The sequence below is a fragment of the Triturus cristatus genome, chromosome 8 (genome assembly GCF_964204655.1).
Source record: "Triturus cristatus chromosome 8, aTriCri1.1, whole genome shotgun sequence".
Taxonomy (NCBI): Eukaryota; Metazoa; Chordata; class Amphibia; order Caudata; family Salamandridae; genus Triturus; species Triturus cristatus.
Window position 1 is genome coordinate 1,692,646,972 of NC_140591.1, and position 1,153,433 is coordinate 1,693,800,404.

At 50.4% G+C, this 1,153,433-nt stretch overlaps 1 protein-coding gene and 1 long non-coding RNA gene across 2 annotated transcripts; one reads left to right on the plus strand and one right to left on the minus strand.

Moving 5' to 3' along the window:
- Positions 1-176,452: 176,452 nt before the first annotated feature.
- LOC146808624 (NACHT, LRR and PYD domains-containing protein 12-like) lies at positions 176,453-907,402 on the plus strand. The gene is made up of 12 exons (XM_085623648.1): positions 176,453-176,574; positions 248,170-248,483; positions 288,894-288,935; positions 293,568-295,284; positions 360,671-360,844; positions 413,465-413,638; positions 425,356-425,529; positions 430,706-430,876; positions 744,287-744,457; positions 770,555-770,728; positions 772,770-772,909; positions 907,007-907,402. The coding sequence occupies exons 2-11, from the start codon at positions 248,192-248,194 to the stop codon at positions 772,867-772,869; spliced, it is 3,189 nt and encodes a 1,062-aa protein (XP_085479774.1). The 5' UTR covers positions 176,453-176,574; positions 248,170-248,191; the 3' UTR covers positions 772,870-772,909; positions 907,007-907,402.
- Positions 338,024-340,457, minus strand: LOC146808625 (uncharacterized). The gene is made up of 5 exons (XR_014968013.1): positions 340,416-340,457; positions 339,756-339,807; positions 339,534-339,660; positions 339,361-339,441; positions 338,024-338,176 (listed from the first exon to the last, which is right to left on the minus strand). It is a non-coding gene; the product is annotated as an uncharacterized LOC146808625 (long non-coding RNA).
- Positions 907,403-1,153,433: the final 246,031 nt, after the last annotated feature.

The following is a 1,153,433-nucleotide window of genomic DNA, read 5'->3' on the forward strand; positions in this document are numbered from 1 at the left end:
GGTATAGAAGGGTGCTTGGTAAGCCGGAAGCACTTACTACCTAAAAGTGCCATAAGCAAAATGAGACCACAAAATGCCGGAAAGTTATCTAGAAGAATTGGCTTAAACAGCACTCCCATACGTAGAAAGCTGAGCTTGTCGACGTTATCATGCACGGCTTTCTTTCTTGTGGCAGCAGCTTGGAGACTTGACTATGTCATCTTTTGCTGTGCCTGTCCTACGTTACGGGACCTCCCGTTGAGTTCTATTTTTGCTCCAGGGGGTTTTTGAGTAAGCTACGTGTATTTAATCGGATTTGTCTTGTTCCTCAACATTCATAAGTTACGATTTGGTTATACTTCAACCTCAACGGACATATTACTTGCTTGATTTGCTCAGACGGAGGACTCATTTGATACGGTTTCAATGATTTTTACCTCAGCATTTACACAGATTGGATATTATGTTATATACATTCTGTTTCTTCATATTGCCTTGAAAAAGTCATTGTACTCACCTTGTACAGACGAAACACGTGTTGGCCGTTTTCCTTTTTCAACATGCACTGAAGAACATTAAAATCAACAGATCTACTCAGAAGCTTGTTCGATCCTCATTTCATCATTTTGAACCTTTCGGATATCCTGCAAATTGCACAATAACTTTGGAGACAACAGTTATTATACTGCTACGGGTCTGTGACATGGATGTAGTGTGAATGACCTAGCTTTCTACGTATGTGAGTGCTGTTTAAGCCCATTCTCTGGGGCTGCTTGTGAATGCGGTCAAACGATATACTCCTAAGTGCATTAGAACCTCACGATAAATGCTAACTTTGGAATGGGATTCCACCCTTCTAGTGGGATAGACATGTGCCCACTGTGGAAACACGGTAGATTCCTGAAAGAGCCCTGGAACAGCAATACCCGGGTACCATGCACTATTTTCGAGTGCAGTCCCTTCACGACATTCTACGAACTTGTGCATTGGACCACGTGTGGTCCAAGCCTCCAGCAGGTTTTCCACTGAAGATCAGAGGCCTACCTCGTCCCGAGTGACCGTGGGCTCCTGTGAAGTGAATCCTCCCGAGGCGTCTTCGTGATCCCTTGCCAGTTGGCTTGTGGGTCCTCTGAAGACTTTTCTACAGAACCAAAGAGCTCCCCTTATTGCTCCAGGCCTGCCCTGACTTACCCTTGCTGGGTGAGTCCCTCAGACCTTGCTGATCTGCACCGCTGACTTTCTTCACTTTCCACAAGACTTGCTGTTGCCAAGGATTGTTGGCTCCAATCCAGTTGCCGACACCTCAGTAAACTGCAGACTTTGTGGGACACGCCGAGTCCAGCTCCTGGTTGTCAGCGACGCCTCCTGCACCTCGTGGCTGAAGAGTCAAGACACCCGTGATCACCTGAAATCACCCGACAACTGTGGGCATCCATCTTCCTGGGCCCGGGTCACTGGCAAGTGACTTTGAACACTGTCATCTCTGCTTTCAGGTCTTCCTTCTTCTGAATCCATCCTTGGATTCCACCGGACACGTCTTCTGTATTCACAAGCAGCAAGTCTTCTTTGGCTCCCATTGAAAACGACGCCGCGACCCGACACCAAAAGACACCTATGCACCCGGCTTCCCTGGGTGAGGTAACTCATGCACTCCGGTACTCCTGTGTGTGTTGGCTCTAGAACTACTTACCCTGTAAGTGACTTGCTTGTAGACTCTCCCGAAGTATCCTAACACTTTAAAATTCCAATCGTGACTTGCTCCATTGAAGTCTATTGCGGTCCGCGGTTGTGTTCTCACACTGCATGCGTCTCCCGTGGGTCCTTTACTTACCTGCCTTGGGTGGATTAGTGAGGCCCCAGCGCACCTGAAGACCTTAGGCCCTCTCCCTTCTCAAGTCGTTCTTCTTATACCTCTTTTTTTAGTATATGGTCTGGTACGCCCCTAGGGCCCCAGCCATATAAGTACTTAATTTGTTGTGAACTGTTGATTTGTGCAAATGTCCCTGACTTCTAATCTCAATAAGAGATTAGTAGAGTGTGTTAGAAATAAATACATATATATTTTATTTATATACCTGTGTGGGGTCCTTTCATTTAGTGATTCAAGAGATTATAAGGTAAAACAAGCTGCTTTACATTCCTCAGAGACTTAGCCTGAAGGTTGCTCTCCACAGCTACCACTAGGATAGCTTTCTTTAAAAGGTTGTCTTAAACCTATCTACCATAAGAGTTGAATTGGACTGGTGCAAGGTGGCCACTATAACTAGTGACCAGGATATGCCAGGCCAACTTCTCACAATAACCCTATCCTTGAAGATTAGTGGTACCGAGCCTGTAGTTACAAATGAGATATATGCGTTCAGGTTTTAGATCTTAGGTTTGCCCTGGACTTGTTTCCACACCTTATATGCGCTCTCACAATTTAAAATCTGGTCTTCTTGTTGTAGCTAGGTTCGAGAACCGAAACTAGCTTGGTTCCCCAACCCCAGTGTGTATATAGACGGGCTGTTCTGTATTGGTATATTGGTCTTGGCACCTACTAGTAGGATGGCCATATGCTGTAAAATAGCTGCTCAATAATAAAACAAAAAGCTGGGGATAGTCAGCCCCCCACGTTGTCTTGGGAGGATCATCCAGCCAGAAACCGGTCCTAGGATGCTTGATTCCGGTCCAGGGAAGACATGGCTTGGCAGTTCGGGCTGGACTGTTCCCATGAGGCACAGGGTCAAGACTGATTTGCATATGGCCATGTCTAAACTGGGGTGGTGTAGTGGGCAAAAGAACGATGGATTTAACCCAGATCTCTTGACTGAGGGATAATGTCTGCATTGTCAGCATTCCGTCCATCATTTGTTTGTTGTAACGCATACTGCATGGGAGCATTTAAAATGTGCCCAATCCGGTGCCAAGCATTGATCGTACAGGTAACTGTAGTTGGCCCCTTATCCCTAGGCGCCACCGGTTCGAATAGCACTCCATCAATAGGTATCGGGTGCGCAAGCCAATGCTCCGCCGCTACTTGTGGCATATACCTGGGCTGCGCAACCTAGTACCAAGCATAATGGGCCTACACGCTGAGGTAATATAACTCAAAATTAGGAACCCCAAACCCTCCCTGCGAGTATGGCCTAGTGAGTATGTCCCATTGCAACCGCGGCTGCCGGCCCCCCCAGACCAGTCGTGTCAGCTCCGACCTGAGTGTCGCAAAGAAATGCCTCCCCGGATAAAATTGAATGTTTAGAAATAAGTAGAGTAATTGAGAAAGGATCACCATTTTAATCAAGGAGACCCAGCCCGCCATGGACAGGGGCAGAGCGATCCATCGGGTTACACAGTCCGCTATTCGTGTTATTGCAGTACCATAGTTCAGACGCATAATTTCGTTTCTGTCCCTCGTCACCCGTATTCCCAAATAGTGCAGCTCCTCATCACACCACTCTAGGGGGTAATCTAGTGGAAATCTATGTGTTGCCAACGTCAGTGGGAATATACAAGATTTGCCCCAATTAATGTGTATCCCCGACAGTTTCCCAAAAACTATAAACTCTCGCAGTATCGGATTCAAGTTATCTTGCGGATTCCGGATATATAGTGTAATATCATCCGCGTACAGGGATATCAGGATTTGCCGCAGATTGCACCGCAATGCTCTATCTTTATGGTGTTGTCGCAGCTTCGCTGCCAGTGGTTCCACTGCTATGGCAAAGAGCAGAGGGGAAAGTGGGCAACCCTGACGGGTACCTCTCGTAATGGACAGTGGTGGAGACGTATGTCCATTTATGAGTATCTTAGCTACGGGTAAGTTATATAGAAGCCTGATCCATGACAAAAAAAGGGGCGGGAAGCCCATTCGTAGCATTACTCCGAAGATATAATCCCACTCTAACGAGTCAAACGCCTTGTGGCGTCTAAAAAAACTGCTGCTAGAGGTAACTCAGGCGAGACATTGTTAAGAACCGCAAAAAGTGTCCGCAAGTTATGGGATGTGGCCCTTCCAGGCACAAAGCCCAACTGGTCCGGGAGTATCAAATTTTCAAGCAGCAGACTCAGGCGAGTGGAGATCAACTTGGCCAGTATTTTGGCATCACAGTTTAGGAGGGAGAGTGGCCTATAGGAATCACATTGCCGGGATGATTTTCCTGGCTTCAGCAAAGAGATTATAAGAGCTTCCCTCATGGATGCGGGAAGGCAACCGACCTCCAGTGATTCCTCATATACTTCTCGCAGAACGGGGGCGACCCTACCTGTATTTTCCCTCGACTCGTATGACTCAGCCCTCCGCTGCATGTACTTAACTGCCACCTCTGAGCCGAAGTGACGGTGAATTTTTGATTTTATAATGGCAATTTCCTGCTGGCATTACTCTACTCATCAATTCATATTCTGCTAATCTTAATTGTTCTATCCAGTTTTTTTATCTCAGCCTGTATTGATTTTTGCCAGGCTATAGAGAGGCTCATTGTTTCCCCGCGGACGACTGCTTTAAAAGCATCTCATACACTACAGATTGATGCCGTATTCCAATTGATGGAAAATAATTCCTCGATCCACTTGAACATATGAGCGCAATATGCCTCATCGAGCAGGAGTTTCAAAGGTCCAGCGTCTCTGAACCTTTGAGATCCCCCTAAATGGAATCTCTATCGTTAAGGGATTGTGATCTGAGATGATTCTCCGAAATATCTCGACCTTAATCATCTCAGTAATTTGGTTGGATAAAAGAAATAGTCCAGCCGGACTAGTTTATTGTGGGGAGTTGAGTAAAACGTGAACCCAGGGTCAGATGATTTAAATTTATGCCAGCTATTGAACAGCCCGTATTCCTTCACCAATCCTTGAAGAGCTTTGAAGACTCTAGTTTTCCTACCTTGATAAGAGAGAGTATCATATAAATCAAACTTACTGTCTAGGTGAATGTTAAAGTCCCCGCAGAATACTAAAAGGTACAGCCATAAAGCAAATTCAACACTTAAAAAATGTAAAATATCCGGATCGTCCACATTGGATCCGTAGATAGAGCAGAGTGTCATGGGGATGTTATTTACTAGAATTTCAGCAATGTCCCAGTGTCCCAAATTGTCAGCTTTAACTCGCTTGCAGGATGCTACCCCTCACCTGCCGAGAATTGCCACCCGCTAATAGTTGTACCTTGCCGGGTACATGCCAGCACTTCCAGCCCGAGATCCCTCAACCACCACCGCTTGCTTCATGGTATATGGGTCTCCTGAAGACAAAGTATGTCAATCTGCATAAACCGAAGTTGTTTAGCTAGCATGCCCGCTTCCTCCTATTGTTAAGGCCACATATATTAAGTGAACAGATACGTAAGCTACCCATCATCTTTATGATTTATGTACTTAGACTCATATATTGCAAGGTAATACAGAACGTTGAGCACTGTAATGAAGCACCCTTCTTGCTTCTTTTTCCATGTAGCAGCATAATCACAAAACATAGGAGAACAAACTAAAAACCCTACAATACTCCCCCACCCCACCTCACACCCCTGACCCCTGCCTCCCTTGCCCCCCCCGAACCCACCTTTCACCCAACTCATGGAACTTAAGGACCATTGGTCCTCTGTGATGGAGAGCTGACTACAACCCCCCTCTTTCCTAAGCTCCATTCCCACCCCTACCGTGAGAGAAAAGAGGAGAAAAAAAGAAAAGAGCCATTTTATAGGGTCCCCTCCCTTGATTTAGATCCAGAGCAGGTTTAAAAAAAGGAAAAAGAGAGAAACCTTCAGGCATTCGGGGCAGCCAGGAACCACACAGATATCATTATATTCTTGAGACAATCAAATAGATTTCCCTACCTATCCTACATTGTGTGTAAAAATTACTTTGCTGGAACTTCAGAAAGGAAAAATGTTACCTCCCCCTTAAAAATCACTTTCAACTTAGCAGGATTAAGCAGAAACACCTGTGCCCCTTTTTCCTGAAATCGTGGAATTAGTTGGCAGAGCTGCCATCTTTTTTCGACTGTGATCAGGTTGCACAAAAAGCTCACACCCCTTCCCTGTCCTTTTTCTATTTGGTCTGGCTAGATCGTACAGTGCCTCTCGGGCCAAAAAGTTATTAAGACATCAAAATGGCACAGGGTTTTTCAATACTTTTGGCCAGTCTTTTTACGCTGATTGAAAGGAAACCGGTGGGCCCTCTGAAGTTCAGGCTTCCAGTCCCATTCCTTTAGCTCCGGAAATGCTTCAGTAAACAATTCCACCACAAATTGACGAACATCTGTGCCTTCCTTGCCTTCAGGAACGCCCAGTATACGTAGGTTATTTCTCCTTAGTCGGTTCTCCATGTCAGTCAGTTTCCACATTGTGTCCATCTTCTGAGCTTCCAGGGATTGAGTAAGAGCCTTTTGTGCTCCAAGTTCATCTTCCAATGTGGAGATTCTGCTTTCCGCTTTTCCTGTTCTAGCAGCAAAGTCGGAGCAGGTCTTCGTGAGTTCTCCACCCGAGTCTCCTCCCTATGAGCCAAAATGCTTTGATATATGGTTGAAAGAGTTATTTCACTAGGCATGGCTTGATCTAAACTTGAGGCTCCTAAGGTTATCACTGCGTTAGCTGTGTCTCTTCCATCAAGTTTAGATGAAAAAGAATAATCCCAAATCAATGAGCCAGCTTGCCCGGGTATCTTGTGTCTTTTTCGAACGGTTGCCAAGATGTATGGAGAGTTTTCTCCAAACTCTCCCTCACCCATGCGAAGACTTCTTGCTTCGCTCTCTTGCTCTACCCAATCCTTTCTGGGACTTTCGTCCCCTGATGAGTTAGTTGGGTCAGACATGGAGTAGAATTTATCTCCTGAGTCACCATCCTTCCCCTAAACCAGAGTTTCTTCATTTTTGGGGGTCGGAAGGGAGTTTCATTGCCCGTGGATCTGAGCGCAGAGTCTGCTCCTCTCCCTGACCCTCACTTGAGGGAGCTAGGTCTCCCATAGGGCATTGTTCTGGCATTCGGGCCATCTTCCCTCTTTCACTAGTTCCTGGCTCCAGATTTGTAATTAGTTTCTCCTGGCATATTTCAGATCCGGAGAATTCAATTGGTTAACCCATCATAACTTGCATCACGGCCCTCCCAGCTTAATCAGCGCCCAGACCTCTCAAGTTGCTAGAGTCTTTCCCTGCCACACACAAAGTACTTTGAGTTGGAGCTTCCATAGACAGCACTAGATTTTCAAGGTTCTGCCGATAGCGGGGGAGATGTTATCATTCCCGTAGAGGATTCGGTTCCAGAAAGAGCGATCTTTTGGTTATGCGCCTTGAACATTGATGAGACCGTCTGGCGAGTCGGAGCGGATGCGCCTCCTCCATTTGCTTGCTCGCCGACTGGTCTGTAGTTCCTGCCAGTCCATGCCTGTTTGCGTCTACTCCTAACGCCGGCCGCTTTTTTTCAGCATCACCTTCGGCTTTGTCTGGGCTTCCAGACCCCACCAGTGGTCCTCGAGGTTTCGAGCCCTTTCCCGTCGTTTTTAGAGCCATCGGAGTCACCGGACAGGAGCAGGTCGCAAATGCCGCTGCCCAGAGAAGGGGCTCGCAGAAGTTAGTCGTGAGGGCGCCGAGAGCTCCACGCACCACAGCCAAGAATGCCAAATCATGCCAGAGAGCCCGGTCATGTTCCTCCTCCTTACACTCTGTACTCCACGGATATAATGTTATGTGAGTATTGATGAATATTTTAGAATAAACAATTAGCTGAAGTTGCCCTTTTCCTTATTCTCATTCTGTGAAAAGATGCTCTTTGAAACGAGAAATGCAATCATCAGCTTTCAGGAGACTTCGTTCACACTTAACACCAATGTGTGTAAAACAGTGTAACTCGGATGAAAACTGTGAATGTATAACATGATTGTCACGTTGCAAAGAAAAGTGACATCAAACTAACATGCATTCTATATTCGTCATTCAGATATAAATGATGAACAAATGTGGCTCAAAGCAGGAATACCTGGAACAGTAAAACATAATTATAACAGAACACATGACCCCACACATGTCACCCTTTGACTCGCAAATTCGCTAGTCACTTTCCGATGTTGATTTTTCCTATACGCAAAAGGGACGGAGCGCATTCAGAGTGCATGCACGCTAAAGCTATTAAATATGGACTAACAATGATGAATTCAAAGGAAAGTTGTGCTCCAGGCTCACACACATTGCATACCCTCCAATGAGCAGCATTCCTTCATGAAAAAACAATTCATTCTTTACGGCAAGTGCTGTCAACAAATGAAGGGAAGGGTCTTTCCTTTGTGCCAGATGTTGCTAATGTATCCATGATTGATTTAAAGAGAAGTAGATTTCACAAAATGCATACGTAGAGAATGTTTAGAGGTGGCTTCGATATATCTGGGATGTCTGCAAAGATATAATTGCCAAGTTTCATTAATTGCCCAATCAGAGAATGGGTGACATAAAATCCACCAGCAACAACGAGTAGGCCATTGTTTTGTGTATTGATAAAAACAGAGGAAGGTGAATCACACATGAATCTCGGTACTTAAAATAGAGATCCCTCTGATCTCTCCACCAATGTCCTCTGGGGCTTATTTATGAGCCCTCACATCACTTTTGCGCCACCGCTGCGTCACTTTTTGTGACGCATCTGCGGCGTAAAACATGCCTCTTGTTGCATCCTATTTACAAAGTGATGCATCTAAGCAGATGCGTCACTTTGTAAACCCCGGCCCTACATTATACCTGCGTCAGGTATAATATATGCAGGGTGGGCGTTCTGACGGAAGTAAGCCTCGTAGAAGTCACGCAGTGAAATCTACCAGATTTCACTGCACCACTTCTAGGGTGCAAATGCGTCAATATCTTACGCCTGCCTCACAGCAGGCGTAAGACTGACGCAGGCACATTTGAAATGGGGCTTGCCCCATGTGAAAGGACACATTGCTGGAGTTACGTCACTTTTGTGACACTCCAACAATGCGTCACTATTTCGCCTACAGATACGTCAGAAATACTGACGTATCTGTAACTCCTTGCGACATGATGCGCCATAATGTAAATATGACGCATCCAGCATGTCGTAAGGAGGGCGCAATGAAAAGTGACGCATCGCTGTTTTCTCGCGCGATGCATCACTTTTTGTATATGAGGCCCTCTGACCCCTTCCAGGCCTGACGTGCCTGGCGCTGAGCTGCCGCTTCGTCACCGTGGAGTACCCCATATCTGAGCTTCTTTTTGATCAGGAATTTGAAACTACACGCAAACATCAACTCCTTGGCTGAAGGGACACGGGCCAGATGTACAAAGCATCTGAACAGTCGCAAACGCTCCGAATTATCATTTGCAACATTTTAGATGCTTTTTCTTGCGTACAAAACCCTTTTCAGAAGTCAGACGAGTTTTTCGACTCGTAAAATGGGATTCTGAATTAAGACCAATTCATTATCTGAAGTGGCGTGTGCTGGGTGTACCTTTCAAATACCAAATAGGTGTCTAATATATCAATGTATCTGCGACTGAAATCCAGTCGCAAAACAGTGATATTTCAACGACACTTGAAGAGAGTTGGTGACCCAGCCGCAGAGGAGAAGGGGACCTCTTTCCACTTGTGAATGTAATAAACGTGGTTTATGAGGAGGCCGTGGTTCAGGGTCTACTCTCTCCTCTTACGCATCTCCCTTCCTTTCTTTCTCTCCTCGTAAATACGCATTAAACAAAGTTTGTTTTATTTAAAAGCAATCACACACATGGCGCCTGACCGCCCACCGTCCCTGTGACGTCTTCATGCATCATTTTAATATTCATGAGGTAGGTTGGATTGCGCCCCACTACGATTCGGATTTTTAAGAACCCGTCTATCAGTGCATATGTTCTTTGTTTAAAATCTTTAGTGATGACAAAAATACTGGTCGCAATGGACGGTCAGTATTTTGCGACCAGATATTCCTACATCTGCCCCTAGCACCATCTCAAGCTTTTTTGAGAAGTAAAATCTTTACTCCCAGAAAATGGTTTTAACTGAAGGATTGAAGCGTTTGTGGTATTGAGGCTCGACTCTGCACACCTAATAATTAGGGGAATTCCCAAACTGCACCAAGCTGCCATCAAAGCGGCTTTATGTGCAGCGCCCAGGCTGGCCCCTTGCACAAACATCTGATCAGATCCCTCCAGAATCGATCCCCCTGAGCCCATACCCCAGCGACGCCAGACATCTCTGTGGCAGCCAGCTTTACTCATAGGCTACTGTGTTCTGACTCTTGATCCTACTATTAAAGAGTTTTTATTAATTACAAAATAATGTTTATTTATGTGTTTACGTAGCAAACTAGGCTGAAAATGTAATTTACTGGGCCTTGTTCGCATTGACATCCATATTAAAGATAAAGAGGAAAACGTGGATTTTAAAGTTGCACAAACAGGTTTCCTACGTTTATGTTTTTTTCACTTCTGTATTTTTTCTTTTTATAAAATTGTCTAAATGAGGTTGATTTCATGGTGGTGTTTTCCTGTACTGTATCTATTATCTGTGTGCCTTAGAAGGAAGCCATGTCGAGATTTCAAGTATTCTGCAATAGGGACTTCTGGTCAGCATCTCAGAACAACTCCCTGCCCATTATCCTGCATCCCAGTCTTCCTGTGGAGTGTGGGAGGCTCAGCACCCCCCCATGAACCCCCCCCCCCGCCGACACCGACCCTGCACCCTGCAGAGCTGGGGCCGCTGCATGTCCAACAGCGAGGAGCCTGAGGCCTCCCGCCCAGCAGGGGTGGGCTCCGGAACCTGCATCGGTTCAGGGCGAGAGGGGGTTCTGGGAGTTGGGGGGCACCATTACGTAGCCGTAGCAGGGGGTGGGACAGTGGTGACCTGATTCGGTGCCAGTTCATGGCGGCGCCGCTGGGAGCGTAAGGAGCTGAGCCGAGGGGCTGAGACGCTCCCACGCCTCCACTACCCTCACACCCCCCTGAGAGAATGAAATACCAGGCCCAGAGACAATGGGGCATATTCTCAAGGACCTTTCACCATTTTATTTGCACTTTAGCGCCGCAAAAGTGGCGACAGATTTAGCGCCATATTCACAAGCTAGTGCACACTGCCGACATCACCAGTTTTCCAGCGATAGCTGCCGCAAAAAACATTGCCACGGATGAGAGCGACAACTAACGCTAATGATATACAGAGTAGGCGTTCCCGTGCAAAAACACATGAAAACACCACTTCGCGACATTCTCAATGCCCAGCCAGATCCGCGATGCGATCCAAAAACAGGCGATAAGGCGCGTTAGCAGCAGGGACTTACCATCTGGCTTTTGCTGGTGTTAAGCAGGACGACAACCTGCAGTATGAAAGGAAGCCCAGCCCAGAGCCACATCTGAAGACCAACACATGTCATGGAGCTACTGATCATGCAGCTCGGAGACCCAAGAAGGCCACAACACCCACCGCCACCACCCCCAGGCCCCCCCCAGCCCGGACTACCACCGAGGCAGCGCAGAACAAGACAGCTGACCTTCCAAAAACGGTATGTCCCCCAGCCACACGATTGCAGAATGTGGGCAGAGGTGGGAACCAAGTATGTGTGAAGGAGGCAAGTCACCCATGAATAAGAATGTACACAATGCAAAGTGTGGCGGTGATGTGCTGGACAGACTTCAGTATGCAGAGCACAGACATGTCCATGTGGACATATACTGATGTTGTTTGTATTGTTGTAGACAGTGGACTCAACCATGTTACCTCAGGCAGTGGAGAAGACCTCTGTCATGTAGCTTTGTCGTCCCCCCCTGTAAGCGTAAGCGGAGTGGGCTGGTCCGGAGTACGCCAGTCCAGCGTAGGAGTGGGAATAAATAGGCCGAGGCTCTGGGCGTGTGTGAGAAGTTGGCCTGGTATATGCTGTTCACTAGTTCTAGTGACCACCTTGTACCATGCCAAGCAACCCTTATGGTGTGGTTGTAAGTCAACCTTTTCGGACTAGCTGCCCTAGTGGTAGCGTAGGCTAAGCAGTCTTTGAGGCTAAACTCGTGATGCGTGTTAAGCAAGCTGTTTTACCAATAGTAACCCCCTTTTATACCAATGAAAGGACACCACACAGATATATATTCAAAATATATATGTATTTATTTCTCAAAGTAACCCCTAGTCTCTTTATGAGCACAGGAGCACAAATCGTCAAACAAGATTATCACAGAATACACAGAAGTTGCACTTTATATGGATAGGCCCTGGTGGCCACTCGAACCATATACTAAAATAGTGGTATAAGTACCACGAACAGAAAAGGGAAAAGGCCTAGGGCCTCTAGAATCGCTGGGCCTACAAGGAGCTAACTTCAGTTAGTGACCAGGAGGTCCACGGGTTGCGTGTGCAGAGCAAATAGTCACACGCGTGCTCCCATAGGTTTCAATGGGTGCGTAAAAAGTACAAAGTTACTGCAAAGTGGATCTTCCGGATGGGCTAGGAACTCAAGATATGGAACACAGGCACTAGAGATGTAATACTACACTTGGGCACAGGAGTGCCAGCTTTACCTCACCCACAGGAAGCGGGTGCATAGGCCTCGAAGTGCGTCGGGTTTCTTCTATATGTTCAATGGAGCCTGAAGACAAAGATGCTGCAGGCGACCGGCCCGGAGGAGATGCAGTGGATCCAAGAGTGGATCGGAGATGTTGAAGACCTGTAAGCAGAGGGGACAGTGTTCACAGTCACTAGCCAGTGACCAGCGTGGCACCAGGTGGGTACCAGGCGATGTCGGGTGCAAACAGGAAGAAAGGTGTAGCTTGTCTCTGCAGCCACGTGGTCCCTGAAGGTCGACGACGTCCAGGAGTCGAGTCACGAGCTGTCCCACGCAGGCTCTCGCTGTCGGCGGTGTTGGCGACTTGATCGAAGCAAACAAGCCTTGGCAAAAGCAATTGTTGTAGGAAAGGAAATAAGCTGATGGCTTTGACCAGCAAGGTCAGAGGAACTGCTCCTTTGGAGGGGAGCAAGGGCCAGTCTGGAGCAACCAGACCAGCGGTGTTTTTCGTAGATTTCGTCGCCAAGATGGCCACTAGCCAGCGGGCCAGCAACCGGTTAGGCGCATCGAGTGGCAAAATGCAGAAGGGCCCCACGCAGATCGTGGAGATGCTGGAGGGCTCACCTTTGGTGCAGATGCTGCTCGAGGGTTGGGCTTCTCAGATCCCAAAGCACAACTTGGAGGGAGCCTCGGTTGTTGCACTTGTCAGCTTGTCGTAGTCGTTCCAAGATGGCTGGCTCCACGTGTCTCGGTGCCTCCACGGGTCTCCTCTTTTCAGGGACTGTGGATCGGGCGGTGAGAGGTCTGGAGGTCCAGGTCTTGTCAGTCTCTGGGCTCGGGCTCCGGCGGGAGGCGGCGGCAAAGCAGACGTTGATTCGCTGGATGGTGCTTGCGTTAGCAAGGTGGTCACTCCCTGACCACAGGGGAGATTGGCTTCAGTCCTCTGTGCGGCAGAGCGTCGAAGTTCCCGTCTTCTTCTTAGTTTTAAGTTGATTCCAGGATGTCTGAAGTCTTAGGACACAGCTCCTACCTTTAAGCGGATTCTAGGGGCCGGACTACCTGCTAGGTCCCTCCCTAAGGGTGGGACCAGGAAGGGGGGTGGTTACACCCCCAATCCTTTGTCCAGCTCGCCCCAGGCCCGGGGCTGGTGTGCCCCAGGACCGGTTTGAACTGGCATATGCCCCGAGGCTCCTTGTGAGCCACAGGCATGTCTGGTTTCTTTCAAGCCCTACCTGACCAATACACAAAATCCTGTCTGGGGTGGTGCACGCACCTCCCCTGGCAGGAAACCCTTTGTCCACACCTCCCAAGCTGGAAGGACTCCCAGCAGCAGGAGGGCAGACTTGTGTCTGTGGTGGCAGCATCCATTTTGTGGAGCTGAGGCTATGTCTGATTTTACCCGGGTTTCAGGTACTGTACATGTCGTGTCCCTCTAGAAGGGTGGAATGCTAACCCCGTCGCCAGAATTGGCGAGGGGTTAGTATTCCAATTCGTATGACACCTTACTCGACATGTTTTGATAAAGCCAAACCAAAGTTAGCATTTAACCGCGAGGTTCATAATGCACTTAAGAGTATATGGTATGACGATATCTGGAAACAGTAGAAGGAAGTTGTTCCGACCACTGCAGACAGGCTCAGCTCATGCCAGAGCACCATCTCACATGGAACCAAGCACTCTGCCTTCAGGATTGTTAAGGCCTGCCATAGGAGTGACTTATAGGTTACCAGGTGTCCCATTTAAGGTTAGGTATAGGTATACTACACCTAAGTAAGAGGTGGTTACACCAACTTACCCCAGCTGAGTGATCAGCCAGTTGTGTCAGATTTGTTAGGCCAAGCCTGGGGTGGCATAATACATGCTTCAGCCCCGGGCAGGCCTTGGGTACACCAATGCCCTGGGTACCTAGTGTACACTGGTACAGGGGCTGACAGGGTGATCCAACCAATTGGGTATGTACCTAGGGTACATGGAGTCCATTTTAAAGAGAGAGCAGATGGGCTGAGGTCCTGAATGGCAGGATCTCAGGCCAACTAAGTCGAAAAACCAGCTAGACACTAGGCAAAAATTTGGGGGTAACCATAGTCAGATATCCACCTTCCTACACAACCCCCCCCCAAACGAAGGGAGATAAGGCTGACCTTGACCAGGTAAGCCTATATTGCCCAAGTGGCCATATAAGGAGGAACCAGCACTGGCATGGTTACCCCCTGTCTCATGGTCCACTAAGCAATCCCTCACCCTAAGGGTATCAGAGGGTCTCCACCATAGGGAATCTCTACCTTTGGCGTGTCTTGGCAAAGTAAAAGGCTGGTGTTGAGATGGAGTACTGAAGTGGGTGTCCTCAAAGTGAGGCCTCAGCTTCCTCCAATCATCCTTCACCATGGATGCCTTTCTTTCCTTAACTGAGTTGCACTGTGCTCTCAGGGTCAGCCTCTGGCTACCTAAAGCTGGAGGCTGGGTCCCTTTTGTGGGCTTACTGGAGGGACAGGTCAGGTTTGGGGCCCTAAGGTCCCAGGTTTGCCTGTGCCCAACAGAATCCCTCTGGGGGAGGTCCCTAACTACCTGTAAAGGAGATCCCTCAGGAATGTTTTTACCCATCACCTGACTAGGGCTACTAGCCAGGCAATCCTCATTCTTTTGATGGGGGGGTTCTTGTGGACAGGGGCCCGCTGGGGGTCCACTGGCCTCCCTGACCTCTGCAGCCCTGGGCTGACTGAGGCAGGGTAGAGAGAGGCAGGCTACCTGCACCAGACTGGGTCCCACCTTGGAAGGGGCCACTGACATCAGAGGCTCTGCCAGGCCAGGCCTGGCTACCTCTGGGGCAGTTCCTTCACAAGGGGTGAGGTCAGATCCCTGAGGAGGCTGACCTTTTCCTAATGTCTGGGGAGAGGGAGACTTTTCTTCCTCCCCACTACTCTCAGTTTGTGTGGAGTGATCCATTGTTTCAGGCTTCACTACACCTATGTCAGTCTGAGTATAGGCTGAGACCATTACAGCCCTGCCAACCTTTTCAGGGTGGCACTCAGTTTGTGTTTGAGCTGTGACTGTCACAGCTCTGCCAGTCTCTACAGGGAAGTCTGTCTGTGCCTGGGCTGTGGCTACCACTGCCCTTCCAACCTTTTCAGGGAGGAAATCTATTTGGACAGGGGTTGTGAATGGCACAACCCCCCTACCCTTTTGTGACAGGCATACCATTTTAGAATGGGTGTCTTGTTCAACTCCAGCCCAAGCTGAGAGTTCTAAGTCATTCCCCAGTAAGCAGTCTACAGGCAAGGTTGGGGACACTGCTACCCTTTTAGGGCCAGTGACACCTCCCCAGCTGAGACATACCTCTGCCATGGGATGACTGTTCTGTTTGCCATCAATGTTAGTCACCTGGTAGGAGAAACCAGGCAAAAGCTGCTCAGAGGGAACTAGCCAATGGGCCACCATTGTGATGCTAGCTCCAGTGTCTCTGTAGGCCTCAGCTTTGGTACCATTGATGTAGGGCTCCTGTCTGTACCTACCCAAAGTGTTGGGACAGGCAGTGAAGTTGGCAAACCCCATGCCACCATCACAGACAAGAGTAGTTGCTGTAGGGGAATTGGCTAAGCCAGGGCCCCCCTGTGTTCCCCAAGTAAACCCACCCAGATTTCTGGGGGCACTCCCACCACCTGGGGGATTACTGCTGACAGTAATAGGTGGTGTGACAGGAGTAATTGGAGGAACAGTTTTGTTTTTAGCCCTTGGGCAACCGCTGTCAGTTTTCCAATGCCCAGGAGTTTTACACTCATGGCAGTAGGGCTTTTTAGCTGTGGTAGAGGAGGGAGCTTGGGACCCACCACCCTGTGTGGAGTTTTGGGGCCCTGAGGAAGGTTTCTCTTTTTCTTTATCCCCACCCTTCTCTTGAGGCTTGGTGGTATCTTTCTTTTGGTCACCACCCTGGTTTTTAGGCCTGATCCTGGTCCTGACCCATTTATCTTCCCTCTTTCCCAATTCTTGGGGAGAGGTCAAATCTGAGTCTACCAGGTGTTGATGGAGAAGCTGGTTTTGACAATTACTTAAAATCTGCTCTCTCATCATCAAATTGTACAATCCTGTATAATCAGACACCTTACTTCCCAGCAACCAACCCTCCAAAGCCTTAGTGGCACATTCCACATATTCAGACCAGTCCTGGGTCTGTGTCTTCTGGGTGTCTCTGAACATTAACCTGTACTGTTCAGTGGTTAAGCCTAACCCATCAACTAGGACACTCTTCAGGACTCTGTAATTTCTGACATCCTCTTCTCTAACAGTGAGGAGTCTATCTCTGCCTCTCCCCTCAAAGGAGAGCCATAAGATTGCTGCCCACTGGTCTTCAGGAACCTGCTGCACTTTGCAGGCTCTCTCAAGAGCAGTCATCCATTTGTGGATGTCATCCCCACTTTTGTAGGGGGGCACAATCTTGGACAGGTTCCTATTGTCAAAGACCCTATCTTTGTCCCTAGGGACATTGCTGCCACCAGTGGGTATAGACCCACTCTCTCTATGCTGCCTAGCCTTGCTCAGTTTCTCTTCCATCAGGGCTACTTCTAGCTCCTGCTTCCTGATCCTCAGCTGGGCTTCTTGCATCTTGGCCTCATGTTCCCTCCTCTGAGGGGTGGTCATCCTTCTCCTGGAGTGACCTTGAGAGCCTCTAGAGCCATGGGAAGCATTGGATTCACCTGAGTGATTCCTTTGCCTCCCAAGCCCTGGGTTAAGTCCACTGGGGAGATCCAATGGGGTAAACCCACTGTCAGTCCCCAATAGCCTTGGTTTAGCTGGGCCAAGTATAACACTTGGCACTGGGCTAGTTCTCCCTTCATCCCCACTCACATCTGTATCCCCCTCACTTTCCTCCTCTGTAGTATGGTGTTCATCTAAGGGATGGCTATTGGAAAGGGGTACCTCAGTGGCATCTTCAGAAGGGGGGCCTCCTGTTCCTGTCCCTAAGGGGGCTAACTGGGAAGCTTTCTTGAGCTCTCTTTGATTTTCATCATCTTGCAAGAGTTCTCTGAGCACAGCAGAGGTAGGGTTCTTGGGCTGTTTAAGGCCTCTAAGAGTTGCCAAATGCCTGAGCTCATTCTGATTAAGGGTAGCAAAGATGGATGGTGCCCTCGGGGGGTCACTCTCAACAGAGATGGGTACAGTGGACCCCTCTGCCCCAGCCATTGCTCTTAAGTGTGGGTGGATGTGTTGCAATCTACCTACACTTGGGTTTACCTACTAAACCTATCTAGTAGTTGTAGTCAGGGTGTGCTACTCCCTTTGCTCTACAACAACTAAGTTCAGTAGAACTTAAGTATATCTAATCTTGTTTTATATGTACCTACAGGTACCTATGTGATCTTTCAATTGGTAACCAAGAGATTACAATGGTAAAACACAGCAAGCTCAAATCCAACCGCTGCTCACCAATGTGAGAAGTTGGCCTGGTATATGCTGTTCACTAGTTCTAGTGACCACCTTGTACCATGCCAAGCAACCCTTATGGTGTGGTTGTAAGTCAACCTTTTCGGACTAGCTGCCCTAGTGGTAGCGTAGGCTAAGCAGTCTGTGAGGCTAAACTCGTGATGCGTGTTAAGCAAGCTGTTTTACCAATAGTAACCCCCTTTTATACCAATGAAAGGACACCACACAGATATATATTCAAAATATATATGTATTTATTTCTCAAAGTAACCCCTAGTCTCTTTATGAGCACAGGAGCACAAATCGTCAAACAAGATTATCACAGAATACACAGAAGTTGCACTTTATATGGATAGGCCCTGGTGGCCACTCGAACCATATACTAAAATAGTGGTATAAGTACCACGAACAGAAAAGGGAAAAGGCCTAGGGCCTCTAGAATCGCTGGGCCTACAAGGAGCTAACTTCAGTTAGTGACCAGGAGGTCCACGGGTTGCGTGTGCAGAGCAAATAGTCACACGCGTGCTCCCATAGGTTTCAATGGGTGCGTAAAAAGTACAAAGTTACTGCAAAGTGGATCTTCCGGATGGGCTAGGAACTCAAGATATGGAACACAGGCACTAGAGATGTAATACTACACTTGGGCACAGGAGTGCCAGCTTTACCTCACCCACAGGAAGCGGGTGCATAGGCCTCGAAGTGCGTCGGGTTTCTTCTATCTGTTCCGTGGAGCCTGAAGACAAAGATGCTGCAGGCAACCGGCCCGGAGGAGATGCAGTGGATCCAAGAGTGGATCGGAGATGTTGAAGACCTGTAAGCAGAGGGGACAGTGTTCACAGTCACTAGCCAGTGACCAGCGTGGCACCAGGTGGGTACCAGGCGATGTCGGGTGCAAACAGGAAGAAAGGTGTAGCTTGTCTCTGCAGCCACGTGGTCCCTGAAGGTCGACGACGTCCAGGAGTCGAGTCACGAGCTGTCCCACGCAGGCTCTCACTGTCGGCGGTGTCGGCGACTTGATCAAAGCAAACAAGCCTTGGCAAAAGCAATTGTTGTAGGAAAGGAAATAAGCTGATGGCTCTGACCAGCAAGGTCAGAGGAACTGCTCCTTTGGAGGGGAGCAAGGGCCAGTCTGGAGCAACCAGACCAGTGGTGTTTTTCGTAGATTTCGTCGCCAAGATGGCCACTAGCCAGCGGGCCAGCAACCGGTTAGGCGCGTCGAGTGGCAAAATGCAGAAGGGCCCCACGCAGATCGTGGAGATGCTGGAGAGCTCACCTTTGGTGCAGATGCTGCTCGAGGGTTGGGCTTCTCAGATCCCAAAGCACAACTTGGAGGGAGCCTCGGTTGTTGCACTTGTCAGCTTGTCGTAGTCGTTCCAAGATGGCTGGCTCCACGTGTCTCGGTGCCTCCACGGGTCTCCTCTTTTCAGGGACTGTGGATCGGGCGGTGAGAGGTCTGGAGGTCCAGGTCTTGTCAGTCTCTGGGCTCGGGCTCCGGCGGGAGGCGGCGGCAAAGCAGACGTTGATTCGCTGGATGGTGCTTGCGTTAGCAAGGTGGTCACTCCCTGACCACAGGGGAGATTGGCTTCAGTCCTCTGTGCGGCAGAGCGTCGAAGTTCCCGTCTTCTTCTTAGTTTCAAGTTGATTCCAGGATGTCTGAAGTCTTAGGACACAGCTCCTACCTTTAAGCGGATTCTAGGGGCCGGACTACCTGCTAGGTCCCTCCCTAAGGGTGGGACCAGGAAGGGGGGTGGTTACACCCCCAATCCTTTGTCCAGCTCGCCCCAGGCCCGGGGCTGGTGTGCCCCAGGACCGGTTTGAACTGGCATATGCCCCGAGGCTCCTTGTGAGCCACAGGCATGTCTGGTTTCTTTCAAGCCCTACCTGACCAATACACAAAATCCTGTCTGGGGTGGTGCACGCACCTCCCCTGGCAGGAAACCCTTTGTCCACACCTCCCAAGCTGGAAGGACTCCCAGCAGCAGGAGGGCAGACTTGTGTCTGTGGTGGCAGCATCCATTTTGTGGAGCTGAGGCTATGTCTGATTTTACCCGGGTTTCAGGTACTGTACATGTCGTGTCCCTCTAGAAGGGTGGAATGCTAACCCCGTCGCCAGAATTGGCGAGGGGTTAGTATTCCAATTCGTATGACACCTTACTCGACATGTTTTGATAAAGCCAAACCAAAGTTAGCATTTAACCGCGAGGTTCATAATGCACTTAAGAGTATATGGTATGACGATATCTGGAAACAGTAGAAGGAAGTTGTTCCGACGACTGCAGACAGGCTCAGCTCATGCCAGAGCACCATCTCACATGGAACCAAGCACTCTGCCTTCAGGATTGTTAAGGCCTGCCATAGGAGTGACTTATAGGTTACCAGGTGTCCCATTTAAGGTTAGGTATAGGTATACTACACCTAAGTAAGAGGTGGTTACACCAACTTACCCCAGCTGAGTGATCAGCCAGTTGTGTCAGATTTGTTAGGCCAAGCCTGGGGTGGCATAATACATGCTTCAGCCCCGGGCAGGCCTTGGGTACACCAATGCCCTGGATACCTAGTGTACACTGGTACAGGGGCTGACAGGGTGATCCAACCAATTGGGTATGTACCTAGGGTACATGGAGTCCATTTTAAAGAGAGAGCAGATGGGCTGAGGTCCTGAATGGCAGGATCTCAGGCCAACTAAGTCGAAAAACCAGCTAGACACTAGGCAAAAATTTGGGGGTAACCATAGTCAGATATCCACCTTCCTACAGCGTGGTTCACTTCCGGGATGGCCAAAGCGTCTGTCAGTGCGGCACCCCTCACCCTGCCATGAGTCCGCTGCCGGGACCGCCAGTCTCCTTAGCTGATTGCTGGCCTCCGTGACACAGGCCCCCAGCGCACTCAGCGGCACAGCACCTTGGAGTTATGTGTGTGCTGACTACTGCCTTTGGCCTACACTGCGGTCACCAGGTACCCCAATTCAAATCGAGTGTGTGCTGACTACTGCCTTTGGCCTACACTGCGGTCAGCAGGTACCCCAATTCAAATCGAGTCTTGATTTATTGATGGCTAATTCCAGAAGGCAACAGACATTGCTTCCAGTGCGGCCCGTCCGGACGATGCATGACTGCAGGCTAGGCACCCGCTGAGAACTACAGGTGCCACTAACTCTGTGCAGCGCAAGTCAACGCCACGTATCTGTGGGTCCTTGCTGACCACTGCCTCCAGCCTACACTGTGGTCAGCAGGGCTCACCCATATCAAATTCAATCATGACCTGCAAGGACACGCCATCATCGCTGGATGCGCACACGCTGAGCTCATCAGGTGCCACTAACTCTGTGCAGCTCAAGTCAATGCCACGTTGTTGTAAATTGAAACAACGATGTGATTAAGCATTTTACTGAAGACATTAATTCTCTCTCTTAGATCATGTTTTCTTTGTTATGTTGACCGAAGTTCGGACTCCATTTTGTATTGTCATGCTTCCACGTGTTCCCCACGAGAAGAGTCCAACCTCTGTGTTAGTTGCTCTTGTAATCTGCCTAGTAACAGTCTATAAATAGCTCCTTTGTCCCTCTGGCGCATGCCCAGACTGGACCACATCTGTTATCAGTTAGCCTTGCTTGACCATGTTTTCGCGGGCTCAAGGAGTGTGTTAGCTCCGCCCACATATTGATTCAGTATTGAAAATGACCATAAATGGTAATGTTCTTTGGCCTCATGTTGTATCCACCCACTTATGAGCCCCTCTATTGTGTATAAAAGGGGACCACGTACGCAAGTTCTTTGTGCTACTCTATGCAATACTGAAGAGTGTTGTATGGATTGTAGGACCACCCGTAAGGGTTAATAAATGCTGTCTTTGTACTTTGCAGTTTCCGTGCCAACTTCCTTGTAGATTCCATTACAGAAGAGCGAACCCTTGTGTCCTGCGGGCCTAGCTGGGGCCTGTATTCATCAATTGGCGCCCGTCACGTGGGGCTCATCGGCGACTCGGATGCTCGAAGGACTGGTCGCGACGAAGGTGAAGAATTTGGCCGGGGTCGTGATCACTGCCAGCGGCGTCTTAGCCCTGGCATCCCGAGGTTTTTCTTCCTTCCCTTCCGAGCTGACCGTCTGGGTGGCGCCGGTCCTCGACTGAGACCTCTTCTGTCGGTCCTGCCGTGAAAGCCGTTTGGGCGATTTTGGAGCTTGGCAGTTGGAATCTGGACTCTTGATTGGTAAGAACCGGTGTACGGTACTTGCTCCGAGTTTTTGAAGCCTGGTCTGGCTATTTGAGTTTGATTTGTGATGACTAGTCATATTTTGTATTTGTCTTTGTGAAAATATATGCGTTGCAACACATATAGGCAGGTAATGTGGAGAGATTTCTCCGGAGCTGTGTAACTTTGAACGGCGCAACGATTAAGTGCCACTTTCTTTATAATATTGCATATTTTGCATTATTTCTGAGCATGCCTGCTTTTAGCGCACTCCGTAAGTGGTGTTGCTGCTTTGGAAACCGGTTGAACCTCGAGGAATCTGCTCCAGCTCCCCCAGAGGGGACTCCTAATAGGGATATGTATGTGAAGCATGGTCTTTCTTCCATAATGTACAGCACAGTATGGAGGAAATATACAAAAAAAGATCCTGAGTTACGATGGCCTTTGTATGGATCATTTGATATACGTAAGATTGAGTATGTGGAACAGTGTATGTGTAAGCGGCGTGCTCGTCAGGATATGTTTGAGTGTGTGCGGTTGTGGGTGAAGGAGGTGCGTGAGCGAGAGAAGCGTGAGAAAGCACTGTTTGATAAAGAGCAACGGAAGAATGATCATGTGCGAGCACAGGAAGCGAAGCGTCGGGAGGACAGAGAACAGACGGAGAGACAAGAGAAAGAGCGTAGGCTGCAAGTCTCGGGTCAATATGCTGTCCAGCAGCCACTTTATCCTGTCCTTACTAATCTTGATGATGATTTCTATTTACTAGATCGCTCTCCGCCCCCTTATGTTGGCGCATCTGCTCCGAGGCCACAAGATTCTGACCCGGGTCCGGGTAAGGTAGATACGCGGTCCATGCTATCGGCTGAGCAAATGGCTGAGCTTCGGCAAATTTCCTTCCGTGCACTTAAGGGCAAGGTGTCCGTGGATGAATTATTCCATACTTGGGGGCAGTGGCAGGAGAGAGATAAATTGTATTTTCTGAGCCATTTTGCTGAGGAAGTGATTGCTGCTTTCCGGAAATATTCTGGTGTTTTTGAGCCTGACGAAGTGACATCGGATGCTAAAGCATTGCATAATGGTTTTTTCTCTTCCTCTAAGGCTCCTGATACGGCTCGGCGGCTGTTCGCCTTGCGGGACGCGGTGCTGGCCTTTAAAGAAAAAGTGCGCCAACGAGCAGGGGAGGAGAAGCAGTCGGATTCGCGTACAGCAGAGGGCCACTCATCCACCTCCCAGTCAGATAAGGATGGCATAGTGCATGTTAAACCAATGCGAGAGGCGGCGCCCTTGTACGTTCCTCCTAGAGGAGCAGGGACTAGCTCGGATACCTCCTCTGCCGATGCGAAGGGATATTTTGTGTATAATTGGGTTTATACTCCTTGGCATAGAGCTGATGTTATGGCCTTAAAGAATGCGTTGCCTGATCCCCGCAAGAATCCAGCGGCCTTCTACGAAGAAGTCGAGGGGGCCTTGAATTCTTGCGTTATGACTTTAGCGGACATCGACCTGTTCTTTGGCCTTATTCTACCACCAGATATGTGGCGTTCTGTCCGAAAGGTAGATGATACAGTTGCCTTCAAGGCCCGGTGGTCTGAACTTGAGGATGAGGATAGGGAGCGGAAGCCCGCGCAGAAACCGCCCCAGAGTATTTTAGATCTCCCTGCTGCTATTGTGGCTAAGTTGAAGACAATTATCCCCCCTAAAAAGATTGACTGGAATATGTTAGCTGCATGTAAACAGAAAGTTGACGAGTCAGTTGCGGACTTCTTTACACGCTTTGAGGAGACGTTTCATGATTTTAGTGGCCAGTCGCTTACTGACGATACGGGCCGCCACCTTTTTGCGGATAAATATGTGGCTAATCTGCTGCCGGCAGTTGCGGCCCGTTTAAAAGCGAGCGAGAGTTCTTGGTCTTCCGCAACCCCGACGGCCCTCCTGACTATCGCCCAGTATTATGAGCGTCAGGAGCAAGAAGCAAAGGGCCAGGAGGAAAAGAAATCGAAAGATCTAAAAACAAAGGTGATGTTGGCACAAGTATATGGCCCGCCCCGGCGGGGTGTTAATAGAGGTAGGGGAGGATCTTATGGTCCTCCCTCGGGCCGATCTGATTTGAATAGGAACCAGTGTGCGTATTGTAAGCAATCGGGTCATTGGGCTAGGGATTGCCCGGTGTTGCATGCTTCGCGTCAGGGGCATACTCAGGGTGGCCCGCGAGGTAGAGGGGGTTTCTCGAACTTTAGAGGAAATTCTAACGAACGGGCTCGTTTCGACTCTGCTGGGCAGCAACGAGATAGATTAAATGTTTTCGATCGCCAGCATCAGTATCAAGTGGCGGGGATTGACCGATCGGGGTACCATGATTCTCAGCATGCATAGGAATGCGTTGGATGGGGGTTGGAATCAGTTGAGGTGCCAGTCGATCAGAAGGGTCCTTACGTATCGGCTGAGGTTCTGGGCTCTACCGATCAGTTCCTAGTGGATACAGGAGCGACACGTAGTGCGCTGTCTAAGAAATTGGTTCCGGGGGCTCCCCCATCCGGCTTAATGGTTACATCGGTAGGGTTTGACGGTACACTCTCCCGAAGCCCTCTTTCGCAGCCCCTCATGTTTAAGGTTGACTCTTTTTCTGCACCCTGTCCATTCCTGCTTGCCCCGTACACACCGGACAACATTATGGGCCTTGATATGTTAAAGCATTTTAGGGCTACGATCCGCTGCTCCCCTGCTGGTGTGCGGGTAATATTGAATGACAATCACCCCCGGTCTGAACGAATGTGTGCGATGTCAGAGGATGCGCTGTTAGCTACCCTCCCTCGTGCCTTGTGGGCAACTTCGGATACTGATGTGGGACAAATGGTGATTCCACCGGTCCACATTAGTGTCCAGGAGGGGGCGGTGTTACCACGCCTCCCACAGTACCGTATTTCCCAGGAGGGCGAGGAGGCTCTCATGCAGTTAGTGCAGGATTTGATTGTGGTAGGGGTAGTGGAGGAAGTTCCCTACAACATCTGTAACAGTCCGATTCTTCCCATACTGAAAAAGGATACGGATGCCAGAGTTTATCGGTTTATCATTGATTTGAGAGAAGTAAACAGGATCGTGATACCTCAGTACCCAGTGGTTTCCGATATCACGACGTTGCTTACTTTGGTCCCGCCTACGGCGACTATGTTCTCGGTGATCGATCTGAAGAATGCCTTCTTTTCCATTCCCATTCACCCCGATAGCCGATATCTTTTTGGGTTTACATTAAATAATAGATCTTATCGTTTTTGTAGGATCCCCCAGGGCTACACAGAAAGCCCTAGCATTTACAGTCAGGCTTTGAAAAGACAATTGGATTCCTTTGTTCTGCTCGAGGGGGTCGCCCTCATTCAATATGTCGATGACATCTTGCTGGCGGCTGACACCCTGGAGTTGTGTGAAAAAAGTACGTTATCCTTACTTTCCTTTTTAGCATCCCACAATCATAAGGTATCTAGGAAGAAATTGCAATTCTGTAGACCAAAGGTGACTTATTTGGGTCACCTTTTGTCTAAGGAGGGGCGTGCACTCACACCGGATCGTATTCAAGTAATTTTGGACACACCGAGACCGTCCACGCAGAAGGATGTGCGTGCATTTTTGGGTCTTGTTTCTTTTTGTAGACAGTGGATATTGGGGTTTTCACATATAGCTAAGACATTGTTAGCCCTCTTGACAAAGGACACGCCTATCCCAATCCCTTGGTCAGATGAGTGTGATGCTGCTTTTCAGCAACTACGACAGGCCCTTTGTTCAGCACCAGTGTTAGGGACCCCTGATTATGCAAAACCCTTTTCGTTGTATGTGCATGAGAAAGATGGATGTGCATTATCAGTTTTAGTGCAGATGCACGGCGATAAGCAGCGCCCTTGTGCATATTTTTCGGCTGTACTTGATCCTGTCGCCCGAGCATTACCAGGGTGTTTTCGCTCGGTTGCGGCGACAGCTGTGTCAATACGCCAAAGTGAGGGAATTGTGTTATCTCATAAGCTGTTGGTATTAGTCCCCCATGCTGTCGATGCTCTGCTTAATCAAACGAAGACGCAGCATTTGACCAGTGCCCGTTTAACGGGATATGAGTTGACGCTTCTGGCTCCTCATATTACGTTGAAAAGGTGCGTAACGTTAAACCCGGCAACATTGTTGCCATACCCCGAAACTCAGCCTGAGGCGCGGAAAGCGCATGATTGTGTTCTCGTGACTGAGGAACAGACAAAGGGTCGTATTGATCTCCAGGATACGCCCTTTCCAGATGTAGATGGAGAACTGTGGGTGGACGGATCATGCCTGAAGCTACCAGATGGTACGACTTCAGCAGCGTATGCAATTACCACACTACAAACGATAGTGGAGACAGCACGCATACCACAGAAATCAGCTCAAGCAGCGGAACTGATAGCATTAACACGAGCATGTGAGCTCAGTACAGGATTATGTGTGAATGTTTATACAGATAGCCGCTATGCCTTCGGAGTAGCGCATGACTTCGGCCTGCTCTGGAAGGAGAGAGGGTTTTAACGTCACATGGGGTACAGATAATGCATGGAGAGTTAGTTCACAATCTTTTAACCGCATTGACATATCCAAAGAAAATTGCCATCGTTAAGTGTAGTGCCCATAGGAAAGTAGTTGATAAAGTTGGAGAAGGGAATGCGTTAGCAGATCGAGTGGCACGGGAGACTGCGATGCAGCCCGGTGCTACTGCCATGTACGTAGTAAAGTCACAGGTGGAAAGATGGCATGATGCGAAGGAGGAAGTGCGAGAAATGCAAAGGACCGCTTCTGACAAAGAGCGGGAACAATGGGCTAGCGAGGGAGAACTGGATGACGAGGGCTGCTGGAGAAATAAGCAGATGGATAGATGGAAATTACCCACATCCTTTGTACAACCTATGGTTCAGATGGCACATGGGCTAGCACATGTTGGAGCTTCCGCAATTGTAAAATTGCTTACCCAAGTCTGGGAGCATCCAGAGATTGCTAGCACGGCAAAGAGGGTGGTGCAGACCTGTATGATCTGCTTGAGGTATAATCCGGGAAAGGGTACTCGAACCCCAGCAGGAGGATTCGTGACACCCACTGCACCCTTCGAGGTTTTGCAGATGGATTACATCCAGCTTGAGCGCTGTAACAATTTGAAGTATGTTCTAGTAGTGGTTTGCGCCTTCAGTAAATGGGTTGAAGCGTACCCTACGAAAGACAATACTGCAATGACTACTGCGAAGCTGCTGCTGAAAGAGTTCTTCCCTCGATATGGCGTCTGTAGACTTCTATGGAGTGATAATGGGCCTCACTTTGTAGCGGATGTTATAAAGTACGTCTTGAAGGGCCTAGGCATCACTCAGAAGTTCCACGCCGTGTTTCACCCTCAGTCTGCAGGACTAGTCGAGAAGTATAATGGTACACTGAAGCTCAAGATCGCTAAAATTCAAGCTTCGACGTCTCTGACTTGGCCAGACGCTCTACCGCTGGCGTTATTGTCGATTAGATCGGTACCACACTCTCGAACTGGCCTTACACCGTACGAGATTGTCTTTGGACGCCCAATGAATATTTGGGGTCCACCAAGACCTAAAGCTGTGTATGATGTACCTTGTGTAATGATGAACGATTATCTGGCACAGTTAACGGATAACTTGGTTTCTATTCATCAACAGGTCCGAGAGGCGCTCCCTGATCGGTCTACCGGTGAAGGACATGGTCTCCGACCTGGAGACCACGTAATGGTGAAAATCTTCGACAGAGCAAACAGTTTGGAACCGAGATGGGTGGGTCCTGAGCAGGTCCTCCTCGCAATGAGGACGGCTGTGCGAGTCTCCAACAGAAAGAATTGGATCCATTCCCTGCACTGTCGGAAGGTGCCGCCCGGATTGGTGGAACCTGCCGTGCTGACCGATCAACGAGAAATCCTGGCTGCAGAGACAGGCCGCGCTGCGGAGCCGAACGCCAATGAGGAGCTCTTTCCGGACCACGCGACTCTGGGAAAAAGGCGATATCATCTTCGACCAAGGAAGTGAGTTCTCCAGTACCGGGACATACTGTCAGAACGGCCCTTGGGTTAGTGAAACGGAGAGCCGATGAGGCAAGGGGGGGGATCAGCCCTGCATTAGTGTAGCGACACCCGTCTTGGCCCGCTGGTGAAGAAATCGACCGCTGCCCAAGGGGAAGAGTTCTGACAGACTTTAGTTTCAGGAAGATATTGGGTTTTATTTTTGACATGGAGAAAAAGAAAATCCTTTGTGCATCAGGGTTCATGTTGACAGTAGCTATTGTTGGGATAACCACATGGTTTGTGGAGGATGTAACTCCCGCTCGGAAAATACTTGTGTTGACAACTCCGGTGCCTGAAGAGCACTACTTTTATACATTACCGTATCAAGAGTTGAAGCACCGACAGTCTTACTTGAATAACACTTTCATCCAGATGCTACATCATACCCACGTTGCTACGAACGCTACGAACTGTTGGATATGTGGGATGATGCCAGCCCATCAAAAGAAAGGAGGAACGCCATTCATACCACTTCCTTTCTCTCATAATGGCTCTTGTAGAGCATGGTACACTTTGCTTTTTGCCACTCGGAAACCGACAGTGGGACGATTGCTCTTCAGACTCAATAAAGAATGTCACCAGGATAAAAATGGGTATCCGCAAGCAAATGGGACAATTTGGGAATGGGAAGAGTACCGACCAGACAATGAATCTATTCCCTACATCTTCACGAACACTAGAGACACTGTGGGAAAGGACAAATTTGTGATTCAAGTGGCACAAGCTCAAGCGGACCTGTGTGTCCAGAGTGTGGGTTCTATTCCTGTTGGTGTCAGTGATTGCATCACTGTCCTGAACATTGATGGATTGAATAATAGTACCTTTTTAGCGTCCCATAATACAAACTTTGTGTGTGGAAATAAAGGTTATTACCGTTTGCCGGCTGGGTGGTCTGGGGTATGCTATGTATCATTCCTATTACCCCCTGTATTCCTGGCACCCGCATCTTATCATAAAGATCTGAAATTATTGAATAATGTGACTGTAAATAGGTATAAACGTACTTTATCAATTGATGATGTAGATCAGACTGATACTAGTCTGCAACAGTATATTGATTTTAACTTAGGACTGTTTTTCTTTGTTGGAGCTGCCCTGAACAGTAGGAAGATCCAAAGATTATCAAGAGTAGTAGAGGCTGTGACAAACCAGACTGCTGCTGCTCTTGGGAATCTTACGGAGGAATTGCAAATTACTAGAATTGTTGCATTGCAGAATCGTATGGTATTAGACGTTATGCTAGCTGACAGAGGAGGAGCATGTAAAATTATTGGAAGTAGCTGTTGTGTGTTTATCCCTGATCATACGCCATCGGTTTATAATGCCATTAATAAACTACATAAAATTGCAGCTGAAATCCATACAGAAAACGGCACTTGGTCCTTTTCTGGATGGTTTTGGGCATTGATTACTGCCTGGGGATGGAAGGTTCTAACTGGTCTTTGTATTATTGTAGCAGTTCTGTTCTCTTGTTGTATCTGTGTCCAATGTGGTCCCATGCTCTGCTCCTTATGCGTGTCATTCTGTATCTCTGATAAGAAAGCCATTGCTGATGTTGCTCATCAGAAACGTTTAGCTAAAGAAGTCGAAGAAATGATGACAATTGACATATATGATGACTATCCTATCAAACCGGATGTCTTCAGTAAATGCTGAAAGGGTCGTCTGTTGTAAATTGAAACAACGATGTGATTAAGCATTTTACTGAAGACATTAATTCTCTCTCTTAGATCATGTTTTCTTTGTTATGTTGACCGAAGTTCGGACTCCATTTTGTATTGTCATGCTTCCACGTGTTCCCCACGAGAAGAGTCCAACCTCTGTGTTAGTTGCTCTTGTAATCTGCCTAGTAACAGTCTATAAATAGCTCCTTTGTCCCTCTGGCGCATGCCCAGACTGGACCACATCTGTTATCAGTTAGCCTTGCTTGACCATGTTTTCGCGGCCTCAAGGAGTGTGTTAGCTCCGCCCACATATTGATTCAGTATTGAAAATGACCATAAATGGTAATGTTCTTTGGCCTCATGTTGTATCCACCCACTTATGAGCCCCTCTATTGTGTATAAAAGGGGACCACGTACGCAAGTTCTTTGTGCTACTCTATGCAATACTGAAGAGTGTTGTATGGATTGTAGGACAACCCTTAAGGGTTAATAAATGCTGTCTTTGTACTTTGCAGTTTCCGTGCCAACTTCCTTGTAGATTCCATTACAGAAGAGCGAACCCTTGTGTCCTGCGGGCCTAGCTGGGGCCTGTATTCATCAACGTGGCTGTGGGCCCTTGCTGACCGCTGCCACCGGCCTACACTGCTGTCAGCAGGGCTCACACATATCAAATCCAATCATGACCTGCAAGGACACGCCATCATCGCTGGCTGCACACCCGCTGAGCTCATCAGGTGCCACTAACTCTGTGCAGCACAAGTCAACGCCACGTGGCTGTGGGCCCTTGCTGACCACTGCCTCCAGCCTACACTGCGGTCAGCAGGGCTCACACATATCAAATCCAATCATGACCTGCAAGGACACGCCATCATCGCTGACTTGAAGGACTGGGCAATTTCTAAGACCCAGCGGTGCCAGGGGACAACACCTGAGACCTTCGGGTTTCACCTGTTTTGGCGTACTAAACAAACAGAGACACGGGACTCTTCCTCTGGCGTCAAAAGATCGTCTTTAATGACTGCAGTCAGGAACAGAAGTCACAGAAGTATCATACGTGATAGATTCTAAGGAGACTGCTCGATTTGTACAAAGCAGGTCGCTCCTTAAATACTGAATATTATGCTTCGGGCAAACATTCCTGCAAGTTTACAATAATTCCGTTTCTGTATTCCAGACAATAAGATCACACAACATCACATTCCCATCTCCAGGTGTCCGGCCTTCAATCACACAATTCTGACATCCCTCTATTGAAAGACCGGACCGCCCCATAATAAAATTGGTCACCTCCTCATTATAAAAGGCTAAAGGGAAATACAGGAACAGATGCAGAAAATAGAAGAGTCAGATAAGACATATTCGTAAAGAAGCGCGGTCTATTGTATCAGGGTCAGCAATCTTGCTCAAGCAGGACAAGACAGAAAACCAGTGCGGCAGGGTCCGCCTCAGGCGACAGAGTCAGCTTTCGCCAAGTCATGCAGAATGCAGCAGAACGCGCACTAGGGAATACGTGTCCTCGTGAGGTTACCTAACCAGGGTCATCGTTCGGACATCGCCCATTCATTGACTATGTGAGGGCAATGATACAAAATGGACGTCGTGCACAAAATGGAACCCGTAGGTTCGAACACGAAAACCAGCAATACATGACGAATCCTTCAGTGCAGCGTTGCGAAAACACTCGCACATACTAAACTCATCATTTGCGATTCACTAATACCAGAATCGTCACGGTACCATTAGTTCCAAAACATGGGTTCAGTTTTCACGGAACCTCAGACCCTCCTTTTGCCCTTACATAGGCAAGCACTAATCGATATCTGAGTCGATACCTATTTTCATCAAATCGCTGAGGTGTTGCTGAAGCATCATCCTTTCCATCAACGCCTCTCTAGTAACAGGCGGCCTTCTTATACACGTCGCAGCACAAAGGCCACATAAGGCAGGACCACACTGGGCACAGAGACAGCACGAGAACAGGAGAACTAAAGCAACCCCAATGACCATCAGAATCTTCCATCCCCACGCAGATAATAGATTCCAAACCCATCCAGTTAGCGACCACTCTCCTTCATCCACATGTATAGAATCAGAGATCTTATGCAATTTGGAAATGGCCTCATAAACTGTCGGAGCATTATCCGGAATGAAAACACAGCAACTCGATCGGATCACTTTACACACTCCACCTCGATCTGCAAGTACCACATCTAGAACCATACGGTTCTGCAACGTCATAAGGCGATCCGCTTGAAGCTCAGCTGTCAAGTTACCAAGGGCACCAGCCGTTACATTAACAGTGGATTCAACTACACGAGTCAGTTGTCTCAGGTTCCTACTATTGACCATAGGTCCCCAAAACGGCAGGAAACCCATGAAGAAGTCTCCCACTTCCAGACCAGCAGTGTCCTCCTGACTAACAACGCCTCTCACAACTCTGGTCTTGTGATAATCAGAGGCAGCAGTAAATGTCGGCGGTAGTAAGTTAGCAACATAACATGTTCCCGAAAAATCAGGGGGCAACCATGTGTATGCTCGATCAAAGCAGACAAAGTATGTACCCTTGGCAGCCAAAAACGCAGGGGAGGACTGTGATGGAAAAACATACGTTTCAGTACAGTCACTCTTCCCTAGCTGAGCTCTCGGATTCTGACCATTGCCTTGCAAACAAAAACGACCTAAGTGTGGTATGACCCAAATCGGAGACGAGCTCTTGCGCTGTTTCTCACCCAGACTAATGCTATACCCAGTCGCATTCCAACACACATAAGCTCGCAACTCATCCTTGGAATGGATGAATATGCATCGATATCTCTACTCATATCGGCAACTCCTCTTACCAAGGCTTTATTGCTGGAGCTATATCTTGTGGAGCGCGGTGGTCGCGGGGGATAGGTCTCAAGTGCAAAAAGGAACATAGTCTGGAATGCCCACGATGACCCATTATAGCTAAAAGGCAGAACTAGATACGGGATACCCTTATCAACGGTATGCGGCATCAAACCACACACCCAGCAATTAGTCATATTCATCACTAGTTGGTGCTGGTGCAGGAGTTGAATAAATGAATTGTTTACGAACTCAGAACGTCTAGCTTGTTCGTGTTCAGGCAAAGGGTGGAAAGAATGTGAAGAAGCAGTGGTAACAGAAAAAGAAACGTGAGGAGGCACCGTAGACATAGCAGGTACAAAAATTAACTGGATACCAAAAACAATTCCACCCACCAGAGTTATCAAGACAATCAAAAACATTAGGGCACACTGGATCAGTAAACATTTGTTGTGCAATACTTCATACAATTTCACTTTACGCTCAATCATAGTATTAACACCTCGCAGCTCAGGAAGCTCCATCCTCTACTCGAGCCGTCCGTGGCGGTTGGTTTGTACCTGTTCAGAAATGCGTCCGTTAGCCTTGGGAGTTCCCAAAGACCAACCGGGGAAACCGACCTAGTGTCTGGTAACCTGCAAATCAAAACTAGGCACACGTCACGGCCCTACGGCGAACCCGGATGGCCGGTTCAAGAACACACACACAGCAAACTTCCTGGCTGAGGAGAATACAATTGTCCAAAAACGAGTTGTCAGGGCAGAGGAGGCAAAAGAAAACAAAAAAAAGGGGGTATTCACTTTATTAGTCCTTGGAATGGGAGCGTAAAGAGTAACGATGTCTTCCAGGTTGTGTCTGCTCTTCAAACAAAGGACCAGATGGCGAAACAGTGTTCAATTGTTCAGGTGAATGTTTAAATGGAGTAATGTTCGAATCCAGGGGCAAAGGCACAGTTCCAGGTGAAGCAGCAGTGTTCTTCAGTTTAGCTGACTCAAGACTTTTAAATCGTGCATCGCTGAACGGGACAAGCCTAGGAACACACTCTGTCTCAGAATTGCCAATTCCCTGTCTTATCCACTTGTCATACGGTAAAGGAAGCGGTACACGCTTCGTATGGGCAGCGTGCACCCAATGCTTTCTTCCAGCCAATCGAACAGCAGTCCGTGTTGACAACAGGACCTGGAACGGTCCGATTTATCTTGGCTCCAAGTTTCTTGATTTCCCAAAGTTCTTTACGACTACGAAATCGCCAGGCTGTAACTTGTGTCCTGGTCCCTCTGTTGGTTTTGGCAGAGCCTCAAAAACCTGTTGATGAATGGCACTTAGTTTAGCAGTCAAGTCATAAAGGTAATCGATCAACATGGGATATTCGAGCTGGGTAAATTCCTTAGGTCTAGGGACTCCCCAAACGTTCGCAGGACGACCAAACACAATTTCATACGGGCTAAGCCCTACTCGAGAGTGAACAATCGCCCTAGTGGATAGAAGAGCCAAAGGCAATGCATCTGGCCATGACAATCCAGTAGTCGTTTGGATCTTGGCTAACTTCAATTTCAGAGTCCCATTATAACCCTCAACAAGACCAGCGGACTGTGGATGATTTGCACTAAGGAACTTCTGCCTAATCCCCAAACCCATACACACACTCTTCATAACTCACTTCCGTTATCCGACCATACAATCCGTGGCATGCCAAACCTAGAGAAGAACTCTTTGAGAAGGACTTTGGCTGTAGACAGGGCTGTATTATCTTTCAAGGGGTAGGCTTCAATCCATCGTGAAAATGCACAAACTGCAACAAGGACATACTTACGGTTGTTACACCTTTCCATATGAATGAAATCTAATTGGATAATCTCAAAGGGACAAGTCGCGGGAGCAAAATGGCCAGTTGGAGTTGGAGTTCCCTTGCCAGGATTATGCATCAGGCACACCATGCAATTTTTGACCACCCTCTCCGCACACTTAGAAATTCCATCATTCTTCCATACTGGGGCCAACAACTTGCAAATTCCTTTCGCACTAATGTGTGCCATTCCATGTGCCATTGTAACTACTGCAAGCACATACGCATCAGGTAACATCCATCTCTGATGTTCAGACAGATCGATCCAACAACCAGTCGAATCCAATTTACCCATACTTTCTTTCCACACATTTTTCTCACTCTCAGTAGCCTCCTTCTGAATTGACTTCACACTCTCAATCGTATTTTCACACATTCCAGCATCCGTAACCCATCTTGCAGAACTTGCAACGTACATTCGACTCATCATGCTCTTTGCCGTCTCTTTCGCAACCTCATCTGCAAACGCATTACCACGACCAACATCATCCGTAACCTTCCGATGAGCACTACACTTCACAATCGCAACTTGCTTTGGCAAAGTAAGTGATTCCAGAAGCTCATTCACCAATTGTCCATGCTGTATTTTTGTCCCGTGGGACGTCAAAAATCCTCTCTCTCTCCACAATCGTCCAAAACTGTGTGCAACACCAAACGCATACTGACTATCGGTAAACACATTCACTCTCTTTCCCTCAGCCAAAACACACGCTCTCGTCAACGCAATCAACTCTGCAGCTTGTGCAGAATTCTGACTTACTCTCGCAGTCTCAACAATCGTATTCAATGTCATCACAGCATACGCAGCAGTCACATCACCATTCGACAACTTAAAGCACGAACCATCCACATACAAAGTACCATCCGGATCAGACAATGGGTATCTTTCAAATCGATCCGACCCTTCGTTTCTTCTTCAGTTCGCAAACAACAATCATGTGGTTCTGAATCACTCGACTCTACAGTAGTCGGCAACAATGTGGCTGGATTCAACACACTACATCTCTTAATCTGAATATGACTCGCCAAGAGTGTCAGCTCATAGCCTGACAACCTAGCACTCGTAAGATGTTGAGTTTTCGTTCTGTTCAATAGAGTATCTACTGCATGTGGAACCATTACCACTAACATATTATCCATGATCAGACCAGCAGACTGTCGAATAGACACAGCAGCTGCCGCTGTTGCTCTAAGACAACTCGGCAATGCTCTTGCTACTGGATCTAAGGTTGAAGAAAAATACGCACACGGGCGCTGTTTATCACCAAATTGTTGCGTCAACACACTCAACGCACAACCCTCTCTTTCGTGAACGTATAGTGTAAACGGCTTACTGTAGTCGGGAGTACCCAACACAGGAGCTGAACACAACGCATCGCGTAACTCAGAAAAACTCTTCTGACAGTCATCAGACCATGGCAGAGGATTCGAAACATCTTTGCACGTGAGAGCTAACAAAGGCTTTGCTAACAAAGAAAAATTTGGGATCCATTGTCTGCAGTATGATGTGATACCCAAAAAGGCACGTACTTCTCTTTGAGTGTTTGGCACAGTCATTTGAGCAATTGCTCTAATTCGTTCCGGGGTCAACCTTCTTCCCTCCTTTGACAAGAGATGACCTAAGTAGGTTACTTCTTGGCAACAATATTGCAGCTTAGAAGGTGACACCTTATGATGTAAATCAGACAAATGCTGTAGCAAAGAAATCGTAGCCGCTTTGCAAGTTGCCTTGTCATCAGCAGCCACTAAGAGATCATCTACGTACTGGATCAGAGCAGCACCAACAGGTAATACAAAGGTATCAAGCTGACTTTTCAGAGCCTGACTATGTATCGAAGGACTCTCACAATAACCTTGAGGTGCGCGCTTGAATCTAAAGCTACGACCACCCAAGGAGAAACCAAAAATGTCCCTACTCTCTTCTGCTATCGGGATGCTAAAGAAGGCATTCTTCAAGTCAATCACCGAGAACCAGGCAGCTGAAGCAGGAATCAATGTCAATCAAGCTGTAATGTCGGGAACCACAGGAAACTGCAGAACCACAATCTTGTTCACTTCTCTAAGATCAATTACAAAACGATACACAGGAGGTTGGGAAGAATCGGTACGTTTCAAAATCGGAAAAACAGGACTATTACACACGTTACCTCGTGTTTCTTCGATCACACCCTTCTGGATCAAATCATGGATGATCGCTAAGAGTGCTCGTTCACCATCGCTCGAAATTCGATATTGCGGAATTCGCGGTAATCTAACATTCGGTCTAAGCTGAACAACATATGGAGGAATTTCCAAAAGACCCACATCATTAGGACCTGTAGCCCAAAGAGATTCAGGGAGTGAACGCAATTCTGGTGGAAGTCTATCTGTCGACACATACATAGGAGAGATCACTTTCCTACCCAATGTAAGTTGTACTCCCGAAGGGGAACAATGCAATGTCGCATACAATCGTTTCAACAGGTCCAAACCCAACAAGTTTTCACTACAACCAGTAGTCAAAATCAACGGGGCTTCTAACTTACATGGTCCAATTGAAAGGGACAAAGGACTAGAGACTGGATTACGAACAGGGGCGCCAGAAAATCCTACTGAGACATTCGTTAAGCCAGACAAAGGTGCGCCAGGGAGCTTAGAATGTATGATTGAACTTTTTGCCGCACCAGTATCCAACAGAAAAGGCTCAACCACACTTGATAAAGCTACTGAAACGTAAGGCCCACTCTGATCAACTGGAACTGACACTACTCCCTCTCTTTGTCCATGGCTATCCTAGCAATCATTATACGCAGCACTCTCGCCCTCGACATAGTAATCATCTACATGGTACTGTGGAGATCTACCAGATTGCACCTTCGATTGATCAAAACAATTAAGAGAACTCTGTGACGGAAGAGAACGCTCATTCTGAGAAAACGCGACACCACGTCCCCTACCTCTAGAGACTTGTTGAAAACCACCACGACATCTCTGAACTGGCACACCATTCATACGTTGTCGCAAAGCAGGGCACTCGTTCTTATAATGACCCTCTTCCTTGCAGTATGCACATTGATTCAATCCTAACAAGGGCCTAGAAGCGAAATACTCCGGTCTCGGTTGTACTTTCGGAAACTGTGTCTGTTGCTGAAATTGCGAACGTTGCTGCGAATCGTTCTGATTCGTGCAAGGCGGATACGCCTGCTGCAACAACACCTTAATCTTCAAGTCCTTCGTTTTCTTTTCTACTCGTTCCTTTTCTTCCTTATCTCTGTTCTCGTAATATTGGGCTGTGGCTAGAATCTGAGCCGTCGAAGAAACAGCCCAAGCACTTTCTGAGTCTTTCAATTTGTTGCACAAGTCAGGCAACAAGTTAAACACGAACTTATCGACAAATAGTCTCTGGCCTCCCTCTGAACTCATGTCTTGATCACTGTGGTCCACAGAAGTCTCTTGAAATCCCGTGAAAAAGTCGGACACACTTTCATCCTTCTTCTGCTTACAAGCCGACAATTTATCCCAGTTTACTCTCAACGCTGGCATCAACGTCTTCATCAAATTAACTATCCTATTTGGTAACTCCGCTACTAGGGGCTCAGGCTTTGCACCTCCTACTTGGAGAGCATCCGCAGCTAAAATAGCAGTCCAGGTACCACCTAACTCGTTCAGATGATCCTCATGGCGGATCTTTGCCCATATCGGTTGTGGCACTACATTGCCAAACAACATCTCAATATCTGCAATGTTCATAATACAAGCGTCCACTGTCTGGGACAATTCCTTATAGTAACCAGCAGGATTCTTAATTGGGTCTGGCAAAGTCTGTTTTAATGCTAATACTTCAGACCTTTTCCATGGGACATGTATCCAAACTCTCTGAAAATGTGCTGGAGCGGCCTCAATACCTCTCCCTGCATCAGCCTGTACCGCATCACGCCATACTGGCGGAACCTCTCTCATAGGATACTGTCCTAACATCTTCGTTGCCGAAAAATCATTTGCAAACAGAGCTCTAGAGGGTAGTACAGACCTATAGGCAAGAAGCCGTTCTAACGCATGTCTAGCTTCAGAACCCACTATCATACCTTTCGCAAATTGACTCTGGAGTTCGAGCATTTCAGTAGGGGCTGAGTCTAATTCGTCGTTGTCCCATTCATCTCGCAACAACTTACACATCTCCTCAAACACATACCTCTGAGTCGGTTCATTCCATTGAGAAAATGTATCATAAACTATACGAGAACTATACCTATCGGGTTTCAAAATCCACCTATGAGCCATCGAATCTAATAATGCTCGTTCCCCAGACTCAGGGAGCCGGCTACGTCTCTGCATAGAATCAGAAACGACGGGCGCAATTAGCCACCCAAAAAGAGGAGTCAGAAAACTAGGGACGTGTCGGTTACTCGCCGACGAACGGAAGGTGAAGTAGACATAAGAGCAGGAGAGACAGCATTCAATGAAAGCAAAGGAGCAAAAGGGGTAACAGAAACAGGAGTAACAGACGTAGTAAGGTGAGGTGTAGTAGTTAAAGACGAAAGAGGCAACCCAGGAAGAGGGGGTGCCGGAGGAACATAACCCTGCTGAGGAACAGGTGGTGGGGGAGGAACTACCACAGGCTGACCAGCAGCCGGTTGTACAGCAGGGGGAACCAAAAGGGCTGTAGCACTTTGTACATAAGGAGGTGGCGACTTCAATAAATAAGACATCAGAGTATCCTTTTCGGGGTCCTCTATCGGCTTATCGGACATGATGGCAAAACAGGGTAGCACTTATCAATTGCCATGCTATGTTGTCTAGTGAAAATCTCAATCGCTTTCTCTTCTTCATCTTCCTTAAACTGCCTAGCAGCTTGCATAATCGTGACACCTTTTTCTCGTTTATCCTTTTTAGTCTGTTTGATTTCTTTCTGCTTGGCTTCTTTGCGCCATAGACGAAAGGAGTCAAACATCGCCGGCCGGGCTTTCTTCTTAAATAACTTCGCTTCCAAATTATCCAAAATTGCAGTTTCAAAACTACCATGTTGTGGCCATCTGAGAACACCATCTTTCCTCGTATAGCGGACCCATACCTCATTATACGTGATAGGGCCCACACCATGCTTCGAATAGAGCTCATAAGTCGGAGTTCCAACCGGAGGTATCGGACAAGAGTCCTCCAATCGGGAATCCTTGTTGCAACATCCAAGACAAGACAAGAAACCAAGACTACGGTTAGGCATCTTCGCTCACTAACCGAGTTTCAAACTTCAAGGGGCTATCTCTACCGATACACTCGTAAATGTACGAGACCCTCGGTTTTTGGGAACTGCAGCTACCAAATAATCCTAAGGACCAAACTAAACCAAATGCAATGGAACCATTCAAACCAAAACTAAGGACCAAAGAACTCGAGTTACCAAACAAAACTAAGGACTCCAAGAACTAAGAACAAACCTAAGGACTGGGAGCGACCCACTTATACTTAACTGAAAGATCAATGACGTCACCAGGAAGACCCGTCTATCGTCTCGCCGTACTAAGTACTACGCCAGGCTCCAAAACAGGTCGACAGTCAGGGCGCCAGTCCTTTGCAGCCGTCTGGAAGCGGGAACCTTCGTGGGGAAAGACCTTCGGACCACTTATGCGACATACATGGATCGATGAAGTGGGGTGCACCTCCCTCGGAAATTTCACACGAAGCTCCTCACAATCTTCAGGCTAGGACCGGGACTGCTCGATGTCACACCACGCTAGGGCGCCAACTGAAGGACTGGGCAATTTCTAAGACCCAGCGGTGCCAGGGGACAACACCTGAGACCTTCGGGTTTCACCTGTTTTGGCGTACTAAACAAACAGAGACACGGGACTCTTCCTCTGGCGTCAAAAGATCGTCTTTAATGACTGCAGTCAGGAACAGAAGTCACAGAAGTATCATACGAGATAGATTCTAAGGAGACTGCTCGATTTGTACAAAGCAGGTCGCTCCTTAAATACTGAATATTATGCTTCGGGCAAACATTCCTGCAAGTTTACAATAATTCCGTTTCTGTATTCCAGACAATAAGATCACACAACATGATTTTTAGGGACACCCTAGACTTCAGACCATGTCAAATTGATGCAGTTGGGGGGATAGAAATTTTGGGCTTCTCTCTTCAGTCCCCTGGCGCAAGCCTACTTACGGGGATGCTCTGCTATAGGCCACCGGGCGCGATTACCCAATTCCATCTTCTCGCGGAAACCATCACCAATCTAAAACTTGCCCACACCAACATGGTCATTTTAGGTGATTTTAATCTTAACGAGGACGGGGTCCTTAGCAGTCAACTGAGAGACCTTCTATTTACTTGTTCCACCTTGAATCTCCATCAACTGGTGTGTAGCCCTACCCATCAGAAGGGCCGTATTCTGGATTTGGTCTTCTCCAGTCCAGATATAATGAAAGTGATCAATATAACACCTTTGAATTGGACTGATCACTTTCTTATTCACTTGAGTCTGGAGATGCCGCACCAGAAGAACATGCCCAGACAGCAGGGCTTCTGTAGGATGGATAGAGAATGGGCCAAACTGGCTAAGGTTGACTCTCTGACCACCTCTCTCGATGTCAATCTTTTCCATCCCTATAAGTCTGTGGAGGATAACTATAAGTTATTCACAGATCACATAACTAAGGTTTTAGATCATTGTATCCCTATAAAGCCACTAAAGAAGGCAAGGAAGCGATCAGCGCCCTGGTACAATGAGAAGCTGCGCCTTCTCAGACTCTCTCGTAGACAGGCAGAGAGGAAATGGAGGAGAAGCTACTCTGAGGTAGATAAAAAAGATCTAAGACAGGTACAACTACAATATCACACGCTGAGCTCTTGAGGTGCCACTAACTCCACATCTCATGGACCCTTTATGATTGAGTTTCGTGCTGTGGACAGCGGACGCAATAATGTCACCTCAGGCAGTGGCGAAGACCTGGACGATGATGATGAAGATGAGGCAGGTGTACCACGCCCCTCTGCAGCTGCAGCAGGAATATCCCAAAGGGACACAATAATTAACAATTTCTTCACATGAGCACGCTCATCTCTGGTGCCTCTACCTGTGTGTGTGAGTCCAAATCTGGTTCCTCTACCTCAGTGCACTGCAAGTATTTACCCTTTATGATTGAATCTGTGTGTGTGATCTGAAGATCACTGTTCTAGTTGTTGCCAGCACCAACCACACACTGAGGGCTGGCTTACACTCACCCCACACCCATCCAGCACAGGCATCACTGGACATGTGACCCTGGTAATAAAAAGAGGCCGGGCACACGTTCCCGTAGCCAGTTCCACTATCTATCTAAGTGTGTCTGTGTGGTCATTATGTATGCATGATGGGCCCGGCCCTACCACGATACATTGTGCTGTGGACAGCGGACGCAACCATGTCACCTCAGGCAGTGGCTAAGACCTTGGACATGTAGCTTTGTCATCCCCCCGTAAGCGTAAGGGGAGTGGGATGGGCCGGCGTACGCCTGTCCAGCGTAGGTGTGTGAAGAATTTGCCCGGAGTTCTGGGCGTGGTTCAGTTCTGGCCTGGACAAGGACGTAACTAATGTATGTGTCTCTGTTGTAGTGTCGGCGCCACCCGGCCCGTGATCGACAATGATGCAATGTAGCATGCACCCGAAGGGCGGGCTCGCACAAACAGAGTAATGAAGTAGCGCAAGACCGCTCGGGGTCCAGGATCATACATGCCAAGTGTTGTGTGTATCTGTATTGCCGCAGCATGAGCCACATGCCTAGCCACATTAGCAGCGTCAGTTCATCCAGGCATGTACTCTACATCTGTGCCCGCCCTATCCTTACCATACACCTACACTCATGTGGCCCACCATAAGTTGGCAGGGTATGCTCAGACGTGAGTCCCTTGCTCACTTTGCCACTGGATTCAAGCAAGCCTGACTGAAGACGGCTGAAATGCCAGAAACCGGTCCTAGGAAGCTTGTTTCCGGTCCAGGGAAGACATGGCTTGGCAGTTCGGGCTGGACTGTTCCCTTGAGGCACGGGGTCAGACTGATTTGCACATGGCCATGTCTGAACTGGGGTGGCAGAGTGGGCTAAAGAACGGTGGTGGATTAAACCCAGATCAGTTGACTGGGGGTGAGTGCTTGCAATGTTCAACACTCCGTCCATCATTTCCTTTGGTTCCACCACCTTCAACGGCCAACATCACAGAGTTGTTGTCAGGCTTGTGGACATGCTCAGACAGGCATGACAATACTGTGCCATCACAGTGTCGTTCCCAGGCTTGTGGACATGTGCAGACAGGCATGACAATACTGTGCCGTAGGAGTGTAAGTGATGCAATCGCGCAGTGCACATAAGTAAATGGGTTTGAGGGGAGGGAGGAGCAGCTGTGAGGCAACGTAACACACAGTGATGCCGCTCATATGCCACATGCAAGACATGTCAAAAATTAATCCCAAAGTCGCACTCATCCCACCCCACTCCCAACAAGCCACTTCACATTTCATGAAAGCAAGCAGAATCCGAACTTACACTAGGATAAAAGTTCCTTTGTCTGAACTATTAGGCGGAAGCACATCTGCGCCTCCGACCTTGGAATTGCATGTGCCCGGCAATCCCTGACAGATACTATAGCAGCTGATGCCGACTCCCACACTAAGCACAGCCCGACGAGAGACCAACGAATACACACCCCACACACAGGAGTCCTTGCTCAAAGTTATCTTGCTTGGAATGGCTTTCAAACTTACTCCCACAACATCCCAGGCGAACAACCGGTGTTACCTAAAACAACTCATTTATTCGAGATGTGGCATTTCATCCACAGAACTGGCGCAGGTCAGAACAGTGGTGCTTCAACAAGAGCCACTAACGCAATGGCTGAACATCCCGGACACATGCACAATCCCAGTCACGTGGAACTGTATCATGCACAAATGCTGCATTTACTGGGGGCACTGCCATTGGCAGTGCTGCGGATCTGTTACCGGCTTAGCTTCCGCCTTGCCAATGTCACCTGTGTTCAGCCTGTGTTACATTGTCGATCGTGAATATTCAAGTGGTCCATGGAGGTTTGCCTATCCAACAGGACGGTAGCTGAACTGGATTTTGACATGTGTCTACGCCCCCTGTTGTCCCACAACCAGGAGTGTCACCGTGATACCCGTTTATGGGATGCCTTCATACTTGGCATACATGCTGGCAGCTGGACCTGAGAGATTGCACAACTCCTCGTGTGCAGTGACCACATTGAACCGCTCTCCTATTGGGCTGTAGTGCAAATTGGTTTAAGGGGGTGGACGCAGCACATCTGTCCTGTTTGATGAAGTCGACAATGACCTCATGTTGGAAATGTTAGCCTATGAAGCTGCAATCGCTTTCATGGATGAGTAACTACGTACCTGCAGCCACAACAGATTGGAACACATTGCACACACCTTGTTGCATCTTGGAGATCTGGTCACATATCCCATGACAGCAGTGGACATGGCTGCATTCGCCTGGACTCCGAATACATGAGCGGACAACAACGCAGCTTAACACACACCTGTGAAAGGTGAGGCACTCCCCCGGAGTGGACAGCGGTGCTTGGTAACGTTCCTCATTCTGACATACTGCTGCATTAGTCTGCATGTTGTGGCACATATCTTGCCCGTACTGACACGCATATGCTAATAAAGTCTACGCACCTTCACTTGTATTCAACTGTGATGAGTTGATTTGCATGACAATGTGTGTCTCAGTGCCTATCTGGGTCACAGCCATACATGTGCATTGATAGCATTACCCAGGGAGTACCTTTTTGTGGAATCACTGTCCAACTTTATTAGGGCCTCACTTCTGTACTCAGACACCTCACCAGCCTCCTACTTTGCCAAAACACACCACAGGTAGTAATTCCCCATGGTGGAGATCCTCTAATGCCATTAGGGTGAGGAATAGCTCAGTGGACCATAAAACAGGGGGCAACCATGCTAGTGCAGGTGCTTCCTTATATGGCCACATAGTCAATAAAGGCTCAACTGGCCAAGGTTAGCCTTATCTCCTTTCGCTTGGGGGAGCATTATGTAGGAAGGTGGAATCTGACTATATGGTTGCCCCCACTTTTTTCCTGGTGTTTTGCTGGTTTATGACTTAGTTGGACTGGGATCCTGCTATTCAGGGCCCAGTCTATCTGCTTTCTCTGTAAAATTGTTTCCATGTACATTAGGTACATATCTAATTATATGGTATACTATGTACCTAAGGCATAGGTACCTCATAGGCCTACCAGGGGCTGCAGCATGTATTATGCTAACTCTGGGAAGCACTCCAAAATGGCACCACAGGTCTGCTACTGCTGCCTGGGTAAGGGTGTGCTTGCCCCCTTACAGTGGTATAGGCTACCTATATCCACACATATATACAGACACATATAAACCTATAAGTCACTCCTATGGCAGGCCTTGACAATCCTGAAGGCAGAGTGCTTGGTTTTGTGTGAGAGGGTGCCCGAGCATGAGCTGAGCCCCTCTGCAGCTTTCGTAAATACTTCCTTATGGCTGTTCTGTAATACAAGAAACTGAGGAACATATTGCAGCTCCAATACCGGCAGCACAGCCATTTCCATGAGTCCAATCAATTAAATACTAATATTCTTCTTATTCTTAAACTCTTCCATTAATCCTATACTTTTTGCTCCGTTATTTCGAATAATCTTCAATTCATTATACTCATTGCATTTGCATAGAGGATTGCTCATTTAAACACAGGAGGCCAGATGGTATCCAAATGCCACGATTTTTATTGAAAAACCCAATGCATTTCGGGATTAAATCCCTTCTTCAGGGGTGTCTACAATACAAAACATTAATGAAAATTAACATCATTGTAGGACTTCAACTTCCCTTTCAATACAGCCATACCATATATTCTTAAGTGCATTATAACCTCGTGGTAAATGCTAACTTTGGAATGGCTGCATCAAAACATGTCGTGTTTGGTGTCAAATGCTTTGGAATACTACCCCCCCCCGCCAATTCTGGCGGGGGTAGCATTCCACCCTTCTAGAGGGAGAGACATGTTCACACTGGTCAAACCCGGTAAGACTTTCCTCAGCCCTGGCATCACAAAATGGATGCCTCCTGCTGCTGACCGAAACTCCGGCAGGGGAGACCTGGACAGTAGGTTTCCTGTCGAAGGGAGGAGTGACCACCTCCCCCGACAGGCAGATGTGTATTGGGGCTGGGCAAGACCACTTTCTGGTGCTTTGAAGTCCTGCACTGGGAGCACATTTGGTGTCCCTGTGCATAGTCCAGTTCAAACCGGTTGCAGGGGCTACCTGCCCCTGCTCTGGCACGAAACCGGACAAAGGAAATGGGTGTAACCACCTTTCTTTCCAAGCCCACCCATAGGTGGGACATTAGAGTTAGTCCATCCCCTAAACTTAGTATAAGTGTAGGAATCCAGTCCCTAGGATTTTAGATTACTCTGGACGAAACTCTGCAACATATATCCTGGATCTTCGATATTCTATCCTGACTAGAAGACTGAAGAAATCTCCCGTGGGGTCAAGGAGTGACTCTCTTGCTTGGCAGGCACCAAAGAAGCAACTGACCGGTCTGCATCGCTGAAGCTCCCGCCGAACGCCGAAGTCTTTGCATCACCAGAGGTGGATTTCCCTACTTCCCTGAGGCTACCCTGAATCCACAGCAAAGCTGAGGCCCTTGGCTATCGTGGGTGACGTGGAACCGTGACCCCTGGACACCGATCATTCAAGAGATTATAGACTGGTAAAACAAGCTGCTTTACATTCCTTCAAGACTTAGCCTGAAGGCTGCTCTCCATAGCTACCACTAGGATAGCTTTCAATAAAGGTTGTCTTTAACCTATCACCATAAGGGGTTGTTTGGACTGATACAAGGTGCCCACTAGAACTAGTGGACTGCATATATCAGGCCACCTTCTCACAACAGGGAGGTGTCACCACCTCCCAGACAATCTTTAGTGTATTGGGGCAGAGTTGGCGCACTCCAAGAGTGCTTTGACGTCAGCACGGGGGCACATTTGGTGTCCATGTGCATAGCCCAGTTTAAACCGGTTGCAGGGGCTACCAGCCCCTGCTCTGGCGCGAAACTGGACAAAGGAAATGGGTGTAGCCACCCCTCTTTCCAAACCCTCACATAGGTGGGTCCCCAGAGTTTGTCCCACCCCTTCCTTGGGTATAAGATAGGAACCCCTGGCAACATGAGTTTAGATTACACCTGGATGAAACTCTGATACTGAATCCTGGACCTTCGACGATCTGCACGACACTGGATGGCTGAAGAATCTCTCTTGGAGTAAAGGAGTTACTCCCCTGCATGGCAGGCACCAAAGACACATCTGACTGGTTTGCATCTATGAAGCTCTCTCCAGACTCCAAAGTATTGGCAACACATGAGGTGGATTTCCAGACTTCCCCGAGGCCGACCCGAGTCCCCAGCAAAGCTGAGACCCGCTGCCCTCGTGGGTACCGTGGAACCAGAACCCCTGGACACTGTGCACATTTGCAAGTGCATTCACTTCTCGACAATCCTTGAGGCTGTGCATTGGGATGCTTGTAGCCCAGACCCGAGCAGCTTTCCCACTGAAGATTGCTGGCCTACACTCCACGAGTGTTCCGTGAGCCAGCCCTTTGTGTTTTCGGTCGAGGTACCTTCGTGATCCCTGGTCCGTCGACTGGTGAGTCCCAGAGAAGGCAACTTTGACTTTCCTTGGGCTTTGCTGGTTGCTCCAGATGTGCCCTGACTCTCCAACACTTGGGGAGTCCCTTTGACCTTGGTGGTCCACACCGAAGCATCTTTTCTCTTCCTGCCTGGGTTGCTGTTGCCAAGGCTTGTTGTGTCCAATCCGGGCACTGACACTGCAGCCCTCCGACATCCTTTGTAGGACAGCTCTAATCTAGCTCCTGGTCAACGTCAACACCTCCTGGTCCTCGTGGCTGCAGAGTCAAGCTTCACCTCTTCGCACCTGAAGAACCCGACATCGGTGGGCATTCGTCTATTGTGCCCTTGGTCACTGGCAAGTGACCCAGACTCTGTCCCCTCTGCTTTCAGGTTCCTCACATCTTCGATCCAGGCTTGGATCACACCGGACACTTTTCTTCTCCATGGCAGCAGCACTTTGCAGCAGATCGCCATTGAAATCAACGATGATTCCCAATACCACTTGACACCTATGCACCCGGCTTCCCTGGGTGATGTAACTCGAGTACTCTGGTGCTCCCATGGGTGTTGGCCCTAGAACCCCTTAAGTCTAAAGGGGTTTGCTCAAAGTCCTCTCCTAAGTGTCCTTTATCTTTAAATTTCCAACCCTGACTTTCCACATAGAAGCTAACGGCACCTCGCGGCTCTGTTCTCACACTGCACACGTCCCCCGTGTGTCCCCTGTGTCACTACCTTGGGTGGTTCCTTGTGGTCCCAGCGATTCTACAGGCTCTCGGCCTTGTGTCTAGTCAAGTTGTGGTTCTTATACCACTTTCTTAATATATGGTTTGGTCCCCCCGGGGCCCAGTGTATATTGTGCTATTTCCTGAAGTTCTATTTTGCTTAAAGTGTGTACTTTGCTCTGTAATCTCATAAAGAGATTACAAGAGAGTGTTTAGTAATAAATACATATATTTTATATATATATACCTTTGTGGTTCTTTCATTTAGACATTCAAGAAGTTATAATCTGGTAAACCAAGCTGCTTTAAATTCCTTCAAGACTTAGCCTGAAGGCTGCTCTCCATAGCTACCACTAGGATACCTTTCAATAAGGTTGTCTTAAACCTATCATCAATAAGGGTTGTTTTGACTGTTGCAAGGTGCCCATTATAACTAGTGGACAGCATACGCCAGTCTAACTTCTCACAAGCCCCGGCATTAAACGTTGTACAAATTAAGGCTTGGTTGTGAAAGGTGAGGCTCTATGTTGCAATATCTGCATATGTACATTTTGCTTTTAGTTGAATAATTTTTGCAGAGCAGCTAAACAGGGATAGTACGTTGTGAAGTTAAATGCTCACAAATAGGCCGCTTTTCTTTTTTTTTTTGCTCTCGCAGACCTGCACTGCAGCACGCATGCGCTGCTCGCTCTGTGAGACTTCTTGTAATTGGGAAATTTCAGAAGTGGAGTTTAAGTCCCGCCCATATTTTAGGTCTTGCCTATCAATGCAGCGCGCATGAGCTGCTTGCTCTGCGAGGCTTCTTGTAATCTGGATATTTTGGAAGTGGAATTTAAGCTCCGTCATTTTTCTGATTGGCGTGTGTTACCGTTTACGCTAAACACTGGCTTCTGATTGCAAATGAGGCTTTTTTGTTACTGCCCTGTCTCCTTCTTGGACGGCCCATCCGGACTGGATCGTTTACTTGCAGCGTTAGACTGTCTCCTTCAATTAGTGGATGAGCACTTCTTTTTATCATTCACGCAATGACGACAGCTTATTTAACATCGCAGCAGCCTCAGCACTAATAATGGCTGCCATGCGATTCTTTTGTAACTTGCGATCGCCTAACGCAGCTGCATGCCTTTTTTTCTATTTATTTACTTTTCCTGTGAGTGCAAGGCAGGTACTGTGGAGATCGGGTGCTTGGTTAGGGCTCGTCAGATGCGAAAGAACACTTGGCGTCTAAGGAGTTAAACCGCACCCCCCCACTATCCCCTGTGCCCAGAACAGGCTTATGATGAGTGAGCAATCACTTTCTGTCTGCACTCTGCCGGCTCCGCAAGCTCTGTCTAGCATCTGCATGAGAGTTTGGCTCCAGGCGCTAAACAGTGATTAAGGAAATGAATATTTCAGCACGCTGGAATGAAACTACATCTTTCATTAACCTCGTCAGACTCCGTCAGGCAGTCTTCATATCTCAGCTCGACAGGCCCACTTACATTCTAACAATGCCTTTCATGTCCTTTTCTTATGTTGTTCAAGCGATGCACGTATATTGCAGCGTGGAAGGCATTTTATTTTAATTTGTCACAAACTTTTCCTTTAAGCTAGTGAGAGGAAAGCACGGCTTGAAAAGGTGACGCAGTCAGTCATTGTGGCCCATGATTAAAGCAGGACAAGCGGCTGGTCAGAAGCAGTTTGTCCAGTTTCTTTGTGACTCTGTTTTCCTCATTGCCAGGATAGAGCCCTCCCCCCTGGTCTAGCAAATGTGGTGCCCTGGAGGCCATGTCACATTTACGCCCTGCATTATATCAACATGATTCCAGGCTGCCATGATGCCAGCTGTGTTGAGCCAAGCAACTACGAAGAGGGCAGTGGGCTGGGATTACTCTCCCTGGGAGTGAGGGCTTTCAGTGCAGGTATAACACTGTGTACCTCTTTACTGCAGAGCAGTTCAGGGGTGCCTTTTCCTCCGGGCCAGGAGTCGGGATATCGAAAAGGCTCCCCGTTGACTGGGATTTTGAGACCTACTAACCTTGCAGCTGTGAGCTAATCCTGCACTGTGTCAATGGCCCTTAATAAAGCACTCACACACTGCAATGAGGTTTTGTGGCACTACAGATTGAGGGAGCAGTATACACCACACAGGACCCTATTACAGCTGTGAGATAATCGGAGAACTGCCAGATCCTAATAACATTCTCAAAGGAAGGAAGGTTCTGAAATGTTCTGGAGAAGCCGGGTACGATTTACAAGAAATTGACCAATACAGAATATGGAGGCCTCCCCCACCCCGATGTTTGTTCCTGTAGTAAGTAGCAAGGGCTAGTAAGATCTAAAGTGTAACACTCATGCTGGGAATAGTTTTTGATTCGTGCAGCAAAAATTCTGAGCTTAATAATAGTAATAGTGAACTCTGCAGCAGTCTGGGTAGGTTTATTTTGTGTCTTTTTTGATAGAAAACATCTGGCTGGAGTGTTTTAGAGCACTTTACAACAGAAACAGTTTACGTTCCATCTTTTTTGATGGGCACAGGAAGATTAAGTAATTTGCCTAGAATCGTAGAACTTTGAACGGATGCCAACAGTTGAACTTGATTCCCCCCTGCATCGAGATTGGCAGCTCTAGCCATCAGGCGCCTCCTACCCATTAGTAAAGCGCTCTTTTGGGAACCGTGCATTTGGAATGCAATAGCTCTCGCATTTACAAGAGTTTAAGCCTTAGGCATTGTAAATGACAATGCTTTTTAGGTCTCGCCTACGCAGCGCACCTGCGCTACCTAGGAAAAAGACCTGTAGCAATCGCTTCGGTTTTTGTCCCAAAAACGTGCACGCGTTGCATTGCCTTCACTGGCAATGCGTGCAAGTTTTGCGATTCCCTTGCAGGAGCGAGTTTGACACCATATGTTTGAAATCAACTTGCAAACATATGGTGCCCCCGGCTCGCTCCCGCAAGGGAACCGCTTTGTGTGCTCTCGCCGGCCGCACTCCTCTGAACCCTCCCACTTTATAAATCTGCAGCTGTTCTGTTTTTTTTTTACAAGGGTTTATTTCTACCTACTTACTTTGCGATGCTATTCCTGCTCATTCCCACATCATTACATCCGTCATCTCAGTGAAGCCATTTGCGAAAACTTTAATTCACTTACCTGCTTTCACTGCAGCAGCAAGTTTAATTTGGGCCTCAATCACCAAATACACGGCAGATTTCTAGTTTATTCACGGGCTGTGGAAATAGTTCGAGTTCAAATTAACGGTACAGCAGAATTCCAGGGAGACTTTGTGAAAATCCCACATGGGACTGACAATCAATACGATTTGTTGGGCAACCCACAACAGACATAGATAGGTAAGAAGTTTATTTCATGAAGACAATGAAATTCCAATAATTAGCTAGAACATCTCGAGCACACAAGCTGGCTCTGCATAACTGTCCGATTATCCGGAGTATAATTTTCAAATGTTGCTATTGCAGATGGCAATTTTCAACATTAAAAGAATTGGTGCTTTAAAACATATTTAGGGAAACAATAAGCTGTGAACATTATTGGAATGAGAAGACAATCGTCATCTCAGTGAAGCCATTAGCGAAAACTTTAATTCACTTACCTGCTTTCTCTGCAGCAGCAAGTTTAATTTGTCCCTTAATCACCCTCCTCCCACTGAATCGGCTTGTGTGTTTGTAATCGCATGATTTTTCAGGCTTCTATTTTTCTTCGCAATTTTTTTTTATATAGCGCAAATTCGGGCTAAGGGCTTTGAAGCACTTTATTTGAGCAGCAGTTACATTACAAAAGGTCAATTTTTAATTATGCTTGTGTTTGTCCCATGCTTGAGAGGCACTTGGAGTCATCAGCCTCAGCCAGCAGGCTCAATATGGGATTCCCAGGTGAGTGAACCCTGAGGCACGTATAATCTGGATGAGTATGTGCATTACTCACCCCTCACACACACACATTTTGCGACTGCCCTCACTATGGGGCAGATTTATGTGGGACTTGCGCCCCTTTTACGCCGCCGTTGCGTCACTTTTGTGACGCAGCGGTGGCGTAAACCCTGCGCCACTTTGCGCCCTATTTACATCGTGACGCATCTATGGAGATGCGTCACGTTGTAAAGCCCTGCGCTACATTAAACCTGCGTCAGGTTTAATGTATGCAGGGTGGGCGTTCCATCGGAAAAAGCCTCGGAAAAGTGACGCAGTGAAATCTACAAGATTTCACTGAGTCACTTTTCCGACGCTGCTGCGTCAAAACCCTGCGCCTGCTTGAAGCAGGCGTAAGGCATGACGCAGCATGTTAGGTATGGGCAGCCCCTGAGCATTGCTGGAGTTGCATCGTGCTTGCGACACGACTCCAGCAATGCGCCGCCCTTACGCCATCGGATGCGTCACGCATCTGTTTATTCCTGCGCCATGATGCGCCGCATTGTAAATGCGGCGCATCATGGGTAGCGCTAGGGTAAACTTGCGTGACGCATCTTTCCTGGCGCATCCTTGCTGATTTGCAGGGATGCGCCAGGAAACATAAATCTGCCCCTATGTTGGGTGGTATCCCTCAGCTGCGCTGCAGATGTTCCTGCTCTGAATTAGAGGATTTAGGGGCAGTAAGAGGGTGTCCGGCATAGTGTGTGGGTGGGAGCAGGATGAGCATTTCATCTTCCTAGGCAGCATTTGTTAAAAGGAGGCTGGTTCCTGCAGAACAAATACTTAAACGGAAACGAAATAATGTACTTGTTTAAAACGGCAACTTGCTGTTTCTAGGCCACAACTCTTGGTTTTTAAATCGGTTTAGCAGATCTAAAGCACGGTTTAAGACTCCTTAGAGACAGTTACTCTAATAAGCAAAACCTGCATGTTAGTAGTGACAAGATGGAATCTAAAACGTGGGTAACGAACCCGCTCTTCTCTTGACTGCGACACAGGCACCTCATGGTCCACTCAGTATAAAATCTATCACTACTTTCATCAAACGCTCAAGCTGCTCAAAATTAACGTAAAGGATCTTTATTGAATGAACATGGGAAGATCATCCTATAGCAAATACGTCTGTGGAGGAACACAAACTCAGGGTGATGTCGTAATTCTCTTCTAACCAACAATACCGCGCCGCGGACGGTCCCCCAAATACAGAGGAGGTGCAAGGAAAGCCTTGTGTCTGAGCTCCATGTGTTAAGAGCGAGCTTACTCCCCCGTCCGTCTGATGCAAGGCTGTGCATCCCCTGTGGTCACTGGAGGACAGACTATTTTTGGCTCTCCTCAACACTCAATTCACAGGCACACCATGCAATTCTTGACCACCCTCTCCGCACACTTAGAAATTCCATCATTCTTCCATACTGGGGCCAACAACTTGCAAATTCCTTTCGCACTAATGTGTGCCATTCCATGTGCCATTGTAACTACTGCAAGCACATACGCATCAGGTAACATCCATCTCTGATGTTCAGACAGATCGATCCAACAACCAGTCGAATCCAATTTACCCATACTTTCTTTCCACACATTCTTCTCACTCTCAGTAGCCTCCTTCTGAATTGACTTCACACTCTCAATCGTATTTTCACACATTCCAGCATCCGTAACCCATCTTGCAGAACTTGCAACATACATTCGACTCATCATGCTCTTTGCCGTCTCTTTCGCAACCTCATCTGCAAACGCATTACCACGACCAACATCATCCGTAACCTTCCGATGAGCACTACACTTCACAATCGCAACTTGCTTTGGCAAAGTAAGTGATTCCAGAAGCTCATTCACCAATTGTCCATGCTGTATTTTTGTCCCGTGGGACGTCAAAAATCCTCTCTCTCTCCACAATCGTCCAAAACTGTGTGCAACACCAAACGCATACTGACTATCGGTAAACACATTCACTCTCTTTCCCACAGCCAAAACACACGCTCTCGTCAACGCAATCAACTCTGCAGCTTGTGCAGAATTCTGACTTACTCTTGCAGTCTCAACAATCGTATTCAATGTCATCACAGCATACGCAGCAGTCACATCACCATTCGACAACTTAAAGCACGAACCATCCACATACAAAGTACCATCCGGATCAGACAATGGGGTATCTTTCAAATCGATCCGACCCTTCGTTTCTTCTTCAGTTCGCAAACAACAATCATGTGGTTCTGAATCACTCGACTCTACAGTAGTCGGCAACAATGTGGCTGGATTCAACACACTACATCTCTTAATCTGAATATGACTCGCCAAGAGTGTCAACTCATAGCCTGACAACCTAGCACTCGTAAGATGTTGAGTTTTCGTTCTGTTCAATAGAGTATCTACTGCATGTGGAACCATTACCACTAACATATTATCCATGACCAGACCAGCAGACTGTCGAATAGACACAGCAGCTGCCGCTGTTGCTCTAAGACAACTCGGCAATGCTCTTGCTACTGGATCTAAGGTTGAAGAAAAATACGCACACGGGCGCTGTTTATCACCAAATTGTTGCGTCAACACACTCAACGCACAACCCTCTCTTTCGTGAACGTATAGTGTAAACGGCTTACTGTAGTCGGGAGTACCCAACACAGGAGCTGAACACAACGCATCGCGTAACTCAGAAAAACTCTTCTGACAGTCATCAGACCATGGCAGAGGATTCGAAACATCTTTGCACGTGAGAGCTAACAAAGGCTTTGCTAACAAAGAAAAATTTGGGATCCATTGTCTGCAGTATGATGTGATACCCAAAAAGGCACGTACTTCTCTTTGAGTGTTTGGCACAGTCATTTGAGCAATTGCTCTAATTCGTTCCGGGGTCAACCTTCTTCCCTCCTTTGACAAGAGATGACCTAAGTAGGTTACTTCTTGGCAACAATATTGCAGCTTAGAAGGTGACACCTTATGATGTAAATCAGACAAATGCTGTAGCAAAGAAATCGTAGCCGCTTTGCAAGTTGCCTTGTCATCAGCAGCCACTAAGAGATCATCTACGTACTGGATCAGAGCAGCACCAACAGGTAATACAAAGGTATCAAGCTGACTTTTCAGAGCCTGACTATGTATCGAAGGACTCTCACAATAACCTTGAGGTGCGCGCTTGAATCTAAAGCTACGACCACCCAAGGAGAAACCAAAAATGTCCCTACTCTCTTCTGCTATCGGGATGCTAAAGAAGGCATTCTTCAAGTCAATCACCGAGAACCAGGCAGCTGAAGCAGGAATCAATGTCAATAAAGCTGTAATGTCGGGAACCACAGGAAACTGCAGAACCACAATCTTGTTCACTTCTCTAAGATCAATTACAAAACGATACACAGGAGGTTGGGAAGAATCGGTACGTTTCAAAATCGGCAAAACAGGACTATTACACACGTTACCTCGTGTTTCTTCGATCACACCCTTCTGGATCAAATCATGGATGATCGCTAAGAGTGCTCGTTCACCATCGCTCGAAATTCGATATTGCGGAATTCGCGGTAATCTAACATTCGGTCTAAGCTGAACAACATATGGAGGAATTTCCAAAAGACCCACATCATTAGGACCTGTAGCCCAAAGAGATTCAGGGAGTGAACGCAATTCTGGTGGAAGTCTATCTGTCGACACATACATAGGAGAGATCACTTTCCTACCCAATGTAAGTTGTACTCCCGAAGGGGAACAATGCAATGTCGCATACAATCGTTTCAACAGGTCCAAACCCAACAAGTTTTCACCACAACCAGTAGTCAAAATCAACGGGGCTTCTAACTTACATGGTCCAATTGAAAGGGACAAAGGACTAGAGACTGGATTACGAACAGGGGCGCCAGAAAATCCTACTGAGACATTCGTTAAGCCAGACAAAGGTGCGCCAGGGAGCTTAGAATGTATGATTGAACTTTTTGCCGCACCAGTATCCAACAGAAAAGGCTCAACCACACTTGATAAAGCTACTGAAACGTAAGGCCCACTCTGATCAACTGGAACTGACACTACTCCCTCTCTTTGTCCATGGCTATCCTAGCAATCATTATACGCAGCACTCTCGCCCTCGACATAGTAATCATCTACATGGTACTGTGGAGATCTACCAGATTGCACCTTCGATTGATCAAAACAATTAAGAGAACTCTGTGACGGAAGAGAACGCTCATTCTGAGAAAACGCGACACCACGTCCTCTACCTCTAGAGACTTGTTGAAAACCACCACGACATCTCTGAACTGGCACACCATTCATACGTTGTCGCAAAGCAGGGCACTCGTTCTTATAATGACCCTCTTCCTTGCAGTATGCACATTGATTCAATCCTAACAAGGGCCTAGAAGCGAAATACTCCGGTCTCGGTTGTACTTTTGGAAACTGTGTCTGTTGCTGAAATTGCGAACGTTGCTGCGAATCGTTCTGATTCGTGCGAGGCGGATACGCCTGCTGCAACAACACCTTAATCTTCAAGTCCTTCGTTTTCTTTTCTACTCGTTCCTTTTCTTCCTTATCTCTGTTCTCGTAATATTGGGCTGTGGCTAGAATCTGAGCCGTCGAAGAAACAGCCCAAGCACTTTCTGAGTCTTTCAATTTGTTGCACAAGTCAGGCAACAAGTTAAACACGAACTTATCGACAAATAGTCTCTGGCCTCCCTCTGAACTCATGTCTTGACCACTGTGGTCCACAAAAGTCTCTTCAAATCCCGTGAAAAAGTCGGACACACTTTCATCCTTCTTCTGCTTACAAGCCGACAATTTATCCCAGTTTACTCTCAACGCTGGCATCAACGTCTTCATCAAATTAACTATCCTATTTGGTAACTCCGCTACTAGGGGCTCAGGCTTTGCACCTCCTACTTGGAGAGCATCCGCAGCTAAAATAGCTGTCCAGGTACCACCTAACTCGTTCGGATGATCCTCATGGCGGATCTTTGCCCATATCGGTTGTGGCACTACATTGCCAAACAACATCTCAATATCTGCAATGTTCATAATACAAGCGTCCACTGTCTGGGACAATTCCTTATAGTAACCAGCAGGATTCTTAATTGGGTCTGGCAAAGTCTGTTTTAATGCTAATACTTCAGACCTTTTCCATGGGACATGTATCCAAACTCTCTGAAAATGTGCTGGAGCGGCCTCAATACCTCTCCCTGCATCAGCCTGTACCGCATCACGCCATACTGGCGGAACCTCTCTCATAGGATACTGTCCTAACATCTTCGTTGCCGAAAAATCATTCGCAAACAGAGCTCTAGAGGGTAGTACAGACCTATAGGCAAGAAGCCGTTCTAACGCATGTCTAGCTTCAGAACCCACTATCATACCTTTCGCAAATTGACTCTGGAGTTCGAGCATTTCAGTAGGGGCTGAGTCTAATTCGTCGTTGTCCCATTCATCTCGCAACAACTTACACATCTCCTCAAACACATACCTCTGAGTCGGTTCATTCCATTGAGAAAATGTATCGTAAACTATACGAGAACTATACCTATCGGGTTTCAAAATCCACCTATGAGCCATCGAATCTAATAATGCTCGTTCCCCAGACTCAGGGAGCCGGCTACGTCTCTGCATAGAATCAGAAACGACGGGCGCAATTAGCCACCCAAAAAGAGGAGTCAGAAAACTAGGGACGTGTCAGTTACTCGCCGACGAACGGAATGTGAAGTAGACATAAGAGCAGGAGAGACAGCATTCAATGAAAGCAAAGGAGCAAAAGGGGTAACAGAAACAGGAGTAACAGACGTAGTAAGGTGAGGTGTAGTAGTTAAAGACGGAAGAGGCAACCCAGGAAGAGGGGGTGCCGGAGGAACATAACCCTGCTGAGGAACAGGTGGTGGGGGAGGAACTACCACAGGCTGACCAGCAGCCGGTTGTACAGCAGGGGGAACCAAAAGGGCTGTAGCACTTTGTACATAAGGAGGTGGCGACTTCAATAAATAAGACATCAGAGTATCCTTTTCGGGGTCCTCTATCGGCTTATCGGACATGATGGCAAAACAGGGTAGCACTTATCAATTGCCATGCTATGTTGTCTAGTGAAAATCTCAATCGCTTTCTCTTCTTCATCTTCCTTAAACTGCCTAGCAGCTTGCATAATCGTGACACCTTTTTCTCGTTTATCCTTTTTAGTCTGTTTGATTTCTTTCTGCTTGGCTTCTTTGCGCCATAGACGAAAGGAGTCAAACATCGCCGGCCGGGCTTTCTTCTTAAATAACTTCGCTTCCAAATTATCCAAAATTGCAGTTTCAAAACTACCATGTTGTGGCCATCTGAGATCACCATCTTTCCTCGTATAGCGGACCCATACCTCATTATACGTGATAGGGCCCACACCATGCTTCGAATAGAGCTCATAAGTCGGAGTTCCAACCGGAGGTATCGGACAAGAGTCCTCCAATCGGGAATCCTTGTTGCAACATCCAAGACAAGACAAGAAACCAAGACTACGGTTAGGCATCTTCGCTCACTAACCGAGTTTCAAACTTCAAGGGGCTATCTCTACCGATACACTCGTAAATGTACGAGACCCTCGGTTTTTGGGAACTGCAGCTACCAAATAATCCTAAGGACCAAACTAAACCAAATGCAATGGAACCATGCAAACCAAAACTAAGGACCAAAGAACTCGAGTTACCAAACAAAACTAAGGACTCCAAGAATTAAGAACAAACCTAAGGACTGGGAGCGACCCACTTATACTTAACTGAAAGATCAATGACGTCACCAGGAAGACCCGTCTATCGTCTCGCCGTACTAAGGACTACGCCAGGCTCCAAAACAGGTCGACAGTCAGGGCGCCAGTCCTTTGCAGCCGTCTGGAAGCGGGAACCTTCGTGGGGAAAGACCTTCGGACCACTTATGCGACATACATGGATCGATGAAGTGGGGTGCACCTCCCTCGGAAATTTCACACGAAGCTCCTCACAATCTTCAGGCTAGGACCGGGACTGCTCGATGTCGCACCACGCTAGGGCGCCAACTGAAGGACTGGGCAATTTCTAAGACCCAGCGGTGCCAGGGGACAACACCTGAGACCTTCGGGTTTCACCTGTTTTGGCGTACTAAACAAACAGAGACACGGGACTCTTCCTCTGGCGTCAAAAGATCGTCTTTAATGACTGCAGTCAGGAACAGAAGTCACAGAAGTATCATACGAGATAGATTCTAAGGAGACTGCTCGATTTGTACAAAGCAGGTCGCTCCTTAAATACTGAATATTATGCTTCGGGCAAACATTCCTGCAAGTTTACAATAATTCCGTTTCTGTATTCCAGACAATAAGATCACACAACATGATTTTTAGGGACACCCTAGACTTCAGACTATGTCAAATTGATGCAGTTGGGGGGATAGAAATTTTGGGCTTCTCTCTTCAGTCCCCTGGCGCAAGCCTACTTACGGGGATGCTCTGCTATAGGCCACCGGGCGCGATTACCCAATTCCATCTTCTCGCGGAAACCATCACCAATCTAAAACTTGCCCACACCAACATGGTCATTTTAGGTGATTTTAATCTTAGCGAGGACGGGGGCCTTAGCAGTCAACTGAGAGACCTTCTATTTACTTATTCCACCTTGAATCTCCATCAACTGGTGTGTAGCCCTACCCATCAGAAGGGCCGTATTCTGGATTTGGTCTTCTCCAGTCCAGATATAATGAAAGTGATCAATATAACACCTTTGAATTGGACTGATCACTTTCTTATTCGCTTGAGTCTGGAGATGCCGCACCAGAAGAACATGCCCAGACAGCAGGGCTTCTGTAGGATGGATAGAGAATGGGCCAAACTGGCTAAGGTTGACTCTATGATCACCTCTCTCGATGTCAATCTTTTCCATCCCTATAAGTCTGTGGAGGATAACTATAAGTTATTCACAGATCACATAACTAAGGTTTTAGATCATTGTATCCCTATAAAGCCACTAAAGAAGGCAAGGAAGCGATCAGCGCCCTGGTACAATGAGAAGCTGCGCCTTCTCAGACTCTCTCGTAGACAGGCAGAGAGGAAATGGAGGAGAAGCTACTCTGAGGTAGATAAAAAAGATCTAAGACAGGTACAACTACAATATCACACGCTGAGCTCTTGAGGTGCCACTAACTCCACATCTCATGGACCCTTTATGATTGAGTTTCGTGCTGTGGACAGCGGACGCAATAATGTCACCTCAGGCAGTGGCGAAGACCTGGACGATGATGATGAAGATGAGGCAGGTGTACCACGCCCCTCTGCAGCTGCAGCAGGAATATCCCAAAGGGACACAATAATTAACAATTTCTTCACATGAGCACGCTCATCTCTGGTGCCTCTACCTGTGTGTGTGAGTCCAAATCTGGTTCCTCTACCTCAGTGCACTGCAAGTATTTACCCTTTATGATTGAATCTGTGTGTGTGATCTGAAGATCACTGTTCTAGTTGTTGCCAGCACCAACCACACACTGAGGGCTGGCTTACACTCACTCCACACCCATCCAGCACAGGCATCACTGGACATGTGACCCTGGTAATAAAAAGAGGCCGGGCACACGTTCCCGTAGCCAGTTCCACTATCTATCTAAGTGTGTCTGTGTGGTCATTATGTATGCATGATGGGCCCGGCCCTACCACGATACATTGTGCTGTGGACAGCGGACGCAACCATGTCACCTCAGGCAGTGGCTAAGACCTTGGACATGTAGCTTTGTCATCCCCCCGTAAGCGTAAGGGGAGTGGGATGGGCCGGCGTACGCCTGTCCAGCGTAGGTGTGTGAAGAATTTGCCCGGAGTTCTGGGCGTGGTTCAGTTCTGGCCTGGACAAGGACGTAACTAATGTATGTGTCTCTGTTGTAGTGTCGGCGCCACCCGGCCCGTGATCGACAATGATGCAATGTAGCATGCACCCGAAGGGCGGGCTCGCACAAACAGAGTAATGAAGTAGCGCAAGACCGCTCGGGGTCCAGGATCATACATGCCAAGTGTTGTGTGTATCTGTATTGCCGCAGCATGAGCCACATGCCTAGCCACATTAGCAGTGTCAGTTCATCCAGGCATGTACTCTACATCTGTGCCCGCCCTATCCTTACCATACACCTACACTCATGTGGCCCACCATAAGTTGGCAGGGTATGCTCAGACGTGAGTCCCTTGCTCACTTTGCCACTGGATTCAAGCAAGCCTGGCTGAAGACGGCTGAAATGCCAGAAACCGGTCCTAGGAAGCTTGTTTCCCGTCCAGGGAAGACATGGCTTGGCAGTTCGGGCTGGACTGTTCCCATGAGGCACGGGGTCAGACTGATTTGCATATGGCCATGTCTGAACTGGGGTGGCAGAGAGGGCTAAAGAACGGTGGTGGATTAAACCCAGATCAGTTGACTGGGGGTGAGTGCTTGCCATGTTCAACACTCCGTCCATCATTTCCTTTGGATTTGCTTTGTTCGCCATAAGTTGGCAGGGTATGCTCAGACGTGAGTCCCTTGCTCACTTTGCCACTGGATTCAAGCAAGCCTGGCTGAAGACGGCTGAAATGCCAGAAACCGGTCCTAGGAAGCTTGTTTCCGGTCCAGGGAAGACATGGCTTGGCAGTTCGGGCTGGACTGTTCCCATGAGGCACGGGGTCAGACTGATTTGCACATGGCCATGTCTGAACTGGGGTGGCAGAGTGGGCTAAAGAACGGTGGTGGATTAAACCCAGATCAGTTGACTGGGGGTGAGTGCTTGCAATGTTCAACACTCCGTCCATCATTTCCTTTGGTTCCACCACCTTCAACGGCCAACATCACAGAGTTGTTGTCAGGCTTGTGGACATGCTCAGACAGGCATGACAATACTGTGCCATCACAGTGTCGTTCCCAGGCTTGTGGACATGTGCAGACAGGCATGACAATACTGTGCCGTAGGAGTGTAAGTGATGCAATCGCGCAGTGCACATAAGTAAATGGGTTTGAGGGGAGGGAGGAGCAGCTGTGAGGCAACGTAACACACAGTGATGCCGCTCAAATGCCACATGCAAGACATGTCAAAAATTAATCCCAAAGTCGCACTCATCCCACCCCACTCCCAACAAGCCACTTCACATTTCATGAATGCAAGCAGAATCCAAACTTACACTAGGATAAAAGTTCCTTTGTCTGAACTATTAGGCGGAAGCACATCTGCGCCTCCGACCTTGGAATTGCATGTGCCCAGCAATCCCTGACAGATACTATAGCAGCTGATGCCGACTCCCACACTAAGCACAGCCCGACGAGAGACCAACGAATACACACCCCACACACAGGAGTCCTTGCTCAAAGTTATCTTGCTTGGAATGGCTTTCAAACTTACTCCCACAACATCCCAGGCGAACAACCGGTGTTACCTAAAACAACTCATTTATTCGAGATGTGGCATTTCATCCACAGAACTGGCGCAGGTCAGAACAGTGGTGCTTCAACAAGAGCCACTAACGCAATGGCTGAACATCCCGGACACATGCACAATCCCAGTCACGTGGAACTGTACCATGCACAAATGCTGCATTTACTGGGGGCACTGCCATTGGCAGTGCTGCGGATCTGTTACCGGCTTAGCTTCCGCCTTGCCAATGTCACCTGTGTTCAGCCTGTGTTACATTGTCGATCGTGAATATTCAAGTGGTCCATGGAGGTTTGCCTATCCAACAGGACGGTAGCTGAACTGGATTTTGACATGTGTCTACGCCCCCTGTTGTCCCACAACCAGGAGTGTCACCGTGATACCCGTTTATGGGATGCCTTCATACTTGGCATACATGCTGGCAGCTGGACCTGAGAGATTGCACAACTCCTCGTGTGCAGTGACCACATTGAACCGCTCTCCTATTGGGCTGTAGTGCAAATTGGTTTAAGGGGGTGGACGCAGCACATCTGTCCTGTTTGATGAAGTCGACAATGACCTCATGTTGGAAATGTTAGCCTATGAAGCTGCAATCGCTTTCATGGATGAGTAACTACGTACCTGCAGCCACAACAGATTGGAACACATTGCACACACCTTGTTGCATCTTGGAGATCTGGTCACATATCCCATGACAGCAGTGGACATGGCTGCATTCGCCTGGACTCCGAATACATGAGCGGACAACAACGCGGCTTAACACACACCTGTGAAAGGTGAGGCACTCCCCCGGAGTGGACAGCGGCGCTTGGTAACGTTCCTCATTCTGACATACTGCTGCATTAGTCTGCATGTTGTGGCACATATCTTGCCCGTACTGACATACATATGCTAATAAAATCTACACACCTTCACTTGTATTCAACTGTGATGAGTTGATTTGCATGACAATGTGTGTCTCAGTGCCTATCTGGGTCACAGCCATACATGTGCATTGATAGCATTACCCAGGGAGTACCTTTTTGTGGAATCACTGTCCAACTTTATTAGGGCCTCACTTCTCTACTCAGACACCTCACCAGCCTCCTACTTTGCCAAAACACACCACAGGTAGTAATTCCCCATGGTGGAGATCCTCTAATGCCATTAGGGTGAGGAATAGCTCAGTGGACCATAAAACAGGGGGCAACCATGCTAGTGCAGGTGCTTCCTTATATGGCCACTTAGTCAATAAAGGCTCAACTGGCCAAGGTTAGCCTTATCTCCTTTCGCTTGGCATTATGTAGGAAGGTGGAATCTGACTATATGGTTGCCCCCACTTTTTTCCTGGTTTATGACTTAGTTGGACTGGGATCCTGCTATTCAGGGCCCAGTCTATCTGCTTTCTCTGTAAAATTGTTTCCATGTACATTAGGTACATATCTAATTATATGGTATACTATGTACCTAGGGCATAGGTACCTCATAGGCCTACCAGGGGCTGCAGCATGAATGTATGCGTCTTGTATGCGTCTTGTAAAGCGCACTGCTGCCCTGAGGCGTCGTGGCGCTGTAGACCGCTGGGGAACCCGTCCTGGCTATCCCTGTGAGATGGTACCTCCAGGGTATCTCCAAGGTGAAACCAGGCATCCCCGGCGAATGTGGGGGGCCGTTGTGGAGATGAGGCAAGCTAATGCCCAGAGTTGCCGAGTGTGTTCCTGGTTAGAGTAGGTACCGAGGCGAGAATTATCGAGTCCGTTTTGACCCTGGTCCACGACCCTGCCGCGTCGGGAATTGAACCCTGGTCCCTGGCCGATTCTCTGCTTGCGGATCTGCCGCCTCTAACCAGTGAGCCACACCTCTCCACCGTATTATGCTAACTCTGGGAAGCACTCCAAAATGGCACCACAGGTCTGCTACTGCTGCCTGGGTAAGGGTGTGCTTGCCCCCTTACAGTGGTATAGGCTACCTATATCCACACATATATACAGACACATATAAACCTATAAGTCACTCCTATGGCAGGCCTTGACAATCCTGAAGGCAGAGTGCTTGGTTTTGTGTCAGAGGGTGCCCGAGCATGAGCTGAGCCCCTCTGCAGCTTTCGTAAATACTTCCTTATGGCTGTTCTGTAATACAGCCATACCATATATTCTTAAGTGCATTATAACCTCGTGGTAAATGCTAACTTTGGAATGGCTGCATCAAAACATGTCGTGTTTGGTGTCAAATGCTTTGGAATACTACCCCCCCCCGCCAATTCTGGCGGGGGTAGCATTCCACCCTTCTAGAGGGAGAGACATGTTCACACTGGTCAAACCCGGTAAGACTTTCCTCAGCCCTGGCATCACAAAATGGATGCCTCCTGCTGCTGACCGAAAGTCCGGCAGGGGAGACCTGGACAGTAGGTTTCCTGTCGAAGGGAGGAGTGACCACCTCCCCCGACAGGCAGATGTGTATTGGGGCTGGGCAATACCACTTTCTGGTGCTTTGAAGTCCTGCACTGGGAGCACATTTGGTGTCCCTGTGCATAGTCCAGTTCAAACCGGTTGCAGGGGCTACCTGCCCCTGCTCTGGCACGAAACCGGACAAAGGAAATGGGTGTAACCACCTTTCTTTCCAAGCCCACCCATAGGTGGGGCATTAGAGTTAGTCCATCCCCTAAACTTAGTATAAGTGTAGGAATCCAGTCCCTAGGATTTTAGATTACTCTGGACGAAACTCTGCAACATATATCCTGGATCTTCGATATTCTATCCTGACTAGAAGACTGAAGAAATCTCCCGTGGGGTCAAGGAGTGACTCTCTTGCTTGGCAGGCACCAAAGAAGCAACTGACCGGTCTGCATCGCTGAAGCTCCCGCCGAACGCCGAAGTCTTTGCATCACCAGAGGTGGATTTCCCTACTTCCCCGAGGCTACCCTGAATCCACAGCAAAGCTGAGGCCCGTGGCTATCGTGGGTGACGTGGAACCGTGACCCCTGGACACCAATCATTCAAGAGATTATAGACTGGTAAAACAAGCTGCTTTACATTCCTTCAAGACTTAGCCTGAAGGCTGCTCTCCATAGCTACCACTAGGATAGCTTTCAATAAAGGTTGTCTTTAACCTATCACCATAAGGGGTTGTTTGGACTGATACAAGGTGCCCACTAGAACTAGTGGACTGCATATATCAGGCCACCTTCTCACAACAGGGAGGTGTCACCACCTCCCAGACAATCTTTAGTGTATTGGGGCAGAGTTGGCGCACTCCAAGAGTGCTTTGACGTCAGCAAGGGGGCACATTTGGTGTCCATGTGCATAGCCCAGTTTAAACCGGTTGCAGGGGCTACCAGCCCCTGCTCTGGCGCGAAACTGGACAAAGGAAATGGGTGTAGCCACCCCTCTTTCCAAACCCTCACATAGGAGGGTCCCCAGAGTTTGTCCCACCCCTTCCTTGGGTATAAGATAGGAACCCCCGGCAACATGAGTTTAGATTACACCTGGATGAAACTCTGATACTGAATCCTGGACCTTCGACGATCTGCACGACACTGGATGGCTGAAGAATCTCTCTTGGAGTAAAGGAGTTACTCCCCTGCATGGCAGGCACCAAAGACACATCTGACTGGTTTGCATCTATGAAGCTCTCTCCAGACTCCAAAGTATTGGCAACACATGAGGTGGATTTCCAGACTTCCCCGAGGCCGACCCGAGTCCCCAGCAAAGCTGAGACCCGCTGCCCTCGTGGGTACCGTGGAACCAGAACCCCTGGACACTGTGCACATTTGCAAGTGCATTCACTTCTCGACAATCCTTGAGGCTGTGCATTGGGATGCTTGTAGCCCAGACCCGAGCAGCTTTCCCACTGAAGATTGCTGGCCTACACTCCACGAGTGTTCCGTGAGCCAGCCCTTTGTGTTTTCGGTCGGGATATCGAAAAGGCTCCCCGTTGACTGGGATTTTGAGACCTACTAACCTTGCAGCTGTGAGCTAATCCTGCACTGTGTCAATGGCCCTTAATAAAGCACTCACACACTGCAATGAGGTTTTGTGGCACTACGGATTGAGGGAGCAGTATACACCACACAGGACCCTATTACAGCTGTGAGATAATCGGAGAACTGCCAGATCCTAATAACATTCTCAAAGGAAGGAAGGTTCTGAAATGTTCTGGAGAAGCCGGGTACGATTTACAAGAAGTTGACCAATACAGAATATGGAGGCCTCCCCCACCCCGATGTTTGTTCCTGTAGTAAGTAGCAAGGGCTAGTAAGATCTAAAGTGTAACACTCATGCTGGGAATAGTTTTTGATTCGTGCAGCAAAAATTCTGAGCTTAATAATAGTAATAGTGAACTCTGCAGCAGTCTGGGTAGGTTTATTTTGTGTCTTTTTTGATAGAAAACATCTGGCTGGAGTGTTTTAGAGCACTTTACAACAGAAACAGTTTACGTTCCATCTTTTTTGATGGGCACAGGAAGATTAAGTAATTTGCCTAGAATCGTAGAACTTTGAACGGATGCCAACAGTTGAACTTGATTCCCCCCTGCATCGAGATTGGCAGCTCTAGCCATCAGGCGCCTCCTACCCATTAGTAAAGCGCTCTTTTGGGAACCGTGCATTTGGAATGCAATAGCTCTCGCATTTACAAGAGTTTAAGCCTTAGGCATTGTAAATGACAATGCTTTTTAGGTCTCGCCTACGCAGCGCACCTGCGCTACCTAGGAAAAAGACCTGTAGCAATCGCCTCGGTTTTTGTCCCAAAAACGTGCACGCGTTGCATTGCCTTCACTGGCAATGCGTGCAAGTTTTGCGATTCCCTTGCAGGAGCGAGTTTGACACCATATGTTTGAAATCAACTTGCAAACATATGGTGCCCCCGGCTCGCTCCCGCAAGGGAACCGCTTTGTGTGCTCTCGCCGGCCGCACTCCTCTGAACCCTCCCACTTTATAAATCTGCAGCTGTTCTGTTTTTTTTTTACAAGGGTTTATTTCTACCTACTTACTTTGCGATGCTATTCCTGCTCATTCCCACATCATTACATCCGTCATCTCAGTGAAGCCATTTGCGAAAACTTTAATTCACTTACCTGCTTTCACTGCAGCAGCAAGTTTAATTTGGGCCTCAATCACCAAATACACGGCAGATTTCTAGTTTATTCACGGGCTGTGGAAATAGTTCGAGTTCAAATTAACGGTACAGCAGAATTCCAGGGAGACTTTGTGAAAATCCCACATGGGACTGACAATCAATACGATTTGTTGGGCAACCCACAACAGACATAGATAGGTAAGAAGTTTATTTCATGAAGACAATGAAATTCCAATAATTAGCTAGAACATCTCGAGCACACAAGCTGGCTCTGCATAACTGTCCGATTATCCGGAGTATAATTTTCAAATGTTGCTATTGCAGATGGCAATTTTCAACATTAAAAGAATTGGTGCTTTAAAACATATTTAGGGAAACAATAAGCTGTGAACATTATTGGAATGAGAAGACAATCGTCATCTCAGTGAAGCCATTAGCGAAAACTTTAATTCACTTACCTGCTTTCTCTGCAGCAGCAAGTTTAATTTGTCCCTTAATCACCCTCCTCCCACTGAATCGGCTTGTGTGTTTGTAATCGCATGATTTTTCAGGCTTCTATTTTTCTTCGCAATTTTTTTTTATATAGCGCAAATTCGGGCTAAGGGCTTTGAAGCACTTTATTTGAGCAGCAGTTACATTACAAAAGGTCAATTTTTAATTATGCTTGTGTTTGTCCCATGCTTGAGAGGCACTTGGAGTCATCAGCCTCAGCCAGCAGGCTCAATATGGGATTCCCAGGTGAGTGAACCCTGAGGCACGTATAATCTGGATGAGTATGTGCATTACTCACCCCTCACACACACACATTTTGCGACTGCCCTCACTATGGGGCAGATTTATGTGGGACTTGCGCCCCTTTTACGCCGCCGTTGCGTCACTTTTGTGACGCAGCGGTGGCGTAAACCCTGCGCCACTTTGCGCCCTATTTACATCGTGACGCATCTATGGAGATGCGTCACGTTGTAAAGCCCTGCGCTACATTAAACCTGCGTCAGGTTTAATGTATGCAGGGTGGGCGTTCCATCGGAAAAAGCCTCGGAAAAGTGACGCAGTGAAATCTACAAGATTTCACTGAGTCACTTTTCCGACGCTGCTGCGTCAAAACCCTGCGCCTGCTTGAAGCAGGCGTAAGGCATGACGCAGCATGTTAGGTATGGGCAGCCCCTGAGCATTGCTGGAGTTGCATCGTGCTTGCGACACGACTCCAGCAATGCGCCGCCCTTACGCCATCGGATGCGTCACGCATCTGTTTATTCCTGCGCCATGATGCGCCGCATTGTAAATGCGGCGCATCATGGGTAGCGCTAGGGTAAACTTGCGTGACGCATCTTTCCTGGCGCATCCTTGCTGATTTGCAGGGATGCGCCAGGAAACATAAATCTGCCCCTATGTTGGGTGGTATCCCTCAGCTGCGCTGCAGATGTTCCTGCTCTGAATTAGAGGATTTAGGGGCAGTAAGAGGGTGTCCGGCATAGTGTGTGGGTGGGAGCAGGATGAGCATTTCATCTTCCTAGGCAGCATTTGTTAAAAGGAGGCTGGTTCCTGCAGAACAAATACTTAAACGGAAACGAAATAATGTACTTGTTTAAAACGGCAACTTGCTGTTTCTAGGCCACAACTCTTGGTTTTTAAATCGGTTTAGCAGATCTAAAGCACGGTTTAAGACTCCTTAGAGACAGTTACTCTAATAAGCAAAACCTGCATGTTAGTAGTGACAAGATGGAATCTAAAACGTGGGTAACGAACCCGCTCTTCTCTTGACTGCGACACAGGCACCTCATGGTCCACTCAGTATAAAATCTATCACTACTTTCATCAAACGCTCAAGCTGCTCAAAATTAACGTAAAGGATCTTTATTGAATGAACATGGGAAGATCATCCTATAGCAAATACGTCTGTGGAGGAACACAAACTCAGGGTGATGTCGTAATTCTCTTCTAACCAACAATACCGCGCCGCGGACGGTCCCCCAAATACAGAGGAGGTGCAAGGAAAGCCTTGTGTCTGAGCTCCATGTGTTAAGAGCGAGCTTACTCCCCCGTCCGTCTGATGCAAGGCTGTGCATCCCCTGTGGTCACTGGAGGACAGACTATTTTTGGCTCTCCTCAACACTCAATTCACAGGCACACCATGCAATTCTTGACCACCCTCTCCGCACACTTAGAAATTCCATCATTCTTCCATACTGGGGCCAACAACTTGCAAATTCCTTTCGCACTAATGTGTGCCATTCCATGTGCCATTGTAACTACTGCAAGCACATACGCATCAGGTAACATCCATCTCTGATGTTCAGACAGATCGATCCAACAACCAGTCGAATCCAATTTACCCATACTTTCTTTCCACACATTCTTCTCACTCTCAGTAGCCTCCTTCTGAATTGACTTCACACTCTCAATCGTATTTTCACACATTCCAGCATCCGTAACCCATCTTGCAGAACTTGCAACATACATTCGACTCATCATGCTCTTTGCCGTCTCTTTCGCAACCTCATCTGCAAACGCATTACCACGACCAACATCATCCGTAACCTTCCGATGAGCACTACACTTCACAATCGCAACTTGCTTTGGCAAAGTAAGTGATTCCAGAAGCTCATTCACCAATTGTCCATGCTGTATTTTTGTCCCGTGGGACGTCAAAAATCCTCTCTCTCTCCACAATCGTCCAAAACTGTGTGCAACACCAAACGCATACTGACTATCGGTAAACACATTCACTCTCTTTCCCACAGCCAAAACACACGCTCTCGTCAACGCAATCAACTCTGCAGCTTGTGCACAATTCTGACTTACTCTCGCAGTCTCAACAATCGTATTCAATGTCATCACAGCATACGCAGCAGTCACATCACCATTCGACAACTTAAAGCACGAACCATCCACATACAAAGTACCATCCGGATCAGACAATGGGGTATCTTTCAAATCGATCCGACCCTTCGTTTCTTCTTCAGTTCGCAAACAACAATCATGTGGTTCTGAATCACTCGACTCTACAGTAGTCGGCAACAATGTGGCTGGATTCAACACACTACATCTCTTAATCTGAATATGACTCGCCAAGAGTGTCAACTCATAGCCTGACAACCTAGCACTCGTAAGATGTTGAGTTTTCGTTCTGTTCAATAGAGTATCTACTGCATGTGGAACCATTACCACTAACATATTATCCATGACCAGACCAGCAGACTGTCGAATAGACACAGCAGCTGCCGCTGTTGCTCTAAGACAACTCGGCAATGCTCTTGCTACTGGATCTAAGGTTGAAGAAAAATACGCACACGGGCGCTGTTTATCACCAAATTGTTGCGTCAACACACTCAACGCACAACCCTCTCTTTCGTGAACGTATAGTGTAAACGGCTTACTGTAGTCGGGAGTACCCAACACAGGAGCTGAACACAACGCATCGCGTAACTCAGAAAAACTCTTCTGACAGTCATCAGACCATGGCAGAGGATTCGAAACATCTTTGCACGTGAGAGCTAACAAAGGCTTTGCTAACAAAGAAAAATTTGGGATCCATTGTCTGCAGTATGATGTGATACCCAAAAAGGCACGTACTTCTCTTTGAGTGTTTGGCACAGTCATTTGAGCAATTGCTCTAATTCGTTCCGGGGTCAACCTTCTTCCCTCCTTTGACAAGAGATGACCTAAGTAGGTTACTTCTTGGCAACAATATTGCAGCTTAGAAGGTGACACCTTATGATGTAAATCAGACAAATGCTGTAGCAAAGAAATCGTAGCCGCTTTGCAAGTTGCCTTGTCATCAGCAGCCACTAAGAGATCATCTACGTACTGGATCAGAGCAGCACCAACAGGTAATACAAAGGTATCAAGCTGACTTTTCAGAGCCTGACTATGTATCGAAGGACTCTCACAATAACCTTGAGGTGCGCGCTTGAATCTAAAGCTACGACCACCCAAGGAGAAACCAAAAATGTCCCTACTCTCTTCTGCTATCGGGATGCTAAAGAAGGCATTCTTCAAGTCAATCACCGAGAACCAGGCAGCTGAAGCAGGAATCAATGTCAATAAAGCTGTAATGTCGGGAACCACAGGAAACTGCAGAACCACAATCTTGTTCACTTCTCTAAGATCAATTACAAAACGATACACAGGAGGTTGGGAAGAATCGGTACGTTTCAAAATCGGCAAAACAGGACTATTACACACGTTACCTCGTGTTTCTTCGATCACACCCTTCTGGATCAAATCATGGATGATCGCTAAGAGTGCTCGTTCACCATCGCTCGAAATTCGATATTGCGGAATTCGCGGTAATCTAACATTCGGTCTAAGCTGAACAACATATGGAGGAATTTCCAAAAGACCCACATCATTAGGACCTGTAGCCCAAAGAGATTCAGGGAGTGAACGCAATTCTGGTGGAAGTCTATCTGTCGACACATACATAGGAGAGATCACTTTCCTACCCAATGTAAGTTGTACTCCCGAAGGGGAACAATGCAATGTCGCATACAATCGTTTCAACAGGTCCAAACCCAACAAGTTTTCACCACAACCAGTAGTCAAAATCAACGGGGCTTCTAACTTACATGGTCCAATTGAAAGGGACAAAGGACTAGAGACTGGATTACGAACAGGGGCGCCAGAAAATCCTACTGAGACATTCGTTAAGCCAGACAAAGGTGCGCCAGGGAGCTTAGAATGTATGATTGAACTTTTTGCCGCACCAGTATCCAACAGAAAAGGCTCAACCACACTTGATAAAGCTACTGAAACGTAAGGCCCACTCTGATCAACTGGAACTGACACTACTCCCTCTCTTTGTCCATGGCTATCCTAGCAATCATTATACGCAGCACTCTCGCCCTCGACATAGTAATCATCTACATGGTACTGTGGAGATCTACCAGATTGCACCTTCGATTGATCAAAACAATTAAGAGAACTCTGTGACGGAAGAGAACGCTCATTCTGAGAAAACGCGACACCACGTCCTCTACCTCTAGAGACTTGTTGAAAACCACCACGACATCTCTGAACTGGCACACCATTCATACGTTGTCGCAAAGCAGGGCACTCGTTCTTATAATGACCCTCTTCCTTGCAGTATGCACATTGATTCAATCCTAACAAGGGCCTAGAAGCGAAATACTCCGGTCTCGGTTGTACTTTTGGAAACTGTGTCTGTTGCTGAAATTGCGAACGTTGCTGCGAATCGTTCTGATTCGTGCGAGGCGGATACGCCTGCTGCAACAACACCTTAATCTTCAAGTCCTTCGTTTTCTTTTCTACTCGTTCCTTTTCTTCCTTATCTCTGTTCTCGTAATATTGGGCTGTGGCTAGAATCTGAGCCGTCGAAGAAACAGCCCAAGCACTTTCTGAGTCTTTCAATTTGTTGCACAAGTCAGGCAACAAGTTAAACACGAACTTATCGACAAATAGTCTCTGGCCTCCCTCTGAACTCATGTCTTGACCACTGTGGTCCACAAAAGTCTCTTCAAATCCCGTGAAAAAGTCGGACACACTTTCATCCTTCTTCTGCTTACAAGCCGACAATTTATCCCAGTTTACTCTCAACGCTGGCATCAACGTCTTCATCAAATTAACTATCCTATTTGGTAACTCCGCTACTAGGGGCTCAGGCTTTGCACCTCCTACTTGGAGAGCATCCGCAGCTAAAATAGCTGTCCAGGTACCACCTAACTCGTTCGGATGATCCTCATGGCGGATCTTTGCCCATATCGGTTGTGGCACTACATTGCCAAACAACATCTCAATATCTGCAATGTTCATAATACAAGCGTCCACTGTCTGGGACAATTCCTTATAGTAACCAGCAGGATTCTTAATTGGGTCTGGCAAAGTCTGTTTTAATGCTAATACTTCAGACCTTTTCCATGGGACATGTATCCAAACTCTCTGAAAATGTGCTGGAGCGGCCTCAATACCTCTCCCTGCATCAGCCTGTACCGCATCACGCCATACTGGCGGAACCTCTCTCATAGGATACTGTCCTAACATCTTCGTTGCCGAAAAATCATTCGCAAACAGAGCTCTAGAGGGTAGTACAGACCTATAGGCAAGAAGCCGTTCTAACGCATGTCTAGCTTCAGAACCCACTATCATACCTTTCGCAAATTGACTCTGGAGTTCGAGCATTTCAGTAGGGGCTGAGTCTAATTCGTCGTTGTCCCATTCATCTCGCAACAACTTACACATCTCCTCAAACACATACCTCTGAGTCGGTTCATTCCATTGAGAAAATGTATCGTAAACTATACGAGAACTATACCTATCGGGTTTCAAAATCCACCTATGAGCCATCGAATCTAATAATGCTCGTTCCCCAGACTCAGGGAGCCGGCTACGTCTCTGCATAGAATCAGAAACGACGGGCGCAATTAGCCACCCAAAAAGAGGAGTCAGAAAACTAGGGACGTGTCGGTTACTCGCCGACGAACGGAATGTGAAGTAGACATAAGAGCAGGAGAGACAGCATTCAATGAAAGCAAAGGAGCAAAAGGGGTAACAGAAACAGGAGTAACAGACGTAGTAAGGTGAGGTGTAGTAGTTAAAGACGGAAGAGGCAACCCAGGAAGAGGGGGTGCCGGAGGAACATAACCCTGCTGAGGAACAGGTGGTGGGGGAGGAACTACCACAGGCTGACCAGCAGCCGGTTGTACAGCAGGGGGAACCAAAAGGGCTGTAGCACTTTGTACATAAGGAGGTGGCGACTTCAATAAATAAGACATCAGAGTATCCTTTTCGGGGTCCTCTATCGGCTTATCGGACATGATGGCAAAACAGGGTAGCACTTATCAATTGCCATGCTATGTTGTCTAGTGAAAATCTCAATCGCTTTCTCTTCTTCATCTTCCTTAAACTGCCTAGCAGCTTGCATAATCGTGACACCTTTTTCTCGTTTATCCTTTTTAGTCTGTTTGATTTCTTTCTGCTTGGCTTCTTTGCGCCATAGACGAAAGGAGTCAAACATCGCCGGCCGGGCTTTCTTCTTAAATAACTTCGCTTCCAAATTATCCAAAATTGCAGTTTCAAAACTACCATGTTGTGGCCATCTGAGAACACCATCTTTCCTCGTATAGCGGACCCATACCTCATTATACGTGATAGGGCCCACACCATGCTTCGAATAGAGCTCATAAGTCGGAGTTCCAACCGGAGGTATCGGACAAGAGTCCTCCAATCGGGAATCCTTGTTGCAACATCCAAGACAAGACAAGAAACCAAGACTACGGTTAGGCATCTTCGCTCACTAACCGAGTTTCAAACTTCAAGGGGCTATCTCTACCGATACACTCGTAAATGTACGAGACCCTCGGTTTTTGGGAACTGCAGCTACCAAATAATCCTAAGGACCAAACTAAACCAAATGCAATGGAACCATGCAAACCAAAACTAAGGACCAAAGAACTCGAGTTACCAAACAAAACTAAGGACTCCAAGAATTAAGAACAAACCTAAGGACTGGGAGCGACCCACTTATACTTAACTGAAAGATCAATGACGTCACCAGGAAGACCCGTCTATCGTCTCGCCGTACTAAGGACTACGCCAGGCTCCAAAACAGGTCGACAGTCAGGGCGCCAGTCCTTTGCAGCCGTCTGGAAGCGGGAACCTTCGTGGGGAAAGACCTTCGGACCACTTATGCGACATACATGGATCGATGAAGTGGGGTGCACCTCCCTCGGAAATTTCACACGAAGCTCCTCACAATCTTCAGGCTAGGACCGGGACTGCTCGATGTCGCACCACGCTAGGGCGCCAACTGAAGGACTGGGCAATTTCTAAGACCCAGCGGTGCCAGGGGACAACACCTGAGACCTTCGGGTTTCACCTGTTTTGGCGTACTAAACAAACAGAGACACGGGACTCTTCCTCTGGCGTCAAAAGATCGTCTTTAATGACTGCAGTCAGGAACAGAAGTCACAGAAGTATCATACGAGATAGATTCTAAGGAGACTGCTCGATTTGTACAAAGCAGGTCGCTCCTTAAATACTGAATATTATGCTTCGGGCAAACATTCCTGCAAGTTTACAATAATTCCGTTTCTGTATTCCAGACAATAAGATCACACAACATGATTTTTAGGGACACCCTAGACTTCAGACTATGTCAAATTGATGCAGTTGGGGGGATAGAAATTTTGGGCTTCTCTCTTCAGTCCCCTGGCGCAAGCCTACTTACGGGGATGCTCTGCTATAGGCCACCGGGCGCGATTACCCAATTCCATCTTCTCGCGGAAACCATCACCAATCTAAAACTTGCCCACACCAACATGGTCATTTTAGGTGATTTTAATCTTAGCGAGGACGGGGGCCTTAGCAGTCAACTGAGAGACCTTCTATTTACTTGTTCCACCTTGAATCTCCATCAACTGGTGCAGCCCTACCCATCAGAAGGGCCGTATTCTGGATTTGGTCTTCTCCAGTCCAGATATAATGAAAGTGATCAATATAACACCTTTGAATTGGACTGATCACTTTCTTATTCGCTTGAGTCTGGAGATGCCGCACCAGAAGAACATGCCCAGACAGCAGGGCTTCTGTAGGATGGATAGAGAATGGGCCAAACTGGCTAAGGTTGACTCTATGATCACCTCTCTCGATGTCAATCTTTTCCATCCCTATAAGTCTGTGGAGGATAACTATAAGTTATTCACAGATCACATAACTAAGGTTTTAGATCATTGTATCCCTATAAATCCACTAAAGAAGGCAAGGAAGCGATCAGCGCCCTGGTACAATGAGAAGCTGCGCCTTCTCAGACTCTCTCGTAGACAGGCAGAGAGGAAATGGAGGAGAAGCTACTCTGAGGTAGATAAAAAAGATCTAAGACAGGTACAACTACAATATCACACGCTGAGCTCTTGAGGTGCCACTAACTCCACATCTCATGGACCCTTAATGATTGAGTTTCGTGCTGTGGACAGCGGACGCAATAATGTCACCTCAGGCAGTGGCGAAGACCTGGACGATGATGATGAAGATGAGGCAGGTGTACCACGCCCCTCTGCAGCTGCAGCAGGAATATCCCAAAGGGACACAATAATTAACAATTTCTTCACATGAGCACGCTCATCTCTGGTGCCTCTACCTGTGTGTGTGAGTCCAAATCTGGTTCCTCTACCTCAGTGCACTGCAAGTATTTACCCTTTATGATTGAATCTGTGTGTGTGATCTGAAGATCACTGTTCTAGTTGTTGCCAGCACCAACCACACACTGAGGGCTGGCTTACACTCACCCCACACCCATCCAGCACAGGCATCACTGGACATGTGACCCTGGTAATAAAAAGAGGCCGGGCACACGTTCCCGTAGCCAGTTCCACTATCTATCTAAGTGTGTCTGTGTGGTCATTATGTATGCATGATGGGCCCGGCCCTACCACGATACATTGTGCTGTGGACAGCGGACGCAACCATGTCACCTCAGTCAGTGGCTAAGACCTTGGACATGTAGCTTTGTCATCCCCCCGTAAGCGTAAGGGGAGTGGGATGGGCCGGCGTACGCCTGTCCAGCGTAGGTGTGTGAAGAATTTGCCCGGAGTTCTGGGCGTGGTTCAGTTCTGGCCTGGACAAGGACGTAACTAATGTATGTGTCTCTGTTGTAGTGTCGGCGCCACCCGGCCCGTGATCGACAATGATGCAATGTAGCATGCACCCGAAGGGCGGGCTCGCACAAACAGAGTAATGAAGTAGCGCAAGACCGCTCGGGGTCCAGGATCATACATGCCAAGTGTTGTGTGTATCTGTATTGCCGCAGCATGAGCCACATGCCTAGCCACATTAGCAGCGTCAGTTCATCCAGGCATGTACTCTACATCTGTGCCCGCCCTATCCTTACCATACACCTACACTCATGTGGCCCACCATAAGTTGGCAGGGTATGCTCAGACGTGAGTCCCTTGCTCACTTTGCCACTGGATTCAAGCAAGCCTGGCTGAAGACGGCTGAAATGCCAGAAACCGGTCCTAGGAAGCTTGTTTCCGGTCCAGGGAAGACATGGCTTGGCAGTTCGGGCTGGACTGTTCCCATGAGGCACGGGGTCAGACTGATTTGCACATGGCCATGTCTGAACTGGGGTGGCAGAGTGGGCTAAAGAACGGTGGTGGATTAAACCCAGATCAGTTGACTGGGGGTGAGTGCTTGCAATGTTCAACACTCCGTCCATCATTTCCTTTGGTTCCACCACCTTCAACGGCCAACATCACAGAGTTGTTGTCAGGCTTGTGGACATGCTCAGACAGGCATGACAATACTGTGCCATCACAGTGTCGTTCCCAGGCTTGTGGACATGTGCAGACAGGCATGACAATACTGTGCCGTAGGAGTGTAAGTGATGCAATCGCGCAGTGCACATAAGTAAATGGGTTTGAGGGGAGGGAGGAGCAGCTGTGAGGCAACGTAACACACAGTGATGCCGCTCAAATGCCACATGCAAGACATGTCAAAAATTAATCCCAAAGTCGCACTCATCCCAACCCACTCCCAACAAGCCACTTCACATTTCATGAAAGCAAGCAGAATCCGAACTTACACTAGGATAAAAGTTCCTTTGTCTGAACTATTAGGCGGAAGCACATCTGCGCCTCCGACCTTGGAATTGCATGTGCCCGGCAATCCCTGACAGATACTATAGCAGCTGATGCCGACTCCCACACTAAGCACAGCCCGACGAGAGACCAACGAATACACACCCCACACACAGGAGTCCTTGCTCAAAGTTATCTTGCTTGGAATGGCTTTCAAACTTACTCCCACAACATCCCAGGCGAACAACCGGTGTTACCTAAAACAACTCATTTATTCGAGATGTGGCATTTCATCCACAGAACTGGCGCAGGTCAGAACAGTGGTGCTTCAACAAGAGCCACTAACGCAATGGCTGAACATCCCGGACACATGCACAATCCCAGTCACGTGGAACTGTACCATGCACAAATGCTGCATTTACTGGGGGCACTGCCATTGGCAGTGCTGCGGATCTGTTACCGGCTTAGCTTCCGCCTTGCCAATGTCACCTGTGTTCAGCCTGTGTTACATTGTCGATCGTGAATATTCAAGTGGTCCATGGAGGTTTGCCTATCCAACAGGACGGTAGCTGAACTGGATTTTGACATGTGTCTACGCCCCCTGTTGTCCCACAACCAGGAGTGTCACCGTGATACCCGTTTATGGGATGCCTTCATACTTGGCATACATGCTGGCAGCTGGACCTGAGAGATTGCACAACTCCTCGTGTGCAGTGACCACATTGAACCGCTCTCCTATTGGGCTGTAGTGCAAATTGGTTTAAGGGGGTGGACGCAGCACATCTGTCCTGTTTGATGAAGTCGACAATGACCTCATGTTGGAAATGTTAGCCTATGAAGCTGCAATCGCTTTCATGGATGAGTAACTACGTACCTGCAGCCACAACAGATTGGAACACATTGCACACACCTTGTTGCATCTTGGAGATCTGGTCACATATCCCATGACAGCAGTGGACATGGCTGCATTCGCCTGGACTCCGAATACATGAGCGGACAACAACGCAGCTTAACACACACCTGTGAAAGGTGAGGCACTCCCCCGGAGTGGACAGCGGTGCTTGGTAACGTTCCTCATTCTGACATACTGCTGCATTAGTCTGCATGTTGTGGCACATATCTTGCCCGTACTGACACGCATATGCTAATAAAGTCTACGCACCTTCACTTGTATTCAACTGTGATGAGTTGATTTGCATGACAATGTGTGTCTCAGTGCCTATCTGGGTCACAGCCATACATGTGCATTGATAGCATTACCCAGGGAGTACCTTTTTGTGGAATCACTGTCCAACTTTATTAGGGCCTCACTTCTCTACTCAGACACCTCACCAGCCTCCTACTTTGCCAAAACACACCACAGGTAGTAATTCCCCATGGTGGAGATCCTCTAATGCCATTAGGGTGAGGAATAGCTCAGTGGACCATAAAACAGGGGGCAACCATGCTAGTGCAGGTGCTTCCTTATATGGCCACATAGTCAATAAAGGCTCAACTGGCCAAGGTTAGCCTTATCTCCTTTCGCTTGGGGGAGCATTATGTAGGAAGGTGGAATCTGACTATATGGTTGCCCCCACTTTTTTCCTGGTGTTTTGCTGGTTTATGACTTAGTTGGACTGGGATCCTGCTATTCAGGGCCCAGTCTATCTGCTTTCTCTGTAAAATTGTTTCCATGTACATTAGGTACATATCTAATTATATGGTATACTATGTACCTAAGGCATAGGTACCTCATAGGCCTACCAGGGGCTGCAGCATGTATTATGCTAACTCTGGGAAGCACTCCAAAATGGCACCACAGGTCTGCTACTGCTGCCTGGGTAAGGGTGTGCTTGCCCCCTTACAGTGGTATAGGCTACCTATATCCACACATATATACAGACACATATAAACCTATAAGTCACTCCTATGGCAGGCCTTGACAATCCTGAAGGCAGAGTGCTTGGTTTTGTGTCAGACTTCAACTTCCCTTTCAATACAGCCATACCATATATTCTTAAGTGCATTATAACCTCGTGGTAAATGCTAACTTTGGAATGGCTGCATCAAAACATGTCGTGTTTGGTGTCAAATGCTTTGGAATACTACCCCCCCCCCCGCCAATTCTGGCGGGGGTAGCATTCCACCCTTCTAGAGGGAGAGACATGTTCACACTGGTCAAACCCGGTAAGACTTTCCTCAGCCCTGGCATCACAAAATGGATGCCTCCTGCTGCTGACCGAAACTCCGGCAGGGGAGACCTGGACAGTAGGTTTCCTGTCGAAGGGAGGAGTGACCACCTCCCCCGACAGGCAGATGTGTATTGGGGCTGGGCAAGACCACTTTCTGGTGCTTTGAAGTCCTGCACTGGGAGCACATTTGGTGTCCCTGTGCATAGTCCAGTTCAAACCGGTTGCAGGGGCTACCTGCCCCTGCTCTGGCACGAAACCGGACAAAGGAAATGGGTGTAACCACCTTTCTTTCCAAGCCCACCCATAGGTGGGACATTAGAGTTAGTCCATCCCCTAAACTTAGTATAAGTGTAGGAATCCAGTCCCTAGGATTTTAGATTACTCTGGACGAAACTCTGCAACATATATCCTGGATCTTCGATATTCTATCCTGACTAGAAGACTGAAGAAATCTCCCGTGGGGTCAAGGAGTGACTCTCTTGCTTGGCAGGCACCAAAGAAGCAACTGACCGGTCTGCATCGCTGAAGCTCCCGCCGAACGCCGAAGTCTTTGCATCACCAGAGGTGGATTTACCTACTTCCCTGAGGCTACCCTGAATCCACAGCAAAGCTGAGGCCCTTGGCTATCGTGGGTGACGTGGAACCGTGACCCCTGGACACCGATCATTCAAGAGATTATAGACTGGTAAAACAAGCTGCTTTACATTCCTTCAAGACTTAGCCTGAAGGCTGCTCTCCATAGCTACCACTAGGATAGCTTTCAATAAAGGTTGTCTTTAACCTATCACCATAAGGGGTTGTTTGGACTGATACAAGGTGCCCACTAGAACTAGTGGACTGCATATATCAGGCCACCTTCTCACAACAGGGAGGTGTCACCACCTCCCAGACAATCTTTAGTGTATTGGGGCAGAGTTGGCGCACTCCAAGAGTGCTTTGACGTCAGCACGGGGGCACATTTGGTGTCCATGTGCATAGCCCAGTTTAAACCGGTTGCAGGGGCTACCAGCCCCTGCTCTGGCGCGAAACTGGACAAAGGAAATGGGTGTAGCCACCCCTCTTTCCAAACCCTCACATAGGAGGGTCCCCAGAGTTTGTCCCACCCCTTCCTTGGGTATAAGATAGGAACCCCTGGCAACATGAGTTTAGATTACACCTGGATGAAACTCTGATACTGAATCCTGGACCTTCGACGATCTGCACGACACTGGATGACTGAAGAATCTCTCTTGGAGTAAAGGAGTTACTCCCCTGCATGGCAGGCACCAAAGACACATCTGACTGGTTTGCATCTATGAAGCTCTCTCCAGACTCCAAAGTATTGGCAACACATGAGGTGGATTTCCAGATTTCCCCGAGGCCGACCCGAGTCCCCAGCAAAGCTGAGACCCGCTGCCCTCGTGGGTACCATGGAACCAGAACCCCTGGACACTGTGCACATTTGCAAGTGCATTCACTTCTCGACAATCCTTGAGGCTGTGCATTGGGATGCTTGTAGCCCAGACCCGAGCAGCTTTCCCACTGAAGATTGCTGGCCTACACTCCACGAGTGTTCCGTGAGCCAGCCCTTTGTGTTTTCGGTCGAGGTACCTTCGTGATCCCTGGTCCGTCGACTGGTGAGTCCCAGAGAAGGCAACTTTGACTTTCCTTGGGCTTTGCTGGTTGCTCCAGATGTGCCCTGACTCTCCAACACTTGGGGAGTCCCTTTGACCTTGGTGGTCCACACCGAAGCATCTTTTCTCTTCCTGCCTGGGTTGCTGTTGCCAAGGCTTGTTGTGTCCAATCCGGGCACTGACACTGCAGCCCTCCGACATCCTTTGTAGGACAGCTCTAATCTAGCTCCTTGTCAACGTCAACACCTCCTGGTCCTCGTGGCTGCAGAGTCAAGCTTCACCTCTTCGCACCTGAAGAACCCGACATCGGTGGGCATTCGTCTATTGTGCCCTTGGTCACTGGCAAGTGACCCAGACTCTGTCCCCTCTGCTTTCAGGTTCCTCACATCTTCGATCCAGGCTTGGATCACACCGGACACTTTTCTTCTCCATGGCAGCAGCACTTTGCAGCAGATCGCCATTGAAATCCACGATGATTCCCAATACCACTTGACACCTATGCACCCAGCTTCGCTGGGTGAGGTAACTCGAGTACTCTGGTGCTCCCATGGGTGTTGGCCCTAGAACCCCTTAAGTCTAAAGGGGTTTGCTCAAAGTCCTCTCCTAAGTGTCCTTTATCTTTAAATTTCCAACCCTGACTTTCCCCATAGAAGCTAACGGCACCTCGCGGCTCTGTTCTCACACTGCACACGTCCCCCGTGTGTCCCCTGTGTCACTACCTTGGGTGGTTCCTTGTGGTCCCAGCGATTCTACAGGCTCTCGGCCTTGTGTCTAGTCAAGTTGTGGTTCTTATACCACTTTCTTAATATATGGTTTGGTCCCCCCGGGGCCCAGTGTATATTGTGCTATTTACTGAAGTTCTATTTTGCTTAAAGTGTGTACTTTGCTCTGTAATCTCATAAAGAGATTACAAGAGAGTGTTTAGTAATAAATACATATATTTTATATATATATACCTTTGTGGTTCTTTCATTTAGACATTCAAGAGGTTATAATCTGGTAAACCAAGCTGCTTTAAATTCCTTCAAGACTTAGCCTGAAGGCTGCTCTCCATAGCTACCACTAGGATACCTTTCAATAAGGTTGTCTTAAACCTATCATCAATAAGGGTTGTTTTGACTGTTGCAAGGTGCCCATTATAACTAGTGGACAGCATACGCCAGTCTAACTTCTCACAAGCCCCCGCATTAAACGTTGTACAAATTAAGGCTTGGTTGTGAAAGGTGAGGCTCTATGTTGCAATATCTGCATATGTACATTTTGCTTTTAGTTGAATAATTGTTGCAGAGCAGCTAAACAGGGATAGTACGTTGTGAAGTTAAATGCTCACAAATAGGCCGCTTTTCTTTTTTTTTTTGCTCTCGCAGACCTGCACTGCAGCACGCATGCGCTGCTCGCTCTGTGAGACTTCTTGTAATTGGGAAATTTCAGAAGTGGAGTTTAAGCCCCGCCCATATTTTAGGTCTTGCCTATCGTTGCAGCGCGCATGAGCTGCTTGCTCTGCGAGGCTTCTTGTAATCTGGATATTTTGGAAGTGGAATTTAAGCTCCGTCATTTTTCTGATTGGCGTGTGTTACCGTTTACGCTAAACACTGGCTTCTGATTGCAAATGAGGCTTTTTTGTTACTGCCCTGTCTCCTTCTTGGACGGCCCATCCGGACTGGATCGTTTACTTGCAGCGTTAGACTGTCTCCTTCAATTAGTGGATGAGCACTTCTTTTTATCATTCACGCAATGACGACAGCTTATTTAACATCGCAGCTGCCTCAGCACTAATAATGGCTGCCATGCGATTCTTTTGTAACTTGCGATCGCCTAACGCAGCTGCATGCCTTTTTTTCTATTTATTTACTTTTCCTGTGAGTGCAAGGCAGGTACTGTGGAGATCGGGTGCTTGGTTAGGGCTCGTCAGATGCGAAGGAACACTTGGCGTCTAAGGAGTTAAACCGCACCCCCCCCACTATCCCCTGTGCCCAGAACAGGCTTATGATGAGTGAGCAATCACTTTCTGTCTGCACTCTGCCGGCTCCGCAAGCTCTGTCTAGCATCTGCATGAGAGTTTGGCTCCAGGCGCTAAACAGTGATTAAGGAAATGAATATTTCAGCACACTGGAATGAAACTACATCTTTCATTAACCTCGTCAGACTCCGTCAGGCAGTCTTCATATCTCAGCTCGACAGGCCCACTTACATTCTAACAATGCCTTTCATGTCCTTTTCTTATGTTGTTCAAGCGATGCACGTATATTGCAGCGTGGAAGGCATTTTATTTTAATTTGTCACAAACTTTTCCTTTAAGCTAGTGAGAGGAAAGCCCGGCTTGAAAAGGTGACGCAGTCATTGTGGCCCATGATTAAAGCAGGACAAGCGGCTGGTCAGAACCAGTTTGTCCAGTTTCTTTGTGACTCTGTTTTCCTCATTGCTAGGATAGAGCCCTCCCCCCTGGTCTAGCAAATGTGGTGCCCTGGAGGCCATGTCACATTTACGCCCTGCATTATATCAACATGATTCCAGGCTGCCATGATGCCAGTGTTGAGCCAAGCAACTACGAAGAGGGCAGTGGGCTGGGATTACTCTCCCTGGGAGTGAGGGCTTTCAGTGCAGGTATAACACTGTGTACCTCTTTACTGCAGAGCAGTTCAGGGGTGCCCTTTCCTCCGGGCCAGGAGTCGGGATATCGAAAAGGCTCCCCGTTGACTGGGATTTTCAGACCTACTAACCTTGCAGCTGTGAGCTAATCCTGCACTGTGTCAATGGCCCTTAATAAAGCACTCACACACTGCAATGAGGTTTTGTGGCACTACAGATTGAGGGAGCAGTATACACCACACAGGACCCTATTACAGCTGTGAGATAATCGGAGAACTGCCAGATCCTAATAACATTCTCAAAGGAAGGAAGGTTCTGAAATGTTCTGGAGAAGCCGGGTACGATTTACAAGAAGTTGACCAATACAGAATATGGAGGCCTCCCCCACCCCGATGTTTGTTCCTGTAGTAAGTAGCAAGGGCTAGTAAGATCTAAAGTGTAACACTCATGCTGGGAATAGTTTTTGATTCGTGCAGCAAAAATTCTGAGCTTAATAATAGTAATAGTGAACTCTGCAGCAGTCTGGGTAGGTTTATTTTGTGTCTTTTTTGATAGAAAACATCTGGCTGGAGTGTTTTAGAGCACTTTACAACAGAAACAGTTTACGTTCCATCTTTTTTGATGGGCACAGGAAGATTAAGTAATTTGCCTAGAATCGTAGAACTTTGAACGGATGCCAACAGTTGAACTTGATTCCCCCCTGCATCGAGATTGGCAGCTCTAGCCATCAGGCGCCTCCTACCCATTAGTAAAGCGCTCTTTTGGGACCCGTGCATTTGGAATGCAATAGCTCTCGCATTTACAAGAGTTTAAGCCTTAGGCATTGTAAATGACAATGCTTTTTAGGTCTCGCCTACGCAGCGCACCTGCGCTACCTAGGAAAAAGACCTGTAGCAATCGCTTCGGTTTTTGTCCCAAAAACGTGCACGCGTTGCATTGCCTTCACTGGCAATGCGTGAAAGTTTTGCGATTCCCTTGCAGGAGCGAGTTTGACACCATATGTTTGAAATCAACTTGCAAACATATGGTGCCCCCGGCTCGCTCCCGCAAGGGAACCGCTTTGTGTGCTCTCGCCGGCCGCACTCCTCTGAACCCTCCCACTTTATAAATCTGCAGCTGTTCTGTTTTTTTTTTTACAAGGGTTTATTTCTACCTACTTACTTTGCGATGCTATTCCTGCTCATTCCCACATCATTACATCCGTCATCTCAGTGAAGCCATTAGCGAAAACTTTAATTCACTTACCTGCTTTCACTGCAGCAGCAAGTTTAATTTGGGCCTCAATCACCAAATACACGGCAGATTTCTAGTTTATTCACGGGCTGTGGAAATAGTTCGAGTTCAAATTAACGGTACAGCAGAATTCCAGGGAGACTTTGTGAAAATCCCACATGGGACTGACAATCAATACGATTTGTTGGGCAACCCACAACAGACATAGATAGGTAAGAAGTTTATTTCATGAAGACAATGAAATTCCAATAATTAGCTAGAACATCTCGAGCACACAAGCTGGCTCTGCATAACTGTCCAATTATCCGGAGTATAATTTTCAAATGTTGCTATTGCAGATGGCAATTTTCAACATTAAAAGAATTGGTGCTTTAAAACATATTTAGGGAAACAATAAGCTGTGAACATTATGGGAATGAGAAGACAATCGTCATCTCAGTGAAGCCATTAGCGAAAACTTTAATTCACTTACCTGCTTTCTCTGCAGCAGCAAGTTTAATTTGTCCCTTAATCACCCTCCTCCCACTGAATCGGCTTGTGTGTTTGTAATCGCCTGATTTTTCAGGCTTCTATTTTTCTTCGCATTTTTTTTTTATATAGCGCAAATTCGGGCTAAGGGCTTTGAAGCACTTTATTTGAGCAGCAGTTACATTACAAAAGGTCAATTTTTAATTATGCTTGTGTTTGTCCCATGCTTGAGAGGCACTTGGAGTCATCAGCCTCAGCCAGCAGGCTCAATATGGGATTCCCAGGTGAGTGAACCCTGAGGCACGTATAATCTGGATGAGTATGTGCATTACTCACCCCTCCCACACACACATTTTGCGACTGCCCTCACTATGGGGCAGATTTATGTGGGACTTGCGCCCCTTTTACGCCGCCGTTGCGTCACTTTTGTGACGCAGCGGTGGCGTAAACCCTGCGCCACTTTGCGCCCTATTTACATCGTGACGCATCTATGGAGATGCGTCACGTTGTAAAGCCCTGCGCTACATTAAACCTGCGTCAGGTTTAATGTATGCAGGGTGGGCGTTCCGTCGGATAAAGCCTCGGAAAAGTGACGCAGTGAAATCTACAAGATTTCACTGAGTCACTTTTCCGACGCTGCTGCGTCAAAACCCTGCACCTGCTTGAAGCAGGCGTAAGGCATGACGCAGCATGTTAGGTATGGGCAGCCCCTGAGCATTGCTGGAGTTGCATCGTGCTTGCGACACGACTCCAGCAATGCGCCGCCCTTACGCCATCGGATGCGTCACGCATCTGTTTATTCCTGCGCCATGATGCGCCGCATTGTAAATGCGGCGCATCATGGGTAGCGTTAGGGTAAACTTGCGTGACGCATCTTTCCTGGCGCATCCTTGCTGATTTGCAGGGATGCGCCAGGAAACATAAATCTGCCCCTATGTTGGGTGGTATCCCTCAGCTGCGCTGCAGATGTTCCTGCTCTGAATTAGAGGATTTAGGGGCAGTAAGAGGGTGTCCGGCATAGTGTGTGGGTGGGAGCAGGATGAGCATTTCATCTTCCTAGGCAGCATTTGTTAAAAGGAGGCTGGTTCCTGCAGAACAAATACTTAAACGGAAACGAAATAATGTACTTGTTTAAAACGGCAACTTGCTGTTTCTAGGCCACAACTCTTGGTTTTTAAATCGGTTTAGCAGATCTAAAGCACGGTTTAAGACTCCTTAGAGACAGTTACTCTAATAAGCAAAACCTGCATGTTAGTAGTGACAAGATGGAATCTAAAACGTGGGTAACGAACCCGCTCTTCTCTTGACTGCGACACAGGCACCTCATGGTCCACTCAGTATAAAATCTATCACTACTTTCATCAAACGCTCAAGCTGCTCAAAATTAACGTAAAGGATCTTTATTGAATGAACATGGGAAGATCATCCTATAGCAAATACGTCTGTGGAGGAACACAAACTCAGGGTGATGTCGTAATTCTCTTCTAACCAACAATACCGCGCCGCGGACGGTCCCCCAAATACAGAGGAGGTGCAAGGAAAGCCTTGTGTCTGAGCTCCATGTGTTAAGAGCGAGCTTACTCCCCCGTCCGTCTGATGCAAGGCTGTGCATCCCCTGTGGTCACTGGAGGACAGACTATTTTTGGCTCTCCTCAACACTCAATTCACTGACATTGCCTTAAGAGCCCCATAAAGCACGTCTGCTCCAAACACGGGATTTGCAATGTAGATGAGATTTGCGTGATGCTAAAGACCTGTAGCAATCGCTTTGGATTTTGTCCCAAAAACGTGCACGCGCTGCATTGCCTTCAATGGCAACGCGTGCACGTTTGGCGATTCCCTTGCGGGACTGAGCTTGTCACCATGGTGCCGATTCCGATCCTGTAAAACCTGGGTACGAATCGTCGTACGGAGCGTATTCTCCATACGACTCGTACCCGTGAAATCCACCTTACAAAGCCGCAAGTACGATTTGTACAGAAATACCATTTCCGTACAATTCGTACAAAAGTATGTGCGGCGAAAAAATACCCACAATTCAGATCTGGGACATCGCGTACATGACGTCCGGACGGAGTCAGGCAGCGTTCTACGGACCAGAAAGTACGATTCGTGCCTACGTCACTCCGCACGGATCATTTTTTACGGCAGCCAAAAACTCCCGGGAAATTGAGGACGATGCGAAGAAGGAGCAGCGGTACGCAGCGGACAGCCATGGACCCCATCCTACGTGTCATCCCGGCCCTCCTAGCCTACGACCTGGTGCACCGAAACCGCCGTGCACGCCGCAGAAGGTCAGTACAACACCCAGGGGCAAAGGGGGGCGAGGGCCAGGAAACATAACCTCAACCTAAGCCATTAAAATACTATATACTGTCCATATTTTACCTCCAGGGTCTGGTCACTTCGGGGGGCGTGTCCTCCAATACACGCGCATGCGTACCCGTCACCACTACAATGTTGGTACGGCCCGTACCCACGCCCTCAGAGCGTGGGTACGGCCCGTACCACCATTGTAGTGGTGATGTGGGGGTACGCGCCGTACCCACGCCCTCAGAGCGTGGGTACGGTCTGTACCACCATTGTAGTGTTGACGTTTGGGTACGCGTGGTACGGGCCGTACCCACGCACTCAAAGCGTGGGTAGGGTCCGTACCACGCGTACCCCTACGTCACCACTACAATGGTGGTAGGGCCGTACCCACGGTCTGGGGGCGTGGGTACGGACCGTACCACGCGTACCCCAATGTCACCACTACAATGGTGGTACGGGCCGTACCCACGCTCTGAGGGCGTGGGTATGGCGCGTACCCCAACGTCACCACTACAATGGTGGTAGGGCCGTACCCACGGTCTGGGGGCGTGGGTACGGACCGTACCACGCGTACCCCAATGTCACCACTACAATGGTGGTACGGGCCGTACCCACGCTCTGAGGGCGTGGGTATGGCGCGTACCCCAACGTCACCACTACAATGGTGGTACGGGCCGTACCCACGCTCTGAGGGTGTGGGTATGGCACGTACCCCAACGTCACCACTACAATGGTGTTACGGGCCGTACCCACGCCCCCCAGAGCGTGGGTACGGTCCGTCCCACCATTGTAGTGGTGACGTAGGGGTACGCGTGGTACGGGCCGTACCCACGCTCTGAAGGCATGGGTACGGCGCGTACCCCAACGTCACCACTACAATGGTGGTACGGGCCGTACCCACGCTCTGAGGGCGTGGGTACGGCGCGTACCCCAACGTCACCACTACAATGGTGTTACGGGCCGTACCCACACTCCCCAGAGCGTGGGTACGGTCCGTCCCACCATTGTAGTGGTGATGTAGGGGTACGCGTGGTACGGACCGTACCCACGACCCCAGAGCGTGGTTACGGCCCTACCACCATTGTAGTGGTGACGTACCCCTACGTCACCACTACAATGATGGTAGGGCCGTACCCACGCTCTGGGGGCGTGGGTATGGACCGCATCACACGTACCCCTAGGGCACCAGTACATAATGGATACAAGGCATACACACGACACGAATGTTGTCGTAGGGCCTGGTGCAGCATATAAGCAGTATATTGGTGTGTGTGCATGCACAGGACAGCAGTGTACTGCAACAAGGGGGCGGGTGGGTGGGTGCAGAGGACTCCCAGCAGTGGACAGAGACATGGGGGTGGGTGCAGAGGACTCCCAGTAGTGGACAGAGACATGGGGGTGGGTGCAGAGGAATACCAGCAGTGGACAGAGACATGTGAGGGGTGTGTGCCCAGGACTCCCAGCAGTGGACAGAGACATGGGGGGGTGTGACCAGGACTCCCAGCAGTGGACAGAGACATGGGGGTGGGTGCAGAGGACTCCCAGCAGTGGACAGAGACATGTGAGGGGTGCGTGCCCAGGACTCCCAGCAGTGGACAGAGACATGGGGGTGGGTGCAGTGGACTCCCAGCAGTGGACAGAGACATGTGAGGGGTGTGTGCCCAGGACTCCCAGCAGTGGACAGAGACATGTGAGGGGTGTGTGCCCAGGACTCCCAGCAGTAGACAGAGATATGGGGGTGGGTGCAGAGGAATACCAGCAGTGGACAGAGACATGTGAGGGGTGTGTGCCCAGGACTCCCAGCAGTGGACAGAGACATGGGGGTGGGTGCAGAGGAATACCAGCAGTGGACAGAGACATGTGAGGGGTGTGTGCCCAGGACTCCCAGCAGTGGACAGAGACATGGGGGTGGGTGCAGAGGACTCCCAGCAGTGGACAGAGACATGTGAGGGGTGTGTGCCCAGGACTCCCAGCAGTGGTCAGAGACATGTGAGGGGTGTGTGTCCAGGACTCCCAGCAGTGGACAGAGACATTGGGGTGGGTGCAGAGGACTCCCAGCAGTGGACAGAGACATGGGGTGGGTGCAGAGGAATACCAGCAGTGGACAGAGACATGTGAGGGGTGTGTGCCCAGGACTCCCAGCAGTGGACAGAGACATGGGGGTGGGTGCAGAGGACTCCCAGCAGTGGACAGAGACATGGGGGTGGGTGCAGAGGAATATCAGCAGTGGACAGAGATATGTGAGGTGTGTGTGCCCAGGACTCCCAGCAGTGGACACAGACATGGGGGGTGTGCCCAGGACTCACAGCAGTGGACAGAGACATGGGGGTGGGTGCAGAGGACTCCCAGCAGTGGACAGAGACATGTGAGGGGTGTGTGCCCAGGACTCCCAGCAGTGGACAGAGACATGTGAGGGGTGTGTGCCCAGGACTCCCAGCAGTGGACAGAGACATGGGGGTGGGTGCAGAGGACTCCCAGGAGTGGACAGAGACATGGGGGTGTGTGCAGAGAAATACCAGCAGTGGACAGAGACATGTGAGGGGTGTGTGCCCAGGACTCCCAGCAGTGGACAGAGACATGGGGGTGGGTGCCCAGGACTCCCAGCAGTGGACAGAGACATGGGGTGGGTGCAGAGGAATACCAGCAGTGGACAGAGACATGTGAGGGGTGTGTGCCCAGGACTCCCAGCAGTGGACAGAGACATGGGGGTGTGTGCCCAGGACTCACAGCAGTGGACAGAGACATGGGGGTGGGTGCAGAGGACTCCCAGCAGTGGACAGAGACATGTGAGGGGTGTGGCCAAGGACTCGCAGCAGTGGACAGAGACATGGGGATGTGTGCCCAGGACTTCCAGCAGTGGACAGAGACATGGGGGTGGGTGCATCATAATCAGATGGCCACAACTCCATGGGTGTATGTACGCATCCCTCAAAATGGACTATGTTGATAGTGCCATAACAACACATCACAGACAGCAGTGTCCCACTCCCATGAGGATGGATGTATTTCCCCCACTGCATGACACACCACATGTGGGTGTGCAGACAAATGACACATGCATACCCACCCCTGGCTGATGCCGCACAATACACACACAGAGACCATGCCACAAGACTGTATAGTCATGTCTATGCCCAATAAACAAAGAAAGCCTAAGGGAACACACACTGTCACACACATCCCCGGACTGATAGGGATGTACAGGTGCTTTGACAGCCACCAAGATGTTGTCTCTCATGGCCGGAATAGGGTGGAGTTCCCACAGATACAATGGCCACAATTGTGAGTCAGGTGCCCAAATACCCTGCAGAACAAGTACCATATGTGTGCTGGGCTGGGATTACACACATGCAGTGTGTGGAAAAGGGACAATTTCTCCATCAAGGCATGGCAACATACTCAATACACAAGTACAGTGACTAGCAAGGATGGCACAGACGATGCAGCCGGAGACATTGATGAGCAGGCATGGGCATAGTTGAAGCGATCCGTCACCAACAAAGGAAATGTAGACACAGGTCAGCACAACAATTGGGCAACTCCATGCAGGTAAGATGTCAGGTGGCACAGAGGAAGGAACACGCCTTGGGACAATGTCTCCAAACACAAATAGCACACACGACCAAAGATTCTTAGCAGAGAACTTGTGATGGCACGCAGATCCCATGGTCCACCCCATGAGCAGCAGACCACAACATTACCCAGAAACATAACACATTAACACAACCCCAACTCCTGGAGCATCAGCACCCACATCAATACCTGAAATGCTATTGTGTCGAAAGTGAAAATAAAATGCTTTATTCAGCATGAAAAATTTAATCATAAAAGGACACTATTTACAAAGGCACATGGCCAGTCCATATCAGAAGTCCTTGGGGGGGACACTGGGGCACATGTTTCCCCTAGCTTGCCTGCACATCCGAACACTCAGGTTCGTCCACTGGTGGGGGGCATCATGTGGGGTAGGACCAGGCACCGCAGGGACAGGAGGGGTAAGGGTAGGTGTGGTGAGTGCAGGGACGGACGACTCCACCACAGGGGGTGGGGCAGTGCCAAAGGTGGATTCGAGCACGGCGCTGCACACTACTGCCAGGTTGCCCAGTGTCTCCCCTGCACCCGAAGAAACCACAGGCCCCAAGGGGGTGGGGGGTCGGAGGGATGGGGTGCAGCGCTACTGGGGGAGGGGGTGGACAGGGGAGGGGATTCAACTCCCCTACCCGTGGAGTGCCTTGCCCGTTTGCGGGCTGGTGAGCCAGTGGGGCTGAGGCCCAGCACAGCCAAGTAGCTCTCCTTCTCCGATCGTGGGGCAGGGGAGCCGAGGGGAGTGCGATGGGAGGGACTGGGTGGTGAGGCATGCGGACTCGGACTGTGGCTGCGTGTGTGCCCCAGACCCAGTGGGTGTGCCTTTCTCCCCCTGAGTGTGCGTGCGAGGGGGTGTGCGCCTGCCCTTCTGTGTTGGTGTGCTGCCTGCGTCTGGTGGTGTGCTTGCTTTGGAATGTCTGGGTGTGCTTGGGACAGGCATGGGAGTGGGAAGTGTGGATGGTGCAGGAGTAGGGGGGGACGACACGCTGCAGGAGACTCACTGCTGCCGTCAGTGAAGAGTCCATGGACCTCAGCAACATCCGTTGGTCAGACATCGCTGATGACATGCCCTCCTTGTACGACACCATCTGTGTCAGCAGTCTGGTGTGGCCATGGAGGACATTCAGCATCGATGTCTGGCCAACCTGCAACTGGCGCTGAATGTCCACAGACTCTGCAGTGAGGGTAGCAGGGGGGACAGGGGGAGCGGTGCCTGGCACGAAGGAGACACGGTGTCGTCCTGCACGGACAGAAGGGACCGGAGCAACTGGGAGGGCGGTGATGGGAATGGAGGGGGCGGTGACAGATGTAGTGATGCTGCCAGCTGTTGTAGCAGCCTCCGCCCCCTCAGGGAGTTCAGCCTCAGACCCGCCAGCTTCGTAGTCAGTGTTGGTACTAGACAGGTCCTCCGCCTGACTCCCCTCGCCCTCCGTGCCACTTACTTCCTCAGACTCGCCAGCTGTGGTGGCACTGGTGCTGGATCCCTCCTCCGGCTCCGTGCAGGTGTCTCCCTCGTTGTCCTCCAATGATGCTGTGGGCAAGGTGAAGAAACAGAAAATAATCAGTCACCTGCATACATCTGACACATGAGTCCAAACAAAATAGGTCACCGTGCACATCAGGAAATGCATCATGAGTAACATCTACAATACTCCGCACATATGTAAGCCCTGCACTCCCCAGTTGGTTGACCCACCATGCCACTTGGTAACAATTAAAATTAGGACACTACAGCAAATAACTTTATATCGAATTATACTGAGAAGCCAGTGTCTGGGAACTGTTGAGCACAGCAAGACTATGAAGGCATGCCACCTCTTGTTCACTGTGAACGAAACTGTATTGGTGCACCCAAGGCCATAGAACAGACGCCAATGCTGAAGATGTCCCCACCCTCAGACACCTGTGAGTACATTGGAAACCCAAAATAAATACATTGTGATCCATTGGAATCACAACAATTGACACAATCTACATGTTTAAAATGTGTGAATGTGACACTTCGTGAACAGAACACACATGTGCCTGTATAACAGAAGTCACACAAGGAGGTGCACACTAAACTACATTTCCACAGTCGTTGTATGAGCTGCCAGCCTAAATCACAAAAGCCACTGTTAAGAAGAGATGGGGTATCAGTAAGTACATATACATGGCACAACGGTGGTCTGGATGACTTGACACTCGTAAGTTGTAATCAGCAACAACCAAGGAATTACCCAAATGCAACCACACTGTGGGAACATGTCTAGGCTTAATCTCAAAACAAGTGTCATTCGAACTGTGCCTTTCTGTTACATGTGCCAGCGTGTCCCCGGAAAGCGTCGGGTGGTTTCTTGTGCACTTCCTTGGGAGACATCTGTCATGCAGGCGCATTAATGTCCTGCACAACAAAACAGAAAGGTAAAGCCTTGCTACAATTGGGACATGTTGACAGGTGTAGTGAGTGCCAACGTACCACACTTCTTGACTAACAACTTGAATCATGCCACCTGTCACATGGCCATCCGTATCATGATGACACATTTGGAAACACATCTGACCCACTGCCTGTCATGTGGAGTGCCACACATGTCCAAATACAGGACAATGCATGAGATAATGGGCCTGCAATTGTGTCGGAATAAGGAGCACCTGCACTGAGGAGACACCCTCATGTGAACAAAGAATGTCCACACAGATGTCAGCACACACAGACCAAACTACGTAGCATCTCGATCACACACTGGTGCCAAAAATGGATTAGCAGGAACCATGTATTTTAACTCTTGAAACATGCTGCAAGGCACAAACATTGAACCCTGCACAACATGACTGTGTCCCTGCACGTTGAGTGTCTATCCTGTCAATTATCACACACAGGTCTGAGCTTGCAAGGAGACATAATGTTTGGACATGTAGTCCTTGCCCGCACAAACCCCCCATACCTGAGACAATGTGATTGAGACAGATCAAGAAGTGACAACTCTTAATCAGGGTTTACAAAAATGTGCAGCAAGAATTCCCAAATGTACTCCACATCACCTCGTGAGGCTGGCAACACATATTTGTGACAAACAACCATGAACAGATATTTGTGAATAGACACACAGGCACTGGCCAGTGTGAGGATGCACAAGCAAAATGGGCTCAGCCTGTACAGTGGACACATGTAGCACATTTTACATGAATACTAATGAGGCCAGCGACCAATGCCACAGAGGCCAACCTATGCTGAACACACAGAAAATGGGCACAGTGTTGGATGACACCCATGATTATGAGGCAAGGGTGTCTAAGGGGACTGTAGTGGGCACACTGCTCCATGGTCCTGGAAAGATCTGACTGTAACATGAGCAACCGTCCTGGCACTATGCATATCTCCCACTCATGCACATCATGTCTGATGCCACAACATCGTTCATGCATGCTGCAAGTCTGTTCATTTGAAACCTCACACTCCTAGGTTGAGACTCAGCATCAGTGCCAAGATACATGGACCCCCAACTGACTGAACAGGACAGGGCACAGGCAAGGTACCAACACATGTCACAGACCACTCCCACACATGATGCAGAAAGCAGTGTGCACTTGGATTACCTGGCAAACTAGATGACCATGTGCAATAGTGATTGTACACAGACCAGGAAACACATGTCAAGGAGGTGAAGGGAGGAAGAACAGCACCGGTTGACTTTGGGCAACAGGATATGCACTGCACATATGAACCCTGGCAGTGTATCCATGTGACTGAGCACTTCCAAGATCTGGTGACACACAACAAACACACATGTACCTACCCCCTCCTTGCTGCTGTCCCTCTTGTAACCGCCTATCCATTTCAGGGAAGACCACCGCCAGGACACGCTTCATCTGGTGGGTTAGGCGTCGGTGCCCGCCGTGGCGGTGTGGTGGTGAGTGCTCCAGCAGGACCCGGGCGATCCTCCTGGTCCAGCACCGGATATCCTGCCAGCGTTTCCTCACTTGTGCCAGGCACCGACTGCGACCCTACACCGATCTCACGGCCCTGACGGCCCGCTTCCATATCTCCCCCTTCTGGTAGGCAGTTACCTGTGAGGATGACAACGTGAGACAACATAACTACACCTGCTCCATGTCACAGAGACACACATTTGAACATCTTTGATATGTTGAACAGGGCATAGGATTGTGCCAACCAATAGCACCTTTGTAATAGGGACATTTGCCTCTGTGGAAGCCCCAATGCACTACATGGCATTGAAAGTACACAGGTGGCATGAGGGGTGCGACACACTCCCTGATCATGTCACACACTGTGCATCCAAAGCAACACCAGGCTGATGGACAGCACCTCAAAGCAGTCACATGCCCCTGGCCACTGACGCAACCTCAGCAGAGTACACAGACACACACAGGCACAGAACAATCACCTGCCATAGGCAACAGCGACTACACACCTCACTCTGCACATGTGCCACTTGCCTGTGGGGTGTCACAGGTGTGGGGCTAGCTCAGCAAGTCAGACGCACAGCACAGCTTACTTCTCACATCAGATGGGTAGAGCTGTTGCCTCCTCCATGCAGCTGTGGTGCAACACTCCACATAGACCCTCACACACATGACAAGGAACATTCACACACATCAATGTCCAGGGGGCGCACACATCATTTGGACTGTCTCAACACAGCTCCACTCAACTCACACACATCTGTGGGTACAGTCACCTGTCACACCGGGGGGACCACTGAATCAACTCAGGACTAAATAAATAAAATTGCCAAAAGGATTAACCTTGCTGAATGTGCCATGCACTATGCAGTGAATGTCACAATGCAAGTGATGAGTGCACACATGAACTACATCATGCTCTGCATGAGAGACATAAGCCAATCTCACCCCTGGGACCCACTCTAAACAACATTACATGTCTGTCACACCTGGACACAATGCCAGGAGTGACAGTCACAAACAAGGGCCACAGTCAAAGGTAGTGGAGTCAGCACTCACCTGCTCCCCTGGTCTCCCATACAGGCTGGGGTACTGTGGGAGGATGACGTCCAGCAGTGCCTCATTCTCATCATGGGTGAAGGGCTGGGCCCTCTCCACAGACCTTGACATGGTTCCAGAGGAAGCACAGACAGCAGCAGTGTTGTGGAATGAAAGGTTGTGCAGGCAAGTGCCCTCTCATGGGTCCTGCCTGACTTATATCTGCCTTGCTGGGCAGTTTCATTTACAGGAGTACCGAGTGATTGGTCAGGCACATTTGCATCCTACATTTCCTCCAATCCCTTTAAACATACACCAGTGAGGGACTTTGGATGGTTTGAAAATCTGAGCATCATGTCAAGTCAACAACCACTTTGCAACATTGTATTTAATGGCCAACCGACTCTTGCAGCCCACGTGATGGAAAAATTTGAACTGGGAACTCGGTATCCATGACAACCAGCATGCATTTAGGCACGAATACTTGTCCACCATGTGTCCCCTATGTAATTTTCTAATACACACACAGGTACGGTGCGTTTCACACGTACCCCTACGGCACCAGTTGCACAGTGCGTTTGACGCGTACGTGTACACACTGGTCGTACACGTATGTGTACTACCGTAGTACACGTACGTGTACGACCATTGTGTATGTGTGTGTGTACAACCAGTGTGTACGCATGTGTGTACGATCAGTGTGTACGCGTGTGTGTACGGACCGTACACACGTACGTGTACACACTGGTCGTACACGTACGTGTACACACTGATCGCACACACACGCATACACACTGATCGTACACACACGCGTACACACTGGTCGTACACACACGTGTACACACTGATCGTACACACACACGTACACACTGGTCGTACACGTACGTGTACTCACTGGCCGTACATGTACATGTACACACTGGTCGTACGTGTACACACTGATCGTACACACACGCGTACACACTGGTTGTACACCTACATGTACTACCGTAGTACACGTACGTGTATGACCAGTGTGTACACGTACGTGTACGGCCAGTGAGTACACGTACGTGTACGACCAGTGTGTACGCGTGTGTGTATGATCAGTGTGTACGTGTGTGTGTACGATCAGTGTGTACGCGTGTGTGTATGATCAGTGTGTACGCGTGTGTGTACGATCAGTGTGTACGCGTGTGTGTACGATCAGTGTGAACGCATGTGTGTACGGACCGTACACATGTACGTGTACGCACTGGTCGTACATGTACGTGTACTACGGTAGTACACGTACATGTACGACCAATGTGTACACGTACGTGTACGACCAGTGTGTACACGTACGTGTACAACCAGTGTGTAAACGTACGTGTGTATGGTCCGTACACACACACGTATTCCTACGACAACCCCAATATAGTGACACGACCGTACACACGCCCTCAGAGCGTGTGTACGGTGTGTTTCACAGCTTACAATGGGGAGAGGAGGTGCTCACGAAAGCAATGGAGGTCTCAGACTCGCACAAGGCTGTACATCAAGTCATTGTCAGTGCAGTCCTTCATGTGCAGGGCCTATGCATTTCAGGCAGTTAAATGGCACATGTCTCATGATGTGTTATCACAATAGATGTGTGAGGACCTGTGTCCCCATGTCATGTGTGATGGGGCACTATGTGGCACACTTCTCCTTCCCACTTTGTACATGTGTGCATGTAGTACAAACATGTCAATCACTGGTAAGGCACAGACAACAACACCCACAACTGTCCCATGATGCCAGGGACAGTGACACTAACATCTGACATCTAACTACCAGCGTGCCCCGATGTGACTATGTCCTGTGTGTGTCATGTGTTACCATGAGCTTGCTGTTGGTGTTCCATCAACTGCATCTGCTGTTGCTGCATCCAACATGTGTCTGTGTGTATATGGGCATGGCACACATATACGCACCCCATGCCACATGTGGCTTCACACGTTACGTGTGTCTGGATGCTCCGAACATGATAGTTTTTTACATGAGGACATATCTGCGTTGTCTACATGTCTGTGTTTTCATTCCTCACGTGTACCCCTTTATTGCAATGTGTGTGATCTGTAAACTTATGATGAAATGTGACCTGTGCGTCTAGTTGGCCGCCAGCTGTCTGTATGAAATGTCATCCTTGGAATGCAGATATGTGGATTTATGTCACTCCTGTGATGTGTCTGGCTGTTCACTTACACTGGCCCAGAGCTAGTTTCAGGGCATGTAATGTAGAACTTGACAATCAACGGGTGTAGCTGCCTCTTCGTAGGAGTATCACCTGGCTGGCATACGTGTCCTGGATGTATTGCACAGACCATACTCTGAATTTAGCAGATGTGTAGTAGCAGCGGAGCATGTGCTCAGTTCATTGACATAGATGTTGTTATGTACTCACTCTTCGTTATTCCTTCTGAATTTCTGCAGGGCACCGCCTCTACCCAGACCAATGCCAGACTTGGGTGCCATGAGGGAATGTGACTGCATCAGACGCTACCGCTTCTCGCAACAGTTGATTGAGAACTTGACCACGAAGCTGGAACCACACCTCCAACCGCGACACAGGTATCCTACTGCGCTGACCCCCAAGATGAAGGTGATGGCAGCCCTACATTTTTTTGCCACGGGTACGTTTCAATTCACCAGAGCTGATGTTGGTGGCATGTCACAGACCATGTTCAGCCGTGTCCTGCATGATGTTTTAGAAGCCATGTTGGAGCACATGGATGAATTCATCCATTTCGTGACTCGTGAGCAGTTGACAGGTGTCAAGGGAGAGTTCTATGACCTGGGAGGGATGCCCCATGTCATTGAGGCCATTGATGGGACACATGTGGCTTTGGTACCACCACAGGCACAGGAGGTAGCCTTTCGCAACCGTAAACATTATCACTCTATTAATGCCCTTGTGGTGTGTCTTGCTAACATGCTGATTTCCCATGTCTGTGCACGTTTTCCAGGGTCAGCACATGATGCGTACATCATGAGGCATAGCAGGGTGCCAGAAATGATGCTGCGACTGCACAATGAATGAGCATGTCTTGTTGGTGTGTATACTCTGTTTGTCCTGTGTTTAGTGCTATATTTGTATCTTACGTCATCTCCTGACCCACTTCTTCACATGATGTTTCCATGTAGGGGACTCTGGCTATCCCAACATGCCATGGCTGATGACGCCTCTCTGCAACCCCAGAACAGCTGCAGATCACCGGTACAACAATGCACACGGGCAGACCAGGCGAGTAATTGAGAGGACGTTTGAACTCCTGAAGAGCCGATTCCGGTGCCTTCACAAAACAGGCGGGTCCCTCCCATATGCACCAGCGAAGGTCTGCAATATCCTCCTCATGTGCTGCATGCTGCACAACATGGCAGTGGAGAAGGCAGTGCCACTCATCCTGGAGCAGGATGAGCAGGAACATCCACCCGTGGAGGATGAAGGCGAGGCAAGTGAGGAGGAGGAGGATATCCGGAGTCAGCTCATACGCAACTTCTTCTCATAATGGTGAGTCACTGGGTCTGAGTGTGCACGCTTGCAGCCTTGGGTGGCATGTGTTGTGCTGTGTGTGTCCAGCTGACTGTATGCTAAGTGACTTAGATGTGTGTTCTGATGTGTCACTCGAGTGATGATGTCATTCCACACATTTTAGCTGAGACAGTTTCTTTTAAATTAGCATGGGGACAACATTGTTCCTGTTTAGTAAATGATCATGTATGCGGAGAAAAATATTTTAGCTGACTTCTTGTGTGTCTGTCATTCCCAGGTTCTTGCGCATGTTGTCTGCTCGTGTCATCGTTGTCCTCCTGCTATTCCTCGTGAGTATTGCAACGTGTGCTGAATCAGCGTTCCATGCACGGACATGGGGAAATGTCATTTGGGGTAAGGATTGCAGCAAGGCATTTTGGGTGTGGTACGTGTTTGGAATGTGTGGGGACTGCTTCTGTGCATGTTGTGTTACCATGCATACATGTCGACTCACCATGGGGCACATAACATGTAGCATGACTCCCATGAATTGATAGTCACCCTTCGTGACAGTCATCTGTAATGGTGTTTTGATTCTGATGAAGGCATCAATGTGTGCAAAACTTCCCTCTGAAACATACGGGATGCTACAGGTGGACATAGTGTGGGACATCCCCATAACAGGCTCAATGGGGAATTGCAGCCTCTCCGTGTGCAGCAGGCGGTGTTTGGCTCATCCCCTTAACTTGTGTGCCAGTTCATTTGGATTTACAGCATCCGTGTTGTGAAGGGGGTGTCCAGCGTAGGTCCCACATGTTCAGTCAAATGACCTGTGAGTCTGTTCATATTGATGCATTTTCCTTAGTGTGAGCCTGAGTAATAAAGGTGTTCCTCACCCCCCAAAGTACCTCATCTCTGTCAATGCAGGTCTCTTGCCACTTTGCATGCGTCATCTCTGGCATAGTTGTCAAAGATTGTGCATATGAGTCTATGTGTAGTTTGGCAACATGCATGCAGTTCTTCATGGCTTATAATCTCTATTGTGCATGAAGTCCATGGTTGTGTATGTATTTGGGCAGGTTGCTCCCCCCAAAGGGCCGTCAACGCCTGCTGAGGGTGTGTCTCCTGTGCGCAGCTCGGCCTTCTGTTTCCTGATCCTGTGTCAGTCATCTTTGGTGATTGTTCATCCATTTTCTCTGGGTGAGCCATGAGTAACCTGACACTCCTTCCTTTAAATATGCCTGTTACAGTAGTCCTTTCTGACATTCTTGTCTTTGTGTGCTACTTTCGGCCTAGTTTCCAGTACATGCCGCCTGCTGCTGCGGCCCCTGCGGCAAGGGCCCACCAAGTTCCCGGATTCTGCAACCCACACGCCTCCAAGATGCTCCTCCCTTCCTCCCTCCACCCATTCATTAGGCTGTCATCAGCTTGTCTGTGCCACTGTTGCGGCCACGTGGTGCCAAAGGCAGGACCGTCAGCGCATGCAACGTGCACATTGCACGACCCTCATGTTTTTGCATGACCCACATCACACAACAGTCTCATGTTGCAGCCACCCTCCAAGCAATGTCCAACCGAAAATCAACCGCATGCTCTCAGGTATACCCTAAGCGCACACACACGACCTTCGCATGCTGAGTGCGCAACTCCAACTGCCTACACAGCGCTGCCCCGCCTCCCAGGCCCTGTCACACCAACCAGGTCATGTCCCTCCTACTCCACACCGGCTCCATCCACCAGCACGCCATGGGACTCTGTTACCTCCTCAACACAACAGGCCCACACATCACCTTCATGACAGTGACCTTGATGAAAGCATCCTCAGCACACAACTTCTTCATTGCCATCTCAGACGGATACAAGATCACCCGCAGGGACGGCACTAACAATCCCGGAGGATGAATTGATATCTATTCCCAAGTACGCACTCAGGGTCACAAATCCGGTTTAGCACAAGCCCCCTGCAAACCCTCAGAGTAACACTCATATACAGATCTCCAGGCCTACATCCACTATCCCGCAAAGCCATCAACACGTCCATCATCACGCACGCCCTCACATCCACAGGATACATATGGCTGTGGGCCAGGAACTTCTGGCTGGATGAGAACCATACCAGCATCCATCATTGGTCCATCCACATTAGCATCCACGTCTCCGACGAGCAACACACTGCCACACACCCCGCTACCAATCCCCCAAAGATGCTTGATGTAAGTCAACACAGACATGCTGTGTGGGACACTGGAACCAACACCACACCACACCCTGCAACCTCACACACTGGATCAGCAACTGATCCAACAATCTAGCCACGTTGACGGACTTTCCTGTGACGCACATCAACAATTAAGCCACCTGGGACAAGGCAGACCTACTGGACTCATACACGTCTAGCAGGACTCTTGTGCACAGCTTGCAACACAAATAACCATCAGTGGCCTTACAACCCTGGAAAACGGCACACACAGCCATCACCATATCATCAGCAAGGACAATTGGAGATCCTTCAGATGGGGCCGAGGCCAAAAAACCGCACGACATCAAGGGGCTCATCAGCATCGTGAGTGCACTGACATCAGCTCTCCATCAAAAGACACCCCACCCTTTCAAGGCTGAGCCAATCCCTTGCAACTTTCTACGACTGCAAGCTCATGGACATACACGGAAGCCTTGGCACACAGAGGCAGAACGCACTATTATACGCGGGACCAACCACCCTCAGGTTTTGGACTTCCATCATCAGCAGATACAACACCCGGCTCATGTGCAACATCCCCTGGGGATCTCCATCAGGCCCCTTCCCACACAACATCTCAACCACATCATTCCCCATCTTTGTAGCCCACGTCCAGCACGTCATGTATGTATCATTGGGGTTAGCCACATTCCATGGTAGATAGAGGCATGCAGTGACCCAGGCCCTTCTTAGACAAAGGACGGCAGGAACGCTGGCTCTGAAGGAACATCACCGTGCTTCCCTAGCCAGCAAATGTCATCAGGAAGACAGTCAACGAGCAACTGACAAACCTCCTTCATGCAAAGAGCTCCAGGCAACCTGCACAAGACCGTCTTCCACAGTAATCACCCCACTGCAACCATCATCATTGCCACCAACACCGACAACTTTGCCCTGCTCAACAATGGTGAGGCCACCCCCCTTGACCTCTCCACAGCATTATACACGATGTGCTCACACACTGTCAGCTCACACATCTCCAACACTGGTATCCAGGGGATGGACCAGGATGAAATCACCAAGTAGCTCACCAGCAAGGCCATGGGAGTGGGACTCAAGCCTTAAGCATGTAGTACAGTGGCGTCATCTGGCACAGGGCCCAGGGCTCATCTCTCAGCGTGTCAATCTTCAATGTGTCCAGGACCCCCCTCTCCACCATCACATGCGCACACAACCTCATCATCATCTCGTATGCCATTGACAGCCAGCTGCTCCTCACCCTCACCAAAGACACAGCCATTGCCAGTTTCAACCTTCAAGAAGGCATGAGGTCCGTTGATGAATAGCTGAACATCAGCCACCTGAGGCTGGATTAGTACAGGACTGAGGTAATCATCTGAGGATTGTCCCCTTACAGCTGGGTCAACTCCTTGTGTCCCACCACTGCACCAGCACCCAGTGGCCACGCACACAAGATGGTGTGCATCATGGACTCGTCGCTTACAATTGCCATGCAACTCACCAGCATCTGTACCTCATTCTGCAACACCCTCCGCATGATGCACATGATCCACAGATAGATCCACTCCAAGGCAAGACAGACTGTCCCCCAGGTCCACGACACCAGCCATGTCAACTACAGCGCTGCCCTCTACGGAGCAAGTACTGCCAAACTCCCGGAAAACTTGTCCACATCCAGGGTGCATCTGGACACCTCAGCGTCAACATCCCGCGCCCCAGCCACATCACCGTCCAACTGAGATAGCTGCAATGGATCACTGTCTGCTGCAGGATGACCTTCACACTCTTCACCCACACTCAGGAGGCAGTCCACAACCTCAGACCCCAAACCAACCTTGGACGTCTGTCATCCAAGACCCCGTTGGGCCAACTCCGTGCATCCAACCTTGCCCTGGCCAACATTCTTCACATCCACCGAACTCCAGCATGCAGGACATAGTTCTCCCACCTGGCCACACATACCTGGGACTCCCTCCCCGGGAACCTCGACATGAGCCATGACCTCTATGCCTTAATGATACTCTTCTAAATTGGTCTGTCCGCACAGTATTGCAAGCCCCCCCTCAGCAGCTTGAGGCCATCACAGGTGAGTATTACTATTGTGCTCCATGTCTGTATTGGACCCATGTGTGTCCTGTACCCGACTCAGATCCCAGGGTATGGATGGCTGGAGTTAGTTCAACACTCAGGCATAGTTTGACATTTCCCCACACGTATGTTGTGGACTCATGCAAAATGACTGCAACATCTAATTAAAGAAATGTAGTTTTATTCTCGGTGGGGGGCGTGTTTTGTGGGGAAAAATAGATGCTATACAATATGCCTAGAATCCAAAGTTCACAGGCGGAGATGGGATCCTTGGCATTTGAAGTCACCAGAGTCCAGACCGCAGTGTTTGTCATCATTGGTCAGACTGTGACCAGCAAGTCCATGTGGCAGAGAATGTCAGTGAATGAGGTGCTGCTGTTGCGCATGAAGGCCAGGTGCCAGGTCAGGTGACCTGGGAGATGTGGATGGTCCGCTGCCTCTCACGGTCTTTTCCGTGGACGACCCACCTTCCTCGCGGGACCCTCAGATGCAGGCCTTGACGGTGTTTGGGACGCTCCGTCGGACGAATCCTCCTCCTCCTCCCTCCCTGTGGCTGGTGGTGGTCTTCGCCTGGTGGAACAGGGAGGGTTGGCCATGTTGTCGGCGATCCGACGGGGTGAACGGCTTATGTCCGTTTGCACCGCCAGAAGCTCAGCCAGTCTTGCCTCCATCCGTCCTTGGTGTTCTTGTTGACTGGCGTGTTGCTCGGCCTGCTGGTCCTTAATCTCTGTGAGGGTCTCCACTACCTGGCTGATGGCCCTGGTGTCACGCCGGTATGCGTCCATGATGTTACGTATGTGTGACATACCGGTCCCTTCAGCTGGCTGGTCAGGTTCTCGCCTCCGCCTGCCTCCACTCCCACCACCCCTGCCCACACGAGCCTGGCCTGCCGTTGTGGGCACATCGGGTCTATGGGACCCCTGAGGGATGGCAGTAGCGGGGTTGTTTGCCTCCTCCTGGGTGCCCGGCGAACCTTGTTCCTCCAGGTCAGACTGGCTCAGTTGTTCAGTGCGGGCAGGGCTCCTGGGCGTCTCCTGGGATGTGGCAGGAATGGGGGTGGTGGTTGGCACAGATGTACCTGAAGCAGGTGCTGCAGGGGCTTGGACACCAGAGGGTCCAGGTGGGTTGGGGTCATCCGCAGAGTGTTGAGAGGTGTCGTTGCCGGTGGGATCAGGTTCCTCCCAAGCCTGGACTGTGATTCTTCCCCTCCATTGTTGGGGGGGAATCCATGATGTTGCCCTGTGTGTGAGAGAGAGACAATGTTAATGCTGTTTCATGCGACATCCATGTTTCATACATATTCAAGTTGGCACAGTTCCTCCAGGTAGTTGTATGTGCCTAGCATTCCCCTCAATGTTCACTTGTGGATGGGTATGTTGCGGGGGACAGATTGATATGTTTTCCTGAGTGTTTGACATGTAGGTTTTTGGCTTGGATGCTTCTTTGGCTATGGATTGATCTTGTTGTGTCACATGTCCATTGTGAGAGTGGGTAAATACATTGCCTGCCCCGGGGTGTGTGCTTGTGTAAGGGGTGTGTGTGACAGGGCCTGCTGGTGGGTGTAGTGTGATTTGGCATTGGGTCTCCCAGGTGATGTATCTGTCCCCTCATGGAGCATGCTGCCATGACAGTGAGTGTGAGTTCCTGTCCTAGATATCTGAGCTTGTTGTGTTGGTGTTTGAGTTTGCAGTTGTCACAGGAGGGCCTTGTGCTGCCTACAGCAGGGCCAAGTGTCAGCTACCTTGTCAGTACTTTGCCAGTCCCTGTGCATTGAGCATGGTGCATGGGTATGTACCTGGGCCATATGGGCTGAGGGCAATGGTGTCTGATTTCTGAGTTGAACAATGTGTTTTGTGAGCCTTACCCTCCCAGCATCCCGGACATCCAGGCTTGGGTTTGTGGTTCGTGTAGCCTGGGACATGGCATGGCCTTGCTTTGTGAATGGGGCATACACATGTTAGTGGCATGAGCGTTGGTTTTTAATGTTGGTTGTGTCCGGTGAGGGCTTTGGGGTTGTTGCGTGCATTTGGTGTAGTTGGGGTGTGGATGCCATTACCCCCATGTTACGTATGTTGTCTGTGTACTCACCGGCTCTGCAACTCCTTCTACTCTGTGTACTCCCACTGGCGGAAGCAGGGCCATCACCTTCTCCTCCCAGGGATGGTAATGTACCGGTCTGCGGGGCAGCCCACCTCCAGTGATGTTGCTCTGGGCGTAGTCCTCGTTCATTTTGCGCTTGACCGCCCTCCGCAGATCGTACCACCTGGCTTGGCATTCATTCCTGGTCCTTCTGATGGGCGCAACAGCATTCACCCTATCGACGATCCTCTGCCACAGGCGTGATTTTTCGGCTATGCTGGTCTGTCTGACCAATGTTCCAAAGAGCTGTGGCTCGACTCTGATGACTTTGTTGACAAGGATGTCCAGCTCCTCCCTTGTGAACTTTGGATTCTTGTCTGTGGGCATGGTGTGGGGTGAGGGTGTGGATGGTTGTGGGTGTGAATGTGAAGGTGTGTGTGGGAATGTGAAGAGGGGGTATGTGTGAAGGAGAGTGTGTGAAGGTGTATATGTTAAGGTGTATGGGTGCAGTTGTTGGGGTATGCTCTGTAGCTGCAGTGAGTCTGTTGCAAAGGCTCATGGTTTTATTGGTCCATTTGTGGGTGTGCCTGAGTTTGAAATTTTTGTGGGTGTGTTATAAGAGGTGGTTGTGAGTTTGGGCCTCTGTTTGCCTGTTTGGATGTGCCAGGTCAGTCATTTTGATGTATTTTCTACTGTAGACGTGTTTTGTGGTGTTGTGCGAGTCGAATTGACCCTCCTTGGGCTGTTTTACAGTGTCCTGGTTCAGTACGAGTCGTTTTCGCTTATGTAAGGTGTGTACATACGCGATGTTGTTGTGCCGTGCTCGCATATGCAATGTTGTTGTAAGGTCCAGCGATGCTGGGGGACGGTGCTGGGGTACGGTGCGTTCAAGTACGGGGCTGGGGTACGGTGCGTCCAAGTACGGTGCTGGGGTACGGTGCTGGGGTACGGTGTGTCCAAGTACGGGGCTGGGGTACGGTGCGTACAAGTACGGGGCTGGGGTACGGTGCTGGGGCATGCTGCGTACAAGTACGGGGCTGGGGTACGGTGCTGGGGTACGGTGCGTCCAAGTTCGGCGCTGGGTTACGGTGCTGGGGTATGGTGCATCCAAGTACGGGGCTGGGGTATAGTGCGTCTAAGTACGGGGCTGGGGTACGGTGCTGGGGTACGGTGCGTCCAAGTACGGGGCTGGGGTACGGTGCGTCCAAGTACGGGGCTGGGGTACGGTGCTGGGGTACAGTGCGTCCAGGTACGGGGCTGGGGTACGGTGCTCGGGTACGGTGCGTCCAAGTACAGGGCTGGGGTACGGTGCGTACAAGTATGGGGCTTGGGTACGGTGCTGGGGTACGGTGCGTACAAGTATGGGGCTGGTGTACGGTGCGTACAAGTACAGGGCTGGGGTACGGTGCTGAGGTACGGTGCGTACAAGTACGGGGCTGGGGTACGGTGCTGGGGTACGGTGCGTACAAGTACGGGGCTGGGTTACGGTGCTGGGGTATGGTGCGTCCAAGTACGGGGCTTGGGTACGGTGCTGGGGTACGGTGCGGACAAGTACGGGGCTGGGGTACGGTGCGTACAAGTACGGGGCTGGGGTACGGTGCGTACAAGTACGGGACTGGGGTACGGTGCTGGGGTACAGTGTGTACAAGTACGGGGCTGGGGTACGGTGGCGACATGGGGGGGACGGTGCTGACATATGGGGGTACGGTGCTGACATACAGGGGTACGTGCGGACATACGCGGGGGGAGGGGGGGCTGTACGACACGTATCCCGGGCACAAGTTTACCCGGGATACGAGTGGTACAGAGTTTGCTCCGTACGGGACGTTTTACATACGCTTGTGTATTCGGAAGGGCGGTACAGATCGTACTTGTGCGCTCGGACTTCAGTTTTACGATTTGTATGTAAAACTGTCCGTGTACGTCTCGTAGACTTTTCCCGAAGCGATTCGTATGTTTACTTCACGTACGAATCGTACTTCACCGGTTGGACGGGATTTGTACGAATCGTACGTAAAAAAATACGGATACGAGTCGTACGGGAATTTTTTTTACCCGATCGAAATCGGCACCTTAATGTACTATAGTTAAATTACTTCCCACCCTAATCCCCTATAAACCCACAACCTGCTATGGAATTAAATTACACAAAAATTAAAAACCATAAAATTAATTACTTTAAAAATATTCAAATATACATTCCAAAATGAATACATACTTTTAACACATATACTATTACTTAAAACACTATTAAAAAAATCGATATTTTTAACAACTATATTGGTGCCGATTCCGATCCGTTAAAACTAATTTGCGTACGACCCGTACCCGTATTTTTTTACGTACGAGTCGTACAAGTACCGTACAAACTGGTAAGTACGATTTGCATGTGAAAAACTACATATGTAGCATTGGGACAATTCCACGACACATCCTCGGATCGGAAAAAGTCCCCGACACGTCCCCGTACATTTTTACGTACAATTCGTAAAAATGAAGTCCGAGCGCGCAAGTACGATCCGTCCCGTCTGTCCGATTGTACAACTGTATGTAAAAAACACAGTACGGAGCGAACGCCATAGCACTCATGTATACGTCTAAACATGTGCCCGCATAGGTGCCGAACAACCCCCCTGTATGTACGCGCCGTACCCCCAGCCCCAAGTATGTACGCGCCGTACCCCCAGCCCCCTGTATGTACGCGCCGTACCCCCAGCCACCCGTATGTACGTGCCATACCCCCAGCCACCCGTATGTATGCGCCGTACCCCCAGCCCCCCGTTTGTATGCGCCGTACCCCCAGCCACCCGTATGTACGCGCCGTACCCCCAGCCCCCCCTATGTACGCGCCGTACCCCCAGCCCCCGTATGTACGCGCCGTACCCCCAGCCACCCGTATGTACGCACCGTACCCCCAGCCACCCGTATGTACGCGCCGTACCCCCAGCCCCACGTATGTACGCGCCGTACCCCCAGCCACCGGTATGTACACGCCGTACCCCCAGCCACCCGTATGTATGCGCCGTACCCCCAGCCACCCGTATGTACGTGCCGTACCCCCAGCCCCCGTATGTACGCATCTTACCCCCAGCCACCCGTATGTACGCGCCATACCCCCAGCCACCCGTATGTACGCGCCGTACCACCAGCCACCCATATGTACACGCTGTACCCCCAGGACCCCGTATGTACGTGCCGTACCCCCAGCCCCCCGTATGTACGCGCCGTACCCCCAGCCCCCCGTATGTACGTGCCGTACCCCCAGCCCCACGTATGTACACACCGTACCCCCAGCCACCCGTATGTACGCGCCGTACCCCAGGCCCGCACATGTACGCACCGTACTCCCACCGCATGTACGCGCCTTACCGCCCCCACATGTACGCGCCATACCTCCGCATGCACGCGCTGTACCCCAGGGCCGCACGTGTACGCACCGTACCCCCACCGCATGTACGCGCCGCACACCAACACCGTACCCCAGCACCCTCACCCAGCATCACGTATGTACTGATCGTACCTACGCGAAAAAGACTTTTACAGAACCAGGACACTGTAAACCAGCACAAGGAGGGTCAATTCGACTCGCACAACACCACAAAACACGTCTACATGACAAAATACATCTCAATGACTGACCTGGCACATCCAAACAGGCAAACAGAGGCCCAAATCACAACCACCTCTTTTAAGACACCCACCAAAATTCAAACACAGCCACACCCAAAAATGGAGCAATAAAAAGGGCCCACACACACAACCCATGAGCCTATGCAACAGACCCACTGCTGCCAGACCCCACAGAGAAACAACTCTACATTACTCATACCTTCACTGCACCTTCACTCACACACCTTCACACAACCTCCTTCACAAATATCCCCCTCTACACATTCACACACACACCATCACATTCACACCCACACACCCACAACCATCCACACTTACACTCACACCCCACACCATGCCCACAGACAAGAATCCAAAGTTCACAAGGGCGGAGCTGGAGCTCCTTGTCAACGAGGTCATCAGAGTCGAGCCACAGCTGTTTGGAGCATTGGTCAGACAGACCAGCATATCTCAAAACTCTGCTATGTGGCAGAGGATTGTCGATAAGGTGAATGATGATGCACCCATCCGAAGGACCAGGCATAAATGCCAAGCCATGTGGTACGATCTGCGCAGGGTGGTCAAAAGGAAAATGAACGAAGAATATGCCCAGAGTAACATCACTGTGTAGAAAATAGGCCTCAGCTAGGCCTACCAGTGCAAGGGGTTCGCCCTTCTCTGCACAGAGTCCTCAGACTATTGGAAAGAAGTTGGCACAGAAACTGAAATAGAAAATACAGAGTTTAATAAACCTCATGAGGTGGAACTACATTCAAACAGCACCCTTCGGTATTGAATGAAGTAGCACACTGAACAGCAGGGCCATGGTCCTTTTATACCCACACAGGGGCTAAAAGAAGACGGTACAAGTATACTTGAGAAGAGTTAGGCCCATATATGGTCCTACAGAAACTGCACAGTCGACAAGTGGGAGGAGTTAACAGTTTGCTAACACTGGTAAACATATCCTGACAGTTACATGATACTAGCAGCTGCAAACTCAACTGGGCATGTGCGGAAGTAGGAGATACTAAATATAGTTTGTCTCTAGGCAGATTACAAGAGCAGTCAACACTAAGGGAGGACAAAGCACATGGTGAGCACATGGCAAACAAAATGGCTGCCAGAAATACAAGTGGATTCTACAACATGGACAAGATAGCCTCTAAATACCAGATGGATTCAGCTAATGCTAATCCAATCGCTGCCAATTTACGACAGACGACCCTTTTAGCATTAGCTGAAGACATCTGTTCCTCTAGGGTAATCTAAATATACATCTCGTACATCTATTAACATTATTTCGGCCACTTCTTTATTCAACATTTGGTGGGCCTTGGTCTCTACAATATTCCCTTTAACAGGTATACAAGCAGAAATGCAAATAGAGCAAAGCATTGGACCACATTGAACACATACGCAGCATGTAAATAAAACAGTAATAATTATACACAAGATAGCTAGTAGCTTCCAGCCCCAAACAGAAACGAGAGTCCAGAACCATCCAGCTAAAGTCCAGGTGCCAGTCTCTGGATGAATTTCTGCAGCAATCTTATGCAGCTTTGATATTGCGTCATACACTGAAGGTGAGTGATCCGGTATGAATACACAACAACTGCTACCGATGATGCGACATGCACCACCTCGATCAGCCAGAACAACATCTAGAACCATTCGATTCTGGAGGGCTACAATCCTTGCAACTTGCAGCTCCTCTGTAATATTCCCAAGCGCCAGGGCTGTCTGATTGGTAACAGCTTCCACAACTCTAGTCAATCGTCTAATTTTCCTACTGTTTAATGCAGCTCCCACAAAGAAGAACAAACCCAGATTAAAATCAACATACTGTTGTTGAGTGGTATCTGTTTGGTCTACTTCGTCAACACTTATTGTCCTCTTATATCTGTTCTTAGAGATATCGGTAAATAGCTTAAAGTCTCGGTGGTAGGATGCAGGTGCCAGAAATACAGGGGGCAATAGAAAAGATACATAGCATACGCCTGACCATCCAACAGGTAGGTGATAATATCCGTGGCTACCACAGATAAAGTAAGTATTGGGTGAGGCTATGAAAGTGCTATTATTTGTACCCTCAATAGGCAGAATCACAGTACATTCACTTTTTCCCACTGGAATTCTTCCAATACTGCTTACACATAAATCTGCTTTAGCTCTAGTAACAGAAATCACAAATTGTTTATTACTAGGAAAAGTTCTCATATTTGTGAAGATATATGGTGTTGAAATATTGTCCGGTTGATACTCTTCCCATTCCCATTTAGTCCTGTTGGCTTGAGGATAACCATCGTTGTCTTGATAGCATACTTTATTGAGGCGAAAAAGAAGCCCGCCTACTGTACGTTTCCCAGATGCAAACAAAAGCGCATACCAAGCTTGGCAAGAACCATTATGAAAAAAGGGAAGAGGAATAAAAGGTGTTCCTCCTTTCTTCTGATGTGCAGGTATCATCCCACACACCCAACAGTTGGTAGTATTCGTGGCATTGTGAGTGTGATGCAACATCTGAATGAAGGTATTATTCAAGTAGGATTGTCGATGCTTCCGCTCATGATAGGGAAGCGTGAAGTAGTGGTGTTCAACTGGTACCGGAGTAGTGGCAATCAAAAGTTCTCGAGCAGGAGCCACCTTCTCAACGAACCAAGTTATTACTGCTACTGCCACCATAGCAACAACAAACCCTATAGTACAAATGATCTTCCTTTTAGAAACAGTGGATCTCATTGTGGACACGATCAGCTTATTTGTCAAAACAACCGTTGGAGCTCTTATCCCTGGGCAGCCGTTGATTTCTTCACTGAGGGTCAAGACGGGTGTCGCTACACTACACAGAACTGATCCCCCCCCCTTGCCACATCGGCATTCCGTTTCACTAACCCAGGGAGGTTGCTCAACCAGTCTTTTTCGACGATGCAGGCTCTTTCCGTGGTCTTAGTTGGTAACGGGATAGTCCAGGAATCGTGTGGTCCGGGAAGACTTCCTCAGGTTCGTCAGGTGCTATGGCCTGGCCTTTCTCTGTATCCAAGATGTCCCGATGGTCAATCAAAGCAACAGGATCCACCAAGGTAGACAGCACTTTCTTGCAGTGGGTGGAGTGCACCCAATTCCTCCTATTCGTTACTCGAACCGCAGTTCTCGTCGACAAGAGCACCTGCTCTGGGCCGCGCCACCTTGGTTCCAAGCTGTTCGACCTCTGGAACGATCGGATCATCACCTGATCTCCAGGCCGAAGTCCATGACCTTCACCTGCAGACCTGTCCGGAAGAGCTTCTCGAACCTGTTGATGAATAGAGACCAAACTGTCAGTCAATTGTGCTAAATAGTCACTCATCAATACACACGGTACGTCGTGTAGGGGACGTGGCTTAGGAATTCCCCAAATGTTCATAGGCCTGCCGAACACCACCTCATAGGGAGTAAGGCCAGACCGCGAATGTGGCACTGATCTAATGGACAACAGTGCCAAAGGTAACACGTCTGGCCATTTCAGGGATGTGGAGGCTAGTATTTTCGCCAATTTTAATTTAAGTGTGGCGTTATACCTCTCCACTAACCCTGCTGATTGTGGATGAAAGGCGGCGTGGAACTTCTGTTTTATTCCCAACCCCTTCAGGACATATTCAACAACTTGCCCAATGAAATGGGGTCCGTTATCACTCCATAAAAATTTACAAACACCAAATCTAGGAAAAAATTCCTTCAAAAGCACCTTTGCAGTGGTGAGAGCTGTATTGTCCTTCGTAGGGTATGCCTCGATCCACTTACTGAAGGCGCATACCACTACTAGGACATACTTTAAGTTATTACAGCGCTCAAGCTGGATGTAATCCATTTGTAAAACTTCAAAAGGTGCGGTTGGTATAGCAAACCCTCCTGTTGGAGTTTGTGTCCCTTTTCCAGGGTTATGCTGAAGACAAATCAGACAGGACTGTACCATCTTTTTAGCTGTGCCGGCAATTTCTGGATGCTCCCAAACTTGCGTAAGCAATTTCGTTATCGAGGAGGCTCCAACATGTGCCGGCCCATGTGCCATATGAATCATAGGTCGTAAATAAGCTGTCGGCAATCTCCACTTACTCATCTCTTTATTTCTCCAACAGCCTTCATCATCCAATGTTCCTTCCTTGGACCATTGCTCAATTTCTTCTGCAGAAGCAGATCTCTGCATATCTAGCACTTCCTGTCTGGTATCATGCCAGCGTTCAGCCTTTGACTTCACTACATACATGGACGTGGTGCTTCGCTGCATGGCAGTTTCACGGGATGTTTGGTCTGCAAAAGCATTGCCTCGCCCTATCTTATCAACTATTTTCATATGTGCGCTACATTTAACAATCGCTATTCTCTTCGGGTATGTTAAAGCAGTCAAGAGATTATGCACAAATTCTCCATGCATTATCTGCACCCCATGGGATGTAAGAAAACCCCTCTCCTTCCAGAGTAGCCCAAAATCATGAGCCACTCCGAAGGCATAGCGACTGTCTGTATAAATGTTCACAGATGAGTCAGTACTGAGTTCACACGCTCGTGTCAATACTATTAGCTCAGCTGCCTGAGCTGACTTCTGTGGGATACGAGCTGTCTCAACTACCGTCTGAAGTGTTGTAATTGCATATGCAGCTGACGTTGTACCATCTGGTAATTTCAAACAGGACCCATCAACCCATAGCTCCCCATCAACACTTGAAAGGGGCGTGTCTTGCAAATCAACCCGACCCTTTGTCTGTTCCTCAGTAAGGAATATACAATCATGAGATTCCTGTGACTGAAACTGAGTCACCGGGTATGGCAACAAAGTGGCTGGGTTTAATGTCGCACATCTCTTTAATGTAATGTGAGGGGCCAACAATGTCAATTCATATCCTGTCAGACGAGCGCTAGTTAAATGTTGCGTCTTCGTCTGATTTAAAAGGGCATCAACCGCATGGGGTACTAACACCAACAGCTTATGTGACAAAACTATCCCTTCACTCTGACGTATTGACACAGCTGTTGCTGCAACTGAATGGAAGCACCCAGGTAACGCACGGGCAACAGGATCAAGAACTGCTGAAAAATATGCATAGGGACGCTGTTTGTCGCCGTGTGTCTGCACTAGAACTGACAATGCGCATCCGTCTTTCTCGTGTACATATAATGAAAAAGACTTCGTATAATCTGGAGTTCCTAACACTGGTGCTGAACAAAGAGCTTGTTGTAACTGTCGGAAAGCAGTCTCGCACTCATCTGTCCATGGAAGGGGCATTGGGGCGTCTTTGGTTAAAAGTGCCAGCAAGGGTTTAACAATATGTGAAAAACCTAATATCCATTGCCTACAAAAAGAAGTAACGCCAATGAATGCACGGACATCTTTCTGAGTACGGGGCACTGGTGTGTCTAAAATGGCTTGAATGCGATCTGGTGTAAGTGCACGTCCCTCCTTAGACAGAAGGTGACCTAAGTAGGTTACCTTCGGTCTACAATATTGCAATTTCTTTCGTGATACTTTGTGATGATGGGAAGCAAGAAAGGACAGCAAGGACAAAGTACATTCTTCACACTGTTCAGGGGTGTCGGCTGCCAACAAGATGTCATCGAGATATTGTATGAGAGCCACTCCTTCAAGCAAAACGAAAGAATCAAGTTGTCTTTTCAATACTTGACTGTAAATACTAGGACTCTCAGTATAGCCTTGAGGAACTCTACAGAATCTATACGATCGATTATTCAAAGTGAAACCGAACGAATATCGGCTATCAGGATGAATAGGGATCGAAAAGAAAGCATTCTTCAAATCTATCACAGAAAATGTAGTCGCTGTCGGGGGAACCAGAGTAAGAAGTGTGGTTATGTCAGAAACCACGGGGTATTGTGGTACTACAATCTTGTTAACTTCTCGCAAATCAATTATGAATCTGTAGACCTTAGTGTCAGTATCTTTTTTCAGAATTGAAAGAATCGGACCGTTACAAATGTTGTAGGGAACTTCCTCAACAACCCCCACTGCAATGAGATCACGGACAATACATGTGAGTGCTTCTTCACCTTCCTGTGAAATTTTGTATTGAGGCAAACGTGGCAATACAGCGCCCTCCTTGACACTAATATGTACTGGTGGAATAAATATTTGCCCTACATCAGTATCTGAAGTAGCCCACAAAGCACTAGGGAGTGAAGCTAATGCAATATCCTCTTTAACAAGACAAGCTCTCTCCGCCACAGGATGGTTGTCATTCAAAATAACACGGACACCTTCTGGAGAACAGCGTATCGTAGCCCTGAAATACTTAAGCATATTAAGACCCACAATATTGTCTGGTGTATTCGGGAAAGCAAAAATGGACATGGAGCAGTAAATTTATCCACATGGAATGCAAGTGGTTGCGACAATGGGCTAAGGGAAGGGGTTCCATCGAAACCTGTCGATGTAATGATTAAGCCAGACAGGGGAGCCCTTGGGACCAATTGTTTAGACAAGGCACTACGAGTAGCTCCTGTATCAACCAGAAACTGATCAGTGGAGCCCAAAACATTTGCTGTAACATAGGGACCCCTCTGATCTACTGGAACTTCAACTGATTCCTTACCCCATCTTAGGCAATCCTATGCATGAGCAGAATCTTGAAAATCAAATGGCACATAATCAGACATTTGATATTGGTTCCTTCTATCAAAAGTGTTAAACCCATCCTGCCCACGTATATTAGTATCAAACCTAGCACGATCACCTGTGCTTCCTCTAGGCCCTGAATATCCTGATCGAGTTCTCATTTGTCCGAAGCCCAGTGGCCAAATTTCTTACAGTATGCACACTGGTCAGCAGACAAATTCGAACAAGTATAAGAAGTGAAAGATGAACCATAAGACCCACGTCCACCTCTATCACTACCTCTGAAAGACGGACCATAAGCCTGAGCCAACATAATCTTCGTTTTCAATTCTTTAGTCTTTTTGTCCTTATTACCCTTTGCCTCTAATTCCTGGCGCTCATAATACTGGGCCATAGTCAAAAGGGATACCGGGGAAGACGTGGTCCATGAACTCTCACTAGCCTTTAGGCGACTAGCTATTCCTGGCAACAGGTTTGCGACATATTTATCGACAAACAGATGTCTGCCTGTGTCATCTGTCAAAGACTGGCCACTAAAATCGTGGAATGCTTCTTCAAAGCGTGTAAAGAAATCAGAGACCGATTCATCTGCCTTTTGCTTACAAGATGCTAAAACAGTCCAATCTATCTTTTTAGGGGGAATAATCGTTTTTAACTTAACTAATATAGCTGCAGGGAGATCTAAAATTAATTGACATGGCTTTTGTGCGGGTTCCCTTTCGGCATCCATCCGTTCTAAGTCTCTCCATAATGCCCCAAAAGCTGCATGATCGTCAATTTTACGAACAGTTCTCCACATATCAGGTGGTAACATCAATCCGAAAAATAAATCAACATCAGGCAAAGTCATAGTGCAAGAACTAATAGCACCCTCAACTTCCTCATAAAAAGCGGCTGGATTTTTCCGCGGATCAGGCAATGCAGTTTTAAGTGCCATGACATCCGTCCTATTCCAAGGAGTGTAAACCCAATTATGAATAAAATAACCCTTTGCATCAAGAGAGGTCTTATCATCGCTTGTACCCTGTCCTTTAGGAGGAACATACAAGGGGGGCCTCCCGCATAGGTTTCGCGTGGACTATCATAATCTTATCTGTTCCGGAGGTAGAAGCTTGTGCCATGCCGGTCTGAGATGTCTGCGCAGCCACGTCTGCAGTCTTTTTCTCCTCTCGCAAACGGACTGCATCAGCACGCAATTTAACCAAACGCCTGATTGTATCATCCACCTGGGAGAAAACAAAAAGACCATCACGCATTTGCTTATAATCATCTGTTATATCCTTAGGCTCTAACTCCTCAGAATATTTCCTAAACAACTCAAGGACCTCTCCGGCAAACACCTCAGTAAAATACAAATGCTCCCTTTCATACCACCCTCTCATACTATCAAGAATTTCAGAGACGGTGGCAGTTCCATGAGCTGCTTTACGAGCAGCAGATCGGAGCTGAGACGAACGCGCAGCAGTTAACATAGAACGAGTTTCTCGTGTCTTATCTTCCTCCAAACTAGAGTCCTCATCTAACTCATGAGGGGCAGAAGGAACAGTATACGGAGGTGGAGGACGATCTAATAATAAGGAATCATCTTGTGGTTTATTAAGTATAGGATAAAGGGGCCTCCGAACAGGGTATTGGCCAGTTACCTGTAAAGCGCGCTCCCTATCTTCTCTCTCCTTCAACTCTTTCATTTCTTTGTTCTTTAACTCTAATGCTTTCACATAAACGTTTTTCCGCTGTTCTTTTTCAATCAAGACTTGCTCACGTTTCATCCGTTTACGCACTTCTTTCTCCCACATTCGCACACAATCAAACATATCAAGCCTAGTCTTTCGTTTAAACATACATTGCTTCACATACTCAATCTTTCGTAAATCAAATGACCCATACATAGGCCAACGCAACTCAGGATCCTTACGCGTGTATTTATTCCATAATGCGCTGTACATTATAGAAGAAAGACCATACTTAATATACATATCCCTATTAGGCGTCCCCTCCGGGGGGGGGCGGTTGTGCTTCATCAAGTCTGAAAGTGGTACCATTACAAAAGCAACACATCCTACGAAGTGTGCTAAAGACAGGCATGCCAAAAATAGTGCAGAATATGCAGTATTATAATCAAAGTAGCACTTAAGGTACCGTTAGTACGATGTGCCGTTCAAATCAAGTCAGTTAGAGAAAATTCTCCTCATTACCTGCCTATGTGAATTGCAAGTCACATATGTCAAAACAAACCAAGTTGGCCAACGCAAATATACAATACTCAAAGCCACAGTAAGCGTTACTAAACTACCTTACCAATCCCAGGCATCAAAACCAACAGCAAGCGCCGCAGAAGGACACTTACCAATCACTTGGTGTCCAGATTCATCCTGCCAAGTTCTAAAATCGACCAAATGGTCACTGCACGGCGAATCAACAGAAGAGATCTCAGTCGAGGACCGGCGCCACCCGGATGGTCAGATCAGAAAGAAAGGAAAAGCCGCCGCGGATGCCAAGACTCGGGTCTTATCGGGCAGTGATCACGTCCAGAGCGAGATTCCAATCCTTCGTCGCGACCAATCCTTCGGGCATCCGAGTTCTCGATGAGCCCCACGAGTTGGGCGCCAATTTGTAGAAAATAGGCCACAGCTAGGCCTACCAGTGCAAGAGGTTCGCCCTTCTCTGCACAGAGTCCTCAGACTATTGGAAAGAAGTTGGCACAGAAACTGAAATAGAAAATACAGAGTTTAATAAACCTCATGAGGTGGAACTACATTCAAACAGCACCCTTCGGTATTGAATGAAGTAGCACACTGAACAGCAGGGCCATGGTCCTTTTATACCCAAACAGGGGCTAAAAGAAGACGGTACAATTATACTTGAGAAGAGTTAGGCACATATATGGTCATACAGAAACTGCACAGTCGACAAGTGGGAGGAGTTAACAGTTTGCTAACACTGGTAAACATATCCTGACAGTTACATGATACTAGCAGCTGCAAACTCAACTGGGCATGTGCGGAAGTAGGAGATACTAAATATAGTTTGTCTCTAGGCAGATTACAAGAGCAGTCAACACTAAGGGAGGACAAAGCACATGGTGAGCACATGGCAAACAAAATGGCTGCCAGAAATACAAATGGATTCTACAACATGGACAATATAGCCTCTAAATACCAGATGGATTCAGCTAATGCTAATCCAATCGCTGCCAATTTACGACAACTGGAGGTGGGCCACCCCGCAGACCCGTACACTACCATCCCTGGGAGGAGAAGGTGATAGCCCTGCTACCGCCGGTGAGAGTACACGGAGTCGAAGGAGTCGCAGCGCCTGGTGAGTACACAAACAACTTACGTAACATGGGGCAATGGGGTCCACACCACATATACACCAAATGCACGCAACTTCCCCCAAGCACTCACCGCACACAACCACACTCAAAAACCAAGCACATTCCACTAACGACACCATGCACCCTTCACAAATCAAGGCAACTCCATGTCAAAGGCTACAACAATCACAAACACCAGACTGGATGTCCAGGAGGCTGGGAGGGTGGGCCCCACACAACACATTGTGAAAATGAGACGCAGACACCAATGCCCTCAGCCCATATGGCATAGGTACATACCCATGCACAATGCACAGGGACTGGCAAAGTACTGACAAGTTAGCTCACACTTGGCCCTGCTGTGTGCAGCACAAGGCCCTCCTGGGACCACTGTACACTCAAACAAAAACTCCACAAGCACAGGTATCTAGCACAGAAACTCACACTCACTGTCATGCCAGCATGCACCATGAGGGGATAGACACATCACCTTGGAGACCCAATGACACCTCACACAACAGCAGGCCCGGTCACAACCCCCCCCCCCCAAACAAGCACACACCCCCAGGGCACACTCCCACAATGGACATGTGACACAACAAGACCAATCCATAGCCAAATAAGCATCATAGCCAACAATCCACAGGTCAAACACTCAGGAGAACATCCCAATCTGTCCCTCGCAACATACCCATCCCCAAGTGGACATTGAGAGGAATGCTAGGCACATCCAACTACCTGGAGGAACTGTGTCAACTTGAACATGTATGAAAACATAGATGTCGCATGAAAAACCATTAACATTGTCTCACTCTCACACACAGGGCAACGTCGTCGATCTCCCCCCAACACTGGGGAGGAAGAATCACAGTCCCCGGCTCCGCGTGAAGATGATCCCACCGGCAGCGACTACTCTCACCACTCCGTGGATGACCCCGACCAACCTGGACCCTCTGGTGCCCAAGCCCCTGCCGCACCTGCGTCAGGTACATCTGTGCCAACCACCACCCCCATTCCTGCCACATCCCAGGACACACCCAGGAGCCCTGCTCGCACTGAACAACACAGCCAGTCTGACCAGGAGGGACCAGGTTCTCTGGGCACCCAGGAGGAGGCAGGCAACCCTGCAAATGCCATCCCTCACCTGACCCGATGTGCCCACAACAGCAGGCCAGGCTCAAGTGGGCTAGGGTGGTGGGAGTGGAGGCAGGCGGAGGGGCGAACCTGATTAGCCAGCTCAGGACACCGGTATGTCACACATACGCAACATCCTGGACTCATACCGGCGTGACACCAGAGGCATCAACCAGGTCGTGTCCAGACTCTCAGAGATGCAGGGGACCCTCAATGAGATAAAGAACCTGCATGTCGAGCATCATGCCAGTCATCAACAACACCAAGGACGGATGGAGGCAAGACTGACTGAGCTCCTGGTGGTGCACAGGGACATGAGCCAATCACTCCGTCAGATCGCCCAAAGCATGGCCAACCCTCCCTGTGCCACCAGGCGTAGACCAGCACCAAACACAGGGAGGGAGGAGGAGGATTCGTCTGACGGAGCGTCCCAAACATCATCAAGGCTTGCATCTGAGGGTCTGGCTGAGCTCCTGGCGGGCAAACGGACATGAGCCGTTCACTCCGTCGGATTGCCGACAACATGGGCAACTCTCCCTGTGCCACCAGGCGAAGACCACCACCAGCCACAGGGAGGGAGGAGGAGGAGGATTTGTCCGACGGAGCATCACAAGCATTGTCAAGGCCTGCATCTGAGGGTCCCGCGAGGAAGGTGGGTCGTCCACGGAAAGGACCGTGAGAGGCAGCGGACCATCCACATCTCCCAGGTCACCTGGCCCTCATGCGCAACAGCAGCACCTCATCCAATGACATTCTCTGCCACATGGACTTGCTGGTCACAGTCTGACCAATGATGACCAACACTGTGGTCTGGACTCTGATGACTTCCAATGCCAAGGATACCATCTCCCCCTGTGAACTTTGGATTCTATTCCCCCGGTAGAGCACCTATTTTCATCTACCAATACACGTACCCCACCGCAAATAAATACATTACTTTGGTTATGAAACGTTCCTGTCATTTTGCATTATTCAACCACATATGTGTGTGGAAATGTCAAACTATGCCTGAGTGTTGAACTAACTCCAGCAATCCATACCCTGGGATCAGAGTCTGGCACAGGACACACATGGGTCACAATGTATCATTCAATGTAGGCATGGAGCACAACACTCACCTGTGATGGCCTCTGGCTGCTGAGGGGGGGCTTGCTAAACTGTGCGGACAGACCTATTTGGTAGAGTATCATCAAGGCGTAGAGGTCATGGCTCATGTGGAGGTTCCCGGGGAGGGAGTCCCAGGTATGTGTGGCCAGGTGGGAGAACAATGTCCTGTATGCTGGAGTACAGTGGATGTGAAGAACGGTGGCCAGGGCATGGTTGGATGCACGAAGATGGCCCAACGGGATCTAGGATGACAGACGTACAAGGTTGGTTTGGGGCCGGGTTTGGGGACTGCCTCCTGAGTGTGGGTGTGGAGTGTGGAGGTCATCCTGCAGCAGACAGTGATCCATTGCAGCTATCTATGTTGGACGGTGAGGTTGCTGGGGCGCAGGGTGTTGAATCTGAAGTGTGCAGATGCACCATGGATAAGGACAACTTTCCTGGGAGTTTGGATGTACTTGCTCCGTAGAGGGCAGGGCAGTATTTGACACGGATGTTGACATGGACCTGGGGGATGGTCTGTCTTTTCTTGGAGTGGATCTATCTGTGGATCATGTGCATAATGCAGAGGGTGTTGCAGCATGAGGTACAGATGCTGTGGACTAGCATGGCAAATGTGAGCGAGCCAAACATGATGCACACCATCTTGTGTGTGTGGCCACTGGGAGCTTGTGCAGGGCTCTTGCGGGTGTGACACAAGCACATGACCCAGCTGGAAGGGGACAATCCTCAGATGATCACCTCAGTCCTGTACAAGTCCTGCCTCAGGTGGCTTGTGTTCAGCCATTCATCAATGGATCTCATTCATACTTGAATGATGGAACTGCCAATGTCTGTTTCTTAGTTGAGGGTGAGGAGCACCTGGCTGTCAATGGCAGACGAGCTGATGATGAGGTGCTGTGCGCATGTGATGGGGTGAGGGGGGTCCTGGACACTATGTAGATTGACATGCTGAGAGATGATACCTGTGCCATGTCCCAGACGATGACACCATACTACATGCTGAAGCCTTGAGTCCCACTCCCATGCTCTTGCTGTGCTACAGAGCCGATGGGGAGTATTAGGGACGTGACCTGGTTGGTGTGACAGAGCCTGGAAGGCAGGGCAGCACAGTGTAGGCAGTTGGAGTTGCACACTCAGCATGCAAAGGTGTTGTGTGTGTGCCTAGGGTATGTCTGACAGCAGGCCTCAGATGTGCGGATGGAGTGTGGCTGCTACATCAGACTGTAGTGTGATGTGGGTTATGCAAGGACAGGATGGTGGTGCAATTTTCACCTTGCATGTGCTGATGGTCCAGCCTTTGGCACCGCGTGGCGGCAACAGTGGCATAGACAAGCTGAGGACAGCCAAATGAATGGGTGGAGGGAGGAAGTGAGGAGCATCTTTGAGACGTGTGTGTTGCCAAATCAGGATACTCTGTGGGCCCTTGCTGCAGGGGCCGCAGCAGCAGGCGGCATCTCCTTGCAAAATTACAGAATTTGCACACAAAGACTAGGATGTCAGAAGGACAACTGCAACAGGCGCATGTGTAAAGTAAGGAGTGTCCAGTGTCACATGGCACACCCAGAGACAATGTATGCACAATCACCAAAGAGGCATGACACCGGATCAGGAAACTGAAGGCCGACCTGCGCACAGGAGACACACCCTCAGCAGCTGTTGATGGCCCATTGTGTGGACCAACATGCAAAAAAACATACACGACCATGTACTTCATGCCCAATAGGGAGCCTAATCCATGAGCAATTGCATGCATGTTGCTAAACTACACATGGACTCCTATGCATAATCTTCCACAACTATGCCAGATATGCCGCATGCAAAGTGGCAAGAGACCTGCATTGACAGAGATGAGGCACCTTGGAGTGTGACGAACACCTTTATTACTCAGCCTCACACTAAGGGAAATGCATCAATTGGAACAGACTCACAGGTCATTTGGCTGACCATGTGTGACCTACACTGGACACCCCTTCAACACACAGATGTGGTAAATCCTACTGAGCCTAACACCCCTTGCTGCACACGGAGAGTCTGCAATTCCCCAATGAGCCTCATATGGGGATGTCCCACACTATGTCCACCATTAGCATCCCGTATGTGCCTGAGGGACGTTTTACACACATTGATGCCTTCGTCAGAATCCACAAACCATTACAGATGACTGTCAGGAAGGGTGACTATCAATTCATGGGAGCCATGCAACACGTCATGTGGCCCATGGTGAGTCGACATGTATGCATGGTAAAACAACATGCACAGGAGCAGTCCCCACATATCACAAACACGTACCACCCACAAAATGCCATGCCGCACTGCTTACCCCAAATGACATTTCACCATGTCTGTTCATGTAACTCTGATCCAGCACACGTAGCAATACTCATGAGGAATAGCAGGAGGGCAATGATGAAATGAGCAGACGACAGCCGCAATAACCTGTGGAAGACAGACACACAACAAGTCAGCGAAGAGCTAGTAATCCGCAGACATGTACATGTACTCTACAGTGATGATGTTGTCACCATGCTCTTAATAAATTAATGTCCCAGCAAAAAGGTGTGGAATGACATCATCACTTTAATGACACATCAGAACACAACTCCAAGTCACTTAGCACACAGCCAGCTGGACACACACATTGCAACACATGCCACACAAGGCTCAAAGCGTGCACACTCAGACACAGGGACTCACCATCATGAGAAGAAGTTGCGGATAAGCTGACTCTGGATGTCCTCATCCTCATCCTCATCCTCACTTGCCCCGTGCCCAAGCCCTTCATCCTCCACGGGTGGATGATCCTGCTCATCGGGATCCAGGATGAGTGGCACGGCCTTCTCCATGTTGTGCAGCATGCAGCACACAATGAAGATTTAGCAGACCTTCACCGGGGCATATGGGAGTGCGCCGCAGGTCTTGTGGAGGCATCGGAATCTGCTCTTCAGGAGTCCAAACGTCCTCTCAATCACGCGCCTCGTCTGCCCATGGGTGTCGTTGTACCGTTGTTCTGCGGCTGTTCTGGAGTTGCAGAGAGGCGTCATCAGCCATGGCATGTTGGGAATGGGATAGCCAGAGTCCCCCTACATGGAAACATCATGTGAAGAAGTGGGTCAGGAGATGCCGTAAGATACAAAGATAGCACTAGACACAGGACTAACAGAGTATACCCACCAATAAGACATGCATGTTCCGCATGCAGCGGCAGCATCATTTCTGGCACCCTTCTACGCCTCATGATGTATGCATCGTGTGCGGACCCTGGAAAACGGGAACAGACATGGGATATCAGCATGTTAGCAAGACACACCACAAGGGCATTAATGGAGTTTTTCTGTTCCTATAGGCTACCTCCTGCACCTGTGGTGGTACCAAAGCCACATGTGTCCCATCAATGGCCCCAATTACATGAGGCATCCCTCCCAGGGCATAGAACTCACCCTTGACACGTGTCAACTGCTCACGAGTGGGGAAATGGATGAAGTCATCCAGGTGCACCAACATGGCTTCTAAAACATCATGCAGGACACGGCTGAACATTGTCTGGGACATACCACCAACATCAGCTATGGTCAATTGAAACGTGCCGGTGGCAAAAAAATGTAGGGCTGCCATCACCTTCATCTTGGGGGTCAGAGTCGTAGGATACCTGTGTTGTGGTTGGAGGTGTGGTGCAAGCCGGCGGGTCAAGTCCTCTATCAACTCTTGCGAGAAGCGGTATCTGCGTATGCAGTCATGTTCACGCATGGCATCCAGGTCTGGCATTCGTCTGGGGAGAGGCGGTGCCCTGCAGAGATTTGGAAGGAATAACGAAGAGTGAGTACATTACCACACCAATGTCACTGAGGTGAGCACATGTTCAACAGCTTATACACATCTGCTTAATACAGAGTCTGGCCTGTGCAATATATCCAGGACACGTAGGCCAGCCAGGTGATACTCCTACGAAGTGCCAGCCACAATAGTTGCATGGCAATGTTGACGTGACATGCCATTAAAATAGCTGTGGGCCAGTGTAAGTGACAAGCCAGACACATTACATGAGTGACAGACATCCACATAGCAGCATTTGAGGGATGTCATCTCATACAGACAGCTGGCGGGAGTCTAGACGCACAGGTCACATGTCATCTGAAAAAGGACAGATAACACACATTTCCATGAAGGGGTACATGTCAAAAACTGATGACACAGACATTGAGAGGACGCAGATATTGCCTCATGTCAGGAAGTCATCTTCGAACCATCATGACACATGTAACGTGTGAGTCCACTATTGGCATGGTGTGCGTATATGGGTGTCATGCACATATGCACACAGACACATGTTGGATGCTGCAACAGCAGATGGAGTTAACGGAACACCAACAGCAAGCTCATGGGAACACATGACACACATATGCTACAGTCACATCGTGGCACACTGGTAGTCACATGTCAGGTGTAATTACCCGTGTACCTGGCATCAGGGGACAGTTGCGGGTGTTGCTGACTGTGCCATACCAGTGATGCAGTGCTTGACACATCTGTGCTACATGCACACATGTGCAAAGTGTGAAGGGGAAGTGTGCCACGTAGTGCCCCATCACAAATGACATGTGTAAACAGCTCATCACACATCTATTGTGCCACAACATGAGGAGACATGTGCCACATCACTGCCTGACACACCTAGGTCCTGCACATGAAGGACTGTACTGACAATGACTTGATGTCCAGCCTTGTGCGAGTCTGACACCTCCATTCCTTACGTGTGTGCCTCCTATCACCAGTGTAAGCTGTGAAACGCAGTACACACGCTCTGAGGGCGTGTGTACGGGCCGTACACGCATGAGTACGTGCCTATCACTAGGGCCTACAGTAACACAGCTATAGTGATAGGCACGTACTCACGCGTGTACGGGCCACACATGCGTGAGTACGTGCCTATCACTAGGGCCTACAGTAACACAACTATAGTGATAGGCACGTACTCACACGTGTACGGCCCATACACGCGTGAGTACGTGCCGTATCACTAGGGCCTACGGTAACACAACTATAGTGATAGGCACGTACTCACGCGTGTACGGCCCATACACACGTGAGTACGTGCCTATCACTAGGGCCTACGGTAACACAACTATAGTGATAGGCACGTACTCACGCGTGTACGGCCCGTACAAGTGTGAGTACGTGCCTATCACTATAGTTGTGTTACCGTTGGCCCTAGTGATACGGCACGTACTCACGCGTGTACGGCCCGTATCACTGTAGTGATGGTGCCCTAGGGGTACGTGTGTAGATGTAAGAATTACAATGGGGACACATGAGGGACAAGTATTAGGGCCTAAATGCATGCTGGTTGTCATGGATACCGAGTTTCAAGTTCAAATTTTTACATCATGTGGTCTGGAAAAATCAGTTGGCCACATTATACATTGTTGCAAAGTGGTTGTCGACTTGACATGATCCTGCAAAATCGAAAGATGCAAAGGCTGTCACTGGTGTATGTTTAAAGGGATTGGAGGAAACGTAGGATGCAAATGAGTCTGACCAATCACTCTGTACTCCTGTAAATGAAATAGGCCAGCAAGGCAGATATAAGGCAGGCAGAACCCATGAGAGGGCACTTGCCTGCACAACATGTCAGTCGATACCACTGCTGCTGTATTGTCTCCCTCTGGCACCATGTCAAGGACTGTGGAGAGGGCCCAGCCTTTCACCCAGGAGGAGAACGAGGCCCTGCTGGATGTGATCCTCCCACTGTACCCCATGCTGTATGGTCGACCAGGGGAGCAGGTGAGTGCTGACTCCACTACCTTTGCCTGTGCACCTTTATTGTGTCTGTCACTTCTGGCTTTGTGTCCAGGTGTGACAGACATGCTATGTTGGTTGGAGTGGGTCCGGGGGGGGGGGGGGTGGATGGCCTATGTCTCTCATGCAGGGCTTGATGTAGTTAATGTGTGCACTCATTACTTGCATTGTGCTTACTCTGACATTCACTGCATAGTGCATGGCACATTCAGCCAGCCTAATCCTCTTGGGCATTCTTGTTCTATTGTCCTGCGGTGATTCAGTGGTCACCCCGGTGTGACAGGTGACTGCACCCACAGATGTGTGTGAGAGTTGAGTGGAGCTGTGGTGAGAGTGGTGAGAGTGTCCAAATGATGTGTACGCCCCCTGAACATTGATGTGTGTGAATGTTTCTTGTCATGTGGGTGAGTGTCTGTGTGGAGTGTTGCACCACAGCTGCATAGCGGATGCAACTGCTAAATCCATCTGAAGTGTGAAGTAAGCCGTGCTATGTGTCTGACTTGCTGAGCTAGCCCCACACCTGTGACCCCCCCTGGCAAGTGGCACATGTGCAGAGTGAGGTTTGCATCCACTGTTGCCAATGGCTGGTGATTGATGTGTGCCTGTGTGTGTCTGTGTACTCTGCTGAGGTTTCTTCAGTGGCCTAGGGCATGTGACTGCTTGGAGGGGCTTCCATCAGCCTTGTGTTGCTTGGGATGCACAGTGTGTGCCATGATCAGGGAGTGTTTGGCACCCCTCATGCCACCTGTGTACTTACTATGCCATGTAGTGCATTGTAGCGTCCCCAGTGGAATGAGTCCCTATGACTTAGGTGCTATTACTTGCCAGCATACTATGCCCTGTTCAACAAATCAAAGATGTTCAAATGTGTGTCTCTGTGACATGGTGCAGGTGTAGTGATGTTGTCCCACTTTGTCATCCACACAGGTAACCGCCTACCAGAAGGGGAAGATCTGGAAGGAAGCCGTCAAGGCCGTGCAATCGGTGGAGGGTCGCAGTCGGCGCCTGCCACAAGTGAGGAAGAGATGGCAGGACATCCGGTGCTGGACCCGGAGGATCGCCCGGGTCATGCTGAAGGATGAGTCTCCTCGCAAGCATGGCGGGCGCCGGCGCCTGACCCACCAGATGAAGCGTGTCCTGGTGGTGGTCTTCCCTGACCTGGATAGGAGGATACAGGAGTTACAGCAGCAGGAAGGGGGTAGATACATGTGTGTTTGTTGTGTGTCACCAGCTTCTGTAGCTGGTCAGTCGACTGGATGCACTGCCAGGCTAAATAGGTGCAGTGCATATCCTGTTCCCCCAAGTCAACCTGTGCTGTTCTTCCTCCCATCCCCTCCTTGACATGTGTTATCTGGTCTGTGTGTTATCACTGTTGCACATGGTCATCTAGGCTGCCAGTTTATCAAGGTGCACACTGCTTTCAGCATCATGTGTGGGGGTGGTCTGCCTGTGCCCTGTCCAGTTCAGTCATTTGGATGTGCATTATTGTTGGCACTGATGCTGAGTCTCAACATAGGAGTGTGAGGGTTCAAATAAACAGACTTGCAGCATGCATTACCAATGTTGTGCATGAGTGGGATTTATGCATAGTGCAGGGACGGTTGCTCCTGTAACAGTCAGCTCATTCCAGGCCCATGGAGCAGTGTGCCCACTACAGTCCCATGACACAGCCTGCCCTCCTACTCATGTGTGTCATCCAACACTGTGCACATTCACTGTGGGTTCAGCATGGCTCTGCCTCTGTGGCCTTGTTCCCTGGCCTAGATAGTATTTTTCACATGTGTGATACATTTGTCCACTGGACAGGGATACACCAGTTTGCTTGTGCATACTCACACTGGCCAGTGCCTGTGTGGCTATTCACAACAATCTGTTGATGTTTGTTTGTGAGCAATATGTTTTGGCAGCCCTACAAGGTGATGTCGTGTTGATGGAGCTAGTTTTCAAACACAGGTATTGTAACCCTGAATAAGAGGTGTCACTTCTTGATCGTTATCAGTCACATTGACTCAGGTATGGGTGGGTGTGTGCGGGAGGGGCGTACATGTTCTACCCTGATGTTTCATAGCCAGTTCTGACTTGTGTGTGATGATTCGCAGTACAGAAAGTCATCGTGCAGTGCCCCCGTGATGTTGGCCAGTGCCTAATGTTCGTGCTTCATAGCCTGTGTCAGTTTTTGACAATCATGTATCCTGCTTGTACATTTTTGGCACCTGTGTGTGGTTCAGATGCTACACAGTTGTGAATTTGTGTGCTGACATCTGTGGATACATTCTGGCTTGCCATGAGGGGGAACCCACAGTACAGCTAGGCTTTTTTGCTAAACTATTGCAGGCCCATTAGCTTATGCATTGTCCTGGGTGTGGACATGTGTGCCACTCCAGATGACAGTCAGTAGGTCATATGTGTAGCCAACTGTGTGATCAGGTGACGGATAGCCATGTGACAAATGACATTATTCAAGTTGTTAGTCAGAGAAAATTGTCCATTGGCACTCACTACACCTGTCAACATGTCTCAATGTTTCATATGCTTGACCTTGTTGTTTTGTTGTGAAGGACAATAATATGCCTGCATGACAGATGTCTCCCAAGTAAGTGCACAAGACACCACCTTTACACTTTCCAGGGACACGCTGGCACATCTTAAAGTACGGCACAGTTTGAACATAACTTGTTTGTAGTTCATACATATACATGTTCCCACAGTGTGGTAGCATTTGGGTTAGTCCTTGGTTGTTGCTGATACCAACTTACGAGTGTCAAGTCGTCCAGACGACCGTGGTGCCATGTACATGTACTTACTGATACGCCATTTCTGCCTACCAGTGGCTGATTTGAATGAGTCTGGCAGCTCCAACAATGACTGTGTACATCTAGTTTGGTGTGCTCCTCCTTGTGTGACTTCTGCTATACAGACACATGTGTGTTGTGTTCACAGAGTGCCACATTCACACATGCTAGACATGTCCATTGTGTAAAGGGTTGTGATTCTCCAGGAGTCACAATGTATTTCTTTGGGGTGTCAAAAGAACTCACAGGTCTCTGAGTTTGGGGACACCTTCTGCATTGGCATGTGGTATTTTGCCTTGGGTGCGACAATACTGTTTGGTTCACAGTGCACAAGAGGTGGCATGCCTTCATAGTCTTGCTGTGCTCAACTGATCCCAGACACTAACTTCTCATGATCTTGGTATTTCTAGTTTTTTGCTGTTGTGTCCTAATTTTCATTGTTTCCAAGTGGCATGGTGGGTCATACAACTGGGGAGTGCAGGGCTTACATATGTGGGGAGTATCCTAGATGTTACTCCTGATGCCTTTCCTGATATGCACTGTTGCCTATTTTGTTTGGACTCATGTGTCAGATGTATACAGGTGACTGATTTCTTCCTGTCTCTTCACCTTGCCCACAGCATCATCGGAGGACACCGAGGGAGACACCGGCATGGACGTGGAGGAGGGAGCGAGCACTGGTGCCACCACTGCTGTGGAGTTGGCGGAATCAAGTGGCACGGAGGGCGAGGGGAGTGAGGCGGAGGACCTGCCCAGTACCAACACTGACTACGAGGCAGACGGGTCCGAGGCTGAGCTCCCAGAGGGGGCGGAGGCTGCTTCCACAGCTGAAAGCAGCAGTACATCTCTCGCTGCCCCCTCCATTCCCATCAGCGCCCTCCCACTTGCTTAGGTCCCTTCTGTCCGTGCTAGGCCACACCGTGTCTCCTTCGTGCCAGGCACAGCACCCCCTGCCCCTGTCCCCCCTGCTGCCCTCACTGTTGAGTCTGTGGACATTCAGCTGCAGTTTCAAGTTGGGCAGACATCGATCATGACTGTCCTCCATGGCCACACCAGACTGCTGACCCAGATGGTGTCATACATGGAGGGCACATCATTAGCGATGTCTGACCAACGGATGTTGCTGAGGTCCCTGGACTCGTCACTGACGGCAGTAGCGAGTCACCTGCAGCGCTGCCTCTCCCCCACCCCTGCCCCATCCACAAGTCCCACACCCATGCCTGTCCCAAGCACACCAATACATCCACACACACGCACCCCACCAGACACAAGCAGCACACCACCACGTAAGGGCAAGCGCACACCTCCTGACACGCACACTCAGGGGGAAGCAGGCACACCCACTGGGTCTGGGGCACACAGGCAGGCACGCAGCCACAGTCCTCGTCCACATGACTCACTCCCCAGTCCCTCCGATGTCACTCCCCTTGGCTCCCCTGCCCCAGATTCGGAGAAGGAGGCCTACTTTGCTGGGCTGGGCCTCAGCCCCCCTAGTTCACCTGGCCAGAAACAGTCAAGGCACTCCACGGGTAGGGGAGTTAAGTCCCCCAGCCTGTCCACCACCTCCCCCAGTAGCGCTGCAACCCATCCCTCCGCCCCACCCCCCTCCTTGGGGCCTGTTGTTTCTCTGGGTGCAGGGGAGACGCTTGAAGAACTGCCAGAAGTGTGCAGCGCCGAGCTCACCTCCACCTTTGGCGCTGCCCCACCCCCCATGGTGGAGTCATCCGTCCCTGCACCCACCACACCTACCCTTCCCCCTCCTGTCCCTGCGGTGCCTGGTCCTTCCCCACATGATGCTCCCCCCAGTCGACGACACAGAGTCTTCTGTTGTGCAGACAAGCTAGGGGAGACGCATGGCCCTGTGTCCTCCCCCAAGGACTGATGATATGGACTGGCCATTGGCCTTTGTGAATAGTCTCGTTTCCACATTATTATTTTCATGCTGAATAAAGCATTTTCTATTTTCGTTCGAAATGTCTTGCAATTCAGGTATTAATGTTGATGCTGATGCTACAGGAGTTGGGGTTGTGGGCTTGTGTTATGTTTCAGGGAAATGTTGTTGTCTGCTGCTCATGGGGTGGAACCTGGTATCTGCGTGCCATCACGCGATCTCTGCAAAGATTCTTTGTCGTGTATGCTCTTTGTGTTTGGAGACATTGCCCGAAGGAGTGTTCCTTCCTCTGTGGCACATGACATCTTCCCTGCAGAGAGTTGCACAATAGTTGTGTCGCCCTGTGTCTACATTTCCTTTGTTGGTGATGGATCCCTTCAACTCTGGCCATGCCTGCTCTGCAATGTCTCCGGCTGCATCGTCTGTGCCATCCTTGGTAATCACTGTACTTGTGTATTGAGTATTTTGCCATGCCTTCATGGTGAATTTGTCCCTTTTCCGCACAATGCATGTGTGTAATCCCAGGCTAGCACACATATGGGACTTGTTCTGCTGGGTATTTGAACACCTGCCTGACAATTGTGGGCATTGTATCTGTAGGAACTCCACCCTATTCCTTCCATGAGAGACAACATCTTGGTGGATGGCCCGGCACCTGAACATTCCTATCAGTCCTGGGATGTGCGTGACAGTGTGTGTTCGCTTTGGCTCTCTTAGTTTAGTGGGCAGTGACATGAGTATACAGTCTTGTGGCATGATCTCAGTGTGTGTATTGTGCTGCATCTGCCAGGGGTGGGTATGCATGTGTTATTTGTCCTCACACCCACATGTGGTGTGTCATGCAGTAGGGGAAAGACATCCATCCTCCTGGGAGTGGGACACTGCTGTCAGTGATGTGTTGTTATGGCACTATCATCATTGTCCACAGTTAGGGATGCGTACATACACCCATGGAGTTGTGGTCATCTGATAATTGTGTACACCCCCCATGTCCCTGTCTACTGCTGGTATTCCTCTGCACCCACCCCCATGTCTCTGTCCACTGCTGGGAGTCTCTGCACCCACCCCCATGTCCCTGTCCACTGCTGGTATTCCTCTGCACCCACCCCCATGTCTCTGTCCACTGCTGGGAGTCCTCTGCACCCACCCCCATGTCTCTGTCCACTGCTGGGAGTCCTCTGCACCCACCCCCATATCCCTGTCCACTGCTGGTATTCCTCTGCACCCACCCCCATGTCCCTGTCCACTGCTGGTATTCCTCTGCACCCACCCCCATGTCTCTGTCCACTGCTGGGAGTCCTCTGCACCCACCCCCATGTCCCTGTCCACTGCTGGTATTCCTCTGCACCCGCCCCCATGTCTCTGTCCACTGCTGGGAGTCCTGTGCACCCACCCCCATGTCCCTGTCCACTGCTGGTATTCCTCTGCACCCACCCCCATGTCTCTGTCCACTGCTGGGAGTCCACTGCACCCACCCCATGTCTCTGTCCACTGCTGGGAGTCCTCTGCACCCACCCCCATGTCCCTGTCCACTGCTGGTATTCCTCTGCACCCACCCCCATGTCCCTGTCCACTGCTGGTATTCCTCTGCACCCACCCCCATGTATCTGTCCACTGCTGGTATTCCTCTGCACCCACCCCCATGTCTCTGTCCACTGCTGGGAGTCCTCTGCACCCACCCCCATGTCCCTGTCCACTGCTGGTATTCCTCTGTACCCACCCCCATGTCTCTGTCCACTGCTGGGAGTCCTCTGCACCCACCCACTTGCACCCTTGCTGTGGTACACTGCTGTCCTGGGCATACTCCACCCCCAATTTATAGCTGGTGTGCTGCACCTAGCCGTACACCTACATCCGTGGCGTGCGTACGCCTTGTATCCATCATGTAATGGGACTGTAGGGGTACGCGTGGTACGGCCCGTACCCACGCTCTGGGGGGCGTGGGTACGGGCCGTACCACCATTGCAGTGGTGATGTAGGGGTACACGTGTACGGACCGTACCCACGCTCTGGGGGCGTGGGTACGGTCCATACACGCGTACACCTACATCACCACTGCAATGGCGGTACGGCCCGTACCCACGCTCTGGGGGGCGTGGGTACGGTCCGTACCAACATTGCAGTGGTTATGTAGGGGTACACGTGTACGGACCGTACCCACGCTCAACAATTTCCAAGATGAGAAATTTCAATCGACAAATGTTATGACCATGGTCTAAGAACTGGCAGGCAATAACAGTTTTCATATTTTCAGTAGGAATGTTACTTTTATGTTCATTGAACCTGGTTTTCATCTATCTTACAGTCTTTCCACCATATACCATCCCACACGGGCATTTCAACAGATATATTATGTTCTTGGTGTCACAGTTAGCGGAAACTCTTAGGTTGATCCTGTACCCTTTCATAGGTGTGTAATCCATGTTCCTTTAATGATAATATTGCAGTTGTTGCAATTGTAACAAGGGGTTGTCCCTTTATATGGGGCGGTTTCTGTGTTGTTGTTAATGTGTGTAAGTATCTCTCTAACGTTCTTTCCTTTCTGCTAAGCAAATAATGGATTTTCAGAAAAAATACCTTTAAAATCAGGTTTGGTTGTGAGCATCGGCCAATGCTGTGGAATAGATTTTTTTAACTGAAAGCTCATCGTGGACAATTTTGAGCTTAAAACCATCCTTTTACTTTGTTTTTTCTCCTGTGTGGCTTTAAACAATTTGTGTCTCATTTTCTTAGCGCAGCGTTCTTTTGCTTGATCCAAAACCTTGTTAGGGTATCCTCTATATCTGAATTTATGTAACATTTTCTCCATTTGGTCTATAGAAGTTTCTGAATTAGATACAATTCTTTTAACTCATAGACGTTGTGAGTATGGTAAATGATTCTTCAAAGATTTTTGATGAAAACTGTTATAATGTACCATGTTATTATGATCTGTTGCTTTTTTGTATATGTTAGTTTCCAGCGTGTTATGCATTCTTGAAACATGAACATCCAAAAATGTGATATTAGTGTCATTAATGTCATAGGTAAACTGTATTCTTTCATTTACTTGGTTCAATTCAACCAATGCAGTGGTTAATTCATCTTTAGACCCTCTCCACAATGTAAAGATGTCGTCAATATATCTCAAAAAAAGGATTGCATTAGCCTTCCAAACATCCTTCCTAAGAATATTATCCTCTTCAAACTTTTTTTATTTTTTATTTTTTTTATTGAAGTACTTTAGTGACAGTAGAGAGTTGCTGATCAAATATACATAGAATCAAATTAGACGAAAACAAGTTCAGCCTGGAAAACGGTCAAATAATAAAGTTTAACATCGTCCATTAAATAACAATCAATCAGAATAAAAAAAAAGTCCCCAAATGTTATCAAATTTTCTTCCTCCTCCACCCGCATGGCATAGATTTGTTCACTTTTCCTTACTCTCCTCATTTTCTGTATCCACTCTAATTTAGATGGGATCTGTTTTGACCGCCAGTTTTGCAGTAGCAAAGATCTTGCAACTGCCATTGCTATATACAGTAATTTAACAAACTGGGCGGGTATTTTAAGATCCGGATCAAAACCAGAGAGTATCAATTCTTCATTAAAAGGGAGCATAATTTTGTAATAAATCTGAAAAAACCCAAAAATATCATCCCAAAATACCCTAATTTTAGTACAATGGGCCATTACATGAGACCAGTTGGCAGAAGTGTATTGTATACATCTAAAACAGTTCGATGGATAATTTGAATACATTTTGGAAATAGCCGCAGGAGTACGATATAATAACCATTTCCCAAAGAATAACATTCTACGCCAATTGGCTCCTCGAAGTATATCCCCTTTTAATGCCCATTAGCGGAAAAATACTGGACAGCAGGGTTGTTGCACTAACTAGTGGGAGTGAATATCTATTAAACATAGCAGTACGTTTTTTGAGAAACCATAAAAGAATCTTATAGCGGAGTAATTTGGGGGATTTAAAAATCTGCGGGGGGTGGGGGGGTGGTAGCTCATTTTCTAAACAAATTAAATCAAAGAAACAATTTATAAATAAGGTTTGACCTTGAATTTGATTCCTAAACCTAGACAAATACTGTATAAAATAAGCATTGTAATCTCTAATAATTGGCAGAGAGTGTCCTCCTTGATCTAAATCCGCATAAAGAGTATTAATTGCTATACGAGGTGGCTTTTTTGCCCATACGAATGCAGAGAACATAGATTCAACCTTGAAAAAATAAGTTCCTGGCAGAAAACAGGGAATGGTAGAAAACAGGAAATTAAATAGCGGAAGAATGGACATTTTTATCAGGGCGACCCGACCCAGAATTGATAATGGCAAAGAGTTCCAGCGTGTAAACATTGAACGGATCTTTAGAAGAAGGGGATCGAAGTTGAGCATATATAGATCCTTGACTGACTGTGAGAAGAAGACCCCAAGATATCTTTTTGGTTTAGTATTAATACAACACCTTAAATCGGGATGTATTTCTGGATCTCTGTTCCCACAGATCAGAATCTCTGTTTTCTTTTTATTGATCCGATAGCCCCCTAATGAACAGGTTTGCATATGCCGGAGCGGCGTAATTGCGCATTGAAGTTCCTGTTAACTGTAGAAAGCATTGGTCATCCCACTTGAAATAACTTTGGTACGGAGTAAAGTGTAGCAATTCCATCAGAAATGTCTGAAAATCATTATCCAGATTGGAGGTAATTAAAAAATGTTCTGTTGCTTCTATGACCAACTCGTGGGGAATCAAAGTATATAACGATTTAACGTCGATGATGCATAACAAAATAGGATCTTCCCTGTCAAAAGTAACTTGATTGATTTTGGATAAAAACTCGGCAGTGTCCCTCACGTAGGTACTCATTTTAAGCACAAATGGTTGGAGATGCTTATCTAAAAACCTTCCGACTGGTTCATGTAAACTACCTCTGGTGCTACCTCTCACTATGGGTCTGAATGGAGTATTTTGTAAACACTTGTGTACTTTTGGTAACATGTACAGCTGAGGACTCTCTGGATTTTTTGAAAAAGAAACCGGTTAACCTCCTCTGTTATGATCCCGTTATTAACGGCTTTGTCCAAGATGGTCTTCAACACATCCCAAAAACTTTCAGTTGGATTGAAATCCAATCTGGCATATGTCTGAGTGTCTGACACATGATCATTAACATTCTTCTTATAGAACAACGTGTCTATAACAACTGGTGCTCCGCCTTTATCTGCTTTCTCCCAAGTAATGTTTGGGTTGTCTGCAATCTTCTTCAGAATGCCATATTCTTTTTTTGTCAGATTATGATGTTTGGACTTCTGTTGATAATTGAAACGTTGAATGTCCTGTTTAACTAATGTTTCAAAATAATCCAATATTTTGTGGCTAACAGGATCCATGTTGGACAGGCCACACGAAGGGCTTGCTCCCTCCCCGCACGACAGGGCCCGAGCGCCGGCCCGCCAGGCATAACCCACGAAAAGCACCTGCACCCCGTCTCCCGACGGATCTTCTGCCCTCGGACCTCTACTCATCACGGGGCCCAGCCCCACCAGCTTCCCCGGCCGGGTCAAGCCGCTATCTTGGGCCCTGCACCACGAGGCCGCGTGGCCTCGCCCCGACCCTAACCCCGGGCCTGGCCGGCCCCGACATCCCGGCACCACCATCCACCCAGGAGGTGAGCGGACCACTTGGCAGGTCAATGGGAGAACGAAGCGTCAAGTGCTCTTCTCCCGCCAGGTGCCGATCGCCTCCAGCTCCCCCAGGCGCTGGCTCCACCCCCTGCTGGGTGTCTGGACACCTTCATCCCGGGCCCTCCGACCTCCAAGTGCGAGGGTCCGGACATCAAAGGGCGCCTGCCCTATAACTGGGGCAACTCCGGAGCAAGAAGGCAGTTGTATCCTGGAGTCGAGAGACACCGAGAGAACTCAGCCTTGAAGGACTACTGGCGCTGCCGTAGCCCTATCCTGTGAACCATCGTCTTGCCTGCTGGCGCTGCCGCGGCCTTCTGCAACACCTATCCTCGTCGGGACCTGCTGGCGCTGCCGCGGCCCGTTGTAACGATCATCTTTCCGGGACCTGCTGGCGCTGCCGCGGACCGTGTACCGACCATCTCGACCGGGACCTGCTGGCGCTGCCGCGGCCCGTACCAGCTAAACCACCAAGCTCGAGGATTGTGAGCTAATCATCATCTCATCCGAACTACCTGACTGGTAAACAGACTGTCCCGCTACCCCCTTCCCTACTTTGAGAGACTTAAATCGAGGGGACCCCTGAGTCCAGACCTCCTTGTACCATTCAACCGTACCTTAAGAAGTGCTTATAAAGAACGCTGAATCTTATCCTTGTGTGGTTTCTGTCTGTGGGGGGGAAGTTACGTGTCTGTACGATCGCTGGAGACGGCTCTCCCCGGAGGCCTCTCCCCCTGACCTCGGCCGACCCTCCCGGTCTGTTTAACCTTTCTAACATTGGTGGCCAGCGGCGCGATCCGAATCAACGCGTAATCGTACAGAGAGTAGCTCACCCCACGACAAAACCACGATGTCAGCCAAAGATAGCGGTTCCGCTGAGAAATTCCAAATGGATAAGTTAGAAGAATACAGCCACCGCGAACTGAAACAATTCTGCATAGAACTTGGCATTGCTACCACCGGCCTGAGTACCAAAGAGGATCTAAAGCACGCCCTTGAGTCGTGGACGGAAACTGGGATCGCCGGACCCTCCGACCAAAACACTGTCGCACCAGAGGGGAACGCCACGGCTCCCGAGGAGCGGGGAACGGGCCTCTCACAGGAGGAGATCCGAGAGAGAGAAAGAACCAGATTGCACGAGTTGGAAATGGCACGACTCAAGATGGATGGGGAACTCAAGTTAGCCGAACAGAAACTCAACCTAGAGCACATGCGGCTCCGAGAGGAGCGAGAAGAAAAGCAGAGACAGAGAGAGCTGGAGGAAAAGAGAATAACACTCGAACACGAGCGCCAACTGGCGGAAATAGAACTTCGGAAACAGAGTAAAGAACTGGGGGTGCCGGAGCGACCGCACACCCCGGGGCCAACCGAGAAAAGAGTCCACATCCCCAAGGATGTTGTCCGCGAGTATGTCCGAGAAGACGACATACAACAGTGGTTTAAAGCCTACGAGATCGCCATGACCTCCCACCGGATCGACCGGAGCGATTGGGGAGCCGGACTATGGGGGAGGTTCATCAACGAAGGTCGCGATGCCCTGCTGCAGCTCCCAGATCACCAAATGTCGTCCTACGACCACATGAAGGCTGCCCTCCTCACCCGCTACGGCCTCACACCCGAGATGTACCGCCAGAGGTTCAGAGATTGCACCCGGATCCCAGGTACAACTTGGGTAGAATACGTGAACTATTTCAGCCGTGCCTTCGAGGGTTGGATCAAGGGGAGCCATGTCACCACCTACGAACAACTCTTTAACCTTATGGTATGGGAGCACCTGTCGAACAACTGTTTCGTCGAGCTCAGGCAGCACCTCCTCGACAGCAAGCTGACTGACCCCCGGCAGCTCGCCGCCGAAGCTGACCGGTGGGAAAGCACCCGAGTGGGCCGGAAAGGGCCACACGAGCAGAACAGAAGCAACCAAGGCCAGCACCGTCCTCGGGGAGGAGGAGGGGGCCAGGGGCGAGGGAGAGACGCCTTGCCAGCAACACCCGTGGCCAGCACCCCGCCTCCGGCCGGCCGGGGCAACCCCCCGTTGCGTCCTGGGTTCCGAGCCAACGTCACGTGCCACCGATGCCAGCGAGTCGGCCACTACGCCAATGACCCGAGCTGCCCGCAGAACCAAACACCCAAGCCCCGCCAGGTAGCTGCCGCCGCCCTGGGGGAAGAGCGATTATCGGAGGAACCAGAAGAGTATGAGCCGGCCCAGCAAGAGTGGGAACCGGCCGCCATGGTCCTGGCGTGCTTAGGGGGAAGAGACATGGTTCCGCGGGCTCCCCTACCCGCTAACACCAGGAAATACGGTCAGTGGGTGACCATTAATGGACAGCGAGCCGAGGCCTTGCGGGACACCGGCGCCAGTGTGACGGCCGTCCGCTGTCACCTGGTGAAGCCCGAGCAGATCCTGCCGAACATTCTCTGCCCCGTCCGCTCGGCAGACAACTCTGAAAGCATGTGTCAAATGGCCTGCGTCCCCTTCGAATGGGGAGGGGTCTCCGGCCTGTTGAAGGTGACGGTCCGGGACGATGCCCCCGTGGACTGCCTCCTGGGGAATGACCTCGAGAGTTCCCCGTGGGCCACCGTTGAGAGAAGAGAGCACCTGGGGATGCTGGGCCTCCCGGACTGGGCCTGCATAACCACCCGGTCCATGGCCGCCCGTGCCGTCCCCCGATCAGAAGAAACGGAATGGCCAGCACCTCCGCCCCCGGTCGCCCCAGTAGAAGACAACGACGAGGCTAGCCTCCCAGACCCCACGACCGAAGGGGACGCGCAACCCCAGGACCTTCCTGACCTGGCTCAGTGGCGTCAAGAAGGTGGGCCCACCCAAGAACAGTTCCGCCAGGAACAAAAGACCTGTCCCTCCCTCGAGGGACTCTGCCAACAAGCCAGCGCCCAGAACGCAGGAGACCCCACCGGAACTCACTGGGTCTACTGGGACAACGACCTGCTATACAGCGAGCAAAGAATCGCCGAGCTGGGGGCCGGTCGAGTACTGGTGGTACCTCTCCGCTTCAGAGACTTTCTGCTCAACCTGGCCCACGATGTCCCCCTGGCTGGACACCTGGGCCAAGACAAAACGTACAGCCGCCTAGTGACCCACTTTTTCTGGCCGAAAATGAGGAACGACGTCCTGAACCACTGCCGATCTTGCCCCACATGCCAAGCCAGCGGGAAGAGTGGTCGGAAGCTGAAAGCCCCTCTGCAACCCTTCCCTGTGGTCACCACCCCGTTCGAGAGGGTGGGGATAGACATTGTGGGACCTCTGGACCCCCGCACGGCGCAAGGACACAGGTTCATCTTAGTACTGGTGGACCATGCCACCCGCTACCCCGAGGCGGTGCCCCTACGGACCGTGACAGCTCCGGTGGTTGGCCGGGCCCTAATGGGGATCTTCTCCCGGGTAGGCTTCCCCCGAGAAGTCGTCAGCGACCGGGGCACGAACTTCATCTCCAAATACATGAAGTCCCTCTGGCAACAATGCGGGGTCACCTACAGATTCACGACCCCTTATCACCCCCAAGGGAACGGACTAGTGGAGCGTTTTAACCGCACCCTCAAGGGGATGATTGGGGGATTGGAAGAGCCCCTCCGTCGCCAGTGGGATGTACTACTCCCGTGCCTCCTCTTTGCCTACCGAGAAGTCCCCCAGAAGTCCCTCGGCTTTAGCCCTTTCGAACTCCTGTACGGGCACCCTGTGCGAGGGCCCCTCAGCCTAGTCAAGGAAGGTTGGGAGATGGCCCCCCTAAAGACCCCTCCAGACGTCTTCAAATACATCCTGGCCCTACGCAACCAGACCCGGCGCTTCCGGGAGATGGCCAAGGCGAACCTCGAGGCCAGCCAGGAGGACATGAAGAGGTGGTATGATCACAATGCCTCCTCCGTTGAGTTCGAGCCTGGACAACAAGTATGGGTGATGTCCCCCACCGAACCATGTGCCTTGCAAGATAAGTGGACGGGGCCCTTCAAAGTGGTCGAGCGCAAAAGCCCCGTCACTTACCTCATCGACATGGGGACCTCCCGGAACCCCCTTCGGGTCCTCCACACCAACCGACTCAAACCACACTTTGTGCGCTCAGAACTCAGCCTCCTGATGGCTACGGACAGTGGGGCAGAGGAGGACTCCGAACCCCTCCCGGATCTTCTGAAGACTCAGGAGAATGACGGTTCCGTGGACGGGGTCCGGCTCTCTGACGCCCTCACTCCGGAGCAACGCCAGGGCTGCCGGAGCCTCCTGCTGCAGTTCGCTACCCTGTTCTCCCTCACCCCCGGGGTCACCCCTTGGTGTTTGCACGACGTGGACACCGGGGACAGTCCCCCTGTCCGACACCGGGCCTACCGCGTACCAGATCGGGTACGGGCCTGCATACAGGAGGAGGTGGCCAAGATGCTCACAATCGGGGTCATCGAGCCCTCGGACAGTCCCTGGGCCAGCCCGGTTGTATTGGTTCCCAAAGCCGCTGCCCCCGGCACCGCACCTGAACTGAGGTTCTGCGTCGACTACCGGGGCTTGAACGCTGTCACCCGGACCGACGCTCATCCGATTCCCCGAGCAGACGAGCTGATCAACCGGCTGGGGGCCGCCCGCTACCTTAGTATCTTCGACCTAACAGCGGGCTACTGGCAGATCGGCCTCACACCCAGGGCTCAGGAACGGTCAGCCTTCTCTACCCCCGATGGCCACTACCAATTCAAGGTCATGCCCTTCGGCATGAAAAATGCCCCCGCCACGTTTCAACGCCTCGTGAACCAGGTCTTGGCGGGGCTCGAAGAGTTCAGCGCTGCCTACCTGGACGATATCGCTGTATACAGCCGCCACTGGTCCGACCACCTCCGTCATCTCCAAGAGGTCCTACAGGCCCTCCAGCGGGCCGGCCTCACAATTAAGGCCGGCAAGTGCCAAATTGGCCAAGGGTCCGTGACCTACCTTGGGCACCAAGTAGGAAGCGGGCTGGTGGCCCCGCTGCAACTTAAGATTGCTGCCATCCAGTCCTGGCAGCCCCCCGTCACCCAGACCGAGGTCCGAGCCTTCTTGGGGCTCACCGGCTACTACCGGCGGTTCGTGAAGGACTACGGCAGCATCGTGGGGCACCTCACGGGTCTCACGTCTAAGAACCAACCGAAGCGGATTAACTGGACCCCCGATTGTCAAGCGGCCTTCGAGAAGCTGAAGGTCGCCCTGTGCACTGCCCCTGTGCTCCAGGCCCCCGATTACAGTCGGGAATTCGTGGTACAGACCGACGCCTCCGACCACGGCATCGGAGCCGTTCTTTCTCAGTTAAACCCCGAAGGTCATGACCAGCCGGTGGCCTTCATCAGTCGACGTCTCCTGGCCCGAGAACAGCGCTGGAGCACCATCGAGAGGGAGGCCTTCGCAGTGGTGTGGGCCCTCAAAAAGCTCCGGCCCTATCTCTTCGGTACCCACTTCCGGGTACAAACCGACCATCGACCCCTGCAGTGGCTGATGCAGATGCGGGGGGAGAACCCAAAACTCTTGCGCTGGTCCATTTCCCTGCAGGGAATGGACTTCACCGTGGAGCACCGACCAGGCCAAGACCACGCCAACGCGGATGGCCTGTCCCGCTTTTTCCGCCTCGACGAAGAGAGTCCCCAAGGAGATGGGTGACTCTCCCCGCCTTCAGCTGGGGGGGACGCATGTTGGACAGGCCACACGAAGGGCTTGCTCCCTCCCCGCACGACAGGGCCCGAGCGCCGGCCCGCCAGGCATAACCCACGAAAAGCACCTGCACCCCGTCTCCCGACGGATCTTCTGCCCTCGGACCTCTACTCATCACGGGGCCCAGCCCCACCAGCTTCCCCGGCCGGGTCAAGCCGCCATCTTGGGCCCTGCACCACGAGGCCGCGTGGCCTCGCCCCGACCCTAACCCCGGGCCTGGCCGGCCCCGACATCCCGGCACCACCATCCACCCAGGAGGTGAGCGGACCACTTGGCAGGTCAATGGGAGAACGAAGCGTCAAGTGCTCTTCTCCCGCCAGGTGCCGATCGCCTCCAGCTCCCCCAGGCGCTGGCTCCACCCCCTGCTGGGTGTCTGGACACCTTCATCCCGGGCCCTCCGACCTCCAAGTGCGAGGGTCCGGACATCAAAGGGCGCCTGCCCTATAACTGGGGCAACTCCGGAGCAAGAAGGCAGTTGTATCCTGGAGTCGAGAGACACCGAGAGAACTCAGCCTTGAAGGACTACTGGCGCTGCCGTAGCCCTATCCTGTGAACCATCGTCTTGCCTGCTGGCGCTGCCGCGGCCTTCTGCAACACCTATCCTCGTCGGGACCTGCTGGCGCTGCCGCGGCCCGTTGTAACGATCATCTTTCCGGGACCTGCTGGCGCTGCCGCGGACCGTGTACCGACCATCTCGACCGGGACCTGCTGGCGCTGCCGCGGCCCGTACCAGCTAAACCACCAAGCTCGAGGATTGTGAGCTAATCATCATCTCATCCGAAATACCTGACTGGTAAACAGACTGTCCCGCTACCCCCTTCCCTACTTTGAGAGACTTAAATCGAGGGGACCCCTGAGTCCAGACCTCCTTGTACCATTCAACCGTACCTTAAGAAGTGCTTATAAAGAACGCTGAATCTTATCCTTGTGTGGTATCTGTCTGTGGGGGGGAAGTTACGTGTCTGTACGATCGCTGGAGACGGCTCTCCCCGGAGGCCTCTCCCCCTGACCTCGGCCGACCCTCCCGGTCCGTTTAACCTTTCTAACAATCCATAAATGTACTTTTAGGTTTGAGACCTTTCAGAAGGTTGTCCTTCTTGGTATCTTGTTCAGCTACGATATTCTCCCAAAAATTCCTCAAACGTAAATTACGCATAAACTTGAACAGGCTGATTTCCAATTCCAAGCTATTGGTTTGACAAGCGGAGACAAACAAAGTTCTTTTCTGTATAGTCTTAAAATCAATAGTACTGAATTTGTGGAGAATATTGATCACAAGGTTTTTATATTCTGGTGCCGATCACGATCCGGCAAAAAATATCCCCGTGCGACTCGTATCAGTTCTTTTTACCGTACGAATCGTACAAGTGCCGTACGAACTGGCAATCACGATTCGCATGGTAAAAAGTCCATACGAACCGCACTGGGAATCATTCCCCACACGTCCTCGGGTCGGAAAATGTGTCCGACACGTCCTCGGACGATTTACCGCACAAACGTGAAAAGCCAAGTCCGACCGGGGAATCACGATCCATCCCGTGCGTCCGAGCGTACAACCGTATGGAAAAAAACACCGTCCGCACCGAACATCCATAGCAACCATGGAGACATGTGCCCGCATACGCGCCCAACACTCCCCCCAGCCCCCGTACGTCCGACACGTACCCCCCGTGTATGTATACCCCCACCCGTCTAGGTACACCCCAGTACGTTCCAGTCGAACCCCCACCCCAGTACGTGTCATACCCCCGTGTACCTACACCACTGTACGTACCAGTCGCACCCCCACCCCAGTACGTGTCGTACCACCGTCAATGTACACCCCCCCACCCCTGTACGTGTCGTACCCCCGTGTACCCCCACCCCAGTACGTTCCAGTCGTACCCCCACCCCAGTACGTGTCATACCCCCGTGTACCAACACCCCTGTACGTACCAGTCGTACCCCCACCCCAGTATGTGTCGTACCCCCCGTGTACCCCCACCCCAGTACGTTCCAGTCGTACCCCCACCCCAGTGCGTGTCATATCCCCCGTCTACCGATACCCCAGTACGTACCAGTCGTACACCCACCCCAGTACGTGTCGTACCCCCCGTGTACCCCCACCCCAGTACGTTCCAGTCGTACCCCCACCCCAGTACGTGTCATATCCCCCGTCTACCGATACCCCAGTACATTCGAGTCGTACCCCCACCCCAGTACGTGTCGTACCCCCCGTGTACCCCCACCCCAGTACGTTCCAGTCGTACCCCCACCCCAGTACGTGTCATATCCCCCGTCTACCGATACCCCAGTACGTTCGAGTCGTACCCCCACCCCAGTACGTGTCATATCCCCCGTCTACCGACACCCCAGTACATTCCAGTCGTACCCCCACCCCAGTACGTGTCGTACCACCGTCAATGTACACCCCCCCACCCCAGTACGTGTCGTACCACCGTCAATGTACCCCCCCCACCCCAGTACGTGTCGTACCACCGTCAATGTACACCCCCCCACCCCAGTACGTGTCATATCCCCCGTCTACCCACACCCCAGTACATTCCAGTCGTACCCCCACCCCAGTACGTGTCGTACCACCGTCAATGTACACCCCCCCACCCCAGTACGTGTCGTACCACCGTCAATGTACACCCCCCCCACCCCTGTACGTGTCGTACCACCGTCAATGGACACCCCCCCACCCCAGTACGTGTCGTACCACCGTCAATGTACACCCCCCCACCCCTGTACGTGTCGTACCACCGTCAATGTACACCCCCCCACCCCAGTACGTGTCGTACCACCGTCAATGTACCCCCCCCCACCCCAGTACGTGTCGTACCACCGTCAATGTACACCCCCCCCACCCCTGTACGTGTCATACCACCGTCAATGTACACCCCCCCACCCCTGTACGTGTCGTACCACCGTCAATGTACACCCCCCCACCCCTGTACATATCGTACCACCGTCAATGTACACCCCCCCACCCCAGTACGTGTCATATCCCCCGTCTACCGACACCCCAGTACATTCCAGTCGTACCCCCACCCCAGTACGTGTCGTACCACCGTCAATGTACACCCCCCCACCCCAGTATGTGTCGTACCACCGTCAATGTACACCCCCCCACCCCTGTACGTGTCGTACCACCGTCAATGTACACCCCCCCACCCCTGTACGTGTCGTACCACCGTCAATGTACACCCCCCCACCCCAGTACGTGTCGTACCACCGTCAATGTACACCCCCCCACCCCAGTACGTGTCATATCCCCCGTCTACCGACACCCCAGTACATTCCAGTCGTACCCCCACCCCAGTACGTGTCGTACCACCGTCAATGTACACCCCCCCACCCCAGTACGTGTCGTACCACCGTCAATGTACACCCCCCCACCCCTGTACGTGTCGTACCACCGTCAATGTACACCCCCCCACCCCTGTACGTGTCGTACCACCGTCAATGTACACCCCCCCACCCCAGTACGTGTCGTACCACCGTCAATGTACACCCCCCCACCCCAGTACGTGTCATATCCCCCGTCTACCGACACCCCAGTACATTCCAGTCGTACCCCCACCCCAGTACGTGTCGTACCACCGTCAATGTACACCCCCCCACCCCAGTACGTGTCGTACCACCGTCAATGTACACCCCCCCACCCCTGTACGTGTCGTACCACCGTCAATGTACACCCCCCCACCCCAGTACGTGTCGTACCACCGTCAATGTACACCCCCCCACCCCAGTACGTGTCGTACCACCGTGTACCTACACCCCAGTACGTTCGAGCACCACCCCCACCCCAGTACGTGTCATATCCCCTGTCTACCCATACCCCAGTACGTTCGAGTCGTACCCCCACCCCAGTACGTGTCATATCCCTCGTCTACCGACACCCCAGTACGTTCCAGTCGTACACCCACCCCAGTACGTGTCGTACCCCCCGTGTACCCCCACCCCAGTACGTTCCAGTCGTACCCCCACCCCAGTACGTGTCGTCCCCCCCGTGTACCTACACCCCAGTAGTTCCTGGCGCACCCCCAACACAACCACCTAAGTACGGAGCGCACCCCATGCCCCAACATCACAACCACATGTACGAGTCGTACAAAGCCACACACAAGGACATCATCGTACAACCAAATGGCCCATGTACACACCGTACACACGCTCAAAACGCACGGACACAACCAGGACAAAACAAAACAACACAAGAATACACCATTCGAAAGGCACAAAGCCACTAAACATGGCCAACAACCACTAAAATAACACAATCACTGACCTGCAACTGCCAAAAACAAACAGAGGCCCAATACACCACCACTCCTTATGACACACCCACCCAAACTTCAAACACTGCCACACCCACCCATGGACCAATAAAAAGGGCCCACACACACAAACCATGAGCCTTTGCAACAGACTCACTGCTGCCAGACACCACAGAACCAGACTACAAGCTACACCACACCTTACACTTGCACACCTTTACACGACCACCCTCACAAACACCCTCTCATCACATTCACACACACACACAACCATCCACACACCCCCCCAACATCCACGCACCACCCGCACCCACACCATCCCCACCCACACCCCTCACCATGCCCACTACCAAGAATCCAAAGTTCAGTCACCGAGAGTTGGAGGTCCTTGTTGATCAAATCCTCAGAGTCGAGCCACAGATCTTTGGAACATTGGTCAGAAACACCAGCCAGGCAGCCAAAACAGCCATGTGGCAGACCATCGTCGATGCTGTGAATGCCGTTGCGGACACCAGGAGGACCAAGCAGGATTGCCAGAACAGGTGGTACGATCTGCGGAGGAGGGTCAGAGCCAAGAGGCAGGAGGAACACGACCAGGCCAACGCCACCGGAGGAGGGCCCTCCCGCAGACCCGTACAGTACCATCCCTGGGAGGAGAGGGTGATGGCCATACTGCCGGTGGAGGCAGTAGAAGGATTAGAAGGACTCCGAGACCCGGGTGAGTACACAAACAACGCACCTCACATGGGGGGAACTGCAACCACAACCAAAACTACTAACAGGCACGCAACTACCACAAGCCATCGCATGACTCAACCACACTCCATGAGCAGGCACATGCCACTGCTGCCACCATGCCCCATGCACCCAGTTGGACAATGTCAAGTCACAGGCCACAGAAGACAACAACACATGACACGGTAACCCGGACGGCGGGAGGCTGGGCACCAAAAATCACATAGTGCGACTCCAAAGCAGACAACAATGCCCTCTGCCCATATGGCCTAGGTCACAGCCAGACAAACAGTGTGTCCCAACACAGGAATGACTTGCCAGCAAATGCCGGACGCCTTGCATCAACACATGGGGGTGAAGGCACTGGTTTGCACATGACGGCAGCTAATGAACAGCCAACATTGTGAAAGAGTGGCAGCACACACCACCACAGCAGCAGCGCACAGACACACATCACACCAAATGGGTGCCTGGAGATCAGAAACAAACTCACATCAACAAGCCAAGGGCCACTCAAAGATCTGCTAACAGTCTGTGCCCAGGAAGCTGGGCCGAGGTGACAGAGGGGGACACACAGAGGGAGGGAAAGGGGGACAGAGAAGGAGGGAGAGGGGGACAGAGAGGGAGGGAGACGGACAGAGGGAGGAGGCTGTCACACAGAGGGAGGGAGAGGGGGACAGAGAGGGAGGGAGAGGGGGACAGAGAGGGAGGGAGACACAGGAAGACGGACAGAGGGAGGAGGCTGACACACAGAGGGAGGGAGAGGGGGACAGAGAGGGAGGGAGACGGACAGAGGGAGGAGGCTGTCACACAGAGGGAGGGAGAGGGGGACAGAGAGGGAGGGAGAGGGGGACAGAGAGGGAGGGAGACACAGGAAGACGGACAGAGGGAGGAGGCTGACACACAGAGGGAGGGAGAGGGGGACAGAGAGGGAGGGAGAGGGGGACAGAGAGGGAGGGAGACGGACAGAGGGAGGAGGCTGTCACACAGAGGGAGGGAGAGGGGGACAGAGAGGGAGGTAGAGGGGGACAGAGAGGGAGGGAGACACAGGAAGACGGACAGAGGGAGGAGGCTGACACACAGAGGGAGGGAGAGGGGGACAGAGAGGGAGGGAGAGGGGGACAGAGAAGGAGGGAGACACAGGGAGAGCAAATTAGTCCTTTGGTGTGTGGGAATGTCTGCTCGTAAGCAGGTGGACCGCGTGCATGTAGACATGGGTGGCCAGTGCAAGAACCCCCCCTCTTCATCAGGGCCAAACGCAGGGCCATGTCACAACCTGTACACGAGCACAAGGATAGCTACCTGCATCGTATAAGTGTGTGGATCCACTCCATGTGCACATGTACAGTGCTACAAGGAAGGCGCAAATGCATGGCTCGCCACACCTGCCCACTCCACTGCTGACTGCAGTCACACTTGACGCAGCAAGTAAGACTGTGCCACACATAGTTAAAGGGGCCAAAGTGGTGCCCAAGGGACACACCCATGCACAAGTGCACTGTGAGTGGAATGCAAGACAGATCCTAATTCCAAGAGGAAAAGTGCCAACTTTGAAACTGATGAAACATGGATGTTTCATGGACCAAAATTAACATTGTCTCTCCCACACACAGGTCAACGTCGTGCTGCACCCCCCAACACTGGGGGGGAAATCTCACAGGACCCGGATCTGCAGGAGACCGATCCCACCGGCAGCGACCACTCTCACCACTCTGCGGACGACCTCGACCGACCTGGCCCCTCTGGTGTCCAACCACCTGCAGCACCTGCGTCAGGTACAACCGTGCCAACCACCACCCCCACTCCTGCCACATCCCAGGAGACACCCAGGATCCCTGCCCCAACACCACAATGCAGCCAGGCTCGCCAGGAGGGACACGGTGTCCCGGGCACCCAGGAGGAGGCAGGCGACAATGCAAATGCCACCCCTCAGGGGTCCCGGAGACCCGATGTGCCCACAAGTGCAGGCCAGGCGCAAGTGGGCAGGGGTGGTGGGAGTGGAGGACGGCGGAGGCGCGAGCCTGACCAGTTGGCTGGGGATCCGGTATTTTCCCATGTCCGTAACATCCTGGACTCATACCGGCAGGACACCACGGGCATGGGCCAGGTAGTGTCCGTCCTCGAGGGGATCAAGACCCAGCAGGCCCAGCAACATGCCGACCTAATAGCCTGTCTACTGGTACACCAACGGAGGATGGAGGACAGACAGGCTGAGCAAGTGACGTCGTTCCAGGGGATTCACGCTACACTCCGTCGGATGGCCGACACCATGGCCGACCCTCCCTGTGCCAGAAGGCGGAGAACATCACCACCCACAGGGAGGGATCAGGAGGAGGAGGAGGAAACATCCGACGGAGCATCCCAGACGTCGTCACGGCCTGCTGGTGATGTTCCCCGCAGGAGGCCGGGTCGTCCACGGAAAGCACCGTGAGGGTGGCTGCTACATCACCATCTCCCAAGACACCTGGCCTGGCACCTGGCCCACTGGAGCAACAGCATCACAGCATCAAGAGACATTCTCTGCCACATGGCCCTGCTGGTCACTGGCTGACCAATGTTGACAAAGACTGTGGCATGGACTCTGAGGATTTCCAATGGCAAGGACACCAACTCCCCTACTGAACTTTGGATTCCCTAATCCCGGAAAGCCCCCCAATAATAAATCACACTACTAAGAGTAGATGCCTGCTGGTAGCATTATTACCTAACATGTGTCTTGTAAAGTCGAAACATGCCTGAGTTATCTGTTCTCTTCAACCATCCACACCCTGGGGCCTGAGTCTGGCACAGGACACATGGGTCCCAGTTTATTAGGCAAGACAGACATGGAGCACCATACACACCCGTGATGGGCACAACCAGCTGAGGGGGTGGCCGAACAACCGTGCTGACAGACACATTCAGTACAGCAACAGTCATGCGCAGAGGTCAGGGATCCTGTCCAGTGTCCTGGGGGGCACCCAGGTATGTGTAGACAGGTGGCAGAACCATGTCCTGCAAGCTTGAGTCCGGTGGATGCAGAGAATGGGGGCCTGTCCAACGTTGGATGCATGGGGATGGCACATGTCACAATACCCATGCAGTCATGGACATCATGCCCAATACACAGTGTCAGCCCACACACACAGCTTGCATCTCGCCACTCGACACATTGACACATAGCCACAATCAGGGAATACCATGCCAGACATGCAGGATGCACCGTGCCAACACACCAGCATTGACTGAGAAGAGGCACCTTGGAGGCATAGGGACACCTTTATTAGTCATGTTTTTGGGATTGCAGAGGCAACTTGAAGTACACATGAACACATCATGTGGAGTAACATGTGGGTCCAACACTGGCACCCCCCTTCTGCAGCACAAATGCGTGATAGCCATGGTACTGGCACACAAGCGTCGGCCAACAGCTAAATACCCACAGCTGCACACGGAGAGCCTAACATACACCATAGATCCGCTGATGTGGAAGTCCCACGCCATGTCAAGCCAATGTTAACCGTATGTGTCCGAGGGCAGTGTCACACACATTGATGCCATCATCACAATCCACTATCCCATCACTGATGACTGACAACCAGGCAGCCCATCTATTCTGGTGTACCCAGCTGCATGTCGTGTCCCATGGGGATGCCACATGTCTGCAGAGGAACCAAACCCCGACCGGGGCAGTGTGCACACATCGTGAACAACTGCCGCACCCAATACACCCCTGATGCATCCCTTACCCCATGGAGACTTCCAAACGTGTCCGTGCCTGTAACGCTGAGTCAGCCCACGATGCCATGTCCATGAGGAATAGCAGTGCCACAACAATGCAACCAGCAGATGGCATGCGCAGGTACCTGGGGAAGAGAGACACACAAGAAGTCAGCCACAAAAAGCACAGCCACTTGCATGTGCATGTACTCGACACATGTTAGGATGACAACATGCTAGGTCACAATTATGAGTGGGGAAATACTGCCATCACTGCCACCATCACTCCAGTGACACACCCACACACACCTCTGACTCACGTGCCATACATGCAGGTGGAGACACACATCACAACACATGCCACACGGGGACAAAGGCGTGCACACTCAAGACACTGGTACTCACCACTAAGCAAAGAAGTCGCGTATGAGCCGAGTCCGGATGTCCTCTTGCGGCTCCACATCCTCCACATCACTAGCCCCATTGCCAAGGCCTTCGTCCTCCACGGGTGGATGGTCCTCGTCATGTTGATTCAGGATGAGTGGCACAGCTCTTTCAACTGCCATGTTGTGCAGCATGCAGCAGACCATGAAGATCTTGCAAACCTTCGCCGGGGCATATGGGAGTGCGCCGCCGGTCTTGTGGAGGCACCGGAATCGGCTCTTCAGCATGCCAAACGTCCTCTCTATCACACGCCTTGTCCGGCCATGGGCGGTGTTGTAGCGGAGCTGGGCCGGCGTGATGGGGTTGCGGAGAGGTGTCAGCAGCCAAGGCATGTTGGGATAGCCAGCGTCCCCTACATGGAAAGCACATGGATATCGTTAGAACTGGCAAAGCGGTCGTGCTGCTCGGCTATACAGAATACAGGACAGACAGACTGTACCCACCAACAACACATGCCCGTTCGTTGCGCAGCTGCATCATCATATCAGGCATCCCGCTACGCCTCATGATGTAGGCATCGTGTGCTGATCCTGGAAAACGAGCACAGACATGTGAAATCACCATGTTGGACAGACACACCACAAGGGCATTGATGGAGTGGTAGTGCTTCCGATTTCGGTACGCCACCTCCCGTGCGTGTGGTGGTACCAAAGCTACATGTGTCCCATCTATGGACCCAATGACATGGGGCATCCCTCCCAGGGCATAGAATCCACGCTTGACCTCCGTCATCTGTTCAGGGGTTGGGAACTTGATGAAGTCATCCAGGTGAATCAACATGGCCTCTAAGAAATCATGCAGAACACCGCTGAACGTGCTCTGGGACATGCCACCAACATGCGCTATGGTATATTGAAAGGTACCCGTGGCAAGGAAATGTAGGGCAGCCATTACCTTCAGCTGGGGTGTCAGTGCCGTAGGATACCTGTGCTGCGGTTGCAGGTGTGGTGTCAGTCTCGCCGTCAACTCCTGAATCAACGGTTGGGTGAAGCGGTAGAGCCGGATGCTGTCATTCTCCTGCATGGCAGCCAAGTCTGGCATTATCCGGGCAAGAGGCGGTGCTCTGCAGTAATGAGGAAGTGACAAGGAAGAGTGAGTGCACTACCACAACAACTCATGTCTACTGAGCACATGTAAATCTGGCAATACACACATGCTACATAGGGAGTGAGGTATGTGCTACATGCCCAGGACACGTATGGATGCATGGTGACACTCCTTCCAAGACCCAGCTACACAAGGTGATTGAGAACCTCCCCATGCCACGCCATGGGAATGGCTGTGTCCCAGTGCAAGTGAACAGCCCGACGCAAGACAGGAGTGACATACACCCACACATCAGCAGAAGTGGGATGCCGATTGCAGAGACTGGTAGCGGAACACTGGAGCCACAGGTCACATGACATTACACTAGTCCAGCCCACACACCTTGCCATGAAGGTGCACATGTCATGACTCACCACACATTCCTTGTGAGGATGCTGACATGGCCTTGTCACGCTACTCCGTGTCCCATGCATACATGTGCACCTCACATCCAATAACACATGTGGCATGGTGTGCGGAACAGTGTGCAATGACAATCTACACACAGGCACATGTTGGTTGCTGCAACTGCTGCAGCTTTTGAGGGTGCTACAACATCAACCTGATGTAAATCCCGGACACATATATGACATAGTCACATTGTGCACTGTGGGTAGTGACAAGTCATGTGTCATGACCCCTGTTCCGGGCATCATGGGACACTTCCGTGTGTTGTTGTCCGTGCCATTCCAGTGACGCTCACCCCAAGTGCGCAGTCCGACATGCACACATGTCAAAGGAGTCAAGGGCATGCCTGGCACACATAGCACCCTCACACAGTACACCTGTACACATCTCATCATACATCTGGTGCCTTCTCCACTCAGGAGGCATGTTCCACATCACAGCCTGTGACACCTGTGCCCCACACATGTAGTAATGCACAGACGATGCCTTGATGTCCATTCCTGGACAAGTATGTCCATCCATGGACAAGTATGTCCTCCCTATTCCTACCTGTGTGTCGCCTATCACCACAGTGATGTGTAAAAACCGCCGTACTGCTGCTAAGAGGGCCTGTGTATGTTCCCAAATCACTGTGGGAGTGCTGCCGTATGTGTACCCATCGTGATGGCGCGCGTACAGGCATTTGTACGGTCCGTACCACTACGAGTACGCATACGCGTGCAGACCCATAGTGATAGTGAGCGTACATGCGTGTGTACGGTCCGTACCACTACGGGTACGCATACGCGTGCAGACCCATAGTGATAGTGAGCGTACATGCGTGTGTACGGTCCGTACCACTATGGGTACGCATACGCGTGCAGACCCATAGTGATAGTGAGCGTACATGCGTGTGTACGGTCCGTACCACTACGAGTACGCATACGCGTGCAGACCCATAGTGATAGTGAGCGTACATGCGTGTGTACGGTCCGTACCACTACGGGTACGCATACGCGTGCAGACCCATAGTGATAGTGAGCGTACATGCGTGTGTACGGTCCGTACCACTACGGGTACGCATACGCGTGCAGACCCATAGTGATAGTGAGCGTACATGCGTGTGTACGGTCCGTACCACTACGAGTACGCATACGCGTGCAGACCCATAGTGATAGTGAGCGTACATGCGTGTGTACGGTCCGTACCACTACGGGTACGCATACGCGTGCAGACCCATAGTGATAGTGAGCGTACATGCGTGTGCACGGTCCGTACCACTACGGGTACGCATACGCGTGCAGACCCATAGTGATAGTGAGCGTACATGCGTGTGTACGGTCCGTACCACTACGGGTACGCATACGCGTGCAGACCCATAGTGATTTTGAACGTAGGCATGCATGTACGGGCCGTTGCCATGCATTTGGGGTGCCCTAGGGCCCGGAAACGCACCGTACCTGTGTGTGATTCTCCTAATTACATAGGGGACAAGTATTAAGGCCTACATGCATGCTGGTTGTCATGGAGACCAGGTTCAAATTTCGAAATTGTTCTGGAAGGTGCACAGCAGAAGTCAGTTGGAATTCTTCTACTTTGTTGCAATGTGTTTGTGGGGCTGACATCATGCAGGAGAATGAAACCGATAGAGAAGCCACAGACTGCTAGGTTTGAAGGGATTGGTGGAAACATAGGATGCAAATGTGAGTGACCAATCACTCTGTACTCCTGTGCATGAGACTGGGCAGAAGGGCACATATAAGGCAGCCAGGTCCCATGAGGGAGTACTTGCCTGCACATCTTTGCATTTGTCGACCAAGCTGCTGCTACTGATTCCCTGGAACCATGTCAAGGGCTGTGGAGAGGACACAGCCATTCACCCTGGAGGAGAACATGGCTCTGCTGGATGTGATCCTCCCACAGTACCACATGCTGTATGGGCGACCAGGGTATCAGGTGAGTGCATAGGCCACTGCCACAGACTGTCCCTATGTTGTGACTGTGACTTCAGGCATTGTGTCCTGGTGTGACACACATGCCATGTACTGTCGGGGGGGTACCAGGGGGGGGGGGTGCCTGATGTCTCCCAGCAGTGCCCTGAGACAGGAGGGGTGGGTGTGGAGTCCTCCCAGCAGTGCCCAGAGACAGGAGGGGTGGGTGTGGAGTCCTCCCAGCAGTGCCCTGAGACAGGAGGGGTGGGTGTGGAGTTCTCCCAGCAGTGCCCTGAGACAGGAGGGGTGGGTGTGGAGTCCTCCCAGCAGTGCCCTGAGACAGGAGGGGTGGGTGTGGAGTCCTCACAGCAGTGCCCTGAGACAGGAGGGGTGGGTGTGGAGTCCTCCCAGCAGTGCCCTGAGACAGGAGGGGTGGGTGTGGAGTCCTCACAGCAGTGCCCTGAGACAGGAGGGGTGGGTGTGGAGTCCTCACAGCAGTGCCCTGAGACAGGAGGGGTGGGTGTGAAGTCCTCACAGCAGTGCCCTGAGACAGGAGGGGTGGGTGTGGAGTCCTCACAGCAGTGCCCTGAGACAGGAGGGGTGGGTGTGGAGTCCTCACAGCAGTGCCCTGAGACAGGAGGGGTGGGTGTGGAGTCCTCCCAGCAGTGCCCTGAGACAGGAGGGGTGGGTGTGGAGTCCTCCCAGCAGTGCCCTGAGACAGGAGGGGTGGGTGTGGAGTCCTCCCAGCAGTGCCCTGAGACAGGAGGGGTGGGTTTGGAGTCCTCACAGCAGTGCCCTGAGACAGGAGGGGTGGGTGTGGAGTCCTCACAGCAGTGCCCTGAGACAGGAGGGGTGGGTGTGGAGTCCTCACAGCAGTGCCCTGAGACAGGAGGGGTGGGTGTGGAGTCCTCACAGCAGTGCCCTGAGACAGGAGGGGTGGGTGTGGAGTCCTCCCAGCAGTGCCCTGAGACAGGAGGGGTGGGTGTGGAGTCCTCCCAGCAGTGCCCTGAGACAGGAGGGGTGGGTGTGGAGTCCTCCCAGCAGTGCCCTGAGACAGGAGGGGTGGGTGTGGAGTCCTCCCAGCAGTGCCCTGAGACAGGAGGGGTAGGTGTGGAGTCCTCCCAGCAGTGCCCTGAGACAGGAGGGGTGGGTGTGGAGTCCTCCCAGCAGTGCCCTGAGACAGGAGGGGTGGGTGTGGAGTCCTCCCAGCAGTGCCCTGAGACAGGAGGGGTGGGTGTGGAGTCCTCCCAGCAGTGCCCTGAGACAGGAGGGGTGGGTGTGGAGTCCTCCCAGCAGTGCCCTGAGACAGGAGGGGTGGGTGTGATGCACAGTGTGAGCCTTGATCATTGATTGTGACATTGCCATCATTCCACCTGTGTACCCACTATGGCATGTACTGGCTTTTCCCTCACCAGAGGATGATGTCCCTATGACAGAGGTGCAATGCGTTGGCTGCATGACATGCCATGTAGTTACCAGCTATTATGTTCTCATATGTCTCTCTGTGACATGTGGCTGGTGTATTGATGTGGTGTCACTTGTTCTTCCTCACAGGTAGGCGCCACTGCCAAGGAGCAGATCTGGCTGACCGCCGTCAGTGCCGTGAGGCGTGTGGATGGGCGGAGGCGGAGCCTGTCCCAGGTGAGGAAACGCTGGCAGGATATCCGGTGCTGGACGCGGAGGATTGCACGGCTCCTGCTGGGGGACTCACCTGAGAGCCACAAGAACCGCGGCCGCCGCCGTCTGACCCACCTCCACAGGCGTGTGCTGCCGGTGGTCTTTCCAGACCTGGAGAGGCGCTTACAGGCGATGCAGCAGCCGGAAGGGGGTAGGTACATGTGCGTTTGTTGTGTGTCGCCGGCATTTGTAAGGGCACAGTGGCATGAATTCACTGGCAGGGTTTAAGGGTGCTGTGCAGATCCAGTTTGCCCCAGTATAGCGCTGCGCCCCTGCAACCCTTCCCCTCCTTGCAATGTGTTCCCTGGTCTGTGTGTAGTCACTCCTTCACAAGGTAATGTAGGCTGGCGCTTTGTCCACGAGAACAATGACAGTAGCATCATGTGTGGGGGTGGTGTGTAACAGGTTGTGGGACCTTGCCTGTGCACTGTCAAGTTCACTGCATGTGGGTTCCATGTCAGTTGGCACTGATGCTGACTCCAGACATGGGAGTTGGTCTCTCATGTGTCATGCCTCACAGCGCGCATGTCCTATGTAGTGGCCTGTGACATGATGTGCATAAGTGTGCGATACGCATAGTGCAGGGATGGTGACGTGTGTAGCAGTCATTACCATTCAGTAGCATGTAGTTGCGTGCCCACTACTGTCCCCTGGGGCACCTTATCATCAGTGTTGTTTGTGTCATCATCAACGTGGACACTCTCACTGTCTACAGCGTAGGTTGTGCTCTGTGCCATTGTCCCCTGTCACCATGTATATAGACGTGCTATTATGTACAGGTGTCCACTGTGCAGCCTGACCTGATTGTCCTTCTTCATACTCACAGTTGCCAGTGCCTGTGTGTCTTGTTATACTCATCTGAGGATGTGCACTGGTACCTCATTATTTGTACAGGCGCACCTTGGCTGTTTGGCGTCCAATCTTGCTTTTTGCCTGCCCCTGTGTTTATCACCCAGACTCTGAGATGTTGGTGCCACCTGTGTCTCAACAATTTGCCTCGTGTGGGTGTTAGTTGGGGCGGGCAATGCCTATGTGTCAAATCCGGATTCCTACTTGCTGTGTCTGGCCAGTGTGTGATGTTACTGGACACACACGCAAGGTGCAGTGACCGAGTCATGTTGGGCATGTTTTCAGCATTACCTATGCAGCATGTGTCTAAAGTTCATGGATATGGTCCCTGGTCATCGGTATTTTCGCCAATGCTGTGTGGTGCAGATGCAGTGCTGGATTGTCCCCAGGGCCTGGGTGCTTTGTCAGACTCCGTTTCCTGTCTTTAGCTATTGTCTCATGCTCTTCATGGTATTTCAGTGGCATGGTGGCTCAACCAACTGTGTGTTTCATGCCCTACATGGGTACCTTGTTTTGCAGATGTTAGGGATCTTCCTTTTCAGGCTATGCAATGTTACCTATGTCGTTTGGACTCATGTGACTGATGTGTACAGCTGTCTGATTAATTTCTGTCTCTCCACCCTGCCCACAGCATCGTCGGGGGACACAGAGGGAGACATGGACACAGGCAAGGCGGAGGGACCGAGCACCAGTGCCAGCCGTGACATCGGGGCTGGTACATCGAGTGGGACAGAGGTGGAGGATAGTGCTGCCGAGGACCTGTCGACTGGCACGTCAGACTACGAAGCTGACAGGTCCGAGGAGGAGTTCTCCGAGTGAGCGGTGGCTGCACCAGCAGATGACAGCAGAACAACACCTTGCACCGCCCCCTCAGATCCCATCAGCCGGCTCCCACTTGCTCGTGTCCCTTCCCAGCGTGCCCGGTCACCGCATGTCTCCTTCCTGCCAGGCACCGCACCCCCTGCCCCTGTCTCCACTGCTGCCGCCAATGCTGAGTCTGTGGACATCCAGCGGCAACTGCAGATTGGTCAGACTGCTATCCTTAATGTCCTCCATGCCCAAGGGAAAACCCTCACCAACATCGAGGCTTTCTTGGAGGGCATTCATTCATCGCAGGCTGACCAACGCAACTTGCTGAGGTCCATAGACTCCACACTGACTGCAGCGGTGGGTCTCCTGCAGCGCGACCTCCCCCCACCTACCCCTGCCCCATCCACACTTCCCACTTCCATGCCTGTCCCACGTACACCCAGACGTCGGCATGCACCCACCACAACAGACACAGGCACCACACCAGCAGGGAAGGTCCACCGCACTCCTTCTGACACGCACACACAGGGTGAGATAGGCACACCCACTGGGTCCCTCTGACCCCCCCCCCTCCTTGGGGCCTGAGGTCACTTCGGGTGCAGGGGAGTCCCTGGAGGACCTTGCTAAGGTGTGTAGTGCCATCCTGGCCTCCGCCTTTGGCCATGAAACACCCCCTGTGGTTGAGTCCTCCATCCCTGCACCCACAACGCCGCCCCTTTGCCCTGATGTCCCTGCGGTGCCTGTTGCTTCCCCCCCCCTGATGCCCTCACCAGTATGGAAGACGATGCCATTTGACTGTGCAGGCAAGGTAGGGGACACACATCCCACTGTGTCCCCCATCCAGCTGGGACTCATTGACTGCCCTATGGCCTCTGTGACAATTGAACTGCCTTTGATCCACGGACATTGTGATCATGCTGAATAAAGCTTAATTTTGTTTTCATTCTCACACTCCTGCTATGGTGGTATTGGTGTTGGTGGGGCTGCTACATGGTTTTGGGTGGTGTTTAAGGGTTTGGGTGTGTGGGATATGTAGTAGTGTGCTGCTCATTGGGGGGACCCTGGGATCTGTGTGCCATCACAAGGTGTTGGCTAACTTTGTTTGTTCATGTCAGCAGTTACTGCATGGTTCAATTGTCCCAGGGTGTATTCCTTCCTCTGTGTACCCAGATTTCTTCCCTGCAGGGTGTTCACAATGTTTAGCGCAGAGCTGTGTGTACATGAGCTGTGTGTGTGACGGAGCCCTTCTACTTTGGCCATGCATGCATGGCCATGTCTCCACCTGCAACAATCGTGGCATCCTTGGTGTTCACTGTACTTGTGTGTGGAGTCTGTTGACATGAGTTCATAGGGACATGTTCCCTTGTAGGCAGTATGGATGTGGGTAATTCCGCCCTCACACACATGTGTTGCACCCCTCCTGTCTCAGGGCACTGCTGGGAGGACTCCACACCCACCCCTCCTGTCTCAGGGCACTGCTGGGAGGACTCCACACCCACCCCTCCTGTCTCAGGGCACTGCTGGGAGGACTCTGCACACACCCCTCCTGTCTCAGGGCACTGCTGGGAGGACTCCACACCTACCCCTCCTGTCTCAGGGCACTGCTGGGAGGACTCCACACCCACCCCTCCTGTCTCAGGGCACTGCTGTGAGGACTCCACACCCACCCCTCCTGTCTCAGGGCACTGCTGTGAGGACTCCAAACCCACCCCTCCTGTCTCAGGGCACTGCTGGGAGGACTCCACACCCACCCCTCCTGTCTCAGGGCACTGCTGGGAGGACTCCACACCCACCCCTCCTGTCTCAGGGCACTGCTGGGAGGACTCTGCACACACCCCTCCTGTCTCAGGGCACTGCTGGGAGGACTCCACACCTACCCCTCCTGTCTCAGGGCACTGCTGGGAGGACTCCACACCCACCCCTCCTGTCTCAGGGCACTGCTGGGAGGACTCTGCACACACCCCTCCTGTCTCAGGGCACTGCTGGGAGGACTCCACACCCACCCCTCCTGTCTCAGGGCACTGCTGGGAGGACTCCACACCCACCCCTCCTGTCTCAGGGCACTGCTGGGAGGACTCTGCACACACCCCTCCTGTCTCAGGGCACTGCTGGTAGGATTCTGCACACACCCCTCCTGTCTCAGGGCACTGCTGGGAGGACTCTGCACCCACCCCTCCTGTCTCAGGGCACTGCTGGGAGGACTCCACACCCACCCCTCCTGTCTCAGGGCACTGCTGGGAGGACTCCACACCCACCCCTCCTGTCTCAGGGCACTGCTGGGAGGACTCCACACCCACCCCTCCTGTCTCAGGGCACTGCTGGGAGGACTCCACACCCACCCCTCCTGTCTCAGGGCACTGCTGTGAGGACTCCACACCCACCCCTCCTGTCTCAGGGCACTGCTGGGAGGACTCTGCACACACCCCTCCTGTCTCTGGGCACAGCTGGGTGGACTCTGCACACACCCCTCCTGTCTCTGGGCACAGCTGGGTGGACTCTGCACACACACCTCCTATTTCTGGATATGTACGCTTGGAACATACACGGTGTGGGTGCGGTCCATGCTTTCGAGGTGAGGGTACGGGTCGTACTTACACTGTTGGGGTGGGTGTACAGTGCGTGAGTCCGGGGTTGGGGGTACGGGTCGTACTTACACTGGTGGGGGTGGGGGTACGGTCCGTACGTCCGCGGGTGAGGGTTCGAGTTGTACTTACACTGTTGGGGTGGGGGGTACGCTCCATGCATACGCGGGTGGGGGTACGGTTCGTACTTACACTGTTGGGGTGGGGGTATGCTCCGTACGTCCGTGGGTGAGGGTTCGAGTCGTACTTACACTGTTGGGGTGGGGGGTACGCTCCATGCATACGCGGTTGGGGGTACGGGTCGTACTTACACTGTTGGGGTGGGGGTACGCTCCATGCATACGCGGTTGGGGGTACGGGTCGTACTTACACTGTTGGGGTGGGGGTATGCTCCATGCATACGCGGTTGGGGGTACGGGTCGTACTTACACTGTTGGGGTGGGGGTATGCTCCGTACGTCCGCGGGTGAGGGTTCGAGTCGTACTTGCACTGTTGGGGTGGGGGTACGCTCCATGCATACGCGGTTGGGGGTACGGGTCGTACTTACACTGTTGGGGTGGGGGTACGCTCCATGCATACGCGGTTGGGGGTACGGGTCGTACTTACACTGTTGGGGTGGGGGTATGCTCCGTACGTCCGCGGGTGAGGGTTCGAGTCGTACTTGCACTGTTGGGGTGGGGGTACGCTCCATGCATACGCGGTTGGGGGTACGGGTCGTACTTACACTGTTGGGGTGGGGGTACGCTCCATGCATACGCGGTTGGGGGTACGGGTCGTACTTACACTGTTGGGGTGGGGGTACGGTCTGTAGGTACGCGGGTGAGGGTTCGAGTCGTACTTGCACTGTTGGGGTGGGGGTACGCTCCATGCATACGCGGTTGGGGGTACGGGTCGTACTTACACTGTTGGGGTGGGGGTACGCTCCGTACGTCCGCGGGTGAGGGTTCGAGTCGTACTTGCACTGTTGGGGTGGGGGTACGCTCCATGCATACGCGGTTGGGGGTACGGGTCGTACTTACACTGTTGGGGTGGGGGTACGCTCCATGCATACGCGGTTGGGGGTACGGGTCGTACTTACACTGTTGGGGTGGGGGTACGGTCCGTAGGTACGCGGGTGAGGGTTCGAGTCGTACTTACACTGTTGGCATGGGGGTACGCTCCATGCGTACGGGGTGGGGGTAGGGTCCGTACATATCCGTCCCCACGCTATGTGATGCTTGTGCGGGCCGTACACAGGCCTTTGCCACGTGGGTACGATCCGTCCCGCCATTGTTGGGGTGACGTGTGTGTGGGCGTGGTACGACTCGTACCCACGCTCTTTAGGCGTGGGTACGGGACGTACCTGTCTGGTTGTGTTGCCGGTTCGCGTGGTGACGGACTTCCGTTATGGCGGTCGCTGGCTTATCAGGACACGCCCCCACCCCCTCGTGGTGACCAGGGCATGGGAGTCAGGTATGTCCAGGCCATGTGTGGTGTGTGACTTATGTGGTTGTTTTGTGGCCTGCCCTGGTCGTGCCACCCCCCCCCCCCACCCCACTTTCCCCCCTCCCTTAGTTATTCTGACCTTCTGCGGCGTCTGCGTCGTAACCTGTAGAGGAAGTGGACTGCTATGAGGGCAGGGATGACTCGTAGGTTCGGGTCCATGTCTGTCCGTCGCGTACTGGTACTCCAATCGCGTCGTCCTGTCGCGTACGGGTCCTCCTTGCTCGCGTCGTCCTGTCGCGTACGGGTCCTCCTTGGTGGCGTCGTCCTGTCGCGTACGGGTCCTCCTTGGTGGCGTCGTCCTGTGTGTCCGTCACGTACTGGTCCTCCTTGTTCGCGTCGTCGTCTGTCCGTCGCGTACTGGTGGTCCTTGTTCGCGTCGTCCTGATTTCCCGGCAGTTTTTGGCTGCCGCAAAATATTCACCGTGCGGGGTGACGTCGGTGCGAATCGTGATTCCTGGTTCGTGAATGGCTGGCTGCGAGCGTCCCGACGTCAGGCCGGCGCTTTCCCGGATCGCATTGGTAGGTGTTTTTTTGTTCGGTCGGGCTTTTTTACGAATCGTACGGTCATGGTGTACCCGTGCGATTCGTAATTCCTTGTTTGTAGAAATTGACGGCCGGGTACGCGTCGGGCGGAGATTGTGCTCCGTCCGACGGTTCGTACCCGGTTTTTGCCGGATCGTGATCGGCACCTCTGTGTTTTCTTTCTCTTGGTTCTCTTGCCCGTCATTGGCACACTTCTCATCTCTGAGTTCTTGTTGGAAATGGCCCTTTTTGCAGGGTCATCCCTGAACTTTTTGCCTTCCTCCTGTATTTTTTCTGACCTGTTTTTGTTGGCTTTATGACTCTGGGCACTTTACTACTGCTGATCAGTGCTAAAGTGCATATGCTCTCCCTTTGTAAATATGACATGTGAATTGGTATATCCATGATTGGCTTATTTGGTTTGCCTCTTAGTCTCTAGTAGCGTGGCCTGTGTGTTCCTAGGGCTGGTAAACCAAATGCTGTTGGTGGGCCTGCAGCGCTGGTTTGCGCCACCCACAGAAGCAGCTTGTAAAGTGTGTCTCAGATCTGCCATTGCAGAGTCTGTGTGCAGTCCAGAACTGCCATCTTGGCTGTGAAGTGCACCCACTTCCCAGCCCCTGAACTTTCCCTTGGCATCATGTGAGTCACCCCTATTGTAGGGTGCATTGTATGTGTAAGGTAGGACATGCCTTGATGTGTGTAACATGTCCTGGCAGTGAATTACACTCAATGTTGTTTTTCACTACGGTAAGGCTACCTGTTCTTCATAGGCTAGAATGGGCAGTTTGACTATTACATTCTATAGTCCTAACTGACCCACAGAACATGGTAGAAAAACAAATTTAGTATGCCTGAGCTCAGAATATTAAAATACATCTTTTAGTAAAGTTTATTTTTATATTCTGTGTTTGAAATTACCACTTTTAGAAAGTAGGTATTTTCTTGCCTAGGCCTTCCAGTGTGCTCTGCTGTTATGTATATTGGCTGTCTGGTTTTGGAGGGACAGGGCAGGCTGAGTCCGACCTGGGTTTAATAGAGAGATCTGCATTTGGAGTATGGGGAGGGGTAGCTCCTTGACCTGAATAGGGCTGTGCCTGGCAAGGTGAATGCTGGCTCCACCTCCCACTGTGCGTCTGATGGCAGACCCCCTCTTTCTGAAAGGAAGGATGCAGCCTGGTAAACAATCTGCGGCTTAGCGTGCAGAAGTTGGTCGCATCGTCTCCACACGCATCAGCAGATCGGCGCATCATCCTCCCTCGTGGCAAGGATTTTAACGCATCGCCGGCCTCGCGTGCAGGAAATCATCCCTACAGCTTCTTTGCAACATTTTGTTGGTTTTGCTACAGAGTCCAGGTACTTTGTAAGTAAAAGGGTCGCAGAGACCACTGCTTTGAACTGAACTCCTCTTTGCACACTTTGAACTATCTTTGCAACGCTTTAAGAATAATCCTATTTTACAGTATTGTTGCTTTTTATCGTTATTGGTCTTGTGTTAAGTCTATATATAAAGATACTTATTTAGCTATAAATACTTGTGTGGTGTCCCTTTGTAGTGTTCTTCACTGTGTTACTGTGTATGGTCATAAATGATTCACACACTGCCTCTGAGATAAGCCTAACTGCTCGTGCTACGTTACCCCAGGGTTGAGCAGGGGTTATCAAAGGGTGTAGCCTGCTTACTCTGATTTAGGAAGAAGGGTCTCTCAAACAAAGGAGCCTAGGGGGTTAAAGGGTAGGAAGCCCCCCACTCAAGACCATGAAACACAGCAAGACCTACCCCGAAAAGAAGTTTACTTAAAATTTGTATAGTAACTAGGTACTCAATATCTGTAGTGCCTGCCTCACTCTCACTCACTGGTGTTTCTGCCACATACAAGTGAAAGAGTTGTTGTTAAACACTGCCTGCGTGTAAAGTCACAAGGCAGTAGCAACAACAACACGACACGGGGAAGTATATTAAAATTAAAATGGTTAATGGTCTTCCAAGTATTCATAGATAATACATGATTTTCCTGTTCCTGCCATTTTTAATTGCTTTTTGACATAGGTCCGTTTCCCTACTATATGCTAAACAGCGTTTCCACTCCCCTGGTCTTCTTACACATTCATTTATAAGGAGGTCTTTAACCAATTGTGTTGGTTGATTCAGCTGTTCGATATCAAGTTGTCCCAAAAATTTGAAGATAATATTGTATGACAAAACCAACAAAAAATTCCTCTGAATAAGACATGCCATCTCTCTTGGGGTTATCCATCCTCCATTTTTTTTTAAATCGATTACTTTACTAAATCCTGCTCTGGCCCAATTGGCTGGGGTGTTCTTTCTAGTAGAGCAGCTCTAGGAGTATTGAGGGCTCCTCAGTATCGCAGGAACTGTTCCTCCACAGAGGAATTCATCACACAAGCTGAAGCCTTATCCAACAAACTGGAGGAAAGATCATATCCCACAAAGATAATTAAACAAGCACGAAAACGAGCCCTCAATACTCTTAGAGCTGCTCTACTAGAAAGAACACCCAAAATCAAGGGCGATTGCATTCCGGTTGTCACCACCTTTGGCCCCCTGTCTACCAAAATCAGACAGGTAATCAGAAAACACTGGCCTCTGCTTAACATTTCGACCATGACGATGCCACATCCGCGATTTGCCTTCAAGCGGTCCACTAATCTGCGCGACCGTTTAGTGCACTCACGACCCCAGCCCAAGTCCACGGACACTGGCATCCCGCCAGGGCATTACCAATGTGGTGGGTGCACAGTGTGTGAGCTTACCACTCCCACTAAAAATGTTACCTTGAGAAATGGGAAGACCTGGTACTTGAACTCATTTAGTAACTGCAACACCCAAAATGTCATCTATAGGCTAACGTGCCCTTGTGGCTTGCACTATATTGGTCTCACCTCACGCAAGGTAAAAATCAGAATACAGGAACACCTTAGTACTATCAGGGTAGGCAAATTAACAACAAAGCTGGTACAGCATTTTTTGACAACTGGACATAACCCTAGAGATGTTAAATGGGTAGTACTAGAACGGGTGGTGGGCGATTCCTACAATATGGAAGCCAGGCTCTCGACTAAAGAGGCCCGTTGGATTTACCAGGAGAAGGCAGACCAACAGGGACTTAATGACTTCATTGAATGGAGTAAGGTGGTACTATAAAATTACTCAATCGCCAGGGTTAGGCATCAATACATGCGGCCACTGACCTCGCATCATCAACCACAGAATCTAGCTGACCGGGGCCAAGTTGTGGTGTAGGATTCCATCACAACCACAACCGCCCCTATAATCAGCACCATGAAGATAAGGAATTCACCAGTTTAAGTACATAAAGACATCCATATGAACATATCGGTTTAAATACACTAATACATCTATTTTCCGTATTTTCATAATGAATTGTGTAAATTACACATTTATGAACTAGGGAGGTTGTTGGCACACCACACTATGCCCCTTTTTGAGATAAAAACATCTACAAACATTTTAAATCAATCATGGAGTCAGTAGTCACTGTGTAATCAACAGCGGCGGTTTACACAAGATGGCCGCCAATCCCCTCAACAAATCAGTGCGCATGCGCGGTTGCCGCGCGAATTACACATTTAAACAGGAAGCAGGCCACCTCCCAGTGATCGAGGATGAGTCAAGTCCCGGCGCACAGGCTAACGAGGTAAGACCCGGTGTAGCGGGCTGAGCAGTGGGATTCTCTCACACAGGCTAACGAAGGCAGGGCGTTTTCCTCACACAGGTTGATGAGGGCAGGTTGTTTGCCAGCGCATGACAAGCGCACGCTGATTAAGCCGCGTAATATCAGGGCAGTCATGGGTCTCCAAACTGTAGGCAGCCGCGGTAACAGCGTTCCGCAGCGCAGTGTGTTAATTATATGTGACCGCTCATGAAAACAAACAACAGCAATAATGCAATCAAGGGTGAATTTTGAACTAAGGCAACACGGCAGGGCTCTGCCAGTACTTGGATGCAGTTATTAGTAAAGGAGTTGAGACACGATACTTGAGTAGAGGTGACTTAACAGTACTTACATCATGCCATCTCAGTAACTGTTACATTTTCTATGTGTGCACTTATAGAAACGCAGTTCCGCAGCCTTGGAAGAAACAGCCAAAGGGTTTGTGCAAAACACTACAGATACTTACACACTGAAGGTGCAGGTATGCTGAAAGACAGCCACTTTGACGGTAAATACACTTGTCAAGCGTGAAGCTGGTAATGTGGATGACGAGCATTTGCTCGGAAGGACTAGATGTGACCGGATGGGTGAGATACTGAGTATGTGTGTTTTTAATTGTGTTTCCCCCAGGTGCTGACTAAAAGTAATCGCTGGTCTACACTAGCGTTGCAGAGAGACCAGTCGACCCAAGCCCTGATGAAGTTGCCGGTAAATTGAACAGGCAACGAAACAGGTCGGTTTTAATGAGCAGCGACACAGCTTAGAATAAAGTACCATATAGCCAGTGTAGTGCTGCTCGGTTTTAATTGGAGTGACTTGAGTCCTGATCAGACTCCATTCACCAATAGTTGGGTCGACACTTCCTCTTTTCTTTAGATTATTAGACACATTTCACTATATAGTTTGCCCCGTAGACACTAGTCATTAGGACTAACACGAGGGTTCCAGTGTTCTCTATTATTATTTTCTTTCCTTCTTTACTGTTTCTGTTTGGGCGGCAGCGACCGATGATGACAACAGGAGGTAGTAGGCGAGTACCTGTCTACATACACCTCGTTGGGGCTGCTTCCGTGAGGCGCTGTCGTCCTATCACACCTTTTTTACCTTCTTTGGTTTTGGCCTGATTATCAGCAGGTTTTTACAGCACCATAGTATAGGGAAACACTTTGACACTGAGGGTCGTGTTGTTGTTGATACTGCCTTGTGACTTTACACGCAGGCAGTGTTTAACAACAACTCTTTCACTTGTATGTGGCAGAAACACCATTGAGTGAGAGTGAGGCAGGCACTACAGATATTGAGTACCTAGTTACTATACAAATTTTAAGTAAACTTCTTTTCGGGGTAGGTCTTGCTGTGTTTCATTAGGAAGAAGGGTCCCTGCTTGGACAGTTGTCAGCCATTGCCAACTAGAGACCCCCATTTCTAACATTGGTGGTCAGCGGTGAGGATCTGGACTTGCATTTATGATCGCATGTGCCTCGAGGCAGCCACTGTGTCCACAGGTGCCGCCTCATCATGCCTCAGGCCTCGCAGCAGCCACTGTGTCCACAGGCGCCGCCTCATCATGCCTCAGGCCTCGCAGCAGCAACTGTGTCCATAGGCGCCGCCTCATCATGCCTCAGGCCTTGCAGCAGCCACTGTGTCCACAGGCGCCGCCTCATCATGCCAGGATTCTTCTTTGTAGAGCGTCGTCCAGGGTAATCTGGATTGCATTGGCAATGCTTGGTATCTTATAGTGAAGATAGGGGAGGGACTAGCTCTATGACCACTCCTCTAGGAGGGTCAGGGTAGTGGGTGGGTACACCCACTTCCCTTTGTCCAGTTTCGCGCCAGAGCAGGGGCAGGTAGCCCCTGAACCGGTTTGAGCTGGCATATGCACAGAGGAGCTTACTGCTCCCCCAGTGCAGGACTTCAAAGCACTCTAAGAGTGCACCGACCCAGTTCCAGGGCCTCTAGTTCTACTACAGAAAAGAGAGTGCTGACATCGTCGCCAACGCACGTTTGCGAGCCGCCACAGCTGAGAGCGCTCGGAAAAGCATTGCGCTGCGGCCGCTGAGTGCTCGCTAAACAAAGATCATCACATCGCACGTCTGCGGGCCGCTGACTGCTCGCTAACCAAAGATCATCGCATCGTACGTTTGCGGGCCTCCCAGTGATCGCTAACCAAAGATCATCGCATCGAGTTCATCGCTTCACGACATCGCAGTGCGGACGCCAGGCGTCCGCCATTTTCAACGCATCGCATTAGGATCGTCATTCCCTCGCAAAGCGCCATTTCTTCACATCGCAACTTGATCGCACACGCAACAGGATCGTCGCATCGTCTCCTCCCTCGCGACAGGGTCCAGATGCCACAGCTTCACTGGGGACTCAAAATGGCCGTCAAGAGCTCAGGAAATCTGCTTTAGGGGACGCAGGGACTTCGGACTCCGGCGGGAGCGGTGAAATTTGCAACCGTCGATGAAGAGTTTTGGTGCCTGCCAAGCAGGGGAGTCATCTATGACTCCAAGGGAGATTCTTCAGTCTTCCAGAGATAGTGGAACGTCGAAGGACCAGGATTCTTCTTTTTAGAGCGTCGTCCAGGGTAATCTGGATTGCATTGGCAATGCTTGGTATCTTATAGTGAAGATAGGGGAGGGACTAGCTCTATGACCACTCCTCTAGGAGGGTCTGGGTAGTGGGTGGGTACACCCACTTCCCTTTGTCCAGTTTCGCGCCAGAGCAGGGGCAGGTAGCCCCTGAACCGGTTTGAGCTGGCATATGCACAGAGGAGCTTACTGCTCCCCCAGTGCAGGACTTCAAAGCACTCTAAGAGTGCACCGACCCAGCTCCAATACACTAAATCCTGTCTGGGAGGTGGTGACACCTCCCTGTGACAGGAAACCTTTTGTTGGGCTTCCTCCACTGCGAGATTCGGTCAGCAGCAGGAGGGCAGCCCAGTGTCTGTGCTGGTGGCATCCATTTTGTGATGCCACGGCTCTAGGAGATTTCTACCATTTAGTACAGTGGATACATGTCATCCCCTCTAGAAGGGTGGTATCATACTCCCACACCAGTTACTGGTGTGGGGGTATGATTCCAAGTTGTTTGACACCAAACACGACATGTTTTGATGCAGTCATTCCAAAGTTAGCATTTACCGCGAGGTTATAATGCACTTAAGAGTATATGGTTTAACCGCATCCACAAACAGCAGCAGAGAATAGGCTCTGCCAGCTGCAGAGGGGTCCTGCTCAGGCAGAAGCACCCCCTCACATAGTAAACCAAGCACCCTGCCCACAGGATTGGTAGGGCCTGTAATAGGGGTGACTGATAGGTTTATATGTGTGTGTATGGTGAGATATAGGAACCTATACCTCAGTGAGGAGTGCTAACACTACCTCACACAGGCTGCAGTAGCAGGCCTGTGGTGTCAGTTTGAGAATGCTTCCCAGGGGTGGCATAATACATGCTGCAGCCCCTGGTAGGCCTGTGAAGTACCAATGCCCTAGGTACCTAAGGTACCATATACTAGGGGCTCATAAGGTACCACAGTATCCAATCACTAGTGCATCTAATATGCACACCAAGTTGTTTAGAGAGATCAGTTAGACTGGAGCCCTGATTAGCAGGGACCCAGCCAGACTATAGCCAGAAACCAGTGTATACATCAGAAAAAAAGTGTCGGCAACATAAGTGCAGATCCTACTCTCCTACAGGCGTGCTTGTACCTGTGCCACTGGAACTGTGTGAATCTGTGGCAGGAGCATTTTCCATCTAATTATGTATTTGCTGCATTTACCACATATTCCAGCATCTCTGTCACATAATCAGCAGATTTGAACAAAATGTTCATAAGTTACACACAAACAGTCGGTGGAAGCTGGGGTTCCTGAGCACTGGAAGGATTTTCACAAAGGTTGGCTGTATTTGGGTGCTAAATTGGCACTAATAAGGTGAACTGTCTTCCTAGATAGCAGGCGTAAAAATGACAAAATAATGAAGTCACGCTATCACAGCAGCCTTCTCTGAGCCGAGAGAACAATGGTGAGGTGAAGTACAAGCAGGCGCCGCCTCATCATGCCTCAGGCCTCTCAGCAGCCACTGTGTCCATAGGCGCCGCCTCATCATGCCTCAGGCCTCACAGCAGCCACTGTGTCCACAGGCGCCGCCTCATCGTGCCTCAAGCCTCGCAGCAGCCACTGTGTCCACAGGCGCCGCCTCATCATGCCTCAGGCCTCGCAGCAGCCACTGTGTCCACAGGTGCCGCCTCATCATGCCTCAGGCCTCGCAGTAGCCACTGTGTCCACAGGCGCCGCCTCATCATGCCTCAGGCCTCGCAGCAGCCACTGTGTCCACAGGCACCGTCTCATCATGCCTCAGGTCTCGCAGCAGCCACTGTGTCCACAGGCACCGTCTCATCATGCCTCAGGCCTCGCAGCCGCCACTGTGTCCACAGGCACCGTCTCATCATGCCTCAGGCCTCGCAGCAGCCACTGTGCCCATAGGCGCCGCCTCATCATGCCTCAGGCCTCGCAGCAGCCACTGTGTCCACAGGCGCCGCCTCATCGTGCCTCAGGCCTCGCAGCAGCCACTGTGTCCACAGGCGCTGCCTCATCATGCCTCAGGCCTCGCAGCAGCCACTGTGTCCATAGGCGCCGCCTCATCATGCCTCAGGCTTCGCAGCAGCCACTGTGTCCACAGGCACCGCCTCATCATGCCTCAGGCCTCGCAGCAGCCACTGTGTCCACAGGTGCCGCCTCATCATGCCTCAGGCCTCGCAGCAGCCACTGAGTCCACAGGCACCGCCTCATCGTGCCTCAGGCCTCGCAGCAGCCACTGTGTCCACAGGCGCCGCCTCATCGTGCCTCAGGCCTCACAGCAGCCACTGTGTCCACAGGCGCCGCCTCATCGTGCCTCAAGCCTCGCAGCAGCCACTGTGTCCACAGGCGCCGCCTCATCATGCCTCAGGCCTCGCAGCAGCCACTGTGCCCATAGGCACCGCCTCATCATGCCTCAGGCCTCGCAGCAGCCACTGTGTCCACAGGCGCCGCCTCATCATGCCTCAGGCCTCGCAGCAGCCACTGTGTCCCTAGGCGTCGCCTCATCATGCCTCAGGCCTCGCAGCAGCCACTGTGCCCATAGGCGCCGCCTCATCATGCCTCAGGCCTCGCAGCAGCCACTGTGCCCATAGGCGCCGCCTCATCATGCCTCAGGCCTCGCAGCAGCCACTGTGTCCACAGGCGCCGCCTCATCGTGCCTCAGGCCTCGAGGCAGCCACTGTGTCCACAGGTGCCGCCTCATCATGCCTCAGGCCTCGCAGCAGCCACTGTGTCCACAGGCGCCGCCTCATCATGCCTCAGGCCTCGCAGCAGCCACTGTGTCCATAGGCGCCGCCTCATCATGCCTCAGGCTTCGCAGCAGCCACTGTGTCCACAGGCACCGCCTCATCGTGCCTCAGGCCTCGCATCAGCCACTGTGTCCATAGGCGCCGCCTCATCATGCCTCAGGCCTCGCAGCAGCCACTTGTCCACAGGCACCGCCTCATCGTGCCTCAGGCCTCGAAGCAGCCACTGTGTCCACAGGCGCCGCCTCATCGTGCCTCAGGCCTCACAGCAGCCACTGTGTCCACAGGCGCCGCCTCATCGTGCCTCAAGCCTCGCAGCAGCCACTGTGTCCACAGGCGCCGCCTCAACGTGCCTCAGGGCACGCAGCAGCCACTGTGTCCACAGGCACCGCCTCATCGTGCCTCAAGCCTCGCAGCAGCCACTGTGTCCACAGGCGCCGCCTCAACGTGCCTCAGGCCACGCAGCAGCCACTGTGTCCACAGGCACCGCCTCATCATGCCTCAGGCCTCGCAGCAGCCACTGTGTCCACAGGCGCCGCCTCATCGTGCCTCAAGCCTCGCAGCAGCCACTGTGTCCACAGGCGCCGCCTCAACGTGCCTCAGGCCACGCAGCAGCCACTGTGTCCACAGGCACCGCCTCATCATGCCTCAGGCCTCGCAGCAGCCACTGTGTCCACAGGCGCCTCCTCATCGTGCCTCAGGCCTCGCAGCAGCCACTGTGTCCACAGGCGCCGCCTCATCGGGCCTCAGGCCTCGCAGCAGCCACTGTGTCCACAGGCGCCGCCTCATCGTGCCTCAGGCCTCGCAGCAGCCACTGTGTCCACAGGCGCCACCTCATCGTGCCTCAGGCCTCGCTGCAGCCACTGTGGCCACAGGCGCCGCCTCATCATGCCTCAGGCCTCGCAGCAGCCACTGTGTCCCTAGGCGCCGCCTCATCATGCCTCAGGCCTCGCAGCAGCCACTGTGCCCATAGGCGCCGCCTCATCATGCCTCAGGCCTTGCAGCAGCCACTGTGCCCATAGGCGCCGCTTCATCATGCCTCAGGCCTCGCAGCAGCCACTGTGCCCATAGGCGCCGCCTCATCATGCCTCAGGCCTTGCAGCAGCCACTGTGCCCATAGGCGCCGCTTCATCATGCCTCAGGCCTCGCAGCAGCCACTGTGTCCCTAGGCGCCGCCTCATCATGCCTCAGGCCTCGCAGCAGCCACTGTGCCCATAGGCGCCGCCTCATCATGCCTCAGGCCTTGCAGCAGCCACTGTGCCCATAGGCGCCGCTTCATCATGCCTCAGGCCTCGCAGCAGCCACTGTGTCCAGAGGCACCGCCTCATCATGCCTCAGGCCTCGCAGCAGCCACTGTGTCCCTAGGCGCTGCCTCATCATGCCTCAGGCCTCACAGCAGCCACTGTGTCCACAGGTGCCGCCTCATCATGCCTCAGGCCTCGCAGCAGCCACTGTGTCCACAGGCGCCGCCTCATCATGCCTCAGGCCTCGCAGCAGCCACTGTGTCCCTAGGCGCCGCCTCATCATGCCTCAGGCCTCGCAGCAGCCACTGTGCCCATAGGCGCCGCCTCATCATGCCTCAGGCCTTGCAGCAGCCACTGTGCCCATAGGCGCCGCCTCATCATGCCTCAGGCCTCGCAGCAGCCACTGTGTCCACAGGCGCCGCCTCATCATGCCTCAGGCCTCGCAGCAGCCACTGTGTCCACAGGCGCCGCCTCATCGTGCCTCAGGCCTCGCAGCAGCCACTGTGTCCACAGGCGCCGCCTCATCATGCCTCAGGCCTCGCGGCAGCCACTGTGTCCCTAGGCGCCGCCTCATCATGCCTCAGGCCTCGCAGCAGCCACTGTGTCCACAGGCGCCGCCTCATCATGCCTTAGGCCTCGCAGCAGCCACTGTGTCCACAGGCGCCGCCTCATCGTGCCTCAGGCCTCGAGGCAGCCACTGTGTCCACAGGCACCGCCTCATCATGCCTCAGGCCTCGCAGCAGCCACTGTGTCCACAGGCACCGCCTCATCGTGCCTCAGGCCTCGCAGCAGCCACTGTGGCCACAGGCGCCGCCTCATCGTGCCTCAGGCCTCGCATCAGCCACTGTGTCCATAGGCGCCGCCTCATCATGCCTCAGGCCTCGCAGCAGCCACTGTGTCCACAGGCCCCGCCTCATCGTGCCTCAGGCCTCGCAGCAGCCACTGTGTCCACAGGCGCCGCCTCATCATGCCTCAAGCCTCGCAGCAGCCACTGTGTCCACAGGCACCGCCTCATCGTGCCTCAGGCCTCGCAGCAGCCACTGTGTCCACAGGCGCCGCCTCATCATGCCTCATGCCTCGCAGCAGCCACTGTATCCACAGGCGCCGCCTCATCATGCCTCAGGCCTCGCAGCAGCCACTGTGTCCACAGGCGCCGCCTCATCATGCCTCAGGCCTCGCAGCAGCCACTGTGTCCACAGGCGCCGCGTCATCATGCCTCTGGCCTCGCAGCAGCCACTGTGTCCACAAGCGCCGCCTCATCATGCCTCAGGCCTCGCAGCAGCCACTGTGTCCACAGGCGCCGCCTCATCATGCCTCAGGCCTCGCAGCAGCCACTGTGTCCACAGGCGCCGCCTCATCATGCCTCAGGCCTCACAGCAGCCACTGTGTCCACAGGCGCCGCCTCATCATGCCTCAAGCCTCGCAGCAGCCACTGTGTCCACAGGCACCGCCTCATCGTGCCTCAGGCCTCGCAGCAGCCACTGTGTCCAGAGGCGCCGTTCCCGACCCCGGCATGAATGAAAACTTGTCCTGTCTGCTTTGCCGCCCATGGGATCTCTAGACGTCCATGAGGAGTTACTTTTCCCGGAAGGGCTGGGCTGCGGCTGAAACAGGTTCAGCAATGAGGTGCTTTTGCAGCTGACACCCATCGACATGTTTCAGCTGGTTCACTCACCCTCCTGCCGATGACATGAGATACCAGCTGCCTGCGACCCTTTGTATGTTTCACAGAGCGGCTCAATGTGCCCTGTGCTGAGTAGAATCTCCAGTGTGGGCGACCTCCGAGGACATTCCCATGTAATATCTCTCTGAGTAAGTGATGAGCTTGCTGCTCACCCTTAGGTGCTTTCCGAGGGGTTGCTAGAAACTTTGAACAGCTTGTGGTGCGCCCTCTCCGCTCTCGTCTTTCCATCGTAGCCGGGTGCGTGTCCTCGCTTTGCAAATCTAATCTACTTTGCATCAGAAGAGTTGTTATCAGAGAAGGGCAGAAAACAAGCACTGCAAATGCAACGTGTTTTTCAACTTTGGCAAGTGCCTTCATTTTGAATTCAAATGTGTGCGTAAAAAATAATTAAATTCTTAATAATTAATAAGGACATATCAGACCGAGTGTGCGGCAGTCAGAGAGGCCACCTGCGCTGCTAGAAGAGGAAATCAGAGAATGCAGCGCCTTCTTACACTCGAAGAACGCAGACTGTTTCTCGGTGGCAGCGTCAGGCTGCGTTAGTGCGCACGCCTCGAAGCACAGACATGACACTATGTGACAACACAAGTTACTTCCATACCTTTTCTATCAGCAGCTCTGAAACCTCGCTTTGGTGTTTAACAGGGTGTGTGGCAAGAGTCACCGAACGAGAGCAGAGGAGCCCCTTGGCTTGTTTGCAGTTTCCCAACATCTGCGAGTTTGGCTCCTTCTGCCTGTCCGACCGAGCCCAGCTCTGTTTTGGGGGTCATAAAAAAGACCTGAACGTTAGTAGCGAGTTAAAGATGTGGAGTCGTGCTGTAGATGCCTTTGTTGTCGTTTCTGCAGGCAGCAGAGCGCTGTGGCAGACCGAGTCTGTTACAAAGGAGGGCATTAAGTGCCCAGAACCACCATTCTGGCAGAAGTCTAGATTCTGACGTGGGCTTGTCTCGGCTGCGGCCATTTGTGCTGTGATCACCACTGCCCAAGAAGTGTCTTGGCCAACACTGAACAATGGAATTGCTTTCTTGTGGCCCTGACCCCCCATGAAAGAAATAATTCACATTCTTAGCTTGGACGTCGATTCACCAAAATGCCAGGGCTAACGGCAATGACACCGTATGCCCCTTCACACCAATTTGTGCCATGGCCCCGGAAGATGGAGGGAATCTGAATGCGTCAAAGATTCTCCCCCAGGCAAGAGACCTGGCTCAGTCCATCGTTCTTTGTCTCACCACGCCCCGCCCCAGTTTGGACCCAGATATGTGCAAATCAGTCTTGACCCTGCTCCTCGTGGGCACAGTCCAGCCCGAACTGCCAAGCCAGGTCCTCCCTCGACTGGAGACAATCATCCTGGGACCGGTTTCAGGGTGACACCCCTCATCTAAACTGGAGTAGCATGGCACGCAAACAACAACGGATTCAACCCAGATCTGTGTATGGGGGTGAATGTTTGATTGGCTCAGCATTCCGTCCATCATCTGTTCTTTTTGCTTTTCGCACCATTGACATCACAGGAAGTGACATCATATTACCCTTGATTTGATGATTTGAAAGAAACTGATGTCACATTACATCTAGGATGTGACATTGTTAATGTTCAGAAATGAGCATTAAGTACAGGTTCAATGAAAGGACAGCAGTTATGGAAGCAGATTCATGTCTATTGTAGTTTCTTCTAGATTTTACCTGAGTGCCACCAAGATACGCCAACGGTCAAGCCACCACCTGCCGAGGTCATACTGTCATATGCAATGATGGTGTAAAGTGCTTGGGCACATTTACTCTGTGCTTGTGCGTTCATCAACGTTGCTTTCCCTCCCAACCCAGCCGTTTCCTCACCTACATGGCATTCATAACAATGGTCTGAAATTTAAACCCTGTTCTATTTTCATGTGAATCTGCTGTATTTTGGATTTGGTAAGGTTACAATTGCTGTATGTGATGTATCATTCAAGAAAGACAATCAATCACTCAAACAGCATTCGTAAACCGCAACACTGTCCCCCGCAAGGGTTCTCTAAGCGCTGTTTCTCCATCGAAGAGCCGGGTCTCGAGTCTCTTTCTGAAGTCTGCCAGTGAGGGGGCTGTACGCAGCTTGGAGGGTCTCGGCAGTGATGTAGGAAAAGAAGCAGCCGCCACTTCAGCTGCGATGGTTGTGCTGGTGTGTGTGCGAGGGCGGATGAAGAGGAGTGCAGGTGTATGAGGGTCGGTGACATTCCAGTTGATGGTTGATGTGAGCAGGTCCTAGGTTGTGGAGGGCTCTGTTGGTGCGTGTGAGGACCTTAAGCTGTCATCTCACCTAGATGGGGAGCCAGTAAAATGCCAGAATCACTTCAGCATTCTCTAGATTCCAGTCCATTGAAACTCTCTTCCACGAGCTCCCATAGACAATATTTTTTTAAAATCTTGTATTTTCAGTGATATGACCACCAAAGGCCCTGATTTATATTAAAAACAGAGCTTTGGACTACACCATTTCCCGCTGAAAGGCAATATTTCTCTCCATGTGTTCCCATACCTGGCGTGTCATGCAGTTTGGTGCTTACTCTCCCTCCATGTTAAAAAACAGTAGATGTATCAGCGCCCAGGCTAATGTGCTGCATAGCTAAATACATATAAGGTCTCAAAGGCGAGACCGATTGCATTGCAAATGCTTGTCCTTATAAGCATCAAATCCTCTTCTGCAGACAGAAGTACTTCAGCGTATGCATGTTATCTGCTTGAGCATGTGCACTGAAACTGGCTCTATTCTACGTGAATATTTAGGTAATATTGTACCCAAAAAGTAAGGATTTGTGACCTGGCCTTTAATGTCACCTGTTACAAGCAAGATGGACTATTTTCACCATTTAAGCGTTTACTCGTCATATAACGATTTTGGGGCATATTAACAAAGGCGGGCGATAAATATCGCAAAGCGTGCTTAGCGCTTGCATATTTATCGCCTGGTTAGCGCGTTATCAACAACGCGCATCGCCGAGGCGATAAAAATTCCAGAGATAGTGTGAACATCGCCGTTTTCCGGCCATATCCTAGAAGATAGGGCCTGTGGTCTTAGCCACAGAATCCACCCCCCGTGTTAAGTTTGCCTTAGTCAGGAATTTAACAGATGTTAAATTCCTGCGTTAAGGCATACTTAATGTGATTTAAATAATCGCTACCCTTCCTTGTTAATATCGCGAAACTGCCTTCGTTATATTTTCCCTGGTTGCTTTCACAGCCACGCCTAATTTGCATCTCATTAGCGATGCAAATTTAGGCGTGCTGGAAACGGGCGCTAAGTCAGCAAAACACGCAATAGTGTGCCTTTGCTGATAAGTCGATAAAATTATCGCTGCTTTTCAGCCGAAAACGGCCGCAAAAGCGGAGATAATTTTATTGCGCCGCATTGTTAATAAGCCCCGTTGTTTAAATGAATTTCATGAGCAAATCATGCATATAACCACTTAAAAGGGATACGTGTTCAGCAAACAAACACAAAGGTGTGTTTTATTGTAAATTGAGCCGATTCTTGCTCATTTGGCGCTTCATAAGCAGTGTTTATTTTCTAGTGAGGGCTAATAGTGCTCTTGCCATTTTTAAACACTAAACAACGTGTTAACAATGCCCGATCTTATTTTATTACCTAACAATGGGAACTGACTAGGCCATGACATACTTGAAATCTTCACCTACGGATGTGAGTGGTTCGCACTTACGTCACTGAGGGGCATATGTATCAAACACATTTTTATTCGCAAACGCTGTGAATCGCAAAAAACAGCGTTTGCGAATAAAAATTTGCAAAATGGTATGTATGAGCCATTTTCACTTCGCAAAATTAAGGAATCGCTAATTTAGCGATTTCTTAATTTTGTGTAAGCATTTAAGAAATCGCAAATTGCGATTTCTTAAATGCTATGTAACACGCACCCAAGTTGTGTGAATTATCCTTAAGAAATCGCAAATTACCACCAACTTATAGTTGGTGGTAATTTGCGATTTCTTTGAAAAATGCACTTTTTGGCATTTGTCTAAGTGCCACGTGGCGCACATACATGCCCTTAGGGCATGTATGTGCACCATATGCGCACACATGCTCATTTCAGGGGTGCATCAGGGTATCATCATGACACCCTTGCACCTCTGAAATTATTCTCAAATTGCGATTAGCAAATTGCGAATCACAATTTGAGAATTACTTCCCATTCATTCCTATGGGTCTCCTGGCCCATAGGAATGAATGGTAAGGTATTCCTTAATTGCGATTTCGCAATTTGCTAATCGCAATTAAGGAATATTAAGAAATCGCAAATTAATTGCGATTTTTAAAATAAATTCCGTTTTGCGATTCTCAAATAGCGATTCTCAAAAAATCGCTATTTGAGAATCGCAAATTCGGTTTTTGATACATATGCCCCTGAGCCATATAACTGGATGTGTTTGCGAGTATATCATCTGACAAGTTCACCAACAAGTATATGTCTCTTCCTTATGATCTAGACTTGTTTCGCATTCGAGGTGATACTAATGGTAATAAAATGCACGACATATACATGTATTATATCAAAATGACTCGAGATACTGAGGCAGCCTTTTATCAGTCCATTTAACTGTAATCATGAATTCCATACCCATCAAAAACAGAGTTTGGTGTAATTATTTCAATTACACTTTCGTCTTCATAGACACGTGTTAAAAACTTATAACAGACTGACTGAGAAGCAAATAAATATAAAAACAGCCCCCCCATTCCTAGGACGTGCATGTACCTGCACTTACTGTGGTAATACGGAACCGCGTTTGAGTATTATGAATTATTCTCGGGTGCCCACTGCCAGCACTGTGCCATGTGTGACCTTCGGACTGGAAGGGCTGCAGCCGTTGAGAAGGTCCTAAGAGCCTGACTCGATGGGGCGGGGGGGGGGAGGGAGGAGTGGGGGTTGGAGGGAGCCAGTTACAGTTAGATGGGGGGGGGGGTAGTTTGATGGGGGAGAGAGTTCCAGCTCGGTGCCAGTGTACAGCAGCGGGACAGTGACTTGCAGCACACCCCCTGACCTCCATTGGCACGTGCGTTGGTACAGTGAGGAGCTCTTGTGCACTGGCATCATGGGTAGGACATTCCAGAGCAGTCCTGGCTAACGAGTGCGGTACTTTCTGGCATGGCACAATGGCGTGCAAGTTCACATGACTAGGGGTGGGCGGAATTTGCGAAATTCACTTTCGCAAATTATCGCGAAAATGTTAAAAATCTCCGCAAACACGCGGAAATATCGTGAAGATGAGGAAGTTTTTTTCCCTCCCGTTCGCGGTATTTTCTGCATGGTCGCGGCTCGCCAACTTACCCATGTGGTTGCTCGCGGGCGCGGCCATCTTGTTTTCAGTTGTCTCGCGGTGCATGATCGCGAGAAGAAAGACGTGATCGCGCGACAAATGACGTCACTGCGGGTGCGAACTGTCGCGAGACAGCGCAAATGGCTACCAACAATCCAACATCTCATGGAGAACGCGACCGGATCGGGAAAACTTGTCGGCGAACGCAGGGATTCAGGAAAGGCTATCGCGCGCACGCGAGAATGTATTATTTTACAGCGCGAGCAAGAAACAAATTATCGCTAAGCTGCGGAATGTAAACATTTTGACATTTTCACGCTTTTCGCGGAACGCGAAAATGTCAAATTATCGCAATTTCCGCGACCGGAACGGAATTTTAGCCCAGGCCTACAGGTTCCTTCTTCCTGGCTTGGCTACTGTTTTCATGTGGATTGACCCGTGTTACAACTTTGAGAAGTGGGAAGCTAGCAGAGGAAACAGTGGGGCAGATTTACAAGAAAGTGACGCATCTGTAGAGATGCGTCACTTTTCCTGCGCCACCATGCAAAACCCTTACGTCACCATGGATGCGCCGTATTTACAATACGACGCACCATGGCGCAAGGATTGACAGATGCACGTCAGAAATTCTGACGCATCTGCTGACGGAAAAGTCACGCATTGCTGGAGTGGTGTCGCAAGCACAACGCAACTCCAGCAATGCATTTTGTGGCCTATTCCTACTACACTGCGTCACTCCTTACGCCTGCTTCAAGCAGGCGTCAGGTTTTGACGCAGTGGCGTCCTAAAAGTGGCGCAGTGAAATCTTGTAGATTTCACTGCGTCACTTTTACGAGGCCTTCCTGCGTAGGGACGCCACCCTGCATACATTATACCTGACGCAGGTATAATGTGACGCAGGGCTTTACAACGTGACGCATCTCCCTAGATGCGTCACGTTGTAAATAGTGCGCATTGTTTGCGCCGCCGTGGAGTAAAAAAAAGTGATGCAATTGCGGCGCAAAGAGGCGCAAGGGGTTTGTAAAACTGCCCCAGTGTTTTTAAAATGAGGACAGCCGATAGGGTTGAGGTTTGATAGAACAAAAATAATTTCAAACTATTCTAAGCAAAAATAAAAGTTTGCTCAGAAGAGCGGGTGATTGGGGGGGGGGGAATAATAGGGATGTTGTACCTTGAAAACTTTCTCTGTGTTTGCACATAGCGGCTGCGAAAATGAAAAATACAGAGGGGCAGATTTACAAGCCCCATGCGTGACTTTTGCGCTGCAGTTGCGTAACTTTTTTGACGCAACAGCAGCGCAAACAATGCGGCCTATTTACAACGTGACGCATCTAGGGAGATGCATCACATTGTAAAGGCCTGCGTCACATTATACCTGCATCAGGTATAATGGGGCATATTTATAATAACTGACGCATCCCTGCATATCAGCAGGGATGCGCCAGTTATTTTGCGCCCCAGCTCCGCCACCATGGATGCGCCGCAATTATAATGCGGCGCACCATGGGGCAAAAACGGCACAGATGCGTCACGCATCTGTGCCGTAAAAGTGACGCATTGCTGGAGTTGCGTCGCAAGCGTGACGCAACTCCAGCAATGCTCTGGGGAGCCCTATATGCACAATGCTGCGTCAATCCTTACGCCTGCTTCAAGCAGGCGCAGGGTTTTGACGCAGCATGGGCTCAAAAGTGACTGAGTGAAATCTTGTAGATTTCACTCAGCCACTTTTAGGAGGCGTTCCTGCGCCGGAACGCCCCCACCTGCCCTGGAACGCCTACATGTGGCGCAGGGCTTTACAACGTGACGCATCTCCCAGATGCGTCACGTTGTAAATACCCCGCACCATGGCGCAGGATTTGCGCCGCTGCTGCATCACAAAATTGACGCAACGGCGGCGTAAATGAGGCGCAAGTCAAACATAAATCTGTCCCAATGTATGCAGGGTGGGCGTTCTCACGCAGGAAAGCCTCGTAGAAGTGATGCAGTGAAATCTACAAGATTTCACTGCGCCACTTTTAGGACGCCACAGCGTCAAAACCTTACGCCTGCTTCAAGCAGGCGTAAGTAGTGATGCAGTGTAGTGGGAATAGGCCTCAACACGCATTGCTGGAGTTGCGTCGTGCTTGCGACACGACTCCAGCAATGCGTGACTTTTCCGCCAACAGATGCGTCTGTTAATCCTTCCGCCATGGTGCGCCGTATTGTAAATACGGCGCATCTATGGTGGCGCAAGGGTTTCTAAGGGTGGCGCAGGGAAAGTGACGCATCTATACAGATGCGTCACTTTCTTGTAAATCTGCCCCAGAATCCGGGTAGAGTCCGCGCACAGCCCCCCTTGCGTTCCTTTGATCGTGTGTTTTCCTCCTCTCGCACAAAGAGCTGCCTTCTCCTACCAGGGGCATTGATTGGCACTTCATTGAGATAAGACCACTTGCAGGCAGGCCTCGGCAGCTCACGAAAGAGAACACAAGATCCCTTTGAAGTCTTCAAAAACAAGGCGATACCATACTGGCGTCCATTGAGGTCTCTCGGGTGGCATTATGGGATATCTTTTTGTTGCACTCACAGTGCCCCTTTGCTGTAACCTAAACACACCCGCCCCTGCACTTTCTCACCTCTAGCTACCTGGTGCCGCTATGCTTGTCTTCCTGCAGCATGCATGCCATACACTTCCGGTTCAACATGCACCTGATAAGGAGGGGCCTGGCTTACGGTGCATTGAATGTAGTTGTCTCTGCTGCTCAATACAAAAAAAGTCAAACGCAACTGTTGGTCGGGCTGCATTGTACGCTGCACATACAAGGATCCGGTGTTAGGGCAGAGATGGCATTTGGGGTTTTGTTTTCAGTATACCTGGAGCTATAAGTGTCTCCATGCCGATTCCGTGAAACAACAACAGGAGAGGGGTGGGAGAGGACAGCAGGGGGAGATAGCCGCTAAAGGCAACACGGACAATAAGGGTAATTAACAACAGGGGAGGGAACGGCGGTATGGGCCTTAATCTAAATCTGCTTCCTGGGATCCTGGCACCCTCCTCGAACATAATGAGGAGATGCGGAGAGCGACCGGGGCTCAGGAGAAAGCTCTTTTTTTCTGGTGTGTTTTTTCAGCCAATGAAGAGACCCATTGCCCCCACCCTTCCCCGTGCTAGTCCATGGTTAGAGCAGGACAGCATCATTTAAAATTAAACGGTGTTTAGGTAAGTTATGTTATCGTTACTTTTTCTGACTCCGTGCTGGATCCTGAATTCAGCACTGGGACATTTCCTGAAAACAGTTGAGAAAATGCGTTTTGGATAATCAGCTGATTTTTTTTTTATTTTAATAAGGTATATACAAAGGCACAAGGCAGTTATATAGGTTATCCCACCGTTGTCATAAACATGCAATAAAAATACAGTACATTTTGTGCGGGTCGCCCTTTGCTGGCTATATTTTGGTAGATAAGTAAGTATAAGGAGGAAAGGTATAGGAAAGTTAGGAATATGCTTTGTAAGGAATATTTACAGTTTTCAAAAGTCGACACTTAGAAACTTTTTGAAAGAAAAAGTGTCAATGTTATCCTATGAGGAAAAATGAGCTATCGGTTTCAAGGTAAGTAATCGGTCTTTTGAGTTAGGGTTTTGGGGTTAGACTTAGGGGTCTCCCCGGGTCAGGGATGCACTGTTGTTGCACCACCAGCAGCACTAGGGCGGCCGGGTGCAGTGTGTTGAGGCCCAATGTCATCCTATGGAGGATAAGGGGGCTCCGGTTGGTGGCTGCTGGCAAGGGGTTGTGGGAGCAAAGCTCCTGGGGTTAAGCTCAGGGCACGCTGTGGACCAAGTTAGCACCAAAGGGGCACCCTCAGGGGTGCTAGGGCAGCCGGGTGCAGGGTGCAGTTTTGAGGTCGGGTGTCCTGTTGACTTCAATGGAGATTCTCCGGGACAAAGAAACACTGCAGGCTCGGGGACGAAGATCTTCCAGGAGTGATCACCACTTCGAGAGGTAAGTTGGGATGTAGAGGGTTGGTTAGGCACCGCTGGGTTGGGCACACAAGGCCGTGGGGCGTCGGATGCAGGGGTACCTTTAGACGTCAGATTTTCTTACCCGCTCTGGTTGCGGTAGGGGGAGTCTCCTGGATTGAGGCTGCAGGCGTCCTCTGGAGGCTTGAGGCAGGTCAGGGGTCGCCGGATCTCGGGTCAGGATCGCCGGGGGGACCTCCTCGTGGTGTGTTTTCACACAAACACAGGCCGGGCTCAGCAGGTGCAGAGTGTGCTGGATTCGCGGTTTCTGGCTGGCACCAGAAGCTGCAGTTCAAACACGTTTGGTGTTCACGGGAGAAACAGCTTGGAGAGTGAAGGCAGGTAGTTCCTCTGGGGTTTTTGAGGTTGCTGGCCACTGGACACGCCGGGGTTTTGCAGGAGCAGGTTCGAGCAGGTTCGAGGGGAGACAGGCCAGTAGGGCTGGGGCTAACTCAGTGGGCATCGTCTTCTTGTTAGCTCTGCACGGCTTCTCATCCGTCTTCTTCTTCTTCTTTTCTTGTGGTTTCTGGATCTGAGGAAGGAAGGTTCAGGGTGCCCCGAAATACTACATTTAGGAATGTTACAGGCAGGTAAAGGGCAGGAACCAATGAGTCCCTTCCCTGGGGTGGGTACACTCCCTATTCTGCCACTCTCCAGTGGGAGGGGGGCAGGAGCCTGTCCCTGGTTGGCTGGGTCCCCCCATACTCAAGATGGTGGGGACTCGAGGTTGTGCTTCACCTCACCTCCCCCACCTTAGGGGTGGAGTTGGCAGAGGTGGCCACACCTCTCTTCCTTACTTTGTTTTTCCTGCCGGGTCTCCTGCCCAAAGTGGGGGGTAGAACCAGTGGGGACCAGTTGCTGAGTACAGCAAGTGGTCTGGAGAAGCTCACAAAGGCGGCATGCCTTTGAAGCTTCTCCTTCGTAAACCCAGCCCATCCTTGGGGAGGAGGCTTGGCACCTCGTCCCAGGATGTGCATTGTTTCAGGCACTCGAGAGCAGCAAGCTCTCGACCCAGGGGTCCAGAAACATGTCTGGTGGTGGCAGCCTGTGCAGCCACTCAGTCAGGTCACTGGAAGTTGGTCGAGTTTCAGGGGGCATCTCCAAGATGCCCTCTGTCGTACATTTTACATTAAATCCCTGGCATCAGTGTGGGTTTAATGTGCTAAGGAGTTTGATACCAAACTTCTCAGTCTTCAGTGGAGCCATCATGCTGCTGAAGAGTTCGTGTTGACGATCTCCCAGCACCATATACTCTTAAATGGCAGCACTGCACTTACAGGGCCCAGGAATGGACCTGGGCACTGGAGGGGTACAGGGCTCATGCACCTGTACCCTCACCACTGGCTTAGGGCACCCAGCTAGAGAGGTGACTGATGTATGCCAGGGCAGAGGTTTGTGGGCATGGCACACAGGGATGTGGGCCATGTCTTTTTTTTGTTCTGCACCCAGACACTCAGCCTGCAAAGGCAGTGTGTGTGTGCCAGGGCACAGGGCCTCTAAGGGTGGCACAATTGGTGCTGCAGCCCTTAGGAGCCTTCTCCGGTCACAGTGCCCTGGGTACATGGGGTACCACAGGGACCTACCTGTGGCAAGAGCTGTCAATTGGGTTTTGTTTTGGGGAAAGAACACAGGCCCTGGGATCCTGATTGGCAGGGCCCCAAAACACATCATGTCAAAGAGCATCAGTAGTCTGGCAACAAAAAAAAAGGGGGGGTTTACTGCAACAGAAACCCACTTTCTCACACCGGATGCTTTAAAAGTGAAAGCGCCCACGGCGCGCTAAATGTAAGCATGACGACTTCGTCGTGCTTGCAGTAGGAGAAATGTAAAGTAAAGAGTGCACGTACCATGCAACAACAAAGTAAAGTGGCCAGTAGAAATGGGAGGTTACAAATGACGACACGGTGGTACTAAGGAGGGACTACCAAGCTAATTACAAAATCAGAAGCAAGCATTTACGAAGGACAAAGACACGAGCCAATCAAACAAATGGACAGGGGAGTGGGCTGGGCTTCTCTCCCGTACTCAACTACCCTAGATCTTTCCTAGAGCAGCGCTTGCGTGCTGACTCTGGGCTCGACCTAAAAATGGTTTGCTGCTTCCAGTAATACGCCAGGAAGCAGTCTCTCAGACACAATCCATAAAACACGGAGGGGCCAATTCACAGAACTAATCTGAGACCAAATCCTCAACCTACTACTTTTGGTATTCACAGAAGGCACTTACAATTTTTGGTATTCACAGAATACACTTACGACTCCTAGCTTTACGTCCGCACTCGGGCTGGAATTTCCGCACTCAGGCTGGAATTTCCGCACCCGGACCGCTCTCTCCTCACCCGGAGCGTACTCTCCACACCCGGACCGTACTTTCCGGCTAGGGCCGTACCCTCCGGCTCGAGCCGTAATCTCCGGCTGGGGCCGGATAAAGTGTAATCAATGGGCCATATTGCAATTTTTACAAAAGGGAACATTAGGAATGTATGATAAATGGTAGAGAAGGTCATGAAAAACAGTTTGGACAGGGAAAAGGGTACGGCCAGACACAATCATAACCCAGAAAAGTTTTCTCTTTTGCATCATGGTACATGCAGTGCACAGTTTGCGCTCCCCTCAGTGTTGACTGTGCAGTCAACACTGTTATGGTATTTATTTCTATTAAAAATAATGTTGATCCTTTACACTATTTAAAAATGTTCATTATGTTGCTGATGTCATCAGCCAGGTAGGGATCCTTTCACACAAATACTATCCACGCTGTCATCTAATCTCTGTAGTACAACTTTGGCACTAATCTTACATTTTTCATTTCACAGAGGCAAAACTCATGCACTCATGCAATCACCGAGACACTACCCCTGCACTTATGCAATAACTCAGGCACTACTGTTGAACTCATTCATTCTAATACTACTTCTGCACTCATTCATTCAGTGATACAGTACCCATGCACTCATCCAATGACCCAGGTATTTCTGTTGCAGTCATCCTTTTACTCAGACACTACCCATGTACTCATCTGAGCAACCAGACATTAGCCATGCACTAATAAAGTCATTCAGGGACTACCTATGCACTCATCCAATCACTCAGGCAGTACCCCTGCCCTTATGCAATCACCCAGGTGCTGCCCATGTACTTATACAATCACTTAGGCATTATTCTTCCAGTCAACTATTCACTGAGGCACTAACCATGCACTCATCCAATGACCCATGCATTAACCTTGCACCCATTCTTCCAGTCAGGCATTACACATACACTAATCCAATCACCGAGGTACTACCCATACACCCATGGAATCAGACACTCACTATTCTTGCACTCTAGCATTCAATTAGGCAGTACCCATGTACTCATCAATTCACTCAAGCACTACCCATGCACTCATCCAATGACCCAGGCATTACTCTTGCACTCATACTTGCACTCATCAAATGACCCAGACATCACCACACCTTCTACTCAGGCACTACTCATGCACTCATCCATTCACTCAGGCAGTAACCATACACTCATGCTGAGCAGTCAACACTGAGTGGAGCACAAATTGTGCACTGCTTGTACTATGATGCAAAGGAGAAAACTTTTCTGGGTTATGATGTAGTGTCTGACCGTACTCTTTTCCCTGCCCAAACAGTTTTTCATAACCTCCTCTACCATTTATCATAAATTCCTTTTTTTGAAAATTGCAATCCGGCCCATTGATTACACTTTATCCGGTCCAAGCCGGAGATTACGGCTCAAGCCGGAGAGTACGGCCATAACCGGAGAGTACAGTCCGGGTGCGGAGAGTACTCTCCGGGTGCGGAGAGTACTCTCTGGGTGTGGAGAGTACTCTCTGGGTGTGGAGAGTACTCTCCCGGTGCCGAGAGTACGGTCCAGGTGTGGAAATTCCGGCCCGAGTGCGGACGTAAAGTTAGGAGTCGTAAATCCACTCTGTGAATACCAAAAATTGTAAGTGCCTTCTGTGAATACCAATAGTAGTAAGTTTAGGATTTTGCCTCAGATTAGTACTGTGAATCGGCCCCTGAGTATCAGTGGTGTAGCAAATGTTGAGGGGGCCCCCCTGCCAGGTACACAGAGGGGCCCCCGCTCTGGATTTAATACGGAGCTTTCATGCCTGAGCTTTGGGATGAGGGGGCTCCCTGCAGCTCGGGGGCCCTCAGCCACCACAGGGGCTGCGAGGGCCTGTGTTACGCCCCTGCAGAGTATGTTCAGGGGTCTAGTTTACAAGAGTGTAAAAGCAGTCAGCTGTGTGACGTGACTTTAAAGTAGCCGTAATGGGGGAAGCACAAGGGTGTCTCACGCCCATCGTGTGTAGCACATAGCTAGGCTTGAGACAGCAGCCAAGGTGACCACTTAACCACAAAATGTTTCAGGAGTAGAGCAGCAAACTGCACATCCCCAAAGCACCTAGGCCAAACTGGCATGAGTGAACACGACATATGTCTTATCTCTGTGAATAAAGGCTGATAGCTGTGGAGACACGTGGTCCAAAGCCTGCGGGGCAGCTCAAATGTATGAGTTCCACATTGTGTTCTCCTGAGAAAATCAGTGTACATCCTGCGGGGGACACAAGTGTGTCTGTTAGGGTGGATTATCAGAATGGCAGGGCCTAGCTAAACACGGAAGCGTTTTGTTAGTATTTAAATTGCCAAACGTGCATGCGCGTATTTCTTCCAGTCATTAAGCTGCATTATATCAATCTACGATTCCAGAACATTTGAAACATTCACAAAAAATGCCAAGTAAAGGCTTTGGTGAGCCTGGCCAAGGGACTGTTAGTGTTTTTGTCATGGATATTGCACTTTTTATGTCGAGCCTAGGCAGCGCATGCGCTGCTCTGCGAGCCATGCTGTATTGGAGTATGTACTTGAAGCCCCACCCACTCTCCGCCCATATTTGTCATTGTCCTTCTTAAATGCTGGCTTCTGATTTGTTATTAGGCTTGTTAGTTCCTCCTCAGTACCACTTGTCTTCATGTGTAACCTCCCACAAGAACTGGCCCTTTTACTTCAGTTGTTAAATGGTACGTCTTCTTTAGTCCGTAAGCACGATTTTCTTTAATGAGTATCTCCTACTGCAGGAGGGTCTCTCGTGCGCAGTTGTGACCACCTGTTTGTTTATTTAACTCGTAGCAAATGGGGAACTCTTCAGGGGCGATGGGAGACAGAAGGGGGCAACTCAGCGATGCCTTCAAGCATTTGGAATGCAATCGGTCGCGCATTTGCGAGAGTTTAAGCTATTGGCATTCTAAATGACAATGCATTTAATTTATGTTTAAAAACCAAAACATAAATAAAAGGCACTGTCATTAACCTATTGCATTGTAGGTGCTTGTTTCAACTGGTCAATCAATGTAAGTGTGCCACAGAGGCACAAGGTCATAATTTATTCAACTGCCTTATAATGGGATGCAAACTACTTTGTTGTAGAGTCTGTGAGAGCTTTACAATTTACATAGGTTCGTATGACCCTAACGGTAAAAATAAAATAAAAGAGGCGCTGTATTTTACCTTTAACGATTTGATTGATGAAATAAAGATACTACTAGTAAAAATAAAGTAAAGAGGGCATCTATTTGTGACTACTGTCATGTTTACATGTTTACCCTCCAAACTGCCAAACCGAAACTATGCTTTATTATATTGATACTAGTTAGGCCAACAAACCAGATAAGCGGCTGCTCGCACTCTATGGTAAAATGTATGAAGTGCTGGTTTCCGCATACGCTGCCTTCACTACCTGCACAGTACTAACTGAGCGCACAGTAAGACTCCTTCCCAACGCCGTCCACGCGTATATCCCCAGCTGGGACATCCTGCCTTTGTCCTCATTCTTCAGGGGCTGGTGACAGACACAGTACACGTTGGCTCGACCCCCACCATGCCTCACACTTCCTGGGACAGACAGCTTGCCATCAGTGCTACATGGGGAAAAAAACTACCACTCTTGCTCAAGACCTGACAACGTGGGAGGGAGAGGGGGGAGCAGACCACAAACCAGATTATTGTGTGTAAAAGGCCACTTTATTGAAACAGGTGCACATAACATAAAACATCCCTGGCAGCCGCCTTAAAAAACGAAAAACCTCACTAATACATCCACATACGTGACCCCTCACCCCACCCCCGCCCTAAGATTCCCATGAACCAGCCCCCATTCCGGCATTACAATTTACACGACAATACAAAGCATTGCATTCAAATACAACCCCTTTAATTCTACACTTCACTTAACCAACCTCCCCTGCCTGCCTCTTTACAAAATTAAATCCGCCAACTTGTCTAACTGAACTTAAAATAACCTGCCTACCCTTTCCCTGTTGATAAACCCAACTTCAACAATGACCAAAAACCTTCTGCCAACCCTGGCAATCTTTCAATAACCCCCGCCACCCAGAAAGTGGGTGGAGAGAATCTACCCAACCTTTCTGCCCCCCAAACTGCCAGCTAGCCTATGCCCTATGAGAAATGCTTCTGTACGTTCAGACACCGAGACCAAAACCTCCCTGATCTCCAAAAAACATAGAGCCTGGACAAATGCACCCCGTCATCCCTAAAAAACTCCACTGAGTCAAAACGAATGTCCTTATGGCTTACCCTCCCAAAACCCAAGCATCTACGAAAACGGGACATTTCCATATTCACCTTCTGCCTTGTTATGTCAATGGTACTAGGGTGCAAAGCGCCCCTCCATACCCTTTGAGGCACAAATTCTGTCCACAGCACATGGCAGCCTGCCCACTGTTCTTTTAATAAGGACGAATCATTCTTCATCGCCCTCATCAAAACAACCCCTTTTTCTCTGCACAAGTCATTTTCACGTAGATGAATCAACAATACACCTGGGCACCAATCACTTACCATCTGTTAGAACTGGGGGTCTCTAGCTGGCAGAGGTAGGTACCTTTGACCAAATAGGGACCTTTGCACCCCAATTGTGCACCAAAATAACTCTGGCGCGCCTGAACTGGCGCCCATTTGACAAAAGAGTGGCCCCAGATGGTCACTTCTTCTGCCTGGGGGCAAGGCACAGAACCTGAAATGAGAAAAAGTAGAATGAGATTCACGAAAAGGAGGGTGACGCCTGCGCCTCCCCCACATCTCCTCTAACATTGCGCCGAAAACAGTCAGAGGACCAGCGCCCCAGCCGCATGATGTTTTCCTGGGTCCAACCCCTGTTGCCTGCTTCCGTTGCCGCCCCAATCTGAAAAGAATGAGTCTCATAAAGTGCCCGTCCAAACCAATGTTTTGTAAAACCTACCTCAACACCATACGTAGCTGATAGTCCATCACCCTGCGCCCATTTTTGCGTTTAAACATCCCCTCCTCCCCGGAGCCTCCCGACAAAGAGCACAAGCGACGAGCCCACCGAAGAGGACACATCGGCTGAGGAACTGCTGCCTTTAACTTGATCCCCCTACCCAGCCCCTTCTGGTCTGTTTTGGATCTAGCCAGCCAAATCTGTACACCCGATTCCAGCGGAGTCACATCTTGCCAACGTACCCCCCCCCCCCCCCCCACCACCATCCTTATTGCCCGGAAGTTCAGACACCCGGAAAGCCCCAAAAAACATCCACACCATAAGTGTCGAAAACAAGCAAGTCTCAAACTCATCTCTGCAGACCGCCGGTAAACCTTCGATGACCCGGGCTAACGTCTGCCAGGAAAGAGGTCTCAGCGAAGGCCACCCCCCAGTTCGCTCCCTGGTCCACCACCCGAGTATCCTTCTTCCCAGTTCACGCACCGACGGTGGGTAACCCCATAGTAATTCACCCACGAAAGCAATGACCGCCAATTTCCCGGCGATTGTTACCCTAGATAAACCTCTCTTAATGAGATCGAGAATAAACTGAATAACATCTTCTGACCGCCGCCAGACCTCAACACGCCGCTGGGCACCTGATTCCAAGAAGTCCCTCCAAGCCAGTCTATATGATGACCATGTGGCTGCTGACAAGAGCCTACCACCAATTGTAGCATCCTAAGTTGCCTACGTACCACAAATGAGTGGGCATTGGCGTCGGCGTCCTGTCTGCCTCCTTGGCCAGCCCCTGGAATCTCCCCCACTGTGAACGAGACAAAGCATCGGCTATGTCATTGTCCACACCAGGTACGTGTAAAGCCCTGAAAGCAATGTCATGTCTCAGGCACCCCAACACGAAAACTCTTAGCAACTTCAAAATTTGCTTGTCCCTCGCTGACTGTCTATTCACAATCTCGACCAGTGCTATGTTGTCAACTCTGTACAAAACTTTCTTGTGGGCCAACTCCTCCCCCCAAAGTGTTATTGTCACCACTAAAGGGAAAAGTTCCAAGAATGCTATGCTTCTTCCTCCATTTCTCCACTGTTGCGGCCACTGTTCTACCCTGCCAAAGCCTTCACTGCCTGCTGCATCAGAAACCTTTTTTACATCCCAATAGCATTCCATTAAAAGACTGCAGAAAAACAGTCCACATCCACAAATCCTCCTTCACACCCGCCGAAAGGCGCACATGGTGGTGAGGTAGGTGATGTCCTGCTAGTGCACACCCCAGTCTCCTACAAAAAGTCCTCCCAGCTTGAACTACCCTGCATCCAAAATTGAGATTCCCTAAGAGTACTTGGATATCCTTAAACATTACTTTCTCTTTTGACAGCATTCTTCTCAATAATTCCAACATTTTCTCCTTTTTCTCGGCTGACAAGCGAGCCCGCATTGCCAACAAGTCGATTTCTATGCCCAAGAAAGACAGAGCCGTACTGGGTCCCATCGTCTTTTCCAGTGCCAAAGGCACCCCAAGTTTCTCCGATAGCTCATGGAAAGTGTAGGAGAGTAGGATCTTCTTCACATGTGTACCCCCACTTTTTGCTGGTGTTTCACTGTTTTTCGACCTTAGTCTGGCTGTGGCCCTGCTAATCAGGACTCTAGCCTAGCTGCTTCCTCTCTAAAAAGGTTTGCATGTACATTAGGTACATTTCTAATTGGATTCTGAAGTGCCTTATAAGCCTCTAGTATATGGTATACTATGTACCTAGGGCATGGGTACCTCAGAGGCCTACCAGGGGCTGAAGCATGTATTATGCCACCCCTGGGAAGCACTCCAAAGGGCACCACAGGTCTGCTACTGCAGCCTGGGTAAGGGTGTGCTTGCACCCCTTACAATAGTATAGGCTACCTGACCTGACCTTCCTACCTGACCTGACCTTCCACAAGCCCACCCGCCAGCTCCGCTCCGCCAGCCTCGCTCTCGCCACCGTCCCCCGCATCCGCAGAGCCACCGCCGGAGGAAGATCCTTCTCCTACCTGGCAGCCAAGACATGGAACTCCCTCCCCATCCACCTCCGGACAACGCAAGACCATCTCGCCTTCAGGAAGCAACTCAAGACCTGGCTATTCGAGCAGTAGCGTTTCCCCCCCCCAGCGCCTTGAGACCCTCCGGGTTAGCAGTGCGCTATACAAATGCCTAAGATTGATTGATATATCACTACCATTGCAAACACATATAAAACCTATAAGTCACTCCTATGGCAGGCATTAACAATTCTGAAGGCAGAGTGCTTGGTTTTTATGTGAGAGGGTGTCCCTGCATGAGCAGAGCCCCTCTGCAGCATTCGGAGTACCTCCTCTGATGCTGTTTGTGGTGCAGCCTGAACATATACTCTTAAGTGCATTATAACCTCGCGATAAATTCTAACTTTGGGATGGCTCCACGGAAACATGTTGTGTTTGGTGTCAAATGCTTTGGAATACTACCCCCCCCCCCGCCAGTTCTGGCGGCGGGGGTTGCATTCCACCCTACGAGAGGGGGAGACATGTTCTCACTGGTCCGGTAGGACTTTCTAGAGCCCTGGCATCACAAAATGGATGCCACTGCCACAGACACGGGTGCTGACCGAAACTCCAGCAGGGGAGGCCTGGACAATAGATTTCCTGTCCCAGGGAGGTGTAACTACCTCCCCAGACAGGCAGATGTGTTTTGGGGCTGGGCCGGAGCACTCTCTGGTGCTTTGAAGTCCTTCACTGGGGGCACACTTGGTGTCCCTGTGCATACTCCAGTTCAAACCGGTTGCAGGTGCTACCTGCCCCTGCTCTGGCGCGAAACTGGACAAAGGAAATGGGTGTAACGACCCCTCTTTCCAATCCCTCCCATAGGTGGGTCCCTAGAGTATTTCCAACCCCCAAACTTAGTATAAGTATGGGAACCCAGTCCTTGCGACTTTAAATTACCCTGGACGAAACTCTACAACATATATCCTGGACCTTCGACGTTCTATCCTGACTAAAAGACTGAAGAAATCTCCCTTGGGGTCAAGGAGTGACTCCCCTGCTTGGCAAGAAGCAACTATCCGGTCTGCAATTCCGAAGCTCCCATTGGACACCAAAGTCTCTGCATCACCAGAGGTAGATTTCCTTACTTCCTCGATGCTACCCTGATTCCACAGCAAAGCTGAGGCCCAAGGCTATCGTGGGTGACGAGGAACCGTGACCCCTGGGCACCGCATACTATTGCTGGTACATCAACTTCCTGTTTATCCCTGAAGTTCTGCTTTGGGCTCCGCGTAGCCCTGGCCTTGAGCACTGACTGCACCGAAGATCTCTGGCCTCCACTTCACGAGTGACCCGTGGGCCGGGTTCCAGTGCGACCGCTTGAGGCTCCTTCGCGATCGCTAACCCGTTGGCTAGTGGGTCCCTACGAAGGCAACTGCTCTTCTGCTTTGGCTTTCCTGTTTGCTCTAGATGTGCCCCGACTTACCTTTGCTGGGTGAGTCCCTCAGACCTTGCTGGTCTGCACCGACGTCCTTCTTCTCTGTCCACAAGACTTGCCGTTGCCAAGGCATGTTGGGTCCATTCTGGTCGCCGACACCGCAGCACTTGACAGACTTTGTGGGACAGCTCGAATCCGGCTCGTGGACTTCGTTGACGCCTCCTGGACCTCGTGGCTGAAGAGTCAAGACACCCGTCAACTCACCTGAAGCACCCGACATCTGTGGGCATTGGTCCATCCTGCCCTTGGTCACTGGCTAGTGACCCCGACTCTGTCCCCTCTGCTTTCAGGTTCCTTCCATCCTAGATCCAGGCTTGGATCTCTTTGGACACTTCTCCTCTTCACGGCAGCAGCACTTCTTCGCCAGCTTCCATTGAAATCCACGACGCGACCTGGCACCAAAAGACACCTATGCATCCGGCTTCCCTGGGTGAGGTAACTCGATTACTCCGGTGCTCTCATGGGTGCTAGCCCTAGAACTTCCTAAGTCCAAAAGGGTTTGGTCCTAACTCGATTCTAAGTGTCCCTAATCTTTAATTTTTCAACCGCGACATTGCCCATAAAAGCTAACGGGAACCCGTGGTTGTGTTTACACACTGCACACGGCCCCCGTGGGTCCCCGGTGTCACTACCTTGGGTGGTTTCTTGGGGTCCCGGCAATTCTACAGGCTCTAGGCCTTGTGTATAGTTCAGTCGTGGTTCTTATACCACTTTATTGGTATATGGTTTGGTACGCCCCTAGGGCCCAAACGTGTATTTGTGCTATTACCTTTGATTGCTAACTTGTAAATTAGGTACTTCGAACTCCAGTCTCATAAAGAGACTAGAGGGGTGTGTGTTAACCTAAATACATATACTTTAAATATATACCTGGTGTGGTTGTCCTTTCATTTGATCATTAAAGAGATTATAGTCTGGTAAAACAAGCTGCTTTACATTCCTTCAAAACTTAGCCTGAAGGCTGCTCTCCATAGCTACCACTAGGATAGCTTTCAATAAAGGTTGTCTTTAACCATTCACCATAAGGGGTTGTTTGGACTGATACAAGGTGCCCACTATAATTAGTGGACAGCATATATCAGGTCAACGTCTCACAGGCAGTAACATGTGAGTTTCAAGGCTTAATTGAATCCTTAATTCGTGACCAAATTGTGAGATGTACCAGAGACAAAAAGGTCAAAGAAATACTTTTGTCCTTAGATCCTACATTAGACGAAGCTCTGCAGATTGCCAGGAGCTTGGAACATACTGCTGTTTGGATGAAGGAGATTGACATGGGAAAATTAGATTTAAAGCCTTCAGAAAAAGAGGTTGTTGGCCTGGATGTGTAAGAGGTTGGACTGAAAAATGTTGCTAAAACACAAGTTCCATGTGCATCCAATTCAAAAAATTTACCTAATGTAATTGTATGTTATAGGTGTGGTTATCCTGGGCACATTGCTTCTAGGTTTGCATGTGGGGCTAGAAACATGACGTGCAGGTCATGCGGAAAGAAGGGACATTTAGCTAAAATGTGCAGATTTAAAGTACAAAGTCCAAGTGCTAAGACTGTAGAAAATTTGGGAGAGGTAAGAGAAAAATTAATGCTATCTGTGGATGAGTGTGGGATGTCTAACCACAAACATGAAATGATTATTAATGAGAACAAGGATATACAAATGGAAAGTATTGAGAAGCTTGAGAAACCCCATTGTGGAATCACCTTTGGTATTAGTGGATTCAGGTAGTTTATTCACATTAATATCTAAAGATGTTTATGAGAAGGAGTTAAAAAAAACATGAAAGACTTGCAACATCCTGATATAAAAGCAGTGGGGTACGGTGGAAAAAGAATTAACATTGTGGGGATGGAATGGATGGATATATTTTTCAAGAATAATAGTGTTCATGGTAGAGTGTATGTAACAGAAGATGGATCCAATCTTTTAGGATGGCGTCATCAAAAAGATCTTAACATCATCCTCGACCCTAATACTAAAGAACCGGTGATGGTTGTAGAGTCTGTGCAAGAATGTAATTTGCCTGCTTTAGAGGAGGATTCTGACTGGGGAAAGAAATTAATGGTGTCATTTCCCCATGTCTTTACTGATGAATTAGGTTTGCCGAAGAAATGTACTCACTGCATTATTCTAAAAAATAAATGCTAGTCCAGTAGTGCACAAGGTTAGACCTATACCTTTGCTAATGAGGGAACCGCTTCAAAAAGAGCTTGACAAATTACTGGAGTGTAAAATTATTGAGCCCATTGAATCTTCAGAATTGCTTGCTCCAATTGTTGTCACCCCCAAGGAAGGAAATAAGATTTGTCTCTGTATAGACTTGAGAGATTTAAACAAAAACATACGGGTGGACCGGCAACCACTCCCTAATATAGCAGAGATGTTGAGTGTGATGGGTGGTGGGAAGATTTTTAGTGGTTTAGACATGTCTGCTGCCTATCACCAAGGAAATCTGCATCCGGAATCACTACCCCTGACTTCTTTTGTCACACCACTGGGAGCTTTCCGCTACCGTCGCATGCTGTATGGGCTAGCTTCAGCCTCTGTGGTGTTCCAAAGGATTATGCAAGACATATTTCACAGAATGCTAGTAGTTTTGTGTATCCAGGATGACATAATGGTGGTTGGTAGATCCTTCAAGGATTATGATGAGTTGCTGTTAAATTATTTGGGTCATGAGGTTTCCGCCAATGGGATTAGACCAAAAAAAAGTATTGTAAGGGCAATTGTTGATGCTTCTCAGCCTACCGATAAGGAATTGTTAAAATCATTTCTTGGTCTCGCCGAGTATTGTACAAAATTTGTATCCAATTTTTCTGACACTGTTGAGCCTATGATAGCGTTGTTAAAAAAAGGTGTATTATTTGAATGAAATTCGGCATGTAAATCAGCATTTAAAAATATCAAGGCGTCATTAGTTAGTGCGCCCACCTTGGCTCCCTTCGATGTCAAAAAGAAAACTATGTTAACGACCGATGCAAGTAATGTTGGGTTGGGCACTGTGTTGACCCAGAGGATGGATGATGGTGAAAGAGTGATTAGATTTGCATTGTGTCGCTTACAGGGTGCGGAGAGATCTTACTCTGCTATTGAAAAAGAAGCCTTGGATTGTTGTTGGGCGATGAATCGTTTTAGATTTTATTTATGGGGATTGCCTTTCATTCTTAGGACGGATCACAAGCCTTTGCTGCACATTTTTAAAGGTGGTAAGGGTCTTGCAGGGAATGTGACTCCCCGAATTTCTTGATGGTTGTTGTCAGTAATGGATTACAAATTTTCAGTTGATTTTGTCAGAGGTGAAAGGAATGTCATAGCCAATTGCTTGTCGCGTATGCCGGTTGAGGAAGAGGAAGAGGATTCTTCTCTTGTTATTGAGATGGACTCGTAGTCTACTGTTTGTGATATAGAAATGGCTTTAAGACAAGAAGAGTGGAGTGAAGCTTTGAATACTGATAGAGAGTACATGGAGCTTAAAGATGCCATACGTGATGGGTGGAAATATGCGATGGCTTTAAATGAGGAATTGAAAAAATATATAAAAGTGAAAGATCAGTTGAGTATTCAATTGAATAAGGTTTTGAGGTGCAACCGTGTTGTTCCGCCTAGAGTGTTGAGAGGAAGGTTGATCAAACTTGTGCATGAAGGATATTTGGGGAGGAGCATGTGGGGAAGAAGACTGAGGCAAAATGTTTGGTGGCCCGAGATGGATAGAGAGGTGGGAGAGATTGTGAAAGATTGTCAGTCATGTAGTAATAGCGACAAATGTAGAGTGATCCATCAACCTCCATTGGGGTGTGTGTGGGTTCCTGATTGACCCTGGGAGAAGATGGCGATGGATTTTTTGGGTCCGGTTGATAGATTAGGTGTAAGGAATAGATTTTTGATGGTTTTAGTGGATTACCACAGTAAATGGTTTGTAGTTAAGTCTGTGGAACATATTACGTCTGAGAATGTGATTGAATGTTTAAGAAATGTGTTCTTGGAAGAAGGGATACCTCAGAATTTGGTCACAGACAATGGGGTACAGCTAGTTTCTACTGCCATGGCAAAGTTTCTTACAGGATTAGATATTAAGCATGATAGAGTGGCGCTATTTAGACCACATGCAAATGGATTAGTTGAGAGGGTTAATCGTATCATTATGGACAACATTCAGTTGCCTTTGGCTAATGGCTTAATGTGGAAGGAAGAATTAGTCAAAATGATGTGGGCTCACAGAGTGACTCCTCACTCTGTTCCGGGTGTGTCACCTTTTGTGGCTTTGAAAGGAAGAGAACCTGCAACCAAAGAGTCTCTTGTGTGGTTGCAAAAGAAAGATCAAGTTTGGGTGGATCGGGAACGAATTGCAGCAAGAGTTAAGGAGTCTCATGAACGCAATAAGGATGATTATGACAGAAGGAAAGGGGTGAAGGATGTTGGAATTGTTTATGGTGATTGGGTGGTCACTAGAAAAATGGGATTTGTCAAAAAGGGAGAAAGCAAATTTTCCTAGCCACAAAGAGTGGTAAAAGAAATGAACTCTGTGGAAAAGAGTGGAGCATGGGTAGTCTGTGCAAGATTAATATTCAAAATTCAACTGAATGATTGTCCTGTTATTATCTATTATAATATGTGGTTTTCTTTTTCTTTTCATTGCTTGATGATATTTTACGTTAGTTTTATGTTAAGTTCACTTTGTTCATTATTGTTAGCATGCTTAGTTTATCAATTTTGTGTTGAAATTCCTTGTAAGGGGAGAGATGTGTGGAGATTTCTTTCTTCTATTGCAGAAATCAGTGATGTAATAGAATGACATCACTGAGTAGTTCTGAGAAAGAAAGTCAGTTGAAGAAGCTGGAGGTCGCTGTACAACTATGAAGATGTACTCATGAATAAATGCTTTTTATCCACAACCACTGCCTGCGTGGTTACTACAGATACTCTCTTGTTGAGGTATTTGGGTCTGATGTTGTGGAGGGATTTGTAGGCGTGGGTGAGGAGTTTGAAAGTGACCCTCTTCTCGACGGGGAGCCAGTGGAGGTCTCGTAGGTGTTGGGTCTTGTGTTTGTGGCGCGGTGTCCTGAGGACGAGTCTGGCTGCGGCATTCTGGATGGTTTGGAGTTTGTGTGGAAGCGTTCTGTTGATTCTGGTGTATAGGGCGTTGCCGTAGTCCAGTCCGCTGGTTATGTGCGCATGGGTGACAGTCCTTCTGCAGTCGGGGGGGATCCATTTGAAGGTCTTACGGAGGATGCGTAGGCAGTTGAAGCTAGTGGAAAAGACAGCGTGGTTCATGGAGAGGGAGGAGTCGAGGATGATGCCAAGGTTTTGCGCGTGATCTGTAGGGGTGGGCGGATTCCCGAGGGTGGGGGGTCACCAGGTGTTGTCCCAGTCGGAAGTGCGGGGTCCGAGGATGAGGACGTTGGTCTTCTCAGAGTTGAGCTTCAAACAGCTGCCCTTCATCCAGACTGCTACGCTCTTCATTCCTTCCTGGAAGTAGAGTCTGGTGTCTTCGGGTATGTTCATGAGTAAGAGGATGAGCTGGGTGTCGTTGGCGTAGGATACAATGCTGAGCCCATGCTGTATGATGATGGCAGCGAGGGGGGCCATGTAGATGTTGAAGAGCGTGGGACTGAGCGAAGATCCTTGGGGTACTCCGCAGTTGATGTCGGTGGGTTCGGAGAGGAAGGGAGGGATTCTGATCCTTTGGGCTCTGCCGGAGAGACAGGATTGGATCCAGTCAAGGGTGGTTCCTTGAATCCCTGCATCGTGAAGCCTGGCTGTGAGCGTGTGATGTGAAACGGTGTCGAAGGCTGCGGAGAGGTCTAGAAGGATGAGGGCCGCAGGGTGTCCCTGGTCGAGTAGTATGCGTATGTCGTCAGTGGCGGCGAGGAGGGGGGTCTTGGTGCTGTGGTTGCTGCGGAATCCAGACTGGGAGGGGTCTAGGATGGAGTTCTCTCTGATGAAGGTGGTCAGCTGGGTGTTTACGAGTCTCTCGTTGACTTTGGCTGCGAAGGGGAGGAGAGAGATGGGCCGGTAGTTTTTCAGGTCCGTAGGGTTGGCCGTTGGTTTCTTGAGGAGGGGTTTAACCTTCACCCGCTTCCAGTCATCTGGGAAGATGCCGGATCTGAAGTAGGCCTGGGCTAAAATTTCGTTCCCTTCGCGGAAATTGCGATAATTTGACATTTTCGCGTTCTGCGGAAAGCGCGAAAATGTCAAAAATTCCGCATTCCGCAGCTTGTTGATAATTTGTTTCTTGCTCGCGCTGTAAAATAATACATTCTCGCGCGCGATCGCCTTACCTGAATCTATGCGTTCGCCGACAAGTTTTCTTGATCCGGTCGCGTTCTCCATGAGATGTTGTATTGTTTTTAGCCATTTGCGCTGTCTCGCGACAGTTCGCGCCCGCAGGGACGTCATGCGTCGCGCGATCACGTCTTTCTTCTCGCGATCATGCACCGCGAGACAACTGAAAACAAGATGGCCGTGCCCGCGAGCAACCACATGGGTAAGTTGGCGAGTCGCAACCATGCAGAAAATCTCGCGAACATGCGTGAAAAAAACTTCCGCATCTTCGCGATATTTCCGTGTGTTTGCGATAATTTTAAACATTTTCGCGATAATTTGCGAAAGTGGATTTCGCAAATTCCGCCTACCCCTAATCTGAAGGAGGTGTTGATGCTCCGTCCTAGTTCGGGTGCGATGGCGGCGGCGGCCCTGTGAAAAATGTGGGGTGGGCAGGGGTCCGTAGGGGCTCCTGAGTGGGTTATCTTCATGGTCGCTGTGGTATGTTCAACGGTGGCGGGATTCCAGGTCATGATGTGTGGCTTATCAGCAGCGGTGGGAAGGGGGGTGGTGGGGTTCGGCATCTTTTTGCTGAAGTTGTCATAGATCTTGATCTTCAGATGGAAGTAGGAGCTGAGCTTGTCGCAGAGTTCCTAGGAAGGTGTGATGTCCGTGGCTTCGCTGGGGGGTTTTGTGAACTGCTGTATGACGTTGAACGGTTCCTTGGCGTTGGTCGCGTTGGTCTAGACTTTGTCTCTTATGAAGGTCCGCTTGGTTTCTCTTATGCACTGGTGGTATTCCTTCAGGGCGCTCCTGTGGTTGTCTCGTGCTTCTGTGGTTTTCTGGTTTTGCCAGGTTTTCTCAAGGCATCTGCAGGAGCGTCTGGTTTCTTGTAGTTCTGTGGTGAACCAGGAGGCCTTCGGGGGGCGTTGTTGGGTGGGGTTACGGAGGGGCGTGAGCTTGTCGGCGCAGCAGGAGATCCAGCAGTGAAATTCTGTGGCTGCGGAGTTGGTGCCGGTTGTGGCGCTTGGGGGGCTTTGGAGGAGGGTGGTGTTGTGGTGTTCCTCTGTGACCTTGCTCCAGTTCCATCGTGGAGGGCGCAGGGCGGGCTTGGGTGCAGCGGTGGTATTGAAGGTGAAATGGATGCAGTGGTGGTCCATCCAGAAGGGGTGGGTGGTGTGGCTGAAATGGATGTTTGAACCTCCCGCGAAGATGGGGTCAATGGTGTGTCCAGCTCTGTGGGTGGGCATGTTGACCAGCTGCTTCAGTCCAAGGTTGGCAAAGTTGTGGAGAAGAGTGGTGGTGGCTTTAAATTAGCTGCTGTCGCCATGTTACCTTTTATCTTCTCAAATGCTCTCTTACATTCCTTACTCCAGAGGAAAGTCCTCTCCTTCTTCATTAGCTCTCTAGGGGGTGCACTGACAGTAAATAATCCTTGATATAACAGGAACAATAGCTAGTCATTCCCAAGAAAGAGCTTAACTCCGTTATATCCTTTGGATAAGACATTGCTATTAGTGATGATACCTTTTTTGGATTTCAATTATTGCATTTCTCTTAGAAGAACAGGAAGGATACAAAAAAAAACAAAGACTGATTGAACAATGTTAATGATTTATTTATCTTTCTTTCTTTTAAAGGTCGTTAACTTTTCCATTCTATTATCAGTTCTTTCATCCTTCTTTTTAACTTTTCCTTCATTTTTGCTATTTTTCTTAGTCATTTGGCGGACTAGTTCTAATATTTTAACTCTACCTTGCTCCATGTTATTTGCATGTCTTTTTGCTTGAGCATCAGTACGTGCGATGCATAGAATCATTTGCAAGTCGTAGGTTTCCTCAGTAGTTTTTTTCTGAACTCTACTGAATTACATCCTTGAATGATCGTTAACCTGACAGCTTCCTCATTGTTGAACTTGTCAAATTCAGAAAACATGACTAATTTTTTTAACTTGGTCACAAGTTCACCAGTGGTCTCATTATCTTGTTGACATGCCATGTTAAAAGTATACCTTTCAAAATCAATGTTTCTTTGCGGGTCAAATCTTTCATTCAAACTTTTCATGATGCCTACATAAGTATTTTTATATGCATCTGGAAACGTGACAATAATGATTTACACTTCGTCACCCACTAAGTTAAGCAGTACATCCTTTGCTTGTTTGTCAGTATATTAAAAATGTTAAAATCTTCTTGTCCACTTTTCCCACCTTTGAGCAATTATTTGCTCCTCTGTATTATCAAATGGTAGGGGTCTTTTATAAATCATGCTGGACATATTTTCCTCTTCTTGAAGATGTTCATCCACGTGTGTGTGCGCTGACACACTTGTTGAACTTTCACCTTCTTCCAGTAACATAGCATGCATTTTGCATTAGTTAGCCTTTTTTTTAATTTTTTAGGCTTTAAATTGAATTTGCCTGACCTAAATATGGAATCCTATGTTATTCAAATGTAATGTCCCAAAAGTTGCCTGATTCGAAGATGGCGTGTGATTTTCTTTGCCTAGTTCCAAGATGGCCGTAGTTTTGAGACAAATCAGGCGAGCTCAAGCAAGGTTTCCAGCGCTTATGCTCTAGTTTTATATGAAATGAGCTGCTCCTCGCGCTGCATAGCAGTAAGCTTTTTTTTATTTTTAGCAAAAACAATTCAATGAGAAGTTGCACAGGAAACAGCGGTTGCACTAATTTGACTCTGCTGGCATTTAATTTGATCACGCCGGTTTTTGGTAGTTTTTTTTAGCAATTTCAGGCACACGCAGCAAGCGCTCTTACTGGGATCAGCAGACCAGCTTAGGCAGTCGTAGGTTTGCAATTTGCAACAGCGCTCGTCACCAATCTGTAACGATGCGGAGCCTCGTTATCATTTGTAGAATATTTATTTAGATGCGCATAGAGCAGTCCGCTTGCTTTCCAGTCTCTAACCTGTGTATAACTGTCAAACTAGAATTTTTACACATTCTATGCGTCAATGGCTACATGGCCACAGTTCTATATGTGACATCACTACACACTGTAAGCTTCCAGACCTGTGAGAACTTTGTTCACCAACCTCTGAAATGTGGCAGGTGCATTCTTCAAACCATAGTGCATCACAGTAAACTGATAATACCCACTATGGGTTGAGAATTCAGTTTTTGGCCTGGCATCCTCAGAGAGCCTGACTTGCCAATAGCCAGTAGTCAGGTCAAATGTGCTCAAGTGACAGGCTGAGCACAGTTCCTCAGGAGCAGTACCCACAAAAGCCCACCTTCCAGCAGCACCAACTCTGTGATTGAACTAGCCAACAGAGTATTGGAGTGGCTACACGAGGGGAGGGAGTTAGGGAGGGTACTGTGGGAAGGGAGACCTGGAAAGACAATGTTTGTAAGTTAGCCAAAATGTTCCAATACCTTCTGTAATACAGTTACTGTTAAGTCTTTTACTTCTCACACCAGTTATGATGACATTTACCTGAAGACTAAACTGTGGGAACAATATCCATAGTTATAGGTGATTAACTGTAAACAAAGGATCTTTTCTCTGCAGTTCGTGCGTTGCGTCTAATTAAAAACGGCTTTGGCACAGTGAGAACAATGTCCTTCAATCTACAAAGGTAGTGTTTTACCTTTAACCAGGAAGGTCTTTATTACTGAGGGCACCAAGTTACTAAACAATAGTATGCAGTTAGATTCACTGTAGTGTTTTATCTTTAACCAGGAAGGTCTTTATTACTGAGAGGAAAAAGTCAACAAACAATAATATGCATTTCGATTCGCTATCTATATCTTTGTTCACAGTTCTTTATATACCGGCGGATAGTCGTTAGAATTTTACTGATGTGCTTTTCTTTCACGTAATACTGTCTATACACTCCGCTGTGAGCACATCCTGATTCAGATGAAGCAAGCGCTATTCAAAATTATGCATGAATCCAATTAGCACCAAGAACAAGAATACACATCATCCCTGGCATTACATAGCGCTGTCAGGAGTGTGGGATGGCCTTTCAAGTACACAGACTATAGTAGTCTAAGTCTAGACTAGAAATGAAGGAACGCATGAAGACACGCCTTACCTGGTCTCTTTGAGTCTCCTCTGTGCCGCCTCACTCTGGAATGCTTCACTGCAAGCTCCCGATCCCGGACGCGGCGGTTCTTTATAGGAGCGGGCGCTGCCTAGCAACCCAGGTGTCAGCTCCTAGCAATGCGTGCGTCCGCAAGACATGGTGCCCTCACGATCCTAAACTGAAAACAGAAAAGGAACGTAAAAGAAACAAAAAGAACCAAAAGCTCACACAATATCTGTGACGTGTGAGAGTACACCATAAGCATGGGCCATTTGTTGTATGTATACCAAGGCAGCAGTAGAAAGATATCCTGCTGTATATTCATGTACGTTGTTTGTATCTCTTCTATGATTTGGATGCATGCAGGTAACATGTATGCAAGTAACAAGACACCTGGTAAGGAGGCATGACATCAAACCCCCCTCAAGACCCTACTCATGCGTTCTTTATGGAGGCATGAAAATGACGAAGTAGTCTTTGCACATGGAAAGCTTCAAGGGGCTGCCAAGAGTCCTCCTCAGGTCCAAGTACCAAAATTTGCCATAACGTTTATGAACGTCTTTAATGGCACTGACTTTATACTTGGGGTGTCCTCATACCATGAGTGGTAAGGGCGTTTAGCGGGAGGCCCTTCCGCAGGTTTCAATAACGAGGTATGAAAAACCAGATGAATCCTTAAAGAGGTTGGTAGCTTGAGTTTATATGTTACGGGAGCGATGTTGGCGATAACTTCAAACAGATCAATGATTTCTGGAGAGAGCACATTTTGATTCTTAAAGCAAATGTTTTTTGTAGACAACTATACGTATTCGCCCATGGCATAGTGCTGTCCTGGTTTACGTTTTTGATAAGCAGATTTTTTGTATTGCGTCTTGGCCTTTACTAGGACATGGAAACATGGTTGTTTGAGTAGCTGTGCCATTTGCATAAAACTGGGCAGAAAATTCCGCCAGGGAAGTGTTCAGCATATATAAGTCCCTATCCACCCCAAAAACCTTTACTTAAGATGAAGACCACTCAGTAGCAGCATGCAATCGCATTGCTAACTACTTCGGAGACAAAGTGTCTAAGATTTATTCTGCTTTTCCCGATATACCACCTGTAGCGGAAGAGCCTGCAGACTCAGCAGGAGATGAAGCCGATCAAAATCTGCTACTCCATTTTACTATCCCCTTACCGGAGGATTTAGTTAAAATTTGCAGATCTGTCAAATCTGGCTCCCCTCGAGATCCCGCATCCCCAAAAAGGTTGAGTGACAGTCTGGAGACACTTGAACCCTACATCAGGCACCTGCTAGATGTCTCCTTCCGATCCAGTTCTATACCTGAGGATTGGAAACAGGCTGTGGTGCTTCCCCTCCGCAAGAAGCCCAACATTAGCTTTGAGAAGCTGGACAATTTACGCCCCATCTCTCTGCTGCCTTATTTCTCTAAGGTAGCGGAGAAGGTGGTAAACAAACAGCTAATGAAATATGTGGAGGAAAGCAACCTTCTTCACCCTACCCAATTTGGGTTTCGGCCCCGTCATTCCACGGAGTCTGCCCTTCTCAGGGCTACCGAAACCCTCAGGCAAGGTGTTGACGAGGGACAAACCATGGCTTTAATCCTCTTAGACCTCAGCGCGGCGTTCAACACTGTAGCACATTCCATTTTGCTACAGTGTCTGAACAAAGGTGGGGTGAGAGGGGCAGCTCTGAAATGGATTTATTCATTTCTTGCAGGCCGAGGCTTCCAAGTGAGGCAAGGTGACCATTACTCTGAGCGAATCGCTTTGGACCAGGGGGTGCCGCAGGGCTCGTCCCTGAGTCCAACACTCTTCAACCTCTATGTTGCCCCGATTGCCACCTTAGTAGAGAGTCACAGCCTCCGAATGGTGTCTTATGCTGACGACACGCAGTTGGTCATCTCCCTGTCGCGCGCACCCGATCTTTCGGCGGACATCTTCAGAGCTTGCATGCAAGATCTAGCTGCCTGGATGTCCGCCAATTGTCTCAAGCTTAACGGAGGCAAGACCGAGGTGCTGGTCGTGGGGGGAGGCCGATCGGCATGGACGTCGGCATGGTGGCCACCATGCCTAGGTCCAACACCCATCCCGTGCCAGAAAGCAAAGAACTTGGGCATCTGGTTCGATACTGACCTGACCTTTGGCCCCCAGATCAATCGGGTGGTCGGATCATGCTTCGGGACCCTCAAAAGTCTCAGGAGGGCATTGAAGTTTTTACCTGTAAGAGCCCGTCAAACCCTGGTGCATGCACTAGTCACATCAAAGATGGACTATGGCAATCTTCTCTATTTAGAGACCTTGGAGAAGAATTTGAGCCGCCTACAGGTCTTACAGAATGCCGCTGCCCGACTAGTGCTTAGACTACCCAGAAGAGCCGCATCTTCAGCGGCCCTCCGGTCTTTGCATTGGCTCCCGATCAGAAGCAGGGTAGAATTCAAAGCACTATGCACGTGCCATCGGATCATCAATGGGAGGTCTCCTCTCCCTTTGAAAGGACTGCTGACGTCTTATGAGCCGCCCCGCTCCCTGAGATCTTCCGGCTCAGGACTCCTGGCTATCCCCAAGGTGTCTAGAGCACGGATGGGCGGAAGATCCTTTAGGTACCTTGCAGCTTCTAGATGGAACACACTACCCATAGCATTGCGACTAGAACCATCAGAACTAATCTTTAGAGCCAAGCTTAAAACTGCACTATTCGAACAGTAAGGTATTCCACTTCTGTAGGTTCCAGTAAGTATCTGCTCCTCAGCGCGGGGACACGCCGCTGGGCGTCACCAAGCGCTTTACAAAACCCCCTAAATAGAAATAGAAATAGAGTTTGAAGATATGGAATTTTGTTTTGTGTTGTTAATGATAAGATGGGTAAGAAATGAGGATGCCAACCATTGTTTGTAAAAAAAGGTGACATTTGTTTAGGAGCATTCCATAAATTGTTTCAAGCGAACTCTGAGGCCCACAGAAGAAACAACCAGGTACATTAGATAAGTAAAATCAGAGGTATTGTTGTAATGACTGGTTTACTCTATCTGTCTGGCCGTCAGATTCAGGGTGGACAGGTGTGCTTTAATTTGTAAGGCATTACACGTAGCTTTACATAAACGTGATGTAAATTGGGTATCACGGTCTGAAACAATAGACTTTGGCAAGCCATGATAGCGTCTAACATTTTGTAACAATAACTGTACTGTGTCAGCGGCGAAAGGCTTATCTGAACATGGTATAAAGTGTGCCATTTTCGATAACTGGTCTACTACCAGGGGTGGACGGTGGACTCCGCTCCGCCGGCAGAATCCACAGAGTTTTGCCCACTCCGCGCTCTTCTTGGATCGCGGACTTCGTCAAAACTTGCCCACAACCGCTTAGTGGAGTCCGTTGCCGGCGCCAATGCTTGGTGTTGGTGACAGAGCTGTTGTGCTTCCTGGGATGAATGGGCAGGCCGCCTCATCAGTCGTCATGCATGACGCATCCTACCACTGAGGACTGAGGAGTGCCAGCGACGTTGTGCGTGACTATGGTATGGACGATTTTAAGAACTTTCACAGTCGCAGTTTATCTGATGGTTGTTGACCAGATGAGGAGGCTGCGCCTGCGGTTCTCCTTGGTCAGGGCTCCACCAGGCTATGCCTTGCAGTGAACACCGCAGTAATGAATTATGTCTTGTCTCCATTTTGGCCACCAAAAGTTCCTATTAACGAGTTCCAGTGCTCGTGTTTGGCCTGGGTGATCCGCCAATGGATTATTATGACCCCATTGTAGAACTTGTTTCTGTAGTGTTGTGGTAGATACATATAATTTGGATCCTTGAAAATTTTAATTGTCCTCAATAAATCGGTTTTGTTTCTTTATCTTCCACACTTGATGGAGGAAAGGCTTGACCAGATTACACCACGCAGATTATTTGGTTTTGGGAGATCCTTGTAAGTGCTTTTGAATGGTGTTTGACAGGTGATATGTCTTGTCAAGATACGGCATCCGCCTTATTGTTTGCACTTCCCTGTCAGAAGGTGATAATGAAATAAAATTCCCCAAAAAACAAGGTCCAACGTAACTGTCTTGTTGTTAAGGCTCTGGCACAATGAAGGAACTGAAGATTTCTGTAATCTGTGTGACCGAAACAGGATGCATGGAGCCCATCAGATAGTGCCGCCATTCCTTAAAATCGGACTGAATGGCCAGTAATTCTTTTTCTGCAATTCTATAATGTAGTTCAGAAGTTAGCACCTTTTTGGAGAGATGAGCTACTGTATGTAACTGGCCAGTGTGCATGTCCCTTTGTGATGAGATGGCCCCAAGCACTGTGTCGGAGGCATCGGCTTCAAGGATGAAAAGTTGGGTAGTATCTGGATGTTTCAGTATAAGGGGTTGAAACAAATGCCTTTTTAAGATTTTGGAAGGCTTGTTGAGTTTCCTCAGTCCAAAGGAATTTTGCTCCCTTTTTTAACAGTTTGGGTGAGGGTGTAGCTTTGGCCAAAAAGTGGTAGATAAAATGCCTATAAAAATTGGGGAAACCCAAGAATCTTTGTATGTCTGTTACCATGTTCGGTGTAGGCCACTTAGCAATCGCTTGGATACTTCTTTCTGCCATAGAGATTCCACTCGGAGTTAAAATGAACCCCAAAAATGTTACCTCTGTGGTGTGAAACTCACATTTCGACAATTTACAATTGAGACCGCGATTCCGTAAACTAGTCAAGATCGTTTACTTTTTACATGGGACTTGTGGTTGTCCAAAGAGTTAGAATAGATCAGAATATCATCAGTTTAAACGATGACAAAATGATCCAGATATTCACACAGAACATCGTTTACAAAAAATGTAAATGCCGCTGGGGCATTGCACAGCCCAAACGGCATCACACAATATTAAAAAAGACCATATCTAGTCTGAAAGGAAGACTTCCACTCATCTCCATCAAGGATGTGCACCCGATGATACGCTCCTCTGAGGTTGAGTTTAGTTTCAATATTTGCATTCCGTACTTGATCTAATAATACGGGGATGAGTGGGAGAGGGTAGCGGTATTTAAGAGTGATATTGCTTAAGGCTATATAATCTATCAGATTCTTAGCTCACCATTTGCTTTTGGTACAAAGAAAAGTGGAGAAGCAGCAGGAGACTTGGATGGTCATATGAATCCGTTCTGTAAATATTTGTCAAGGTAGTCTCTTAGGTGCTGATTCTCTTGTTCGGTCAGTGCATAAATACGACTACAGGGGATTTTTGCCCCAGGGAGGAAGTCAATTTGGCAGTTGTATGTCCTGTGTGGGGGTAGTGTTTCTGCACTAGTCGCACTAAACACCTCCTGAAAGGCTGCATGTTTTTGGGGTAATTCTATGTCTTGTTTGGCTGCCGTGGCAATCAAATGACCTATGCTTTCAGTGTTTATGTTAATAAGATCTTTTGGAGATGCATGGCTAAAACAATGTTCAAGACACCAAGCAGTATTAAAGGTGATATGTTTCTTAGTCCAATCAATTAAGAGATTATGTTCCATCAACCATGGCATACCAACTATGACACCAAACTGTGGGTCTGCGATAACGTCAAAGTGAGTAATTTCTTTGTGAATACCTTCGTCCCTCGTACACCACAACTTTACATAAATCGTTTAATGAGTGATAAGTCTAGAAGTTAACATTTACCCATCCTCTGCTCTTACGGTTTCCAATTTTGTTTTCTTAGCTACTGGTATTTGTAATTGAGCACAATAGGTGGCATCTATAAAATTCCGGATTGCACTAGAATCTATCATGAGAGCTATTTGTCTTGGTTCATTGTTGAAGTGTATTTGAGCATTCAAAGTCAGTCCACCCTGTCACCCACCCTCTGCAATCTCTACTTGGAGCCACTCACTGAAGTTCTTCGCTCCGCTAATATCTCCTACCCTATGTACACTGACGACACCCAAATTTACAACAATATTTCATCACTCGAGGAGATCCTCGCCCTGAACGAGACACTGAAACTAACTGTCCAGTGGCTAGCCACTAACCAACTAAAACTCAACGCAAAGAAAACTGAATTTCTCCTGATCTCCCCCCCTAAAGTCAACCCGGAGATACAGGTGTGGATCAAGGCCATCACAGCCTTAAATTGCCCGCTGACCATTGTGGACTCTGCCAAGTCACTGGGCATATTCCTTGACTGCAACCTGAACATGCGAGACCACATTAACTCAATGGCCAAATGAGCCAGATTCCACCTGAGCTACCTTTGGAAACTAAAACCCTTCATCGATGCGCCTGACTTAAAAATGGCAGTCCAAGCTCTAGTCATCTCCAGACTGGAATTTGGATGCTCCACCCTCTTGGGATTACCCAAGATCTCCCTGGCACCTCTAAAAGCCTGTGTCAACGCGGCAGCCAGACTACTCACCGGCACCAGGAAATTCGACCACATCTCTCCTCACTTGAAAGCTCTAAACTGGCTCCCTCTAGAGGCCAGAATACAGCTGAAATTGGCATGCATTACACACAAGGCCCTATACGCAAACTCCCCTGCATACCTGGCACAGAAACTTGTGTTATCTGGAGGAAACAGGAACTCCCGATCCGCCAGAAATCTCCTGCTCCGACCTTCCCATTTTCGTAAAAATAGAACCTACAATAGGGCATTCTCGGGGGCAGCACCAAGAATTTTGAACTCCTTCCCGCCCTACATCAGAAGAATCCCCTCTCTAGCACGCTTCAAGAAGGAGGCCAAAACCTTCCTCATGGGTAAATTCCTGTTCTAAGGCCTTCTCTCAGCCACCATGATATGCCTGTTGAATCTAAGACTATTGCTTCTTCCACAGTTCACCAACCTCACACCGCCGAGAACACGTGGGTCTACGGTTTTCACCGACTCTAACCATAACTGTAACCTCACATTTGTGTCCCCTTTTGCCCCTATGCTCCCTGCAACCCTTCCCCACCCTATTCCTCTATATATTTCTGCTCTTGAGACTTTTCTGTTTTTCTATTGTTTTCCTCTGTTAACCATGTAAAGCGCTCTGATACCCTCACGGGTCAAGTTCGGGCTCTATAAAACATTAAAATAAATAATAAATAATAAATAATAAATAGATGTGGAGCTGAAATCTGCAGTGTATTTGCTATTGCTTGATCAAGAGATGAAATGGACAAGCTCGACAAACTCTCCTGTAGATTTCCCAAGCTAGTTAGTTTTCCGGTTTCTTCTTACACTTAAGACCCAGGATCTTTGGACACATTGGACATTCTTTAACGAAATGTCCCTTCTTACCACAGTAGAGACATAAGCCCTGACGACGACGTTGTTCTTTATCTTCTGAGGACAGCAGTTTCCAGAGTCCACCTATTTCCATCAGTTTTCCGGTATCTACTGAACTGTGATTGTTTTTTTCTTTGCGTCGTAAAAAGGCTTGGAATTCTAGCTTTTTCTTATCTCCTTTTCTTTCATGTACACGATGATCTAGGCGCAAGGCTAGTGCTATTACATTCTTGCAGCATGTTGGTTGTGGACCTATTTGGCAATCATGTCTTTTAATTTGTCTCTTAACCCTTGATAAAATAGGATTGACCTTTTGTCTTTAGGCCACCTAGTCTCTGGGACAAGACGATTAAATTGTGTTAGATAAGACACCAGATACGTGTTGCCTTGTCGCTATTCCAACAACTCTCTGTCTGCGGACCATGTCATGGTTCTGCAATCAAACACTTTCTCAAATTCAGTTTTAAAATTGTGCCAGTTGTATAGAAGTAGATCATTAGAGTTCATCAAAGGAACAGCCCACATAGCTGCATCTCCGCTCAAATAGGAGATTAAAAAATGCTATCCGAGATTGAGCGTCAGGAAATGCAGAAGGACGCACCATGAAATGTAATCACACTTGCGTCAAAAAGTTTTGCACTTGCATGGGCTCACCTGTGTAACGTTCTGGGGATCCTAATGGCATAGGCGTAAGTACTGTGACAACTACTTATTGCTGACCAGATGGGCCACTGGTGACAGGTACATATTCTCATTGTCTAGGGGCAACCTGGTCTTGTAGTTGGGATAACCTTGTGGCTAATGACGCTGTTTCAGTATGTGTGGTACCACCTTGTTCTGTAAATTCTGCATTAGTTCACACAGTTCCTCAAGAGTGGACATTTTGGGGATACTGCTCAGGAGGAGTTAGGATACCATTGGACTTGCAGTTCTGACAGGCTGCGCACAGTTCCTCAGGAGCAGTACCTTCTAAAGCCCATCTTCCAGCAGCACCGGTTCTGTGGTTGAACTAGTCAACAGAGTATCGGAGTGGCTAGACGAGGGGAGGGAATTAGGGAGGGTGCTGTGGGAAGGGAGACCTGGAAAGACAATGTTTGTAATTTAGCCAACATTTTCCAAAACCTTCTGTAATACTGTTAAGTGTTGTACTTCTCAGACCAGTTATGACAATCTTACTTGAAAAGGAAACTGTGGGAACAATATCCATAGTTATAGGTGATTGACCTTAACCAAGTTTTCTTTTATCAGCAGGTTGTGACTTGCGTATAATCAAAAAGGTCATTGGTACAGTGAGAACAATGTCCTTTAATCCTTTAGTGTTTTACCTTTAACCAGGGAGGTCTTTAATACTGAGAGTAAAAAGTCACCAAACAATAGTATGCAGTTAGATTCACTGTAGTGTTTTATTTTTATGTAGCAAACAAAAATCGAATACTTCGAAGAGAACCTACCCAAGGGATTAGTGATAGGATACAGCGAGAATCCGCTGCAATTGCTTACTAGAAAAAATACTTTTTTTCTAGAGACCCCTCACCCACCAGGGTTACTCCTAGGTGGCATGCTTCATCATTGGCGTTCATCCCGATCCTCTATGGATTGAGGCGTGCTGCGACTTAGCGATAACGCAGGAGCACTTACTGGTGTAGACTAAGTGAAGTAAAGGGGCAAGTCATGGCAACTGATGTCCCTCATCAGTTGCCATGAGCAAACTCATGTCAGTCCTGTCCACAAAAGGTTTCAGGCGGTTCACATGAAGTACCCTGTAGGTACTTCTGGGAATGGCTAAGTCCACCAAGTAGGTGACCTCACGTTTCTCTTCAAGGATGGTGTGGGAGCCACTCCACTTGTTTTGGAGAGCTGCTGGGACCACGGGCTGCAACACCCACACATTCTGCCTTGGCTGGTAAACAGTCAGCACAGCCTTTTGGTCATGCCAGGCCTTTTGGAGCTCCTCACTGGCCTCAAGGTATTTACTTACCTTCTTGATGTACTCAACCATGTGTGAACGCAGACCAAGGACATAGACCACAATATCTTGTTTAGGAGGTTTGAGAGGCTGCTGCCACCCCTCCTTAGCCAGATACAAGAGACCCCTAACTGGATGCCCAAACAAAAGTTCAAATGGACAGTTACCAACCCCCTTCTATGGGACCTCTCTGTAGGCAAAGACAAGGCAGGGTATCAAGACATGCCATTTTTGCCTGAGCTTTTCTGGGAGTCCCATGATCATACCCTTTAGGGTCTTGTTGAACTGTATAAGAACAATATTACATGGGACAATATTAAAAGAATATCTGAGAAACAACATGGCACCCAAAGGCCTCCTTGTTACAAACGCTCCACGTATTTTCCTCGATGATGCAACATTCAGGAAAGACTGGGCCCAAATCGCGTGGCACTGTACACGCGATTGGATTGTACTGATTATTAAGACAGCTCTACGTCTGTCGGATGCAATAATGATTGAGATACAATTAACAGAAGGACAGATTAAGACCACAATATCTGGATATAAGAAACAACTGGATGAACTTAATAAAGAAATCAATGAGTACAGAGATCATCTGACTCAACAAAAAGTACAAAAGTTCCAGAAAGATCTTAAACGTTTCTCCTACATGAAGGTATATCCCTATTCAGACCCAGACTTTATTCCTTCCACGAAAAATGAACAAGATCTAGATACTTCAAGTACCGACTCTACAGGTAGTAGTAACTCAAGCACAGGAAGCGGGAGACAACGGAAAAGGGGAAGAAACAAAACTCAGAACAATTGGCAAGGGTTTAATCCACATACGCCCTTTATCCCATCAGGATTTCAGGGCGCATTTAACCCACATCATCAACCTTATCCCGTCTACGGTTGGCAGCCTCCATTCCCGCAACCACTATTCCCTCCCACTACCTACAGACTGCCTTTTTTAGGCAGAGGCAGGAGGGGAAGAGGAAGGAGAAGAGGCACAAGTCAAGTGCATTGGGAAGAAGACGATCCGGTGGGGAACAACACCAGAAGCAAGACACAAGCACCCCAGCCAGGACCGAGCACCAGCAGAGTCTAGTGACGAATCTGGCAACTAGACCCCTTAGCCCAGTTGAAGAAATGGTTATGAATAAGGGACCCGGCTTTGTCCCAACCACACGATTTGACAAATTTCACCTTCATTGTGAACTAGCCGCTTTCTTTAGGAAGTTAAGATTGAAGGCTTTTTTTAAAAAAAATGACTTGTCAACCAACACAGAGGAGTATAACGAAACAGGACTATGGATAAAGTCCACATTTATTCCACCTCCCCATACCACCCCTGTCGAATTGGCAGCATTCGAACAAGCAGTTTACAAAGACATTGAACAACTCACCGTGAAGAGACCTTTTACTAATTTGAACAAAGAAGAAGATCAAGCGCTGAAAAATTTGAAATCCTGTGACACAATAGTGATCAAGCAGGCAGATAAAGGCGGTGGAGTGGTAGTCCAAGACAAAGAGGCCTACCAAGCTGAGTGCTTAAGATTACTATCTGATAACAGGAATTACCTGCCCATTCGATCAGATCCTACTAATGAGTTGAGACAAGAAATGTCCCTGCTGGTAGAACATGCCGAAAGAATGGGTTTCATCTCAAGACAAGAAACTACTTTTCTGACTAACAGTGAAGGCAAGATCCCATATTTCAATATCCTCCCAAAAATGCACAAAAATAAGATTCCACCACCAAGGAGACCGATCGTGTCAGGAATAGGATCCCTCCTGGAACCCCTTTCAAGATTTTGTGACTACTTCTTAAAAGAACTGGTACAGGAGACTTCAACCTATCTCCAGGATACAAAGAGCCTACTGAGACTGCTCGAAGACTTAACTGTAGATGAAGGCACAATCTTGGTTAGCCTAGACATTGAAAGTCTTTATACGAGTATCCCACAAGATGATACCTTGGAAGTCCTTAGAAAATCTCTTGACATGGCTACATGGACATATAGAACTCCCAAAAGTTTTATATTAGAATGTGCCAAACTAGCTCTGAAGAAGAACTTCTTCGAGTTCTAAGGGAGCTTATACCTACAGACAGGGGGTACTTCAATGGGAAGTACCTTTGCCCCTAGTGTGGCGGGACTTTATGTGTTTGATTTTGAATCCAAGTTCATATTGACCAACAATTACCCTTTCCGATCACATATCATTTTTTAGAAGAGATATATTGACGATGTCCTTGCCATCTGGCAAGGACCAACTGAACTTTTGAATGACTTCCTCCGTTGGATTAACACTTGTGATATCAATCTCAGGTTCACATACAATGTGGACCCTAAGACAATGATCTTCCTAGATGTGGTCATTACGAAAGAGAATGGCCGTCTTGAAACAAGAACTCATCATAAACCAAGTGCAAAGAATAATCTGTTAAGATTTGAGAGTTTTCACCCTAGAGCACTTAGGGAAAATTTGCCTTATGGTCAGTTTTTAGGATTACATAGGAACTGCAGTAAGATCACGGACTATCGTAGTCAAGCCAGGGATCTGACTCAAAAACTCACTGAAAGAGGTTACCCTAAGAGAATCATCTACAATTGCCAAAAACGAGCAAGAAACCAACCGAGAGAAATCCTCCTGGAACCAAAGAATCTCCGTGAAAATGAACTACCCTTGACCTGTGTAACGACTTACAATACAGCATCCAATATGATGACAAAATCCATCAACAAGCACTGGTCAATTATTAACACTGGCAACTTACATTGGGAGAAGCCCCTTTTTTCATTAAAAAAAGCAAGGAGTTTAAAAGATACGTTGGTGAATACTCGTCCAATTACAACTGGAAAGTTGAATCCACCAACTGTATTGAATGCCTGGGGACTACCAGACATCGTAGGCCACTATCCGTGTGGTAACTGCAGTGTTTGCCACCTAACCAGTAATACAAAAACTCTCGATTTGGAACAAGGCAAGACTTGGACTCAAAGGACGCACACGAATTGTAACAGTACCAACGTGGTTTACCTGATTAGGTGCCCGTGCAATCTCAGATATATTGGGATGACAACAAGGAAGGTAAAACAGAGAATCTGTGAACACCGTAGTAACATCAGGTGTAAAAGGGTCACGACCAAGTTAACAGAACACTTCCTTGCGAATAACCATACCACAAACGACATGCGATGGACCATCATCGAACAAATAAAGGCTGGTTGTAATATACAACAGAGGCTTTTTGAAAAGGAACAAAGGTGGGTGTATAGGTTATCAACCCACACGAATGGCCTTAATGAGAATATTCCCTGGAATACTGTACTAACAAGATGAGTATATAGACTGCTATATTGACTTATGTTATTTGCTACTCAACCATTACACGTGTCACTTAACTATTATATGAAGTACACTACTCTAGTATATGTTTCCTAAGTTCATTCTGGTATGAATCTATTTTCACAGGCTAAGATGCGTTAGACTGGACAGTATATATACACCTTAGAAACAACAAGCCATTCCACTTGGTTATTCTATGCATGGTTTAATTGTCCCATATCACCACCAGTTGTGACTGAACGGCGTTGGATCTCCCTCCTCATCTGTACTGTATGGTGTGCTGTAATTTTTATATTACACCCCTGTAGTTGTTGTATTGCCATCCAATTCTGAATATTTTTCCTGTAGTACTGTTGAGTTTAGCCGAGGACTTCGGTAATTTTACATGGATTTACTTCATTCCTTGTTGGATCTCTAAAGACTTTCCCTTTATTTGTGTTGAGTTAAACATACTATTTCTCTCTCCCAGCTTGAGTCTTGTTTCCCAGCATGCAGAATGTGTTATTATCGAGCGTTTCTGTCATGCTTTAGAACAATTGGTTTTTGACATCACATATACGCTTTCAACCTGCCGGGTGTACAAACAAGCAGTATCACTCTTGTTGATTTACCTCCATTGCTGAAGTACATTCCTTGCTGTCAATAGTATATTGTAATTGTAACTTTATTGTTCGGCTTCACGCTACCTAAGACAAGCGGCTGACTTGTGTACCACATGACCTTTACGCAAGCGTCCCCCCACGTGACCCGGAACTATTCCCTCAATAGTGAGACGCTGTCCGGGGATTTTTTCATCGGGGGACTGGACTGATCACCGCTAGGCTAATACGCTTTTCGATTTGTGGGTCTGAGTGAGTACATTGGTGCGGTAGCGACTCCCTAAGCACGCTTAAGCACGCCTGATTCCACTGTATGTACATCTTACAATTTTTCTTCTATCTAGATTTGAAATCACAAATCGAGTGATCCCGTCTCCCTTGAGGTGTGCAATTCCTGCTCTCTAAGTAAGCGCACTCCCCTCCCCCTTCTCACTTTTGATCGTGGGTTTATCACAATTTTTTAACATTTCACCACGCTATACGATCTTGGATTTCACGTCATTTTTAGCGGCACGCCCTCCGCATCAAGCGAGGTTGTGGCTTGTTACCCACCACTATATTTTAGTTTTGCATGGGTTCACTGTAACCATGGCTATCGGGATATTTCCCGTTTTACCCTATGGTTTTACTGGTGCACTAGTACACTCTTACTCTTTTTAGAGTATATAGACACCCACTCCTTTGAGACTCGTATGAGTGGGTTTGAATAGTTGTGTCTGATCCATATCCACTACTGTTCCTGATGTGTGATTACTGATCGCCTGTGCTAAATATGTTTGTGATTGCGTGAAAACACAAACATTTACCATTGATGGAGTTCGTCTAATATTTCACGTATGTGGCATCGAAACAGTTATTATTGGCAACTAACATGAGTACTGATTGTGCGAACAGAATGACGACTGTATGTATTTTTATGTGTTTGTCTTGTGTTCGTCTGTGCTTTCTTTACAGATTTTTCACTTTCAACGACTTGGAGAAAGTTTTCCTAACCGTGAGTAACGGGTTAGGTTTCTACTACTGACCGTGGACAGGGCACACCTTAGCGAGTGTGTACCTCCCGGGTCATGTTTTTTATGGTCCTGACGAAAACCTTAGTAATATCGAATTAATGGTTGAAACATGTAGACCTGCAACACACTTTTTTCACAATTTTTATTAACCCCTTCAGTGCCTGCCCCTTTCCCCGCCCTGTGCCGGCCGTTTCATTAGCGGGCGGGGTTTGTGACGAGCTGGTCTCGTCATGGGCACAGCGCAACCGCAGCCCATGACGAGACCAGCTCGTCACGGGCATTGAAGAGGTTAAGATACCATAGGTCAATCTAACCTTTCGTGGTATCTTCACTAATTTTTAACCATTGTCCAAGTTACCCTAGAATAAATTATTTGTAATTGGGTTAAATCTGGCCAATTTTTATTCTAAAAATTCACTGTTCACCCCAAAAAAAAACAAGCTCCACTGTAGTCAGGTGTCGCAGCACACCCGGATGGCACTCGGCTATCTGGGTGGGACCCCGATGATGAAGCATGTCACCAACCAGGTTGGTGAGTGAGGGGTCTTCTAAAGAAAGATTATTTCTTCACCTACTCCTCATGCCAATATCTTACAGACAGTTCTCTGCCTTCTGGGAAGTACTCCCTTATTTTGTTTGATAGTATATCATTAGGGGACTGGGAGTGATCCCCCTGTTAATGGTGTTCCATTAATAAAATCCCTCTCTCTCTTTTTGTTTTGCAAAAGAACTTGTCAACAAGCCCATTGCACTGTGGATGGCAGGGTGTGGTAAACTTATAGTTTACTCCACACTCTTTCCACATGGCAGTGATGTAACTTGGAATGAAGTTGGAACCTGTGTCAGTTAAGACCTCCTTACGGAAGCCAACCCTGGAAAAGATTCCCAGGAGGGCCCTAGCCACCACAGGAGCTGTAGTGGTCCTAAGAAGAATGGCTTCTGGATACCTAGAGGCCTGGTTCACCTCCACTAGTATATAACTGTGTCCAGATGCTGTTGGAGGGTTTAAGGGACCAACGGTGTCTATCCTGAATGTATGACATTACAACGCAAACATTTACAACACATGCCTTTATAATGCAGTTTTTACATTGCAACATCCATTACAACGCATGATTTTACAACACAAGCCATCACAACGCATTTTAAGGACATGCATTGTAGTGACATGCGCTGTAGTGACATGCATTGTAATGGCTGTGTTGTAATGGCATGCGATGTAAAGGATGTTACTTTGTAATGACTGCATTGTAAAGGTAGTGCGTTGTAATGACTGTGTTGTAAAGGTTGATTCCCGTCTATCCCTACCCTCTCAAAGGGAATTAAGGGGGCCTTTGTAGTGCCACCTGATTTACCACTGGCTTGGCATGTTACACAGGAGCGACAAACATCCCTGGTGTCTTCAGACACATGGGGCCAGTGAAAGTGAGGGACAAGCCTGTCCCAAGTCATCCTTTGCCCAAGGTATCCTGCAAGGGGAATGTTGTGTGTTAGGGACAGAAGGAAGCCTCTGAACTTCTGAGGTATGACCAGACTCCTCAGCAGCAGCTTGCTGTCTGAGCTGTTCAAGAGAGGGGCAGGATTTCTGCTCCAAACTCAAGTCTGCCCTGGAAGGGCCCCCTGCCCCAAGAACCCTGCCTGGTCAGGCCCAAGTTCCTCTGGGACAGTTCATTCACAGGCACTGAGAACCTCAACCTCAAAAGACTGATCTTCACTGGGAGTTTTTAGAGGAGGATAATGCCTTACCTTACCTGCTCCTTCTCTTAGGAGCAACCTGAGCCCTGGTGACAGCGAAAACACTGGCAGAGATGCCCATCATTTCTGCATGCGTCCTAAACTCCTCTTCAGACCAGACTGAAGTTTCTAGATTACTGTCCAACAGACCCCAACTCTTCTATGGCCAGTTCCCCCTCCCCAGCTGAGATTCACAACTGCCAAGTGATGGTCAGTATAGGAGGCTGGCTTGGTGTAAGGTGCACACTTATTCAAGTGTAGCACCCTGCACCAATCCAGACAACCCTTGTGGTGATTCTAGTGGTTTAGACAACCTTAGAAAGCTCTCTAAGTGGTAGCTGTGGAGAGCAGCCTTCAGGCTTAGTCTAGGTGTGTAAAGCAGTTCGTTTAACGAATATACAATCTTATAGTGTAGGCAAATTGAAAAAGAACCACACAGTGTACTTATAAAAATAGATATTTCTTACAGACACTCACTAACAAATTGCAGTATCTCCAACCCGGAGATACAATAACAATACACACAATACTTTAGCAATAAAACAGGTAAGTAGCACAGAAATACAATGGGCTCCATGGGAAGACTAAACCATATACTAAAATAGTGGTATGTGACCCACGACTGAAGTCGAGAATGGACCCAGAAGACGTAGAAAAGCCGGGAACCCAAATAACCACCCAAGGTGTGTATCTAGGAAACCCACAGAGGCCGTGTGCAGAGTGGGAACACAACTGCATGCTCAATGGAAGTCAATGGGTGTTTTGTGGTTGCAATTGTTAATGAAGAAGGATCCTTCCCAGTGGACCCTGAAAGAACCCAGTGGAAGATGGAGGGTTGAAGAGTTACCCCACCCGTGGATACCCCAGGAACCAGGATATCTACACCAGGAAAGCCAGGTGCATAGGTGCGGAGTGGTGTCTGAAACCATTGCGAACCACAATGGAGGACTTCAGGAGGGGTGCCACTGGAGAAGAAAATGAAGGAGTCTGGTGGAACCCAAAGTTGGGTTCAAGATGAGAAGAAAAAATGAAATTCCAGATGCACTCCTGTTTAAATCACATTTTAACTTGTGCTAATTAGCATAAATCAGTTTTTTGTGTGCCTGTGGGTATCACCTCCTGATCCTGAGGTGTATTGGTATAAGTGAACATGAAGCGTTTTCCAAGCAGGAAAATCTACCCCACTTGGCACTCCGACGATTTTGTTTACTTCTATATAGGTAAATTAATCCATCTAAGTGTAGTCAAGTTGCAAATTTCTTTTATTCCTTTTCACGGGAAGCCAACTCGAATCCACACGTGTTTACAGGCAACATGATCTCCATTGCACGCCGATAGTCTGGAATTTTCCCCTGATGAAGGGCCCTGCCCCAAATGCATTGGTTCCTTAAACATGTGAAGAAGTCGCTATAACCCAATAATGTAGTGTGAATTGGAACATTACTGTTCTCGAAATTACGAAAAGGAATAAAAAAAATTTGCAACCTGACCACAATTGGACGAATTAATTTACCTATATAAAACAAAATCGTGGGAGTGCCAAGTGGGGTCTTTTTTTCCTGCTTGGAAAACTCTTCATATTCATTCAAGATGAGAAGAGCCAGGAAGCAGAGGGGACAGAGTCTATGACACTCAGGAGTGACCAGGAGGGACGGGAGACGAATGCCCGCCAATGTCGCTGGATGCAGGAGAGCTGACGGTGCCTTCAAAGTTGCAGTTGTTTGGACCAGGCGATGCTAAGGAAGATCATGAGCCATTCACAAGCTGTGACACATCAGATGTCGAGAACCAGGGGGACAGTGTCCGGCAACAGGCTCAGAAGTGAACAGAAGATGCAAAGTCGGGACCAGCAAGGTCCAAGGGACACACTAAGACTAGGAAGGTAAAAGCAGGCGAGAGCAACAGGGTAAACCACTGGAGTTAGCAGGAGAATCAAAGATCTCTGGAGGAGAGAGTCATCAAGCCTTTACAACGGCCAGCCACCGTAGTGCACAGGGACTCAGTTCCAGTGATGCGGACAAGGGAAACTGGCTTCAGACTCGGTGTGAAGTCAGCGCAGGCCTTGATGCATTACAGAACCGTCACCTGTGTTACTGGAGCCTTTCGAAGTCCTTCGGAGCCCAGGATCAGCAAATCGGTCAGCTACGTTGCGGTGCCTGCGGATGCAGGGGAGTGACTCCTTCACTCCAAGGGATATTCATTTGGATGTCTTTGAGTGACCAGGGGCCCTGGACGGAACCTGTATGGAGCACTGTGAGAAGTTAGCCTGGTATATGCTGTCCACTAGTTATAGTGGGCACCCTGTACCAGTCCAAACAACCCCTTATTGGTTATAGGTTAAAGACAACCTTTATTGAAAGCTATCCTAGTGGTAGCTGTGGAGAGCAGCCTTCAGGCTAAGTCTTGAAGGAATGTAATGCAGCTTGTTTTACCAGTCTATAATCTCTTGAGTGCCTAAATAAAAGACAACCACACCAGGTATATATATAAAATATATGTATTTATTTATAAACACACCCTCCTAGACTCTTTACGAGGCTAGAGGTCAAAATATATAAGTTAAACTTCAAATATGACAGTAATAAGCACAAATACACATAAGGCCCTAGGGGCGAGCCAAACCATGTGCTAAAATAGTGGTATAAGAACCACGACTTAACTAGACACAAGGCCTAGAGCCTGTAGAATCGCTGGGACCCCAAGGAACCACCCAAGGTAGTGACACATGAGACCCACGGGGCCGTGTGCAGTGTGAGAACACAGCAGCGAGCTCCCGTTAGCTTCTATGGGGAAAGTCGCAGTTAGATTTTTAAAGATTAAGGACACTTAGAAACAAACTAGCACTAAACCCTCTGGGACTTAGGAAGCTCTAGGGTCAACACCCACGGGAGTACCGGAGTACTCGTGTTACCTCGCCCAGGGAAGCCGACTGCATAGGTGTCAAATGGTGTCGGGTCGCGTCATCGATTTCAATGGGAGCTGGAAAAGAAGTGCTGCTGCTGGGAAGATGGGAAGTGTCCGAAGAGATCCAAGCCTGGATCGGAGTCAATAAGAACCTGATAGCAGAGGAGACAGAGTCTGGGTCACTAGTCAGTGACCAGGAAGGCGATAGGCAGATGCCCACCGATGTCGGGTGATTTCAGGTGAAGAAGGTGTTGAAGGAGACCTCAGCTAGGCCTACCAGTGCAAGGGGTTCACCCTTCTCTGCACAGAGTCCTCAGACCAATAGGAAGAAGTTGGCACAGAAACTGGAATAGAAAATACAAAGTTTAATAAACCTCATGAGGTGGAACTACATTCACACAGCACCCTTCGGTGTTGAGTGAAGTAGCACACCAAACAGAAGAAGCATGGTCCTTGTATACCCACACAGGGGCTGAAAAAGGCGGTACAAGTACACATGAGAAGAGTTATGCACATAGATGGTCATACATAAACTGCACAGTCAACAAGTAGGAGGAGTAATAAGTTGCTGACATCAGTTAGAACAGCCTGACAGTTCTATACTAGGAACAGGTGCACTCTACTAGCTAGGCACATCTGAGCATGTGCAGGACTCTGGGAGAGGGAAACAGCAAATGTCCAGCACATAGCTAACTAAAATGGCTGCCAAGTACAAAATGGCTTTCAGCTCATGCAAAGAGATTAATGCAATCTTCAACAGACGGTCCTTTTAGCATGAGCTAAAGACATTTCCCATAATCCAGTAGGAAAACAGAAAATATGCACATTATTTTTTTTTCATAAATTTATCAATATCCTAATTCATTGCTAGGTGGGCATTTCTCATTCTAAATATTGTTAAGCGGGTATGTATAAGGTATAACCAGGAGTACAAAGGGAACAGAGCATTGGGTCATACAGATAGCAGGAGAGAGTAATTACTATTATCAGAAACAGAACTATTAGCTTTCTAGTCCTAAGCAAATCCTAGAACCATCCAGTAAAAACATTTTCAAGGCTCCTATGCATTTCAGTGACCATCCATTTGAATATCAAAATAGCCAACAGTACATATCTAATAAAAACATTTTCACTAGACTTTTCCAGTGTTTCCTTTATGAGGGCTAGAGTATCCATCATTATCAAGGAAATGTAACATTTGTCAACTGCTCAGATGAACTTTTCTCTCATAGAATAAACATTATTCCCAATACAAACATTAAAGCAGTCAGACATATTATTACAAAAATGATCCTGGATCCAGAGGACCAGGAGGACTACACAGGACCGTGAGAATTAGGACGACGAGCTGCAAAGGGCTGCTCCTCCTCAAAAATGAGACGACCAATGGGGTACATTTTCAACAAAAAAGAAAAGGAAGTCCTTGGGAAATTAAAGCCGCTGTACAACCAACCAGAGGGGAGTCTTCTCCCTGTGTCTGTTTGAGCCTCACAGGCAGGCTCTTGTTGTTCCCACGGTGGAGCTGCACAACTCGCAACTCAGGAATCATGGCCTAGTTTCAAGGGAAAAGTTTCTTCTTTCAGGATAAGGCAATCACCCACCAGGGCAAATGGCCTCAGCGATGGTGTCCAGTGTCTCAGGCAGTGCACCAGTTTTCTTCACTTTAATCTAACAGGCACCAGAGACACAGCACCTGTAATCTGAACTCAAGTCCTTCCCTAACTCCTGTTTTGCTCTGCTGGCACACTGCTCTTTCGTTGGGGCCACAGATTGCATTCAGTGTGCCCAGGTATCTCTTGACCAACAAAGGTGAAAACTTTACAGCCAGCATTCAGGAGCGTGATGCTGAAGTGCCTGAAGCAACCCTTGTTTCAAAGGGGGTCACCTCAAGCAAAAACTTTCTTGCTGATCTGGTCAGTTTGTGACTCTCAGCTTGGCATCAAAAACTTGATCCACGATTTCTCCTTTCTGATTTGTGACCCCGTTTTCTGCCCAAGACAGTGGCAGGGGTACACACTTCACATCCCAGTGCTTCCGCCTTCACTGAGGTCCTAGTTGCCAGCAACGCCTGTGCTGTTTACATTCACCTTGGCTTCAAGCTGGACTGGTGCTGACTCCTCAAGCTAGATCTGATGTCCGCGCCCCTCTGGCAATGGTTGTAAGGCAGCAAATATCTATTGTTGGACAGAACAAAAGGTCTTTAGACAAAGCACAGAAATTGTCTATCAACAGAGAGGATAGTCTCAGAATACTTCCTAGTCTTGGAACGCCCCATATATTAGCAAGGCACCCAAGAACCACTTTCATCTCTGTGAGAGTAAAAAAAACAACTGCCTGGACCTATTGGCAAGTATAAAAGGAACTCTTTGGTGAACTGACAAGAGTAATACGTCACCCGATCCCCAGCAGCCAAGGAAGTCTGTGTTCATTTACTAAATTCTGAGGAAAAGAGAAAAACAATACAGACATACTCCAAATCCTTACATCTGTATATTCCTATCTTAATCATCTAAAGACCCTCAAGAAAAAAGGAAATGTTCTACACTTTTACTCATAGACTTTGCATTACTTGTACAGGACTGCAGACACTTCTAAAATGATTTCTCTTAATAAAAGCACCTACATTGTATGCTTAGGACCATGCTCTCATGTTATAGGAGCAACAGGAAAATCTAAAACTGCTACTTTAACAGGGATTCCTATTACATAAGGAACTAAAAACTTCAACATAATGGGTACATTTTCTCCAGCAGAACATCTTGTGACAAACAGACTCCTATAAAACAATATTTTCCTCAAAAATGTTTGCTAAGGATCACATAGGCATCTTCCCTGCATTCTACTTTTCACAATCCAAACTATGCAACATCAGCTCTAGTAAGGACCGTCAGTTCATTTACACAGACTAGCTAATAAAAACTAGCAATGCCCTTGCAAAGCTGTATGTAGCATGAGAATAACAAACAATAGTGGTGTTATCACCTAAGAATTTTAGAACAAAAACTACCCACAGCTAGTTCCCCTTAAAGATCAAATAAGGAAACAGCAATCTACACTACTCATCCTTTCATAATTTCATCAGACAGGATGGGCAGTAACATAGCACATTTTTATTCATGTTATTGATACTAACAATGTTTAAAACAGTATTACTAAATAGCCAATTAAATGTCTTATGGCTATTTCACAGACAGTTTAGACAGGCTCAAAAGAAATTGAGAAATAGAGAGAGAAAACATAAATTTGCCTACCCTTAATTTGTAGAGGAGCTAGCCTCCTACCCCCATTTTTGACAGTAGGAAACCTGTCACAGGTTTCATTCTGTCAACACTATCAACCCCTATTTGCAGCAACTGGGCAGAAACAAACTCTGAGGAGGTAAATAGCACATTGAGCTAGCTAAAGAACATATTCCTTTAGCAAATGTACAAGTGTAACACGAGGGCACATGAATTCCAACTAAATCCCATTGCTTCCTTAATTCAGCCCTAAGAGCATTAGTGCTATATATATGGCAGAGCCATTGTCTTAATAACAGCTTATATATACCATTATTATTCAATCTGTTCATATGAGTGAAAAAACTTGCTTTTGCCAAAAAAGTAAGCAAAACCTCTTTCTTTCCCTGGCCTGCCATTTTGTCTTTCAAATGTCGAAATGTCAAAGCAAACGTTGCGCTGAGCCCTGTTAGGTTTCTAAATGTGGGACTTCGACCTTTAACCTATTCGCAGCTGTTCCATCTTGTGTGCAAGGTTTTCATGCAGTTTTACCAATTCAAAGTGACCCTGGAGACTGAGAGCACAACAGCAACCCACTCTATTCCTGTCTACCATCAATACAAAGGTAAGCTTAATAACTTCTGCCAGTTATTTTGTACATATTTATATTTGTAAGCAGTGTGCCGAGTGCTAGTCTAGCAGTATAGATGTCAGCTATTCATTCTATGCTTACATATGTGCATTTACTGGAGCCTAAGGCAGTTTAAAAGCTGCTCTGATTGGAATAACCTCATTTAAATAGTGGATTTTACTCAATTTCGACTTAGATGTTTAGGGCACTTAAAATGAATATCCTACAATGTTTTTGCATAACAGTCATCCCCAGAATGTCCTCTACATATCCCAGAGATGTGGCATCAGAAATGTATAATGTATACCCTTATAAAAATAAGTTTTGTACGCCTGGGTAAAGTGACATTTCACATGTAAGTGACCCCCTATTGCTGTATAGCACGGCTTAAATTCAATTTGGATGCTAGGAGGTCACAGCATCATTATTAGGCATTATGAATATTAAAAAACGAATTTAATGCACCTATTTTAAATAACATTTTTTATATAATCAAAATATATATATATATATATTTTTAATAAATCTAATCATTTTGATGAGTCCACATATGAAAAGCAAGCTGCATCCCTTTGCCCATCATATTTAAACGCATTCATTCACAGCCCTAAGAACAGAAGCTTAACTTGAAACATCTTAAGTCTGCGCCACTTTTAAAGGACAGTCATTATTATTTAACATCAAAAACCACTCTTTTCCTTATTTAAAAAGGCATTAAGAAAAGAAATCCCGACTGTCAATCTGTCCTCTGTTTATCAAAAATAATGAAACTACATTTCTAACTTTTAAAACAGCAGTCTGAAATGCAGGATTTTACTCCGTGTTTGCACTGACTTAAGGGGTAGTGACTTTGCTGTTTTCTGTGGCCGGAGTCAGAAATAGTCTCGTGCTGACACAGCTGCGTGACACGTAAAGGCGTCAAATTCACACGCCTTTCAAGTCAGCCTTTCGAGCCAGCACAAATCTGTCGTTCTGTAATGTGTATTTTAGTTCAGCAACAACCAACTCACTCAGATAATGTGAATGCCTTTTAATACCTAATACAGAAGGATAAATGCTGTGACATGTATCTTAATTTTATCTATTGCAAAACACACAATTTAGTTTTTTGAAGCTTTTTTATTCCTATTCAATGTGGATTCTAATTTTATCTTACATTGTGGCAATTTGCACACATGTATAGTGTCTTACTCTGCCAATTTAATGATAGCGTGCAGCTATTTAGCATATATTATATAATTCATTGCTGGAATCTTTTAAAATATATTTTATTTTAATGATGTTTTGCATAACAGAATGATGACAAAAAAAACCATTGAGCTCATTCCAGACATTTTTAAAACGGTGTCATACACATAATACAGGGCACTTAAGGCTAGCCATTCTTGCACCAAGAGCGCAATCGCTACTTACAAGTACCACTAATGACAAACCACAGACATTTAAACACACATTTAACCCACAGATCAACACTTAACACAGATACAAAAGACAGCCCACAGACTGTACTTAAACCAGACCATTTATAAATACTAGTTGTAAGTCATATTCACTAGATTTGGCTGGCAGAACACCAGGAAAAAAACGCTCTGCATATCACCACTTATGAATGTTACTAAGTGCACAGACCAGGATCCTTTCTATGTACATATTTAGTTCCTCGGGGTACTAGTCACCAAAGAAGAAATACTTTTTTATACCTAAACCTAGTTAAGCATCCCCTCTAGGGGAGCCGGCTAATTATATACAAGTTTAAAAATGGTACATCCAAGAAAGCAACACATTCATAAATTCGCCTGGGGGAAAACAAAAAGACAACTCTTTTATTTCTTTGTTCTTCAGCTCTAATGCTTTCACATAAATGTTCTTTCGCTGTTCTTTTTCAATCAAGGCTTGCTCACGCTTCATTCGTTCACGCACTTCTTTCTCCCACATTCGTACACAATCAAACATATCTTGCCTAGTCTTTCTCTTAAACATACATTGTTCCACATACTCAATCTTTCGTAAATCAAATGACCCATACATAGGCCAACGCAACTCAGGATCCTTACGAGTGTATTTATTCCATAATGCGCTGAACATTATAGAAGAAAGACCATACTTAATATACATATCTCTATTAGGCGTCCCCTCCGGGGGGGCCGGTTATGCTTCATCAAGTCTCAAATTGGTACCACTACAAAAGCAACACATCCTACGAAGTGTGCTAAAAACAGGCATGCCAAAAATAGTGCAGAATATGCAGTATTATAATCAAAGTAGCACTTAAGGTACCTTTAGTACGATGTGCCGTTCAAATCAATTCAGATAGAGAAAATTCTCCTCATTACCTGCCTATATAAATTGCAATCTATATATAAATCTCATAACAATCTAAGTTGGCCAACACCAATTCCAAAATCCAAAAGCCACAGTAAGTGTTACTAAACTACCTTACCAATCCCAGGCATCAAAACCAACAGCAAGCGCCGCAGAAGGACACTTACCAATCACTTGGTGTCCAGGTTCCAACTGCCAAGTTCTAAAATCGACCAAATGGTCACTGCACGGCGAATCAACAGAAGAGATCTCAGTCGAGGACCAGCACCACCTGGATGGTCAGATCATAAAGAAAGGAAAAACGCCGTGGTTGCCAAGACTCGGGTCTCATCGGGCAGCGATCGCGTCCAGAGCGAGATTCCAATCCTTCGTCGCGACCAATCCTTTGGGCATCCGAGTCACCGATGAGCCCCAGTAGTTGGGTGCCAATTTGTTGAAGGAGACCTCAGCTAGGCCTACCAGTGTAAGGGGTTCGCCCTTCTCTGCACAGAGTCCTCAGACCAATAGGAAGAAGTTGGCACAGAAACTGGAATAGAAAATACAAAGTTTAATAAACCTCATGAGGTGGAACTACATTTACACAGCACCCTTCGGTACTGGGTGAAGTAGCACACTGAACAGAAGAAGCATGGTCCTTGTATACCCACACAGGGGCTGAAAAAGGCGGTACAAGTACACATGAGAAGAGTTATGCACATAGATGGTCATACAGAAACTGCACAGTCAACAAGTAGGTGGAGTAATAAGTTGCTGACATCAGTTAGAACAGCCTGACAGTTCTATACTAGGAACAGGTGCACTCTACTAGCTAGGCACATCTGAGCATGTGCAAGACTCTGGGAGAGGGAAACAGCAAATGGCCAGCACATAGCTAACAAAATGGCTTTCAGCTCATGCTAAGAGATTAATGCAATCGTCAACAAAGGTGAAGCTTGAGTCTTCAGCCACGAGGACCAGGAGGCGTCGAGGATGACCGAGAACTGGATTCGAGCTGTCCTACGAAGGATGTCGAGTGCTGCAGCATCGGTGCCCGGATTGGACACAACAAGCCTTGGCAACAGCAACCCACGCAGAAAGAGATGAAATGCTTCGGTGCAGACCAGCAAGGTCTGAGGGACTCACCACTTGGTAGGGAGTCAGGGCACGACTGGAGCACCCAGAGAAGCCGAAGGAAATTCAAAGTTACCCCCTCAGGGACACACCAGTTAACAGACAAGGGATCGCAAAGGGACCTTTGAGGGGAAACAGAAATTGGCGGCCCACGGGTAACTCGAGGTGACTAGGCCGACAGTTTTCGGTGGATCTTCTGCTCGAAGTGGGGGCTACAAGTAACCCAAGCATGACTTCAAGAGACGTTGAGAAGTCAATGCACTTGCAAAAGTGCACGGGGACCAGGAGTTCCAGTTCCACGCTACTCACAAGGGCTGTGGGTCTCAGCTTTGCTGGGAACTCGGGTCGGCCTCTGAGATGTCTGGAAATCCTCTTCCTGGGCTGCAAATACTTTGGAGTCCGGCGGGAGCTTCGGAAATGCAGACCGGCAAATCGCTTTGTGGGTGCCTCCCAAGCAGGAGAGTCACTCCTTGACCCCAAGGGAAATTTCTCCAGTCCTCTAGTCTTGAGTAGAGCATGGAAGTTCCAGGATTCAGCTTCAGAGTTTCATCCAGGGATATCTAAAGTTCTGGTTGCAGAGGTTCCTTACTTATACCTAAGGAAGGGTTTGGACTAGCTCTAGGGACCCACCTATGGGAGGGTTTGGAAAGAGGGGTGGCTACACCCATTTCCTTTGTCCAGATTCGCGCCAGAGCAAGGGCAGGTAGATCCTGCAACCGGTTTGAACTGGACTATGCACATGGACACCAAATGTGCCCCCAGTGCAGGACTTCAAAGCACTCAGAGAGTGCTCCCACCCATCCCCAATACACATCATCCTGTCTGGCAGGTGGTTACACCTCCCTGTGACAGGAAGCCTATTGTCCAGGCCTCCCCTGCTGGAGTTGCGGTCAGCAGCAGGAGGCCAGACCCGTATCTGTGGCTGCAGCATCCATTTTGTGAAGCCAGGTCTCTGTTAAGTTTCTACCGGGTAACCCAGTACTGCCATGTCTCTCCCTCTAGAAGGGAGGAATCATACTCCTATACCAGTTACTGGTGTGGGGGTCTGATTCCAAAGTGTTTGACACCAAACACGACATGTTTCCGTGCAGCCAGTCCAAAGTTAGCATTTACCGTTTGGTTATAATGCACTTAAGAGTATATGGTCAGGCTGCACCACTGACAACCCTGGAGAAGAGATTCCGAAGGCTGCAAAGGGGATCAGCTCATGCCTGGGCACCCTCTCACATATAACCAAGCACTCTGCGTTCAGGATTGTTAAGGCCTGCCATAGAAGTGACTGATAGGTTTGTATGTGTAGTGATAGGTGAGGTATAGTGAACCTATACCTCAGTAAGGGGTGAATGCACCACCTTACCCAGGCTGCAGTAGCAGATCTGTGGTGTCATTTTGGGTGGCTTTCCAGGGGTGGCATAATACTTGCTTCAGCCCCTGGTAGGCCTCTGTGGTACCTATGCCCTGGGTACATAGTATACCATATACTAGGGACTCACAAGGGTACCTCAGAATCCAATCTGGAGTGTACCTAAAGTACATGCAATCAATTTAGAGAGGAAGCAGCTAGGCCGGGGCCCTGAATGACAGGGTCCCAGCCAGACTAAAGTCGAAAAACAGTGAAACACCAGCAAAAAGTGGGGATAACATGTGAAGCAGATCCTACTCTCCTACAAGCACGTACACTGACGGTGCAACAGACTTGCAGGACGACGAGGCCAGGAGCAGACGGAGCCTTCCTGAGCACAGACTTGGTTACCAAAAGCAAAGTTTGTTGCACACAGTCCGACGCGGTCAGTCTGGCAGTCAGAGTGTTCAGACGGTTGAAGTTGAAGTGGAGCTTGATCTGAATCGAATCACGTGACGAATCTAGGGACCCACCCACAGGCAAGCCCTTAAGTACTGTAAGGAAAGGGTTGACTCGATTCAGGGGTCCCTCCTAGAGGAGGGGCTAGATAGTGGGGAGGATACTCCCATGTCCTCTGTCCAGTTTCACGCCAGAAACTCAGACAAAACGGAAGTCCTCATCCTGGGATCATCGCCCTCCGCCTGGGACGACTCCTGGTGGCCCCCTGCCCTGGGCTCCACTACCAAACTTACGGACCACGCACGCAACCTGGGCTTCATCCTGGACTCCTCCCTCTCGGTGACCAGACAAGTCAACGCCGTCTCATCATCATGCTTCAACACCCTGCGCATGCTCCGAAAGATCTTCCGGTGGATCCCCACCGAAACCAGGAGGACGGTCACACAGGCTCTCGTCACCAGCCGTCTGGACTACGGAAACACCCTCTACGCTGGAACCACAGCCAAACTTCAGAAAAGACTCCAACGCATCCAGAACGCCTCCGCACGTCTCATCCTGGACATCCCCCGTCACAGCCACATCTCCAGCCACCTGAGAGACCTGCACTGGCTCCCCGTCAGCAAGAGGATCACGTTCAGACTCCTCACCCACGCACACAAGGCCCTCCACGACCTGGGCCCCAAGTACCTCAACAACTGCCTGAACTTCTACACTCCCACCCGCCAGCTACGATCAACCAGCCTCGCCCTCGCCGACGTCCCACGCATCCGCAGAGCCACCACCGGAGGAAGATCCTTCTCCTACCTGGCAGCCAAGACATGGAACTCCCTCCCCATCCACCTCCGGCTAACCCAGGACCATCTATCCTTCAGGAAGCAACTCAAGACCTGGCTTTTCGAGCAGTAACGTTCCCCTCTCCCCCAGCGCCTTGAGACCCCTCCGGGTGAGTAGCGCGCTATACAAATGTTATGATTGATTGATTGATTGAGAGTGACAGCCAGCGGCTCCCTAAACCGGAACATCCAAGGAGGGCACCAAATGTGAGCCTCCAGTAGTCTCAGTGGTGCTGGCATGCGCCCCACATTGGCCCAATACACTAATTCCTGTCCCTGTGACAGAGAACCCTTTGTCCTTCCTTTCCCATCTCAGACTTGGCCTGGCAGCAGGAGGGCAGAATTTGTCTGTGGTCGGCAGCGGCTCCAGGTTGCAGACAGGCTCTGCAAGTTGGGTCACAGGAGCATGGAGGGCTCCCCGGAGGAGCCCTACCGTGGATAGAATCACACCTCCAACACCGGATATGGTGTTGGGGTATGATTATTATTATTATTATTTCGAATTTATAATGCGCATGGCTGCCACAGCAACGAGGCGTCCCAGCGCAGCACAGGGGACCAGAAACGAGAGCTTAAGAGAGTCGAGGCAGTTAAATGGTAGAAATGGGAAAAAGCCATATCTTCAAGGCCTTGCGGAAAGCCAGGTGATTAGGAATAGTTCTAGTAGAGGTCGGAAGTGAGTTCCACAGTTTTGCCGCCAGGCAACGGAACGAACGTCCCTCTGCCCTAGCCCTCCACACTCGAGGAGCGCAGACCATAGCTTGGTCAGCAGATCGCAATGGGCGCTTGGGTACATAGGCCTCCAACAAATGGAGATGGCCCGGTGGAGCCTGTTTTGTTAGGATCTTGTGTGAGATGCACAATGCTTTAAATTGTATCCGCTTATCCACTGGCAGCCAATGGAGTTTGGGAAGCACCTGGGCAACTGAGCAGTGCTTGGGTAGTGAGACCAGAATCCATGCTGCTGCATTCTGGACCCTTTGGAGGCACTTTACGCTGGCCCTTGTTGCTCCCAAATATAGGCAGTTGGCGTAATCCAGTCTAGATAAAACAGACGCCTGGATGATAGTCTGGCGCACCGAAGGGGGGAAAAACCCGAGCAACGGCTTTAGACCCCGCAGGAGTCCAAAACAGACCCCTGCGACAGCTTTTGTTTGTTTCTCAAAGGTCAATCCTCGGTCAAACCATACCCCAAGATTTTTTACGGTATCCTTAGGGACTGGGGTAGGTTTTAGGCCGTCCGGCCAGTAAAGATCGGTCCACAGCTCTCTGTCCTTCCCAAATAGCAGGATTTCCGATTTACCGGAATTGAGCTGTAGGCAATTAGCTGCCATCCAATCGGAGATAGCCAGCAGATCGTCCTTAAAATTGCCTAGATTGATGGTACATTTCCTAGAGAAGGCTATCACCAATTGGGTATCGTCAGCATACGATACCAACGACAGCCCCCTCCCCTTCGCCAGCTCCGCCAGCAGGCTAACATAAAGATTGAATAATAGTGGGCTCAATATGGAGCCCTGTGGTACCCCCTGGTGCAGAGCAAACTCCTGTGAGGAGAAGGGAGGTGCCAAGACCTGAAAGGATCTTTCCGATAAAAATGATTTAATCCAGGCCAGGGCTGAATCCCTGATCCCAATGTCCTGCAGACGTTTCAGGAGTATTTTATGGGACACCATACCAAAAGCGGCACTTAAGTCCAAGAGGACCAAGGCCGCTGAGTCCCCTACGTCTAGATTACTCCTAATGGCTTCCGACACGGCCAGGAGCGCAGATTCGGTACTGTGCCGGGGCCAGAAGCCATGTTAGGTAGAGTCAAATATGGTGTGTTGCTCAATAAAGTTAGCCAGAATGGAATTCACATGCGCCTCCACCACTTTGGCCAGGAAGGGTAACTGAGAGATAGGTCGATAGTTACCCAGTTCGGCAGTGTCTAGGGAAGGTTTTTTCAGCAAGGGGACAACTATAGCATGATTCCAACATGTTTGACACCAAACATGCCCAGGTTTGTTTTAGCCAGGTTAGAGATGGTCATTGCGTAGTGACGCATGGTCCCTGTATGTATCGTAATAAGGAATTCACTTACAAAGCTGGGATAATGGACTCCAGGGTTTGTAGGGGTGCCCCGCTCATGCAGGGGCACCCGCACACTCATAACCGGGCACCCTGCCTTTGGAACTGAAAGGCCTACTAGAGGGAAGACTTATAGGTTCTAAGTGCAGTGCTACTAGATATAAGAAACGTATATCTTTTGTGAGAGGTGCAAGAACCAACTCACACAGGCTGCAATGGCAGGCCTGTCGTCAGGTTTTGGAGGGTCCCTCATGGGTGGCATAATACATGCTGCAACCCATGATGGACCCCTGGTGCATCTATGCCCTAGATACCTCAGTACCATATACCAGGAGCTTACAAAGGTGTACCAGTAGCCAAATAGGTATGTACCCAAGTGCTCACCAAAGCCAATATAGGGAGGAAGCACAGAGACTTGGGTCCTTGTTAGCTGGATTCCAGTCAGACTAGTCAGAAAAACAGTATACACCAGCAAAAAGTGGGAGTAAGCATGAAAGCAGACCCTACTTTCCTTCACAAGGGCCTCCCCTTCCTGCTCTGTGAAACTACCGAGGTACCGACGGACAGAGCGGGGCCTCATTTCTCTGAGCGGATGCCAGGTGAGGTGAGGAGAGCTCCCGTACACGAACGGGAAATGGATTGACACTTTGAAGAATTAATTTAGAGTGTTCTGGGAAGGGATACGCAACCAGTAGGTTGTATAAACATCTATACTTATTGTGTTTTCACTCTTGGGGATTGCACATAAATAGAGCAGTAGCTAAGTTCAAAGGTCCTGATGAAATCCTGATCACCTTATGATCGATAGGCTGAAACATGTAGACCCACTTTTTTCTAAATGGTCTTGAGCAGTTATTTTTTCAAAACAGCTCTCGCACTGTTATTTTATTTTATTCTCGTCACTAGAACAATAATAATAAAGCACAATATTTGTTCCAGTAGATGATTTTAATGCTTTTCACTTCACATTGCACTGCTTTCCACCATCAGCATTAATTATGCCACATCATTGTCCATTGGTGCTATTGCCCCGATTGCCATGGGGCGTACAGCAGGGGACACCTAATCCCAAATGATGATGGTTACCATCTAGGTAGCTGATGGGATTTATTCATTTTTATGATTACTATATTGAATTTGCCTAGGTATTCATTAGTTTTATCATGAGCTCGTAGTCCTGACCCTAGGTTTCGCTATTTTGTTGTTGCAAATAGGTATGTACCCAAGTGCTCACCAAAGCCAATATAGGGAGGAAGCACAGAGACTTGGGTCCTTGTTAGCTGGATTCCAGTCAGACTAGTCAGCAAAACAGTATACACCAGCAAAAAGTGGGGGTAAGCATGAAAGCAGACCCTACTTTCCTTCACAAGGGTATCTCCTATACCAGTCTTCCTTTTCTATGCAGCCTCTCCTTCATACAAGGGCACCTCCTGCAATGGTTTTCCTTTTCTATGCAACCTCTCGATCGTACCAAGGTACCACCTGCACCAGCCATCTTTTTCTATGCCTCATCTCCTGCATAGAAGGGCACCTCCTGCACTGATCTTCCTTTTCTACATTATCTCCTTCATACAAGGGCACCTCCTGCACGGGTTTTCTTTTTCTAAACTCTCTTCTTTATTCAAGGGCTCCTCCTGCAGCAGTTTTCCTTTTCTATGCAGCCTCACCTTCATACAAGGATTTCTCCTTAACTGGTCTTCTTTTTTTATGCAGCCTCTCTTTCAAGCAAGGGCCCGTCCTACACCGGTCTGTTTAGGTCTCGCCTAGCATTGCAGCGCGAAAGCGCTGCCTTCGCTTTGCGAGGCATGCAGTATACACTATAGTGTGGAAGCTTTGTGGAAGCTCTGCCCACTCTCTGGCCCATCTTCTTCATTGGCCTAGGTTCTAAATGCTGCCTTCCGATTGGTTTTAAGCTTGTTAGTCCCTCCCCCTGACAGCCATGTCAGTCATTTGTATCCTTCCACAGCTATTGGCCCCTTTACTGAGAGTTTTGCATGGTATGTGTGACTGAGCTTGTGAGCACTATTTTTCCTGCACTCCCACTGTCCCTTCTCCCACCCCCTCACTCCCGCTGTCTGTGCTTTTCTAGCACCCCTGCCCAGCACTCCCGCTGACCGCGCTCCTTCATGATCCCCCAGCCCCCCTCTCCCCGCTGCACTTGCGCTTGCAATGCAATGCAATAGACGCTCTGACTCCACACGCATCACGTGCGCTACTTTGCCAACAAGCTGCCGCAACGAGTGTCCAACTTGACCCATAAAAGAGAACAAGAGTGGCAGACCTCTGTGGAGATAGGCGGTGGTTGTGTTATGCGCGTAGCGCGAGTGATTCTTGACACCGTTTGTATAGGTAATACGTTTTATCGTATTATATCTTTTATGGCGGCCATCTTTAAACGGACCATCAACTATCACCCAGTTTGAAAGAGAGGCTTTATATCGGCCTGCTTCTCTTTTGTGCTTGTAATACGTAATATGTTTTATCGTATTATATCATTTACAACGGCCGTTCATGAACGGACCGTCAACTATCACACCCAGACTGAACGAGTGTTTTATATTGGCCCGCTTCCCTACCTACTATGTCCGCCTTGTAAAGCGCGTCCCCTTCCGAGTCCTGCCTCTCTTTCCTTAGTTTCCCTTGATGGCGTCTGGTTGCCATAGTAACCGTCTAAGGCTTCCCCAGGTCTCCGTGGCAGCAGTATTTTCGAGTGCGAGAGAGAGGTGCCTCGACTCCCTGTGAGAGTTGCCAAAATAACACCCCCTGCAGATTCCCTTCTACGGTATGACAACCCGGTGTTGGTGAGCAGAAACACGGAGAGGAAGTCCCCCAAGGTGAGATCGCAGGCCGCTCAAGCCTCGAGAGCTTTGAAAGTTTCCTGCACAGGGACCATATTTTCAAACTATTTCTGGCACCTCAGAGGTGTTTTTTTTGCATTGCATCGTAAATACAAAATTCATGATCCGTATTTTCAGTGACAAAATTAAGTGGCGAGTCATAGCAAAATATCTCATTACCCTCATGCAGATAATTGTAAATTATAAATTCATATTAACATGCACACAACTGGGTCGGTGTTTTTTTCGGTTTAATGCAATGAACTAGGCCAGACAATCTGACACTTTTTAGAAACAAGATTTACATTTTTGCATCGGTTGTCAAGAATCCTCCCAACAACTCTAAGACACTAATTTTGTCTTCCAGGTGTTCTATGTGGCATATAACAGTATAATAAGAGTATAAATAAGAGTATAAAAGTATTCATGTCTTAGTTACCAAAAAGAAAGGCCTGGGGCAAAATGGATAATTTTATACTTGATATATCTCACCACAGACCTTTGATATCTTAAGTCGTTTGAGCACCTCTGGACTCTCAAGAGCCCCCACCCCCTGTTTACAAGCAGCCGGTTCCTTCCCCGGCCTCAGCGTGATCTCAAGGCCCGACAGTTTTCTCTCCACTTTGGGATGTTGAGAACTATGGATTCGGAGGAGTGAGCGAAGGGACAAGGGGCAGGCGCGCAACACCCATTGGACTCAAAGGGCTTCAGCCCCCCCCCCGTCGTGTGTGGCAGCCCGGGATGAGACATCTTCCCGGGTACAACACAGCTGCGCTCGAGCACTTCACAGGTCTTTAAAAAGACCATTTGCATGTTAATGAGGCCTTGCTGTTGCGCCACTGTGCCTACTATTTAAAGATTCAGGGCCTCATTTATGAAAAGTGACGCATCACTGCGTGAAAACAGTGATGCGTCATTTTTCACTGCGCCCTCCCTGCGACTCCAGTGATGCGTCATATTTACAGTATGACGCATCATGTCGCAAGGAATCACAGATACGTCAGCATTTCTGACGTATCTGTAGGCGCAAAAGTGACGCATTGCTGGAGTGTGTCACAAAAGTGACGCAACTCCAGCAATGTGTCCTTTCACATGGGGCAAGCCCCATGTGATAGGGCCTGCGTCAGTCTTACGCCTGCTGTGAGGCAGGTGTAAGATAATGACGCATTTGCACCCTAGAAGTGGCGCAGTGAAATCTCGTAGATTTCACTGCGTCACTTCTTCAATGCTTACTTACGTGGGAACGCCCACCCTGCATACATTATACCTGACGCAGGTATAATGTAGCGCAGGGGTTTACAAAGTGACGCATCTAGGTAGATGCGCCACTTTGTAAATATGGCGCATCATGGCGCATGTTTTACGCCACTGGTGCGTCACAAAAAGTGACGCACCGGTGGCGCAAAAGTGACATATAAGTGCATAAATGAGCCCCTCAACCCCACCCGAAATTTTTGCTTAGCCCCCCCCGAAATTTGGCTCTAGTTGCGCCTCTGACAAGGGGCATGGAGCACATTGTTTAGTACTGAGTCCTTTTATGCCAACTGACGATTGTGATCTTTGTATCTCCTTTTACTCTTAAAATTAGGATTTTCTCAGTTTAGTAGTAGTTTAGACTTAGGACTACTAAATTGAGAAAAATCCTAATTTTAAGACTTTCGGTGTTCACAGAAGGCATTTAGGAGTCCTAAAGTTAGGAGTCCTAACTTCTGTGAATACCGAAATGAGTAAGTGCCTTCTGTGAATACCAAAATGAGTAAGTGCCTTCTGTGAATACCAAAATGGTAGTAAGTTTAGGATTTTGTCTTAAGTTAGTTCTGTGAATCGGGCCCATAGTTTTCATCTTGCATTGTCAGGAGGAAGGTGCGGTGGAGTTGGGAGAACCCTGCCAGAGAGACCCAAAACAGAGGAATAAAATATGGAGAGGCCTCCTCACTCTCACTCTGCTGAAGGTAACACATCCTGGGAACAGGAAAGATTATGGTGGGGAGGTCCCTACACTTCATAGGGGTTCACTCTCTCCTCCCTCCACATCCAGAGTCTGGTGCACTACAAAGGATCCAGGGATGCTGTGAAGAATTCTATATTCCACTCTTGATCAGGAAATGAAATGGCTTTCTGGGTACCCACAGACACAGGCAGCATCCTTGTTCCATGAACTTCCTACCGCTCAAAGCTCCAAACATTACAAGGCTTGATTGCTCTACTCAAGGCTCTGCACGTGGCAGGGCTCTATCGCTCTATGCAAAGCGCTGAACATGGCAGTGCTCTATCACTCTATACAAAGCTCTGAACGTGGCAAGGCTCGATAGCTCTCCTCAAGGCTCTGAGCGTGGCAGGGCTCTATCAATCTACTCAAGGCTCTGAATGTGGCAGGGCTCTATCACTCTACTCAAGGCTCTGAATGTGGTAGGGCTCTATCGCTCTACTCAAAGCTCTGAACATGGCAGGGCTCTATGGTTCTACTCAAGGCTCTGAAATTGGTAGTGCTCTATCGCTCTACTCAAGGGTCTGAACGTGGCAGGGCTCTATCGCTCTACTCAAGGGTCTGAACATGAACATGGCAGGGCTCTATCGCTCTACTCAAAGCTCTGAACAGGGCAGGGCTCTATCGCTCTACTCAAGGGTCTGAACATGGCAGGGCTCTATCGCTCTACTCAAGAGTCTGAACAGGGCAGGGCTCTATCGCTCTACTCAAGGGTCTGAACGTGGCAGGCCTCTATCGCTCTACTCAAAGCTTTGAACTTACCAGGGCTCTTTCGCTCTACTCAAGGCTCTGAATGTGGGTGGGCTCTTTTGCTCAACTCAAGGCTCTGAATATGGGAGGGATCTATTGTTCTACTCAAGGCCCGGAGTATGGGAGGGCTTTATCGCTGTACTCAAAGGTCTGAACATGGCAGGGCTCGATCACTCTACTCAAAGGCCCTGGATATGGTAGGGCTTTATTGCTGTTCTCAAAGCTCTGAACATGGCAGGGCTCGATCACTCTACTCAAAGGGCCTATGCTGTTGTTGGGCGAGGATACTACTATAAAAACTTTTACTTTTTGGAATATGTTCTGCCGGTCATTGGCTAAGCATAAATCGGACATTTATGACTTTCTTATAAATGAGCGCCCGGATACGATTTTTCTTACCGAAACCTGGCTGCATTCTAGCTCAAGCCCTGATGTAGCCGTAGCACTACCAGCGAACTATGCTATAGCTAGAAGAGACAGGGAAAATGGAAGAGGAGGTGGAATCGCAATTATTTATGAGAAATCCTATCAATGTAAATTTGAGGATTTAGCCATTCCTAGCTCGGAAGCAGCAATATTTAAAATTTTACTGTCTCCTAAAATGACATTTTCTGGTATTCTTGTTTATCGTCCACCAGGCTCCCCTAATTCTTGGGCCCAACTTCTCCCTGAATTAATTGCACCTTATCTTCTTAAAGCATCAAATTTTACGATATTAGGTGATTTTAATTTACACCTTGAAAGCTCAAATTGTATGATTAGCGGTACTTTAATTACAGATTTAGCTGCCTTAAATCTTCTACTTAGTAATAGCGGCCCTACGCATGTTGCAGGACACTTACTCGATCCCATTTTCTCCAATTTACTTAATATTCATTGTGATCCTGCTCTTCCCCTGTGCTGGTCGGATCATTTTGCTCAAAAATGTCAGTGTATCTTTTCTAAGTCCCTCCTCACCGCCCCTGTGAGAGAGCCTTATAGAACTCGGAACTGGAGCAAACTGGATCTTGAATTTTTTAATAAGACTCTTAACGAAAAGGCACTTATTATTTCATATGTTTCAACTCAATCTTCAAATTTGATACATGAATGGATTTCAAACTCAGTTGAACATTGTCTTCCGCTAACTACAAAAAAACCTTTTAATCATCGTTCTCCTGCTCCCTGGTTTACAGAGGAACTAAAAATAGAATAAACTAAATGTAAGGCTCTGGAAAGGAATTGGAGGAGAAATTACTCACAGGATTCCAAGCTAAACTACAAATTAGCCTTAAAACACTACCATGCCCATTGTAATTTGGCCAGAAAGTCCTACGTATCGCAGACCATTTCTAATACTGGAAATTGTTCCTGCACATTGTTTAGTACAGTAAAAAAACTTGCGGGCTCAGATACGCAGGCACGTCCACCCACGCTTGACGAACAACAGTGCAATAACCTGGCAAACTTCTTTGTGGACAAAGTCAAATTAATCTATTCTGGTCTACAAAATAATCAGACTGTAGTATCAAATCCTACGTTTTGCCGGCCAGAATCTGCTCATATGAATGGTAGTCCTACGATTCTGGAAGCCTGGTCACTTCTTGATATTACTTCCTTTGGAAAAATTTTAAATGGAATCAAATCAGGATCTCCCCGTGATTTGATGCCAGTTTCTGTGCTGCAGCAGCTGGATTCTTCATCTTTATTTCTTATTATGCAATTGCTGAATGCCTCAATTTTGGAGGCTGTTGTGCCTTCTGATTGGAAGCATGCGATGGTGCTTCCTCTTTTGAAAAAAGCTGGAGCTGACCCATCGCAGCTGTCCAATTTTAGACCTATCTCCCTGCTTCCCATTTATTCCAACATTTTGGAAAGACACATTAATCAACAACTCACACTGTTTGTAGATTCAACTAATCTTCTTCACCCCTCTCAATCGGGTTTCCGAGCTGGCTTCTCTACGGAATCTACTTTGCTCGGAGTTTCAGAGCTGTTGCGGCAGCATTTGGATGTCGGGGACACCGTAGCTCTCATCTTGCTTGATCTGAGCGCTGCATTCGATACGGTGTCCCATACTGTACTCCTAAAAATTCTACAGGATTCTTGTATCATCGGCACTGCTCTTAATTGGCTCGCTTCTTTTCTTACGAAACGGACCTTTCAAGTTTTTTCTTCTAAAGCTATGTCTAAAACCTACCCATCTTCTTATGGTGTGCCCCAGGGCTCTATTTTGAGTCCCATTCTTTTTAATCTTTATGTTAAACCTTTGACTATCATAGCAGAAGAAGCAGGTCTCTGTTTGTTCTCCTATGCAGATGATACTCAGATTGTTTTTTCCCTTTCCTCTGGACAGAGCCATGGTTCATCTAAACTTCAGATGGGTTTAAGGAATATTGCTTTATGGATGCAGAGCAACTTCCTTAAGCTTAATGGCGATAAGACCGAGCTCCTTATTTTAGGGAAGAATAAAGATCTCTGGGGCCCTCTTCATTGGCCGTGTGAAATGGGAGTTCCACCTAAGCCCTCTAAATGTGTTCGCAACCTGGGAGTTTTGATTGATGACGGCCTATCCATGAAACAACAGGTGGTAAAAGTAGCCGCCACCTGTTATACCATTTTCAAATGGTTAAAAAAATCATGTGGATGCTCCCTATGTGTACCCAAAAAAACGTTACGGTACAAAAGGGGGTGGTGATGGACGGAGCATCAGAACCAATCAAACACTCACACCCAGTCAGCAGATCTGGGTTTGATCCATCACCATTCTTTGGCCCACTCTGCCACCCCAGTTCAGACATGGCCATATGCAAATCAGTCTGACCCTGTGCCTCATGGGAACAGTCCAGCCCGAACTGCCAAGCCATGCCTTCCCTGGACCGGAAACAAGCTTCCTAGGACCGGTTTCTGGCATTTCAGCCGTCGTCAGCCAGGCTTGCTTGAATCCAGTGGCAAAGTGAGCAAGGGACTCACGTCTGAGCATACCCTGCCAACTTATGGAGAACAAAGCGGTACAAAAGGGGGTGGTGATGGACGGAGCATCAGAACCAATCAAACACTCACACCCAGTCAGCAGATCTGGGTTTGATCCATCACCGTTCTTTGGCCCACTCTGCCACCCCAGTTCAGACATGGCCAAATGCAAATCAGTCTGACCCTGTGCCTCATGGAAACAGTTCAGCCCGAACTGCCAAGCCATGCCTTCCCTGGACCGAAAAAAGGCTTCCTAGGACCGGTTTCTGGCATTTCAGCCGTCTTCAGCCAGGCTTGCTTGAATCCAGTGGCAAAGTGAGCAAGGGACTCACGTCTGAGCATACCCTGCCAACTAATGGCGAATGGTTATCCAGGCCCTCGTGACTTCGCGACTAGATTACTGTAATGTTTTCTATTTGGGTGTAAATAGGGAGGTCACCCAGAAATTACAAGTGGTGCAAAACTCAGCTGCTAGGTTGCTTTGTTTGCTGTCCAAGCACTCTTCTACTTCAAGCGCTTTGCATAATCTACATTGGCTCAAGATTGGTAGCAGAGTGAAGTTTAAAGCCTTGTGCTATATGCACAAAATTAAATCGGGCTCATCCCCTAAATATCTTCAAAGTTTAGTGCACCCTTATTTGCCCTCTTGTGTGCTTCGTTCTGCTACCCAAGTTAAATACATGGTGCCTTTTATCAAGCTGAAAAGAATGGGCGGCCGCTCTTTTGCCTATCTCGGACCTGTGCTTTGGAACTCTCTTCCAATAGCACTCCGTAATGAGCCGTCGTTTTTGGTTTTCCGCAAGTTCCTTAAGACTTGGCTGTTTGACCAATAATCAGCTTCTTAAATTGCCTTCTTTTGTCTGAGTGCGCCAGTCTTTTTATGTCAGGTTTCAGCGCTGGGAAACCCTTGTTGGGTAGCTGTGCGCTTTATAAAAGTATTATAACATAACATAACATAACAAAGGCCCTGTATATGGGAGGGCTCTATGGCTGTGCTCAAAGCTCTGAACAAGGCAGGGCTCTATCACTCTATTGAAGCCTCTGAATATGGCAGGGCTCGATCACTCTACTCAAAGCTCTGAACATAGCAGGGCTCTATTGCTGTACTCAAAGCTCTGAACATGACAGGGCTCTGTCACTCTAATCAACGCTCGGAACATGGGATGGCTCTATCCCTCTACTCAATGCTCTGTATGTGGCAGGGCTGTATCGCTCTACTCAAGGGTCTGAATATGGCATAGCTCTATTGCTCTACTCAAGGCTCTCAATTTAGGAGGGCTCTATCGCTCTACTCAAGACTCTGAACGTATGAGGGCTCTATCGCTCTACTCAAGGGTCTGAATATGGCATAACTCTATTGCTCTACTCAAGGCTGTCAATGTGGGAGGGTTCTATCGCTCTACTCAAGGGTCTGACCATGGCAGGGCTCTATCGCTCTACTCAAGGCTCTGTATGTGGCAGGGCTCTATTGCTCTACTCAAGGCTGTCAATGTGGGAGGGTTCTATCGCTCTACTCAAAACGCTGATCATGGCAGGGCTCTCTCACTGTACTCAAGGCCCTGAACGTTGGGATGGCTCTGTCACTCTACTCAAGGCTTGGAACATGGGATAGCTCTATCCCTCTACTCAAGGCTTAGTATGTGGCAGTCTCTCTTAGTAAATCAAGAGTCTGAGTGTGTCAGTGCTCCATCGATAAATGTAAGTCTGTGAATATGCCAGGGCTTTGTGGCATCATGTAAAGCTCTGAATATGGTGGTCTCTGTTAGTATCTCAAGTGTAAAAGTAGGTCAGGTCTCCGTTGATAAATGTAAGGCTCTGATTAGGGGGGCTCTGTCACTCTATTTAGGGTTACCAGTATGCCACTGCTCAATCAATAAATGTAAGGCTCTGAATATGGGCGGTCTCTGTATTTATGTGGAAGGATATAAGATTTCCAGGCCTCCGACGCCATACACAGGGGCGCATATTATCATAAATCTAATCAGAACTGCATAACATAGACTGTGTGACAGATCTCAGCTGCATTCACCTGAATGATGCATTTTTCATTGCAGGCACTGATGTTCATGCTGTATAATGGCCCATGGAAGCAGCCCAGAGATAGCCAGGGATGTGATCTATCGTTGTTTAGAAGAACTAACTGGCAAAGAGTTCAAGGAATTCAAAGTTCGCCTCCAAGACTCTGCTGTGGAACTTGGACAGGAAAAGATCCCAAGATCACGCCTTGAAGATGCGGATCACTTGGACACCACGAACACTATGATCGAACATTACTGTGACCGAAGGGCCCTCGAGATCACACAACATGTACTGGAGAAAATTCCCAGAAAGGACCTTGTGGAAGAACTTGAACCTGCAGCACAGAGATGTAAGTACCCGGATGTTGTACTGTGGACCTTGGAGCTCAGCCATGCATTCTTGTTCAACTTTGAATTTAAAAAAGGATGAATTTGATTGGCAGCAAGTATTCTGAAATTCCATATTCAGAGGAAGTCTGGCTCTGTGCACTCACTGCAGTTCTTTGTAGCAGTTCTTTTATTTGTCCTATATGCAAATTAGAGCTGCAGAACCACCACCCCCCCAAAAAAAAGACTGCTCACCTGTTGTGTCATGTTTGTGGTTGTGATATGCACTGTTTTCTTGTTTCATCTATTTGTGTACAATGTGTTTGTAACTCCTCACCTCACGAGAGCACAACATTTCAATGGGAGGAAAAGATACATGGAGAGTGAAGAAGGGGGGCTATTTTGTTAGTCACTAGGGTGACATTTTGCTGTTAATTAGCCATCGGCCAGGTTAATAGCAGAGATTGTGTACCATTTGGCCAATGGCTGGACAGACAGAAAATTCACACAACTGTTTACCTGAAATAGTATTTACACCTAGGCTTGTGTGTCTGGACACATCCCTCTGTGTTGTCCTGGAATGGGACATGCATGTTACGTGTGCCTGGCATTTGTAAGTGTCTGGTCCTTGCGTCCCAGTAGGTTGCTCTGTACACTGGAGTTTTTGATCCCAGGCCCTACCTTTAATATGACTGTATTCGTTCCCTGCTCCTCTATGGGAGCTGCCTGCTTTTAAGCGCCTCCAGGCGCGGCAACCAGGAAGTGGGCGGTGTCCCGAGGCAGGCTGGGAACTGTAGTCCGCCCCACTCCGCGGCCGAGCGATGTCAGCTGCTCGGCGTCGGGGGCGACCACAGCGTCAGGGCTCCTGCAGTACTGTGAGGTCAGTAGTGGCAGCGCGACACCCTCCAAGTTCGCCTCCGGTAAAAATTCGTTCCCCGCTCCTCTATGGGAGCTGCCTGCTTTTAGGCGCCTCCAGGCGCGGCAACCAGGAAGTGGGCGGTGTCCCGAGGCAGGCTGGGAACTGTAGTCCGCCCCACTCCGCGGCCGAGCGATGTCAGCTGCTCGGCGGCGTGGGCGACCACAGCGTCAGGGCTCCTGCAGTACTGTGAGGTCAGTAGTGGCAGCGCGACCCCCTCCAAGTTCGCCTCCGGTAAAAATTCGTTCACCGCTCCTCTATGGGAGCTGCCTGCTTTTAGGCGCCTCCAGGCGCGGCAACCAGGAAGTGGGCGGTGTCCCGAGGCAGGCTGGGAACTGTAGTCCGCCCCACTCCGCGGCCGAGCGATGTCAGCTGCTCGGCGTCGGGGGCGACCACAGCGTCAGGGCTCCTGCAGTACTGTGAGGTCAGTAGTGGCAGCGCGACACCCTCCAAGTTCGCCTCCGGTAAAAATTCGTTCCCCGCTCCTCTATGGGAGCTGCCTGCTTTTAGGCGCCTCCAGGCGCGGCAACCAGGAAGTGGCCGGTGTCCCGAGGCAGGCTGGGAACTGTAGTCCGCCCCACTCCGCGGCCGAGCGATGTCAGCTGCTCGGCGGCGTGGGCGACCACAGCGTCAGGGCTCCTGCAGTACTGTGAGGTCAGTAGTGGCAGCGCGACCCCCTCCAAGTTCGCCTCCGGTAAAAATTTGTTCCCCCGTAAAAATTAGTTCTGACTGTATTGGTAAGCCCTACCCCATGATATAAGTGAATAAATAAAACAAATATGACGTAAAGAAATAAGTGAAATGTTATATATTCAAAAGCATAAATACTGACCACATGTAACAGTAATTGTTATAATATAAAGGCTTTCTTGCTTATCAAGTATGAGGGTGTTGTTAGTTTATCCCTCTTCAGTTGAGGAAAACAGAGAAGGCTTGAGCAGGTCGACGTTTTTATATTATTTCACACACTAATATCCAAACATGTAGGCTCTTGTTGTTGCTGTTAGTGGATGTACCTTCCACATGTTCATCCTGCTGGACTGGGGCCAGAGCACACGGGTTTCGCCCCTGTATGGCTGTACCTCAGGGGCTTCCTCAGGGCTCTCTGAATCATAAAAAGAGGATGAGGTCCAGTCGTTAACGTTAAGTGAACAGGGTATCAGAAATAGAATCCATCTGTCTGGTATGGATATCCAAAAATCAATTTGGAGGGAGAAAGAAGGGCTTAGATCCACTCAGCTTCCTTGTCTCAATATATCAAAAAATCAGTCGTAGAGTGGATCACTGGTCCTGGGAAACCAGGGTATTGCATGGTTAGTACTATGTACTATTTAAGAAACCCTCATTCACGTTTAGTTTGGGATCGAGATTAGCGGTATATCTTGATTCTCCGCTAGATGTGGTATTTAACGTGATCGCATAATCATTGGGTTAATCCAATGCTTCCTCCACCCGGAGGCTTTTACCACTGGTAATCACAGTAGTGATCGTGAATCAAAAAGAGTGAAGTGATTGTGGTGAAGAAAAAAAGTTGTTTAAAAATCTCGTAAAGCCAGTAGATTTCTTTATTGGTACTGGATTCGGGATAAGTTAAAAAGAGTATTCTAGTTGTGCACGTATCTGACTTATTATGGTCAAGTGCACTTTTTAAAAACTGTGTCCAAAAAAGGTCGACATGTTTCAGCCCTCGTCAGCCCCTAGGGGTCAAGCGGGCTTTCTTCAGGACCTGGTGCAAAACAGAGTAGCCCAAACTACGGGCACCCTTGTGGATGTGCGGGAAACTTATTTCCTTTTTGGATGCACATTCAATCTAAAGCCAATGGGATAAAATGTTTGTGGGGGGGGAGGGAAAAGAAGAAAGAAAGAAAAAACACAAAAATCATTGTGAATCCATTCACTATATGCAATCATAAAATGGCAAAACTTTGTTTGTGTGAGACCCCCAGATGGGGAAACTCCTGGTATGGCAAAGTTCGTCCCTCCTTTACTTGTAAGAAACAGACCCTGTTCACAATCCATTTTGTCATATTCCCAAATGAGTGATAGACCGAATCTCCAAGCAACACCTCATTATCAACATACGATGTGTATGCTCTGTACTCCCCTATAAGCAGTTCAGGCTAAGGGGTCGAGAGAATAACACCTCTGGACGTTTACTGAGGGTGACTGGGATCTAGGTCATCACTTGGGACCACATTGTAAATCAAAAATGAGTCTGGGCTCATTCGAAAGTTTTGTCAATAAAGTATTCGGTCAATGAAACTTGTTCAGACAGACTACGCTAAGCGGTACGATAATGTGGGCTCTAAAAGATAATAGCCCTCTAGTATGAATCAGAACTTAGAATATGAACTAATACAATGCATTATTCTGTTCATGTCAATGGCTTCTAGTCGCGAAAGTGAGTAAAACACAAGACAAGGTGAAAAATGTCATGGTTACCTGGTCTCCTTCGTTACAGGCCACAACGGGTACTCTAGGGGGGTCGCTTCACGCTCTAATGATGTTAGAAGGGGGCGTGGCCAAGATGGCGGGGTGAGCGGACGCTTCCTCCCGTAGCTCCTCCGGCCCGGCCAAGCTAAAGCCCTTTTCTTATGCTTCTCTCCCCCCGCTGAGGCTCAGCGCGGGAGAGGAACGTGGCGGAACATCAGGGGCATACACCGGTGCTGTTTTGGTTCGGATCGCCCCGGGGGAACCCCCCCAAAAGTTCGCCCGAGATCACAGGACGACGGCGGCGAGCCCGAGGGGCGGAGCGTATTGGAGAGCTGTCCGGACGCCTCGGTTGGGCCTGGTGCTGAAAGTTGCGGTCTGGAGGGGATCTGCCCGCCGCTCGACGGTGACTGAAGGAGCCTGGCGGGAAGGGGCCCGACGGTGTGGAAGGCTTGGGACGGGTGCCCCGGCACTCGGACTGGTGATGGCGACACCTTGCATTGCGGAAGCCCTGACCCCTAGCCGAGGTACGGCGGACTCTCTGATGGGGTCGGATCATCTGGCCCCCTGCGCGTGACAATCGGGGGCCGGTGGTGGCACTTATTTTACTGCGGGGTGCCTCGGAGGCCCCGGAGGTGTCGCCGGGCCTAGTCGTTTTGGCTTGCTCCGCCCGGCCGCCATTTTGTCCCCGAAGGAGCGGTGGTGGCGGCCTCCGCTGGAGTCCTGGCTGCTGGCTGCGGGCGACCTCCCGTTATTGCTGGATTGACTACCGGAGGGATGAGCTGTTGGGACCCCTCCGCTGCGGCCCCCTTGGTTGTCTCACGCTAGCTCCTGCGGCTGACGGTGACCGGACTAGGCCGCCATTTTGTCACCTGTGACGCAGCGACCTCACTTGTGGGGGATACCCGGGCCGAGTGCTTGCCGGCGGCTGAGCATCCCTGGGGCGCCTGGATCGGTGCCCGACTGCGGCGCTGGCGATGTCTGGAAAAGGAGGCCCGAAGAAAGGGGACCGTACTCTGCCGGACATGCTTGGCAGGGCCCAACACCTGCGGGACAGGACACAGCCCTCACCGGGGCCCTCCCGGGCTCCGGCAGATGTGACTGGAGGGGAGCCACCTGTCACGAGGGCCTTTATGGAGGAACTGTTTAGCTCCCTCAGGGAGGACTTCCAGACACTGAAGCGGGAGGTGGCCAGCGAGGTCCGAGAAGTGCGCAGAGAAGTGGAGGGCCTAGGTGAGCGTGTGGAAGCGGCGGAGACGGAGGGCCACCAGCGAGCGGAGGAGATAGTCCATTTCCAGCAGGACGTTCTTCGCCTCCGGGAACAGTGTGTGGAGCTCCAGGCCCACTCTGAGGACCTTGAGAACAGATCTCGGAGGAACAACATCCGAGTGCGTGGCGTGCCGACTGCGGATGAGGGGTCCGATCTGGGGGACTACTTGCGGGCCCTGTTCCGAGAGATCCTGGGGGAGGCCGCGGACTTTCCCATCAGCATCGACAGGGCGCATAGGGTTGGCCGTCAGCGCCAGCCATCGGCACCCCCACCGGACATTCTGGCCTTCCTGCCCGACTTTCCATTAAAGGAGCGTATCATGGCTGAAGCCCGCAGGAAACAGCCCCTGACCTTTCGGGATCGGCCGGTGGCGCTTTACCAGGACCTCTCCGCCATCACTCTGCAGAAACGCAGGTCCTTTAGGATTGCCACTGACTTTCTGCGCGAGCATGAGACGCCGTACTCTTGGGGTCACCCCTTCCGCCTGATTTTTCGGTGGAACGGAGTATTACACCAGCTACGCTCCTTGCAAGACATTTGTGGTGTCCTGGGGCTCACGGCAGCGGAGGAGGAGGGAGCTACGCCGTCGTGGAGGTCCTCGGAGGGACGGAATCGGCGGAGGTCAACGAGGCGGCGCTCAGCGACCAGCGCAGGGCGCCCGGACTCCCCTACCATTAGGGCGGACAGGGCTGACGCCCTGAGGGCGGCGGCCGTGGACTCGACCGGCTCATCTAGCGTGGCCTTGACGGCCTAACACACACTCCGGGGGGAGATGTCTTTAGCTTCTTAACATGCTTGGCACGGGGCGGGGGGGTTGGGGGGAGCGGGGGGAGGTGAGTGGCTGGACGTCCACTTTGCTCTTTTCTACGGACTTGCCCGTTTTGGGGCTTGACTGAGACTATGGGGTGTTTGAGTTTGGGGATGGCTAGTTGCCGAGGTTGGGTTTTGGGTGGGGGAGGGGGTTGTTTTGGGGTTGGGAAGGTCCCGTCCGATGTTGTCTACGCCCGCTTTGTTTTGGCTTGTCCCGCGCTGCGGCCCCGCGCGCCCCACCCGCTGATTCCCTATCCATTGCATGGCGCTCCCGATCCCTGCGAGGAATGCCGGGCCTAAAGGTAGTGACCCTTAATGTTCAGGGTCTGAATAACCCGGTGAAGCGCAGAGCGATCCTGTCGTTGCTGGAGGGGACGCAGGCGGACATCTGCCTTTTGCAGGAGACACACTTATTGCCCCGAGACTGCCATAGGATGCGCTCTGCTAAGTTCCCCACCCAGTTCTTTTCCTCGGCAGCGAACAAGACGGCGGGGGTGGCCATTCTCCTAGCGAGCTCCTTTCGGGGGGAGGTGTTGCATAAGTGTGCTGAACAGAAGGGGAGGCTCCTTGCGTATCGCATGCGCCTGGGAGGCATAGCATTTACGGTTGGCTCCGTTTATAGCCCAAACGAGCATCAAGAGCGCTTCCTAGATTCCGCGCTGGTGGATGTCACTGCTTCCCCAGACCGACACGTTATCTTGGGCGGAGACCTCAACATTGTCTTTGACTCTGGGATGGACAGATCGGCGCAACGCTTTCCGCAGACGGGGGAACTGTCCCAGGCTGGGAAGGCCCGGATTGCGGAAATGGACTTGCACGATCTCTGGCGCTCCCTGCACCCCACGGATAGGGACTACTCTTTCTTCTCGCACGCACACCGCACCTACTCACGGCTGGACTACCTCCTGGTGAGTGGACCGATGCGTGCCGCTGCCACGGCGGCGGACATCGGGGTCCTGACCCTGTCTGACCACTCTCCAGTCACCGGCGTTTTCCGGTGGCCGGCGGCCTCCCCCTCTCGGGGGGCGTGGCGCCTCCGGGACACACTTCTACACAAAAAATCGGTGGTACAACGCGTCGGGGAGGTCATACAGGACTATCTCACTCACAACAGCAACACTGACACTTCGCAGGCGACACAGTGGGCGGCACTGAAGGCCGTCCTACGGGGGGAATTCATCTCTATCTCTGCAGCCGAGAATAAGGAGCGGCAACTGAAGAGGGATGAGTTGACAGCTCAAGTCCGGGAGCTTGAGCAGGTCCACCGCCGTACGGGAGCGCCGAGAGTATGGAGGCAGTTGAAGGCAGCGAGGAAGCTCCTCTCCGCTCTGGATCTTGATAGGGCGGAGTACGCCGCCTTACGCTTGAAACATGCCTACTACACTGGGGGGGACAGATGTGGCAAGCTCCTAGCACACCGGCTTCGGGTCGCGCAACAGCGCAGCGTGGTGAAAGAACTGGTGGGTGCGGATGGGGGGGTTGTCTCCGGGGACGCGGAGGTAGCGGAGACTTCCCGCGGCTTCTACGAGGCGCTGTATGCTGAGGAGCCCTCCTCGCCACGGGATGCCGATAGCTATTTGGAGTCGGTGACCCTCCCGGTGCTGGACCCGGCTCAGGCTGACCACCTGGAGCGGGACATCCATGTGGAGGAAGTGGTTTCGGCTATCGCGCGGCTGAAACATGGCAAGGCCCCGGGCCCGGACGGGTACACGTCTCTATTCTACAAGACTTTTTGCACGACCGTGGCCCCTGTTCTTACGCGGCTGTTTAACTCTTTCTCCGAACCGGGAGCCATCCCTCCGGATCTCCTGAGGGCGATGGTCGCGGTAATCCCGAAGCCTGGGAAGGACCGGGCCCTCTGCGGCTCGTACCGGCCCATCTCGCTCCTAAATGTCGACCTCAAGTTGTACACGGGGATTCTCGCATCCAGGCTGGGTCCACACCTCCCCGACCTGGTGGAGGCGGACCAGGCTGGTTTTGTGCCCGGTAGACAGACGGTTGACAACACCAAGAGGGTGACGCATGTTCTGGAGAAGGCCTCAAGGATCTCGGGGGAGCGGATGTTGTTGTCCGTTGATGCGGAGAAGGCCTTCGACAGAGTTCACTGGGCGTATCTTGAGCGGGTCCTCAAAAAACTGGGAATCGGCGATAAGTTCCGCACCATGGTATTTAATTGCTATAAGCATCCTTCAGCGTCGGTGCGGGTAAACGGGTGTAGCTCTGGTGGCTTCGCCATCGAGCGCGGCACGCGGCAGGGCTGCCCTCTCTCGCCGCTCCTGTTTGCCCTCTACATGGAGCCGTTTGCTCAGAGGATCCGTAATAATCCGGATGCTGTCGGGGTCCGGATGGGCCAGTACGTCCACACCGTCAGTCTCTACGCGGATGACGTCCTGCTGACTTTGGACGACCCTAGGAGGTCGCTGCCTGCTTGCCTCCGAGAGTTGGACGCCTTTGCGGGGGTGGCCGGCTTCAAAATGAATATGAGCAAGTCGATGGCATTAGACGTATCCCTGGCTGCGGAAACCAGGAGGGATCTTCAACGGCTCTTCCCCATGCAGTGGTCCTCGTCCACGGTGCCGTATCTGGGGATTCTGCTGGCGCCTACATTATCGGAGATGGTTACGGCCAATTATGCCTCCCTCAGCAGGAAGATCAAGGACGAGCTTGGCCGATGGAACAAAGGCTTGCTGTCCTGGCTGGGGCGAATCGCGGCGGTCAAAATGACGGTGCTGCCCCAGATACTATATCTTTTCCGAGCCCTTCCGCTCCAACCCCCGGTGGGCTGGATCCGACAAATGCAGGCTGACATCTCCCGCTTTGTCTGGCAGGGCCGCAGGCCACGCATGAAGAGGGTCCTCTCCACGCTTGCTCCGGAAGCGGGGGGTCTCGGCATTCCGGACCTCCGTAAGTACTTTCAGGCGGCACAGCTTCGCTATCTGGTGGAGTGGAGCAGGTGGGAGTCCGACAAACATTGGCTCTTCCAAGACCAGGCAGTGGCGGGCCGCACCTTACAAGAGGTTCCATTCTTGCGCCGCACGCATCGCCCCCCTAATCTTTACGCTTCCTTTGTTACGCGGGTCCCCCTGCGTGTGTGGGACGCGGTCTGCGAGACCCGGGGCCTCACCACCTTCCCTTCGCCGCTTACGCCCATTACGGGCAACCCGGACTTCTCCCCAGGGATGGAGCCGGGGGTTTTCTCCCACTGGGTACGGGCGGGCTGCAGGGCACTCTTCCAGATCTATGGCCCGGAAGGCGTGGTTCCTTTTCAGCAACTCCGCCAGGAGTTCGGCCTGACGGAGCTGGACAGATTGCGCTACATGCAAGTTCGGCATTGGGCCCTCCAGCCTCAGGTGCGTGCCACCGCTGCCCGTCCAATTACACCGTACGAGCGGTGGTTGGCTACTCGGACCTCCGACGCTAAACTGATCACTGATCTGTACAAACACCTACAACCCCCGCCGTTTCACTACTACAACCCGGGGAGGGAGCGCTGGCACAGGGAATTGGGTAGGACACTCAGCCACAGGGAATGGGACAAAATTGCGTATCGGGCTCGGCACTCTGCATATCACACGGGCCTTACGGAGACATTCACTAAGGTGTCCACATACTGGTACTACACCCCGGAGAGACTGTATGAAATGCATAAACACACTGACAAGGGGTGCTGGCGGAGCTGCGGGCAGGAAGGTACCCTTACACACATTCTATGGGATTGCCCAGTGCTGACCGCCTACTGGAAAGAAGTCTTGGACGAGGTGGATGAGCACTTTGGGATAGAGCTGCCGCGACTCCCGGCGTATGTCCTGCTGGGCCTCCCCAATGACCTAATGTACCCACTGAAGTCCCGCAGGGGTAGGCAGATTGCAATAGCGCTGGGGTCTGCGGTTCAGAACATTCTGATCCACTGGCGCACATCCACCGTCCCCTCCATCACCGGTTGGCTGCATAGGCTCTGGCATGTGCTGGGGATGGAGAAGCTGTCGCTTGCGGTTGCGGGGGAGATAGACCAATTTGAAGAGCTATGGCAACCCTTTCTAGCGCTGCTGTCCACTGAATTCCGGGAGCTCACCTGCCCGAGGTACCTTAGGCTTCTCAGGCTGAGGCCGCCGGTGACCCCGGCGGACTAGCTTACATGTGAGATGGGGACCCCCGGGGAGGGGGGGGGGAGCGGGGCTTCCTGGTTAGGGCTACTTTGATGCGGGACCATAGGACGGGGGGGAGGGGGGAGTGTTGTTGTTTTGTTACTGGGAGGAGGGGGGATGGGAGGGGGGGGATTGTGTTCTGTTAAGGTGTTGATGGGGGGGGATGCTCTTGCTCAGCTTTGGGGTGTCGGATACGCGCGTGGGACTCCACAGCTTGTAATTCTAGCGTTCAGTTACTGTGTTCTTCCCTGAGCCACCGCGCCACCTATTGCCAACCCTCTGGAGATGCATCCCTTCTTCTTTGACTGTATTCCATGTATCCTGCCTCCTATCCCCCTCCCCCATGGTTTGTTTTGTCTCAATAAAAAACGTTTTAAACTTAATGATGTTAGAAGAAAAGGCAGTGCTTCAAAAGAAAGTAATCTTGGCAATACGTTACGTTTTTGTGCTCTCGGTTTGTGCTCTCGGCGCTCTCGATCTCCTGCCATTACCTCTTTGGCGTCGGTCTGTGACCAGTGCTGACTCTGCCTCCTAGGACCCGGTGAAGACATAGGTTCCGGGTCGGCTAGTTCTTATGAAGGCAGAGTGGTCATAGACATGGAGAAGAGACTTGGAAAGGAGATTCGCTCGTTTACCCACTAATATGTAATGCAGAACTCGATTGGAAATCGCCTAATTCTTACGTTCATAATTCGAGGATGGTATTTTCAAATTATTAAAAAAAGGTAGTTTTGCCATGGATAATCAGTGTTATGGTATATACGGTACCTATTAGGCCCTTGGAGCCGTAAAGTATCTAGTCGGTACAGAAGTCATTTGTGATCTCTTGACAGTGGTGAATGGGCGGAGTGGCTGCATTGGTCAGAATTCTCTGAGCTTTAAAGCATCTAGTGGCTAAGTAGGTCATTAGCACAATTATGTACTATTGCCAGTGGACAGATAGGGCCGCATTGGTCAGTGCCCATATTTGCAATGTCAGTCTCATTTCTTCAGGCCCAAGTTTGTGGGTATGACGTCTCTGTGCGGCAAAGCATCTAGTCGGTAGACAAGTCATTTGCGATCTCTTTACTGTGGTAAAGGAACGAAGTGGCTGCATTGGTCAGAGTTCTCTGAGCTGCAAAGCATCTAGTGGGAAAAGAATTCTTATTTGCACAACTCTGTTCTGTGACAAGTGGACGGATCGGGCCGCATTAGTCAGTGCCCATATTGACAATGTTCATCTTGTTTCTTGACCGTAGGAATGTCGGTTTCGAAATGATGCTAGATTTCCCAGAATACTCCGTATTGACGGACGTTAATCTCTCATGTGTTCTTAAGGCTGAGCCATGGGATATTGTCGTTCAGTCCTCGTCTGTGTGTCTGGAGACGATATACCCATCTTTGTTCCTTTTCGAACAGTATCTTTTCGGCATTGGAGTTTTTAAAGGCTAGAGTCTCTAAAATGACCCATTGCAGATCATCCACTGTGTGTCCTTGCTCTATGAAGTGGCAACTCATCTTCGTGGTCATTTTTTTGCATTTCACATTGCTTCTATGTTCACATAGTCTCGTTTTGGCTTTTCGTGTGGTCATGCCAATGTATCTTAAACTGCAAGGACATGTAATCATGTAGATTACATGGGTGGTATTGCAGTTTGTATGTGTTCTGATTGTCCATTTTAAATCAGGTAGTAATTGCAATGTTTTGGTTGCTTTAGTTAGGTGACATACTGAACAGGTGCCACATGGAAAGTGTCCTGTTATGGGTGAGTTGTTCCATGGACCTCGTGGGATTTCATTGATAGTTTTCTCTGGAGGTCTTGTGTGGACGAGTAGATCTTTTAGGTTCCTAGTCCTTCTGTTCGAGAACCTTGGTTTAGGCCATTTCAGAGATCCAGAGGTGAGGATCTTCCAGTTTTTATTTACGATTTTCTTGATGTTATTGGAAACCGTACTGTAGGTACTGACACAGGTGATGAGATCTGGTGTTGGTTCTTTTGTGATGGTTTCGAGTAGTGCTTCTCTCTGTTGATTCTTGGCCCTCTTTTGGCATTTTTCAATGGTCTTGACTGGGTAGTCTCTTGAATGGAGTTTTTCACTGAGGTCCTTGGCTTGACGTTTGTAGTCTCTCATCTCACTACAATTACGTCTTAACCTAAGGAATTGCCCATAAGGAAGATTGTCTCTTAATGGGCGTGGGTGAAAGCTTTTGTAGGACAAGAGACTATTCTTGGCGGTTGACTTAAAGAACGTCTTTGTGTGTATTGTATTGTTCTTGATGAATATAGTGACATCAAGGAAGTCCAGACTGTTTGAACTCGCTGTATATGTGAATTTTAACCACACATCTCTTTCGTTCAGCCAATGGTGAAATTCAGTCAGGGAATCTCTATCCCCTTCCCATATAAGGAGCACATAATCGATGTAGCGTTTCCAAAAAACTATTTTGTTTCGAAAAGTGTTCGAAGTGTCAAAAATATGGTTCGTCTCAAAGTCACTGACATACAGCCCTGCCACACTAGGCGCAAAGGTGCTCCCCATAGATGTTCCGTGGCACTGTTTGTATATAGTTTTATTGTATTGGAAGTGGTTCTCAGTTAATGCTAATCTGCAGCATTCTAGTACAAAGTGTCGCGGTGTTTTGTGCTCCCATTGTTGGTTGAATAGAAGCGTCTCTAGGGTCTCTAGGGTCTTCTGTTGGGGCAAGCTTGTATATAAGCTTTCAACGTCTAGACCAACCAAAAGCATCCTGTCCTCAGAAAATTGTAGGTTCTGGAGAAGGTTCAAAAGATTTTTCGTATCCCTCAGGTAGGTGGCGGTCTGCTGTACTAATGGTTTTAGATAGTAATCAGCAAATTGCGATAATGGTTCAAGGATAGACCCTATTCCCGAAACAATAGGTCGACCTGGTGGTGGTCGTTTTTCCTTATGGATTTTGGGAAGGGAATAGAAGTACGGCATCCGGGGGGATTTGGTCAGTAGGAAGTCTGCTTCTGATTTTGAAATCCAGTTATTGGTCTCTGCTTCATCGACCATTAAAGCAATCGTATTCTGTAGGCGTGGGGTAGGATCAATAGTGATCACTTGGTAGAATTTGGTGTCGCTGAGAAGATCTGTACATTGTTGGTTGTAACCTTCTTTACAAACTGCAATACCACCCATGTAATCTACATGATTACATGTCCTTGCAGTTTAAGATACATTGGCATGACCACACGAAAAGCCAAAACGAGACTATGTGAACATAGAAGCAATGTGAAATGCAAAAAAATGACCACGAAGATGAGTTGCCACTTCATAGAGCAAAGACACACAGTGGATGATCTGCAATGGGTCATTTTAGAGACTTTAGCCTTTAAAAACTCCAATGCCGAAAAGATACTGTTCGAAAAGGAACAAAGATGGGTATATCGTCTCCAGACACACAGACGAGGACTGAACGACAATATCCCATGGCTCAGCCTTAAGAACACATGAGAGATTAACGTCCGTCAATACGGAGTATTCTGGGAAATCTAGCATCATTTCGAAACCGACATTCCTACGGTCAAGAAACAAGATGAACATTGTCAATATGGGCACTGACTAATGCGGCCCGATCCGTCCACTTGTCACAGAACAGAGTTGTGCAAATAAGAATTCTTTTCCCACTAGATGCTTTGCAGCTCAGAGAACTCTGACCAATGCAGCCACTTCGTTCCTTTACCACAGTAAAGAGATCGCAAATGACTTGTCTACCGACAGAGACGTCATACCCACAAACTTGGGCCTGAAGAAATGAGACTGACATTGCAAATATGGGCACTGACCAATGCGGCCCTATCTGTCCACTGGCAATAGTACATAATTGTGCTAATGACCTACTTAGCCACTAGATGCTTTAAAGCTCAGAGAATTCTGACCAATGCAGCCACTCCGCCCATTCACCACTGTCAAGAGATCACAAATTACTTCTGTACCGACTAGATGCTTTACGGCTCCAAGGGCCTAATAGGTACCGTATATACCATAACACTGATTATCCATGGCAAAACTACCTTTTTTTAATAATTTGAAAATACCATCCTCGAACTATGAACGTAAGAATTAGGCAATTTCCAATCGAGTTCTGCATTACATATTAGTGGGTAAACGAGCGAATCTCCTTTCCAAGTCTCTTCTCCATGTCTATGACCACTCTGCCTTCATAAGAACAAGCCGACCCGGAACCTATGTCTTCACCGGGTCCTAGGAGGCAGAGTCAGCACTGGTCACAGACCGACGCCAAAGAGGTAATGGCAGGAGATCGAGAGCGCCGAGAGCACAAACCGAGAGCACAAAAACGTAACGTATTGCCAAGATTACTTTCTTTTGAAGCACTGCCTTTTCTTCTAACATCATTAGAGCGTGAAGCGACCCCCCTAGAGTACCCGTTGTGGCCTGTAACGAAGGAGACCAGGTAACCATGACATTTTTCACCTTGTCTTGTGTTTTACTCACTTTCGCGACTAGAAGCCATTGACATGAACAGAATAATGCATTGTATTAGTTCATATTCTAAGTTCTGATTCATACTAGAGGGCTATTATCTTTTAGAGCCCACATTATCGTACCGCTTAGCGTAGTCTGTCTGAACAAGTTTCATTGACCGAATACTTTATTGACAAAACTTTCGAATGAGCCCAGACTCATTTTTGATTTACAATGTGGTCCCAAGTGATGACCTAGATCCCAGTCACCCTCAGTAAACGTCCAGAGGTGTTATTCTCTCGACCCCTTAGCCTGAACTGCTTATAGGGGAGTACAGAGCATACACATCGTATGTTGATAATGAGGTGTTGCTTGGAGATTCGGTCTATCACTCATTTGGGAATATGACAAAATGGATTGTGAACAGGGTCTGTTTCTTACAAGTAAAGGAGGGACGAACTTTGCCATACCAGGAGTTTCCCCATCTGGGGGTCTCACACAAACAAAGTTTTGCCATTTTATGATTGCATATAGTGAATGGATTCACAATGATTTTTGTGTTTTTTCTTTCTTTCTTCTTTTCCCTCCCCCCCCACAAACATTTTATCCCATTGGCTTTAGATTGAATGTGCATCCAAGAAGGAAATAAGTTTCCCGCACATCCACAAGGGTGCCCGTAGTTTGGGCTACTCTGTTTTGCACCAGGTCCTGAAGAAAGCCCGCTTGACCCCTAGGGGCTGACGAGGGCTGAAACATGTCGACCTTTTTTGGACACAGTTTTTAAAAAGTGCACTTGACCATAATAAGTCAGATACGTGCACAACTAGAATACTCTTTTTTAACTTATCCCGAATCCAGTACCAATAAAGAAATCTACTGGCTTTACGAGATTTTTAAACAACTTTTTTTCTTCACCACAATCACTTCACTCTTTTTGATTCACGATCACTACTGTGATTACCAGTGGTAAAAGCCTCCGGGTGGAGGAAGCATTGGATTAACCCAATGATTATGCGATCACGTTAAATACCACATCTAGCGGAGAATCAAGATATACCGCTAATCTCGATTCCAAACTAAACGTGAATGAGGGTTTCTTAAATAGTACATAGTACTAACCATGCAATACCCTGGTTTCCCAGGACCAGTGATCCACTCTACGACTGATTTTTTGGTATGGATATCTACCAAGGGTCTGATGTAGAGGGACACACCTTTGTTACCCCCAGTTAACCAGGGCATGGGAATCTACGGATGAAGGACTGTCAACTTATGGTGACAAGAATAAGGTGCGCTGGCTGAACTGCAAGGTTGTTACTAATTGGAGAAGGTGTCTGGTGGCCCAATGGACTAATGTGTCCACTGCAGGGGTAGGTGTTCGACCTCATGGTCACAGGTTCAAAATCCCGGCGGGTTCACTCAGCCTTTCATCCATCTGAGGTTGATAAAATGAGTACCATTGGGTAACAATAAACATCTGTTATTCAATAACTACAGGTGAACGTGGGCTTTACAAATTCATGTTATGTTATGTACAGTGCACCAGTGAGTAGGGTAAGAGGAGAGATGAGGGGTTGGAATGAATAGAAGTCTCTTTGTGAAGGTTTAAATGTAGCAGAAGCCATCATGGGGCATGGATCTTGGAACCCCAGCCACGTAGGTTCGAACTGCATCAGGCCCTGTGATGGATCAACCTGGCCATAATCTTCTGTAGTTTCTTCATGGTGTAAAACTCCACTTACACACTCTCCGATGATTTCGTGGAACAGATTGGTACGGCACCCGCCCACACCTTCGAGCAGCAGCCATGAAGTGACTAATCAACAGACCTGGTTAAGGCAGGGGAGGGGCATTAGGATGGGACAGTAGAGAATTGATCCTGTGGCAACAGTAGAAGCCATCACTGTGCGTTCCTCCATCGGTGCATCTTAACTCATAGCTACATCCACCTACAGTTTGTGGTAGGTTGACTCGCGGCTGAGTACTAAGGATTGAATCTGCTTCTGGATTTGGGAGGGGGCTAACTGTTACTGAGAAACAGAGAAAGATGGTTATTAGAGTCCAACTTCCTTATTGATAACTACATTCATTTATTACTGTACAGAGATTTCTACTCAAGTTAACACCATATTAAGTTCCAGTGGGAACATTCGCTTCCAGGCTCTTCTTGTCCACATTGTGGACAATTGATACTACTCTCAACAGAACCTTCAATTAAACTTTTTTCCTTGCACATCTGAATGTTGAATAATTGCTTCCTTTCAGCAACAATATCTCTTCAATCTTTCAGGGCTCTGATAAGGTGCTCCCAAGCGGATTCACTAAAGGTCCTTCCTTACCGTTGCTTATACTAACACCATGGTTTATAGGTCAATGTAAGAGAAATCAACTGGAATGATCGGGCACGAGTGCTCTAAGTGCAAAGATAAGGACAACAAAGTCTTACCCAGGAAGCTTCAGTCCTTCCTGGCGTCAAACAGAGAATATGCAAGGGGGCTTATTTATGAGCCCTTGCGTCACTTTTGCGCCACCGGTTTGCCACTCTTTGTAACGCACCAGTGGCGTAAAAAATGCGTCATGTTGCGTCATATTTACAAAGTGACGCATCTAGGTAGATGCGGCAATTTGTAAACCCCTGCGCCACCCATTATACCTGCACCAGGTATAATGTATGCAGGATGGGCATTTTGAAGCAAGTTAGCCTTGTAGAACTGACCCCGTGAAATCTTGCGGAATTTGGGTAATTTCACGTTCCACGGAGAATGCAAAATTGCCAACAATTCTGCGATCCGCGGCAACCGATTCTCCTCCTGGGGTCAGGAGGGATCCTTCCTGCAGCTCAGGGTTCTCCTCTGGATCCTGTTCATCATCCTCATTCAGACGCAGGTCCCCCTCAGGGTCATCCTCCTCTGTTCCTGCTTGCAGCTTCTTGACTTCCTCATTGGCTTAAAGCATGGGCGTCCACAAAGGGGGGCAAAGGGGTGTGCTTGCCCCCTCCGCCACCCCTGATCACTCAGTCACTCTGGCAGTGGCAGATGGCAGGAGCGGCCTGGTGGATTTACAGACAGTGCAGTGCAGCATAATGCTATGGCTGCCACCCGCCGTAGTGTTACGGTCACTAGCACTATTGTAGTAGCGGGTGCCTTGGCAACATTGCAGCAAAAACTGTCTGCGACAGACCTGGGCATGGCGGGTGGGACCTCCTGGCGGCAAGCAGGTACCAGTAGTAGTAGCCTACTGACTGTCATTGGTAGCTGAGCGCTACGCTACCAATGAGACTCTCACTGGTAGTAGCGTAGCGCCCTACTACCAATGACAGTGCAACCTCAGCCCACCACTGCAGTCCGGCAGCACTGTCATTGGTAGATGAGCGCTACCAATAAGAACCGCCTTACGGTGTCCCAACTCCTGAGTCAAACTAATCATGGTCCCACCTTTCCCGGCCCTAGCCCGCAGCATAGTGGACACTGTGCAGGCTTGCGCATCCGAAAGATGGAGGAGTTCAGAGCAGGAGCCGCAGCATCTGTGTCGTGAGCTGCAGCACACTCTGCACAACAGGCCCCGTTCACTCACTGGCAGTGGCTCTGACTGCCTCTTAGCGCTTTTTGGCCCCCGACCGACCTGCTGCAGCCTGATTCCAAATCCAATCCTGGCTGTATGTCATAGTTTGCTTCTTCAGGCATTCAATGGATAGTTTAGAAATGCTACCCTGCGCACAGAGCTTTTGAGGAAAAAACAAGAAGCAGTGAAAATGAAAATGAGGGAAAGTAGGCAATACGGGGGAAAGGGAAAAAAAGCTGTAAGAAATTAGGCAAAGGTAGGATAAAGCAGTGGGTTTATATCTTGTGCCACCATGGGGCGTGGGGGTTATATGATTATCTGGTGTGGTGGGGTTATACCTGATGATGTGGGATTATATCTGGTGAATGATATTGATACCATTCAGTGCCAGGGCAAGTGCTGTGGGTTTATAGCTAGTGCTGTGGCAAGTGTTTTGGGTGCAATGGAGTGATGTGGTTGCAATCTAGTGCTGTGGCAACTGCTGTGCATGCAGTCTGGTGCTATGGCAAGTGAAATCTGGTATTACAGTATTATATATATATATTCCCTGAAAAAAACATAGATTTTAGGGCTGTTATAGTCAGCTAACTATAACTCGCGCGCCCGCAATCCACTGCTGATGACGTCACATATTACATCTACTAGATGATGTCATCAGTGATGTCATCAGTGATGTCATTTGAGATGTCATCAGTGATGTCACTGACCATGTCATGAATGATGTAATATGTGACATCATCAGCAGTGGATTGTGGGCTCGCGAGTTATAGTTAACTGAACTAACTATAACGGAGGATTTTCAATGGTTTTGTACAAGTGAAATGTGTACGGTTCTTGTTCCAATGACAGAGAGTCCAATATCCACGGGAGCGAAGATAGTGTCTTTCGCTCTCCCAGAGTCCAATCCCTTGTATGTATAGAAACACCCTACAGGAAGATGTAGACTCCCAAAGAGCGAAGAGACCTGAAAGGACCACCAGGTCTTCTACCAGGGAGTCAGGTCAAGGGCAGCAGGGTTCCTACAAGGAGACATAAAACAACACAGAAATCATATCCTATCCCCTTGTCAAATATACCAATGCCTTATTTACATTCTATGCCTTCCCATACTCACAGAACCAAGAACTGTAGAAAGCGGACAGAAGGTCTCTTCACTTGAAAGGAAATGAGGACTTAATCCAAATAAAGGAATCTGCGCCTCACCGTGTATTCCGTGGGAGGAGGGCAGACCAAAATCACGATGAGAGTTTTTATAAATAATATCCTTCCCACCTAATGAAGTAGGAACACAGCGTCTTACAATGCGCTGTTTTAGGGGTTCTCCAGTCAATATTAATCACAGTCTTTTCTTTAGCCGCTATATGCTGCACAGTCTTTGACCCACAAGAAAAGCAAATAGAACGCTGGGCAGAGCGCGGCTCCGGGTCCTCAACTCCGGATATGAATGTTTATATGAAGCGGCGGGATCACAATAATGAGCACAGCAGTATTTAGTTTAGCACGAGTCTCTATCCTCCAGATTAACCACTTTCCAGTTGTGAGGGGTTCGATAGCGCTTACCTGCGCTGGCAACCCGAGACAGATCACTTAGCGCATTTCCGGCGCGTTCGGGAGTTGGCGTGATACAAAGTAGCAGGAGACGTTCATCAGCGCTTCTCCACGCTGTCGGCAAAAGTACCCCGTGTCCGTGAGAGAGACAAAGTACGATTCCCAGGAACTCCGGTCTCACAAACCCATCAACGCAGGTAGAGTCTTCACGTTCCTACGACTTGGTTCCGCTAAATCAATCCAGCCAGAAAAATGACGCGCGGCCATTACGGGAAGGGTCCAGGCACGGAACAGGGGTGGGGGCGTGGTCCTCAAACAGGCAAACAAGGCCAAGCACTCGTGAGTAGGAACAGGCCGCCTATATGCCGATAGCAGTCACCTGACCTGTCGCACTGCAGCATGGGAAGGCATACAACGCACTCTGTCTTACAAGGGATTCTAGTTTCGTCTGCTAAGTGGAGATAGAAAGGGTACAAGAAGCTCGACTTCTGACAGTTCTCCCCCCTAACGGTCTAATCACAGGTCTGGGTTTGGAGGGATTTAATGCGTGGAATCTCCTGACTAAGACTGGGGCATGTACATTCTCTGCTGGTTCCCATGTTCTATCTTCGGGAGAATATCCTACCCAATCTATGAGGTATTGTATCCTTCCTCGATGTCTTCGAGAATCAACGATGCGCCTGACTTCAAACTCTAGTTCCCCATTCACAGGGATGGGAGGGGGTGGAGGTTCCGGACTGGAAGGGGGTATGAAGGGATTGAGAAGGGAAATCTGAAAAACAGGATGTATGTGCATGTCTTTCGGGAGATCGAGTTTCATGGCTACTGGATTAATTACCTGTGTTATGGGAAAAGGACATTTATATCTTGGCCAGAATTTACGTGGTCCTGTTAATCGGAGATTCTTCGTGGATAACCATACTTGATCTCCCTCAGAGTAGACAGGAGCAGGGCGTCTATGTTTATCTGCCTGTGCTTTCATGCGTTGTTTGGTTGCTAGTAATTCTCTTGTGGCTTATTCCCATATGGATTTAAGGGTCTTGTGATGTTCATGTACTGCAGGTATGTTTAGCATTTCAGGAGGGAAATGTAAAGGGAGAAACTTTGGGTGTTGCCCTGTCACAAAAAAGAAAGGGGAAAGTTTTGAAGCGGAATGTGTGGCATTATTGTAGGCGAACTCAGCTAAAGGAAGGGCTTTACTCCATTCACTGGTTACAGTACTCAATAAACATCTTAAAAGCTGTTCGAGAGTCTGGTTTGTCCTTTCTGTTTTTCCATCTGTTTGCGGATGGGAAGCTGATGAGAGCCTGTGATCTATATGAAGTGTTCTTGCCAGAATTTGGAGATAAATTGAGGGTCTCTGTCTGACACGATGACTGAGGGTAACCCATGTAACTTCACCACGTTGTCTATGAAGATGTCAGTTAGGTCAGTGGCTCGGGGAATTCCTTTGAGAGGAATAAAATGGGCCATTTTGGATAGCAAATCAACTACCACCAAGATAGTTGTATACCCTCTACTTGGAGGTAGATCAGTGATAAAATCCATACTGATAGTGGACCAGGGACACTCAGGGACAGGTAAAGGACGTAACAGGTCAGCTGGAGCACAATGCATGGATTTCTGTCGTGCACAGGTGGAACAAGCTTTGCAAAAGTCAGCGATGTCATGGTTCATTTCTTTCCACCAGAACCACCGCTGACATGTTTGGCGAGTCTTGTCACTTCCAGGATGTGCGGCCAAAGGTAATGTATGACACCATTTCAATACTAGGAAACGGGTTTCAGAGGAGGGGATAAACAAACGTCCTTCATGGTAAAACAAGTCGTTTACTATAGTGTTTAGCGGGTCCGCTAACCATTCTTCTTGTCCCATTTTTTGGTACTCCAGTTTCAATTGGGCAAGAAAAGAGCCAGAAGTCACCTCCTCTTGTGTTTCCACGGCAATGATCTTGTTTTCTGGAATAATGGGTACAGGTTTTTCTTCCGTGAAACTTTGCTCCTTTCCTAACCTGGACAAGGCATCTGCTTTTCCATGCCTTGCACCCGGCCGTAAGGTGATGATAAAGTCATATTCACAGAAGAAAGACACCCATCTCATCTGTCTGGGGGTGAGAGCTCTGGCTGATCGAAAGAATTGTGGATTTCTGTGGTCAGAATAGATTGTAATCGTATGAGGTGACCCTAACAGATAATGCCTCCACTCCTGAAAAGCCATCTTGATGGCTAACAATTCTCGTTCTCCTATCATGTAGTTCTGTTCTGCTTGTGAGAGAGTCCTCGAAAAATATGCGACAGGATGGAGAGTACCTGAATTCTTGTCGCGCTGCGACAGTACTCCTCCCACTGCATATTGAGACGCATCTGCTTCCACAAAATATGGTAGGATTTCGTCTGCGTGTCGGATTATGGGAGCAGAGGTGAATCTGTCTTTTAAGGCCATGAAAGCCTCTTCTGCGGTGTTATCCCAAATAAATGGCACTCCTTTCTTTAGCAATCTAGTGATGGGCGATACTAATTCAGAGAAGTGGTGAATGAATCTTCTATAGAAATTAGCAAACCCTAGAAAGGATTGTATTTCTTTCACGGTCTTGGGGCTGCTCCAATTTGTGATAGCTGACACCTTCGCGGGGTCCATATGAGTCCCTTCAGGCGATATAACGAAACCTAAGCAGTCTACCTTATGTGTGTGAAACAAACATTTGTCCAATTTGGCAAACAGATGGTGTTCGTGCAGGCGTTGCAGTATGAGTCTCACATGATTAAAATGATCTTGCTCGTTTTGGGAATAGATTAGGATATCGTCAATATAGACGATAACAAACAGATCTAAGTAGTCTCGCAGTATTTCATTCGCCAAAAATTGGAATGCTGCTGGAGCATTACAGAGGCCAAACGGCATAACGCAATACTCATACAAGCCGAATTTTGTACGAAATGCCGTTTTCCACTCATCTCCTTCTCGTACTCTGATCAAGTGGTATGCTCCTCTGAGATCGAGTTTGGTGAATATTTTTGCCTTCCGAACCTGGTCCAAGAGAGTGGAGATGAGCGGAAGAGGGTATTTGTTCTTTACCGTAGCTTTATTTAAGGCGCGGTAATCTAGGCATGCTCTCAATCCGCCTTCACGCTTGGGTTTAAAAAAAAGAGGCGAGGAGACAGGGGAGGTAGAATGTCAAATAAAACCTTTCTTCAACATTTCCTGTAAGTAGTCAAAAAGGTATTTAGTCTCGGGTTCGGTTAATGCGTACACTCGACTGATGGGTAATTCTGCTCCAGGTATTAAATCAATCCTGCAATCGTAGGATCGATGCGGGGGTAGAGCTGTCGCTTTCGCTTCATCAAACACAGTAGCGAAGTCTTGGTACTCAACCGGCAGACTGGGGGAATTGGAGGTGGAAGTCGCGCAACATAAAGGCGTTTGCCAGAGCGCAGTTTCTTTATAACAATGTAGTATACAAAAGGAGGACCGTAGGGTTACCGTTCTCGCTATCCAATCGATATGGGGGTTATGTTGTTGTAACCACGGCACTCCTAAAATGGCCCCAAACGTGGGAGTATCGATGAGATCGAAAGAGATTACTTCTGAGTGTCCATTGTCACACACCATGAGGATGTCTGGAGTATGATGTTCGATCAACCCTGATGACAATTCTGACCCATCCACCGCTCGAACCTTTTCGGGATGTTGTTTTGTGATAAATTGTAATCCCAGAGCTTTAGCTACCGTGATATCCAAAAAATTCCCCTTAGCCCCAGAATCAATTAATATAGCCATGGTTTTTCGATGTTGGGATGGTAGGATAAATACCACAGATATAATGAAATATTTGGGCACAGGAGACAAATGGTTAGGAGCAGACTGAGAGATCTGAGACACTGAAGGACTTGGGAAATCGATCTCTAAATTTACCAAGTCTCTTAGTTTTCCGAAACCGAAACTGCCCCAGATTTGTTTAAGATACTACTGTCACGGGACATTCTCGAGCGAAATGACCTCATTTACCACAGTAACGGCACAGATTCAAACGTCTTCTCATTTCTCTTTCCTCGACTGTTAACGGGCCTCTGACCCCCCCGATCTGCATCGGCTCACTAGAATCCTTGGGATCTTTTTTGTCAGATCTGGGAAGAAGAAGGCGAGGGTATTCCCCTTTAGTCTTCTCTCCCTTCCTTTCTGTCAGCCTATGATCCAATTTGACTACTAGGTCAATAAAGGACGCACAATCCTCTGGGGGATCTACGATCTGGGACAGTATGTCTTTTAATTCATCTCTTAACCCCCTATAGAATAGGGAAGTTCGTTTTTCTTCAGGCCACTGTGTCTCTGTGACTAACCTGTTGAACGTGGTTATGTATGTAATGAGGTGCTTCGTCCCTTGTTTTAGGTTCAGTAACTCGTTGTCGCTGGCTTGCATATAAGAATGCCTAGCAAATAGACTCCTCATTATTTCCTTGAAATGAGCTAGATTATACAGAACAGGATCATCGTCGTCCACTAACGGCACTGCCCACAGTGCTGCATTCCCACTTAGATATGATATAATGAATGCAACTTTAGCGGCATCATCAAGAAATGCTGCCGCTCGACAAAGGAACTGGAGATGACATTGGTTCATGAAGTCAGCGTATTTAGTGCTTTCCCCAGTAAAACGTTCAGGCATGGCCAAGGGAGTATGGGGGGAGTGACCACTGTTACATTAACCGGGGCAGGCGCAGGATCAGGGGGCACGGAGGTGTCTGAGGGGGTAAGGTGAAAATGTCCAGGTTGAATATAACTACGCTTCTGCTTGGGTTGTGTTCCTGTTCCTATAGCCCCTAACGCTGTGTGTGTTTTTAATATCCCTAATTCTGTTACCAAACGCTGGTTTTCTCCTCGTAAGGCTCTAAGTTCAGACTGTAATGTGAGTACGGTATTGGCTAACTCCGACATGGTAATGTCAGGGTTGTCTAGGCGTACAGGGTCTACTAGAGACGCATCATATGAAGCGCCTTTCTCCATCTTCGCTCAGGGGACTTTAAATACGTGGGCTTGGCCTTTCTGTCCGGTTCTTGTTCCAATGACAGAGAGTCCAATATCCACGGGAGCGAAGATAGTGTCTTTCGCTCTCCCAGAGTCCAATCCCCTGTATGTATAGAAACACCCTACAGGAAGATGTAGACCCCCAAAGAGCGAAGAGACCTGAAAGGACCACCAGGTCTTCTACCAGGGAGTCAGGTCAAGGGCAGCAGGGTTCCTACAACGAGACATAAAACAACACAGAAATCATATCCTATCCCCTTGTCAAATATACCAATGCCTTCTTTACATTCTATGCCTTCCCATACTCACAGAACCAAGAACTGTAGAAAGCGGACAGAAGGTCTCTTCACTTGAAAGGAAATGAGGACGTAATCCAAATAAAGGAATCTGCGCCTCTCCGTGTATTCCTTGACTGACTGACTGAGTTATTTGTTAAGCGCACTTATGCCGAGGCGTCTTGGCGCTATGATAGAAGGGACGAGGTGGAGCTAGATTAAGAATTGGTGAACAACCAGGTCTTCAAGGCCTTTCTGAACGGGATCATATTAGTTCCTAATCGAAGTGCTGTTGGTAAAGTGTTCCAAAGTTTTGCTGCTTGGAACGAAAAGGCCCTGCCTCCCCATCGCGACCTCTTAAATTTTGAAGGGCAAACTAGGCCCATGGTAGAAGATCTGAGTGTGCGAGAGGGGGCATAGGTAGGAAATAGGGATTTCATGTCGTCAGCCCCTCCTCCATGTACAGCCTTATGCACTAGACATAAAGTCTTAAACTGGATCCTGTTACGAACAGGAAGCCAATGGAGTCTCCTCATGTAGGAAGATGTGGGATGATGCTTCGGGAGATCAAGCAGGACTCTGACAGCCGCATTTTGCAGGAATTGAAGCTTAGAAAGCTGACGCTCCCCTATCCCGGCATACAATGCGTTACAGTAGTCTATACGGGAGAGGACTAGGGCCCCCACTACTGTTTTCCGCAAGGTAAACGGGATAAAAGGTAGGACCTTCCGGAGTATTTTAATCATGAGGAAACAGGCCGAGGTCACCTGATTGACTTGAAACGTCAGTGAAAGGTCTTTGTCCATCAGGAAACCTAGGTTCTTTACTTTGGGTGCGGGGACTGGACAGATGCCCGCTTCAGATGGCCACCAAAGATGGTTCCAGATGGACGGCTTGTGGCCAAATTCTATCACCTCCGTCTTCTCAGTGTTAAGTTTTAGGAAGTTCAGGCTCATCCAGCTCATCACTCTGGATAGACAGGTTCTAAATTTCTCCGCTGTAACTTCGACACTTTGTGACAGGGACACTACTAATTGTGTGTCGTCAGCGTAAGATACCAGGTTTAACCCATGATCCTTTATTAATTTAGCTAGTGGGGTAACATAAAGATTAAACAATGTGGGGGATAATGCTGAACCTTGAGGCACACCACAAGGAAGAAGAAGTTCTTCAGACTGGAGACCATCCCAGTGGATCTGCTGATATCTGGACTCGAGAAAAGATTGGAGGAGCGCCAGAGCAGAATCCTTTATGCCTAGCTGGATCAATCTGTCATGTAGAACTGCATGATTAACGGTGTCGAACGCCGCCGTTAGGTCTAGTAAGACAAGAGTGGCCCTGCCCCCACTGTCCATGGCTCTACGAATTTCCTCTGTAGCCATTATTAAGGCAGATTCAGTGGAGTGGCGCGGTCTGAAACCGTGTTGTGTGGTGTCCAAGGCGCTGCTAGCATCGATGAATTGCATTAGCTCCTGATTGATCACTTTTTCTAAAACTTTGGCGGGCAAAGGAAGACAGGATATAGGGCGATAATGTTTGGTGACCTGGGGGTCAAGTGCAGGCTTCTTAAGAATCGGCCTTATACACGCCTTTTTCCAGGTTGAAGGAAAGACACCTGAGCTAATGATCTCGTTTAGCAGGGGAGTCAGAGATGCGTTTATCACCGTAGGGGCCAAGTGATAAATGCGAGGATGGCAGGGATCTAGAGGAGAGCCAGATTTGATTTGGAGCAGTATGTCACTGACCTGTTCCTCACTGAGAGGAGAGAATTGGGACAGGCTGTTGGGCGGTTTAAGAAGCACCAAGGGCTGACCTATGTTATTCCCAGGAGCAGACTGTAGCTCCTGGAGTTCCTTATAGACGTCTTGGATCTTGCGTTGAAAGAAAAAGGCAAGATTATCAATGAATTTTTGGTCAGGACAGAAAGTAGAATCGTTGGGACTCCTAGATAGCAATGTCACTATTTTGAAAAGTTCCTTCGACGAACTATTAGCCTCTTGAATTTTATTAGTGAAGTATGTGATTTTGGCTTGTTTTATTAAGGACTTGTACATATCCAGAGTACGATTATACTCCTTCTTTAATGCAGGACTATAATCTGATCTCCAAAGACGTTCCTGCCGTCTACATTTGATTTTGGCAAGTTTCAGCTCTGGTGTGTACCAGGGTGAAGTCACTAGTCGTTTTTTTGGCTGAGTGAATTTCACAGGAGCTAGTTTGTCAATTGCCTTGCTGATCCAGGAATCAAATTTAGTAGCCCCGCCATTGCTGTCCTTAGGGTGAGGAGTACCCTCTAGCAAGGCTTCAGCTAGTTCGGTGCTTTGGATGTCCTTCCAAGGGCGGGTGTTGACCGGCCGAGGGCGGGATTTCCGTCCCATTATGAGTAGATGGAGGTTCACCTTAAAAAGGATTACTGCGTGGTCCGTCCAAGGGACCCGTTGAATATTTTTTACAACAATCCTATCGTTATTGGTGAAAATTCCGTCTAAAGTATGGCCTGCCAAGTGGGTGGGTTGAGATATGATTTGGCAAAGTCCATATCCTGCCATAATGTCAACAAGGTTGGAGGAGTCTGAATTGTTAAGGTCTTCTAGGTGAAAATTAAAGTCACCTAGGACTGTGAGAGTTGTGGTGTCGTAACACGATTCAAGAAAGGTCTGTAAAGATTTTGTGAAAGGAGCTCTTGCTCCAGGGGGTCGATAAACCAGTAGACCGGATAGAAGTTCCATATTATTAAGTTTTATAATAAACGACATGGCTTCGGCCTCTAGTGAGGATTCTTGTTTAAAAGAAACTTTGAGGTGGGAGCGATAGATAAGCGCAATACCCCCCCCCGACCGATCCTGTCCGGTCTACTTGCGCCAGTGAGTATCCCGGGGGGACCGCATTGTTCCAATCTGGGGCAGAGGTAACCGATGACCAGGTTTCTGTAAGAAAAATCAAGTCAGAACTGGTGGCTGAAATGAGATCCTCCAGTTCATACTTATGTTTTGCCATTGACCTAGTGTTCAGGAGAATACAGTGCAGCTCATTAAACGATTTTGCGGTATTGACAGAGCTAACGTTCCTATCATGGGGAGCTTTTTGTCCAAAACATTGGATTGGAGGACTAAAGCCGGAGTGGTTCAAAGGGGCGGAGATACCATAAGGCGCAAAAAAAGCCGTCTTTAGGCCGCACATTGAGCAGCAGTTAGGGCCTATTGTATCATGGTCGAACAGAGGAGTCGGCCGCTGACACTTACCAGTGTTTAAGGCTAGTAGTTCATCCGGCTGATACCCAAGTCTGATACCGACCGTACGGCACATGGCGCTGGCCGCGATCTTGGCGCGGACGGGCACAGACGGGCTTGCCTTTGACGCGCCTTCGGCATGCGTCCGCTGCGCGGTCGCGTCATAGCGTGTTTTATAGTGTGCGACCCGGGAACTAGAGCGCTGACTCACTTCGGAAGGGCTTACTCCGAAATGGGCTACGCGCTTAACAGTGATGACACACCTCCTTGGGAGGAGGGCAGACCAAAATCACGATGAGAGTTTTTATAAATAATATCCTTCCCACCTAATGAAGTAGGAACACAGCGTCTTACAATGCGCTGTCTTAGGGGTTCTCCAGTCATTATTAATCACAGTCTTTTCTTTAGCCGCTATATGCTGCACAGTCTTTGACCCACAAGAAAAGCAAATAGAACGCTGGGCAGAGCGCTGCTCTGGGTCCTCAACTCCGGATATGAATGTTTATATGAAGAGGCGCGATCACAATAATGAGCACAGCAGTATTTAGTTTAGCACGAGTCTCTATCCTCCAGATTAACCACTTTCCAGTTGTGAGGGGTTCGATAGCGCTTACCTGCGCTGGCAACCCAGACAGATCACTTAGCGCATTTCCGGCGCGTTCAGGAGTTGGCGTGATACAAAGTAGCAGGAGACGTTCATCAGCGCTTCTCCACGCTGTCGGCAAAAGTACCCCGTGTCCGTGAGAGAGACAAAGTACGATTCCCAGGAACTCCGGTCTCACAAACCCATCAACGCAGGTAGAGTCTTCACGTTCCTACGACTTGGTTACGTAAATCAATCCAGCCAGAAAAATGACGCGCGGCCATTACGGGAAGGGTCCAGGCACGGAACAGGGGTGGGGGCGTGGTCCTCAAACAGGGAAACAAGGCCAAGCACTCGTGAGTAGGAACAGGCCGCCTATATGCCGATAGCAGTCACCTGACCTGTCGCACTGCAGTATGGGAAGGCATACAACGCACTCTGTCTTACAAGGGATTCTGGGATCTGTAGTTTCGTCCGCTAAGTGGAGATAGAAAGGGTACAAGAAGCTCGACTTCTGACAAAATGTCCAGCTAACTATAACACCCCTAAAACCTATGGTTTTAAATGCTAATTCCTAACTATAACATGTCTGAAACCTATGGTTTTTTCAGTGAATTTCAAAGGTTTTTTAAATGCTAATTCTTAAGTATAACATGTGTGAAACTTATGGTTTTTTCAGTGAATTTCAAAGGTTTTTTAAATTATATTTTTAAAATGTATTTCTTGTTTTAATTTTTTATATTCTTTAACTACATTTTTTTAATCTACTTAGTATTATATATAATTTTTAAATGACACTACACATATTTAAAAAAAAAAAATATTTACACAAAATTTTTTTTCATTGTTTTATATTCTTTTAAATCTACTTATATTATTTTTTGTTTTTGCTTGGAGTCACGCACCCTACGCGTTAGAATTGTGCATCCGGCGTGTAGAAGTCGTGCACCATACGTGCTGGAGTCACGCACCCTACAGGTTGGTAGTCGTGCATCCAACGCGTGCACACCATCACTAATTTTTATTATTCCCGGGGACCCCATCCCCCGGGGCTTATAAAAAACGTTGGGGACCGTGGGGGGAGCCCCAATGCCCCCACGGGCCCAGCCGGCTCCCCGCGACCTTCGGGAGCCAGCATTGCTTTTCCACACGGGGAGCTGCTGACATGCAGCTCCCCGTGTGGAAAAGCAATATGGTTTGGATTTTGAAAGAGAGAGCAGATTTCCCTGCTCTCTCTTTCAAAAGCCAAACCAAGTTTGCTATGGGAGGGCGGGAGACTCCCACCCTCTCATAGCAAACAGTGTCCTGGGGGTGGGCACCCCAGGACACTGCAGGGGCTGGCCCTGCGGGGTGACGGTCCCCAGGGCCCTCGAGGGCTCCAGGAGGGGGGCCACGCAGCCCCCCTCCCTAAATACATAAAGCCCTTGGGGGTGGTGGTCCCCGGGGCTTGGGGGGGCCATTGAGCCCCCCCACAAATTATACTGGGAGGGGCTTTCGAGCCCCTCACAATTTATTTTGTAGCCCCGGGGTAATTTTGCCCCCGGGATTTGGCCCCCCAGGGGTCAATTATAAAAAAAGCTCCGTTGTATTTATATATTTGTTTTACTGCAGGATCCATGCACCCTGCGCACACTTTGCGGTGTTTTAAAAAAAAAAAATTAAAATCGGGGGGGCCCTGGGAGTCCTTCTAGGACCCCCTAAGCAGGCCTAGAGGGTCAGGGTATTTCTACCCTGTCCCCTTTATACGTTTTGCACACTTATTCCCCAGACTTCTTCAGCCTCGCTTCTACCGAGGCACAAAATGGCTGCCAACAGTTCCTGGTTTCTAATGTTGACAACCACTTGACAGCCAATTAGCTTTCAGCGCGTGATCGGGAGGGTGCGCTCAGGGTGCGCGGATCCACCGTGCCCTTAGATATATATGTACTTTTAACTGTAATTTTCTCAGGAACTACTGAACAGATTGACACCATTTAAGCAAAAGGCACAAGTCTGAACTGAGGACTACCTCTTTGCCAAATTTGGTGTAATTCCGTTTTGGGACCCCCCTTTTTTCTCGGCCCCCGCTACACGAATCATCCCGAGACTTTCAGGATACTAGGGACCTGGGTAATTCCAGGGAGGTATGGCTTGTGTGGACCCTCAACGGTTCCCTACCCAGAATCCCCTGCAGACCTCAAATTTTGCTGAAAAAATCAAATTATTCTCAAATTTGTGAGGAAAAGTCGTAGGATCACCGGACCCACCACCCAGCATTCCTCCAGGTCTCCCGATAAAAATGGTACCTCCCTCGTGTGGGCCGGTCAAGTACCCGCGACAGGCACGGGCCCAAAACTTATTGTGGAGACAACAAAATTACCTATCACAAAATGATCTGGTTTTTCAAGGGAGTCACATGAGTTTTTAGTTCCAGGCTTGGCTGCCTTCTAGGAAAATCTACCAAACCTACACATTTCTGAAAACTAGGGACCTGGGTGAGTCCAGGAAGGTATGGTTTGCTTGGATCCCCTAACATTTCCCTACCCAGAATTCCCTGCAAACCTCATATTTTGCTGCAAAAATCTAATTTTTCTAAAATGTTTGTGTGGAAAAGTTGTAGGATCACTGGGCGGACACAAAATTCATACCACCTAGCGTTCCTCCAGGTCTACCAATAAAAATGATTCCTCACTCGTGTGGGCGGGTCAAGTACCCGCGACAGGCAAGGGCCCTAAATGCATTGTAGAGACTTCAGAATTACCTATTATAAAACAACCTGGTTTTGCAGGGTGGGGGGGGGGGGCACCTGGGTTTTTGGCCCCGGGTTCAGCGGCCATCTAGGGAAACCTACCAAACCCACACATTTCTGCAAACTAGACACCCTGGGAAGTCCAGTGAGATATAGCTTGAAAGGATTTTTGTGTAGGATCACCGTGCCAGAACAAATGTCCTACATCCAGAGTTCCCCTTGATCTCCCAAGTAAAATGATACCTCACTTGTGTAGGTGGGCGAAAGGCCTGTGAGTGGGAAGGGCCAAAAACATAGGTATTAAGGGTATAACACCATGAATTCTAAGCACTGCATTTTTAGAAAAATTACATTTTAGCTGATTCTGCATAGGACAGCCACACAACTGAGGTATAATTTTACTCGGGAGACCAATGGGAACGCCACGTGGTAGGACATTTGTGCCGGCACAGTGATCCCAAACAAAAATGTGTGGAAAAAGTGATTTTTTTCAGCTAAATTTGAGGTTTGCAGGGGATTCTGGGTAGGAAAACGTTGTGGGATCCACGCAAGCCATACCCCACTAGACTTCCCAGGGTGTCTAGTTATCAGAAATGTGTGGGTTTGGTAGGTTTCTCAAGATTTCTCTAGGTAGGACTCCACTACCCACCCAACCAGCACCACCATGCCCCCTCACCACCCCACAGCATTACTTCTGTGAGTCACCACTGCCATTTCCTGTTGAAGCCACTATGCCTACCCACACAAGTGAGGTACCATTTTTATCAGGAGACCTGGGGGAATGCTAGGTGGTAGGAAATTTGTGTCAACCCGGTGATCCCAGAACTTTCAGCTAAATTTGAGGTTTGCAGGGGATTCTGGGTAGGAAAATGTTGTGGGATCCACGCAGGCCATACCCCACTAGACTCCCCAGGGTGTCTAGTTATCAGAAATGTGTGGGTTTGGTAGGTTTCTCTAGATAGCCATGAGCCCGAGGCCTAAAAATCAGACCCCCCCTTCAAAACCAGGTAGTTTTATGATTGGTAATTTTAAAGTCTCCATACTATGATTTGCAACATTTCCCAGTGGCGGCTTACAGAGGTAACACTGTCGGGTGATGAGGCCGGGCGGGGACGGGGCTGGGTGGGGGGAGTAGTGGAGTCCGACATACGACGGCAGATATTTATTTATTTATTTTCGTTCAGCTTTGCCGTCGTATGTCGGACTCCACTACCCACCCAACCAGCCCCACCATGCCCCCTCACCACCCCACAGCGTTACTTCTGTGAGTCACCACTGCCATTTCCTGTTGAAGCCACTATGCCTACCCACACAAGTGAGGTACCATTTTTATCGGGAGACCTGGGGGAATGCTAGGTGGTAGGAAATTTGTGTCAGCCCGGTGATCCCAGAACTTTCAGCTAAATTTGAGGTTTGCAGGGGATTCTGGGTAGGGAAACGTTGGGGGATCCACGCAAGCCATACATCCCTGGACTCCCCAGTGTATTTAGTTTTCAGAAATGTGTGGGTTTGGTAGGTTTCCTTTGATGGCCACGAGCGCGGGGCCAAAAAACAGATCCCCACTGCAAAACCAGGTCGTTTTATGATAGGTAATTTTGAAGTCTCCACAGTATGATTTGGGCCATTTCCTGTTGCAGCCACTCTGCCTACCCGCACAAGTGAGGTACCATTTTTAGCAGTTGACCTGGGGAAATGCTAGGTGGTAGGAAATTTGTGTCAGCCCAGTGAGCCCAGAACTTTCCCACACAGAAACATGAGAAAAATGTGATTTTTACAGCTAAATTTGAGTTTTGCAGGGGATTCTGGGTAGGAAAACATTGAGGGATCCATGCAAGCCATACCTCACTGGACTCCCCAGGGTGTCTAGTTTTCATAAATGTGTGGGTTTGGTAGGTTTCACAAGATGGCTGCTCAGCCCATGGCAAAAAACCCAGGTTCCCCTTCCTTGCAAAACTAGGTCATTTTGTGACAGGTAATTGTGATGTCTCCTCAATACATTTTTGGCCCTTGCCTGTCACAGATACGTGACCCACCCACACAAGTGAGGTACCATTTTTATCTGGAGACTTTGGAGAATGTGGGGTATGTGGAATTGTGTGGATCCATGCAGATTCCAGAACATTCCATCATAAAAATGTGAGGGAGATGTGTTTTTTTGTCAAAGTTTGAGGTTTACAAGGTATTCTGGGTAACAGAACCTGGTAAAAGCCACACAAGTCCCCCCATCATAGATTCCTCTTTGTGTCTAGTTTTCAAAAATGTATAGTTTTTCTTGGTTTCCCTAGGTGCCGGCAGAGCTAGGTTTCAAATCTACAGCTAAGCACTTTGCAAAAAAATGGTCAGTTTTCATTGTAAAAATGTGTTGTGTCCACGTTGCGTTTTGGTCCGCTTCCTGTTGTGGGCATTAGGCCTACCCACACAAGTAATGTACCATTTTTATCAGAAGATTTTGGGAAATGTAAGGTAGGTGGAATTGTGTGGATCCACACAGATTCCAGAACTTTCTATCACAGAAATGTGAACAAAATGTGTTTTTTGGACAAAGTTTGAGGTTTGCAAGAGATTCTGGGTAACAAAACCTGGTGAGAGCCACACAAGTCACCCCATCCTGGAATCCCCTTGGTGTCTAATTTTCAAAAATGTATAGGTTTGCTAGGTTTCCCTAGGTGCCGGAAGAGCTAGGGTTCAAAATCTACAGCTAGGCACTTTGCAGAAAAGGGGTCAGTGTTCACTGTAAAAATGTGGTGTGTCCACGTTGCTTTTTGGGCTGCTTTCTGTCGCAGGCACTAGGCCGACCCGCACAAGTGAGGTCCATTTTTTTCGTAAATTTTATGGCAACATAGAATTGTAGAGCAACTGTTATTACCTATTGATTTTCGATGCATTTCAAATGTTCAAACAATGGCAAAAAAATCATACACCGAACTTTGTGTTGCCAGACAGTGTGGCCGGCAAATATTTAATTCTAATTTTGGTTTCTGTACTGTAGAAGAATACTATCACTGATCTATCTATGTGCCATATATGAACTCTATCATCGAATCCTTAGAAAGCTGGTTTAGCAATGAAAACAAGAACAATTTGAGTCTGCTGTCACTCTACCCAAAACACATGGCAAATATGACACGTGAGCAATCCAAATGCCATATTGCACACATCAGGGAAATTTACAACATTGAAAACCTGGAAACCGAAGAAGTCACATGGTTTGAGATGTGGTCAATGGTGGGTGAGCAGTTTGAGAATAGATTTCTGGATTTGCTAAAGTACACAGATTTATCTCCATCAGACCAGCAAGCACTTCTCATTGCTCTCACATTACCAGTGACCTCTTGCACAGTGAAAGGTCTTTCAACACAATGAGAAGGGTGATAAACCTGGTTGAGGTCTAGGATGGCAGATGATCGCTTATTAGGTTTGTGCACGATGAGCATACATCGACCAAATATTGTTGGAAGCAAACAACAGCTGATTGAATAAGTAATTGATAAATTTGCACAAGACTACAGACGTGTACAGTTCATTTTTCGAGATCACTACTAACCAGTGAACAAATACTGTATAAAACTACTTATTGAAAAATGTAATTTGAGCAAGAGTGTTGATGTTTGCAGTTCCTAACCTGCAACAGTTATCCAGTTTAAGGTTATATGTTTTATTTTCCACTTTGGATGACAACAGTTGTTATTTTATTTGAGTTAATATATTTTCTAAATAAATACATTTGTCATATATTTTAACTGTCATTTGTTTGTGCACGTTTACATCAAATGCAGATTCTACATGTTTTTTTATAATTCAGTTATAGTGCCTTCACTGTCTTGATCATGTGTGGATGAATAATGTGGTGCATTCAATAATGGTGACATCAAAACAGATTAGAAATTGCTAATCAGACAATGGCAGTATGATGCTTCTATTAAGCTTTTGCATCAGGTATCTCAACCCTTTGCATGCCTGCGCTTTCCATCTTTGGCCAGGAGCCGCGCCTGGCAGCAGCTTTTTCGATTTTGATAACTGGTAGCTATCTACCAAAGGCAACAAAAGACAGAGGTGGATGTGGCACAAGAAACCTATGGAGTAAGGGAACAGTGTGACCTGCTTCCTGTGCCCCATGGCTCCTCCTGCACCCCAGTGATTCTTGTGCCCCACCTGGCACACAAAATGTCGGAGGATGGGTAGTGCTAAGCTTTTGCCCCCCTCCCCCCAAAAAATAATACCTGTGGATGCCGATGTCTCAGAGGGTTATTTGAGGATCCACCTTAGAAGCGTTTCTGCCCAGATTCAGCACCCTCTCCTTGCAGAGACTTTGCAGCTCAGACCTAGTGAGGTTGTTAACATCAATCAGCTGCATCTCCGTGGTAGTAGAGGAAGGTAGGGTTACTAGAATGTAGAAAATAAAAACAGCCAATGGAGATCAAGGAGAATTTCAAAATACTTGAATTGGTCTCAGACATGAGATAGTAGTGTACACCAAATCACTGTATGGCATGGAACAAACACAAGTCCTATCCTCACCGCTGATCACCAATGTTAGAATTGGGTTACTGGTTCACTGGGGTGTGAGCCCTGTTCAACCAGCAACCACAATCCTAGTCAGGGCAAGGCACAAGCAAACAACTAATTAACTTGTGCTCAACCCCTTGGTAGCTTGACACACAGCAGCCAGGCTTAACTTTGGGGCAATGTGTAAAATATTTGTACCAGACTTCAAATAATAAACCGAGAAAATACCAAACAAAAAGTATCCCACACCAAAGTAGAGAAATAGATCTTAATGTACTAAATAAAAGATGATCAAAACAACAAAAATCCAATTAGCAGACCCGGAGTTATGAATTTTTAGAGAATAAACTGCAATTTAGTGCCCAAAAGCATAAAGCGCCAACCACAACTATCTGGTTGATCTGGACCAGGTCAAAGTCCTATGGATAGGAGATCAGTGCTAAGAGTGCCATTTACATTGGAGCGGGTAGCGAGGAGCAAGGAGAGAGTTGCAGGCAGTGATCGGCATGGTGCAAGGAGCAAGCCGGGCTTCGCGTATGGGTGGTCGAAGATGCTGTGTTAACAGATGGACTGGCGGCGGCTCTTGCTGATTAATAGGAAAGGTTCCTGTGCGAACAAGCCCAATCACAGTTGCGAAGAGCCCAAAAGCTTGAATTTAAGAGCTCAAGAGCCACACCAATGGTCCAGGACCTGAGAAGAACCTCTTGGGGGTCATGAACTCCCTGAAGACGGTTTCAGGAACTGTTGGGGAGCCTTTCATATCCTTGAGGCTTTGATCAGGAGGCCAGCAGACAAGCCCCTTGATTCACTCTGTGTCCTGGGTTCTAAATGGAGTTTCAGGCCCAGTAATTCTTGCCCAGGTAAAAGAGGGCAGCAGGTCAGCCCTGCAGAGCAGCAGTTCTTCCAGAGCAGCAGTCCAGAAGAGTGACAGTCCTTGTAGCAGCACAGCATTCCTTCTTCTTTGCAGAGTATCCACAGGTCCAGAAATGTACTGTAGAGGTGGGGGTGAAGGCCTTATTTTTATACACTGGTGCCCTTCTCCTGGATGGTGGGAGAAGCTTCTGGCAAGGTTTTTTGAAGTGTATGAAGTGATCTGACTCCCCTGTCTTGGGTCCAAGTAGCTGCAGTGACAATAGAGGGTGCTAAGGCCCTTTGTGTGAAGGCAGAGCATAGGCTATTCATTTGTAAGTGGGGCTGTGCTCATCCCCCCCATCCTGCCAGGTCCCCCCAGGCACACATAATTCCTCTATTGTATCTGTCTGGGAGGAATTCACAAAGCCTGACAGCTACACCAAGTCATGTAACCCAAGACGGACTGCAGGCACAAAGTGCCAAGGGTAAGAAAATGCAAACTTTCTAAAAATAGCATTTTCAAAATTGAAATGAAAAATGCAACTTTATCATAAAGTAGGGTTTATCATTACAATGTTATAGGTATCAAACATGACATATCTACCTCCTCTCAATTATAAATTACAGCGTATTCAATGTAATAAGAAATCCCCAATGTTATCCTATGGGAGGTGTAGGCCTCACAGACGTGAAAAACGAATTTGGGAGTTTTTCACAACCAAGACATGTAAAGCTTGATAGTACATATACAACCTTTAAATTACACAGCACACTGCCCTATGGGCTACGTAGGGCCTACCTTAGGGGTGACCTATATGTAGGCTTTCCTATTTTCAGTTTCTATTTTTGGTAAATTCTGGTGGGGTGTTTTCAGTGTTTTCAAGTGATTTCAATACCTTAAAAAACAGTGGTTATCAGTTGTTACACATTTTCGCACCATTAAAAACTGCAGAAACGGTGTTTTTCTGAAGTTTATGGACTGTGTTACTTTTATTATTGCTTGCTTTCTGCACTGATTGCACATGGTGTATAAACAGTGTAAATATAGTGTATATGAGGTCCAAATAGATTTGTGCAAATTAAACTTATTGTAGTACACCACACAATACTTCTTCAGTGAGTCTTTGGTCATGTGCGCTCGCTCTTTCCTTTCCACGTAAACTTCCGTGAAAAGGCCCTCTCACCATTGGCACTTGAGATGGGCAATGCCAAAACAGCCAGTACACAATTTGTTAACTCTGGCCACTGACATAGCTTTCCATGCCAATACTGGTTCACTTGAAGATTGCGATTCTCAGGGCAGGTTCTGCAACACTTGCGCTGATCTGGGTGCTTATGCCCTCAGAGTTATTGAAGCGGCTAAATATGAAGCAGCACTTTTGAAACTACAGAGGAAATTCCCCTACACGGAAGGGATCTAGAACAGAGTACCACAGTGAGGTTTCATAGACTTCGAATGCCATTGGTTGTGAAGGGACATTTCTATGCATCATTGCAATCTATTTCTCATACATTGTAGAATAAAAGTCCCTGAATTGCTCTTCACCATTGCTTTGCTTACCAAGTGGCAAGCCCTCTACCATGGAACACGTTGTAGTGCCAAAGTCACTAACAGTGTTGTCCAGCCTACTCTCAAGGAGATGTTTCAAATCTATACCAATTATGATAAACGCTTGGCAGACAAGGGTGTTTTCAGATTCTAGTTGTTTTATTATGATCACTACAGCAGTTATGGTTTCCTGTAAAAATCTAAGAACGCAGTATAGTGTACTTTTTTTTCACATAGCTATCAATATGTGACCAAAGATCCTCACATTTCTGGCCTTTGGCATCATCACTTAGCAAACATTCTGTAAACGGTTGCCACATGGATAATATAGCATTCATAGCCCCTTGGACTGAGAACCACCAGCAAAGTGACACAGTTGGGATGACTCCTTCTTTGATGCCACACAAAGCACTAAATAATAAATATTTGTGTTTTAGCTCCTGTGCATAAGAAAACAGTGCACCAGAATGGACTAAAAAGTCAATAGCATTCCCCATTAACTCTGAAGATTGTAAAGATGCTTTCAGCATACCGTCTAACAAGTGGCACGGATTTTTTTACGGGAATCACTTCAGCTCAGGTATCTATTTTGACAGGTCACCACACAACCTTTTAATAAACGTAGCTGAATCACTGTAAATACAAACAATATCACTCCAATCTTTGTTGAACTTGGAAAGAACCTTTTTGCAGCGCATTCTAAGTGACACTGCGTTCCATGTTTTCCAAAAGTCTGGTGTCATGTTTTAACCACTATCCCAGATGCTTGGTGATAACGCTCTTTTCACATATACTTGTCACTATACCTTGCCTTGAATGTTTATAGTCTGAGGTGTTGGCAATTCACCTACTATCAATACTGACTCACAAGACACTGGGGGCTGATGTATTAAGAGTTTTTACCCATTCGCTGTGGGTAAATGTGATGACATATATTAGGAAAGATTCTTATGAAACCAACCATTTTATCTATCAGCGAAAGAATCAAACGCAGCCAAAATTTCAAATATGATTTTGATATTTCCTGATTCTCTACAGTTTATAAAATAACATGCTTCTAAACCCTGCATCTTTAGACCAAAGACCACAAAACAGAAAAAAACAAAAGGAAGAAGAAACAATATTTTAGTGGCATCTCTAAACAACAAAACTCAAGCAGAATAATGTGAGCCCAGACTTTCTTGCTGCTAGCTTGTATAACAAAGTTACATTGTACTGGCCGCTTCAGGAAGAAAAAAATGACACTTTTACTCCCTTTTTCCTTTCTTTGTGGTTGTGCAGGTGTTTTCCAGTGTTTTTTATGTTTTCACTGGCGAGGGCTATTTATCTTTCAGTAGGGTTTTATCAGTTATTATAGGTTTAAACCTAAAACCAGACAGCCTACCTATGTGTAATAAAAGGGGAGTTTAAGGCTTGGCCAAGGGGATTTTAATGCTGAGTTTATATGGCAGCGCAACACTCCATTGAGGCTGCAATGGCATGCCTGTGACATGTTTTAGGGTGCTACTAACTGGGTGGCACAAGTAGTGCAGCAGGGCCACTTGTAGCATTTAGTTCACAGGCCCTGGGTATATGGTGAACCACTCTACAAGTGGCTTATAAGTAAATTAATTCTGCCAGTTATGAATATTCCAATCATGCCATGTTTAGAGGAGTGAGCACAAACATTTTAGTACTTATTAGCAGTGGTAAAAAGTGCATAATCCTAAGACCAAAAGAAGCAAAAATCAAGCAAAAATTGGAGGTAAGTAGGCAAAATGTTTGAGGGAAGACCCCCCTAAGACCAGCAGTTCAAACGCCTGCTGTCAATCCACCATGCCCCCTAAGAGAGTGGGAAATGGAGAGACACTCGGCTCCAGCCATGCTCACCAGGGAGCGTCGTTTAGTCAGATGGGAACCCGTCTGTGGGAATCGAGGAAGCTGGCTAACAAGGGGGTGGCAGGCAAGAATTTTCCTTAAGACCCGGGTAGTGGGATAGACCAATACCCTTCTATTTTATTTTAGTTAGGAGTGAGAGGAACTCCACGATATGTGGGCCCAAAAAAGTGGCTCGTACATTTGTGGTTTACTGAGAAAGTGAGAGACGCTTGGGAAGAGAAGAGTGGGACTTCTCGGATGTTTATGTTTTTTGTTTACATTTCCGGTTTGGGGCGTAGTTCCAACAGGGAAAGGATGACAGGGTCAGAGGATATACCCAGAGACCCCTCATAAGTGAAAGAGAAACAGAAAAGGTCAGGAAGAATAGAAGAAAGGCGAAAGTTACGCATAAGGAATTACATGGAAAAGGCATAGAAAAGAAACGTATCTGATCTTGTTTCTTTTCTGAGGGTCTCCAGTTCCACATAAGAGAGAAACCTAGAAGTAAAAGGAGAAATTGAAGGCTGATCAAGTACCTTACAGGAAAAGAAGATACAACATACGAATATTTAAAGTCTAAATCATTCAGGACAAAGATATTCTGACAAAATACCTATTACAGCTACCAAGACTCACCTCTAAACTATTGGCCTGTTGTATGATATATGTGGTGTACTACCTTGATAAATGTGTACAACGGATTTTCACTTTTCTATTTTTCAGACTACAATAATAAAGGCAAACTGAATGGATCAGATGTGGAAGGTAAGATATATAAATAAATAAATTCCACTTTCTTTGTATTCCTAATGAGCCATTTTTTGTAAATGATTGAGTGTCCTAAACCATCCCGTTAGATGCCGGGCTATTGTAATTTTCTGGTAAAGAAGATTCTGTGCGCCCAACTGCCAGCTCAATGACCCACCCTTCGCACTATTTACCACCATCTGTTTATACAACATGTGACCACCAGGTCATGTGACCGCCTGGGCTCGATTCTTCTCCTCCCAACTCACGATTCAAGAAGTGGCAAGCTCAAGAGAAAGAATGGAGAGATGGGTAGAGTGGGTAGAACTGGCAGAGCAGGGTTGGGTGGGCAGGCTGAAGGGAAAGAGGCCAGAACTGGGCAGGAGTGAAGGGAACACTGGAGGTAAGAGGGCAGCTGTGATTAGAGAAAACGGAAAGAAGATATACTAGAATAAAGCGGTCAGCCTAAGAGAAATAGGGCAGAATCAAAGGAGAAACAGGCGGACTGGTGGAAAGTCAACCAGGGTAAGTGGGCAGAATGGGGCGAAGGCCTGGATTACTTACCAGCAATCTTCATTACTCCGATACCTTATTCCCCGTCCTAATACTTATGTTCCCTCCCTCCTTCCCTCCCTCTTTTTTATTTGGGAGTCTTTATAGAGGCTTGTTAAATCAGGATGAGTGGTAAGTCTGTCCCCCTTTTAAAGTGGGAGGAAGTTATTTAACAAAAAGACAGGACAAGAAAGAGGTGGTGGGTAGGGGTGACCTTGGTGAGTTTCTCTCACCATAATAGCAACTAGTAAGGAATGGGTCGAGGAATGGATGAGTAGTAATGTAAAGACTGCGGAAAGATAACAGAATCATGGTAACGAGGGGCGTATTGTCTCTGTTACTTACCCGTAATCTTCATTACTCCGAGTCATTGTCTTCCTCGCCACAGTCCTTAAGTTGTGTGCACCTCATGACTCTTGCACAGCATTCACCTGTAAAAATATAAAAAACTGTTACTATAATACCCACACTAAAATTGCCCCCACAGGAAGTGCGGTGAATCTGGGGACATATAGGTGCAGCCAAGACAGAACACTTCCTGCATTACACAAACGTAACGAGTACCACCATTTTTACCCCAACCTCAGGGAAGAAGGGGGCTAATGCAGGACTGTGGACAAAGAAGGCTAGACTTGAAGTAATGCAGTTTACCGGTAAGTAACCGAGTCACTACCTACCTCGACCGTCTTCCTCACGTCATGAGCGCACACCCAAGTCAGAATGAAAAAATTGAGAGAGACAGAAAGAATGTTATAGGTGATATGGGGGTATTTCTTGCTTATTGAGAGGACCAGAGTCCTTATAGAGCGAAGTCCTACTTGCCAAGGGTATTTAAGTACAAGCATTAGCAAAGCCAATAGATCTCGTCTTTTGCTCCTACTGGTTTGCCATTGCCTTTTGGTGATGAGGTGCAGCACCGGAATGATCATTTGCAACATTGCTTAAATAAAAAAAAGGTGCAATGATTTTGCTAATTAAAGGCACAAATGGTCCCCATGGGAGAAGTGTAGCCCTTGACCTGCACGGCATTAGATTCTTAAAGGACCTTTCTTACAAGTAGGGATTATTTATAAATGTAATGCATTTTATTTTATTGCAGCAAGATATTATCTCAGAATCAAGTAATATCAATTATTGTATAACGGTGCTCCTTCCTATCTGTTGATGGTACAGTGAAAAGTGATACGGTGACAATGTTTTATTTCGTAGGCACGCACGTGTCATTATGCATGTGCATCTACAAAGTGACGCAGATTCCATATTTTTATTTTGGCAAATTAAAAACAACACATTTAAAAGAATATAAACAAAAAACTTATTTTAAGGCAGCATGCTTTTTTAAGGCATAAACGGGGCTGCAGCAAATTTTTCAAAATTATGGTGGTGGTTGGGAGAAACAAAGGAGTTTGGACAGGAAAAGCAGCACACGAGGGAGAGCAACTGAGTGGATGGGGAGAAGCACACAAAAGTAAAAAAGCATTGGCATAGCCAATAGGTCTCGCCTTTGGTACCTTAAAAGTGTTTAGCCATACAACAGTTGATGTTGTTGCACCAAGGATATTGTGCTGCATAACTAAATACTTATAAGGTCCCAAAAGCGAGACCTATTGGCTATGCCAATGCTTGTTCAGGTCTTTTATCTGGTTTTAAGAGTGCCACTATTAGCGCTTCACGTAGCGATGGGGGGAGGATCTTATTATTATAGGCTTCGTCGTACATCTCAAGCAGATGCGGAGTTAGCAGGTCCGGATATGCCTTATAAAATTCACCAGTGCACCCGTCAGGGACAGGTGATTTACCATTGGGCAGTGACTTTACAGCCAACTGCACCTCTTCCTCCGTTATTGGTTGGGCTAAGTATTCACGGTGCATATTTGATAGCCAAACCAGTGCTATGTCTTCAATATAATTCAGAATTTCAGGTCCTAGCGCTGTATGTTGTGTCCTATAGAAGTCGCCGTATGTTTCCACGAATGCGTTCAGTATGCCCTGAGTGTCGTAATGTAGCTGCCCATTGTCATCCTCTATTTTATAACATTATGCTGTTTATGCTCTGTGTGCACTTTTTGTGCTAGCATTCTACCTGGCCTCCCTCCTTCTCCCATCCTACGCGCTGCATGGCGTCGGGAGGTTTATTTGATTTCATCATCCGCTAGTGTATTATATTGATTTATTTCATCCCGTAGATTGCCAAGGGTGAGTGCACTGTGAGTCTTATCATATTCTGCTTCTAGTATTTTTATACGACCTTCACACTGCTCCAGTTGAGTTCGGATATCCCTCAAAATGCCGACATTCGTGCTTATACAGTTGCCTCTTAAAGTCGCCTTGAAGGCCTCCCATAGTGTACCTGCACTGTCGACTGATTTGGCATTGTCCGCAAAGTAATCTTCTATTGTCGTTTGTATTATGTCTTTGCAGTTGGGATCTAGAAGTGCACTGGCATTAAAATGCCACACAACTGGAGCGATCTCTCAGTGATACAACTACTTAGCACTGTGCTTACGAAAATCTGAGGGACTAGAGCTCCTTCCAGGAAGGTTCTAGAGGGTGGTGCTAGCTGATTGGCTACTGGCCAAACTTTGGTCCTTTTTTCATAAGGACGTGGATAGCTTACTAAGCTAAGGCCCTTTTGGGGCCTGTTACTATATATGTCTACTAAGACATTGCTTTGTTATTTACCGGTGACTCCCACCCCGACGACGGGGAATGATTCAGGCATGTGAATCTATGAAAGATACCAATACTGGATAACCGCAGTTACAGGTAAGTAACGCGTTCCTTTCTGTAATCTGATATATCAGTCGGCATGAGAGTGTGCGAGTAATCCCTCAATGAGGCCTTTATTTATGAGTTTGAGGGTAAAATCCAATCCGAGAGTTTTAAGCATGGAGTGGAATTTCAGTTTTTGTTGGAATACCGCACCCCGCAACTCCCCCTGATGGATTTCACAAGGAAAATCTTGTCAAAATAAATCCGGGAACAATGAGTGGTAAAAATGCCAAACATTGAAAGAGGCGCAGAATTCAGCAATTCTGCATGTAATTCCCCATTTTCACACGGAAACTCAGATTAGATCAGTGTGTACAGTTTCTGATGAATGGCTCAGCCTGGGGTAGCGGTAGTTACTGGATCAGCGCACACCTCTCATTACCAGGGCACTTGTGGTTGGGCATCTACCTTGAAATTGGCAGTGTGTGGAGATCCATTCCTGGACTGTGGCCCCCAGCGGCTCCTCGGTGAGATCTTCACTCGCCATCAGCCATCAGGTTATAGCAGAGAGTACTAGCATGTCTGTCCAAAGATCTAGGTTGGGAGCTCCCTACATCCCCGAAGCTAGCTCTCCTACATTTAGCCAATGTAACTCAGAGTAGCAGGTTTATAGCGGTAGTTACCGGGATCAGCGCACACCTCACTCATTACCAGGGCACTTGTAATTGGGCATTTACCTTGAAATTGGTGGTGTGCAGAGATCCACTCCTGGACTGTGGCAGCCAATGGCTCCTCTGTGCGATCTTCACTCGTCATCAGCGATGTTGACTCTTGATGAATGTAGAGTCTCCCACACGATTGCTTCAGGGGTGTAGATTCCATTACAGACATTGTAGTGAAGGACGCGGCATTTAAAGGGCAGCCTGCACGTGGACTGGTGGGCTGAGGACATCTGTGGAAGGCAGACACTGAGCTGATAACTTTGTGGTTTCTCTTAAGTATTTTGGCTTCTATGTTTGATGAATCAATGATGTTTTTCTTTTGCTGATAGATGTTTTGAGGAAATATATGTAGTTATAACTGAGCCTCCATTTCCTATAATAGTCTTCTTTCCTGGGAATTATGTCCTTGTTGTACCTGCCCTGTCTATTTCAATCCAAAGTCTGACATTTCAGGACAACAAAGAATCCCCGATGTTAAGATCTCACCGTGAAATGTCTTATTCTCTTCGATATCACCAAACAAGAACCAACCATAGCGGCGACTATAAATAAATCTGGTGTTTCATGTTCATTGTGACTGCGCAGTTAAATTAAACTGTATCAATGTTAACTCGCATTATATTCCTAAGTACATGTTTCATATGTTGTCTCTATTTTTAAACAGATCCCAAGAGGAAGTACAAGGAATATATTAAAGATGGATTCAGAGAAATGAAAGATAATGACAGTAGAATCGGTGAAACTGTGACTTTAGAAGGAAGGTATACAAAGCTCCTCATTTTAAAAAACTATTGTAATAAGAAAGATAAAGAACATGAAATAATGTCATGTGGAGAGAGACATCTACGGCTTATGGAAGAAAGAGCTGCAGATTCATACTCTAGCATCCAAGATTTATTTTCCTCTAAAGAGGATGGACTCATCCCCAGGACTGTGGTGCTCCAGGGAGCGGCCGGGATCGGAAAGACAATGACTTCCCGAAAGATCATGTTGGACTGGGCATCGGGCAACCTCTTCCGGGACAGATTTGAGTATGTGTTTTACATCCACTGCAGAGAATATAACCAGGTGAGTGCACAGAGGCCGATCGCTGACCTCATCATTCCCAGCATTGAAGGGGGGCCGCTCCTGTCAATGAGTGAGATCGAAGCCAACCCCGAAAGGACGCTCTTCATCATCGACGGCTTCGATGAACTTAAAATCAATGAAGATTTGCTGTCCGATGATCCTGATAAAAAATCTCAAGAGGGTAAAACAATCTTCAGTTTATTAAGGAAAAGGTATCTTTCAAAGTCATATATAATAATCACCACCAGGCCAACTGCTTTGGACGCCCTTGGAAAGTGCGTGAAGGGCGAACGCCTCGCAGAGATACTTGGGTTTTCTGAAGATGGTAGGAAGGAATATTTTACAAGGTTCTTTGGAGATGCAATAAAAGCTGCAGACGCTATTAGAATTGTAAAAGAAAATGAAACTCTCTACACCATGTGTTTTGTGCCCATCGTGTGCTGGATTGTCTGCACTGTCATCAAGGGGCAGATGGAAGATGAGGAGGATTCTTTCTATGATTTGAGAACAATTACTTCCGTCTACTTGCTTTATCTTTTCAATTTATTGAAGCAGCAGAGTAAAGGCTCTGCGCAGCAAAACATTACCAGTAACTTAAAGAGGCTGTGTGCCTTGGCTGAGGAAGGCGTCTATCAGCAGAAAATCCTATTTGAAGAAAGTGACATAGTTCATCATGGTGTAGACTTCCCGGCCCTACAATCCCTCTTCCTGAACAATATTATTTTTAAAGACTGTACTGAAATGGTCAGTGTCTACAGCTTCATCCACCTGAGCTTCCAGGAGTTTTTTGCTGCGCTCTTTTACATACTAGAAGTTAAGAGTACATTCTCAAAGATTACAAAGTCTCAGCAGCGAGCTGTGACCCGCTTACTGAGGGATTACACAGAGTTAGAAAACAATCACTTAATGCTGACTGTGCGCTTTCTGTTCGGCCTTCTCAACACAGAGAGACTGGATAAGATAAGTAGTCAATTCCAGTGGAAGATTTCACCAGAAATCAAACCTGTGCTACAGAAATGGATAACGGAAAAACTAAAACAAGGAGAGGAACTCAATAGTCACACCATGGACTTATTCCACTGTTTGTACGAGACCCAAGAGGAAGAGTTTGTGAAAAAAGGACGAGAATGTGTGAAAGACATCAGAATAACAAAAAGTACGATCGAGCGTGATATGAGTTCCATGGATTTCAGAGCCCTCGCTTTCTATTTCAAGTTTTCACGAGTCAAGAGCATTGATCTACGGAAGGTTACGGTGAGGCCTGAGGATGTCAGAGCACTGAAGCCACTTTTAATCAAATGTTCCACACTTAGGTAAGTCTCTTAATTGCGTATATTTCAGAACGCCTGTGATTTAGAGTAAAAATAACAAGCATTTACAATACAATGGTCTCGGCATTGTTAAAGTTAGAGCTATTGGCATTGCTCATGACATTATTTTTGTTTTTAAAACATTTAAAGAAACGGCATTGTTATTTACAATGTCAATAGCTTAATCACTCTCAAATGCGAGACATATTGCATTTGCACCCACACACAGAGCCACACACACAAAGCCACCCACACACACAGAGCCACTCACATAGCCACCTACACACACACAGAGTTACCCACACACAGACAAAGCCACCACGCATAGAGCCACCTACAAAAAAAGCCACCCACACAGAGCCACACACACAGAGCCTCCCACACGCACACAGAGCCACCCACACACACACAGAGCCACCCACACACACACACAGCCATCTGCGCTCCATCAGCCGGCTTGTGAGTGTAACGTCCCATGTGCTTGTGCTGGCGTCACTAGGATAAGCTAGTCCCCATTGTTTGGGTTGCTGCGCGCGTTAATGACAGCTTTGCGGTAATTGTTCATTGTATGTAAGACATCAGGCCAATCTGAGCTGTTAGCCGAGACCTAAAAAACAGCTAAACGTAATATATCACGTGTGATTTGTTTACAGCGCGTCTATTGCAGGTAAAGAAATTGGATTTATATGTAATCGGTGCAATCAGGAAACTCTGTGCGCTAATTGCCAACAGATCATCAATTATAGCGTATTTACGCCATGCCATCAAAATATCACGGCACGCTTAAAAATCAAAGCAGAACCCATGTGCAGGCCATTACATTACTCCTGCGCTAGAATGAACAAGTCCTAAACTCCTTTAGCTGCGCAGACATCGTGCCAGCGCTCCAAATGTTTTTTTTTTGTTTAATTGTAGTTTTCAAGTTATGAAATGGTAAGCTCTGGTAACAAATGCCATTTGAGCGGGTTGCCCGGCAAGCATAGCCCCAGGGCCGGTGTCTGTTACTGTGAGCAGAACCACTCACCCTGCAAATATCATTCTCTCACTTTTATAACCCCCCCTGTAACACAGTGCAACCATATATGCACAATAATTTAGCCCCCACCCCATTCCGCTTGACTCTGCACTCTAACTCCTTGGAGTAGAGCCCCCTCTTTTCACTCACCTTAATCCGGTTCCTTTGATAAAGACAGCCAGAGGCCGTTACCTCTGCTGCCCACAACGAGCGTGGTGACACCGTTCCCCAACTTGCCCGCCGGTTACTGGTTAAAATCTTCACTGACAAAGAAACAGGACTAATCGGTCAGTCTCCCATCAACTGCGGCGGCCATCTTGAAGGAAAACTTGAGGAGTACTGCATCTGGTTAGCCGTGGAATGGGCTTTATCATGACACCCAAGCAGGTACCCGTACCGACACGGTTTCTCCGTTGGGAGCAGCTGTTCGATGACTTCCGGGATCAGTGTACCTAAAGGCTGCAGCCTCTTTGCCAGGAGCGGCTTGGGTAGTCTGTTGAGATTTTTATTGAGTGTCGATAAATTCTCCAACGAAAGATGTTCGACCCCGGAGATGCATTTCAGAGATGGCGAGAACATCCCAAAATGGTGTGTTAACGAGAGGGGCACTCATTTCAACCCCATGTGTTATTACAACAAAGACGCCAACATCTGCTGCAGCAGAGTAAAGCGAGAGCACCTGATCAGCAGCCAAAGTGGATGAGAAGAGGCATGAAATAAACGTATTTTTTATGCGCGTCAACATTCTTCCATTGTTTTGAAGGAGAACATGTCTCCACGCGCCTGCTTCGAACGGCGTGCTGCGCACGGCCTCTTCTCCTCAAGTCAGTTTCCCGTTGCTACGCATCACTGCCAGACATCCGGTGATTTGAGGCAGAGGAGGCCCGTCCTGACAGGAAGTATTTGCTTTCTATGTGAAGTACTGAAATTTATTGATTTCATCAAGGTAGTAATTTCCAAGTTTGGAGGATACGGTTCTCGTTTAATAACTAACAAATACGAATGATGTGCCTGACCAGTTATATTTAAATTTTAGGGTGTATGAATGAAAGTCGTAACAGCGAGCGGGGAGCTGTCCAACACCCTACTGACCTTGTTCCCTACCAGCGGTTTCCACATCTCTGAGCCCATTGGAGGTGCTGTAGCTTGTTATTATTGCTCTTCCGGTGAACCCCAAGACTCGGCTGGGGGTGCAGCCACAGTGTAGAGTTGTCTACAGACCACCAATCTCTCCACGCCAGTTAAAATCTATGGACTCCTCATATTGCTATATAACGTTCTCACATGACTAAAAAGAATGCTGTAATGTGGTGTATTCTTCGAAAGTAAAGCACATTTGGCATAAGACGTTCCACACACACCACCGCCTTTCTCCGAGGCGAAGCAGAAATGCCTCGGAGAAAGGCAGCGGCGCTTTCGGATTCGGGGGCGTGTTGTCCTCTTGCCATTGGCTGGAGGAGATAATTAGAAAAGTTGCAAAAAACACGCCCCCAACTCCGAAAAGGACGGGGCCTGTTCGGAGTGACGAACCTCTTCTCCAATGGCTGGCCAGCATTCAAGAGGCCAGCCAATGGAGAAGAGGGGAGAAGAGGGGCGGGTTCAAGCCCCTCTTCTCCAAGTCATTATATCTTGCGAGCGAGACTGCGCAAGCGCAGCCTTCGCTAGCCGAGACCTAAAAAGGGTAGCATGTTACTTCCTGTCAGGGATGCACAGCATAAAACACAGGAAATCACATTGTACCCTTGGTGGAGCATTTAGTTTGTGGGTGTGTTTGGCGTTATCTTGTATTGCGCAGCGCTGCGCCACGCTCGGCACTTTGTTTCATGGCACTTCTGTGGCTGCAGTGACTGTGTCACCCCCTGTGCTGCTGTGAGCGAGTTGCACGGCTCACTTTCTTCAGAGATAATTCATATTTTAGACACTGCCTTGTCGATGCCTCGTTGTCACATTACGAGTCTAGAGGAATTCCATAAAGAAACTTGCAGTGTCCAGATTTATTGCTCGTGTGTGTCACTACCTCATGGAATTCCTGCTATCATGAGTCAATCCCCATGGAATAGAGAATTACAGTGTGGACTGGAATTACACGTGGCATTCCCACTTCTGTCTGACATAATGCGCACATTTACCATTCCCTCTTAGCGTGCGTTAAATGTGGGGTGGAGAGGACCGCAGCAGAGGTAGAGGGGACCGCAGCCAGGGTAGGGGGGACCGCAGCAGGGGTAGGGGGGACCGCAGCAGGGGTAGAGGGGACCGCAGCAGGGGTAGAGGGACCGCAGCAGGGGTAGAGGGACCGCAGCAGGGGTAGAGGGGACCGCAGCCGGGGTAGGGACTGCAGCAGGGGTAGAGGGGACCGCAGCAGTGGTAGAGGGGACTGCCGCAGGGGTAGAGGGGACCGCAGCAGGGGTAGAGGGGACCGCAGCCGGGGTAGGGGGGACCGCAGCAGGGGTAGGGAGGACCGCAGCAGGAGTAGGGGGGACCGCTGCGGGGGTAGGGGGGACCGCTGCGGGGGTAGGGAGGACCGCAGCGGGGGTAGAGGGGACAGCAGCAGGGGTAGGGGGGACAGCAGCAGGGGTAGGATGGACCGCAGCAGGGGTAGGATGGACCGCAGCAGGGGTAGGATGGACCGCAGCAGGGTGAGGAGGGACCGCAGCAGGGGTAGGAGGGATCGCAGCCGTGGTAGAGGGGACCGCAGCTGGGGTAGGGGGGACCGCAGCCGGGGTAGGGGGGAACGCAGCAGGGGTAGAGGAACCGCAGCAGGGGTAGGGGGACCGCAGCAGGGGTAGAGGGAACGCAGCAGGGGTAGAGGGAACGCAGAAGGGGTAGAGGGAACGCAGCAGGGGTAGAGGGAACGCAGCAGGGGTAGAGGGAACGCAGCAGGGGCAGAGGGACCGCAGCAGGGGCAGAGGGACCGCAACAGGGGTAGGGGGACCGCACAGGGGTAGGGGGACCGCAGCAGTGGTAGAGGGGACCGCAGCAGGGGTAGAGGGACCGCAGCAGAGGTGGAGGGACCACGGCAGAGGTGGGGGGACCGCGGCAAAGGTAGGGGGGACCGCGGCAGGGGTAGGAAGGACCGCAGCAGGGGTAGGGGGACCGCAGCAGGGGTAGTGGGGACCGCCGCAGGGGTAGGGGGGACCGCAGCAGGGGTAGGAGGGACCGCATCAGGGGTAGGGGGTCCACAGCAGGGGTAAGGAGGACCGCAGCAGGGGTAGGATGGACAGCAGCAGGGGTAGAGGGACCGCAGCAGTGGTAGGGGGACTGTAACAGGGGTAGGGGGGACTGTAGCAGGGGTAGGGGGACCGCAGCAGGGGTAGGGAGGACTGTAGCAGGGGTAGGGGGGGCCGCAGCAGGGGTAGGGAGGACTGTAGCAGGGATAGGGGGGAACCTCAGCAGGGGTAGGGAGGACTGTAGCAGGGGTAGGGAGGACTGTAGCAGGGGTAGAGGGACTGTAGCAGGGGTAGGGGGGACTTCAGCAGGGGTAGGGGGGACCATAGCAGGGGTAGGGAGGACTGAAGCAGGGGTAGGGGGGACCGCAGCATGGGTAGGGAGGACCGTAGCAGGGGTAGGGGGACCGCAGCAGGGGTAGGTGGGACCGCAGCATGGGTAGGGAGGACCGTAGTAAGGGTAGCGGGGGACCGCAGCAGGGGTAGGGAGGACCGCAGCTGGGGTAGGGGGGACCGCAGCAGGGGTTAGGGGGACCGCGGCAGGGGTAGGGAGGACTGCAGCAGGGGTAGGGAGGACCGCAGCAGGGGTAGGGAGGACCACAACAGGGGTAGAGGGGACCGCAGCAGGGGTAGAGGGGACCGCAGTAGGGGTAGGGTGGACCACAGCGGGGTAGAGGGACCGCAGCAGGCTAGGAGGACCGCAGCAGGGGTAGGGAGGACCGCAGCAGGGGTAGAGGGACTGCAGCAGGGGTAGGAGGACCGCAGCAGCGGTAGGGAGGCCCGCAGCAGGGGTAGGGGGGACCGCAGCAGGGGTAGGAAGGACCGCAGCAGGGGTAGGGAGGACCGCAGCAGGGGTAGGGAGGACCGCATCAGGGTTAGGGAGGACCGCAGCAGGGGTAGGATGGACCGCAGCAGGGGTAGGGGGGACCGCAGCAGCGGTTGGGAGGACTGCAGCAGGGGTAGCGACGACCGCAGCAGGGGTAGAGGGACTGTAGCAGGGGTAGTGGGACCGCAGCAGGGCTAGGGGGACCAGCTGCTGGGGTAGGGGGACCGCAGCAGGTGTAGAGGGACCGCAACAGGGGTAGGCGGACCGCAGCAGGGGTAGGGGAGCCGCAGCAGGGGTAGGGGAGCCGCAGCAGGGGTAGGGGAGCCGCACCAGGGGTAGGGGGGACCGCAGCAGGGGTAGAGAGGACCGCAGCAGGGGTAGCGACGACCGCAGCAGGGGTAGAGGGACTGTAGCAGGGGAAGTGGGACCGCAGCAGGGCTAGGGGGACCAGCTGCTGGGGTAGGGGGACCGCAGCAGGGGTAGAGGGACCACAACAGGGGTAGGCGGACCGCAGCAGGGGTAGCAAGGACTGCAGCAGGGGTAGGGGAGCCACAGCAGGGGTTTGGGAGCCGCAGCAGGGGCAGGGGAGCCACAGCAGGGGTAGGGGGACCGCAGCAGGGGTAGAGAGGACGCAGCAGTGGTAGGGGGACTGCAGCAGGGGTAGGGAGGACTGCAGCAGGAGTAGGGGGGACTGTAGCAGGGGTGGGGGGGACCGCAGCAGGGGTGGGGGGACCGCAGCAGGGTTAGGAAGGACCGCAGCAGGGGTGGGGGGACCACAGCAGGGGTAGGGGGACCGCAGTAGGGGGACTGCAGCAGGGGTAGAGGGGACTGCAGCAGGGTAGGAGGACCGCAGCAGGGGTAGGGGGGACAGCAGCAGGGGTAGGGAGGACTTCAGCAGGGGTAGGGGGGACCGCAGCAGAGGTAGGGGGAACCGCAGCAGGGGTAGGGAGGACCGCAGCAGGGGTAGGGAGGACCACAGAAGGGGTAGGGGGAGCCGCAGCAGGGGTAGGGAGGACCGCAGCAGGGGTAGGGAGGACCGCAGAAGGGGTAGGGGGGACCACAGCAGGGGTAGGGAGGACCGCAGCAGGGGTAGGGAGGACCGCAGCAGGGGTAGGGAGGACCGCAGCAGGGGTGGGGGGACCGCAGCTGGGCTGGGGGGGACCGCAGCAGGGGTGTGGGGACCGCAGCAGGGGTAGGGAGGACCGCAGAAGGGGTAGGGGGGACCGCAGCAGGGGTAGGGGGGACCGCAGCAGGGGTAGGGAGGACCGCAGCAGGGGTAGGGAGGACCGCAGCAAGGGTGGGGGGACCGCAGCAGGGGTAGGGGGAGTGCAGTAGGGAGGACCGCAGAAGGGGTACGAGGACCGCAGCAGGGGTGGGGAGGACCGCAGCAGGGGTAGGGAGGACCGCAGCAGGGGTGGGGGGGACCGCAGCAGGGGTGGGGGGGACCGTTTGCAGGGTTAGGGAGGACCGCAGCAGGGGTGGGGGGACCACAGCAGGGGTAGGGGGACCGCAGTAGGGGTAGGGAGGACCGCAGCAGGGGTGGGGGGGCTGCAGCAGGGGTAGGGAGGACCGCAGCAGGGGTAGGGAGGACCGCAGCAGGGGTGGGGGGGACCGAAGCAGGGGTAGGAAGGACCGCAGCAGGGGTAGGGGGGACCGCAGCAGGGGTAGGGGGAGCGCACCAGGGGTAGGGAGGACAGTTGAAAGATAGTGGAAGGAAGTTAAAGGCAAGTTATGGTAGGATTTTGTGAATAGCCAAAAAGTTGTAATCTCGTAGATTACTCAAAAGTGTGAGTTACCTTTTTGTTTTATAGTTTTATATAGCGTGAACTCGACCCGAAGGTATCAGAGCGCTTTGCACGAGCACCAGTTACATTACAGACGGACACATTAATTTTATTTGTTTGGCAAGGGAAGATTAAGTGATTCGCCAAGAATCACAGGATGTTGAGCGTCCCTGCCGAGTTCCCGAGCTTCAAGGTCGACCGCAGTAGCGGTTAGGTCACATCCTCCCTTTGCAAATCTTGACCTTGCTTTATTATTCCACGGATCAGGAAAGCCATGTTAGGTGGCCGGGCGTTTGGCTACTTCACATCCTCTGTTTGGATGCCTTACCCCGCTGCCACGTGATACTGTCTGTAGGAGGCTGGCTCTCTATATAGTGCACTAAAACGAAGTACATTGTGCAGAGAGTCCAGGCAACCCTTATTGGTTTACATAGGTAAACATGATAACATTAAATGCTCTCTTTTGCGGCAGTGCGGGCGAGCAGTTTAGGCTTATCAGAGGGTTGTGCTGAGCATTTGTGGTACTCACAGAGGCAACAAATGAGACATACACTCAAAGAATAAATCTGAGAACAAATAAAACAAGAAGATGGAACAAAGTTCACAGAATGCCATGCCTGTGCATGGAAGTTTGACTTCGGTGTGTGTATAGCCGAGTGCTGTGTGTGTTTGTGAAGTGCCCACTTGTGCAATCCTCCGAACCTCTAGGGTGCTGGCAGCCAGCGGTGCATAACTGACCCTGGTGTAAGACCGGTTTACAATGAAGGCCTCTGCGCCATTCAATGGCACTGTGGGCAGGAGGGAAGAGGGAGGAGCCCCCATTCCTCCGTCTCCCCATATCCCATCAACATGGCCACTGGCATCAAATAAAATCATTGTACCCTACTGCATAGGATTTCATTGCCAGGTCACACCGTGGAGGCTGCCAGTGTCACGTCACCCTAGAGAAAGCACAGGGGGTGGAGAATTTGCAGCTAGGAAGAGTTGAAAGGGACATGTCCAACATTAACGTTTGTACTGTTGTACTCAAATCCTAATTAGGTGAGAATCTATCTCCAGACGAGCGCACCCGTGACTAGTATTCATGTGATGTGACAAGATGGAGGCGCTTTTGTTCTGAATTGGGAGAAAAAGAAATGTATTAGCAATGCACAAAACACATTTACAACAGGTCGAGGCCACAATTCTTCAATTTGTGTTTTGTACTTTTTCTTGTGAAGAAGAGTGTGGTATTAGGCAAGGATGCCTATTTACCAGGGGCGTAACACAGGCTCCCTCAGCCCCCGCAGTGCAGGGGGGCCCCCTCGGTCTAGGGGCCCCCTCACTCAGCAGAGGAAGACGACTGTGCAAAGTGCAAGCAAGCCTAAATTAAAGAGTGCGCCGCACGCCACAGACGATGGTGACGGCCTCTAAGCATTAAAGGGGCGTATTAACACAGGCCCCCGCAGGGGGCCCCCACGCTCCAGAAAGCATTAATTATGGTGCCGTGTGGCGTGCGCACGCCCTGCCGGCCTGCCTGAGCCTTTTTTAAATAATTAAATAGTTGGTGCGCACTGCGCAGTACGCCCGGGCCGGCTGAATTAAAATGGTGCGTCGTGCGTGGGTGTGGCGGTGCGCAGACTAGTTGTTGTAACTGCGCGCCGCGGTACCGCGGTATTCAGGGTGGGGGCGGGGCTGGTGTCTAATGCGTGCGGCATGCCAATGTTGTCATGCGCATTGAAATTAAATGTGCGCGTGACTTTTGTATTGCCTGAGAACAGAAGAAGGGTGCGGCCGCCGTGGAGACGAAGGGTGCGGCCTCCGTGGTCCTCGAAGAGTACTAGCCCCTACCTGGTGGCTAGCGCTAGCCTGCACTGTGCCAGTGCCTCGCCCAGTCTTGCTGCCGGCCCCGCTCGCCTCCAAAGCTGCAGGCCAGCCGCCAGCCAGGCCGAAGGTGAGTATGTCGTGTCCTGCTCAGGACTCGGAGGATCATCTTAGCCGTCTGTGTATTCTCAGGCTTTGCCTTTGTGGGTATAGAGAGGCGCAGAAGGGAGATGGCGGGAACCGGAAATATCCCTTAGCACTGGCAGGGCTGGATGTCGATGATGAGATTGGGGTGGGGGGGGCATCGATGGAGGAACAAGTACCGGTAGTAGTGTTGCTGAAAGCAGTAGAGTAGGTGGACCTGGGAGCCGGGTCGGGGCAGCAAAGCTTCAATGTTCCCCTTCCCCCTCAAGTGCCAATGAGATGAGAGGCCCCCAGCGTGAGCGTGGGTTATGAAATAGCCTGGTGGGACCCAGATAGCTGAGGGCTGGTGCTCGCCTCCAAAGCTGCAGGCCAGCCAGGCCTAAAGTGAGTGAGTATGTCGTGTCCTGCTCAGGACTCGGACGAGGATCTAATGATTATGAAGCCGCTGTGCAGTCTCAGGCTGTGCCTTTGGTGGGTGTAGAGATAAGCACCGCAATAGGCACACCCGTACACAAACAAATTAAACACAAATTAATGTTTAAGCGATTTCAATAAATAGCGGGATCCGTTGATGTTAACAACCTGCACGTTTTTTGAAAGACCAGTGTCAAAATATTAATTTTTAAATGGAAATAAAGAGGCAGACAGATGGAACGGGGTAACTGGACTGACAAAGAATGCGGCGTTGGAGGGATGAATGCATAGATGGACTGATGGATGGATGAGTATCTGATAGACTGACTTCTGCAATGAAAGGAAAAACAAAAGCGGATGAATGGATGGGCAGACCAAGTAATACACTACAGATCAATGGTTGAGTGAAAGGGCTGACTTGAAGTTACACTAAAGAAAAGTTAGAGAAAGGAATGGCAAACGATGGACATTTATTGATAGATGTTCATAAGGATAAATGGATAGACTAGAGGACAGATGGATAATGAAATACAGAGCAGCAGTTGGGTTAATTAAGTGACGGGCAGAAATATTAGAAAGCTAGGTGGATTCATCAGATTGTGGATGGAAGGATGTACAGCTTGAGTGACTGGACGGAAAAGCAGACAGACTGAAGGAAGGACAGAAAGATAGGCAGATGGTATGGTGTTGACAGACGGATGGATATTTGAATGAATACATTAAAGGGCAGATAGAATTGAGGAGGATTAGATGTTTAGAAGGTTGAGTGGATTATTTGCTTTCATGGAAACAGAAAAACATGATATTTACTGTATTATAAAATGTTATACCCCAGAGGGATATGGCTTGCCACCAAGAAGATAGCTGCTCGCTGAAGGTCCCCTGCCCTGAGGCGCAGAAGGGAGATGGCGGGAAATATCCCTTAGCAGTGGCAGGAGGGCTGGATGTCGATTAGATTGGAGAGGGGGGAGCAGGGATGGAGGAGCGAGTGCCGGCAGTAGTGCTGAAAGCAGTAGAGTAGGTGGACCTGGGAGGGGCAGCAAAGCTTCAATGTTTCCCCTCAAGTGCCAAAGAGATGAGAGGCCCCCAGCGCGAGCGTGGGTAGGAAACAGGGTGGGACCCAGATAGCTGAGGGCTGGTGCTGTCAGCTGCAATGGGTTGTGATGTGGAGACAGCATTAGACCAGCAGGGGGCATCGGGAGACACCCTCGCCATTAGAGAGCAGCCTTATATTACGCTGGGTGCCAGAAGGTAATACTATTGTATGATTAAAATCTTTACAATTGTATAAAAAAAGAACACTAGTGAGCATAAGACCGATAAAAAAACACTATACATAAAACCAATAATAACATAATTCATTCGAGATTTTAAAATACGTTGCAGAAGCTCTTTAGGGGATAACTGAGATGACAAGGCAAGGGAGTAGGGACTGTAGAGATAGCTTTGGATCATGGAACACCACAAAAAAGGGCGGGGTCAAACACATCATTAAAGTGCATTATCCCAGGAGGGTATCATTCTATCACCAGGAGTAGTGGTCCAAAACGGCAGGCGAGCCACTGCCCTGGTGCCGCTCAGCCGAGTTCGACTTCGGACTCTGAGTGGAGAGTCTCAGAGAAGTGGCTGGCGTGAATCTGTGAATGTGGCTGCAACGTTTTTCAACAGTATGATAGCCACAGAACCTTAGACGATCTGTATCTTATAGTGGAGCATATAACGTCATCCTGTTTTGTAGTGATGAGATGCCTTTCCATGTGTTTGGTATGCAAAACCAGACAACTCTCTGAGGACAGGGTTAACTTACACACTTCACACAGAGGATGTTAAATGAGTATTGTTGGTCATATAACACCAAGAGAGGCAGAAATGCAAGACTGTAGAATATAATCAAAGATGCGGTGTGTATGTAGAATTGAAAGCAGCTGCCATGTTCAAATGCTTGGAGTTTAGTATATGCTGATGCTTTGGGCCTGTTTAGCTTTGCAAACGTAGAAACACTCTAGATCCCCTCCTCTGTGACATTTAGGAAGCCTAAGCCACCTTGCCATTAAAGACTTCTTGATGGCAGATAAACTTAGCCTTTTACTTAAAAGCATAATTGTTATTCGTATTTAACAGATCCTGCAAAGTGCATGTCTATCTTATTCAACTGCTTCAAGATAGTCTTGTTTATTGTGAGGGTGTTATGTGAGCTGCTTCTTCTGTGTGTGCCAAGACCGGTATAATCTTCTCAAGATTGTCTCCTCCGAGGCAATAAAATATAAGTTCTATCCCACTTCATAGTCACTAATAATTCTGCTGAAACCACAAGATGGGAAGATGATGAAAAATGATGAATTTGTTCTTAAAGGTGAAGGGGTGTTTTACCTAGCTCAGAGTTTAATTTCTTAGTTATACTTTGGGTTTGAGGTCTTTGGAAACAAGCACAACCATCGACCTATCCTTTAAATCTGAAATGTGGAAGGAAGAGAGTTCTTAGATCTCAATGACCAAAAAACACATAACCCATGAGCAAGAAGCAAAAGGCCAGTGAGCACTAAACAGCATTCATATATCGAAACTGCTTTGTTTACAGTCTTTCATCTTCAATTATCCCTCCTGCTACTTCCTTCTTCCCTTTTATTTCTTTTCCTCCCATATATCCTCTCTTCTCTCTCTGCCCTGGCTTGCTGAAGAAGTGACTGTTTCATCTGTTGTCCTGCCTGGCATTAGATCCTCTTGTTCCAGTCTGAACAGCCGCCTCAGTTCACGTCACTGAGCGCTCAGAAATGGAGGCAGACGTGTGTTTACAGTCACTCGGGCAGCTTGTAAAATTCAGAGCCCAGTTTGCTGCTGCTAGGACGTGCTTGATGGACTCTGGCATTTGTGTCTGTTCCTTTAGGCTCCCGAGATTTCAGCAGGAGTTTGGCTACTTTCGCTTCCTACACACATTCTGCATAAGTCTGACAGGCCAGCCCTTGATGAATTGACGCATTTAATGTGGTGAGAACAGGGGGCCTCTACATGCAGACATTCAGGCCCGCGAGCAATCCAGAGTAAGATGGGGTAACACAGGCAAGGTGATACCATGTTAGGTGGAGCAGAGAGAGAGAAGGGGGTGGCAAGAGAGGGGTGGGAGAGAGGGAGGGGGGAGAGATAGAGAATAGACATTGATTTCTGGGACATATGTAGGGCAATGCCGTGGACAAACATGAAAGTACAGTATCCGTACAACCAGGGTAGCCTCAACGAGTGCAGGTATGTGGGAATAGGAGAGCATAGGCAAGGCATGACTAGAGAATGCAAGTAGCACAAACCATGGGCCTGAGGAAGGATGACACCCGAAAGCCTAGGCATGCTGTGACCAAAAAAAGAGGCCCCCCCATTCTGCCTATTCCTTCCTTTTGAAATTTACATTTACTGCTGTAGAAGTGTGAGAATGCTTTTCACGAAAAGGAATATAAAGTAGGGTTGCCAAAGAGAAATGCCAGCCATGTGTTTAAAGACACTGACAGACCTCGTATTGACACTAAATAGGGTTATAGATAAAAATGTATGTATTCATTTGTAATGTGACTTTTCTGTCTTTGTTCCCTTTAATTAGCAGTCATAGATCATTCAGGCAGCCCTAGAACACAATTAAAGTGTTTTCTATTTATATTTGTTGTTTCAAGTACCCTCAGGTAATTATTTTTGGCCTGTATCGGGCATCAAAATAATGAGCTGGCAACCCTAATCATAAGACTGGAAGTTTGTTGCAGGATCAGCACATTATTTCCTTCACCCTCGATCCCTATTGAAGGACTGGGTTATTCTAAGACCCAGCGGTGCCAGGGGACAACACCTGAAACCTTCGTGGGTTACCTGTTCTGGCGTACAAAACACAGAGACACGGGACACTTCCAGCGACGTCAAAGATCGGCATTTATTTACTGCAGGGATACAGAAATCGCAAGAAGTACACAACATGTAGGTTCTAGGAGACTGCTTCGAATTGCAAAAGTGGATCACTCCTTTTATACATATTTTTGCCATTGCACAACATGGCAAACAAAGGTTACAACTCAGTTCTCACAATAAACTTCAAAAGAGTCGCGTTCATGTTTCAGGAGGCCGGAACATAATTACAGCAGCATTGCCGGTTCCCAACTGTAAAAGCACATTATCCCCGCATTTAAACACATTCCATTCTGACCGTAAACACATTAGGAGAAGGGACAGAAACAGATGCAAAGAAAGAACAAGGATGCACGACAGATTGGAAAAGAGTGTTGGGAGTAATAACGGAAACTTGATTACAGGATCAAAGACCTCGTGCCCAATGCATGCACGACTGAAACAATAGACCAGCACGGTAAGATGAGCCTTGAGCGGGCCATCTGCCTTTGCCGTGTCATTTCCCCTATCATAAAAGTCACCCTCAAAGAAACACGTGTCCTTAGTGTAAGCTTGGGAATCCCAGGGTCACAGAGCGGACAAGGTCCGTTCGCTGGCTACTTGAGGGCAAGAGACAAGATGGATGCCGCATCTAAAATGGAACCCGAGGGTTCGGATGGACAAACCCAAAAATGAGACGAACCATGCGTGGTTGCGTAGCGAAACCGCGTACACCCACTAAACTCGTCATTTGCGGTTCGTCGATACCAAACTCATCCATATTCGACCACACCCAAAAAGTGTCGTTCCGTCTCGCACGGAACCTCAGACGCTCCTTTTGCCCTCATGTAGGCAAGCACTAGTCGAGATCGGAATCAATTTCAATATTCATCAAATCGTTCAGCTGCTGCTGGAACATCATTCTATCCATCAATGTCTCCTTGGTAACAGATGGCCGTCTTATACACGTTGTAGCACAAAGGCCACATAAGGCAGGACCGCACTGCACGCAAAGAGAACACGTGAATAGAAACGTTACAACAACCCCTACGATCATCAGAATCTTCCAACCCCAAGTGGATATCAGGCCCCATAACCATCCTAGAAGTGTCCAATTACCTTCGTCCACGTGTATGGACTCGGAGATCTTGTGCAACTTCGAGATGGCTTGGTAAACAGTTGGAGCATTGTCAGGAATGAAAATGCAACAGCTCGAATGGAGAACTTTACACACACCACCTCTATCTGCAAGAACAAAGTCTAGAACCATACGGTTCTGCAACGTCATGAGTCTATCCGCCTGAAGTTCGGCTGTTAAATTACCAAGAGCACTCGCAGTTATGTTAGCAGTCGACTCGACTACACGGGTCAACTGTCTTAGGTTCCTACTATTAACCATAGGTCCCCAAAACGGCAAGAAACCCTTAAAGAAGTCTCCTGCTTCTTGACCGGCAGTGTCCTCTTTGCTAATAACGCCTCTCACAATTCTAGTCTTGTGATAGTCTGAGGCAACCGAAAAAGTCGGTGGTAAAAGATTCGCAATATAACAGGTACCCGAGAAATCACGGGGTAACCATGTATATGCACATTCATAACATACGAAATAAGTGCCCTTAGCAGTCAGAAAAACAGGGGAAGAGAGCATCGGTAGGACATACGTGTCAGTACAAGCACTGTTCCCAAGTTGTGCTCTCGGATTTTGACCCAAACCTTTCAAGCAGAAATTACCGAGGTGGGGTACGATCCATATTGGGGACGAACTCTTGAGCTGTCTATCACCCACTGACGTACTATACTCAGCCTCACTCAGATCCTTATAGGCTCGCACCTCTTCATCTGGAATAAGCGATGCATCAAAAACATCTCTATCTAAATCAGCAATCGCTATCGCCAAAGGCTTGTGGTACGGACCAGGACCGAAGTTTGCAGAGCGTGGCTCTCGACTGGGGTAGGAATCTAGTGCACTACGGAACATAGTTTGGAATGCTCAAGCTGACCCTTGGGAGCTATAAGGAAGAACCAGATACGGAATACCCCTATCCATGGTATGTGACATTAACCCACACACCCAACAGTTGGTAGTATTCATCACCAACTGATGCTGATGTAGGAGTTGAACGAAGGAGTTATTCATGAATTCCGCACGTCTAACCTGTTCATGTTGAGGCAGGGGATGAAAAGAATGTGGAGAAACAGTGGTAATGGAGCTTAGTTTAGGAGAAAGAGTAGGTGAAACAGAAGGTAATAACGACTGTATTCCAAAATACACTCCGCCCACCAATAGCATAGACACAGTCAGAAACAGTAGGAATACCTGAAACAGAAAACATTTTGTTCGTACAATCTTATGCAATTTTGATCTTTGCGCCGACATCCTTTCTACTTCCAACAGCTTAGAGAATGCCATCCTCTAAAAACCGTCCGTGACGTACTTGACGCACTTCGTTCTGAGTAGCGATTATCAATTCCCAGGAGTTCCCAGGAGTCGACAAAAGTAACCGACCTAGTGTCAGAAACCTGCTAAACAGAAAGGAGTACCCGCACGGCCCTACGGTTAACCCGGATGGTAGGTTTTCTTAAACGCTCAGCTTTAATACAAATCTCTTAGCTGCAAAAAGCACATAAAAAGAAACTCAAAAAGAAAGGATGTAATTGTTCGTAATGTTCGTAGCACCAGTAAAGGAAAATATAAAACAAAATGTTATTAGTCCTTGCTACGTGGACGAAGAAAGTATCGATTTCTTCCAGGTCGAGTCTGCTCTACAAACAATTGTTCAGCTGGTGAAACAGTGTTCGGTGGAGTGGACGACGATTCAGACCTTGAGTTCTCTACGACTGATGACTCCACAGGTGTGTCTAGCAGCAATGAATTGTCTCCTACAGGTTGAGCATCACTAAACGGCACAAAGCATAAAGGGGTCTCAGTTTCCGTTGCCACAATCCCAGTTCTCACCCAACCATCTGTTGGTGAGGGGATTGGTACTTTTTTCGTGTGGCCAGCGTGTACCCAGTTCTTTCTGCCTTCCAACCGAACTGCAGTCCTCGTTGTCAATAACACTTGGAAGGGTCCCACAAATCTCGGCTCCAAGTTACGTTTTCGGCCAAAATTTCGGGTAACGACCCAATCGCCTGGCCGGAGCCGATGTCCAGGACCCTCTGTCTGTGCCGGTAGAGCTTCAAAGACCTGTTGGTGAATTAACCTTAATTTAGTAGTCAGATCATGAAGATAATCAATTAGCATTGGATACTCAAGACTATCAAAGGCCTTAGGTCTCGGGACTCCCCAAATGTTCGCAGGGCGGCCGAACACAATCTCATATGGGCTGAGCCCTACTCGAGAGTGTAGTCGCTCTGGTTGATAGGAGAGCCAGAGGCAAGGCATCAGGCCATGATAGACCAGTCGTAGCTTGTATCTTTGCAAGTTTCAGCTTCAGGGTACCATTGTACCCTTCAACTAAACCCGCTGCCTGAGGATGATTAGCGCTATGGAATTTCTGCCGAATTCCAAGGCCCTTACATACACTCTGCATCACACTTCCCACGAACTCACTTCCATTATCTGACCACACAATCCGTGGCATTCCATACCGAGGAAAGTATTCCTTCAGTAGGACTTTCGCTGTGGACAGGGCAGTGTTATCCTTAAGAGGATAGGCCTCAATCCATCTGGAGAACGCACAAACCACAACTAAAACATACTTCAGATTATTGCATCTCTCCATATGGATGAAATCCAGTTGGATAACCTCAAAGGGACAAACAGGGGGAGCAAAATGACCAGGTGGAGTGGGGGTGCCCTTGCCAGGATTATGCATCAAACACACCATACAATTTTTAACCACTCTCTCAGCACATTTAGCAATACCATCATTCTTCCATACAGGGGACAAGAACTTACATATACCTTTCGCACTAATATGTGACAACCCATGAACCATCGTCACGACAGCTAATACATACGCATCCGGTAACATCCACCTCTGACGTTCCGACAAGTCAACCCAACATCCATGCATATCCAACTTTCCCGTGCTTTCTTTCCACTTGGTCTTTTCAGCTTCAGTGGCCTCGTTCTGAATTGCTTTCACACTCTCAACAGTGTCTTCACACATACCAGTTCCCGTCGACCATCTCGCTGAACTTGTCACATACATTCGGGTTGCAAGATTCTTAGCCGTTTCCTTAGCAATCTCGTCCGCAAATGCATTGCCACGACCAACATCATCCGTCACTTTTCGATGCGCACTACATTTAACGATCGCCACCTGTTTAGGCAATGTAAGTGCATCCAAAAGATCATTCACGAGCTGCCCGTGTTGGATCTTCGTACCATGCGATGTCATAAATCCTCTTTCTCTCCACAATCGACCAAAACTGTGCGCAACACCGAATGCATACTGACTGTCGGTAAACACATTCACTCGCTTTCCCTTAGACAAAACACATGCTCTTGTCAATGCAATCAACTCTGCCGCTTGCGCTGAATTCTGATTCAATCTCGCAGTTTCCACAACCGTGCTCAACGTCACTACAGCATACGCGGTCGTCACATCGCCATTCGGCAATTTAAAACAGGAACCATCAACATACAAAGTACCATCGGGATCTGTCAATGGAGTGTTTTTCAGGTCCACACGACCCTTTGTTTCTTCCTCAGTTCGTAAATAACAATCATGTGGTGGTACATCATCTGATTCCATATTAGTCGGCAACAATGTCGCCGGATTCAGTACATTACAACTCTTGATCTGTATATGACTTGCCAAAAGGGTCAGCTCATACCCAGACAACCTTGCACTCGTCAGATGTTGAGTTTTTGTCCGATTCAGGAGAGTGTCAACTGCATGCGGAACCATCACTATGAGCATATTATCCATGACCAGACCTGCGGATTGTCGAATAGACACCGCAGCTGCCGCTGTCGCCCTCAAGCAACTCGGCAACGCTCTAGCTACCGGGTCTAAGGTCGAGGAAAAATATGCACACGGACGCTGCTTACCACCAAATTGTTGCGTCAAAACACTCAACGCACAACCTTCCCTCTCGTGGACGTATAATGTAAATGGCTTACTGTAATCAGGAGTACCTAACACAGGAGCCGAACACAACGCATCACGTAGTTCAGAAAAACTTTTCTGACACTCTTCCGCCCATGGCAAAGGAGTCGAAACATCCTTGCACGTGAGAGCTATCAATGGCTTCGCTAACAGTGAAAAATTTGGAATCCACTGTCTGCAGTATGACGTGATACCTAGAAAAGCACGCACATCTCTCTGAGTTGTTGGCACAGTCATTCGAGCAATTGCTGCAATTCTTTCAGGGGTCAACCTTCTTCCCGACTTTGACAATAAGTGACCTAGATAGGTTACTTCTTGACAACAATATTGCAGTTTAGAAGGTGACACTTTGTGATGTAAGTCACAAAGATGCTGTAACAGTGATACTGTAGCAGTTTTGCAAATCTGTTCAGTGTCAGCAGCTACCAACAGATCGTCAACGTACTGAATCAAGGCCGCACCAGTTGGCAGCACGAACGCATCAAGTTGACTCTTAAGAGCTGGGCTGTAGATCGATGGACTCTCACAGTAGCCCTGAGGTGCACGTTTGAACCTGAAGCTACGACCACCTAATGAGAAACCGAATAAATCTCTGCTTTCCTCAGCAATCGGAATGCTAAAGAACGCATTCTTCAGATCGATTACCGAGAACCATGATGCAGAGGCTGGAATCAGAGTCAGCAAAGCTGTAATGTCAGGTACCACGGGAAACTGTGGAACAACAATTTTATTTACCTCCCTTAAATCAATAACTAGACGGTACACAGGAGGCTTGGAGGGATCAGTTTGCTTCAAAATAGGCAGCACAGGACTATTACACACGTTACCTCGTGTTTCCTCAATGACATCTTTATCAATCAAATCGTAAATGATCGCTAATAGTGCTCGTTCACCATCAAGGGAGATACGATACTGGGGAATGCGCGGCAGTCGCGCGTTGAATTTCAATTGCACGACATAAGGTGGTATATCCAGCAGGCCCACATCATTGGGACCTGTCGCCCACAAAGAAGCCGGAAGAGAACTCAATTCCGGTGGGAGCTTATCAATCGACAAATACATAGGAGAGATCACTCTCTGACCCAATGTAAGCTCCACTCCCGCAGGAGAGCAATACAAAGTCGCATGTAACCGTTTCAACAAATCCAAGCCCAAAAGATTCTCACCACAACCAGTAGTCAAAATCAACGGAGCTTCTAACTCATGAGACCCAATTGTAAGGGGCAAAGGGCTAGAAACTGGATTGCTAACGGGGGCGCCAGAGAATCCAACGGAAACATTCGTTAAGCCAGACAAAGGCGCGCCAGGGAGTTTCGAATGCATGATGGAACTTTTCGCTGCACCAGTGTCCAACAGAAAAGGCTCGACTACGCCCAATGTGGCAACTGCGACATAAGGCCCTCTCTGATCAACCGGAACTGATACTTCTCCCTTCCTCTGTCTACGGCTGTCCTAGTAGATACCATCCGCATCAACATCATGCTCGACATAATAGTCATCCACATGATACTGTGCAGATCTACCAGACGAGAGATCGCGTCGATCGAAACAATTTTGCGAGTCTGAGGAAGTGGCAAGATGCTCGGTCTGATTCTGAGTAACACCGCGACCTCTACCACGTAAAGCTTGTTGAGGACCACTACGACCTCCTCGAGCCGAAACACCATTGTTCCTGTCACGTAAAACTGGACAATTAAACTTCAAATGGCCCCACCCCGACAATATGCGCATTGATTATACCCCAACACAAAGCGAGGTGCAGAAGAGTCATTACGCAACTGTGATCTAGAAAACTGCGATTGTGATCGATTTGGCTGTTGCGAGTCATTGTAATTCGAGCGCGGAGGATACGCTTGCTGCAATAAGACCTTAGTTTTAAGATCCTTCGTTTTCTTATCTGAGCGTTCGCTTTCTTCCTTCTCTCTGTTTTCGTAGTACTGGGCCGTGGCTAATATCTGAGCAGTGGTAGAAACAGCCCACAAACTTTCAGAATTCTTCAGCTTGTTGCTGAGTTCAGGCAACAAATTCGATACGAATTTATCAACGAACAACCGCTGACCTCCCTCAGCGCTCATGTCCTGACCACTATGATCAATAAATGCCTCCTCAAATCTCGTAAAGAAATTGGAGACACTCTCATCCCTCTTTTGTTTGCACGCAGACAACTTGTCCCAATTAACGCGTATTGCTGGCATAAGTGTCTTCATAAGGGTAATTATCCTCTGGGGCAAATCTGCAATAAGCTGTTCAGGTTTAGCCCCACCAACTTGCTGGGCGTCTGCCGCCGCAAGAGCAGCCCAGTCACCGCCTAACTCAGCCGCGTGATTCTCGTGACGGATTTTCGCCCAAATCGGCTGAGGCACTACATTGCCAAACAACATGTCAATATCGGCAAGGTTCATAACGGTAGCATCCACTAGTTGGGACAACTCCTTATAATAACCTGCAGGATTTTTACGGGGGTCGGGCAAGGTTTGCTTTACCTGCAAAACTTCCGATCGCTTCCAAGGGAGGTGTATCCAAACTCTCTGAAAACGTGCTGGAATAGCAGGATTAGCATTAGGATCACCTGGCATCCATACTGGGGGAACTTCCCGGATAGGATACTGACCAGGTTTTGCCATCCACTCTTCAGTCTCGTCCTTAAACAATGCTCGAGGTTGCACTGTACATCGAAAAGATAACTGACGCTCTAGAGCACATCGAACATTATCACCTACAATCACACCAGTCGAAAATTGATTCTGGAGCTCAGAGACCTCGGGCGGTACATTATCAACCGCATCATTATCCCACTCTTCTCTCAAAGATTCACACATTTCCTCGAACACGAATCGTTGTGTGGGCGCATTAAACTGGGAAAATGTCTCAAACACTATACGCGAAGTGTACTTCACAGGATGGCGAATCCATTTACGCGCCATTTTTACCAACGACTCACGTTCCCTACCATCAGGAATCTGACTGCGCCTCTGAGCAACATCAGAAAGAGTCGATCCGAGTATTGGCCCAAAAAGCGGAGAATAGAGAGTAGCAACAGCATTAAAGATACGGCTACGAACAGAAGGAGAAGAAGAAGGAGGTACAGGAGCAACAACAGTAGGAGTAGAGACAGTAGTAGTGGACGGGGTAACAGGAGTAGTGGTAACAATAGGCTGATGAGGGACTGGCAAAGGAGCAGTAGGAAGAAGAGCTGGTAAAGGAGGATGAACAATCTGCGGCACAAGAGGATTTGGGAGAGCAGGAGGAACGACGGGCTGACCAGCAGCCGCCAGAACAGCAGGTTGAGGAATAGGAAGAATCATAGGACCCACGGTATCTGGAGCATAGGGAGGTGGTGATTTCAATAGATAAGACAATAACGAATCTTCTATCACTTCCTCTCCCGTCTTATCAGAATTAGACGGTAACACCGGATAACACTTATCCACCGCCATGTGATGAAGTCGAGCACTGACTTCCTGCTCCTTCTCATCTTTGTCTCGCTGATACTGTTCTGCATTTCGCATCACCGTAATAACACCTTCTCTCTTATTTTTCTTAATCTGTTTGATTTCTTTCTGCTTGGCCTCTTTGCGCCATAACCGGAAGGAATCAAACATGGCCGGCCTAGCCTTTGCTTTTAAACAGTTTAGCTTCAAGATTATCTAAGACGGCAGTTTCGAAACTACCATGTGATGGCCAACTAAGAACACCATCATTTTTAGTGTAACGAACCCAATATTCATTATATACGATAGGACCTACGCCATGGCGACTATAGAGCTCATAAATTGGAGTTCCAACCGGAGGTATCGGACATGAATCCTCCAGCCGGGAATCCGTGCTGCAACATTTAAGGAAACCAAACAAAGTAGTACGGCCAGGCATCGTGCACACTAACCGAGTTTACAAACTTCGAGGGCTATCGAATTATGATGTCCTCGCACAAAAAATGCAAGACCCTCGGTTTTTGGCAATTGCAATCGTCAAATAAAACCCAACAACTAAGAACCAACAACTAAGAACCACAAATGCAATGGAACCATGCAAACAACAAGGTAACTCTGGGAGCGACCCACAAATACTTAACTGAAAGAGCAATGGCGTCACCAGGAAGGCCCGTCTATCGTCTCGCCGTACAAAGGACTACGCCAGGCGCCAAAACAGGTCGACAGTCAGGGCATCAGTCCGTCGCAGCCGTCTGGAGGCGGGAATCTTTGCGGGAAAAGACTTCGGGCCACTTATTTCGACAACTGGATTGATGAAGCGGGGTGCACCTTCCCTCGGAGATTTCACACGAAGTTCCTCACGATCGTCGGGCTTTGGACCGGTACCGCTGATGTCGCCCCACGTTGGGCGCCAACTGAAGGACTGGGTTATTCTAAGACCCAGCGGTGCCAGGGGACAACACCTGAAACCTTCGTGGGTTACCTGTTCTGGCGTACAAAACACAGAGACACGGGACACTTCCAGCGACGTCAAAGATCGGCATTTATTTACTGCAGGGATACAGAAATCGCAAGAAGTACACAACGTGTAGGTTCTAGGAGACTGCTTCGAATTGCAAAAGTGGATCGCTCCTTTTATACATATTTTTGCCATTGCACAACATGGCAAACAAAGGTTACAACTCAGTTCCCACAATAAACTTCAAAAGAGTCGCGTTCATGTTTCAGGAGGCCGGAACATAATTACAGCAGCATTGCCGGTTCCCAACTGTAAAAGCACATTATCCCCGCATTTAATTACATTCCATTCTGACCGTAAACACATTAGGAGAAGGGACAGAAACAGATGCAAAGAAAGAACAAGGATGCACGACAGATTGGAAAAGAGTGTTGGGAGTAATAACGGAAACTTGATTACAGGATCAAAGACCTCGTGCCCAATGCATGCACGACTGAAACAATAGACTAGCACGGTAAGATGAGCCTTGAGCGGGCCATCTGCCTTTGCCGTGTCATTTCCCCTATCATAAAAGTCACCCTCAAAGAAACACGTGTCCTTAGTGTAAGCTTGGGAATCCCAGGGTCACAGAGCGGACAAGGTCCGTTCGCTGGCTACTTGAGGGCAAGAGACAAGATGGATGCCGCATCTAAAATGGAACCCGAGGGTTCGGATGGACAAACCCAAAAATGAGACGAACCATGCGTGGTTGCGTAGTGAAACCGCGTACACCCACTAAACTCGTCATTTGCGGTTCGTCGATACCAAACTCATCCATATTCGACCACACCCAAAAAGTGTTGTTCCGTCTCGCACGGAACCTCACTATTAGTGCCAAAATAACAATAGTTTAACTTGTACCTGAAATCTTACGCTGCCGTCAATAACATGCTGAGTTACTTCAAGTGTCCGGGAATGCACCCTGCACCCTGCATTCAGACAACTCACTCCTCATTCTTGCCCTTCACTTTTACGCTCACCCTGCACTCACAGCAACCACAATGCACTCACACCGACCACCATGCATTCACACCATTCACCCGCTCACCCTGCACTCGGTCATTACTCTGCACTCGCAATGCACTTGCGCTGTTCACCCTGTACCTCACCCTGCAGTCACACAAGCACACTACTCACCCTGCACTCATGTCACACTTCACTCACCTGTCCCCCTCACTGCTCAATCTGTAATCTCACTCAAATGAGCCCATTACTAACCATGCATTCTTTCATCCAACTCTGCACTTACATATGGTCCCCTCACTCACCCTGCAGTCACTCCTATTACCCTACTCTCACACTGTTGCATCACTCACGTGTACTCTTTAATCTATGCCTACTCAGGACCATTAACTTTAAACACTAGGCATAGTATTTTCAGAATGGACGACTCCGTGCAGGAATCACCAAGGTGGGATTATGAACAAAATATACATCATAAAGGGACCTGCAGAGATGAAAAACAAAATAGTGTGCATATCTCTCACTCCGTAAGCCATTGCTAAGCCCTGCATCCTATTGCACAATAAGCTGCAGGCACACCAGTCAGTGGTCCCCATGCACAACATGGACTGGGAACACTTCTAACATAGCATCAAATTCAAAACAAATACAACGCCCTTCCAACCACACACCCTACTCATATAGTAGCTTGCTACTCATGTAGGCAAGCACTTCAGACCTCCACTTAGGGGTAGTAGGCCCTCTATAAATATAACAATACATTCAAGACCGCTCCGTCCCCTGTCTTCTGGCTCTGTCCTTTAGCTCCTGCCTCCTTGCAGCCGTCCTTTCAGTTCATGCCTTCTTGCATCTGCCTTCAACTCCTGCATTCTTCGCTCTCACCATCCTCATCCAACTGTTGAGTGATGACCTCCTCAATCCCATCCCTTCTTGTTTTTTTTTCTGTTTTTTTACAGAGTTTTATAAAGCAAGAACTTAACCCGAAGGTATCGGGTATCAGAGCGCTTTACATAGCACCAGTTGCGTTACATGAGGACACATTCATTTTTGTTAGGCACTGGGAGATTAAGCGATTTTCACAGGATGTTCAGCATCATTGCCGAGACTCGAACCCGGTTCCCCAGATGCGAGATCGACCACCCTAGCCGTTAGGCCAACTCCTTTCCTCTCTTGTATCTCTCCCCTGAGTACTCACCTTCTTGCATCCATTCCTCCAGTGCCTGCCTTCAAGTATCCCTTACTCCAACTCTCTGCATTAATAGTTGGTATGGTTAAGCTACCGTAGTGTTTAATAACAATGCTTTGTATTTTCCTTCCTTTTAGGCAGTATTGGTGGAACAAAACCCAGAATTCCAATCTTTGTGTTGTACACAAAATATTCTTACTGCTGCCTTCATATTTGTGCTCTCTACTACTACATCCCTAAACTTTTTGCCTTCCTCCTGCATTTTTTCTGACCTGTTGTTGGCTGTTTTATGACTCTGGGCACTTTACCACTGCTGACCAGTGCTAAAGTGCATATGCTCTCTGTAGGACCTGTGGGGCGGTAACGTGACACGAGCGGTCGGGCCACCAAAGGTCTGTGTGTAAAGCAACCATACAACACGCACCTCACATGCGACGAGGAACACACACAATAAGTGACGCCACACTGTAGGAATTATGTAAATCCTCAAGTTTATCCAAGTAGTTCACGTCAAATGCAGTTCATGAGGTAGCAGTACATTTCATATGCGGATAATACAATAGCTAGCGATGTACATATCAGTCAGGAGCTATATAGGCTGTTTCTACCACATATGCAATTCAGGAAATGACAGTACTGCCTGGGGCACAACTACCACTCACGTAGCTGCACACGCGCGTTGGGCGCGCTAACCAGTGACGACCTCAGAACGGGGCACCTAGCAGGGAGAGCTACTCGTGATCTCTGGCACATAGCACTGTAATAGGGAATATAAAAACAGAGCGCTACTCGTAATCAATAGCGTTTAACACATCAATATGGCACAGGAATAACAGCGCGCTACTCGGACTTGATAGCACGTAACACTTCAATATGGCACAGGAATAACAGCGTGCTACTCGGACTTGATAGCACGTAACACTTCAACCTGGCACATGAATAATAGAGCGCTACTCGTACTCAATAGCGTCTAACACTTCAATATGGCATATGAATCACAGAGTGCTACTCGGAAGCAATAGCACGTAACTCTTCAGTATGGCCTATGAATCACAGAGCACTACTCGGGATCACTAGCATCTAACATCTCACTGCGGAGCACAGATATCATAGCGCCACTCCTAAGCAATGACAGTTAGTATTCCAATGCGGAGCAGGGGTAACAGAGCGCTATTCGTGAAGAGGGATATTCAAGCGCTGCTCGTACCCGGGTGCAGTCAGTGTCTCACACGGGGCTGTCCGCAGGGAGCGCTCGGGACTTGCGGAGCGAGTCTCTTGCTCCGGTGCAGTTCATAGGCACCGCGCTTCAGGGCAGACACGGGGGTACCAGGAAGGGATCCCTCGGCGGGGGCTCTCCGTCGCGATGACAGGGGGAACTCCCACGGAGAGGGAACCCGGGCCAAGGGTGCGGTGTGGCTCCCAACCAGCAGGGGGCGCACCGGGGTGATCCCACCCTTCGGGCTTACCTCGATCTCCGCGCTGGAAGGCGTCTGTTTCCGCGATGATGGGGGCACTTGCTCTCGACCTCGTGCACTTCTCCTCACAGCTGTGACGGCAGCGACGGGGCCCTGGGCTTCTCCACGGGCCTCACGACACGGCAGGGTACTTCTTCCGGCCTCAGGGTCGCGGCGGTGAGTGCGCTGGCTTGCGCAACACGGGGGTGCTAAAGTTAAGGATGGGGGTTCTGTGCTCAGCGGAGCCCGCTGCCGGGGGTCCCAGACCAGGGCAGGGAGCGCACGGGTCACAGCGCTAATACCTGGTCGATCCCCGGTGGTTCTCCAATCGGCTTCACATCAGGGTTCGGGGGTCAGTCTGGACACGCAGTCTCAGTGCTTGGCTTGTAAGTTTAAAGTTCAATCTGGACACGCAGTCTCAGTGCTTGGCTTGTAAGTTTAAAGTTCAATCTGGACACGCAGTCTCAGTGCTTGGCTTGTAAGTTTAAAGTTCAATCTGGACACGCAGTCTCAGTGCTTGGCTTGTAAGTTTCTGTTCTTAGCTGTCAGATAAAGTCTTGTTGGCGCAGATGTATCTGGCGCCCTTAAGCAGTTCTGTTACAGGGGGGTAGGGATTGAGTTGGCGACTAGGTCCTTCTTAGTCAGGCTGGGCAGAGAGTCTCTGGGTCCTCCTACTACTGGGCAAGATCAGTGGGTTTCACAGGGTCCCTCACTCACTTAAGAGGCAGCACCTAGATCCTGTCACTCTCAGAGGCATAAGTCCCTGGGTAGGCCCTACCGCCTACACTCCTGGTGGATTCTTTCAGCATTGCTTCACCCCAATGACCAACTCACCACAAAAGTTTCCCTCCCTCTCTTAAGTAGCCCTAGGTCAGGTGACCTCTAGCCAAGGCGGCAAAAGAAAAACCACACCTCCCTTCTAGAAGGTTCCAGCTTCTTCCAGGAGCTTCCCCACTCTAACTATGGGACAAAAAGGCAGGCTGGAGTCGCAACATTGTTGTGGGGTTCCAGCCAGCTCCTGGCAGCTAGGGTGCTACTAGAACAGGCCACTCTGCAGTAGCAGGGGCCTGTGGCAGCCATCTTGGGTGAAGGGAGCACCTGCACCTTAACACTACAAAAACGAAAAAATTCAGGGAAAAAGGGCCAAGTCCAACACTCTCCCTATTGTAAATTGCTATGTTGGTTGGATTCCATGATTGGCTTATTTGGTTTACTGTCAGACCCCAGTAAAGTGCACAAGGAGTGCCAGGGCGTGTAAATACAAATGCTGCTGGTGGGCTTGCAGCACTGGTTGTGCCACCCACAGACGCGGCCTGGTAAAATGTGTCTAAGGTCTGCCATTGCAGAACCTGCGTGCAGTCTGGTACTGATATGCTGACTGACAAGTGCACACACTTGCCAGTCCCTAAACCTTTCCTTAACTTCATATGAGTCACCCCTATGGTAGACCCATGGGCAGGGTGCATTGTAAGCATGAGGTAGGACAAGCCCTGATGTGTGTGGCATGTCCTAATAGTGAATTACAGCCATTATCGTTTTTCACTATTGCAAGGCTAAGAAATTTGTGTTTAGTATGCCTGAACTCAGAATAATAAAATACATATTTTAGTAAAGTTTATTTTAATATTCTGTGTTTGCAAATACCACTTTTGGAAAGCTGGTATTTGCTTGCCTAACCATTTCAGCCCGCCTCTGCTATGATGCGTATCTGCCTGTCTGGTTTCTGTGAGTGACAGGGCTGGGGAAACCCAGAGGGGCAGGGCTAGGTAGCCTCGTGGTGAATTGAGAGATTGACATCCAGATGGGTGGGAGGAGTGCACCTGGACTCTGAATAGGGCTGTGCTCTGCCCCCACAATGCTGGTTCCACCTCCTGTGGACTGTCTGATGTCTCTGCCCTGCACCGTGAATGGAAAGTCAGAGACATGTCAAAAAAGTGCTCAGGAACTGGTTCTGGCTGGGCAAAGGCCCCTCTACCCCAGAGGAACAAAGGAATTAGAGGTATAAATATTGGGACCCTGCTCCCAAGAAATTAGATCCTGCTTGACAAGAAGAACCTCTGCCTGAGGAGAAGGAACTGGGAAAGCTGTAAGTAGGAGTACTGTCCCTGACCTGGGGGATTGGCCTGCAGTGGTTGCCTTGCTGCTGAAGGAGAGGAGAAAGACTACAAAAGACTTTATTTCAACTTGTGCTTAAAAAGATCTCCAAGGGCCTGAGTAGAGCTGGCCTCCTTTGAAGAAGTCCCAGGAACAAAAGGACTTCACCCCTAGTTTCCCCCTGAACCCTGCTGTGTGAGTTCTGCCCCTCCTAGAGTGCTGGAACCAGTTTTGGAGCCTCTGGGAGCTGTGCCTGCTGTTTGGGGAGCTGGCCAGGAAGAAAGAAACCAAAGATCTCCACTTTTTCACGCACAGCCGGCTTAGCGAGAAAATTTCCGTTGCACCGCTCGTTAGCGTGCAGAATTTTATCGCTGAGGACATCGTCGCAGAGCCTGCTGCCGCTGAGCCCGATCAGCGCTGGGAAAATCATCGCCCCGCTCATTAGCGGACTGAATTTGACCGCTACCAGCCCAAGATCCCCGCTCCGCCTGTTAGCGGGCAGAATTCTATCGCTGCGAACTTTGTCGCAGAGCCTGCCGCTGCTGTGTGGAATCGTTGCAGAAAAGCCAAAATCATCGCACCACTCGTTAGCGTGAGGAATTGGATCGCTGCGAATATCGTCGCAGCGCCAACCAAGATAACCGCTGGTGAAATTGTCGCCCTGCTCGTTAGCGGGCTGAATTTTGTTGCATCGTGCCTTAGCGAGGTACCGGATAAGCTACGCCTTGATTTTCAACGTCAGAGCGCCGCTAAGAACTTTTGTCACATGCCCAGGTACTGTGGGTTAAAACTGACGCTAAGGTGAATGATTTTGTCGCTAACCTAAGAACTCTTTCTGAAATCATATTCTTGAACTGTGTATGTCCATTTTGCCGTTATTTGGTCTTGTGCTAAGTCCTTATATAAAAGATGCCTATTTTTGATATAAATCTAGTGTGGTGTCCATTTGTGGTGTTGTCACTGAGTTACTGTATATGGTCACAAATGCTTAACCTATAACGCTCTGAGATAAGCCTTGTCTGCTCGCGCCAAGCTACCTAGAGGGTGAGCAGGGGTTATTTTAGGAGTGTAACCCCTTACCCTGACTGGAGGAGAGGGTCCCTGCCTGTGCCAACCAGAATCGCCCAAATCTAACACATTTTAGTCAAAGAAATGAGCAAACAGCCAAGAAAGTATTTAAGCTGTGCTCAAAAGCATCACATTGAATCAAAACAAGAGCAGTTTAAAAGCAAATTTATGAAAATGGACTCATGGGGCATCATCATCATCTCCTGCATCATTACCAGAAGGCGATGCCGCCGCATCATCAACAGGAGACAAAGCAGCATTGCCACAATCTAAAGTGGTCCCACCACAGGACCAAACATTACAGATGTACATTTTAGCATTGAAGCAGCAGTTGTGGCAGCGCTGCAGGCAACAACAACAACTATAGGAAACATAGAAAGCAAAAGTCAAAAAGCTGTGTCAGCAGAGCCTCCATCTATTACAGAAGGAGTCAGAGAAACTGCAGGTACACCAGCTAGGCCTACACCGCTACCAGTGACTGAAGGAGGCTCAGAAACTGAGGATACACCATCAGCAGATGACACTCTGAGTCTAATACAAACAGGTGAAGGAAGTCTACACCACTACCAGTGACTGAAGGAGGTTCAGAAACTGAGGATACACCATCAGCAGATGACTCTGAGTCTAATATTACAAACAAGTGAAGGAAGTCTACACCGCTACCAGTGACTGAAGGAGATTCAGAAACTGAGGATACACCATCAGCAGATGACTCTCTGAGTCTAATACAAACAAGTGAAGGAAGTCTACACCACTACCAGTGACTGAACGAAGCTCAGAAACTGAGAATAAACCATCAGCAGATGACTCTCTGAGTCTAATATTACAAACAAGTGAAGGAAGTGGAGATAGAAAACTTTCTTCCTATCAGCAAGCATGGGCTAGTGGTATAAAAGATTGGCAAGGCATGTCTCGAAAAATTAAAGAACATGAAATGACGCGCTCACATTTAGCGGCTTGTGCTGTACGTGGAAGATGGAGGCAGGATGAGACGATTGATACACAACTGGAATCAGACTGCAAAGAGCAGGTGAACTATTGGACACAAATTCTGAGCAGGATCATCGATGTTACACTTCTGTTGTCAACTTGCAATTTACCTTTCAGAGGACATAGAAAAAAACTGAAAGAAAAAGATGGTGGGAACTTTTTGGCAGTCACTGAACTTTTGGCCAAATATGATCCTGTTTTAAACCATCTGAATACAACAGAGAGTAGAGTTAAATACTTGAGTCCTGCTTTTCAAAATGAGCTGATTGAAATGCTTTCAAATAAAGTGGAAAATGAGATAGTATTTGAAATAAAAAATGCACCATTTTACTCTGTTATAATGGACACAACGCAGGACATTAAAAAAGAAGACCAATTAAGCCTGGTTTTCCGATATGTAACGCCGTGCCTTAATGCTGATGAAATTCCAACTGAAATCAAAATCAATGAAAGCTTTGTTGGTTTTTATAAAATTACAGACCAAAGTGCTGAGGGGAGAGCAACAGAACGTGTAAACCTTATAGAGGACAAAGGCCTAGTCCTTAATAAATGTAGAGGCCAGGGATAGGATGGTGCCAGCACAATGCGTGGTATATATAGTGGAGAGCAAACCAGAATACGACAGAAAGAACCCAATGCAGTCTATGGACACTGTGCTGCTCATAATCTAAACTTAGTGTTGAATGACGCCTGCATGCACATTCCTGAAATTGCAGAATTCTATGACATTCTGCATAAAGTATATTTATTTTTCAGCCAAAGCATCAAGCGGTGGGAACTGCTTACGATTACAAAAGAGAGCACAACTCATTCAAAGCCAACACTGAAGAGACTCTGTCCAACACGTTGGGCATCCAGACATGATGCTCTCCATGCTGTACGCTATCGGTTTATGGACATCATGAAAGCACTCACTACCATTTTACTGCAGTCTAAAAAGGTTGAGGAGCGCGCAGAAGCTCAGGGTCTTAGGAAGTGCATGGAGACTTTTGAGTTTGTGGTAATGGTTGCAATCCAGTCCAAAGTGCAGGAGACGATATTGTGTCCAAACTGCTTCAGTCTCAAGATCTGGATCTTTCACAAGCATCAAATACGTTAAGTAGCGCAGCGAATACGTTTGCCAGTTTCAGAGAACAGTTTGAAGATGTTAAAAGCTCAGCGTCTTCACTTGCAGCCGCATGGGGAATTCAACTGCATTTTACACAAAAACTACCACGGCGCAAAAAAAGCACTTCGATGAACTCTGTGAAGACCAAAGGCTGTGCAATCCTGAAGACAATTTTAAGGTGTCTGTGTTTTATGCTAACATAGATATTGATGTAAATCAGATAAGAACTCGATTTGCTGGTATGAACACCATAATGCAATGCTTTCTTTTCATGATGCCTTCAGAAATCCTCAGAGCTAGTGAGGGGGAGTTGACCCTGGCAGCTCATTACGGAAAAGACTTGTCCCTAGAGTTTCCACAACAACTCATCGCTTTCAAAGCAGTGTTGAAAGAACAAATACAACTTATCTCAGGTGGCACAATTAAGGATCTGGCTGACCTTTTATTTTTGAGAAACCATGCAATTCTGCCCAGTGTTTTGGATGTTGCAACAGCACTGAAACTTTTTCTAACAATTTCAGTTACTGCAGCCAGTGCAGAAAGGTCCTTTTCAAAGTTAAGCTTAATCAAAAACTATCTCCAAAGCACAATGAAGCATTGCAAGTGATCGAAAAATAAATGTGAAAGCTTTAACAGAAGAGTTTGCACGAAGAAAGGCCAAGAGTCAAACATTCTTTCAGTCAAGTGCATCTCTCCAATTCAGTGAACCAAGCAGTAGTAGCCGTCAGCCACCAGTCTAATTTACCAGTCACTCTTCCTGGTGTAAAGAGCCTTGTGTCCACTCTTGAAGCATTGTTTTCTGCTGTACCAGCCTTCAAACTCTGCAATACATTTCATCAGGCTCCTGCAAGTACTGTTCCTACTTCAAGTCTGATTTTCTAAATATATCTGCTTTGAGTTCCATGAGGAAGCAGTAAGTAATATGGTATTCTGCCAGTATATCATACTTTAAATATTGTTCGCTTATATATAGGCTACCTCAATATTCTGAACATACGTTTATAGAGGCAGGAAGAAATGTATTCAGTTTAACCTGACATATATGCACCCCCTTGACACTTTTCTTTTGCACAGACAAAAGGGGCATCATTTGAGCAAACACCTTTGTTTATTTTGCTGCAGAACTTGTTATTGTTTTGCCGGTCCCTTAAATATTTGCGCCTTTATCCACAAACTAAAGGGGCATACTTTGTCGAAACTGGTTTAATGTTTATGCTCCTAAACTTGTTGTGAGAAGTTGGCCTGGTATATGCTGTTCACTAGTTATAGTGACCACCTTGCACCAGTACAATTCGACTAAAAAAGAGACTTAAGAACAACGACTTGCAAAGGTACAAGGCCTAGATCCTTCAGAAGCGCTGGGGCCTCACTAAACCACCAAGGCAGGTAAGTAAAGGACCCACGGGAGACGCATGCAGTGTGAGAACACAGCCGCGGACCCCAATTGACTTCAATGGAGCAAGTCGCGATTGGAAATTAAGAGTTTTAGGATACTTTGGGAGAGTCTACAAGCAAGTCACTTACAGGGTAAGTAGTTCTAGAGCCAACACCCACAGGAGCACCATAGTGCTGAAGTTACCTCACCCAGGGAAGCCGGGTGCATAGGTGTCTTTTGGCGTTGGGTCTTGGCGTCGTTTTCAATGGGAGCCAAAGAAGACTTACTGCAGGTGAAAACAGGAGAAGTGTCCGGTGGAATCCAAGGCAGGATTCAGAAGAAGGAAGACCTGAAAGCAGAGGGTACAGTGTTCAAAGTCACTTGGCAGTGACCCGGGGCAAGGAAGATGGATGCCCACAGTCGTCGGGTGATTTCAGGTGATCACGGGTGTCTTGACTCTTCAGCCACGAGGTCCAGGAGGCGTCGATGATGACCAGGAGCTGGATTCGGTGTTTCCCACAAAGTCTGCAGCTTACTGCAGTGTCGGTGGCCAGATTGGAGTCAACAAGCCTTGGTAACAGCAAGTCTCGTGGAAAGGATAAAAAGTCAGCGGTGCAGACCAGCAAGGTCTGAGGAACTCACTCAGTGAGGGTAGGTCAGGGCAGCCCTGGAGCAACCAGGGGAGCTCTTTGGAACTGTAATAAAGTCTTCTGGGGACCCACAAGCCAACCACCAAGGGATCGCAAAGACATCTCGGGAGGATTCACTCACCAGGGGCCCACGGTCACTCGGGATGGGGTAGGCCTCTGATCTTCGGAGGGATTCCTGCTGGAGGCTCAGACCACATGTGGTCCCATGCCCAGGTTCGTAGACTGTCGTGAAGGGGTTGCACTCAAAAATAGTGCACGGTACCCAGGGATTGCGGTTCCTCGTCACTCGTGGGGTCCACTTGCCTCAGCGTCGCTGAGGACTCACGATGGCCTTGGAGAAGTCAGGAAATCCTCTTCCTGGGCTGAAGGGACTTCGAACTCTGGCGGGAGCGGGAAAGTTTGCGACCATTGATTGCAAGATTTGGTGCCTGCCAAGCAGGGGAGTCACTCCTTGACTCCAAGGGAGATTCTTCCATCTTCCAGAGGTAGTGGAACGTCGAAGGTCCAGGATTCGTATTCAGAGCGTCGTCCAGGGATATATAGTTTGCAATGGAAAGGGTTCCCTAACTTATACTGAAAGAAAGGAAGGGACTAGCTCTATGACCCCACCTATGGGAGGGTCAGGGTAGTGGATGGCTACACCCACTTCCCTTTGTCCAATTTCGCACCAGAGCAGGGGCAGGTAGCCCCTGAGCCGGTTTGAACTGGTGTATGCACAGAGGAGCCTACTGCTCCCCCAGTGCAGGACTTCAAAGCACTCTAGGAGTGCACCCACCCAGCCCCAATACACTAAATCTTGTCTGGGAGGTGGTCACACCTCCCTGTGACAGTATACCTATTGTTGGGCCTCCTCCACTGCGAGTTTCGGTCATCAGCAGGAGGGCAGCCCAGTGTCTGTGACTGGTGGCATCCATTTTGTGCTGCCAGGGCTCTTCAAGATTCTACTGCGTTTCCCCAGTAGGTACATGTCTATCTCTGTAGAAGGGTGGGATCATACTCCCACACCAGTTACTAGTGTGGGGGTATGATTCCAAAGCATTTGACACCAAACACAACATGTTTTGATGCAGCCATCCCAGAGTTAGCATTTACCGCGAAGTTATAATGCACTTAAGAGTATATGGTTTGACCGCATTCACAAACAGCCCCAGAGGGGCCCTCCCCAGGCAGAGGCACCCCCTCACATGGAAACCAAACACCCTGCCCTCAGGATTGATAGGGCCTGCCTTAGGGGTGACTGATAGGTTCAAATGTGTGTGCAGGGAGAGATATAGTGAACCTATACCTCAATGAGGAGTGCTAGCACCACCTCACCCATTCTGCAGTAGCAGGCCTGTGGTGTCAGAATTAGTCTGCTTCCCAGGGGTGGCATAATACTTGCTTCAGCCTCTGGTAGGCCTGTGAATATCTATGCCCTTGGTACCTAAGGTACCATATACTAGGGGTTCATAAGGTACCACAGTATCCAATCACTAGTGCACCTAATATGCATTCCATGTTGTTTAGAGAGAACAGAGAGGCTGGGGCCCTGATTAGCAGGGTCCCAGCCAGACTATAGCCATAAACCAGTGTTAACATCAGAAAAAAAGTGGGGGCAACATAAGAGGCAGATCCTACTCTCCTACACTTGTTATTGTTTTTATCACTCGCGTTGAAATATTTGCACCTTTATGCACAAATAAATTGACTCGATGGGTTTGATGTTTATGCTGCTAAATTGTTATTACTTTACCAGGCACTTTTAAATATTTATGCCTTCATGCACAAACAAAAGGGGAATTAGCCTGACTAAATATGTTTGTCTGCTGTGCTTGTTACTGTTTTGCTAGTCACTTTGAAATATTTGAGCCTTCAAAAAGGGAAGTTACTTTAAACTGGTTTGATTATTGAATGAGCTGTAGTTGTTATTTATAAGTTGCTTTGAAATAGATGTGCCTTTATGCACACACCAAACGGGGAATTGTTTGACTAACCTGGCTTCATTTTTGCATACTGCTGGACTTGTTTTTATCATGCACTTTGAATGTATTTTCACATTGATGCAAGAAGAAAGTTGGATTGTTTTACAAACATACTTGATTTTTGTAAATTTCTGGACTGGTGATTTCTTTATTTTGCACTTTGAAAGTATTTGCACAGTGTGTACTCTGGTGGCTTGAGTTGCGAGGGCGACACAAATCGCATCGTATTGGGTGGAGGGGGAGCCTGCCCTGCGTGGTTTTGGAGTACTCGGTTGTGGTGGTGTGGTCAGCAGCGAGCTCCCATGCCGGTGTTTCAGGACAGAAACGCGTTCGAGACCCATTGGGGGTCGATTGAAATCTTCAAGCGTGTCCGTGTAAGGGTGGGAGTGCCGGGGTCGGTGCCATACTGATGGCAGAACAGCAACATGTGTGGTATTTTAGGGATGCCGAGGTGCACAACAGGTTTGTGACTGCAGATGGGGGTCGGAACAAAGTATAATAAATACAAAAGCAAATGTGACGGCCTGCCCTCATTGTAATTTTGTAAGGAATGTTTCTACTTCCAGAAAGAAGTTAATCACAGCTCCGAGTGCCCATCTGTAAGAGTGCTCTTCCAAGACTATTTTGATGACTTTATTCAGCTGATATTTATTTGTGACGGGGGACAATAAATATGCAGACAATCGCTTTTCAGAATAATTTCGATATTCCTTTGTGGCTCAATGGCACCGTCTACTGGCAACTGCTAGTATAGATCATCTCTTATTGACGAAAATATTTTAGGAGTAACAACTGCATTCAAATCGAGGTCTGAAATGTAATCTCTGTCAGTTGAAGTTACTCCGTCAGGTTGCGGAACTCCACGGAATCTCACGGAATTCCTCAGATTCAAACTCCGCAAACTCTGCCCAGGGTTACTCAAAAGCTACACTAGCCACCCCTGGATGTGCACCATTGGCTTTGTTTTTAGTACAGCAAGGGTCCATGGCTAGATGCCTTGTCTTATTACAGTTAATGCACCAAGACTTGTTGGGTCCCAGTTCTTACCCTGGTGCCCACTTTTGTTTTGTGAGGTGTCTCCGAGCCCACCCTCCTGTACAGGTGTTTGCGGGCCTACAAGGGACTCCTTATTTTCATCTTTACTCAGAGTGAGCCACTTCTTTTCTGGGTTAAGGGGGGGGGTTTCAGGCCTTTTTCTTTATGTCACCCCCATCATGTTGAGTTTTGGGCACTCTGGTTCTTACCCAAGACCCGCCTTCTTCCCAAACTCATGGGGAGAGACAGACCCCATGTCCACCAGGTATTGATGCAACTTTTCCTGCCTGCCCACAATTACTTAAAAGATGTTCTTTTATAATCAATTTGTAAAGCCCATCACAATCATGCACATTGTTACCTTTTAACAAACCACCTCGTGTTTTCACTGAAAAGTCCACAAAATCCACCCAGGTTTGGTTGGGGTTTGTTTTCAGTCTCGCTGAATCGGATTCCATATCCATGAGGTCCTAAGACTCGGCATTGTCCTCATTCAATGCCGGAGTCTGTCCCTGCATTAACCAGAGAGACGATCCCACAATGTCAGAGTCTGTCCCTGCATTTACCTGACAAACGTTCCCACAAGAGAGCCCCGGTGCACTCTGGGATCCTTCATGAGGTCATCAGACTCGGCATCGTCCTCATTCAATGCCGGAGTCTGTCCCTGTATTTACCAGAGAGACGATCCCACAAGAGAGAGCCCCGGGGCACTTTCGCCACCTTTCTGCTAATGCAGGCTCTCTCAAAAGCAGTAACACATTTGATGATGTCATCACCCTCTGCATACTTAGAGACACTCCTTTGGGGTGTTTGGGGTCCAAAGATCCCCCTCTCTCCCTAGGTACTATTATAGTGCTGGCTCCAGAGACAGGTCCAAGGCCCATCTCTTTTCTCTGTTTCTCTATGTCCAGAAGTTGAGCTTCTAAAATCAGACTCTTGGCCAGTCTTTCGGGAGGCATCCTCCTTCTCTGAGGGAGTGGACCCTGTTCCCTCCCCAGCATCTTCTTCTCCAGGTGTGTGAGCCTCAGCGGACTCATCTTCATCCACTGGATGATCCCTGTAATGTTCTGCCAAAAGCCTTCTAAGCGTATCTTTGGAAGCATGAGAGCCAGTTTTAACACCATAACCTTTAACCCCTACAGAAGGCCCAGAACTGTGAGTGTGATAACTCCATGTAGGTGCCAGGTCGAGCTCCTGAAATTGCCTCTGTTGGTTATGCATTATTTCACTTAAGTTGGGTTCTTTTTGTAACGTAAAAAACTTAACTCTTTTCTTTTGTCCTAACTTAAGTAAGATTTTTAAATTCTAGTAACTGGTTTCAGGGACTTAACCAAGGGCCTAACAAATGCTTTTAAAATTTTGAAAAAATAGACCAATCGAAAAATACAACTGGCTAAAGGACATTTTTGGAATTTATTCATGTGGTCACTTATTGACAGAGTGGTATTAGCAAACGCAAAGACATAGATCCCACCTCTGATCCACCAATGTAGGAAGCGGGCTCTCCAAATAGTGAACTAACACGAAGTACACTGTGCAGAGAGTCCAGTGAGACCCAGATTGGTAAACAGAGGCTAAAGTAGATAAAACTAACGCTCTGTTTGTGGCAGTGCGGGCGAGCAGTGAAGCTCATCAGAGGGTAGTGCTAAACATTGGTTGCACTCACAGAGGCAATAAATGAGACACACACTGAAGAATAAATCCGAGAACAAATTAGAAAAATAACATTGATTTTTATATCATTTTTCAGACCAAGAACTTAGTTCTACAGTGAGTAATTTTTAGGTTATGAAATTTCAAAGTTTGCACATTAAATTACTTTGCTGTGCAATTACACACTACTGAAGTTAATGGGAAGAAATAACAAAATGCATTTGAAATCACTCATTTAGATCTCAAGGTTCATCTTCTGTATTTAGGTCAGTACAAGGCCAAGCCCAATGTTTCATCCCCAGATTATCTTAACTGCCCAGGATTCCGGCGGGAGCAGGGTGCTGAGGTCGTTGGTAGATAGTGTGCTATTAAAAAGGGGGCCACTTGAAAACACACTGCACAAGCAGACTTAAAGGTAAGTCCGAGCTGCCTGTAAACTGTGGCATCACTCGGGCCCCTGGAAGCATTTCAGATGGATGTTCATGTTCTGCCAGGAGAGTCCTAGATGGCTGCAGGGGGGGGGCTGCCTCTAGGGTGTGCCATTACTCAGCACCTGGCAGCACTCCGGATTGGGGGCTGCACTTAGATTGTGTCATAAGGCAGGCCCCCAGCAACACTCCATGCATGTTCATGTTCTGCCAGGATAGTCCTAGGCTGCTGCAGAGGGGGGGCTGCCTCTAGAGGGGCCATCAATCGGGTCCCTGGCAGCACTCCAGATGGATGTTCATGTTCTGCCAGGATAGTCCTAGGCTGCTGCAGAGGGGGGGCTGCCTCTAGAGTGTGCCATTACTCGGGCCCCTGGCAGCGCTCCAGATGGATGTTCATGTTCTGCCAGGAGAGTCCTAGACTGCGGCAGAGCGGCTGCCTCTAGGGTGTGCCATTACTCGGGCCCCTGGCAGCTCTCCAGATGGATGTTCATGTTCTGCCAGGAGAGTCCTAGGCTGCTGCAGATGGGGGGCTGCCTCTACACTGTGCCATCACTCGGGCCCCTGGCAGCACTCCAAATGGATGTTCATGTTATGCCAGGAGAGTCCTAGACTTCTGCAGAGCGGCTTTGTCTAGGGTGTGCCATTACTCGGGCCCCTGGCAGCTCTCCAGATGGATGTTCATGTTCTGCCAGGAGAGTCCCTGACTGCTGCGGAGAGGCTGCCTCTAAAGTTTGCCATCACTCGGGCCCCTGGCAGTGCTCCAGATGGATGTTCATGTTCTACCAGGAGAGTCCCAGACTCCTGCAGATGGGGTCTGAGTGTAGATTGTGCCATCACACGGGACTCTGGCAGCGCTCCAGATAGATGTTCATTTTCTGCCAGGAGAGTCCTAGACGACTGCTGAGGGGGGCTGCCTCTGGACTGTGCCATCACTCGTGCCCCTGGCTGCACTCGAGATGGATGTTTGTTAGACATGAGGGGGCTCTGGTTGGCGCAGGCAAGTGCCAGCGACAAGCAGGGACCCTTCACTTCTTGTCAGGGCGAAGGATAACTCCCCAGAATAACTCCTGCTCACCCTCTAGGTGTGTGGCGCGAGCAGTCCAGGCTAAACCTTAGGCGTACACGGTTAAGCAATTACAAATACTCAGACAGTAAACCTCTTGTCATGCGCCACAAATGGACACCAATCAGATTGTATATAAAAATACGGTTCTGTATGTAGTTTCAGCAGATTCAGTACAAGGCCCAGTAACGGAAAACGGTGGGGCCACAATTTCTATAAATACGGTAAAGTTCTCTTTGTTACAGACAGTTCTTAGGCGGTTACACAGGTGACTGAGGGCCTCAGCGCACTCTGCGCTGAGACGGCAACCAGAAAGCACGCGGCAGACGACAGGGAAATCAGAACGTTGCGGACCCTGGATCCGATGCGAGCTCGCGGTTGAGTTCGTAAGTACAGTACCTTATGTGTTGACGTGAAGGCGGGTGCGGGATTTCAGCGGCTCTTTGTCAGAAGGGCGAGGCGGCGTCCAGGGCTCCTACACTTCACGTTGGGGGTCTGGTCCTTCAGGCTCATGGCAAGAGCAGGGTGTTAGCAGGTGGCAAGTCAGCAAAGCGGGGCAGCAGGGCACGCAGTCCGGGCCGTCCGAGGCTGGAAGATGCTCACAACGCCGATTCCGGCGGGAGAGGTGACCGTGCACAGCGAGCCTCCGGCGAGCCAGGTGACGGGCAGCCCTGCACGGTGTCGGGAGAGCGGCTCAGATCGAGCGAGGCTTTTCCCAAGGCAGGAGCGGCTAAGCGGTCAGGTCACGGCTCAAGGAGGGGCTGGGGGGAGCACAAGAGTCACGACTCCGGCGAGGGAAGGAACACCGCAGTCCAGCGGTGGGCGAGTGAAGGTCAGGTTGACCCCAATGGTCCTCGCGCTCAGTTCAGGGGGCAAGCTTGCTTCCAAGCCCCTGGAGATCGTTTTGAAAAGCACACGTTTCTTGAAAGTAAAATAAGCAAAGTTATCAGCAAAGGTTCCTCTTCTCTCCTTGGGCAGCAAGGTCACCACTGCAGGCCAGTCCCCCAGGATAGGGACAGTCTTCCTCCTACAGCTTTTCCCGTGCCTCCTCCTCAGGCAGAGATTCTTCTTGGTCAAAAGCGGATCTAGTTTCTTAGGAGCAGGGCTCCCTAGTTTCTTAGGAGCAGGGCTCCTACATTTATACCACAAATCTTTTGTTCTCCCAGGCCAGGGGGGCCCTTGCCTAGTTCAGTCCAGTTCTGGAGCACTTTGTTGACATGATGTGGGCTGCTTATTTCAGGGTGCAGGGCAGAGTCATCAGACGCTCCACAGGGGGCAGAGCCGGCATTGTGGTGGCAGAGCACTGTCCTATTCAGAGTCCAGGAGTACTCCTCCCACCCATCTACCTGTCGATCTCTCCATTCACCACCAGGCACCTGGCCCTGCCCATCTGGGTTTCCCCAGCCCTGTCACTCACGCAAGCCAGACAGCAGATACACATCACGCAGAGGCGGGCTGAATTGGTTTAGGCAAGCAAAGGCCAACTTTCTAAAAGTGGCATTTGCAACCGCAGGATATTAAAATAAACCTTACGAAAAGATGTACCTTATTATCCCGAGTTCAGGCATACTAAACTCAAACTTCTACCATGTTCCCTGGGTCGGTTAGGATCATAGGGTGTAACAATCCTAACCGCCCATTCTGGCCTATGAGAACAGGGTAGCCTTGCAATAGTGAAAACGAAAAGGGCGGTAATTCACTATCAGGACATGCTACACACATCAGGGCTTGTCCTCCTTATACTACAATGCACCCTGCCCGTGGGCTTGCCATAGGGGTGGCTAACATGGAGTTAAGGGAAGGTTTTAGGGACTGGCAAGTGTGGGCACTTGCGCAGTCAGCATGACAGTGCCGGACTGCACGCAGGTTCTGCAATGGCAGACCTAGCTATATTTTACCAGGCCGCTTCTGTGGGTGGCACAACCAGTGCTGCGAGCCCACAAGCGGTATTTGTATTTACACGCCCCGGCACTCCTGGTGCGCTTTACTGGGGTCTAACAGTAAACCAAACTAAGCCAATCATGGAATCCAACCAACATATACATTTTACATAGGGAGCACTTGCACTGTGGCACTGGTTGGCAGTGGCACAGCGCTCTGAGCGGCCAACACCATAAAAACACATGAGGCACAGCGACAAAAAGAGGAAGGCAGACTCACGCCAAGGTGCCAGGTCTAACAATGTTCATGTTGTGCCAGGAGAATCCTAGACGACTGCAGGGGGATGCTGCCTCTAGCCTGTGCCATCACTCGGGCCACTGGCAGCACTCTAGCTGGATGTGCATGTTCTGCCAGGAGAGTCCTAGACTTCTGAAGGGGGGGCTGTCTCTAGAGCATGCCATCACTCTGGCCCCTGGTAGCGCTCCATATGGATGTTCATGTTCTGCCAGGAGAATCATAGACTGCGGCAGAGGGGCTGTATCTAGATTGTGCCATCACTCGGGCCCCTGGCAGTTCTCCAGATGGATGTTCATGTTCTGGTATGAGAGTCCAAGACAGCTGCAGAGGGGATGTCTCTGGAGTGTGCCATCACTCGGGCCCCTGGCAGCACTCGATATGGATTTTCATGTCCGGCCAGGAAAGACCTAGACTGCTGCAGAGGAGGGCTGCCTCTAGAGTGTGCCATCACATCTATTGGCTATGAAGGTCCAATTCTCTATACATTTTTGATTTTTAATAAAGACTGCAGGCTCATTGGTCACATGTAACCCTTTAGGAATAATAACCTTTTTGCAGTATTCAATAAGGAAATCAGCATGTAGTTTGGTTCTTATAACCTTCTTTTTCAAGTTCCACAATATTCTCCATTGTTCCTCGTTACTATTATCTAGAGTAACAGTAGATGTATTCTTTGAGGTACCCTTAATGATTTATTTTGAATTGGTCCTCAGAAACACCATATGTTTTCAAACCTTCCATTTACCCTTCGGATTATGGGTGGAAGATTAATTATTGCTCCCCAGGTAACAAGCTGTACGTAAGTAAATAACAAGAGAGGAGGTACCCTAATACAAGATAGGGACAGGGTGAGTACAGTTCAAAAGACAAGTGTGTGTCTACTAAGAAGCACAGCTATTACAAAACTGTGTCAAAAAACCACATTAGGAATCGGCACCAAAGCAGCATAAAAATGATACGGTAACAAAATGTTTTGATACAACAAAAAGTTTTTACACAGTACATCAGTAAAACACAGAAAATAAGTACAAAATAAAACTGAATAATATCATTAAAATGTATTCTATTAATAATGCAGTCAAAGGTTAAATACAATTGTTACATGTTAAAAACATTTCATAAAAACATTTAGAAAACGAAAGTCGACGCAGCGTTTCGGTGAGTAGACAAATGTTCACCTTCTTCAGGACGGTTTTCTAAACAACCAAAACAGTTCATTATTTACAGATTTATGTGTTACTGACGTACAAGTATAACAACTAATCAACATGATTAACATTTTCTTCAACTTATTCACATTAGTTAAAAAAGCTTAAAAACAATGCATTCTAAGTATAGTATATACGTATTGCACATTCTTTCTATTTATGTTTAATATTGCCAAAGCACTGAGAATTGAAAGCATAACAGCAATCTATCATTTCATCTTATTGTGAACTATACATTCTGCATTTTATCAGCAAGTCTACACATAACATATATAGTGCCATACCTATAATGTATGGAAGTCTGTTCTGTTCCTTTTCGACAAAAAATGTATATAAACAAAAGGGGTCTTGATGGTGTCTCTCACTTTAAACCCTCAACAAATACAGACAAAGAAATACAGAATTAAAGAAATACCTTACGATCTCTGGTTGAGAACCTAGGGCCAGATGTAGGTAACTTCCATTTAGCGATTCCTTAATAGCGATTATAACCGAATCGCTATTAAGGACTCGCTAAATGGAATGTAGGTAGGAATCGCTAAAATATTAGCGATTACTTAACATTCCTTAATAACGAATCGGTAATTCCGATTCGTTATTAAGTAATACCTAGCCATTAATTCCTATGGGCTAGGAGGCCAATAGGAATGAATGGGAAGAGACTCATTATTAGCGATTCGGTATTACCGAATCGTTAATAGCGGGAGCTATTTCAAGGGTGCCAGGGTGTCCAAAGGACACCCTGTTGCACCCCTGAAATGTGCATGTGTGCACATGTGGCACACATACATGCCCTAAGGGTATGGATGTGTGCCACATGGCACATTAAAAAAAGTGCTTTTTGTAAGGAAATCGCTACTTACCACCAACTTGAAGTTGGTGGTAAATAGCGATTCCTTAAGGCTGAGGTGCACTGTTTTCAGTGCTACGTACATTGCATTTAAGGAATCGGTATTTCCAATTCCTTAAATGCTAGAGCAAAATAAGGAATCATTATTTAGCGATTCCTTATTTTGCATGTAGGTTTGAAGTCACCTGCATTGCACATGGCTAAATACCGGTCGGTAACGCTGAAATTTAACAAATTTCGGCGTTACCGACCAGTATTTAGCCACCTACATCTGGCCCTGAGTGTATTGTCTATTTCTTAACGCTATATTGTTGTTACATACCATTAGGTAAATACCAAAAGGATGTAGGTTGTATTCGTTGGATCCACCGTCTAGTAGTTGTTACTTTATAGTGAACAACAGCTATATTGGCAGAAAAAGAAAAAAATTACCTCCAAATTCCTAATCTAAGCAACAGACATTTAGATTTATTGAAAATATAAGAAAGTTCTTACTTTTATACTTCAAATGGCTTTTCGCATTAATAATTAAAGGCCTTAAGAAGACCTAAATCACGCCAAGGGATGAGTCGTGACTGGAGACGAATCCGAGTTTAGTGTAGCCAAAATAAGGATTCACGCACTAATCGGGGGGATAAAGTAAAAGACAAAAGGTAACTTCCAAATTGTTTTAGGTTTATTGTCTAGTGTGTTTATAAAGCTGTATTATGATATTACCTGAAAATGTTACCATTTTTCTTTTCGCCAGGAATAAAATCTCATGACAGGCCTATGAAAATAAAATCAATAAAACACAAAAATAATGTCAGCCTTAACCTACAGTATTTGTAGATAATCGTGTTGACTCGATTTGTCACACATTGTATCTAAATCCATGTACTAATTAAACCGGCCGCATATGTTGTGTAGCTCTGCTACACCACTCCATAAATCTCATCAATCCCAGTTATTACGTTAAATGATAAAAGCGTGGGACACTGATAAAGTCCTAACGAGCAGTGCCAAACCCCTTTTTCGTTTTATACCCCACCTTGATAGCTTCTTATTCACTACGGCGGCAGTTAGGTCGCACTTATTTATTACTTATATAGACTCTGACCCTCCGCCACAACAATAAAATATTACAGGACCCTGTTTTTAGCCCCACTGTCTTCATTATTAGCCATATGGCAATAAGAAGAATCGCATTCCTTTCAATATCGGACAGTTATTTCTATCCATTTAGTTTTAATCAGTGGTAAACTAAAGATATTATAACATACAACAAAAATAATATTGTGTATTAAAGAAAATTAATTTTGCTAAAAATATAAAAAGGAGTGAACTCTCTTTTCCTCGAAACAGGGTGATAAGTCGCGGCGTCGGCATACCACTCACCTAATGGATAAAATACGGCCTCCCTGCGTCCAACGATACAGCTTCCGGGTTACGATACAGTTGGTTGCGTAAACCGGGGCTGTTTAAATATGTTGCGCACAAGGGTCAAAGTTCAATAAGTACCCAACATACTCAGTTTAGATTATAGTATGTCCGATATTAAATTATACTGCAGATTTTTCGAGTTATCGGTATCACACAAAAAACCTCTATATTATAAATCACTGTTTCTCAGAATGAAACGCTACGTTTTCTCTGCAGCTACGATATTAAGGGCAAAACCAAAGGAAATGATGGACGGAGTGTTGAGCATTGCAAGCACTCACCCCCAGTCAACTGGTCTGGGTTTAATCCACCACCGTTCTTTAGCCCACTCTGCCACCCCAGTTCAGACATGGCCATATGCAAATCAGTCTTGACCCTGTGCCTCATGGGAACAGTCCAGCCCGAACTGCCAAGCCATGTCTTCCCTGGACCGGAAACAAGCATACTGGGACCGGTTTCTGGCATTTCAGCCGTCTTCAGCCAGGCTTGCTTGAATCCAGTGGCAAAGTGAGCAAGGGACTCATGTCTGAGCATACTCTGCCAACTTATGGCGATCAAAGCAAAACCAAAGGAAATGATGGACGGAGTGTTGAACATTGCAAGCACTCACCCCCAGTCAACTGATCTGGGTTTAATCCAGCACCGTTCTTTAGCCCACTCTGCCACCCCAGTTCAGACATGGCCATATGCAAATCAGTCTGACCCTGTGCCTCATGGGAACAGTCCAGCCCGAACTGCCATTTTAAAACGAACACAGTATCGTTGGTATGGTGGCCATTTTGGAAAAGGATATTGTATGCGTCCTACGAGACTAAATGGGCACTAATCGTTCAAAGGTACCAGGCTTAACCACAAATTCAAAAGAGTTATGCGATTTGTCCAACAATACATTGAAATGTGAGCTTGTAGTGATTTATCAATCTTACGCGGATAGGTAATGATATTAGAAAAAAAAACGCTTCGTTACACAACGGTGCGAGCTCATGATGATTATCGTTATTGGATAGATCCGCAGTGATGTTAAAAACCATCATCTCCTGATAGAACTGCTAAGTTTGCCTACAAGACACATATAATATAATGTGCAGGCTAAGGCCGCTGTGTAAGGGAACAATAGACAGTTCTCATGTAAGCAAAGCAAGCGAGTTCACTTATACTAACAGCTACTGTAGTGTCGTGCGCAAAAGCAGCCAAAAGTCAAAATGAAGTCTAACGTCTAAACCACTTATGCTAACCTATGAATGCGTGGAAGCAAAGCTCCGCCCACATGACATGATAAATACTAGGGCTATGTGGTCCCAAGCATAGTCTGTGCCTATGCAGAATCCCTGCAACAATCCGCCAGCCCAGCCATGGACGGCATTCTTTCAGCTTCATGTCAAAGGACCAGGATTTGCCACCTTTCTCTGTGATCCACCACACCATGAGGGACATTCTTCCTTGTGGGATTTGAGGGTGATTGTTGCCCAGAGGATCCCGAAGGAGATCTGGTGCGTGGGGTAAAAGGATTGGAAAATCCCAGGAAATTTCCAGAAGGACTAAAAACCAAGCTTGAGACTTCCAATATGGCATGAATAGGACTATGGTTGCTTGCTGGCTCGTATCAGTGTTGAGAGACTCATTATTACAAAGGGGTGAAAAACATGTTCCCCTTCTCCTTCGACCAGTCCTGGAGAAAGACATCCGTCGCTGCTGCCAGCGAATCCAGCCTCCAACTAAAAAACCTATCCACCTCGTGGTCAAGGTGAGATGCAAAAGGATCTGTCTTCTTTAGCACCTTGAAGACCTGTGGCTCAATTCGCCAGAGACTCATGTCCGACCACTGCCTGGAGCACTAATCTGCCACCTTGTTGGATGCTCCTGGAAATTACTCTGCCGTGATGGCTACATTGTTGGACAGCCAAAAAGCCAAGAGATCCCTGGCTAGGTCTGCCAGTATCTTCAATCCAGTGCCGCCCTGATGGTTGATGTACTGTAGCACTGAAACGTTGTCCATCTTTAGAACACAACAACTCACCTTTCCCTTGGTCCAGCACTTTACGGCAAAGGAAGCCTCCATTAGCTCCAGGCAGTTTATGGGCAATGATTGCTCCTCAACAGACCATTTTCTGCCGGTGAATGAGTCCCCGCAATTGACGCCCCAACCTACCGTGCTGGCATCGGATTAGATGACTATATCCAGATCCGAACCGAAAATGGTGCACTTGTTCCTTCCATGTGTGCCAACCACCTCTGCATCTCGTTCCTGATTTTCTCCGTCAAAGGATCCCGTTCTGAATACTGAAGGCCCCTGCGGAGCTGGAAGGTTTTGAGGCGTTGTAGGGCCCTGTAATACAAGGCCCAGAAAATGCGGGCCCAGAAGGATTGCTTTGATCAAGGAGGACAGGAGGCCCACTACTCTGGTGATCTGGCAATCTGGCGTAGCGAGGTTGCATGGGTAGGACAGAGCCTTGTGCAGATCCCACTGAATTTTAGCCACCTTCCGAAAAGGGAGACTCAAAGTCTTCCCTGTGGAGTTGACAATGAACCCCAGTATAGCGGTCTGTTTGGACAGGGTCAGAAGCAACTTCTTCTCGTTGATCAGAAACCACAGGCTTTCCAGCAAATGAACTGACTTTTTCAGCTCCCCAACAAAGTAAACAGGTATTGATCCATGAGGAGGAGATCTTAGAGGTAGATAATTAGGCAGTAACCCTGGACCTGAGGGCTTCTATGACCGCTTCAAGACTTTGGTAAAGCACCAGGGGGCTGCGAAGAGTCCGAACGGCAAGGTCTTGAACTCGTAGACCTTGTCCCACCACCAGATCTGAAGGAACCTGCGATGAGGGGGAAAAATGCAGAGCGTCCTTGAGTTCGAGACGAACCATCCAATCGGCCATCCTCAGGAGGTAGCACAAAAGCTGTTTGCCCTCCATTTTGAAATGGCAGTACAACAACTACCCATTGGCTTCTTTGAGGTTGATCACCTGTCTTTGGCCTTCTTCCCACTTCTTTAATAGGAAGAGATTTCTGAAAAGCTGCAAGGATGGAGGTGTGTTGGGGTGATCACCTCCTTGCGGAGCAGATCCTCTACCTCCTGATCTATCAAGGCAGCCTGGTCCCCTGAAAAAACTAGAGGACGGGGACGTGAGCGTTGTATGGGGGAACCGTAAATCTCTATTTGAAAGCCTTGTATGGTTTGCTGAACCCTTGCATCAGAGGGAACAGCCTTCCAAATGTGAAGAAGCAATGCCAGGCGACTTTCCACCTTTAGTTTGTAAGAAAGTAGAACACTTTCCTGATTGGGTAGACTGAAATTGCCCCCTGGAGGCACCCTCGGCATTGCAGCCTCTATGGCCTCTTCTCGTGGTGAAGAACTCCCCAGAACAGGATGGATTCTGGCCTTTGCGGAAGCTCTGACCCCAAGTCGGGCCTTGTGTGTAGAAGCGGCCGGCAGAGCGCCCTCTACCACGGCCGGCCCCAAAACCATTCAGGGGTGAAAGAACTTCTTGATCGAAGCCTGTGCCTTATCCAACAAAGTGAATGTGGCCACAAATTTTCCTAGTTCCTTGGGGAAGGGCTCTCTGAAATTTCCCCCCTTGAGCCGCTCCTCCTGCCTCCATCACCGCCAAGTTCCCCAGCTTGAGGTCCACCTTAATCAGGAGGGACCTTTGTCTCTCTGCCGACAGGATGGAATTGACATTCCCCAGGAAAATTACAGCGCATTGCACCCAGCCGAATAATACGTCGTGGGAATTCACATTACCAAAGCTTTGGCTTCCTTCGCCATCTCCAGGGTTCTTGTGAGTGGCCCTATTGATCCAGCGGCGTACCAACATCAGATACTCCCCTACCATATACTCACCTGGACCCATTAACACACACACAATTGAGTAAACCGCTGTAGTCGAAGTTTATGATTTTCCACAATTTTAGGATTAGTTGTATCTTATTCCTAACTAACGTTTCAATGATCAAAAAGTTCTTTCCTCTGGTCAATGGACCATTAGTTGAACTAGTTGATGGTGAAAATTAACACTAACTCTATCTCGTTCATTTAAAGTAAATAACCACAGACTCTGGAAGTTTTAAAACTTTTATCTAAATTAATTTTATGTGAACCGTCTCAAATACACAGTGCAGTCACCATCATTCTTAGAAGAGAAAATTCAATTAATTAATCATCAAACAAATACTTTGGACTCACGCAATGACCAATGCTCAGAAAGGGAGTGGACAGAGAGAAAAGAACATCAGCAAATAACGCAAAAATATCATTACCAAGAATGGTGTGAAGACCAACCCCCTGGCCAAAGGGCTGGTAAGGGTCCCCGGGACAGATCAGACGACAAAGACTTCAGGACAGGATTCAGGACAGGATAGATGACCTCTCTAATACCGACGGTAGCGTCGCACCCCTCTCTGACACACTCTTCCTCCTCGAGATTCTTCCGAAATCTTCTTATCTAAGCCAATTAAATTATGATAGAAAGTTCTGCATTCGGCTTCTTCATCAGCATCTCACAGCGTCTCTCCCAGCGTCATCATCACCTGCTACACCGACAGCATCCCGAGCTCTGCGGCATTGTTAGACGGACCGGGAGGGTCGGCCGAGGATAAGGGGAGAGGTCTCCGGGGAGAGCCGTCTCCAGCGATCGTACAGACGAGTAACTCCCCCCCCCACAGATGTACACCACACAAGATTAGGCTTTAACGTTCTTTATAAGCAGGTTCTTAAGGTACGATGGAATGGTACAAGGAGGTCTGGACTCAGAGGTCCCCTCGATTCTTAGTCTCTGGGTTTGGGAAAGGGGGTAGCGGGACTGTCTGGTTACCAATCTGGTAGATGCGATGGTGGATAGCTCACAATCCTCGAGCTCGGTGTTCGGCTTGGACGGGCCGCGGTAGCACCAGCAGGTCCCGGTGAAGGTGGTCGTTACACGGTCCGCGGCAGCGCAAGCAGGTCCCGATGAAGGTGGTTGTTACACGGTCCGCGGCAGCGCCAGCAGGTCCTGATGAAGGTGGTCGTTACACGGTCCGCGGCAGCGCCAGCAGGTCCCGATGAAGATGGTGGTTACAATGGACCGCGGCAGCGCCAGCAGGTCCCGACGAGGATGGAGGATGCAGAAGGCCGCGGCAGCGCCAGCAGGCAGGACGATAGTTCACAAGGCAGGGCTACGGCAGCGCCGGTAGTCCGTCAAGGATGAGTTCTTCTCGGTGTCTCTCGACTCCAGGATACAACTGCCTCCCTGCTCTGGAGCTTCCCTAGTTATAGGTCTGGCGCCCTTTGATGTCCGGACCCTCGCACTTGGAGGTCGGGGGGTCCGGGATGAGGGAGTCCAGACACCCAGCAGGAGGTGGAGCCAGCGCCCGGGGGAGCTGGAGGGCGATCGGCACCTGGCGGGGGAGAGCCATTGACACTCCTTTCTCTCACCGACTTGCCAAGTGGTCCGTTCACCTCCGGGGTGGATGGTGGTGCCAGGATGGCGGGGCCTGGCCAGGCCCAGGGTTAGGGTCGAGCTGAGGCCACGCGGCCTCGTGGTGTAGTGTCCAAGATGGCGGCTGGTCCGGACGGGGGAGCCGGTAATGTGTCGGCCCCATGATTCATAGATGTTCGAGGGCAGGAGTTCCGTCTGGGGACGGGTTGCGGGTTGGTCCTGTGGGTCACACCTGGAGGGCCGGGGCTCGGGCCGTGTCATGCGGGGAGGGAGCAAGCCCTTCATGTGGCCTGTCCAACATGCGTCCCCCCCAGCTGAAGGCGGGGAGAGTCACCCATCCTCTTGGGGACTTTCCGCGTCGAGGCGGAAAAAGCGTGACAGGCCATCTGCGTTGGCGTGGTCTTGGCCCGGCCAATGTTCCACAGTGAAGTCCATCCCCTGCAGGGAGATGGACCAGCGCAATAGTTTGGGGTTTTCCCCCCGCATCTGCATTAGCCACTGCAGGGGTCGATGATCTGTCTGCACCCGGAAGTGGGTACCGAAGAGATAGGGCCGGAGCTTTTTGAGGGCCCACACCACTGCGAAGGCCTCCCTCTCGATTGTGCTCCAGCGCTGTTCTCGGGCCAGGAGGCGTCTGCTAATGAAGGCCACCGGTTGGTCCAGTCCCTCGGGGTTCAGCTGGGAGAGGACTGCCCCGATGCCATGGTCGGAGGCATCCGTTTGCACAATAAACTCTCGACGGTAATCGGGGGCCTGGAGCACAGGGGCAGTGCACAGGGTGGCTTTCAGCTTTTCGAAGGCCGCTTGACAGTCGGGGGTCCAGTTAACCTTCTTCGGTTGATTTTTGGAGGTGAGTCCCGTGAGGGGCCCCACAATTCTGCCATAGTCCCTCACGAACCGCCGGTAGTAGCCGGTGAGCCCCAGGAAGGCTCGGACCTCGGTCTGCGTGACTGGGGGCTGCCAGGACTGGATGGCAGCGATTTTGAGTTGCAGAGGGGCCACCAGACCGCTTCCCACCTGGTGCCCGAGGTAGGTCACGGATCCCTGACCAATTTGGCACTTGCCGGCCTTGATTGTGAGGCCGGCCCGCTGGAGGGCCTGCAGGACCTCTCGGAGGTGGTGGAGGTGGTCGGACCAGTGGCGGCTGTACACAGCGATATCGTCCAGGTAGGCGGCGCTGAACTCCTCGAGCCCCGCCAAGACCTGGTTCACTAGCCGCTGAAAAGTAGCTGGGGCGTTCTTCATGCCGAAGGGCATGACCTTGAAGTGGTAGTGGCCATCGGGGGTAGAAAAGGCGGAACGTTCTTGGGCCCGGGGTGTGAGGCCGATCTGCCAGTAGCCCGCTGTCAGGTCGAAGATGCTGAGGTAGCGGGCAGCCCCCAGGCGGTCGATCAATTCATCCGCTCGGGGGATGGGATGGGCGTCGGTCCTGGTGACAGCATTCAAGCCCCGATAGTCGACGCAGCATCGGAGTTCAGGAGTGGTGCCGGGGGCAGCAGCTTTGGGGACTAGCACGACCGGGCTGGCCCAGGGGCTATCCGAGGGCTCGATGACTCCGAGCGCGAGCATCTTGGATACTTCTTCTTGGATGCAGGCCCGTACCCGATCTGGTACGCGGTAGGCCCGGTGCCTGACAGGGGGACTGTCCCCAGTGTCTACGTCGTGCAAGCACCAGGGGGTGACCCCTGGGGTAAGGGAGAACAAGGTAGAAAACTGTAGCAGGAGGTCCCGGCAGCCTTGGCGCTGCTCTGGGGTGAGGGCATCGGAAAGCCGGACCCCGTCCACGGAACCATCTTTCTCCTGAGTCGTCAGGAGATCCGGGAGAGGCTCGGAGTCTTCTTCTGCCCCACTGTCTGTAGCCATCAGGAGGCTGAGCTCTGAGCGCACAAAGTGGGGCTTGAGTCTGTTGGTGTGGAGGACCCGGAGGGGGTTCCGGGGAGATTCCATATCGATGAGATAGGTGACGGGGCTCTTGCGTTCAACCACTTTGAAGGGCCCGTCCACTTGTCCTGCAAGGCACATGGTTCGGTGGGGGACATCACCCACACTTGCTGGCCAGGTTCAAATTCGATGGAGGAGGCATTTCGGTCATACCATTTTTTCATGTCCTCCTGACTGGCCTCAAGGTTTGCCTTGGCCATTTCCCTGAACCTCCGGGTCTGGTTGCGTAGTGTCAGGAGGTACTTGAAGACGTCTGGAGGGGTCTTTAGGGGGGCCATCTCCCAACCTTCTTTGACTAGGCTGAGGGGCCCCCGCACAGGGTGCCCGTACAAGAGTTCGAACGGGCTAAAGCCGAGGGACTTCTGGGGGACTTCCCGATAGGCGAAGAGGAGGCACGGAAGTAGTACATCCCACTGGCGACGGAGGGGCTCTTCCAACCCCCCAATCATTCCCTTGAGCGTGCGGTTGAACCGCTCGACTAGTCCGTTTCCTTGAGGGTGATAGGGGGTCGTGAATCGGTAGGTGACCCCGCACTGTTGCCAGAGGGACTTCATATATTTCGAGATAAAGTTTGTGCCTCTGTCGCTGACGACTTCGCGGGGGAAGCCCACCCGGGAGAAGATCCACATTAAGGCCCGCCTGACCACCGGGGCTGTTACAGTTCGCAGGGGCAAAGCCTCGGGGTAGCGGGTGGCGTGGTCCACCAGTACCAGGATGAACCGATGTCCTTGTGCTGTACGGGGGTCCAGGGGCCCCACAATGTCTATTCCCACCCTCTCGAACGGGGTGGTGACAACTGGGAAGGGCTGCAGAGGTGCTTTGAGTTTTTGGCCGCTCTTCCCGCTGGCCTGGCACGTGGGGCAGGACCGGCAGTGGTTGAGGACGTCGTTTCTCATCTTCGGCCAGAAAAAGTGTGTCACCAGGCGACTGTAGGTTTTGTCCTGGCCCAGGTGTCCAGCCAGAGGGACATCGTGGGCCAAACTTAGCAGGAAGTCTCTAAAACGGAGGGGCACGACCAACACTCGACTGGCCCCTAACTCCGCGATTCTCTGTTCACTGTAGAGTAGGTCGTTGTCCCAATAGATCCAATGGGCTCCGGTGGTGTCCCCTGCGCTCTGGGCGAGGGCTTGCTGGCGGAGTCCCTCGAGGGAGGGACAGGTCTTTTGCTCTTGACGGAACTGTTCCTGGGTGGGCCCCCCTTCTTGACGCCACTGAGCCAGGTCGGGAAGGTCCTGGGGCTGGGCGACCCCTTCGGGGGTTGGCTCTGGGGGGTCGGTTTAGTCGGTGTCTTCTACTGGAGCGATCGGGGGAGGAGGTGCGGCCATTCTGGTTCTTCTGGTCGGGGGATGGTACGGGCGGCCATGGACCGGGTGGTTACGCACGCCCAGTCCGGGAGGCCCAACATCCCCAAATGCTCTCTTCTTTCGACGGCGGCCCACGGGGAACTCTCAAGATCATTCCCCAGGAGACAGTCCACGGGGGCATCATCCCGGACCGTCACCTTCAACATGCCGGAGACTCCTCCCCATTCGAAGGGGACGCAGGCCATCCGACATAGACTTTCGGAATTGTCGGCCGAACGGACGGGGCAGAGAATGTTCGGCAGGATCTGTTCTGGTTTTACCAGGTGACAGCGGACGGCCGTCACACTGGCCCCTGTGTCACGTAGGGCTTCGGCCCGGCGCCCACTAATGTTCACCCACTGGCCATATTTCCTGGTGTTGGCGGGTAGGGGAGCCCGCGGAACCATGTCTCTTCCCCCTAGGCACGCTAGAACCATGGCGGCCGGTTCCCACTCTTGCTGTGCCTGCTCATATTCTTCGTGTTCTTCGGAGATTTGTTCTCCCCCCAGGGCGGCGGCAGCTACCTGGCGGGGTTTTGGCGTTTGGTTCTGCGGGCAGTTCGGGTCATTGGCGTAGTGGCCGACTCGCTGGCATCGGTGACACGTGACGTTGGCTCGGAACCCCGGGCGCATCGGGGGGTTGCCCCGGCCGGCCGGTGGCGGGGTGCTGGCAGCGGGAGTGGCCGGGACGGTATCTCTCCCTCGCCCCTGGCCTCCTCCTCCTCCTCGGGGACGGTGCTGACCTTGGTGGTTCCGGTTCTGCTCGTGGGGCCCTCTCCGGCCCACTCGGGTGCTTTCCCACCGGTCAGCTTCGGCGGCGAGTTGCCGTGGGTCAGTTAATTTACTGTCGAGGAGGTGCTGCCTGAGCTCGACGAAGCAGTTGTTAGAGAGGTGCTCCCACACCATGAGATTGAAAAGTCGCTCGTAAGTCGTTACGTGGCTTCCCTTGATCAAACCCTCGAAGGCTCGGCTGAAATAGTTGACGTATTCCACCCAAGTTGTACCCGGGATCCGGGTGCAGTCTCGAAACCTCTGGCGGTACATTTCGGGCGTGAGCCCATATCGGGTGAGGAGGGCAGCCTTCATGTGGTCATAGGATGACATCTGATGGTCCGGGAGCTGTAGCAGGGCATCACGGCCTTCGTTGACGAACCTCCCCCATAGGCCGGCTCCCCAGTCACTTCGATCGATCCGGTGGGAGGTCATGGCGATCTCGTAGGCCTTGAACCACTGTTGTATGTCGTCCTCTCGGACATACTCTCGAACGACATCCTTGGGGATGTGGACTTTTTTTCTGTCGCTCCCGGAGTGCGTGGTCGCTAGGGCACCTCCGGTTCTTTGTTCTGCTTCCTTAGGTCTATTTCTGCCAGTTTGCGCTCGTACGCTAGTCTTTTTTCTTCGAGCTCTCTCTGCCTCTGTTTTTCTTCCCGTTCTTCTCGGAGCCGCAGATGCTCTAGGTTCAGTTTTTGCTCGGCTAATTTTAATTCACCGTCCATTTTGAGTCGTGCCATTTCTAGCTCATGTAGTCTGTTTTTTTCTCTTTCTTGGATCTCTTCCTGTGAGAGGCCCGTTCCTCGCTCCTCGGAAGCCGTGGCGATCCTCTCTGATGCTGCACTGTTCTGGTCTGGGGATCTGGTGACCCCGGTTTCTGCCCATGACTCAATGGCGTGCTTGAAATCGTCTTTGGTACTCAGGCCGGTGGTAGCAATGCCTAGTTCCATGCAGAATTGTTTTAATTCACGATGGCTGTACTCTTCCAATTTTTCCATCTGGAATTTCCCGGTGGATCCGCTCTCTTCGGTTGGCATTGTGGTTTTGTTGTGGGGTGAGCTACTCTCTGTACGATTACGCGTTGATTCGGATCGCGCCGCTGGCCACCAATGTTAGACGGGCCGGGAGGGTCGGCCGAGGATAAGGGGAGAGGTCTCCGGGGAGAGCCGTCTCCAGCGATCGTACAGACGAGTAACTTTTCCCCCCACAGATGTACACCACACAAGATTAGGCTTTAACGTTCTTTATAAGCAGGTTCTTAAGGTACGATGGAATGGTACAAGGAGGTCTGGACTCAGGGGTCCCCTCGATTCTTAGTCTCTGGGTTTGGGAAAGGGGGTAGCGGGACAGTCTGGTTACCAATCTGGTAGATGCGATGGTGGATAGCTCACAATCCTCGAGCTCGGTGTTCGGCTTGGACGGGCCGCGGCAGCGCCAGCAGGTCCCGGTGAAGGTGGTCATTACACGGTCCGCGGCAGCGCCAGCAGGTCCCGATGAAGGTGGTCGTTACACGGTCCGCGGCAGCGCCAGCAGGTCCCGATGAAGGTGGTCGTTACACGGTCCGCGGCAGCGCCAGCAGGTCCCGATGAAGATGGTGGTTACAATGGACCGCGGCAGCGCCAGCAGGTCCCGACGAGGATGGAGGATGCAGAAGGCCGCGGCAGCGCCAGCAGGCAGGACGATAGTTCACAAGGCAGGGCTACGGCAGCGCCGGTAGTCCGTCAAGGATGAGTTCTTCTCGGTGTCTCTCGACTCCAGGATACAACTGCCTCCCTGCTCTGGAGCTGCCCTAGTTATAGGTCTGGCGTCCTTTGATGTCCGGACCCTCGCACTTGGAGGTCGGGGGGTCCGGGATGAGGGAGTCCAGACACCCAGCAGGAGGTGGAGCCAGCGCCCGGGGGAGCTGGAGGGCGATCGGCACCTGGTGGGGGAGAGCCATTGACACTCCTTTCTCTCACCGACTTGCCAAGTGGTCCGTTCACCTCCGGGGTGGATGGTGGTGCCAGGATGGCGGGGCCTGGCCAGGCCCAGGGTTAGGGTCGAGCTGAGGCCACGCGGCCTCGTGGTGTAGGGTCCAAGATGGCGGCTGGTCCGGACGGGGGAGCCGGTAGTGTGTCGGCCCCATGATTCATAGATGTTCAAGGGCAGGAGTTCCGTCTGGGGACGGGTTGCGGGTTGGTCCTGTGGGTCACACCTGGAGGGCCGGGGCTCGGGCCGTGTCATGCGGGGAGGGAGCAAGCCCTTCATGTGGCCTGTCCAACAGGCATCCATCAAATCTTCGTCTGACTAACTACGGCTATCTCAATTACACCTTTCGTTCTTCATGTTCCACCTACTAAAGTTTCAATATCGTAAAAATACGAGATCCAATTGGTCAGGCAAGGGGGGGAAGATCATCACACCATGCTTACATGTCACTTTATTCAGTTAAACCATTGCTCACAAACACTCCTCTTAATTTTTATTCATATTTTTATTTCCCACCTGCATTCATGTTTCATTTGCAACATTTGTTTAAAATCTAACATGTAGGTCCATTCAGTTGTACTTTCACTGTCCGTTCTCGGGCTGGGACATCTTGTGACCTTGGCTTTGGTTCAAACTCCGTCTCATCATTCCGGGTTCACTTTCAGCGGACATGCGCAGCTGTCATGTGACTCTGCTTACTTCAGTTATACACGAGAGGCCCAAGTGCGCACTATTAATAAAGTCAGAAAGACAAATGTTACTTCCAAAAAAATAAATGGTTTCACAGTATACCACCCATCTGTACTCTATACCCCTTTACTTATTAATACTTTCCCCGCATTAGCATTAGTAAAATAGCTAATTTTTGCTTCAGCTAATCAGGTGCCATGTACGAGAGTCTTCAAGACACCATTTTAGTGCCTTCTGCTCATGCGCAAGAATTTCCCTCCAAGCATTAATTTGTCATATTGCATTGAAGCAGTTGACGCATGCGCAGTAAAGATTTCCCCGTTAAAGCGTTTTTTTTTCTTTCAGTCCTTCGTACATGTTATTAGTGTTAGCAACACATAGGCAAGCTTCACTAACCTGCGTGTTCATGTGTTCATTTAGAGCATGTTCTTATATGTGAAGTCCTTGCTCAATCACTATGACATCCAATAGTTTGTCCTGGCAGGACTTGCAGGACCTGTCGATACCTTTCCTAGGATCCCAGATGTACTTTAAGAGGAATGTAGCAATTCTAGCACCTATTTCCGGCATAAGGGCTACCTTGCTGGTTAGAGGGGGGTGCGGACATTCTGCCCAGAGACGGGCTCATGCCTCCTTCTCCAGAGGTTTGCGCAGTCGGCCTGCTACATATTTGCCCACTTTTGCCAACAGGAATCAGTCTACCGAGCACGGGCGCATCAAGTCGTCGGGTCGAGCATGTCCATGCTTCAGTTTGGCATGCCAGAGGCTCTAAAGGGATCTGAGCCCTGGAGTTGTAATCCCTAATATGCTACAAAGGGAAACACACTGCCGCCTAGGCCCAGTCCCACAAGCGGCACAGAGTGTGACCACTCTAGAACCAGCACATTTTTTGTAATACAGACCCGGTGGAACCGGGCATCAGCTGCTTTAAAGTGCTTGTAGTAATATTACAGAGCCCAGCAAGGCGCCAGGCTTCCAAGCGTCTCGGGAAAAGGTAGTAGGCTCCACGAGTTGCCGGCTCGTCAGTTTTGCTAGTCAGTCTGTGGTAATTGTAGGCGCCATATAGTGGGTAGTACGCGGCCCAACAATTACGCGGCCCAACAATTATTGTGAAAGAAAGATGCGTACTATCATGACAGTTTATATTGAATAAAGAAACAAGGATATCTATGAAAGAGTGGAGCCACTCCCATGGTGTGCTCAAAGAGGAAGAGCATCCCCTGGGGCCCAATCTAATTAATAAGGGAGGGCAGCACGTGGCCCCCCTCCCTGAGCTCTTTTAGGTACCAGGGACACCATCCCCTGTTGCCCAATATCTTGATTAAGGGGAGAGGCAGTCAGCTCCCCTCCCATAGCATGTATTTGGCCTTTGGGACCTGATCTCCCAAGGCCCAATGTATTTATTAAGGAGGGGGGAGCTTGCAACCCCATATTCTAGCCTTACAAATGGCCAGGGGACCCTATTCCTAGGACCGTCACTTAAAGCTAAAGGGAGGGGGGCCTCACACCTGCTCCTTGAGCCTTTAATGTAACCCTGGGTGTAGTAGCGCTACGCGTAGCTATGCGAAGTGCACTTCGCGAGCTACGCGAAATTCGTAGTGCACTGTGCAAAATGCTGTTCACACTGATTGCACAGTGCCGGATGCTTGTCCGCACTGTGCAATCAGTGCAAACCGCATCTTGCACAGTGCAAGAGGTCGTTTTCTGCCGCTCGAGTAGATTTCTACTCGAGCGGCAGCTTTCTCAATGCGGACTGGTAGTTTCTCATCACGAGCGGTTGCGGGCATACGCGACCACTCGCAATGAGAAGCCTGACATCCCTGCGTTGAGAATCTCGCCGGGAGGTTTATTTTCCACACTCGCGATTGGCAACTTGATGTTGCTGATCGCAAACGAGGAAAAAGTCGCGCCGGGATGTCATTTTGTCCGCTCGCGGTTGCCAACTTGATGATGAGGACCGTGAGCAGCAAAAAATGACCGTGTTTGCACTGAGCTACGTGCAATTCGCGTAGTGCGAAGTAGCGCAAACTTCGCAAACTATGCGAGCGTAGCGTAGTACTTCACCCAGGGTTACTTTAATGGGACTGGGAACCATGTCCTGGGGAGCCCAGCCCCGGCACATAGTAGTTTACCTGCCCGCACTACAGTGGCAGGGAAGCATGTCTTTGCTCCTGCCTGGCGGGACCATTTTCAACTCTCTTGTCAAACGGGAGTTTTAGACATTGGTTTTCTGGTTGGCAGAGGTATGCACCCTGTTCATGGAGGACCCACAATCCTAGACAGGGTAAGTCCAAAAGTATCATTTCTAAAATAGTACTGTTAAATCCATCTTTACCAGTAAATAGGATTTATCATTACCATTCCAAAGATATGAAACATGACAAAGCTACTTTTCTAATCCGGCATTACAGTGTAAAGTGTATTAAGGAATTCCCAATGTTAACCTATGAGAGGAGTAGGTCTCACAGTAGTGAAATACATGTCTTGGTAGTGACAAACTCCAAAATATGTCTAATATACAAGTACATGTCCTACCTTTTACTTATAGCACACATAAGGGTACGCCTGGTCATTAAGAGCATGTTCTTATGTGTGAAGAACATGCTATTTTTAAAGGACGAGAACCCCCATCTCCCAAAGGGTGGCTTCATCATTGGGTTCCCTCCTCACACCAGTACCACAAGGTACCTGGTGAGGGCTACAACTCTCCACCTGACAGCAGCTGAGATGCTTTATAGGTCATAAAGAAGAGCTTGATGTGTGGGTGAGAGGCAGAGTGCTAAGTATATGAAGTGGTTCTCCTGGTAGGCTAAAACAAATTTTAATCAAGTGCTTCCAGTGGATAGGATTAAAGGAAACGTAAAAGGTGGTTTGGAAAACATATTCCCCTAAGATGGTCAACATGTTTCTTCCTTTTCCATGACCCAGCTCTTGGTTCTTAGACATTCGTAAGGACCAATTCTAACAGTTACTCTGTGATAGTAACAAAAATCTTAAAACCTGTTGCTGGCCTTTTAAATGTAGGCCAGGAGACACAGTCCCACAATCGGTTTCTCGGCGAGGTGCACAGGCGTACTATATCATAAGGAAACCACAAATTCCAGCATTACCCACACAACACATAGGAGGAACATATAGTGTCATGTTTAAGTGGAAATATCTGAGTGTCAGTGCCCTCCACCAATGGACACACGAGTGCAGTGGAATAAGATACAAGCGTTTTAACCCTCAATGAGTACTGCTCTCTCGCAAGCCTAATCAGGCTGCCTAGATCCCGAAGCCATGTTAATACGGTTCCAATCGAGATCTCAGGTAAATCTACCTAGGCCTGCTTGTTGGCCCCAGAGTTTATAGAGCTAAAGGCAGAGGTCGTTCTCCTATCTCACTCCGAAACTCTGGAACTCATTACCCACCAGCCTAAGACTAGATGACAACTTAATGAGCTTCAGAAAACAATTGAAAAGCTATCGTTATGCCTAAACATTTATCACTCCAGCTAGGACAGGTAGCGCTGGGAAGCCTGCGTTGGGTAGCCATGCGCTTTACAAGACATGAGAATTTAATTGAACTTCCTTAGGTGTAGCAAGCATGTGTTATATGCAGCATTGACCCTGCAACATACACTGCACGGGCACCCTACGTCAGATTAACAACCAACCACATATATATGGGAAATCCTCATCGCACACGCCGTTCAATATGAATACTACTGTTCAGAGAAAGCCAAGTTCTTCAAAATGCTCAACGTCTCTTCCAAAATTAATGCCCTTCTACGGACAGCTTTTATCTGCATCAAACCCCTCACAGTCACCGTTGTATATTAAGAAATGAGGTTGAAATGAGTAGAAAAGTGGGTAGTAACTGGGGAATTTCTTTGTTTTTTTTTAGTACAAAACATTACGCTGTCACTGACATTTTCACCTAACTATAACATCACTTTAACCTTTGTTTTTTTCAGTGAATTACTAAGTTTTTTTATTATTAAAAAAATACTTTTACCATATCTGACTACTTAATTCTGTTTTTTTTCCAGTGAATGTCTAGGTTTAAAAAAAATGTAAAATAACATCTTTTCTACGAAACATATTCTAGTCAAGGAGCCAAGAATAGTTAGAGCTCAGTTAAACAAAATGGAACAGGATATAAGGAATGCGGACGGCTAGATGTGCCGTTCTCTTAATATTCATCAGCTTCGTACCATTACGCTCTCACTTAAAACAGCTATATTGATGCTTTTTAACTTTGAGGGGGTGAAACTTCCAGTTCATGCTCTCGCGAACTCTCCACAGGGGTCTGTGTAGAAGGCTTCAGAGAAACACCAGCCCTTGTGTCATCACATAATAACAGGGCGCAGATTTATATGGCAGAGTTTGATGAAATACCGACTCCATTTCTTACAACTCTATACAGAGTGAACGCTTGTTTTTAATGACAACATGTCCTCTCTGCTGAGACCTCTCTAATGCATAAAGGGTGAGTGTAAAAAGCTTCAGTGAGTAACTCCCCCCTCTGTAAAGACCTTTTCTCTGAGTGAACACAGGGTATGAATGGGTTTACAAACAGCCAGCTCTCTACTGATGTCTCTGAACAGATTAAAGGGTCTGTGTACAAGGTTTTAGAGAAACACTAGGCCTTGTGTTATCACGTTTTAACGGGGTGCAGAGGATGTATGGCAGAGTTTGGTGAAAGACTCACTCTTACTCATACAACTCCACACGGAGTGGATAGTTCGGTTTTATGACAACATGGCCTCTTTGCTGAGATCTTTCTATGTGGAAAAGGCTGATTGTAAAAGTCTTCAGTCAGGAACTCACCCCTCTATAAAGTCTTTTCCTCTGAGTGAAGAGGGTGTAGGATTGGACTTACAGCGAGCAGCCTCTCCTGTAACACCTCTCACTCAATCAATCAATCCATCAGGATTTATAAAGCGCGGCTAATCACCCGATAGAGATTCAGGCTGAGCTGAGAATGAAATGGGATGGAAGCAGGGGGGGGGAGAGCACCAGGGAGGAGGGGGGAGAATAGGAAAACTAAATATTGTTATTGATGAAGGATATGAGAATACATGTTTATCTAACCGAGCACTGAATCTAAATCAGCTGCAATGTTACTTAAACACTTAGGAACTTTATAAAGAAGATCGAAAAGAAATCAGCTTCTAAATGGGCATCTACAAATAACACATTTTAAATCCGGTTTGTCACTCAAGTTGTAGGAGCTATTTTGTGAACAATGTTCACACGGTTTGTGATTTCTCCTGCTGTCTGCTATGGTGGGTGGAGCAAATTTTGAATGACATTTTAACAAACCAATGGTTGAAGACCTCGGACCAAAATCCCTTCTATGTACATATAACAACTGTTAGAATTGGGAACCTCTGGTTGGCACAGGCCTGCGCTTGCGACAAGCAGGGACTCTTACTTCTAAGTCAGGATAAGGGGATCACCCTTTCAAATAACCCCTGCTCACCCTTTAGGTAGTGTGGCGCAAGCAGTCAAGACTATTCTCAGGGCGTCATAGGTTAAGCATTTGTGAACACATACAGTAATAGAATGACACACCACAGATGGACACCAGTCAAGGTTGTATAAAAATAGCTTTCTTTATATAAGGCTTAGCACAAGACCAGAATAACGAATAAAATGTCCACAGTATTATTTTAAAGTTAAATGTTCTTGTAGAAAGGCTTAAATCACAAAAATAGGCTACTTTTACGTAACTACTCTGTTTTCACATAAGTACACGTCTTTCAAGGCTTTGTACGGTTCGTATCTGGATGTGCGGTTCGTTGGTTCGTTAAAACAAAGTACGTGTGTGTCTAGCAATCGTTGCAGACTCCGGGGTCCGTGGCGTACACGCGGTGGTGCGAGCAGAACAAAGTACCTTGGTTTTTGGAGGGTCCGCGACGGACAGTGCGGGACAAGTCGATGGCTCCGGGCGTAGTTCGGCGGCGTATTCGGTCTGGTCGGGTCGCGGCTTTGGGACGCGGCGTTGGTACGGGACCTTCAGGGATACGTCGCGGATGGTCCGGATCGGCTTGCAGAGTCTGTGGCGTTCGGCGTTCGAGCCGTACCTTCGGTGCGGATAGGCGGCGACACTTCTCGGCGCCGTACAGCGTACGGGGAGGATCGGTTTGGTGCGGCTTCTCGGCTCTGAGCACGGCACAGTACAGTACGTTTGCAGCATACGGACCGTACCTGCGGGACAACAAAGCTTGATGCGTACCAGATCAGGCAGCCAGGGTTGTACGACTCGAATCGGCGGGGAAGGTTAGGTGCGATGCGGCCGGGAGGGATACGGTGCGTACTAACGCTTTTAAATCAGCGTAGACACACGGCGCCGGGCGGCAACGACACGGCTTCGCGGCGGATGGGGTACGGGTTGTACTGGGGGCCAAATCCAGCAGGAAACAAGCAAGAATTGTCCAGGCAACTCAATTTTGGAAGGCAAATGAGTCCAATGGTCCTGGGACTCAGTTCAGGGGGCAAGCTCTCTTCCAAGCCCTTGGAGATTGTTGAAACAAAGTTGCAAAGTCTCTTTCAGTCTTTTCCTCTCCTTTCTCAGCAAGGCACCAGCTGCAGGCCAATCCCCCAGGTCAGGGAAAGTTACTCCTCCTTCAGCTTCTTCCAGGTCCTTCTAGTCAGGCAGAGTTTCTTCGTGGTTCAAGCAGGATCTGAGTTCTTAGGAGCAGGGCTCCTACATTTATACCAAGTTTCTTTTGTCTTTACAGGCCAGGGGGGCCTTTGCCTAATCCCAGTCCAGTTCTTTTCAGTGTGGAGCACTTTGTTGTTGGGACTCTGGCTTCTCCTTTCAGCAGGCAGGGCAGAGACATCAGACGCTCCCCAGGGGGTGGAGCCAGCATTGTGGTGGCAGAGCACAGCCCTATTCAGAGTCAAGGTGCACTCCCCCCACCCATCCTGGTGTAATCTCTCTATTCACCACCTGGCAGCCCCAGCCTGTCTCCTGGAACTTCCCAGCCCTGTCACTCCAGCTACACACAAAGAAGATAACCCCTCCCAGCAGAGGCGGACTGAAATGGTTAGGCACGCAAAGGCTATCTTTCTAAAAGTAGCATTTGCAAACACAGGATATTAAAATAAACTTTACTAAAAGATGTATTTTATTATTCTGAGGTCAGGCATACTAAACACGAATTTCTACCATGCTTCCTGAGCCTGCTAGGATTATAGAGTGTTATAATCTAGCAGCCCATTCTGGCCTATGGAGAGCAGGTAGCCTTACGAGAGTGAAAAACGAAAATGGCTGTAATTCACTATTAGGACATGCCACACACTTCAGGGCATGTCCTACCTTATCCTTACAATGCACCCTGCCCTAGGGCCTACCATAGGGGTGACTAACATGAAGGTAAGGGAAGGTTTAGGGAATGGCAAGTGGGGGACACTTGCCCAGTCAGCATGACAGTACCAGACTGCATGCAGGTTCTGCAATGGCAGACCTTAGACACATTTTACCCGGCTGCTTCTGTGGGTGGCACAACCAGTTGCAAGCCCACTAGCAGCATTTGGATATACAAGCCCTTGGCACCCCTGGTGCACTCTACTAGGGACTGATAGTAAACCAAATAAGCCAAACATGGAAGTCAATTCACATAATACATTTTACCATAGGGAGCACTTGCACTGTGGCACTGGATGGCAGTGGCACAGTGCCCTGAGCAGCTAACACCAGCACAAAAATACATTGAGGCACAGACAAAAATGGAAGGGTGACCCACGCCAATGGTGCCAGGTCTAACAACAACCTGAGTATTAATAAACAGGTCGCTGCAACAACTACCAAAGTTGTGAGTTGACCATTCACAGCACAGCAGCTTGTCTCCAGCAAAAAACATGCATTAATATATTTATTTATATGTCTATTTAGCTCCGCCTCTGCTAGTCTGAGATCTCCCCCATGAGGTTCTTATATAAACTGGGCGTTGTCAGATGTGTGAGGCGGGGATGTGTCACTAGAGGGGAGTAAGTCAAGGACGGGAAAGAAATGAAGATAAAACTGAAGTTGTGACGCCCCTGTCTGTGCTCTGCTTTACTCCTCTCCATGTCTCTTCTGTCCTGCAGGTTGAATCGCTGCTCCCTCACCGATTCATGCTGCAAAGACCTTGCCTCTGTCCTGGAAACAAACACATCTCTCAAAGAGCTCGACCAGAGCTGGAATAAAGAGCTGGGAGACTCTGGAGTGAAGAATTTGTGTGAAGGCCTAAAACATCCAAACTGCAAACTACAGACACTGAGGTACAGAGCTGTGCAGGTCTTATCACGTCATTGATTTCTAAATGTACATCGTAGGTGCGGCTCACACATATATTTTTAAAATACCTTGAAATGTTTACATGATTGTCTCTTTTCTGTTAATGTCGTGAGAAAGGCACCCATTAATAACATGTGTGAATTAAGTCAGGTTTGTGAAGTGGGGGTACCCAAGCCCCAATCCATGGTCATGAAAGAAACCCCTGTCATGGTGCAGAGGGGCACTTTTTAAAGCCTGTTTCTCAGGTGTTTGGGCTCAAATGGAATAGGTCTTACCCAGAGGGCAGGTCTGTCCCTTCCAGTGAGGGCGCCTCCCCCACCAGTGTCCGTGCCGTTAACAGACCGGCTGCTGGATACGAGGCCAAGGAATGTCAGTGAGACATGGGGGGCTTTGAGGCCCTCTTCACATTCTGCAGGAGGGAGCTATAAGATGAAAGGCAGAGCAGGCTGCAGAGAGGGGCAGCTGTAAGAGGAAAGGTAGAGCAGGCTGCTGAGAAGGGCAGCTGTAAGATGAAAGGTAGAGCAGGCTGCTGAAAGTTACAAAGGTTTACAATCTGCCGCGCACGCTTTCAGATCACAACCCAATAATGCTAGAAGTCCAAATACCAACTAACATGCACTTCCCATTTACATGGAGATTTAGAGCTGAGGCGCTGCTTGATCCTATATACGAAGACACCATAAGGCAGGCCATTACGCAATATTTAGCGCAAAATGTAGGGTCAGTTGATAGCCCAGCCATATTGTGGGAGGCATTCAAGGTCACAATCCGGGGGATATGCATGAGTACAACTTCAGGGATTTTGAGGGACCTCAGAGGTCAGTTGACAAAGCTTGAGGCGCAATTGAGCGGGCTTGAGGCGCAATACGCTACAGACGCAGCGGCCACCCCTCTCGACAAGCTGCATGCCTTGTTAAGAGTACAATAAACTTGCAGACTCCGAGATACGATACAAATCAAGGCGGCACGTAGCTAGAGCCTATGGTGAGGCTGGACGCCCGGGCAAGCGGCTGGCCGAGACTATCCGATTTAGAACTCACTACCATCCTATTCATAAGATAGTGGATGAAAATGGGGAGGAACATTATCAGCTGCGAGATATAGTGGAACAGTTTAGAACCTTTTATGGGGAACTGTATGCCTCTAGAGGCACTTGTGATGAAGCGGCTCTGACTAAATATCTGGAGGGGATCGCGTGTGTGTGGCTGGCGGATGGACACCGTGAATACTTCGGACGGCCCATAGAGGAGTCGGATATTAAGGAGGCCATCAAATCTCTACCTAATAACAAGGCCCCTGGTCCAGACGGACTCACGTTGGAATTTTACAAACAATACATGGACATCCTAGCCCCGTATCTCCTTGAGATGTATGCGGAGGCTCATGAGTCAGGGATGCTACCGCCCTCACTCCGGCAAGCGCTTATTATCACACTTCTAAAAAAAGATAAGGACCCGGCAATGTGCGAATCATATCGGCCCCTATCGCTGATAAACTTAGACGCCAAAATACTGGCGAAAATATTGGCCACTAGACTGCAACCACTGCTCCCGGTCATGGTACTGCCGGACCAGGCTGGTTTTGTTCCGGGGTGTTCCACGTCCAATAACCTCTGCACGATATTCGCCATGTATCATATTTTAAATCCTGATCTTCAAGCTGCTGCGGTTATGCTTAATGCTGCTAAGGCCTTCGATTCCATTGAATGGGGATATATGTTTTATATACTGCGGAGAATGGGTCTCCTAATGTTTTTTTACGCTGGCTGCAAATACTTTATACAGACACGTCGGCGAGAGTTAGAGTTGGTGGCCTCACTTCGGACCCTCTGCGTATAGACCGGGGTACCAGGCAGGTTGCCCATTATCGCCTCTATTGTTCACTCTTGTGCTCGAGCCGCTTGCTTGTATTCTTCGTCAGCGTCACAGACAGACAGCGCTTAATTTTAATCAGCGACCGGTTGGGATCTCCATGTACGCTGACGACATGGTCCTTTTTATACGGGACCCACAGACCAACCTTTCGCAGGTGCTGCGTGAGTACATTCGGTTTGGACTTTTTCCTGGACTGACGATCAACTGGGACAGATCAGTGATAATCCCATGAACATTATGCACGCCCCCCCCCCTTAGAATATCCTTTGATCTGGACAACTGATCCAGTCAAATACTTAGGGATTGGGGTGCATCGAGACCCTGAGGTAGTTATCAAAGAGAATTACGGTAAAGCGTTGCATCATTTAGAGGAACATGTGGAGAGGTGGGTGCATCTCCCTCTGTCTTTGGCAGATAGGGTCGCGGTGCTTAAAATGGTAGTTCTCCCTTGTTTTTTGTATTTATTCTGTAACATTCCACTTCCTCTGACCAGGCATTTCTTTGATGCGGTCAGGACACAACTTTTAAAATTAGTGTGGGGAGGGAAACAGGTGAGAATTAGCTGGTCTACATTGATGCTTCCATACGCCAAGGGGGGGTTCAGTGCACCCGATCTATATATTGATTACTTATGTGCGCAGGCGCAATACGCTTATTATTGGTTTCGCACACATGACTTTACCCCGCACTTGGCGGTGGAGGATGGGGATGCACAACCCATACCGCTGTCGGGAATACTCACTCATGTCAACAGAGGCACACCTAAGCAAGAGATTAATTCAGTGGATGCGACGGTGGGCGCGTGGCAGGCGATCGGGCGGATGGCGGGAAAGCTCCCTATATATGCGCCTGCATTACCGCTAGCCAGACATGCAGCGTTGTCTGTAATGCAGGAGACCGGTCCCATTAGGGCGTTAAAAGAAGTAGGTATAACGCATATGCGCGACGTATACTCCGAGGGCAAATGCGCGCTACATACTGAACTAGAATTTATCAGTAATCCCACGCCACTATTTCTTTACACTACACATCGCCTAAAGCGCGCCTTAAAAAATCACTACCCAGGGTCCCCGGCCGAACCACCGACTCTCCTCTCTCTGCAGTTGTTGCTGGTAACTCCCACAAAGAAGAAATTGATCACAAAACTGTATAATTCGATACAGGAGGAAGCAATAAGGGGGGTGGATAGGGGTCCGGAGCGTTGGAACTCCGCATTAGAAAAACCTCTAACAGTGAAAGACTGGGTGCAAATCTGCAGTCTGACGGGGACTCTCTCGCCCAACGGCAATTTAAGAATAATACATAATATACACCAGGTCTACCATACTCCTCTTAAATTGTATAAAATGGGACTTCGGGATTCAGCGCAATGTAGTAGGTGTGGGCACGACGACGCAGATTTCTGTCATCTTGCATGGGATTGCATAGCAGTGTACACATACTGGAAAGAGATACTCAGTCATATACATAAGATGACGGGCGTTGAGATTCAGTGCACGCCGACTGCGTGCTTGCTTTGCTACGTCCTACAGCTGAGGGGAGCGTTCGGTAAGTTTGTGCGTGTCGCTCTTTTGCTAGCCAAGAGGCGAGTTGCTATGACATAGGAGGGCCACCTCAGCCCTCGGATAGCAGATTGGATTAAAGATTTAATATATTGTAGGGAAACTCTTGCAACCTACACGGAGGAATTGCCTGCTACATCTAGGCCTAAGGATATCTGGGACCCGCTTAGGCAATACTTACACGCTTATGCCACTGCTGATGTTACCCTGTCTTAAAATAACCATTGTAGGCTGATCTGATGGCGGGGACTGTGAGAATTTGTTTGAAAGACAATGATTTGTATATCGATGGTAGGCTGGATATGTACTATAAAGCAATTGCACTGGACCTGCATCTAACACTCGGGATTGCTTTGTTTTCTCTTGAATTATGCGCCCTGCGAGGCGCAAATGTGTGCTGTGTTCATTGACTTTTGTTGAAATTCAATAAAAATTATTTTTAAAAAAAAGATGAAAGGTAGAGCAGGCTGCAAAGAGTAACAACTGTAAGATGAAAGGTAGACTGAGCTGCAGAGAGCAGCAGCTGTAAAATGGAAGGTAGACCAGGCTACAGAGAAGGCAGCTGTAGATGAAAGGTAGAGCAGACTCAAAAGAGGGGCAGCTGCAAAATGAAAGATAAGGCAGGCTGCAGAGAGGGGCAACTGTAAGATGAAAGGTAGAGCGGCCTGCAAATTGCGGCAGCTGTAAAATGAAAGATAGAGCAGGCTACAGAGAAGGCAGCTGTAGATGAAAGGTAGAGCAGACTCAAGAGAGGGGCAGCTGCAAAATGAAAGATAAGGCAGGCTGCAGAGAGTGGCAACTGTAAGATGAAAGATAGAGCAGACTACAGAGAAGGCAGCTGAAGGATGAAAGGTAGAGCGGCCTGCAAATTGCAGCAGCTGTAAAATGAAAGATAGAGCGGCCTGCAGAGAGCGGCAGCTGTAAGATGAAAGGTAGAGCAGGCTACAGAGAAGGCAGCTGTAAGATGAAAGGTAGAGCAGGCTACAGAGAAGGCAGCTGTAAGATGAAAGGTAGAGCAGGCTACAGAGAAGGCAGCTGTAAGATGAAAGGCAGAGCAGGCTACAGAGAGCGGCAGCTGTAAAATGAAAGGTAGAGCGGGCTGCAGAGAGAGGCAACTGTAAGATGAAAAGTAGAGCGGGCTGCAGAGAAGGGCTGATGTAAGATGAAAGCTAGAGCAGGCTGCGGAGAAGGGCAGCTGTAAAATGAAGGCTAGAGCAGGCTACGAATAGGTTCATCTGTGAGATGAAAGGCAGAGCAGGCTGCAGAAAGGGGCAGCTGTGGTTCACTGTGTGCATGGACAGCAGCGCTGCTGAGATTCACGGTGTTCTTGGACAGCATCGCTGCTGAGATTCAAGGTGTGCTTGGACAGCATCGCTGCTGAGATTCACGGTGTGCTTGGACAGCAGCGCTGCTGAGGTTCTCGGTGTGCTTAGAAAGCAGAGCTGCTGAGGTTCACGGTGTGCTTGGACAGCAGAGCTGCTGAGGTTCACGGTGTGCTTGGACAGCAGAGCTGCTGAGATTTACGGTGTGCTTGGACAGCAGAGCTGCTGAGGTTCATGGTGTGCTTGGACAGCAGAGCTGCTGAGGTTCATGGTGTGCTTGGACAGCAGAGCTGCTGAGGTTCACGGTGTGCTTGGACAGCAGCGCTGCTTAGATTCACGGTGCGCTTAGAAAGTAGCTTCTGAGGTTCACAGTGTGCTTGGACAGCAGAGCTGCAGAGGTTCATGGTGTGCTTGGGCAGCAGAGCTGCTGAGGTTCACTGTGTGCTTGGACAGCAGAGCTGCTGAGGTTCATGGTGTGCTTGGACAGCAGAGCTGCTGAGGTTCACGGTGTGCTTGGACAGCAGCGCTGCTTAGATTCACGGTGCGCTTAGAAAGCAGCTTCTGACGTTCACAGTGTGCTTGGACAGCAGAGCTGCAGAGGTTCATGGTGTGCTTGGGAAGCAGAGCTGCTGAGGTTCACTGTGTGCTTAGACAGCAGAGCTGCTGAGATTCAGACTGTGCTCAGACAGCAGAGCTGCTGAGATTCACGGTGTGCTTGGACAGCAGTGCTGCTGAGGTTCACAGTGTGCTAGACAGCAGAGCTGCTGAGATTCATGGTGTGCTTAGAAAGCAGAGCTGCTTAGATTCACGGTGTGCATAGAAATCAACACTGCTGAGATTCACCATGTGCATAGAAAGTAGAGCTGTTGAGGTTCACGGTGTGCTTGGACATCAGCGCTGCTTAGATTCACGGTGTGCTTAGAAAGCAGCACTGCTGTGGGTCACGGTGTGCTTGAACAGCAGAGCTGGTGAGATTCATGGTGTGCTTGGACAGGAGCGCTGCTGAGGTTCACGGTGTGCTTAGAAAGCAGAGCTGCTGAGGTTCACGGTGTGCTTGGACAGCAGAGCTGCTGAGGTTCAGGGTGTGCTTGGACAGCAGAGCTGCTGAGATTCACGGTGTGCTTGGACAGCAGAGCTGCTGAGGTTCATGGTGTGCTTGGACAGCAGAGCTGCTGAGGTTCATGGTGTGCTTGGACAGAAGAGCTGCTGAGGTTCACGGTGTGCTTGGACAGCAGCACTGCTTAGATTCACGGTGCGCTTAGAAAGCAGCTTCTGAGGTTCACAGTGTGCCTAGACATCAGAGCTGCTGAGGTTCATGGTGTGCTTGGGCAGCAGATCTGCTGAGGTTCACGGTGTGCTTGGACAGCAGAGCTGCTGAGGTTAATGGTGTGCTTAGACAGCAGAGCTCCTGAGATTCAGGCTGTGCTCAGACAGCAGAGCTGCTGAGATTCACGGTGTGCTTGGACAGCAGTGCTGCTGAGGTTCATAGTGTGCTAGACAGCAGAGCTGCTGAGATTCATGGTGTGCTTAGAAAGCAGAGCTGCTTAGATTCACGGTGTGCATAGAAATCAGCGCTGCTGAGATTCACCATGTGCATAGAAAGTAGAGCTGTTGAGGTTCACGGTGTGCTTGGACATCAGCGCTGCTTAGATTCACGGTGTGCTTAGAAAGCAGCGCTGCTGTGGGTCACGGTGTGCTTTGACAGCAGAGCTGGTTAGATTCATGGTGTGCTTGGACAGCAGAGCTGCTTAGATTCATGGTGTACATAGAAAGCAGCGCTGCTGAGATTCACGGTGTGCATAGAACAGTACTGCTGAGATTCACCATGTTCATAGAAAGCAGAGCTGCTGAGGTTCACGGTGTGCTTGGACAGCAGCGCTGCTGAGGTTCATGGTGTACATAGACAGCAGAGCTGCTGAGGTTCATGGTGTACTTAGACAGTAGAGCTGCTGAGGTTCATGGTGTTCTTAACTTCTTAGACAGCAGAGCTGCTGAAGTTCATGGTGTGTTTAGACTGCAGAGCTGCTGAGGTTCATGGTGTGCTTAGACAGCAGAGCTGCTCAGGTTCACGGTGTGCCTAGATAGCAGAGCTGCTGAGGTTCACGGTGTGCTTAGCAGAGCTGCTGAGGTTCACAGTGTGCTTTGACAGCAGAGCTGCTGAGGTTCACAGTGTGCTTAGACTGCAGAGCTGCTGAGGTTCACAATGTGCTTAGACAGCACAGCTGCTGAGGTTCAAGGCATGCTTAGACAGCAGAGCTGCTGAGATTCGTTGTGGTCTTAGACTACAGTGCTGCTGAGGTTCATGGTGTGCTTAGACTGCAGAACAGCAGAGCTGCTGAGGATCACGGTGTGCTTAGACTTCGGAGCTGCTGAGGTATACGGTGTGCTTAGACAGCAGAGCTGCTGAGGTTCACAGTGTGCTTTGATAGCAGCACTGCTAAGGTTCATAGTGTGCTAAGACAGCAGAACTGCTGAGGTTCACAGTGTGCTAAGACAGCAGAGCTGCTTCGGTTCATGGTGTGCTTAGACAGCAGTGCTGCTGAGATTGACGGTGTGCTGAGACTGCAGAGCTGCTGAGGTTCACGGTGTACTTAGACTGCAGAGCTGCTGAGTTTCACAGTGTGCTTTGACAGCACCACTGCTGAGGTTCAGGTGTGCTTGGACAGCAGAGCTGCTGAGGTGCACGGTGTGCTTAGACTGCAGAGTTGCTGAGGTTCACGGTGTACCTAACCAGCAGCGCTGCTGAGGTTCATGGTGTACCTAACCAGGAGAGCTGCTGAGGTTCATGGTGTGCTTAGACTGCAGAGCTGCTGAGGTTCACGGTGTGCTTAGAACATCAGAGCTGCTTAGATTCAGGTTGTGCTTAGATAGTGCTGCTGAGATTCAGGGTCTGCTTAGACAGCACCGCTGCTGAGGCTCACGGTGTGATTAGAGAGCAGTGCTGCTGAGGTTCACAATATGCTTAGACAGCAGAGCTGCTGAGATTCACGGTGTGCTTAGACAGCAGAACTGCTGAGGTTCACAGTGTACTTAGATAGCAGTGTTGCTGAGGTTCACGGTGTGCTTAGACAGTGGCGCTGCTGAAGTTCACAGTATGCTTAGACAGCAGAGCTGCTGAGGTTCACGGTGTGCTTAGACAGAAGAGCTGCTGAGGTTCACAGTGTGCTTAGACAGCGGAGCTGCTGAGGTTCATGGTGTGCTTATACAGCAGAGCTGCTGAGGTTCATGGTGTGCTTAAACTGCAGAGCTGCTTAGATTCAGGGTGTGCTTAGACAGCAGATCTGCTGAGGATCACGGTATGCTTAGACAGCAAAGCTGCTGAAGTTCACGGTGTGCTTAGATAGCAGTGCTGCTGAGGTTCTCGGTGTGCTTAGACAGTAGCGCTGCTGAGGTTCACAGTATGCCTAGACAGTAGAGCTCCTGAGGTTCACGGTGTGCTTAGACAGCAGAGCTGCCGAGGTTCATGGTGTGCTTAGACAGCAGAGCTGCTGAGGTTCACAGTGTGCTTAGACAGCGGAGCTGCTGAGGTTCATGGTGTGCTTAGACAGCAGAGCTGCTGAGGTTCATGGTGTGCTTAAACTGCAGAGCTGCTTAGATTCAGGGTGTGCTTAGACAGCAGATCTGCTGAGGATCACGGTATGCTTAGACAGCAAAGCTGCTGAAGTTCACGGTGTGCTTAGATAGCAGTGCTGCTGAGGTTCTCGGTGTGCTTAGACAGTAGCGCTGCTGAGGTTCACAGTATGCCTAGACAGTAGAGCTCCTGAGGTTCACGGTGTGCTTAGACAGCAGAGCTGCCGAGGTTCATGGTGTGCTTAGACAGCAGAGCTGCTGAGGTTCATGGTGTGCTTAGACAGTAGAGCTGCTGAGGTTCATGGTGTGCTTAGACAGCAGAGCTGCTGAGATTAGCAGATAGGACAGGAGGCATCTTCGTAAATTCTCTCGTTACGTGACCTATGATCACTCTCGGTGATTCCTTCAAAGAGGAAAAAGCGCGACTGCCAATGGTTCCCTTCATCATGAGGCTACAAAGATAAACATAGAAGAAGGAAAACTCAACCAAGTCCTGGTACAGCGTCATATCATGCTTGGAGTTTAATGTATCAGGACTAGACCCGGGCCCTCATCAAAAATAGGAATAATTGGAATTATTTGCCCTCCCATGCAGTGCTTAAAAGAAAAGGAAAAGGCACAGGCAGGGTCAATCGGTCAGTCCTCGGCTGGCATTGCAATGGTAAATTGTTTTTTTTGTTCCATAATTTGGCATTACAATTTTTTTTTTTTGTTTATCATTCAGATATGTAGTTGTTTTACTAATGAATAACAAGCATTTATTTTGGGAAACAGCATTTACACCGCAGCCGTTACAATGCATGCATTTACCCCGCATGCTGTTGCAACGAAAAAAGTGTGAAGCAGTGGGTAGAAGTAGGGGTGGGCGGAATTTGCGAAATGAACTTTCGCAAATTATCGCGAAAATGTTTAAAATTATCGCAAACAAGCGGAAATATCGCGAAGATGCGGAAGTTTTTTTCCGGCATGTTCGCGAGATTTTCTGCATGGTTGCGGGTCGCCAACTTACCCATGTGGTTGCTTGCGGGCGCGGCCATCTTGTTTTGAGTTGTCTCGCGGTGCATGATCGCGAGAAAAAAGACGTGATCGCGCGACGCATGACGTCACTGCGGGCGCGAACTGTCGCGAGACAGCGCAAATGGCTAAAAACAATACAACATCTCATGGAGAACGCGAACGGATCAAGAAAACTTGTCGGCGAACGCAGGGATTCAGGTAAGGCGATCGCGCGCGTGCAAGAATGTATTATTTTACAGCGCGAGCAAGAAACAAATTATCGCCAAGCTGTGGAAACTGGAATTTTTTACATTTTCGCGCTCTCCGCGAAACGCGAAAATGTCAAATTATCGCAATTTCCGCGAACGGAACGAAATTTTCGCCCAGGCCTAGGTAGAAGGTGTTGGATTTAACTCCAACACCTTCCCTACTGTTGCACACACTGGAGTTGGAATAGAAAATTAATCTATTCCAACTTCCGTGCTCCCCCGACAGCAAGTCGGGGTAAAGTTTGACGTTGCAACGGCATGGTGGGTAATGGCATGCGTTGTAATCTCACATAACTGTAGGAGAGTAGGATCTGCCTCTTATGTTGCCCCAACCTTTTTTCTGATGTTAACACTGGTTTCTGGCTATAGTCTGGCTGGGACCCTGCTAATCAGGGCCCCAGCCTCTCTGTTCTATCTAAACAACATGGAGTGCATATTAGGTGCACTAGTGATTGGATACTGTGGTCCCTTGTGAGCCCCTAGTATGTGGTACCATAGGTACCAAGGGCATAGGTACTTCATAGGGCTACCAGGGGCTGAAGCATGTATTATGCCACCCCTGGGAAGCAGACTAAATCTGACACCACAGGCCTGCTACTGCAGCCTGGGTGAGGTAGTGTTAGCACTCCTCACTGAGATATAGTGAACCTATATCTCACCATACACACACATATAAACCTATCAGTCACACCTAAGGCAGGCCCTATCAATCCTGAGGGCAGGGTGCTTTGTTTCCTTGTGAGGGGGTGCCTCTGCCTGAGCAGGGCCCCTCTGCAGCTCTCAGAGTTGTCCATTCTCTGGCGCTGTTTGTGAATGCGGTCAAACCATATACTCTTAAGTGCATTATAACCTCACGGTAAATGCTAAGTCTGGGATGGCTGAACCAAAACATGTCGTGTTTGGTGTCAAACGGTTTGGAATCATACCCCCACACCAGTTACTGGTGTGGGAGTATGATCCCACCCTTCTAGAGGGATAGACATGTACCCACTGTGGAAACACGGTATGTTAGAAATGAGGGGGCTCTGGTTGACGCAGGTGTGAACCCACAACAAGCAGGGACCCTTTACTTCTTGTCAGGGCGAAGGATGACTCCCCAGAATAACCCCTGCTCACCCTCTAGGTGCGTGGCGCGAGCAGTCTAGGCTAAGTCTCAGGCGTACACGGTTAAGCAAATGCAATAACACATACAGTAAACCCCTTGCATGCACCACAAACGGACACCAATCAGGTAGTATATAAAAATAAGCTTTTATGTAGTTTCAGCAGCGTCAAATACAAGGCCCAGTAACGTTGAACTGATGGGGCCACAATTCGTAGGAATACGGTAAAGTTCTCTTTGTTACGGAAAGTTCTTTAGGCGGACACAAGGCAACTGTAGGCCTCAGCGCACTTCGTGCTGAGGCGGCGCCCGGGAAGCACACGGCAGATGACAGGGAAATCAGAACGTTGCGGACCCTGGATCCGATGCGAGCTCGCGGTCGAGTTCGTAAGTACAGTACCTTGTTTCTTGATGCGAAGGCGGGTGCGGGATTTCAGCGGCTCTTCGACAGAAGAGCGAGGCGGCGTCCGGGGCTCCCACACTTCACGATGGGTGTCTGATCTTCAGGCTCACGACAAGAGCGGGGTGTTGCAGGTGGCGGGTGAACAAAGCGGGGCCGCCGGGCATGCAGATACGTCCGGGCCGTCCGAGGCTTGGAGATGCTCACAACGCCGATTCCGGCGGGAGGGTGAAGGTGTGCAGCGAGCCTCCGGCGAGCGAGGTGACAGGGGCAGCCCAGCACAGCGTAGGGGGAGCGGCTCCGATCGAGCGAGGCTCTTCCCAAGGCGGGGGCGGCTAAGCAGTCCTGGTCACGGCTCAGGGAGGGACTGGGGCACGAGGGTCACAGCTCCGGCAAGGGAAAGGACACCACAGTCCAGCGGCAGGCGAGTGAAGATCAGGTAGAGCCCAATGGTCCTGGGGCTCAGTTCAGGGGGCAAGCTCAGTTCCAAGCCCTTGGAGATCGTTTTGGAAAAGCACAAGTCTTGAAAGTAAAAGTAAAGTAAAGTCTTCAGCAACAGGTTCTCTTCTCCCCTTTGGCAGAAAGGTCACCACTGCAGGCCAATCCCCCAGGATAGGGACAGTCTTCTTCCTACAGCTTTCCCGGTGCCTCCTCCTCAGGCAGAGATTCTTCTTGGTCAAAAGCGGATCTAGTTTCTTAGGAGCAGGGCTCCTACATTTATACAGCAAATCTTTTGTTCTCCCAGGCCAGGGGGGCCCTTGCCTAGTCCAGTCCGGTTTCTGAGCACTTTGTTTACGCGATGCAGGCTTCTTCTTTCAGAGTGCAGGGCAGAGTCATCAGACGCTGCACAGGGGGCGAAGCCGGCATTGAGGTAGCAGAGCACTGTCCTATTCAGAGCCTAGGAGCACTCCTCCCACCCATCTACCTGTCGATCGTCCTATTCACCACCAGGCTACCTAGCCCTGCCCATCTGGGTTCCCCCAGCCCTGTCACTCACATCAGCCAGACATCAGATACACATCACGCAGAGGCGGCTGAAATGTTTAGGCAAGCAAAGGCCAACTTTCTAAAAGCGGCATTTGCAAACCCGGAATATTAAAATAAACCTTGCGAAAAGATGTACTTTATTATTCCGAGTTCAGGCATACTGAACTCGATCTCCTACCATGTTCCCTGGGTCGGCTAGGATCATAGGGTGTAACAATCCAGGCCGCCCATACTGGCCTATGAGAACAGGGTAGCCTTGCAGTAGTGAACAACAAGATGGCGGTCATTCACTACTAGGACATGCCACGCATCCAGGCTTGTCCTACCTTAGGCTTACAACGCACCCTGCCTGTGGGCCTACCAGAGGGGTGACTAACATGCAGCTAAGGGAAGGTTTTAGGGACCGGCAAGTGTGGGCACTTGCCAGTCAGCATGTCAGTACCAGACTGCACGCAGGTTCTGCGATGGCAGACCTTAGACATATTTTACCGGCCGCTTCTGTGGGTGGCACAACTAGTGCTGCAAGCCCACCAGCGGTGTTTGCATTTACATGCCATGGCGCTCCTGGCGCACTTTACTGGGGTCTGATAGTAAACCAAACAATCCAATCATGGAATCCAACCAACATATACAATTTACAAGGGAGCACTCGCACCGCGACACTGGTTGGCAGTGGCACAGCGCGCTGAGCGGCCAACACCATAAAATCACATGAGGCACAGCGACAAAAAGAGGAAGGGAGACTCACGCCAAGGTGCCAGGTCTAACACGTGTCCCCTCCAGCTGAAAAGTGGGGAGAACTACCCTACCCCAGGGAGTTCCTCATCACTAAGGCGGAAAAATCTGGACAGACCGTCAGCATTGGCGTGATCTGTACCAGGGCGATGTTCCACCGTGAAATCCATCCCCTGTAGGGAAATGGACCACCTCAACAGCTTTGGATTCTCACCCCTCATATGCATCAACCATCTGAGGGGCCTGTGGTCCATCTGAACCCGGAAGTGACACTCAAACAAGTAGGGTCTTAGCTTCTTCAGCGCCCAGACCACAGCAAATGCCTCACGCTCAATAGCACTCCACCTCTGTTCCCGTGGAAGTAACCTCCTGCTAAGAAAGGCTACGGGTTGATCTAGGCCCTCCTCATTAATCTGTGAAAGAACAGCCCCCACACCATGCTCTGAAGCGTCTGTCTGAACGATAAACTCTTTGGAGAAGTTGGGAGCCAAGAGCACGGGCGCCGTGCACATAGCAGTTTTCAAGGCCTCAAAAGCTTTCTGACAGGTGTCAGTCCAAATCACTTTCCTGGGCTGCTTCTTCGAAGTCAGCGCTGTCAAGGGGGCAACCATGTTGCCATACCCCTTGACAAACCTCCTGTAGTACCCAGTGAGACCTAGGAAGGCTCTCACCTCTGTCTGGGTTTTGGGCGCCTCCCAATTCAGGATGGTTTCTATCTTGGGCTGAAGGGGTGCCACCTGGCCACTCCCAACTTGGTGTCCCAAGTACACCACGGAACCCTGCCCGATCTGGCACTTACTCGCCTTGATCATGAGGCCTGCCTTGCGCAGCGCCATCAACACTTCCCAGAGGTGACGCAAGTGTTCCTCCCAAGTGGAGCTGAACACTGCGATGTCATCCAGGTAGGCTGCACTGAACGAATCCAGCCCAGCCAACACCTGGTTGACCAATCTCTGGAAGGTGGCAGGGGCATTCTTCATCCCAAATGGCATAACCCGGAACTGGTAGTGCCCATCTGGGGTGGAAAATGCTGACCTCTCTTTGGCCCCCTCGGTCAAGGCGATCTGCCAATACCCAGACGTTAAATCAAACGTGCTGAGGTAGTTGGCAGCCCCTAGCCGATCGATGAGCTCATCAGCTCTGGGGATGGGGTGTGCGTCGGTCCTGGTGACCGAATTGAGTCCTCTGTAGTCCACACAGAACCGGAGTTCGGGTGTGGCTCCCGGCGCTGCAGCCTTTGGGACCAAGACCACGGGGCTGGCCCAAGGACTGCTGGAAGACTCAATTACCCCGAGTGCAAACATCTTGGAGACCTCCTCCTTGATGCATGTCCTCACCCTGTCAGTCACCCTGTAGGCCTTGTGCCGCACAGGTGGACTATCCCCAGTGTCCACATCATGGACGCACCAATCAGTGACACCAGGGACCAGGGAAAACAGATCAGAAAATTGTCCCAGCAACTGGCGACAATCATTCTGTTGCTCAGGGGTCAGGGTGGAAGAGAGGATGACACCATCCACTGACCCATCTTGCTCCTTGGCCGACAGGAGTTCAGGAAGAGGTTCTGTCTCCTCTTCCATCCCAGCATCTGTTGCCAAGAGCATGCCCACTTGGGACCTCTCCAAGTGGGGCTTGAGGCGGTTGACATGTAGGACCCGTAAGGGGTTCCTAGGAGACTTCAGGTCCACCACGTAGGTAACCGGACTCTTGCGCTCCACCACCTCAAAGGGACCGGTCCACTTATCCTGGAGTGCACACGGCTCCACGGGGGCCAAGACCCATACTTTCTGCCCAGGCTGAAGCTCTACCAGAGTGGCATTCTGGTCGTACCACCGCTTCATCTCCTCCTGGCTGGCTTCCAGATTTGCCTCAGCAAGTTGCCTGAAACGCCTAGTCTGATTCCTGAAGGCCAGCATGTAGCTATATACATTCTGGGGAGGTTTCCTGGGAGATTGCTCCCAGCCTTCCTTGACCAGACTTAGAGGTCCTCTGATTGGGTGACCATACAGAAGCTCAAAGGGACTGAACCCCAGAGACTTCTGTGGCACCTCACGGTAAGCGAAGAGAAGGCATGGTAAGAGGACGTCCCACTTACGCCTCATGGGTCCTTCTAGGCCCATTATCATGCCTTTGAGGGTTCGGTTGAATCTCTCAACCAACCCGTTTCCTTGGGGGTGGTAAGGTGTGGTGAACTTGTAGGTTACACCACACTCTTGCCAAAGAGATTTCATGTACTTGGACATGAAATTGGTACCTCGGTCAGACACCACCTCTAGAGGGAATCCCACTCGGGAGAAAATTCCCATCAGTGCACGTCCCACCACGGGGGCCGTCACTGTCCTCAGAGGAATGGCTTCCGGGTACCGGGTGGCATGGTCCACCAGGACCAGGATGAACCTATTGCTAGGCCTGGGCGGTAAATTCCGTTCCGTTCGCGGAATTTGCGGAATTTGGGTAATTTCGCGTTCCGCGGAGAACGCGAAATTGCCCAAAAATCTGCGTTCCGCGACTTCGCAACATTTTTTGCTTGCTCGCGTTCTCAATATGCGTGTTCGAGAGATATTTCACCCCGAGCACGCAAACAGCGATCGCGAACAGGAAAAAAGTATCGCGAACAAGCAATTCCGCGTGTTCGTGGAATTTCTGCGTGTTCGCGGAGATTTTTTACCGTTTCGCGGAGATTTGCGTAACGCGATTACGCAAATTCCGCCCACCCCTACCTATTGCCCATCGCTGTCCTGGGGTCCAGTGGCCCTACAATGTCAATCCCCACTCGCTGGAATGGAGTACCGACCACAGGGAATGGCTGGAGTGGAGCCTTCTGCTTCCTTCCACTCTTTCCACTTGCCTGGCAAGTCTGGCATGTCCTGCAGTGAGTATCTGAACTCCTGCGCATTTGAGGCCAATAAAAGTGGGTGACAAGCCTTTCAAAGGTCTTGTCCTGCCCCAAATGCCCTGCCAATGGCACATCGTGAGCCAGCCCCAGTAGGAAGGCTCTGAAGTCCTGGGGTACCACCAGCGCACGGGCTGACCCAGGCTCAGCAACCTTAGGCTCTGTATATAGGAGGTCGTTCTCCCAGTAAACGAAATGTGATCCTGACTGATCACCTGCGGCCTGGTCTGCAGCCTGCTGCCGCATACCTATGAGAGAAGGGCACTCCTTCTGTGCCTTGCAAAAGTCCTCCCTGGTGGGACCCCCTTCCTGCTGCCAATGGGTCAGCTCCGGCAGGTCTCCCAGTTCAGCTATCTGTTCCCCTGTAGGCTCCAGGGCATCCCCCTCGAGGTCTGCTTCCTCCTGGACCGTGGGAACTTCAGGGGCCGGCTTCCCGCGCCCCTTGCTCCTTCTCTCTGAGGCCGGTTCCTGGGCCTCCCTCTCAGGCTCCAGGACCTCTTGAGTACCTCTACTGGCTGCCATGGACCGTGTGGTGATACATGCCCAATCCGGCATACCCAACATCTCCAGGTGAGCACTCCGCTCCACCTTAGCCCAAGGTGAGCTCTCCAAATCGTTCTCCAACAAACAGTCTACAGGCATGGCGGTCCTCACAGCTACCTGAAGAGTACCAGAGACCACCCCCACTCAAAGGGAACCTGAGCCACCTTGCAGTGCCTCTCTGTGTTGTCAGCGGCAACAACAGGATAGAATGCATTGGGGACCACCTGCTCCTGAGACACCAGGTGACACCTGACAGCTGTCACACTGGCTCCTGTATCTCTAAGAGCCTCCACCCTACGGCCATTTATGGTCACCCACTACCTGTACTTCTTAGTGTTCTCAGGCAGCTGGGTTGGAGGGACCACTTCACGGTCTCCTAGCGAGACCAGGGACATCTCTGCGGGACCCCACCCTCCTTGGACATCCCTCTCCTCCCCCAAGGCTACACTAGTCACCTGCCGAGGTGGAGCACCAGTGGGTGCTGGTTTACCAAACAACGGACACTTTACATCAGAGGCAAAATGCCCCAAATTGTTACACCTGTAACATCTTACGGGCCCCTTCTGAACAGGAGGACCTGTCGGGGCCCCGGTCGGTTTCTGGGGTGGGGGAGGCTGAGAACCCTTCCCTTGGTTCCCTTGGGGACTATTTTGGGGCCCTTTCTGGAACTGCTTCTGTTTACCCCTGTCCTCCCCACTGTTCTGCTGGGGACCCTGCCCACCTTTGACGGAATCTCCCACGGTACCCTTGTGGACCCTGGTACTGACCCAGCGGTCCGCCTCCTCAGCAAGCTTCCTCGGGTTAGTCAGCCTACTATCTATCAGGTGCTGGCGTAGCTCAGGAAAACAATTACTGGACAAGTGCTCCCATGCCATTAAATCAAGAAGCCCTTGATAATCATTTACCTTACTACCCTTTACCCAACCATCCAGCGCTCTGCAAAAGAAAGTCACATACTCCACATACGTACTATTGGGAATCTTAGTGCAACCCCTGAACCTCTGTCTATATAATTCAGGGGTCAACCCATACCTAGCCATCAATGCTTCCTTCATATGGGCATAAGAATTATGAACATCCGCAGGTAAATCTAACAGTGTGTCCCGCCCTTCACTCAGGAACCGTCCCCACAACCCCGCTCCCCAATCTTTCTCAGGGACCCGGTGGGAAGACATGGCTACCTCGTAGGCTCTGAACCACTGCCCGATGTCGTCATTCTTGAAGAACTCCTTCACTACATCCTTGGGAATATAAACTCTTGGTTCCTCCGGTACTGGCGGTGTGCTGCCACCAGAGGGATTAAGCTCCAAACTTTTTGCTTTCAGCTCCAGCTCCCTCAGCTTCATGTCATGCTCTAATTGTAGTTTCTTTTCTTCCATGGCTAATCTTTGTTTTTCCATATCCATCTGCCCATGAAGTTTTGCCATCTCCACCTCGTGTGCCCGGGTTGCTGCCCTGTCTGCCAACTCTTCTGGCGACAGGCCTCTGCCAAACTCATGGACACTTTCTGGTGGAACCATTTCCACCTGATTCTCTGGTGCCTTTGACTAATACCAGGCCCTCAGCGCATTCACGAGTTGGGCCTTGTTTTTTAATCCAGTTTGGGCAATCCTGAACTTGGAGCAAAAACCTTTCAATTCTTCATTGGTATGATTCTGAAGTGCGTCTTCTTCCCAATCTACGTCCTCAAATCCAGAGATTATAGAAGCCGCCCTTCCGGCGGACAGTGAACCAGGCATGGCTTTAACAACGGAGATTCTTGGCAAAACAAAAACAAATGCTAGTCTTGTGGCTGTGTTACTGGTCTGCTCTCACTACGTGGTGATCAGTGATTCACTATACGCAAACCACAAATGCAAATCCGTAAATCCTCACCGCTGCCACCAATGTTAGAAATGAGGGGGCTCTGGTTGACGCAGGTGTGAACCCACAACAAGCAGGGACCCTTTACTTCTTGTCAGGGCGAAGGATGACTCCCCAGAATAACCCCTGCTCACCCTCATGGTGCGTGGCGCGAGCAGTCTAGGCTAAGTCTCAGGCGTACACGGTTAAGCAAATGCAATTACACATACAGTAAACCCCTTGTATGCACCACAAACGGACACCAATCAGGTAGTATATAAAAATAAGCTTTTATGTAGTTTCAGCAGCGTCAAATACAAGGCCCAGTAACGTTGAACTGATGGGGCCGCAATTCGTAGGAATACGGTAAAGTTCTCTTTGTTACGGAAAGTTCTTTAGGCGGACACAAGGCAACTGTAGGCCTCAGCGCACTTCGTGCTGAGGCGGCGCCCGGAAGCACACGGCAGATGACAGGGAAATCAGAACGTTGCGGACCCTGGATCCGATGCGAGCTCGCGGTCGAGTTCGTAAGTACAGCACCTTGTTTCTTGATGCAAAGGCGGGTGCGGGATTTCAGCGGCTCTTCGACAGAAGAGCGAGGCGGCATCCGGGGCTCCCACACTTCACGATGGGTGTCTGATCTTCAGGCTCACGACAAGAGCGGGGTGTTGCAGGTGGCGGGTGAACAAAGCGGGGCCGCCGGGCACGCAGATACGTCCGGCCCGTCCGAGGCTTGGAGATGCTCACAACGCCGATTCCGGCGGGAGGGTGAAGGTGCGCAGCGAGCCTCCGGCGAGCGAGGTGACAGGGGCAGCCCAGCACAGCGTAGGGGGAGCGGCTCCGATCGAGCGAGGCTCTTCCCAAGGCGGGGGCGGCTAAGCAGTCCTGGTCACGGCTCAGGGAGGGACTGGGGCACGAGGGTCACAGCTCCGGCAAGGGAAAGGACACCACAGTCCAGCGGCAGGCGAGTGAAGATCAGGTAGAGCCCAATGGTCCTGGGGCTCAGTTCAGGGGGCAAGCTCAGTTCCAAGCCCTTGGAGATCGTTTTGGAAAAGCACAAGTCTTGAAAGTAAAAGTAAAGTAAAGTCTTCAGCAACAGGTTCTCTTCTCCCCTTTGGCAGAAAGGTCACCACTGCAGGCCAATCCCCCAGGATAGGGACAGTCTTCCTCCTACAGCTTTCCCGGTGCCTCCTCCTCAGGCAGAGATTCTTCTTGGTCAAAAGCGGATCTAGTTTCTTAGGAGCAGGGCTCCTACATTTATACAGCAAATCTTTTGTTCTCCCAGGCCAGGGGGGCCCTTGCCTAGTCCAGTCCGGTTTCTGAGCACTTTGTTTACGCGATGCAGGCTTCTTCTTTCAGAGTGCAGGGCAGAGTCATCAGACGCTCCACAGGGGGCGGAGCCGGCATTGAGGTAGCAGAGCACTGTCCTATTCAGAGCCTAGGAGCACTCCTCCCACCCATCTACCTGTCGATGTTCTATTCACCACCAGGCTACCTAGCCCTGCCCATCTGGGTTCCCCCAGCCCTGTCACTCACATCAGCCAGACATCAGATACACATCACGCAGAGGCGGCTGAAATGTTTAGGCAAGCAAAGGCCAACTTTCTAAAAGCGGCATTTGCAAACCCGGAATATTAAAATAAACCTTGCGAAAAGATGTACTTTATTATTCCGAGTTCAGGCATACTAAACTCGATCTCCTACCATGTTCCCTGGGTCGGCTAGGATCATAGGGTGTAACAATCCAGGCCGCCCATACTGGCCTATGAGAACAGGGTAGCCTTGCAGTAGTGAACAACAAGATGGCGGTCATTCACTACTAGGACATGCCACGCATCCAGGCTTGTCCTACCTTAGGCTTACAACGCACCCTGCCCGTGGGCCTACCAGAGGGGTGACTAACATGCAGCTAAGGGAAGGTTTTAGGGACCGGCAAGTGTGGGCACTTGCCAGTCAGCATGTCAGTACCAGACTGCACGCAGGTCCATCACCACCCCCTTTTGTACCGCTTTGTTCGCCATAAGTTGGCAGGGTATGCTCAGACGTGAGTCCCTTGCTCACTTTGCCACTGGATTCAAGCAAGCCTGGCTGAAGACGGCTGAAATGCCAGAAACCGGTCCTAGGAAGCTTGTTTCCGGTCCAGGGAAGGCATGGCTTGGCAGTTCGGGCTGGACTGTTCCCATGAGGCACAGGGTCAGACTGATTTGCACATGGCCATGTCTGAACTGGGGTGGCAGAGTGGGCTAAAGAATGGTGATGGATCAAACCCAGATCTGTTGACTGGGTGTGAGTGTTTGATTGGTTCTGATGCTCCGTCCATCACCACCCCCTTTTGTACCGCTTTGTTCGCCATAAGTTGGCAGGGTATGCTCAGACGTGAGTCCCTTGCTCACTTTGCCACTGGATTCAAGCAAGCCTGGCTGAAGACGACTGAAATGCCAGAAACCGGTCCTAGGAAGCTTGTTTCCGGTCCAGGGAAGGCATGAATTGGCAGTTCGGGCTGGACTGTTCCCATGAGGCACAGGGTCAGACTGATTTGCATATGGCCATGTCTGAACTGGGGTGGCAGAGTGGGCTAAAGAATGGTGATGGATCAAACCCAGATCTGTTGACTGGGTGTGAGTGTTTGATTGGTTCTGATGCTCCGTCCATCACCACCCCCTTTTGTACCGCTTTGTTCGCCATAAGTTGGCAGGGTATGCTCAGACGTGAGTCCCTTGCTCACTTTGCCACTGGATTCAAGCAAGCCTGGCTGAAGACGGCTGAAATGCCAGAAACCGGTCCTAGGAAGCTTGTTTCCGGTCCAGGGAAGGCATGGCTTGGCAGTTCGGGCTGGACTGTTCCCATGAGACACAGGGTCAGACTGATTTGCATATGGCCATGTCTGAACTGGGGTGGCAGAGTGGGCTAAAGAATGGTGATGGATCAAACCCAGATCTGTTGACTGGGTGTGAGTGTTTGATTGGTTCTGATGCTCCGTCCATCACCACCCCCTTTTGTACCGCTTTGTTCGCCATAAATTGGCAGGGTATGCTCAGACGTGAGTCCCTTGCTCACTTTGCCACTGGATTCAAGCAAGCCTGGCTGAAGACGGCTGAAATGCCAGAAACCGGTCCTAGGAAGCTTGTTTCCGGTCCAGGGAAGGCATGGCTTGGCAGTTCGGGCTGGACTGTTCCCATGAGGCACAGGGTCAGACTGATTTGCATATGGCCATGTCTGAACTGGGGTGGCAGAGTGGGCTAAAGAATGGTGATGGATCAAACCCAGATCTGTTGACTGGGTGTGAGTGTTTGATTGGTTCTGATGCTCCGTCCATCACCACCCCCTTTTGTACCGCTTTGTTCGCCATAAGTTGGCAGGGTATGCTCAGACGTGAGTCCCTTGCTCACTTTGCCACTGGATTCAAGCAAGCCTGGCTGAAGACGGCTGAAATGCCAGAAACCGGTCCTAGGAAGCTTGTTTCCGGTCCAGGGAAGGCATGGCTTGGCAGTTCGGGCTGGACTGTTCCCATGAGGCACAGGGTCAGACTGATTTGCATATGGCCATGTCTGAACTGGGGTGGCAGAGTGGGCTAAAGAATGGTGATGGATCAAACCCAGATCTGTTGACTGGGTGTGAGTGTTTGATTGGTTCTGATGCTCCGTCCATCACCACCCCCTTTTGTACCGCTTTGTTCACCATAAGTTGGCAGGGTATGCTCAGACGTGAGTCCCTTGCTCACTTTGCCACTGGATTCAAGCAAGCCTGGCTGAAGACGGCTGAAATGCCAGAAACCGGTCCTAGGAAGCTTGTTTCCGGTCCAGGGAAGGCATGGCTTGGCAGTTCGGGCTGGACTGTTCCCATGAGGCACAGGGTCAGACTGATTTGCATATGGCCATGTCTGAACTGGGGTGGCAGAGTGGGCTAAAGCATGGTGATGGATCAAACCCAGATCTGTTGACTGGGTATGAGTGTTTGATTGGTTCTGATGCTCCGTCCATCACCACCCCCTTTTGTACCGCTTTGTTCGCCATAAGTTGGCAGGGTATGCTCAGACGTGAGTCCCTTGCTCACTTTGCCACTGGATTCAAGCAAGCCTGGCTGAAGACGGCTGAAATGCCAGAAACCGGTCCTAGGAAGCTTGTTTCCGGTCCAGGGAAGGCATGGCTTGGCAGTTCGGGCTGGACTGTTCCCATGAGGCACAGGGTCAGACTGATTTGCATATGGCCATGTCTGAACTGGGGTGGCAGAGTGGGCTAAAGAATGGTGATGGATCAAACCCAGATCTGTTGACTGGGTGTGAGTGTTTGATTGGTTCTGATGCTCCGTCCATCACCACCCCCTTTTGTACCGCAGGTTCTGCGATGACAGACCTTAGACATATTTTACCGGCCGCTTCTGTGGGTGGCACAACCAGTGCTGCAAGCCCACCAGCGGTGTTTGCATTTACATGCCATGGCGCTCCTGGCGCACTTTACTGGGGTCTGATAGTAAACCAAACAATCCAATCATGGAATCCAACCATCATATACAATTTACAAGGGAGCACTCGCACCGCGACACTGGTTGGCAGTGGCACAGCGCGCTGAGCGGCCAACACCATAAAATCACATGAGGCACAGCGACAAAAAGAGGAAGGGAGACTCACGCCAAGGTGCCAGGTCTAACACGGTAGAATCCTGAAGAGCCCTGGCATCACAAAATGGATGCCACTGTCGTACTTTACTCTTTGGGGCCGCGTAGGGGACAGGGCCCTACCCCTGTCTATCCTGGTATTAGCAAACCGCAAATGGTTAATGCGGTATGTACGAGTGCTTTATATAACGTTCTAGCTATGAATGCACTGTGTACACGTTATTTTGCACCACTACGCGGGTTCCATCTTGGACGCGGTGGCCATCTTGTGATTGCCCTCACATAGGCTATAATGAAGCAACTACGGGCCTTGCAATGCATGTGCCTTTCCTTGACTCTTCTGTGACCTGGGCAGCTGGCTCCGCTGCCCCGGGTCAAACTGGTCTCACGAGCTCCCCTTCCTCCGGCCACCTGTGATTAGCATCAGGGCTCAACGCACCATAAAGTCCTTTCATCACACACAAGCCTCCGGCTAATCACTTTCGCACCTGCTTGTTCCTGCTTTATGGCTTGTTTCCCAAAACAGGAGATGCTCATGTTTATTGGGGCCTATCGATATCTAATGTGGGATCTGAACCTTGCTGTGTAAATAGTTGTGGGCTGGCCTAACTGGAATGTGGGATGGTCATCATGACTCTGCTCTTTCGTTTGAACTGTACACTTGTTTATTGCCGTATCGTAAACCTAGGAATGTATGCTTGAGGCAGGAAAAAGTGTATTTCAGAAGAAGTCCGTTTCTATGATTTTCAGCAGTCTCCTGAGAACATATACGCTGTTGTACTTCTAGGATACCTGTAATTGACTGCAGCCAATAAACGAATCTTTGACTTCACCCAGAAGACTCTGTGTTTCTGTAGGTCTGAAACAGGGAGTAACCCAGAAGTCATAGGGTGTGTTCCCCTGCACCGCTGGGCTTAAAATACCCAGGACTTCAGTTTGGCGCCCAACTCGGGACGATTTCAGCGGTACCAGTCCAAGCCAGAGGTTCGTGAGGAGCTTCGTGTGGAAATTCCGGAGGAATGCCGCCACTTCATCGACCCCTGCATGTCGACGTGGTCCGAAAGTCTTTTCTGCGAGGTTCTCCGCGTCCCGACGGCTACGAAGGACTGCTGCCCTGATTAATCGACCTGTTTTGGACCCTTGACGAGTTTGAGAGAGCGAAACAATCGAGAGAGTCTTCTGGTGACGCCATCGATCAGCAATATTCAGTTAAGTATAAGTGGAGCGTCTCCCATTTGTTTTGGTATCCTTCGGGATCGTTTGGATTTGGTAATTTGGAGTTTGCAAACGCCAAAGCCAGAGGACTCGTGTATTCACGAGACTATCGTAATCGATAATCCTTTGAAGTTTAGATCTAGACTAGTGAGTAAAAGATGCCTGGTTCTAGAATATTTGGTAGATTGTTTTGTTTGGGTTGTGGAAGAGATTTCCAGCTGGAGGAATCATGTCCGGTTCCTCCGGTTGGAACTCCAACTTATGAGCTCTATGTCAAGCATGGCGTAGGCCCTATTGCATATAACGAAGTATGGATCCACTACACCAGAAAAGACGGTGTTTTAAAATGGCCCCAAAATGGTAGTTTTGATACCGATATTTTAGACAATTTGGAGATTAAATTGTTTAAAAAGAAAGCCCGGCCGGCGATGTTTGATTCTTTCCGCTTATGGCGAAAGGAAGTCAAACAGAAGGAAATTAAGCTAGCGAAAAAGAATAAAAGAGAGAAAGGTATGACAGTAATGCATGCAGCTGTACAATTCAAAGACAAGAAAAGGAGAAAGATCCCCTGATGTCGCATTTGTTGAGTTCGCCACCCCCGTATGCTCAGAATGCCACGGCACTTCCCCAGCTTGTGAATATGCCACCCCCAGTTAATGTGCCGCAAGCCTTGCCACAGCCGCCAGCTGCTCCGCAGCCGGCTCTTATCCCTATAGCGCAGCCTTCTCAAGGGCCGCCAGTTGTGTTTCCAACTGCCCCCGCGCTTCCTGCGACTTTGCCTAGCATATTGACTGCCTCCCCCGATACTCTTCCTTGCACCACTCCAGTACCTGTTTCTACATCATCTTTTCTCCCCTCTGTTTATCCCCCTGTTTTTGCCTCAGCTTCTCCTTCAGCGCGACAGCGCTTAGCTAATGTGGTTACTACGTTAATGTCTCCTCTCTTTGAGTCATCTAGTGCGACTCCTGGTTTACAGCGTAAGCAATTGCGTAGTCAATTGCCTAATCCCGACGAGAAAAAGGTAATAGATAGCATGGCGCGTAGATGGATTGTTTTCCCTTCATTATATGATGCGGAATCAGTTGTCAACGTTTTTCATCAATGGGATGCCCCAAAACAGAGATATGTGTTTGAGAAAATGTGCGAAATTCTCTGTGAAGAATTGGAGGATAGTGGTAAAGACCCGAGCCCGCAGGAGTTGTGTAGAGTGAGGTTTGATTTTGGAACTGGTACAATTGTGGATCGCGAGGTTGATAAAGCAGTTGCGGTTGTATTGTCCTTCAGGAATGATGATTGTCAACAGTCATTGTTTGAACAAGATGTCCTTGTGGGGAAAAAGGTAAAAGCGCGACAATACCCCATGAGAGAAGTTCCCCCGGTATGGAAGGAAGCAGTTGCAGCTGATGCCGGTGCCGGTATCGCTGCTATGCCAGCGCATTTCCAGCGTGTTTGGGTGCATGTTCCTTGGAAGCGTTCTGAGGTGTTAGCGCTTAAGAAGACATTGCCTGATCCCCGTAAAAACCCTGCAGGATATTATAAAGAGTTGTCACAGACGGCAGGGTCATGCGTTATGAATCTGGCCGACATAGACATGTTGTTTGGTAATGTTGTTCCACAGCCCCTATGGGGATCAATTCGTAATGCAGATCACGATGCAGAACTAGGTGCTACATGGGCTGACATTATTGCTGCTGACGCTAGACAAACTGGTGGCGCGAAACCTGAGCCATTAATAGCAGAACTCCCTGGTAGAATCATCACATATATGAAGACAATAATGCCTGCGATGCGCGTAAATTGGGACAAGCTATCTGCATGCAAGCAGAAGAAAGATGAGACAGTGTCAGACTTCTTTACCAGGTTTGAAGAAACGTTTATTGACCACAGTGGGCAAGATATGAGTACTGAGGGTGGCCAACGGTTATTTGTGGATAAGTTTGTGCAGAATCTACTTCCCGAGTTGTGTAAGAAATTAAAAGATTCAGAAAGTTCTTGGGCTGTTTCCTCTTCAGCGCAAATACTGGCTACTGCACAGTATTATGAAAACAGAGATAAAGACGAAAAAGATAGAACAGAAAAGAAAACGAAAGAACTAAAGACGAAGGTCCTTTTACAGCAGGCTTACCCGCCACGTGGAGGTCAGAATAATTATAGGCAAACACAAGGTATCTATCAGCAGCCCCAACAGTTTCAGAGTAATCAGCAAATGAACGGGTATTATCAACCACGAATCCCTGTAGGTCCCAACCAATGTTCATATTGCAAAGAGGAAGGTCATTTTAAATAAAGTTGCCCTAAATTAATGCAGCGTAACGGTAATGCGTATGGCGCAAGAGGTAGGGGTGGTCAGCAAGCTCCTAGAGGCAGAGGGCGTGGAAATGCTCCCCAGAACACGCGTCCTCTTCCGCCTCAGATTACCATCAATAGTTTTGACCAGCAAGCCAATGCGACTGGTAATACAGCTCAGTACTACAATAATGATTATTATGCAGAAGACGACAATGCAGAAAATAATGATTACTAGGACAGCCGTAGACAGAGAGAGGGAGTTGTTTCAGTGCCAGTGGATCAGAGCGGACCTTATGTTAAAGTAACTACAGCAAATGTAACGGAGCCCTTTCTGCTAGACACTGCTGCTGCAAAGAGTTCAATTATGCATTCAAAACTCCCTGGCGCACCTTTGTCTGGCGACATCAATGTTTCAGTAGGTTTTTCTGGCGCCCCAGTTAGAAACCCGATTTCTAGTCCCATGTCGCTTTCTATTGGACCTTGCGAGCTGAAAGCACCCCTGATCCTAACAACTGGTTGTGGTGAGAATTTGCTAGGATTAGATTTGCTAAAAAGATTACATGCTACACTGTATTGTTCGCCTTCAGGAGTACAACTTACATTAGGTAAGAAAGTGATTTCCCCGATGTACTTGTCTAAAAATGCAATGCCACCTGAATTGTCATCCCTTCCAGATGTCCTTTGGGCTACTGGTCCCAATGATGTGGGCCTCTTGGAAATACCACCATACGTGGTAACCTTAAAGGCTAATGTTAGACTGCCACGTATTCCCCAGTACAAGATCTCTAATGAAGGCCAGAAAGCATTGTTAGAAATCGTCAGCGATTTGATTAATAAGGGTGTAATTGAAGAGACAAGAGGCAATGTTTGCAACAGCCCGATTTTACCTGTCTTAAAACGAACGGACCCTTCACAGCCACCTGTTTACAGATTTGTGATTGACCTTAGAGAGGTTAATAAGATTGTTGTGCCACAGTTTCCAGTTGTCCCTGATATAACTGCCTTGTTAACGATGATTCCAGCCTCTGCTGCATGGTTTTCAGTGATCGATTTAAAGAATGCTTTCTTTAGCATCCCAATTGCAGAAGAGAGCAGAGACATTTTTGGCTTTAGTCTGGGAGGCCGAAGCTTCCGCTTCAAACGCGCTCCCCAGGGCTACTGTGAGTGATGAATACAGGCCCCAGCTAGGCCCGCAAGGCACAAGGGTTCGCTCTCCTGTAACGGAATCTATAAGGAAGTTGGCACAGGAAACTGCAAAGTACAAACACAGCATTTATTAACCCTTAAGGGTGGTCCTACAATCCACACAACACTCTTCAGTATTGCATGGAGTAGCACACAGAACTTGCGTACATAGTCCCCCTTTATACACAACAGAGGGGCTCATAAGTGGGTGGATACAACATGAGGTCGAAGAACATTACCATTTATGGCCATTCTCGATACTGAATCAATACATGGGCGGAGCCAACACACTCCTTGAGCCCGCGAAAACACATGGTCAAGCAAGGCTAATTATAACAGATGTGGTCAAGTCTGGGCATGCGCCAGATGGACAAGAGAGAGCTATTTATAAACTGTTACTAGGCAGATTACAAGAGCAACTAACACAGAGGTCGGACTCTCCTCGTGGCGAACACGTGGCAGCATGATAATACAAAATGGAGTCCGAACTTCGGTCAACATAATGAAGAAAACATGATCTAAAGGTCAAGCACTAATGTCTTTAGTAAATGCTTAATCACATTCTGTTTCAATTTACAACAGATGACCCTTTCAGCATTTACTGAAGATGTCCGGTTTCCAAGAATAATCATCATATATGTCAATTATCATCATTCCTTTAACCTCTTTAGCTAGACCCTTCTGGTGAGCAATATCGGCAATAGTTCTCTTATCTGGAATGCAGAATGAAATGCATACGGAACAGCACAATGGTCCACATACAGGAAAAGAACAAAATTGCTATAATAATACAGAGACCAGTTAAGACCTTCCATCCCCAGGCAGTAACCAACGCCCAAAACCATCCAGAAAAGGACCAAGTGCCGTTTTCTGTGTGGATTTCAGCTGCTATTTTATGCAGCTTGTTAATGGCGTTATAAACGGATGGCGTATGATCAGGGATGAACACACAGCAGCTACTTCCAATAATTTTACAAGCTCCACCTCGATCGGCTAGCATTACATCCAATACCATACGATTCTGCAATGCAACAATCCTAGTGATTTGTAACTCTTCCGTGAGATTCCCAAGAGCAGCAGCAGTCTGATTTGTCACAGCCTCTACCACTCTTGTTAATCTTCGGATCTTCCTACTATTCAAAGCGGCTCCAACAAAGAAAAACAGTCCTAAGTTAAAATCAATATACTGTTGCAAGCTGGTATCAGTTTGATCCACATCATCAATCGATAAAGTACGTTTATATCTATTTACAGTCACATTATTCAACAATTTCAAATCCTTATGATATGACGCGGGTGCTAGAAATACAGGAGGTAATAGGAATGATACATAGCATACCCCAGACCACCCAGCCGGCAAACGGTAATAACCTTTATTTCCACATACAAAGTAGGTATTATGGGACGCTAGGAAGGTACTGTTATTCAATCCATCAATGTTCAGGACAGTTAGGCAATCACTGACACCAACAGGGATAAAACCCACACTCTGGACACACAGGTCCGCTTGAGCTTGTGCCACTTGAATCACGAATTTGTCCTTCCCCACAGTGTCTCTGGTGTTCGTGAAGATATAGGGAATGGATTCATTGTCTGGTCGGTACTCTTCCCATTCCCAAATTGTCCCATTCGCTTGTGGATATCCATTTTTGTCCTGATGACATTCTTTATTAAGTCTGAAAAGCAATCGTCCCACTGTCGGTTTCCGAGTAGCAAACAGCAAAGTGTACCATGCTCTACAAGAGCCATTATGAGAGAAAGGAAGTGGTATGAATGGCGTACCTCCTTTCTTCTGATGGGCCGGCATCATCCCACATATCCAACAGTTCGTAGCGTTCGTAGCAACGTGGGTATGATGCAGCATCTGAATGAAAGTGTTATTCAAATAAGACTGTCGATGCTTCAACTCTTGATACGGCAATGTATAGAAGTAGTGCTCCGCAGGCACCGGAGTCGTCAACACAAGTGTTTTCCGAGCAGGAGTTACCTCCTCCACAAACCATGTGGTTATCCCAACAATAGCTACTGTTAGCATGAACCCCAACGCACAAAGAATTTTCTTCTTCTCCATGACAAAGGAAAACAATACCCTGATATCTTCCTGAAACTAAGAAGGTCTGTCAGAACTCTTCCCCTTGGGCAGCGGTTGATTTCTTCACCAGCGGGCCAAGACGGGTGTCACTACACTAATGCAGGGCTGATCCCCCCCCCTTGCCTCATCGGCTCTCCGTTTCACTAACCCAAGGGCCGTTCTGACAGTATGTCCCGATACTGGAAACCTCACTTCCTTGGTCGAAGATGATATCGCCTTCCTCCAGAAGTCGCGTGGTCCGGAAAGAGCTCCTCAGTGTCATTCGGCTCCGCAGCACGGCCTGTCTCTGCTGCCAGGATTTCTCGTTGATCGGTCAGCACGGCAGACTCCACCAATCCGGGCGGTACCTTTCGACAGTGCAAGGAATGGATCCAATTCTTCCGGTTCGAGACTCGCACAGCCGTCCTCGTTGCAAGGAGGACTTGCTCAGGTCCTACCCATCTCGGCTCCAAACTGTTCGTTCTGTCGAAGACTTTCACCATAACATGATCTCCAGGCCGGAGACCATGTCCTTCGCCGGTAGACTGATCAGGGAGCGCCTCTCGGACCTGTTGATGAATAGAAACCAAGTTATCCGTTAACTGTGCCAGATAATCGCTCATCATTACACAAGGTACATCATACACAGCCTTAGGCCTTGGTGGACCCCAAATATTCATTGGGCGTCCAAATACTATTTCGTGCGGCGTAAGGCCGGTTCGAGAGTGTGGCACTGACCTAATTGACAATAACGCCAGTGGCAGGGCGTCTGGCCAAGTCAGAGACGTTGAAGCTTGGATTTTGGCGATTTTAAGCTTCAGTGTACCATTATACTTCTCGACTAGTCCTGCAGACTGAGGGTGGAACACGTCATGAAACTTCTGAGTGATGCCTAGGCCCTTCAAGACATACTTTATAACATCCGCTACAAAGTGAGGGCCATTATCACTCCACAGAAGTCTACAGACGCCGTATCGAGGGAAAAACTCTTTTAGCAGTAGCTTCGCCGTGGTCATTGCAGTATTGTCTTTCGTAGGGTACGCCTCAACCCATTTACTGAAAGCGCAAACCACTACTAGAACATACTTCAAATTGTTACAGCGCTCAAGCTGGATGTAATCCATCTGCAGAACCTCAAAGGGTGCAGTGGGCGTCGCAAATCCTCCTGCTGGGGTTCGCGTGCCTTTTCCTGGGTTATACTTCAGACAGATCATACAGGTCTGCACCACCCTCTTTGCCGTGCTAGCAATCTCTGGATGCTCCCAGACTTGGGTAAGCAATTTCACAATTGCGGAAGCTCCAACATGTGCTAGCCCATGTGCCATCTGAACCATAGGTTGTACGAAAGCCGTGGGTAACTTCCATCTATCCATCTGTTTATTTCTCCAACAACCCTCATCGTCCAACTCTCCCTCGCTAGCCCATTGCTCCCGCTCTTTATCAGAAGCGGTCCTTTGCATTTCTCGTACTTCCTCCTTCGCATCACGCCATCTTTCCACCTGTGACTTTACTACATACATAACAGTAGCACCGGGCTGCATCGCAGTCTCCCGTGCTACTCGGTCTGCTAACGCATTCCCTTCTCCAACTTTATCAACTACTTTCCTATGGGCGCTACACTTAACAATGGCAATTTTCTTCGGGTATGTCAATGCGGTTAAGAGATTGTGGACTAACTCTCCATGCATTATCTGCACCCCATGTGACGTTAGAAACCCTCTCTCCTTCCAGAGTAGGCCGAAGTCGTGCGCTACTCCGAAGGCATAGCGGCTATCTGTGTAAACATTCACACACAATCCTGTACTGAGCTCACATGCTCGTGTTAATGCTATCAGTTCCGCTGCTTGAGCTGACTTCTGTGGTATGCGTGCTGTCTCCACTATTGTTTGCAATGTGGTAATTGCATACGCTGCTGAAGTCGTACCATCTGGTAGCTTCAGGCATGATCCGTCTACCCACAACTCTCCATCTACATCTGAAAAGGGCGTATCCTGGAGATCAATACGACCCTTTGTTTGTTCCTCAGGCACAAGAATACAATCATGCGCTTTCTGCGCCCAAGGCTGGGTCTCGGGGTATGGCAACAATGTGGCCGGGTTTAATGTCACGCACCTTTTCAACGTAATATGAGGAGCCAAAAGCGTCAGCTCATATCCCGTTAAACGGGCACTGGTCAAATGCTGCGTCTTTGTTTGATTAAGCAGGGCATCAACAGCGTGGGGGACTAATACCAACAACTTATGGGACAACACAATTCCTTCACTCTGCCGTATTGACACAGCTGTCGCCGCAACCGAGCGAAAACACCCTGGCAATGCTCGGGCGACAGGATCAAGCACAGCCGAAAAGTATGCACAAGGGCGTTGCTTATCGCCATGCATCTGCACTAAAACTGATAATGCACATCCATCTTTCTCATGCACATACAACGAAAAGGGTTTTGCATAATCAGGGGTCCCTAACACTGGTGCTGAACAAAGGGCCTGTCGCAATTGCTGAAAAGCAGCATCACACTCATCTGACCAAGGGATTGGGATAGGCGTGTCTTTTGTCAAGAGAGCTAGTAATGGCTTAGCTATGTGTGAAAACCCCAATATCCACTGTCTACAAAAAGAAACAAGGCCCAAAAATGCACGCACGTCCTTCTGCGTGGATGGTCTCGGTGGGTCCAAAATTACTTGGATACGATCTGGTGTGAGTGCACGCCCCTCCTTAGACAAAAGGTGACCTAAATAAGTCACCTTTGGTCTACAGAATTGCAATTTCTTCCTAGATACTTTATGATTGTGGGATGCTAAAAAGGAAAGTAGGGATAACGTGCTCTTCTCACACAACTCCAGGGTGTCAGCCGCCAACAGGATGTCGTCGACATATTGAATGAGGGCGACCCCCTCAAGTAAAACAAAGGAATCCAACTGTCGTTTCAAAGCCTGACTGTAAATACTAGGGCTTTCTGTGTAGCCCTGGGGAATTCTACAAAAACGATAAGATCTATTGTTTAATGTGAACCCAAAAAGAAATCGGCTATCAGGGTGAATGGGAATAGAAAAGAAGGCATTTTTCAAATCAATCACTGAGAACATGGTCGCCGTAGGCGGGACCAGGGTAAGCAACGTTGTGATATCGGAAACCACCGGGTACTGAGGTATCACGATCTTGTTCACCTCCCTCAAATCAATTATGAACCGATAGACCTTTGCATCCGTGTCCTTTTTCAGAATAGGGAGAATCGGACTGTTACAGATATTATAGGGAACTTCTTCCACTACCCCTACCGCGATCAAATCTTGCACAATCTGTATGAGAGCTTCCTCGCCCTCCTGGGAAATACGATACTGCGGGAGGCGTGGCAACACCGCCCCCTCCTGGACACTAATGTGGACCGGAGGAATCACCATTTGTCCCACATCTGTGTCCGAAGTCGCCCATAAAGCTCGGGGGAGGGTAGCCAACAACGCATCCTCTGATATCGTACACATCCGCCCAGACCGGGGGTAGTTGTCATTTAAGATCACCCTCACACCCTCAGGGGAGCAGCGGATTGTAGCCCTAAAGTGCTTTAACATATCAAGGCCCATAATGTTATCCGGTGTATACGGGGCAAGCAGAAACGGACAGGGCGCAGAAAAAGAATCAACCTTAAATGTAAGGGGCTGTGAAAGAGGGCTTCGGGAGAGTGTACCGTCAAACCCTACCGATGTAACCATTGAGCCGGATGGGGGAGCCCCCGGAACCAAGTACCTAGACAATGCACTACGTGTCGCTCCTGTATCCACTAGGAACTGATCAGTAGAACCTAAAACCTCAGCCGGTACATAAGGACCCGTCTGATCGACCGGCACCTCAACTGATTCGGACCCCCATCCAACGCATTCCTATGCATGCTGAGAATCGTGATATCCCGATCGTTCGATGTCCGATACATGATACTGGTGCTGGCGATCGAAAACATTTGAGCTATCTCGGTGCTGCCCGGCAGTATCGAAACGGGCATTATCATTAGAATTCCCTCTAAAGTTCGAGGAACCCCCTCTACCTCTCGGGCCACCCGGAGTATGCCCCTGACGCGAAGCACGCAACACTGGGCAATCCCTGGCCCAATGGCCCAATTGCTTACAATACGCACACTGGTTCCTATTCAAATCAGATCGGCCCGAAGGGGGACCATAAGATCCGCCCCTTCCTCTATTATTACCCCGCCGGGGCGGGCCATATACTTGTGCTAACATTACCTTAGTCTTGAGATCTTTCGATTTCTTCTCCTCCTGGCCCTTCGCCTCATGCTCCTGACGCTCATAATACTGAGCGATGGTCAGAAGGGCCGTCGGTGTCGCGGAGGACCAAGAACTCTCACTCGCTTTTAACCGGGCCGCAACTGCCGGTAGCAGATTAGCCACATATTTGTCCGCGAAAAGGTGGCGGCCAGTTTCGTCAGTAAGCGACTGGCCACTAAAGTCATGAAACGTTACTTCGAAGCGCGTGAAGAAATCTGCAACTGACTCGTCAACTTTCTGCTTACATGCAGCTAACATATTCCAGTCAATCTTTTTAGGGGGGATAATTGTTTTCAATTTAGCCACAATAGCAGCAGGGAGATCTAAAATATTCTGGGGTGGTTTCTGTGCGGGCTTCCGTTCCCTATCCTCATCCTCAAGGTCAGACCACCGGGCCTTGAAGGCAACCGCATCATCTACCTTTCGGACAGACCGCCACGTGTCCGGTGGTAGGATAAGGCCAAAGAACAGGTCTATATCCGCTAAGGTCATAATGCAAGAATTCAAGGCCCCCTCGACTTCTTCATAGAAGGCCGCTGGATTCTTGCGGGGGTCAGGCAATGCATTCTTCAACGCCATAACATCGGCCCTATGCCATGGAGTATAAACCCAATTATACACAAAATATCCCCTAGCATCGGCGGAGTTAATGTCCGAGCTAGTCCCCGCTCCTTTAGGAGGAACATACAAAGGCGCCGCCTCTCGCATTGGTTTAGCATGCACTACGTCATCCTTATCTGACTGGGAGGTGGATGGGTCGCCCCCTGCTGCAAACGAATCCGACTGCTTCTCCTCCTCCGTTTGTTGGCGTGCTTTCTCTCTAAGGGCCAGCACCTCGTCCCGTAAGGCGAACAGCCGTCGAGCCGCCTCAGGAGCCTTAGAGGGAGAAAAAACACCGTTACGTATTGCTCTGGCATCCGAAGACACTTCGTCAGGCTCTAGGACATTAGAATATTTTCGGAAAGCAGTAATCACTTCATCCGCGAAATGACCCAGAAAATACACTTTATCTCTCTCCTGCCACGGCCCCCAAGTTCGAAATAATTCCTCCATGGATACCTTGCCCTTAAGCGCACGGAAGGAAATTTGCCGAAGCTCAGCCATTTGCTCGGCCGACAGCATGGACCGTGTGTCTACCTTACCCGAAGCCGGGTCAGAATCTTGCGGCCGCGGAGCAGATGCGCCAACATAAGGGGGCGGAGAGCGATCTAGCAAATAAAAATCATCATCAGGATTATTAAGGACAGGATAGAGCGGCTGGCGAACAACATATTGACCCGAAACCTGTAGCCTACGCTCTTTCTCTTGTCTGTCCGTTTGCTCTGTGTCCTCCCGACGCTTCGCTTCCTGCGCTCGCACATGATCATTCTTCCGTTGTTCTTTATCAAACAGCGCTTTCTCACGTTTCTCTCGCTCACGCACTTCCTTCACCCATAATCGCACACACTCAAACATATCCTGACGAGCACGTCGCTTACACATACACTGTTCCACATACTCAATCTTACGTATATCAAACGATCCATACAAAGGCCATCGCAACTCAGGATCCTTCTTCGTGTATTTCCTCCATAGTGTGCTGTACATTATGGAAGAAAGACCATGCTTCACATACATATCCCTATTAGGAGTCCCCTCTGGGGGAGCTGGAGCAGATTCCTCGAGGTTCAACCGGTTACCAAAGCAGCAGCACCACTTACGGAGTGCGCTAAAAGCAGGCATGCTAGGAATAATGCAAAATATGCAATATTATAAAGAAAAATGGCACTTAATCGTTGCGCCGTTCAAAGTTTACACAGCTCCGGAGAAATCTCTCCACATTACCTGCCTATATGTGTTGCAACGCATATATTTTCACAAAGACAAATTCAGAATATGACTAGTCATCATCAATCAAACTCAAATAGCCAGGCTTCAAAGACTCGGAGCAAGTACCGTACAACGGTTCTTACCAATCAAGAGTCCAGGTTCCAACTGCCAAGCTCCACAATCGCCCAAACGGCTCTCACGGCAGGACCGACAGAAGAGGTCTCAGTCGAGGACCGGCGCCACCCAGACGGTCAGCTCGGAAGGGAAGGAAGAAAAAACCTCGGGATGCCAGGGCTAAGACGCCGCTGGCAGTGATCACGTCCCCGGCCAAACTCCTCACCTTCGTCGCGACCAGTCCTTCGAGCGTCCGAGTCGCCGATGAGCCCCACGTTGGGCGCCAATTGATGAATACAGGCCCCAGCTAGGCCCGCAAGGCACAAGGGTTCGCTCTCCTGTAACGGAATCTATAAGGAAGTTGGCACGGAAACTGCAAAGTACAAACACAGCATTTATTAACCCTTAAGGGTGGTCCTACAATCCACACAACACTCTTCAGTATTGCATGGAGTAGCACACAGAACTTGCGTACATAGTCCCCCTTTATACACAACAGAGGGGCTCATAAGTGGGTGGATACAACATGAGGTCGAAGAACATTACCATTTATGGCCATTCTCGATACTGAATCAATACATGGGCGGAGCCAACACACTCCTTGAGCCCGCGAAAACACATGGTCAAGCAAGGCTAATTATAACAGATGTGGTCAAGTCTGGGCATGCGCCAGATGGACAAGAGAGAGCTATTTATAAACTGTTACTAGGCAGATTACAAGAGCAACTAACACAGAGGTCGGACTCTCCTCGTGGCGAACACGTGGCAGCATGATAATACAAAATGGAGTCCGAACTTCGGTCAACATAATGAAGAAAACATGATCTAAAGGGAAAGCACTAATGTCTTTAGTAAATGCTTAATCACATTCTGTTTCAATTTACAACATGAGAGTCCATCCATATACAGCCAAGCTTTGAAAGCGCAGCTTGATGCACTGGTTTTACCGAGTGGCGCTATCCTGATTCAGTACGTTGACGATTTACTAATCACCGCGGATACTGAAAAGATCTGCAAAGGAGCCACATTGTCATTGTTGCGCCATTTATCTGCTTTCCATCACAAAGTGTCTCTCTCAAAGCTGCAATATTGTCGACAAGAAGTGACCTACTTAGGTCATCTCTTGTCGAAGGAGGGAAGGAAACTGACCCCAGAAAGAATTCAAGCCATTGCGCAGTTGAGTGTGCCAAGAACACAGAGAGAAGTCCGTGCTTTCTTGGGCATTACCTCATACTGTAGGCACTAGATCCCTAATTTTTCCCTGTTGGCAAAGCCTTTGTTAGCGTTAACATGTAAAGACACACCGAATCCTATCCCATGGTCTGAAGAGTGCCAGAAAAGTTTTGTGGAATTGCGTAATGCATTATGTTCAGCTCCTGTGTTGGGTACCCCTGACTACAGCAAGCCTTTTACATTGTATGTTCACGAGAAAGATGGTTGTGCATTATCAGTGTTAACACAGCCTTTTGGTGACAGACCGCGCCCATGCGCATATTTTTCATCAACCTTGGACCCTGTAGCGAGGGCATTGCCAAGCTGTCTGAGAGCGACAGCCGCTGCAGCTATGTCTATCCGACAATCTGCTGGTCTGGTAATGGACAACACATTGATTGTTATGGTTCCACATGCTGTGGACACATTATTAAACAGAACCAAGACACAACACTTGACTAGTGCGCGATTATCAGGCTATGAGCTCACACTGTTAGCAAACCACATACACATAAAGAGATGCAATTCGCTGAATCCAGCTACGTTATTGCCAATTCCAGCAGACCTAGATGAGATTGAGCAACATGACTGTCTGTTCAGAACAGAGGAAGAGACGAAAGGGAGAGTAGATCTCAAAGACTGAGTGTGATGGTACTTTATGGGTGGATGGTTCGTGTTTCAAGCTCCCAAATGGTGACACGACTGCTGCATATGCTATCACGACGTTACACACGGTTGTGGAAACTGCACGGGTGCCACATAATTCGGCCCAAGCAGCAGAATCAATCGCCCTCACAAGAGCATGCGTGTTGTCTGAAGGAATGAGAGTGAATATCTACACAGATAGCCAGTACACCTTTGGCGTGGCTCACAGTTTTGGACGATTGTGGAAAGAACGTGGGTTCCTGACGTCCCATGGAGCTAAAATTCAGAATGGCAAGTTGGTGAATGATCTCCTTGAGTCACTGACCCTACCGTTGCAAGTTGCGATTATGAAATGCAGTGCGCACAGGAAAGTCACAGATGATGTTGGACGTGGGAATGCGTTTGCTGATGAGACCGCGAAAGAAACAGCACAGAATGTGAAGACTAGAATGTATGTTGCAGGCCCCGCAAGATGGATTGGTGATGTTGGAATGTGTGAAAACACAATAGAGAGTGTGAAGTCGCTTCAAGCTGAAGCCACAGAGAAGGAATTTAGCAAGTGGAAAGAAAGTATCGGTAAGTTGGATGAGAATGGTTGTTGGATTGATCTGACAGAACATAGGCGATGGTTGTTGCCTGATGCATATGTGCTCCCAGTAGTTACAATGGCACACGGAATGGCACATATCAGTACGAAAGGTATTTGCAAGTTGTTGGCTCCAGTATGGCAGAATGCTGGGATTCCCAAGTGCGCTGAGAATGTGGTCAAGAATTGTATGGTATGCTTGAAGTACAACCCTGGTAGGGGAACCCCAACTCCAGCTGGTCATTTTGCACCCCCATCACATCCATTTGAAGTTTTGCAGCTGGACTTTATTCACATGGAAAGGTGCAACAACCTGAAATATGTGTTGGTGGTTGTTTGCGCTTTCTCCAAATGGGTAGAGGCCTATCCTCTAAAGGATAACACTGCCCTATCCACAGCCAAAGCCCTTGTGAAAGAATTCTTCCCTAGGTTTGGAATGCCAAGAATGCTGTGGAGTGATAATGGAAGTGAGTTCGTGGGTAAAGTGATGAAGAATGTGTGTGAAGGGCTAGGTATAAAACAGAAGTTTCACGCTGCAAATCACCCCCAATCAGCTGGATTAGTAGAACGCTACAATGGAACCTTAAAGCTCAAGCTGGCCAAAATCCAGGCGAGCACCGGTCTTAAATGGCCTGACACTCTGCCTTTAGCACTCCTGTCCACCAGAATGACCGTACACTCACGAGTGGGACTTAGTCCCTATGAAGTGGTTTTTGGCCGCCCGGCCAATGTATGGGGTGTGCCAAGGCCTACGAAATTCAGTGAAATCGAGCATCCAGTACTACTCGATTACTTGTATGATTTGACTGTTAAACTACGTGTTTTGCACCAACAGGTACATGATACTCTCCCCCCGGCTTCTGAAGCTCCTGGACACCCTATCGAACCAGGCGCTTGGGTGTTGGTGAAAAATTTTCAGCGGAAAGCCAACGACGAGCCTCGCTGGATTGGCCCCCACCTTGTACTTCTGTCAACGAGATCAGCGGTTCGAGTGAAAGGCAAAAAGAACTGGATCCACGCCACCCACGTGAAAAGGATCCCTTTGCCTCTGCCATATGACCAGTGGGTCCAGGAGGGTATCGCCGACTCTGAGACAGACACTGTACCTTGTTTTGTACCATTCAGTGATGCACGCATAAAAGGCACAGTTTCAGACCAAGAGAGTGACAATATTCTGCAAGAGGCTGTGCCACTGTCAAATCGATTGGACACCACAGAGCCTGAACTCTTGTTCCAAGACCAAACAGCACCTGGCCGTCTCCACTATAATTTGAGACCAAGGCCTATGGACAAATAAAGATTTCCTTACTATTTCCTTTTTGACATTTTAGCTCTCCCATCTGAAGGACTTTCTTGATTTTTGTTTTTCGAACCACCATCCGGGTTCAGCCGCAGGGTCGCGGTGCCAAGACTTTGGGGCACAGGCCGAAGACGTTAGGTCAACGGTTCTGGTTGGTCTAGGGCGTTCCCTGGACTGACAGGCGTACTCCTTAGCAGAAAAAACTCATCCGCCGCGAGCGGCCCGATTAAAGGATGGAGTTTTTTAAGATGGAGAGACCCGTTGAGGAAATGAACTTTAAAGCAAAGATATGTAAAATTATGAGAAGCAAATGTTTTGTATTTTTGTGCCTATTTATACTGTGTAGTATGATAATGTTTACTGTGGGATTTGTGTTTTTCTCCTCCCAAGAGCCCATTGCACCCACTGTACAGCCTATACTTCTTTCTACTGCCTCCTCACACTCTTTTCACCCTTTGCCTGAACACGAACAGACCAGACGATCAGAATTTGTAAATAACTCGTTTATTCAGCTCTTGCACCAGCACCAACTAGTCATGAATACAACCAATTGCTGGGTGTGTGGGTTAATGCCACATACCATTAACAAGGGTATTCCCTATCTGGTGCTGCCATTTAGTTACAATGGATCGTCATGGGCGTTCAAAACCATGTTTCTCTTTGCCCTAGATGTCCACTTCCCGCGACAACCGCGTTCCATCAGACCTGTCACCAATAATAAGGCCTTGATGAAAGGAGTTGCCGATATGAGCAGAGATATCGATGCATACTCATCCATACCCAAGGATGAGTTAAGACCTTATGTAGGGTGGAATGCAACGGGGTATAGTATTAGTCTGGGTGAAAGACAGCGAAAAATCTCATCCCCAATCTGGGTCGTACCCCACATGGGTCGGTTCTGCTTACAAGGTAATGGTCAGAATCCTAGAGCTCAACTGGGGAGAAGTGACTGTACTGAAACGTACACTTTCCCGTCACAGTTTTCTCCTGCGTTTTTGGCTGCCAAGGGTACATATTTCATCTGCAATGACCGAGCATATACATGGTTGCCCCCTGATTTCTCGGGCACATGTTATATTGCGAACTTGCTACCGCCAACATTTACTGCTGCCGCTGACTATCACAAGACCAGAGTTGTGAGAGGCGTGATTAGTAAGGAGGATACTGCCGGTCAGGAAGCGGGAGACTTCTTTTTGGGTTTCCTGCCGTTTTGGGGACCTATGGTAAATAGTAGGAACCTGAGACAACTGACTCGTGTGGTTGAATCCACTGTCAATGTAACGGCTGGTGCCCTTGGTAATCTGACCGCTGAGCTCCAAGCGGATCGCCTTATGACTTTGCAGAACCGCATGGTTCTAGACGTTGTCCTTGCAGACCGCGGTGGGGTATGTAAGGTTATCCAATCTAGTTGTTGCATTTTCATACCAGATAACGCTCCAACAGTCTATCAAGCCATCTCCAAACTCCATAAAATCCACACACGTGGATAAGGGAGACTGGTCACTGGTGGGGTGGTTCTGGGAAATGGTATCTGCCTGGGGTTGGAAAGTTCTAATGGTCATTGGAATGATCTTAGCCATTCTTTTCCTGTTCTGTCTGTGCATACAGTGTGCTCCTGCGATATGTGGCCTCTGTGCTACCTTATGTGTAAGGAAACCTGTATCGAGGGACGAGCTAAGTAATAGGATGATGCTACAGCAACATCTCCATGACTTCGTGAACATTGACCTAGACTCGGATTAAGATGAGTATAGTGATTGCCTATGTAAGGGCAAAAGGAGGGTCTGTCGTACTTTACTCTTTGGGGCCGCGTAGGGGACAGGGCCCTACCCCTGTCTATCCTGGTATTAGCAAACCGCAAATGGTTAATGCGGTATGTACGAGTGCTTTATATAACGTTCTAGCTATGAATGCACTGTGTACACGTTATTTTGCACCACTACGCGGGTTCCATCTTGGACGCGGTGGCCATCTTGTGATTGCCCTCACATAGGCTATAATGAAGCAACTACGGGCCTTGCAATGCATGTGCCTTTCCTTGACTCTTTTGTGACCTGGGCAGCTGGCTCCGCTGCCCCGGGTCAAACTGGTCTCACGAGCTCCCCTTCCTCCGGCCACCTGTGATTAGCATCAGGGCTCAACGCACCATAAAGTCCTTTCATCACACACAAGCCTCCGGCTAATCACTTTCGCACCTGCTTGTTCCTGCTTTATGGCTTGTTTCCCGAAACAGGAGATGCTCATGTTTATTGGGGCCTATCGATATCTAATGTGGGATCTGAACCTTGCTGTGTAAATAGTTGTGGGCTGGCCTAACTGGAATGTGGGATGGTCATCATGACTCTGCTCTTTCGTTTGAACTGTACACTTGTTTATTGCCGTATCGTAAACCTAGGAATGTATGCTTGAGGCAGGAAAAAAGTGTATTTAAGAAGAAGTCCGTTTCTATGATTTTCAGCAGTCTCCTGAGAACATACACGCTGTTGTACTTCTAGGATACCTGTAATTGGTCTGCAGCCAATAAACGAATCTTTGACTTCACCCAGAAGACTCTGTGTTTCTGTAGGTCTGAAACAGGGAGTAACCCAGAAGTCATAGGGTGTGTTCCCCTGCACCGCTGGGCTTAAAATACCCAGTACTTCACCACCAGTCACTGGGCTGCCCTCCTGCTGCTGACTGAAACTCGCAGTGGAGGAGGCCCAACAATAGGTATCCTGTCACAGGGAGTTGTGAACACCTCCCAGACAGGGTTTAGTGTATTGGGGCTGGGTGGGTGCACTCCTAGAGTGCTATATAGTCCTGCACTGGGGGAGCAGTAGGCTCCTCTGTGCGTATGCCAGCTCAAACCGGTTCAGGGGCTACCTGCCCCTGCTCTGGCGCGAAACTGGACAAAGGGAAGTGGGTGTAGCCACCGACTCCCCTGACCCTTCCATAGGTGGGGTCATAGAGCTAGTCCCTCCCTTCCTTCTAGCATAAGTTAGGGAACCCTTGCCATTGCAAACTAGATATCCCTGGACGACGCTCTGAAGAAGAATCTTGGACCTTCGACGTTCCACTACATCTGGAAGACTGAAGAATCTCCCTTGGAGTCAAGAAGTGACTCCCCTGCTTGGCAGGCACCCAATCTTGCAATCAATGGTTCCAAATTTTCCCGCTCCTGCCGGAGTTTGAAGTCCCTGCATCCTAGGAAGAGGATTTCCTGACTTCTCCAAGGCCATCGTGAGTCCCCAGCGACGCTGAGGCAAGTGGACCCCACGAGTGATGAGGAAACGCAATCCCTGGGTACCGTGCACTATTTTCGAGTGCAACCCCTTCACGACATTCTACCATCTTGTACATTGGACCACGTGTGGTCCAAGCCTCCAGCAGGATTTCCTCCGAGGATCAGAGGCCTACCTCATCCCGAGTGACTGTGGGCTCCTGGTGAGTGAATCCTCCCGAGGCGTCTTCGTGATCCCTTGCCGGTTGGCTTGTGGGTCCCCAGAAGACTTTTCTACAAAGCCAAAGGGCTCCCCTGTTTGCTCCAGGCCTTCCCTGACTTACCCTCGCTGGGTGAGTCCCTCAGACCTTGCTGATCTGCAACGCTGACTTTTTACACTTTCCACAAGACTTGCTGTTGCCATGGCTTGTTGGCTCCAATCTGTTCGCCGACACCTCAGTAAGCTGCAGACTTTGTGCAACACGCCGAATCCAGCTCCTGGTTCTCGTCGACGCCACATGGACCTCGTGGCTGAAGAGTCAAGACACCTGTGGATCACCTGAAATCACCCGACGACTGTGGGCATCCATCTTCCTTGCCCCAGGTCACTGCCAAGTGACTTTGAACACTGTCCCTCTGCTTTCAGGTCTTCTTTCTTCTGAATCCAGCCTTGGATTCCACCGGACACTTCTCCTGTCTTCACAAGTAGCAAGTCTTATTTTTCTCTCATTGAAAACGACACCTATGCACCCGGCTTCCTTGGGTGAGGTAACTCCAGCACTACGGTGCTCCTGTGGATGTTGGCTCTAGAACTACTTACCCTGTAAGTGACTTGCTTGTAGACTCTCCCGAAGTATCCTAAATCTCTAAATTTGCAATAGCGACTTGCTCCATTGAAGTCAATTAGGATCCGCGGCTGTGTTCTCACACTGCCTGCGTCTCCCGTGGGTCCTTTACTTACCTGCCTTGGGTGGATTAGTGAGGCCCCAGCGCTTCTGAAGGCGCTAGGCATGTCCCTTCTCAAGTCGTTATTCTTAAGTTTTTTTTAGTATATGGTCTGGTACGCCCCTAGAGCCCCAGCCATATTTTTGCTTAACTTGTTGTGAAATGTTGATTTATGCATATGTTCCTGACTTCTAATCTCATAAAGAGATTAGCAGAGAGTTGTTAGTAATAAATACATATATATTTGATATATATACCTGTGTGGTGTCTTTTCATTTGGTAATTCAAGAGATTATAAGGTATAACAAGCTGCTTTACATTCCTCAGAGACTTAGCCTGAAGGCTGCTCTCCACAGCTACCACTAGGATAGCTTTCTTTAAAGGTTGTCTTAAACCTATCTACCATAAGAGTCGAATTGGACTGGTGCAAGGTGGCCACCATAACTAGTGACCAGCATATGCCAGGCCAACTTTTCACATTGGTGGGCAGCGTGTGAGATTCCAGCTTGCCATTGTTTTATCAGAAAATCTCTATATCAATTACTAACTGAAAACCACTAAAGGTACTCAAGGTACATATAAAATCAAGCTAGTATCAATACGTTCTACTGAACTTAGAGCTGTGTGTCAAGGGATAGCACACCCTTTCTACAGCTCAGGCTAGTATCAGTAGGCCACAAACTAGTGTAGGTAGTACAACACTGCACATCACTAGAATGTCCTAAGGGTTGGAACCAGTGTGTCCACCCAGCCTAAGGATAAGGACATGACTTTCACTGACTTGAAAGCCATGTGTGCTGCAAGGCACCTGAAGCTAGGCCAGAGTCCCTCCACACTACACCTGATAGATCTGCTGACAGCAGATGATCTTAGACTAGCTCTAGGAGCTAATGGGTCTGAATCAGTGAGTGGGTCAATTACAGTGTCTGGGTCAGATGATGAAAATCAAGATGACCTGGACTCTGTGGTTGAAGGGACAGATCCACAAGGATCTGAACAGGACAGAGGAACTCTCACTAAGAGAACTGACAGAGTGGAGGAAAGGCCTAGGTCCCTTTCGAGGGAGTCTGACCACTCATATCACTCTGGCAGAGAATCTGTCCACCAGAGGAGCTCCTACTTTCCTAGAAGGGAGACCTCCTCTGACAGAATGTACAAACTGATGCAGTATGAGGAAGCAAGATTTGCCCTCAAAACCAAGCAGTTGGCATTAGATAGAGAAGCCTTTGAGCTCCAGAGAGCTTCTAGAAGAGAGGGTTTAGAACCCTCTGGTGGCAGCAACAGTGTCCCTAGAGGTGGAGAATATATTCCAGACCATAGGAACCTGAGCAAGGTTGGTCCTCCCTACCAGAGAGGGGATGATATCCATAAATGGATAACTGCTATTGAAAGGGCTTGTAGACTACAACAGGTCCCCCAAAAGCAGTGGGCATCAATCTTGTGGCTCTCCTTTTCAGATAAAGGTAGAGACAAGCTCCTCACTGTTAGAGAAGAGGATGCTGATGACTATGAAGTCCTGAAGAGTGCACTGATAGATGGGTTTGGCTGAACCACTGAGCAGTACAGGTTGAAGTTCAGAGACACCCAAAAGGCACAGACTCAGGACTGGACCGACTTTGTAGATTGTGCAACCAAGGCTCTGGAGGGTTGGCTGGTTGGCAGTAGGGTTACTGATTTCAAAGGATTGTATAATCTAATGATGAGAGAACAGATCCTTAATAGTTGCCAGAACCAGTTGTTGCATCAATACTTGGTGGACTCTGATCTGACCTCTCCCCAAGAATTGGGAAAGAAGGCAGACAAATGGGTCAGAACCAGGGTGAGGCAGAAAACCCAGAACCAAGGGGGGGATGCCAAGAAGCAGGATTCTAAGGGCTCTGAGAAAGGTGGGGATAAGTCAAAAGACCAGAAGTCTTCACAAGGGCCCCAAAAATCTGCATCTGGTAGGGATTCACAATCCAACAAGGGAAAAGGCCAAAAGAAGCCCTGGTGCAAATTCTGTAAACAGAAAGGGCACTGGACTTCTGACTGTAACAAGTCCAAAGACCAAACCACCACCACTCCTGCCCCTACGGCAACTGTTCCCCCTAGTACAGCTACTGGTGGAGGTGGTACTCAGAATAAGGGTGTAGTAGGGTTGACCCTGGGTTCTGAAATGGACTCTGGCCTAGTCAGAGTACCCACTCAGGCATTGCTGATTTGTGATGGAGACATTGATATGTCCTTCCTAGGGAGCCCCAGTAATCTGGGCAAATACAAACAGCAGCCTGTAATAAATGGCAAACAGGCTTTGGTATTTAGGGACACAGGTGGTAGTGTCACCATGGTGGCAGAGGATCTTGTGGACCCTGGACAGATCATCCTGGGCGAAATGTACCAGGTTACCAATGCAAGCAATGTCATGACCAACCATAGCCTGGCAGTTGTGAATTTCTCCTGGGGAGGGGTAACTGGCCTCAAGAAGGTTGTAGTCAGTGCAGACCTCCCTGTAGAATGTCTATTGGGCAATGATCTAGAGACTTAAACCTGGTCTGAATTAGAGTTATGGACTCATGCTGAGATGTTGGGCATCCCTGCAGAGGTATTTGCTGTGACCAGATCACAGGCCAAAATGCACAACACTTAACCAGCTCTGGATCCTGAAACCATGGACCAGGTGCTTCCCAAGAAGAAGAGCAGTAGGGTGAAGGCAGTGCCTTCCCCTCTGGCTCTGATCACAGATTCACCTCTTGATTGAGGAGAAGCAGATCCTGAAGAAGGAACTACCCCAGAGGGACTTGAGCCTGATCAGGTTGAGTTCTTGGGGGCAGGGGGTCCTTCTAGGGAAGATCTGAGTAAGGGATCAACAGTGCTGCCCCTCTCTTGAACCCCTCAGACAGCAGGCTGCTGCTGAGGCTGCTGGGAGTGCTAGTGGGTCCCATAAAGTTTATTGGGATGAGGGACTCCTATATTGTGAGAGATCCAACTCCTGGAGCCACCATGAGTTTGGTAATACCTCAGAAGTTTAGGGTGTTCCTCTTGACCCTAGGACATGATATCCCTTTAGAAGGTCACTTGGGCCAAAACAAGATCCTGGGACAGGCTTGTTCTACATTTTCATTGGCCACATATGTCAGAGGACACCAAGAAGTTCTGTCGTTCCTGTGTCACCTGCCAAGTCAGTGGCAAGTCAGGTGGCACAACAAAGGCCCCCCTAATACCTCTACCTGTGGTGGGGGTACCCTTTGAAAGGGTAGGGATTGACAGTGTTGGTCCCCTTGACCCTCCAACTGCATCTGGGCACAGATATATTCTGGTGGTAGTGGATCATGCCACCAGGTAGCCAGAGGCAATTCCCCTGAGGACCACCACAGACCCTGTGGTGGCAAGAGCCCTCATTGGAGTTTTCTCCAGAGTGGGTTTCCCAAAGGAGGTAATCTCTGACAGAGGTACAAACTTCATGTCAGGATATCTGAAAGCAATGTGGAAGGAGTGTGGTGTAACTTATAAATTCACTACTCCCTATCACCCACAATGCAATGGGTTGGTTGAACGTTTCAACAAAACCCGTAAGGGAATGATTAAAGGACTCCCAGAAAAGCTTAGGCGAAAATGGGACCACTTTCTTCACTGCTTTTTGTTTGCATACAGAGCGGTTCCACAGAAGGGGGTTGGTTACAGCCAATTTGAGCTTCTGTTTGGACACCCTGTAAGAGGTCCATTGTGTTTGGTAAAAGAGGGCTGGGAGTTACCTCTCAAACCCCCCAAACAGGATGTGATGGACTATGTACTTGGTCTCTGCTCCAGGATGGCCGAATACATGAAGAAGGCAACCAAAAACCGGGAGGCCAGCCAAGAATTACAAAAAACTTGGCATGACCAAAAGGCTGTGCTGACTGTGTACCAGCCAGGACAGAAAGTGTTGGTGTTGGAGCCTGTGGCCCCAGCAGCCATCCAGGACAAATGGAGTGGCCCCCATACCATTATTGAGCAAAGGGGAGAAGTCACCTATCTGGTGAATCTTGGAACTCCCAGGAGCCCCCTGAGGATGCTTCATGTCAACAGATTGAAACCATATGTCAACAGGGCTGACATGGGCTTGCTCATGGCAACTGATGAAGAACAGGAGGAGGAGAGTGACCCTCTCCCAGACCTGCTCTCACAGAACCCTGATGATGGGTCAGTAGATGGTGTTGCTTTGGCATGCAGCCTCACTGATCATCAGCAAACTGAATGCAGACAAGTTCTGCAACAGTTTAGACATATGTTTAGCCTGATCCCTAGTCAGACTTCCTGGTGCACCCATGAGGTTGACACTGGAGACAGTCTGCCTGTCAATAGTAAACTCTACAGGCAACCTGACCAGAAAATGTTGGAGCTAGGTGTGATTGAGCCTTCAGATAGCCCTTATGCTAGTCCAGTAGTCCTAGTACCCAAACCTCATACCCTGGGCGGTAAGAAAGAAATGAGGTTTTGTGTAGACTACAGAGGCCTCAATGCAGTCACCAGGACTGATGCCTATCCAATTCCCAGGGCAGATGAACTGATTGATACTTTGGCCTCAGCCAAGTATCTGAGTACATTTGACCTAACAGCTGGCTACTGGCAGATCAGGTTAGCTGAGGATGCCAAGGGCAAAACAGCATTTTCAACCCCTGGTGGGCACTACCACTGTGTGGTGATGCCCTTTGGTTTGAAGAATGCACCTGCCACTTTTCAGAGGTTGGTGAACAAAGTTCTGACAGGTATGGAAACTTATTGCTCAGCTTATCTAGATGATATTGCTGTCTTTAGTTCCTCCTGGCAGGTTCACCTGGTCCACCTCAGGAATGTTTTGGAGGCCCTGCAAAAAGCAGGCCTAACTATCAAGGCCACTAAGTGCCAGATAGGGCAGAGTCAGGTTGTGTACCTGGGCCACCTTGTAGGCGGAGGCCAGGTTCAACCTTTGCAGAACAAAATCCAAACCATCATGGAATGGGTTGCTCCAACCACCGAGACACAGGTGAGAGCCTTTTTGGGCCTGACTGGGTACTATAGGAGGTTTGTAAAGGGATATGGATCTATAGTGACCCCCTTAAATGATCTTACCTCAAAGAAAATGCCAAAAAAGGTTCAGTGGACAGCTAGCTGTCAAAAGGCATTTGAAGACCTAAAGCAGGCCATGTGCACTGCCCCCATCTTACAGAGTCCAGACTACTCCAGAAAGTTAATTGTCCAAACAGATGTTTCAGAGCTGGGCATGGGAGCTATACTGTCGCAACTGAATGATGAAGGTCAAGACCAGCCAGTAGCTTTTATAAGCAGAAGGTTGACCCCTAGCGAGAAACGTTGGTCAGTTATAGAGAGGGAGGCCTTTGCTGTGGTGTGGGCCCTGAAGAAGCTAAGGCCATACTTGTTTGGTACTCACTTTATAGTTCAGACTGACCACAAGCCCCTCCTATGGCTCACACAGATCAAAGGTGAAAACCCCAAACGTTTAAGGTGATCCCTTTACCTACAGGGGATGGACTATACAGTGCAACATAGACCTGGGACCCAAATGCCAATGCAGATGGACTCTCAAGGTATTTCCACTTAGAACACGAAAACCCAACTGGTCAAGGTTAGTTTAGTGTCACTGCGTTTGAGGGGTTTGTGTAGGAGAGTAGGATCTGCCTCTTTTGTTGCTCCCACTTTTTTCTGATGTTTACACTGGTTTCTGGCTATAGTCTGGCTGGGACCCTGCTAATCAGGGCCCCAGTCTCTCTGTTCTCTCTAAACAACATGGAGTGCATATTAGGTGCACTAGTGATTGGATACTGTGGTCCCTTGTGAGCCCCTAGTATATGGTACCTTAGGTACCAAAGGCATAGGTACTTCACAGGCCTACCAGGGGCTGAAGCATGTATTATGCCACCCCTGGGAATCAGACTAAATCTGACACCACAGGCTTGCTACTGCAGCCTGGGTGAGGTAGTGTTAGCACTCCTCACTGAGATATAGGTTCACTATATCTCTCCCTACACACACATATAAACCTATCAGTCACCCCTAAGGCAGGCCCTATCAATCCTGAGGGCAGGGTGCTTGGTTTCCATGTGAGGGGGTGCCTCTGCCTGAGCAGGGCCCCTCTGCAGCTCTGAGTCCATTCTTTGGGGCTGTTTGTGAAGTCGGTCAAACCATATACTCTTAAGTGCATTATGACCTCGCGGTAAATGCTAACTTTGGGATGGCTGAATCAAAACATGTCGTGTTTGGTGTCAAACGCTTTGGAATCATATCCCCACACCAGTAACTGGTGTGGGAGTATGATCCCACCCTTCTAGAGGGATAGACATGTACCTACTGTGGAAACGCGGTAGAATCCTGAAGAGCCCTGGCATCACAAAGTAAATGCTACCAGTCACAGACACTGGGCTGCCCTCCTGCTGATGACCGAAACTCGCAGTGAAGGAGGCACCACAATAGGCATCCTGTCACAGGGAGGTGTGACCACCTCCCAGACAGGGTTTGGTTTATTGGGGCTGGGTGGGTGCACTCCTAGAGTGCTTTGAAGTCCTGCACTGGGGGAGTAGTAGGCTCCTCTGTGCATACACCAGCTCATACCGGCTCAGTGGCTACCTGCCCCTGCTCTGGCGCAAAACTGGACAAAGGGAAGTGGGTGTAGCCACCCACTCCCCTCACCCTCCCATAGGTGGGGTCATAGAGCTAGTCCCTCCCTTCCTTTCAGTATAAGTTAGGGAACCCTTGCCATTGCAAACTAGATATTCCTGGACGACGCTCTGAAGAAGAATCCTTGACCTTTGACGTTCCACTACTTCTGGAAGACGGAAGAATCCCCCTTGGAGTCAAGGAGGGACTCCCCTGCTTGGCAGGCACCAAATCTTGCAAACAACGGTCGCAAACTTTCCCGCTCCCACCGGAGTCCGAAGTCCCTGCAGCCCAGGAAGAGGATTTCCTGACTTCTCCAAGGCCATCGTGAGTCCCCAGCGACGCTGAGGCAAGTGGACCCCACGAGTGACTAGGAACCGCAATACCTGGCTACCATGCACCATTTTCGAGTGCAACCCCTTCACAATGTTCTACAAACTTGTGCATTGGACAACATGTGGTCCAAGCCTCCAGCAGGGTTTTCTCCGAAGATCAGAGGCCTACCTTGTCCCGAGTGATTGTGGGCTCCTGGTGAGTGAATCCTCCTGAGGCATCTTTGCGATCCCTTGCCAGTTGGCTTGTGGGTCCCCTAAAGACTTTTCTACAGTTCCAAAGGGCTCCCCTGGTTGCACCAGGCCTGCCCTGACTTACCCTCGCTGGGTGAGTCCCTCAGACCTTGCTGGTCTGCACCGCCGACTTTTTATCCTTACCACAAGACTTGCTGTTACCAAGGCTTGATGAATCCAATCTGGTCACCGACACCGCAGTAAGCTGCAGACTTTGAAGGACACGCCGAATCCAGCTCCTGGTTGTCATCGACGCCTCCTGGACCTCGTGGCTGAAGAGTCAAGACACCCGTGGATCACCTGAAATCACCCGATGACTGTGGGCATCCATCTTCCTTGCCCCGGGTCACTGCCAAGTGACTTTGAACACTGTCTCCTCTGCTTTCAGGTCTTCTTTCTTCTGAGTCCATCCTTGCATTCCACCGGACACTTCTCCTGTCTTCACAAGGAGCAAGTCTTCTTTGGCTCCCATTGAAAACGACGCCGTGACCCGACACCAAAAGACACCTATGCACCCGGCTTCCCTGGGTGAGGTAACTCCAGCACTACGGTGCTCCTTTGGGTGTTGGCTCTAGAAGTACTTACCCTGTAAGTGACTTGCTTGTAGAGTCTCCCGAAGAATCCTTAAACTCTTAATTTCCAATCGCGACTTGCTCCATTGAAGTCAATAGGGATCTGTGGCTGTGTTCTCACACTGCATGCGTCTCCGGTGGGTCCTTTACTTACCTGCCTTGGTGGTTTAGTGAGGCCCCAGCGCTTCTGAAGGCCCTAGGTCTTGTCCCCTCGCAAGTCGTTATTCCTAAATCTCTTTTTTAGTGTATGGTCTGGTACGCCCCAATGGCCCCAGCCATATTTGTGCTTGTTGTGAAATGTTGATTTGTGCATATGCTCCTGACTTGTAATCTCATAAAGAGATTAGCAGAGAGTTGTTAGTAATAAATACATATTTATTTTATATATATACCTGTGTGGTGTCCTTTCATTTAGTAATTCAAGAGATTATAAGGTAAAACAAGCTGCTTTACATTCCTCAGAGACTTAGCCTGAAGGCTGCTCTCCACAGCTACCACTAGGATAGCTTTCTTTAAAAGGTTGTCTTAAACCTACTACCATAAGAGTCAAATTGGACTGGTGCAAGGTGGCCACTATAACTAGTAACCAGCATATGCCAGGCCAACTTCTCACAATGGGTTTTTTTTTTCATGAATGTTATTATTATTGGTGAATGAGACAAGATTACATCACCATCTAACCAAACACTCCAAGAAAAATCAGCTGCAGTGTCATTTAAACACTTTTTAACTTTAAAATAAATCATCAACCATGGCCCAGGAAAAAAAAGAATAACCAGTCTTTAAAATTAATATAAAAATAAATAACACATTTTAAATCCGGTGTGTCTCTGAAGATCAAGGAACTACTTTTAGGTGGATGTGAACAACGTGCACAGGCCTTTTAGTTTCCCTGCTGAAGTCTGTGGAGGGCGGAAGCAAAGTGTGAACTCCGTTTTAACAGACCAATGGGTGAAGATTTCTTATCAGAAGCCCGTCAGTGCTACAAAACAAGCAGCGTATTAATAGGCAGGTCACCGCAACAAGTGCTAAAGTTGTGACTTTACCATTTACACCACAGCAGAGGGTCTCCAGCATAAACAACATATTAATCTATTTATGTACATTTAGCCCCGCCTCTGCCAGTCTGAGAACTCCCCCCAGGAGACTGCTATATAACCAGGGCGTGGTCAGATGTGTAAGGTCGGATGTGTCACTAGAGGGGAGTAAGTCAAGGACGGGAAGGAAATGAAGATAAAACTGAAGTTGTGACGCCCCTGTCTGTGCTCTGCTTTACTCCTCTCCATATCTCTTCTGTCCTGCAGGTTGCGAGAGTGCTCGCTCACCAATTCATGCTGCGAAGACCTCGCCTCTGTCCTGGAAACAAACACATCTCTCACAGAGCTCGACCTGAACTACAATAATGATCTGAGAGACACTGGAGTGAAGAAGTTGTGTGAAGGCCTAAAACATCCCGGTTGCAAACTACAGACACTGAGGTACAGAGCTGTGCAGGCCTTATCACGTCATTTATTTCTAAATATATCTCATAGGTGGGGTTTACACATATATTTTAAAAATACCTTGAAATGTTTACAATATTGACTCTTTTCTGTTAATGTCGTGAGAAAGGCACACATTAATCACATTTGTGAATTAAGTCAGGTTTGTGAAGTGGGGGTACCCAAGCCCCAATCCATGGTCATGAAAGAAGCCCCTCTCATGGTGCAGAGGGGCACTTTTTAAAGCCTGTTTCTCAGGTATTTGCGCTCAAATGGAATAGGTCTTGACCAGAGGGCAGGTCTGTCCCTTCCAGTGAGGGCGCCTACCCCACCAGTCTCCCTGCTGTTACCAGACCGGCTGCTGGATACGGGGCCAAGGAATGTCAGTGAGACATGGGGGGCTCTGAGGCCCTCTTCACATTCTGCAGGAGGAGGGAGCTGTAAGTTGAAAGGCAGAGCAGGCTGTAGAGAGGGGCAACTGTAAGATGAAAAGTAGAGCAGGCTACAAAGAAGGCAGCTGTAAGATGAAAGGTAGAGCAGGCTGCAGAGAAGGGCAGCTGTAAGATGAAAGGTAGAGCAGGCTGCTGAAAGCGGCAGGTGTAAGATAAAAGGCAGAGCAGGCTGCAGAGAGGGCCAACTGTAAGATGAAAGCTAGATCAGGCTGCAGAGAGGGGCAGCTGTAAAATGAAAGGAGGAGCATACTGTAGAGAGGTGCAGCTGTAAGATGAAAGGTAGAGCAGGCTGCGGAGAGCGGCAGCTGTAAAATGAGAGGTAGAGCGGGCTGTAGTGAGGGGCAAAAGTAAGATGAGAGGTAGAGTGGGCTGTACACTGGGGCAGCTGTAGGATGAAAGGTAGAGTGGGCTGCAGAGAGGGGCAACCGTAAAATGAAAGGTAGAGCAGGCTACAGAGCAGGCAACTGTAAGATGAAAGGTAGAGCAGGCTACAGAGAAATCAGCTGGAAGATAAAAGGCAGAGCAGGCTGCACAGTTGGGCAGCTGTAAGATGAAAGGTAGCGCAGGCTGCAGAGAGGGGCAACTGTAAGATGAAAGGTAGAGCAGGCTGCATAGAGGGGCAACTGTAAGATGAAAGGTAGTGCAAGCTACAAAGAAGGCAGCTGTAAGATGAAAGGTAGAGCAGGCTACAGAGAAGGCAGCTGTAAGATAAAAGGCAGAGCAGGCATCTGTAAGATGAAAGGTAGCGCAGGCTGCAGAGAGGAGCAACTGTAAGATGAAAGTTAGAGCGGGCTGCACAGTGGGGCAGCTGTAAGATGAAAGGAAGAGCAGGATGCAGAGAGGGGCAGCTGTAAAATGAAGGTTGGACCAGGCTGCACAGTGGGGCAACTGTAAGATGAAAGGTAGAGCAGGCTGCAGAAAAGGGCAGCGGTAAGATGAAAGATAGAGCAGGCTACAGAGAAGGCACCTGTAGAAAGCAGAGCTGCTGAGGTTCACAGTGTGTTTGGACAGCAGCGCAGCTTAGATTCACGGTGTGCTTAGAAGGCAGCGCTGCTGTGGGTCACGCTGTGCTTGGACAGCAGAGCTGCTGAGATTCACGGTGTGCATAGAAAGCAGCGCTGCTGAGATTCACGGTGTGCATAGAAAGCAGCGCTGCTGAGATTCAAGGTGTTCATAGAAAGCAGAGCTGCTGAGGTTCACGGTGCACTTAGACAGCAGAGCTGCTGAGGTTCATGGTGTTCTTAGACAGCAGAGCTGCTGAAGTTCACAGTGTGCTTAGACAGCAGAGCTGCTGAGGTTCACGGTGTGCTTAGACAGCAGAACTGCTGAGGTTCACGGTGTGCTTAGACAGCAGAGCTGCTGAGGCTCTCGGTGTGCTTAGACAGCAGAGCTGCTGAGGTTCACAGTGTGCTTAGACAGCAGAGCTGCTGAGGTTCACGGTGTGCTTAGACAGCTGAGCTGCTGAGGTTCACGGTGTGCTTAGACAGCAGAGCTGCTGAGATTCATGGTGTGCTTAGAAAGCAGAGCTGCATAGATTCACGGTGTGCATAGAAAGCAGAGCTGCTTAGATTCACGGTGTGCATAGAAAGCAGCACTGCTGAGGTTCACGGTTTGCTTGGATAGCAGCAATGCTTAGATTCATGGTGTGCTTAGAAAGCAGCGCTGCGGAGGTTCATGGTGTACTTAGCAGAGCTGCTGAGGTTCATTGTGTACTTAGACAGCAGAGCTGCTGAGGTTCACTCTGTGCTTGGACAGCAGAGCTGCTGAGGTTCACTGTGTGCTTGGACAGCAGAGCTGCTGAGGTTCACGGTGTGCTTGGACAGAAGAGCTGCTGAGGTTCACGGTGTGCTTGGACAGCAGAGCTGCTGAGGTTCATGGTGTGCTTGGACAGCAGAGCTGCTGAGATTCACGGTGTGCTGAGACAGCAGATCTGCTGAGGTTCACGGTGTGCTTAGACATCAAAGCTACTGAGGTTCACAGTATGCTTTGACAGCAGAGCTGCTGAGGTTCACGGTGTGCTTAGATAGCAGAGCTGCTGAAGTTCACTGTATGCTTAGACAGCAGAGCTGCTGAAGTTAATGGTGTACTTCGACAGCAGAGCTGCTGAGGTTCAGTCTGTGTTCAGACAGCAGAACTGCTGAGGTTCACGGTGTGCTTGGACAGCAGCGCAGCTTAGATTCACGATGTGCATAGAAAGCAGCGCTGCTGAGATTCACGGTGTGCATAGAAAGCAGCACTGCTCAGATTCACGGTGTTCATAGAAAGCAGAGCTGCTGTGGTTCACGGTGTGCTTGGACAGCAGCCCTGCTTAGATTCATGGTGTGCTTAGAAAGCAGCGCTGCTGAGGTTCATGATGTTCTTAGACAGCAGAGCTGCTGAAGTTCATGGTGTGTTTAGACTGCAGTGCTGCTGAGGTTCACTGTGTGCTTAGCAGAGCTGCTGAGGGTCACAGTGTGCTTAGACAGCAGAGCTGCTGAGGTTCACGGTGTGCTTAGAGCAAAGCTGCTGAGGTTCATAGTGTGCTTTGACAGCAGAGCTGCTGAGGTTCACAATGTGCTTTGACAGCAGAGCTGCTGAGGTTCACAGTGTGCTTAGAGAGCAGAGCTGCTGAGGTTCACGGTGTGCTTAGACTGCAGAACTGCTAAGGTTCACAATGTGCTTAGACAGCGCAGCTGCTGAGGTTCAAAGTGTGCTTAGACAGCAGAGCTGCTGAGGTTCACGGTGTGCTTAGACAGCAGAGCTGCTGAGGTTCACAGTGTGCTTTGACAGCAGCACTGCTAAGGTTCACAGTGTGCTAAGACTGCAGAACTGATGAGGTTCACAGTGTGCTAAGACAGCAGAGCTGCTGAGGTTCATGGTGTGCTTAGACAGCAGTGCTGCTGAGATTCACGGTGTGCTTAGACTGCAGAGCTGCTGAGGTTCACGGTGTGCTTAGACTGCAGAGCTGCTAAGGTTCACGGTGTACTTAGACTGCAGAGCTGCTGAGGTTCATGGTGTGCTTAGATTGCAGAGCCTCTGAGGTTCATGGTGTGCTTAGACTGCATAGCTGCTGAGGTTCAAGGTGTGCTTTTGACAGCAGCGCTGCTGAGGTTCAGGTGTGCTTAGACAGAGCTGCTGAGGTTCACAGTGTGCTTTGACAGCAGTGCTGCTGAGGTTCAGGTGTGCTTAGACTGCAGAGCTGCTGAGGTTCATGGTGTGCTTAGACAGCAGCGCTGCTGAGGTCCATGGTGTGCCTAACCAGCAGAGCTGCTGAGGTTCATGGTGTGCTTAGACTGCAGAGCTGCTGAGGTTCCCGGTGTGTTTAGAACATCAGAGCTGCTGACGTTCATGGTGTGTCTAACCAGCAGAGCTGCTGACGTTCATGGTGTGCCTAACCAGCAGAGCTGCTAAGATTCATGGTGTACCTAACCAGAAGAGCTGCTTAAATTCAGGTTGTGCTTAGATATCAGTGCTGCTGAGATTCAGGGTCTGCTGAGACAGCAGAGCTGCTGAGGTTCATGGTATACTTAGACAGCAGAACTGCTGATTTTCACAGTGTGCTTAGATAGCAGTGTTACTGAGGTTCACGGTGTGCTTAGACAGTAGCGCTGCTGAGGTTCACAGTATGCTTAGACAGCAGGGCTGCTAAGGTTTAGTGTGTGCTCAGACAGCAGAGCTGCTGAGGTTCACGGTGTGCTTAGACAGCAGAGCTACTGAGGTTCACGTGTGCTTAGACGGCAGAGCTGCTTAGATTCACGGTGTGCTTAGACAGCAGAGCTGCTGAGGATCACGGTGTGCTTAGATAGCAAAGCTGCTGAAGTTCACGGTGTGCTTAGATAGTCCTGCTGCTGAGGTTCACGGTGTGCTTAGACAGTAGCGCTGCTGAGGTTCACTGTGTGCTTAGACAGCAGAGCTGCTAAGGTTCACGGTGTGCTTAGACAGCTCACCTGCTGAGGTTCATGGTGTACTTAGACAGCAGAGCTAATGAGGTTCATGGTGTGCTTAGACAGCAGAGCTGCTGAGGTTCATGGTGTGCTTAGACAGCAGAGCTGCTGAGATTAGCATATAGGACAAGAGGCATCTTTGTAAATTCTCTCGTTACATGACCTATGATCACTCTCGGTGATTCCTTCAAAGAGGAAAAAGCACGACTGCCAATGGTTCCCTACATCATGAGGCTACAAAGATAAACATAGAATAAGGACAACTCAATCAAGTCCTGGTACTGCGTCATATCATGCTTGGAGTTTAATGTATCAGGACTAGACCCGGGGCCTCATCAAAAATAGGAATGTTTGGAATTATTTGCCCTCCCATGTAGTGCTTAAAAGAGAATGAAAAGGCACAGGCAGGGTCAATTGGTCAGGCCTCGGCTGGCATTGCAATGGTAAATTGTTTTGTTCGAGGCATATGAGCTGCAGATCACACACTTAGGATAAGATCGCCATCTGGAGTTGGGCTCGGATGATTGCAGGTTGTTGTTGTCTTCGGAAGAAGCCTTTTGGTCACGAGATAGGTGACTCCTCCTCTGGACAACAGTGCGCATGGGCATCCACTTCATCCTCAGATTGTTTTTTTCCGCCATTGGGTTTAGATGAACTTTTCCGCTCCGGCTGAAAACGTTCCAAACCAAGCTTTTCGAAGCGAAATTCGCACCTCACTCGACATCGAACATTCATCGGACCGGTTCCGGATACGGCTCATTGAAAGGACGCCTTTTAAAAAATGCCCCCAATGTGGAGCAAATTTCCCGCACAGTGACCACCACGAGGTTTGCAACCTGTGCCTCTCGCCGGAACACGACGAGTCCAGCTGTCCAGCCTGCGCCGCATTCCGATCCAAGAAGACTATCCGGGATCGAAGAGCTCGACGCCATATCATGGCCAGACCAGCTCCGGAACCAGAGGACATCTTTGGTCAGGGCCCCGATGTCCCGGAAGAAGATTCCGAGGAACTCCAGATTATATCTGAAGCAGACGACTCAGACGACCCCATTACTCCTGGGCAGCGCGTGAGTACCTTGGCCCCTACCCTCACCCCTCCAAAAAAGGCACTGGTCAAGACTTCGTGAGCTGGCTCCAGTCGCGACCGAAAACAATCTTCAGAAGCCCCGCCTTCGAGCCCGGCTCCGAAGAAATACAAGCCTTCAAGTGGTTCGGGCCCAAGTAAACCACATATTACAGTACCCCCAGCACCTTCGGCACCGAAGACGCAAGACCTCTCGGCACCGAAGCAGGCACTGATACCAAAGTCCTCAAGGCCCATCGACAAACCGGCATCGAAAGCTCCCAAGCTTAAAGATCCCATTTCGGCACCGAAAACTCTATTGGCACCGAAAATATCGTCGGCACCGAAAACATCATCGGCACCGAAAATTTTACCGGCACCGAAAACTTCGCCGGTACCGACACAGCCATCTAAGGGCCATTCTGCAAAAGACTCTACCGATTGTCCAAAACATAGATTGGAACCCAAAAAATCGACACCAAAGCCAATTACGGAGGATCATGAACTTTTCCACCCTGATCCAACGCAAAGGAAAATGAATATCAATACCAAAACTGGATATGTCACTGCTGTGCCATACAAAAAAAGGAAGCTGGACTCAACACCTTCTTCAGCTCCTCTAAAGAGAAAGGACTCAGCCACTTCACCCATTTGTCCTTCCTCTCTTGCACCACCTCTTACTCCACCCCCCCTCTCTCCACCTCCTTTACCTCTACCATCCCCTTCACATACACCACCTCCACAGGATGATGATGATCTCTTAGGGGGAGGGGGTAATCCGGATGATCTGTATGATCCTAATGATCCTTTCGCAAATCCGGACACCGTACCCTTAGACGACTGGGCTTACACACTACCTGATGTCCCAGATCCTACTGCATACCCTTCCAAACCCTCACCTCCAGATGACCACCTAGGGTTTGGGCAACTCATCAACAGGGCAGCACTTTATCATGGCGTCACCATGCACTCAGATACGCCTGAAGAAGACTTTTTGCTAGACACATTTGAACAGTCTAAAAAAACAGTTAAAATTTTACCCATGATTAAAGGGGTCATAAAACACGCCCCAGAAGTCTTTAAAGACCCCGTACGGGCCAGGGTACTTAACTCCCGAATCGAAAAAAAGTGTAGACCTGCCCCAGAGGACCCTGCTTACATTAAAGGACAGCTCCCTCTAGTCTCTTTAGTAGTTTCCAACGCCGGAAAGCGGGCTAACTCCCAAACAACTGGAGACACACCGCCACCAGACAAAGAGTCTAAGCTATTAGAGGCCTCAGGTAAAAGGGTTGCAGCACAAGCAGCTAACCATTGGCGCATTGCCAACACACAAGCCCTATTGGTGCGCTATGACAGGGCTCATTATGATCAATTGGAAGACCTTTTACAACACTTACCAGATCAATATAAGACCCAGGCCAATTACCTCATCCAAGAGGGAAAGCTCATATCTAATGCGTCTATTAAATATGCACTAGACGCTGCGGACACTGCCTCTAGGGCAATCAACACTAGCGTACTTCTTCGACGCCATGCAGGGCTACGTATTTCAGGCTTTAAGCCAGAAGTACAAACTACAATATTGAACCAACCATTCAACCAGGAACAGCTGTTTGGACCAGCAGTAGATACTGCATTGGAAAAAAATGAAAAAAGATACAGAGACTGCTAAATCAATGGAAGCATTACAGTCTCCACAACCACGTGGCTCCTTTCGACGCTCCTTCTATAGAGGAGCCTCTAAAAATACTGGAGCAGACACCTCATCCACTTTCAGAACCTCTACGCAAACATCCCCCAATAGAGGATATTCTAGAGGAGGATATAGAGGAAACAACGCCAAGGGACGAGGTCGAGGCAATACCAACACTCGCACCTCCCCACCACTAAACAGTGACTTTCCTCCACTCCCCCCAGACCATTCCACTCCAGTCGGGGTAAGACTCAAACAGTTCCTACCTGTCTGGAACTCCATTACAATAGACAAGTGGGTAAGACAAATTATCCAATTTGGTTACTGCCTAGAACTCACAAATGCCCCCCCAACATACCCCCCAAACATCGTCCAATGTCACAAGAACATCTTACACTCCTCAAGCAAGAAGTTCTTTCCTTACTTCAAAAACAGGCAATAGAACCAGTTCCACTCCAGAATCAGGGCACAGGAGTGTACTCCCTATACTTCTTAATCCCCAAAAAAGGACGAGACGTTAAGACCCATACTCGACCTCCGACTACTCAATCAGTATATACACTCGGATCATTTCCATATGATCACTCTTCAGCAAGTGCTCCCACTACTACAACAAGCCGATTTCCTTGCCACACTAGACCTCAAGGACGCCTATTTTCACATTCCCATGCACCCTGCTCACAGGAAGTACCTGAGATTTGTGGTGGACGGACAGCACTATCAGTTCACTGTCCTCCCATTCGGAGTGACTACTGCGCTAAGGGTCTTTACAAAATGCCTAGCAGTAGTAGCAGCAAATCTCAGGAGACAACAAATTCACGTCTTCCCATATCTCGACGATTGGCTCATAAAAGCCAAATCATTCAGCAAATGCGTTCTGCATACTCACCAAACTATCCTATCCTTACACAACTTGGGATTCACCATCAATTATCCCAAATCTCAATTACATCCCTCCCACATACATCAATATCTGGGAGCTACCATAAATACCTCCAAAGCTATAGCGTACCCCAGCCCAACCAGGATAGCCAACATACAAGCTCTCCTCTTAAAATTCCAACCCCAACACTCTCTTCCAGCAAGAGTGTTCATGCAACTCTTAGGCATGATAGCGTCATGTGTCTTCATTGTGCCTTACGCACGACTTCAAGATGCGTCCCTTACAAGAGTGTCTCGCTCATCAGTGGAATCAGGCTCACGGACAACTTTCCGATCTGGTGTTGGTGGACAGCCGCTCGCATCGCTCACTAAAATGGTGGAACACCATAAACCTGTCCAAAGGGCGACCGTTCCTAGAGCCTCTTCCACAGATAGTGCTGACAACCGACGCATCTCTTACAGGATGGGGAGCCCATCTCCTAGGACACACCACTCAGGGCAAATGGACCACACAACAAAAACTGCTCCATATCAATTACCTAGAACTTCTAGCAGTGTTCCTGGCGTTGAAGTCATTCCAAACACTTCTAAAGAACAAGGCTGTCCTAATCCGGACGGATAACATGACAGCCATGTATTACATACAAAAACAGGGGGGGACACATTCTCTCCAGCTGTCACAGCTAGCACAGAACATTTGGAGATGGGCAATTCCCCAACACATCTACTTGCTAGCGGAACACCTTCCAGGAGTTCACAACCAAATTGCCGATTTGTTGAGTTGACAAACACAACAAATCCACGAATGGGAATTACACCCACAAGTCCTACTCCCATTCTTCCAAAGATGGGGCCAACCAGACATAGACCTGTTCGCCACACAAGAAAACGCAAAATGCCCAACCTTCGCCGCCAGGTATCCCCACCCACAGTCGAAGGGCAATGCGATATGGATGAACTGGTCAGGCAGATTTGCGTACGCTTTCCCGCCTCTCCCACTCATTCCATTCGTGGTACGCAAGCTCAGGCAACAGTCTCTCAAACTGATACTAGTGGCTCCTACTTGGGCACGTCAGCCCTGGTTCACAACACTACTGGAACTCTCTCTAGTTCCACATCAAAAGCTGAACCTCTCCCAGTCCTTACTAACCCAGAACCATGGAGAAATCAGACACCCAGATCCACAGCAACTCAACTTAGCGATCTGGCTCCGGAAATCCTAGAGTTTGGTTACCTCAACCTACCACCAGACTGCATGAATATTATTAAAGAGGCCAGACGGCCTACTACCAGAGCGTGCTATGCGGCAAAATGGAAAAGATTTGCCATTTACTGCACTAACAATGATATACGCCCCCTAGATGCATCTATCCAAAACATCATTTGCTACCTAGTACACTTGCAAAGATGTAATTTAGCGCACTCATCCATACGTCTCCACCTGGCAGCATTAGCAGCCTACTTGCCAAATCGACAACACTTGTCACTATTTAAAGTGCCCGCTATCAAAGCCTTCATGGAAGGCCTTAAGAGGATTATTCCTCCCAGATTACCACCCTCTCCAGTGTGGAATCTAAATATTGTGCTCACAAGGCTCATGGGTCCCCCATTTGAACCTCTACATAAATGCGAACTACAGTTCCTCACAAGAAGGGTAAGTGAAATACAAGCCTTAACCATACAAGAACCATTCCTACAACTACATCGTAACAAAGTGGTTCTTAGAACAAATCCAAAGTTCCTGCCAAAAGTCATTTCTCCATTCCATCTGAACCAATCAGTCGAGCTGCCAGTGTTCTTCCCAAATCCCGACTCTGTAGCCGAAAGAGCTCTTCATACTCTAGACGTTAAAAGAGCCCTGCTTTATTACATCGACAGAACCAAATCTTTCCGCAAAACCAAACAATTGTTTGTTGCTTTCTCCCCACCACATAAATGCAACCCCATTTCCAAATCAGGGATAGCCAGGTGGATAGTTAAATGTATCCAAATCTGTTACCAAAAGGCTAAACGCACACTAACCGTTCCCCCTAGAGCGCATTCCACGCGCACTATAGGGGCTTCCATGGCATTCTTAGGAAACATTCCCTTAGAAGATATTTGTAAGGCAGCCACATGGTCTACAACACACACCTTCAATAAACACTACTGTGTTGACGTGCAAGCGAAACAAGAAGCTTCTTTGGGTCAGGCTGTCCTTAAAACCTTATTCCAAACTGCTGCAACGGATACAGGCGACCACCGCTAGGGGAGATACTGCTGTATAGTCTATCCTAAGTGTGTGATCTGCAGCTCATATGCCTCGAACGGAATGTGCTACTTACCAGTATGCATCTGTTCTTGGCATGTAGAGATGCAGAGCCACACACGCCCACCCACCTCCCCGGGACCTGTATCCGTTCCAGCATACTCTTACTTAGACATTACACATGGACATCCTTTTCTTCATTCTTACACACTCCATCGTTTCCCATCATGGCGAAAAACAATCTGAGGATGGAGTGGATGCCCATGTGCACTGTTGTCCAGAGGAGGAGTCACCTATCTCGTGACCAAAAGGCTTCTTCCGAAGACAACAACAACCTGCAATCATCCGAGCCCAACACCAGATGGCGATCTTATCCTAAGTGTGTGGCTCTGCAGCTCTACATGCCAAGAACAGATGCATACTGGTAAGTAGCATATTCCTTTTGAGGCATAATTTGGCATTACACATTTTTTTTTAAATCATTCAGATATGTAGCTGTTTTACTAATGATGTTTTATAAATAGCAAGCATTTATTTTGGGAAACAGCGTTTTCACCGCAACCGTTACAACGCATGCATTTACCCTGCATGCCGTTGCAACGAAAATGGTGTGCAGCAGTGGTTAGAAGCTGTTGGATTTAACTCCAGCCCCTTCCCTACAGTTGCACACACTGGAGTTGGAATAGAAAATGAATCTATTCCAACTTCCAGCGCACCCCCAACAGCAAGTCAGGGTAAGGTTTGGCGTTGCAACGGCATGGTGGGTAATGGCATGCGTTGTGACGTCACATAACCATTTAATCTATGTCATGAATTTTATTATTGGTGAATGAGACAAGATTACATCACCATCTAACCAAGCACTCCAAGAAAAATCAGCTGCAGTGTCATTTAAACACGTTTTAACTTTAAAATAAATCATCAACCATTGCCCATGAAAAAAAAAATAACCAGTCTTTAAAATTAATATAAAAATAAATAACACATTTTAAATCCGGTGTGTCACTGAAGATCAAGGAACTACTTTTAGGCGGATGTGAACAACGTGCACAGGCCTTTGAGTTTCCCTGCTGAAGTCTGTGGAGGGCGGAAGCAAAGTGTGAACGACGTTTTAACGGACCAATGGGTGAAGTTTTCTTATCAGAAGCCCGTCTATGCTACATAACAAGCAGTGTATTAATAGGCAGGTCACCGCAACAAGTGCTAAAGTTGTGACTTTACCATTTACACCACAGCAGTGGGTCTCCAGCATAAACAACATATTTATATGTTTATGTACATCTGCCAGTCTGAGAACTCCTCTCATGAGGTTCCTATATAAACAGGGCGTGGTCGGATGTGTCACTAGAGGGGAATAAGTCAAGGACGGGAAGGAAATGAAGATAAAACTGAAGCTGTGATGCCCCTGTCTGTGCTCTGCTTTATTCCTCTCCATACCTCTTCTGTCCTGCAGGTTGGATTACTGCTACCTCACCAATTCATGCTGCGAAGACCTCGTCTCTGTCCTGAAAACAAACACATCTCTCACAGAGCTCGAACTGAGCTGGAATAAAGAGCTACGAGACTCTGGAGTGAGGAAGTTGTGTGAAGGCCTAAAACATCCCAGTTGCAAACTACAGACGCTGAGGTACAGAGCTGTGCAGGTCTTATCATGTCATTGATTTCTCAAATATACATCGTAGGTGAGGCTCACACATATATTTTAAAAATGCCTTGAAATGTTTACATGATTGCCTCTTTTCTGTTAATGTCGTGAGAAAGGCACCCATTAATAACATTTGTGAATTAAGTCAGATTTGTGAAGTGGGGGTACCCAAGCCCCAATCCATGGTCATGAAAGAAGCCCCTCTCATGGTGCAGAGGGGCACTTTTTAAAGCCTGTTTCTCAGGTATTTGCGCTCAAATGGAATAGGTCTTAACCAGAGGGCAGGTCTGTCCCTTCCAGTGAGGGCACCTACCGCACCAGTCTCCCTGCCGTTACCAGACCTGCTGCTGGATACGAGGCCAAGGAATGTCAGTGAGATATGGGGGGCTCCGAGGCCCTCTTCACATTCTGCAGGAGGGAGCTGTAAGATGAAAGGCAAAGCAGGCTGCAGAGAGGGGCAACTGTAAGATGAAAGGTAGAGCAGGCTACAAAGAAGGCAGCTGTAAGATGAAAGGTAGAGCAGGCTGCAGAGAAGGGCAGCTGTAAGATGAAAGGTAGAGCAGGCTGCTGAAAGTAGCAGGTGTAAGATAAAAGGCAGAGCAGGCTGCAGAGAGAGCCAGCTGTAAGATGAAAGCTAGAGCAGGCTACAGAGAGGGGCAGCTGTAAAATGAAAGGAGGAGCAGACTGTAGAGAGGGGCAGCTGTAAGATGAAAGGTAGAGCAGGCTGCAGAGAAGGGAAACTGTAAGATGAAAGGTAGAGTGTGCTGTACAGTGGGGCAGCTGTAAGATGAAAGGAAGAGCGGGCTGCAGAGAGGGGCAACTGTAAGATGAAAGGTAGAGCAGGCTGCAGAGAGGGGAAGCTGTAAAATGAAAGATAAGGCAGGCTGCACAGTTGGGCAGCTGTAAGATGAAAGGTAGTGCAGGCTGCAGAGTGAGGCAACTGTAAGATGAAAGGTAGAGCAGGCTACATAGAGGGGCAACTGTAAGATGAAAGGTAGAGCAGGCTACAAAGAAGGCAGCTGTAAGATGAAAGGTAGAGCAAGCAACAGAGAAGGCAGTTGTAAGATGAAAGGCAGAGCAGGCTGCACAGAGGGGCAGCTGTAAGATGAAACGTAGCACAGGCTGCAGAGAGGGGCAACGTTAAGATGAAAGTCAGAGCGGGCTGCACAGTGGGGCAGCTGTAAGATGAAAGGAAGAGCAGGATGCAGAGAGGGGCAGATGTAAAATGAATGTTGGAGCAGGCTGCACAGTGGGGCAACTGTAAGATGAAAGGTAGAGCAAGCTGCAGAAAAGGGCAGCGGTAAGATGAAAGATGGAGCAGGCTACAGAGAAGGCAGCTGTAAGATGAAAGGCAGAGCAGGCTGTAGAGAGCGGCAGATGTAATATGAATGGTAGAGCAGGCTACAGAGAAGGCAGCTGTAAGATGAAAGGTAGAGCAGGCTACAGAGAAGGCAGCTGTAAGATGAAAGGCAGAGCAGGCTGCAGAGAGCAGCAGCTGTAAAATGAAGGGTAGAGCAGGCTGCAGAGAGGGGCAACTGTAAGATGAAAGATAGCACAGGCTGCAGAGAGGGGCAGATGTAGTATGAAAGTCAGAGCAGGCTGCACAGAGAGGCAGCTGTAAGATGAAAGGATGAGCAGGCTGCGGAGAGGGGCAGCTGTAAGATGAATGAAAGGTAAAGCAGGCTGCACAGAGGGGCAGCTGTAAAATGAAAGGTAGAGCAGGCTTCAGAGAGGGGCAACTGTAAGATGAAAGGTAGAGCTGGCTGCAGAGAGGATCATCTGTGAGATGAAAGGTGGAGCAGGCTGCAGAAAGTAGTTCACAGTGTGCTTAGACAGCAGCGCTGCTCAGGTTCATGGTATGCTTAGACAGTAGAGCTGCTGAGGTTCACAGTGTGCTTAGACAGTAGCACTGCTGTGGTCCACGGTGTGCTTTGACAGCATCGCTGATGAGGTTCATAGTGTGCTTAGACAGCAGAGCTGCTGAGGTTCATGGTGTACTTAGACAGCAGAGCTGCTGAGGTTCATGGTGTGCTTAGACAGCAGAGCTGCTGAAGTTCACAGTGTGCTTAGACAGCAGAGCTGCTGAGGTTCACGGTGTGCTTAGACAGCAGAACTGCTGAGGTTCACGGTGTGCTTAGACAGCAGAGCTGCTGAGGCTCTCGGTGTGCTTATACAGCAGAGCTGCTGAGGTTCATGGTGTGCTTAGACAGCAGAGCTGCTGAGGTACATGTTGTACTAAGACAGCAGAGCTGCTGAGGTTCACCGTATGCTTAGATAGGAGAGCAGCTGAGGTTCATGGTGTGCTTAGACAGCAGAGCTGCTGAGGTTCATGGTGTGCTTAGACAGCAGAGTTGCTGAGGTACGTGGTGTGCTTAGACAGCAGAGTTGCTGAGGATCACTCTTTGCTTGGACAGCAGAGTTGCTGAGGTTCATGGTGTGCTTAGACTGCAGAGCTGCTAAGGTTTACGGTGTGCTTAGACTTCATAGCAGCTGAGGTTCACGGTGTGCTTTGAGAGTAGCACTGCTGAGGTTCACGGTGTGCTTAGACAGCAGAACTGCTGTGGTCCACGGCGTGCTTTGACAGCAGAGCTGCTGAAGTTCATGGTGTGCTTAGACAGCAGAGCTGCTGAGGTTCATGGTGTGCTTAGACAGCAGAGCTTCTGAGGTTCACGGTGTGCTTAGACAGAAGAGCTGCTGAGGTTCATGGTGTGCTTAGCAGAGTTGCTGAGGTTCACGGTGTGCTTAGACAGCAGAACTGCTGTGGTCCACGGTGTGCTTTGACAGCAGCGCTGCTGAGGTTCATGGTGTGCTTAGACAGCAGAGCTGCTGAGGTTCCCGGTGTGCTCAGACGGCAGAGCTGCTGAGGTTCCCGGTGTGCTCAGACAGCAGAGCTGCTGAGGTTCACCGTAAGCTTAGATAGGAGAGCAGCTGAGGTTCATGGTGTGCTTAGACTGCTGAGCTGCTGAGGTTCATGGTTTGCTTAGATAGCAGAGCTGCTGAGGTTCACGGTGTGCTTAGACAGAGCTGCTGAGGTACGCGGTGTGTTTAGACAGCAGAGTTGCTGAGGATCACTCTGTGTTTAGACAGCAGATGTGCTGAGATTCATGGTGTGCTTAGACAGCAGTGTTGCTGAGGTTCATGGTGTGCTTAGACTCCAGAGCTGCTGAGGTTCATGGTGTGCTTAGATAGCAGAGCTGCTGAGGTTCACTGTGTGCTTAGAAAGCAGAGCTGCTGAGGTTCATGGAGTGCTTAGACTGCAGAGCTGCTGAGGTTCACGGTGTGCTTAGACAGCAGAGCTGCTGAGGTTCACGGTGGGCTTAGACAGCAGAGTTGCTGAGGTTCATGGTGTGCTTAGACTTCAGAGCTGCTGAGGTTCATGGTGTGCTTAGACAGCAGAGCTGCTGAGGTTCATGGTGTGCTTAGACAGCAGAGCTGCTGAGGTTCATGGTGTGCTTAGACAGCAGAGCTGCTGAGGTTCACGGTGTGCTTAGACAGCAGAGCTGCTGAGGCTCATGGTGTGCTTGGACAGCAGAGTTGCTGAGGTTCATGGTGTGCTTAGACTGCAGAGCTGCTGAGGTTCACGTGTGCTTAGACTTCATAGCAGCTGAGGTTCACGGTGTGCTTTGACAGTAGCACTGCTGAGGTTCACGGTGTGCTTAGACAGCAGAGCTGCTGAGGTTCACGGTGTGCTTAGACAGCAGAGCTGCTGAGGTTCATGGTGTGCTTAGACTGCAGAGCTGCTGAGGTACATGGTATGCTTAGACAGCAGAGCTGCTGAGATTAGCATATAGGAGGCATCTTCGTAAATTCTCTCGTTACGTGACCTATGATCACTCTCGGTGATTCTTTCAAAGAAGAATAAGCACGACTGCCAATGGTTCCCTTCATCATGAGGCTACAAAGATAAACATAGAAGAAGGACAACTCAACCAAGTCCTGGTACAGCGTCATATCATGCTTGGAGTTTAATGTATCAGGACTAGACCCGGGCCCTCATCAAAAATAGGAATAATTGGAATTATTTGCCCTCCCATGCTGTGCTTAAAAGAAAAGGAAAAGGCACAGGCAGGGTCAATAGGCCAGGCCTCGGCTGGCATTGCAATGGTATAATGCTTTTTTTGCCATAATTTGGCATTACACTTTTTTTTTTTTAAATCATTCAGATATGTAGTTGTTTTACTAATTATGTTTTTTAAATAGCAAGCATTTATTTTGGGAAACAGCGTTCACACCGCAACCGTTACAACGCATGCATTTACCCCGCATGCCGTTGCAACGAAAAAGGTGTGCAGCAGTGGGTAGAAGGTGTTGGATTTAACTCTAACACCTTCCCTACTGTTGCACACACTGGAGTTGGAATAGAAAATGTATCTATTCCAACTTCCGTGCTCCCCCGACAGCAAGTCGCGGTAAGGTTTGGTGTTGCAACGGCATGGTGGGTAATGACATGCGTTGTGACGTCACATAACCATTTAATCTATGTCATGAATTTTAATATTATTGGTGAATGAGACAAGATTACATCACCATCTGACCAAGCACGCAAAGAAAAATCAGCTGCAGTGTCATTTAAACACTTTTTAACTTTAAAATAAATCATCAACCATTGCCCATGAAAAAAAAAATAACCAGTATTTAAAATTAATATAAAAATAAATAACACATTTTAAATCCGTTATGTCACTGAAGATCAAGGAACTACTTTTAGGTGGATGTGAACAACGTGCACAGGCCTTTGAGTTTCCCTGCTGAAGTCTGTGGAGGGCGGAAGCAAAGTGTGAACGACGTTTTAACGGACCAATGGGTGAAGTTTTCTTATCAGAAGCCCGTCTATGCTACATAACAAGCAGCGTATTAATAGGCAGGTCACTGCAACAACTGCTAAAGTTGTGACTTTACCATTTACACCACAGCAGAGGGTCTCCAGCATAAACAACATATTAATCTATTTATGTACATTTAGCCCCGCCTCTGCCAGTCTGAGAACTCCCCCAAGGAGACTGCTATATAACCAGGGCGTGGTCAGATGTGTGAGGCGGGGATGTGTCACTAGAGGGGAGTAAGGCAAGGATGGGAAGGAAATGAAGATAAAACTGAAGTTGTGACGCCCCTGTCTGTGCTCTGCTTTACTCCTCTCCATATCTCTTCTGTCCTGCAGGTTGAATAGCTGCTCCCTCACCGATTCACGCTGCGAAGACCTCGTCTCTGTCCTGGAAACAAACTCCTCTCTCACAGAGCTCAGCCTGGGCGACAATAATCTGGGAGACACTGGAGTGAAGAAGTTGTGTGAAGGCCTAAAACATCCAAACCGCAAACTACAGAAGCTGAGGTACAGAGCTGTGCAGTTCTTATCACGTCATTGATTTCTCAAACATACATCGTAGGTGGAGCTCACACATATATTTTTAAAATACCTTGAAATGTTTACATGATTGCCTCTTTTCTGTTTATGTCGTGAGAAAGGCACCCATTAATAACATTTGTGAATTAAGTCAGGTTTGTGAAGTGGGGGTACCCAAGCCCCAATCCATGGTCATGAAAGAAGCCCCTCTCATGGTGCAGAGGGGCACTTTTTAAGCCTGTTTCTCAGGTATTTGCGCTCAAATGGAATAGGTCTTGACCAGAGGGCAGGTCTGTCCCTTCCAGTGAGGGCACCTCCCCCACCAGTGTCCGTGCCGTTAACAGACCGGCTGCTGGATACGAGGCCAAGGAATGTCAGTGAGATATGGGGGGCTCCGAGGCCCTCTTCACATTCTGCAGGAGGGAGCTGTAAGATGAAAGGCAGAGCAGGCTGCAGAGAGGGGCAACTGTAAGATGAAAGGTAGAGCAGGCTACAAAGAAGGCAGCTGTAAGATGAAAGGTAGAGCAGGCTGCTGAGAAGGGCAGCTGTAAGATGAAAGGTAGAGCAGGCTGCTGAGAAGGGCCAAGTCCAACAGCTCCGCACCTCTCTGTTCTACAAACCTGAGAGATAGATCTGCTGTCAGAGCTCTGCACCTTTCTGTTCTACGTAGGCTGAGAGATAGCTCTGCTCTCAGAACTCCACACCTCTCTGTTCTATGGACCTGAGAGATAGCTCTGCTCTCAGAGCTCTGCACCTCTCAGTTCTACGGAGTTGATAGATAGCTATGCTCTCAGAGCTCTGCACCTCTCTGTTCTACGTAGGCCGAGAGATAGCTCCGCTCTCAGAGCTCTGCACCTCTCTGTTCTACGTAGGCTGAGAGATAGCTCTGCTTTCAGAGCTCCGCACCTCTCTATTCTGCATAGGCTGAGAGATAGTTCTGCTTGCAGAGCTCCGCACCACTCTGTTCTACATAAGCCGAGAGATAGCCCTGCTGTCAGAGCTCCACACCTCTCTGTTCTAAGTAGGCCGATAGATAGCTCTACTCTCAGAGCGCTGCACCTCTCCGTTCTACGTAAGCTGAGAGATGGCTCTGCTGTCAGAGCACTGCACCGCTCTCTTCTATGTAGGCTGAGTAATAGCTCTGCTGTCAGAGCTCTGCACCTTTCTCTTCTGCGTAGGCTGAGAGATAGCTCTGCTGTCAGAGCTCTGCACCTCTCTACGTAGGCTGAGAGATAGCTCTGCTCTCAGAGTTCTGCACCTCTCTATTCTACGTAGGCTGGGAGATAGCTCTGCTGTCAGAGCTCTGCACCTCTCTGTCTATGGAGCTCAGAGATAGCTCTTCTGTCAGAGCTCTGCACCTCTCTACTCTACGTAGGCTTTGAGATAGCTCTGCTCTCAGAGCACTGTACCTCTTTGTTCTATGTAGGCCGAGAGATAGCTCTGCTCTCAGAGCTCCGCATCCATCTGTTCTGCGTAGGCTGAGAGATAGCTATGCTCTCAAAGGCTGAGAGATAGCTCTGCTCTCGAAGCTCTGCAACTCTCTGTTCTATGTAGGCCGAGAGATAGCTCTGCTCTCAGAGCTCCGCACCTCTCTGTTCTACGTAGGCCGAGAGAAAGCTCCGCTCTCAGAGCTCTGCACCTCTCTGTTCTACGTAGGCTGAGAGATAGCTCTGCTTTCAGAGCTCCGCACCTCTCTATTCTGCATAGGCTGAGAGATAGTTCTGCTTGCAGAGCTCCGCACCACTCTGTTCTACATAAGCCGAGAGATAGCTCTGCTGTCAGAGCTCCACACCTCTCTGTTCTAAGTAGGCCGATAGATAGCTCTACTCTCAGAGTGCTGCACCTCTCCGTTCTACGTAAGCTGAGAGATGGCTCTGCTGTCAGAGCACTGCACCGCTCTCTTCTATGTAGGCTGAGTAATAGCTCTGCTGTCAGAGCTCTGCACCTTTCTCTTCTGCGTAGGCTGAGAGATAGCTCTGCTGTCAGAGCTCTGCACCTCTCTACGTAGGCTGAGAGATAGCTCTGCTCTCAGAGCTCTGTACATCTCTGTTCTGCGTAGGCTGAGAGATATCTCTGCTGTCAGAGCTCTCCACCTCTCTATTCTACGTAGGCTGAGAGATAGCTCTGCTGTCAGAGCTCTGCACCTCTCTGTCTATGGAGCTGAGAGATAGCTCTTCTGTCAGAGCTCTGCACCTCTCTACTCTACGTAGGCTTTGAGATAGCTCTGCTCTCAGAGCACTGTACCTCTTTGTTCTATGTAGGCCGAGAGATAGCTCTGCTCTCAGAGCTCCGCATCCCTCTGTTCTGCGTAGGCTGAGAGATAGCTATGCCCTCAAAGGCTGAGAGATAGCTCTGCTCTCGAAGCTCTGCAACTCTCTGTTCTACGTAGGCCGAGAGATAGCTCTGCTCTCAGAGCTCCGCACCTCTCTCTTCTATGTAGGCCGAGAGATAGCTCTGCTCTCAGAGCTCTGCAACTCTATATTCTACGTCAGCTGAGAGATAGATCTGCTTTCAGAGCTCAGCACCTCTCAGTCTACGGAGCTGAGAGATAGCTCTGCTGTCAGAGCTCTGCACCTCTCTATTCTATGTAGACTGAGAGATAGCTCTGCTGTCCTAACCCTACACCGCTATTCTATTAGTTACTGAATTGAGTCCTCTGTAGTCCACACAGAACCGGAGTTCAGGTGTGGCTCCCGGCGCAGCAGCTTTGGGGACCAAGACCACGGGGCTGGACCAAGGACTGCTGGAGGACTCAACCACCCCTAGCGCAAGCATCTTGGAGACCTCCTCCTTGATGCAAGCTCTGACCCTGTCAGTTACCCTGTAAGCCTTGTGCTTCACAGGTAAGCTGTCTCCTGTGTCCACATCATGGACGCACCAATCGGTGACACCAGGAACCAGGGAGAACAGGTCAGGGAACTGCCCCAGCAACTGGCGGCAATCTTCCTGTTGTTCGGGCGTCAGGGAGGGTGAGAGGTTAACTCCATCCACTGACCCATCTTTCTCAGAGGCCACTAAGAGGTCAGGAAGAGGCTCGGTCTCCTCTTCCATTCCGTCATCAGTGGCCAGCAACATGCCCACTTCGGTCCTCTCTAAGTGGGGCTTAAGGCGGTTAACATGTAGGACCCTCAAAGGGTTCCTGGGAGACTGCATGTTCACCAGGTAGGTGATTGGACTTTTGCGCTCCACAACCTCAAATGGACCTGTCCACTTATCCTGAAGTGCACACGGTTCCACTGGGGCCAAGACCCACACCTTTTGTCCAGGTTGAAGCTCTACCAGAGTGGCATTCTGGTCGTACCACCGCTTCATCTCTTCCTGGCTGGCTTCCAGATTTGCCTCAGCAAGTTGCCTGAAACGCCTAGTCTGGTTTCGGAAGGCCAGCATGTAACTATATACATTCTGGGGAGGTTTCCTGGGAGATGGCTCCCAGCCTTCCTTTACCAAACTCAGAGGCCCTCTTACCGGGTGACCATACAGAAGCTCAAAGGGGCTGAACCCTAAAGACTTCTGTGGCACCTCTCGGTAAGCGAAGAGGAGGCATGGCAAGAGGAAGTCCCACTTACGCCTCATTGGACCGTCCAGGCCCATGACCATGCCTTTGAGGGTTCGGTTGAATCTCTCAACCAACCCATTTCCTTGGGGGTGGTAAGGAGTGGTGAACTTGTAGGTTACCCCACACTCCTTCCACAGGGATTTCATATATGTGGATATGAAATTGGTCCCCCTGTCGCTCACCACCTCTAGAGGGAACCCCACTCGGGAAAAGATTCCCATCAGTGCCCGTCCCACCACGGGGGCCGTCACTGTCCTCAGAGGGATGGCTTCAGGGTACCGGGTGGCATGGTCCACCAAGACCAGGATGAACCTGTTGCCCAGGGCTGTCTTGGGGTCCAGAGGCCCAACAATATCAATACCCACTCGATGGAATGGCGTACCGACCACAGGGAAAGGTTGCAGAGGAGCCTTGTGCTTCCCTCCGCTCTTACCACTTGCCTGGCAAGTCTGACAGGTTCTGCAGTAGGAATCTGAATTCTTATGTGTGAGACCGGCCTCACGGCGTATGCCCTCCCGATCATCCAGCCAACCTGCAACCACCCCCAAGACACGGCATCTCCGACTCCGGCCGCCCCAGCCACACAGACCCGAGGGCCGGCCAGAGTCCCCGACAGACTCGACACCCTACCACGCATGCCCGACCGAGGGAGCGGGAACCCCCGAGCCAGACCAAGAGGCGCCAGCCCAGTCACACCTCGGATCGCCTTCCCCCGGGAGGACTCGATCGGCCACCAGGCCCCTGGGGAGCAGGCGCCTCGCCTGCCGAGCGTCTGGGGACCCTCCCAGACCCACCTGAAAAGACCAAAGAAACGAGCGGCAGGAAATCCCGCCGAACCCCCTCAGTCACCAAAGGCCCCTCTCTGCGAGGACTCCGGACTTCAAAGGGCAGGGGGAGTATAATAGGGGGTGCCGGAGGAACGAATGGCAGAGAAGACCTGGAACCATCGAAGCCTGCTGACGCTGTCGCGGCTCCTGAATACCGAACCACCTGGGCCTGCTGAGTGACTCGCGGCCCCCAGCCATTGAACCATCTGAGCCCTGCTGACGAGATCGCGGCTCCCGAACTCCGAACCACCTGGGCCTGCTGAGTGACTCGCGGCCCCCAGCCATTGAACCATCTGAGCCCTGCTGACGAGATCGCGGCTCCCGAACTCCGACTACCTGTGCCTGCTGAGTGACTCGCGGCGCTCCCCTCGAGGACGAATTGGCAAGAGATCGCCCAGAGAAACAACACCCTCCAGCTCGAGGATTGTGAGCTATCCGCAGGGTACTTTGCAGAGACACTACCTTCAAAGACTGTCCCGCTACCCCCATTCCCCTACCACCGATTTGTAGTATCTTGTGCCGCTGATGTACTACTTACACCTTGGATCATAAAGATCCCTTGAAACCTTCGATAAAAGAACCTATCGTCCTACAAAGAATACGTGTGGTGTCACTCTGTTTGTAGTGTAAGCTCAGGGTGTGCGCGCCTGGTTCGGCCTACTTGGGAGAGGTGGGTCAAAGGGGTGGGCAAGACGTGTACCGAACCCCCCTCCGGCGAACGCCTTTCCAACATTATGCATTTGGGGCCAGTAAAAGTGGGTGACAAGCCTGTCATAGGTCTTGTCCATCCCCAAATGTCCTGCTAAAGGCACATCGTGAGTCAGTCCCAGTAGGAAGGTTCTGAACTTCTGGGGTACCACCAGCACACGGGCTGACCCAGGTTCAGCAGCCTTAGGCTCTGAATACAGGAGGTCACTCTCCCAGTACACGTAGTGTGTCTTGGCCTGAACACCTTTGACCTGGTCTGCAGCCTGTTGCCGCATACCCATGAGAGAAGGGCATTCCCTCTTCTCCTTGCAGAATTCCTCCCTGGAAGGGCCTCCTTCTTGCTGCCAATGGGTCAGCTCAGGCAGGTCTCCCAGTTCGGCAATCTGTTCCCCGGTAGGCTCAAGAGCATCCCCCTCAGGGTCCGCTTCCTCCTGGGCCGTGGGAACTTTGGGGGACGGTTTCCCGCGCCTCCTGCGCCTTCTCCCTAAGACCGGTTCTTGGACCTCTCCCTCAGGCTCCAGGACCCTTTCGACACCCCTACTGGCTGCCATTGACCGGGTGGTCACGCACGCCCAGTCGGGTAGACCCACCATCCTCAGATGCGTGGTCTTCTCCACCTTTTCCCAAGGGTAGCTCTCCAGGTCGTTCCCTAGCAGACAGTCTACAGGCATGTCAGTTCTCACAGCGACTTGTAGAGTACCAGAGACCCCCCCCCACTCAAAGGGAACTTGAGCCATTGGACAATGACTCTCTATGTTGTCAGCATTGACAACCCTACAGTAGGCATGGGGTACAACCTGCTCTTGAGACACCAGGTGTTGCCTCACCGAGGTCACGCTGGATCCTGTATCTCTAAGAGCCTCAACCTTCTTTCCATTGATGGTCACTACTTGCCCATATTTCTTAGTGTTAGAGGGTAAGTAGGTGTCAGGGACCATCTCACTGTCTCCTAGCGAGACTAGGGTCATATGCGCGGGACCCCCACCCCCTGGACTGCTACCTCCTCCCCAAAATTAACACTAGCTACTTGCCGGGGTGGAGCACCAGTGGGTGCTGTCTTACCAAACAGGCGACATTTAGGATCGGAGGCAATGTGACCCGGTTCACCACATTTATAACAATTGAAGGGCCCCTTTGGAACAGGCCTACCTGTTGGGGCCCCGTTCTGCTGCGGGGGTGGGGGAGGCTGAGAACCCTTCTGCTGGTTCCCTTGGGGATTACTTTGGGGGCCTTTTTGGAACCCCTTTTGTTTACCCTTGTCCCCCCCACTCTTCTGCTGGGGACCCTGCCCACCTTTGGCGGAGTCTCCCACTTGACCCTTGTGGACCCTGGTGCTGAGCCAGCGGTCCGCCTCCTCAGCGAGCTTCCTCGGGTTGGACAGCTTGCTATCAATCAGGTGCTGGCGTAGCTCAGGAAAACATTGACTGGACAAGTGCTCCCATGCAATTAAATCAAGCAGCCCTTGATAATCATTCACCTTGCTACCCTTCACCCAACCATCCAGTGCTCTGCAGAAAAAAGTTACATACTCCACATACGTACTCTCAGGGATCTTCTTAGTCTCCCTGAACCTCTGTCTATATAGCTCAGGAGTTAACCCATACCTGGTCATTAAAGCTTCCTTCATATGGGGGTATGAGGTCTGGATCTCTAGGGGCAAATCTAACAGTGTGTCACGCCCTTCAGCAAGGAACCTTCCCCACAACCCCGCTCCCCAGTCTTTCTCAGGGACCCGGTGTGAAGACATGGCTACCTCGTAGGCCCTAAACCACTGCCCTATGTCGTCCTTCCTAAAATACTCCTTAACTACATCTTTGGGGATGTACAACTTGGACTCTACCTGCACCGGTGGAGTGCTGCCACCAGAAGGAGCGGTTTCCAAACTTTTCGCCTTCAGCTCCAACTCCTTCACTTTCAGATCATGATCCATTTGGCGTTGTTGTGCCTCCAAGGCCAACTTCTGCTTCTCCATTTCCATTTGTCCTGCCAACTTTGCCATCTCCATTGCATGCGCCCTGTCTGCTGCCCTGTCCGTCAGCTCTTCTGGGGACAGGCCTCTGGTGGGCTCCACAAAGTGGTCGGGCGGAACGATGTCCCCCGTATTCTGTGGGTCTCTTGACTCTTTCCAGGCTCTCAACGCCTTGAGGTACTGGTTCTTCCTCTTGAATCCAGTATGGGGAACTCTGAATTTCACACTGTAGCCTTTCAATTGCTCCACGGTACAGTCCTCCAGTTTCTCCCAATCCACCTCATCCATTCCAGAAATCACAGAGAGTGCTCTTCCAGCAGAAAGTGAGCCAGGCATGGCTGCAGTAATGGCAGATGTCTCAACGGTTCACAAATGAAAAAAACCTGTGGCTGCGTTACTTGGTCTGCTCTCACTATCTGGTGATTAATAATTCACTGTATGCAAATTACAAATGCAAATCCGAAATCCCAGCCGCTGCCAACAATGTTAGAGATGGGGATCTCTGATTGGCGCAAGGATGTTCTTGCGTCAAGCAGTGACCCTCTCCTCCACGTCAGGGCAAAGGATAACCCCTTGGTAATGACCCTTGCTCACCCTCTAGGTGCGTGGCGTGAGCAGCCAAGGCGATTCTCCAGGCGTTGTTGGTTAAGCTCTTACAATCACACACACAGTAAATACATCAATCCCCCCAGAAACGGACACCAGGCTTAGATATGTAAAAATACGCTCTCTATGTAAAAATAGGTATATCTCAATATGCAGATTTATCACAAGACTAGTAACGTTGTTTCGATGCCACCAGATTATCAAGCAGGTAAACGGTTCTTTAAGCGGATGCTTCTTTAGTCTCTTTTCAATGTCACTCGGGAGATTCCAGTCTTTGACTTACGTTCCGGCCTACCGCGGCTCACACATGTGGGCGCGCTCGCGCCGTGCACAGCTCCTCCCCGTGGCTCCCGGGCAGCGGCGGTGAGACGGGCGTGCGGTGAGGATTAACGGGGAAGTAAGGCGGTGCGGGCCCCGAGCCCGATACTGGAATTCCTGTAGCACTGTTGCGAGGAGAGAGTTGCCCAGATCGGAGCGACTCTCGGCTTCGGGGTAGTGTCTTTGGATCCTCAATCAGCGGGTGTGTGCAGCAGACAGGCGCGGCCAGCGACCCTTAGCACGGTGGTGCAGGGGGGGGTCTCCACAGCGGGGGCGGCGCGGCCTGAGATGTCCGGGGATAGCGAAGCGGGGTCACAGGGCACGGTCAGTGCAGCTGGGTGACCCGGCGTAGATCACAGTCGTCGGACGGATTCCGGCGGGAGGGGTGACAGCGCGTTCAGCGCACTCCAGTGGCAGGCGATGACAGGGGTGCAGGCAACCTAGCCCGGGGACAGAGAGCGGCTCCGGACGGAGCGGGGCTCTCACGGGGTAGAGGCAGGCAAGCTCCTGAGTGTCACGGCCCTAGGAGGGGGCGATGAGGGGCGCAGTCTCTTTTCAGCGGGATGCACACACGGCTCGAATTGGAGGACGAGCAAAAGCACAGAGAACCCACTAGTCCTGGGGTTCAGTTCAGGGGGCAAGCTCAGATCAAGCCCTTGGAGAATGTTCAAGCCCAAAGTAGCAAAGTCTTTTCAGCAAGTCTTTTTCCTCTCCTTTCTCAGCAAGGCAAGCAGCAGGCCAGTCCTTCCAGCGTCTTCTTCTCCTTCTAGTCGGGCAGAGGTCCTTTGTGGTAAACAGGATTCTGATTTGCAAGGAGCAGGGCTCCTACTTTTATACCACATTTCTTTTGTTCTTTCAGGCCAGGGGGGCCTTCGCATAGTCGTTCTAAGTCCTGAGCACTTTGTTGGGGGTACTCTGACTCCTGCTTTCAGTGTGAGGGGCAGGCACATCAGCCACTCCACAGGAGGTGGAGCCGGCATTCAGGGGACAAGTACTTTCAGGATCACCTTGTGGACAGCGCTTCGCCCGTCCGGGGCCAGGTGCAGGCTGAGTCATCAGTCGCTCCCCAGGGGGCGGAGCCAGCTTTGTGGTGGTGGAGCACTGGCCTATTCAGAGTCCAAGGGGCACCACCACCTCCCACCAAGGTGCTCTCCTGCCATTCGCTACCTGTCATCCCCCCAGCCCTGTCACTCACATAGCCCAGACAGTCAGATACACGCACAGCAGAGGCGGGCTGAGATGGTTAAGCGAGTAAATACGGACTTTCTAAAAGTCGTATTTACAAACCCAGGATAGTAAAATAAACTTGACTACAAGAAGTATTTTATCATTCCGAGTTCAGGCATACTAAACATATCTCTCTACCATGTTCCCTGAGCCTGCTGGGATTATAGGATGTAATAATTCCGGCAGCTCATCTGGCCTAAGGGGAACAGGTAGCCTTGCAATAGTAAACCACGAAGATGGCGGTGATTCACTATTAGGACAGGCCTCACAACCAGGGCCTGTCCTACCTTACACCTACAACGCACCCTGCCCGCGGGCCTACCATAGGGGTGACTAACATGAGGCTAAGGGAAGGTTCTGGGGGCTGGCAAGTGTGTGCACTTGCCCAGCCAGCGTGACAGTACGGGACTGCACGCGGGGTCGGCAGTGGCAGACCCAGGGCACATTTTACATGGCCGCTGGTGTGGGTGGCGCAACCAGCGCTGCAGCCCACTAGCGGCATTGGCATTCACAAGCCCTGGCACTCCGGGTGCACTTTACTGGGGACTGACAGTGAATCCAATAAACCAATCATGTATACCAATGATGAACACTTTATTTTAGGGAGCACTTGCGCTGCGGCACGGATTAGCCGTGGCGCAGCGCCCTGAGCGGACAACACCAGAAAAACAATCGAGGCACACCATCAAAAAGTGGAAGGGAAACTCACGCCAAGGTGCCAGGTCTAACACCGAGAGATAGCTCTGCTCTCTGAGCTCTGCACCTCTCTGTTCTGCGTTGTGAGACCGGCCTCGTGGTGTGGGCCCTCCCGACCAGCAAGCCACCCCGCAAACGTACCCATCCCCGATGTCACAGACTTCCGGCCACCATCTTCCAACATCCCGATGGCCGGCCAGGCCCCAGCAACCCCCCAAGGTCCCAACACGCATGCCCGGCCGAGGGAGAGAGAAACCCCCTCCAAGCCAGACCGGGAGGTGCCGTCCCTGTCACACCTCTGGTCTCCTCCCCAAGGAGGGTTTCGATCGGCCAACAGGCCCCCGGTGAGCGGGCGCCTCGCCTGCTGGGTGTCTGGAGTCCCTCCCAGACCCACCTGAACAGATCAAAGGGCCGAACGACCGGAAGTCTCGACACACCGCCCCCAGGCACCAAGACCCCTCTCGGCGAGGACTCCGGACTTCAAAGAGGAGGGGGAGTATAACAAGGGGTGTTGATGGGACAAACGAGAAGAAGACCTGAACCATCTGAGCCCTGCTGACGCTGTCGCGGCTCCCCGAACTCCGAACCATCTGAGCCCTGCTGACGCTGTTACGGCTCCCCGAACTCTGAACCATCTGAGCCCTGCTGACGCTGTCGCGGCTCCCCGAACTCTGACCCACCTGAGCCCTGCTGACGCTGTCGCGACTCCCCGAACTCCGAACCATCTGAGCCCTGCTGACGCTGTCGCGGCTCCCCGAACTCTGATCCCTCTGAGCCCTGCTGACGCTTTCGCGGCTCCCCGACCTCCGAACCATCTGAGCCCTGCTGACGCTGTCGCAGCTCCCCGAACTCTGAACCAACCGAGCCCTGCTGACGCTGTCGCGGCTCCCCGACTCCCAGACCACCTGTGCCTGCTGAGTGACTCGCGGCACCCTCCTTCAAGAGAATCGGCAGAGATTGCCGAGAGAAGCAACATCCCCCAGCTCGAGGATTGAGAGCTGTGCGCAGGATACTCCGCAGAGACACTGAACTCAAAGACTGTCCCGCTACCCCCATACCCTCATCCCGAGATCACCGCCGCTTGTGGCACTGATTTAATACCTGCATTTCGGATCATAAAGATCCCTTACGTCTACGATAAAGTATACGGTCTTACGAAGAACTACTGTGTGGTGTCCCTCTGTCAGACAGTGCAAGCTCAGTGTGTGCGAACCTAGGTACGAGACCCTTCCAGGAAGGGCCTCCCCGCCCTTGCTCGGCTTAACTCTGGGAGAGGTGGGTCAACGGGTGGTCAGGAGCGTATTCCGAGGCCCCCCGGAGAACGCCTTCCAACATGCGTAGGCCGAGAGATAGCTCTGCTCTCAGAGCTTTGCACCTCTCTCTTCTACGTAGGCTGAGAGATAGCTCTGCTGCTAGAGCTCTGCACCTCTCGCTTCAACGTAGGCCGAGATAGCTCTGCTTTCAGAGCTTCGCACCTCTCTCTCCTACTTACGCCGAGAGATTGCTCTGCTTTCAGAGCTCCGCACCTCTCTCTTCTACATAGGCTGAGAGATAGCTCTACTCTCAGATCTCCGCACCTCTCTGTTCTACATAGGCTGAGAGATAGCTCTGCTCTCAGAGCTCCGTACCTCTCTATTCTAGGTAGATAGCTCTGCTCTCAGAGCTTTGCACCTCTCTCTTCTACGTAGGCTGAGAGATAGCTCCGCTGCTAGAGCTCTGCACCTCTCTCTTCGACGTAGGCTGAGAGATAGCTCCGCTCTCGGAACTCCGCACCTCACTCTTCTGCGTAGGCTGAGAGATAGCTCTGCTCTCCGAGCTCTGCACCTATCTGTTCTGCGTAGGCTAAGAGATAGCTCTGCTCCTGCAGCTCCGCAACTCTCTGTTCTGCGTAGGCCGAGAGATAGCTCTGCTCTCGGAGCTCTGCACCTCCATCTTCTACTTAGGCTGAGAGATAGTGTAGTAAGGAGCAATGCTGGTAATGCAGTTAAACTGTTTTAATAGTCAACTCATAAACAGCACCCTCAGCTTGTCAGTCGTACAGGTATATATCAATAGTGAAGGAAACCACATCAACATTCTGAGGTAGCCTTCATACCAACATTCTAGGACTGTACCATTGCGACATTGGGGGAGGGGTGCATGGAACATACCAAGAGGGAGAGATCACAACACATCTTTCCCCCTTAACAAACGAACAGAGTAGGGACTGCCTTAAACCGTAGAGGGGAAGAAAACAACAGGGTCTCCCAGAGTGTACTTGGCACCAGAGGCCCCAAGGTGGGGAACAAAAGTTCAACCTGCACCCCCCATGCTATAATCCTGGTGCCAGCTTGGAACGTTCTTTTGCCGGCCCCCTCTCCTAAGTTGAGCCTTCTCCAACCTCTCTTCGTTGCCTTGTCCCCTGGTGCCTTCTCTGCTGGGCCTTTCCCCCACATCCAACGCCACCCTGTCCATACTCCATTTTTTCCCATCTTCCAGGATTACCACATTTCTCTTGACCTCCTTAATTCTTCCTTGGGGGTAATACTTTCCCCCTTTTCCCCTCATGATCTCTGGTTTCCTGATGTGCACCATTTGCCCTGGAATAAGGGATTTCTCCTTGACCCCCCACTTCCTGTCATACCACTCCTGGTATTTTCTCTGACGGGCATCCGTTCTTTCCCGGAATTCCTCCTTGTTGACCACTACCGTCTCTTTTGGGCACAACCAATTCGGAGATAACTTTGAACCTGCCCTCCTTCCCCTCAGCAGTTCAAAGGGGGTATGTCAGGTAGAGAGACTGGGTGTGGTGTGGTAGGCCCAAAGCATGTCTCTAATGGCAGGTTCGATGGCCAAACCTGAATTGTTCGCCAGTTGTATGCATTCTTTTAACATCCTATTGGCTCTCTCCACCTTCCCATTGGCTTTAGGACAATAAAGGGGAGTACGCACATGTGATATGGACATGTCTTCGAGAAACTCTCTCATCTCCTCCGACACAAACTGTACCCCATTATCTGTGACTAGAGAAGAGGGAATCCCTTCTTTAGAGAATACTTCACTCATGAACTCTATCAGTGTCTTCGTGTTGATGGTGTTCACAAACTTACAAGATATCCAGTTCGAATAATAATCAATGATCACCAAGAGGTACCAACCCGTGGTCCTTTGGCACGAATAGGTCCCGTAATGTTGAATCCCAGTTTGTCCCATGGTACCATTGGGATTTCTACGGGAATTAGTGGGGCATGTCTTATGCTTCTTGTCTTGTCACTCACACTACAGGTGTAACAGTCTTTCACCTTGTCCTCCATTTGCTGATCCATTCCTGGAAACCAGTAAACCGCTCTCAGGCGTGCCTTGCACATGCTCCTGCCCATATGTCCCTCATGGGTAAGTTCAATCCTTTTTGACCTTAAGCTCTCTGGAGGTACAATTTTTCCTGACTTGAGCAGTAGTCTCCCCTCAATAGACAAATCATTCCTAACATTCCAAAAGGGTTGAATGTCTTCTGACAGGTCCCTGCACTTGTTAGGCCACCCTTTAGTCACTAATCTTTTCACCTCGCCTAGGATCGTGTCCTGGTCCGTTTGCTTGTCCCACACCTCTCTCGCTACCGCTGGAATCTTAACTTCCATCACTATCTCCTTATCATTTACCATTGGCATTTCAAGGGGTGATCTTGAAAGAAAGTCTGCCACCTTATTTTGTTGACCTGGGACAAATCCTACCTTGTAGTTAAAGCCTTGTAAGCCGAGGATCCATTTTGCAATCCTTGGCGTCAAATTCTCCAAGTCTTTTTTCCCAAACAACCCCACTAGCGGTTTGTGGTCCGTGTACACTTCAAATGGCATACCCCACACGTAGAAATTGAAGTGCTTGATCGCCCAATAAACAGCCAATGCTTCCTTCTCAATAGTCGAATAATTTGACTCTGCTGCTGTCAAAGTTCTGGAAGCAAACGCCACCACCTTCACGCCCTCCTCCGTTCTTTGTGATAGCATTGCCCCTATCCCTTTGCTGCTAGCATCAGTGGTAATCAATGTGTCCTTCTTAACATTAAAATTACCAATGTAAGGAGCAGTGGCAGTGGCTTCCTTTATGTTTTTTATTGCCTCATCCTGTTCCTTCCCCCAAGTGAACTCACAATTTTTTTTTAACATTTCTCTCAAAGGTTGGGCCATCATAGCAAAATTCTTGATGAATTTCGCCATATACTCTGCCAGTCCCAGGAATGAAAGCACTTCCTCCTTGCTCGTTGGTGTTGGCGCACTCCTCCCTGCTTCCACTAGACTATACTTGGGTTTGATTCCTTCCTCTGATATTATGTGTCCCAAGTACTCTACTGATGTGACCCCCACCTTGCATTTGCTTTCCTTCGTGGTAAATCCTACCTCCTTCAATCTTTCTAAGACCCTTTCTGCATTCACCTTATGCTCCCCTTCGCTTGTACCATAAATCAGTATATCATCCTGGAAGCACATGGACTTCTGGCAATCCTTTAGCACATGCTGCATGGCTCTTTGGAAAGCTGAAGCTGCCGAGGCCAGTCCAAACGGCATTCTTAGGAACTTGAAATTTCCAAATGGAGTCGTGAATGCCGTTAAAGGCTGTGATTCTGGGTGTAGTCTTATTTGATAGTATGCGGATGATAGATCCAAGACACTAAACACCTTCGCTCCTTGCAATGTGCTTAGCATTTCATGAATTCTCGGCAAGGGGTGTCTGTCCACCACTATGTTACCATTAAGGGCTCTCAAGTCCACACAGAGCCTAATGCTCTTACCACTATCCTTAGTCGTGATGACAATGGGCGCCAACCATGCTGAGCTCTCAATCTCTTGGATAACCCCTTGTCTTACCAATTTCTCCAACTCCAACCTTAATGGTTCTCTCATTAATAAAGGGACCGATCTCGTTCTGTGAACTACTGGCTTAGCCCCTCCTTTCAGTACAATTTTGTGCATGTAGTTCTTGGGCAACCCCAACTCCTCACTGAAGACCTCAGGGTAGTTCTTAATAAGTCCCACACAATCACCAGGGGTTTCCATGAGCAAGACCTGTTCACTGTTGTTGGGATCCAGCTTCATGCCAAGCTCCTTCTGATGCTTCCATCCCAGTAAGCTCGACCCCTCCTTGGTTATGTATACCTTCCCCACCGTGTGCCTATCTTTGAATGAGATCCTCATCCTCACCATGCCCACTAGGGGTATAGGGATCTTGTTGTACCCTGAAGGGGAAATGTCAGCCCTTTCTAGCTTGATGCCATGATCTCCAAATTTCTCGTCAAATACTCTTTTTTGAACTAGTGTAAACGGAGAGCAAGAATCGGCATAGACTTTAACCCCAACGTCATCCAGTCTAATATCACATGTGGGATATACAGTATTGTTTTCCGTGCTCTCCCCCTCAATTTGAAAAATATAATTCTTCTCTGTATCTTCTCCAGCCTCATTGCTATCAACCATATGTACTTTGGGTGTAAACACATTACATACTTTTGAGAAATGACCCTTCTTGTTGCATTTCCTACATACAATATTCCTTGCGGGACACTTCCAGTTGTTCGCTAAATGGTTATGGCTACCACATCTGAAGCATTGTAAGCTATTCATTTTCTTATTTACAACCTCTTTATGTTTTTGATCCACCACGCACACAGCCTCAGTGACCAGCCCCTCCTTATGCTCTGCTCTTTCCTTTCCTGCCTCCCCTATTTTCATCTCTTTCATGCACTGTGCCGTGTGTTCTAGCCCCTTAGCTATACTGATGGCCTCCTCTAGATCTGGGTTTCTTGTGAATAGCTCCTCTTGCACTTTCCCATCATTTGTGCACCTCACCAATTGGTCTCTTATGAGAGAATCAGTGAGCGCACCGAACTCACATGTGGCTGACATGCCTCTCAACACCGCTATATATGAGGAGACTTTTTCATCCTTCTTCTGACTTTGTGTCTCTCCAAGACTACATTCAGTTTCACCTTGAAATGCTCTCCCAATTTCCTTAACGTATACTCATACACATCCACCCCTTCATCCTCCTCCAACGGTTCGTCCTCAACCAATCTCCCTGTGACGTCCTCATACACCTTCCTTCCTTGCACTCCTAGATTGTGTAATAAAATGTGCTGCTTTCTTATATTTGAAAAGTTCCCACCCCCAATGGCGATTAAATAGGACTTGAAAATCCCTACCCATCTCCTCCAGGGTATGTCTGGCTCCCCTAATTTATTCAAAAATGGGGGTGGTTGACTCATCCCTGCACCCGCCATGGTATACTACGTGTGTTTCTACCCTACAATTTCCACGAGGTGCGCGTATCTATGTAAAAATGTAACCCCAATGTTATTTGACAGGTACCACCAAAATTAAAAGGATAATTTAAGCCCCGTGCAAATACCTTGGGTGCGATAGAAATATGCTCCCACCAGACTTATGACATGAAACTTTTACACTTATATCATACTTCCCTAAGCTGGTTGGATTACACCACTATGAAGCTGAATGATGAGCTGTAAATGACACACAATGAAAATCTATTTCCACCTGACTAAGACCTGAAATATGTAAAAATCTGTTAGGTTTCTCACAACTACTTGGGCTATACCCGAAATTGGAGGAGATTGCTCTATTCTCCCCCTAAGAACCTGTCACCCAATAGTGTTAATTTTCTACTTCAAGTCCAGTTTCTATGCCTGTGAATGTCTTTATGACTCCGCCTACACCAGGAACAGTTTTTTCCTTTCTACGAGGGAGGCGTCTCCTGAAGCGCTGACTGGAGTCTCCTCACGTCGCGCGAATCCCTCGCCGATGCCGGAAACCGCCAGCTCCGCTTGTCGAAGGGTGAGTAAGCTTCAAACCAGTAGACATACACCTGCACCCTCCGTTAAATTCTCCGCTCTAAGACCTCTTTTGACCATCCCTCGCCGTTGCTGCTGCCGCGCCTCGTGATCACTTACACTCTCTTCGCGTCCGACCAAGGCACCTCACCATACTTCTGAAGCACCCGCCTGCAGTGACGCCTTATGAACCGCTGCCGCTGCTGAGCCCCGTGAGTACTCTCCTTTTACTCACGTCAGTTCTAGGCACCTTATCTCCTTCAGATGTTCCACCTTTCAATCCGCTGCAGTCGGTGGCGCGGTCTGCCCCCAGTCACGTCACTACCTCCTTCTCCCCTCACTTGTCGTTACACCGTGACTGTCAAGGGTCCACCTCGATTCCGCATTCCTTGAACTCATTGATATATCGTTCTATGCGCAGCACAGCCTCACGTTAACTTAGCGGTCACGTCTTCAATTGAATTACCTCGCTCCCCAATGAGCTGTCCTGCCTCACTTCAATTTGGATCCTCCGGTGGACACTCTTCAGCTGTCAGACCATACAGCTACACATTTTGAACGGTGATCCGGCTACAAGTATATCGCCTCACCGCTGCGCTGGCAATGCAAACTCTGCCCATGCCACTTTGTCCTTCCCGGTCCAAATGATCCACGACACAAGCTTAACTCCTACAGGGGAGGATGCTGCTCCGTCCCTGTCACGGCTTCCCTTGTCACTCGTCGCCAAATATGTAGTAAGGAGCAACGCTGGTAATGCAGTTAAACTGTTTTAATAGTCAACTCATAAACAGCACCCTCAGCTTGTCAGTCGTACAGGTATATATCAATAGTGAAGGCAACCACATCAACATTCTGAGGTAGCCTTCATACCAACATTCTAGGACTGTACCATTGCGACATTGGGGGAGGGGTGCATGGAACATACCAAGAGGGAGAGATCACAACAGATAGCTCTGCTCTCGGAGCTCCGCACCTCTGAAGTACTCAAATAAAAATCCCAAGGGCCACACTTACCAGTGGCCCGCAATATATATTTAATAATAGTCAGTCGGCAATGGAGAAGGTTCAAAAGCTTTATTGGCCAAAACAAAACTCCATACATAGAGGAGCCTCATCGATCCTCACCCATCAGGTGTGCCGAGGAAGACTGCTGGCTCTTAGACAAAACCACACTTATATACATAACAGATTCAGCATACAAAGCCATACAAGTGGAAAAATCCCAGTTAGTCCATGGGCTCCTGGATAAGCTCATACAGTGTTCGGTTTCAACCCTACACAAAGAGTTGCTATCTATACAGAGGAGGTCGGCAGGGTGACTCCCTTTTCGTCCCAGGGCCTGCAGGAATTTGCTGATACTCCCTACAGCAGATGTGACCTTGGGCCTCGGCCGTAAATACCACTAACCTGTCTCTGGACTGGAAAGAACTAAATCATGAAGATGGTAGGCAAAGGAGACCTCGTGATCTGACACGTGGTCTTATCACAAACCAAGATGGCTACAGTATGGTTTTCGGCCCTTTTCGTCGTGCAAAAGAAACGACAGAAAACGCTTCTTCTAGAACATATCAATAGGTGGTTATGTAGAGGAGAATACCGTTTGTAGATACATTGTGCTAACTTTACATGGTGAGGATAAACAGAACAAGTGATTTTATCCTTCAGATCGGCCCTTTTAGCACACTGTAGCTAACATACCAACTCAATCTTCAAAGATGCCTTCATCTATATGCATCATGTCGTATATCTCCTTCTGTACTAACTGAGTGCCGATCTTAACTAGGCGCGGTTTAGATTCGGGAAGGGCAAGAAGGAGTCGATTAGTGCAATAAGAACAGCAGGCTGGTCCACATTGTATGCAGACACAACAGGTGAAAAGGAAGCCTGCTATACCCAAAAGGATCATGAGTAATTTCCATCCCCAAGTAGCAAAAAAGGCCCCAGAACCAGCTAGAGAGAGACCAGGTACCGGTGTCTGTATGAATTTCAGATGCTAAACGGTGTAGTTTCTGGATGGCTAAATGCACAGAGGGGGCGGAGTCAGGTATATACACACAGCAAGAACTGCCGATCACTCTGCATGCTCCTCCACGATCCGCTAAGATAACGTCTAAAACCATACGATTTTGAAGCGTTACAAGCCTGGTCGCCTGAAGCTCAACAGGTATGTTAGTTAGTATTCCGGCAGTGATATTCACTACTCCCTCTACCACTCTAGATAACCTTCGGATTTCTTACTGGTCAAAATGGGTCCCCATATGGGCAAGACTCCTTTCATTATGTCCACAAAGTGTTGTGCAGGAGTATCGGTCTGATCAGTGGCATCCCCTGTGGTATCTCGTTTTCCTAAGCTCCGCCGGTTCAGTGAATGGGTCTTATGATAGTCAGAAGGGGCTATATAAACCGGAGGGTATAGGAAAGACAAATAACATCTACCTGACCATCCTCTGGGGAGCCATGTGTATGCATTTTCCCCACATACAAAATATTCTAAGGAGTAAGCATTGGTGGGCTACTGAATGTTCGTAATCTGTACGTATAATTACATTTACTAGATCCAACTGCTAAGTGACCAGTGCCATGTACACAAAAAGAATATGACGCATTCAATACCGGGACCGGAATAACCTTATCATCTGATACATTTCGTTCTTGAAAATATTTGAAATACTCAGTGAAATTAAAAAACATAAAATCTAATACTTTATCCCTTAGCCAAGTGTCATTGGCATATTCAGTATACTCATTCATGCAAGCAGTTGGGTCTAGTGTTCCATCTGTACCATCTTCATTCGGAGTGAATCCCTGGTGTACTTCTATATATGCTAGAATAATTTCGTAGTCTTTTTCAGAAAATCGGTGTTCATCAACAGTATAGTGCGTGTATATCATTGACAGCAATTTAAACCATGCTTCACAACTGCCTAAATATGACAAGGGCATCGAAATGAAAAGATCATGTTTGCGCATAACCGAGGGGAGGAGGCCACAGACCCAACACTCTGTAGCATTGGTCGAACTATGGGTCTGGTGCAGCATTTCAATAAAAGCATTCTTAACATATGTCTGACGATGTCTTTCCTTATGCGGGGCGAAAGTATGAAAATGATGCTCTTCGGAACAGGAGTAGAAGTTACCAGGGTGTGCACAGGGTGGCGACATTCTAAATAAATGAATACACTTAAACATGTTACTAGTGATACAGTTATTATAGCTACGAATACTATCTTAATACGTAAACTCCAAGTAGAAAACATAGGCATATATGGGTGCAGAGGGCGTGGAGCTATAGGTCGCTCCTCTTCAGGAACAAAACGAGCAAAGGGGTACATTCTTGCTAAAAGTCCAAATATAATCTAAGGGGGACGAGCCTACTTGCAGTCCAACCTGCCAGAGGGTGCTTCTTTCCTGTGTCCGTTCAGAGCCTCACAGGCAGACTCCTATTGTTCATCAAAAAGAGGGAATACCAAAACAAAAATGCAAAAACTTCTCGCGTTGGGGCTGCACTTGACGCAGCTCTTACTGAAAAAAAAACTCCACCTGGGCCCCACAAATCAATCAATGTCTCTATTTTCTTTCTGAACAGAGCTTTACTGAGAGTTCCGAGCTCTCAACTGGTTCAGTCCAGAGTTCCTTTAGATTATACCAGGAATTACTCAAGTCTCTCTTCTCCTTCTCTAGACTGAACCTGGTATCTTTGCTCTTTGTCGGGGCCGCAGGTTATAGCGAACATGACCAGGTGTTCGGGGATCAGGGAAAAGAATAGGCACAGTAAGATCAAATGAAGTTCTGGAAGTGTGATCTTTCGGATCGGATGCAGCATTACCGGGAGCAGAGCTGGTCGTTCGGCCAGCCGCTGTAGGCGTTTTTAAACTCACAGTGCCTCCCTCTTGCCCGTTCACTCTTTCTCGGGCTTCAGAGAGAGATGAATCTTCAATGGGCTGCTCACCGTCATGCACCAACCCTTCACTCTGATCCTGCTGGTCATCCGGCAATGGAAGAGGAACTCTTTTCAAGTGTGACACGTGAATCCAGTGTCGCTTCCCTTCAACCTTAACAGCCGTTCTTGTAGAAAGGAGTATCTGATGGGGCTTGGTCCATCGTGGATCCAAGCTCGATTTGCGCTGGTAGTTCCGGATCAAAACCCACTGTCCAGGTTCAAGGCGATGTCCAGGACCCTCCGGCAGGGGCTGCAATACCGCTGATATCTGTTGGTGAATGGAACGAAGATCTTTAGTTAATGCGTAAAGATAATCTGTCAACATCGGGTACTCAATGTCCCTAAAAGATTTCGGTCTCGGTACACCCCAGATATTAGCGGGCCTACCAAATATCACCTCATACGGCGATATTCCAGAACGAGAGTGAGGAGTGGTTCTTACAGACAATAGTGCTAGGGGTAAGAGGTCAGGCCATCTCAACCCTGTGGTGTCTTGCAATTTAGCCAATTTTAACTTTAAAATCCCATTATACTTTTCTACCAACCCTGCTGATTGGGGGTGGCGGGCAGCATGAAACTTTTGTCTAATGGATAAACCACTACAAATGTGCTCGATAAGGTTGGCATTAAAATGTTTTCCATTGTCACTCCAAATTACGCGCGGCAAACCATAGTGAGAAAAAAATTCCTTTACTAGAGCTTTAGCTGTGGCTAGAGCGGTATTCTCCTTGGTGGGGTATGCCTCCACCCATTTACTGAATGCGCAAACCACTACTAGAACATACTTGAGATTATTTACCCGCTCTAATTGAATAAAGTCCATTTGTAATACCTCAAAGGGTAAGGTAGGGGGCGCAAAATTACCTTTCAGTACGGGGACACTACCTCCTGGATTATGCTGTGAACAGATCATACAGTTCTGGACCAAATGTGTTGCAGTTTTATTAATATTGGTGTTATCCCACACGGAAACTAATACTGCACAAATACCTTTAACACCTATATGTGCAGGGCCGTGCGCCATGAATACTATCACATTCACAAATGCATTCGGCAGTAACCACCTGCACTTGTCTGACAGATCGATCCAACATCCATTTTCGTCTAGTTTCCCTATCTGTTCTTGCCAATGCACTAGTTCTTCAGGGGTCGCTTCTTGCTGTATTTCTCTAACACTATCCATAGTGCTATTGAATATTCCTGTTTCTACCATTCCTCTCGGTGAACTGGCTACAAACATAGAGGTGGCGTTTGACTGGGCAGTTTCTTTAGCGATTCTGTCAGCGAATGAATTTCCTTTGCCGACATCATCGATTACAGCTTTATGGGCGCTACATTTAACAACAGCAATTTCCTTTGGTAAAGTCAGGGCAGTCAACAGTCTTAAGATCAACGAGCCGTTCCTTACCTTTTGGCCATGCGAAGTAAGGAAACCCCTTTCTGCCCATAACCTACCGAAGTTATGCGCTACACCGAAAGCGTATTGGCTATTGGTGTAGACATTCACTCTCAAACCTTCACTTAACTCACAGGCTCGAAGCAAAGCTACTAATTCATCAGCCTGGGCAGATTGATAAGGCACTTTAGCCGTTTCGACTACAGTCTGGAGAGTGGTGATCGCATACGCGGATGTGGTAGTGCCATTTGGTAACTTAAAACATGAGCCATCGACATATAACTCCCCTTGTGGTTCAGATAAGGGAGTGTCTGTCAAGTCTACCCGTCCTCTCGTTTCCTCCTCTGTCCGAAATATACAATCATGAATATCCTGATTTTGCTCTTCCGATGGGAGGGGTAGTAATGTGGCAGGATTCAAAGTGGCACATCTTTTGATAGTGATGTGGGGTGTGAACAGGGTCAATTCATACCCTGTAAGACGCGCACTAGTTAAGTGCTGAGTCTTGGTCCTGTTGATCAATACATCCACAGCGTGAGGCACCATCACCGTGAGGTCAGTGCTCAGGACGAGCCCTTCTGATTGTCAAATCGCCACCGCAACAGCAGCCGTGGCCCTTAGACAACTGGGAAGTGCTCTGGCGACATTATCCAATACCGCTGAAAAATATGCACAAGGTTTTTGCTTACCACCAAAACCCTGTGTTAACACAGAAAGCGAGCAACCGTCCACCTCATGCACGTAGAGTGTAAAAGGCTTCCGGTAGTCAGGAGTGCCAAGCACAGGAGCGGAACAAAGAGCAGACTTCAAAGAGAAAAAGCATCCTGACATTCAACAGTCCAAGGTAAAGGTTCATGCACATCTTTAGTTGTCAAGTATAGTAGGGGTTTAGTCAGAAGGTAAAAGTTAGGAATCCACTGCCGAAAGTTAGAGGTTATGCCAAGGAAAGCGCGGACATCACGTTGCGTGCAAGGAACAGACATGTTAGATATAGTTTGTTAGACTTGGGGGTCTCTGGTTGGCGCAAGGTTGCCCTTGTGTCAAGCAGGAACCCTCTCCTCTACGTCAGGGCGCAGGATAACCCCCTTGTGAATGACCCTTGCTCATCCTCTAGGTGTGTGGCGTGAGCAGCCAAGGCGATTCCTCAGGCGTTGTTGGTTAGGCACTTACAATCACACACACAGTAAATACATCAATCCCCCCAGAAACGGACACCAGCCTTGGATATGTAGAAAAATACGCTTCTTTATGTAAAAATAGGTATATATATCTCAGCAGACTTATCACAAGACCAATAACATTTTCGCTATGCCACCAGGTTGTAAAGCAGGCAAATGTTCTTTGTTCGTAGCTTCAAATGGATACTTTGTAGTCTCTTGCCAATGTTACTTGTGGTTCCAGTACTCACAGAGATCGGCGTTCAGCGCGCTCCAGTGGCAGGCGGTGACAGGGGATCAGGCAACCTAGCCCGGGGACAGAGAGCGGCTCCGGACGGAGCGAGGCTCTCACGGGGTTGAGGCAGGCAAGCTCCTGAGTGTCACGGCCCTAGGAGGGGCGATGAGGGGCGCAGTCTCTTTCCAGCGGGATGCACACACGGCTCGAATCGGAGGACGAGCAAAAGCACAGAGAACCCACTGGTCCTGGGGTTCAGTTCAGGGGGCAAGCTCAGATTAAGCCCTTGGAGAATGTTTAAAGCACAAAGTAGCAAAGTCTTTTCAGTAGTCTCTTCCTCTCCTTTCTCAGCAAGGCAAGCAGCAGGCCAGCTCCTCCAGCGTCTTCTTCTCCTTCTAGTCGGGCAGAGGTTCTTTGTGGTAAAACAGGATTCTAATTTCTTAGGAGCCAGGCTCCTACTTTTATACAGTGATTCTTTTGTTCTTTAGCGCCAGGGGGCCTGGGCCTGGCTCAGTCCAGTTCTGGAGCACTTTGTTATGGTGACTCTGCTCTTTCCTTTCAGCAGCAGGGCAGAGACATCAGCCGCTCCACAGGGGGCGGAGCCGGCTTTGTGGTGGCAGAGCACAGGTCTATTCAAGAGTCAAGGTGTACTCCTCCCACCCATCCTGGTGTAATCTCTCTACCCACCACCTGGCAGCCAACCTGTCTCTGGGGATTCCCCAACCCTTACTGTTGCTAGGCAGAACACACACACACAGCAGAGGCGGACTGAAATGGCCAGGTCAGTAAATACTAACTTTCTAAAAGTAGTATTTACAAACGCAGGATATTAAAATAAACTTTACTAAAAGAAGTATTTTATTATTCTGAGTTCAGGCATACTAAACTTGACATTCTACCATGCTCTATGAGTCCACTGGGGTCACAGCGTGTAGTGACTCCAGCAGCCCAATCTGGCCTATGGAGAGCAGGTAGCCTTCAATAGTGAAAAACGAAAAGGGCTGTAATTCACTATTAGGACATGCCACACACTCAGGGCTTGTCCTACCTTACACCTACAAAGCACCCTGCCCGTGGGCCTACCATAGGGGTGACTAACAGGAGGCAAAGGGAAGGTTTGGAGGCTGGCAAGTGTGTGCACTTGCCCAGCCAGCATGACAGTACCAGACTGCACGCAGGTTCTGCAGTGGCAGACCCTAGACACATTTTACCAGGCCGCTTCTGTGGGTGGCGCAACCAGCGCTGCAGGCCCACTAGCAGCATTGGCATTCACAAGCCCTGGCACTCCTGGTGCACTTTACTGGGGACTGACAGTAAATCCAATAAACCAATCATGAATATCAATCAATGTATACATTTTACCATAGGGAGAGCATATGCACCTTAGCACTGGTCAGCAGTGGTAAGGTGCCCAGAGTCATAAAACAGCCAACACCAGGTCAGAAAAAATACCGGAGGAAGGCAAAAAGTTTAGGGATGACCCTGCAAAAAGGGCCAAGTCCAACATAGTTGTTATACGATCAGGGGTTAGACGCCTACCCTCTTTTGACAGGAGATGAGCTAAATAAGTCACCTTCGGTCGACAATATTGAAATTTAGACAAGGATACCTTATTACCATGGTTGGCCAAATGCTGCAACAATTGAACTGTAGCATCCCGGCAATACTGTTCAGTATCCGAAGCCACCAATAGATCATCCACGTACTGTAACAGCACGTTACCATCAGGCAAAATTAGAGTATCCAATAGGGCTTTGAGTGCTTGACTATAAATACTAGGGCTCTCCGTATAGCCCTGGGGAGCACGACAAAAACAGAAGCTGAGACCAGCTAATGAGAATCCGAAAAGATATCGGCTATCAGGATGAATGGGAATGCTGAAGAAAGCATTTTTCAGATCAATCACAGAGAAATATTGAGCTGTAGGAGGAATCATAGTCCATATGGTGGTTATATCAGGCACCACAGGATACTGGGGTACCACGATCTTGTTTATTTCTCGCAAATCAATCACAAAACGATATGTGTCTACATAATCAGGATTGCAATCTACAGGGGCCCTTTTAAGAATAGGAAGAATGGGACTATTACACATATTGAAAGTTGTCTCTTCCACCAGCCCAGATCGAATCAGATCCTGAATAATGGACAACAAGGCTCGTTCACCTGCAGGGGCAATTTTATATTGCGGTATTTTTGGTAACAGAGCATTTTGCTTCAGGGTAATCGAAATTGGGGGTATCCTTAACAAACCTACATCAGTGTCTCCGGTAGCCCAAAGCGTTTTGGGAATCTCTGCAAATTCAGGGGGCAAGATGTCCGTCTTAGAGAAGTACTGCACCGAAGGGGCTTGGACAGTCAAATAGACACTGTCTGGTGAACAATATATACGAGCATATAACCTTTTCAGTAAGTCTATGCCTAATAAATTCTCCCCACATTGCGATGTTAGAAGGCATGGCGAATCAATAGAAATAGGACCCAGAGCGAAAGAAAGAGGTCGGGAAATAGGGCTTACCACCGGAGTTCCAGAGAAACCTACGGACACATTATCTTGGCCAGACAGAGCAGCCCCAGGGACAAGGGCATGTGAAACAGAACTGTTCATAGCTCCTGTGTCAACTAGAAACTTACCCGATGCGCCCATTAAATGTGCATTAACATAAGGTCTGTTCTGATCTATAGGAATTGACACACGTCCCCCACTCTGCCTTTGGCTGTCCTATGCACGAGGATAGCCTGCCAATGCATCGCTGCCACATTCTTCATTGAAGTACTGCTTTCCCTGACCATGATCAAAATAGTTCTGACTATTCCCACCTTGTCCAGACTCCTCCTGTCGTGTATGCTGTCAATTTATCCCAATCCACTTTCCTAGGCGGGATTAGCGAATGCATGTATGTAATTATTTTGTCAGGCAGCGTTAATATTTCAGCCCTGGGCTTATCCCCGGGTTTTCGATCTTTATCCCACTCTTTCAATTGATCCCATGTCCCCCCAAATTCAGTCACATGGTCTTGGTTATGTACCTGACGCCATATATCCACTGGTACTAATAGAGCAAAGAATAATTCTATATCGGCCAATGTCATTACCGCCGATGAGGCGGCTTCAGTAAGTTCTTTATAATATGCTGTAGGATTTTTCCTAGGGTCGGGCAAATGAGCTTTCAATGACAGCACTTCACTGCGTTTCCACGGGGTGTACACCCACTGCTCCTGAAAAAGAGCATCTGCTTGCGGGCGGGTAACCGCCCCCGTAGCATCTCTAATTTCGGTAATTTCTGGATGATAAATAGGGTGGACCTCACGCATTGGAAAATACGCGGAATCCGCCGGACCAGCAGATTCAAGTCGAGTTCTATAACTAACCAATGTTCCAACATTTTTGAACACCTCCTCTGGGGTCAATTGAAATTTGTTTGGAAGGTCAGGAATGGTATACAATATTACCGGAGCTTTCTTCCCTCTATGAACTTGTTCCCATAATGATATCAGACATGCGGCCATATGGTCTAATGCATGCCGTTGCATCACGGGCTCAAGGTCCCTCATAGTGCTCCATATGTCGGACACAGTGTAAATAGGGTGTCGCATCCATTGTGATGCTTGTAGCGCAACAACCTCCCTTTCCTCCATTTTTAAGGCTGACCGGGTAAACAGTTTCTTAACTGAACGGATGTACCGGAGTAGAAACAGCTCGTAAGGGAGTTTCACTCGCCGAGGAAGAGGTCAACACATGGGGAGAATAGGCTGACCCGGGTGACAGCTGAACATTTTCAGCTGTCGCAGAGGACAGCAAATTGGGCAATAGAGTCATAATCTCTGTAACAGACGAGGACAACCGGGACAAATTGGTTTGAGGCGCGAGAAGGGAAGGGGCTGAAGGTGCCGACGCAGCAGGAGCTACCGTCGTCACAGCTGAAACTTGCGCTGGGGCCGCTGGATCTGCAACGGCGGATACCGGGGCAGCTGGTACCGCCGGGTATAACCGTTGTGGGACATATGGGGGTGGTGGACGCAAGTCCAATAAATCTCCAATTTCATCTTCGGCGTCGGGCCGAGTTACGTAACTTTTATCGGCCTGTAACCTGAACTCACGATTCACACATTCAATCCCTTCTTCTGTTCGGGCTCTGTCGTAGGCAACAGCCTTCTGAGTAACTGTTTGCCCTGCTTTAACTCTAGCTAGTTTCTCTTCTCTCATTCGCCTCCACTTCGATTCCTTCTGCCAGATGTTTAATGCATCAAACATAGACTGCCTACTGCGTCTAGAAAATAACTGATCCTGTAAAAAGGCAATTTTCTTTTCATCGAAAGAACCCGTTTGGGGCCATTGCAATTCTTCATTATCTCTGGTATACTTATGCCACAAAGTATTAAACAATAGAGGAGTTATTCCATGTTTTATGTACATGAAATGGTTGGGACTACCCTCCGGTAGGGCACCAGTCCGACAACAACAACCAAAACTATTCAATTTACTAAAGCACGGCATTGTTAGTTAACAGACAAACATCGATAACGTACAAACAAATTCTTGTATCACATAGAACACATATTGATTTTCTATATGACGTTTTCTGCAGTTCAGCCTCAACCTACTTATTCAAACTTGATGCATCCAAACAAACGAACCGAGCCCGTCGACTCCCGTTCGTGGAGAATTATTCAAAATACCGGACCGACAGAATCACAACGAGCAGTCTTCCAAAAAGACTGGCAAGAGGCAGTCAGACAGGTGCGACCACAGACTGGACTACAGACCATCCTGTGACCTCCTTGGTTCACCACTGAGACCGTTCTGATGTGGTGCAAGCATCCATCACCTCATGTATGTCTCATGGCTACCCAATTACAGTCACAGGCTTTTCGGAATACAATCCGGCCTTGTGTTACACACAGGTAAAAACTAGGCATCTGATCAATGTCTCCAAATCACAAAAGATCCGTGGAGTCTCTACAGTCAGTCCCTACCGGACCACCCTGCAAGACCTCCGTAATTCTCCTAGGGTACTCATGACCCCAAATCAAAACACAGTTAACTGTTCCAAACGCACCGCTCAAAAGCGTGCTCAAACAAACAAATTACTCACCGAGTGCACCCAGGTACGGACGTTCGTTCTCCGCTGCCAACTTCTTGGGACACGGTCAGTTCCTGGGTTAAGCCCGTAGGACCCCGGTGAAGGGCTACTAGCAGCAGAGGACACCCAGATCGGGAGTGCGGAGTGAAAGTGTCAAAGGGAAAAATAAAATCCCTCTTCTCCACCCGCCTGACCAGGACGCCCTCAGTCCTACCACCCGAATACGGGGGAGGAAAAGACCCTATCACGGAGTCCCACCAGAGTCGCCAACTGAAGTACTCAAATAAAAATCCCAAGGGCCACACTTACCAGTGGCCCACAATATATATTTAATAATAGTCAGTCGGCAACGGAGAAGGTTCAAAAGCTTTATTGGCCAAAACAAAACTCCATACATAGAGGAGCCTCATCGATCCTCACCCATCAGGTGCGCCGAGGAAAACTGCTGGCTCTTAGACAAAACCACACTTATATACAAAAACAGATTCAGCATACAAAGCCATACAAGTGGAAAAATACCAGTTAGTCCATGGGCTCCTGGATGAGCTCATACAGTGTTCGGTTTCAACCCTACACAAAGAGTTGCTATCTATACAGAGGAGGTCGGCAGGGTGACTCCCTTTTCGTCCCAGGGCCTGCAGGAATTTGCTTGATACTCCCTACAGCAGATGTGACCTTGGGCCTCGGCCGTAAATACCACTAACCTGTCTCTGGACTGGTAAGAACTAAATCATGAAGATGGTAGGCAAAGGAGACCACGTGATCTGACACGTGGTCTTATCACAAACCAAGATGGCTACAGTATGGTTTTCGGCCCTTTTCGTCGTGCAAGAGAAACGACAGAAAACGCTTCTTCTAGAACATATCAATAGGTGGTTATGTAGAGGAGAATACCATTTGTAGATACATTGTGCTAACTTTACATGGTGAGGATAAACAGAACGAGTGATTTTTATCCTTCACCTCTCTGTTCTTTGTAGGCCGAGAGATAGCTCTGCCCTCAGAGCTCCGCACCTCTCTGTTCTTTGTAGGCCGAGAGATAGCTCTGCTCTCGGAGCTCCGCACCTCTCTGTTCGACGTAGGCCGAGAGATAGCTCTGCTTTCAGAGCTTTGTACCTGTGGGACCGCCTCGTGACGTGGGCCTCCCCGACCATCAGCATCCCAGCCAACCCCTGCACCACCCTTGACCCCTGGATTTCACAGACCTCCGGCCACCATGTCCCCGATGGCCGGCCCGGGGCCCCAGCAAAACCTAGACCCTAAACGCGCATGCCCGGCCGAGGGAGAGAGAACCCCCCAAGCAAGACAGGGAGGAGTAGTCTCTGTCACACCTCTGACCTCCTCTCCGAAGAGGGTTTCGATCGCCCTCCGGGCCCCCCGGGTAGCTGGCTCCTGGCATGCTGGGTGTATGGAGTCCCTCCCCGACCAACTTGAAAAGATCAAAGAGCCGAGCGGCAGGAAATCCCAACACGCCGCCCCCAGCGCCCAGACCCCTCTCTGCAAGGACTCTGGACTTCAAAGAGAAGGAGGCGTATAACAAGGGGTGCTCAGGGGACTGACGGGCAGAGAAGACCTGGACCTAAGAGAGCCCTGCTGACTTGGTCGCGGCTCGATAAAATCTGACCTCAAGGATGCTACCCGAACCCCGGAAACCCGAATGAGCCCTGCTGACTTCGTCGCGGCTCCCGCTTGGCAGAGACCCTCTTCTGCCGGAACCATCTGAGCCCTGCTGACGTCGTCGCGGCTCCCTGGAACTCTGAGAACACCTGAGCCCTGCTGACTTCGTCGCGGCTCCCGCTTGGCAGAGACCCTCTTCTGCCGGAACCACCTGAGCCCTGCTGACCTCGTTGCGGCTCCCGCTTGGCAGAGACCGTCTTCTGCCGGAACTATCTGAGCCCTGCTGACGTCGTTGCGGCTCTCTGGAACTCTGAGAACACCGGAGCCTGCTGAGAGACTCGCGGCTCCCCTACCCCGAAAGACCGGCGGAGCCTGCCGAGTGAATCCCGTATCCCCCAGCTCGAGGATTGAGAGCTGTGCGAAGGATATTCAGCATAGACCCTGAACTTAAAGACTGTCCCGCTACCCCAACCCCCTACCAAGAACTTACCGACGCTTGTTGTATTGACCAAAGGCTGCATCAAGGATCATAAAGATCCACAGAATCTCTAGATAAAGAACTCTGTTCTACTGAAACCTACTGTGTGGTGTCCCTTTGTCGAGTAGTGCAAGCTTAGCGCGTGCGATCCTAGGTACGAGACCCTTCCTGAAAGGGCCTCCCCGCCAGTGCTCGGCCTAGCTCTGGGAGAGCTGGGTCACGGGGTGGTCAGAAACGTGTTCCGTAGCCTCCCTGAGATCGCCCCTTCCAACAGCACCTCTCTCTTCTACTTAGGCCGAGAGAAAGCTCTGCTTTTAGAGCTCCGCACCTCTCTGTTCTACATAGGCTGAGAGATAGCTCCTGTTAGAATGCCCCCCCATGTTACCCTACATCCTGGATCTATGCCTATTTTCCCTTTTTTCTGTTGTAGAAACATTCCCCTGACGAAGGGCGAGTCCCGAAATGCATCGGGGACATCTGAATAAATTGTTCGCCAAACTGTTGAATATGTAACAGCGATGTTCACCATCATTTGAATCCAATTTTATCGTATGAGAATTATCATACGTTATGAAACATGAATTAAAGCAACCATAATTACCACGACAACGTTTGTACCTTTCCTTAAAGCGGAAATCCGCCACTTGAGTGCTACCGTGATGACGTCTTTCCTAAAGGCGCAACTTCAATATTGATTCACTTACACCTCTATGGTTAGGAGGTGGTCTCACCAGCACCAAAGTTCGTTTTACAAGGATTACCTAAAAATACAACCTCCTTACACTCGCGAGTGCAACCGTATTCTGAACTTCATTCAGAACCCCTGGTTGGCACAGGTAGGTACTTGTGACAAGCAGTGGTCCCTTCTTCTATTCAGGGCAAGAGAATTACCCCTTCAGAACAACCCCTGCTCACCCTATAGGTAGTGTGGCGCGAGCAGTCAGGGCTAAACTTCAGGGCGCTAAGTCAGTTAAGCATTTATGAGAACACACAGTAAATCACAACGATCCCCCACAAATGGACACCAGGCGTAAGTTGTCTCAAAAATACGTATACTTTATGTAAAAGTTTCTCTACTATGCAGGCTTAGTACAAGACCATAAATAACGGTTGCGAACTGGGAGCCACAAGATGATAATTAGGCACTTAGTCTTTTCTCTGATCGCTTCATGGTGATCTTTTGAGTTTGTCCGGTCACGGTGATGCGCGGGGCACTCTAGGCACAGTGAGGCAGGGAAATCAGAACGGTGCGGACCCCGAGTCCGAGAGAGGGTTCACTGTACCTGGGAGCTTGTGATGTGTTGGACGAGTCTTCGGTGGTGGGGTGCAGGTTCTGCACCTCGAGGGACTCCGGATCTAGAACCAGCGTGCGGCTTTCGGTGGACAGGCGTGGCCCAGGGCCTCTGACACGGACGGTGCGAGAGGTCACTTCAGGGGGCGGCGCGGTCTGACTCTTCGTGGAGGCGAAGCGGGGCGGCCGGGTACGGGCGATGTACGGGCGGCCGTCTGAGGCTTGATTTCGCGTTCCAAGTAGAAATCCGGCGGGAGGGCGAGGGGGCACCAAACACGCTCCAGCAGCGGGCAGGTGACAGGGAAGCGGGGCGGCCAGACCCGACGGGTCAAGAGCGACTCAGGTAGAGCGGGGCTCTCGGCGAGTGGAGGCGGCCAGGCTTCTGGGTGTCACGGCCCTTGGAGGGGGTGAAAGTGCGCCGAGCACTCCGGCGGGAGAAAGCACACGGCTCGATTCTCAGACGAGCGGAGACACGGTGAACCCACTGGTCCTGGGGTTCAGTTCAGGGGGCAAGCTCGATCAAGCCCTTGGAGATTGCTGTGAACACAAGTCTTTTGAGTCAATAGATAAAGCAAGTCTTTTGCAGGTTTCTTCTCTCCTTTGGCAGCGAGGCAACCACTGCAGGCCAGTCCTCCAGACTTAGGAACAGCGTTCCTCCTTCAGCTTCAGGTTCCTCCTCCTCAGGCAGAGCGTTCTTCTTGGTCACAAGCAGGATCTGATTTCTTAGGAGCAGGGCTCCTTCTTTTAAAGCGCAAATCTTTTGTTCTCTGTCGCCAGGGGGCCTGGGCCTGGCTCAGTCCAGTTTTGGAGCTCTTTGTTGTGGTGACTCTGCTCTTTCCTTTCAGCAGCAGGGCAGAGACATCAGCCGCTCCACAGGTGGCGGAGCCGGCTTTGTGGTGGCAGAGCACAGGTCTATTCAAGAGTCAAGGTGTACTCCTCCCACCCATCCTGGTGTAATCTCTCTACCCACCACCTGGCAGCCAGCCTGTCTCCTGGAATTCCCCAGCCCTGTTGCTAGGCAGAACACACACACAGCGCAGAGGCGGACTGAGATGGTCAGGTCAGTAAATACTAACTTTCTAAAAGTAGTATTTACAAACACAGGATATTAAAATAAACTTTACTAAAAGAAGTATTTTATTATTCTGAGTTCAGGCATACTAAACTTGACTTTCTACCATGCTTCCTGAGTCCGCTAGGATTATAGAGTGTTATAATCTAGCAGCCCATTCTGGCCTATGGAGAGCAGGTAGCCTTACAATAGTGAAAAACGAAAATGGCTGTAATTCACTATTAGGACATGCCACACACTTCAGGGCATGTCCTACCTTATCCTTACAACGCACCCTGCCCTAGGGCCTACCATAGGGGTGACTAACATGAAGGTAAGGGAAGGTTTAGGGACTGGCAAGTGGGGACACTTGCCCAGTCAGCATGACAGTACCAGACTGCATGCAGGTTCTGCAATGGCAGACCTTAGACACATTTTACCCCGCTGCTTCTGTGGGTGGCACAACCAGTGCTGCAAGCCCACTAGCAGCATTTGGATATACAAGCCCTTGGCACCCCTGGTGCACTCTACTAGGGACTGATAGTAAACCAAATAAGCCAAATATGGAAGTCAATTCACATAATACATTTTACCATAGGGAGCACTTGCACTGTGGCACTGGATGGCAGTGGCACAGTGCCCTGAGCAGCTAACACCAGCACAAAAATACATTGAGGCACAGACAAAAATGGAAGGGTGACCCACGCCAATGATGCCAGGTCTAACACGTGTCCCCTCCAGCTGAAATGTGGGGAGAACTACCCTACCCCAGGGAGTTCTCATCACTAAGGCGGAAAAATCTGGAAAGACCATCAGCGTTGGCGTGGTCTGTACCGGGGCGATGTTCCACCGTGAAATCCATCCCCCGTAGGGAAATGGACCACCTCAACAGCTTAGGATTCTCACCCCTCATCTGCATCAACCATCTGAGGGGCCTGTGGTCTGTTTGAACCCGGAAGTGAGACCCAAACAGGTAGGGTCTTAGCTTCTTCAATGCCCAGACCACAGCAAATGCTTCTCGCTCAATCGCACTCCACTTTTGTTCCCGGGGAAGTAACCTTCTACTAATAAAGGCAACGGGTTGGTCAAAGCCCTCATCAGTGATCTGTGAGAGAACAGCCCCTACACCATGCTCTGATGCATCTGTCTGCACCAGGAACTCTTTGGAGAAGTCAGGAGCCAAGAGCACGGGCGCCGTGCACATGGCAGTTTTCAGGGTGTCAAAGGCCTTCTGACAGGTGTCAGTCCATATCACTTTTCTGGGCTGCTTTTTCGAAGTCAGCTCTGTCAAGGGGGCAACGATGCTGCCATACCCCTTGACAAACCTCCTGTAGTACCCTGTGAGTCCTAAAAAGGCCCTCACCTCCGTCTGGGTCTTTGGGGGCTCCCAAGCCAGGATGGTTTCTATCTTGGGTTGTCGGGGCGCCACCTGGCCGCTCCCTACTTGGTGTCCCAAGTACACCACGGAACCCTGCCCGATCTGACACTTGCTTGCCTTGATCGTGAGGCCTGCCTTGCGCAGTGCCATCAACACTTCCCAGAGATGTCGCAGGTGTTCTTCCCATGTGCCGCTGAACACTGCGATGTCATCCAGGTATGCTGCGCTGAACTCGGACAGTCCAGCCAACACCTGGTTGACCAACCTCTGGAAGGTGGCAGGGGCATTGAAGTACTGGGTTTTTCAGAACCCAGCGGTGCCAGGGAACACACCCTAAGACTTCGAGTCCTTCTTGTTTGAGACTACAGAAACACAGAGTCTTCTTGGTGAAGTCAAAGATCGTATTTATTGGCTGCAGCCAGCAACAGGTATCCTAGAAGTACAACACGGTGTATATTCTCAGGAGACTGCTCAACCTTACAAAGCCAGCCTTCTCTTTTTATACAAAATATTATGATTTAGGCACACATTCCTTATTTTACAGTTGACCATTCACGTATTTTCACTACAAAGAAAAAGCAGAGTCATGATGACAAGCCCTTTTTTCAGTTTGTCCAGCCCTCAATCAATTACCTGGCAAGGCTCAGCACTTTCATCAGATATCGACGGACCCCCAATAAAAACGGGCACCTCCTCCTCGTAAAGCAAGTCATAAAGAAAGAAACAGGGACAAGTGTGTGTAAGATTAGGCATGGTTTGTGTGTGATGAAAAGGTTTTATGATATGGTGTGCCTTGATACTAATCTCCTTCGGCCACTGGGAAAGGAACTGGCCGAAAAGGTTTTGGCTTCAGGCAGTGGAGTCAGCTCGCCCAGGTCACAGAGGAGTCAGCGAAGGTGTACGTGTCCTTCAGACTCGTTTTTGGCCTAGTCATTGGCCTATGTGAGGGCAATCACAAAATGGCTGCCGTTCCTATGGAACCCGAGGGTTCAGGACGGAAACTCTGAATTCAGGGTGGTTTCGTCACCTGAATATGACGAAAATGCTTGCGCATAGTATTCTAATCATTCTCGGTCTGCTGATACCAAAATCGTCATGATACGACGATGTTTATAACATGGGTCCAGAATTTTCAGTACCACAGACCCTCCTTTTGCCCTTACATAGGCAATAACCTATACTCACGTTAATCTGAGTCCAGGTCTGAGTCCAGGTCTATATTCATAAAGTCGTTGAGATGTTGCTGTAGCATCATCCTATTACTTAGCTCGTCCCTTGATACAGGTTTCCTTACACACGATGTAGCACAGAGGCCACATATTGCAGGAGCACACTGTACACACAGACAGAACAGGAAAAGAATGGCTAAGATCATCCCAACGACTATCAGAATCTTCCATCCCCAGGCTGATATCAGTTCCCAGAACCACCCCATCAATGACCAATCTCCTTTATTCACGTGAATAGATTCTGAAATTTTATACTGTTTGGAAATGGCCTGGTAAACTGTTGGAGCGTTATCTGGAATGAAAACACAGCAACTTGATTGGATCACTTTACATACCCCACCTCGGTCTGCAGGTATGATATCTAATGCGACCCTGTTCTGAAGAGTCACAAGGCGATCCGACTGGAGCTCAGCAGTCAAATTACTAAGGGCACCGGCGGTTTCAACTACCGTGGATTCAACCACCCTTGTCAATTGCCTTATGTTCCTGCTGTTAACCATAGGCCCCCAAAACGGCAGAAAACCTTTTACGAAATCTCCAAATTCTTGTCCTGTAGTATCTTCTTGACTGATGACACCCCTAACCATCCTTGTCTTATGGTAATCTGCCGCGGCCGTGTAGGTGGGAGGCAACAGGAACAAAACAAAACATGTGCCTGAGAAGTCAGGGGGCAACCATGTATAGGCTCTATTATGGCAGATGAAATAGGTATCCTTAGCTGCTAAGAACGAAGGGGAAGTCTGAGACGCAAAAACATATGTTTCAGTGCAGAAACTTTTCCCTAACTGAGCTCTGGGATTCTTGCCTCTACCTTGCAGACATAGGTGACCCTGATGGGGTACAATCCAAATCGGGGAGGATCTCTTTGCTCGCTGGTTCTCACTCAGAGTAACTCCATATCTTGTTATGTTCCATCCAATATATGCTAGTGTCTCATCTCTCGGGATTGTCTCATAGGAAATATCTTCCCTAATCATATCTACTATACCCTTAACTAGAGCACTATTCTTAGCATTATCTTTCACAGAACGTAGGGGGTTGGCTTCATGAGCGTATATGAACATCGTTCTATATGCCCACACAGAACCATTTTGGCTGAAAGGCAGGACCAGATAAGGGATACCTTTATCTGTAGTATGAGGCATAAGACCACACACCCAATAGTTAGTTGTATTCACTACTAATTGGTGTTGGTGTAGAAGCTGAATGAATGAATTATTGACAAATTCTAATCTTCTAGCGGACTCGTGTTCAGGCAGAGGGTGAAAAGAATGCGAGGAAACAGTAGAAGGAGGTATGGGCTGTGTAGTGGGTGCAAAAGTCACTTGAAAAGAGAATAAAACATATCCTATTAAAAACGTCATCACACTAAGCAACATGAAAATACATAATATCAAAAATCGTTTCTTTGTCATCATTATACACATTCTGGCTTTAAAGTTCATCTGTTTGGCAGGTCTCTCATTCTCGAAAAACTCCATCCTCTCTAATTGCTGCTCGTGGTGGTAGGGTGTTCTATGCTAAGGAATGCTTCTGCCAGTCCAGGGCAACTCCCTTAGACCGACCAGAACTGTCGACCTAACGTCTTCAGCTGCACTCCAAAGACTTGGGCAACCACGACCCTACAGCTGAACCCGGATGGCGGTTCGAAAAATAAAAATAAGAAAGTTTCTCAGATGAGAGAGCTGCACTTTCAAAAATAGCAAAGGAAAATAATTTTTATTTGTCCTTAGTTCTCGGCCTCAAATTATAACGGCTTTTTCCAGGTACTGTCTGGTTTTGGAACAAGAGTTCAGGCTCTGTAGTGTTCAATCGAATTGACGGTGGCACAGCATCTTGCAAAATGTTGTCACTTTCTTGCTCAGAAATTGTTCCTTTTACACGTGCATCGCTAAAAGGCAGAAAACGAGGCACAGTCTCAGTCTCAGAGTCGGCGATCCTCTCCTGGACCCACCGGTCGTACGGTAGAGGCAAAGGGACCCTCTTGCAGTGTACGCCGTGGATCCAGTTCTTTTTCCCTTCCACTTGAACAGCTGATCTTGTTGAGAGAAGGACGAGATGGGGGCCGGTCCAACGGGGCTGGTCATTCTTTGTCCGCTGGAAGTTTTTGACCAGCACCCATGATCCTGGAGCTTCAGAGACCTGAGGTAAAGTATCGTGAACCTGTTGGTGTAAAACACGCAATTTAGCCGTCATTTCATACAAATAATCAAGCAGTACAGGGTGTTCGATCTCACTGAATTTTGTCGGCCTTGGCACTCCCCATATGTTGGCCGGGCGGCCGAACACAATTTCATAGGGACTAAGTCCCACTCGCGAATGCACAGTCATTCTTGTTGATAGGAGTGCCAAAGGCAGAGCGTCAGGCCATTTAAGACCAGAGCTCGCTTGTATCTTTGCCAATTTTAGTTTTATCGTGCCATTATAGCACTCTACTAGTCCAGCTGATTGGGGGTGATTTGCAGCGTGGAATTTCTGCTGAATACCTAGCCCCTCACATACTTTTTTCATCACTCGACCCACAAATTCACTCCCATTATCACTCCAAACCATTCTCGGCATTCCAAACCTAGGGAAGAATTCTTTGGCAAGGGCTTTAGCTGTGGATAAGGCAGTGTTGTCTTTTAAGGGATATGCTTCTAACCATCTTGAAAAGGCACAAACAACAACGAGTACGTATTTCAAATTGTTGCACCTTTCCATGTGGATGAAATCTAGCTGCAAAACCTCGAACGGATACGTTGGAGGCGCAAAATGACCAGCTGGAGTTGGGGTTCCCCTACCAGGATTGTATTTCAGACACACCATGCAATTCTTGACCACATTCTCTGCACATTCTCTGCACATTTAGGAATTCCAGCATTTTGCCATACTGGAGCCAACAGCTTACAAATCTCTTTCACACTGATATGGGCCATTCCATGAGCCATTGTCACCACTGCAAGCACATACGCATCGGGTAACAACCATCGCTGATGTTCTGACAAGTCAACCCAATAACCATTTTCATCCAATTTACCCGTACTTTCTCTCCACACACTCAACTCTTTTTCTGAAGCTTCAGCTTGAAGAGACTTCACACTCTCTATCGTATCTTCACACATTCCAACGTCACCAACCCATCTTGCAGGGCCTGCAACATACATTCGATTCATCACATCTTTTGCTGTTTCTTTTGCGATTTCGTCAGCAAATGCATTGCCATGACCAACATCATCAGTAACCTTCTTGTGTGCACTGCATTTCACAATCGCGACTTGTAACGGCAAGGTCAGTGACTCAAGAAGCTCATTCACCAACTGACCATGCTGAATCTTAGCTCCATGCGAAGTCAGGAACCCATGTTCTTTCCACAATCGTCCAAAACTATGAGCCACACCAAACGCATACTGGCTGTCGGTATATATGGTCACTTTCATTCCTTTCGATAACACACACGCTCTCGTAAGTGCAATTAACTCTGCTGCTTGAGCTGAATTATGTGGTATACGTGCAGCTTCAACAATCGTATGCAAAGTCGTGACAGCATATGCTGCAGTCGTTTCACCATTCGGAAGCTTAAGGCATGAACCATCCACCCATAAGGTACCATCACACTTTACAAGAGGAGTATCTTTAAGATCTACTCTCCCTTTCGTTTCTTCTTCTGTCCTGAGAAAACAATCATGCTGTTCAAGATCATCTTTCTCTACTGAAATCGGCAATAACATGGCTGGATTTAACGTATTGCACCTCTTTATGTGCACATGACTCGCTAACAGTGTCAACTCATAACCTGACAATCGAGCACTAGTTAAGTGCTGTGTCTTGGTCCTGTTTAACAACGTGTCCACTGCATGTGGAACCATCACAATTAACATATTATTCATCACTAACCCAGCAGACTGTCGAATAGAAACAGCTGCTGCCGCTGTGGCTCTCAAGCAACTCAGCAATGCTTTAGCTACCGGATCCAAAGTCGACGAAAAATACGCACATGGACGCTGTTTGTCACCAAAAGACTGTGTCAGCACTGACAGTGCACAACCCTCTTTCTCATGGACATACAGTGTAAAGGGCTTACTGTAGTCGGGGGTACCCAACACAGGAGCCGAACACAATGCATTACGCAATTCGGAAAAACTTTTCTGACAATCTTCAGACCACGGAACGGGATTCGGTGTATCTTTACAGGTCAATGCTACCAAAGGTTTGGCCAGCAAAGAAAAATTCGGTATCCATTGTCTACAGTATGATGTAATGCCCAAGAAAGCACGTACTTCTCTCTGTGTTTTTGGCACACTCAATTTTGCAATTGCCTGAATTCTTTCTGGGGTCAGTTTCCTTCCCTTCTTCGATAAGAGATGACCTAAGTGGGTCACTTCTTGTCGACAATATTGCAGTTTTGAAAGGGACACTTTGTGATGTAAATCAGACAAATGATGCAACAATGACAATTGCATCAAGTTGTGTTTTTAAAGCCTGACTATATATTGATGGACTTTCACAGTAGCCTTGAGGAGCACGTTTGAAGCGGAAGCTTCGGCCTCCTAAACTGAAGCCAAAAATATCCCTGTTCTCCTCGGCAATCGGGATGCTGAAGAAAGCATTCTTCAAGTCAATCACCGAGAACCAGGTGGCGGAAGCTGGAATCATAGTCAATAGGGCAGTGATATCAGGAACAACTGGAAACTGTGGCACAACTATTTTATTGACCTCTCTAAGATCAATCACGAACCTGTAAACAGGTGGCTGAGAAGGGTCAGTACATTTCAAAACAGGCAGAACAGGACTATTACAAACGTTGCCTCTTGTCTCTTCAATTACATCTTTTTTAATCAAATCATAAATGATCGCTAGCAACGCCTTTTCACCTTCACTAGAGATCTTGTATTGGGGAATGCGTGGCAATTTAACATTGGCTTTCAATGTCACAACATATGGCGGTATTTCCAAAAGACCCACATCATTAGGACCAGTAGCCCAAAGAATATCAGGAAGAAACGACAATTCGGTCGGAAGTTCATCCCTCGACAAATACATGGGGGAGATCACTTTCCTACCCCGTGTAAGTTGTACTCCCGAAGGAGAACAATATAATGTCGCATACAATCTTTTCAACAAATCCAATCCTAACAAGTTTTCACCACAACCTGTCGTCAGAATAAGGGGTGCTTCCAATTCACAAGGTCCAACAGAAAGGGACATAGGACTAGAAATCGGGTTCCTAACCGGGGCGCCAGAAAAACCTACTGAAACATTCATCTTGCCAGACAAAGGTGCGCCAGGGAGTTTTGAGTGCATAATAGAACTCTTTGTAGCACCAGTATCCAACAGAAAAGGCTCTGACACACCTGATGTAATCACCTTAACATAAGGTCCACTCTGATCTACTGGAACTGAAACAACTCCCTCTCTTTGTCTATGGCTGTCCTAGCAATCATTACCTTCCGTATTCTCATCTTCCGCATAGTAGTCGTCAGCATAGTACTGAGCCGTCCTACCAGACGCGTTATTTTGCTGGTCAAAACTATTCATTGAATTCTGAGACGGAAGGGAACGTGCGTTCTGGGGGAGACTTCCACGTCCTCTACCTCTAGGAGCTTGTGGAACACCTCGACCTCTTGCGCCAGAAACACCATTCGTACACTGTAACAAAATAGGACAACTATACTTGAAATGACCCTCTTCTTTACAATATGAACACTGATTGGGACCTACAGGAACACGTGGTTGAGAATACTCGAACCTTTGCGAGTTTCTCTGAAACTGTTGAGGTTGCTGATAGTTACTCTGACTAGGCCTGGGCGGCAAATTCCGTTCCGCTCGCGGAATTTGCGGAATTTGCGTAATTTCGCGTTCCGCGGAGAACGCGAAATTGCTCAAAAGTCTGCTTTCCGCGATTTCGCGAAATTTTTGCTTGTTCGCGTTCTCAAAATGCATGTTCGCGAGATATTTCTCCTCGAACACGCAAACAGCAATTGCGAACAGGAAAAAAGCATCGCGAACAAGCAATTCCGCGTGTTCGCGTAATTTCTGCGTGTTCGCGGAGATTTTTTACCGTTTCGCGGAGATTTGCGTAACGCAATTACGCAAATTCCGCCCACCCCTAACTCTGACCACCACGTGGCGGATACGCCTGTTGTAAAAGAACTTTCGTCTTTAATTCTTTAGTTTTTTTGTCTGCTCTATCCTTCTCATCTTTATCCCTATTTTCGTAGTACTGTGCAGTAGCCAATATTTGTGCTGAAGAGGAAACGGCCCAAGAACTCTCTGAATCTTTCAATTTCTTACACAGCTCGGGAAGCAAATTGTGCACAAACTTGTCAACGAACAACCATTGACCACCTTCTGTACTCATATCTTGACCACTGTGGCGATAAACGTTTCCTCAAATCTGGTGAAGAAATCAGACACTGTTTCATCTTTCTTCTGCTTACACGCAGACAATTTATCCCAATTCACACGCATCACATAATTACTACGGGGAAGAGACAACAGCGCTTTTTTACTGCTGTTCTGGATTAATAGACTTAATTCCGTCCATAATAGACTTAATTCCGGACTGAATGAACGTCTTGAATACAATTGTTACCTATAAGGGTCGTATCTTGGTTTCACCTGCTTATGTTCTAATCTCTTCCATATATGTTTTGCTATTTTAACGTACCTGCTTTGTTACATTTGTTTATGTTTTTTACGTTTTGCTTTTTCTCACTTTTTGACTCCCGCATTTTTACAATTTGGTCGAACTTGTTTGCGTTTTTTTCATATTTTGTTCACGTTTTTTTCAGATCTCTTCTTAATACATTCTTCTTTTACTTTTCTCTTTCATTTTTATCCACACAGGCATCATACTCCGAGTTTCCATGACTACTTCGCACAAACCCCAGTCTTTTTTCACTTTCTCTCAGTCACAGGATTCACCTCGCACGTTACGCCAGCATCACTTCCGGGTGACACGGGTTATTTACTCCGCAGTTTACCTGGGTAATTCATCACCCTTTCGATGATACTTCGCACCGGAAGCTTTGGCGTTCTTTCAGGTATTTCACTAGTGACTATCACGCAGTTTTTCTTTCTTACGGTTTTCACCGGGGTTCTGGTATAAGATTACTTTCACTTTATCCTACGTACTCCATTTTTTCACTGCTGTAAGCCGCGCAAACCCTGCTACATTTCATTTTCCTTGTGTAATCACAACGGGTAACTTTTCACCCACGGGTTTCATTCTTTCAGTTGGTCTACGGTCAACGAGCTGCTTCTTTTAACTCTATTACATATCAGCGTTTTAACTAATAGCACGCTTGGACTTAGAACCTTTTCCGTTACTCATTTCACATACTAATTCACACTACATGACATTGTTACCCTACATCCTGGATCTATGCCTATTTTCCCTTTTTTCTCTTGTAGAAACATCCCCCTGACGAAGGGCGAGTCCCGAAATGCATCGGGGACATCTGAATAAATTGTTCGCCAAACTGTTGAATATGTAACAGCGATGTTCACCATCATTTGAATCCAATTTTATCGTATGAGAATTATCATACGTTATGACACATGAATTAAAGCAACCATAATTACCACGACAACGTTTGTACCTTTCCTTAAAGCGGAAATCCGCCACTTGAGTGCTACCGTGATGACGTCTTTCCTAAAGGCGCAACTTCAATATTGATTCACTTACACCTCTATGGTTAGGAGGTGGTCTCACCAGCACCAAAGTTCGTTTTACAAGGATTACCTAAAAATACAACCTCCTTACACTCGCGAGTGCAACCGTATTCTGAACTTCATTCAGAACCCCTGGTTGGCACAGGTAGGTACTTGTGACAAGTAGTGGTCCCTTCTTCTATTCAGGGCAAGAGAATTACCCCTTCAGAACAACCCCTGCTCACCCTATAGGTAGTGTGGCGCGAGCAGTCAGGGCTAAACTTCAGGGCGCTAAGTCAGTTAAGCATTTATGAGAACACACAGTAAATCACAACGATCCCCCACAAATGGACACCAGGCGTAAGTTGTCTCAAAAATACGTATACTTTATGTAAAAGTTTCTCTACTATGCAGGCTTAGTACAAGACCATAAATAACGGTTGCGAACTGGGAGCCACAAGATGATAATTAGGCACTTAGTCTTTTCTCTGATCGCTTCATGGTGATCTTTTGAGTTTGTCCGGTCACGGTGATGCGCGGGGCACTCTAGGCACAGTGAGGCAGGGAAATCAGAACGGTGCGGACCCCGAGTCCGAGAGAGGGTTCACTGTACCTGGGAGCTTGTGATGTGTTGTACGAGTCTTCGGTGGTGGGGTGCAGGTTCTGCACCTCGAGGGACTCCGGATCTAGAACCAGCGGGCGGCTTTCGGTGGACAGGCGTGGCATAGGGGCCTCTGACACGGACGGTGCGAGAGGTCACTACAGGGGGCGGCACGGTCTGACTCTTCGTGGAGGCGAAGCGGGGCGGCCGGGTACGGGTGACGTACAGACGGCCATCTGAGGCTTGATTTCGCGTTCCAAGTAGAAATCCGGCGGAGGGCGAAGGGGAACCAAACACACTCCAGCAGCGGGCAGGTGACAGGGAAGCGGGGCGGCCAGACCCGACGGGTCAAGAGTGACTCAGGTAGAGCGGGGCTCTCGGCGAGAGGAGGCGGCCAGGCTTCTGGGTGTCACGGCCCTTGGAGGGGGTGAAGGTGCGCCGAGCACTCCGGCGGGAGAAAGCACACGGCTCGATTCTCAGACGAGCGGAGACACGGTGAACCCGCTGGTCCTGGGGTTCAGTTCAGGGGGCAAGCTCGATCAAGCCCTTGTAGATTGCTGTGAACACAAGTCTTTTGAGTCAATAGATAAAGCAAGTCTTTTGCAGGTTTCTTCTCTCCTTTGGCAGCGAGGCAACCACTGTGTGAGACCGGCCTCACGGCGTTGCCCTCCCAATCATCCAGCCAGCCTGCAACCACCCTCAAGACACGACATCTCCGACTCCGGCCGAGGGCCAGCCAGAGCCCTGACAGACTCGACACCCTACCACGCATGTCCGACCGAGGGAGCGGGAACCCTCGAGACAGACCCAGAGGCGCCAGCCCAGTCACACCTCAGGTTGCCTTCCCCGGGAAGACCCGATCGGCCACCAGGCCCCTGGGGAGCAGGCGCCTCCCCTGCCGAGCGTCTGGGGTCCCTCCCAGACCCACCTGAAAAGACCAAAGAAGTGAGCGGCAGGAAATCCCGCCGAACCCCCTCCGTCACCCCAGTCCCCCCTCTGCGAGGACTCCGGACTTCAAAGAGCAAGCGGAGTATAACAAGGGGTGCCGGAGGAACGAATGCAGAGAAGACCTGGAACCATCCGAGCCTGCTGACGCTGTCGCGGCTCCTGAACGCTGAAAGCCACCTGGGCCTGCTGAGTGACTCGCGGCCTCTCGCTATTGAACCATCTGAGCCCTGCTGACGAGGTCGCGGCTCCTGAACACTGAACCACCTGGGCCTGCTGAGTGACTCGCGGCCCCCAGCTATTGAACCATCTGAGCCTTGCTGATGGAATCGCGGCACCCGAACCCCGACCACGTGTGCCTGCTGAGAGACTTGCGGCGCTCCCCTTGAGGACGACTCGGTAAGAGATCGCCCAGAGACACGACACCCTCCAGCTCGAGGATTGTGAGCTATCCGCAGGGTATTTCGCAGAGACACTATCTTTAAAGACTGTCCCGCTACCCCCATTCCTCACGACCGATTTGTGGTACCTTATGCCACTGCTGTACTGCTTGCACCTTGGATCATAAAGATCCCTTGAAACCATCGATAAAAGAACCTATCGTCCTACAAAGAACACGTGTGGTGTCACTCTGTTCGTAGTGTTAGCTCAGGGTGCGCGCGCCTGGTTTGGCCTACGTGGGAGAGGTGGGTCAAGGGGGTGGGCAAGACGGGCATCAAACCCCCCTCCGGCGAACGCCTTTCCAACATTTGGTGGCAGACGACGGGATCCGAGCCGACACCGAAAGAGAGCGTGCAGTGAACGACTGACGCACTACCAAACAGAGATGGAAGGAGAAACCTCCCTGGGTGCCGCAGGTACCGAAATAAGCTCACCGTTCCGAGAGGATCAATTGGACTATTACACACATAGAGAATTAAAACAGTTTTGCAAGGACCTTGGCATCGCTACCACCGGATTAAGCACATAGGAAGACTTCCAGAAAGTACTGAAAACCTGGGTCGAGACGGGGGCGCCCCCGACCCAAACGGAAGGAGACTCTGCCCATGAACCACCAAGCATCCCGGTGAGAAACAACGGGCCGGAGGGGAACCTGTCCCCCGAGGAGCTAGCGGACCGAGAGAGAAGCCGCAACCACGAACTTGAACTGGCGAAGCTAAAAATCGAGGGAGAAATAAAACTGGCAGAGAAAAAGTTGGCCGTCGGGCAGTTACGGCTACAAGGAGAACTCGAGGAGAAGAGACGCCAAAGAGAGCACGACGAAAAAAAAACTCCAGCTAGAACATGAACGCAGCCTGAAGGAGATCGAGTGGCGGGCTAAAAACGAAAAGTCACAGCCGCCCGGGAATCCACCGTCCGCTTCCACCGGGGAAACCAAAGTCCACATCCCCAAGGATGTGGTAAAAGAGTATTACAAAAATGACGATATCCAGCAGTGGTTTAAGGCCTACGAAGTCGCCATGACCTCTCACCGAGTCCCGCAGAAGGATTGGGGGGCTGGCCTATGGGGCCGGTTCTTAAGCGAAGGAAGAGACACCCTGCTAGATCTGCCCTCCACGGTCATGAACTCCTACAGCCACATGAAGGAAGCCCTCGTGGGCCGGTATGGACTCACCCCCGAAATGTACCGACAACGGTTCCGAGATTGCAAGAAGATACCGGGCACCACGTGGGTAGAATACGTGAACTTTTACAGCCGAGCCTTGGACAGGTGGATCAAGGGCAGCAAGGTCTCCACCTTCGAAGAACTGTTTGATCTGATTGCCTGGGAACATTTAGCGGCCAATTGCTTTGTAGAACTGCGCCAACATCTCCTGGACAGTAAACTCACCGACCCTCGGAAGCTGGCCGCTGAGGCTGATCGTTGGGTGGCCACCCGGGGCCCCGTGGGGGACTACGGCCGCCACAGTCAAGGCCCCCCCCGCCAGAGGGGCGGAGGAAACCACGGCCGACCAAGAGACTTCCCCGGGGGGTCCTCACACAGCCCCCCAGCAGCCCACCAGCGGCAGGTTCATCCCCGTCCCCAGTCAGCACCGGAGCCCCAGGACGGCTAGGTCCACGGGCTAGGATCACCTGCTTCCGCTGCCAACAGCCCGGACACTACGCCAATGACCCCCAGTGTCCCCAGTATCAGCGAACCGCAACGACCAACCCCCCGGCCCGGCAGATGGCCTCCGTGGCTCTGGGGGAAGAGATGGAGGACTCCGAAGAATGGGAACCAGCGGCCATGGCCCTGGTCTCCCTTGGTGATCGAGAAATGGTCCCTGGGACACCCTTGCCCGCCAACACAAAGAAATACCGACAGCAGGTGACCATCAACGGCCACCGAGTCGAGGGCTTCCGCGACACCGGGGCGAGTGTCACCGCGGTCCACCGCAGCCTAATCTCAGAAGACCAGATCCTAACCGGTGCCCTCTGTCCGGTCGTATCCTCCGACAATTCTGAGAGCCTCTTCCAGATGGCGCTGGTGCCTTTCGAGTGGGGAGGGGTCTCCGGAGAATTGAAGGTAGCGGTCCGAACATCACAGCCCGTAGACTGCCTCCTGGGCAACGACCTGGAGAGTTCCCCGTGGGGGCAAGTAGAACGAAGAGCCCATCTCGAGATGATGGGCCTACCCGAATGGGTCTGCGCCACCACGCGCTCCATGACCGCGCGATTGCCTCTCTCCGAGGGCGGTGAGTCCCTCCCACCGAACACTGTCCCCGAGAACCGGGACACCCTACCAGAAGCGGACAACCCTCCTTCGGAGGGAGAAGAAGACACTAACCCGGGAGAAGGGCCGGAACCTTCCGCCCCTGAGGCACGGACTGAGCTTGGAGAACTGCCAGAGATGGCCCAATGGCGCTGTGAGGGAGGGCCCTCCCGTGAAGAGTTCTGCCAGGAACAGGCCACCTGCCCCTCCCTCGTGGGACTCAGACAACAAGCCGAAGCCCAGGCCGCCGGGGACCGAACCGGAACCCATTGGATCTATTGGGACAATGGCCTCCTATACAGCGAACAAAAGTCAGCCGAGCTAGGCGCAGCCCGAGTACTGGTGGTACCCCTGCGTTTCCGAAGCCTCCCCCTGGGCCTGGCCCACGATGTACCCTTGGCAGGACACTTAGGCCAAGACAAAACATATCAGCGATTGGTTACCCAATTCTATTGGCCCAAGATGCGAGCGAATGTAGAAGTACACGGCAAATCCTGCCTCACGTGCCAGGGCAGTGGGAAGAGTGGCGGAAAACACAAAGCTCCCTTACAACCGTTCCCCGTTGTGAGTACCCCGTTCGAGCGGGTCGGCATCGACATCGTGGGACCCCTGGATCCAAAGACCGCCCAGAGCCACCGCTTCATCCTTGTCCTGGTGGACCATGCCACCCGCTACCCCGAGGCCATTCCCCTCCGCACCGTGACGGCTCCCGTGGTGGGCCGGGCTCTCATGGGGATCTTCTCCCGTGTCGGATTTCCCCACGAGGTTGTGAGTGATCGCGGCACTAACTTCATATCCCGCTACATGAAGTCCCTGTGGCAGCAGTGCGGAGTCACATATAAGTTCACGACCCCCTACCACCCCCAGGGCAACGGCCTAGTGGAACGCTTCAACCGAACCCTGAAGGGAATGATCCTGGGCCTCGAAGAGCCCCTGCGCCGGAGATGGGACGTCCTCCTCCCTTGCCTCCTGTTCGCGTACCGAGAAGCTCCCCAAAAGTCTCTGGGGTTCAGCCTCTTCGAACTGCTATACAGACACCCCGTCCGAGGGCCCCTGAGCCTGGTCAAAGAGGGCTGGGAGACAAGCCCCCGGGGGACACCCCCTGATGTGTTCCGCTACATCCTGGCGCTCCGCAACCAGACGAGGAAGTTCAGAGAACTCGCAGAGGCTAACCTCGAGGCCAGCCAAGAAGAAATGAAGCGCTGGTATGACCAGAACGCAACCCTGGTCGAGTTCCAGCCGGGCCAGCAGGTTTGGGTCATGGCCCCGGTGAAGCCCTGCGCCCTACAAGACAAATGGACTGGTCCCTTCAAGGTGATCGAGCGGAAGAGTCAGGTCACGTACCTGGTGGATGTACAGTCCCCACGGAACCCCCTCCGGGTCCTCCACGTGAACCGTCTCAAGCCCCACTTTGTGAGAACGGAATTAAGTTTGCTACTGGCCACCAATGATGGGGCGGAAGAAGACACCGAATCCCTGCCCGACCCCCTGTGCGCTAAAGACCTGGATGGTTCCGTGGAGGGAGTGAGACTTTCAACCACCCTCACTCCCCAACAGTCCGACGACTGCCGCCAGCTGCTCAGACAATTCGCAGACCTCTTCTCCCTCATTCCAAGGGTCACCGACTGGTGTGTCCACGACGTGGACACCGGCGACAGCCCGCCTGTGAGACACCGAGCCTACCGGGTGCCTGACCGGGTCCGCACCTGCATCAAGACCGAGGTACAGAAGATGCTCACCCTTGGAGTAATCGAACCCTCCGACAGCCCCTGGGCCCGCCCGGTGGTTCTGGTCCCAAAAGCGGCTTCCCCTGGGGTCGCCCCCGAACTAAGATTCTGTGTGGACTACCGGGGGCTCAATGCGGTCACCCGAGCAGACGCTCACCCTATTCCCCGCGCCGACGAGCTCATCGACCGCCTTGGGGCCGCCCGGTTCCTCAGCACTTTCGACCTGACCTGCGGATACTGGCAGATTGCTCTCACGGAGGGACAAAAGAACGCTCCGCCTTCTCCACACCAGATGGACACTACCGCTTCAGGGTCATGCCGTTCGGGATGAAGAACGCCCCCGCCACATTCCAGCGGTTGGTGAACAAGGTCCTGGCTGGACTCGAGGAGTTCAGCGCAGCGTACCTTGACGACATCGCCGTATTCAGCGCTCAATGGCACGAGCATCTCCAGCACCTCCGACAAGTACTAATGGCCCTGCGCCAAGCCGGACTAACCATGAAGGCCAGCAAATGCCAGCTCGGGCAAGGCTTCGTGGTCTACCTGGGGCATCAGGTGGGCAGCGGCCAGGTCGCCCCCCTCCAACCGAAGATCGACCCCATCAAGTCCTGGGAGCCCCCCACCACGCAGACAGAGGTCCGGGCCTTCCTGGGCCTTACAGGGTACTACCGGAGGTTCAATAAAAACTATGGTAGCCTCGCGGGGCCCCTCACGGAGTTGACCTCCAAAAAGCTCCCGAAGAAGGTGCAGTGGACCCCCCAGTGCCAGCAGGCGTTCGACGCCTTGAAAACCGCCATGTGCACCGCCCCCGTACTCAAGGCCCCCGACTACTCCCAAGAGTTTGTGGTCCAGACCGACGCATCCGAACACGGCATCGGGGCCGTCCTCTCGCAGTTCAACGACAAGGGCATCGATCAGCCCATAGCCTTCATCAGCCGAAGGCTGCTGCCGCGAGAGCAGCGTTGGAGTACTATAGAACGAGAGACCTTCGCCGTGGTCTGGGCCCTCAAGAAACTATGGCCCTACTTGTTCGGAACCCATTTCCGAGTACAGACGGACCACCGGCCTTTGCGGTGGCTAATGCAGATGAGGGGGGAGAACCCCAAGCTACTACGATGGTCCATCTCTCTCCAAGGAATGGACTTCACTGTCGAACATCGCCCCGGGACGGATCATGCTAACGCCGACGGCCTGTCCCGGTTCTTCCGCTTCGGCGAGGAGAACCCCCCAGTGGATGGGTAGTTCTCCACGCCTTTCAGCTGGGGGGGACGCGTGTGAGACCGGCCTCACTGTCGAGCCCTGACAGACTCGACACCCTACCACGCATGTCCGACCGAGGGAGCGGGAACCCTCGAGCCAGACCCAGAGGCGCCAGCCCAGTCACACCTCGGGTCGCCTTCGCCGGGAAGACCCGATCGGCCACCAGGCCCCTGGGGAGCAGGCGCCTCCCCTGCCGAGCGTCTGGGGTCCCTCCCAGACCCACCTGAAAAGACCAAAGAAGTGAGCGGCAGGAAATCCCGCCGAACCCCCTCCGTCACCCCAGTCCCCCCTCTGCGAGGACTCCGGACTTCAAAGAGCAAGCGGAGTATAACAAGGGGTGCCGGAGGAACGAATGCAGAGAAGACCTGGAACCATCCGAGCCTGCTGACGCTGTCGCGGCTCCTGAACGCTGAAAGTCACCTGGGCCTGCTGAGTGGCTCGCGGCCCCCAGCTATTGAACCATCTGAGCCTTGCTGACGGAATCGCGGCTCCCGAACCCCGACCACCTGTGCCTGCTGAGAGACTCGCGGCGCTCCCCTTGAGGACGACTCGGTAAGAGATCGCCCAGAGACACGACACCCTCCAGCTCGAGGATTGTGAGCTATCCACAGGGTATTTCACAGAGACACTATCTTTAAAGACTGTCCCGCTACCCCCATTCCTCACGACCGATTTGTGGTACCTTATGCCACTGCTGTACTGCTTGCACCTTGGATCATAAAGATCCCTTGAAACCATCGATAAAAGAACCTATCGTCCTACAAAGAACACGTGTGGTGTCACTCTGTTCGTAGTGTTAGCTCAGGGTGCGCGCGCCTGGTTCGGCCTACGTGGGAGAGGTGGGTCAAGGGGGTGGGCAAGACGGGCATCGAACCCCCCTCCGGCGAACGCCTTTCCAACACACTGCAGGCCAGTCCTCCAGACTTAGGAACAGCGTTCCTCCTTCAGCTTCAGGTTCCTCCTCCTCAGGCAGAGCGTTCTTCTTGGTCACGAGCAGGATCTAATTTCTTAGGAGCAGGGCTCCTTCTTTTAAAGCGCAAATCTTTTGTTCTCTGTCGCCAAGGGGCCTGGGCCTGGCTCAGTCCAGTTTTGGAGCACTTTGTTGTGGTGACTCTGCTCTTTCCTTTCAGCAGCAGGGCAGAGCCATCAGCCGCTCCATAGGGGAGCGGAGCCGGCTTTGTGGTGGCAGAGCACAGGTCTATTCAAGAGTCAAGGTGTACTCCTCCCACCCATCCTGCTGTAATCTCTCTACCCACCACCTGGCAGCCAGCCTGTCTCCTGGAATTCCCCAGCCCTGTTGCTAGGCAGAACACACACACAGCGCAGAGGCGGACTGAGATGCTCAGGTCAGTAAATACTAACTTTCTAAAAGTAGTATTTACAAACACAGGATTTTAAAATAAACTTTACTACAAGAAGTATTTTATTATTCTGAGTTCAGGCATACTAAACTTGACATTCTACCATGCTTCCTGAGTCCGCTAGGATTATAGAGTGTTATAATCTAGCAGCCCATTCTGGCCTATGGAGAGCAGGTAGTCTTACAATAGTGAGAAACGAAAATGGCTGTAATTCACTATTAGGACATGCCACACACTTCAGGGCATGTCCTACCTTATCCTTACAATGCACCCTGCCCTAGGGCCTACCATAGGGGCGACTAATATGAAGGTAAGGGAAGGTTTAGGGACTGGCAAGTGGGGACACTTGCGCAGTCAGCATGACAGTACCAGACTGCATGCAGGTTCTGTAATGGCAGACCTTAGACACATTTTACCAGGCTGCTTCTGTGGGTGGCACAACCAGTGCTGCAAGCCCACTAGCAGCATTTAGATATACAAGCCCTTGGCACCCCTGGTGCACTCTACTAGGGAATGATAGTAAACCAAATAAGCCAAATATGGAAGTCAATTCACATAATACATTTTACCATAGGGAGCACTTGCACTGTGGCACTGGATGGCAGTGGCACAGTGCCCTGAGCAGCTAACACCAGCACAAAAATACATTGAGGCACAGACAAAAATGGCAGGGTGACCCACGCCAATGGTGCCAGGTCTAACAGCTCCGCTCTCGGAACTCCGCACCTCACTCTACTGCGTAGGCTGAGAGATAGCTCTGCTCTCCGAGCTCCGCACCTATCTGTTCTGCGTAGGCTAAGAGATAGCTCTGCACTTGCAGCTCCGCACCTCTCTGTTCTGCGTAGGCCGAGAGATAGCTCTGCACTCGGAGCTCTGCATCTCAATCTTCTACTTAGGCTGAGAGATAGCTCTGCTCCCGGAGCTCCGCACCTCACTCTTCTACTTAGGCCGAGAGATAGCTCTGCTCTCGGAGCTCCGCACCTCTCTGTTCTTTGTAGGCCGAGAGATAGCTCTGCTCTCGGAGCTCCGCACCTCTCTGTTCTTTGTAGGCCGAGAGATAGCTCTGCTCTCGGGGCTCTACACGTCTCTGTTCTACAAAGGCCGAGAGATAGCTCTGCTCTCAGAGCTCCGCACCTCTCTCTTCTACTTAGGCCAAGATATAGCTCTGCTCCCGGAGCTCCGCACCTCTCTCTTCTACGTAGGCCGAAAGATAGCTCTGCTCTCGGAGCTCCGAACCTCTCTGTTCTTTATAGGCCGAGAGGTAGCTCTGCTCTCGGAGCTCTGCACCTCTGTTCTACGTAGGCCGAGAGATAGCTCTGCTCTCGGAGCTCTACACGTCTCTGTTCTGCGTAGGCCGAGAGATAGCTCTGCTCTCGGAGCTCTGCACCTCTCTGTTCTGCGTAGGCCGAGAGATAGCTCTGCTCTCAGAGCTCTGCACCTCTCTGTTCTGCGTAGGCAGAGAGATAGCTCTGCTCTCAGAGCTCTGCACCTCTCTCTTCTACGTAGGCTGAGAGATAGCTCTGCTGCTAGAGCACTGCACCTCTCTGTTCTGCGTAGGCCGAGAGATAGCTCTGCTCTCAGAGCTCTGCACATCTCTATTCTGCGTAGGCCGAGAGACAGCTCTGCTGTCTTCATTGCTCTGCACCTCTCTGTTCTGCGTAGGCCGAGATATAGCTCTGCTCTCAGAGCTCCGCACCTCTCTGTTCTATGTTGGTTGAGAGATAGCTCTGCTGTTCTCAGAGCTCTACACCTCTCTGTTCTGCGTAGGCCAAGAGATAGCTCTGCTCTCAATGCTCTGCACCTCTCTGTGCTACGTAGGCCCAGAGATAGCTCTGCTGTTCTCAGAGCTCTGCACATCTCTGTTCTGAGTAGGCCGAGAGATAGCTGTGCTCTCGGAGCTCTGCACCTCTCTGTTCTACGTAGGCCGAGAGATAGCTCTGCTCCCAGAATTCTACACATCTTTGTTCTACGTGGGCGGAGAGATAGCTCTGCTGTCAGAGCTCTTCCCCTCTCTGTTCTACGTAGGCTGAGGATTAGCTCTGCTGTCAGAGCTCTGCATCTCTCTCTTCTACGGAGGCCGAAAGATAGCTCTGCTGTCAGAGCTGCGCACCTCTCTCTTCTACGGAGGCCGAAAGATAGCTCTGCTCTCAGAGCTTCGCACCTCTCTCTTTTACAGAGGCCGAGAGATAGCTCTGCTGTCAGAGCTCCACACCTCTCTCTTCTACGTAGGCTGAGAGATAGCTCTGCTCTCAGAGCTCCGCACCTCACTGTTTTACATAGGCTGAGAGATATCTCTGCTCTCAGAGCTCCGTACCTCTCTGTTCTACGTAGATAGCTCTGCTCTCAGAGCTCTGGTAGATAGCTTTGCCCTCAGAGCTCTGCACCTCTCTGTTCTACGTAGGCTGAGAGATAACTCTACTGTCAAAGCTCCGCACTTCTCTCTTCTGCTGTTGGAAAGGCGTTCGCCGGAGGGGGGTTTGATACCCGTCTTGCCCACCCCTTTGACCCACCTCTCCCACGTAGGCCGAACCAGGCGCGCACACCCTGAGATACACTACGAACAGAGTGACACCACACGTATTCTTTGTAGGACGATAGGTTCTTTTATCGATGATTTCAAGGGATCTTTATGATCCAAGATGCAAGCAGTACAGCAGTGGCACGTAGTACCACAAATCGGTCGTGGGGAATGGGGGTAGCGGGACAGTCTTTCAAGATAGTGTCTCTGCGAAATACCCTGCGGATAGCTCACAATCCTCGAGCTGGAGGGTGTCGTGTCTCTGGCGATCTCTTACCGAGTCGTCCTCAAGGGGAGCGCCGCGAGTCTCTCAGCAGGCACAGGTGGTCGGAGTTCGGGAGCCGCGATTCCGTCAGCAAGGCTCAGATGGTTCAATAGCTGGGGGCCGCGAGTCACTCAGCAGGCCTAGGTGGTTCAGGGTTCGGGAGCCGCGACCTCGTCAGCAGGGCTCAGATGGTTCAATAGTGAGAGGCCGCGAGTCACTCAGCAGGCCCAGGTGACTTCAGCGTTCAGGAGCCGCGACAGCGTCAGCAGGCTCGGATGGTTCCAGGTCTTCTCTGCATTCGTTTCTCCGGCACCCCTTGTTATACTCCGCTGGCTCTTTGAAGTCCGGAGTCCTCGCAGAGGGGGGACTGGGGTGACGGAGGGGGTTCGGCGGGATTTCCTGCCGCTCACTTCTTTGGTCTTTTCAGGTGGGTCTGGGAGGGACCCCAGACGCTCGGCAGGGGAGGCGCCTGCTCCCCAGGGGCCTGGTGGCCGATCGAGTCCTCCCGGGGAAGGCGACCCGAGGTGTGACTGGGATGGCGCCTCTGGGTCTGGGTCGAGGGTTCCCGCTTCCTCGGTCGGACATGCGTGGTAGGGTGTCGAGTCTGTCCGGGCTCTGGCCGGCCCTCGGATCTGGGTGGCTGGGGCGGCCGGAGTCGGAGATGTCGTGTCTTGAGGGTGGTTGCAGGTTGGCTGGATGATTGGGAGGGCAACGCCGTGAGGCCGGTCTCACACGCGTCCCCCCCAGCTGAAAGGCGTGGAGAACTACCCATCCACTGGGGGGTTCTCCTCGCCGAAGCGGAAGAACCGGGACAGGCCGTCGGCGTTGGCATGATCCGTCCCGGGGCGATGTTCGACAGTGAAATCCATCCCTTGGAGAGAGATTGACCATCGTAGTAGCTTGGGGTTCTCCCCCCTCATCTGCATTAGCCACCGCAAGGGCCGGTGGTCCGTCTGTACTCGGAAATGGGTTCCGAACAAGTAGGGCCGTAGTTTCTTGAGGGCCCAGACTACGGCAAAGGTCTCTCGTTCTATAGTACTCCAACGCTGCTCCCGCGGCAGCAGCCTTCGGCTGATGAAGGCTATGGGCCGATCAATGCCCTTGTCGTCGAACTGCGAGAGGACGGCCCCGATGCCGTGTTCGGATGCGTCGGTCTGGACCACAAACTCTTGGGAGTAGTCGGGAGCCTTGAGTACGGGGGCGGTGCACATGGCGGTTTTCAAGGCGTCGAACGCCTGCTGGCACGGGGTGGTCCACTGCACCTTCTTCGGGAGCTTTTGGAGGTCAACTCCGTGAGGGGCCCCGCGATACTACCATAGTTTTTAATGAACCTCCGGTAGTACCCTGTAAGGCCCAGGAAGGCCCGGACCTCCGTCTGCGTGGTGGGGGGCTCCCAGGACTTGATGGCGTCGATCTTCGGTTGGAGGGGGGCGACCTGGCCGCTGCCCACCTGATGCCCCAGGTAGACCACGGAGCTTTGCCCGAGCTGGCATTTGCTGGCTTTCACTGTTAGGCCGGCTTGGCGCAGGGCCATTAGTACTTGTCGGAGGTGCTGGAGATGCTCGTGCCATTGAGAGCTGAATACGGCGATGTCGTCAAGGTACGCTGCGCTGAACTCCTCGAGTCCGGCCAGGACCTTGTTCACGAACCGCTGGAACGTGGCTGGGGCGTTCTTCATCCCGAACGGCATGACCCTGAAGCGGTAGTGGCCATCTGGCGTGGAGAAGGCAGAGCGTTCTTTCGCTCCCTCCGTGAGAGCAATCTGCCAGTATCCGCAGGTCAGGTCGAAAGTGCTGAGGAACCGGGCGGCCCCTAGGCGGTCGATGAGTTCGTCGGCGCGGGGAATAGGGTGAGCGTCTGCTCGGGTGACCGCATTGAGCCCCCGGTAGTCCACACAGAATCTTAGTTCGGGGGCGACCCCTGGGGACGCCGCCTTCGGGACCAGGACGACCGGGCTGGCCCAGGGGCTGTCGGAGGGTTCGATTACTCCCAGGGTGAGCATCTTCTGTACCTCGGTCTTGATGCAGGTGCGGACCCGGTCAGGCACCCGGTAGGCTCGGTGTCTCACAGGCGGGCTGTCGCCGGTGTCCACGTCGTGGACACACCAGTCGGTGACCCTTGGAGTGAGGGAGAAGAGGTCTGCGAATTGTCTGAGCAGCTGGCGGCAGTCGTCGGCCTGTCGGGGAGTGAGAGTGGTTGAAAGTCTCACTCCCTCCACGGAACCATCCAGGTCTTTAGCGCACAGGGGGTCGGGCAGGGGCTCGGTGTCTTCTTCCGCCCCATCATCGGTGGCCAGTAGCAAACTTAATTCTTTTCTCACAAAGTGGGGCTTGAGACGGTTCACGTGGAGGACCCGGAGGGGGTTCCGTGGGGACTGTACATCGACCAGGTACGTGACCTGGCTCTTCCGCTCGATCACCTTGAAGGGACCAGTCCATTTGTCTTGTAGGGCGCAGGGCCTCACCGGGGCCATGACCCAAACCTGCTGGCCCGGCTGGAACTCAACCAGGGTTGCGTTCTGGTCATACCAGCGCTTCATTTCTTCTTGGCTGGCCTCGAGGTTAGCCTCCGCGAGTTCTCTGAACTTCCTCGTCTGGTTGCGGAGACCAGGATGTAGCGGAACACATCAGGGGGTGTCCCCCGGGGGCTTGTCTCCCAGCCCTCTTTGACCAGGCTCAGGGGTCCTCGGACGGGATGTCCGTATAGCAGTTCGAAGGGGCTGAACCCCAGAGACTTTTGGGGAACTTCTCGGTATGCGAACAGGAGGCAAGGGAGGAGGACGTCCCATTTCCGGCGCAGGGGCTCTTCGAGGCCCAGGATCATTCCCTTCAGGGTTCGTTTGAAGCGTTCCACTAGGCCGTTGCCCTGGGGGTGGTAGGGGGTCGTGAACTTATACGTGACTCCGCACTGCTGCCACAGGGACTTCATGTAGCGGGATATAAAGTTAGTGCCGCGATCACTCACAACCTCGCGGGGAAATCCGACACGGGAGAAGATCCCCATGAGAGCCCGGCCCACCACGGGAGCCGTCATGGTGCGGAGGGGGATGGCCTCGGGGTAGCGGGTGGCATGGTCCACCAGGACAAGGATGAATCTGTGGCCCTGGGCGGTCTTCGGATCCAGGGGTCCCACGATGTCGATGCCGACCCGCTCGAACGGGGTACTCACAACGGGGAACGGTTGTAAGGGAGCTTTGCGTTTTCCGCCACTCTTCCCACTGCCCTGGCACGTGAGGCAGGATTTGCAGTGTACTTCTACATTCGCTCGCATCTTGGGCCAATAGAAGTGGGTAACCAATCGCTGATATGTCTTGTCTTGGCCTAAGTGTCCTGCCAAGGGTACATCGTGGGCCAGGCCCAGGAGGAGGCTCCGGAAACGCAGGGGTACCACCAGTACCCGGGCTGCGCCTAGCTCGGCGGACTTTTGCTCGCTGTATAGGAGGCCATTGTCCCAATAGATCCAATGTGTTCCGGTTCGGTCACCGGCGGCCTGGGCTTCGGCTTGTTGTCTGAGTCCCACGAGGGAGGGGCAGGTGGCCTGTTCCTGGCAGAACTCTTCACGGGAGGGCCCCCCCTCACAGCGCCACTGGGCCATCTCGGGCAGTTCTCCGAGCTCAGTCAGGCCCTCCGGGGCGGAAGGTTCCGGCCCTTCTCCCGGGTTAGTGTCTTCTTCTCCCTCTGAAGGAGGGTTGTCAGCTTCTGGTAGGGTGTCCCGGCTCTCGGGGATAGTGTTCGGTAGGAGGGCTTCACCGCCCTCGGAGAGAGGCAATCGCGCGGTCATGGAGCGCGTGGTGGCGCAGACCCATTCTGGTAGGCCCATCATATCCAGATGGGCTCTTCGTTCTACTTGCCCCCACGGGGAACTCTCCAGGTCGTTGCCCAGGAGGCAGTCTACGGGCTGTGATGTCCGGACCGCTACCTTCAGTTCTCCGGAGACCCCTCCCCACTCGAAGGGCACCAGCGCCATCTGGCAGAGGCTCTCAGAATTGTCGGAGGATACGACCGGACAGAGGGCACCGGTTAGGATCTGGTCTTCTGAAATTAGGCTGCGGTGGACCGCGGTGACACTCGCCCCGGTGTCGCGGAGGCCCACGACTCGGTGGCCGTTGATGGTCACCTGCTGACGGTATTTCTTTGTGTTGGCGGGCAAGGGTGTCCCGGGGACCATTTCTCGATCACCAAGGGAGACCAGGGCCATGGCCGCCGGTTCCGATTCTTCGGAGTCCTCCATCTCTTCCGCCAGAGCCACGGAGGCCATCTGCCGGGCCGTGGGGTTGGTCGTTGTGGTTCGCTGATACTGGGGACACTGGGGGTCATTGGCGTAGTGTCCGGGCTGTTGGCAGCGGAAGCAGGTGATCCTAGCTCGTGGACCTAGCCGTCCTGGGGCTCCGGTGCTTGCTGGGGACGGGGCTGAACCCGCCGCTGGTGGGCTGCTGGGGGGGCTGGTTGAGGACCCCCCGGGGAAGTCTCTTGGTCGGCCATGGTTCCCTCCGCCCCTCTGGCGGGGGGGGCCTTGACTGTGGCGGCCGTAGTCCCCCACGGGGCCCCGGGTGGCTCGGGTATTCACCCAACGATCAGCCTCAGCGGCCAGCTTCCGAGGGTCGGTGAGTTTACTGTCCAGGAGATGCTGGCGCAGTTCTACAAAGCAATTGGCCGCTAAATGTTCCCAGGCAATCAGATCAAACAGTTCTTCGAAGGTGGAGACCTTGCTGCCCTTGATCCACCCGTCCAAGGCTCGGCTGTAAAAGTTCACGTATTCTACCCACGTGGTGCCCGGTATCTTCTTGCAATCTCGGAACCGTTGTCGGTACATTTCGGGGGTGAGTCCATACCGGCCCACGAGGGCTTCCTTCATGTGGCTGTAGGAGTTCATGACCGTGGAGGGCAGATCTAGCAGGGTGTCTCTTCCTTCGCTTAAGAACCGGCCCCATAGGCCAGCCCCCCAATCCTTCTGCGGGACTCGGTGAGAGGTCATGGTGACTTCGTAGGCCTTAAACCACTGCTGGATATCGTCGTTCTTGTAATACTCCTTTACCACATCCTTGGGGATGTGGACTTTGGTTTCCCCGGTGGGAGCGGACGGTGGATTCCCGGGTGGCTGTGACTTTTCGTTTTTAGCCCGCCACTCGATCTCCTTCAGGCTGCGTTCGTGTTCTAGCTGGAGTTTCTTTTCGTCCTGCTCTCTTTGGCGTCTCTTCTCTTCGAGTTCCCCTTGTAGCCGTAACTGCTCGACGGCCAACTTTTTCTCTGCCAGTTTTATTTCTCCCTCGATTTTTAGTTTTGCCAGTTCAAGTTCGTGGTTGCGGCTTCTCTCTCGGTCCGCTAACTCCTCGGGGGACAGGTTCCCCTCTGGCCCGTTGTTTCTCGCCGGGATGCTTGGTGGTTCATGGGCAGAGTCTCCTTCCGTTTGGGTCGGGGGCGCCCCCGTCTCGACCCAGGTTTTCAGTACTTTCTGGAAGTCTTCCTTTGTGCTTAATCTGGTGGTAGCGATGCCAAGGTCTTTGCAAAACTGTTTTAATTCTCTATGTGTGTAATAGTCCAATTGATCCTCTCGGAACGGTGAGCTTATTTTGGTACCTGCGGCACCCAGGGAGGTTTCTCCTTCCATCTCTGTTTGGTAGTGCATCAGTCGTTCACTGCACGCTCTCTTTCGGTGTCGGCTCGCATCCCGTCGTCTGCCACCAAATGTTGGAAAGGCGTTCGCCGGAGGGGGGTTCGATACCCGTCTTGCCCACCCCTTTGACCCACCTCTCCCACGTAGGCCGAACCAGGCGCGCACACCCTGAGATACACTACGAACAGAGTGACACCACACGTATTCTTTGTATGACGAAAGGTTCTTTTATCGATGATTTCAAGGGATCTTTATGATCCAATATGCAAGCAGTACAGCAGTGGCACGTAGTACCACAAATCGGTCGTGGGGAATGGGGGTAGCGGGACAGTCTTTCAAGATAGTGTCTCTGCGAAATACCCTGCGGATAGCTCACAATCCTCGAGCTGGAGGGTGTCGTGTCTCTGGCGATCTCTTACCGAGTCGTCCTCAAGGGGAGCGCCGCGAGTCTCTCAGCAGGAACAGGTGGTCGGAGTTCGGGAGCCGCGATTCCGTCAGCAAGGCTCAGATGGTTCAATAGCTGGGGGCCGCGAGTCACTCAGCAGGCCTAGGTGGTTCAGGGTTCGGGAGCCGCGACCTCGTCAGCAGGGCTCAGATGGTTCAATAGCGAGAGGCCGCGAGTCACTCAGCAGGCCCAGGTGACTTCAGCGTTCAGGAGCCGCGACAGCGTCAGCAGGCTCGGATGGTTCCAGGTCTTCTCTGCATTCGTTTCTCCGGCACCCCTTGTTATACTCGGCTGGCTCTTTGAAGTCCGGAGTCCTCGCAGAGGGGGGACTGGGGTGACGGAGGGGGTTCGGCGGGATTTCCTGCCGCTCACTTCTTTGGTCTTTTCAGGTGGGTCTGGGAGGGACCCCAGACGCTCGGCAGGGGAGGCGCCTGCTCCCCAGGGGCCTGGTGGCCGATCGAGTCCTCCCGGGGAAGGCGACCCGAGGTGTGACTGGGCTGGCGCCTCTGGGTCTGGCTCGAGGGTTCCCGCTCCCTCGGTCAGACATGCGTGGTAGGGTGTCGAGTCTGGCCGGGCTCTGGCCGGCCCTCGGATCTGGGTGGCTGGGGCGGCCGGAGTCGGAGATGTCGTGTCTTGAGGGTGGTTGCAGGTTGGCTGGATGATTGGGAGGGCAACGCCGTGAGGCCGGTCTCACATCTGCGTAGGCTGAGAGATAACTTCGCTCTCGGAACTCCGCACCTCACTCTTCTGCGTAGGCTGAGAGATAGCTCTGCTCTCGGAGCTCCGCACCTATCTGCTCTGCGTAGGCTGAGAGATAGCTCTGCTCCCGGAGCTCCGCACCTCTCTCTTCTACTTAGGCCAAGAGATAGCTCTGCTCTCAGAGCTCTGGTAGATAGCTCTGCTCTCAGAGCTCTGCACCTCTCTGTTCTACGTAGGCTGAGAGATAACTCTACTGTCTAAGCTCCGCACTTCTCTCTTCTGCGTAGGTTGAGAGATAGCTCTGCTCTCGGAACTCCGCACCTCACTCTTCTGCGTAGGCCGAGAGATAGCTCCGCTCTCAGAGCTCTGCACCTCTCTGTTCTGCGTAGGCTGAGAGATAGCTCTGCTCTCAGAGCTTTGCACCTCTCTTCTACGTAGGCTGAGAGATAGCTCTGCTGCTAGAGCTCTGCACCTCTCTCTTCGATGTAGGCCGAGAGATAGCACTGCTTTTAGAGCTCCGCACCTCTCTCTTCTACATAGGCTGAGAGAGAGCTCTGCTCTCAGATCTCCGCACCTCTCTGTTCTACATAGGCTGAGAGATAGCTCTGCTCTCAGAGATCCGTACCTCTCTATTCTACGTAGATAGCTCTGCTCTCAGAGCTTTGCACCTCTCTCTTCTACGTAGGCTGAGAGATAGCTCCGCTGCTAGAGCTCGGCACCTCTCTCTTCGAGGTAGGCCGAGAGATAGCTCTGCTTTCAGAGCTTCGCACCTCTCTCTTCTACTTAGGCCGAGAGATTGCTCTGCTCTCAGAGCTCTGCACCTCTCTGTTCTATGTAGGCTGAGGGATAGCTTTGCTTTCGGAACTCCGCACCTCACTCTTCTGCATAGGCTGAGAGATAGCTCTGCTCTCCAAGCTCCGTACCTATCTGTTCTCCGTAGGCTAAGAGATAGCTCTGCTCTCAGAGCTCTGCACCTCTCTGTTCTACTTAGGCCGAGAGATAGCTCCGCTCTCGGAGCTCCGCACCTCTCTGTTCTTTGTAGGCCGAGAGATAGCTTTGCTTTCGGAGTTCCGCACCTGTGGGACCAGCCTCGTGGCGTGGGCCTCCCCGACCATCAGCATTCCCGCCAACCCCTGCACCACCCTTGACCCCTGGATGTCACAGACTTCCGGCCACCATGTGCCCGATGGCCAGCCCGGGGCCCCAGCAAAACCTAGACCCTAAACGCGCATGCCCGGCCGAGGAGTAGTCTCTGTCACACCTCTGACCTCCTCTACGAAGAGGGTTTCGATCGCCCTCCGGGCCCCCCGGAAAGCTGGCTCCTTGCATGCTGGGTGTCTGCAGTCCCTCCCAGTCCAACTTGAAAAGATCAAAGAGCCGAGCGGCAGGAAATCCCAACACGCCGCCCCCCCAGCGCCCAGATCCCTCTCTGCGAGGATTCCGGACTTCAAAGAGAAGGAGGCGTATAACAAGAGGTGCTCAGGGGACTGACGGGCAGAGAAGACCTGGACCTAAGAGAGCCCTGCTCGATAAAATCTGACCTCAAGGACGCTACCCGAAGCCCGGAAACCCGAATGAACCCTGCTGACTTCGTCGCGGCTCCCGCTTGGCAGAGACCCTCTTCTGCCTTAACCCTCTGAGCCCTGCTGACGTCGTCGCTGCTCCCTGGAACTCTGAGAACACCTGAGCCCTGCTGAATTTGTCGCAGCTCCCGCTTGGCAGAGACCCTCTTCTGTCGGAACCATCTGAGCCCTGCTGACATCGTCGCGGCTCCCTGGAACTCTGAGAACACCTGAGCCTGCTGAGAGGCTCGCGGCTCCCCTAACCCGAAAGACTGGCGGAGCCTGCCGAGTGAATCCCGTATCCCCCAGCTCGAGGATAGAGAGCTGTGCGAAGGATATTCGGCATAGACCCTGAATTTAAAGACTGTCCCGCTACCCCAACCCCCCATCAAGAAATTACCGACGCTGGTTGTATTGACCAAAAGCTGCATCACGGATCATAAAGATCCACCGAATCTCTAGATAAAGAACTCTGTTCTACTGAAACCTACTGTGTGGTGTCCCTTTGTCGAGTAGTGCAAGCTCAGCGCGTGCGATCCTAGGTACGAGACCCTTCCTGAAAGGGCCTCCCCGCCAGTGCTCGGCCTAGCTCTGGGAGAGGTGGGTCACAGGGTGGTCAGGAACGTTTTCCGTAGCCTCCCTGGGATCGCCCCTTCCAACAGCACCTCTCTGTTCTACGTAGGCCGAGAGAAAGCTCTGGTCTGGGAGCTCTGCACGTCTCTGTTCTGCGTAGGCCGAGAGATAGCTCTGCTCTCTGAGCTCTGCACCTCTCTGTTCTGCGTAGGCCGAGAGATAGCTTCGTTCTCAGAGCTCTGCACCTCTCTGTTCTGCGTAGGCCGAGAGATAGCTCTGCTCTCAGAGCTTTGCACCTCTCTCTTCTACGTAGGCTGAGAGATAGCTCTGCGGCTAGAGCTCTGCACCTCTCTCTTCGACGTAGGCCGAGAGATAGCTCTGCTTTCAGAGCTTCGCACCTCTCTCTTCTACTTAGGCCGAGAGATTGCTCTATCAGAGCTCCGCACCTCTCTCTTCTACTTAGACCGAGAGATTGCTCTGCTCTCAGAGCTCTGTTCTACGTAGGCTGAGAGATAGCTCTGCTTTTGGAACGCCGCACCTCACTTTTCTGCGTAGGCTGAGAGATAGCTCTGCTCTCGGAGCTCCGCACCTCTCTGTTCTACTTAGGCCGAGAGATAGTTCTGCTCTCGGAGCTCCGCACCTCTCTGTTCTTTGTAGGCCGAGAGATAGCTCTGCTCTCGGAGCTCTACACGTCTCTGTTCTACAAAGGCTGAGAGATAGCTCTGCTCTCAGAGCTCCGCACCTCTCTCTTCTACTTAGGCCAAGAGATAGCTCTGCTCCCGGAGCTCCGCACCTCTCTCTTCTACTTAGGCCGAGAGATAGCTCTGCTCTCGGAGCTCCGCACCTCTCTGTTCTACGTAGGCCGAGAGATAGCTCTACTCTCAGAGCTTTGCACCTCTCTCTTCTACGTAGGCTGAGAGATAGCTCTGCTCTTGCAGCTCCGCACCTCTCTGTTCTGCGTAGGCCGAGAGATAGCTCTGCTCTCGGAGCTCTACACGTCTCTGTTGTACGTAGGCCGAGAGATAGCTCTGCTCTCGGAGCTCTGCTCCTCTCTGTTCTTTGTAGGCCGAGAGATAGCTCTGCTCTCGGAGCTCTACACGTCTCTGTTCTACAAAGGCCGAGAGATAGCTCTGCTCTCAGAGCTCCGCACCTCTCTCTTCTACTTATGCCAAGAGATAGCTCTGCTCCCGGAGCTCCGCACCTCTCTCTTCTACTTAGGCCGAAAGATAGCTCTGCTCTCGGAGCTCCGCACCTCTCTGTTCTTTGTAGGCCGAGAGATAGCTCTGGTCTCGGAGCTCCGCACCTCTCTGTTCTACGTAGGCCGAGACATAGCTCTGCTCTCGGAGCTCTGCACCTCCATCTTCTACTTAGGCTGAGAGATAGCTCTGCTCTCGGAGCTCCGCACCTCTCTCTTCTACTTAGGCTGAGAGATAGCTCTGCTCTCGGAGCTCCGCACCTCTCTGTTCTTTGTAGGCCGAGAGATAGCTCTGGTCTCCGAGCTCCGCACCTCTCTCTTCTACTTAGGCCGAGAGATAGCTCTGCTCTCGGAGCTCCGCAATTCTCTGTTCTTTGTAGGCCGAGAGACAGCTCTGCTCTCTGGGCTCTACACGTCTCTGTTCTACAAAGGCCGAGAGATAGCTCTGCTCTCAGAGCTCCGCACCACTCTCTTCTACTTAGGCCAATATATAGCTCTGCTCCAGGAGCTCCGCACCTCTCTCTGTTCTTTGTAGGCCGAGAGATAGCTCTGCTCTCGGAGCTCCACACCTCTGTTCTACGTAGGCCGAGAGATAGCTCTGCTCTCGGAGCTCTACACGTGTCTGTTCTGCGTAGGGCGAGAAATAGCTCTGCTCTCGGAGCTCTGCACCTCTCTGTTCTGCGTAGGCCGAGAGATAGCTCTGCTCTCAGAGCTTTGCACATTTCTGATCTGAGTAGGCCGAGAGATAGCTCTGCTCTCAGAGCTCTGCACCTCTCTCTTCAACGTAGGCTGAGAGATAGCTCTGCTGCTAGAGCACTGCACCACTCTCATCTGAGTAGGCCGAGAGATAGCTCTGCTGTCAGAGCTCTGCACCTCTCTGTTCTGCGTAGGCCGAGAGATAGCTCTGCTCTCAGAGCTCTGCACCTCTCTGTTCTGCGTAGGCCGAGAGACAGCTCTGCTGTCTTCATTGCTCTGCACCTCTCTGTTCTGCGTAGGCCGAGATATAGCTCTGCTCTCAGAGCTCCGCACCTCTCTGTTCTACGTTGGTTGAGAGATAGCTCTACTGTTCTCAGAGCTTTACACCTCTCTGTTCTGCGTAGGCCAAGAGATAGCTCTGCTCTCAATGCTCTGCACCTCTCTGTGCTACGTAGGCCCAGAGATAGCTCTGCTGTTCTCAGAGCTCTGCACATCTCTATTCTGAGTAGGCCGAGAGATAGCTGTGCTCTCAGAGCTCTGCACCTCTCTGTTCTACGTAGGCCGAGAGATAGCTCTGCTCCCAGAGCTCTGCACATCTCTGTTCTACGTGGGCCGAGAGATAGCTCTTCTGTCAGAGCTCTGCACCTCTCTGTTCTACGTAGGCCGAGGATTAGCTCTGCTGTCAGAGCTCTGCATCTCTCTCTTCTACGGAGGCCGAAAGATAGCTCTGCTGTCAGAGCTCCGCACCTCTCTCTTCTACGGAGGCCGAGAGATAGCTCTGCTCTCAGAGCTCCGTACCTCTCTGTTCTACGCAGATAGCTCTGCTCTCAGAGCTCTGGTAGATAGCTTTGCTCTCAGAGCTCTGCACCTCTCTGTTCTACGTAGGCTGAGAGATAACTCTACTGTCAAAGCTCCGCACTTCTCTCTTCTGCGTAGGCTGAGAGATAGCTCCACTCTCGGAACTCCGCACCTCACTCTTCTGTGTAGGCCGAGAGATAGCTCCGCTCTCAGAGCTCTGCACCTCTCTGTTCTGCGTAGGCCGAGAGATAGCTCTGCTCTCAGAGCTTTGCACCTCTCTTCTGCGTAGGCCGAGAGATAGCTCTGCTCCCAGAGCTCTGCACATCTCTGTTCTACGTGGGCCGAGAGATAGCTCTGCTGTTAGAGCTCTGCATCTCTCTCATCGACGTAGGCCGAGAGATAGCTCTGCTTTCAGAGCTTCGCACCTCTCTCTTCTACTTAGGCCGAGAGATTGCTCTGCTTTCAGAGCTCCGCACCTCTCTGTTCTACATAGGCTGAGAGATAGCTCTGCTCTCAGAGATCCGTACCTCTCTATTCTACGTAGATAGCTCTGCTCTCAGAGCTCTGCATCTCTCTCATCGATGTTGGCCGAGAGATAGCTCTGCTTTCAGAGCTTCGCACCTCTCTCTTCTACTTAGGCCGAGAGATTGCTCTGCTCTCTGAGCTCTGCACCTCTCTGTTTTACGTAGGCTGAGAGATAGCTCTGCTTTCGGAACTCCGCACCTCACTTTTCTGCGTAGGCTGAGAGATAGCTCTGCTCTCCGAGCTCTGCACCTATCTGTTCTGCGTAGGCCGACAGATAGCTCCGCTCTCAGAGCTCTGCACCTCTCTGTTCTGCGTAGGCCAAGAGTTATCTCTGCTCTCAGAGCTTTGCACCTCTCTCTTCTACGTAGGCCGAGAGATAGCTCTGCTTTCAGAGCTTCGCACCTCTCTCTTCTACTTAGGCCGAGAGATTGCTCTGCTTTCAGAGCTCCGCACCTCTCTCTTCTACATAGGCTGAGAGATAGCTCTGCTCTCAGATCTCCGCACCTCTCTGTTCTACATAGGCTGAGAGATAGCTCTGCTCTCAGAGCTCCGTACCTCTCTATTCTACGTAGATAGCTCTGCTCTCAGAGCTTTGCACCTCTCTCTTCTACGTAGTCTGAGAGAAAGCTCCGCTCTCGGAACGCCGCACCTCACTATTCTGCGTAGGCCGAGAGATAGCTCTGCTCTCAGAGATCTGCACCTCTCTGTTCTACTTAGGCCGAGAGATGGCTCCGCTCTCGGAGCTCCGCACCTCTCTGTTCTTTGTAGGCCGAGAGATAGCTCTGCTCTCCGAGCTCCGCACCTATCTGTTCTGCGTAGGCTAAGAGATAGCTCTGCTCTCCGAGCTCCGCACCTCTCTCTTCTACGTAGGCTGAGAGATAGCTCTGCTCTTGCAGCTCCGCACTGTAGGAAGGTGGATATCTGACTATGGTTACCCCCAACTTTTTGCCTAGCGTCTAGCTGGTTTTTCGACTTAGTTGGCCTGAGATCCTGCCATTCAGGGTCTCAGGCTCTCTGCTCTCTCCTTAAAATGGACTCCATGTACCCTAGGTACATAACCAATTGGTAAGGATCACCTTATTGGACCCTGTACAGTGTACCCTAGGTACCCAGGGCATAGGTGTACCCTAGGCCTCCCAGGGGCTGCAGCATGTATTATGCCACCCCTGGTCTGGCCTTCCAATCAGACACAACTGGCTGATCACTCAGCTGGGGCAAGGTCGTGTAATCACCCCTTGCTTAGATATAGTATGCCTATATCTACCCTTATATATAGACACATATGTACCTATCAGTCACTCCTATGGCAGGCCTTAACAATCCTGGAGGCAGAGTGCTTGGTAACATGTGAGATGGGGCTCTAGCATGAGCTGAGCCTGTCTGCAGCTTTCGGAACCATGTCCTTATAGCTGTTCTATGATATAGCCTACCATATACTCTTAAAGTGCCTAATAATCTTAGACGGTTATGGTAACTATGGTTTGGCTTTATCGAAACATGTCGTGTAAGGTGTCTAACACTGTGGAATAATACCCCCATGCCATTTCTGGGCATGAGAATATTATTCCCCCCTTCTAGAGGGAAAGACATGTTAAAATCATACTTCACTGTTAGCCTCTGACCAAAGCCTCAGCATCACAAAATGGATGCTGCTGCCACGACACAAGTCTGACCTCCTGCAGCTGGGAGTGATCCCAGCCAGGGAGGCCTGGACAATAGGTTTCCTGCTTGGGGAGGTGCTAGCACCTCCCCAGACAGCCTTTAGTGTATTGGGGCAGGGTGGGCTGAAAGGAATGAGACATGCCTGGGGCACACAAGGTGTTCCTTGCATAGTCCAGTTCAAACCGGTGCTGGGGCACTCCAGCCCCAGCTCTGGCGCGAAACTGGACAAAGGGAAGTGGGTGTAACCACCCCCTCCCAGGTCCCACCCATAAGGCGTGACCTAGCAGGTATCCCAGCCCCCCAGATTAGTATAAGAGTGGGAGTTGGGCCTCAAGACTTTAGATTATCCTGAACCTGCAATCTTGAACAGAAACTCTGGACCTTCGACATTCGACGAAAGAAGAAGACTGAAGAATCTCCCTTGTGGCCAAGGAGTGGCTACCCTGTGCAAACAGGCACCATCAAGAGACTACTCTTTGCTTTGTGAACGTTCTACGAAGACCCGACTACAGAGCCCGACCAGAGCCTTGACTCTCAGACTTCTCCGACCCTCATCCACATCTGCAGCAGAGCTGAGATCCGTGGAGGCGACGAGCGACGTGGGACCGGCTACCTGGAAAAAGTGGCTAGTAACTTAAAGCGCAGCTTCTGAGGTACCCTCGAAGTTGTGCACCGGGGATTGAGAAGCCCCACCCCCAAGCACCATCTGCACCGAAGACCAGCCCCCCACACTCAACGAGTCCTGCGTGGGGCTCTTCAGCATTTTCCTGCTTGCCGCGTCTGTCCGGTTGCTTGCCCGCTGGCTAGTGGCCTTTGTGACGACGCATCCCGAAACCTTCTGCGCTGGTTTGGCTCCTCCAGACTGGCTCCCGCTTCCCTGCAAAGAAGAAGCACCCCAGACCTTCCTGGTCTGATCCTGAAGCAAGTCCTCCGTTCTTCGTGGGTTCCGCTTGCCAAGGCCTGGTGAGTCCTAGCCCAGCTTCGACGCCGCCGACAGCAAGAGCCTTCGTGGGACAGCTCGCCTCCTGGTCCTGGTCGCCCTCGACGCTTCCTGGTCCTCCTGGCTGCAGCGACAAGCTTCACCTTCACCTGCAACTCTTCACGACATCGTCTGGTTCCTTCCTGGTTCCACGTGGTCACTGGCTAGTGACCTTGACTCTGTCCCTTCTGCTTGCAGGTCTCCTCTCTTCTTGATCCCAGCCCTGGGATCCACCGGACACTCTTCACTGACTGCCTGTCAGCATCTTTCTTCAGGCATCCATAGGAGTCGACGACGAAACCCGACGCAACTTCAACCCTATGCACCCGCAGCCTGTGGGCTAGGTAACTTGGGTACTCCGGTGCTCATCAGGATAGTGACTATCCTAGTGTCTAAGTTTCAAGTCTCAACTTCCTAGCTACTCCGGAAGTGTCCTAAATCTATCTATTTCTAAACTGTACTATTGCTAGTGACTTTTACGCATTACGCGTGAGTGTTTCCACTCTGCATACGAATCCCGTGGGCCTCCCACTTCCTAACTGTTGCTAGTGCAGTGTAGCCCCAGCGATTCCCTAGGCCTAGGCCTATTCTATTTCTGTGACAGTGGTCCTTATACCACTTACTTAGTATATGGTTTGCGTGGCCCCTAGGGCCTAACTGTATTACTTACCTGTGTGACTTACTGTATGCATTAATAAGACTGTGTTGTACTTACCTCTAATCTCATAAAGAGTGCTGAGGGTTTGCTTAGAATAAATACACTTTATTTTATATATATATCTGTTGTGGTGTCCTTTCATTTGGTATTCAAGGGATTATATATGGTATCACAGCTGGCTTCACATGCCATTCAGAGTTTAGCCTAAGACTGCTCTTGTCCATGCTACCACTAGGATAGCTGGTCTATAAGGTTGACTTTACAACCAATCACCATAAGGGTATTTGGACTGATATAAGGTGTACACTATAACTAGTGACATCATACATCAGGCCAACTTCTCACATTGGTGAGCAGCGGTGGGATCTGAGCTTGCTGTTGTAATACCATTGTAATCTTGAGATACTAAATTGAAAGATCACACAGATATTGTCTAGGTACATATAACATAGTTTATAATACTTAAGTCCTACTGGACTTAGTGGTTGTAGGTTGAAGGGAGTAACACACCCTGACTACAACTACTAGAGAGGTTTAGTAGAAACAACTAGTGTAGGTAGGTGCACACACCACACCCTCACTAGATCATGCCTCTGGGAGGAGATCAAGTAGATGCTCTCTCAGGAGGGGCAGGTCTGCAGAAGACCCCCTCTAGGTATGATACCTTCACATTCCAGGAGATGAGACATTTGTGTACCTCCAGAGGAATAAAACAGGGTTCCAACCCTACCCTTAGACAGCTAGTGGAGCTTCTGGAGGCCTATGATGCTAAAAGAGCTGCCAGGGATGGTGCCATAGCTGTAGATAAGGGTCTACCCACCACAGATGAGTCAGATGGGACTTCAGAGGAAGAGGTAGACAGCCAGGGCCAAGTAGGAAGACTTAGCCAGGCTAACCTAAGCTTACATGGGAGTTTGCATGGGGTCGCCCCATACAGACCCCCAAGTAGGCTTTCACAGAGAAGCAGGAGGGACAGATCCCCTTCAAGGGAATCCATCCACTCCCATGTCTCTAGCATCTCTAATGCTTCCTCTCACAGGGGAATGACTTCACCTGAGATAAAAAGGAGCATGAAGCCAGAATGAGGGAAGCTAATCTGAGGATTCAGAGGGAAGAACTTGCCCTTGCCAAGGAGAAGCTTGCTCTGGCTAGAGAGCAAAAATTGTGTGGGTCAGAACCCACTGGTGGCAGCAACATTCCTAGAGATAGGGATAGGTCTTATGACCATAGAAACCTAAGCAAGATAGTCCCCCCATATCAGAATGGGGATGACATCCACAAGTGGATGACTGCTTTGGAGAGGGCCTGCAAAGTACAGCAGGTACCCCAAAGTCAGTGGGCAGCTATCTTGTGGCTCTCCTTTTCTGACAAAGGTAGAGACAAGCTCCTCACAGTCAGTGATGAGGATGCAAACAATTACAAAGTCCTGAAGAGTGCTCTGATAGATGGGTTTGGCTTAACCACTGAGCAATATAGGTTGTTGTTCAGAGACACCCAGAAGACACAGACACAGGACTGGTCTGATTTTGTGGATTGTGCCACTAAGGCTTTGGAAGGTTGGTTAACTGGCAGCAAGGTGCAGGACTATACAGGATTGTACAACTTGATTATGAGGGAGCAGATCCTTAGTAATTGTCAGAACCAGCTTCTCCATCAACACCTGGTAGACTCAGATTTGACCTCTCCCCAAGAATTGGGAAAGAGGGCAGATAAATGGGTCAGGACCAGGATTAGGCCTAAAAATCAGGGTGGTGACCAAAAGAAAGATACCACAAAGCCTCAAGAGAAGGGTGGGGATAAAACAAAAGAGAAATCTTCCTCAGGGCCCCAAAACTCCACACAGGGTGGTGGGTCCCAAGCTCCCTCCTCTACCACAGTTAAAAAGCCTTACTGCCATGTGTGTAAAACTCCTGGGCATTGGAAACCTGACAGCAGTTGTCCACAGGCTAAAAACAAAACTGTTCCTCCAACTACTCCTGTCAAATCACCTATTACTGTCAGCAGTAATCCCCCAGGTGGTTTGAGTGCCCCCAAAAATTTGGTTGGGTTTTCTTGGGGAACACAGGGGGATCCTGGCTTAGCCAATTCCCCTACAGCAGCTACTCTTGTCTGTGATGGTGGCATGGGGTTTGCCAACTTCACTGCCTGTCCCAACACTTTGGGTAGGTACAGACAGGAACCCTACATCAATGGTAGAAAAGCTGAGGCCTACAGAGACACTGGAGCTAGCATCACTATGGTGGCCCATAGGCTAGTTCCCTCTGAGCAGCTTTTGCCTGGTTTCTCATACCAGGTGACTAACATTGATGGCAAACAGAACAGTCATCCCATGGCAGAGGTATGTCTCAGCTGGGGAGGTGTCACTGGCCCTAAAAGGGTGGCAGTGTCTCCAACCTTGCCTGTGGACTGCTTACTGGGGAATGACTTAGAACTCTCAGCTTGGGCTGGAGTTGAACAAGACACCCATTCCAAAATGGTAGGCCTTTCAAAAAAGGGTAGTGGGGTTGTGCCAGCCACAACCCCTGTCCAAGTAGATTTCCTCCCTGAAAAGGTTGGAAGGGCAGTGGTAGCCACAGCCCAGGCACAGACAGACTTCCCTGTAGAAATTGGCAGAGCTGTGACAGTCACAGCTCAAACACAAACTGAGTGCCTTCCTGAAAAGGTTGGCAGGGCTGTAATGGTCTCAGTCCATACTCAGACTGACCTAGGTGTAGTGAAGCCTGAAACTATGGATCACTCCACACAAACAGAGAGTAGTGGGGAGGAAGAAAAGTCTCCCTCTCCCCAGACATTAGGAAAAGGTCAGCCTCCTCAGGGATCTGACCTCACCCCTTGTGAAGGAACTGCCCCAGAGGTAGCCAGGCCTGGCCTGGCAGAGCCTCTGATGTCAGTGGCCCCTTCCAAGGTGGGACCCAGTCTGGTGCAGGTAGCCTGCCTCTCTCTACCCTGCCTCAGTCAGCCCAGGGCTGCAGAGGTCAGGGAGGCCAGTGGACCCCAAGGGGGCCCCTGTCCACAAGATCCCCCCCATCAAAAGAATGAGGATTGCCTGGCTAGTAGCCCTAGCCAGGTGATGGGTAAAAACATTCCTGAGGGATCCCCTTTACAGGTAGTTAGGGACCTCCCCCAGAGGGATTCTGTTGGGCACAGGCAAACCTGGGACCTTAGGGCCCCAAACCTGACCTGTCCCTCCAGTAAGCCCACAAAAGGGACCCAGCCTCCAGCTTTAGGTAGCCAGAGGCTGACCCTGAGAGCACAGTGCAACTCAGTTAAGGAAAGAAAGGCATCCAGGGTGGAGGATGATTGGAGGAAGATGAGGCCTCACTTTGAGGACACTCACTTCAGTACTCCATCTCAACACCAGCCTTTTACTTTGCCAAGACACACCCAAGGTAGAGATTCCCTATGGTGGAGACCCTATGATACCTTTAGGATGAGGGATTGCTTAGTGGACCATGAGACAGGGGGTAACCATGCCAGTGCTGGTTCTTCCGTATATGGCCACTCAGGCAATAGAGGCTTACCTTGTCAAGGCCAGCCTTATCTCCTTTCGTTTGGGGGGGGGTTGTGTAGGAAGGTGGATATCTGACTATGGTTACCCCCAACTTTTTGCCTAGTGTCTAGCTGGTTTTTCGACTTAGTTGGCCTGAGATCCTGCCATTCAGGGTCTCAGGCTGTCTGCTCTCTCCTTAAAATGGACTCCATGTACCCTAGGTACATAACCAATTGGTAAGGATCACCTTATTGGACCCTGTACAGTGTACCCTAGGTACCCAGGGCATAGGTGTACCCTAGGCCTCCCAGGGGCTGCAGCATGTATTATGCCACCCCTGGTCTGGCCTTCCAATCAGACACAACTGGCTGATCACTCAGCTGGGGCAAGAACGTGTAATCACCCCTTGCTTAGATATAGTATGCCTATATCTACCCTTATATATAGACACATGTGTACCTATCAGTCACTCCTATGGCAGGCCTTAACAATCCTGGAGGCAGAGTGCTTGGTAACATGTGAGATGGGGCTCTAGCATGAGCTGAGCCTGTCTGCAGCTTTCGGAACCATGTCCTTATAGCTGTTCTATGATATAGCCTACCATATACTCTTAAAGTGCCTTATAATCTTAGACGGTTATGGTAACTATGGTTTGGCTTTATCGAAACATGTCGTGTAAGGTGTCTAACACTGTGGAATAATACCCCCATGCCATTTCTGGGCATGAGAATATTATTCCCCCCTTCTAGAGGGAAAGACATGTTAAAATCATACTTCACTGTTAGCCTCTGACCAAAGCCTCAGCATCACAAAATGGATGCTGCTGCCACGACACAAGTCTGACCTCCTGCAGCTGGGAGTGATCCCAGCCAGGGAGGCCTGGACAATAGGTTTCCTGCTTGGGGAGGTGCTAGCACCTCCCCAGACAGACTTTAGTGTATTGGGGCAGGGTGGGCTGAAAGGAATGAGACATGCCTGGGGCACACAAGGTGTTCCTTGCATAGTCCAGTTCAAACCGGTGCTGGGGCACTCCAGCCCCAGCTCTGGCGCGAAACTGGACAAAGGGAAGTGGGTGTAACCACCCCCTCCCAGGTCCCACCCATAAGGCGTGACCTAGCAGGTTTCCCAGCCCCCCAGATTAGTATAAGAGTGGGAGTTGGGCCTCAAGACTTTAGATTATCCTGAACCTGCAATCTTGAACAGAAACTCTGGACCTTCAACATTCGACGAAAGAAGAAGACTGAAGAATCTCCCTTGTGGCCAAGGAGTGGCTACCCTGTGCAAACAGGCACCATCAAGAGACTACCCTTTGCTTTGTGATCGTTCTACGAGGAACCGACTACAGAGCCCGACCAGAGCCTTGACTCTCAGACTTCTCCGACCCTCATCCACATCTGCAGCAGAGCTGAGATCCGTGGAGGCGACGAGCGATGTGGGACCGGCTACCTGGAAAAAGTGGCTAGTAACTTAAAGCGCAGCTTCTGAGGTACCCTCGAAGTTGTGCACCGGGGATTGAGAAGCCCCACCCCCAAGCACCATATGCACCGAAGACCAGCCCCCCACACTCAACGAGTCCTGCGTGGGGCCCTTCAGCATTTTCCTGCTTGCCGCGTCTGTCCGGTTGCTTGCCCGCTGGCTAGTGGCCTTTGTGACGACGCATCCCGAAACCTTCTGCGCTGGTTTGGCTCCTCCAGACTGGCTCCTGCTTCCCTACAAAGAAGAAGCACCCCAGACCTTCCTGGTCTGATCCTGAAGCAAGTCCTCCGTTGTGAGACCGGCCTCACGGCGTTGCCCTCTCCATCATCCCGCCAACCTGCAACCACCCTCAAGACACGACATCCCCGGCTCCGGACGCCCCAGCCACCCCCGCTCCGCGGGCCGGCCAGAGGCCTGACAGACTCAAACACCCTACCACGCATGTCCACCCGAGGGAGCGGGAACCCTCGAAGCCAGACCCAGAGGCGCCAGCCCAGTCACACCTCGGGTCGCCTTCCCCGGGAGGACTCGATCGGCCACCAGGCCCCTGGGGAGCAGGCGCCTCCCCTGCCGAGCGTCTGGGGTCCCTCCCAGACCCACCTGAAAAGACTAAAGGACTGAGCGGCAGGAAATCCCGCCGAACCCCCTCCGTCACCCCAGTCCCCCCTCTGCGAGGACTCCGGACTTCAAAGAGCCAGCGGAGTATAACAAGGGGTGCCGGAGGAACGAAAGTAGAGAAGACCTGGAACCATCTGAGCCTGCTGACGCTGTCGCGGCTCCTGAACGCTGAAATCATCTGGGCCTGCTGAGTGACTCGCGGCCTCTTGCTATTGAACCATCTGAGCCCTGCGGACGAGGTCGCGGCTCCCGAGCACTGAACCACCTAGGCCTGCTGAGTGACTCGCGGCCCCCAGCTACTGAACCATCTGAGCCCTGCTGACGGAATCGCGGCTCCTGAACTCCGACCACCTGTGCCTGCTGAGAGACTCGCGGCGCTCCCCTTGAGGACGACTCGGGAAGAGATCGCCCAGAGACACGACACCCTCCAGCTCGAGGATTGTGAGCTTCCGCAGGGTATTTCGCAGAGACACTATCTTGAAAGACTGTCCCACTACCCCCATTCCCCACGACTAACTTGTGGTACGTTGTGCCACTGCTGTATCATTTGCCTTTTGGGTCATAAAGATCCCTTGAAATCATCGATAAAGAACCTATCGTCCTACAAAGCATACGTGTGGTGTCCCTCTGTTCGCAGTGCCGTTCAGGGTGTGCGCGCCTGGTTCGGCTTACTTGGGAGAGGTGGGTCAAAGGGGTGGGCAAGACGTGTATCGAATCCCCCTCCGGCGAACGCCTTTCCAACATTTGGTGGCAGACGACGGGATCCGAGCCGACACCGAAAGAGAGCGTGCAGTGAACGACTGACGCACTACCAAACAGAGATGGAAGGAGAAACCTCCCTGGGTGCCGCAGGTACCGAAATAAGCTCACCGTTCCGAGAGGAACAATTGGACTATTATACGCATAGGGAACTAAAACAGTTTTGCAAAGACCTTGGCATCGCTACCACCGGACTAAGCACAAAGGAAGACTTCCAGAAAGTACTGAAAGCCTGGGTTGAGACGGGGGCGCCCCCGACCCAAACGGAAAGAGACTCTACCCATGAACCACCAAGCACCTCGGCGAGAAACAACGGGCCAGACGGGAACCTGTCCCCCGAGGAACTAGCGGACCGGGAGAGAAGCCGCAACCACGAACTGGAACTGGCAAAACTAAAAATCGAGGGAGAGATAAAACTGGCAGAGAAGAAGTTAGCCGTCGAGCAGTTACGGCTACAAGGGGAACTCGAAGAGAAGAGACTCCAAAGGGAGCACGACGAAAAGAAACTCCAGCTAGAACATGAGCGCGGCCTGAAGGAGATTGAGTGGCGGGCTAGACACGAAAAGTCACAGCCACCCGGGAATCCAACGCCCGCTCCCACCGGGGAAACCAAAGTTCACATCCCCAAGGATGTGGTAAAGGAGTATTATAAGAACGATGATATCCAGCAGTGGTTTAAGGCCTATGAAGTCGCCATGACCTCTCATCGAATCCCGCAAAAGGATTGGGGGGCTGGCCTATGGGGCCGGTTCTTAAGCGAAGGAAGGGACACTCTGCTCGATCTGCCCTCCGCGGTCATGAACTCCTACAGCCACATGAAGGAAGCCCTCGTGGGCCGGTATGGACTCACCCCCGAAATGTACTGTTGGACTTGGCCCTTCTGGCAGGTTCACCCCCGAGACTTTTTGCTTTTTATTGGTGACTTGGTGTAATGGATTTTGATTTCTGCGCACTTTACCGCTGTGTCTCAGGGTAAAGTGCGTGCGTGTGTTGAGGTTGGCCTGCCCTCCCATAGGAATGCATGGGGGAATGTATGTGTCCCGGTAGTTCCTGATGCGTGGGGTGTGCAGGCCCGTGTTTGGTATGTGCGGACTCGTGGGAGTGAATGCTGCGCGTTGATGTGTGCAGCGTGCATGTACCTGGTGTGGAAGTGCCACTTCTAGAAGTGGGCACTTCAGTGTGCAGTCTGAAATGTGTGGCTTGTCTGGCGATTGGCTGGTGAGGTCAGGTGACGGACTAGGGAATTCCCCAGAGTCAGGAGGAGTTACCCAGTGGTGAATGGGGAGTTGGCATGTTGATGGCTGGGGAGGAGTGTACCTGGGTCCTGAATAGGACAGGGCTTCCCCCACACAATGCTGGCGCCGGCCCCTGTGGTGCGTCTAATGACCCTAGCCCTGCCAGTGAATAGAGTGAGGGGCTGAGCACATCAAGGGTGCTCCCCAACCAGCTGCGACTGGTTTTCCCCCTCACCCTGAACCCAGAACAAAGGATTTGACTGTATAAAAATGGGGCTGTGTCCCCACAGAAACTGTTCTCTTGCAGGATCCACTTGAGGGGGGGCCTGCTGCTGCTGGGCGCCAGGAGAGACCGCCACTGGGGACTGCCTCCCTGCTGGAGGGCCCTGTGAGCTGGCTCTGGGCCCAGCCTTTGCCCCCTGCTCTCTGGAGGACCTTTTTGTTGCTGAACACTGCTTGTAGCGCCTGGGAGCGCTTTCTGGACTTCCTAGCGCTGGGCGCGCTGTTTTCCTGGACTAGCTGTCTCTCAGAGCCTGGGAGCGCTTTGAGGATCCTTTGTAGCGCTGCGAGCGCTGGCTCACCTTGTAGCGCTGTGAAGCGCTTTGATTCGGCTTGCGGGTGCCCACCCCGCTTATTTGCTTATCGTTGCGGCGGGTGCCTACCCCGCCGAGGATTGCATTTACGGAGGGAGCCCACCCCTCTAATCACCGAGATCACCGCTGCAGCCTGGTTCGTGACCGGAAGTCAGGCAAGCCTGGGGGCGGGCCTCCGGGACAACCGGAACTGAGGAGAGGAGGGCGGGAGCCTACCCCGCCTCCTACTGAGCGTCGCGGCTACTCGGAGCCCCGGAGCAGGCAGGAGCCTACCCTGCGCCCCGGGGCGCTTGGCCCCAGAGAAGAGTGCGGCCAGAGCTTGTGCGGAGGGGGCGCGAGGCACGTTGTCGGTGCCTGCCCCTCCGCGGTGCGAACGAAGTCTCGGAGTCCTCCCGTCCGCCGGAGCAGAGAAGGACGCGAGACAAGTGCTGCCGGTGAGTGGGGGCTCCTCCCGAGAGGGCGACGGAGCAGCCGGGTTGGTGGCTGAGCGCTCGGGCGCTCCAGCGGGGCGCGTGTTATTTCCTGGAGCGTTGGTGCGCTCCCAAGTATTGGTCGAGGAGCGCACTGCCAAAAGGGGGCCTGTTATCTTGCTGAGTCCCCCAAGTAGGACTCCAACGTGCGGGGGCAGTGTGTCGAGCCCCGTGAGGCTCCAAAGGGGGCATTGTTCTTTGTTTCTGAGCGTGAGACGCTCCAACGTGCTGACGGTGGTTCCGAGCCCACGAGGCTCCAACGAGGCCAGCAGTGGTTGCGCAGAGCGCTCAGAGTGCTCCAACGTGTGGGGCATTGTGGTTTCTCGAGCCCAGTGAGGCTCCAACGTTGTGCAGAGCCACGAAGGCTCTAGGGGGCATATTTTAAATGATCAGAGCCCAGAGAGGGCTCCAGAGGCACGCAGAGTGCCTGAAGTTCGTTTTCCAGCTGCCCAGCACTTAGTGGGCAGCTGTCACGTTTAGGTGGGGGACCATTCTTGTTCTAGTCTGCGCAGCTGGCGCAGCCTGACTTTGTTGAACGCAGGGCGTCCTAGCCCCTTCCAGGCCAGTTGGCCCAGGGACTGCCACAGGTGGTGGCATAGGAGTTTTGCGCAATTGTGTTCCTACTTGCACCTCTGAATGTGTGTTGATGCATCATGTGCCATTGCTTTTACACCTCTGAATGTTTTTAGGCATCATGTGTTTTCCTTCCATACACCTCTGAATGTGATGCATCATGTGTAACGTTCTATTACCCCTACAGGTATTGTGATACGTAGGTGGTTGTTGCTTTCTCCTAGTGCAGGTGGTGCTAGTGAGGTTCTAGTTCCCTGCGTAACAGTCTCCTAAAGTAGTTAGGGTTACGTAGGTGGTACTTCCCCGATACCAGTAAGTACTGGTTGTGTGCTATACTTATTATTTTTTTGTACTACAGAGATTTTATATATTTTATGTGCTAAATATCTGAAAGTGCTATTTCCTGACAGTGGTCCAGGTGGCCCTGTCTTGTACATAATCCCTTGTAAATTCTGCCCGTGCCTGTTGGCACATTGTAAAGTGTGTGTTTTTATCTAGTGTGTTGTGTATAATACAAAGGCTATTTTTATAGAATACCTTGTGTGGAGTTTCCTTTGTGGTGGGCCTTGGGTGTTGTTGCTGGGTGCGCGCGCAAACGCTTTACACATCGCCTCAGGGATAAGCCTGTCTGCTCGTGCCAAGCTACCAAGGGGGTGAGCAGGGGTTATCTTTGGCGTGTAACTTCCTTGCCCTGACTAGAGTGGTGGTTTCTGCCTGACTTTGGCGCAAGCCTTAGCCAACCAGAAATCCCCATTTCTAACATGTACCGACAACGGTTCCGAGATTGCAAAAAGATACCGGGCACCACGTGGGTCGAATACGTGAACTTTTACAGCCGCGCCTTGGACGGGTGGATCAAGGGCAGTAAGGTCTCCACCTTCGAAGAACTGTTCGATCTGATCGCCTGGGAGCATTTAGCGGCCAATTGCTTTATAGAACTGCGCCAGCATCTCCTAGACAGTAAACTTACCGACCCTCGGAAGCTGGCCGCTGAGGCTGATCGTTGGGTGAACACCCGGGCCACCCGGGGCCCCGTGGGGGACTACGGCCGCAACAGTCAGGGTCCCCCCCGCCAGAGGGGCGGAGGGAACCACGGCCGACCAAGAGACTTTGCCGGGGGGTCCTCCACCAGCCCCCCCAGCAGCCCACCAGCGGCGGGTTTGGCCCAGTCTCCCGCCAGCACCGGAGCCCCAGGACGACCAGGTCCACGAGCTAGGATCACCTGCTTCCGCTGCCAGCAGCCCGGGCACTACGCCAATGACCCCCAGTGTCCCCAGTATCAGCGAACCACGACGACCAACCCCACGGCCCGGCAGATGGCCTCCGTGGCTCTGGGGGAAGAAATGGAAGACTCCGAGGAATGGGAACCAGCGGCCATGGCCCTGGTCTCCCTTGGTGATCGTGAAATGGTCCCCGGGACACCCTTGCCCGCCAACACAGAAAAGTACCGACAGCAGGTGACCATCAACGGCCACCGAGTCGAGGGCCTCCGCGACACCGGGGCGAGTGTCACCGCGGTCCACCGCAGCCTAATTTCAGAAGACCAGATCCTGGCCGGGGCCCTCTGTCCGGTCATATCCTCCGACAATTCTGAGAGCCTCTGCCAGATGGCCCTGGTGCCCTTCGAGTGGGGAGGGGTCTCCGGAGAACTGAAGGTAGCGGTCCGGACCTCGCAGCCCGTAGACTGCCTCCTGGGCAACGACCTGGAGAGTTCCCCGTGGGGACAGGTAGAACGAAGAGCCCACCTGGAGATGATGGGCCTACCAGAATGGGTCTGCGCCACCACGCGCTCCATGACCGCCCGATTGCCTCTCGCCAAGGGCGGTGAAGCCCTCTTACCGAACACTGTCCCCGAGAACAGGGACCCCCTACCAGAAGCAGACCACCCTCCTTCCGAGGGGGAAGGAGACACTAACCCAGGGGAAGGACCGGAACCTTCCGCCCCAGAGACCCCGATGGAACTCGAAGAACTGCCCGAGTTGGCCCAGTGGCGCTGCGAAGGAGGGCCCTCCCGCGAAGAGTTCTGCCAAGAACAGACCACTTGCCCCTCCCTCGAGGGACTCAGACAACAAGCCGAAGCCCAGGTCGCCGGTGACCAAACCGGAACCCATTGGGTCTATTGGGACAATGGCCTCCTCTACAGCGAGCAGAAGTCCGCAGAGCTAGGCGCAGCACGAGTACTGGTGGTACCCCTGCGGTTCCGGAGCCTCCTCCTGGGCCTGGCCCACGATGTACCCTTGGCAGGACACTTAGGCCAAGACAAGACATACCAGCGATTGGTGACCCACTTCTATTGGCCCAAGATGCGGGCGAATGTAGAAACACACTGCAAGTCCTGCCCCACGTGCCAGGGCAGTGGGAAGAGTGGCGGAAAGCGCAAAGCCTCCTTACAACCATTCCCCGTTGTGAGTACCCCGTTCGAGCGGGTCGGCATCGACATCGTGGGACCCCTGGACCCAAAGACCGCCCAGGGCCACAGATTCATCCTTGTCCTGGTGGACCATGCCACCCGCTACCCCGAAGCCATCCCCCTCCGCACCGTGACAGCCCCCGTGGTGAGCCGGGCTCTCATGGGGATCTTCTCCCGTGTCGGATTTCCCCGCGAGGTTGTGAGTGATCGCGGCACGAACTTTATATCCCGCTACATGAAGTCCCTGTGGCAGCAGTGCGGAGTCACGTATAAGTTCACGACCCCCTACCACCCCCAGGGCAACGGCCTGGTGGAACGCTTCAACAGAACTCTGAAGGGAATGATCCTGGGCCTCGAAGAGCCCCTGCGCCGGAAGTGGGACATCCTCCTCCCTTGCCTCCTGTTCGCGTACCGGGAGGTTCTCCAAAAGTCTCTGGGGTTCAGCCCCTTCGAACTGCTGTACGGACATCCCGTCCGAGGGCCCCTGAGCCTGGTCAAAGAGGGCTGGGAGACAAGCCCCCGGGGGACACCCCCTGATGTGTTCCGCTACATCCTGGCACTCCGCAACCAGACGAGGAAGTTTAGAGAACTTGCAGAGGCTAACCTCGAGGCCAGCCAAGAAGAAATGAAGCGCTGGTATGACCAAAACGCAACCCTGGTCGAGTTCCAGCCGGGCCAGCAGGTTTGGGTCATGGCTCCGGTGAAACCCTGCGCCCTACAAGACAAATGGACTGGTCCCTTCAAGGTGGTCGAACGGAAGAGCCAGGTCACGTATCTGGTCGACGTACAGTCCCCACGGAACCCCCTCCGGGTCCTCCACGTAAACCGTCTCAAGCCCCACTTTGTACGGACAGAATTGAGTTTGCTACTGGCCACCGATGAGGGGGCAGAAGAAGACACCGAACCCCTGCCCGACCTCCTGTGCACGAAAGAACTGGACGGGTCCGTGGAGGGAGTGAAACTGTCGGCCACCCTCACTCCCCGACAGGCCGACGACTGCCGCCAGCTGCTCGGACAATTCGCAGACCTCTTCTCCCTCATTCCAAGGGTAACCGACTGGTGTGTCCACGACGTGGACACTGGCGACTGCCCGCCTGTGAGACACCGAGCCTACCGGGTGCCTGACCGAGTCCGCACCTGCATCAAGACCGAAGTACAGAAAATGCTCACCCTAGGAGTCATCGAGCCCTCCGACAGCCCCTGGGCCAGCCCGGTGGTTCTGGTCCCGAAGGCGGCCTCCCCAGGGGCCGCCCCCGAACTAAGATTCTGTGTAGACTATCGGGGGCTCAACGCGGTCACCCGCGCAGACGCTCACCCTATTCCCCGAGCCGACGAGCTCATCGACCGCCTGGGGGCCGCCCAGTTCCTCAGCACTTTCGACCTGACCTGCGGATACTGGCAGATCGCTCTCACGGAAGGAGCGAAAGAGCGCTCTGCCTTCTCCACGCCAGATGGCCACTACCGCTTCAGGGTCATGCCGTTCGGAATGAAAAACGCCCCCGCCACGTTCCAGCGGTTGGTGAACAAGGTCCTGGCCGGACTCGAGGAGTTCAGCGCAGCGTACCTTGACGACATCGCCGTATTCAGCTCTCAATGGCACGAGCATCTCCAGCACCTCCGACAAGTACTAATGGCCCTGCGCCAAGCAGGCCTAACAGTGAAAGCCAGCAAATGCCAGCTCGGGCAAGGCTCCGTGGTCTACCTGGGTCATCAGGTGGGCAGCGGCCAGGTCGCTCCTCTCCAGCCGAAGATCGATGCCATCAAGTTCTGGGAGCCCCCCACCATGCAGACAGAGGTTCGAGCCTTCCTGGGCCTTACGGGATACTACCGGAGGTTCATTAAAAACTATGGTAGTATCGCAGAGCCCCTCACAGAGTTGACCTCCAAAAAGCTTCCGCAGAAGGTGCAGTGGACCACCCAGTGCCAGCAGGCGTTCGACGCCTTGAAAACCGCCATGTGCACCGCTCCCGTACTCAAGGCCCCCGACTACTCCCAAGAGTTCGTGGTCCAGACCGACGCATCCGAACACGGCATCGGGGCCGTACTCTCACAGTTCGACGACAAGGGCATTGATCAGCCCATAGCCTTCATCAGCCGAAGGCTGCTGCCGAGGGAGCAGCGTTGGAGTACTATAGAGCGAGAGGCCTTTGCCGTAGTCTGGGCCCTCAAGAAACTGCGGCCCTACTTGTTCGGAACCCATTTTCGAGTACAGACGGACCACCGGCCCTTGCAATGGTTAATGCGGATGAGGGGGGAGAACCCCAAACTACTACGATGGTCCATCTCCCTCCATTGAATGGATTTCACGGTCGAACATCGCCCCGGGGCGGATCATGCCAACGCCGACGGCCTGTCCAGATTCTTCCGCTTCGGCGAGGAGAACCCCCCAGTGGATGGGTAGTTCTCCACGCCTTTCAGCTGGGGGGGACGCGTGTGAGACCGGCCTCACGGCGTTGCCCTCTCCATCATCCCGCCAACCTGCAACCACCCTCAAGACACGACATCCCCGGCTCCGGACGCCCCAGCCACCCCCGCTCCGCGGGCCGGCCAGAGGCCTGACAGACTCAAACACCCTACCACGCATGTCCACCCGAGGGAGCGGGAACCCTCGAAGCCAGACCCAGAGGCGCCAGCCCAGTCACACCTCGGGTCGCCTTCCCCGGGAGGACTCGATCGGCCACCAGGCCCCTGGGGAGGAGGCGCCTCCCCTGCCGAGCGTCTGGGGTCCCTCCCAGACCCACCTGAAAAGACTAAAGGACTGAGCGGCAGGAAATCCCGCCGAACCCCCTCCGTCACCCCAGTCCCCCCTCTGCGAGGACTCCGGACTTCAAAGAGCCAGCGGAGTATAACAAGGGGTGCCGGAGGAACGAAAGTAGAGAAGACCGGTAACCATCTGAGCCTGCTGACGCTGTCGCGGCTCCTGAACGCTGAAATCATCTGGGCCTGCTGAGTGACTCGCGGCCTCTTGCTATTGAACCATCTGAGCCCTGCGGACGAGGTCGCGGCTCCCGAGCACTGAACCACCTAGGCCTGCTGAGTGACTCGCGGCCCCCAGCTACTGAACCATCTGAGCCCTGCTGACGGAATCGCGGCTCCTGAACTCCGACCACCTGTGCCTGCTGAGAGACTCGCGGCGCTCCCCTTGAGGACGACTCGGGAAGAGATCGCCCAGAGACACGACACCCTCCAGCTCGAGGATTGTGAGCTTCCGCAGGGTATTTCGCAGAGACACTATCTTGAAAGACTGTCCCGCTACCCCCATTCCCCACGACTAACTTGTGGTACGTTGTGCCACTGCTGTATCATTTGCCTTTTGGGTCATAAAGATCCCTTGAAATCATCGATAAAGAACCTATCGTCCTACAAAGCATACGTGTGGTGTCCCTCTGTTCGCAGTGCCGTTCAGGGTGTGCGCGCCTGGTTCGGCTTACTTGGGAGAGGTGGGTCAAAGGGGTGGGCAAGACGTGTATCGAACCCCCCTCCGGCGAACGCCTTTCCAACATCCGTTCTTCGTGGGTTCCGCTTGCCAAGGCCTGGTGAGTCCTAGCCCAGCTTCGACGCCGCCGACAGCAAGAGCCTTCGTGGGACAGCTCGCCTCCTGGTCCTGGTCGCCCTCGACGCTTCCTGGTCCTCCTGGCTGCAGCGACAAGCTTCACCTTCACCTGCAACTCTTCACGACATCGTCTGGTTCCTTCCTGGTTCCACGTGGTCACTGGCTAGTGACCTTGACTCTGTCCCCTCTGCTTGCAGGTCTCTTCTCTTCTTGATCCCAGCCTTGGACACTCTTCACTGACTGCCTGTCAGCATCTTTCTTCAGGCATCCATAGGAGTCGACGACGAAACCCGACGCAACTTCAACCCTATGCACCCCCAGCCTGTGTGCTAGGTAACTTGGGTACTCCGGTGCTCATCAGGATAGTGACTATCCTAGTGTCTAAGTTTCAAGTCTCAACTTCCTAGCTACTCCGGAAGTGTCCTAAATCTATCTATTTCTAAACTGTACTATTGCTAGTGACTTTTACGCATTACGCGTGAGTGTTTCCACTCTGCATACGAATCCCGTGGGCCTCCCACTTCCTAACTGTTGCTAGTGCAGTGTAGCCCCAGCGATTCCCTTGGCCTAGGCCTATTCTATTTCCGTGACACTGGTCCTTATACCACTTACTTAGTATATGGTTTGCGTGGCCCCTAGGGCCTAACTGTATTACTTACCTGTGTGACTTACTGTATGCATTAATAAGACTGTGTTGTACTTACCTCTAATCTCATAAAGAGTGCTGAGGGTTTGCTTAGAATAAATACACTTTATTTTATATATATATCTGTTGTGGTGTCCTTTCATTTGGTATTCAATGGATTATATATGGTATCACAGCTGGCTTCACATGCCATTCAGAGATTAGCCTAAGACTGCTCTTGTCCATGCTACCACTAGGATAGCTGGTCTATAAGGTTGACTTTACAACCAATCACCATAAGGGTATTTGGACTGATATAAGGTGTACACTATAACTAGTGACATCATACATCAGGCCAACTTCTCACACGCACCTCTCTGTTCTGCGTAGGCTGAGAGATAGCTCTGCTCCCGGAGCTCCGCACCTCTCTGTTTTACGTAGGCCGAGAGATAGCTCAGGTCTCGGAGCTCCGCACCTCTCTCTTCTACTTAGGCCGAGAGATAGCTCTGATCACGGAGCGCCGCACCTCTCTCTTCTACTTAGGCCAAGAGATAGGTCTGCTCCCGGAGCTCCACACCTCTCTCTTCTACTTAGGCCAAAAGATAGCTCTGCTGTTAGAGTCGGGGATCTCTGGTTGGCGCAAGGTTGCCCTTGTGTCAAGCAGGAACCCTCTCCTCCACGTCAGGGCACAGGATAACCCCTTGCGAATGACCCTTGCTCACCCTCTAGGTGCGTGGCGTGAGCAGCCAAGGCGATTCTTCAGGCGTTGTTGGTTAAGCACTTACAATCACACACACAGTAAATACATCAATCCCCCCAGAAACGGACACCAGACTTGGATATATATAAAAATACGCTTCTTTATGTAAAAATAGGTATATATATCTCAGCAGACTTATCACAAGACCAATAACGTTTTCGCTAGGCCACCAGGTTATAAAGCAGGCAAATGTTCTTTGTTCGTAGTTTCAAATGGATACTTTGTAGTCTCTTGCAAATGTTACTTGTAGTTCCAGTACTCACAGAGATCGGGGAAATAAGGCGTTGCGGGCCCCGAGCCCGATACTGGAACTTCTTTCGTGAGGTGGAGAGTCGGCACAGGTCGGTGCGACTCTCAGCTTGAGAAGTGGTCTTGGGTCCTCGATCAGCGGGTGTGGGCAGGTAGGCAGGCGCGGCCAGCGACCCTCAGCACGGCGGTGCAGGGTGGTCTCCACAGCGGGGGCAGCGCGGCCTGAGATGTCCGGGGATAGCGAAGCGGGGTCACAGGGCACAGTCAGTGCAGCTGGATGACCCGGCGTAGATCACAGTCGTCGGACGGCTTCCGGCGGGAGGGGTGATAGCGCGTTCAGCGCGCTCCAGTGGCAGGCGGTGACAGGGGTGCAGGCGGCCTAGCCCGGGGACAGAGAGCGGCTCCGGACGGAGCGGGGCTCTCACGGGGTTGCGGCAGGCGAGCTCCTGAGTGTCACGACCCTAGGAGGGGCGTTGAGGGGCGCAGTCTCTTTTCCAGCGGGATGCACACACGGCTCGAATCGGAGGACGAGCAAAAGCACAGAGAACCCACTGGTCCTGGGGTTCAGTTCAGGGGGCAAGCTCAGATCAAGCCCTTGGAGAATGTTTCAAGCACAAAGCAGCAAAGTCTTTTCAGTAGTCTCTTCCTCTCCTTTCTCAGCAAGGCAAGCAGCAGGCCAGCTCTTCCAGCGTCTCCTTCTCCTTCTAGTCGGGCAGAGGTTCTTTGTGGTAAAACAGCATTCTGATTTCTTAGGAGCCAGGCTCCTACTTTTATACCATGATTCTTTTGTTCTTTAGCGCCAGGGGGCCTAGGCCTGGCTCAGTCCAGTTCTGGATCACTTTGTTATGGTGACTTCTGCTCTTTCCTTTCAGCAGCAGGGCAGAGACATCAGCCGCCCCACAGGGGGCGGCGCCGGCTTGGTGGTGGTAGAGCACAGGTCTATTCAAGAGTCAAGGTGTACTCCTCCCACCCATCCTGGTGTCATCTCCCGGCCCACCACCTGGCAGCCAACCTGTCTCTGGGGATCCCCCCACCCTGCTCCTTACTGTTGCTAGGCAGAACACACACACACAGCAGAGGCGGACTGGGATGGTCAGGTCAGTAAATACTAACTTTCTAAAAGTAGTATTTACAAACCCAGGATATTAAAATAAACTTGACTACAAGAAGTATTTTATTATTCTGAGTTCAGGCACACTAAACTTGACATTCTACCATGCTCTCTGTGTCCACTGGGGTCACAGCGTTGGCGTGATCCCAGCAGCCCATTCTGGCCTATGGAGAGCAGGTAGCCTTCAATAGTGAAAAACGGAAAGGGCGGTAATTCACTACTAAGACATGCCACACACATCAGGGCATGTCCTACCTTATGCCTACAATGCACCCTGCCCTTGGGCCTACCAGAGGGGTGGCTAATATGTAGGTAAGGGAAGGTTTAGGGACTGGCAAGTGGGGGCACTTGCGCAGTCAGCGCGACGGTCCCGGACCGCGCACAGGGTCTGCGGTGGCAGACCCTAGACACATTTTACAAGGCCGCTTTCCGTGGGTGGCGCAACCAGCGCTGCAAGCCCACCAGCGGCATTGGCATTCACAAGCCCTGGCACCCCTGGTGCACTCTACTGGGGACTGACAGTGAATCCAATAAACCAATCATGAACATCAATTACAGGTACACTTTACCTAGGGAGCACTTGCACTGCGGCACGGATTAGCCGTGGCGCAGTGCCCTGAGCGGACAACACCAGCAAAACAATCGAGGCACACCATCAAAAAGTGGAAGGGAAACTCACGCCAAGGTGCCAGGTCTAACACGTGTCCCCTCCAGCTGAAATGTGGGGAGAACTACCCTTGCCCAGGGGGTTCCTCGTCACTGAGGCGGAAAAACCTGGACAGACCGTCAGCGTTGGCGTGATCTGTACCAGGACGGTGTTCCACCGTAAAGTCCATACCCTGTAGGGAGATGGACCACCTCAACAGCTTCGGGTTCTCACCCCTCATTTGCATCAACCATCTGAGGGGCCTGTGGTCCGTCTGAACCCGAAAGTGAGACCCAAACAAGTAGGGTCTTAGCTTCTTCAGCGCCCAGACCACAGCAAATGCTTCTCGCTCAATTGCACTCCACCTACTTTCCCGTGGAAGTAACATCCTACTAATGAAGGCTACGGGTTGGTCCCAGCCCTCCTCAGTCATCTGGGAGAGAACAGCCCCTACACCATGCTCTGAAGCGTCTGTCTGCACTAGGAATTCCTTGGAGAAGTCAGGGGCCAAGAGCACGGGCGCCGTGCACATGGCAGTCTTCAGGGTGTCGAAAGCTTTCTGACAGGTGTCAGTCCAAATCACGTTCCCGGGGCTGCTTCTTGGAAGTCAGCTCTGTCAAGGGGGCAACAATCGTTCCATAGCCCTTGACAAACCTCCTGTAGTACCCAGTGAGCCCCAGGAAGGCCCTCACTGCGGTCTGCGTCTTGGGGGGTTCCCAAGCCAGGATGGTCTCAATTTTGGGTTGCAAGGGTGCCACCTTGCCACTCCCCACTTGGTGTCCCAAGTACACCACGGAACCCTGCCTGATCTGGCACTTGCTTGCTTTGATCGTGAGGCCTGCTCGGCGCAGAGCCATCAACACTTCCCAGAGGTGGCGCAGGTGTTCGGGCCAGGTGGCACTGAACACCGCGATGTCATCCAGGTAGACGGCACTGAACGCATCCAGCCCAACCAGTACCTGGTTGACCAACCTCTGAAAGGTGGCAGGGGCATTCTTCATCCCAAATGGCATGACTCGGAACTGGAAGTGCCCATCTGGTGTAGAGAATGCTGACCTCTCTTTGGCCCCATCGGTCAAGGCGATCTGCCAGTACCCAGACGTTAAATCAAACGTGCTGAGGAACCGGGCAGCCCCCAGCCGATCAATGAGCTCATCAGCTCTGGGGATGGGGTGCGCGTCAGTCTTTGTCACTGAATTGAGTCCTCTGTAGTCCACACAGAACCGGAGTTCAGGTGTGGCTCCCGGCGCAGCAGCTTTGGGGACCAAGACCACGGGGCTGGACCAAGGACTGCTGGAGGACTCAACCACCCCTAGCGCAAGCATTTTGGAGACCTCCTCCTTGATGCAAGCTCTGACCCTGTCAGTTACCCTGTAAGCCTTGTGCTTCACAGGTAAGCTGTCTCCTGTGTCCACATCATGGACGCACCAATCTGTGACACCAGGAACCAGGGAGAATCTATCGGAAAACTGCCCCAGCAAGTGGCGGCAATCTTCCTGTTGTTCAGGCGTCAGGGTGGGTGAGAGGTTAACTCCATCCACTGACCCATCTTTCTCAGAGGCCACTAAGAGGTCAGGAAGAGGCTCGGTCTCCTCTTCCATTCCATCATCAGTGGCCAGCAGCATGCCCACTTCGGTCCTCTCTAAGTGGGGCTTAAGGCGGTTAACATGTAGGACCCTCAAAGGGTTCCTGGGAGACTGCATGTCCACCAAGTAGGTGATAGGACTTTTGCGCTCCACAACCTCAAATGGACCTGTCCACTTATCCTGAAGTGCACAAGGCTCCACTGGGGCCAAGACCCACACCTTTTGTCCAGGTTGAAGCTCTACCAGAGTGGCATTCCGGTCGTACCACCGCTTCATCTCCTCCTGGCTGGCTTCCAGATTTGCCTCAGCAAGTTGCCTGAAACGCCGAGTCTGGTTTCGGAAGGCCAGCATGTAACTGTATACATTCTGGGGGGGTTTCCTGGGAGATTGCTCCCAGCCTTCCTTTACCAAACTCAGAGGTCCTCTTACCGGGTGACCATACAGAAGCTCAAAGGGGCTGAATCCTAGAGACTTCTGTGGCACCTCTCGGTAAGCGAAGAGCAGGCATGGCAAGAGGACGTCCCACTTACGCCTCATTGGACCGTCCAGGCCCATGATCATGCCTTTGAGGGTTCGGTTGAATCTCTCAACCAACCCATTTCCTTGGGGGTGGTAAGGAGTGGTGAACTTGTAAGTTACCCCACACTCCTTCCACAGGGATTTCATATACGTGGATATGAAATTGGTCCCCCTGTCGCTCACCACCTCTAGAGGGAATCCCACTCGGGAGAAAATTCCCATCAGTGCCCGTCCCACCACGGGGGCCGTCACTGTCCTCAGAGGGATGGCTTCAGGGTACCGGGTGGCATGGTCCACCAAGACCAGGATGAACCTGTTGCCCAGGGCTGTCTTGGGGTCCAGAGGCCCCACAATATCAATACCCACTCGTTGGAATGGCGTACCGACCACAGGGAAAGGTTGCAGAGGAGCCTTGTGCTTCCCTCCGCTCTTACCACTTGCCTGGCAAGTCTGACAGGTTCTGCAGTAGGAATCTGAATTCTTGTGCATTTGGGGCCAGTAAAAGTGGGTGACAAGCCTGTCATAGGTCTTGTCCATCCCCAAATGTCCTGCTAATGGCACATCATGAGCCAGCCCCAGTAGGAAGGTCCTGAACTTCTGGGGTACCACCAGCACACGGGCAATACAGGAGGTCACTCTCCCAGTACACGTAGTGTGTTTTGGCCTGAACACCATTGGCCTGGTCTGCAGCCTGCTGCCGCATACCCACGAGAGAAGGGCATTCTTTCTGCTCCCTGCAGAATTCCTCCCTGGAGGGACCTCCTTCTTGCTGCCAATGGGTCAGCTCAGGCAAGTCTCCCAGTTCGGCAATCTGTTCCCCGGTAGGCTCCAGAGCATCCCCCTCAGGGTCTACTTCCTCCTGGGCCGTGGGAACTTCGGGGGCCGGTTTCCCGCGCCTCCTGCGCCTTCTCCCTAAGGCCGGTTCCTGGACCTCTCCCTCAGGCTCCAGGACCCTCTCAACACCCCTACTGGCTGCCATGGACCGGGTGGTCACGCACGCCCAGTCGGGTAGACCCACCATCCTCAGATGCGTGGTCTTCTCCACCTTTTCCCAAGGGGAGCTCTCCAGGTCGTTCCCTAGCAGACAGTCTACAGGCATGTCAGTTCTCACAGCGACTTGTAGAGTACCAGAGACCTCCCCCCACTCAAAGGGAACTTGAGCCATTGGACAACGACTCTCTATGTTGTCAGCATTGACAACCCTACAGTAGGCATTGGGTACAATCTGCTCTTGAGACACCAGGTGTTGCCTCACCGAGGTCACGCTGGCTCCTGTATCTCTAAGAGCCTCAACCTTCTTTCCATTGATGGTCACTACTTGCCCATATTTCTTAGTGTTAGAGGGTAAGTAAGTTTCAGGGACCATCTCACTATCTCCTAGCGAGACTAGGGTCATCTGCCCGGGACCCCCACCCTCCTGGACTGCTACCTCCTCCCCAAAGTTAACACTAGCTACTTGCCGGGGTGGAGCACCAGTGGGTGCGGTCTTACCAAACAGGCGACACTTAGGATCAGAGGCAATGTGACCCGGGTCACCACACCGATAACAATTGAAGGGCCCCTTTGGAACAGGTCTACCTGTCGGGGCCCCGTTCTGCTGCGGGGGTGGGGGAGGCTGAGAACACTTCTGCTGGTTCCCTTGGGAATTACTTTGGGGGCCTTTTTGGAACCCCTTCTGTTTAACCCTGTCCCCCCCACTCTTCTGCTGGGGACCCTGCCCACCTTTGGCGGAGTCTCCCACTTGACCCTTGTGGACCCTGGTGCTGAGCCAGCGGTCCGCCTCCTCAGCAAGCTTCCTCGGGTTGGACAGCTTGCTATCAATCAGGTGCTGGCGTAGCTCAGGAAAACATTGACTGGACAAGTGCTCCCATGCAATTAAATCAAGCAGCCCTTGATAATCATTCACTTTGCTACCCTTCACCCAACCATCCAGCGCTCTGCAGAAAAAGGTTACATACTCCACATACGTACTCTCAGGGATCTTCTTCGTCTCCCTGAACCGCTGTCTATATAGCTCCGGAGTTAACCCATACCTGTTCATTAAAGCTTCCTTCATATGGGGGTATGAGGCTTGGAGATCTAAGGGTAAATCTAACAGTGTGTCACGCCCTTCAGCAAGGAACCTTCCCCACAACCCCGCTCCCCAGTCTTTCTCAGGGACCCGGTGTGAAGACATGGCCACCTCGTAGGCTCTAAACCACTGCCCTATGTCATCCTTTCTAAAATACTCCTTTACTACATCTTTGGGGATGTACACCTTGAACTCTACCTGCACTGGTGGAGTGCTGCCACCAGAAGGAGCGGTGTCCAAACTTTTCGCCTTCAGCTCCAACTCCTTCAATCTTATATAATGATCCATTTGGTGTTGTTGTGCCTCCAGGGCCAACTTCTGCTTTTCCATTTCCATTTGTCCTGCTAACTTTGCCATCTCCATTGCATGCGCCCTGTCTGCTGCCCTGTCTGCCAGCTCCTCTGGCGACCGGACTCTGCTGGGCTCCTCAAGGTTGTCGGGTGGAACGATGTCCCCCGCATTCCGTGGGTCTCTTGACTCCTTCCAGGCTCTCAACGCCTTGGTGTACTGGTTCTTCCTCTTGAATCCAGCATGGGGGACTCTGAATTTTACACTGTAGCCTTTCAATTGCTCCATCGTGTAGCCTTCCAGTCTCTCCCAATCCACCTCATCTATTCCAGAAATCACAGAGAGTGCTCTTCCAGCAGAGAGTGAGCTAGGCATGGTTGCAGTAATGGCAGATGTCTCAACAAAGTTCCAAAAATGAAAACCTGTGGCTGCGTTACTTGGTCTGCTCTCACTATCTGGTGATTAATAATTCACTGTATGTCAATTACAATTGCAAATCCGAAATCCCAGCCGCTGCCAACAATGTTAGAGTCGGGGATCTCTGGTTGGCGCAAGGTTGCCCTTGTGTCAAGCAGGAACCCTCTCCTCCACGTCAGGGCGCAGGATAACCCCTTGCGAATGACCCTTGCTCACCCTCTAGGTGCGTGGCGTGAGCAGCCAAGGCGATTCTTCAGGCGTTGTTGGTTAAGCACTTACAATCACACACACAGTAAATACATCAATCCCCCCAGAAACGGACACCAGACTTGGATATATATAAAAATACGCTTCTTTATGTAAAAATAGGTATATATATCTCAGCAGACTTATCACAAGACCAATAACGTTTTCGCTAGGCCACCAGGTTATAAAGCAGGCAAATGTTCTTTGTTCGTAGTTTCAAATGGATACTTTGTAGTCTCTTGCAAATGTTACTTGTAGTTCCAGTACTCACAGAGATCGGGGAAATAAGGCATTGCGGGCCCCGAGCCCGATACTGGAACTTCTTTTGTGAGGTGGAGAGTCGGCACAGGTCGGTGCGACTCTCAGCTTGAGAAGTGGTCTTGGGTCCTCGATCAGCGGGTGTGGGCAGGTAGGCAGGCGCGGCCACCGACCCTCAGCACGGCGGTGCAGGGGGGTCTCCACAGCGGGGGCGGCGCGGCCTGAGATGTCCGGGGATAGCGAAGCGGGGTCACAGGGCACAGTCAGTGCAGCTGGATGACCCGGCGTAGATCACAGTCGTCGGACGGCTTCCGGCGGGAGGGGTGATAGCGCGTTCAGCGCGCTCCAGTGGCAGGCGGTGACAGGGGTGCAGGCGGCCTAGCCCGGGGACAGAGAGCGGCTCCGGACGGAGCGGGGCTCTCACGGGGTTGCGGCAGGCGAGCTCCTGAGTGTCACGACCCTAGGAGGGGCGTTGAGGGGCGCAGTCTCTTTTCCAGCAGGATGCACACACGGCTCGAATCGGAGGACGAGCAAAAGCACAGAGAACCCACTGGTCCTGGGGTTCAGTTCAGGGGGCAAGCTCAGATCAAGCCCTTGGAGAATGTTTCAAGCACAAAGCAGCAAAGTCTTTTCAGTAGTCTCTTCCTCTCCTTTCTCAGCAAGGCAAGCAGCAGGCCAGCTCTTCCAGCGTCTCCTTCTCTTTCTAGTCGGGCAGAGGTTCTTTGTGGTAAAACAGGATTCTGATTTCTTAGGAGCCAGGCTCCTACTTTTATACCATGATTCTTTTGTTCTTTAGCGCCAGGGGGCCTGGGCCTGGCTCAGTCCAGTTCTGGAGCACTTTGTTATGGTGACTTCTGCTCTTTCCTTTCAGCAGCAGGGCAGAGACATCAGCCGCCCCACAGGGGGCGGCGCCGGCTTGGTGGTGGCAGAGCACAGGTCTATTCAAGAGTCAAGGTGTACTCCTCCCACCCATCCTGGTGTCATCTCCCGGCCCACCACCTGGCAGCCAACCTGTCTCTGGGGATCCCCCCACCCTGCTCCTTACTGTTGCTAGGCAGAACACACACACACAGCAGAGGCGGACTGGGATGGTCAGGTCAGTAAATACTAACTTTCTAAAAGTAGTATTTACAAACCCAGGATATTAAAATAAACTTGACTACAAGAAGTATTTTATTATTCTGAGTTCAGGCACACTAAACTTGACATTCTACCATGCTCTCTGAGTCCACTGGGGTCACAGCGTTGGCGTGATCCCAGCAGCCCATTCTGGCCTATGGAGAGCAGGTAGCCTTCAATAGTGAAAAACGGAAAGGGCGGTAATTCACTAATAAGACATGCCACACACATCAGGGCATGTCCTACCTTATGCCTACAATGCACCCTGCCCTTGGGCCTACCAGAGGGGTGGCTAATATGTAGGTAAGGGAAGGTTTAGGGACTGGCAAGTGGGGGCACTTGCGCGGTCAGCGCGACGGTCCCGGACCGCGCACAGGGTCTGCGGTGGCAGACCCTAGACACATTTTACAAGGCCGCTTTCCGTGGGTGGCGCAACCAGCGCTGCAAGCCCACCAGCAGCATTGGCATTCACAAGCCCTGGCACCCCTGGTGAACTCTACTGGGGACTGACAGTGAATCCAATAAACCAATCATGAACATCAATTACAGGTACACTTTACCTAGGGAGCACTTGCACTGCGGCACGGATTAGCCGTGGCGCAGTGCCCTGAGCAGACAACACCAGCAAAACAATCGAGGCACACCATCAAAAAGTGGAAGGGAAACTCACGCCAAGGTGCCAGGTCTAACATCTGCTCTCGGAGCTCCGCACCTCTCTGTTCTTTGTAGGCCGAGAGAAAGCTCTGCTCTCGGACCTCCGCACCTCTCTGTTCTACGTAGGCCGAGAGATAGCTCTGCTCTCGGAGCTTTGCACCTCTCTGTTCTGCGTTGGCCGAGAGATAGCTCTGCTCTCAATGCTCTGCACCTCTCTGTGCTACGTAGGCCCAGAGATAGCTCTGCTGTTCTCTGAGCTCTGCACATCTCTGTTCTGAGTAGGCCGAGAGATAGCTCTGCTCTCAGAGCTCTGCAACTCTCTGTTCTGCTTAGGCCGAGAGATAGCTCCGCTCTCAGAGCTCTGCACCTCTCTCTTCTACGTAGGTTGAGAGATAGCTCTGCTGCTAGAGCACTGCACCTCTCTCATCTGCGTAGGCCGAGAGATAGCTCTGCTGTCAGAGCTCTGCACCTCTCTTTTCTGCATAGGCCGAGAGATAGCTCTGCTCTCAGAGCTCTGCACCTCTCTGTTCTGCGTAGGCCGAAAGATAGCTCTGCTGTCTTCATTGCTCTGCACCTTTCTGTTCTGGGTAGGCCGAGATATATCTATGCTCTCAGAGCTCCGCACCTCTCTGTTCTACGTTGGTTGAGAGATAGCTCTGCTGTTCTCAGAGCTCTACACCTCTCTGTTCTGCGTAGGCCAAGAGATAGCGCTTCTCTCAATGCTCTGCACCTCTCTGTGCTACGTAGGCCCAGAGATAGCTTTGCTGTTCTCAGAGCTCTGCACATCTCTGTTCTGAGTAGGCCGAGAGATAGCTCTGCTCTCAGAGCTCTGCACCTCTCTGTTCTACTTAGGCAGAGAGATAGCTCTGCTCCCAGAGCTCTGCACATCTCTGTTCTACGTGGGCAGAGAGATAGCTCTGCTGTCAGAGCTCCACACCTCTCTCTTCTAATGAGGCCGAGAGATAGCTCTGCTGTCAGAGCTCCGCACCTCTCTCTTCTACGGAGGCCGAGAGATAGCTCTGATCTCAGAGCTCCGTACCTCTCTGTTCTACGCAGATAGCTCTGCTCTCAGAGCTCTGGTAGATAGCTTTGCTCTCAGAGCTCTGCACCTCTCTGTTCTACGTAGGCTGAGAGATAACTCTACTGTCAAAGCTCCGCACTTCTCTCTTCTGCGTAGGCTGAGAGATAGCTCCGCTCTCGGAACTCCGCACCTCACTCTTCTGTGTAGGCCGAGAGATAGCTCCGCTCTCAGAGCTCTGCACCTCTCTGTTCTGCGTAGGCCGAGAGATAGCTCTGCTCTCAGAGCTTTGCACCTCTCTTCTATGTAGGCTGAGATAGCTCTGCTGCTAGAGCTCTGCACCTCTCTCATCGACGTAGGCCGAGAGATAGCTCTGCTTTCAGAGCTTCGCACCTCTCTCTTCTACTTAGGCCGAGAGATTGCTCTGCTTTCAGAGCTCCGCACCTCTCTGTTCTACATAGGCTGAGAGATAGCTCTGCTCTCAGAGATCCGTACCTCTCTATTCTACGTAGATAGCTCTGCTCTCAGAGCTTTGCACCTCTCTCTTCTACGTAGGCTGAGAGATAGCTCGGCCCCTCTCTCTTCGATGTAGGCCGAGAGATAGCTCTGCTTTCAGAGCTTCGCACCTCTCTCTTCTACTTAGGCCGAGAGATTGCTCTGCTCTCTGAGCTCTGCACCTCTCTGTTTTACGTAGGCTGAGAGATAGCTCTGCTTTCGGAACTCTGCACCTCACTCTTCTGCGTAGGCTGAGAGATAGCTCAGCTCTCCGAGCTCCGCACCTATCTGTTCTGCGTAGGCCGAGAGATAGCTCCGCTCTCAGAGCTCTGCACCTCTCTGTTCTGCGTAGGCCAAGAGTTAGCTCTGCTCTCAGAGCTTTGCACCTCTCTCTTCTACGTAGGCCGAGAGATAGCTCTGCTTTCAGAGCTTAGCACCTCTCTCTTCTACTTAGGCCGAGAGATTGCTCTGCTTTCAGAGCTCCGCACCTCTCTCTTCTACATAGGCTGAGAGATAGCTCTGCTCTCAGATCTCCGCACCTCTCTTGTTCTACATAGGCTGAGAGATAGCTCTGCTCTCAGAGCTCCGTACCTCTCTATTCTACGTAGATAGCTCTTCTCTCAGAGCTTTGCACCTCTCTCTTCTACGTAGTCTGAGATATAGCTCCGCTCTCGGAACGCCGCACCTCACTATTCTGCGTAGGCCGAGAGATAGCTCTGCTCTCAGAGATCTGCACCTCTCTGTTCTACTTAATCCGAGAGATGGCTCCGCTCTCGGAGCTCCGCACCTCTCTGTTCTTTGTAGGCCGAGAGATAGCTCTGCTCTCCGAGCTCCGCACCTATCTGTTCTGCGTAGGCTAAGAGATAGCTCTGCTCTCCGAGCTCCGCACCTCTCTGTTCTGCGTAGGCCGAGAGATAGCTCTGCTCTCAGAGCTCTGCACCTCTCTCTTCTACGTAGGCTGAGAGATAGCTCTGCTCTTGCAGCTACGCACCTCTCTGTTCTGCGTAGGCTGAGAGATAGCTCTGCTCCCGGAGCTCCGCACCTCTCTGTTCTACGTAGGCCGAGAGATAGCTCAGGTCTCGGAGCTCCGCACCTCTCTCTTCTACTTAGGCCGAGAGATAGCTCTGATCTCGGAGCTCCGCACCTCTCTGTTCTTTGTAGGCCGAGAGATAGCTCTGCTCACGGAGCTCTACACGTCTCTGTTCTACAAAGGCCGAGAGATAGCTCTTCTCTCAGAGCTCCGCACCTCTCTCTTCTACTTAGGCCAAGAGATAGGTCTGCTCCCGGAGCTCCACACCTCTCTCTTCTACTTAGGCCCAAATATAGCTCTGCTCTCGGAGCTCCGCACCCCTCTGTTCTTTGTAGGCCGAGAGAAAGCTCTGCTCTCGGAGCTCCGCACCTCTCTGTTCTACGTAGGCCGAGAGATAGCTCTGCTCTCGGAGCTTTGCACCTCTCTGTTCTGCGTAGGCCGAGAGATAGCTCTGCTCTCAATGCTCTGCACCTCTCTGTGCTACGTAGGCCCAGAGATATCTCTGCTGTTCTCTGAGCTCTGCACATCTCTGTTCTGAGTAGGCCGAGAGATAGCTCTGCTCTCAGAGCTCTGCACCTCTCTCTTCTACGTAGGTTGAGAGATAGCTCTGCTGCTAGAGCACTGCACCTCTCTCATCTGCGTAGGCCGAGAGATAGCTCTGCTGTCAGAGCTCTGCACCTCTCTTTTCTGCGTAGGCCGAGAGATAGCTCTGCTCTCAGAGCTCTGCACCTCTCTGTTCTGTGTAGGCCGAAAGATAGCTCTGCTGTCTTCATTGCTCTGCACCTTTCTGTTCTGGGTAGGCCGAGATATAGCTGTGCTCTCAGAGCTCCGCACCTCTCTGTTCTACGTTGGTTGAGAGATAGCTCTGCTGCTCTCAATGCTCTGCACCTCTCTGTGCTACGTAGGCCCAGAGATAGCTTTGCTGTTCTCAGAGCTCTGCACATCTCTGTTCTGAGGAGGCCGAGAGATAGCTCTGCTCTCACAGCTCTGCACCTCTCTGTTCTACGTAGGCAGAGAGATAGCTCTGCTCCCAGAGCTCTGCACATCTCTGTTCTACGTGGGCAGAGAGATAGCTCTGCTGTCAGAGCTCCACACCTCTCTTTTCTAATGAGGCCGAGAGATAGCTCTGCTGTCAGAGCTCCGCATCTCTCTCTTCTACGTAAGCCGAGAGATTGCTCTGCTTTCAGAGCTCCGCACCTCTCTCTTCTACATAGGCTAAGAAATAGCTCTGCTCTCAGAGCTCCGCACCTCTCTGTTCTACATAGGCTGAGAGATAGCTCTGCTCTCAGAGCTCCGTACCGCTCTGTTCTACGTAGATAGCTCTGCTCTTAGAGCTCTGGTAGATAGCTCTGCTCTCAGAGCTCTGCACCTCTCTGTTCTACGTAGGCTAAGAGATAACTCTACTGTCAAAGCTCCGCACTTCTCTCTTCTGCGTAGGCTGAGAGATAGCTCCCTCTCAGAGCTCCGCACCTCACTCTTCTGCGTAGGCTGAGAGATAGCTCTGCTCTCAGAGCTCCGCACCTATCTGCTCTGCGTAGGCTGAGAGATAGCTCTGCTCCCGGAGCTCCGCACCTCTCTCTTCTACTTAGGCCGAGAGATAGCTCTGCTCTCAGAGCTCTGGTAGATAGCTCTGCTCTCAGAGCTCTACACCTCTCTGTTCTACGTAGGCTGAGAGATAACTCTACTGTCAAAGCTCTGCACTGCTCTATTCTGCGTAGGCTGAGAGATAGCTCCGCTCTCGGAACTCCGCACCTCACTCTTCTGCGTAAGCCGAGAGATAGCTCGGCTCTCAGAGCTCTGCACCTCTCTCTTCTACGTAGATAGCTCTGCTCTCAGAGCTCTGCACCTCTCTGTTCTACGTAGGCTGAGAGACAGCTCCGCTCTCGGAACTCCGCAACTCAATCTTCTGCGTAGGCTGAGAGATAGCTCTGCTCTCCGAGCTCCGCACCTATCTGTTCTGCGTAGGCTAAGAGATAGCTCTCCTTTCAGAGCTCCGCAACCCTCTCTTCTACGTAAGCCGAGAGATTACTCTGCTTTCAGAGCTCCGCACCTCTCTCTTCTACATAGGCTGAGAGATAGCTCTGCTCTCAGAGCTCCGTACCTCTCTGTTCTACGTAGATAGCTCTGCTCTCAGAGCTCTGGTAGATAGCTCTGCTCTCAAAGCTCCGCACTTCTCTCTTCTGCGTAGGCGGAGAGATAGCTCCGCTCTCGGAACTCCGCACCTCACTCTTCTGCGTAGGCTGAGAGATAGCTCTGCTCTCAGAGCTCCGCACCTATCTGCTCTGCGCAGGCTGAGAGATAGCTCTGCTCCCGGAGCTCCGCACCTCTCTCTTCTACTTAGGCCGAGAGATAGCTCTGCTCTCGGAGCTTCGCACCTCTCTGTTCTTTGTAGCCTGAGAGATAGCTTTGCTTTCGGATTTCCGCATCTCTCTTCTACGTAGGCCGAGAGATAGCTCTGGTCTTGGAGCTCTGCACGTCTCTGTTCTGCGTAGGCCGAGAGAAAGCTCCGCTCTCAGAGCTCTGCACCTCTCTGTTCTGCGTAGGCCGAGAGATAGCTCTGCTCTCAGAGCTTTGCACCTCTCTCTTCTACGTAGGCTGAGAGATAGCTCTGCTGCTAGAGCTCTGCACCTCTCTCTTCGAAGTAGGCCGAGAGATAGCTCTGCTTTCAGAGCTCCGCACCTCTCTCTTCTACTTAGGCCGAGAGATTGCTCTGCTTTCAGAGCTCTGCACCTCTCTCTTTTACATAGGCTGAGAGATAGCTCTGCTCTCAGATCTCCGCACCTCTCTATTCTACGTAGATAGCTCTGCTCTCAGAGCTCCGCACCTCTCTGTTCTACGTAGATAGCTCTGCTCTCAGAGCTCCGCACCTCTCTGTTCTACGTAGGCTGAGAGATAGCTCCGCGGTGCCAGGGAACACACCCTAAGACTTCGAGTCCTTCCTGTTTCAGACTACAGAAACACAGTCTTCTTGGTGAAGTCAAAGATCGTATTTATTGGCTGCAGCCAGTAACAGGTATCCTAGAAGTACAACACGGTGTATATTCTCAGGAGACTGCTCACTTTACAAAGCCAGCCTTCTCTTTTTATACAAAATATTATGCTTTAGGCAAACATCCCTTATTTTACAGTTGACCATTCACATATTTTCACTACAAAGAAAAAGCAGAGTCACGATGACAAGCCCATATTTCAGTTTGTCCAGCCCTCAATCAATTACCCGGCAAGGCTCAGTACTTTCATCGGATATCGACGGACCCCCAATAAAAACGGGCACCTCCTCCTCGTAAAGCAAGTCATAAAGAAAGAAACAGGGACAGGTGTGTAGAAGATTAGGCATGGTTTGTGTGTGATGAAAAGGTTTCACGATATGTTGGGCCTTGATACTAATCTCATTCGGCCACTGGGAAAGGAACTGGCCGAACAGGTTCGGCCTCAGGCAGTGGAGTCAGCTTGCCCAGGTCACAGAGGAGTCAGCAAAGGTGTACGTGTCCTTCAGACTCGTTTTTGGCCTTAGTCATTGGCCTATGTGAGGGCAATCATAAAATGGCTGCCGTTCAAATGGAACCCGAGGGTTCAGGATGGAAACTCTGATTTCAAGGTGATTTCGTCACCTGAATATGACGAAAATGCTTGTGCATAGTATTCTAATCATTCTCGGTCTGCTGATACCAAAATCGTCATGATACGACGATGTTTATAATACGGGTCCAGAATTTTCAGCACCACAGACCCTCCTTTTGCCCTTACATAGGCAATAACCTATACTCACGCTAATCTGAGTCCAGGTCTATATTCATAAAGTCGTTGAGATGTTGCTGTAGCATCATCCTATTACTTAGCTCGTCTTTTGATACAGGTTTCCTTACACACGATGTAGCACAGAGGCAACATATTGCAGGAGCACACTGTACACACAAACAGGACAGGAAAAGAATAGCTAAGATCATCCCAATGACTATCAGAATCTTCCATCCCCAGGCGGATATCAGTTCCCAGAACCACCCCATCAATGACCAATCTCCTTTATCCACGTGAATAGATTCGGAAATCTTATGCAGTTTGGAAATGGCCTGGTAAACTGTCGGAGCGTTATCTGGAATGAAAACACAGCAACTTGATTGGATCACTTTACATACCCCACCTCGGTCTGCAAGTATGACGTCTAATGCGACCCTGTTCTGAAGAGTCATAAGGCGATCCGACTGGAGCTCAGCAGTCAAATTACTAAGGGCACCGGCAGTTTCAACTACCGTGGATTCAACCACCCTTGTCAATTGCCTTATGTTCCTGCTGTTAACCATAGGCCCCCAAAACGGCAGAAAACCCTTTACGAAATCTCCAAATTCTTGTCCTGTAGTGTCTTCTTTACTGATGACACCTCTAACTATCCTTGTCTTATGGTAATCTGCTGTGGCCGTGTAGGTGGGAGGCAACAGGAACGAAACAAAACATGTGCCCGAGAAGTCAGGGGGCAACCATGTATAGGCTCTATTATGGCAGATGAAATAGGTACCCTTAGCTGCTAAGAACGAAGGGGAAGTCTGAGATGCAAAAACATATGTTTCAGTGCAGATACTTTTCCCCAACTGAGCTCTGGGATTCTTGCCATTACCTTGCAGACATAGGTGACCCTGATGGGGTACAATCCAAATCGGGGAGGATCTCTTTGCTCGCTGGTTCTCACTCAGAGTAACTCCATATCCTGTTATGTTCTATCCAATATATGCTAGTGTCTCATCTCTCGGGATAGTCTCATAGGAAATATCTTCCCTAATCATATCTACTATACCCTTAACTAGAGCACTATTCTTAGGATGATCTTTCACAGAACGTAGGGGGTTGGCTTCATGAGCGTATATGAACATCGTTCTATATGCCCACACAGAACCATTATGGCTGAAAGGCAGGACCAGATAAGGGAAACCTTTATCAGTAGTATGAGGCATAAGACCACACACCCAACAGTTAGTTGTGTTCACTACTAATTGGTGTTGGTGTAGAAGCTGAACGAATGAATTTTTGACAAATTCTAATCTTCTAGCGGACTCGTGTTCAGGCAGAGGGTGAAAAGAATGCGAGGAAACAGTAGAAGGAAGTATGGGCTGTGTAGTGGGTGCAAATGTCACTTGAAAAGAGAATAAAACATATCCTATTAAAAACGTCATTACACTAAGCAACATGAAAATACATAATATCAAAAATCTTTTCTTTGATATCATTATACACATTCTGGCTTTAAAGTCCATCTGTTTGGCAGGTCTCTCATTCTTGAAAAACTCCATCCTCTCTAATTGCTGCTCGCAGTGGTAGGGTGTTCTATGCTAAGGAATGCTTCTGTCAGTCCAGGGCAACTCCCTTAGACCGACCAGAACTGTCGACCTAACGTCTTCAGCTGCACTCCAAAGACTTGGGCAACCACGACCCTACAGCTGAACCCGGATGGCGGTTTGAAAAACAAAAATAAGAAAGTTTCTCAGATGAGAGAGCTGCACTTTCAAAAATAGCAAAGAAAAATATTTTTTTATTTGTCCTTAGTTCTCGGCCTCAAATTATAACGGCTTCTTCCAGGTACTGTCTGGTTCTGGAACAAGAGTTCAGGCTCTGTAGTGTTCAATCGAGTTGACGGCGGCACAGCATCTTGCAAAATATTGTCACTTTCTCGTTCAGAAATTTTTCCTTTTACACGAGCATCGCTAAAAGGCAGAAAACGAGGCACAGTCTCAGTCTCAGAGTCGGCGATCCCCTCCTGGACCCACCGGTCGTACGGTAGAGGCAAAGGGACCCTCTTGCAGTGTACGCCGTGGATCCAGTTCTTTTTCCCTTCCACTCGAACAGCTGATCTTGTTGAGAGAAGGACGAGGTGGGGGCCGGTCCAACGGGGCTTGTCATTCTTTGTCCGCTGGAAGTTCTTGACCAGCACCCATGATCCAGGATCGATAAGATGTCCTGGAGCTTCAGAGACCTGAGGCAGAGTATCGTGAACCTGTTGGTGTAAAACACGCAATTTAGCCGTCAATTCATACAAATAATCAAGCAGTACAGGGTGTTCGATCTCACTGAATTTTGTCGGCCTTGGCACTCCCCATATGTTGGCCGGGCGGCCGAACACAATTTCATAGGGACTAAGTCCCACTCGCGAATGCACAGTCATTCTTGTTGATAGGAGTGCTAAAGGCAGAGCGTCAGGCCATTTAAGACCAGAGCTCGCTTATAACTTTGCCAATTTCAGATTTATCGTGCCATTATAGCACTCTACTAGTCCATCTGATTGGGGGTGATTTGCAGCGTGGAATTTCTGCTGAATACCTAGCCCCTCACATACTTTTTTCATCACTCGACCCACAAATTCACTCCCATTATCACTCCAGACCATTCTCGGCATTCCAAACCTAGGGAAGAATTCTTTGGCAAGGGCTTTAGCTGTGGATAAGGCAGTGTTGTCTTTTAAGGGATATGCTTCTACCCATCTTGAAAAGGCACAAACAACAACGAGTACGTATTTCAAATTGTTGCACCTTTCCATGTGGATGAAATCTAGCTGCAAAACCTCGAACGGATACGTTGGAGGCGCAAAATGACCAGCTGGAGTTGGGGTTCCTCTACCAGGATTGTATTTCAGACACACCATGCAATTCTTGACCACATTCTCTGCACATTTAGGAATTCCAGCATTTTGCCATACTGGATCCAACAACTTACAAATCCCTTTCACACTGATATGGGCCATTCCATGAGCCATTGTCATCACTGCAAGCACATACGCATCGGGTAACAACCATCGCTGATGTTCTGACAAGTCAACCCAACAACCATTTTCATCCAATTTACCCGTACTTTCTCTCCACACACTCAACTCTTTCTCTGAAGCTTCAGCTTGAAGAGACTTCACACTCTCTATCGTATCTTCACACATTCCAACGTCACCAACCCATCTTGCAGGGCCTGCAACATACATTCGATTCATCACATCTTTTGCTGTTTCTTTTGCGATTTCGTCAGCAAATGCATTGCCACGACCAACATCATCAGTAACCTTCTTATGTGCACTGCATTTCACAATCGCGACTTGTAACGGCAAGGTCAGTGACTCAAGAAGCTCATTCACCAACTGACCATGCTGAATCTTAGCTCCATGGGAAGTCAGGAACCCATGTTCTTTCCACAATCGCCCAAAACTATGGGCCACACCAAACGCATACTGGCTGTTGGTATATATGGTCACTTTCATTCCTTTCGATAACACACACGCTCTCGTAAGTGCAATTAACTCTGCTGCTTGAGCTGAATTATGTGGTATATGTGCAGCTTCAACAATCGTCTGCAAAGTCGTGACAGCATATGCTGCAGTCGTATCACCATTCAGAAGCTTGAAGCATGAACCATCCACCCATAAGGTACCATCACACTTTACAAGAGGAGTATCTTTAAGATCTACTCTCCCTTTCGTTTCTTTTTCTGTCCTGAGAAAACAATCATGCTGTTCAACATCATCTGTCTCTACTGAAATCGGCAATAACGTGGCTGGATTCAACGTATTGCACCTCTTTATGTGCACATGACTTGCTAACAGTGTCAACTCGTAACCTGACAATCGAGCACTAGTTAAGTGCTGTGTCTTGGTTCTGTTTAACAACGTGTCCACTGCATGTGGAACCATCACAATCAACATATTATTCATCACTAACCCAGCAGACTGTCGAATAGAAACAGCTGCTGCCGCTGTGGCTCTCAAGCAACTCGGCAATGCTTTAGCTACCGGATCCAAAGTCGACGAAAAATACGCGCATGGACGCTGCTTGTCTCCAAATGACTGTGTCAGCACTGACAATGCACAACCCTCTTTCTCATGGACATACAGTGTAAAGGGCTTACTGTAGTCGGGGGTACCCAACACAGGAGCCGAACACAATGCATTACGCAATTTGGGAAAACTTTTCTGACAATCTTCAGACCACGGAACGGGATTCGGTGTATCTTTACAGGTTAATGCTACCAAAGGTTTGGCCAGCAAAGAAAAACTCGGTATCCATTGTATGCAGTATGATGTAATACCCAAGAAAGCACGTACTTCTCTCTGTGTCCTTGGCACACTCAATCTTGCAATTGCCTGAATTCTTTCTGGGGTCAGTTTCCTTCCCTCCTTCGATAAGAGATGATCTAAGTAGGTCACTTCTTGTCGACAATATTGCAGTTTTGAAAAAGACACTTTGTGATGTAAATCAGACAAATGACGCAACAACGACAAGGTGGCTTCTTTACAAATTTCCTCAGAATCTGCAGCGATTAGCAAATCATTGACGTACTGAATAAGGGTAGCGCCATCAGGTAAAACAATTGCATCAAGCTGTGTTTTTAAAGCCTGACTATATATTGATGGACTTTCACAGTAGCCTTGAGGAGCGCGTTTGAAACTAAAGCTTTGGCCTCCTAAACTGAAGCCAAAAATATCCCTGCTCTCCTCGGCAATCGGGATGCTGAAGAAAGCATTCTTCAAGTCAATCACCGAGAACCAGGTGGCGGAAGCTGGAATCATAGTCAATAGGGCAGTGATATCAGGAACAACTGGAAACTGTGGCACAACTATTTTATTGACCTCTCTAAGATCAATCACGAACCTGTAAACAGGTGGCTGAGAAGGGTCAGTACGTTTCAAAACAGGCAGAACAGGACTATTACAAACGTTGCCTCTTGTCTCTTCAATTACATCTTTTTCAATCAAATCATAAATGATCGCTAGCAACGCCTTTTCACCTTCACTAGAGATCTTGTATTGGGGAATGCGTGGCAATTTAACATTGGCTTTCAATGTCACAACATATGGCGGTATTTCCAAAAGACCCACATCATTAGGACCAGTAGCCCAAAGAATATCAGGAAGAAATGACAATTCGGTCGGAAATTTATCCTTCGACAAATACATTGGGGAGATCACTTTCCTACCCAGTGTAAGTTGTACTCCAGAAGGAGAACAATATAATGTTGCATACAATCTTTTCAACAAATCCAATCATAACAAGTTTTCACCACAACCTGTTTTCAGAATAAGAGGTGCTTCCAATTCACAACAGAGAGGGACATAGGACTAGAAATCGGGTTCCTAACCGGGGCGCCAGAAAAACCTACTGAAACATTCATCTTGCCAGACAAAGGTGCGCCAGGGAGTTTTGAGTGCATAATAGAACTCTTTGTAGCACCAGTATCCAACAGAAAAGGCTCTGACACACCTGATGTAATCACCTCAACATAAGGTCCACTCTGATCTACTGGAACTGAAACAACTCCCTCTCTTTGTCTATGGCTGTCCTAGCAATCATTACCTTCCGTATTCTCATCTTCCGCATAGTAGTCGTCAGCATAGTACTGAGCCGTCCTACCAGACTCATTATTTTGCTGGTCAAAACTATTCATTGAATTCTGAGATGGAAAGGAACGCGCGTTCTGGGGGAAACTTCCACGTCCTCTACCTCTAGGAGCTTGTTGAACACCTCGACCTCTTGTGCCAGAAGCACCATTCGTACGCTGTAACAAAATAGGACAACTATACTTGAAATGACCCTCTTCTTTACAATATGAACACTGATTGGGACCTACAGGAACACGTGGTTGAGAAAACTCGAACCTTTGCGAGTTTCTCTGAAACTGTTGAGGTTGCTGATAGTTAGTCTGACCACCACGTGGCGGATACGCCTGTTGTAAAAGAACCTTCGTCTTTAATTCTTTAGTTTTCTTGTCTGCTCTATCCTTCTCATCTTTATCCCTATTTTCGTAGTACTGTGCAGTAGCCAATATTTGTGCTGAAGAGGAAACGGCCCAAGAACTCTCTGAATCTTTCAATTTCTTACACAGCTCGGGAAGCCAATTGTGCACAAACTTGTCAACGAACAACCGTTGACCACCTTCCGTACTCATATCTTGACCACTGTAGTCGATAAACGTTTCCTCAAACCTGGTGAAGAAATCAGACACTGTTTCATCTTTCTTCTGCTTACACGCAGACAATTTATCCCAATTCACATCGCAGGCATCAAAGTCTTCATGTAAGTGATGATCCTAGCAGGAAGTTCTGCTACCAAAGGCTCAGGCGAATCAATCCCCAGAAAGACTCTGGAACAACATTCCCAAATAACATGTCTATGTCGGCTAAATTCATAATGCATGAGTCTGCAGTCTGTGATAATTCCTTATAATTCCTTATAATACCCTGCAGGGTTTTTACGGGGGTCAGGCAAAGTCTGCTTAAGGGCTAAAACTTCAGCTCGCTTCCAAGGAACATGTACCCAAACACGCTGAAAATGAGCTGGAACAGCATCAATTTGATTATTTGATTGATTTGATTAGCGACATCAGCCGCAACGGCGTCCTTCCATACCAGAGGGACTTCTCTCATTGGGTACTGTCGCACTTTTTTCCTAACAGAGGAGTCATGTTCAAACAGTGACTGAGAAGGATCCTTATTCCTCAAGGACAACAACGTCGCAACTGCTTTCTCAACATCGGAACCCACAATCGTGCCCTTTGCAAATTCAAACCGTACACGGCACAAATCCTGCAGATTTGTTTCCAAATCATTATCCTCCAATTCCTCATAAAGGAAAACACACATTTTTTCAAAAACGTATCTTTGTTTCGGTGCTTCCCATGGACGAAAGACATCCATAACAGACTCCACATCATATCTTAAAGGGTAAGTAACCCATTTACGCGCCATACGGTCAAACATTTATCTCTCTCGAGAATCAGGCAGTTGACTACGCGACTGCTTACGCTCCGAATCAGGGGTCACACCAGATGACCCGAAGAGAGGAAATATAAGGCTAGCAACGGTATCAGTCATTCTCTGTCGGACAGAAGGAGAAGTTGACGAAAGAACAGGAGGAAAAACAGAGGGAGGCAAGGCAGCCGCAGATGCAGACGCAGGGGCAGTATCAGGAAGAACACCAGAAGAGGCAGTCGATGTAGTAGACAAAGTCGTAGGAAGTACAGATGGGGCAGGTAGCAAAGTCGGCGGCCCTTGAGGGGGCTGCGTCATAGGAGTAGGAGCCAACTGAAGAGGAGCTGGCGGCTGTGGAAGAACCTGAGGCACAATAACCGGAGGTTGCACAACTAAACGTTGCGGAGGTGCTGTAGCACTCTGCGCATAAGGGGGTGGCGAACTCAACAAGTGTGACATTAAAGGATCTTTCTCAAGTTCTTTTGCTGCATCTTGCTGAAGAAGCGGCAAAACTGGATAACATTTATCGATCTCCATTTTACGTTGCCTGTGCAACTGCTCACTCATCTGTTCTTCTTCATTATCTGCATTATCGAGATACCCTTTTCTCTCTTATTTCTCTTTGCTAATTTAATTTCCTTCTGTTTGGCTTCCTTACGCCATAGGCGGAAAGAGTCAAACATCGCCGGCCGGGCTTTCTTCTTAAAAAGTTTAACCATTAGATTATATCCAGAATCTCTGTGTCAAAACTACCATATTGGGGCCATTTTAAAACACCATCTTTCCTGGTGTATCGGATCCATACTTCATTATATGTGAGGGGGCCTATGCCATGTTTCACATATAGTTCATAGGTTGGCCTTCCAATTGGAGGAACCGGACACGAGTCCTCCAATCGGGAATCCCTATTACAACCAAGACAAAACAAATTTCCAAGTCTGCTAAGACCAGGCATCTTCGCTCTCTAGTCTAGCTTCAAACTTCAAAGGATTATTGAATACGATAGTCTCGTGAATACACGAGTCCCTTGGCTTTGGTACATGCAAGTTCCAAATCAAAGATCCCAAGGGGATACCAAACTAAGAACCAAACTAAGGACTGGGAGACGCTCCACTTATACTTAACTGAGGTATCGATGACGTCACCAGAAGACTCGTCTTTCGTTTCGCTCTACCAATCATCAAGGGTCCAAAACAGGGCGATAGTCAGGGCAGCAGTCCTTTGTAGCCTTCGGGAAGCGGGGAACCTCGCAGCAAAGACTTTCGGACCACGTCGACATACAGGGGTCGATGAAGTGGCGGCCTTCCTCCAGAATTTTCACACAAAGCTCCTCACGAACCTCTGGCTTGGACCGGTACCGCTGAAATCGCGCCACCTTGGGCGCCAACTGAAGTACTGGGTTATCAGAACCCAGCGGTGCCAGGGAACACACCCTAAGACTTCGAGTCCTTCCTGTTTCAGACTACAGAAACACAGAGTCTTCTTGGTGAAGTCAAAGATCGTATTAATTGGCTGCAGCCAGTAACAGGTATCCTAGAAGTACAACACGGTGTATATTCTCAGGAGACTGCTCACTTTACAAAGCCAGCCTTCTCTTTTTATACAAAAAATATTATGCTTTAGGCAAACATTCCTTATTTTACAGTTGACCATTCACATATTTTCACTACAAAGAAAAAGCAGAGTCACGATGACAAGCCCATATTTCAGTTTGTCCAGCCCTCAATCAATTACCCGGCAAGGCTCAGTACTTTCATCGGATATCGACGGACCCCCAATAAAAACGGGCACCTCCTCCTCGTAAAGCAAGTCATAAATAAAGAAACAGGGACAGGTGTGTAGAAGATTAGGCATGGTTTGTGTGTGATGAAAAGGTTTCATGATATGTTGGGCCTTGATACTAATCTCATTCGGCCACTGGGAAAGGAACTGGCCGAACAGGTTTGGGAGGGTACAGAGCCCCAAGGAGGAGGACCGGGTGTGGGAGAGGCCACCCCAGTCTTGGGTCCAGCCGCCGTGTACAGTCCTGAGGCTGGTGGGTCAGTGCCAGGATGTCATACCTAAGCTGGACGGTGGTGATTGGTCTACCCTGCGTTTTGGCTGGAAGGGGGTTGTGTTGGACTTGGCCCTTTTTGCAGGGTCATCCCTAAACTTTTTGCCTTCCTCCTGTATTTTTTCTGACCTGTTGTTGGCTGTTTTATGACTCTGGGCACCTTACCACTGCTGACCAGTGCTAAGGTGCATATGCTCTCCCTATGGTAAAATGTATACATTGATTGGTGTCCATGTTTGGCTTATTCGGTTTACTATCAGCCCCTAGTAAAGTGCACCAGGAGTGCCAGGGCTTGTAAATGCGAATGCTGCTGGTGGGCCTGCAGCACTGGTTGTGCCACCCACAGAAGTGGCCTAGTAAAATATGTCTAAGGTCTGCCACTGCAGAACCTGCGTGCAGTCTGGTACTGTCATGCTGGCTGGGCAAGTGCACACACTTGCCAGCCTCCAAACCTTCCCTTTGCCTCATGTTAGTCACCCCTATGGTAGGCCGACGGGCAGGGTGCATTGTAGGTGTAAGGTAGGACAAGCCCTGAGTGTGTGGCATGTCCTAATAGTGAATTACAGCCATTTTCGTTTTTCACTATTGAAGGATACCTGCTCTCCATAGGCCAGAATGGGCTGCTGGAGTCACTACACGCTGTGACCCCAGTGGACTCATAGAGCATGGTAGAATGTCAAGTTTAGTATGCCTGAACTCAGAATAATAAAATACTTCTTTTAGTAAAGTTTATTTTAATATCCTGCGTTTGTAAATACTACTTTTAGAAAGTTAGTATTTACTGACCTGGCCATTTCAGTCCGCCTCTGCTATGTGTGTGTTCTGCCTAGCAACAGTAAGGAGCAGGGTTGGGGAATCCCCAGAGACAGGTTGGCTGCCAGGTGGTGGGTAGAGAGATTACACCAGGATGGGTGGGAGGAGTACACCTTGACTCTTGAATAGACCTGTGCTCTGCCACCACAAAGCCGGCTCCGCCCCCTGTGGAGCGGCTGATGTCTCTGCCCTGCTGCTGAAAGGAAAGAGCAGAGTCACCATAACAAAGTGCTCCAGAACTGGACTGAGCCAGGCCCAGGCCCCCTAGCGCTAAAGAACAAAAGAATCACTGTATAAAAGTAGGAGCCTGGCTCCTAAGAAATCAGAATCCTGTTTACCACGAAGGACCTCTGCCTGACTAGGAGGAGAAGAAGACGCTGGAAGGACTGGCCTGCTGCTTGCCTTGCTGAGAAAGGAGAGGAAAAGACTTGCTGAATAGACTTTGCTGCTTTGTGCTTGAACATTCTCCAAGGGCTTGATCTGAGCTTGCCCCCTGAACTGAACCCCAGGACCAGTGGGTTCTCTTTGCCTTTGCCCGTCCTGAAACTCGAGCTGTGTTTGCATCCCGCTGGAGAACGACTGCGCCCCTCATCGCCCCTCCTAGGGCCGTGACACTCGGGAGCTCGCCTGCCTTTGACCCCGTGAGAGCCTCGCTCCGACCGGAGTCGCTCTCTGCCCCCGGGCTAGGCTACCTGCTCCTCTGCCACCGTCTGCAACTGGAGCGCGCTGATGCGCTGTCACCCCTCCCGCCGAAATCCTTCCAACGATCGTGATCCTCGCCGGGTCATCAGCTGCACGGACTGTGCCCTGTGACCCCGCTTCGCTATCCCCGGAATACCCCAGGCCGCGCCGCCCCTGCTGTGGAGACCCCCCCGCACCGCCGTGCTGAGGGTCGTTGGCCGCGCCTGCCTGCCTGCATACACCCGCTGACTAAGGACCCAAAAGTACTCCCCGAAACACCGAGTCGCACTGACCCATGCAGACTCCTAAAGCAACCGCAACGTTCTTCAAAGAGTTCCAGTATCGGGCTTGGGGCCCGCAACGCCTTATTTCCCCGTCAACCGGAGCCGATCGTGCCAGAGGACTGGGCTTCCTTCAACGATCTCCTAGGTGAGTGAGAGCGAGCGCTTTTCCCCGTCCTCACCCCTGGGATCTTGAGCCCTCTGACAGTTACCGGGTTCCCGGTAGCCCCCACCGCACCGCACGCTCGTCTCGCCTCCCGCTGCACCAGAGCCGCCGGGAAGAGCCGTGCACGGCGCAGGCACGCCCACGCCCGATGCGTGAGCCGCGGTAGGGTCCGGACCAAGTCGTGTTTGGAACCCCGAAGGAACATTGCTAAAAGACTAAAAAGTAACCATTTGACACTGCAACGAAGAAACCATTTGCCTATTTTAACCCTCAGGTGGCATTACGACAACGTTATTGGTCTTGTGTTAAGTCTGCATATCGATATATTTATTTTTCTATAAAGGAGCATATTTTCACATAACCAAGCCTGGTGTCCGTTTCTGGGGGGATTAATGTGTTTACTGTGTGCGGTTACAATTGCTTAACTAACAACGCCTGAAGAATCGCCTTGGCTGCTCACGCCACGCACCTAGAGGATGAGCAAGGGTCATTCCCAAAGGGGTTATCCTGTGCCCTGACGTAGAGGAGAGGGTTCCTGCTTGACACAAGGGCAACCTTGCACCAACCAGAGACCCCCAAGTCTAACACTCTGCTGCTAGAGCTCTGCACCTCTTTTTTCTACGTAGACCGAGAGATAGCTCTGCTCTCAGAGCTCCGCACCTCTCTGTTCTGCATAAGCCGAGAGATAGTTCTGCTGTCTTCATTGCTCTTCACCTCTCTGTTCTGCGTAGGTCGAGATATAGCTCTGCTCTCGGAGCTCCGCAGCTCTCTGTTCTACGTTGGTTGAGAGATAGCTCTGCTGTTCTCAGACATCTGCACATCTCTGTTCTGAGTAGGCCGAGAGATGGCTCTGCTCTCAGAGCTCTTCACCTCTCTGTTCTACGTAGGTGGAGAGATAGCTCTGCTGTCAGAGCTCTGCACCTCTCCGTTCTACGTAGGCCGAGAATTAGCTCTGCTGTCAGAGCTCTGCACCTCTCTCTTCTACGGAGGCCGAAAGATAGCTCTGTTGTCAGAGCTCTGCACCTCTCTGTTATAAGTAGACCGAGAGATAGCTCTGCTCTCAGAGCTCCGCATATCTCTGTTCTACTTAGGCCGAGAGATAGCTCTGCTCTGAGAGCTCCGCACCTCTCTGTTCTATGTAGGCTGAGAGATAGCTCTGCTCTCAGAGCTCTGAGCTCCACACCCCTCTGTTCTACATAGGCTGAGAGATAGCTCTGCTCTCAGAGATCCGCACCTCCCTGTTCTGCGTAGGCCGAGATATTGCTCTGCTGTCAGAGCTCTGCACCGCTCTCTTCGACGTAGGCCGAGAGATAGCTCTGCTTTCAGAGCTTCGCACCTCTCTTAGGCCGAAAGATAGCTCTGCTCTCGGAGCTCCGCACCTCTCTGTTCTTTGTAGGCTGAGAGATAGCTCTGCTCTCGGAGCTCCGCACCTCTCAGTTCTACGTAGGCCGAGAGATAGCTCTGCTCTCAGAGCTCTCCACATCTCTGTTCTGCGTAGGCCGAGAGATTGCTCTGCTCTCGGAGCTCTGCACCACTGTGTTCTGCGTAGGCCGAGGGATAGCTCTGCTCTCAATGCTCTGTACCTCTCTGTGCTACGTAGGCCCAGAGATAGCTCAGCTTTTCTCAGAGCTCTGCACATCTCTGTTCTGAGTAGGCTGAGAGATAGCTCTGCTCCCAGAGCTTTGCACATCTCTGTTCTACGTGGGCCGAGAGATAGCTCTGCTGTCAGAGCTCTTCACCTCTCTGTTCTACGTCGGCCGAGGATTAGCTCTACTGTCAGAGCTCTGCATCTCTCTCTTCTACGGAGGCCAAAAGATAGCTCTGCTGTCAGAGCTCGCACCTCTCTCTTCTACGGAGGCCGAAAGATAGCTCTGCTCTCAGAGCTTCGCACCTCTCTCTTTTACAGAGTGTTGGAAAGGCGTTCGCCGGAGGGGGGTTCGATGCCCGTCTCGCCCACCCCTTTGACCCACCTCTCCCACGTAGGCCGAACCAGGCGCGCACACCCTGAGCTAACACTACGAACAGAGTGACACCACACGTATTCTTTGTAGGACGATAGGTTCTTTTATCGATGGTTTCAAGGGATCTTTATGATCCAAGGTGCAAGCAGTACAGCAGTGGCACAAGGTACCACAAATCGGTCGTGGGGAATGGGGGTAGCGGGACAGTCTTTAGAGATAGTGTCTCTGCGAAGTACCCTGCGGATAGCTCACAATCCTCGAGCTGGAGGGTGTCGTGTCTCTGGGCGATCTCTTACCGAGTCGTCCTCAAGGAGAGCGCCACGAGTCTCTCAGCAGGCACAGGTGGTCGGAGTTCGGGAGCCGCGATTCCGTCCGCAAGGCTCAAATGGTTCAATAGCTGGGGGCCGCGAGTCACTCAGCAGGCCCAGATGGTTCAGTGTTCGGGAGCCGCGACTTCGTCAGCAGGGCTCAGATGGTTCAATAGCGAGAGGCCGCGAGTCACTCAGCAGGCCCAGGTGACTTCAGCGTTCAGGAGCCGCGACAGCGTCAGCAGGCTCGGATGGTTCCAGGTCTTCTCTGCATTCGTCCCTCCGGCACCCCTTGTTATACTCCGCTTGCTCTTTGAAGTCCGGAGTCCTCGCAGAGGGGGGACTGGGGTGACGGAGGGGGTTCGGCGGGATTTCCTGCCGCTCACTTCTTTGGTCTTTTCAGGTGGGTCTGGGAGGGACCCCAGACGCTCGGCAGGGGAGGCGCCTGCTCCCCAGGGGCCTGGTGGCCGATCGAGTCTTCCCGGGGAAGGCGACCCGAGGTGTGACTGGGCTGGCGCCTCTGGGTCTGGCTCGAGGGTTCCCGCTTCCTTGGTCGGACATGCGTGGTAGGGTGTCGAGTCTGTCAGGGCTCTGGCCGGCCCTCGGATCTGGGTGGCTGGGGCGGCCGGAGTCGGAGATGTCGTGTCTTGAGGGTGGTTGCAGGTTGGCTGGATGATTGGGAGGGCAACGCCGTGAGGCCGGTCTCACACGCGTCCCCCCCAGCTGAAAGGCGTGGAGAACTACCCATCCACTGGGGGGTTCTCCTCGCCGAAGCGGAAGAACCGGGACAGGCCGTCGGCGTTAGCATGATCCGTCCCGGGGCGATGTTCGACAGTGAAGTCCATCCCTTGGAGAGAGATGGACCATCGTAGTAGCTTGGGGTTCTCCCCCCTCATCTGCATTAGCCACCGCAAGGGCCGGTGGTCCGTCTGTACTCGGAAATGGGTTCCGAACAAGTAGGGCCGTAGTTTCTTGAGGGCCCAGACCACGGCGAAGGTCTCTCGTTCTATAGTACTCCAACGCTGCTCTCGCGGCAGCAGCCTTCGGCTGATGAAGGCTATGGGCTGATCGATGCCCTTGTCGTTGAACTGCGAGAGGACGGCCCCGATGCCGTGTTCGGATGCGTCGGTCTGGACCACAAACTCTTGGGAGTAGTCGGGGGCCTTGAGTATGGGGGCGGTGCACATGGCGGTTTTCAAGGCGTCGAACGCCTGCTGGCACCGGGGGGTCCACTGCACCTTCTTCGGGAGCTTTTTGGAGGTCAACTCCGTGAGGGGCCCCGCGAGGCTACCATAGTTTTTAATGAACCTCCGGTAGTACCCTGTAAGGCCCAGGAAGGCCCGGACCTCCGTCTGCGTGGTGGGGGGCTCACAGGACTTGATGGCGTCGATCTTCGGTTGGAGGGGGGCGACCTGGCCGCTGCCCACCTGATGCCCCAGGTAGACCACGGAGCCTTGCCCGAGCTGGCATTTGCTGGCCTTCACGGTTAGTCCGGCTTGGCGCAGGGCCATTAGTACTTGCCGGAGGTGCTGGAGATGCTCGTGCCATTGAGAGCTGAATACGGCGATGTCGTCAAGGTACGCTGCGCTGAACTCCTCGAGTCCGGCCAGGACCTTGTTCACCAACCGCTGGAACGTGGCTGGGGCGTTCTTCATCCCGAACGGCATGACCCTGAAGCGGTAGTGTCCATCTGGTGTAGAGAAGGCGGAGCGTTCTTTCGCTCCCTCCGTGAGAGCAATCTGCCAGTATCCGCAGGTCAGGTCGAAAGTGCTGAGGAACCGGGCGGCCCCAAGGCGGTCGATGAGCTCGTCGGCGCGGGGAATAGGGTGAGCGTCTGCTCGGGTGACCGCATTGAGCCCCCGGTAGTCCACACAGAATCTTAGTTCGGGGGCGACCCCAGGGGAAGCCGCTTTCGGGACCAGAACCACCGGGCTGGCCCAGGGGCTGTCGGAGGGTGTTAGACGGACCGGGAGGGTCGGCCGAGGACAAGTGGAGAGGTCTCCGGGGAGAGCCGTCTCCAGCGATCGTACAGACGAGTAACTTCCCCCCCACAGATGTACACCACACAAGGATAAGGTTTAACGTTCTTTATAAGCGATCTCTTAGGTACGATAGAATGGTACAAGGAGGTCTGGACTCAGGGGTCCCCTCGATTCTAGTCTCTTGGTTGGGAAAGGGGGTAGCGGGACAGTCTTGTTACCAATCTGGTAGAGGCGATGATATGATGAATAGCTCACAATCCTCGAGCTCGGTGTTCTAGATGGACGGGCCGCGACAGCGCCAGCAGGTCCCGGTGAAGGTGGTCGTTACAACGGTCCGCGGCAGCGCCAGCAGGACCCGGTGAAGGTGGTCGTTACAACGGTCCGCGGCAGCGCCAGCAGGTCCCGACGAAGGTGGTAGTCACAACGGTCCGCGGCAGCGCCAGCAGGTCCCGACGAGGATGGAGGATGCAGAAGGCCGCGGCAGCGCCAGCAGGCAGGACGATAGTTCACAAGGCAGGGCTACGGCAGCGCCGGTAGTCCGTCAAGGATGAGTTCTTCATGGTGTCTCTCGACTCCAGGATACAACTGCCTTCCTGCTCTGGAGCTGCCCCAGTTATAGGTCTGGCGCCCTTTGATGTCCGGACCCTCGCACTTGGAGGTCGGGAGGTCCGGGATGAGGGAGTCCAGACACCCAGCGGGGGGGTGGAGCCAGCACCCGGGGGAGCTGGGGGGCGATCGGCACCTGGCGGGGGAGAGCCATCGACACTTCTTTCTCCCATCGACCTGCCAAGTGGTCCGTTCACCTCCTGGGTGGATGGTGGTGCCGGGATGTCGGGGCCTGGCCAGGCCCAGGGTTAGGGTCGAGCTGAGGCCACGCGGCCTCGTGGTGCAGTGTCCAAGATGGCGGCCGTGCCGGGCGAGGGAGCCGGTAGTGGTTCCGCCCCACGATACAGAGATGTCCGGGGGCAGGAGTCCCGTCTGGAGACGGGGTGCGGGTTGTTTCTGTGGGTAACACCTGGAGGGCCGGGGTTCGGGCCCTGTCATGCGGGGGGGGGAGCAAGCCCTTCATGTGGCCTGTCCAACATGCGTCCCCCCCAGCTGAAGGCGGGGAGAGTCACCCATCCTCTTGGGGACTTTCCTCGCCGAGGCGGAAAAAGCGTGACAGGCCATCTGCGTTGGCGTGGTCTTGGCCCGGTCGATGTTCCACAGTGAAGTCCATCCCCTGCAGGGAGATGGACCAACGCAATAGTTTGGGGTTTTCCCCCCGCATCAGCATTAGCCACTGCAGGGGTCGATGATCTGTTTGCACCCGGAAGTGGGTACCGAAGAGATAGGGCCGGAGCTTTTTGAGGGCCCACACCACTGCGAAGGCCTCCCTCTCGATGGTGCTCCAGCGCTGTTCTCGGGCCAGGAGGCGTCTGCTGATGAAGGCCACCGGTTGGTCAAGTCCCTCGGAGTTCAGCTGGGAGAGGACCGCCCCGATGCCATGGTCGGAGGCATCTGTTTGCACGATGAATTCCCGACTGTAGTCGGGGGCCTGGAGCACAGGGGCAGTGCACATGGCGGCTTTCAGCTTCTCGAAGGCCGCTTGACAGTCTGGGGTCCAGTTGATCTTCTTCGGGTGGTTTTTGGATGTGAGTCCCGTGAGGGGCCCCACAATGCTGCCATAGTCCCTCACGAACCGCCGGTAGTAGCCGGTGAGCCCCAAGAAGGCTCGGACCTTGGTCTGCGTGACTGGGGGCTGCCAGGACTGGATGGCAGCGATTTTGAGTTGCAGAGGGGCCACCAGACCGCTTCCCACCTGGTGTCCGAGGTAGGTCACGGACCCCTGACCAATTTGGCACTTGCTGGCCTTGATTGTGAGGCCGGCCCGTTGGAGGGCCTGCAGGACCTCTCGGAGGTGGTGGAGGTGGTCGGACCAGTGGCGGCTGTACACAGCGATATCGTCCAGGTAGGCGGCGCTAAACTCCTCGAGCCCCGCCAAGACCTGGTTCACCAGTCGCTGAAAAGTAGCTGGGGCATTCTTCATGCCGAAGGGCATGACTTTGAAGTGGTAGTGGCCATCGGGGGTAGAAAAGGCGGATCGTTCTTGGGCCTGGGGTGTGAGACCGATCTGCCAGTAGCCCGCTGTCAGGTCGAAGATGCTGAGGTAGCGGGCAGCCCCTGTTAGACGGACCGGGTGGGTCGGCCGAGGACAAGGGGAGAGGTCTCCGGGGAGAGCCGTCTCCAGCGATCGTACAGACAAGTAACTTCCCCCCCACAGATGTACACCACACAAGGACAGGTTTCAACGCTCTTTATAAGCAGTTTCTTAAGGTACGATGAAATGGTACAAGGAGGTATGGACTCCGGGGTCCCCTCGATTTTAGTCTCTGGGTTTGGGAAAGGGGGTAGCGGGACAGTCTGGTTACCAATCTGGTAGATGCAATGATGGATAGCTCACAATCCTCGAGCTTGGTGTTCTAGCTTGGACGGTCCGCGGCAGCGCCAGCAGGTCCCGGTGAAGATGGTCGTTACACGGTCCGCGGCAGCGCCAGCAGGTCCCGATGAAGATGGTCGTTACACGGTCCGCGGCAGCGCCAGCAGGTCCCGATGAAGATGGTCGTTACACGGTCCGCGGCAGCGCCAGCAGGTCCCGATGAAGATGGTCGTTACACGGTCCGCGGCAGCGCCAGCAGGTCCCGATGAAGATGGTCGTTACACGGTCCGCGGCAGCGCCAGCATGACACGACGAGGATGGAGGATGAAGAAGGCCGCGGCAGCGCCAGCAGGCAGGACGGTAGTTCACAAGGCAGGGCTACGGCAGCGCCGGTAGTCCGTCAAGGATGAGTTCTTCGCGGTGTCTCTCGACTCCAGGATACAACTACCTCCCTGCTCTGGAGCTGCCCTAGTTATAGGTCTGGCGCCCTTTGATGTCCGGACCCTCGCACTTGGAGGTCGGGAGGTCCGGGATGAGGGAGTCCAGACACCCAGCAGGGGGTGGAGCCAGCGCCCGGGGGAGCTGGAGGGCGATCGGCACCTGGCGGGGGAGAGCCATCGACACTCCTTTCTCCCATCGACCTGCCAAGTGGTCCGTTCACCTCCTGGGTGGATGGTGGTGCCGGGATGGCGGGGCCTGGCCAGGCCCAGGGTTAGGGTCGAGCTGAGGCCACGCGGCCTCGTGGTGCAGTGTCCAAGATGGCGGCTGGTCCGGACGGGGGAGCCGGGAGTGGGTCGGCCCCATGATACACAGATGTCCGGGGGCAGGAGTTCCGTCTGGAGACGGGTTGCGGGCTGGTCCTGTGGGTCACACCTGGAGGGCCGGGGCTTGGGCCGTGTCATGCGGGGAGGGAGCAAGCCCTTCATGTGGCCTGTCCAACATGCGTCCCCCCCAGCTGAAGGCGGGGAGGGTCACCCATCCTCCTGGGGACTTTCCTCGTCGAGGCGGAAAAAGCGTGACAGGCCATCTGCGTTGGCGAGGTCTTAGCCCGGCCGATGTTCCACAGTGAAGTCCATCCCCTGCAGGGAGAAGGACCAGCGCAATAGTTTGGGGTTCTCCCCCCGCATCTGCATTAGCCACTGCAGGGGTCGATGATCTGTCAGCACCCGGAAGTGGGTGCCGAAGAGATAGGGCCGGAGCTTTTTGAGGGCCCACACCACTGCGAAGGCCTCCCTCTCGATTGTGCTCCAGCGCTGTTCTCGGGCCAGGAGGCGTCTGCTAATGAAGGCCACCGGGTGGTCCAGCCCCTCGGCGTTCAGCTGGGAGAGGACCGCCCCGATGCCATGGTCGGAGGCATCCGTTTGCACAATGAATTCCCGACTGTAATCGGGGGCCAGGAGCACAGGGGCAGTGCACATGGCGGCTTTCAGCTTCTCGAAGGCCGCTTGACAGTCGGGGGTCCAGTTAACCTTCTTCGGTTGGTTTTTGGAGGTGAGTCCCGTGAGGGGCCCCACAATGCTGCCATAGTCCTTCACGAACCGCCGGTAGTAGCCGGTGAGCCCCAAGAAGGCTTTGACCTCGGTCTGCGTGACTGGGGGCTGCCAGGACTGAATGGCAGCGATTTTGAGTTGCAGAGGGGCCACCAGACCGCTCCCCACCTGGTGTCCGAGGTAGGTCACGGATCCCTGACCAATTTGGCACTTGCCGGCCTTGATTGTGAGGCCGGCCCGCTGGAGGGCCTGCAGGACCTCTCGGAGGTGGTGGAGGTGGTCGGACCAGTGGCGGCTGTACACAGCGATATCGTCCAGGTAGGCGGCGCTGAACTCTTCGAGCCCCGCCAATACCTGGTTCACTAGTCGCTGAAAAGTAGCTGGGGCATTCTTCATGCCGAAGGGCATGACCTTGAAGTGGTAGTCGCCATCGGGGGTAGAGAAGGCGGAACGTTCTTGTGCCCGGGGTGTGAGGCCGATCTGCCAGTAGCCCGCTGTCAGGTCGAAGATGCTGAGGTAGCGGGCAGCCCCCATGCGGTCGATCAATTCATCCGCTCGGGGGATGGGATGGGCGTCGGTCCTGGTGACAGCATTCAGGCCCCGATAGTCAACGCAGAATCGGAGTTCAGGAGTGGTGCCGGGGGCAGCAGCCTTGGGGACCAGCACGACCGGGCTGGCCCAGGGGCTATCCGAGGGCTCGATGACCCCGAGCGTGAGCATCTTGGATACCTCTTCCTGGACGCAGGCCCGCACCCGATCTGGTACGCGGTAGGCCCGGTGTCTGACAGGGTGACTGTCCCCAGTGTCCACGTCGTGCAAGCACCAGGGGGTGACCCCTGGGGTAAGGGAAAACAAGGTAGAAAACTGCAGCAGGAGGTCCCGGCAGCCTTGGCGCTGTTCTGGGGTGAGGGCGTCGGAGAGCCGAACCCCGTCCACGGAACCATCCTTCTCCTGAGTCGTCAGGAGATCCGGGAGAGGCTCGGAGTCTTCTTATGCTCCACTGTCTGTAGCCATCAGGAGGCTGAGCTCTGAGCGCACAAAGTGGGGCTTGAGTCTGTTGGCGTGGAGGACCCGGAGGGGGTTCCGGGGAGACTCCATATCAATGAGATAGGTGACGGGACTTTTGCGTTCGACCACTTTGAAGGGCCCTGTCCACTTGTCCTGCAAGGCACATGGTTCGGTGGGGGACATCACCCACACTTGCTGGCCTGGTTCAAATTCGATGGAGGAGGCATTGCGGTCGTACCATTTTTTCATGTCCTCCTGACTGGCCTCAAGGTTTGCTTTGGCCATCTCCCTGAACCGCCGAGTCTGGTTGCGTAGTGTCAGGAGGTACTTGAAGACGTCTGGAGGGGTCTTTAGGGGGCCATCTCCCAACCTTCTTTGACTAGGCTGAGGGGCCCTCGCACAGGGTGCCCGTACAAGAGTTCGAACGGGCTAAAGCCGAGGGACTTCTGGGGAACCACCCGATAGGCGAAGAGGAGGCACGGAAGTAGTACACCCCACTGGCGACGGAGGGGCTCTTCCAATCCCCCGATCATTCCCTTGAGCGTGCGGTTGAATCGTTCAACTAGTCCGTTTCCTTGAGGGTGATAGGGGGTCGTGAATCGGTAGGTGACCCCGCACTGTTGCCAGAGGGACTTCATATATTTCGAGATAAAGTTCGTGCCTCTGTCGCTGACGACTTCGCGGGGGAAGCCCACCCGGGAGAAGATCCCCATTAAGGCCCGGCCGACCACCGGGGCTGTTACCGTTCGCAGGGGCACAGCCTCGGGGTAGCGGGTGGCGTGGTCCACCAGTACCAGGATGAACCGATGTCCTTGTGTGGTACGGGGGTCCACGGGCCCCACAATGTCTATTCCCACCCTCTCGAACGGGGTGGTGACAACTGGGAAGGGTTGCAGAGGTGCTTTGAGTTTGCGGCCGCTCTTCCCGCTGGCCTGGCACGTGGGGCAGGACCGGCAGTGGTTGAGGACGTCGTTTCTCATCTTCGGCCAAAAAAAGTGTGTCACCAGACGACTGTAGGTTTTGTCCTGGCCCAGGTGTCCCGCCAGAGGGACATCGTGGGCCAAATTTAGCAGGAAGTCTCTGAAACGAAGGGGCACGACCAACACTCGGCTGGCCCCTCACTCCGCGATTCTCTGTTCACTGTATAGTAGGTCGTTGTCCCAATAGATCCAATGGGCTCCGGTGGTGTCCCCTGCGCTTTGGGCGAGGGCTTGCTGGCGTAGTCCCTCGAGGGAGGGACAGGTCTTTTGCTCTTGACGGAACTGTTCTTGGGTGGGCCCCCCTTCTTGACGCCACTGAGCTAGGTGGGGAAGGTCCTGGGGCTGGGCGACCCCTTCGGGGGTTTGCTCTGGGGGGTCGGTATAGTCGGTGTCCTCTACTGGAGCGATCGGGGGAGGAGGTGCTGGCCACTCTGGTTCTTCTGGTCGGGGGATGGTACGGGCGGCCATGAAACGGGTGGTTACGCACGCCCAGTCCGGGAGGCCCAACATCCCCAAGTGCTCTCTCCTTTCGACGGCGGCCCACGGGGAACTCTCAAGATCATTCCCCAGGAGACAGTCCACGGGGGCATCATCTCGGACCGTCACCTTCAACATGCCGGACACTCCTCCCCATTCGAAGGGGACGCAGGCCATCCGACATAGACTTTCGGAATTGTCGGCCGAACGGACGGGGCAGAGAATGTTCGGCAGGATCTGCTCTGGTTTTACCAGGTGACAGCGGACGACCGTCACACTGGCCCCTGTGTCACGTAGTGCTTCGGCCCGGCGCCCATTAATGTTCACCCATTGGCTATATTTTCTGGTGTTGGCGGGTAGGGGAGCCCGCGGGACCATGTCTCTTCCCCCTAGGCACGCTAGGACCATGGCGGCCGGTTCCCACTCTTGTTGTGCCTGCTCATATTCTTCTTGTTCCTCGGAGATTTGTTCTCCCCCCAGGGCGGCGGCAGCTACCTGGCGGGGTTTTGGCGTTTGGTTCTGCGGGCAGTTCGGGTCATTGGCGTAGTGGCCGACTCGCTGGCATCGGTGACACGTGACGTTAGCTCGGAACCCCGGGCGCATCGGGGGGTTGCCCCGGCCGGCCGGGGCGGGGTGCTGGCAGCGGGAGTGGCCGGGACGGTGTCGCTCCCTCGCCCCTGGCCTCCTCCTCCTCCTCGGGGACGGTGCTGACCTTGGTGGTTCCGGTTCTGCTCGTGTGGCCCTCTCCGGCCCACTCGGGTGCTTTCCCACCGGTCAACTTCGGCAGCGAGTTGCCGGGGGTCAGTCAATTTACTGTCGAGGAGGTGCTGCCTGAGCTCGACGAAGCAGTTGTTAGAGAGGTGTTCCCATACCATAAGATTAAAAAGTTGCTCGTAGGTCGTTACGTGGCTTCCCTTGATCCAACCCTCGAAGGCTCGGCTGAAATAGTTGACATATTCCACCCAAGTTGTACCCGGGATCCGGGTGCAGTCTCGAAACCTCTGGCGGTACATTTCGGGTGTGAGCCCATATCGGGTGAGGAGGGCAGCCTTCATGTGGTCATAGGATGACATCTGATGGTCTGGGAGCTGTAGCAGGGCATCGCGGCCTTCGTTGACGAACCTCCCCCATAGGCCGGCTCCCCAGTCACTTCGATCGATCCGGTGTGAGGTCATGGCGATCTCGTAGGCCTTGAACCACTGCTGTATGTCGTCCTCCCGGACATACTCTCGAACGACATCCTTGGGGATGTGGACTTTCTTTTCTATTGCTCCCGGGGTGCGCGGTCGCTCGGGCACCTCCGGTTCTTTGTTCTGCTTCCGTAGGTCTATTTCTGCCAGTTTGCGCTCGTGTTCGTACGCTAGTCTTTTTTCTTCGAGCTCTCTCTGCCTCTGTTTTTCTTCCCGTTCTTCTCGGAGCCGCAGATGTTCCAGGTTCAGTTTTTGCTCGGCTAATTTTAGTTCCCCGTCCATTTTGAGCCGTGCCATTTCTAACTCATGTAGCCTGTTTTTCTCTCTTTCTTGGATCTCTTCCTGCGAGAGGCTCGTTCCTCGCTCCTCGGGAGCCGTGGCGTTCCTCTCTGATGTGGCCATGTTTCGGTCTGGGGATCTGGTGACCCCGGTTTCTGCCCACGACTCAATGGCGTGCTTGAAATCGTCTTTGGTACTTAGGCCGGTGGTAGCAATGCCTAGTTCCATGCAGAATTGTTTTAATTCACGATGGCTGTACTCTTCCAATTTATCCATCTGGAATTTCTCGGTAGATCCGCTCTCTTTGGTTGTCATTGTGGTTTTGTCGTGGGGTGAGCTACTCTCTGTACGATTACGCGTTGATTCGGATCGCGCCGCTGGCCACCAATGTTAGACGGACCGGGAGGGTCGGCCGAGGACAAGGGGAGAGGTCTCCGGGGAGAGCCGTCTCCAGCGATCGTACAGACAAGTAACTTTCCCCCCACAGATGTACACCACACAAGGACAGGTTTCAACGCTCTTTATAAGCAGTTTCTTAAGGTACGATGAAATGGTACAAGGAGGTCTGGACTCCGGGGTCCCCTCGATTTTAGTCTCTGGGTTTGGGAAAGGGGGTAGCGGGACAGTCTGGTTACCAATCTGGTAGATGCAATGATGGATAGCTCACAATCCTCGAGCTTGGTGTTCTAGCTTGGACGGTCCGCGGCAGGGCCAGCAGGTCCCGGTGAAGATGGTCGTTACACGGTCCGCGGCAGCGCCAGCAGGTCCCGATGAAGATGGTCGTTACACGGTCCGCGGCAGCGCCAGCAGGTCCCGATGAAGATGGTCGTTACAGGGTCCGCGGCAGCGCCAGCAGGTCCCGATGAAGATGGTCGTTACACGGTCCGCGGCAGCGCCAGCAGGTCCCGATGAAGATGGTCGTTACACGGTCCGTGGCAGCGCCAGCAGGACACGACGAGGATGGAGGATGAAGAAGGCCGCGGCAGCGCCAGCAGGCAGGACGGTAGTTCACAAGGCAGGGCTACGGCAGCGCCGGTAGTCCGTCAAGGATGAGTTCTTCGCGGTGTCTCTCGACTCCAGGATACAACTACCTCCCTGCTCTGGAGCTGCCCTAGTTATAGGTCTTACAACAAACAATTGATGGACGGAATGCTGACAATGCAGACATTCTCCCCCAGTCAAGAGATCTGGGTTAAATCCATCGTTCTTTTGCCCACTACACCACCCCAGTTTAGACATGGCCATATGCAAATCAGTCTTGACCCTGTGCCTCATGGGAACAGTCCAGCCCGAACTGCCAAGCCATGTCTTCACTGGACCGGAATCAAGCATCCTAGGACCGGTTTCTGGCTATCAGCCGTCATCAGCCAGGATAGCTTGACTCCAGTGGCGTAGTGAGCACGGGTCCCACGTCTGGGAATACCCATCCCACTTAGGGCGAAAAGCGTTACAACAAACAATTGATGGACGGAATGCTGACAATGCAGACATTCTCCCCCAGTCAAGAGATCTGGGTTAAATCCATCGTTCTTTTGCCCACTACACCACCCCAGTTTAGACATGGCCATATGCAAATCAGTCTTGACCCTGTGCCTCATGGGAACAGTCCAGCCCGAACTGCCAAGCCATGTCTTCACTGGACCGGAATCAAGCATCCTAGGACCGGTTTCTGGCTATCAGCCGTCATCAGCCAGGATAGCTTGACTCCAGTGGCGTAGTGAGCACGGGTCCCACGTCTGGGAATACCCATCCCACTTAGGGCGAAAAGCGTTACAACAAACAATTGATGGACGGAATGCTGACAATGCAGACATTCTCCCCCAGTCAAGAGATCTGGGTTAAATCCATCGTTCTTTTGCCCACTACACCACCCCAGTTTAGACATGGCCATATGCAAATCAGTCTTGACCCTGTGCCTCATGGGAACAGTCCAGCCCGAACTGCCAAGCCATGTCTTCACTGGACCGGAATCAAGCATCCTAGGACCGGTTTCTGGCTATCAGCCGTCATCAGCCAGGATAGCTTGACTCCAGTGGCGTAGTGAGCACGGGTCCCACGTCTGGGAAAACCCATCCCACTTAGGGCGAAAAGCGTTACAACAAACAATTGATGGACGGAATGCTGACAATGCAGACATTCTCCCCCAGTCAAGAGATCTGGGTTAAATCCATCGTTCTTTTGCCCACTACACCACCCCAGTTTAGACATGGCCATATGCAAATCAGTCTTGACCCTGTGCCTCATGGGAACAGTCCAGCCCGAACTGCCAAGCCATGTCTTCACTGGACCGGAATCAAGCATCCTAGGACCGGTTTCTGGCTATCAGCCGTCATCAGCCAGGATAGCTTGACTCCAGTGGCGTAGTGAGCACGGGTCCCACGTCTGGGAATACCCATCCCACTTAGGGCGAAAAGCGTTACAACAAACAATTGATGGACGGAATGCTGACAATGCAGACATTCTCCCCCAGTCAAGAGATCTGGGTTAAATCCATCGTTCTTTTGCCCACTACACCACCCCAGTTTAGACATGGCCATATGCAAATCAGTCTTGACCCTGTGCCTCATGGGAACAGTCCAGCCCGAACTGCCAAGCCATGTCTTCACTGGACCGGAATCAAGCATCCTAGGACCGGTTTCTGGCTATCAGCCGTCATCAGCCAGGATAGCTTGACTCCAGTGGCGTAGTGAGCACGGGTCCCACGTCTGGGAATACCCATCCCACTTAGGGCGAAAAGCGTTACAACAAACAATTGATGGACGGAATGCTGACAATGCAGACATTCTCCCCCAGTCAAGAGATCTGGGTTAAATCCATCGTTCTTTTGCCCACTACACCACCCCAGTTTAGACATGGCCATATGCAAATCAGTCTTGACCCTGTGCCTCATGGGAACAGTCCAGCCCGAACTGCCAAGCCATGTCTTCACTGGACCGGAATCAAGCATCCTAGGACCGGTTTCTGGCTATCAGCCGTCATCAGCCAGGATAGCTTGACTCCAGTGGCGTAGTGAGCACGGGTCCCACGTCTTTGTTGTAACGCTTTTCGCCCTAAGTGGGATGGGTATTCCCAGACGTGGGACCCGTGCTCACTACGCCACTGGAGTCAAGCTATCCTGGCTGATGACGGCTGATAGCCAGAAACCGGTCCTAGGATGCTTGATTCCGGTCCAGGGAAGACATGGCTTGGCAGTTCGGGCTGGACTGTTCCCATGAGGCACAGGGTCAAGACTGATTTGCATATGGCCATGTCTAAACTGGGGTGGTGTAGTGGGCAAAAGAACGATGGATTTAACCCAGATCTCTTGACTGGGGGAGAATGTCTGCATTGTCAGCATTCCGTCCATCATTTGTTTGTTGTAACGCTTTTCGCCCTAAGTGGGATGGGTATTCCCAGACGTGGGACCCGTGCTCACTACGCCACTGGAGTCAAGCTATCCTGGCTGATGACGGCTGATAGCCAGAAACCGGTCCTAGGATGCTTGATTCCGGTCCAGGGAAGACATGGCTTGGCAGTTTGGGCTGGACTGTTCCCATGAGGCACAGGGTCAAGACTGATTTGCATATGGCCATGTCTAAACTGGGGTGGTGTAGTGGGCAAAAGAACGATGGATTTAACCCAGATCTCTTGACTGGGGGAGAATGTCTGCATTGTCAGCATTCCGTCCATCATTTGTTTGTTGTAACGCTTTTCGCCCTAAGTGGGATGGGTATTCCCAGACGTGGGACCCGTGCTCACTACGCCACTGGAGTCAAGCTATCCTGGCTGATGACGGCTGATAGCCAGAATCCGGTCCTAGGATGCTTGATTCCGGTCCAGGGAAGACATGGCTTGGCAGTTCGGGCTGGACTGTTCCCATGAGGCACAGGGTCAAGACTGATTTGCATATGGCCATGTCTAAACTGGGGTGGTGTAGTGGGCAAAAGAACGATGGATTTAACCCAGATCTCTTGACTGGGGGAGAATGTCTGCATTGTCAGCATTCCGTCCATCATTTGTTTGTTGTAACGCTAGTTATAGGTCTGGCGCCCTTTGATGTCCGGACCCTCGCACTTGGAGGTCGGGAGGTCCGGGATGAGGGAGTCCAGGCACCCAGCAGGGGGTGGAGCCAGCGCCCGGGGGAGCTGGAGGGCGATCGGCACCTGGAGGGGGAGAGCCATCGACACTCCTTTCTCCCATCGACCTGCCAAGTGGTCCGTTCACCTCCTGGGTGGATGGTGGTGCCGGGATGGCGGGGCCTGGCCAGGCCCAGGGTTAGGGTCGAGCTGAGGCCACGCGGCCTCGTGGTGCAGTGTCCAAGATGGCGGCTGGTCCGGACGGGGGAGCCGGGAGTGGGTCGGCCCCATGATACACAGATGTCCGGGGGCAGGAGTTCCGTCTGGAGACGGGTTGTGGGCTGGTCCTGTGGGTCACACCTGGAGGGCCGGGGCTTGGGCCGTGTCATGCGGGGAGGGAGCAAGCCCTTCATGTGGCCTGTCCAACAGCCCCCATGCGGTCGATCAATTCATCCGCTCGGGGATTGGGATGAGCGTCGGTTCTGGTGACAGCATTCAAGCCCCGATAGTCGACGCAGAATCGGAGCTCAGGAGTGGTGCCGGGGCAGCAGCTTTGGGGACCAGCACGACCGGGCTGGCCCAGGGGCTGTCCGAGGGCTTGATGACCCCGAGCGTGAGCATCTTTGATACCTCCTCTTGGATGCAGGCCCGTACCCGATCTGGTACGCGGTACGCCCGGTGTCTGATAGGGGGACTGTCCCCAGTGTCCACGTCGTGCAAGCACCAGGGAGTGACCCCTGGAGTGAGGGAAAACAAGGTAGCAAACTGCAGCAGGAGGTCCCGGCAGCCTTGGCGCTGTTCCGGGGTGAGGGCATCGGATAGCCGGACCCCGTCCACGGAACCATCTTTCTCCCGAGTCTTCAGGAGATCAGGGAGAGGCTCGGAGTCTTCTTCCGCTCCATTGTCTGTAGCCATCAGGAGGCTGAGCTCCGAGCGCACAAAGTGGGGCTTGAGTCTGTTGGTGTGGAGGACCTGGAGGGGGTTCCGTGGAGATTCCATATCGATGAGATAGGTGACGGGGCTCTTGCGTTCGACCACTTTGAAGGGCCCCGTCCACTTGTCCTGCAAGGCACATGGTTCGGTGGGGGACATCACCCACACTTGTTGGCCAGGTTCGAATTCGATGGAGGAGGCATTTTGATCGTACCATTTTTTCATGTCCTCCTGACTGGCCTCAAGGTTTGCTTTTGCCATTTCTCTGAATCGCCTGGTCTGATTGCGTAGGGTCAGGAGGTACTTGAAGACGTCTGGAGGGGTCTTTAGGGGGGCCATCTCCCAACCTTCTTTGACTAGGCTGAGGGGCCCTCGCACAGGGTGCCCGTACAAGAGTTCGAAAGGGCTAAAGCCGATGGACTTCTGGGGAACTTCTCGATAGGCGAAGAGGAGGCACGGAAGTAGTACATCCCACTGGCGACGGAGGGGCTCTTCCAACCCCCCAATCATTCCCTTGAGCGTGCGGTTGAACCGCTCAACTAGTCCGTTTCCTTGAGGGTGATAGGGGGTCGTGAATCGGTAGGTGACCCCGCACTGTTGCCAGAGGGACTTCATATACTTCGAAATAAAGTTTGTGCCTCTGTCGCTGACGACTTCTCGGGGGAAGCCCACCCGGGAGAAGATCCCCATTAAGGCCCGGCCGACCACCGGGGCTGTTACCGTTCGCAGGGGCACAGCCTCGGGGTAGCGGGTGGCGTGGTCCACCAGTACCAGGATGAACCGATGTCCTTGTGCTGTACGGGGGTCCAGGGGCCCCACAATGTCTATTCCCACCCTCTCGAACGGGGTGGTGACAACTGGGAAGGGTTGCAGAGGTGCTTTGAGTTTGCGGCCGCTCTTCCCGCTGGCCTGGCACGTGGGGCAGGACCGGCAGTGGTTGAGGACGTCGTTTCTCATCTTTGGCCAGAAAAAGTGGGTCACCAGGCGACTGTAGGTTTTGTCCTGGCCCAGGTGTCCAGCCAGAGGGACATCGTGGGCCAAATTTAACAGGAAGTCTCTAAAACGGAGGGGCACCACCAGCACTCGACTGGCCCCTAACTCCGCGATTCTCTGTTCACTGTACAATAGGTCGTTGTCCCAATAGATCCAATGGGCTCCGGTGGTGTCTCCTGCGCTCTGGGCGAGGGCTTGCTGGCGGAGTCCCTCGAGGGAGGGACAGGTCTTCTGTTCTTGACGGAACTGTTCCTGGGTGGGCCCCCCTTCTTGACGCCACTGAGCCAGGTTGGGAAGGTCCTGGGGCTAAGCGAGCCCTTCGGGGGTTTGCTCTGGGGGGTCGGTATGGTCGGTGTCCTCTACTGGAGCGATCGGGGGAGGAGGTGCTGGCCATTCTGGTTCTTCTGGTCGGGGGGTGGCACGGGCGGCCATGGACCGGGTGGTTACGCACGCCCAGTCCGGGAGGCCCAACATCCCCAGGTGCTCTCTTCTTTCTACGGCGGCCCACGGGGAACTCTCAAGATCATTCCCCAGGAGACAGTCCACGGGGGCATCATCTCGGACCGTTACCTTCAACATGCCGGAGACTCCTCCCCATTCGAAGGGGACGCAGGCCATCCGACATAGACTCTCCGAATTGTCGGCTGAACGGACGGGGCAGAGAATGTTCGGCAGGATCTGCTCTGGTTTTACCAGGTGACAGCGGACGGCCGTCACACTGGCCCCCGTGTCACGTAATGCTTCGGCCCGGCGTCCATTAATGTTCACCCACTGACTATATTTTCTGGTGTTGGCGGGTAGGGGAGCCTGCGGGACCATGTCTCTTCCCCCTAGGCACGCTAGAACCATGGCGGCCAGTTCCCACTCTTGTTGTTCCTGCTCGTATTCTTCCTGTTCTTCTGAGATTTGTTCTCCCCCCAGGGCGGCGGCAGCTACCTGGCGGGGTCTCGGAGTTTGGTTCTGTGGACAGTTCGGGTCATTGGCGTAGTGGCCGACTCGCTGGCATCGGTGACACGTGACATTGGCTCGGAACCCCGGGCGCATCGGGGGGTGGCCCCGGCTGGCCGGGGGCGGGGTGCTGGCAGCGGGAGCGGCTGGGACGGTGTCTCTTCCTCGTCCCTGGCCTCCTCCCCCTCCTCGGGGATGGTGCTGACCTTGGTTGTTCCGGTTCTGTTCGTGCGGCCCTCTCCGGCCCACTCGGGTGCTTTCCCACCGGTCAGCTTCGGCGGCGAGTTGCCGTGGGTCAGTCAATTTACTGTCGAGGAGGTGCTGCCTGAGCTCGACGAAGCAGTTGTTAGAGAGGTGTTCCCATACCATAAGATTAAAAAGTTGCTCGTAGGTCGTTACGTGGCTTCCCTTGATCCAACCCTCGAAGGCTCGGCTGAAATAGTTGACATATTCCACCCAAGTTGTACCCGGGATCCGGGTGCAGTCTCGGAACCTCTGGCGGTACATTTCGGGTGTGAGCCCATATCGGGTGAGGAGGGCAGCCTTCATGTGGTCATAGGATGACATCTGATGGTCTGGGAGCTGTAACAGGGCATCGCGGCCTTCATTGACGAACCTCCCCCATAGACCGGCTCCCCAGTCACTTCGATCGATCCGGTGAGAGGTCATGGCGATCTCGTAGGCCTTGAACCACTGTTGTATGTCGTCCTCTCGGACATACTCTCGAACGACATCCTTGGGGATGTGGACTTTCTTTTCTGTCGCTCCCGGGGTGCGCGGTCGCTCGGGCACCTCCAGTTCTTTGTTCTGCTTCCGTAGGTCTATTTCTGCCAGTTTGCGCTCGTGTTCGTATGCTAATCTCTTTTCTTCGAGCTCTCTCTGCCTCTGTTTTTCTTCCCGTTCTTCTCGGAGCCGCAGATGCTCTAGGTTCAGTTTTTGTTCGGCTAATTTTAGTTCACCGTCCATTTTGAGCCGTGCCATTTCTAACTCATGTATTCTGTTTTTTTCTCTCTCTTGGATATCTTCCTGCGAGAGGCCCGTTCTTCGCTCTTCGGGAGCCGTGGTGTTCCTCTCTGATGCTGCAATGTTTTGGTCCGGGGATCTGGCGGCCCCGGTTTCTGCCCACGACTCAATGGCGTGCTTGAAATCGTCTTTGGTACTCAGGCCAGTGGTAGCAATGCCTAGTTCAATGCAGAATTGTTTCAATTCACGATGGCTGTACTCTTCCAATTTCTCCATCTGGAATTTCTCGGTGGATCCGCTCTCTTTGGTTGACATTGTGGTTTCGTCGTGGGGTGAGCTACTCTCTGTACGATTACGCGTTGATTCGGATCGCGCCGCTGGCCACCAATGTTAGACGGACCGGGAGGGTCGGCCGAGGACAAGGGGAGAGGTCTCCGGGGAGAGCCGTCTCCAGCAATCGTACAGACGAGTAACTTCCCCCCCACAGATGTACACCACACAAGGATAAGGTTTAACGTTCTTTATAAGCGATCTCTTAGGTACGATAGAATGGTACAAGGAGGTCTGGACTCAGGGGTCCCCTCGATTCTAGTCTCTTGGTTGGGAAAGGGGGTAGCGGGACAGTCTTGTTACCAATCTGGTAGAGGCGATGATATGATGAATAGCTCACAATCCTCGAGCTCGGTGTTCTAGATGGACGGGCCGCGGCAGCGCCAGCAGGTCCCGGTGAAGGTGGTCGTTACAACGGTCCGCGGCAGCGCCAGCAGGACCCGGTGAAGGTGGTCGTTACAACGGTCCGCGGCAGCGCCAGCAGGTCCCGACGAAGGTGGTAGTCACAACGGTCCGCGGCAGCGCCAGCAGGTCCCGACGAGGATGGAGGATGCAGAAGGCCGCGGCAGCGCCAGCAGGCAGGACGATAGTTCACAAGGCAGGGCTACGGCAGCGCCGGTAGTCCGTCAAGGATGAGTTCTTCACGGTGTCTCTCGACTCCAGGATACAACTGCCTTCCTGCACTGGAGCTGCCCCAGTTATAGGTCTGGCGCCCTTTGATGTCCGGACCCTCGCACTTGGAGGTCGGGAGGTCCGGGATGAGGGAGTCCAGACACCCAGCAGGGGGTGGAGCCAGCGCCCGGGGGAGCTGGGGGGCGATCGGCACCTGGCGGAGGAGAGCCATCGACACTTCTTTCTCCCATCGACCTGCCAAGTGGTCCGTTCACCTCCTGGGTGGATGGTGGTGCCGGGATGTCGGGGCCTGGCCAGGCCCAGGGTTAGGGTCGAGCTGAGGCCACGCGGCCTCGTGGTGCAGTGTCCAAGATGGCGGCCGGGCCGGGCGAGGGAGCCGGTAGTGGTTCGGCCCCATGATACAGAGATGTCCGGGGGCAGGAGTCCCGTATGGAGACGGGGTGCGGGTTGTTTCTGTGGGTAACACCTGGAGGGCCGGGGTTCGGGCCCTGTCATGCGGGGGGGGAGCAAGCCCTTCATCTGGCCTGTCCAACAGAGGGTTCGATTACTCCAAGGGTGAGCATCTTCTGTACCTCGGTCTTGATGCAGGTGCGGACCCGGTCAGGCACCCGGTAGGCTCGGTGTCTCACAGGCGGGCTGTCGCCGGTGTCCACGTCGTGGACACACCAGTCGGTGACCCTTGGAATGAGGGAGAAGAGGTCTGCGAATTGTCTGAGCAGCTGGCGGCAGTCGTTGGACTGTTGGGGAGTGAGGGTGGTTGAAAGTCTCACTCCCTCCACGGAACCATCCAGGTCTTTAGCGCACAGGGGGTCGGGCAGGGGTTCGGTGTCTTCTTCCGCCCCATCATCGGTGGCCAGTAGCAAACTTAATTCCGTTCTCACAAAGTGGGGCTTGAGACGGTTCACGTGGAGGACCCGGAGGGGGTTCCGTGGGGACTGTACATCGATCAGGTACGTGACCTGACTCTTCCGCTCGATCACCTTGAAGGGACCAGTCCATTTGTCTTGTAGGGCGCAGGGCTTCACCGGGGCCATGACCCAAACCTGCTGGCCCGGCTGGAACTCGACCAGGGTTGCGTTCTGGTCATACCAGCGCTTCATTTCTTCTTGGCTGGCCTCGAGGTTAGCCTCTGCGAGTTCTCTGAACTTCCTCGTCTGGTTGCGGAGCGCCAGGATGTAGCGGAACACATCAGGGGGTGTCCCCCGGGGGCTTGTCTCCCAGCCCTCTTTGACCAGGCTCAGGGGCCCTCGGACGGGGTGTCCGTATAGCAGTTCGAAGGGGCTGAACCCCAGAGACTTTTGGGGAACTTCTCGGTACGCGAACAGGAGGCAAGGGAGGAGGACGTCCCACCTCCGGCGCAGGGGCTCTTTGAGGCCCAGGATCATTCCCTTCAGGGTTCGGTTGAAGCGTTCCACTAGGCCGTTGCCCTGGGGGTGGTAGGGGGTCGTGAACTTATATGTGACTCCGCACTGCTGCCACAGGGACTTCATGTAGCGGGATATGAAGTTAGTGCCGCGATCACTCACAACCTCGCGGGGAAATCCGACACGGGAGAAGATCCCCATGAGAGCCCGGCCCACCACGGGAGCCGTCACGGTGCGGAGGGGAATGGCCTCGGGGTAGCGGGTGGCATGGTCCACCAGGACAAGGATGAAGCGGTGGCCCTGGGCGGTCTTTGGATCCAGGGGTCTCACGATGTCGATGCCGACCCGCTCGAACGGGGTACTCACAACGGGGAACGGTTGTAAGGGAGCTTTGCGTTTTCTGCCACTCTTCCCACTGCCCTGGCACGTGAGGCAGGATTTGCAGTGTACTTCTACATTCGCTCGCATCTTGGGCCAATAGAAGTGGGTAACCAATCGCTGATATGTTTTGTCTTGGCCTAAGTGTCCTGCCAAGGGTACATCGTGGGCCAGGCCCAGGCCCAGGAGGAGGCTTCGGAAACGCAGGGGTACCACCAGTACTCGGGCTGCGCCTAGCTCGGCTGACTTTTGTTCGCTGTATAGGAGGCCATTGTCCCAATAGATCCAATGGGTTCCGGTTCGGTCACCGGCGGCCTGGGCTTCGGCTTGTTGTCTGAGTCCCACGAGGGAGGGGCAGGTGGCCTGTTCCTGGCAGAACTCTTCACGGGAGGGCCCTCCCTCACAGCGCCATTGGGCCATCTCGGGCAGTTCTCCGAGCTCAGTCAGTGCCTCAGGGGCGGACAGTTCCGGCCCCTCTCCCGGGTCCGTGGCTTCTCCTCCGTCCAAAGGAGGGTTGTCCGGCTCTGATAGGGCGTCCCGGTCCTCAGGGACAGTGTTCGGGGCACGGCCCTCACTACCCGCGGCGAGAGGCAATCGCGCGGTCATGGAGCGCGTGGTGGCGCAGACCCATTCTGGTAGGCCCATCATCTCGAGATGGGCTCTTCGTTCCACTTGCCCCCACGGGGAACTCTCCAGGTCGTTGCCCAGGAGGCAGTCTACGGGCTGTGATGTTCGGACCGCTACCTTCAATTCTCCGGAGACCCCTCCCCACTCGAAAGGCACCAGCGCCATCTGGCAGAGGCTCTCAGAATTGTCGGAGGATATGACCGGACAGAGGGCACCGGTTAGGATCTGGTCTTCTGAGATTAGGCTGCGTTGGACCGCGGTGACACTCGCCCCGGTGTCGCGGAGGTCTTCGACTCGGTGTCCGTTGATGGTCACCTGCTGTCGGTATTTCTTTGTGTTGGCGGGCAAGGGTGTCCCGGGGACCATCTCTCGATCACCAAGGGAGACCAGGGCCATGGCCGCTGGTTCCCATTCTTCGGAGTCCTCCATCTCTTCCCCCAGAGCCACGGAGGCCATCTGCCGGGCCGGGGGGTTGGTCGTTGCGGTTCGCTGATACTGGGGACACTGGGGGTCATTTGCGTAGTGTCCGGGCTGTTGGCAGCGGAAGCAGGTGATCCTAGCTCGTGGACCTAGCCGTCCTGGGGCTCCGGTGCTGGCTGGGAACGGGGCTGAACCTGCCGCTGGTGGGCTGCTGGGGGGGGTGTGTGAGGACCCCCCGGTGAAGTCTCTTGGTCGGCCGTGGTTTCCTCCGCCCCTCTGGCGGGGGGGGCCTTGACTGTGGCGGCCGTAGTCCCCCACGGGGCCCCGGGTGGCCCGGGTGTTCACCCAACGATCAGCCTCAGCGGCCAGCTTCCGAGGGTCGGTGAGTTTACTGTCCAGGAGATGTTGGCGCAGTTCTACAAAGCAATTGGCCGCTAAATGTTCCCAGGCAATCAGATCAAACAGTTCTTCGAAGGTGGAGACCTTGCTGCCCTTGATCCACCCGTCCAAGGCTCGGCTGTAAAAGTTCACGTATTCTACCCACGTGGTGCCCGGTATCTTCTTTCAATCTCGGAAACGTTGTCGGTACATTTCGGGGGTGAGTCCATACCGGCCCACGAGGGCTTCCTTCATGTGGCTGTAGGAGTTCATGACCGTGGAGGGCAGATCTAGCAGGGTGTCTCTTCCTTCGCTTAAGAACCGGCCCCATAGGCCAGCCCCCCAATCCTTCTGCGGGACTCGGTGAGAGGTCATGGCGACTTCGTAGGCCTTAAACCACTGCTGCATATAGTCATTTTTGTAATACTCTTTTACCACATCCTTGGGGATGTGGACTTTGGTTTCCCCGGTGGGAGCGGACGGTGGATTCCCGGGCGGCTGTGACTTTTCGTTTTTAGCCCGCCACTCGATCTCATTCAGGCTGCGTTCATGTTCTAGCTGGAGTTTTTTTTCGTCGTGCTCTCTTTGGCGTCTCTTCTCCTCGAGTTCCCCTTGTAGCCGTAACTGCTCGATGGCCAACTTTTTCTCTGCCAGTTTTATTTCTCCCTCGATTTTTAGCTTTGCCAGTTCAAGTTCGTGGTTGCGGCTTCTCTCTCGGTCCGCTAGCTCCTCGGGGGACAGGTTCCCCTCTGGCCCGTTGTTTCTCACCGGGATGCTTGGTGGGTTATGGGCAGAGTCTCCTTCCGTTTGGGTCGGGGGCGCCCCCGTCTCGACCCAGGTTTTCAGTACTTTCTGGAAGTCTTCCTTCGTGCTTAATCCGGTGGTAGCGATGCCAAGGTCCTTGCAAAACTGTTTTAATTCTCTATGCGTGTAATAGTCCAATTGATCCTCTCGGAACGGTGAGCTTATTTCAGTACCTGCGGCACCCAGGGAGGTTTCTCCTTCCATCTCTGTTTGGTAGTGCGTCAGTCGTTCACTGCACGCTCTCTTTCGGTATCGGCTCGGATCCCGTCGTCTGCCACCAAATGTTGGAAAGGCGTTCGCCGGAGGGGGGTTCAATGCCCGTCTCGCCCACCCCTTTGACCCACCTCTCCCACGTAGGCCGAACCAGGCGCGCACACCCTGAGCTAACACTACGAACAGAGTGACACCACACGTATTCTTTGTAGGACGATAGGTTCTTTTATCGATGGTTTCAAGGGATCTTTATGATCCAAGGTGCAAGCAGTACAGCAGTGGCACAAGGTACCACAAATCGGTCGTGGGGAATGGGGGTAGCGGGGCAGTCTTTAGAGATAGTGTCTCTGCGAAGTACCCTGCGGATAGCTCACAATCCTCGAGCTGGAGGGTGTCGTGTCTCTGGGCGATCTCTTACCGAGTCGTCCTCAAGGAGAGCGCCGCGAGTCTCTCAGCAGGCACAGGTGGTCGGAGTTCGGGAGCCGCGATTCCGTCCGCAAAGCTCAGATGGTTCAATAGCTGGGGGCCGCGAGTCACTCAGCAGGCCCAGGTGGTTCAGTGTTCGGGAGCCGCGACCTCGTCAGCAGGGCTCAGATGGTTCAATAGCGAGAGGCCGCGAGTCACTCAGCAGGCCCAGGTGACTTCAGCGTTCAGGAGCCGCGACAGCGTCAGCAGGCTCGGATGGTTCCAGGTCTTCTCTGCATTCGTCCCTCCGGCACCCCTTGTTATACTCCGCTTGCTCTTTGAAGTCCGGAGTCCTCGCAGAGGGGGGACTGGGGTGACGGAGGGGGTTCGGCGGGATTTCCTGCCGCTCACTTCTTTGGTCTTTTCAGGTGGGTCTGGGAGGGACCCCAGACGCTCGGCAGGGGAGGCGCCTGCTCCCCAGGGGCCTGGTGGCTGATTGAGTCTTCCCGGGGAAGGCGACCCGAGGTGTGACTGGGCTGGCGCCTCTGGGTCTGGCTCGAGGGTTCCCGCTCCCTTGGTCGGACATGCGTGGTAGGGTGTCGAGTCTGTCAGGGCTCTGGCCGGCCCTCGGATCTGGGTGGCTGGGGCGGCCGGAGTCGGAGATGTCGTGTCTTGAGGGTGGTTGCAGGTTGGCTGGATGATTGGGAGGGCAACGCCGTGAGGCCGGTCTCACACAGAGGCCGAGAGATAGCTCTGCTGTCAGAGCTCCCCACCTCTCTGTTCTACGTAGTCCGAGAGATAGCTCTGCTCTCAGAGCTCCGCACCTCTCTGTTCTACGTAGGCCGAGAGGTAGCTCTGCTCTCAGAGCGCCTCACCTCTCTGTTCTGCATAGGCCAAGAGATAGCTCTGCTCTCAGATCTCTGCACCTCTATGTTCTACATGGGCTGAGATAGCTCTGCACCTCTCTGTTTTACGTAGGCCGAGTGTTAGACGGACCGGGAGGGTCGGCCGAGGACAAGGGGAGAGGTCTCCGGGGAGAGCCGTCTCCAGCGATCGTACAGACAAGTAACTTCCCCCCACAGATGTACACCACACAAGGATAGGTTTCAACGCTCTTTATAAGCAGTTTCTTAAGGTACGATGAAATGGTACAAGGAGGTCTGGACTCCGGGGTCCCCTCGATTTTAGTCTCTGGGTTTGGGAAAGGGGGTAGCGGGACAGTCTGGTTACCAATCTGGTAGATGCAATGATGGATAGCTCACAATCCTCGAGCTTGGTGTTCTAGCTTGGACGGTCCGCGGCAGCGCCAGCAGGTCCCGGTGAAGATGGTCGTTACACGGTCCGCGGCAGCGCCAGCAGGTCCCAGTGAAGATGGTCATTACACGGTCCGCGGCAGCGCCAGCAGGTCCCGATGAAGATGGTCGTTACACGGTCCGCGGCAGCGCCAGCAGGTCCCGATGAAGATGGTCGTTACACGGTCCGCGGCAGCGCCAGCAGGTCCCGATGAAGATGGTCGTTACACGGTCCGCGGCAGCGCCAGCAGGTCCCGATGAAGATGGTCGTTACACGGTCCGCGGCAGCGCCAGCAGGTCCCGACGAGGATGGAGGGTGAAGAAGGCCGCGGCAGCGCCAGCAGGCAGGACGGTAGTTCACAAGGCAGGGCTACGGCAGCGCCGGTAGTCCGTCAAGGATGAGTTCTTCGCGGTGTCTCTCGACTCCAGGATACAACTACCTCCCTGCTCTGGAGCTGCCCTAGTTATAGGTCTGGCGCCCTTTGATGTCCGGACCCTCGCACTTGGAGGTCGGGAGGTCCGGGATGAGGGAGTCCAGACACCCAGCAGGGGGTGGAGCCAGCGCCCGGGGGAGCTGGAGGGCGATCGGCACCAGGCGGGGGAGAGCCATCGACACTCCTTTCTCCCATTGACCTGCCAAGTGGTCCGTTCACCTCCTGGGTGGATGGTGGTGCCGGGATGGCGGGGCCTGGCCAGGCCCAGGGTTAGGGTCGAGCTGAGGCCACGCGGCCTCGTGGTACAGTGTCCAAGATGGCGGCTGGTCCGGACGGGGGAGCCGGGAGTGGGTCGGCCCCATGGTACACAGATGTCCGGGGGCAGGAGTTCCGTCTGGAGACGGGTTGCGGGCTGGTCCTGTGGGTCACACCTGGAGGGCCGGGGCTTGGGCCGTGTCATGCGGGGAGGGAGCAAGCCCTTCATGTGGCCTGTCCAACATGCGTCCCCCCCAGCTGAAGGCGGGGAGAGTCACCCATCCTCTTGGGGACTTTCCTCGTCGAGGCGGAAAAAGCGTGACAGGCCATCTGCGTTGGCGTGGTCTTGGCCCGGCCGATGTTCCACAGTGAAGTCCATCCCCTGCAGGGAGATGGACCAGCGCAATAGTTTGGGGTTCTCCCCCCGCATCTGCATTAGCCACTGCAGGGGTCGATGATCTGTCTGCACCCGGAAGTGGGTGCCGAAGAGATAGGGCCGGAGCTTTTTGAGGGCCCACACCACTGCGAAGGCCTCCCTCTCGATTGTGCTCCAGCGCTGTTCTCGGGCCAGGAGGCGTCTGCTAATGAAGGCCACCGGGTAGTCCAGCCCCTCGGGTTCAGCTGGGAGAGGACCGCCCCGATGCCATGGTCGGAGGCATCCGTTTGCACAATGAATTCCCGACTTTAATCGGGGGCCAGGAGCACAGGGGCAGTGCACATGGCGGCTTTCAGCTTCTCGAAGGCCGCTTGACAGTCGGGGGTCCAGTTAACCTTCTCCGGTTGGTTTTTGGAGGTGAGTCCCGTGAGGGGCCCCACAATGCTGCCATAGTCCTTCACGAACCGCCGGTAGTAGCCGGTGAGCCCCAAGAAGGCTCGGACCTCGGTTTGCGTGACGGGGGGCTGCCAGGACTGAATGGCAGCGATTTTGAGTTGCAGAGGGGCCACCAGACCGCTCCCCACCTGGTGTCCGAGGTAGGTCACGGATCCCTGACCAATTTGGCACTTGCCGGCCTTGATTGTGAGGCCGGCCCGCTGGAGGGCCTGCAGGACCTCCCGGAGGTGGTGGAGGTGGTCGGACCAGTGGCGGCTGTACACAGCGATATCGTCCAGGTAGGCGGCGCTGAACTCTTCGAGCCCCGCCAATACCTGGTTCACTAGTCGCTGAAAAGTAGCTGGGGCATTCTTCATGCCGAAGGGCATGACCTTGAAGTGGTAGTGGCCATCGGGGGTGGAGAAGGCGGAACGTTCTTGGGCCCGGGGTGTGAGGCCGATCTGCCAGTAGCCCGCTGTCAGGTCGAAGATGCTGAGGTAGCGGGCAGCCCCCAGGCGGTCGATCAATTCATCCGCTCGGGGGATGGGATGGGCGTCGGTCCTGGTGACAGCATTCAAGCCCCGATAGTCAACGCAGAATCGGAGTTCAGGAGTGGTGCCGGGGGCAGCAGCCTTGGGGACCAGCACGACCGGGCTGGCCCAGGGGCTAGCCGAGGGCTCGATGACCCCGAGCGTGAGCATCTTGGATACCTCTTCCTGGATGCAGGCCCGCACCCGATCTGGTACGCGGTAGGCCCGGTGTCTGACAGGGGGACTGTCCCCAGTGTCCACGTCGTGCAAGCACCAGGGGGTGACCCCTGGGGTAAGGGAAAACAAGGTAGAAAACTGCAGCAGGAGGTTCCGGCAGCCTTGGCGCTGTTCTGGGGTGAGGGCGTCGGAGAGCCGAACCCCGTCCACGGAACCATCCTTCTCCTGAGTCGTCAGGAGATCCGGGAGAGGCTCGGAGTCTTCTTCTGCTCCACTGTCTGTAGCCATCAGGAGGCTGAGCTCTGAGCGCACAAAGTGGGGCTTGAGTCTGTTGGGGTGGAGGACCCGGAGGGGGTTCCGGGGAGACTCCATATAGATGAGATAGGTGACGGGACTTTTGCGTTCGACCACTTTGAAGGGCCCTGTCCACTTGTCCTGCAAGGCACATGGTTCGGTGGGGGACATCACCCACACTTGCTGGCCTGGTTCAAATTTGATGGAGGAGGCATTGCGGTCGTACCATTTTTTCATGTCCTCCTGACTGGCCTCAAGGTTTGCTTTGGCCATCTCCCTGAACCGCCGAGTCTGGTTGCGTAGTGTCAGGAGGTACTTGAAGACGTCTGGAGGGGTCTTTAGGGGGGCCATCTCCCAACCTTCTTTGACTAGGCTGAGGGGCCCTCGCACAGGGTGCCCGTACAAGAGTTCGAACGGGCTAAAGCCGAGGGACTTCTGGGGAACTTCCCGATAGGCGAAGAGGAGGCACGGAAGTAGTACATCCCACTGGCGACGGAGGGGCTCTTCCAATCCCCCAATCATTCCCTTGAGCGTGCGGTTGAATCGTTCAACTAGTCCGTTTCCTTGAGGGTGATAGGGGGTCGTGAATCGGTAGGTGACCCCGCACTGTTGCCAGAGGGACTTCATATATTTCGAGATAAAGTTCGTGCCTCTGTCGCTGACGACTTTGCGGGGGAAGCCCACCCGGGAGAAGATCCCCATTAAGGCCCGGCCGACCACCGGGGCTGTTACTGTTCGCAGGGGCACAGCCTCGGGGTAGCGGGTGGCGTGGTCCACCAGTACCAGGATGAACCGATGTCCTTGTGCTGTACGGGGGTCCACGGGCCCCACAATGTCTATTCCCACCCTCTCGAATGGGGTGGTGACAACTGGGAAGGGTTGCAGAGGTGCTTTGAGTTTGCGGCCACTCTTCCCGCTGGCCTGGCACGTGGGGCAGGACCGGCAGTGGTTGAGGACGTCGTTTCTCATCCTCGGCCAAAAAAAGTGTGTCACCAGGCGACTGTAGGTTTTGTCCTGGCCCAGGTGTCCCGCCAGAGGGACATCGTGGGCCAAATTTAGCAGGAAGTCTCTGAAACGGAGGGGCACGACCAACACTCGGCTGGCCCCTAACTCCGCGATTCTCTGTTCACTGTATAGGAGGTCGTTGTCCCAATAGATCCAATGGGCTCCGGTGGTGTCCCCTGCGCTTTGGGCGAGGGCTTGCTGGCGTAGTCCCTCGAGGGAGGGACAGGTCTTTTGCTCTTGACGGAACTGTTCTTGGGTGGGCCCCCCCTCTTGACGCCACTGAGCTAGGTCGGGAAGGTCCTGGGGCTGGGCGACCCCTTCGGGGGTTTGCTCTGGGGGGTCGGTATAGTCAGTGTCCTCTACCGGAGCGATCGGGGGAGGAGGTGCTGGCCACTCTGGTTCTTCTGGTTGGGGGATGGTACGGGCGGCCATGGAACGGGTGGTTACGCACGCCCAGTCCGGGAGGCCCAACATCCCCAAGTGCTCTCTCCTTTCGACGGCGGCCCACGGGGAACTCTCAAGATCATTCCCCAGGAGACAGTCCACGGGGTCATCATCTCGGACCGTCACCTTCAACATGCCGGAGACTCCTCCCCATTCGAAGGGGACGCAGGCCATCCGACATAGACTTTCGGAATTGTCGGCCGAACGGACGGGGCAGAGAATGTTCGGTAGGATCTGCTCTGGTTTTACCAGGTGACAGCGGACGGCCGTCACACTGGCCCCTGTGTCACGTAGTGCTTCGGCCCGGCGCCCATTAATGTTCACCCATTGGCTATATTTTCTGGTGTTGGCGGGTAGGGGAGCCCGCGGGACCATGTCTCTTCCCCCTAGGCACGCTAGAACCATGGCGGCCGGTTCCCACTCTTGTTGTGCCTGCTCATATTCTTCTTGTTCCTCTGAGATTTTTTCTCCCCCCAGGGCGGCGGCAGCTACCTGGCGGGGTTTTGGCGTTTGGTTCTGCGGGCAGTTCGGGTCATTGGCGTAGTGGCCGACTCGCTGGCATCGGTGACACGTGACGTTGGCTCGGAACCCCGGGCGCATCGGGGGGTTGCCCCGGCCGGCCGGGGGCGGGGTGCTGGCAGCGGGAGTGGCTGGGACGGTGTCTCTCCCTCGCCCCTGGCCTCCTCCTCCTCCTCGGGGACGGTGCTGACCTTGGTGGTTCCGGTTCTGCTCGTGTGGCCCTCTCCGGCCCACTCGGGTGCTTTCCCACCGGTCAGCTTCGGCAGCGAGTTGCCGGGGGTCAGTCAATTTACTGTCGAGGAGGTGCTGCCTGAGCTCGACGAAGCAGTTGTTAGAGAGGTGTTCCCATACCATAAGATTAAAAAGTTGCTCGTAGGTCGTTACGTGGCTTCCTTTGATCCAACCCTCGAAGGCTCGGCTGAAATAGTTGACATATTCCACCCAAGTTGTACCCGGGATCCGGGTGCAGTCTCGAAACCTCTGGCGGTACATTTCGGGCGTGAGCCCATATCGGGTGAGGAGGGCAGCCTTCATGTGGTCATAGGATGACATCTGATGGTCTGGGAGCTGTAGCAGGGCATCGCGGCCTTCGCTGACGAACCTCCCCCATAGGCCGGCTCCCCAGTCACTTCGATCGATCCGGTGGGAGGTCATGGCGATCTCGTAGGCCTTGAACCACTGCTGTATGTCGTCCTCCCGGACATACTCTCGAACGACATCCTTGGGGATGTGGTCTTTCTTTTCTGTTGCTCCCGGGGTGCGCGGTCGCTCGGGCACCTCCGGTTCTTTGTTCTGCTTCCGTAGGTCTATTTCTGCCAGTTTGCGCTCGTGTTCGTACCCTAGTCTTTTTTCTTTGAGCTCTCTCTGCCTCTGTTTTTCTTCCCGTTCTTCTCGGAGCCGCAGATGTTCCAGGTTCAGTTTTTGCTCGGCTAATTTTATTTCACCGTCCATTTTGAGCCGTGCCATTTCTAACTCATGTAGCCTGTTTTTCTCTCTTTCTTGGATCTCTTCCTGCGAGAGGTTCGTTCCTCGCTCCTCGGGAGCCGTGGTGTTCCTCTCTGATGCGGCCATGTTTCGGTCTGGGGATCTGGTGACCCCGGTTTCTGCCCACGACTCAATGGCGTGCTTGAAATCGTCCTTGGTACTTAGGCCGGTGGTAGCAATGCCTAGTTCCATGCAGAATTGTTTTAATTTACGATGGCTGTACTCTTCCAATTTATCCATCTGGAATTTCTCGGTAGATCCGCTCTCTTTGGTTGACATTGTGGTTTTGTCGTGGGGTGAGCTACTCTCTGTACGATTACGCGTTGATTCAGATCGCGCCGCTGGCCACCAATGTTAGACGGACCGGGAGGGTCGGCCGAGGACAAGGGGAGAGGTCTCCGGGGAGAGCCGTCTCCAGCGATCGTACAGACAAGTAACTTCCCCCCCACAGATGTACACCACACAAGGATAGGTTTCAACGCTCTTTATAAGCAGTTTCTTAAGGTACGATGAAATGGTACAAGGAGGTCTGGACTCCGGGGTCCCCTCGATTTTAGTCTCTGGGTTTGGGAAAGGGGGTAGCGGGACAGTCTGGTTACCAATCTGGTAGATGCAATGATGGATAGCTCACAATCCTCGAGCTTGGTGTTCTAGCTTGGACGGTCCGCGGCAGCGCCAGCAGGTCCCGGTGAAGATGGTCGTTACACGGTCCGCGGCAGCGCCAGCAGGTCCCAGTGAAGATGGTCATTACACGGTCCGTGGCAGCGCCAGCAGGTCCCGATGAAGATGGTCGTTACACGGTCCGCGGCAGCGCCAGCAGGTCCCGATGAAGATGGTCGTTACACGGTCCGCGGCAGCGCCAGCAGGTCCCGATGAAGATGGTCGTTACACGGTCCGCGGCAGCGCCAGCAGGTCCCGATGAAGATGGTCGTTACACGGTCCGCGGCAGCGCCAGCAGGTCCCGGCGAGGATGGAGGGTGAAGAAGGCCGCGGCAGCGCCAGCAGGCAGGACGGTAGTTCACAAGGCAGGGCTACGGCAGCGCCGGTTGTCCGTCAAGGATGAGTTCTTCGCGGTGTCTCTCGAGTCCAGGATACAACTACCTCCCTGCTCTGGAGCTGCCCTAGTTATAGGTCTGGCGCCCTTTGATGTCCGGACCCTCGCACTTGGAGGTCGGGAGGTCCGGGATGAGGGAGTCCAGACACCCAGCAGGGGGTGGAGCCAGCGCCCGGGGGAGCTGGAGGGCGATCGGCACCTGGCGGGGGAGAGCCATCGACACTCCTTTCTCCCATTGACCTGCCAAGTGGTCCGTTCACCTCCTGGGTGGATGGTGGTGCCGGGATGGCGGGGCCTGGCCAGGCCCAGGGTTAGGGTCGAGCTGAGGCCACGCGGCCTCGTGGTGCAGTGTCCAAGATGGCGGCTGGTCCGGACGGGGGAGCCGGGAGTGGGTCGGCCCCATGGTACACAGATGTCCGGGGGCAGGAGTTCCGTCTGGAGACGGGTTGCGGGCTGGTCCTGTGGGTCACACCTGGAGGGCCGGGGCTTGGGCCGTGTCATGCGGGGAGGGAGCAAGCCCTTCATGTGGCCTGTCCAACACCGAGAGATAGCTCTGCTCTCAGAGGTCCACAGCCCTCTGTTCTACGTAGGCCGAGAGATAGGTCTGCTCTCAGAGGTCCACACCACTCTGTTCTACGTAGGCCGAGAGATAGCTCTGTTCTCAGAGCTCCGCACCTCTCTGTTCTACGTAGACCGAGAGATAGCTCTGCTCTCAGAGCTCCGCACATCTCTGTTCTACTTACGCCGAGAGATAGCTCTGATCTCAGAGCTCCGCACCTCTCCGTTCTACGTAGGCCGAGAGATAGCTCCGCTCTCAGAGCTCCGCACATCTCTGTTCTACATACGCCGAGAGATAGCTCTGCTCTCAGAGCTCCGCACCTCTCCCTTCTACGTAGGCCGAGAGATAGCTCTGCTCTCAGAGCGCCGCACCTCTCTGTTCTACGTAGACCGAGATATAGCTCTGCTCTCAGAGCTCCGCACCGCTCTGTTCTACGTAGGCCGAGAGATAGCTCTGCTCTCAGAGCTCCGCACCTCTCTGTTCTACGTAGGCCGAGACATAGCTCTCCTCTCAGAGCTCCGCACCTCTTTGTTCTACGTAGGCCGAGAGATAATTCTGCTGACAGAGTTACGCACCACTCTGTTCTACGTAGGCTGAGAGATAACTCTGCTATCAGAGCTCCGCACATCTCTCTTCTACGTAGGCTGAGAGATAGCTCTGCTGTCAGGGCTCCGCACCTCTCTGTTCTACATAGGCTGAGAGATAGCTCTGCTGTCAGAGCTCCCCACCTCTGTGTTCTACGTAGGTCGAGAGATAGCTCTGCTCTCAGAGCGCTGCACTTGTCTGTTCTACGTAAGCTGAGAGATAGCTCTTCTGTCAGAGCTCTGTACTTCTCTCTTCTACGTAGTCTGAGAGATAGCTCTGCTGTCAGAGCTCCTCACCTCTCTGTTCTGCGTAGGTCGAGATATAGCTCTGCTTTTAGAGCTCCGCACCTCTCTGTTCTACGTTGGTTTAGAGATAGCTCTGCTGTTCTCAGAGCTCTGCACATCTCTGTTCTGAGTAGGCCGAGAGATGGCTCTGCTCTCAGAGCTCTTTACCTCTCTGTTCTACGTAGGTGGAGAGATAGCTCTGCTGTCAGAGCTCTGCACCTCTCTGTTCTACGTAGGCGGAGAAGTCAGAGCTCTGCACCTATCTCTTCTACGGAGGCTGAAAGATAGCTCTGCTGTCAGAGCTCCGCACCTCTCTGTTCTACGTAGACCGAGAGATAGCTCTGCTCTCAGAGCTCCGCATATCTCTGTTCTACATAGGCTGAGAGATAGCTCTGCTCTCAGAGCTCCGCACCTCTCTGTTCTGCGTAGGCCGAGATATCGCTCTCCTGTCAAAGCTTCGCACCGCTCTCTTCGACGTAGGCCGAGAGATAGCTCTGCTTTCAGAGCTTTGCACCTCTCTTAGGCCGAAAGATAGCTCTGCTCTCGGAGCTCCGCACCTCTCTGTTCTACGTAGGCCAAGAGATAGCTCTGCTCTCGGAGCTCTACACGTCTCTGTTCTGCGTAGGCCGAGAGATAGCTCTGCACTCGGAGCTCTGCACCTCTCTGTTCTGCGTAGGCCGAGAGATAGCTCTGCTCTCAATGCTCTGCACCTCTCTGTACTACGTAGGCCCAGAGATAGCTCTGCTGTTCTCAGAGCTCTGCACATCTCTGTTCTGAGTAGGCCGAGAGATAGCTCTGCTCCCAGAGCTCTGAACTTCTCTGTTCTACGTGGGCCGAGAGATAGCTCTTGTTAGACCTGGCACCTTGGCGTGAGTCTCCCTTCCACTTTTTGTCGCTGTGCCTCATGTGTTTTTATGGTGTTGGCCGCTCAGAGCACTGTGCCACTGCCAACCAGTGCCACAGTGCAAGTGCTCCCTATGTAAAATGTATATGTTGGTTGGATTCCATGATTGGCTTATTTGGTTTACTATCAGACCCCAGTAAAATGCACCAGGAGTACCAGGGCGTGTAAATACAAATACCGCTGGTGGGCTCGCAGCACTGGTTGTGCCACCCACAGAAGCGGCCTGGTAAAATGTGTCTAGGTCTGCCATTGCAGAACCTGCGTGCAGTCTAGTACTGTCATGCTGACTGGGCAAGTGCACCCACTTGTCAGTCCCTAAACCTTCCCTTAACTTCATATTAGTCACCCCTATGGTAGGCCCAAGGGCCAGGGTGCATTGTAAGCATAAGGTAGGACAAGCCCTGATGTGTGTGGCATGTCCTAATAGTGAATTACAGCCATTTTCGTTTTTCACTATTGTAAGGCTACCCTGTTATCATAGGCCAGAATGGGCTGTTAAGATTGTTACATCCTATGATCCTAACAGGCCCAGGGACCATGGTAGAAGATCGAGTTTAGTATGCCTGAACTCAGAATAATAATGTACACCTTCTCGTGAGGTTTATTTTAATATTCCGCGTTTGCAAATGCCGCTTTTAGAAAGCTGGCCTTTGCTTGCCTAACCATTTTAGCCCGCCTCTGCGTGATGTGTATCTGCTGTCTGGCTTGCGTGAGTGAGAGGGCTGGGGAAACCCAGATGGGCAGGGCTAGGTAGCCTGGTGGTGAATAGGACGATTGACAGGTAGATGGGTGGGAGGAGTGCACCTGGACTCTGAATAGGACTGTGCTCTGCCACCACAATGCCGGCTCCGCCCCCTGTGGAGCGTCTGATGACTCTGCCCTGCACCTTGAATGAAGAAGCCTGCATCGCGTAAAGAAAGTGCTCCAGAACTGGACTGAACTAGGCAAGGGCCCCCCTGGCCTGGGAGAACAAAAGAAATGTAGTATAAATGTAGGAGCCCTGCTCCTAAGAAATTAGATCCTGCTACAAGACGAACCTCTGCCTGAGGAGAAGGAACCGGGAAAGCTGTGGGAAGAATACTGTCCCTGACCTGGGGGATTGGCTTGCAGTGGTTGCCCTGCTGCTGAAGGAGAGGAGAAAGATTGCTGATAAACTTTGCTTCAACTTGTGCTGTTTAAGGTCTCCAAGGGCTTGTGCTGAGCTTGCCCCCTGAACGAAGTCCCAGGTCCAGTGGACTTCACCGCCGTGTGAGAGCGCAGGAAAACGGACCGTTTTCCCTGTAATCTGGAAGAGAACTGCTGCGTGCACTTCCCGAATGAAGCGTACTTTCCCTGAAGCTTGCACCCGCTGTCCGGCCCAAACAACGTGATTGTGGCCCCTCTACGAGCCGTAGCTCGTACCGCAAGCGAGGGTCTCACCCAGCCTGAGCAACGTGACTATTGGCCCCTACGAGTCGCAACTCGTACCGTAACGGTAGGACTGTGACCGTACTTGCTTTACCCCCCTACGAACCACATTGCCTGCGTACGCGCCTTCCCTCTGCTTTGGGGACAAGCCGCGGCACGTGTGGTGATCCCGTGCGTCTCCCCTGTGAGGAGCGTACGAGTGTTTGTGCCCCGCAGCGTGATCTTCAGTTTACCCATCACCGGCACGGCGCGAATGCCGCAACCCGCTGGAAAGTGCCCCCGGATGCCCGTCCCTGAGCCTGCGCGCCCAAGGTCGCCGAGTACCGTAGTACGCATCGCCAGGACGACCCCGCATCCGAGATCGCACTGAATGCTGCGCAGCCTTCGCGCCAACTTCCCCAACATAAAGGTACTGTGCCCGATCGCACCTCGAGGTGCACGCTCCCCCTTGGAGCGGCCGCCAAGCGAGTGAGACCCGTTCCCACACCAGAAACGGGAACAAAGTGCACGGACCTTGTAACAATACGCTGAGCTAAGAACTCTTTTTGCCAAGTACCATTGTGGGCCCGTTTTACACGTTATCGGGTCTTGTGATAATTCTGAATTCTATAAACAATGTATATTTTTTGATACACCCAGTGTGGAGTCCATTTGTGGGGGTAACATTGGATTGTTGTATGTGATCACAAATGCTTAACCATTACGCCTAAGATAACGCCTTGTCTGCTCGCGCCAAGCTACCTAGAGGGTGAGCAGGGGTTATTATTAGAGTGTAACCCCTTACCCTGACTGGAAGAAGGACCCCCTGCTTGTGCCAGGTACTCACCTGTGCCACCCAGGGAATCCGGATTCTAACAGCTCTGCTGTCAGAGCTCTGCACCTCTGTTCTACGTAGGCCTAGGATTAGCTCTGCTGTCAGAGCTCTGCATCTCTCTCTTCTACGGAGGCCGAAAGATAGCTCTGCTCTCAGAGCTTCGCACCTCTCTCTTTTACAGAAGCCGAGAGATAGCTCTGCTGTCAGAGCTCCACACCTCTCTCTTCTAATGAGGCCGAGAGATAGATCTCCTGTCAGAGCTCCGCAACCCTCTCTTCTACGTAAGCCGAGAGATTGCTCTGCTTTCAGAGCTCTGCACCTCTCTCTTCTACATAGGCTGAGAGGTAGCTCTGCTCTCAGAGCTCCGTACCTCTCTGTTCTACATAGGCTGAGAGATAGCTCTGCTCTCAGAGCTCTGCACCTCTCTGTTCTACATAGGCTGAGAGATTGCTCTGCTCTCGGAGCTCCGCACCTATCTGCTCTGCGTAGGCTGAGAGATAGCTCTGCTCCCGGAGCTCCGCACCTCTCTTCTATTCAGGCCGAGAGATAGCTCTGCTCTCGGAGCTCCGCACCTCTCTCTTCTACTTAGGCTGAGAGATCGCTCTGCTCTGAGAGATCTGCACCTCTCTGTTCTACTCAGGCTGAGAGATAGCTCTGCTCCCGGAGCTCCGCACCTCTCTCTTCTACTTAGGCCGAGAGATAGCTCTGCTCTCGCAGCTCCGCACCTCTCTGTTCTACGTAGGCCAAGAGATAGCTCTGGTCTCGGAGCTCTGCACCTCTCTCTTCTACTTAGGCCGAGAGATAGCTCTCGGAGCTCCGCACCTCTCTGTTCTTTGTAGGCCAAGAGATAGCTCTGCTCTCGGAGCTCTACACGTCTCTGTTCTACAAAGGCCGAGAGATAGCTCTGCTCTCTGAGCTCCGCACCTCTCTCTTCTACTTAGGCCAAGAGATAGCTCTGCTCCCGGAGCTCCGCACCTCTCTCTTCAGCTTTGGCCGAAAGATAGCTCTGCTCTCGGAGCTCTGCACTTCTCTGTTCTTTGTAGGCCGAGAGATAGCTGTGCTCTCGGAGCTCCGCACCTCTCTGTTCTACGTAGGCCAAGAGATAGCTCTGCTCTCGGAGCTCTACACGTCTCTGTTCTGCGTAGGCCGAGAGATAGCTCTGCTCTCAGAGCTCTTTACCTCTCTGTTCTACGTAGGTGGAGAGATAGCTCTGCTGTCAGAGCTCTGCACCTCTCTGTTCTACGTAGGCGGAGAAGTCAGAGCTCTGCACCTATCTCTTCTACGGAGGCTGAAAGATAGCTCTGCTGTCAGAGCTCCGCACCTCTCTGTTCTACGTAGACCGAGAGATAGCTCTGCTCTCAGAGCTCCGCATATCTCTGTTCTACATAGACTGAGAGATAGCTCTGCTCTCAGAGCTCCGCACCTCTCTGTCCTGCGTAGGCCGAGATATCGCTCTCCTGTCAAAGCTCCGCACCGCTCTCTTCGACGTAGGCCGAGAGATAGCTCTGCTTTCAGAGCTTTGCACCTCTCTTAGGCCGAAAGATAGCTCTGCTCTCGGAGCTCCGCACCTCTCTGTTCTACGTAGGCCAAGAGATAGCTCTGCTCTCGGAGCTCTACACGTCTCTGTTCTGCGTAGGCCGAGAGATAGCTCTGCTCTCGGAGCTCTGCACCTCTCTGTTCTGCGTAGGCCGAGAGATAGCTCTGCTCTGTTAGACCTGGCGATTTCCGGTTGGCTGAGGCTTGTGCCAAAGCCAGGCAGAAACCACCAGTCTAGTCAGGGCAAGGAAGTTACACGCCAAAGATAACCCCTGCTCACCCCCTTGGTAGCTTGGCACGAGCAGTCAGGCTTATCTCTGAGGCGATGTGTAAAGCGTTTGCGCGCGCACCCAGCAACAACACCCAAGGCCCACCACAAAGGAAACTCCACACAAGGTATTCTATAAAAATAACCTTTGTATTATACACAACACATTAGATAAAAACACACACTTTACAATGTGCCAACAGGCACGGGCAGAATTTACAAGGGATTATGTACAAGACAGGGCCACCTGGACCACTGTCAGGAGTTGGCACTTTTAGATATTTCGCACACAAAATATATAAAATCACTGTAGCACAAAAATAATATGTATAGCACACAACCAGTACTTACTGGTATCGGGGAAGTACCACCTACGTAACCCTAACTACTTTAGGAGACTGTCACGCAGGGAACTAGAACCTCACTAGCACCACCGGTACTAGGAGAAAGCAACAACCACCTACGTATCACAATACCTGTAGGGGTAATAGAACGTTACACATGATGCATCACATTCAGAGGTGTATGGAAGGAAAACACATGATGCCTAAAAACATTCAGAGGTGTAAAAGCAATGGCACATGATGCATCCAAAAATACATTCAGCGGTGCAAGTAGGAACCTTAGCGTGAAAACTCACATGAGCCACCACCTGTGGCAGTCCCTAGGCCAACTGGCCTTGTCCAAGCTAGGACACTCTGTCTTCAGAAAGTCAGGCTGCGCCAGCTGCGCAGACCAAAACAAGAAAGGTCCCCCCCACCTAAACGTGGCAGCTGCCCACTAAGTGCTGGGCAGCTGGAGACCTGAGCGTGGGCACCACTGTGCCCTTGGAACACCAATCTGTCGCTCTTGGAGCCTCTCTGGGCTCTATCACAATAACAATGCCCCCCTAGAGCCTCACGGGGCTCGAGACATGCTGGTGGTAACCTTTGGAGCCTCACGGGGCTCGATCACTGCCCCCGCACCCCCAGCACATGCGCGGAGTCCCCAGCCCTCTTAAACACTCACCGGGCTGCTCGGGGACTCCCGCGTCGTCCTCTCTCTCTCTGGTGCCGGCGGACTGGAGGGCTCTTCTCCACGCGGAGGGGCAGGCACCGACAATGTGCCTCGCGCCCCCTCCGCACCAACTCCGACCGCCGCGCTCCTCTCCTCAGTCCAGCGCGGGGTGGGCTCCCGCCTGGATCTTAACTTCTTCGACCGGGCTGCGACCGCGGTGCTTGGCAGGAGGCGGGGTAGGCTCCCGCCCTCCTTCTCTAAGTTCCGGTTGTCCCGGAGGCCCGCCCTCAACCCGCCTGACTTCCGGTTTCGAACCGGGCCGCAGCGGTGATTCTCCTTCACAGCGGCAATGAGGGGTAGGCTCCCTCGCCAACGAGTATAACGGCGGGGTGGGCACCCGCCGAACTGGGCAAAATAACGGCAAAATCGCGGGGTGGGCACCCGCCAGCGAGATCAAAGCGCACACAGCGCTACAAGGTCACGCACAGCGCTCCCAGCGCTGGAAAGCCCCACAAGCGCTCCCAGGCGCTACAAAGAGAGCAAGTCCAGGAAAACAGCGCGCACAGCGCTACAAAGTCTAGGAAGCGCTCCCAGGCGCTATGGATCACCAAACAGGTCCAGCAAAGAGTCCTCAAAGAACAGGGGGCACAGGCTGGGCCCAGAGCCAGCACACAGGGCCCTCCAGCAGGGAGGCAGTCCCCAGTGGCGGTCTCTCCTGGCGCCCAGCAGCAGCAGGCCCCCCCTCAGATGATCCTGCAAGAGAACAACTTCTGTGGGGACGCAGCCCCATTTTTATACAGTGAAATCCTTTGTTCTGGGTTCAGGGTGAGGGGGAAAACCAGTCGCAGCTGGTTGGGGAGCACCCTTGATGTGCTCAGCCCCTCACTCTATTCACTGGCAGGGCTAGGGTCATTAGACGCACCACAGGGGCCGGCGCCAGCATTGTGTGGGGGAGCCCTGTCCTATTCAGCACCCAGGTACACTCCTCCCCAGCCATCTACATGCTAATTCCCCATTCACCACTGGGTGACTCCTCCTGACTCTGGGGAATTCCCTAGTCCGTCACCTGACCTCACCAGCCAATCGCCAGACAAGCCACACATTTCAGACTGCACACTGAAGTGCCCACTTCTAGAAGTGGCACTTCCACACCAGGTACATGCACGCTGCACACATCAACGCGCAGCATTCACTCCCACGAGTCCGCACATACCAAACACGGGCCTGCACACCCCACGCATCAGGAACTACCGGGACACATACATTCCCCCATGCATTCCTATGGGAGGGCAGGCCAACCTCACAACACGCACGCACTTTACCCTGGGACACAGCGGTAAAGTGCGCAGAAGTCACTAAAATCACTAAACCAAGTCACCATATTACGCAAAAAGTTTCGGGGTGAACCGGCCAGAAGGGCCAAGTCCAACACAACCCCCTTCCAGCCAAAACGCAGGGTAGACCAATCACCACCGTGATGGACTTCCCTGCTTGGGGCGATAGAACACGGACGCGGGCCCGCCACTGCCGGGACACCCTCCTGTTCTACGCCACGGTGAACCCATGGAGTTTCTTCTCAAACCACTCTCCGGACCAACTGGGCTACCCCACTGGTACTCCCAAGCTGTCCGCGGCCAAGACCAGGCCCTAGGCCACCCAGGTGCCACTGGTCCTTGCCTAACCACAGAGTGGGGGGTAGTAACCCCTGGCACATAGCAGCCATTCTCCACTCTACCCCTCATCAGGGCAGTTCTAAACTGCCACTGATCTTCCAGCCTAGGGTCTGTACCCTCAGGCTGACCAAAAGTCACGGGTGAGGCTCTCCTCCCCCTACCTCTTCTCCTAGGGCTCCGCCCTCTCCTCCTTTGAGAGGCACCCTCGTAACATACCTCACCAACCAGCTCAGGACCCCTCCCTGAGAACTGGTCTACCAACCTAGGGTTTAACCCCTCAGGTTGCACCGGGGTCAGAGGTGGGCTCTCCCACCCTCTGCACCCCCTTCCAGAGTCCTGCTCCCTCCCAACTGGGGCGGTCCCTCTGGAAGAAGAACCGGTCAGGACACTGGTTACAGTAGTCAGACCCTTCAGGTCAGGCTGCTCCTGAACCTGGCCTTCCAACCTCCGGTCTAAAACCTTCGGTGGAATAATTGCCTGGCACTCCAGGACTTCTGGGGATTTGCACACCATCCCCCCGAGAGTAACATATGCCTCATATGTTGCATGACCGTCTGCCTGGCGCAGATCTCCCGTCCCCTGTCCACCTGACAGTGCGCGAAGATCCCCCAGGCCAGACGTGTAGTCGCCATGGTCACTTCTAGGAGACTCAGCCCTCCCGGCTGGTCTCTGACCCACTGGCTCCTCCACCGGGGAACACAGCCCCATGCCACTCCTCTCGCTGGACTTCTGTACCCTCCCTACTGGAGCGGTACTGCCAGACACTAGAACCACAGGAGCCCTGTTTACAGGCGCTCCCGGTCCTCTACTCACTAGGTGATCCTCCTCAAAGGGGCTAACAGGACAGCCTAGGCCCCCAACTTGGTGTTCCCTCATGAAACCACCCAAGTCCTGAGGCAGGGTTTCGTACGTCTGGGGACCCTCGGTCACCCACTTACTCCCGCTCCACTGAGCCAGGCCGTAAGGTCCTACACCCTCCTCGCTATCCTGGGACCTAGCTGGGCTACACGGAGCCTCTTCCACCACGCTGGGCTGGAAGATACCTGACCCACTACTCTTGGAGTTTCTCCCTAATGACTCTAGAGACCTTTTAACGCTTTCCCAGCGCTCTGCTTCCTCTGCAAGCTTAAGTGGCTCAGACCATCCACGCCCCAACAGGTGTTGGCGCAACCCTGGTGAACAACTACGGAGCATCTGCTCTTTGACAACCAGATTATACATGTCGCAATAACTGCGTTCCGGGCAAAATCCTGCCCAATCGTCTAGCGCCTCTTCACATTCACCCAAAAACTCGTCCCAAGCCTGGTGAGACAGCTTCCTACGGCTCCTGAATCTCAACCTTGACTCCTCCTCCTGGGGAACAGGTACCAGACTGGGGGAACTGGGACTTCCTATACTGAAATCTATCTCGCTGCCACCACTGGACTCAACCCTCCCTGGGGAGCCCAGAAAACTACGACTGCGCGCAGGCGATAATCTACTCTCCAGCACTGATTTCTCCCTGGCGAAGGCCCTCTCAGCCTCCGCCATCCTCTCCTGCGCTAAGACCCTCTCGGTCTCCAGCTTTTTCTCTGCCATAGTCAGCTGCGCCATCCCCCAGGCATGCTCTAACCTGAGCTTCTCCATGGCCAGCTGATGCTCCCTCTCTTCCCTCCTATCTACCCACTCCTCTGGGGACAGGGAAAGGGATGGGGTGCTGCTCCTGACACTGGACCCAGCAAGGAACTCCCTATCTATGGGGTCTCCACTCTCTACTGACGTCCCTGTCAGGTAACCTTCCTCCTCCTCAGATTCCTCAGGGCTCCCCTCAGACCCACCACCCTCTCGGCGTGCGGCCCGGGCCCTATTTTCCTCGCTGCGCTCTCGCTCCCACTCAACCTTTTGCCAAGTGATCAGGTTGTCCCTCAGTTTGGACTGGGTATCTAACTCACCCACCTCTATGTCCCTCTCCTCACAGAACCTTACCAGCTCCAACCTACTGTACCTAAACAGACCACAGAAGTTAAAAGCAGGCTCCATTTTGGCGGACGTTCCTGAGAAGAGTTCAACACAAGGAACCTGGGGGTCGGAGCTACAGGAGTACACAATTCACAAAAGGTTTCAGTGAGCTCTCTACCCTGGAGAATTCACACTCACTGTCTAGTGCCCCACACACCATCCACACACAACCCTCCCCTCGGACTGGTAAGGCAGTTTCTACCACCCCTGATCCCTCAACCTGACCACCACGTGACACAGGTACCAAACTCTGGGCGCAGGGCGGGGGACAAATGTACTGGACACAATTACACAATGATACCTTCAGGAGAAGAAATAAAGGAACTTCAAAACAATAATCCCTAAAATGTGGTTATCTAATGCAGAGTTTTGTGGTGTAGCCAGTCGCTGCTGCGGTACAGCGCAAACGCAAGTTCAAATCCCACCGCTGAACACCAATGTTAGACCTGGCGATTTCCGGTTGGCTGAGGCTTGCGCCAAAGCCAGGCAGAAACCACCAGTCTAGTCAGGGCAAGGAAGTTACACGCCAAAGATAACCCCTGCTCACCCCCTTGGTAGCTTGGCACGAGCAGTCAGGCTTATCTCTGAGGCGATGTGTAAAGCGTTTGCGCGCGCACCCAGCAACAACACCCAAGGCCCACCACAAAGGAAACTCCACACAAGGTATTCTATAAAAATAACCTTTGTATTATACACAACACATTAGATAAAAACACACACTTTACAATGTGCCAACAGGCACGGGCAGAATATACAAGGGATTATGTACAAGACAGGGCCACCTGGACCACTGTCAGGAGTTGGCACTTTTAGATATTTCGCACACAAAATATATAAAATCACTGTAGCACAAAAATAATATGTATAGCACACAACCAGTACTTACTGGTATCGGGGAAGTACCACCTACGTAACCCTAACTACTTTAGGAGACTGTCACGCAGGGAACTAGAACCTCACTAGCACCACCGATACTAGGAGAAAGCAACAACCACCTACGTATCACAATACCTGTAGGGGTAATAGAACGTTACACATGATGCATCACATTCAGAGGTGTATGGAAGGAAAACACATGATGCCTAAAAACATTCAGAGGTGTAAAAGCAATGGCACATGATGCATCCAAAAATACATTCAGCGGTGCAAGTAGGAACCTTAGCGTGAAAACTCACATGAGCCACCACCTGTGGAAGTCCCTAGGCCAACTGGCCTTGTCCAAGCTAGGACACTCTGTCTTCAGAAAGTCAGGCTGCGCCAGCTGCGCAGACCAAAACAAGAAAGGTCCCCCCCACCTAAACGTGGCAGCTGCCCACTAAGTGCTGGGCAGCTGGAGACCTGAGCGTGGGCACCACTGTGCCCTTGGAACACCAATCTGTCGCTCTTGGAGCCTCTCTGGGCTCTATCACAATAACAATGCCCCCCTAGAGCCTCACGGGGCTCGAGACATGCTGGTGGTAACCTTTGGAGCCTCACGGGGCTCGATCACTGCCCCCGCACCCCCAGCACATGCGCGGAGTCCCCAGCCCTCTTAAACACTCACCGGGCTGCTCGGGGACTCCCGCGTCGTCCTCTCTCTCTCTGGTGCCGGTGGACTGGAGGGCTCTTCTCCACGCGGAGGGGCAGGCACCGACAATGTGCCTCGCGCCCCCTCCGCACCAACTCCGACCGCCGCGCTCCTCTCCTCAGTCCAGCGCGGGGTGGGCTCCCGCCTGGATCTTAACTTCTTCGACCGGGCTGCGACCGCGGTGCTTGGCAGGAGGCGGGGTAGGCTCCCGCCCTCCTTCTCTAAGTTCCGGTTGTCCCGGAGGCCCGCCCTCAACCCGCCTGACTTCCGGTTTCGAACCGGGCCGCAGCGGTGATTCTCCTTCACAGCGGCAATGAGGGGTAGGCTCCCTCGCCAACGAGTATAACGGCGGGGTGGGCACCCGCCGAACTGGGCAAAATAACGGCAAAATCGCGGGGTGGGCACCCGCCAGCGAGATCAAAGCGCACACAGCGCTACAAGGTCACGCACAGCGCTCCCAGCGCTGGAAAGCCCCACAAGCGCTCCCAGGCGCTACAAAGAGAGCAAGTCCAGGAAAACAGCGCGCACAGCGCTACAAAGTCTAGGAAGCGCTCCCAGGCGCTATGGATCACCAAACAGGTCCAGCAAAGAGTCCTCAAAGAACAGGGGGCACAGGCTGGGCCCAGAGCCAGCACACAGGGCCCTCCAGCAGGGAGGCAGTCCCCAGTGGCGGTCTCTCCTGGCGCCCAGCAGCAGCAGGCCCCCCCTCAGATGATCCTGCAAGAGAACAACTTCTGTGGGGACGCAGCCCCATTTTTATACAGTGAAATCCTTTGTTCTGGGTTCAGGGTGAGGGGGAAAACCAGTCGCAGCTGGTTGGGGAGCACCCTTGATGTGCTCAGCCCCTCACTCTATTCACTGGCAGGGCTAGGGTCATTAGACGCACCACAGGGGCCGGCGCCAGCATTGTGTGGGGGAGCCCTGTCCTATTCAGGACCCAGGTACACTCCTCCCCAGCCATCTACATGCTAATTCCCCATTCACCACTGGGTGACTCCTCCTGACTCTGGGGAATTCCCTAGTCCGTCACCTGACCTCACCAGCCAATCGCCAGACAAGCCACACATTTCAGACTGCACACTGAAGTGCCCACTTCTAGAAGTGGCACTTCCACACCAGGTACATGCACGCTGCACACATCAACGCGCAGCATTCACTCCCACGAGTCCGCACATACCAAACACGGGCCTGCACACCCCACGCATCAGGAACTACCGGGACACATACATTCCCCATGCATTCCTATGGGAGGGCAGGCCAACCTCACAACACGCACGCACTTTACCCTGGGACACAGCGGTAAAGTGCGCAGAAGTCACTAAAATCACTAAACCAAGTCACCATATTACGCAAAAAGTTTCGGGGTGAACCGGCCAGAAGGGCCAAGTCCAACATGCTCTCAATGCTCTGCACCTCTCTGTGCTACGTAGGCCCAGAGATAGCTCTGCTGTTCTCAGAGCTCTGCACATCTCTGTTCTGAGTAGGCCGAGAGATAGCTCTGCTCCCAGAGCTCTGAACTTCTCTGTTCTACGTGGGCCGAGAGATAGCTCTTGTTAGACCTGGCACCTTGGCGTGAGTCTCCCTTCCACTTTTTGTCGCTGTGCCTCATGTGTTTTTATGGTGTTGGCCGCTCGGAGCACTGTGCCACTGCCAACCAGTGCCACAGTGCAAGTGCTCCCTATGTAAAATGTATATGTGCGTTGGATTCCATGATTGGCTTATTTGGTTTACTATCAGACCCCAGTAAAGTGCACCAGGAGTACCAGGGCGTGTAAATACAAATACCGCTGGTGGGCTCGCAGCACTGGTTGTGCCACCCACAGAAGCGGCCTGGTAAAATGTGTCTAGGTCTGCCATTGCAGAACCTGCGTGCAGTCTAGTACTGTCATGCTGACTGGGCAAGTACACCCACTTGCCAGTCCCTAAACCTTCCCTTAACTTCATATTAGTCACCCCTATGGTAGGCCCAAGGGGCAGGGTGCATTGTAAGCATAAGGTAGGACAAGCCCTGATGTGTGTGGCATGTCCTAATAGTGAATTACAGCCATTTTCGTTTTTCACTATTGTAAGGCTACCCTGTTCTCATAGGCCAGAATGGGCGGTTAAGATTGTTACATCCTATGATCCTAACAGGCCCAGGGAACATGGTAGAACATCGAGTTTAGTATGCCTGAACTCAGAATAATAATGTACACCTTCTCGTGAGGTTTATTTTAATATTCCGCGTTTGCAAATGCCGCTTTTAGAAAGCTGGCCTTTGCTTGCCTAACCATTTCAGCCCGCCTCTGCGTGATGTGTATCTGCTGTCTGGCTTGCGTGAGTGAGAGGGCTGGGGAAACCCAGATGGGCAGGGCTAGGTAGCCTGGTGGTGAATAGGACGATTGACAGGTAGATGGGTGGGAGGAGTGCACCTGGACTCTGAATAGGACTGTGCTCTGCCACCACAATTGCGGCTCCGCCCCCTGTGGAGCGTCGGATGACTCTGCCCTGCACCTTGAATGAAGAAGCCTGCATCGCGTAAAGAAAGTGCTCCAGAACTGGACTGAACTAGGCTCCGCACCTCTCTGAGCCTGCGCGCCCAAGGTCGCCGAGTACCGTAGTACGCATCGCCAGGACGACTCCGCATCCGAGATCGCACTGAATGCTGCGCAGCCTTCGCGCCAACTTCCCCAACATAAAGGTACTGTGCCCGATCGCACCTCGAGGTGCACGCTCCCCCTTGGAGCGGCCGCCGAGCGAGTGAGACCCGTTCCCACACCAGAAACGGGAACAAAGTGCACGGACCTTGTAACAATACGCTGAGCTAAGAACTCTTTTTGCCAAGTACCATTGTGGGCCCGTTTTACACGTTATTGGGTCTTGTGATAATTCTGAATTCTATAAACAAAGTATATTTTTTGATACACCCAGTGTGGAGTCCATTTGTGGGGGTAACATTGGATTGTTGTATGTGATCACAAATGCTTAACCATTACGCCTAAGATAACGCCTTGTCTGCTCGCGCCAAGCTACCTAGAGGGTGAGCAGGGGTTATTAGGCCTAGGATTAGCTCTGCTGTCAGAGCTCTGCATCTGTCTCTTCTACGGAGGCCGAAAGATAGCTCTGCTCTCAGAGCTTCGCACCTCTCTCTTTTACAGAAGCCGAGAGATAGCTCTGCTGTCAGAGCTCCACACCTCGCTCTTCTAATGAGGCCGAGAGATAGATCTCCTGTGAGAGCTCCGCAACCCTCTCTTCTACGTAAGCCGAGAGATTGCTCTGCTTTCAGAGCTCTGCACCTCTCTCTTCTACATAGGCTGAGAGATAGCTCTGCTCTCAGAGCTCCGTACCTCTCTGTTCTACATAGGCTGAGAGATAGCTCTGCTCTCAGAGCTCTGCACCTCTCTGTTCTACATAGGCTGAGAGATTGCTCTGCTCTCGGAGCTCCGCACCTATCTGCTCTGCGTAGGCTGAGAGATAGCTCTGCTCCCGGAGCTCCGCACCTCTCTTCTATTCAGGCCGAGAGATAGCTCTGCTCTCGGAGCTCCGCACCTCTCTCTTCTACTTAGGCTGAGAGATCGCTCTGCTCTGAGAGATCTGCACCTCTCTGTTCTACTTAGGCCGAGAGATAGCTCTGCTCTCGGAGCTCCGCACCTCTCTGTTCTACTTAGGATGAGAGATAGCTCCGCTGCTAGAGCTCTGCACCTCTCTCTTCGACGTAGGCCGAGAGATAGCTCTGCTTTCAGAGCTGCGCACCTCTCTCTTCCACTTAGGCCGAGAGATTGCTCTGCTCTCAGAGCTCTGCACCTCTCTGTTCTACGTAGGCTGAGAGATAGCTCCGCTCTCGGAACTCCGCACCTCACTCTTCTGCGTAGGCTGAGAGATTGCTCTGCTCTCCGAGCTCCGCACCTCTCTGTTCTGCGTAGGCCGAGAGATAGCTCTGCTCTCGGAGCTCTGCACCTCCATCTTCTACTCAGGCTGAGAGATAGCTCTGCTCCCGTAGCTCCGCACCTCTCTCTTCTACTTAGGCCGAGAGATAGCTCTGCTCTCGCAGATCCGCACCTCTCTGTTCTACGTAGGCCAAGAGATAGCTCTGGTCTCGGAGCTCCGCACCTCTCTCTTCTACTTAGGCCGAGAGATAGCTCTGCTCTCGGAGCTCCGCACCTCTCTGTTCTTTGTAGGCCGAGAGATAGCTCTGCTCTCGGAGCTCTACACGTCTCTGTTCTACAAAGGCCGAGAGATAGCTCTGCTCTCTGAGCTCCGCACCTCTCTCTTCTACTTAGGCCAAGAGATAGCTCTGCTCCCGGAGCTCCACACCTCTCTCTTCTACTTAGGCCAAAAGATAGCTCTGCTCTCGGAGCTCTGCACCTCTCTGTTCTTTGTAGGCCGAGAGATAGCTGTGCTCTCGGAGCTCCGCACCTCTCTGTTCTACGTAGGCCAAGAGATAGCTCTGCTCTCGGAGCTCTACACGTCTCTGTTCTGCGTAGGCCGAGAGATAGCTCTGCTCTCGGAGCTCCGCACCTCTCTCTTTTACAGAAGCCGAGAGATAGCTCTGCTGTCAGAGCTCCACACCTCTCTCTTCTAATGAGGCCGAGAGATAGATCTCCTGTCAGAGCTCCGCAACCCTCTCTTCTACGTAAGCCGAGAGATTGCTCTGCTTTCAGAGCTCTGCACCTCTCTCTTCTACATAGGCTGAGAGATAGCTCTGCTCTCAGAGCTCCGTACCTCTCTGTTCTACATAGGCTGAGAGATAGCTCTGCTCTCAGAGCTCTGCACCTCTCTGTTCTACATAGGCTGAGAGATTGCTCTGCTCTCAGAGCTCCGCACCTATCTGCTCTGCGTAGGCTGAGAGATAGCTCTGCTCCCAGAGCTCCGCACCTCTCTTCTATTCAGGCCGAGAGATAGCTCTGCTCTCAGAGCTCCGCACCTGTTAGAAAAGGTAGACGGACCGGGAGGGTCGGCCGGGGTCAGGAGGAGAGGTCTCCGGGGAGAGCCGTCTCCAGCGATCGTACAGACAAGTAACTTCCCCCCCACAGACAGATATCACACACGGATAAGGTTCAGTGTTCTTTATAAGCACTTATTTAAGGTACGGTTGAATGGTACAAGGAGGTCTGGACTCAGGGGTCCCCTCGATTAGAGTCTCGCAAGGTAGGGAAGGGGGTAGCGGGACAGTCTATTTACCAATCAGGTAGTTCGGATGAGATGATGATGAGCTCACAATCCTCGAGCTTGGGTGGTTAGGTGGTACGGTCCGCGGCAGCGCCAGCAGGTCCCGGTGAGGATGGTCGATACAACGGGCCGCGGCAGCGCCAGCAGGTCCCCGGAAGATGTACGGTCCGCGGCAGTGCCAGCAGGTCCCGGTGAGGATGGTCGTTACAACGGGCCGCGGCAGCGCCAGCAGGTCCCAGGAAGATGTACGGTCCGCGGCAGCGCCAGCAGGTCCCGGTGGGGATGGTCGTTACAACGGGCCGTGGCAGCGCCAGCAGGTCCCAGGAAGATGGTCGATGTTCGGTCCGCGGCAGCGCCAGCAGGTCCCGGTGAGGATGGTCGTAACAACGGGCCGCGGCAGCGCCAGCAGGTCCCAGGTGAGGATGAAGTTTGCAGAGGGCCGCGGCAGCGCCAGCAGGCAGGACGATGGATCACAAGAGCGGCTACGGCAGCACCAGTAGACCGTCAAGGTTGAGTTCACTCGGTGTCTCTCGACTCCAGGATACAACTGCCTTCCTGCTCTGGAGCTGCCTCAGTTATAGGGCTGGTGCCCTTTGATGTCCGGACCCTCGCACTGGGAGGTCGGAGGGTCCGGGATGAAGGTGTCCAGACACCCAGCAGGGGGTGGAGCCAGTGCTTGGGGGAGCTGGGGCGATCGGCACCTGGCGGGGGAGAGCCCTTGACACTTCGTTCTCCCATTGACCTGCCAAGTGGTCCGCTCACCTCCTGGGTGGATGGTGGTGCCGGGATGTCGGGGCCGGCCAGGCCCGGGGTTAGGGTCGAGGTGAGGCCACGCGGCCGCGTGGTGCAGGGCCCAAGATGGCGGCTTGACCCGGCCGGGGAAGCCGGTGGGGCTGGACCCCGTGATGAGGAGGGGTCCGAGGGCAGAAGATCCGTCGGGAGACGGGGTACAGGTGCTTTTCGCGGGGATATGCCAGGTGGGCCGGAGCTCGGGCCCTGTCGTGCGGGGAGGGAGCAAACCGTCTGTGAGGCCTGTCCAACATGCGTCCCCCCCAGCTGAAGGCGGGGAGAGTCACCCATCTCCTTGGGGACTCTCTTCGTCGAGGCGGAAAAAGCGGGACAGGCCATCCACGTTGGCGTGGTCTTGGCCTGGTCGGTGCTCCACGGTGAAGTCCATTCCCTGCAGGGAAATGGACCAGCGCAAGAGTTTCGGGTTCTCCCCCCGCATCTGCATCAGCCATTGCAGGGGTCGGTGGTCGGTTTGTACCCGGAAGTGGGTACCGAAGAGATAGGGTCGGAGCTTTTTGAGGGCCTGTTAGAAAAGGTAGACGGACCGGGAGGGTCGGCCGGGGTCAGGAGGAGAGGTCTCAGGGGAGAGCCGTCTCCAGCGATCGTACAGACAAGTAACTTCCCCCCCACAGACAGATATCACACACGGATAAGGTTCAGTGTTCTTTATAAGCACTTATTTAAGGTACGGTTGAATGGTACAAGGAGGTCTGGACTCAGGGGTCCCCTCGATTAGAGTCTCGCAAGGTAGGGAAGGGGGTAGCGGGACAGTCTATTTACCAATCAGGTAGTTCGGATGAGATGATGATGAGCTCACAATCCTCGAGCTGGGTGGTTAGGTGGTACGGTCCGCGGCAGCGCCAGCAGGTCCCGGTGAGGATGGTAGATACAACGGGCCGCGGCAGCGCCAGCAGGTCCCCGGAAGATGTACGGTCCGCGGCAGCGCCAGCAGGTCCCGGTGAGGATGGTCGTTACAACGGGCCGCGGCAGCGCCAGCAGGTCCCCGGAAGATGTACGGTCCGCGGCAGCGCCAGCAGGTCCCGGTGAGGATGGTCGTTACAACGGGCCGCGGCAGCGCCAGCAGGTCCCCGGAAGATGTACGGTCCGCGGCAGCGCCAGCAGGTCCCGGTGAGGATGGTCGTACAACGGGCCGCGGCAGCGCCAGCAGGTCCCAGGAAGATGGTCGATGTTCGGTCCGCGGCAGCGCCAGCAGGTCCCGGTGAGGATGGTCGTTACAACGGGCCGCGGCAGCGCCAGCAGGTCCCAGGAAGATGAAGGTTGCAGAAGGCCGCGGCAGCGCCAGCAGGCAGGACGATGGTTCACAAGAGCGGGCTACGGCAGCGCCAGTAGACCGTCAAGGTTGAGTTCACTCGGTGTCTCTCGACTCCAGGATACAACTGCCTTCCTGCTCCGGAGCTGCCTCAGTTATAGGGCTGGTGCCCTTTGATGTCCGGACCCTCGCACTTGGAGGTCGGAGGGTCCGGGATGAAGGTGTCCAGACACCCAGCAGGGGGTGGAGCCAGTGCCTGGGGGAGCTGGGGGCGATCGGCACCTGGCGGGGGAGAGCCCTTGACACTTCGTTCTCTCATTGACCTGCCAAGTGGTCCGCTCACCTCCTGGGTGGATGGTGGTGCCGGGATGTCGGGGCCGGCCAGGCCCGGGGTTAGGGTCGAGGTGAGGCCACGCGGCCGCGTGGTGCAGGGCCCAAGATGGCGGCTTGACCCGGCCGGGGAAGCCGGTGGGGCTGGACCCCGTGATGAGGAGGGGTCCGAGGGCAGAAGATCCGTCGGGAGACGGGGTACAGGTGCTTTTCGCGGGAATATGCCAGGTGGGCCGGAGCTCGGACCCTGTCGTGCGGGGAGGGAGCAAGCCGTCTGTGAGGCCTGTCCAACATGCGTCCCCCCCAGCTGAAGGCGGGGAGAGTCACCCATCTCCTTGGGGACTCTCTTCGTCGAGGCGGAAAAAGCGGGACAGGCCATCCGCGTTGGCGTGGTCTTGGCCTGGTCGGTGCTCCACGGTGAAGTCCATTCCCTGCAGGGAAATGGACCAGCGCAAGAGTTTTGGGTTCTCCCCCCGCATCTGCATCAGCCATTGCAGGGGTCGATGGTCGGTTTGTACCCGGAAGTGGGTACCGAAGAGATAGGGTCGGAGCTTTTTGAGGGCCCACACTACTGCAAATGCCTCCCTCTCGATGGTGCTCCAACGCTGTTCTCGGGCCAGGAGACGTCGACTGATGAAGGCCACTGGCTGGTCATGACCTTCGGGGTTCAACTGAGAGAGGACGGCTCCGATGCCGTGGTCGGAGGCGTCGGTCTGCACCACAAATTCCCGACTGTAATCGGGGGCCTGGAGCACAGGGGCGGTGCACAGGGCGGCCTTCAGCTTCTCGAAGGCCGCTTGACAATCAGGAGTCCAGTTGACCCGCTTCGGTTGGTTCTTGGATGTGAGACCCGTGAGGGGCCCCACGATGCTGCCGTAGTCCTTCACGAACCGCCGGTAGTAGCCGGTGAGCCCCAAGAAGGCTCGGACCTCGGTCTGGGTGACGGGGGGCTGCCAGGACTGGATGGCAGCAATCTTAAGTTGTAGTGGGGCCACCAGCCCGCTTCCCACTTGGTGTCCAAGGTAGGTCACAGACCCTTGGCCAATTTGGCACTTGCCGGCCTTAATGGTGAGGCCGGCCCGCTGGAGGGCTTGTAGGACCTCTTGGAGGTGACGGAGGTGGTCGGACCAGTGGCGGCTGTATACAGCGATATCGTCCAGGTAGGCAGCGCTGAACTCTTCGAGCCCCGCCAAGACCTGGTTCACAAGGCGTTGGAACGTGGCGGGGGCATTCTTCATGCCAAAGGGCATGACCTTGAATTGATAGTGGCCATCGGGGGTAGAGAAAGCTGACCGCTCCTGAGCCCTGGGTGTGAGGCCGATCTGCCAGTAGCCCGCCGTTAGGTCGAAGATACTAAGGTAGCGGGCGGCCCCCAGCCGGTCGATCAGTTCGTCTGCTCGGGGGATGGGATGAGCGTCGGTCCGGGTGACAGCGTTCAAGCCCCGGTAGTCGACGCAGAATCTCAGTTCAGGTGCGGTGCCGGGGGCAGCGGCCTTGGGAACTAATACAACCGGACTGGCCCAGGGACTGTCCGAGGGCTCGATGACCCCGATCGTGAGCATCTTGGCCACTTCCTCCTGTATGCAGGCCCGTACCCGATCTGGTACGCGGTAGGCCCGGTGCCGGACAGGGGGACTGTCCCCGGTGTCTACGTCGTGCAAACACCAAGGGGTGACCCCGGGGGTGAGGGAGAACAGGGCAGCGAACTGCAGCAGGAGGTCCCGGCAGTCCTGGCGTTGCTCCGAAGTGAGGGCGTCAGAGAGCCGGACCCCGTCCACGGAGCCGTCCTTCTCCTGAGTCTTCAGGAGATCCGGGAGGGGCTCGGAGTCTTCTTCTGCACCACTGTCTGTAGCCATCAAGAGGCTTAGTTCTGAGCGCACAAAGTGTGGTTTGAGCCGGTTGGTGTGGAGGACCCGAAGGGGATTCCGGGAGGACCCCATGTCGATGAGGTAAGTGACGGGGCTTTTGCGCTCGACCACCTTGAAGGGCCCCGTCCACTTATCTTGCAGGGCACATGGTTCGGTGGGGGACATCACCCATACTTGCTGCCCAGGCTCGAATTCAACGGAGGAGGCATTGTGATCATACCACCTCTTCATGTCCTCCTGGCTGGCCTCGAGGTTCGCCTTGGCCATCTCCCTGAAGCGCCGGGTCTGGTTCCGTAAGGCCAGGATGTATTTGAAGACGTCTGGAGGGGCCGTTAGGGGGGCCATCTCCCAACCTTCCTTGACTAGGCTGAGGGGCCCTCGCACAGGGTGCCCGTACAGGAGTTCGAAGGGGCTAAAACCGAGGGACTTTTGGGGAACTTCCCGGTAGGCGAAGAGGAGGCACGGGAGCAGTACATCCCACTGGCGACGGAGGGGCTCTTCCAATCCCCCAATCATCCCCTTGAGAGTGCGGTTAAACCGCTCCACTAGTCCGTTCCCTTGGGGGTGATAGGGGGTCGTGAATCTGTAGGTGACCCCGCATTGTTGCCAGAGGGACTTCATGTATTTGGATATGAAATTCGTACCTCGGTCGCTGACGACTTCTCGGGGGAAGCCTACCCGGGAGAAGATCCCCATCAGGGCCCGGCCAACCACCGGAGCTGTCACTGTCCGTAGGGGTACCGCCTCGGGGTAGCGGGTGGCATGGTCCACTAGTACCAAGATGAACCTGTGTCCTTGTGCCGTGCGGGGGTCCAGAGGCCCCACAATGTATATCCCCACCCTCTCGAACGGGGTGGTGACCACAGGGAAGGGTTGCAGAGGGGCCTTCAGCTTCCGATCACTCTTCCCGCTGGCTTGGCATGTGGGGCAAGATCGGCAGTGGTTCAGGACGTCATTCCTCATTTTCGGCCAGAAAAAGTGGGTTACCAGGCGACTGTACGTTTTGTCCTGGCCCAGGTGTCCAGCCAGGGGGACGTCGTGGGCCAGGTTGAGCAGAAAGTCTCGGAAGCGGAGCGGTACCACCAGAACTCGACCGGCCCCCAGCTCGGCGATTCTTTGCTCGCTGTAGAGCAGGTCGTTATCCCAGTAGACCCAGTGAGTTCCGGGGGTGTCCCCGGCGTTTTGGGTGCTGGCTTGTTGGCGGAGTCCCTCGAGGGAGGGACAGGTCTTTTGTTCCTGGCGGAACTGTTCTTGGGTGGGCCCCCCTTCCTGACGCCACTGAGCCAGATCCGGAAGGTCCTGGGGTTGCGCGTCCTCTTCGGTAGTCGGGTCCGGGAGGTCGGACTCGCCGTTGTCCTCTATGGGGGCAACCGGGGGCGGAGGTGCTGGCCATTCGGTTTCTTCCGATCGGGGGGCGGCACGGGCGGCCATGGATCGGGTGGTTATGCAGGCCCAGTCCGGGAGGCCCAGCATCCCCAGGTGCTCTCTTCTCTCAACGGTGGCCCACGGGGAACTCTCGAGGTCATTCCCCAGGAGGCAGTCCACGGGGGCATCGTCCCGGACCGTCACCTTCAGTAGGCCGGAGACCCCTCCCCATTCAAACGGGACGCAGGCCATCTTACACATACTGTTGGACTTGGCCCTTCTGGCAGGTTCACCCCTGGACTTTTTTGGCTTTTTATTGGTGACTTGGTATGGTGATTTTTTTGGTTTCTGCGCACTTTCCCTGTGTCCCAGGGTAAAGTGCGTGCGTGCGCTGAGTGCATGTGGTGAGATAGGCCTGCCCTCCCATAGGAATGCATGGGGAATGTATGTGTCCCTAGTAGTTCCTGATGCGTGGGGTGTGCAGGCCCGAGTTTGGTATGTGCGGACTCGTGGGAGTGAATGCTGCGCGATGATGTGTGCGGCGTGCATGTACCTAGTGTGGAAGTGCCACTTCTAGAAGTGGGCACTTCTGTGTGCAGTGTGTCTGTCGCGTGATTGGCTGGTCATGTCATGTGACGGGCTAGGGATTCCCCAGTGTCAGGATGAGTCACCCAGTGGTGAATGGGGAGATCAGCAGCTAGATGGGTGGGAGGAGTCCACCTGGGTCCTGAATAGGACAGGGTTTTCCAAACACAATGCTGGCCCCGCCCCCTGTGGTGCGACTGACGACCCTAGCCCTTCCAGTGAATAGAGTGAGGGGCTGAGCACATCAAGGGTGCTCCCCAACCAGCTGCGACTGGTTTTCCCCCTCACCCTGACCCCAGAACAAAGGGTTTGCATGTATAAAAATGGGGCTGTGTCCCCACAGAAACTGTTCTTTGCCAGGATCCTGCCTGAGGGGGGCTGCTGCTGCTGCTGCTGGACCAGAGGACCGCCACCTGGACTACCTCCCTGCCTGGAGGCCCAGTGAGCTGGCTCTGGGTCCAGCCTTGCCCCCACCCCTGCCCTGCTGCATGCAGGGGAGAACTTGCCTGGACTTTTGCTGATTGTGTGCCCTGAAGCGCTGGGAGCGCTTTATTTTTCACCTCTAGTGCCTGGAAGCGCTTTCCTTTTCTTTTAGCGCTCAGGAGCGCTTTTATTTCTAAAAAGCCGGTGCCCACCCGGCGTCTGCCCCGTCTCTGCCGAGCCTGAAGTCCCCTGGCAGGTGCCCACCCTGCCAGGGACATTGCCGCCATAATCGAGTGCCCACCTCGATTTACTGCCCTCAGAGAAGCGCCGGTGCCCACCCGGCATTTGCCCCGTTTTTATTGCCTATTTTGGATTTCTCACTACGGGAGCCCACCCCGCATTGCCGCCGTACTGAGGAGCTCACTGCCGCGACCAGGAAGCCGGTGAGTCTGCGCGTTGGTGGGCGGGGCCTGCCCACGTCATAGAGCCGCGAGGGCTCCCCTTGCATCGGACGGAGAGAACGGGTGTCCAACCCGCTTCCCTGTTGTTCTCGGAGCGGGTGCCTACCCCGCCGAGCACCACGAGAAGGAGAAACGGGAGACGTCCGCCGCGATCGCAGGACAATCAGGTGAGCCGGTATGTTGGGGAGCGGAGTCTGGCCACGTCTGGGAGCCGCGAGGGCTCCACTCCCGCATTTGCCCCGAGGAGAGAGGTCCCGCCCGGAGGAGCGAGTACTGCCGGTGAGTAGAGGCCCACATTGTTCCTCTAGAGCCTAGAGGGCTCCAACCCACGCCAGGCATTGTGTCTTTTAGAGCCCCAGTGCGCTCCAACGATTGGGGCATTTTGATCAAACTGAGTCCATGACCAGGACTCCAACGACGGGGGCATACTGGTTTTCAGAGCCCACGAGGCTCCCACACCGGGCATTGGTTGTTGCTCAGAGTCCAGAGGGACTCCAACACCCCGCATTGTTTTCTTTGAGCGCTGGTGCGCTCCAACGAAGGGGCCATTATTTCTCGAGCCTAGAAGGCTCTAGGGGGCATTTCATTTGTTTCAGAGCCCTGGGAGGCTCCAACGTTGGCCCCAGCATTTCTCCAGTTGCCCAGCACTTCGTGGGCAACTGCAACGTTTAGGTTGTGGCCTCGGTGTTCTGGCTTGCGCAGCCTGCGCCGGCGCACCCTGACTTTTCTGGACGCAGGGCGTCCTTGCCCCTACTAGGCCAGTTGGCCCAGGGATTGCCACAGATAGTGGCTAATGTGAGTTCTTGCGCAATTGTGTTTCCCTGCACCTCTGACTGTGTTTTTGCGCCATGCGCTTTGCTTTACACCTCTGAATGTTATGCATCATGTGTTTATGTGCTTAGACCCCTACATGTATTGTGATACTTAGGTGGTTGTTTTCTCCCTAACACAGGTGGTGCTAGTGAGGTCCTGATTCCCTGCGCAATATTTTCCTAAGGTGGTTAGGGTTGCGTAGGTGGTACTTTCTGGTTACACGTAGTTACTGGTTGTGTGCTACATTTTCTATTTTGTACTACAGTATTATTCCTATGTTCTAAAAAGTGCTAATTCCGGACAGTGGTCCATGTGGCCCTGTCCCCTGTATATATAATCCCTTGTAAATTCTGCCCGTGCCTGTTGGCACATTGTAGAGTGTGTGTTTTTATCTAATGTGTTGTGTATAATACAAAGGCTATTTTTATAGAATACCTTGTGTGGAGTTTCCTTTGTGGTGGGCCTTGGGTGTTGTTGCTGGGTGCGCGCGCAAACGCTTTACACATCGCCTCAGGGATAAGCCTGTCTGCTCGTGCCAAGCTACCAAGGGGGTGAGCAGGGGTTATCTTTGGCGTGTAACTCCCCAGCCCTGACTAGAGTGGTGGTTTCTGCCTGGCTTTGGCGCAAGCCTCAGCCAACCAGAAATCCCATTTCTAACATTGGTGATCAGCGGTGGGATTTGGACTTGCGTTTGCGCTGTACCGCAGCGGCAACTGGCCGCACTACAAAACTCTGCATTTAGATAAATCACATGGTATAGGGATTATTGTTTTAAAATTGTTTTTAATTGTCATTTCTTTGGAAATGTGTTTTTGTGCACTGTGAGTTAGGTGTCCCTAGCTCGGGAGGGTAGATCATCCCCCTTAGTGCATTTTGTGTTTCTGGATTCACCAGAGGGTGGGATCCAGTGGTGGCAGCGTAATAGTGTCCTGTACATTTGTCCCCCGCCCTGCGCCCAGAGTTGGTACCTGTGTCACGTGGTGGTCAGGTTGAGGAATCAGGGGTGGTAGAAACTGCCTTACCAGTCCGAGGGGAGGGTTGTGTGTGTGGATGAATGGTGTGTGGCACTAGGCAAGTGAGTGTGAGTTCTCTGGGTTAGAGAGCTTGCTGAATCTTTTTGTGAATTGTGTGCTCCTGTGTGAAACTCAGACCCCTAGGTTCCCTGTATAATTGTTACCATAACGTCCGCCAGAATGGAGCCTGCTTGTGATCCCTATGAGCTAGCTTGGCGCCAGAGGCAGGAGTTAGAAAGGTACTGTACAGAGGAAGAGTCAGAAGAGGAGGTAGAGGATGACAATACCTGGACGCCAGTAGAGAGTGAGGACCCCATAGGTAGGGCGTCCCGTGCTGGGTCCAGCGTAGGAGGCAGCGCCTCATCCCTTTCCCTGTCCCCAGAGGAGTGGGAAGATAGGAGGAAAGAAAGGGAGCACCAGCTGGCGTTAGAGAAGCTCAGGTTAGAGCATGCTCAGGCGATGGCGCAGCTGGAGGCCAGGAAGCAACAGCGAGAGACTGAGTGGGTCTTGGCGCGGGAGAGGGTAGAGGAGGCTGAGAGGGCCTCCACCAGAGGCAAAGTAGCTCTGGAGGGTAGACTATCCCCTGCGCGCAGTTTTAATTTTCTGGGCTCCCCAGGGAGGGTTGAGTCCAGTGGTAGTAGCGATGTAGATTCCAGTGTAGGAAATCCCAGTCCCAGTTCCCCCAGTCTGGTACCTGTTCCCCAGGAGGAGGAGTTAAGGTTGAAATTCAGGGGCAGTAGGAAACTGTCTCACCAGACTTGGGAGGAGTTTGTGGATGGATGTGAGGATGCAATGTTTGATTGGATTTCCACAGCAAGTGATTTTGATAAACTGTGTGATCTGATTCTCAGAGAACACCTGCTCAATTGTTGTGCACCGGGGTTGCGCCAACACCTGTTGGGGTGTGGGGTGTCTGCCCCATTTGAGCTTGGAGATGAAGCAGAGCGCTGGGAAAGGGCTAGAGGTTCTCTAGAGTCATTAGGGAGTGACTCCAAAAGTAGTGGGTCAGGTATCTTCCAGCCCAGCGTGGTGGAAGAGGCTCAGTGTAGCCCAGCTAGGTCCCAGGATAGCGAGGAGGGTGTAGGGGCTCACTGCCTGGCTCAGTGGAGCAGGAGTGAGAGGGTGACCGAGGGTCCCCTAACGTACGAAACCCTGCCTCAGGACTTGGATGGTTCCATGAGGGAACACCAAGTTGGGGACCTAGGCTGTCCTGTTAGCCCATTTGAGGGAGATCTCCTGGTGAGTAGAGGACCTGGAGCACCTGTAACCAGGGCTCCTGTGGTTCTAGAGTCTGGCAGTACCGCTCCGGTAGGGAGGGTACAGGAGTCCAGTGTGAGGAGTGATTGGGGGATGAGTTTCCCAGTGGAAGAGCCTGTGGGTCAGGGACTACCCAGTTGGGCTAGGATCCCGTGTAGTGACCAGGGTGGCACCACTTCTGTTCTGGGGGATCTCCGCGCACTGTCAGGTGGACAGGGGACGGGAGATCAGCGCCAGACAGACAGTCGCTTGACGTATGTGTCCTTTGATAGCCTCAGGGGGATGGAGTGGAAATCCCCAGAAGTCCTGGAGTGCCAGGCAATTATTCCACCAAAGGTTCTAGGCCGGAGGTTGGGAGGCCAGGTTCAGGATCAGCCTGACCTGAAGGGTGGGACGTCTGTAATCAGCGTCCCGACCAGTTCTTCTTCCAGAGGTACCGCCCCAGTTGGTAGGGAGCAGGGTTCTGGAAGGGGGTGCAGAGGGTGGGAGAGCCCACCTCTGCCCCCGGTACAACCTGAGGGGTTAAACCCTGGGTTGGAATGGCGTTCTAGGTGTACCCCTCGCCAGAGGAGGAGGAACCCTAGGAGAAGAGGTAGGGGGAGGAGAGCCTTCCCTGAGACTCCTGGTCCGCCTGAGGGTGTAGACCCTAGGCTGGAGAACCAGTGGCAGTCTAGTCCTGTCTTTCAGAGAGGAAGAGTGGAGAATGGCCGCTATGTGCCAGGGGTTACTACCCCCCACTCTGTGGTTAGGCAAAGACCAGTGGCACCTGGGTGGCCTAGGGCCTGGTCTTGGCCGCGGACAGCTTGGGAGTACCAGTGGGGTAGCCCAGTTGGTCCGGACAGTGGTGTTAAAAAGAATTCCATGGGTTCACCGTGGCGTAGAACCGGAGGGTGTCCATGCAGTTGCGGGCCCGCGTCCGTGTTCTATCGCCCCAAGCAGGGAAGTCCATCACGGTGGTGATTGGTCTGCCCTGCGTTTTGGCTGGAAGGGGGTTGTGTTGGACTTGGCCCTTCTGGCAGGTTCACCCCTGGACTTTTTTGGCTTTTTATTGGTGACTTGGTATGGTGATTTTTTGGTTTCTGCGCACTTTCCCTGTGTCCCAGGGTAAAGTGCGTGCGTGCGCTGAGTGCATGTGGTGAGATAGGCCTGCCCTCCCATAGGAATGCATGGGGAATGTATGTGTCCCTAGTAGTTCCTGATGCGTGGGGTGTGCAGGCCCGAGTTTGGTATGTGCGGACTCGTGGGAGTGAATGCTGCGCGATGATGTGTGCGGCGTGCATGTACCTAGTGTGGAAGTGCCACTTCTAGAAGTGGGCACTTCTGTGTGCAGTGTGTCTGTCGCGTGATTGGCTGGTCATGTCATGTGACGGGCTAGGGATTCCCCAGTGTCAGGATGAGTCACCCAGTGGTGAATGGGGAGATCAGCAGCTAGATGGGTGGGAGGAGTCCACCTGGGTCCTGAATAGGACAGGGTTTTCCAAACACAATGCTGGCCCCGCCCCCTGTGGTGCGACTGACGACCCTAGCCCTTCCAGTGAATAGAGTGAGGGGCTGAGCACATCAAGGGTGCTCCCCAACCAGCTGCGACTGGTTTTCCCCCTCACCCTGACCCCAGAACAAAGGGTTTGCATGTATAAAAATGGGGCTGTGTCCCCACAGAAACTGTTCTTTGCCAGGATCCTGCCTGAGGGGGGCTGCTGCTGCTGCTGCTGGACCAGAGGACCGCCACCTGGACTACCTCCCTGCCTGGAGGCCCAGTGAGCTGGCTCTGGGTCCAGCCTTGCCCCCACCCCTGCCCTGCTGCATGCAGGGGAGAACTTGCCTGGACTTTTGCTGATTGTGTGCCCTGAAGCGCTGGGAGCGCTTTATTTTTCACCTCTAGTGCCTGGAAGCGCTTTCCTTTTCTTTTAGCGCTCAGGAGCGCTTTTATTTCTAAAAAGCCGGTGCCCACCCGGCGTCTGCCCCGTCTCTGCCGAGCCTGAAGTCCCCTGGCAGGTGCCCACCCTGCCAGGGACATTGCCGCCATAATCGAGTGCCCACCTCGATTTACTGCCCTCAGAGAAGCGCCGGTGCCCACCCGGCATTTGCCCCGTTTTTATTGCCTATTTTGGATTTCTCACTACGGGAGCCCACCCCGCATTGCCGCCGTACTGAGGAGCTCACTGCCGCGACCAGGAAGCCGGTGAGTCTGCGCGTTGGTGGGCGGGGCCTGCCCACGTCATAGAGCCGCGAGGGCTCCCCTTGCATCGGACGGAGAGAACGGGTGTCCAACCCGCTTCCCTGTTGTTCTCGGAGCGGGTGCCTACCCCGCCGAGCACCACGAGAAGGAGAAACGGGAGACGTCCGCCGCGATCGCAGGACAATCAGGTGAGCCGGTATGTTGGGGAGCGGAGTCTGGCCACGTCTGGGAGCCGCGAGGGCTCCACTCCCGCATTTGCCCCGAGGAGAGAGGTCCCGCCCGGAGGAGCGAGTACTGCCGGTGAGTAGAGGCCCACATTGTTCCTCTAGAGCCTAGAGGGCTCCAACCCACGCCAGGCATTGTGTCTTTTAGAGCCCCAGTGCGCTCCAACGATTGGGGCATTTTGATCAAACTGAGTCCATGACCAGGACTCCAACGACGGGGGCATACTGGTTTTCAGAGCCCACGAGGCTCCCACACCGGGCATTGGTTGTTGCTCAGAGTCCAGAGGGACTCCAACACCCCGCATTGTTTTCTTTGAGCGCTGGTGCGCTCCAACGAAGGGGCCATTATTTCTCGAGCCTAGAAGGCTCTAGGGGGCATTTCATTTGTTTCAGAGCCCTGGGAGGCTCCAACGTTGGCCCCAGCATTTCTCCAGTTGCCCAGCACTTCGTGGGCAACTGCAACGTTTAGGTTGTGGCCTCGGTGTTCTGGCTTGCGCAGCCTGCGCCGGCGCACCCTGACTTTTCTGGACGCAGGGCGTCCTTGCCCCTACTAGGCCAGTTGGCCCAGGGATTGCCACAGATAGTGGCTAATGTGAGTTCTTGCGCAATTGTGTTTCCCTGCACCTCTGACTGTGTTTTTGCGCCATGTGCTTTGCTTTACACCTCTGAATGTTATGCATCATGTGTTTATGTGCTTAGACCCCTACATGTATTGTGATACTTAGGTGGTTGTTTTCTCCCTAACACAGGTGGTGCTAGTGAGGTCCTGATTCCCTGCGCAATATTTTCCTAAGGTGGTTAGGGTTGCGTAGGTGGTACTTTCTGGTTACACGTAGTTACTGGTTGTGTGCTACATTTTCTATTTTGTACTACAGTATTATTCCTATGTTCTAAAAAGTGCTAATTCCGGACAGTGGTCCATGTGGCCCTGTCCCCTGTATATATAATCCCTTGTAAATTCTGCCCGTGCCTGTTGGCACATTGTAGAGTGTGTGTTTTTATCTAATGTGTTGTGTATAATACAAAGGCTATTTTTATAGAATACCTTGTGTGGAGTTTCCTTTGTGGTGGGCCTTGGGTGTTGTTGCTGGGTGCGCGCGCAAACGCTTTACACATCGCCTCAGGGATAAGCCTGTCTGCTCGTGCCAAGCTACCAAGGGGGTGAGCAGGGGTTATCTTTGGCGTGTAACTCCCCAGCCCTGACTAGAGTGGTGGTTTCTGCCTGGCTTTGGCGCAAGCCTCAGCCAACCAGAAATCCCATTTCTAACACATACTCTCAGAGTTATCTGCCGAGCGGACGGGGCAGAGAATGTTCGGCAGGATCTGCTCGGGCTTCACCAGGTGACAGCGGACGGCCGTCACGCTGGCGCCGGTGTCACGCAAGGCCTCGGCTCTCTGTCCATTGATGGTCACCCACTGACCGTATTTTCTGGTGTTGGCGGGTAGGGGAGCCCGCGGGACCATGTCTCTTCCCCCTAAGCACGCCAGGACCATGGCGGCCGGTTCCCACCCTTGCTGGGCCGGCTCATACTCTTCGGGTCCCTCCGATGATTGCTCTTCCCCTAGGGCAGCGGCAGCTACCTGGCGGGGCTTGGGTGTTTGGTTTAGCGGGCAGCTCGGGTCATTGGCGTAGTGGCCTAGTCGCTGGCACCGGTGGCACGTGACGTTGGCTCGGTACCCAGGCCGCAACGGGGGGTTGCCCCGGCCGGCCGGAGGCGGGGTGCTGGCCACGGGTGTCGCTGGTAAGGCGTCTCTCCCTCGCCCCTGGCCCCCTCCTCCTCCCCGAGGACGGTGCTGGCCTTGGTTGCTTCTGTTCTGGTCGTGTGGCCCCTTCCGGCCCACTCGGGTGCTTTCCCACCGGTCAGCTTCGGCGGCGAGCTGCCGGGGGTCAGTCAGCTTACTGTCGAGTAGGTGCTGCCTGAGCTCGACGAAACAGTTGTTTGACAGGTGCTCCCATACCATCAGGTTGAAGAGTTGTTCGTAGGTGGTGACCTGACTTCCCTTGATCCAACCCTCGAAGGCCCGGCTGAAATAGTTCACGTATTCTACCCAAGTTGTACCTGGGATCCGGGTGCAATCTCTGAACCTCTGGCGGTACATCTCGGGCGTGAGGCCGTAGCGGGTGAGGAGGGCAGCCTTCATGTGGTCGTAGGACGACATTTGGTGATCGGGGAGCTGCAGCAGGGCATCGCGACCCTCGTTGATAAATCTCCCCCAAAGTCCGGCTCCCCAATCACTCCGGTCGATCCGGTGGGAGGTCATTGCGATCTCATAGGCTTTAAACCACTGTTGTATGTCGTCTTCTCGGACATACTCGCGGACAACATCCTTGGGGATATGAACTTTTTTCTCAATTGGCCCCGGGGTGTGTGGTCGCTCAGGCACCCCCAGTTCCTTATTCTGTTTGCGCAGTTCTATTTCCGCTAGTCGGCGCTCGTGTTCGAGCGTTATTTTTTTCTCTTCCAGCTCTCTCTGTCTCTGCTTCTCCTCTCGTTCCTCTCGAAGCCGCATGTGCTCGAGGTTGAGTTTCTGTTCAGCTAACTTGAGTTCCCCATCCATCTTGAGTCGTGCCATCTCCAACTCGTGTAATCTGACTCTGTCTCTTTCTCGGATCTCCTCCTGCGAGAGGCCCGTTCCCCGCTCCTCGGGAGCCGTGGCGTTCCCCTCTGGTGTGACGCTGTTTTGGTCTGGTGTGACGGTGCTTTGGTCGGAGGGTCCTGCGACCCCAGTTTCTGTCCATGACTCAAGAGCGCGCTTTAGGTCATCCTTGGTACTCAGGCCGGTGGTAGCAATGCCAAGTTCTATGCAAAATTGTCTCAGTTCGCGGTGGTTGTATTCCTCTAATTTCTCCATTTGGAACTTCTCGGTGGAGCTGCTATCTTTGGTCGACATCGTGCTTATGTCGTGGGGTGAGCTACTCTCTGTACGATTACGCGTTGATTCGGATCGCGCCGCTGGCCACCAATGTTAGAAAAGGTAGACGGACCGGGAGGGTCGGCCGGGGTCAGGAGGAGAGGTCTCAGGGGAGAGCCGTCTCCAGCGATCGTACAGACAAGTAACTTCCCCCCCACAGACAGATATCACACACGGATAAGGTTCAGTGTTCTTTATAAGCACTTATTTAAGGTACGGTTGAATGGTACAAGGAGGTCTGGACTCAGGGGTCCCCTCGATTAGAGTCTCGCAAGGTAGGGAAGGGGGTAGCGGGACAGTCTATTTACCAATCAGGTAGTTCGGATGAGATGATGATGAGCTCACAATCCTCGAGCTGGGTGGTTAGGTGGTACGGTCCGCGGCAGCGCCAGCAGGTCCCGGTGAGGATGGTAGATACAACGGGCCGCGGCAGCGCCAGCAGGTCCCCGGAAGATGTACAGTCCGCGGCAGCGCCAGCAGGTCCCGGTGAGGATGGTCGTTACAACGGGCCGCGGCAGCGCCAGCAGGTCCCCGGAAGATGTACGGTCCGCGGCAGCGCCAGCAGGTCCCGGTGAGGATGGTCGTTACAACGGGCCGCGGCAGCGCCAGCAGGTCCCCGGAAGATGTACGGTCCGCGGCAGCGCCAGCAGGTCCCGGTGAGGATGGTCGTTACAACGGGCCGCGGCAGCGCCAGCAGGTCCCAGGAAGATGGTCGATGTTCGGTCCGCGGCAGCGCCAGCAGGTCCCGGTGAGGATGGTCGTTACAACGGGCCGCGGCAGCGCCAGCAGGTCCCAGGAAGATGAAGGTTGCAGAAGGCCGCGGAAGCGCCAGCAGGCAGGACGATGGTTCACAAGAGCGGGCTACGGCAGCGCCAGTAGACCGTCAAGGTTGAGTTCACTCGGTGTCTCTCGACTCCAGGATACAACTGCCTTCCTGCTCCGGAGCTGCCTCAGTTATAGGGCTGGTGCCCTTTGATGTCCGGACCCTCGCACTTGGAGGTCGGAGGGTCCGGGATGAAGGTGTCCAGACACCCAGCAGGGGGTGGAGCCAGTGCCTGGGGGAGCTGGGGGCGATCGGCACCTGGCTGGGGAGAGCCCTTGACACTTCGTTCTCTCATTGACCTGCCAAGTGGTCCACTCACCTCCTGGGTGGATGGTGGTGCCGGGATGTCGGGGCCGGCCAGGCCCGGGGTTAGGGTCGAGGTGAGGCCACGCGGCCGCGTGGTGCAGGGCCCAAGATGGCGGCTTGACCCGGCCGGGGAAGCCGGTGGGGCTGGACCCCGTGATGAGGAGGGGTCCGAGGGCAGAAGATCCGTCGGGAGACGGGGTACAGGTGCTTTTCGCGGGAATATGCCAGGTGGGCCGGAGCTCGGACCCTGTCATGCGGGGAGGGAGCAAGCCGTCTGTGAGGCCTGTCCAACAGGGCCCACACTACTGCAAATGCCTCCCTCTCGATGGTGCTCCAACGCTGTTCTCGGGCCAGGAGACGTCGACTGATGAAGGCCACCGGCTGGTCATGACCTTCGGGGTTCAACTGAGAGAGGACGGCTCCGATGCCGTGGTCGGAGGCGTCGGTCTGCACCACAAATTCCCGACTGTAATCGGGGGCCTGGAGCACAGGGGCAGTGCACAGGGCGGCCTTCAGCTTCTCGAAGGCCGCTTGACAGTCAGGAGTCCAGTTGACCCGCTTCGGTTGGTTCTTGGATGTGAGACCCGTGAGGGGCCCCACGATGCTGCCGTAGTCCTTCACGAACCGCCGGTAGTAGCCGGTGAGCCCCAAGAAGGCTCGGACCTCGGTCTGGGTGACGGGGGGCTGCCAGGACTTGATGGCAGCAATCTTAAGTTGTAGTGGGGCCACCAGCCCGCTTCCCACTTGGTGTCCAAGGTAGGTCACAGACCCTTGGCCAATTTGACACTTGCCGGCCTTAATGGTGAGGCCAGCCCGCTGGAGGGCTTGTAGGACCTCTTGGAGGTGGCGGAGGTGGTCGGACCAGTGGCGGCTGTACACAGCGATATCGTCCAGGTAGGCAGCGCTGAACTCCTCGAGCCCCGCCAAGACCTGGTTCACAAGGCGTTGGAACGTGGCGGGGGCATTCTTCATGCCAAAGGGCATGACCTTGAATTGATAGTGGCCATCGGGGGTAGAGAAGGCTGACCGCTCCTGAGCCCTGGGTGTGAGGCCGATCTGCCAGTAGCCCGCCGTTAGGTCGAAGATACTAAGGTAGCGGGCGGCCCCCAGCCGGTCGATCAGTTCGTCTGCTCGGGGGATGGGATGAGCGTCGGTCCGGGTGACAGCGTTCAAGCCCCGGTAGTCGACGCAGAATCTCAGTTCAGGTGCGGTGCCGGGGGCAGCGGCCTTGGGAACTAATACAACCGGACTGGCCCAGGGACTGTCCGAGGGCTCGATGACTCCGATCGTGAGCATCTTGGCCACTTCCTCCTGTATGCAGGCCCGTACCCGATCTGGTACGCGGTAGGCCCGGTGCCGGACAGGGGGACTGTCCCCGGTGTCTACGTCGTGCAAACACCAAGGGGTGACCCCGGGGGTGAGGGAGAACAGGGCAGCAAACTGCAGCAGGAGGTCCCGGCAGTCCTGGCGTTGCTCCGAAGTGAGGGCGTCAGAGAGCCGGACCCCGTCCACGGAGCCGTCCTTCTCCTGAGTCTTCAGGAGATCCGGGAGGGGCTCGGAGTCTTCTTCTGCACCACTGTCTGTAGCCATCAAGAGGCTTAGTTCGGAGCGCACAAAGTGTGGTTTGAGCCGGTTGGTGTGGAGGACCCGAAGGGGATTCCGGGAGGACCCCATGTCGATGAGGTAAGTGACGGGGCTTTTGCGCTCGACCACCTTGAAGGGCCCCGTCCACTTATCCTGCAGGGCACATGGTTCGGTGGGGGACATCACCCATACTTGCTGCCCAGGCTCAAATTCAATGGAGGAGGCATTGTGATCATACCACCTCTTCATGTCCTCCTGGCTGGCCTCGAGGTTCGCCTTGGCCATCTCCCTGAAGCGCCGGGTCTGGTTTCGTAAGGCCAGGATGTATTTGAAGACGTCTGGAGGGGTCGTTAGGGGGGCCATCTCCCAACCTTCCTTGACTAGGCTGAGGGGCCCTCGCACAGGGTGCCCGTACAGGAGTTCGAAGGGGCTAAACCCGAGGGATTTTTGGGGAACTTCCCGGTAGGCGAAGAGGAGGCACGGGAGCAGTACATCCCACTGGCGACGGAGAATGTGAGAAGTTGGCCTGATATGTAGTGCTCACTATTCTAGTGATCACTGTGTATCATTCCAAACGACCCTTATTGATGATTGGTTGTAAGTCAACCTTTTAGACCAGCTATCCTAGTAGCGTGGATACGAGCAGTCTTAGGCTAAACTCTAGAGGGCGTGTTAAGCCAGCTGTTTACCATCACATATACCCCTTGAACACCAAGTGAAAGGACACCACACAAGTTGTTATGAAAATAAAAGGATATTTATTTATAACAAGACTACCCTGGCTCTTTATGAGTCAGGGAGCTAAGCACACTACAAAACTCTTAGGAAAATACTTCAGTTGCACAATTTACACAAATGCCCGAGGGGCACGAGAAACCATCTACACTAACAGTGAAATGCGAATGGTTAGAGTCTGGAGGTACTGATTCCGGAGTGATCCGATCAGTGGGACTAAACGAAAAAGGAACTGGACACTTGTAGAGCGAACCTGCGATGGAGCACCGAGATGCTCGAGTTACCTAGCCCGGAGGCTGCGGCTGCGTGAAGTTCGGCAAGATGTCGGGAGTCCTCGTGTAGTCTCAGGAGCCTGAAAGAAGAAGTTGCTGGCAGGCGACCAGTGACGATGTTCAGAGCGATCCAAGCCTGGATCGGTGGTGAAGGAAAACCTGAAAGCAGAGGGGACTCAGTTCTCAACCGCTAGCCAGCGATCGTGTGGGTACCAGGAGGGTACCGGCTGAAGTCACCTCGACCAGGTGAGTGGGTGACGTCGGACTCGGCTGTTCCTCGGACCAGGAGGCGCGGCGGCGACCAGGATGGAGGGCGAGCTGTCCCACGAAGGTGTCTGCTGTCGATGATGCTGGGCCCAGGAAGGGGCAGCGGATCTTGGCAGTGGCCACCCAAGCGGGGGAGTCAAGATGGCGTCGGGAGTGGACCAGGAGGGTCCGTGGTACTCCTCTGTTGAAGGGGAGCAAGAGCCAGTCTGGAGCAACCAGACTAGTGATGAAACAATCGTGGTGCGTCGTGAAGAGGGCCACAAGCCGGTCGGCAAGTGGTCGAACAACGCGGTGAACAACAAGGAGCGGAAGGGCCCCCACGCAGATCTCGGGGATGCTGGGGAGGCAGACTTCGATGCTGGAGCTGCTCAGGGTTAGGGCTTCTCAAACCCTAGGTGCACTCACTCGAGGGTTCCTCGGTGGGCGTGCTAGATAAGCGTCGTGCAGGTTCTGAAGATAGCCGGTCCCGCAGGTCTCGTCACACCTACGACTCTCAGCTGAGCTGATGAGGGAGGTAAAAGGTCAGAGATGGCAGGGAACTCGGGTCTCGTCGAGCTGGGCAGTCTTGATCCGTAGGAGAGACTTACAGCAAACCGCAAGCGCTTAGATGGTGCCTGCTGGTGCAGGGTGGCTACTCCTTAGCCACAAGGGAGAGTCTTCAGAAATAGTCAAGAGTTCCTTTCGTGGAAAGTAGTTCGTGATTCGGAGTTATCCGATTATCTGATTATCCAATTTGGGAAGGGGACTCGCTCCTACCTTTATTCTAAGAAAAAGGGGCTGGCCCGTGACTAGGTTCTACCTATGGGTGGAGCCAGGAGGGGGGTGGTTACACCCCTATCCTTTGTCCGGCTTCGCGCCAGCTCAGGGGCTGGTGTGCCCCCGAAACTGGTTTGAGCCGGGCTATGCACAGTGAGCACCGGGGTGCCACTGGCAATCACCTTCCTTTCAGCCCTGCCTACCTGGGATACACAAACCCTGTCTGGGATGGTGCTAACACCGCCCTCGACAGGAAACCCTTTGTCCAAGCTCCCTTCGCTGGAAGGTCTCCCAGCAGCAGGAGGTCAGACTTGTGTCTGGTGGCAGCATCCATTTTGTGATGCTGAGGCTTGAGTCAACTTTAACCGGGGTTCAAGGTTACTTCCATGTCGTGTCCCTCTAAAAGGGGGGAATGCTAACCCCGTCACCAGGACTGGCGAGGGGTTCGTATTCCCATTCGTATGACACCTTACTCGACATGTATAGGTGATGCGATGCCAAAGTTAGCAAATAACCGCAAGGATTATAATGCATTAAAAGTAGTTGGCCCGCGTCACCATGGAACGGCTATTAGGACTTGGTTCCGCAAGCCGTCGACGGGCTCAGCTCGCGCCAGAGCACCGTCCCACATGATTCCCTGCACTCTGCCTTCAGGATTGTTAAGGCCTGCTATAGGAGTGACTGATAGGAATCCATGTGTCCATTTTAGGGTTTAGGTGTAGGAATACTACACCTACAGCAACGGGTGATTACACCACGTGGCCCCAGCTGTCGTGCAGCCAGTTGTGTCAGATTTGGGCGGCCATTCCGGGGGTGGCATAATACATGCTTCAGCCCCTGGTAGGCCCTGGGTACACCGATGCCCTGGATACCTGTGGTATGCTGAGACAGGGACTGACAAGGCGGCCCAGTTCCAATTAGTGGATGCACCTAATGTACATGTGTGTTAATTTCGAGAGAGAACAGCTAGGCTGTGGGTCTGATTGGCAGGCCCACAGCCGGAGAAAGTCGTAAACCAATGAAGCAAAAGCAAAAATCTGGGTGATCATAGGATTGCAGACCCTACTCTCCTACAGAGGGGCTCTTCCAATCCCCCAATCATCCCCTTGAGAGTGCGGTTAAACCGCTCCACTAGTCCGTTCCCTTGGGGGTGAATGGGGGTCGTGAATCTGTAGGTGACCCCGCATTGTTGCCAGAGGGACTTCATGTATTTAGATATGAAATTCGTACCTCGGTCGCTGACGACTTCTCGGGGGAAGCCTACCCGGGAGAAGATCCCCATCAGGGCCCGGCCAACCACCGGAGCTGTCACTGTCCGTAGGGGCACCGCCTCGGGGTAGCGGGTGGCATGGTCCACTAGTACCAAGATGAACCTGTGTCCTTGTGCCGTGCGGGGGTCCAGAGGCCCCACAATGTCTATCCCCACCCTCTCGAACGGGGTGGTGACCACAGGGAAGGGTTGCAGAGGGGCCTTCAGCTTCCGACCACTCTTCCCGCTGGCTTGGCATGTGGGGCAAGATCGGCAGTGGTTCTGGACGTCATTCCTCATTTTCGGCCAGAAAAAGTGGGTCACCAGGCGACTGTACGTTTTGTCCTGGCCCAGGTGTCCAGCCAGGGGGACATCGTGGGCCAGGTTGAGCAGAAAGTCTCGGAAGCGGAGCGGTACCACCAGAACTCGACCGGCCCCCAGCTCGGCGATTCTTTGCTCGCTGTAGAGCAGGTCGTTATCCCAGTAGACCCAGTGAGTTCCGGTGGTGTCCCCGGCGTTTTGGTTGCTGGCTTGTTGGCGGAGTCCCTCGAGGGAGGGACAGGTCTTTTGTTCCTGGCGGAACTGTTCTTGGGTGGGCCCCCCTTCTTGACGCCACTGAGCCAGATCCGGAAGGTCCTGGTGTTGCGCGTCCTCTTCGGTAGTCGGGTCCGGGAGGTCGGACTCGCCGTTGTCCTCTACGGGGGCAACCGGGGGCGGAGGTGCTGGCCATTCGGTTTCTTCTGATCGGGGGGCGGCACGGCCGGCCATGGATCGGGTGGTTATGCAGGCCCAGTCCGGGAGGCCCAGCATCCCCAGGTGCTCTCTCCTCTCGACGGTGGCCCACGGGGAACTCTCGAGGTCGTTCCCCAGGAGGCAGTCCACTGGGGCATCGTCCCGGACCGTCACCTTCAGTAGGCCGGCGACCCCTCCCCATTCAAACGGGACGCAGGCCATCTTACACATACTCTCAGAGTTATCTGCCGAGCGGACGGGGCAGAGAATGTTCGGCAGGATCTGCTCGGGCTTCACCAGGTGACAGCGGACGGCCGTCACGCTGGCGCCGGTGTCACGCAAGGCCTCGGCTCTCTGTCCATTAATGGTCACCCACTGACCGTATTTTCTGGTGTTGGCGGGTAGGGGAGCCCGCGGGATCATGTCTCTTCCCCCTAAGCATGCCAGGACCATGGCGGCCGGTTCCCACCCTTGCTGGGCCGGCTCATACTCTTCGGGCCCCTCCGATGATTGCTCTTCCCCTAGGGCAGCGGCAGCTACCTGGCGGGGCTTGGGTGTTTGGTTTAGCGGGCAGCTCGGGTCATTGGCGTAGTGGCCTAGTCGCTGGCACCGGTGGCACGTGACGTTGGCTCGGTACCCAGGCCGCAACGGGGGGTTAACCCGGCCGGCCGGGGGCGGGGTGCTGGCCACGGGTGTTGCTGGCAAGGCGTCTCTCCCTCGCCCCTGGCCCCCTCCTCCTCCCCGAGGACGGTGCTGGCCTTGGTTGCTTCTGTTCTGGTCGTGTGGCCCTTTCCGGCCCACTCGGGTGCTTTCCCACCGGTCAGCTTCGGTGGCGAGCTGCCGGGGGTCAGTCAGCTTACTGTCGAGTAGGTGCTGCCTGAGCTCGACGAAACAGTTGTTTGACAGGTGCTCCCATACCATAAGGTTGAAGAGTTGTTCGTAGGTGGTGACCTGACTTCCCTTGATCCAACCCTCGAAGGCCCGGCTGAAATAGTTCACGTATTCTACCCAAGTTGTACCTGGGATCCGGGTGCAATCTCTGAACCTCTGGCGGTACATCTCGGGCGTGAGGCCGTAGCGGGTGAGGAGGGCAGCCTTCATGTGGTCGTAGGACGACATTTGGTGATCGGGGAGCTGCAGCAGGGCATCGCGACCCTCGTTGATAAATCTCCCCCAAAGTCCGGCTCCCCAATCACTCCGGTCGATCCGGTGGGAGGTCATTGCGATCTCATAGGCTTTAAACCACTGTTGTATGTCGTCTTCTCGGACATACTCGCGGACAACATCCTTGGGGATATGAACTTTTTTCTCAATTGGCCCCGGGGTGTGTGGTCGCTCAGGCACCCCCAGTTCCTTATTCTGTTTGCGCAGTTCTATTTCCGCTAGTCGGCGCTCGTGCTCGAGCGTTATTTTTTTCTCTTCCAGCTCTCTCTGTCTCTGCTTCTCTTCTCGTTCCTCTCGAAGCCGCATGTGCTCGAGGTTGAGTTTCTGTTCAGCTAACTTGAGTTCCCCATCCATCTTGAGTCGTGCCATCTCCAACTCGTGTAATCTGACTCTGTCTCTTTCTCGGATCTCCTCCTGCGAGAGGCCCGTTCCCCGCTCCTCGGGAGCCGTGGCGTTCCCCTCTGGTGTGATGCTGTTTTGGTCTGGTGTGACGGTGCTTTGGTCGGAGGGTCCTGCGACCCCAGTTTCTGTCCATGACTCAAGAGCGCGCTTTAGGTCATCCTTGGTACTCAGGCCAGTGGTAGCAATGCCAAGTTCTATGCAAAATTGTCTCAGTTCGCGGTGGTTGTATTCTTCTAATTTCTCCATTTGGAACTTCTCGGTGGAGCTGCTATCTTTGGTCGACATCATGCTTATGTCGTGGGGTGAGCTACTCTCTGTACGATTACGCGTTGATTCGGATCGCGCCGCTGGCCACCAATGTTAGAAAAGGTAGACGGACCGGGAGGGTCGGCCGGGGTCAGGAGGAGAGGTCTCCGGGGAGAGCCGTCTCCAGCGATCGTACAGACAAGTAACTTCCCCCCCACAGACAGATATCACACACGGATAAGGTTCAGTGTTCTTTATAAGCACTTATTTAAGGTACGGTTGAATGGTACAAGGAGGTCTGGACTCAGGGGTCCCCTCGATTAGAGTCTCGCAAGGTAGGGAAGGGGGTAGCGGGACAGTCTATTTACCAATCAGGTAGTTCGGATGAGATGATGATGAGCTCACAATCCTCGAGCTTGGGTGGTTAGGTGGTACGGTCCGCGGCAGCGCCAGCAGGTCCCGGTGAGGATGGTCGATACAACGGGCCGCGGCAGCGCCAGCAGGTCCCCGGAAGATGTACGGTCCGCGGCAGCGCCAGCAGGTCCCGGTGAGGATGGTCGTTACAACGGGCCGCGGCAGCGCCAGCAGGTCCCAGGAAGATGTACGGTCCGCGGCAGCGCCAGCAGGTCCCGGTGGGGATGGTCGTTACAACGGGCCGCGGCAGCGCCAGCAGGTCCCAGGAAGATGGTCGATGTTCGGTCCGCGGCAGCGCCAGCAGGTCCCGGTGAGGATGGTCGTTACAACGGGCCGCGGCAGCGCCAGCAGGTCCCAGGTGAGGATGAAGTTTGCAGAGGGCCGCGGCAGCGCCAGCAGGCAGGACGATGGATCACAAGAGCGGCTACGGCAGCACCAGTAGACCGTCAAGGTTGAGTTCACTCGGTGTCTCTCGACTCCAGGATACAACTGCCTTCCTGCTCTGGAGCTGCCTCAGTTATAGGGCTGGTGCCCTTTGATGTCCGGACCCTCGCACTGGGAGGTCGGAGGGTCCGGGATGAAGGTGTCCAGACACCCAGCAGGGGGTGGAGCCAGTGCTTGGGGGAGCTGGGGCGATCGGTACCTGGCGGGGGAGAGCCCTTGACACTTCGTTCTCCCATTGACCTGCCAAGTGGTCCGCTCACCTCCTGGGTGGATGGTGGTGCCGGGATGTCGGGGCCGGCCAGGCCCGGGGTTAGGGTCGAGGTGAGGCCACGCGGCCGCGTGGTGCAGGGCCCAAGATGGCGGCTTGACCCGGCCGGGGAAGCCGGTGGGGCTGGACCCCGTGATGAGGAGGGGTCCGAGGGCAGAAGATCCGTCGGGAGACGGGGTACAGGTGCTTTTCGCGGGGATATGCCAGGTGGGCCGGAGCTCGGGCCCTGTCGTGCGGGGAGGGAGCAAACCGTCTGTGAGGCCTGTCCAACAGCACCTCTCTCTTCTACTTAGGCTGAGAGATCGCTCTGCTCTGAGAGATCTGCACCTCTCTGTTCTACTTAGGCCGAGAGATAGCTCTGCTCTCGGAGCTCCGCACCTCTCTGTTCTACTTAGGATGAGAGATAGCTCCGCTGCTAGAGCTCTGCACCTCTCTCTTCGACGTAGGCCGAGAGATAGCTCTGCTTTCAGAGCTGCGCACCTCTCTCTTCCACTTAGGCTGAGAATTTGCTCTGCTCTCAGAGCTCTGCACCTCTCTGTTCTACGTAGGCTGAGAGATAGCTCCGCTCTCGGAACTCCGCACCTCACTCTTCTGCGTAGGCTGAGAGATTGCTCTGCTCTCCGAGCTCCGCACCTCTCTGTTCTGCGTAGGCCGAGAGATAGCTCTGCTCTCGTAGCTCTGCACCTCCATCTTCTACTCAGGCTGAGAGATAGCTCTGCTCCCGGAGCTCCGCACCTCTCTCTTCTACTTAGGACGAAAGATAGCTCTGCTCTCGCAGATTCGCACCTCTCTGTTCTACGTAGGCCAAGAGATAGCTCTGGTCTCGGAGCTCCGCACCTCTCTCTTCTACTTAGGCCGAGAGATAGCTCTGCTCTCGGAGCTCCGCACCTCTCTGTTCTTTGTAGGCCGAGAGATAGCTCTGCTCTCGGAGCTCTACACGTCTCTGTTCTACAAAGGCCGAGAGATAGCTCTGCTCTCTGAGCTCCGCACCTCTCTCTTCTACTTAGGCCAAGAGATAGCTCTGCTCCCGGAGCTCCGCATCTCTCTCTTCTACTTAGGCCGAAAGATAGCTCTGCTCTCGGAGCTCTGCACCTCTCTGTTCTTTGTAGGCCGAGAGATAGCTGTGCTCTCGGAGCTCCGCACCTCTCTGTTCTACGTAGGCCAAGAGATAGCTCTGCTCTCGGAGCTCTACACGTCTCTGTTCTGCATAGGCCGAGAGATAGCTCTGCTCTCGGAGCTCCGCACCTCTCTCTTTTACAGAAGCCGAGAGATAGCTCTGCTGTCAGAGCTCCACACCTCTCTCTTCTAATGAGGCCGAGAGATAGATCTCCTGTCAGAGCTCCGCAACCCTCTCTTCTACGTAAGCCGAGAGATTGCTCTGCTTTCAGAGCTCTGCACCTCTCTCTTCTACATAGGCTGAGAGATAGCTCTGCTCTCAGAGCTCCGTACCTCTCTGTTCTACATAGGCTGAGAGATCGCTCTGCTCTCAGAGCTCTGCACCTCTCTGTTCTACATAGGCTGAGAGATTGCTCTGCTCTCGGAGCTCCGCACCTATCTGCTCTGCGTAGGCTGAGAGATAGCTCTGCTCCCGGAGCTCCGCACCTCTCTTCTATTCAGGCCGAGAGATAGCTCTGCTCTCGGAGCTCCGCACCTCTCTGTTCTACTTAGGCCGAGAGATAGCTCTGCTCTCGGAGCTCCGCACCTCTCTGTTCTACTTAGGATGAGAGATAGCTCCGCTGCTAGAGCTCTGCACCTCTCTCTTCGACGTAGGCCGAGAGATAGCTCTGCTTTCAGAGCTGCGCACCTCTCTCTTCCACTTAGGCTGAGAGATTGCTCTGCTCTCAGAGCTCTGCACCTCTCTGTTCTACGTAGGCTGAGAGATAGCTCCGCTCTCGGAACTCCGCACCTCACTCTTCTGCGTAGGCTGAGAGATTGCTCTGCTCTCCGAGCTCCGCACCTATCTGTTCTGCGTAGGCCGAGAGATAGCTCTGCTCTCGGAGCTCTGCACCTCCATCTTCTACTCAGGCTGAGAGATAGCTCTGCTCCCGGAGCTCCGCACCTCTCTCTTCTACTTAGGCCGAAAGATAGCTCTGCTCTCGCAGATTCGCACCTCTCTGTTCTACGTAGGCCAAGAGATAGCTCTGGTCTCGGAGCTCCGCACCTCTCTCTTCTACTTAGGCCGAGAGATAGCTCTGCTCTCGGAGCTCCGCACCTCTCTGTTCTTTGTAGGCCGAGAGATAGCTCTGCTCTCGGAGCTCTACACGTCTCTGTTCTACAAAGGCCGAGAGATAGCTCTGCTCTCTGAGCTCCGCACCTCTCTCTTCTACTTAGGCCAAGAGATAGCTCTGCTCCCGGAGCTCCGCACCTCTCTCTTCTACTTAGGCCGAAAGATAGCTCTGCTCTCGGAGCTCTGCACCTCTCTGTTCTTTGTAGGCCAAGAGATAGCTGTGCTCTCGGAGCTCCGCACCTCTCTGTTCTACGTAGGCCAAGAGATAGCTCTGCTCTCGGAGCTCTACACGTCTCTGTTCTGCGTAGGCCGAGAGATAGCTCTGCTCTCGGAGCTCCGCACCTCTCTCTTTTACAGAAGCCGAGAGATAGCTCTGCTGTCAGAGCTCCACACCTCTCTCTTCTAATGAGGCCGAGAGATAGATCTCCTGTCAGAGCTCCGCAACCCTCTCTTCTACGTAAGCCGAGAGATTGCTCTGCTTTCAGAGCTCTGCACCTCTCTCTTCTACATAGGCTGAGAGACAGCTCTGCTCTCAGAGCTCCGTACCTCTCTGTTCTACATAGGCTAAGAGATAGCTCTACTCTCAGAGCTCTGCACCTCTCTGTTCTACATAGGCTGAGAGATTGCTCTGCTCTCGGAGCTCCGCACCTATCTGCTCTGCGTAGGCTGAGAGATAGCTCTGCTCCCGGAGCTCCGCACCTCTCTTCTATTCAGGCCGAGAGATAGCTCTGCTCTCGGAGCTCCGCACCTCTCTCTTCTACTTAGGCTGAGAGATCGCTCTGCTCTGAGAGCTCTGCACCTCTCTGTTCTACTTAGGCCGAGAGATAGCTCTGCTCTCGGAGCTCCGCACCTCTCTGTTCCACTTAGGATGAGAGATAGCTCCGCTGCTAGAGCTCTGCACCTCTCTCTTCGACGTAGGCCGAGAGATAGCTCTGCTTTCAGAGCTGCGCACCTCTCTCTTCCACTTAGGCCGAGAGATTACTCTGCTCTCAGAGCTCTGCACCTCTCTGTTCTACGTAGGCTGAGAGATAGCTCCACTCTCGGAACTCCGCACCTCACTCTTCTGCGTAGGCTGAGAGATTGCTCTGCTCTCCGAGCTCCGCACCTCTCTGTTCTGCGTAGGCCGAGAGATAGCTCTGCTCTCGGAGCTCTGCACCTCCATCTTCTACTCAGGCTGAGAGATAGCTCTGCTCCCGGAGCTCCGCACCTCTCTCTTCTACTTAGGCCGAGAGATAGCTCTGCTCTCGGAGCTTCGCACCTCTCTGTTCTACGTAGGCCAAGAGATAGCTCTGGTCTCGGAGCTCCGCACCTCTCTCTTCTACTTAGGCCGAGAGATAGCTCTGCTCTCGGAGCTCCGCACCTCTCTGTTCTTTGTAGGCCGAGAGATAGCTCTGCTCTCGGAGCTCTACACGTCTCTGTTCTACAAAGGCCGAGAGATAGCTCTGAGCTCCGCACCTCTCTCTTCTACTTAGGCCAAGAGATAGCTCTGCTCCCGGAGCTCCGCACCTCTCTCTTCTACTTAGGCCGAAAGATAGCTCTGCTCTCGGAGCTCGGCACCTCTCTGTTCTTTGTAGGCCGAGAGATAGCTGTGCTCTCGGAGCTCCGCACCTCTCTGTTCTACGTAGGCCAAGAGATAGCTCTGCTCTCGGAGCTCTACACGTCTCTGTTCTGCGTAGGCCGAGAGATAGCTCTGCTCTCGGAGCTCCGCACCTCTCTGTTCTACTTAGGCTGAGAGATAGCTCAGCTGCTAGAGCTCTGCGCCTCTCTCTTCGACGTAGGCCGAGAGATAGCTCTGCTTTCAGAGCTTCGCACCTCTCTCTTCCACTTAGGCCGAGAGATTGCTCTGCTCTCAGAGCTCTGCACCTCTCTGTTCTACGTAGGCTGAGAGATAGCTCCGCTCTCGGAACTCCGCACCTCACTCTTCTGCGTAGGCTGAGAGATTGCTCTGCTCTCCGAGCTCCGCACCTATCTTTTCTGCGTAGGGCGAGTGGTAGCTCTGCCTCCGAGCTCCGCACCTATCTGTTCTGCGTAGGGCGAGAGGTAGCTCTGCTCTCAGAGCTCTGCACCTCTCTCTTCTACGTAGGCTGAATGATAGATCTGTTCTTGCAGCTCCGCACCTCTCTGTTCTGCGTAGGCCGAGAGATAGCTCTGCTCTCGGAGCTCTGCACCTCCATCTTCTACTTAGGCCGAGAGATAGCTCTGCTCTCGGAGCTCCGCACCTCTCTGTTCTTTGTAGGCCGAGAGATAGCTCTGCTGTCGGAGCTCTACACGTCTCTGTTCTACAAAGGCCGAGAGATAGCTCTGCTCTCTGAGCTTCGCACCTCTCTCTTCTACTTAGGCCGAAAGATAGCTCTGCTCTCGGAGCTCTGCACCTCTCTGTTCTTTGTAGGCAGAGAGATAGCTCTGCTCTCGGAGCTCTACACCTCTCTGTTCTACGTAGGCCAAGAGATAGCTCTGCTCTCGGAGCTCTACACGTCTCTGTTCTGCGTAGGCCGAGAGATAGCTCTGCTCTCGGAGCTCTGCACCTCTCTGTTCTACTTAGGCTGAGAGATAGCTCCGCTGCTAGAGCTCTGCACCTCTCTCTTCGACGTAGGCCGAGAGATAGCTCTACTTTCAGAGCTTCGCACCTCTCTCTTCCACTTAGGCTGAGCGATTGCTCTGCTCTCAGAGCTCTGCACCTCTCTGTTCTACGTAGGCTGAGAGATAGCTCCGCTCTCGGAACTCCGCACCTCACTCTTCTGCGTAGGCTGAGAGATTGCTCTGCTCTCCGAGCTCCGCACCTATCTGTTCTGCGTAGGCCAAGAGGTAGCTCTGCTCTCAGAGCTCTGCACCTCTCTCTTCTACGTAGGCTGAATGATAGCTCTGCTCTTGCAGCTCCGCACCTCTCTGTTCTGCGTAGGCCGAGAGATAGCTCTGCTCTCGGAGCTCTGCACCTCCATCTTCTACTTAGGCTGAGAGATAGCTCTGCTCCCGGAGCTCCGCACCTCTCTCTTCTACTTAGGCTGAGAGATAGCTCTGCTCTCGGAGCTCCTCACCTCTCTGTTCTTTGTAGGCAGAGAGATAGCTCTGCTCTCGGAGCTCCGCACCTCTCTGTTCTACGTAGGCCGAGAGATAGCTCTGGTCTCGGAGCTCCGCACCTCTCTCTTCTACTTAGGCCGAAAGATAGCTCTGCTCTCGGAGCTCCGCACCTCTCTGTTCTTTTTAGGCCGAGAGATAGCTCTGCTCTCGGAGCTCTACACGTCTCTGTTCTACAAAGGCCGAGAGATAGCTCTGCTCTCAGAGCACCGCACCTCTCTCTTCTACTTAGGCCAAGAGATAGCTCTGCTCCCGGAGCTCCGCACCTCTCTCTTCTACTTAGGCCGAAAGATAGCTCTGCTCTCGGAGCTCTGCACCTCTCTGTTCTTTGTAGGCCGAGAGATAGCTCTGCTCTCGGAGCTCCGCACCTCTCTGTTCTATGTAGGCCAAGAGATAGCTCTGCTCTCGGAGCTCTACACGTCTCTGTTCTGCGTAGGCCGAGAGATAGCTCTGCTCTCGGAGCTCTGCACCTCTCTGTTCTACTTAGGCTGAGAGATAGCTCCGCTGCTAGAGCTCTGCACCTCTCTCTTCGACGTAGGCCGAGAGATAGCTCTGCTTTCAGAGCTTCGCACCTCTCTCTTCACTTAGGCCGAGTGATTGCTCTGCTCTCAGTGCTCTGCACCTCTCTGTTCTACGTAGGCTGAGAGATAGCTCCGCTCTCGGAACTCCGCACCTCACTCTTCTGCGTAGGCTGAGAGATTGCTCTGCTCTCCGAGCTCCGCACCTATCTGTTCTGCGTAGGCCAAGAGGTAGCTCTGCTCTCAGAGCTCTGCACCTCTCTCTTCTACGTAGGCTGAATGATAGCTCTGCTCTTGCAGCTCCGCACCTCTCTGTTCTGCGTAGGCCGAGAGATAGCTCTGCTCTCGGAGCTCTGCACCTCCATCTTCTACTTATGCTGAGAGATAGCTCTGCTCCCGGAGCTCCGCACCTCTCTCTTCTACTTAGGCTGAGAGATAGCTCTGCTCTCGGAGCTCCTCACCTCTCTGTTCTTTGTAGGCAGAGAGATAGCTCTGCTCTCGGAGCTCCGCACCTCTCTGTTCTACGTAGGCCGAGAGATAGCTCTGGTCTCTGAGCTCCGCACCTCTCTCTTCTACTTAGGCCGAGAGATAGCTCTGCTCTCGGAGCTCCGCACCTCTCTGTTCTTTGTAGGCCGAGAGATAGTTCTGCTCTCGGAGCTCTACACGTCTCTGTTCTACAAAGGCCGAGAGATAGCTCTGCTCTCAGAGCTCCGCACCTCTCTCTTATACTTAGGCCAAGAGATAGCTCTGCTCCCAGAGCTCCGCACCTATCTCTTCTACTTAGGCCGAAAGATAGCTCTGCTCTCGGAGCTCTCCACCTCTCTGTTCTTTGTAGGCCGAGAGATAGCTCTGCTCTCGGAGCTCCGCACCTCTCTGTTCTACGTAGGCCAAGAGATAGCTCTGCTCTCGGAGCTCTACACGTCTCTGTTCTGCGTAGGCCGAGAGATAGCTCTGCTCTCAATGCTCTGCACCTCTCTGTGCTACGTAGGCCCAGAGATAGCTCTGCTGCTCTCAGAGCTCTGCACCACTCTCTTCTATGTAGGATGAGAGATAGCTCTGCTGCTAGAGCACTGCACCTCTCTCTTCTACGTAGGCTGAGAGATTGCTCTGCTGCTAGAGCACTGCACCTCTCTCTTCTACGTAGGCTGAGAGATAGTTCTGCTGCTAGAGCACTGCGCCTCTCTCATCTACGTAGGCCGAGAGATAGCTCTGCTGTCAGAGCTCTGCACCTCTCTCATCTGCGTAGGCTGAGAGATAGCTCTGCTCTCAGAGCTCCGCACCTCTCTGTTCTACGTTGGTTGAGAGATAGCTCTGCTGTTCTCAGAGCTCTACACCTCTCTGTTCTGCGTAGGCCAAGAGATAGCTCTGCTCTCAATGCTCTGCACCTCTCTGTGCTACGTAGGCCCAGAGATACATCTGCTGTTCTCAGAGCTCTGCACATCTCTGTTCTGAGTAGGCCGAGAGATAGCTCTGCTCTCAGAGCTCTGCACCTCTCTCTTCTATGTAGGCTTAGAGATGGCTCTGCTGCTAGAGGTCTGCACATCTCTCTTCTGCGTAGGTCGAGAGATAGCTCTGTTCTCAGAGCTCTGCACCTCTCTGTTCTGCGTAGGCCGAGAGATAGCTCTGCTCTCAGAGCTCTGCACCTCTCTGTTCTGCGTAGGCCGAGAGATAGCTCTGCTGTCTTCATTGCTCTGCACCTCTCTGTTCTGCGTAAGCCGAGATATAGCTCTGCTCTCAGAGCTCCGCACCTCTCTGTTCTACGTTGGTTGAGAGATAGCTCTGCTGTTCTCAGAGCTCTACACCTCTCTGTTCTGCGTAGGCCAAGAGATAGCTCTGCTCTCAATGCTCTGCACCTCTCTGTGCTACGTAGGCCCAGAGATAGCTCTGCTGTTCTCAGAGCTCTGCACCTCTCTGTTCTACGTAGGCCGAGAGATAGCTCTGCTCCCAGAGCTCTGCACATCTCTGTTCTACGTGGGCTGAGAGATAGCTCTGCTGTCAGAGCTCTGCACCTCTCTGTTCTACGTAGGCCGAGGATTAGCTCTGCTGTCAGAGCTCTGCATCTCTCTCTACTACGGAGGCCGAAAGATAGCTCTGCTGTCAGAGCTCCGCACCTCTCTCTTTTACAGAGGCCGAGAGATAGCTCTGCTGTCAGAGCTCCACACCTCTCTCTTCTAATGAGGCCGAGAGATAGCTCTCCTGTCAGAGCTCCGCACCCCTCTCTTCTACGTAAGCCGAGAGAATGCTCTGCTTTCAGAGCTCTGCACCTCTCTCTTCTACATAGGCTGAGAGATAGCTCTGTACTCAGAGTTTCGCACCTCTCTGTTCTACATAGGCTGAGAGATAGCTCTGCTCTCGGATCTCCGCACCTATCTGCTCTGCGTAGGCTGAGAGATAGCTCTGCTCCCGGAGCTCCGCACCTCTCTCTTCTATTCAGGCTGAGAGATAGCTCTGCTCTCGGAGCTCCGCACCTCTCTGTTCTTTGTAGGCCGAGAGATAGCTCTGCTCCCGGAGATCCGGACCTCTCTCTTCTACTTAGGCTGAGAGATCGCTCTGCTCTGAGAGCTCTGCACCTCTCTGCTCTACTTAGGCCGAGAGATAGCTCTGCTCTCGGAGCTCCGCACCTCTCTGTTCTTAGTAGGCCGAGAGATAGCTTTGCTTTCGGAGTTCCGCATCTCTCTCTTCTACGGAGGCCGAAAGATAGCTCTGCTCTCAGAGCTCCATACCTCTCTGTTCTACGCAGATAGCTCTGCTCTCAGAGCTCTGGTAGATAGCTCTGCTCTCAGGGCTCTGCACCTATCTGTTCTACGTAGGCTGAGAGATAACTCTACTGTCAAAGCTCCGCACTTCTCTCTTCTGCGTAGGCTGAGAGATAGCTCCGCTCTCGGAACTCCGCACCTCACTCTTCTGCGTAGGCTGAGAGATTGCTCTGCTCTCCGAGCTCCGCACCTATCTGTTCTGCGTAGGCTGAGAGATAGCTCTGCTCCCGGAGCTCCGCACCTCTCTCTTCTACTTAGGCTGAGAGATAGCTCTGCTCTCGGAGCTCCTCACCTCTCTGTTCTTTGTAGGCAGAGAGATAGCTCTCCTTTCGGAGCTCCGCACCTCTCTGTTCTACGTAGGCCGAGAGATAGCTCTGGTCTCGGAGCTCCGCACCTCTCTCTTCTACTTAAGCCGAGAGATAGCTCTGCTCTCGGAGCTCCGCACCTCTCTGTTCTTTGTAGGCCGAGAGATACCTCTGCTCTCGGAGCTCTACACGTCTCTGTTCTACAAAGGCCGAGAGATAGCTCTGCTCTCAGAGCTCCGGACCTCTCTCTTCTACTTAGGCCAAGAGATAGCTCTGCTCCCGGAGCTCCGCACCTCTCTCTTCTACTTAGGCCGAAAGATAGCTCTGCTCTCGGAGCTCTGCACCTCTCTGTTCTTTGTAACCCGAGAGATAGCTCTGCTCTCGGAGCTCCGCACCTCTCTGTTCTACGAAGGCCAAGAGATAGCTCTGCTCTCGGAGCTCTACACGTCTCTGTTCTGCGTAGGCCGAGAGATAGCTCTGCTCTCGGAGCTCTGCACCTCTCTGTTCTGCGGAGGCCGAGAGATAGCTCTGCTTTCAATGCTCTGCACCTCTCTGAGCTACGTAGGCCCAGAGATAGCTCTGCTGTTCTCAGAGCTCTGCACATCTCTGTTCTGAGTAGGCCGAGAGATAGCTCTGCTCTCAGAGCTCTGCACCTCTCTCTTCTACGTAGGCTGAGAGATAGCTCTGCTGCTAGAGCACTGCACCTCTCTCTTCTACGTAGGCTGAGAGATAGCTCTGCTGCTAGAGCACTGCACCTTTCTCATCTGCGTAGGCCGAGAGATAGCTCTGCTCTCGGAGCTCCGCACCTCTCTGTTCAACGTAGGTGTTAGAAAAGGTAGACGGACCGGGAGGGTCGGCCGGGGTCAGGAGGAGAGGTCTCCGGGGAGAGCCGTCTCCAGCGATCGTACAGACAAGTAACTTCCCCCCCACAGACAGATACCACACACGGAGAAGGTTCAGTGTTCTTTATAAGCACTTCTTAAGGTACGGGTGAATGGTACAAGGAGGTCGGGACTCAGGGGTCCCCTCTATTCGAGTCTCGCAAGGTAGGGAAGGGGGTAGCGGGACAGTCTGTTTACCAGTCAGGTATTTCGGATGAGATGATGAGCTCACAATCCTCGAGCTTGGTGGTTAGGTGGTACGGGCCGCGGCAGCGCCAGCAGGTCCCAGAAAGATGGACGATGTATGGTCCGCGGCAGCGCCAGCAGGTCCCGGTGAGGATGGTTGTTACAACGGGCCGCGGCAGCGCCAGCAGGTCCCAGGAAGATGGTCGATGTACGGTCCGCGGCAGCGCCAGCAGGTCCCGGTGAGGATGGTCGTTACAACGGGCCGCGGCAGCGCCAGCAGGTCCCAGTGAGGATGGTCGTTACAACGGGCCGCGGCAGCGCCAGCAGGTCCCAGGAAGATGGTCGATGTACGGTCCGCGGCAGCGCCAGCAGGTCCCGGTGAGGATGGTGGTTGCAGAAGGCCGCGGCAGCGCCAGCAGGCAGAACGATGGTTCACAAGAGCGGGCTACGGCAGCGCCAGTAGACCGTCAAGGCTGAGTTCACTCGGTGTCTCTCGACTCCAGGATACAACTGCCCTCCTGCTCCGGAGCTGCCCCAGTTATAGGGCTGGTGCCCTTTGATGTCCGGACCCTCGCACTTGGAGGTCGGAGGGTCCGGGATGAAGGTGTCCAGACACCCAGCAGGGGGTGGAGCCAGTGTCTGGGGGAGCTGGGGGCGATCGGCACCTGGCGGGGGATAGCCTTTGACACCTCGTTCTCCCATTGACCTGCCAAGTGGTCCGCTCACCTCCTGGGTGGATGGTGGTGCCGGGATGTCGGGGCCGGCCAGGCCCGGGGTTAGGGTCGGGGTGAGGCCACGCGTCCGCGTGGTGCAGGGCCCAAGATGGCGGCTTGACCCGGCCGGGGAAGCCGGTGGGGCTGGACCCCGTGATGAGTAGTGGTCCGGGGGCAGAAGATCCGTCGGGAGACGGGGTACAGGTGCTTGTCGCGGGGGTATGCCTGGTGGGCCGGAGCTCGGGCCCTGTCGTGCGGGGAGGGAGCGAGCCATCTGTGTGGCCTGTCCAACATGCGTCCCCCCCAGCTGAAGGCGGGGAGAGTCACCCATCTCCTTGGGGACTCTCTTCGTCGAGGCGGAAAAAGCGGGACAGGCCATCCGCGTTGGCGTGGTCTTGGCCTGGTCGGTGCTCCACGGTGAAGTCCATTCCCTGCAGGGAAATGGACCAGCGCAAGAGTTTTGGGTTCTCCCCCCGCATCTGCATCAGCCATTGCAGGGGTCGATGGTCGGTTTGTACCCGGAAGTGGGTACCGAAGAGATAGGGCCGGAGCTTTTTGAGGGCCCACACTACTGCAAATGCCTCCCTCTCGATGGTGCTCCAACGCTGTTCTCGGGCCAGGAGACATCGACTGATGAAGGCCACCGGCTGGTCATGACCTTCGGGGTTCAACTGAGAGAGGACGGCTCCGATGCCGTGGTCGGAGGCGTCGGTCTGCACCACAAATTCCCGACTGTAATCGGGGGCCTGGAGCACAGGGGCGGTGCACAGGGCGGCCTTCAGCTTCTCGAAGGCCGCTTGACAATCAGGAGTCCAGTTAATCCGCTTCGGTTGGTTCTTGGACGTGAGACCCGTGAGGGGCCCCACGATGCTGCCGTAGTCCTTCACGAACCGCCGGTAGTAGCCGGTGAGCCCCAAGAAGGCTCGGACCTCGGTCTGGGTGACGGGGGGCTGCCAGGACTGGATGGCCGCAATCTTAAGTTGTAGTGGGGCCACCAGCCCGCTCCCCACTTGGTGCCCAAGGTAGGTCACAGACCCTTGGCCAATTTGGCACTTGCCGGCCTTAATGGTGAGGCCGGCCCGCTGGAGGGCTTGTAGGACCTCTTGGAGGTGACGGAGGTGGTCGGACCAGTGGCGGCTGTATACAGCGATATCGTCCAGGTAGGCAGCGCTGAACTCTTCGAGCCCCGCCAAGACCTGGTTCACAAGGCGTTGAAACGTGGCGGGGTGTGAGAAAGTGGCTCTGTATATACTGTTCCCTAATAGGTACAGGGTGTACAGAGTCCACAGTCCCCCAGAGGCTGATAGAGGTCAAAGTTAGGTATGACCTTACTCTCAAAAGTGGTAGCTTGGTCGAGCAGTAAGGCAGTACCAGAGGACAGTGTAAAGCATTTATTGTACACACTCAGTCAGCAAATGGTTTCACACACTCAATAACTGAACTCTAGGCCAATGATTTGTATATATAAAATATATGCTTGTTTTATTTTTAGAACCACAAGGGGGTAAAAATATACTTTCTCAGAATGAGAGGTTGAATATAAATACTTTTGTTTCAAGCAATAAATTTGTGTAAACAGTCACAGTTGGTTGCAATAAACAATCCTATTTCCTAAACATAACAATGCATTGAGCTCAATGGTAAGTTCAGGTTATTTGTAATAAATTACTTTTCAGATTACTTTTGGAATTCCAGGTCTGGATCCTAGAACCAGCCTGGGGTCAGTATTCAGAATCAAGTGAAGAAAGTCGACTTAATAACTGTAATGATTTTTAGATAATATTTAGCTATTTCAAAAGTTAGCACTTAGAAAATATTTCACAGAAAACATTCAATGGATCTCTATGGCAAGAAATTCAAATTGCAGGTAGAGTACTTTATCGTTACTTTAGTAATCCAGGACTGGGTGCCTAGACCCAGGACTGGGGTCCTTATCAAAAGCAGGTAAGTAATTTCGTTTGCAGAAATGGTACGATTTTAAAAGAATATTTCAAATTTGCAAAAGTAGACACTTAGAAGAAATTTCACAGAAAAGCAGGCAATGGTTTCCTATGGGAGAAAAATGAGTTAGAAGTAAGTATAGTTGTGAACACTTTTCAGAGTCAGGGCTGGGCACCAAGATCCAGCACTGGAAGCTCACCTAGGAGCAGGTGAGTAAATTCGTTTTTGTCACTTGGCTGATTTTTGGTGAATTTTTGCAGTTTTGAAAAGTTCACACTTAGAAGATTTTTGAAGAAAAAGCCAGTCAATGTTACCCTATGAGGAAAATGAAGTTAGCGGTTTAAGGGTAAGTGCTCGACTGGTAGTGTTGAAATTCCGGGCATGGACTCAGGGGTCCCCCAGTGTCAGGTAGGTACAGTTGGTTCACCCTCAGCGGTTTCAGGACGGCCGGGTGCAGAGAGAGTTGGGCCCAATGTTATCCTATGAGGGATAGGGGGGCCTTGGTTGGTGGCTGCTGTCTGGCAAGCCACGCGGCTGTGGGAGCTGGGCTCCTGGTCACTTACTCAGGGCAAGTGGGGAAGTAGGTTAGAGTAGAGAGGGCACTGCCAGGGCCACTCGGGCGGCTGGGTGCAGGGTGCTTTTGAGCCTTAGGGCGCTCAATGGAAATCAATGGGAATGTTCCGGTTTGGAAAGAGGCTGCAGGCTCGGGGACGAGGAGGTTTCAGGTGCCACCACCACTTCGAGAGGTAAGTTGGGTAGTTGTAGGTTAGGTGGGTACCCCAGGATTGGGCACAGGGGGTCGCAGGGCGCCGGGTGCAGGGGTGCCTTTTGACGTCGGGAATCTTACCCTCTGGTTGATCGCGGCTGGGGTGGCACTTGGTTCTGAGGCTGCAGGCTTCTTCCGGGATGTCGAGGGGGGTCCTTGGGTGCCGGACTCTGGGTCACAGTCGCCGTGGGGTCGTCCTCTGGGTCTTTGTCCACTCCGGCACTGGCCAGGCTTGGCTGGTGCAGAGTGTGTTGGGTCCGCGGTCCCGGGCTGGTGCCAGGGATAGCAAGTAGGTTTCTTGAGTAGAGCCTCTACTCGTGGGAGTCCCAGGGGCTTAGAGCTAAAAGGTAGCCAGGTCCTCCGGGGTTGGTGAGGTTGCTGGCCACGTGGGAGGCCGCGCTGGTGCAGGTTCGAGAGTCGACAGGCCGGTAGGGCTGGGGCCAAAGCAGTTGGTGTCTTCTTCTCTTTTTAGCAGCTGCAGGGCAGGTCTTTGTTCTTCTTGCTCTTCTTGTCGTTTTTCTATCTGGAATCTGAGGAAGGAAGGTTCAGGGGGCCCCTAAATACTAGATTTAGGGGCGTTACAGGTAGGTGAAGGCCAGGGACCAATGGGTCCTTGTCCTGGGGTGGGTACACCCCCTATCCTGCCTCTCTCCTGTGGGAGGGGGGCAGTAGCCTAATCCTGATAGGGTAGGGCCTCCCATCTTCAAGATGGCGAGAGCCCGGAGATGTGCTTCACCTCGCCTCCCCCACCTGAGGGGTGGGGTGGGCAGGCTGGCACATCCCCTGTCCTTGTATGGGGTTTCCGGCCAAGCTTCCCGCCAGAGTGGGGGGTTGCAGTGGCCTGGGGAAACTCCAACTGGCGGCATGCCTTTGAAGCTTCCCTTTGCTCATCCTGGGGGAGGAGATTTCTCACCTCACCCAGGATGTGCATTGTTGCAGGCCCGGGAGAGCAGGGGCTCTCCCACCCAGGGGTCCAGCAACGTGTCTGCTGTGTGGCAGCCTGGGCAGCCTCAGAGCAGACGTGGATTGCAAGTTAGCTGTAAGGGGGCATCTTCTAAGATGCCCTCTGGGGTGCTTAGTACATTAAATCCTACACTGGCATCAGTGTGGGTTCAATGTGCTGAGAAGTTTGATACCAAACTTCCCAGGCTTCAGTGTTGCCAATATGGTGCTGTGGAGCTCGTGTTTGACAAGCTCTCAGCACCATGTATTCTTAAATGACAGCACTGCACTTACAGTGCCCAGGAATGGACCCGGGTACTGTAGGGGCACAGGGCTCCTGCTCCTGTGCCCACACCATAGGCGTAATGCACCCAGCTAGAGGGGTGGCTGACATATGCCTTGGCAGTGTAGGTGATGGGCATGGTACACAGTGATGTGTGCCATGTCGACTCTTTGTTTGGTCCTGCACCCAGACACTCAGCCTGCAAGGGCAGTGTGTGTGTGTAAGGGTACAGGGCCTCTGAGGGTGGCACAATGAGTGCTGCAGCCCTTAGAGGCCTTCCCTGGTCACAAGGCCCTGGGTACCTAGGGTACCATTTACTAGGGGCTGACATGTGGCTAGGGTTTGCCAATTTGGAGTTTGTGTGGTTTAAGGAAGGAACATAGGCCCTGGGCACCTGATTGGCAGGAACCCAGGGTACACTCAATCGAAGTACATTCAGCAATTTAGCAAAAAGTGGGGGCATACCATGCAAGAAAGATGGCACTTTCTCACACAACCCCCCCCCAAACGAAAGGTGATGAGACTAACCTTGTCCTATGGAGTCTTCATTGTCTAAGTGGAAGAACCTGGAAAGTCCATCTGCATTGGCATGGGCAGTCCCTGGTCTGTGTTCCACTTCAAAGTCCATTCCCTGTAGGGAGATGGACCACCTCAGTAGTTTTGGATTTTCCCCTTTCATCTGCATTAGCCATCTGAGAGGTCTGTGGTCAGTTTGAACTAGGAAGTGAGTGCCAAACAAGTATGGCCTCAGCTTCTTCAGGGACCAAACCACAGCAAAGGCCTCCCTCTCAATGGCACTCCAACGCTGCTCTCTAGGGAGTAGTCTTCTGCTTATAAAAGCAACAGGTTGGTCTTGGCCTTCATCATTGGTCTGGGATAGGACCGCTCCTATCCCTAGCTCAGAGGCATCAGTCTGCACTATGAACTGCTTGGCATAATCTGGAGCTTTTAGAATTGGTGCTGAGCACATTGCTTCTTTTAGGGTGTCAAAAGCCTTTTGACAACTAACTGTCCAGTTAACTTTCTTGGGCATTTTCTTGGAGGTGAGTTCTGTGAGGGGGGTCACAATGGACCCATACCCCTTCACAAACCTCCTGTAGTACCCAGTCAAGCCAAGGAATGCCCTGACTTGGGTCTGGGTTGTTGGAGCTATCCAGTCCATGATGGCCTGGATTTTGGGTTGTAAGGGCTGTACCTGGCCTCCACCTACAAGGTGGCCCAAGTACACCACAGTGCCCTGCCCTATCTGGCATTTGGATGCTTTGATAGTGAGACCTGCACTCTGCAGAGCCTCTAAAACCTTCCCAAGGTGGATCAGGTGATCCTGCCAGGTGGAGCTAAAGACAGCAATATCATCAAGATAAGCTGCACTAAAGGACTCCAACCCAGCCAGGACATGGTTCACCAACCTCTGGAAGGTGGCAGGGGCATTCTTTAACCCAAAGGGCATCACAGTAAACTGATAATGCCCATCAGGGGTGGAGAATGCTGTCTTTTCTTTTGCTCCTGGGGCCATGCCAATCTGCCAGTACCCTGCAGTTAAGTCAAAGGTACTGAGAAATTTGGCAGCCCCCAATTTGTCTATCAGTTCATCTGCTCTTGGGATAGGGTGAGCATCTGTCTTGGTGACAGAGTTGAGCCCTCTATAGTCCACACAGAACCTCATCTCTCTCTTTTCACCCTGTTGATGAGGTTTGGGGACCAGAACTACTGGGCTAGCCCAGGGGCTCTCTGAAGGCTCAATGACCCCTAACTCCAGCATCTTGCTGACCTCAGCTTTGATGCTTTCCTTGACTTGATCTGACTGTCGATAGATTTTGTTCTTGACAGGTGCACTGTCACCAGTGTCCACATCATGGGTACACCAGCTTGTCAGACCAGGGGTCAGGGAAAAGAGGCTAGCATATTGTTGCAAGACTTGCTTGCAGTCAGTCTGTTGTTGGGCAGAGAGGGTGTCTGAGAAAATCACACCATCTACTGACCCATCTTTTGGGCTGTAGGATAGGAGGTCAGGGAGTGGCTCACTCTCTGCTTCCTGTTCTTCATCAGTCACCATCAGCATGGTGATGTCAGCCCTATCATTGTAGAGTTTAAGGCGGTTCACATGGATGACCCTTTTGGGTGTCCTGCTAGTGCCCAGGTCAACTAGATAGGTGACCTCACTCTTTCTCTCTAGGATAGGGTAAGGGCCACTCCATTTGTCTTGGAGAGCCCTTGGTGCCACTGGCTCCAAAACCCACACCTGTTGCCCTGGTTGAAATTCAACCAGTGCAGCTTTTTGGTCATACCAGTGCTTCTGGAGCTCCTGGCTGGCCTCAAGGTTCTTGGATGCTTTTTCCATATACTCAGCCATTCTGGACCTTAGGCCAAGCACATAGTCCACTATGTCCTGTTTGGGTTCTTGAAGAGGCCTCTCCCAGCCCTCCTTTACAAGACACAGTGGTCCCCTTACAGGATGACCAAACAGAAGTTCAAAGGGTGAGAAACCTACTCCCTTCTGTGGCACTTCCCTGTAGGCGAAAAGCAAGCATGGTAATAGGACATCCCACCTCCTTTTGAGTTTCTCAGGGAGTCCCATGATCATACCTTTCAATGTCTTGTTGAACCTCTCAACAAGGCCATTGGTTTGTGGGTGGTAGGGTGTAGTAAACTTGTACTGCACTCCACACTCTTTCCACATGTGTGTTAGGTAAGCAGACATGAAGTTGGAACCTCTGTCTGAAACCACCTCCTTAGGAAAACCCACCCTGGTGAAGACACCCAGGAGGGCCTTGGCTACTGCAGGAGCTGTAGTAGTCCTAAGTGGAATTGCTTCAGGGTACCTAGTAGCATGATCCACTACTACTAGAATGAATTTGTTCCCTGAGGCTGTGGGAGGTTCGAGTGGACCCACAATGTCCACACCTACCCTTTCAAAGGGGACCCCCACCACTGGTAGTGGAATGAGGGGGGCCTTTGGGTGGCCACCTGTCTTGCCACTGGCCTGACAGGTAACACAGGAGCTGACAAACTCCTTCACCTTTTGGTGCATCTGGGGCCAGTAAAAGTGACTCACTAACCTTTCCCAAGTTTTGGATTGCCCCAGATGTCCAGCTAGGGGGATGTCATGAGCCAAAGTTAGGAGGAACTCCCTGTACTTCTGTGGCACTACCACCCTCCTGGTGGCTCCAGGAGTGGGGTCTCTTGCCTCAGCATACAGTAATCCCTCTTCCCAATAAGCTCTATGGGTACCACTGACATCTCCCCTGGCTTCTGAAGCAGCTTGTTGTCTCAGGCTTTCAAGAGTGGGACAGTCTTGCTGACCCTGGCACAGCTCTTCCCTAGAGGGTCCCCCTGGGCCCAAGAGTTCAACCTGGTAAGGGTCAAGCTCCATGGACTCAGTTCCCTCAGAGGTATCTACATCCTCTCCAGGGGGAGAGGGGTTCTGAGTGTTTGGCTGTACAGAAGCTGGTCCCCCAGTCTTCTTGCCCTTCCTCTTGGTTGGTTGGGCCATTATTCCAGGCTCCAAACCTACTTTTTCACCCTTCCTCTTGCTCTGTGCTCTGGTTTGCACACACACCAATTCAGGGATGCCCAGCATGGCTGCATGGGCCTTTAACTCAACCTCAGCCCAGGCTGAGGTTTCCAGATCATTTCCAAGCAGACATGCAGCTGGCAACTTTGGAGAGACCACTACCTGTTTCAGGCCAGTAACCCCCCCCCAGCCTAATGTTACCATGGCCATGGGATGACTAGTGGTGACACTGTCAGCGTTGGTGACTGGGTAAGACTTCCCAATCAAGTATTGCTCAGGGGAAACCAGTGTGTCTTTCACCATAGTGACACTGGCACCTGTATCCCTCAGAGCTTCTACCCTAGTTCCATTCACCCAGGGGTACTGTAAGTATTTCTTCAAGTTGGGGGGCCACACAGCCACAGTGGCAAACTCCACTTCTCCCAAGGAGACTAAACTTGCTTCAGTGTGTTCCCAGATTTGCTCAGGGTACACCTCTGATCCCATTTGTATACTTGCTGTCCCAGGAGTGGCTGTACTGGGTGCCTTAGGGGCTTTGTTTTGGGGGCAAGATACAGTTAGGTGTCCCTGCTTCTTACAGGTATTACAAAAGGCCTTTAAGGGATCAAAGTTCTTCCCCCTATATGGTTGGGGCACATAGGGAGTAGTTTGGGTCCCACCCACCTGAACAGGTTTTTGGGGCCCTTTGGAAGACTCAGACTTTTTATCTTGGGGATTCTCACCACCTTTCCCCTGGGGAGGTTTTGTGACCACCTTCTTTTGGTCACCCCCAGTGGTTGTCTTGGTCACCCTAGTCTTGACCCAGTGGTCCGCCTTCTTTCCCAATTCTTGGGGAGAAATTAGACCTAGGTCTACCAAATGCTGATGCAACTTTTCATTTGTGCAGTTACTCAAAATATGTTCCTTCATGAATAAATTGTACAATCCAGTAAAATCCTGCACACCATGTCCAGCTAACCAACCATCCAGTGTCTTCACTGAGAAATCTACAAAATCAATCCAGGACTGGGTCTGGGTTTTGTGAGCCCCCCTGAATCTAATTCTATACTCCTCAGTGGTGAATCCAAATCCCTCAATCAGAGCTTTCTTCATGAGGTCATAGGATCCTGCTTCTGGCCCAGAGAGAGTCAGAAGCCTGTCCCTGCAGTTACCAGAGAACAGTTCCCACAGGAGTGCCCCCCAGAGAGGTTTCTTTACTTTCCTGATATCACAAGCCCTCTCAAAGGCTGTGAACCATTTGGTGATATCATCACCTTCCTCAAATTTAGGGACAATCCCTTTGGGGATTTTAAGGTCAGAAGTTTCCTCCCTATCCTTGTTTTTATTATTGCTGCCACCATTGATGGGTGCTAAACCCATCTCTCTCCTTTCCTTTTCTAGAGCCAGGAGCCTGGACTCTAGATCTATTCTTTTGGCCAGCCTCACAAGGCTGTCCTCTTCACTGGGGGGTCCCCCAGTGTTGTCTCTGGGACCAGAGCCACCTGTGTGGTCTCTAGGTGCCCAGATGCTATGTCTTGAGTTGGAGGGTATGGGTGCCATCTCCTCCCTAGGGAATAGTATGGGGAGGTTGCTGTCCTCCTCCCCTGTTTCCCTTTCCTCATCTGACTGGCCATCACCATGTTCAGATGGGTGGCCTTTAGCATACTCAGCCAGGAGCTCCTGGAGCCCTTGTTTGGATGGATGCTGACCCATTTGTAAATTTTTGAGTTTACATAAGGACCTCAATTCCTTGAAAGACAAGTGTAAGTAAGGTGTGAGGTCGAGCTCCTCCACCAGGTCCATGTTATTATTATCACTAATAGCTGGGTTTGTTTGAGACATTCTAACCTGACAGTTCTAACCCTCTACCCTGACTATAGTGACTTTTATTTTTCTAAAATTCTAATGGGACTTAAGCAAGGCCCTAGCAAGACTTTTAGTAATTTTGGAAAAACCAATCAGAATTCTAAAGGCAATTTTTAAGAGTTCTGTCGTGTGATCAGATGGTAACCAAGTAGTCCAACAAATGCAAGTTTGTATCCCACCGCTGATCCACCAATGTGAGAAAGTGGCTCTGTATATACTGTTCCCTAATAGGTACAGGGTGTACAGAGTCCACAGTCCCCCAGAGGCTGATAGAGGTCAAAGTTAGGTATGACCTTACTCTCAAAAGTGGTAGCTTGGTCGAGCAGTAAGGCAGTACCAGAGGACAGTGTAAAGCATTTATTGTACACACTCAGTCAGCAAATGGTTTCACACACTCAATAACTGAACTCTAGGCCAATGATTTGTATATATAAAATATATGCTTGTTTTATTTTTAGAACCACAAGGGGGTAAAAATATACTTTCTCAGAATGAGAGGTTGAATATAAATACTTTTGTTTCAAGCAATAAATTTGTGTAAACAGTCACAGTTGGTTGCAATAAACAATCCTATTTCCTAAACATAACAATGCATTGAGCTCAATGGTAAGTTCAGGTTATTTGTAATAAATTACTTTTCAGATTACTTTTGGAATTCCAGGTCTGGATCCTAGAACCAGCCTGGGGTCAGTATTCAGAATCAAGTGAAGAAAGTCGACTTAATAACTGTAATGATTTTTAGATAATATTTAGCTATTTCAAAAGTTAGCACTTAGAAAATATTTCACAGAAAACATTCAATGGATCTCTATGGCAAGAAATTCAAATTGCAGGTAGAGTACTTTATCGTTACTTTAGTAATCCAGGACTGGGTGCCTAGACCCAGGACTGGGGTCCTTATCAAAAGCAGGTAAGTAATTTCGTTTGCAGAAATGGTACGATTTTAAAAGAATATTTCAAATTTGCAAAAGTAGACACTTAGAAGAAATTTCACAGAAAAGCAGGCAATGGTTTCCTATGGGAGAAAAATGAGTTAGAAGTAAGTATAGTTGTGAACACTTTTCAGAGTCAGGGCTGGGCACCAAGATCCAGCACTGGAAGCTCACCTAGGAGCAGGTGAGTAAATTCGTTTTTGTCACTTGGCTGATTTTTGGTGAATTTTTGCAGTTTTGAAAAGTTCACACTTAGAAGATTTTTGAAGAAAAAGCCAGTCAATGTTACCCTATGAGGAAAATGAAGTTAGCGGTTTAAGGGTAAGTGCTCGACTGGTAGTGTTGAAATTCCGGGCATGGACTCAGGGGTCCCCCAGTGTCAGGTAGGTACAGTTGGTTCACCCTCAGCGGTTTCAGGACGGCCGGGTGCAGAGAGAGTTGGGCCCAATGTTATCCTATGAGGGATAGGGGGGCCTTGGTTGGTGGCTGCTGTCTGGCAAGCCACGCGGCTGTGGGAGCTGGGCTCCTGGTCACTTACTCAGGGCAAGTGGGGAAGTAGGTTAGAGTAGAGAGGGCACTGCCAGGGCCACTCGGGCGGCTGGGTGCAGGGTGCTTTTGAGCCTTAGGGCGCTCAATGGAAATCAATGGGAATGTTCCGGTTTGGAAAGAGGCTGCAGGCTCGGGGACGAGGAGGTTTCAGGTGCCACCACCACTTCGAGAGGTAAGTTGGGTAGTTGTAGGTTAGGTGGGTACCCCAGGATTGGGCACAGGGGGTCGCAGGGCGCCGGGTGCAGGGGTGCCTTTTGACGTCGGGAATCTTACCCTCTGGTTGATCGCGGCTGGGGTGGCACTTGGTTCTGAGGCTGCAGGCTTCTTCCGGGATGTCGAGGGGGGTCCTTGGGTGCCGGACTCTGGGTCACAGTCGCCGTGGGGTCGTCCTCTGGGTCTTTGTCCACTCCGGCACTGGCCAGGCTTGGCTGGTGCAGAGTGTGTTGGGTCCGCGGTCCCGGGCTGGTGCCAGGGATAGCAAGTAGGTTTCTTGAGTAGAGCCTCTACTCGTGGGAGTCCCAGGGGCTTAGAGCTAAAAGGTAGCCAGGTCCTCCGGGGTTGGTGAGGTTGCTGGCCACGTGGGAGGCCGCGCTGGTGCAGGTTCGAGAGTCGACAGGCCGGTAGGGCTGGGGCCAAAGCAGTTGGTGTCTTCTTCTCTTTTTAGCAGCTGCAGGGCAGGTCTTTGTTCTTCTTGCTCTTCTTGTCGTTTTTCTATCTGGAATCTGAGGAAGGAAGGTTCAGGGGGCCCCTAAATACTAGATTTAGGGGCGTTACAGGTAGGTGAAGGCCAGGGACCAATGGGTCCTTGTCCTGGGGTGGGTACACCCCCTATCCTGCCTCTCTCCTGTGGGAGGGGGGCAGTAGCCTAATCCTGATAGGGTAGGGCCTCCCATCTTCAAGATGGCGAGAGCCCGGAGATGTGCTTCACCTCGCCTCCCCCACCTGAGGGGTGGGGTGGGCAGGCTGGCACATCCCCTGTCCTTGTATGGGGTTTCCGGCCAAGCTTCCCGCCAGAGTGGGGGGTTGCAGTGGCCTGGGGAAACTCCAACTGGCGGCATGCCTTTGAAGCTTCCCTTTGCTCATCCTGGGGGAGGAGATTTCTCACCTCACCCAGGATGTGCATTGTTGCAGGCCCGGGAGAGCAGGGGCTCTCCCACCCAGGGGTCCAGCAACGTGTCTGCTGTGTGGCAGCCTGGGCAGCCTCAGAGCAGACGTGGATTGCAAGTTAGCTGTAAGGGGGCATCTTCTAAGATGCCCTCTGGGGTGCTTAGTACATTAAATCCTACACTGGCATCAGTGTGGGTTCAATGTGCTGAGAAGTTTGATACCAAACTTCCCAGGCTTCAGTGTTGCCAATATGGTGCTGTGGAGCTCGTGTTTGACAAGCTCTCAGCACCATGTATTCTTAAATGACAGCACTGCACTTACAGTGCCCAGGAATGGACCCGGGTACTGTAGGGGCACAGGGCTCCTGCTCCTGTGCCCACACCATAGGCGTAATGCACCCAGCTAGAGGGGTGGCTGACATATGCCTTGGCAGTGTAGGTGATGGGCATGGTACACAGTGATGTGTGCCATGTCGACTCTTTGTTTGGTCCTGCACCCAGACACTCAGCCTGCAAGGGCAGTGTGTGTGTGTAAGGGTACAGGGCCTCTGAGGGTGGCACAATGAGTGCTGCAGCCCTTAGAGGCCTTCCCTGGTCACAAGGCCCTGGGTACCTAGGGTACCATTTACTAGGGGCTGACATGTGGCTAGGGTTTGCCAATTTGGAGTTTGTGTGGTTTAAGGAAGGAACATAGGCCCTGGGCACCTGATTGGCAGGAACCCAGGGTACACTCAATCGAAGTACATTCAGCAATTTAGCAAAAAGTGGGGGCATACCATGCAAGAAAGATGGCACTTTCTCACACGGGGGCATTCTTCATGCCAAAGGGCATGACCTTGAATTGATAGTGGCCATCGGGGGTAGAGAAGGCTGACCGATCCTGAGCCCTGGGTGTGAGGCCGATCTGCCAGTAGCCCGCTGTTAGGTCGAAGATACTAAGGTAGCGGGCGGCCCCCAGCCGGTCGATCAGCTCGTCTGCGCGGGGGATGGGATGAGCGTCGGTCCGGGTGACAGCGTTCAAGCCCCGGTAGTCGACGCAGAATCTCAGTTCAGGTGCGGTGCCGGGGGCAGCGGCTTTGGGAACCAATACAACCGGACTGGCCCAGGGACTGTCCGAGGGCTCGATGACCCCGATCGTGAGCATCTTGGCCACTTCCTCCTGTATGCAGGCCCGTACCCGATCTGGTACGCAGTAGGCCCGGTGTCGGACAGGGGGACTGTCCCCGGTGTCTACGTCGTGCAAACACCAAGGGGTGACCCCGGGGGTGAGGGAGAACAGGGCAGCGAACTGCAGCAGGAGGTTCCGGCAGTCCTGGCGTTGCTCCGAAGTGAGGGCGTCAGAGAGCCGGACCCCGTCCACGGAGCCGTCATTCTCCTGAGTCTTCAGGAGATCCGGGAGGGGTTCGGAGTCTTCTTCTGCACCACTGTCCGTAGCCATCAGGAGGCTAAGTTCTGAGCGCACAAAGTGTGGTTTGAGTCGGTTGGTGTGGAGGACCCGAAGGGGGTTCCGGGAGGACCCCATGTCGATGAGGTAAGTGACGGGGCTTTTGCGCTCGACCACTTTGAAGGGCCCCGTCCACTTATCTTGCAAGGCACATGGTTCGGTGGGGGACATCACCCATACTTGCTGACCAGGCTCGAATTCAACGGAGGAGGCATTGTGATCATACCACCTCTTCATGTCCTCCTGGCTGGCCTCGAGGTTCGCCTTGGCCATCTCCCTGAGGCGCCGGGTCTGGTTTCGTAGGGCCAGGATGTATTTGAAGACGTCTGGAGGGGTCGTTAGGGGGGCCATCTCCCAACCTTCCTTGACTAGGCTGAGGGGCCCTCGCACAGGGTGCCCGTACAGGAGTTCGAAAGGGCTAAAACCGAGGGACTTCTGGGGAACTTCCCGGTAGGCGAAGAGGAGGCACGGGAGTAGTACATCCCACTGGCGACGGAGGGGCTCTTCCAATCCCCCAATCATCCCCTTGAGAGTGCGGTTAAAACGCTCCACTAGTCCGTTCCCTTGGGGGTGATAGGGTGTCGTGAATCGGTAGGTGACCCCGCATTGTTGCCAGAGGGACTTCATGTATTTGGATATGAAATTCGTGCCTCGGTCGCTGACGACTTCTCGGGGGAAGCCTACCCGGGAGAAGATCCCCATTAGGGCCCGGCCAACCACCGGAGCTGTCACGGTCCGTAGGGGCACCGCCTCGGGGTAGCGGGTGGCATGGTCCACTAGCACTAAGATGAACCTGTGTCCTTGTGCCGTGCGGGGGTCCAGAGGTCCCACAATGTCTATCCCCACCCTCTCGAATGGGGTGGTGACCACAGGGAAGGGTTGCAGAGGGGCTTTCAGCTTCCGACCACTCTTCCCGCTGGCTTGGCATGTGGGGCAAGATCGGCAGTGGTTCAGGACGTCATTCCTCATTTTTGGCCAGAAAAAGTGGGTCACTAGGCGACTGTACGTTTTGTCCTGGCCCAGGTGTCCAGCCAGGGGGACATCGTGGGCTAAGTTGAGCAGAAAGTCTCTGAAGCGGAGAGGTACCACCAGAACTCGACCGGCCCCCAGCTCGGCGATTCTTTGCTCGCTGTAGAGCAGGTCGTTATCCCAGTAGACCCAGTGAGTTCCGGTGGCGTCCCCTGCGTTTTGGGCGCTGGCTTGTTGGCGGAGTCCCTCGAGGGAGGGACAGGTCTTTTGTTCCTGGCGGAACTGTTCTTGGGTGGGCCCCCCTTCTTGACGCCACTGAGCCAGATCCGGAAGGTCCTGGGGTGGCGCGTCCTCTTCGGTCGTCGGGTCCGGGAGGCCGGCCTCGCCGTTGTCCTCTACTGGGGCGACCGGGGGCGGAGGTGCTGGCCATTCGGGTTCTTCTGATCGGGGGGCGGCACGGGCGGCCATGGACCGGGTGGTTATGCAGGCCCAGTCCGGGAGGCCCAGCATCCCCAGGTGCTCTCTTCTCTCGACGGTGGCCCACGGGGAACTCTCGAGGTCATTCCCCAGGAGGCAGTCCACGGGGGCATCGTCCCAGACCGTCACCTTCAGCAGGCCGGAGACCCCTCCCCATTCAAATGGGACGCAGGCCATTTTACACATACTCTCAGAGTTATCTGCCGAGCGGACGGGGCAGAGAATGTTCGGCAGGATCTGCTCGGGCTTCACCAGGTGACAGCGGACGGCCGTCACACTGGCGCCGGTGTCACGCAAGGCCTCGGCTCTCTGTCCATTAATGGTCACCCACTGACCGTATTTCCTGGTGTTGGCGGGTAGGGGAGCCCGCGGGACCATGTCTCTTCCCCCTAAGCATGCCAGGACCATGGCGGCCGGTTCCCACCCTTGCTGGGCCGGCTCATACTCTTCGGGTTCCTCCGATAATCGCTCTTCCCCCAGGGCGGCGGCAGCTACCTGGCGGGGCTTGGGTGTTTGGTTTAGCGGGCAGCTCGGGTCATTGGCGTAGTGACCTAGTCGCTGGCACCGGTGGCACGTGACGTTGGCTCGGAACCCAGGCCGCAACGGGGGGTTGCCCCGGCCGGCCGGAGGCGGGGTGCTGGCCACGGGTGTTGCTGGCAAGGCGTCTCTCCCTCGACCCTGGCCCCCTCCTCCTCCCCGAGGACGGTGCTGGCCTTGGCTGCTTCTGTTCTGGTCGTGTGGCCCTTTCCGGCCCACTCGGGTGCTTTCCCATCGGTCAGCTTCGGCGGCGAGCTGCCGGGGGTCAGTCAGCTTACTGTCGAGGAGGTGCTGCCTGAGCTCGACGAAACAGTTGTTTGACAGGTGCTCCCATACCATAAGGTTGAAGAGTTGTTCGTAGGTGGTGACCTGACTCCCCTTGATCCAACCCTCGAAGGCACGGCTGAAATAGTTCACGTATTCTACCCAAGTTGTACCTGGGATCCGGGTGCAGTCTCTGAACCTCTGGCGGTAAATCTCGGGTGTGAGGCCGTAGCGGGTGAGGAGGGCAGCCTTCATGTGGTCGTAGGACGACATTTGGTGATCTGGGAGCTGCAGTAGGGCATCGCGACCCTCGTTGATAAACCTCCCCCAGAGTCCGGCTCCCCAATCACTCCGGTCGATCCGGTGGGAGGTCATGGCGATCTCATAGGCTTTAAACCACTGTTGTATGTCGTCTTCTCGGACATACTCGCGGACAACATCCTTGGGGATATGGACTTTTTTCTCAATTGGCCCCGGGGTGTGTGGTCGCTCAGGCACCCCCAGTTCCTTATTCTGTTTTCGCAGTTCTATTTCCGCTAGTCGGCGCTCGTGCTCGAGCGTTATTTTTTTCTCTTCCAGCTCTCTCTGTCTCTGCTTTTCTTCTCGCTCCTCTCGAAGCCGCATATGCTCGAGGTTGAGTTTCTGTTCAGCTAACTTGAGTTCCCCATCCATCTTGAGTCGTGCCATCTCCAACTCGTGTAATCTGATTCTGTCTCTTTTTCGGATCTCCTCCTGCGAGAGGCCCGTTCCCCGCTCCTCGGGAGCCGTGGCGTTCCCCTCTGGTGTGATGCTGTTTTGGTCTGGTGTGACGCTGCTTTGGTCGGAGGGTCCTGCGACCCCAGTTTCTGTCCATGACTCAAGGGCGCGCTTTAGATCATCCTTGGTACTTAGGCCGGTGGTAGCAATGCCAAGTTCTATGCAAAATTGTCTCAGTTCGCGGTGGTTGTATTCTTCTAATTTCTCCATTTGGAATTTCTCGGTGGGGCTGCTATCTTTGGTCGACATCGTGTTTTTGTCGTGGGGTGAGCTACTCTCTGTACGATTACGCGTTGATTCGGATCGCGCCGCTGGCCGCCAATGTTAGAAAAGGTAGACGGACCGGGAGGGTCGGCCGGGGTCAGGAGGAGAGGTCTCCGGGGAGAGCCGTCTCCAGCGATCGTACAGACAAGTAACTTCCCCCCCACAGACAGATACCACACACGGAGAAGGTTCAGTGTTCTTTATAAGCACTTCTTAAGGTACGGGTGAATGGTACAAGGAGGTCTGGACTCAGGGGTCCCCTCTATTCGAGTCTCGCAAGGTAGGGAAGGGGGTAGCGGGACAGTCTGTTTACCAGTCAGGTATTTCGGATGAGATGATGAGCTCACAATCCTCGAGCTTGGTGGTTAGGTGGTACGGGCCGCGGCAGCGCCAGCAGGTCCCAGAAAGATGGACGATGTACGGTCCGCGGCAGCGCCAGCAGGTCCCGGTGAGGATGGTTGTTACAACGGGCCGCGGCAGCGCCAGCAGGTCCCAGGAAGATGGTCGATGTACGGTCCGCGGCAGCGCCAGCAGGTCCCGGTGAGGATGGTCGTTACAACGGGCCGCGGCAGCGCCAGCAGGTCCCAATGAGGATGGTCGTTACAACGGGCCGCGGCAGCGCCAGCAGGTCCCAGGAAGATGGTCGATGTACGGTCCGCGGCAGCGCCAGCAGGTCCCGGTGAGGATGGTGGTTGCAGAAGGCCGCGGCAGCGCCAGCAGGCAGAACGATGGTTCACAAGAGCGGGCTACGGCAGCGCCAGTAGACCGTCAAGGCTGAGTTCACTCGGTGTCTCTCGACTCCAGGATACAACTGCCCTCCTGCTCCGGAGCTGCCCCAGTTATAGGGCTGGTGCCCTTTGATGTCCGGACCCTCGCACTTGGAGGTCGGAGGGTCCGGGATGAAGGTGTCCAGACACCCAGCAGGGGGTGGAGCCAGTGCCTGGGGGAGCTGGGGGCGATCGGCACCTGGCGGGGGAGAGCCTTTGACACCTCGTTCTCCCATTGACCTGCCAAGTGGTCCGCTCACCTCCTGGGTGGATGGTGGTGCCGGGATGTCGGGGCCGGCCAGGCCCGGGGTTAGGGTCGGGGTGAGGCCACGCGTCCGCGTGGTGCAGGGCCCAAGATGGCGGCTTGACCCGGCCAGGGAAGCCGGTGGGGCTGGACCCCGTGATGAGTAGTGGTCCGAGGGCAGAAGATCCGTCGGAAGACGGGGTACAGGTGCTTGTCGCGGGGGTATGCCTGGTGGGCCGGAGCTCGGGCCCTGTCGTGCGGGGAGGGAGCGAGTGTTAGAAAAGGTAGACGGACCGGGAGGGTCGGCCGGGGTCAGGAGGAGAGGTCTCCGGGGAGAGCCGTCTCCAGCGATCGTACAGACAAGTAACTTCCCCCCCACAGACAGATATCACACACGGATAAGGTTCAGTGTTCTTTATAAGCACTTATTTAAGGTACGGTTGAATGGTACAAGGAGGTCTGGACTCAGGGGTCCCCTCGATTAGAGTCTCGCAAGGTAGGGAAGGGGGTAGCGGGACAGTCTATTTACCAATCAGGTAGTTCGGATGAGATGATGATGAGCTCACAATCCTCGAGCTTGGGTGGTTAGGTGGTACGGTCCGCGGCAGCGCCAGCAGGTCCCGGTGAGGATGGTCGATACAACGGGCCGCGGCAGCGCCAGCAGGTCCCCGGAAGATGTACGGTCCGCGGCAGCGCCAGCAGGTCCCGGTGAGGATGGTCGTTACAACGGGCCGCGGCAGCGCCAGCAGGTCCCAGGAAGATGTACGGTCCGCGGCAGCGCCAGCAGGTCCCGGTGGGGATGGTCGTTACAACGGGCCGCGGCAGCGCCAGCAGGTCCCAGGAAGATGGTCGATGTTCGGTCCGCGGCAGCGCCAGCAGGTCCCGGTGAGGATGGTCGTTACAACGGGCCGCGGCAGCGCCAGCAGGTCCCAGGTGAGGATGAAGTTTGCAGAGGGCCGCGGCAGCGCCAGCAGGCAGGACGATGGATCACAAGAGCGGCTACGGCAGCACCAGTAGACCGTCAAGGTTGAGTTCACTCGGTGTCTCTCGACTCCAGGATACAACTGCCTTCCAGCTCTGGAGCTGCCTCAGTTATAGGGCTGGTGCCCTTTGATGTCCGGACCCTCGCACTTGGAGGTCGGAGGGTCCGGGATGAAGGTGTCCAGACACCCAGCAGGGGGTGGAGCCAGTGCTTGGGGGAGCTGGGGCGATCGGCACCTGGCGGGGGAGAGCCCTTGACACTTCGTTCTCCCATTGACCTGCCAAGTGGTCCGCTCACCTCCTGGGTGGATGGTGGTGCCGGGATGTCGGGGCCGGCCAGGCCCGGGGTTAGGGTCGAGGTGAGGCCACGCGGCCGCGTGGTGCAGGGCCCAAGATGGCGGCTTGACCCGGCCGGGGAAGCCGGTGGGGCTGGACCCCGTGATGAGGAGGGGTCCGAGGGCAGAAGATCCGTCGGGAGACGGGGTACAGGTGCTTTTCGCGGGGATATGCCAGGTGGGCCGGAGCTCGGGCCCTGTCGTGCGGGGAGGGAGCAAACTGTCTGTGAGGCCTGTCCAACATGCGTCCCCCCCAGCTGAAGGCGGGGAGAGTCACCCATCTCCTTGGGGACTCTCTTCGTCGAGGCGGAAAAAGCGGGACAGGCCATCCGCGTTGGCGTGGTCTTGGCCTGGTCGGTGCTCCACGGTGAAGTCCATTCCCTGCAGGGAAATGGACCAGCGCAAGAGTTTCGGGTTCTCCCCCCGCATCTGCATCAGCCATTGCAGGGGTCGGTGGTCGGTTTGTACCCGGAAGTGGGTACCGAAGAGATAGGGTCGGAGCTTTTTGAGGGCCCACACTACTGCAAATGCCTCCCTCTCGATGGTGCTCCAACGCTGTTCTCGGGCCAGGAGACGTCGACTGATGAAGGCCACCGGCTGGTCATGACCTTCGGGGTTCAACTGAGAGAGGACGGCTCCGATGCCGTGGTCGGAGGCGTCGGTCTGCACCACAAATTCCCGACTGTAATCGGGGGCCTGGAGCACAGGGGCAGTGCACAGGGCGGCCTTCAGCTTCTCGAAGGCCGCTTGACAGTCAGGAGTCCAGTTGACCCGCTTCGGTTGGTTCTTGGATGTGAGACCCGTGAGGGGCCCCACGATGCTGCCGTAGTCCTTCACGAACCGCCGGTAGTAGCCGGTGAGCCCCAAGAAGGCTCGGACCTCGGTCTGGGTGACGGGGGGCTGCCAGGACTGGATGGCAGCAATCTTAAGTTGTAGTGGGGCCACCAGCCCGCTTCCCACTTGGTGTCCAAGGTAGGTTACAGACCCTTGGCCAATTTGACACTTGCCGGCCTTAATGGTGAGGCCGGCCCGCTGGAGGGCTTGTAGGACCTCTTGGAGGTGGCGGAGGTGGTCGGACCAGTGGCGGCTGTACACAGCGATATCGTCCAGGTAGGCAGCGCTGAACTCTTCGAGCCCCGCCAAGACCTGGTTCACAAGGCGTTGGAACGTGGCGGGGGCATTCTTCATGCCAAAGGGCATGACCTTGAATTGATAGTGGCCATCGGGGGTAGAGAAGGCTGACCGCTCCTGAGCCCTGGGTGTGAGGCCGATCTGCCAGTAGCCCGCCGTTAGGTCGAAGATACTAAGGTAGCGGGCGGCCCCCAGCCGGTCGATCAGTTCGTCTGCTCGGGGGATGGGATGAGCGTCGGTCCGGGTGACAGCGTTCAAGCCCCGGTAGTCGACGCAGAATCTCAGTTCAGGTGCGGTGCCGGGGGCAGCGGCCTTGGGAACTAATACAACCGGACTGGCCCAGGGACTGTCCGAGGGCTCGATGACTCCGATCGTGAGCATCTTGGCCACTTCCTCCTGTATGCAGGCCCGTACCCGATCTGGTACGCGGTAGGCCCGGTGCCGGACAGGGGGACTGTCCCCGGTGTCTACGTCGTGCAAACACCAAGGGGTGACCCCGGGGGTGAGGGAGAACAGGGCAGCAAACTGCAGCAGGAGGTCCCGGCAGTCCTGGCGTTGCTCCGAAGTGAGGGCGTCAGAGAGCCGGACCCCGTCCACGGAGCCGTCCTTCTCCTGAGTCTTCAGGAGATCCGGGAGGGGCTCGGAGTCTTCTTCTGCACCACTGTCTGTAGCCATCAAGAGGCTTAGTTCGGAGCGCACAAAGTGTGGTTTGAGCCGGTTGGTGTGGAGGACCCGAAGGGGATTCCGGGAGGACCCCATGTCGATGAGGTAAGTGACGGGGCTTTTGCGCTCGACCACCTTGAAGGGCCCCGTCCACTTATCCTGCAGGGCACATGGTTCGGTGGGGGACATCACCCATACTTGCTGCCCAGGCTCAAATTCAATGGAGGAGGCATTGTGATCATACCACCTCTTCATGTCCTCCTGGCTGGCCTCGAGGTTCGCCTTGGCCATCTCCCTGAAGCGCCGGGTCTGGTTTCGTAAGGCCAGGATGTATTTGAAGACGTCTGGAGGGGTCGTTAGGGGGGCCATCTCCCAACCTTCCTTGACTAGGCTGAGGGGCCCTCGCACAGGGTGCCCGTACAGGAGTTCGAAGGGGCTAAACCCGAGGGACTTTTGGGGAACTTCCCGGTAGGCGAAGAGGAGGCACGGGAGCAGTACATCCCACTGGCGACGGAGGGCTCTTCCAATCCCCCAATCATCCCCTTGAGAGTGCGGTTAAACCGCTCCACTAGTCCGTTCCCTTGGGGGTGATAGGGGGTCGTGAATCTGTAGGTGACCCCGCATTGTTGCCAGAGGGACTTCATGTATTTGGATATGAAATTCGTACCTCGGTCGCTGACGACTTCTCGGGGGAAGCCTACCCGGGAGAAGATCCCCATCAGGGCCCGGCCAACCACCGGAGCTGTCACTGTCCGTAGGGGCACCGCCTCGGGGTAGCGGGTGGCATGGTCCACTAGTACCAAGATGAACCTGTGTCCTTGTGCCGTGCGGGGGTCCAGAGGCCCCACAATGTCTATCCCCACCCTCTCGAACGGGGCGGTGACCACAGGGAAGGGTTGCAGAGGGGCCTTCAGCTTCCGACCACTCTTCCCGCTGGCTTGGCATGTGGGGCAAGATCGGCAGTGGTTCTGGACGTCATTCCTCATTTTTGGCCAGAAAAAGTGGGTCACCAGGCGACTGTACGTTTTGTCCTGGCCCAGGTGTCCAGCCAGGGGGACATCGTGGGCCAGGTTGAGCAGAAAGTCTCGGAAGCGGAGCGGTACCACCAGAACTCGACCGGCCCCCAGCTCGGCGATTCTTTGCTCGCTGTAGAGCAGGTCGTTATCCCAGTAGACCCAGTGAGTTCCGGTGGTGTCCCCGGCGTTTTGGTTGCTGGCTTGTTGGCGGAGTCCCTCGAGGGAGGGACAGGTCTTTTGTTCCTGGCGGAACTGTTCTTGGGTGGGCCCCCCTTCTTGACGCCACTGAGCCAGATCCGGAAGGTCCTGGTGTTGCGCGTCCTCTTCGGTAGTCGGGTCCGGGAGGTCGGACTCGCCGTTGTCCTCTACGGGGGCAACCGGGGGCGGAGGTGCTGGCCATTCGGTTTCTTCTGATCGGGGGGCGGCACGGCCGGCCATGGATCGGGTGGTTATGCAGGCCCAGTCCGGGAGGCCCAGCATCCCCAGGTGCTCTCTCCTCTCGACGGTGGCCCACGGGGAACTCTCGAGGTCGTTCCCCAGGAGGCAGTCCACGGGGGCATCGTCCCGGACTGTCACCTTCAGTAGGCCGGCGACCCCTCCCCATTCAAACGGGACGCAGGCCATCTTACACATACTCTCAGAGTTATCTGCCGAGCAGACGGGGCAGAGAATGTTCGGCAGGATCTGCTCGGGCTTCACCAGGTGACAGCGGACGGCCGTCACGCTGGCGCCGGTGTCACGCAAGGCCTCGGCTCTCTGTCCATTAATGGTCACCCACTGACCGTATTTTCTGGTGTTGGCGGGTAGGGGAGCCCGCGGGATCATGTCTCTTCCCCCTAAGCATGCAAGGACCATGGCGGCCGGTTCCCACCCTTGCTGGGCCGGCTCATACTCTTCGGGCCCCTCCGATGATTGCTCTTCCCCTAGGGCAGGGGCAGCTACCTGGCGGGGCTTGGGTGTTTGGTTTAGCGGGCAGCTCGGGTCATTGGCGTAGTGGCCTAGTCGCTGGCACCGGTGGCACGTGACGTTGGCTCGGTACCCAGGCCGCAACGGGGGGTTGCCCCGGCCGGCCGGGGGCGGGGTGCTGGCCACGGGTGTTGCTGGCAAGGCGTCTCTCCCTCGCCCCTGGCCCCCTCCTCCTCCCCGAGGACGGTGCTGGCCTTGGTTGCTTCTGTTCTGGTCGTGTGGCCCTTTCCGGCCCACTCGGGTGCTTTCCCACCGGTCAGCTTCGGTGGCGAGCTGCCGGGGGTCAGTCAGCTTACTGTCGAGTAGGTGCTGCCTGAGCTCGACGAAACAGTTGTTTGACAGGTGCTCCCATACCATAAGGTTGAAGAGTTGTTCGTAGGTGGTGACCTGACTTCCCTTGATCCAACCCTCGAAGGCCCGGCTGAAATAGTTCACGTATTCTACCCAAGTTGTACCTGGGATCCGGGTGCAATCTCTGAACCTCTGGCGGTACATCTCGGGCGTGAGGCCGTAGCGGGTGAGGAGGGCAGCCTTCATGTGGTCGTAGGACGACATTTGGTGATCGGGGAGCTGCAGCAGGGCATCGCGACCCTCGTTGATAAATCTCCCCCAAAGTCCGGCTCCCCAATCACTCCGGTCGATCCGGTGGGAGGTCATTGCGATCTCATAGTGTTAGACCTGGCACCTTGGCGTGAGTTTCCCTTCCACTTTTTGATGGTGTGCCTCGACTGTTTTGCTGGTGTTGTCCGCTCAGGGCACTGCGCCACGGCTAATCCGTGCCGCAGTGCAAGTGCTCCCTAGGTAAAGTGTACCTGTAATTGATGTCCACGATTGGTTTATTGGATTCACTGTCAGTCCCCAGTAAAGTGCACCAGGGGTGCCAGGGCTCGTGAATGCCAATGCTGCTGGTGGGCTTGCAGCGCTGGTTGCGCCACCCACGGAAGCGGCCTTGTAAAGTGTGTCTAGGGCCTGCCACCGCAGACCCTGTGCGCGGTCCGGGACCGTCGCGCTGACTGCGCAAGTGCCCCCACTTGCCAGTCCCTAAACCTTCCCTTACCTACATATTAGCCACCCCTCTGGTAGGCCCAAGGGCAGGGTGCATTGTAGGCATAAGGTAGGACATGCCCTGATGTGTGGGGCATGTCTTAGTAGTGAATTACAGCCATTTTCGTTCTTCACTATTGAAGGCTACCTGCTCTCCATAGGCCAGAATGGGCTGCTGGGATCACGCCAACGCTGTGACCCCAGTGGACTCAGAGAGCATGGTAGAAGTGTCAAGTTTAGTATGCCTGAACTCAGGATGATAAAATACTTCTTGTAGTCAAGTTTATTTTAATATCCTGGGTTTGTAAATACTACTTTTAGAAAGTTAGTATTTACTGACCTGACCATCTCAGTCCGCCTCTGCTGTATGTGTGTGTGTTCTGCCCAGCAACAGTAAGGAGCAGGGTTGGGGAATCCCCAGAGACAGGTTGGCTGCCAGGTGGTGGGTAGAGAGATTACACCTGGATGGGTGGGAGGAGTACACCTTGACTCTTGAATAGACCTGTGCTCTGCCACCACAAAGCCGGCGCCACCCCCTGTGGGGCGGCTGATGTCTCTGCCCTGCTGCTGAAAGGAAAGAGCAGAGTCACCATAACAAAGTGCTCCAGAACTGGACTGAGCCAGGCCTAGGCCCCCTGGCGCTAAAGAACAAAAGAATCATGGTATAAAAGTAGGAGCCTGGCTCCTAAGAAATCAGAATCCTGTTTACCACAAAGGACCTCTGCCCGACTAGAAGGCGAAGAAGACGCCGGAGGAGCTGGCCTGCTGCTTGCCTTGCTGAGAGAGGAGAGGAAGAGACTTACTGAAAAGACTTTGCTACTTTGTGCTTGAACATTCTCCAAGGGCTTGATCTGAGCTTGCCCCCTGAACTGAACCCCAGGAACAGTGGGTTCTCTGTGCTTCTTGCTCGTCCTCCAATTCGAGCCGTGTGTGCATCCCGCTGGAAAAGAGACTGCGCCCCTCATCGCCCCTCCTAGGGCCGTGACACCCAGAAGCTCGCCTGCCTCAAACCCGTGAGAGCCCCGCTCCGTCCCGAGCCGCTCTCTGTCCCCGGGCCAGGCCGCCTGCATCCCTGTCACCGCCTGCTACTGGAGCGCGCTGACCGCGCTATCACCCCTCCTGCCGGAAGCCGTCCGACGACTGTGATCTACGCCGGGTCATCCAGCTGCACTGACCGTGCCCTGCGACCCCGCTTCGCTATCCCCGGACATCTCAGGCCGCGCCGCCCCCGCTGTGGAGACCCTCCTGCACCGCCGTGCTAAAGGGTCGCGGGCCGCGCCTGCCTACTTGCCCACACCTGCTGATTGAGGACCCAAGAACACTTTCCAAGCTGAGAGTCGCACCGACCTGTGCCGACTCTCCCCATCACGAAAGAAGTTCCAGTATCGGGCTCGGGGCCCGCAACGCCTTATTTCCCCGTTCGCAGGAACCGATCTCTGTGAGTACTGGAACTACAAGTAACATTTGCGAGAGACTACAAAGTATCCATTCGAAACTACGAACCAAGAACATTTGCCTGCTGTATAACCTGGTGGCCTAGCGAAAACGTTATTGGTCTTGTGATAAGTCTGCTGAGATATATATACCTATTTTTACATAAAGAAGCGTATTTTTATATATATCCAAGTCTGGTGTCCGTTTCTGGGGGGATTGATGTATTTACTGTGTGTGCGATTGTAAGTGCTTAACCAACAACGCCTGAGGAATCGCCTTGGCTGCTCACGCCACGCACCTAGAGGGTGAGCAAGGGTCATTCGCGAGGGGTTATCCTGCGCCCTGACGTGGAGGAGAGGGTTCCTGCTTGACACAAGGGCAACCTTGCGCCAACCAGAGGTCCCCGACTCTAACATTGGTGGCAGCGGTTGGGATTTCGGATTTGCACTTGTAATTTGCATACAGTGAATTATTGATCACCAGATAGTGAGAGCAGACCAAATAACGCAGCCACAGGTTTTTAATTGTTGAGACATCTGCCATTACTGCAACCATGCCTGGCTCACACTCCGCTGGGAGAGCACTCTCTGTGATTTCTGGAATCGATGAGGTGGATTGGGAGAGACTGGAAGGTTACACAACGGAGCAATTGAAAGGCTACAGTGTAAAATTCAGAGTTCCCCATGCTGGATTCAGGAAGAAGAACCAGTACCTCAAGGCGCTGAGAGCCTGGAAGGAGTCACGAGACCCACGGAATGCGGGGGACATCGTTCCACCCGACAATCTTGAGGAGCCCAGCAGAGTCCGGTCGCCAGAGGAGCTGGCAGACAGGGCAGCCGACAGGGCGCATGCAATGGAGATGGCAAAGTTGGCAGGACAAATGGAAATGGAAAAGCAGAAGTTGGCCCTGGAGGCACAACAACGCCAAATGGATCATGATATCAGATTGAAGGAGTTGGAGCTGAAGGCGAAAAGTTTGGACACCACTCCTTCTGGTGGCAGCACTCCACCAGCGCAGGTAGAGTCCAAGGTGTACATCCCCAAAGATGTAGTAAAGGAGTATTTCAGAAAGGATGACATAGGGCAGTGGTTTAGGGCCTACGAGGTGGCCATGTCCTCACACCGGGTCCCTGAGAAAGACTGGGGAGCGGGGTTGTGGGGAAGGTTCCTTGCTGAAGGGCGTGACACACTGTTAGATTTACCCTTAGATCTCCAAACCTCATACCCCCATATGAAGGAAGCTTTAATGACCAGGTATGGGTTAACTCCGGAGCTATATCGACAGAGGTTCAGGGAGACCAAGAAGATCCCTGAGAGTACGTATGTGGAATATGTGACCTTTTTCTGCAGAGCGCTGGATGGTTGGGTGAAGGGTAGCAAAGTGAATGATTATCAAGGGCTGCTTGATTTAATTGCATGGGAGCACTTGTCCAGTCAATGTTTTCCTGAGCTACGCCAGCACCTGATTGATAGCAAGCTGTCCAACCCGAGGAAGCTTGCTGAGGAGGCGGACCGCTGGCTCAGCACCAGGGTCCACAAGGGTCAAGTGGGAGACTCCGCCAAAGGTGGGCAGGGTCCCCAGCAGAAGAGTGGGGGGGACAAGGGTAAACAGAAGGGGTTCCAAAAAGGCCCCCAAAGTAATTCCCAAGGGAACCAGCAGAAGGGTTCTCAGCCTCCCCCAACCCCGCAGCAGAACGGGGCCCCGACAGGTAGACCTGTTCCAAAGGGGCCCTTCAATTGTTATAGGTGTGGTGACCCGGGTCACATTGCCTCTGATCCTAAGTGTCGCCTGTTTGGTAAGACCGCACCCACTGGTGCTCCCCCCCGGCAAGTAGCTAGTGTTAACTTTGGGGAGGAAGTAGCAGTCCAGGAGGGTGGGGGTCCCGGGCAGATGACCCTAGTCTCGCTAGGAGACAGTGAGATGGTCCCTGTAACCTACCTACCCTCTAACACTAAGAAATATGGGCAGGTGGTGACCATCAATGGAAAGAAGGTTGAGGCTCTTAGAGATACAGGAGCCAGCGTGACCTCGGTGAGGCAACACCTGGTGTCTCAAGAGCAGATTGTACCCAATGCCTACTGTAGGGTTGTCAATGCTGACAACGTAGAGAGTCGTTGTCCAATGGCTCAAGTTCCCTTTGAGTGGGGGGAGGTCTCTGGTACTCTACAAGTCGCTGTGAGAACTGACATGCCTGTAGACTGTCTGCTAGGGAACGACCTGGAGAGTTCCCCTTGGGAAAAGGTGGAGAAGACCACGCATCTGAGGATGGTGGGTCTACCCGACTGGGCGTGCGTGACCACCCGGTCCATGGCAGCCAGTAGGGGTGTTGAGAGGGTCCTGGAGCCTGAGGGAGAGGTCCAGGAACCGGCCTTAGGGAGAAGGCGCAGGAGGCGCGGGAAACCGGCCCCCGAAGTTCTCACGGCCCAGGAGGAAGTAGACCCTGAGGGGGATACTCTGGAGCCTACCGGGGAACAGATTGCCGAACTGGGAGATCTGCCTGAGCTGACCCACTGGCAGCAAGAAGGAGGTCCCTCCAGGGAGGAATTCTGCAGGGAGCAGAAAGAATGCCCTTCTCTCGTAGGTATGCGGCAACAGGCTGCAGACCAGGCCAATGGTGTTCAGGCCAAAACACACTACGTGTACTGGGAGAGTGACCTCCTGTATTCCGAGCCTAAGGCTGCTGAACCTGGGTCAGCCCGCGTGCTGGTGGTACCCCAGAAGTTCAGAACCTTCCTACTGGGGCTGGCTCATGATGTGCCGTTAGCAGGACATTTGGGGATGGACAAGACCTATGACAGGCTTGTCACCCACTTTTACTGGCCCCAAATGCATAAGAATTCCGATTCCTACTGCAGAACCTGTCAGACTTGCCAGGCAAGTGGTAAGAGCGGAGGGAAGCACAAGGCTCCTCTGCAACCTTTCCCTGTGGTCGGTACGCCATTCCAACGAGTGGGTATTGATATTGTGGGGCCTCTGGATCCCAAGACAGCCCTGGGCAACAGGTTCATCCTGGTCTTGGTGGACCATGCCACCCGGTACCCTGAAGCCATCCCTCTGAGGACAGTGACGGCCCCCGTGGTGGGACGGGCACTGATGGGAATTTTCTCCCGAGTGGGATTCCCTCTAGAGGTGGTGAGCGACAGGGGGACCAATTTCATATCCACATATATGAAATCCCTGTGGAAGGAGTGTGGGGTAACGTACAAGTTCACCACTCCTTACCATCCCCAAGGAAATGGGTTGGTTGAGAGATTCAACCGAACCCTCAAAGGCATGATCATGGGCCTGGACGGTCCAATGAGGCGTAAGTGGGACGTCCTCTTGCCATGCCTGCTCTTCGCTTACCGAGAGGTGCCCCAGAAGTCTCTAGGATTCAGCCCCTTTGAGCTTCTGTATGGTCACCCGGTAAGAGGACCTCTGAGTTTGGTAAAGGAAGGCTGGGAGCAATCTCCCAGGAAACCTCCCCAGAATGTATATAGTTACATGCTGGCCTTCCGGAACCAGACTCGGCGTTTCAGGCAACTTGCTGAGGCAAATCTGGAAGCCAGCCAGGAGGAGATGAAGCGGTGGTACGACCGGAATGCCACTCTGGTAGAGCTTCAACCTGGACAAAAGGTGTGGGTCTTGGCCCCAGTGGAGCCTTGTGCACTTCAGGATAAGTGGACAGGTCCATTTGAGGTTGTGGAGCGCAAAAGTCCTATCACCTACTTGGTGGACATGCAGACTCCCAGGAACCCTTTGAGGGTCCTACATGTTAACCGCCTTAAGCCCCACTTAGAGAGGACCGAAGTGGGCATGCTGCTGGCCACTGATGATGGAATGGAAGAGGAGACCGAGCCTCTTCCTGACCTCTTAGTGGCCTCTGAGAAAGATGGGTCAGTGGATGGAGTTAACCTCTCACCCACCCTGACGCCCGAACAACAGGAAGATTGCCGCCACTTGCTGGGACAATTTTCCGACCGATTCTCCCTGGTTCCTGGTGTCACAGATTGGTGCGTCCATGATGTGGACACCGGAGACAGCTTACCTGTGAAGCACAAGGCTTACAGGGTAACTGACAGGGTCAGAGCTTGCATTAAGGAGGAGGTCTCCAAAATGCTTGCGCTAGGGGTGGTTGAGTCCTCCAGCAGTCCTTGGTCCAGCCCCGTGGTCTTGGTCCCAAAGGCTGCTGCGCCGGGAGCCACACCTGAACTCCGGTTCTGTGTGGACTACAGAGGACTCAATTCAGTCACGAAGACTGACGCGCACCCCATCCCCAGAGCTGATGAGCTCATTGATCGGCTGGGGGCTGCCCGGTTCCTCAGTACGTTTGATTTAACGTCTGGGTACTGGCAGATCGCCTTGACCGATGGGGCCAAAGAGAGGTCCGCATTCTCTACACCAGATGGGCACTTCCAGTTCCGAGTCATGCCATTTGGGATGAAGAATGCCCCTGCCACCTTTCAGAGGTTGGTCAACCAGGTACTGGTTGGGCTGGATGCGTTCAGTGCCGCCTACCTGGATGACATCGCAGTGTTCAGTGCCACCTGGCCTGAACACCTGCGCCACCTCTGGGAAGTGTTGATGGCGCTGCGCCGAGCAGGCCTCACGATCAAGGCAAGCAAGTGCCAGATCGGGCAGGGTTCCGTGGTGTACTTGGGACACCAAGTGGGGAGTGGCAAGGTGGCACCCTTGCAACCCAAAATTGAAACCATCCTGGCTTGGGAACCCCCCAAGACGCAGACCGCAGTGAGGGCCTTCCTGGGGCTCACTGGGTACTACAGGAGGTTTGTCAAGGGTTATGGAACAATCGTTGCCCCCTTGACAGAGCTGACTTCGAAGAAGCAGCCCAGGAACGTGATTTGGACTGACACCTGTCAGAAAGCTTTCGACACCCTGAAGACTGCCATGTGCACGGCGCCCGTGCTCTTGGCCCCTGACTTCTCCAAGGAATTCCTAGTGCAGACAGACGCTTCAGAGCATGGTGTAGGGGCTGTTCTTTCACAGATGACTGAGGAGGGCTGGGACCAACCCGTAGCCTTCATCAGTAGGAGGTTACTTCCACGGGAAAGTAGGTGGAGTGCAATTGAGCGAGAAGCATTTGCTGTGGTCTGGGCGCTGAAGAAGCTAAGACCCTACTTGTTTGGGTCCCACTTCCGGGTTCAGACGGACCACAGGCCCCTCAGATGGTTGATGCAAATGAGGGGTGAAAACCCGAAGCTGTTGAGGTGGTCCATCTCCCTACAGGGTATGGACTTTACGGTGGAACACCGTCCTGGTACAGATCACGCCAACGCTGACGGTCTGTCCAGGTATTTCCGCCTTAGTGACGAGGAACCCCCTGGGCAAGGGTAGTTCTCCCCACATTTCAGCTGGAGGGGACACGTGTTAGACCTGGCACCTTGGCGTGAGTTTCCCTTCCACTTTTTGATGGTGTGCCTCGACTGTTTTGCTGGTGTTGTCCGCTCAGGGCACTGCGCCACGGCTAATCCGTGCCGCAGTGCAAGTGCTCCCTAGGTAAAGTGTACCTGTAATTGATGTCCACGATTGGTTTATTGGATTCACTGTCAGTCCCCAGTAAAGTGCACCAGGGGTGCCAGGGCTCGTGAATGCCAATGCTGCTGGTGGGCTTGCAGCGCTGGTTGCGCCACCCACGGAAGCGGCCTTGTAAAGTGTGTCTAGGGCCTGCCACCGCAGACCCTGTGCGCGGTCCGGGACCGTCGCGCTGACTGCGCAAGTGCCCCCACTTGCCAGTCCCTAAACCTTCCCTTACCTACATATTAGCCACCCCTCTGGTAGGCCCAAGGGCAGGGTGCATTGTAGGCATAAGGTAGGACATGCCCTGATGTGTGGGGCATGTCTTAGTAGTGAATTACAGCCATTTTCGTTCTTCACTATTGAAGGCTACCTGCTCTCCATAGGCCAGAATGGGCTGCTGGGATCACGCCAACGCTGTGACCCCAGTGGACTCAGAGAGCATGGTAGAAGTGTCAAGTTTAGTATGCCTGAACTCAGGATGATAAAATACTTCTTGTAGTCAAGTTTATTTTAATATCCTGGGTTTGTAAATACTACTTTTAGAAAGTTAGTATTTACTGACCTGACCATCTCAGTCCGCCTCTGCTGTATGTGTGTGTGTTCTGCCCAGCAACAGTAAGGAGCAGGGTTGGGGAATCCCCAGAGACAGGTTGGCTGCCAGGTGGTGGGTAGAGAGATTACACCTGGATGGGTGGGAGGAGTACACCTTGACTCTTGAATAGACCTGTGCTCTGCCACCACAAAGCCGGCGCCACCCCCTGTGGGGCGGCTGATGTCTCTGCCCTGCTGCTGAAAGGAAAGAGCAGAGTCACCATAACAAAGTGCTCCAGAACTGGACTGAGCCAGGCCTAGGCCCCCTGGCGCTAAAGAACAAAAGAATCATGGTATAAAAGTAGGAGCCTGGCTCCTAAGAAATCAGAATCCTGTTTACCACAAAGGACCTCTGCCCGACTAGAAGGCGAAGAAGACGCCGGAGGAGCTGGCCTGCTGCTTGCCTTGCTGAGAGAGGAGAGGAAGAGACTTACTGAAAAGACTTTGCTACTTTGTGCTTGAACATTCTCCAAGGGCTTGATCTGAGCTTGCCCCCTGAACTGAACCCCAGGAACAGTGGGTTCTCTGTGCTTCTTGCTCGTCCTCCAATTCGAGCCGTGTGTGCATCCCGCTGGAAAAGAGACTGCGCCCCTCATCGCCCCTCCTAGGGCCGTGACACCCAGAAGCTCGCCTGCCTCAAACCCGTGAGAGCCCCGCTCCGTCCCGAGCCGCTCTCTGTCCCCGGGCCAGGCCGCCTGCATCCCTGTCACCGCCTGCTACTGGAGCGCGCTGACCGCGCTATCACCCCTCCTGCCGGAAGCCGTCCGACGACTGTGATCTACGCCGGGTCATCCAGCTGCACTGACCGTGCCCTGCGACCCCGCTTCGCTATCCCCGGACATCTCAGGCCGCGCCGCCCCCGCTGTGGAGACCCTCCTGCACCGCCGTGCTAAAGGGTCGCGGGCCGCGCCTGCCTACTTGCCCACACCTGCTGATTGAGGACCCAAGAACACTTTCCAAGCTGAGAGTCGCACCGACCTGTGCCGACTCTCCCCATCACGAAAGAAGTTCCAGTATCGGGCTCGGGGCCCGCAACGCCTTATTTCCCCGTTCGCAGGAACCGATCTCTGTGAGTACTGGAACTACAAGTAACATTTGCGAGAGACTACAAAGTATCCATTCGAAACTACGAACCAAGAACATTTGCCTGCTGTATAACCTGGTGGCCTAGCGAAAACGTTATTGGTCTTGTGATAAGTCTGCTGAGATATATATACCTATTTTTACATAAAGAAGCGTATTTTTATATATATCCAAGTCTGGTGTCCGTTTCTGGGGGGATTGATGTATTTACTGTGTGTGCGATTGTAAGTGCTTAACCAACAACGCCTGAGGAATCGCCTTGGCTGCTCACGCCACGCACCTAGAGGGTGAGCAAGGGTCATTCGCGAGGGGTTATCCTGCGCCCTGACGTGGAGGAGAGGGTTCCTGCTTGACACAAGGGCAACCTTGCGCCAACCAGAGGTCCCCGACTCTAACACATAGGCTTTAAACCACTGTTGTATGTCGTCTTCTCGGACATACTCGCGGACAACATCCTTGGGGATATGAACTTTTTTCTCAATTGGCCCCGGGGTGTGTGGTCGCTCAGGCACCCCCAGTTCCTTATTCTGTTTGCGCAGTTCTATTTCCGCTAGTCGGCGCTCGTGCTCGAGCGTTATTTTTTTCTCTTCCAGCTCTCTCTGTCTCTGCTTCTCTTCTCGTTCCTCTCGAAGCCGCATGTGCTCGAGGTTGAGTTTCTGTTCAGCTAACTTGAGTTCCCCATCCATCTTGAGTCGTGCCATCTCCAACTCGTGTAATCTGACTCTGTCTCTTTCTCGGATCTCCTCCTGCGAGAGGCCCGTTCCCCGCTCCTCGGGAGCCGTGGCGTTCCCCTCTGGTGTGATGCTGTTTTGGTCTGGTGTGACGGTGCTTTGGTCGGAGGGTCCTGCGACCCCAGTTTCTGTCCATGACTCAAGAGCGCGCTTTAGGTCATCCTTGGTACTCAGGCCGGTGGTAGCAATGCCAAGTTCTATGCAAAATTGTCTCAGTTCGCGGTGGTTGTATTCTTCTAATTTCTCCATTTGGAACTTCTCGGTGGAGCTGCTATCTTTGGTCGACATCGTGCTTATGTCGTGGGGTGAGCTACTCTCTGTACGATTACGCGTTGATTCGGATCGCGCCGCTGGCCACCAATGTTAGAAAAGGTAGACGGACCGGGAGGGTCGGCCGGGGTCAGGAGGAGAGGTCTCCGGGGAGAGCCGTCTCCAGCGATCGTACAGACAAGTAACTTCCCCCCCACAGACAGATATCACACACGGATAAGGTTCAGTGTTCTTTATAAGCACTTATTTAAGGTACGGTTGAATGGTACAAGGAGGTCTGGACTCAGGGGTCCCCTCGATTAGAGTCTCGCAAGGTAGGGAAGGGGGTAGCGGGACAGTCTATTTACCAATCAGGTAGTTCGGATGAGATGATGATGAGCTCACAATCCTCGAGCTTGGGTGGTTAGGTGGTACGGTCCGCGGCAGCGCCAGCAGGTCCCGGTGAGGATGGTCGATACAACGGGCCGCGGCAGCGCCAGCAGGTCCCCGGAAGATGTACGGTCCGCGGCAGCGCCAGCAGGTCCCGGTGAGGATGGTCGTTACAACGGGCCGCGGCAGCGCCAGCAGGTCCCAGGAAGATGTACGGTCCGCGGCAGCGCCAGCAGGTCCCGGTGGGGATGGTCGTTACAACGGGCCGCGGCAGCGCCAGCAGGTCCCAGGAAGATGGTCGATGTTCGGTCCGCGGCAGCGCCAGCAGGTCCCGGTGAGGATGGTCGTTACAACGGGCCGCGGCAGCGCCAGCAGGTCCCAGGTGAGGATGAAGTTTGCAGAGGGCCGCGGCAGCGCCAGCAGGCAGGACGATGGATCACAAGAGCGGCTACGGCAGCACCAGTAGACCGTCAAGGTTGAGTTCACTCGGTGTCTCTCGACTCCAGGATACAACTGCCTTCCTGCTCTGGAGCTGCCTCAGTTATAGGGCTGGTGCCCTTTGATGTCCGGACCCTCGCACTTGGAGGTCGGAGGGTCCGGGATGAAGGTGTCCAGACACCCAGCAGGGGGTGGAGCCAGTGCTTGGGGGAGCTGGGGCGATCGGCACCTGGCGGGGGAGAGCCCTTGACACTTCGTTCTCCCATTGACCTGCCAAGTGGTCCGCTCACCTCCTGGGTGGATGGTGGTGCCGGGATGTCGGGGCCGGCCAGTCCCGGGGTTAGGGTCGAGGTGAGGCCACGCGGCCGCGTGGTGCAGGGCCCAAGATGGCGGCTTGACCCGGCCGGGGAAGCCGGTGGGGCTGGACCCCGTGATGAGGAGGGGTCCGAGGGCAGAAGATCCGTCGGGAGACGGGGTACAGGTGCTTTTCGCGGGGATATGCCAGGTGGGCCGGAGCTCGGGCCCTGTCGTGCGGGGAGGGAGCAAACCGTCTGTGAGGCCTGTCCAACAGCGAGCCATCTGTGTGGCCTGTCCAACAGTAGGCCAAGAGATAGCTCTGCTCTCGGAGCTCTACACGTCTCTGTTCTGCGTAGGCCGAGAGATAGCTCTGTTCTCGGAGCTCTGCACCTCTCTGTTCTGGGTAGGCCGAGAGATAGCTCTGCTCTCAATGCTCTGCACCTCTCTGTGCTACGTAGGCCTAGAGATAGCTCTGCTGTTCTCAGAGCTCTGCTTATCTCTGTTCTGAGTAGGCCGAGAGATAGCTCTGCTCTCAGAGCTCTGCACCACTCTCTTCTATGTAGGATGAGAGATAGCTCTGCTGCTAGAGCACTGCACCTCTCTCTTCTACGTAGGCTGAGAGATAGCTCTGCTGCTAGAGCACTGCACCTCTCTCATCTGCGTAGGCCGAGAGATAGGTCTGCTCTCAATGCTCTGCACCTCTCTGTGCTACGGAGGCCCAGAGATAGCTCTGCTGTTCTCAGAGCGCTGCACATCTCTGTTCTGAGTAGTCCGAGAGATAGCTCTGCTCTCAGAGCTCTGCACCTCTCTCTTCTACGTAGGCTGAGAGATAGCTCTGCTGCTAGAGCACTGCACCTCTCTCTTCTACGTAGGCTGAGAGATAGCTCTGCTGCTAGAGCACTGCACCTGTCTCATCTGCGTAGGCCAAGAGATAGCTCTGCTGTCAGATCTCTGCACCTCTCTGTTCTGCGTAGGCCGAGATATAGCTCTGCTCTAAGAGTTCCGCACCTCTCTGTTCTATGTTGGTTGAGAGATAGCTCTGCTGTCTTTATTGCTCTGCACCTCTCTGTTCTGCGTAGGCCGAGATATAGCTCTGCTTTCAGAGCTCCGCACCTCTCTGTTCTACGTTGGTTGAGAGCTAGCTCTGCTGTTCTCAGAGCTCTACACCTCTCTGTTCTGCGTAGTCCAAGAGATAGATCTGCTCTCAATGCTCTGCACCTCTCTGTGCTACGTAGGCCGAGAGATAGCTCTGCACCTCTCTGTTCTACGTAGGCCGAGAGATAGCTCTGCTCCCAGAGCTCTGCACCTCTCTGTTCTACGTGGGCTGAGAGATAGCTCTGCTGTCAGAGCTCTGCACCTCTCTGTTCTACGTAGGCTGAGGATTAGCTCTGCTGTCAGAGCTCTGCATCTCTCTCTTCTACGGAGGCCGAAAGATAGCTCTGCTGTCAGAGATCCGCACCTCTCTCTTTTACAGAGGCCGAGAGATAGCTCTGCTGTCAGAGCTCCACACCTCTCTCTTCTAATGAGGCCGAGAGATAGCTCTCCTGTCAGAGCTCTGCACCTCTCTCTTCTACATAGGCTGAGAGATAGCTCTGTACTCAGAGTTTTGCACCTCTCTGTTCTACATAGGCTGAGAGATAGCTCTGCTCTCAGAGCTCTGCACCTCTCTGTTCTGCATAGGCCGAGAGATAGCTCTGCTGTCTTTATTGCTCTGCACCTCTCTGTTCTGCGTAGGCCGAGATATAGCTCTGCTCTCAGAGCTCCGCACCTCTCTGTTCTACGTTGGTTGAGAGATAGCTCTGCTGTTCTCAGAGCTCTACACCTCTCTGTTCTGCGTAGGCCAAGAGATAGATCTGCTCTCAATGCTCTGCACCTCTCTGTGCTACGTAGGCCCAGAGATAGCTCTGCTGTTCTCAGAGCTCTGCACATCTCTGTTCTGAGTAGGCCGAGAGATAGCTCTGCACCTCTCTGTTCTACGTAGGCCGAGAGATATCTCTGCTCTCAGAGCTCTGCACCCCTCTCTTCTACGTAAGCCGAGAGATTGCTCTGTGTTGGACAGGCCACACAGAGGACTTGCTCCCTCCCCGCACGACAGGGCCCGAGCTCCGGCCCACCAGGCATACCCCCGCGACAAGCACCTGTACCCCGTCTCCCGACGGATCGTCTGCCCTTGGACCACTACTCATCACGGGGTCCAGCCCCACCGGCTTCCCCGGCCGGGCCAAGCCTCCATCTTGGGCCCTGCACCACGCGGCCGCGTGGCCTCACCCCGACCCCAACCCCGGGCCTGGCCGGCCCCGACATCCCGGCACCACCATCCACCCAGGAGGTGAGCGGACCACTTGGCAGGTCAATGGGAGAACGAGGTGTCAAAGGCTCTTCCCCCCGCCAGGTGCCGATCGCCCCCGCTCCCCCCAGGCACTGGCTCCACCCCCTGCTGGGTGTCTGGACACCTTCATCCCGGACCCTCCGACCTCCAAGTGCGAGGGTCCGGACATCAAAGGGCACCAGCCCTATAACTGAGGCAGCTCCGGAGCAGGAAGGCAGTTGTATCCTGGAGTCGAGAGACACCGAGTGAACTCAGCCTTGACGGACTACTGGCGCTGCCGTAGCCGGCTCTTGTGACCCACCGTCCTGCCTGCTGGCGCTGCCGCGGCCTTCTGCAATCTTCATCCTCACCGGGACCTGCTGGCGCTGCCGCGGTCCGTACATCGACCATCTTCCTGGGACCTGCTGGCGCTGCCGCGGCCCGTTGTAACAACCATCTTCACCGGGACCTGCTGGCGCTGCCGCGGACCGTACATCGACCATTCTCCTGGGACCTGCTGGCGCTGCCGCGGCCCGTTGTAACGACCATCATCACCGGGACCTGCTGGCGCTGCCGCGGACCGTACATCGTCCATCTTTCTGGGACCTGCTGGCGCTGCCGCGGCCCGTACCACCTAACCACCAAGCTCGAGGATTGTGAGCTCATCATCTCATCCGGACTACCTGACCGGTAAACAGACTGTCCCGCTACCCCCTTTCCTACCTTGCAAGACTCTAATCGAGGGGACCCCTGAGTCCAGACCTCCTTGTACCATTCAACCGTACCTTAAGAAGTGCTTATAAAGAACACTGAACCTTATCCGTGTGTGGTATCTGTCTGTGGGGGGGGAAGTTACTTGTCTGTACGATCGCTGGAGACGGCTCTCCCCGGAGACCTCTCCTCCTGACCCCGGCCGACCCTCCCGGTCCGTCTACCTTTTCTAACATTGGTGGCCAGCGGCGCGATCCGAATCAACGCGTAATCGTACAGAGAGTAGCTCACCCCACGACAAAACACGATGTCGACCAAAGATAGCAGCCCCACCGAGAAATTCCAAATGGAGAAATTAGAAGAATACAACCACCGCGAACTGAGACAATTTTGCATAGAACTTGGCATTGCTACCACCGGCCTAAGTACCAAGGATGATCTAAAGCGCGCCCTTGAGTCATGGACAGAAACTGGGGTCGCAGGACCCCCCGACCAAAGCAGCATCACACCAGACCAAAACAGCATCACACCAGAGGGGAACGCCACGGCTCCCGAGGAGCGGGGAACGGGCCTCTCACAGGAGGAGATCCGAGAAAGAGACAGGGTCAGATTACACGAGTTGGAGATGGCACGACTCAAGATGGATGGGGAACTCAAGTTAGCAGAACAGAAACTCAACCTCGAGCATATGCGGCTTCGAGAGGAACGAGAGGAAAAGCAGAGACAGAGAGAGCTGGAAGAGAAAAAAATAACGCTCGAGCACGAACGCCGACTAGCGGAGATAGAACTGCGAAAACAGAATAAGGAACTGGGGGTGCCTGAGCGACCACACACCCCGGGGCCAAGTGAGAAAAAAGTCCATATCCCCAAGGATGTTGTCCGCGAGTATGTCCGAGAAGACGACATACAGCAGTGGTTTAAAGCCTATGAGATCGCCATGACCTCCCACCGGATCGACCGGAGTGATTGGGGAGCCGGACTTTGGGGAAGGTTTATCAACGAGGGTCGGGATGCCCTACTGCAGCTCCCAGATCACCAAATGACGTCCTACGACCACATGAAGGCTGCCCTCCTCACCCGCTACGGCCTCACACCCGAGATGTACCGCCAGAGGTTCAGAGATTGCACCCGGATCCCAGGTACAACTTGGGTAGAATACGTGAACTATTTCAGCCGTGCCTTCGAGGGTTGGATCAGGGGGAGTCAGGTCACCACCTACGAACAACTCTTCAACCTTATGGTATGGGAGCACCTGTCAAACAACTGTTTCGTCGAGCTCAGGCAGCACCTCCTCGACAGTAAGCTGACTGACCCCCGGCAGTTTGCCGCCGAAGCTGACCGATGGGAAAGCACCCGAGTGGGCCGGAAGGGGCCACACGACCAGAACAGAAGCAGCCAAGGCCAGCACCGTCCTCGGGGAGGAGGGGGGGGCCAGGGTCGAGGGAGAGACACCTTGCCAGCAACCCCCGTGGCCAGCACACCGCCTCCGGCCGGCCGGGGCAACCCCCCGCTGCGGCCTGGGTTCCGAGCCAACGTCACGTGCCACCGGTGCCAGCGACCAGGCCACTACGCCAATGACCCGAGCTGTCCGCTAAACCAAACGCCCAAGCCCCGCCAGGTAGCGGCCGCCGCCCTGGGGGAAGAGCGATCATCGGAGGAGCCCGAAGAGTATGAGCCGGCCCAGCAAGGATGGGAACCGGCCGCCATGGTCCTGGCGTGCTTAGGGGGAAGAGACATGGTCCCGCGGGCTCCCCTACCCGCCAACACCAGGAAATACGGTCAGTGGGTGACCATTAATGGACAGAGGGCCGAGGCCCTGCGTGACACCGGCGCCAGTGTGACGGCCGTCCGCTGTCACCTGGTGAAGCCCGAGCAGATCCTGCCGAACATTCTCTGCCCCGTCCGCTCCGCAGATAACTCTGAGAGTATGTGTAAAATGGCCTGCGTCCCATTCGAATGGGGAGGGGTCTCCGGCCTGCTGAAGGTGACGGTCCGGGACGATGCCCCCGTGGACTGCCTCCTGGGGAATGATCTCGAGAGTTCCCCGTGGGCCACCGTCGAGAGAAGAGAGCACCTGGGGATGCTGGGCCTCCCGGACTGGGCCTGCATAACCACCCGGTCCATGGCCGCCCGTGCCGCCCCCCGGTCAGAAGAACCCGAATGGCCAGCACCTCCACCCCCGGTCGCCCCAGTAGAGGACAACGGCGAGGCCGGCCTCCCGGACCCGACGACCGAAGAGGACGCGCAACCCCAGGACCTTCCGGATCTGGCTCAGTGGCGTCAAGAAGGGGGGCCCACCCAAGAACAGTTCCGCCAGGAACAAAAGACCTGTCCCTCCCTCGAGGGACTCCGCCAACAAGCCAGCGCCCAAAACGCAGGGGACGCCACCGGAACACACTGGGTCTACTGGGATAACGACCTGCTCTACAGCGAGCAAAGAATCGCCGAGCTGGGGGCCGGTCGAGTTCTGGTAGTACCTCTCCGCTTCAGAGACTTTCTGCTCAACTTAGCCCACGATGTCCCCCTGGCTGGACATCTGGGCCAGGACAAAACGTACAGTCGCCTAGTGACCCACTTTTTCTGGCCAAAAATGAGGAATGACGTCCTGAACCACTGCCGATCTTGCCCCACATGCCAAGCCAGCGGGAAGAGTGGTCGGAAGCTGAAAGCCCCCCTGCAACCCTTCCCTGTGGTCACCACCCCGTTCGAGAGGGTGGGGATAGACATTGTGGGGCCTCTGGACCCCCGCACGGCACAAGGACACCGGTTCATCTTAGTGCTAGTGGACCATGCCACCCGCTACCCCGAGGCGGTGCCCCTACGGACCGTGACAGCTCCGGTGGTTGGCCGGGCCCTAACTGGGATCTTCTCCCGGGTAGGCTTCCCCCGAGAAGTCGTCAGCGACCGAGGCACGAATTTCATATCCAAATACATGAAGTCCCTCTGGCAACAATGCGGGGTCACCTACAGATTCACGACCCCCTATCACCCCCAAGGGAACGGACTAGTGGAGCGTTTTAACCGCACTCTCAAGGGGATGATTGGGGGATTGGAAGAGCCCCTCCGTCGCCAGTGGGATGTACTACTCCCGTGCCTCCTCTTCGCCTACCGGGAAGTTCCCCAGAAGTCCCTCGGTTTTAGCCCTTTTGAACTCCTGTACGGGCACCCTGTGCGAGGGCCCCTCAGCCTAGTCAAGGAAGGTTGGGAGAGGGCCCCCCTAACAACCCCTCCAGACGTCTTCAAATACATCCTGGCCCTACGAAACCAGACACGGCGCTTCAGGGAGATGGCCAAGGCGAACCTCGAGGCCAGCCAGGAGGACATGAAGAGGTGGTATGATCACAATGCCTCCTCCGTTGAATTCGAGCCTGGTCAGCAAGTATGGGTGATGTCCCCCACCGAACCATGTGCCTTGCAAGATAAGTGGACGGGGCCCTTCAAAGTGGTCGAGCGCAAAAGCCCCGTCACTTACCTCATCGACATGGGGACCTCCCGGAACCCCCTTCGGGTCCTCCACACCAACAGACTCAAACCCCACATTGTGCGCTCAGAGCTCAGCCTCTTGATGGCTACGGACAGTGGGGCAGAGGAAGACTCCGAACCCCTCCCGGATCTCCTGAAGACTCAGGAGAATGACGGCTCCGTGGACGGGGTCCGGCTCTCTGACGCCCTCACTTCGGAGCAACGCCAGGACTGCCGGAACCTCCTGCTGCAGTTCGCTGCCCTGTTCGCCCTCACCCCCGGGGTCACCCCTTGGTGTTTGCACGACGTAGACACCGGGGACAGCCCCCCCGTCCGACACCGGGCCTACCGCGTACCAGATCGGGTACGGGCCTGCATACAAGAGGAAGTGGCAAAGATGCTCACGACCGGGGTCATCGAGCCCTCGGACAGCCCCTGGGCCAGTCCGGTTGTATTGGTTCCCAAAGCCGCTGCCCCCGGTACCGCACCTGAACTGAGATTCTGCGTCGACTACCGGGGCTTGAACGCTGTCACCCGGACCGACGCTCATCCCATCCCCCGAGCAGACGAGCTGATCGACCGGCTGGGGGCCGCCCGCTACCTTAGTATCTTCGACCTAACAGCGGGCTACTGGCAGATCGGCCTCACACCCAGGGCTCAGGAACGGTCAGCGTTCTCTACCCCCGATGGCCACTATCAATTCAAGGTCATGCCCTTTGGCATGAAAAATGCCCCCGCCACGTTTCAACGCCTTGTGAACCAGGTCTTGGCGGGGCTCGAAGAATTCAGCGCTGCCTACCTGGACGATATCGCTGTATACAGCCGCCACTGGTCCGACCACCTCCGTCACCTCCAAGAGGTCCTACAAGCCCTCCAGCGGGCCGGCCTCACCATTAAGGCCGGCAAGTGCCAAATCGGCCAAGGGTCTGTGACCTACCTTGGGCACCAAGTGGGGAGCGGGCTGGTGGCCCCCCTACAACTTAAGATTGCGGCCATCCAGTCCTGGCAGCCCCCCGTCACCCAGACCGAGGTCCGAGCCTTCTTGGGGCTCACCGGCTACTACCGGCGGTTCGTGAAGGACTACGGCAGCATCGTGGGGCCCCTCACGGGTCTCACGTCCAAGAACCAACCGAAACGGATCAACTGGACTCCTGATTGTCAAGCGGCCTTCGAGAAGCTGAAGGCCGCCCTGTGCACCGCCCCGGTGCTCCAGGCCCCCGATTACAGTCGGGAATTTGTGGTGCAGACCGACGCCTCCGACCACGGCATCGGGGCCGTCCTCTCTCAGTTGAACCCCGAAGGTCATGACCAGCCGGTGGCCTTCATCAGTCGACGTCTCCTGGCCCGAGAACAGCGTTGGAGCACCATCGAGAGGGAGGCATTTGCAGTAGTGTGGGCCCTCAAAAAGCTCCAACCCTATCTCTTCGGTACCCACTTCCGGGTACAAACCGACCATCGACCCCTGCAATGGCTGATGCAGATGCGGGGGGAGAACCCAAAGCTCTTGCGCTGGTCCATTTCCCTGCAGGGAATGGACTTCACCGTGGAGCACCGACCAGGCCAAGACCACGCCAACGCGGATGGCCTGTCCCGCTTTTTCCGCCTCGACGAAGAGAGTCCCCAAGGAGATGGGTGACTCTCCCCGCCTTCAGCTGGGGGGGACGCATGTTGGACAGGCCACACAGAGGACTTGCTCCCTCCCCGCACGACAGGGCCCGAGCTCCGGCCCACCAGGCATACCCCCGCGACAAGCACCTGTACCCCGTCTCCCGACGGATCGTCTGCCCTTGGACCACTACTCATCACGGGGTCCAGCCCCACCGGCTTCCCCGGCCGGGCCAAGCCTCCATCTTGGGCCCTGCACCACGCGGCCGCGTGGCCTCACCCCGACCCCAACCCCGGGCCTGGCCGGCCCCGACATCCCGGCACCACCATCCACCCAGGAGGTGAGCGGACCACTTGGCAGGTCAATGGGAGAACGAGGTGTCAAAGGCTCTTCCCCCCGCCAGGTGCCGATCGCCCCCGCTCCCCCCAGGCACTGGCTCCACCCCCTGCTGGGTGTCTGGACACCTTCGTCCCGGACCCTCCGACCTCCAAGTGCGAGGGTCCGGACATCAAAGGGCACCAGCCCTATAACTGAGGCAGCTCCGGAGCAGGAAGGCAGTTGTATCCTGGAGTCGAGAGACACCGAGTGAACTCAGCCTTGACGGACTACTGGCACTGCCGTAGCCCGCTCTTGTGACTAGGGGTGGGCGGAATTTGCGGAATTGCGTTACGCAAATCTCCGCGAAACGGTAAAAAATCTCCGCGAACACGCAGAAATTCCGCGAACACGCGGAATTGCTTGTTCGCGATGCTTTTTTCCTGTTCACAATTGCTGTTTGCGTGCTCGGGGAGAAATATCTCGCGAACACGCATTTTGAGATCGCGAACAAGCAAAAATTTCGCGAAATCGCGGAAAGCAGACTTTTTAGCAATTTCGCGTTCTCCGCGGAACGCGAAATTACGCAAATTACGCAAATTCCGTGAGCGGAACGGAATTTACCGCCCAGGCCTACTTGTGACCCACCGTCCTGCCTGCTGGCGCTGCCGCGGCCTTCTGCAATCTTCATCCTCACCGGGACCTGCTGGCGCTGCCGCGGTCCGTACATCGACCATCTTCCTGGGACCTGCTGGCGCTGCCGCGGCCCGTTGTAACAACCATCTTCACCGGGACCTGCTGGCGCTGCCGCGGACCGTACATCGACCATTCTCCTGGGACCTGCTGGCGCTGCCGCGGCCCGTTGTAACGACCATCATCACCGGGACCTGCTGGCGCTGCCGCGGACCGTACATCGTCCATCTTTCTGGGACCTGCTGGCGCTGCCGCGGCCCGTACCACCTAACCACCAAGCTCGAGGATTGTGAGCTCATCATCTCATCCGGACTACCTGACCGGTAAACAGACTGTCCCGCTACCCCCTTTCCTACCTTGCAAGACTCTAATCGAGGGGACCCCTGAGTCCAGACCTCCTTGTACCATTCAACCGTACCTTAAGAAGTGCTTATAAAGAACACTGAACCTTATCCGTGTGTGGTATCTGTCTGTGGGGGGGGAAGTTACTTGTCTGTACGATCGCTGGAGACGGCTCTCCCCGGAGACCTCTCCTCCTGACCCCGGCCGACCCTCCCGGTCCGTCTACCTTTTCTAACACTCTGCTTTCAGAGCTCCGCACCTCTCTGTTCTGCATAGGCTGAGAGATAGCTCTGCTCTCAGAGCTCCGTACCTCTCTGTTCTACGTAGATAGCTCTGCTCTCAGAGCTCTGGTAGATAGCTCTGCTCTCAGGGCTCTGCACCTCTCTGTTCTACGTAGGCTGAGAGATAACTCTACTGTCAAAGCTCCGCACTTCTCTCTAATGCGTAGGCTGAGAGATTGCTCCGCTCTCGGAACTCCGCATCTCACTCTTCTGCGTAGGCTGAGAGATAGCTCTGCTCTCGGAGCTCCGCACCTATCTGCTCTGCGTAGGCTGAGAGATAGCTCTGCTCCCGGAGCTCCGCACCTCTCTCTTCTAGTTAGGCCGAGAGATAGCTCTGCTCTCGGAGCTCCGCACCTCTCTGTTCTACGTAGGCCGAGAGATAGCTCTGGTCTCGGAGCTCTGCACGTCTCTATTCTGCGTAGGCCGAGAGATAGCTCTGCTCTCTGAGCTCTGCACCTCTCTGGTTTCCGTAGGCCGAGAGATAGCTCCGCTCTCAGAGCTCTGCACTTCTCTGTTCTGCGTAGGCCGAGAGATAGCTCTGCTCTCAGAGCTTTGCACCTCTCTCTTCTATGTAGGCTGAGAGATAGCTCCGCTGATAGTGCTCTGCACCTCTCTCTTCGACGTAGGCCGAGAGATAGCTCTGCTTTCAGAGCTTCGCACCTCTCTCTTCTACGTAGGCCGAGAGATTGCTTTGCTCTCAGAGCTCTGCACCCCTCTGTTCTACGTAGGCTGAGAGATAGCTCCGCTCTCGGAACTCCGCACCTCACTCTTCTGCGTAGGCTGAGAGATAGCTCTGCTCTCCGAGATCCGCACCTATCTGTTCTGCGTAGGCTAAGAGATAGCTCTGCTCTTGGAGCTCCGCACTTCTCTGTTCTGCGTAGGCCGAGAGATAGCTCTGCTCTCGGAGCTCTGCACCTCTCTCTTCTACGTAGGCTGAGAGATAGTTCTGCTCTTGCAGCTCCGCACCTCTCTGTTCTGCGTAGGCCGAGAGATAGCTCTGCTCTCGGAGCTCCGCACCTCTCTGTTCTTTGTATGCCGAGAGATAGCTCTGCTCTGGGAACTCCGCACCTCTCTGTTCTACGTAGGCCGAGAGATGGCTCTGGTCTCGGAGCTCTGCACGTCTCTGTTCTGCGTAGGCCGAGAGATAGCTCTGCTCTCAGAGCTGTGCACCTCTCTCTTCTACGTAGGCTGAGAGATAGCTCTGCTGCTAGACCTCTGCACCTCTCTCTTCTGCGTAGGCCGAGAGATAGCTCTGCTCTCCGAGCTACGCACCTCCCTGTTCTGCATAGGCCGAGAGATAGTTCTGCTGTCTTTATTGCTCTTCACCTCTCTGTTCTGCGTATGTCGAGATACAGCTCTGCTCTCGGAGCTCCGCACCTCTCTGTTCTACGTTGGTTGAGAGATAGCTCTGCTGTTCTCAGAGCTCTGCACATCTCTGTTCTGAGTAGGCCGAGAGATGGCTCTGCTCTCAGAGCTCTTCACCTCTCTGTTCTACGTAGGTGGAGAGATAGCTCTGCTGACAGAGCTCTGCACCTCTCTGTTCTACGTAGGCGGAGAATTAGCTCTGCTGTCAGAGCTCTGCACCTCTCTCTTCTACGGAGGCCAAAAGATAGCTCTTCTGTCAGAGCTCTGCACCTCTCTGTTCTACGTAGACCGAAAGATAGCTCTGCTCTCAGAGCTCTGCATATCTCTGTTCTACTTAGGCCGAGAGATAGCTCTGCTCTCAGAGCTCTGCACCTCTCTGTTCTATGTAGGCTGAGAGATAGCTCTGCTCTCAGAGCTCTGAGCTCCACACCTCTCTGTTCTACATAGGCTGAGAGATAGCTCTGCTCTCAGAGCTCGCACCTCTCTGTTCTGCGTAGGCCGAGATATCGCTCTGCTGTCCGAGCTCCGCACCGCTCTCTTCGACGTAGGCCGAGAGATAGCTCTGCTTTCAGAGCTTCGCACCTCTCTTAGGCCGAAAGATAGCTCTGCTCTCGGAGCTCCGCACCTCTCTGTTCTTTGTAGGCCGAGAGATAGCTCTGCTCTCGGAGCTCTACACGTCTCTGTTCTGAGTAGGCCGAGAGATAGCTCTGCACCTCTCTGTTCTACGTAGGCCGAGAGATATCTCTGCTCTCAGAGCTCTGCACCCCTCTCTTCTACGTAAGCCGAGAGATTGCTCTGCTTTCAGAGCTCCGCACCTCTCTGTTCTGCATAGGCTGAGAGATAGCTCTGCTCTCAGAGCTCCGTACCTCTCTGTTCTACGTAGATAGCTCTGCTCTCAGAGCTCTGGTAGATAGCTCTGCTCTCAGGGCTCTGCACCTCTCTGTTCTACGTAGGCTGAGAGATAACTCTACTGTCAAAGCTCCGCACTTCTCTCTAATGCGTAGGCTGAGAGATTGCTCCGCTCTCGGAACTCCGCATCTCACTCTTCTGCCTAGGCTGAGAGAGAGCTCTGCTCTCGGAGCTCCGCACCTATCTGCTCTGCGTAGGCTGAGAGATAGCTCTGCTCCCGGAGCTCCGCACCTCTCTCTTCTAGTTAGGCCGAGAGATAGCTCTGCTCTCGGAGCTCCGCACCTCACTGTTCTACGTAGGCCGAGAGATAGCTCTGGTCTCGGAGCTCTGCACATCTCTATTCTGCGTAGGCCGAGAGATAGCTCTGCTCTCTGAGCTCTGCACCTCTCTGGTTTCCGTAGGCCGAGAGATAGCTCCGCTCTCAGAGCTCTGCACTTCTCTGTTCTGCGTAGGCCGAGAGATAGCTCTGCTCTCAGAGCTTTGCACCTCTCTCTTCTATGTAGGCTGAGAGATAGCTCCGCTGATAGTGCTCTGCACCTCTCTCTTCGACGTAGGCCGAGAGATAGCTCTGCTTTCAGAGCTTCGCACCTCTCTCTTCTACGTAGGCCGAGAGATTGCTTTGCTCTCAGAGCTCTGCACCCCTCTGTTCTACGTAGGCTGAGAGATAGCTCCGCTCTCGGAACTCCGCACCTCACTCTTCTGCGTAGGCTGAGAGATAGCTCTGCTCTCCGAGATCCGCACCTATCTGTTCTGCGTAGGCTAAGAGATAGCTCTGCTCTTGGAGCTCCGCACTTCTCTGTTCTGCGTAGGCCGAGAGATAGCTCTGCTCTCGGAGCTCTGCACCTCTCTCTTCTACGTAGGCTGAGAGATAGTTCTGCTCTTGCAGCTCCGCACCTCTCTGTTCTGCGTAGGCCGAGAGATAGCTCTGCTCTCGGAGCTCCACACCTCTCTCTTCTACTTAGGCCGAGAGATAGCTCTGCTCTCGGAGCTCCGCACCTCTCTGTTCTTTGTATGCCGAGAGATAGCTCTGCTCTGGGAACTCCGCACCTCTCTGTTCTACGTAGGCCGAGAGATGGCTCTGGTCTCGGAGCTCTGCACGTCTCTGTTCTGCGTAGGCCGAGAGATAGCTCTGCTCTCAGAGCTGTGCACCTCTCTCTTCTACGTAGGGTGAGAGATAGCTCTGCTGCTAGAGCTCTGCACCTCTCTCTTCTGCGTAGGCCGAGAGATAGCTCTGCTCTCCGAGCTCCGCACCTCTCTGTTCTGCATAGGCCGAGAGATAGTTCTGCTGTCTTTATTGCTCTTCACCTCTCTGTTCTGCGTATGTCGAGATACAGCTCTGCTCTCGGAGCTCCGCACCTCTCTGTTTTACGTTGGTTGAGAGATAGCTCTGCTGTTCTCAGAGCTCTGCACATCTCTGTTCTGAGTAGGCCGAGAGATGGCTCTGCTCTCAGAGCTCTTCACCTCTCTGTTCTACGTAGGTGGAGAGATAGCTCTGCTGACAGAGCTCTGCACCTCTCTGTTCTACGTAGGCGGAGAATTAGCTCTGCTGTCAGAGCTCTGCACCTCTCTCTTCTACGGAGGCCAAAAGATAGCTCTTCTGTCAGAGCTCTGCACCTCTCTGTTCTACGTAGACCGAAAGATAGCTCTGCTCTCAGAGCTCTGCATATCTCTGTTCTACTTAGGCCGAGAGATAGCTCTGCTCTCAGAGCTCTGCACCTCTCTGTTCTATGTAGGCCGAGAGATAGCTCTGCTCTCAGAGCTCTGAGCTCCACACCTCTCTGTTCTACATAGGCTGAGAGATAGCTCTGCTCTCAGAGTTTGCACCTCTCTGTTCTGCGTAGGCCGAGATATCTCTCTGCTGTCCGAGCTCCGCACCGCTCTCTTCGACGTAGGCCGAGAGATAGCTCTGCTTTCAGAGCTTCGCACCTCTCTTAAGCCCAAAGATAGCTCTGCTCTCGGAGCTCCGCACCTCTCTGTTCTTTGTAGGCCGAGAGATAGCTCTGCTCACGGAGCTCCGCACCTCTCTGTTCTACGTAGGCCGAGAGATAGCTCTGCTCTCGGAGCTCTACACGTCTCTGTTCTGCGTAGGCCGAGATATTGCTCTGCTCTCGGAGCTCTGCACCACTCTGTTCTGCGTAGGCTGAGAGATAGCTCTGCTCTCAATGCTCTGCACCTCTCTGTGCTACGTAGGCCCAGAGATAGCTATGCTGTTCTCAGAGCTCTGCACATCTCTGTTCTGAGTAGGCCGAGAGATAGCTCTGCTCCCAGAGCTATGCAAATCTCTGTTCTACGTGGGCCGAGATATAGCTCTGCTGTCAGACCTCTGCACCTCTCTGTTCTATGTAGGCCGTGGATTAGCTCTGCTGTCAGAGCTCTGCAGCTCTCTCTTCTACGGAGGCCGAAAGATAGCTCTGCTGTCAGAGCTCCGCACCTCTCTCTTCTACGGAGGCCGAAAGATACCTCTGCTCTCAGAGCTTCACACCTCTCTCTTTTACAGAGTCCGAGAGATAGCTCTGCTGGCAGAGCTACGCACCTCTCTGTTCTACGTAGTCCGAGAGATAGCTCTGCTCTCAGAGCTCCACACCTCTCTGTTCTACGTAGGCCGAGAGATAGCTCTGCTCTCAGAGCTCCGCATCTCTCTGTTCTATGTAGGCCAAGAGATAGCTCTGCTCTCAGAGTGCCTCACCTCTCTGTTCTGCATAGGCCAAGAGATAGCTCTGCTCTCAGATCTCTGCACCTCTCTGTTCTACATAGGCTGAGATAGCTCTGCACCTCTCTGTTTTACGTAGGAAGAGAGATAGCTCTGCTCTCAGACGTCCACACCTCTCTGTTCTATGTAGGCCGAGAGATAGGTCTGCTCTCAGAGGTCCACACCACTCTGTTCTACGTAGGCCGAGAGATAGCTCTTGTTGGACAGGCCACACGAAGGGCTTGCTCCCTCCCCGCATGACAGGGCCCAAGCCCCGGCCCGCCAGGCGTGACCCACGAGAATCACCCGCACCCCGTCTCCCGACGGAACTCCTGCCCTCGGACCCCCATGTATCACGGGCCCAAGCCACCACCGGCTCCCCCGGCCGGGTCAAGCCGCCATCTTGGGCCCTGCGCCACGAGGCCGCGTGGCCTCCACCCGACCCTAACCCTGGGCCTGGCCGGCCCCGACATCCCGGCACCACCATCCACCCAGGAGGTGAGCGGACCACTTGGCAGGTCAATGGGAGAACGAAGCGCCAAGGACTCTCCCCCGCCAGGTGCCGATCGCCTCCAGCTCCCCCAGGCACCGGCTCCACCCCCTGCTGGGTGTCTGGACACCTTCATCCCGGGCCCTTCGACCTCCAAGTGCGAGGGTCCGGACATCAAAGGGCGCCTGCCCTATAACTGGAGCAGCTCCGGAGCAGGAAGGCAGTTGTATCCTGGAGTCGAGAGACACAGAGAGAACTCAGCCTTGACGGACTACTGGCGCTGCCGTAGCCCTATCTTGCGAACTATCGTCCTGCCTGCTGGCGCTGCCGCGGCCTTCTGCAACATCCATCCTCGTCGGGACCTGCTGGCGCTGCCGCGGCCCGTTGTAACGACCATCTTCACCGGGACCTGCTGGCGCTGCCGCGGACCGTACATCGACCATCTTCACCGGGACCTGCTGGCGCTGCCGCGGACCGTGTATCGACCATCTTCACTGGGACCTGCTGGCGCTGCCGCGGCCCATACCAGCTAGACCACCAAGCTCGAGGATTGTGAGCTACCCACCATACCATCCCAACTACCAGACTGGTAACCAGACTGTCCCGCTACCCCCTTTTCCCATCTTGAGAGACTTGAATCGAGGGGACCCCTGAGTCCAGACCTCCTTGTACCCTTTCATCGTACCTTAAGAAGTGCCTATAAAGAACGCTAAATCTTCTCCTTGTGTGGTATCTGTCTGTGGGGGGGAAGTTATTTGTCTGTACGATCGCTGGAGACGGCTCTCCCCGGAGACCTCTCCCCTTGTCCTCGGCCGACCCTCCCGGTCCGTCTAACATTGGTGGCCAGCGGCGCGATCCGAATCAACGCGTAATCGTACAGAGAGTAGCTCACCCCACGACAAAACCACGATGTCAGCCAAAGATAGCGGTTCCACTGAAAAGTTCCAAATGGATAAGTTGGAAGAATATAGCCACCGCGAACTTAAACAATTCTGCATGGAACTAGGCATTGCTACCACCAGCCTGAGTACCAAAGACGATTTGAAGCGCGCCCTTGAGTCGTGGGCAGAAACTGGGATCGCCGGATCCTCCGACCAAAACAGTGTCGCACCAGAGGGGAACGCCACGGCTCCCGAGGAGCGGGGAACGGGCCTCTCGCAGGAGGAGATCCAAGAAAGAGAAAGAACCAGATTACACGAGTTGGAAATGGCACGACTCAAGATGGACGGTGAACTAAAGTTAGCCGAGCAGAAACTAAATCTAGAGCATCTGCGGCTCCGAGAAGAACGAGAAGAAAAACAGAGACAGAGAGAGCTTGAGGAAAAAAGAATAACACTCGAACACGAGCGCAAACTGGCGGAAATAGAACTTCGGAAACAGAGTAAAGAACCGGGGGTGCCTGAGCGACCGCACACCCCGGGGGCAACCGAGAAAAAAGTCCACATCCCCAAGGATGTTGTCCGAGAGTATGTCCGAGAAGACGACATACAACAGTGGTTCAAAGCCTACGAGATCGCCATGACCTCCCACCGGATAGACCGGAGTGATTGGGGAGCCGGACTATGGGGGAGGTTCGTCAACGAAGGCCGCGATGCCCTGTTGCAGCTCCCAGATCACCAGATGTCGTCCTACGACCACATGAAGGCTGCCCTCCTCACCCGCTACGGCCTCACACCCGAGATGTACCGCCAGAGGTTCAGAGATTGCACCCGGATCCCGGGTACAACTTGGGTGGAGTACGTCAACTATTTCAGCCGAGCCTTCGAGGGTTGGATCAAGGGGAGCCATGTAACGACCTACGAACAACTCTTTAACCTTATGGTATGGGAACACCTGTCGAACAACTGTTTCGTCGAGCTCAGGCAGCACCTCCTCGACAGTAAATTGACTGACCCCCGGCAGCTCGCCGCTGAAGCTGACCGATGGGAAAGCACCCGAGTGGGCCGGAGAGGACCACATGAGCAAAACAGAAGCAACCAAGGCCAGCACCGTCCTCGGGGAGGAGGAGGAGGCCAGGGGCGAGGGAGAGACACCCTCCCGGCAACACCCGTGGCCAGCACCCCGCCACCGGCCGGCCGGGGCAACCCCCCGATGCGTCCGGGGTTCCGAGCCAACGTCACGTGCCACCGATGCCAGCGAGTCGGCCACTACGCCAATGACCCGAGCTGCCCGCAGAACCAAACGCCCAAGCCCCGCCAGGTAGCCGCCGCCGCCCTGGGGGAAGAACGACTATCAGAGGAACAGGAAGAGTATGAGCCGGCCCAGCAAGAGTGGGAACCGGCCGCCATGGTTCTAGCGTGCCTAGGGGGAAAAGACATGGTCCCGCGGGCTCCCCTACCCGCCAACACCAGGAAATACGGTCAGTGGGTGACCATTAATGGGCATCGGGCCGAGGCCTTACGTGACACAGGCGCCAGTGTGACGGCCGTCCGCTGTCACCTGGTGAAGCCCGAGCAGATCCTGCCGAACATTCTCTGCCCCTTCCGCTCAGCCGACAATTCCGAAAGTCTGTGTCAAATGGCCTGCGTCCCCTTCGAATGGGGAGGGGTCTCCGGCCTGTTGAAAGTGACGGTCCGGGACGATGCCCCCGTGGACTGCCTCCTGGGGAATGACCTTGAGAGTTCCCCGTGGGCCACCGTCGAGAGAAGAGAGCACCTGGGGATGCTGGGCCTCCCGGACTGGGCCTGCGTAACCACCCGGTCCATGGTCGCCCGTGCTGTCCCCCGATCAGAAGAACCGGAATGGCCAGCACCTCCGCCCCCGGTCGCCCCAGTAGAAGACAACGATGAGGCCAACCCCCCGGAACCAACGACCGAAGGGGACGCGCAACCCCAGGACTTTCCCGGCCTGGCTCAGTGGCGTCAAGAAGGGGGGCCCACCCAAGAACAGTTTCGCCAGGAGCAAAAGACCTGCCCCTCCCTCGAGGGACTCCGCCAACAAGCCAGCGCCCAGAGCGCAGGGGACTCCACCGGAACTCACTGGGTCTACTGGGATAACGACCTACCATACAGCGAACAAAGAATCGCAGAGCTAGGGGCCGGTCGAGTACTGGTGGTACCTCTCCGCTTCAGAGACTTCCTGCTCAACTTGGCCCACGATGTCCCCCTGGCTGGACACCTGGGCCAGGACAAAACTTACAGTCGCCTAGTGACCCACTTTTTCTGGCCGAAGATGAGGAACGACGCCCTGAACCACTGCCGGTCCTGCCCCACGTGCCAGGCCAGCGGGAAGAGTGGCCGTAAGCTGAAAGCCCCTCTACAACCCTTCCCAGTGGTCACCACCCCGTTCGAGAGGGTAGGAATAGACGTTGTGGGGCCCCTGGACCCCCGCACGGCACAAGGACATAGGTTCATCCTGGTGCTGGTGGACCACGCCACCCGCTACCCCGAGGCGGTGCCCCTACGAACTGTAACAGCTCCGGTGGTTGGCCGGGCCCTAATGGGGATCTTCTCCCGGGTGGGCTTCCCCCGAGAAGTCGTCAGCGACCGAGGCACGAACTTCATCTCAAAATACATGAAGTCCCTCTGGCAACAGTGCGGGGTCATCTACCGATTCACGACCCCCTATCACCCCCAAGGGAACTGTTAGAAAAGGTAGACGGACCGGGAGGGTCGGCCGGGGTCAGGAGGAGAGGTCTCAGGGGAGAGCCGTCTCCAGCGATCGTACAGACAAGTAACTTCCCCCCCACAGACAGATATCACACACGGATAAGGTTCAGTGTTTTTTATAAGCACTTATTTAAGGTACAGTTGAATGGTACAAGGAGGTCTGGACTCAGGGGTCCCCTCGATTAGAGTCTCGCAAGGTAGGGAAGGGGGTAGCGGGACAGTCTATTTACCAATCAGGTAGTTCGGATGAGATGATGATGAGCTCACAATCCTCGAGCTGGGTGGTTAGGGGGTACGGTCCGCGGCAGCGCCAGCAGGTCCCGGTGAGGATGGTAGATACAACGGGCCGCGGCAGCGCCAGCAGGTCCCCGGAAGATGTACGGTCCGCGGCAGCGCCAGCAGGTCCCGGTGAGGATGGTCGTTACAACGGGCCGCGGCAGCGCCAGCAGGTCCCCGGAAGATGTACGGTCCGCGGCAGCGCCAGCAGGTCCCGGTGAGGATGGTCGTTACAACGGGCCGCGGCAGCGCCAGCAGGTCCCAGGAAGATGGTCGATGTTCGGTCCGCGGCAGCGCCAGCAGGTCCCGGTGAGGATGGTCGTTACAACGGGCCGCGGCAGCGCCAGCAGGTCCCAGGAAGATGAAGGTTGCAGAAGGCCGCGGCAGCGCCAGCAGGCAGGACGATGGTTCACAAGAGCGGGCTACGGCAGCGCCAGTAGACCGTCAAGGTTGAGTTCACTCGGTGTCTCTCGACTCCAGGATACAACTGCCTTCCTGCTCCGGAGCTGCCTCAGTTATAGGGCTGGCGCCCTTTGATGTCCGGACCCTCGCACTTGGAGGTCGGAGGGTCCGGGATGAAGGTGTCCAGACACCCAGCAGGGGGTGGAGCCAGTGCCTGGGGGAGCTGGGGGCGATCGGCACCTGGCGGGGGAGAGCCCTTGACACTTCGTTCTCTCATTGACCTGCCAAGTGGTCCGCTCACCTCCTGGGTGGATGGTGGTGCCGGGATGTCGGGGCCGGCCAGGCCCGGGGTTAGGGTCGAGGTGAGGCCACGCGGCCGCGTGGTGCAGGGCCCAAGATGGCGGCTTGACCCGGCCGGGGAAGCCGGTGGGGCTGGACCCCGTGATGAGGAGGGGTCCGAGGGCAGAAGATCCGTCGGGAGACGGGGTACAGGTGCTTTTCGCGGGAATATGCCAGGTGGGCCGGAGCTCGGACCCTGTCGTGCGGGGAGGGAGCAAGCCGTCTGTGAGGCCTGTCCAACATGCGTCCCCCCCAGCTGAAGGCGGGGAGAGTCACCCATCTCCTTGGGGACTCTCTTCGTCGAGGCGGAAAAAGCGGGACAGGCCATCCGCGTTGGCATGGTCTTGACCTGGTCGGTGCTCCACGGTGAAGTCCATTCCCTGCAGGGAAATGGACCAGCGCAAGAGTTTTGGGTTCTCCCCCCGCATCTGCATCAGCCATTGCAGGGGTCGATGGTCGGTTTGTACCCGGAAGTGGGTACCGAAGAGATAGGGTCGGAGCTTTTTGAGGGCCCACACTACTGCAAATGCCTCCCTCTCGATGGTGCTCCAACGCTGTTCTCGGGCCAGGAGACGTCGACTGATGAAGGCCACCGGCTGGTCATGACCTTCGGGGTTCAACTGAGAGAGGACGGCTCCGATGCCGTGGTCGGAGGCGTCGGTCTGCACCACAAATTCCCGACTGTAATCGGGGGCCTGGAGCACAGGGGCGGTGCACAGGGCGGCCTTCAGCTTCTCGAAGGCCGCTTGACAATCAGGAGTCCAGTTGACCCGCTTCGGTTGGTTCTTGGATGTGAGACCCGTGAGGGGCCCCACGATGCTGCCGTAGTCCTTCACGAACCGCCGGTAGTAGCCGGTGAGCCCCAAGAAGGCTCGGACCTCGGTCTGGGTGACGGGGGGCTGCCAGGACTGGATGGCAGCAATCTTAAGTTGTAGTGGGGCCACCAGCCCGCTTCCCACTTGGTGTCCAAGGTAGGTCACAGACCCTTGGCCAATTTGGCACTTGCCGGCCTTAATGGTGAGGCCGGCCCGCTGGAGGGCTTGTAGGACCTCTTGGAGGTGACGGAGGTGGTCGGACCAGTGGCGGCTGTATACAGCGATATCGTCCAGGTAGGCAGCGCTGAACTCTTCGAGCCCCGCCAAGACCTGGTTCACAAGGCGTTGGAACGTGGCGGGGGCATTCTTCATGCCAAAGGGCATGACCTTGAATTGATAGTGGCCATCGGGGGTAGAGAAGGCTGACCGCTCCTGAGCCCTGGGTGTGAGGCCGATCTGCCAGTAGCCCGCCGTTAGGTCGAAGATACTAAGGTAGCGGGCGGCCCCCAGCCGGTCGATCAGTTCGTCTGCTCGGGGGATGGGATGAGCGTCGGTCCGGGTGACAGCGTTCAAGCCCCGGTAGTCGACGCAGAATCTCAGTTCAGGTGCGGTGCCGGGGGCAGCGGCCTTGGGAACTAATACAACCGGACTGGCCCAGGGACTGTCCGAGGGCTCGATGACCCCGATCGTGAGCATCTTGGCCACTTCCTCCTGTATGCAGGCCCGTACCCGATCTGGTACGCGGTAGGCCCGGTGCCGGACAGGGGGACTGTCCCCGGTGTCTACGTCGTGCAAACACCAAGGGGTGACCCCGGGGGTGAGGGAGAACAGGGCAGCGAACTGCAGCAGGAGGTCCCGGCAGTCCTGGCGTTGCTCCGAAGTGAGGGCGTCAGAGAGCCGGACCCCGTCCACGGAGCCGTCCTTCTCCTGAGTCTTCAGGAGATCCGGGAGGGGCTCGGAGTCTTCTTCTGCACCACTGTCTGTAGCCATCAAGAGGCTTAGTTCTGAGCGCACAAAGTGTGGTTTGAGCCGGTTGGTGTGGAGGACCCGAAGGGGATTCCGGGAGGACCCCATGTCGATGAGGTAAGTGACGGGGCTTTTGCGCTCGACCACCTTGAAGGGCCCCGTCCACTTATCTTGCAGGGCACATGGTTCGGTGGGGGACATCACCCATACTTGCTGCCCAGGCTCGAATTCAACGGAGGAGGCATGGTGATCATACCACCTCTTCATGTCCTCCTGGCTGGCCTCGAGGTTCGCCTTGGCCATCTCCCTGAAGCGCCGGGTCTGGTTCCGTAAGGCCAGGATGTATTTGAAGACGTCTGGAGGGGCCGTTAGGGGGGCCATCTCCCAACCTTCCTTGACTAGGCTGAGGGGCCCTCGCACAGGGTGCCCGTACAGGAGTTCGAAGGGGCTAAAACCGAGGGACTTTTGGGGAACTTCCCGGTAGGCGAAGAGGAGGCACGGGAGCAGTACATCCCACTGGCGACGGAGGGGCTCTTCCAATCCCCCAATCATCCCCTTGAGAGTGCGGTTAAACCGCTCCACTAGTCCGTTCCCTTGGGGGTGATAGGGGGTCGTGAATCTGTAGGTGACCCCGCATTGTTGCCAGAGGGACTTCATGTATTTGGATATGAAATTCGTACCTCGGTCGCTGACGACTTCTCGGGGGAAGCCTACCCGGGAGAAGATCCCCATCAGGGCCCGGCCAACCACCGGAGCTGTCACTGTCCGTAGGGGTACCGCCTCGGGGTAGCGGGTGGCATGGTCCACTAGTACCAAGATGAACCTGTGTCCTTGTGCCGTGCGGGGGTCCAGAGGCCCCACAATGTCTATCCCCACCCTCTCGAACGGGGTGGTGACCACAGGGAAGGGTTGCAGAGGGGCCTTCAGCTTCCGACCACTCTTCCCGCTGGCTTGGCATGTGGGGCAAGATCGGCAGTGGTTCAGGACGTCATTCCTCATTTTCGGCCAGAAAAAGTGGGTCACCAGGCGACTGTACGTTTTGTCCTGGCCCAGGTGTCCAGCCAGGGGGACGTCGTGGGCCAGGTTGAGCAGAAAGTCTCGGAAGCGGAGCGGTACCACCAGAACTCGACCGGCCCCCAGCTCGGCGATTCTTTGCTCGCTGTAGAGCAGGTCGTTATCCCAGTAGACCCAGTGAGTTCCGGGGGTGTCCCCGGCGTTTTGGGTGCTGGCTTGTTGGCGGAGTCCCTCGAGGGAGGGACAGGTCTTTTGTTCCTGGCGGAACTGTTCTTGGGTGGGCCCCCCTTCCTGACGCCACTGAGCCAGATCCGGAAGGTCCTGGGGTTGCGCGTCCTCTTCGGTAGTCGGGTCCGGGAGGTCGGACTCGCCGTTGTCCTCTATGGGGGCAACCGGGGGCGGAGGTGCTGGCCATTCGGTTTCTTCCGATCGGGGGGCGGCACGGGCGGCCATGGATCGGGTGGTTATGCAGGCCCAGTCCGGGAGGCCCAGCATCCCCAGGTGCTCTCTTCTCTCAACGGTGGCCCACGGGGAACTCTCGAGGTCATTCCCCAGGAGGCAGTCCACGGGGGCATCGTCCCGGACCGTCACCTTCAGTAGGCCGGAGACCCCTCCCCATTCAAACGGGACGCAGGCCATCTTACACATACTCTCAGAGTTATCTGCCGAGCGGACGGGGCAGAGAATGTTCGGCAGGATCTGCTCGGGCTTCACCAGGTGACAGCGGACGGCCGTCACGCTGGCGCCGGTGTCACGCAAGGCCTCGGCTCTCTGTCCATTAATGGTCACCCACTGACCGTATTTTCTGGTGTTGGCGGGTAGGGGAGCCCGCGGGACCATGTCTCTTCCCCCTAAGCATGCCAGGACCATGGCGGCCGGTTCCCACCCTTGCTGGGCCGGCTCATACTCTTCGGGTCCCTCCGATGATTGCTCTTCCCCTAGGGCAGCGGCAGCTACCTGGCGGGGCTTGGGTGTTTGGTTTAGCGGGCAGCTCGGGTCATTGGCGTAGTGGCCTAGTCGCTGGCACCGGTGGCACGTGACGTTGGCTCGGTACCCAGGCCGCAACGGGGGGTTGCCCCGGCCGGCCGGAGGCGGGGTGCTGGCCATGGGTGTTGCTGGTAAGGCGTCTCTCCCTCGCCCCTGGCCCCCTCCTCCTCCCCGAGGACGGTGCTGGCCTTGGTTGCTTCTGTTCTGGTCGTGTGGCCCCTTCCGGCCCACTCGGGTGCTTTCCCACCGGTCAGCTTCGGCGGCGAGCTGCCGGGGGTCAGTCAGCTTACTGTCGAGTAGGTGCTGCCTGAGCTCGACGAAACAGTTGTTTGACAGGTGCTCCCATACCATCAGGTTGAAGAGTTGTTCGTAGGTGGTGACCTGACTTCCCTTGATCCAACCCTCGAAGGCCCGGCTGAAATAGTTCACGTATTCTACCCAAGTTGTACCTGGGATCCGGGTGCAATCTCTGAACCTCTGGCGGTACATCTCGGGCGTGAGGCCGTAGCGGGTGAGGAGGGCAGCCTTCATGTGGTCGTAGGACGACATTTGGTGATCGGGGAGCTGCAGCAGGGCATCGCGACCCTCGTTGATAAATCTCCCCCAAAGTCCGGCTCCCCAATCACTCCGGTCGATCCGGTGGGAGGTCATTGCGATCTCATAGGCTTTAAACCACTGTTGTATGTCGTCTTCTCGGACATACTCGCGGACAACATCCTTGGGGATATGAACTTTTTTCTCAATTGGCCCCGGGGTGTGTGGTCGCTCAGGCACCCCCAGTTCCTTATTCTGTTTGCGCAGTTCTATTTCCGCTAGTCGGCGCTCGTGCTCGAGCGTTATTTTTTTCTCTTCCAGCTCTCTCTGTCTCTGCTTCTCCTCTCGTTCCTCTCGAAGCCGCATGTGCTCGAGGTTGAGTTTCTGTTCAGCTAACTTGAGTTCCCCATCCATCTTGAGTCATGCCATCTCCAACTCGTGTAATCTGACTCTGTCTCTTTCTCGGATCTCCTCCTGCGAGAGGCCCGTTCCCCGCTCCTCGGGAGCCGTGGCGTTCCCCTCTGGTGTAATGCTGTTTTGGTCTGGTGTGACGGTGCTTTGGTCGGAGGGTCCTGCGACCCCAGTTTCTGTCCATGACTCAAGAGCGCGCTTTAGGTCATCCTTGGTACTCAGGCCGGTGGTAGCAATGCCAAGTTCTATGCAAAATTGTCTCAGTTCGCGGTGGTTGTATTCTTCTAATTTCTCCATTTGGAACTTCTCGGTGGAGCTGCTATCTTTGGTCGACATCGTGCTTATGTCGTGGGGTGAGCTACTCTCTGTACGATTACGCGTTGATTCGGATCGCGCCGCTGGCCACCAATGTTAGAAAAGGTAGACGGACCGGGAGGGTCGGCCGGGGTCAGGAGGAGAGGTCTCAGGGGAGAGCCGTCTCCAGCGATCGTACAGACAAGTAACTTCCCCCCCACAGACAGATATCACACACGGATAAGGTTCAGTGTTTTTTATAAGCACTTATTTAAGGTACGGTTGAATGGTACAAGGAGGTCTGGACTCAGGAGTCCCCTCGATTAGAGTCTCGCAAGGTAGGGAAGGGGGTAGCGGGACAGTCTATTTACCAATCAGGTAGTTCGGATGAGATGATGATGAGCTCACAATCCTCGAGCTGGGTGGTTAGGTGGTACGGTCCGCGGCAGCGCCAGCAGGTCCCGGTGAGGATGGTAGATACAACGGGCCGCGGCAGCGCCAGCAGGTCCCCGGAAGATGTACGGTCCGCGGCAGCGCCAGCAGGTCCCGGTGAGGATGGTCGTTACAACGGGCCGCGGCAGCGCCAGCAGGTCCCCGGAAGATGTACGGTCCGCGGCAGCGCCAGCAGGTCCCGGTGAGGATGGTCGTTACAACGGGCCGCGGCAGCGCCAGCAGGTCCCAGGAAGATGGTCGATGTTCGGTCCGCGGCAGCGCCAGCAGGTCCCGGTGAGGATGGTCGTTACAACGGGCCGCGGCAGCGCCAGCAGGTCCCAGGAAGATGAAGGTTGCAGAAGGCCGCGGCAGCGCCAGCAGGCAGGACGATGGTTCACAAGAGCGGGCTACGGCAGCGCCAGTAGACCGTCAAGGTTGAGTTCACTCGGTGTCTCTCGACTCCAGGATACAACTGCCTTCCTGCTCCGGAGCTGCCTCAGTTATAGGGCTGGCGCCCTTTGATGTCCGGACCCTCGCACTTGGAGGTCGGAGGGTCCGGGATGAAGGTGTCCAGACACCCAGCAGGGGGTGGAGCCAGTGCCTGGGGGAGCTGGGGGCGATCGGCACCTGGCGGGGAGAGCCCTTGACACTTCGTTCTCTCATTGACCTGCCAAGTGGTCCGCTCACCTCCTGGGTGGATGGTGGTGCCGGGATGTCGGGGCCGGCCAGGCCCGGGGTTAGGGTCGAGGTGAGGCCACGCGGCCGCGTGGTGCAGGGCCCAAGATGGCGGCTTGACCCGGCCGGGGAAGCCGGTGGGGCTGGACCCCGTGATGAGGAGGGGTCCGAGGGCAGAAGATCCGTCGGGAGACGGGGTACAGGTGCTTTTCGCGGGAATATGCCAGGTGGGCCGGAGCTCGGACCCTGTCGTGCGGGGAGGGAGCAAGCCGTCTGTGAGGCCTGTCCAACAGGAACGGACTAGTGGAGCGATTCAACCGCACTCTCAAGGGGATGATTGGGGGATTGGAAGAGCCCCTCCGTCGCCAGTGGGATGTACTACTCCCGTGCCTCCTCTTCGCCTACCGAGAAGTTCCCCAGAAGTCCCTCGGTTTTAGCCCTTTCGAACTCCTGTACGGGCATCCTGTGCGAGGGCCCCTCAGCCTAGTCAAAGAAGGTTGGGAGATGGCCCCCCTAAAGACCCCTCCAGACGTTTTCAAGTACCTCCTGGCCCTACGCAATCAGACCCGGCGCTTCAGGGAGATGGCCAAGGCGAACCTCGAGGCCAGCCAGGAAGACATGAAGAGATGGTATGATCACAATGCCTCCTCCGTCGAGTTCGAACCTGGTCAACAAGTGTGGGTGATGTCCCCCACCGAACCATGTGCCTTGCAAGATAAGTGGACGGGGCCCTTCAAAGTGGTCAAGCGCAAAAGCCCCGTCACGTACCTCATCGACATGGGGACCCCCCGGAACCCCCTTCGGGTCCTCCACACCAACAGACTCAAACCACACTTTGTGCGCTCAGAACTCAGCCTCCTGATGGCTACGGACAGTGGGGCAGAGGAGGACTCCGAACCCCTCCCGGATCTCCTGAGGACTCAGGAGAGCGACGGTTCCGTGGACGGGGTCCGGCTCTCCGATGCCCTCACCCCAGAGCAACGCCAGGGCTGCCGGGACCTCCTGCTGCGGTTCGCTACACTGTTCTCCCTCACCCCCGGGGTCACCCCTTGGTGCTTGCACGACGTGGACACCGGGGACAGTCCCCCTATCCGACACCGGGCCTACCGCGTACCAGATCGGGTACGGGCCTGCATACAAGAGGAAGTGGCCAAAATGCTCACGATCGGGGTCATCGAGCCCTCGGACAGTCCCTGGGCCAGCCCGGTTGTATTGGTCCCCAAAGCCGCTGCCCCCGGCACCACACCTGAACTGAGATTCTGCGTCGACTACCGGGGCTTGAACGCTGTCACCCGGACCGACGCTCATCCTATCCCCCGAGCGGACGAATTGATCGACCGGCTGGGGCCGCCCGCTACCTCAGAATCTTCGACCTAACAGCGGGCTACTGGCAGATCGGTCTCACACCCCGGGCTCAGGAATGGTCCGCCTTCTCTACCCCCGATGGCCACTGCCACTTCAAGGTCATGCCCTTCGGCATGAAGAACGCCCCCGCCACGTTTCAACGTCTTGTGAACCAGGTCTTGGCGGGGCTCGAAGAGTTCAGCGCTGCCTACCTGGACGATATCGCTGTATACAGCCACCACTGGTCCGACCACCTCCTCCACCTCCAAAAGGTCCTACAGGCCCTCCAGCGGGCCGGCCTCACGATTAAGGCCGGCAAATGCCAAATTGGTCAAGGGTCCGTGACCTACCTTGGGCACCAGGTGGGAAGCGGGCTGGTGGCCCCGCTGCAACTTAAAATTGCTGCCATCCAGTCCTGGCAGCCCCCCGTCACCCAGACCGAGGTCCGAGCCTTCTTGGGGCTCACCGGCTACTACCGGCGGTTCGTGAGGGACTACGGCAGCATTGTGGGGCCCCTCACGGGTCTCACGTCCAAAAACCAACCGAAGCGGATTAACTGGACCCCCGATTGTCAAGCGGCCTTCGAAAAGCTGAAGGCCGCCCTGTGCACCGCCCCTGTGCTCCAGGCCCCCGATTACAGCCGGGAATTCGTTGTACAGACAGACGCCTCCGACCACGGCATCGGAGCGGTTCTCTCCCAATTGAACCCCGAGGGTCATGACCAGCCGGTGGCCTTCATCAGCCGACGTCTCCTGGCCCGAGAACAGCGCTGGAGCACAATCGAGAGGGAGGCCTTCGCAGTGGTGTGGGCCCTCAAAAAGCTCCGGCCCTATCTCTTCGGTACCCACTTCCGGGTACAAACCGACCATCGACCCCTGCAGTGGCTGATGCAGATGCGGGGGGAGAACCCAAAACTATTGCGCTGGTCCATCTCCCTGCAGGGAATGGACTTCACCGTGGAGCACCGACCGGGCCAAGACCACGCCAACGCAGATGGCCTGTCACGCTTTTTCCGCCTCGACGAGGAGAGTCCCCAAGAAGATGGGTGACTCTCCCCGCCTTCAGCTGGGGGGGACGCATGTTGGACAGGCCACACGAAGGGTTGCTCCCTCCCCGCATGACAGGGCCCAAGCCCCGGCCCGCCAGGCGTGACCCACGAGAATCACCCGCACCCCGTCTCCCGACGGAACTCCTGCCCTCGGACCCCCATGTATCACGGGCCCAAGCCACCACCGGCTCCCCCGGCCGGGTCAAGCCGCCATCTTGGGCCCTGCGCCACGAGGCCGCGTGGCCTCCACCCGACCCTAACCCTGGGCCTGGCCGGCCCCGACATCCCGGCACCACCATCCACCCAGGAGGTGAGCGGACCACTTGGCAGGTCAATGGGAGAACGAAGCGCCAAGGACTCTCCCCCGCCAGGTGCCGATCGCCTCCAGCTCCCCCAGGCACCGGCTCCACCCCCTGCTGGGTGTCTGGACACCTTCATCCCGGGCCCTCCGACCTCCAAGTGCGAGGGTCCGGACATCAAAGGGCGCCTGCCCTATAACTGGAGCAGCTCCGGAGCAGGAAGGCAGTTGTATCCTGGAGTCGAGAGACACCGAGAGAACTCAGCCTTGATGGACTACTGGCGCTGCCGTAGCCCTATCTTGCGAACTATCGTCCTGCCTGCTGGCGCTGCCGCGGCCTTCTGCAACATCCATCCTCGTCGGGACCTGCTGGCACTGCCGCGGCCCGTTGTAACGACCATCTTCACCGGGACCTGCTGGCGCTGCCGCGGACCGTACATCGACCATCTTCACCGGGACCTGCTGGCGCTGCCGCGGCCCGTACCAGCTAGACCACCAAGCTCGAGGATTGTGAGCTACCCACCATACCATCCCAACTACCAGACTGGTAACCAGACTGTCCCGCTACCCCCTTTTCCCATCTTGAGAGACTTGAATCGAGGGGACCCCTGAGTCCAGACCTCCTTGTACCCTTTCATCGTACCTTAAGAAGTGCCTATAAAGAACGCTAAATCTTCTCCTTGTGTGGTATCTGTCTGTGGGGGGGAAGTTATTTGTCTGTACGATCGCTGGAGACGGCTCTCCCCGGAGACCTCTCCCCTTGTCCTCGGCCGACCCTCCCGGTCCGTCTAACAGCTCTGCTCTCAGAACTCCGCACCTCTCCGTTCTACGTAGGCCGAGAGATAGCTCTGCTCTCAGAGCACCGCACCTCTCCGTTCTACGTAGGCCGAGAGATAGCTCTGCTCTCAGAGCCCGCACCTCTCTGTTCTACGTAGACCGAGAGATAGCTCTGCTCTCAGAGCTCCGCACCGCTCTGTTCTACGTAGGCCGAGAGATAGCTCTGCTCTCAGAGCTCCGCACCTCTTTTTTCTACGTAGACCGAGAGATAGCTCTGCTCTCAGAGCTCCGCACCTCTCTGTTCTACTTAGGCCGAGAGATGGCTCTGCTCTCAGAGCTCCACACCTCTCTGTTCTACGAAGGCCCAGAGATAGCTCTGCTCTCAGAGCTCCACACCTCTCTGTTCTACCTAGGCCGAGAGATAAGTCTGCTGACAGAGCTACGCACCACTCTCTTCTGCGTAGGCTGAGAGATAACTCTGCTATCAGAGCTCCGCACGTCTCTCTTCTACGTAGGCTGAGAGATAGCTCTGCTGTCAGGGCTCCGCAACTCTCTGTTCTACATAGGCTGAGAGATAGCTCTGCTGTCAGAGCTCCCCACCTCTGTGTTCTACGTAGGTCGAGAGATAGCTCTGCTCTCAGAGCGCTGCACCTGTCTGTTCTACGTAAGCTGAGAGATGGCTCTGCTGTTAGAACTCTGCACATCTCTCTTTTATGTAGGCTGAGAGATAGCTCTGCTGCCAGAGCTCTGTACTTCTCTCTTCTACGTAGTCTGAGAGATAGCTCTGTTGTCAGAGCTCCTCACCTCTCTCTTCTACGGAGGCCGAGAGATAGCTCTGCTGTCTTAACTCTGCACCTCTCTCTTCTAATGAGGCCTAGAGATAGCCCTGCTGTCAGAGCTCCGCACCTCTCTTCTACAGAGGCCGAGAGATGGCTCTGCTCTCGGAGCTCCGCACCTCTCTGTTCTGCGTAGGCTGAGAGATAGCTCTGCCCTCGGGGCTCCGCACCTCTCTGTTCTATGTAGTCTGAGAGATAGCTCTGCTCTCGGAGCTCCGCACCTCTCTGTTCTACGTAGACCGAGAGATAGCTCTGCTCCCAGAGCTCTGCACCTCTTTTTTCTGCGTAGGCCGAGAGATAGCTCTGCTCTCAGAGCTCTGCACCTCTCTGTTCTACATAGGCCGAGAGATAGCTCTGCTCTCAGAGGTCCGCACTTCTCTGTTCTACGTAGGCCGAGAGATAGCTCTGCTCTCGGGGCTCCACACCTCTCTGTTCTACGTAGTCTGAGAGATAGCTCTGCTCTCAGAGCTCTGCACCTCTCTGTTCTACGTAGACCGAGCGATAGCTCTGCTCCCAGAGGTCTGCACCTCTTTTTTCTGCGTGGGACGAGAGATAGCTCTTATCTCAGAGCTCTGCACCTCTCTGTTCTACGTAGGCCGAGAGATAGCTCTGCTCTCCGAGCTCTTCACCTCTCTGTTCTACGTAGGCCGAGAGATAGCGACAGGGCTGGGGAATCCCAGAGGGGCAGGGCTAGGTAGCCTGGTGGTGAATAGAAAGATTGACCTGTAGATGGGTGGGAGAAGTACACCTGGACTCTGAATAGGGCTGTGCTCTGCCACCACAATGCTGGCTCCACCCCCTGTGGAGCGTCTGATGACTCTGCCCTGCACCCTGAAAGAAGAAGCCTGCATCGCGTCAACAAAGTGCTCCAGAACTGGACTGAACTAGGCAAGGGCCCCCCTGGCCTGGGAGAACAAAGGATTTGTGGTATGAACGTAGGAGCCCTGCTCCTAAGAAATTAGATCCTGTCCTGCCAAGAAGAAACCTCTGTCCGACGAGGAGGAGCCGGGAAAGCTGCATGGAGGAGTACTGTCCCTGACCATGGGGATTGGCCTGCAGTGGTTGCCTTTGCTGCTGAAGAAGAGGAAGAAAAGACCAAAGGAACTTTTATTTGACTTGTGCTGAAGATCTCCAAGGGCTTGTGAGCGAGCTTGCCCCCTGAACGAAGTCCCAGGGCCAGTGGACTTCACCGCCGTGAGAAAGCGCTGGAGAACGGACCGTTTTCCACGTAATCTGTCAGAGCTCCGCACATCTCTGTTCTACTTACGCCAAGAGATAGGTCTGCTCTCAGAGCTCTGCACCTCTCTGTTCTACGTAGGCTGAGAGATAGCTCTGCTCTCAGAGCTCCGCACCTCTCCGTAGGCCGAGAGATAGCTCTGCTCTCAGAGCGCAGCACCTCTCTGTTCTACGTAGACCGAGAGATGGCTCTGCTCTCAAAGCTCCGCACCGCTCTGTTCTACGTAGTCTGAGAGATAGCTCTGCTCTCAAAGCTCTGCACCTCTCTACTCTACGTAGGCCGAGAGATAGCTCTGCTCTCAGATCTCTCTACCTCTCTGTTCTACTTAGGCTGAGAGATAGCTCTGCTGTCAAAGCTCTGCACTTCTCTGTTCTGCGTAGGCTGAGAGATAGCTCTGCTCTCAGAGCTCTGAACCTCTCTGTTCTACGTAGTCTGAGAGAGCCCACATCTGGGACGGCTGCACCCGGAGGGAAGCAGAGGGTGCCACCGCTGTCCTGCAATCCACTCAGCAAGAACCTCCCCCAGCCCCGGCTCCACTTCTGCAGGATCCACACCATGAGGCAACCTGTGCTCTGGCAGATGACACGAGCCAAGTGTAGATGGCAAGTAAGGATGAAACACTCTGGCCAATGCATGGATCCCCCTTGGATGAGCCAGAGAAAGATGTGGTCAAACTGACGATAGATTCTGAGGCGACTGTTGGACAGGCCACATGAAGGGCTTGCTCCCTCCCCGCATGACACGGCCCAAGCCCCGGCCCTCCAGGTGTGACCCACAGGACCAGCCCGCAACCCGTCTCCAGACGGAACTCCTGCCCCCGGACATCTGTGTACCATGGGGCCGACCCACTCCCGGCTCCCCCGTCCGGACCAGCCGCCATCTTGGACACTGCACCACGAGGCCGCGTGGCCTCAGCTCGACCCTAACCCTGGGCCTGGCCAGGCCCCGCCATCCCGGCACCACCATCCACCCAGGAGGTGAACGGACCACTTGGCAGGTCAATGGGAGAAAGGAGTGTCGATGGTTTTCCCCCCGCCAGGTGCCGATCGCCCTCCAGCTCCCCCGGGCGCTGGCTCTACCCCCTGCTGGGTGTCTGGACTCCCTCATCCCGGACCTCCCGACCTCCAAGTGCGAGGGTCCGGACATCAAAGGGCGCCAGACCTATAACTAGGGCAGCTCCAGAGCAGGGAGGTAGTTGTATCCTGGAGTCGAGAGACACCGCGAAGAACTCATCCTTGACGGACTACCGGTGCTGCCGTAGCCCTGCCTTGCGAACTACCGTCCTGCCTGCTGGCGCTGCCACGGCCTTCTTCATCCTCCATCCTCGTCGGGACCTGCTGGCGCTGCCGCGGACCGTGTAACGACCATCTTCATCGGGACCTGCTGGCGCTGCCGCGGACCGTGTAACGACCATCTTCATCGGGACCTGCTGGCGCTGCCGCGGACCGTGTAACGACCATCTTCATCGGGACCTGCTGGCGCTGCCGCGGACCGTGTAACGACCATCTTCGTCGGGACCTGCTGGCGCTGCCGCGGACCGTGTAACGACTATCTTCACCGGGACCTGCTGGCGCTGCCGCGGACCGTCCAAGCTAGAACACCAAGCTCGAGGATTGTGAGCTATCCATCATTGCATCTACCAGATTGGTAACCAGACTGTCCCGCTACCCCTTTTCCCAACCAAGAGACTAGAATCGAGGGGACCCCTGAGTCCAGACCTCCTTGTACCATTGCATCGTACCTTAAGAAACTGCTTATAAAGAGCGTTGAAACCTATCCTTGTGTGGTGTACATCTGTGGGGGGGAAGTTACTTGTCTGTACGATCGCTGGAGACGGCTCTCCCCGGAGACCTCTCCCCTTGTCCTCGGCCGACCCTCCCGGTCCGTCTAACAGCGACACAGAGCACAAGCACCTTCTCCTGGTCATCTGTATCATCAGTGGGGCCGGGGAGCTGCAAGGCGGCGGAAGGCACTCTGCTGGTCAGTGCCTGCACGCTGCAAGGGAGTCGCTCCTCTTTTGAAGTGCTGTCAAGCTACCCAACTTTAAAAAGAACAGTGGTCCTTGTAAAAAGTGATTAGCAAGCAAAGAATAAATATAGAAAGAAATCAATTCTATATGTAAGCTATCCAGCCGTATGGTGCAATTTAATGAGAATTAGACAATGTAAAGAAACAAAATTGGTTAGTAGTGGGACACAGTCCTGTATCCGATTTCACATAAATGAAAAAAAGGGTTCAATCAATCAATCAAGAAAGCTTTATTCGATTTTCAAATTGAAATCATAAAAGCATACATTAAAAAACATACATTAAAAAGTACATGCATATACATACAAGTAAAATTGCTAAAAGAATTTTGTTTTTATATAATCAGAGTCAATCAGAACAATCCCCTGTTAATGAAAAATTGTCAAATTGCATAAAGTGCATATTAGAATAATTACATAGAGTTCCGAAACTTAACAGCCAGCTTTAAAAAACTCATTACTGCAATGATAGTACATTCATTTTCCAGCTGTAATAACCTAAACATGGCCAGTCTACAAGTGCGAATTCCCCAGGACTTTAAAAGTGGTTTCAAAAAAGCCCCCCTGGGCAACTGATAGAATTTACAAAAAAGAACACAATGAATGTTAGATTGGGCAGAGGTGTCGTCACAAGGGCATAGTGGGAGTTCATTTGACCAAGAATTGCAGACAGGGAAAGCAATCATACGATAAAAGTTTCCAAATCTGAGACGAGTCAGAAGCATTCGGGCATAACAAGTAGGCTGAATTAACAAATAGTTTTGGAGGCCTTCGTGCATGGTTATTTTTTGGAAGTTGCTAACTGTATTTTTTGTTTTTTCCAGGTCCCATCTGTTAGTTGTTAAATGGTTTAAGGCCAGCTCTCTTAGGGTCTTCCTGGAAACCATTTCCATGCTAGAAGGCCTCGTAAAAAACTCAGGGTGGCCAAGGTCAGTCATCATGTTTCTTACGTAGGTGAGCCATTTGATGTTAGTTAATCCATCGAGTTTGAGACAGTCAGTGATCAAGTCTCTATTTAGTTGAGTCTCAGGAGTAACACAAATCTTATGCCACAGCAGTATAGGCGCAATTTTAATAATATCTGAAATGTACAGCATACCCAGTTCGATATGTATACAGTAAGTCGATGTTGATTTAGAAACTCCTAGTAAATAACACAAAAACTGGTTTTCTGTTTTTTGAAGTAGTTGTGAATTTTCAATGCCCCAAAGACCAGCGCCATAGGTGGCAGTAGAAATACATTTAGCCTTATAAAGTACAATCAGCTCTTTCACTGGTCTGCCACCTAATTTAGCTGAAAACTGTTTAAGGGCGCCAATTGCTCGGGTGAAGGCCAAATTTCTGGCATTTACAGCTGTATGCCAGTTTCCCCTCCTATCAAAGTGTATTCCAAGGTAGGAGAAATGGTCTGTGGTCTCGATCCTCTTGCTATCTAAGAAGATTGAGCAAGGCACTTTCTTTGTTCCAGGACCACAGGCGATCGTATATGTTTTTGAAATATTCATTTTTAACCCTCGTTCTTTCATATAAGTTGCAAACTTCAAGACAGCCCTCTGGAGACCTATCTTATTCCGAGACATGATAGCAGCATCATCAGCATAAAGGAGTATTGGGGTCGGAGCTCCCAGAATCTTTGGGTAATCATGCTGTGATTCCATTAAATATTGGCCAATGGAGTTTATGTATAGGGTAAAGAGGAGGGGGGCTAGAATGCACCCCTGACGTACCCCTCTCTTGATAGGAAATTTATCAGAGCACTCGCCTTTATTTCCATAGCGTACCCTAGCGCCTGCGTCACTATACAGTGTTTTTATAAATTGAAGGATGTTAAAGTCTAAACCCATTTCAGATAGTATGGACCATAGTATCTCATGGTTCACACAATCAAATGCGGAGCTCAGGTCCACAAATGTAACAAAAAGATTTCCCTTTTTTGCCTGCGTGTATTTTGATAAGACTAAGGCCAGATTTAAACTCTGTTCTATGGTCCCTTTGCCTGAACTAAAACCATACTGCAAGTGTGATAATACGTTATTTTCTTCTGCCCAAAGTTGTATTCTATTTAAAATTGCCCGTGCTGCTACCTTCATTAGTGCATCTAAGAGTGAAATTGGCCGGTAGCAGGTGGGGTCATTTCTGTCTCCTTTTTTAAAAATTGGGACAACTATGGCTTCGGACCAAGATGGTAAGAACCCATGTCGATTTGAATTATTTAAAACATTTGTTAACAGGGGAGCCCAAAGATCAGTTTCTGCTTTGTAGACATCAATCGGGACTCCGTCGGGGCCAGGGGCTTTGCCTGAAGGACTATCTTTGATTGCTTTTGTGATCTCCATACAATTGAAAGAAATGCCTATCGGGAATGTATTCGGTAGAATTATGGATGGTTGGATAATTACCCCGTCAATCAAGGAGTTGCCATAGTCGAGGTTTTCTACTTTATCATATAAGTTTTTAAAGTGATTTACCCAAGTTTCACCATTAATGGCCATATCCATAATATCTGTCTGATTTTTCTGTAAATAGGGGGCGTTGACCACTTTCCAGAAGGCTAAGTTGTCCTTGGATTTGGAGGCTTCAATTAAGGCCGACCAAGCCTCTTTCTTTAAAGTCTGTTTCCTTGTCTTTATGGCCAAATTGTACAGTTTTCTGGCTTTACTGATCTCAGCAGGTGATTGATAGTTTCATGCAGTGCCCTTTTGAGAGCTTGAAGTGCTTTGGTGCAGTTTTTATCAAACCAACCGTGACCAATTTTAGAGTTAGGTTGGTGCTCTCTAGTTAGTAATTTTTTAAGTTCAAATTGAATTTTTAGGAAGGGAGTCGAGAGTACTGATGACTCCTCTGTTTCTGTCAAACAGGCAAGTATATCAGGTTGGCAGGATCCCATTAGAGTATGTAGAAAAACGGCGGGATTGACCCTGTCCCATTTTATGGAGTAGCCGTTTTTTGTAGCTAAATTTATATTGGGATGGTATTTAAACTTGTCTACTGAGATCTCATGAGTCTTTCTAATTTTAAGATTAAAGGAAATTGGGTAGTGATCACTGAAGAGAACGTTGAGTGTTTCCCAGGCGGTAACTAGTCCTTCATTGGATGGAGATATAAGAGTAAAATCAATAGTCGAGTTGCATCCCCGCTCATGAAAAGTTGGTTTAAAGGGAATATTTGGGGTGCAGAGTTCGTTAATAAAACACAAGTTAAAATGAAAAAGCATGTAGTTAAGAGTATCGCCCAGTTTTGAGTGGATGAAATGAGTTGGGTTGTCATCCTTATGTTTACCAAGGCCGCAAATGCCATTGGAAGCATGTGGGCAAATAGTGCAGTTAAAGTCGCCCAGCCAGATCAATACCAGCTCGTCTTTTTTCTGGGTCGTGATAGTATTAGCACTCAGCATAAGATTATCGATCTGGCTTTCTAGATTGCTGCTGGGAATATTGTTATAAAAATTTATGAGGGTCAGAAATTTTACCTGCCCCCAACTAATATTTAAAATCTGATAGTACTCAGTAAATATGTATCTCAATACCTTTATGCCCTGCGTTATCGAGACGTATATAGTCAGACCTCCTTTATTTCTCCCCTGTAAGCTTATTTGTGCAGGGGCATGGAAGGTCTGATATCCTGGAATATGGAGTTCGTCTACGGCCCATGTTTCCTGGAGGCAGATAATACTATAACAAGTAACTATATCTAGCCAGGGTTGGTGCGATATTTTATTTGACAGGCCTGCAACGTTCCATGAGATGATGGATTCAGCATCCCATATTTCCCTCATTAAAGGAGCATTTTTATTTTTAGCTCTAGTTGTAATAGTTTGGGGAAGAGGGGAGCTAGGATAGGTTGGGCAATCAGAATTAGAGATGGTCCCAGCGTATAATTTATCGCTACTAGTTTGTGGCTGATCAATAGGTGCCTCGCAATTTAAAGTTCCCTTATTACAAATATTAGCAATATCCGTTCCAGGATAAGAAGTAGCAACATGGGTGTTGAGTGGCATAGTGGGGGCTCCACATAGGTAAACTTCCAAGCTAGGTTCCATCTGTCAATCAGGGTCTTCTAAGTCTGTCAGTGCCTTAAAACGATTTGTGACTGGAACAGTCCAAGTTGGGTACTGAGGTAAATTGTGTTTGTGCTGGTGTTGATAGAAGTGAGGCCTATCTGGAAAGGGTGAGAAGGAGGAAGAAACAGTCCAGCAACTAGAGTTTCTAGAATGTTGAAGCAAAGGGACAGATCTAATAGTTCTTGGGTGTTGGGACGCTGGAACTGTTCTGGTATTTCTGAGTGGCTTACAGATGGAAGTGTTACCATGGGGCGTGAGGAGGGATTGGGGGTAGAAGTAACTCAGAACACGAGTTGATATTCCTTCCACTCCTCTTTCTAAGAACCAATCTGCTATGTGAGTAACTACTTTCTGATCTTTAAAATTTATAGTTACAATATCACCCTCTATGTCTTTAGGCCTTCACCCAAGCCAGGTCAGCCTTCGCACAAATAAAATCTCGCCGTTAAGGTTTGGGGGCAGAGGTCTGTTCTTACTTAACCAATGTATTACTTTATTTTTAAGTTCTACAAACCCCTCTTTCTTTCCTGGGCTTAATTTTGGTACACCCGTAAGTATGGTAACATAGGGGGCAGACTCAGGTGGTAAATCAATATGCTCATCCATTCTTTGGGTAGACTTATGTAAATTTGGCGCCCTGGTGATACTAGTATTTTGCCCTCCAAATGTGTTTTGCGGGACTAATTTTTTCCCATCTCCTGAAGAGGTTAGCACATTTTCAGAATCAGCTAAGATAGCTGAGGGCTGTGTGTTTGTTCTGATGGGCAATGAGACATCTCTTCTAAGGGTCATATCTGGTGATTTCCTCTGGCCATCGGTTGTTTGAAAAATAACCAGATCTTTCAATAAAGAACTGTTCGAAGAAGATATGGCTGCTAAGGTGTCTAGTTGTTCATTTAGCCTTTTTATTCTCTCAGAGAGCGGTAGTAAAAGTGATTTCACAAGATGTTCGAGTCTCTGGATTAGTCCATCATTAGGATCAGGCACAATAGGTAATGTGGTGTCTTTACATAGTAAGGGACTGGGGAGTAATCTCGGTGCTTTTGAACGGCTACCTTTCACTCCATCACCGCCCCTCTTTCTTTTCAGGGTTGCCACAAGTCTGGGATTTTTAGGGGGATTAATTTTTCTGTTAGGCCTTGATTTTGCTTTTGAAGGCATATTTGGTAGAACCCCTTCCAAGGTAGAGTGTGGGGAAGGGTTCGCGTTAGTGTTAATAATGGTTAAATCCCTTGAGGAGTCTGCTGTCGGCGGCAGATCTTGAAGAAGTAGAGGAATACCCGGGTCATTAATTGAAGCGGAGGTATTGACCATATTATGTGCTGTAGGTGTAGGAGAAGGAATCGTTTGAATAGTGCCCAGAGAGGAGCGTTTATTAGGGGGTAAACCATGGGACAGACGGCGTTCCGTATCCGCTATTTCGTTGTCTAACTTAGAGACAGCTTTAGCCAAAAAATGATCTAGTGTCCCTTTCCGTAAACCTCCCACTAGTGTTGTCTTGCCTTTAGATGGTTGTATAGGCGGGGTTACAGACATGCTTTGAATATGGGCACAGCAAATAAAGGGGCACAGATATACGAGTACTATAAGCAGAGAAATTACAGGTTGAAAAGGTGTTTACCGGACAGTACGTTACAAGTCTTACGGTAGGTCTTACATGCAGGAACCAGGGGGGGTGGCCCGGCCCGGCATCCGTCGGCCCCGGACGGCCACAGACGGTCCCGCCCTTGTCCCGGGCTTCTCCCGGCGCTACCCGCGCGCGGTCCCGCGACGCGGGAGCAGCGCCGAAAATTTAAACGCCTCCTGGCGCGCTCAGATTGGCCAGGTGGTTGAGTCCGCTAGGGCTGCTGGGGCATGTGGTCCCGTCTCCCCACTGTGGCCGCGATGGTAGTCACGCAGCGGCGGGAGAACGGGACGGCTGCAGGAAGTAGGGCAACAGGAGCAGGCAAGGTAGAAATCCGCCGGTCAGTGGCTGCAGGTAGGAAAGATGAACCACATACGTTCTCAATAGTTGACCCGCTCGGCCGGAGCAGCGCCGAAAATTTAAACGCCTCCTGGCGCGCTCCGATTGGCCAGGTGGTTGAGTCCGCTAGGGCTGCTGGGGCATGTGGTCCCATCTCCCCACTGCGGCCGCTATGGTAGTCACGCAGCGGCGGGAGAACGGGACGGCTGCAGGAAGTAGGGCAACAGGAGCAGGCAAGGTAGAAATCCGCCGGTCAGTGGCTGTAGGTAGGAAAGATGAACCACATACGTTCTCAATAGTTGACCCGCTCGGCCGGAGCAGCGCCGAAAATTTAAACGCCTCCTGGCGCGCTCCGATTGGCCAGGTGGTTGAGTCCGCTAGGGCTGCTGGGGCATGTGGTCCCGTCTCCCCACTGCGGCCGCGATGGTAGTCACGCAGCGGCGGGAGAACGGGACGGCTGCAGGAAGTAGGGCAACAGGAGCAGGCAAGGTAGAAATCCGCCGGTCAGTGGCTGCAGGTAGGAAAGATGAACCACATACGTTCTCAATAGTTGAAAAAAAGGGTTGACAATTTACAAATTACAAAGACATATTTTTAACCAAAAAACATGAAGCAAACAGGCCACCTTGCACCAGTCCAATTCGACTCTTATGGTAGATAGGTTAAAGACAACCTTTTAAAGAAAGGTATCCTAGTGGTAGCTGTGGAGAGCAGCCTTCAGGCTAAGTCTCAGAGGAATGTAAAGCAGCTTGTTTTACCTTATAATCTCTTGAATTACCAAATGAAAGGACACCTGTAGGAAGGTGGATATCTGACTATGGTGGCCAATCTCCTCGGTCTGACTACCTGTCTGTGGTATAATCAGGGTTTTCTCTTGGTGCGCGTTTGTCTTTGGGCTAAGTGTAACCTCACCTGCGACCTGTTAATCGGTAGGCTTGGGTTTGGGTTGCGGGGCCTGTCTGACCACATATCTGACTCGGAGTTGATGGGGAGGTCAACTTGAATGAATCCGCAAGGCAAGGATGCGAGGAGGCCTGGGCGGAGTTCATGTAGCCATGCTACACGGAACTCCATAAAGTAAAAAAAAAACTTTGCAGCTCAACGAGGAGTTCTGCGAGTGGGCACAGTTGCTCGCCTCACCAGTGCACATGATGTTTTCGGTCATACGCAAGTGGGTTCTCACGCCAGAAATCGCGCTCGAACTGCACCACACAGTTTGCATGGGTGCGGCCATCTTGGTTTTTGCTCTGCTTATGGTGCTGGGCCTACAATACCTGCCCAATCTCTTTAATTCTATCCCTTCGAAACCTATCTACCCCTCGTTTTTAGGTCTCGCCTAGCGACGCAGCGCTTGCGCTGCTCGCCTTGGCAAGACATATTGTCGTCGACTTGGGTTTGGAAGGGGGACAGGAGATGCGCACGTGTAGGGAAGACAGCAGTTGTGCACACGTGCAGCGTCATTAGCACAACTCTGAGGACAGCCGATGTGCACGCGTAGGGCTCATGCGCACGTGTAGGGAAGACAGCAGTTGTGCACACGTACAGCGGCGTTAGCACAACTCAAAGGACAGTAGATGTGCACGCTCCTGCGATACTTTTTTTAAGAGACATGCACACGGCCGGCGCACGGCGTGATCACATGTCCTGCTCCCTTGTTCATTGGCTCCCTGCTGCCCCTTACCAAGACTTGTACAGGCTTCTCTCACACCCGGTAAACATCTACAGACCTGCTGCCTTCGGTGAGTTCGATTTAGGGGCTCAGCTACCGTCTGAAGTACTGGGTTTTTCAGAACCCAGCGGTGCCAGGGAACACACCCTAAGACTTCGAGTCCTTCCTGTTTCAGACTACAGAAACACAGAGTCTTCTTGGTGAAGTCAAAGATCGTATTTATTGGCTGCAGCCAGTAACAGGTATCCTAGAAGTACAACACGGTGTATATTCTCAGGAGACTGCTCACTTTCAAAGCCAGCCTTCTCTTTTTATACAAAATATTATGCTTTAGGCAAACATTCGTTATTTTACAGTTGACCATTCACATATTTTCACTACAAAGAAAAAGCAGAGTCATGATGACAAGCCCATATTTCAGTTTGTCCAGCCCTCAATCAATTACCCGGCGAGGCTTAGTACTTTCACCAGATATCGACGGACCCCCAATAAAAACGGGCACCTCCGCCTCGTAAAGCAATTCATAAAGAAAGGAACAGGGACAGGTGTGTGTAAGATTAGGCATGGTTTGTGTGTGATGAAAGGTTTTATGATATGTTGTGCCTTGATACTAATCTCATTCGGCCACTGGTAAAGGAACTGGCCGAACAGGTTTGGCTTCAGGCAGTGGAGTCAGCTTGCCCAGGTCACAGAGGAGTCAGCAAAGGTGTACGTGTCCTTCAGACTCGTTTTTGGCCTTAGTCATTGGCCTATGTGAGGGCAATCACAAAATGGCTGCCGTTCAAATGGAACCCGAGGCTTCAGGACGGAAACTCTGATACCAGGGTGATTTTGTCACCCGAGTATGACGAAAATGCTTGTGCATAGTATTCTAATCATTCTCGGTCTGCTGATACCAAAATCGTCATGACACGACGATGTTTATAACCCACTTCCAGAATTTTCGGTACCACAGACCCTCCTTTTGCCCTTACATAGGCAATAACCTATACTCACGCTAATCTGAGTCTAGGTCTATATACATAAAGTCGTTGAGATGTTGCTGTAGCATCATCCTATTACTTAGCTCGTCTTTTGATACAGGTTTCCTTACACACGATGTAGCACAGAGGCCACATATTGCAGGAGCACACTGTACACACAAACAGGACAGGAAAAGAATAGCTAAGTGAATTCTAAAATGGATGCTGTGTCTAAGATGGATGCTGTATAGAATTGTTTTAGAGCAGCAGAGAAAGGAAAGTGTGCGAGGGGACAGAACCAGGAACGCGATCTTTTACGTTTTTATTTTCTCAACTTGACAACCTTAGTGGTGGGTCATTTTTTCAGGAGGGGTTGCGCGCACGAAAGTGGGTGGAGAACAGGAGAAACGGATACTATGGGCATGGTTGCCATTTCTGCCTTTTTGAAGGGGTCTCTCCCTCTTCTTTAACCACCAGTGCCTCTAAGTCCTTCTTTTTCTCCATCTCCACTGGCTCTTTCCTCTTTCCTCTCTCCTCACCCCCTGTGTGTGGTTCCTTTCTTTTCATGTCACCGCATAGAGTGGCCTTTCGGAAGTGTGAGCGCTAAAGGGACGATCACCATTACCAGACTTAAAGATAGGAGTTCAGTGACAAAGGGAACAAGCATTTGCAATGCAATAAGACTTGCATTTGCGAGAGTTTGAGCTGTTGGCATTGTAAATGACAATGCCTTTTTTTTATACGTTTAAAAACCTGCAACCGGTGCATTAACATGCACTTTGTACATATAGTCCTTGCTTATGAGAAGCAAAGCTGGTAGGCTTTTACTGCCAGCCTTGCTTCTTGTAAGCAAGAACTATACGTACAAAGTGCGTTTTTATGCACCGCTTGTAGGTTTTCAAAACAAATGAATAAAAGGCATTGTCATTTACGAAGCCAAAATCTCCAACTCTCGCAAATGCAAGACCTATTGCGTTGCAAATGCTTGTTTGTTTATAACCTTACACTGTGTCCTTGTGTTCTTGTACTGTATTTTGTTTTGTATTTTTTTGTGCTGTTGCATGACTTTTGTACATTTTTTATTTGTCACTTTACGTTCTAACTTTTTGTCCTTCCTTCCTTCTTGTTTCTTCTACTTTTTTCTCTCTCCCCCACCCAGTGCCATGGCAGAGCAGAGGAGCGACAGCGCCAGGGCCCCAAAACCAGCACCACCAGCCGCAACCACCTACCTTGCAGTAGGCCACACCACGAAGGCGTGCAGCCCCGTGCGTTATTCTCAGAGGTGAAGGTGACTGCGCTAGATTTTTATGTGCAGCACCAACTTCCCTTCACGCTGGCAGCAGGTGGCTTGCCTGGCAGCAGGTACACTCTCCGGGAGCATAGGCAGTGGTGGGAGAGGGTGCGGTGGGCTGTGCGCCACTGCTCTGGGGTCCGGTGCACCCACCAACACCTTATGCACCAGGGGCAGACATCCTGGATAGGGTCCAGGACCTGCTAGAATATCCTTCAAAAGGAAAAAAACTTTTTTTTTTTTTTTAAACTGGTGTGTTGCTGTGTTTATTCTGCCTTAATTCCTTTCAGTTAGAGCTTTTGCCATTTGCATTTAGCTTTACGAGAGCGGGTCATGGTGGCTGTTACTAGTCTAAACACATCAAATCGAATGGCCCTAGGGGACCATCGATCTACTGCTACTGTGCCACCGATTTCATAATTTTTTGGCACACAGCATTGTTTACAATTTTTCTTTTATCTTTCTGGCTACTCCTGGTCACCATCACTCATCTCGCCAGGATGCAGCAGCCCGGCTGCGGAAGCAGAAGCTGGAGGTGATACGGGCCGAGTGCCAGTGACTGATGCCCTGGCGGCAGATTAGACTATGTGACTCTGGGCAATAGCTTGCTTAATCTTCCCGACGGCCCCCAGCGCCTAGAGACCCTGACGGGTGATTGTTCACGCTTTATAAATGTGGAAGAGGAGGAGGCAGCTACCTAGAGCTCGAACCAGGCCCCAGCACCTCCAGCTTCTTCCAATCCACAACATCGGTGCCGCAGTCTGAATGCAGCTGCCCGCCAGCAATCACAACTGGAGGATGCAAGGAGGCCTTCAAAGCAGTCTGGTGGCACTGGTAAGCACCTCCCACCCTGTCCCAATACACTAAACCCTGTCTGGGAAGTGGTCACACCTCCCTGTGACAGGAAACCTATTGACTTGCCTTCCCCTGCTCGAGTTTGGCTCAGCACCAGGAGAGCAGAAATGTATCTGTGGTCAGCAGCAGCACTAGCTTGCTGTCAGACCCCGAAAGGCTGTTACCGGGAGTACGGGGTGGTACCCCCAAGGAAGCCCCCCTGTACATGGAATCATACTTTCAGCACTGGAATCGGTGTTGGGGGATGATTTGATTATGTTTGACATGACTGGGGTCGGTGCAGCCACTATATAGTTACATTACGTTATGACTGATGCCCACTATATGTACTAAAATGGCTGACTGCACTTATAAAGTCTGGAGAATGGACTCCAGGATTTTTAGAGGTGTCCTGCTCATGCAGGTGCACCCTCATACTAATAACTCCCTGCACCCTGCCCTCAGGACTGAAGAGTCTGCCATAGGGGTGACGTATAGGTTTTAAGTGTAGTGACCTCAGATATAAGGAAACATATCTGTCATGAGAGGAGGTAGAACCAGCTCACACATGCTGCAATGGCAGGCCTGAAGTCACAGTTTAAATGGACTCCTATGGGCGGCACAATACATGCTGCAGCCCATAGGAGACCCCTGGTGTACATATGCCTTGGGTACCTCAGTACCATATACTAGGGACTTACAAGGGTACACCAGTAGCCAATTGTGGCTGTGCAGAAGTATTTACCATGGTCAATTCAGGGAGAAAGGACAGTGACTGGGGTCCTGATTAGCAGGTTCCCAGTCAGATTAGTCAAAAACATACTGACACCGAGCAAAAAGTGGGGGTAACCATGGAAGCAGATTCTACTTTCCTACAGACATTTTCCCGGACAATGGACATTTTTTATTTTTGTTGGACAATGATTAGGGACAGGGAGATTTCATTTGTTTGGGGAGAGGGGTGGGCCAGTTGTAGGAGGTGGGTGGAAGGGGTGGGTTTTTTATTGTTTGGGTTGTTTAATACAAATTTAGGTTTTGTATTTATTCCTCACATCTAGTTTTTTTTTAGTGGGTTATATATTATTATATCATAACTTTACAAACACTTGAGACCAGACTAGTACACAACAAAGAATACCTGATAGTCAATAACAAATAAGAAACAAAACTAAATTATTCAGAGCAATGGTGAGCTAGCATTTCGAGTAAACAAATTGACCCTAGAATCGTGATTCGTGAAGAGGACGTAAAGTGTGGCGTGGACATGGTGTGTTATTAGTTAACACACAATGCCTGAATGATGATGCTGACGAATGATGTTCTTCTATATCTAAAATATCGATCACTTTTATGCACGGTTAGGTAAATGGGGCCAGTGTGGACTATTGTTTCAGTAATAGAATTAGAGCTGAAGACCCTGCACTGACTTGGTGTTGCTTTCACCAAATCCACCCCACCAAGTGTGTGATCAATTAATGGTATAAATGAATAAGTCAATAGGTTATGGATCCCGCACTCCGTAGGTAATCTCAAAGTTGAGTACACTTTGTTTGACAAGTGTGTTGGTTTTATGGGCGTGCAGTGAGGTATCTGAGCCTGGACGTAGAATACGATAAACACTGTTGCATTTGGTAGACCAAATAAGGTATTTACACGCCCGGCATTCCAGCGTGTTTGTCTATTTCACAGCATGTTTTCACCATCCCTGTATCAATTGACACTGCACGATGTGATTAATTCATGAAATTGAAAGACAATCACAGTGAATTATAATGTGAGAAGTTGGCCTGGCATATGCTGGTCACTAGTTAAAGTGGCCACCTTGCACCAGTCCAATTCGACTCTTAGGGTAGATAGGTTTAAGACAGCCTTTTAAAGAAAGCTATCCTAGTGGTAGCTGTGGAGAGCAGCCTTCAGGCTAAGTCTTTAGAGGAATGTAAAGCAGCTCGTTTTACCTTATAATCTCTTGAATTACCAAATGAAAGGACACCTGTAGGAAGGTGGATATCTGACTATGGTTACCCCCAATTTTTTGCCTAGTGTCTAGCTGGTTTTTCGACTTAGTTGGCCTGAGATCCTGCCATTCAGGATCTCAGCCTATCTGCTCTCTCTTTAAAATGGACTCCATGTACCCTAGGTACATAACCAATTGGAACTAGATCACCCTGTGAGCCCCTGTACCAGTGTACACTAGGTACCCAGGGCATTGGTGTATCTAAGGCCTACCAAGGGCTGAAGCATGTATTGTGCCACCCCTGGCCTGGCCTAACAATTTGACACAACTGGCTGATCACTCAGCTGGGGTAAGTTGGTGTAACCACCTCTTACTTAGGTGTAGCATACCTATACCTAACCTTAAATGGGACACATTTTAACCTATAAGTCACTCCTATGGCAGGCCTTAACAATCCTGAAGGCAGAGTGCTTGGTTCCATGTGAGATGGTGCTCTGGCATGAGCTGAGCCTGTCTGCAGTGGTCGGAACAACTTCCTTCTACCGTTTCCAGATATCGTCATACCATATACTCTTAAGTGCATTATGAACCTCGCGGTTAAATGCTATCTTTGGTTTGGCTTTATCAAAACATGTCGAGTAAGGTGTCATACGAATTGGAATACTAACCCCTCGCCAGTTCTGGCGACGGGGTTAGCATTCCACCCTTCTAGAGGGACACGACATGTACAGCACCTGAAACCCGGGTAAAATCAGACATAGCCTCAGCTCCACAAAATGGACGCTGCCACCACAGACACAAGTCTGCCCTCCTGCTGCTGGGAGTCCTTCCAGCTTGGGAGACATGGACAAAGGGTTTCCTGCCAGGGGAGGTGCGTGCACCACCCCAGACAGGATTTTGTGTATTGGTCAGGTAGGGCTTGAATGGAATCAGACATGCCTGAGGCTCACAAGGAGCCTCGGTGCATATGCCAGTTCAAACCGGTCCTGGGGCACACCAGCCCCGGACCTGGGGCGAGCTGGACAAAGGATTGGGGGTGTAACCACCCCCCTTCCTGGTCCCACCCTTAAGGAGGGACCTAGCAGGTAGTCCGGCCCCTAGAATCCGCTTCAAGGAAGGAGCTGTGTCCTAAGACTTCAGACATCCTGGAATCAACTTAACACTAAGAAGAAGACGGGAACTTCGACGCTCTGCTGCACAGAGGACAGAAGGAAATCTCCCCTATGGTCAGGGAGTGACCATCTTGCTAACGCAAGCACCAACCAGCTACTCGACGTCTGCTTTGCCGCCGCCTCCTACCGGAGTCCGAGCCCAGAGACCGACAAGACCTGGAACTCCAGACCTCTCACCGCCCGATCCACAGTCCCTGAAAAGAAGGAACCCGTGGAGGCACCGAGACACGTGGAGCCAGCCATCTTGAAAGACCCATGACAAGCTGCAAGCGCGACAACAGAGGCTCCCTCCAAGTTGTGCTTTGGGTCCTGAGAAGCCCAACATCCGAGCAGCATCTGCACCAAAGGTGAGCCCTCCAGCATCTCCACGATCTGCGTGGGGCCCCTCTGCACTTTGCATCTCGACACGCCTGCCCGGTCCCTGGCCCGTTGGCCATTTTGGAAACGAACCTTGAATACTACGACATTGGTCTGGTTGCTCCAGACTGGCCCCTGCTCCCCTCCAAAGGAGCAGCGCCTCTGACCTTGCTGGTCAGAACCATCAGCTTTCTTCATTCTTCACGACTCCTGCTTTTGCCAAGGCTTGTTTGCTTCCTTCGAGTCGCCGACACCGCCGACAGCGAGAGCCTGCGTGGGACAGCTCGTGAACCGACTCCTGGACGACGTCGACCTTCAGGGACCACGTGGCTGCGGAGACAAGCTACCCCTCATCACCTGTTTGCACCCGACATCGCCTGGTACCTACCTGGTGCCTCGCCGGTCACTGGCTAGTGACTGTGAACACTGTCCCCTCTGCTTTCAGGTCTTCTACAACTCCGATCCACCCTTGGATCCACCGCATCTCTTCTGGACCGACCGCCTGCAGCATCTTTGTCATCAGGCTCCATTGAATAGATAGACGAAACCCGACGCACTTCGAGACCTATGCACCCTCTTCCTGTGGGTGAGGTAAAGCTGGCACTCCGGTGCCCAAGTGTAGAGAAACATCTCTAGTGTCTGTGTTTTAAGTCTTAAGTTCGTAGTCCATCCAGAAGACCATTCTAGCAGTTACTTTTGAACTTTTACGCACCCATTGAAAACCTATGGGAGCCCGCGTGTAGCTTTCCTCACTGCACACGCGACCCGTGGACCTCCTGGTCACTAACTAAAGTTAGCTCCTTGTAGGCCCAGCAATTCTAGAGGCCCTAGGCCTTTTCCCTTTCTTATTCGTGGTACTTATACCACTATTTTAGTATATGGTTTTGATGAATACAGGCCCCAGCTAGGCCCGCAGGACACAAGGGTTCGCTCTCCTGCAATGGAATCTATAAGGAAGTTGGCACGGAAACTGCAAAGTACAAAGACAAAGTTTATTAACCCTTAAGGGTGGTCCTACAATCCATACAACACCCTTCGGTATTGCATAGAGTAGCACACCGAACTTGCATACATGGTCCCCTTTTATACACAACAGAGGGGCTCATAAGTGGGTGGATACAACATGAGGCAGAGAATATTACCTTTTATGGTCATTTTCGATACTGAATCAATATATGGGCGGAGCTGACACACTCCTTGAGCCCGCGAAAACATGGTCAAGCAAGGCTAACTGATAACAGATGTGGTCAAGTCTGGGCATGCGCCAGATGGACAAAGGAGCTATTTATAGACTGTTACTAGGCAGATTACAAGAGCAACTAACACGGAGGCAGGACTCTTCTCGCGTCGAGCACGTGGAGACATGACAATACAAAATGGAGTCCGAACTTCAGTCAACATAACAGAAGAGACATGCTCTAAAGAAGGGGAATTCATGTCTTTAGTAAATGCTTAATCACATCGTCGTTTCAATTTACAACAGTTTGATCGGCCACCAGGGCCTATCCATATGAAGTGCAACTTCTGTATATTGTAATACTTTCTTGTTTAACGATTTGTGCTCCCGTGCTCATAAAGAGTCTAGGGGATACTTTGAGTAATAAATACATATATATTTTGAATATATATCTGTGTGGTGTCCTTTCATTGGTATAAAGGGGGGTTACATATGGTAAAACAGCTTGCTTAACACGCTTTAACGAGTTTAGCCTCAAAGACTGCTTAGCCTACGCTACCACTAGGGCAGCTAGTCCGAAAAGGTTGACTTACAACCACACCATAAGGGTTGCTTGGCATGGTACAAGGTGGTCACTTTAACTAGTGAACATCATATACCAGGCCAACTTCTCACATTGGTGAGCAGCGGTTGGATTTGAGCTTGCTGTGTTTTACCTCTGTAATCTCTTTGTTACCAATTGAAAGATCATACAGGTACCTTTAGGTACATATAAAACAAGATTAGATATACTTAAGTTCTACTGAACTTAGTTGTTGTAGAGCAAAGGGAGTAGCACACCCTGACTACAACTACTAGATAGGTTTAGTACGAAAACCCAAGTGTAGGTAGTTGCAACACATCCACCCACACTTAAGAGCAATGGCTGGGGCAGAGGGGTCCAATGTACCCATCTCTGTCGAGAGTGACCCCCAGAGGGCACCAACCATCTTTGCTACCCTAAACCAAAATGAGCTCAGGCAGTTGGCAAATATCAGGGGCCTTAAACAGCCCAGGAACCCTACCTCTGCTGAACTCAGAGAACTCTTACAAGCTGATGAAGTTCAGAGAGCTCTCAAGAAAGTCTCCCAGTTAGGCCCCTCAGGGACTGGAACAGGAGGCCCCCCTTCTGAAGATGCTACTGAAGTACCCCTTTCCAATAGTCACCCCTTAGATGAGAATCACACTACAGATGATGAAAGTGATAAGGGTACTGATACAGATGGTAGAGGGGATGAAGGGAGAACTAGCCCAGTGCCAAGTGTTATACGTGGCCCAGCTAACTTAAGGCTACTTGGGACTGACAATGGGGTCCCCCCATTGGATCTCCCCAGTGGACTTAACCAGGGATTTAGGAGACAGAGGAATCACTCAGGTGACTCTAATGCCTCTCATACCTCTAGAGGCTCTCAAGGTCACGCCAGGAGAAGGATGACCACCCCTCAGAGGAGGCAGCATGAGGCCAGAATGCAGGAAGCCCAGCTGAGGATCAGGAGACAGGAGCTAGAAGTAGCCCTGATGGAAGAGAAACTGAACAAGGCTAGGCAACCTAGAGAGGGTGGGTCTATACCCACTGGTGGCAGCAATGTCCCTAGGGACAAAGATAGGGTCTTTGACAATAGGAACCTGTCCAAGGTTGTGCCCCCCTACAAAAGTGGGGATGATATCCACAAGTGGATGACTGCTCTTGAGAGAGCCTGCAAAGTGCAGCAGGTTCCTGAAGACCAGTGGGCAGCAATCTTATGGCTCTCCTTTGAGGGGAGAGGCAGAGATAGACTCCTCACTGTTAGAGAGGAGGATGTCAGAAACTACAGAGCCCTGAAGAGTGTCCTTGTTGGAACCCATGTTAGATGTGAAGGACATCTAACATGGGCTTCAATTGGAATTCCATAGAGCATATTATCAAGCCCATTATCGCCGTTTTAGCGGCTGTTTTCTGCCGCTAAAGCGGCGATAATTTTATCGCCTGGCTTGTTAATATGCCCCCAAGTGTTGCCGATAAGCATACTCTGTGGCGACGAGGTATTCTTACCGCCACATTATGGCTGAACGCTGAATTAAAAGCAGGCCGACCATAGCTTGACCGCGGTGGAGACGTGTCTGTCTCCACTCTGGACAAACAGCCTTCTCTGACAGCCCCACACATGCCTGCGTGGAGCCCGGGCAGGCAGGCACATTAAAAAGACAAATACTGTGTTTATTTCCAAATATCAGCGTCTCCAGTGACCGGTACGAGCATCAAGGCAGGCATGAGAAGCAATATCCGCGACAGGAACTTTGGTGAAAAAATGTTACATTCCGCACAAAAGAACATTTCATGGTAATTCCATAAGAATCCCGAGGGCGGGTGATTGTAGGAAAACAGACCCCACCTGCAGGTGGAGAGCGATGACCCTTGACCTCAAATCCGCTCTTTTGGGTCAGAAGTTTATCAGCACCGCCGAGCTGGGAGAGCAGCGCTATAGGGTCCGCCCCAGTGCAGATGAATGAATACTTGCCAGGAGCCACCATTACGAGTCAAACATTGACCATGAGCAGTGCTTTTGTAATCTAATGACATATGTAAGGAGTAGTTTCTTTTCTGTAACTCCAGTTCTGTAGTAGGGGTATCTCTGTTATAGTCATAATCTAGTGAATAGTCCCGCCCATGTGCGTGGACCCCGGAGCAATAAAAAATAATCTCTAAAAGGTGACAAATCATGCAGACCTGCATACACCTTTAAGAGGGAATTTAATTTAAAGACAGATAATGCCGCCTATACCCACAGGCTACACTGTCCAGTACTTCAACTAGAATTCCACCAACATCCACAAACAGCACTGCCTGTCTAGTTTTTCTCCCCATAGGAAAAAACCCTGCCTCTACCAGCAAAAGCCTCTGGAATGATAGAGAGGAAGGAGTGGACAGACAAGCCCCATAGGCTGCCATTATGTGGCTTAAAACAGGATATTGTGCCTTTAAGAAAACTTTCCAGGTTTCCAGAACTTTCCCCAGAATGCCCAGCAGGTCCCATTTACTTTCAGTTCTTTTTGAAGGCGTAGCACGCCAGACCTGTAGCATTCTACATATGAATAAGTATCTCTCCACCGGGGAGGAGGGCGGGCGCTTATGACTATAACAGAGATACCCCTACTACAGAACTGGAGTTACAGAAAAGAAACTACTCCTTCTGTAGTAGGGGATCTCTGTGTATAGTCATAATCTAGTGAATAGAATGGCAAGCCCATCCCCGCACAACAAAAGCGGTGGAGAACACACAAGACACAACCACTACTGTGCGAACAAATTTCGCAGCGAAGCCTGCCCAACCTGAGCATCTGCCCTGGCATCCGTGTCCAGACAGTAATGCGCAGCAAAGGTATGGACCGACTTCCAAGTGGCCGCCTTGCAGATTTCCGCAATCGGAACATTACGCAGCAAAGCCGTCGTGGCAGCTTTGCCCCTGGTGGAATGAGCCTTAGGTTTACCCCCTAAGGTCTTATTAGCCTTTTGATAACACAATTGTATGCAGGACACAATCCACCGAGAAATGGACTGCTTAGAGGTCGCAAGACCAGTCCTGACTGAACCATAATTAACAAACAATTGGTCAGACCTACGAATATCTTTGGTCTTATCCAGATAAAATTTCAACACCCTCCGAACATCCAGGGAATGGAGAGACCTTTCCGCTGGCGAAGAGGGATTCTGAAAGAACGTAGGTAAAGTTATGGTCTGGTTGACATGAAAATCAGAGATAACCTTAGGAAGAAATTTAGGGTGAGTACGCATCACAACCTTAGCAGCATGAAATACAGTATAAGGTTCTTGACAACATAATGCCTGAAGCTCACTCACCCTGTGGGCCGATGTAATGGCCACTAGGAACGCCGCCTTCCAGGATAGGTGCTGCAATGAAGCCTTGTGAATGGGTTCAAAAGGCTCCTTCATCAGTCTGGACAGCACCACATTCAAGTCCCAGGAAGGCGAGGGAAGTCTGACGGGAGGAAACACTTTCTTCAAGCCTTCCAAAAAATCCTTGACCACAGGGATCTGAAAGAAGGAAGTCTGTGAAGGGCATTTCCTGTAAGCAGTCAAAGCAGCCAGATGAACCTTAATGGAATGGAAATTAAGGCCAGACTGCGCCAGATGTAAAAGGTATGGAAGGATGACATCTTCCTTACATGTTGTCGGATCAAAGTTCTTGGACTTACACCAGATACAGAACCTCTTCCACTTGTAAGCATAGGATGTCCTAGTGGAAGGTCGCTTAGACTCCTTCAGAATGTCCATACAATCGTCTGGTAGATTCAGATGGCCATATTGCACTATTTCAGGAGCCATGCCGCCAAACTCAAAGACGAGAGGTTGGGGTGCACCATCCGCCCCCCGAACTTCGTGAGAAGGTCCGGCCTGCACGGCAACCGCATGTGAGGAAGGAGAGACTGGTGAAGAAGGTCCGTGAACCACCACTGCCTGGGCCACTCCGGGGCGATCAGGATCATCCGCGCCCTGGACTGGGACAGCTTGATGAGCACCGCCGGAATCAGGGGAATGGGTGGAAAAGCGTACAGAAAGCTGTTCGACCAATCGATCCATAGCGCATTCCCCAGTGTCCCCCGCTGGTAGTACCTGGATGCGAAGTCTCGGCATTTGCTGTTTTCGGCGGTGGCGAACAGATCTACGTCTGGAGTCCCTGTCAGGTTGGAGCTCCTCAGGGTCCGGTTGATGTTAAATATGTCCACCTCCCGATATCCCCGGACTCCAACCAAAAGGTCACGGAGCCCAGAGGCGAACAGGCGAGGGAAGGAAAGGGGAAGGGTCAGCAGGGAAAGGGTTCTGAAATGACAAAAGCAAATGTATACAAACCAAACACAATACAGTCTACTCTCAGTAGGTCTCACTAACGAGAGGTGTTTACTATGTCCCACACCTTCAAACATAAACAACCAAGAACTCAGCCTAACCAGGCCATAACCACCACAGTGCTTTTTTGACACCCTAAACCTGTCTCAAACTAAAGCACACTCTGCTAGCGGTTTATAGGAAATATCGGCTTCCACGGTGAAAGCACCGACGCCAAGAAGTCCGGCGTTGTAGCGCTCCTTCACACAGGTAATATCAACACGCTAGGGTTTTACTCATCACACCTAGCCTTCAATACCCCGGTAAGTCCCAATGTCTCGCTAGTACTTAAGGTAAAGCTCCTCCGAGCTTAAGATACAGTTGCGCCTCCAATGGGCGCTGCCAAAACTCAAATGAGCTCCTCCGAGCTCGTAGGTCTGGATGTTATCCAAACTCGACAGCACGACTATGCCAAGCCGCTGTCTGGCTAGAAAGGTCAGAAACGCGGGAGTGCCGCGGTAACGAAATGGTGGGGGGGGGGGGCGGAGGGGATGTGAGCTCAGCCGAGCTCGACCCACCGCGCTCACCTGCTACCCCCGGCTTCGCTCAGACTCCTCCTCCAACTCTCGCCGGGACGCCTAGCTCCGAACGACGGGGGGGCTGGACAAGGTCGTCGCGTCTCTCGCCTCTTTCCTCGGAAGGCACCTCCCGCCTGGACGCCAAGCTCCGAGAGACGGGGGATGCAGATTCGGATTCAAAATAACGCACGCCTTCTGCCGTGCGCGACGTCCTTTATATAGACGCCTACTTCCTGGTGCTAGTGCTGCTGGGATTCGTAGTTTTAGACGCTAGGCAGGCGCCAGGGTCCGCGATTCCTCACAGTCCCCCACCTTGCGAAGACTTCTCCTAGTACTTCGTCGTTTATGACCCATTCGTGGTTTTCCTGAATCAGCCTGCTCAAGGCGTCCGCCTGAGCATTCTGCACCCCTGGCAGATGCGTGGCCGTAATCGTCAGTCCTCGGGCCAGCAGCCAGCGCCAGATCGCCTGCGCCTCCTGCGACAGAGTGCGCGATCTCGACCCCCCCTGCTTGTTGAGGTAATACATCGTGGTTGTATTGTCCGTCTGTATCAGCAGCGAGTTGGTCTGGAAGGACGGAAGGAAGGCCTTCAGTGCCAGGAAGACAGATCTGAGTTCCAGGAAATTGATGTGGTACGTCGATTCCAGAGGAGACCACTTTCCTTGAATCTGCAAGTCCCCGGAATGCGCTCCCCAGCCCTGGAGAGAAGCATCCGTCACTACACTCGTCGTGGGAATGTCCTTGTGGAAGGGAACCCCCTTGAGGAGGTTTTCCGCCGAACACCACCACTTCAGAGACTGAAGAGCATGCAGAGACAGTCGTATCTTGTCGTCCCAAGAGCCTGTCCTCTGATCCCACTGATCCTCCAAGCACTCCTGCAGTGGTCTCATGTGTAGCCGCGCGTGAGGCGTGAGGAAGATACAGGAGGCCATCGATCCCAGTAGAGAAGACACCTTCCTCACTGTCGTCGATGGAGCAGTCCTGAGGTCCTGAGCCTTCCGAAGGAGTGATAACCGTCTCTCCTCCGAAGGAGACACGCTTGCTGACCGCGTATCAATGGAGGCCCCCAGGTACTGTATGCACTGGACCGGAGTCGTGACCGATTTGGACATGTTGACGTGTAACCCCAGCTTGTGTAAGAGAGCGCACGTCCATCGGAAGTGATCTTGTGCTTCCGAGAAGGATGAAGCCTTGATCAGCCAATCGTCCAGATACGGGTAGACAAACACCTTGTTCCTCCGCAGGTGTGCCGCCACCACCGCCATGCACTTCGAGAAGGTCCTGGGAGCAGACTTTAGGCCGAATGGCAGTACTGTGTATTGATAGTGATTGGCGCCGACTTGGAATCGCAGGAACTTCCTGTGCTTCCTCGCTATGGGCACATGGAAGTACGCATCCTGTAGATCTATGGCACAGAGCCAGTCTCCCCGTAGCAGCTGAGGGTAAATCTGGTGCAACGATAGCATGCGAAACTTCTCTCTGCGAATCCATTTGTTTGCCTGTCGCAAATCCAGAATGGGCCTGAACTCGTTCTTGTCCTTCTTGCGAACGAGGAAGAACCGAGAGTACAGACCTCTTCCCCTTTGAGACAGAGGTACCTCTTCTACCGCCTTTTTTCTCAACAAGATGTCTGCCTCCGCCTGGAGCTCTCTCAGCTGGAATCGAGAGCTGACCGGCGGAATCGCTGGAGGCGGGCTGATAAACCGAAGACTGTATCCATTGCAAACAATATTCAGCACCCACTTGTCCTGAGTAATTTTTCTCCACTCTGCCGGAAAAAATTGAATGCTTCCCCCCACTGGAGTGGGTAACGGTTGAGGGGGAAGTAGCCGCTCAGGGCCGAGACCCGGCCGGGCCCTTGGTAGTGGTAGTAGCCTGCTGGCCTCCTCTACCCCTCTAGCGCTTCTGGAAGGGCTTGCGGAACTGCTGCTGTTGTTGCTGCTGCTGTCCCGAACCCTGCCCACGCCCTCTGCCCGAAGACCCGAACCGCCTCTGGAACGGGCGCTTCTTCTTCTCGGCCTTCTCCAACCCAACGGCCGTCAGGGTTTCCGCCTCCGCCTTCATGCGGGCCCTCTCATCGTCCGCATGTTTCCCGAACAGGGTTTCCCCCGAGAAGGGCAGGTTGGCCACTCTTTGCTGCGCCTCTGGCTTGAGGGACGTCAGGCGCAGCCACGAATGCCGCCTCTGTTGAACGCCATGACAGTAGGCGTGGGCGGCCAGCAAGGATACATCCGCCGCTGCGCCGATCACCTGATTAGAAACCAGCATGCCTTCGCGCACTGTCTCCAAGAAGTCCTCCTTCTTGTCCCGGGGCAGCAGGTCCGCATACTGCTGCAGGGACTCCCACAGGGCCCGGTCGTAACGGCCCAACAAAGCCCCTGCACTCGCCGCCTTCATGGTAGTGGCGGCGGTCCCACACACCTTCCTGCCCGCAGAGTCCAGCCAGCGGCTTTCCTTGTCAGGCGGGACCGTCGACGAAGGGGCGGTCGCATGTTGTTTCCTCGCCGCCGTCACGATGACCGAATCCGGCTTCGGGTCCACTCTCAAAAAGGTAGGGTCCGACTCCGGGGCCCTGTACTTTTTCATGAGCCTGGAGGGGGCGGCCTTCGTCATCGCGGGAGTGAGGAACAGCTCCAACGCGGTTTCCACCAGTCCTGGTACAAGAGGCAGTAGAGGGCGAGACAGATGTTTCTTATGAAGTGTCTCGAAGATCACGGACGTCGTGGGTGTCGGAACAGTCACAGTGATACCCAACTTTGCTGCCCCTCTCAACAGCACCTCTTGGAAAGAGACCAAGTCGTCCACTGGAGACACCCTAGTCCCCGGTGAGTCCGACAGCGTCGGGGAAAAGTCTCTGGTCGAGGAGCGCGTGTGCGACCTGGACCTGTGCCTCCTACGGCGTCGTCCTGAGTCTGACGATGACCGTCCACGGCTCCGTGACCTTCTCCTCCTGTGAGAGCGGGAGCGCGACCTCTTCGGCTTCGGCCTGTCCGCCGGTCTAGCCGGTCCCGGCGACCGCGGGCATCGTGGCTTCGGGGTCCCCTGCGGCGGAGTCGGGTACCTCGGAAGGGAAACCGACCGCGGGGGAACCGGCGGCGGTCCCACTGGAGTGCGTGGCAGCGACCGAGGTGGGGGCGGCGGAGGCAGTGTCCGCGGCTGTGGAGGTGGTGGTGGCGGTGGAGGTGGCGGTGGTGGAGGTGGAGGAGGCGGCGTTGGTGGTGGTGGTGGAGGAGGAGTCGGAGGAGGTGGGAGAGGAGGCGGTGACGGCGGCATCCGAGGCGGCGTATACACCACAGAGTACACCGATTCCGGTGACTCTCTCTTCCTCGACGTCGATCTTCTCCTCGACGTCGATCTTCGCCTCGACGGCTGTAGGAGAGTAGGGTCTGCAATCCTATGATCACCCAGATTTTTTGCTTTTGCTTCATTGGTTTACGACTTTCCCCGGCTGTGGGCCTGCCAATCAGACCCACAGCCTAGCTGTTCTCTCTCGAAATTAACGCACATGTACTTTAGGTGCATCCACTAATTGGAACTGGGCCGCCTTGTCAGTCCCTGTCTCAGCATACCAGAGGTATCCAGGGCATCGGTGTACCCAGGGCCTACCAGGGGCTGCAGCATGTATTATGCCACCCCTGGATGGCCTCCCAAATCTGACACAACTGGCTGCATGACAGCTGGGGCAGCGTGGTGTAATCACCCGTTGCTATAGGTGTAGTATTCCTACACCTAACCCTAAAATGGACACATGGATTCCTATCATTCACTCCTATGGCAGGCCTTATCATCCTGAAGGCAGAGTGCAGGGAACCATGTGGGACGGTGTTCTGGCGCGAGCTGAGCCCGTCGACGGCTTGCGGAACCAAGTCCTAATAGCCGTTCCATGGTGACGCGGGCCAACTACTTTTAATGCATTATAATCCTTGCGGTTATTTGCTAACTTTGGCATCGCATCACCTACACATGTCGAGTAAGGTGTCATACGAATGGGAGTACGAACCCCTCGCCAGTCCTGGCGACGGGGTTAGCATTCCCCCCTTTTAGAGGGACACGACATGGAAGTAACCTTGAACCCCGGTTAAAGTTGACTCAAGCCTCAGCATCACAAAATGGATGCTGCCACCAGACACAAGTCTGACCTCCTGCTGCTGGGAGACCTTCCAGCGAGGGGAGCTTGGACAAAGGGTTTCCTGTCGAGGGCGGTGTTAGCACCATCCCAGACAGGGTTTGTGTATCCCAGGTAGGCAGGGCTGAAAGGAAGGTGACTGCAAGTGGCACCCCGGTGCTCACTGTGCATAGCCCGGCTCAAACCAGTTTCGGGGGCACACCAGCCCCTGAGCTGGGGCGAAGCCGGACAAAGGATAGGGGTGTAACTGTAGGAAGGTGGATATCTGACTATGGTTACCCCCAACTTTTTGCCTAGTGTCTAGCTGGTTTTTCGACTTAGTTGGCCTGAGATCCTGCCATTCAGGGTCTCAGGCTGTCTGCTCTCTCTTTAAAATGGATTCCATGTACCCTAGGTACATTCCCAATTGGTAAGGATCACCTTATTGGACCCTGTACAGTGTACCCTAGGTACCCAGGGCATAGGTGTACCCTAGGCCTCCCAGGGGCTGCAGCATGTATTATGCCACCCCTGGTCTGGCCTTCCAATCAGACACAACTGGCTGATCACTCAGCTGGGGCAAGGTCGTGTAATCACCCCTTGCTTAGGTGTAGTATTCCTATACCTACCTTATATATAGACACATGTGTACCTATCAGTCACTCCTATGGCAGGCCTTAACAATCCTGGAGGCAGAGTGCTTGGTAACATGTGAGATGGTGCTCTAGCATGAGCTGAGCCTGTCTGCAGCTTTCGGAACCATGTCCTTATAGCTGTTCTATGATATAGCCTACCATATACTCTTAAAGTGCCTTATAATCTTAAACGGTTATGGTAACTATGGTTGGGCTGTATCAAAACATGTCGTGTAAGGTGTCTAACACTTTGGAATAATACCCCCATACCATTTCTGGTGATGAGGATATTATTCCTCCCTTCTAGAGGGAGAGACATGTTAAAATCATACTTTGCTGTGTAACCTCTGACCAAGGCCTCAGCATCACAAAATGGATGCTGCTGCCACGACACAAGTCTGACCTCCTGCAGCTGGGAGTGATCCCAGCCAGGGAGGCCTGGACAATAGGTTTCCTGCTTGGGGAGGTGCTAGCACCTCCCCAGACAGCCTTTAGTGTATTGGGGCAGGGTGGGCTGAAAGGAATGAGACATGCCTGGGGCACACAAGGTGTTCCTTGCATAGTCCAGTTCAAACCGGCGCTGGGGCACTCCAGCCCCAGCTCTGGCGCGAAACTGGACAAAGGGAAGTGGGTGTAACCACCCCCTCCCAGGTCCCACCCATAAGGCGTGACCTAGCAGGTATCCCAGCCCCCCAGATTAGTATAAGAGTGGGAGTTGGGCCTCAAGACTTTAGATTATCCTGAACCTGCAAAACTGAACAGAAACTCTGGACCTTCGACATTCGACGAAAGAAGAAGACTGAAGAATCTCCCTTGTAGCCAAGGAGTGGCTACCCTGTGCAAACAGGCACCATCAAGTGACTACCCTTTGCTTTGTGAAACGTTCGACGAGGAACCGACTGCAGAGCCCGACCAGAGCCTTGATTTCCAGACTTCTCCGACCCTCATCCACATCTGCAGCAGAGCTGAGATCCGTGGAGGCGACGAGCGACGTGGGACCGGCTACCTGGGAAAAGTGGCTAGTAACTTACAGCGCAGCTTCTGAGGTACCCTCGAAGTTGTGCACCGGGGATTGAGAAGCCCCAACCCCAAGCACCATCTGCACCGAAGACCAGCCCCCCACACTCCACGAGTCCTGCGTGGGGCCCTTCAGCATTTTCCTGCTTGCCGCGTCTGTCCGGTTGCTTGCCCGCTGGCTAGTGGCCTTTGTGACGACGCTCCCTAAAATCTTCTGCGCTGGTTTGGCTCCTCCAGACTGGCTCCCGCTTCTCTGCAAAGAAGAAGCACCCCAGACCTTCCTGGTCTGCACCAGAAGCAAGTCCCTTGTTCTTCGTGGGTTCCGCTTGCCAAGGCTTGGTGAGTCCTAGTCCAACTTCGACGCCGCCGACAGCAAGAGCCTTCGTGGGACAGCTCGCCTCCTGGTCCTGGTCGTCCTCGACGCTTCCTGGTCCTCCTGGCTCCAGCGACAAGCTTCACCTTCCCCTGCAACTCTTCACGACATCGCCTGGTTCCTTCCTGGTTCCACGTGGTCACTGGCTAGTGACCTTGACTCTGTCCCCTCTGCTTGCAGGTTTCTTCTCTTCTTGATCCCAGGCTTGGGATCCACCGGACACTCTCCCCTGACTGCCTGTCAGCATCTTTCTTCAGGCATCCATAGGAGTCGACGACGAAAACGACGCATCTTCACCCCTATGCACCCGCAGCCTGTGGGCTAGGTAACTTGGGTACTCCGGTGCTCATCAGGATAGTGACTATCCTAGTGTCTAGTTTTCAAGTCTCAACTTCCTAGCTACTCCGGAAGTGTCCTAAATCTATCTATTTCTAAACTGTAACATTGCTATTGACTTTTACGCATTACGCGTGAGTGTTTCCACTCTGCACACGAATCCCGTGGGCCTCCCACTCCCTAACTAACGCTAGTGTAGTGTTGCCCCAGCGATTCCCTAGGCCTAGGCCTATTCTATTTCCGTGACAGTGGTTCTTATACCACTTATTTAGTATATGGTTTGCGTGGCCCCTAGGGCCTAACTGTATTACTTACCTGTGTGACTTACTGTATGCATTAATAAGACTGTGTTGTACTTACCTCTAAACTCATAAAGAGTGCTGAGGGTTTGCTTAGAATAAATACACTTTATTTTATATATATATCTGTTGTGGTGTCCTTTCATTTGGTATTCAAGGGATTATATATGGTATCACAGCTGGCTTCACATGCCATTCAGAGTTTAGCCTAAGACTGCTCTTGTCCATGCTACCACTAGGATAGCTGGTCTATAAGGTTGACTTTACAACCAATCACCATAAGGGTATTTGGACTGATATAAGGTGTACACTATAACTAGTGACATCATACATCAGGCCAACTTCTCACATTGGTGAGCAGCGGTTGGGATCTGAGCTTGCTGTTGTAATACCATTGTAATCTTGAGATACTAAATTGAAAGATCACACAGATATTGTCTAGGTACATATAACATAGATTATTATACTTAAGTCCTACTGGACTTTGTAGTTGTAGGTTGAAGGGAATAACACACCCTGACTACAACTACTAGAAAGGTTTAGTAGATACAACTAGTGTAGGTAGGTGCACACACCACACCCTCACTAGAATCATGCCCCTGGATGGAGATCACACTGATGCTCCCTCAGGAGAGGAGAATCCTAGACAGGTTCCCTCTAGGTATGATGCATTCACATTCCAGGAGATGAGACAATTGTGTACCTCCAGAGGAATAAAACAGGGTGCAAACCCTACCCTTAGACAGCTAGTGGAGCTTCTGGAGGCCTATGATGCTGAAAGAGCTGCCAGGGATGGTGCCATAGCTGTAGATAAGGGTCTACCCACCACAGATGAGTCAGATGGGACTTCAGAGGAAGAGGTAGACAGCCAGGGCCAAGTAGGAAGACTTAGCCAGGCTAACTTAAGTTTACATGGGAGTTTGCATGGGGTCCCCCCATACAGACCCACAAGTAGGCATTCACAGAGAAGCAGGAGGGACAGATCCCCTTCAAGGGAATCCATCCACTCCCATGTTTCTAGCATCTCTAATGCTTCCTCTCACAGAGGAATGACTTCACCTGAGAGAAAGGAGCATAAAGCCAGAATGAGGGAAGCTAATCTGAGGATTCAGAGGGAAGAAATTGCCCTTGCCAAAGAGAAGCTTGCTCTGGCTAGAGAGCAAAAATTGTGTGGGTCAGAACCCACTGGTGGCAGCAACATTCCTAGAGATAGGGATAGGTCTTATGACCATAGAAACCTAAGCAAGATAGTCCCCCCATATCAGAATGGGGATGACATCCACAAATGGATGACTGCTTTGGAGAGGGCCTGCAAAGTACAGCAGGTACCCCAAAGTCAGTGGGCAGCTATCTTGTGGCTCTCCTTTTCTGACAAAGGTAGAGACAAGCTCCTCACAGTCAGTGATGAGGATGCAAACAATTACAAAGTCCTGAAGAGTGCTCTGATAGATGGGTTTGGCTTAACCACTGAGCAATATAGGTTGTTGTTCAGAGACACCCAGAAGACACAGACACAGGACTGGTCTGATTTTGTGGATTGTGCCACTAAGGCTTTGGAAGGTTGGTTAAATGGCAGCAAGGTGCAGGACTATACAGGATTGTACAACTTGATTATGAGGGAGCAGATCCTTAGTAATTGTCAGAACCAGCTTCTCCATCAACACCTGGTAGACTCAGATTTGACCTCTCCCCAAGAATTGGGAAAGAGGGCAGATAAATGGGTCAGGACCAGGATTAGGCCTAAAAATCAGGGTGGTGACCAAAAGAAAGATACCACCAAGCCTCAAGAGAAGGGTGGGGATAAAGCAAAAGAGAAATCTTCCTCAGGGCCCCAAAACTCCACACAGGGTGGTGGGTCCCAAGCTCCCTCCTCTACCACAGTTAAAAAGCCTTACTGCCATGTGTGTAAAACACCTGGGCATTGGAAAACTGACAGCAGTTGTCCACAGGCTAAAAACAAAACTGTTCCTCCAACTACTCCTGTCACACCACCTATTACTGTCAGCAGTAATCCCCCAGGTGGTGGGAGTGCCCCCAAAAATTTGGTTGGGTTTTCTTGGGGAACACAGGGGGATCCTGGCTTAGCCAATTCCCCTACAGCAGCTACTCTTGTCTGTGATGGTGGCATGGGGTTTGCCAACTTCACTGCCTGTCCCAACACTTTGGGTAGGTACAGACAGGAACCCTACATCAATGGTAGAAAAGCTGAGGCCTACAGAGACACTGGAGCTAGCATCACTATGGTGGCCCATAGGCTAGTTCCCTCTGAGCAGCTTTTGCCTGGTTTCTCATACCAGGTAACTAACATTGATGGCAAGCAGAACAGTCATCCCATGGCAGAGGTATGTCTCAGCTGGGGAGGTGTCACTGGCCCTAAAAGGGTGGCAGTGTCTCCAACCTTGCCTGTGGACTGCTTACTGGGGAATGACTTAGAACTCTCAGCTTGGGCTGGAGTTGAACAAGACACCCATTCTAAAATGGTAGGCCTTCCCAAAAAGGGTAGTGGGGTTGTGCCAGTCACAACCCCTGTCCAAGTAGCTTTCCTCCCTGAAAAGGTTGGAAGGGCAGTGGTAGCCACAGCCCAGGCACAGACAGACTCCCCTGTAGCAATTGGCAGAGCTGTGACAGTCACAGCTCAAACACAAACTGAGTGCCTTCCTGAAAAGGTTGGCAAGGCTGTAATGGTCTCAGCCCATACTCAGACTGATATAGGTGTAGTGAAGCCTGAAACTATGGATCACTCCACACAAACAGAGAGTAGTGGGGAGGAAGAAAAGTCTCCCTCTCCCCAGACATTAGGAAAAGGTCAGCCTCCTCAGGGATCTGACCTCACCCCTTGTGAAGGAACTGCCCCAGAGGTAGCCAGGCCTGGCCTGGCAGAGCCTCTGATGTCAGTGGCCCCTTCCAAGGTGGGACCCAGTCTGGTGCAGGTAGCCTGCCTCTCTCTACCCTGCCTCAGTCAGCCCAGGGCTGCAGAGGTCAGGGAGGCCAGTGGACCCCAAGAGGGCCCCTGTCCACAAGAACCCCCCCTTCAAAAGAATGAGGATTGCCTGGTTAGTTGCCCTAGCCAGTTGATGGGTGAAAACATTCCTGAGGGATCCCCTTCACAGGTAGTTAGGGACCTCCCCCAGAGGGATTCTGTTGGGCACAGGCAAACCTGGGACCTTAGGGCCCCAAACCTGACCTGTCCCTCCAGTAAGCCCACAAAAGGGACCCAGCCTCCAGCTTTAGGTAGCCAGAGGCTGACCCTGAGAGCACAGTGCAACTCAGTTAGAGAAAGAAAGGCATCCATGGTGGAGGATGATTGGAGGAAGCTGAGGCCTCACTTTGAGGACACTCACTTCAGTACTCCATCTCAACACCAGCCTTTTTCTTTGCAAAGACACACCAAAGGTAGAGATTCCCTATGGTGGAGACCCTATGATATCTTTAGGATGAGGGATTGCTTAGTGGACCATGAGACAGGGGGTAACCATGCCAGTGCTGGTTCTTCCTTATATGGCCACTCAGGCAATAGAGGCTTACCTTGTAAAGGCCAGCCTTATCTCCTTTCGTTTGGGGGGGGGTTGTGTAGGAAGGTGGATATCTGACTATGGTTACCCCCAACTTTTTGCCTAGTGTCTAGCTGGTTTTTCGACTTAGTTGGCCTGAGATCCTGCCATTCAGGGTCTCAGGCTGTCTGCTCTCTCTTTAAAATGGATTCCATGTACCCTAGGTACATTCCCAATTGGTAAGGATCACCTTATTGGACCCTGTACAGTGTACCCTAGGTACCCAGGGCATAGGTGTACCCTAGGCCTCCCAGGGGCTGCAGCATGTATTATGCCACCCCTGGTCTGGCCTTCCAATCAGACACAACTGGCTGATCACTCAGCTGGGGCAAGGTCGTGTAATCACCCCTTGCTTAGGTGTAGTATTCCTATACCTACCTTATATATAGACACATGTGTACCTATCAGTCACTCCTATGGCAGGCCTTAACAATCCTGGAGGCAGAGTGCTTGGTAACATGTGAGATGGTGCTCTAGCATGAGCTGAGCCTGTCTGCAGCTTTCGGAACCATGTCCTTATAGCTGTTCTATGATATAGCCTACCATATACTCTTAAAGTGCCTTATAATCTTAAACGGTTATGGTAACTATGGTTGGGCTGTATCAAAACATGTCGTGTAAGGTGTCTAACACTTTGGAATAATACCCCCATACCATTTCTGGTGATGAGGATATTATTCCTCCCTTCTAGAGGGAGAGACATGTTAAAATCATACTTTGCTGTGTAACCTCTGACCAAGGCCTCAGCATCACAAAATGGATGCTGCTGCCACGACACAAGTCTGACCTCCTGCAGCTGGGAGTGATCCCAGCCAGGGAGGCCTGGACAATAGGTTTCCTGCTTGGGGAGGTGCTAGCACCTCCCCAGACAGCCTTTAGTGTATTGGGGCAGGGTGGGCTGAAAGGAATGAGACATGCCTGGGGCACACAAGGTGTTCCTTGCATAGTCCAGTTCAAACCGGCGCTGGGGCACTCCAGCCCCAGCTCTGGCGCGAAACTGGACAAAGGGAAGTGGGTGTAACCACCCCCTCCCAGGTCCCACCCATAAGGCGTGACCTAGCAGGTATCCCAGCCCCCCAGATTAGTATAAGAGTGGGAGTTGGGCCTCAAGACTTTAGATTATCCTGAACCTGCAAAACTGAACAGAAACTCTGGACCTTCGACATTCGACGAAAGAAGAAGACTGAAGAATCTCCCTTGTAGCCAAGGAGTGGCTACCCTGTGCAAACAGGCACCATCAAGTGACTACCCTTTGCTTTGTGAAACGTTCGACGAGGAACCGACTGCAGAGCCCGACCAGAGCCTTGATTTCCAGACTTCTCCGACCCTCATCCACATCTGCAGCAGAGCTGAGATCCGTGGAGGCGACGAGCGACGTGGGACCGGCTACCTGGGAAAAGTGGCTAGTAACTTACAGCGCAGCTTCTGAGGTACCCTCGAAGTTGTGCACCGGGGATTGAGAAGCCCCAACCCCAAGCACCATCTGCACCGAAGACCAGCCCCCCACACTCCACGAGTCCTGCGTGGGGCCCTTCAGCATTTTCCTGCTTGCCGCGTCTGTCCGGTTGCTTGCCCGCTGGCTAGTGGCCTTTGTGACGACGCTCCCTAAAATCTTCTGCGCTGGTTTGGCTCCTCCAGACTGGCTCCCGCTTCTCTGCAAAGAAGAAGCACCCCAGACCTTCCTGGTCTGCACCAGAAGCAAGTCCCTTGTTCTTCGTGGGTTCCGCTTGCCAAGGCTTGGTGAGTCCTAGTCCAACTTCGACGCCGCCGACAGCAAGAGCCTTCGTGGGACAGCTCGCCTCCTGGTCCTGGTCGTCCTCGACGCTTCCTGGTCCTCCTGGCTCCAGCGACAAGCTTCACCTTCCCCTGCAACTCTTCACGACATCGCCTGGTTCCTTCCTGGTTCCACGTGGTCACTGGCTAGTGACCTTGACTCTGTCCCCTCTGCTTGCAGGTTTCTTCTCTTCTTGATCCCAGGCTTGGGATCCACCGGACACTCTCCCCTGACTGCCTGTCAGCATCTTTCTTCAGGCATCCATAGGAGTCGACGACGAAAACGACGCATCTTCACCCCTATGCACCCGCAGCCTGTGGGCTAGGTAACTTGGGTACTCCGGTGCTCATCAGGATAGTGACTATCCTAGTGTCTAGTTTTCAAGTCTCAACTTCCTAGCTACTCCGGAAGTGTCCTAAATCTATCTATTTCTAAACTGTAACATTGCTATTGACTTTTACGCATTACGCGTGAGTGTTTCCACTCTGCACACGAATCCCGTGGGCCTCCCACTCCCTAACTAACGCTAGTGTAGTGTTGCCCCAGCGATTCCCTAGGCCTAGGCCTATTCTATTTCCGTGACAGTGGTTCTTATACCACTTATTTAGTATATGGTTTGCGTGGCCCCTAGGGCCTAACTGTATTACTTACCTGTGTGACTTACTGTATGCATTAATAAGACTGTGTTGTACTTACCTCTAAACTCATAAAGAGTGCTGAGGGTTTGCTTAGAATAAATACACTTTATTTTATATATATATCTGTTGTGGTGTCCTTTCATTTGGTATTCAAGGGATTATATATGGTATCACAGCTGGCTTCACATGCCATTCAGAGTTTAGCCTAAGACTGCTCTTGTCCATGCTACCACTAGGATAGCTGGTCTATAAGGTTGACTTTACAACCAATCACCATAAGGGTATTTGGACTGATATAAGGTGTACACTATAACTAGTGACATCATACATCAGGCCAACTTCTCACAGTAACCACCCCCCTCCTGGCTCCACCCATAGGTAGAACCTAGTCACGGGCCAGCCCCTTTTCTTAGAATAAAGGTAGGAGCGAGTCCCCTTCCCAAATTGGATAATCAGATAATCGGATAACTCCGAATCACGAACTACTTTCCACGAAAGGAACTCTTGACTATTTCTGAAGACTCTCCCTTGTGGCTAAGGAGTAGCCACCCTGCACCAGCAGGCACCACCTAAGCGCTTGCGGTTTGCTGTACGTCTCTCCTACGGATCAAGACTGTCCAGCTCGACGAGACCCGAGTTCCCTGCCATCTCTGACCTTTTACCTACCTCATCAGCCCAGCTGAGAGTCGTAGGTGTGACGAGACCTGCGGGACCGGCTATCTTCAGAACCTGCACGACGCTTATCTAGCACGCCCACCGAGGGACCCTCGAGTGAGTGCACCTAGGGTTTGAGAAGCCCTAACCCTGAGCAGCTCCAGCATCGAAGTCTGTCTCCCCAGCATCCACGAGATCTGCGTGGGGGCCCTTCCGCTCCTTGCTGTTCACCGCGTTGTCCGACCACTTGCCGACCGGCTTGTGGCCCTCTTCACGACGCTCCAAGATTGTTTTCATCACCGGTCTGGTTGCTCCAGACTGGCTCTTGCTCCCCTTCAACAGAGGAGTACCACTGACCCTCCTGGTCCACTCCCGACGCCATCTTGACTCCCCCGCTTGGGTTGCCACTGCCAAGATCCGCTGCCCCATTCCTGGGCCCAGCATCATCGACAGCAGACACCTGCGTGGGACAGCTCGCCCTCCATCCTGGTCGCCGCCGCGCCTCCTGGTCCGAGGAACAGCCGAGTCCGACGTCATCCACTCACCTGGTCGAGGTGACTTCAGCCGGTACCCTCCTGGTACCCACACGATCGCTGGCTAGCGGTTGAGAACTGAGTCCCCTCTGCTTTCAGGTTTTCTTCATCACCGATCTAGGCTTGGATCTCTCTGAACATCGTCACTGGTCGCCTGCCAGCAACTTCTTCTTTCAGGCTCCTGAGACTACAACGAGGACTCCCGACATCTTGCCGAACTTCACGCAGCCGCAGCCTCCGGGCTAGGTAACTCGAGCATTTCGGTGCTCCATCGCAGGTTCGCTCTACAAGTGTCCAGTTCCTTTTTCGTTTAGTCCCACTGATCGGATCACTCCGGAATCAGTACCTCCAGACTCTAACCATTCGTATTTCACTGTTAGTGTAGATGGTTTCTCGTGCCCCTCGGGCATTTGTGTAAATTGTGCAACTGAAGTATTTTCCTACGAGTTTTGTAGTGTGCTTAGCTCCCTGACTTATAAAGAGCCAGGGTAGTCTTGTTATAAATAAATATCCTTTATTTTCATAACAACTTGTGTGGTGTCCTTTCACTCGACGTTCAAGGGGTATATGTGATGGTAAACAGCTGGCTTAACACGCCCTCTAGAGTTTAGCCTAAGACTGCTCGTATCCACGCTACTAGGATAGCTGGTCTATAAGGTTGACTTACAACCAATCATCAATAAGGGTCGTTTGGAATGATACACAGTGATCACTAGAATAGTGAGCACTACATATCAGGCCAACTTCTCACATTGGTGAGCAGCGGTTGGGATTTGAGCTTGCTGTTGTTTACCACACACGTATCCTAAGAATATCGAAGTGAAAGATCACATAAGTACCCAGGTACATATAACTTAACTTAGAATACTCCGAGTTCTACTGAAACGGCTGTTGTAGTGTAACAGGGCTTAGCACACCCTGACTACAACTCCTAGCAAGGGATCAGTAGGTAAACCCATAGCGTAGGTAGGTGCAACACTTACACCTCACTAGAAAAGCATGTCGGTCCACGGAGAGTCTGCGGAGACTCCCTTAGTGGTCAGTGACCCTCCACAGGTCGTGTCACGATATGCAACTCTTAGCTTCAAGGAGATGAGACAACTGTGTGCCTCCAGGAAGCTAAACCAGGGTTCTAACCCGACCATCGCAATACTGATAGGTCTCTTAGAGGCGTACGATGCTAGGAGGTCCTCTAACACAGGTCCCCCCAGTGCAGATGGGAACATGCCTCCCTTAGAGGGAACCCTCGGTGACCCAGACCTCGACCTCCACACAGAGGAGGAGGACGAGGACGAGTTATCAGAAGACGAGGCAGACAAAGGTCCAGTGGTAGTCAGCAGGCTTACAAGGACCAACTTAAGCAGGCATGAGAATGGAACTGGGGGAGCCCCGGGCCCACGCTCAAGCAGGCCTAACCTTGGGAACGGACGAGCTAGGTCTCTCTCCAGAGGCTCCGGCAGATCGGTTCATACACATGTCTCTCAGGCATCTTCTCAGAGAGGAATGACGTCCCGTCAGAGAAGGGAGCATGAAGCGAAGATGCGGGAAGTCAATCTGAGGATCGAGCGGGAAGAACTTGCCCTCGCCAAAGAAAGACTTGCCCTGGCCCAAGAGCAGAAATTAAGTGGGTTAGATCCCACTGGTGGCAGCATTCTCAATAGAGAGAAAGACAGGGGTATAGACACTAGACACCTGAGTAAAATAGTGCCCCCCTTTAAACAAGGGGACGACATCCACAAGTGGATAACTGCTTTCGAGAGGGCCTGCACTGTCCAGTGCGTCCCCCCAAGTCAGTGGGCAGCTATACTGTGGCTTTCCTTTGAAGGTAAAGGAAGGGACAAGCTCCTCACTACAAGAGCTGAGGATGCAAACAACTACCAAGTCCTGAAGAACACACTGATTGATGGGTTCGGCTTAACCACGGAACAGTACCGGGTGCTGTTCCGGGACACCCAGAAAATTCAGTCTCAGGATTGGGCTGACTTTGTCGATTGTGCCACTAAGGCTTTGGAAGGCTGGTTGCTGGGTAGCAAGGTTACTGATTACACAGGATTATACAATCTTATCATGCGAGAACAGATTTTAAACAACTGTCAGAACCAATTGTTGCATCAGCACCTTGTCGACTCGGATCTGACCTCTCCCCAAGAATTGGGAAAGAAGGCAGACAGATGGGTCAGAACAAGGGTCAAGCAGAACCAGAATCAGAACCAGGGTGGTCAGAAGAAAGCAGACCAGAAGGGTAGTAACAAGAACGAACAAAATGACCAGAAGTCTTCGACAGGTCCCCAAAAAACCAAAGAGGGTGGGGGTCAGGCTTCACAGAAGAAGAAGACTCAAGAAGGCCAGTCAAAGAGGTGGTGCCAATACTGTAAAAGTAAGACTCACTGGTTTAGTGAGTGCACCAAGAAAGGAGGGCAAACTCCTGCCACTGCAGCCCCTAAGGCACCTGCACCCCCTAGTACAGTCAGCAGTGGTAGTGCGCCTCCCAAGGCATTAGTTGGGTTAACCTTGGGAACCGAGGGGAGTGACGACTTAGTCGGCACGCTCACTCAGGCCGTCCTTGTCTGTACAGGGGATATGGATATGTCCCCTGATGCCAGTCCCAATACTTTGGGCAAATACAGACAGACACCTTTGATAAATGGAAAAGTGGCTCAGGCCTACAGGGACACGTGTGCCAGTGTCACCATGGTGACGCCTAACTTCGTGGACCCTGGACAGATCATGCTAGGTACCAGTTACCTAGTGACCAATGCCAGCAACGTCACTACCACTCACAGTATGGCAGTTGTTGATTTCTCCTGGGGAGGGGTAAGTGGCCCGAAAAAGGTTGTGGTTAGTTCAGACCTCCCCGTAGAATGTCTGTTGGGCAATGATTTGGAAACGTCACAATGGTCAGAAGTGGAGCAGAGGACTCACATGGAGATGTGACCAGGTCACAGGCCAAAAGATGCCCCACTGAACAGGTGCTGGATCCTGGAAGAACGGACCAGACACCTTCCAAGAAAAGGAGCAGTAAGGGGAAGGCTCCGCCTTCCCCCTTGCCCCAGGTCGTGGATCAAGTCTCAGAGGAGGCTGACCTTAAAGAACTGAGGGAAACTGAGCCGCAAGAGCTTGAACCTGGTCAGGTTGAGTTTCTGGGCTCAGGGGGACCCTCCAGGGAAGACCTGGGGAAGGCACAGTTAGACTGCCCCTCACTTGAACCCCTCAGACAGCAGGCTGCTGCTGAGGCTGCAGGGAACGCCACAGGTACCCACAAAGTGTACTGGGACGATGGACTCCTGTACTCCGAGGCAAGAGACCCCAAACCTGGTGCGACCAGGAGGCTGGTCATCCCCTTGTCTCTGAGAGGTTTCCTTCTCACCTTGGCCCACGAGATTCCCCTTGCAGGTCACTTAGGCCAGAATAAGACTTGGGACAGAATTGTTCCACACTTTCACTGGCCCCACATGTCCGAAGATACGAAGGAGTTTTGCCGCTCCTGTGTCACTTGCCAAGCCAGTGGTAAGTCAGGTGGCACGACAAAGGCCCCCTCATACCACTACCGGTGGTGGGGGTACCCTTTGAACGAGTGGGGATCGACATTGTCGGACCAATGGAACCCCAGACAGCATCAGGGCACAAGTTTATACTGGTGGTGGTGGACCACGCCACCAGGTATCCTGAAGCTATTCCCCTTAGGACCACTACAGCACCTGTGGTGGCACGGGCCCTACTTGGAGTGTTCTCCAGAGTGGGCTTCCCTAAGGAGGTCGTCTCAGACAGAGGTGCAAACTTCATGTCGGGATATCTGACTGCTATGTGGAAGGAATGTGGTGTCAACTACAAGTTCACCACACCCTATCACCCACAATGCAATGGGCTTGTTGAGAGATTCAACAGGACCCTAAAAGGGATGATTCACGGACTACCTGAAAAGCTTCGGCGGAGATGGGATGTCCTGATACCCTGCCTCTTGTTCGCCTACAGGGAGGTCCCGCAGAAGGGGGTTGGCTACAGCCCTTTTGAGCTTCTGTTCGGACATCCTGTAAGGGGACCCCTTTGTTTGGTAAAGGAAGGATGGGAGAGACCTCTCAGAAAGCCAGCATCAAACATTGTGGACTATGTGCTCGGTCTCCGCTCGCGGATGGCGGAGTACATGGAAAAGGCATCTAAAAACCTGGAGGCGAGCCAAGAATTACAGAAAGCTTGGCACGACCAAAAGGCTGTCCTGACTGTGTACCAGCCTGGACAGAAGGTGTGGGTGCTGGAGCCAGTGGCCCCAGCAGCACTCAAAGACAAATGGTCTGGGCCCCACACGATCATTGAGCAAAAGGGAGAGGTCACCTACCTGGTAGACCTGGGAACTCCCCGGAGCCCCCACAGGGTGCTCCATGTAAACAGGCTCAAGGCATATGTCGACAGGGAGGGCATGGGCTTGCTCATGGCCACAGATGAGAGACAGGAGGAGGAGAGTGACCCTCTCCCGGACCTGCTCTCTCAGAACCCTGACGATGGACCAGTAGATGGTGTTGTCTTTTGTGGCAGCCTCTCTGGACATCAACAAAAGGATTGTAAACAGGTTCTTCAATCCTTTCGACATATGTTCTCTCTGACGCCCAGTCAGACCAAGTGGTGTACCTATGAGGTCGACACTGGGGACAGTCTGCCCGTAAAGAGTAAAATCTATCGGCAACCTGATCACGTCAGAGACTGCATCAAGACAGAGGTGCAGAAAATGTTGGAGCTGAGAGTCATTGAACCCTCCGACAGCCCCTGGGCTAGTCCCGTAGTTCTCGTGCCGAAACCTCACACCCAGGGCGGTAAGAAAGAGATGAGGTTTTGCGTGGACTACAGATGTCTCAATGCAGTCACTAAGACTGACGCCCACCCAATACCAAGAGCAGACGAACTTATCGACCGGTTGGCTTCGGCCAGCTACTTAAGTACGTTTGACCTGACAGCTGGGTATTGGCAAATCAGGTTAGCTGAGGAGGCCAAGCCCAAAGCAGCATTTTCTACCCCGGGTGGGCATTATCAGTTCGTGGTAATGCCCTTTGGTTTGAAAAATGCACCTGCCACCTTCCAAAGGCTGGTGAATCGAGTTCTCACTGGGTTGGACGACTTCTGTGTGGCGTATCTGGACGATATCGCTGTCTTTAGCTCCACCTGGGAGGATCACCTGGTCCACCTGAGGAAAGTGTTAGAGGCCCTGCAAAAGGCAGGCCTCACTATCAAGGCCACTAAGTGCCAGATAGGGCAGACACAGGTTGTATACCTGGGCCACCTTGTAGGTGGAGGCCAGGTTCAACCATTGGAGAGCAAAATACAGGCCATCCAGGACTGGGCTCCTCCAACCACCCAGACTCAGGTTCGACCTTTCTTGGGCCTGACTGGTTATTACCGGAAATTTGTCAGAAATTATGGATCCATTGTGACCCCGCTAAACGACCTGACAAGTAAAAAGATGCCAAAAAAAGTTCAGTGGACAGCAAGCTGTCAGAAGGCATTCGATGACCTAAAGCAGGCCATGTGCACAGCACCTATCCTAAAGAGTCCAGACTACTCCAAACCATTCATTGTCCAAAACAGACGCTTCGGAGCTGGGTGTGGGAGCTGTTCTATCGCAACTGAATTTTGATGGTCATGACCAGCCCATAGCTTTTATTAGCAGGAAGCTGACCCCCAGAGAGAAGAATTGGTCAGCTATTGAGAGGGAGGCCTTTGCTGTGGTTTGGGCCCTGAAGAAGTTGAGGCCATACTTGTTTGGCACTCACTTCAAGATTCAGACCGACCATAAGCCCCTCTTGTGGCTAAATCAAATGAAGGGTGAAAACCCCAAACTACTTAGGTGGTCCATTTCCCTACAGGGGATGGACTTCACAGTGGAGCATAGACCTGGCACTGATCATGGCAATGCAGATGGGCTCTCCAGGTATTTCCACTTAGAGCAAGAAGACTCACCTGGTCAAGGTTAGCTTATTGTCCCAAAGTTTGGGGGGGGGTCATGTAGGAGAGTAGGGTCTGCAATCCTATGATCACCCAGATTTTTTGCTTTTGCTTCATTGGTTTACGACTTTCCCCGGCTGTGGGCCTGCCAATCAGACCCACAGCCTAGCTGTTCTCTCTCGAAATTAACGCACATGTACATTAGGTGCATCCACTAATTGGAACTGGGCCGCCTTGTCAGTCCCTGTCTCAGCATACCACAGGTATCCAGGGCATCGGTGTACCCAGGGCCTACCAGGGGCTGCAGCATGTATTATGCCACCCCTGGATGGCCGCCCAAATCTGACACAACTGGCTGCACGACAGCTGGGGCAGCGTGGTGTAATCACCCGTTGCTATAGGTGTAGTATTCCTACACCTAACCCTAAAATGGACACATGAATTCCTATCAGTCACTCCTATGGCAGGCCTTATCATCCTGAAGGCAGAGTGCAGGGAACCATGTGGGACGGTGTTCTGGCGCGAGCTGAGCCCGTCGACGGCTTGCGGAACCAAGTCCTAATAGCCGTTCCATGGTGACGCGGGCCAACTACTTTTAATGCATTATAATCCTTGCGGTTATTTGCTAACTTTGGCATCGCATCACCTACACATGTCGAGTAAGGTGTCATACGAATGGGAGTACGAACCCCTCGCCAGTCCTGGCGACGGGGTTAGCATTCCCCCCTTTTAGAGGGACACGACATGGAAGTAACCTTGAACCCCGGTTAAAGTTGACTCAAGCCTCAGCATCACAAAATGGATGCTGCCACCAGACACAAGTCTGACCTCCTGCTGCTGGGAGACCTTCCAGCGAGGGGAGCTTGGACAAAGGGTTTCCTGTCGAGGGTGGTGTTAGCACCATCCCAGACAGGGTTTGTGTATCCCAGGTAGGCAGGGCTGAAAGGAAGGTGACTGCAAGTGGCACCCCGGTGCTCACTGTGCATAGCCCGGCTCAAACCAGTTTCGGGGGCACACCAGCCCCTGAGCTGGGGCGAAGCCGGACAAAGGATAGGGGTGTAACCACCCCCCTCCTGGCTCCACCCATAGGTAGAACCTAGTCACGGGCCAGCCCCTTTTCCTAGAATAAAGGTAGGAGCGAGTCCCCTTCCCAAATTGGATAATCAGATAATCGGATAACTCCGAATCACGAACTACTTTCCACGAAAGGAACTCTTGACTATTTCTGAAGACTCTGCCTTGTGGCTAAGGAGTAGCCACCCTGCACCAGCAGGCACCACCTAAGCGCTTGCGGTTTGCTGTACGTCTCTCCTACGGATCAAGACTGTCCAGCTCGACGAGACCCGAGTTCCCTGCCATCTCTGACCTTTTACCTACCTCATCAGCCCAGCTGAGAGTCGTAGGTGTGACGAGACCTGCGGGACCGGCTATCTTCAGAACCTGCACGACGCTTATCTAGCACGCCCACCGAGGGACCCTCGAGTGAGTGCACCTAGGGTTTGAGAAGCCCTAACCCTGAGCAGCTCCAGCATCGAAGTCTGTCTCCCCAGCATCCACGAGATCTGCGTGGGGGCCCTTCCGCTCCTTGCTGTTCACCGCGTTGTCCGACCACTTGCCGACCGGCTTGTGGCCCTCTTCACGACGCTCCAAGATTGTTTTCATCACCGGTCTGGTTGCTCCAGACTGGCTCTTGCTCCCCTTCAACAGAGGAGTACCACGGACCCTCCTGGTCCACTCCCGACGCCATCTTGACTCCCCCGCTTGGGTTGCCACTGCCAAGATCCGCTGCCCCATTCCTGGGCCCAGCATCATCGACAGCAGACACCTGCGTGGGACAGCTCGCCCTCCATCCTGGTCGCCGCCGCGCCTCCTGGTCCGAGGAACAGCCGAGTCCGACGTCATCCACTCACCTGGTTGAGGTGACTTCAGCCGGTACCCTCCTGGTACCCACACGATCGCTGGCTAGCGGTTGAGAACTGAGTCCCCTCTGCTTTCAGGTTTTCTTCATCACCGATCCAGGCTTGGATCTCTCTGAACATCGTCACTGGTCGCCTGCCAGCAACTTCTTCTTTCAGGCTCCTGAGACTACAACGAGGACTCCCGACATCTTGCCGAACTTCACGCAGCCGCAGCCTCCGGGCTAGGTAACTCGAGCATTTCGGTGCTCCATCGCAGGTTCGCTCTACAAGTGTCCAGTTCCTTTTTCGTTTAGTCCCACTGATCGGATCACTCCGGAATCAGTACCTCCAGACTCTAACCATTCGTATTTCACTGTTAGTGTAGATGGTTTCTCGTGCCCCTCGGGCATTTGTGTAAATTGTGCAACTGAAGTATTTTCCTAAGAGTTTTGTAGTGTGCTTAGCTCCCTGACTCATAAAGAGCCAGGGTAGTCTTGTTATAAATAAATATCCTTTGTTTTCATAACAACTTGTGTGGTGTCCTTTCACTCGACGTTCAAGGGGTATATGTGATGGTAAACAGCTGGCTTAACACGCCCTCTAGAGTTTAGCCTAAGACTGCTCGTATCCACGCTACTAGGATAGCTGGTCTATAAGGTTGACTTACAACCAATCATCAATAAGGGTCGTTTGGAATGATACACAGTGATCACTAGAATAGTGAGCACTACATATCAGGCCAACTTCTCACAACGGCGACCTTCGCCTCGACGGCGACCTTCGCCTCGGCGGCGACCTGTGCCTCGACGGCGACCTGTGCCTCGACGGCGACCTGTGCCTCGACGTTGATCTCCTCGACCTCGAGCGTCTCGACGTCGATCTCCTCTTCGGCGGCGACGTCGACTATCTCCTCTTCATCGACGGCGAACGGCGATCTCCCCTCGACGGCGAGCGCCGACGCCGGGTCCGATCTCGACACCGACTGCTGGACGGCGCCGAAGACGGCGTCGTCGCCGACGATGCCGATGTAGTCGACGGCGGCCTATTCAGGTCCCTCGACGTTGATCGTCGACGCCGCTTCTCCCCAGAGCCCTGGGGAGATGGCGAACAGACGGTGGTCATCCTCCTCGACGTCGCCGTCGACGCCCTCGACGTCGACGGGGAGTGGGAGCGCTTACTGGTCTTCCTGCCCCTGGGGAGCCCCCCAGAGGCCTCAGTATGGGCCAAATCAGCCCCTCCAGACTTCAGTCTTCTCTCCTCCAGAACTTGAAGCCTGATTTTCATTCTGTCCCTCAGGGTCCTGGCTGAGAACGAGTGGCAGATGGTACAGTCTTCAGGCACGTGGGACTGGGGAAGGCAACCTATACACACCTCGTGTGGATCAGTTTTAGCCTTCTTTCTACCACATTCCGGGCACTTGTCGAACAAGCCAGGCATGTTGACAGTACCAGCTACTAAGCACTTGAAAAAGTGACAAAAATTGACAAAATCTCCAAAAAACCCTTGAAAAGGGGAGAGCTCAATGCTCCAGGGTCCTGCTAGCAGGAGCCGGAAAAAAGAACGGAAAGTAAATAGGACCTGCTGGGCATTCTGGGATACTGGGGAAAGTTCTGGAAACCTGGAAAGTTTTCTTAAAGGCACAGTATCCTGTTTTAAGCCACATAATGGCAGCCTATGGGGCTTGTCTGTCCACTCCTTCCTCTCTATCATTCCAGAGGCTTTTGCTGGTAGAGGCAGGGTTTTTTCCTATGGGAAGAAAAACTAGACAGGCAGTGCTGTTTGTGGATGTTGGTGGAATTCTAGTTGAAGTACTGGACAGTGTAGCCTGTGGGTATAGGCTGCATTATCTGTCTTTAAATTAAATTATCTCTTAAAGGTGTATGCAGGTCTGCATGATTTGTCACCTTTTAGAGATTCTTTTTTATTGCTCCGGGGTCCACGCACATGGGCGGGACTATTCACTAGATTATGACTATACACAGAGATCCCCTACTACAGAAAGAGGGATTACTCACCCCATCCGGGCAAATTCACACTTGTGCCGCCTATCCCATATCTTATGTCAGCACCCCAAAATATGAACCCCTGGAAAGTACCCAATATGTGCTGTTGGCCGATCTCTCAATATACTATTTTATTTTGTGAATAAACAGTTCTGTATGATTATGCAAGGTATTAAAGTGTGAGGCTAACGGATATTGGGCATTGTTATTTCTAATTGCCCTTATGTGCTCTTGTATCCGTTCCTTAAGAGGTCTAATAGTACTTTCCACGTATATTTTCCCACATATACAAATGATACAGTACATTACAAATTTAGTGTTACAGTTAATGAAGTCATTGACTGTATGGATTTTTTCTGAATTATAATTAAAGGTTGTTGTTTTATTCAACGCAAAGGGACAGACGTTACAAGTCCCACATTTGAAAAATCCTTTAGGTTTAACCGGTAACCATGTCCTTTGAGGAATTGTAGGAATGAAACTGGGGCACAATGATTGTCTAAGCGTGTTGCCCCTAGCAAATGTGATGTTGGGTTTGGGTCCTACTGCCTCCAATATTTTGTTGTCATCTGTTAATAGATGCCAGTGTTTTTTGAGAACTTTAAATAGTCCACAGGGACCTCTGACGAAAACATCTCTGTGTGCATCACACCCCGTGTAAATATACAACTGGCTGCAACAGCTGCTAAAGTTGTGAGTTGACCATTCACACCACAGTAGGGTCTCCAGCATGAAACATGTAGTAATTTATTTTTTAATATGTACATTTAGCTCCGTCTCTGCCAGTCTGAGAACTCCCCCCATGAGACTCCTATAACCAGGGCGTGGTCGGATGTGTGAGGTGGGGATGTCACTAGAGGGGAGTAAGTCAAGGACGGGAAGGAAATGAAGATAAACTGAAGTTGTGACGCCCCTGTCTGTGCTCTGCTTTACTCCTCTCCATATCTCTTCTGTCCTGCAGGTTGTGGGACTGCTCCCTCACAGGTTCATGCTGCGGAGACCTCGCCTCTGTCCTTAAAACAAAGACATCTCTCACAGAGCTCAACCTGAGCCACAATAAGCTGGGAGACACTGGAGTGAAGAAGTTGTGTGAAGGCCTAAAACATCCAAACTGCAAACTACAGGAACTGAGGTACAGAGCTGTGCAGTTCTTATCATGTCATTGATTTCTAAAATATACATTGTGGGTGGAGCTCACACATATATTTTATAATGTTGTGGGAAAGGCACATCACAAGCCTCCACTTGGTAGAGCAACCCTCGCTCGCATCTTCGACGGAGACATTAAAGGTGAGCACGAGAGGGTCTATCTCAAATGTAGCGCCTTGAAACGCTGAACAGATGTTAGTGAACAAGGGCAGGAAACATGAACTAAATATATGACGACATCACCCACTATCGGGGCTAACACTTTAGGATAGAATTTGTTGTTTCTCAAAACTGCTCAGATCTTTGTTTCCAATCTCAACCTTTTGTCTCTGGAGATAAGTTCGCCCTTTGCTGCATGAATCACAAACCTAGAAATGGGGTTGTGAGAAAGTGGCTCTGTATATACTGTTCCCTAATAGGTACAGGGTGTACAGAGTCCACAGTCCCCCAAGGGTTGATAGAGGTTAAAGTTAGGTATAACCTTACTCTCAAAAGTGGTAGCTTGGTCGAGCAGTAAGGCAGTACCAGAGGACAGTGTAAAGCATTTGTTATATACACTCAGTCAGCAAATGGTCTCACACACTCAATAACTGAACTCTAGGCCAATAGTTTATATAAAAAAATATATGCTTGTTTTATTTTTAGAACCACAAATGGAATAAAAATATACTTTCTCAGAATGAGAGGTTGAATATAAATACTTTTGCAATAAGCAATTGATTTTTGTAAACAGTCACAGTTGGTTGTAATGAACAATTCTATTTCCTAAATACAACAATGCATTGAGCTCAATGGTAAATTCAGGTTATTTGTAATAGATTACTTTTAAGATTACTTTTGTAATTCCAGGACTGGATCCTAGATTCAGTCCTGGGTCAGTATTCAGAATCAAGTGGTGAAAGTCGACTTAATTACTGTAATGATTTTTAAACAATATTTAGCTATTTCAAAAGTTGACACTTAGAAAATATTTCAAAGAAAACATTCACTGGTTCTCTATGGCAAAAAATTCAAATTGCAGGTAGAGTACTTTATCGTTACTTTTGTAATCCAGTACTGGGTACCTGGACTCAGTACTGGGGTCTTTATCAAAAACAGGTAAGTAATTACGTTTGCAGAAATTGTACGATTTTAGAAGAATATTTAAAGATTGTAGAAATCGACACTTGGAAGAAATTTCACAGAAAAGCAGTCAATGGTTTCCTATGGGAGAAAATTGGGTTACTGGTAAGTACAGATGTGAGTATTCTTCCGAGCCAGTGCTGGGCACCAAGATCCAGCACTGTGAGCTCACCCGAGAATAGGTGAGTTTTTGCGTTTTTGTCGCTCGGCTGATTTTTAGTGAATATTTTAAGATTTGAAAAGTCCACACTTAGACGAAATTTCAAGAAAAAGCCAGTCAATGTTACCCTATGTAGAAAATAGAGTTAGCGGTTTTCAGGTAAGTTCTCGACTGGCAAAGTTGAGGTTCTGGGCATAGACTCAGGGGTCCCCCAAGGTCAGATAGGTACAGTTAGTTCACCCTCAGCGGCTCTAGGGCAGCCGGGTGCTGAAGTACTGGGTTTTTCAGAACCAACCCAGCGGTGCCAGGGGACACACCCGAAGACTTCGAGTTCTTCCTGTTTCAGACTACAGAAACACAGAGTCTTCTAGGTGAAGTCAAAGATCGAATTTTATTGGCTGCAGACCAATCACAGGTATCCGAGAAGTACAACACGGTGTATGTTCTCAGGAGACTGCTCCCGAACCAAAAACCAGTCTTTACTTATATACACAAAATTACGCTCTGGGCAACACCGCCCCTATTTACAAGTGGTCATTCACATATTTTCGCTTCAAAGAAACAGAAAAGTAATGATGATAACCCCACATTTCAGCTCGTTCAGATCACAAGTATTTACCTAGCGAGGCTCAGAACACTCATCAGATATCAGCAGCCCCCACATAGTTTCGGCACCTCCTCCTCGTAAAGTAGGCCATAAAGTAGGAAACAGAGTCAGGTGTGAAGGAGATTAGTCCGGGTTCGTGTGGGAAGAACGACTTTATGATGTGTCAAGCCCTGATGCTAATCCCATTTGGCCGCAATAAAAGGGACCGGCCGGACATGAATGACCTCGGGCATTGGAGTCAGTTTGCACAGGTCACGAAGAAGTCACCAGAAGGTGTACGTGTCCTTTAGGCCTAAGCATGGCCTTCGTGCACAGCCTATGCGAGGGCAACCACAAAATGGATACCGCTTTAAAATGGAACCCGAGGGTACGATATATATTCATCGTATACACGGTGAATTCTTCGGTAAAACATGACGAAAACACTCATGCATACCGCGTTACTCATTTGCGGTTCGCTGATACCAAAATCGGTATGGTGGGGCCCTGCCACCGACATGGTTCCGAAATTTACAGTACCACAGACCCTCCTTTTGCCCTTACATAGGCAATAACTATACTAATCTGAGTCCAGGTCTATGTTCATGAAGTCATGGAGATGTTGCTGTAGCATCATCCTATTACTTAGCTCGTCCCTTGATACAGGTCTCCTTACACATGATGTAACACAGAGGCTGCTCATTACAGGAGTACACTGTATACATAAACAGAGCAGGAAAAGAATGGCTAAGATCATCCCAGTGACTACTAGAATCTTCCATCCCCAAGCTGATATCAGTCCCCAGAACCACCCCATCATCGACCAGTCTCCTTTATCCACCTGAATGGATTCGGAAATCTTATGCAGTTTGGAGATGGCTTGATAGACTGTCGGAGCGTTATCTGGTATGAAAATATAACAGCTTGATTGGATGACTGTTCTGCTTGGGTTTTCGGATCAAATAGAACCCGCTCATCAGAGCCTCACTAACCCAGCCAGAACGTTATCCCCTCCCCGTACTTAGGACCTATTTCCAATAGGTAACCACATATATATACCACCTAAGGACAGGGAATTCCTACTATACATACCAAGACCTCTTATAATCGGCGGCCTCGCGATCCCATACGAATCCAGACCTCTCTACCCAGACGGCAGTCTCAGCACAAATGGCGGCCTCGCGATCCCATACGAATCCAGACCTCTCTACCCAGACGGCAGTCTCAGCACAAATGGCGGCCTCGCGATCCCGTACGAATCCAGACCTCTCTACCCAGACGGCAGTCTTAGCACAAGTTGCGGCCTCGCGATCCCATACGAATCCAGACCTCTCTGCCCATACGACAGTCTCAGAAATGGCGGCCTCGCGATCCCATACGAATCCAGATCTCTCTACCCAGACGGCAGTCTTAGCACAAGTGGCGGCCTCGCGATCCCATACGAATCCAGACCTCTCTGCCCATACGACAGTCTCAGAAATGGCGGCCTCGCGATCCCATACGAATCCAGACCTCTCTACCCAGACGGCAGTCTCAGCACAAATGGCCGCCTCGCGATCCCATACGAATCCAGACCTCTCTACCCAGACGGCAGTCTCAGCACAAATGGCGGCCTCGCGATCCCATACGAATCCAGACCTCTCTATCCAGTCGGCAGTCTTAGCACAAGTGGCGGCCTCGCGATCCCATACGAATCCAGACCTCTCTGCCCATACGACAGTCTCAGAAATGGCGGCCTCGCGATCCCATACGAATCCAGACCTCTCTGCCCATACGACAGTCTCAGAAGTGGCGGCCTCGCGATCCCATACGAATCCAGACCTCTCTGCCCATACGACAGTCTCAGAAATAGCGGCCTCGCGATCCCATACGAATCCAGACCTCTCTGCCCATACGACAGTCTCAGAAATGGCGGCCTCGCGATCCCATACGAATCCAGACCTCTCTGCCCATACGACAGTCTCAGAAATGGCGGCCTCGCGATCCCATACGAATCCAGACCTCTCTACCCAGACGGCAGTCTCAGCACAAGTTCATCCTATGATCACCATAACATACAACAAGGGAATCAGTCTCACTATTCATCAGATCACACCAGGACTGCCAGTTCAAGCATAGCCTGTTCTCCGGTTCGAGGGGCTCCTCTCTCCCTTATTCAGTTACCACTTACCTGATCAGGGTTAACATCTGTTCATGTAGCCGCAGCTGACTAGAAAAATAGGCTACCCTCTCATACAAGAACACGCAGCATCTGTTGGTTCACTACAAACTGGGTACTTTATTACTCATTACATACGCAATCACATAACATTACAATATAACACATAACCTGCAAAGAAAAGTGAAAGATTAAGTTGTACACTCTAATAAGAAAGGGGTCGACATCACCTTAGTAGTGTGTAGCCTGCACTCAATGGTCATCTAGGTTCCCTTCTCGTCTGTGCCTCGGCTCGCCTGGAAGTCACACCTCCGCAGTCACGGATCTGTTCCCTTCACCCTTCTCCGAGTCACTGGGACCTCTTCCTTATCGGCTACTCTCTCCTCTCTGGCTATTCTGCTAGGAGAGTATCTGTCTCTCAGTTTTTCTCCGCCTTCAAGATGGCGTCTGTCTTCCCTGGAATAAGTAGTAGCTTTACTGCTAACGGCTACATGCCGCCTACGGACTGAACATGTAACTGCCTCAGACTTTCACTAATATAGAGGTGCGTTTCCTCATGGAAAATTCCGGCCCGTAACCTGCCGCCCACCAAATTCTTGTACCTCCCCGTACCAAGGACACTTTCCCAGCCGGCCGGCCTGATGTAGTGTCTTCGGCATGAAGAAAAATACAATCCTTCGATAAGGGCCGGCCTGAACCGGTTCTCTCCAAGCGAATAACACCTCATAACTAAAACATTACATTTGACCTAGAAGCATCCCAAGCTGCCGGAGCAGAAAGAAAGATGGAGTCTCTCCCGTTTGAGGCCTACCAGGCCTGAATTCAGCACGGCTCCATGAAATACCCTCACTACAGGACAGGTTATCCCTCATACTAACGAATCTATCCCCTAGGCTATGTGTGCAAGCCCTGATCTATGGGGAAGAGCACAGGAGCATGTCGAAGTGCCTAGTAAATAGGCTCCATTCACTACTCTAACCTTTAGACTTGAATGGTAAGAGACTGAAGTCACATTCGATCACTTCTCCTCACAAGAAGGCCGGGAAAATCGAGCAGAACAATGACCTTACATACCCCACCACGGTCTGCAAGTATTACATCTAGTACCATACGGTTCTGCAACGTCATAAGGCGGTCCGCTTGGAGCTCAGCTGTCAAATTACCAAGGGCACCAGCCGTTACATTAACAGTGGTTTCCACTACACGAGTCAGTTGTCTCAGGTTCCTACTATTGACCATCGGTCCCCAAAACGGCAGGAAACCCAAGAAGAAGTCTCCTGCTTCCTGACCGGCAGTATCCTCCTTACTGACGACGCCTCTCACAACTCTGGTCTTGAGATAATCAGAGGCGGCAGTAAATGTCGGCGGTAGCAAATTCGCAACATAACACGCGCCCGAGAAATCAGGGGGCAACCATGTATATGCTCGATCACTACAAACAAAGTATGTACCCTTGGCAGCCAAAAACACAGGGGAAAACTGTGATGGAAAAGTGTACGTTTCAGTACAGTCACTCTTCCCTAGTTGAGCTCTTGGATTCTGACCATTGCCTTGTAAACAGAACCGACCTATGTGGGGTACGACCCAAATTGGGGATGAACTCTTACGCTGTTTCTCGCCCAGACTAATTCTATACCCCGTCGCGTTCCAACCTACATAAGCTTGCAACTCATCCTTGGGAATAGATGAATATGCATCGATGTCTCTGCTCATATCAGCAACTCTTTTCATCAAGGCTTTATTGTTCGTGCTAGGTCTAGTGCAACGCGGTGGTCACTGGGAGTAGGTTTCGAGCGCAAAAAGAAACATAGTCTGGAATGCCCATGATGACCCATTATAGCTAAACGGCAGCACTAGATATGGGATACCCTTGTTAATGGTATGCGGCATCAAACCACACACCCAGCAATTTGTTGTATTCATAACTAGTTGGTGCTGGTGCAGAAGTTGAATAAACGAATTGTTTACGAGCTCAGAACGTCTAGCTTGTTCGTGTTCAGGGAGAGGGTGGAAAGAGTGTGAGGAAACAGTAGGAGGAGGTATGGGCTGTACAGCGGGTGCAAATGATACTTGGAAAGACAATAATACATAACCTACAGAAAACATCACCATACTAAATAGTACAAACAGACATAATATTACAAAACGTTTGCCATTCATTACTTTACATATTCTGTTCTTAAAATTCATTTCCTTATCAGGTCTCTCCAGCTCAAAAAACTCCATCCTCTAATCGTGCTGTTCGCGGCGGATGAGTGTCTTCCGCTAAGGAGTACACCTGTCAGTCCAGGGAACGCCCTAGACCAACCAGAACCTTTGACCTAACGTCTCCGGCTTGTACCCCAAAGTCATGACACCGCGACCCTATAGCTGAACCCAGATGGTGGTTCAAAAAAAAACCCCAAAAAAACAAGCAAGTTTCTCAGATGAGAGAGCTGCACTTCCCAAAATTTATAAAAAATAGCAAGGGAAAGAAAAAGAATTTTATTTGTCCATTGTTCTCGGCCTCAGATTGTAGCGTCTTCTTGTAGGTACTGTTTGGTCTTGAAACAAGAGTTCAGGCTCTGCGGTGTCCAATCGATTTGATGGCGGCACAGCTTCTTGCAGAATGTCGTCGTTCTCTTGTTCTGAAACTGCTCCTTTTACACGTGCATCGCTAAATGGCACGAAACGGGGCACAGTTTCAGTCTCAGAATCAGCGATACCCTCCTGGATCCACCGGTCATACGGCAGAGGCAAAGGAACTCTTTTACAATGCACGCCGTGAATCCAGTTCTTTTTCCCTTTTACTCGAACCGCTGATCTTGTCGAGATAAGGACGAGATGAGGGCCGGTCCAGTGGGGCTCATCATTTTTCGTTCTTTTGAAATTTCTGATCAGCACCCACGATCGAGGATTGATAGGATGTCCTGGAGCTTCAGAGGCCTGAGGCAGAGTATCGTGGACCTGTTGGTGTAAGACACGCAATTTAGCCGTCAATTCATACAGGTAATCAAGCAGTACTGGATGTTCGATCTCACTGAATTTTGTCGGCCTTGGCACTCCCCATACATTGGCCGGATGGCCAAACACGATTTCATACGGACTAAGTCCCACTCGTGAATGCACAGTCATTCTAGTTGATAGGAGTGCTAAGGGTAACGCGTCAGGCAATTTGAGACCAGAACTCGCTTGGATCTTGGCCAATTTGAGCTTCAATGTGCCATTGTAGCATTCCACTAGTCCAGCTGATTGGGGGGGATTTGCAGCGTGGAATTTCTGCTTAATGCCTAGTCCCTCGCATACATTCTTCATCACTCGCCCCACAAATTCACTCCCATTATCACTTCAGACCATTCTCGGCATTCCAAACCTAGGGAAGAATTCTTTGACAAGGGCTTTAGCGGTGGATAATGCAGTATTGTCTTTTAGGGGATAAGCTTCTATCCACCTTGAAAAAGCGCAAACAACGACAAGTACATATTTCAAATTGTTGCACCTTTCCATGTGGATGAAATCTAGCTGCAAAACTTCGAACGGATACGTTGGAGGCGCAAAATGACCAGCTGGAGTTGGGGTTCCCCTACCAGGATTGTATTTCAAACATACCATGCAATTTTTGACCACATTCTCCGCACACTTGGGAATTCCAGCATTCTGCCATACTGGAGCTAACAACTTACAAATCCCTTTCACACTGATATATGCCATTCCATGTGCCATTGTAACCACTGAAAGCACGTATGCATCAGGTAACAACCATCGCCGGTGTTCTGACAAATCAATCCAACAACCATTTTCGTCCAATCTACCCCTACTTTCTCTCCACATTCTCAATTCTTTTTCTGTGGCTTCAGCTTGAAGGGACTTCACACTCTCTATCGTGTCTTCACACATTCCAACATCACCAACCCATCTTGCAGGGCCTGCAACATACATTCGATTCGTCACATCTTTTGCTGTTTCTTTCGCGATTTCGTCAGCAAATGCATTACCACGACCAACATCATCAATAACCTTCTTGTGTGCACTACATTTCCCAATCGCGACTTGTAACGGTAGGTTCAGTGATTCAAGGAGATCATTCACCAACTGACCATTCTGAATCTTAGTTCCATGCAAAGTCAGGAACCCACGTTCTTTCCACAAGCGCCCAAAACTGTGGGCCACGCCAAAAGCATACTGGCTGTCAGTATATATGTTCACTTTCATTCCTTTCGACAACACGCATGCTCTGGTAAGTGCAATTAATTCTGCTGCTTGAGCCGAATTATGTGGTACACGTGCAGTTTCAACAATCGTGTGCAAAGTCGTGACAGCATATGCAGCAGTCGTATCACCATTCGGAAGCTTGAAGCACGAGCAATCCACCCATAAGGTACCATCACACTCAACCAGGGGAGTATCTTTAAGATCCACTCTCCCTTTTGTTTCTTCTTCTGTTCTAAACAGACAATCATGCTGTTCAATCTCATCTGTGTCTGCTGAAATCGGCAATAATGTAGCTGGATTCAACGTATTGCACCTCTTTATGTGCACATGACTCGCTAGCAGCGTCAACTCGTAACCTGACAATCGAGCACTAGTTAAGTGCTGTGTCTTGGTCCTATTAAACAATGTGTCCACTGCATGTGGAACCATTACAATCAACGTGTTATTCATTACTAACCCAGCAGACTGTCGAATAGACACAGCTGCTGCTGCCGTGGCTCTTAAGCAACTTGGCAATGCCTTAGCTACTGGATCCAAAGTCGACGAAAAATATGCGCATGGACGCTGTCTGTCACCAAAAGACTGTGTCAGCACTGACAACGCACAACCTTCTTTCTCGTGAACATACAATGTAAAAGCAAAAACAGGGTAGGTCGCACACTGCTCGTCATACTAGCAAATAGCCCCATAGAACTCTGGATACTGTAGTGGCAGCGGAGAATACGCCTATGCCACGAGTGTAAAAAATAATGCCATCCCTGGACACGTGTTTCGAGGTAATTGCCTCTCGTCAGCAGGGAGCAGGTAGGTGTGAGGGGTGCCAAGTAGACTGCCAAAATATTAAAGGTAAAATACCTCTCACGGCGCGCAGGTGCGGTACCAAGGCTCGTCAGCCCAAAGCGCTCAAGGGAGCTTAAATACAAAAACAGGGTAGGTCGCACACTGCTCGTCATACTAGCAAATAGCCCCATAGAACTCTGGATACTGTAGTGGCAGCGGAGAATACGCCTATGCCACGAGTGTAAAAAATAATGCCATCCCTGGACACGTGTTTCGAGGTAATTGCCTCTCGTCAGCAGGGAGCAGGTAGGTGTGAGGGGTGCCAAGTAGACTGCCAAAATATTAAAGGTAAAATACCTCTCACGGCGCGCAGGTGCGGTACCAAGGCTCGTCAGCCCAAAGCGCTCAAGGGAGCTTAAATACAAAAACAGGGTAGGTCGCACACTGCTCGTCATACTAGCAAATAGCCCCATAGAACTCTGGATACTGTAGTGGCAGCGGAGAATACGCCTATGCCACGAGTGTAAAAAATAATGCCATCCCTGGACACGTGTTTCGAGGTAATTGCCTCTCGTCAGCAGGGAGCAGGTAGGTGTGAGGGGTGCCAAGTAGACTGCCAAAATATTAAAGGTAAAATACCTCTCACGGCGCGCAGGTGCGGTACCAAGGCTCGTCAGCCCAAAGCGCTCAAGGGAGCTTAAATACAAAAACAGGGTAGGTCGCACACTGCTCGTCATACTAGCAAATAGCCCCATAGAACTCTGGATACTGTAGTGGCAGCGGAGAATACGCCTATGCCACGAGTGTAAAAAATAATGCCATCCCTGGACACGTGTTTCGAGGTAATTGCCTCTCGTCAGCAGGGAGCAGGTAGGTGTGAGGGGTGCCAAGTAGACTGCCAAAATATTAAAGGTAAAATACCTCTCACGGCGCGCAGGTGCGGTACCAAGGCTCGTCAGCCCAAAGCGCTCAAGGGAGCTTAAATACAAAAACAGGGTAGGTCGCACACTGCTCGTCATACTAGCAAATAGCCCCATAGAACTCTGGATACTGTAGTGGCAGCGGAGAATACGCCTATGCCACGAGTGTAAAAAATAATGCCATCCCTGGACACGTGTTTCGAGGTAATTGCCTCTCGTCAGCAGGGAGCAGGTAGGTGTGAGGGGTGCCAAGTAGACTGCCAAAATATTAAAGGTAAAATACCTCTCACGGCGCGCAGGTGCGGTACCAAGGCTCGTCAGCCCAAAGCGCTCAAGGGAGCTTAAATACAAAAACAGGGTAGGTCGCACACTGCTCGTCATACTAGCAAATAGCCCCATAGAACTCTGGATACTGTAGTGGCAGCGGAGAATACGCCTATGCCACGAGTGTAAAAAATAATGCCATCCCTGGACACGTGTTTCGAGGTAATTGCCTCTCGTCAGCAGGGAGCAGGTAGGTGTGAGGGGTGCCAAGTAGACTGCCAAAATATTAAAGGTAAAATACCTCTCACGGCGCGCAGGTGCGGTACCAAGGCTCGTCAGCCCAAAGCGCTCAAGGGAGCTTAAATACAAAAACAGGGTAGGTCGCACACTGCTCGTCATACTAGCAAATAGCCCCATAGAACTCTGGATACTGTAGTGGCAGCGGAGAATACGCCTATGCCACGAGTGTAAAAAATAATGCCATCCCTGGACACGTGTTTCGAGGTAATTGCCTCTCGTCAGCAGGGAGCAGGTAGGTGTGAGGGGTGCCAAGTAGACTGCCAAAATATTAAAGGTAAAATACCTCTCACGGCGCGCAGGTGCGGTACCAAGGCTCGTCAGCCCAAAGCGCTCAAGGGAGCTTAAATACAAAAACAGGGTAGGTCGCACACTGCTCGTCATACTAGCAAATAGCCCCATAGAACTCTGGATACTGTAGTGGCAGCGGAGAATACGCCTATGCCACGAGTGTAAAAAATAATGCCATCCCTGGACACGTGTTTCGAGGTAATTGCCTCTCGTCAGCAGGGAGCAGGTAGGTGTGAGGGGTGCCAAGTAGACTGCCAAAATATTAAAGGTAAAATACCTCTCACGGCGCGCAGGTGCGGTACCAAGGCTCGTCAGCCCAAAGCGCTCAAGGGAGCTTAAATACAAAAACAGGGTAGGTCGCACACTGCTCGTCATACTAGCAAATAGCCCCATAGAACTCTGGATACTGTAGTGGCAGCGGAGAATACGCCTATGCCACGAGTGTAAAAAATAATGCCATCCCTGGACACGTGTTTCGAGGTAATTGCCTCTCGTCAGCAGGGAGCAGGTAGGTGTGAGGGGTGCCAAGTAGACTGCCAAAATATTAAAGGTAAAATACCTCTCACGGCGCGCAGGTGCGGTACCAAGGCTCGTCAGCCCAAAGCGCTCAAGGGAGCTTAAATACAAAAACAGGGTAGGTCGCACACTGCTCGTCATACTAGCAAAAAGCCCCATAGAACTCTGGATACTGTAGTGGCAGCGGAGAATACGCCTATGCCACGAGTGTAAAAAATAATGCCATCCCTGGACACGTGTTTCGAGGTAATTGCCTCTCGTCAGCAGGGAGCAGGTAGGTGTGAGGGGTGCCAAGTAGACTGCCAAAATATTAAAGGTAAAATACCTCTCACGGCGCGCAGGTGCGGTACCAAGGCTCGTCAGCCCAAAGCGCTCAAGGGAGCTTAAATACAAAAACAGGGTAGGTCGCACACTGCTCGTCATACTAGCAAATAGCCCCATAGAACTCTGGATACTGTAGTGGCAGCAGAGAATACGCCTATGCCACGAGTGTAAAAAATAATGCCATCCCTGGACACGTGTTTCGAGGTAATTGCCTCTCGTCAGCAGGGAGCAGGTAGGTGTGAGGGGTGCCAAGTAGACTGCCAAAATATTAAAGGTAAAATACCTCTCACGGCGCGCAGGTGCGGTACCAAGGCTCGTCAGCCCAAAGCGCTCAAGGGAGCTTAAATACAAAAACAGGGTAGGTCGCACACTGCTCGTCATACTAGCAAATAGCCCCATAGAACTCTGGATACTGTAGTGGCAGCGGAGAATACGCCTATGCCACGAGTGTAAAAAATAATGCCATCCCTGGACACGTGTTTCGAGGTAATTGCCTCTCGTCAGCAGGGAGCAGGTAGGTGTGAGGGGTGCCAAGTAGACTGCCAAAATATTAAAGGTAAAATACCTCTCACGGCGCGCAGGTGCGGTACCAAGGCTCGTCAGCCCAAAGCGCTCAAGGGAGCTTAAATACAAAAACAGGGTAGGTCGCACACTGCTCGTCATACTAGCAAATAGCCCCATAGAACTCTGGATACTGTAGTGGCAGCGGAGAATACGCCTATGCCACGAGTGTAAAAAATAATGCCATCCCTGGACACGTGTTTCGAGGTAATTGCCTCTCGTCAGCAGGGAGCAGGTAGGTGTGAGGGGTGCCAAGTAGACTGCCAAAATATTAAAGGTAAAATACCTCTCACGGCGCGCAGGTGCGGTACCAAGGCTCGTCAGCCCAAAGCGCTCAAGGGAGCTTAAATACAAAAACAGGGTAGGTCGCACACTGCTCGTCATACTAGCAAATAGCCCCATAGAACTCTGGATACTGTAGTGGCAGCGGAGAATACGCCTATGCCACGAGTGTAAAAAATAATGCCATCCCTGGACACGTGTTTCGAGGTAATTGCCTCTCGTCAGCAGGGAGCAGGTAGGTGTGAGGGGTGCCAAGTAGACTGCCAAAATATTAAAGGTAAAATACCTCTCACGGCGCGATGAGAGGCAATTACCTCGAAACACGTGTCCAGGGATGGCATTATAGTGACATACTCGTGGCATAGGCGTACTCACCGTTGCTACTACATTATCCAGAGTTCTATGGGGCTATTTGCTGGTATGACGAGCAGTGTGCGACCTACTTTGTTTATGTATTTAAGCTCCCTCGAGCGATTTGGGCTGACGAGCCTTGGTTCCGCACCTGCGCGCCGTGAGAGGTATTTTACCTTTAATATTTTGGCAGTCTACTTGGCACCCCACATACCTACCTGCTCCCTGCTGATGAGAGGCAATTACCTCGAAACACGTGTCCAGGGATGGCATTATAGTGACATACTCGTGGCATAGGCGTACTCACCGTTGCTACTACATTATCCAGAGTTCTATGGGGCTATTTGCTGGTATGACGAGCAGTGTGCGACCTACTTTGTTTATGTATTTAAGCTCCCTCGAGCGATTTGGGCTGACGAGCCTTGGTTCCGCACCTGCGCGCCGTGAGATGTATTTTACCTTTAATATTTTGGCAGTCTACTTGGCACCCCACATACCTACCTGCTCCCTGCTGATGAGAGGCAATTACCTCGAAACACGTGTCCAGGGATGGCATTATAGTGACATACTCGTGGCATAGGCGTACTCACCGTTGCTACTACATTATCCAGAGTTCTATGGGGCTATTTGCTGGTATGACGAGCATTGTGCGACCTACTTTGTTTATGTATTTAAGCTCCCTCGAGCGATTTGGGCTGACGAGCCTTGGTTCCGCACCTGCGCGCCGTGAGAGGTATTTTACCTTTAATATTTTGGCAGTCTACTTGGCACCCCACATACCTACCTGCTCCCTGCTGATGAGAGGCAATTACCTCGAAACACGTGTCCAGGGATGGCATTATAGTGACATACTCGTGGCATAGGCGTACTCACCGTTGCTACTACATTATCCAGAGTTCTATGGGGCTATTTGCTGGTATGACGAGCAGTGTGCGACCTACTTTGTTTATGTATTTAAGCTCCCTCGAGCGATTTGGGCTGACGAGCCTTGGTTCCGCACCTGCGCGCCGTGAGAGGTATTTTACCTTTAATATTTTGGCAGTCTACTTGGCACCCCACATACCTACCTGCTCCCTGCTGATGAGAGGCAATTACCTCGAAACACGTGTCCAGGGATGGCATTATAGTGACATACTCGTGGCATAGGCGTACTCACCGTTGCTACTACATTATCCAGAGTTCTATGGGGCTATTTGCTGGTATGACGAGCAGTGTGCGACCTACTTTGTTTATGTATTTAAGCTCCCTCGAGCGATTTGGGCTGACGAGCCTTGGTTCCGCACCTGCGCGCCGTGAGAGGTATTTTACCTTTAATATTTTGGCAGTCTACTTGGCACCCCACATACCTACCTGCTCCCTGCTGATGAGAGGCAATTACCTCGAAACACGTGTCCAGGGATGGCATTATAGTGACATACTCGTGGCATAGGCGTACTCACCGTTGCTACTACATTATCCAGAGTTCTATGGGGCTATTTGCTGGTATGACGAGCAGTGTGCGACCTACTTTGTTTATGTATTTAAGCTCCCTCGAGCGATTTGGGCTGACGAGCCTTGGTTCCGCACCTGCGCGCCGTGAGAGGTATTTTACCTTTAATATTTTGGCAGTCTACTTGGCACCCCACATACCTACCTGCTCCCTGCTGATGAGAGGCAATTACCTCGAAACACGTGTCCAGGGATGGCATTATAGTGACATACTCGTGGCATAGGCGTACTCACCGTTGCTACTACATTATCCAGAGTTCTATGGGGCTATTTGCTGGTATGACGAGCAGTGTGCGACCTACTTTGTTTATGTATTTAAGCTCCCTCGAGCGATTTGGGCTGACGAGCCTTGGTTCCGCACCTGCGCGCCGTGAGAGGTATTTTACCTTTAATATTTTGGCAGTCTACTTGGCACCCCACATACCTACCTGCTCCCTGCTGATGAGAGGCAATTACCTCGAAACACGTGTCCAGGGATGGCATTATAGTGACATACTCGTGGCATAGGCGTACTCACCGTTGCTACTACATTATCCAGAGTTCTATGGGGCTATTTGCTGGTATGACGAGCAGTGTGCGACCTACTTTGTTTATGTATTTAAGCTCCCTCGAGCGATTTGGGCTGACGAGCCTTGGTTCCGCACCTGCGCGCCGTGAGAGGTATTTTACCTTTAATATTTTGGCAGTCTACTTGGCACCCCACATACCTACCTGCTCCCTGCTGATGAGAGGCAATTACCTCGAAACACGTGTCCAGGGATGGCATTATAGTGACATACTCGTGGCATAGGCGTACTCACCGTTGCTACTACATTATCCAGAGTTCTATGGGGCTATTTGCTGGTATGACGAGCAGTGTGCGACCTACTTTGTTTATGTATTTAAGCTCCCTCGAGCGATTTGGGCTGACGAGCCTTGGTTCCGCACCTGCGCGCCGTGAGAGGTATTTTACCTTTAATATTTTGGCAGTCTACTTGGCACCCCACATACCTACCTGCTCCCTGCTGATGAGAGGCAATTACCTCGAAACACGTGTCCAGGGATGGCATTATAGTGACATACTCGTGGCATAGGCGTACTCACCGTTGCTACTACATTATCCAGAGTTCTATGGGGCTATTTGCTGGTATGACGAGCAGTGTGCGACCTACTTTGTTTATGTATTTAAGCTCCCTCGAGCGATTTGGGCTGACGAGCCTTGGTTCCGCACCTGCGCGCCGTGAGAGGTATTTTACCTTTAATATTTTGGCAGTCTACTTGGCACCCCACATACCTACCTGCTCCCTGCTGATGAGAGGCAATTACCTCGAAACACGTGTCCAGGGATGGCATTATAGTGACATACTCGTGGCATAGGCGTACTCACCGTTGCTACTACATTATCCAGAGTTCTATGGGGCTATTTGCTGGTATGACGAGCAGTGTGCGACCTACTTTGTTTATGTATTTAAGCTCCCTCGAGCGATTTGGGCTGACGAGCCTTGGTTCCGCACCTGCGCGCCGTGAGAGGTATTTTACCTTTAATATTTTGGCAGTCTACTTGGCACCCCACATACCTACCTGCTCCCTGCTGATGAGAGGCAATTACCTCGAAACACGTGTCCAGGGATGGCATTATAGTGACATACTCGCGGCATAGGCGTACTCACCGTTGCTACTACATTATCCAGAGTTCTATGGGGCTATTTGCTGGTATGACGAGCAGTGTGCGACCTACTTTGTTTATGTATTTAAGCTCCCTCGAGCGATTTGGGCTGACGAGCCTTGGTTCCGCACCTGCGCGCCGTGAGAGGTATTTTACCTTTAATATTTTGGCAGTCTACTTGGCACCCCACATACCTACCTGCTCCCTGCTGATGAGAGGCAATTACCTCGAAACACGTGTCCAGGGATGGCATTATAGTGACATACTCGTGGCATAGGCGTACTCACCGTTGCTACTACATTATCCAGAGTTCTATGGGGCTATTTGCTGGTATGACGAGCAGTGTGCGACCTACTTTGTTTATGTATTTAAGCTCCCTCGAGCGATTTGGGCTGACGAGCCTTGGTTCCGCACCTGCGCGCCGTGAGAGGTATTTTACCTTTAATATTTTGGCAGTCTACTTGGCACCCCACATACCTACCTGCTCCCTGCTGATGAGAGGCAATTACCTCGAAACACGTGTCCAGGGATGGCATTATAGTGACATACTCGTGGCATAGGCGTACTCACCGTTGCTACTACATTATCCAGAGTTCTATGGGGCTATTTGCTGGTATGACGAGCAGTGTGCGACCTACTTTGTTTATGTATTTAAGCTCCCTCGAGCGATTTGGGCTGACGAGCCTTGGTTCCGCACCTGCGCGCCGTGAGAGGTATTTTACCTTTAATATTTTGGCAGTCTACTTGGCACCCCACATACCTACCTGCTCCCTGCTGATGAGAGGCAATTACCTCGAAACACGTGTCCAGGGATGGCATTATAGTGACATACTCGTGGCATAGGCGTACTCACCGTTGCTACTACATTATCCAGAGTTCTATGGGGCTATTTGCTGGTATGACGAGCAGTGTGCGACCTACTTTGTTTATGTATTTAAGCTCCCTCGAGCGATTTGGGCTGACGAGCCTTGGTTCCGCACCTGCGCGCCGTGAGAGGTATTTTACCTTTAATATTTTGGCAGTCTACTTGGCACCCCACATACCTACCTGCTCCCTGCTGATGAGAGGCAATTACCTCGAAACACGTGTCCAGGGATGGCATTATAGTGACATACTCGTGGCATAGGCGTACTCACCGTTGCTACTACATTATCCAGAGTTCTATGGGGCTATTTGCTGGTATGACGAGCAGTGTGCGACCTACTTTGTTTATGTATTTAAGCTCCCTCGAGCGATTTGGGCTGACGAGCCTTGGTTCCGCACCTGCGCGCCGTGAGAGGTATTTTACCTTTAATATTTTGGCAGTCTACTTGGCACCCCACATACCTACCTGCTCCCTGCTGATGAGAGGCAATTACCTCGAAACACGTGTCCAGGGATGGCATTATAGTGACATACTCGTGGCATAGGCGTACTCACCGTTGCTACTACATTATCCAGAGTTCTATGGGGCTATTTGCTGGTATGACGAGCAGTGTGCGACCTACTTTGTTTATGTATTTAAGCTCCCTCGAGCGATTTGGGCTGACGAGCCTTGGTTCCGCACCTGCGCGCCGTGAGAGGTATTTTACCTTTAATATTTTGGCAGTCTACTTGGCACCCCACATACCTACCTGCTCCCTGCTGATGAGAGGCAATTACCTCGAAACACGTGTCCAGGGATGGCATTATAGTGACATACTCGTGGCATAGGCGTACTCACCGTTGCTACTACATTATCCAGAGTTCTATGGGGCTATTTGCTGGTATGACGAGCAGTGTGCGACCTACTTTGTTTATATACAATGTAAAAGGTTTACTGTAGTCGGGGGTACCCAACACAGGAGCTGAACATAATGCCTTACGCAATTCTGAAAAACTTTTCTGGCACTCTTCAGACCATGGGACGGGATTCGGTGTATCTTTGCATGTTAATGCTATCAAAGGTTTTGCCAACAAAGAAAAACTCGGGATCCACTGCCTACAGTATGAAGTAATACCCAAGAAAGCACGCACTTCTCTCTGTGTTCTTGGCATGCTCAATTGTGCAATGGCCTGAATTCTTTCTGTGGTCTGTTTCCTTCCCTCCTTCGATAAGAGATGACCTAAGTAGGTCACTTCTTGTCGACAATATTGCAGTTTTGAGAGAGACACTTTGTGATGAAAGGCAGACAAATGACGCAACAATGATAATGTAGCTTCTTTGCAAATCTCCTCAGTATCCGCAGCGATTAGTAAATCGTCAACATACTGGATAAGGGTAGCACCACTAGGTAAAACAATTGCATCAAGCTGCGCTTTTAAAGCCTGACTGTATATTGATGGACTTTCACAGTAGCCCTGTGGAGCGCTTTTAAAACGGAAGCTGCGACCTCCTAAACTAAAGCCAAAAATATCCCTGCTTTCCTCTGCAATCGGGATGCTAAAGAAAGCATTCTTTAAATCAATCACTGAGAACCAAGCAGCGGAAGCTGGGATCATAGTTAACAAGGCAGTTATATCAGGGACAACTGGAAACTGCGGCACAACTATCTTATTGACCTCTCTAAGATCGATCACAAATCTGTAAACAGGTGGCTGAGAAGGGTCAGTACGTTTTAAAACAGGCAAAACCGGGCTATTGCAAACGTTGCCTCTTGTCTCTTCAATTACATCCTTTTCAATCAAATCATAGATGATTGCTAACAATGCTTTCTCACCTTCATTAGAGATCTTGTATTGGGGAATGCGTGGCAATTTAACATTGGCTTTCAAAGTGACCACATATGGCGGTATTTCCAAGAGACCCACATCATTAGGACCAGTAGCCCAAAGGACATCCGGAAGAGACGACAATTCAGCTGGCAGTTTATTCTTCGACAAATACATGGGAGAAATCACTTCCCTACCCAGTGTAAGTTGTACTCCAGAGGGGGAACAATATAATGTTGCATGCAATCTCTTTAACAAATCCAATCCTAACAGGTTTTCACCACAACCTGTCGTTAGGATAAGGGGTGCTTTCAGCTCACAAGGTCCAACAGAAAGGGTCATAGGACTAGAGATCGGGTTCCTAACCGGGGCGCCAGAAAAACCTACTGAAACATTCATTTCGCCAGACAAAGGTGCGCCAGGGAGCTTCGAGTGCATAATTGAACTCTTTGCAGCACCAGTATCCAACAGAAAAAGCTCTGACACACCCGCTGTAGTCACCTTAACATACGGTCCACTCTGATCCACTGGCACTGAAACAACTCCCTCTCTTTGTCTACGGCTGTCCTAGTAATCATTACCTTCCGCATTTCCATCTTCTGCATAATAGTCGTTATTATAGTACTGAGTTGTTCTACCAGGTACATTGGCCTGCTGATCAAAACTGTTCATCGTATTTTGAGGCGGAAGAGGACGCGCATTTTGGGGAGCATTCCCACGCCCTCTACCTCTAGGAGCTTGCTGACCACCTCTACCTCTCGCGCCATAAGCATTATTCGTACGCTGCAACAATATAGGACAACTATACTTAAAATGACATTCCTGTTTGCAATACGAACACTGATTGGGACCTACAGGAACACGCTGTTGGGAATACCCGAACCTTTGCGAGTTACTCTGAAACTGTTGGGGTTGTTGATAGTTACTCTGACCTTGCTTATAGTTATTCTGACCTCCACGTGGCGGGTAAGCTTGCTGTAAAAGAACCTTCGTCTTTAACTCTTTTGTTTTCTTGTCTGCTCTATCCTTCTCATCTTTGTCCCTGTTTTCGTAATACTGTGCAGTAGCCAGTATCTGCGCTGATGAGGAAACAGCCCAAGAACTCTCTGAATCTTTTAATTTCTTACACAACTCGGGAAGCAAATTATGCACAAATTTATCAACAAACAACCGTTGTCCACCTTCTGTACTCATGTCTTGACCACTGTGGTCGATAAATGTCTCTTCAAATCTGGTGAAGAAATCAGACACTGTTTCATCATTCTTTGCATGCGGATAATTTATCCCAATTCACACGCATCGCGGGCATTAAAGTTTTCATGTAGTTAATAATTCTGCCAGGGAGTTCTGCTACTAAGGGCTCAGGTTTTGCACCACCAACTTGTGCAGTGTCTGTAGCAATGATATTAGCCCATGTGTCACCTAGTTCTGCAGCATGATCAGTATTACGAATCACTCCCCATAAAGGCTGCGGAACAACATTCCCGAATAACATATCTATGTCAGCTAGGTTCATGACACACGATTCTGCAGTCTGTGATAACTCCTTATAATATCCTGCGGGGTTTTTATGTGGGTCAGGCAATGTCTGCTTAAGCGCTAAAACTTCTGATCGCTTCCAAGGAACATGTACCCAAACACGTTGAAAATGTGGCAGAACAGGTGGGACAGCATTCGCATCACCAGGTCTCCAAACTGGAGGAACCTCACGCATCGGGTATTGGTGCGCTTTTACCTGTTTCCCTACAGGGAATTCCTGTTCAAACAACGATTGATGACAATCCCCATTCCTGAAAGACAACAATGTTGCAACTGCTCTATCAACACCAGAACCCACAATCGCGCCTTTTCCAAATTCAAACCTTACTTGACACAACTCCTGTGGACTTGAATCTAGACCATGATCTTCCAATTCCTCACAGAGGAATTCACACATTTTCTCAAAGACGTATCTTTGTTGTGGTGCTTCCCATTGATGAAAAACATTTACAACAGACTCTACATCATACCTTGAAGGATAAACAATCCATCTACGTGCCATGCGGTCCAGTTCTTCTTTCTCCCTCGGACCAGGTATTTGACTACGTAACTGCTTACGTTGTGGACCAGGGGTCGTACTAGATGACCCAAAGAGAGGCGATATAAGGCTAGTGACCACACTAGCTACTTGTTGTCGTGTAGAAGGAGAAGGTGAGGCAAGAACAGGGGGAAAGATAGAGGGAAGAAAAACGGGTGCAGATACAGGTACAGGGGTAGTATCAGGAAGAGCGCCAAGGGAGGCAGCTGATGTACTAGGTAAAGTTGCAGGAAGCACAGAAGAGATAGGCAGCGAAATCGGCGGCCCTTGAGAGGGCTGCGCCGTAGGCATAGGAGCCGGCTGAGGAGGAGCTGGCGGCTGCGGGAAAGCTTGCAGGAAAATAACTGGAGGCTGTACATTTAAGGGCTGTGGAGGTGCTGTAGCACTCTGCACATACGGGGGTGGTGAACTCAGCAAATGTGACATTAGGGAATCTTTCTCCTTTTCTTTTGGCGTGTCCTGCTGAAGGGGCGGCAAAACTGGGTAGCATTTATCAATCACTAGTTCATGCTGCCTGCGCAACTGCTCATTCATTTGCTTGTCCTCATTATCTTTAAACTGCAAAGCTGCTTGCATTATCGACATACCTTTCTCTCTTTTATTTTTCTTTGCTAATTTAATTTCTTTCTGTTTGGCTTCCTTTCGCCATAGGCGGAAAGAATCAAACATCGCCGGCCGGGCTTTCTTTTTAAATAATTTAATTTCTAAGTTGTCTAGGACCTCTGTGTCGAAACTACCATTTTGGGGCCATTTTGAAACACCATCCTTCCTGGTGTACCGGATCCATACTTCATCATACGCAATGGGGCCCACGCCATGTTTTACATAAAGTCATAAGTGGGAGTTCCAATTGGAGGAACCGGACACGAATCCTCTAATCGGGAGTACCTATTACAACCCAAACAAAACAAATTTCCAAATATACTAGAACCAGGCATCGTCGCTCACTAGTCTAGTTTCAAACTTCAAAGGATTATCAAATACGATAGCCTCGTGAATACACGAGTCCTTCGGCTTTGGCACTTGCAAGTTCCAAATCAAAGCGATCCCGAAGGGATACCAAACTAAGAACCAAACCAAGAAACTGGGAGACGCTCCACTTATACTTAACTGAGGTATCGATGACGTCACCAGAAGACTCGTTAAATCGTTTCGCTTTACCAAATCATCAAGGGTCCAAAACAGGGCGATAGTCAGGGCAGCAGTCCTTTGTAGCTGTCGGGACGCGGAGAACCTCACAGTAAAGACGTTCGTACCATGTCGACATGCAAGGGTCGATGAAGTGGCGGCCTTCCTCCAGAATTTTCACACAAAGCTCCTCACGAACCTCTGGCTTGGACCGGTACTGCTGAAATCGCCCAACGTTGGGCGCCAACTGAAGTACTGGGTTTTCCAGAACCAACCCAGCGGTGCCAGGGGACACACCCGAAGACTTCGAGTTCTTCCTGTTTCAGACTACAGAAACACAGAGTCTTCTAGGTGAAGTCAAAGATCGAATTTTATTGGCTGCAGACCAATCACAGGTATCCAAGAAGTACAACACGGTGTATGTTCTCAGGAGACTGCTCCCGAACCAAAAACCAGTCTTTACTTATATACACAAAATTACGCTCTAGGCAACACCGCCCCTATTTACAAGTGGTCATTCACATATTTTCGCTTCAAAGAAACAGAAAAGTCATGATGATAATCCCACATTTCAGCTCGTTCAGATCACAAGTATTTACCTAGCGAGGCTCAGAACACTCATCAGATATCAGCAGCCCCCACATAGTTTCGGCACCTCCTCCTCGTAAAGTAGGCCATAAAGTAGGAAACAGAGTCAGGTGTGAAGGAGATTAGTCCGGGTTCGTGTGGGAAGAGCGACTTTATGATGTGTCAAGCCCTGATGCTAATCCCATTTGGCCGCAATAAAAGGGACCGGCCGGACATGAATGACCTCGGGCATTGGAGTCAGTTTGCACAGGTCACGAAGAAGTCACCAGAAGGTGTACGTGTCCTTTAGGCCTAAGCATGGCCTTCGTGCACAGCCTATGTGAGGGCAACCACAATATGGATACCGCTTTAAATTGGAACCCGAGGGTACGATATATATTCATTGTATACACGGTGAATTCTTCGGTAAAACATGACGAAAACACTCATGCATACCGCGTTACTCATTTGCGGTTCGCTGATACCAAAATCGGTATGGTGGGGCCCTGCCACCGACATGGTTCCGAAATTTACAGTACCACAGTGCAGAGAGAGTTATGCCCAATGTTAGCTTATGAGGAATAGGGGTGCCTGGATTGGTGGCTGCTGACTAGCAGGCCATGCGGCTGTGGGAGCTGGGCTCCTGGTCACTCACTCAGGGCAAGTGGGGAGGTAGGCTAGTGTAGTGGTTGTACTGCCAGGGCCACTCGGGCGGCTGGGTGCAGGGTGCTTTTGAGCCGTCGGGGGCTCAATGGATTTCAATGGGAATACTCCGGTTGGGAAAAAGGCTGCAAGCTCGGGGACGAGGATTCTTCAGGTGCCACCACCACCTCGAGAGGTAAGTTGGGTAGTTGGAGGTTAGGTGGGTACCCCGGGATTGGGCACAGGGGGCCGCTGGGCGCCACGTGCAGGGGTGCCTTTTGGTGTCGGGAAATCTTACCCTCTGTTGATCGCGGTTGGGGGGGCACCTTGTTTTGAGGTTGCAGGCTTCTTCAGCAGTGTCGAGGGGGGTCCTTGGGTGCCGGACTCGGGGTCACAGTCGCCGTGGGCTCATCCTCGGGGTCTTTGTCCACTCCGGCACTGGCTAGGCTTGGCTGGTGCAGAGTGTGCTGGGTTCGCGGTTCCGGGCTGCTGCCAGGGGTTAGAAATCGGTTCTGAGTAGAGCCTCTACTCATGGGAGTCCCAGGGGCTTAGAGCCAAAAGGTAGCCAGGTCCTCCGGGGTTGGTGAGGTTGCTGGCCACGAGAGATGCCGCGCTGGAGCAGGAGCAGGTTTGAGGGTCTACAGGCCGGTAGGGCTGGGGCCAAAGCAGTTGATGCCTTCCTCTCTTTTTAGCAGCTGCTGGGCAGGTCTTTGTTCTTCTTGCTCTTCTTGTAGTTTTTGAATCTGGAATCTGGGGAAGGAAGGTTCAGGGTGCCCCTAAATACTAGATTTATGGGCGTTACAGGTAGGTGAAGGCCAGGGACCAAAGGGTCCTTGTCCTGGGGTGGGTACACCCCCTATCCTGCCTCTCTCCTGTGGTAGGGGGGCAGTAGCCTAATCCTGATAGGGTAGGGCCTCCCATCTTCAAGATGGCGAGAGCCCGGAGATGCACTTCATCTCGCCTCCCCCACCTGAGGGGTGGGGTGGGCAGGCTGGCACATCCCCTGTCCTTGTATGGGGTTTATGGCCAAGCTTCCCGCCAGAGTGAGGGGTTGCAGTGGCCTGGGGAAACTCCCAGAGGCGGCATGCCTTTGAAGCTTCCCTTTGCTCATCCTGGGGGAGAAGATTTATCACCTCACCCAGGATGTGCATTGTTGCAGGCCCGGGAGAGCAGGGGCTCTCCCACCCAGGGGTCCAGCAACGTGTCTGCTGTGTGGCAGCCTGGGCAGCCTCAGAGCAGACGTGGATTGCAGGTTAGTTGTAAGGGGGCATCTCTAACATACCCTCTGGGGTGCTTGGTACATTAAATCCCACACTGGCATCAGTGTGGGTTTAATGTGCTGAGAAGTTGGATACCAAACTTCCCAGTCTTCAGAGTTGCCATTATGGTGCTGTGGAGCTCGTGTTTGAGGAGCACTCAGCATCATGTACTCTTAAATGGCAGCACTGCACTTACAGTGCCCAGGAATGGACCTGGGTACTGTAGGGGCACAGGGCTCCTGCTCCTGTGCCCACACCATGGGCATAAGGCACCCAGCCAGAGGGGTGGCTTATATATGCCTTGGCAGTGTAGGTGATGGGCATGGCACACAGAGATGTGTGCCATGTCGACTCTTCGTTTTGTCCTGCACCCAGACACTCAGCCTGCAAAGGCAGTGTGTGTGTGTAAGGGTACAGGGCCTCTAAGGGTGGCACAATGAGTGATGCAGCCCTTAGAGGCCTTCCCTGGTCACAAGGCCCTGGGTACCTAAGGTACCATTTACCAGGGGCTGACATGTGGCCAGGGTTTGCCATTTGGAGTTTGTGTGTTTTAGGGAAGGAACATAGGCCCTGGGCACCTGATTGGCAGGAGTCCAGGGTACACTCAGTCAAAGTACATTCAGCAATTTAGCAAAAAGTGGGGGCATACCATGCAAGAAAGATGGCACTTTCTCACAGGGGTTATCTGAGTCGGACTCACAGAGACTCAGGCCTGATTTAAGTGTTGCCGATAAGCATACTCTGTGGTGACGAGGTGTTCTTACCGCCACATTATGGCTGAACGCTGAATTAAAAGCAGGCCGACCATAGCTTGACCGCGGTAGAGACGTCTCCACTCTGGACAAACAGACGTCTCCGACAGCCCCGCACATGCCGCGTGGAGCCCGGGCAGGCAGGCACAATAAAAAGACAAATACTGTGTTTATTTCCAAATATCAGCGTCTCCAGTGACCGGTACGAGCATCAAGGCAGGCATGAGAAACAATATTCGCGACAGGAACTTTGGTGAAAAATGTTACATTCCGCACAAAAGAACATTTCATGGTAATTCCATAAGAATCCCGAGGGCGGGTGATTGTAGGAAAACAGACCCCACCTGCAGGTGGAGAGCGATGACCCTTGACCTCAAATCCGCTCTTTTGGGTCAGAAGTTTCTCAGCACCGCTGAGCTAGGAGAGCAGCGCTATAGGGTCAGACCCAGTGCAGATGAATGAATACTCACCAGGAGCCAACATTACGAGTCAAGCATTGACCATGAGCAGTGCTTTTGTAATCTAATTACATATGTAAAGAGGGACGACGCACCCCATCCTGGCAGACTGACACTTGTGCCGCCTATCCCATATCTTATGTCAGCACCCCAAAATATGAACCCCTGAAAAGTACCCAATATGTGATGTTGGTCTATCTCTCAATATACTATTTTATTTTGTGAATAAACACCTCGTCTCACAGGGACCTCTGACGAAAACATCTCTCTGTGTGCATCACACCTGTGTAAATATACAACTAACTGCAACAGCTGCTAAAGTTGTGAGTTGACCATTCACACCACAGCAGAGGGTCTCCAGCATGAAACATGTATTAATATATTTATGAATATGTCCATTTCTCTTCTGCCAGTCTGAGAACTCCCCTCATGAGACTCCTATATAACCAGGGCGTGGTCGGATGTGTGAGGTGGGGATGTCACTAGAGGGGAGTAAGTCAAGGACGGGAGGGAAATGAAGATACAACTGAAGTTGTGACGCCCCTGTCTGTTCTCTGCTTTACTCCTCTCCATATCTCTTCTGTCCTGCAGGTTGTGGGACTGCTCCCTCACAGGTTCATGCTGCGGAGACCTCGCCTCTGTCCTTAAAACAAAGACATCTCTCACAGAGCTCGACCTGAGCTACAATAAGCAACTGCGAGACACTGGAGTGAAGAAGTTGTGTGAAGGTCTAAAACTTCCAAACTGCAAACTACAGACAGTGAGGTACAGAGCAGTGCAGTTATCACGTCATTGATTTCTAAATATACATTGTAGGTGCGGCTCACACATATATTTTGTAATGTTGTGGGAAAGGCACATCCATTCCATGACAATAAAATTTGTGCAATAAGTGAGGGTTGTGAAGTGGGGGTACCCAAGCACGAGAGCTGAGTTTGGAACAAGCCCCCCTAATGGTGCAGAAGGATGCACTTTAAACCTTGTTTTTCAGGTATTTGGAATTAAATGCCAACAACGGCGCGGATCTGCCCATAACTAGTATATAGTCAGGGGCATAACTTGAAGAAGGTGTAGGGGGTGGAACACCCTTAATCTTTTCTTAAAGTCCCATCTCAGCCTCTTGACAGCCCAATGACAGTTGCTCGTCACTCTCATATGACATCACTGCTGGAAGTGTGAGATTCCCCCTAGTGAGTGTGTGGGTCTGTGTGTATGTGTGTCTGTGTATTTGTGTCTGCGTCTGTGTGTGTGTCTGTGAGGCTGTGTGTGTGTGTGTGTGTGAGGCTGGGTGTACCTGTGTGTGTGTGTCTGTGTGTTTGTGAGTGGGTGGCATGTCGACAGCAAGCACAGCTGTTGGGCCATTAATTTGCTATCTGGTGCAGCAGGCCCCTGACTGTCAGTGTGTAGGTTTGTGAGACAGAACACAAACATATAACATGCACTCCCAGCTTTCCTGTATGAGCAGATTGTGTGATCTTAAGCAATAATGTCAATGTTCCATTAGCAAGGTGACACTAACAATGGGTTCATTATCTTTACAATACTACATAGAAGATTAATTGAAGAAAACAAATCTTTGTAAAGGTGCAAAGCGATTTAAAAATATGTCTGCGCACCTGGAATTTCTCTGTTAAAAGAAATTTTGGTGACATTCCATATGTTTTACTTTCTTTAGATTGAACAAAGGTCCTCTAAGTGACTTTCCACCTGGTCTCCACAAACATTTTACTTTCTAATTAAAAGCAGAAATTTAGTGACTTAGGTGTGTAATTGATTATGAAACTTGGCCTCACTGAATATTGAATCATTATATCCTGACGTGAGAGTGTGCACTCAACCAATGAGTCTATGTTTACAAGAAATTCTTTAAAAAAACAAAATGTTAGTTGTATTTTATCCTTTGCTTATGGATGTATTGTCTGATTTTTATGAATTATATGAAAGTGTTGTGAATTACGAATGAGTCCTGCAGAAGTTGGGATGAAAATAAAAAGATACACCAAAACGCTGCGTCAACATTGTTCTGAATTAACTTTGTTATTTGACACAATTTATTGACACAGAGGGCCTCATTTATGAGGTTTTGCCGTAGGATAGCGCAGCAGGCCTTCCTGCTGCGCTGCCCTACGGCAAAAGAAAAGGGCAGGAATGCGCCGTATCTATCGGATACGGCACATTCCCGTCCTTTTCCCCAGCGCCGGCGCACAATGGGCTGCCGTGCACCAACGCAGGCACCTTTGCACAATGGTGCAAGGGTGCCTGCGTTGCGGGGATTATTATTTTTGTACAGGAAGGGAAACCTTTCTGTACAAAAATAATCACGGAGACTTTTCCCTTTTCTATGTGTGAAGACATTTCTCCTCGTTGCACCTCTCTTACGCCTCCCCCGGCACAAAAGGGAATCTTGTTCTTTGTGAGCTACAACTACCCCGTCCCTTTTGGCTTAACTGGGGTAACTCTCTCTTTTTTGTGGGGTGTGATCCTCAGCGATGCCCTTATTGCACTGTCCCCACTTTTCTTTCATCATCAAATCCAAGAGCGCCTTGAAGCACATCAGTTCAGGGTGTGCGCTGTACAAAGGGTCCTGTATGTGGTTTCATAGACTCTGGTGCTGCTCCAGACATGGATATGATTGGGCGGCGCGTCCTAGGTGGGGTCTGGACATGACAGACGGACACAGGGACTCCTCTGCAGGGTGTGTGTGCCTAGAGGCGCCCCTCGGAGAGGGCGGGGCTTGGAGTTTGCATGAAATCCCTGTGATTGAGTTACCCCGGGTCTGACTGATGCACCTGCCTTTGTTTCACAGCCTGGGTGGTGCTCGCCTCTCACGTGAGTGCTCTGGAGACCTGGGAGAAGCTCTTCTGGAGAAGCTGTCACGGGGGCAACTCAAACTCTACTCAGATTGAGAAGATTCAGTGTCTGAGGTCTCTCCAACTGAACACCCAGGTGAGATTCCTGTGTCTGTCCTGGGAAGGGGGTCTCATGTGTTTACTGACAGTTCACTTCACACCCAGAGGAAATGCATAAAGTACTGATCAATGGCATTCCTATGTTCTCCTCACTCATCAAAATAAATATTTTTAAATTACACTTAAATATAATAAATTACAGAGATTGTGAGTAGCTTGTGTTCAAAACTGTGGACTCTGTCCGTAGAGAGCAGTCTGTCCATAGAGAGAAGTTTGTTCATAGAGAATAGCCTGTCCACAAAAAAGAGTCTTTGTACTGTAGACTGGATTCCGTCCATAGAGAGGAGTCTGCCCATTGAGAGGAGTCTGTCCGTAGACAGGAGTTTGTCCATAGAGAGGTGTTTGTTCATACAGAGGACGGTGTCCATAGAGAAAGTCTGTCCATAGAAAGGAGTCTATCCCTAGAGAGGAGTTTGTCCGTAAAGAGGAGTCTGTCCATAGAGAGGTGTCTTTTAATAGAGCGGGGTCTGTCCATAGAGAGGAGTCTGTCCATAGAGAAGAATCTGTCCATTGAGAGGAGTCTGATCCTAGAGAGGAGAGTGTTTGTAAAGTGGAGTCTTTGCATAGAGAAAAGTCTGTCCATAGAGAAGAGTCTGTCCATTGAGAGCAGTCGCTCCGTAGACAGGAGTCTCTCCTTAGAGATGAGAGTGTTTGTAGAGTGGAGTCTTTCCATAGAGAAGAGTCTGTCCATAGAGCGGCGTCTGTCCATTGACAGGAGTTTGTCCATAGAGAGAAGGCTATCCAAAGAGAGGAGTCTGTCCATAGAGAAGAGTCTTTCTATAGAGAGAGGTTTGTCCATAGAGAGGAGTCTGTCCGTATGTAGGAGTCTGTCCATTGAGAGGAGACTCTCCATAGAAAGGGGTCTGTCCGTAGGGAGGAGTCCGTCGATAGAGAGGTGTCTGTTCATAGTTAGGAGTCTGTCCGTAGGGAAAAGTCTGCTGTAGAGATGAGTCTGTCTATAGAGACAGATCTGTCCATAGAGAGAAGCCTGTCCATAAAGAGGGGTCTGACAGTAGGGAGGGGTCTGTCCGTAGGAAGGAGTTGTCCATAGAGAGGAGTCTGTTCATAGAGATGAGATTGTTTGTACAGTGGATTCAGTCCATAGAGAGGGGTCTAGTCATAGAGAGGAGTCTGTCCGTAGACAGGAGTTTGTCCATAGAGAGGTGTCTGTTCATACAGAAGAGGGTGTCCATAGAGAAAGTCTGTCCATAGAGAGGAGTCTATCCATAGAGAGGAGTTTGTCTGTAGAGAGGAGTCTGTCCGTAAAGAGGAGTCTGTCCATCGACAGGAGTGTGATCCTAGAGAGCAGCCTCTCCTTAGGGATGAGAGTAGAGTGGAGTCTGTCCATATAGAAGAGTCTATCCTTAGAAAGGAGTGTGCTTATAAAAACGAGTCTATCCATAGAGTGGCATCTGTCCTTTGGGTCTGTCCATAGAGAGACGTCTGCCCATAGAGATGATAGTGTTTGTGGAGTGGAGTCAGTCCAAAGAGAGGAGTCTGTTCATAGAGAGGAGTCTGTCCATAGAGAGGGGTGTGTCAATAGAGAGGAGTCTGTCCATATGTTGGAGTCTGTCCATAGAGATGAGACTCTCCATAGAAAGGGGTCTGTCCATAGGGAGGAGTCGGCCGATAGAGAGGCGTTTGTCCATAGTTAGGAGGCTGACCATAAAGAGGAGTCTTTCCATAGAGAGGAGTCTGTTCACAGATAAGATGCCATTCCTTAGAGAGGAGTCTATTCTATAGAGAGGTGCCTCTCCTTAGAGATGAGTGTTTGTAGAGTGGAGTCTGTCCATAGAGAAGAGTCTGTCCTTAGAGAGGGGTGTGCTTATAAAAAGGAGTCTGTCCATAGAGCGGCATCTGTCCATTGAGAGGAGTTTGCCATAGAGAGGAGTCTCTCCAAAGAGAGGGGTTCGTCAATAGAGAGGGTCTCTCCGTAGAGAGGAGTCTGTCTGTAGAGAAGCGTCAGTTTGTAGACAGATGTCTGTCCATAGAGAGGTGTCTGTCCGTAGAGAGAAATCTATCCATAGAGAGGAGTCTGTCTGTAGGAACCTGGGGTCACCAGGCCCTATAGGCGGTAGCGTGGCGCGAGCCGGTCGGGCAACCAGAGGGCGATGTGTTAAGCAACCATACACCACACGCTTCTCATGGACTAGGGACACACACAATAAGGGACGCCACACCGTTCAAATTATGCCAATACTTCAAGTTTATCCAAGTTTAGCTGGTCAGATGCAGTTCAGGAAATAACAAGGCAATACATGACTTATAATACCATCATAACATTACATTCGACACTCTGGGTGATATTCATGCAGTGCCTAACCTTGTTCTAGCGCTGTGCGCGCTTACGTGAAGTCTTTCCCTGAACGAGCCGTCTAACTAAGCATGATACTTGAACGGGGACACATTGGGCTCACTAACATGGCGCCTGTGGAACTGAGCGCTCCTCGTAATCGATGGCCCCTGATCCTATGAAGTAAAGCATATAAAACAAAGCGCTACGCGCAACCATTTGCAGGTAATTACAGTCGAGCAGAGCCTATAATACAATACGTTACTCGTGATCCTGGTATGGCATTACCTTCGTGCAGAACATATAATACAATGCGCTACGCGCATCCCTTGGCATGTAATTACTGTCGAGTAGAGCATATAACACAAGGCGCTACTCGCATCTCCTGGCAAACAATTACTTTCGAGTAGAGCATATAACACAAGGCGCTACTCGCATTTCCTGGCAAACAATTACTTTTGAGTAGAGCATATAACACAAGGCGCTACTCGCATTTCCTGGCAAACAATTACTCTCGAGTAGAGCCTATAACACAAGGCGCTACTCGCATTCCTTGTCGCTCCGGCTGGGGAAGCAGGGTCGGTGGCGGGATGCGCCACACGAGGGTAAAGTTAGTCAGTTCCTGAGGCGGCTTCCAGCGGGGAGACTGACCGGACTTGCGGAGCGGGTCCCTATGCTCCGGTGCCGTTCACTTAGCACCGCTTTCAGTCTTACAGAAGGGGGGACACGGACAGGATCCCTCGGCGGGGTCTCTCCGTCGCGCAGGCAGGGGAGGGGATTCCCACGGAGGGGACGACCCGGGCCAAGTGCGGTGCGGTTTCCGGACCAGCAGGGGGCGCACCAGGGGGGATCTCGGCCTCCGGGCTTACCTCCGTCTCGGCGTCAGCAGGCGTCCGTCCTCACGACGTTGGGGGAACTCGGCCCCGACCTTGCGCACCTCCTCACTCGGCTGCGACGGCAGCGACGGGGCCCCGGGCTTCTCCTGGGCCTCGCAACACAGCAGGGCACTCCTCCAGGCCTCCAGGCCGCAGCGGTGAGCGCGCTGGCTTCGTCGTCGCAGGGGGGGGGGCTCAAATTAAGGATGGGGTAAAGTGCTCAGCGGAGCACGCTGCCGGGGGTCCCAGACCAGGGTAGGAAGCGCGGGGGTCACAGCGCTGGTACCTGGTCGATCCCCGGTGTCTTGGCAATCGGCTTAGTATTTTGTTCACTAGGGTAGCTTGGACACGCAGTCTCAGCTCTGGCATTCAAGGCTTACAGCTCGCTCTTGTCATGCAGTCTCAGTTCTTAAAGTTAGATTTCAGTTCTCAGTTGACAGATGAAGTCTTTTGGCGCAGATGTATCTGGCGCCCTTAAGGGGTTCTGTTACAGGGGTAGGGATGGAGAGGGCGACTAGATCCTTCCTAGTCAGGTTGGCAGAGAGTCTCTGGGTCCTCCTACTACTGGGCAAGATGAGTGGGATTCACAGGGCACCTCACTCACTTAAGAGGCAGTACCTAAATCCTGTCACTCTCAGAGGCATAAGTCCCTGGCTAGGCCCTACCGCCTACACTCCTGGTGGATTCTTCCAGCTCTGCTTCACCCCAATGGCCAACTCACCACACAAGTTTCCCTCCCACTCTTAAGTAGCCCTAGGTCAGGTGACCTCTAGCCAAGGCGGCAAAAGTAAAACCCCACCTCCCTTCTAGAAGGTTCCAGCTTCTTCCAGGAGCTTCCCCACTCTAACTATGTGACAAAAAGGCGGGCTGGTATCGCAACATTGTTGTGGGTCCCAGCCAGCTCCTGGCAGCTAGGGTGCTACTATGAAAAACGACCAACCTGCAGTAGCAGGGGTCTGTGGCAGCCATCTTGGGAGAAGTAAGCACCTGCACCTTAACACTGCAAAAACGAAAAAAATGAGGGAAAAAGGGCCAAGTCCAACACTGTCCATAGAGAAAAGTCTGCCCATAGAGATGAGAGTGTTTGTAGAGTGGAGTCTGTCCATAGGGAAGAGTCTGCTGTAGAGAGGAGTCTCTCTATAGAGACAGGTCTGACCATAGAGAGGAGCCTGTCCATAAAGAGGGGTCTGAGCATAGGGATGGCTCTGTCTGTAGGAAGGAGTCTGTCCATGGAGAGAAGTCTGTTCATACAGATGACCCTGTCCATAGAGAGGAGTCTGTCCATAGAAAGATGTCTGTCCGTAGAGATGAGTGTTTGTAGAGTGGAGTCCGTCCAAAGAGAGGAGTTTGTCCATGGAGAGCAGTTTGTCCGTAGACTGGTGTCTGTTTGTAAAGAGGATTGTGCATGGAGAGGAGTTTGCCTGTAGTGAGAAGTCTGTCCATAGAGAGGAGTCTGTCAATAGAGAGGAGCCTCGCCACAGAGATGAATAGTATGCTAAAAAATGTGTGTGCGATTGCCATATTTTATTTAAGACTCTAGACAATATCTCATTAACAAAACAGAGAACTGACTATATCTGCTCCCTTGAAGCTCCGGGCTCTGTGCAGTGTTCACAGTATAAAGCTATCCTGCCTTGTACAGAACTGACTTGGATGGAATTAGGAAGAGAGATATTTGCTAACCTTCCTCCACTTGTGCAGAAAGAGCACTGACCATGTTTTGAAGGGTGCACACAACCCCTATGCAGGTGGGCCCCTCCCTCTCCATAGGGAATCATTGGAGAGTGGTATAGATGGATGCTAGAATTAAGGAGGGGCCACACAGACCTATGCAGGAGGGCCCCTCCCCCTCATTAGGGAATCATTGAGACTGTGCTATAGATGGACGTAAGAATCAGGGAGGGGCCACACAGACCTATGCAGGAGAATCATTAAGACTGATATGGATGGATGCTAGAATCAGGGAAGGGCCACACAGACCTATGCAGGAGGCCCCTCCCTCTCCATCAGGAATTATTGAGACTGTGGTATGGATGGATGCTAGAATTAGGGAGGGGCCACACAGACCTATGCAGGAGAATCATTGGAGAGTGGTATAGATGGATGCTAGACTTAGGGAGGAGCCACACAGACCTATGCAGGAGAATCATTGAGACTGTGGTATGGATGGACGTTAGAGTTAGGGAGGGGCCACACAGACCTATGCAGGAGAATCATTGAGACTGTGGTATAGATGGACACTGGAATTAGGGAGGGGCCACACAGACCTATGCAGGAGAATCATTGGAGAGTGGTATAGATGGATGCTAGAGTTAGGGAGGGGCCACACAGACCTAGGCAGGAGAATTATTGGAGAGTGGTATACTTGGACGCTAGAATTAGGGAGGGGCCACACAGACCTATGCAGGAGAATGATTGAGACTGGTATGGATGGATGCTAGAATCAGGGAAGGGCCACACAGACCTATGCAGGAGGCCCCTCACTCTCCATCGGGAATTATTGAGACTGTGGTATGGATGGATGCTAGAATTAGGGAGGGGCCACACAGACTTATGCAGGAGAATCATTGAGACTGTGGTATGGATGGACGTTAGAGTTAGGGAGGGGCCACACAGACCTATGCAGGAGAATCATTGGAGAGTGGTATAGATGGACACTGGAATTAGGGAGGGGCCACACAGACCTATGCAGGAGAATCATTGGAGAGTGGTATAGATGGATGCTAGAGTTAGGGAGGGGCTACACAGACCTATGCAGGAGAATCATTGGAGAGTGGTATAGATGGATGCTAGAATTAGGGAGGGGCCACACAGACCTATGCAGGAGAATCATTGAGACTGTGGTATAGATGGACACTGGAATTAGGGTGGGGCCACACAGACCTATACAGGAGAATCATTGGAGAGTGGTATAGATGGATGCTAGAGTTAGGGAGGTGCCACACAGACCTATGCAGGAGAATCATTGGAGAGTGGTATACTTGGATGCTAGAATTAGGGAGGGGCCACACAGAGCTATGCAGGAGAATCATTGGAGAGTGGTATAGATGTATGCTAGAGTTAGGGTGGGGCCACCAGACCTATGCAGGAGAATCATTGAGACTGTGGTATGGATGGATGCTAGAATCAGGGAAGGGCCACACAGACCTATGCAGGAGGCCCCTCCCTCTCCATCAGGAATTATTGAGACTGTGGTATGGATGGATTTTAGAACTAGGGAGGGCCACACAGACCTATGCAGGAGAATCATTGAGACTGTGGTATGGATGGATGCTAGAATCAGGGAAGGGCCACACAGACCTATGCAGGAGACTCATTGGAGAGTGGTATAGATGGATGCTAGAGTTAGGGAGCGGCCACACAGACCTATGCAGGAGGCCCCTCCCTCTCTATAGGGATTCATTGAAACTGTGGTTTAGATGGACGCGAGAATTAGGGAGGGGCCACTCAGACCTATGCAGGAGAATCATTGGAGAGTGGTATAGATGGATGCTAGAGATAGGGAGGGGCAACACAGACCTATGCAGGAGAATCAGCGAGACTGTGGTATAGATGGACGCTAGAATTAGGGAGGGGCCACACAGACCTATGCAGGAGAATCATTGAGACTGTGGTATAGATGGATGCTAGAATTAGGGAGGAGCCACACAGACCTATGCAGGAGAATCATTGGAGAGTGGTATAGATGGATGCTAGAGTTAGGGAGGGGCCACACAGACCTATGCAGGAGGCCCCTCCCTCTCCATATGGAATCATTGAAAGTGTGGTTTAGATGGACGCTAGAATAAGGGAGGGGCCACACAGACCTATGCAGGAGAATCAGTGAGACTGTGGTATGGATGGATGCTAGAATCAGGAAAGGGCCCCACAGACCTATGCAGGAGAATCATTGAGACTGTGGTATGGATTGATGCTAGAATTAGAGTGGGGCCACACAGACCTATGTAGGAGGCCCCTCCCCCTCCATAGGGAATCATTGAGACTGTGGTATGGATAGACTCTAGAATTAGGGAGGGGCCACACAGACCTATGCAGGAGAATCATTGGAGAATGGTATAGATGGATGCTAGAATTAGGGAGGGCCACACAGACCTATGAAGGAGGCCCCTCCCTCTCCATCGGAAATTATTGAGACTGTGGTATGGATGGACGCTAGAATTAGGGAGGGGCCACACAGACCTACGCAGGAGAATCATTGATTCTCTGGTATGGATGGACGCTAGAACTAGGGAGGGGCCACACAGACCTATGCAGGAGAATCATTGAGACTGTGGTATAGATGGACACTGGAATTAGGGAGGGGCCACACAGACCTATGCAGGAGAATCATTGGAGAGTGGTATAGATGGATGCTAGAATTAGGAAGGGGCCACACAGACCTATGCAGGAGGCCCCTCCCTCTCCTAGGGAATTATTGAAACTGTGGTATGGATGGACGCTAGAATTAGGGAGGGGCCACATAGACCTATGCAGGAGGCCTCTACCTCTCCATAGGGAATCATTGAGACTGTGGTATAGATGGACGCCAGAATTAGGGAGGGGCCACACAGACCTATGCAGGAGAATCATTGAGACTGTGGTATAGATGGATGGCCTCAGTTGTCTTTAATGAAATCAAGATTCTCTCTGTATGATAACTGGAGAATCGTCATTTCATTACAAGACCGGAGGCTACATTATGCAAGTTTAATGCTTTGCAATGCTACATTGTTTACATGTTCTACATGCTTAAGATACAATTTAACAAAAGTGGAAGCATTAGACCAGTCTGCTGCTTTAAGGATATCTGAAAGTGAAACTCCACCCCAGAAAACCTTCCTGAACATAGCACCACGGGAAGAAATAGCACCAAATTTAGATAGGTCTATCCCTGCTTCCAGGATCACCATTCTTACCCATCTGGAGATAGGAGCAGAAGAGACTGCCTTGTAGGGCTTAACAAAGGAAATCAATAACTGGTTTTCATTCAAGGGTCTAAAAGCACTCATTTTTTGCTCATATACCTTCATGCAACTTACCACACAAAGTTTGGGAAAGTCAAAAAAGAAAGGGTAGAAAATATTCTCAGACGTGGTTTTGGTTCTTCTCCAAATTTCAAATAATACACCATCAGGAGAATAAATTCTATTAGATATTTCCAAGGCTTTAACATCAGACACCCGTCTGAAAGAAATAAGGCAAAGTAAGGTAGCTAACTTAATGGAAAGTTGTTTTCTTGAAAGAGAAGAATTATCAAGCCAAGAAGAAAAAAGTTCAAAGACAAGATTCACATTCCATAATGAATCATATTTGGCCTTAGGTGGACGTTGCAGTCTTATTCCTTTCATCACTCTACGTATTAAGGGGTCTGTACCGATAGAGAATTCATTTAACAAGGAATGCCCTGCAGAAATTGCAGATCTGTAACAATTAAAAGTTCTATAAATGTGATCCGGCGTATTTCAGAATATAGCTTTCCCATTCCAACTGTCTAGGTTGTTTCGCAACCAAAGGAGATCGGGTCGAGCCTCCGGGGACAGGGGAATGTGGTCTGAATACCAAAGACCTTTCTTGAGTACAGCGGATTTTAGTCTCTGTAGGGTTCTGTAGTTAAGCGGTCCTGGAGAAATCGCTTGAATGGATGAAGATAAAAGACCTACTACTCTTGCTAGTTCTCACAAACTCACCAAATCTTTTGACAGGACTAACCCTGGGCGTAGTTCGCGAAGTAGCACTTCGCGAAGCTACGCAAAGTGCAGTTCGCACTACGCGAGCTACGCCTAACACTTCGCGAACTGCGTAGTACCTTGTTCGCACTGTGCCAGATGTCGTTTTCAATGATTGCACAGTGCGGACAAGCAACCGGCAATGTACAATCATTGAAAATGGCATCTTGCACAGTGCGAGCTGTAGATTTCTGCTGCTCGAGTAGATTTTTTCTCGAGCGGCAGCTTTCTCAACGCGAACTGGTAGTTTCTCATCGCGAGCGGTCGCGGGCATACCCGACCACTCGCAATGAGAAACCTGACCTCCTCGCATTGGGAATCTCGCCGGGAGGTTTATTTTCCATGCTCGCGATCGCCAACTTGATGTTGCTGATCGCGAACAAGGAAAAAGTCTCGCCGGGATGTCATTTTGCTTGCTCGCGGTCGCCAACTTGACGTTGAGGACCGCGAGCAAGCAAAAAATGACCGCAGCACTACGCAACACTACGCTACGCTTGTTCGCACTGTGCTACGTGCAGTTCGCGTAGTGCGAAGTAGCGCGAACTTCGCAAACTACGCGAGCGTAGCGTAGTGCTTTGCCCAGGCTTAGACAGGACATAAGAGACCGCTTTCTTTATTTTTGATAATTTCTTTAAAGGAAGTTGCAAGAGGGCTGAGGATGTATTTATCTGAAAATCTAAAAATTCCAGATTTTGTGAAGGAGTCATGACAGATTTTTCTACATTGATGATAAAACCTAAACTCTCTAAAAGTTCTACAGTCCATTCATGTGGACAAGTAGTTCTTCCTGGCTCTGAGACATCAATAAGATATCGTCCTGGTAAATAATCAAACGGACTCCTCTTCTCCTTAAGGATGCCATGACTGGTCTCAGGATCTTGGTGAAACACCAAGGTGCAGAGGAGAGACCGAAGGGGAGATAACGAAATTGATAGGTCACGCCCTTCCATACAAATCTTAGATATTTTTGAGAATCCGTATCCATAGGGACGGTGAAGTAAGCATCTTTGAGATATAATTTTATGAGCAAATCTTTCTCTTGAAGGATGTCTCTTAGAAGGTGGATACCTTCTATCTTGAAGTGTCTGTACACGAGAAAGGAGTTGAGAAGTTTTAGATTTATTACAGGTCGCCAAATTTTGTCTTTTTTCTTCACGAAGAATATTGTGCTCACAAAACCGTGGCCAGTGTTTGAGACAATGAAAATTGCCCCTTTGTCTAACATTTGGCGAACCTCTTCGTCGACTAGAGCGGATTGATCCTGATCTAAGGTAAGTTCCCTTGGCGTTGAGTTCTGGTAAGGAATAGTGACGAAGTCTATTTTGAGCCCTTTTACAGTTTGTAGTACCCATGGATCGTTTGTTATTGATAACCAATTTTGGACCACGCAGACCTATGCAGGAGAATCATTGAGACTGTGGTATGGATGGACGCTAGAATTAGGGAGGGGCCACACAGACCTATGCAGGGGAATCATTGGAGAGTGGTATAGATGGATGCTAGAATCAGGGAGGGGCCACACAGACCTATGCAGGAGAATAATTGAGACTGTGGTATAGCTGGATGCTAGAATTAGGGAGGAGCCACACAGACCTATGCAGGAGAATCATTGGAGATTGGTATAGATTGATGTTAGAGTTAGGGAGGGGCAACACAGACCTATGCAGGAGAATCAATGAGACTGTGGTATAGCTGGATGCTAGAATTAGGGAGGCACTGTTGGACCTAGAGACCTACGTTAGCTTGGCTCAGGTGGAAAGGCCTCGTTCCAGAGTAACATGTCATGCTTGCATCACACTCACCTCAGCACTCCAGCGTAACATCACTAAAAATGACGCTACACCAAGGAATTAGAAAAGTTAGAAAAGCTTTATCTTTCCTTTTATCATGTTTTTTTCTTTTCTTTTAAATGAAACCAATCAGTTTTTATCTACGTCAAATTAGGGTCAAAACATTTCTTTGTGACTAGATTGGCAGTACATAAATACCTTAGACCTGGTATGAAATCAAGCGCGCCACCTGGTGGTCAAACACAGCACAGCAAATTCAATAGCGCTTTAAAATCCAGGACATAGGAACATAGCGCTGCACATGGCAATTCACTGCGCTTAAAATAGAGCATTTCAACTTAGCGTCGCACATAGCCAATTATAGCACTTCAAATATGGCCCTCAAGCATAGCGCTGTACCCAGGGAGTCAATAGCGCTTCAGATCTGGCAGTTCAACATAGAGCACTAAACCTTCTAGTTCGCCACAGTGCTAATCATTCTATCCCCGGTGTACAAACTTTGCAGTTCCTTGAGGTGCTCACCGGTAATCCCTTCAGCCTTTCTTGGGGGGTGTGAACCCGGGTCCCTTCTCCTCGGGTCCCGCTGGGCCAGAGACACACTTGAGTAGTTCTTAGGCGGCCGCTGGTCTGTGCGGTGCCGCTCCCGGGCGTTAGGTGGCCCTGCAGGGGGCAAGAGACAGGGGTCGGAGAACTTCATTGGGGGAGGGGCGAGTCCAGGGCCTCTCTCCGGCCTTCCGCCCGCCTCCCCCAGGGGTTACCTGATTATTCGACCCTCGCGGGTCACTGCAGACGTCTCCATCACCCAGGCTGGGGAAGCGCGCACTCCTGATCCCCTCCCGGCAATGTCCGGGTCGAGGGGGATGGCGCGGGGCTCCCGGACAGGCCAGACGTGGCCGAGGAGCTCCGCAGGGACTTCTCGTCAGCTTTAGAGGCCCGCGCCCGCAACCACCAATCCCAGCGCGGTCTGCGGGGGTGTGGCCCAAAGAACGAATGGCAGAGTGCCGGGGGCAGCGTTTGGCAGTCCGCCCCTGTCAGGTGACCCGAGTGGCTGGCTTCGGGCCTACGCGGCCTTCCTTGAACTCCGGCGGCCCTCTCCTCACAGAGGGCCGCGTTGCTGAGGCTGCGACGGCAGCGGCGGGGCCCCGGTCTTCCCCCCGGGCCCCAAGGATGGCAGGGAACAGGCAACACGGCCCAGGGCCACGGCGGTGAGTTATTCTTTGGGGCAGCCAAACGGTGGTGGCTCAAATAAAGGGTTGGCCTTCAGTTCGGGGGTGGCGATGTGCTCGGCGCCTAGCGCCCCCTTTTTCCTCACAGCGACGCCCTGGCTCAGGGCAGGTGGGTTGGGATGCGGCAGGCCACACGCCAGTGGCAGAACCAGCTAGGGGGGACCCAGGCAAAGTCAGGGAAGTAGAGGATAAGGTCGGAGATGGTAACTCTCTTCCCCGGTTCTCTTCAGGGGTCCTGGCTAGGTGGGGAGCACAAAAGGTTGATGTGATCCCAGGGTCAGAGGCTGAAGGCAGGGCTAGGTCACGAGGCAGGGGGTAGTGTCAACCGAGGGGGGAGAGAAAAAGCAGGCCCTAAGAACAGTCAGTTCCCCCCTACTGCGCACCTACCTCCCCACTCATGTGCCTTGCTCCTGACTACCTCACTTCACACAAAATGGCCGTCGCACCTCACCTCTATATATAGCCTGGGCCCTGACTGTCTAGAGTGGCCCAGAAGGTTCTGGAACTCCTCATGCCAGCCTATGGCCCAGGCTCTGAGGTAACAGTTTAGGCCACCATTTTGTGGAGGAGCTCTCACTCTCCCTCCATTTTAGGGAAGCACCTTGCGCCACACCATCAATTAGTGATAATGGGGCACCCAGAGCCTCTAAGTCAACACCAAAAAAACTAGTGGACAGAAAAATTAGAGGGTAAAGGAAGAAAAATGAGGAGGGGACAGCCAAAGGGCTGGCAGGTATAACACGTGTCCCCCCCAGCTGAAAGTGCGGAGAGCTACCCAATACCTTGGGAGTTCTCTTCACTAAGGCGGAAATACCTGGAGAGACCGTCAGCATTGGCGTGGTCCACTCCTGGGCGATGTTCCACCCTAAAGTCCATTCCCTGTAGGGAGATGGACCACCTCAACAACTTAGGATTCTCGCCCCTTATTTGCATCAGCCACCTGAGGGGCCGGTGGTCGGTCTGAACCAGGAAGTGCGAGCCAAACAGGTATGGCCGCAACTTCTTCAGAGCCCACACCACCGCAAAAGCCTCCCTCTCAATCGCATTCCACCTCTGTTCCCGGGGGAGTAGTCTCCTGGATAGGAAAAACAAAGGTTGGTCCAGACCCTCTTCATTGAGCTGCGACAGCACTGCCCCGATGCCATGCTCCGACGCATCCGTTTGGACGATGAGCTCTTTGGAGAAGTCAGGGGCCCTGAGGACAGGCGCGGCACACATTGCTTGTTTCAAGGTGTCAAAGGCTTGTTGACACACCTCGGCCCAGATTACCCGTCGAGGGTGCTTCTTTGATGTAAGCTCAGTCAAGGGAGCCACGATAGTACCATACCCCTTGACGAAGCGTCGGTAGTAACCGGTGAGGCCCAGAAAGGCTCGGACCTCGTCTTAGTCTTGGGGGGTTCCCAGGCCATGATGGTTTCAATCTTGGCCTGGAGGGGTTGCACCTTGCTCCGTCCCACCAAGTGACCAAGGTACACTACCGACCCCTGCCCGATCTGGCACTTGCTGGCCTTGATCGTCAGACCCGCCTGCTGCAGGGCCTGAAGGACAGCCTGAAGGTGACACAAATGGTCCTCCCAGCTGCTGCTGAAGACAGCGATGTCATCCAGGTAAGCAGCCGAGAAAGCCTCCATCCCGGAGAGGACCTGGTTCACCAGCCGCTGAAAAGTGGCAGGGGCGTTCTTGAGCCCAAGGGGCATCACACAGAACTGGTAGTGACCCTCAGGTGTGGAGAAGGCTGACCTTTCCTTTGCTCCATCTGTCAGGGAGATCTGCCAGTACCCGGATGTAAGGTCAAAGGTACTCAGATATTGGGCAGTTCCCAACCGGTCAATGAGTTCATCCGCCCTCGGGATAAGATGAGCATCGGTCTTGGTCACAGAGTTAAGTCCCCTGTAATCCACACAGAACCTGAGTTCTGGGGTGGTGCCCGGCGGGGCAGCTTTAGGTACCAGTACCACCGGACTGGACCAGGGACTGCTTGAAGGTTCCATTACTCCCAGCTCCAGCATCTTAGTGACTTCACCATGGATGCTAGCCTTCACCTTATCCGACAAGCGGTAGGACTTGGACTTCACAGGTCGGCTGTCCCCTGTGTCCACATCATGGGTACACAGATGAGTCCTTCCCGGGATAAGTGAGAACAGTGAAGCGTACTGCTCCAGAACCTGGCGGCAGTCTCTCCGCTGTTCGGGAGTTAGAGATGGTGAGAGGATCACTCCCTCTACCGACCCATCCTTCTCTTGGGACGCGAAAAGATCAGGGAGAGGTTCACTTTCCTCTTCCTCTGACCCATCAGTCACCATCATCAAAGTGACCTCTGATCTCTCTTGGTGGGGATGGAGGCGGTTGACATGGAGCACCCGATGGGGCTGCCTGGGGGTCTTAAGATCCACCACATAGGTGACCTTGCCCTTCTTCTCAATCACCTCAAAGGGGCCTGACCAGCGATCCTGGAGGGCGCTAAGCTCTTCAGGCTCCATGACCCACACCTTCTGGCCAGGCTCCAGCTCCACCGGGTGAGCATTTTGGTCATACCACTCCTTCATGATCGTCTGGCTGGCTTCTAGGTTTTCGGAAGCTTGCTTCCACAACCTAGCCATTTGGCTACGAAAGGCCAGCATGCAGCTCACCACATCCGGGGAAAGTTTTCTGGGAGTCTTTTCCCATCCATCCTTCACCAGGCTGAGGGGTCCACGAACAGGGTGCCCATACAACAACTCGAAGGGGCTGAAGCCCACTCCCTTCTGTGGTACCTCCCTGTAGGAGAACAGCAAACAAGGCAGGAGGACGTCCCATTTCCTCCGCAGGCTCTCGGGCAGACTCCTGATCATGCCCTTCAAGGTTTTATTAAACCTCTCCACCAGACCATTGGTCTAAGGGTGATAAGGGGTGGAGAACCGGTAGGTGACTCCACACTCCTTCCACATAGCCCGCATGTATGCCGACATGAACTTGGCACCTCTGTCAGACACAACTTCCTTGGGGAACCCCATCCGGGTGAAAATCCCCATCAGGGACCCTGCCACCGCAGGTGCAGTAATGGTCCTCAGAGGAATAGCCTCTGGGTACCGGGTGGCATGATCCACCAGAACCAGGATAAACCTGTGACCGGCAGACGTTGGTGGATCCAATGGCCCAATAATGTCGATGCCCACCGTCTCAAAGGAGATGCCAACGACAGGCAGTGGTTCCAGGAGAGCCTTCAGCTTCACCCCTGTTTTCCCACTAGCTTGGCAGGTGACACACGTCCTACAAAAAGTGTCGGACGTAATCCTCATCTGAGGCCAGTAGAAGTGAGGGACAAGCCGAGCAAAGGTCTTGTCCTGTCCCAAGTGTCCTGCCAAGGGTATCTCATGAGCCAATTCCAAAAGGAAGGCTCAGTAACGCTGGGGAACCACCAAGGCCCGGGATGATCCATGCACCGGAGCCTTGGGTTCGCTATAGAGGAGACCATCTTTACAATATATGTGGAAGTTCCCCGAGACGTTACCCGCTGCCTGGGCTTCGGCCTGCCGCCGTAAGCCCTCAAGGGTGGGGCACTCCTTCTGGGCCCGACAAAACTCCTCCCTGGTAGGTCCTCCCTCCACCTGCCATTCTGCAGGGGTAGGTAAGCCCTCCAGGGAAGTCACATCCCCCTCTGTGGACTCCGGGACCACCTCAGTTGCCCCATCCATCTTACGAGGTGCAGATTCCGGGGCAAGCTTCCCCTGTCCCCGTTTACCCTTTTTGGCAGCTGGTTGGGCCTTTGTCCCAGGCTCCAACCTCTGTGAACTCCCCCTCCGAGCAGTCACGGACCACGTGGTGGCACAAGTCCACTCAGGCGACCCCAACATCTCCAAATGAGCCTTGAACTTGACCTCCTTCCAGGCCGAATGTTCAAGGTCATTTCCCAACAGACAGTCGACCGTCATGGCAGGGCTTACCTACCGCAACTCGAAGAGGACCCGCAACCCCTCCCCACTCAAAGGGAATCTGAGCCACCGGATAGTGACCCTCTCGGTTGTCAGCCATCACAACCGGGTGGACTACGTTGGGAACCACCTGCTCTGGGGACACCAGCTGACTCCTTACCATAGTCATGCTGGCTCCTGTGTCCCTCAGAGCCTCCACCCTCTGGGCATTGATGGTGACCCTTCGCCTGTACTTGGTAGTATTCAAGGGCACATGGGTCTTAGGAACCATCTCGCAGTCTCCCAGGGACACTAATGTTAGCCCTGCCCACTCACCTCCCTTATCTAGGGTCAACTCCTCCCTGAGCACTGCACTCGCCACCCCAGGGGTCTTTCCTCCAGTGGGAGGGTGTGGTCTCTTATCTCACCACACTCATAGCAACGGACAACCCTAGGCTGCTGACCATGGTCAGGATAAGGGGGTTTGTGGGGGCCGACCTTAGGAGGGAATCCTGATCCCTTTCCCTGCGAACTCTTTTGGGGGCCTTTAGGGAACTCCTTCTTTTTGTCTCCCCCCTCTTTCTTCTGGGGAGCGCCCTGTCCAGTCCTTTGGGAATCCCCCCCAGTTCCTTTTGAAGACACCCGGGTACTAGCCCAGATGTCCGCCTCCTCCGCAAGCTTCCTAGGATTAGTCAGCTTGCTGTCCACCAGGTGTTGACGCAGCTCCGGAAAACTTTTCTCGAGGAGGTGCCCCCTTAAAAACAGGCTATACAACCCCTCGTAGTCTTTCACCTCACTGCCCTGCACCCAGCCCTCCAAAGCCTTTTTGGCGTAGTCCAGGAAGTCCACCCAATTCTGGGTGGCCAGCTTTTGGCTACCCCGGAATCTCTGCCTGTACTTATCAAGGGGTCAGCCCAAACTTCCTAATCAAGGCGACCCTCATGGTGGGGTAATTGGTCTGCTCCCGTTGTTCTAGGGCTAAAAGGGCATCCCCCCACCGGGGGCATGTACCTGTACAGACCACCCCCCCACTGAGCTTCCGGATCCCATGGGCTCGCAAGGATACCTCATAGGCAGCCAACCACTTGGCGATGTCGTCCCCAACACCGTAGCTGGCAACTACGTCCTTTGGTAAGTGGGGTCTAGACTCCCTGGGAACTTCTTTCTGTACTCTGCCACCAACAGGACTACTGGGGGTCCCTAACTGAAGGGCCTTGAGATCCAATTCTTTCAAATGGAGCTCATGAAGGAACCTCCGCTCTTCCCTTTCCTTCTCCAAGCGGGCTAATTCCATCTTGAATTGCCTCTCCTCCCTCCTGTCGGCTAAGTCAGCTGAAGACAGGCTTCCCCCTGAAGTGCTACTACTGGCGCTTGAAGGCGCTCTGGGTCCTGCAACCATATTGCTTCTCTCAGGGGGGAAAGTGACTCTGCCCCTTCCGTGGTGTCCGGTTCCGGTCCCTCCTCCTCCTGTCCCCCGCTAGGGTGGGCCATCACCAAGGCTCTCAAGCTAGTCTGGAGCTCCTCTCTCTTTGCTCCCCGCTTGAAAAATACCCCCCTCTCCTGGCAGAATTCCTTTAGCTGGGTTACAGTGTACTTTTCTAGACTCCCCAGCTCAAACTCCATCCTGCCAGGTGGGGCCCTAAACAATGCGGAAAAGAACTCACAAGGTAAGAAGAACCTTCTTTCAAAAGAATGCCACACCACAGGACAGGGATAATTTTGGAAAATCCACAAAAAAATCCAATCAATGAGACAACCTGGAGAAAACTCCAATAAATACAAAAATCAGGTGTAGGGTGCGTGGCGCACACTGAATTGCTGAAGAGTGGATGTAGGAGATTGGCATCGACTGCATAGTTGCCCCCAACTTTTTGCTGACGTTTTGACTGTTTTATGACTCTAGCCAGGCTGTGGCCCTGCTATCCAGGACCCCAGCCTATCTGCTTCCTCTCTTAATCAATGTGAGTACCCTAGGTACTAACCAATTGGATGCTGAGGATACCCTGCCAGTCCCTTGTAGATGGTACCCTAGGTACCCAGGGCATGGGTCCCTCAGTATGCCTACCAGGGCTGCAGTACTTATTGTGCCACCCTGGGACAGCCACCAGACCACCAGACCACTACTGTAGTCTGGGTAAGGTGGTGCTAGTACCCCTTACAGGGATATAGGTACCCTATATCCCACCCCATTACAACACATGTACTCTCATAGGTCACCCCTATAGCAGTCCTTGGGAATTCTACAAGGCAGGGTGCTGAGGTATGTGTGAGGGGGGACCCCTACCTGAGTAGGGCCCCTCTGCAACCTTCATAAAATCATTGCTGGGTTGTTTGTAGTGTAGCCATACCATATACTCTTAACCGCATTATAAGTCTATCGCGATAGCGCGATAACTTGAGAGTGGCTACACAGAACCATATCGTGTTTGGTGTCAAACATGTGGGAATCATACCCCCAGTCCAGCCATGGGCATGAGGGTACGATTCCCCCCTGCTAGAGGGGCGATATGGGACAAGCGGCAGAATTTAGACACCAATTTAAAAGTGCACAGGTAACACAAAATGGATGCTACCGGCCACCTCCACAACTCTGGCTGCCTGTTGCTGGGGAAAATCCTAGCCTCGACAGCTGGACAATAGCGCTCCTGTGGCAGGAAGGTGCCAGCACCTTCCCAGACAGGATATGTGGATTGGAACAGGGTGAGTGCACCAAATGTCCTTTCAGAGTTGCAAGTAGGCAGCTCCAACGCCTGCATTCTGCATACACCGCTTGGAACCGGTTCAGGGGCATCCTGCCCCTCGCCCAGGCAGGAAACACACAAAGGGGAGAGGGTGTGGCCACCCTTTCCCGCCTCACCACTCATTGGTGGACACTACTCTGGACACTCCCCTGATCTTGGGGATAAAGGTGAATAACGTGGCCCCAGAGCCTCAGATTAATCTTGAACTTTACAGTCTTGACCTTCGACTTGCTGCTGCCCAGCTGACGGAAGAAACCTCCCTTGGGATAAAGGAGTTATCCCCCTGCTTGGCAGGCACCTGAAACAGTGCAAGTGACCTGGTTGGAACCTCGCTGCTCCTTCAGACTTCGACGACCTCCAGCTCCCTTGAGGTGGGTTTCCAGCGCATCCCAGAGGCCCGTGAGTGTGCTCAACGAGTTTGGGCACCGTAGACCGCGTGGGTGCCGAGATCCCCAATACCCCAGGACACCGGCCATCTCTTGCATAGCACACGACCCTGACCAGTGGGGAAGTTGTGCTTTGGCCCGTTTTCGAGCCAACCACTCTACAGCAATTGTGCCAAAGACCAGCGCCCTAGCCCCCTCCGGTGGTCCGTGGGTGCCCTTTTACGCACACCAAATTGCCGCCTCCCGCGGTCCCTTGTCTCTCGACTTGTGGGCCCTAGCGGAGGTCAATCTTCACAAACAAGAGTTCCCCTGGTTGCTCCAGGCCTGCTCTACAGTCTCCTTGAAGGAGACTTCCCTCAGACCTCGTGGGTCTGCACCGTAGCAGATTTGTTCATCTTACATGGGTTGCGGTTGCCAAGGCTTAGTGGATCCAATCCGGACACTAACACCGCAGCAACCCTCATCCAATGTGGGACAGTCGCCCTCCAGAAGCAGGCCTTCCTTGAAGCCTCCCGGAGCCCGTGGCTGCAGATCCAAGCTACACCACCTTCCACCTGAAGCACCCCACATCGAAGGGCTCTTTGCTTTGAGCCTCCTGGTCACTTTTCCGTGACCCAGACTCTGTCCCCTCTGCTTTCAGTTTCTTCTCTTGACATCTTCACATCTTTGATCTTCACGGCATCATCGACGCTTTTGGCTAGCAGAACTTTTGACTATTTTCCCATTGAAAATCAGCCCGCGACCCGACATCGAAATCGACCTATGCACCCGGCTTCCCTGGGGCAGGTAACATTGGTACTACGGTAATCTCGAGGTTGTGGGCTCTTCAAAAGCTTAACTCTAAAGTTTTAACTTTGTACTCCTGCTAGAAGTATTTTTAAACTGTTTATTTCCAACCGCGACATACTCCATAGGCTTTAATAGAGATCCCGATAGCAGCTATTTCCACTGCACGCGCCTCCCGTGGGTCCCCTTCCTCATAACCTTGGGTGGATTCTAAAGGGGCCAGCGATCCTAAATGCCCTAGGCATTGTCTGTAGAATTGTTGTGGTTCTTATACCACTAGTTTAGTATATGGTTTGGTCCCCCCCCGGGGCCCAATGTTAACAGTGCTATTTATTTGTATCTATCAATGCTTGTTTTATGTATAACTTTACCTTAGCCTCATAAAGAGACTGTGGGATTCTGTTTAGAATAAATACATATATTTTATATATATGCCTGTGTGGAATACTCTTTCATTTGGTCATTCAAGAGGTTATCTATGGTAAAACAATAAGCTTAACATTCATTCAAGACTTAGCCTGAAGGCTGCTCTCCACAGCTACCACTAGGATAGCTTTCTTTAAAGGTTGTCTTTTAAACCTAACATCATAAGAGTCGAATTGGACTGGTGCAAGGTGGCCACTATAACTAGTGACCAGCATATGCCAGGCCAACTTCTCACATTGGTGTGCAGCGGTTGGATTCAAGCTTGCCATTGTTTTACCAGATAACAAATTGAATTTCTAAAGTAAAAACCACTAGGTACCAAAGGTACATATAAAATTCAAGCTTAGAATACAATAAGTTCTACTGAACTTAGGAGTTGTGTGTAGAGGGTTTAGCACACCTTGACTACAACTCAAGAGAGGGTTCAGTAGGCCACACATAGTGTAGGTAGTTACAACAGTACCACTACACTAGAAAATGTCTTTGAGTTCAGGTGCCCATAAGGCTCTGGAAGAACCCCATAGGGTCCCAGTCGAAAAATATGACCATCTCTCTTTTGCTGAGCTTAGGGAGATGTGCACCTCTAGAAAACTTAAGACAAACAAAGGTGCCAACACTCAGCGTCTCAGGGAAATCCGGCTCAAACGAGACTTCAAGCAGACTTTAGTGTCTGATGGGGTAGACAGGTTGGGTGGGCATCCCCCAGAAGAGGACACCCAAGGGGTGGAATCTGATGAGGACCAGGAAGAGGAAGATGAACTTGACCTGGATGACCAAGACCATTCACAACATGGAGGTGATGGCCCAAAAGGCACTCCCTCCATCCCTAATGGGAGAATGCTGGATCCAAAAAGAAGGAACAGATCCCCCTCAGAGGGATCCAACCACTCTGTGAGATCCAAAGGGACCTCTGCCTCTTCTCAGAGAAGAGAATCCTCCCACGAGAGGAAATGCAGACTGATCAAATTTGAGCAGGCTAAGCTACAGCTTAAGAGAGAACAGTTAGCATTGGACAGGGAAGCCCTGGAGTTCAGAAAGCTTCAAGGAAGTGGGGTCTAGAGACCCCTGGTGGCAGTGATATCCCTAGAGTTAGAGAAAAAGCTCCTGACAATAGGAACCTCCATGAGATTGGGCCCCCCTATCAGTCAGGGGATGATATCCACAAACGGATAACTGCACTTGAAAGGCCTGTAAAGTTCAGAGGGTCCCAGTAGAGCAGTGGGCAGCAATCTTGTGGCTCTCCTTTGCAGACAAATGTAGAGACAAGCTCCTCTCTGTAAGAGAAGAGGATGCAGATGATTATTATATCTTGAGAGATGCTTTAATAGATGGGTTTGGCGTAACCACTGATCAATACAGACTTAAGTTCAGAGACACCCAAAAAGCACAGAATCAAGATTGGGTAGACTTTGCAGATTGTGCTACCAAGGCACTGGAAGGTTGGTTAACTGGCAGTAAAGTAAATGATTACCAAGGATTGTATAATCTCATAATGAGGGAGCAGATCCTTAATAATTGTCAGAATCAGCTCTTACATCAGCACCTGGTTGACTCAGATCTGACCTCTCCCCAAGAATTGGGAAAGAGGCACACAAATGGGTCAGAACCAGGATTAAGCAGAAGGTCCAGCCCTTGGGGGATGCAACTAAAAAGGAAGATGCCAAACACTCTGAGAAGGGTGGGGAAAAGGGAAAAGACCAGAAGTCTTCAACAGGCCCCCAAAAATCAGCATCTGATAATTCCCAAGCTTCTAACGCTAAACAACCAAGGAAGCCATGGTGTAAGTTCTGTAAGCAGAAGACCCATTGGACTTCAGATTGTAATAAGGCCAAAGACTCCACAGGTACCACTCCACCTGCCCCTAAGGCACCTGTTCCCCCTCATCCAGTTATAGGTGTTGGTGCACAGAACAAGGGCATAGTAGGGTTGACCCCGGGATCTGGAGAGGACTCTGGCCTAGTCAGAACTCCTACTCAGGCTGTTCTTGTTTGTGATGGGGACCTGTCCCTGTTTGTGAGTCCCAGTGGCCTGGGCAAATACAAACAACAGCCAACCATAAATGGAAGGGAGTCAATAGCTTTTAGGGACACAGGAGCCAGTGTCACCATGGTGACTAAGGAACTTGTGGACCCTAGCCAGATCATACTTGGGGAAACTTACCAAGTGACCAATGCAAGCAACGTTAGTACTAACCATGCTCTGGCAGTTGTGAACTTCTCCTGGGGAGGGGTAACTGGCCTCAAGAAAGTTGTGGTGAGTGCAGACCTACCTGTTGAATGTTTACTAGGGAATGGTTTGGAGACCTCAGCATGGGCTGAGGTGGAGCTAAGTACCCATGCAGCAATGTTGGGTATACCAGCAGAAGTGTTTGCCCTGACAAGGTCAAAAGCAAAGCTGACAGGAACTGAACAGGCCTTGGATCCGGGAAAAATGGACCTAGGACCTACCAAGAGGAGGAGTAGCAGGGGTAAGGCAGAGCCTTCCCCCCAGGATCAGTCTGCAGAGACTCTTTTAGCAGAAGAGGATCTGTCTCCTGAAGAAGGAACTGCCCCAGATGAACTGGAACCTGATCAGGTTGAGTTCTTGGGGGCAGGGGGACCTTCTAGGGCAGACTTGAGCCTGGAGAAGCAGAGCTGCCCCACCCTTGAACCCCTCAGACAGCAAGCTGCTGCTGAGGCTGCAGGGAATGCCAGTGGATCCCATAAAGTTTATTGGGATGATGGGCTCCTATACTCTGAGGGTCGAGACCCCAAGCCTGGTGCAGCCAGGAGGTTGGTCATACCTCAGAAGTTTAGGGCTTCCTACTCACACTGGCCCATGACATTCCCTTAGCAGGACACCTAGGCCAAAACAAGACTTGGGACAGAATTGTCCCTCACTTTCATTGGCCTCAGATGAGTGAGGACTGTAAGAACTTTTGTAGCTCTTGCATTACCTGCCAGGCCAGTGGCAAGGCAGGCAAGCCCACAAAGGCCCCCCTGATACCATTGCCTGTGGTGGGGGTGCCCTTTGAACGGGTGGGGATTGATATAGTTGGTCCCCTAGACCCACCAACAGTATCTGGGCACATGTTCATTCTGGTGGTAGTGGATCATGCCACCAGATACCCAGAAGCTATTCCCCTTAGGACCATCACAGCACCTGTGGAGGCAAGGGCCCTCCTGGGAATCTTTTCCAGGATGGGTTTTCCTAAGGAGGTCTTGTCTGATAGAGGTACAAACTTTATGAGTAGTTACCTCAAGGCAATGTGGAAGGAGTGTGGTGTCAACTACAGGTTCACCACCCCTTACCATCCTCAATGTAATGGTCTTGTTGAGAGATTCAACAAGACCTTAAAGGGTATGATCAAAGGGCTCCCAGAGAAGCTTAGGCGAAAATGGGATGTTCTTCTGCCCTGCCTTCTCTTTGCATACAGAGAGGTGCCACAAAAGGGGGTTGGCTACAGCCCCTTTGAACTTTTGTTTGGCCATCCTGTTAGAGGGCCACTATGTCTAGTGAAGGAGGGATGGGAGCAACCTCTCAAACCTCCCAAGCAGGATGTAGTGGACTATGTACTTGGTCTCCGCTCCCGGATGGCTGAGTATATGAAGAAGGAGAATAAAAACCTTGAGGCAAGTCAGGAATTACAGAAAGCCTGGCATGACCAAAAGGCTGTCTTGGTGGTGTACCAGCCAGGACAGAAGTTATGGGTGTTGGAGCCAGTGGCCCCAGCAGCTCTCCAGGACAAATGGAGTGGACCCCATACCATTTTGGAGAAAAAGGGAGAGGTCACCTACTTAGTGGACCTTGGCGCTCCCAGAAGTCAGCACAGGGTACTTCATGTGAATAGGCTGAAAGCATATGTAGACAGGGCTGACATGGGCTTGCTCATGGCAACAGATGAGGGGCAGGAGGAAGAGAGTGACCCTCTCCTAGACCTGCTCTCTCACAACCCTGATGATGGGTCAGTAGATGGAGTAGCCTTGGCAGGCAGCCTCAATGACCAGCAGCAAGCAGACTGTAGACAAGTTCTTCAGTCTTACAGACATATGTTTTCTCTGACTCCAAGTCAGACCCCCTGGTGCACTCACGAAGTGGACACTGGGGACAGTCTGCCTGTCAAGAGTAAGATCTACAGGCAACCTGACCATGTCAGGGACTGCATACGGACAGAAGTCCAAAAGATGTTGGAATTAGGAGTGATTGAGCCCTCAGAGAGCCCTTGGGCTAGCCCAGTAGTCCTTGTGCCAAAACCTCACACCGAGGATGGTAAGAGAGAGATGAGGTTGTGTGTTGACTACAGGGAACTCAATGCAGTCACTAAGACTGATGCACATCCAATTCCCAGAGCAGATGAGCTCATAGATAGATTGGCCTCAGCCAAATATCTAAGCACATTTGATCTGACAGCAGGCTACTGGCAGATAAGGTTAGCTGAATCTGCAAAAGCCAAAACAGCATTTTCGACCCCTGGTGGGCATTATCAGTTTGTGGTGATGCCCTTTGGTTTGAAAAATGCACCTGCCACTTTTCAAAGGTTGGTGAACCAAGTCCTATCAGGCCTGGAAGACTTTAGTGCAGCATATCTAGATGATATTGCTGTCTTCAGCTCCACCTGGGAGGATCACCTGATCCACCTGAGGAAAGTTTTGGAAGCACTGCAAAAGGCAGGGCTCACTATCAAGGCTACTAAGTGCCAGATAGGGCAGAGTCAGGTTGTATACCTGGGCCACCTTGTAGGTGGAGGCCAGGTTCAGCCACTTCAGAGCAAAATCCAGACCATCATGGACTGGGTTGCTCCAACCACCCAGACTCAGGTTCGAGCTTTCTTGGGCCTGGCTGGTTATTATAGGAGATTTGTAAAGGGATATGGATCCATAGTGACCCCCTTGAATTACCTCACCTCTAAGAGGATGCCCAAAAAGGTTCAGTGGACTGTCAGCTGTCAGAAAGCTGTTGATGACCTAAAACAGGCAATGTGCTCTGCTCCAGTGCTCCAAAGCCCCAACTACTCCAAATAATTCATAGTTCAAACTGATGCTTCAGAGGTGGGGGTAGGTGCTGTGTTATCACAACTGAATGAGGAGGGCCAGGATCAACCAGTAGCTTTTATTAGCAGAAGGTTGACCCCAGAGAGAAACGTTGGTCAGCTATAGAGAGGGAGGCCTTTGCTGTGGTCTGGGCCTTGAAGAAGCTGAGGCCATACTTGTTTGGCACTCACTTCCTTGTTCAAACAGACCATAAGCCCCTCCTATGGCTAAAACAGATGAAGGGTGAAAACCCCAAACTACTCAGGTGGTCCATTTCCCTACAGGGGATGGACTTTACAGTGGAACATAGACCTGGGAGCAACCATGCCAATGCAGATGGCCTCTCCAGATATTTCCACTTAGAACATGAAGACTCAACTGGTCAAGGTTAGTTTAACCCCTTCCCCGCTCATGACGGAACCGCTCCGTCATGAGCCACGGTTGCCGTGTGCTCATGACGGAGCGGTTCCGTCATGCCACGACCGTTGGTGGCCGTGCCGCCTACGCGGCGCTGTTTCCCCGCCTGTGCGGGGGGACAGCGCAACTGGGCGGAGTCATGACGGAACCGCTCCGTCATGAGCACAGCTCAACCATGGCTCATGACGGAGTGGCTCCGTCATGAGCACAGCGCCACCGCGCTGCCCCCCCCCGCACCCCCCAGCGCTGCGGCAGAATTCCCGCCGCAGCCAAGGGGTTAATGTCCTGCGTTTGGAGGGGGGGGTTGTGTAGGAGATTGGCATCGACTGCATAGTTGCCCCCAACTTTTTGCTGACGTTTTGACTGTTTTATGACTCTAGCCAGGCTGTGGCCCTGCTATCCAGGACCCCAGCCTCTCTGCTTCCTCTCTTAAACAATGTGAGTACCCTAGGTACTAACCAATTGGATGCTGAGGATACCCTGCCAGTCCCTTGTAGATGGTACCCAGGGCATGGGTCCCTCAGTAGGCCTACCAGGGCTGCAGCACTTATTGTGCCACCCTGGGACAGCCATACAAAATGACACCACCAGACCACTACCGTAGTCTGGGTAAGGTGGTGCTAGCACCCCTTACAGGGATATAGGTACCCTATATCCCACCCCATTACAACACATGTACTCTCATAGGTCACCCCTATAGCAGTCCTTGGGAATCCTACAAGGCAGGGTGCTGAGGTATGTGTGAGGGGGGACCCCTACCTGAGTAGGGCCCCTCTGCAACCTTCATAAAATCATTGCTGGGTTGTTTGTAGTGTAGCCATACCATATACTCTTAACCGCATTATAAGTCTATCGCGATAGCGCGATAACTTGAGAGTGGCTACACAGAACCATATCGTGTTTGGTGTCAAACATGTGGGAATCATACCCCCAGTCCAGCCATGGGCATGAGGGTACGATTCCCCCCTGCTAGAGGGGCGATATGGGACAAGCGGCAGAATTTAGACACCAATTTAAAAGTGCACAGGTAACACAAAATGGATGCTACCGGCCACCTCCACAACTCTGGCTGCCTGTTGCTGGGGAAAATCCCAGCCTCGACAGCTGGACAATAGGGCTCCTGTGGCAGGAAGGTGCCAGCACCTTCCCAGACAGGATATGTGGATTGGAACAGGGTGGGTGCACCAAATGTCCTTTCAGAGTTGCAAGTAGGCAGCTCCAACGCCTGCATTCTGCATACACCGCTTGGAACCGGTTCAGGGGCATCCTGCCCCTCGCCCAGGCGGGAAACACACAAAGGGGAGAGGGTGTAGCCACCCTTTCCCGCCTCACCACTCATTGGTGGACACTACTATGGACATTCCCCTAATCTTGGGGATAAAGGTGAATAACGTGGCCCCAGAGCCTCAGATTAATCTTGAACTTTACAGTCTTGACCTTCGACTTGCTGCTGCCCAGCTGACGGAAGAAATCTCCCTTTGGATAAAGGAGTTATCCCCCTGCTTGGCAGGCACCTGAAACACTGCAAGTGACCCGGTTGGAACTTCGCTGCTCCAACCAACTTCGACGACCTCCAGCTCCCTTGAGGTGGGTTTCCAGCGCATCCCAGAGGCCAGTGAGTGTGCTCAACGAGTTTGGGCACCGTGGACCACGTGGGTGCCGAGATCCCCAATACCCCAGGACACCGGCCACCTCTTGCATAGCACACGACCCTGACCAGTGGGGAAGTTGTGCTTTGGCCCGTTTTCGAGCCAACCACTCTACAGCAATTATGCCAAAGACCAGCGCCCTAGCCTCCTCCGGTGATCCGTGGGTGCCCTTTTACGCACGCCAAATTGCCGCCTCCCACGGTCCCGTGTCTCTCAACTTGTGGGCCCTAGCGGAGGTCAATCTTCACAAACAAGAGTTCCCCTGGTTGCTCCAGGCCTGCTCTACAGTCTCCTTGAAGGAGACCTCCCTCAGACCTCGTGGGTCTGCACCGTAGCAGATTTGTTTATCTTGCGTGGGTTGTGGTTGCCAAGGCTTAGTGGATCCAATCTGGACACTAACACCGCAGCGACCCTCATCCGACGTGGGACAGTTGCCCTCGAGAAGCAGGCCTTCCTTGAAGCCTCCCGGAGCCCGTGGCTGCAGATCCAAGCTACACCACCTAACACCTGAAGCACCCGACATTGAAGGGCTCTTTGCTTTGAGCCTCCTGGTCACTTTTCCGTGACCCAGACTCTGTCCCCTCTGCTTTCAGGTTCTTCTCTTCAATCTTCACATCTTTGATCTTCACGGCATCATCGACCCTTTTGGCTAGCAGAACTTTTGACTATTTTCCCATTGAAAATCAGCCCGCGACCCGACATCGAAATCGACCTATGCACCCGGCTTCCCTGGGGCAGGTAACAGTGGTACTACGGTACTCTCGAGGTTGTGGGCTCTTCAAAAGCTTAACTCTAAAGTTTTAACTTTATACTCCTGCTAGAAGTATTTTTAAACTGTTTATTTCCAACCGCGACATTCTCCATAGGCTTTAATAGAGATCCCGATAGCAGCTATTTCCACTGCACGCGCCTCCCGTGGGTCCCCTTCCTCCTAACCTTGGGTGGATTCTAAAGTGGCCAGCGATCCTAAATGCCCTAGGCATTGTCTGTAGAATTGTCGTGGTTCTTATACCACTATTTTAGTATATGGTTTGGTCCCCTCCTGGGGCCCAATGTTAACAGTGCTATTTATTTGTATCTATCAATGCTTGTTTTATGTATAACTTTGCCTTAGCCTCATAAAGAGACTGTGGGATTCTGTTTAGAATAAATACATATATTTTATATATATACCTGTGTGGAATACTCTTTCATTTGGTCATTCAAGAGGTTATCTATGGTAAAACAATAAGCTTAACACTCCTTCAAGACTTAGCCTGAAGGCTGCTCTCCACAGCTACCACTAGGATAGCTTTCTTTAAAGGTTGTCTTTTAAACCTAACATCATAAGAGTCGAATTGGACTGGTGCAAGGTGGCCACTATAACTAGTGACCAGCAAATGCCAGGCCAACTTCTCACAGTGGACGCAAGCACAAGCTCAGAATCCCACCGCTGAACACCAACTTGTTGGACCTAGACACCTACGGTAGCTTGGCTCGGGAGGAAAGGCCTCGTTCCAGAGTAACATGTCGTGCTTGCATCACACTCACCTCAGCACTCCAGCGTAACATCACTAAAAATGACGCTACACCAAGGAATTAGAAAAGTTAGAAAAGCTTTATCTTTCCTTTTATCATGTTTTTTTCTTTTCTTTCAAATGAAACCAATCAGTTTTTATCTACATCACATTAGGGTCAAAACATTTCATTGTGACTAGATTAGCAGTATATAAATACCTTAGACCTGGTATGAAATCAAGAGCGCCACCTGGTGGTCAAACACAGCACAGCAAATTCAATAGCGCTTTAAAATCCAGGACATAGGAACATAGTGCTGCACATGGCAATTCACAGCGCTTAAAATAGAGCATTTCAACTTAGCGTCGCACATAGCCAATTATGACACTTCAAATATGGCCCTCAAGCATAGCGCTGTACCCAGGGAGTCAACAGCGCTTCAGATCTGGCAGTTCAACATAGAGCACTAAACCTTCTAGTTCGCCACAGTGCTAATCATTCTATCCCCGGTGTACGAACTTTGCAGTTCCTTGAGGTGCTCACCGGTAATCCCTTCAGCCTTTCTTGGGGGTGTGAACCCGGGTCCCTTCTCCTCGGGTCCCGCTGTGCCAGAGACACAGTTGAGTAGTTCTTAGGCGGCCGCCTGTCGGTGCGGTGCCGCTCCCGGGCGTTAGGGGGCCCTGCAGGGGGCAAGAGACAGGGGTCGGAGAACTTCCCTGGAGGAGGGGCGAGTCCAGGGCCTCTCTCCGGCCTTCCGCCCGCCTCCCCCAGGGGTTACCTGATTCTTCGACCCTCGCGGGTCACTGCTGACGGTTCCATCACCCTTGCTGGGGAAGCGCGCACTCCTGATCCCCTCCCGGCAATGTCCGGGTCGAGGGGGATGGCGCGGGGCTCCCGGACGGGCCAGACGTGGCCGGGGAGCTCCGCAGGGACTTCTCGTCAGCTTTAGAGGCCCGCGCCCGCAACTGCCAATCCCAGCGCGGTCTGCGGGGGCGCGGCCCAAAGAACGAATGGCACAGCGGCGGGGGCGGCGTTTGGCAGTCCGCCCCCGTCAGGTGACCCGAGTGGCTGGCTTCGGGCCTACGCGGCCTTCATTGAACTCCGACGGCCCTCTCCTCAAGGAGGGCTGCGTTGCTGAGGCTGCGACGGCAGCGGCGGGGCCCCGGTCTTCCCCGCGGGCCCAAAGGATGGGAGGGAACAGGCGACACGGCCCAGGGCCACGGCGGTGAGTTATTCTTTGGGGCAGCCCCGACGGGGGTGGCTCAAATAAAGGGATGGCCTTCAGGTCGGGGGTGGTGATGTGCTCGGCGCCTAGCGCCCCCTTTTTCCTCACAGCGACGCCCTGGCTCAGGGCAGGTGGGTTGGGATGCGGCAGGCCACATGCCAGTGGCAAAACCAGCTAGGGGGGACCCAGGCAAAGTCAGGGAAGTAGAGGATAAGGTCGGAAATGGTAACTCTCTTCCCCGGGTCTCTTCAGGGGTCCTGGCTAGGCGGGGAGCACAAAAGGTTGACGTGATCCCAGGGTCAGAGGCTGAAGGCAGGGCAAGGTCACGAGGTAGGGGGTAGTGTCAACCGAGGGGGGGGGAGAAAAAGCAGGCCCTAAGAACAGTCAGTTCCCCCCTCCTGCGCACCTACCTCCCCACTCAGGTGCCTTGCTCCTGACTACCTCACTTCACACAAAATGGCCGTTGCACCTCACCGCTATATATAGCCTGGGCCCTGACTGTCTAGAGTGGCCCAGAAGGTTCTGGAACTCCTCATGCCAGCCTATGGCCCAGACTCTGAGGTGACAGTTTAGGCCACCATTTTGTGGAGGAGTTCTCACTCTCCCTCCATTTTAGGGAAGCACCTTGCGCCACACCATCAATTAGTGATAATTGGGCACCCAGAGCCTCTAAGTCAACACCAAAAAAACTAGTGGACAGAAAAATTAGAGGGGAAAGGAAGAAAAATAAGGAGGGGACAGCCAAAGGGCTGGCAGGTCTAACAGGTGCCACACAGACCTATGCAGGAGAATGACGATTCTCCAATTATCATACAGAGAGAATCTTGATTTCATTAAAGACAACGGAGGCTGACATTATGCAATAACTTTTATTGCTGCCCAAGACATGCAGCCCTTTAAAGTGTAACAAGTACATCATAGATAAAACATTCCAAATAACAATAACAAAGCGCCATGGCAACCAACTATGTTCCTCTTGGAGTTGCGAAAGGATAGACAACTTCTTCCAAGATAAACGTCATTATGACTTCTTTACAAAGATGTAGAGTCTGGAATAGAAAAAAGGAATATTGGTAGAGACTATTTCCATAAATCCATATAAGTAACATTTGATATAAATTAACATTGATAAAACATTCACCAGGGAGTGGTGGGAGGGATAATGTCAGCCTCCGTTGTCTTTAATGAAATCAAGATTTCCTTACAAGACCGGAGGCTACCATTATGCAAATACTTTTATTTGCTGCCCAACATGCAGCCCTTTAAAGAATGTAGTTACATCACAATCAGTAGTAACATGACAAGTAGACTGTGCAGGCTCTCATCTTCCTCTTTTGTTCGCTGCTCTGACACAGCTAAGTATACCTTTTCCTTTCTACCATTACTTCATCATATTATACTGTTTTTTATACCATATTGTGTAATAACATATATATATTATATTTTCATATACTTCCTATGTACCTTGATACCTTAGCAAGCTGTATATGTTTTTTACATTAGCACAATCTTTGTATTTCACTAACCTTTTATACTTTCAGCTTGCCACCTCCCCTGTCCAATTTATGGCTGAGAATGGCTTTCGCTTGCTTCATGATCACTCCGCGATCACTTTCTGTAATTTGGTAAGTATTTAAGCACACACACGTGCACCTTAGGCTCACTCGCTTACTTGTTTACCTCAACCTGCCTCGCGGGTTCCCTCTTTGTTTATCTAGCCAATCTTAGTACTCGGCAGCGCATTGCTTTATTTAAAAATAAATAAATAAAAAGGAGTAGAGAAAAGAAAACAGAATCAGAGGTTGCGTCCCTTGAGTTTCGCGTCCCCTGGCAACCTGCTAGGAGACGCGAGAACGTGCTACTACAACCGCATGCGCCCAGGAAGTCGCATTGCTTCCCTCCGGCTCCACGTCAAGTCACCATGGTTACGCTACCTCCTCTCGAGCGCGTAACGGTGCCTGACGGAGCCGGAGCCTCTCTCCTTTAATACTTATTGAGAAATTACAAGAAAAACACAAGATTGCCACCTGGTGGCCTTCTTTTCACACTACAGTCTGCCTATATTTAATGAAAATAAGGAATCTGCCTTCTAACAGGTCTGATACTGATTTTGAGTACTCCCTCTACACAACTGTGAGTAAGCCTTACCAAGGCTAATTATTTATTGAATCTTAGATATTACTATTTAAGTTTACATTAATTGTACTGATGGATTCTGATGCAAATACCCCACTTCAGCTCCATAAGGAGCTTTTGGGGGATAGCCTGAAAAGTCTGATAGGCGAAGAGCTTAAATCTTCCTTTAGGGAAGCAGTTGACGCTGCTCTAAGAGGAAGAGGTGTCCCCTCTCGAGGAGATCTATTTCTCCCTCTCGGACGGAGACTCCCCCTCTACCACTTGAGCTACAAAAGGGGGTAAGGTACCCCAAAAAGAAAACACCTGAAGGAGGCATTCACCCATGCAATACAGATTGGTAGCCCTCGCGCTACAAGAGATGTTGGTACTCGTAGCAGCACAATAGAGAGATCACAGTTCCCTGGGACAGAGAGAAGAGGTGCCCCTAGCGGCATTATAGATGATGGTATCCTGTACGGTACAAATGATTTTAGTGACGATTCCTTACAATTAAATCAAGACTATGAGGATTTACAAACTGATGAGTTCATCTTTGAATCCCAAGATACCCCTGAGGATCTTGATGATGACTTAGATTACCCTTCAACCTCTTCATTTACAGTCAAAGACCCCCTCGGTGGGGAGATGTTCAACACCACTACCATTTGCCACCCTCTCAGCACCGAATGGTGGCCTATGGATCATGTGGGTAAATATTTATCCCAGTGGGTCAGGAAGCCCCTGGATAGAGACACATGCAACTTGTTGCGTAATGAATGCCCTTGCCCCTCTCCGGAGGACAAGATCTGCAATACACCTAACCTTGATCCTGAGTTAATCACCTTCGTTTTCAAATCAGGGAGGGACCTAAGAAAAGGAATTGAAAAATGCCTGAAGCAATTTCAAAATAAGCTTCTTGGACCGCTATCCAAAATACTTGATATGACCGAAGAGGCTAGATCAAACAATACCCCGGTCGATACTGAACTCTTACGAGGCTGGTCCCAATGTGCTATTTGTTTTATTGGCAATGCTAACGCCAACCTGATCACCGAATGGAGAAAGGCGGTCCTCCTCAGAATGAACCGCAAACTCACGGACCTATCCACCAGGGAGGACATGTGCGACACTAAAGGCCTTTTGTTCGGTGACAACTTCGTTAAGTCCTTGGGCAAGTACGTGTCCACCTTCAACGCATTCAGTAGGGCACAATCTAATATGCAAAGAGGTTTTGGTGGACGACCACTTTTTGGAAGGGCTGACAGGAGGGGACAACCTGTCAGCCGTGGCTATTTCAGGTCCCAATTTTATCAACAAGACCAAAGAGGCACCCGCCCTTACGGAGGGTTCCGTTCCAACTCAAACTTCTACCCTCAGAGAGGAAGGGGTTCAAGAGCCCGTGGCAGAAGATCAAGGTCCTACCACCAATCTTATCAAGGTAAGCCCAAAATCCCCCTTTCCCTCCAAGGTGGCAGGAAGACTGAAGCATTTCTCACACAATTGGTTGTGAATCACTCAAGAACCGTGGGTCCTTAAAACTGTAGTGGGCTTCAAGATAGACTTTTGGGAAGAGCCCTTCCAACTAAAGATCCCATACAAGATTACTCTAGACAAGGAAAACTCAAAACTAATAGAACTGGAAATGTCACAAATGTTAGACAAAGGAGCCATTATAAAAAATCCCCTTTCAGAGATTTCAAAGAGTTTCCTAATTACTATTTTTTTATTCAAAAAGAAGGAGAAGGGTTGGCGACCCGTCATAAACCTAAAATATTTCAACACATTTTTAACGTACAGACACTTCAAGATGGAGGGTATCCATCTCTTGAGGGACATTTTACAAGCCAAGGATTGGCTAGTAAAATTGGATCTCACAGATGCCTATTTTACGATACCCATGGACGAGGACTGTCGCAAGTACCTTCGTTTTACTTGGAAAGGAACTATTTACCAGTTCCAGTGCCTTCCCTTTGGCCTCTCCTCAGCTCATTGGTACTTAACCAACGTCCTGCTGCCAGTGGTCAGCTACCTCAGAGAGAGAGGGATTTGTCTGATTATTTATCTAGACGATATCCTCATTATGTCTCAAGACAAGTCAGAAATTCTGAAACATTTAGAAACAACTATAGACCTCCTTCGGGACCTGGGCTTCATCATAAATTTAGAGAAATCTATCTTGACCCCGACACAAGAACTGGTGTTCCTCGGTTTCCAAGTAAACACTATTCCCTCCAACCTAATCCTTCCCCACAAGAAGGTCACCAAGATAAAAAAACATGTCGCTCTTATTCTTTCCAAAAAATCTATCCATCTAAAAGACCTAGCCAGAGTTTTAGGTCTTCTTTCTTCCTCTATTCAAGCCATTTCACCAGGTCCCCTTCATTACAGGGTCTGCAAAGATTAAAAGCTCTGGGCCTAAAAAAGGCCTCTGGTACGAAGATTCCCTACCTCTTTCGGAAGATGCTCGAGAAGATCTTCATTGGTGGTTGAAAAACCTCCAAGCCTGGAACGGGAAAGCTATTTTCAGAAATGTTCCAGATTTCACCTTAGAATCAGATGCCAGCAACCACGGGTGGGGTGCTCCGTTAAACTATTTAGAGACCGGGGGGAGATGGTCCCCAGAAGAACAATCCCTTCAAATAAACTGTCTGGAGATGTTAGCAGCTTTGAATGCGCTTATGAGCTTCAAAGAGCTTCTAAAGAACTCAAATACCCTGATCCGCTTGGACATCTTCTCAGCTGTCTCTTATATAAATCGCCTTGAGGGCGCGAGATCCAAAAATCTCTCAGATATTGCCAAGCGAATATGGTATTTTTGTTGGGACCAAAAGATCACCCTCAGAGCAGAATTCATTCCGGGAACCCAGAATTTGAGGGCAGACTGGAATTCATGTTTCCTCCATGATTCCAGCGACTGGAAACTGAATCCCGAGGCCTTTTCCCTGATCGAAGAGCTTTGGGGCCCAATACATATAGATCTGTTTGCCAGCAGATTAACTCACCAAGTCCAGAGCTACCTCAGCTGGAGACCAGACCCGAATGTGTCAGGAGTAGATGCCTTTCTCCAGTCTTGGGTAGGGATCAAGGGTTACGCATTTCCCCCCTTCTCAATGATTAAAAGATTACTGTGGAAGGTGAGACTAGAGTCCTCTTTCATCATTCTGATAACTTCCTTTTAGAAATCCCAGGTTTGGTTTCCCGGGGTAATGGAGTTAGCAGTGGACTTTCCACAGTTGATCCCATCATCCTTTGGTCTGCTCCAGGGTCCGGATGGAGAAGAACACCCTTGGGTTATAGAAGGGAGGATAAACCTTCTTGTTTGGAAGATATCAGGGATTCAGGCAGGCAGATGTTCTGACCTTTCGGGAGAAGCTAAGAGCCTATTGGAGGACTCATGGGCTCCAGGAACCAGGAAAAGATACAAGGGTGTTTGGAGAAAATGGTCTAGTTGGTGCCTGGAAAGGGATTTGCATCCCATTCAGTGTCCTCTACAACAGGTATCTAATTATCTTGCTCACCTCTTTGTCAGGTCTTTCTTTTAGAACCATAATCTGCTACAGATCAGCAATTTCTTTGGTTCATTCCTTAATTAATAACCTCGCTATCAGTAGCAATCCTCTAATCAAAAGAGTGATGAAGGGTATTAGGTTAAGGAGACCTCCCAAGGCTCGTTACGAATCCATTTGGGATGTTAACCTTATCTTTAGTCTCTTCCTTTCTTGGCCTATTAATGACTTACTCTCTCTTAAAAGAATCTCCATGAAATTGGCGACACTTTTATGTCTGATTTCCTTTAGAACGGTCTCTGACATTAAAGCCCGAGAGCTTTCTAATAGATTCTATTCCTCTGAAGGTGTTCATTTTGATATTTGGAAAAGAACCAAAACACTGTCAGAATCTATCTTCTAACCCTTTTTTCATGAGTGTGAAAAAATGTGTGTTGTGAATTGCATGAAGTGTTATGAAAATAGGATTTTAACCTTTAGACCTGTTGGCACCGATCAACTCCTCCTTTCATATGTTAGTCCTTTTAGACCTGTTTCCTCAGCGACCTTGGCCAGATGGGTCCGTTTGATTATGCATGAGGCTGGCGTAGATCTCTCCAGGTTTGGAGCTCACTCCTCTAGGGGTGCAATGGCTAGCAAAGTATTTTGGGCTGGGGGATCTCTGCCTGAAATACTTAAAGCCGCAGATTGGTCTAACGCAAGTACCTTCTCAAAGTTTTACTTAAGACCAATAGAGCATGTTAGCAGTGTAGCTCTACATGGCTTTAAACATGCATAATGGTAGCCTCCGGTCTTGTAATGAAATGACGATTCTCCAATTATTATGCAGAGAGAATCTTGATTTCATTAAAGACATACGGAGGCTAACATTATCCCATCCTCCTCTCCCTGAGGTTTGGGTTCAGTAATGTTTATCTTTTATATCCTGATATTCTGCATCACTGTCAATGCTTTCTTATTCTTTAATATGTCTATACCTTTCACTAGACAGTGTTTTTGGGATTATTTCGCAGATAACAATATTAAGGATTAAATGGATTTACTGGACTTCACATTGTACACCTGTGTCACCGCAGCCCACGAGGAAGATGAGAGCCTGCACAGTCTACTTGTCATGTTACTAATGTTCTACTGATTGTGATGTAACTACATTCTTTAAAGGGCTGCATGTTGGGCAGCAAATAAAAGTATTTGCATAATGGTAGCCTCGTATGTCTTTAATGAAATCAAGATTCTCTCTGCATAATAATTGGAGAATCGTCATTCTCTCTGTATGATAATTGGAGAATCGTCATTTCATTACAAGACCGGAGGCTACATTATGCCAGTTTAAAGCTCTGCAATGCTACGTTGCTTACTTGTTCTACAGGTTTAAGATAAAATCTAAAAGTGGAAGCATATGACCAATCTGCTGCTTTGAGGATATCTGAAAGGGAACCTCCTCCCCAGAAAACCTTACTGGCCATAGCCCCTCGGGAAGAATGAGCGCCAAATTTGGATAAGTCAATACCTGCTTCCAACATCACCGTTCTAACCCATCTCAAGATAGTTGCAGAAGAGAGTGCCTTGTAGGGTTTAACAAAAGAAATCAGTAGTTGATTTTCATTCATAGGTCTAAAAACACTCATTTTCTCTTCATACACTTTCATGCAACTTACCACACAAAGTTTGGGACACTCAAAAAAGAACGGGTAGAAAATGTTTTCCGACATTGTTTTGGTCCTTTTCCATATCTCAAATAATACACCATCAGGTGAATAAATCCTATTAGAAATTCCTAATGCTTTAACGTCTGAAACTCTTCTAAAAGATATTATGCAAAGTAGTGTAGCCAACTTAATGGAAAGTTGTTTCCTTGTAAGGAAAAGGTTATCAGGCCAGGATGTAAAAAGGTCGAAGATAAGATTTACGTTCCATAATGAATCATATTTGGCTTTAAGAGGACGTTTCAGTCTTATTCCTTTCATCACTCTACGAACTAGGGGGTCAGTGCCGATAGAGAAGTCATTTAACAAGGAATGCCCTACAGAAATCCCTGATCTGTAACAATTTAGTGTTCTATAGGAAAGTCCTGATTTAAAAAGGTCTGCTAAGTAGTTTGCTACCTCTACAACAGGCGCGTCCACGGGATCCATAACCGTTCTATGCAGCAACTACACCATTTTTTCCAAGCACCGATGTATATTCTCCTTGTTCCCGAAGCCCATGACTCATCCAATAGGTTTTTAGCCTCTCCTAAAAGGCCCAAGTATCTTCTTGAACCCCTGAAATCTTCCAGGCAAGAAGGTCCATCGTTCCTTCTAAGAGAAGAGGATGTACCTCTCCATCTGGGCCCTGAAGGAGGTCCAAACTCCCTGGGATAAGGCGTGGAGTTTCTACTGCCAGTGCCATCACGCCTGGGAACCATATTTGCGAATTCCAAAAAGGAGTAATTAGAACAATGCGGCAACGCTCCCTTCGAACTTTCAAGAGAACTCTCTGGATTAGTGCGAAAGGAGGGAAGGCATAACAATTCAGTATGTCCGAAGTTTGGAGAAGAGCGTCCACTGCAGTTGCTAGTGGGTCTGGCCTCCAACTGTAAAAAAGATTTATCTGAAAGGTCAGCCTGCTGGCAAAGAGATCTATCTCGACGGGCCCCCATAGATCTTGAACTCTCTGGAAAACCGAAGGATTCCGTTTCCAGTCACTGGAGTCTCTTAGGAACCTTGAGTTCCAATCTGCCCTTGTGTTTAAATGCCTGGGATGAATTCTACCCTCAGAATTATTTTGTGATTCCAACAGAAATACCAAATCTTCTTGGCTAGATCTGCTAGAAGCTTTGACCTTGCTCCCCCTAATCGGTTGATGTAGGAGACGGCTGTGAAATTGTCTAATTAGATTAGAACTTTACTGTTTTTCAGGGTAGATTTGAAGCTCATTAGTGCATTCAGGCTGGCTAACATCTCCAAGCAATTTATGTGTAGGGTGAGTTCCTCCTGGGACCATTTCTCCCCAGTTTCTATTTTCCCTAGTCTGGCACCCCAGCCTAGATTGCTCACATCGGATTCCAGTGTGTTATTTGGAGTATTCCCGAATATTGCTTTCCCATTCCAACTGTCTAGGTTGCTGCGCCACCATAGGAGATCCTCTCGAGCTTCCAGAGACAGGGGAACGATGTCCAAGTACCAAAGACCTTTCTTCAGTCCTGAAGATTTTAGTCTCTTTAAGGCCCTATAGTGAAGGGGCCCTAGGGAAATTGCTTGAATGGATGAAGATAAGAGCCCTACTATCCTTGCTAGTTCCCTCAGGCTCACTGTGACTCTGGACAAAACATAGGAAACTTGTTTCTTTATTTTTGATAATTTCTTCGAGGGAAGTTGTAATTGAGTTAGAGGTGTGTTCACCTGAAAACCTAGAAACTCCAGGTTTTGTGAAGGGGTCATAATGGATTTCTCTACATTGATAAGGAAACCTAGACTCTCTAGGAGATCTACAGTCCATTTCATGTGAGTCAGTAATTCTTCCTGGCTTTGAGACATCAATAAGATATTGTCTAGGTAGATAATCAGACAGACTCCTCTTCTCCTTAAAGAGGTGAACACTGGCCTCAGGACCTTGGTGAAGCACCAAGGAGCTGAGGATAGGCCGAAGGGGAGACAGCGAAACTGGTAGGTTATATTACTCCATACAAACCTTAGGTATTTCTGAGAATCTGGATCCATAGTGAATGTAAAATAGATGTCCTTGAGGTCTAGTTTAATGAGCCAATCTCCCTCTTGGAGAATATCTCTCAGAAGATGTATACCCTCCATTTTGAAGTGTGTGTATACAAGGAAGGAGTTTAATTCCTTTAGATTTATTACGGGCGCCAACCCTTTTCGTTCTTTTTCACGAGAAAGATTGTGCTCACAAAGCCCAGACCAATGTTTGAAACAATAAGAATCGCCCCTTTGGCTAACATTTGACTCACTTCGGCATCTACTAGCGTGGATTGTTCTTGGTCTAGTGAAAGTTCTCTGGGTTGTTTGGTCTGATAAGGAGTAGTAATAAAATCTATTTTGAAACCATTTACAGTCTCTAGGACACAGGCATCGTTCATTATGGATGGCTAATTGTGGCTGAAAAGAGAGAGCCTCCCCCCTACCTTTGGGGGGGAAGAACCAGGAGGAGAGCTCCTTACCTTGTTGTCCTTGATCTTGCAATCTTCCTCGATTGTTTCCGCCTCGTGTTCGACTGTTGCGGCCCCTCTGGGGGAAGAAGCTGTTATTCCCCCGATAGTATCTTGAAAAACCACGCTGGTTTTGTGGGTTAAAGGACCTGTTATATCCATGCCTCACAGCTGGTCCTGACAGCCCTTCCAAAAACTCTTCCTCCGAACATGCGTCTCATGTTTGTTTGGGCTTTGTTAAAGGCAGAGAATGTGGAGATGTACTATTTACAAAGTGTCTTAATGAAGGTCTCTCCAAAAAGTAGACCATTCGGGTCTCCTTGAACATTTTTGTTCGCTAGATCTTCCAACTTGGGGTTCATGTGCATTAATATTGCCCTTCGTCTTTCGGAGGTTAGATTGTCGTTAGCGTTTCCAAGCAGGCCAATGGCACGTTGGCTCCAACCTCAGCTAGGTCCAAGATCCTGGCAAGGGGACCAAGTGTGTCTAATAGTTTGTCCTGGCACTGCTTAAGGCAGCTTTCCAGGCCCTTGCGAGGATCTCTACCGGTCTTGAATAGGAGTCAGAAGTTCAGGGTCAAGGTTGGGAGTCATGCCAGCCTTGTTATCCAAAAAGGGTCTTGGACATTCAGATTTCATGAGATTGCGAGAATCTCTTTCGAGGGGTTTCCTTATCCAGGCCTTAATAAATTTAGATACATGATCTAAAGGCCACCATTCTGAACCTCTAGGATGGGTCTTTAATAGAGTCAAAGTTGTTGCTAGATTGCCCCAGGTCCTCATCATCAATATCAAGTAAAGACAGGTAATCATCGTCATCTTCCATGATGTCTATTGTGCCGCGATAGACACCTGGTCATTGTGTGCCGCGAGGGACACCTGTGCTTTTTGCGCCATGAAGGTCGCTCATTCTTTTTGTGCCGCTCGGGGCACCTAGGTCATTTGTAGCGCACAGGCTACCAATCGATAAAACCCTGTCGTTGGTAGCACGAAGGTTACCATGAGGCTCAATGTTGTTAGATATTTTTAGGACCATACCGCCTTTTTTGGTAGAGCATCTTGCTCCTCTTCAGAAGAGAGTGCTGGGTCTTCGCTAGGAACATCCCTTTTTCTTTGGGCAAGTGCTGCCTCCACAGCTTCCTTTAGGGAGGACTTTAATTGCCTCTCAAAGAGGTTCATCAGAGAGGTCTCAGTGAGAGGAGACTCATTACTAGGTTAAGAATCGCCTTGAGACATAATGCCTTTATAATCCCCCTTTTTTTTTTTTTTATTACATAGAAGCCCCAGAGATGTTGCTTCAATAAGGTTTCCCTTTAATAGTTTTCTTTAAAAAACCTTATTGGGCAAGTTAATAATTAATAAAATGACCAAGAGTAAGGAAAGCGATCGTGCCGGCAGAAAGATCAGCTGTTTTGGATCCGTTAGCTCAGTGTTGTGCGTCTCCATAGAGACGCACAGCGCGAGTCACAAGCAGGCTTGAAATCCCCTAATTTGTGCCTTGCGGGTCACAAATGAGGGAAAAGCTCAATTTGGGCAAAAGGGTCTCTTCCGGTGAAGCTGGAAAAGCCCGGGAGTGTGCGTCACCTTCGGGAAAGCTGCACTTGGGGAAGGAAGCAGCGCTTCTCGTCACAACTAAGGTAAAACGCTTGAGGAAAGAGCTAATGTGATCGGAGGTAATCTCCGTGTGATGATTCAAAGCGGAGGCAGACACGTCGTGTTAAAATGTGTCTGCCGTCCGCTAAAGATGTGCAAATGTTGACCTCAGTGTGGACACATTGGTTTGAAAGCTGTCCTCAGTGTGGACACATTGGTTTGAAAACTGACCTCAGTGTGGACGCATTGATTTTTTAGCAAAAAAAGGCTAAAAGCAAGTGCTCGAAAGTTTAATAAAACTGTTTTTTTTATTTCTTTTTTTAAATAAAGGGAAAAGAAGGGAACCCAACCATAAATTGGAAGGGTGTCAATGAACAGAAAGTTAAACTTACCAGATAAGGATAATATTATCTAAAGTGCAGCCTACGTGGCAAGGCTTACTTACCATTCCAATGAATCTGAAAAAAATCAAGTTTAATCCTATACAATTACATCAAAAGACATTAAGTATAGGAGATAGGAAGAAGTTGTACTTAACTGTCCTGCAGCAGCGAATAAAAGAGGGACATAATTGGTTGCCTTGGCGCTTTGTTATTGTTATTTGGAATGTTTTATCTATGATGTACTTGTTACACTTTAAAGGGCTGCATCTCTTGGGCAGCAATAAAAGTTATTGCATAATGTAGCCTCCGGTCTTATAATGAGATCATTGGAGAGTGGTATAGATGGATGCTAGAGTTAGGGAGGGGCCACACAGACCTATGCAGGAGGCTCCTCCCTCTTCATAGGGAATCATTGAAACTGTGGTTTTGATGGACGCTTGAATTAGGGAGGGGCCACACAGACCTATGCAGGAGAATCATTGGAGAGTGGTATAGATGGACGCTAGAGTTAGGGAGGGGCCACACAGACCTATGCAAAAGAATAATTGAGAGTGTGGTATGGATAGACGCTAGAATTAGGGAGGGGCCACACAGACCTATGCAGGAGAATCATTGAGACTGTGCTATGGATGGATGCTAGAATTAGGGAGGGGCCACATAGACCTATGCAGGATAATCATTGAGACTGTGGTATGGATGGATGCTAGAATTAGAGAGGGGCCACACAGACCTATGCAGGAGGCCCCTCCCTCTCCATAGGGAATCATTGAGACTGTGGTATGGATGGACGCTAGAATTAGGGAGGGGCCACTCAGACCTGTGCAGGAGAATCATTGGAAAGTGGTATAGATGGACGCTAGAGTTAGGGAGGGGCCACACAGACCTATGCAGGAGGCCCCTCCCTCTCCATATGGAATCATTGAAAGTGTTGTTTAGATGGACGCTAGAATTAGGGAGGGGCCACACAGACCTATGCAGGAGAATCATTGAGACTGTGGTATAGATGGATGCTAGAATTAGGGAGGAGCCACACAGATCTATGCAGAAGAATCATTGGAGAGTGGTATAGATGGATGCTAGGGTTAGGGAGCGGCAAGACAGACCTATGCAGGAGGTCCCTCCCTCTCCATAGGGATTCATTGAAACTGTGGTTTAGATGGACGCTAGAATTAGGGAGGGGCCACACAGGCCTATGCAGGAGAATCATTGGAGAGTGGTATAGATGGATGCTAGAGTTAGGGAGCAGCCACACAGACCTATGCAGGAGGTCCCTCCCTCTCCATAGGGATTAATTGAAACTGTAGTTTAGATGGAAGCTAGAATTAGGGAGGAGCCACACAGACCTATGCAGGAGAATCATTGGAGAGTGGTATAGATGGATGCTAGAGTTAGGGAGCGGCCACACAGACCTGCGCAGGAGGCCCCTTCCTCTCCATAGGGATTCATTGAAACTGTGGTTTAGATGGACGCTAGAATTAGGGAGGGGCCACTCAGACCTATGCAGGAGAATCATTGAGACTGTGCTATGAATGGATGCTAGAATTAGGGAGGGGCCACATAGACCTATGCAGGATAATCATTGAGACTGTGGTATGGATGGATGCTAGAATTAGAGAGGGGCCACACAGACCTATGCAGGAGGCCCCTCCCTCTCCATAGGGAATCATTGAGACTGTGGTATGGATGGACGCTAGAATTAGGGAGGGGCCACTCAGACCTGTGCAGGAGGCCCCTCCCTCTCCATATGGAATCATTGAAAGTGTGGTTTAGATGGGCGCTAGAATTAGGGAGGGGCCACACAGACCTATGCAGGAGAATCATTAAGACTGTGGTATAGATGGATGCTAGAATTAGGGAGGAGCCACACAGATCTATGCAGAAGAATCATTGGAGAGTGGTATAGATGTATGTTAGGGTTAGGGAGCGGCCACACAGACCTATGCAGGAGGTCCCTCCCTCTCCATAGGGATTCATTGAAACTGTGGTTTAGATGGACGCTAGAATTAGGGAACGGCCACACAGGCCTATGCAGGAGAATCATTGGAGAGTTTTATAGATGGATGCTAGAGTTAGGGAGCAGCCACACAGACCTATGCAGGAGGCCCCTCCCTCTCCATAGGGATTCATTGAAACTGTGGTTTAGATGGACGCTAGAATTAGGGAGGGGCCACTCAGACCTATGCAGGAGAATCATTGGAGAGTGGTATAGATGGACGCTAGAGATAGGGAGGGGCAACACAGACCTATGCAGGAAAATCTTTGAGACTCTGGTATAGATGGATGCTAGAATTAGGGAGGAGCCACACAGACCTATGCAGGAGAATCATTGGAGAGTGGTATAGATGGACGCTAGAGTTAGGGAGCGGCCACACAGACCTATGCAGGAGGCCCCTCCCTCTCCATAGGGATTCATTGAAACTGTGGTTTAGATGGACGCTAGAATTAGGGAGGGGCCACTCAGACCTATGCAGGAGAATCATTGGAGAGTGGTATAGATGGACGCTAGAGATAGGGAGGGGCAACACAGACCTATGCAGGAGAATCATTGAGACTGTGGTATAGATGGATGCTAGAATTAGGGAGGAGCCACACAGACCTATGCAGGAGAATCATTGGAGAGTGGTATAGATGGATGCTAGAGTTAGGGAGCGGCCACACAGACCAATGCAGGAGGCCCCTCCCTCTCCATAGGGATTCATTGAAACTGTGGTATGGATGGACGCTAGAATTAGGGAGGGGCCACTCAGACCTGTGCAGGAGAATCATTGGAAAGTGGTATAGATGGACGCTAGAGTTAGGGAGGGGCCACACAGACCTATGCAGGAGGCCCCTCCCTCTCCATATGGAATCATTGAAAGTGTTGTTTAGATGGACGCTAGAATTAGGGAGGGGCCACACAGACCTATGCAGGAGAATCATTGAGACTGTGGTATAGATGGATGCTAGAATTAGGGAGGAGCCACACAGATCTATGCAGAAGAATCATTGGAGAGTGGTATAGATGGATGCTAGGGTTAGGGAGCGGCAAGACAGACCTATGCAGGAGGCCCCGCCCTCTCCATAGGGATTCATTGAAACTGTGGTTTAGATGGACGCTAGAATTAGGGAGGGGCCACACAGGCCTATGCAGGAGAATCATTGGAGAGTGGTATAGATGGATGCTAGAGTTAGGGAGCAGCCACACAGACCTATGCAGGAGGTCCCTCCCTCTCCATAGGGATTAATTGAAACTGTAGTTTAGATGGAAACTAGAATTAGGGAGGAGCCACACAGACCTATGCAGGAGAATCATTGGAGAGTGGTATAGATGGATGCTAGAGTTAGGGAGCGGCCACACAGACCTGCGCAGGAGGCCCCTTCCTCTCCATAGGGATTCATTGAAACTGTGGTTTAGATGGACGCTAGAATTAGGGAGGGGCCACATAGAACTATGCAGGATAATCATTGAGACTGTGGTATGGATGGATGCTAGAATTATAGAGGGGCCACACAGACCTATGCAGGAGGCCCCTCCCTCTCCATAGGGAATCATTGAGACTGTGGTATGGATGGACGCTAGAATTAGGGGGGGGGCACTCAGGCCTGTGCAGGAGAATCATTGGAGAGTGGTATAGATGGACGCTAGAGTTAGGGAGGGGCCCCACAGACCTATGCAGGAGGCCCCTCCCTCTCCATATGGAATCATTGAAAGTGTGGTTTAGATGGGCGCTAGAATTAGGGAGGGGCCACACAGACCTATGCAGGAGAATCATTAAGACTGTGGTATAGATGGATGCTAGAATTAGGGAGGAGCCACACAGATCTATGCAGAAGAATCATTGGAGAGTGGTATAGATGTATGTTAGGGTTAGGGAGCGGCCACACAGACCTATGCAGGAGGTCCCTCCCTCTCCATAGGGATTCATTGAAACTGTGGTTTAGATGGACGCTAGAATTAGGGAACGGCCACACAGGCCTATGCAGGAGAATCATTGGAGAGTTTTATAGATGGATGCTAGAGTTAGGGAGCAGCCACACAGACCTATGCAGGAGGCCCCTCCCTCTCTATAGGGATTAATTGAAACTGTAGTTTAGATGGACGCTAGAATTAGGGAGGGGCCACTCAGACCTATGCAGGAGAATCATTGGAGAGTGGTATAGATGGACGCTAGAGATAGGGAGGGGCAACACAGACCTATGCAGGAAAATCTTTGAGACTCTGGTATAGATGGATGCTAGAATTAGGGAGGAGCCACACAGACCTATGCAGGAGAATCATTGGAGAGTGGTATAGATGGACGCTAGAGTTAGGGAGCGGCCACACAGACCTATGCAGGAGGCCCCTCCCTCTCCATAGGGATTCATTGAAACTGTGGTTTAGATGGACGCTAGAATTAGGGAGGGGCCACTCAGACCTATGCAGGAGAATCATTGGAGAGTGGTATAGATGGACGCTAGAGATAGGGAGGGGCAACACAGACCTATGCAGGAGAATCATTGAGACTGTGGTATAGATGGATGCTAGAATTAGGGAGGAGCCACACAGACCTATGCAGGAGAATCATTGGAGAGTGGTATAGATGGATGCTAGAGTTAGGGAGCGGCCACACAGACCAATGCAGGAGGCCCCTCCCTCTCCATAGGGATTCATTGAAACTGTGGTTTAGATGGACTCTAGAATTAGGGAGGGGCCACACAGACCTATACAGGAGAATCATTGGACAGTGGTATAGATGGATGCTAGAGTTAGGGAGGGGCCACACAGACCTATGCAGGAGGCCCCTCCCCCTCCATAGGGAATCATTGAGACTGTGGTATGGATGGACGCTAGAATTAGGGAGGGGCCACACAGACCTATGCAGGAGAATCATTGGAGAGTGATATTGATGGATGCTAGAATTAGGGAGGGGCCACTCAGACCTATGTAGGAGAATCATTGAGACTGTGGTATAGATGGATGCTAGAGTAAGGAAGGAGCCACACAGACCTATGCAGGAGAATCATTGGAGAGTGGTATAGATTGATGCTAGAATTAGGGAGGGGCCACACAGACCTATGCAGGAGAATCATCAGAGAGTGGTTGATGGATGCTAGAGTTAGGGAGGGGCCAAACAGACCTATGCAGGAGGCCCCTCCCTCTCCATAGGGAATCATTGAAACTGTGGTTTAGATGAACGCTAGAATTAGGGAGGGGCCACACAGACCTATGCAGGAGAATCATTGAGACTGTGGTATGGATGGACGATAGAATTAGGGAGGTGCCACTCAGATCTATGCAGGAGAATCATTGGAGAGTGGTATAGATGGACGCTAGAGTTACGGAGGGGCCACACAGACCTATGCAGGAGGCCCCTCCCTCTCCATATGGAATCATTGAAAGTGTGGTTTAGATGGACACTAGAATTAGGGAGGGGCCACACAGACCTATGCAGGAGAATCATTGAGACTGTGGTATAGATGGATGCTAGAGTTAGGGAGCGGCCACACAGACCTATGCAGGAGGCCCCTCCCTCTCCATAGGGATTCATTGAAACTGTGGTTTAGATGGACGCTAGAATTAGGGAGGGGCCACACAGACCTATGCAGGAGAATCATTGGAAAGTGGTATAGATGGATGCTAGAGTTAGGGAGCAGCCACACAGACCTATGTAGGAGGCCCCTCCTTCTCCATAGGGATTCATTGAAAGTGTGGTTTAGATGGACGCTAGAATTAGGGAGGGGTCACTCAGACCTATGCAGGAGAGTCATTGGAGAGTGGTATGGATGGACGCTAGATTTAGGGAGGGGTCACACAGACCTATGCAGGAGAATCATTGAGACTGTGGTATGGATGGATGCTTGAATTAGGGAGGAGCCACACACACATATGCAGGAGAATCATTGGAGAGTGGTATAGATGGATGCTATATTTAGGGAGGGGCCACACAGACCTATGCAGGAGGCCCCTCCACCTCCATAGGGAATCATTGAGACTGTGGTATGGATGAAAGCTAGAATCAGGGAGGGGCCGCACAGACCTATGCAGGAGAATCATTGGAGAGTGGTATAGATGGATGCTATAGTTAGGGAGGGGCCACACAGACCTATGCAGGAGGCCCCTCCCCCTCCATAGGGAATCATTGAGACTGTGGTATGGATGAATGCTAGAATCAGGGAGGGGCCGCACAGACCTATGCAGGAGAATCATTGGAGAGTGGTATAGATGGATGCTAGAATCAGGGAGGGGCCGCACAGACCTATGCAGGAGAATCATTGAGACTGTGGTATGGATGGATGCTAGAATCAGGGAGGGGCCACACAGACCTATGCAGGAGAATCATTGAGACTGTGGTATGGATGGATGCTAGAGTTAGGGAGGGGCCGCACACATAAGGACTGGTTGCTTTGTGAGGTATGTGGGGAAACTGCATGTCGTGGCATGATAGAATTTAGGGAAATACAGTAACCAAACATGACTAAGTAGTTATAAGGCCGAGAGCTGTTATGCAAAATGAATAGACATCAGGCTAACAGAGTCGGTTTGTGCATAAAAAAGCAACAGGCAATTTAAAGTCGTGCTTTAGTTTTAAAGTCCTGTTGAGGTTTTCACAATAATTATCATTATTCTGATACACATAATTAGTAGACAAATGAAGCATAATAAATAATCATATGTTGTAAAATACCAATTATTGAGTGTGCACGTTGTGTCCAGGAGTCAGAGGAGAGGTTTTCTGACGGGGTCCTCACAGTCCTGACGCTCCCATTTCAGAGAGGACTGGGAGACACCTGTCGTTTTTCTTTTCTCAAAAGATAGGGTGTTTTTTTTTTTATTAAAGATATTTATTGCATTTTCCTTACGTTTCTTAAAGCCCCCGCCAAGCCACCCAACCCAGGAAGACAAATCATCTTACAATCAATTCTTATCCAATAAGCATAGCGCAGTTAAATTTATTTGTTTACACAAAATTACATTCATCCCATGAAGAGTGCACTGAAAAAATAAGAAAGAGAGAAAACCTATAAAATAACCCCCGTACCACCTATTGCCCTGTCCTGGAGAAGAAAAAAGAATGACGATTCTCCAATTATCATACAGAGAGAATCTTGATTTCATTAAAGACAACGGAGGCTGACATTATGCCCTTCTCGAAAGAATCTAACTATGTCTCAAGGTGACGCTCAGTCAACCAATGACTCAAGCCTTACAGAGTCATCGTTAATGAACCTTTTTGAGAGACAAATTAAAAATACATTGAAGGAAGCTGTAGAGTCAGCTCTAACTAAGAGAAGGAGATATAATACGGATAATGGGAGATCTTCCTCTTCGGACGAAGAACAAGACCCCGCTCCAGTTAAAAGCGGAAAGGCCACCAAAAAAACGAAACACATCGAACCAGCTAGCCTACGTGCTTCCTGTAGAGACAGAATCCTATCTCTTGGTAGCCTGTGCGCTACAAAAGACCTGGGTGCCCCGAGCGGCACGCAAAGAAAGAGCGACCTGAATAGCGCAAAGAGTTTGGGTGTCTCCCGCGGCACAATAAGACCTGGTGCTTATCTCAGCACAATTTACCTCGATGACGATGACGACGAATACCTGTCTCCAAACGATACGACCGAAGACGCAGACGAATACGTCTTTGACCCTCACGAAAAAATGGAGATTGACCTCGACCAAGACTAGGGGGAACCTACTGGGCAACATAGTAACATCGTGAAGGACCCCTCTGGGTCCGAGATGTTTAACCCTTCTAAAATTACACATCCAAGAGGTTCTGATTGGTGGCCCATGGACCATGCCGCAAAGTTCATTAAGGCATGGATTCGAAGACCTCTAGAAAGTAACACTAGAAATTTGATGAGATAGGAGTGCCCGAAATCCTTTCTAGACAATAAAGCGGGCTTAACCCCCAACTTAGATCCGGAGCTACTCACCTTTCTCTTTAAGTCTGGGAGAGACCCACGTAAAGGTCTGGAACGTTGTCTAAAACAGTCCCAGGACAAATTACTGGACACCCTTGGCCCCCTCGCTAGAATCCTAGATCTAGCTGAGGAATCCGCAATGAACAGCTCTCCTGTCAATACAGAACTCCTCAGGGGTTGGAGCCAACGTGCTATTTGCCTCCTAGGTAATGCAAACGCTAACCTAACATCGGAAAGGCGTAGAGCCATCCTAACGCGGATGAACCCCAAGTTGGGAGACTTGGCCAACAAAAATATCCAGGAGGATCCAAATGGCCTTCTTTTTGGTGAGGCCTTTATTAAAACATTGGGAAACTATGTCTCAACCTTTTCCGCCTTCAATAGAGCACAGAACAATATGAGGAGATTGTTCGGAGGAAGAGTTTTTGGAAGGGCTGGCAGGGGAGGACCGTCTGCCAGCCGAGGTTTCAACAGGTCCTCTTACAACCCCTTCCAGCGAGGTTCCTCAAGATACTATCGGGGAAACAATAATTTTTACCCCCAAAGAGGCCGCAACTCACGTACACGAGGCGGCAACAGTCGCGGAAGATTCCAAGGACAACCAGGTAAGACCTTCTGTTGGTTCTTCCCTCCCAAGGGTAGGGGGAAAGAAAAAAGAATCGCTCCTACCCCTCAGCCATTGCTGAGATCCAGCCGAGAAGGGAGTTCACACCGTAGCCCTTTTTTCCTAGCGCCCTTGCCTTTTCGTGGATAAACTGACATCTCCTTGTGATACATAGTCAGAAGGCAGACAAGCCATTTGTTACATCCTTCCTTCACTTCTTTTTCTTTCCTTCCCCATCTTTACTCCTTTGTTACATCATCTGGTTCCTTGCCAGCTCTGGCATGTGCCATCTTTACTTTCCATCCACATTCTAGATTCTGCAAGGTTTGTTTTATACTGGAATCTTGTCTGTTGCCGAGTTGCATCAGGAGCTGTTTATGGATGGACTTACATTGCTGTGCAGAGAATAAATCTACTTCAAAATGTATTGAATATTGGACTCTTTTGTAACACCATTGTTGAATGGATTGTGGGGAAAGATCTAGCTAAGCCGTCACCGGGCACAGTCTTAAAACCATCATTGCGATTAACACAAATGCTTGTGCCTGAGTTGGAACTGCTTCATTAGTAACCCCAAGTAGTACAAGTTGCAGGTTTAGTTCTATATCTAGACCCAGTCTTCCCTCTGGTAACTCTGTGATGTCCCCTATCAGTCCCCCAAGGCAGGACAGCTTGCTAACATGGGCACCAAATCTACAAATACGTGACATTGTGGACACTGCACATGTTTAGTCCTGCCCCATTTCGCTATTTTCGTCGGGGTGTAGTATAACATATAACTGGTTTCAAAGTGCTGAACTTGCAAATTAGCAGTGATTAAAATTGACTGGGCGAGGTTCCGAGACTCAGAGAGGACATCTTTTCCTGTCTGGACCTTCTCCTGCCACCACTTTTCCTGCTTATCTATGTCGTCTGGCAATAACAGGTTCAACAGCTGATAAAACATCCCAATAGGGATTTTCATTATCAGGGCCCTTTCGACCAGCTCAGTCCTGAGAAACCCTTCGGGACCTCCTGCTTTTTTCACAGGAAATTCTGAATCTGAAGATGTTTAAAGAATTCATTATGCCCTAGATTAAAAGTGAGCAATAGGGTTTCGAACGTGATTGTTTCCCCCCTCCTGAAATAAAACCCCCTAGCTTGTTTGGGCCACCCTCTTCCCATCGGTTCATGTGAGAGTCCCAAAACATTTCTGGAAGATTAGGGTTCTTGTGTAACGGGGTATAAAAATGAAGCGTCCAATAACCTACTTTCTTCCGGACCGCTGCCCAAATTTTAAAAGAGCAGCGGAGTGTTTTGAATCTCACTCTTCTATAGTACCCATAGTCAAGTTGCCACCTGTGCCCTCCCCATACCTCATCCCCAACCAGGAGCTCATACGGAGTAGGACAGTTCCACTGACCTCCCCATTTATCCCAAACAAAGAAGCCATCTGTTGCAAGGCAGTGGCCCGTTAGTAAAGTGTAATATGAGATACCGCTAGCCCCCCACGCTATCTCGGGAGAGTCAAATATTTGAGCCCCCTTCTCGACCTAGCACAAAAATCTAAGGGCAAACCATCTTCACCACATTAGTTCTTCCTATCAAAGACAAAGGTAGGTTATTTATTCTTCCAAAATCCAGTCTATTTTTCAAATTATTGGATCCAGATTCGTCTCCACAATTTTGTTTACTTCAGATACTATATTTATCCCCAAGCCGATAGCTGCTTCCACCACCAGCCTATCCTCCCACTCCACCTCTCCATTCTTTATAATTTGAGTTTTGTCCTGGTTTAAAAGGTAACCTGAACATTTGCCATCCTCTATTTCTCTTAGTGCCATCCCCAGAGCTGGAGTAACTAGCACTAAGTCATCAGCGTAAGCCAAGATTTTTGCTTTCCAATCTTGAGCTCTACCAGGCAGTATTAATTCGGTATTTTCTATCCTCCTTAACAAAGGGTCGATATACAGGGCAAATAGCAGGGGGGAACAAGGACATCGCTGTCTTGTACCCCATTGTATCATTATCAGTTCCAACTGCCCCCCCACCAGAGGGATACTTGATCTGGACTTCTGATACAGTGCCTTTAGTGCCAAGCCAAACCTGCTCCCTTGTCCAGTCTTTTCAATCAAGGTCTAGAGATAGGGCCTGGAGACCCTATTGAATGCTTTTTCTGCATCCAAGAGTATTAAAGCCATGGGGTCTCCCCTAACTGCGGTTGTGTCAGAAAGTGTAATAACCCACCTAATGTAGTCTGTTGTTCCTCATCCTGGAATGAAACCATGCTGCCAAGGAGAGACAATTTTGCTAAATATTCCAGAGAGCCTTGTCACCAAAATTTTAGAATCGCTATTCATTCGAGTAATCAGCATATAAGAGCCTAATTCTAACAGGGACTTCCCTTTTTTAGGGAATACTATGATGTGAGCTAAGGCCCAGGACCCGGCTGGTTCCTCCCCTTCTTGCAGAAAAAGTTCCTACAAGTACTTTTTGAGGCTGGAGGATAAGATCTTATAAAACTCTCCGGGTATAATAATCCCATTGCGACCAAGTTTAAATACTATGTCATATCCTCAAGCACCATTCCCACATCATTAGAGCATAACTGCTGGTAGAATCTATCGAAGGCAGCCCTTATGCCAACTCGGTCAGACACCAATCCTACCAAGGGATCCCGAATTTCCGTTATTTGAGACTGAACTGTTTGCTGCATAGTCCGAGCAGCCAAAAAATGGCCCACCCTCTCACTGTATTGGTAGAATTTATCTTTCTGCGCCATGAATTTATCTGCAGCTTTCTGTGTCGAAATACTGTGCCCCATGCCACCGCATTTACCAACTTAGTCTCTGCAAGTGACAGCCTTTTGTACAAATCCCCCAGGCATAGCTTCTCTTTTTTTGATGGGCCCAGCTATACCAGGCTGTCTCCCCCTGCACCCCTGCCTTGAAAGAGTCCCAAATTATCCCAGCTGGAGCGCTGCCTAGATTTTCGAACATAAAGACGGGACTCCACTCCTGCATTCTCCTGAGATTTTCCTCATCCAACAAAAGAGCCTGTTCAAAAGACGAGGACAGTGGTTGACCGGACTATCTGATAAAGGAACTTCCAGAACCAACAGATTATGATCCCACATGCCATTGGTTATTTCTCAATGTAACTACCCTGTAGCATTTCTAGGGTGATAAAAAAGTAATCCAACCTCGCATGCACTTGATGTGGAGCTGAACAATATGTAAAGCCAGGATCAAAGAGACATTTCTCCCTTTAAACTCCCTCAAACCATGAGCTAACCTTAGGTCCAATAAAGATCTAAGAACCTTGGGTTTATGACCTTTGTACAGTTTAGCCCCCATGTCCAATAGGTCCATGTTCAGATTAATATTGAAATCCCCACACTTAAGCGGAAGTGGCCATAAGGCCAGCTCATAGTTTAGCCATGCAAATACTGTTGGGTCATCACCATCCTTTTAGAGATGACCTTGAGCCAGGCTGGATTCAATAGAAATACCTCACAGCCGAGTCCCTGAAAAGGTGAGATCAGCTGGTGCAGCCGCCACCACCTTTCCACAGTGGTATGGCAAAAGTCTTAACAGACGAAGAAGGTATGACCCTCAAAGGTACGCTTGGCTTCTGGTCTTGCCTTGTCAAATATAGCTTGTCAAAGGAGGAAATTGCCAAAAAAGACTGGGATTGCCCAGGGCCTTTCAGGTTGTTCTGTAGCTTGATTTTTCCTGAGCATCATTGGAAAACGATGGGCACATTGCACCTCAACCTTCCAGTCCCACTGAGGGAGATCGGGGAAAGCTCCCTTAGGAGACTCCCCATGAAAGATCTAATGTCATTCCCCTCGATGTTTTCTGCTAGTCCTAGGAACCTTAAGTTGTTTCGGCGCTGGCGATTCTCCAATTCCTTGAGCTTCCACATCACATCCATCATTGGTGATTCCTGTGCCTCCTTGTGGTTTTGTAGTTTTCCAATTTCTGCCTCTACCGCTCCAGCCCTTCCACGAGGGTTACTCTTTCCTTAATTGGCGAAGCAATTTACTAATTTGCCGAATTGACACCAGCAGGTTCTTCGTGGCCTGATGCACCCTACGATTCTCCAGCTCTGCTTCCCCTTGCATTTGTTTTACGGTAGAATAAATGAACGTGATAGAGGGGATATCTGCAGAGCCTGAGATATTGCCGAACCCGGCATAGAGTGTGCCCTTTGTCCTCCATCTTCATTGTAGACCTGCCTTGTGGCAAAGTAATCCCACATCAATTTACGGGCTAGTATTAGTGGCTTGACCAGTTCTTCTTTCCCTGGTTTTCTTTCTCCATTTCTGGGTAGAAGGTTTACCATGACTACCCCCGGGACTGCCCACTGAGGCCCCAGTTCCAGACTGTTCTTCAGTTAAACAGACACTTGACACCAACAACTCAGACTCATCCGTTAAAAAGAAAAATGTTTCTCCAAGCTCTGGGGACCCCAGATCCTTCCTGATATTGGCTTCCAGCAGACAGGTTCCAGGGAATGTAGGTAGAGCAAAAAGTTCAATGTTTACAGCTACAGCTTTGAAAGACTGAGTTCTCCCCTTTTTCCAGTGATCTCAAGCCCAGAGGCCTTTTCTTGTACCCTTCTCTCACCGGATTGCTCTGCACAAGCATACCTGTACCAGCTCCAGCTGGCTTACCTCCTCCAGGCTGCAACATTGTTTCATTGTACTCCGCCGCAGAGAGAGCGCTGATTTGCACCCCACCCATCAATCAAGCTTTTCCAAGAGCAGTGGGAGTGCTCTCTGCTTTTGAGTCGCTAGAGTGCGGCCTCGGTACCGCGGCAGATGACGAGAAGACCTCCACTATTGTGGGCTGCTTAGACCCACCCAGTTTAGTGCTGGCTTTCCATGTCGGTTGCCTCATTTCAGTCTCGTTCTCGAGTCCCTTCCTTTGCTGCAGCAGCAGCTTCCTCCGCTTGCTAGCCGGCACACCACGATGAGGCCACTCCGAAACCAGAACCGAGCAAAACCAGAAAGGTATGTCTCTTCCACCATATCACCCCCTCTTCTTCCCCTAACTGATGGGTCAGTTCTTTCACCATCTTTCAGCCGTTAGGGCTAGAGTCTCAGGCAGCAGCTAGTGCGATGGTTAAGCAGAAACCATCTTGCTTATTCAATGGGGTGTTACAGATACTTTTTCTTGAGGCTTAGGAAGTCTAAATGGCTGTGCCCCCAAAATTAGAAGGGATCACAACATGACCATACCTTGTTCCCTTACCACACAATTTTTGTCCACCGTTCTTGCATCTCTTTTGCTGGCCTTAACTCTCTCTGTATCTCCCTGGATGATACAAAACACCAGCAAAGACTCCTTCATGGTCACTAATTTACGTCTACCAGCTGCCGTCCCTTGTCCCTTGCAGGTTCGTCCTCCCTCTGACCCCCTCCTGCCCATTTGTTTCTTGAGCCCCCATCCTCCCATTCTCCTGTTGGTTTCCCGGTTTGACCTCTCCATGCTTCCCATCTCCAAACTCTCAAAGCTCTTCCATTAATATCCCTCAGAGGACCTCATCCCTTTTATGTCCCTTTGGCCATCATCTTCTACCTCATCCTCCTCAATTCCCCTCAATCGCCTCCTTCATTCCCAATCATCTCCCTGATTTTGCCTCACACTGCGAGCGCTGCTGAACCCCGCCTTTCCGCAGGCTCTTCCAGCCCAACTTTCCACCATCTTTGTGCCCCTTCAATCCTACTTTTCCCTCTAGTGACCCTGACTCTTCCCCACCTTCCTCTTCTCTCCTCTTTCGATCCCATCTTTTCCCTTCAAGCTTCCAAAATAATTGGATCCTGGTTATTATCCTGCTTCTTTTTTCCGGCATTCATGCCAACCTTTTGCCCCTTCCCTCTATCCCTATCCCACCTTTCTGCTGCTGTTCACATCCTCTCACCTTCTCTTGAGGGACCACATACCCAATCTTGAAACTTCCCCCTTGCGTTGCTTGTCCTCTCCGGCTCCTTTCTTCCCATCGCCTTACCCGGCTCTTCCTGCAGCATTCTGTTGACCTCAACCATTGCTTACTGCCTTCTGTTCTGCTCTCTATTCTTTCCTGCTTTTTCTCCAGATCTTTGATCACGTCATTAGAGTGCCCAGGCAGGTGGGCCCAGCCTTCCTTCCTGGAGCTGCTGGCTCAGTCACACCTTCTCCCTCTGTAGTTAGCTTGTATGCTGCTGCATTTAGTCCGCCTTCTCAAAGACCCCGCGCTGTTCTGTAGGTTCTCTTTATGCCCTGCTGCGAGTATGAATGGTGCGGCACAATGAGATTGAACCCCTCTCCATCCATGAAAGGAAGGTGGTAGCAGCCTGGCAGGCAAGCAACACTCACACACACACAATCCTTCTGGTCACGTAGGGTGAGATAGTTTCAAGGTCTATGGAGACCCCTCACGCCACAATGCAAGGTCCCTTCTTGGACCAGTTTTTGCCCTCAAGCTGTGCTCTGCAGCTGCAAAATTTACATTTTCTTTGGTGGTCAGCTTGCTCACTTTGATTTTCATTAAACCACTTAAAAATAAATGGTCTTTATTGTTAGATTTAATTAACAATGTTACAATATTCGGGGTCATAGTAAAATAACGGCGCTTCAGTAAAAACCTGAGCAATGTGCAAGAGATTACAATAAAAATGTAGTGCATAATGAAACATACATTAAAGGAACAGGAGCCAAAAGTGCAAGTGCGGGTGGGGCAATATAGATTTGGTATGTTTGCTAGTACTAACCTCAATTAGGAAAGAGTCTGTTTTCATGTGGAGGAAGGCTCAGGATCCAGTTGCTGGGGCGGTGGCTTGGTTTGTGTACAGAGATGTTTGTGTGCGTGCTGCCTTTCTGAGGGTTCTCTCTATGCCTTGAATGTACTTTACAGTTAGAGAAATTGATCTCTGGTCTGAGGAATTCAAGCGGCCAGAATGGTTTCAGGTGCGCACCCCTTGCAGGTTCTATTGCGGGTGCAGTAATTTGTGCCGTATGTCTTGGGTGGTCTCGCATAGGCAGATAGTGTGGACCAGGTTTTCAGTTGCGAGGCCACATAGCCGACAGGTTGTGTCCCCTTCTGACCTCACCAGGGTCCGTTTTGTGGTTGCAATGATAAATTGCCCAAGTGGCAAGACAGAAATTTGTCCGGGTACTGCTGGGGTCTCAAGGTCTTAGAGCTGTTTAGTATGACCCAGGCGTGAGAGCGTTTTGCAAGTGCTGCCCTGTCTTCTAGCAAGGCTGATATGTCCTTGGATTTTGATACTGTTTTTTAATTTGATCGTGGCTTACTACCGCTGACCAAAGTTCAGCCAGTCCTAGCAAGTCGATTGTTCCATTGAGATGCTCATGAGCTGTTGAGCTTGGTTTCTTTGTGATCTCCTCCCAGATGTGATGGTTGATGGAGTTTTCCTCTGAGGTTTTGAGCTTGTTGCAAAAGATGGCAAAGGCTGCACGTCTGACATGGAGCTGCTTTGTTAGCCCGAACTCGAGCCTGATCTGCGCTGGTGAGGTGTTTTTGGGTAGCTGGAAGATGTGCCTATGTATACAGACTACTGTCTTCTCCTAAACCGGTATATCTCTGCCTCGAAGTACTTCGCTGCCGTAGGCCATGGTTAGGGCCACTTTTGCTCGGGCGATTTCAAGAATCGTGCTGAAAGAGTGCCTGTTCAAATTCTTAAATATTGCTGCTAGACGCAAGAGCGATCCCTTTCCTTTTGATTTCCTCCTCATGTGACTTGAAGGAGCAGTTATTGTCAAATAGGAGACCGAGGTACTTGTAGCAAGTTGTTTCGTCAATCCTGCTCCCGCCAATTCACCAACTGACCTTCCCCTTCAGAGACTTCACAGCCCAAATCATAATTTAGTTTTTCTTACTGTTTATTTTCAGCCCATTCGCCTCGGCGTAGGCCTCGGGCACTCCCCGGAGGCCCTGCATCCCAACCTGAGTTTTGCTTAGTAACATCAGATCATCGGCGTATAGAAAAAGGACAGCTGTGTCAACCCTAGTTTCGGGGCATTCGAGTTGACTGAGGAGAGTGTTGGGGGGAGGTCTGCAAGAAATAAATTGAATAGCATTGGTGCCAGCACGCACCCCTGTTTTAAACTGCTTATTGTTGGAGTGGCCCTTTAATGGTTGCCTCCACTCCCCAATTTGATTCTGACCCAGGTGTTCGAGTATAGGTTTTCTATTGCTTCCAGGAGGTTTGGGGAGATTTTCCAGTTCTTCAGTTTTTCCCAGAGCTTGTTACGGTCCGCCCTGTCAAAGGCGGCTTGGCAATCAATGTAGCAGAGATAAAGGGGAATCTTTGAGATTTTGGAGCAGTCGGATATAAGAGACAGGGCGGGCATCATGTTTGTTGTGGTACCTGATTTCCTGGTGAAGCCAGGCTTTAATTTTCCCAACCAGGGTTTAGCCAATTTGATCATCCCTCCCTTTGTTGATTTGCATTTATTAGGGGATACGCCACTCCGGTTCATGAGCCTCAATGACTTTGTTGCTGATGGAGTGTCCTGGCAGCTTCATATTGATGTCCCCTGTTACTATAAGTGGAGTGCCTGGGTGAGTTGGATGATGTGTTCTAGCACCTTTTGTTTTAGCTCCCCGTGATCTTTCGGTGCTGGTGGCACGTAGATGTTTATCAGCCTTACAATTAGGATTTTTCTCAGTTTAGTAGTAGTAAAGTTAGGAGTCCTAACTTTAGGACTCCTAAACTGAGAAAAATCCTAATTTTAAGACTTTCGGTATTCACAGAAGGCATTTAGGAGTCCTAAAGTTAGGAGTCCTAACTTCTGTGAATACCGAAGTGAGTAAGTGTCTTCTGTGAATACCGAAATGAGTAAGTGCCTTCTGTGAATACGAAAATGGTAGTAAGTTTAGGATTTTGTCTTAAGTTAGTACTGTGAATCGGGCCCATTGTCCAGCACCCGTTGAAGGCAGCTCCAAAACTCTTTTGAAAAAGTTTACTTATTTTACTGATTTTAATCAGTTCAATCCTAACGCGTTTTATTTTAAGATGACTGCTAAGTCCTCTCCCAAAGTTAGACTCACCCACACTAAATTTTTATACTCAAAGTCCTTTCTTGACCAATTAGAAATAGGGGGCTTTGAGCTGTGAAAAGATACCATTGATCTTAAATCTGTTTGGGGTTCTAAAAGTTGGCAAGTGCAAAGCACTGAGGCTTTGCATCGTGCATGTCTCATCCCGAACCATATGTTGTTTTTGAATTTGACTATTTCACAAACCACCTGCTTTGGATTGGCCACATCTAAAAAATGAAATGCTCTGTCCATACCAAATTTAGGAGAATACCCTACATGGTATAATCATAAAGATAAGTCCATTACTGACTTGCAGTCCCTGATATTAAATTCCTCTTTCAATGTTTCTAGTTTGGATCCTCAAGGTTGTTTGTTATGGCATAAAAGTGCAGATTCATGCCAGCATCGGTTTCTGGGTTTTTGGGAAATTGGCGCACTGTCAAGGGACTGACTGTGTGTACTGTACTATAATATTGTGTCACTTATAACAGTTGGTGGAATTTTACAGTGTAACACAATGACTTTTTGTATTTAATAAACTGCGTGTTCATATCAATGTAACCAGGAGAATAGGTCCGTTTCTTTGGAATTGTATAGATTGTGATATCAGACACATATTAAATGACATGATTTATTACGAAGAACATCTGTTGGGACATCAATGTTTTTTCTGAGCTTTGGGGGACAATCAAGACTTCTTGTTATACCACTGTGTAATTACGTCATATCTCTTATTGTAATTATAGATACCGTGATTATCAACATTAGAGTGCCGGGGTAGTACCCAGTTAGAAAACGTTTCCCTGTGAGGCGTCCACTCCTGGGCACCCCCAAGGTGGAGGCCAGGCATCCTTAGCGTTGTGGGGGCCGTTTGGAAACTGTCCGAAGTTGAAGCTGCTTGTAGGTTAAGAGCTATTGATCAAGCAAATTTAAAAGTGCCTGCTGTAGTAGATAATAGCATTAACACACTCTCTTCCCGAATTTACACATTAGACAATATTGTTTCTTCTGTCGTTGATATTGTGCAAGATGATGTCTCTATTTTGTACCATGGTCAAAATCAATTACGTTCTATGATGCAGTTTGCATGGACATTACAAATGTTAAAGGCTGGTAAGGTGCCTTGGGACTACTTGAACACTTCTTCTCTGTTTTTACCCTTTAATCTGACTGTAAAACAACAATTTATGTCCAAGAAAGATGCTACATATTCGCTTTAGCACATTGAAACGTTAGAACCGTTACCATTTTCTGTGGCTAAAACAAATTACGCTGTTTGGCTTATTCATGGGTTAATAACGTTACCTTTTCCACTGTTTAAATTCGAAGCGTGTATGAAGCACTATGCCATAGGCAGATATGAACCATTAGGTAGCACATATCTCCATGAAGTTTGGTCTCTGCCATTCACCTATAGGTGCCTGAGGGAAAGTAAAGAGGTTAATTTAAAAGGTGATGATTGCACTTCAACACCCGATCACTCATTGGTTTTTAGGAATATACAATTGCACGGCTCTTGCTGAGCTCGTCACGACCCCGCCCACTGATTGATTCTCCCACACAGGCGGGGAATCAATCGCACCTGGGCCGGCCGCGATCATTATGATGAGCCCAGCTCGTCATGAGCACAGCTCCACTGTGCCTCATGACGAGCAGGGTTCGTCATGAGCACAGAAGCAGTTAAAAGGTACACCAGCCCCGGCTATCACACCGACTTTCACGTTGCTAGCAAACGGTAGTTATTTACTTTTAAATAATGAAGATTGCTGTGGTATGCTGGCAGGGATTCCGTACATTGTGACTGTTTCCTGACGTGTAGTCTGTTGTAAAAATGTGCTGTTCCCTCCTCCGCATGGGAGGCTCGATGTATCCATCTGGCCTTCCATACCGACCTTGAAAGCAGAGTTCAACCAGATGAGTCGAATAAGGGCTCTTTTGTCTCAAAAAGAAGTCGCCCTTACATCCTCGTGTGAAACATTTGTCCTTCACGTAGCAAACACTCGCACCGAGGTGCATGCCCTTCTGAATACTGATCTCCCCCTGCATTTTGGTGCTTTGATTCACACTATATTCAATGCCTCGTCGACCACAGGCTTGGCGCACTTTTTTAAAGTAGTAAGTTCTGGCCTTGGGACTTCATTCAAGACTATTTTTGGTGTGATACAGGCATTTTTTCATTCTATTTTTTCCAGTCTCTTTGGCGGTTTACCGTTAATTCTTGCCCCGGCTGCCGGTGTGCTGCTGTTAATTTGTTTGCTCAAGGATGGCTGCACAATCTGTGTCACACGACAGTCTGCTGGTACATATCAACATATGTTCTATGAATGCTCTTTACTCCAATCCTTTTGTGAGCTGGTTCACAAACATTTATTTATTTATTTATTTATTTAGAGGTTTGTAGAGCGCGCAGCTACCTCCGACGGAGGTGTCCCGGCGCTGAAGACAATAACTCGTGAGGTTCATAGAAGTTCAGAAGGAAAGAGGTGGGATAGATACGGGAAAAGAGCCAGGTCTTTAGTTTCTTCCGGAACAAAGGCTCAGAAGTCAGGAATCTCAGTTCTGTTGGAAGGAGGTTCCACAGTCTGGAAGTGACTACAGCATAAGCCCTTCCACCCGTTCGCACTAGACGAAAACGGGGACAGATCATTAGATGAAGATGGTTAGATCTGAGATTTCGTGATGCTTGTGAGATCTTCAGTCTGTGTCTCAGGTAGGTGGGGCCTTGACCATTAAGAGCTCTAAAAGCGAGGGTCAGGGATTTAAACTGAATACGTAGTCTCACTGGGAGCCAGTGAAGTTTGATCAGATGGGGTGAAATAGAGTGACGGTAGGGGACATTACAAATCAGCCTTGCCGCAGAATTCTGTACTGTCTGTAATCGATTTATAAGATAAGCCGGGGCTCCAACGTACAGACTGTTTGCGTAGTCCAAATGGGAAGTAATTAGGGAGTGGACTACAGTCTTGCGTGAGTCTAAAGGCAGGAATTGGATGATTTTTTTAATCATACGAAGCTTTCCGAAACAGGACGCTGTGACTTTGTTAATTTGGGTTTTGCAGGAGAGAGCGGTGTCAAATTGGAAGCCCAAATTGCGGGCGGCTTAGACAGGTACAGGGGGGGGGATCTAATTTAGCCGGCCACCAGAGGCTGGAAGAGATGGGTGATTTCTGGTTGAAGAATAAGACTTCCGTCTTATCTGTATTCAGTTTTAAATTATTAGAGGACATCCAGGAGGCGATATTCACCATGCAATGGCGAAAGTTTAACAAGGAGCTTTCAGAATGATCTTTGAAGGAGAACACCAGCTGAGTGTCATCAGCGTAGAAGATCACCCTGACGCCCCATGATTCGACCACCTTTGCCAAAGGCTTCAAGTATACATTAAACAGGAGCGGGCTAAGGGCAGATCCCTGTGGAACTCCCCATGTCAATGGTTTCTTGGAGTAGAAAAAGGAGCCCAACATCACTTGTTGGAATCTGTCCGTGAGGAATGATTTGACCCAGGCGAGAGGGGTCCCGCCAACTCCTACCTCTTGCAAACGGATGAGTAGTGTTTCATGGGAGATGGTGTCGAATGCCGCGGATAGGTCGAGGAGGACCTATCCGTGCACTCACGAATCGACTCTGATACTTCTAGTAGGGCTGATTCGGTACTGAAGCCCGGCCTGAATCCTGACTGAGAGTCATGAAACAGCGAATTTGACTCAATGTAGTTGGACAGTTGTTCATGTACCGCCTTTTCAAGCACTTTGGCTGGCTTGGGTAGGAGTGAAATCGGTCGGTAGTTGCTCAAGCATGTTGGGTCGACACCGGCTTTTTTTTGAATGGGGATTAATAACGCATGTTTCCATTCAGAAGGGACAACTCCTGAATGTAGGGAGGTGTTCCAGATTTCAAGCAGAGGGTTAATAACTAGCGGGGCAATCTCATTCAAGATCAGGGCCGGGGCTGGATCCAGTGGTGAGCCTGATCTACATTTTAAAAATAGATTCAGGGCATACTCCTTGGTGAGTGGATTAAAGGAAGTAAATGCCTTAGGGCAAGTGGTGTCCAGATCTAAGGTGATTTCAGTTCGATTGTGCAGAATTGTAGTCGTAATATTGGCAATTTTTTCCGCAAAGAAATCAAATAAGCCTTCACTAAGTGCTTGGGAGAAGGTAACGGGATCGGACAGAGCAGACGGATTAGTAAAATCTTTAACTATGTTAAAGAGGGCCTTAGAGGAATTTTTTGCGTTAGCAATAGTTTCTGCAAAGTATACACTCATGGTATTGCGTTTAAGTTTATGAATTTTTTTTTAGGGCCTGTCTGTAAAGAGATTTGGAAGCAGGGTCATAGGTCCGACGCCATAGGCGGTCAAGGTTTTTACATCTGCTTCTGTTTTCCCTTAGTTCCGAAGTAAACCAGGGGGCTGACGGTTTTGATCTACGGGAGGTAAAGATCTGTAAGGGCGCGACTTTCTCAATGGCGGTTATGAGATCTTTATTAAATGTAAGGACCGCTTCATTGAGATCGTCAGGGCAAGGATGTGAGTTATTTTTGTATAATTGCTCTAGGGCAGTATTTGAGATCTTGTGCCATTTTCTGCCTTGAGCTCTAATGGCAGATTCCTTCTTAAGAGGTTGGAGTAAAAACACCTCGAACGGAATCAAGAAGTGGTCAGACCAAGTCAGGGGTGTGGAAGGAAGAATCTTAAGTTTCGTACAATTGGAAAAGATTAAATCAAGGGTGTGTCCCACAACATGTGTGGGGCCCCTAACTCCTTGAGTTAAATTCATACTTTGCATAGAGTCTAAAAGATGGGTGGAGCGGCTGCAGCCACTTACATCAACGTGATGGTTAAAGTCTTCCAATACTGTGAAGTGAGGGTGTTTTAGGGACAGATCTGCGGTTACTGCCAGTAGTTCGGCAATGGCAGACTGTGGGGTGTTGGGAGGGCTGTAAACCAGGATCCCTGAAAAGATGGCTGTAGTAGAGTCGGAGATGGAAAAATATAAAGCCTCTATGGGCCCTATGTTCATGATTTTTCTCGACGTAATCAGCAAGTGAGTCTGTGAAATTACCGCGATGCCACCGCCCGTCTTGGAACCTTCGCGGCTAATGCCAGTAAGTCGGTAGCCCGGGGGCAAGGTAAGGGAAATGTCAGGGTTGGAGGTGTCTTTAATCCATGTCTCCGTCAGGAACAGTAGGTTCAAGGGCATGGAAGACAGCAACAGCCAAATGTCACTTGCATGGCATGGTAGAGAGCGACAATTAAACAATCCCATAGAATATGTGATTATGGGTAAAGGATGGCTGCCTGATGGATCAAGGGGGCATTGTGTATGAGGGGAGAGAGTGAAAGGACAACTGTTACATTTAAACTGGAGAGGGCTGTTCAGAGAGAGATTGCACTGAGCTGTAGGGGAGCAAGTTGACTTTCCTAGATCAATAAGCTGTGATCTAGTCCAGACCTGTCTCTGTGAGCGGTGGGAACCGGCCGCATGGCAGGCCCGAGGCACGGAGCTGGCGCGGACGGGCGCAGACGGGCTTGCCTTAAGTGCGCCTTCAGCGCGCAGACGGCGCGCCCGCTGCGCTCGTCCGCTGCGCGACCGGAAGAGGCACATAATATATGGCAGATGGAGGACGGCCGGGGTGTGTGGCCTCACGATAGGGGCGTGGCCTGAGGGTTCGCCGGTAATGGCGGCAGAGGTGTTTGTGTTGTGATCCCACGACAGCGCTAAGATCCGCTGCGAGGGTTTCACAGGAGCGTGCTAGAGCCCCGGTTCAAGATCCGGAGTGAGGAGTAAGTAAAAGATGCACAACACAGACAAACAGTGACACTCAAAGTTTTAAAAAGATAGGCGATCGTACTCCCGGCTTCCGCCTCAGGAGAATAAGGTCTCTAACTGGCGCTAGTAATCAGCGTCCTTTAGTAATCTCGGCGGGGGGCGTGGCCTCACGATAGGGGCGTGGCCTGAGGGTTCGCCGGTAATGGCGGCAGAGGTGTTTGTGTTGTGATCCCGCAACAGCGCTAAGATCCGCTGCGAGGGTTTCACAGCAGCGTGCTAGAGCCCCGATTCAAGATCCGGAGTGAGGAGTAAGTAAAAGATGCACAACACAGACAAACAGTGACACTCAAAGTTTTAAAAAGATAGGCGATCGTACTCCCGGCTTCCGCCTCAGGAGAATAAGGTCTCCTACTAATTTTCAATATTCAATTTGAGCTCTCGTTACCTCTAATTTTATTGGACCCATGGGCTACGACATCGCCATTGCCTTTGGATCCTCTTGATATGCAATTGCTAGACTTGTTGCTGTCAATTGCGGTCAAGATTATATTAACAGAATGGAAATCCTTTGGGTCCATATCCTATCATACATGGTGGGCTTGGGTATCTTTTCTCTGAGAGGCTCATATTTCTGTGGAGGAGAAACACTATACACCCTTTGTTTCTAGTGGGGTCTGGAGATCTCTTGATAGATATATGAATTTAGCCTTACAAGGCCTGGTGGCGCAATATCCCTTTGTGTCTTCTACTTAACTTACCCTCCCTATTGTAGCAGGGGTCTCGATCTCTCTCGCTCGCTTTATTTTTATTCCTCTTTCTCTTCCTCGATACTTTCTTTTCTCTTTCTTTCTTCCTTTCTCTCTTTATCTTGCTGATTGATTTATACACGTGATACAACTGACTCTCTTGTATTGCTTCTTTATTGCTTTTTCCACCATATTAATTGATATGTCGGTGATATATATGACATTGATTATATATATACTGATGAATTATTTATTTATTATGTAACTCTTTTTGGTTGTATTGCTTATTATGGTATTTTAATTGTTTATATCTCTTCTCTCAAACTAATAAAGATATTAGAACAAAAAAAAATGGCTGCACAACCTGTGTCACACGACAATCTGCCCCGGCTGCTTCTACTTCGCAACCGGATGCTTGATCACTATGGAACGCTGCCTCTGGCTACGTTGAGTGCAATATGGATTATCGTTTCGATTCTCCTATTTCACATGCGTGCAGCCTGTCTTCCATTGCCTGGATTGCTGTTTCGAATGGGCTCTGGATTTGTGTCTCTGCAATATGGTGTCTCCCAACCCGGATTATGACCAGCTGATGAGCCCCTTAGTTGCTCATGAACTGCAATGTTCTGGCATCGGGATTATGGCCTTTGCAGCGATGCATGGAGTCCTAGGGAATTGGAATATTTGTGCAGCGGCACATGACTTCCTGGCACGCAGTTATCTTGAAGAATACCTGAGTTGTCCTCTGATGGTGCTAGAGGCTCCGGCTATTGAAGAACATGTATGTTCATTTCCATTACTGAATTGGATCGTTGAAACGTTCTCTGACGATAACAATGACTTCCTGTTGGAGACGGTTGTAACGTACTGTGCCTATACGCTGTTGGATTGAAGTGACATTTTGTTTTTCTACTCCATAGACACCTACGGGACTCATGAATTTTATTTCTTCCTCTTCACATAACATGTGTTGGTCCCTGTCCAAACCCCTGCTGGGTTTTTGAAATCTTATGGTTACTGATTCGGAATATTACTCACAATTATCCAGTTTGGCAAAAATTTGAACTTGGTTCTGTCTCATTTGAACTTGAACTCTGCGTTCCAATATTACCCCCCTTCTTTTTGTGCGTGTTCCGATCAAGGGAGGGTGTAGTGAAGGCAGGGCCTTATTTGCGCACATTGCTATGTTAGCAATTAGCATAGGCTTATTAGCAGTTTAAACGCCATTTTACCTTTTGCTGCTTTTTGCACACGACACTGCATATAGCTCTTGTTGCAAGTTAGGCTGCGTGAATTGCTTCACATGAGAATGGCTTGTTTTCGGCAACCCTAGACTTACATCGTGACCCTAGTCTGCACAGTGAGTGCTAAAGCCTCCAAGGTTATCCTAACAATGTAGCTGTTGTTCGGGCTGATCGGCTCACGTATTAGACACAACATGCAGACAGCTCCATCTAACGAAGATTCTGGCGCCTTTAATATTGCACTATTCAGGCACTGGGAGAAAATCCGTTTCCCAGAGAGAAAGAGCTTTTGCAGATCCTGATGTGATTCACTTCTGCTGATCTTGGAGGTATGGGGTCCCCTATTCAAGCCTAAGAGACCTTCTATATTTTATAAAACATAGTTCCTAGCTAGGGAGGGTGGCATACTAGGCACTATAGGACCTGTTTCCACTATCATTATAATATGATTTCTCCCTTTGTGTTTTATGGAATTGTAACAATGCTGATCGTATTATTTTTAAATATATGCCTGCTTATGTTGGTAAAAATACTGCATCTTAGAGCACGTCGTTAAAATAAAGATTTTAAACTTTTCCGTGTCTCTATTTACTCACGTTGTGGACTGGTATAAGAATAACAAACAAAAGAGTGTTCTTGATTCCCACCATTCCTGAGTGTACCCGAAGTCGTATGTTCTGGGTTGTCTAATCATTGGTAACTTTGCTATAGGACGAAGAGCTAATGAGGCACTGATGCTAGTCGGTAAGGTGTTCTAGGTACTGAGGTGTTTTTGGGTCCACCACAATTCACTGAGGTCCTGCGTCTCTGTGCACAGTTCTGTGTATGAGCAGAATCCCTGCAACAAAACCACAGTCAAACCCAATGGAGAACTTCAGGAAAGTGCCGCTGCTGGAGGAGGAGAAAGTTTCTGTGGGAATCCAAATGTGGATTCTTGAAGAGGAGTACCTGAAAGCAGAGGGGACAGTGTCGATGTCACTCAGGGGTGACCAGGAGACTTCGAAGACGAATACCCACTTTTGTCAGGTGCTTCAGGAAAGATGAATATGACCTTGACTCTGCAGCTGTGGAGACCAGGCGATGCTGAGGAAGACCAGAACCCGGATACGAGCTGTCCCACGACGGATCGAGTGCTGAGGTGTCGGTGTCCGGTGGGAGCACCAACAAGCCTTTGCAAAAGCAAATCCACGCAGGTATTAAAGAAGGAGCAACGTCGGGACCAGCAAGGTCCAGGGGACTCAACAAAGGCAGGTGAGTCAGGGTAGGTCCCAAGCAATCAGGGGAGACCAAAAGAAACAAGTGTGACCCTCATATGGACCCACAGGCCGGAGGCACTGGAGTCGCAAGTGGACCTCAAGCAGCTCACCAAAATATGCAGGCCACAGTGCACACGATGTGGTGTGGCTGAAGATTCTGATCACAGGAGATGCTCGAGGTTGGGGATACTTGGAGACCAAAGATCTTCTTGCAAAGAAGCTAACAAACCTTTGCAACTGCCAGTTGGACGCAGTACACAGGGGTTCGGATATTGCAACCCCCACGAGGAATACTGCTCTCAAACTCAGGGAGAGGGTAGAGCAGGAATCAGGAGCTGTAGAAAACCACCACCTGTGTTGCAGAGCCCACGGATTCCGGAGGAGCTCAGGATCTGCAGACCGGTCGACTTAGTTGCGGTGCCTGCAAATGCAGGAGAGTGACTCCTTCACTCCAAGGGAGGATACTTCGGTTGTCCTTGATGCTTCACAGGCCTTGGAAGGTTCCTGTATGATGCACAGGCACAGACGATGCAGCAGACTGGAAGGGAGACCCAAACGAAGACCAGCAAAGTCGAGGGTGCCCAGACGTTAGAAGTGCAGTGGTGTCTGATCTGAATCTTATCTCACAACGAATCTAGGGACCTACACCCAGTACCCTAAGTACCCTACGGAAAGGGTTGGGAAGATTCAGGGTTCTCACCCAGGGGAGGGTCTGGACAGGGGGGTGGTTACTCCCATGTCCTTTGTCCAGTTTCGCCCAAGAGCAGGGGCCAAAGGCTCCCAGAACTGTTTTGAACTGGTCTATGCACAGGGACATCAAATGTGCCCCTCCTGTAGACTTTCATGCGCTGGCAAGCGCTCCCACCCGGTCTCAAAACACTAAATCCTGTCTGAGAGGTGGTCATACCTCCCTGTGACAGGATGCCTATTGTTCCACTTTTCTCTAATCAAGCTTGGCTCAGCAGCAGGAGGGCAAAAATGTGTCTCTGGTTGGCTGCATCAATTTTGTGCTGTCCGGGACTAGAAGGTTGGCAACTGGAAACCCTAAGAGCCTAACAGAGGTCTCTTCCAGTGCTTGTAATCATACCTCCCACACCATTTACTGTGTGGAGGTATGATTCCAACATGTTTGATACCAAACATGATAGGATTAGTTGCAGCCGTTTTCGAGATGGTCATTGTGTAATGACGCAGTGCCTCTCTATATAGTATATGGCTGCTTCACTGACAACCCGGGAGAATGGGCTCCGTAGGCTGCAGGGGTGTCCTGCTCATGCAGGGGCACCCTCTCACTTAGAACAAAGCACCGTGCCCTCAGGATGACAAAGGCCTGCTACAGGGGTGACTTACAAGTTTTAAGTTCAGTGACCTAAGATATAGTAAACTTTCAGGATTGCAAAGGCCTGCTATAGGGGTGACTCATAGGTTTTAAGTGAAGTGATCCAAGATATAGTAAACCTATATCTTTAGTAAGTGATGCAAGCACCAACTTAGACAGGCTGCCATGGCAGGCCTGTAGTTACATTTTGAATGGTCTCTCATGGGTGGTACAATACATGCTGCAGCCCATGGTAGCCCTGTGGGGTACCCATGCCCTCGGTACATGGGTACCATATACTAGGGGCTGACAAGGACACCCCAGTATCCAATATGGTATGTAATTAAGTACTGAACAAACCAATTTAGAGAGAAAGCAGATAGACTGGGGTCCTGATTAGCAGGATCCCAGTCAGACTAGTCAAAAACAGCATCAAATCAAGCAAAAAGTGGGGATAACCATAGAAGTAGGATCCTACTTTCCCAAACGTAAAGAGATGAGACTAACATTGCCCAGTTGAGTCTTCATTTTCTAAGTGGAAATACCTGGAGAGTCCATCTGCATTGGCATGGTTACTCCCAGGTCTATGTTCCACTGTATAGTCCATCCCCTGTTAGGAAATGGACTACCTCAAAAGTTTGGGGTTTTCACCCTTCATCTGTTTAAGCCATAAGCGGGGCTTATGGTCTGTCTGAACAATGAAGTGAGTGCCAAACAAGTATGGCCTCAACTTCTTCAGAGCCCAAACCACAGCAAAGGCCTCCCTCTCAATGGCTGACCAACGTTTCTCTCTAGGGGTCAGCCTTCTGCTTATGAAAGCTACTGGCTGATCTTGACCTTCTTCATTCAGTTGTGATAACACAGCCCCAACCCCCAACTCAGATTCATCTGTTTGGACAATGAATTGCTTAGAGTAGCCAGGACTCTGCAGAATCTAGCAGTGCACATGGCCTGCTTGAGGTCATTAAATGCCTTCTGACAGCTAGCTGTCCACTGAACTTTCTTGGGCATTTTCTTAGATGTCAGTTCATTCAAAGGAGTCACTATGGACCCATACCCTTTGACAAATCTTCTGTCGTACCCAGCCAGGCCCAAGAAGGCTCTGACCTGAGTCTGTGTAGTTGGAGCAACCCAGTCCATGATGGTCTGGATATTGCTCTGTAATGTTTGAATCTGGCATCCATCCACAATGTGGCCCAGGTACACAACCTGACTGCCCTATCTGGCACTTGGTGGCCTTGATAGTGAGACCTGCTTTCTGCAGAGCCTCCAAAACATTATTTAGGTGAACCATGTGATCCTCCCAGGTGGAGCTAAAGACAGCGGACCCGATTCACAGAACTAACTTAAGACAAAATCCTAAACTTACTACTTTTGGTATTCACAGAAGGCATTTAGTAGTAGTAAAGTTAGGATTTTGTCTTGAGTCTGTCTTGAGTCCTGAGTCTGTCTTGAGTCTGTCTTGAGTCTGTCTTGAGTCTGTCTTGAGTCTGTCTTGAGTCTGTCTTGAGTCTGTCTTGAGTCTGTCTTAAGTCTGTCTTGAGTCTGTCTTAGACAAACTTAGGACAGACTTAAGACAAGCTTAAGACAAAATCCTAACTTTACTACTACTAAATGCCTTCTGTGAATACCAAAAGTAGTAACTTTAGGATTTTGTCTTAAGTTAGTTCTGTGTATCGGGCCCAATAATATCATCAAGATATGCTCCACTAAAGGCTTCCAGGCCTGTGAGAACTTTGTTCACCAACCTTTGGAATGTGGCAGGTGCATTCTTCAAGCCAAAGGGCATCACAATAAATTGATAATGCCCACTAGGGGTAAAAAATGCTGGTTTTGGTTTGGCATCCTCAGCTAGTCTGATTTGCCAATAGCCAGCAGTAAGGTCAAATGTGCTTAAAAACTTGGCTGAGGCCAAAGTATCAATAAGTTCATCTGCCCTTGAAAATGGATGAGCATCAGTCCTGGTGACTGCATTGAGACCCCTGTGGTCAACACTGAAACTCATCTCTCTCTTTCCACCCTTGGTGTGAGGTTTTGGTACCAGGACTACTGGACTAGCCCAAGGGCAATCCGAGGGCTCAATTATTCCCACTTCAAGCATCTTTTGGACCTCTGTCCTGATGCAATCTCTGACATGGTCAGGCTGCCTTTGAATATTATTTTTAACAGGTAGACTCTCACCCGTATCCACTTCATGGGTACACCAGGTGGTTTGACTCGGTGTCAAAGAAAACATGTGTCTATATTGATTGAGGATCTTCCTGCAATCAATCTGCTATTGGTCAGTGAGGCTGCCTACCAAGGCTATGCCATCTACTGACCCATCATCAGAGAGAGGAGATCAGGGAGAGGGTCATTCTCTTCCTCCTGTCCCTCATTGGTTGCCATGAGCAAGCCCATGTTAAGCCTGTCCACAAAAGATTTTAGCCTGCTCACATGAAGCACCCTATGGGGGCTTCTGGCAGTGCCAAGGTCCACCAGGTAGGGGACCTCACCCTTTTGTTCAACAATAGTGTGAGATCCACTCCACTTCCCTTGGAGAGCTGCTGGAGCCACAGGTTCCAACACCCACACTTTCTGGCCTGGCTGTGACACAGTCAGGACAGCCTTTTGGTCATGTCAAGCTTTTTGCAATTCTTGACTGGCCTCCAGGGGCCCGATTCACAAAAGTAATCTGAGACAAAATCCTAACTTTGCGACTTTAGGTATTCACAAAGTGTATTTAGGAGTACTAAAGTTAGGATTCCTAACTTTACAACTCCTAATGCCCTTTGTGAATACCGAAAGTCGTAAATTTAGGATTTTGTCTCAGTTAAACTTAAGTTTTGGGCTTAAAATCCTTACTTTACGACTTTCGGTATTCACAAAGGATATTTAGAAGTAGTAAAGTTAGGATTCCTTACTTTAATACTCCTACATGCACTTTGTGAATACAGAAAGTCGTAAAGTTAGGATTTTGTCTCAGATTACTTTTGTGAATTGGGCCCCTAGTTTTTACTTGCCTTCTTCATGTATTCAGCCATCCTGGAGCAGAGACCAAGTACATAGTCCAATATGTCTTGTTTGGGAGGTAACACCAATACATCCTTCACCAGACACAAGGGACCCCTAACTGGATGCCCAGACAGAAGTTAAAATGGGCTGTAGCCAACCCCCTTCTGAGGGACCTCTCTGTAGGCAAAGAGAAGGCAGGGTAGAAGGACATGCCATTTTCGCCTAAGCTTTTCTGGGAGGCCCACGATCATGCTCTTCAGGGTTTTGTTGAATTTTTCAACTAACCCATTGCATTGAGGATGATAGGGTATGGTGAATTTAAAACTCACACCACACTCCTTCCACATTGTAGTAATATAACAGGACATGAAGTTTGTACCTCTGTCAGTTAAAACCTCCTTAGGGAAGCCCAACCTGGAAAAAATTCCCAAGTGGGCACTTTCCACCACAGGAGCTGTAGTGGTCCTAAGGGGAATGGCTTCACTGTACCTAGTGGCAAGGTCCACCACCACTAGAATGTAACTGTGCCCAGATGCTGTAGGAGGATTCATGGGACCAATGAAATCAATCACAATCGGCTCAAAGGGAACCCCACCACTGGAAGTGGGATCAAGGGGGCCTTTGTGGTGCCACCTGCCTTACCGCTGGCATGGTTGGCAAGTGGCACAGGAGCGACAATACTCCTTTGTGTCCTCAGACAATGTGAGGCCAATGAAAGTACCAGTTTTTACTTTGTCCTAGGTGTCCTGCCAGGGGAATGTCATGTGCTAGGGTGAGTAGGAAGCCCCTAAACTTCAGAGGTATAACCAACCTCCTGGTGACACCAGGCTTGGGGTCTCTACCCTCTGAGTAAAGCAGTCCACCATCCTGTTGTGTAGTTCCTATATCCCTATATAGGTTCTGCGCTTTAGGATCTCATATGCTATAGTTTTTGGAGGAGGACAGAGACGATCGGCCACGGTCGCATATGCTAACCTTGTCGTAGCGTTATTTTTACCTTACTAGCTCAGAGGCCGCACTAGAAACTTCTTTACAACAAGAAGGGAATAGTTTCTGGCAACCATTCAACATGAAAAAACCCTGATCCCTAAGAATCGTGGAAAAACAAGAGATAACTCAGTTTCTAGTCGTGCATGCTTATGTTCTCCGGAGTACAAAGACATAGCAGACGGGCGTTTCAATAAGTATTTATTGAACAGTCTTGCATTTGGTGTATACGATATGAGCTGTTACAATCGTTAGACAGTATGCAAGATATATTATGCATAATACATAGAGCAAGAAGAAATAGTATTGCTCTAACATTTCTCAAGGTTCATTAATTCTTTCGTATAGATAAAACCATGTTTAAAAGTTCGGATAAAAGTACGAGTGAAGATACAGTTTAAAAGCACAGTTTAAAGCGCAGCACTTCTGTAGTGCCTTTCCTGCCTAAATGCCTTTCTACTCTCCCCCGCCCCTGGATCCAAACCTAAGTATAGGTGTAGGTGCACGGGAAGGTGTAGGCAATGAAGGCTATAGGTTGATTTTCTATAGTTGGGCAAAAATAGCTAGAATCAGTCCTAAATAGCCCTGATTTGTGAAGTGCTAGTGCTGTGTGTTTAAAATTAGCTAAGAGGGGGTGTGGTCACGGCGCCGACGAAGATGGCCGCCTGAATCGGGACCTCCGACGCACCGGGTCTAATTCCTGCCTGCCGGTCCCGGTTTTTGCATACTTCGGGACTGTTTGAGGTCCGTTCCCTGTGTCGGAGCACAGAGCGCTTCTGGTGAGCGCTGTTATTTCAACTTTTGCTGCCAAAATGACTCTTTTTTCACTGCACTCGTCTTCTCCTCAGAGCGCCCGCCATCTTGCTTAATGGGCGACGCTCGCGCTCGTTAATGGCTTTTTTTTTCTTTTGTCTAAATTGACCTCCTTGATGTTCTTCAAGCCCCAGGGACCGTTTTTTTCAGCTACACTGGATACTGGACTGCCCTCATTGAAGCCTTGTCATTTTATTTTCTGCATCACAGGAATGAAGTAGATTTCTCACTGTTGCTGTCATAATGTGACTCTATATTTTTCCTATTGCAGCATCTTGCCACACCTTTGGTTTGGATATGCATTAAAACTGTATTTGGCGCCAACCTTGTGGATTTATTTTTGTTGAATGCCTTTGTTCTCCTATTCAATCGACTGCCCTCTCGTGGATGTCTATTACTGTTCAGGTTTGGGGCATTTTTCCTGTCATCAGTCTTCTTCACAATAAGGATTTTGCCCTTTCTTTCCTTCAGCGCAGTCATTGCTTTGACTGTCCTCAAGTTATCTTTCAAGCCATTCCTCTGCTTGCTCTTTAATGGACATTGTTATTACCTGAGAGTGGATTCCCTTATAGCCTCTGCTCCTTCATCATACAGTTTCCTCACTTATTCCACTGTTGCAAGGAATTTGATTTCTATGGGCAAACTACGCAATCCGAAATTTGTCTTTGTTCCCTCGAAGAGCACTCCAGCGGCATCATCTTTACTTTCCTCAACAACAGGTTCTTCTTCCAACGCAGCCCAAATGGCGGGAGTTGCTCTACCTCGCTCTTATTCTTCAACGCAGCCGATTTCGAATAAGTCTTCTCCTCCATCAACATCTACTAAGCGTCTGAAACATGACTCTTCATCCCCAGACAATCCGCCATCTCCTATCTCCATGGAATTGCTTTTAGAGGAAATTCGTGCTTTGTGCCAGTTTGTAGAGGAAACCAACAATAAAATGCAGTTTCTTGAGGAGAAATGGTTATCCATGGATAAGAGAGTGACATCTGTGGAGCAGCAGGTTTCGGAGCTTCAATCTACTTCTCAGAGCATCTCCTCCTTGGAAAAGTCCGTTTTGGCTCTTCAGCAACATACTGAGGAATTGGAAAATAGAAATAGGAGGAATAACCTTCGAATTTATGGTCTGCCGGAGTCTCTGGAAGGGGATGACCCTGTGCTGTTTTTCTCCTCCTTTCTTCCGAAGCTTCTGGATATGCCGGCTAACACTTCTCTCAGTATTCAGAGAGCTCATAGACTTGGCCCTCGTTCATCTACATCAACCAAACCACGGGGAGTCATTGTTCTTTTTTTGAAATTCACGGATCTTCTTGCTGTCCTCTCTGCAGCTAGATATAAACGTCATGTTTCCTGGTTGGGTCAGAGAGTGTTCCTCTCTCAGGACGTTTCTAATGCAACTGCATCACGACGGAAGGAATTTTTGTCTCTACGTGCTCCTCTACGATCTCTTGGTGCTAGATATGGTTTATTTCATCCATGTATTTTCAAAGTTACTTACCAAAATCAAACATGGAGCTTTCAAGATCCTGCTGAACTTAAAAACTTCATTCATATTCATTCTAATATTGTTATGGAAACTTCCTCCTCTTCCTGTGGCTGACTGTTTAACTTTTTCTTCTTTTACAGGTTCTCTAATTGTTTTTAACTTTTTCTTCCCTTACAGGTTTTCTAATTATGTTTTTGCCTTTGTTTCCATATGTTAGATTTTAGATTGTAGGTTCGCTCCTTCCACAATTTTTATCTAACTACAATACAGTTCCTCCCTTTGTTTATTAGCAATGTATACTTCTTATTTTGTCTTCTGATCTTTTTCGTCATCTCTATTCTCTAATACCCTCATGTCTTTAACTTGCTTGTCGTTCTTTAATATTTAACCTCCTATACCTCTTGGTGTATTTCTATTATCTCAAATATTTCTTTATTTATTTATTTCGATGGATTGATTTCTTCCCTATTTGGCTCTTCTCCTACGTCTTCCGTCCTGGTGCGGTCCGGTTTGGACTCCCGTTTTTGGGAGGCCCGTCTCGTTGAGTGTCGCCACTTCCCCGTTGTCCTATTTCGTGTCCCCCTCAGGTATGTTAGTCTCAGTCATCCTTTTTGAATATGTACGGTCTCTTCTTGTAATTTCTCCCTTTTTTCCTCTTCCTTTCTTCCTTTTCTTTCCCTTTTACCTGCTGACCAAGTTAATTTTTCCTTCATCTCCATTTCCTCCCTATTTTTCTACTCTGTTCTATTTTTCTATCCTCCTTCCATTTCTCTCATTTTTCGGCTTTTTAGTACATGCATGTTTTTTTAATATTTTCTATCTCCTTTGATTTTATGTTATTGGTAAATTCAAAGTTGTCTCTTGGAATGTAAAAGGTTTTATTAATCCCATTAAACGGCAGAGAGTTCTTTCCCATTTAGCCTCTTACAAACCAGATATAGTTCTTTTGCAAGAAACCCACCTCACTGAAATTGAATCTCTTAAATTAAAAAGGAATTGGGTAGGTACAGTCTTATTTTCACCTTCCAACAACAAAAAGAATGAAGTTGCCATCCTATGTCACAAAAAGCTAAAGTGCACTGTTTTGTCACAAGAAAAGGTCACTGATGGACGATGGATACTAGCTAAATTACTACTTAACTCTATTCCTTTAACTGTTTTTAACATCTATGGCCCTATGCAACCGGATTGTTCTTTTTGGCCTTTAATCACAAGAAAATGTATTCAACATAAGGATGAATTGTTTATTTTAGGTGGCGATTGTAACCAGATTGTTGATCCATTCCTTGATCGTAAATCTGCAGTTCGCTTCATACCTCACAAACCTCACAAACAATTTCTTGACACTATCTTGCAATCACATTTCATTGATTCTTGGCGACTTTCACATCCTGATACTTTGGACTACTCTTTTTTTCTCTCCTCCTCACTCATCTTTCTCTCGTCTCGACTATATCTTTCTTTCTCAACCTTTATCTCAAAACGTATTGTCTTCTTCTATTGAACCCATTGTTATTTCGGACCATGCCCCTATTGTAACAGATCTTGATCTACTCCCACCACGTCCCAAGTCCTCCCGTTGGCGCTTTAATAGCGCACTTCTTACAGATCCCAATTTCTCTTCCTCTTTTCGTTCTTTTGTTACGGAATTCTTTCTATTTAACTGCGACCCTAGTTCCCCTCCTTATATTCTCTGGGACTCCTTCAAGGCCACTGCAAGAGGATTCATTATTGATTTTGTCTCTAGGAAAAAGAAGCAATATCTTCAAAAACGGAAAGCCCCCCTGGCACATATCAAATCTTTGGAGCACAAGTTTTATACCTCTTCAGATAAATGTATGTCTCCAGATCTCTTACAAGCAAAATTGGAATTTAATAACTTAACTACAGACAATGCATCTTCGATTCTTCTTCGTAGTAGTGCTCGTTATTATGGAGGCCGCAATAAGTCAGGAAAACTCTTAGCTAATTATCTTAAATCTCGTAAAGAACGTACTCTTATCGAATCTATCTACTCTTCTGACAATGTTCTTCTCCATAAGGATAAGGAAATACTTGACCAATTTCAATTATTTTATCAACAACTCTACACCCCAGAATCTCCCCCAACTCCTTCTCTTATTCAGAATTATTTTGAGAAACTTCCTAAACCTCCCAATTCTCATCTTAACTTTCCGGATCTTGAACTTGACCTCTCATTACATGAACTTTCTATAGCTTTGACTTCTCTTACCAAAGGTAAAACGCCCGGTCCTGATGGTTTTCCTCTTGAATGTTATTTGCACTTTTCGTATCTTTTATTGCCCAAACTTTTGACCCTTTTTCAGTCATTTTATTCATCTGGTAAGGCAGAAGGTACTTTTCAGGATGCTACCATTTGTCTTATCCCAGAAGAGGGTCGTGACCATCAGCTATGTAAAAATTACCGTCCGATGTCTTTAGTTAATGTGGATTATCAAATCTTTGCCAAATTACTTGCGATGCGCTTAGATCCCTTTATGCCTCATCTCATTGGCAAAGAACAATGTGGCTTTATTAAAGGTAGACTAACATCTGATAATTCTCGCCTATTTCTTAATGTCCTAAATAAAGCTTCCTCACTTTCAACCCCTCTTGCCACTATTTCTGTTGATGCGGAAAAGGCTTTTGACAGGATTGATTGGTCTTTTTTGTTTGCTTCATTACATTGTGTCAGGACTTCTAAGGATCTAAACCTCTCTGTCTGTTCTACATGCCTACAATCGGCAAATTCACGCTTACCGAAGGTAAAGGTTATTACCTGGAAGGAAGCTTGGAGATTGAACTACTACAAGATGGCCGACAATGCACAAAGTGTGCAGTTCTAGTCTTCCTCTGCCAGCCGAGTTACGTGAGGCGCTCGCAATGGAACGTTGATGCACTTCATCTGAACTCTTAACGGAAGCACACGCATATCTCGTGTTTAGTTAGTTAGTTTAGTCAGGTTATCGCCGAGTCCGTCGGGCTTTCGGTTGTGAGTTCTAAGGATTACTTGTAGTAAAGGCGACTACAAGTTCAGAGTAATTATTTCTCTTTCGTGTGAATGCTTTCTTTACAGAATTCATGCGCACAGCATTCCTGAGGAGAACGCTACTTCTAGTGACCTGCGCTATAGAAGGAAGACTCTACCTTGTCAAGAGTATAGTGTCTGAGGAGGCGGAAAACTCACAAGGCTTCTTCCTCATCTCCGCTCAACAGAAATGAATGCAGAAACACCACAGGCTGAGTTCTAGTCCCTTGTACAAGATATCGCAATGGAAGGCTAGAAACCAACTGCAGTGAGAGACAACCAGAGCCAAGTACCATGAAAATGTTCTTGTGAATGTTAAGAGAATAGTGAAATTATAATTTCATATGTACAAAGAAAGACTTACATGAGTTATACTTACCAACTGATTCTTCTCGATGTTCACCTGAGGAGATAAGAAAATGAGAAAAGGATTATAATAGGAAAATGGGTCAGCACACATATTAACAAGAAATTATAGACAAAAGAGTAGGTAGAAATATAAGTAACCCAGTGTATGTTTTTTGATTGTAACAGAAGTTCATCATACAATAAGAAATGGCTATTTAGCGATAGCAGAACACATGAAGACACTAGAAGAGAAGCAAGGTCTAAGATTATCTTGGTACGTGGGATGGATCTAGAAGGGAATTAAGGGTTAAATGACACTAGTGCTAAATTGCTGTTTTGGGTTACAGAGTCAACGGCCGAGCAAGTAACATGATATGCTGAAGAAACAGAAGGCTGGAAGCAGATAACCGCAGGCAGTCTCTTTGTCTTCTTATTTATTTTGTCCACTCCCCCTTCCCCCCTTGGGAGATTCTGCTCGGTATTCACAAAATATTACCAGGAGATCTCCTCAGAGGGGCATTGGGAAAAGGCATCTCTGTTCCTGCGCAAGTACTGGAAGCACCTGACAGAGTGAAGTGCCCAAGTATTGAAACTTGCGCCTGAGCAGAAATGGCTGAGGGATTAGATTTAAAAAATTTGGGAGAAGTCCTTGGTTTAATTCAAAAAGAATTAACGGCAGTCAGAGAAGAGTAGAGAGGAAGGAGCAGGAAATGGTGGATGCGAGAAGAGAAACTGTAGAGTTAGCAACCAGATTAGCTAACATGACTCAAACTTCTAGTCAGAGATTTTCAGACACAGGAGGAGAAACCTTGGGTTCCACGCCTAGGTTAGCAACGCATGTAGTGCATTCCCTTTCTCCAGTGATTCCATTAGCACCACCAGAACGATTTAGTGGGGATCCACAAAAGGCCCAGATGTTCTTGACTCAATGTTCTTTGTACTTTATGTGCCGTCCTTCAATTTTTCCGGATGCACAGACCCGCGTGGCCTTCATGTTGTCTTACCACAGCGGCGATGCTGCCAACTGGTCAATGCCTCTAGTTTCTAGAGATGATGCTTTATTATATAATTTTGAAGACTTTAAAAAAGAATTTCTTCGGGTCTTTGATCGACGGAAAATATCACAGGCCACAGATAACGAGTTGCTAGAATTAAAACAAGGTAATAAGGACCTGGTTGCATACTTGGCCCAGTTTAATAAACTGGTGGTGGAAACAGATTGGCCAGAAAGCAAAAGAGCAGCTGTCTTTTATCGAGGTCTTAAAGATGAGTTGAAAGACATATTAGCCCAAATTCCCAATCATCCCACAGATATATCGGCTTTAATTGATTTGGTGTTAGAGATTGATTTTAGACAAACTGAGAGGAAAGGAGAAAAAAGAAAAGAATTCAGGTTCAACACTCCAAGATTCGACAGAGCTAAGATGGATTCAACGAGAACGACTGGAACAACCGAGGTTCAACCAGGGGTGGAGCCAATGCAAATTGGAGCGATTCGTGGTCCACTGACTAAAGAAGAAAAGGAAAAGAGACGACAAAATAATTTATGCATGTATTGCGGAGGTAATGGACATTTAAAGATGTGTCCAAAGAAGCCCAATATGTTTTCAAAGGAGAAGGAAAACTTCAAGGACCACCAGTAAACGGAGTTGGACTGGTGGTCACAGAGAATAAATCAACTCCTGAAGAGCATCTTTTGGCAAATACTTTACAGTCATCTTCCCCTCATTTAGTAATACCCATGACTTTGAAATTCAGAAATATTACCTTGACTAAAGTTTCGGCCATGCTAGACTCAGGTGCGACTGGAAACTTTTGCGATCTAAGGTACGCCAAGAAGATTGAGTTGAGAGCCATTCAAAAGGCTACAAGTGAACCAGTGAGAGCGGTGGATGGAACAAACCTTTCCTCCGGGCCCATCACCAGTCATACAGAACAAATTAAAATGATCCTTAATGAAGGCCATCAAGAAATCATACGATTTAACCTCATAGATGCCCCGCAATTTCAGATTATTTTAGGAATACCATGGCTCTCAGAACACAATCCAAGTATTAATTGGGAGAAAAAAAACGGTGGAGATGAATTCCAGCTTTTGTAAGGAAAATTGTTTTGATTCCCCAACAAGATCAAGAGAACCAGGACCCGCCTCGCTTTTGTGTAAGCAAGATGAATCAGTTTGTGTGATTCACGCAACAGAAGTTCCGCCAGAATACAAAGAGTTTGAAGACGTCTTTGATGAAATTGAAGCTGAAAAACTGCCACCACACCGATCATTTGATTGTCAAATAGAATTGGAGCCAGGAGCAAACCTACCATGTAGTAGAGTCTACGCCCTTACGGAAAAGGAAAATGAACATCTGAAGCAGTACATTGAAAGATATTTGTCCAATGGGTTCATCCGCCCCGCCCAGTCCCCAGTTTCCTCGCCTTTATTTTTCATCCCTAAGAAAGGAGGCGAGCTCAGAACTTGTATCGACTATCGAGCTATTAATAAGGTCACCATTAAGAACAGGTACCCCTTACCGCTCATATCTGTACTATTGGACCAGGTGAAAGATGCACAGATATATACAAAATTGGATCTCCGAGGTGCTTACCACTTGGTTAGGGTAAAAGAAGGGGACCAGTGGAAGACAGCTTTCAGAACAAATTTCGGATTGTATGAATACCAAGTGATGCCATACGGATTATGTAATGCTCCAGCTGCCTTTCAGCATTTTATAAACAATGTTTTGAGAGAATACATAGACCAATCCGTTATAGTATATATTGATGACATTTTAATTTACTCAAAATCTGAAGAAGATCATCCGAATCAAGTGAAAAAGGTATTACAAAGATTAAAAGAAAACCATCTGTATGTAAAACTGGAGAAATGTGTATTCCATACCAAAGAAGTCGAGTTTCTGGGATTTGTTCTCACGCCATCTGGAATAACGATGGATACTAAGAAGGTGATGGCTGTCTTGAACTGGAAATCCCCAAAGAATGTAAAAGAGCTACAAAACTTCATTAGATTTGCCAATTTCTATAAAAGATTTGTAAATGAATTTTCACATAAACTCATACCCCTTACTCGGCTCCTTCGGAAAGGTGTTCCATTTAATTGGACAGAAGAAGCTGAAAAGGCCTTTCGGCAACTGAAACAAGAGTTCACTACCGCACCTGGTTTGCTGCATGCCGACCCTGCAGAACCCTTTCATCTGGAAACAGATGCTTCAGATCTGGCAATTGGTGGAGTTCTCTCCCAAAGAAATAAGAGAACAGGACAACTCCATCCGGTGACATATAGATCTAGAAAACTAACCCCAGCAGAAATTAACTATACAATTACGGAGAAAGAATTATTAGCCATCAAGGATGCATTTCAGGAGTGGAGGCACTACCTGATGGGAGCCAGACATACAGTGACTGTGTTCACGGACCATAGGAACCTGAAATTTTTTAAATCAGCTAAAACTCTTACTCCACATCAACTTAGGTGGTCATTATACTTCGCAGACTACGATTTTGTGATCACCTATCGACCAGGAACCCAGAATGGGAAGGCCGACGCCTTGTCAAGATTGGATGTGGAAAAAATGGAAAAACTTCCAGAACAACAAATGATCATTCCTGATGATAAGAACGTGGCGACTGTGAATCAAGAACCCATAGAGGAAAAAATTATAAAGGCCATATCATCTGAAGAGATGGAAGAGTGGACAAAACAAGAAGTGGAGAGAGAAATTAGAGACGGATTGCCATTTCGCGCAGGAAAATTGTACATGCCTAATCGAGAGTTGCGACAATTGATCTTAGAGGAGAAACATGACAACAAGCTGGCTGGTCACAAAGGAACTTTGAAAACTGAGGAATTAATTAAAAGGAATTTTTGGTGGCCACAAATGTCTAAAGATATAGATTTTTACGTGAAGACATGTGAGGTCTGTGCTCGGGGAAAATCGGAGAGACAATCTCCAAAGGGGCTCCTTCAACCCATGCCCACTCCTCCATATCCGTGGCATACGATCACAATGGATCTAATAGTAGACCTACCTTCAGACCAAAGCTACAACACCATATTAGTGTTCGTTGATGCCTTTACCAAAATGGCCCATTTTATTGCCTTAAAGAAAACCCCAACAGCCAAAGAATTAGCTATTCTTTTCAACACACACATAGTGCGGGTTCATGGTATACCCAGGGTAATAGTCTCAGACAGGGGTTCCTAATTTCTATCCCATTTTTGGAAGGCATTCATGGAGGGACTAGGTGTAGAAACCAGGTACTCCCACTAGTGTTCATCCAGAGACCGATGGGCAAACAGAGAGAGTGAATCAGGAGTTAGAACAATATTTACGATTGTTCTTACTTGATCAGGAAGGGGATTGGCCAGAGTTTATTTGGGCAGCTGAGTTTGCGTATAATAATGCAAAAAATGTCTCCACAGGATTCTCGACATTCGAAATAAATTATGGGAGGCACCCAAATTCCTCTGCGAATGAGAGAGAAATCTCCGTTCTGCAGTAAAGGATCTGATTGAAAATCTGACTCATGTCCATCAGACCGCTACTGAAAACTTGCGTAGAGCTAAGGACAAATATAAGCAATATGCTGATAAAAAGAGAAGAGTGGGCCCAATTTTACAAATTGGAGACAAGGTATGGTTGAACGCAAGAAACCTTAGATTAAAAGGGGTTCGCAAATTTCAGCCTAGGTTTGTAGGCCCCTACAAATTGAAAAAATAATTAACCCAGTAACTTATCATTTAAGGTTACCCAAAAGAATGAAGATTCACCCAGTTTTTCACGTTTCTCTGTTAAAGAAAAAATCACCAGATTTGAGATTAACACTTCCTCCTAGAGCTGTACAATTAGAGTCCGGAGAAGAATTTGAAGTTGAAAGAATACTGGATTCTACAAAACGTAAAGGAAAAATCTATTATTTGATTGACTGGAAAGGGTATGGCCCAGAGGAGCGATCCTGGGAACTAAATACTGATGTAAATGCTCCCCGTTTGGTGAAGGCCTTCCATAATAAATTTCCAAGAAAACCCAGACCGGAAGAGCCTCCCTTGCGAGGGGGTACTGTCAGGACTTCTAAGGATCTAAACCTCTCTGTCTGTTCTACATGCCTACAATCGGCAAATTCACACTTACCGAAGGTAAAGGTTATTACCTGGAAGGAAGCTTGGAGATTGAACTACTCCAAGATGGCCAACAATGCACGAAGCGTGCAGTTCTAGTCTTCCTCTGACAGCCGAGTTACGTGAGGCGCTCGCAATGGAATGTTGATGCACTTCACCTGAACTCTTAACGGAAGCGCACGCATATCCAGTATCTCGTGTTTAGTTAGTTAGTTTAGTCAGGTTATCGCTGAGTCCGTCGGGCTTTCGGTTGTGAGTTCTAAGGATTACTTGTAGTAAAGGTGACTACAAGTTCAGAGCAATTATTTCTCTTTTGTGTGAATGCCTTCTTTACAGAATTCATGCGCACAGCATTCCTGAGGAGAACGCTACTTCTAGTGACCTGCGCTATAGAAGGAAGACGCTACCTTGTCAAGAGTATAGTGTCTGAGGAGGCGGAAAACTCACAAGGCTTCTTCCTCATCTACGCTCAACAGAAATGAATGCAGAAACACCACAGGCTGAGTTCTAGTCTCTTGTACAAGATATCGCAATGGAAGGCTAGAAACCAACTGCAGTGAGAGACAACCAGAGCTAAGTACCATAGAAATGTTCTTGTGAATGTTAAGAGAATAGTGAAATTATAATTTCATATATACAAAGAAAGACTTACATGAGTTATACTTACCAACTGATTCTTCTCGATGTTCACCTAAGGAGATAAGAAAATGAGAAAAGGATTATAATAGGAAAATGGGTCAGTACACATATTAACAAGAAATTATAGACAAAAGAGTAGGTAGAAATATAAGTAACCCAGTGTATGTTTTTTGATTGTAACAGAAGTTCATCATACAATAAGAAATGGCTATTTAGCGATAGCAGAACACATGAAGACACTAGAAGAGAAGCAAGGTCTAAGGTTATCTTGGTACGTGGGATGGATCTAGAAGGGAATTAAGGGTTAAATGACACTAGTGCTAAATTGCTGTTTTGGGTCACAGAGTCAACGGCTGAGCTAGTAACATGATATGCTGAAGAAACAGAAGGCTGGAAGCAGATAACCGCAGGCAGTCTCTTTGTCTTCTTATTTATTTTATCCACTCCCCCTTCCCCCCTTGGGAGATTCTGCTCGGTATTCACAAAATATTACCAGGAGATCTCCTCGGAGGGGCATTGGGAAAAGGCATCTCTGTTCCTGCGCAAGTACTGGAAGCACCTGACACATTGGCATGGCTTGGGTCCCAAATTCATATCCCTTATCTCTCTGTTATACTCTGCTCCCAAGGCCTTGGTGCTTGTAAAGGTCAGCTCTCTTCACCTTTTACTCTTCGGCGGGGCGTTCGTCAAGGTTATCCTCTATCCCCACTTCTTTTTGTCCTGGCTCTTGAACCATTTTTATCTTCCATTCGTAATAATACCTCTATTTCTGGTTTTCCTTATTGTAACAATCAATTGAAGCTTTCTGCCTATGCAGACGATATTCTCTTGTTTATTTTTAACCCAGAAACATCTGTTCCCCCCTTATTATCTGAATTCAATTCCTTCTCTTTGGTATCAGGATATAAGATTAACTCAGATAAGACTGAAATCCTTCCTCTCACCACAACCTGTCTTTCTCATCTTTTCTCCTCTACCGGTTTTGCTTGGAATAGCTCAAAGATTAAATATCTAGGTATTTGGTTCTCTAACTCTATTTCCTCTTCAATTAAATTAAATATGTCCGCAGTATTTTCTAGAATTGAACAATTGTTCTCCGCCTGGAATCCTCTTTTTCTCTCCTGGTGGGGTCGATTGGATTCAATTAAAATGATGATAGCCCCCATTCTAATTTATATCTTTTCCATGTTACCTGTTCATGTTCCTGCACTCTACTTTAAACGTATCGACTCTCTCCTTTCGAAATTTCTCTGGAAAAATCTCCAGAATCTCTCTTGCAACTCTTCGTAAACCCAAATCTAATGGTGGAGTTAACTTTCCGGATTTCCGTCTCTACCATAGGTCCTTTTCTTTACGACAAGCTTCGAGATGGATCTCATCAAGTCCTTCCCATTTTACTTCTCTTTGGCTCCTCATTGAGCAATCATTACTATTGCCCTTCTCCTTCGCTGAAGTGGTACGCTTCTCTGCCAAGAATCCATATTCCCTATTTCCCTTCTTCAAACACACTTCTTCTCTTTTAAGATCTTTGGTTCTTCCTACCACCATTACACGTGACTCCTTTTCAAATACCCCCATTTGGTATAATTCACTTATCCTTTTAAATAATAGACCCATCTTTTGGAACTCTTGGAGAGTGAGGGGCGTCATGTGGGTTAACCAATTCTTTGATGGTGCATTACCTTGCTCCTTTCCCCAATTTCAACTCTTATTTCATTGTCCTCGGTCCGTTTTGCAGAAATGTACTACCCTCATGGCAATAATTCTTGACCGCTATTATTCTCTCCCTTCTTCATCCCAATTAATACCTCCATCTCCTCTTCTTAGAATTCTCACTACCCTCCCTAAAGCATCTCTTATCTATACATTTTTCGCTTCTCCTAATCCGGACCGTACCAAAACTAAAGTGGATCTTTCCTGGGAAGCAGATTTTAGTTGTACTTGGTCTGTTGCTCTTTGGGATAAACTTTGGTCCAGATCTTTAAGAATTTCTCGTTCTGCTTCTCTTACTCAATCCTTATTTTATCTGTATCATAGACTTTATCTCTCTCCTCTTTCCTTGTCTCGCTTCTTACCCTCTTCTGACTCTAAATGCTGGACTTGTGGTACTCCTAATGCTGACCTTCTACATCTGTTCTTTTTCTGTCCTGTCGTTTCTGCTTTTTGGGGGAAAGTCTGGATATGCCTTTCTTACATTTTTACTCTTTCTACTACTTTCTCAATCACTTTTCCCTTTTTGGGTAGTCTTTCTGATTCTTTAGATTTACCCGCACACTCACATGGTCTTTTCGATCTCATGCTTGCTCTTGCTTTCCAGGACATCTCATCTAACTAGAAATCTCTCACAAACATCTCCTTACAAAGCTGGTGGAACTCTTTATGTCATTTTCACAGACTTGATGTTTCCTTTGCCTCCTCTTGCAAACCTATACGTAATGTTGATCTTTTTTGGTTACCCCTCACCACATACCTCGATCGATTGGCTTTGAAGAAATCTATGCATATCAATCCAGAAGATTTTAAAACTCCTTCAACGACTTCAACTCTCTCCTTCTTGTTATTTCTTATAGATTTCTCCTGTTATATTTCTTTTTTATGCTGATCATTTTTTATCGCTCATTTATATCATTTGATTGTATGCCGTAATTATTTTATAGTTTATGGTTTGTAATGTTATTTTCTTTATCCCTCCCCCCTCCTTTCCCTTCCTATCTCTCTCCTTCTCTTCTCCCCTTTATTTTAAAAAATCTCATAAAATGCTTTTTGTCTCTTTAACATTGTTAATGTTTTATACTAGGTTCATGTATGTTTCCTATGTACGCTGATATCTTTATTGGTTAACAAATTCTTCAATAAAGCTTTTCAAACACAATAAAATTAGCTAAGAGTCTAGTAGCTAGATGTTAGAAGGCGACCTCAGAGGAGCCCGGAGGGGGCCCTGACTATCCTGAGACCAACCCTCGAGGTATCGTAGCCGGGCACTGGCGGGAGACTCCTCAGGGGAGGAATCTCGTATCTAAGATCGTACACTCGGCACCACACGACAAAGAGACGCCACACCGTGAGTTCTTAAGAACAAATCTTTATCAAATCGGAGTCGTAGGATCGTTATGATCAGCAAGGCAAATATATACAAGTAGAGCACGGCTCACAGAGTCTCTGGGGGGGTAGGAGGTAGCGGGACAGTCTTTGGGGATATGGATCAAATGCAGGGGCGTACCCGGCGCACAGCTCACAATCCTCGAGCTGGGGGATACGCTTGTCGTCGTCGGGGTCCGGCGGGACCAGGAGAGTCTGTGGGAGCCGTGAGTCACTCAGCAGGGCTCAAGCACAAGTTCGGAGGTCTTACGATCTTTCGGGGAGCCGCGAGTCACTCAGCAGGGCTCAAGCACAAGTTTGGAGGTCTTACGATCTTCAGGGAGCCGCGAGTCACTTAGCAGGGATCAGCACAAGTTCGGAGGTCTTACGATCTTCAGGGAGCCGCGAGTCACTCAGCAGGGCTCAGGTGTTTCCAAAGGCGAATCTCCCGGATAGTCCCAGAGCACCCCTTGTTATAGGTCGACCCCTCTTTGATGTCCGGAGTCTGTGCAGGCAGGGGTCTTGTCACCTGGGGGTCGCTTGTCGGGGTTTCCTGCCACTGTCTTTTGATCCTTTCAGGGCCGGGTCGGGAGGAACCCCAGACACCCAGCAGGCGTGGAGCCAGCCCTCGGGGAGGCCGGAGGGCCGATTGAAACCCACCTTCCCAGGGGAGCTCAGAGGTGCGATGGAAACTGCTCCTCCCTCTCTCATCCCAATGGGAGCGCGATGTCCTCCAGCCGGAGTGGCGCCTCTAGGCCAGGGTCGCGCTGGGGCCGGGCGGCCATCATGGTGCATGAAGTGGGCACGCGGGCCCGGTGTGGCCGAAAGGAGGAAGGCCACGGACGGGGAAGTCCGGGTCGGGTGTGTGTGTGTTCTGGTGGGAAGGATCGGCTAGGCCGTGTGCTCGGGGGCTGCATGAGGTGCATGGGTCAGGATATGTGGTGCGGGGACAGGGATGGCCATGCCACGAGGCCGGGTCTAACACTAGAAGTATCTCTAAAGTTTAAGTAGCCAAGAGTCTCGAAGAGTAGAAGTCAAGTCCATACCTGAGAATGAAAGTAGTCAGGTTTCTGTTCTGGTCTTGAATTCTAAGTCCCCGCAAGGGAAAATAGAACACTGCACCCTGTAGTCTGGGTGTGCTGGGAGGCAGAGTCTTGTCCTCAATGCGTCGTCAGTGCATCAGGTCGGGAATAAAAGGCTCCTCGGGATTCGAGGTCTCCTCTACTTTGCCGTAGCAAAAGGTGAGATATTTATACTAAACTATGGGCAGGTATGACGTGGTATCGGGCTGAGAAAGACGTCACTAATGTACCTACAGTGAAAGAAGATGGCTGAATTCCTAGAAAGCTAAAGGAACTAGCTCCGTTGTGACGGGTAAGGTGGACAGATGTAGGTGAGTAGGGGTCATAACCCGGTAATGTACTTCAGGGCAAAGTTCCTGTAGACCTAATACCCCGGACTTGTACTTGGTGTTAAAGCGCATGTCACAGGATGACCCGGTAATACGTTATTGTCTACGTCTATAGTCGATTATGAAGATAGAACCGGTAGTTATGCCCATATATGGGAATCATAAGCTGGTGTACAGATATGCATGTTATAGAATAATGGCATAGCAATATGAACCTATAGTATGACCCTTATACGAAACACAACAATCCCAGTAGATCCTATGGGTCCCACTGGCACTCCCAGCAGCCTCAGCAGCAGCTTGCTGTCTGAGGGGTTCAAGAGAGGGGCAGCTGTGCTGCTCCAAACTCGTCTGCCCTGGAAGGGCCCCTGCCCCCAAGAACTCAATCTGATCAGGCTCAAGTTCATCTGGGGCAGTAATTTCACAGAGGCTAAGATCATCTCCCTCAAGAGACTGATCCTCACTTTGAGTCAGGGGGGAAGACACAGCCTAACCCCTCCTGCTCCTTCTCTTGTAAGGCACCTGGTACATTGTTTCAGGATCCAGGGACTGTTCAGTGGATGTCAGTTTGGCTTGTGACCTAGTCATAGCAAACACATCTGCAGTGAGGCCCAACATTGCTGCATGAGTCCTCAATTTAACTTCAGCCCAGGCTAAAGTCTCCAAATCATTGCCCAACAAACAATCAACTGGTAGGTCTGAACTTACCACGACCTTTTTAGGGCCAGTTACCCCTCCCCAGCTGAAATGAACAACTTCCAAGGAATGGTCTGTCCTGACATTGTTTGCATTGGTCAATAGGTACAGCTCACCAAGAATGATCTGTCCAGGAGACACAAGTTTCTCTGTCACCATGGTGACACTGGCCCCTATCTCCCTGTAGGGCGTTGCCTCTGTTTCTTTGATCAAAGACTGTTGTCTGTACTTGCCCAGATTAGTGGGACTGACAAGTAAGGTGACAAGATCCATGCCACCATCACAAACTAGAACTGCCTGAGCTGGAGTTCTGACTAAGACAGAACTCACCTCAGACCCCAAGGTTAACCCTACAATTCTCTTGTTTGCTGTTATACCACTTGTACTGGAGCTAGGGGGCGCAGTTGCCTTAGGGACAGTGCAATAGTGGGTGTTTCCTTGTCTAATGGGTCCTCTGTTTACAGAGATAACACCAAGGTTTATTTTTGCCTTTCTATATTGGAATGTGACTTCCCCCACCCCCCGATGCAGGTTTTTGGGGCCCTTAAGTAGATTCCTCTTTGTCTTTACCCTTATCCTGAGTTTTAGAAAAATGTTGCTTCTTCTGGTCACCACCACTGATCTTGTTTTTCTGCTTCACCCTGGTTATGACCCCCTTATCTGCCTTCTTTCCCAATTCTTGGGGAGAAGTCAGATTTGAGTCCACCAGGTATTGATGCAAATGTTGATTTTGACTATTAAGGACCTGCTCCCTCATTATCAAATTCTATAATCCTTGATAGGCCAGGCACTTTGCTGCCAAGCAACCAACCTTCCGGAGCCTTAATGGCACTATCCACAAGGTCTACCCAGTCCTGGGTCTGTGCTTTCTGGATGTCTCTGAACCTAATCCTGTATTGTTCAGTGGTTAAACCAAACCCATCTATGAGAGCACTTTTCAGAGCTGAGTAATTGTCAGCATCCTCTTCTCTAACAGTGAGGAGCTTATCTCTACCATTGTCAGAAAAGGAGAGCCACAAGATAGCTGCCCACTGCTCTTGGGGACCTTCTGAACTTTAGAGGCCCTCTCTAAAGCAGTTATCCATTTGTGGATGTCATCCCCACTGTGGTAGGGAGGGACAATCTTGTTTGGGTTCCTATGTTCAAAAGAATGTTCCTTAACTCTAGGGACACTATTGCTGCCACCATGGAACTCTAGTCTAAACTTTCTAAGCTCTCTGGACTTCTAGGGACAAGAAAGAGTCTTCTCAAGGGACCCAAAAACCTGCATTTGGAGGGGAGTCAAAATCCAACAAGAAAGGCAAGAAGAAACCTTGGTGTTATTTTGTATGGTGAAACCCCATTGGACAAAAGATGCCAATTGTCCAAAGGCCAAGGATTCAACTCCTACCACCACTGCCCCTAAGGCAACTGTGCCCCACAGCACAGGTACACAGAACAAGGGAATAGGGTTAACCTTGGGTTCTGAGATGGGATCTGACTTAGTCAGAACTCCAGCTCAGGCAGTTCTAGTTTGTGATGGTGGCATGGATCTTGCCACCTAACTTGTCAGTCCCAGTAATCTGGGCAAGTACAGACAACAGCCTTTAATAAATGGTAAGGAGGCCATGGCATACAGGGACACAGGTGCAAGTGTCACCATGGTGACAGAGAGTCTTGTGTCTCCTGACCAGATCATACTTGGACAAATGTACCAAGTGATCAATCCTAGCAATGTCAGGACTGGTCCTTTCTTGGCAGTTGGTAATTTCAGCTGGGGAGGGGCAACTGGACCTATAAAGGTTGTGGTATCTTCAGCCCTACCAGTATAATGTTTGTTGGACAATGATTTGGACACTTCAGCCTGGGTTGAAGTAGAGCTAAGGACTCATGCAGAAATGTTGGGCGTCTCTGTAAGTGTGTTTGCTGTGACAAGGTCACAAGCAAACACCTTTCTACTGAACAGGCCCTGGATCCTGGATCAATGGAGCAAGTGCCTCCCAAGAAGAGGAACAGAAGGGGTATGGCGGTGCCTTCCCCCCAGACTCAGAGTGAGGGTCAGTCTCTTGAGGGAGATGATCCAAGTCTCTGTGAAGGAACTGTCCCAGAGGAGCTAAAGCCTGATCAGGTTCAGTTCTTGGGGACACGGGCCCTTCCAGAGCAGATCTGAGTTTGGAGCAGCAGAGCTGCCCCTCTCTTGAACCCCTCAGACAGAAAGCTGCTGCTGGGGCTGATGGGAATGTCAGTGGGTCCCACAGGATCTACACTGGGATGAAGACTTCTATAGTCAGAGGGTAGGTACCACAAGCCTTTTGCCACCAGGAGATTGGTTATACCTCAGAGGTTTAGAGGCTTCCTGCTCACCCTTGCACATGACACTCCCTTAGCAGGACACCTAGGACAAAGTAAGACTTGGGACAGGCTTGTCTCTTACTTTCTCTGGCCCCATATGTCTAAGGACACTAAGGAGTTTTCTCGTTCCAGTGCAACCTGTCAAGCCAGTGGCAAGTCAGGTGGCATCACAAAGGCCCCTTTAATGCCACTTCCGGTGGTTGGGGTTCCCTTTGAGAGGGTTGGGATTGATATCATTGGTCCCATGAACCCTCCATCAGCATCTGGGCACATTTCTAGTGGTGGTGGACCATGCCACTAGATACCTAAAAGCCATTCCACTTAGGACCACTACAGCTCCTGTGGTGGCAAGGGCCCTCTTTGGATTTTTTTCCAGAGTGGGCTTCCCCAAGGAGGTCTTAACTGACAGAGGTACAAACTTCATGTCAAGTTATATTACTGCAATGTGGAAAGGGTGTGAAGTGAATTACAAATTCATCACACCCTACTATCCTCAATGCAATGGGTTAGTTGAAAGATTCAACAAAACCCTAAAGGGTATGATCATAGGCCTCCCAGAAAAGCTCAAGCAAAAATGGGATGTCCTTCTGCCCTGCCTTCTCTTTGCCTACAGAAAGGTCCCTCTTTTGAACTTCTGTTTGGGCATCCAGTTAGGGATTCCTTGTGTCTGGTGAAGGAGGGATGGGAGTTACTGTTGGACTTGGCCCTTTTTGCAGGGTCATCCCTGAACTTTTTGCCTTCCTCCTATATTTTTTCTGACCTGTTGTTGGCTGTTTTATGACTCTGGGCACTTTACCACTGCTGACCAGTGCTAAAGTGCATATGCTCTCCCTATTGCAAATTAATATGTGAATTAGTGAATCCACGATTGGCTGGTTTGGTTTACCTGTCAGACCCTATTACAGTGCACCAGGAGTGCCCAGGGCTTTTAAATCCAAATGCTGCTGGTGGGCTTGCAGCACTAGTTGTGCCACCCACAAAAGCAGCCTGTAAAGTATGTGTCAGGTCTGCTATTGCAGAGCCTGTGTGCAGTCTAGTACTGCCATGCTGACTGGGCAAGTGCACCCACTTGCCAGTCCCTAAACCTTCCCTTTTCTTCATGTTAGACACCCCTATGGTAGGCCCAAGGGCAGGGTGCATTGTAAGTATAAGGTAGGACATGCGTGTGTGGCATGTCCCATTAGTGAATTATAGCCATTTTCGTTTTTCACTATTGCAAGGCTATCTGTTCTTCATAGGCCAGAATGGGCAGTTTGATTATTACATTTTATAATCCTAACTGACTCAGGAAACATGGTAGAAATTCAAGTTTAGTATGCCTGAACTCTTTTAGTGAAGTTGGTTTTAACATTCTGTGTTTGAAAATACCACTTTTAGAAAGTAGGTACTTTCTTGTCTACCTATCCAAGCCTGCCTCTGCTAGGTTGTGTATTCCCTGTCTGGAGTTTGCATGACAGGGCTGGGGATTTCCAGGAGACAGGGTGAGGTAGCCCAGTGGTGAATAGAGAGATCTGCATCTAGATCGGTGGGAGGAGTTGCACCTGGGACCTGAATAGGACTGTGCCTTCCCTCCACAATGCTGGCTACACCCCCTGTGGAGTGTCTGATGTCTCTGGCCTGCTCTCTGAAAGGAAAGAAGGAGTCATGTACACAGAGTGCTCCAGGACTGACCAGAACCAGTTTGGACTAGGCAAAGGCCTCTCTGCCTTCGGAGAACAAATGAAACTTAGTATAAATACTGGGACCTAAACCCAGGAACTTTAGATCACTTTGGTAAACAAGAAGAAAACTCTGCTGAGGAGAGGAACCAAGAAGAAGCTGAGGAGAAACTATACCTGAAACTGGGGGATTGGCCTGCAGTGGTTGCCTTACTGCCAAAGAGAGGAGAAAAGGAACTGAGTGTGTACTTTTGCTCAACTTGTGAAGGATCTCCAAGCGCTTGGAAAAGAGCTTGCCTCCTGCTGAAGTCTCAGGGACAACAGACTTCAACCACCAGCTCCGCAGAGTTCTTTGGAAGTGCCTGCTGCTGTTTTGGGGCCTTCTGAGGGACTGCATGTCGCAAGGAGCTGGAAGGGTGACTCAAGAGGAAGAAGCGTGTCGCTGCTGCTGCCGTCGCATCCTGGATGTCGCTGCTGTAGCTGTCGTATTGCACCGCATAGAGAGAAGCGTCCGGCAATGCCAAAGAAGCGTGTCGCCGTCGCAGCCATCGCAGCTGACGCATTGCACCACATTGAGAGAAGGGTCTCGCATCAAGGAAGAAGCGTGTTGCCGTTGCAGCCGCTGCCGTCGCATCTTGGATGACGCCGCTGGAGCTGTCGCATTACACCGCATCAAGGAAAGTGCCTCGCATCCACGGAGAAGCGTGCTGCTGTCGGAGCTGCTGTCGTCACATCACGGAAGGGTGTCGCCGCCGCAGTTGTCGCATTGAGCGGAAGCGTCTCGCAATGTCGGAGAAGAGTGTCGCCGCCAAAGCCGCTGTCGTCGCATCGCGTAAAGGGTGTCGTCGCTGCTGCTGGCGCATCGAGTCCAGTCTTCTCGCAACATCGGAGAAGCACGCAGCATCTGTAAGATCTTCACGTCTTTATTTCTTTGCACTAAAATCTTCAACGCATCACCGTCCTTGCAACACTTTTCGTTGCCCTGTGTGTCGCATCTAAAGGTACATTGACTTAAAGTGTCTCATTTAAGAACTTAGAGAACTGAGTTCAATACTACCATTTTTAAGTAACAGTAGTGTGGATTTTTGTCATTTATGGTCTTGTGATAAATCTATATAAAGAATACTTATTTTAGATATAAAACTGGTGTGGTGTCCATCTGTAGTGTTGTCACTTGATTACTGTATGTGTTCACAAATGCTTTACACACTGCCTCTGCGATACGCCTGTCTGCTCGTGCCAAGCTAGTAAGGGGGTGAGCAGGGGTTATTTTAGGAGTGTACCCCCTTACCCTGACCAGAGGAGAGGGTCCCTATTTGTCACAAGTACCTACCTATGCCAACTAGAGACCCTCAAGTATAAGTTACCTTTCAAACCTCCCAAGCAAGACATAGTGGACTGTGTACTTTTTCTCCACTCCAGGATGGCTGAGTGCATGAAGAAGGCCAACAAAAATCTTGACACAAGTCAAGAACTCCTAAAAGCTTGGCATGACCAAAAAGATGTCCTGACTGTTCACCAGCCAGGTCAGAATGTGTGGGTGTTGGAACCAGTGGCCCAAGCAGCTCTCCATGACAAATGGAGTGGACCCCACACCATACTTGGACAAAAAGGTGAGGTCGCCTATCCTGTGGACCTTGGCACTCCCAGAAGCCACCATAGGGTGCTTCATGTGAACAGGCTAAAACCTTCTGTTGACAGGGCTGACATGGGAAAAGGAAAAAAAAAACTAAAGAGGGACAGGAGGAAGAGAGTGTCCCTCTCCCTATCTATTCTCCTCTCATAGAACCCTGATGATGGATCAGTTGATGGATTAGCTTTGGTAGGCAGCCTCACTGATCAGCAGCAGATTGAGTGCAGGAAGGTCCTGAATCAATACAGACACATGTTTTCTTTGACACCGAGTCAAACCACCTATGAAGTGGACACAGGTGAGAGCCTACCTGTTACAAATAAGATTTACAGGCAGCCTGACCATGTCAGAGATTGTATCAGGACTAAGGTCCGAAACATGCTTGAATTGGGAGTAACTAAGCCCTCGGATAGCCTTGGTCTTGATACCACAACCTCACACCAAGAATGAAAAGAGAGAGATGGGTTTCTGTGTTGACCACAGGGGACTCAATGCAGTCACTAGGACTGATGCCCATCCAATCCCTGGGGCAGATGAGCTGATTGACACCTTGACGTCATGCAAGTTCTTAAGCACATTTGACCTTACTGCTGGCTATTGGCAAATCAGACTAGCTGTGGATGCCAAACCAAAAACAGCATTTTTAACCCCTAGTGGGCATTATCAATTTATTGTGATGCCCTTTGGCTTGAAGTATGCACCTGCCACATTCCAAAGGTTGATGAACACAGTTCTCACAGGTCTGGAAGCCTACAGTGTAGCATATCTAAATGATATTGCTGTTTTAGCTCCACCTGGGAGGATCACCTGGTCCACCTGAGAAATGTTTTAGAGGCCCTGCAAAGGGCAGGCCTCACTATCAAGGCCACTAAGTGCCAGATAGGGAAGAGTCAGGTTGTGTACCTGGGCCACCTAGTAGGTGGAGGCCAGGTTCAACCATTACAGAGCAAATTCCAGACCATCATGGACTAGGTTGGTCCAACTACCCAGACTCAAGTCAGAGCTTTTTGGGGCTTGACTGAGTACTATAGAAGATTTGTCAAAGGGTATGGATCAATAGTGACTCCTTTGAATGATCTGTTATCTACGAAAATGCCCAAGAAAGTTCAGTGGACAGTTAGCTGTCATAAGGCATTTGATGACCTTAAGCAGCCCATGTGCACTGCTCCCATTCTGCAGAGTCCTGACTATTCCAAACAATTTATTGTCCAAACAAATGCATCTGAGTTGGGGGCTGTGTTGTCACAACTAAATGTACAGGGCCAGGATCAACTAGTAGCTTTCATAAGCAAGAAGGTTGACCCCAGAGAGACACGTTGGTCAGCCATTGAGAGGGAGGCCTTTGCTGTGGTTTAAGCTATGAAAAAGTTGAGGCCATACTTGTTTGGCACTCACTTGATTGGTCAGACCGACCATAAGCCTCTCCTATGGCTGAAACAGATGAAGGGTGAAAACCACAAACTTTTTAGGTGGTCCATTTCCCTACAGGGGGTTGACTTTACAGGGGAACATAGGCATGGGATTAACCATGCCAATGCAGATGGAGTCTCTAGGTGTTTCCTCTTAGAACATGAAGACTCAACTGGGTAAGGTTAGTTTAATGTCCCTGCATTGGGGGGGGGGGGTGTAGGAGATTAGGATCTGCACTTATGTTGCCCCCACTTTTTTTCTGATAACACGTTTGGGGGGTTGTATAGGAAAGTAGGCTCTGCTTCTTATGGTTACACCCACTTTTTGCTTGATATGATAATGTTTTGATTAGTTTGACTGGGATCCTGCTTACCAGGACCCCAGTCTATCTGCTTTCTCCCTACATTGTTATGGTAAGTACTTAGGTACATCCCAGATTGGATACTGGGGCACCTTTGTCAGTCCCTAGTATATGGTACCCATGCATCCAGGGCAAAGGTTTCCCAGAGGTCTCCCATGGGCTGCAGCATGTAGTGTGCCACCCATGAAAGACCATTCAAAATGGAACTATAGGCCTGCCATTACAGCTTGTGTAAGTTGTTGCTTGCACCACTTACTAAAGATATAGGGGCAGATTTATGTTGCACTTGCGCCACTTTTGCGCCGCCGTTCCTTCACTTTTGTGACGCAGCAGCGGCGCAAATCCTGCGCCATGGTGCGGGGTATTTACAACGTGACGCATCTGGGAGATGCGTCACGTTGTAAAGCCCTGCGCCACATGTAGGCGTTCCAGGGCAGGTGGGGGCGTTCCGGCGCAGGAACGCCTCCTAAAAGTGGCTGAGTGAAATCTACAAGATTTCACTCAGTCACTTTTAGGCCCATGCTGCGTCAAAACCCTGCACCTGCTTGAAGCAGGCGTAAGGATTGACGCAGCATTGTACAGATAGGGCCCCCCAGAACATTGCTGGAGCTGCGTCGCGCTTGCGACGCAACTCCAACCATGCGCCACTTTTACGGCACAGATGTGTCACGCATCTGTGCCGTTTTTGCCCCATGGTGCGCCGCATTATAAATGCGGCGCATCCATTGTGGCGCATAATAATTGGCGCATCCCTGCTGATATGCAGGGATGCGCCAGTTAACATAAATCTGCCCCATAGGTTGTGAGAAGTTGGCCTGGTATATGCTGTTCACTAGTTATAGTGAACACCTTGCACCACTACTTATGGTGATAGGTCAAAGACAACCTTTATTGAAAACTATCCTAGTGGTAGCTATGGAGAGCAGCCTTCAGGCTAAGTCTTGAAGGAATGTAAAGCAGCTTGTTTTACCAGTTTATAATCTCCGAGTTACTAAATGAAAGGAGCCCACACAAGATATATATATAAAATATATGTATTTATTACTAAACACTCTCTACTAATCTTTTTATGAGATTAGAAGAAAAAGCACAAATATCACAATCAAGTAAATCACAATAAATTAGCACATATACGTTGAGCCCTAGGGGTGTACCAAACTATTTATCAAAATAGTGGTGTAAGAACCACGACTTCGCTAGACAGAAGGCCTAGAGCCTGTAAAAGTGCTTGAACCCCAAGGAACCACCCAAGGTAGTGACACAGGGGACCCACGGGGGACGCGTGCAATGTGGGAACACAGCCGCGGATGCACGTTATCTTCTATGGGAAAAGTCGCGGTTGGAAAGTTAAAGTTTTAGAACACTTAGGAGAGGACTTGGAGCAAACCCCTTGAGAATTTGAGAATTAGGGGGTTCGAGGGCCAACACCCACTGGAGCACCGGAGTACTCGTGTTACCTCACCCAGGAAAGCCAGGTGAAGAAGAAGAGTGTCCGGAGAGATCCAAGCCTGGGTCTAGGATGGAAGGAACCTGAAAGCAGAGGGGACTAACTCGAGGGACCCACCTATGGGAGAGTCAGGGGAGTGGGTGGCTACACCCATTCCCTTTGTCCAGTTTCGCTGCCAGAGCAGGGGCTGGTAGCCCCTGCAACCAGTTTGAGCTGGACTATGCACAGGGACACCAGGTGTGCCCCCAGTGCAGACTTCAAAGCACTCTTGGAGTGCACCCACCCAGCCCCAATACAATAAAGCCTGTGTGGGAGGTGGTACCACCTCCCTGTGACACGAAACCTATTGTCCAGGCCTCCCCTGCCGGAGTTTCGGTCAGCAGCAGGAGGCCAGACTTATGTCTGTGGCTGCAGCATCCATTTTGTGATGCCAGGGCTCTGTTAGCTGGTACCAGGTATACCGGTGCTGCCATTTCTCTCCCTCTAGAAGTGTGGGATCATACTCCTACACCAGTTACTGGTGTGGGGGTATGATTCCAAGGTGTTTGACACCAAACACGACATGTTTCTATGCAGCCATCCCAAAGTTAGCATTTACATCGAGGTTGTAATGCACTAAAGAGTATATGGTCAGGCTGCATCACAGACAACCCCGGAGAATAGATTCCGAAGGCTGCAGAGGGGCTCTGCTCATGCATGGGCACCCTCTCACACCAAACCAAGCACCCGGCCTTCAGGATTGATAAGGCCTGCAATAGGGGTGGCTGATATGTTTATATGTGCAATGATAGGGTGAGATATAAGAAACCTATATCTTAGTAAGGGGTGCATACACCACCTTACGCAGGCTGCAGTAGCAGTCCTGTGGTGTCATTTTGGAAGGCGTCCCAGGGGTGGCATAATACATGCTTCAGCCCCTGGCAGGCCTCTAGGGTACCTATGCCCTTAGTACCTAAGGTACCATATACTAAGGACTCACAAGGGTACCACAGTAACCAATCTGGAGTGTACCTAAAGTACATGGAATCAATTTAGAGAGAGAACAGCTAGGCTGGGGTCCTGGTTAGCAGGGCCCCAGCCAGACTAAAGTCATAAACCAGTGAAACAACAGTAAAAAGTGGGGGTAACCATCAGAAGCAGAACCTATCACCCCTGTAGCAGGCCTTTGTCATCCTGAGGGCACGGTGCTTTGTTCTAAGTGAGAGGGTGCCCCTGCATGAGCAGGACACCCTTGCAGCCTACAGAGTCCATTCTCCCGGGTTGTCAGTGAAGCATCCATATACTATATAGAGGGGCATTGCGTAATTATGTGATGACCATCTCGAAACCGGCTACAACAAACACCATCATATTTGGTATCAAACATTTTGGAATCATACGCCCTCACCGTATCGTAAAGGAGGCAAAACGAGGAGAAATATGTTTACTTCTCCTCATTTTTCCTTTTTCTATAGAAAGAATAAAAAGCCTCTTGTGATGGTTTTCCTGCACCAAAGCAATCATCCCCGCAACCCAGGCACCCTTGCACCATGGCATAAGAGTGCCTGTGTTGGCCCACGGCAGCCCATTGTGCGCCAGCGCAGGGAAAAAGGACAGGAATGCGCCGTATCTGATGGATACGGCACATTCCTGCCCGTGGTTTTTTTGCCGTAGGTGCCCTATGGCAAAAGCCTTTAAATGAGGCCTTGAGGGCGGACTGGGAGGAACGACTTGGAGAGAGACAAGCAAATGGAAAGATCCTTAAGATGGTCCGGGAGAGAGATTGACAGCGTGAAAAACAAATGTCCGCTCCTTTATATTGTAATTTCTACGGGTCCGGAGCTCGTATAACACTGCACTTCCCGCTACGGCTGAATCAAGCTCTGCGTAATCTGTATGTGTCCACTCAGTGGTGTATCACAAAATGATTCGCTCCCACCCGCAGAGAATGAAGAGTGCCTCGGAGCACCCCGAAGAGAATGAAGAGGGCCTCGGAGCCCCCCGCAGAGAGTGAAGAGTGCCTCGGAGCCCCCCCGAAGAGAATGAAGAGGGCCTTGGAGCCCCCCCGCGCAGAGAATGAAGAGGGCCTTGGAGCCTCCCGCAGAGAATGAAGAGAGCCTCGGAGCCCCCCCCGAAGAGAATGATGAGGGACTCGGAGCCCCCCCCCCGCAGAGAGTGAAGAGGGTGTCGGAGCCCCCCCGCAGAGAATGAAGAGGGCCTTGGAGCCCCCCTTCCTGCAGAGAATGAAGAGGGCCTTGGAGCCCCCGCCCCGCAGAGAATGAAGAGGGCCTCGGAGCCCCCCCTCCCACAGAGAATGAAGAGGGCCTCGGAACCCCCTCCCACAGAGAATGAAGAGGGCCTTGGAGCCCCCCTGCAGAGAATGAAGAGTGCCTCGGAGCCCCCTGCAGAGAATGAAGAGGGCCTCGGAGCCCCCCCTCCCGCAGAGAATGAAGAGGGCCTTGGAGCCCCCTCCCCGCAGAGAATGAAGAGGGCCTCGGAGCCCCCCTTCCCGCAGAGAATGAAGAGGGCCTCGGAGCCCACCTTCCACAGAGAATGAAGAGTGCCTCGGAGCTCCCCTCCCACAGAGAATGAAGAGGGCCTCGGAGCCCCTCCCCGCAGAGAATGAAGAGGGCCTCGGAGCCCCTCCCCGCAGAGAATGAAGAGGGCCTCGGAGCCCCCTGCAGAGAATGAAGAGTGCCTCGGAGCTCCCCTCCCACAGAGAATGAAGAGGGCCTCGGAGCCCCTCCCCGCAGAGAATGAAGAGGGCCTCGGAGCCCCCTGCAGAGAATGAAGAGGGCCTCGGAGCCCCCCATGTCTCACTGACAATCCTGGGCCTTGTATCCAGCAGCCGGTCTGCTAACAGCAGGGAGACTGGTGGGGGAGGCGCCCTCACTGGAAGGAACAGACCTGCCCTCTAGTTAAGACCTATTCCATTTGATCCCAAATACCTGAGAAACAGGCTTTAAAAAGTGCCCCTCTGCACCATGACAGGGGCTTCTTTCATGACCAAGGATTGGGGCTTGGGTACCCCCACTTCACAAACCTGACTTAATTCACATATGTTATTAATGGGTGCCTTCATCACAACATTAACAGAAAAGAGGCAATCATGTAAACATTTAAATGCATTTTTTAAAATATATGTGTGAGCCCCACCTACGATGTATATTTAGAGATCAATGACGTGATAAGAACTGCTCAGCTCTGTACCTCAGTGTCTGTAGTTTGCAGCCGGGATGTTTTAGGCCTTTACACAAAGCTTTCACTCTAGTGCTTCCCAACTCTTTGCAGCTCAGGTCGAGCTCTGCGAGAGATGTGTTTGTTTCTAGGACAGAGGCAAGGTCTTTGCAGAATGAAACGGTGAGAGAGCTGCGGGTCCACAACCTGCAGGACAGAAGAGACATGGAGAGGAGTAAAACAGAGCACAGACAGGGGCGTCACAACTTCAGTTTTACATTTGTTTCCGCCCCATCCTTGACTTACTCCCCTCTAGTGACACATCCGACCTTACACATCCGACCACACCCTGTCATATAGGAAGCTCCTGGGGGGAGTTCTCAGAGTAGCAGAGACGGAGCTAAATGGACATATTAATAAATATATTAATACACGTTTTATGCTGGAGACCCTCTGCTGAGGTGTGAAGGGTCAACTCACACATTAGCACTTGTTGCAGGGACCGGTTTAATATTACTCTCAAAACAAGGGAGCCTAGGGGGTTAAAGGGTAGGTGGCCCCCCTCTCAAAGTCATGAAATACAACAAGACCTACCCCGTACACAAATTTATTTAAAAATTCTTAAGTAGTGCGCAGGTACTCAATGTCTGTAGTGCCTGCCTCGCTCTCACTCAATGGTGTTCTTACCACATATATATAAAAAGAGTTGTTGACCGCTATAACCGGGTGCAGTCACTTGGCGGTGGCAAAAACAACGTGATACTTAGTGTTAAAAAGTTTCCCCATCCTGTAGTGCTGTAAAAACCTGCTAGTGATCAGATCAAAACCAAGGAAGGTTAAAGAGGTAAAGAAGGTGTGATAGGACGTCAGCGCCTCACGGAAGCAGCCCCAACGAGGTATATGTAGACAGGTACTCGCCTACTACCTCCTGTTGTCATCATCGGTCGCTGCCGCCCAAACAGAAGCAGTAAAGGTGGAAAGGAAATTTATAATGTGCGTCACTCAAACCCTCGTGATAGTCCTAATGACTAGTGTCTACAGGGCAACCTATGTATTGAAATGGTGTATACTAATCTACAAAGAGCAGGAAGTGTCGACCCAAATTTGGTGATTTGAGCCTGATCAGGACTCAAATCACTCGAAAATAAAACCGAGCAGCACTACACTGGCTATACGGTACTTTATTCTCAGCTGTGTCGCTGCTCATTTAAAAACCGACATGTTTCGTTGCCTTATTTACTTTACCGGCAACTTCATCAGGGCTGGGGTCGACTGGTCTCTCTGCAACGCTGGTGTAAACCAGCAATAACTTTTGGTCAGCACCTGGGGGAAACATAATTAAAAACACATATACTCAGTATCTCACCCACCCGGTCACAACTGGTCTTACCGAGCAAATGCTCATCATCCATATCAATGGGTTCACGCTTAACAGGGATATTTACCCTCAAGATGCTGTTTGGCAGCATACCTGCACCTTCATTGTGTAAGTGTCTGAGGTATTTTGCACCAACCCTTTGGCTGTTTCATTCAGAGCTGCGGAACTTCATTTCTGAAAAGTGCACACGTAAAACATACATATATCACACACAGTAGGCTTTAAAAGTTGGTATAAGAACTGTTGAGACACCTCAATTTAAGTGTCATGTCTCAGCTCTTTAGCTGTATCCAAGTGTTGGCCGAGCCCTACCGTAATGTCTCAATTAAGAGTTCTGAATTCACCATTGAATGCTTTGGTGCTATAATTGGTTTCCTAAGCGGTTACACATAGATACCAACTAGCGCTGTCTAGCATATTCAACATGGTTGCCTGCTATTTGAAAGTCCATGTTAACTTGCTACTACGCGGCTGAGTCAGCGTGTGCTTGTTAAGCCTTACCGAACACCCTGCCGTCCCCCCTCCTCGTGGAGAATGCGTCCTGCCCTCGTTATCTAACGTGAAGAAGAGAGCACCCCCTGCTTGGCCCGGAGTCCCGGGTCTTACCTCATCAGTCTGAGCGTCGGTACTGGACTCACCCTCGATCACTGGGAGGTGGCCCGCTTCCTATTTAAATGTGTAATTCGCGCGGTGGCCGCGCATGCGCATTCAGTTGTTAAGGGTGCCGCGCATGCGCAAAGAGTTCTTGAAGGGGTGGGCTGCCATCTTAGATAAACCGCTACTATCAACTGCACTGTGGTAGTTATCTACCTGATTATTTGGAATGTTAGTGTCAGCTCCTGACTCAAAGGAAGGGAGGTGGCCCGCTTCCTATTTAAATGTGTAATTCGTGCGGTGGCCGCGCATGCGCATTCAGTTGTTAAGGGTGCCGCGCATGCGCAAAGAGTTCTTGAAGGGGTGGGCTGCCATCTTAGATAAACCGCTACTATCAAATGCACTGTGGTAGTTATCTACCTGATTATTTGGAATGTTAGTGTCAGCTCCTGACTCAAAGGAAGGGAAAGAAAAGGCAAAGTATGATGTGACAACCTCCTCCCTGCTTAAATAATGTGCAATGCGAGCAATAGGTGTATTTATGCGTCTAGCCCGGTGTGTTCATATCTACTCTTCAAAAGGCTATTTATAAGGGCGGTAATGGTTGTGGTGGAATCCTACATCTCAACCACGCCCCCGTCAGAGGGTTTGGGAGTGTATGCCTGACTCCGCTTGGTTCTGTGGAGGTAGTACTAGGTCGATGACCGCACATAGGAATGTGTAACCATGACGTAATGTTGTTTTTATATTTATGGTGGTAGACAGATGTTATAATACCACCTTACTCCATTCAATGAGGTCATTGAGTCCCTGTTGGTCTACCTTCTCCTGGTAAATCCAGCGGGCCTCTTTTGTCAAAAGCCTTGCTTCCATATTGTAGGAATCGCCCATAACACGTTCAAGGACTACCCATTTGACATCTCTGGGGTTATGTCCAATTGTCAAGAAGTGTTGTACCAACTTGGTGGTCAATTTGCCTGCCCTGATGGTGCTGAGGTGTTCCTGTATTCTAATTTTCACCTTGCGGGTGGTAAGACCAATATAGTGCATGCCACAAGGGCACGTTAGCCTGTAGATGACGTTCTGAGTGTTGCAGTTGCTGAATGAATTCAGATGCCAGATCTTCCCATTACTCAAAGAGACATTCTTAGTAACGGTGGTGAGCTCACACACTGAGCATCCCCCACATTGGTAATGCCCTGGTGGAATGCTAGTGTCCGTGGACTTGGTCTGGGGTCGTGAGTGCACTAAACGGTCACGCAGATTAGTGGACCGCTTAAACGCAAATCGCGGGTGTGGCATCGTCATAGTTGGAGTATTAAGTAAAGGCCAATGTTTTCTGATGACTTGTCTGATTTTGGTAGACAAGGGGCCAAAGGTAGTGACAACCGGGATACAATCGCTCTTCGTTTTAGGTGTTCTTTCTAATAGAGCAGCTCTCGGGGTGTTCATGGCTCGTTTACGTGCTTGTTTGATGATCTTGGTGGGATATGATCTCTCCTCCAGCTTGTTGGATAGGACTTGGGCTTGTGTAATGAATTCCTCTGTAGACGAACAGTTCCTGCGGTATCGCAAGAACTGTCCCACAGGTAAGTTGTCTCTCAGTGCTCTGGGGTGATACGACCTGTAATGCAACAGGGAATTCTTGTCGGTTGGTTTTTGATGAACATTGGTGACAATCTTGCAATTTTCTGCCCTGATGTCTAAGTCCAAGTATGTGGCTGTGACGTCACTGATGGACCAGGTGAATTTCAGACAATCATCCAAGTTGTTCAACCACACGAGGAACTCTTCCAAGTCAGTCCTCGATCCCGTCCATATGCATAGAACGTCATCTATGTATCGCTTCCAGAGGACAATATTCCTCTGGAAGGGGTTGTCATGGTGTAGGACGTATCCAGCTTCAAATTGCCCCACATAGATGCACGCTAAACTGGGAGCAAATGTAGCTCCCATGGAAGTCCCGGACACTTGCAGATATAGCTGGTTTTTATAGGCAAAGAAGTTCCTTGTGAGGGCCAGTTCGACACACTGGAGCACGAATGATTGTGGGACATCATAGAACCATTCACACGATTCCAGGGCCCGTGCTGCTGCCACCAGCGTGGCTGCCTGGGGAATGCTCGTGTATAATGATTCGATGTCAATTGTCACCAGAAATTGATGCTGTGGGTCATACTCGATGTCTTGGAGGATCCTCAATACGTCGGTAGTGTCCTGGACGTAGGAGGGCTGCGTAATCACACATTCCCTGAGGAAAAAGTCGGCAAATTGGGACAATGGTTCCAGTGTAGATTGAATGCCCGAGACTATCGGCCGCCCGGGAGGGGGCCTTTGTGCTTTATGAATCTTCGGGACAATGTAGAAAGCCGGGACCCGTGGTTTATCGTTGATAAGGAAATCAGCCTCCTTGGCCGTCAGCCATTTCTTTTCTTTGGCCTCTGCGACCATAGTGTGGATAGTCGCCTGGAGGATCTTGGTGGGGTCCCTCATCAACGGTTGATAATTTTGGCGAGCACCCAAAAGCCTGGACACCTCGGCTTCGTAATCAACTGTGTTGAGCACAACCACTGCCCCGCCCTTATCTGCAGGTTTGATGGTAATAGTGTCGTTCTGCTGCAGAGATTGTACAGCTAGCCAGTCAGCATGAGTCATATTGCTGCGGTTGTAGCTGTGTTGCTGTTCCTCGAGGACAGTGATGTCCTGTATCACTTTTTGTTCGAAAACCAAAACCTCAGGGCCAATAGAATGCATGGGGGGACAGAATCGGGAGGGGCGTCTGAGATTAGTAGAGAAGACCGATGGGGCTTCTGCTTCCTTTCCCTCAAAAAATTTTTTGAGTTTTATTTTCCTCATTAAGCCATGCAATTCACTCCTCAATTTGAAGCTGTCATGCTTTGGTGTCGGAACATATCCCAAGCCCTTGTTTAGAACCCTCTGTTCATCAATTGTTAATACATGTGATGATAGATTGACCACAATGTTGTTTTCCTTCTTTGTTATTAGAGCGGTGTTCTGCCCCTGCTGCGTGTGATCCTGGGTGAGGAATTCTGCCACTGTACGTTGTTGTTGTGGCGTCCTCTGCCTCTGCCTCTGCCCCTGTGGCTGGTCCCTCTCTGGTCCGGGGGGCGCTGTTCTAAAAAATTCCTCAGTAGGACCCCTAGATCTTCATTGGACCTATCCGTGGTGTTGAACCTTACTCTTTGATTGGTGCCTGGGATGGAGCCTGAGGTGGAAGGTTGCTCAGTGAGGTCGTCATCCTCACTGCTCGTGTTATCAAACGTCCAGTTATTGAACGTGCGTCTACCTTGGCGTCTGCCACCCCTAGTCCCTCGTGTGTAAGATGGTAATTCTTGAGGTTGCTGGTAATGGCTGTCCTCGACATACGGGAATGCCCATTCGTGGCTGAACCTTTCAAGGTTCCTTTTGAGTCCCTTGATCTTTTGGTTCACCATATAGATCTGATATTCCGCCACATCATTCTGGATGATTGTAAATTGCTCCTTCAGATCTTTTATGGTGGTATCAGCTTTAAGAGCTGTTTCCAGATCTAGAATTTCCTTGAGGAGATCCTCACTCAGCCTTTTGGCAGTATTTATAATTAATACCAACCAGTCGCGGGTACACTTGTTAGCTATATAGCTCCAATCTACTCGAAACCGCTTGTCCTCCAGGAAAATCCTGGGCTCTATGCGGACTAGTAGACTGGCTGGTGCTGCCCCTGCTCTGAGGTATTCAGTCATGAGGGCGCCATGTAGGGCTATCCTGATTTGTCGTTTTTTAATGTTGGACAGTTTTTCCCATTCTTCCCTAGCTGAACCTACGCCACTCAAGGGTGCATTAGGGAGGAGTGATGGACCTGACAAGATAGAGGCAATGTGGTCGTCTGTGAAGGCCAAACAAAAGCGGTCCATGGTGTAAACCGGAACTATCTACGGGGGGTAGTGCGGAAAAAGGCGGACAGTACCTCAGCTATACTGTGCTGGACAAAGGACCTGACCGGAGACGTGAGATACCAAGTGAGTGTTCCCACAAGCTGTGGGAAGTGATCTGGTATGTGTGCCTAGAATGTGAACTTAAAAATTGCTCTCACGGCTAAGCTGCCGTTCTCAAATCTCTCAAAACAAGGGAGCCTAGGGGGTTAAAGGGTAGGTGGCCCCCCTCTCAAAGTCATGAAATACAACAAGACCTACCCCGTACACAAATTTATTTAAAAATTCTTAAGTAGTGCGCAGGTACTCAATGTCTGTAGTGCCTGCCTCGCTCTCACTCAATGGTGTTCTTACCACATATATATAAAAAGAGTTGTTGACCGCTATAACCGGGTGCAGTCACTTGGCGGTGGCAAAAACAACGTGATACTTAGTGTTAAAAAGTTTCCCCATCCTGTAGTGCTGTAAAAACCTGCTAGTGATCAGATCAAAACCAAGGAAGGTTAAAGAGGTAAAGAAGGTGTGATAGGACGTCAGCGGTTTAATATTACACTGGTTGTTTTGCATACTTATAGGGGCTTCTGGTCAGGAATCTTCAGACATTGGTCTGTTAAAATGTCATTCAAACTGAGCTTCCGCCCACCACAGCAGACTGCAGGGCAATCTTAACCCTGTGCACATTGTTCACATCCGCCTAAAAATAGTTCCTTCATCTTCAGTGGCAAAGCTGATTTAAAGTGTTATTTATGTTGTTCATAATTTTAAAGACTGGTTATTTATTGTCCCTGGTCTTTGGGTGCTCAGTTAGATGCGGATTTATTTTCAAGTTAACTAACATAGCAGCTGATTTTTCTTTGAGTGCTTGGTTAGATGGTGATGCAATATCATCTCCCTCACTAATAATAATACAACGCAAGCCATTACCCCCATGCTATTAAAAAACTGAAAATACAAAAAGGAACCTGACACCGTCACTCCTTCCGCTTTAATTACTTTTGAGCAACAAACAGGCAACTATTTCATCTGTTTGAATGGGTTCTTTACTCACCCACTCTTTTTAGATTTAACAAGTTTTTTATGTACAGTAATTCTAGAGAACATAAACTGGTTACATTTGCATCATAACATGTAACGACTATAATGACTATAGTCAATCCGTCGCTATCCTAATTATCAAAGGCCATATAACACCCACGGGGAAATGATTTTAACACATGAGCGGGGAATGGTTTTCATAACAGTTCCCTCACAACATATTACAAAACAATTAATGAATAAATCCTCCGTGTCAAAAAATGCCAACGCGTTTCGATGCCCAGGCTTGTGGTCCTGGGTCTCTCTTCAGGGCTTCAAATTAACGGATGTCTGCGTTTCCTGGTGCAAAGGACGAGCATCAGAAGCAATATGCTTTTCTGAAACTCCAACTGACTTATAACCTTCAACCTCGTGAATGGACCTGATGATATCATGTAACTCGGAACTTGGCTCGGCTTCAGTGGAATACAGGGCGCCTCGTCAACAGTGAATGTCTAAACAAGCACGGCTCTATTCTAGATGTCTCTAATTAAATTGAAGTTATTTTATTGCTAAATGCATATAGAAAAACGAATTTTACCTTCCAGAGGTCCTGAATCACTGATATCAGACACTAAAGTCATTCCAAGCTACGTTAACAAAAACGAGCTGGAAACGAGAAGCGGGACACAGCTAAACGTTTACTGGACATTGATGCTGCCTTGCTACAAAAAGAGGCGTACCTCATTTTAAAATTTAACAGTGTAGTCACAGGACTTAATGGGATGACAGAATTGTCAAAAACGTAAAAAACATTGTTATAAATACTACAGGTCCCATAATGCACTATTCCTGCCCTGCAAAGAATTCAAATGCAACTTTTCTTGATTGGTCAGCACTGATGTACTACGTTTCCCATGAACCACAGTGTTAATATACACCATTGCAAGTGTTCTTCCTCTCAATGCCCGTTTTTAAGTCTTGCATAAACTACGAGTAATTAGTATGTTAGGTGAAACTCTGCGTATTGCCGGCTCATTTCTGTTGCTGCTTGCAATTAGTTAAACGTTGTAATTGCTATTGTTAGATGTCTTTTTATTGGCTGCTGATACGATGCTCACTTCCGTTTAGTCCGGAAGCAGCACCTAACTACTGTTTTCGTCCGATTTAGAGTTTTATGTCTGTTTGAGGGGAACTCTTTTATTTACGATGTGTGCAGCCCAGCTTGCTGAGTTGCTGTCAGCACGGCGCTCGTTAGTAATTTGTTGTAATTTGCAGCTCGAAGGCTCGCGCTTGCTGTTGTGTTTTCACAGCTGCTCCTGATAGATTAGAAGAGCGCATCGCTGCCAGTTACTTAAGCTCAGGACACAGATGGGAGCCACCAGGAAGAGGAGCCGATGCACGAGCAGTGATTCGGGGGGCGGTATCGCCTTTCGTCAGTTTTGCTTAATGATGTTTGTGCCTTCTGTTGGACACGCTTTCCTGCACCCCATGCCAAGCTTGATATTTATTGCGGCGCACTTTTCTCCTCAATGCCTTGAACTTTAATAAGGGCAACCTCGTCATTGCATATGTATTTAACTTTCTTAGAGCGTGCACTGCCAAAATTTTTTCTTTTAAAATGTATGTTTTTTTTTTAAGCGCAATTGCACTCCTTTGCCAGGCGCACAGCGATAGCAGGATTCTCCTGAAAATGTTTCTTCCATTTTTACAATTCAAAAAATCATTAATCCAACTTTTCAAATGAGTTTCATCACTTCAGTTTATTGTTCTTATCAATTGCACACGTACGATGTTGGTGTTTTTATTGTTTCTAATGCAACAGATATGCCCTCCGGGCCTTTTTCTGGGCACGATAGAATTCACCACACATCCTTGGTCATGATAAACAATGTACCCAATGCATTTCGAGCCTTTGACGGCTCTTCGTCAGGGGTTTACTACGAATAAAAAACAATACCAATGGATTAATACTTCAAGCTCCCATTGTCTTCACAAACAGTAACATAAAAGATGCAAAATGCAATGTAATCCTATCGCCACCTGCCTCGCATAGCGTTTTTCCCTCTAGAATCTTCACTTTATAATTCAACAGTAACCCTGAAAGAGCCAGTATCCTCCTCTCTCTCCCTTCCCATGTTAACTTTCATATTCTCCAATACACCCAACTGAATGTTCGCCCTCGTAAACGTGCTGTTAACTTCTACAAACTACAGTGTGCTATGGTACACAACGCCCCAAGCTGCTCTCGTACCTTCATGATTTTTGCAGTGGCATACACTTCTCCGCTTGTATGGCCCTCCATAGGACAGCATCTTGTTTGTACCTGATTTTGCGCTTCATTAAGTACGTCATTTGAATCCGTGACACCAGGGTGGATCACGTTGTCTAGGCTGCACGCAAGAAGATTGAACTGGATGATTCATGGCATAGATGAGAATATTGGTGTGCACTGTATCACTTGTCTACAAGCTTCATCTTCATGGCAGCCGCACGCATACCTTTCTCCCGCTGCAGCTTTAGCCACGGCTCTTCCCTTCTGCCCTGGCTCGGCTGCGACAGAGGTGGGGGCGCCGAGAGCATGAAGCCACCGAGAAATACAAACTTCAAAAGTGGGCAGATTGCACTCCGTGTCATTGATGTTTTTGGAGTGGGCGGGGTTTGACCGTGAGTAACAGAATAGAGGGCCTTTAAAGTACAACAAAAGGATGCCTTTTCTTGAAAAGCCGTATGTACGGCACACCTGCCATACTGTGACCATTTTCTCGTATCAGCGCCACCTAACCCCAGAAAGCGGTGACCTTTGAATCGCGTGCCTGGCCGTGAAAACAGAGCCCTAAGCCTGACTCCAACAAACAAGCACATTTTGTTTCAGGTTTGTGCCTGTTTATAGGTTGATGGAGCAAACCTTTATGCTGCCCCATTGCGGCATTATTAGTTGGTTCTTAGATGTTGTAGCCAGTTAGTCAACATTTGTCTGCATGCAAAAAACATGTAATAATTGTTTCTGTGTTGATGCCCAGTTATTCCTGAGATGGGGATGAGGTAAAATAATATTACACATTTCTTTTTTTCACTCAGATTGGTCACCCTAAAATTAAGCGCTCATATAAGCGGGTGTGTAATCCACTTTACGACGTATATTGATCCACCATTAGATATCTTTTTTCCCAAACATTAGACGAAGTTGCGTTGTCTATAAAAATGTATTCATGCAAACTTTACACACTTTCACAATTGTAACGTCCTAGTTATCAATGTCATGTGTGTAGTCGTACGTTGATTAAAATGTGTTTAATATTCAATTGTACACAATAAGTGAAGATACAAAACTCTTCAGATAAAAAAACACACATTAGCAACGGCCTCTCTAGCGATCCATGATTTGCTCCCAGTAACCATGTGATCATTGTTTACACAGTAAAGCACTGCTTGTTTAAACGAGCATTTGCAATGCAATAGGTCTCGCCTTTGCATAAGTTTGAGCTATTGGCATTGTAAATAACAATGCCTTTTATTTATGTGTTTTGAAAACCTGCATGCGGTGCTTAAACACGTACTTTGTACTTATAGTCGTTGCTTGCGAGAAGCCAGGCTGGCAGTAACTGCGCCTCTTTTACTGCCAGCCTTGCTTCAATCAGAGAGTCCAGGTCATCTTGATTTTCATCATCTGACCCAGAGACTATAGCTGACCCACCCCCTGATTCAGACCCCTTAGCTCGTAGAGCTAATCTAAGATCATCTGCTGTCAGCAGATCTATCATGTGCAGTGTGGAGGGACTCTGTCCTACCCTCAGGTGCCTTGCAGCACACATGGCTTTCAAGTCAAAGAAAGTCATGTCCTTATACTGAGGCTGGGTGAACCCACTGGCTCCAACCCTTAAGGACATTCTAGTGTTGTGCAGTGTTGTACTACCTACACTAGTTTGTGGCCTACTGATCCTAGCTTGAGCTGTAGAAAGGGTCTCCAGCTCTGTCTGTGCAGTCACGCGGCAGTGACATTGTAGATACAGTCATGGTAGGTCAGCGTCAGCGCCAAACACTGATTTTGCTACTAGTTGTAATGCATGGGACCCTGCTAAATCCCTAGCACACGAATGCTGCACCCGTGTCTGTTCTGTAACTTCCTGCAAGATGTTCCTGCACAGCAGTTGTCTAAGCACACCATGACCTCAGCAGTGCTTCTGTTTAAGCACACGGTAAACCTCAGCAGCACTGCTGTCTAAGCACACCTTGAACCTCAGCAGCACTTCTATCTAAGCACACTGTGAACCTCAGCAGCTCTGCTGTCTAAGCAAACTGTGAACCTCAGCAGCTCTTCTGTCTAAGCACACACCGTGAAATCAGCAGCCCTACTATGTAAGCAAACTGTGAACCTCAGCAGCTGTGCTGTCTAGCCACACACAGTGAACCTCAGCAACTCTGCAGTCTAAGCACGCCGTGAACCTCAGCAGCTCTGCTGTCTAAGAACACACCTGTGTTTTATGATGAAATCAAAATCCGTGAAAAACAGAGACCACCGCAGCTGACGTGGTGTGAGGGCTCTAGCGGATTTCAGGAACGACAGATTCCAGGGATCTGTCTATATCTCGACTGTGTGACAGGCTCCCAGGAGATAATGCCTCCATTCCTCACAAGCTCTTTTGATCGCCAATAGCTCTTTATCTGTGATGGAATAGTTTACCTCACTAGGGGCCTCATGTAGGTGGCCTGGCATTTACCACTTCATAAATACCGAATCATACCGATTCGGTATTTATGAAGTGGTAAATGCTATGTAGGTATTTATGCGGTAAAAATTACCGATTCGTAGAACTTCAGTAATTACCGAATCGGTATTTACCGATTCGGTAATGAGGCATACCTTCCCATTGATGGGAAGGTATGCCTCATTACCGATTCGGTAAATACCGATTCGGTAATGGGGGGAGCACATGCAAGGGTGGCAGGGTGTCACATTGACACCCTGTTGCACCCCTGATTCGGCCATGTGTGCACATGTGGCGCACATACATGCCCTAAGGGCATGTATGTCTGCCGCATTGCACACTTAAACGTGCACAAAAATGCTTTTTTACACCTATTCGTTATTTACCACCAACCTTTAGTTGGTGGTAAATAACGAATCCCCACACCCACCGCACACTCCCCCTACATCTCATTTCATGATTCGGTATTTACCGAATCGGTAAAATTACCGATTCGGTAATTTTACCGATTCGGTAAATACCGAATCATGAAATGATCCCCTACATCTCAAAAGCCTAAATACCGGTCGGTAACGGTATATTTACCGAAAATCGGCCGTTACCGACCGGTATTAGGCTTCCTACATGAGGCCCTCGGGGAGATCTTCTTGGAGTAGTACGCTCTCGGATGGAGTTGTCTTGTGTCGGGGTGTCTTTGTGATAATACGGCTCCTATGGCGAATGGCGAAGCGTCTGTCTCCACAACGAATGGCAGGCTTGGGTTTGGATGGCGCAAAATAGGCACTTGGGTGAATCGTTTCTTCAACTCTGTGAAGGATCAATCCGCTTCTGGGTCCCCATAAAAATGTTCGGGTGATGCTAGGGGTATACCATGGTTTTGTATGACATGGACTGTGGGGGTGGATACCTCAGAAGGTGCGGTTGCTGTTGGCACCGTAAAGAACCCCGGGCCCTGAGCACCTCCATGGAAGTGTCCATTCCTTGATGTATGACCCCTTTCCTGTGCCTTTTTTAGCATTACCCGCTACCTCCCTACGCAAGGGACCCTTCTCTTTTTTCAACTCCTGATTCTCCAGGTGAGAGGTATGTACCTCCTGCTGTAGAGCCGCGAGGCTCTCCAGCAACGAGGCCAAAACCACATTATTGTCCAGGCTGGGTTTGTACTTGGGCTTGACAATCTGTCAGAGCGTTAGTAGTATCAAACCAAGGAAGCCACTAACCTCAAAGATCGGCCAGCAGTGACGATGGCGTGAAGAAGGCCCCCTTCCTCCCCTGGGGACAACCATACACAGGGGAGCTCAATTACCACTGAGCAAGGGAACCCCCCCGGGGAAAAAAGGGAAAGGGAGAAAATAATAAACACTTCGGTATGGTAGAGCGTCTTAACTGCACCCATTAGACAGAGCTGCCCAGCTTTTTAGTCTCAATCCCTCTTGGACAACTGCATGGGAGAAAACAACAAGGGACAAAACGTAGGGTGGAGGAATGGTCAGAAATACAACCCACCCTACTACTTACCCCCAGGCGTCCTTCACTCACTTTACTGGACTGCAGTGTTTCCGGAGTGGAGGACTCTCTGTCCCAATACAATACAGGGAAGTTGAAACGCTGTTAACAACACAGCAGGTGAAGAAGGCAGGCTCGTGACACAAAGCGCGGTAATGGAATCCGCCTGCAATCCTTCTTGTAGCCTCACACGCTGTTCACAAAACAGCAGGTGAAGAAGGCAGGCTCATGACACAAAGCGCGGTAATGGAATCCGCCTGCAATCCTTCTTGTAGCCTCACACGCTGTTCACAACACAGCAGGTGAAGAAGGCAGGCTCATAGCACAAAGCGCGGTAATGGAATCCGCCTGCAATCCTTCTTGTAGCCTCACACGCTGTTCACAACACAGCAGGTGAAGAAGGCAGGCTCATGACACAAAGCGCGGTAATGGAATCCGCCTGCAATCCTTCTTGTAGCCTCACACGCTGTTCACAACATAGCAGGTGAAGAAGGCAGGCTCGTGACACAAAGCGCGGTAATGGAATCCGCCTGCAATCCTTCTTGTAGCCTCAAACGCTGTTGAAAACACAGCAGGTGAAGAAGGCAGGCTCATAACACAAAGCGCGGTAATGGAATCCGCCTGCAATCCTTCTTGTAGCCTCACACGCTGTTCACAACACAGCAGGTGAAGAAGGCAGGCTCGTGACACAAAGCGCGGTAATGGAATCCGCCTGCAATCCTTCTTGTAGCCTCACACGCTGTTCACAACACAGCAGGTGAAGAAGGCAGGCTCATGACACAAAGCGCGGTAATGGAATCCGCCTGCAATCCTTCTTGTAGCCTCACACGCTGTTCACAACACAGCAGGTGAAGAAGGCAGGCTCATGACACAAAGCGCGGTAATGGAATCCACCTGCAATCCTTCTTGTAGCCTCACACGCTGTTCACAACATAGCAGGTGAAGAAGGCAGGCTCGTGACACAAAGCGCGGTAATGGAATCCGCCTGCAATCCTTCTTGTAGCCTCAAACGCTGTTGAAAACACAGCAGGTGAAGAAGGCAGGCTCATGACACAAAGCGCGGTAATTGAATCCGCCTGCAATCCTTCTTGTAGCCTCACACGCTGTTCACAACACAGCAGGTGAAGAAGGCAGGCTCATAACACAAAGCGCGGTAATGGAATCCGCCTGCAATCCTTCTTGTAGCCTCACACGCTGTTCACAACACAGCAGGTGAAGAAGGCAGGCTCATGACACAAAGCGCGGTAATGGAATCCGCCTGCAATCCTTCTTGTAGCCTCACACGCTGTTCACAACACAGCAGGTGAAGAAGGCAGGCTCATAACACAAAGCGCGGTAATGGAATCCGCCTGCAATCCTTCTTGTAGCCTCACACGCTGTTCACAACACAGCAGGTGAAGAAGGCAGGCTCATGACACAAAGCGCGGTAATGGAATCCGCCTGCAATCCTTCTTGTAGCCTCAAACGCTGTTCACAACACAGCAGGTGAAGAAGGCAGGCTCATAGCACAAAGCGCGGTAATGGAATCCGCCTGCAATCCTTCTTGTAGCCTCAAACGCTGTTCACAACACAGCAGGTGAAGAAGGCAGGCTCGTGACACAAAGCGCGGTAATGGAATCCGCCTGCAATCCTTCTTGTAGCCTCACACGCTGTTCACAACACAGCAGGTGAAGAAGGCAGGCTCATGACACAAAGCGCGGTAATGGAATCCGCCTGCAATCCTTCTTGTAGCCTCACACGCTGTTCACAACACAGCAGGTGAAGAAGGCAGGCTCATGACACAAAGCGCGGTAATGGAATCCGCCTGCAATCCTTCTTGTAGCCTCACACGCTGTTCACAACACAGCAGGTGAAGAAGGCAGGCTCATGACACAAAGCGCGGTAATGGAATCCGTCTGCAATCCTTCTTGTAGCCTCACACGCTGTTCACAACACAGCAGGTGAAGAAGGCAGGCTCGTGACACAAAGCGCGGTAATGGAATCCGCCTGCAATCCTTCTTGTAGCCTCACACGCTGTTCACAACACAGCAGGTGAAGAAGGCAGGCTCGTGACACAAAGCGCGGTAATGGAATCCGCCTGCAATCCTTCTTGTAGCCTCACACGCTGTTCACAACACAGCAGGTGAAGAAGGCAGGCTCATGACACAAAGCGCGGTAATGGAATCCGCCTGCAATCCTTCTTGTAGCCTCACACGCTGCTCACAACACAGCAGGTGAAGAAGGCAGGCTCGTGACACAAAGCGCGGTAATGGAATCCGCCTGCAATCCTTCTTGTAGCCTCACATGCTGTTCACAACACAGCAGGTGAAGAAGGCAGGCTCATGACACAAAGTGCGGTAATGGAATCCGCCTGCAATCCTTCTTGTAGCCTCACACGCTGTTCACAACACAGCAGGTGAAGAAGGCAGGCTCGTGACACAAAGCGCGGTAATGGAATCCGCCTGCAATCCTTCTTGTAGCCTCAAACGCTGTTCAAAACACAGCAGGTGAAGAAGGCAGGCTCATAGCACAAAGCGCGGTAATGGAATCCGCCTGCAATCCTTCTTGTAGCCTCACACGCTGTTCACAACACAGCAGGTGAAGAAGGCAGGCTCATAACACAAAGCGCGGTAATGGAATCCGCCTGCAATCCTTCTTGTAGCCTCACACGCTGTTCACAACACAGCAGGTGAAGAAGGCAGGCTCATGACACAAAGCCCGGTAATGGAATCCGCCTGCAATCCTTCTTGTAGCCTCAAACGCTGTTCACAACACAGCAGGTGAAGAAGGCAGGCTCATAACACAAAGCGCGGTAATGGAATCCGCCTGCAATCCTTCTTGTAGCCTCACACGCTGTTCACAACACAGCAGGTGAAGAAGGCAGGCTCATAGCACAAAGCGCGGTAATGGAATCCGCCTGCAATCCTTCTTGTAGCCTCACACGCTGTTCACAACACAGCAGGTGAAGAAGGCAGGCTCATGACACAAAGCGCGGTAATGGAATCCGCCTGCAATCCTTCTTGTAGCCTCACACGCTGTTCACAACACAGCAGGTGAAGAAGGCAGGCTCATGACACAAAGCGCGGTAATGGAATCCGCCTGCAATCCTTCTTGTAGCCTCACACGCTGTTCACTACACAGCAGGTGAAGAAGGCAGGCTCATAGCACTAAGCGCGGTAATGGAATCCGCCTGCAATCCTTCTTGTAGCCTCACACGCTGTTCACAACACAGCAGGTGAAGAAGGCAGGCTCATGACACAAAGCGCGGTAATGGAATCCACCTGCAATCCTTCTTGTAGCCTCACACGCTGTTCACAACACAGCAGGTGAAGAAGGCAGCCTCATAACACAAAGCGCGGTAATGGAATCCGCCTGCAATCTGTTGAAATGATGAAGATGCAAATCCAATACATTGTATGTAGATTTAATTTAAGCAGCACAGCAACCAAAGGTGACTGATCAGCATTTGCCAGCCAGTGTAACTGCCCAGAGCCTCACAGTCCCTTAAGGTTCCATATGGAACAAGAATGTTACAGTGCCATAGCATTACAATATTGAATAGACAAACATTGAAAATGCAAATGAAACACAATCCTTGTTGTAGCCTCACATGCTGTTCAAATTCACAGTGAAGTGTAAAGGAAACTGCTAATGCAAAGCCGCCCCCCCCCAGAGTTCCGGAGACGGTCAATACCAAATGCGCTTTAAAAGTACGGGGATAGCGTAAGACATGCCGGGTCCAGTAAGTAACACCTAAGTACCTGAAAGGGCAGACGCGCCCTGTAGAAATCACGGAAACAATGAAAACCGCGCCAACACTGCAAGGTCTCCGCTTTCTGTCCAGTCTCAGCAAGATCAGGAACAGTAAAAAACGGGCTTGGTCACGTTGGAGGAAACCAGCGCTCGTCCTCCAGCGGGGAATACCTTCCGCTTAGCGCTGTTTCCTAGAAATGAAAAAAGAAGTTTGTCAAGCCCCGAGTACAGGATAGGGAGGGGCTTTATAGGCGGCAAATCAGCTGGCGGCTCCTGCCCTGATGCTCGGATCATCGCCCCTTGGCCTTCTGGGCCTTGTAGTTCTGTCTTCCCGGCATAGTTGGAGGTGGCGCCCTCTTTGCTCTTGGACTCAATATGTGTATCTTACCAAGCCAGGAGGGAGCAGACATTCCATAATCCCCTCTCTGGCTTAGGATCGCGACACTAGGATTTAGTCATACGCCATTACCTGAATAGTGCAGTATGGGACTTCGTCCTGGTCTCGAGCCGGACATCCTGTAAGGGATAGTCAGACCACTGTCAGCTGGAGCATCTGCATGCAGTGACTCTGGTCAATGTGTCAGCCTTGAAGTCTCGGGTCCCTCCTGCTTACTGATAGCAAGAGGTGCTGTATTTATACAGTCTTTGTATGTGGTTATCCATTGTTCAGTATGAGGAATGACGTTGGGGATTAAACCTTGTGCATAGCTGCGAGAGGTGAAGTATACCCCCGGGGTAGTTGTTCTCAAACATTATTCATATGGCTAAGGATGACGTCTTAGCAATATCGATTGCGAAAAACCCACCTTCTGCACGGGACTAGGTGAAAGGTTTAGTCCATAAAAGGCATCTGTCCTTATAAGGTGATATGTCCCTGAAAGGTATGCTGTCCTTATTAGGAGGTATGCCTTTATAAGGCTCGTTCATATGAAATGATGGGAGATGATGCAGGGAAAGTGTACAATGTTCCCTGGACCTAAATGTGAGTACTGATATGAAATATAACCGGAAGTGGTGCTAAGGGTACCCAGATAGCCCAAATCTCAAACCTGGAACTTCGAAACTTTTCTCCAAAAAGTGCCCTGCGAACCAACAGTAAACTGAAACTTACCTGCTTGCTGATTCACCCACGGGGCAACGCAGGTCAGCCTAACTTTGCAGTAGCTCCTGTTATGTCCTTCTCCACAGCAGCAAATCTAGTTCAGTAGCTCCTTTTCAGGAAGGTATCTGGCCTAATGGAGTCCTCATCGGCTACAGCCTGCAGCTTCATCTTGCAAGAGATTTTCAACTTTCATCTCAGAGTCTAAGTACGAATGTAGAAATCTTCGCTGACTTCTTCCAGCGGCCTCCTCCTCAGACACCACCGGCTGTCTTCTCACACTGAAGTTTACCTTTTCAGATACTTTTCTTCAAAACGTCTTCCAAGTCCAAAAGGTAAGCTGAGACCGGGTCCAATCCACTCCTTGTATTCTAACCGCTCTCCATCGCAGTCGGCCCCGGTCTCACGTGACTAGATGCCCACTGTTGCCATTTTGATCTTCTTGATGGTTTTTTTCACTTAAAAATGTCGACATTCATAACTCTGGTTCTACTGATTGGAGGTTTTGTCATTTTGATGTCAAATAATTTATTAAAATGTATTCAATTTTTCTAAATTGAGCGATTTTTGTAGAGTTGTGTTTTCTCTTTATTCCAGTTTAAGTGCTGCATAAATATATAATATTTTTAAAGAGACAAGGGAACCCTATATGTCAGGAGGGACCAAGGGTATGCGATTTATTTTAGGAGGCAAAGGTCCCTCCAAAAAAGATTAAGGACAAAGGTGCACAGAACCACGCTAAGCCCTGTGTCAGTATTCTCCTAATGGAGAGACAATGTATGTATTACACACCAAATCAACAAACACAAAGCAAAAGAATATGTACAAAATCACGTGGGTAAAAAGGTTCGAAGTCAACAGATTTCCGAACCTCAGGCACCAATACATAAAGTGACTTCATCAAAGAATATAAATTCAAAACAGTCACAGTAATACAAACATCTTTTGCTCCACAAAAATTCAAATGATCCCGTTTAGAGTCAAGAAGTACAACTCGTCGACATTTCGATCCCAGCTAAAATAGAGGGACCATCATCAGGACTCACGGTATATTCCTGAGAGGTAGCCTGTCAGTAAACCAGGGGTCATGGCCCTCTGGGGAGGGCGGGAGTACAACGTTCTCGAGAGTTCTGGTCATGGTCGTACAGGCTCAGTGCACCATTGTCCTTAATCTTTTTTGTAGGGACCTTTGTCTCTTATAATGCATAAATATATAAAATACATTGCATCTAAGTTAAGCCTTTCTGCTTTTGTGCCAAGCTACCAGAGGGCTAAGCGCAGGTTCAATGGGGGACTGCTTGTGTTTCACCCTCACAAGAATTGTGGTTGGTGCTTGAGAAGGGTTTTACCCCCTCCCCCAACCAACGACCCAGTTTTCTCCCCAGTAAATATTTGAGATTCATAGAAAATGTGTCTACAGCTATCGAAAATAAACAATTTAAAGTCTGTGAAGCCGCTGTGGGCATAATACAAAACGTGCTAAGATTGCTATTGGTTTATCAAAAAAGTGTGAAAGGTTACCTAAGAGTATTTGACACGAGTCACACAGTATGAAAGAGTACCAAAAAAAACTACATTCCAAGCTCTGAGTTCACGTGACACTCGGATGTTGTATATGGTCTGATAAAGGACAAAAGAAAAATCTTGCTGTGGATGACTAGCGTAAACTTAGAAATTAAAGTTTAAAACATTTTCTTTTGTAAATGACATAGATTAACATATGCTAACAAATGAACTCAGACAACCAAAATAGAAGAATAAAAATAGTTATGGTGCTTGCCAAGTGCTCTAAAGTTGATATGAAAAGATTCAGGGCTGCATAACGATATTTTAATGATACATTTGTAGAAAAAATGTCATTGTTTCATACATTGAGTGTTCAAAAGTTTATCGTTCAGAGAGATCTGCAATCTGATCATTAATTTGTTTTTAAATGTGCATTTAGTTCCTCGTCTGAGTTAATACACCTTGGATGAATTGTATCTAAAGATACAATACAGTCAAATTCTCATTTCCGAAGTTTGAGCGTACTATTTTCTCCGCTGATGTTGCTCTTAACAGTTTCTACACCAAAGTAGCATAACAGGTCTGGTCACAAGTGGTTTCCTGATTATTGTGACGTGCAACTGGGTATGTGACATCCTTGTTGGTAATAGCAGGCTTATGCTGTAAAATACGTTCTTTCACCTGTCCAATCGGGCTGATTGTAAATCTTTCTCACAAGAGCAATCCGTGATATACACAGTAAAACGTTTCTTGCATGTAGTGATAAATTTACAGATCTTGGTTGTTTTTATGGGAAAACATGTAACACTAGTGCATATATTGTTTAATAGAGGGAGAGGTATGAAATGGAGATGTAAGAAATGGTGTTTTGTGTAGGAGAGTAGGATCTGCCTCTTATGTTGTCAGTTAAGTGCCTAGGCGTAGATGATCTGGCAATATCTTGGGAAGTGTTTTGAATTGACAATGGTGTCAGTTAACTTGTCAATCAAAAACTTCAGAGAGCTAACAACTTCCATAAGCATGCTGGTCTGTGCCCTTAGGCCCGCTATCTGATGTGTAAACTGACCCGTGCACAAACACTTACATGGCCCTGGGGAAACTACAGCATGCGTGTCTCTTGCTGTTCCTACGCTGTCTGTTTGCTGTGAAGGCGCAGTATCCTCGACTATGCTCATTAGGGGGCAAATCTATTACTACACTCCATTACACACTCCAAATTGGTTACTTTGTCTAAATTGACACACGAAGATGTGGATGGAATCGGCACGGTAAGTGGTTCGTCCACTGAGGTGGACGGTGGGGGTTCTTTCTGGATTGATCTTTTGAACATATCGGGGATAGATTTGACAACCTGGGGGGACAGAGGATACTTAATGGGGGGTGCATCAGATGTACCGCTATCAGTGGCCACGGGGATTGTTAGAATCTCTTCACAATCGCTAATTAGATTGTCTATGCGTTGGGTGTTTGATCGACCTTTTGGTCTTCATGCCCTTCCCCACTGCGCCTCCTCCTAAGGATTCCACAGCCTTCCTTTTGCCCATACTGAACGATAATAATATTGGCTACACAATGGCCAAGATTAATACAATCAATATGCAGTAGTGCAATTAGTAGACCAACCAAACATAGCCTTCAAAACTAACTGGACACCCAGAGGCCAGAGAGCGCACAAAATATTGCTTAGATTGTTCTGCTTTCAGTCAGTTGAATCCTCTGGGCTGGATGCTGTCACCAGTATGATGGAATTGTCTGCTAAAATGGAGAGCCAAATAACATTAGAAAGGTAACAGTACCTTATAGGTGTCCCAGTCCTGTGGCCATTGTTAGGGGGGGTGGCCTGGCCCTGCCTCTTCCTGGCAATGACAGGCAAGGAGGGGCCCGTCTTGGCCCAGGCTTCGCCCGCACGTGTCATGCGCCACGGGGTGAGAGGCAGCTCTTTAAGCATGATGTCAGCTCTAGCGCCTCCCCTCAATTGTGGCACCTGCAGCGGGAGCGGTGACCCCCTGTGCCCCCACAGCCGGTCGCTCCCACTCCACTGCTCTGCCGCCTACCTGCCTGCCGCTGCCTAGCACCTAGCGCTGCCTACCGCTGCCTAGCGCCTAGCGCTGCCTACCGCTGCCTAGCGCCTAGCGCTCGTTGGAGACCACCACTCACCTCCTCCACGCCGCCGCCTTCAGCCTGCTGCCTGCGACCTCGCAGGTACCGGCTGCCGCTCTCTGCCTGCCGCAGCTTCCCCTTCACGCCCGCTGACCACCGCCGCTGACCAGGTCACGCCCCCTCCGCTTTTCCCGCCGCCGCTGCCCCGGTCTCCTCCTTCCTGCTCCCGCCTGCAGTCCCGCCTCCCCGCCCTGCCCATTGGCCACCCCGCTCCCGCCTCCTGACTTACCCTCCCTCTCGGCTCCTTATTTATGACGCCACCTCAGCGACCGCGCAGCGGACGCGCGCAGCGGGAGCGCCGAAGGTGCGCCAAAGGTAAGCCCGTCTGCGCCCGTCCGCGCCTGACCCGCGCCCAGCGCCAGACCCCCTGGCCCCCGCGCCCGCCGGCCCCCCCGCAGGACCTACAACTTCGCCGCACTCATCGCACTCAAGACCGCCCGAGCCCCCGGATGCTACCGAGCATCCCCGCGCTGCACCCACGGACCCTTCGTCTGCAGATCCTGCAACTTCTCCTGCCTCCGAACATGCACCGCACCCACCAGGACTGGAAGCAACAACCACCTCAAGTGCATCATGCTCAACACCCGCTCCGTCCACTGCCACGCCGTTGAACTCTGGAACCTCCTCGACAACGCATCTCCAGACATCGCCTTCCTCACAGAAACCTGGATGAACGCCTCCTCAGCCCCCGACATCGCCATTGCCATCCCGGACGGCTACAAGATCATCAGGAAGGACCGCATCAACCAGATCGGAGGAGGCATCGCCATCGTACACAAGAGCACCGTTCGCATCTCGACTGACTCCATCGACACATTCAGCGCCGCCGAACACCTCCACTTCCAGATCCACACCGACCCCAAGACGACCCTCCGAGGCACCCTCATCTACAGACCCCCGGGACCGCGCGCACTGTTCTGCGACGACATCACGGACTTCATCAGCCCACACGCCCTCCCCTCCACCGACTACATCTTCCTCGGGGACCTCAACTTCCACCTGGAGAACAACAACGACCGCAACACCACCGCCCTGCTGTACAACCTCGCCAACCTCGGACTCAAGCAGCTGGTCAACACTGCCACCCACTACGCCGGCCACACGCTCGACCCTATCTTCTCCTCCAGCATGCACGTCTCCTTCAGCCACTCCACCGGACTCCACTGGACCGACCACAGCTGCGTCCACTTCAGCTTCGCAAAGAAGACGGTCCACCACCACCCGAAGCAGGTTCCTCACAGGAACTGGAGCAAGATCACCGCCGAACAACTCACCACCTCCCTCAGCCAGAACCCACCCGTCAGGTCAACGGACCCCAACACAGCAGCCCGCAACCTCATGCAGTGGCTGACCACAAGTGCTGACGCCCTCGCCCCACTGAAGCACCCAATCACCAGGCCCAGAAGCAAGAAGGCTCCCTGGTTCACCGACGAACTCAAGGACTCCAAGAAAGCCTGCCGCACCCTCGAGAAGGCCTGGCTCCTCGACAAGACCGCCGACAACATGACCGCCCTCAAACTCGCCACCCGCAGACATCACCAGCTCATCCGCACCACAAAGAAGAAATCTCTGAAGGAACGACTGGACAAGAACGCCCATGACAGCAAGGAGCTCTTCCACATCGTCAAGGAATTCTCCAACCCCAGCACAGGCAACAACGACATCATCCCCTCACAGGACCTCTGCGACTCCCTCGCCTCGCACTTCCACCGCAAGATCGCCGACATCCATAACAGCTTTGGCACTTAACCCAGGCACCCATCGATCAAACCCACGCACCCAGCCGCCACCCTCCAGACATGGACCGAGGTTACCACCGTAGACACAACAAGCACGATGAACACCATCCACTCCGGATGTCCGACCGACCCGTGCCCCCACCACGTCTTCAACAAAGCGGCCCCAACCATCGCACCCCACCTCCGAGACATCATCAACACCTCCTTCAACACAGCCACCTTCCCGGAAAGCTGGAAGCACGCCGAGCTCAGCGCACTACTGAAGAAACCAACAGCGGACCCGGCCGAACTCAAGAATTTCCGCCCCATCTCGCTCCTTCCCTTCCCGGCCAAAGTCATCGAAAAGGTCGTCAACAAGCAACTGGCCGCCTTCCTCGAGACGAACGGTTCCCTCGACCCATCGCAGTCTGGATTCGGAGCCAATCACAGCACCGAAACCGCCCTCATCGCAGCCACTGATGACATCCGAGCCCTGCTCGACAACGGTGAAACAGCGGCACTCATCCTCCTAGACCTCTCCGCTGCATTCGACACTGTATGCCACCGCACCCTAGTCCAACGCCTCAACGACACCGGCATCCAAGGGAAGACCCTGGACTGGATCACTTCATACCTCTCCGGAAGGACACAGAGAGTACGCCTCCCGCCGTTCCGCTCGGAGGCCACCACAGTCATCTGCGGGGTCCCGCAAGGCTCATCGCTCAGCCCCACTCTCTTCAACATCTACATGAAACCCCTCGCTGCCATCGCTCGCAATCACAACCTGAACATCATCTCCTACGCCGATGACACTCAGCTGATCCTCTCCCTCACCAAAGACCCCGACACCGCCAAGGCAAACCTCCACGAAGGGATGAAAGACGTCGCCGATTGGATGAACAACAGCCGCCTTAAGCTGAACACGGACAAGACGGAAGTCCTCATCCTGGGACAATCGCCCGCCGCATGGGACGACTCCTGGTGGCCGCCAGCCCTAGGCACCGCACCCAAGCCAACAGACCACGCACGCAACTTGGGCATCATCCTGGACTCTTCCCTATCAATGACCAGACAAGTCAACGCAGTCTCCTCATCTTGCTTCCACACACTCCGCATGCTCCGCAAGATCTTCCAATGGATTCCGAAAGAGACAAGGAAGACGGTCACCCAGGCCCTCATCACCAGCAGACTGGACTATGTAAACACCCTCTACGCCGGAACCACAGCCAAGCTTCAGAAGAAACTCCAGCGCATCCAGAACGCCTCCGCCCGAATCATCCTGGACATCCCCCGACGCAGCCACATCTCGAGCCACCTGAGAGACCTACACTGGCTCCCTGTCAACAAGAGGATCACGTTCAGACTCCTCACCCACGCACACAAATCCCTCCACGACCAGGGCCCAAGGTACCTCAACGACCGACTGACCTTCTACGCGCCCACCCGCCAGCTACGTTCAGTGAACCTCGCCCTCGCCGTCGTGCCGCGCATTCGGAAAGCCACCGCCGGAGGAAGATCCTTCTCCTACCTTGCGGCCAAGACGTGGAACTTCCTGCCCACCCACCTGCGGCTGACCCAGGACCACCTCGCCTTCAGGAAACAGCTCAAGACCTGGCTGTTCGAGCAGTAGCAGACCCCCTTCCCCAAGCGCCTTGAGACCCTTCTGGGTGAGTAGTGCGCGATACAAATGACTTGATTGATTGATTGATTGCTGGGACTGGTAGTTCCCTGTGGTGGTAATGAGTGCCTGGGAGTGCTGGCGGTGCTGGTGTGGATGGACCCTGGGACTCCTGTCCCACCAGGGCACAGCGAAGTGAAGGCTGTGACCCCAACCAGCAGGAAGGCGACAACAAAGGCTGAGCAAGCTCCCCAGGAACATATTTTCTGGTTTAATAGCGCCCTACCTCACACAAGAGGAAGTGCAAGACTTTGTCCATTAGGAAGACCAGGAGCAACTAGTGGGCAGTCCCGAAAAAGACACTACTAAGCAGACACCTACTTCTGAAGTGGGATAAAAAGCAAAACTCTGGAGACAGGAGATCTCAGTCCTGAGGTAGGTGATAACATTAAGAAACCTGACAGGTATCAGGAAACTGATACATGTTCCTCTTGTTCCTTTCAGGGCTTTAGAAAAGCTCAGAGTGGGAAGGACAGTCAGAACCCAGAGAAGAGCGCACTCAGTCCAGAGACAAGCGGCGCGCTCAAGACTTTACTTCTAAAGAAGAGAAGCAAAAAGCAAAACCTCAATTTAAGAAAAAGAAAGTTGCTGGTCTGAAAATCAGACATGCCCAGAATTCTGAGGACACAACTTTCTGAACGGGGTATGAGCTCTGACGATGCTAGTCAGTGCGGCAGAAGTAACAATAGCTCGCCAGAACCTGAAGGAATTTCTAGTGATAGTGGACATGAATGATTACATCACGGTGGAAACACCAGACACCAGGGTGAGCGTCCCACATAAGTTACATGAACTAACACTCCGGCTGGAGGGGGACAAGCCCAGGAAAGTAAAAGGTCGTTTTTGGAAGAACTTATCTTGTTATGACATCCTATTAGCAGAACAAGATTCTATGTCAGGACCGCAGGCTCCGATTATGCTTCTCATTTTCCTTGCTTTATTACAGCAGCCAATAAAAAACGATCTTTTTTATTCAACATATTATAGTAAACCACAAATCCCATGAGCACCTTGTACTCCATAACCATAGAGACTGAGCCCAAATAATGTCCAACAGAGGCACACACGTCCTCTTTCTTTGCTGCTCTGCAGCCAGTTAAGTGCCTCTCCCTTACTAATTTTGTTTGCTCTAGTGGTGTATGGGTTGGGGGCACCGCGCTGTAGTTGGAGCATTTATGCTTATGTTAGCTGATCTTTGATGGTGTATTACTACCGTTGTCCTGCTGTGTTTTGCGTTTGATGGTGCATGTGGCGCTTGGTATCCTGTCTTAGCGCTCTTGCAGGCTCGCTGCTGACGTGTAGCTGAAGCTTGTGGTACTCGCAGATCCGAGCCCGCTTGTCCCTGCAGTGCCGCCTTCGTCGTGGGCGCGATCAGGAGGGAGCGCGTCAGCCTCCCCAGCCGGGTGCGAGTCGCCCGCGTCTCTGACGAGGTGGAGCGGGAGTTTGGGGGCTCAAGGACCACGCGTTAGGATCGCGCTAGGTCCTATTTCTATTGCTGATGGGCGTCCGACACCGAGCATGCGCGGCGGCCATCTCTGCTTTCAAAATTTCACCGCAATCGTTTCAATACCGATCGGAGAGGGAAACAAGCATTTTTGAATCATAAAACCCGTACATTGGTGCCCCGGTGACGCCCAAAGCTTGTTTGTGCTGCGGGCCGTATAACTCTGCATAGGCACTACCTAGAGAAGTTTTGGTACAGGCAGGCCCTCCTTCCACTCCTGAATTTTGTTTGGCTGTATAGCCTGGCTTGCCTGGGGTTGTGCTTCTCCCCCTTTACTCCTCAGTAATATTTAACGCAGTTACCTGGTATTGTCCACCCTACCATGGTGGACTACTGCTATGAGGATGATTATTACTATGAAGAGCCGTCCGGCACATTAGAACAGGACCTCGTGGAGGGCCTGTATGCTAGTGTGCAGCATTCTGTGAATGATGAGGCCGCGTCTGGGTGCAAAAAGGCTAAAGAGACCAAAGTGGCCAACCCTCACGTGGAGGATTTTGCAAGACTTTCCAAGGCTTTCGCCAATGATCACGCGTATGTCTCAAGAGCCAATCCGACGGAGTCTACACACGGCGATCAAGGTGACACCTCACCCTCCCCCAACACCGATACGGACTCGGGTGAGGAAGTGAGTCCTAAACCGGCGAAGAAGCTCAGGAAGGAGCATCATACTGAACCGTCACAACCCAAGATGTTGACCTTCGAGCCAACGGACATCGTCCATCCCAATTCTACGGCGTGGCTCCCGCCACAGGAGGTGGTGGACTATGTCCAGTCCCATCTCCGCCAACCTTTTGATAAAGACGTCAGGGCCCGGCTGCGGTCGGAGTGTCCCAGACCGGATCTGGCGGCGCGAGTAGCAGAAACACCTGAGGTGGATCCGACGATGCTCACGTACCTTAAAAAATATGCAAAAGATCCTGAAAAAAGGCATAGACCGCGCGTGGCGGCCATGCCAAGATAAGCTACTGGATCTCTCTGGCCCCCTAACAAAAATCCTGGAGATGGGATTCCAGGCTAAGGAATCCGGAACACCGATAAACCCTGATGCCCTTATTGGTTGGGTGCAAAGGGCGGTGTGCCTGTTAGGCAACGCCAATTGCACCATGTCCAGCGAGACGAGGAGGTCTATTCTCTTCAAGCTGGACCCTAAATTGGCTGAACTATCCACATCAGAGGCAGGTCCTATGGCCCAAGGTCTCCTCTTCGGCCAGCCTTTCTTAAAGAAGTTAGCCAAATTTGTGGCCACTTTTAGTGGCTTGGACAAGGCTCAGGAGTCTCTTCGTCGAGCCTTCAAACTGGTTTTCACCAGGGCTGGACGAAGTCGAGGGCCGCCGTTCGGCCGAGGAAACAACCAAGGCGCCACAGGGCCAGCAACACCACCGAGGTGGTTACCAAGACAACTCTGCCAGCAACCCAAACTTCTACCCTTCACGAAGGGCCAGGAATCTGTTCCACAGGGGACGTTTCGGAGGCAACCATGGAAATCACCAGGATACAGGATCTACAAGTGAGAATCATTCCATGTTCAGGAGTGGTATTGGGGGGGTCATGTTCAGTTATTTCAACAACAACGGCGCGCCCTCTTGCAAGATCCTTGGATCTTGGAGACGGTGCAGGGATACAAGCTGGAGATGTGCGAGACACCCTCCCAAACACTCTGCCCCTCTCCCCTAAGTTTTTCCCAACTAGATCAGACTTTTATCTCAGAAGAGACAAATGCCCTCCTGCAGAGAGGAGCGATAACGATGACTCAATGTCACCCTCAGGGTTTCCTCAGCAATGTATTCCTGGTCGAGAAGAAAGGAGCGAACCAGGTTGGTCCTGAATCTCAAGGAGTTCAATGGGTGGATCGTCTACCGCCATTTCAAAATGGAAGGTGTCCACCTGCTACGCGATCTTCTACCAAGAAGGGAACTGGATGGTCCGGTTGGATCTGAAAGACGCGTACTTATCTGTTCCCATATACGCCCCGCATCGGCGTTTCCTCCAGTTTCTCTGGCAATGTGTGTATTACGAATATACGGTCCTTCCCTTCGGACTTTTGTCAGCAACTTGGTGCTTCACGAAACTCCTTCGTCCAGTAGTAGAATCCCTGCGCGCGCGAGGTGTGCGGCTGATCGTCTATCTAGACGACATCATTCTCATGGCGCAGTCCCCTCAGCTGGCGGTTACGCATCTGGAGTGGGCCATTCTTCTTCTTCAGAGCCTGGGATTTGTGGTGAATTCCCAGAAATCAGTCCTGACCCCTACGCAATCCATAGAGTTTCTGGGGTTTCAAGTGGATTCCCGCAGCTGCCAGCTTCTCCTGCCCTCATACAAGATCAGAGCGATCAAGAGAGAATTGAAATAGATTGTGAGCCGGCAGATTGTGTCCTTGAGGTCCATTGCCCGAGTAATGGGGTTACTGGCCTCTTCGATTCAGGCAATCTTTGCATGCCCCCTTCACTACCGCGCGCTCCAACGCTTGAAGATCCAGCATCTCCGCAAAAGCCTCGGTTATGCTGAACAGATTCCTCTTTCAGAGGACGCGAGGTGGGAGATGTTATGGTGGTTAGATCACATGGAGTCGTGGAATGGGAGAGCCATCTTCGGCTCGAAACCCGAGGTGGTGATCGAATCGGACGCCTGGAGTTGCTGGCAGGGTCGTTCGCCATCCGCAGTCATTCCCCACAGAAGACGGACTGTTGCATCCTGTTGCGGATGGACAACGTATCGGCGGTTCGATACGTGAACAAGCTGGGAGGTGAGGAAATTAAGTTTTTCATTTCGCTTGCATTCAGCCGCCATTTTGTGTCCCGTCGCCATTTTGTGTTGCCCTCACTCAGGCAGCGCGGGGAACGTAGTGTTTTTGCCTCTCACACTGCGACGTGTCAAATAACCCCCTGCCTCTGCTTATGAAACTGGTCTCAGGGTCTGGCCGAGTCCACTAATCCTCGTCTGATTTGACTGATCCCTGTTTCGACTATCCGTTGGTTCGCACCATTCTTTCTTGACTTTATCTTATCTTATGTCCTTCGCTATTCTCTGCTTGTATTCTCTCATTTCACAACTGTCCTTCGAGGCATACAAATGTGTCCTGCCACCTGCAAATCAAATTGTAGACACTACCATTGATTAACTTGTGGGGAAGGGTGACAAACAGAGATGAAAGCGGGTTATTTAATGTCTTGTTTTCAAACTCTTCCCATTGGTTAACCATGTATACATTGGGGGTGTTCTTTGAGAATCTGTGTGCGATAAAAGATTGTGCGCCACGGAGTAAAGTGGCAGTCTCCTAAGAACCTACTGAACGTACTTCTGGGACAACTGTGCTTAGCTGCAGCTAATAAACCTGATCTTCTACGCCCAGCGGAGTGTCCCGTGTCTCTGTTCGACGAAGCAGGTGAACTCGAAGATTAAGGCGTGCCCTGCGCCGCCAGGCCCATAAGGCCTAGGTTCTTCAGAGGTACGAGGTCCCATATTCTAGTGGAAATTGCTAAGGATTTTTGGCACTACTGTCTGCAACACAGACTGTCCGTGGTGGCGGAGTATCTCCCGGGGCGCAAGAACGAGGTGTCCAATTGACGCTCCCGTTACCTATGGGATTACAGCGACTGGCGGTTTCCCCCCACGAGTTTTCCGGATGCTGAACCTCCTATGGGGTCCTTGTCATTTGGACCTATTTGTGTCACGTCTGCACAAACAGGTTCCGGAGTTCTACAGCTGGCGCCCAGATCCGGAGGCTCTGGCCTCAGATGCGTTTCTTCAGACATGGCCTCAAGTCCTTTGTTATGCGTTCCCACCTTTTGTCATGATCACCAGGGTCCTGGCCCTAACCAGGCGTCAACGGGCGGAACTGGTGTTAGTAACACCTTTGTGGAGAGCACAAGCATGATTCCCGATGGTGTTTGGGAATGTCTTGTGCTGTACCGGTCCTCCTCCCTCAGCGATGGAATCTGTTGCTGGATCCTCACAAGACCCCTCACCCTCTAATGGATGTGGGTCAACTGCCACTAGTGGCATGGCGAGTTTCCAGGACAGATGGCACGTCACTGGCCTTTCGGCGGACGCTGCTGAATTAATCAAACAAGCATGGTCAACTAATACCCACAAGCGGTATTCATCAGCATGGAACAAATGGTGTAGCTGGTGTGTTCGACGGGATATCGATCCCACTACAGCAGATGTCTCCATGGTCATGAATTTCCTAGCCTCTTTGGCTTCCTCGGGCTCTGCATATAGGACAGTCAATAACTTTCGGTCAGCGATTTTGGCAGGGCATATTCAGCTTGAGGGCAAACCTGTGGGGGAACATCCCTTGGTTTGTAAATTAGGTATTAGGATGGTCAAACCACCATGTCCAAAATATTCATTCCTGTGGGACGTGTCGGTAGTTCTCCGGTTCTTAGAAGCTTGGCCGGCGAACAAGTATATATCGCGTAAGCAGCTTTCAGCCAAGTTGGCTATGCTTCTATGTCAAGTCTCTTGCAAAAGAGTTTCCGACATCAGAGCTTTAGACCTGGCTGGTCGTCGATTCTCCCCGGAAGGGGTCACTTTTAATATTTCTAGACGCACCAAATGTAATCCTACCTCGGTGTCTTACCCAATGTTTCCAGAGAACCCCAAGTTATGTGTGGTGCAATGCCTAAAAGCATACGAGGTAAGTACCTCTGAATTTCGTTCTGACATGCAGGGTTAACTGTTTATTGCATAATCATAATCATAATCCACATTTGTAAAGCGCGAACAATCACCCGTAAGGGTCTCTAGGCGCTGGGGGCCGTCGGGAAGATTAAGCAAGCTATTGCCCAGAGTCACATGGTGCTGGGCTAAACTGCCGCCGGCGCTGGGGATCGAACCGGGATCCCCAGATTCTGGAGTCAGTCACCCTGGCCGCGGCGCCACACCTCTTTCAAAAGCCTTTCAGGCCAGTGTCTCCAACTACCTTAGCAAGATGAGTACGTTGGCTCATGAATGAAGCAGGCATTGACATATCTTAATTTGGTGCCCATTCTGTTCGAGGTGCAATGGCCTCTAAATCCTTTTCATTGGGAGTAAGCCTCTCTGACATCATGAATACGGCCGACTGGTCAACGGAATCTACATTTAAATCTTTCTATAACAAACCGATTGTGGATGTTGCATCAGTGGTGGTGACTCAGCTTTAAACAAGCATAATCGGAGCCTCCGGTCCTGACATAGAATTAAAAATTTGCGAACATTCGCGACAAGAATTTTCAATTCTATTAAGGACAACGGAGGCGAGGATTATCCCACCCGGCAGTAATGGTTTTACTTATGTGATTCATAAATGTGAAAGTACGATTACTGTATGTTTTACGCTCTAATGACATTATGTTGGTTATTTTTTACCCCCCATTGCATGATTTGCTGTTGGCACATAGTTCGGGGCTGACCGTTATTATGGGTTTTTCTTCTTTTTGTTTCAGATTCAAATGGTAAGTGAGGCTCGCTCATGTTGGCGTCGGTCTATCACGGAGAGTGAGCCTCTTCCACGAAGGTGGTGGTTCCTCACCAGAGTTATCGAGCAGAAGCTGGTCCGTCACATCCCAAGTTTCCCTGTTGGTCTTCGGGATCTTTGGTTCTTCTAAAGTTGTTCATCACGGTCTGCATGCAAGAAAGTGCCAAGTTGACAATGTTGGACTTACCTGTTGCAGTTTCGCAAAGAAAGAGGACGTGTGTGCCTCGGTTGGTCATTATATGGGCTCAGTCTCTATGGTTATGGAGTACAAGGTGCTCATGGGATTTGTGGTTTACTTTAATATGTTGAATAAAAAAGATCGTTTTTTATTGGCTGCTGTAATAAAGCAAGGAAAATGAGAAGCATAATACTCGCCTCCGTTGTCCTTAATAGAATTGAAAATTCTTGTCACGAATGTTCGCAAATTTTTAATTGGCTGCCTGCATTCTTTATGGAGTGCCCCAGGGGAGAAAGTACAATTTTTCCTGCATTTTCCGACATAGTTCCAGTTTACCTTAGACATGCATATGCACAGGAGTGGGAAGTAGCCCAAGCTCCAGCACTGTACAAAAATCACGTTGGGTGGGATGAAGATTCAACCTACTACGTGATCCCGTTAAAAGTTTCACCAAATGTTCAGAGGCAATATCCTATAAAGCAAGAAGCTAAAAAACAGGTCAGGGAGATCTGAGATCAACTTGAATACCAGGGGGTCATTGAAAAATGTACCTCTCCAATGAACAATCCTTTGTTTCCCGTCTCTAAACCCGACAACACATATCGTCTAGTTTTAGATTACAGACATTTAAACTCATGCACAAAGACATTTGCTGTCCAAAATACACATAGTGCCGCATTAATGAATAACATTGTGCGCAAAAGATATAAAACCACACTTGATATCTCAAATGGATTTTTCTGCCAAAATATAGCACCTGAAAGCAGGTATCTGACTGCATTCAGTGCGTTAGGGTCACAACGACAATTTTGTCGACTAGCCCAAGGGTATAAAAATAGCCCTCGGGCATTTTCAGCAAGAGCAACAGAGTTACTTCACAATTTTGATGAAGACGCGTTGTCATATGTGGATATATTTATCTGACTGGCGGCGACTTAGAGAGGCACTTGACCAGGGTAATGTCATGACTAGGCGGAGATAGGCACACAGCAGTGGGAACACAACACACCGTATGATTGTTAGGTAGAAACTACATCTCCCACAATCCAGAGAGAGAGAGCCGGTCAGGGCACCTGACTTGTCTACTTAGCCCCGCCCTCACTATGCTCGAGGCTTGTCACTCGAGATCATTTACTTGGTGAAAGGATTGATAGAAAGCCTCTGCGTCGGGCGTTCTATTCACCTGTATGAGGATACCTGCCTGCAAGGCGAAGTAACCGAAATAAAAGTCTTCAGCTTCTGCCCAGCTGTGGGCAGTAACTCGTCATCGAGCCCAAGCCGCTCCAGCGGCTCTTTGATTTATTGCCGAGCCCAGCTGCGAAGGGAAAGTGTGCCTCTCGTTGCAGCGCTCACGCCGCGCTGTGCTTATTACGTGCATCATTTCTTTTTAGACCGACTTGAATGCCGTGGAGCTGTTCACTTTTTCTGGTGAACAGAAAAAGGGGCTCACGCGCTAAGGAAGCGCTAACATTATCTGATGAACATTTCCTGGACCGGCTTTCCGCCAACAAACAACGTGGAATACTTGCGGTTGCAATTCCTTCTTGGATACCTCCCGAGTGCTAAAGGCAAATGCGCTAGATGGCGCTCCAAGCTTAATAGTAATTGGACACTATGTCACACGCTCCAGAGAGAGAGAGGTGGATACATGAAAGTAATACCGGAGAAGAACTCCGAGAACCATTGAGATGGATTATATACTGAGTATACTAGAGGATCATCTACAGTAAGATAAGTACCTTATTCTTGTGAGAATCAAGACTGTTTTTGTTCTATGGTTCTTTATTTTTCTCTTTTGTGCTGTTTTAGGTTGGGAGATGTACAGTTGCATAACATGGAAGTGCAAACATACATAGGGGCACATGGGGGTGTGGTCACTAAGGAAAGAGTTATCTTATATGTGTATTGTGTTTCATTTACAGGGCTTACGGGGTGGATTGTAGGAGAGTGAGGTTCACCATATCCCTTATCTGAGTCCAGCAGCTGCAACTTTGTTTCCTTTGTCCCTTTCTTCCCTTTCCCCAGTTGTGGTGTTATCCGTGCAGTGTTATGCCTATATACTCATGGGTATCACCACGTAGGGGAAGGGATTAACTAGCATCTCATTTTTTCCGCTGTATCTGGCTATAAGGTTAGTGGTAACCTACCTCTGCATGACAGGTAAGCACCGTTATTATGGGATTTGCCGCTGAGGGCTACAAATGTAACTTTAAAAAATCAAAAATAGCCCACCTCAATGTCCTATTTTTGGGATATGAGCTGTCAAGTGAAGGCAAAAGTCTGGCAGCTAACTTTTTAGAAAAGTATGCGCTGCTCCAGCCTCCAAAATCATAAAAAAATGTACAATCAATACTGGGATTCCTAAATTTTGGAAGAACATGCATTTTAGATTACGCTCAGAGGACCATATTCTCAAGGAGCTATCGCCAAGTTAACGGCACTTTATCGCAGCCAAAGTTGCGATAAATTAATCAAACCATTCACTAGCTGGTGCTAACAGCCCATACCACCAGTTTACAAGCAATATCATCCGCAAAAAACATCGCCACAGATGACCCCGGCAACTATCGCTAATGAGATGCAGAGTAGGCGTTCCCGAGCAAATAGTTGCGACAACACCAAACCTCAACATTCTCAACGACCAGCCACATCGGCGATAAGATCCCAAAACAGGCGATAAGGTGCGTTAGCAGGAGGAAATTAACACCTGCTCCAATCTGGTGCAAAGCCGGACCACAACCTGCAGCATAAAGGGAGCCCAGCCCACAGCCACACCTGAAGTACAACAGATGCTATGGAGCTACTCATCATACAGCACGGAGCCCCAACAGGGCCACAACACCCACCGCCACCACGCCCAGGACCGCCACCCCCCCTTGGACCTCCACAGCCCCCCCTGACCACCACAGAGGCAGCGCAGACAAAGACAGCGGACCTTCAGGAAACGCACCAGCCTCACAGACTTAACACCGGAGAATGTCATTGCCCACTACAGGCTCAAAAGGACAACCATCCTCCGCATCCTGAACATCATTGCTTCACAGCAGACAACGAACATCCCTCCACAGAAAAAGCCGCTGGCTGTGCTGCACCTATTGGCCTCTGGGAGATTCCAACCAACAACTGCCAGAGTCGAAGGAGTCTCACAGCCAGCCCTTTCCAAGTTCCTCACACCTGTCTTGGATGCCATCAGCAGCTTGGTACCCCAGTACTTCCCCCACACTACGCAGGAACAGCTGGAGACCAAGCACGGATTCTACGCCATAGCTGGATTCCCGCAAGTTTTGGGGGCAATTGACTGCACACATGTCCTACTTATGCGCCCCTCCGACACTGCACACAACTACCGCAACAGAAAGCACACGCATTCCATCAATGTGCAGGCAATAGTGGACCACCGGAGACTCTTCACCAATGTCATCGCCAACTACCCAGGCAGTGTGCACGACTCATACATCTTCCGACAGTCCATCATCAACCGGCGCTTACAGGATGTCACCTAAGGAAATGCAGTGCTCGTTGGTAAGTACCAAATGGACACACCACATACCTCAAATCCACAACCATGCAACTCACAACTCTGGCAATACACGTTACAAACCCACATACAACATGCCAAACAACATGCTCACCCACCAGACCCGACAGCACAACTTATTGTGGCAACCTGGGTTACCCATGTACACAAGCCATCAACGTCATGGCACATCAGCCACACACCAGCGGAATGTGAAGGTAGGTGGCAACCAGGCATGTGCGAAGGAGGGGAGTGACCCATTAATGAGAATGCACACATTGCAAACTGTGGCGTGGATGAGCTGGACGGACTGCAGTATGCAGACCACAGACACATCCATGTCGACATATAATGCTGGAGTTGGTAGTGTTGTGGACAGTGGACGCAACCATGTCACCCCAGCTAGTGGGGAAGCTCACGGAAATGTAGGTTGTTTCGTCCCCCCTGTAGGCATGTGCAAAGTGGGCTTGCCCGGCGTGCGCCAGGCTAGCGTAGGGGTGTGAAAAAAGCACGTAGCCCTGGGCGTGGATCCCTTCCAGAATGGCCAATGTGTCTGCCAGGGCATTGCCTTCCACCCAACCATGAGGCCGACGCTGTGTGCGGCAATGCCTGCGATCATGTGAACCTGCCGCAGCCTGGACCGCTGCTCCCCTTACCAGTTCCGTCCGCCCCTACGCATCCAGGCCTCACTGCTCAACTGCAGACACCGGCATGTCTCCAAGAGTGCCCACCATGTGCCTTTGCTAGCTCCGATCCTGAGGCCTGCGACCTTGGCAGCCTCCTGAGACCATCACGGCATCCGCGAGCAAGGCCCGCAGTACTCCTTGATGCACTCCACCGGCATACACAGCGTACAAGTAGGTTAGACATTTGGAACTGAGTCTTGATTACACAATGGCAGAGTACATATTTAAGGCAGAGGTTAAATCACTATACTCCCTTCGATGTGGTGCCACCAACTCTGTGCATTGCATCCCGACCACACGTGTCTGTGGGCTTTTGCGGACTTCTGCCTTAGGCCTACACACCTGTCCAGCAGGCCTCAGAAAAATCCATTCCAGTCCGTCCCAGCCAGGACACGGCATCGTAACAGGGTGCACACCCACCCTGCTCTGGTGCCACCACCTCCGTCAACCAGGAATCTTCTCCACATGCCATTCCAATGCCGTGTGTTAGAGATCCACAGCGGCTTCCCCATGCTGACCGCTGCCTCCGGCACACACTGGTCGAGTAGGACTCACATTTGGAACGGAGTCTTGATTTGCCAATTGCAGAGTTGATATCATTGTACAGGCCTCATTGCAGACTGCATCCCCTTCCAGCTCTGGTGCCACTGACTCTGTGCCACAGGATTTTCGGGCACTCTCCCGTTGGACTATGTTGGCATCTGAGTCCATGGCCTGGGGGTTATTTTCATCATGTAGCTGATACTGTCATGGTGGGGAAAAGGAGAATGTAGCATTCATCTCCTCCATAATGCCTGTTTCTGCTTGTTACTGCCCTCTGCATCATGCCCTGGGTGGACACCTTCCACTGTCCCCCATAACACTACGCGACATTCTCCTGGGACATCAACGAGGACCCGCTCAGCTCTCGTGGCCCTATCTCAGTGCACCACAAGTCACCGTCCCTTGCAAGTGTGCCTGTGCGGCCGCAGTGCATCCGGGGCCACTAACTCTGTGCAGCTCAAGTAATGGACCCCTGCTGTTTATACGTTGGACTTCTGATTGTCTGATCACTATTGTAGTTATTGCCAGCACCAACTAAACCCTGAGGGGCTGCTTACAATACCCAACACCGATCCAGCACAGGTGTCACTGGACGTGTGACCCTGGCAATTAAAGGTGCCAGACGCACGTGCCCGTAGCACAAATTCTCATTGTGTCTGTGTGGTCATTATGTATGCATGAGGGCCCCAGCCATGCCACATCACATTGTGCTGTGTACCTCAGGCAGTGGTGTGGACCTGCGACATGTGGCTGTGTCGGACCCCCCTGTGAGCATAAGTGAGTTGACCGGCATATAGCAGTATGGCGTGGGGTGTGGTCCTTCGATGTGTGGCTCTGGGGTGTGTCTCTGGTGTAGTGTCTGTGTCACCTGTCACGCTTTGTGCAATGTAGCTATGTAGCATGCCCATGGCGTGCAGCCTCGGCCGAGGGGTACATGAGGGTGAGCAAGCCCGTCCAGGGTCCGGGATCATACATGCCAACTGTTGTGTGTGTCGCTATTACAGCAACATGAGCCAGAGGTCTACCCTCAACCGCAGGATGAGTTCAGCCTGGCATGTACTCTCCATCTGTGTCCACCCTGTCCTTACCATAGGCTCACACGCACGTGGCCACACACCTTCAGCGCACAGCGTCAGTGTGTCGCTGTAAGGCTTGTGGACATGTGCAAACGGGCATGACAATGGTTTGCTGTAGGGGTGCAGGTGATGCAACCGCGCTGCGCACACTAGTGAATAGGCTCGGGGGAGGGAGGAGCAACAGTGAGGCTACGTACTACACATTGATGCCGCTCATTTGCAACATGCAGTACATGTCATACAGGAATCACAAAGTCACACATCACACACCATGTCACTCATCTGTACAGGCATATCATTCAGACAGGTGTGAGCGCGACATATGTTGATGATGATTTTATGATGTGTTCATGGATGGTGGGTGTGTCACCTCTGTGCAGAGGGGCTGTTTGGTGTGTTACTTATTCGAACTGCCAGTCCTGTGTGTTACAGTTACTAGGGTATCCCACTGTTCAGTGTTTCACATGTGTCCGAGGTCATTCCATTTTGGCTGCCATTTGTTACTTGCAGGTGGCAACAGGGCTCCTTGTGGGGTCAGTTATGTACCACCATGATGCAGGGATGCCCCCTGTGACTCAAGTCCCACAACATGGGCAACATGTACGTAAGAGGGAGTCACTGCCCCTACATTCGTCCACGCTGTCATGATTGATTGATCATGCTCATGACACGTCTGTGTGCAGGAGGGGTCGCTTGTTCCTCTGCAATGCGAAGGGGAGATGCGGTTTCAGTGCGTGTTCCATGCATGTGTCTGCATTGGCGCAGTTTACATGCAGACTGCCTGTCAATGTACATTGTGACTGTGAGGAGATGCCTATGTGATGCGGTACAAAGGTAATTTGTTCTACCGCACGGATGTGGGGTTGTGCTCGTACATTGTCATCTCTGCTTTTGTACTCCACTTTTATGGTGCATTTTCCCGCATGACGCGAGTGGGAATTGCAGGCCTGTCGCTGGCTATCGCAGATTTTTGTATCGTGCTTGGCCTCATCGCAGCTTTTTTTGCATTGGCGTTTTGCATTTTTGCGGCGTCGCGTTAGTTTTAACGCGGTCATTTGACGCATTATCGTAAGCCTGTCCTTGGCAATCATGGTGCCACCGGGTTGAGAATGCCACGTTAACAGTGTGTTATTTTCCCTCGATAGACTGCGATATGCAAAGTTGCGTTAAGCTAAATTTGCGATGTTTAACACACGTTCTTGAGAATATGCCCCAAAGGGTAAAACCTTTCTACGACTTAATAAAACCGGACTTTTTAGCCAGAAATTGGACACAAGAACATACTAATATTCTTCGTTCACTCCAGGAAGAGATGATAGTTTCCAAACACTTACAAACACGCGTAAACGTACACCACTTGGTGATCCGAATAGTTGCAGGTCAATACGGGTTCACTTATTTAACCTTCAATGAAGGGGAAACTGTATCCATCGTATACAAATAACTAATGCAGAAATGCGTTTCACTTCAACAAAAAAATACTGACAGCTGTTCAGACTGCTGTAGCAAGAGAAAGAGCACTGGCTCAGAGGAAACGCATTATTGTAATAACTCCAGTACCGCCTTTAGAAGCTGTTACAAAGGACAGCATCCCAAATGCGAAAGCGTTACATCCAAGATGGATACAATGGGCTAATTCTCTTACTGCAACAGACGTTGAGGACAGATGTAATCCAAGTTTAAAACACAGGCATTCCTGCAATATGAACAAGAATATCCTCTCCAAAAGAAATCTTGCCTCTCGAACAGTATGAATATATTATTTACACTGACGGATCTGCTCAAGTGGCGATAGGGAGTAGGAAGCCACATTTTTCAGCATGTGCTATCGTTAAAGGTCGCATGCATGATGGCAAGCTCCATCGTAGCTGCACAAAGACGCAATCTCTAGGAGACTGCACGGCTCAGTTGGCAGAATTAAAAGCACTGATACTGGCACTTGTAAATACAGATCGCGAATTCCCCACACTAATCGTGTGTGATTCTTTTTACTGTGTTCTGTCGTACAATGAATACTTACAGCATTGGGAACAAAACGGGTTTAAAGATGCAAAAGGGGGGCACAATTAAACACAAAATGCTATGGGAACAGGTAGCAGGTGATGGCGCTCACGTTGAAGGGAATTCATTGGCTGATGAAGCCGCAAAGGGGGCTGTTCGCACGGCTTCCATAGCTGCACTAACTCATTCTAAAACTAAAACTAAAATAGACTGTGAGATTATGGTATCTGTCAATGCTTCACGCAAAAGCAGCACAGCAGTACCTAAAAGATTTCCACTCAAATACTCCTACAAGTTAGATGCTCAAAACATTCCATATGCTCAGATTCCTGGAGTGGGGGATAGAGTAAAACCAAATATGGATTGTAGGCAAGGTTTAATACTAGCTGCACACGAGGGTTTGGGTTCTGCGCCTACAGGCATTACTGCAACTAGTTCTTTACTGAAACAGCGCTGCACGCCCGGCACAGATGCTATTGCTAAAATCAGACAAACCTTTTGCATGGGTGTACTTGTACCACTGCGGCCCCTTACAATCTGATGGGGCTTACAGATATATCATGGTTGTAGTGGTTTCCTGCTTGAGATTCCTATGGGGATGGCCTCAGCGCTCGGCTGACACTCCAACTGTTATAAAAGATTTGCGAGTCTTTATCGGCACATACGCAATTAGAACGTTACATTCTCACCGCGGCCCTGCTTTTAGCTCTCGGGCTTACAAAGAGGCCATGGAAGGAAGGGCGTAGCATTGCAGTTCTCATCTCTGCACGATCCTGAGGGAAATTCGGTTGTGGAGAGAAAAAATTGGGACTTAAAGCCATCTTTAACAGCTAGGGTATTAGGCAAGGACGGTAGTTGGGTCACACACCTTTATGGGGTCCAGCGGGCATGAATCAACCAGCCAATAAACTCACTAGGGGGTGTCACTCCATATGAGGTCCTCTTTGGGACACCAATGTGGGTACCTGATCTTGATTGTGAAGGCGCAGTGGCGGATGAAAATCCATTTGATATCCATGATCGTTTGGCTGTTTTACAAGATCTAAATGAATCCAGGAGAACAACAAAGTAACATTCACCGGAAACAGACCGCCACTGAGGAAGTCAAGGGGGTCAAGACAAGACCTGTCTGAATCCCAAAAGTCAGGGATCTGGTCAGAGAGAAAATTGCGGACAAAAAGGAATTTGGACCATCATACAGAACAGCTGTACCAGTCCTAGCAGTGCACGGAACAAGAACTGTGCTGCTCCCGCCTCTTGCTGGAAAAAAGATTTGTCTCAATTGACTTAATCAAACCACACAATGTGGCCGATACTAAACAGTAGGCCCAGTGGACTCTGGTGTAGCAGACGTCCTCCTCTAGCTACAATCCAAGAAGTTAAAACAGAAAGACTCATCCCGTTTGAAGAGCTTCCTGTACGGAATGAAGGAATAAGCAACAATGCTATGGAACTTGTTCCACTTGAACCAGACATTCAAATTCAAAATGAAAATCAGAATAATTCACAAGTTGCAATTAGACCGAATAAAGACGTCTACGTCAACCTGCCTCGTGAAGAGCAAAATAGCATTTCAATAAATCCCGATGCAATTCCAACAATTGATCGAACTGCTTCTGGCTATTTCATTAACTTTGATACGTTTTCTCTGGACCCAAGCAAGCCGGATACGACCCAGCCAAAGCACCGTTCAAGCAAAAGGCAAATAACTTTCTTCTCTTTCTTCAAAAGACATACCTCGTATCACCTTGGATTGAACTCTGGGTAATTTCTGGGATATTGTTTTTTCTTTTCTGGCTTTGCTTAGTATTGACTTTTAGCATGCTTATTAATTGACACTATCTTCCACGAAGCTCCACAGCCCGAAAGGTCAACATCCTCCTGAAGCCAGACACATCGTCACATCGTGAACAAAGAGACTTGTCATCAGTGAACATCACAGCAGTTCCTATACCGGATGGCATAGTATGGGACAAGGTTGATTTTAACATATTTGGACCGACCGAACTTTTAAAACTTAATCATGTATTCAAAATATCATTAAGTGATATCATTACCTCCAGTACATTTTCTGATGATTGGGACAATGAAACAGTAAATAACATGCTGTCTGATTTAGAGAAAACTGCTGCATTTTCAAACAATGAAATGTTAGAGGGTTCTTCAGACTATGACAAATTGTACTGTTACCAACATTCGGGTCATCATTTCCTGCACAAATCCATTTCACCTAGGAATGTTTTTGAGTACCATCAGTGGGAACATTGCCCAACACCACCAAAAAGTAGTTCACAGGCGTTTGCACAGAAATTTTCATACTTTTCAGGATTTAACACAACAGATCCGGCCTCATTTTATTACAAGGTTGAACCAACATCTGCACTGAAAATTATGTTGACAAACACTAAACAGATTTACTCTGCTTCCTTCTTGACCCAATTGTCTGAACGGTGTTTCGACCTATGGAAAAACGAAATTGACTCAAAATCAATTTGGGGATCAAGGGACTGGCAAGTCTAGGGTACAGAGGCACTATTTAGAGCATGCCTCATTCCACAGCAGATGATCTTTTTAACAGACATCCTGTCTTGGAATAGCCAAGATCAAGGACCTGAGCACTCCAAGGTTACCTACACCAACACAGGGGTGGCAGAATTCTTCTACAAAAGAAGGGGTAACAGTGGTTGACATACTGAAGTACAATCGATCAGACCCCAATTGGAAGGAGTGGGCGGTTTGGGTCTTAGACACCAACACTTGTCATAAACGGTTCCTGCACATCACAGAGGGACTCCATATGCATAGGCCTGACGCATGTTATGAACAGAGAGAACATCCAGGGGTAGTGACATCCTATAGTGTTGGGAAGTTGTGCCTAAATTGGCTACAAACCTCAACACTTGCAGAAGTGAAACAGCACTTAACTTTACTCAAACATGACATGGATCTTAGGGACTTTTTACTAGGGCCCAGGAAACATTGTCAAAAACGTTTCATATATGCAGACATTTATGCTGCCTATAATGAAATCTGGAAGATTTCCCAACAGGTGGCCACAGAGCGAATATGGGAAATAGACTGTATAAACTTAGAAAAAGATTTAGCTGTGGTAGACAATGGGTTAACAACTTTGTCCTCCAGAATACAATTTTCCCCAATGAATATATCTTCTGCTATTGACATACAGGAACAAGATCTAGCCATATTACAACACGGCCAATCACAGTTACGTTCTGTGAGAAGGTGGCCTGATATATGCTGTCCACTAGTTCTAGTGGGCACCCTGTATCAGTCCAAATAACCCCTCATGGTGATAGGTTAAAGACTACCTTATATGAAAGCTATCCTACTGGTAGCTATGGAGAGCAGCCTTCAGGCTAAGTCAGTTAGTTAGTTAAAGTTAGTTAAAAAGTACTTGGTAGAGCACACTGTGACCAAGCGGCTTCCTGGCGCTAGAGTAGAGGACTGAGGAGCATAGAAGTCTGCCGATAAGAGAATCAGTAGGAGTACACTTGGGAAAACAGGAAGGTCCTAAGGGCCTTGCGGAAGTCTTGAAGGAATATAAAGCAGCTTGTTTTACCAGTCTAAAATCTCTTGAATGATCAAATGAAAGGACAACCACACCAGGTATATATTCAAAATATATGTATTTAAGATAAATCACACCCCTCTAGCTTCTTTATGAGACTGGAGTTCGAAGTACTTTAGTTATAAGTGTTTAAGCATCAGTAAAAGAACAAATACACGTTTGGGCCCTAGGGGCGTTCCAAACCATATACCAAAAAAGTGGCATAAGAACCATGACTGGAATAGGCACTAGGCCTATTGCCTCTAGAATCGCTGGGACCCCAAGGACCACCCAAGGTAGTGACACAGGGGACCCACGGGGACTGTATGCAGTGTGTAAACACAACCGCGGGTTCCTATTATCTTCTATGGGCAATGTCGCGGTTGGAATTTTAAAGATTAGGGACACTTCTAATCGAGTCTGGACCAAACCCTTTTGGACTTAAGAAGTTCTAGGGCTAGCACCCACGAGAGCACCGGAGTACTCGAGTTACCTCACCCAGGGAAGACAGGTGCATAGGTGTCTTTTGGTGTCGGGTCGCATCGTCGATTTCAATGGAAGCCTGCAAAGAACTGCTGCTGCCGTGAAGAGGAGAAGTGACCGGAGAGATCCAAGCCTGGATCTAGGATGTAAGGAACCTGAAAGCAGAGGGGACAGTGTCTGGGTCACTTGCCAGTGCCCACAGATGTCGGGTGCTTCAGGTGAGTTGATGGGTGTCTTGACTCTTCAGCCACGAGGTCCAGGAGGCGTCGACGAAGTCCACAAGCCGGATTCGAGCTGTCCCACGAAGTCTGTCGAGTGCTGCGGTGTCCGCGACCAAAATTGACCCAACAAGCCTTGGCATCGGCAAGTCACTGGAATTCAGAGAAAGGACTGCGGTGCAGACCAGTATGGTCTGAGGGACTCACCCAGCGAGGGTAAGTCGGGGCACGTCTGGGGCAACCAGGTAAGCCCAATCAGAAAAGGAGTCGCCTTTGTGGGGACCTGCTAGCCAACGGGCTTGTGATCGCAAAGGAGCCTCGAGCGATCGCACTTGAAGCTGGTCCACTGGTCACTCGTGGAGTGGAGGCCAACAATCTTCAGTGCAGGAGGTGTTCAAGGCTGGGGCTACTTGGAGCCCAAAGCACAACTTCGAGGAGGACCAGGAAGATAGTATTGCTGCAAAAGTTCACGGTGTCCAGGGGTCATGGATCCACGTCACCCACGATATCCATGAGCCTCAGCTTTGCTGTAGACTCCGGGTAGCCTTGGGGAAGTCTGGAAATCTACCTCTGGGGATGCAGAGACTTCAGCGTCCGGCGGGAGCTTCAGAATTGCAGACCGGTCAGATGCTTCTTTGGTGCCTGCCAAGCAGGGGAGTCACTCCTTGACCCCAAGGGAGATCTCTTCAGTCTTTTAGTCAGGATAGAACATCGAAGGTCCAGGATGTACATTGCAGAGTTTCGTCCAGGGTAATCTAAAGTCCTAGGGACTGGATTCCTATACTTATAGTGAGTCTAGGGGATGGACTAACTCTAAGGCCCCACCTATGGGTGGGCCAGGAAAGAGGGGTGGTTACACCCATTTACTTTGTCCAGTTTTGCTCCAGAGCAGGGGCAGGTAGCCCCTGCAACCGGTTTGAACTAGGCTATGCACAGGGACACCAAGTGTGCCCCCAGTGCAGGACTTCAAAGCACCAGAGAGTGCTCACGCCCAGCCCCAATACACATCAGCCTGTCTTGGGAGGTGGGGACACCTCACCTTGACAGGAAACCTATTGTCCAGGCCTCCCCTGCCGGAGTTTCGGTCAGCAGCAGGAGGCCAGACCCGTGTCTGTGGCAGAGGCATCCATTTTGTGATGCCAGGGCTCAGGAAAGTCCTACCGGGTTTAGCCAGTGTGAACATGTCTCTCCCACTAGAAGGGTGGAATGCTACCCTCACCACCAGAACTGGTGGGGGGGGGGGGGGGGTAGTATTCCATAGCGTTTGACACCAAACACGACATGTTTGGATGCAGCCATTCCAAAGTTAGCATTTACCGCAAGGTTATAATGCACTTAAGAGTATATGGTATCGCTGTATCACAGAACAGCCATAAGGAAGTATTTCCGAAAGCTGCAGAGGGGCCCAGCTCATGCTTGGGCCCCATCTCACATAAAACCAGTCAGGATTGTCAAGGCCTGCCATAGGAGTAGCATATAGGCTTATATGTGTCTGTATAGGTTAATGATGTAGGTAGCCCATACCACAGTAAGGGGTGCAAGCACACCCTTACCCAGGCTGCAGTAGCAGACCTGTAGTGTCACTTTGGAGTGCTTCCCATGGGTGGCATAATAAATGCTGCAGCCCCTGGTAGGCCTCTGAGGTACCTATGGCCTAGGTACATAGTATACCATATACTAGGGGCTTATAAGGCACTCCAGAATCCAATTAGATATGTACCTAATGTACGTGGAAACCATTTTACAGAGAAAGCAGATAGACTGGGGCCCTGAATAGCAGGAACCCAGGCCAACTAAGTCATAAACCAGCAAAACACCAGGAAAAAATTGGGGGCAACCATATAGTCAGATTCCACCTTCCTACACATTCTATCATATCATTGAGCTGGACGATGCAATATTTGCATGCAGGCCTTGTGCCTTGGCGTTTTATAAACAGTATGTCTATGTTTTCAGAATACAATCTAACTGATACACGGATAGAAATGGCACAAAGGGGAGCAAGAAACACAACTTTGCAAATTGAAAAACTGGACAGGCTACCATTCACAGTGGCAGAATCACCATCAACAGAATGGCTAATTCACGGCCAAATCACTCTCCCGGTCACGACCTTTCAGTTTCACTGTTGCCTTGAGCAAAGGCAGGCAGGCAGATATGAACAATTGGGTAAAGAATACATTAAGAAATCCTGGGATCCACCAAACAGATTTCGATGCTGGAGTGGGGGATCAGGAAGTGTTTCTTAGTGGTACGAACTGCAAGAACGCTTTAAGTGGTTCTCTCAAGTGCCAAGATATTTTTTTGCACGAAAATTGTAATGGTTCAATTGCGAATCTGTCTTGCCACATGAAAGGAACACCAGCTGCCGTAATATGACCAGTGTTTGAGTTACTTTCGAATGGGAGTTACTTGATGCTGAATGATCAAGGTTGCTGTGGCATGCTTCCGGGCATTGCCTATCTAGTCACTGTTAACAGCAGGGTTACTTGTTGTATGCAAGTATTGTTTCCTGCGACGAATACAGTCAGGGATGCGCTGTTATGGCCTTCACTGAATGTTTCTCTCATACAGTTTGATGCTTTGAGCAGAGTGAAAGCCATGCTTTTACAGCAGACCGTACCCTTAACCCCTGCTCGAGAAACCTTTGAACTCCAAATCGCAAGGACCTTGACAGAGATACAGGCCCTTATACGTACAAACTGCCCCCAACATTTCATAGAAATAGTGGGACGTATATTTAATATGTCAGATATGAGCAGTTTTGTACAACTATTTAAGACAATAGGGTCAGGATTCCTTAGCACCTTCCTGTCATGTCCCATGCTCCGCGACTCCAGACGCGGTAGTATTTAAGGGATCTCGAGGCAAGGAAACGCGCTTAGCGTTCTTGGCTCGAGATTCCTTCGTGTCCCGACGCTTGGCTGCCTGACTTCCTGTTTAGGTCTTTCCTGTTTCCTGTTTCCGGCTTCGCATTGAAGCCGGCCGCGGTTCCTCGCCGCTTCCAGCGTTTCTTGTGGCACTCTGATTCTTGCCTGCCTCCAGACCAGCGCGAGCGTGGCGGATCGGGCCCTGCCTCCCTTGTGACGCCAGAGAGGTACTCCGGTGACTCAGTATCGTCCAAGCCTCATCCCCCTTTAGGGTTGCCAGATTCCATAGCGGTGCGGTGGCAGTGTGAAACACTGTGTGCACAAGTATTGAGGCCAGATCTCTGTACCATCCGCATTTACCGAGAGATCCTTTCTTCACCCAGAAGCACTGTGTGCACAAGTATTGAGGCCAGATCTCTGTACCATCCGCATTTACCGAGAGATCCTTTCTTCACCCATCCTAGCAGCCATTTCCCCTATTTTCATCCTCTCCTCCCCCAGTTCGTCCTTTAGTTATTCCTACCTAGTTACGCACTTTGTGGTCTGTCACAGCTCCTGTCACCTGTTATATACCCTCATGGTGCTCCATAGAGTATCCCCTTCGTAAGGTGCCTCTGGACCAAAGCATCCTCCAGACCTCTTCCTCTCCCTTCGTTTCCTGCCACTTCCTGGGGTTTGCGTGAATCACTGTGCGTTGCTGTTCGCCTCGACAGAAACACGGTAAAGGCGCATTGCGCTGCATCTTCCTTGATAAAAGCTCAATAAGTGTTAGGTTGATTATGACATGTTGTATTTTCGTAGATAATACCTTCCGCAGTGTGCATCAGATCGATTAGAACCCCGTGAGTGGGTAGTTCTTCCACACCAGCACAAGGGGGTAAGCATACTATAGAGAGGAAAAGTGGAGGAGGTGGAAGAGTATTTATGGTTCCATTCTAACAGTGTACCCTTTTTTGTATAGATCTCCCAGTGGAGTATAGCCTCCTTCCTGTTCACGCGCAGAAACCATGACACAGGTGTAGGTGAGGGCAAAGAAGATATTGTTCTACAAGAAGGAGGGGGTAGTTTGCAAAGTGATAGTGTTGACACGGTATTTGTTTTACAGAGTGCATGCCAGGCGCAGAGTCATTATCACCAGAACCAGACGCCGGTGACGCTTTGAAGTGCAACCGTCCTCTCCTTGTTTTGTTTCCCTGTTTTCCCTGGTGAGTCTCCTGAGTCTCTAGAGCCTGATAGAGTCGGGAGACCACTGGGGAAGGCTGCGGATTACGCTTCAGGTTCCTGATGCTCCTGCGGAACAGTAGATAACCATTACAGAACGCTAAGCCCTAGTGGTGTGTTCTGCCCGAGCGTCATGGAACTAGGGGCGGTTTCCCTAGCCGATGTGGCCGGCATGATAGGGAACTTACAGCTTGAAACGCAGGCTTTGGCGGCGTGAGTAGATGCCCTCCAGCGTCACCACGCTGGAGCAGCGCAGGGAGGGAGTTCTGATGTCACGTCATCAATTATTCAAGTCACCACCCCTCCTTCCATTCCGTTAGCGCCCCCAGAGAGGTTCTCGGGAGATGCTGCTCGTTGTGCTGCATTTCTTAGCCAATGCCAATTGCCCTTTTCGTGTAAAAGTACTTGTTTTCCTTCTGATCAATCCCGGGTGGCATTTATGATTTCGTATTTGAGTGGCCCCGCTGCAGATTGGGCCATCCCTTTGGTCGACAGAAACGATCCATTGCTACATGACCATTCAGCCTTTAAAAGAGAGTTCCGCAAATTGTTCGACCGGCACACATACACCCACTCAGCAGACACCGAGTTGTTAGCACTCAAACAAGGCAATCAGGATTTGGTACAATATATTACGTCTTTCCGTAGACTAGTGGTGGAATCTAACTGGTCTGAAGAAAAGCGTAGCACCCTCTTCTATAGGGGACGACGCGATGATTTAAAAGATGCTCTGTCACAAATTGTGGACTTACCCGAGTCATGTGGGGAACTCATTGATCTAGTAGTCAAGATAGAACATCGACTACAAGAAAGAAAGCAAGAAAAGGGACGAGTCGAACATCGTTATATGCCTTCAAGGGAAAAGAAGAGTGACCCTCCCAAAGTCGCAGATGAAAGCGAGCCCATGCAAATAGGGATGTTGAAGGGTCCCTTAACGCCAGAAGAAAGACAGAGAAGGCACACAAATAGACTCTGTCTATATTGTGGGAAAGCTGGCCATTTTTTGAGGTCCTGTCCGATAAAACCAACCCAATCAGATAAGTCGGGAAACTAAAAAGCCCGGGGCCCTGTGAGGCAAGGATCCCGGGTGGTTCAAATGGTTTTGCCTCTTCTGTTCATCCTACTACTCCCATCACTCATCTCTATGTGGCGGCCCAGCTTTCCGTTGCACATAGCGGGCTGCAGGTGGCCATTATGATAGATTCCGGGGCGTCAGGGAATTACATGGACTCAGAGTGGGCTAGAGAAAATTTGATACCCTGTAGAAAGAAAAGTGCAGTAAACAGGGTCACTACCATTGACGGACGTCCCCTTGTCTCAGGACCAGTAACCCATCAAACAATCACGCTACACATGGTTATAGATCCCGGCCATCACGAGGATATTGAGTTTGATTTAATTCGTTCTCCTCAGATTCCAGTGTTATTGGGTATACCCTGGTTGAAACTTCACAACCCCGTAATAGACTGGGAGAAGTCCACCCTTATGTTTCGTCCCATTGCGGAAACTGAAGGGGCACTAGCAAGTATACACGTCATCGCTGAGGTGGACGGAGCCATAGTTCCTCCAGAGCTGCCCTCTCCGTACCAGGATCTATCTACAGTTTTCGACCCCAAGGAGGCGGAAGTCCTTCCCCCACATAGGGCATATGACTGCCGTATAGATTTAGAGATAGGAGCTAGAATACCATGCAGCAGGGTGTATTCACTTACTGAAAAGGAGAACACTTATCTAAGAGAATATCTAGACACCATGTTGGCAAAGGGTTTTATCCGCCCCTCACGCTCTCCTGCCTCTTCTTCGCTATTTTTTATACCCAAGCGAGAGGGGGGTCTCCGCTGCTGTATAGATTACAGGAAACTGAATATGGTCACCATCAAAAACCGGTATCCTCTACCCCTAATCGCCTCCCTCCTTGACCGGGTACGTGGTGCCCAATTCTTCACAAAACTAGATCTGAGCGGCGCCTACCATCTGGTGCGTGTCAGGGAGGTAGACGAGTGGAAGACAGCATTCTGTACAAAGTACGGACTATATGAGTACCTGGTGATGCCATTTGGGCTTTGTAATGCTCCAGCAGCATTCCACTTTTTCATAAATGAGGTACTCCGAGATATGCTTGATGACTATGTGATCGCTTATATCGACGATCTGTTGATCTTTTCGTCTTCTATGTCCGATCACGTTCTCCACGTGCAAAAGGTGTTGGAACACCTTCGCGATAACCAGTTGTACTGTAAATTGGAAAAATGCACCTTTCACACACAGGAGGTGCCGTTCTTAGGATTTGTTGTCTCCCCTTGGGGCCTAGCTATGGACCCCGGTAAGGTCGCGGCTGTTCTCTCTTGGCCTGCTCCCAGTTCTGTTAAAGAACTTCAGAGCTTTTTGGGCTTTGCCAATTTCTATAGGCGTTTTATATGAGACTTTTCAGAATTGGCAAGCCCCCTCACCGCTCTGTTGAAAAAAGGTGTTTTGTTCACCTGGTCTAGGGAAGCAGAGGATGCTTTTCAACGGCTAAGACTGGCCTTCACGAGAGCTCCCGTTCTAAGACATCCGGATCCGGCCTTGCCCTTTGTGGTGGAAGTAGACGCCTCCCAGGTGGCAGTGGGAGGTGTTCTTAGTCAGAAGGACCCTGTTTTAGGGCACTGCCACCCGGTAGCCTATTTCTCGCACAAATATACACCTGCAGAATACAATTACGCAGTGGGGGAGAAAGAGCTCCTAGCGATAAAGAAGGCTTTTGAGGAATGGAGACAGTATCTTTTGGGTGCACGTTTCCCAGCTACCGTGTACACGGACCATCGCAATCTCCAATACCTCAAATCCGCCAAGGCATTGTCTATGAGACAATTACGTTGGTCTCAATTCTTTGGAGAATATGAATTTACGATTCTCTATAGGCCTGGAAGGAGGAATGGTAAAGCTGATGCCCTATCTCGCTTAGGTTTCACACAACCCGATGAACCTATAGAAACACCAAACATCATTTCCACAGACGCTATCTTAGGCGGGGTTTTCACAGAAGACGAGTTCTGCAAGAGGGTTCGCCTAGCTCAAGCCTCAGACAAGATGAGGAAGGTGATAGGCACTCACGAGACGATGATGAACGATGGGTATGTCTGCATTCAAGGCGGGGTGGTGTTACCTACACATGAGTTGCAAGAACAAGTCATGAAATGGTATCATACCCATCCGTTAGCGGGTCATCCAGGCATAAAGAAAACCATCCAAATGATACGTGAACGGTTTTGGTGGCCTAACATGTTAAAGGACATTGAATCTTATGTCAGGGTGTGTTCTACTTGTGCCCAAACTAAAGTGTCCCACCAAAATCCTGTAGGTCTTCTCCTGCCCTTGGCTTCCCCGCCAGGTCCCTGGCATACGGTATCCCTCGATTTCATAGTGGAGTTGCCTGTTACCAAGAGAAGGAACAATACTGTCTTAGTAGTGGTGGATCTCTTCACAAAAACAGCTCATTTTGTCCCGCTAGAGGGCTTACCCACCGCCAGGGAATTGGCTTCAGTATTTTTACATCAAGTGGTGCGTCTGCATGGGTTCCCTTCTGTTCTAATTTCTGATAGGGGGGCCCAATTTGTGTCCAGGTTTTGGAGGGGCTTATGTTCCTTGCTTCACATACATGTCAGGTTATCTTCTAGCCATCACCCTCAGTCAGACGGGCAAACTGAAAGAGTTAACCAGTGTTTCGAGCAGTATATCAGAAACCAGGTCTTGCATTCCCCATCGGATTGGGATGAGTGGGTGTGGATGGCAGAAATAGCATACAACAATAGCCCCCATTCTTCCATCAAGTACTCGCCCTTCTTTTGTTCTGCGGGGTTTCATCCTAAGTTATTACCCTCCGGGTGTTCTCCAGACAGTCCTGTTCCAGCAGCGGAACAGCTGGTACACAAACTTGTTAATCTGCACAAAGAAACCTTAGAGACTCTAGACATGGCGAAAGTACGTTACAAAAAAGGGGGGCAGATTTACATCGGAGAATAGAACCCATATATACCCCAGGGGATAAGGTGTGGCTTACAGAATCTTGAAGGTAATCAACCCAGTGGCCTTGAAGTTAGACCTGCCCACCTCCTTTAGGATTCCCCCTGTTTTCCACGTCTCGTTAATTAAACCAGTTGAGCCGGGCACTTCGGTACCGAGACGGCCTGCGCCTCTTACCATTCAGGGGAGTGAGGAATATGAGGTGGAAACCATTGTGGATTCTCGTGTGGTGGGGAAAACCCTCCAATACCTGTTGCATTGGAAGGGGTATGGAGTGGAGGAGCGTACATGGGAGCCGGCTAGTGCAGTACACGCTCCTCGCCTGATTCGCCTTTTCCATCAGCGATATCCGGATAAACCCAAACTGTCGGGGGGACATTGTGGGGGGAGTGTGCTGTCATGTCCCGTGCTCCGCGACTCCAGACGCGGTAGTATTTAAGGGATCTCGAGGCAAGGAAACTCGCTTAGCGTTCTTGTCTCGAGATTCCTTCGTGTCCCGACGCTTGGCTGCCTGACTTCCTGTTTAGGTCTTTCCTGTTTCCTGTTTCCGGCTTCGCGTTGAAGCCGGCTGCGGTTCCTCGCCGCTTTCAGCGTTTCTTGTGGCGCTCTGATTCTTGCCTGCCTCCAGACCAGCGCGAGCGTGGCGGATCGGGCCCTGCCTCCCTTGTGACGCCAGAGAGGTACTCCGGTGACTTAGTATCGTCCAAGCCTCATCCCTCTTTAGGGTTGCCAGATTCCATAGCGGTGCAGTGGCAGTGTGAAACACTGTGTGCACAAGTATTGAGGCCAGATCTCTGTACCATCCGCATTTACCGAGACATCCTTTCTTCACCCAGAAGCACTGTGTGCACAAGTATTGAGGCCAGATCTCTGTACCATCCGCATTTACCGAGAGATCCTTTCTTCACCCATCCTAGCAGCCATTTCCCCTATTTTCATCCTCTCCTCCCCCAGTTCGTCCTTTAGTTATTCCTACCTAGTTACGCACTTCGTGGTCTGTCACAGCTCCTGTCACCTGTTATATACCCTCATGGTGCTCCATAGAGTATCCCCGTGAGTGGGTAGTTCCTCCACACCAGCACAAGGGGGTAAGCATACTATAGAGAGGAAAAGGGGAGGAGGTGGAAGAGTATTTATGGTTCCATTCTAACAGTGTACCCTTTTTTGTATAGATCTCCCAGTGGAGTAAAGCCTCCTTCCTGTTCACGCGCAGAAAACATGACACAGGTGTAGGTGAGGGCAAAGAAGATATTGTTCTACAAGAAGGAGGGGGTAGTTTGCAAAGTGATAGTATTGACACGGTATTTGTTTTACAGAGTGTATGCCAGGCGCAGAGTCATTATCACCAGAACCAGACGCCGGTGACCCTTTGAAGTGCAACCCTCCTCTCCTTGTTTTGTTTCCCTTTTTTCCCTGGTGAGTCTCCTGAGTCTCTAGAGCCTGATAGAGTCGGGAGACCACTGGGGAAGGCTGCGGATTACGCTTCAGGTTCCTGACGCTCCTGCGGAACAGTAGATAACGATTACACTTCCAGACAATCCTCGGAGTTGTTCCTAACCTTATACACTCCGTATTTGGAAGCATTTTTGGGGGTTTACCTCTGATCCTGCTCGAAATAGCTGTAATCCTGATTATCGTCTACCTGCTGCACAATGGACGGCCCATCTACGAGCGAGGGAACTAAGTGCTTCTTGGTTTCTATCCTTCAGACCAGTCTTTGACGACTGCATCTTACCTGTTTTCCGATGCCTGTTCTGCGGAGGTGAATGCGAGTTGGACTTCTGTCTGACACCTGGAACGGAGACGCCAATGGACTTAGACTCCAAGCTGGAACCATTGCGGTCCCATGCTCAGCTTTGTCCTCAGCGTATTCCCATCTTGGTAAACGCATTCCTTGAGGATCCGTGGGTGCTTTTTACGACTGAATTGAATTTCAGCTCCACCATTGGCATCGAGCTATCGAATTCAGCACTGGCTGCCTCCACACCAGCTATTGGCAGCGAGGAGTTTCATCTATGCACCATTGACGTGCTATGTGAGGTACTGCAGTGTTTGTCCCCTGTTGTAGCGGTCAGCCATAATCTAATGTCTCCCAGCCAGGACTTAATCTAAATCTGGCTCACCGTGTGCTAGGAACGAATTCAGAACTTTTCCCCTGTTTTCAAAATAACTTTTGCAAATTGACACTTTCCGAAAGCCTGGCCTTCTAAGTACGCTTGCAGTATTTTGACTTTTATGATCGAAATCTTTAAGGACTGTAGTTTGTGGAACTTTGCAACACAAATCATTTCCATAGAACATTTATCATTGTTTTTAAGACTGTTTTTAGACAATTTTAACATTTTAAAATGTTTAACGTTTTTAGGACCACTTTTTAATGGCTTCTTTTATACTCGCACACACTTATGTACTGACACCGTATTACAAATGTGTATCTCCACATGTGTATTATCATTGTTGAGTATTAGGAGGAGTGGGTGTTATATTCCGTCTCGGTACTCTCATGTAGGTCCAGGGAACATCGAACACTTTCCCTGCATCATCTCCCGTCATTTCATATGAACAAGCCTTATAAGGGCATACCTCCTAATAAGGACAGCATACCTTTCAGAGACATATCACTTTATAGGGACAGATGCCTTTTATGGACTAAACCTTTCGCCTACTCCCGTGCAGTTTTTCCCAATCGATATTGCTAAGATGTCATCCTTAGGCATATGAATAATGTATGAGAACAACTACCCCGGGGGTATACTTCACCTCTCCCAGCTACGCACAAGGTTTAATCCCCAACATCATTCCTCATACTGAACAATGGATAACCACATACAAAGACTGTATAAATACAGCACCTCTTGCTATCAGTAAGCAGGAGGGACCTGAGTCTTCAAGGCCGACCACTGACCAGAGACACTGCATGCAGATGCTCCAGCTGACAGTGGTCTGACTATCCCTTGCGGGGTGTACGGCCCGAGACCAGGACGAAGTCCCATACTACACTATTCAGGTATGGGGGCTCGACTAAATCCTAGCGGGATTCTTGGCTCTTAGGCTTAGGCTCTTTTGCACCTACACAAATGGTAGGTACACTTCGGTACATCGAGTCAGGCATCTTATGAGTATGCGCTATATTCTATAAATGCTCTTTATATTCATGTATCTGTTCATGACTATTGAAAAATGGTAGAACTGTACTATTCCTTTCTTAGGTCTCGCCTGACCCAGCGCACGCACTGGTCTGGCGAGACTTTTTGAGAGGGCTCCAAAAAGTGCTACCAGGCCAGCTTAGAGCTACAGTGCATATGCGGACGATACTCAGCTAGTGGTCTCTCTTGCACAGAAGAGCAGTGAGCCGCCACAAGTCAACCTGACGACTTGTATGGAAGAGGTTGGGAGATGGATGATGGCGTCCTCTCTTAAACTCAACGGTGACAAAACCGAGATTATGCTACTCGGCCCCCCAGCCCTGCCCACCATCGACCACCTATGGCCCGTCAGCCTGGGCTCACCCCCAACTCCGAAAGATAATATTAAAAGTTTAGGGGTCTGGTTGGACAAATCCCTAACTCTTAACACCCAAGCAACAAAAACATCTGCAACCTGCTTCGGGATCATCCGGATGCTGAAAAAGATCTTACCACTCCTCCCCTTTGAAGCCAAGCAAGTTGTTATTCAAGGTTTAATCCAATCCCGACTTGACTTCAATAATGCCCTTTATCTGGGAGCACCCAAATACGTGCTGCAAAAACTCCAGCGGACTCAGAACTGCGCTGCACGTATGCTACTTCAGATTCCACGCAGAGCTTCAGTGCCCTTCACTGGCTCCCTGTTAGGGAGAGAATTAAATTCAAAGCCATGTGCGTATCCCACCAAGCCTTCTGGAGATCCGGCCCCAAGATTAATCACTCACTGCTTACCCCCTACTATCCCGCCAAACAACTCCGCTCCACCCATGCATTCCTTGCTGCAGTTCCCCGGATCAAAAGATCCAGAGCAGGAGGAAGGTCCTTCACGCTCAGCGCCGCCAAGCTGTGGAACTCCCTCCCCCTCCACCTAAAATCTAATCCCAATTTACCATCCTTCGGCAAAGAGCTGAAAACATTCCTTTTCAGCTATTAATCAACCTCCAAGTGATCCTCCCTCAAGGCACTATCCTCCCTATCAGCGCTTGGACTGTGTTTGTTCTAACTTCACTGGACTTACAGTTCAATCCCTTGCCCTCAGATTTGGTCTGATCATTTTTTTATTCCATTTCGTGTTCCTATACATCATAAAAACTTGGGTGCTATTACTAATAACCCCCCAATATCAAATCTGACATATAAACCTAATTGGAAAGAATTTTCTAATCGCCCTGATGTGCTGGACTCCTGTGCAGCTTGCACTCCAGTATTAACAGGCAGTACCTCTATAGACTACCATAACCTCTGTGACTGGCTAACTATGGTAGGTAAGAAATTAGGCCCCACGAGTCTTAAAAAGTGTATTTCAACCAAAATCAAAAGGAATGCCCCCTGGTTTACTCAGGAGTTGAGAGCAGAAATAGGTAAACTAAGAAGATTAGAACGACAGTGGCGCAGAAATTATGAAACAACTGCCCGTGAGATATATAAACTTGCTAGGGGAAAGTATCATGCAGACATAAAATCAGCTAAAAGGGCATACTATCTTCAAGCCATAGTGACGGCCGATCAAGACCAAAAAGAAATCTTCCAGATAGTCAAGGGCTTCATGAGTCCTTCAGCCCTCGTGCAGGAAATTCCACCTTCCTTAAAACTTTGTAATGCAATTTCAGACTACTTTGAGAATAAAATCCTCAACATAGTGAAGAGCTTTCCTCCAGTGTATCCTATTTTAGGAAATATAGAAAGAGGGGAGAGGACGAGTTCTCTAGTATGTTTGGATACTTTTGCTCCCATCTCTCTTGAAGACTCCTCTAAAGCTATTTTAGCTTGCAAATCAGGATCTCCCTTCGACCCATGTCCCCCTCTGGTTTTACATACTGCGGTAGAACTCATGAATCCTAGCATTAACAGTATTATTAATTCATCCCTAGCCACTGCAGAGGTCCCCAATGACTGGAAGCTTGCCGCTGTTAAACCACTCCAAAAAAAAGCCCTTGCCGACCCCACCACTCTTTCAAATTTACGCCCGATCTCCTTGTTGCCGGTGATGTCCAAGCTGACCGAAAGGTTCGTAACTAAACAACTTACGAGCTTCCTGGAAGTAAATAATATCTTACATCCACATCAGTCAGGGTTTCGCTCAAGCCATTCCACCAAGTCTGCTCTGCTGTATACAGCAGAAACCCTTCGCATGGCCATGGACCAAGGAAAGGAGGCGGTCTTAATTTTACTTGACCTGTCGGCAGCCTTCGATACGGTCTCACACTCCATTCTAGTGGACCGGTTGGCTGCCGCAGGAGTGGCTGGGACGGCTCTGGCTTGGCTGGTTAACTTTCTCAAAGACAGGCGTCAAATTACAGTGCTGGGCCCCTATCAATCTGAAGCAAAGGCACTCAGTTTTGGAGTTCCCCAGGGATCAAGTTTGAGCCCTATACTTTTTAATTTGTATATGGTTCCCCTGGTAAAACTGATTACCTCATTCCAGATCAGTACTATTTCGTATGCTGACGACACTCAGCTTATTTTAGTACTGGATAGGGAGCAACCCGATGCTGAGAAAAATTTCAAAGACTGTCTAACAGCAACATTTAAGTGGATGACTGACAATCACCTTAAGTGTAATGCTGACAAGACTGAGATTTTGCCATTTGGAAAACACAAGTTGTTTTCCCCAAAGAGCTGTTGGCCTGAGGATGCTGTGGCTCCCCCCAATACCATCACCTCAGCTCGGAATCTAGGCATCAAATTTGACAATCAACTGTCTTTTAAGCAGCAAGCGGTTGCCGTAGCTGGCACCTGTTTCCATATTATAAAAGCTCTGAGGAAATTTTTTGATCTTTTGCCTCTGTCAGCTAGGAAAACAGTTGCTGTAGCACTAATAAACTCTAGGCTCGACTATTGCAATAGCTTATATGCTGGAACAAATAAGTCGGTTCTCCATAGATTGCAAATAGTCCAGCATGCAGCAGCTCGGTTAGTTTTACGTCTGCCGCGTAAGTCGTCAGCCTCAGCAGCACTGAATGCGCTTCACTGGCTTCCCGTTGTTAAGAGGATACTTTTTAAGATCCTCCTAATTACTTTTAGGGCTTTTCACCACCAAGGACCTAAATACCTACAAAATGGTTTTAAACGCTACCATCCAGCACGCTGCCTAAGGTCTGCAGGGCAGAACCTGCTTGTAACCCCCATATTTAAGCTGGTGACTAGAGGGGGTTAATCCCTCTTTGTACTGGGGACCAAAGCGTGGAATAAGCTTCCTTTTGCTATACGCTCCATGTCTCATGAAACCCAATACAGGAAGGCATTAAAAACTTGGCTTTTTTTAAGAACTGACGCTGCATGTATGGCAATGGTTTAAGAATGTGATGTTTTGCGTGAAGTGTGTTCTCTCCCACCAAACCCCCTTCCTCTGGGTTGGGTGAGCGCCATGATACTCTCTGAGTGATAATGGCGCTATAGAAATACATTTTACATTACATTACAGGGCAGCAGCCGCGCTCTACAAAACCACATTTCATTCATTTCATGTGCGCGGGCGCGCGCCGCGCTTTACCGCGATTACTTTCACTTTCGCTGCCACTTTGATGTTTGTTCGCGATCACTTTCGCCGCTTGTTTTCTTTTGAATTACTGATCACAGTTCTAACCAAAATGAAACCAATATACAAAAAAAGTGTTATTGCAGAAAGCTGCTGTGTAAAGCACCCACGCTATTCATTAACATGTTTAAAGATCAAGCAGTTCAGCAGTTTCCATTCACACTTACGTTTGGATTAATTTGTTCCCAGCTTTCATCAAGCTATTGTCTCTTACAAGCATTTGCAATGCAATAGGTCTCGCATTTATAAGAGTTTGAGCTATTGGCATTGTAAAATTACAATGCCTTTTATTTATGTTTTGGTTTTAAAACAAATAAAAGGCATTGTCATTTACAATGTCAGTAGCATAAACTCGCATAAAAGCAGCGTGTGGAGTGCAGCAGTGTGCGGCGTGCAGCAGTGTGCGGCGTGCAGCAGTGTGAGGCGTGCAGCAGTGTGCGGCGTGCAGCAGTGTGTGGCGTGCAGCAGTGTGTGGCGTGCAGCAGTGTGCGGCATGCAGCAGTGTGTGGCGTGCAGCAGTGTTTCGTATAGTAGTGTGAGGTATGCAGCAGTGTGTGGCGTGCAGCGGCGTGCAGCAGTGTGCGGCGTGTAGCAGTGTGAGGCATGCGGCAGTGTGTGGCGTGCAGTGGCGTGCAGCAGTGTGCGGCGTGCAGCAGTGTGCTGCGTGCAGCAGTGTTGTGCAGCAGTGTGTGGCGTGCAGCAGTGTGCGGCATGCAGCAGTGTGTGGCGTGCAGCAGTGTTTCGTGTAGTAGTGTGAGGTATGCAGCAGTGTGTGGCATGCAGCGGCGTTCAGCAGTGTGCGGCGTGTAGCAGTGTGAGGCATGCAGCAGTGTGTGGCGTGCAGCGGCGTGCAGCAGTGTGCGGCGTGCAGCAGTGTGCTGCGTGCAGCAGTGTCGTGCAGCATGCAGCAGTGAGTAATGCAGCAGTGTGCAGCAGTGTGTGGCGTGCAGCAGTGTGTGGCGTGCAGCAGTGTGTGGCGTGCAGCAGTACATTCTGTATGACTGCCCTCCTCAAATCTGTGCTGCTGCTAGAGACAAACAAATATTGTAAATTATCTACGTATCTAAGAAACATTAACATCATTACAAGGCCATGGGCTTGCCCCTGAAAGCTCAGGTAGCCATACTAGCTAAACATTGAGTCACGTCTTGAGCCAATCAGGTGAAGTTTTACAAGTCTTGCTGAATGCTGTTCCTCTTTATCAGACAAAGTAAATTCCAGGACAGAACAGATGAAAATGAAATGTGTCCTTCTCCGATTGGGTAATGTAGTAACATATAGTCACATATAGTGTTTCCTTGAAGTGACAGCTCAGCTGCAACTTAATCAGAGGAAAGCCTCTGAGTGAAGTAGAGAGTATGGGCATTACTCAAAGGAGCGACCTGCGGCTCTCAAAAGAGCAGACACCCCGTCAACAAACAACCCTAGCATCTGCTGTTCTTCGTGGTAACTAGTGATAAAGTAAACATAATCAAACACCGCTCCATTAAAAGAGCCTCAGAGATGCATATGGAGGTGGTTGGGGCAGGGGAGTTTAAACCTGTATTTGTAATCACAGCTCGGAAAATATGCTCCCTCGATAGCAGGTTTTGAATTGATTTTTGCTGGATAGTAAAGTTGCTGGCGTGGGCAGGCAGAGGTTTCTTCCAGTCTGCTTGTGAAAGTCAGAAACAGTGAGTAGATAATGCCTCTTGTTCTCTCTAAAGTTCATTCATTAACTCAGAGAAATTCCAGGTCATAGTGATGAATATTAGATGCCTTAGATGTAAAAAAAAAACAGGCACTGGGCTCTGCACTGAACCAGCTCCGCACCATGTGGCCCCAGAGCTCAAACACAGCCCAAGAGCACAGAGCGAAGCAGAGTGCGCCCTGCGATGGGAACCCCTCAATGGTAACGGGTCCTTACTCCCAGGAAGGCGCTACAAGGGCATACCAAGAGCAGAACGTGGGCTATACTAGTGGGTGCAGATGACATACATACCATAGCTAGAGTGTGACACATGACGAGTGTCAAGTAAAGTGAATTATATTTAGGATATGATGCTTATATAGAACAAACGTGAATAGTTCTTTGCAGCCCCAAATCCTTGATGTTTAACCATATGGCTTATTTCTTTGTAAATGGTGCCCCATTCAATCTGTGCAAGCCCGTTTTTGGTGCAAAGTTCCTGTATGGCCTGCAGACACGCATTGTGCAACTATAAAGATTTTTGCATGTAACTATTTACTTGTATTTTTTTGCAAAGTACCTGAGGAATGCGGCTTATATGAACATGTTATGTTATGTTATGTTAAGGTAGCTTATATAGCGCATGGCTACCCCAGCAATGGGGCATCCCAGCGCTTTGCAGACGGACTAGATACTCAGCAACCAGGCCAATGGTAGGAAGAGCCACAGAGTCGGGCTAAAGAGTGGCAAATAGCCAGGTCTTTATTCTCTTCCTGAAAAACAAATGATTCGTGATAACACGAGCTTCGAGCGGGATTGTGTTCCATAGTTTCGGGGCCAAATATCTGAAAGATCGACCTCCTGCTCTACTCCTCCGGATCTTAGGAATGTGGGCCAGGAACAGATCTGCAGAACGGAGAGCCCGGGTAGGGACATATAAAGAACTTAGATTTTGCAGAATTTTAGGGCCCGAGGAGTAGAGAATTTTATGGATGAGGCAAAGTGCCTTAAATTGAATGCGCTGCTTTGCAGGCAACCAATGCAGACGATGAAGGATGGGGGAGATGTGACAGTTTTTAGGCAGACCGAACAGACTGCGAGCGGCCGCATTCTGTGCTCTTTGAAGTCTGTAAATCGTGGATTGATTGGAGCCCAGCATGAGGACATTGCAGTAATCAATGTTGGCCTGGATGATCATCTGACGGACTTGGGGTTCGAAAAAACCCAAGATGGGTCGTGCATGTAAATAACATTAAAATGAGGGTAAACGGCTGGATAGCAATAAAAACGCATGGAACACATTGTCTAGGGCTGTTGGGATAGACTCGGAGGAAAGGAGGTTGGATTAAACTCACTTAATGACGATGCATTGTTTCAACGGAGCAGTGCTGAATTATTTCCTTTTCTACGGCTCACTGTGCTCCTTTGTAAACGATAGGGTTGGGTGTGAAAGGCTAGCTCTCTTTAAACGCTCGGTGTTAGCACCATTGTTATCAGAGACGCTTGAGCCCCGGAGAGGCGCGGAAAAAGTAGGTGTGAAGAGCTGGAGGTCGCTATCTTTATGACACGCACGTGCTCAGGGTCACTGATATTGAGGAAAAGAACCCGACAGAGTCACAGGAAGAAATAACGGGCGGCGAGAGGTGAGGCAGCGGAAGGAGTAAGTAATGCCAGAAATAAAATGGTGGTACCTGAGAGTGGGGATGGGCACAGACACCGTGTTCTAGAGCCAGGCGTGCCAGGGAGGAACATCTTAATGCTGTTTAAGGACCGAGATGGGTTTAGCGAGGTTCTTCCCATTTTACACAGAAAAGGAAAACCAAAGTATGTGATAGAATGATTTGCCGAATCATGCGGGAAATACGAGGTAAATGATACGGTGAAGAAAAGCAATTTGTGCAGCCCCTGTGATCAAAGGCAGATTATATGGCATGTTCTGTTGCATTATTGTATGGTAATATATACATTTTAATAGCCGTTTACATATAAAAGGATCTCAACGCTATAGAAAAGACCTTTCCCAACAAGCAGGAAGTGGGATAAGGGAGGGGGTGGCAAATGGGGGCCGCGAAAGTGATCAGGCAGTGCTTTTCAGGCTGCCAAATGGTGCGCGCGCCCGGCGCACATGCACTGTATTTGGAGGCCTGAAAAGCACTAGTTTGCACTTCCAGATCCCCCATTTACAAAAGCTCTCGCGAGAGCAGCGCTAAAGCGCTGGCTCAGGAGAGACCTAAAAATGTTGGCCGACCTGAAACGTGAGCCCTATTACGATCCGGCACTGAAGGCGGCTTTCAGGAGAGCGGCTTTCATGTATCATCTGTTTATTCTGAAAGCAAACTCCACTGGGATTTCATTTACATGTGTCTGCCGAGGAATGACCCTTTATTAGGTTGGGGAAGTGCGCGTGCAGGCTTTGTTTCCGACTTGGCTTGTTCACCAACTGTTTACCATGTGTTGAGCAGCTACCTTTTCTCTTTAAAAGCCCGTTTTAATACTATACGGTTTCTTCCGGCCACATTTGGAAACTCTGTTTGACAGCCATCTTTTAGGCCACAGTAATAATCAGTGAAATAAAGTGCGCCTTTGCTAAGCTTCTCATCAAATTGTGGGAGCAGCCACATGAACCGTAGCAGTGACTAAAACAGCTCCAAGATTTTCTACACTGCATTTGTATGTTTATGTATCCAGAAATGGCTAATAAATAGCAGAATGGCAGGGGCAGAAGTGAGAAGAGGACTGGCCCTTTTACTTCGGTTGTTCAACGTTTAAATCCCTGTTAAAAGCCCCTGACCCGCCATCTTTACCACTCTGCACGGAGGAGGCTGATGCTCACTGCATTAATCTGGCGAATTTCTTTGCTGAAAAAATTCAAAAGATCCTCCTGTCCCTCCCCCCTCTACCTCTTGAAGAATCCATCCTCCCTTTGCCAGTTGATACAGATATTATTCTGCCTTGCCTCCCTTCCTTTTCCCCCCTCAGTACTGAATTGTTGCCCACGCTTTTCAACTCTGTAAAAAGCGGCTCCCCGCTAGATCCTGTCCCTATGAATATTCTAAAGTTAGCCTTATCCAACATCAGTACATACATTATCCATCTAGTTAACACCTCACTTGAATTAGGAAGGGTACCCCAAGACTGGAAACTGGCAATGGTTAAGGCCCTGTTAAAAAAGCCTCATCTCGACCCCCAGGACTTTTCCAATTATCGTCCCATTTCCCTGCTCCCCGGCATCAGTAAACTCGCAGAGAAATGGGTAAATAAACAACTAGCATCCTTTCTGGAGACCCATAACCTGCTCCACCCAACCCAAACTGGGTTTCGGAAAGGACAGGGCACGGAGACGGCACTGCTGAGGGTGGTTGAGGATTCCAGGAGGATTCTGGACGCAGGTGGCAGCGCGGCCATTATCCTCCTGGACCTCAGTGCCGCCTTCGACACGGTGAACCACCGTGTCCTCCTGTCTCGTCTTAAAAAACTGGGCGTCAAAGACAGGGCACTCATGTGGTTGGAGTCCTTTCTTGGTGACAGATCCTTTAAGGTCTTTACAGAAAATAGCTGCTCTCCATCAATGCCATTACAGTGTGGGGTGCCACAGGGCTCCTCCCTCAGCCCCACACTGTTTAATGTTTATATGGCGCCCCTGGCAGAAGTAGTTGCCTCCTTTGGGATCCAACTGGTAAGCTATGCTGACGACACCCAGCTAGTTGTTTCTCTTAATCAGTTGGAATCCTCCCCCTCCAGGCTCTGTCACTGCCTGGAGGCAGTGGCAAACTGGATGGACCTGTCCCACCTGAAATTGAATGGAGGTAAAACGGAGCTGATGCTTCTAGGAAAACGAGCCACATTTGACAACTCGATACATTGGCCCTCCTGTATGGGTCCAGGACCCACTCCAAAGACCGAGATAAAGAGTCTCGGCTTCTGGTTGGATGCAGAGTTGTCATTTAAGATCCAGGCAAGGAAAACAGTAGCCACTTGTTTCGGACTGCTGAAAACAATCCGGAAAATCCTTCCTCAGTTACCCGAGGCAGCAAAGAAAACCATCGTCCAGTCCCTTGTTCTATCCAGGTTGGATTATGGAAATGCGCTCTATCTTGGAGCCCCCGTGTCGGTTATCCGGCAACTTCAGGTTGTCCAGAATTCCGCAGCACGGCTACTCACGGGCACTAGCCATCGTACATCAGCCAGGCCCGCACTTGGCACCTTGCATTGGCTCCCCATAAAGGAGCGAATCTATTTTAAGACCCTCTGCACGGTCCATAAAACACTCTATGGGAGTGGCCCCCCCATTCTAGATGATATGATCAGACCTTACAATCCTACCAGGAATCTTCGCTCGAACCAACAAAATCTGCTGACAGTTCCTAGGATCAGCAGATCCCGCACAGGAGGTCGCCTGTTCTCGCACAACGCGGCTGGGCTGTGGAATGCTCTTCCCCCACCTCTCCGCCAAGAGCCTAACCTCCTTGTCTTTCGAAAAAAGTTAAAAACTCTTCTGTTTCCAAAAAACTAGTTAAAATAACTCTTCATTTTTAACCCATCTCTGCTTGGTTAGTCTTAAGCGCTGGGATGCTCCCGAGTAGCCATGCGCTATATAAGAGCCTTTTAATAATAATAATAATAATAATAATAATAAAATAATAACGGTACGTCTTATTTCGTCTGTAAGCCCTACTTTCTTTAATGCGTTTCACCTACTGCAGGCACACATGTTTTCGCTCAACATTAACACGCCATACGCACTTTGACTTTGCAAGCATGTGTATCAAAAATAGGGGTTTGCCCAAAACATCCCAATAAGACCCGGGCACAAAATACGTGAAGCAACAAAAGTTGGTCTTCTTATGGCAACAAATGGATATGTCTTCTGCCAGTCCACTTCTTAATTTGTCACTGGTGTGGTCTTTACTTACCAATTATAATTCAAAACCTATTCCAGCTAGCTCATTCCCAAACTAATGGGCCAAACCATAACAAAAAAAAACATCTTTTCACCATATATATTCACAATACTTATTAAATATATATATATATACATACACACACACACACATAACTTCAACATAAACGTAGACAGGTACAGTGTACCAACACATATATTAGATATCCTATACCAATAGCGACCCTCTTTACAAGCAAGCCAGTACAATGGTGGCCGAGGTCTTGCATTCATAAGAGTTTGAGCTATTGGCATTGTAAATGACAATGCCTTTTATGTGTCAATTATCAAAACACATAAATAAAAGGCATTGTCATTTACGTCAATAGCTCAAACTCGCGTAAAAGCGAGACCTATTGCATTGCAAATGCTTGTATTCATTGTACTGCTGATCCTATATCTCTGCTACTGTATGACAGTAGTCGCATCTCACATATCTTACACGAGAATAACATCTGTTCAATAAACCTTTTATTGAAATGCCCAGACTGTTCATTCTGTGTACTCTGAGAACAAATGAGCAAGCACGAGTAACTGAGTGAAAAATAGTATATTGTTTCCAGGAGTCTGAGGAATCAAGATTTGTCATGTTCTGAGGTTGCCAAAAACTAATGTCTCTGACAGCTAGCTAATGCAAAGCTCGGCTAACATAGTTGGTGGGGGTGCACAGAGTCAGTCTGCCACCAGGCCCGCAGTATATGTTATCCAAAAGCGCAGGTCCTGCATGTGGGTACTATAGGAACTACACTACATTCCAAGGGTGCGGGACTTGGAAGGTCAAAACTTACTCAGTCTGGGTCCAGTGCAGGTTCAAGATATCTGGAGTCTATTCTTCCCTGAGGCTCTCATCAAGAGGCCATCCCACTAGTCCTTGGAGTCACTTTGGAAGTCTTGGGCTCAAGCCGCAGGGTAGACTTCTGAGTGCACAGAGCTGGCTTCATGCAGCAGGGCATTACTTCTTGGTGCAGCAAGGCAGTCCTCTGAGAGTTCTTCTGCAGGACCATAAGTGAACTGAAGAGTGGGTCTGACGATCCTAGTATACCTGGGGCAGCATTATATATGCGGTGCATTTCCCTTCATTGCGCTGGGTGCACCAATGAAGATAAATGCCTTGTGTTATGATGAAGTCATTGCCCACAGGGCAACCGCGAACTCACCCTGCCCTGGGGCCATTCATGTGAAAACCAGAGTGGTTGCTTGCAGTCGCTCCGTGTTTTCACAGCACAGGCAGCAACCACCATGCACTTTGAAGGGGATTAGAAATCCCCTTGCAGGTGGGTGCAGTCAGTGACTACACCTGCCTCCAAATGGTCTGTCTGAGGGTTCCCCCTCCAGAGGGTTGTTCTCAGGGGGCACATTAACAGTGCTTCTTTGCCTCTGCGTCCACATCTGTAATACGGCACGGTCATAGAGGCAAAGGATTCCCTCATTTGCATTGGGCACGCCCCCATGCAAATTAGGGAATGACCCCTGAAGAAAGTGCTGGTATTTTATGTGCGCCAGCGCTATCAGTATTATAGAAGGGGCTGGACAAGGGTCTGCGGCCCCTTCTGTAATACCAGGGTGCCCTGGGTGTGCGCAAATGCACCGTGCCTTATGGGCTGTTTAGGGCCTACCATAGGGCTAACCTATATGTATTAGGAAAGTAGTTTTAGGTCTGGCAAAAGGTTTATTTTGGCAGGCTGTATTGGCAGTATAAAACTGTACACAGGCTGCAATGGGGAGTTTTAGGTCTGGCAAAAGGTTTATTTTGAACATCAAAGTGGTAGAATGCACACCAAATTTCAAGAATCTTCTTCAGTTTTATAATGCTCACAAATTTAGGCGTGCGACTCTGGAACGCGCTACCGCCGTGCGTGTAAATCTATACACAGACGCAGGAGCCTCGACAGATCCCCCAGATCCAAGATGCACAGCCAGCAAAACTGAATTGATATGATCAATGAAGTCCAGTAATTTCTTCCTTTTTAATCCCAGTGTGGGATTTCCTCTTCCATATCTGACGCAATCCTCCTTCATAACCTTGTCCTCTAACTCAAATGAACCCCTTCAGCAAAGGACCGACCAAACTGGTTAGCCTCCTTAAACCATTCCTCTAGTAAGTCACAAAAAGGGCAAGTAAACCTTTCCCCATCCTCCCTTGCTAGTACCTCTCTTGGGGTCAATCAATACTCTTCGTGTCTTCATGACCGGTAGCGGAATCTTAGCGGCTAGCCTGCTTTCATCTGATGAGTCTTGTCTATGTGTCCCTGAGCTCCAGAGGCCTGCTCTACCTTCTCACCAAGTTTGAGGTCAGTATTCCTTGTGGGGGTTGCAATAACCGAACCCCTGTGCCCCGCGTCCAACTTGCAGTTGAAAGGCTTGTTAGCTTCTTTGTAAGAAGATTTTTGGGCACCAAGTAGCCCCAACCTTGAGCACCTACAATGACCAGAATCTTCAGAAACACCGCATCGTGTGCATAGTCGCCTGCATCTTTTGTTGAGCTGCTTGAGGTCCTCTTGCGACTCCAGTGCCTCTGGCCTGTGGGTCCACTTGAGGGTCACACTTGTTTATTTTGGGCTCCCCTGATTGCTCGGGGCCTGCCCTGACTCCCCTGCCTTTGGTGAATCCCCTGGACCTTGCTGGTCCTGATGTTGCCCCTTCTTTGATTCCTGTGTGGCTTGCCTTTGACAAGGCTTGTTGGTGCTCCCGCTAGACACCAACCCCTCAGCTCTCGACAGCCTTAGTGGGACAGCCCGTGCACGGCTCCTGGTCCTCCTCAGTGTCACCTGGTCCTCACAGCTGCAGAGTCAAGGTCATCGTCATCCATCCTGCAATACCTAACATCGGAGGGCATTCGTCTTCCAAGTCTCCTGGTCACCCCTGAGTGACATAGACTCTGTCTCCTCTGCTTGCAGGTACCTCTCATTATGAATCCATCCTTGGATTCCACCGGACCCTTTCTCCTTCTTCACCAGCGGTACTTTTCTGAAGTCCTCCATTGGGTTTGACTGCGGTCTCCAACACCACTTCACATGTATGCACCCGGCTTCCCTGGTGTAGGTAACGTGGGTACTAGGGTATCCACGGGTGAGGTGGCTCGCCAACCTTCTGTCTTCCATGGGGTTTCTTCAGGGTCCACTGGGAAGGGTCCTTAATCTTTAAAAATCCAACCGTGACTTACACAGAGTTGTACAGAGCACACAGTCGTGTTTCCACACTACACACGCTCTCCATGGGGTCCCTATCTACTCACCTTGGGTGGTTCCTTGGGGTCCCAGCAGTTCTACGTCCTCTCGACACTGTCTTGACTCAAGTTGTGGTTCTTATACCACTTTCTTAGTATCCGGTTTGATCCCCCCCCCCACCCCGGGGCCACTTTGTATTTCGTGCTATTTACTGTGCTTCTTTGCTAAAGTATTGTGTGCATGTCTGTGTTGGAGATATTGGAACGTATTAGAGAGTATTATATCATAAATAAATGTTAGACTTGGGGGTCTCTGGTTGGCGCATGGTTGCCCTTGTGTCAAGCAGGAACCCTCTCCTCTACGTCAGGGCGCAGGATAACCCTTTTTGAATGACCCTTGCTCACCCTCTAGGTGCGTGGCGTGAGCAGCCAAGGCGATTCCTCAGGCGTTGTTGGTTAAGCACTCACAATCATACACACAGTAAATACATCAATCCCCCCAGAAATGGACACCAGACTTGGATATGTAGAAAAATACGCTTCTTTATGTAAAAATAGGTATATATATCTCAGCAGACTTATCACAAGACCAATAACGTTTTCTCTATGCCACCAGATTGTTAAACAGGCAAATGTTCTTTGTTCGTAGTTTCAAATGGATACTTTGTAGTCTCTCGCAAATGTTACTTGTGGTTCCAGTACTTACAGCAAATCGGCTCCTGCGGACGGGGAAATAAGGCGTTGCGGGCCCCGAGCCCGATACTGGAATTCTTAAGAACGTGTGGTTGCTTTTGGGAGTCGGCACGGGCGGGTGCAACTCAGCGATGATGGGGGCACCTTTGGATCCTCTCGAGCGGGTGCGTGTCGTCAGGCAGGCGCGGCCCACGACCCTCAGCACGGCAGTGCAGGGGTCTCCTTAGCGGGGGCGGCGCGGCCTGATCTCAGGGCGAGATCGCGAAGCGGGGTCACAGGGCACGGTCCGTGCAGCTGGGGACCCGGCGGGGCTCACGATCGTCGGATAGGAAGTCCGGCGGAAGGGGCGATAGCGCTTCAGCGCGCTCCAATAGCAGGCGGTGGCAGAGGCGCCGGCGGCCTAGCCCGGGGCAGAGAGCGACTCCGGTCGGAGCGAGGCTCTCAAGGGGGGCAAAGGCAGGCAAGCTCCCGAGTATCACGGCCCTAGGAGGGGCGATGAGGGGCGCAGCCTTCCTCAAGCGGGATGCACACACGGCTCGAGTTTCAGGACGAGCAAAGGCACAAAGAACCCACTGGTCCTGGGGTTCTGCTCAGGGGCAAGCTCAGATCAAGCCCTTGGAGAATGTTTAAAGCACAAAGCAGCAAAGTCTTTTCAGCAAGTCTCTTCCTCTCCTTTCTCAGCAAGGCAAGCAGCAGGCCAGTCCTTCCAGCATCTTCTTCTCCTTCTAGTCGGGCAGAGGTTCTTTGTGGTAAAACAGGATTCTGATTTGCAAGGAGCAGGGCTCCTACTTTTATACCATATTTCTTTTGTTCTTTCAGGCCAGGGGGGCCTTCGCATAACCGTTCTCAGTCCTGAGCACTTTGTTGGGGGTACTCTGACTTCTGCTTTCACTGAGAGGGGCAGGCACATCAGCCGCTCCACAGGAGGTGGAGCCGGCATTCAGGGGACAAGTACCTTCAGGAGCACCTTGTGGACAGCGCTTCGCCCGTCCTGGGCCAGGTGCAGGCTGAGTCATCAGTCGCTCCCCAGGGGGCGGAGCCAGCATTGTGGTGGTGGAGCACTTGCCCTATTCAGAGTCCAAGGGGCACCCCCACCTCCCACCAAGGTGTTCTCCTGCCATTCGCTACCTGTCATCCCCCCAGCCCTGTCACTCACATAGCCCAGACAGTCAGATACACGCACAGCAGAGGCGGCTGAAATGATTAAGCGAGCAAAGACGGACTTTCTAAAAGTCGGATTTACAAACCCAGGATAGTAAAATAAACTTGACTACAAGAAGTATTTTATCATTCCGAGTTCAGGCATACGAAACATATCTCTCTACCATGTTCCCTGAGCCCGCTGGGATTAGAAGGTGTAATAATTCCAGCAGCTCATCTGGCCTAATGGGAACAGGTAGCCTTGCAATAGTGAACCACGAATATGGCGGTAATTCACTACTAGGACAGGCCACACAACCAGGGCTTGTCCTACCTTACACCTACAACGCACCCTGCCCGCGGGCCTACCATAGGGGTGACTAACATGAGGCTAAGGGAAGGTTCTGGAGGCTGGCAAGTGTGGGCACTTGCCCAGCCGGCGGGACAGTACGGGACTGCACGCGGGGTCTGCAGTGGCAGACCCAGGACACATTTTACATGGCCGCTGTTGTGGGTGGCGCAACCAGCGCTGCAGCCCACTAGCGGCATTGGCATTCCCAGGCCCTGGCACTCCGGGTGCACTTTACTGGGGACTGACAGGGAATCCAATAAACCAATCATGTATACCAATTATGAACACTTTATCTAGGGTTAGCCGTGGCGCGGCGCTCTGAGCGGACAACACCAGCAAAACAATCGAGGCACACCATAAAAAAAGTGGAATGGAAACTCACGCCAAGGTGCCAGGTCTAACACGTGTCCTCTCCAGCTGAAATGTGGGGAGAACTACCCTTGCCCAGGGGGTTCCTCGTCACTAAGGTGGAAATACCTGGACAGACCGTCAGCGTTGGCGTGATCTGTACCAGGACGGTGTTCCACCGTAAAGTCCATACCCTGTAGGGAGATGGACCACCTCAACAGCTTGGGGTTCTCACCCCTCATTTGCATCAACCATCTGAGGGGCCTGTGGTCCGTCTGAACCCGGAAGTGAGACCCAAACAAGTAGGGTCTTAGCTTCTTCAGCGCCCAGACCACAGCAAATGCTTCTCGCTCAATTGCACTCCACCTACTTTCCCGTGGAAGTAACCTCCTACTGATGAAGGCTACGGGTTGGTCCCAGCCCTCCTCAGTCATCTGTGAGAGAACAGCCCCTACACCATGCTCTGAAGCGTCTGTCTGCACTAGGAATTCCTTGGAGAAGTCAGGGGCCAAGAGCACAGGCGCCGTGCACATGGCAGTCTTCAGGGTGTCAAAAGCTTTCTGACAGGTGTCAGTCCAGATCACTTTCCTGGGCTGCTTCTTGGAAGTCAGCTCTGTCAAGGGGGCAACAATCGTTCCATAGCCCTTGACAAACCTCCTGTAGTACCCAGTGAGCCCCAGGAAGGCCCTCACTGCGGTCTGTGTCTTGGGGGGTTCCCAAGCCAGGATGGTCTCAATTTTGGGTTGCAAGGGTGCCACCTTGCCACTCCCCACTTGGTGTCCCAAGTACACCACGGAACCCTGCCCGATCTGGCACTTGCTTGCCTTGATCGTGAGGCCTGCTCGGCGCAGAGCCATCAACACTTCCCAGAGGTGGCGCATGTGTTCGGGCCAGGTGGCACTGAACACTGCGATGTCATCCAGGTAGGCGGAACTGAACTCATCCAGCCCAACCAGTACCTGGTTGACCAACCTCTGAAAGGTGGCAGGGGCATTCTTCATTCCAAATGGCATGACCCGGAACTGGAAGTGCCCATCTGGTGTAGAGAATGCTGACCTCTCTTTTGCCCCATCGATCAAGGCGATCTGCCAGTACCCAGACGTTAAATCAAACGTGCTGAGCCCCTAGCCAATCGATGAGCTCATCAGCTCTGGGGATGGGGTGCGCGTTAGTCTTAGTTACTGAATTGAGTCCTCTGTAGTCCACACAGAACCGGAGTTCAGGTGTGGCTCCCGGCGCAGCAGCTTTGGGGACCAAGACCACGGGGATGGACCAAGGACTGCTGGAGGACTCAACCACCCCTAACGCAAGCATTTTGGAGACCTCCTCCTTGATGCAAGCTCTGACCCTGGCAGTTACCCTGTAAGCCTTGTGCTTCACAGGTAAGCTGTCTCCTGTGTCCACATCATGGACGCACCAATCTGTGACACCAGGAACCAGGGAGAACCTATCTGGAAACTGCCCCAGCAAGTGGCGGCAATCTTCCTGTTGTTCAGGCGTCAGGGTGGGTGAGAGGTTAACTCCATCCACTGACCCATCTTTCTCAGAGGCTACTGAGAGGTCAGGAAGAGGCTCAGTCTCCTCCTCCATTCCATCATCAGTGGCCAGCAGCATGCCCACTTCGGTCCTCTCTAAGTGGGGCTTAAGGCGGTTAACATGTAGGACCTTCAAAGGGTTCCTGGGAGACTGCATGTCCACCAAGTAGGTGATAGGACTTTTGCGCTCCACAACCTCAAATGGACCTGTCCACTTATCCTGAAGTGCACAAGGCTCCACTGGGGCCAAGACCCACACCTTTTGTCCAGGTTGAAGCTCTACCAGAGTGGCATTCCGGTCGTACCACCGCTTCATCTCCTCCTGGCTGGCTTCCAGATTTGTTATGGAGTGCCCCAGGGGAGAAACAGTAATCTTACCAGCCTTCTCTGACTTCGTTACCATACACTTTAAACATGCATATACACGGGAGTGGACAGTTGCCCTAGCTCCAGCATTATACAAAAATCATACCGGATGGGATGAGGATTCAACCCACCACGTGAGCCTGTTAAAAGTCTCACCAAATGCACAGAGACCATATCCAATAAAGCAATAATCTAAAAAACAAGTCCGGGAGATCTTAGATCAACTTGAATATCAAGGGGTGATTGAAACATGCACCACACCATTGAACAATCCTTTGTTTCTAGTCATGAAACCCAACAATACAAATCGGTTAGTCTTAGATCACCAACATTTGAACACTTGCACAAAAACATTTTCAGTTCAAAATGCACATAGTGCCTCATTAATGAATAACATTGTGAGGAAAAAGTACAAGACTACACTTGATATCTCAAAAGGATTTTTCTGCCAAAATATAGAGCCTGAAAGCAGGTATCTGACCGCATTCTCAGCGTTGGGGTGCCAGCGGAAATGTTGTCGTCTCCCCCAAGGGTGTAGGAACAGCCCGTGGTTATTTTCAGAAAGAGTAACAGAGTTACTACAGAATTTTGATGAGGAAGCATTGTCCTATGTGGATGATATTTATCTAACGTATGATGACTTAAAAAGGCACTTGACCAAGCTGAGCACCATTATCATGGGATTCGCCTCTGAGGGCTACAAATGTAAATTTAAAAAAAATCAAAAATTGCTCACCTCAATGTCCTATTTTTAAGATATGAGCTTTCAAGTGAAGGGAAAAGCCTGGCAGCTAACTTTTTAGAAAAGTGTGTGCTGCTCCAACCTCCAAAATCATAAAAAATAATTACAATCAATACTGGGATTCCTAAATTTCGGCAGAACATACATTTTGGATTACACAGAAAGAGTAAAACCTTTCTACGATTTAATCAAACCTGACTTTACAGTTAGACAATTGACACAGGAACACACAAATATCCTACGTTCACTACAAACAGAAATGATAGCTTCAAAACACTTACAGACACGGGTAAATGTATGCAACTTAGTGATCCATGTAATAGGGGGTCAATGCGGGTACACTTACTTGACCTTCAATGAAGGCGAAACAGTACCAATCGCTTACAAATCACACCTGCACACAAACGCAGAAATGCGTTTCACTTCAACAGGAAAAATCCTTACAGCAGTTCAGACCACTGTAGCAAGAGAAAGAGCACTGGCTCAGGCAAAACGCATAATTGTCATAACCCCAGTACCAACTTTAGAGGCTGTTACAAAGGCTAGCATTCCAAATGCAAAAGCCTTACATCCGCAATGGATACAATCGGCTAATTCTCTTACTGCACGGATGTTGATTACAGATTTGATCCAAGTGTAAAAACACAAGCATTCCTGCAATAAGAACAAGAATACCCTCTACCGAATGAAATCTTGCCTCTAGATCAGCATGAATATATTATTTACACTGACGGATCTGCTCAACCGGCCATAGGGAGTAAGCAGCAATACAGTGCGGCATGTGTAATCGTTAAAGGTCGTATGCGGGATGGAAAGTTCCATCCAAGTTTCACAAAAACTCAGTCTCTAGGAGACTGCACGGCACAACTGGCAGAATAAAAAGCATTGACACTGGCACTGGTGAATACAAATCACGAATTCCCCACACTGATTGTGTGTGATTCTTTTTACTGTGTACAATCATACAATGAATATTTCTATCATTGGGAACAAAATGGGTTCAAAGACGCAAAAGGTGGTTGAGTTGAAAAACGAACTACAGAGAGCTCACGTGATACACACACTGAGTCATCAACATGATGGCGTTCACGTTGAAGGGAATTCATTGGCTGATGAAGCCACGACGGGGGCTGTACGCACGGATTCCATAGCTGCAATCACTCGTTCAAAAACGAGGATAGACGGTGAGATTATGGTTGCTGCCATTGCTTCGCGCAAAGGCTGCTCAACAGTACCAAAGACATTTCCACTCAAATACTCCTACAAGTTAGATTCAAACAACATTCCATATGCTCAGATTAACTGTGGGGGACAGAGTAATGCCAAATATGGACTGTAGGCAGGGATTGATTATTGCAGCACACAAGGGTTTGGGCTTCGTGCATACAGGGATTACAGCGACTATTTCTATATTGAAGCAGCGCTATTGGTGGCCAGGTTTAAGAAGGCAAACTAAAGACTGTGTCTTGAAATGCGACATCTGCCAGCAGATGAAAGGCTCCACCATAACACGCCCAGCACAGACACTGTTATTAAAATCAGACAAACCTCTCTTGTATGTATCTGGACCACTGCGGCCCTTTACAATCTGATGGGGCATACAAGTATATCTTGGTGGCAGTGGATTCATGCTCAAGATTCCTATGGGTTTGGCCTCACCGCTTGGCTGACCGCTCGAACTGTTATCAAAGATTTGAGAGTCATTATAGGGACATACGCAGTTGGCACGTTATATTCTGACCGTCTTCTGGCATTTAGCTCTCGGGCTTACAAAGAGGCCATGGAAAGTATGGGCGTAACATTGCAGTACTCCTCTCCGTACCATCCTGAGGGAAATTTGCTTGTGGAAATAAAAAAACGGGACTTAAAGCAATCTTAAACAGCTAGGGTATTAGGCATGGGCGGTAGTTGGGTCAATCATTTCTAAGGGGTACAACAAGCACTCAATAATGAGCCAAGAAGTTCTCTAGGGGTTGTCACTCCATACGAGGTCCTATTTGGGACAAGAATGTGGGTACCTGATCTTGATTGTGAAGGCGCAGTGGCGGATGAAAAACCTTTTAACATCCATAACCGTTTGGCTATCTTACAGGAACTAAACGAAGCAAGAGCCTTGCACAGCAACGTGCAGGTGAAACGAACAGCGACTGGGGAAGTCAAGGCAGTCACAGAAAGACGTGTCTGGATCCCAAAAGTCGGGGATCTGGTCATAGAGAAAATAGTGGATAAAAAAGAATTTGGGCCATCCTACAGAAAGTCTGTACAGGTCCTACAAGTACAAGGAACAAGAACTGTACTTTTGCCGCCTCTTGCCGGGAAAAAGGAGAAAAGATTTGTCTCAATAGACCTAATCAAACCACACTATGTGGCCGATACTAAGCAGTAGGTCACGTGGACTCCACAGTAGCAGACGCCCTCCTCTCACTACTATTCAAGAAGTTCAAACAGAAAGACTCATCACTTTCGAAGACCCTCCTATACGGAATAAAGGACTATGCAACAATGCTATGGAACTCGTTCCACTTGAAACAGAAGTTCAACTTCAAAAGGAAACTCAACGTAACAAACAAGTTGCAATCAGACCTAATACAGACGTCTACATCAACATGCCTCGTCAAGAGCAAAATACAATTTCAACAAATTCTGATGCAATCCCAACAATTGATCGAACTGCTTCTGGCTACTTCATAAACTTTGATACGTTTTCTTTGGATCTAAGTGACCTGAAATTATGCCAGCCAGAAAATCACGCAAACAGCAAGTTTGAGACTTTTTTGAACTTTCTTAGGAAGACGTACCTGGTATCGCCTTGGGTAGAACTATGGGTAATTACTGGGATACTGTTCTTTCTTTTCTGGCTAGGATTAGTTATAACATTTAGCATGCTTATTAATGGACGATACCTCAGACAAAGCTCTGAAGCCCACAAAGTAAATTTGATTCTGAAGCCACATCAAACCTCTCATCGAGAACAAAGAGACTTGTCATCAGTGAACATTACAGCAGTTCCTATACCGGATGGTATAGTTTGGGACAAGGTTGATTTGGATATATATTCGGTCCAACTGAACTTTTAAAACTTTCTCATGTATTTGAAATTTCATTGAGTGATATCATTACCTCCAGTACACTTTCTGATGATTGGGACTCTGAAACTGGTAACAACATGTTGTCTGATTTAGAGAAAACTGCTGCATTTCCTAATAATGAAATGTTAGAAGGTTCTTCAGACTATGACACTTTGTACTGTTACCAACATTATGATCATCATTTCTTTCTCAAATCTATAACAGAAATAAATGTTTTTGAGTACCATCAGTGGGAACATTGCCCTACATCACCAAAGAGTAGTTCACAAACATTTGCACAGAAATTCCCACACTTTTCAGGATTTAACACTACTGACCCGACGTCATTTTATTATAAAGTTTCACCGACATTGGTACTGAATATTATGCTGACAAACACAAAACAGATTTACTCTGCTTCCTTCATTGCCCAATTGTCTGAACAGAGTTTTGGTTTATGGAAGGACACAATAGACTTAAACTCAGTCTGGGGTTCCAGGGACTGGCAAGTCCAGGGAACAGAAGCGCAATTCAGAACATGCCTTGTTCCGCAGCAGATGATATTTCTAAATGATACTGTGGCAACAGACATCCTGTCTTGGACTAGCCAAGAACAAGGACCTGAACACGCCTCGGTTTCCAACACCATCATGGATGGAGGGGTTGCAAAATTCAACTTCACAGAAAGGGGCAACAGTAGATGACATTATATGGTACAATAAATCAGACCCTAAATGGAAAGAATGGTTGGTTTGGCCCATAGACACAAAGAGATGTCATCAAAGATTCTGGGGTACCACAGAAGGGTTCAGTATCCATAGGCCAGACCCACGCTATGTACAACGAGAACACCCAGGGGTAGTGACATCCTACAGTGTTGGTAAGTTGTGCCTAGATTGGCTAGAAACCTCAACATTCACAGAAGTGAAACAGCACTTGTCCTTATACTCACACAAGACACGGATCTTAGGGATTTTTTACTAGGTCCCAGGAAACAACATCACAAAAGTTTCATATATGCTGGCATTTATGCTGCCTACAATGTAATTTGGAAAATATCCCAACAAGAGGCCGCGGAGAGACTATGGGAAATAGATCGTGTAAATCTAGAAAAATCTCTAGCAGTAGTAGACAACGGGTTAACAACTTTGACCTCCAGGATATATTCATTGGGCAACATTGTATCTTCTGCTATCAACATACTGGAACAAGATTTGGCCATATTACAACACGGACTATCTCAGTTATGTTCTATTATGTTATTAAGCTGGGCACTGCAATCTTTGCATGCAGGCTTTATGCCTCTGCGTTTTATCAACAGTACGTCTCTGTTTTCTGAATACAATCTAGCAGATAAACAGGTAGAAATGGCACAAAGGAGAGCAAAATATGCAATGCTGCGTATTGAAAAACTGGAAAGATTACCATTCACAGTGACAGAATCACCGCACACAGAATGGCTAATCCATGGCCACATAACTCTACTGGTCACTACTTTTCAGTTTCAATATTGCCTTAAACAAAGGAAGACAGGCAGATATGAAAAAATGGGTAAGAAATACATTAAGGAATCTTGAAAATTACCATTCAGACTTCGATGCAGGAGTGGGAATCGAGAAGTGTTTCTTAGCGGTACAAACTGCAACGGTTTAAGCGGATCTCTCATGTGCCAGGATATTTCTCTGCACTGAACTTGTAATGGTTCAGTAGCGAACCTGTCCTGCCACATGAAAGTGACTCCAGCTGCCGTGATTACACTAGCATTCGAGCTACTCTTGAATTGGAGTTACTTGATGCTGAACGATCAAAGTTGCTGTGGGATGATTTCGGGCATTGCCTATCTGGTCACTGTGAACTCCAGGGTTACTTGCCCCAACAAGTACAGTCAGGGAGGCACTGTTATGGCCTTCATTGAATGTTTCCTTCATACAGTTTGATACTTTGAGCAGACTGAAAGCCATGCTTTTACAGCAAACTGTACTCTTAGCCTTCGCCCGAGAGACCTTTGATCTTCAAATCGCTAGGACCTCAACTTAGATACAGGCACTTATACGTACAAGTTGCCCCTTTCATTTCTCAGAAATGGTGGGTCGTATCTTTAATATGTCTGATACGAGCGGTATTCTACATCTATTTAAGACCATAGGGTCAGGATTTCTAAGCACCTTTCAGATATTCCTCAGAGGTATTCTAAATTTTATACACTCTGTGTTTGGAAGCATTTTTGGAGGTCTTCCACTTATCCTGTTCTTAATTGCAGGAATCCTGATTATAATATTACTGCTATGCAATGGATGACCCAATCTCCAACGAGATGGCAAAAGCGCTCCTGGAGCGGACATACTGTGAACACATGGTACAGCATCTGGGCATACCTTGCCTGCGGGAACTGAGCGCATCTTGATTCCTGTCATTTAGACTAGTCTGGTTGGACTGCATCTTACCTGTACTTCGATGGTGGTTTTGCGGAGAAGAATGTGTGTTGGATCTCTGTCTGACATTTTCATCAGCTACACCTTCGTACATGGATGCTATGCTGGACCCCGTAAAGGCCCATGCTCTGCGTTGTCCCCAGCGTATTCCTATTCTGATGGCTGCATTCCTCAACAATCCACAGGTGCTGTTTGCTCCTGCTGGGTTAGGTGGTGGCTCCTCCACAGGCACTCTGGTATCAACTACTGCACAAGCTGCCCCAGGGTCGGCTGTTGGCAGTACTGAATTTCATCTATGTGAATTGACAAACTCTGCGATGTGTTAGACTCGTCGTCTGCAGTAGCAAGCACCGATATTGTTGCATCTCTCAGCCAGAACACTTAATCTCAAATTGGCTCATCGCGTGCTGAGAAAGAATTTGGCCTCTTCCTTCTTTTCGTAAATAAACGAACAATTTTGGAACATTTCCTAAATTGACACTTTCACTGGAAAAGACATGGCCTTCTTCTGCTTGTAGTAATGCAACTTCTATAAATGGACAAATTGGACTTTTGCCAGAGAGCAATCCAAAAACATCAAATTTTGTTAAAACAAAACGTTATTTCTACGTAATTTTAAATTGATTCAGTTTTATTGCATGCTACTCGAAAGAATAATAGTAGTTTGCTAACATTTATTATTGTTGTCCGGTTCAGAAGAGGAGTGGGTGTTATATGTCATATAGATGCCCTAATATAGGCATGATCCTAGATGCCCTAATATAGGCATGGTCCTAGATGCCCTAATATAGGCATGGTCCTTCACCTACATTTGTTCCCTGCACTACACAATAACAGGCTCTGAGGTTGGAACCTTATCCAGTCTGAGTTCTGGGTGCAGAAGGAGGGTTTTTCTCTAAACAAAGGCCTCCTATAACATCTCCGATGTGCTCATATATTATGTATGAGCATTCATGAGGGTTCTTGGGAACGAAGCAGAAGCTACATCACCTGCATAATATCTATATACAAGGTTCATCTCTTACGTCTTCCTCAGTCCGACAATGGCACATACAAGGGACAAAGAAGCCCTAGATACTTTCGGGTATAAATACACCACATCTTGCCAAAATAAGACAGAGGGAACCGAGACTTCCAGGCTGACACTCTGACCAAAGACACTGAGGCTCCTGCATGCAGACGCTCCAGCTGACAGTGGTCTAACGCATGGTGTCCAACTTGAGACCCGGACAGGGTCCCACATTCTCTCAATTCAGGTAATGGGGTTAGACTAAATCCTAGAGGGATTCTTTGCTTCACACCTACTCACATGCTAGGTACACTTAGGTACATCTAGATAGGCACTGTAGGAGTATGCACGCTTTTATCATGCATTTTATATTCATGTATGTATTCATGATTATTGCAAGATGGTAGAATTGTACTATCCTTTTATATTCACTGTACTGCTAATCATATATATCTGCTACTGTCTAACGGTTGTTGCAGCACATCTATTTTACACTAGAAGAAAAACTGCGCAATAAATTCTTATTGTAACACACCCGACTGCTTCTTCTGTGTAACTCTCTGAGACCAAATAACTGAGCATGATTGACTGAGTGAAAAGTAGTATATTGTTTCCACAATCCTATGGGATCAGGGTTGATCTAAAGTTGCCAGACACTATTCTCTCCCCGATAAGAGGAGATTCTAGTGGCACTGTGAGCTAGCTAATGCAAACAGGCTAACATTCTCGGTGGGGGTGCACGGAACCAGTCTTCCACCAATCCCACAGTTTATGTTATCCAAATGTGCGGGTCCTGCATGGGTAATATAGGAACTACATGACAGTGGAACACCCTTATTGAACCTTGTTAGGCCCCTTCACTGGGGAATGTTCACCAGTGTTCGCTGTACACAGCACAGAGAGCGTACACGTCCCATAATGGTGGCAAGAGGGGTAAGGCAGGGCTGCATTTTAGCCCCATTTTTGTTTTATTTTATATTCATGCTTTGTACACAGCCCTGGGCCCTTGTAGTAATGACACCCTTTGAAGCGACTCTAATCCAGTCTCAGGTTAACCTTCTGCAGATGATGCAGGTTCAACTGCACAAAAAGCAAATGGTTTGCAAAGTGTATTTTAAACCGTTTTAACACTTTTATGACTAATTTAAATCTTAAAGTGAATCATCAAAAATCTTTCATTTTAACTAGTGGTCCTAAAAATACAAAATCAAAAAGCTTTTCCATGGGGGAAACTCCAATTGCCAAGATCCACCATTTTATAACTACCTCAGTATTTTATTTGTAGCCGATTTGACGTGGGATAGATGAATAAATCAATGACCTCTGAAAAGTGGGATAGTCTGTGACTCGATTTATAAATTTACAAGAACACTGAGCCACGAGCCCACAAAGGAGATGACCCAACTTTACAAGAGTAAATGCCTTGCTCTAGGGACCTATGGAGCAGGTGTGTGGGGTGACAAATCCTGGAGAGACTGCAGGCAACTGAGAATAAATGTCTCTGTAGGCTCTTATCTGTCCCCAAACCTACCTCTAGCGTCATTTCGCACCATGAACTGGGTTTAGGCTTTTTGGAACATGTTGTTTAAATGTCTCCACTCTTAATGTGGGTTAAAATATGGAGCACCCCTGAAGCCGGCTTGTCTGGGTGTGTGCTGCCTGGCTGTTGACATTTAAGTAACAATAGCTCCATCCCATGGCCGGCCTACGGTAGGAATACTCTTTCTAACTTAGATTTAAAAACACTTTTTGATTCTCCGGACAGTACCGGCCCACAAACAAAAGCCTCAGTAAAGCAGAAGTTCCTGTCGTATAGACAGGAGGCTCAAATAGTGAGAGCTTCAGACATTGTTTCGGTAATGAATTACATACCAACCTCTACCACTTCTGGAATGGAGCCCGATCTAAAATGGATAGCAAATCCAGAACACAGTTTAAACATAACAAGGTTATGATTAAACACAATCCTTTTTCTAGTGGCTTTTCCTTGCCCAGGGTCTTGGTTTGCACTCTACCATGCTGTCGATGTGATGCTTCTTCCACTCAAATCACTGAGCACTTTATGCTATTCTGCACTTTATACCGCACTTCGTGAGTCCGCTTTTTACTCCCAATTTTAAAGCCTGAGCATTTTACATTCTTCTAAGAAGGTATGGATTTTTCAAAAAGCTTGTCTTATCCGAAAATTGCAGCCTACTCCACTGACCCTTACAGACCCCCATCACCCCACATCGCCCTCCTCATCCTGTCAGTCTGCCATGATAACGGTGTCTCACTGAGATCCCGGCACGGAGCTCCACTGACACTTACAGCCTGCAGTTGCCGCACAGGAGCGCTTCTCTTCTCCTCAATCTCTCTCTTTCCATTCTCTTCCTCGACCCTGCCGCTCTCTGCTCCAGTTTTAAGCCCGGGAATCCTGAGGGGGGAAGGAGGAGAACTGCGCTCACGCTGTCATGTGACCTGGTGGTCACCTGATGTATAATCAGCCGGGTCACTGGTGTTAAACAATGTCTTATTTAGCTGTCAGTTGGGTGAACACAAACTTCTTTACCAAGTCATTACACTGTCCAGACCCCTAGCAGGGTGGGTTAGGATGGTCAATCGTTTTTAAAAACTCATGTTTCCCTGGTCTCCTTAGGGGATACGAGGCAGTGGAATTTAAATGATTTATATATCTTACCTTCCATGTCTGAATCACTGAGTTTGCGTTTCTTACCGAAGCCTGAGAAAAGAAAAGTGAAAATTAGTTGTACAACTTTATCAGTGTAGTATACAACATACACCAGACCAATCTGTCTAAGGTGGGTCTTGGTAACTTTCAGAAATTCTATTGCCTGGTCAAAGTCAAACGTGGAAAAGAACAAGGACCACTTGGCATGGGGGGGTGCATACATTTCATGGATTTAAGGTATCCTAATTTTTGCGATCTGTCCAAACAGTTATTCTATACTTGAAGATAATGCCCAAGTGAGGCAAAGCTTCTTTTATTACCAATAACTCCCTGTCATAGATGGTGTAATTAACTTCTGAATATGTCAGAGTTCGGGAATAGTCTTTTTGGGGCAGAATAGCTCGACTAACAGAAGATGACTGAAAGAAATCAGGTTGCCAATTGAGAGGTGTGGAAGACCCACTCAGGCATCAACCACAATCCTTGTCACGGTGAACCAAAAACGTCACTAAATTAACCTGTGTTTCAACCTCTGTTAGCTTGGCATGAAGCAGCCCAGCTTAACGTAAAGGTAAAGTGTAAAGTTTTTATGCAGCATTCAAACAATAATCAAGTAACAACACGAAAAATCGTAAAAAAATTTAGAAAAATAGAGTACACTTTAACCCCTTCCATGCTCATGACGGAATGGTTCCGTCATGAGCACAAGTTCTAGTGTGCTCATGACGGAACCATTCCGTCATGAGCACATGCTCAGGAAATCCCTCTGCTGCAGATAGCAGAGGGATTTCCCTTTTTTTGCCTGGGGAGGTGGGTAAGAGCTTCCCCAACCTCCCCAGGGCTATTTTTGGATTTCATTGTAATGATGATCACGTGCATGGCGCCCTATTGTCATTACAACATAATCGAAACTGAAACTTGGTTTCAAATTAAAAGTTTTGGTGCTTGTGGGGCTATCTCAGCCCCCCCGAGCACCGAAAAAGATTGGAGAGGTATCGTTGGAAAAGGGAGAATCTCACCTTTCTAATGGTACCCTTTCCTAGTGGATCCCTGCTTGGGGATCAACCAAAGAGGGTGATCCTCAAGCAGGGATCCACCCACTAGAACCAGGGAGGGGGAGCGGCACCTTGGGCAAGGGCCTTTTCTCCCCCATTTTCTTTTGGGCACAACACTCTTTCTGCCCCCCCGGGTGGGCAGAAAGCCCACTAGACACCAGGGATTTTTTTTTTATTGACGTTGGTGTGGGGGCTGCCCAAAAAGGGCAAGCCAATTCCCCCATTCCCCCAGAGAAATATCAGTCTTTCTGCCCCCCCCAGGTATCAGACGGGGGCAGTAGCTCCCAATCTGCCCCCCGGGGGGCAGAAAGCCCACTAGACACCAAGGATTTATTTTATTGATGTTGGGGTTGGGGCTGCCCGAAAAGGGCTTGGCAATTCCCCCACCCACAGTAGCCATCAATCTGCCCCGGGGGGATAGAAAGCCCACCAACAACCAAGGATTTTTTTTTTTAACTGACGTTGGGGTGGGGCTGCCCAAAAAGGGCATGCCAATGCCCCCCCAGAAAAATGTCAGTCTTTCTGCCCCCCCTGGGGGACAGACGGGGGCAATAGCCCCCAATCTGCCCCCCTGGGGGCAGAATGCCCACTAGACACCAGGGATTTTTTTTATTGACGTTGGGGTGGGGGCTGCCCAAAAAGGGCATGGCACCTCCCCCCACAGAAATGTCAGTCTTCCTGCCACCCCTGAAGGGCAGATGGGGACAGGAGCCACCAATCTGCCCCCCCGGGGGGGGGCAAAAAGCCCACTAGACACCAGGGATTTTTTTTTTCTTGACGGGGTGGGGCTGCCCAAAAAGGGCTTGGCAATGCCCCCCCCACTTAAATGTCATTCTTTCTGCCCCCCCGGTGGGGCAGAAAGCCCACAAAAAACAGGGATTTATTTTCATTGACGTTGAGGTGGGGTGGGGCTGCCCAAAAAGGACATGCCCATTCCCCCCCCCCGAGAAATGTTACTCGTTCTGCCCCCCGGGGGCCTGATGGGACAGTAGCCCCCAATCTGCAACGCCGGGGGGAAGAGAGCCCACTAGACACCAAGGATCTTTTTTATTGACGTTGGGGTGGGAGCTGCCCAAAAAGGGCATGCTAATGCCCCCCACTAGAGAAATGTCAGTCTTTCTGCCTCCCCAGGGGGCAGACGGGGCAGTAGCCCTAAATCTGCCCCTTGGGGGGCAGAAAGCCCACTAAAAAACAGGGATTTTTTTTTATTGACGTTGGGGTGGGGATGCCCCAAAAGGGAATGCCAATGCCCTTACCCCCCCAGAGAAATGTCAGTCTTTCTGCCCCACTGTGGGACAGATGGGGCAGAAGCCCCCAATATGCCCCCTGGCGGGGCAGAAAGCCCACAAAAAAACAGGGATTTTTTTTTATTGAGGTTGGGGTGGGGGCTTCCCAAAAAGGGCATGCCAATGCCACTCACTAGAGAAATGTCAGTCTTTCTGCCTCCCCAGGGGGAAGACGGGCAGTAGCCCCCAACCTGCCCCTTGGGGGGCAGATAGCCCACTAAAAACCAGGGATTTGTTTGTTTGGGTGGGGGCTGCCCAAATAGGGCATGCCAATGCCCCTACCCCCCCAAGAGAAATGTCAGTCTTTCTGCCCCCCTGTGGGACAGATGGGGGCAGGAGCCCCCAATATGCCCCCGGGGGCAGAAAGCCCACTAAAAACCAGGGAATTTTTTTTTATCGACGTTGGGGTGGGGGCTGCCCATAAAGGGCATGCCAATGCCCCCCACTAGAGAAATGTCAGTCTTTCTGCCTCCCCAGAGGGAAGACGGGCAGTAGCCCCCTATCTTCCTCATGGGGGGCAGAAAGCCCACTAGACAGCAGGGATTTTTTTTGTTGGGGTGGGGGCTGCCCAAATAGGGCATGCCAATGCCCCTACACCCCCCAGAGAAATGTCAGTCTTTCTGCCCCCCTGTGGGACAGATGGGGGCAGGAGCCCCCAATATGCCCCCTGGCGGGGCAGAAAGCCCACAAAAAAACAGGGATTTTTTTTATTGAGGTTGGGGTGGGGCTGCCCAAAAAGGGCATGCCAATGCCACTCACTAGAGAAATATCAGTCTTTCTGCCTCCCCAGGGGGCAGACGGGCAATAGCCCCCAACCTGCCCCTTGGGGGGGCAGAAAGCCCAATAAAAACCAGGGATTTTTTTGTTTGGGTGGGGGCTGCCCAAATAGGGCATGCCAATGCCCCTACCCCCCCAAGAGAAATGTCAGTCTTTCTGCCTCCCTGTGGGACAGATGGGGGCAGGAGCCCCCAATATGCCCCCCGGGGGCAGAAAGCCCACTAAAAACCAGGGATTTTTTTTTAATCGACGTTGGGGTGGGGGCTGCCCATAAAGGGCATGCCAATGACCCCCACTAGAGAAATGTCAGTCTTTCTGCCTCCCCAGAGGGCAGACGGGCAGTAGCCCCCTATCTTCCTCATGGGGGGGCAGAAAGCCCACTAGACAGCAGGGATTTTTTTTTGTTGGGGTGGGGGCTGCCCAACTAGGGCATGCCAATGCCCCTAACCCCCAGAGAAATGTCAGTCTTTCTGCCCCCCTGTGGGACAGATGTGGGCAGGAGCCCCCAATATGCCCCCGGGGGGGCAGAAAGCCCACTAAAAACCTGAGATTTTTCTTTTATTGAAGGTTAGGGTGGGGGCTGCCCAAAAAGAGCATGCCAATGCCCCCCCCCCCCCACTAGAGAAATGTCAGTCTTTCTGCCTCCCCAGGGGGCAGACGGGCAGTAACCCCCAACCTTTCCCCATGGGGGCAGAAAGCCCACTAAAAAACAGGGATTATATTTTATTGATGTTGGGGTGGGGGCTGCCCAAAAAGGGCATGCCAATGCCCCCCAGAGAAATGTCAGTCTTTCTGCCCCCAGGGGTCAGATGGGGCAGTAGCCCCCAACCTGCCCCCTGGAGGGGCAGAAAGCCCACTAGACACCAGGGATTATTTTATGGATGTTGGGGGGCTGCCCAAAAAGGGCTTGGCAATGCCCCCAACCCCCCAACATAAATGCCAGTGTTTCTACCCCCTCTGGGGGCATATGGGGGGAGTAGCCCCCAATATGCCCCCCCTGGGGGGGCAGACCGCCCAATAAAAACCAGGGATTTTTTTTGTCGGGTGGGGGCTGCCCAAATAGGGCATGCCAATGCCCCTACCCCCGAGAAATGTCAGTCTTTCTGCCCCCCCTGTGGGGATTTTTTTTTATTGACGTTGGGTTGGGGGCTGCCCAAAAAGGACATGCCAATGTCCCCCCATTAGAGAAATGTCAGTCTTTCTGCCTCCCCAGGGGGCAGACGGGCAGGTGCCCCCAACCTGCCCCCTGGGGGGCAGAAAGCCCACTAAAAACCAGGGATTTTATTTTATTGACGTTGGCGTGGGGACTGCCCAAAAAGGGCTTGCCAACGCCCCCCAGAGAAATGTCAGTCTCTCTGCCCCCCAGGGGTCAGATGGGGTCAGTAGCCTCCAATCTGCCCCCTGGGGGGGCAGAAAGCCCACTAGACAGCAGGGATTTTTTTGTATTGGTGTTGGGGTGGGGCTGCCGAAAAAGGGCATGTCAATGCCCCCATCTCCACAACAGAAATGTCAGTATTTCTGCCTCCCAGGGGTCAGACGGGGACAGTTGCCCCTAATCTGTCCCCCCCAGTGGGCAGAAAGCCCAATAGACACTAGGAATTATTTTTTTATTGATGTTGGGGTGGGGGCTGCCCAAAAAGGGCATGCCAATGCCCGCCTACTAGAGAGAAGTTAGTCTTTCTGCCCCCCCAGGGGGCAGATGGGCAGTAGCCTCCAATCTGCCCCCCGGGGAGCAGAAAGCCCACTAAAAACCAGGGATTTTTTTTTTATTGATGTTGGGGTGGGGGCTGCCCAAAAAGGGCTTGGCAATGCCCCCAACCCCCCCACATAAATGTCAGTCTTTCTGGCCCCCGTGGGACAGATGGGGGCAAGAGCCCCCAATCTGCCCCCCCAGGGGGGCAGAAAGCCCACTAGAAACCAGGGATTTTTTTATATTGACGTTGGGGTGGGTGCTGCCCAAAAAGGGCATGCAAATGCCCCCCACTAGAGAAATGTCAGTCTTTCTGCCTCACCAGGGGGCAGACAGGTGCAGTAGCCCCTAATCTGCCCCCCAGTGGGCCTAAAGTCCACTAGACACTAGGAATTATTTTTTATTGACGTAGGGGTGGGTGCTGCCCAAAAAGGGCATGGCAATGACCCCATCTGCCCCCCCCCCCCACAGAAATGTCAGTCTTTTTGCCCCCCCCCCCCCGGGGTGCAGCTGGGGGCAGAAAGCCAACTAAAAACCAGGGATTTTTTTTTATTGACGTTGGGGTGGGGGCTACCCAAAAAGGGCATGCCACTGACCCCCCCCCCCCCATTAGAGAGAAGTCAGTCTTTCTGCCCCCAGGGGGCAGATGGTGCAGCAGCCCCCAAACTGCCCCTCGGGGGGGCAGAAAGTCCACTAGCAACCAGGGATTTGTCTTTTTATTGAGGTTGGGGCTGCCCAAAAAGGGCATGACAATGCCCCCACCCCCTCCAGAGAAATGTCAGTATTACTGCCCTCCAGGAACCAGAAAGCCCACTAGAAACCAGAGTATTGTTTTTTAGTAATGTAGGGGTGGGGGCTGCCCAGAATGGGCAGGATAATGCCCCCACACTAAAAACAAGTACCACAGTCTTTCTGACCCTCCCCGGAGGCATATTGGGGCACGAGCCCCTTCTCTGCCCCCCCCCGGGAGGGGGTAGAAAGCCCATTAGGCCTCAGGATTTCTTTCCTTTTATATTCAGGGGTGAGGTCAGCCCAGAATGGGTATGCCAATGCCCAGATCTCCCCCAAAAATGCCACAGTCTTTCTGACCCCTTCGGGGAGATTATGGGGGCAGTGGACCCTGTTCCAAGATGGCTGCTGAGCCCGGGCCCAAAAACCCAGCTGACCCCCCTTGCAAAACCAGGTTGTTTTGTGATAGGTCATTTTGATGTCTCCTCAATATGTTTTGGGCCCTTGCCTGTCACGGGTACTTGACCCACGCATGCGAGTGAGGTACCATTTTTATCGAGAGACCTGGGGAAATGCTGGGTGGGTGCAAATTTGTGGATCCACATAGATTCCAGAACCTACCCACATAGAAATTTGAGAAAAAAGTGATTTTATCATCAAAACTTGAGGTTTGCAGGGGATTCTGGGTAGGAACACGTTGGGGGACCATGCACGCCATACCTCGCTGGACTCTACTAGGTCTCTAGTTTTCAGTAATGTGTAGGTTTGGTAGGTTTCTCTAGATGGCTGCCGACTCGGGACCAAAAACTCAGATGACCCCTATGTATTCAAAAATGATCTGGTTTTTCAAGGGAGGGGGTGGGCTCACATGAGTTTTTGGTCCCGGGCTTGGCGGTCATGTAGGGAAAGCTACCAAACCTACAACATTTCTGAAAACTAGAGACCCGGGGGAGCTCAAGAAGGTATTGCTTGCATGGAACCTCCAATGTTTCTCTACCCAGAATCCCCTGCAAACCTCAAATTTTTATGAAAAAAAATCACTTTTTTATCAAATTTCTGTGTGGTTAAGTTCTGGAATCTACGTGGATCCACAAATTTCCTGCCACCCAGCATTCCCCCAGGTCTTCAGATGAAAATGGTACCTCACTCACATGGGCGGGTCAAGTACCCACGACAGGGCCCAAAACGTATTGAGGAGATATCAAAATGACCAATCACAAAACAACCTGGTTTTGGTAGAGGGTTCACCTGAGTTTTTGGCCCCAGGCTCGGCGGCCATCTTGGAAAACAACCAAACCCACACATTTTTTGAAACTAGACACCCGGGGGAGTCCAGCCAGGTATGGCTTGCGTAGAGCCCCCAAAGTTTTCCTACCCAAAATGCCCTGCAAACCTCAAATGTAGCTAAAAAAAAAATCACCTTTTTCTCAAATTTCTGTGGGGAAAAGTTCTGGAATCCATGTGGATCCACCCAGCGTTTCCTCAGGTCTCCCGATAAAAATGATAACTCAAACGCATGGGTGGGTCAAGTACCTGCGACAGGCAAGGGCCCAAAACGTATTGAGGAGACATCAAAATGACCTATCACAAAAAAACCTGGTTTTGCAAGGGGAGTCTCCTGGGTTTTTGGCCCTAGGCTCGGTGGCCTTCTTGGGAAATGTTGGACCCGGCCTCGTAGCATGGCCCTACGTGCCCCCGCACCACCTAACCTGGTACCTGCAGCCCCAAGCACACGGCCTAGCCGATCCTTCCCACCAGAACACACGCACCCGACCCGGACATCCTCGTCCATGGCCTCTCTCCTTTCGGCCACCCCGGGCCCGCGTACCCACTTCATGCACCAAGATGGCCGCCCGGCCCCAGCGCGACCCGGGCCTAGAGGCGCCACTCCGGCTGGAGGACATCACACTTGCCAGGGGATGAGAGAGGGAGGAGCAGTTTCTATCGCACCTCTGAACTCCCCTGGGACGATGGGTTTCGATCGGCCCTCCGGCCTCCCTGAGGGCTGGCTCCATGCCTGCTGGGTGTCTGGGACTCCTCCCGACCCGGCCCTGAAAGGATCAAAAGACAATGGCAGGAAACCCCGACAAGCGACCCCCAGGTGACAAGACCCCTGCCTGCACAGACTCCGGACATCAAAGAGGGGTCGACCTATAACAAGGGGTGCTCTGGGTCTGTCCGGTAGATTCGACGCTGGAACAACGAGAGCCCTGCTGACGCGGTCGCGGCTCCTGGAACTTAAGACCTCCGAACTTGTACCTGAGCCCTGCTGAGTGACTCGCGGCTCCCTGAAGATCGTAAGACCTCCGAACTTGTACCTGAGCCCTGCTGAGTGACTCGCGGCTCCCTGAAGATCGTAAGACCTCCGAACTTGTACCTGAGCCCTGCTGAGTGACTCGCGGCTCCCTGAAGATCGTAAGACCTCCGAACTTGTACCTGAGCCCTGCTGAGTGACTCGCGGCTCCCACAGACTCTCACGGTCCCGCCGGACCCCAGCTACAACAAGCGTATCCCCCAGCTCGAGGATTGTGAGCTGTGCGCCGGGTACGTCCCTGCCTTGAACCGTTGCCAGAGACTGTCCCGCTACCCCCTATCCCTTCCGAGACTCATTGAGCCCGCGCTCTCCTTCTACATATTTGCAGTGCTAAATCTGATTGATAAAGATTGATTTCTAAGAACGTACGGTGTGGTGTCTCTGTGTCGTGTGGGGCCAGAGGTACGATCCTAGACACGAGATTCCTCCCCCTGAGGAGTCTCCCGCCAGTGCCCGGCTACGATACTTCGAGGGTGGGTCTCAGGGTAGTCAGGACCCCTTTCCGGGCTCCTCTGAGGTCGCCGTCTAACATTGGTGGCAAGCGACGGGATTCGGGCCCATCACCTAGAGATCGTACCGTGAACGACGGACGCACAACCGACAGAGATGGCAGAAGGAAGCGCCATGAGCCCCGCAGAAACCAACGCCAACAGGGTGTTCCAGGTGGAACAACTGGAAGAATACACGCACAAAGAACTAAAGCAATTCTGCAAAGAACTTAAAATCGCTACCACCGGTCTCAACACCAAAGAAGATTTGCAGAAAGCACTGAAAGCTTGGGTGGATGCCGGGGCCTCCCGCCCAGAAGGCACGGGGGAGCGCCCCGACGAAGCCGAACCCCCCCAAGGCGAAAGCAGCAGCAATCAGGTGCGAGGCATCGTACCAGACGGTGGCCTATCCCCGGAAGAACTCGCGGACAGGGAGAGAAGTCGCAATCACGAACTCGAGTTAGCCAAACTCAAAATCGAAGGCGAATTGAAGTTAGCGGAAAAAAAGCTAGCAGTAGAGCAAATGCGTGTACAAGGCGAACTGGAAGAGAAGAAGCTCCAACGGGAGCACGAAGGAAGGAAGCTCCAACTAGAGCACGAACGCAGCTTGAAGGAAATCGAGCTCAAGGCCAGAAACGAGGAAGGGAGGCCCCCGGGAAACCGAGAGGCGGCCTCCCCAGCGGAGCAGAAGGTCCACATCCCCAAGGACGTGGTCAAAGAATATTATAAAAACGATGACATTCAACAATGATTCAGGGCCTACGAGGTCGCCATGACCTCCCATCGGGTCCCGCAGAAGGACTGGGGGGCAGGGTTGTGGGGACGGTTTCTGAGCGAAGGAAGAGACACCCTGCTCGACCTACCCATCTCCCTGCAGACCTCCTACAGCCACATGAAAGAGGCTCTACTCACCAGGTACGGCCTCACCCCCGAGATGTACCGTCAGCGATTCCGGGACTGCAGGAAGATCCCGGGCACCACCTGGGTGGAGTATGTAAACTTTTTCAGCCGGGCCTTCGATGGGTGGATCAAGGGCAGCAAAGTCACCACCCTTGAGGAACTCACCGACCTCATGTTGTGGGAACACCTGGCTGCGAACTGTTTTGTGGAACTACGCCAGCATCTGCTCGACAGCAAACTCACCGATCCCAGGAAGCTGGCTGTGGAAGCAGACCGCTGGACCAACACCCGGGTCCCCCGGGGCATTGTAGGAGAATACCCCCGAGCCAGTCAGGGACCACCCCGCCAGAGAGGAGGAGGGAACCAGGGAGGGCAGAGAGAGTCCCAGCCTAGCCCCCCAAAGACCCAACCTTCACCTTTCCCAGCGCCCCCCCACCAGTATCCGGACCCCCCGGGAGACGAGGACACCGGGTAACCGTCACTTGTTTCCGTTGCCAGAAGCCCGGGCACTACGCCAATGACCCGGAGTGCCCCATGGCCACCCAAGTCACCCCTGCGAGACAGATAGCCAACGTAGCCCTGGGGGAGGAGGTTGAGGAAACCGGGGAGTGGGAACCCGCAGCTATGGCCCTAGTATCCCTGGGAGATAGAGAGATGGTCCCTGGTAGCCTCCTGCCCTCCAACACGAAGAAATACGGGCAGCTCGTCAAGATCAATGGCCACCAAATAGAGGCCCTGCGGGACACCGGGGCCAGCATCACCGGTGTCCTCAGGCACTTAGTCCCCGAGGAGCAGATCCTCCCCAACGTCTTTTGCCCGGTAATTTCCGCAGATAATAGAGAGAGTATGTGTCAGGTAGCCCTGGTGCCGTTTGAGTGGGGAGGGGTGATAGGTAAACTAAGGGTTGCCGTAAAAACCTCCCAGCCGGTCGACTGCCTCTTAGGGAACGACCTGGAGAGTTCTCCCTGGAAGCACGTCGAGCGCAAGGCCCACCTAGGAATGATGGGACTCCCCGAGTGGGTGTGCGCCACCACCCGATCTATGTCAGCCCGACTCACCCCCCTGGGAGAAGTCGAAGACGCCCCGACCGAAGATGTCAGAACAGTCCCCGCCGAGGGTCCTCCCGTCCCCCCATCAGAAGGGTCAGTCGCCAGCGACGAACCCTCACCGTCCGACACCGCCCCGGTCCCCGAGTTAGGCGACCTACCCGAATTGGCCCAATGGCGCCACGAGGGCGGGCCCACCCGGGAAGAATTTTGCCGGGAGCAAGCCACTTGTCCTTCCCTGGTCGGACTGCGGCGCCAGGCCGAGAGCCAAGCCGCAGGCGACCAAACCGGAACACACCGAGTTTATTGGGAGAATAACATTTTGTACAATGAGCAGAAGTCGGTGGAGCTGGGATCCGGCCGGGTGCTGGTGGTACCCCTACGCTTCCGAGACTTCCTCCTGGGCTGAGCCCACGACGTCCCCCTCGCCGGCCACCTGGGTCAGGACAAGACCTACAGCCGTCTCGTGACCCACTTTTACTGGCCTAGAATGAGAGCAGCAGTAGAAGCCCACTGCAAGTCCTGTCCCACGTGCCAAGCTAGTGGGAAGAGTGGGGGGAAGCGCAAGGCTCCCCTCCAACCCTTCCCGGTCGTCAGTACCCCATTCGAACGAGTCGGGATCGACATCGTGGGGCCACTGGACCCCCCCACCTCCCAAGGTCACCGTTTCATTCTGGTCCTAGTGGATCACGCCACCCGCTATCCTGAGGCTATCCCCCTACGCACCGTCACGGCCCCCGTGGTGGGCCGGGCCCTGATGGGGATCTTTTCCCGGGTGGGTTTTCCCCGCGAGGTCGTAAGCGATCGCGGCACTAATTTTATCTCGAAGTATATGACGTCCCTGTGGCAACAATGTGGAGTGTCCTATAAGTTCACCACCCCGTACCATCCCCAAGGGAACGGCCTAGTAGAGAGGTTTAACAGGACTCTGAAAGGTATGATCACCGGCCTAGAAGAGCCCCTCCGGCGTAAGTGGGACGTCCTGCTCCCCTGCCTCTTGTTCGCTTACCGGGAAGTCCCCCAGAAGTCCCTAGGGTTCAGCCCGTTTGAGTTACTCTATGGACACCCCGTCCGAGGTCCCCTCAGTTTGGTTAAGGAAGGGTGGGAGGCGGCACCCCAGACCACCCCACGAGATGTGTTCCAATACGTTCTGACCCTCCGGAACCAGACCAGGAAGTTCCGAGAACTGGCCGAGGCCAACCTGGAGGCCAGCCAAGAAGAGATGAAGCGCTGGTACGACCAGAATGCCACTCTGGTCGAGTTCCAGCCAGGCCAGCAGGTATGGGTCATGGCCCCGTGAAGCCTGGCGCCCTCCAGGACAGGTGGACCGGGCCCTACAAAGTGATTGAGCGGAAGAGTCAAGTCACATACTTGGTGGACGTCCAGTCGCCTCGGGATCCCCTTCGGGTCCTTCACGTGAACCACCTCAAGCGTCACTTCGTGCGGACAGAACTGAGCCTCCTGCTGGCCACCGATGACGGGGCCGAAGATGAGTCTGATCCCCTCCCGGACCTCCTGTGTGTCAAGGAGCAGGATGGCTCCGTGGAAGGAGTGAACCTCTCCCCAGCCCTCACTGCCCAGCAACAAGAGGACTGCCGCCAGCTCCTAGGACAATTTTCCGACCTCTTCTCCCTGATCCCCCGAGTCACCGACTGGTGTGTCCATGACGTGGACACCGGGGACAGCCCGCCGGTGAGGCACCGAGCATACCGAGTCCCTGACCGGGTCCGGTCCTGCATTCAAGCTGAAGTCTCGAAGATGTTGACCCTGGGGGTGATCGAGCCATCTGACAGTCCCTGGGCCAGCCCCGTGGTCCTGGTCCCGAAGTGTTAGACGGACCGGGAGGGTCGGCCGAGGTCAGAGGGAGAGGTCTCCAGGGAGAGCCGTCTCCAGCGATCGTACAGACAAGTAACTTCCCCCCCACAGACAGATACCACACAAGGATAAGATTTAGCGTTCTTTATATGCACTTCTTAAGGTACGATGAAATAGTACAAGGAGGTCTGGACTCAGAGGTCCCCTCGGTTTAGGTCTCTTAGGATAGGGAAGGGTAGCGGGACAGTCTGTTCACCAGTCAGGTAGTTCGGATGAGATGATGATTAGCTCACAATCCTCGAGCTTGGTGGCTTAGCTGGTACGGGCCGCGGCAGCGCCAGCAGGTCCCGGTCGAGATGGTCGGTACACGGTCCGCGGCAGCGCCAGCAGGTCCCGGAAGGATGGTCGATGTACGGTCCGCGGCAGCGCCAGCAGGTCCCGGTGAGGATGGTCGTTGTACGGTCCGCGGCAGCGCCAGCAGGTCCCGGTGAGGATGGTCGTTACAACGGGCCGCGGCAGCGCCAGCAGGTCCCGACGAGGATGGATATTGCAGAAGGCCGCGGCAGCGCCAGCAGGCAGGACGATAGTTCGCAAGATGGGGCTACGGCAGCGCCAGTAGTCCGTCAAGGCTGAGTTCTCTCGGTGTCTCTCGACTCCAGGATACAACTGCCTTCCTGCTCCGGAGCTGCCCCAGTTATAGGGCAGGCGCCCTTTGATGTCCGGGCCCTCGCACTTGGAGGTCGGAGGGTCCGGGATGAAGGTGTCCAGACACCCAGCAGGGGGTGGAGCCAGCGCCTGGGGGAGCTGGAGGCGATCGGCACCTGGCGGGGGAAAGAGCTCTTGACGCTTCGTTCTCCCATTGACCTGCCAAGTGGTCCGCTCACCTCCTGGGTGGATGGTGGTGCCGGGATGTCGGGGCCGGCCAGGCCCGGGGTTAGGGTCGGGGGGAGGCCACGCGGCCTCGTGGTGCAGGGCCCAAGATGGCGGCTTGACCCGGCCGGGGAAGCCGGTGGGGCTGGGGCCCGTGTTGTATGGAGGTCCGAGGGCAGAAGATCCGTCGGGAGACGGGGTGCAGGTGCTTTTCGTGGGTCATGCCTGGCGGGCCGGAGCTTGGGCCCTGTCGTGCGGGGAGGGAGCAAGCCCTTCGTGTGGCCTGTCCAACATGCGTCCCCCCCAGCTGAAGGCGGGGAGAGTCACCCACCTCCTTGGGGACTCTCCTCGTCGAGGCGGAAAAAGCGTGACAGGCCATCCGCGTTGGCGTGGTCTTGGCCCGGTCGGTGCTCCACGGTGAAGTCCATTCCCTGCAGGGAAATGGACCAGCGCAATAGTTTTGGGTTCTCCCCCCGCATCTGCATCAGCCACTGCAGGGGTCGATGGTCGGTTTGTACCCGGAAGTGGGTACCGAAGAGATAGGGCCGGAGCTTTTTGAGGGCCCACACCACTGCAAAGGCCTCCCTCTCGATGGTGCTCCAGCGCTGTTCTCGGGCCAGGAGACGTCGACTGATGAAGGCCACCGGCTGGTCATGACCTTCGGGGTTTAATTGAGAAAGAACGGCCCGATGCCGTGGTCGGAGGCGTCTGTCTGTACCACGAATTCCCGACTGTAATCGGGGGCCTGGAGCACAGGGGCGGTGCACAGGGCGGCCTTCAGCTTCTCGAAGGCCGCTTGACAATCGGGGGTCCAGTTAACCCGCTTTGGTTGGTTCTTGGACGTGAGACCCGTGAGGGGCCCCACGATGCTGCCGTAGTCCTTCACGAACCGCCGGTAGTAGCCGGTGAGCCCCAAGAAGGCTCGGACCTCGGTTTGGGTGACGGGGGGCTGCCAGGACTGGATGGCAGCAATCTTAAGTTGCAGCGGGGCCACCAGCCCGCTTCCCACTTGGTGCCCAAGGTAGGTTACGGACCCTTGGCCAATTTGGCATTTGCCGGCCTTAATTGTGAGGCCGGCCCGCTGGAGGGCCTGTAGGACCTCTTGGAGGTGGAGGAGGTGGTCGGACCAGTGGCGGCTGTATACAGCGATATCGTCCAGGTAGGCAGCGCTGAACTCTTCGAGCCCCGCCAAGACCTGGTTCACAAGGCGTTGAAACGTGGCGGGGGCATTCTTCATGCCGAAGGGCATGACCTTGAATTGGTAGTGGCCATCGGGGGTAGAGAAGGCTGACCGTTCCTGAGCCCGGGGCGTGAGACCGATCTGCCAGTAGCCCGCTGTTAGGTCGAAGATACTGAGGTAGCGGGCGGCCCCCAGCCGGTCGATCAGTTCGTCCGCTCGGGGGATCGGATGAGCGTCGGTCCGGGTGACAGCGTTCAAGCCCCGGTTGTCGACGCAGAATCTTAGTTCAGGTGTGGTGCCGGGGGCAGCGGCTTTGGGAACCAATACAACCGGGCTGGCCCAGGGACTGTCCGAGGGTTCGATGACCCCGATCGTGAGCATTTTGGCCACTTCCTCCTGTATGCAGGCCCGTACCCGATCTGGTACGCGGTAGGCCCGGTGTCGGATAGGGGGACTGTCCCCGGTGTCCACGTCGTGCAAACACCAAGGGGTGACCCCGGGGGTGAGGGAGAACAGTGTAGCGAACCGCAGCAGGAGGTTCCGGCAGCCCTGGCGTTGCTCCGAAGTGAGGGCGTCAGAGAGCCGGACCCCGTCCACGGAGCCGTCATTCTCCTGAGTCTTCAGGAGATCCGGGAGGGGTTCGGAGTCTTCCTCTGCCCCACTGTCCGTAGCCATCAGGAGGCTGAGTTCTGAGCGCACAAAGTGTGGTTTGAGTCTGTTGGTGTGGAGGACCCGAAGGGGGTTCCGGGAGGTCCCCATGTCGATGAGGTAAGTGACGGGGCTTTTGCGCTCGACCACTTTGAAGGGCCCCGTCCACTTATCTTGCAAGGCACATGGTTCGGTGGGGGACATCACCCACACTTGTTGACCAGGCTCGAACTCAACGGAGGAGGCATTGTGGTCATACCACCTCTTCATGTCCTCCTGGCTGGCCTCGAGGTTCGCCTTGGCCATCTCCCTGAAGCGCCGGGTCTGATTGCGCATGGCCAGGAGGTATTTGTAGACGTCTGGAGGGGTCTTTAGGGGGGCCATCTCCCAACCTTCCTTGACTAGGCTGAGGGGCCCTCGCACAGGGTGCCCGTACAGGAGTTCGAAAGGGCTAAAGCCGAGGGACTTCTGGGGGACTTCTCGGTAGGCGAAGAGGAGGCACGGGAGTAGTACATCCCACTGGCGACGGAGGGGCTCTTCCAATCCCCCAATCATCCCCTTGAGAGTGCGGTTAAAACGCTCCACTAGTCCGTTCCCTTGGGGGTGATAGGGGGTCGTGAATCTGTAGGTGACCCCGCATTGTTGCCAGAGGGACTTCATGTATTTGGAGATAAAGTTCGTGCCTCGGTCGCTGACGACTTCTCGGGGGAAGCCCACCCGGGAGAAGATCCCCATTAGGGCCCGGCCAACCACCGGAGCTGTCACGGTCCGTAGGGGCACCGCCTCGGGGTAGCGGGTGGCATGGTCCACCAGTACCAGGATGAACCTGTGTCCTTGTGCCGTGCGGGGGTCCAGAGGCCCCACAATGTCTATCCCTACCCTTTCGAACGGGGTGGTGACCACAGGGAAGGGTTGCAGAGGGGCTTTCAGCTTCCGACCACTCTTCCCGCTGGCTTGGCATGTGGGGCAAGACCGGCAGTGGTTCAGGACGTCGTTCCTCATTTTCGGCCAGAAAAAGTGGGTCACTAGGCGACTGTAAGTTTTGTCCTGGCCCAGGTGTCCAGCCAGGGGGACATCGTGGGCCAGGTTGAGCAGGAAGTCTCTGAAGCGGAGAGGTACCACCAGTACTCGACCGGCCCCTAGCTCGGCGATTCTTTGTTCGCTGTATAGCAGGTCGTTATCCCAGTAGACCCAGTGAGTTCCGGTGGAGTCCCCTGCGTTCTGGGCGCTGGCTTGTTGGCGGAGTCCCTCGAGGGAGGGGCAGGTCTTTTGTTCCTGGCGGAACTGTTCTTGGGTGGGCCCCCCTTCTTGACGCCACTGAGCCAGGCCGGGAAAGTCCTGGGGTTGCGCGTCCCCTTCGGTCGTTGGGTCTGGGGGGCTGGCCTCATCGTTGTCTTCTACTGGGGCGACCGGGGGCGGAGGTGCTGGCCATTCCGGTTCTTCTGATCGGGGGACGGCACGGGCGGCCATGGACCGGGTGGTTATGCAGGCCCAGTCCGGGAGGCCCAGCATCCCCAGGTGCTCTCTTCTCTCGACGGTGGCCCACGGGGAACTCTCGAGGTCATTCCCCAGGAGGCAGTCCACGGGGGCATCGTCCCGGACCGTCACCTTCAACAGGCCGGAGACCCCTCCCCAATCGAATGGGACGCAGGCCATTTGACACAGACTTTCAGAGTTGTCTGCTGAGCGGACGGGGCAGAGAATGTTCGGCAGGATCTGCTCGGGCTTCACCAGGTGACAGCGGACGGCCGTCACACTGGCGCCTGTGTCACGCAAGGCCTCGGCCCGCTGTCCATTAATGGTCACCCACTGACCGTATTTCCTGGTGTTAGCGGGTAGGGGAGCCCGCGGGACCATGTCTCTTCCCCCTAGGCACGCCAGGACCATGGCGGCCGGTTCCCACTCTTGCTGGGCCGGCTCATACTCTTCCTGTTCCTCCGATAATCGCTCTTCCCCCAGGGCGGCGGCAGCTACCTGGCGGGGCTTGGGTGTTTGGTTCTGCGGGCAGCTCGGGTCATTGGCGTAGTGGCCGACTCGCTGGCATCGGTGGCACGTGACGTTGGCTCGGAACCCAGGACGCATCGGGGGGTTGCCCCGGCCGGCCGGAGGCGGGGTGCTGGCCACGGGTGTTGCCGGCAAGGCGTCTCTTCCTCGCCCCTGGCCTCCTCCTCCTCCCCGAGGACGGTGCTGGCCTTGGTTGCTTCGGTTCTGCTCGTGCGGCCCTCTCCGGCCCACTCGGGTGATTTCCCATCGGTCAGCTTCGGCGGCGAGCTGCCGGGGGTCAGTCAGCTTACTGTCGAGGAGGTGCTGCCTGAGCTCGACGAAACAGTTGTTCGCCAGGTGCTCCCATACCATAAGGTTAAAGAGTTGTTCGTAGGTTGTGACATGGCTCCCCTTGATCCAACCCTCGAAGGCACGGCTGAAATAGTTAACGTACTCCACCCAAGTTGTACCCGGGATCCGGGTGCAGTCTCTGAACCTCTGGCGGTACATCTCGGGTGTGAGGCCGTAGCGGGTGAGGAGGGCAGCCTTCATGTGGTCGTAGGACGACATTTGGTGATCTGGGAGCTGTAGCAGGGCATCGCGACCTTCGTTGACGAACCTCCCCCATAGTCCGGCTCCCCAATCACTCCGGTCGATCCGGTGGGAGGTCATGGCGATCTCGTAGGCTTTGAACCACTGTTGTATGTCGTCTTCTCGGACATACTCGCGGACAACATCCTTGGGGATGTGGACTTTTTTCTCGGTTTGCCCCGGGGTGTGCGGTCGCTCAGGCACCCCCAGTTCTTTATTCTGTTTCCGAAGTTCTATTTCCGCCAGTTGGCGCTCGTGTTCGAGTGTTATTTTTTTTTCCTCAAGCTCTCTCTGTCTCTGTTTTTCTTCTCGTTCTTCTCGGAGCCGCATATGCTCTAGATTTAGTTTCTGCTCGTCTAACTTGAGTTCACCGTCCAACTTGAGCCGTGCCATTTCTAATTCGTGTAGTCTGGTTCTTTCTCTTTCCTGGATCTCCTCCTGCGAGAGGCCCATTCCCCGCTCCTCGGGAGCCGTGGCGTTCCCCTCTGGTGTGACACTGTTTCGGTCGGAGGGCCCGGCGATCCCAGTTTCTGTCCACGACTCAAGGGCGCGCTTCAAATCATCTTTGGTACTCAGGCCGGTGGTAGCAATGCCTAGTTCCATGCAGAATTGTTTCAGTTCGTGGTGGCTGTATTCTTCTAACTTATCCATTTGGAATTTTTCAGTGGAACCGCTATCTTTGGTTGACATCGTGGTTTTGTCGTGGGGTGAGCTACTCTCTGTACGGTTACGCGTTGATTCGGATCGCGCCGCTGGCCACCAATGTTAGACGGACCGGGAGGGTCGGCCGAGGTCAGGGGGAGAGGTCTCCAGGGAGAGCCGTCTCCAGCGATCGTACAGACAAGTAACTTCCCCCCCACAGACAGATACCACACAAGGATAAGATTTAGCGTGCTTTATATGCACTTCTTAAGGTACGATGAAATAGTACAAGGAGGTCTGGACTCAGAGGTCCCCTCGGTTTAGGTCTCTTAGGATAGGGAAGGGTAGCGGGACAGTCTGTTCACCAGTCAGGTAGTTCGGATGAGATGATGATTAGCTCACAATCCTCGAGCTTGGTGGCTTAGCTGGTACGGGCCGCGGCAGCGCCAGCAGGTCCCGGTCGAGATGGTCGGTACACGGTCCGCGGCAGCGCCAGCAGGTCCCGGAAGGATGGTCGATGTACGGTCCGCGGCAGCGCCAGCAGGTCCCGGTGAGGATGGTCGATGTACGGTCCGCGGCAGCGCCAGCAGGTCCCGGTGAGGATGGTCATTACAACGGGCCGCGGCAGCGCCAGCAGGTCCCGATGAGGATGGATATTGCAGAAGGCCGCGGCAGCGCCAGCAGGCAGGACGATAGTTCGCAAGATGGGGCTACGGCAGCGCCAGTAGTCCGTCAAGGCTGAGTTCTCTCGGTGTCTCTCGACTCCAGGATACAACTGCCTTCCTGCTCCGGAGCTGCCCCAGTTATAGGGCAGGCGCCCTTTGATGTCCGGGCCCTCGCACTTGGAGGTCGGAGGGTCCAGGATGAAGGTGTCCAGACACCCAGCAGGGGGTGGAGCCAGCGCCTGGGGGAGCTGGAGGCGATCGGCACCTGGCGGGGGAAAGAGCTCTTGACGCTTCGTTCTCCCATTGACCTGCCAAGTGGTCCGCTCACCTCCTGGGTGGATGGTGGTGCCGGGATGTCGGGGCCGGCCAGGCTCGGGGTTAGGGTCGGGGGGAGGCCACGCGGCCTCGTGGTGCAGGGCCCAAGATGGCGGCTTGACCCGGCCGGGGAAGCCGGTGGGGCTGGGGCCCGTGTTGTATGGAGGTCCGAGGGCAGAAGATCCGTCGGGAGACGGGGTGCAGGTGCTTTTCGTGGGTCACGCCTGGCGGGCCGGAGCTTGGGCCCTGTCGTGCGGGGAGGGAGCAAGCCCTTCGTGTGGCCTGTCCAACACGAAGGCAGCGGCCCCTGGTGTCGCCCCCGAGCTCCGATTCTGCGTGGACTATCGGGGGCTCAATGACGTCACCCGAGCCGATGCCCACCCCATTCCACGAGCCGACGAGCACATTGACCGACTAGGGGCAGCCCGGTTCCTCAGCACATTCGACCTCTCCTGCGGATACTGGCAGATTGCGCTCACCGAGGGAGCCAAGGAGCAGTCCGCCTTCTCCACCCCAGATGGGCACTACCGCTTCCGCGTAATGCCCATCGGAATGAAAAATGCCCCGGCCACCTTCCAGCGACTGGTGAATAGAGTCCTGGCCGGGCTAGAACAGTTCAGCGCGGCCTATCTAGACGACATCGCCGTTTTCAGTTCCGAATGGAGTGAGCACCTCCAGCACCTCCGGAGGGTGCTAACCGCCCTGCGCCAGGCAGGCCTCACAGTAAAAGCCAGCAAGTGCCAGATTGGGCAAGGATCAGTAGTCTACCTGGGGCACCAGGTCGGGAGCGGCCAGGTCGCCCCTCTACAGCCAAAGATCGACGCCATCTTAGCCTGGGAACCACCCACCACCCAAACGGAGGTCCGAGCCTTTCTGGGCCTCACTGGCTACTACCGAAGATTCATCCGGGGGTATGGCAGCCTTGTCGGCCCCCTCACAGAACTCACGTCCAAAAAACAGCCAAAGAAGGTGCAGTGGACGGCTGCCTGCCAGGAGGCGTTCGATGCCCTAAAGAAAGCCATGTGTACTGCCCCCGTCCTCCAGGCTCCCGACTACTCCAAGGAGTTTGTAGTCCAGACCGATGCCTCCGAGCATGGCATTGGGGCCGTCCTGTCCCAGGTGAATGACCAAGGCCTAGACCAGCCCATCGCCTTCCTCAGCCGGCGGCTGTTGCCCAGAGAACAGAGATGGAGCACCATTGAGCGCGAAGCCTTTGCCGTGGTCTGGCCACTCAAAAAGCTACGACCCTACCTGTTCGGCACCCATTTCAGAGTCCAAACCGACCATCGGCCCTTGCGATGGCTCATGCAGATGCGAGGAGAGAACCCCAAGCTACTGCGGTGGTCAATCTCCCTCCAGGGGATGGATTTCACCGTAGAACATCGCCCTGGTACGGACCACGCCAACGCTGACGGCCTCTCCCGGTTCTTCCGCCTCAGCGAAGAGAACCCCCCAAGATGATGGGCAGTTCTCTCCGGCTTTCAGCTGGGGGGGACGCGTGTTGGACCCGGCCTCGTAGCATGGCCCTACGTGCCCCCGCACCACCTAACCTGGTACCTGCAGCCCCAAGCACACGGCCTAGCCGATCCTTCCCACCAGAACACACGCACCCGACCCAGACATCCTCGTCCATGGCCTCTCTCCTTTCGGCCACCCCAGGCCCGCGTGCCCACTTCATGCACCAAGATGGCCGCCCGGCCCCAGCGCGACCCGGGCCTAGAGGCGCCACTCCGGCTGGAGGACATCACACTTGGCAGGGGATGAGAGAGGGAGGAGCAGTTTCTATCGCACCTCTGAACTCCCCTGGGACGATGGGTTTCGATCGGCCCTCCGGCCTCCCTGAGGGCTGGCTCCATGCCTGCTGGGTGTCTGGGACTCCTCCCGACCCGGCCCTGAAAGGATCAAAAGACAATGGCAGGAAACCCCGACAAGCGACCCCCAGGTGACAAGACCCCTGCCTGCACAGACTCCGGACATCAAAGAGGGGTCGACCTAAAACAAGGGGTGCTCTGGGTCTGTCCGGTAGATTCGACGCTGGAACAACGAGAGCCCTGCTGACGCGGTCGCGGCTCCTGGAACTTAAGACCTCCGAACTTGTACCTGAGCCCTGCTGAGTGACTCGCGGCTCCCTGAAGATCGTAAGACCTCCGAACTTGTACCTGAGCCCTGCTGAGTGACTCGCGGCACCCTGAAGATCGTAAGACCTCCGAACTTGTACCTGAGCCCTGCTGAGTGACTCGCGGCTCCCTGAAGATCGTAAGACCTCCGAACTTGTACCTGAGCCCTGCTGAGTGACTCGCGGCTCCCTGAAGATCGTAAGACCTCCGAACTTGTACCTGAGCCCTGCTGAGTGACTCGCGGCTCCCACAGACTCTCACGGTCCCACCGGACCCCAGCTACAACAAGCGTATCCCCCAGCTCGAGGATTGTGAGCTGTGCGCCGGGTACGTCCCTGCCTTGAACCGTTGCCAGAGACTGTCCCGCTACCCCCTATCCCTTCCGAGACTCATTGAGCCCGCGCTCTCCTTGTACATATTTGCAGTGCTAAATCTGATTGATAAAGATTGATTTCTAAGAACGTACGGTGTGGTGTCTCTGTGTCGTGTGGGGCCAGAGGTACGATCCTAGACACGAGATTCCTCCCCCTGAGGAGTCTCCCGCCAGTGCCCGGCTACGATACTTCGAGGGTGGGTCTCAGGGTAGTCTGGACCCCTTTCCGGGCTCCTCTGAGGTCGCCGTCTAACAGGAAACCTACCAAACCCACACATTTATGAAAACTAGACACCCGGTTGAGTCTAGCGAGGCATGGCTTGTGTGGGTCCCCCAACATTTTCCTACCCAGAATGCCCTGCAAACCTCAAATATAGCTGAAAAAAATCACTTTTTTCTCAAATTTTTGTGTGGGAAAGTAACGCTGCTCGGTTATTGGCTCTGGGTTCGTCGGGTTCTTGGTGAACCTACAAGTCCTATATATCCCCACAACCAGAAAGGTCCAGCGGATGTAACTGTATATTTCTTTCAAACCGTTTTCCTATATTTAACTGTTAGTGTCTGTAAAGAAATCGGGGAGGAGCAAGATGGCGGGCTGACACGCCACGGAGCTGCAGCAGTTGGAGGTCCCTGCTATCGGATTCAAGTTACGAGCTACACCTATATGGAAAAATGGTTTTACAAAGATTGAATAATACTCTGATTACTTAGCCAGCTTTACTCTAAGGCGACACGACGGATGGTCTCTTCACTGTAATCGTAGATTGATGTACCAACTCTACAGAACTTTTCGGCGGCTGCTGTGGGCGGCGCGTCTTGCTTTACCGACGGCGTTCAGGTGGCCGGAGCCCCGCCTGTCCGATAGTCTGAGACTCGCAATTTTTGCATTCCCGGTGTATCCAGCCCTCAACTCTAAATCTGCAGACACGGATAAACACTTGAGCCCTTCCACCATGGCCCCTAAAACAATTGCACGGGGGCCGTATCGGACGGAATGTTCAGGCTCAAGCGACGCAAGCGGCAGCTTCAATGGCTGTTTCTCAGGCGAGTACTGCCTCTATAACAAACAAGACCGAAATCAACGGTAGAAGCAGCCAGAAATTACCCCGTCAGATAGGCATGCATCAAATACGGGTAAGCTGCTGATCCGCCCTCCCCTTTTGGTTGCCCTAAGTGATCCTCGGTGCGAAAGGGAAGGGGGGTCCCATATTCATAATAATGGTCTTGTAAAGAAAAACACTGATTTAGGGGGGTCTTCAACACCGGTACTTTGCTCTGCCGAGCCTGTTTCTGTTGAGGTTTTGCCTGCTTGGACTGCTCGGACTGATACGTGCTTTCCAACTGCCGGCTTGTCTGGGAGTGTTGTGGGCACAGTGATAACGGCGGTGTCTTTGAATAACCAGGGGGAGTCTTCATTTGACAGAGGGAGATCTAATGAACCTAAACTCAAACATATCGAAAATGAATCAGCTGGTACTCTCCATTCAGTAATCCCTAACATTACTATAGCCGATTTACCTAACAAAAACGATTTTGTGGAGGCTGTTGTTTCTATCTCCGCTGAGCTAGATGGCCTTAACCAAGGACTACAGGCTCCTCTAACGCAAGTCAGTGAAACACTTGATAATGAGGTGGTCGAGATCGTCTCAAATCTGGAAGACACTGGTTTAAGCTGCAACAATGAAGAGGAGGAATCCAACGAGGAGTCTGAGACTTTGGCGAACTCGCCGGCGGACTCCGCTAAAAAAAATACATGTAAAAAAGGGGAATCTAAGGCTAAAAACAAGCTTAAGAAGGGTAAAACTCCGGCTGTACTCAAAGCCGGTACAACTACCTCAGAATCACATGGGAGGCCTATAGCGGATAATAGCCCACTCCGTAAATGGATTCAGGCTAACGGGAGAGTGAAGAAAATGGCTTTACGTCTCTCCGGTATCAGCTCATTATTGGGAGACCAGACAAAAGAAGTGTCTCCAACTCAATTTCAAACACAAGTGGATATATCAATACCCTCACTACTTTCTCCCACCCATGCTCTTACTAATCCCTTGCCAATAGTTCTTAATTCACCAAGTGGGCCTGACTCCGTGACTGCGGTATCTGTTGAGGAGCAAGCATCCTTAGGTAACGATCAAACCCTTAAGCAGACTCCAGCTCTTACTGCGGTGAATGTCCCCGTACTTGTTTCTCCAATCACCCCCCTTGCTACTGATCTTGATAGTTCTGAAAAACAACATCTTCCTCTCAATATCATTTTACAGACCTTGTCTGATCAACACAAGGAAACGCAGCAGCATCTCCTCCAGTTAAGGGAAGATAATATCAAGATTCAGAATTTCATGCAGGACTTAAACAATACAGTTGGAGGAGTCGTTCAGGATTTGGAATCTCTACAGCAAAGGGTCTTGACTGTCGAGGAAATGTCTGCCTGCAACCAGAGTGCGGTTAACAGACATCAGGAACAATTCGGGCGGCTGCAGGACAAGCTGGAAAATATGGAGAATAGGCAAAGACGATTTAATCTCAGACTTTTTGGTATACCCGAAGGGTCTGAAGGGGCTGACCCAAGGGCATATATTGTACTATTATTCCAGAAAGCTTTCCCAGATCTATCTGACTGGGATTGGGACTCCCAGCTTCAGAGAGTTCATAGACTGCCACTCTATGCAGCGAATAGGGGGAGTAAATTTCCTCGTCCTTTTCTGATTTATTTTGGTAATTTTTTGCTTAGACAGGCGGTCTCACTCAAAGCAAGGCCGAAAGCCCCGGTTGTGATTGACTCCATATCTTTTTTTGTACGATCTGATCTAAGTAAGAGCACCATGGATAGACGTTGGAGGTTGCGTCAGCTTATTGATCCATTCAAGGCCTTGGGAGGTCAGGCTTTCCTGCAGGAACCGGCCCGCCTAAAGGTGATCAATGGGGGGCGCACATATATATTTACAGATGAGAGGGAGGCAGAACAGGTGCTCTCTAAATTAACATCTTAGAAGGGGCGGGCAAAAAGGAATAGGAAAAGGGAAAAGCTTCGAGTGCTAACGATTATTGATGCTTATCTTGATGCTTATGTTGCTGGTTAGCTTACATTTCCAGTATACAATAGTGATAATTCCTGGGGGTGGTGGAGGGGAAAATGAGGGTGGGGGTAGTTTAAGCCGAATGCTAAGGCGATGGTGTAGGTTAAATGGTTGGGGAAGAAAGGGGTGGAAAAGGAAAAGAAAAAAAAAAAAATGATCGGAGTATTATATTATTTGGACTTTACTGATTATTTAATGTACACAAATGAATAAATATACATAGTCTGGCAGGTTGATCTCCTTTGCTGCTACTCTTTAGAGCTGCCCAGCCAGCGGCAGCAGGGTATAAGAGGTTTTCCTCCTCTTAAGGATCGGGGGAGGGGGTTCGGTCTGAACCCCCTTGGGAGGGTCTGTAGGGGTAGGTTGGGGGGGGGTAAAAATGCCAAAACGATCAGGATGAGAGGGAAGATATCCGGTTATTATAATTTTTTAATGAAACGATACATGGAACTTCAAAAAAAAAAAAAATGGGCGGGGGCGAAATATGTATAGATGATGCATAGAATTAGATGTATGGCATGGAATGTTGCAGGTCTCAACATCAACAGCAGGAACAAAAGACGACTTGTCACTGAAGAGCTAAATATGTACAAGCCTCAGTTAGCATTACTTTCCGAGACGCATATTACCTACAAGGACCGTAAGCTTCTTGGGCAATTAGGATATGATGTGATGGTTTGTTCAGAATGTAGTACCCCAACCAGAGGTGTTGTTATTTTAAGACAGAAAAGGTTCCATTTAGCAATAACTAAAACTAAGGTTGATAAAGCCGGGCGATGGGCCATTGCTCAATTATCATGGCATGGTAATACCTACACTTTCTGCGTATTTTATGGTTCAAATACTGATGACCCTTCTATTATAGATAGGCTAAATATAGAACTACTCGATAGTAGCGGAGAACTTATCATAATGGGGGATTTTAACCTCATTATGGATTATGATACTGACACTACCAGACATCGAGCATTTCAGAGGATGCGTCGATCTCGAGCTGCTATTATCGAACTTGGACGCATCCATAATATAAAAGATGCATGGCGAACATTATACCCTTCTATTGCTGGCTTTACATACTATTCAGCACCTCATCAACTATGCTCAAGAATTGATATGGCCTGGGTATCAGGCAATATTCTAGCGAATAGCTCTATGGAGATATGTCCGAGAGTGGCCTCGGATCATAATCCACTTATACTATCGTTCACTATCCAACAGAATTGCCAGAAACCCAGCCCATTTACATTTCCCCGACACTTGTTGTCTAACAGGGACTATATATCACAACTTAGTACATTTAGCGGAGTTTATCATAATTAATCTAAATTCAGCCTCACCTAGTATATTCTGGGGCACGGTTAAAACTAGCATACGGGGGTTCACACAACAGTTTGTTCTAAATCAAAACTCACTATACAAACTTGGTTTGGATGCAATGGTTAATGCTGTAAGTATATTAGAAAAACAACTGTCACAGGCATTGATCCAGTGTATATCAAACATAGCGGATATATGTCAAAAATTAGCCAGCTCCAAGCTTAATATCAAAACTAGGTTTATGGAGAAAAATACGATCAGTTTACATAAATACCATCTCTCACAATATGAGAGCGGAGACAAGATAGGCAAAATCCTCGCATACAAAGTTGCTGACGATAAGTCTAGAACACTTATAAAAGAAATTAAGGGTCAAAATAACACGGTATATACTCAACCAGAGCAGATCCTCGAGCAATTTGTGGCATTCTATAGGGCATTATATACTCCAGAAGAATATCCGGCCATGAATAAGATTCAAGAATATTTAGATACTAACTTAACTAAGGAAAAGCAGACTGAAGGAATTAGCTGCTCTCTGAAAATATTACTGAGTCAGAGATCAGATTGGCTGTCGCTACGCTTCCCACAGGTAAAGCTGCTGGGGAGGACACTATCCCATTAGAAATCTATAAATTATGTTCAGAGGAACTATCACCATTATAATCATCTGTGATAGGTAATATAGGAATTACTGGGAAGGCACCCGAATCTTGGAATACAACTAGGATTGTTTTTTTTTTTAAAAAAGGTAAACCAGGAGATCAATGTGGGTCATATAGACCCATCTCGCTTATTAACGCAGATGCTAAAATCTTTGCCAAGGTTTTGGCTACACGATTAGCTCCACTTATACCTTATTTGGTGACCCCTCAACAACATGGCTTTGTCATGGGGAGAGATACCACCGCTCATATCAATACGGCCATTACTGCATTTGATGTGGCCGGGATTGGTCCCACCCCACTCGGTATGATACTTTTGGATGCTGAAAACGCATTTGACCGAGTGGGCTGGGACTATCTTTGGTCAACACTGACTGCTATGGGTTTCAACGGTCATTATCTTAAATGGCTACAGGCTCTGTATGATCATCCAACGGCTAAGCTTAGCTATGCTGGGATAACTTCGACCAGCTTTTCAATCTCCCGAGGCACACGGCAAGGGTGCCCATTATCGCCCCTGCTATTCGCGCTATCTTTGGAACCTTTTCTTGCTGCTTTACAAGCTCATCCCAATATCATTCCTTTTGAACATGGCCAGAATTCGTTAAAAATTACGGCCTATGCCGATGATATAGCGATTTATTCAACTAATGTATCGGAAGCTATATTGGGTATTACCGAGGAGGCTAATAAATTTGGGTCCGTTTCCGGTTATAAACTTAACTCACATAAAACACAAGTTATCATGAATTATAAGTCGCCGGCTCCGGTCATAGGTACTTGCAGAACAGCTACTTATCTGGGTATCAAAATCTCGTCTAATATTAATGAAATAATCACTCTTAATTACGAGGCTCTCTTTAAAGAAACAGCTGCTGCAGATCAGGACATACAAATTCTCCCTACTTCCATGGATAGAGTAAATTCACAGATACACGCACATACACTCATCATACGCTTGGGCCCATTTCACTAACACACACTCAATTACTCTATTAGCACTGGTCATGAGAAAACCTTCTGAAACACCCTGTATCTACAGTAAGGTCAATATGATCAAATTGTCATTGTCCTGAGTCATGATTTAAACAATAATAATCACATTAGAGTATTCAATAAACGACAAGAAATAACCACCAACACTGTATTTGAAATAATGATACTTTATCTAAAATTAGTTCAAAGAAAGTCAATCAAAAGCAAAATCATTATTCTCATAGTTACCTATTCTAGCTAAATGTCATAAATGGGTCAGGACAGGTCTCTCAGTAAAGTCTCCCGAGTCGCCGTCCTCACAGCATCGATCCTCACCAACGCAGGTTTGGGAAGAAGTGGCCTTAGACCCTCTCTAGCCTAACAATATTTATAACAAATCTTTCAAAATAATGCAACATAAAATGTTCTGAATATCCGTTGAGCCGCTGAGCAGAGCGAGCAGGAAAGGATGTAGCATCGCTACATTTGGAAAACCTCCGCTCAGAAAAATCACAAAAATAAAAAGACGGAAGAAGGAAACTCGAGTTTGCAAATGTTACTTTCGTAAACGCATTTCCTCGGAACCATAGCGAAGCCACCACTGTAATCACAAAGTTCATTGTGGCTCTCTTTTCCTCCAAGGTTATTTGGACGCTTGCCTGGAGTCACTGTCATCACGGAAACTTTCAAAACTCCAGCAGAAGCCAAAGTCAGGTGACTTTCAACAAGGCCTCTCGTCATATCATATTCACTCGAGCACAGGCTGTAAACGGCAGCCATCTTGTCTTAGGCCAAAACGAACCATCTTGATTGAAAGAAACACAAACAACGTTACTACATCATCGCAATGATTAAACAGTGTTAATTCCCACTAATACCCTTATGTGTATGTAATTAACTAGCCATCTGCAACATATTTAAGCATTAGTACACGTTATTATTCAAAAGCATCAACACAAAACAAACAGCACACTTATATTAAATAACCGCACATATTATTAAGCAACATATATGCATTCCCACGTGTAATTTCTCTCATTAATATGTTGATTAATCAAAGCCTCTCACAAAACAAATAATTATCGATTATAGATAAGTAATTTAAGTCTCGACATATAAACAAAACTGAAGCTTAAAACCCGATTAATTTTCAACAGAAAACCCTGCTCCAGCAATCCCCCCTTTGGTGATATCATCACTGTTGGAAACTGCCCACTCCCACTCCGCAGGGTGGTGGTGGACCTTCCCGACACAACGGGGTAGCTTGGCTCGAGTGGTCAGGAAACAGGCGCAGTGCTAAGCATACAATATACCCATACAATAACCATGCGTGCATCCGTTCCAAAAACGACTCTACACCGTAAAAATTATGAAAATATGTTTCTTTATCTTTCTTCTCTTAGTTGCTGATTGGGAAAATAAATAACAATCACAATATATACATTTTTAAATATAGCAGGTCAAATAAATATTGGCTGTTTGCTGAAATAAATAGGGGTGATCATAAATAACAGGGCATAAATACAAGTGCAATATATACAGTCAATTAAATACTTTGAGGGAATAAATACTGTATCAATAAATACTGTCCCAATAACTACTGTACACCAACAAGTCCTGTGGACCTAGAAATTCAGTGCAGCAATAAATAGATGAGAACTTAATAAATACAGTAACCCCAATAAATAATTAGAAGTATACAGTACACTTTGTGAATCAGATGACACTTCACTACTGAAGGGCTGAATTGGCCCAGGCACAGCTTGTAGGGTGTGACAGGCTTGAGGGGTACTACTCCCTGGCTGAGGCAAAGGCTGAGGCCTAAACTGAGGTAGATCAAAAAGGGGGGGAATTCCAATGCCCTGGCTTCCCTTCTCCACACAACCTCTCTAGGTTAGTCCCAGTTCACCCCAGGCACAGTCAGGTGGGTTTCAGCACCTCCCTAGCCCCTTAGAGTAGTCTCTCAGGTCTCCACAGGGCCTTAGGCGCCCTCTACTCCACTTACTGCCCTTTTCTGATGCTCCGACGCCGCTGGAGTCGTGTCGACGCCGTGAGGCGGTTCCGGTTCGGTCTCGGCGGCCTCGGCACAATGTCAGTTCTATGACGACGCCGGTAGGCGGTTCCGGTCCGATGTCGGTGGCCTCGGTTCGACCTCTACCTTCGATTCGACGGCGTCGGGCAGTCTCCACACGATGTCGACTTCGGGCGGCTCCGGTCCGATGGCGCACTCGGCTCCGATGACGTCGGCCGGTCTGACCTCGCTGTCGACTTCCGGCGACTCCGGGGTGCGATCCTCACCCCCGACCTCCGGTGTTCCTCCTCACAGGTTCCGGGCGACTCCGGAGTGCGATCCTCACTCCCGACCTCCGGTGCTCCTCTACCTCGGTCTCCGACGACTCCGGAGGGCAGACTTCACCCTTCCGATGACGCCGCTCGCTCGACCTCGGTTCACCTCCTTCTCGACCCTTGGTATTCCACTCGACCTCCGCCGGCGCCCTCTTATGACCTCAGGCGGCTCCGGGTACGACGTCTGCTACCTCAGTCAGCGCCGCTTCTCCACCTCGGGCTCCAGGTCTTCGGCTACTCGACGCCAGGCTCCAGGGAAACCAACTCTCAGGTCAGAATCTTGTTATCTTCTTGGTTCTAAGGCCTGTTCCTGCTGTCCAGGTCCTTAGGATGGTTTTCTTCTTTCTTCTTCCCACACAGGGCTATAGGCTGGGATCCATCAGCTGGGACAAGTATCAAGGGTGGGTTTATGGACCCCACTCCAGGCACAAGTTTCCACCCCTGCTGCTTCACTCCTTCCTCCTTCACTCTTGTGCTCCTCTCCCTTCACCAGTCAGGTGCCAACTGCCAGCTCCAACTGCCAACTGCCTCTCTTATCCTCCCAACATTCTAAACGGTTTCCAACTGTCACACAGTTCTGGAATCTCCTGGAAGGTTCTGGAAGGTGCTGGTAGGTTCCAGTGGATGCTGGTGATGTCACAGGAGGCCACCATTTTGTGCTTCAGGCCCTCAGACAGAAGTTTCAGGGGTAGCTAAAATGGCTCCCTGAATCTGTAGCAACACGAAAAAGTCTGGTGGTTCCCAAAAAGGAAAAATTCAAACAGGGTTTGAGGCAAAAGTGGGACAAAATAAATAATGATGAGGAGGGACCACCCAAAGGGCTGACAGGTCTAACACGCGTCCCCCCCAGCTGAAAGTGGGGAGAGCTACCCAACCCCTTGGGAGTTCTCATCACTAAGGCGGAAATACCTTGAGAGACCGTCTGCATTGGCGTGGTCCACTCCAGGCCGATGTTCCACCTGAAAGTCCATCCCCTGTAGGGAAATAGACCACCTCAACAACTTGGGATTCTCCCCCTTCATTTGCATCAGCCAACGAAGGGGTCGGTGGTCGGTCTGAACCAGGAAGTGCGAGCCAAACAGGTATGGCCGCAACTTCTTCAGAGCCCATACCACTGCAAAGGCTTCACGCTCTATTGCACTCCACTTCTGTTCCCTGGGAAGTAGTCTCCTGGATAGGAAGACCACGGGTTGATCCAGACCCTCTTCGTTGAGTTGCGATAACACTGCCCCAATGCCATGTTCTGATGCATCTGTCTGGACAATGAACTTCCTGGAAAAGTCTGGGGCCCTTAAGACCGGGGCCTCGCACATGGCTTTCTTCAATTTCTCAAAGGCTTGCTGACAAGCCTCCGTCCAGACTACCCGTCGAGGTTGTTTCTTGGACGTGAGCTCCGTGAGAGGGGCTACGATGGTGCCGTACCCCTTCACGAAGCGGCGATAGTAACCCGTGAGGCCCAAAAATGCTCGGACCTCAGTCTGTGTCTTGGGGGGTTCCCAGGCCATGATGGCCTCGATCTTCGCCTGGAGGGGTTGCACCGTCCCCCTACCCACCAAGTGTCCAAGGTACACTACCGACCCCTGCCCGATCTGGCACTTGCTGGCCTTGATCGTCAATCCAGCTTGTCTCAGGGCCTGGAGAACAGCTTGCAGGTGTCGCAAGTGATCCTCCCAGCTGTTACTGAAGACGGCTATGTCATCCAGATAAGCAGCAGAGAAACTCTCCATTCCGGTGAGGATCTGGTTTACCAGGCGCTGAAACGTGGCAGGTGCGTTCTTGAGCCCAAAGGGCATCACACAGAACTGGTAGTGGCCATTGGGCGTGGAGAAGGCTGACCTTTCCCTTGCTCCATCAGTCAAAGAGATCTGCCAGTACCCCGAAGTAAGGTCAAAGGTACTTAGATATTGGGCAGCTCCCAGCCGGTCAATCAATTCATCCGCCCTAGGGATCGGATGAGCATCAGTCTTTGTCACTGAATTCAGTCCCCGGTAGTCCACACAGAACCTCAGTTCTGGTTGGGCACCCGGTGGTGCAGCTTTTGGCACTAACACCACCGGACTGGACCAGGGGCTGCTAGAAGGTTCAACCACTCCTAGCTCCAGCATCTTAGTGACTTCACTATGAATGCTGGCCTTCACCTTGTCAGACATCCGGTAGATCTTGGACTTCACAGGTGGGCTGTCTCCTGTGTCCACGTCATGGACGCACAGGTGAGTCCTACCTGGGACAAGGGAGAACAACGAAGAGTACTGCCCCAAGACCTGGCGACAGTCCTCCTGCTGTTCAGGAGTTAGGGATGGGGAGAGAATCACTCCCTCCACCGACCCATCCTTTTCCTGAGACGCAAACAGATCAGGGAGAGGCTCGCTTTCCACGTCCTCTCCTCCGTCAGTCACCATCATCAAGATGACTTCGGGCCTCTCGTGGTGGGGTTTGAGGCGGTTGGCATGCAGCACCCGCAGGGGCTGACGAGGGGTCTTCAGGTCCACCAAGTAGGTAGCCTTACCCTTCTTCTCCAACACCTCCAAGGGTCCTGACCAGCGATCCTGGAGGGCACTAAGCTCTCCAGGTTCGATCACCCACACCTTCTGGCCAGGCTCCAACTCCACCGGGTGAGCGTTGTGGTCATACCACGCCTTCATCACTGCTTGGCTGGCTTCCAAGTTGTCAGAAGCTTGCTTCCACAACTTAGCCATTTGGCTCCGGAAGGCCAGCATGTAGCTCACCACATCCTGGGGGAGCTTTCTGGGAGTTCTTTCCCATCCGTCTCTCACCAGGTTAAGAGGTCCACGTACAGGGTGCCCATACAGAAGCTCGAAGGGGCTGAAGCCCACTCCCTTCTGTGGCACTTCCCTGTAGGAAAAAAGTAAACAGGGTAGGAGGACGTCCCATTTCCTCCGCAGGCTTTCAGGCAGACTTCTGATCATGCCTTTTAAGGTTTTGTTAAACCTTTCCACCAGACCATTGGTCTGGGGGTGGTAAGGAGTTGTGAACCGGTAGGTCACTCCACACTCCTTCCACATCGCCCGCATATACGCTGACATGAAGTTGGTCCCCCTGTCGGACACAACTTCCTTGGGAAAACCCACTCGGGTAAAGATTCCCATCAGGGCCCTAGCCACAACAGGTGCTGTTATGGTCCTCAGAGGTATCGCCTCTGGGTACCGTGTGGCATGATCCACCAGAACCAGGATAAACCTGTGACCAGCTGTAGTTGGTGGATCTAACGGTCCCACAATGTCGATGCCCACCCTTTCAAAGGGGGTGCTAACGACAGGAAGTGGTTCCAGGGGAGCTTTCAGCTTCACCCCTGTTTTCCCACTGGCTTGGCAAGACACACATGTCCGGCAGTAGGTATCGGACGACACTTTCATCTGAGGCCAATAAAAGTGTGGGACAAGACGGGCGAAGGTCTTGTCTTGCCCCAGGTGTCCTGCCAAGGGGATCTCGTGAGCCAACTCTAACAGGAAGGCTCGAAAACGTTGAGGTACTACCAAGGCTCGTGACGATCCATGTAGGGGTGCCTTGGGTTCACTGTAGAGGAGGCCATCCTCCCAGTAGACACTGTAGTTCCCTTCAACGTTCCCTGCTGCCTGGGCTTTGGCCTGTCGCCTCAGCCCCTCAAGGGTAGGGCACTCCCTCTGGCCCTGGCAGAATTCCTCCCTGGACGGGCCTCCCTCCACGTGCCACTCGGCCGGGATGGGTAAGTCCTCCAGGTTGGTAACGTCCCCCTCCGCAGACTCCTGGTCCACCACCTCCGGTGGCCTATCCGTCCTACGGGGTGGAGACGCCGAGGCAGGCTCCTCCTGTCCTCGGTTCTTCCCTTGACTGGCAGCTGGCTGGGCCTTTGTTCCAGGCTCCAGCCGGAATGAACTCCCTCTTCGGGTAGTCTCGGACCTTGTGCTAACACAGGCCCAGTCAGGTGTACCCAGCATCTCGGTATGAGTCCGGTATTCCACCTCCTTCCAAGCGTTGTGCTCCATGTCATTGCCCAGCAGACAATCGACTGGCACGGCAGGGCTTACGGCAACTCGAAGTGAACCTGCAACCCCCCCCCATTCAAAGGGAACCTCAGCCACGGGATAGTGACCGGTTCTGCCGTCAGCCATCGCGGCTGGGTGGAGTACATCGGGAATGACTTGCTCTGGAGACACCAGTTGGCTACGTACCATAGTCATACTGGCTCCTGTGTCTCTCAGAGCCTCCCCTCTTTGGCCGTTGATGGTGATCCACTGCCCATACTTTGCAGTATTTGCGGGCACCTGGATCTTAGGAACCATCTCCCGTTCTCCCAGGGACACTAAAGTGACACCCGCCCACTCCCTTCCCTTAGTTAAGGGCATCTCCTCCCCGAGCACTACACTAGCTACTCCGGGGGGCTTTCCTCCAGTGGGAGGGGGTGAGCGTTTCTGACACTTCGGATCTCCTTTATAGTGTCCAACGCCACCGCACTCGTAGCAATGGACAACCCTTGGCTGCTGACTCTGGCCAGGATTAGGGTTTCTGGGGGGGTTAGCCTTAGAGGTGAATCCTGTTCCCTTCCCTTGGAAGTTATTTTGGGGGCCTTTGGAGAACTCCTTTTTCTTTTCCCCTCCTTCTTTCTTTTGGGGGGCGCCCTGTCCGGCCTTTTGAGTATCCCCTCCAGTCCCCCTTGTGGACACCCGGGTACTAGCCCAAATGTCCGCCTCCTCAGCAAGCTTCCGGGGGCTGGTCAGCTTGCTATCCACCAGGTGTTGCCGCAGTTCAGGGAAACATTTCTCGAGTAGGTGTTCCTTCAATACCAGGTCAAACAGCTCCTCGTAGTTCCTGACTTCACTGCCCTGAATCCAACCTTCCAGTGCCTTCTTTGCATAGTCCAGGAAGTCCACCCAATTCTGTGTGCCCAGTTTGTGACTACCCCTGAACTTCTGCCTGTACTTTTCCGGAGTTAGTCCAAACTTCCTGATGAGCGCCAGTTTCATGGTGGGGTAGTGGGTCTGCTCCTCCTCTTCGAGGGCCAATAAAGCATCCCTACCAGCTGGAGGCATGTATTTGTACAATCCCCCTCCCCAATACTTCACTGGAACCCCATGGGCCCTCAATGAGACCTCATAGGCTGCGAGCCATTTGGCGATGTCATCACCTGCCCCATAGCTTGCTACAATGTCCTTTGGCAGGTAAGGTTTGGATTCCCTGGTGGACTCTTGGATTTGGCTGCCACCATTAGGAACAGTTGGTGCCCCAATTCTGAGGATCTGAAGCTCTATCTCCTTCAGTCTTATCTCATGAGCCATCCTCTCTTTCTCCGTCTCATGAGCCAACCTCTGTTCCTCCTTCTCCTTCTCCAGCTTTGCTAAATCCAATGTGAGCTGTCTTTTCTCTCTCCGATCTGCTAACTCCACGCTGGATAAGCCCCCACTAGAGGCACGGCTGCCCCCCCTAGAAAGTGTCCTGGGCCCTGCTGACAGGTTCCCCACCTCAGGTTGGTACATCTCAGCCCCCTCGGGGTCAGGCTCTCCATCCCTGTCTTCCTCCTCAGCCTTGCCTTCCCTGCGTGCCTCCCCCCAAGCCCTTAAGCTGGTTTGAAGTGCACCCTTCTTTGCTCCTGGGGGACAGTACACCCCCTCTCGCTGGCAAAACTCCCTGAGTTGGGCCACAGTGTATGTTTCTAAATCTTCAAGAACAAACTCCATCTTGCCCACTCAGGTTAGAGGACAGGTTTTGTGCAGTAACAATGCAGGGGGGTACCTTTAATAATACCTCCTCCCACCACCAGAGTAAATTTGGAAAAAACAAAAACCCACAATTAGGAAGGCCGCTGTGAGAAAACTCCCGGTGTAGGCCTATGGACTACCCACAGTTATTGTTGAGTATATGTAGGCACAGCTCTATCCCACCACTGAACACCATTTTAGGAGAAATTGGAAATGTCTTTTCCACAACACTACACACCAGACTCCCTCTCGTCATCCCTCTTTGTCTCTAAGTAAACACTCTCCCTCAATCCTTCTAATTCTATTTCTTGTGGATCTCTTTTTGACCTTTTATGTTTCTTTTTCCCTCCCCTGTTTTTACAACATAAACACACCAATCTTAGTATTAATAAAGCAACAATTACACAAATCAAAGGAAACAATATCTTACCTATAATAGTACTACCTATCTTTGCAATAAAACTCTTAACAGCAACTATCTTATTAGCTATGTTGGTCCAGATACTTTCAGCTTCCAGTGGTACTAATTCTTCATGCAAATCAGTAATATTTTTGATATAGACCTTCAGGTCTTTGCTTTCGTCAGGAATGTAAGTGCAACAATGTTGAACTTTCAGCATTCCACAGACCCCACCCTCCTTAGCCAATAGAATATCAAGGGCAAGTCGATTTTGCATAGACATGGCACGTACGGCAATCATCTCCGTATTCACCAAAAGAAACCCTCCAGCGGTACTTGTCGATAAGCGATCCACCACTGTTGACAGTTTCCGAATTCCATATGCATTTAAAGAAATTCCCACTGCTGGAATTAAAGCTCCAAAAATATCACCAACTATTTCTGACCAAGTTTCTCTCTTAAAACGTGTTAGTAAATTAATATGTTCTACATCTTCTATTCTATCTATATGAAAGATCTTTGGAAAAACCAGACCCACATAACATGTGCCATACCAATGGTCAGGCAACCTGTAATAAGCCTTGTTCCCACAAACATAATACACTCCTGGGAAAACTGGATCTTCTCCTCCCTTGAAACCCCATCCTGTTGCAATGAAGTATGTATCAAGACACTCACTAGTCCCAACAAAATATGTATCATATTGAGCTTTCTTTCTGGTAATGCAGAGTTTACCCTTCTGTGGTGCATCTAAAGCTAAAGTTGGACTAGCCCCACTCCTCAACTCTTTCCCCATCTCAATGTCCCAAATTGTCTCACTCACTTTATATTTCCCTGCCTTTTCATGCATGCTCATTCTCCTTTCCTCTACCATGTTTAGGAAAGCTTTCTCTTCTTCTTTCAAACTGCAAGTTAAATTGTTCTTAAAAATGTAATCTAATGTTAATTCTTCTTTCTCAATAAAAATCTCACCAAAAATGTTAGCTTCTTTAGCTGGATTCAGCCTCTTGTTCATAGGCAATTGCCCAAAAATTTTATCTTTGTTAAACATCTCATAATCTATTTTCCCTAACAAATAAAAAACACTACTCAACACACTACATGAAATTCCATACGTAGCTGGTAAATGGTGATAAGTAACACCTTCTGAAACGGATGCAGGCAATTGCATACATACGTAGCAATCCCTTACTTCCATTGTCTTCACGTATTCATACATCAATTTTGAAAAAACATTGCTAGAAAAATCATTAATTGACCTATCTTTATGTATGTAAATGTTACTACTTCTAGTTGGAACCCCTTTCTGTGAATTCTTCTCTACATTAGTCACATTCTCAGTATGTATCTCAAATGTACCTATTGTAACTCTAAAAGTAACTAATAAAGCTAGTACACCCCATAGTAGCATTAATAATCCAGTACAGCAGCAGCACATTCTACACCATCTTTTTAAGAAGGCACATCTACTTTGATTATTTGCTATGTTAGCCATTTTACTACTTTGACCGTGTCTTTTGACTTAGCCTCTACTACTCCACTACTGTAATTTCTAAAACCCTGGATTACTTCAGACAGCCAAATTTCAGACTTTCTTCTTTTCACTTTTCTCCAAGTGACTCCTTTAGTTCACTCAATTTGGATATTCATCACTCTTCACTTCAATTTCTTCAACATCAAATTGTATTAGATCTCCAACAACATCCTCAGTATCCGACTTTTCTCCAATGTCAGTCAAGATAACTTTCAGGATTTCACCTGTATCTTCCTCAACCACTTCACATATGGTCTTCTCTGGATTTCCCTGACTTTCTGCCTCTTCACCTTCAGACAGTGCCACGTACGTCCATTCCGGCGACCTATACTTCTGGTTAGGTTTTCTTATTCTTTTGATCTCCTCTGGTTCTTTCGACTCTTTTCGCTTTTCACCTTTTGCTGGATTTTGACTCGACACCTCATTCACTTGTTCAGCTCTCGATGTATTTGCTCGTGTCAGTCTGTATCTCAGCCTCTTTACTCTGTTGTTAGGCCAAAGATCTCCTCTTACAACTTTTTTTGGTCTTGTTTCTTTATTATTTCTTTCTCCAATCCAAGTTCTCTTTCTCAGAACTCGACCCTCTGATTTCTCATTCTCACCCTCATCCGATTCTGTTTCAATTGCCTCTTGTTCTTCAGCAGTTTTCTTTTGCTCCACAGTCTTTATCACCACTGTTTGAGACTTCCTTATTTCTGTCCCTCCTCGGGTCTCCAACACGCAATCTTCTTGCTGTCTACTTGTCCCTTCACCTAGCTTATCAGGAATGTTCCCTACACCTCCTCGGGGGTCTTCCGCAATCTGTCCCTCTCTAACTTCTTCTGACCCTGCTTCTTCAGGTGTAATCTCAAGTGGATTCTCAACTTCTTCATCTGATTCAAATGTAGTCACTGTGGAATTGCTCTCTTCTCTTCTGTTTACACCACTATTCGTTGGAACTTCAGACACTCTCACAGAATCCGATCTCCCTTCTGAGACTCTCAATGTTTCTCTTGAAGCTTCTCCTGGAAAGAAAGAATCACCTGACTCTCTTTCTCCTTCACCTCCTCCAGAATTCCGATTCCTTCTCACTGGTTCAGCTTCTTCATCATCACTAGAATCTGACTCTTCAAAATACTCCTTGCCAGTTCCATCTTTTGGATTTGGAACTCTCAGAGTATGACTTGCATGTACCCAGTTTTTCACACCAGCACACTTTACTGCAGTCGTTGTAGTCAGAATAACTTGTCTTGGCATTCCCCACCTTGGAACCAAGCAATTTCTTCTTCTGTGCACTTTAATCCTCACCCAGTCCCCTGGACTCAGATCATGGGCTTGCTTCTTCTCAAGTGTGGTAACGTCTCCTCCAACCTGGTGAAACACAGAATGAACTGCGTCAGCCAGGCCTTTACAGTAATCCAAAATCATGTCATCAGTTATTGTCATCAACTTATTGACAGGCACAAATGCATGACGCATTGCACGTCCCATCAAGATCTCATGTGGACTCAAACCAGTAGTTCTATCTGGAGTAGATCTAATAGTCATTAGCACTTGAGGCAAGACATCAGGCCATTTCATTCCAGTGGCTAAACACATCTTACCAATCCTGTTCTTGATTGTGCCATTCATCTGCTCTACAACACCAGAAGCCTCTGGTCTGTAAGCACAATGTAGCTTCTGCTGTATGCTCAATGCTTCACAAATCAAACTCATGAGCTCATTATAGAAGTGTCCACCTCTATCAGACTCAATCGTTACTGGAAACCCGTACCTAGGAATCAACTCTCTTAACAGTAACTTTGCCACTGTTATTCCATCATTCCTCCTAGTCGGATAGGCCTCCACCCATCTCGAGAACAGACAGACTACCACTAGAACATACCTCAATCTGTTCACTTGTGGCATTTCAATGAAATCAATCTGCATTCTCGTAAAAGGACCACCTTCTCTGCCTATCGTTCCCAGACTCACCACTGTCTTTTTCCCAGTGTTAAATTGCTGGCAAATCAAACATCTTTGACAGATGCTCTCTGCAATCATCCTGAACTTTGCATTATACCAAGTCTGTTTAAAAGACCTGATCATCGCATCCCTTCCCAAATGTCCCTGGCCATGATACATCCTTGCCATTGTCGACAGCATAGAGTTGGGCATGACTGGTCTACCATCTCTATAGATCCAGACATGATCTGTTTCTCTTGGGGCACAACCTGCCTTGATCCAGTCTTTCTTTTCTTCTTTTCCTGTCTCATCCTGCAACTGTTTCACCTCATCCCACGTCTCTAGGACATTAGTAAACATCACAGAACAAAAAGACATTTCCGTTTCTCGTTCCCTATTAATCGAGTGATTATTTTTAGCACAATATTGTGCAATATCGTTGGCAAAACGATTTCCAAGTGTTACAAAGTCATCACCTTGTCCATGAGCAGCACATTTTACAACTGCTAACTCCTTAGGCAGCTGTATCGCCTTAAGCAATTTCCCAATCACCTCAGCATTCTTAATTGGAGTCCCACTCGACGTCAAGAAACCTCTCTGTAGCCAAAGCTGGCCAAAATCATGCACAACTCCAAATCCATACTGACTATCAGTCATCACAGTCACTCTCAGATTCTTCCCAATTTTGCAAGCTTTCGTCAATGCCACCAGTTCTGCAACTTGTGCAGACTTCACTCCTTTCAATGGTGAAGCTTCCATAACTTCTGAAACTTTGCACACTGCATATGCTGCACTCAGCACACCTTCATCATTTCTCAGACATGATCCATCCACAAACAGCACATGATCACTCTCAGGCAATGGAAGATCTCTTATGTCTGGTCTCGATTTTGTACAGTAATCAAGCACATCCAAACAATTGTGATCATCTTCTTTCTTTATACCCACACTTTCAGTATCAGGCAATAATGTTGCTGGATTCACATTCACACATCTCTCAAGAGTCACATTTGATGCTCCCAGAATGACTTTCTCATATTTAGTCAGCCGACTATGTGACATGTACTGAGTTCTGCTTCTCGTCAAAAGAATTGCCACATTATGAGGTACGAATACCCTTACAGGATATCCCATTATTATACCCTCACTCTGTTCCAGACTTCTGCATGTTGCAGCTACATATTTCAGACAACCTGGTAAACCCACAGCTACAGGGTCAAGTGTCGATGAGAAGTACGCAATAGGCCTTCTCAGTTGTCCATGCTTCTGGATTAACACTGAAAGTGCACATCCATTCCTCTCACTGCAGTACAGCTCAAACTCTTTTTCATAGTCTGGCATACCCAAAGCAGGGGCTTCACACATTCTGCTCTTCAACTCCTCAAATGCTGCCATTTGTTCTCCATCTAGTTCCAATGGGTCTTTCATCTCACTCTTTGTCAGCTTAATCAGTGGCTTTGCTATCAGGGAGAAATTACTAATCCACTGACGACAATAACCCACCATCCCCAGAAACATCCCCACTTCTCTCTGGGTCCTTGGGGCTCTCATTTCCCTGATGATTTTGATCCTGTCATCAGTCACCTTTCTCAGACCCTTTTCAATATTGTGTCCAAGATAATGCACCTCTTTCTTGCAAAATTGCAATTTGGCTGGAGATACCTTTAACCCTCCATCTGCCAGATGATTCAGTAAAGCTATGGTATCTACTTCACAAGCTTCACGTGTCTTCGATGCCACAAGTAGGTCATCGATATACTGCACTAGTACTGAGTTTTCAGGCATGATCAAACTCTCCAATGACTTTTTCAATAACTGATTGAATATCGAAGGACTCTCTGTGTACCCCTGTGGGATTCAACACCATGCTAAAATACGCTGGCCAAACCTAAATGCAAAAATCGGCTGGCTGTCATGATGCAATGGAATTGAAAAGAAAGCATGACACAAATCAATCACTGTGTACCACTCAGCATCATGTGGAATCTGATACAAAATCACTGACGGATTTGGCACAATGGGACAACATGCCACCACAATTTTGTTAACTTTTCTCAAATCTTGTACAATCCTGAACTTCCCATTAGGTTTCTTTAGCCCCATTATCGGTGAATTACACGGGCTACTCAGTAGTTCTCTCAAAACTCCTTGCTGGATCATTTTCTCAATTATTGGAGTTATTCCTTCAATTATTTCTGGTGTCATTTTGTACTGAGGGATGTTAGGATAAGTAATTCCGTCTTTCACTGAAATTTTCACAGGATCTACATTATTCATCAATCCCACATCTTCTCCAGTAAAATCCCAAACTGTCGTTTTCACTGTGTCTCTCAGCTCTTGAGGCAAATCCTCCGGATTAAACACAGCATATGCACCAATCATCTCACTCTCTCTATTATCTAGAGTCATTCGGTACAAAACATCCTCATCTGGTGTTTCAAAAGCTATTCCATCCGGAGTACAAAAAATTGTACAATTCATCTTGCATAACAGGTCTCTACCTAATAAGTTCACTGGACTAGTGTCACAGACCACAAATTTCCCTATTCTTACCCTTACTGGTTCAGTAAGACGTGTCTTGATTTGTGTATTAGCCACACCAACTACTTGGATTGCTTCATCCGAGAGAGGAAGATTTCTAATATCTGCTGACCTGACAGTTGATCTCGTCGCACCTGTGTTTACTAAAAAAGTAACACTTTCTTCATTTATTTTCCCATCCACAAATGGTCCTGCCTGGTCTATTGCTAGAGTTGCACCAAGTATGCACTCTTCCTCCTCTCTTCGGCACCGTCAATAATCACCCTCAGACTCACTCCCTTCATTCTTTAACCAATACTGTTGTACCGGGTTAGAACGTCTTGGTTTGTTTACCTGCTCATCATTGTAGAATCCTGATTATACTTTTCGGACCCTCTTTCCTGCGGCAAAGGCGGTTTTGGCTCTTGGCTCTGCTGTCTCACAACCTTCTGTTGTTGCTGCTGTTGATTACTCCCCTCGTTCTGCACCTGTTGATTTAAGGGTTTACTCTCGTTATTCACTAATGGTGGATTGGTACACTCGGATCTCCAATGTCCCAGTTGACCACAGTTGTGGCACGGGAACCTTTTCTTGGCTTCCTCAAGATTCCCCTTTCCTTTTCCTGCATATCTAGGCCTATTTCCTGAATTATTTGCCTGTTCCACCAATTGTGCTTCTTGTCTCTCCGCAACTTTCACTTGTGCCCACATTGCCTTTTCTTTCAGCTTTCTCTGTTTTGCTTCAATTTCATCACTGAAATACTTTGCATGTCTCAGGATCTCATCTATTTTCTTACTCTGCCAGTCCACTGTATGCTCACGAATTCTCTCACTAATCTCAGGTCTCAGGCCATATACAAATCTGTACACAAAATGACTCAAATCCTTGTCACCCAGGTGTTCATCCCCACTGAATTGTTTAAAAGCCAGTATCAGCCTCTCATAAAAAGCATGAACTGATTCTTTTGCTTCCTGGTGTGTTCGATCTATCTTAACCCAGTCTGTCTCTTTTGGTGGTACTTTGTTTTTCAGGAATACGATCACCTGATCGTATTTTTTCATTACCTCTGGATCTGGTGCTCCTGTTTTCTGATCTCTTGGATATTCCTCGGTAGGCCAACTTACAACTATTTTACACTCAGCCCACAAGTCTGCTGGAACAATTATATCAAACAGACTATTCAGATCAATCCACAGCACTTTTGACAATTTCACAAACCTGTCTACCTGCCTATACCACTCGACGGGCTTTTCTCTCAATCGAGGGAAATCATTCGTAAATGATAAAATATCCTGTCTGGTCCATGGAACATGTACATATCCTCCTCCAGGTATTTCTCTCATAGGATAAGCATCCACTGTTTTCTCTTTTTCTCTCACAGGAAATGCTGAATAAGTCCTGTCCACTGATTCTTCCCTTTTCTTGTACCACCTCTCCTTCCACTTTTCTACATCTCCCCATTTTCGCAATAAGGCAATCATTTCCTTAATCTGTCCTGTTCTACCAGCATCATTCAAATTTTCTATATCTTTGTCCGTAAAATCCATCCTGTAAGACTTTTGCAAAGCTTTCACCTTATCAATGTCAACTCCTTGTTCACTCGCTATTGTTCTTAACCTGTCATGTGTACTTTTAGCTCTCCAGGTAATGCTTTTGCACATAAATAATAATTCTCCATCATGATGATTTTTGAGTATGTCTGTAGGAATTGTCCCTGCAATAAGCTCCTCTAATTCTATACGTAACCTGGCCACATCAATTGCCTGGGAATCTTTATCCCTCTTTTGAAGAACTCTCATCCAATCATTCAAATCTTCAGCTGTTATTTCAGTAGATTTTTTCACTGTAACCACTTTCTCTGGCATCCTTTGTGGTTCTAAAATTGGCATCCCTGAACAACTAGTATCACTAGTATCCAATCTTGAATTAGACTGTACCTCTAATCCCCCACTACATGTGTCACGTCTGGATTGTCCCAAATAATTACTTTCTGTCCTTTTTCCTGACTCTCCTGAGGGACCAGCCAAACTTGTTAACTTATTCCCAACATATGGAACCACCAAACCATTTTCACCCGTCCTCTGCTTATCAAAAATAGGCATAACCGGACCTATGGTTACAGGCACCGTAACAGCTTCTAAATTCTTCGTCAGCTCTCTAATCTTTTCAGTCAGTTCAGATGTAGTTCTGGCTAATTCTCTCGTAGTCTCATCACCACATCTATTCTCTCTCTCTTTTTCTCTGAAAGAGCTACCATTTTTTAAATCAGGGGTCACAACTTCTGTCTCAATGATACGCAAAGTATCTCTTATTGGAGTAGCAACTGGTGTGCTCTCTTCTGGTTTATATGGAGGTGGTCTCTTGTAAATCATGTCGTCCAAGACCTCATTCTCATAATCATTTACTCTATACCCTTTCACTTCTGCTTCAGGAACCCTTTCTGTACCCTTCCTTTCTTCCTTCTCGTCAACTGTTCTCATAGGATATAATCCCTCTGACATACTAGCATCTCGCCATCTCCTCATTCGATCATGATGAGTTTCACGATCATATTTCCTCCCAAACATATACCTATAGTTGCCTCCAGACCTCTGTTTTTCTCGCTCATGTACTTCATCTTCCCATTCCACCAAAGCCTCAAACTGTGTCGGCCTAGGTCTCGGGTCAAGACATAACATCTTCTCCCGTAAATTTCTCAACACAGCCATATTAAATGAACCATGTTCTGGGAATGCTAAGACACCATCTTCCTTAGTATACCTAGCCCAGTTCTCCAACCATATACAGGTATGATACCCATATCTCGCAACCATGAAGGATGCAGGCGTTTTCGTTGGAGGTAACAATTCACCTTCTCTTGTTTTAATGTCTTTATCCTTGTCAAACCATCTTTTTATTTTCCCGAACAAGGATTTCTTTTTTTTCTCTTCTTGGTAATACATTTTAGCGTTTACCAAAACTTTCTAATCCCTTCCGTAACTTAACTGTACGATACGATATTTTGTCCAATAACAGCGCGACTCACACCAACGCACCAATCCTGGAGCGCCTACGTCACCCTGTATTCCTTCCAATTCTTGCGCGGCTCACACCAACGCACCAATCCCTGCGCGAGCACTGTTCTGATCCCCTACCCAATCAGAGCGCGGTCTGTATGACGTCAGCAGTCGCTGCAGTCGCTCTTGCTTCTGTCTCCTGTCACTCGTCTACCCCTCCTTTACAAAATCTTCTCAGTAGACTTCGTGTCAAATTCTACAAAATCTATTAGTTACAACATAAACATCTCCATTGTCTGCTTCGCTAACCACAGAACAGTAAAGAAAATCTTTTTTACAAGAATCCCGTCTTTCCCTGAAACAGCACTTACTTCTGCTTCACTACGGAATTTATACTCTCGTTGACACAGTAGCACATCCCTCTACTCTGCCCTTCTAACATGCATCCATTAACTGTTTCCTCTAGGACTGCTCCAAAGAGTCTTACAATCAATTAAATGCTCATACATTCATGCACTTTCATACAAGAAAATGTAGTACATAAACGCAGAATCCTGCTTTTCCCGAGAACAGCAATCAGTCTGCCCTACTACAGAATTATAACACACGTTAACCAAACAGTGTTTACCTCTGTTCAGTTCTTCAAACAAGCTCAGAGAATACCTATTACTTCCCCAGCGATAAGCTTAAACGGCAAACCTTACGGATCCCTGGGACTTAAGACCAAAGTTTCACAGATAACCTTCGCTACCATCCACACTCCTTTTATACCAGAAATATATCCCTAATAGTAACACACGACAATGTCACTGATTCCGAACCCAGACAATGTGACGCGCAACTTCAATTGTCACACGTTTTTCCTGCATACGTACAGGACCAACAATTCCGTTTTTCCCGAGAGCAGTATACACTTCCCTCTGCCCTACTACGAAACTGCCACCAGCTCCCAAGTACCAGAAGCACTACATAAAACTCAATACGACGACTTCAACATATAGTATTAGTACATATACCAACATTAATCAATAAATCAATGAATCAAAAAGCCAATGTACAAGCAATCTAATCAGATCAAGACAATAATCAAAACCATTACCATGCTACCAGGAAATTGCTGCAGATCAGGACATACAAATTCTCCCTACTTCCATGGATAGAGTAAATTCACAGATACACGCACATACACTCATCATACGCTTGGGCCCATTTCACTAACACACACTCAATTACTCTATTAGCACTGGTCATGAGAAAACCTTCTGAAACACCCTGTATCTACAGTAAGGTCAATATGATCAAATTGTCATTGTCCTGAGTCATGATTTAAACAATAATAATCACATTAGAGTATTCAATAAACGACAAGAAATAACCACCAACACTGTATTTGAAATAATGATACTTTATCTAAAATTAGTTCAAAGAAAGTCAATCAAAAGCAAAATCATTATTCTCATAGTTACCTATTCTAGCTAAATGTCATAAATGGGTCAGGACAGGTCTCTCAGTAAAGTCTCCCGAGTCGCCGTCCTCACAGCATCGATCCTCACCAACGCAGGTTTGGGAAGAAGTGGCCTTAGACCCTCTCTAGTCTAACAATATTTATAACAAATCTTTCAAAATAATGCAACATAAAATGTTCTGAATATCCGTTGAGCCGCTGAGCAGAGCGAGCAGGAAAGGATGTAGCATCGCTACATTTGGAAAACCTCCGCTCAGAAAAATCACAAAAATAAAAAGACGGAAGAAGGAAATTCGAGTTTGCAAATGTTACTTTCGTAAACGCATTTCCTCGGAACCATAGCGAAGCCACCACTGTAATCACAAAGTTCAGTGTGGCTCTCTTTTCCTCCAAGGTTATTTGGACGCTTGCCTGGAGTCACTGTCATCACGGAAACTTTCAAAACTCCAGCAGAAGCCATAGTCAGGTGACTTTCAGCAAGGCCTCTCGTCATATCATATTCACTCGAGCACAGGCTGTAAACGGCAGCCATCTTGTCTTAGGCCAAAACGAACCATCTTAATTGAAAGAAACACAAACAACGTTACTACATCATCGCAATGATTAAACCGTGTTAATTCCCACTAATACCCTTATGTGTATGTAATTAACTAGCCATCTGCAACATATTTAAGCATTAGTACACGTTATTATTCAAAAGCATCAACACAAAACAAACAGCACACTTATATTAAATAACCGCACATATTATTAAGCAACATATATGCATTCCCACGTGTAATTTCTCTCATTAATATGTTGATTAATCAAAGCCTCTCACAAAACAAATAATTATCGATTATAGATTAGTAATTTAAGTCTCGACATATAAACAAAACTGAAGCTTAAAACCCGATTAATTTTCAACAGAAAACCCTGCTCCAGCACAGCTACAACCTTAAAAAAGTGGCATAAGGTCCCCCTCAGTATTTCTGGTCGGATTAACTTAATTAAAATGAGTGTATTACCCAAATTCCTATATCTATTTAGGTCCATACCACTTTCGGTTAACAATACGTACTTTAAACGACTAGACGGGATTTTTAGCAGTTATATATGGGGCTACAAGAAGGCCCGTAGATCAATTACTCTGCTTAAATTACCGTTTAACCAAGGTGGTCTCAACTTCCCCGATTTTAGATTATACTTTTTTTCAGCTTTTCTCAGTCGTCTCCGTAGTTTGTTCATCCGGAACAAGCATTCGTATTATTGCTACCAATTTTCGTTGGGTGAGGATTCTAACATGTTTCTAGCAAAAGCAAACGACCCAAACTACTTCAAGCGAGTAAAATTTAAGACCATTAGAGACAGTGTTAAAATTTGGCAACTTATCTTGACTAAGTGCAATACGACGTTTTTTCATCCTCAACTATATTTATGGGCGAATCCTGGTCTGCCAGGAATATTCCATGATGGGACATTTAAAGTGTGGAAAACCGCTGGAATAGAAACACTTGGGGCCATATGTAGGTAGCAAAATACCGGTCGGTAAGGGCCGAAATTCGGTAAATGTCCCGTTACCGACCGGTATTTAGGCAATTGAGATGTAGGAGTCCAAAAAGGAGGATTCGGTAAATATGAATCGGTAAATACCGAATCATCGTTACCGAATTCTAAATTACCGATTCATAATCACCGAATTCTAAATTACCGATTCATAATTACCGAATTCATATTTACCGATTCGGTAAATATGAAATGGTAAAACGATACAAGAGATGTAGGAAAAGTCGGTATTACCGAATTTCCTGAAATTCGGTATTTAAGAGTCGGTAAATAACACAGAGTGAAATCAGGTGGTAAACAGCCACAGTGCATAAAAGCAATCCCAAAATGCAACAGCGTGAACACCATGGCCGCTCTGTATGTGATTGCAAGGCGCCTACGTCTACAGGCAGCAGGTCTGAGGATTTGGAGAAGGGAGGAACGCATTTACAGACAGCGCATCACACTCTTTCAACAGACTGAGGCTGAGATACATGAAAGGTACAGGCTACACCCCCAAACCATCATGGACCTGATAAGGGGCCTGCACCCACTCCTGGACCAGCCAACAAGAAGGGCGCATGCCATACCACCACATGTGCAGGTTCTCTGCAGCCTACATCTACTTGCTTCTGGCAGTTACCAGGGGGTGATAGCTGCGGTAGGCGGGGTATCCCAGAGTTGCCTGTCTCGTTTCTTCAGGAAGTTCCTGGATGCCATGATACTGAGAATGCAACACTACATTAGCTTCCCAAACACACAGGCTGAACTGCAGAAAACAAAGATAGACTTCTACCAGATGGCACAGTTCCCGCATGTCATAGGCTGTATTGATGGCACACACATTCCAATCTGCCCACCAGCAGCCACTGAGCACATCTACAGGAACAGAAAGTCCACCCACTCCATCAATGTGCAGGTAATCTGCGATGCAGGGAACATTATCACTGATATCGTAGCAAAGTTTCCTGGGAGCACCCACGACTCCTTCATCTTCCAGAACAGTGGGATCTACACACGACTGGTGTCCGGAGAATTTGGAGAAGGATTCCTGCTAGGTAAATCACTGTGACACTCGTTTAACTTAGCGTTCTTAAAACTTTTACTTACTTGAATTTGTCCTCTGATTTGCGGGGGCATTCAGGGCTCAAGCTTGGTCTGTGCTCGGTGTTTCTGCCTGCCCGCCCCGGTCCGACTCGGTATTGGCTACCGTTGAGCGGAGGGCGGGGCAGGTGAGAGCCAGACACGCCTACCAACATTGAGGCAGTCGAGCGGTTAGCGCTCTAGTAGCACTAACGAAAGACTATTTAGCCAGCAGTCGGCCCTAGCGTGCAGCGGTTGCGCGCAGAGGGGCGCCTTTGACGGCGCCAAAGACTAGCCTAAGACCAGCCCGTCTGCGCCCGTCCGCGACAGGACGGGGCAAGAGGCAATGGGACCACACACGATTAATTCACCACCGACCACTACAACGAGGATCACCTATTCTAATGTGACGCTACGTCAACTGGGTGTGAGTCCTACGCGGACATGTGGACTAGGAGGTAATGTGGAAGTGGAAGGGCCGTTTTCCTGCCGCCATTGTCAAGCCCAGTTCTCTACTGTTAGTCAGGAAGCCCATCCTCATGGGCCTATGACTGCTCACTTCCCCTCTGTAAACATTGGTAAGAACATCACTAATATTACTACAGGAAGGAAAAATATATTATGTAATATAAGATCTCTACCTAAACATACTTCTGAGGTATGGGACCTAATTTCCACTAGCAATCCGGATCTATGTTTCCTTACGGAAACATGGTTGAAACCTTACTCAACTCCAGCGATTGCATTAGCTATTCCCACGGGTTTTAAAATAATTAGACTAGACCGTCCCTCGAAAATGGGCGGAGGGATTGCTATTGTCTACAAACAAGACATTGTTTGTACTATGGTAGCTGAGCTAACTACACCGGAAATTGAACTATTAATTTTCAAAACCTCCTCTTCCCTTAAAAGCACAGCCACACAGATGGGTGCCTTAGTATCTTGCCCCCCGGGCCCATGTGCGAATTTTTCTAACATTTTACTTGAGTCACTGGCTCCATATATCAGCAATGACAGAGATTTTCTCTTACTTGGAGATTTTAATATACACAGTGAATTAAAAAATTGTAAAGAAGCTCAGTCGGTATTACAAGACCTTTCGCTACTGGGGTTAATACAAGTTAACTCAGGGCCCACACATCAGGCAGGACACACTTTAGACCTAATATTAGCCAATCATCCTATCGTCTCATGTCTACCCCCTATTCAAACTGGTTGGACTGATCATTTTATTATTGAATTCCATACTTTCCAGCATAAAAATTATGGTCATAGACCAGTTTCTCTTCCCTGTAACCGACGTCCTTGGCATAAATTCAATGAAGTGACTTTTAAAGATAACTTTATTGAACGCTCCTACATTGCCTCAGAGAAAATTGATTGGGCCTTAAGGAAATTCGATCTAGCTACTAGGCGGACGATAGACACTATTGCTCCATTGAAACAATTTAAACCTCGGCCTGCCAACAAACAAGAGATCTGGTTTTCGGATGATCTTAGAATTTTAAAACAGGCCTCCAGGAAGCTGGAGAAAAAATGGAGAACCTCCCATCAGGAGAACGATAGGAAGCAATATTGGGCTTCTCTGTCCACTTATCATAAAGCAATTCGTGGGGCACGAAAAACCCATATAGCATCGCAAATTGCTGCGGCAGAGAATTCCTCGAGGGTTCTCTATCAGGTTTTACAGTCTTTCGTTAAGCCAGCTGCTTTATTGTTGTTTTTTTGAATTAGTATCTCAACAGCTTTGTGATCAAATATCGTCTTTTTTTTCTAATAAGATAGACAGGATCTATGAGAAAATAGTTAACTCAAATAATGCCATTACTACTACTGATTCTTGCCATGGTTTTAGTGATACTGAACATATGCTCAATGTACATTTTTTAGACACTTTTCCCTCAATTTCCTCTTCGGATTTATTAGCTCTGATGACTCAGATAAAAAGTGGTAGTCCGGATGATATCATACCCGCCAGACTTATGCCTATTCTTTCTGGACAACTAGGTCCCATAATTCAAAAGCTTGTTAATTTATCTCTTGACTCGGGTTCTGTCCCCAAGGAATGGAAGCGTGCGCTGGTAAGGCCCATCAGGAAAAATACCACCATCCCTTGGACTGAACTAGCCAATTTAAGACCTATCTCACTGCTCCCTTTTCTGGGGAAATTGACAGAAAAATATGTCAACAGACTTTTGTCCGGCTTCGTTGAAGATGTGGGTGGCCTTGACTATTCACAATCTGGGTTTAGGCAAAAACACAGTACGGAGTCTACTCTTTTGTCTGTGGTAAACGATCTACATATGCTTCAAGATAAAGGTTACTCGGTAATCTTAGTTTTGCTTGACTTGTCAGCAGCGTACGACACCGTGTCACATAACATTCTTGTTGACCGGTTGTCGAACATAGGAGTTAAGAACAAAGCCCTTGCCTGGCTGAGGAGTTTTCTTACTGGCCGTACCCAGACTGTCACCATGGGTACTTACCGCTCCAGGGAAGTAGAAATTACGAAAGGGGTGCCACAGGGCTCTTGTCTGAGCCCTACACTTTTTAACATCTATGTGGCACCCCTGGCAAGAGTGATGCGCAAATTTGGTTTTATTCCCGTGTCCTATGCTGATGACACGCAGCTCCTCTTCCCCTTCAAAACCCTCACGACGGAAACTAAGAACTCTTTTTCGGCAGGCATGAAGGCTGTAGGACAATGGATGTCCTCCAACTACTTACAATGCAATGTCAGCAAAACAGATTATGTTGTTTGGAGAAGCCAAGGTACTGTGGTCCCCCGATTGGTGGGCCCCTGATCTGGGTATGGTTCCTGAACCTAAGCAGGTCGTTAAAAATCTGGGGATACGTCTTGATCAGGATTTAGTGTTAAAGCAGCCTACCCACTACATCACAGGTGTTTGTTTCTACACTATTGGCCTGCTGCGTAAGGTTTTCCCTTTGTTGCCGGATTCCTCCAGAAGGACCTTGGTGCAGGCTCTTGTCTTAAGTCGGCTAGATTATTGTAATGGCCTGCTCCTCTCAGCAAATGAGGGAGTGTTGGCCAAACTACAGGTTATCCAAAACACAGCAGCTCGACTGGTCCTTAATGCCCCTCCAGGAACAGCTTCAAAACCTCTTTTAGAAAAGTTGCATTGGCTGTCAATCCGTCAACGGACTAAGTTTAAAATATGCTGCCTGATTCATAAATGGGCAAGGTCCCCTATACCTGGAAAATAAATGTATCCCTTATACTCCTACCAGGACCCTTAGATCCAGCAATGGTCATTTGTTGGTAGTGCCTCGTGCCAAGAAGGCTAGACATGGTGGCAAAGCATTATCAGTGGTGGGACCTAAATTGTGGAACAGTCTCCCGCTAACTTTAAGACTATGTCCTGAACATTTGAAATTCAGGAAACAACTTAAAACTTTGCTATTTAAAAATGACATTTAGGCCAGCCCTCCCTGTTTGCTACTGATCAGCTGAAAACCCGACCCAAAGGGCAGAGATACTCCATTGGAGTCGATTCCAGCGCTATATAAACCCGCAAATAAATAAATAAATAAATAATACTTATCGCAAATGAATGTGTATTGAGGCATGTGATTAATGCTACTCTCTTACTCACCTAGGCGATAGTGCATATGCCGTGCGGTCATTCATCCTCACTCCCTACCTACACCCATCAACCCTGAGTGAAAGACGATATAATGTGGCACACAAATCAACACGCAACGTGGTGGAGCGCACGTTTGGACTATTGAAAAGCAGGGTCCGCTGCCTCCACAAAAGCGGAGGCGCACGCCAGTACACACCCATCATCTGCTGCAAGATCATTGCCACTTGTGCAATGCTGCACAACCTTGCCACGAAGACAGGTACAGAGGTGGAAATAACACATTTTGAGGACAATGACGATGACTCTGTACAGCCAGAGCCCAACGCAGCAGGAGTGGCAACAGCAACAGATGGGAGAGAGAGACGGGCAGAGATCACATGCAACTATTTCTAAGTAAGTAAGGGGACACAGCCAGTAGTTGTATGCCATGACGTAGTTTTAATCATGCGGCACTACGCCACAACACAACGCCAAAAATGGCCTATCAATCATGTGAAAACAAGAGTTTGAAGTCAAGCGTTACTTCACCCAACTGTGTCCTTCAATTGTGTGCAGCATCAACGTCTGCGCCCACGCACTACACTGCGGGATGCCAGTGATTGTGTGTCCTCACAGGCTGTGGGACCAGTGGCAGCCCCATGCCGTCTGTTGCTCCACCATGTGCATGTGACAGGGGGGGTAATGCTGCTCCTACTGGTGGTGTCTTCGCTGTCCCCAGCATCCACAGCACCAGTTGTGGCAGACTGGCTTGTTAGCAGCACCTCAAGTGCACTGGTCACCCTCACCATCCCCCTTGACACATCATTGCTGCAGTGCGCAAGCCCCTCCTGCATTGCCACTGAGCGCCTGCAGAGCAGCGAAGTGGCAGTTGCCAGGTGGTTCACTGCCCTTGTGTGGTGATCCTTCTTTTGCCTCTCTCTGTGCCGTGCAGCTCTGTCCTCATCCATCTTCGTGCACAGCAGCATGACGGACTGGGACATGTCCTGCATGCCCGTAGCCATCTCCCTCATGCCCTCAGCCATTGCGCTTATGCCCCTGTCAATATTGCCCATCTTTTCATTGAGGCCCTTCATTTGGCCCTGGACTGACAAGATTGCCTTTCCTTGTAGGCGCTGTACCTTGACCATGGTGGCCTCCAGCCCTAAGAACACCCCATGGCTCTCACCCTGTGGAGGTGGACTGCGCACCCCAGCCCTGCGACGACGTCTGGCACCTGTGTGTGCTCCCTCAGAGGCAGAGTGCACACCGGCATGGCAACCATCCAGGGGCACAGTGGAGGTTTGCGCAGCCCTCGAGTCTTCTGCTGAGGACTCAGAGACATGTAACCTGGCAACAGCACGCCTCTTAGACCTGAACAATGCAGGTGGTGTCGATGCCGGTGAGGGCAGCAGGAGTGGCGATGCTGGATGTGGTGGCGAGGCTGGCTGTGGTGGCGTGGCTGGCTGTGGTGGTGAGGCTGGCTGTGGTGCTGTTGTCTGCCCAGAACTCATGGTGGTCTTCTCTGAGCTGTCCTTACGGGGTGCCCTCTCTGCCTTCTCCTGTGCAGTCCTGCGCGAAGTATCGCCTGTGGACAGAAATTCAACATCAGCTCAGTGTACCTGCAGCCCTGCATTGCTATCATCATAATAAATTTCTAAAACACTCTCTCATTGTCCTATGCCTTCTTATCGCTGATGTGTGTAACATGCCTAATTGTCCTGCGCTATTTTAGTCATGTTTGGGGTTTCACAGACCACATCTCTCATAATGCATTGCTAGTATGCACTAACACCTGTACTGGAGTGGGATTCTCATTGCCCTATTGGGGATTTGGGATAGGAGTAGGGGGCGCACAATGCTGTGCATGCGTCTTACCTTGTTTGGTGGCGGCTCTGGCAGAGCTGTCAGCGTCCCCAATCCCCACGACACTTTCAGACTCAATTGTAGACTCCACAAGCTCCTCCAGTTCTGTCAGGGCAGGTGCCCTGTTCCTTCCACCTCCTGTCCGGCTGGCCTCTTTCTTCAGTTCTGCCATCTTCCTCTTAGTGATGATACGGATGTCGTACCACCGCTTCTTCAGCACATCAATGTCCCGGGGGGTCACTCCCATGGAATTCACCTGCGCCTGGATTCCCAGCCAGATCTTCCTCTTCTCTGATTCAGCCACTTGCAGTGACTGTTTGCCAAACAGCTTATGGTGCTGCTTTACCACCTCCTCCACAAGTACCTGCAGTTCCTTTTGGCTGAATTTAAGTTTTCTCTTCCTTTCCCCTCCATCTCTCTCTGTGTCCTGGCTGGCCATTGTGTCAGTTTCTTGTGCTGAATCAGGCACTGGCTCTGTTCCCCTCCTCTGCACTCCCAGCCCCTCCAGAGTCTGCTGATTGTGTGCACCTGCCTGGGTGTGGCCACTTCCTGGTTGGGTTGGGTTTGCACAGGATTGGCTGATTCCTCAATTGATGTGTATTTGAATTTCCGATTCGGTAAATACCGAATCGGTATTTACCGATTCGGTAAATACCGATTCGAAACTCCGCTCTGTATTGTGAAATCGGTAATATTTTACCGATTTTTACAGATTCGGTAATATTTACCGAACTATTTGGTACATAGCAAATACCGATTTCTAAATACCGAATCGGTAAAATTCGGTATTTAGGAATCGGTATTCCTGCCCTACCTACATATGGCCCTTGGTGATCTATATGGTAACGACGGCTTTTTGGCTTTTGAGACACTAAAAATACTCTATAAACTACCCGAAACTTCACGTTTCAAATATATTCAAATTTATGATTACTTTAGACGCAAAATGAAGCTGTCAAATATCTCTGACTCTGATATTTGGAAATGTTTCTATTCCAGCAAGGTCAGATCACTTATTAGTCTTGGATACAGTGTTTTAACCTCTTTCAAATTAGACGACTGTGGGAAAATTGCGGAGAAATTGAGTTCTCGACTAGGCTTAAACATCACTGCTAATCAGATCTCTTCTTGGCTCTGCAGTATAAATCGCTCTGTTCACTCTTCTAGTTTGAGATTACAGCAATATAAAACTATCTGCCAGCTATATTATACCCCAGAAAGAATCTCAAAATGGTCCAGCAATAGTTCTAGTAGTGAGCGGACAAGTTGTCCTAAATGCGATCTTATAGCTGCTAGTTTAGAACATATGTTGTTTACGTGCTCTGGACTTACGGAATTCTGGCTTAAAATAAGGCAGGGCATGGCTCAGATTTTGCTTCGACCGATAACACTTAGTGCAACTAACGTATTGCTTGGTATTCAGACCTCAAATAACCCACAAGCAGGCCCACAAGCAGACCTTATTAATATTCTAATAGGATGCGCCAGACTGACCATAGCTCGAACTTGGATCTCAAGAAATCCACCACACGTGATGGAGTGGTGGATTCTTGTTAAAGAAATCTATATTATGGAATCCTCTCTCGCTAAGATTAGAGGTGCTAAATCCTTACAGAAGATAGATAGAATCTGGGGGTCTTCATTTATATGAAGGAGTTGGAAGAAGGATAGCGGGGGGAAGAATGAGGAAGTGACTGCGGGGAGCGGAGTGAGATGAGAGAAGGAGTGAAGTTGAAGAAAGAAGGGGAAATGATTCCTCTTTTACCCCCTTTTTTTTTCACCTATTCCTCATTCTTTATTTTGATTAACTTGTTTTTTTATTGCAATCTGTACCTGCTTCTGAACAAGTATTATATTTCTGATTTCTAATTCAAATTTATATACCCCCGCTTTGCTCGATCTATCTGATACGTTAATGTATAATTTGTTATGTAATTTCAAATGTTTTGTCGATATGACCTCTTTTCCTGATTTCAATAAAAAGATTTAAAAAAAAAAAAAAAGTGTCTGTAAAGAAACCTTGAAGAATCTACACAAATGACCCCTTGCTGAATTAGGAATTTTGTCTAATTTTCTCAAATGTATAGCATTCCAGGATCCATTATTGCTATCATACCCATTTCTACCATTAACTGGAAGGAGGTTGAAAGCACAAAAAATAGCAAAAATAGGCTATGTCCCAGAAAAATGGCAAACCTTTGTAAAAAATGTTGGTTTTCTGACAAAAGTCTGCTTGTCCCTGAAAGCTGGGAAGATAGTGATTTCAGCACCACAACCCGGTTGTTGATACCATTTGCAGGGAAAAAAACAGACGCTTTCAACTGTAGCCGTTGTTTCCCATTTTTGCAACAAAAAAAAAAAACATTTAGCTGTATTTTGGCTAATTTCTGGGTCCCCTCCAGGGGGATCTACAAACCCTGGGTACCTTTAGAATCCCCATGATATTGGAAAAAAAGAACGCAAATTTGGTGTGTATCCCTTACGTGGTCAAAAAGTTACAGGGGCCTAAGCGTTAACTACCCCAAATAGCCAAAAAAGGGGGGGGAGGCCTAGCAGCGAAGGGGTTAATAAATAAAATGGCGCCAAAATAAAAAAATGCAATCAATACGATCAGAGATATTACTCTTTAAACTTTTAGGTAAAAATAGAGTCAAGAATCAGAAAGCGCCACTTGCGGATGTCTGGGTCAAGGAAAGCAGGTCCAATCTTCCTCCTTTACACAGCACGGCAGTCCTTCCAGCAGTACGGCAGTCCTTCCAGCAGCAGGGCAGTCCTTCCATCCACAGGTCGGTGCTTCCGGCAGCTGGGCAGCCCGTCCAGCAGCAGGACAGCCCTTCCGGCAGCAGGGCAGCCCTTCCAGCAGCAGGGCAGCCCTTCCGGCAGCTGGGCAGCCCTTCCAGCAGCAGGGCAGCCCTTCCAGCAGCTGGGCAGCCCTTCAAGTAGCAGGGCAGCCCTTCCAGCAGCTGGGCAGGCCTTCCAGCTGCAGGGCAGCCCTTCCAGCAGCAGGGCAGCCCTTCCAGCAGCAGGGCAGCCCTTCCAGCAGCAGGGCAGCCCTTCCAGCAGCAGGGCAGCCCTTCCAGCAGCAGGGCAGTCCTTCCAGCAGCAGGGCAGTCCTTCCAGCAGCAGGTCAGTCCTTCCAGCAGCAGGTCGGTGCTTCTAGCAGCTGGGCAGTCCTCCATCTGAATCTTCCACAGGTTCAGGGGTATTCTGATGAGATGTTCTGAAGGTCCCACTTTTTTATCTGGTGCCAGCGTTCGTGTAGGGTACTTCCCTGACCGACCCCCACAACTGGTTCTGGTCAATTCCTCCTCTGATCCTGTATTCAGTCCATCAAGGATGACAAAGGCGGAGCAAGACTGGTGTCAGGTTCCTTTATGTGTCTAGGCAAGACCCTTTGAAATGCAATCGAGGCAGGGTGTAGCCCCTCTCCAGCCATCCTGTAAGAAAGACTCTCTCCTCACGCCTACGCCTTCCTTGTTCCCATGTCTGGAAGCAATACAGAATACTAACAGCAGAGCCACTCACAGCCATGTGACTCAGGACACTGGCAGAGAGGCTCAGTTGCCCAGGAAAGAAAATGCCAAGCTTCTAAAAATTGATTGGTCCTGAAGAGAACCCAAAAAGATAGAGGTTCGAAACGCGTCGACCAGTTTGGTCCTTTTTGCACCCACTTGAGATGTTCCTACTAACAACGTCTTTTAGTTTCTTTATTGTATAAAAAATAATAAAAAAAGAGAGAAAGTATTTTGACTTCTATAGAGGTTGGGAGTCAATCTATTAAAAAAGGAAAGGTGTCATTAGGACCACTTTGTTCAGTGCATGTAGATTGTTTGTAAGAGCGTATTGGCCACGAATGTTTGAGGAGTCATTGTAGTATGTAATCTCCATATAGGGGATCAAGACCATTTTGTATTGTTATGTAATGTATTTGGATTTGTATTATGTTGTTTTTTTATAAAATGTAAATGCGCAATGAATTATTGTTTAGCGCACAATATGAGAGAAATGAGAAATAAATAATAAATATTCTCCTGAGAAAAAGGAAATTCATAAAGCCCTCCTCTCACGTTTTATTTGTCATGATAGGAGCTAAAAAAGGAAGTTTGTAGTGATTCTCAGTCTGGACAATATGTTTTGTTTTTTCTGCTAATTGGGCTCAGTTCAGCTGAGCTTGTTTGAGCCAGGACCCAGTTTTGGTTAGTAGCTTCAGGAGCGGGCAGAGGCTCGCGAGGTTGTTCTAGTGGTAAAAAGGACCACGAGGCTTTAGCAACTTCTGTTGTGAAATATATGTGCTGTGCGTTCTGTCGGATGGTTTTGTCAAATTGTTGTGTTGTTAATTGTTTAGTACGTCATTTTATGTTTGAGTCATTGTTATTCCCTATATCAGTGTGCGATGGCAGAAAAAGATGCCTTCGCCTATAGCGAAGAACATATTCAGAATTTAATGCGAGAGCCACCAGTCTTTGCATCAGCCACCTTAAGTGTCACTGCTAAAACACAGAATGAGTCAGACAAACTAACGAGACTACACAAAAAACAAATACGGACGGACCTTCATGGGCACTTCTTACTACAACATCTAAGGGAAGGGACAATCCCATCGGGACTACAGATACATAACATCCCGGCCGTGTTCATTGATGACCCGATATATAAGAAAGGATATAGCTGCATAGAGACGAAATGCAGCCGGGACCTAATGGTTCTAACTGTTGAGACAGCACTCAGGCTGTCTTTGGTACAATTACAAGAGATCGCGGACTTGGAGGCTGAAATTAAAAATAATCCACATCTTACTGACGCAAAAGCTCTATTAGAAAAGGTTGAAAAGGAGATATCGGAGTTCAAAGACTACACAGTCATTCAAAAAAGCAATAAGTTTGAGTTGGACAAAAAGAATTTTTCGTTGGAATCAACTTACCCTTATCTTAACAAAGATTTCTATACTAAATACGATTCGAGAAACTACCTTCAAAATTACCGAGGTCGGTCGCGAAAGAAATTTATCACCTTCTCAGAATCAACATCATCCTCGGGCGAGGACACGGACGCCAACACTAGGGCAAATCAAAATCCAAGGCTAAATCAACAAAATCAGGACCCGCAAATATTAAACCAAGAGGCACGTTTTTTAGCCCGAGGCCAACGACAAGGCAGAGGACGGTTACGATACTCCCAACCATGGGAAATGAGGACACGCCGTCAGTACTACAGAAGCTAGTTTCTTCACCGATTTTCAACCTGTCTGATAAAAATTTTAACAGAAGCTGAAACGTCAATATTGGAGAAAGGATTAAGCTTTGTTCCATCTAGACCAACAGACTTTGTGAAAATGAAGCTGGAAACAATGGAGTTTTGCCGCAAAATTCGTCTAAAAACATTCTTTTCGGACTCCACTGAAACTGTCACAAAAGAGCTAACAGGACTGAGGAGAAAATCCTCTTTTTGCCCAACAGGCCCCAAAGTCCCTAAAGAAATTAGTACCTTCGAAAGAACCGTCCTATCTGGAATACAGGCAATGGAAGGCAAAAGAAGCTATGTCAAGTACAACTTAGCTAAACAAGAGAAAGATGCTTTGATGGACCTGAAAAATGATAGATCGGTAGTGGTGAAACAGGCAGATAAAGCGGGTGCAATTGTTATTTGGGACGTGAACAAATACAAGAAAGAGGTGCTACGCCAGTTAGAAGATGCTGAATGTTATCGAAAAATCTCTAAGGACCCAACAAAGGAATTACAAAACCAACTATTCCAAATCATCAAAGAAGGTTACACACAAGGTTTTGTTGGTCCAAAAGAACGAATCTTTTTACAGAATAAGAACCCCGGCCAGTGGCTCAATATATTGACTACTTCCTGAAACCATTCATTGGGGAAATCCCGGCCCACTTGAAAGATACTACGGCCTTCCTAAATAGAATAGCACCCGTTTGTTTTGACGACACACGACAACTGATGGTCACATTGGATGTAGTATCGCTCTATACCCAGATTCCCCAGGATCAAGCATTAGAGACTTTGGAGTGGTTTTTGGGCAAAAGAGAACAGCCGGTCCAAGTACCTACGGAATTTCTTCTGGCACTTGCCAAATTTTCATTGTCTAAAAATTATTTTTCATTTGACTCACAGTTCTTCTTCCAAACAAGAGGCGTGGCTATGGGCTGTCCCTTCGCCCCAGAATTAGCGGTGTTATATATGGGCCTATATGAAAACAATTTCATATATAATAACAACCCCTATATGGCAAACATCTCCAGTTACATGCATTACATCGACGACATTTTTTTTATCTGGACAGGCACACAGCAATCACTTGATGAGTTTGTCGGTTGGCTCAATGGACGGTCGAATGACATCAAGTTCAGCTGTTCGTCATCAAATGAATCGATCACATTTTTTGGATGTAAAAGTGGAGGTATCGGGCGGACATCTAGAGACCACACTTTTTAGGAAATCGACGGATAGGAATAAGGCGCTACATTACACCAGCAATCATCCTCGAAGTCTGAGACAAAACCTACCGTACTGTGGAAATATGGATTTTTCTGGTCAGTTATGTCCCCTATCTTGGACCCCAACGGTTCTATGTGCATATCACAAGTACATGTATGCTCCCTCCAGTTCCAGTTATGAAGACGCAAATACATGTGCGTCCACCGTCAACATGTCCTCTGTCAGACCCGCCATGAATAGGCCGGATATTCCATTCCTAAATATGAAAGGCCACCGGCTTTATATGGTTCACTTATGCCATTTTACAGTCCAGGCAAGTAGGCCCTGATTCTGTCATCAAACTCCTCTTGCTTTCTGCCTCTGAAACCTCGAGTCTGAGCCTGCATCTGTGACCATGAACTTTGTCTCATTCTCTGCGCGGCTCCCGAAGCCTGACATCAGCCTATTCTCTGCCAAGAACTGTATTTCACCTTCGAATTATCTGCTTCCCCCTCAGCCGATGCATTCCTGCCTAGTAGTTAAGTAAACATTCTTCCAGTTACCGAGCAAAAGGCTCGGCTTCTCTGTCCTCATGCAAGTAATTCATAGCCCTGTTACCATGGAATATTCCTACCCCCTCGCATTCAGTGTAGACACTTAGACGCTTGTACACGCATGCACAGTCAGTATAGAATAGATTCTGTCCGAGAGTCCTTCTTTTGTGGATAACATAGTTCTTTAAACATAGGATGTTAGATATGATTTGGGATTAGGTTGACTTGACCCCCCAGACTTTTTGTCTCCACATGTAGAGCTAAATGTCAAGTCCCCTTCACCCCCTAGTTACACGTCAATTACACGTCATGCTGCTGCGCGCGCATCTATGCCAAGTATTATCTTATAGATCCACCTATATGTGACATCATAACCAATTATGTTCCTTTTTACTCCTTATTACACCCATTTTTCGGTTACGCAGATAAATCGTCATTTTCCTTATCAATTGTTACGCCTACTGCATTCGCTTCATTGTAATGTATGTACTATAAAAGTTACTTCTTGTCAATAAAGTATGTACTTCACTTCCTGAACCTCCGTGGTGATGGAACCTGGAGCAACCGATTATAATCGATCATTGGAATAAAGCCCATTCCGAACCTCTAATACCACGGATTCTGCCTCTCATTTTACTGAGCTATTTTATTATGTTTCTGTATCAAATTAAGTCCAGGTAAAGGAATTTTATTTACCACATGATGGCGCCCGAACAGGGACACTTTCTCATCTCACGCGCCGGCGGTGAGTTGCAGGCCCGGTCTCCTGCCACAGCTGGACGGACAATAACGCGTACCAGCAGGATTTCCTGTATCTCCCTCCGGTCAAGCGGGGGCGACTGAGACTGCGATCAACACCCAGACGAGGCGGTGAGAAGTGCGAAGTATCCCGACCAGAGCCTAGCTGAGAGAGCAAGATCCGAGGTATACAGAGACCCACCAGTTCGAAGTCAAGCCCAGTTTCCGACGAGTCGAGTCGAGTCCAGTCCGGTTCAAGTTCAAGTTACCGAGGCCTTCCGTTTCCGAAGCTACCCGGTGAGTACCATTACTGGGGAGGCATTTCTGACGTGCACATAGGTTGTGCCGGTCAAGACGGGTTTGGGTACACAAATCCGGTCTGCACTGTTTTAGCAGTGTATCTGTACTGTTTAGCAGTATATCAAGTATTCCGAAGTATCTAGTTATTGTCAAGAATTATGCTTGGTGATTAGTTATGCAGACGATCACCATTGTTGTTTATTTTAAAGGTTAAAAATGTGTTTAATGTTTAATGTTTAATGTGTTAAACGTCCTGCATATTGTGGTATGAATGGTTGTTCATTAGTGTGCTTTTGTATTAAGTGTGTTCAAGATTAAGTATCAGATCTGTTGTCAATATGCCGCTCTTTTCGAAATTAAGACAGATCACTACTAGAAAAGGGGTTCTTGAAGAAGCCGTCCCTATTCCTCCTAGGGATACTCCAGGGCACTTCATGTATCACAAACATGGCTGAGACGCTATACTATTTCTTGATTTATGGGTAGACTACACCAAGGGATTACCAGAAAGTCAGAGGTGGCCCGCAGCGGGAACCTGGGATGCAGAGTGCATCATGAAAGTCGAGGAAGAGTTATGGAAAAGGAAAGTCAGACAGTCACAGAAAGACGCCGTTGAGTTATGGCGTAAAGAATCTCATAGACGTACAGAAAAAGCACGTAGACAGGAAGAGAAGAGTAAAGAGAGTTCAAACAAAGTTCGAGAGAATCTATTAATTGAGGAAGGTATCCGAGTGAAATCAGAACAAGTAGATAGGCAAAGAAATGCCCTTATGAATGGTATGTATCCCCTTCTGGCCGAAGGATTACCTAAGGCTACTCCAGAGATACCGAAAGACTTGCCACCCCCATTATTCCCAATCAAGGTACATCCTAAGGGGCATCCTAGAACCGCAGAAGATGTTTTTCCTTCCTCATATTTAGATGACGCAGCTCCCGAGTATGCTAATCCCGCCCCACATAGACCGCATACCAGGGAGGTCCAACGCCAAGATCCAGTACCCGTATCCCTACAGCAACAAATCGAGTCACAAGTTCCGGCAAGCACATCTGTTTCTGCATCCGTCCCTACAGCTACTTCTATAGCTGTGTCCACACCTGTAGTTGCTGTGTCACGTTCGACGAATCCTTTCACACCCGACACCCCAGATGGGGCCACGGGAGGTGCTACCAATATTTTTTCTACGCCACCCAGAATAAATAAACTTACTTTTCAAGAGTCAGCACATTCACGTACACCCAAACTCATAAGTGCCCGTACGCTGAAGGAACTTCTTATAGATTGCAGATATGACCCTGTGCCCGGTAAAGAGGACGAAATGACCCTGGCATCATTGCGTATCAGACGAGCCGCGGTGTATTTAGGGAAGTTACCAGGAATGACTGCGCATCTAGATAAAATATATCATTTTGTCCAAACAGGGCGAGATCCAGAATGTATTAACAGAGCTATGGAATACTAGAAAGTAAAGATACAGGGAGAACTGTTACGTTTCCTCATAAATTGTGTGATCAGAAATCAAGACCGACCGGGGGTAGACCCGGAAGCAATGCTGATTCTTACAAGATGGAGCCAGAATATATCAGAAGGGAGACATGATAAGCAAAATTGTATAATAGCCATGTGCCGAAAGATCCGTAAAGAAATAGAACGCCTACACGAAGAGAGATTAGAGGCAGACGAGTTCGAACAAAGCGAGGAAGAAGGGTCAGGACTGCCCGCGGGACAGTCGGACACCATAGCCTATGTAGGTAGAGGAAGATCTTGTAATAGGAATCAGACTAGATGTCATACTGACTCAATACGTCCGATATGTCTAGATAATAACAGGAATTTCCAAATACCTATAATTAATATAAGGTCTAACGAGCATTCGTTCCAAACCGCCGACAAACTACTCCGAGAACGAAGGGGTTATCATTTTCTCGATTCTATGGATGAACAAGATTTAGCCAGGGCAGCTGTCCATTGGGTGGACAGTCCCGGAAAATATAGTGATGATACAGTAGTACGCACATTTTTGAATCTCACCCCAGATGAACAGAGGTTAGCTGGGATTTATATGATTCAACAACTCATTATACTATATCGGAGTCAGCATTCGGACCCTGGTCCCTTACCTGACATATTGACTGAATTGCTTATGAATAAATGGAGAGGTGCAAGTACTAAATTAATTAAAGAAATTCTAGAATCAAGAAAGCAGTATATTCTTTTTGTATGCGCAGAACATGTCTCATTGCCCGTCAAGGAAAGAACCACGTATCACATGGATAGACAGAATCCCTTACGAGAAGTGCACCCAATAAAAGGCGAGGACAACGAGTTTAGGCGCGTATTTGTATATACGCCCATATCAAAAATAGAATTGTTACAAATGAAGAAAGTGGTACCCAGTCATGACAAAGATCCAGCGGGTTTTCACCGAGAAATTAAAGACATGTTACTCATGGGAGAGTATACCTATCCCGACATTATGACAATATTAAAGGTATTGATGCCTGCTGGCATTTATGAGAAACTCAAGGAAAAAGAGTGGGAGGTAGGAGACCAAAAGATAGAATGGTCAGTGTTAGAAGCGGAAGAAAAGGCCCGAACTGCAGGAGCAGGACTTGGGGATAAAACTAAAGCATTACCAGGTTTATTAGTACAGGTACTGCCACGTTTGTTAACTACGAAAAAGGAAGATTGGGGTACAATTTCAGCCTGTAAGCAGAAGCAAGATGAAGACACTAGTGATTACTATGCCCGATTTGAAAAATGTTTTGGTATAAATAGTGGCATAAAAGCAAGTAGCGAATCATACCCGCATCTGTTTGTAACAAAATTAGTAGAAAATGCCCTGCCCCCAGTAAAGAATAGAGTATTAAAATTCGAGAGTACCTGGCAAGGTAACACTCCATCACAAATGTTACAAATGTTACAGTACCATCACAATAGAATTAGAGAGGAACAAGAACATGAACACAGACGCATGAAAGACACGAAAATGAAAATGCTAGTTTCCCAGACAGTTCCAGCTGAAGGACATAAAAGGGGTATGACACATTCCGATTCAGCAGGACCTGTAAAAGGGACATGCAATTATTGTAAAAAGCCAGGTCATTACGTACACGACTGTCCAGTTTTAAAACATAATATCGCCATAGGTAAAACACAAGAAAGATCACGGCCACTCAGACAAGATCAGAATGAACAAGGAGCTCTGCAGCATGCCCAGGCCATGCCAGCCGCACAACAGCCAATACAGTTTGTGCCAGCTGCACCACCGTTGCCTGTTGCTGCCACACAGACAACAACACGACAAATGTATCAGACCGCACAGTATGAATATCCTGAGTATCAGCGTTACGCATGAACTAGCCTAGAGAGGGAAGTTGACTTACCCCTTATCGAGATTCCTGTAGATCAAGAAGGACCTTATGTACATAGTGAATTATTAGGCCAAGATAGAAAATTTTTACTCGATACAGGGGCAAGTCGAACAACTATAAAACGTAGTGAAGTTCCAGGGGCACCCCTCTCAGGCTCTCAGAATATTTCCCTTGGTTTTTCAGGAAAACCTATTGTTAATGAAGTATCACAGCCTCTTCCACTTACGATAGGACCTCTGACCCGAACTACAGATTTATTGCTTACTAAATCATGTCCAGAAAACTTGTTAGGAATAAAAACCCTGAAAGCTCTAGGAGCCATAATATGTTGTTCTCCGGAGGGTGTAAGGTTGTTTTTACGTGATTTTAAAGGTCACTATGTGTCTAGAGACATGGATCCCCGACTGCAGACTTTACCTTCACATCTATGGGCACAAGGCCCTACTGATGTTGGTTGCATGAATATTACACCATATCGAGTCACATTAAAGGCAGGAGTGGTGCTACCACGAATGCGACAATACAAGTTACCACCAGATGCTGTAGTGGCTTTACTACAAATCATTGACGAGCTCATTGCCCAAGGAGTAGTTGTAGAAACAGACTCCAATGTATGTAATTCACCGATAATTCCGATTCTTAAACGAACAGATCCTACGGCCCCGCCAGTATATCGATTGGTTATTGATCTGCGCGAGTTAAACAAATGCATTGTGCCACAATTTCCTGTGGTCCCAGATATCTCGTCATTACTGACAGCTATTGATTCCGAAGCAACATTCTTTACTGTAATCGATCTCAAGAATGCCTTTTTCAGCGTCCCAATAGACCAGGAAAGCCAATATTTGTTCGGATTTAGTTTAAATGGGCGTAGCTTTAAATTCTCACGCGCACCTCAAGGATTTACAGAAAGCCCCAACATCTATAGCCAAGCACTAAAACGAGAACTTGACAGTATCCACATGCCAGTTAACACTGCCTTGCTTCAATATGTCGATGATCTGCTGATCACCGCGAGAAGCGAACCGGAATGTGAAAAAGCATCACTGACAGTTTTACAATTTCTAGCCGAAAAGGGGCACAAGGTGTCCCCTTCTAAGCTGCAATTCTGTGTCCAGCGAGTTGTTTATCTTGGACACTCGCTGTCCAAGGAGGGAAGGCAGCTTACACCCGACCGCATTCAGTTAATAGCTAACATGCCAATACCCAAGACACAAAAGGAAGTACGAGCTTTCATAGGCCTCACTTCATATTGTAGGCAGTGGATCCCTCAGTATGCATTTCTAGCAAAACCACTCATTCAGTTAACCACACAGGAGGCAGCCACATCGACTGTCCTCCCTTGGACCCAGGAACATACACAAGCTTTTGAAAGCCTAAAGAAAGCTTTATGTCAAGCACCTGTTTTAGCAACGCCATGTTACAGAAAACAGTTTACACTCTTTGTTACAGAACGCGAAGGTACTGCCTTGTCAGTACTCACACAGGAACAAGCAGGAGCACACAAACCATGTGCTTATTTTTCTAGTACATTAGATCCCGTAGCTCAGGCTTTGCCTGCATGCCTGAAATCAGTAGCAGCGACAGCTTTAGCAATCAGACAAAGCGATGCCATAGTGTTAGGACATCCATTGACAGTTCAAGTACCACACGCAGTAGAGGTTCTTGTAAATAGAACGCAAACACAACACTTGACTATAGCGCGACTTACAGGGTACGAACTTACATTGTTTCAGCCACATATAGAAATCAGACGCTGTAACACATTGAATCCTGCCACACTTTTGCCAGTAACCGGAACAGACCCACTAGCTCATGACTGTATTGAAGTTATTACAATAACGACAAAACCCAGACAAGACTTAACCGATGTCCCATTGTCAGATCCAGACCTGACATTGTATGTAGATGGTTCATGTATGAGAACAAGCACAGGAGAGTTAGTGGCCGCTTACGCAGTCACAACAGATACTGAAGTCATTGAAACTAATCGTATAAATACTTTGTCAGCTCAAGCCGCAGAGCTTATCGCTCTGACACAAGCCTGTATTCAAGCCACGAATAAAAAAGTCAACATATACACTGATTCACGTTATGCATTCGGAGTTGTACATGACTTCGGCGTGCTGTGGCGAGAGAGAGGTTATTTAACTTCCCACGGTGCCCACATTCAGCATGGACCCCTCATTCATGCCTTATTAGATGCAATACATCTACCCACTGCAATATCAATTATGAAATGTAAGGCTCATACGAAGGTTACTGATATCATTTCCCAAGGCAATGATCTAGCCGACAGAACAGCTAAACAGACTGCTCAAACTCAAACCCCCGACATGACAAAGACAATAGTCCCGACACCGACACATTGTATGACAGTTAAAGATCCTACTCTTGACGTAATTGACATACAGACACATGCTACACCAGACGAAATAAAGAAATGGACTGAATTAGGAGGGATCCAAACGGACCAAGGATGGATGATGAAGGAAAAGTCTGTATGGTTCCTTCCTGATTCAATGGTCCAAGTTGTAATTAACACTATACATAGTCCAGCACATCTAGGAGAAAAAGCCATGCTAGACAGCATTCAACACATTTGGTTCAATAAACATTTACGAGCAGCAGCCAAACAAAAGGTCCGTACCTGTATGATCTGTTGTCAGTTTAACCCAGGAAAAAGCGTTCCCGTAGAACAGGGTGGATTTCATCCTCCTAATCATCCTTTTGAAGTACTCCAGATGGACTATATCCAGATGGAACGATGTCGAGGATTCAAATATGTTCTCGTAGTTGTCTGCGCTCTGTCCCATTGGACAGAGGCATACCCGGTTTCAGATTACACTGCCCCGACTACTGCCAAACAGTTGGTTCGAGAATTCTTCCCACGATACGGTTTACCACGTGTTGTTCACTCAGATAACGGCCAGCCGTTCTCATCCGAATTAATGAAACACGTTTCACTTCTGTTAGGATATCAGTGGAAATTCCACTGTGTTCGACACCCCGAGGCAGCAGGTCTCGTAGAAAGACATAATCAGATACTGAAAATCAGATTGTCCAAAATATGCAGAGAGAAAGGTGTCGACTGGGTAGTAGCGTTACCAGTTGCACTCTTTTACATGAGAATGGTAGCACACTCTCGAACAGGGCTATCCCCGTATGAGGTGATCTTCGGCAGACCACCAAATATGTGGGGGACGCCTATACCACGCAAAATAACTGATATTGACTGTAATATGCTGACAGATTACTTGGCTTCCTTGATGTCTGCACTACAATCTTGTCGTTCACAGGTTGCTGCAGCCTTTCCCGACAACACTGAGGTGAAACCCCATGACGTAGTTCCGGGTGATTTTGTATTTGTGAGAAATTTCGACCGAAAGACTCAGCTGGAGCCCAGGTGGAAGACACCCAAGTTGGTTCTGCTCACTACAAGGACAGCCGTGAAAATCGAGGGCCGCAAGGGCTGGATTCATTCAAGTCATATCAAGAAATTTCATGGACTATCCTCGGATATAGACATTGTGCCCTGCACTCCCTCACAGACTGATTCAAAACTTCCTTTTGTTGAACAGAATAACTCTGAAAACTACAAACTAAAGCTTAGGCCCAACAAGTCGAGCAATTTGATTGTTTAAGTCCTCTCCAAGGTGAAGCGGTTGAATTGTCTCTGACATGTATCCCTTGGACCTGAGTAGAGAAAATACCCGGAAAATGTTGAAACGACAGGCGTATTGTAAATCACTGCGTAGCCACTGCATAGTGACATTATTAATTTTGTTTTTCTTGAGTCTTTTAATAATTACTGCAAGTATATTGTTGCACATATATTACCCTATTTCTAGACATGTTTATAATGTTACTGCTGAACATTCTTTTAGTGACTTACCTCCGCATGAATTGTCTTATAGACTTGCGCTGCGCAATAACACTTTCATTAGTATGTTACATCATTCCCATCAGACTAGTAATGCTACTAATTGTTGGGTGTGTGGCCGACTCCCTCCCTATCAGAATTATGAAGGAGTCCTGCCTTTCTTTCCACATCCATTTACACATAATGGCTCCTGTGGAGCATGGTTCAGTTTAATCAATTCCATAGACTCAGACACAGCAGTTTACCAAGATCATTGGGTATGGGGAAACCTGAACCTAGTTTTACTCAAGGTCTGCTACCCTGACAAGGAGGGTCGCCCCAAAAGAACAGGAACTGATCTAGAAAATGAAGTATATGGATTAGGTAATTTTACACCTAATCTCATGATTCTAAATGTCGTATCCGAAGTTGAACTAGTCTTACCCACCATGTCAGTATTCCCAGCGAAGGGTGAATTGTGTGTAAGAAAGGTTGGTTCCATACATATGGGCCATAGTAAATGCACTACTATAGTAGAATTCAGTGATCAAGGCAAATCTTCATTTAGAGCTTATCGCCACTCCTACTTTATATGTGGTCAGACTGCATATATGCGTCTACCTCTAGATTGGGATGGTACCTGCTACATTGCATTCCTTTTGCCACCTGTTTTCCTAGCTCCTCCTGATTATTACAGAAATATTCATTTAGTACACAGCAGAGAGCGGAGAGATCTCCCCATTGTCGATTACACTGAGACAGCATGGGACAAGTATGTAGATTTTAATAAAGGCATCTTTCCCTATATAGGTACTGTTACTAATAGTAAGCTGATACGTAGATTAACTAGAACCCTTGAAGCAGTAGTGAATGAGACTATTTCCGCCTTAGGCAGTTTAACAGAAGAGCAGTCTGCTATGCGGATTGTTGTGCTTCAAAATCGTCTTGTCCTTGACGTCATCCTGGCTGATAGGGGCGGAGCTTGTAGGGTCATCGGATCAAGCTGCTGCGTATTCATACCAGAAAATTCGCCATCTGTATATAAAGCCATCACTCGCCTTCATAAGATTGTAAACCAGATACACCAGAACCCAGGCACTTGGACTTGGTCCAGTTGGTTTTGGAGTGTGGTATCAGCCTGGGGATGGAGAGTTCTATCCTTCCTAGGTATTGGCCTTCTCATACTATTCAGTTGCTGTCTATGTCTACAATGTGGACCAGCGATTTGTGGTCTGTGTGCCACATCGTGTATTCCACCACCAAGATTTCATTCGTCACGGAAGAAGAAAGAAGAACAAATGATGCTATATGAACAGATCAATGGATTGATGAAGATTGATATCTCTTAACGGGCAAGTAGGGGACAAGGAGGGAATGTGGAAATATGGATTTTTCTGGTCAGTTATGTCCCCTATCTTGGACCCCAACGGTTCTATGTGCATATCACAAGTACATGTATGCTCCCTCCAGTTCCAGTTATGAAGACGCAAATACATGTGCGTCCACCGTCAACATGTCCTCTGTCAGACCCGCCATGAATAGGCCGGATATTCCATTCCTAAATATGAAAGGCCACCGGCTTTATATGGTTCACTTATGCCATTTTACAGTCCAGGCAAGTAGGCCCTGATTCTGTCATCAAACTCCTCTTGCTTTCTGCCTCTGAAACCTCGAGTCTGAGCCTGCATCTGTGACCATGAACTTTGTCTCATTCTCTGCGCGGCTCCCGAAGCCTGACATCAGCCTATTCTCTGCCAAGAACTGTATTTCACCTTCGAATTATCTGCTTCCCCCTCAGCCGATGCATTCCTGCCTAGTAGTTAAGTAAACATTCTTCCAGTTACCGAGCAAAAGGCTCGGCTTCTCTGTCCTCATGCAAGTAATTCATAGCCCTGTTACCATGGAATATTCCTACCCCCTCGCATTCAGTGTAGACACTTAGACGCTTGTACACGCACGCACAGTCAGTATAGAATAGATTCTGTCCGAGAGTCCTTCTTTTGTGGATAACATAGTTCTTTAAACATAGGATGTTAGATATGATTTGGGATTAGGTTGACTTGACCCCCCAGACTTTTTGTCTCCACATGTAGAGCTAAATGTCAAGTCCCCTTCACCCCCTAGTTACACGTCAATTACACGTCATGCTGCTGCGCGCGCATCTATGCCAAGTATTATCTTATAGATCCACCTATATGTGACATCATAACCAATTATGTTCCTTTTTACTCCTTATTACACCCATTTTTCGGTTACGCAGATAAATCGTCATTTTCCTTATCAATTGTTACGCCTACTGCATTCGCTTCATTGTAATGTATGTACTATAAAAGTTACTTCTTGTCAATAAAGTATGTACTTCACTTCCTGAACCTCCGTGGTGATGGAACCTGGAGCAACCGATTATAATCGATCATTGGAATAAAGCCCATTCCGAACCTCTAATACCACGGATTCTGCCTCTCATTTTACTGAGCTATTTTATTATGTTTCTGTATCAAATTAAGTCCAGGTAAAGGAATTTTATTTACCACAGTACGGCCAGTTCCTGCGGATTCGCAGGAACTGTTCAAATAAAGAGGAATATTTTGCGCATGCGAACAAACTAAAAGATCGTTTATTAGCGAGGGGATACCCCAAAAAATTACTCAAACATTCTCTCAAGAGAGCATGGTGGACACCAAGGGAAACACTGTTGGAGCAAAGAACAAAGAAAATGGCCAATAGACAAGTCTGTGTCACAATGTTTTGCCCCAACACACACCAACTTCGAAAACTCATCCTCGCCAACTGGCATTTGATCAAGGATCTTCATGAGGAATTTTCCATCCCTCCTTTGTTTGCATATAAAAAAGAAAAAAGCATAGCCAACTACATTGTGAGAGCGGCTTTACCGAAACAGCAACCCCCGACTTTGAGAAGCATGTTAGATCTGCCACCAATTGCAGGACACCACAAATGCGGAACCTGCACATGCTGTGAGCAAACTATAGAAGGAGATGTCTTCACGTTTAATAACATTCATTGGAGACACAACACGTTTACAAATTGTAAAACCAGGAATGTCGTGTACGCAGTCACCTGCCCATGTCCAAAGCTTTATATCGGGAAGACCACCCAGGAGGAACGGCAGCGTATTACCCAGCACAAGTCGAGGATTCGACGACGAGTGGAAAATGCCCCACTAGTCAGCCACTGGGCAGCAAAGATACATAGGGAGGAAGACTTTAAATGGACAGTACTTTCGAAAATTGAGCGAGACCCCCGTGGGGGTGATTTGGAGGGCCATTTAAGTCAGCGTGAAGCATTGCTTATCATGAAATTTAACACGGCAATCAACGGTTTAAATGAGATAGCGGAGATCTTCAGACCAGTGGTATAGACTCCGTTTTTTATAGCGTGATACCCTGTTTTTCTATCATACGTGCCCGTTTTTCGTCTGTTCGTATTTAATGATGATGACATAGCATATAGACACCAATAAGGCTACTAATTAGCATTCCATCAAAGAACTTCATGTTCCATCATGTGCTGAACCATCGGTACATTAAAACTCCAATTCCCATGAGCCAACGGGATTTCACGACCCGGGAGCATTTAGTTGTTAACTGCCCCAGGTTTCCCAGGAGTATCGTGAACGGACTGATGCAGCCACGAAGCGCTGGAGGAGTGGAGTGATCTCGGTAAGCAGTTCCTCCCTCTGATAGTTTCGCATAGTTTGTTGTATATAGATAGGGCCAGCCGAGCAATACTAACGGCGATTTTCGACGCCTTTGGGTTTTAGATGCTGGCACGGGACTCCAACGTGAGATGAGCAGGCAAACTCACATAGGTAAGCGGCTCCCCCAGGATCCAATGGCATTTTTCTGTAGCCCGTCGTGTCCAAAAAGAAGTTACCGATTAGTGTTTCCTTTCGCTTTTAGAAAGAAAATAAGTCTTTCCATCGTGAAAGCCGGTTAAAGGAGGCAGCCGTCTTATAATTCGGTAAGCCAACATGGGCTTCATTTTAGATCAAAGTGGTTGGGGGCACCCATTCACACTCCGATTTATTCAAAATCAATTTCCATTTTAGCTTGCGGCTGTCCAATTCAGATAACGGATTTGCTTCGAATGGTGAGTTAAATGGACGCTTACAGTAGTCTTTTTGTGTGTCTTTTTTGTGTGTCTCTGTAACTTTGTCGACAGAAAGAATGATGATATAAGTGGGTTTCATTTGTGTTTCACAGCCCCAGGGCAAGCTGGATTGGTTGCAGACAGTTAAGATTCCACTTTTACGCACTTGTTTAAGGTGGGTGTGCTCAGTCGCTGATGGCTCTTTAGAGGTCCCTAGTTGTTTTAACTATCTAAAGAGGGTTTGTTGTTTCTTTATTACAGAAATTGATTGGTCCTGAAGAGAACCCAAAAAGATAGAGGTTCGAAACGCGTCGACCAGTTTGGTCCTTTTTGCACCCACTTGAGATGTTCCCACTAACAACGTCTTTTAGTTTCTTTATTGTATAAAAAATAATAAAAAAAGAGAGAAAGTATTTTGACTTCTATAGAGGTTGGGAGTCAATCTATTAAAAAAGGAAAAGTGTCATTAGGACCACTTTGTTCAGTGCATGTAGATTGTTTGTAAGAGTGTATTGGCCACGAATGTTTGAGGAGTGAATGTAGTATGTAATCTCCATATAGGGGATCAAGACCATTTTGTATTGTTATGTAATGTATTTGGATTTGGATTATGTTGTTTTTTTATAAAATGTAAATGCGCAATGAATTATTGTTTAGCGCACAATATGAGAGAAATGAGAAATAAATAATAAATATTCTCCTGAGAAAAAGGAAATTCATAAAGCCCTCCTCTCACGTTTTATTTGTCATGATAGGAGCTAAAAAAGGAAGTTTGTAGTGATTCTCAGTCTGGACAATATGTTTTGTTTTTTCAAGCTTCTAAAAGTGGCATTTTTTAGAATTGTAACTTTAGTCCAACTTCATCACCAAAGAGGAATTTAAATTACAATTCATTTGAGCATAAACAGCATATCTCTATCTACTCCCCATCTGAAGATACCACTTATTAAGTACATAAAAGTAACCCATTGTTAGTCTGTGAGAGAGATAGGTTTTGCAACAGTCAAACATGACTTTAGGAGTTTTTCACTGTCAGGACATGTAACACCTAAGTACACATAACCTACTTTTTAAATACCAAACTCCCTGCCCTATTAGCCTTTAGATCCTACCTAAGAGTGGCCTATAAGCAGTGTTCCCCCTAAAATACGCGCCTGAGCACCGCCCAACCACCCTTTACATGCCGTGCAATACGAGGCTCTAAGCGCACATAAAGATAAATAAGAAGTTATCTTTATTTTCCCTTTTTAAAGAAATACGTTTCTTTTTCATGCTTTTTTAGCATCTGGAGGACCGCATTTAGAGAAAAGCTCACACTTTGTTAAGTGCAGTTTATAAATTTGACATGCTGCTGCTCCTTTTGACCCCGTGATTACAAGTTCTACTGGTGAGGGTCTGCGGCTGCTGTATGAGGGGCCATAAAGCAGCTCATAAATTCATGTGTACTACATGTGACCAACATGCAGCAACTCTTTTCTGAGAAACAACTTCAGAAACAGAACTGAATGTGCTTTTTATTGATGCAAGGCTCTTTGACAAACCACTTTGTAGAAGCTGGACAGACAGAGTGCAAAGTTCATCTGCGTGAAAAGAATGGACTGTTTTGATATCTAGCATTTATTTGTTCTTCTGATAAAAAGGCTTGTGTAGAAACAAGAGTCCAACTTGCATTATCTAATAACTGACACAGAGACAAATAGCACTGTGTTTGTGATTTCCCTCCCAATACATCCCCTTATAAAACAGTGCTGTGAGAAATGGGTGAGTCCAATCCCCGGGGGGGGGGGGGGGGGGTCGCATCCAGTTAACAGGCTCTCCTCCTACCATGTCAGCGATGCTTTCTAGTGTTCGTTTCCCGTGTTTTATTTCATCTTGCATTCCCTAGGTACACTTGCTTTCCAAAATGCACTTCTGTATTTTCTTAATGCAACACACAGCTCTTGTATAGTGCCTACTATGCTCTGAGTGCCTCCCACGTGTCTGGATGAGCTTAATTTGTGGGTAGATGTTCATGCCTCGGTTACTTACTGGTAATCTTCATTACTCCGAGTCCTGGTGTTCCTCACCACAGTAAGTACATAATGAGCTTTAGGCTCCAACAGAAACTCTAAGCAAAATACTAGTCTCCCATCCCTCCAACATGGCCAACATCCACTTCCTCCTATCAGGAGAAAGTCAACCACATCACATCCCGTCACCAAAGCCACAACCTAGAAAAGATGAACCCATACACAAAAGGGCAGGGAGGGATGGGAAACTATACTGTAGCAAGGAAGACTATGACTTGGGGTAATGAAGATTACCAGTAAGTAGCCGGGGCATTACCTCCTCGTCTGTTGTCCTTGCCACAGTACGTACATAATGAGCAGATACCAAAGCAAGGATTAGCTTCATCGAGAACATAGTGAAAACAGAAACCAAAGGAATAGACTAGAACACAGTCCAAACCAAAAAGAGAACAAAATGTTCCCACACAGAAACACAACACCAATACACACTTTTGAACCGAATCAACAAACAACCGATGCACCCCCACCAACCTCTAATTGAAAAGAAGACCACAAAGTAGGAGAAGAAGTCCACAGACACCCACCACGGACAACCCCATGACTGCAAGCCAAGAAACAGCCACAGAACCGGCAGACCAACCCCAAAACCAACCACAACGTGGCCCAGGGAAGCAGAAGTCCAACAGAAGAGACCGCAGAAACCACCCCCAAGAGTGGAGTCAGAGGGAAACAACCCAAACAACACAGGGAAAAAAAGGCACAAAGCAGACAAACACCATCAGAACAGCACCGTCCAACCTCAACCCAAACCCAGCGGACCAAAGAAAACAAGCACATAGAAGGGCACAACATCGCAAACCAGCAAACCCATCCGAGCACACCAAGCACCAGAAGCAACCCAATGCGGGGCAGGCGTGTTCAAGGCAAAAGGATGGCAGGACTGCAGAAACAAAGCAGCCCAACTCAGCACACCATCCAGGCATCAGGGCCAGACCCCCAACAACCATGGCCGCAGACGCAACAGAGGCAACATGGTCCTAGGAGTCGTGGACCCAGAAGCGGGCACAGGCAAACAGGAAGCACGCTGAGGGGCTGGACAGCCAAGAGCAACAAGAGGGGAGAACACAGGAGTCCCCACTATCCCGAAACCCCCAGAAGCACAAAGGCCCACCTGCAACCCATGGGGAAGAAACAGAACTGGCGGAAACATACAACAAACCCATAGGGCAACCGAAAGACAACGTGACCAGCCACCAAGCAGACTGGTAAGGAATACAGATAAAAAGCAGGGAAACCCGGCACATATCATGGAGGCAAACCCCAAAATCCAGGTCATCGAGCAAACGGAGGACCACAAACATCAGCAAGGAAAAAGAACACATTGAGGGAAGACTCCCAGCAAAACCATGAAGCTAGCCAGCATACCTTCCTGGGGAAGGAAGCACAAACAAAGACCAGAGCAGCAGAACAGCCAAGAAACAAAGGACCCAAAGCAGACACCGGCAGGGACAACACCCAGATGGTCACAAACACCAAGACGGAGGCAGACCATACCCGAACGTGACAACACGACAGGAGGGGCAGATGCAAAGAGCCCCAACAGAACAACCCCCAATCCCCAGAAGCAGGAAAAACAGGCAGGAGGGACCCACGATCACATTGCCGGAGAAGACAAAGCCAACAAATCGGAACTCCCCGCCCAGCAGCTGGGCACCCATCGACACAATGCCGAAAGGGAGAACATGGAAAAGATGGGTGAGAATGGAAGCATCATGACTGACCACAAACCAAAAATCTACCCCACTAGCGCCATCACCCAAAAACCCAGAGGGAAAGAAGGAGCACACAGAGCCAGTGGGAAATGACCTGAGAGAGGAACAGACCAAGCCGGAGACTGGCTGCCCCAAGGAAACATCAGAAGAGAAACGGAGAATAGACAGCGGAGATAAAGCCATTGAGCTACCGGGGAACACATGTCACCCCAGAACCCTGGTCACCAGGGACAACACTCGGGCCACCAGGAGGAAAACCAACGCAGCCCAGGAACAGAAAAAGTTAGAACCTGCAGCTGGATGAGACCAGACCACAAAAGGGGCACCAAGACACCATGAAACCAGAACACGATGTCGACCCCCCCCAAACCAGGCGTACCGCTGTCGAAAAAGAAGCAACAACCCACACGGCAACCAGAGAAGGAAAAACAAAATCCCCAACCCCCAGGAAGAAGAGACAGGGGCTGGAACCACCAATGAGATAAAAAGGGGACAACCATCGTACATCCACCTCAGGCCAGAAAACACCAGAACGACTAACTCCAGAAAGAGAAGAGAATAATCCTCCACCCATTCCCAGTGAAGGAGAGGCAGGAAAGAACGCCCTGTCTGCCAGGAGCAACGGGTGCCCATTTACCAAGGCCCGCTGCAAAATTCCCAGCACCGGACAAGGATAGCATTCCGACCACCCACCGTGGAGATCACCCTTAACCCAAGTCAGGTGTACGGGTAGACTGAGAGGCGGCAGCCGCATGCCGAATCCAAGAAATGCCAGGGGCAGGGCCCCCCTCCAGGCCGGAAGCAGCAAACGCCCTTCACAGAGCCAAGAAAAAGACTGCCTCACAACAACAGGACTCCAAGGCAAGGCCACATAGAATGGCCAGGCGGAACCAAAATGTTCGGGGCAAAGGCAATGGGACAAAAGAGGCACCAAACACTCAAAAGAACTGTCAAGGAAGGAAGAGACATCGACGGCTGTACTACCTCCACGATATGGGATGTTCAGAGTGCCGTGCCACCTGACATGAGCCAACAGCGCCTGGCATTCCCAGTTGGTCTCCCACCCAGGTACCAACCAGGCTCGACGCTGCTGAACTACAGAGATCAGACGAGACCAGGTGCATCCAGGGTGGTGGCGGTAGGCACCAAGCTATAGCATAGCACACCACAGCAGTAATCACAGGACCAATCACACACTTGAAACGGCAAACATGCGACGCAAAAAAAGTTGTAGATGTCAGTGAAACATACCCACCATGCACCGCGGCAGCCGCCAGCATGTCCCAAGCGTGCATGTTACTTGCAACAAGAAACATACCCACGGGGCTGCCCACAAACGGGAACCATCGCTCGCAACAAGCAACGCCCACATGCCACCAACAGGGAGCCGAGGAGCGAAAAAATGTGAACAGACCGCGCCGATCCCACATGGCGTGACGAAGCACCAAGAAGACTGAGAAAGGTGAGACAATGTCTGAGAACAGACGAGATTAGGTGCTGACAGGGTGGTATGGCCATAGGCTCAACACCCAAGACAAAGATCCTGACTCACTGGCAAGCAGGGCACAAGTCCTAAAAAAAGAAGTGGGGGGACGCTCCAAGTTAGGTGGTGTCACCGGAAGTGACCTCACAGCAGGAAGTGACGTCACGAGATGTAGTCCCCACTAATTAACAAAGGTTAGAAGGTGATGGGGGCAGGTTCAAAGGGCAAAGGAGAATGTTTACATTGGAATTAGTCACCGTATTGACACTCAAAGGAGCGGGGAAATTAAAGATGCTCTTGTTCGGTGCATATTTATTGCCTACAGTAAATTTGCCGGTCTCCGTCTGAAATGCATAAACACATACTGACCTTTTCTAATATACGGCCACGAGCGCCCGTCTGTCATACTGAACGGCTCCATCAACGTGAAACAACTTAAAGAGCTCTGTTCGCCCTCTCTCGACAATAGAAGGTGGGGTTTGGTGAGTGCTGAGCGCGCGCGCAGGCTCGGGTACCGGCTCCATCTTTTGGGCAGGGGGGACGGCGTCCACCCGGTAAAAACCCGGTAAAATAAGTGGGGGGACGCCGTCCACCCGCGTGGTACCCCGACTCGAGCCCTGCTGGCAAGTCCACTCAAGTAGGACAAGACCAGCAGAGCTTGTGTAAATCAATGCACAACAGTCAGCCTCAGAGAAAAAGCCGAAACGGGGCTCCCCGGGGGTCCGCTAAAGCAGGACACGGGGAGCGTGAAACACAGTGCACATCTAGAAGAAGACGTCACCCCAGCATGCCCAGCTCACCTCGACCCCAGGGATACCAGAGTCTGCTAGAGCAGGAGCTCGATCCCACTTACCTCAAAAACAGGAAGCAGCACTCGGAGCAGTGCAGAAACGATAAAACAGGATGCGATGTGGTTGACATTCTCTTTATGGATGTCGCCATGTTGGAGGGATGGGAGACTAGCAGGCCGACTTTATTTTGCTTGGAGTTTCTGTGGGAGCCTAAAGCTCATGATATACTTACTGTGGAGAGGACGACAGATGAGGAGGGTGATGACGGGCACGATTGAGAGTCCTGTAGTTGAGGCTGAATGCAGTGCGAGTTTTTCACAGCGCCTATCAGTGGGTTGTGGTGCTCACACTACACAATCATCCAATCCTTGGCCTCTTTGTAGAGCGCACTGGGCACTGGTCACATAATTTATTATTGTAATTTCTATTTTATGTGAAAGACTAACAGACTGGGAGACTATAGAGGGAAGTAGGGTTAAAAGAAGATTAGGAGTCCCAAGACACTATGACGACTGCCCCTTCCACAGACATGCATGATGTTTAATGCAGTTTAATATTTTCAGAATTGAAACATTTTCATTCTAACTATGTATACAAAAAGGTGAGAGGAGTTGGCCTAACGACTAGGGCTCTCGACCTCAAACCTGGGGAACTGGGTTTGAGTCTCTGTAATGACGTTAAATATCCAGTGATTCTGGGCAAATCACTTAATCTCCCCGTGCCTAACAAAAATGAATGTGTGTCCTTATGTAAGGTAACTGGTGCTATGTAAAGCGCTCTGATACCCGATTCGGATTAAGTTCGCGCTATATAAAACTCTGCAAGAAAAAAAAATTGTTAGTAATTTTTAGGTCGAGCCTAGCGCTTTGGCACAAGTTTAGTTGATCTCCTTGTCTTCTCCTTTAGCTTTCACAGAAATCCCGTTTGTGGTCATTGCCACCTACAAATCATGAAATGTACTTTGAGATTCTGAAAATTAGACGATTGATGTTTGTAACCTTAAATTTAATATATACGTATTTGGGAAACTTCTATAACTCCGTATAAGTTTGCATTAGCAACAATGAGGCGTTAGCAGTTATTTTGTTGCGTAAGGCTAGTTCAATACGGGTTTGGCAGTTGTCTGAGAACTTGAGTGAACGGTAGTTGACGCAGAGATGTTGTATTTACTCATTTATTTATTTTAACTGGCCGATATACTGAACCATGTGTATTGGTGGCATGCATTATTCATGAGTTGTCACGTCAGATTAACGTCCGAAAGATTTCAGGTTGAATTCATGCGTTAATTGTATTAATGATATTGGGATTGGAAATCATCCATGCTCGAAGCCTGCCTGAGTAAAACTTGCGGGTCTTTTCTACGCAGTCAGCGTAGCTTGCGCTATTCCAGTGGCTTATGAAGCAATTTGTGCTGTAAATTAAGGCAGGAAGAAGGGAGTTGTAGTTGTGACGTACCTACCTCACTTGGGCACTCCGGAACAGCAGCCTGCAATTTGATCGTGCACGTAAGCTGCCGGAGCGGGGTGGAAAGGTCAATTGATTAACCAATAGTAGGCAAGGGGAAAGCTTCCTGAGTGTGAGCTAGGCGGCCATGTTGGACATCATTTTGTAGAGTTTCCGACTGTTGTGCATGTGTACGCCATGGTTAGAATTATTTTTCTAAATATTTGAATAGAAGCCTGATCACATTTTGTGATCATACACGCCTTTTTTTTTTTTTAGAAGTTATTGTAAATTACATGTTTTAAAATATTCGCTAGACTTAACGAAGAACCTAATGAAATCTGAAATTAAACAAAAATACTTGTTTATATTGCCTGGTGGATGCTTCTTTTGGATGATTTCCATTCAAAGATGGCCGCATGCTTTGCTGGAGCTGCCGATAGACTTGCTGGTTCACACCTTATTCGGCTCTATCAGCCTACCAGTGGAATGGGCCTCCCCCGAGCCGCCGGCAAGGGGTGTGTTTAAGAAAATACGATGCAGTTGCCTGTCTCACAAGGCACATACAATAATATAAAACATAACTAAAAACTTATAACATCCCAAAGGCAAGACCTATTGGTGATGCCAATGCTTGTTCAGATGCTGCTAACAAGCATTGGCAATAGCTCTGCCGTGCTCTAGGTGTATGTTGTTGATCTGGAGCCAATAACAGAATCCTCAGTGGCACCCAAATACTGGTCAGGTGGCACACTACCTGAAGCACAGGGGTTTAGTTTACATGTTTTAACCCAAATACTTAATTACAGTGGCCACACATCTTGGAATGGATTCCTACTTATGCTGTTTTGGTAGCATCCCTTTTTGTTCAGCCCTCCTCAACCCCACACACATTTTATTTCATCCCACATTCAGTGAGATGTGTTTAGCCTGGAGGCAGGCAGGCAGGGTGGTGGTCCTGTTGCCTGCATGCCTCCGAGTTAAACACATCTTACGGAAATCTTAAAGCCCTGGCCATTGGAAGTAACACTATGCAATGTAAACAAGTCATTCACAGCAAATGAATTTACAAATAAATATCACTGATCTCTTGCCTAAAAGGAGGTTACAGTGCAGATGACATTTGTAAAACGACCTGTTTTTTGGGACTATAGTCCCCATTGCCACTTTTGCTCTTTACTTTGAAGCACAGCTCTTAAAGCTTTAAACCAAAAAGTTATAATAGCAGGACAAACAAAATCATTACTCCAGATGATATAAAATAAATACATGCTCTTTCAAAAATATTTGTGTTTCTTCAGTGAAACTTTGAGTGGCCATATTGAAAGTTAGAATTACCATAACCAGGCCTGCATACTGTGGGAACACATTTAATGTTAGTATCTTGGGGTAAAGAGCTATATACCTGCATTTGGGAAACCACATCAAGAAATCACCTGATCCGGCCTCCTTGAATGCCCCGTATTCCCCGGTGGAGCCTGGCTGCTGCTAAAGAATGAGTCAGAAAGGGCTGTGGGTGTCTCCTCCCGAAGCCTTGCGTACCCTTCCTTCATGTATGTCTCTTAGCATGACTTCAACAAGGGACCCTTGCACTGTATTTCTGATTTCACCTTAACTGAAAACAGTTACACTGCAGAATGAACCCCCACTAGATCATGGCCCTATGGTGGTCCTTGAGGCCTTGTGCCTCTGAAGGTGTAGGATCTCAGCTCATCTCCTTCACAGTAGACCGGTCTGGGGTTCAAATCACATTAAAACAGGCGGTATGACCTCACATGAATCTGACTAAGGAACACAGACTCTCCTTCCATTTAACGTTCTCCGTCCACTCTCAAGGGTTAGCAATGACAGCCTCGCACAGGGACCCAGTTTGAGACTTTTCACCCTTTTCCCCTTCATCTACTTGGGAGTGTCCCCTGGTAATGGTGCAAGGGTCTGCGTCATCTGCTCACTTTGATTAGAACGGTTTGCAGGTTTATGAAAACCATTCTACTGCAGAGGTGTGATGCACCACCTCAGACCACATTGCCTTCAGTTGATTTTAGAGGTTAATTCCATGAAAAAGGGCCTAACTTATTTTCTGGGATATTCTGATAGACCCAAATATCACTTTTTAGGGCCAGATATGAAGCAAGCTCTCCAAATGAATCAGGTTTTAGCATCCATCCAGTGGTTAATAGCCTCAAAGCTTTCCTCTCGGACCTTGACCTCACCCAAATCTGCAAGTGCTTCAAACTCAATAAAGGCTCAATCCTAGACTTAGTCATTTCCAAAGATGATTCTATTCAGCTGGAAACGATCCTATCATGTGATTGGTCGGATCACCACATCATCACATTCTTCATCAACGAATCAGTAAAACTTCACCCTGCTCAACCCACGAGAACTAAATTATGGAAGAGGAATCTAAATAATATTGGTGCCGACCTGGCCACAACCCCCAACACCAACTCCCTCCTTCCCCCTGAAGGCTTAGCCGATGTTCAAGATCTTACTAACCACTGTTTCTACTCCATGAACATGGAGTTAGACATAGTCGCTCCCACACAATTGAAGAGAATCTCCACAATAGACTCAAAACCATGGTACGATGGAAGACTCAATGAGGACAGACGATCCTAAGATCAATCGAACGACAATGGAGATCAGCACCTTCCGCTAACCACCTCAAACTGCCAAGGACTACTAGAAACTCCTACTACAGAAAGATCAGATGATCAAAAGCAGACGTCTTCAGTAATCAATTAGACCAAGCCAAGAACCGTCCCAAAAAACTATTTGACCTAAGGTGCATCTTACCCCAACCACGCTAACCCAGTCTCACTACCTACTTGCGAAGAATTTGCCTCCTTCTTCACTAAAAAGACTGAAAACATAAAGGCAGACCTACTCAATGACTTAATAACTCTTACTGACTCGCACATGGACACTTCATCTCTCCCTCCGGGATTCCCACCCTTTTGCTCAACAAAGTTAGACCTCAAAAATAACGCTTCCTGGTCCTCCTTCCTCACTTACAGTGAAGAAGCTATATTCAAAATTCTCATTGCTCTGACTCCTTCTACCCGCATCACAGACCCTCTTCCGGCAAAATACTTAAAAGACTTCATTCCATTGTTACTCCCTCTATGGACCAAGCTCATAAATACCTCTCTCCTTCAAGGAATCATCCCGAAAATCCTTAAATCTGGGCAGGTATCCCCCATCCTAAAGAAGCCAACGGCTGACCCCTCGGACTTATATAATTACTTTCCTATATCCAATATCCCTACTTTGTCCAAACTCGTAGAAAAATGTGTTCACATTCAGTTAGGCAACCACAAGGACCACTTCAACCTGCTCAACCAATACCAATCCGGCTTCTTCGCAGGCCATAGTACTGAATCAGCTATGACACACATCTTAGATGACGCGCTAAAAATCCTTGACCGAAACGAAGCTTGTCTGCTAATCTTGCTTGACCTTTCTTCGGCCTTTGACACCATAAAACATGACAACCTGAAACACAGAATGGGCTTATCTGGAACAGTTCTGAATTGGTTCACTTTGTTCCTTCAAAATGGAGCCCAAAGATTTAAGGTCAATCAATCCCTGTCTAACCCCGTCTCAGTCACTTTAGGAGTTCCTCTGGGTACAGCCCTCTCTCCAACACTCTTCAATTTATTCATGGAACCACTTACCAAAATCCTCAGCTCACCTAATGTACATTATCACATGTACGCTGATGATACCCAATTATACTTAAAGATCCACTCACTAGGGGCCAAAAATCTCTCAACTTAACGCTTCATAAGACGCAAACCTGGCTGACGGAAAACCACTTGAAACTAAACACCCCCAAGACCGAATTCCTCCTAATCGCTCCTCCCTCACAAGTAACCATCATTCAAGATTGGCTGAAACACCTTACAGCACTCAATGGCCAACCCCTGATTATTGACCCGGCCAAATCACTGGGAGTAACTCTAGACAGAAATCTAAATATGCAGAAACGCATTAGCGCCACAACAAAATGAGATAATTATCAGATGAACATTTTGAGAAAACTAAAACCCTTCTTAGGCGCAAATGACTTCAAACTGGCAGTTCAGTCACTAGTAATGCCAAGACTGGAACATGGGAATTTCCGAGAGCATCGACGGCCACGTTAAAAGCCTCAATCAACACAGCAGCCAGACCCGTCACAGGCCAAAAGAAACTGTCTTATCTTCCCTGACCTCAAATCCCTTAACTGGCTACCTTTCGAAGCCAGAATCCGCATAAAAATTGCATGTATGACGCATAAAGCCATACACCACAACACCCAGAGTTACCTGGCTCAGTAATTGGTGCCTTCGTGCGGCAATAGAGCTTCCAGGGGCTCCAGGAACCCCTTACTGAAACCACAACGATTTGCTAAGAAGAAAACATACAACCGTTCCTTCTCGGGGTGGCACCCAGGATTTGGAATGCACTGCCCCCAGAAACCAGACTAAATCCCTCTGCTGCATCTTTAAAAAAAGAAGTGAAATCTCTTCTTATGTCTACATGTACCTGATCAAAGTACATTACCTATTACTATATTCTTGATTTGTATGGGACATTTTTATTATTCTATGCTTGCTTGTATTTTTATGACTATTGCTTTGTATGAGACATATTCCTAATACTCTATGCCTGTCGTGTTTCCTATATTTACTTTGTAAAGTGCTCTGATACCCGCAAGGGTCTTGTCCGCGCTATATAAAACCTTCAAAATAAATAAATAAATCTATTACTATTATGTCACATTGTGTTCAAACATATAATAATTAAGTTCAGTTTATATTGGATTGTTCAAGTTTGCTCTTTTTCTCATTATCTTTAAACAACCTTTTGCTGGATGAAAGCATGGTATCGGCATCATAAACCAAACCCCATTTTAAACCTATTGTGGTAGCTAGGTAAGCTAAGCGTGCGTTACTGAAATCTGAATTTAATATACAAGCAACCGTGTCAAATCCTGCCATGGCTCACTGACGCCTTCATCCATCCAAGGTCGATTAAATCACCACAACTGAATTGGGTCATTTTAGGATGTGTTAATAGATCAATACAATGTAAAACAGTGGAAGTCTTTTTACTGTATCCAGAACGCTCAGCATAACAACACAGAACTAATTTGAATGGAGACATCATGAACTATTTTAAAATCAGAGTAAGTGTATTTCTGTCTCTGTAATATAAATCTTGATAGACTTTCCCCCCCTCCCTTAAACAAGGTACCTGTCGCACTACAGCTTTACACTCAGGGGGCTCCTCACCCTCTTTGAATGCCTTGTATCTGAAAGATTATGTAAAACAAAAGGGGTGGGCCTGAACCTGATTTATTTCAATAAATGTGTTTTAGTTCACGCTTGGAAAAACACATTGCTTTCGGTTTGAACCGGTATTTTATTTATACCTTTTCTTTAAATTTCTTTGGTATTTTCAATATATACTCAAACACAGAAAAAGACAAAAAAGTCTACATACAAAAGTCCATGCGTGCATTATTAATTCACAAAATATTAAACAACAACAATTAATTTAGTAAAATAAAATGAAAAAAAATAATTAAAAAAATACATAAATGAGCAAACATCCAATATTTTAAAGTTCTTATGCTAACTTTAGCAACAGACTCTGAATGCTGATCCTTAGCTATCTCCAAGGGCTTCTGCGTTAGATTTCAATAAAGGAAGGGGAAAACACAGGGAACACTTAGATGTCTCATACAGACTAAATTGAATTCATCATTCCTCTGCGTTCCTGTGGTAATTGTGTTTTTTATTTCTTTTATTTCTATTAAAGAATTTAGAACTCATGAATGTCATTTGGAAGAATTTAGAGTTTACTTAGCTCATTTAGAATACATTGATGTAATGTTAGAACTTGTGGTAGGAGAGCTTGTTTTCAATTGTTAAGAAGCGGTTTAGTTTAATACATTTATAGAGCGCTTGGTTACACCACAACGGTGTGTCCCCGCGCTGTGACACAGGAGAGAGAAAAGGTTACAAGAGGCGCTAGCTATAAATCTATGAGAGATTGGTCCTGCTGTACAGCCAGGGTTTTAGTTGTTTGCGGAAATGTCTTTCAGAAGTCTCTGTTCTTATGGTAATTGGCAGAGTATTCCAGGTTTTTGCCGCTAGATACCTGAAGGAGCGGGCTCCTAGTCTGGCTTTGTATATCCTAGGTATTTTAACCAAGGCCTTAGCCGAGGATCGCAACGTCCAACCAAGTTTGTATTCCGTTAGGAGAGAATGAAGGTATTTGGGGCCGGACTTCATGAGGATGCGATGGCCGTAGCACAAAACCTTAAAAATGACCCTCTTTCTCACTGGCAACCAGTGCAGTTCTTTCAGGGCATTCTCTGAGTTTGCTCTCCTTGGTAGGCCAAGTACCAGTCGAGCAGCAGCGTTTTGTACCCTCTGTAGTTTGGCTAGTCCCGCCTTCGTGGTTCCTAGATATAGAACGTTGCCATAATCCAGTTGCAATGTTATTGTCGCATGGACAATGGTTTTCCTGGCGTTAGAAGGCAGAAGATCAAGAATTTTTCTCAGGATCTTTATAGCTCCATAGCATTTGCCCGCAACTCTATGAATCTGGTTGATGAAGCTTAGCTCGGAGTCGAAGTAAATTCCTAGATTTTTAACTTCAGTTTTAGGGTTGGGCAGTTGGCCTAAGGATTCTGGCCACCATGCAGATGACCAAATGGTTGGCGATCTACCCACAACCATTACCTCAGTTTTTTTTCCATTTAGTTTGAGGCAGTGGTTGGACATCCAGTTTGCGACTTCTGATAGGCATTTAGAGAAACGAGTGGCAGCTTGCTCCTCCTTTTGTGATAGTAGAACAATTAGCTGAGTGTCGTCAGCATATGAGACAATCGACACATTATGGTGTAGATTCCGATCCTGGAGAAACCGGGTACGAACCGTCGGACGGAGCATTTTCTCCGTCCGACTCGTACCCGGTAAAAAAACATTACAAATATGCAAGTACGATTCGTACGGAAACACCATTTCTGTACGAATCGTAAAAAACATCGACCGACGAAATAATACATACCAATGTGATCCGGGACAGCGCCGACGTGACGTCCGGACGCATTCAGGCTGCGTTTCACGAACCAGGAAGTACGATTCGTACCGACGTCACTCCGCACGGATTATATTTTCCGGCAGCCAAAAACTGCCGGGAAATCAGGACGATGCGCAGAAGGAGCACCTGTACACGACAGACAGCCATGGACCCCAACCTACGTGTCATCCCGGCCCTCATAGCAGTCCACCTGGTGTACATGAACCGACGCAGACGCCGCAGAAGGTCAGAACAACACCCAGGGGCAAAGGGGGTGGGCAGGGGCAGGAAACATAACCCCCACCCAAGTGAAAAATCATACATGCCCTGTACATACCTGACCTCCAGGGCCTGGTCACTTCGGGGGGGGGTGGGGGCGTGTCCACTGAGGCCTGCGTCCCGCAACAACGGAAGTCGACATGGACGCGAACCGGCAACACAACAATTGTGGTACGTACCGTACCCACGCCTTAAGAGCGTGGGTACGGGTCGTACCACGCCCACCCCTACGTCACACCAACAATGGCGGTACGGCCCGTAACCACGTCCCAAAGGCATGGGTACGAGCCGTACCACCATTGTAGGGGTGACGTAGGGGTAGGCGTGGTACGACCCGTACCCACGCTCTTAAGGCGTGGGTACGGGCCGTACCCCCAATGTTGGTGTGCCGTAGGGGTACGGCCGGTACCCATGCCTTCGGGACATGGGTACGGGCCGTACCGCCATTGTAGGAGTGACGTAGGGGTAGGCGTGGTACGACCCGTACCCACGCTCTTAAGGCGTGGGTACGGGCCGTACCCCCAATGTTGGGGTGCCGTAGGGGTACGGCCCGTACCCATGCCTTTGGGACGTGGGTACGGCCCGTACTGCCATTGTTGGGGTGACGTAGGGGTGGGTGTGGTACGACCCGTACACACGTCCTAGAGGCATGGGTACGGGCCGTACCCCTACGTCACCCCAACAATGGCAGTACGGGCCGTACCCATGTCCCAAAGGCATGGGTACGGGCCTTAACCCCATTGTTGGGGTGACGTAGGGGTACGGCCCATACCCAGCCCTTTAGGACGTGGGTACGGGTCGTACCACGCCAGTGGACCCACACATAGGGGTGTGTGGCCATCAGTCCCAGCAGTGCCCAGACATAGGAGGGGTGGGTGCAGAGTCCTCCCAGCAGTGCCCAGACATAGGAGGGGTGGGTGCCCATCACTCCCAGCAGTGCCCAGACATAGGAGGTGTGGGTGCAGAGTCCTCCCAGCAGTGCCCAGACACAGGAGGGGTGGGTGCAGAGTCCACCCAGCAGTGCCCAGACATAGGAGGGGTGGGTGCCTATCACTCCCAGCAGAGCCCAGACATAGGAGGGGTGGGTGCCTATCACTCCCAGCAGTGCCCAGACATAGGAGGGGTGGGTGCAGAGTCCTCCCAGCAGTGCCCGGACATTGGAGGGGTGGGTGCCTATCACTCCCAGCAGTGCCCAGACATAGGAGGGGTGGGTGTCTATCACTCCCAGCAGTGGCCAGACATAGTAGGGGTGGGTGCAGAGTCCTCCCAGCAGTGCCCAGACATAGGAGGGGTGGGTGCCTATCACTCCCAGCAGTGCCCAGACATAGGAGGGGTGGGTGCAGAGTCCTCTCAGCAGTGCCCAGACATAGGAGGGGTGGGTGCCTATCACTCCCAGCAGTGCCCAGACATAGGAGGGGTGGGTGCCTATCACTCCCAGCAGTGCCCAGACATAGGAGGGGTGGGTGCAGAGTCCTCCCAGCAGTGCCCAGACATAGGAGGTGTGGGTGCAGAGTCCTCCCAGCAGTGCCCAGACACAGGAGGGGTGGGTGCAGAGTCCACCCAGCAGTGCCCAGACATAGGAGGGGTGGGTGCCTATCACTCCCAGCAGTGCCCAGACATAGGAGGGGTGGGTGCCTATTACTCCCAGCAGTGCCCAGACATAGGAGGGGTGGGTGCAGACTCCTCCCAGTAGTGCCCAGACATAGGAGGGGTGGGTGCCTATCACTCCCAGCAGTGCCCAGACATAGGAGGGGTGGGTGCCTATCACTCCCAGCAGTGCCCAGACATAGGAGGGGTGGGTACAGAGTCCTCCCAGCAGTGCCCAGACATAGGAGGGGTGGGTGCCTATCACTCCCAGCAGTGCCCAGACATAGGAGGGGTGGGTGCAGAGTCCTCCTAGAAGTGCCCAGACATAGGAGGTGTGGGTGCAGAGTCCTCCCAGCAGTGCCCAGACACAGGAGGGGTGGGTGCAGAGTCCACCCAGCAGTGCCCAGACATAGGAGGGGTGGGTGCCTATCACTCCCAGCAGTGCCCAGACATAGGAGGGGTGGGTGCAGAGTCCTCCCAGCAGTGCCCAGACATAGGAGGGGTGGGTGCCTATCACTCCCAGCAGTGCCCAGACATAGGAGGGGTGGGTGCATATCACTCCCAGCAGTGCCCAGACACAGGAGGGGTGGGCGCAGAGTCCTCCCAGCAGTGCCCAGACATAGGAGGGGTGGGTGCCTATCACTCCCAGCAGTGCCCATGGAAAGAAAAGGGTGGAGTACCCACAGATACAATGCCCACAATTGTCAGTCAGGTGCTCAAAGACCCTGCAGAACACGTAACACATGTGTGCGAGGCTGGGAGTACACACATGCATAGTGCATAAAAGGGAACATGTCCACATGAAGTCATGTCAATATACTCCATACACAAGTACAGTGACCACCAAGGATGCCACAAATGATGCAGGTGGAGACATTGCCCAGCATGCATGGCCAAAGTTGAACGGATCCGTCACACACCAAGGAAATGTAGACACAGCTCACCACAACATTTTGGAAACACACTGCAGGGAAGATGTCAGGGTCCACAGAGGAAGGAACACACCTTGGGACAACGTCACCATGCAGTAAGAGCTTACATGACCAAAGATTATTTGCAAATACCTTGTGATGGCACACAGATACCAGGGCCCACTCCATGAGCAACACACTACTACATTTCCCAGACACCTAACACATTATCACCACCCCAAATCATGGAGCAGCACCACCAACAGCAATACCAGAAAAGCATTAGTGTTCAAATGAAAAAAAATACTTTATTCAGCATAAAAAAAAATTGTTTTTAAATGTACACTATTTACAAGGCCCATAGGGCAGTCCATATTTCAATTCCTGGTGGGGGAGACATTGGGACGCGTGTCCCCTAGCTTGCCTGCACAGTTCATAGTTCCTTTTCTTCCACAGGGGGGGGGGGGCATCATGTGGGGGGGAAGGATCAGGCACCGCAGGGACAGGAGGGGCAAGGGTAGGCGTTGTGGGTGCAGGGACGGAGGACTCCACCACAAGGGGTGGGGCAGCGCCAAAGGTGGTGGTTAGAATGGCGCTGCACACGGTTGCAAGGTCCCCCAGCGTCTCCCCTGCACCCGAAGGAACCACAGGCCCCAAGGAGGGGGGGGGGGTCGGAGGGATGGGTCGCAGCGCTACTGGGGGAGGGTGTGGACAGGGGGTACTCAACTACCCTGCCCGGGGACTTCTTTGACCGCTTGCGGGGTGGTGTCACACTGGGGCTCAGGGACAGACCGGCCATGAAGGAATCTTTGTTGGACTCTTGGGCAGGAGAGCTGAGGGGAGTGGTTTTGGAGGAAGTGGGTTGTGAGGACTGTGGACTCCCACTGTGGCTGCGTGTCTGCCGTTTGCCCCCCCGACCCAGTGGGTGTGCCTACTTCCCCCTGTGCATGCGTGACGGGAGGTGTGCACTTGGGCTTCCCTGGTGGTGTGATGCCTGTGTCTGGTGGGGTGCGTGCATGTGGACGTCTGGGTGTGCTTTGGACAGGCATGGGAGTGGGAAGTGTGGATGGTGCAGGGGTAGGGGGGGATGCAGCGCTGCAGGAGACCCACTGCTGCAGTCAGTGTCGAGTCTTTGGACCTCAGCAACATGCGTTGGTCAGACATCGCAGCTGGCATGCCCTCCATGTATGACTCCATCTGTGTGAGCACTCGGGTGTGGCCATGGAGGACATTAAGTAGCGATGTCTGACCAACCTGCAACTGGCGCAGAATGTCCACAGACTCGGCATTCATGGCAGCAGTGGAGACAGGGGCAGGGGGTGCGGTTCCTGGCAAGAAGGAGACATGTGGTCGCCTAGCACGGCCGGAAGGGACCCGAGCAAGTGGGAGGCCGGTGATGGGAATGGAGGGGGCGGCGAAAGATGGAGTGCTGCTTTCAGCTGTGGGAGCAGCCTCCGCCCCCTCTTGAAGCTCAGCCTCGGACCCGTCAGCGTCATAGTCGGTGGTGGGACTGGACAGGTCCTCCGCCTCACTCTGCTCGGCCTCCGTGCCTCTCGCTGAGCCAGACTCGCCAGCACTGGTGGCACCACTGCTGGATCCCTCCTCAAGATCTGTGCCAGTGTCTCCCTCGGTGTCCCCCGATGATGCTGTGGGCAAGGTGAAGAGAGGAAATAATCAGACACCTGTATACATATGACACATGATTCTAAACTACATAGGTCACAGTGCATAGCATGAAAAGCAACATGATTAACATCTACAATACTACGCACATATGTAGGCCCTGCAACACACAGTTGGTTGACCCACCATGCCACTGAGAAACAATGGAGAGCATGACACAACAGCAAATAACTTGATATCAAATTAGACAGAGGAGCCAGTCTCTGGGGACACTCGAGCACAGCATCTGCACCACACACCGTTGCAAAAAAAGGGATGAGCAGGAACCATGTCTTTTAACTTTTGGCACATGCTGCTTAGCAAATACATTAAACCATGCCCAACATGACTGAGTCACTGCATGTTGAGTGTATGTCCAGACAAACATCACACACAGGCCAGACCTAAGGTCTTGACATGTAGGCCTTGCCTGCACAAACCCCCCCCTACCTGAGACAATGTGATTGAGACAGAGGAAGTACTTACACCTCTTACTCTGGGATTAAAAACATGCCCTGCAATAAATCCTGATTGTACACAAACTACCCCTCGTGCGCCTGTCCACATATATCATTGACAAACAACCATCATCAGATAGTTGTACCAAGACACACAGGCACTGGCCACTGTGAGTATGCACAAGCAAAATTAGGTCACCCTGTACAGTGGACACATGTAGCACACTTAACGTAAACACAAATTAGTCCAGGGTACAATGCCACAGAGGCCAACCTATAGTGCAGACACAGAGAATGTCCACATTGTTGGATGACACACATGATACCTAGGAAAAGCTGCCCCAGGGGACGGTAGTGGCCACACTCCTCCATGGTCCTGGATGTATATGACTGCAACTGAAGCAACCGTCCCTGCACTATGCATATCTCCCACGCATGCACATCATGTCTGAGGGCACAACATTGGACATGCATGCTGTATGGCAATACACTTTTAAGACACACTCCTATGTCGGGACTCCCCATCAGTGCCAACTAACATGGACCCCACAATGACTGAACTGGCCAGGGCACAGGCAAGGTCCCAAAACCTGTTACACACCACCCCCACACATGATGCTGCAAGCATTGGGCACTTGGATAAACTGGCAGCCTAGATAACCTTGTGCAAGAGTGACTACACACAGACCAGGGAACACATGTCAAGGAGGGGAAGGGAGGAAGAACAGCACCGGTTTACTCTGGGGAACAGGATCTGCACTGCACATATAAACCCTGGCAGTGTATCCATGCAACTGCGGACTCCCAAAACCTGGTGACACACAACAAAAACACATGTACCTACCCCATTCCTGCTGCTGCTTCTCCTGTAAGCGCCTATCCAATTCAGGGAAGACCACCGCCAGCACACGCTTCTGGATGTGGGTCAGGCGCCGGTGCCCACGGCTCTTGTGGCTCTCTGGGGAGTCCCCCAGCAGGACCCGTGCGATCCTCCTCGTCCAGCACCGGATATCCTGCCAGTGTTTCCTCACCTGGGCCAGGCGCCGCTTCCGACCCTCCACCTTCCTCACGGCACTGACGGCTCTTTTCCATATCTCCCCCTTGGCATAGACGCCTACCTGTGAGGATGCAAAAGTGAGAATACTTAAATACACCTGATAAATGTCACAGAGACACACATTATAACAATTTTGCTGGTTTGAACAGGGCATAGTATGCAGCCAACTAATTGCACCTTTGTCATAGGGACATTATCCTCTGGGGAAGGGCAAATGCACTGTGTGTCATTGAAAGTACACAGGTGGCATGAGGGGTGCGACACAATCAATGATCCAGGCTCACACTGTGCATCACAAGCTACACCAGGATTATGTACAGCACCTCAAAGCAGTCACATGCCCCAGGCCACTGACGCAACCTCAGCAGAGTACACAGACACACACAGGCACAGGACAATCACCTGCCATTGCCAACTGCGGGTACAAACCTCACTCTGCACATGTGCCACTAGACTGGGGGGTGTCACAGGTGTGGGGCTGGCTCAGCACGGCAGACACACAGCACTGCTCCCTGCTCACATCAGATGGGTAGGGTATATCCATCCCTCATGCAGCTGGAGTGCAACACTCCACATATACACTCACCCACATGACAGGGGACTTACACACACACCAATGTCCAGGGGACGACCACATCATTTGGACACTCTCACCACAGGTACACTAAACTCACACACATCTGTGGGTACAGTCACCTGTCACACTGGGGGGACCACAGAATCACATCAGGACTGTAGAAACAACATTCCCAAGAGGATTAGCCAGGCTGAATGTGGCATGCACCATGCAGTGATTGTCACAGTAAACACTATGCAAGTGAGGAGTGCAGACATGCACTACAGCATGCTCTGCATGGGAGACATGAGGCATCCCCCCCTGGGACCCACTCTAAAGAACATTGCATGTCTGTCACACCTGGACACAATGCCAGAAGTCACAGTCACTAAAAAGGGGCACAGTCTAAGCTAGTGAAGTCAGCACTCACCTGCTCCCCTGGTCGACCATACAGCATGGTGTACTGTGGGAGGATCACATCCACCAACGCCATATTCTCCTCCATGGTGAATGGCTGGGCCCTCTCCACAGACCTGGACATGGTGCCAGAGGAATCACGAGCAGCAGCAGTGTTGTAGAATCAAAAGATGTGCAGGCAAGTGCTCTCTCATGGGACCTGGCTGCCTTATATCTGCCTTGCTGGCCTGTTTCATTTACAGGAGTACAGAGTGATTGGTCACTCACATTTGCATCCTACGTTTCCTCCAATCCCTTTAAACCTACCCCAGTGAGTGCCTTTGCATGGTTTAAAAATTGAGCATGATGTCGAGTCAACAACCACTTTGTAACAAAGTATATTGTCTCCAACCGACTTTTGCTGGCCACCTGATGCAAAATTTAAAACTTGAAACTCGGTCTCCATGACAACCAGCATGCATTTAGGCCCTTATACTTGTCCCACATGTGTCCCCTATGTTATTTCAATATTCACACACAGGTACGGTGTGTTCCACGGCCCTAGGGCACCACTACTCCAGTGATACGGACCGTACACGCGTATGTAGGGTCCTTATCACTATGGGAGTGCTGCCGTAGGCGTACGCCATGGTGATACGGACCGTACACGCGTGTGTAGGGTCCCTATCACTATGGGAGTGCTGCCGTAGGCGTACACCATGGTGATACAGACCGTACACGCGTGTGTAGGGTCCCTATCACTATGGGAGTGCTGCCGTAGGCGTACGCCATGGTGATACGGACCGTACACGCGTGTGTAGGGTCCCTATGGCGTACGCCTACGGCAGCACTCCCATGGTGATAGGGACCCTACACACGCGTGTACGCTCCGTATCACCATGGCGTACGCCTACGGCAGCACTCCCATGGTGATAGGGACCCTACACACGCGTGTACTGTCCGTATCACCATGGCGTACGCCTACGGCAGCACTCCCATAGTGATAGGGACCCTACACACACGTGTACGGTCCGTATCACCATGGCGTACGCCTATGGCAGCACTCCCATAGTGATAGGGACCCTACACACGCCCTCAGAGCGTATGTATGGTGCGTTTCACACCTTACAGTGGTAACAGGCAGCACACAGAAAGGAATTGAGCTGTCATACTTGGCCAAGGCTGGACATCAAGGCATTGTCTGTGCAGTACTACATGTGTCGGGCATAGGTGTGTCAGGCTGTGATGTGGCACATATCTCCTGAGGTGTGAAGCCAATAGATGTGTGATGAGCTGTGTACACATGTCATGTGTGATGGTGCACTATGTGCCACACATCCCCTTCACTCCTTTGACATGTGTGCATGTAGTACAGACTTGTTGAGCGATGCGTCACTGCCATGGCACAGTCACCAACACCCGCAACTGTCCCCTGATGCCGGGTACACGGATAATTACACCTGACATGTGACTACACGCGTAGCACGATGTGACTATGCCATGTGTGTGTCATATGTTCCCATAAGCTTGCTGTTGGTGTTCCGTCAAATGCATCTGCAGTTGCTGCAACCAACATGTGTCTGTGTGTAGATGGGCATGGCACACCATTACGCACACCAGGCCACATGTGGAATCAGACGTAACTTGTGTATGTATGCATCGAACATGGACTTGCGAGACAAGGACATATCTGCGTAGTCTCAATGTATGTGTGATCAGTCCTGACATGTACCCCTTCATGGCAAGGTGTGTGGTCTGTCCTTTTTTCAAGGACATGTGACCTGTGCCTCTAGTGTTCCGCAACCTGTCTGTATGATAAACATCCTTCTTCTGCACTTATGTGGATGTCTGTCACTCCTGTAATGCGTCTACCTGTTCACTTACACTGGCCCACAGCTAGTTTCATGCCATGTCATGTGGAGGTTCAGAATCCACGTTTGTAGCTGGCTCTTGGTAGGAGTGTCACCTGCCTGGCATACGTGTCCAGGACATATTGCACAGACCTGACTCTGTATGTAGCATATGTGTATTGCCTGTTGAACATGTGCTCAGTACATTGACATTGTTGTTGTACTGTACTCACTCTTCGTTGTCCCTTCCAAATTACTGCAGGGCTCCGCCTCTCCCCCGACCAATTCCAGACTTGGCTGACCTGAGGGAACGTGACTGTATACGCCGCTACCGCTTCCCCCGACAGTTGATTGAGAACTTGACGGCATGGCTGGCACCACACCTCCAACCACTACACAGGTATCCTACTGCACTGACACCCAAGATGAAGGTGATGGCAGCCCTCCATTTCTTTGCCACGGGTACGTTTCAATATACCATAGCTCATGTTGGTGGCATGTCACAGACCATGTTCAGCCGTGTTCTGCATGATTTTTTAGAGGCCATGTTGGTTCACCTGGATGAGTTCATCAAGTTCCCAACTCCTGAGCAGTTGAGAGGTGTCAAGGGTGAGTTCTATGCCCTGGGAGGGATGCCCCATGTCATTGGGTCCATTGATGGGACACATGTGGCTTTGTTACCACCACAGGCACAGGAGGTAGCGTATAGGAACCGCAAGCATTACCACTCCATTAATGCCCTCGTGGTGTGTCTTACCAACATGGTGATTTCCCATGTCTGTGCTCGTTTTCCAGGGTCAGCACACGATGCCTACATCATGAGGCGTAGCAGGGTGCCTGAAATGATGCTGCAGCTGCGCAACGAACGAGCATGTATTTTGGTGGGTATACTCTGTCAGTCCTGTATTTAGCGTCATCTTCCTGTCTTTCTGCTTCTCCTGACCCACTTTTGTCCATGATGTTTCCATGTAGGGGACTCTGGCTATCCCAACATGCCATGGCAGATCACGCCTCTCCGCAACCCCAGAACGGCTGCCGATCACGGCTACAACAACGCCCATGGGCACACCAGGCGAGTGATAGAGAGGACTTTTGGCCTCCTGAAGAGCTGATTCCGGTGCCTCCACAAGACCGGCGGCGCACTCCCATATGGCCCGGTGAAGGTCTGCAACATCTTCATAGTCTGCTGCATGCTGCACAACATGGCAGTGGAGAAAGCTGTGCCACTCATCCTGGATCCGGATGAGCAGGAACATCCACCCGTGGAGGATGAAGGGCTTGGTGACGAGGCAAGTGATGTGGAGGAGGAGAAGGTGGAAGAGGACATCCGGAGTCGGCTCATACGCACCTTCTTTGCTTAGTGGTGAGTTCCAGTGTCTAAGTGTGCACGCATTGGGCCTTGTGTGGCATGTGTTGCAATGTGTGTGTCCATCTGCATGTATGCCAAGTGAGTCAGAGGTGTGTTTGGATGTGTCACTCGAGTGATGGTGCAATAGAAGAATGTTTTTCCTGAGACATAATTTTCACCTAGCATGTTGACAACCTTATACGTGTCGAGTACATGCCCATGCATGCGGATGTGCTTCTTTTTGATGACTGCTTGTGTGTCTCTCATCCCCAGGTATTTGTGCATGCTGTCTGCTGGTGACATTGTTGTGCTCCTGCTATTCCTCATGAACACAGCAACGTGTGTTGAATCAGCGTTACATGCACGGACAAGTTTGAAAATCTCCTTAGGGTAAGGGATGCAGCACGGCTTTTTGGGTGTGGTATTTGTTTTGAATGTGTGTGCACTGCTCCTGTTCATGTTTGGTTACTTTGCATACATGTATAATCACCATGGGGCACATGACATGGAGCTGGATTCACCTGAATTGATAGTCACACTTGGTGACAGTCATCTGTAATGGGATAGTGGATTGTGATGAAGGCATCAATGTGTGTAACACTGCCCTCGGAAACATGAGGGTTGCACCGGGTTGACATAGTGTGGGACTTCCCCATTAGAGGCTCAATGGTGTATAGCAGCCTCTCCGTGAGCAGCAGGGGGTGTTTAGCTGTAACCCGTCACTTGTGTGCCAGTTCTATGGATTTCCAGCATCTGTGGTGCAAAGGGAGGTGCCAGTGTCGGTCCCACATGTTCATCCACATGACCTGTGTATCTGTTAACATAGATGCATTTGCCTTCCGGCACACATGACGAATAAAGGTGTCCCTCTGCCTCCAAGGTGCCTCATCTCTGTCAATGCTGGTCTGTTGCCACTGTGCATGTGGCATGTCTGGCATGTTATCAGAGATAGTACCTATGAGTCTATGTGTAGAGTAGCAAGATGCAAGCTGTTTGTCAGGGATTATAATCTGTATTGTGCATTATGTACATGGCTGTGTAGGTATTGTGGCATGTCATCTCCATGACGGCCACTGTGCTGCATGTGCATCCATTGTGTGTGTGTGTGCCATGTTGAACCAGACATTCCTTCCTTAACATACACCTTTTGCATAGTTCCTTTCTGACATCCTTGTCTTTGTGTGCAACTTGTGGCATTGTTTTCTTGACATGGCGCATGCTGCTGCAGGCCCTGCAGCAAGGGCACACAGAGTTTCTATATTTAGCCTCACACACACGCCTCTAAGTCGCACCCCCCTTTCTCCCTCCACCCATTGATTTGGGTGTAATCTGCTTGTGTGTGACACAGTTGTGGTGCCAAAGGCTGGACAGTCTGCACATGCTACGTGCACATTGCACGTGCCTCATGTCCTTGCATGTGCCACATCACGCTACACCAGGATGTTGAGGTCACCCACCATGCAATGTCCATCCAATACATCTGTTGCATGCACTCAGGCATGCACTTATCGGCCACACACCTTTGCATTATGAGTGTGCAACTCCAACTGCCTAAACGGCACTGGCACGCATTCCAGGCCCTGTCACAACAACCAGGTCATGTTCCTCCTACTCCCCACCGGCAAAGTACCCCAACAAGGCCATGGGAGTGGTACTCCAGGCCTCTGCATGTAGTATGGTGTCGTTGTGGGACACATGGCAGAGGTATCATGTCTCAGCGTGTCAGTGTACAATGTGTTCAGGATCCCCCTCTACACCATGACATGCGCACTGCATCTCATCATCATCTGCTGCACCATTGTCAGCCAGGTGCTCCTCACACTCCCCAAAGACACAGTCCTTTCCAGTTCTCTTCTTCAATGATGCATGTTATCCATTGGCAGATGGCTGAACATCAGCCACCTGATGCTGGTCTTGTACAGGACTGAGGTGGTCATCTGCGAATTGTCCCCTTACAGCTGGGTCAACTGCTTGTGTCCCACCCGCAAGGGCCCTGCACAGGCACACAGTGTCCAGGCACACGAGCTGGTGTTCATCATGGATTGCTTGCTCACATGTGCTATGCTGATCAGCAGCATCTGTGCCTCATGCTGCAGCACACTCTGCATTATGCACAAGATCCCCAGTTCCATCCACCTCAAGGCAAGACAGACCATCCCCCAGGTCAACTACAACATCCGTGTCTATTCCTACCCTGCACTCTACTGACATGTACATTACAACTCCCATGAAACTTGTCCACATCCAGGGTGCATATGCACAGCTCTGCTTCTACATCCGGCGACCAAGCCACATCAACGTCCAACAGAGATAGCGGGAATGGATCACTGCCAGCTGCAGGATGACCTTCACAATCCACTCCCACACTCAGGATGCAGCCCACGACCACAACACAACCTTGTGGCACTGTCATCCAAAACCCCATTGTGCTATCTCCATGCATCCAACCTTGGCCTGGCCACCAATCTCCACATCCACCTGACTCATGCATGCAGGACATAGTTCTGCCACCTGTCTACACATACCTGGGAGTCCCACACCAGGACACTCCACATGATCCCTGACCTCTGCGCATGACTGTTGCTCTTCTAAATAGGTCTGTACGCACAGTTGTGCGGGCACCCCCTCAGCTGGTTGGGCCCATCACGGGTGAGTATGGTGCTCCATGTCTGTATTGGAGGATACATTGTGACCCATGTGTGTCCTGTGCCAGACTCAGACCCCAGGGTATGGATGGTTGGAGTTACTTCAAAACTCAGGCATGGTTTGACTTTACAACACACACATGTTATGGAATAATGCAAAATGACGGCATCATCTCGTGATTGTGATGATTTTTATTTGTGGTGGGGTACGTGTTTGGGGGGATGACAAGAGGTGCTTGCCGGGTGTGTAGAATCCAAAGTTCACTGGGGGAGTTGGTATCCTTGTCATTGGAAGTCATCAGAGTCCATGCCACAGTCTTTGTCGACATTGGTCAGACAGTGACCAGCAAGTCCATGTGGCAGAGAATGTCATTTGATGATGTGCTGCTGTTGGGCCAGAGGGCCAGGTGCCAGGCCAGGTGACCTGGGAGATGGTGATGTTCCGCTGACTCTCACGGTCTTTTGCGTGGACGACCCACCTTCCTCCGGGGGCCCTCAGAAGCAGGCTGTGACGATGCTTGTGATGCTCCGTTGGATGAATCCTCCTCCTCCTGATCCCTCGCTGTGGCTGGTGGTGATCTTTGCCTGGTGGCACAGGGAGGGTTGCCCATGTTTTCGGCAATCCGACGGAGTGAACGGTTCATGTCCGTGTGCACCGCCAGGAGCTCAGCCAGTCTTGCCTCCATCCGTCCTTGGTGTCGCTGTTGACTGGCAAATTGCTCGGCCTGCATGTTCTTCATCTCGTTGAGGGCCTCCACTACCTGGCTGATGCCCCTGGTGTCACGCCGGTATGTGTCCAGGATGTTGCTGACGTGTGACATTACCGGTTCCTGAGCTGTCTGGTCAGGTTCGCGCCTCCGCCGTCCTCCACTCCCACCACCCCTGCCCACTTGTGCCTGGCCTGCCGTTGTGGGCACATCGGGTCTCTGGGACCCCTGAGGGATGGCATTTGCGGTGTCGCCTGCCTCCTCTCCTGGGTGTATCCTGGGATGTGGCAGGAATGGGGGTGGTGGTTGGCCCAGTTGTACCTGACGCAGGTGCTGCAGGTGGTTGGGCACCAGAGGGGCCAGGTTGGTCGGGGTCATCCACGGAGTGGTGAGAATCGTCGCTGCCGGTGGGATCCTCTTCACGTGGAGCCTGGTCCTGTGAGTCTTCCCCCCCAATGTTGGGGGGAGATCGATGACGTTGACCTGTGTGTGAGAGAGACAGTGTTAATTGTGTTACATGCGACATCCATGTTTCATTCTTTTTTGATTTGGCACAGTTCCTCTGGGTGTTTGGATTTGGCTAGCATTCCTCACACAGTGCACTTGTGCATGGGTATGTCCCTTGGCCACAGCTTTCGACACTTTACCTATGTGTGACACAATCTTAGTTGATGCATCTTTTTGGGAACGCAGTCAGCAGTGTAGTGAACGGGTGTAGCGAGCCATGCAGACCCGCCATACGTGTTGCACTGTATGTGGGCAAATGGTGTTTTTTCCAAACAATTTGAGAATGCAGGTAGGTAACTTATGCATTTGTGACTGGGTTCTAACAAACACAGTGAGTGGGTATACTGGGTGTAAGGTTAGGTTTGTGCCTGCAGCACGGATCTACTCGTGCACAGATTGACACATGGCCCAGTGTTTTGCTAAGGAAAAAGGGGTGGTTGACGCACTGCCAAACCTTGTCTACATGCACACAGTCCACCTGCTGACGAGCGGACATGCCCACACCACCCAAGGGTGATTTGGTCTCCCTCTTTCTCCCTTTCTCCCTCCCTCTGTCACCCTCCTCCCTCTGTCCGTCTCCCTCTGTCTCCCTTTCTCCCTCCCTCTGTCACCCTCCTCCCTCTGTCTGTCTCCTTCTGTCACCCTCTGTCTCCCTCCCTCTCTCTCCCCCTCTCCCTCCCTCTGTCTGTCACCTTCTGTCACCTCAGCCCAGCTTCGTGGGCACACACAGTTTGCAGGTCTTTCAAAGGCCATTGGCTTGTTCATGTGGCTTTGTCTATAATCTCCCGGCACCCATTGGGGGGAGAGTCTGAGTCTGCGCTGCTGCTGTGGCGGTGTGTGCTGACACTCTTTCACAGTGATGCCTCTTCATTAGCTGCTGTTATGTGCAAATTGTGCCTTCATACCCATGTCATCCTGCAACGCGGCCACCATTTGCAGGCAACACAGTACTGTGTGGGGACACACTGTTTGTATAGCTCTGCCCTAGGCCATGTGGGCTGAGGGCATTGTTGTCTGCTTCTGAGTTGCACAATGTTAATTTTGAGGCCCACCTTCCCGGCATCCGGGACATCCTGTCTTGTGTTGGTGTTTTGTGTGGCCTGTGACTTGGCATGGCCTTGCTTGGTGCATGGGGCATGGAGCCGCTAGTGGCATGTGCGTGTTTTTGGAGTGTGGTTGTGTCCGGTGATGGCTTTGGGGTGGTTGCGTCCATTATTGGGATTTGGGTTGTGGATGGTGTTCCCCCCCATGTGAGGTGAGTTGTTTGTGTACTCACCAGGCTCTCGGACTCCTTCTACTCCGTGTACTCCCACCGGCGGCAGCGTGCGCATCACCTTCTCCTCCCAGGGATGGTAGCGTACCGGTCTGCGGGGCGGCCCTCCTCCAGTGATGTTCCCCTGGTTATATTCCTCCGTCATTTTGCGGCGGCCCGTCCTCCGCAGATCGTACAACCTGGCTTGGCATTCATGCCTGGTCCTTCTGGTGGCCCCAACAGCATTCACCTGATTGACGATCCTCTGCCACATGGCAGATTTCTTGGCTATGCTGGTCTGTCTGACCAAGGATGTCCAGCTCCTCCCTTGTGAACTTTGGATTCTTGTTAGTGGGCATGGTGTGGGGTGTGGGTGTGGATGGTTGTGGGTGTTTAAGTGTGGTTGTGAAGGTGTGTGTGTGAATGTGATGAGGGGGTGTTTGTGATGGTGGTTGTGTGAAGGAGTGCAAGTGTAAGGTGTATTGATGGTTGAAGTATGGTGCAGTGCGTTGTCTCTGGGGTCTGGCAGCAGTGGATCTGTTGCAAAGGCTCATGGTTTGTGTGTATTGGGCCTTTTTATTGGTCCATTTGTGGGTGTGGCTGTGTTTGAACTTTGGGTGGGTGTGTTATAAGGAGTGGTTGTGGTTTGGGCCTCTGTTTAGCTGTTTAGCAGTTGCAGGTCAGTGTATTGGATGTATTTGGGCTTGTTGGACATGTTTTGTGGTGTTGTGCGATTCGAATTGACTCTCCTTGTGTTGTTTTGCATTGTCCTGGTTCAGTATGAGTGTTTTTGGCGTCTGTAAGGTGCGTACATCGGCCATGTTGTTTTACAGTGCTGACATTTGCTATGGCTTAGTACGACTCGTACATGCACGATGTTGGGTGAGGGTGCTGGTGTAGGGGCCTGGGGTAGGGTGCGTACAGACACGGGCAGGGTGTTGGTCCGCACCGTCCATAGGTGGTGGGGTTTCGCCCTGTACATACAGGGGGGGGGGTATGCTCCACTCATACACGGGTGGGGGTACGCTCCATACATACACGGGTGGGGGTACGCTCCATTCATACACGGGTGGGGGTACGCTCCGTACATACACGGTGGGGGTACGCTCCGTACATACACGGTGGGGGTACGCTCCGTACATACACGGGTGGGGGTACGCTCCATACATACACGGGTGGGGGTACGCTCCATACATACACGGGTGGGGGTACGCTCCATACATACACGGGTGGGGGTACGCTCCATACATACATGGGTGGGGGTACGCTCCATACATACATGGGTGGGGGTACGCTCCATACATACACGGGTGGGGGTACGCTCCGTACATACACGGGTGGGGTACGCTCCATACATACACGGGTGGGGGTATGCTCCGTACATACACGGGTGGGGGTACGCTCCATACATACACGGGTGGGGGTACGCTCCATACCTACATGGGTGGGGGTACGCTCCGTACATACACGGGTGGGGGTATGCTCCATACATACACGGGTGGGGGTATGCTCCATTCATACACGGGTGGGGGTATGCTCCATACATACACGGGTGGGGGTACGCTCTGTACATACATGGGTGGGGGTACGCTCCATACATACACGGGTGGGGGTACGCTCCATTCATTCACGGGTGGGGGTACACTCCATACATACACGGGTGGTGGTACGCTCCATACATACACGGGTGGGGGTACGCTCAATACATACACGGGTGGGGGTAAGCTCCGTACATACATGGGTGGGGGTAAGCTCCGTACATACACGGGTGGTGGTAAGCTCCATACATACACGGGTGGGGGTACGCTCCATACATACATGGGTGGGGTGGGGGTACGGCGCGTACATACGAGGGCTAGGGGGAGTTCGGCGTGTACATACGGGGCTGGGGGGGTGTTCGGCGCGTACATACGGGGGCTGGGGGGGTGTTCCAGCGTACATATGGGGGCTGGGGGGGTGTTCGGCACGTACATACGGGGGCTGGGGGGGTGTTCGGCGCGTACATACGGGGCCTGGGGGGGGTGTTCGGCGCGTATGCGGGCACATGTCTCCATGGTTGCTATAGGAGTTCTCTCCGTACGGTGTTTTTTCCATACGGTTGTACAATCGGACGGACGGGACGGATCGTACTTGCGCGCTCGGACTTCAGTTTTCCGATTCGTACGTAAAAATGTCCGGGGACGTGTCGGACACATTTCCCGACCCGAGGACGTGTGGGGGAATTTTCCCAATACGATTCGTATGGACTTTTTCACATACGAATCGTACTTGCCAGTTTGTACGGCACTTGTACGATTCGTACGGAAAAAAATCCGGATACGATTCGTACGGGGAAAAATTTTACAGGATCGGAATCGGCACCTATGTTGTTCCACCTGCTCAGTCAAGGGACTTACATATAGGTTAAAAAGAGTAGGACTCGGTATAGATCCCTGCGGAACCCCCTGCTCAAGAGACATACTCTTAGATAGGTAAGGTTTCTGAGCCACTCTAAAACTACGTTCAGAGAGGAAGGACATCAGCCAGCTCAAGGCCTTATTCCTGATGCCACATGCTTCCAGTCTTTGTAGGAGCAGCTGATGTGATACGGTGTCGAAAGCTGCACTGAGATCAAGAAGGATCAGTGCAGCAGTGTCCCCTTCATCGGCATGTTTTCTCAATGCTTCCATGGCATAGAGTAGTGCCGACTCAGTTGAGTGAGCACTTCTGAAGCCTGACTGTGAGGGGTGTAGTAGATTATATTTATTTATGTGGTCCGTTAATTGTTTATTGGTTATTTTCTCCGCAATCTTTGCTACAAAAGGCAATAGAGAGATTGGGCGTATGTTTTCGAGTACGGTATGTTTAATTCGAGGATTCTTTTTCATAGGTTTAACAATAGCCTGTTTCCATTTCGCGGGGAGCAGACCTTCTTGGAAGGAGCGAGAGATAATGTCTAAGATATGTGGCATAATAGGGTTGGCTCCTTCCATAATTATATCCTGTCTTGCAGCATCTAAGGGGGAACCGGATTTTATTCCTCTAGCTATCTCCGTGAGTGCAGCTAGACTGTGTATAGTAAATTCGTCCAGCGTTCCTTCTATGTAAGATTTCTTATCAGAGTCAGTAGTGCTGGTACCTAATCTGGCCTCTATAGGGAAGGTTTCGTAGATGTTCTTTACCTTTGCGGCAAAGAACTCTGCAATCTTATCACAGCTCTCCCTGGAGGTAGGTTGTTCATCAAACTCCTTATATGTTTTTAGCGACTTCAATATGGTAAATAGTTCCTTAGGGGCATTCTTGGCTCTTTGAATTTTTTCTGTATAGAATATACCTCTGATTTTCTTAATTTGTGAGTGATATCGTTTAAGCTCGTGCTTGTATTCTTCTCTAGCCTTATTGCAGTAATCTTTTCCCCATGTGCGCTCCAGCTTTTTACATTTTTTTTTGGCTTCAGCCAAAAAGGTTGGATATTGATACAGCTGGACACTTTTACATCTGCACCAGTAGGTCCTTTTATAGCACTAAAAATAAATACTTATTTTTATATATCTTATGTCTCCATCACCTCCTTACAATGGCGACGAGGTACTAGTACATGTGCTGACCCACTGTGCGTTATTTTTTATCTCACTTAATTTTTTTCGTCGGAAACAAGACAAGTTTCGTCCGTCTCATTTTCAAGAGATAACTTTTGCTGAATTGCGCCCACTTCGGATTTGTTTGCTTAGTTTATTTTATGGATTCAACACAAAGTCATTAAGGTACTGTTATTTAAAATTACCGTTTGGCCGTGGTGTGCTCATGGATGCTTGCATGCGCTGAGCTCCTGAACGAGAGGAGTGACTGCAGTGTTCGTCGTCCGAATCTCCTGGATGTTCCAAGAGAAGTGACGTTGGATCGTCATTAGCAGTCTTACGTTGCGGTTCATCAGGCACGTTACTAGCACGCAAACAATGCAACACAGCGGCCATTTTCTTTTTCTACATTGCTTAGTTACCAACGCAGCATTGCACACAAAGATCGTAACTAGTGGCCATCTTGAATTTTCATCAGCTTTATCGATTTCACATGGGGACCAAACAGCAAGTTCCTCAGCGGTTCCGTGTGCATCTCTTCATAACATTTCTCGTCATTGGAGCGGATCCAGTGATTCGAACACTGTTTGTCTGGAAACTTTATTTTCAATTCGGTATTTTATTCAATTTACTTTGCTTTTGACTTTCAGCGCATTTTCACAGTGATGCGCACACTTTATTAATTATTGTTCTTCTTCCAGTGATATGCACACTGTTAACTACTACATTTTCTGAGTGCATGTTTACAAGTTTTTCTTCTACAGTGATATGCACACTTTTGACAAGTGTATTCACTACATATGTGTTTGATACTTACTTTATTATTTATATTTACATACTAAGTTGAATACATTTACAGGTATTACATACTGCTTTATAGGAATTTTCCTTACTGTGTTTAAAATCATATTTATTACTTTTACGTCATTTTAATATGGCTGCTTCCCAGATCTGCAATCAACCTGCTATATTTTTGCAGATTCCAGGTAAACCCAAGTTGCGTTGGAAAAAATGGGTTTACTACTTTTGAAAATTATATTGTTGGTATAGATGGTACTAAATTTGCACCTAACAGGAAAAAGGCTATTCTATTTAGTTTTCTCGGTTCAGCAGCTATAGTAATTTTTGAGAATCTTGTACCCATTGCAACACCTAATGGAGAAGGAGATGGCTGCAACATTTTTAAGGAAGCTGTGGCAAGATTGGAGAAACAATTTGAAGACGAACCTAATGTCATGATAGAGAGACATACGTTTCATAAAAGATAATAATTTGCGGATGAGACTATTGAAGAATATGTCGCAGCTCTTAGAGTTTTAGCTGCCAATTGTGAGTTTGGGGCTAATGTTGATTTTTCGATTAGAGATCAATTTGTTTTTAATTGTGCAAGAGAGACTTCTTGCATGTCGTAATTCTACATTAGCTGAGGTAATGCATTTGGTTAAAGGTATTGAAAGATCTATTCAGTCTGCTAAAGCCATCACTAATGATGAGGGTACAATTGCTGTATCTCCAGTTTGCTCTATACAATCTTCTGTCAAGAGCTCAGTCAGAACAGTGCCAACCAAAGATTTTAAACCGAGTTGTTATAGGTGTTGTTCGAAGTTTCATTTAGCTAACTCTCCTGTATTAAAAAAGAAATGTGTCAAGTGTGGCAAATATGGTCACTTTCAAACTGTGTGCAGAGTACAAAAAAAAGTATTGAATACTACTGTGAATAACATATATAATGTTGAGCATGATTTGCAAAATTTGCTTCTTACTGTTTATGATTCTTCATTTGACTATTTAGTCAACAATCTTAGTATTCCTTTCAACGCACCTCTGGGTATTGTTCATATTGGCAATGTAGCTCTTGAAGCTATGGCTGATTCGGGTTCACCCATTACTATTTTGTGTGATGTTTTCTTCAATGAGAAATGGGGAAATGTTTAATTTAAGAAATCTGATGTTAATCCTAAAGTTTTTGGTAATTTTGACATTAATATGCTGGGATTCTTTGAAGACACGTTAGAGTTTAAAGGACGCAACATATTTACCAAGATTTATGTAGCTATTGATGGCAAAAATATAATTGGATGGTTTGACTTGGGGAGTTGGGTGTTATGTTGTGTCCAGGCATGGATTGTCCTATTCAACTAAGAGACATTGAAATCAAAAGTGTGACTGATAATTATTCTGTAGATGTTATTTTAGCTAAACATCAAACTGTTTTCCACAATACAGTAGGACAAGTTAAAGGTTTTGCACACAAAATCAAGCTAAAAAAAGACGCTGTGCCTATTCAGCACAAAGTGCATATTGTACCTTTAGGAGTTTGTCAGAAATTAAAATCTCATTTAGATGGTTTATATTCTGAAGGCATCATTGAGCCCACCGATAGTTCTGAATGGGTTTCTGCCATAGTGATTGCTCTTAAGAAAAATCAAGAATTGAGGTTGTGTGTGGACCTTAGGTCATTGAACAAGAATATTGTAATAGATACTTACCCGTTGCCCAAAATACAGGAGTTGTTAGCGGCTGTCAACGGTGCAAAATATTTTTCTGTTATTGACCTTAAATCCGCTTATCATCGGGTGGTTCTTGATAACGCTTCCAATATCTCATGGCATTTATCACTCCGTTTGATCTTTATAGATTTTTGAGAATGCCGTTTGGATTGGCCTCAGCAGCCAGTGTTTTCCCAAAATTAATTGAGAATTTGTTTCAAGGATTGAAAGGAGTGCAGGCCTTCCAGGATGATATTTTAATTTTTGCTGAAGCTTTTGACTAACACAATGTTATTTTGGCTAAGGTTTTGAGTATTTTGGAAAGTAAAGGGACGATGGTAAGCAAAGATAAGTGCAAGTTTTTAGTTAATGAAATTGACAATTTGGCCCATAGGATTACTTGTGAAGGAATATTTCCCAAAGAGGATCTTATCAATACTTTGGAAAAGGCTAGTAAACCTCAGGACAAAGTCTCTTTACTGTTCATTTTTAGGTTTAGGAGAGTATTATGCCAGATTTGTGAAGGGGTATGCTCATGTTGTGGAGCCTTTAAGACAACTTTTAAAGAAGGAAACTTCTTTTACTTGGACTGTGGTACATGATGAGGCTTTCAATCAAGTGAAAAAACGTATTGCTAAAGCTCCTGGGCTCAATACTTTTGATCCTGAAGGAAAATCTTATGTTACTGTTTATGCCAGTGCTGTTGGCTTAGGGGCTGTGTTTACTCAAATGGTCAGCGGTAAGGAAAGGGTCATTTAATTTTTTTCTAGAGGTGTTCGTCGTGCGGAGAGACTCTACAGTACTATTGAGAAGTAGACCTTAGCTTGTGTGTGGGCAGTGGAGAAGTTAGAAAACTTTTTGTGGGGGGGTCCTTTTGTTTTGGTGACTGATCACAAACCTCTGGTTTACATGATGGATGGGGTCAGATCGGGTAATGCTTCGTCCAGGTCGATAAGACTTATTGCCAGGTTACAGGAGTACAATTTTGAAATACAACACATTCCTGGAGGGAAGAATTTCACTGCGGACTGTTTGTCTAGGCTTCCTCCTGCTGTGGTGTCTGAGGGGGAAATAATTGATCAACATGAATGTGTTGTTGCCTTAGTTGATGCTGTGAGTTCTTCCAATTTTGATTTTTCAGAAGAAGAATGGAATACATTTGCAGTACTGGATAGTATCTTATCTAAACTCAAACATTTTGTGGTTAATGGTTGGCCACCTTCCAGGAATTTGGATCCTTCCCTATGGAGTTTTGCTCAAGTTGTTGATGAGCTTATTGAGACATGAATTGTATGTACCACCTGTGGGTATTAGTATGTACCACCTGTGGGTATTAGAGACAGACTTATTCAGTTGGCACAATCTGGGCATTCTGGTGTTTCATGGACGAAGAAATTACTCAAACTTCATTACTGGTGGCCAGGAATGGATGCTTTGGTTGCGAGTTTTATGGATAATTGTAGCGTGTGTGTTAAATCTGACAAGCATTGGAAAGTTTCTACTGAACCTTTACCAGTTCAAGTTGTTCCTAGGGAACCTTCGGAAAAAATTTCTATTGATTTTTCCGGGCCTTATGATTGTTTAGGCAGGGAGAGCAGATTTTTTATTGTTGTTATTGACAATTTTTCAAAGTGGATGTATTACACTTTTGTTGAACATACCAATACTAATGAAGCAATATCCTTTTTAGAGCATATTTTCAGAATTGCGGGAGCACCTGAGGTACTCATGCCAGATAATTGGGTGCAATTTGTTTCTAACAAAATGTTATGTTTTTTAATGGTTTTGGGGTGCGTTCTGAGAGGGCACCTTTGTATTGTCATAGGGCCAATGGTCAAGTGGAGAGGGCGAACAGATTTATAAAGGAAGGGATCCAGACTGCCTTGGAGAGCAATCTTGATGTGTTTGAATTAAAAAAAAAGAAAGTTTGGAGTTATCATATTACTCCAAATACTTGTACTGGGGTGACTCCTTATTTTTTAATGAGAGATAGGCAAGTTAAAATGTCAATTGCATCTCCTTCTAGTAAAAACGTGAAGAATGAAACATTAGAAACGTGTATTGATAAAGCCAGAAGTAATATAACTTATTCTCGTTTATATGGAAAAACGTATCCTGACATTACGCATAAAGCCAGGAACAAAGATGTTGAAATAGGTAATTGGGTGGGTATTATCAAACCATCTTTAACTTGTAAAGACTCATCTAAGTTCACCGTTCCTTTCAAAGTAGAGAGAGTGTCGGATTCTGCTGTTCTGTTAAAGGACAAGGGTTGGTGGAACAAGAGTTCTACAGTTGTTCTCAAACCTGGACAGGAATGTTTATTTGAACAGGAAAGAGCAATAGATGCTTGTGGGTGGTTTGGAGAAAATGATGTTATGTGCACTCCTGGGCAAGGTTCTGCTGATGAAAGTTGTAAGGGGGTCAATGCTCATCAGGCTGACTCTATTTATGGTCAAAGTCCCATTGTTGGAAATTCCAGTGGGGTCAATGCCCGTCAGGTTGATTCAATGGGGGAAGTAGAAGCTTCACAAGGTGTTTTTGGTAAAGATGATTTTGTGTTACAAAAGAGAAGCACAAAAATTCCAAGGAAGTTTGATGATTACATTTTAGATTGATTGTTTTAGTTTATTTTTGTTTTTATAAAAAGGATACATGTGGTAATTGTGTTTTTTATTTCTATTAAAAAATTTAGAGCTCATGTATTTCATTTAGAAGAATTTAGAGTTTACTTAGGTCATTTAGAATACATTGATGTAATGTTAGAACTTGTGGTAGGAGAGCTTGTTTTCAATTTTTTAAGAAGTGGTTGGAGATTGATACAGCTGGACGCTTTTACATCTGCACCAGTGGGTCCTTTTATAGCACTAAAAATAAATACTTATTTTTATATATCTTATGTCTCCATCGCCTCTTTACAGTTTCTATCATGTGCCAACGCGTTTCGAGTCTCGGGCATTAAGTACAGGGACTCTCGTCAGGGCTCTCGAGTTTTACAGCAGTGATGTTTTTCTAAAAAAGTGGATCTGTAAGAGAAAAATTTCGGATGAAAAATGTAAACTCCCTTCTTTTATATCATTATTTCTCTTTTTCACAGGGGTTTAGGTATTTGTACCTTATGAGTGATGCTCCTCTTCTCAACTTGTACGCTTGTATCTGTTTGAAAGTGGAGACAGTGTTTGAGGTTGTCTCTAGCTATTTGTTCATGTACTGGTGACAGTTTGTGAGCTACATACATGTCATCTTATTTCCTACCTTGTGCTACAGCTGAGCCGTTCCTGTTACTTTTCGTCTCAATTTGTATTTCAGGAACCGTTCTGTCAAAGAGTATTGGTGTGATGTTAATTCATTAGTGCTAATGTCAGACTTGTATCGCTAATGTGTGTCATTAAAAAGCTTTTAGCGTACCTGAGTTCGGGATGCTTTTCATTTAATTCACCAAAGGAATGTGTCAACTAGATTTATGTTCGTGGCATACCTCTCAGCAATGTTAGCACCTTCTTATGCCGGCTTTCGGTTTTATTAATAGCGTCTTCTGAAAAGAAAGTTTCAGAGCGCGTTCAGCTTCATCTTCGAACTTAATAACTGTTGTTTGTTATTTAGGGTTTCAAATGGGGGGCTTACCTCATTCCTCATGCGCTCGTTCTTTCCTCTTCCTATCGAGTTAAGCACTGGCATTTCCAAATGGAGGAACCTAATATGGCTTCTCACTTTGGTATATGGGAAGTGTAGTTTTTGGCTTCATATTGGTCGCTGATGGCATTCCTGCTTGTGAAAGCCTGAATGTTGCATTGTGGGCATTGTGGTACTTATATTCTTGATAGCTCCGTCATGTTATGTATGCCTGTCATTGCGCTATTGAATTTCAGAATTAGGTATGTTTCCTTATGAAGTAGTGCGCTCTCGATGTCTGTCAGTGTTGAGGGCTTGAAGCTTGCCAATACTGTCCGTTTAAATTGCGTTTCATTATGAGATTTCTCCACAAAGTGGTCAACCATTGGTGCGGTCATTACCTTTTTCTTAATTCTTGACCAATGCTGAGTAATTAGTGTTCACTTGCTGGTTAGTCTTCTCTATATAGATTTTTTTACCGGGACAGATTATTGCATAGATTGCGTTTCTTGTTTTACAATCTGTAAACTCCGTATATTTCCATTTAATGTTGTTGTGAACAAACTCTGTGCCTTCAATGATGTTACTACAGGCCACGCAGTTGCCACATTTTCAGTGTGTCTGAAAGAAGCACTCGCTTGCAGGATGAGCTGGTGCACAAAGCCTCGTCAGCATTTCACGGAGACACACGCCAAACTCGTGATAGCGTGGCAGTCTTGCGACCGCCCCATTACAACCCTAGTGGATGTGCTGCCTTGAGACTGCCGACTCCGCCAGGGAACCGCCATTTCCTGGCAGTGGTGCGGTGATTCAGAGGCACCTATGTGCGTGCAGGACCTCCACGGCCCTCTAAGCATCTTACAACTTTCATCACCACCACTGTTTTCATGGAGGTCTTAAATCCATAAAATAAAGTGGCGGGGAGGAATGAAAGGGGACCCTGCAGGGCCCCCTTGTACCTCACACCTTGTGGATGCACACAGAGGCATAACATGAGCCCCCCTGTAGGCATTCACAAAAGTTCCAGCACAGCATGGACTTTTCAGTCCATGCCGTGCTAGAACTTACTTTGACGTTCCCATTGCATTGCCTATTTTATAGGCACCACTGTGAGAATGCCAAAAGGAAAAGCCTGCCAATGACTTAAAAAGTCATTGTAGGGCGGGAGGTCTCGACATGGGTTTGGCGGTGTGGTGTCGGGGTGGTCCTGCCGCTGCACTGTCAAACTCAAAATCGGGCCCTAAATGGGTAAAAATTACTATTCCCACTTCAATCTAACCATACTGGGTGATGGTGTTGGACACTAAAGGGTTGACATTTTCTATTCCCACTCCAATCTTAACCAATCTGGGAAGGGTTGTGGACACTAAAGGGGTGACATTTACTAAAACAAATTCATAATACTTTATTTAGACAATCAAGTCCATTAAAGTGCAAAAGTGTCAAGTAAAGTTAAAAGAAAGACCGATACCTCATTTCTTACAGTATAGTGTTGATGATTAGTCACAAAGATCAAATTGACATTTACTATTCCCACACCAATCTAGACCAATATCATGAATGTGTTGGACCCTAAAGGGGCTAGTATTTACTGTTCCCACTCCGATGTAAACCACTTTGGGTAAGGTGTTGGACACTAAAAGGGTGACTGTTAGAGTCGGGGATCTCTGGTTGGCGCAAGGTTGCCCTTGTGTCAAGCAGGAACCCTCTCCTCCACGTCAGGGCGCAGGATAACCCCTCGCGAATGACCCTTGCTCACCCTCTAGGTGCGTGGCGTGAGCAGCCAAGGCGATTCCTCAGGCGTTGTTGGTTAAGCACTTACAATCGTACACACAGTAAATACATCAATCCCCCCAGAAACGGACACCAGACTTGGATATATATAAAAATACGAGTCTTTATGTAAAAATAAGGTATATATATCTCAACAGACTTATCACAAGACCAATAACGTTTTCGCTAGGCCACCAGGTTATACAGCAGGCAAATGTTCTTGGTTCGTAGTTTCAAATGGATAGTTTGTAGTCTCTTTACTTGTAGTTCCAGTACTCACAGAGATCGACTCCTGCGAACGGGGAAATAAGGCGTTGCGGGCCCCGAGCCCGATACTGGAACTTCTTTCGTGATGTGGAGAGTCGGCACAGGTCGGTGCGACTCTCAGCTTGGGAAGTGTTCTTGGGTCCTCAATCAGCAGGTGTGGGCAAGTAGGCAGGCGCGGCCCGCGACCCTTTAGTACGGCGGTGCAGGAGGGTCTCCACGGCGGGGGCGGCGCGGCCTGAGAGGTCCGAGGATAGCGAAGCGGGGTCACAGGGCACAGTCAGTGCAGCTGGGTGACCCGGCGTAGATCACAGTCGTCGGATGGCTTCCGGCAGGAGGGGTGATAGCGCGTTCAGCGCACTCCAATGGCAGGCGGTGACAGGGATGCCGGCGGCCTGGCCCGGGGACAGAGAGCGGCTCGGGACGGAGCGGGGCTCTCACGGGTTTGAGGCAGGCGAGCTTCTGGGTGTCACGGCCCTAGGAGGGGCGATGAGGGGCGCAGTCTCTTTTCCAGCGGGATGCACACACGGCTCGAATTGGAGGACGAGCAAGAAGCACAGAGAACCCACTGTTCCTGGGGTTCAGTTCAGGGGGCAAGCTCAGATCAAGCCCTTGGAGAATGTTCAAGCACAAAGTAGCAAAGTCTTTTCAGTAAGTCTCTTCCTCTCCTCTCTCAGCAAGGCAAGCAGCAGGCCAGCTCCTCCGGCGTCTTCTTCTCCTTCTAGTCGGGCAGAGGTTCTTTGTGGTAAACAGGATTCTGATTTCTTAGGAGCCAGGCTCCTACTTTTATACCATGATTCTTTTGTTCTTTAGCGCCAGGGGGCCTAGGCCTGGCTCAGTCCAGTTCTGGAGCACTTTGTTATGGTGACTCTGCTCTTTCCTTTCAGCAGCAGGGCAGAGACATCAGCCGCCCCACAGGGGGTGGCGCCGGCTTTGTGGTGGCAGAGCACAGGTCTATTCAAGAGTCAAGGTGTACTCCTCCCACCCATCCAGGTGTAATCTCTCTACCCACCACCTGGCAGCCAACCTGTCTCTGGGGATTTCCCAACCCTGCTCCTTACTGTTGCCAGGCAGAACACATACACACAGCAGAGGCGGACTGAGATGGTCAGGTCAGTAAATACTAACTTTCTAAAAGTAGTATTTACAAACCCAGGATATTAAAATAAACTTGACTACAAGAAGTATTTTATTATTCTGAGTTCAGGCATACTAAACTTGACACTTCTACCATGCTCTCTGAGTCCACTGGGGTCACAGCGTTGGCGTGATCCCGGCAGCCCATTCTGGCCTATGGAGAGCAGGTAGCCTTCAATAGTGAAGAACGAAAAGGGCTGTAATTCACTACTAAGACATGCCACACACATCAGGGCATGTCCTACCTTATGCCTACAATGCACCCTGCCCTTGGGCCTACCAGAGGGGTGGCTAATGTGTAGGTAAGGGAAGGTTTAGGGACTGGCAAGTGGGGGCACTTGCGCAGTCAGCGCGACGGTCCCGGACCGCGCACAGGGTCTGCGGTGGCAGACGCCTAGACACATTTTACACGGCCGCTTTCTGTGGGTGGCGCAACCAGCGCTGCAAGCCCACCAGCAGCATTGGCATTTACAAGCCCTGGCACTCCTGGTGCACTTTACTAGGGGCTGATAGTAAACCAAATAAGCCAAACATGGACACCAATCAATGTATACATTTTACCATAGGGAGAGCATATGCACCTTAGCACTGGTCAGCAGTGGTAAGGTGCCCAGAGTCATAAAACAGCCAACACCAGGTCAGAAAAAATAGCGGAGGAAGGCAAAAAGTTTAGGTATGACCCTGCAAAAAGGGCCAAGTCCAACACAACCCCCTTCCAGCCAAAACGCAGGGTAGACCAATCACCACCATGATGGTCTTCCCTGCTTGGGGCGATAGAACAAGGACCTGGCCCGCAACTGCAGGGGCAGTCTCCATTTCTACGCCAATCTGAACCTATCGGACTCCCTCTGTCCATACTCTCAGGGCCCACCAAGCCAATCCATGGGGAACCCTTCTCCTCACCTGTGGACACCACCTGTGCAGCACCTAACCTTAACTGGCCCACAGGTGTGTCCCAACAGACAGACAGCAAAATGCTACAATGGCCACTGACAGTAGTCAGGGATGAGACCCAGGACGTATGCCTCTCAGGGCTCTCAATCCTCTGTGGCACCAGGGAGCGGGGGGCAGTAGCCCCAGGTGCTTGGCACCCTTTGTCCATTCTCCCCCTTGTCAGGACAGGTATGACATCCTGGCACTGACCCACCAGCCACAGGACTGTACCCGGCGGCTGGACCCAAGACTGGGGTGGCCTCTCCCACACCCGGTCCTTCTCCTTGGGGCTCTGTACCCTCCCACCTGGAGTGGTACCCCCTTCCAGAATTGCCAGGGCACCTGGGGCAGGTGTCCTGCGCAATTCGCCCACCAGTTCAGGTGTTCTATCCTGCAACTGGGCGTCCAGGTCAGGGGGGACACCCTGAACCTGGCCCTCCAACCTAGGGTCTAAACCCTTCAGTTGAGCCGGGGTCAGAGGCGAGGACTCCCTCCCTCTGCACCCCCTTCCAGAGTACTGCCCACTCCCAACTGGCGTGGTACCCCCAGAAGCAACATGGGTCAGGACACTGATTACAGTAGTCCCACCCTCCAGGTCAGACAATACCTGAACCTGGCTTCCCAACCCTGGGACCAACCCATGCGGTTGAACGCTCGCCTGGCGCACCAGGACTTCCCGGGGAGCACGCATGCCCCCCCTGCGGGTGACACATAACTCATGTGTCGTGTGACAGTCTGCCTGGTGCTGATCTCCCGACCCCTGTCCATCTGACAGTGCCTGAAGATCCCCCAGGACAGAAGTGGTGTCACCATGGTCACTCACGGGAGACGCAGCCCTTCTGGCTGGCCCCTGACCCACTGGTTCTTCCACTGGGGACTCTTTCCCCCTCTCACCCCTCAATCTGGACCTCTGCACCCTCCCAACTGGAGCGGTACTGCCAGACACCAGAACTGATGGAGGCCTGCTTACAGACACTCCCAGCTCACCAGACACTAGGGGATCCCCCTCAACGGGCGGCCCATCAGGACAGCCTAGGCTCCCCGCCTTGTGTTCCCTTAAAGAACCATCCAAGCTCTGAGACTGGGTCTCGGGCACCTGGGGGCACGCAGCCCCACACTCACTCCTTCTCCACTGAGACAGGACATGAGCCCCTACACCCCTCCCACTACCATGGGACCTAGCTGGGCTACTCTGCACCACTTCCACCACTCTGGGTTGGAAGATACCTGAGCCACTCCCCACAGGGTCACTCCCCAATGCCTCCCCAGACCCTCTGGAATCCACCCAAAGGTCTGCCTCCAATGTGGGCTCTCTGCGGTCAGAGAACTCACCCTCACACAGGTGTTGGCATAGCTCTGGAAAACAGGGACTTACAATATGCTCTCCCACAATTGGATCACCCAGCCCCCTAGCAGGGTTAACCAAACTATCCTTCACCCTACCATCCAGTGCCTCACACACGTACTCCACACCACTCTCCTGAGACTGGCAAGACAGTATCTGACTGTCTCTGTCCCACAACCCACACTCTTCTGGGCGGTCTTCACACTCACCCACCAGGACTTCAATTTTGGGGGAACCCCTCTCCCTGTACCTCTCAGCTAGAGTCAGTAGAGTGTCCCTCCCTCCACTAGGACTATGAACCCCTGCGCCAGTTACCCTATTCCCTTCAGGGATACTGCGCACTACTGGAGCTACCTCATGCCCTTGAACCTCCTGGTGTATGTTAACCCCCTCCATCAAGTCAGGCGCCACATCTCTGGGTGGGCGTACTACTCTCTCAGCACTGTAAAACTCAATATCGCTGCCACCAGAGGGAGAGCGGTCTAAACTCTTGATCTGGAGATCCAACTCCCTCATTCTTATATCATGATCCATTTGGCGTTGTTGTGCCTCCAAGGCCAACTTCTGCTTTTCCATTTCCATTTGTCCTGCCAACTTTGCCATCTCCATTGCATGCGCCCTGTCTGCTGCCCTGTCTGCCAGCTCCTCTGGGGACAGGACTCTGCTGGGCTCCACAAGGTTGTCGGGTGGGACGATGTCCCCCGCATTCCGTGGGTCTCGTGACTCCTTCCAGGCTCTCAACGCCTTGGTGTACTGGGTCTTCCTCTTGAATCCAGCATGGGGGACTCGGAATTTTACACTGTAGCCTTTCAATTGCTCCATCGTGTAGCCTTCCAGTCTCTCCCAATCCACCTCATCTATTCCAGAAATCACAGAGAGCGCTCTTCCAGCAGAGAGTGAGCCAGGCATGGTTGCAGTAATGGCAGATGTCTCAACAAAGTTCAACAATTACCAACCTGTGGCTGCGTTATTTGGTCTGCTCTCACTATCTGGTGATTAATAATTCACTGTATGCAAATTACAAGTGCAAATCCGAAATCCCAGCCGCTGCCAACAATGTTAGAGTCGGGGATCTCTGGTTGGCGCAAGGTTGCCCTTGTGTCAAGCAGGAACCCTCTCCTCCACGTCAGGGCGCAGGATAACCCCTCGCGAATGACCCTTGCTCACCCTCTAGGTGCGTGGCGTGAGCAGCCAAGGCGATTCCTCAGGCGTTGTTGGTTAAGCACTTACAATCATACACACAGTAAATACATCAATCCCCCCAGAAACGGACACCAGACTTGGATATATATAAAAATACGAGTCTTTATGTAAAAATAAGGTATATATATCTCAACAGACTTATCACAAGACCAATAACGTTTTCGCTAGGCCACCAGGTTATACAGCAGGCAAATGTTCTTGGTTCGTAGTTTCAAATGGATAGTTTGTAGTCTCTTTACTTGTAGTTCCAGTACTCACAGAGATCGACTCCTGCGAACGGGGAAATAAGGCGTTGCGGGCCCCGAGCCCGATACTGGAACTTCTTTCGTGATGTGGAGAGTCGGCACAGGTCGGTGCGACTCTCAGCTTGGGAAGTGTTCTTGGGTCCTCAATCAGCAGGTGTGGGCAAGTAGGCAGGCGCGGCCCGCGACCCTTTAGCACGGCGGTGCAGGAGGGTCTCCACGGCGGGGGCGGCGCGGCCTGAGAGGTCCGAGGATAGCGAAGCGGGGTCACAGGGCACAGTCAGTGCAGCTGGGTGACCCGGCGTAGATCACAGTCGTCGGATGGCTTCCGGCAGGAGGGGTGATAGCGCGTTCAGCGCACTCCAATGGCAGGCGGTGACAGGGATGCCGGCGGCCTGGCCCGGGGACAGAGAGCGGCTCGGGACGGAGCGGGGCTCTCACGGGTTTGAGGCAGGCGAGCTTCTGGGTGTCACGGCCCTAGGAGGGGCGATGAGGGGCGCAGTCTCTTTTCCAGCGGGATGCACACACGGCTCGAATTGGAGGACGAGCAAGAAGCACAGAGAACCCACTGTTCCTGGGGTTCAGTTCAGGGGGCAAGCTCAGATCAAGCCCTTGGAGAATGTTCAAGCACAAAGTAGCAAAGTCTTTTCAGTAAGTCTCTTCCTCTCCTCTCTCAGCAAGGCAAGCAGCAGGCCAGCTCCTCCGGCGTCTTCTTCTCCTTCTAGTCGGGCAGAGGTTCTTTGTGGTAAACAGGATTCTGATTTCTTAGGAGCCAGGCTCCTACTTTTATACCATGATTCTTTTGTTCTTTAGCGCCAGGGGGCCTAGGCCTGGCTCAGTCCAGTTCTGGAGCACTTTGTTATGGTGACTCTGCTCTTTCCTTTCAGCAGCAGGGCAGAGACATCAGCCGCCCCACAGGGGGTGGCGCCGGCTTTGTGGTGGCAGAGCACAGGTCTATTCAAGAGTCAAGGTGTACTCCTCCCACCCATCCAGGTGTAATCTCTCTACCCACCACCTGGCAGCCAACCTGTCTCTGGGGATTTCCCAACCCTGCTCCTTACTGTTGCCAGGCAGAACACATACACACAGCAGAGGCGGACTGAGATGGTCAGGTCAGTAAATACTAACTTTCTAAAAGTAGTATTTACAAACCCAGGATATTAAAATAAACTTGACTACAAGAAGTATTTTATTATTCTGAGTTCAGGCATACTAAACTTGACACTTCTACCATGCTCTCTGAGTCCACTGGGGTCACAGCGTTGGCGTGATCCCGGCAGCCCATTCTGGCCTATGGAGAGCAGGTAGCCTTCAATAGTGAAGAACGAAAAGGGCTGTAATTCACTACTAAGACATGCCACACACATCAGGGCATGTCCTACCTTATGCCTACAATGCACCCTGCCCTTGGGCCTACCAGAGGGGTGGCTAATGTGTAGGTAAGGGAAGGTTTAGGGACTGGCAAGTGGGGGCACTTGCGCAGTCAGCGCGACGGTCCCGGACCGCGCACAGGGTCTGCGGTGGCAGACGCCTAGACACATTTTACACGGCCGCTTTCTGTGGGTGGCGCAACCAGCGCTGCAAGCCCACCAGCAGCATTGGCATTTACAAGCCCTGGCACTCCTGGTGCACTTTACTAGGGGCTGATAGTAAACCAAATAAGCCAAACATGGACACCAATCAATGTATACATTTTACCATAGGGAGAGCATATGCACCTTAGCACTGGTCAGCAGTGGTAAGGTGCCCAGAGTCATAAAACAGCCAACACCAGGTCAGAAAAAATAGCGGAGGAAGGCAAAAAGTTTAGGGATGACCCTGCAAAAAGGGCCAAGTCCAACAGTGACATTTACTATTCACACTCAAATTCAAACCATTGTGGGCAAGGCGTTGGACACTAAAGGGGTGACATTTTGTCGGGTCAGGAACTTAGATCCGGAGAAGAACCAGGTCCACAGGAGCGAGGATAAGGTCCCAACTCTCCCGTAAGGTAGGTCTACTGGTCGGTACTAGTAAAGACCATGACCAGAGAAAGATACCTCTAGGGAGGGAGGAGACGACCACAGGACCACATGACCAGAACGACAGCAGTGGGCTGGTGGGACAATGCTGTAGCACACAAAATAATAAACAGGAGAGACAAAGAAGAGGAACTGGTTAGTGCAGGAGAGAGAATTGGATTGGTGTAGATACCCCAGATAGGCTAGGACAGTTGTGCACGTTCTCATACTCACATAGCGCGCCAATGGTTAAACAAAGTCTTAGAAATCAGAATATAATCACTGAGGGGACTCCGTCATAGAATGAGATAAGGTGACTATGGGCTTTTATAGAATCTCTCCCTTAGTAATGGAGTCCAGAGTTTTGGAACCAGGTTATAATTTGTTCCTGCTCCAAAGTACTTTTTCTCAAGTACACCTGTTCTCCTCGCGAGGTCTTAAAAGAAAACAGTGTTCCTCTGACCCAGAGTTAGCAATCACTCGAGGTCTCCGGTGTGAGCTTTACAATAAACAGTCTCTTTTCATCGAGGGGAACACGGACAGACTTGTGGCACTAATAGAACACAAAAGGGCACGTCTCCCAGGATTACGATTGTCCCAGCCACATTCAGTGCTCACGGAGAAACAGAAAATCAAAACAGCACAAACAATAATGATATCGGATTCTTCCTACCGGCAGGGGCGAAGAGTTCGTCACATGAAAAATGGGCAAGGTTGTTGTCGGAGAGTACGTGAGAGTTAGCGAAGGGGAAGTGCGTGTTAACTCTCTGATTCTGCAGCAGCTTGAGAAATCCAAGACGACGTCCCTCGGAAGGTAAACGCGGTGCTCCCCTAAGGTTTCCTTAAAGACAGCGAGACATCTGGAAGACAGGAGGCCGTCCGAGGGTCCAGCGAAGACAAACGTTGGTGTCTCACAAAAAGTTCCGTTCAGGCAGGATCTCAGAGGAGGAGGCGAAAGGAATACGCGCATTCCCCAGGGTCAGAAATGCGAGTACCTTTTTGCAGGGTAACAAACACAGGGCGTGGTCCAGCACAGCTGAAGGAAGCCAAGCGCCGTACAGAGGGAGAACGCCCAGTTTAAACAGGCAGCGCAAGGCAGCATGGGAAGGCACACAACTCCACCCCCAGCCACAGGGCATTATGGGAGATGTAGTGTAGGGTGTGGGACAATCGAACAAAGACAGGAAGCTTGACGGGTAACACATTTACTATTCCCAGTGCAGTCTAAACCTACTTGGGGAAGGTGTTGGACACCCAAGGGATGAAATTTACTATCCCCACTCCAATCTAAACCAAATTAAGGAAGGCATTTGCCACTAAAGGGTTAACATTGCCTATTCACTAATTTGGAGGAAGGTGTTGGACACTAAAGGGGTGACACTATTCACACTCCAATCTAAACCAATTTAAGGATGATGTTATATACTAAAGGAGTGAAATGTACTATTCCCACTCCAATCTAAACAATAATTCTTCAAAATATAACATTTTACACAAGATAATGCTAATTAAACACCTAAATTACACAATAAATACTTCATACTCACACACTTTTTGTTACAACAGTCAAAAAACATAAACTAACCAACAAATATGTAATTATTATTTATAATTAATATATTTCAAAATATTTACTACAGTTTAAATCATACATCATAAAAGAAACAAATATTTAAGCAAAGTTTATAATTTAAAAAAATTACTAAATATCTTTCAATAAAATTTCAATTTTAAATCCAACGAAATTAACAATATTTCTACAGTTTAAAAAAAATTGTTGCACAATATTAACAAATGAAGAACTGAACATAAAAATATTTCTAAATACTTAACTTCATTAAACATTTTGCTATATATTTGTAATTTTTTGCTTTTTTATGTCTTAATAATTTATTTATTACCATTAATCTATATCTTCATTAACATAAAATTAAAATGCATTAAAAACTTAAAATAATAAGATTAATTTAACATTTCTAAATTATTACTTTGTTAACTTAAAATTTAAAAAGACATTACAATACATTATATACTAATTAACACTTACAAATATCACTTACAAAAATTTTACCTTCAATATGTCCCTGTCAATATTTCTGATATCCCGATATTCTTGACACAATATTTTTGTATCATAATAGTTTTTTTCTGGGATGTTGTCCAAATACGTCTGCCCAGTCAACAGAGGGTATACATTTTCTAAACTAAGGCCTACATAACACTAGGGGGTCTATTAGCACGCCTGCCATTGCCCCGGGAAATAGGACCACCCGCTATGTTTGCGGCGGTCCCGCATGTGAAATTTGAATGCGCCCGCCACACTGGCAGGCGCATTCTGCATTTTTTGCATTACAGTGGCCGGTGCTGTCAGCAGCACCCGCCACAATCCAAAAAAGGCACTTGTGCATTTGCATGCACAAGGTAGCAGACATCGCGCGGTGTCTGGCACGTTGTGCATGGAAATATAGGTACCCCCATGTGCACCCCTCACCCCCCAACATCCTGTGGGCCCGCAACGGGCCCCCAACTGCGCAATCTGCATGCCTTAAGGCTGCTTACCGCCTGCATTTTTATATGGATGGCAGTGTCTAGCAGATACTGCTACCATATTCAACCCTTTTCTGCCCGGTCGACGACTGCGGTACCCCCGCCATACTGATATGGTGGGGGTAATTGGAATGTGCGCGGTGTTAGATGGCGGGCGGATCGCCGCCGCCGTGTGGGCGGTGGCAATCCGCCCACCATACTAATAGACCCCTAGATGTCTTGCTTTGCACTCCCAAATACCACTCTCCCACACAGTGGCTCAAACACGACAAAACAATAGGCACAACACCACACCCCCTGGAGAGGGATTTCACTTTATAAAATGAAGCCCATCAAAGCTTCCCCAACCTCCCCTGGCATATTTTGGTATTTCATTGCAATGACGATCACGCGCATGGCGCGCAATTGTCATTACAACAAAATCGATTCTGAAACTTAGTTTCAATTTCTCAGTTTTGGTGCTTGTGGGGCTATCTCAGCCCCCTGAGCACTGAAAAAGATAGGAGAGGTATTGTTGGAAAGGGGGGAATCTCCCCTTTCCAATGGTACCCTTACCTAGTGGATCCCTGCTTGGGGATCACCCCAAGAGGGTAATCCCCAAGCAGGGATCCACCCACTAGCACCAGGGAGTTTGCAGCGGCCTCTTGGGCAAGGGCCTTTGCTCCCCATATTTTTTTGGCTGCAACAGACTTTCTAGTAGTCCACAATCTGCCCCCCCGGGGACGGAAAGCCCACTAGAAAAAAGGGATCATTTTTTAATTGATGTTAGGGTGGGGGCTGCCCAAAAAGGGCATGGCAATGCCCCCACCCCACCCCCAGAGAAATGTAAGTCTTTCTGCCCCCCCGGGGGGCAGGAAGCCCACTAGGAACCAGGGATTTTTTTTTATTGACATTGGGGTACGGGCTGCCCAAAAAGGGCACGGCAATGCCCCCACCGCCCCAGAGAGATGTCAGTCTTTCTGCCCTCCCCATGGGGCAGATGGGGGCAGTAGCCCCAAATCTCCCCCCCGGGGGCAGAATTCCCACTAGAAAGCAGGGATTATTTTTTTTTTTTTTAACGTTGGGGTAGGGCAGCAGCTACCTCGAACGGACTCGGGCAGCTGCTTTGAATCCTGATTTGGTGTTTTCCTCTTCGGCCACTGGAAGCACCTAAGGGAAGGCGAGCACCTAGGTGTCTGGAGGGCACCGGGCACATGTAATTAAGGGGCCTAAAAGCATAGCTGGAGTGCAGAGGCACTGTGGCCCGCCTATGGTGCACTGTGGATGATGTGTTTGCATAATGTTTTATGCCCATTGTAATTCGGCCAGTAGTTACTGGTCAGCCTAATGCTGATGATCACATGTATGTTGAGTTACACTGCCAAGGTTGGCACCCTACGCACCACAAGAGGTGTGGCGCCGCGGCCAGGGCGACTGACTCTGGAATCTGGGGATCACGGTTCGATCCCTGGCCCCGGAGGCAGATTAGCTCAGCACCATGTGACTCTGGGCAATAGCTTGCTTAATCTTCCCGACGGCCCCCAGCGCCTAGAGACCCTTACAGGTGATTGTTCGTGCTTTACAAAGGTGGATTATTATCACTATGGCGATCTGCATTTGCCTAAGGTGGGCATGAGGTATTTATGATGTGTGCCCTACTACAAATGTTTACAATGGTGCACTGATAATTACGTTTATGCATGATGTGTTATGCTAAGTACAGATCCTACGAGTAGCTACTGGGTTGTGCCACCTGATGTTTATGATGGTGGGCCAATTGGCCTAGTGATTTATGTAATCCCTGTGAAGTCATGACGAGTGCCTGGTGGCACAGTGTAATATATGTGATTGTGATCGAATGTGAATTGTGAATAATACAAAAGATATTTTTATATAACCTTGTGCGGAGTCTCTTTTGTGGTATGCCTAGTGTGTCGCTGCTGTGTCGCTGTTGTGTGAGTGTGTTGTGCAAAAACTTTATACATTGCCTCTGGGATAAGCAAAGGTGGTGAGCAGGGGTTATCTTCAGTGTGGAACTCCCTTGCCCTGACTAGTGGTGGTGGGTTCTGCCTGGCTTTGGCATACACCCTAACCAACCAGAAGCCCCATTTCTAACACTGGTTGTCGGCGGTAAGGATAGGACTTGCATTTGCACACTACCACAGTGACGCATGGTTGTACTACAAACTCTTCATTTAGATAATCACGTGTTTTGATTTTCGCTCATTGTTCATTTTTTATTGTGTACTCCTGCTTCAGCTCTGACGCCTAGGTCTCTTGTTTTGCACTTGTGTATTTAGTGCCTTGCCAAAATGGAATCTGCCTTTAACTTACATGAACTGTGGGACTACAGTCTGGAGGAGCTAAAGGGGTTTGGCAGGGAGAGAAACATAGCAGTGAGTTGGGAAAAAACTCTGCTAGACCTTCAGAAAGTCATGTGCAGGTGGCAAGAGGACAGATGGGAAAAATACTATCATAGGGCCCTGTACTATGCTCAACAGTTCCCTGAAGAGGCGTCAAAATAGTTCCAGGAGGGTGGTGGTTCTAAGGGAGACCCTGAGGAGGACCCTGAGGTTAGGGAGAACTCTGAGAGTGAGGGTTCCCAGTCCATACCCCTGGAGGGTGGTGTCCCTGGAGAGTCTGCAGAGGGGGGAGGCAATGACTGGGCAGGGCCGACAGTAGGTAGTGAGGACCCAGTGGAGAGGGAGTCCCTTGTTGGGTTTAGTGCCAGGAGTAGTGTCCTCTCCCTTTGTATGGCCCCAGAGGAGTTGGTGGACCGGAGAGAAGAAAGGGAGTACCAGCTGTTGCTGGAAAGGCTCAGATTGGAGTATGCCAAGAAGCTAGCGCAGCTGGTTGTGGAGAAGAGAAAGGCTGACGTGGAGAGAGCCTTAGTTTAGGAGAGGTTGGCGGAGAAAGAGGGGGCCGTCGCCATAGAGAAGCTACCTCTTGAGGATAGGTTGTCCCCTGAGTGTAGTTTCAATGTTCTGGATTCACCAGTGAGGGTGGAGTCCAGTCGTGGCAGCAATGTTGTGTCCAGTGTAGAAACTTCCACGCCCAGATCCCAGAGCATTGAACCTAGTTCACAGGAGGAGGGTGTCACACCTGAAGGGAATAGGTTGAGTTTCAGGGGCAGTAGGGGCAGAATGTTGTGATGCGCTGGAAGGTTGGGTAATGGGTAGCACAGCAAACAATTTTGAAGGACTGTTCAATCTGATTGTCTTAGAGCACATGTTCCATTGTTGTTTTACAGGGGTGTGAGGTCTCTGATCCCAGAGAACTTGCACAGGAGGCAGACCTCTGGGTAAGGTAGGTGTAGGGACCCATGTCCTGTCTCAAAGGAGAAGGAGTGGGAATGGGGTGTGCCCCAAGGTGCCCAAAGCCTAGTCCCAGAGCCTGTTTTTTTCCCATGAGTGAACGCCAGGAGGCAAGCCTAGTTTGTACTGGAAGGTCAGCCACTGAGGGGGATCTCCTATTGTCAGGAGAACTTGGAGGGGCGTCTGTAAGCAGCATCCTACCAGTTCTGGTGTCTGGCAGTGCCACTCCTGAGTGGAGGGTCTGTACTACAAACGTACCTACCATAGCATCCTGCTGCTCTGGGTCTAGAAGAGAGAGTGCTGTGCCTGTGGTACTCTGTTCGTAGAAAAGTTGCACCTGAGCCCCACACAGAAGAAGAGATTCCAAGAGCCAGTTGGCTTCAAGAAATTGGTTTACTGGTTGAGGGAGGGTGAAGCCCTACTCAAGCAGCAACCACAATTCTCTGTTAAGGCTAACTCACAAATAACCCCAAATTAACCTGCGCTTAACCCTCTGGTAGATTGGCAGAAAAGCAGTCAGAATTAACTTACAGGCTATGTGTAAAGTCTTTATGCAGTAAAAAAAAACAGTAATAAAGTAAAAAAAACACATTCTAATTCAGGGAGAAAGTCACAAGTTCAGGCTGACCGCGATGGAGTGCGGGCTCAATACAGGGACCAGGTTAGTCCCGCTATGATATCTTCTCAGTCTAGTGCAAAGAGTCCCGTTTGCCATGGAGCAGGAAGAGAGTCGCAGACAGACATCACTATAGCACGAAGATTCTGTTGTCATTGCTGACAGTCTAGATCGGAGCCTTGCGATGGGGCTACCCTCAACCGGTTGATGCTGTAGTGTGAAGGGTAGGTCTGATGGAACTTCATGTTTGCGGGCTTTGCGTGCGGCAAAGTTTTGATAGCAATGGGAAATTCATTTCTTTTTTGGATACTTCATCATTCAGACCCTGGAGAAGGACCTTCAAATCATAATCCACATTTAATAAAATCAACAACCAACTTTTTAAGGAAGAGGCCGGCAAAGAGGTAGAACGAGAAACAGATATCAGAACCAGCCGTGGGAAATGACAACTCGTCGACAGTTCTACAAGAACCAATGAGATCTCTCATTTTGAACTTTTGAACCAGAACTTTGACAAAAATTGAAGAGAGTGTTCTTAAAAAGGGGCCGTCTTTCGCCCCTTTTAAACATACCAACTTTGTCAGGTTAAAAACTGAAGCTTTGGAATTTTGTAGTAAAGTACGCCACACGGCCTACTTTCTAAATCAGGATTTTTTATAACCTAGGGAAGCTTCTGAAATTAAGAAATAATCCCCCCTTTAGTCCCTATCCTAAACAGATCCCTAAAGAAATTTCCACCTTTGAGCAAACAGTTTTATCAGCTATTGATGAGTTGGGAACTTAAAAGGAATACATTAAAAACAACATCAAGAAAGAATAGATAATTGCATTGGCACAGTTACAAGTGGATGAAACAATGATTAAGCAGGCAGACAAAGGTAGTGCAATTATATATATTTTTTTTAATTATTTTTTTATTATCCACAGCATCAAAATATCAATAAAATACATACAAATCTGATAACAAGGCATAAAAGCAATTAATTTCATTCAGTTATACCACAAGACAAAAATAGATTGGATTAGGTTATCTTTCAACAATTCATATGATCAATCATTGCCCCCCTATATATATATACCCAATTTGCTCTTCCTTGATCCTTTCACAGAATACAGACTATGCTCCAAATTATATATATTATAAAACCAGGCTCGTCACATTTCAAAAGATGGTGCTTCCGGCTGAAGCCAAGAAGACGCTAGACATAGTCGAGCCACCGCCATTGCGATAAAAAGCAGAAACCGGAATTTATACCTGGGTCTCCCTTGCTCGAGATCCTCGCCAATCCTCAGCAACATCATAGAGGCAGAAATTATAACACTGACCCCAAGATTTCTGTCATGAATTTCTCTATATGTTGTATATATGGCCCTAGTTTAGCACAGTCATAGAAAATATGGAAACTATCAGCGTTATCCGTACCACATCGGAAACATTTGCCATCATTGCCCCTCCTCCATTTCATCATCTTGGCCGGAGTGTGATAGAGATTAAATATGGTTTTAAAACACTGGGCTTTCAGATTCGCCGACAGACAAATTTCCCCGGCAATATCAATTGCCTTCTCCATAGACACTCCTGGCTCTCCCACTTTTGCTGCCCACTTACAATTTTGTTTTTCCAAATCATCCCTCCTTGAGGCTAATAGGATTTTATAAAGAACCCCTATCTTTTCTTGGCCCCTAATAGCTTCAACTATTTTAAGTGGTACCATCGCCGTGGGAAATTTGCTCAGGTAGTCTTGTATTTGTAAGAATGTAAAAAACTGATTCTTCTGGAGAAAGTTTTTTTCTGCTAAATCTGTAAAAGCAGCATAGAGCCCCCCAGCCTCATAAAAGTCCCCAATGTGAGAAATGCCATTACGTCTCCAGCTACTAGCGACTTGGTCATGAAATATTGATGGCAATATGCCTACGGCCGTGGTTGGAGTATACAAATGTAATCCCTGAATTTGTAAATATTTTCAAACTACATTCCAAACTTTGAAGGCTGCCCCTAGAATTTTAAAACATATTCTTTTATAATAGCACCTATCCAATTTCCTAAACAGACAGTTGTTGACCTCTTTACCTAACACCATCTGATAAATTGAGGGAGCCTCTGCCATACTGCTGACATCTTCTCCAGGCAACATTATCCGCATATTCAATAAGAGGCAAGAATAGTAATAGAGTGTGAAGTCAGGGACTGACCACCCCCTCTCTCAGAAGAGTCATAAAGTGCATTGCTCTCCGGGGTGTCCCTGGAGCCCACAAGAACTTAGCACAAAGTGCCTGCAGATGTTGTAGCTGGGCGCGGGATACCTCCAGCGGTACGGACCTAAAGAAATACAACACCTTAGGGAGTATATTCATTTTAAGCATGTTAGCTCTACCCACCAAGTAAAGATGTAGGCAGTCCCAGCTGTCTAACGATTGCTTTACCTTGGTAGTAATATCCCCCCAGTTAATGTCGACCAGATCTTTCAAGTTTTCTCGAATCTTAATTCCCAGATAGGTGACCTCCTTAACCACTCTAGGATCGCTGGCCATGATCGGTTTAGTACACAAAATCTGGATTTTAGATGTTTTCATCTTATAGCCCGAAACCGTGCCAAACTCGCGTGCTAGACATTCTACTTCAGATATAGCGTGAGAGGATCCGATGTTATGATGGAATGTCATCAGCATATGCAAAGACACGGAACTGGTCTTCCAAAACGTGAAAAGGTTTAATCTGGGTGCTTCGCTCTAGCATTATCAAAAAAGGGTTAATATATAGGGCAAACAGCAGGAAAGAGCATGGGCAGTCCTGCCGTGTGCCTCTTGAAATTTTTATAGGGTCTGAAACCAGACCCATAGAGCAGATCCTTGCCGAGGGCAATCAATATAGTACTTTTACAGCCTGGATAAAACCCTGACCGAACCCCATCCGCTGCATAACCCCCCAGAGGAAAACCCAGGCCACACGATCAAACGCCTTCTCGGCATTAAGAGTGATGTCACAATTCTGCTAATGTGATTCACAGTCCCCCGGCCAGGGATAAATCCATGTTGTTTTGGGGAGACGAGGGGCGAAATAACCTTTGCTAACCTGTTCGCCAGGATTTTGGCATAAATCTTCCCATCACAATTGATGAAAGAGATCGGGCGATATGACCCAGGCATATCCGGTGGCTTATCTTTTTTCCTGAAGATGACAATGTTGGCCTCGTCCCAGGATTGCGGTGAGTTTCCCATTTGGGCAGCTTGGAGGATGGCCAAGAGATCTATTTTAATCTCCTGAAAAAAGGCCATATACATCTCGAGGGAAGCCTATCGGGGCCTACTGCCTTACCAATCACCATAATATTTATGGCTAGTTCTAACTCCTCCATAGTAATAAGGCTTTCCAAGATCTCTGCCTCCTCTTGACTGACTAGTTCCACCATCTGTTGTATTGCAGTGTCCCCTGTATGCAACCCTGTCTCTTTTCCCAGATAGAGATTTTCATAAAATTCATAAAAAATCTGAAGAATTTCCTGGGGGTCTTAGACCATATCACCGGAGTGATTCTTCATACCAGCTATTCTATGAGCAGCTTCGTTAGAGAGTAGTCTGTTAGCCAGGCAACACCCTACCGCTTCTCCATACTCATAACATTCCTTTTTGTATACTAAATATTTAGCTGCGATCTCCTTGCTCCAGGATAAATTAATGTTAGCCTTACATCTAGCAACCTTAGTTTGTAAATCAACAATGTCATTTTTGGCCAGGATCCCCTGTGCCAGATTTTCTTCCGCAGCCTTAAGTTTAGTATATAATTCCTGTATTGCAAGCTTAGCTTTCTTTTGCTGGTACAATCCATAGCTCAGGACCTCTCCTCTAAGGCAGGTCTTAAAAGCATCCCACAGAACCCCAGCGGAAGTTGAGTGCCGATTATCTTTATGAAAACCCTTGATCCAGCTCTTGATATGATCTATAAAAGATTTTTCAAGAAGCAGTTTCCTATTGAAGGTAAAAGTTTGTGGATTTATGTAAGAACCTAATGCAGGTATATCCAGGACTACTGGTGCGTGATCAGATGTGATTCTTGGGAAAACTAGGATTTTGGCTTCTGTGAATAATACAGGTGAAACAAAAAAATAATCGAGTCGTACTAACTTTTGATGGGATGGGAGTAAAATGTAAAGCCAGGATCAAGTGGACAGAGATAATCCCATACATCAATCAAACCATGATCCATAAGTAAATGAAATGGCGCCTTGAAGACCCTAGGTTTCCTACCATTGTAATTTTGAATGCCCAGTTGAAGTTCCTTATTAATCAAGCTAATATTAAAATCTCCACATAGCACCAAGGGGGTGGGCCATAAGGCGAGCTCCACATTAAGTTGTTCCAAAACCATGGCTTCATCAAAATTGGAGCCATAAACAGTACAGAGCGTAATTTTTTTCTCCCCTATCCACATTCTACAATAAGCCATCGCCCCATCTTATCAGCTAATACCCGCCCCGACTTTTGTATGGCAGGTTTGGCTAGCACCGCCACTCCCCGCGTCATTGTAGATTGCTGAGAAGCTGCTAAAAGCACAAAACCCATTTCTGCGAATATTTTCCGTTTTCCCCAGGGTACATGGGTTTCTTGTAAACGGACCACATCTGATGGAATCACCTGAAGTTCAGCGGCTACGCTTTGTCTCTTGTTATAACTATTTAGGCCACATACATTCAATGAGCATATTCGGAGTCCAGATCTAGCCATTAGATAGTTAGGTGGCCAGTCCAATATTAAATTCTCTGAAAACAGACATTAGATATAATAAACTTAGACTCAAACTCAAAATTTTATCGATACTGTGGACTAATTCTTTTATTTTGCCCACCTAAACCACCCAGCCCCCACCTGACTTTTCCGACCCCACCCACCCTACCTACCCCTACCCTTCCATGAGGCTTTGGGACCAATAGTCCCTGTGATGACAAGCTCCCACCACCCAGTTGAGCACCCCCACACCACACCCGTCATCCTATGAACCAAACATGGCATCATATATTTCCATCTATTTAGGTCTCGCATACGAGGCATCTTGTAATCTGTATGTTGTGGTTGAAACTCCGCCTATTGGGACCCGGGGGGACCGCGGCGCGAGCCGGGTGTCCCCCTGGGAAGGTTCGCGCGATGGTACAGACCACGCAGCGAATCACGTGTTAGGTAGGGGGAGGGGCTTAGGTTTTTCACCGTTGGGAAGGCGTTTAGGCGGGAAACGATCGCTGAGGCAGGGAGACGGTCGTTTTTTGTGCCGTTTTTTGCCTCATTATTTATTTAATTGGTATTTAACTAAAGAAGCTGGTCATGGCTGACGACCCAGCTGTTCAGAATGCGCTCCGTGTTCTGTATGAGGCAGGCTGGGTGGACTTACTGGCCCCTGGTGTTCCTGACTTAATGTCTTCAGCTGTGAGGCGCCCGAAGAGATTGGCGGCGAAAGGTGTGAGCGACGCAGTGGCAGCTTGTCTTCCTGTCAAAGGACGTGTGCAGGAGATGGCCACCAGAGGTGAACTCGCCCCTTTTTCAGCTAAGGATCCACGCGGCAGGCCTGCTCGTTTGAGCTCCCATTCCCGGCTCCTGACAGCGCGCTGCGCCTCTGCACCAGCAGTCACGGTGAGGGAGTCTGGGGAGGTCTCTGTGACTCGGGTGGGACGAGCCCGTCGCCGAGTCAGAGCCAGGGGAGGCGCGGTTTCTAGAAGCCTGCCTGCATCATCACGCAGAGGTATAGGTGGGAAGGGGAGGGGAATGTCTAGTGAGGGTGCTGACATTATGTTTATTGAGTCCCCTTCTCCTGCAAAACGGGCGTCTTTGAGGGGCGCAGAGTATTTTTTGAACAGACCCGGTTACTTTTCTGGGCATAATATTGACATTGCTCCTCCTGTTTTGTCATTGGGACGCTCTGCAGCTTTGGTGGACTATCCTAGCGATAGTGGTGGGGAGGAGGAGGTTTGTCTAGACAGGTCATCTTTTTCTATCCCTTCTGAGGCTTGTGGGGGACGCCTAGAGAAGGGAACTTATTGCGGTAAGCGTTTTTCAGTTTCTGGGGTGTCCCCTTTACCTAGGGGCCCCCCTGGGTCCAAAGGTGTGTATGCTCTCACATCAGCAGTTGGCTTGGAGCAAGTTACTCCTTCTTGTCTCCCTTTGGGTGAAGATGTGTCAGAGAATGTGGCTACGGTGGTACAGAGGTCATCGGAAGATGCTGGGCCTTTACAGGAAGATACTGTTATTAACTCTTCAGACATTGTCTCCATTTTCCCGGCTTCTCGCCCCCCTCCTTGTCACCCGCAGGTGGATTTTGATTCTCCTTTTGGTCCTCAACGTGGTCAATGGATTTGGGTTGAGCATGCTGTTCCTGACTCTTCGGAGGCGGATGCTTATAATCATGTCTCTGGTCATGGTAAGTTATCGCATTCTGGCACGAGCGGCGAGGAGGCGGTAGGTTATTCAGTCCAGCAGGCAGCTCAAGTTTTTCCTCGAAAAGCAATTCAGAAACAGGTTTTGCCTTTTGGTAACGTGCCATTTTCGTCAAGCGGATCAGGTGCGGATCTTAATATAGCGGCCGGGCTCTCTAATCGGAGGCCTGTGACCAATTGGGAGTTTTACGATGGTGGGGTGGGAGATGGCGAAATGCCAAGTACAAGCAAGGATGTTTGTGAATCTTCAGAGGTGCAGGGTATTCAAGGTCTGGGTTATTTTGATGGTACTGAAGATGTTTTTTCGGAAAAGGATCGTGGGGGTAATGATTGTTGTTCCGAACATGTTCCTTTCGTGCCTTCAACGGGTGCGGGGGCAACCAATTCTGCTAGTGTCTTACAGAAGTCAAGTGCGGATTTCACGGCGGACCAGGAGCGGCATCGCGATTATCAGCGTCGTGATGATCCTCGGGAATTTCAGAAGCGTGCTGCACAACTAACGTCAGGTAAGCCTCATTGGTGGGCTGCTTGGTCACAACCATGGGTAGGCAAAATTTTGCCGGGCTCGGTGGGGGTGGACGAGTCAAATACATCTAAGGTGTTGGGGGTTGGTTTTGGTGGGGATACAAGGGACAAGGCTTTTCGAACATCTATTTCAGGTAATGCGGATAGATCCAGCAAAAGGTCTTCGTTGGGTAGTGGGGTTGCTGAGGTTGGTCCTGCTGGTTCAAGTCAGGTGAAGGCTACTGCTGGGACTCGGCAGAAGCTTCCTTATATGGGTCTTGCCATGCCATTAGGCATACATCTGTCAGCTAACACCAAGAATAAGATTTGGCTTCATTAATTTGTCGATATTTTTAAACTCCTTCATAGGGATATTCAAGCCAGAGAGGGGTCCAAGGAGGAGGAGTGGGAACTTTCTAGGCGGCCCAGGGTCCCAAAGTCTATAGAAAATTGGACTGCAGCTTTTTTGATATATGCTAGCGTGTATTGTGAGAGGTATCCGGACAGGGCTATTTCATTGTTTAAATACATGGACACCATTCGTAAGGCACATTTGCAGTTTGGGGGCTATGCATGGCTTAATTATGCTGAAGAATTTAGGGCGAGGATCAGTATGTTTAAAGATAAACCGTGGGGTGAAGTAGATCAAGAGCTTTGGCTGCAGTGGATGTCCTCTGCTCAGCCGGCTGCGTCAACGCACACTGCAAGTGGTCTGCCGATTATATATCGGCCCTTTCTGCCTCGCCCCGCTCCAGTTGGGGCGGGGGTTACAGGAAGGGGTCACTTGCCGATGCAAGGGGCCTGCTGGAATTTTAACCGGGGCTCATGCACTAGGCAATTCTGTAGGTTCAAACACGAGTGCTCCCAATGTGGCGGTAGACATGCCATCACCCAATGCTTCGCTAAACAGCCTCAAGGGGGTTCAGGGAGTTTTCCAAGGGGTGGAGGGGGATTCCCTCAACTTATGTCAAAGGGCTCATACCCCAATTAATCTGATGCGTTTGCTGCCTTGGTTGGAAGTTTATCCTGATTATGAAGCTGCGTCCAAACTGTTTTGGGGTTTTAAAGAAGGTTTTCGCATTGGCTACCAAGGGCCTCGTGATCACCGTTGGGCTGACAATCTAAAATCTGCTAAGGAACTGCCTCAAGTGGTGCAACGGAAATTGGAGGCTGAAAAAACGGGTTGGTGAGTTCAGAATGATTTTACACCTGTCATGGCCGGAAGGCCAATCTATTAACGATTTCATTTCCCCTGAGGATTCCAATGCCTCTTATGCGTCCGTGGATGACGCTTTGAGATTGGTACGGGAGGTAGGGGTTGGTGCAGAATTAGCAAAATGTGATATTCAATCCGCCTTCCGTTTACTTCCTATCCATCCATCGGATTTTGAATTGCTAGGTATGTTTTTTAATTGAGCTTTTTACGTTGACAAAGTACTTCCTATGGGGTGCTCAGTGTCTTGTGCTTTGTTTGAAACGTTTAGCACGTTCCTACAATGGTGTTTTTCGGTGAGGAGTGGCCACACACATGTCTGTCATTACTTGGACGATTTTATGTTCATTGGCGATGCACAACTAAAACAATGTCTTAAAGGTCTCGAATTCTTTCAGGACTTGGCTGAGGAGTTTGGTGTTCCGCTGGCTCCTGAAAAAACGGAAGGTCCTTGCACTAAGCTCGTATTTTTGGGCATAGAGATAGACACGGTAACTATGATGGCTAGTTTGCCAACTGCAAAGGTAGAAGAGATCAGGTCTTTTCTTTTGGAGGTTCTTGGTAAGGATAAGATTGAGCTTCGGCAAGTCCAACGGCTTTTGGGCTATCTGAATTTTGCTTGTCGGGTTGTTAGGGCAGGCAGGACTTTTTGCAGAAGTTTGGGTTTTGCGATGTCCGGAGCCTATCTTCCTCACCACAGAATTCGTCTTACCAAAGCCATCAAGGAAGATCTTCGGGTGTGGTTAACCTTTTTGTCAGATTTCAATGGAGTTTCTTTATATTTTCTTGGTGACAATACTATTTGGCAGATACAGATTTTTTCGGATGCCTCTGGAGCACACGGTTTTGGTCTTTTTTGGGAGGGTCGTTGGTGTGCGGAGGCATGGCCACGCCATTGGTTATCACAAGGGCGCAGTATTGCTTTCCTTGAGTTGTTTCCATTAATTGTGGCCCTGATGGTTTGGGGTGTGGAATTCAGTAACAGATGTGTAATGTTCCACATTGATAACATGGCTGTGGTTCAGCTCATAAATAATCAGAAGGCCAAAGATCTAAGGGTGTTGAGGCTTTTGCGTTTTTTCATGTTACTCAGCTTAAAATGCAATATTGTTTTTCGTGCAAAGCACATTGCAGGTGTCAATAATTCAATTGCAGACGCCTTGTCTCGTTCTAATTGGCAGAAATTCCGCAACTTGGCGCCTGGTGCAGACACTTACAAAACTCCAATCCCGCAAGACATCTGGGTGCTGGGGGAATGAGAATCATCGATTTGGTCGAGAAATCGATAGCCCCTGCTACTAGACGCACTTATCTGCAGGCTTGGTCTGAATTTTTAACTTTTATGAGATCACACTGTTTTGAAGGTCCTTTATTGGATTCCAAGTTTTGTATGTTACAGTTTGTTTTATCTTTAGTCAATAAAGGTTTATCACACACAACCATTTCTGGCAAATTGGCTGGGATTTCTTTTTATGGTCAGCTATGGTGGGGTCAAGATTTAGTTGGGGATGTTTTGTTGCGGCGGATGCTCAAAGGTTTGAGCAGGGAGCGGACACAGTCCGGGCCTTTACGAGAACCTATTACTTTTGGATTGTTACAGCAGTTACTAGTTCAATTGCCTTTTTGTTGTTATGACCATTGGGAAGTGTCGCGCTTTCGTCTATGTATGATTTGGTTGTTTTTTGGTGCCTTTCGGGTTTCAGAATTATTGGGGCTGCGAGGACAAATGGGGATTCGGTCCAGTGAAATTGATTTTCAACGTGGGGTGTCAATCAAGTTATTTTTGAAAAAGTCTAAAACTGACCAGTTGGGTAAAGGTGTTTGGGTTAAGTTGAGTGGGAGTGGGGTTCAAGGATGTTGTCCTATTTGGGAATGGGATTCATTTGTAGGTTCCCCTGATTTCATACATGGGCCCATATTTTTGCATCAAGATGGGTCAAAAATTACTGATGCTCATTTATTGGCTGTTTTACGCAAATCCTTGAAGAGGATTGGGAGGGACCCCTTACTTTTTGGGACTCACTCATTTAGGATCGGGGCAGCTACGGAAGCGGCTAAATTGGGCTGGGACTGGGAGGACATTAAGAGGATTGGTAGGTGGAAGTCTGCATGTTGTTCTCGTTATGTCAGACTATGATGGCTTATCCGTTTGCTTTGATACAGGCTAATTTTTACTTTTCTACCTAGGTCGTGCCATCAATTCTTTTTCCTCAAAAATGCGTACTTGGATCATAGGTCATTCCTTCGTCAAGTGGTCTGCTGTTTTTGCAGAACGTCAGATCTACGGCAGGTCGGTCGGACTTCCTAGCAAAGGCCACGAAGTTCTATGGAAGGGTAATGGTGGGATGAGGTGGAGCAAGTTGTTTTCTACGCTATCTGAATTATCAACTGATAGAGGTTTTCCAGACTTGTTAATCATACATTTAGGTGAGAATGATCTTGTACCTTTATCTGGGTTATCGCTCTTGAAACAAATGCAATTGGATCTAGCAGTCATCAAGAACAATTGGGTGGGTACGTCTCTGGTGTGGACCGAATTTATTTATAGACAACAGTGGAGGGGGGCCCGCAATCATTCAGCCATGGAAAAAGCTCGCAAAAAATTAAACCGTGCGATGAAGATTTTTTGCAATGCAATGGGTATTCAGGTTTTGTCTCATGATAACATTACCAGTGTCGAGTATCATCTTTTTCAGGAGGATGGGGTTCATTTATCCCAGTTAGGTCAAGCCTACTATATGATGGAATTACGGGACTTGCTGGCAGGTTTTTGGAATGAGAATCTTTGGTGTGATCATCTTTTAAAGTAGAGTATGTTGTTTTTTTTTAGCAATTTTGTTTTTGGGGGTGGGCCAGGAAAACTCTTTGGGTTTTCCTGGGTGGCGGTTTTTTGAGGGCTTGGATAGTCTGGAGCGGGCTTATCCTTCCCTCTGGGGCGGGGGGAGGGTGGAGGAAAAGCTGGACAGGTAAACCAAAATGGTCAAAAAGGAAATGATGCCATTGGGGCAGTACATGGGGTAATTTATGGTAAATTTTGGTTGGGGTATTTTTGGAATTGTTTGTGGCAAAAATGTTTGGGAAGCAATTTGATAATATTTACATTGTCTCAATAAGTGGTTCTTAGTTACCTGTCCTAATAAAGTGACCTTTTTTGCTAAGTCAAAATTTGGTGTGGTCTGTCTTATTGCGCGATGGGACCCGGGGGGACCGCGGCGCGAGCCGGGTGTCCCCCTGGGAAGGTTCGCGCGATGGTACAGACCACGCAGCGAATCACGTGTTAGGTAGGGGGCGGGGCTTAGGTTTTTCACCGTTGGGAAGGCGTTTAGGCGGGAAACGATCGCTGAGGCAGGGAGACGGTCGTTTTTTGTGACCCTCCCTCCCACCCTCTTTTTTCTGTATAAAAAAAAAAACATATATATATATATTAAAAAAAAAAAAAATGTATATATATTCATAAAAAAAAAATATATATATATATATATATATATATATATATATATATATATATATATATATATTGATGAATTTTTTGATCTTAAGTCACGTTTAGGACAGGTGACATTTTGTTTCATTTCATGTGTTTTTCTTTCATGCGGTTTTTTGAGGGTTTGGATAGTCTGGAGCGGGCTTATCCTTCCCTCTGGGGCGGGGGGAGGGTGGAGGAAAAGCTGGACAGGTAAACCAAAATGGTCAAAAAGGAAATGATGCCATTGGGGCAGTACATGGGGTAATTTATGGTAAATTTTGGTTGGGGTATTTTTGGAATTGTTTGTGGCAAAAATGTTTGGGAAGCAATTTGATAATATTTACATTGTCTCAATAAGTGGTTCTTAGTTACCTGTCCTAATAAAGTGACCTTTTTTGCTAAGTCAAAATTTGGTGTGGTCTGTCTTATTGCGCGATACCAGTAGTTTCTCCTGCCATTTGTTAACTCTGGCATTTTTTTTGTTAGGAGGCTTATCGTTGGCTTGGAATCCGATAAGTCACTTCCATTTTGCTTCACTTATTCAGGAAGCAGCATTGACTAACTACAGTTTAGTTCCTCTGCTCGGTGTTATGTAGTCATGTAGGGACTACTTCCTTGTTTCCCGTGAATGAGGGGAACTTTGTTTCACATCAGCGCGGCGCTCGTTATAAGCGTTGCAAATAGTTCATTTTGTTTTGTCTCTTACGTGCTCACTCTGCACGCACACTGCCTGTGGTTGCCTCGGTGCTATACGAGTGTTCGCGCGACTCCAGGTGCTCACAGCCGGCCCTGGCAGCAGTTCCCCAGCACTGACATGCTTCACGCCTTGCTCCTCCTGCCGGTGTGCGGAGGTCCCCCGCTACCTCCTCACCTTGCCTGCAGAACTCCCAAACGTTGCAGCTCCACGTCGCAGCAGCCACACTTGACCAGCAATACCGTCACAGCAATGATCGATGCAGCTCGCCACAAGTTCCACCACGGCAGCCCAGAACGTCGCGGATTTGGGTACCACCTTGTTTTCATATGTTGGCAACTATAATTTGGCATTTAATTGTATAAGCAATAACCAGGACTTTATTTTGTGATCATATATACCCTCCGCTATGGTTCATTTTCATTCCCTCATGCTTGTTTTCCCTGCAAGGTAATGTCCTTGCAGAGGCAGGACGACGTGCACAGCCAGGACAGGGGCTTTGGCAATGGCGGCGCATGTTTTTTTCTTGCATTGCGCCGTGCCGCCATTGACAAAGCCCCTGTCCTGGCTGCGCATGTTGTCCTGCTGCAGCCGGCACATTGGGGTGAACAGCAGCGGACCTGCTCAAGCCCCCATCCTATGCCTACCCCTCCAGCACTAAGCCAGGCAGAGCGTGCACTCCATCTCCCCATGCTCCGGCAACCACCGTAGGAACAGAAATGAGGAGTTAGAAACAACAGCTGCAGCCCTTCTCTGCCTCCGGAGACCGCTTCTCTGCTCTCTTGCCACAAATCCCCCTTTCCTGGTTTCTGTCTAGCTAGGCTGGGCGTGTGCAGCTTCACCCAGCCCCCACTCGCTGCTCCGACAGCTATTCTCATGTAAGTTCCAACCAGCCCCACTTTCAATCATGTGTTCTGCAGCCTGCTCCTTCGCTGTGGAATTCTGTAATTAGTTTTTTCTTTGCACTTAAAAGCGCTCCATTTCCCACACATTGCTTATTTTTAAATAGCTCTCCACAGCAATGCTTTTTGCCCACATGCCATGCTGTCCTGGCTGAAGAACTTCCGGCAGCAGGGTCGCGAGAAGAGCAGGACCCGGTCTGTTTACTCTTTATTTTTATCAAAAATTTCTTCACTGTCCCAGCCAATCCTAGCGCTCTCTTCTTTCATTTTTCATGGGGCTTGTTTCACTACCTGCCCTGTGTAAGAGGGCTTGCCCCACTGATGCCTACGCTGTGCCTTGTGAGGCTCCGGAAATTCACTCTACTGTTCTATTGCTGTATATGTTCTTGTACTTGATTTAAGATTATTTTTTTCACGGCTGTTCAGTATCTGTCGAATGTTTTCTGCTACTGTTCAAGCTCTGTGCTCTGCTTATTATTCTCTATGAAAGGGAAGCATGCACTCTTTCAGTGTGTGCGTGTGTGTTTGTCTGTGTGTGTGTCTGTCTGTGTGTGTGTCTGTCTCTGTGTGTGTGTTTCTCTCTGTCTGTGTGTCTGTGTCTGTGTGTCTGTCTGTGTGTCTGTCTGTGTGTCTGTGTGTCTGTGTGTGTGTCTGTCTGTGTGTGTGTCTGTCTGTGTGTGTGTGTTTCTGTCTGTCTGTGTATCTGTGTCTGTGTGTCTGTCTGTGTGTCTGTCTGTGTGTCTGTGTGTGTGTCTGTCTGTGTGTGTGTCTGTCTCTGTGTGTGTGTTTCTGTCTGTTTGTCGGTCGTCGTGTATCTCTGTCTGTTCTTAATGTTAACAAATCTTTTGATGCGTCTGGCAATGCACGTGCAGTTTCTGTGCTCCTCATAGTGCCGTGTGCGTAGCACCCAATGTGGAGTTTCCATGTAACTCCTGCTGCTGTCTTTCACTCACTGGGCAGTCTCTGCATCACTGACTCGCTGTCTCTGGACCACTCATAGTGCAGTCTCTGTCTAGCTGACAGTAACCTGTGCGTCACTTTTAGTGCAGTCTCTGTATTGTCTCTGTTACACTCACTCTCCTGCCCTATCTCTGTGTCACTCCTTGTGCTGTCCTAGTGTCTCTCAAGATTCAGCCTCTGCAACCCTACTGTGCGGCCACTGTAGCACTCACAATGCATTCACAGTCTAGTCTGTCTACCACTCATGCTGCTGTGTCTTGGTGTCTCACTCTAGTTTCCAAATAACTCACCATACAGCCTCTGTGGCTCAGTCCCTTTATCCCTCACAGTGTGGTTTCTGCATCACTCACAGCTCACTCCCTTTGACACTCATGCTGCTGTTTGTGTGTGTCTCACTCTACAGTTTCCCTGTGAAATCTCTGCGTCACTCATGGTATGTCTCGGTACCACAGGGGGGACAGTCCTCTATTTTTCTTTTCGCTGTCTCTTTACAGCTCATTGTGCAGTCTCTGCAACATTCCCTGTGCTCTCTCTTATTCACACGTTGAGCAGTTTCGGTATCACTCACTGCGTGAGCAGGTCCACATTACAGCTGGTCGAGTGGCTTAGCCACAGGAGGCGTCTGCGTTGCTTTTGTTCACGTTTGACGGCCTCATTCATTTGCTAGATATAAGGGGACAACATTTGCATAAAATAGAAAGTGAATTGTGGATGTAGGCCTACGGCTTTATCCCATGGCATAAGTATGGAAATATACATAGATGTGTGTCTACACCTACTGTGCCCCTACTTAGCCCCCACCACACTGTGCCCAGCAACTTTAAAAAAAACAACCATCAATGCTGTGTTAGCAACACGCCTAACAAAGAATAAACAACTAAGTGTTTATTTAGTATATAGTATGGCGTTCCTGCCTGTCAACATCACTTGGAAGGTGGAGGTTAAATCTTGTTAACTGCCACAATCTTGTGGACTAGATTTATGTGTTTTTTTACAGCGCCCCATGGCGGGTCTTCCTCAGGACTGGGGGAGGGGAGGCAACCTAGGGTGAGGTACAGTCAGGATACGGCCCCTGCGGAAGACCCGCCTGCAGAGGATATAAATTATCCTCATTGCACCAGGGTCGAAACGTCGACACGCTCCCCCAGTGGGCCTGTACCTTATATCATCCCAGCCTGCCTTTGCACAGATGAATGTTCTCTGTGCATCATCAGAAAATCATGAAATTAATATTTGTAAATCCATAAGGGACAGGCCTATCTGTAAAACTGGTGCCACTATGAACCACGACCAGTGCAGCTTTAAATCAGTCTATGATGGCTGCCAGCATACCACAACTAGACCAAAAATACGAAAATAGTCAAGGATGACCATTATTATGCCATTGGCACTATTATGTCAGGAATGGACACAATTATGCCAAATATAACACTCTTATGATGGGGCTGTCATATATATTTGGCGGTTCTTGGCACCAGGCATAGTTTCAGGAAGCAATAGTGTTTATTATGGGCACACACATAAATGTTGATGAATCTCTTAATTTTCGCTGGTCTGGATCATACCCGGTTCTCCTCAGGTCTTGAGCTGATCATGCATCTAACTGACACATTGTCACTCTGACTCCTGCAGTCCCGCACTTTGGTGGGTCAGCACTGATTACAGCTCAGGCTACTGCTGCCATACTTTTTTGATGGTTCGCTGTTCACATACATGTTGTGACCTATAAAGGAGGAACTACAACATGGTCAATCTCCTTGTGGCTTAATTGTATTGAGATTGGATACAGACTGTCATGTAGCAGGTCCTATAAGCTGGCACAGGGTGTGTTTGAGTGTTAGTATGCGCTACTGTGATAAGTTTGGCTGGCTGTCACTCTTAGGGTCTTGAGATGATCAGTGCTGCCTTCTTTAATAATACCAAAAACAGTGGTCCTTAACCAATGATTAATAAATCTGAGACATATATTTCACTTAGTCAATTATTTAGCTAATCCTGAGCCTAAACGGAATTTTCTTTAAGAACAGAGGCTCACAATATTCAATAAATAATTCAATCCAACAAAGGACAACATCCAAAACACCGTGAGCTGGTATACATGCGTTTATTTTTGGCAATTTTTTTTGCAATATTCATAGGACAGAACGAGGTTGCTCCAAGGAGAGACGTGCATCAAAGGAAAGTGATTGAAGAGTGCGTGAGTAGGACAGGGAATGAAAGATACATAGTAGTAAGAGTATTTAATCAATTTCAGGCAGTGAGGATCGGTTGTAATTCACCGTCCAGAATCCAAGTAACCTGGTCACATTCATTGAATACAAAATTATATTAGTATAATTCACAAAATGACCCCATTAATGGTCTTGCACGAGAGACTGAATATGTGTCCCAGGTAGTAGAGGGTGGGCGTCGACGTTTCGACCCGTCTTGATGGCCTTGGGGAATTTTAAGCCTTGGCCTTGCGGGTCTTCATCAGGACCAAATAGGGGGCAACCTGACTGGAAGGTGGTCTTAACTGAGACACCTGTAACATTAAAACATGGGGGTGTGAGGAGGTTGTCCTGATTAAAAACAATTAAAAGTAAGGTATGATGTAATTATTCACATACCTAGTTCATTTAATTCACTGGGAGAATTCCCGGATTAAATAAATGGAGGGCTTGATATGACAGGTCAAACAATTCGTTTCTAATTGAAAGAATAATGAAATAGATTAATGAATTAGAATTTTGGACAAAATCCTTAATCAAACGATTATTCAAACGCATCGTGAGGATTGTCGGTCACTCTGAAAGCCCACATCCAGCTAAGTGGAACTAATAAGGCTGTGACTATCTGGCAGGCCGTTAGTGAGCAATAGAAAACCAAAAGGGGGCATCTTACCGCATCAAGAAACCAATTGAGACTGGTAGCGATGTATCCGCTGTTTAATCAGGCATTGCCGATGCGTAGAATTAATTCAAGGCTAAAATCAAAGAAGGGGCATGGTCACTTAAAACTAAGCCTGAGTAGGTTGACGATCTACGGTGTGTAGATATGGGCAGTAAAAGAGCTTACCACGCGAACACAATTAATGTGCAGGAAAACCGGAGCGTCCGTCTCCGTTCAAGCCCCAGTGCAGTGTGAGCTCGTCCGCGGCTCCGTGCGGTTACCAGGGTAACCGTATGTGAGTTAAAGACGATAGACCCGGAAATAGTAGAAGGACTATTATAATTGATCGAGGTCCGATGATTTCAAAGCCCAATGTTACAGGGGGGGGGGGTTTAATCACTATCTGAGGTGTAGGGAACGTGCGGTCCTCCTCATCCACTAAATAACGGAGCGTCAGTCTCCGTGCTCGCTCGAAGTGAAAGCACGAACTCAACTGTTTCCCGTGCGGTTGCTATTGGCAACCGTATACATGTGTATAAACAGTGTAGAAAGACTAGTATACACTGAGGGGGTCCCATTAATTCATGGAACATTGGGGAAAACCAATTGAACCCATAATGAAGCCAATCAGCATATTTGAAAAATTATAGGGAACATTTGAGGTACTTCAATAATATACAGACAATACATAGAACAACAATTTAAGTTCACAGATCATGTATCCACAAATATTGACAATATATAAAAAACAACATTTTAAATTCACAGAACATGTATCCACACATATTGACAAATTATAAAACATAATTATACAACAATGTAATTATACAGTAAACGGGTGTCCAGATGTAAAATACCCTCTACTCTAAATCAATACATGGTGCTAATTAAAGATCCCTTTAACCGCAGATTGAGTTAATGTGAGTGTCGGGGCTAACGAGGAAGAGATACTCTATCTTTGGTTCATAATGGAAACTTGTTTAATAGGCACCTACTCTCCGAAATTGATACTGGGCTTGACTTCACCTCAGAGAGCTACTTTGAAGGTACTGGCGAGCTACCAGTAGCTCCCGAGCTACTCGTTGGAGACCCCTGTGCTAGACCACCTCTAACTGGCTTTTCTGAGGTGTGGCTACATTGTGGCTTGCCGGGCCTAGCAGAATCCTAGGATCCCTGGTGCTTGCCTAACCTGAACTCCCGATGACCTCACTGCTAATTGGGCTGTGACTCCAGAGACACCGGCTGGAGGAAACATTCCCGGTCAAAAACATTTTTTCTTTATGAGATGACCGGCCCTTTTTATAATCATCTATAACTGAATTGTTGTATTCTGAGGAAACAAACAGTCACAATTCCCTTTTATTATTCAAGACTGCTAATACAACGTTTTTAAGCAATACTGCTCCTCGCATTTTATTAAGTTGCCTTTTTCCAGAGTTCCTTTTCAAGCAAGAAACATTGTTTCAATACACTCCTGCCAGGCCCAGCAGTAATGTATGTTCTCTGGGTTAAGGTTAAGCTTTTTTCAACTGCTTCCGTGAAATAAGACACATTGCTTCAACACACGGCTGCCGGCCCAGTAATAATTTATGTTCCCTGGAGCATGTGTGACTTGTATTCCTGCTGACCCCTCTGCTAAATTGACTAAGAATGGAACAATGTGAACCTGGATATAAGAAACAATCTTTATTTATGTAAAAAGACAGCTTTACTTTTTGCTAAAAGTAATCGGTGTACAGACATGTGTTAAAAAAGGAAGTGAGTTGATAGCACATTATATTCACTGCTTACCTGCTAATGGGGCTACAAGTGTTGCAGGCGTCAGTCCGGATGTAATATTCCCGGTCTCATATTTTATATATGATGAATGACGACTCCACTTGAGGCTTAACATAATCCAAGTGCAGAACTGCGCAATCTGCATTTCTTCTCTCACGTGAGGATTGTTACTGAAAGAAAGTGAGGGAAATCATTGTTGCAGTGATTTTTCCAGCTTTCCCTGAAAGGTTTAATGCTGTCGGCATGTCCATCAATATGCATCAATGCAATTCATTTGGCGCAAACTCCTCATTTCGTTTTCTCCTCACAACTTAAGTCATTACAATATTCCATTTCGACATATGTCTATCAGCTTAAGAGCTCATTTTTGTTGGTCATGCTTTTCATGCTCTACCACAATATTCAAACGATATCATCAATATTTATACGCAACCTATTTCTCTCATGATAATTTTCATTAAAATAAGGAGCTTTTTCAGCTGCGGGCTTACTGGTTGCTAATTCTACTAATCTACATAAAACTGCTGCTATATTTTCCTCAATGCTTTTTGACTCCAATAGCACTTGATTATATCTTGCTTTGTGGAATCTGGCTCAAATGTCATTTAAGTGCTAATTCATTTAATATTCTGATAATTATTTATTTATTCACAACTGAAGATTACTCATCTTGGTGCCTTACATTCGCTCTACTTGAAGGGTTGTTTGTCTGCAGTTTTAAATATTCCCCGACATTTGAAGTTAGAAGTGAATGTCTAATAACAAGAGTGGAAACAAACCTTCTCATTCACTTTTATTTGCTGATGTATTAAAACAACCACGCAAAATGTCTGGGAAAAACTCCACTGCATCAACTTCTAATAAGGCACATAATACTTCCGCGGCGGTATCCAATGCTGCCATGGATCGTATTTTCCAAGAAATTTCAACAATCAGCTGTCGGCTAACAGACATGGATATAAACATTTCATCTCTTACCTCAGAAACTAAATCAATACGAGCTGACATAGCACTGTTCCATGCTAAAACGGAGGGTCTTGATCAATGTTTGACAATTGTTGAAAATAAAATCGCTTCAACGCAGTCTAGAGATCAAGAACTTCTTTTTCTGCGTAGTAAGTTAGTGGATTTAGAAGACCGCAGCAGAAGAGACAATATTCGTTTTTTTGGATTTCCCAAAAAAATTGAAGGCCAGAATACCAGAGCCTTTTTGTGTGATGTTCTCCCTAAATTAGTTGCCATTCAGTTCAATCCACCGCTTGAGATCCAGAGAGCACATCGATTAGGTCATCCACGGCACGGTAAAGACACACGTCCAAGATTCCTTATTGCTTGTTTCCTAAGGCATGAGCAAGTTCGACAACTACTGATAGCAGCACGTACTCAGGGTTCCTACTCTTATGACGGTTATGAAATACGATTGGCAGCTGATTTTTCCCGTGACATCAATGAAAGAAGGAAAGCGTTTCTCTCCATGAGACCTCAGTAAATTAGACATTAAGTATGGTTTGTTTGATCCAGCACGCTTTCGAGTCTCTAAGAATGGGGACACCAGAGACTTCTACAATCCAGATGAATGACAACGTTTTTTGGTTGACATGACATCTCAAGACATGGACACGCAGTCTGCTCCTACCCCTGCTCCTTCTCGGAATCCTCAAGCTATTCCCACATCTGTGGATGACATGTGTCGCAATCTACATGAATCCCGTCAAAGAGGCAGAGAATTTGAACGGTCTATTCGCAGTCAAGATGATACATCTTCCGCCTTAAACACTGTCTCCACCTTAACTCAGGAACATCATTGAGATAAGTCCCGTTCTCCTCTAAAGTCTGCCTCTAATGAGAAATAATTTTGATGTCATGGCTCCTATATAACTTATTATGCCATAGGTTGTAGCTACTGTTGCTTATGTCTCTCTAATTGACAGATATAGATGAACTCTGTGCTGTTTTACTGGTTAAATTCTCTTGTCCTTTTGGAATATTCTATTTATTTTCCTGTATTCATGAATAGATAGTCACAACTCTGTAGCATTTTACATATATTAGTCATCAAAATGTCTCAGTATTAACTTTTCATGCTTATCTTTTATTAGGGCTATTATTTAGGTTATGGATTTTGATTATTCACTACTATTATATTTCTTGATGATGTCCTTTATAGGTTATTAGTGCATGATTTATCTATCACATGCAATATAGTTATTTTATCTATGATGTTGACTATTTGACCTATTCTTAGATATTTATATATTTCAAATCCTATATCTTTCTCAATATTTAGTTTACTATGACTTAAATCTTCTAATATATTTCCAAAATGTTATAATATAAATGTTATGCTCTCTTAATATGCTATCCTTTAAAGGGCAGATTTTATATCCATTTATATACCTTACCAGCTTAGTTCATATTTTCTATTTTTACTTTATTTTATTCTTTCAGGGTTTTCTTTCCTAGCTTCTCATATCAATGTTATTGGCCACTTTAAATTGCTTTTTTTTTCCTTCTTTTTTCTCTCTTTAAATGTTCTAGCCCTGGATTTTCCTTAATGGAGTCCCGGCCCAGAGCGGTGCTATAGTGCGCCCAGACCCGCGGTTAAAAGTCTATTGTTATTCTATTATACTCTTTTTATTATTCTTTTGTAGTCTATAAATCTTTCTTTATTTGCTTTCTATACTTTATCTTTATTTATCTTTCTTATTGGTGGCTTTTTTCCTTTCCTCTTCTATATCCATTTCCATCACATCTTTTTGCAAGTCTCTCTCTTTTTTTTTTTTTTTTAAATTTTATTTTATTTATTTATTTTTATTTCTAACATGGTCCTTGCTCATGATTTATGTGCTATATCCTGGAATGTCAATGGATTAGCACACTATAACAAACGGAAGAAGGTTCCTTCCTATATACAATCTAAAAAGGTGGATGTGGCTCTTCTTCAAGAGACTCATCTAAATATACTCGAGTCTGAAAAACTTCGTAGAGATTGGGTGGGTAAAGTTATCCACAGTAGTATCAGCAATGGGTCTTCTTCAGAAGCAGGCCCTACTCGAAAATGTGGGGTAGCAATCCTTATCAGAAAAACATTACCAGTTCGTGTACTTAAAACATGGGAAGACTCACAAGGCAGATATGTTTTTGCAAAAATGTGCATTGGTAATATTCATATATGTGTGGGTTCAGTTTATGCTCCTACTGGTGCTAAAAAAGATTTCTTTCTACGTTTGAATCGTTTGCTGTCGGAGATTGATGCCTCACAATACATCATCGGAGGCGATTGGAACCTGGTGAGAGATCCAGTTTTGGACAAAACTGGACCTCTTGATAAGAATAATGCAGCGGACAGAGCCCTTATGAATGATATCATTTCAGACAACGGCCTTATAGATCATTGGCGCTTATCACACCCAAATGATGTTGAATATACATTCACATCTCCCTCCCATGGCACCTTATCGAGATTGGATTACTTTTTAATTTCTCAGAGAACGGTCCAATCGATCCAAGATTCTTGTATTTTGGAGGCATCCATCTCTGATCATTCTCCGGTCCTCTTGTGTCTACAGACTGGGACACCCAAACCAGGTCGTAAACCCTGGAGAATGAACATCCAACGTCATAAAACACCCCTTGGTAAAAAAACATTTGCAAGAACATCTTCATGATTATCTCACATTTAATCAAAATTCAGTGGATTCTCACAGGGTCATATGGGCTGCTGCTAAAGCTGATATTCGTGGTAGACTTATGCAAGATGCAGCCCAGTTCAACAAACAAAATATTGCTAAACAAAATCAATTGGAACAGGACATTACCAATTTCACACGTTTATATACTAAAAGCCCGACTTAACAAAATCGAAAATTACTGGAACAATCACGCATGGCATTAAATTCTCTTTTCACCTCTAAGGCGGAATATGCCTTACAAAAAATGAAAGGGAGGCATTATGAACAGGGCGAAAAAGCGGGTAGACTTCTAGCAGCACAATTGAAGCAAAGAGAGGTTGCTATGGCTATCCCTGCTTTACAACCCTCTAAGGGTTCCATGTTAACATGTCCTCAGGATATTGCTAATGAATTTGCCACATACTATAAATCGTTATACACTCCAGACGCCCATATAGATCAGGGTGAAATGTTGTCTTTATTAAATGGATTAGAAGTACCATCTCTTTCTGATGAAGATAGATCCATACTGGATGAATACATTAGTAAAGAAGAGATTTCTCACGCTATCCTTAAACTTCCTTATCACAAAGCACCAGGAGAGGATGGTTTTCCAGCAGAATTTTATCGCTGGTCCAGAGATAAAATTATAGACTGTTTGCATGCGGCATTTCAAGAAGCCGAATGTACTTCCACCTTAGGTTATATATCTAATAAAGCAGTAATAGCAGTTTTACCAAAACCAGGAAAAGATCCACTTCTTTGTAGCAGTTATCGTCCCATTTCACTTCTTAACTGTGACATTAAAATTTTAGCTAGTATTCTTGCTTCTCGTCTGCGCAGAGTTATTCCCTCTCTCATTCATAATACTCAGGTTGGCTTTGTACCTGGTCGATCTTCCAGAAATCATTTACGCTCCCTAGCTCACACTCTGCATACTGCTAAATCTTTACAGGATGATGCTTTGGCATTATCATTAGACGCTGAAAAGGCATTTGATAGAGTGGAGTGGGATTATTTATTCTTAATGTTAGAAAAATTTGGTTTGGGAGAACAATTTATAAGAAAGATTAAATTGTTATATGAACAACCCACTGCACTGGTCAATTGTGGAGGATTTACTTCCGATACTTTTACTATACAGCGAGGCACCCGCCAGGGATGCCCCCTCTCCCCGCTTTTATTTTTATTAGCCATTGAACCTTTAGCGGCCTTCAGCAATCTTCCAATGTGGTTGGTATTTCCTTACCGGTGGGTGAATCTAAACTTTATCTATATGCGGATGATATACTGCTCACTATTACTGATTTAAACAGATCTTTACCATCGTTACTTCAAATTATAGAGGAATTTTCTTCTTTTTATGGGTATAAAATAAATTGGGATAAGAGTGAAGCACTTCCCATTTCAGATGGCACCTCAAGGGATGTGATACAGGGATATCCATTTCATTGGCAACCTTCTCGGTTAAAATATTTAGGTATCTTGGTAAATAAGGGATTGGACGCCATGGTATCAGATAATTTAGGGCCTTTAATCATTCAGATGCAACGAGATTTTGATAAATGTAAAGCGCTGGGTCTGTCTTTATGGGGTAGAGTTCAAACGGTGAAGATGGTTACGTTGCCGCGCTGTTAGAAAGGCTAGCCTCAGGGACGGGCAAATTGGGTACCTGACCCCCCTGCGCCTCACCCTTCCGGGAGAAGTAGCCGAGCGCTGGCTGGAGACCCCCTCAGGGCTGGGTCTCGTACCTAGGATCGTACACGCTGATTTAGTACCAGGCAACACAGAGACACCACACCGTAGATTCTGGAGTACGTATGCTTTATCTAGAGATATCAGGATCTTTATGATCCGCAGAGGCGTATGTACAAGTAGAGCAAGGGCTCACAAAGTCTCGGTTGGGGTAGGAGTAGCGGGACAGTCTTAGGCTCTGGATCAATGCAGGAGCGTATCCGGCGCACGGCTCTCAATCCTCGAGCCTGGGGATACAAGACGATCTTTGGGGCCCAGCCAGACCGGAATGTCTCTTGAGTGGGCGATTAAAACTATCTCTTGGGAGGAGGCCAGGTGTGAATGAAACTACTCCTCCCTCTCCTGCTCACCAGGAGCTCTCTCTCCCCCCAGGCATGGCGTGGCTAGGCCGGGGTTGTGCTTGGGTCGAGGGAGGCCATCTGGGGTGCTGGGCCGGGTCACTGGAGGCCGCGAGGCCGATGGAAGGGGAAGGGTGCCCGTTGTCGGGAAGATGGAGGGGAGGACGTGGGTAACCCTGGGTTCTGGGTCGGGTAGGCTACGTGAGTCAGGGTCGTGTGGGGTGTAGAGGTTAGTCTGGTGTCGCTATGGGTCTGAATGGGCCACGCCACGAGGCCGGGTCCAACACGTGCTTTCTTTATATTCTTGGCATGCTTCCTCTTCATGTTCCCTTATCCACATTGCGCCTTATAGATTCCAAAATTAAATCTTTCATATGGGGTTCTATTAAACCTCGTCTGGCTATACATAAATTAAATGCTCATCATTCCTATGGTGGTCTTAGTCTTCCCTCCATTGAACATTATACCATTGCCTTGCATTTATCACAGCTCTCATACATGCTCCAAGATAATTTAAATACACCACATTGGGTCCATGTTGAGCGACATCTTCTCTCTGCAACAAATGGTCTTGCAGTTTTCTATGGATCTGGTTCAAGCCGAATAGATCCACTTAACCCCCTATTGTCTGCAATGCGTAAGATATGGCAAGGAGCGCATCGTATCTTGGGCATTAATTCTCGTTTACATGTAAAGGCTCCTATATGGAACAACTCCAGAATACGCATTAAAGGTAGAAGCTTCCTATGGCCTCAATGGAAATCGGCAGGCATTCTCACACTAGACCAAATTCTCCATGACGGGGATCTTAAACCTCTATCACAGTTAACGGATGAATTCAACTTATCCCCGCTGCAGCATGCCAAATACGATCAACTTAGAAAATCTCTTCTCCAAGCTCTTGGTGCCACACCTTGGTCATTATCTATATCACCAATAGTGTTTTATTTACAAATTTGGGGCAAACAGAAAGGTGTCATTTCAGGTCTCTACAAAACAATTACATCTCAATTATTTTCACACCCATTATCCTGCGATCTCTGACATAAATGGCAAACACGTTTACAGACTTCTTTTTCAGATATGGAATGGATGAATATTCTAGATGGTTTGGATAAGGGAGCTCGAGAAGCTCAAAGTTTTGCTTATTTAAATTCCACATGACTGGCGTTGGTCTCCGGTTAGGTTGTATAAGGCAGGCTTGTTACCGCATCCCCATTGTTGGAGATGTGATGCTTCTGGATGTGATATTGTTCATATTCTTTCCTCGTGTCCATTGGTTAAACATTATTGGTCTCACATAGGTCAGACCTCACATGAGTCCATCTCACTGCATTTACCCCTCTCCACAGCTAATATTATATTACATGATTTCAGAAATGTTCCCACTCTTTCTAAACCACAATCTCGTTTCCTACATTCCGCGCTTGCAACTGCTAAAATCTGTATATTAAGACAATGAAATCTTCCACTCCACCATCTCAAGAGTCCTGATTATCTGCTATGATTCAAAATGCTTCGCACGAAAGGATTATATATAATATTCAAGATCAACTAGAGGTATTTTCACAGATATGGAATCCTTTTTTACTTTCTTAACATGTTTGTATTTGTTATCATTTAGTTTTTAAAACTTGATTGCATATACTTTTTCACTCTTTCCTTTATATATTGTTATATATATTTATTGTCCTAGATAGCATAATATTAAATATTGTTCTATATACGGATTTACCTTTTAATTTCTATCATATGATTCTTACCCTTATTACTTGTATTTGAGTTTTCTTGTTTTTGTTTAATGATTCTGAAATGCTAATAAAAAAGTTCAATACAGATTGATATGTGTGACATAATAATTTTGGTGAAATTATGCGTGACATTCAACAACTATGAGTGACACTTTCTCGCGAGCAAAATAAAGTAATGAAGACAAGGGGGAAATATAAATATCAGAAATGGCACTCTTTGAGCAATGAGAATCAGTCATAACATCTCAAAACTGATTCAAAGCAACAGAAATGGAAGCACGTGTAACCTGATATTGCAGGACATCACGCTGGACTCCAGGCCGCTTCCTGTCCCACGTGGGACCTGGCGAGACTCCCAGGATGTGAGGTCCCAACATGGATCTGTTGTCAGCTGTCTAATATTATCATAGTCAACTGTTTCGCCATGTGCCCTTCTCCCTTTCAGGCATGCAGAACCAGGCATCGAGCGGCCTCAGGAGAGTGAGGCTCGGGCCCACATTTAGGTCACAGCCAGGCTGTATTATTTCAAAAAGACAATAGTTTAACATGCTCAATCCTAATAATTAACAAGCAGCGCCAGATCACACCAGCCAGCAGACTTAATGACGCTTTGGCTCGGTGATGAAAGTTAAGTAGTTGGACTCGACCAGCGGGCACCACAGTGACTCACCCCGACTCAAGTTAAACATAAGTTAAAACAGTGAGCAGACAGTGTGTCAGCTCAGAATAGGAATCATGTTCATGACCGCGCGGCTCGCAAAAAAAAGGAAAAAAACAGCACATTTTTATTAGGAAGTATTTCAAACATATGACTGACTTACTTCTGTGCAGCGAAGGCAATTTGGTCCGGGCCTGTTAGACGGCCGCCGCAAGGCCCGAGGCTCAGCTGCACACTGGACTGGTGTGCACAGCTCACTGGCTCTTTGCAGCAATTATTCCATTATCTGCCGACTTGTGAATGGAACAACTCCTGCTGCGAGCGTGCCGTGGCCTTTCGTCTAGCACCGGCCTACGCACTCTTCTTCAATCTGAGCCAGACACTGTGACGTCTCAGCGGTAGCTGGAGCACAGTGGTGTGCTGGGCTTCACAGTGCCCGCTGGCCGCAGCCGGTCTGTGCTTGGGGTTGGGGCCGTCTGAGTCCATTAGTCGCATTGCGGCGCGGCACAGCTTCACATTAATTTTAAAAAGATTACTGCGTGTTAAAAGTATTACTGCGTGCAGCCCTGCCCTCCCCCCAGTAAAATTGCAACCACCCGCTCGCAACACCGCAGCAGGACATCCGACCACGCCTATTAGTTTCTGCGCGGCCGATGTCAGGAATTGTTACAATGTAGCTACTGCTGCTCAGCTAACCCCAATTAGCTGCTTGCTGGGAGCTGCGCGCATGCAATGGCACGCTGCCACTCAACCAGCGTTGAGGCGGTTTCAGTCTGTGAGGCATTAATGGCAACCCTGATGTTAACAGATAGCTGAGACGCAAGCCAGGCGCTATCTCTATAATGCGTGACTTCGCATTTCAGTGTGGTGATGCGGACCAACACACTGAAATGCGTTAGGCTGACGCCTGATGCGTGATACTTAGCAGGGATGAGGAAGCGTCTCTTCTCTTTGAAAAATCTTCGGGAGAGCGGCGTGGCTACCACTGCTGAGCCAGTGTAGTGTGAGGCATCCATTGCCCAATAGGTGTGCCCCCAGGTCTGTGCCTAGTTTATGCATTCACTCCCATTGAGACTGCGCCTCCCAGTGCCCAGCCACCTCCTTGGTTCGTTCTCTTCCCCACGTGCCAAGCCACCTCCTTGGTTCGTTCTCTTCCCCACGTGCCCAGCCTTCTCCTTGGTTCGTTCTCTTCCCCCACGTGCCCAGCCACCTCCTTGGTTCGTTCTCTTCCCCACGTGCCCAGCCTTCTCCTTGGTTCGTTCTCTTCCCCCACGTGCCCAGTCATCTCCTTGCTCTCCTCCTTTGATACGCACTGTCTCTTGTTCACTATTGCTTAAATAGAACATTGTAGACGGAAGAGTGAATTTTAGACACAGTCTGCTTAAATAAGTGCAAGTGCTGTGCACTTTGGCTGGTTGGGAAATTATTTACTTTGTGATCTCTGCCGCTGACCGAGGCACCCACAGGGGGCCACTAGAGAGGTCAGTGCTCTAGTGTCGCCTGGGCACCTTATGCCGCCTCCCACGCATCGAAGGTTGCGTCGCCCATCTAGTCGCCTCGTGTGCCTGCAAGCCGCTACGGTGAGTGCTGCTCGTGACCCCCCTGCCCCGTCCCTGGGCAGTACAAGGTTGTACGGGGCCCTATGGCATGGCCTGCCATGGGTGGGGGGGCGCGAGCCTAGGGTCGGTTCGCCCGCTTGCAGCCCCTCGCATTCTGCAGGCCCCGGCTGGGTCCATGCGGCCCCTCATGCATATGTCTAGCAGGGTCTCGGGGTACGCTCGTGGGGGGGCCTGGCCGGGCTCCGTTGCATCGCAGAGGGGTGCTACTTGGACCCTGACCTGGGTCCTAGGTCTCGCCACCCCTGCCTGGGCCGCGACACCTCGCCGCGGGGCGAGGCGCTCGCGTTCTTTGAAGCAGGGGTAGAGAGCTGCCGATTAGCAGGGGGATCCAGGTCCGCGCACCGGCCTGCTTTGCTCGATGCGGGTGGGACGCGGGCTGGTTCCCTTTGGCCGAATGGGGGTGGTGGGGGTTTTGTTTAGATTTAGACCCCCCCCCTTCTGCACTGGGGGGCACCCGCCGACCGACGGTGGGTGTCGCCCGTAGGTCCGTGCTGCCCCAGCAATATTTGAGGAGCGATGCTCGGCTGCTCCACCCCACTCAATCCTCCAGCAGGGCATCCCCTGAAAGGGGGAGCAAGCCTCTAGAGACTTTGGGCCCTATGGGGGAGCAGGAGATGTGTGACCGTGTAGCTAGGGCCCGCTGAGCACAGTCCAATTTCCCACCCGCTCCACAGCGCCCCAGGCCGCGACACCAGCCCGGCCCGCGCCACACACAAACACACAGTGCGCGGGCCCAGGCGTCTCCAACTAGTGCTTTGCCCACCCCCTGACTTACGGCCTCTGCGAGTGCATTCGAGCGCGAGAGCAGGGGGTGGGGGGGGCTCTTGCGGCGCTCTGTTCAAAAGAAACGGAGACAGCTCACCACCATGGCACGTACAGAGGGCGTCCAACACTCTCGCATTTTTGGAGCAGGTTCGTGACAAGAGCCGGTAATTTCCACGCGCGGCCCCACATTGGCCCCAGCCAGCTCACAGGCGGTTAGGCACTGCCAGCCTCTGCCATGGGTTTCAAGCCTTTGCAAGCCTTCGCCATCTTGGCGGCTGTGATAATGGAAAGATTCCCGGAGCAAGGGCCAGGGCTATTCCAATACGCCAGCATTATCACTAAGGAGGCTGAGAAAAGTGGGGGGATGGGTTGGTACCACTACGACTGTGATTTCAGAAAGAAGATGGCCATGTGCTCCGAATTGGAGTGGGACCAACTAGAGGTGAGGCTTTGAGTCATGCACATGGGAAAGCGCACAGTTGAAGGGACAGCAAAGCCTAGCACTTCCAACAGTGACAAGCCCAAGGACATGAAGCAGGAAAAGAAGGGCCAGTCCAAAAAGTCCTTTCGGGGGGGTCGTGGAGGGGGCCGGAAGCAGGGTAACCGATCACTGTTCAATGGCACCTGCGGGCTATTCAACGCGGGCTCTTGTTCTTGGGGGAAAGAATGCAGGTTCGCACACAACTGTAGCAAGTGTGGGGCCTCCCACCCTGCCTCCTCCTGCTCCAAGCGAGACAGCTCGGCTCAGCTCCCGGCCAGACAGGACAAGTAAACCCTGCCCTTCCCCCCACCATCCCGACTCCATTTCCCCCTACCAGCGACGCAGGCCACCCTGTGCTCCCCGGGGGGGGGGGATCTGCTCTTCTCCCTCTGGCTAAGGGTCCGTCCCCCATCATCATCGCCATCCTCCTTCCCTTGATCCGTGGGTATCCCAACAGCAAAGATTGCTCGCTCCTCGCGGAGGGCTTTGTGGAAGGTTTTAGATTTCCGTACCTAGGCACCCTAGTGAGCAGGGACGCGGAGAACCTCAAATCGGCTAGGGACCATGCTGAGATCATGTTGGCTAAAATAAAGAAGGAAGCGGTCCTTGGGAGGGTGGCGGGCCCCTTCAACCTACCACCTCTTCCGCACTTTGTAATCTCCCCGTTGGGGGTCGTGCCCAAGAAAGAGCCTGGGTCCTTTAGGTTGATCCAGCACCTGTCGCATCCAGAAGGGGACTCTGAACTCTTGGTTGGATGAGGGGAGGTGGTCTGTGTCCTACTGCTCCCTGGGGGTGGACATGGTCAGGAGGGCGGGGAAGGGAGCTTGGTTGGCAAAGTCAGACATTGAGTCAGCTTTCCGACTGCTGCCGGTCCACCCTGACAGCCAACACCTCCTGGGTTTCAAGTGGCAGGGCAAAGTCTTCTTTGACAAGTGCATGCCCATGGGCTGCTCAGTGTCTTGTGCATACTCCGAGGTGTTCAGCTCATTCCTGCAATGGGTGCTAATGAGTAGGTTCGAGGTTGAGGGAGTGGCCCACTACCTTGATGACTTCCTGTTTATCGGTGGGCTGACACGCAGGAGTGCATGAGAGCCCTGCAGTGCTTTAGAGACTTGTCCAAACACCTAGGGGTGCCGTTAGCACCTGGCATGACTGAGGGTCCGGCGCAAGTACTGACTTTTATAGGCATCGAGTTGGACACAGTCAAGGACATTCAGGCATTGCTCTGGGTGACATCCAATGCCTCTTGGGCAAACTCAACTTTGCAGCGAGGGTGTTTGCTAGGAGACTAGCAAGGGCCACGTCAAAGGTTAAGAAGAAGCATCACTGGGTCCGACTGGGGATAGGTTTGAAGCATGACCTCGCCATGTGGGGCGACTTCCTCACGCAGTTCAATGGGACGGTGATTTGGCGGGAACCCTAGGTGGACAGTCAGGAGCTATGCCTATTCACGGATGCTTCGGGTAGGGAGGGCTTTGGGGCAATTCTGGGCGAGAACTGGTGTGCTCAGGAGTGGCCTAATGCCTGGCGCAGGCGCAACATCACTGGATTTGAGCTCTTCCCCATCTTCATTGCACTACACTTTTGGCCGGAGACCCTGTCAGACAGAAAGGTCCTATTCTGGTCTGACAACATGGCGGTAGTCCAGGCCATCAATGGGCAGACAGCCAAATGCCATTCGGTCCTATGTCTGCTCAGGCAACTTGTTAGGGCTTGCCTGCGCGCCAATGTGGAATTCAGGGCGAGACACATTGAGGGGGTCAAAAATGTGGTAGCTGATGCTCGTTCTCGTTTTCAGTGGCTCCGCTTCAGGGAGGCCTGGCCGCGGGCGAGAGCACAGATGACCCCTTCCCGGCTCACCTCTGGAGGATCCTGCAGTGGACCAACGTCTGAGAACTATGGGGGAACGAGCACTGACTCCAGGTACTAGGAAGCGCTATGGGGCACACCTGGCCACCTTCAGATCTGTGTCTCATACCCTGGGTATTTATTCCGCACTGTAGGAAGGTGGATATCTGACTATGGTTACCCCCAATTTTTGGCCTAGTGTCTAGCTGGTTTTTCGACTTAGTAGGCCTGAGATCCTGCCATTCAGGGTCTCAGCCTGTCTGCTCTCACTCTAAAATGGACTCCTTGCACCCTAGGTGCATAACCAATTGGAAGTGGATCACCCTGTGAGCCCCTGTACCAGTGTACACTAGGTACCCAGGGCATTGGTGTATCTAAGGCCTGCCAGGGGCTGCAGCATGTATTGTGCCACCCCAGGCTTGGCCTAACAAATTTGACACAACTGGCTGATCACTCAGCTGGGGTAAGTTGGTGTAACCACCTCTTACTTAGGTGTAGTATACCTATACCTAACCTTAAATGGGACACATGTTAACCTATAAGTCACTCCTATGGCAGGCCTTAACAATCCTGAAGGCAGAGTGCTTGGTTCCATGTGAGATGGTGCTCTGGCATGAGCTGAGCCTGTCTGCAGTGGTCGGAACCACTTCCTTCTACTGTTTCCAGATATCGTCATACCATATACTCTTAAGTGCATTATGAACCTCGCGGTTAAATGCTATCTTTGGTTGGGCTTTATCAAAACATGTCGAGTAAGGTGTCATACGAATTGGAATACTAACCCCTCGCCAATTCTGGCGACGGGGCTAGCATTCCACCCTCCTAGAGGGACACGACATGTACAGTACCTGAAACCCGGGTAAAATCAGACATAGCCTCAGCTCCACAAAATGGATGCTGCCACCACAGACACAAGTCTGCCCTCCTGCTGCTGGGAGTCCTTCCAGCTTGGGAGGTGTGGACAAAGGGTTTCCTGCCAGGGGAGGTGCGTGCACCACCCCAGACAGGATTTTGTGTATTGGTCAGGTAGGGCTTGAAAGAAACCAGACATGCCTGAGGCTCACAAGGAGCCTCGGTGCATATGCCAGTTCAAACTGGTCCTAGGGCACACTAGCCCTGGACCTGGGGCGAGCTGGACAAAGGATTGGGGGTGTAACCACCCCCCTTCCTGGTCCCACCCTTAGGGAGGGACCTAGCAGGTAGTCCGGCCCCTAGAATCCGAATAAAGGTAGGAGCTGTGTCCTAAGACTTTAGACATCCTCGAATCAACTTAACTACGAGAAGAAGACGGGAACTTCGACGCTCTGCCGCACAGAGGACTGAAGCAAATCTCCCCTGTGGTCAGGGAGTGACCACCTTGCTAACGCAAGCACCATCCAGCGAATCAACGTCTGCTTTGCCTCCGCCTCCCGCCGGAGCCCGAGCCCAGAGACTGACAAGACCTGGACCTTCAGACCTCTCACTGCCCGATCCACAGTCCCTGAAAAGAAGGAACCCGTGGAGGCACCGAGACACGTGGAGCCAGCCATCTTGAAAAGACCACGACAAGCTGCAAGCGCGACAACCGAGGCTCTATCCAAGTTGTGCTTTGGGTCCTGAGAAGCCTAACACCCGAGCAGCATCTGCACCAAAGGTGAGCCCTCCAGCATCTCCACGATCTGCGTGGGGCCCCTCTGCATTTTGCCACTCGACGCGCCTAACCGGTTGCTGGCCCGTTGGCTAGTGGCCATCTTGGCGACGAACTTCAAGAACTACACCACTGGTCTGGTTGCTCCAGACTGGCCCTTGCTCCCCTCCAAAGGAGCAGTCCCTCTGACCTTGCTGGTCAGAACCATCAGCTTATTTCGTTTTCCACAACAATTGCTTTTGCCAAGGCTTGTTTGCTTCGATCGACCCACCTGGTGCCACGCTGGTCACTGGCTAGTGACTGTGAACACTGTCCCCTCTGCTTACAGGTCTTCTACAACTCTGATCCACTCTGGGATCCACCGCATCTCTTCCGGACCGACCGCCTGCAGCATCTTTGTCTTCAGGCTCCATTGAACATATAGAAGAAACCCGACGCACTTCGAGACCTATGCACCCGCTTCCTGTGGGTGAGGTAAAGCTGGCACTCCGGTGCCCAAGTGTAGAGTAACATCTCTAGTGTCTGTGTTTCCAATCTTGAGTTCATAGTCCATCCGGAAGGTCCTTTTTCCAGTAACTTTGTAACTTTTACGCACCCATTGAAAACCTATGGGAGCCCGCGTGTGACTGTTTGCTCTGCACACGCAACCCGTGGACCTCCTGGTCACTAACTAAAGTTAGCTCCTTGTAGGCCCAGCGATTCTAGAGGACCTAGGCCTTTTCCCTTTTCTGTTCGTGGTACTTATACCACTATTTTAGTATATGGTTCGAGTGGCCACCAGGGCCTATCCATATGAAGTGCAACTTCTGTGTATTCTAACATATTCTTGTTTAACGATTTGTGCTCCTGTGCTTATAAAGAGTCTAGGGGATACTTTGAGAAATAAATACATATATACTTTCAATATATATCTGTGTGGTGTCCTTTCATTGGTATAAAGGGGGGTTACATTTGGTAAAACAGCCTGCTTAACACGCTTTTACGAGTTTAGCCTCAAAGACTGCTTAGCCTATGTTACCACTAGGGCAGCTAGTCCGAAAAGGTTGACTTACAACCACACCATAAGGGTTGTTTGGCATGGTACAAGGTGATCACTTTAACTAGTGAGCATCATATACCAGGCCAACTTCTCACATGCACCAATTGAGGGTAGAGTATGGGCATTCGTGGTGTGGGCCAGAGAGCATGGGAAGAGCCACTCCTGGGTGTGCGGCCACCTAGCGGCCGTGAGCCACGACGCCAAGCTGTCTGGGGGGTTAGACCTAACTAAATCTTTTGCCATAAGGGCAGCTCTCAAGGGGTGGGCTAGGGATGAGCCCAGGGCCCCAGATAATAGGGCCCCCATCAATTTTAACATCCTCATGGGCATGCTGGGTGTACTTGACGGGGTCACCTACTCCAAGTATGAGGCTACCATCTTCGCGGCAGCTTTCTGTTTGGCTTTCTTTGGCACCTTCTGGATAAGTGAACTGGTGGCCAGGTCCAAGACCGACAGTTCGGGTGATGCCTTAGGCATCCTAGATGTGTCCCTCACTGATTCCCTGTCCATCCGCCTCCGGAGGTCCAAGACTGACCAGGCTGGGCAGGGTGTTGATGTGGTCCTCAAGCCACTCGGGGACCCTAGGTTTTGCCCGGTCCACTGGGTCAGGGAATACCTTGCGTGCCGCCCTCTCGCCCCCGGCTATCTACTGATGCATGTGGACCAGGGCTCCCTGACCAGGTATCAGATGGAAAGAATCATTAGGGCTCTCTTGTCCAGGGCAGGCTTGGCTCAGCCAGATAAGAGATACTCTAGCCACTCATTCAGGTTAGGGGTGGCCAGGGCAGCTTTCAGGGCGGGTCTGGAGCCCGGGATTGTGATGAAGGTGGGGCGGTGGGAGTCGGATTGCTACAAACTATACGTTCGCCCTTGATGTACCTTATCACTTATTGTTTGCAGTTTATTGCAGTGGTTATTGTCCTATTTTGCGTGTTTTGACAAGTTATTAAATGATTAGAGAGTGTAAACCGTGTCTCTTGTTTTACTAGGGCTACCGGTATGAGTGATCGGGCATTCATGTATCTCCAGGGTGTCTCAGTGGGCGTCGCACCGGAACTGGATGCGGCACTTCCCACAGACACAGTTTGAGTGGATGGGTTTCCCTGGTATGAGATGGAGCTGGCTCAGGAACAAATTGGAGCAGAGACTGGCAACGCGGGGGGCTCCACCCAAAATTTTACTGATTCACCTGGAAGGGAATGACCTCAGTGCTTTGGGTAGAAGGCTTCTACTTCAGGCCATGAAAAGCGACTTAGGTGAGATCTGCAAGCGCCTAGGGCAGTGCGATGTTCTCTGGTCAGAGATGATTCCACGCAGAACTTGGTGAGGGGCCAAATCAGGCGAGGCGGTTGAGCATTCCCAGAAGCGACTCAATGGGGCAATGTGCAAGATCACTGACCAGAGGGGCCTGGGATTCATCAGACACGAGATGATCCAAGAGACTGTGAAGGGGTACTTTGAGGACGATGGAGTTCACTTATCGCCAGTAGGCATGGAACTTTTCCTTCTAGACTTAAGCGAGGTGCTAGAGATGAGAGGTTGCAGGTAGACTATAGCTGTGGTGGGGCCCTGGTGATGACGGGGGCCACCTCCAGAGCTGTGGCGGAGTTACAGGGCGATCTGGAAGCAGGCTGGTACAAAGGGTACCTCTGCGCAGCACCATAGGGGGTGACAAATGCAAAAACAACAATTGATGGACAGAATGCAGAACAATGTCATACATTCACCCCAGTACAGAGATCTGGGCCTAAACCCATTGTTTTTTTGCTCACCATGCCATTCCAGTTTGAACCCAGCCATATGCAAATCAGTCTTGACCCTGTGCCTCATGGGAACAGTCCAGCCCAAACTGCCAAGCCAGGTCCTCCCTGGACTGGAACCAAGCATCCTAGTACCGGTTTCGGGGTTTCACCCCTCTTCAGCCAGGACAGCTTATTCCAGTGGCATGGAGAGCATGGGACTCACGTCTGAGCATTACCGTCCCACTCGGGGTGACAAATGCAAAAACAATAATTGATGGACAGAATGCAGAACAATGTTATACATTCACCCCAGTACAGAGATCTGGGCCTAAATCCTTCGTTTTTTTGCTCACCATGCCATTCCAGTTTGAACCCAGTCATATGCAGATCAGTCTTGACCCTGTGCCTCATGGGAACAGTCCAGCCCGAACTGCCAAGCCAGGTCCTCCCTGGACTGGAACCAAGCATCCTAGGACCGGTTTCGGTGTTTCACCCGTCTTCAGCCAGGATAGCTTGATTCCAGTGGCATGGAGAGGACGGGACTCACGTCTGAGCATACCCGTCCCACTCGGGTGACAAATGCAAAAACAACAATTGATGGACAGAATGCAGAACAATGTCATACATTCACCCCAGTACAGAGATCTGGGCCTAAATCCATTGTGTTTTTTGCTCACCATGCCATTCCAGTTTGAACCCAGCCATATGCAAATCAGTCTTGACCCTGTGCCTCATGGGAACAGTCCAGCCCGAACTGCCAAGCCAGGTCCTCCCTGGACTGGAACCAAGCATCCTAGGACCGGTTTCGGGGTTTCACCCCTCTTCAGCCAGGATAGCTTGATTCCAGTGGCATGGAGAGCACAGGACTCACGTCTGAGCATACCCGTCCCACTCGGGGTGACAAATGGAAAAACAACAATTGATGGACAGAATGCAGAACAATGTCATACATTCACCCCAGTACAGAGATCTGGGCCTAAATCCATAGTTTTTTTGCTCACCATGCCATTCCAGTTTGAACCCAGCCATATGCAAATCAGTCTTGACCCTGTGCCTCATGGGAACAGTCCAGCCAGAACTGCCAAGCCAGGTCCTCCCTAGACTGGAACCAAGCATCCTAGGACCGGTTTCGGGGTTTCACCCCTCTTCAGCCAGGATAGCTTGATTCCAGTGGCATGGAGAGCACGGGACTCACGTCTGAGCGTACCCGTCCCACTCGGGGTGACAAATGCAAAAACAACAATTGATGGATAGAATGCAAAACAGGCTTGGTTATGTGAAAATACGCTTCTTTATAGAAAAATAAATATATCGATATGCAGACTTAACACAAGACCAATAACGTTGTCTTAATGCCACCTGAGGATTAAAATAGGCAAATGGTTTCTTCGTTGCAGTGTCAAATGGTTACTTTTTAGTCTTTAGCAATGTTCCTTCGGGGTTCCAAACACGACTTGGTCCGGACCCTACCGCGGCTCACGCATCGGGCGTGGGCGCGCCTGCGCCGTGCACGGCTCTTCCCGGCGGCTCTGGTGCAGCGGGAGGCGAGACGGGTGTGTGGTGCGGTGGGGGCTACCGGGAACCCGGTAACTGTCAGAGGGCTCGAGATCCCAGGGGTGAGGACGGGGAAAATGCTCGCTCTCACTCACCTAGGAGATCGTTGAAGGAAGCCCAGTCCTCTGGCACGATCGGCTCAAGTTGACGGGGAAATAAGGCGTTGCGGGCCCCGAGCCCGATACTGGAACTCTTTGAAGAACGTTGCGGTTGCTTTAGGAGTTTGCACGGATCAGTGCGACTCGGTGTTTCGGGAAGTACTTTTGGGTCCTTAGTCAGCGGGTGTATGCAGCCAGGCAGGCGCGGCCAACGAGCCTCAGCACGGCGGTGCGGGGGGGTCTCCACAGTGGGGGCGGCGCGGCCTGGGGTATTCCGGGGATAGCGAAGCGGGGTCACAGGGCACGGTCCGTGCAGCTGATGACCCGGCGAGTATCACGATCGTCGGAAAGATTCCGTCGGGAGGGGGTGACAGCGCTTCAGCGCGCTCCAGTCGCAGACGGTGGCAGAGGAGCAGGTAGCCTAGCCCGGGGGCAGAGAGCGACTCCGGTCGGAGCGAGGCTCTCACGGGGTCAAAGGCAGGCCAGCTCCCGAGTGTCACGGCCCTAGGAGGGGCGATGAGGGGCGCAGTCTTTCTCCAGCGGGATGCAAACACAGCTCGAGTTTCAGGACGAGCAAAAGCACAGAGAACCCACTGGTCCTGGGGTTCAGTTCAGGGGGCAAGCTCAGATCAAGCCCTTGGAGAATGTTCAAGCACAAAGCAGCAAAGTCTATTCAGCAAGTCTTTTCCTCTCCTTTCTCAGCAAGGCAAGCAGCAGGCCAGTCCTTCCAGCGTCTTCTTCTCCTTCTAGTCGGGCAGAGGTTCTTTGTGGTAAAACAGGATTCTAATTTCTTAGGAGCCAGACTCCTACTTTATACAGTGATTCTTTTGTTCTATAGCACCAGGGGGCCTGGGCCTGGCTCAGTCCAGTTCTGGAGCACTTTGTTATGGTGACTCTGCTCTTTCCTTTCAGCAGCAGGGCAGAGACATCAGCCGCCCCACAGGGGGCGGCGCCGGCTTTGTGGTGGCAGAGCACAGGTCTATTCAAGAGTCAAGGTGTACTCCTCCCACCCATCCTGGTGTAATCTCTCTACCCACCACCTGGCAGCCAGCCTGTCTCTGGGGATTCCCCCAACCCTGCTCCTTACTGTTGCTAGGCAGAACACACACACACAGCAGAGGCGGACTGAAATGGCCAGGTCAGTAAATACTAACTTTCTAAAAGTAGTATTTACAAACCCAGGATATTAAAATTAACTTGACCACAAGAAGTATTTTATTATTCTGAGTTCAGGCATACTAAACTTGACATTCTACCCTGCTCTATGAGTCCACTGGGGTCACAGCGTGTAGTGACTCCAGCAGCCCATTCTGGCCTATGGAGAGCAGGTAGCCTTCAATAGTGAAAAACGAAAAGGGCTGTAATTCACTACTAGGTCATGCCACACACATCAGGGCATGTCCTACCTTATGCCTACAATGCACCCTGCCCTTGGGCCTACCAGAGGGGTGGCTAATATGTAGTTAAGGGAAGGTTTAGGGACTGGCAAGTGGGGGCACTTGCGCAGTCAGCTCGACAGTACCAGACTGCACGCAGGGTCTGCAGTGGCAGACCCTAAAAACGTTTTACCGGGCCGCTTCCGTGGGTGGCGCAACCAGCGCTGCAAGCCCACCAGCAGCATTGGCATTCACAAGACCTGGCACCCCCGGTGCACTTTACTGGGGACTGACAGTAAATCCAATAAACCAATCATGAATATCAATTACAGGTACACTTTACCTAGGGAGCACTTGCACTGCGGCACGGATTAGCCGTGGCGCAGTGCCCTGAGCGGACAACACCAGCAAAACATTTGAGGCACACCATCAAAAAAGTGGAAGGGAAACTCACGCCAAGGTGCCAGGTCTAACACGTGTCCCCTCCAGCTGAAATGTGGGGAGAACTACCCTTGCCCAGGGGGTTCCTCGTCACTAAGGCGGAAATACCTGGACAGACCGTCAGCGTTGGCGTGATCTGTGCCAGGACGGTGTTCCACCGTAAAGTCCATACCCTGTAGGGAGATGGACCACCTCAACAGCTTTGGGTTCTCACCCCTCATTTGCATCAACCATCTGAGGGGCCTGTGGTCCGTCTGAACCCGGAAGTGAGACCCAAACAAGTAGGGTCTTAGCTTCTTCAGCGCCCAGACCACAGCAAATGCTTCTCGCTCAATTGCACTCCACCTACTTTCCCGTGGAAGTAACCTCCTACTGATGAAGGCTACGGGTTGGTCCCAGCCCTCCTCAGTCATCTGTGAGAGAACAGCCCCTACACCATGCTCTGAAGCGTCTGTCTGCACTAGGAATTCCTTGGAGAAGTCAGGGGACAAGAGCACGGGCGCCATGCACATGGCAGTCTTCAAGGTGTGAAAAGCTTTCTGACACGTGTCAGTCCAGATCACTTTCCTGGGCTGCTTCTTGGAAGTCAGATCTGTCAAGGGGGCAACAATCGTTCCATAGCCCTTGACAAACCTCCTGTAGTACCCAGTGAGCCCCAGGAAGGCCCTCACTGCGGTCTGTATCTTGGGGGGTTCCCAAGCCAGGATGGTCTCGATTTTGGGTTGCAAGGGTGCCACCTTGCCACTCCCCACTTGGTGTCCCAAGTACACCACGGAACCCTGCCCGATCTGGCACTTGCTTGCCTTGATCGTGAGGCCTGCTCGGCGCAGAGCCATCAACACTTCCCAGAGGTGGCGCAGGTGCTCGGGCCAGGTGGCACTGAACACTGTGATGTCATCAAGGTAGGCGGCACTGAACTCATCCAGCCCAACCAATACCTGGTTGACCAACCTCTGAAAGGTGGCAGGGGCATTCTTCATTCCAAATGGCATGACCCGGAACTGGAAGTGCCCATCTGGTGTAGAGAATGCTGACCTCTCTTTGGCCCCATCGGTCAAGGCGATCTGCCAGTACCCAGACGTTAAATCAAACGTGCTGAGGAACCGGGCAGCCCCCAGCCGATCAATGAGCTCATCAGCTCTGGGGATGGGGTGCGCATCAGTCTTAGTTACTGAATTGAGTCCTCTGTAGTCCACACAGAACCGGAGTTCAGGTGTGGCTCCCGGCGCAGCAGCTTTGGGGACCAAGACCACGGGGCTGGACCAAGGACTGCTGGAGGACTCAACCACCCCTAAAGCAAGCATTTTGGAGACCTCCTCCTTTATGCAAGCTCTGACCCTGTCAGTTACCCTGTAAGCCTTGTGCTTCACAGGTAAGCTGTCTCCTGTGTCCACATCATGGACGCACCAATCTGTGACACCAGGAACCAGGGAGAACCTATCTGGAAACTGCCCCAGCAAGTGGCGGCAATCTTCCTGTTGTTCAGGCGTCAGGGTGGGTGAGAGGTTAACTCCATCCACTGACCCATCTTTCTCAGAGGCTACTAAGAGGTCAGGAAGAGGCTCAGTCTCCTCCTCCATTCCATCATCAGTGGCCAGCAGCATGCCCACTTCGGTCCTCTCTAAGTGGGGCTTAAGGCGGTTAACATGTAGGACCCTCAAAGGGTTCCTGGGAGACTGCATGTCCACCAAGTAGGTGATAGGACTTTTGCGCTCCACAACCTCAAATGACCTGTCCACTTATCCTGAAGTGCACAAGGCTCCACTGGGGCCAAGACCCACACCTTTTATCCAGGTTGAAGCTCTACCAGAGTGGCATTCCGGTCGTACCACCGCTTCATCTCCTCCTGGCTGGCTTCCAGATTTGCCTCAGCAAGTTGCCTGAAACGCCTAGTCTGGTTTCTGAAGGCCAGCATGTAACTATATACATTCTGGGGAGGTTTCCTGGGAGATTGCTCCCAGCCTTCCTTTACCAAACTCAGAGGTCCTCTTACCGGGTGCCCATACAGAAGCTCAAAGGGGCTGAACCCTAGAGACTTATGTGGAACCTCTCGGTAAGCAAAGAGCAGGCATGGCAAGAGGACGTCCCACTTACGCCTCATTGGACCGTCTAGGCCCATGATCATGCCTTTGAGGGTTCGGTTGAATCTCTCAACCAACCCATTTCCTTGGGGGTGGTAAGGAGTGGTGAACTTGTAAGTTACCCCACACTCCTTCCACAGGGATTTCATATATGTGGATATGAAATTGGTCCCCCTGTCGCTCACTACCTCTAGAGGGAATCCCACTCGGGAGAAAATTCCCATCAGTGCTCGTCCCACCACGGGGGCCGTCACTGTCCTCAGAGGGATGGCTTCAGGGTACCGGGTGGCATGGTCCACCAAGACCAGGATGAACCTGTTGCCCAGGGCTGTCTTGGGGTCCAGAGGCCCCACAATGTCAATACCCACTCGTTGGAATGGCGTACCGACCACAGGGAAAGGTTGCAGAGGAGCCTTGTGCTTCCCTCCGCTCTTACCACTTGCCTGGCAAGTCTGACAGGTTCTGCAGTAGGAATCTGAATTCTTGTGCATTTGGGGCCAGTAAAAGTGGGTGACAAGCCTGTCATAGGTCTTGTCCATCCCCAAATGTCCTGCTAACGGCACATCATGAGCCAGCCCCAGTAGGAAGGTTCTGAACTTCTGGGGTACCACCAGCACACGGGCTGACCCAGGTTCAGCAGCCTTAGGCTCGGAATACAGGAGGTCACTCTCCCAATACACGTAGTGTGTTTTGGCCTGAACACCATTGGCCTGGTCTGCAGCCTGTTGCCGCATACCCACGAGAGAAGGGCATTCTTTCTGCTCCCTGCAGAATTCCTCCCTGGAGGGACCTCCTTCCTGCTGTCAATGGGTCAGCTCAGGCAAGTCTCCCAGTTCGGCAATCTGTTCCCCGGTAGGCTCCAGAGCATCCCCCTCAGGGTCTACTTCCTCCTGGGCCGTGGGAACTTCGGGGGCCGGTTTCCCGCGCCTCCTGCGCCTTCTCCCTAAGGCCGGTTCCTGGACCTCTCCCTCCGGTTCCAGGACCCTCTCAACACCCCTACTGGCTGCCATGGACCGGGTGGTCACGCACGCCCAGTCGGGTAGAAACCTCTCTCTGGGAAGAGACCAGAGGTGTGACAGGGTCGGCGCCTCTCGGTCTGGTTTGGGGGGGGGGTTTCGTTCTCCCTCGGCCGGGCATGCGCGTTGGGGATCTGGTCGGCCCTCGGGATGTTGGTCCACGGAAGCCGGGAGGCCGTGCCCACGAGGTTCGGCGTGGTTGTAGTGTAACTTGCTGGTCGGGAGGGCCCACGCCACGAGGCCGGTCTCACACTTATTATCTTGCAACGATTTACTGTGTGGTGTCCCTCTATCCGCAGAAGAGAGAAGCGTAGCGTGTGCGATCCTAGGTGCGAGACCCTTCCAGGAAGGGCCTCCCTGCTCTTGCTCGGCCTAACTCTGGGAAAGGTGGGCCTCAGGGTGGTCAGGAACACATTCCGCAGCCTCCCCGGGGAACGCCTTCCAACATTTGGTGGCAGGCGACGGGATCCGAGCCAACACCTAGAGATCGTGCAGTAGACGACATACGCATTACCAAGAAGGATGGAAGGAGAAACTTCCCTAGGTGCCGCAGGCACCAAACCGAGCACGGCATTCCAAAAAGACCAGTTAGAATCTTATACACACCGAGAACTGAAACAATTTTGCAAAGACTTTGGAATTGCTACCACCGGACTAAGCACGAAAGAGGACTTCCAGGGGGCATTAAAAACCTGGGTCGAGGCAGAATCTCCCCGGACACAAACAGAAGGAGAACCTCCCAACGAACCACGAAGCAACCCGGGGAGGAACGGCGCCCCCGAGAGGGGCCTATCCCCAGAGGAACTAGCGGACCGAGAAAGAGATCGCAACCACGAACTAGAACTAGCAAAATTAAAAATCGAAGGAGAGCTAAAGCTGGCTGAGAAAAAACTGGCGGTGGAACAGTTACGCCTACAAGGAGAACTAGAGGAAAAGAAACGACAGAGAGAACACGACGAGAAAAAACTCCAACTAGAGCACGAACGTAGCCTGAAAGAAATCGAGCTCCAGGCTAAGAAGGCGGAGGCCCGACCCTCGGAAACCCAACTCATCTCCTCCACCGTGGAACCAAAGGTCCACATCCCCAAAGATGTGGTGAAAGAATACTATAAGAACGACGATATTCAGAAATGGTTCAAGGCCTACGAAATCGCCATGACCTCCCACCGAGTCCCGCAGAAGGACGGGGGGGCTGGGCTGTGGGGCCGGTTCCTGAGCGAGGAGAGAGATACCCTGCTGGACCTGCCCTCCACCGTGATGAACTCCTACAGTCACATGAAAGAGGCCCTAGTAGCCAGATATGGGCTCACCCCTGAAATGTACCGGCAACGGTTTAGAGACTGCAAAAAGATACCCGGTACCACCTGGGTGGAGTACGTGAACTTCTACAGCCGGGCCTTGGAGGTATGGATCAAGGGCAGCAAGGTCTCCACCTTCGAGGAGCTGTTCGACCTGATCGCTTGGGAACACTTGTCCGCTAATTGCTTCGTAGAACTGCGCCAGCACCTCCTGGACAGTAAACTCACAGACCCTCGAAAACTGGCCGTCGAGGCTGACCGATGGGTGAACACCCGGGCCTCCCGGGGCCCCGTGGGGGACTACGGTCGCCACAGTCAGGGACCCCCCCGCTAGAGGGGCGGAGGGAATCAAGGCCGGCAAAGGGAGCTTCCGGGGGGATCCCCGCTCAGCCCTCCCAGAGGACAATCTCCGCCCTTTCCAGCTCCACCTCCGGCCAGCACCGGGCCACCAGGGAGGCCGGGGCCCCGAGTGAGGATCACCTGCTTCCGCTGCCAACAGACCGGACACTATGCCAGCGACCCCCAGTGTCCCCTGTACCAGCGGTCCACCACAACAACCCCGCCGACTCGACAGATGGCCTCCGTAGCCCTGGGGGAAGAGATAGAAGACTCCGAAGAATGGGAACCAGCCGCCATGGCCTTGGTCTCCCTAGGGGATCGAGAGATGGTCCCCGGAACGTCCCTGCCCGCCAACACGAAGAAGTACCGACAGCAGGTGACGGTCAACGGTCACCGCATCGAGGGCTTCCGGGACACGGGGGCGAGTGTCACGGCGGTTCATTGTCACCTGATCTCCGAGGATCAGATCCTGCCTGGCGCCTTTTGCCCCGTCATCTCCTCAGACAATTCAGAGAGCTTCTGTCGGATGGCCCTGGTCCCCTTCGAATGGGGGGGAGTCACCGGCAAGTTAAAGGTGGTGGTCCGAACCTCCCAGCTCGTGGACTGCCTCCTGGGCAATGACCTTGAGAACTCCCCGTGGGGACAAGTGGAACGAAGAGCCCACCTCGAGATGATGGGCCTCCCCGAGTGGGTATGCGCCACCACGCGCTCAATGACTCTCCGGGCACCTCCCTCCGAGGGGAAGAGCCCATGCCGCTAGACACCGCCACCACCCCCGAGATCCAGAATATACCACCAGAGGCCAACGACCCCCTTTTGGACGAGCCGACCACTCCCGACGAAGGGTCAGTGCCTTCCGACCTCGAAACCCTGACTCACCTCGAGGACCTGCCAGAACTGGCCCAGTGGCCCTGCGAAGGGGGCCCCTCCCGTGAAGAATTCTGCCAAGAACAATCCACCTGCCCGTCCCTCATCGGACCCCGACAACAGGCCGAGGCCCAAGCGGCAGGCGACCACACTGGCACCCACTGGGTATACTGGGAGGACGGCCTCCTGTACAGCGAACAGAAGTCGGCCGAGTTGGGATCGGCCCGGCTACTAGTGGTACCCCTACGCTTCCAAAGTCTCCTCCTGGGCCTGGCCCATGATGTACCCCTGGCCGGACACTTAGGCCAAGATAAGACCTACCAACGGCTCGTCACCCACTTCTATTGGCCCAAGATGCGAGCAAATGTGGAGGCCCACTGCAAATCCTGCCCCACGTGCCAGGCCAGCGGAAAGAGTGGGGGCAAGCGCAAGGCTCCGCTACAGCCCTTCCCCGTCGTCAGTACCCCTTTTGAGCGGGTAGGAATCGACATTGTGGGACCGCTGGACCCCAAGACCGCCCAGGGCCACCGGTTCATCCTCGTCCTAGTGGATCATGCCACCCGTTACCCCGAGGCCATCCCTCTCCGCACCGTGACGGCCCCCGTGGTGGGCCGGGCCTTGATGGGGATCTTCTCCCGCATGGGGTTCCCCCGCGAAGTCGTGAGTGACCGGGTACGAACTTTATGAAATCCCTCTGGCAGCAGTGCGGAGTATCGTACAAATTCACCACCCCGTGCCACCCCCAAGGAAACGGACTAGTCGAGCGCTTTAACAAAACGCTGAAAGGAATGATCATGGGCCTCGAGGAACCCCTACGCCGGAGGTGGGACGTCCTCCTCCCATGTCTCCTGTTCGCCTTCCGGGAGGTTCCCCAAAAATCCCTGGGGTTCAGCCCATTTGAACTATTATATGGACACCCCGTCCGAGGACCCCTGAGCCTGGTCAAGGAGGGGTGGGAAACAACCCCCCGGGGGACCCCTCCGGACGTGTTCCGATACATCTTGGCGCTCCGCAACCAGACCCGAAAATTCAGGGAACTCGCAGAAGCAAACCTCGAGGCCAGTCAAGAAGAAATGAAGCGCTGGTATGACCAGAATGCTACGCTGGTCGAGTTTCAGCCGGGCCAACAAGTCTGGGTCATGGCCCCGGTGAGACCCTGCGCTCTCCAAGATAAATGGACTGGACCCTTCAAGGTGGTCGATCGGAAGAGCCAAGTCACATATCTCATTGATGTGCAGTCCCCGCGGAACCCCCTCCGGGTTCTCCACATGAACCGCCTCAAGCCCCACTTTGTACGGACCGAATTAAGTCTACTCCTGGCCACCGACGATGGGGCCGAAGAAGACACCGAGCCCCTTCCAGACCCCCTGGGGGCGAAAGAAACCGATGGATCCGTGGAGGGAGTGAGACTGTTGACCGCCCTCACAACCCAACAGACCGACGACTGCCGCCAGCTACTAGGGCAGTTCGCGGATCTCTTCTCCCTGACCCCCGGGGTCACCAGCTGGTGTGTCAACGACGTGGACACCGGAGACAGCCCGCCAGTGAGACATCGGGCCTACCGGGTCCCTGATCGGGTCCGGACCTGCATCCAGACCGAGGTGGCAAAGATGTTAGCCCTCGGGGTGATTGAACCCTCCGACAGCCCCTGGGCCAGCCCGGTAGTCCTGGTTCCGAAAGCGACTACCCCGGGTGTTGCCCCCGAGCTGAGGTTTTGCGTGGACTACCGAGGCCTCAATGCGGTCACCCGAGCAGACGCTCACCCTATCCCCCGTGCCGACGAACTCATTGACTGCCTTGGGGCCGCCCGCTACCTCAGCACCTTCGACCTGACCAGTGGGTACTGGCAGATTGCCCTCACCAAGGGAGCCAAGGAGCGCTCCGCCTTCTCCACCCCGGATGGGCACTACCGCTTTAGGGTGATGCCGTTCGGAATGAAAAATGCCCCGGCCACCTTCCAGCGGCTGGTGAACAGGGTCCTGACCGGACTAGAGGGGTTCAGCGCAGCATACCTCGACGACATAGCGGTCTTCAGCTCCCAATGGGACGAGCACCTCCAGCACCTCCGTCAAGTCCTGCTGGCTCTGCGCCGAGCCGGCCTCACCGTCAAAGCTAGCAAATGTCAAATTGGGCACGGCTCCGTAACCTATCTGGGGCACCAGGTGGGGAGTGGGCAGGTCGCCCCCCTCCAGCCGAAGATCGACGCCATCTTGTCCTGGGAACCCCCTGCAACCCAAACGGAAGTCCGGGCCTTCCTGGGCCTCACCGGCTACTACCGAAGGTTTATCAAAAACTATGGCAGCATCGCAGGCCCTCTCACAGAACTAACCTCCAAAAACACACCCCAAGAAAATACACTGGACTCCCTCCTGCCAGAAGGCGTTCGACACCCTCAAGGCCGCAATGTGCGCGGCCCCAGTGCTCAAAGCACCCGACTACGCCCAGGAGTTTGTGGTCCAGACGGACGCCTCGGAACACGGCATCGGGGCAGTCCTCTCACAGTACGACGACAAAGGCATAGATCAGCCCATAGCCTTCATCAGCCGAAGGTTACTGCCCCGGGAACAGCGGTGGAGCACAATTGAACGAGAGACGTTCGCAGTAGTCTGGGCCCTCAAAAAGCTACGGCCCTATCTGTTCGGAACACACTTCCGAGTACAAACAGATCATCGACCCCTGCGGTGGTTGATGCAGATGCGAGGGGAAAACCCCAAGCTGCTACGCTGGTCCATCTCTCTCCAAGGGATGGATTTCACTGTGGAACATCGCCCCGGGACTGACCACGCCAACGCGGCGGCCTGTCACGATTCTTCCGCTTCAGCGAGGAGAACTCCCAAGTGGATGGGTAGTTCTCCCCGCCTTTCAGCTGGGGGGGGCACGTGTGAGACCGGCCTCGTGGCGTGGGCCCTCCCGACCAGCAAGTTACACTACAACCACGCCGAACCTCGTGGGCACGGCCTCCCGGCTTCCGTGGACCAACATCCCGAGGGCCGACCAGATCCCCAACGCGCATGCCCGGCCGAGGGAGAACGAACCCCCCCCCCCCCAAACCAGACCGAGAGGCGCCGACCCTGTCACACCTCTGGTCTCTTCCCCGAGAGAGGTTTCGATCGACCACCAGGCCCCCGGGGAGCGGGCGCCTCTCCTGCTGGGCGTCTGGAGTCCCTCCCGGACACACATGAACAGATCAAGGGGCCGAGCGACAGGAAACCCCGACACACCGCCCCCCAGGCACCAGACCCCTCTCCGCGAGGACTCCGGACTTCAAAGAGGAGGGGGAGTATAACAAGGGGTGCTGAAGGGACGAGAGGCAGAGAAGACCTGGACTGACGAGAGCCTGCGGACTTGGTCGCGGCTCGATCGCTCCCCGAACAGAAGAACGCTACCCGAACTCTGAACCAGCTGAGCCCTGCTGACGCTGTCGCGGCTCCCCGAACTCTGAACCATCTGAGCCCTGCTGACGCTGTCGCGGCTCCCCGAACTCTGAACCATCTGAGCCCTGCTGAGCTACGCCACACACTGCTGCACGCCAAACACTGCTGCACGCCACACACTGCTGCACGCCACACACTGCTGCACGAAACACTGCTGCACGCCTCACACTGCTGCACACCTCACACTGCTGCACGCCTCACACTGCTGCACGCCACACACTGCTGCAAGCCTCACACTGCTGCACGCCACACAGGTGCACGCCACACACTGCTGCACGCCTCACACTGCTGCACGCCGCACACTGCTGCACGCCACACACTGCTGCACGCAGCACACTGCTGCACGCCTCACACTGCTACACAAAACACTGCTGCACGCCACACACTGCTGCACGCCACACACTGCTGCATGCCGCACACTGCTACATGAAACACTGCTGCACGCCACACACTGCTGCACGCCACAACTGCTGTATGCCACACACTGCTGCACGCCACACACTGCTGCACGCCACACACTGCTGCACGCCACACACTGCTGCACGAAACACTGCTGCACGCCTCACACTGCTGCACGCCTCACACTGCTGCACGCCACACACTGCTGCACGCCACACACTGCTGCATGCCTCACACTGCTGCATGCCTCACGCCTCACACTGCTGCACGCTGCACACTGCTGCATGCCTCACACTGCTACACGAAACACTGCTGCACGCCTCATACTGCTGCACGCCTCACACTGCTGCACGCCACACACTGCTGCATGCCACACACTGCTGCATGCCTCACACTGCTGCACGCCTCACACTGCTGCATGCCTCACACTGCTTGTTAGAAAAGGTAGACGGACCGGGAGGGTCGGCCGGGGTCAGGAGGAGAGGTCTCCGGGGAGAGCCGTCTCCAGCGATCGTACAGACAAGTAACTTCCCCCCCACAGACAGATATCACACACGGATAAGGTTCAGTGTTCTTTATAAGCACTTATTTAAGGTACGGTTGAATGGTACAAGGAGGTCTGGACTCAGGGGTCCCCTCGATTAGAGTCTCGCAAGGTAGGGAAGGGGGTAGCGGGACAGTCTATTTACCAATCAGGTAGTTCGGATGAGATGATGATGAGCTCACAATCCTCGAGCTTGGGTGGTTAGGTGGTACGGTCCGCGGCAGCGCCAGCAGGTCCCGGTGAGGATGGTCGATACAACGGGCCGCGGCAGCGCCAGCAGGTCCCCGGAAGATGTACGGTCCGCGGCAGCGCCAGCAGGTCCCGGTGAGGATGGTCGTTACAACGGGCCGCGGCAGCGCCAGCAGCTCCCAGGTGAGGATGAAGGTTGCAGAAGGCCGCGGCAGCGCCAGCAGGCAGGACGATGGTTCACAAGAGCGGCTACGGCAGCGCCAGTAGACCGTCAAGGTTGAGTTCACTCGGTGTCTCTCGACTCCAGGATACAACTGCCTTCCTGCTCCGGAGCTGCCTCAGTTATAGGGCTGGTGCCCTTTGATGTCCGGACCCTCGCACTTGGAGGTCGGAGGGTCCGGGATGAAGGTGTCCAGACACCCAGCAGGGGGTGGAGCCAGTGCTTGGGGGAGCTGGGGCGATCGGCACCTGGCGGGGGAGAGCCCTTGACACTTCGTTCTCCCATTGACCTGCCAAGTGGTCCGCTCACCTCCTGGGAGGATGGTGGTGCCGGGATGTCGGGGCCGGCCAGGCCCGGGGTTAGGGTCGAGGTGAGGCCACGCGGCCGCGTGGTGCAGGGCCCAAGATGGCGGCTTGACCCGGCCGGGGAAGCCGGTGGGGCTGGACCCCGTGATGAGGAGGGGTCCGAGGGCAGAAGATCCGTCGGGAGACGGGGTACAGGTGCTTTTCGCGGGGATATGCCAGGTGGGCCGGAGCTCGGGCCCTGTCGTGCGGGGAGGGAGCAAACCGTCTGTGAGGCCTGTCCAACATGCGTCCCCCCCAGCTAAAGGCGGGGAGAGTCACCCATCTCCTTGGGGACTCTCTTCGTCGAGGCGGAAAAAGCGGGACAGGCCATCCGCGTTGGCGTGGTCTTGGCCTGGTCGGTGCTCCACGGTGAAGTCCATTCCCTGCAGGGAAATGGACCAGCGCAAGAGTTTTGGGTTCTCCCCCCGCATCTGCATCAGCCATTGCAGGGGTCGATGGTCGGTTTGTACCCGGAAGTGGGTACCGAAGAGGTAGGGTCGGAGCTTTTTGAGGGCCCACACTACTGCAAATGCCTCCCTCTCGATGGTGCTCCAACGCTGTTCTCGGGCCAGGAGACGTCGACTGATGAAGGCCACCGGTTGGTCATGACCTTCGGGGTTCAACTGAGAGAGGACGGCTCCGATGCCGTGGTCGGAGGCGTCGGTCTGCACCACAAATTCCAGACTGTAATCGGGGGCCTGGAGCACAGGGGCGGTGCACAGGGCGGCCTTCAGCTTCTCGAAGGCCGCTTGACAATCAGGAGTCCAGTTGACCCGCTTCGGTTGGTTCTTGGATGTGAGACCCGTGAGGGGCCCCACGATGCTGCCGTAGTCCTTCACGAACCGCCGGTAGTAGCCGGTGAGCCCCAAGAAGGCTCGGACCTCGGTCTGGGTGACGGGGGGCTGCCAGGACTGGATGGCAGCAATCTTAAGTTGTAGTAGGGCCACCAGCCCGCTTCCCACTTGGTGTCCAAGGTAGGTCACAGACCCTTGGCCAATTTGACACTTGCCGGCCTTAATGGTGAGGCCGGCCCGCTGGAGGGCTTGTAGGACCTCTTGGAGGTGACGGAGGTGGTCGGACCAGTGGCGGCTGTACACAGCGATATCGTCCAGGTAGGCAGCGCTGAACTCTTCGAGCCCCGCCAAGACCTGGTTCACAAGGCGTTGGAACGTGGCGGGGGCATTCTTCATGCCAAAGGGCATGACCTTGAATTGATAGTGGCCATCGGGGGTAGAGAAGGCTGACCGCTCCTGAGCCCTGGGTGTGAGGCCGATCTGCCAGTAGCCCGCCGTTAGGTCGAAGATACTAAGGTAGCGGGCGGCCCCCAGCCGGTCGATCAGTTCGTCTGCTCGGGGGATGGGATGAGCGTCGGTCCGGGTGACAGCGTTCAAGCCCCGGTAGTCGACGCAGAATCTCAGTTCAGGTGCGGTGCCGGGGGCAGCGGCCTTGGGAACTAATACAACCGGACTGGCCCAGGGACTGTCCGAGGGCTCGATGACTCCGATCGTGAGCATCTTGGCCACTTCCTCCTGTATGCAGGCCCGTACCCGATCTGGTACGCGGTAGGCCCGGTGCCGGACAGGGGGACTGTCCCCGGTGCCTACGTCGTGCAAACACCAAGGGGTGACCCCGGGGGTGAGGGAGAACAGGGCAGCGAACTGCAGCAGGAGGTCCCGGCAGTCCTGGCGTTGCTCCGAAGTGAGGGCGTCAGAGAGCCGGACCCCGTCCACGGAGCCGTCCTTCTCCTGAGTCTTCAGGAGATCCGGGAGGGGCTCGGAGTCTTCTTCTGCACCACTGTCTGTAGCCATCAAGAGGCTTAGTTCTGAGCGCACAAAGTGTGGTTTGAGCCGGTTGGTGTGGAGGACCCGAAGGGGATTCCGGGAGGACCCCATGTCGATGAGGTAAGTGACGGGGCTTTTGCGCTCGACCACCTTGAAGGGCCCCGTCCACTTATCCTGCAGGGCACATGGTTCGGTGGGGGACATCACCCATACTTGCTGCCCAGGCTCGAATTCAATGGAGGAGGCGTTGTGATCATACCACCTCTTCATGTCCTCCTGGCTGGCCTCGAGGTTCGCCTTGGCCATCTCCCTGAAGCGCCGGGTCTGGTTTCGTAGGGCCAGGATGTATTTGAAGACGTCTGGAGGGGTCGTTAGGGGGGCCATCTCCCAACCTTCCTTGACTAGGCTGAGGGGCCCTCGCACAGGGTGCCCGTACAGGAGTTCGAAGGGGCTAAACCCGAGGGACTTTTGGGGAACTTCCCGGTAGGCGAAGAGGAGGCACGGGAGCAGTACATCCCACTGGCGACGGAGGGGCTCTTCCAATCCCCCAATCATCCCCTTGAGAGTGCGGTTAAACCGCTCCACTAGTCCATTCCCTTGGGGGTGATAGGGGGTCGTGAATCTGTAGGTGACCCCGCATTGTTGCCAGAGGGACTTCATGTATTTGGATATGAAATTCGTACCTCGGTCGCTGACGACTTCTCGGGGGAAGCCTACCCGGGAGAAGATCCCCATCAGGGCCCGGCCAACCACCGGAGCTGTCACTGTCCGTAGGGGTACCGCCTCGGGGTAGCGGGTGGCATGGTCCACTAGTACCAAGATGAACCTGTGTCCTTGTGCCGTGCGGGGGTCCAGAGGCCCCACAATGTCTATCCCCACCCTCTCGAACGGGGTGGTGACCACAGGGAAGGGTTGCAGAGGGGCCTTCAGCTTCCGACCACTCTTCCCGCTGGCTTGGCATGTGGGGCAAGATCGGCAGTGGTTCTGGACGTCATTCCTCATTTTCGGCCAGAAAAAGTGGGTCACCAGGCGACTGTACGTTTTGTCCTGGCCCAGGTGTCCAGCCAGGGGGACATCGTGGGCCAGGTTGAGCAGAAAGTCTCGGAAGCGGAGCGGTACCACCAGAACTCGACCGGCCCCCAGCTCGGCGATTCTTTGCTCGCTGTAGAGCAGGTCGTTATCCCAGTAGACCCAGTGAGTTCCGGTGGTGTCCCCGGCGTTTTGGGTGCTGGCTTGTTGGCGGAGTCCCTCGAGGGAGGGACAGGTCTTTTGTTCCTGGCGGAACTGTTCTTGGGTGGGCCCCCCTTCTTGACGCCACTGAGCCAGATCCGGAAGGTCCTGGTGTTGCGCGTCCTCTTCGGTAGTCGGGTCCGGGAGGTCGGACTCGCCGTTGTCCTCTACGGGGGCAACCGGGGGCGGAGGTGCTGGCCATTCGGTTTCTTCTGATCGGGGGGCGGCACGGGCGGCCATGGATCGGGTGGTTATGCAGGCCCAGTCCGGGAGGCCCAGCATCCCCAGGTGCTCTCTCCTCTCGACGGTGGCCCACGGGGAACTCTCGAGGTCATTCCCCAGGAGGCAGTCCACTGGGGCATCGTCCCGGACCGTCACCTTCAGTAGGCCGGAGACCCCTCCCCATTCAAACGGGACGCAGGCCATCTTACACATACTCTCAGAGTTATCTGCCGAGCGGACGGGGCAGAGAATGTTCGGCAGGATCTGCTCGGGTTTCACCAGGTGACAGCGGACGGCCGTCACGCTGGCGCCGGTGTCACGCAAGGCCTCGGCTCTCTGTCCATTAATGGTCACCCACTGACCGTATTTTCTGGTGTTGGCGGGTAGGGGAGCCCGCGGGATCATGTCTCTTCCCCCTAAGCATGCCAGGACCATGGCGGCCGGTTCCCACCCTTGCTGGGCCGGCTCATACTCTTCGGGCCCTTCCGATGATTGCTCTTCCCCTAGGGCAGCGGCAGCTACCTGGCGGGGCTTGGGTGTTTGGTTTAGCGGGCAGCTCGGGTCATTGGCGTAGTGGCCTAGTCGCTGGCACCGGTGGCACGTGACGTTGGCTCGGTACCCAGGCCGCAACGGGGGGTTGCCCCGGCCGGCCGGGGGCGGGGTGCTGGCCACGGGTGTTGCTGGCAAGGCGTCTCTCCCTCGCCCCTGGCCCCCTCCTCCTCCCCGAGGACGGTGCTGGCCTTGGTGGCTTCTGTTCTGGTCGTGTGGCCCTTTCCGGCCCACTCGGGTGCTCTCCCACCGGTCAGCTTCGGTGGCGAGCTGCCGGGGGTCAGTCAGCTTACTGTCGAGTAGGTGCTGCCTGAGCTCGACGAAACAGTTGTTTGACAGGTGCTCCCATACCATAAGGTTGAAGAGTTGTTCGTAGGTGGTGACCTGACTTCCCTTGATCCAACCCTCGAAGGCCCGGCTGAAATAGTTCACGTATTCTACCCAAGTTGTACCTGGGATCCGGGTGCAATCTCTGAACCTCTGGCGGTACATCTCGGGCGTGAGGCCGTAGCGGGTGAGGAGGGCAGCCTTCATGTGGTCGTAGGACGACATTTGGTGATCGGGGAGCTGCAGCAGGGCATCGCGACCCTCGTTGATAAATCTCCCCCAAAGTCCGGCTCCCCAATCACTCCGGTCGATCCGGTGGGAGGTCATTGCGATCTCATAGGCTTTAAACCACTGTTGTATGTCGTCTTCTCGGACATACTCGCGGACAACATCCTTGGGGATATGAACTTTTTTCTCAATTGGCCCCGGGGTGTGTGGTCGCTCAGGCACCCCTAGTTCCTGATTCTGTTTGCGCAGTTCTGTTTCCGCTAGTCGGCGCTCGTGCTCAAGCGTTATTTTTTTCTCTTCCAGCTCTCTCTGTCTCTGCTTCTCTTCTCGTTCCTCTCGAAGCCGCATGTGCTCGAGGTTGAGTTTCTGTTCAGCTAACTTGAGTTCCCCATCCATCTTGAGTCGTGCCATCTCCAACTCGTGTAATCTGACTCTGTCTCTTTCTCGGATCTCCTCCTGCGAGAGGCCCGTTCCCCGCTCCTCGGGAGCCGTGGCGTTCCCCTCTGGTGTGATGCTGTTTTGGTCTGGTGTGACGGTGCTTTGGTCGGAGGGTCCTGCGACCCCAGTTTCTGTCCATGACTCAAGAGCGCGCTTTAGGTCATCCTTGGTACTCAGGCCGGTGGTAGCAATGCCAAGTTCTATGCAAAATTGTCTCAGTTTGCGGTGGTTGTATTCTTCTAATTTCTCCATTTGGAACTTCTCGGTGGAGCTGCTATCTTTGGTCGACATCGTGCTTATGTCGTGGGGTGAGCTACTCTCTGTACGATTACGCGTTGATTCGGATCGCGCCGCTGGCCACCAATGTTAGAAAAGGTAGACGGACCGGGAGGGTCGGCCGGGGTCAGGAGGAGAGGTCTCCGGGGAGAGCCGTCTCCAGCGATCGTACAGACAAGTAACTTCCCCCCCACAGACAGATATCACACACGGATAAGGTTCAGTGTTCTTTATAAGCACTTATTTAAGGTACGGTTGAATGGTACAAGGAGGTCTGGACTCAGGGGTCCCCTCGATTAGAGTCTCGCAAGGTAGGGAAGGGGGTAGCGGGACAGTCTATTTACCAATCAGGTAGTTCGGATGAGATGATGATGAGCTCACAATCCTCGAGCTTGGGTGGTTAGGTGGTACGGTCCGCGGCAGCGCCAGCAGGTCCCGGTGAGGATGGTCGATACAACGGGCCGCGGCAGCGCCAGCAGGTCCCCGGAAGATGTACGGTCCGCGGCAGCGCCAGCAGGTCCCGGTGAGGATGGTCGTTACAACGGGCCGCGGCAGCGCCAGCAGGTCCCAGGAAGATGTACGGTCCGCGGCAGCGCCAGCAGGTCCCGGTGAGGATGGTCGTTACAACGGGCCGCGGCAGCGCCAGCAGGTCCCGGGAAGATGGTCGATGTTCGGTCCGCGGCAGCGCCAGCAGGTCCCGGTGAGGATGGTTGTTACAACGGGCCGCGGCAGCGCCAGCAGGTCCCAGGTGAGGATGAAGGTTGCAGAAGGCCGCGGCAGCGCCAGCAGGCAGGACGATGGTTCACAAGAGCGGCTACGGCAGCGCCAGTAGACCGTCAAGGTTGAGTTCACTCGGTGTCTCTCGACTCCAGGATACAACTGCCTTCCTGCTCCGGAGCTGCCTCAGTTATAGGGCTGGTGCCCTTTGATGTCCGGACCCTCGCACTTGGAGGTCGGAGGGTCCGGGATGAAGGTGTCCAGACACCCAGCAGGGGGTGGAGCCAGTGCTTGGGGGAGCTGGGGCGATCGGCACCTGGCGGGGGAGAGCCCTTGACACTTCGTTCTCCCATTGACCTGCCAAGTGGTCCGCTCACCTCCTGGGAGGATGGTGGTGCCGGGATGTCGGGCCGGCCAGGCCCGGGGTTAGGGTCGAGGTGAGGCCACGCGGCCGCGTGGTGCAGGGCCCAAGATGGCGGCTTGACCCGGCCGGGGAAGCCGGTGGGGCTGGACCCCGTGATGAGGAGGGGTCCGAGGGCAGAAGATCCGTCGGGAGACGGGGTACAGGTGCTTTTCGCGGGGATATGCCAGGTGGGCCGGAGCTCGGGCCCTGTCATGCGGGGAGGGAGCAAACCGTCTGTGAGGCCTGTCCAACATGCGTCCCCCCCAGCTGAAGGCGGGGAGAGTCACCCATCTCCTTGGGGACTCTCTTCGTCGAGGCGGAAAAAGCGGGACAGGCCATCCGCGTTGGCGTGGTCTTGGCCTGGTCGGTGCTCCACGGTGAAGTCCATTCCCTGCAGGGAAATGGACCAGCGCAAGAGTTTTGGGTTCTCCCCCCACATCTGCATCAGCCATTGCAGGGGTCGATGGTCGGTTTGTACCCGGAAGTGGGTACCGAAGAGGTAGGGTCGGAGCTTTTTGAGGGCCCACACTACTGCAAATGCCTCCCTCTCGATGGTGCTCCAACGCTGTTCTCGGGCCAGGAGACGTCGACTGATGAAGGCCACCGGTTGGCCATGACCTTCGGGGTTCAACTGAGAGAGGACGGCTCCGATGCCGTGGTCGGAGGCGTCGGTCTGCACCACAAATTCCCGACTGTAATCGGGGGCCTGGAGCACAGGGGCGGTGCACAGGGCGGCCTTCAGCTTCTCGAAGGCCGCTTGACAATCAGGAGTCCAGTTGACCCGCTTCGGTTGGTTCTTGGATGTGAGACCCGTGAGGGGCCCCACGATGCTGCCGTAGTCCTTCACGAACCGCCGGTAGTAGCCGGTGAGCCCCAAGAAGGCTCGGACCTCGGTCTGGGTGACGGGGGGCTGCCAGGACTGGATGGCAGCAATCTTAAGTTGTAGTGGGGCCACCAGCCCGCTTCGCACTTGGTGTCCAAGGTAGGTCACAGACCCTTGGCCAATTTGACACTTGCCGGCCTTAATGGTGAGGCCGGCCCGCTGGAGGGCTTGTAGGACCTCTTGGAGGTGACGGAGGTGGTCGGACCAGTGGCGGCTGTACACAGCGATATCGTCCAGGTAGGCAGCGCTGAACTCTTCGAGCCCCGCCAAGACCTGGTTCACAAGGCGTTGGAACGTGGCGGGGGCATTCTTCATGCCAAAGGGCATGACCTTGAATTGATAGTGGCCATCGGGGGTAGAGAAGGCTGACCGCTCCTGAGCCCTGGGTGTGAGGCCGATCTGCCAGTAGCCCGCCGTTAGGTCGAAGATACTAAGGTAGCGGGCGGCCCCCAGCCGGTCGATCAGTTCGTCTGCTCGGGGGATGGGATGAGCGTCGGTCCGGGTGACAGCGTTCAAGCCCCGGTAGTCGACGCAGAATCTCAGTTCAGGTGCGGTGCCGGGGGCAGCGGCCTTGGGAACTAATACAACCGGACTGGCCCAGGGACTGTCCGAGGGCTCGATGACTCCGATCGTGAGCATCTTGGCCACTTCCTCCTGTATGCAGGCCCGTACCCGATCTGGTACGCGGTAGGCCCGGTGCCGGACAGGGGGACTGTCCCCGGTGTCTACGTCGTGCAAACACCAAGGGGTGACCCCGGGGGTGAGGGAGAACAGGGCAGCGAACTGCAGCAGGAGGTCCCGGCAGTCCTGGCGTTGCTCCGAAGTGAGGGCGTCAGAGAGCCGGACCCCGTCCACGGAGCCGTCCTTCTCCTGAGTCTTCAGGAGATCCGGGAGGGGCTCGGAGTCTTCTTCTGCACCACTGTCTGTAGCCATCAAGAGGCTTAGTTCTGAGCGCACAAAGTGTGGTTTGAGCCGGTTGGTGTGGAGGACCCGAAGGGGATTCCGGGAGGACCCCATGTCGATGAGGTAAGTGACGGGGCTTTTGCGCTCGACCACCTTGAAGGGCCCCGTCCACTTATCCTGCAGGGCACATGGTTCGGTGGGGGACATCACCCATACTTGCTGCCCAGGCTCGAATTCAATGGAGGAGGCGTTGTGATCATACCACCTCTTCATGTCCTCCTGGCTGGCCTCGAGGTTCGCCTTGGCCATCTCCCTGAAGCGCCGGGTCTGGTTTCGTAGGGCCAGGATGTATTTGAAGACGTCTGGAGGGGTCGTTAGGGGGGCCATCTCCCAACCTTCCTTGACTAGGCTGAGGGGCCCTCGCACAGGGTGCCCGTACAGGAGTTCGAAGGGGCTAAACCCGAGGGACTTTTGGGGAACTTCCCGGTAGGCGAAGAGGAGGCACGGGAGCAGTACATCCCACTGGCGACGGAGGGGCTCTTCCAATCCCCCAATCATCCCCTTGAGAGTGCGGTTAAACTGCTCCACTAGTCCGTTCCCTTGGGGGTGATAGGGGGTCGTGAATCTGTAGGTGACCCCGCATTGTTGCCAGAGGGACTTCATGTATTTGGATATGAAATTCGTACCTCGGTCGCTGACGACTTCTCGGGGGAAGCCTACCCGGGAGAAGATCCCCATCAGGGCCCGGCCAACCACCGGAGCTGTCACTGTCCGTAGGGGTACCGCCTCGGGGTAGCGGGTGGCATGGTCCACTAGTACCAAGATGAACCTGTGTCCTTGTGCCGTGCGGGGGTCCAGAGGCCCCACAATGTCTATCCCCACCCTCTCGAACGGGGTGGTGACCACAGGGAAGGGTTGCAGAGGGGCCTTCAGCTTCCGACCACTCTTCCCGCTGGCTTGGCATGTGGGGCAAGATCGGCAGTGGTTCTGGACGTCATTCCTCATTTTCGGCCAGAAAAAGTGGGTCACCAGGCGACTGTACGTTTTGTCCTGGCCCAGGTGTCCAGCCAGGGGGACATCGTGGGCCAGGTTGAGCAGAAAGTCTCGGAAGCGGAGCGGTACCACCAGAACTCGACCGGCCCCCAGCTCGGTGATTCTTTGCTCGCTGTAGAGCAGGTCGTTATCCCAGTAGACCCAGTGAGTTCCGGTGGTGTCCCCGGCGTTTTGGGTGCTGGCTTGTTGGCGGAGTCCCTCGAGGGAGGGACAGGTCTTTTGTTCCTGGCGGAACTGTTCTTGGGTGGGCCCCCCTTCTTGACGCCACTGAGCCAGATCCGGAAGGTCCTGGTGTTGCGCGTCCTCTTCGGTAGTCGGGTCCGGGAGGTCGGACTCGCCGTTGTCCTCTACGGGGGCAACCGGGGGCGGAGGTGCTGGCCATTCGGTTTCTTCTGATCGGGGGGCGGCACGGGCGGCCATGGATCGGGTGGTTATGCAGGCCCAGTCCGGGAGGCCCAGCATCCCCAGGTGCTCTCTCCTCTCGACGGTGGCCCACGGGGAACTCTCGAGGTCATTCCCCAGGAGGCAGTCCACTGGGGCATCGTCCCGGACCGTCACCTTCAGTAGGCCGGAGACCCCTCCCCATTCAAACGGGACGCAGGCCATCTTACACATACTCTCAGAGTTATCTGCCGAGCGGACGGGGCAGAGAATGTTCGGCAGGATCTGCTCGGGCTTCACCAGGTGACAGCGGACGGCCGTCACGCTGGCGCCGGTGTCACGCAAGGCCTCGGCTCTCTGTCCATTAATGGTCACCCACTGACCGTATTTTCTGGTGTTGGCGGGTAGGGGAGCCCGCGGGATCATGTCTCTTCCCCCTAAGCATGCCAGGACCATGGCGGCCGGTTCCCACCCTTGCTGGGCCGGCTCATACTCTTCGGGCCCTTCCGATGATTGCTCTTCCCCTAGGGCAGCGGCAGCTACCTGGCGGGGCTTGGGTGTTTGGTTTAGCGGGCAGCTCGGGTCATTGGCGTAGTGGCCTAGTCGCTGGCACCGGTGGCACGTGACGTTGGCTCGGTACCCAGGCCGCAACGGGGGGTTGCCCCGGCCGGCCGGGGGCGGGGTGCTGGCCACGGGTGTTGCTGGCAAGGCGTCTCTCCCTCGCCCCTGGCCCCCTCCTCCTCCCCGAGGACGGTGCTGGCCTTGGTGGCTTCTGTTCTGGTCGTGTGGCCCTTTCCGGCCCACTCGGGTGCTCTCCCACCGGTCAGCTTCGGTGGCGAGCTGCCGGGGGTCAGTCAGCTTACTGTCGAGTAGGTGCTGCCTGAGCTCGACGAAACAGTTGTTTGACAGGTGCTCCCATACCATAAGGTTGAAGAGTTGTTCGTAGGTGGTGACCTGACTTCCCTTGATCCAACCCTCGAAGGCCCGGCTGAAATAGTTCGCGTATTCTACCCAAGTTGTACCTGGGATCCGGGTGCAATCTCTGAACCTCTGGCGGTACATCTCGGGCGTGAGGCCGTAGCGGGTGAGGAGGGCAGCCTTCATGTGGTCGTAGGACGACATTTGGTGATCGGGGAGCTGCAGCAGGGCATCGCGACCCTCGTTGATAAATCTCCCCCAAAGTCCGGCTCCCCAATCACTCTGGTCGATCCGGTGGGAGGTCATTGCGATCTCATAGGCTTTAAACCACTGTTGTATGTCGTCTTCTCGGACATACTCGCGGACAACATCCTTGGGGATATGAACTTTTTTCTCAATTGGCCCCGGGGTGTGTGGTCGCTCAGGCACCCCTAGTTCCTGATTCTGTTTGCGCAGTTCTATTTCCGCTAGTCGGCGCTCGTGCTCAAGCGTTATTTTTTTCTCTTCCAGCTCTCTCTGTCTCTGCTTCTCTTCTCGTTCCTCTCGAAGCCGCATGTGCTCGAGGTTGAGTTTCTGTTCAGCTAACTTGAGTTCCCCATCCATCTTGAGTCGTGCCATCTCCAACTCGTGTAATCTGACTCTGTCTCTTTCTCGGATCTCCTCCTGCGAGAGGCCCGTTCCCCGCTCCTCGGGAGCCGTGGCGTTCCCCTCTGGTGTGATGCTGTTTTGGTCTGGTGTGACGGTGCTTTGGTCGGAGGGTCCTGCGACCCCAGTTTCTGTCCATGACTCAAGAGCGCGCTTTAGGTCATCCTTGGTACTCAGGCCGGTGGTAGCAATGCCAAGTTCTATGCAAAATTGTCTCAGTTCGCGGTGGTTGTATTCTTCTAATTTCTCCATTTGGAACTTCTCGGTGGAGCTGCTATCTTTGGTCGACATCGTGCTTATGTCGTGGGGTGAGCTACTCTCTGTACGATTACGCGTTGATTCGGATCGCGCCGCTGGCCACCAATGTTAGAAAAGGTAGACGGACCGGGAGGGTCGGCCGGGGTCAGGAGGAGAGGTCTCCGGGGAGAGCCGTCTCCAGCGATCGTACAGACAAGTAACTTCCCCCCCACAGACAGATATCACACACGGATAAGGTTCAGTGTTCTTTATAAGCACTTATTTAAGGTACGGTTGAATGGTACAAGGAGGTCTGGACTCAGGGGTCCCCTCGATTAGAGTCTCGCAAGGTAGGGAAGGGGGTAGCGGGACAGTCTATTTACCAATCAGGTAGTTCGGATGAGATGATGATGAGCTCACAATCCTCGAGCTTGGGTGGTTAGGTGGTACGGTCCGCGGCAGCGCCAGCAGGTCCCGGTGAGGATGGTCGATACAACGGGCCGCGGCAGCGCCAGCAGGTCCCCGGAAGATGTACGGTCCGCGGCAGCGCCAGCAGGTCCCGGTGAGGATGGTCGTTACAACGGGCCGCGGCAGCGCCAGCAGGTCCCAGGAAGATGTACGGTCCGCGGCAGCGCCAGCAGGTCCCGGTGAGGATGGTCGTTACAACGGGCCGCGGCAGCGCCAGCAGGTCCCGGGAAGATGGTCGATGTTCGGTCCGCGGCAGCGCCAGCAGGTCCCGGTGAGGATGGTCGTTACAACGGGCCGCGGCAGCGCCAGCAGGTCCCAGGTGAGGATGAAGGTTGCAGAAGGCCGCGGCAGCGCCAGCAGGCAGGACGATGGTTCACAAGAGCGGCTACGGCAGCGCCAGTAGACCGTCAAGGTTGAGTTCACTCGGTGTCTCTCGACTCCAGGATACAACTGCCTTCCTGCTCCGGAGCTGCCTCAGTTATAGGGCTGGTGCCCTTTGATGTCCGGACCCTCGCACTTGGAGGTCGGAGGGTCCGGGATGAAGGTGTCCAGACACCCAGCAGGGGGTGGAGCCAGTGCTTGGGGGAGCTGGGGCGATCGGCACCTGGCGGGGGAGAGCCCTTGACACTTCGTTCTCCCATTGACCTGCCAAGTGGTCCGCTCACCTCCTGGGAGGATGGTGGTGCCGGGATGTCGGGCCGGACAGGCCCGGGGTTAGGGTCGAGGTGAGGCCACGCGGCCGCGTGGTGCAGGGCCCAAGATGGCGGCTTGACCCGGCCGGGGAAGCCGGTGGGGCTGGACCCCGTGATGAGGAGGGGTCCGAGGGCAGAAGATCCGTCGGGAGACGGGGTACAGGTGCTTTTCGCGGGGATATGCCAGGTGGGCCGAAGCTCGGGCCCTGTCGTGCGGGGAGGGAGCAAACCGTCTGTAAGGCCTGTCCAACACTGCTGCACACCACACACTGCTGCACGCCTCACACTGCTGCACGCCTCACACTGCTGCACGCCTCACACTGCTGCACGCCTCACACTGCTGCACGCCGCTGCACGCCGCACACTGCTGCACGCCACACACTGCTGCACGCAGCACACTGCTGCATGCCGCACACTGCTGCATGCAGCACACTGCTGCATGCCTCACACTGCTACACAAAACACTGCTGCATGCCACACACTGCTGCACGCCACACACTGCTGCATGCCACCCACTGCTACATGAAACACTGCTGCACGCCACACACTGCTGCATGCCACACACTGCTGCATGCCACACACTGCTGCACGCCACACACTGCTGCATGCCACACACTGCTGCACGCCTCACACTACTGCACGCCACACACTGCTGCAAGCCTTACACTGCTGCACGCCACACAGCTGCACGCCACACACAGCTGCACACCTCACACTGCTGCACGCCGCACACTGCTGCACGCCGCACACTGCTGCACGCCACACGCTGCTGCACGCAGCACACTGCTGCACGCCTCACACTGCTGCACGCCACACACTGCTGCACGCCACACACTGCTGCACGCCACACACTGCTGCATGCCGCACACTGCTACATGAAACACTGCTGCACGCCACACACTGCTGCACGCCACACACTGCTGCATGCCACACTCTGCTGTACGCCACACACTGCTGCACGCCACACACTGCTGCACGCCACACACTGCTGCAGGAAACACTGCTGCACACCACACACTGCTGCACACCACACACTGCTGCATGCCTCACACTGCTGCATGCCTCACGCCTCACACTGCTGCACGCCGCACACTGCTGCATGCCTCACACTGCTACACGAAACACTGCTGCACGCCTCATACTGCTGCACACCACACACTGCTGCACACCACACACTGCTGCATGCCTCACACTGCTGCATGCCTCACGCCTCACACTGCTGCACGCCACACACTGCTGCATGCCTCACACTGCTACACGAAACACTGCTGCACGCCTCATACTGCTGCATGCCACACACTGCTGCATGCCTCACACTGCTGCACGCCTCACACTGCTGCATGCCTCACACTGCTGCACGCCTCACACTGCTGCACGCCTCACACTGCTGCACGCCTCACACTGCTGCATGCCGCTGCACGCCACACACTGCTGCACGCCAAACACTGCTGCATGCCACACACTGCTGCACGCAGCACACTGCTGCACGCCGCACACTGCTGCACACCGCACACTGCTGCACGCCGCACACTGCTGCACGAAACACTGCTGCACGCCACACACTGCTGCACGCCAAACACTGCTGCATGCCACACACTGCTGCACGCCGCACAATGCTACATGAAGCACTGCTGCATGCCGCACACTGCTGCACGCCTCACACTGCTGCACGCCTCACACTGCTGCACGCCACACACTGCTGCACGCCACACACTGCTGCATGCCGCTGCATGTCACACACTGCTGCACGCCACACACTGCTGCACGCCACACACTGCTGCACGCCGCACACTGCTGCACGCAGCACACTGCTGCACGCCGCACACTGCTACACAAAACACTGCTGCACTCCACACACTGCTGCACGCCACACACTGCTGCACGCCACACACTGCTGCACGCCGCACACTGCTGCACGCCACACACTGCTGCACACTGCTGCATTACTCACTGCTGCATGCTGCATGACCCTGCTGCACGCAGCACACTGCTGCATGCCGCACACTGCTGCACGCCGCTGCATGCCACACAGTGCTGCATGCCTCACATTGCTACACGAAACACTGCTGCACACCGCACACTGCTGCACGCCACACACTGCTGCACGCCACACACTGCTGCACGCCACACACTGCTGCACGCCGCACACTGCTGCACGCCGCACACTGCTGCACGCCACACACTGCTGTACGCCTCACACTGCTGCACACCACACACTGCTGCACGCCACACACTGCAGCACGCCGCACACTGCTGCATGCCGCACACTGCAGCACGCCGCACACTGCTACACGCCACACACTGCTGCACGCCACACACTGCTGCACGCCACACACTGCTGCATGCCGCTGCACGCCACACACTGCTGCATGACGCTGCACGTCACACACTGCTGCACGCCACACACTGCTGCATGCCACACACTTCTGCACGCAGCACACTGCTGCATGCTGCACACAGCACACTGCTGCATGCCTCACACTGCTGCACGCCTCACACTGCTGCACGCCTCACACTGCTGCACGCCACACACTGCTTCACGCCGCACACTGCTGCACGCCACACACTGGTGCACGCCACACACTGCTGCACGCCGCACACTGCTGCACGCCACACACTGCTGCACACTGCTGCATTACTCACTGCTGCATGCTGCACGACACTGCTGCACGCAGCACACTGCTGCACGCCGCACACTGCTGCACGCTGCTGCATGCCACACAGTGCCTCATGCCTCACATTGCTACACGAAACACTGCTGCACGCCACACACTGCTGCACGCCGCACACTGCTGCACGCCACACACTGCTGCACGCCGCACACTGCTGCACGCCGCACACTGCTGCACGCCGCACACTGCTGCACGCCACACACTGCTGCATGCCGCACACTGCTGCATGCCGAACACTGCTGCACGCCGCACACTGCTGCACTCCACACACTGCTTTTATGCGAGTTTATGCTACTAACATTGTAAATGACAATGCCTTTTATTTGTTTTAAAACCAAAACATAAATAAAAGGCATTATAATTGTGAGACCGGCCTCACGGCGTTGCCCTCTCCATCATCCAGCCAACCTGCAACCACCCTCAAGACACGACATCTCCGGCTCTGGACGCCCCAGCCACCCCCGCTCCGCGGGCCGGCCAGAGGCCTGACAGACTCAAACACCCTACCACGCATGTCCACCCGAGGGAGCGGGAACCCTCGAGCCAGACCCAGAGGCGCCAGCCCAGTCACACCTCGGGTCGCCTTCCCCGGGAGGACTCGATCGGCCACCAGGCCCCTGGGGAGCAGGCGCCTCCCCTGCCGAGCGTCTGGGGTCCCTCCCAGACCCACCTGAAAAGACTAAAGGACTGAGCGGCAGGAAATCCCGCCGAACCCCCTCCGTCACCCCAGTCCCCCCCTCTGCGAGGACTCCGGACTTCAAAGAGCAAGCGGAGTATAACAAGGGGTGCCGGAGGAACGAAAGCAGAGAAGACCTGGAACCATCTGAGCCTGCTGACGCTGTCGCGGCTCCTGAACGCTGAAATCACCTGGGCCTGCTGAGTGACTCGCGGCCTCTTGCTATTGAACCATCTGAGCCCTGCGGACGAGGTCGCGGCTCCCGAGCACTGAACCACCTAGGCCTGCTGAGTGACTCGCGGCCCCCAGCTACTGAACCATCTGAGCCCTGCTGACGGAATCGCGGCTCCTGAACCCCGACCACCTGTGCCTGCTGAGAGACTCGCGGCGCTCCCCTTGAGGACGACTCGGGAAGAGATCGCCCAGAGACACGACACCCTCCAGCTCGAGGATTGTGAGCTTCCGCAGGGTATTTCGCAGAGACACTATCTTGAGAGACTGTCCCGCTACCCCCATTCCCCACGACTGACCTGTGGTACGTTGTGCCACTG

Bases quoted from the DNA above. Each gene is read 5' to 3' on its own strand.
- LOC146808624 (XM_085623648.1), top strand. From the start codon at position 248,192: ATGGCCCATGGAAGCAGCCCAGAGATAGCCAGGGATGTGATCTATCGT. The intron at 248,484-288,893 runs GTAAGTACCCGG...TCTATTTTTCAG, and splicing joins TGAACCTGCAGCACAGAGAT to ACTACAATAATAAAGGCAAA. The intron at 288,936-293,567 runs GTAAGATATATA...ATTTTTAAACAG, and splicing joins GAATGGATCAGATGTGGAAG to ATCCCAAGAGGAAGTACAAG.